General features: G+C 46.6%; 43 protein-coding genes, 4 long non-coding RNA genes, 8 other non-coding genes and 4 pseudogenes across 115 annotated transcripts; 19 read left to right on the forward strand and 40 right to left on the reverse strand.

The window, feature by feature from the left end:
* Positions 1-21032: 21032 nt before the first annotated feature.
* On the reverse strand, positions 21033-33093 carry LOC140522146 (uncharacterized). 4 transcript variants are annotated; one of them, XR_011973229.1, is made up of 5 exons: positions 32498-33080; positions 32087-32213; positions 31265-31410; positions 28078-28229; positions 21033-27337 (listed from the first exon to the last, which is right to left on the reverse strand). XR_011973229.1 is itself a non-coding variant. In XM_072637250.1 (4 exons), exons 1-4 carry the CDS (start codon positions 32896-32898, stop codon positions 30064-30066), a joined length of 711 nt encoding a protein of 236 aa, XP_072493351.1. In that variant the 5' UTR covers positions 32899-33093; the 3' UTR covers positions 30025-30063. The 4 variants fall into 4 exon arrangements, 2 of the variants coding, with proteins under 2 accessions (XP_072493351.1, XP_072493350.1); XR_011973228.1 differs by having other exon boundaries at positions 28078-28232; positions 32498-33076; XM_072637250.1 differs by lacking the exons at positions 21033-27337; positions 28078-28229 and adding an exon at positions 30025-30103 and having other exon boundaries at positions 31265-31407; positions 32498-33093.
* LOC140522101 (inner centromere protein-like) lies at positions 23881-600623 on the forward strand. Of its 7 annotated transcripts, none has more exons than XM_072637146.1 (15): positions 145122-145287; positions 147215-147334; positions 147547-147658; positions 148749-148951; positions 149173-149224; positions 150370-150490; positions 150576-150710; positions 154213-154346; positions 154449-154545; positions 154641-154757; positions 155448-155593; positions 158699-158762; positions 158952-159086; positions 160621-160825; positions 161971-162448. In XM_072637146.1, exons 1-15 carry the CDS (start codon positions 145137-145139, stop codon positions 162168-162170), a joined length of 1992 nt encoding a protein of 663 aa, XP_072493247.1. In that variant the 5' UTR covers positions 145122-145136; the 3' UTR covers positions 162171-162448. The 7 variants fall into 7 exon arrangements, with proteins under 7 accessions (XP_072493246.1, XP_072493247.1, XP_072493248.1 ...); XM_072637147.1 differs by having other exon boundaries at positions 160675-160825; XM_072637148.1 differs by lacking the exons at positions 160621-160825; positions 161971-162448 and adding an exon at positions 160396-160586.
* On the reverse strand, positions 33147-42644 carry LOC140522130 (inner centromere protein-like). Its single transcript, XM_072637208.1, has 4 exons — positions 42473-42644; positions 40359-40503; positions 38584-39275; positions 33147-35569 (listed from the first exon to the last, which is right to left on the reverse strand). The coding sequence occupies exons 1-4, from the start codon at positions 42627-42629 to the stop codon at positions 35550-35552; spliced, it is 1014 nt and encodes a 337-aa protein (XP_072493309.1). The 5' UTR covers positions 42630-42644; the 3' UTR covers positions 33147-35549.
* LOC140522116 (inner centromere protein-like) lies at positions 67924-88527 on the reverse strand. Of its 3 annotated transcripts, none has more exons than XM_072637188.1 (15): positions 88362-88527; positions 86315-86434; positions 85991-86102; positions 84698-84900; positions 84425-84476; positions 83160-83280; positions 82940-83074; positions 79304-79413; positions 79105-79201; positions 78893-79009; positions 78057-78202; positions 74889-74952; positions 74565-74699; positions 72826-72976; positions 67924-68011 (listed from the first exon to the last, which is right to left on the reverse strand). In XM_072637188.1, the coding sequence occupies exons 1-15, from the start codon at positions 88510-88512 to the stop codon at positions 67995-67997; spliced, it is 1731 nt and encodes a 576-aa protein (XP_072493289.1). In that variant the 5' UTR covers positions 88513-88527; the 3' UTR covers positions 67924-67994. The 3 variants fall into 3 exon arrangements, with proteins under 3 accessions (XP_072493289.1, XP_072493288.1, XP_072493287.1); XM_072637187.1 differs by lacking the exon at positions 67924-68011 and adding an exon at positions 70931-71177; XM_072637186.1 differs by lacking the exon at positions 67924-68011 and adding an exon at positions 71203-71680.
* Positions 188545-210289, reverse strand: LOC140522138 (uncharacterized). 8 transcript variants are annotated; one of them, XM_072637236.1, is made up of 8 exons: positions 209783-210289; positions 207974-208093; positions 207617-207761; positions 205824-206516; positions 199649-200193; positions 198827-198972; positions 195625-195779; positions 188545-194886 (listed from the first exon to the last, which is right to left on the reverse strand). In XM_072637236.1, the coding sequence occupies exons 2-4, from the start codon at positions 208011-208013 to the stop codon at positions 206261-206263; spliced, it is 441 nt and encodes a 146-aa protein (XP_072493337.1). In that variant the 5' UTR covers positions 208014-208093; positions 209783-210289; the 3' UTR covers positions 188545-194886; positions 195625-195779; positions 198827-198972; positions 199649-200193; positions 205824-206260. The 8 variants fall into 8 exon arrangements, with proteins under 8 accessions (XP_072493337.1, XP_072493333.1, XP_072493331.1 ...); XM_072637232.1 differs by having other exon boundaries at positions 199649-199765; positions 200060-200193; positions 207617-208093; XM_072637230.1 differs by having other exon boundaries at positions 199649-199775; positions 200060-200193; positions 207617-208093.
* Positions 238499-246591, reverse strand: LOC140530370 (uncharacterized). The gene is made up of 8 exons (XM_072649938.1): positions 246581-246591; positions 246416-246512; positions 246204-246320; positions 245369-245514; positions 242185-242248; positions 241861-241995; positions 240122-240272; positions 238499-238976 (listed from the first exon to the last, which is right to left on the reverse strand). Exons 1-8 carry the CDS (start codon positions 246589-246591, stop codon positions 238777-238779), a joined length of 921 nt encoding a protein of 306 aa, XP_072506039.1. The 3' UTR covers positions 238499-238776.
* Positions 246415-255832, reverse strand: LOC140522163 (inner centromere protein-like). 3 transcript variants are annotated; one of them, XM_072637291.1, is made up of 10 exons: positions 255695-255828; positions 253654-253767; positions 253330-253441; positions 253138-253213; positions 252055-252256; positions 251781-251832; positions 250471-250591; positions 250251-250385; positions 246594-246724; positions 246415-246512 (listed from the first exon to the last, which is right to left on the reverse strand). In XM_072637291.1, exons 5-9 carry the CDS (start codon positions 252077-252079, stop codon positions 246611-246613), a joined length of 447 nt encoding a protein of 148 aa, XP_072493392.1. In that variant the 5' UTR covers positions 252080-252256; positions 253138-253213; positions 253330-253441; positions 253654-253767; positions 255695-255828; the 3' UTR covers positions 246415-246512; positions 246594-246610. The 3 variants fall into 3 exon arrangements, with proteins under 3 accessions (XP_072493392.1, XP_072493390.1, XP_072493391.1); XM_072637289.1 differs by lacking the exons at positions 246415-246512; positions 246594-246724 and adding an exon at positions 246802-247519 and having other exon boundaries at positions 255695-255832; XM_072637290.1 differs by lacking the exons at positions 246415-246512; positions 246594-246724; positions 253654-253767 and adding an exon at positions 246802-247519 and having other exon boundaries at positions 255695-255832.
* On the reverse strand, positions 339399-341003 carry LOC140524438 (uncharacterized). 2 transcript variants are annotated; one of them, XR_011973724.1, is made up of 3 exons: positions 340894-341003; positions 340711-340815; positions 339399-340240 (listed from the first exon to the last, which is right to left on the reverse strand). It is a non-coding gene; the product is annotated as an uncharacterized lncRNA (long non-coding RNA). The 2 variants fall into 2 exon arrangements; XR_011973723.1 differs by having other exon boundaries at positions 340702-340815.
* On the forward strand, positions 341073-365631 carry ASRGL1 (asparaginase and isoaspartyl peptidase 1). 7 transcript variants are annotated; one of them, XM_072638876.1, is made up of 9 exons: positions 341073-341370; positions 346212-346332; positions 347926-348120; positions 358380-358448; positions 358579-358721; positions 359235-359392; positions 362156-362274; positions 363857-363967; positions 365158-365631. In XM_072638876.1, the coding sequence occupies exons 2-9, from the start codon at positions 346248-346250 to the stop codon at positions 365388-365390; spliced, it is 1113 nt and encodes a 370-aa protein (XP_072494977.1). In that variant the 5' UTR covers positions 341073-341370; positions 346212-346247; the 3' UTR covers positions 365391-365631. The 7 variants fall into 7 exon arrangements, with proteins under 7 accessions (XP_072494977.1, XP_072494981.1, XP_072494978.1 ...); XM_072638877.1 differs by lacking the exon at positions 341073-341370 and adding an exon at positions 341987-342080; XM_072638878.1 differs by lacking the exon at positions 341073-341370 and adding an exon at positions 343595-343662.
* On the reverse strand, positions 365724-447150 carry LOC140524436 (transmembrane protein 202-like; annotated as a pseudogene).
* LOC140524433 (uteroglobin-like) lies at positions 400906-403435 on the forward strand. Its single transcript, XM_072638875.1, has 3 exons — positions 400906-401029; positions 402744-402931; positions 403270-403435. Exons 1-3 carry the CDS (start codon positions 400918-400920, stop codon positions 403291-403293), a joined length of 324 nt encoding a protein of 107 aa, XP_072494976.1. The 5' UTR covers positions 400906-400917; the 3' UTR covers positions 403294-403435.
* LOC140524437 (uncharacterized) lies at positions 421683-430787 on the forward strand. Its single transcript, XR_011973722.1, has 3 exons — positions 421683-422028; positions 425205-425349; positions 430421-430787. It is a non-coding gene; the product is annotated as an uncharacterized lncRNA (long non-coding RNA).
* AHNAK (AHNAK nucleoprotein) lies at positions 470359-507763 on the reverse strand. Of its 3 annotated transcripts, none has more exons than XM_072638883.1 (5): positions 507544-507763; positions 491383-491503; positions 490466-490622; positions 490101-490288; positions 470359-488675 (listed from the first exon to the last, which is right to left on the reverse strand). In XM_072638883.1, the coding sequence occupies exons 3-5, from the start codon at positions 490620-490622 to the stop codon at positions 471270-471272; spliced, it is 17751 nt and encodes a 5916-aa protein (XP_072494984.1). In that variant the 5' UTR covers positions 491383-491503; positions 507544-507763; the 3' UTR covers positions 470359-471269. The 3 variants fall into 3 exon arrangements, with proteins under 3 accessions (XP_072494984.1, XP_072494985.1, XP_072494986.1); XM_072638884.1 differs by lacking the exon at positions 507544-507763 and adding an exon at positions 505955-506165; XM_072638885.1 differs by lacking the exon at positions 491383-491503 and having other exon boundaries at positions 507544-507718.
* Positions 527566-536463, reverse strand: EEF1G (eukaryotic translation elongation factor 1 gamma). The gene is made up of 10 exons (XM_072637199.1): positions 536235-536463; positions 535306-535464; positions 534968-535031; positions 534689-534831; positions 533308-533451; positions 532823-532952; positions 531532-531739; positions 528156-528328; positions 527957-528081; positions 527566-527807 (listed from the first exon to the last, which is right to left on the reverse strand). Exons 1-10 carry the CDS (start codon positions 536244-536246, stop codon positions 527649-527651), a joined length of 1317 nt encoding a protein of 438 aa, XP_072493300.1. The 5' UTR covers positions 536247-536463; the 3' UTR covers positions 527566-527648.
* On the reverse strand, positions 538938-545827 carry TUT1 (terminal uridylyl transferase 1, U6 snRNA-specific). 4 transcript variants are annotated; one of them, XM_072637138.1, is made up of 10 exons: positions 545696-545820; positions 545060-545137; positions 542888-543078; positions 542395-542710; positions 542148-542248; positions 541282-541730; positions 540894-541003; positions 540596-540706; positions 540297-540389; positions 538938-540092 (listed from the first exon to the last, which is right to left on the reverse strand). In XM_072637138.1, exons 1-10 carry the CDS (start codon positions 545775-545777, stop codon positions 538972-538974), a joined length of 2652 nt encoding a protein of 883 aa, XP_072493239.1. In that variant the 5' UTR covers positions 545778-545820; the 3' UTR covers positions 538938-538971. The 4 variants fall into 4 exon arrangements, with proteins under 4 accessions (XP_072493239.1, XP_072493238.1, XP_072493242.1 ...); XM_072637137.1 differs by having other exon boundaries at positions 541282-541733; positions 545696-545819; XM_072637141.1 differs by lacking the exon at positions 545060-545137 and having other exon boundaries at positions 545696-545827.
* On the reverse strand, positions 547198-555969 carry MTA2 (metastasis associated 1 family member 2). Of its 2 annotated transcripts, XM_072637149.1 has the most exons (18): positions 555834-555969; positions 554822-554889; positions 554097-554190; positions 552481-552598; positions 552228-552291; positions 551302-551419; positions 550989-551091; positions 550703-550802; positions 550411-550599; positions 550223-550297; positions 550043-550101; positions 549759-549856; positions 549513-549652; positions 549074-549302; positions 548871-548960; positions 548667-548785; positions 548091-548227; positions 547198-547949 (listed from the first exon to the last, which is right to left on the reverse strand). In XM_072637149.1, exons 1-18 carry the CDS (start codon positions 555859-555861, stop codon positions 547784-547786), a joined length of 1995 nt encoding a protein of 664 aa, XP_072493250.1. In that variant the 5' UTR covers positions 555862-555969; the 3' UTR covers positions 547198-547783. The 2 variants fall into 2 exon arrangements, with proteins under 2 accessions (XP_072493250.1, XP_072493251.1); XM_072637150.1 differs by lacking the exons at positions 552228-552291; positions 552481-552598; positions 554097-554190; positions 554822-554889; positions 555834-555969 and adding an exon at positions 551791-551905.
* EML3 (EMAP like 3) lies at positions 556672-568017 on the reverse strand. Of its 2 annotated transcripts, none has more exons than XR_011973212.1 (22): positions 567843-568017; positions 567251-567464; positions 566899-567162; positions 566628-566735; positions 564550-564617; positions 564079-564202; positions 562932-563102; positions 562480-562549; positions 562274-562384; positions 561995-562090; positions 561394-561549; positions 561023-561164; positions 560108-560259; positions 559859-559984; positions 559643-559774; positions 559337-559404; positions 559153-559241; positions 558739-558836; positions 558477-558584; positions 557809-557907; positions 557454-557584; positions 556672-557128 (listed from the first exon to the last, which is right to left on the reverse strand). XR_011973212.1 is itself a non-coding variant. In XM_072637133.1 (22 exons), exons 1-22 carry the CDS (start codon positions 567862-567864, stop codon positions 556925-556927), a joined length of 2733 nt encoding a protein of 910 aa, XP_072493234.1. In that variant the 5' UTR covers positions 567865-568004; the 3' UTR covers positions 556672-556924. The 2 variants fall into 2 exon arrangements, 1 of the variants encoding a protein (XP_072493234.1); XM_072637133.1 differs by having other exon boundaries at positions 558497-558584; positions 567843-568004.
* On the forward strand, positions 568137-570405 carry ROM1 (retinal outer segment membrane protein 1). The gene is made up of 3 exons (XM_072637207.1): positions 568137-569263; positions 569391-569637; positions 569784-570405. Exons 1-3 carry the CDS (start codon positions 568674-568676, stop codon positions 569997-569999), a joined length of 1053 nt encoding a protein of 350 aa, XP_072493308.1. The 5' UTR covers positions 568137-568673; the 3' UTR covers positions 570000-570405.
* B3GAT3 (beta-1,3-glucuronyltransferase 3) lies at positions 570630-574860 on the reverse strand. Its single transcript, XM_072637209.1, has 6 exons — positions 574466-574860; positions 573576-573676; positions 573060-573234; positions 571985-572345; positions 571503-571793; positions 570630-571129 (listed from the first exon to the last, which is right to left on the reverse strand). The coding sequence occupies exons 2-6, from the start codon at positions 573655-573657 to the stop codon at positions 571031-571033; spliced, it is 1008 nt and encodes a 335-aa protein (XP_072493310.1). The 5' UTR covers positions 573658-573676; positions 574466-574860; the 3' UTR covers positions 570630-571030.
* Positions 574948-584069, reverse strand: GANAB (glucosidase II alpha subunit). 2 transcript variants are annotated; one of them, XM_072637132.1, is made up of 25 exons: positions 583974-584069; positions 582961-583065; positions 582680-582788; positions 582478-582605; positions 582205-582384; positions 581723-581788; positions 580844-580913; positions 580647-580731; positions 580448-580544; positions 580092-580272; positions 579615-579768; positions 578941-579176; positions 578726-578852; positions 578511-578590; positions 577868-578011; positions 577677-577773; positions 577337-577438; positions 576964-577207; positions 576811-576875; positions 576603-576679; positions 576382-576456; positions 576136-576249; positions 575920-576032; positions 575731-575831; positions 574948-575644 (listed from the first exon to the last, which is right to left on the reverse strand). In XM_072637132.1, exons 1-25 carry the CDS (start codon positions 584000-584002, stop codon positions 575535-575537), a joined length of 2889 nt encoding a protein of 962 aa, XP_072493233.1. In that variant the 5' UTR covers positions 584003-584069; the 3' UTR covers positions 574948-575534. The 2 variants fall into 2 exon arrangements, with proteins under 2 accessions (XP_072493233.1, XP_072493231.1); XM_072637130.1 differs by lacking the exon at positions 581723-581788.
* INTS5 (integrator complex subunit 5) lies at positions 584329-589173 on the reverse strand. Its single transcript, XM_072637129.1, has 2 exons — positions 589032-589173; positions 584329-587385 (listed from the first exon to the last, which is right to left on the reverse strand). The coding sequence occupies exons 1-2, from the start codon at positions 589106-589108 to the stop codon at positions 584418-584420; spliced, it is 3045 nt and encodes a 1014-aa protein (XP_072493230.1). The 5' UTR covers positions 589109-589173; the 3' UTR covers positions 584329-584417.
* Positions 591073-596206, reverse strand: LOC140522152 (uncharacterized protein C11orf98-like). 2 transcript variants are annotated; one of them, XM_072637260.1, is made up of 6 exons: positions 596063-596206; positions 595803-595965; positions 595371-595484; positions 592597-592721; positions 591728-591825; positions 591073-591601 (listed from the first exon to the last, which is right to left on the reverse strand). In XM_072637260.1, the coding sequence occupies exons 1-6, from the start codon at positions 596189-596191 to the stop codon at positions 591568-591570; spliced, it is 663 nt and encodes a 220-aa protein (XP_072493361.1). In that variant the 5' UTR covers positions 596192-596206; the 3' UTR covers positions 591073-591567. The 2 variants fall into 2 exon arrangements, with proteins under 2 accessions (XP_072493361.1, XP_072493362.1); XM_072637261.1 differs by lacking the exons at positions 595371-595484; positions 595803-595965; positions 596063-596206 and adding an exon at positions 593565-593645.
* On the forward strand, positions 593664-595182 carry CSKMT (citrate synthase lysine methyltransferase). Of its 2 annotated transcripts, XM_072637251.1 has the most exons (3): positions 593664-593788; positions 594145-594420; positions 594515-595182. In XM_072637251.1, the coding sequence occupies exons 2-3, from the start codon at positions 594366-594368 to the stop codon at positions 595165-595167; spliced, it is 708 nt and encodes a 235-aa protein (XP_072493352.1). In that variant the 5' UTR covers positions 593664-593788; positions 594145-594365; the 3' UTR covers positions 595168-595182. The 2 variants fall into 2 exon arrangements, with proteins under 2 accessions (XP_072493352.1, XP_072493353.1); XM_072637252.1 differs by lacking the exon at positions 593664-593788 and having other exon boundaries at positions 593806-594420.
* Positions 593904-594052, forward strand: LOC140530610 (small nucleolar RNA SNORA57). Its single transcript, XR_011976038.1, has one exon. It is a non-coding gene; the product is annotated as a small nucleolar RNA SNORA57 (small nucleolar RNA).
* A 2238-nt stretch (positions 600624-602861) lies between the features above and the next one.
* Positions 602862-606340, reverse strand: UBXN1 (UBX domain protein 1). Of its 3 annotated transcripts, none has more exons than XM_072637211.1 (10): positions 606158-606340; positions 605667-605751; positions 605330-605383; positions 605060-605166; positions 604875-604944; positions 604475-604666; positions 604333-604384; positions 604072-604185; positions 603157-603349; positions 602862-603011 (listed from the first exon to the last, which is right to left on the reverse strand). In XM_072637211.1, the coding sequence occupies exons 2-10, from the start codon at positions 605723-605725 to the stop codon at positions 602962-602964; spliced, it is 891 nt and encodes a 296-aa protein (XP_072493312.1). In that variant the 5' UTR covers positions 605726-605751; positions 606158-606340; the 3' UTR covers positions 602862-602961. The 3 variants fall into 3 exon arrangements, with proteins under 3 accessions (XP_072493312.1, XP_072493311.1, XP_072493313.1); XM_072637210.1 differs by having other exon boundaries at positions 604475-604726; positions 606158-606336; XM_072637212.1 differs by lacking the exons at positions 605667-605751; positions 606158-606340 and adding an exon at positions 605629-605640 and having other exon boundaries at positions 604475-604726; positions 605330-605381.
* A 3726-nt stretch (positions 606341-610066) lies between these two features.
* Positions 610067-613912, reverse strand: LRRN4CL (LRRN4 C-terminal like). Its single transcript, XM_072637204.1, is given in 5 exon segments — positions 610067-611164; positions 613623-613737; positions 613740-613827; positions 613829-613857; positions 613859-613912. Coding segments are annotated over 5 exon segments (1014 nt in total). The 5' UTR covers positions 613898-613912; the 3' UTR covers positions 610067-610421.
* Positions 613913-614452: 540 nt separating this feature from the next.
* BSCL2 (BSCL2 lipid droplet biogenesis associated, seipin) lies at positions 614453-625666 on the reverse strand. 2 transcript variants are annotated; one of them, XM_072637200.1, is made up of 11 exons: positions 625519-625666; positions 623107-623435; positions 622213-622294; positions 617951-618094; positions 616966-617100; positions 616615-616712; positions 616021-616162; positions 615796-615862; positions 614966-615052; positions 614771-614848; positions 614453-614671 (listed from the first exon to the last, which is right to left on the reverse strand). In XM_072637200.1, the coding sequence occupies exons 2-11, from the start codon at positions 623313-623315 to the stop codon at positions 614541-614543; spliced, it is 1173 nt and encodes a 390-aa protein (XP_072493301.1). In that variant the 5' UTR covers positions 623316-623435; positions 625519-625666; the 3' UTR covers positions 614453-614540. The 2 variants fall into 2 exon arrangements, with proteins under 2 accessions (XP_072493301.1, XP_072493302.1); XM_072637201.1 differs by lacking the exon at positions 625519-625666 and adding an exon at positions 625316-625511.
* Positions 625667-629251: 3585 nt separating this feature from the next.
* Positions 629252-631136, forward strand: GNG3 (G protein subunit gamma 3). Of its 2 annotated transcripts, none has more exons than XM_072637306.1 (3): positions 629252-629748; positions 630415-630520; positions 630758-631136. In XM_072637306.1, exons 2-3 carry the CDS (start codon positions 630422-630424, stop codon positions 630884-630886), a joined length of 228 nt encoding a protein of 75 aa, XP_072493407.1. In that variant the 5' UTR covers positions 629252-629748; positions 630415-630421; the 3' UTR covers positions 630887-631136. The 2 variants fall into 2 exon arrangements, with proteins under 2 accessions (XP_072493407.1, XP_072493406.1); XM_072637305.1 differs by lacking the exon at positions 629252-629748 and adding an exon at positions 629919-630221.
* A 2901-nt stretch (positions 631137-634037) lies between these two features.
* HNRNPUL2 (heterogeneous nuclear ribonucleoprotein U like 2) lies at positions 634038-642979 on the reverse strand. Of its 3 annotated transcripts, XM_072637294.1 has the most exons (14): positions 642339-642976; positions 640111-640246; positions 639790-639866; positions 639427-639566; positions 639018-639108; positions 638797-638909; positions 638270-638533; positions 637983-638105; positions 637682-637810; positions 637301-637469; positions 635896-636096; positions 634971-635041; positions 634599-634706; positions 634038-634512 (listed from the first exon to the last, which is right to left on the reverse strand). In XM_072637294.1, exons 1-14 carry the CDS (start codon positions 642955-642957, stop codon positions 634441-634443), a joined length of 2313 nt encoding a protein of 770 aa, XP_072493395.1. In that variant the 5' UTR covers positions 642958-642976; the 3' UTR covers positions 634038-634440. The 3 variants fall into 3 exon arrangements, with proteins under 3 accessions (XP_072493395.1, XP_072493396.1, XP_072493397.1); XM_072637295.1 differs by lacking the exon at positions 637983-638105 and having other exon boundaries at positions 642339-642977; XM_072637296.1 differs by lacking the exons at positions 634038-634512; positions 634971-635041 and having other exon boundaries at positions 642339-642979.
* Positions 642980-643336: 357 nt separating this feature from the next.
* On the forward strand, positions 643337-651224 carry TTC9C (tetratricopeptide repeat domain 9C). Its single transcript, XM_072637304.1, has 3 exons — positions 643337-644629; positions 649009-649191; positions 650276-651224. The coding sequence occupies exons 1-3, from the start codon at positions 644392-644394 to the stop codon at positions 650368-650370; spliced, it is 516 nt and encodes a 171-aa protein (XP_072493405.1). The 5' UTR covers positions 643337-644391; the 3' UTR covers positions 650371-651224.
* A 3249-nt stretch (positions 651225-654473) lies between these two features.
* ZBTB3 (zinc finger and BTB domain containing 3) lies at positions 654474-659100 on the reverse strand. 7 transcript variants are annotated; one of them, XM_072637300.1, is made up of 5 exons: positions 659000-659100; positions 658281-658396; positions 657953-658178; positions 656792-657440; positions 654474-656348 (listed from the first exon to the last, which is right to left on the reverse strand). In XM_072637300.1, exon 5 carries the CDS (start codon positions 656319-656321, stop codon positions 654912-654914), a length of 1410 nt encoding a protein of 469 aa, XP_072493401.1. In that variant the 5' UTR covers positions 656322-656348; positions 656792-657440; positions 657953-658178; positions 658281-658396; positions 659000-659100; the 3' UTR covers positions 654474-654911. The 7 variants fall into 7 exon arrangements, with proteins under 7 accessions (XP_072493401.1, XP_072493400.1, XP_072493398.1 ...); XM_072637299.1 differs by having other exon boundaries at positions 656796-657440; positions 657953-658199; XM_072637297.1 differs by having other exon boundaries at positions 657953-658199.
* An 8219-nt stretch (positions 659101-667319) lies between these two features.
* Positions 667320-669781, forward strand: POLR2G (RNA polymerase II subunit G). The gene is made up of 8 exons (XM_072638886.1): positions 667320-667581; positions 667674-667783; positions 668403-668562; positions 668690-668740; positions 668836-668901; positions 669048-669119; positions 669286-669319; positions 669499-669781. The coding sequence occupies exons 1-8, from the start codon at positions 667570-667572 to the stop codon at positions 669510-669512; spliced, it is 519 nt and encodes a 172-aa protein (XP_072494987.1). The 5' UTR covers positions 667320-667569; the 3' UTR covers positions 669513-669781.
* Positions 669782-675568: 5787 nt separating this feature from the next.
* Positions 675569-688357, forward strand: TAF6L (TATA-box binding protein associated factor 6 like). The gene is made up of 11 exons (XM_072637308.1): positions 675569-675652; positions 680605-680818; positions 680920-681006; positions 681601-681751; positions 681862-681912; positions 683670-683764; positions 684981-685055; positions 686003-686223; positions 686366-686498; positions 686847-686975; positions 687059-688357. Exons 2-11 carry the CDS (start codon positions 680672-680674, stop codon positions 687824-687826), a joined length of 1857 nt encoding a protein of 618 aa, XP_072493409.1. The 5' UTR covers positions 675569-675652; positions 680605-680671; the 3' UTR covers positions 687827-688357.
* A 6-nt stretch (positions 688358-688363) lies between these two features.
* Positions 688364-694128, forward strand: TMEM179B (transmembrane protein 179B). The gene is made up of 5 exons (XM_072637318.1): positions 688364-688532; positions 692863-693050; positions 693146-693280; positions 693623-693701; positions 693787-694128. The coding sequence occupies exons 1-5, from the start codon at positions 688437-688439 to the stop codon at positions 693946-693948; spliced, it is 660 nt and encodes a 219-aa protein (XP_072493419.1). The 5' UTR covers positions 688364-688436; the 3' UTR covers positions 693949-694128.
* A 1-nt stretch (position 694129) lies between these two features.
* TMEM223 (transmembrane protein 223) lies at positions 694130-695267 on the reverse strand. The gene is made up of 2 exons (XM_072637322.1): positions 694831-695267; positions 694130-694484 (listed from the first exon to the last, which is right to left on the reverse strand). The coding sequence occupies exons 1-2, from the start codon at positions 695129-695131 to the stop codon at positions 694192-694194; spliced, it is 594 nt and encodes a 197-aa protein (XP_072493423.1). The 5' UTR covers positions 695132-695267; the 3' UTR covers positions 694130-694191.
* A 1516-nt stretch (positions 695268-696783) lies between these two features.
* Positions 696784-709952, reverse strand: NXF1 (nuclear RNA export factor 1). Its single transcript, XM_072637307.1, has 21 exons — positions 709804-709952; positions 703224-703416; positions 702732-702891; positions 702348-702431; positions 701890-701994; positions 701717-701797; positions 701520-701589; positions 701336-701424; positions 701107-701214; positions 700802-700911; positions 699252-699288; positions 699040-699108; positions 698885-698940; positions 698676-698783; positions 698526-698584; positions 698311-698426; positions 698083-698125; positions 697902-697977; positions 697620-697802; positions 697385-697445; positions 696784-697116 (listed from the first exon to the last, which is right to left on the reverse strand). The coding sequence occupies exons 1-21, from the start codon at positions 709829-709831 to the stop codon at positions 697078-697080; spliced, it is 1875 nt and encodes a 624-aa protein (XP_072493408.1). The 5' UTR covers positions 709832-709952; the 3' UTR covers positions 696784-697077.
* A 4055-nt stretch (positions 709953-714007) lies between these two features.
* STX5 (syntaxin 5) lies at positions 714008-724450 on the reverse strand. Of its 6 annotated transcripts, none has more exons than XM_072637314.1 (12): positions 724132-724400; positions 721874-721970; positions 720908-721154; positions 720368-720441; positions 720221-720276; positions 718918-718988; positions 718314-718430; positions 718166-718222; positions 717973-718054; positions 716756-716862; positions 716332-716453; positions 715655-716016 (listed from the first exon to the last, which is right to left on the reverse strand). In XM_072637314.1, the coding sequence occupies exons 3-12, from the start codon at positions 721133-721135 to the stop codon at positions 715800-715802; spliced, it is 1131 nt and encodes a 376-aa protein (XP_072493415.1). In that variant the 5' UTR covers positions 721136-721154; positions 721874-721970; positions 724132-724400; the 3' UTR covers positions 715655-715799. The 6 variants fall into 6 exon arrangements, with proteins under 6 accessions (XP_072493417.1, XP_072493418.1, XP_072493415.1 ...); XM_072637313.1 differs by having other exon boundaries at positions 724260-724392; XM_072637316.1 differs by lacking the exons at positions 715655-716016; positions 721874-721970 and adding an exon at positions 714008-714603 and having other exon boundaries at positions 724260-724450.
* Positions 724451-724749: 299 nt separating this feature from the next.
* On the reverse strand, positions 724750-725292 carry TEX54 (testis expressed 54). Its single transcript, XM_072637323.1, has 2 exons — positions 725157-725292; positions 724750-725054 (listed from the first exon to the last, which is right to left on the reverse strand). The coding sequence occupies exons 1-2, from the start codon at positions 725218-725220 to the stop codon at positions 724816-724818; spliced, it is 303 nt and encodes a 100-aa protein (XP_072493424.1). The 5' UTR covers positions 725221-725292; the 3' UTR covers positions 724750-724815.
* A 76-nt stretch (positions 725293-725368) lies between these two features.
* On the reverse strand, positions 725369-740108 carry WDR74 (WD repeat domain 74). Its single transcript, XM_072637311.1, is given in 12 exon segments — positions 725369-725560; positions 726362-726418; positions 726590-726735; positions 726826-726881; positions 726984-727084; positions 734653-734754; positions 734886-735035; positions 736724-736787; positions 737137-737258; positions 739677-739786; positions 739869-740048; positions 740051-740108. Coding segments are annotated over 12 exon segments (1302 nt in total). The 5' UTR covers positions 740094-740108; the 3' UTR covers positions 725369-725389.
* Positions 740109-750698: 10590 nt separating this feature from the next.
* LOC140522182 (uncharacterized) lies at positions 750699-752749 on the reverse strand. 3 transcript variants are annotated; one of them, XM_072637320.1, is made up of 2 exons: positions 752432-752749; positions 750699-751291 (listed from the first exon to the last, which is right to left on the reverse strand). In XM_072637320.1, the coding sequence occupies exons 1-2, from the start codon at positions 752652-752654 to the stop codon at positions 750855-750857; spliced, it is 660 nt and encodes a 219-aa protein (XP_072493421.1). In that variant the 5' UTR covers positions 752655-752749; the 3' UTR covers positions 750699-750854. The 3 variants fall into 3 exon arrangements, with proteins under 3 accessions (XP_072493421.1, XP_072493420.1, XP_072493422.1); XM_072637319.1 differs by having other exon boundaries at positions 752341-752678; XM_072637321.1 differs by lacking the exon at positions 752432-752749 and adding an exon at positions 752150-752332.
* Positions 752750-753084: 335 nt separating this feature from the next.
* LOC140522520 (uncharacterized) lies at positions 753085-756738 on the reverse strand. The gene is made up of 11 exons (XM_072637935.1): positions 756586-756738; positions 756132-756416; positions 755857-756075; positions 755432-755662; positions 755208-755252; positions 754642-754682; positions 754352-754399; positions 754079-754146; positions 753804-753875; positions 753546-753585; positions 753085-753208 (listed from the first exon to the last, which is right to left on the reverse strand). Exons 1-8 carry the CDS (start codon positions 756736-756738, stop codon positions 754137-754139), a joined length of 1032 nt encoding a protein of 343 aa, XP_072494036.1. The 3' UTR covers positions 753085-753208; positions 753546-753585; positions 753804-753875; positions 754079-754136.
* LOC140530597 (small nucleolar RNA SNORD22) lies at positions 753288-753414 on the reverse strand. The gene has a single exon (XR_011976025.1). It is a non-coding gene; the product is annotated as a small nucleolar RNA SNORD22 (small nucleolar RNA).
* Positions 753675-753746, reverse strand: LOC140530596 (small nucleolar RNA SNORD31). Its single transcript, XR_011976024.1, has one exon. It is a non-coding gene; the product is annotated as a small nucleolar RNA SNORD31 (small nucleolar RNA).
* On the reverse strand, positions 753944-754011 carry LOC140530595 (small nucleolar RNA SNORD30). Its single transcript, XR_011976023.1, has one exon. It is a non-coding gene; the product is annotated as a small nucleolar RNA SNORD30 (small nucleolar RNA).
* Positions 754213-754281, reverse strand: LOC140530590 (small nucleolar RNA SNORD29). The gene has a single exon (XR_011976018.1). It is a non-coding gene; the product is annotated as a small nucleolar RNA SNORD29 (small nucleolar RNA).
* LOC140530598 (small nucleolar RNA SNORD22) lies at positions 754474-754599 on the reverse strand. The gene has a single exon (XR_011976026.1). It is a non-coding gene; the product is annotated as a small nucleolar RNA SNORD22 (small nucleolar RNA).
* LOC140530592 (small nucleolar RNA SNORD28) lies at positions 755012-755090 on the reverse strand. Its single transcript, XR_011976020.1, has one exon. It is a non-coding gene; the product is annotated as a small nucleolar RNA SNORD28 (small nucleolar RNA).
* LOC140530593 (small nucleolar RNA SNORD26) lies at positions 755734-755806 on the reverse strand. The gene has a single exon (XR_011976021.1). It is a non-coding gene; the product is annotated as a small nucleolar RNA SNORD26 (small nucleolar RNA).
* SLC3A2 (solute carrier family 3 member 2) lies at positions 756658-774444 on the forward strand. Of its 2 annotated transcripts, none has more exons than XM_072637309.1 (10): positions 756658-756845; positions 769155-769634; positions 770028-770201; positions 770499-770593; positions 772075-772143; positions 772251-772309; positions 772507-772690; positions 773371-773514; positions 773700-773780; positions 773918-774444. In XM_072637309.1, exons 1-10 carry the CDS (start codon positions 756737-756739, stop codon positions 774284-774286), a joined length of 1764 nt encoding a protein of 587 aa, XP_072493410.1. In that variant the 5' UTR covers positions 756658-756736; the 3' UTR covers positions 774287-774444. The 2 variants fall into 2 exon arrangements, with proteins under 2 accessions (XP_072493410.1, XP_072493411.1); XM_072637310.1 differs by lacking the exon at positions 756658-756845 and adding an exon at positions 768927-769062.
* On the forward strand, positions 761452-763575 carry LOC140522185 (uncharacterized). Its single transcript, XR_011973245.1, has 2 exons — positions 761452-761682; positions 762472-763575. It is a non-coding gene; the product is annotated as an uncharacterized lncRNA (long non-coding RNA).
* Positions 774445-788051: 13607 nt separating the features above from the next.
* Positions 788052-812156, reverse strand: CHRM1 (cholinergic receptor muscarinic 1). Its single transcript, XM_072638891.1, has 4 exons — positions 811586-812156; positions 800947-801067; positions 800089-800182; positions 788052-790965 (listed from the first exon to the last, which is right to left on the reverse strand). Exon 4 carries the CDS (start codon positions 790811-790813, stop codon positions 789422-789424), a length of 1392 nt encoding a protein of 463 aa, XP_072494992.1. The 5' UTR covers positions 790814-790965; positions 800089-800182; positions 800947-801067; positions 811586-812156; the 3' UTR covers positions 788052-789421.
* A 525-nt stretch (positions 812157-812681) lies between these two features.
* Positions 812682-827180, reverse strand: LOC140524442 (solute carrier family 22 member 6-A-like). 3 transcript variants are annotated; one of them, XM_072638889.1, is made up of 11 exons: positions 826093-827180; positions 825316-825594; positions 823446-823549; positions 822975-823129; positions 820328-820496; positions 817851-817974; positions 817402-817511; positions 816170-816384; positions 814264-814372; positions 813330-813533; positions 812682-813232 (listed from the first exon to the last, which is right to left on the reverse strand). In XM_072638889.1, exons 2-11 carry the CDS (start codon positions 825547-825549, stop codon positions 813202-813204), a joined length of 1455 nt encoding a protein of 484 aa, XP_072494990.1. In that variant the 5' UTR covers positions 825550-825594; positions 826093-827180; the 3' UTR covers positions 812682-813201. The 3 variants fall into 3 exon arrangements, with proteins under 3 accessions (XP_072494990.1, XP_072494989.1, XP_072494991.1); XM_072638888.1 differs by having other exon boundaries at positions 825316-825757; XM_072638890.1 differs by lacking the exons at positions 813330-813533; positions 826093-827180 and having other exon boundaries at positions 825316-826078.
* Positions 827181-827275: 95 nt separating this feature from the next.
* LOC140524441 (solute carrier family 22 member 6-like) lies at positions 827276-835691 on the reverse strand. Its single transcript, XM_072638887.1, has 10 exons — positions 835011-835691; positions 834276-834379; positions 832694-832848; positions 832339-832507; positions 831314-831437; positions 830976-831091; positions 829371-829585; positions 829113-829221; positions 828060-828263; positions 827276-827633 (listed from the first exon to the last, which is right to left on the reverse strand). Exons 1-10 carry the CDS (start codon positions 835389-835391, stop codon positions 827555-827557), a joined length of 1656 nt encoding a protein of 551 aa, XP_072494988.1. The 5' UTR covers positions 835392-835691; the 3' UTR covers positions 827276-827554.
* A 20752-nt stretch (positions 835692-856443) lies between these two features.
* Positions 856444-874192, reverse strand: LOC140524445 (organic anion transporter 3-like). 2 transcript variants are annotated; one of them, XM_072638894.1, is made up of 11 exons: positions 874060-874188; positions 873132-873750; positions 868756-868859; positions 868099-868253; positions 867256-867424; positions 865038-865161; positions 862782-862897; positions 861128-861342; positions 859025-859133; positions 858313-858516; positions 856444-857748 (listed from the first exon to the last, which is right to left on the reverse strand). In XM_072638894.1, the coding sequence occupies exons 2-11, from the start codon at positions 873492-873494 to the stop codon at positions 857673-857675; spliced, it is 1635 nt and encodes a 544-aa protein (XP_072494995.1). In that variant the 5' UTR covers positions 873495-873750; positions 874060-874188; the 3' UTR covers positions 856444-857672. The 2 variants fall into 2 exon arrangements, with proteins under 2 accessions (XP_072494995.1, XP_072494994.1); XM_072638893.1 differs by lacking the exon at positions 858313-858516 and having other exon boundaries at positions 874060-874192.
* Positions 874193-957694: 83502 nt separating this feature from the next.
* Positions 957695-998601, forward strand: LOC140524446 (solute carrier family 22 member 11-like). The gene is given in 10 exon segments (XM_072638895.1): positions 957695-958096; positions 958712-958815; positions 971123-971277; positions 971372-971540; positions 976136-976253; positions 978266-978381; positions 979961-980175; positions 982354-982456; positions 995501-995707; positions 997367-998601. Coding segments are annotated over 10 exon segments (1656 nt in total). The 3' UTR covers positions 997434-998601.
* Positions 967960-968754, forward strand: LOC140530371 (PRA1 family protein 3 pseudogene; annotated as a pseudogene).
* A 3417-nt stretch (positions 998602-1002018) lies between the features above and the next one.
* On the forward strand, positions 1002019-1057944 carry LOC140522521 (solute carrier family 22 member 11-like; annotated as a pseudogene).
* LOC140524447 (uncharacterized) lies at positions 1007849-1023658 on the forward strand. Its single transcript, XR_011973725.1, has 3 exons — positions 1007849-1007974; positions 1020323-1020529; positions 1022793-1023658. It is a non-coding gene; the product is annotated as an uncharacterized lncRNA (long non-coding RNA).
* Positions 1057945-1081656: 23712 nt separating the features above from the next.
* On the forward strand, positions 1081657-1114088 carry LOC140523416 (solute carrier family 22 member 11-like; annotated as a pseudogene).
* Positions 1114089-1121440: the final 7352 nt, after the last annotated feature.

A 1121440-nucleotide genomic window follows, 5' to 3' on the forward strand; every position in this document is an offset into this window, starting at 1 on the left:
TTTTGAGTTTTCTGGACTCACAGTTTTCCCCTGCTTGCTTCGACATCTGGACGTTGGTTTTCCCTACAATGTGTTCCCTATACAAACTGTTCTGGTTCTGCTCACTTTGCTCTCTGTGTGTTTATTGAGGTCTTTCCAGGATCCTCTGAAACTGGCCATTTAGTCATTTCTCAGGACACAATATTCCATCACACTAATACAGCACAATTTGTCCAGCCGCTCCCCAGTAGAAGAGTAGCCCCTTAGATTCCATCTTCAAGCTACCATGAAAAGAGATGCTTTAAGTATCTTGGGATATAGCAATCTTTATCCTCTTCCTTTAATCTCCTGACCTTGGGGTACGTCTTGAATACTGGTCCAGCTATTGGGAAGAATTTTAAAAACCAAAAGGTCAAACCTGGGATGGAGTAACCTTGTAATAGGGAAGATAGGATGTCAGAGCAGGACCTTAGCGGAAATGGTTTAAAGAATGTCAAGTTAGTGGACTAGTCAACAAGCTTGATTAAGCAGCTACTTAGTGCCAGACACTGTGCTGGGGATAGGAGGAGAGGCAAAAGACATTCCCTGCCCTGAAGGATCTCCCCGTCTGGTGGGGACCATGACCAATGTCAACCCTCCACAACCATGCCAAGGTAATCAGTAATATCCACACACCTTGTTGGGCTCACCACTTACTGTAACCTGGGTGACCTTGGGCAGGGTACGACACACCAAAGTGGTTCAGAACATCGAATGTCAGAGCTGAGAAGGACTGTGAAGAAACTGAGACCTACAGAGATTTGGGCCAAAATTCCCCAGCTAAGACCTTGATTTCTGGCCTCGCTAATTCTGAGGCCAGAGTTTTTTCCACTTGGCCTGAGAAGCAGAGACGTCCTTCCTCCAAGAACCAGAAACCAAGACTCATGTTCTCTTTGATTGTAGATGGAAGGGAATTCCAGAAACCAAGACTCATGTTCTCTTTGATTATAGATGGAAGGGAATTCAAGAGAATTCAAATACAAATCCAGCTAAGCCAAAGTGAGGAAAGCAATTCAATATGCTAAGATTCATAGGGTTCTGACACACACACACACACACACATGCACACATGCACACACATGCTCACATGTGCATGCACACACATGAGTGTATACCTTGATTTAAGCCTCTCCCTATTAGTGAAAAACTGTGTTTTGGAACTTATTCCCAGCCTAGTGCTCATCTAGATGCCAACATTCTTTTTCAGAGTCACTCATTATTTCTCTTTTCCTTTGACAATCTATGTTTCTTTGGTCTTGAGGGGACCCTGATTCGATAGTGTTTCTATTAAATTTTCAATATTCATCTCAACAAAATCTTGACTACCATGTTTTCTCCCCCTCTCTCCCCACCCCCCCACAACTCCAAGCATTCTGATTACCCCTACCACCAATCTACCCTCCCTTCTAACATCTCTCCACTTCCCTTAAATGTATCTTCTCTTTTGTCCTGTAGAGCAAGATAAATTTCTATACCCCATTACTGGTATTTCTTATTTCCCAGTTGTGTCCAAGAACAATATTCAACATTTTCTCCTTAAACTTTCGGTTCCAACTTCTCTTCCTCCCTCCCTCCCTACCCATCACCACTCAGAAGGCAAGGAATTGAATATACGCTATACATGTGTAGTTTGGGAAACGACCTCCATAATGTGATTGTGTGTGTGTGTGTCTGTGCGTGTGTGTGTGTATTCATCCTTCATTGCCAAAGAACCGCATGCCATCAGAGAAATGATGACATGACTTGCACTTGACTTTGTTTTGAGTGAGGGAGGGCTGTGCAGGTCACCAGCCTCACTTCTCCTCCAGAGCTATCTGAATGCAGGGACCAGATATTCATCAGGATACGTGGAGATGACCCAGCACGAGGCAATTGGGGTTACGTGACTTACCCGAGGTCACACAGCTAGTGAGTGTGATGCATCTGAGGTGAAATTTGAACTCACTTCCTCCTGACTCCTTCACTGGTGCTCTATTCTCTAGCTGCCCCTCTTCCATAATAGTCATGTTATGGAACACTAACTCGATTTCCCTCCATCCTATCCTGCCTCCCATGTCTTCTATTCTCTCTTTTGACCTTGTTCCTCCCCAAGTGTTTACTTCTCATTACTCCCTCCACCCATTTCTCTTCCCTTCCATCATCCTCCCACCCTGCTTATCCCCTTCTCCCCTAATTTTCTATGTGGTAAAATAGGATTTTATACCAAATTGAGCATGCATTTATTCCTTCCTTGAGCCAAATGTGATGAGAGCAAGCTTCACTTTTCCCCTCTCACCTCCTCACTTTTCCCCTCCATTGAAAAGGCTTTTCTTGCCTCTTTTATGAGAGATAATTTGCCCCATTCCATTTCTCCCTTTCTCCTTCCTGTATATTTCTCTCCCACTCCTTAATTTTACTTTTTTTAGATATGACCTCTTCCTCTTGAACTCACCCTGAGTTCTGTGTGTGTGTGTGTGTGTGTGTGTCTGTGTAATCCATCCAAGTACCCAGATGCTGAGAAAAGTTTCAAGATTTACAAATATTGTCTTTCCATGTAGGAATGTGAAACGTTCAACTTTAGTAAGGCCCCTATGATTTCTCTTTCCTGTTTATCTTTTCATGCTTCCCCTGATTCTTGTATTTGAAAGTCAAATTTTCTTTTCAGCAAGAGAAATTGAAAGTCCTCTACTTCACTGAAAGACCATTTCCCCCCTAAGGTATTATACTCAGCTTTGCTGGGTAGATGATTCTTGGGTTTAATCCTAGTTCCTTTGACTTCTGGAATATCCTTTCCACGCCCTTCACTCCCTTAACATAGAAAATGGTAGCTCGTGTTATGCTGATGATATTTCCACAGTACTTGAATTGTTTCTTTCTACTTGCCTGCAATATTTTCTCCTTGACCTGCAAACTCTGAATTTAGGCTACAGTGTTCCTAGGAGCTTCTCTTTATCGATCTCTTTCATGACGTGATCCTTAGATTCTTTCCATATGTATTTTGCCCCCTGCTTCTAGAGTGTCGGTTCAGTTTTCCTGGATAATGTCATGAAAAAGGATGTCTAGATTCTTGCTTTGACCATGGCTTTCAGGTAGTCCAATAATTTTTAAATTGCCTCTCCCCGATTTATGTTCCAGGTCACTTGTTTTTCCAATGAAATATTTCACATGGTCTTCTACATTTTCATTGTTTTGGTTTTGTTTTGCGATTTCTTGGCCTCTCATAAAGTCAAGAGCTTCCAACTCTTCCACTCTAATTTTCAAGAATTATTTTTTCAGTGAGCTTTTGAACGTTCTTTTCAATCTTTCTAATTCTGTGTTGTTGAAGCATTCTTCTCCTCATTGTGTTTCTGAAACTCCTTTGCCAATTGAGTTACCCCGTTTTAAAAGATGCTATTTTTTTTCAGTATTTTGTGTCTCTTTTAGCAAGCTGTTGACTCACTTCTCATGATTTTCTTGCATCTCTATCATTTCTCTTCCCATTTTTTTCTCCACCTCTCTTACTTGATTTTCAAAATCCTTTCTGAGCTCTTCTATGGCCTGAGACCATTGAATATTTATTCTGGATGTTTGGGATGCAGAAGCCTTGACTTTTATGTCTTTCCCTGCTGGTAGGCATTGTTATTCCTCATGCAAACAGATAGGAGAAGATATCTGTTCTCCAGGGATGTCACCTTATAAAAACCCATTTTTCTTCCCTTTGTGAGCCATTTTCCCAATCAGATACTTGACTTTTGGGTTCTTTGTCAAGAGTAGGGTGCACTCTGGGTCCCTGTAAGATCTCAGTTCCTCCAAGGTGGCACAAGCAAGCCTGAGCACTGGTCTGGGATCAAGCAGAAAACTTTTGTGTCCAGAATGTGTGAGTGGTAGAATTTCCTCTCCACAAACACCTCACCTGCAGTTCCACTATGCCAGCAGTGGGGGTTGAGTTTCAGATCAGATCCTCAATTCCCCCAGGAGCTTGAGGTGGGGGCAGGATCCCACACAGGCCTGAGGTTCAGATCAACTGCTCAGTACCCCCAGAGACTTTCCAATGCGTTGAGGGCCAGGGTGGAGTGTTGTTGACAAGATCAGGAAAGACCTTTGGGGAAACTGTTCTTTGAGACAGTGCTCATTATCATCTGGAATGGCTTTCCATGCCCCCCAGAAGTAGCTGTCTCCTTGAGACAAACATGGGAATCACAGAAAACAAGGGATATGTAAAATAGATGTCCTCTAGGCTAACAATCTTTAAAGACTGTTAGACTGGCCTAATCCCTGGCACTGGAGATAAGCAGAATGTCACGTAGGCTTGCCGTTTCTGTCTATAAATACCTTAACCCTCAGATCAATGAACGGAATTTGTCTATCTTTTCCCACCTCCTGTGTCTCTTTTCTTCACCACATCACCAAGCCGTGTAGGTATGTGGGTGGTCTGCTACAACGAGTTCTCCTGCAACGGATGCCAGCTGCTGCCTGCCGTGAGCGCCGCAGGCTGTGGGCCCTGCTGCCACAGCCTGGAGTCAGAGCTGTGAAGGGACCCTGCTCCATTCTCAGCCAGCTGAAAAAGCCCTCTCACTGACCTTTGGCACCTGGGGGTTGAGGGATTTGGGCTGTCCCTGGGGATTGTGCCTTCAAGGCCTGCTCCAGCCCTGGTCCAGTGGCCAAGACTGGGCTGTGCTCTGCTCTGATTCTGGTGAGACAGAACTTTCCCATAGGCCTTGCAGGTCACCCTGGGCTGGAAGTCTCCTCGACTCCATCGTTCTGTGGTTTCTGCTGCTCTAGAATTTGTTGAGTCATTCTTGACAGGTATTTTATGGGCTGTACAGGAAGAGCTAGAGTATGTGTGTTTTTCTACTCTGCCATCTTGCCTCCATCCCCCAACAGTGTTTTTTGTCTTTTTTTTCCTTCTAACATGTTTGCCTGTCTAGACATATCATGAATGCCAGGGGTGTCAGTCAGTCAGTTGACCAACTTTTAATAAGCACATACTACATACCAAGTATTGTGATGAACCCTGATGTCAATAGGGTGGTAAAGAAAGATACAGGGTGGAGTGAAAGGAGAAATAGGTTTGGGGTAAGATGACCTGGATTTCACCAGCTGCATGACCTTCAGCAAGTCACTCATTTGCCTGGGGTCTCAGTTTTCTTGCCTATAAAATTCTGGGATTAGAGTGTTCCTCTTGTGTGACCTGGTGACTGCTTTTGACCAATCCTTGAGAGCGCAGCACCAGAAGTCATGAAGACCTGACTTCAAATGCTGTCTCAAGCAATCATTGATAGGTCAGAACCTCACCTTCCTCTTCTGTAAAACAGGGTTAATGAAAGCTCCTACCCCAAAGCCTGCATCTCAGGAGGATCACCGAGGGAAGATGTCATGCAAACCGTTCAGTGTCATGTCAATCTTGGCTGTAATTATAATGATAATTAATCCATCATCATTTCACAATCAATGGAAAACCACCAAGGATCTCGGATCCTTTTCAGAAAACCTGCTGTTTAATGAAAAGCTAACCTTTACATTCTACTTTAATATTTGTGCAAAACACTTTACAAATACTATCTCATACTTTCCTCATAGCCATTCACAAGTTGTGGGTTATTATTATTCCTGTTTTGAAGATGAGAAAAGTGACTTTTGATCCACAAAAATTTAATCAGATGTATCCTGTGCAGGAGGTTCCAGAGAGCACCATGCTGGTTCTTGAACAATCTTGATTCAATGTCCCCAAAGTACCTCTAGGATTATCTATTCAAGAATTGTCCCAGGAAACCAAAGTCACCTTCACTGACCTAGAGTTTCAAGATATACATTTGCTTCCCTTGATTTAAAAAATTTTTCGACATTGACTTTCCTCTATTCATAGAGGACATCTCTCCCATTCCTCATGGTCAATAAATGGATACATTGCTGAGTTTGTGACTCTCGGGGTCTGTTGGTACTAAGTCAGTCATACTCAAGAATGGTACTAATCCTTCCTGGATCCTAGTCCCTCTAAGGATAGAAGTCATGCATCTGGACCTAGAACACAGTGTCACTAGATTTAGAGCAAGGACAGCCAGGGTTGAAGTGTAGACTATATCATTTCCTGGCTCTATTTCCCTATGACTCAGTTTCCTCATCTGTAAAAGAGTCCATATGACCCTTCTAGTTGCAGGATTCTCTGTCCTGGGGTGCCTAACTGCTCTGACATGATGGAATAATGCTCCTTCCAGCTTTCAGTATCATGAGTACCCACTGGAGGGAACTGAGCACACATACTTACACCATTCCTCCCTCTCACTTCCTGGAGTTTCCTGAACTCCTGATGCTTGGCAGCTGCTGTTGGCTTCAACATCTCTCTGGCACGTACTCTGCTCTCCAGTCTCCACCCCATCCCAGGGTCATCTGCTCACTTGATCAACATTATTCTTAAAATGTGTAAGTTTGAATTGTAGAAATAAATAAAGGAAGGAACTGCAGATTTGTACATCCCTGAGATTGGGTCAGCAAGCAATTGGAGGAAGAGGGAAGAGCCATGCCTCAGAACTCCAGCCCACCGGCTCTCCTTGTGTCTGAGTAGTTTTGCTGGACCTGCTCCATCTGTCTACTTTTTCTCAGAGTTAACCTCAATGAGCAGTGCATTCCCACTGACTCCATGTTGTGCCAGGTCCCTGCCTTCAGATCCCCATTCTGACCAGCTTTGGCACCAATGAAGTGATAGGAGAAGGCACCTGCTCCAGTCCTTTACAAAGGAGGGAGACGTTGGGGGTGATTATTGCCTACGTCAGTCTTGTTGTATGAACTCTTGTTTTTATTCTTCTTTTTCATAAGGGATAGCTCTCTGAAAAAGGAAAAGAAAGGGAAAGGGATACCTTGGGAAATGTCAGGGATGTCAAAACAATCTATATCAATAAATGTTTAAAATGCAATATGGAAAAAATTCTCATATAAAAAAAGAAAAACATGGAGGAGGAGAATCCTGACTTGTGTGAGATGATGATAGATAGACACAGATGGATGGATGGATGGATAGATAAGATAGTTGGCTAGATAGGCAAGAGATGATAGAGATGGAGGAATAGTTCAATGGATGTATAGATGATAGAGATATATAGATGCAAGGGGGTTGATAGAGATGGATGGATGGATAGATGAATAGTCAGAAAACTGATTAAGCTCTCGTCTCTTCTAGGCATTAGGCCTAAGGAAATGCCCCAACACTCCTGAGGAAAGAAAATAGAGTCATCTTGTTTGTTTTGGAGGCTTGGAAATTTGCAGCAAATGGATTAGAATCATTTTTAATTAGGACACTTCCAGATTTGTACAGAAAGAATTTCTTGAAGTGCACAACATGAGAACTGTTAAGTCTCTGTGTGTGCTCAGCGAGCCTTGCTTACCTAGGGACAACACTCCTGAAGTTGAACTGCACAAATCTGGGCCATATCCAAGTTCATGGAGAGAAATCACAAGGTCACAGCCTGTTTAACTCGTTGCTGGTGAGTCCTTCCCTACAAACAGCTTCCTCCAGATTTACCTCTAAAGCTGCCAAGTCAGTCCCATCAGTTGCTATTTTCTTCCCCTTTCCTACACCCCCAGCACCTCGACTGCATCAGTGGGAGGCACCCACACACAACCCACAAACCTCTGGTGCAAGCCATGTGCCAAGAAGCTGATCGCCCCTCAGCAAAGAAGCCTGGGAATCTCGTAAATGTGAAGGCTTGGCTCAGAGGCAAACAAACCTCTCTGTCTCTTTGAACAAATAAAAAATCTTGCCAAGGCACAAGTCTGACCAAAACACTCTTCAGGCCAAAAAATCTTCATTGGCTGCTTTTTGTCTCCAGGGAATGTAAGACCCTCCATTAATCCACGCTGGTCTACTTTTCTAGCCATATTTCACATCATTCCCCTTTACATGCTCTACATTTCTACCAAACTAGACTATTGCCTGCAACCTGGTCACATTCAACCTTAGCCTGACAACCTGTGTGGAGTGATGCTAGCTCTCCCTACCACCAACTCTCTTTCTCCTCCATTTTTTCTGGAAATCTTTATCTCAATTTCTCCTCTGGGCTTCCATGGATCTGCAACAATCTTGAGGACTAGTTCTCTAAAACAGCATCTCTTTGACTCATTTCCCTCACTCAGGAGTTTCCCTTGTAAAATTTCACAACAGAGATCAAATAGAGGCAGTATCTAGGTCTTCATAAATGGCAATAAAGGGGTCCCCATGGCTCTTGAAACAATGTTCAGAGTAATGATACAACCTACAGAAAATGCAGAAAACACGTCAGAAAACACGTCAAAGATTCACCATGGCCCATGAATAGGAATAGGAATCTGGGATTGTATTAGTACTGCCAACCCCCAGGTGAGGAAGTCCCTCTACCACTGCAAGTTATGACCTTGTCTCAACTTATTGAGCTACTTTTTGCTCTAAGACGTTAAATTGCTTCTCTAGGGTGATGCAATCAGTTTGGGGAAGCAGGGGAACTTGAATCCAGGTCTTTTTGGATATGGCTGACCCTCTGTCTACTCTGCTCTGTACCTCTCATTGAGGATAAATAGTTCACAGATGATCAGGATGACTCTCCTCCCTCCTCTGTGAGTCCCACCTTGTCCCTGGGTGAGAATGGAATTTGGTTATAAAAAAAAATCCCAGACTCACAGTACCATTCTATGAGAGGGAGACCTGAGGTCCCAGCTGACTTGAACCAGGTATTCATGCCCTGAGGACATACGCCCCATTGAGTAGGGCCCATGGACATAGAGAACTTGCAATCCAGCCTAAGGCCCCGAGGAGGAGAGGGTCACGGCGGAGCTTCTAAAATGTCAAAAGTTCTGGCTCCATTCAAGGTTCAGGTAGTGGAATGGAGGCAATGTCAGAACTACACTATCACCTGGGATCTCATTCTAGGGAAAGACCCCAAAAGGACAAAGTATGGAGATTCCCTGCCTTTGGGCTCCAACTAGAGAATCAAGGCGAGAGGGCTGGGTCCTGAGGATTTATCCAGTGTCCCGTTACTTTCGTGGAAGAGAGAGCAATGGCCTGAGGTCTGGATACTTAGAACCTTGTCCTCACCACCTGGAGATTACTGAGATTCTGGGTAAAGAATTGTGAGCACTAAGGGAAGGATGGAAGGCAGAACACAGACCTAAACTGCAGAGGTACAGGTAGGGGCAGAGAGGCCGGATATCATAGTGGAAAAAAATACTTGCTTGGGAGTGAGTAGAGCTGAGTTCAAATATTGGCCTTGCTAATATCTGGACGTGGGCAAGGGACAGAACCTTTTTAGCCTGCCTCATTTGTCAAATGATTGAAGGTGGGTGAATGAGGTGGATGCCACATGAGTGAGTGTCTCAGGTACTTCTGAGATGGGTCTCATTCACTCCTCTTTAGGACTTTGAAGCTAGACTTGTCTCCTCAAAGATTTCCAGAGGCTCATTCCTTTGGCCTTCCAAAACCCACAAGATTGGTGCCTCAAAGTAATCTCTTGCTACTCAAAGACAAAACAAACAAACACCAAGACAAACAGAGAATGAAGGCCGTATTCATAGACTCACATGTCAACCTTAAAGGGAGAGAAGGTCCAAGGCCTCGCCCTTATGACATTATCTCTTACTAGCTACTAACAAAGGAGAGAAAAGAGAAATATTGAGACAGGGACAGGGGGAGAAAGAGACAGAGATGGACCAAGGAAGAACTGCCAAGAAGAACGGTCAAGGCTCTGGTTTGGTAGCACCTTCTGAAGGAACCCCAAGTTGCTCAGGATGCCATCATCTACCATGTAGTTTGCAGGAAGAAACCAGGAATAGAATGACTACACATGATCCCAAGTCTCTCCAAGCCACATTGATGACACATCATTATGACTCTCCCCAGCCTCCTCTACCACGTGAGTTGTATCAGTGGAAGTCTCGGAATGTGCCATTCCGAATTATGCCTGTTTTATGGAACCGAGGCTCAGAGAGTTTCAGTAAATGTATTATTATCCAGCTGCCTCCTAATGCATCTCCTCGCATCCAGTCTTTCCTTTTCTTTATCCAGGTTCCAACTAGGTTTTTCTAAAGGTGTCATTCAACAAGCATTAGGAAGTACTTGTTACTTACCAGTTGTTGAGATGAGCACAGAGGTTGGAAGGGGAAACAAAACTAAACCAAGAAGCAATCTCTGCTCTCAAGAAGCTCATGGTGTAAGGAGGATTGCTGTCTGATTGATTTTGGTAAATCACACATCTGACCATGTCAGTGTCCAGCTCCAAAACCTTGTGACTTTATTTCATCGAGGACACCGCACACATTTCTCTTTCTGCCATACAGCGTCCTTCACCATCAGGATCTTTCCAACCTTTCTGACCTTTCCTGACTGATCTCACTTTGCTGCCCCTCACAGAAGCTCCCTTCCAGCTGGTCCATCTACAAGACATTCCATATCCTGCCTCCAGGCCTTTGTAGACAGGTAATGTTGTGTGCTGGGAATGCTCTCTTGACCTGTGGCTCAGAGAATCCTCATATTCCGTCAAAGCAGAGCTTAGATACCACCCCAGAGAGGATGTTACTCCCACACTGGTAGTGTGCTCTGTCTCCCTGTCTCTCTGTCTCTGTCTCTCTCCCCTCGCTCTATGTTTCTCTGTCTTTCTCTTTCTCTCTCTTTTCATTGAAGTAAAACTTTTGCATTAAAATGAAGACTATATTTAGCATTTATATCCTGATTGCCTCAGTTTCCTCCTCTGTAAAATGAGCTGGAAAAGAAAACGGCAAACCACGCTACTCTCTTTGCCAGGAAAACCCCAAACAGGGTCATGAAGAGTGTGATATGACTGAACAATTTCTTTGTATCTGTTGTTACTGCCAAGTAGAATGTAAGTTCCTTGAGGGCAGGGGCTGATTTGTTTTTGTCTTCATATTCCCAGCACCTTGTGTAGGATCTGGCAAGTAACAGACAATAAGTTAATGCTTGTTGAGTTCATTGGCTTGGGTCACAAGGCTGTGAGATCAGCTTCTCAGACCCTGAATCTAATGCTTCATCTGTGCCAGTCTCCAAGGACTCCTTTCTCCCTTTCCCTCCCAGTCACCAAAGGCAGAATATAGATCAGAAACTAGAGACTGTATTCTCAGACTTCCTTGTTTCCCTAGGACTCAGCTTTCCCACCTGCCCCCACCTCCCCACCTCCACACCACCGCCAGGGAGCTGCTAGCTTCATGGATCGATTTTGAATATGCCTATGTATGAATGTGTTTGTGTTGTCTGACAATGGAAGTTCCTTGAAGATGGATAGTGATGCCTTTGTGTCTTTGTACAGCCAGCACAGTGCCTGGTACATAATACATAATTAATAAGGGCTTGTTAATTGTTTTCTCCCACAAATGTTGATCTTTCTTGTTGACGATCCTCAAACCACTGGGAAGCATGCGAGTTCACTCTGTAAATTTAGGAGTTGGGGCCTCTTTACCTGAAAGGTTGTACAATGGGATTGAGTCCCTTAGCTGTGTTCCTGCAGGCTCCCTTTTCACAAAAATGGGGGTGAAGATGCTACCCATGGCACAGGAAGTTAATAATAACAATAACAATACTAGCTAGTGTTCATACATTACCTTAAGATTTAGAAAGCCCTTATCTCCTTGGAATGACACACAAATCCCATGAAGTGACCGTGAAAAGTATCATTATCTGGAACGTTAGGCTCAGTGAGGTCAAATGACACTCCCAGGACACATAGCTGCTGTTAGAGTTGACATCCAAACCCAGATCTCCCCTGAATCCAAAGCTTGCCTTCTATCCATCATGCCACCTGGTCTCTCAGTGGAATCTCCTAGTTACTGGCAATATGGATTTTGGTCTCCACCTTCCTGTGCCCCTTAAAGAAAGCCACCCAAGTTAAGATATTTCCATGATCCCTGTGGATGGAAGGATCAGTGAGAAATATACCCAAAATAGTCAGGGAACTATCACATGCTGTCAGAGTCAGAGGAACTGGAGCAGGTGTTGATGTCTCCCAGAGTGGCTTTGTGAATGTCCCTTGTAAAGTGCTTAGAAGCTGCAGTCAGCTCTTCTTCTAACCCTAGGACTTCCCATCAGGTTTAGTTCTGTCTCCAAGCACCCAAACTCTGAAAAGGCGTCCAAGGCACCCAGTTTCCCACCACAACCACCAACTGGCAAGAAAGAGGAAGGACTGGATCTCACAGAGCTGGGGCTCTAGCTGCCAGGGCTCCATGCCCTGAGGATATGCCCTTCCCTGCCAGTGAAGAGATGCTACGGAACATGGGAGAGGTTTCATTCCAGGTTGGAGGCCCTGGGGAGGGGTTTCATTGAGAGACACCAGGAGAGGATATGGGACACGGGTAGAAATGGAAGGTGTGCCAAGATTTGCCATGATATCACTTGATTGACTTTTAGGGAGGGAGTGGGCAGCCTTGAAGGACACAAAGATCCCTGTGAACTCTGCTAATCCCCAAGCACTCTGAGCCTCTTTAAACTCACGGGCCAACATCTCCACCAGGAGACCTTCCCTTGATGCTCTGCTGAGGATCACCCCAGCCATCTCCTGCTGTGAAAGTGAGTAATCTTGCACCAGCTTAGCTCTCCTTAGGAAGAGGGTCATGATTTCCATCTACTTCTCCCAAGATATAGATGAACTAAAATAGGAAACATGAGGCTATCAGTTTATCATCCAACAAACAGCTCAAAGCTTAGGGCATGGGTGCATAAGTCATATAGAGAGCCACCAGGACGACTGAGTTCATGTCATTTTCATTAAAAAAAACGGATTGGTCATCTTCTCTTGCCCATTAAAATTCCTACATGTGGCAGACAATTATTCTCTAAATGAATAATGCTTTGGGACATCCCCATTCATATTAGGAAAGGAACGGATGAAAACCTCAGCCCAAACCAACTTACATATCTAGGTGGGATTTATTAAAAAACATTATTGACATTCACCTGATTGTTCAGGTTGGGTGGAGTCAGAGAACGAGGCAATTATCTGTCTTCACTGGGCTGATTTATGAGGAGTGGGGCTTCAAATATTATTTTGCATTTTCCCCTTTCATTATTTGACTTGTCTACCAGTCTTCCTCACTTTGGGGAGGCTCCAGGGCAGTAATTTGTGGGGAAGTGGGGTGTTATCTTATCTCAGCATTCCCAGATCTGTCAAGTGAGATGTTTAAACATTGTAATCAATTGGGGGTGGGTGGGGCAGTTCTCGACTTTTCTGAGCCAGTGTCCAGATTCGAAATCTTGCTATGAAATGATATTATTCATTCAGGACTTTTTGTCCAGTATTTCAGATATTCAGAGGTCTTGTAGCTGTAAGACAGACCAGCAGGCCTTTACTAATGTGTGTCAATATAAATTGCCCAGCAGCAATGTCAATTCATTTGCATTCACTCTCTCAGGCACAAAAATCCTAAATAGTAAATATATCCTTATGGACAGGGTCAAAGGTGCCACAATTAGACCTGAAAGAGAAGAACTAACATTCATATAGCCCCTACTACGTGCAGTACAATGAGCTAAGCACGTTATAAATTTCTCATTTAATCCTCTTAACAAACCTAGGAGGTAGATTCTATTTTCTGTACACTACATTTAAGGAAACTGAGGGAGGGACACCCAGATAGTAAGTGTCTGAGGCTAGAGTCAAGAAGGTCTGAATTCATGTCTAGCCTCAGATTCTGACTAGCAATGTGACCTTGGACCAGTCACTTCACCTCTATTTGCCTCAGTTCCTCACGTGCAAAATGCCAAATTCTCAGGGTAATTGTGAGTATCAAACAAGATGAGATGATATTTGTGAAGTGCTTAGCACAGAATCTGGCACATAGTAGGAGGTTAGTAAGTGCATGTACTCTCACACACACACACTCACACACACACACACACACACACACACACACACAGAACCGTGCATCATTGCTCCACTAGCCTCTCCCTTCTCTACTTATATGTTTTTATGTGAGAATTATGCGAAAGATAAGGACAGCATCATTACTAAGTAGAGAACCATTTGGGACCTATCCAAAAACAAATGCTCCCTATATGGTATTTCTTTTTCTGTATTTCAGATAATGCCTCATAGGGCTTATCATCCACATCCATTCATGTTCTGCAGAAGTAAACTGTGCATTCGAGGACTAAAAATAGCATGTATGAAAAAGTGTGTGGTATTTCTGCATGACTTTTAAAGGCTTTTCCCCATTATTTTTAAGGAAGTCTTTTGTGTTCAACTCCAGATGCAAAAATACAATGCTCAAAACAGTCTATCCTTCTCCTATACATAGAATCAACCTTTCGGTATTCGATGGGAATATTCTATTTCAAAATGAAATTTATATTCATGGGATTGCTTGGAGATCTCAGTGAGGTATTTTGGGAGACTGTGGTCAGGAATGAGAGTATTGACTCAAGGTTCAGAGGTGGAACAAAGAGTCTGAGTAGGGAAATTATTTACTCATTGGTCACAGAGTTAATAATGACCGTGTAAAGGTTAAAACCTGCTCTCTGGATGTATTTACTCACTGATTCAACAAACATTTATAAAATACCTCTGATGTGCTAAGCACTGGGACCAGAGAGCCAGAATGCAAACAGTCCTTGTCCTCAGATACCTTACAGTTAGCCCCCTTGATCTGTCCATGGTACTGATTATTGATACTTCTCTACTGGAGCAAAGAGTTTGCCCACCTCTTCAAGTCAGTTTCGTAAGTCCCCATAGACTGTATTCCTTGTGCTAGTCATTGGGGATACAAAAACAAGATACAGCAGTCCCCACCCTTGAGAAACTGTTGTTCTCTTGGTGTGAAACCAATGAAATTTAAAAATGATGTAGAAATGAAATATAGAGTAAGTACCAGGGACAGTGCACTTGGACCAGAGTAGGCAGGATAGAATTCTCATAGGAGGTGACACTGCCCACTTTCCTCCTTGACTTGACACAATGTTGTGTTCTGTGTTCTGGAGGCAAGTTTTAAATGAAAGAAAAAGGAAGGAAGAAAGGAAAGCAGGAAGGCAGAAATGCATGCTCAAGTCAAGAGCATGGGTTCAAATCTTAGCCCTGGCTTACATATCTATTTGACCTTACCAGTCATTGAGGCTCCCTGTGCTTCCAATTGCTTATGTCAGATGTTGAAGATTGGATTAGATACTTTCTAAGGTATCTTCCAATTCTTCAATCTACTATCCTAAGAGAATTGTGGAACCTCGAATACTTTGTTATTCCTATGTACTCAACAAAGAATGCTACCTGAGTCAGGATCTTTTGAAATCCTTCCTGGAATCCCATTAGAGAAAAGAAACATCCAGGAAGTCAGTGATGTATGCAGTTGGGGACAAATTAGTGGTTTTCTGATACAAAAAAAGTGAAGAACATTTTTCTGTAAGTGGGATTAAGTTTCAATACGCGTTGGATGGTGATTCAGATGACTCTAAGGACATTTTGTAATTGTACACCGTTAAATGGCAGAACTCTCCAGTTAGTAGAGGAGAAACTGGGACTTCTTTTGGTGTTGTGCAGCCTCTTCTACCTTGAAGTAGCATACAGGCAAATGCCTCAAACCCCCATTGGCAGGACCTATCTGGCCTCAAACGTCCAAGGCAGAGACGTTTGTGGAACTGATAACATAAGAAGTCACTTGGATGACTTCAGCCTGGGTTTCATGTGTGGAGGAGACACACTCAAATGAGCAAGTTCCATCAAATAAAAATGGAGAGGTTCCAATCTAGCCTGAAAGCTTTGAGGAAACTGAGAGTCTCGAGGATTACTTCTCTGACAGATGTCAGGAGTTGACTTGGAGACAGGTGGAAGGGGCCTGTGTGTGCAAGGCTTTATCGTAACATCACATGACTCACTCCTAGGGGAGGCCTGGGAAGCCTTGCACGGCACAAATGTCCTTGTGGTCTCTGGAAGTTCCAAAGCACTCCCAGCCTCCTGAAGCCCAGTACCTCAGAACCTCATTTTCTTATGGTGAGATGTTTCTTTCTTGTTTTGCTGGTAGCTAACTTGGTGATTTACTATTGTGAAGGTGAGTCACCTTGCCCTTCCTGATCCCTCCTGGGGAGGGTTGCATTCCCCACTCATCTGCCCCTGACAGCAGGGAACCTATCAGGTCATTCATTTTAGGTCTCAGAGTATTCATGCCCTAGATCACTCTATTTCAAGGAACTCCAAGTATAAGGTATAGAGAATCCATGAGGGGTCATATAGTCCATTCCCCTGCCTCTCCAGGCTGACTTAAAAAAAAATGAGCTTCCATATTCTCTCCAGTTTCTTCAGCTTTTACTCTCTGTGCTGGAGTGTCTTCAGTCAGGAATTATATCAAGGATGGGGAATGGATCAAAAGTCATCAAGGAGAGATTAAATAAAAAGCCAAAGCAGTATCTCTGTCATATTTTCCCTTTGTGTATTTCAGCCATTTCCATGGATATGATGAGAAAGGTCACCTTGGACCGCGTTAGTTTTCTGAGAGATCTCATGCTGACTGTAAGAGACAAAAATGAATGTGTCAAACAACTAAGTGAGAAACAATTAAATTCGTCAATGAGTTTGTAGTAATATCTTCTGCTGATCCTGTTATAACTTGGTCCTCTTTAAGTGCTATTTTTGAGCCCAGCACCAGATGTAAGGAATAACAGAGTAGATGTCCTAGATTCTTAGACCAGTCCTTTCATTCCTTAGCTAGACTAGAGAACCAAACCAAGTTCACTTTCTTGGATTCACAATCTGAGCCAGATTTCTTCTGTGGGTTAGAAAGCTAAGCCTGGCCACTTTGTCTCAGCCAAAGTTGAGAGTAGTTCTCTTTCCTGAGGTAAGATCCCTGAGCATGGTTCCTTTCTTTAGATGAGATCTTGAGCTGTATTTCCTTCCCTGGACCAGGAGTGAGCCTGGATCCCCTTCTCTCCCACTCTGATAATCAGCCTAATATGAATGATTCCAGACTTGGAAAAAATTTTCCTGGGTTTTAAAGATTTGTGTCCTTTAGTCCCTGAGTATGTTTTGGCAGGTAAACTGCCAGGTAGTTTATAGTGTCTACCCTAGCTTGAAAGGGGATTTCTCTTTCTGTGTCTTCCTGTTGGGCTTTGTTACTACTTTATAGAAATGCAGAAGATTTGTGTGGGTTTATTTTGTAACCTGCTAGTTTGCCAAAGTTGCTTATTGTTTCAAGTAGTTTTTGACTTGAATCTCTGGGATGTTCTAAGTATATTTTGATATCCTCTGCAAAGAATGATAACTTAGTTTCTTCTTTCCCTATTCCAATTCTTTCAAATGCTTTTTCTTCTCTTATTGCTATAGCTAATATTTCTAGTACCTTATTGAATAATAATGGTGATAATTGACAACCTTGTTTCACCCCTGATCTTATTGGAAATGCATCTAGCTTATCTCCATTGCACAAAATGCCTGTTGAAGGCTTTAAATAGAAACTGCTTATTGTTTTGTGGAACATTCCCTTTATTCCTATGCTCTCCCATGTGTTTAGTAGGAATGGGTGTTGTATTTTGTCAGAAGCTTTTTCTGCATCTATTGAGATAATCCTGTGGTTTCTATTAGTTTTCTTGTTGATATGATTGATAAGGCTAATAGTTTTCCTAATACTGAAACAGCCCTGCATTCCTGGTGTGAATCCTGCTTGATCACAATATGCCATTGTCGTGATAAGTTGCTGTATTCTTTTTGCTAAAATCTTATTTAAAATTTTTGCATCTATATTCATTAGAGAAATTGGTCTGTAATTTTTTCTCTGCTTTGTCTCTTCCTGCTTTTGGTATCAGAAACATATTTGTATTGAAAAAAGAATTTGGGAGGACTCCTTCCTCCTCCATTTTCCCAAATAATCCATATAGTGTTGGAATTAACTGTTCTTTAAATGTTTGATAGACTTCACTGGTTAATCAATCCAGCCCTGGAGATTTTTTCCTAGGGAGATGATTGATGGCTAGTTCAATTTCCTTCTCTGAAATGAGGTTAAGTACATGAACACAACTGCAAGACACTTTTCCCACAAATAAAGTCAGATCTAAGTAAGAGGCAAAGGATCACTTTCTCGTGGGTAGGACAAACCAATATAATAAAAATGACATTTTTCCCTCGATAGGTTTACTTATTTAGTGCCACATCAATTAAAGTGTGGGATAATTATTTTCCAGAGCTGGAAAAATACTATCAAAATTCATCTGGAAGAAAAAACGGTCCAGGATATCCATGACAAGAAATGCTAGGGAATGTGGCCCAGCACTACCAGATCTCCAGTTGTATTTGAAAGCAGTAATTATGAAAACCACTTGGTACTTAGTAAGAAAGAGAAGGGTAGAGAAGTGGAATGAGCTAAGTACTCAAAACAGAGTAGACAATGAATATAGCAATTTGCTGTTTGATGAACCCAAGGACCCAGCTTCTGGGATAAGAAGTCACTGTTTGACAAAAATTGCTAGGAAAACTGGGTAACGGTATGGCACAAACCAGACATAGACCCATGCCTGACATCGTAGAGAAGAATAAAACCCAAATGGGTACACAATCTAGATATTAAGGTTGATTCTGTGGACAGATGGGGTGAGCAAGAAATAGGGTATTTATCAGATTTAAGGAGAAGGGATGAATTTTTAACTAAAGAAGGGATAGAAAGTTTATGAAGTGCAAAATGGGTAATTTTGATTACCTTAAACTGAAAAATTTTTGCACAATCAAACCCAAAGCAACCAAAATTCGGAGAGATGTAGAAAATTGGCAAAGAATTTTTACAGCTGATGTCAGGGATAAATGCCTCATTTCAAGAATATATGGAAAACTGAGTCAAATTTACAAAAATACAAGTCATTCCCCAATTGACAAATGGTCAAAGGATATGAACAAGCAATTTTCAGAGGAAGAAATTAAGGATATCTATAATCATATGAAAAAATGCTGTAAATCCCTTTCGAATAGAGAGAGATGCAAATGAAAACAACTCGGAGGTGCTGCACCACACCTATAAGATTGGGAAACATGACAGAACAGGAAGATGATAAATGTTGGAGAGGATGTGGGAGAGTTGGAACACCAATACATTGGTGGTGGAGCTGTGAGTTGATCCAACCATTCTGGAGAGCAATTTGGAACTATGTCCAAATGGCTACAAAATATGCGTACCTTTTAACCCAGCAAGAACACTTCTAGGACTATATCCCCAAAAGATCATAAAAATGGGAAAGGGTCCCACATGTACAAAAATATTTACAGCAGCACTCTTTGTGATGGCCAGAAACTGGAAATCCAAGAGGTACCCATCAATTGGGGAATGGCTGAAAAAATTGTGATACATGAAGATAATGGAATACTAATGTGCTATAAGAAATGATGAACAGGAAGACTTCAGAGAGACCTGCAAAGACTTATGTGATCTGATGCTGAGTGAAAGGAGCAGAGCCATGAGAATTTTGTGCAAAGCAATGACCACAGTTTGCTACAGTTTTTCCGGTAGATTTGGAATTTCATAACAATACAAGGACTTTAAAAAAATTACCAATTATCTTCTAAGGCAAAATGCCTTCCACATCTAGAGAAAGAACTATGAAATTCAATTGCAGAATACTGCAATCATTATTTTGTGTGTGTATTACATTTTGGTTTGTTATTTGGTTTCTCCCATTCATTATAACTCTTCTACACAGCATGACTAAAGTAAAAATGTATTTAATAGGAATGTATGTATAGATCCTGTATACAATTTTATGCTGTCTCAAGGAGAGAGGTAAGGGGGAGGTAGGTGAAAATGATCTAAATTTATGGTAGTGATTGCAGAACACCACAAATATAAAAGAAAAAAAGAAGAAAAAAAGTGTCATTTGTTCTTGGATTTTGCCAAATTCTCCTTCCTTCCTCCTCTTTCTGAACATGCTCATACCAAAAGTGAATACCGAATCAACATTGAATCCCCAATGTCTGGCCTCTGGGATCCCTGTTTTCTGTGGAATGACTGCAGTAACAGGGACATAAGAATTCGTGCTAACTAAATTCCCAAAGAATGGGCTGAGCCACAGTCACATATTTCTGTCTTTTTTCAGGAAAAAGGGCAGACTATTAAAAAAGGTGTTGCCTCCTAGAAGCTTTTGTGGAACCAAATGGACGTCTTGTCAACGAAGGGCCCACTCACTGTAGAATGTAAACCTCAACATTGCCTGTCATCCTGAGCATCCACTGCAAAGCCTCCCCTCAATAAAGCAAATGCATTTCATTCCTGAATCTGTCCTCATACTTATTTAGCTATGTCTGAGATTAGGTGGTGGGAATAATGGAATCAAAAAGGACCAAGTGGGTGAAAGGGTATAATTGTTTAAATGACATTTACAGCATGTTCTCTAAGGCCTGGAGGCTCCAAACAATGAGCTTTCCTGATGGGCTATGTGGTGGGTAGAAGTCACTTAAGCTGTCCGTAGCTCAGGTTTCTCATTGTCAAATCAGGGGAATATTCTGGCAGTCATATCTATGTTTCCTGGGCTTCTTCCTCACAAGGTCCAATTCAATGAACAGCCAAACTCCTAGGTTTAAGAATAAGACTGAAATCCATAAAAGATCCCTTTTTCCATTGAGCATTGGTCGAACTACAGGTATGAACATGGCACGTTCCTGGGCGTTGAGGGAGATAGAAAATCTAGAAAAGAACTGGCTCCAGGATTCATATAAATGACAATTAAATGCATAAGACAATAGCATAGGTGACTATCACACAGATGCACACACGGCAGGTGTGTTAGTGGTGCTAAGCCTAATAGAAGTGTAGACCATCTTGTTCAAAATGTCAAATTAAGTACAGGGGGTCATGAAGGATCTGTGGCATGTGAGGCTATGTGTAAGCATGGGATAATCAATCAATAAACATTTATTAAGCACCTTCTGCTTATCAGGCACTGTGCTAAGCTGTGAGGATATAAAAAGGGCAAAAGACTTAAGAAGTCAATAGAAAGGAAAAGACTGAAGAATCATAAGGAAAAAAGACATGACTATTGGATCGTGGGCACAGGGGAGAATGGGAGCAAATCAGAAGAATAGTCTTAGAAACAACTCAAAATACATTTTGTTCCAAGATGATGGCAAGGCAAACACAGTAAGGCAACATTTATTAAGTGCTGACTGTATACCAGGCACTGTAAGTCCTGGGGTACAAAGGAAAGAGAGTGTCCTTCTATGCAGAATGAATAACAACATTTATTCAGCTCTTACAAGGTGCAAACTACTGTGCCAAGTAGTCCCTGCTCTCAAGGAACTCCTATTCTAAATGGAGAGAGCAATGTATAGGTTTCAACTGTCAGTCGGATGAAACATTTCCAGCATTCTTAGGATGGAGGAGGAAAACATAAGGTAACGAGCATCCTTTAATATATTTTCTACTGACAATTCTTATGTTTCCAATTTGGAATCATTTGGGATATAGAAGCAAGAACTTTGGTGGCAAGCATGTTATTTTCTGGGTATTTCATAAATTGAATGTCTGACGACGTTGGGACTCTAGCACCTGCAGGAATAGTTATCTTTTCCTTTTCTTTTACAGATGAGGAAACTCAGGCATGGTGATGGGGAAACGATTTGGCTGAGCCACATTTGTAGTAAAGTGGCCAAAGGAGCCGGATTCGACGCCTCGGTTGTCTAGCTCCAAACGCATCCCTCTAGCCAGACCTTAGAGCCCCACCCGTTCCTTCCCCTTAACTGCCATGGAATTCTGCAACCCCAATAAGTCTGCGTAACTCCAAAAGGGACAATTGGTTTGGAAGGTTGCTTGTTGGCTCTAGTGGTCAAGAAATGGCCCAGAACTGGGGCGTAGGAGTCCAAACAGTGACCAGGTCTCGCTGGTGTGGCTGCAGACGCCTAGGTAAGCAGGAGTGGAGGGGAGGGGAAGTATCAGTCTGGGTTGGCATTCATCTCTCGGGGGAGGCAAAGCTGGGGCTATGGATTCTTAGCTGTTTTTTCTTCTGTTCAAAAGCCTCCCATAGAAGGCACTTGGACAACCCCTTTGTCCCAGGGACCTCTAAGTTTGATAAGAGATCCCACAGGCTAAGAGGACTCTCTGTCCCCCAAATCTCCCTGACTGACCTGGCTTCTTGCACTGTCGTGCGGGTTACACTACTGCGTGTGTCTGTTTCAGAGCTCACCTGGTGGACCATGAGCTAAGGTCTGGTCAAGGCAATGGTTAGGTTGGCTCTTTCATTTTTGTCCCTTGAGGGCCTTGAATATCTAACATTCTCTCAGCTTCAGATGCCCTTGGGCAGCCAGCCTGCATAAGCCTGACCTCTTTCCTTGGCACCTGTCACAGTGTTTCTGGCCCTCCATAGGGAGACTCCAGGTCCGATATTGGTACTTTCTCCCCTGGGGAAACTGGTACCATATTCCCTTAGCTGGTGCCTCGGGGGGTAGAACTTTGCACCTGGTCACTTACTGGCTCTGTGACCCTGGGCTAGTCACTGAACTTCTGTGTGCCTCAGTTTCCTCAACTGTCAAATGGGAACAGTCATAGCACCTGATTCCCAGGGTGATGAGGAACAAGTGACATAGTATAGGTAAGGCACTTTGAGAATTGAAAGCACTTCTAAAAATGATTATTCCCATCAATAATAATGGATCTGAGATCCCAAAACCCCTTTCCCAGTCAGGGCTTTTGTTCCCAGTAGAACTTGGGGTAGGTGTACGGGCCTGGCTCTTCCTGTCTATACTTCCCAATTTCTGCCTGGCTGCCCTGTTCCCTTCTGGAATTAAGAGCTCGCTTTTCTGAGGAGACCTGAAGACCTGCAGTAGGGCTTGTGTTGACGTGAGTAATAAGGGACGAGTCTTGGCTGCCTTGCCTGCCTTCATCCTACTGTGTCCCTTTCCTCTGGTTTTCTCCTTGGGCTAAGGGTTCTGTCTGTGAGGAATGATCTGCTGGGGATTTGCATCTCCTCTAGCTCCCAGGGCGCTGAATTGAATGGAACTCAGCAACAGAAAAAGGGGGCGTGTTGACATTGGTGAGCAGTGGTGTGCTGGGCACGAATTTGCTTTGCAGAATAGTAAGCCATCAGAGGGAGGATGTTGGGTTCCAGGGGATTCTATTTCCTCAGGGCAGCAGTATGAAACGAGCATGCGAGCTCCTTCTGATGCCCCATGGCCTCCCTGGGCAGGGTTGCCTGAGTCCCCAACCAATTCCTTACTGCATTTGGGGTGTAAATCATCTGAGGAAGAATAATGCGAACTTGTTGCTGGGCCAGCACTCCACCTTAGTTACAGGGTTGCCCCTGCCTCTGGATCTTGGCTCATTTTAAGGGTCAGCAGCCAGTGATGTCTGACCCATGTCACCTCTCTCTTCCTTTCCTCACCCTGGGATCCCAGGTATAGACTCAGTGGTCCCCGTGGTCCGCCAGCCAGTCGCCAAGACTCCTGTTAATCACCTTCTTCCTGCCCAGTATGCTGCTACCTCCCAGTTTGCTGCCAAGACACAAAAATCTAATGGCACTTGTTGGGGCTTCTAACAGCTTGACAATATTCAGAGGACAAATAGGAAGGGAATGATTTCTCTGTGCCTGGCCCTGGGCTTAGCGTGGCAGATACAAGCAAGCCAAGCTGGTGCCAGCCTTCATTGAGCATTTAGGTTCTTATGTTGTAGATAACACAGGGAAGTGGTAACCAGTCTGGGGCATTGACTGAAACACAGTACCCAGAATGAGTACACTTGACTTTGAACTGTTGATTTGATTCCTTGCAACCATTTAGCCTTTCTGAGATCACTGCTGCCTTTCCAATGGCGTCGAAACACCTACGACCTCGAGAAAGATGGAGTACGGAGACTGGAATGGGAACCAGTGTGATGCATCAGCATCTGAAAATATGAAGGTATCCAGATTACTGCTGCAGTGAAGACATTCTTGGCATCTGAAGATGCTCCCAATGGCTAGTGCATTCAGGGTGGAAGGATGGGAGTGATCTTAAAGCCTGGGCCTGGTCCCCTTCCCCTGAGCAACCCTGGAGCCTGCTTCAGATGATTTTTCTCAGCAGGTGACCTGGGAATTCTCATTTTGACCTTCCCTTCTGCTCTGAAATTGCAGATGGCACCATGGGGACCACCATAGGCTCTGGGAGAGTCCTGGAGGCCCACAGAAATGAGACGGTGTGGCTGCAGCAGATGCAGGAGGAGGAGGGTTTGAGCACTTTTTCCAGGTTAGCCTGGGGCCAAGGGACCCACATGGGTGCAGCAGCCCAGGGCAAGGGGTATTGGGCAAAATTGAGTGACCTGAGGGATTGGGGACAGAAACCATTTAAAATGGGGGTAATGTGTGGGAAATCTGGCCCCTGTTGTAAGGCAGAGTCAGAGGAACTGAGAAAGCACAAACAAACAAGGACAAGCATGTATCCCATTACACTCCTACTCAAAGCTCTGCCATTTTGGGCTGTTTTCCTTCCTTCCTTCCCCTCCTCTTTCTTTTCTTATTTTCCTTTCTTTCTCCTTCCATCCTTCTCTCCCTTCTTGCCTCCCTCTATGCCAGGCATTGTACGGAGCCCAGAGAATGAGACGTTCTCTTCTCTGTTGACTGGATCTTGTGTTCTAAAGGGATCTGACCAGTCTTCTGGACCTGCCCTTCCTGTGCTCCATCAGTATCTGGCTTCCCCAAGGCTAAGTGGGCAAGGCAGGACAATGGAGACAGGCCTGAGTTTGGTGTCAGCATCTATCTCCAGCCCTCCTAGTCTGTGCTAGCTCCTTAGGCCTCTGTAAATAGTGGGAGCTGGGCCAGAAGGCTTCCAAGGTCCCATCCATTCAAATGGTGGTCCAGTGATGATGGTAGAACTCTCAACACTGTGCTTGGTGCTGTGGGAAACATGGAGGGAAGTAGGAGATGTTGAGGGGAGAGGAGACCCAGGCAAGCAGCAAGGGTAGGGCAGGGGAGAGTTTGGTGCCGACGTGCAGACCCTGCAGAGAGTCTAGGACCCAGATTGGAAACCAGAAGGGACCTTGGAGGTCCTGGAGTCCAAGACTCTCATTTTTACAGATGAAGGAACTGAGGTACGCAGGCAAAATGACTTGCCCATAGTCCCCTAGCTAGTCAGTGTCTGAGGCTGGATTTGAACTCAGGCCTTCCTGACTCCAAGCCAGTGCTCTATCCACTGTGAGTTCCTTAAGGGCAGGGAACATATTTTGGACTTTATTTGACTTCCAGGCATATGCTTTAGACTGAGACACAGAGCCTCTTACATAGGTGATGCCTAGGGCCGTGGTCTCAAGACCCTACTTTCTACTTCCTGCAGGGGTTCTGGCCGTGGTTGCCCTAAGAGCAGTCAGTACAGCTGCCAGCTACTTCAGAACAAAGACAACTTGGAGAAGCTGGTCCAGGTGGTGGCTGAGAATGGCTCCGTCCCTTGTGAGACCCAAAGCAAAGCAGCAGTGGTTCCCTCGGTGGCTGCATCACCCACGTTGTTCCCCAAAATGTCCGGGAACCTGCCATCCTCAGGTAAGCTCATACCCATCATGAAGATCTTAGCGAGCAGCAGAGTGCCGAGAAGTGCCTAGTGGCGAGCAAGGCTAGGACAGCCAGCCAGAAGCTCTCCTTTGTCCACGCTTTGGAGTGTGAAGAGACATCTGTGCCAAAGGAGCAGGTGGAAAGCCTAGCCGATCCAGCATCTGGGACCTCCTCAATGGGACTCCCTGAGGCACCCAAGGTGAAAGATATGAGACCTGCTCAGTCTGTGGCCAAACTCTGGATAGCCCAGCCAGCTTCTCCAGAAGATGTAGCACCTGTGCTGACCAAGTCAGATTATGCCTCCTCTTCTTTAGGAACACAGCCTCAGCCAGAGACTGAGCTCCTCTTGGACTTGCCAGAAAGCTCCCGGACCTGAAGGGGCTCCCGCTGTGACCCCTGTTCTGTCTGTAGGAGCCTGGTGCACAAGTCCTCACAGGCCCAACCAGAGTCTAGAAGCCAAGCAGATAGCGACAGTGGTAAGGTCTTGTTGGGGTGATGGGCTGTAGGAAGGAAGGGGAAGCTCTGGGGCTGGTGGTTTTCTGCCTGCTGCTTCCTTGTCCAACCTGCTCTGACTTTGTGTTTACTGGAGGAGCACCTCCCTCTATTCCTCCATTTCCTCGTTTCTTGAGTAAGGGCTGTCAGAACAGATGATCTCCTGGGGGCCATCCCTTTAGAGGCTGTCCCAGGCAGGGGCAGACCTATTAGGTCAGCAGACAATCACCAGTAACGTCTCAGACTCCACAGAAAAAGCTTGACTTTTCTCTAAGGCAATTGAGATGTCAGGAGGGCACGGAATTGTGCTTCAGAGAGAAAGTTGTGGAGGAGGAGGCTGGTGATGCCAGATTAAACCTGGATAAGTCAGGCAAACTCCACAGGGGTTGGCATCCTGGTCCAGTCTGGCTGCCAGGCTCTGGTGGATGGGAGCAGCACTAGCAAAGCATGCAATACGTGGGTATGGGCTCTAGCGTCTTGCTGTAGCATTGGGGGCAGATGAAGGAAAGGTTCATGTGATAGGACTGAGAATAAAGAGGTCACATGGAACCTTCCTGGGGGGTGTTGGGCCATTGTTTTTTCAGAGAATTCAGCAGCCCAGTGGTCAGTCCAGGTTGGCCACTTAATTGAATCTGAGGTTTGGCTTGAACTTCAGATGGTGATTGGCTCCTCAGTGGGCTACCCCCTCCTGTTCACCTGGGCAGGAGGGAGAATTGGGGGGTCACTTGGCAGCCTGGTGCCCTGGGAGTCAGTGTGACCTTGTTCAGGTCTCCTCTTTTGTCCATTTCCACTACTGTAACTTGGTTCCCTCTGTGCCCTAAATCTCTGACGAGGATCTAACAAGATAGCAGAGGTGAAAGGATCTGAGTAAGGGTGGTTCTCCATTGTGTTCTTCTCTCCATAGAGAGCAAGATGGACCAAGATGAGGAGCCCAGCAAGTTTCCTCAAAGCTTCCTCAAAATTTTTCTTTGTTAACCTAACCTCATAACCTAACCTTTTCTTTACCTAACCTTATAACGCTGGAGCTTGACATCAGCCTCAAACTAGCTATGTAGCAAACTAGCACTTATGTACAGGTGAGGGACTGCTGGCTTAGCCATGTGGGCCGTGTGTGCGCCATTTTCCCTGGAGTTCGCCCACAGCTTCTGGGGGTCTCCATCTCTGCTGCCCCCAGGCCTGGCTTTGACTGCATAGGATGGACAAGAGGCACTTCCCTTCTCCCTTCTCAAGGCGTCTTCAGGCCATTCGACAGACCCCTCAAGCGCAGGGACACTGGCAGGGGTGGAGAATGCCAGAAGGCAGAGCTGGTGCGAGTGTGGCAACACGGATTAGTCTTTTGGAATATGTCCTGGAGGTCCAGGTTGAGGATGGTGCCAAAGAGGTGGTCAATGTCAGGAGGAAGGTAGTACTGATGAATGACGGCCTGCCTGAGCTGGAACCCTGGGGCAGGAGAGTCAGGGGTCACAGCAGAGCAGGGCACTCACAAGGAGATGCCATCCAAGTCCTAATGGCTCCCCCCATCAAGGCTGCTCCAATACTTCCCTTCTCATCATCCCATGTAACGCCAGTCCTCACAGCTGAGAACCTTCCTCCCCTGACCTCAGGCCCCAGGCTCTCAGTAAGCCAAAGTCCTCTCCCAGCACCTCAATCCAATCCCTTCCTCTCTTGTCCCTGAAGGAGCCTCCTGAGAGCCCGTCCTGCAGCACGTCTCTTCCCTTGCCCTCCCTCCCTCCACTGAACTCCTTTCAAAAGTCAGATGCTCATCACTCCCTTCAAGTGCAACTGTCCCCAGCAATCTCCTCAGTACCAAATGGAACAGTCTTGTCTCTGCAGCCGATGGACTCCAGGCCACCTGCCCCTTGCCTGTTTCTCCTCTTTCCTAACTGACTGCTCCTCAGCCGTCTGTATCTAGGCTCCCTCCTGGGCCCCCTTCTTTCTCTCTATACTGTCTCCTCTGGTGAAGTGGATCACTCCCAGAGCTATGCATGCATGTAGCCCTCTCCTCTCTGCTGAGTGCCAGCCCGGAATCATCAAGGTGCTGCCCCTCACCCCTGCCCTGTCCCAGGAAAACCCAAAGAGACCAGGGGCAGTAGCATTTGAAGGAACCAATGGAGGAGAGGGTAAGGGGTAGGGCTGTAGCCAAGACCAAGGACCATCCCAGGTCCCACCCAGTGCCTCACCCTCTACTGCTTCTCCTCCACTTCCCTCTGAAATCTCTCCTTGTGTAGCTGCAGGGCTCGCTCCTTGCAAACCAAGTGTCCGTCCTTATCAGTCACCAGCACGGCGGGGCGCCACCTCCTGTCACTTTGCCCAGGGCTTAACTACTCTTCACCTACTGATGACAATGAGACAGGAGAAACTGAATCAGGATGATAGTCAGGGAAGCGTAAGATCCCAGATGCCAGGGCCTGGTTTGTTTCTGTCTTTGTACCCCCAGACCTGAGATACAGTGTCTTGTACATATAGTATCTACTTAATAAATGCTCAATGAATTGAATTCTATTTTCTGTTCCACTTTATCCAAGGACATTCCCAAACACTGATGCAGGAGCCAGCAATCAGTACTGCCTCCCACCAGAACACCCCCACCATAGCACTCTGAGTCAAGTGCTTTGAAAGAAATGGAATGATGAATGTGAGAGATGCGTAACTATACATGTAAGTATCCGGATGTGATTTCATATCTGGACCAGTAATTTCACCAAAGCAGGGAACCTGATGCAGAAACTGCCCCATCCTGGAGACAGAGCCATACGTCACAAACGAAGTGTGTTAAATGAGTGTATGTAAAGCCCATCTACATAACCTGTCTTTGCCGCATCCACCCTCTTTCCCTTACAACTCTCCACCTTGAATTCTCGACCTGTTATGGTCCAAAATGTAAAAGGGATTAGCAGCTGCCATCAAATCCCAGAATGCAGTGAGCCAAAGGATCAGTCAAGAGATTGGCTCCAAGAATGAATACAGTAATCCTGCAGCAGGAACAAATGCGCTTTTAACAGAATAGAGCACTTTCAAATGCCCTGATGAAAAGCTCAGAGTTGAGGAGAAACTTTGAAATTCAAACACGGGAGTCAAGGGAAACCAAGAAAGGTAAGGAACAAGTGGTTGTCTACTGATGTGTTTGACAGGCCTGGGGATGCCTCTACCATGAGAGCCACTATTACAGGGAAGGCCAAGACTAGCGCCCAGGCAGAAAAATTGAAAGGAGTGGAGATGGCAGACAATTGGGGCAATTCTCACTGAAGCACGCTAGTAAGTCAGAAAAAGTGAAAAGTACACAGAAGAATCAGTACCAGACCATAATTACCCTACGGAAGTTTCACTGTAAAGGGAACCCAAGAGCCCAGTCAACACTTGATGTGCTCAGGAAATGGAAAGGCACCAGCTCAAAATACAGAGTCATCCGTAAAGTGCCACGAAGGACCAGGACAGAGATTAATTAGGAGCAAGGCTGCCTCAGACAACTGCGGGAAAACAAGCTGATATCGGATGTGGCTGGAGTGTCGAAGTAAGCCCACTGTCCTGAAAGCATCAAAGGATGCAAGTAGGATGTCAAAGAGATGAAAACATGGAAAAGGTCTGCCGATTTCTCTGGGGAGCTGGGTTGCTCTTCATTCTTTAAGTTCCCAGTCCCTGCTATGCTACCTGAGGATATAGAAGGGCTCTCAGCAACACTGAGAGGCCGCAGCTCCCTGGGCAGAGCTGGAACCCCACCAGCGTGGAGGAAGTATCTCTACCAAAGAAGGAACACACCAACTGGGGAGGGGCCGATCAAACTGATCTATGGGTATAACAAGAATATTATTATGCAGCAAGAAATGAAGCTCTGGTACTGAGAAAAGACCAAGGAGAAGAGCAGGCACAAGGACAGAAGAGTGTGAGCCAAGAATCGTACGGAAGGGGAGATGAACTGAACAGCCGCCCCAGCCCCTCTTCTTCCTGGACCTCAGCCCATTTGCTGTAGGGAGGTGGAGGGCGCAATGCTGCCCACATGAGGTCAGGGCAGCCCAGCTCTCCTTTACACAAGAAGGAATACTATGGGAGAGCAAACAATGTCTGTCAAAGACATTAATAAATCCTATTTTTAAAATACAGAAATAAAAATAAACCGTTGCTCACGCTGAAATCTGCTTCCAACAAATTCAACTTGTGTCTCAAGTTGTCTAAGCCTCAGGTTTCTCTTCTGCAAAATGGGGATGATCCCTGCAAATACACAACTCTCAGAATTGTTGTCAGATTTGGCAGAAGCGAGGGAGTTTGTCCCGCACAGCTGGACAGTCAACCCAAGGGAGGAAAAAGACCTTGCCTTCTGCTCTGGGCTGAGTGCGAGGGATCAAAGTGCTTGCTCATGTTCTAAGAACTAATGAGAAATGGCCCATCCAAGGGAAGGAGAACAGCGAGTCCCAGAACGGCAAAAGACAAAGAGAGAAAAGCAGGATGTGCATGGGGAATCATGCTCCATGACCCCAAGCTCCCCAATCTGAAAACTCATCCTCTCCATAGCCCTGTCTGCCAGAGATGACACCACGATCTCAGACTCCCCCTAAGGAGGCGGGAAACTACAAGGAGGGCCCAGCATGACCCTGTGAGCCTAACGACAGAGCCCATTTACCACCCACACGTTTTGGGAAAAGAAACTGAGTTTTGGAGAGGGCAAGGGACATTCTCAATGCCACGTGGAAAGCAAATAATGGAGTCAGCATGTGGCCTGGGGTAACCCCACGCACCTCCCTGCCCAAGAGGCCTTCTCACAGATGTGGGGTATCTGCAGGGAGCTCACTCACTCACAGCCTCTCTCTCACACACACATATACAATCTCTCACACACTCATTCTCACACTCAGCCTCACACAGTCACACACACACAATCTCTCACAGACACGCACGTCACACACACACACTCAGACAGTCTCACTACCACTCACACACACAGTCACACAGTCTCTCACAGACACACACAATCTCACACACATTTCAATCTCACACACTCAGTCTCAAACAGCGTCTCAGACACATAGTCACACACAGACAATCTTAGACACAGAAACAGTCTCACACATGAACACACACAAAGGCACACAGTCACACACAGGCTCACAGTCACAAACATGCACACTGGCACACATGCATGCATCTATACACGCACAGACACACACTCATGCACATACACAGTAACACACTGTCACACAAACGCACAGTCACACACAGGCAAACACACACACCTGCATGCACCCACACATGCACACACACTGTCACATGCCCTGTCACACGCACACACTCATGCACACAAACACACACACACACACAGACATGAACACAGAGGCAGGGAAGGAACAGCTGTTCAAGAGGCAGACAGGCCCTCACCACTTAGCTTGGAGCCTCTCCTCCTCCCTCTTCCTCTGCACCTTCCTCTCCAGCGCCAGCTGCCTCTCCCACTGCCCCTGCTGCACCGTGTTCCTTAGGGCTTCTGCCACCTTCCTCTGCCACTTCTGCTCCCACTCCTCCTCCTGCTGCAGGTAGAAAGGAGAGGGATCCCATCAGGGAGGTGCGGAGGGATAAGCCAGATGGGCCCTTGAGCTCAGACAACTCACTGAGCAGGAGGAGGACTGGTATGGGCACGGACCAGGCTGCTCTAGCTCGCCCTCAGTATCCCCCCTGCTCTCAACAGTCTAAGATCTCCTCAGCTCTAAAATCAGTGGTTGTACAAGAATCATCCATAGTGTCTCCAGAATGGGCCCATGCTTCTGACTGACTGCAGAGTGAATATTCTGCACTTGGCATCATCCTCCTCCTTGCCCCAGTAAGACACAAGGCAGTGAGGGGCATCACGTATCCCAGAATGGACGGTGAAGAACTGTCCCCAGTCTGTCTCTCTCAGATTCCTCTCTGACACCAGGAAGAATGATGCAGATCACAACATTTCAAAAGTGCTTGGCTTGGGTTGTCTCATCTGGTCCTTACCAACACTTCTAGGAGGCAAATATAACTTTGCAGAAGAGGAAACTGAGGCAGGCAGCAGTTAAAGCAGCTGCCCAAGGTGGCACAGCTGGATCTGAACTAAGGTCCTCTTGCCTCAAGGCTCAGCACACAGGGGCACACAGTTGGCTGCCCACAAGTAAGTGGGACCTAAGGACCAGAGGCTGGCCAGCTCCACTCCTCCCTCCATGGTGGCCCATCTGCACTCACCTGCTGGAGTCTCTTCTGCCTCCAGGCTTCTTCCTCCTGCTTCAGCCTCATCTCAGCCTCCTCTAGCTTCTTGGCAGCTTTCTTCTTGGCTTTCTCAGCCATCAGCTTCTGCTTCTCCTGTGAGACCCTGACCAAGCAGGTCAGGGGTCAAGACCCTGCCCTGTCCCACACAGCATCTCGCCAGGGGCCCAGGGTTTGGGGCTGTCTCTGACCTCCAGCTTCTGTTCAGTGCATTTCTTCTTCTCTACCTGCAGCTGTTCTGCCTGCTTGTGGGCCTGCAGGGCCTTCCACAGGCACTGTTCCCATTTCAGTGGGGCACAAGGAGGAATGGACACATTCTTGGGCTTGGCAAGCCCCCTCAGTCCTCCCCAGCACCCCACCCGTCCAAGCCTCCGGAAGGTGGTCACTCACATCTTTATTTCCTCCAGGTGCTGGCGCTGGTCCTCCTCCACCTTCTGCTTTCTTAGGAGCTCAGCCTCCTCCTTCTTTTTCAGGTTTTCCAGCCGCTGCAGTTCCTTCTCCTGAGGACAGGAAGGGGACTGCAGCTGTGAGGCAGATGGGGAGACCACCAGGCACCAAGACAGGTCAAAATCCCCAGACTCCCTTCTCCCCACCCCCTTTCCCTGGGAGGCCCACCTTCCCCCCATTCCACCTGCAGAGAGTATGTCACGGGCAGGACCTGAACCAGGTTCTGAAGGCACCTGTCTCTTCTTTCCACATGCTCTAGCAACCATTCTTGACATCAATGGGTCAAAGGAAGGGAAGCTGAGGGCATGGGGGGTGGCTGGTGTCCTGCCAGTGCAGCCTCCCATGGCTTGCTCAGCCACTAACTGGCCAGGTGGCTGTACACCATTGCTTCCCCTCTCTTAGATCCAAAAGTCATCATCTGTTAAATTGGCTCATTGCCCTTCCCTTCCATGGAGGCAGTATAGAAACCAAGGCTCGGAGGCTGTCCTGACTCCTCTTGATAGTCAATGTCAGGGGGCCACTGAACCAGATGGGCAAGGGGCTCATCCAAGGCTGCACATACAAGACACGGCGAGCTGGGCTTCACACCCATCAAAAGCTGTAAGGTGCAGCCAAATGATCAATGCCATTGGACCCTAGGATAACTGAGCCCACTAGCTCGAGGAGAGTGCAGCCCCCACAAGAACGCCTCACACACCCCTTGGCCACCTGTCTGGAAAGAAGTCGTGGACCTAGTGTGCTGGGAGAGACCCCCGAGGGCCTTCTTGGGCTGTCAGCTCTGGGTACCCCTCCAGGGGAAAGACTGAGTAAGGCTTGAGAAACCTATCACATGGGGGCTGAAGAAAAAGGAGAACAGAGGAGGACAGAGACTACCTCTGCTCTGCCTGGCCTCAGACTGCACACCCAGAAGGAGTCAAAATCTGGAAGAAACCAACGGGAGAACAGAATGGAGCCTTCTAACTCGACCCAATGCACAGGACTTTGAGGTCCACTGCACTCAAGCATCATGCTGACAACCATAGACACAGGCCATGCCTTGTGAACTAGGGAGCTCCCTGCTGCTCTGAGGTATTCCAGTAAAGGCTAGACAGATGACCCCGTCAGGATGCTGTGGAGGGTACACCTCCCTCTCACAGAGCTAGAGTTGACATAACCTCCCAAGCTCACCACACAGACGCTACCCAAGGGATCTATCCCCACTCAGCTCCAGCTCCCTCCTCGCACTGCCCTTTCTGCCATCATCCAGAGGTAAAATCTCCCGATTCAGGCAAGTGCTTCAGCTTGGACTAAGAAGTGGGAGAGTGGGAAGCATAACAATGGGGAAGATAGTGGGAGACAACATTTTAGGGATGACTGGTACAACTGGGTTTGCCTGTTCAATAATTCAGGTGTCAACCAATGTTCATCAAATCGAATATACCAAAACCCTTCCAACTGATGAAACAAAAGTCCTTTCTGAAAGAAATTAAACCAGAAATGCTTTAAGCAGCACCTTCTTGCAGCACATTTAACTGACAAACTAGGGGGCTTTGGGGGGGAGCCACGTCTCAGGAGAATTCCCAGTTTGTAAATTCCCTCCACCACTCACTATCTACATCTCTGGACAAGCTAAAGAAAGGGCCCGGAGCACTGAAGTTCCCGTGACCTGCCCTTTAGTCCACAATCTCTTGAAGGTCAAAGCACTCGGATCCCTCCCTAAACAGAGACTTTGGGGTGAACAGCCTTCCCTGGGACGCCAAGGCCTTCTGACTCTCAAGTTCAGTGGGTCATCATGGGACAAAGCTCTCCTCAGAGGAGAGCCAAGACACCACAACCCTGGCCAGAAATGCTACCCCGTGCCCCAATGCTCCAACACAAGGAACTCCCCATTCCCAGAGGGAGAAAAATATGGTTTCATTGACTCCTAATCATCTGCTGGGCTCTTTCTGGTCTCTAGAACATAAAAGGAAAAGGCTGCTCCCCCTGGAGGAAGCATGCAAATATTTCAAGATAGAATCAGCTGCTTGGCCTGGACCTTGGGCATGGCCCTGAAGTTTCTTACGAAGTATCCAAGAAGGTCAGCAGGAATCTCACCCCAGAAACCCAGATTTAGGTAAGTGAGAGACCTCCCCCAAACCTCGCACAGACACCCTACAGACAACAACCCCCTGCCTTAGCATGTGGGGATCCCGGAGGCAGTACCCCTGGCTGGGCACAGGAAAGTAGGAGAGACTGTGCCGACAGCAGCCAAAAGTTATGGAGACAGCTGTCCTGCTCCCCCAGGGTCCTTTTCTGATTCCCAGAGGCTGGTGATGGTGATAGACCTGTCTCTGCCCAAGACTCAGGTTCCCTTCACTTTCATCACTCCAGGTCTGTCTCATGGCTCTTCCCCCTCTTCAATTCCAAAAGGCAAATCACTTCCACAACTTTAAAATCAACTGGCTAGAAGGTTTTGTGGAATATTCCTCAGGGCAGGAACCAGCCTCAACAGTAGTGTGCTCCTTACATCAAACTCAAAGGAAAGTTCCAACCTTCTTAAGCAAGGATCTCAGAGACTTTGGGAATTAGGAATGAGACTTTGAAAACGTAGTTCTTCTCACTAACAGTAGCTGAAAAGGTCAACCCTACCATTCTAATGTGGGGAGCAGTACCATGGAGCCAGGGTACGGGGAAAATCGGGGGCAAGACAGGCCAAGCGGCCACTTGTTTCTTTGTGGGCAAGACCTCAGGTTTGAGGCCTCAGGATCAAGGAGGGTCAGGCACTGGGTCGTGGCTGCTAACACAGCAAAAGGCATGCCCGTGTTGGGTCATCTGTGCCAGGCCAGCAACCCGGGACAAGCCCTGCAGGGACTCACTGGGTGACCCTGAACCAGCAACTCGACCTCCTGGGGTTCCCTTCCCCAGGGAATTACTCTGCTGACACACTCACAAATTTGGTGTTCAAAACAAGTGATTCTAGTACTTCAGGAAGTAGTGTTGCAGTAGGGAGGGTGGGGATGGGTGATAGGTGGGTGGATTACTCAGGAGAAAACTGCCCTGTGAAAAGAGGAAAGGAGAAAAACCTGGCATTAACTCCTCTGGCTGCCTCAGACACCCCAGCCAGGCACACAGCCAGAGGACTTGACCAAACTACCCTTGAAGGCCAGTCCTCCAGGCTGCTCCAAGGCAGGGGGCTGCCTGCCCTCCCAACCTCTGACCCAGCCATTTCCTCTAAAGTCTCGGACAAGCTAACCATAGTAGGCTGAGTTTCCCCTGATGGTCTTGCACAATATTTGGGCCAACACAATATTTAAGCAAGCTAAACTCCTACAGCTATACTGTACACAACCCATATGGAACATTAAATTGAGCCTCAGCTCTTAGTCAGGACCTAGAGTGCCAGGGTCAAAGGTGCCTCTTGGGTACACTCAGACCAAACCTTTGACTCACCTACAGGCACTGCTTGGACTATTTGGACCCCAGTTCTCTGAGAAGGTCACCAACCCAAAACTGCACTCCCAGCGGTCCCGTGAAAGGCCCAGGAACAGGACAAGCAAAGAAGGCTGTCTCGTGCCTATCCTGGGCCCTGGTGCTGCTCTTGGCATCGAGATAGTGCGAAGTGTTGCACTTGAAGAATGATTTAATGACACTGGGGCGGCTGGCTGAGGTCAGCGTCATGAGCGTCTGGGTCTTCTGCAGTGTGTGTAGGAATGTTCGTAGGGGCTGCACCGCCTGCCCAGGGAGACAAGCATGAAGGCGTGGGCATGGTGCCAGCATAGCAGCAGCCAGGATGAGAGCTATGCGCACCTGCCTTACCTTGCTGCCAGGGCAGACGTTGATGGATGCAAGGAGGAGTGAGAGCCTCGTCATCCATGTGGTCACAGTTCTCACCCAGCTCACTGACAGCCTGCTTGTAGTTCCTCTTCTTTCCGTGGGGTCAGAAGCAGCGCCCATGGGGGCCCTGACAGGGATGACAGCAGCCCCCTGCCACAGCCCAGGCAGCCAGGCCCTGACAGGTGGGGTCTCAGCCTTCCCCCTCCCTCCATGTCCTGACCCTGGCACACTTCAAAAATCACAGACGTAGTGGCTCACTCCTAGAGGGCTCTAGGTAGACCTGGGGAGGGACAAAGGTCAAGTCCCCCCACCTGCCCTCAGGCAACACACAATCTAACAGGAAGACCAGATGACAACAGCCAGGGTGAGAATAACACACCCACTACTGTGTAATCATAAGTGTTTGATTAAACCAAATAGAACTTCTCTAAGCACCTCCTGTATTAAAAAGCCTTGTTCTAGGTTCTGAGGCTCCAGCAGTAAAGAGGGAACAAGTTCTGCCTTCAAAGTCTCACATCCTGTTAGGAATGTCTACAGTTAGGTGTGTGTGTGTGTGTGTGTGTGTGTGTGTGTGTGTGTATGTATGTAGGTCACCTATACATGGTGCATGAGTTTATTAGGGGAGGGAGGGAGAGAGGACACTTCCGTCTCCATTGGAGGCCACAACTCCTCCTGGAGCCACACACCAAGGCCACAGGGAGGGTTTACTCAAGGTCCACCAGCACTTTGCCAGCAACAGAACATCAAGAAAGCTTGAGAGGCCTTCCAATTCACCCATTTGACAGAGAAGGAAACTGAGGCACAGAAGAGTCATCTGCCCAAAGTCACACCAATAAGTCTGAGGTCTTATCATCCAGAGAACTTAGAGAGTGACTTCTTCCTTTCCTTTCACCTGCCCCACTAACCAGACTCTTCTTAAACGGTGATTCTGAGAATGAAGTTATTTTGGACATGACAGCTGTGTGTCAGGATGGGTTAGGCAGAGACCAGATCAAGGCTCTCTGGAGTGCCTCTGGGACCCCAAGCTCATCTGGAAAGTGGTTTTCCCCAACAGCCTAGCTTGCCTTTGTATATGTAGTTGGGGGTTTTGAGAAGGGCTGAGTCTAACCACCTGGAGGGCAGACCTTCAGCCCAGTGCCAGGATGTTTTCCTGACTGAGGCACACAGTGGCGCTTTAGCATCACTGAATCCTTGTGTCCCTTGGCCAGCTCTGGGGGCCATCATGAGTGGTCTCTCCCTGCCACTTGTGCTCATGGATACTCTCGGGTCACCCTACCTGATGCTCTGAGGAAGCTTCCTGGCCTCCTTGCTCTCTACAGAGAGAAGAAGACAATGGAGACCCACCCTTACTCAGAGCTTTTCACCCCCACTATCTTGTGAGATCCTCGTCAGAGACTTAGGGCACAGAGGGAACCAAGTCACAGTAGTAGAACTGACCCAAAAAGGGGACCTGCCCAAGGTTGCACTGACTCCCAGGGCACCAGGCTGCCAAGTGGTTCCCCCTCAATTCTCCACCCTGCCTAGGTGAGCAGGTGGGGGTAGTCCACTGAGGAGCCAAGTCACCATCTGAAGTACAAGCCAAACCACAGATTCAATTAAGTGGCCAGCCTGGGTTGACCACTGGGCTGCTGAATTCCCTAAAACAAAAATACCCCAACAACCACCAGCAACCGTCCCACGTGACCTCCTCCTCCTCAGTCCTGTCCCATGAACCTTTCCTTCATCTGCCCCCAATGCTACAGCAAGACGCTAGAGCCCACACCCACACTTGGCATGCGACGCTAGGACTGAACTGTCAGCCAGGATCTGGCAGCCAGTCTGGACCAGTCTGCCAACCCTTGTGGAGTAGGACTGCCCTATCTAGGTTCAGGCTGGCATTGCCATCCCACTCTTCCACAATTTCTTCTCTGAAGCACAGTTTCCCCACCTCCTGACATCCCAATTGCCTTAGAGAAAAGTCAAGCTTTTTCTGTGGAGTCTGAGACGTTACTGGTGATTGTCTGCTGACCTAATAGGTCTGCCCCTGCCTGGGACAGCCTCTAAAGGGATGGCCCCCAGGAGATCATCTGTTCTGACAGCCCTTACTCTAGAAATGAGGAAATGGAGGAATAGAGGGAGGTGCTCCTCCAGTAAACACAAAGTCAGAGCAGGTTGGACAAGGAGGCAGCAGGCAGACAACCACCAGCCCCAGAGCTTCCCCTTCCTTCCTACAGCAGATCACCCCGACAAGGCCTTACCACTGTCACTATCTGCTTGGCTTCTAGATTCTGGTTGGGCCTGTGAGGACTTGTGCACGTGGATCCTACACACAGAGCACAGGTCACAGCGGGAGCCCCTTCGAGTCCAGGGACTTTCTGGCAAGTCCAAGAGGAGCTCAGTCTCTGGCTGAGGCAGTGTTCTTAGAGAAGAGGAGGCATCACCTGACTCGGTCAGCACAGGCGCTACATCTTCTGGAGAAGCTGGCTGGGCCATCCAGAGTTTGGCCACAGACTGAGCAGGTCTCATATCTTTCACCTTGGGTGCCTCAGGGAGTCCCATTGAGGAGGTCCCAGATGCTGGATCGGCTAGGCTTTCCACCTGCTCCTTTGGCACAGATGTCTCCTCATACTCCAAAGCGTGGACAAAGGAGAGCTTCTGGCTGGCTGTCCTAGCCTTGCTCGCCACCAGGCACTTCTCAGCACTCTGCTGCTCTCTGACGAAGCTCTCCATGATGGGTACGAGCTTACCTGAGGGTGGCAGGTTCCCGGACATTTTGGGGAACAACGTGGATGATGCAGGCACCGAGGGAACCACTGCTGCTTGGCTTTGGGTCCCACAAGGGACGGAGCGGTTCTCAGCCACCACCTGGACCAGCTTCTCCAAGTTGTCTTTGTTCTGAAGTAGCTGGCAGCTGTACTGACTGCTCTTGGGGCTACCATGGCCAGAACCCCTGCAGGAAACAGAAAGTAGGGTCTTGAGACCATGGCCCTAGGCATCACCTATCTAAGAGGCTCTGTCTCTCAGTCTACAAGCATGTGCCTGGCAATCGAACAAAGTCCAAAATATGTTCCCTTCCCTTAAGGAACTCACAGTGGATAGAGTACTGGCTTGGAGTCAGGAAGGCCCGAATTCAAATCCAGCCCCAGACACTGACTAGCTAGGTGACCATGTGCAAGGCATTTTACCTTTTACCTCAGTTCCTTCATCTGTAAAAATGAGAGTCTTGAACTCCAGGACCTCCAAGGTCCCTTCTGGCTCCAAATCTGGGTCCTGGATGCTCTGGAGGGCCTGCACGTCACCACCAAACTCTCCCCTGCCCTGCTCTTGCTGCTTGCCTGGGTCTCCTCTCCCCTCAACATCTCCTTCTTCCCTCCATGTTTCCCATAGCACCAAGCACAGTGTTGAGAGTTCTACCATCATCACTGGACCACCATTTGAATGGATGGGACCTTGGAAGCCTTCTGGCCCAGCTCCCACTATTTACAGAGGCCTAGGGAGGTAGCACAGACCAAGGGGGCTGGAGATGAATGCTGACTCCCAACCCAGGCCTTTCTCCATTGTCCTGCCTTGCCCACCTAGCCCTGGGGAAGCCAGATACTGATGGAGCATAGGAAGGGCAGGTCCAGAAGACTGGTAAGATCCCTTTAGAACACAAGATCCAGTCCACAGAGAAGAGAGTGTCTCATTCTCTGGGCTCCATACAATGCCTGGCATAGAGGGAGGCAAGAAGGGAGAGAAGGATGGAAGGAGAAAGAAAGCAAAAGAAGAAAAGAAAGAGGAGGGGAAGGAAGGAATGAAAACAGCCCAAAATGGCAGAGCTTTGAGCAGGAGGGTAATGGGACACGCGCTCGTCCTTGTTTGTGCTTTCTCAGTTCCTTTGGCTCTGCCTTGCAACAGGGGCCAGATTTCCCACACATTTCCCCCATTTTCCATAATGGTTTCTGTCACCAATCCCTCAGGTCACTCAGTTTTTGCCAAATACCCCATGCCCTGGGCAGCTGCACCTACGTGTGTCCCTTGGCCCCAGGCTTACCTGGAAAACGTTGTCACAGCCTCCTTCTTAATCTTCTGCAGCCACACCATGTCCTCCTTCTCCACATTTTGCCTGAACTCCCTCACTGTGGTGTTGTCTGCCTCCCCGATGCTCACAGAGCCTTTGCTGGTCCCCATGGTGCCATCTGCAATTTCAGAGCAGAAGGGAAGGTCGAAATGAGAATTCCCAGGTCACCTGCTGAGGAAAACCGTCTGAAGCAGGCTCCAGCGTTGCTCAGGTGAAAGGGACCAGGCCCAGTCTTTAAGGTCAGTCCCATCCCTCCACCCTGAGCCCACTACCCAGTAGTAGCGTCCTCAGATGCGAAGAATGTCTTCACTACAGCAGCACTCTGGTTACCTTCATATCTGCGCATGTGGATGCATTTCACTTTTTCCATTTCAAGTCACAATTCTGCACGTTGGCCTAGGTCATATGGTTTCCTTCAACTCTTCCAACAGACCAGAGATCTCAGAACGGCTAAATGGTTCCAAGGAATCAAATGAACAGTTAAAAGTCAAGTGTACTCATTCTGGATGGTATGTTTCAATCAGTGCCCCAGACTGGTTACCACTTCCCTGTGTTATCTACCACATAAGAACATTAGTGACTCATGAAGGCTGACACCAGCTTGGATTACTTGTATCTGCCATGCTAAGCCCAGGGCCAGGCACAAAGGAAGCATTCCTCTCCCTTCGAGAGAAGTGACATGGGTCAGACATCACTGGCTGCTGCCCCTTAAAATAAGCCAGGACCCAGAGGCAGGGGCAACCCTGTAATTAAGGTGGAGTGCCGGCCCAGCAACAAGCTGGCATTCTTCTCCCTCAGATGCTTTACACCCCAAATGCAGTAAGCAGTTGGTTGGGGACTCAGGCAACCCTGCCCACGGAGGCCATGGGGCATCAGAAGGAGCTCACATGCTCATTTCATACTGCTGCCCTGAGGAAAGAGAATCCCCAGGAACCCAAAATCCTCCCTCTGATGGCTTACTATTCTGCAAAGCAACCTAGGGCCCAGCACCCCACTGCTCACCAGTGTCAACATGACCCCTCTTCACGTTGATTAGTTCCCTTCAATTCAACACCCTGGGAACTAGAGGGGATGCAAATCCCCAGCAGATCCATTCCCCACAGGAAGAACCTATAGCCCAAGGATGAATCCAGAAAAAAGGGCCAAAGTAGGATGAAGGCAGAAAAGGCAACCAAGACCTGTCCCTGATGACTCATATCAATCCAAGCCCCAACTGCAGGTCTTCAGGTCTCCTCAGCTAAGTGAGCCCTGAATTCCAGAAGGGAACAGGGCAGCCAGGTAGAAATTGGGAAGTACAGACAGGGAGAGCCAGGCCCGTACACCCACTCCAAGCTCCACTGGGAACAAAATCCCTGGCTGGGAAAGGAGTTTTGAGATCTTAAGTCCATTATAATTGATGGGAATAATCGTTTTTTAAAAGTGCTTTCAATTCTGCCAAGTGCCTTACCTATACTATCTCCCTTGATCCTCACCACCCTGGGAAACAGGTGCTATGACTCTTCCCATTTGACAGTTGCGGAAACTGAGGTGGACAGAAGTTCAGTGACTAGCCCAAGGTGACACAGCCAGTAAGTGACCAGGTCCAGAGGAGAATCACCAATATTGGACCCGCAGTCTCCCACTATGGAGGGCCACAAACACTGTGACAGGTGACGAGGAAAGAGGTCAGGCCTTTGCAGTGCTGGCTGCCCCAGTGTATCTGAAGCTGAGCCAATGTCAGGTGTTCAAGGCCCTCAAGGCACAAAGATGAAAGAGACAACCTAACCATTGTCTTGACTAGACCTTAGCTTACGGTCCACCAGGGGAGCTCTGAGACAGACACACACAGCAGTGTAACCCACATGACAGTGCATGGAGCCGGGCCAGTCAGGAAGATGTGGGGGACAGAGAGTCGTCTCAGACTTTGGGATCTCTTATCAAACTGAGAGGCCCCTGGGACAAAGAGGTTGTCCAAGTGCCTTCTATGGGAAGCTTTTGAACAGAAGAAGAAAAATGGAGCCAAGAATCCACAGCCCCAGCCTTGCCTCCCCCCACGAAATGAACCTCAAGCCAGACTGATGCTCCCCCTCTCCCCCACTCCTGCTTACCTAGGGGTCTGCAGCCACACCAGCGAGACCTGGTCACACCTTGGTCTCCTACTCCCCAGTTTGGGGCCATTTCTTGATCTCCAGAGTCAACAAGCAACCCTCCAAACCAACTGTTCCTTTTGCAGTTATGCAGACTGTTGGGGTTACAGAATTCCATGGCAGTTAGGGACAGAAGGACCAGTGGGGGAGGGACGGGGTGGGGCACTAAGGTCTGGCTAGAGGGATGTCTTTGGAGCTAGAAACCTGAGGGGTTGAATCCAGATGCTTTGGCCACTTTACTACAAATGTGGCTCAGGCAAATCGTGTCCCCATCCCTGTACCTCAGTTTTCTCATCTGTAAAACAAAGGGCAAGGGTAACTACTCCTGCTAGTGCCCCAACCTCCTAAGACACTGAATTTATGAAATACCCCGAAAATAATGTTCTTGCCACCAAAGTTCTTGGTTCAAAATCACAAAAACTTCCAAATTGGAAACATAAGAATGGTCTGAAGGAATTACATTAAAGGATGCTGGTTACCTTATGTTTTCCTCCTGCACCATAAGAATGATGGGAACATGTCATCTTACTGACATTTGAAACCTACACATTGCCCTCTCCATTTAGAATAGGAGTTCCTTGAGAGCAGGGACTACTTGGCACCGTACTTTGTACCTAGTAAGAGCTTAATAAATGTTGTTATCCATTCAGTCATTCATTCATTCTCCTTACAAGGACACTCTCTTTTCTTTCCTTTGTACCCCAGTCGTAGAGTGCCTGATATAGAGCCAGATCTTAAAAAATACTTATTGCCTTATTATCTTTGCCTTGCCATGATCTTGGAACAAAACGTATCTTGAGTTGTTCCTAAGACTGTTCTTCTGATTTGTTCCCAAGACTGTTCTTCTGATTTGTTCCCATTCTCCCCTGTGTTCACGATCCAATCGTCATGTCTTTTTTCCTTATGATTCTTCAGTCTTTTCCTTTCTATTGACTTCTTAAGTCTTTTGCCTTTTTTGTATCCTCAGAGCTTAGCACAGTGCCTGATAAGCAGAAGGTGCTTAATAAATGTTTTTTGATTGATTATCCCATGCTTAGAAATAGCCTCACTTGCCACAGATGCTTCATGACCCCCTGTTCTCAATTTGACATTTTGAAGAAGGTGGTCTACACTTCTATTAGATGTAGTACCTCTAGCACACTTGACATGTGAGCATTTGTGTGATAACCACCCATGCTATTCTCGTATGCATTTAAAAAATTGTAATTTATATTAATACTGGAGCCAGTTCTTTTCTAGATTTTCTATCTCCTTCAAAGCACAAGACTGTGCCCTGCACATACCTGTAGTTCATTCAATGCTCATTGAGAAAAATTGGATCTTTCATGGATTTCAGTGTTACCCTCAAACCTAGGAGTATGGCTGGTCATTCAAGACCCTTCAAAGAAGAAACCCAGGAAATATAGATATGCCTGCCAGAATATTCCCCTGGTTTGACAATGAGAAACCTGAGGTACAGACAGCTTAAGTGACTTCTACCCACCACATAGCCCATCATGAAAGCTCATTGTTTGGAGCCTCCAGGCCTCAGAGAACAATCAATTGGTGTGCTATAAACATCATTCAAACAATTGTACCCTTTCACCAACTTGGTGTTTTGTTTTTTGATTCGATTAAGTTCCACCACCTAATCTCAGACACAGCTAACTAAGTATGAGGACAGATTCAGGAAGGAACTGCCTTCACTTTATTGAGGGGAGGCTTTGCGGTGGATCCTCAGGATCACAGGCAACGTTGAGGTTTACATTCTACAATGAGTGGGCCCTTCGTTGACAAGATGTCCATTTGGTTCCACAAAAGCTTCTAGGAGGCAACACCTTTTTTAATAGTCTGCCATTTTTCCTAAAAAAGACAGAAATATGTGACTGTAGTTCAGCTACATATGCTATAATGCTATAAATGCTATGAATGTCATTCCAACAATTGTACTCTTTCACCCGCTTGGTCCTTTTTGATTCCATGAAGTCCCACCACCCAATCTCAGACACAGCTAAGTAAGTATGAGGACAGATTCAGGAACAAACACCTTTTCTAAAAATAATCTTCCATTTTTCCTCAAAAAAAGACAGAAATATGTGACTGTGGCTCAGCCCTTTCTTTGAGAATTGAGTAAGCACAAATTCTTACATCCCTGTTACTCCAGTCATTCCACAGAAAACAGGGATCCCAGCAGCCAGAGGTTAGGGATTCAACGTTGATTCGGTGTTCAGTGTTGGCATGAGCACGTTCAGGGAGAGGAGGAAGAAAGGAGAATTTGGAAAATCCAGGAACAAGTGACACATTTTTTTAATATTAATTTTCTTCATTTTGGGTGTTCTACAATCCCGACCGTATAATTTACATTTCTTTCGCCTCCCTCCCTCCTCCGTCCCTCCTCCTGCCCTCAGACGGCAAACAGTTTTATATAGGATGCATGCATACAATCCTATTAAACGTATTTTCATTATAGTCACACTGCGTAGAAGAATTATAATGAATGGGAGAAACCATAGGACAAACCAAAACATAATACACAGGAAAAAAATTATCTGCTATATTTTGCTTTTGAATTCCCTAGTTCTTTCTGTGATATGAAAGGCATTTTGCCTTAGAAGATCATTGGGAATATTTTTTAAGTCTTTGCATTACTACAAAATTCCAAGTCTACCAGAAAAATCTCTCTCCCACTGTGGTCATTGCTGTGCACAAAATTCTCCTGGTTCTGCTCCTTTCGCTCAGCCTCAGATCATAAAAGTCCTTCCAGGCCTCTCTGAAGTCTTCCTGTTCATCATTTCTTCTGGTGCAATAGTACTCCATGACATTTCTATACCACAACTTATTCAGCCATTCGCAAATTGAGGGGCATCACCTTGATTTCCACTTTTTGGCAACTTCAAGGAGCGCTGCTAGAAATATTTTGGTACATGTCGGACCCTTTCCTTTTTTATGATGTTTTTGGATACAGTCCTAGTAGCGATATTGCTGGGTCAAAGGGTATGCACATTCTTGTAGCCCTTTGGGCATACTTCCAAACCTCTCTCCAGAATGGTTGGATCAGCTCACAGCTCCACCAACAATGAATTAGTGTTCCAACTCTCCCACATACTCTGCAACATTTATCATTTCCCTGTTCTGTCATGTTTGCCAATCCTACAGGTGTGATGCTGTACCTCAGAGTTGCTTTGATTTGCATCTCTCTAATCAAAAGTGATTTAGAGCATTTTGTTCATATGGCTATAGAAAGCTTTAATTTCTTCCTCTGAAAACTATCTGTTCACATCCTTTGACCATTTATCAATTGGGGAATGACTTGTAATTTTGTCAATTTGACTCACTTCTGTATATATTCTTGAAATGACGCATTTATCCCCGACATTCTGTCAAAATCCTTTACCAGTTTTCTACATCTCTCCGATTTTTGGTGCATTGGGTTTGGTTGTGCCAAACCTTGTCAGTGGAAGGTAATCAAAATTACCCATCTTGCACTTCATACTACTATCTATCTCTTCTTTAGTCAGAGAAATACACTATTCCTTCCTCCATGAATTTCTCCATAGGATCAATCTTTACGCCTAGATTGTACACAAATTTGGATTTTACTCTTCTATATGATGACAGGCATGGGTCTATGCCTAGTTTCTGCCATAGTCTTTTCCAGTTGTCCCAACCATTTTTGCCAAACAGTGACTTCTTATCCCAGAAGCTGGGTCCTTGGGTTTATCAAACAGTACATTGCTATATTCGTTGTCCACTCTGTCTTGAGTACCTAGCTCATTCCGCTACTCTACCCTTCTCTTTCTTACTACGTATCGAGTGATTTTCATATTTGCTGCTTTGAAAGACAACTGGAGATCTGGTAGCGCTAGGCCACATTCCCTGGGATTTCTTGTCATGGATGTTCTGGACCTTTTGTTCTTCCAGATGAATTTTGATACTATTTTTCCAGCTCTAGAAAATAATTATCACACACTTTGATTGATATGGCACTAAATAAGTAAACTAATTGAGGGAAAATTGTCATTTTTATTATATTGCTTTGGCCTACCCACAAGCAACTGATGTTTTGCCTCTTCCTTAGATCTGACTTCATTTGTGTGAAAAGTGTCTTGCAGAGGTGTGCATATACTCAACTCCATCTCAGAAAAAGACATTGAATAAGTCTCAATGATTTCCCCAGAAAAAGATATTGCCAGGGCTGGACGGATGTACCAGTGAATTCCATCAAACATTTAAAGAACAGTTAATTCCAACACTATGTAGACTCTTTGTGAAAACAGAGGAAGGAGTCTTCCCAAACCCTCTTAATGATACTAATATGGCTTTCATACCTAACCCAGGAAGAGGCAAAACAGACAAGGAAAAATATAGACCAATTTCTCTCATGAATATAGATGCGAAAATTTTAAATAAGATTTTAGCAAAAAGAATAGAGCAGGTTATCATGAGAATAATACATTATGATCAGGTGGGATTCATACCAGGAGTGAAGGACTGGTTGAGTATTAGAAAAACTATTAGCATTATCCATCATATCAACAAGAAAACCAACAGATACCACAGGATTATCTCAGTAGATGCTGAAAAAAGTTTTTGACAAAATACAACACCCATTCCTATTAAAAATATTGGAGAGCATAAGAATAAAGGGAACTTTCCATAAAACAATAAGTAGTATCTCCCCAAAGTCTTCAGTAAGCATTGTGTGCAATGGAGATAAGCTAGATGTATTTCCCATAAGATCAGAGGTGAAACAAGGTTGTCAGTTATCACCATTATTATTCAGTATGACACTACAAATATTACCTGTAGCAATAACAGAAGAAAAAGAGAAGCCAAATGGGCAAACGAGACACTAAGTTATCCCTCTTTGCAGATGATACCAAGATATAGGCCGAAAATCCCAGAGATTCAAGCAAAAAACTTCTGGACATAATAAACAAGTTTGGCAAAGTTGCAGGTTACAAAATAAACCCACACAAATCTTCTGCATTTCTATAGAGTAATAAGAAAGCCCAACAACAGGACATAGAAAGAGAAATCCCCTCTCAAGCTGGAGTAGATACGACCAACTCTCTGGCAGTTTACCAACGAAAACAAACTCAGGGACTAAAGGACACAAATCTTGAGAAGTCAGGATAATTTTTTTCAGCTATAGAATCACATTAGGCTGATTATCAGGCTGGGAAAGAAGGGGATCCAGGCTCAGTCCTGGTGCAGGGAAGGAAATACAGCTCAAGATCTCATCTAAGGAAAGGAGCCATGCTCAGGGATCTTACCTCAGGAAAGGGAGCTACTCTAAACACTGGCTGAGACAAAGTGGCCAGGCTCAGCTCTCTAACCCACAGTAGAGAGTCTGGCTCAGCTTATGAATCCAAGAAAATCAACTGGGTTTGGTTCTCTAGGCTAGCTAAGAAATAAAAGGACTGGTCTAAGAATCTAGGACATCTACTCTGTTATTCCTTACATCTGGTACTGGGCTCAAAAATAGCAGCTAAACATGAACAAGTTCTAAGAGGATTGGCAAAAGATATGACTACAAACTCACTGAAGAATTTCCATTTTTCCTCACTTAGTTGTTTGACACATTCATTCTTATCTATTATGGTCAGCATGAGATCTCTCAGAAAACTAACGCGGTCCAAGGTGAACTTTCTCGTCATATTCATGGAAGTGGATGAAATACACAAAGAGAAATTATGACAGTTAGAGACACTGCTTTGGGCTGTTATATAATCTTTCTTTGCTGCCTTTTGATCCTTTCCCCATCCTTGATATAATTCCTGACTGAAGACACTCCAGCACAGACAGCAAAGGCTGAAGAAACTGGAGAGAATATGGCAACTCATTTTTTTGTTAATTCAGCCTGGAGAGGCAGGGAAATGGACTACAGGACCTCTCATGGATTCTCCATACCTTATACTTTGAGTTCCTTGAAGTAGAGTGATCCAGAGCATGAATACCCTGAGACCTAAAATGAATGACCCAATAGGTTCCCTGCTGTCAGGGCCAGATGAGTGGGGAATGCAACCCTCGCAGGGAGGGATCAGGCAGGGCAAGGTGACTCACCTTCACAGTAGTAAATCACCAAGCTAGCAAGCAGCAAAACGACAAGGAAAGGTCTCATCATAAGAAAATAAGGTTCTAAGGTACTGGGCTTCAGGAGGCTGGGAGTGCTTTGGAACTTCCAGAGAGCACAGGGATATGTGTGCCCTGCAAGGCTGCCCAGACCTCCCCTAGGAGTGAGTCATGTGATGTTATGATAAAGCCTGGAGCACACACACACCCCTTCCACCTCTCTCCAACAAGACTCCTGACTTCTCTTAGTGAAGTAATTCCTGAGACTCTCAGTTTCCTCAAAGTGTTCAGGCTAGATGGCAACCTCCCCATCTTTACTTCACGGGACTTGCTCATGAGACTGTGTCTCCTCCAGACATGAAACCCAGGTTGAAGTCAGCTTACATCCAAATGACTTCTTATGGTATCAGTTCTGCAAACGTCTCTTTCTTGGACGTTGGAGGCCAGGTAGTTCCTGGCAATGGGGGTTTGAGGCAATTACCCGTATGCTACTTCAAGGTAGAAGAGGCTGCACAACACCAAACGAAGTCCCAGCTTCTCCTCTGCTAACTGGAGAGTTCTGCCATTTAACCATGTATATTTACAAAATGTCCTTAGAGTCATCTGAATCACCATCCAACGGGTAGTGAAGCTTAATCCCAGTTCCGGAAAAATGCTCGTCACTTTTCTATCAGAGCACCACTAATTTGTCCCCAACTGCATACATCACTGACTTTCTGGATGTTTCTTTTCTCTAATGGGATTCCCAGAAGGATTTCACAAGATCCTGACTCAGGTAGCATCCACTGTTGCGTATATAGGAACAAGAAATGGTTCTAGCTTCCATAATTCTCTGAGGAAAGTAGATTCAAGAACTGGAAGAGAACCTAGAGAATGTCCAATCCAATCCTCAACATCTAACATAAGTAATTGGAAGTACACAGAGCCTCAAAGATTGGTAAGGTCAAATCGATCTGCAAGTCAGGGGGGAAAATTGAACCCATGCTCTGGACCTGAGAGCCAGTAAACTTTTCATTACATCTTACTGCCTCGATTATCTTACCTGCTTTATAGATTTGGAACCCAAAAGGATAAGGGAGCCAAGGAATGAAAGAGTGAAGTGCAAGGACAGACTGGATTCCCCTGTCCCTGATTTCATAGTGTTAACTTTCATGGTTCTCTGTAGTTTATCAAATTTCACTACAAAGAATTCAAGGTTGGAGATAACACGAGAAAAGGATCTATAAGCCAGGTCATGATTCACATTCTGCCATTTGCACCTGGAAGTGAAACAAAGAAACACATTCTTTGTTCCCTGATGTTGAGGGACACGTTCTGCACTCAGAGGCAGGAAAAGTGGTTTTGAATCTACTCTAAAACACTCTTCACTGCAGACTTATCACACTGGCAAGAAGCCTCTCTGAACCTCAGTCAGTCAATCTGTAAGAAAGAAACACGAATATTGGTACTTCCTCCTTTAGAGGGCTCTTGTGAGTGTGAAAAGTGTGTTGGAAATCTGCAAGCACTATCAAATAGGATGGATTTGATGTTGAATTACAGTGATTCTGCTGTACCTTCTCTAGCCTGAAACCAATTTATTCAGTAGCTTGCACGACTTGGGAAAAGTCAATGGCTCCTTGAGCCATAGAGACTTAGCATCATTCTGACACTTTCATGCCACTCTTCTGGATTCCAAGGCCTGCGCATGGGTTTTCAGACTCCCTGATGCTGCTCCCCTGCCCCAGCCTCTGTCCTTGGAGCTTGTTAGCATCTGAGTCTTGCCTGCCCTCCCTTGCACGTGGTGACTGGTACAATATCTGTGACCAATTTTCCTCTTAAAATCCTAAGGTTCACAGTTCTACTCCATTCAAACCAAAGGAGGTGAAATCTTGGACCCTCAGAGTCATGCCTTTCCATTTAGAAGGGAACTTAGGGATTATGAAGTCCCATTACCTGGTTTCAGCAAAGAAGATCTGGGTTGCAGTGCTGGGTGGTGGCCCTGGAGTAAGGAGGAGCACTGCTCTGGTGGTGTTTGTGGCAATAATGGAGAGGAAGTCCTCGTCACAGTTCCAGGGCAGAAAAGAATGTTTGGGATGGTTCACAGATCAAAGCACAGACCAGGAGAGGAATGAACATCTTTTCTTGGATCATCAAAGCTTGGAAGAACTGAAAATTTACAGGTGCCCAGAAATATCTCTGAAAACAGCTGCACAACACCCCTGAAGTGTGGGCCAGGACACCCTTCACACTGGAAGCAGAGACCTAATTTAACAAAGAGCCTCAAAGTCAAGGAAGTGTCTGGGAAAATAAGCAAATAATGGGGAAAAATCGGAATATGAAATCTCACTTAGGTAACAAGAAACATCAAAATATACAACCTGAAGAAGGAAACAAAATCAAACCTCCTAGACCTAAAGTCTCCAAGGAAAGTATGAATTGGCCACAGCACGTGGAACAACTCACAAAGAATATTTCAAGTCAAATAAGAGAAGTAGATGGAAAAGGGAAAAGAAATGAGAGTGATGCAAGAAAATAATGAAAAACAAATCAACAGCTTGCTAAAGGAGACCCAAAAAATAATGAAGAATATAACACTTTAACAAATAGACTAAACAAAATATCAAAAGAAGTCGAAAATACCAACGAGGAAAAGGCATTAAGAAACAGAAATTGCCAAATAGAAAAGGAAGTCCAAAAGCTCACTGAGGAAAATAATTCCTTCAAAATTAAAACGGAGTAGATCGAAGCTAATGACTTTGTGGGAGATCAAGAAATTATGAACAAATAGAAAAGAATGTGAAAATAGAAGAGAATGTGAAACACGTCACTGGAAAAATAACTAGCCTGGAAATTAGATTTAGGACAGATCATTTTAAAATTGTTGCAGTACCTGAAAGACGTGATCAAAAAGGAACCTAGACATCATGTTGTAAGAAATTATTAAGGATAATTACCCTGACACTCTAGAATCAGAGGAGAGCATAGATATTGAAAGAGTCTTCTAATCACATCCTGAGATCCCCAAAGGAAAAGTCCTAGGAATATTGCAACCAAATTCCAGAGTTCCCATATCGAGGAGAAAATATTGCAAGCAGCCAGAAAGAAACACTTCAAAAATTGTGGAAACACATGTAGGATAAGACAAGATTTAGTAGCTTCTACTAAAAGAGATTGGAGGACTTGGAATACGATATTGCAGAGGTCAAAGGAACCAGGATAAAAATCAAGAATTACCTACCTCGCAAAACTGAATATAACACTTCAGCGGGGAAATGAGCTTTCAATGAAATAGAGGACTTTATTTATTTATTTTTAGTTCTCAACATTCACTTCCATCAATTTTAAATTTTCTCCCCCTCTCTGCTCTCTTCCCTCCCAAAGATGGCATGCAATCCAATTTAGGCGAAATAGAGCACTTTCAAACATTCTTGATAAAAAGACCAGAGGTGAGGAGAAACTTTCACTTTCAAATACAAGAATCAAGAGAAGCATGAAAAGGTAAGCAGGAAAGAGAAATCATAAGGGGCTTATTAAAAGTTCAACTGTTTACACTCCCACATGGAAAGACGCTATTGGTAACTCAGGAGACCTTTCTTAATATTAGGGTAGCTGGATGAAATATACATCCATCCGTAAATCCATCCATCCATACACATACACACACTCACACACTCGCACACACACTCACACACAAACCCGACAATGAATGAGTTGCATATGAAGGTATCGTATCTGCAAAATAAAACTAAGGGGTAAGAGAAGAATGTACTGGGAGAGGGAGAAAGGTAGAGGTAAAATGGGGTAAACTATCTCACAAAAAGAGGAAAGAAACAACTCTTACAATGGAGGGCAAGAAGGGGGAGGTGAAAAGGAATGAGTGTCCCTTACTCTCATCAGATTTAGCTTAGGGAGGTAATAATTGGGTATTGGCACACTCAGTTGGGTATGAAAATCTATCTTACTTTACAGGACAGTAGGGTGGACGTGGATAACAGGAGAGGATGATAGAAGTGAGGAAATGGGAGGAAATGTTAATCAGAAGGGAACACTGTAGAGGAAGGACAGGGTCAAAGGAAGGAAGAGAATAAATGTGAGTGGAATAGGATGGAGGGAAATACAGTTAGCCTTTCCCAACATGATGGTTATGGAAATATTTTGCATGAGTACACATGGATCACCTATATCAAACTGCTTGCCTCCTCAGTGAGGGTGAGTATGGAGGAAGGGAGAGAGAGAGAATGTGGAAGCCAAAATTTGAAAAATAAATGTTAATAATAATTAATAAGGAACATGGAGGAAAGAAATTAAAGTGCCCTGGTGTTATTATGAAAGTAATCTTGAAGAGAACAACCTACTGAAAGAGCCTTGGGCACACTTGGGGGTCTCCAGACTACACTTTGAGAATTGCAGCATGATATCAATCTGACCATATCATTTTCTAACCTGAAGGGAGAAGGGTCAGACATGTAGTACATCAACGCAGCAAAAATTGCACAAATTCTTATTCTCAACCTTATAGGGCATGTACATCCCTGTTCCATATTTTCTCCTTCACCCTGCTTTCAATGGTCTATAACCAGCTTATCTGAGTAGTTTACCTCTTCTCCCAGCTTCTCCTGCTCTGCATAGTCTATATTCTCCTGTTCTGAATGCTGAGGTATGAAGCTTTCCTGGCCACCTTTTCTGTGGCCAGTCTAAAGTATATTGAAGCCTGATTTCATTGCTTTCCTTCGAGTTGCTGTCTGAAAAGTTTTTCATTCATTTTCCCTAAACTCCAATCCCCTTCCTGCTGAGCACTTAGTGTTTCATATCCCAGTGAGATAGATCATCTTTATTGTCCAGCTGTTTTGCCTTTGTATTCCTAGTGACTGTAATTTAGCAAAACTTCTTTGTCTATTTCTTTGTTTAATTCTCGCTTCCTTCCCTCCCTCCCTCCTTCCCCCTTGCCCCCCTGCCCCCCTGCCTTTCTGCCTTCCTGCTTTTATCTTCCTGCCTTTCTTCCTTTTCCTTTCTTTTTAAACTTGCCACCAGAACACAACATTGTGTTAAGTCAAGGAGGAAAGTGGGCAGTGTCACCTCCTACGAGAATTCTATCTTGCCTACTCTCGTACAAGTGCACTGTCCCTGATGCTTACTCTTTATTTAATTTCCAAATCATTTTTTAATTTAATTGTTTTCACACCAAGAGAGCAACAGTTTCTTAAGGGTGGAGACGGCTTTATCTTCAGTGAGTAAATAAATGAAGAAATCAGTGAGTAAATAAATCAAGAGCACAGGCTTTAGCCTTTACACAGTCATTATTAAGTCTGTGACAAATGGGTAAATGATTTCCCTTCTCAGACTCTTTTTTCCACCTCTGAACCTTGAGTCAATACTCTCATTCCTGACCACAGTCTCCCAAAATACCTCACTGCGATCTCCAAGCAATCCCATAAATATAAACTTCATTTTAAAATAGAAGAGTCCCATTGAATACCCAAAGGTTGGTTCTATGTATAGGAGAAGATTAGACTGTTTTGAGGACTGTATTTTTGCATCTGGAGTTGAACTCAAAAGACTTCCTTAACGATAATGGGAAAAAAGCCTTTAAAACTCATGCAGAAATATCACACACTTTTGCACACACACTATTTTTAGTCCTCAAATGAACATCTTACTTCTGCACAACATGAATGGATTTGGATGATAAGCCCTTAGGAGGCATTATCTGAAATACAGAAAAAGAACGACCATATAGGGAGGGTCTGCTTTTGGATAAGTCCCAAATTGACCTCTACTTAGCCATGATGCTGTGCTCCTCTTTGGCATGATTCCCCAATAAAAACACGTAGGTAGGGAAGGGAGAGGCTACTGGAGCAACGATGCATTCTTCTCTCTCTCTCTCTCTCTCTCTCTCTCTCTCTCTCTCTCTCTCTCTCTCTCTCTCTCTCTGTATGTGTGGGTGTGAGAGTACGTGCACTTACCAACGGCCTACTACGTGCCAGATTCTCTGGTCAGCACTTCACAAATACCATCTCATCTTGTTTGATATTCACAATAACCCTAAGAATTAGGCATTATTATGATGCCCATTTTACAGCTGAGGAACTGAAGCAAATAGAGGTGAAGTGACTGGTCCAAGGTCACGTTGCTAGTCAGGATCTGAGGCCAGCTTGGAATTCAGGCCTTCTGGACTCTAGCCTCAGACACTTGCTATCAGTGCGACTGAGCCTCAGTTTCCTTAAATGTAGAGCAGAGATAATAGCATCTACCTCCTACGGTTGTTATGAGGATTAAATGAGATATTTATCACGTGCTTAGATCATTGTAAGGCACATAGTAGGGGTTATACAAATGTTAGTTCTTCCCTTTCAGGTCTAATTTTGGTACCTCTGACCCTGTCCATAAGGATATATTTACTATTTAAGACTTTTGTGCGTGAGAGAGTGAACGGGAATGAATTCACATTGCTGCTGGGCAATTGATATTGACACATATTAGTAATTGCCTGCTGCTCCATCTTAGAGCTACAAGAACTTGAATGTAGGAAACAGTGGACAAAAAGTCCTGAATGAATATTAATCATTTTATAGCAAGCTTTCGAATCTGGATCCTGGCTCGGGAAAGTTGAGAACTGCTCCCCTCTCCCCCCCGCAATTGATTACAGTTTTTAAACATATCGCATAACAGATCTGGGAACGCTGAGATCAGATGACACCTCACTTCCCCACCAATCACTGCCGTGGAGCCTCTGCAAAGTGAGGAGGACTGGTATACAAGTCAAATAATGAAAGGGGAAAATGCCAAATAACGTTTGAAGACTTCACCTCCCCACTCCTCATGAATCAGCCCAGTGAAGACAGACAATTGCCTCATTCTCTGGCTCCAGCCAACCTGAACCCTCAGGTGAATGTCAATAATGTTCTTTAACAAATCCCACGTAGATGTGTAAGTTGGTTTGGGCTGAAGTTTTCATCTGTTCCTTTCCTAATATGAATGGGGATGTCCCAAAGCATTATTCATTTAGAGAATAATTGTGTACTACACGTAGGAATTAAAATGTGCAAGAGAAGATGAACAATCATTCTTTTAAAGAAAATGACACATGAACTCAGCCATCCTGATGGCTTTCTCTCTCACTTATGCACCAATGCCCTAAGCTTTGAGCTGTTTGTTGGATGATAAACGGATAGCCTCATGTTTCCTATTTTAGTTCTCCTATTTCTTGGGGGAAGTAGATGTAAATCATGACCCTCTTCCTAAGGAGAGCTCAGCTGGTGCAAGATTACTCACTTTCACAGCAGGAGATGGCTGGGGTGATCCTCAGCAGAGCATCAAGGAAAGGTCTCCTGGTGGAGATGTTGGCCCGTGAGTTTAAAGAGGCTCAGAGTGCTTTGGGATTAGCAGAGTTCACAGGGATCTTTGTGTCCTTCAAGGCTGCCCACTCCCTCCCCAAAAGTCAGTCAAGTGATATCATGGCAAATCTTGGCACACCTTCCATTTCTACCCCTGTCCCCATACCCTCTCCTGGAGTCTCTCAATGAAACCCCTCCCCAGGGCCTCCAACCTGGCATGAAACCTCTCCCATGTTCCCTAGCATCTCCTCACTGGCAGGGAAGGGCGAATCCTCAGGGCATGGAGCCCTGGCAGCTGGAGCCCCAGCTCTGTGAGATCCAGTCCTTCCTCTTTCTTGCCAGTTGGTGGTTGTGGTGGGAAACTGGGTGCCTTGGACGCCTTTTCAGAGTTTGGGTGCTTGGAGACAGAACTAAACCTGATGGGAAGTCCTAGGGTTAGAAGAAGAGCTGACTGCAGCTTCTAAGCACTTTACAAGGGACATTCACAAAGCCACTCTGGGAGACATCAACACCTGCTCCAGTTCCTCTGACTTTGACAGCATGTGATATTTCGCTGACCATTTTGGGTACATTTCTCACTGATTCTTCCATCCACAGGGATCATGGAAATATCCTAACCTGGGTGGCTTTCTTTAAGGGGCACAGGAAGGTGGAGACCAAAATCCATATTGCCAGTGACTAGGAGATTCCATTGAGAGACCAGATGGCATGATGGATAGAAGGCAAGCCTTGGATTCAGGGGAGATCTGGGTTTGAATGTCAATTCTAACAGCAGCTATCTGTCCATGGAGTGTCATTTGATCTCACTGAGCCTCACTTTCAAAATAATGATACTTTTCGCGGTCACCTCATGGGATTTGTGTGTGATTCCAAGGAGATAAGGGCTCTCTAAATCATAAGGTAATGTCTGAACACGAGCTAGTATTGTTATTATTATTATTGACTTCTTGTGCCATGGGTAGCATCTTCACCCCTGTTTTGTCAAAATGGAGCCTGTAGGAACACAACTAAGGGACTCAATCCCATTGCACCACCCTTCAGGTAAAGAATCCCCAACTCCTAAATTTACAGTGTGACCTCACATGCTTTCCAATGGTTTGAGAATTGTCAACACGAGAAAGCAATTAACAAGCCCTTATTAAACCTATATTACATGCCAGGCACTGTGCTGGCTGTTCAAAGACACAAAGGCAATAGTATCCATCTTCGAGGAACTTCCATTCTGTCTGACAACAAAAACGCATTCACACACAGGCATATTCAAAATCGATCCAAGAATCTAGCACCTCCCAGGCGGTGGTGTGGAGGTGGGGAGGCGAGGGCAGGTGGGAAAACTGAGTCCTAGGGAAACAAGGAAGTCTGAGAATACAGTTTCTGATCTATATTTTACCTTTGGTGACTGGGAGGGAAAGGGGAAAAGGAGCCCTTGGAGACTGGCACAGATGAAGCATTAGATTCAGGGTCCAAGAAGTTGCTCTCACAGCCAATGAACTCAACAAGCATTGACTTATTGTCTGTTACTTGCCAGATCCTACACAAGGTGCTGGGAATATGAAGACAAAAACAAATCAGCCCCTGCCCTCAAGGAACTTACATTCTACTTGGCAGAAACAACAGATACAAAGAAATTGTTCAGTCATATCGCACTCTTCATGACCCTGTTTGGGGTTTTCCTGGCAAAGATATTAGTGTGGTTTGCCGTTTTCTTTTCCAGCTCATTTTACAGAGGAGGAAACTGAGGCAATCAGGGTATAAATGCTAAATATAATCTTCATTTTAATGCAAAATTTTTACTTTCATGAAAAGAGAGAAAGAGAGAAACACACAGAGAAACATAGAGCGAGGGGAGAGAGACAGAGACAGAGAGACAGGGAGACAGAGCACACTAACAGTGTGGGAATAACATCCTCTCTGGGGTGGTATCTAAGTTCTGCTTTGAAGGAATATGAGGATTCTCTGAACCACAGGTGAAGAGAGCATTCCCAGCACACAACACTACCTGTCTACAAAGGCCTGGAGGCAGGATATGGAATGTCTTGTAGAAGGAACAGCTGGAAGGGAGCTTCTGTGAGGGGCAGCAAAGTGAGATCAGTCAGGAAAGGTCAGAAAGGTTGGAAAGATCATGATGGTGAAGGACGCTGTATGCCAGAAAGAGAAATGTGTATTCTGTCTTCGATAAAATAAAGTCACAAAGTTTTGGAGTTGAACACTGACACAGTCAGATGTGTGATTTACCAATATCAATCAGACAGCAATCCTCCTTACACCATGAGCTCCTTGAGAGCAGGGGTTGCTTCTTGGTTTAGTTTTGTTCCCCCTTCCAGCCTCTGTGTTCATCTCAACAACTGGTATGTAAGAGGTACTTCCTAATGCTTGTGGAAGGACGGCTTTAGGAAATCCTAGTTGGTAACTTGATAAAGAAAAGGAAAGACTGGAGGTAAGGAGATGGATTAGGAGGCAGCTGGATGATAATACATTTACTGAAACTCTCTGAGCCTCGGTTTGGTAAAATAGGCAGAATTGGGAATGGCACATTCCGAGATTTCCACTCATGTAACTCACCTGGTAGACGAGGCTGGGGAGAGTCACAATGAAGGGTCATCAATGTGGCTTGGAGAGACTTGGGATCATGTGTAGTCATTCTATTCCTGGTTTCATTCTGCAAAGGACATGGTAGATGATGGCATCTTAAGGAACTTGGGGTTCCTTCAGAAGGTGCTACCAAACCAGAGCCTTGACCATTCTCCTTGGCAGTTCTTCCTTGGTCCATCTCTGTCTCTTTCTCCCCCTGTCTCTCTCTGTCTCAGTGTTTCTCTTCTCTCTCTTTTGTTAGTAGCTACTAAGAGATAATGTCATCAGGGGGAGGCCTTGGAACTTCTCTCTCTTTAACGTTGACATGTGGGTCCATGAATACGGCCTTCATTCTCTGTCTGTCTTGGTGTTTGTTTATTTTGTCATTGAGGTGAAAGAGATGACTTTGAGACTGCAATCTTGTGGATTTTCAAAGGCCAAAGAAGTGAGCCTCTGGAAATCTGTGAGTAGGCAAGTCCAGCTTCAAAGTCCTAAAGAGGAATGAATGGGACCCATCTCAGAAGTACCTGACACACTCACTCATGTGCCATCCACCTCATTCACCCACCTTCAATCATTTGACAAATGAGGCAGCCTACAAAGGTTCTGTCCCTTGCCCATGCCCAGAAATTTGCAAGGCCCATATTTGAACTCAGCTCTACTCACTCCCAAGGAAGTATTCTTTTTCACTATGATATCCGGCCTCTCTGCACCTACCTGTACTTCTGCAGTTCAGGTCTGTGTTCTGCCTTCCATCCTTCCTTTAGTGCTCAGAATTCTTTACCCAGAATCTCAGCAGTCTCCAGATGGTGAGGACAAGGTTCTGAGTGTCCAGACCTCAGGCCATTGCTCTCTCTTCCACCAAAGACACGGGACACTGGATAAATCCTCAGGACCTAGCCCTCTCCCCTTGATTCCGTAGTTGGAGCCCAAAGGCAGGGAATCTCCATATTTTTTCCTATTGGGGTCTTTCCCTAGAATGAGATACCACGTGATAGTGTCTAGATACTGGCTCTATTTGATCTCTATTCTGAAATTTCCCAAGAGAAACTCCTGAGTGAGGGAAATGAGCCAAAGAGACGCTGTTTTAGAGAACTCGTCCTCAAGATAGTTGCGGATCCATGGAAGCCCAGAGGAGAAATTTAGATAAAGATTTTAAGAAAAAATGGAGGAGAAAGAGAGTTGGTGGTAGGGAGAGGTAATATCACCCCACACAGGTTGTCAGGCTAAGGCTGAATATGACCAGGTTGCAGGCAACAGTCTAGCATGGTAGAAATTCAGAGCAGGTAAAGGGGAATGGTGTGAAACATGGCTAGAAAACTAGACCAGCATGGATATGGAGGGTCTCACATTCAATGGAGACAAGAAGCAGCCACCGAAGATTTTTTGGCGCGAAGAGTGTTTTGGTCAGACCTGTGCCTTGGCAAGATCTTTTTATTTATTCAAAGATACAGAGAGGTTTGTTTGCCTCTGAGCCAAGCCTTCACATTTATGAGATTCCCAGGCTTCTTTGCTGAGGGGCGATCAGCTTCTTGGCACATCTTATGCACCCAGAGTGTGTGGGTGCCTCCCACTGATGCAGACGAGGTGCTGGGGGTGTAGGAAAGGGGAAGAAAACAGCAACTGAAGGGACTGACTTAGCAGCTAAAGGGGGAAATCTGCAGGAAGCTGTTTGTAGGGAAGGACTCACCAGCAACGAGTTAAACAGGCTGTGACCTTGTGATATCTCTCCATGAACTTGGATATGACCCAGATTTGTGCAGTTCTACTTTAGGACTGCTGTCCCTAGGTAAACAAGGTTTGCTGAGCACACACAGACTTAACAGCTCACATGTTATGCATTTCAAGAAATTCTTTGTGGACAAATCCGGAAGTGTCCTAATTAAAAAAGACTGTAATCCATTTGCTGCAAATTTCCAAGCTTCCAAAACAATACCAGGTGACTCCATCCTCTTTCCCCAGGGGTGTTGGGATATTTCCTTTGGCCTAATGCCTAGCAGAGATGGAGAGCTTAATCAATTTTCTGTCTCTCTATCCATCTATCCATCCATCCATCTTTATCAACTATCCATGCATCTATATATCTCTATCATCTACTCATCCACTGACCTATTCCTCCATCTATATCATCTCTTGCCTATCTAGCCAACAATCTACCATTCAAATATCCATCCATCCATCCATCCATCCATCCATCCATCTCTATCTATCTATAATCATCTGGATTCTCCTCCTCCACGTTTTTCTTTTTTTAAATGAGAGAACTTTTTCCATATTGCATTTTAAACATGTATTGATATAGATTGTTTTGACATCCTTGACATTTCCCAAGGTATCCCTTCCCCTTTCTTTTCCTTTTTCAGAGAGCCATCCCTTATGAAAAGAAAGAATAAAAACAAGAGTTCATACAACAAGTCTGATATAAGCAATGTTCACCCCCATAGTCTCCCTCCTTTGTAAAGGACTGAAGCAGGTGCCTTCCCCTATCACTTCATTGGGGCCAAAGTTGCTCAGAATGGGAATCTGAAGGCAGGGACCTGGCACAACATGGAGTCAGTGGGACTGCACTGCTCACTGAGGTTTAAATCCGAGCAAGAGTAGACTGATGGAGCAGGTCCAGCAAAACCACTCAGACACAAGGAGAGCCGGTGGGCTGGAGTTCTGAGCCATGGCTCTTCCCTCTTCCTCCAATCGCTTGCTGACCCAATCTCAGGGTTGTACAAATCTGCAGTTCCTTCCCTTATTTGTTTCTGAAAACTCAAACTCATACTGTGTTTTATGAATAATGTTGATCAAGAGAGCAAATGTCCCAGGTATGGGGTGGAGACTGGAGAGCAGAGTACATGCCAGAAAGATATTGAGGCCAACAGCAGCTGCCAAGCATCAGGAGTTCAGGAAACTCCAGGTAGTGGGAGGAAGGAATGGTGTAAATATATGTGCTCAGTTCCCTCCAGTGGGCACTTATGATACTGAAAGCTGGAAGGAACATTATTCCATCATGTCAGAGCAGTTAGGCACCCCAGGACAGAGAATCCTACAACTAGAAGGGTCATGTGGACTCTTTTACAGATGAGGAAACTGAGTCATACGGAAATAGAGCCAGGAAATGATATAGCCTACACTTCGACCCTGGCTGTCCTTGCTCTAAATCTAGTGACACTGTGTTCTAGGACGAGAGCCATGACTTCTATCCTTACAGGTACTAGGAACTAGGAAGGATTAGTGCCTTATTTGGGTATGACAGACTTAGTGCCATCAGACCCCTAGAGGTAATCTCAGCAATGCACCCATTTATTGATCATGAGGAATGGGAGAGATGTCCTCTATGAATGGAGAAAAGCCAATGTTGAGAAATTTTTTAAAATAAGGGAAGCAGATGTATATCTTGAAACTCTAGGTGAGTGAAGGTAATTTTGGTTTCCTGGGACAATTCTAGAATAGATAATCATAGAGAGACTTTGGGGACATTGAATCAAGAATGTTCAAGAACCAGCCTGGTGCTCTCTGGAACCTCCTGCACAGGATACATCTGATTAAATTTTTGTGGATCAAAAGTCACTTTTCTCATCTTCAGAACAGGAATAAAAATAACCCACAGGTTTTGAATTGGTATGAGGAAAATGTGAGATAGTATTTGTAAAGTGTTTTGCACAAATATTAAAGTAGAATATAAAGGTTAGCTTTTCATTAAACAGCAGGTTTTCTGAAAAGCATCCGGGATTCTTAGTGGTTTTCCAGTGACTGTTCAATGATGATCCATTAATCATCATTACAATTACAGCCAAGATTGAGATGACACTGAAAGGTTTGTGTGACATTTTCCCTAGGTGATCCTCCTGAGATGCAGTCTTTGGGGTAGGAGCTTTTATTATCCCTGTTTCACCAATGAGGAAGGTGAGGTTCTGACATATCAATGATTGTTTGAGACAGCGTTTGAAGTCAGGTCTTCATGACCCCTGATTCTGGGCTCTCGAGGATTGCTCAAAAGCAGTCACCAGGTCACACACCAGAAACTCTCTAACCCCAGAATTGTATGGGTAAGAAAGCTGATGCGCCAGGAAAATGAGTGACTTGCTGAAGGTCATGCAGCTGGTGAAATCCAGGTCACTTTACCCCAAACTTATTTCTCCTTTCACTCCATCCTGTACCTTTCTCTACCACACTGTTGACGTCAGGGTTCAGCACAAGGCTTGGTGTGTAGTAGGTGCTTATTCAAAGCCAGTCAACTGACTGACTGACACCCCTGGCGTTCATGATATATCTAGACAGGCAAAAATGTTAGAAGGAAAAAAAAAGATTAAAAACACTGTCGGGACATGGAAGCACGATGGCAGAGTAGAAAGACAAACATACTCTAGCTCTTCCCCCACAGCCCATAAAAGCACTTGTCAGGAATGACTCGACAAATTCTAGAGCACCAGAAGCCACAGAACGATAGAGTAGAGGAGACTTTCAGCCCAGGGTGACCTGCAAGGCCTATGGGAAAAGGTCTGTCTCGCCAGACTCAGGGGACAGTGCAGCCCAGTCCTGGTCACTAGTTGCCAGGAGGAGCAGAGCTGGCGGAGGCCTCGGGGGAGCAATCCCCAGGGACAGCCCAAATCCCTCAACCCACAGGCGCCAAAGGCCAGTGAGAGGGCTTTTTCAGCTGTCTGAGAAGGGAGCACAGTCCCCTCACAGCTCTTGTGCCAGGCTGAGGCAACAGAGCCCGCAGCCTGCAGCTCTCACGGCAGGCAGCAGCTGGCATCTGTTGCAGGAGGACCCATTGTAAAGCCTCTGGGGGCACTGACCAGTTGATTTGAACTTCAGGCCTTAGTGGGACCCTACCCTCACCTCAAGCTCCTCGGGGAATTGAGCATCTCATCTGAAACTCGGCCCCCAGGGCTGGCATGGTGTAACTGGAAGCGAGGTATATGTGGAGAGGAAATTCTACCACTCACAGATTCTGGGCACAAAACTTTTCTGGTTGCTCCCAGACCAGTGTGCAGGCTTGCTTGGGCCACCTTGGAGGAACTAAGATCTTACAGGGTCCCACAGTACACCCTACTCTTGAGAAAAAACCCAAAAGTCAAGTATCTGGCTCTGAACTTGTCTCTGAAAGGGAAGAAAAATGAATCTATAGAAGGTGACATCCTTGGTGAACAGATATCTTCTCTCATCTGTTTGGATGAGGAATAACAATGCCTACCATCAGGGAAAGACATAAAAGTCAAGGCTTCTGCATCCCAAACATCCAGAATAAATTTTTAATGGTCTCAGGCCATAGAAGAGCTCAGAAAGGATTTTCAAAATCAAGTAAGAGAGGTGGAGAAAAAATTGGAAAGAGAAATGATAGAGATGCAAGAAAATCATGAGAAGCCAGTCAACAGCTTGCCAAAAGAGACGCAAAAGTGCTGAGAAAAATATCATCTTTTAAAACAGGGTGCTAACTCAATTGGCAAAGGAGGTTCAGAAACCCAATGAGGAGAAGAATGCTTGAACAACACAGAATTAGAAAAATGGAAAAGAAGGTTCAAAAGCTCACTGAAAAAATAATTCTTGAAAATTAGAATGGAACAGATGGAAGCTATTGACTTTATGAGAGACCAAGAAATCGCAAATCAAAACCAAAAGAATGAAAACGTGGAAGACAATGTGAAATATTTCACTGGAAAAACAAGTGACCTGGAACATAAATCCAGGAGAGTCAATTTAAAAATCGTTGGACGACCTGAAAGCCATGGTCAAAGAATGAGCCTAGACATCCTTTTTCATGACATTATCCAAGATAACTGACCTGATACTCTAGAAGCAGAGGGCAAAATACATACGGAAAGAATCTACTGATCACCTCCTGAAAGAGATCGATAAAGAGCAACTCCTAGGAACATTGTAACCTAAATTCAGAGTTTGCAGGTGAAGGAGAAAATATTGCAGGCAAGGAGAAAGAAACAATTCAAGTACTGTGGAAATATGATCAGCATAACAGAAGAGTTAGCATTTTCTACATTAAGGGAGTGAAGAGCGTGGAAAGGATATTCCAGACGTCAAAGGAACTAGGATTACATCCAAGAATCATCTACCCAGAAAAACTGAGTATAATACCGTAAGAGGAAAATGGCCTTCCAGTGAAGTAGAGGACTTTCAAATATTCTTGCTGTAAAGAAAATTTGACTTTCAAATACAAGAATCAGGAGAAGTATGAAAAGATAAACAGGAAAGAGAAATCATAAGGGGCTTCCTAAAGCTGATCTTTTTACATTCCTACATGGAAAGACAATATTTGTGACCCTTGAAGCTTTTCTCAGCATCTGGGTACTTGGATGGATTACACACACACAATCACACACAGACACACACACACACAGACAGAGAACACAGCTTGAGTTAAAGAGGAAGAGGTCATATCTGAAAAAAGTAAAATTAAGGGGTGAGAGAGAAATATACTGGAAGAAGAAAGGGAGAAATGGAATGGGGAAAATTATCTCTCATAAAAGAGGCAAGAAAAGCCTTTTCAAAGGAGGGGAAAAGTGAGCATATGAGAGGGAAAAAGTGAAGCTTGCTCTCATCACATTTGGCTCAAGGAAGGAATAAAATGCATGTTCAATTTGGTATGAAAAGATATTTTACATCATAGCAAAGTAGGGGAGAAGGGGATAAGCAGGGTGGGGGAATGATGGAAGGGAGGGCAAATGGAAGGAGGGAGTAATTAGAAGTAAACACTTGGGGAGGAACAAGGTCAAAAGAGAGAATAGAAGAAATGGGAGGCAGGATAGGATGGAAGGAAATAGAGTTAGTGTTCCACAACATAACTATTATGGAAGAGGGGCAGCTAGTGAATAGAGAACCAGTGCAGGAGTCAGGAGGAAGTGAGTTCAAATTTCACCTCAGACACGTGACACTCACTAGCTGTGTTACCTTGGGTAAATCACTTAATCCCAAAGACCTCATGCTGGGTCATCTCCAGGCATCCCGATGAATATCTGGTCCCTGGATTCAGGGGACTCTGGAGGAAAAGTGAGGCTGGTGACCTGCACAGCCCTCCCTCACTCAAAACAAAGTCAAGTGCAAGTCATGTCATCATTTCTCTGATGGCATGCTGTTCTTTGGCAATGAAGGATGAACACACACACACACACACACACACACACACACACACACACACACACACTGGAATTATGTAGGTCATTTGCCAAACTGCACATATATAGCATATTTTCAATTGCTTGCCTTCTCAGTGCTGATGGGTAGGGAGGGAGGAAGGAAGAAAAGTTGGAACTGAAAGTTGGAGGACAAAATGTTGAGTATTATTCTTGCACACAACTGGAAAATAAGAACTACAGGTGGGGTATAGAAATTTATCTTGCGCTACAGGACAAAAGAGAAGATAGGTTCAAGGGAAGTGGAGGAATGTTAGAAGGGAGGGCAGATTGGTGGTAGGGGTAATCAGAATGCTTGGTGTTTTGGGGGGGAGGGGAGAGAGGGGGAGAAAATATGGTAGTCAAGATTTTGTGGAGATGAATGCTGAAAATTTAGTAGAAACTCTGTCAAATCAGGGTGTCCTCTAGACCAAAGAAACACAGATTGTCAAAGGAAAAGAGAAATAATAACTGACTCTGAAAATTAATGTTGGCATCTAGATGAGCACTAGACTAGGAATAACTTACAAGACACAGCTTTTCACTAATAGGAAGAGGCTTAAATCAAGGTATACATTCATGTGTGTGCATGCACATGTGAGCATGTGTGTGAATATGTGTGCATGTGTGTGTATGTGTGTGTGTGTGTGTGAGAACCCCATGAATCTTAGGAGATTGAGTTGCTTCCCTCACTTTGGCTTAGCTGGATTTCTATTTCAATTCTCTTGAATTCCCTTCCATCTATAATCAAAGAGAACATGAGTCTTGGTTTCTGGTTCTTGAAGGAAGGACGTCTCTGCTTCTCAGGCCAGGTGGAAAAAACTCTGGCCTCAGAATCAGCGAGGCCAGAAATCAAGGTCTTAGCTGGGGAATTTTGGCCCAAATCTCTGTGGGTCTCAGTTTCTTCACAGTCCTTCCCAGCTCTGACATTCGATGTTCTGAACCACTTTGGTGTGTCGTATCCTGCCCAAGGTCACCCAGGTTACAGTAAGTGGTGAGCCCAACAAGGTGTGTGGATATTAGTGATTACCTTGACATGGTTGTGGAGGGTTGACATTGGTCATGGTCCCCACCAGACGGGGAGCTCCTTGAGGGCAGGGAATGTCTTTTGCCTCTCCTCCTATCCCCAGCACAGTGTCTGGCACTAAGTAGCTGCTTAATCAAGCTTGTTGACTAGTCCACTAACTTGACATTCTTTAAACCATTTCTGCTAAGGTCCTGCTCTAACATCCTATCTTCCCTATTACAAGGTTACTCCATCCCAGGTTTGACCTTTTGGTTTTTAAAATTCTTCCCAATAGCTGGACCAATATTCAAGACGTACCCCAAGGTCAGGAGACTAAAGAAAGAGGAAAAAGATTGCTATATCCCAAGATACTTAGAGCATCTCTTTTCATGGTAGCTTGAAGATGGAATCTAAGGGGCTACTCTCCTACTGGGGCGCGGCTGGACAAATTGTGCTGTATGAGTGTGATGGAATATTGTGTCCCAAGAAATGACTAAATGGCCAGTTTCAGAGCATCCTGGAAAGACCTCAATAAACACACAGAGAGCAAAGTGAGCAGAACCAGAACAGTTTGTATAGGGAACACATTGTAGGGAAAACCAACGTCCAGATGTCCAAGCAAGCAGGGGAAAATTGTGAGTCCAGAAAACTCAAAAGGAAACCGCCATCTCACTTTGATGGGAGGCTGATGAACTCCCAGTGCCAAGAAGGATGTATATTTTTGGGCAGGATCAAGACTGAGGATTTGTTTTGCTGCACTGTGCATGTTTATGAGGAGAGAATTTTTCTTTTCCTTTGTTTGGGACTGGGGGGATGAATGGAAGGGAAGATTATAAATATAGAAGAAAAATCAATTTTAAGAATTATTTCTTTAAAAAGATCCTTCCCAGCCCTTATATTCCACATTCCACATTTTATCACCACTCTGGCTTTTACATTACATAATCTGTATAGCTTGACAAAACAAATATTTGCATCATGTACTTCTGGACTACACTTTCACCCCTGTAAGACCCAACTGTTAGATGTAGACTGAGTCCAGGCTTCATTTCAGCACTTGTCTAGTCCTCACTTAGTTGACCACTTCAGGGGTCCAGCGTCTCGAACAATGAAGCAGGTCTTCTCACCAGCCAACACCCAGTGTTAGGCCTTTGGGTGAGCAATAGCTCTCGATTTCCCTTCTCCAGTACCTGCCTAGGAAAGCCCAAATGGATTCCCAGAGAGTTGGGCATGACTGAACAAGAGGAGTGGGGAACCGTGCGCAAGGATGGGATGGGAACAGAGGAGGTTTCCATAATCCAAAAAAAGTGTTCCACTTTTTTAGCTGGGGAGTCAGGGAAGCGTTACCAGATATAGTGAGGCATGACTTGGGCCTTGAAGAAAGAATTCAGTGGTCCAAAGAGTCCAGCTTCTGGGATAAGAACTCATGATTTCCTAAAACCTGCTGGGAAAAAGGGAGAAAAATATGGCAGAAACTAGGCATACACCAATACCTTACACTGCATACAAAGAGAAGTTCAAAATGGGTACATGATTTAGACATAAAGGTTGATGCCATAAGAAAATGAAGAGAGCGTGGAATAGTTCACCTGTCAGATCTACAAAGAAGGGAAGACTTTGTGACCAATCAAGAGAAAGAGAGAATGATAAAATGCAAAATGAATCATTGTGGGTATATGAAATTAAAAGGTTTTTGCTCAGACAAAACCAATGCAACCAAGGGTAGAAGAAGGAAAGCAGAAAGACTGGACACAATTTTCAAAGCCAGTGTTTCTGTTAAAGGCCTCATTTCTCAAATATGCAGAGAAGTGAGTCCAATTTCTAAGAATAGAAGTTATTCCCCAATTAATAAATGGTCAAAGCAATTCAACAGGTAATTTTCAGATTGAATCATTAAAAGCTAACTATAGTCATATGTCAAAGTGCTCTAAATCACTATTGATTAGACAAATACAAATGCAAACAAGTCTGAAGTACCATCTCACACCCATCAGATTGTCATGGGTAACATGACAGAAAAGGAAAATGATGTTAGAGGTGTGGGAAAATTAGAACAGTAATGCGTTATTGGTGGAATTTTGAACCAATCCCACCATGGTGGAGAACAATTTAGAACTGTGTTCAAAGGCTACGAAACTGTGTATACCTCTTGATCCAGCAATACCACTACTAGGTTTGTATCATAGAAATCATAAAAAATAGTAAAGGACCCACATGGACAAGAATATGTAGAGCAGCACTTTTTGTGGTGGCCAAGAACTGGAGACTGAGGGGATGCCCATCTCTTGGGCAATGGCTGAATAAGTTGTGCTATAAAAATATATCTTCTAAGAAATGATGAGCAGGCAGACTTCAGAAAAAGCTGAACTTACAGAAACTGAGGCTGAGTGAAGTCCGCAGAACCAGAACTCTGTACACAGAGCAGCTGCAGCGTACAATGAACAACTATGATAAACATAGCTCTTCTCAGCAAGGCAAGGATCTAAGACAGTTGCAAGAGACTCAAGATGGAAAATGGTGCCCATGTGCAGAGCAAGAACTAGCGGGTCAGAATGGAGATCAAAGCATGCTATTTTTTGGGAGTATGACTTTGCCCTTTTCTTATGTTTCTTCTTTCATAACATGACTAATGCAGACATGTTTTCATCGTGGAGTCTGCATAACTTATAGGAAAGTGCTTGGCCTCTTGTGGAGGGGGGAGGGGAGAATAAAGTGACTGATAAACAAATGTGGAATTCAAAACCTTATTATCAACAAAGGAATATTTACATGCAGTTGAAAAAGGTAAACTACTATTTCCAGAAAAAGAAAATTGTAAGTCATTAATAACTACTTTTAAAAGAATTTATATGGGATCACAGTTGCAGAGATAGAAGAGGCTTCAAAGGTCGTCTGATGGAGCCCCCTCCTTTTACATATGGGGAAACAGAGGCCAAGAAGTGAAATGAATTGTTCAACGACCAAGCAGCAATATGTCTGACACTTTACCACCATGAGCTCATTGGATTCTCACAACCACTTTATGACACATTCTGATGCCCATTTTAGAGATGCAAGAGTTGAGGCTCAGCTTAAGTGACTTGACAGGGTCACACAGCCAGTTTCATCCCCATGGAGACATTGAAATTCAGCTTCGGGTTCCCCACCAGCTCTGGTCCAGGTTACCTCTGAAACACTGATGTGGTGGGAGCAGGTATGCTCTGGGGAGGAATGGAGGGTGATTAACTGGGGAAACACCCAAGACCTTTTAAACACTACTTGGAAATAAATAGTTTCATTCAGATTGATTCTGATTTTGAAAAAAAAAAAATAACCCCCTCAGGAGAAATCAAAGGGGAGACAAAAATTGCAGGTGTATGTCTGGCCTCTTCCCTTCCCTGCCACATCCACGGGAGTTTGGGGACCACATGAGAGGCGATGTAAGCATGGTATTGTGCTGAAAACCCAGCAGTGAGGTCAGAGGCTGGGTCCAAGCACCAGCACCGAGTCTGCTCCTTGAAGCAGGGAGGGGAGTCTGGGCCTCATTTTTCTCATTCTTAAGTAGGTGTGGTTATTGTCAAGGATGCAGGTGAAGCCTGCTGTAAGCCACAAAGCACTTCATCATCAGCCTAAAGTACGTTCAGTCTTGTCCAATTCTGTAATCCCATTGGCGGTTCTCCTTGCACGTATATGGGAGCAGATTTGCCACAGCCTCCTCCAGCTTATTTTCCAGGTGAGGAAACAGAGGCAAGCTGGGCGAAGCGACTTGCGCAGGGTCACTCTACTAGTGAATGTCTGCAGCAAGATGAAGAGAGCCTGGGCTCGAAGTCAGGAAGACCCCAGTTTCCAATCATGTACCAGGTGCATGGAGTGCAGGGCGAGTCAAGGAGCTGCTGCCTGCCTTGATTTCCCCAGCTGAAAAGTGAGGATCACAGCACCGAGTTACCAGGGTTGTGAGGGATAGAATGAAATGACCTTTGCAAGGTGCTCTATCAGCCTTAGAGAGACATGTCATTGTTATAACTATTAGTGGTATGGGCCTTAATCATCCTCCCTGAGCAGGCGTGCATTTCAGAGTTAAGATGCTGCAACCCCCAGATGGGCTCCCATTTGGGCCACACTCTTAAAGAGAAAAGAATTTCTGAACATTTCCCACTGCACCCTGACTGCACACCTGCCCCGATTCTAGGTCTCTTCAACACATCCAGCCCCAACCGGCAGGGTGGCACCAGAGAACACAGTACAGGAATGTCCGGGCTGGGGAGACCAGACAGCATGGGACATGAAATGTCCAGGCTGAGGAGCAGGGCAGCAGAGGAGGTCAAATATCAGCACTGGAGCAACCAGAGAACCCAGGATGTAAAAGGTTCCAGCCAGGAAGGAGACAATGACTGGGACAGGAGGGCCAGGAAAAGGCAGAGCTGGACAGATCCTTGGAAGCCAGGCTGTCAGGGCACAAAGGCATCTCAGAACCTTCTCTTGCTCCTTGACTGCTGCTGAGGGTCAGCTGTTTCACCCCAGTGCCAAGCCCAGGTCCCTGCTGAACTCGGCCACCTGAAACCGACCATTGCCACTCCTCACAGCCCAGGTCATGCTGCAGAGTTTCTTGATCAAGTACCAAGACCTTCCTAAAAGGAACAACGCCACATCATATGCCAGAAAATTTTTATTTATTAACCTAACCTTATCATCTAACCTTTTCTTAACCTAACCTTGTAACACTGGAGTCTGACATCAGCTTCGAACTAGCTACCTAGCAAGCTAGCACTTATGTACAGGTGAGGGACTGCTGTCTTGACCATGTGGGCGCAGTGAGCACCATTGTCCCTCGAGCTCACCCACAGCTTTTGAGAGTCTCAGTGAGGTCCGGCTGTGACTGCACAGGATGGCCAAGAGGGGCCTCCCTGCTCCCATCTCAAGGCGTCTGCAGGTCATACGACAGTTCCCTCAAACTCCGGGACTCTGGCAAGTGGTGGGGAATCCCAGAGGGCAGAGCTGGTGCGAGTGTGATAACGTGGTTTACTCTTTTGGAATATGTCCTCGAGGTCCGGACTGAGGATGGTGCCAAAGATCTGGTCAATGTCAGGAGGGACGTAGTACTGATAGATGGTGGCATGCCTGAGCTTGAACCCTGGGGCAGGAGAGTCAGGGATCACATCAGAGCAGGGGTCTCACAAACAGATGCCACCCAAGTCCTAATGACTCTCCTCATCAAGGTTGTTCCAGATATTCCCTTCTCCTCACCCCTTGTAACGCCAGCCCTTGCAGCTGAGAACCTGCCTCCCCTGACCTCAGGCCCCAGGCTCTCAGGAAATTCCCTTTCTCTCCAGATACCTCAATCCCATCCCTTCCTCTCTTCTTCCTGAAGGAACCTCCTAAGAGCCCACCCTGCAGCATGTCTCCTCCTGGCCTTCCCTCCCTCCACTGAATTCCTTTCACATGTCAGATGTTCAGCACCCCCTTCACATACAACTGTCCCCAATAACCTCTTCAGTGCCAAAGGGAGCAATCTTATCTCTGCAGCTGATGGATCCCGGGCCACCTGCCCCTTGCCTGCTTCTCCTCTTTCCTAATTGACTTCTCATCAGCCCTCTGGATCAAGGATCCTTCTTGGGCCCCATTCTGCTTTCTCTCTCTACTGTTTCCTCTCGTGAAGTGGATCACTTCCAGAGCTATGCATCCATATAGCCTTCTGCTCTCTCCTGAGTGTCAGCCCCAGATCATCCACTGCCAGCTGGCTCTTTCAAAAAGAATGTCTCAAAGGCACCTCCAGTTCTCTATATCTGACATGCAGAATTCTCTCCCCTAACGGACACCTCCAGCTTTTCGTGGAGAGCACTGCCCACCTGGCTCAAAATCTCAGCATTACCCCAGACTCCTCACTCTTTTTCCACGCACATGGCCCATCGAGGGCCAACCAGACCTTACACTATCTGAACTGGATCTGACCCAGTTATTGATGCTGCCTCGCCCACCACAGCAGTTCACACAGCCCTCCGCGACTTCACCTGCACACTGCCCTCCCTGTGGATCTCCCCCACCCATCCTCCACAAGGCTACACGGGAATTTTTCCAAAGCCCAGCAGGACGGACCACATCCCTTCCCTGCTTAGCCTCTAGATCAAATGGAAGTTTCCACTGACATTGAAAGGCCAAGCTTTACAACTTGCTATCAGCCTACATTTCTAGCCTTTTAAACATTGCTCCCCTTAGTACACCTCACTCCAATCTCATGAGGGGTGTCATTTGTCATTCAGGGAGACGGTCTTCACTTACCAGTGGCCCAAGCAGGAATGGGCCTGCCGGGCTGGAACTCATCATCTGTGGAGTCATCACTACACAGGTCCATTCCATCACTGTCTGGGATGATCTTGAGGCTCCCCTTGGGGCTCTGGGGGGTCATTTCAGAAGAGTTGCCAACTGGAGACTGAAGAAGAAAGGAGACCTCTTTATCTCTTCCTGGCCCCTTGGGGTGCCAGAGCTGAAAGAAGCTGGGAGATGATTCAGTGCAAACCCACCCACACCCCATCTGACTGATGAAGAGACTGAGGTCCTGAGTGGCCACAGGCCAGGAAGAACACTCTCATTATGTCTCCACCTCTATGTGGATCCGTTTCTCGATGTGTCAAATGTGGATAAGTCACACGCAGCTTCCAGCTGGGAGTCTCAGAGGAAAGGATGTGAACACAGAAAGAAATCCCTGTTTATGTGGAGGAAATCTTGTGTCTGGCAGGGTCCAAAGACTTCTTTTCTGGGAAGGTGTGCACTGACCCCACAGGGTTTGTGGGGCATCTTCAACTCCTTATAGACCAAGGACCTGATCACTGAGAGCAATGGGGAAGGGCGGTGGAGATGGCCACATCTTGATGTGTGTAGCTAAACCCTAGATAACACTCCTGAGGGCCAGGACCTCTTGGACTTGACCCTCTGCTGACCGAAAAAAGCCAAACATCAGGAAACTGCTGGCAGACAGAGCTGAGGCAAGCCTGCAGAGCTTGGTTAAGCTTTGGGCTGACAGGCGGCCAAGGGGTCCCCACACTGGGCTCCCCTTGGAGAGTTCTCCCTAGGCTTTCTTTCCCTTCTCCTCTGTAGAGGTCACAGAATGTGGAGGAGGTTCAGAGTTTGAACTAAGTGGGACCTTGTGGGGTCATTGAGGTCATCCCACTGCCCCACGTTGCAAAAGAGAACTCTGGGTGCTAGAAAGTGAAGAGTTCACACAGGAAATGGTGCATGCTATAGGCTGAACCCCAACGTGGTGTCCTGTTTGGTCCTTAGCCCCCACTGCTCTCAGATACAGCCTTGGGCTACGTTGCACAATGCTGGCGGTGCCAGCCCACTGAGCCCTAGTTCAGTGTTGAGAAGATGGAATTAAATAGGCATTCATGTCAATGTCAAAATATGGTTTCAGACAATCCAAATTTGCAAGGGCGAAGTGTGGAGAGTCATAAGGTCATGTGAAAAGGCCCCAGGACGTTCAAGGGACAGGAAGTTCAGGGTAGGTCAGCAGTGACACAGCATCCCAGAAAGACAGGGAGAGGCAGGTGGGCAGGGCTTCCAAAAACAAAGAGGTGGCCCTGGTGCCTCTAGCCTCTGCTCCCTCTGAGGCCCAGGCTACACCCCATCGTACAATATTGAAAACCAGACAGTCTGCAGAAAAGGGCAATCCAATGCCAAAGGACGTGGGACTGCTGAGCCAGGACAAGAGGAGACTTAATTTGTCTCCTCACGTCCACGTGTGGTGGGCACCTGGCTGAGACAACAGAGGATAGAACCAGGGCCAAAGTGGGGAGGTCCCCTGGGCACATCCTGACATTCAGAACTCTCCCAAAATGCAATGGGCTGGCTGATCAATTGATGGGCTCCCTGGTCTTGAGAGATCTTGAAGCGGAGGCCAAGGGACCTCTTATCCTGAGCACTGGAAGAAGACCGAGCGTGGACCTGGCTAGTGGCCTAACAGCCCCCTAGGAGCCTGCCTTTCTACGTTTCTGGGCAGTGAGATGCAGAAGGGGCCTCACCTGCACGTGCGTGGTCTCCTCCAACCATCTGTCAGGGGCTCCAGCAGCGGCTGCCACCACCTTGGCCTCCTTGGCCTTCTTCTCCTGCTCCTTCTGCAGCTTCTTTGGCTCCTGCTCTTGGCGCTGATCTTGCTCCTGGGGCCACAACAACATTGCGTCAGCCCAGACAACTGCCCAAGGTGCTGCCCCTCATCCCTGCCCTGTTCCAGGAAAACCCAAAGAGCCCAGGGGCAGCAGCCTCTGAAGGGACCATTGGAGGAGGAGGTAAGGGCTGGGGCTGTAGCTAAGACCAAGGCCCAACCCAGGTCCTGCCCAGTGCCTCACCCTCTTCTGCTCCTCTTCCAGTTCCTTCAGTAATCTCTCCTTGTGGAGCTGCAGAGCTCGCTCCCTGAAAACCAAGAGTCCTTCCTCAGCAGTCACCAGCAGGAAGGGGGCCAGAGGGTTGGTCCTGACTCAAATCCCTCCCTGCGGCCCCTCCTGCCACTTTGCCCAGGTCTTAACTACTCTTCACCTACTCATGACAATGGGACAGGGGAAAGAGTATCAGGAGGAAAGTCAGGAAAGCCTAAGGTCCCAGATGGCAGGGCCTGCTTTGTTTCTGTCTTTGTACCCCCAGAGAACTGAGACAGTCTCTTGTACATAGTAGGCACTCAAGAAATGCTCAAGGAATTGAACTCTCTTTTCTGTTCCACTTTAATCCAAGAACATTCCCAAACACTGATGCAGGAGCTGGGAATCAGTACTGCCTCCCACTAAAACAGACACCCACCATAGGCCTCTGAGTCAAGAGCTTAGAAAACTAATGGAATGATGAATATAGGAGACGCAAAACTATACATGTAAATATCAGGATGTGATTTCATATCTGGACCAGTAATGTCATCACAGCAGGGAACCTGATGCAGAAACTGCCGCATCCGTGGAGACAGAGCCATACGTTTCAAATGAAAAGTCCACCTGTCATGGTCCAAAACGTTAAAAGGATTTGTAGCTGCCATCAGATCCCAGAATGCTACAGGGCCTCCTTAGTGAGTCAAAGGATCGGTCAAGAGATTCGCTCAAAAACTGAGTATAATTATGCTGCAGAGGAACAAAAGGGGTCTTGAGCAGAATAGAGCACTTTCCAACACCCTGATGAAAAGCTCAGAGCTGAGGAAAAACTTTGAAATTCCAACACGGGAGTCAAGAGAAAGCGGGAAAGGCAAGAAACAAGTGGTTGCCTACTGAGGTGTGTGACGGGCCTGGGGATGCCTCTGCCAGCAGCGCCACTGTTACAGGGAAGGCCAAGACTAGCGCCCAGTCACAAAAGTTGGAACGAGAAGAGATGGCACACAGTTGGGGCAATTCTCACTTAAGTAGACTAGTAACTCAGAAAAAGTGCAAAGGACACAGAAGATTCAGTGCCAGACCATCATTGTCCTACAGAAGTCTCACTGTAAAGGTCAACACTTGATGCCCGCAGGAAGTGGAAAGGCAGCAGCCAAAAATACAGAGTGATCCGTAAAATTCCACGAAGGACCAGGACAGAGGTGAAATACGAGCAGGGCTGCCTCAGACCACCCCGGAAAACAAGCTGATATTGCATGGGGCTGGAGTGTCCAAGTAAGTGCACTGTCCTGAAAGCGTCAAAGGCTGCAACTAGGACAGCAAAGAGATGAAAACATAGAAAAGGTCTGCCGATTTCTCTGGTAAGCTGGGTTGCTTGTCATTCTTTAAATTCCCAGGCCCTGCTATGCTACCTGAGCATATAGAAGGGCTCTCAGCCACACTGAGAAGCCACAGCTACCTGGGCAGAGCTGGAACCCCACCAGCGTGGAGGAAGCATCTCTACCAAAGAAGGAACACACCAACTGGGGAGGGGCTGATCAAACTGGTCTATGGGTGTAACAGAATATTAGTATGCAGCAAGAAATGAAGCTCTGGTACCGAGAAAAGTCCAAGGAGAAGAGCAGGCATGAGGACAGAAGAGTGTGAGCCAAGAATCATATGGAAGGGGAGATGGACTGAACAGCCGCCCCAGCCCCTCTTGTTCCTGCACCTCAGCCCATTTGCGGTAGGGAGGTGGAGGGCACAGTGCTGCCCACCTGAGGTCAGGGCAGCCCACCTCCCTTGTCACAGGACGGAATACTATGGGAGAGCAGACAATGCCTGTCAAAGACATTAATAAAACCTATTTTCAAAATACAGAATTAAAAACAAACCGTTGCTCGTGCTCAAATCTGCTTCCAACAAATTCAACTTGTGTCTCAAATCGTCAAAGTCTCAGTTTCCTCATCTGCAAAATGGGGATGATCCCTGCAAATACACACCTCTCAAAATTGTTGTGATATTGGACAGAAGTGAAGAGGATTGTCCCACACAGCGGGACAGTCACCCCAAGGAAGGAAAAAGACCTTGACTTAGCATCTGCTCTGGGTTGAGTGCGAGGGATAAAGAGCTTGCTCATGTTCTAAGAACTAAAGAGACATGGCCCATCCAAAGGAAGGAGAACAGCTAGTCCCAGAAGGGCAAAGGACAAAGAAGAAAAGCAGGATGTGTCTGGGGAATCATGCTCCATGATCCCAAGCTCCCCAATGTGAAAATCCATCCTCTCCATGGCCCTGCCTGCCAGTGATGCCAACATGATCTCAGGCTCCCAAGGTGGTCAGGAACTACGAGGAGAGTTCAGCACGACCCTGTGAGTCTCCCGACAGGGCCCATCTAGCACCCACACCTTTTAGGAAAAGAAACTGAGTCTTGGAGAGGGCAAGGGACATTCTCAATGACCCGTTGAAAGTAAATAATGGAGCCAGCATGTGGCCTGGAGTAACCCCACGCACCTCCCTGCCCAAGAGGCCTTCTCACAGATGTCGGGTATCTGCAGGGAGCTCACTCACATTCACATCCTCTCTCTCTCTCTGTCTCTCTCTCTCTCTTTCTCTCTCTCTCTCTCTCTCTCACACACACACACACACACGCACACGAATACAATCTCTCACACTCAGCCGCACATAGTCGCACACACACAATCTCTCACAGACTCACACAATTTCACACACATTTCAATCACACACAGTCTCCTCATTCACACGCACACACAATCTCACACCCAGAAACAGCCACACACACAAGAACACACAGTTACACAAATATGAAGACACAACCAAACACATTCACACAGGCACACAGTGACACGCACACACACAAAATCTCAGACGACCAGTCATAAACACGCAAACATTCATGCACAGACAGGCACAGATTCATGCACACATACAGTCACACATAGAGTCGCACAGAAGCACACACAGTCAAACACATGTACACACACATGCACCCACATAATCACACACAGGAACCCACACTCATGCACACAGTCACACACACGCACACACGGCCACACTTCTGCACCCACACGCACACACAGAAACATCCACAGACGCGCACACACACACAGACATGAGCAGAGAGGCAGGGGAGGCACAGCTGCTCAGGGGGCAGACAGGCCCTCACCACTCAGCCTGCAGCCTCTCCTCCTCCCTCTTCCTCTGCATCTCCCTCTCCAGCGCCAGCTGCGTCTCCCGCTGCCTCCGCTGCACCGCGTTTCTTAGGGCTTCTGCCACCTTCCTCTGCCGCTTCTGCTCCCGCTCCTCCTCCTGCTGCAGGTGGAAAGGAGAGGGATCCCGTCAGGGAGGTGGGGAGGGACGGGTCACATGGGCCTCCGAGCACAGACAACTCACTGAGCAGGAGGAGGACTGGTGTGGGCACGGATCAGGCTGCTCTAGCTCGCCCTCAGTATCCCCGCTGCTCTCAACAGTCTTTAAGACCCCCTCAGCTCTAAAATCAATGGTTGTACAAGAACCATCCATGCTGCCTCCAGATTGGGCCCATGCTTCTGACTGACTACAGAATGAATATTCTGCACCTGGCACAGTCCTCCTCCTCGCCCCAATAACACACCAGGCAGTGAGGGGCATCAGGTATCCCAGAATGGACGGTGAACAACTGTCCCCAGTCTTTCTCTCTTAGGTTCCTCTCTCTTGTGGGGCTGGGCCCTGACAACAAGAATGATGAAGATCACATTTCAGTTGTGTTTGGCTTGGCTTATCTCCTCAGGTCCTTACCAACACTTCTACTAGGCAAATATAAATTTGCAGAAGAGGAAACTGAGGCAGGCAACAGTTAAAGGAGCTAACCAAGGTGGCACAGCTGGATCTGAACTAAGGTCCTCTTGCCTCGAGGCTCAGCACACAGGGGCACACAGTTGGCTGCCCCCAAGTAAGTGGGGCCGAAGGACCAGAGGCTGGCCAGCTCCACTCCTCCCTCCATGGTGGCCCATCTGCACTCACCTGCTGGAGTCTCTTCTGCCTCCAGGCTTCTTCCTCCTGCTTCAGCATCATCTCAGCCTCCTCCAGCTTCCTGGCAGTTTTCTTGCTGGCCTTCTTAGCCAGCGGCTTCTGCTTTGCCTGAGAGACCCCGAGCCAGGAGGTCAGGGGTCAAGACCCTGCCCTGTCCCACCCAGCATCTTGCCAGGGGCCCAGACTCTGGGGCTGCCTCTGACCTCCAACTTCTGCTCAGTGCGTTTCTTCTTCTCTACCTCCAGCTGTTCTGCCTGCTTGCGGGCCTTCAGGGCCTTCCACAGGTGCTCTTCCCGTTTCCTGGGGGAACAAGGAGCAATGGACCCATTCTTGGGCTTGGCGAGCCCCCTCAGTCCTCCCCACCATACCGCCCGCCCATGCCTCCAGAAGGTGCTCACTCACATCTTCATCTCCTCCAGGCGCTGGTGCTGGTCCTCCTCCACCTTCTGCTTTCTTAGGAGCTCAGCCTCCTCCTTCTTTTTCAGGTTTTCCAGCTGCTGCAGTTCCTTCTCCTGAGGACAAGAAGGGCATCGCAGCTGTGAGGCAGATGGGGAGACTGCCAGGGGCCAGAAGAGGTCAGAATGCCCAGACTCTCTTCTCCCCACCCCCTTTCCCTGGAAGGCCCACCTTCCCCCCATTCGATATGCAGAGAGCATGAGAAGGGCTGTGTCACAGACAGGACCTGAACCAGGCTCTGAAGGCAGCTGGCTCTTCTCTGCCCATGCTCTAACAACCGTTCTTGACATCAGTGAGTCAAAGGAAGGGAAGCTGAGGGCATGGGGGGTGGCTGGTGTCCTGCCAGGGTAGACTCCCAGGGCTTGGTCAGCCACTAACTGGCCAGGTGGCTGTACACCACTGCTTCCCCTCTCTGAGATCCAAAATTCATCATCTGTCAAATGGGCTCATTGTCCTTCCGTTCCATGGAGGCAGTATAGAAACCAAGGCTCGGAGGCTTTTCTGGCTCCTTTTGATAGTCAACATCAGGGCCTCACTGATCCAAAGAGGCAAGGGGCTGATCCAAGGCCTCACGTACAAGACACGGTGAGCTGGGCTTCACACCCATCAAAAGCTGTGAGGTGCAGCCAAATGATCGATACCATCGGACCCCAGGATACCTGAGCCCACCAGCTCGAGGAGAGTGCAGCCCCCACAAGAACACCTCGCACACCCCTTGGCCACCTGTCCGGAAAGAAGCCTTGGACCCAGTGTGCTGGGAGAGAACCTCGAGGGTCTTCTTGGCCTGCCAGATCTAGATACCCCTCCAGGGGAAAGACTGAGTCAGGCTTCAGAAATCCATCACATGGGGACTGAAGAAAAAGGAGAACGGAGGAGGACAGTGACTAGCTCTACTCTGCCCAGCCTCAGAATGCACACCCAGAAGGGGTCAAAATCTGCAGGAAACCAACGGGACAGCAGAATGGAGCCTTCTAACTCGACCCAATGTACAGGGATTTGAGGTCCACTGCACTCAAGCATCATGCTGGCAACCATAGACACAGGCCATGCCTTGTGAACTAGTGAGCTCCCTGCTGCTCTGAGGTGTTCCAGTAAAGGCTAGACAGATGACCCCATCAGGATGCTGTGGACGGTACACCTCCCTCTCACAGAACGAGGGTTGACATAACTTCCGAAGCTCACCACACAGACGCTACCCAAGGGATCAATCCCCACTGAGTTCCAGCTCCCTCCTCGCACTGCCCTTTCTGCTGTCAACCAGAGGCAAAATCTCCCGATTCGTGCAGCTGGCTCAGCGTGGACTAAGAAGTGGGAGAGTGGGAAGCATGACAATGGAGAGAATAGTGGGAGACAGCATTTTCAGGATGACTGATACAACTGCGTTTGCTTGGTTCAAAAATTCAGGTGTCAGACAATGTTCATCAAATCGAATAGACAAAAGTCCTTCAAATGGATGAAACCAAAGTCCTTTCTGAAAAGATTCGGCCCAGAAATGCTTTAAGCAGCAGCTCCTGAAGAACGTTTAACTGACAAACTTGGGTGCTTTGGGGAGCAGCCAAGTCTCGTGAGAATTCCCAGCTTGGTACCTCCCTCCACCACTCTCTATCGACATTTCTTCACCAGCTAAAGCAAGGGCCCAGAGCACTGCAGATCCCGTGACCTGCCTGGGAGTCCACAATCTCTTGAAGGTAACAACACTCTGATCCCTCCCTAAACAGAGACTTTGGGATGAACTGCCTTCCCTGGAATGCCATGACTCCCAAGTTCAGTAGGTCATTGAGGGACAAAGCTCTCCTCAGAGGAGAGCCAGGACACCACAACTCTGGCCAGAAATGCTACCCCATTCCCCAAGGCTTCAAGGTAAGGAACTCCTCATTCCCAGAAGGAGGAAAATATAGTCTCCTTGAGTACTAATCACCTGCTGGGCTCTTTCTGGTCTCTAGAACATAAATGGAAAAGGCTGCTCCCCTTGGAGGAAGCATGCGAATATTCCAAGACAGAATCAGCTGCTTGGCCTGGACCTTGGGCATGGCCCTGAACTCTTAAGAAGTAGCCAAGAAGGCCAGGAAGAATCTCACCCCAGGAACCCAGATTTAGGTAAGTGGGAGAACTCTCCCAAATAACCCCCAGACCCCTTGCAGAAAACTCCTGCCCTTAGGATGTGGGGATCCTGGGGGCAGTACCCCTAGCTGAGCACAGTGAAGTAGGCGAGACTGTGCAGTCCTCAGCACAAAGTTACAGACGCAGCTGCCCTGCTCCGCCAGGCTCCTTTCCTGATTCCCACAGGCTGATGATGGTGATTGGCCTTTCTCTGCCAAAGACTCAGGTTCCCTTCTCCTTCATCACTCAAGGTCTGTCTCATGGCTCTACCCCCACTTCAATTCCAAAAGGCAAGTCATTTCCACAACTTTAAAATCAACTGACCAGAAAGTTTGTGGAATGCCCCTGGGAGCAGGAACCAGCCCCAACAGTGGTGTGCTCCTTAGACCAAACTCAAAGGACATGTACAAGCTCCTTAAGAAGGATCTCTCAGAGACTCTGGGAATTAGGAATGAGACTTTGAAAACATAGTTTTAATCACTAACAGGAGCTGAAAAGGTCAATACTAGCATTCTAAAGTGGGGAGCACCATCGCCTACCATCGAGCCAGGGTACGCTGGAAAATCAGGGGCAAGGTAGACCAGGGGGCCATTTGTTTCTTTGCTGGCAAGAGCCCAGGACTGAGGCCTCAGGATCCAGGAGGGTCAGGCGTTGGGTCGTGGCTGCCGACAATGCAAAGGGAATGCCCGTGTTGGGCCATCTGTGCTGGGCCAGCAACCCGGGACAAGCCCTGCAAGGACTTGCTGGGTGACCCTGAACCAGCGACTCGACCTCCTGGGGCTCCCTTCCCCTGGGAGTTACTCTGCTCACACACTCACAAAGTTCACGTGTAAAACAAGGGATTCTAGCACTTCAGGAAGTAGTGGTCCAGTAGGGAGGGTGGGGATGGGTGGCTATACTCCTAAGATGATAGGTGGGTGGATTACTCAGGACAAAAGTGCCCTGTGAAAGGAGAAAAGGAGGAAAACCTGGCATTAAGTCTTCTCGCTGCCTCACACACCCCTGCCAGGCACACAGCCAGAGGCCTTGGGCAGCCCTGCCCTTGAAGCCAGTCCTCCAGGCTGCTCCAGGGCAGGGGGGCTGCCTGCCTGCCCAACCTCTGACCCAGCCATTTCCTCTAAAACCTCGGGCAAGCTAAGCAGAGTAATCTGAGTTTCCCTTGATGCTCATGCACACTATGGGGCTGACACACCACTGAAGAAAACTCATCTCCTAAGACGATTCTGTATACAACCCACATGGAACGTTCAATTGAGCCTCAGCTCTTAGTCAGGACCTAGAGTGCCAGGATTAAACCTGCATCCTCTCTACACTCAAACCAAACCTCTGGCTCACGTACAGGCACTGCTTGGACTATTTGGACCCCAGTTCTCTGAGAAGGTCACCAACCCAAAACTGCACTCCCAGCTGTCCCGTGGAAGTCCCAGGCACAGGCCAAGCAGAGAAGTTCCTCTGGTGGCTACCCCTGGCCCCGGTGCTGACCTCGGCATCCAGATGGTGGACAGTGTTGCTTTTCATGAACGACTTCATGACACTGGGGCGGCTGGCGGAGGTCAGCGTCACGAGCATCTGCTTCTTTCGCACTGTCTGTAGGAACATTCGTACGGGCTGCACCACCTGCCCAGGGAGATAAGGAGGAAGGCGTGGGCATGGCGCCAGCCTAGCAGCAGCCAGGATGGGGAGTGTGCCTCACCTGCCTTACCTTGCGGCCGGGGCAGACAGGTAAGGCTGTCTTGGTGCAAGGAGGAGTGAGAGCCTCATCGTCCATGTGGTGCCATTTCTCAGCCGCCTTATTGACAGCTTGCTTGTAGCTCCACCTCCGCCTGTGGGGGCAGAATCAGCACCCATGGGTGCCCTGGGACAGATGACAGCAGCCCCCTGCCACAGCAGAAGCAGCCAGACTCTGACAGGTGGAGTCTCAGCCTTCCTCCTCCCTCCACATCCTAGACCTGGCACACTTTAACAATCACAGGCCTAGGCACTCCCTCCTGGAGGGCTCTATCTTGGCCTGGGGAGGGACAAAGGTCAAGTCCCCACTGCCCTCAGAGAACGCACAATCTTACAGGAACACCAGATGCCAACAGCCAGGATGAGAATCACACACACACACTGCTACGGAATCATATGTGTCTGATTAAATCAAATACAACTTTCCTAAGCACCTCCTCCATCAAAAAGCCTTGTTCTAGGTTCTGAGGCTCCAGCAGTAAAGATTGAACAAGTTCTGCTCTCAGAGGCTCACATCCTACTGGGAATGTCCACAGGGAGGTGTGTGTGTATGTGTGTGTGTGTAGGTCACCTATACATGGTAGACGAGATTATATGGGGAGGGAGGGAGAGAGGACACCTCCCTCTCCACTGGAGGCCAAAATTCTTCCTGGAGCCACCCACCAAGGCCACAAGGAGCGTTTACTCAGGATCCACCACCACTTTGTCACCAACTGAGCATCAAGAAAGCTTGAGAGGCCTTCCAATTCACCCATTTGACAGAGAAGGAAACTGAGGCCCAGAAACGTCATCTGCCCAAAGTCACACCAATATGTTTGAGGTCTTATCATCCAGAGAACTTAGGGAATGGCCTCCTCCTTTCCTTTCACCTGCCCCACTAAGCAGACTCTTCTTAAAGGCTGATTCTGAGAAGGAAGTTATTTTGGACGCCTTAGCTGGGTGTCAGCATGAGTTGTGCAAGGACCATATTAAGGATCTCTGGAATGCCTTGGGGACCCCAAGCTCATCTGGATGGCGGCTTTTCCCCAAAAGCCTAGCTTGCCTTGGAGGTTCTGAAAGAGGCTGAGTCAAAGCGTCCAGAGGGCAGACCTCCCCGCAGTGCCGGGATGTTTTGCTCACTGAGGCACACAGTGGCACTTTAGCAGCACTGAATTCGTGGATCCCTTGGCCAGCTCTGGGACCATCCTGTGTGGTCTCTCCCTGCCACTTGTGCTCACAGATACCTGCGGCTCCTCCTACCTGATGCTCTGAGGAAGCTTCCTGGGCGCCTCACCTTGGTCCATCGTGCTCTCTACGGAGAGAAGAAGACAATGGAGACCCACCCTTCCTCCGAACCTTTCACCCCCGATATCTTGTTAGATCCTTGTTGCAGATTTAGGGCACAGAGGGAACCAAGCCACAGCAGTAGAACTGGCCCAAAGAGAGGACCTGTGCTAGCCTTGCTCACCACCAGGCACTTCTCGGCACTCTGCTGATCGCTGACGCCAATCTCCACGACGGGTACGAGCTTACCTGAGCATGGCAGGTTCCCTGACATTCTGGGGAACTCCGTAGGGGAGGCAGGCAGCGAGGGGACCGCTGCTGCTTGGCTTTGGGTCCCACAAGAGACGGAGCCGTTCTCAGCCACCCCCGGGACCAGCTTCTCCAAGCTCTCTTTGACCGCAAGTAGCTGCTGGTGGTGCTGACTGCTCTTGGGCCTCCTGGGGCCAGACCCCCTGCAGGAAGCAGAAAATAGGGTCTTGACACCACGGCCCTAGGCATCGCCAATCTGGGAGGCTCTGTCTCTCAGTCTACAAACCTATGCCTGGCAAACAAAGAAAATCCCGAATATGTTCCCTGCCCTTAAGGAACTCACAGTGGATAGAGCACTGGCCTGGAATCAGGAAGGCCTGAGTTCAAATTCAGCCTCAGACACTGACTAGCTAGGGGACCATGGGCAAGTCATTTTGCCTGTGTACCTCAGTTTCTTCGTCTGTGAAAATGAGAGTCTTGGACTCCAGGACCTCCAAGGTCCCTTCTGGTTTCCAATCTGGGTCCTAGACTCTCTGCAGGGCCTGCACGTCGGCACCAAACTCTCCCCTGCCCTGCCCTTGCTGCTTGCCTGGGTCTCCTCTCCCCTCAACATCTCCTACTTCCCTCCATGTTTCCCACAGCACCAAACACAGTGTTGAGAGTACTACCATCATCACTGGACCATCATTTGAATGGATGGGACCTTGGAAGCCTTCTGGCCCAGCTCCCACTATTTACAGAGGCCTAGGGAGCTAGCACAGACTAGGAGGGCTGGAGATAGATGCTGACACCAAACTCAGGCCTGTCTCCATTGTTCTGCCTTGCCCACTTAGCCTGGGGGAAGCCAGATACTGATGGAGCATAGGAAGGGCAAGTCCAGAAGACTGGTCACATCCCTATAGAACATAAGATCCAGTCCACAGAGAAGAGAGTTTCTCATTCTCTGGGCTCCATACAATGCCTGGCATAGAGGGAGGCAAGAAGGGAGAGAAGGATGGAAGGAGTAAGAAAGGAAAAGAAGAAAAGAAAGAGGAGGTGAGGGAAGGAAGGAAAACAGGCCAAAATGGCAGAGGTTGGAGCAAGAGTGTAATGGGACACATGCTTGTCCTTGTTTGTTTATGCTTTCTCAGTTCGTGTGACTCTGCCTTGCAACAGGGTCCAGATTCCCCATACGGTTCCTAAATTATTTTAAATAATGGTTTCTGTCCCCAATCCCTCAGGTCACTCAATTTTGCCCAATGCCCCTTGCCCTGGGCTGCTGCACCCATGCGGGTCCCTTGGCCCCAGGCTAACCTGGAAAAAGTGCTCAAACCCTCCTCCTCCTGCATCTGCTGCAGCCACACCGTCTCATTTCTGTGGGCCTCCAGGACTCTCCCAGAGCCTATGGTGGTCCCCATGGTGCCATCTGCAATTTCAGAGCAGAAGGGAAGGTCAAAATGAGAATTCCCAGGTCACCTGCTGAGAAAAATCATCTGAAGCAGGCTCCAGGGTTGCTCAGGGGAAGGGGACCAGGTCCAGGCTTTAAGATCACTCCCATCCCTACACCCTGAATGCACTAGCCATTGGGAGCATCTTCAGATGCCAAGAATGTCTTCACTGCGGCAGCAATCTGGATACCTTCGTATTTTCTGATGCTGATGCATCTCACTGGCTCCCTTTCCAGTCTCTGCACTCCATCTCTCTGGAGGTCGTAGGTGTTTCGACGACATTGGAAAGGCAGCAGTGATCTCAGAAAGGCTAAATGGTTGCAAGGAATCAAATCAACAGTTCAAAGTCAAGTGTACTCATTCTGGGTACTATGTTTCAGTCCATGCCCCACACTGGTTACCACTTCCTTGTGTTATCTACCATGTAAGAACCTAAATGCCCCATGAAGGCTGGCACCAGCTTGGCTTGCTTGTATCTGCCACGCTAAGCCCAGGGCCAGGCACAGAGAAAGCATTCCCTTCCTTCCTAATTGTCATCTGAATATTCTCAAGCTGTTAGAAGTTCCAACAAGTGCCATTTGATCTTTGTGTCTTGGCAGCAAGCTGGGAGGTCAGCACCTAGCAGCACGCTGGGCAGGAAGAAAGTGATTAATAGGAGCCTTGGCGCCTGGCTGGCGGGCCACAGGGACCAGTGAGTGTACATCTGTGGTCCCAGGGTGAGGCAAGGAAGAGAGAACTGACTTGAAGAGAGAGGCCCAGAAGTCAAACCTCTCTCAGACATGGGTCAGACATCACAGGCTGCTGCCCCTTAAACTGAGCCAGGATCGGGAGGCAGGGGCAAACAGGGAACGAAGGTGGAGTGCCGGCCCAGCAACTACCTGGCATTCTTCTCCCTCAGATGCTTTACACCCCAAATGCAGTAAGGAATTGGTTGGGTACTTAGGCAACCCAGCCCAGGGAGGCCATAGGGCATCAGAAGGAGCTCGCATGCTCATTTCATACTGCTGTCCTGAGGACGCAGAAGCCCCAGGAACCCAACATCCTCCCTCTGATGGCTTACCATTCCGCAAAGCAACCTCGGGCCAGCACCCCACTGCTCACCAATGTCAACATGACCCCTCTTCATGTTGATCAGTTCCCTTCAATTCAACACCCTGGGAGCTAGAGGGGATGCAAATCCCCAGAAGATCCATTCCCCACAGGAAGAATCCATATCCCAAGGAGGAAACCAGAGGAAAGGGATAAAGTAGGATGAAGGCAGGCAAGGCAACCAAGACCTGTCCCTCATGACTCACATCAACACAAGCCCCAACTGCAGGTCTTCAGGTCTCCTCAGCAAAGTGAGCCCTGAATTCCAGAAGGGAACAGGGCAGCCAGGCAGAAATTGGGGAGTACAGATGGGAAGAGCCAGGCCCATACACCCACTCCAAGCTCCACTGGGAACAAAATCCCTGCCTGGCAAAGAGGCTTTGGGATCTCAGGTCCATTACTATTGATGGGAATAATCATTTTCAAAAGTGCTTTCAATTCTGCAAAGTGCCTTACCTATACTATTTCCCTTAATCCTCACCACCTTGGGAATCAGGTGCTATGACTGTTCCCATTTGACAGTTGCGGAAAATGAGGCACACAGAAGTTCAGTGATTAGCCCGGGCTCACACAGCCAGTAAGTGCCCAGATCCAGAGTTCCAGCCACTAAGCCACCAGCTGAGGAAATATGCTACCAGGCTCCCCAGAGGAGAAAGCACCAACATGGGACCTAGAGTCTTCCCCTACGGAAGGCCACAAACACCGTGACGGGTGATGAGGAAAGAGGTCAAGCCTTTGCGGTGCTGGCTGCCCCAGTGCGTTCGAAGCTGAGGCAGCGTCAGGTATTCAAAGCCCTCAAGGTACAAAGATGAAAGAGCCAACCTGACCATTGCCTTCACCAGAACATAGCTCATGGTCCACCAGGGGAGCTCTGAGACAGACACACACAGCAGTGTAACCCGCACGACAGTGCAAGGAGCCAGGCCAGTCAGGGAGATTTGGGGGACAGAGAGTCGTCTTAGACTTTGGGATCTCTTATCCAACTGAGAGGTCCCTGGGAGAAAGGGGTTGTCCAAGTGCCTTCTATGGGAGGCTTTTGATCAGAAGAAAAGAAAAGCAGCCAAGAATCCACACTCCCAGCCTTGCCTCCCCTACGAGATGAACCCCAAGTCAGACTGATGTTTCCCCTCACCCCCACTCCTGCTTACCTAGGGGTCTGCAGCCACACCAGCGAGTCACCCTTTGGACACCTGCGCCCCAGGTTTGGCCCATTTCTTCACGACCGGAGTCACCAAGCAAACTTCCACAGCAACTGTCCCTTGTGAAGTAACGCAGCCTGTTGGAGTTGCAGAATTCCATGGCAGTTAGGGAGAGAAGGACCAGTGGGGGAGGGGATGGGTGGGGCACTGAGGTCTAGAGGGATGTCTTTGGAGCTAGACAACTGAGGCATTCAATCCGGCTCCTTTGGCCATTTTACGAGAAATGTGCCTCAGGGAAATCGTTTCCCCATCCCTGTGCCTCATTTTCCTCATCTGTAAAGCAAAGGGAAAGGATAACTCCTCCTGCAGGTGCTAGAGCCCCAACCTCCTCAGGCATTCAATTTATAAAATACCCCGAAAACAACTTTCTTGCCACCAAAGTTCTTGCTTCAATACGCCAAATGCTTCCAAATTGGAAACATAAGAATTGCCCGAAGGAATTACATTAAGGGATGCTGGTTACCTTGTGTTTTCCTTCTGCACCCTAAGAATGCTGGCAATGTTTCATCTGACTGACAGTTGAAACCTATACATTACTCTCTCCATTCAGAATAGGAGTTCCTTGAGATCAGGGACTACTTGGCACAGAACTTTGTACCTAGTAAGAGCTTAATACATGTTATTCATTCATTCATTCATTCATTCATTCATTCATTCTCCTTACAAGGACTCTTTTCTTTCCTTTGTACCTCAGTACTTAGAGTGCCTGATATACAGTCAGCACTTAATAAATACTTGTTGCCTTATTATCTTTGCCTTGCCATAATCTTGGAACAAAATATATCTTGAGTTGTTCGTAAAACTACTCTTGTGAGTTGTTTCCATTCTACCCCTGTATCCACCGTCTAATACTCGTGTCTTTTTTCCTTATGATTCTTCAGTCTTTTCCTTCCTCTTGCCTCCTTAAGTCTTTTGCACTTTTTGTGACCTCACAGCTTAGCACAGTGCCTGATAAACAGAAGGTGCTTAATAAATGATAATTTTTTGATTATCCCACGCTTACACATAGCTTCACATGCCACAAATCCTTCATGGCCCCCTGTACTCAATTTGGCATTTTTAATGCTTCTATTAGACTTATTAGCTGTAAAATACCTGTCGTGTGAGCATTTGTATGATAGTCACCTATTCTATTGTCTTAAGCATTTAATAAATTGATATTTCTATGAATGCTGGAGCCAGTTCTTTGCTAGATTTTCTATTTTCCTCAAAGCACAAGACCGTGCCCTGCACAGCCCTGTAGTTGGACCAATACTCACTGAAAAAAAATGGATCTTTTATGGATTTCCGTCTCATCCCCAAGCCTAGGAATTTGTCTGGTCATTCAGTTGGACCCTTGGAGGAAGAAGCCCAGGAAATATAGATATGACTGCCAGAATATTCCCGTGGTTTGCCAATGAGAAACCTGAGGTACAGACAGCTAAAGTGACTTCTACCCACCACGTAGCCCATTATGAATGCTCATTGTTTGCAGCCTCCAGCCCTTAGAGAACAATCAAGTGGCATGCTATAAACGTCATTCCAACAATTGTACCCTTTCACTCACTTGGTCCTTTTTGATTCTATTAAGTACCACCACCTAATCTCAGACAGAGCTAAGTAAGTATGAGGACACATTCAGGAAAGAACTGCATTTGCTTTATCGAGGGGAAGCTTTGCAGTGGATGCTCAGAATCACAGGCAACGTTGAGGCTTAGGTTCCACAGTGAGTGGGCCCTTGGTTGACAAGATGTGCATTTGGTTCCAACAAGCTTCTAGGAGGCAACATTTTTTTTAGTGGTCTTCTATTTTTCCTAAAAAGAGACAGAAACATGTGACTGTGGTTCAGCCCTTTCTTTGAGAATTGAGTTAGCACAAATGCTTACATCCTTGTTACTCCAGCCTTTCCACAGAAAACAGGGATCTGAGCAGCCAGAGATTACGGATCCAACGTTAATTCAATATTCAGTGTTCAGGGAGCTCGTTCAGGGAGAGGAGGAAGGACGGAGAATTTGGCAAAATCCAAGAAGAAATGACACATCTTTTTTTTTTCTTTTTATACTAATTTTATTAACTTTCTATTCACTAAGATAGAACTTAGATTTCTTTCTCCTACCTCACCTCTACGTCCCTCTTCCCTCCCTTAGACGGCAAACAATTTTATATAGGATGTATACGTAAAATCCTATTAAACACATTTTCATTAAAGTCGTGCTGTGTAGAAGAATTATAACGAATGGGAGAAACCACAGAACAAACCAAAACGTAATACACAGAAAAAAATGATCTGCTATATTCTGCTATTGAATTCCCTAGTTCTTTCTCTGATATGGAAGGCATTTTTCCTTAGAAGATGATTGGGAATTTTTTTTAAGTCCTCGCATTGCTACGAAGTTGCAAGCGTACCAGAAAAATCTCTCTCCCACTGTGGTCATTGGTGTGCATAATGTTCTCCTGGTTCTGCTCCTTTCACTCAGCATCAGATCACATAAGTCTTTCCAGGTCTCTCTGAAGTCTTCCTGTTCATCATTTCTTATAGCACAATAGTGTTTCATTACATTGGTGTTCCAACTCTCCCACATCCTCACCAACATTTATCGTCCCCTTGTTCTATCATGTTTGCCAATCTGAGAGATGTGATGTGATATCTCAGAGTTATTTTCGTTTGCATCTCTCTAGTGGAAAGTGATTTAGAGCATTTTTTTTAAAATTTAATTATTTAATTTTTTCATGTTCTATAATCACTACAAAAAACTTAGATGTTTAAACCGCCACCAATCCCTCACCACCCCCCTCCCTCCCCAAGACGTCATACAATTCTATATAGGATCTACATATACTTTCCTATTGAATCCGTTTTCACTATAGTCATGCTGTGTAGACGAACTACAATAAATGGAAGAAATCATATAGCAAATCAAAATATAATGCACACACAGACACATATACAAACATGATCTGCTACATTCTGTAAATGCATTTCATAGTTCTTTCTCTGAGTGTGGAATGCATTTTGTCTTAGAAAACCACGGGGAATTATTTTTTTTTTAAGTTCTTGCGTTATTATGAAGTTCCAAGTCTACCAGAAAAGCTCTCACACACTGTGGATGTTGCTGTGCACAAAGTTCTCCTGGTTCTCCTCCTTTCTCCCATCATCAGATCCTATAAGTCCTACCAGCCCTCTCTGAAGTCTTCTTGTTCATCATTTCTTATGGCACAATCGTACTACATGACATTTATATACCACAACTTATTCAGCCATTCCCAAATTGAGGAGCATCACCTTGATTTCCAGTTATTGGCAACTTCAAGGAGCATTGCTAGAAATATTTTGGTACATGTGGGACCCTTTCCCATTTTTATGATGTTTTGGGGATACAGTCCTAGTAGCGATATTGCTGAGTCAAAGGGTGTGCACATTTTTGTAGCCCTTTGGGCATAGTTCCAAATTGCTCTGCAGAATGGTTGGATGAGCTCACAGCTCCACCACCAAAGTATTGGTGTTCCAACTCTCCTACATCCTCTCCAACATTTACTGCCTCCTTGTTCTGTCATTTTTGCCAATCTGATAGATGTGATGTCGTACCTCAGAGCTGTTTTGATTTGCATCTCTCTAATGAAAAGTGATTTAGAACATTTTTTCATATGACTATAGACACCTTTAATTGCTTCCTCTGAAAACTATCTGTTCATATCCTTTCACCATTTATCAACTGGGGAATGACTTGTATTTTTGTAACAATTTGACTCAGATCTCTATATATTCTCGAAATGAGACATTTATCCTGGACATTCTGTCAAAATTCTGTAAAAATTCTTTCCCGATTTTCGACATCTGTCCGATTTTTGGTTGCATTGGGATTGGTTGTGCAAAACCTTGTCAGTTGAAGGTAATCAAAATTACCCATCTTGCACTTCATACTACTATCTATCTCTTCTTTAGTCAGGGAAATACTCTATTCCTTGCTCCATCAATTTGTCCATAAGATCAATCTTTATACCTGGATTGTGTACCCATTTGGATTTTACTCTTCTATATGATGTCACGCATGGGTCTATGCCTAGTTTCGGCCATACTGTTATCCAGTTGTCCCAGCAGTTTTTGACAAACAGTGGCTTCTTATCCCAGAAGCTGGGTCCTTGGGTTTATCAAACAGTACATTGCTATATTCACTGTCTACTCTGCCTTGAGTACCTAGCTCATTCCGCTTCTCTACCCTTCTCTTTCTTACTAAGTACCGAGTGGTTTTCATAATTGCTACTTTCAAATACACTTGGAGATCTGGAAGCGCTAGGCCACATACCCTAGGATTTCTTGTCATGGATATTCTGGAACTTTTGTTTTCCAGATGAATTTTGATACTATTTTTCCAGCTTTAGAAAATAATTATCTCATACTTTAATTGGTATGGCACTAAATAAGTAAACCAATCTAGGCAAAATTGTCCCTTTTATTACATTGCTTTGGCCTACCCACAAGCAAGTGATGTTTTGCCTCTTACTCAGATCTGACTTTATTTGTGTGAAAAGTGTCTTGCAGATGTGTTCGTATACTTAACTCCAACTCAGAAAAAGAAATTGAAAAGCCATCAATGATCTCCCTAGGAAAAAGTCTCCAGGGCTGAACGGATTTACCAGTGAATTCTATCAAACATCTAAAGAACAGTTAATTCCAATACAACATAGACTATTTCTGAAAATAGAGGAAGGAGTCCTCCAATATCCTTTTAATGATACAAATATGGTTTTGATACCTAAACCAGGAAGAGACAAATCAGAGAAAGAAAAATACACACCAATTTCTCTCATGAATATAGATGCGAAAATGTTAAATAAGATTTAACAAAAGCAATACAGCAACTTATCTCGAGAATAATACATTATGATCAGGTAGGATTCATACCAGCAGTGCAGGGCTGGTTCAATATTAGAAAAACTATCAGCATTATCCATCATATCAACAAGAAAAATAACAGAAACCACAGGATTATCTCAATAGATGCAGAACAAAGTTTTTGACAAAATACAACACCTACTCCTATTAAAAATATTGGAGAGCATATGAAAAAAGGGAACTTTCCATAAAACAATAAGTAGTATCTGCCTAAAATCTTCGGTAAGCATTGAGTGCAATGGAGATAAGCTAGATGCATTTCCAAAAAGATAATGGGTGAAACAAGGTTGTCAGTTATCACCATTATTATTCAGTATGACACTAGAAATATGATCTATCGCAATAACAGAAGGAAAAGAGAAGAAAGGAGAAACTACGTTATCACTCTTTGCAGATCATATGATGATAAACGTAGAAAATCCCAGAGATTCGAGCAAAAAACTTCTTGACAGAACAAGCAAGTTTGGCAAAGTTGCTAGTTACAAAATAAACCCACATAAATCTTCTGCATTTCTATAGAGTAGTACCAAACCCCAATAGCACGAGATAGAAAGAGAAATTCTCTTTAAAGATAGGGTAGACACTCCCAACTATCTGGCAGTTTACCTGCCAAGACAACGTCAAGGACTAAAGGACAGAAATCTTGAGAAGTCAGGATAATTTTTTCCAACTCTGGAATCATATTAGGCTGATTGTCAGACTGGGAATGAAGGCGATCCAGGCTCAGTCCTGGTCCAAGGAAGGAAATACAGCTCACGATCTCATCTAAGGAAAGGAGCCATGCTCAGGGAATCTTGCCTCAGGAAAGGGAACTACTCTAAACATTGGCTGAGACAAAGTGGCCAGGCTCAACTTTCTAACCCACAGAAAAAAATCTGGCTCAGATAATGAATCCAAGAAAATAAACTGCTTTTGGTTCTGTAGTCTAGCTAAGGAATAAAAGGACTGGTCTAAGAATCTAGGATGTCTACTCCCTTATTCCTTACATCTGGTACTGCGCTCAAAAATAGCAGCTAAATATGAACAAGTTGTAACAGGATTATCAAGAGATACTACTACAAAGTCATTGAAGAATTTCAGTTGTTCCTCAATTAGTACTTTCACACATTCATTTTTCTCTATTATGGTCAGCATGAGATCTCTCAGAAAACGAATTAAGTCCAAGGTGAACTTTCTCACCATATCCATGGAAAAGGCTGAAATACACAAAGAGAAAATATGACAGTTAGAGATACCGCTTTAGGCTGTTATATAATCTTCACGTCTTGGTTTTAATCCATTCTCCATCCTTGATATAATTCCTGACTGAAGACACTACAGCACAGACAGCAAAGGCTGAAGAAACTGGAGAGAATACGACAGCTCATTTTTTTTGTTAGTTCGGCCTGGAGAGGCAGGGGAATGGGCTATAGGACCTCTCATGGATTCTCTATACCTTATAGTTGGAGTTCCTTGAAGTAGGGTGATCCAGAGCATGAATACCCTGAGACCTAAAATGAATGGCCCGATAGGTTCCCTGGTGCCAGGGGCAAATGAGTGGGGAATGCAACCCTCTCAGGGAGGGATCAGGCAGGGCAAGGTGACTCACCTTCGCAGTAGTAAATTACCAAGCTAGCTAGCAGCAAAACAAAAAGGAAAGGTCTCACCATAAGAAAATGAGGTTCTAAGGTACTGGGCTTCAGGAAGCTAGGAGTGCTTTGGAACTTCCGGAGAGCACAGGGATATGTGTGCCCTGCAAGGCTGCCCAGGCCTCCCCTAGGAGTGAGTCATGTGATGTTACGATAAAGCCTTGCACACACACACCCCTTCCACCTCTCTCCAACCTGATCCCTGACATCTCTTAGTGAACTAATCTCTGACAGTCTCACTTTCCTCAAAGCTTTCAGGCTAGATTGGAACCTCTCCATCTTTACTTCATGGGACATGCTCATTGAAGTGTGTCTCCTCCAGACATGAAACCCAGGCTGAAGTCAGCTTACATCCAAGTGACTTCTTATGGTGTTAGTTCTGCAAACGTCTCTGCCTTGGACGTTTAAGGCCAGGTAGTTCATGGCAATGGGGGTTTGAGGCAATTACCCGTATGCTACTTCGAGGTAGAAGAGGCTGCACAACACCAAACGAAGTCCCATTTTCTCCTCTACTAACTGGAGAGTTCTGCCATTTAACCATGTATATTTACAAAATGTCCTTAGAGTCACCTGAATCACCATCCAACGGGTAGTGAAACTTAATCTCAGTTACGGAAAAATGCTCTTCACTTTTGTGTCAGAACAACAGTGATTTGTCCCCAACTGCATACATCATTTTCTTTCTGGATGTTTCTATTCTCTAATGGGATTCCCAGAAGGATTTCACAAGATCCTGACTCAGGTAGGATTCTCTGTTGGGTATATAGGAACAACAAACGGTTCTAGGTTCCACAATTCTCTAAGGATCTTAGATTTAAAAATTGGAAGAGACCCTAGAGAGTATCTAATGCAATCCTCAACATCTAACATAACTAATTGGAAGTATGGGGAACCTCAGTGTCTGGTAAGGTCAAACTGTTCTCTAAGCCAGGGGTGAAATTTAAACCCATGCTCTGGACCTGAGAGCCAGGAATCTTTCCATCACTTCTTACTGCCTCTGTTATCTGACCTGTTTTATAGATTTCGAACCCAAAAGGAAAAAGGAGCCAAGGAGCAAAAGAGTGAATTGCAAGGACAGAGACTGGATTCCCCTGTCCCTGAGTTCATAGCGTGAACTTTCATGGTTCTTTGTGGTTTGTCAAATTTCACTGCAAAGGATTAGATTGGAGAAAACATGATGAAAGAATCTACAAGCCAAGTCATGATTCACATTCTGCCATTTGTACACATTCTTTGTTCCCTGATGTTGAGGGACACGTTCTGCACTCAGAGGCAGGAAAAGTGGTTTTCAATCTACTGTAAAACACTCTTCACTGCAGACTTATCACATTGGCAAGAAGCCTCTCTGAATCTCAGTCAGCCAATCGGTAAGAAAGAAACACTAACATTGGTACTTCCTCCTTTAGAGGGCTCTTGTGAGCGTGGAAAGTGTTCTGGAAATCTGCAAGCACTGTAAAATAGGATGGATTTGATGTTGAGTTACAGAGATTCTGCTGTACCTTCTCTAGCCTGAAACCGATTTATTCAGTAGCTTGCACGACTTGGGAAAAGTCAGTGGCTCCTTGAACCATAGAGACTTAGGATTATTCTGACAACTTCATGCCACTCTTTTGGATTCCAAGGTCTGAGCATGGGTTTTCAGACTCCCTGATGCTGCTCCCCTGCCCCAGCCTGTGTCCTTGGAGCTTGTTAGCATCTGAGTCTTGCCTGCCCTCCCTTGCACACGGTGACTAGTACGATATCTGTGACCAATTTTCCTCTCAAAATCCTAAGGTTCACAGTTCTACTCCACTCAAACCAAAGGAGGTGAAATCATAGACTCTCAGAGTGATACCTTTCCATTTAGAAGGGAACTTAGGGGTTATGAAGTCCAATTCCCTTGTTTCAGCAAAGAAGATCTGGGTTGCAGTCCTGGGTAGTGGCCCTGGAGTAAGGAGGAACGCTGCTCTGGTGGTGCTTGTGGCAAGAATGGAGAGGAAATCCTCCTCACAGTTCCAGGACAGAAAACAAAGTTTGGGATTGCTCACAGATCAAAGCACACACCAGGAGAGGAATGAATATCTTTTCTTGGATCGTCAAACCTTGGAAGAACTGAAGATTTACAGGTCCCTAGAAATATCTCTGAAAACAGGTGCACAATAGCCCTGAAGTGTGGGGCCGGACACCTTCACACTGGAAGCAGAGACCTAATTTAACAAAGAGCCTCAAGATCAAGGAAGTGGCTGGGAAAATAAGCAAATAAAGGTGAAACGTGGGAATATGTAATCTGACTTGGGTGACAAGAAACATCAAAATACGGAACGTGAAGAAGGAAACAAAGTCAAACCTCCTAGACCCAAAGTCTCCAAGAAAAGTGTGAATTGGCCACAGGACATGGAACAGCTCACAAAGAATATTTCAAGTCAAGTAAGAGAAGGAGATGGAAAAGGGAAACGAAATGAGAGTGATGCAAGAAAATCTTGAAAAACAAACCAACAGCTTGCTAAAGGAGACCTAACAAATAATGAAGAATATCACACCTTCAGAAATAGACTAAAAGAAATATCAAAAGAAGTTGAAGATACCAATGAGGAAAATGCATTAAGAAGCAGAAATTGCCAAATAGGAAAGGAAGTCCAAAAGCTCACTGAAGAAAATAATTGATTCAAAACAACATTGGAATAGATCGAAGCTAATGACTTTATGGGAGATCAAGAAATTATGAACAAATACAAAAGCATGGGAAAATAGAAGACAATGTGAAATACTTCACTGGAAAAATAACTAACCTCGAAATTATATTCAGGTGAGATCATTTTAAAATTATTGGACTACCTGAAAGACATGATCAAAAAAGAACAGAGATAGCATATGTTAAGAAATTATAAAGGAAAGCTACCCTGATATTCTAGAATCAGAGAAGAACGTAGATATTGAAAGAATCTTCTAACCCCATCCTGAGATCCCCAAAGGAAAAGTCCTACTAATATTGCAACCAAATTCCAGAGTTCCCATATCGAGGAGAAAATATTGCAAGCAGCCAGAAAGAAACACTTCAAAAATTGCGGAAACACAATTAGGACAACAGAAGATTCAGCAGCTTCTATGTAAACAGATTGGAGGACTTGGAATATGATATTCCAGAGGTCAAAGGAACCAGGATTAAAATCAAGAATTACCTACCTAACAAAACTGAATATAACACTTCAGGGGGGAAAATGGGCATTCAATGAAATAGAGGACTTTTTCATTTTTTTTAATTTTAGTTTTCAACATTCACTTCCATAAATTTTAAATTTTCTCCTCTCTGCCCTCGTCCCTCCCAAACATGGCATGCAATCCGATTTAGGCGAAATAGAGCACTTTCAAACATTCTTGATAAAAAAGACCGGAGGTGAGGAGAAACTTTCACTTTCAAATACAAGAATCAAGAGAAGCATGAGAAGGTAAGCAGGAAAGAGAAATTATAAGAAGCTTATTTAAAGTTGAACTGTTTACATTCTCACATGGAAAGACGATATCCGTAACGCATGAGACTTTTCTTAGTATTAGGGTAGTTGGATGAAATATACACCCATCCGTCCATCCATCCATCCATCCACACACAGACACGCACACACACACACACACACACACACACAGACACACCCGACAAAGAGTGAGTTGAATATGAAGGTATGATTTCTACAAAAAAAATTAAGGGGTGAGAGAGGAATGCACTGAGAGAAGGAGAAAGGGAGAGGTGGAATGGCGTAAACTATCTCACGAACAGAGGCAAGAAACAACTCTTACAATGGAGGGCAAGAGGGGGGAGGTGAGAAGGAATGAGTGTCCCTTACTCTCATCAGATTTAGCTTAGAGAGGTAATACTTGGGTATGGGCACACTCAGTTGGGTATGAAAATCTGTCTTACTTTACAGGCCAGTGGGGTGGATGTGGATAACAGGAGAGGATGATAGAAGTGAGGAAATGGGAGGAAGGATTAATCAGAAGGGAACACTGTAGAGGAGGGACAGGGTCAAAGGAAAGAATAGAATAAATGTGAGCGGGGTAGGATGGCGGGAAATAGAGTTACCAACATGAAGGTTATGGAAATATTTTGCATGACTACACATGGATCACCTATATCAAACTGCTTGCCCCTCAATGAGGTCAGTGAGTATGGAGGAAGGGAGTGAGAGAGAATGCGGAAGTCAAAAATTGAAAAATAAATGTTAATAATAATGAATGAGGAAAATGGAGGAAAGAAATTAAAGTGCTCTGGTGTTATTATGAAAGTAATCTTGAAGAAAACAACCCACTGAAAGGGCTTTGGGCACACTTGGGGGTCTCCAGACTACACTTTGAGAATTGCAGCATGATACAAACCGGACCATATCATTATCTAACCTGAAGGCAGAAGTGTCAGACATGTAGTACATCAATGCAGCAAAAATTGCATAAATTCTTATTCTCAATCTTATGGGGAATGTACATCCCTGTTCTGTATTTTCTCCTTCACCCTGCTTTGAATGGTCTATAGCCCGCTTGTCTGACTAGTTTACCTCTTCTCCCAACTTCTCCTGCTGTGCGTAATCTACATTCTCCTGTTCTGAATGCTGAGTTATGAAGCTTTTCTTGAATAAACACCTTTTTGTGGCCACTCTGAAGCATATTGAAGCCTGATTTCATTGCCTTCCTTCTAGTTGCTGTCTCAGAGGCTTTTCATTCATTTTCCCTAAACTCCAATCCTCTTCCTGCTGAGGACTTAGTGTTTCATTTCCCAGTGAGATTGATCATCTTTATTTTCTACCTCATTTGGCTTTTTGTTCCTACTAACTGTAATTTAGCAAAACTACTTTGTGTATTTCTTTGTTTGCTCCTTGCTTCCTTCCATCCTACCGTCCTCCCCTCCCTTCCTCCTTCCTTCCTGCCTTTCTGCCCTCCTGCCTTTCTGCCTTCCTGCTTTCCTGTCTTCCTGCCTTGCTTCCTTTTCCTTTTTTAAACTTACCTCCAGAACACAACATTGTGTTAAGTCAAGGAGGAAAGTGGGCAGTGACACCTCCTATGAGAATTCTATCCTGCCTACTCTGGTCCAAGTGCACTGTCCCTAATACTTACTCTTTATTTAATTTCTACATCATTTTTTAATTTCATTGTTTTCACACCAAGAGAACAACAGTTTCTTAAGGGTGGGGACTGCTTATTCTTCTTTTTGTATCCCCAATAACTTGTACATGGAATACACTCTATAGGGACTTATGGAACTGACTTGAAGAGGGTAGGCAAGCTTTTGGCTCCAGAGGAGAAGTAGCAGTGATCAGGACCATGGACAGATCAAGGGGCTAACAGTAAGGTACTTGAGGACAAGGACTGTTTGCATTTTGGCTCTGTGGTCCCAGTGCCTAGCACATCAGAAGTATTTTAGAAATGTTTGTTGAATCAGTGAGTAAATACATCCAGAGAGCAGGCTTTAGTCTTTACATGGTCAATATTAACTCTGTGACCAATGGGTGAATGATTTCCCTTCTCAGACTCTTTTTTCCACCTCTGAACCTTGAGTAGGTATTCTCATCCCTGACCACTGTCTCCCGAAATACCTCACTGAGATTTCCAGGCAATCCCATGAATACAAACTTCATTTTAAAATAGCATAGTCCCATCAAATATCAAAAGGTTGATTCTACGTATAGGAGATGGTCAGACTGTTTGGAGGATTGTATTTTTGCATCTGGAGTTGAACTCAAAAACTTCCTTTAAAATAATGGGAAAAAACCTTTAAAACTCATGCAGAAATATCACACACTTTTTCATACACACTATTTTTAGTTCTCGAATGAACAGTTTACTTCTACACAACATGAATGGATTTGGAGTATAAGCCCTTATGAGGCATTATCTGAACTACAGAAAAAAAGTACCATATAGGGAGGGTCTGCTTTTGGACAAGTCCCAAATGGTTCTCTAGTTAGCAATGACGCTGTCTTCGTATTTGGCACAATTCCCACATAAAAACACATAAGGAGAGAAGGGAGAGGCTACTGGAGCAATGATGCATGCTTCTGTGTGTGTGTGTGTGTGTGAGTGTGTGTGTGTGTGTATGCGTGTGTGTGAGAGTACGTGCACTTCCTAACCTCCTACTACGTGCCAGATTCTGTGCTAAGCACTTCACAAATATCATCTCATCTTGTCTGATACTCACAATAACCCTGAGAATTCGGCATTTTGCAGTTGAGAAAATGAGGCAAATAGAAGTGAAGTGACTGGTCCAAGGTCACATTGCTAGTCAGGATCTGAGGCCAGCTTTGAATTCAGGCCTTCTTGACTCTAGCCTCAGACACTTACTTTCTGTGCGACCCTGCCTCAGTTTGCTTAAATGTAGAGTAGAGATAATGGCATCTACCCCCTAGGGTTGTTATGAGGATTAAATGAGATATTTATAATGTGCTTAGCTCATTGTATGGCACATAGTAGGGGCTACACGAATGTTAGTTCTTCCCTTTCAGGTCTAATTTTGGCACCTCCATAAGGATATATTTACTATTTAGGATTTTGGTGCCTGAGAGAGTGAATGCAAATGATTTGACATTGCTGCTGGTCAATTTATTTTGACACACATTCGCGATCGCCTGCTGGTCCATCTTACAGCTACAAGACACCTGAATATAGGAAATACTGGACAAAAAGTCCTGAATGAATATTAATCATTTTATAGCAAGCTTTCGAATCTCGATACTGGCTCAGGAAAGTCGAGAATTCCCTCCCCCCCCCCCACCCCCAATTCATTACAATATTTAAACATCTCACATGACAGATCTGGGAATACTGAGATCAGACAACACCTCACTTCCCCACCAATTACTGCCCTGGAGCCTCTGCAAAGTGAGGAGGACTGGTAGACAAGTCAAATAAGGAAAGAGGAAAATCCCAAATAACGTTTGAAGACTTCACCTCCCCACTCCTCATGAATCAGCCCAGTGAAAATAGACAATTGCCTCATTCTCTGGCTCCAGCCAACCTGAACCCTCAGATGAATGTCAATAATGTTCTTTAAGAAATCCCACCTAGATGTGTAAGTTGGTTTGGGCTGAGGTTTTCATCTGTTCCTTTCCTAATATGAATGGGGATGTCCCAAAGTGTAAGGGGCCCAGGGGGGGTGCAAGTCCCATGACCAAGGCTATAGCAGAGGCAAAGCCTGTTCCCGTGGTACTTGTGCTTACTCAAATACTGGCAGAAGCTCGGCATGACCCTGGAACCTGATGTTCCTGCAGATACTGGTGTTCTGTACAGTAAAGTTACAATTGGGCCTGGGAACCCAGGAACTAGCTTCAGGAAGAAGATAAGCTTCGATACTTACTTCAGGTGTAAGGACGTGGGATAGACATGAGATGGTGAAGTAATGGGATGAGCTCAGTCTGCATATAATTATGGTTACAGCCTTTATAAACCCTGACTCTCAGTTGAATGAATGGAGTTGGTTCTCATCTTGTCTCCCACCTCCTTCAATGCTCACGGTTTGCTCCACCCAGACTGACAGGTACTGCTGGTTAGAGACCTGTTGGCCAGGGGAACCCCAGGGAGCTCAGGCCCTGACCCTGAACACCAAAGCATTATGCATTTAGGGAATTCTAACAGCAGCCATCTCTCCATGGAGTGTCATTTGACTTCACTGAGCCTCACTTTCCAGATAATGATACATTTCACCGTCACCTCATGGAATTTGTGTGTGATTCCAAGGAGATAAGGGCTCTCTAAATCTTAAGGTAATGTATGAACACGAGCTAGTATTGTTATCGTTATTATTAACATCTTGTGCCATGGGTAGCATCTTCACCCGATTTTTTCAAAATGGAGCCTGTAGGAACACAGCTAAGGGACTCAATCCCATTATACCACCCTTCAGGTAAAGAATCCCCAACTCCTAAATTCACAGTGTGAACTCGCATGCTTCCCAGTGGTTTGAGAATCGACAACAAGAAAGATCAACATTTGTGGGAGAAAACAATTAACAAGCCCTTATTAAACCTATATTACGTGCCAGGCACTGTGCTGGCTGTACAAAGACACGAAGGCAACAGTATCCATCTTCAAGGAACTTCCATTCTGTCAGACAACACAAACAGATTCACACATAGGCATATTCAAAATCGATCCAAGAATCAAGCACCTCCCGGCTAGTGGTGTGGAGGTGGGGAGGTGGGGGCAGGTGGGAAAGCTGAGTCCTAGGGAAACAAGGAATTCTGAGAATACAGTCTCTAGTTTCTGATCTATATTCTGCCTTTGGTGACTGGGAGGGAAAGGGGGGAAGGAGTCCTTGGAGACTGGCACAGATGAAGCATTAGATTCAGGGTCCGAGAAGTTGCTCTCACAGCCTTGTGACCCAAGCCAATGAACTCAACAAGCACTGACTTATTGTCTGTTACTTGCCAGATCCTACACAAGGTGCTGGGAATATGAAGACAAAAACAAATCAGCCCCTGCCCTCAAGGAACTTACATTCTACTTGGCAGTAACAACAGATACAAAGAAATTGTTCAGTAATATCTCACTCTTCATGACACTCTTTGGGGTTTCCTTGCATCCTTTCGTGATGGTGAAGGACTTTGGATGCCAGAAAGAGAAATGTGTATTGAGTCCTCGATGAAATAAAGTCACAAGGTTTTGAAGTTGAACACTGACACGATCAGCTGTGTGATTTACCAATATCAATCAGACAACAATCCTCCTTACACCATGAGCTCCTTGAGAGCAGGGGTTGCTTCTTGGTTTGGTTTTGTTTCCCCTTCCAACCTCTGTGCTCATCTCAACAACTGGTATGTAACAGGTACTTGCTAATGCTTGTGGAATGACGGCTTTAGGAAATCCTAGTTGGTAACTTGATAAAGAAAAGGAAAGACAGGAGGTAAGGAGATGCATTCGGAGGCAGCTGGATGATAATACGTTTACTGCAACTCTCTGAGCCTCAGTTTGGTAAAATAGGCAGAATTGGGAATGGCACATTCCGAGACTTCCACTCATGTAACTCACCTGGTAGAGGAGGCTGGGGAGAGTCATAATGAAGTGTCATCAATGTGGCTTGGAGAGACTTAGGATCATGTGGAGTCATTCTATTCCTGGTTTCATTCTACAAAGTACATGGTAGATGAGGGCGTCCTAAAGAACTTGGGGTTCCTTCAGAAGGTGCTGCCAAACCAGAGCTTTTGCCATTCTCCTTGGCAGTTCTTCCTTGGTCCATCTCTGTCTCTTTCTCCTCCTTTCTCTCTCTGTCTCAGTATTTCTCTTCTCTCTCTTTTGTTAGTAGCTAGTAAGAGATAATGTCATCAGCGGCAGGCCTTGGACCTTCTCCCTCTTTAAGGTTGACATGTGGGTCTATGAATACGTCCTTCATTCTCCGTCTGTCTTGGTGTTTTTTTGTTTTGCCTTTGAGTAGAAAGAGATTACTTTGAGGCACCAATCTTGTGGGTTTTGGAAGGCCAAAGAAATGAGCCTCTGGAAATCTGTGAGGAGGGAAGTCCAGCTTCAAGGTCCTAAAGAGGAGAGAATGGTACCCATCTCAGAAGTAGCTGAGACACTCACTCATGTGCCATCCACCTCATTCACCCACCTTCAATCATTTGACAAATGAGGTAGCCTACAAAGGTTCTATCCCTTGCCCACATCCAGAGATTAGCATGGCCAATATTTGAACTCAGCTCTACTCACTCCCAAGCAAGTATTCTTTTCCACTATGACATCCAGCCTCTCTGACCCTACTTGTACCTCTGCAGTTCAGGTCTGTGTGTTGCCTTCCATCCTTCCCTTAGTGCTCAGAATTCTTTACCAGAATCTCAGAAATCTCCAGAGTATGAGGACAAGGTTCTGAGTATCCACACTTCAAGCCATTGCTCCTTCTTCCACCAAAGACATGGGACATTGGAAAAATCCTCAGGGCCCAGCCCTCTCCCCTTGATTCCCTAGCTGGAGCCCAAAGGCAGGGAATCTGCATATTTTGTCCTATTTGAGTTCCATAGAATGAGATGCCACGTGATGGTGTAGTTCTTGCATGGCCTTTATACCCTTGCCTGACCTTTGAACAGAGCCAGAACTTTGGACATTTTAGAGGCTCCGGACTGACCCTCTTCTCCTCAGGGTCTTTAGGCTGGGTTTTAAGTTCTCTGTGTCCATGGCACCTACTCACTGGGGTGTACGTCCTCAGGGCATGAATACCTGGTTCAAGTCAGCTGGGTCCTCAGTTCTTCCTCCCGTAAGATGGTGCTGTGAGTCTGGGATACTTTAGAACCTCATCCCCTCTCCCAAGCAGGTGTAAGGAGGGACTCACAGAAGAGGGAGGAGAGTTTTCTTGATCATTTGTGGACTATTTATTATAAATGAGAGATACAGTGCAGAGTAGATAGAGGGTCAGCCATACCGAAAAAGACCTGGATTGAAGCTCCCCTTCTGCCCCAAATTGACTGTATGATCCTAGAGAAGCAGTTTACACTCTTAGGGCAAAAGGTAGCTCAATAAGTTGAGACAAGGTCACAACCTGCATTGGTAAAGGGACTTCCTCACTTGGGGTTTGTTGTACTAATAAAATCCCAGATCTAGTCCCTTTTCCTATTCACGGGCCATGATGAATCTTTTATGTATTTTCTGCATTTTCTAAAGGGTGTATCATTACTCTGAAAATTGCTTCAAGAGCCATGGGGACCCAATTTTGACATTTGTGAAGACCTAGACACTGGCTATAATTGATCTCTACTCTGACACAAGAAGAATTCCTGAGTGAGGTAAATGAGCCAAAGAGATGCTGCTTTAGAGAACTGATCCTCAAGGTTGCTCTCGATCCATGGAAGCCCAGAGGAGAAATTTAGATAAAGATTTCCAGAAAAAATGGAGGAGAAAGAGAGTTGGTGGTAGGGAAAGCTAGTGTCACTACATACGGGTTGTCAGGCTGAATGTGATCAGGTTGCAGGCAATAGTCTAGTCTGGTAGAAATGTAGAGCATGTAAAGGGGAATGATGTGAAATACGGCTAGAAAAGTATACTAGTGTGGAGGGTCTTACGTTCAGGTGTAAGAGAGACAAAAAGCAGCCACTGAAAATTTTTTGGCCAGGAGAATGTTGTGGTGAGACCTGTGCCTTGGAAAGATGTTTTTATTAAGTCAAAGAGACAAAGAGGTTTGTTTGCCTCTGAGCCAAACCTTAACATTTAAGAGATTCCCAGGTTTCTTTGCTGAGGTGGGATAAGCTACTTGGTACATGGTTTGCACCCAGGCGTCATTGGTTCGTGTGTGGGTGCCTCCCACTGATGCAGACGAGGTGCTGGGGGTGTAGGAAAAAGGAAGAAAATAGCAAGTGATGGGATTGACTTTGTTGCATTAGGGGGAAATCTGCAGGAAGCTGTTTGTAGGGAAGGACTCACCAACAAGGAGATAAACAGGCTGTGACCTTGTGATTTCTCTCCACGAACTTGGATACGGCCCAGACTTGTGCAGTTAAAGTTTATGACTGCTGTCACTAGATAAGCAGGCTCCATTGAGCACACACAGAGACTTAACAGTTGAAATGTTATGCACTTATAGAAATTCTTTGTGTGCAAATCCAGGAGTGTCCTAATTACAAATGATTCTAATCCATTTACTGAAGATTTCCAAGCCTCCAACACAAACGAGCTGACTCCATCTTCTTTCCCCAGAGGTGTTGGGGCATTTCCTTACAAACAGACTGTAACTCCGCATTAGGTCAAGCTGTCCCTACATTCCAAGAGGGTGCCCAGGGAAAGGTCCAACTAGGCAGTGGTTATTCTGAGATGATCATTTCTTTTTTAATGCCTCCATTCGCGTGATAACGGACATCCCTTCATCTGGCTGGTGCACATGGCTGGCCCCTGGCAAGGGGGAGGAGTAAGTGATGTAAGTCTTATCGTCACTGCTCCCCATAATTCAGCCTTTATCAAACACTGAATTAAATTAAATATTTAATTGATTTTTAAATTTTGAAAATTTTATTTTCATTTTATTTTCAATGGAGTTGTTATTTAATTTAATTTTAATTTTTAAAGCAAACCTTTATTAAGGGAGAGGTTCTGTACTAGATACAGGAGATTCAAAGGGGAAAAAAAAGAACTCGTCATTTAGAACCAGCCTTTGGAGTCTATTGGTGGTTTCACTTCCCTCTTAGGGACTCTCACATTGGAAATGGCACACACAGATATGACTCATGGCCAAGGGTAGTTGGAGGGCTTCTCCCTAGTGTCTCCTGCATTATAGAATCAAGTGGAGTCCAGATTCATCTCAGAAGCATCTAGATCCCAAAGAGATTTTTTGTTTATGAATCTCTCTTTTTATTAACTTTTATGGCCTAAGAAGAATGTACAAGATTGCAATATGTAAAAGAATTATCTCTCTGTCACTCTGGTACAATTTCATCTATAAGAGGCCCTGTTTGAAACATAATATTCGCTTATATTTATTTATTTTTATCTAAGATATGAACGTATGTTTAAATATAATAATGAAACGTTTGTAATATCCCCATTGGGGTTGAGAAATTTTGGCAGTTTCTCTCTACCATATGAACTCAGAAAGGAGCTACCTCTCCCTAACCAAACCCACCAGAAATCTCCACTCATTTCCACTTGTGTTCCCTGACTTGAATGAATTTCTTTTTTTGTCATTTAACTTTTAGTTTATTTGAAGTTATCCTAATATTTCCTTGTTTTTTAAAATATATTTATTTATTTTAAATTTTCAACATTTATTTCCACAGAATTTTGAGATGCAAATTTTCTCCCCATCTCTCCCATCCTCCCAACCCAAAACACCAAGAATTCTAATTACCCCTAACATGAATCTGCTCTCCCTTCTAACATCCCTCCCTTCCCTTAGCCCCATCTTCTCTTTTGTCCTGTAGGGCAAGATAAATTTCTATGCCCCATTAACTGTATTTCTTATTTCCCAGTTGTATGCAAGAATAAAACTCAACAGTTTTTCCTATAACTTTGAGTTCCAAGTTCACTTCCTTCCTCCCTCCCCACCCATCCCCATTGGAAAAGCAGGCAATTCAATATAGGCTATATATGTGTAGTTTTGCAAATGACTTCCATAATAGGCATGTTGTGTAGGACTAACTTTGTTTCCCTCCATCCTAACCTGCGCCCCATTTCTTCTATTCTCTCTTTTGACCTTGTCCCTCTCCAAGAGTGTTGACTTCTAATTTCTCCCTCCTTCTAGTGCACTGCCTTCCATCATCCACCCTACCCTGCTTATCCCTTTCTCCCCCACTTTCCTGTAACATAGATTTTCACACCAAAATGAGTGTGCAATTTATTCCTTCCTTGAGTCCAATGTGATGAGAGTAAGCTTCACGTTTTCCCTCTCACCTCCCCACTTTTTCCCTCCATTAAAAAGTCTTTTTCTTGCCTCTTTTATGAGAGATAATTTGCTGCATTCCATTTCTCCCTTTCTCCTCCCAATATATTCCTCTCTCACCCCTTAATTTCATTTTTTAAGAAATGATCCCATCCTATTCAACTCACCCTCTGCGTTCTCTCTGTCTCTGTCTCTCTGTCTCTGTCTCTCTCTCTCTGTCTCTCTCTGTGTGTGTCTCTCTCCATGTGTATTTGTGTTTCTCTGTGTGTGTGTGTGTGTGTGTGTGTGTGTGTAATCCCTCCAACTCCCTAGATACTGAGAAAAGTTTCAGGAGTTACAAATATTATCTTTCCATGTAGGAATGTAAACTTTAGTAAGTCCCTTGTGAATTCTCTTTGCTGTTTACCTTTTTATGCTTCTCTTCATTCTTGTGTTTGAAAGTCAAATTTTCTTTTCAGCTCTGGTCTGTTCATCAAGAATGCTTCAAAGTCCTCTATTTCATTGAAAGACCATTTTTTCCCCTGAAGTATTATACTCAGTTTTGCTGGGTAGGTGGTTCTTGGTTTTAGTCCTAGTTCCTTTGACTTCTGGAATATCTTATTCCATGCCCTTCAATCCCTTAATGTAGAAGATGCTAGAGCTTGTGTTATCTTGATTGTATTTCCACAGCATTAGAATTCTTTCTTTCTGGCTGCTTGCAATATTTTCTCCTTGACCTTGGAAGGCTGGAATGTGGCTACAATGTTCCTAGGAGTTTCCCTTTTCGGATCTCTTTCAGGAGGTGACAGGTGGATTCTTTCAATATTTATTTTGCCCTCTAGTTCTAGAATATCTGGACAGTTTTCCTTGATAATTTCACAAAAATGATGTCTAGGCTTTTTTTTTGATCATGGCTTTCAGGTAGTCCTGTATTTTTTAAATTGTCTCTCCTGGATCTGTGTTCCAGGTCAGTTGTTCTTCCACTGAGATATTTCACATTATCTTCCATTTTTTCATTCTTGTGGTTTTGTTTTCTGATTTCTTGGTTTCTCATAAAGTCATTAGCTTTCATCTGTTCCTTTCTAATTTTTTAAAGAACTGTTTTCTTCAGTGAGCTTTTGGGCCTCCTTTTCCATTTCGCTAATTCTCCTTTTTAAACCATTCTTCTCCTCATTGGCTTTTTAAACCTCTTTTGCCAATTGAGTTAGCCTATTTTTTTTAATTTATTTTTTTATTTTTTAATGTTTAACAATCACTGCCATACAATTGTGATTTTATCCCTCCCACCTACCCCCCACTCCCCCCTTCCCTCCCCACAACTGCATACAATTCTGTATAGATTCTACATATATTTTCCTTTTGAGTATATTTTCACTATAGTCATGCTATGTAGTGAGACTAAGATAAATGAAAGAAATCGTATAACAAATCAGAACATGATACACAAACACATACACATACACAAACATGATATGTTACATTATGTGAGTGACTTCCATATTTCTCTCTCTGAGTGTGGAAGACATTTTGCCTTGAGAACCACCATTGGGATTTTTTTTTTTTTGGAAGAAGTTCTTGTGTTATTACAAAAATCTAAGTCTACCGGAAAAACTCTCACACACTGTGGTCGTTGCTGTGCATAAAGTTGTCCTGGTTCTGCTCCTTTCACTCAGCATCAGGTCATATAAGTCCTTCCAGGCCTCTCTGACGTCTTCTTGTTCATCATTTCTTATGGCACAATAGTACTCCATTACATTCATATACCATAATTTATTCAGCCATTCCCCAGTTGATGGACATCTAACCAATAGTGATTTAGAGCATTTTTTCATATGATTATAGATAGCTTTAATTTCTTCCTCTGAAAATTGCCTGTTCATATTCTTTGACCATTTATCAATTGGGCAATGACTCGTATGATTATACATTTGGGTCAGTTCTCTATATATTCTAGAAATGAGGCCTTTATCCCCAAGCTTAGCTGTAAAAATTCTTTCCCAATTTACTACATCCCTCCGGATTTTGGTTGCATTGGGTTTGGGATTCCTTGAATACTTGTTTTGCCCTCTGGTTCTAAAATATCAGGGCAGTTTTTCTTGATAATTTCATGAAAGATGATATCTAGGCTCTTTTTCTGATCATGGCTTTCAGGGAGTCCCATAATTTTTAAATTGTCTCTCCTGGATCTATTTTCCAGGTCAGTTGTTTTTCCAATGAAATATTTCACATTTTCTTCCTTTTTTTCATTCTTGTGGTTTTGCTTTGTGAGTTCTTGGTTTCCCATAAAGTCATTAGCCTCCATCTGTTCCATTCTAATTTTGAAAGAACTATTTTCCTCAGTGAGCTTTTGAACCTTCTTTTCCATTTGGCTAATTCTCCTTTTTAAAGCATTCTTCTCCTCATTGGCTTTTTGAACCTCTTTTGCCAATTGAGTTAGCCTATTTTTCAAGGTGTTATTTTCTTCCTTTAGCAAGCTGTTGACATAATTTTTATTCTTTTCTTGCATCTCTCTCATTTCTCTTCCGAGTTTTTCCTCCACCTCTCTAACTTGATTTTCAAAATCCTTTTTGAGCTCTTCCATGGCCTGCACCCATGGAATACTTATTCTGGATGTTTGGGATACAGAAGCCTTGACTTCTCTGTCTTTCCCTGATGGTAAGCATTGTTCTTCCTCATCTGAAAGGAAGGGAGGAGATATCTGTTCACCAAGAAAGTAACCTTCTATGTGCTTATTTTCCCCCCCTTTTCTGGGCATTTTCCCAGCCAGTGACTTGACTTCTGAGTGTCCTCTCCACACCCACCTTGTCTCCAGATCTGCCGAGCTAGAGCTTGGGAGCTGAGATTCAAATGCTGCTTCCCAGCCTCAGGGCTTTGGGTGTGGGCAGAACTGCTATTCAGTGTGAGATCAAGTTTAGGTGCTGGGGTGGGGGCAGGGACGCCACTCTGGGCTTAGTTCCCTCAGGGGGTTTATGTGGAAACCTTCAACAATCGAACCGCCCCCCTGCCTGCCTTGGGAGCCCTTGTACGCTACTGCCTCCACTGCTGCCTCCGGAGAGTGCCCAAGCCATGCAGACACCCCACTCCCCTCTTGGTGAGCCAAAAAGACCCTCTCACTGACCTCTGGCACCTGTGGGTGGAGGAACCTGCGCGGCCGCTGGAGATTCTGTCCCTGAAGCCAGCTTGGATCTACTCCTCGTGGTGCAGCTGTGGCCAAGGCAGGGGTGGGCTCTGCTCCAGGTCGGGGTGTGGCGGACCTTTGGTGTCAGTTTTTCGAGTCTCTCTGGAACAGAAATCTCCTCTGCTCTGTTGTTCTGTGGCTTCTGCTGCTCCCGAATTTGTTGGGAGTTCTTTTTTACAGGTATTTTAGGGGCTGTGGGTTAGAAGCTAGCATATGTATATGTTTCTACTCAGCTATCTTAACTCCTCCCCCCTGATCCTGTGAATCTTGCTGCCAGGTATCAGCCCACAAAATTTAGAGCTGAAGGGAAACTCAAAATAAAGCACTGCAAAGCCAAAAGCCTGTGTAATACCAGCCGAAGTCTCTGATTGTGAAGGGTAGCTAAGGCAGTGCTGTGCATATAGCTCCAGGTGTGGAATCAGAAGGATCTGAGTTCAAACCCAACCTCAGATATTTGCTAGTTGTGACCCTGAGCAAGTCACTTCTTGCTGGCTCAGTTTCTTACTCTGTAAAATGAGCTGGAGAAGTGTGAGAGACAGGAAAAGGTCAGTTTCCACAGAAGTTATTATTAGTTGATGAGGTCAGTGAGAATAAGTCAGATATTAAGAAGGCCAGTAGACTGCAAATGGACTCAACCAATCAGGACACAGACAGTGGCTTTCAGAAAATTACAAAGTTTTTAACAAAGGAACCAAATCTTACGGTTAGCTGAAACCAGCCAGGGAAAACACCCTAGAGGTCCCTGGAGAAAGCTTTTCTTCACTGCACTTGCTTAATAAACCCCATGTATATAAGCAGACACATCCCACGTAAAGTTATCCCTCCATTTTCTGATCATGAGTCCTATGTTAAAATATGTTTGACAGGGGGAAGTCACACTAAGAGGGGTTACATAATGGATATATAGAGAAGATGATGACTTAATGGAGAACAGGCCAATCTGTCTCCTGATAGGAGTTTCTGTCCTGAATTAACAGTATAAAGCCAACGTTGCTTCTCTATCTGTGGCTTCCTAATCTTGAAAAGAGGGTGAGGATCCACTTTGGCCAAAGTGTTCAGTTCCTCTGAATACTCTTGCAATAAATTTTCATTGCTACCTTATTAGGGTCAAACGTGACTCCAACAAGAAGTAAATTGCAAAATGCACCAGTATCTGCCAAGGAAACCCCAAATGAATTCCCGGAGAGTTGGACATGACTGAACAAGAGAAGTGGGAGACGTTGTGCATGGACAGGATGGGAACAAAGGAGGGCCTCTTACTCCACAAAAGTGTTCCACTTTTTCAGGTAAGGAATCAGGGAAGCCTTCACGATGTAGTGAGATATGACCTGGGCCTTGAAGAAAAAATTCAATGGCCCAAAGACTCCAGCTTCTGGAAAAAGAACTCACTATTTCCTCAAAACTGCTGGGAAAACGGTAAAAATTATGGCAAAAACTAGGCATAGACCAATATCTTACACTGCATACAAAGAGAAGTTCAAAATGGGTACATGATTTAGACATAAAGGCTGACACCAGAAGCAAATTAAAAGAGCATGGAATACTTCACCTGTCAGATCTGTGGAGAAGGGAAGCCTTTGGGCCCAAAAAAGAGACAGAGAGAATTATGAAATGCAAAATGGATAATTTTGATTACATGAAATTAATAGGTTTTAGCAGAAACAAAACCAATGCAACCAAGAGGAGAAGGAAAGCAGAAAGACTGGGCACCATTTTGACAGCCAGTGTTTCTGTTAAAGGCTCCATTTCTCAAATATACAGAGAAGTGAGTCCAGTTTCCAAGAATGCAAGTCATTCCCCAATTAATAAATGGTCAAAGCCTATCAACAGGCAATTGTCAGATTAAATAATTAAAAGCTATCTATAGTCATATGTCAAAATGCTCTAAATCACTATTGATTAGAGAAATGGAAATTAAAACAAATCTGAGGCACCATCACATTGTCATGGCTAACATAACAGAAAAGGAAAATGATAAATGTTAGAGATGTGGGAAAATTAGAATACTAATGCATTATTGGTGGAGTTGTGAAGTAATTCCTCCATTGTGGAGAACAATTTGGAGCTACGCTCAAAGGCTACCAAACTGTGCGTACCTTTTGATCCAACAATACCATTACTACGTCTGTATCACAGAGATCGTAAAAAAAGCGTACAGGATCCACATGTATAAAAATATTTCCAGCAGCTTTTTTTGTGGTGTCCAAGAATTGGAGACTGAGGGGATGCCCATCTCTTGAGGAATGGCTGATCAAGGTCTGGTACATGAATGTAATGGAATACTATTATGCTCTAAGAAATGATGAGCAGGCAGACTTCAGAAAAACCTGGACTTACAGGAACTGAGGCTGAGTGAAATCAGGAGAACCAGAACTCTGTACAGAGAGCAGCCACAGTGTACAACGAACAGCTATGATAGACATAGCTCTTCTCAGCAACGCAAGGATCTGAGACAATTGCAAGAGACTCAAGATGGAAAATGGTGTCCACGCGCAGAGCAAGAACTAGCGGGTCAGAATGGAGATCAAAGCATGCTATTTGTGGGTGTGTGACTTTGCCCTTTGCTTATGTTTCTTCTTCCACAACATGACTAATGCAGACATGTTTACATCGTTGTACCTGTATAACTTATGCGAGACTGCTTGGCCTCTTGTCTAGCAGGGAGGGGAGGGCAAGGGGATGGATAAAAAAATTTGGAATTCAAAACCTTATTACCAAAAACGGAATATTTACATGCAGTTGAAAAAGGTAAACTACTATTTCCAGAAAAAGAAAATTGCAAGTCATTAATAACTACTTTTAAAAAATTTAATGGGATCACATTTGCAGAGCTAGAAGAGGCTTCAAAGGTCATCTGATGGAGCCCCCTCCTTTTACATATGGGGAAACAGAGGCCAAGAAGTGAAATGAATTGTTCAAGGACACAAGCAGCAATATGTCTGGCACTTCATCAACATGAGCTCATTGGATTCTCACAACCACTTTATGACACATTCTGATGCCCATTTTAGAGATGGAAGAGTTGAGGCTCAGCTTAAGTGACTTACCAGAGTCACACACCCAGCGTCGTCCCCATGGGGGCATTGAAATTCAGCCTTGCATTCCCCATCGGCTGTGGCCCAGGCTACCTCACAAACACCAATGTGGAGGGAGCAGGTATGCTCTGGGGAGGGATGGAGGGTGATGAACAGGCCTTTTGAACACTTCTTGGAAAGAGCTAGTTTCGTTGAAATTGATTCTGCATTTAAAAACAAATAACCCCCAAAGGAGAAAGGAGAGGAGAGACAAAAGTTGCAGGGGTACGTCTGGCCTCTTCCTTTCCCTGCCACATCCACGGGCATTTTGTGCCCACATGAGAAGCAATGTAAGAATGGTATTGTGCTGAAAACCCAGCAGTGAGGTCAGAGGATGAGTCCAAGCTCCAGCACCATGTCTGGACCTTGAAGCGGTGAGGGGAGTCTGGGCTTCATTTTTCTCACCCTAAAGTGGTTATGATTGTTGTCAAGGATACAGGTGAAGCCTGCTGTAAGCCACAAAGCACTCCATCATCACCCTAAAGTATGTTCAGTCTTGTCCAATTCTGTAACCCTATTTGCGTTTTCTTGGCAGATATATTGAAGCAGCTTTGCCACGGCCTCCTCGAGCTCATGTCACATATGAGGAAACAGAGACAAACGGGGCGAAGCGACTTGCCCAGGGTCACTCAACTAGTGAATGTCTGCAGCAAGGTGACGAGAACCTGGGCTCGAAATCAAGAAGACCCCAGTTCCAGTCCTGCCTTAGACATGTACCAGGTGCATAGAGTGCAGGGCGAGTCAATGAGCTGCTGCCTATCTTGGTTTCCCCAGTTGAAAAATGAGGATAACAGCATTTAGTTACCAGGCTTTCATGATGGGCTGTGTGGTGGGTAGAAGTCACTTTTGCCGTCTGTACCTCAGGTTTCTCATTGTCAAACCAGGGGAATATTCTGGCAGTCATATCTGTATTTCCTGGGATTCTTCCTCAAAGCGTCCAATTGAATGACCAGAGAAACTCCTAGGTTTGGGGATGAGACTGAAATCCATAAAAGATCCATTTTTTTTCAATGAGTATTGGTCCAACTACAGGTATGGGCAGGGCACGGTCTTGTGCTTTGAGGAAGATAGAAAATCTAGCAAAGAACTGGCTCCAGTAGTCATAGAAATATCCATTTATTAAATGCATAAGACAATAGCATAGGTGACTATCATACAAATGCTCACATGACAGGTGTGTTAGAGCTGGTAAGTCTAATAAAAGTGTAGACCGCCTTCTTCAAAATGCCAAATTGAGTACAGAGGATCATGAAGGATTTGTGGCATGTGAGGCTATGTGTAAGCATGGGATAATCAATCAGTAAACAATTATTAAGCACCTTCTGCTTACCAGGCACTGGGCTAAGCTCTGAGGATACAAAAAGGGCAAACGATTTAAGACGTCAATAGAAAGGAAAACACTGAAGAATCATAAGGAAAAAAGACATGACTATTGGATCGTGGACACAGGGGAGAATGGGAACAGATCAGAAGAATAGTCTTAGGAACAACTCAAGATACATTTTGTTCCAAGATCGTAGCAAGGCAAACACAGTAAGGCAACATTTATTAAGTGCTGACTGTATACCAGGCACTGTAAGTCCTGGGGTACAAAGGAAAGAGAGTGTCCTTCTCTGCGGAATGAATGAATAACATTTATTAAGCTCTTACTAGGTGCAAACTACTGTGCCAAGTAGTCCCTGCTCTCAAGGAACTTCTATTCTAAATGGAGAGAGCAATGTATAGGTTTCAACTGTCAGTCAGATGAAACATTCCCAGCATTCTTAGGGTGCAGGAGGAAAACATAAGGTAACCAGCATCCCTTAATGTAATTCCTTCAGATAATTCTTATGTTTCCAATTTGGAAGCATTTGGCATATTGAAGCAAGAACTTTGGTGACAAGAGAGTTATTTTCTGGGTATTTCATAGATTGAATGTCTGAAGAGGTTGGGGCTCTAGCACCTGCAGGAGCAGTTACTCTTGCCCTTTGTTTTACAGATGAGAAAATTGAGGCACAGGGATGGGTACATGATTTGCTTGAGCCACATTTGTAGTAAAGTGACAAAACTAGCCGGATGCAACACCTCAATTGTCTAGCTTCAAAGCCATTCCTGTAGCCTAACCTTAGTGACCTAGGCGTTCCCTCCCCCACTGGTCCTTCTCTCCCCAACAGCCATGGAATTCTGCAACCACAACAGTTTGCCTTACTCCAAAAGGGACAGTCGGTTTGGAAGGTTGCTTGTTGGCTGTAGTGGTCAAGAAAAGGCACAAAACTGGAGCGCAGGAGTCCAAAGGGTGACCAGGTCTCGCTGGTGTGGCTGCAAGACCCCTAGGTAAGCAGGAGTGGGGGTCTCCCTGACCCAGTATCTGGGACCTCCTCCCTGGTACTCCCTGAGGAGCCCAAGGTGAAAGATACGAGGCCTGCTCAGTCTGTGGCCAAACTCTGGATAGCCCAGTCAACGTCTCCAGAAGTTGCAGCACCTGTCCTGACCGAGTCAGATGGTGCCTCCTCTTCTCTAGGAACACAGCCACAGCCAGAGACTGAGCTTCTCTTGGACTTACCAGAAAGCCCCCGGACCCAAAGGGGCTCCCGCTGTGACCTGGTGTGCAAGTCCTCACAGGCCCAACTAGAGTCTAGAAGCCAAGCAGATAGCGACAGTGGTAAAGCCTTGTCGGGGTGATGGGCTGTGAGAAGGAAGGGGAAACTCTGGGGCTGGTGGTTGTCTGCCTGCTGCCTCCTTGTCCAACCTGCTCTGACTTTGTGTTTGCTGGAGGAGCACCTGCCTCTATTCCTCCATTTCCTCATTCTAGAGTAAGGGCAGTCAGAACAGATGATCTCATAAGGGCCATCCCTTTCAGGGATATCCCATGCAGGCGCAGACCTATTAGGTTAGCAGACAATCACCAGTAATGTCTCAGACCCCGCAGAAAAAGCTTGGCTTTTCTCTAAGACAAATGGGATGTCAGGACGGCATGGAATTGTGCTTCAGAGAGGAAATTGTGGAGGAGAGGATGGCAATGCCAGCCTGAACCTGAATAGGGCAGTCACATTCCACAGGGGCTGGCAGACTGGTCCACACTAGCTGCCAGGCTCTGGGAACAGGAGCAGCTCTAGCATGGCATGCAAAGTATGAGTGTAGGCTCTAGCTTCTTGATGTAGCATTGGGTCAGATGAAGGAAAAGTTCATGGAACAGGACTGAGGAGAAGGAAGTCACGTAGGGGATTCCTGGGGGGTGCTGGGGAATTGTCGTTTCAGGGAATTCAAAAGCCCGGTGGTCATGCCAGGTTGGCCACTTAATTGATTCTGAGGTTTGGATTGAACTTCAGATGATGACTTGGCTTCTCAATGGACTACCCTGTCCTGCTCACCTGGGCAGGAGGGAGAAGTGAGGGGGGTCACTTGGCAGCCTAGTGCCCTGGAGTCAGCATGATCTCGGACAGGTCCCCTCCTTTGGCCAATTCTAATACTATGACTTGGATCCCTCTGTGCCCTAAATCTGTGACGAGGATCTAACAAGATAGTGGGGGTGAAAGGCTCTGAGTAAGGATGGGTCTCCATTATCTTCTTCTCTCCACAGAGAGCAAGATGGACCAAGGTGAGGAGCCCAGGAAGCCTCCTCAAAGCATGAGGTAGGATGACTCGCGGGTATCTGTGAGGGCAAGTGACAGGAAGAGGCCACTCAGGATGGCCCCCAGAGCTGGCCAAGGGTCCCAAGAATTCAGTGATGCTAAAGCCCTCCAGAGACTTAAACTCAGCCCCTCTCAGAACCTGCAGACTACACATACCAAGGCAGGCTAGGCTGTTGGGGACAAGTCACCTTCCAGATGAGCTTGGGGTCCCAGAGTCATGCCAGAGAGCCTTTATCTGGTCCCTTCCCAACCCATCCTGACACACAGCTGTCACGTCCAAAATAACTTCATTCTCAGAATTGGCCTTTAAGAAGAGTTTGGTTAGTGGGGCAAGTGAAAGGACAGGAGGAGGACGTTTCCTAAGTTCTCTGGATGATAAGAACTCAGATTACTGGTGGGACTTTGGGTAGATGACTATTCTGGGCCTCAGTTTCCTTCTTTGTGAAATGGGTGAATTGGAAGGCCTCTCAAGCTTTCTTGATGCTCAGTTGGTGACAAAGTGATGGTGGACCCTGAGTAAACGCTGCCTGTGGCCTTGGTGGGTGGCTCCAGGAGGAATTTTGGGCTCCAGTGAAGAGGGAGTTGTCCTCTCTCCCTCCCTCCCCAAATAAACTCGTGTACCATGTATAGGTGACCTACATGCACACACACACACACACACACACACACACACACACACTCCTCCCTGTGGATATTCCCAGCAGGCTGTGAGCCTCTGAGAGCAGGACTTGCTCAATCTTTACTACTGGAGCCTCAGAACCTAGAAGAAGGCTTTTTGATGGAGGAGGTGCTTAGAAAAGTTGTATTTGATTTAATCAGACACATATGATTCCACAGCAGTGTGTGTGTGATGCCTGTTGCCATCTGGTGTTTCTGTAAGATTGATAGTTCCCTGAGGGTAGGTGGGGACTTGATCTTTGTCCCTCCCCAGGCCTATCTAGAGCCCTCCAGGAGTGAGTGCCTAGGCCTGTGATTGTTGAAGTGTGCCAGGTCCAGGACATGGAGGTAGGGGGAAGTCTGAGACCTCACCTGTCAGGGCTTGGCTTCCTGGTCTGTGGGAGAGGGCTGCTGTCATCCCTTCCAGGGCCCCCATGGGCACTGCTTCTGCCCCTACAGGCAGAAGAGGAGCTACAAGCAGGCTGTCAGTGAGCCGGGTGAGAAATGGGACCACATGGACGATGAGGCTCTCACTCCTTGCACCAAGACAGCCTTCCCCCTCTGCCCTGGCTGCAAGGTAAGGCAGGTGAGGCACACCCCCTGTCCTGGCTGCTGCTATGCTGGCACCATGCCCACGCCTTTCATCCTGCTCTCCCTGGGCAGGTGGTGGGGCCCCTACAAACGTTCCTATATATAGTGCAGAAGAACCAGATGCTCGTGACGCTGACCTCCACCAGCCACCCCAGTGTTATGAAGTCATTCATCAAGCACAACACGTCCCGTTATTTCGATGCCAAGAGCAGTGCTAGGGCCAGGAGTAGCCATGAGAGAACTTTCTCTGCTTGGCCTGTGCCTGAGACTTCCACGGGACAGCTGGGAATGCAGTTTTTGGTTGGTGACCTTCTCAGAGAACTGGGGTCCAAATAGATCAAGCATTGCCTGTAGGTGAGCCAGAGGTTTGGTTTGACTGTAGAGAAAATGCAGCTTTGACCCTGGCAATCTAGGTCCTGACCAAGCTGAGGCTCAGTTGAACATTCCATGTGGGTTGTATACAGAATCGTTTTAGGAGATTAGCTTACTTCAGCAGAGTAACTCCCTGGGGAAGGCAGCCCCACGAGGTCGAGTTGCTGGTGCAGGGTCACTGCAAGCCCTGCAGGGCTTGTCCCCCTTGCTGGTCTAGCGCAAATGAGTCATCCCGGGCATGCCCTTTGCACTGTTGGCAGCCACGACCCACTGCCTGACCCTCCTTGATCTTGAGGACTCAATCCTGGGTCCTTGCCAACAAAGAAACAAATGGCCCTCTGGTTTACCTTGCCCCTGATTTTCCCTTGTATCCTGGCTCGATGGTAGCCGACAGTGCTCCCTACTTTAGAATGGTAGTATTGACCTTTTCAGCTACTGTTACTGAGAAAAACTGTTTTCAAAGTCTCATTCCTAATTCCCAGAGTCTATGAGATCCCTGTTAAGGAGGTTGTACCTTTCACTTGAGTTTGGTCTAAGGAGCACACCACTGTGTGTGCTGGTCCCTGCCCCGAAGGGCATTCCACAAAACCTTCTGGCCAGTGAATTTTAAAGTTGTAGGAATGACTTACTTGTCTTTTGGAATTGAAGTGGGGAGAAAGCCATGAGACAGGGTTGGAGTGATGAAGGTGAAGGGAACCTGAGTCTTGGGCAGAGAAAGGCCCATCACCATCATCAGCCTCTGGGAATCTGGAAAGGAGCCTGGGGGAGCAGGGCAGCTGTCTCTATAATTTTGTGCTGAGGTCTGCAGAGACTCCCCTGTTTCCCTGTGCCCACCCAGGGATACTGCCTCCAGGATCCCCAAATCCTAAGGCCAGGAGTTTGTTGTCTATAGTGGGTCTGTGGGGGTTTGGGAGAGTTCTCCCACTTACCTAAATCTGGGTTCCTGAGGTGAGATTCTTCCTGGCCTTCTTGGCTACTTCGTAAGAAAGTTCAGGGCCATGCCCAGTGTCCAGGTTAAGCAGGTGATTCTATCTTGGAATATTCGTATGCTTCCTGCAAGGGGAGCAGCCTTTTCCATTTATGTTCTAGAGACCAAAAAGAGCCCAGCAGGTGATTAGTAGTCAAGGAGATCATATTGTCCTCCTTCTGGGAATGGGGAGTTCCTTGCCTTGAAGCCTTGGGGAATGGGGTAGCATTTCTGTCCGGGGCTGTGGTGTCCTAGCTCTCCTCCGAGGAGAGCTTTGTCCCACATTGACCCACTGAACTTGGGAGGCATGGCGTTCCCGGGAAGGCAGTTCACGCCAAAGTCTCTGTTTAGGGAGAGATCAGAGTGTTGTTACCTTCAAGAGATTGTCGACTCTCAGGCAGGTCACGAAATCTTCAGTGCTCTGGGCCCTTTTTTAGCTGGTCCAGAAACGTCGACAGACAGTGGTGGAGGGAGGTCCCAAGCTGGGAATTCTCATGAGACTTGGCTCCCTCCCAAAGCCCCCTAGTTTGCCATTAAATGTGCTTCAGGAGCCGCTGCTTAAAGTATTTCTGGGCCGAATCTTTTCAGAAAGGACTTTTGTTTCATCCATTTGAAGGATTTTTGTCTATTCGATTTGATGAACATTGGCTGACACCTGAATTTTTGAACCAAGCAAACGCAGTTGTATCACTCATCCTGAAAATACTGTCTCCCACTATCCTCTCCACTGCCATGCTTCCCACTCTCCCAATTCTTAGTCCACGCTGAGCCAGCTGCATGAATCGGGAGATTTTGTCTCCGGTTGACGGCAGAAAGGGCAGTGCGAGGAGGGAGCTGGAACTCAGTGGGGATTGATCCCTTGGGTAGCGTCTGTGTGGTGAGCTTCGGAGGTTATGTCAACCCTAGTTCTGTGAGAGGGAGGTGTGCCCTCCACAGCATCCTGATGGGGTCATCTGTCTAGCCTTTACTGGAACACCTCAGAGCAGCAGGGAGCTCACTAGTTCACAAGGCATGGCCTGTGTCTATGGTTGTCAGCATGATGCTTGCCTGCAGTGGACCTCAAAGCCTTGTGCATTGGGTTGAGTTAGAAGGCTCCATTCTCTGCTCCCGTTGGAGAGATTTCAGAGGGAACTGGAGGAGAAGTAGCAGAGGGTGAAGCACTAGGTGGGACCTGGGGTGGGCATTGGTCTTGGCTACAGCCCTAGCCCTTACCTCCTCCTCCAATGGTCCCTTCAGAGGCTGCTGCCCCTGGGCTCTTCGAGTTTTCCTGGGACAGGGAAATGGTGAGGGGCAGCGCCTTGGGCAGTTGTCTGGGCTGATGCAATGCTGTTGTGGCCCTAGGAGCAATATCAGCACCAAGAGCAGGAGCCAAAGAAGCTGCAGAAGGAGCAGGAGAAGAAGGCCAAGGAGGCCAAGGTGGTGGCAGCCGCTGCTGGGGCCTCTGACAGATGGTTGGATGAGACCACGCACGTGCAGGTGAGGCCCCTTCTGCATCTCACTGCCCAGAAACGTAGAAAGGCAAGCTCCTAGGGGGCTGTTAGACCACTCGCCAGGCCCAAACTTGGTCTTCTTCCAGTGCTCAGGATAAGAGGTCCTTTGGCCTCTGCTTGAAGATCTCTCAAGAATAGTGAGCCCATCACTTGATCAGCCAGCCCATTGCATTTTTGGAGAGTTCTGAATGTCTGGATGTGCCCAGGGTGGCCTCCCCCAATTGCCCCTGATTCTGCCCTCTGTGGTCTCAGCCAGGAGCCCACCATGCATGGAAGTGAAGACACAAGTCAAGTGTTCTCTCCTCCAGGCTCAGCAGTCCCATGTCCTTTGGCATTGGATTGTCCCTATCTGGGGACTTTCTGGTTTATCAACATCGAACGATGGGGTGTAGCCTGATCCTGGTAAGGGGCAGAGGCTAGAAGCACCAGGGCTACCTCCTTGTTTTTGGAAGTCCTGCCCACCTGCCTCTCCCTGTCTTTCTGGGATGCCGTGTCACTGCTGATATACCCTGAACTTCCTGTCCCCTGAATGTCCTGGATCCTTTTCACATGAGCTGCTGTCTCTACACACTTCCCCCTTGCAAAATTGGATTGTCCGAAACCACATCTTAACATTGACATGAATTCTTATTTAATTCCGTCTTCTCAACACCGTTACCGGGGTTCAATGGGCTGGCATGGTCACCATTGTATGATGCAGCACAAGGCTGTATCTGAGACCACTTGGGGCTAATGACAAAACAGGATAACACGTTGGAGCTCAGCCTTCAGCATGCAGCATTTGTTGCGTGAACTCTTAGCTTTTCTGGGCCCCAGAGTTATCTTCTCCAAAGTGAGGCAGTGGGATGGTCTTAATGATCTCCCAAAGTCCCACTCAGGTCAAACTCTGAACCTCCTCAACATTCTGTGACCTCCAAGGAGGAGCAGGGAAAGAAAGCCTTGGGAAAATTCCTCAAGGGGAGGTCTGTGTGGGCAGCCAATGACTGCTTGCCAGCCTCCAGCTTAACCAAGCTCTGCTGGCTTGTCTCAGCTCTGTCTGACAGCAGGGGACTGCACTGTAGTTTCCATTCCACTTATTGACGTTTGGCTTTTTTCAGTCAGCAGGTGGTCAAGTCCAAGAGCTCCTGGCCCTCAGGAGTGTTATCTAGGGTTTAGCTACACACATCAAGATGAGGCCATCTCCATCTGCCTTCCCCATTGCTCTCAGTGATCTGGTCCTTGGTCCATAAGGAGATGAAGATGCCCCACAAACCCTGTGGGGTTAGTTCACACATTCCCAGAAAACAAGTCTTTGGGCTCTGCCAGGCACAAGACTTACTCTTCACGAACAGGGATTTCTGTCTCTGTAAACATCATCTCCTCTGAGACTCCCAGCTAGATGCTGAGTGTGAATTTTCCACATTTTACAGTTCGAGAAACTGAGCCTCAGAGAGGTGGAGACATAACCTGAGTCTTATTCCCAACCTGTGGCCAGTCGGGATCTCAGTCGCTTCATCAGTGAAGTGGGGAGGGGGAAGGTTTGGACTGGATCATCTCAAAGGTCCTTTCAGCTCTGGCAGCCCAAGTTGCCAGGAAGAGATAATAGAGGTCTCCTTTCTTCTTCAGTCTGCGGTTTGCAACTCTTATGAAATGACCCCCCAGGACCCCAAGGGGGGGCCCAAGACCAACCCAGACAATTGTGGGATGGATCTGAATAGTGATGACTCCACAGATGATGAGTTCCAACACGGGAAGCCCATTCCTGCTTGGGCCACTGGTAAGTGTAGACCTCCCCCCTTAATTTCAAATGACACCCTTCATTAGATTGGACAGAGGTGTACTAAGGGAAGCAGTGCTTAACAAGTCTAGAAAGGTAGGGTGGGAACAAGATGTAAAGCTTGGCCTTTAAATGTCAGTGGAAACTTCTATTTGATCTAGAGGCTAAACAGGGGAGGGATGTGGTCCGTCCTGCTGGCCTTTAGAAAACTCCCTGTGTAGTCTTGTGGAGGATGGGTAGGGGAGACCCACAGGGAGGGCAGTATGCAGTTGAGGTCACAGGGACCTGTGTGAACTGCAGTGGTGAGAGAGGCAGGATCAATAACAGTGTCAGATACAGTGGAGATAGTGTAAGGTTTAGTTGGTTCTTGATGGACCATGTGGGAGAAGAATGAGTGAGGAGTCGGGGGTAATGCTGAGATTGTGAGCCAGGTGGGCAGTCCTCTCAACAGTAAGAGGGAGGTATCCGTGAGGGGAGAGAATTCTGGATGTCAGATATTCTGAATCTGAGAACCCTGTGGGACAGCCTGTTTGAAATAGCCGTTGAAATAGGCAGTTGATGATTTGGGACTGGCACTCAGGAGAGAGAGGAGGGCTACATGGATGCATAGCTCTGGGAGTGATCCACTTCACCAGAGGAGACAGTATAGGGAGAAAGGAGAAGGGGGCCCAGTAGGGAGCCTCGATCGAGAAGGATGAAGAGAAGTCCGTTAGGAAAGAGGAGAAGCAGGCAAGGGGCAGGTGGCCCGGGGTCCATCGGCTGCAGAGCCAAGACTGTTCCATTTGGCACTGAGAAGTTTATTGGGGACAGTTGCACTTGAAGGGAGTGATGAGCATCTGACTTTTGAAAGGAGTTCAGTGGAGGGAGGGAGGGCAAAGGAAGAGACATGCTGCAGGGTGGGCTCTCAGGAGGCTCCTTCAGGGACAAGAGAGGAAGGGATGGGATTGAGGTGCCTGGAGAGGACTTGAGCTTACTGAGAGCCTGGGGCCTGAGGTCAGGGGAGGAAGGTTCTGAGCTGTGAGGGATGGCAGTACAGGGGCTGATGAGAAGGGAATTGGAGCAGCCTTGATGGGGGGAGTCATTAGGACTTGAGTGGCATCTTCTGGTGTGACCCCTGACTCTCCTGCCCCAAGGTCCCAGCTCAGGCAGGCCATCATCCTTCAGTACTACTTGCCTCCTGACACTGACCAGCTCTTTGGCACCATCCTTAGTCCGGACCTTGAGGACATATTCAAACAGAGTCAACCGCGTTACCACACTCATACCAGTTCTGCCTTCTGGGATTCCCCACCACTGCCAGAATCCTAGCGCTTTGGGGGCCTGTCATATGGCCTGAAGACACCTTGAGATGGGAGCAGGGAGGCCCCTCTTGGCCATCCTGTGCAGTCAAAACTGGGCCTGGGGACTATAGAGACTGAGACCCCCAGAAGCTGTGGGTGGCCGCGAGGGAGAACAGTGCTCACAGCGCCCACGTGTCCAAGCCAGCAGTCCCTTACCTGTACATTAGTGCTAGGTTGCTAGGTACCTAGTCCCAGGCTGGTGTCAGGTTCCAGCGTTATAGCATCAGGTTAAGAAAAGGTAAGGTTATAAGGTTAAGTTAATAAAGAAAAAATTTCCAGGATGTGATGTGGAGCTGTTGCTTTGGGGAAGGTCTAGGTACTTGATCAAGAAACTCTGAAGCGTGACCTGGGCTGGGAGCAAGTGCCAAGGGTGGGTTTGCGGTGGCTGAGTTAAGTAGGGCTGGACACTGGGGTGAGACAGCTGATCCTCAGGAGCATTCAAGGAGCCACAGAAGGTTCTGAGAGGCCTTTCTGCCCTGACAGCCCGGGTTCCAAGGATCCATCCAGCTCTGCCTTTCCCTGGCCATCCTGGCCCAGACATTGTCCCCGCTAGCTGGGACCTTCTTCATCCTGTGCTCTCTGGTCCCCCCCAGTCCTGACATTCCCCCTTTTGCTGTCTTCCCCTCCCCAGCCCATATGTTCCGTGTCCTGTGTTCTCTGGTCTCCCCAGCCCAGACACTCCTGTACTGTGTTCTCTGGTGCTACCCTCCCAGTTTGGGCTGGATGATTTTCAGAGGCCTAGAATCGGGGCAGGTGAGCAGTCAGGGTGCAGTGGGAAATGTTCAGAAATTCTTTTCTCTTTAAGAATGTGGCGCAAATGGGAGCCCATCTGTGGGTTGCAGCATCTTAACTCTGAAATGCACGCCTGCTCAGGGAGGATGATTAAGGCCCATACCACTAATAGTTACAACAATGACATGTCTCTCTAAGGTTGATCAAGCGCCTTGCAAAGGTCATTTCATTCTGTCCCTCACAAGCCTGGTAACTCAATGCAGTTATCCTCATTTTTCAGCTGGGGAAACCAAGGCAGGCAGCAGCTCCTTGACTCGCCCTGCACTCTGTGCACCTGGTTCATGCCTAAGGCAGGACTGGAACCGGGATTTTCTTGGTTTCAAGCCCAGGTTCTCCTCAGGTTGCTGCAGACATTCACTAGTAGAGTGACTCTGGGCAAGTCACTTTGCCCCACTTGCCTCTGCTTCCTCATCTGGAAAATGAACTGGAGAAGGTATTGACAAAGCTGCTCCAATATCTCTGCCAAGAAAACCGCAAATGGGGTTACAGAATTGGACAAGACTGAACATACTTTAGGGTGATGATGGAGTGCTTTGTGGCTTACAGCAGGCTTCACCTGCATCCTTGACAACAACCATAACCACTTTAGGATGAGAAAAATGAGACCCAGACTCCCCTCACTGCTTCCATGACCAGACACAGTGCTGGAGCTTGGACTCATCCTCTGACCTCACTGCTGGGTTTTCAGCACAATACCATGCTTACATCGCCTCTCATGTGGGCACAAAATGCCTGTGGATGTGGCAGGGAAAGGAAGAGGCCAGACGTACCCCTGCAACTTTTGTCTCTCCTCTCCTTTCTCCTTTGGGGGTTATTTGTTTTTAAATGCAGAATCAATTTCAACGAAACTAGCTCTTTCCAAGAAGTGTTCAAAAGGCCTGTTCATCACCCTCCATCCCTCCCCAGAGCATACTTGCTCCCTCCACATTGGTGTTTGAGAGGTAGAGTGGGCCACAGCCGATGGGGAATGCAAGGCTGAATTTCAATGCCCCCATGGGGACGACGCTGGGTGTGTGACTCTGGTAAGTCACTTAAGCTGAGCCTCAACTCTTCCATCTCTAAAATGGGCATCAGAATGTGTCATAAAGTGGTTGTGAGAATCCAATGAGCTCATATTGATGAAGTGCCAGACATATTGCTGCTTGCGTCCTTGAACAATTCATTTCACTTCTTGGCCTCTGTTTCCCCATATGTAAAAGGAGGGGGCTCCATCAGATGACCTTTGAAGCCTCTTCTAGCTCTGCAAATGTGATCCCATTAAATTTTTTAAAAGTAGTTATTAATGACTTGCAATTTTCTTTTTCTGGAAATAGTAGTTTACCTTTTTCAACTGCATGTAAATATTCCGTTTTTGGTAATAAGGTTTTGAATTCCACATTTGTTTATCAATCACTTTATCCTCCCCTCCCCGCTCCACAAGAGGCCAAGCAGCCTCCCATAAGTTATACAGATACAATGATGTAATCATGTGTGCATTAGTCATGTTGTGGAAGAAGAAACATAAGCAAAGGCCAGTGATACACCCACAAATAGCATGCTTTGATCTCCATTCTGACCCGCTAGTTTTTTCCCTGCACGTGCACAGCATTTTCCATCCTGAGTCTCTTGCAATTGTCTCAGATTCTGGCGTTGCTGAGAAGAGCTATGGCTATCATAGTTGTTCACTGTACACTGCAGCTGCTCTGTGTGCAGAGTTCTGCTTCTCCTGACTTCACTCAGCCTCAGTTCCTGTAAGTCCAGGTTTTTCTGAAGTCTTCCTGCTCATCATTTCTTAGAACATATATTTTTATACCACAACTTATTCAACCATTGCCCAAGAGATGGGCATCCCCTCAGTCTCCAGTTCTTGGCCACCACAAAAGCAGCTGCTCTAAATATTCTTGTACATGTGGGTCCTTTACCCTTTTTTATGATCTCTATGATACAGACCTAGTAGTGGTATTGCTGGATTAAAAGGTACACACAGTTTGGTAGCCGTTGAGCATAGTTCTAAATTGTTCTCCACAATGGTGGTATTACTTCACAACTCCACCAATAATGCATTAATGTTGTAATTTTCCCACATCTCCAACATTTATCATTTTCCTTTTCTGGCATGTTACCCATGACAGTCTGATGGGTGTGAGATGGTACTTCAGATTTGTTTTAATTTGTAATTGTCTAATCAATAGTGATTTAGAGCACTTTGATATATGACTATAGATAGGTTTTAATTATTTAATTTGAAAATGGCCTGTTGATATGCTTTGACCATTTATTAACTGGGGAATAACTTGTATTCTTAGAAATTGGACTCACTTCTCTGTATATGTGAGAAAAGAAACCTTTTACAGAAACACTGGCTGTTCAAATTGTGTGCAGTCTTTCTGCTTTCCTTCTTCTCCCCTTGGTTGCACTGGTTTTGTTTGTGCAAAAAGCTTTTAATTTCATGTAACTAAAATGATCCATTTTGCATTTCATAATTCTCTCTGTCTCTTGTTTGGTCACAAAGTCTTCTCTTCTTCGTAGATCTGACAGGTGAACTATTCCATGCTCTCTTCATTTGCTTATGGCATCAGCATTTATGTCTAAATCATGTACCCATTTTGAACTTCTCTTGGTATGCAGTGTAAGATATTGGTGTGTGCCTAATTCCTGCCATAATTTTTTTCCCTTTTTCCCAGCAGTTTTTAGGAAATCATGAGTGCTTCTCCCAGAAGCTGGACTGCTTGGACCACTGAATTCTTTCTTCAAGGCCCAAGTCATATCTCACTACATCTGGGAAGGCTTCCCTGATTCACCAGCTAAAAAAGTGGAAGACTTTTGTGGAATATGGAGACCTCCTTTGTTCCCAACCCATCCTTGTACAAGGTCCCCCACTCCTCTTCTTCAATCACGGCCAACTCTCTGGGAATCCATTTGGGGTTTCCTAGGCAGGTACTGGAGAAGGAAAATTGAGAGGCACTGCTCACCCAAGGGCCTGACACTGCCTGTTGCCTGGTGAGAAGACCTGCTTCATTGTTCGAGATGCTGGACACCTGAAGTGGTCAACTAAGTGAGGACTAGACATGTGCAGAAATGGAGTCTGGCCTCAGTCTACATCTAACAGTTGGGTCTTACAGGTGTGAAAGTGTAGTCCACAAGTACATGATGCAAATATTTGTTTTGTCAAGCTATACAGATAATGAAATGTGAAAGCCACAGTGGTGATAGAATGTGGAATATAAGGGCTGGGAAGGATCTTTTTTAAGAAATAATTCTTAAAATTGACTTTTCTTCTATATTTATAATGTGTCCCTCCATTCATTGCCCCAGTCCCAAACAAATGAAAAGAAAAATTCTCTCCTCATAACATGCACAATGCAGCAAAACAAATCCCCAGTCTTGTTCCCTCCCAAAAATATACATTCTTCTTGGCACTGGGAGTTCGTCAGCCTCTCGTCAAAGTGAGATGGGGGATTCCTTTTGAGTGTTCTGGACTCACAATTTTCCTCTGCTAGCTTGGACATCTGGACGTTGGTTTTCCCTACAATGTTTTCCCTGTTGAAACTGTTCTGGTTCTGTTCACTTTGCTCTCTGTATGTTTATTGAGGTCTTTCCAGGATGCTCTGAAACTGGCCATTTAGTCATTTCTCAGGACACAGTAGTCCATCACACTCATACACCACAATTTGTCCAGACACTCCCCAGTAGGAGAGCAGCCCCTTAGATTCCATCTTCAAGCTACCATGAAAAGAGATGCTCTAAGTATTTTGGGATGTAGCAAACTTTTTCCTTTTCCTTTTATCTCCTGACCTTGGGGTATGTCTTTAATACTAGTCCAGCTATTGGGAAGAATTTTAGAAACCAAATGGTGAAACCTGGGCCTGAATAACCTTAGAATAGAGAAGATAGGGGGCAGAGCCAAGATGGCATAGTAGAAACACACAAATAAGCTAGCTACACACCCACAGCCCATAAAATATCTGTAAAAAAGAACTGGCAATAAATTCTGGAGCAGCAGAAACCACAGAACAGTGGAGTGGACGAGATTTCTGTTCCAGAGAGCCTGAAAACCTGTCGCAAAAGGTTATTCGCGCTGCCAACGCGGAACAGAGCCCAGCCCTGCATTGGCCGCCTGGCGCCGAGAGGAGCAGATCCGTGCAGGCTTCAGGCACAGAATCTCCAGCAGCCACGCAGGTCCCTCCACCCACATGGGACAAGGGTTGGTGAGAGGGTCTCTTTGGTGGGTCGAGAGGAGAGTGGGCTGCCCCCATAACTCAGGCCCCCTCCGGAGGCAGCAGTGCAGGCGGGAGCACACTGGGGCTCCCCAAGCAGGCAGGAGCTTGGATCCATTGTTGAAGGAGTCTGCATAAACCCCTTGAGGGAACTGAGCCTGTGAGGCAGCCCTGCCCCCACCTGAGCATCTGAACTTGATCTCACACTGAATAGCAGCCCCACCCCCACGGAAGCCTTGAGGCTGTGGAGCAGCATTTGAATCTCAGACCCCAAGCACTAGCTGGGCAGATCTGGAGGCGAAGTGGGTGTGAAGAGGATATGCAGAAGTCAAGTCACTGGCTGGGAAAATGCCCAGAAAAGGGAAAAAACCAAGACTATAGAAGGTTACTTTCTTGGTGAACAGACATCTCCTCCCTTCCTTTCTGATGAGGAAGAACAATGCTCACCATCAGGGAAAGACACAGAAGTCAAGGCTTCTATATCCCAGCCCACTCAATGGGTTCAGACCATGGAAGAGCTCAAAAAGAGCTCAAAAAATTTTGAAAATCATGTTAGAGAGGTGGATGAAAAACTGAGAAGAGCAATGAAAGACATGCAAGCAAAGTATGAACAGCAGGTCAGCACCCTGCTAAAGGAGACCCAAAAAAAATGCTGAAGAAAATAACACCTTGAAAAATAGGCTAACTCAATTGGCAAAAGAGGTTCAAAAAGCCAATGGGGAGAAGAACGCTTTCAAAAGCAGAATTATCCAAACGGAAAAGGAGGATCAAAAGCTCATTGAAGAAAATAGTTCTTTCAAAATTAGAATGGAGCAGATGGAGGCTAATGACTTTATGAGAAACCAAGAAATCACAAAACAAAACCAAAAGAATGAAAAAATGGAAGATAATGTGAAATATCTCATTGGAAAAACAACTGACCTGGAAAATAGATCCAGGAGAGAAAATTTAAAAATTATGGGCCTACCTGAAAGCCATCATCAAAAAAAGAGCCTAGAAATCATCTTTCATGAAATTATCAAGGAAAACTGCCCTGATATTCTAGAACCAGAGGGCAAAATAAATATTGAAAGAATCCACCAATCACCACCTGAAAAAGATCCAAAAAGAGAAACTCCTAGGAACATTGTGGCCAAATTCCAGACTTCCCAGGTCAAGGAGAAAATATTGCAAGGAGCTAGAAAGAAACAATTCAAGTATTGTGGAAATACAATCAGGATAACACAAGATCTAGCAGCTTCTACATTAAGGGATCAAAGGGCGTGGAATAGGATATTCCAGAAGTCAAAGGAACTAGCACTAAAACCAAGAATCACCTACCCAGCAAAACTGAGTATAATGCTTCAGGGGAAAAATTGGTCTTTCAATGAAATAGAGGACTTTGAAGCATTCTTGATGAAAAGACCAGAGCTAAAAAGAAAATTTGACTTTCAAACACAAGAATGAAGAGAAGCACGAAAAGGTAAACAGCAAAGAGAACTCATAAGGGACTTATAAAAGTTGAACTGTTTACATTCCTACATGGAAAGACAATATTTGTAACTCTTGAAACTATTCAGTATCTGGGTACTAGGTGGGATTACACACGCACACATGCACACGCACACACACTTAGAGACAGAATGAGCAGAGTGAATTGAAGAGGATGGGATCATATCATAAAAAAAATGGAATCAAGCAGTGAGAGAGAAATATATGGGAGGAGAAAGGGAGAAATGGAATGGGGCAAATTGTCTCTCATAAAAGAGGCAAGCAAAAGACTTTTTTAGTTTAGGGAAAAAGAGGGGAGGTGAGAGAAAAACATGAAGTTTATTCTCATCACATTCCACTAAAGGAAGGAATAAAATGCACACTCATTTTATTATGAAAACCTATCTTACAATACAGGAAAGTGGGGGATAAGGGGATAAACAGGGTGGGGGGGACGATGGAAGGCAGGGCATGGGGAGGAAGGTACAATTTGAGGTCGACACTCATGGGGAGGGACAGGATCAAAAGAGAGAATAGAAGTAATTGGGGGCAGGATAGGATGGAGGGAAATATAGTTAGTCTTATACAATACAACTATTATGGAAGTCATTTGCAAAACTACCCAGATATGGCCTATATTGAATTGCTTGTCTTCCAAAGGGAGGGCGTGGGGAGGGAGGAAGGAAAAGAACAGATTGGTGATGGGGGCAATTGGAATGCTCGGTGTTTTGGGGTGGCGGGAGGGGACAAGGGGGGAGAAAGTTTGGAACCCAAAATTCTGTGAAAATGAATGTTAAAAGTTAAATAAATTAATTAATTAAAAAAGAAAAGAATAGAGAAGATAGGATGTCAGAGCAAGACCTTAGAGCAAAGGTTTCTAAGAATGTCTTCAGTAAGTTATTGGACTAGTGAACAAGCTTTGATTAAGCACATACTTAGTGCCAGCCACTGTGCTGGGGATAGGAAGAGAGGCAAAAGACATTCCTTGCCCTCAAGGAGCTCCCCATTTAGTGGCGACCATGACCAATGTCAACCCTCCACAACCATGTCAAAGTCATCACTAATATCCAGACACCCTGTTGGGCTCACCACTTACTGTAACCTGGGTGATCTTGGGCAGGATACGACACACCAAACTGGTTCAGAACACTGAATGTCAGAGCTGGGAAGGACTGTGAAGAAACTGAGACCTACAGAGATTTGGGTCAAAATTCCCCAGCTAAGACGGGCAAAGCCAACCTTGATTTCTGTCCTCGCTGATTCTGAGGCCAGAGTTCTTTGCACTTGGCCTGAGAAGCAGAGACGTCCTTCCTCCAAGAACTGGAAACCAAGACTCATGTTCTCTTTGATTATAGATGTAAGGGATTTCAAGAGAATTCAAATACAAATCGAGCTAAGTCAAAGTGAGGAAAAGCAATTCAAAAATCTTGAAACTAAGATTCATGGGGTTCTGACACACACACACGTGCATACATGCACACATGTTCACACACATGTTCACAAGTGCATGCACACACACAGAGGAGTGTTTACCTCCATTTCTGCCTCTTCCTATTAGTGAAAAACTGCGTTTTGCAATTTATTTCCAGCCTAGTGCTCATCTAGATACCAACATTAATTTTCAGAGTCACTCATTATTTGTCTTTTCCTTTGACAAACTGTTTTTTGGGTCTTGATGGGACAGTGTTTCTATTAAATTTTCAACATTCATCTCCACAAAATCTTGACTTTCATATTTTCTCTCCCTCCCTCTCTTCCCCCCCAAAATGCCAAGCATTCTGATTACCCCTACCACCAACCTGCCCTTCCTTCTAACATCCCTCCACTTCACTTAAACCTGTTTTCTCTTTTGTCTTGTAGGGCAAGATAAATTTCTATACCCCATTACCTGTATTTCTTATTTCCTAGTTGTGTGCAAGAACAATACTCAACATTTTTTCCTCAGACTTTGAGTTCCAACTTCTCTTCCTCCCTCCCTCCCCACCCATCACCACTGAGAAGGCAAGCAATTGAATATACGCTATATAGGTGTAGTTTGGCAAATGACCTCCATAGTGTGAGTGTGCACTGCGTGTGTGTGTGTGTCTGTGTGTATGTGTGGGTATTCATACTTCATTGCGAAAGAACACCATGACATCAGATAATTGATGACGTGACTTGCATTTGACTTTGTTTTGAGTGAGTGAGGGTTGTGCAGGTCACCAGCCTCACTTCTTCTCCAGAGCCATCTGAATCCAGGGACCAGATACTCATCACGATGCCTAAAGATTACCCAGGATGAGGCAATTGGGGTTAAGGGACTTACCCAAGGTCACACAGCTAGTGAGTGTCACGTTTCTGGCATGAGATTTGAACTCACTTCCTCCTGACTCCTGCAGTGGTGTTCTATTCACTAGGTGCCCCTCTTCCATAATAGTCATGTTGTGTAACACTAACTCTATTTCCCTCCATCCTATCTTGCCTCCCATTTCTTCTATTCTCTCTTTTGACCGTGTTGCTCCTCAAGCGTGTACTTCTAATTACTCGCTCCTCCCATTTGCCCTCCCTCCCACCATCCCCCCACCCTGCTTATCCCATTCTCCCCTACTTTGCTGTATTGTAAAATAGGTTTTCATACCAAATTGAGCAAGCATTTTATTCCTTCTTTGAGCCAAATATGATGAGAGCAAGCTTCACTTTTTCCCTCTCACCTCCTCACTTTTTCCTCCATTGAAAAAGCTTTTTTTACCTCTTTTATGAGAGGTATTTCGCCTCATTCCATTTCTCCCTTTCTCCTTCCAATATATTTCTCCCGCACCCTTCTTTTACCTTTTTTTAGATATGACCTCTTCCTCTTCAACTCGCCCTGTGTTCTCTTTCTGTGTGTGTGTGTGTGTGTGTGCGTACGTGTGGTTGTGTGTGAGTAATCCATCCAAGTTCCCAGATGCTGAGAAAAGTTTCAAGAGTTACAAATATTGTCTTTCCATGTAGGAATGTAAAATGTTCTACTTTAGGAAGCCCCTTATGATTTCTCTTTCCTGTTTACCTTTTCATGCTTCTCCTGATTCTTGTATTTGAATGTCAAATTCCCTTTTTTCAGCAAGAATAATTGAAAGTCTTCTATTTCACTGAAAGACCATTTCCCCCCTAAGGTATTGTACTCAATTTTTCTGGGTGGATGATTCTTGGATTTAATCCTAGTTCCTTAGACTTCTGGAATATCCTTTCCACGCCCTTCACTCCCTTATTATAGAAAATGCTAGATCTTGTGTTATGCTGATTATGTTTCCACAGTACTTGAATGGTTTCCTTCTACTTGCCTGCAATATTTTCTCCTTGACCTGGAAACTCTGAGTTTAGGCTACAATGTTCCTAGGAGTTTCTCTTTATGGATCTCTTTCAAGACGTGATCCTTAGGTTCTTTCCATATGTATTTTGCCCTCTGGTTCTAGAGTATCAGGTCAGTTTTCCTGGATAATGTCATGAAAATTGAGGTCTAGGCTATTTTTGTGACCATGGCTTTCAGGTAGTCCAATAATTTTTAAATTGTCTCTCCTGGATCTATTTTCCAGGTCAGTTGTTTTTCCAATGAAATATTTCACATTATCTTTCATTTTTTCATTCTTGTGGTTTTGATTTGTGAGTTCTTGGTTTCCCATAAAGTCATTAGTCCCCATCTGTTCCATTCTAATTTTGAAAGAACTATTTTCTTCAGTGAGCTTTTGAACCTCCTTTTCCATTTGGCTAATTCTGCTTTTGAAAGTATTCTTCTCCTCATTGGCTTTTTGAACCTCTTTTGCCATTTGAGTTAGCCTATTTTTCAAGGTGTTATTTTCTTCAGCATATTTTTGGGTCTCCTTTAGCAAGCTGTTGACCTGCTTTTTATTCTTTTCTTGCATCTCTCTCATTTCTCTTCCCAGTTTTTCCTCCACCTCTCTAACTTGATTTTCAAAATCCTTTTTGAGCTCTTCCATGGCCTGAGCCCATGGAATAATTATTCTGGATGTTTGGGATACAGAAGCCTTGACTTCTCTGTCTTTCCCTGATGGTAAGTATTGTTCTTCCTCATCCAAAAGGAAGGGAGGAGATATCTGTTCACTAAGGAAGTAGCCTTCTATGGTCTTATTTTTTTCCCCTTTTCTGGGCATTTTCCAAGCCAGTGACTTGACTTCTGAGTGTCCTCTCCAGACCCACCTCGCCTCCAGATCCACCCAGCCAGAGCTTGGGGTCTGAGATTCAAATGCTGCTTCCCAGCCTCAGGGCTTTGGGTCGGGGGCAGGGCTGCCTCACGGGGCTCAGTTCCGTCAGGGAGCTCCTGTGCCCTGCTGTCTCCTCTGCTGACTCTGCTGCTGCCTCCCGAGGGGGCCTGAGTTATGGGGACACCCCACTCCCCTCTCAACAAGTCAAAGAGACCCTCTCACCAACGCTTTTCACCTGTGGGTGGAGGGACCTGCATGGCCGCCGGAGATTCTGTCCCCAAAGCCCACTTGGATCCGCTCCTCTCGGTGCCATGGGGCCAAGGCAGGGCTCTGCTCCGGGTGTGGTGCACAATGGACCTTTTGCATTGGTTTTTCAGGGCTCCCTGGAACAGAAATCTCCTCCACTCCATTGTTCTGTGGCTTCTGCTGCTCCCAAATTTGTTGGGAGTTCTTCTTTACAGGTATTTTATGGGCTGTGGGTTCAGAGCTAGCATATGTGTGTCTTTCTCCTCCGCCATCTTGGCTCCTCCCCCCTTTATAATTTATTAAAAGATGATGTCTAGGTTCTTTTTTGATCACATCTTTCAGGTAGTCCAATAATTTTAAAATGATCTGTCTTGAATCTAATTTCCAGATTAGTTATTTTTCCAGTGATGTATTTCATATTCTCTTTTATTTTCCCATTCTTTTGGATTTGTTCATAATTTCTTGATCTCCCATAAAGTCATTAGGTTTGATCTGCTCCGTTCTAATTTTGAAGGAATTATTTTCTTCAGTGAGCTTGTGGACTTCCTTTTCTATTTGGCAATTTCTGCTTCTTAATGCATTTTCGTCATTGGTATTTTCAACTTCTTTTGATATTTCGTTTAGTCTATTTGTTAAGGTGTTATATTCTTTATCCTTTTTTGGGTCTCCTTTAGCAAGCTGTTGATTTGTTTTTCATGATTTTCTTCCATCACTCTCATTTCTTTTCCCTTTTCCATCTGCTTCTCTTACTTAACTTGAAATATTCTTTGAGAGCTGTTCCATGTCCTGTGGCCAGTTGATACTTTTCTTGGAGACTTGGGGTCTAGGAGTTTCGATTTTGTTTCCTTCTTCAGGTTGTATATTTTAATGTGTCTTGTTACCTAAGTCAGATTTCATATTCCGATTTTCCCCCCTTATTTGCTTATTTATACAAGCCACTTCCCTCACTTTGAGGCTCTTTGTTAAATTAGGTCTCCGCTTCCAGTGTGAAGGGTGTCCTGGCCCACACTTCAGGGGTATTGTGCAGCTGTTTTCAGAGATATTTCCAGGCACTTGTAAATTTTCGGTTCTTCCAAGCTTTGACGATCCAAAAAAAGATGTTCATTCCTCTCCTGGTGTGTGCTTTGATGTGTGAACAATCCCAAACATTCTTTTCTTCCCTGGGAATGTGAGGAGGATTCCCTCTCCATTGTTGCCACAAGCACCACCAGAGCAGCGCTCCTCCTTACTCCAGGGCCACCACCCAGGACTGCAAACCAGATCTTCTTTGCTGAAACAAGGGACTATACTTCATAATCTCTGAGTTCCCTTCTGAATGGAAAGATATGACTCTGACGGTCTGTGATTTCACCTCATTTGGTCTGAATGGAGTAGAACTCCGACTCTTAGGATTTTGGGAGACAAAGTGGTCACAGATATTGTGCTAGTCACCGTGTGCAAGGGAGGGCAGGCAAGACTCAGATGCTAACAAGCTCCAAGGACAGAGGCTGAGGCACGGAGTCTGAAACCCCATGTTCAAACCTTGGAGTCCAGAAAAGTAGCATGAGGGTATAAGAAGATCATAAATCTCTATGGCTTGAGATGTCGGTTTCTTTTCCCAGGTATTGCAAGCTACTAAATAAATTCATTTCAGGCTAGAGAAGGTACAGCAGAATCACTGTAATTCAACATCAAATCCATCCTATTATATTCTGCTTGCAGATTTCCAGAACACTTTCCACACTCACAAGAGCCCTCTAAAGAGGAAGTACCAATGTTAGTGTTACTTTCTTACAGATTGACTGACTGAGGTTCAGAGAAGCTTCTTGCCAATGTGATAAGTCTGCAGTGAAGAGTGTTTTAGAGTAGATTCAAAATCACTTTTCCTGCCTCTGAGTGCAGAACGTGTCCCTCAACATCAGGGAACAAAGAATGTGTTTCTCTGTTTCACTTCCAGGTACAAATGGCAGAATGTGAATGATTACCTGGCTTATAGATTCTTTCGTCATGTTTTCTCCAAATTTTAATCCTTTGCAGTGAAGTTTGATAAACCACAGAGAACCATGAAAATTCAGGCTATGAACTCAGAGACAGGGAATTCCAGTCTCTGTCCTTGTACTTCACTCTTTTGCTCCTTGGCTCCTTTTTCCTTTCGGGTTTGAAATCTATAAAACAGGAAAGATAATAGAGGCAGTAAGAAGTGATGGAAAGATTACTGGCCCTCATGTCGAGAGCATGGGTTCAAATCTCAGTCCTGGCTTACAGATCTATTTGATCTTACCAATCATTGAGGCCCCCTGTACTTCCAATTACTTAAGTTACATGTTGAGGTTTGGATTAGATACTCTCTAGGGCCTTTTCCAATTCTTAAATCTAGTATCCCCAGAGAACTGTGGAACCTAGAACCGTTTCTTGTCCCTATATACCCATCAGAGAGTCCTACCTGACTCAGGATCTTGTGAAATGCTTCTGGCAATCCCATTAGAGAATAGAAACATCCAGAAAGAAAGTGATGTATGCAGTTGGGGACAAATCACTATTGTTCTGACACAAAAGCGAAGAGCATTTTTCTGTAACTGCGATTAAGCTTCCCTACCTGTTGGATGGTGATTCAGATGTCTCTAAGGACATTTTCTAAATATACATGGTTAAATGGCAGAACTCTCCAGTTAGTAGAGGAGAAACTGAGACTTCGTTTGAGGTTGTGCAGCCTCTTCTACCTTGAAGTAGCATATGGGTAACTGCCTCAAACCCCCATTGCCAGGACCTACCTGGTCTCAAACTTCCAAGGCAGAGACGTTTGCAGAACTGATACCATAAGAAGTTACTTGGATGTAAGCTGACTTCAGCATGGGTTTCATGTCTGGAGGAGACACACTTCAATGAGCATGTCCCATGAAGTAAAGATGGAGAAGTTCCAATCTAGCCTGAAAGCTTTGAGGAAACTGAGCGTCTCAGGGATTAGTTTACTAAGAGATGTCAGGGATCGGGTTGGAGACAGGTGGAAGGGGTGTGTGTGTGTGCAAGGCTTTATTGTAACATCACATGACTCACTCCTAGGGGAGGCCTGGGCAGCCTTGCAGGGCACACATATCCCTGTGCTCTCCGGAAGTTCCAAAGCACTCTTAGCTTCCTGAAGCCCAGTAGCTTAGAACCTCATTTTCTTACGGTGAGACCTTTCCTTGTTGTTTTTCTGCTAGCGAGCTTGGTAATTCACTACTGTGAATATGAGTCACCTTGCTCTACGTGATCCCTCCTGGGGAGGGTTGCATTCCCCACTCCTCTGCCCCTGGAAGCAGGGAACCTATTGGGTCATTCATTTTAGGTCTCAGGGTATTCATGCTCTGGATCACTCTACTTCAAGGAACTCAAAGTATAAGGTATGGAGAATCCATGAGAGGTCCCATAGCCCATTCCCCTGCCTCTCCAGGACGACCTAACAAAAAAAACGAGCTGCCATATTCTCTCCAGTTTCTTCAGCTTTTGCTCTCTGTGCTGGAGTGTCTTCAGTCAGGAATTATATCAAGGATGGAGAATGGATTAAAACTAACAAGGAAAGATTATATAACAGCCTAAAGCGGTATCTCTAACTGTCATATTTTCTCTTTGTGTATTTCAGCCATTTCCATGGATATGGTGAGAAAGTTCCCCTTGGACTTCATTAGTTTTCTGAGAGATCTCCTGCTGACCATAAGAAACAAAAATGAATGTGTAAAACTACTAAGTGAGGAACAATTGACATTCTTCAATGACTTTGTTGTACTCTCTTTTGCTAATTCTGTTATAACTTGTTTATATTTAGCTGCTATTTTTGAGCGCAGTACCAGATGTAAGGAATAAGGGAGTAGACATCCTAGATTCTTAGACCAGTCCTTTTATTCCTTAGCTAGACTACAGAACCAAACGCAGGTTATTTTCTTGGATTCATTATCTGAGCCAGATTTTTTTCTGTGGGTTAGAAAGTTGAGCCTGGCCATTTTGTCTCAGCCAATGTTTAGAGTAGTTCCCTTTCCTGAGGTAAGATGCCTGAGCATGGCTCCTTTCCTTAGATGAGATCGTGAGCTGTATTTCCTTCCCTGGACCAGGACTGAGCCTGGATCCCCTTCATTCCCAGTCTGATAATCGGCCTAATATGATTCCAGAGTTGGAAAAAATTATCCTGACTTCTCAAGATTTCTGTCCTTTAGTCCTTGAGGTTGTCTTGGCAGGTAAACTGCCAGATAGTTGGGAGTGTCTACCCTATCTTGAAAGGGGATTTCTCTTTCTATCTCGTGCTGTTGGGGTTTGTTACTACTCTATAGAAAAGCAGAAAATTTGTGTGGGTTTATTTTGTAACTTGCAACTTTGCCAAACTTGTTTATTATGTCAAGAAGTTTTTTACTCGAATCTCTGGGATTTTCTACGTTTATCATCATATCACCTGCAAAGAGTGATAACATAGTGTCTCCTTTGCCTATTTTGCTTCTCTTTTTCTTCTGTTATTGCGATAGATCATATTTCTAGTGTCTTACTGAAAAATAGTGGTGATAAATGACAAACTTGATTCACCCCTTATCTTATTGGAAATGCATCTAGCTTATCTCCATTGCACCCAATGCTTATTGAAGATTTTAGGTATGTACTACTTATTGTCTTATGGAAAGTTCCCTTTATTCCTATGCTCTCCAATATTTTTAATAGGAATGGGTGTTGTATTTTGTCAAAAACTTTTTTCTGCATCTATTGAGATAATCCTGTGGTTTCTGTTATTTGTCTTGTGGAAATGATGGATTATGCTAATTGTTTTTCTAATATTGAACCAGCCTTGCACTGCTGATATGAATCCTACCTGATCATAATGTATTATTCTTGTGATAACCTGCTGTATTCTTTTTGCTAAAATCTTATTTAAAATTTTCGCATCTATATTCATGAGAGAAATTGGTCTGTATTTTTCTTTCTCTGATTTGTCTCTTCCTGATTTAGATATCAAAACCATATTTGTATTATTAAAAGGATATTGGAGGACTCTTTCCTCTATTTTCACAAATAGTCTATGTCATATTGGAATTACCTGTTCTTTAGATGTTTGATAGAGCTAGGTACTCAAGACAGAGTAGACAATGAATATAGCAATGTACTGTTTGATAAACCCAAGGACCCAGCTTCTGGGCTAAGAAGCCACTGTTTGACAAAAATTGCTGGGACAACTGGATAACAGTATGGCAGAAAGTAGACATGGACCCATGCCTGACATCACATAGAAGAGGAAAATCCAAATGAGTACACAATCTCGGTGTAAACATTGATCCCATGGACAAATTGATGGAGCAAGGAATAGTGTATTTCTCTGACTAAAGAAGAGATAGGCAGTAGTATGAAGTGCAAGATGGGTAATTTTGATTACCTTCAACTGACAAGGTTTTGCACAACCAAACCCAATGCAACAAAAATCAGAGATGAAGAAAACTGGGAAAGAATTTTTACAGAGTTTTGACAGAATGTCCGGGATAAATGTCTCATTTCGAGAATATATAGAGATGTGAGTCAAATTTACAAATATACAAGTCATTTCCCAGTTGATAAATGGTCAAAGGATATGAACAGATAGTTTTCAGAGGAAGCAATTAAAGATATCTATAGTCATATGAAAAAATGCTCTAAATCACTTCTCATTAGAGAGATGCAAACCAGAACAACTCTGAGGTACAACATCACACCTATCAGATTGGCAAAAATGACAGAACAAGGAGGCAATAAATGTTGGAGAGGATGTAGGAGAGTTGGAACACCAATACTTTGGTGGTGGAGCTGTGAACTCATCCAACCATTCTGGACAGCAATTTGGAACTATGCCCAAAGGGCTACAAAAATGTGCATACCCTTTGACCCAGCAATATCGCTACTAGGACTGTATCCTCAAAACATCATAAAAATGGGAAAGGGTCCCACATGTACCAAAATATTTCTAGCAACACTCCTTGAAGTTGCCAAAAACTGGAAATCAAGGTGATGCTCCTCAATTTGGGAATGGCTGAATAAGTTGTGGTAGATAGATGTCATGCAGTACTATTGTGCCATAAGAAATGATGAACAAGAAAACCTCAAAGAGGGCTTGTAGGACTTATATGATCTGATGATGGGAGAGAGGAGGAGAACCAGGAGAACTTTGTGCACAGCAACATCCACAGTGTGCGAGAGCTTTTCTGGTAGACTTGGAACTTCATAATAACGCAAGAACTTAAAAAAAAATAATTCCCCATGGTTTTCTCAGACAAAAGGCATTCCACCCTCAGAGAAAGAACTACGGAATCCATTTACAGAATGTAGCAGATCATGTTTGTATATGTGTCTGTGTGTGCATCATATTTTGATTTGTTATATGATTTCTTCCATTTATTTTAGTTCGTCTACACAGCATGATTATAGTGAAAACGTATTTAATAAGAAAGTATATGTAGATCCTATACAGAATTGTATGACGTCTTGGGGAGGGAGGGGGTGGTGAGGAATAGGTGGGGATTTAAAAATCTAATTTTTTTGTAGTGATTATAGAACATGAAAAAATTAATTAATTAATTGAATTTTTTAAAAAAGGAGAAAATGCTCTAAATCACTTTCGACTAGAGAGAAGCAAACGAAAATAACTCTGAGGTACCACATCACATCTCTCAGATTGGCAAACATGACAGAACAAGGAGACGATAAATGTTGGAGAGGATGTGGGAGAGTTGGAACACCAGTGTAATGAAATATTATTGTGCTATAAGAAATGATGAACAGGAAGACTTCAGAGAGACCTTGAAAGACTTATGTGATCTGATGCTGAGTGAAAGGAGCAGAACCAGGAGAACTTTATGCACACCAAAGACCACAGTGGGAGAGAGATTTTTCTGGTACACTTGCAACTTCGTAGCAATGCGAGGACTTAAAAAAAAATCCCCGATGATCTTCTAAGGCAAAATGCCTTCCATATCAGAGAAAGAACTGGGGAATTCAATAGTAGAATATAGCAGATCATTTTTTTTCTGTGTATTACGTTTTGGTTTGTTCTATGGTTTCTCCCATTCGTTATAATTCTTCTACACAGCAAGACTATAATGAAAATGTGTTTAAGAGGATTGTATGTATACATCCTATATAAAATTGTTTGCCATCTGAGGGAGGGAGGATGGAGGTAGAGGAGAGGTAGGAGAAAGAAATCTAAGTTATATAGTAGTGAATAAAAAATCAATAAAATTAGTATAAAAAGAAAAATAAAGATGTGTCATTTGTTCTTGGATTTTGCCAAATTCTCCTTCCTTCCTCCTCTCCCTGAACGTGCTCATACCAGCACTGAATATTGAATCAACATTGGATCCCTAATCTCTGGCTGCTGGGATCCCTGTTTTTTGTGGAATGACTGGAGTAACAAGGATGTAAGAATTTGTGCTAACTCAATTCTCAAAGAAAGGGCTGAACCACAGTCACATATTTCTGTCTCTTTTTAGGAAAAATAGAAGACTACTAAAAAAGGTGTTGCCTCCTAGAAGCTTGCTGGAACCAAATGCACATCTTGTCAACCAAGGGCCCACTGTGCTGTATCTGAGATGAGGGGGTGGGACGTAATGGAATCAAAAAAGCCCAAGTCGGTGAAAGGCTACAATTGTTGGAATAACGTTTATAGCATGCCACTTGATTGTTCTCTAAGGCCTGGAGGCTCGAAACAATGAGTTGTCATGATGGAGTGTGTGGTGGGTAGAAGTCACTTTAGCTGTCTGTGCCTCAGGTTTCTAATTGTAAAACCAGGGGAATATTCTGGCACTCACATCTATATTTCCTGGACTTCTTCCTCCAAGGGTCCAACTGAATCACCAGACAAATTCCTAGGTTTGGGGATGAGACGGAAATCCATAAAAGATCCATTTTCTTTCAATGACGATTGGTCCAACTACATGTATGGGCAGGCCACAGTCTTGTGCTTTGAGGAAGATAGAAAATCTAGCAAAGAACTGGCTCCAGCATTCATAGAAATATCAATTTATTAAATGCATAAGACAATAGCATAGCTGACTATCATTCAAATGCTCACACGACAAGTATTTTAGAGCTACTAAGTCTAATAGAAGCGTAGACCATCTTTTTAAAAATGCCAAATTGAGTACAGGGGGCCATGAAGGATTTGTGGCATGTGAAGCTATGTGTAAGCGTGGGATAATCAAAAAATTATCATTTATTAAGCACCTTCTGTTTATCAGGCACTGTACTAAGTTGTGAGGTCACAAAAAGTGCAAAAGACTTAAGGAGGGAAGAGGAAGGAAAAGACTGAAGAATCATAAGGAAAAAAGACACGACTATTGGACCATGGATACAGGGGAGAATGGAAACAACTCACAAGAGTAGTTTTAGGAACAACTCAAGATATATTTTGTTCCAAGATTATGGCAAGGCAAAGATAATAAGGCAACAAGTATTTATTAAGTGCTGACTGTATATCAGGCACTCTAAGTACTGAGGTACAAAGGAAAGAAAAGAGTCCTTGTAAGGAGAATGAATGAATGAATGAATGAATAACATTTATTAAGCTCTTACTAGGTACAAAGTACTGTGCCAAGTAGTCCCTGATCTCAAGGAACTCCTATTCTGAATGGAGAGAGTAATGTATAGGTTTCAACTGTCAGTCAGATGAAACATTGCCAGCATTGTTAGGGTGCAGAAGGAAAACATAACGTAACCAGCATCCCTTAATGTAATTCCTTCGGGCAATTCTTATGTTTCCAATTTGGAAGCATTTGGCATATTGAAGCAAGAACTTTGGTGGCAAGAAAGTTGTTTTCGGGGTATTTTATAAATTGAATGCCTGAGGAGGTTGGGTCTCTAGCACCTTCAGGAGGAGTTATCCTTTCCCTTTGCTTTACAGATGAGGAAAATGAGGCACAGGGATGGGGAAACGATTTCCCTGAGGCACATTTGTCGTAAAATGGCCAAAGGAGCCAGATTGAATGCCTCAGTTGACATCCCTCTAGACCTCAGTGCCCCACCCATCCCCTCCCCCACTGGTCCTTCTCTCCCTAACTGCCATGGAATTCTGCAACCCCAACAGTCTGCGTTACTTCACAAGGGACAGTTGCTGTGGAAGTTTGCTTGGTGACTCCGGTCGTGAAGAAATGGGCCAAACCTGGGGCGCAGGTGTTCAAATGGTGACTCGCTGGTGTGGCGGCAGACCCCTAGGTAAGCAGGAGTGGGGGTGAGGGGAAACATCAGTCTGACCTGGGGTTCATCTCGTAGGGGAGGCAAGGCTGGGACTGTGGATTCTTGGCTGCTTTTCTTTTCTTCTGATCAAAAGCCTCCCATAGAAGGCACTTGGACAACCCCTTTGTCCCAGGGACCTCTCAGTTGGATAAGACATCCCAAAGTCTGAGACGACTCTCTGTCCCCCAAATCTCCCTGACTGGCCTGGCTCCTTGCACTGTCGTGTGGGTTACACTGCTGTGTGTGTCTGTCTCAGAGCTCCCCTGGTGGACCATGAGCTATGTTCTGGTGAAGGCAATGGTCAGGTTGGCTCTTTCATCTTTGTACCTTGAGGGCTTTGAATACCTGACGCTGCCTCAGCTTCGAACGCACTGGGGCAGCCAGCACCGCAAAGGCTTGACCTCTTTCCTCATCACCCGTCACGGTGTTTGTGGCCCTCCGTAGGGGAAGACTCTAGGTCCCATGTTGGTGCTTTCTCCTCTGGGGAGCCTGGTAGCATATTTCCTCAGCTGGTGGCTTAGTGGCTGGAACTCTGGACCTGGGCACTTACTGGCTGTGTGAGCCCGGGCTAATCACTGAACTTCTGTGTGCCTCAGTTTCCTTAGCTGTCAAATGGGAACAGTCATAGCACCTGATTCCCAAGGTGGTGAGGATTAAGGGAAATAGTATAGGTAAGGCACTTTGCAGAAGTGAAAGCACTTTTGAAAATGATTATTCCCATCCATAGCAATGGACCTGAGATCCCAAAGCCTCTTTGCCAGGCAGGGATTTTGTTCCCAGTGGAGCTTGGAGTGGGTGTATGGGCCTGGCTCTTCCTATCTGTACTCCCCAATTTCTGTCTGGCTGCCCTGTTCCTTTCTGGAATTCAGGGCTCACTTTGCTGAGGAGACCTGAAGACCTGCAGTTGGGGCTTGTGTTGATGTGAGTCATGAGGGACAGGTCTTGGTTGCCTTGCCTGCCTTCATCCTACTTTATCCCTTTCCTCTGGTTTCCTCCTTGGGATATGGATTCTTCCTGTGGGGAATGGATCTGCTGGGGATTTGCATCCCCTCTAGCTCCCAGGGTGTTGAATTGAAGGGAACTGATCAACATGAAGAGGGGTCATGTTGACATTGGTGAGCAGTGGGGTGCTGGCCCGAGGTTGCTTTGCGGAATGGTAAGCCATCAGAGGGAGGATGTTGGGTTCCTGGGGCTCCTGCGTCCTCAGGACAGCAGTATGAAATGAGCATGCGAGCTCCTTCTGATGCCCTATGGCCTCCCTGGGCTGGGTTGCCTAAGTACCCAACCAATTCCTTACTGCATTTGGGGTGTAAAGCATCTGAGGGAGAAGAATGCCAGGTAGTTGCTGGGCCGGCACTCCACCTTCGTTCCCTGTTTACCCCTGCCTCCCGATCCTGGCTCAGTTTAAGGGGCAGCAGCCTGTGACGTCTGACCCATGTCTGAGAGAGGTTTGATTTCTGGGCCTCTCTCTCCAAGTCAGTTCTCTCTTCCTTGCCTCACCCTGGGACCACAGATGTACACTCACTGGTCCCTGTGGCCCGCCAGCCAGTCGCCAAGGCTCCTATTAATCACTTTCTTCCTGCCCAGCGTGCTGCTAGGTGCTGACCTCCCAGCTTGCTGCCAAGACACAAAGATCAAAAGGCACTTGTTGGATCTTCTAACAGCTTGAGAATATTCAGATGACAATTAGGAAGGAAGGGAATGCTTTCTCTGTGCCTGGCCCTGGGCTTAGCGTGGCAGATACAAGCAAGCCAAGCTGCTGCCAGCCTTCATGGGGCATTTAGGTTCTTACATGGTAGATAACACAAGGAAGTGGTAACCAGTGTGGGGCATGGACTGAAACATAGTACCCAGAATGAGTACACTTGACTTTGAACTGTTGATTTGATTCCTTGCAACCATTTAGCCTTTCTGAGATCACTGCTGCCTTTCCAATGTCGTCGAAACACCTACGACCTCCAGAGAGATGGAGTGCAGAGACTGGAAAGGGAGCCAGTGAGATGCATCAGCATCAGAAAATACGAAGGTATCCAGATTGCTGCTGCAGTGAAGACATTCTTGGCATCTGAAGATGCTCCCAATGGCTAGTGCATTCAGGGTGGAGGGATGGGAGTGATCTTAGAGCCTGGACCTGGTCCCCTTCCCCTGAGCAACCCTGGAGCCTGCTTCAGATGATTTTTCTCAGCAGGTGACCTGGGAATTCTCATTTTGACCTTCCCTTCTGCTCTGAAATTGCAGATGGCACCATGGGGACCACCATAGGCTCTGGGAGAGTCCTGGAGGCCCACAGAAATGAGACGGTGTGGCTGCAGCAGATGCAGGAGGAAGAGGGTTGGAGCACTTTTTCCAGGTTAGCCTGGGGCCAAGGGACCCGCATGGGTGCAGCAGCCCAGGGCAAGGGGTATTGGGCAAAATTGAGTGACCTGAGGGATTGGGGACAGAAACCATTATTTAAAATAATTTAGGAACTGTATGGGGAATCTGGCCCCTGTTGCAAGGCAGAGTCACAGGAACTGAGAAAGCACAAACAAACAAGGACAAGCATGTGTCCCATTACACTCCTGCTCCAAGCTCTGCCATTTTGGCCTGTTTTCCTTCCTTCCTTCCCCTCCTCTTTCTTTTCTTCTTTTCCTTTCTTTCTCCTTCCATCCTTCTCTCCCTTCTTGCCTCCCTCTATGCCAGGCATTGTATGGAGCCCAGAGAATGAGACGTTCTCTTCTCTGTGGACTGGATCTTATGTTCTAAAGGGATGTGACCAGTCTTCTGGACTTGCCCTTCCTATGCTCCATCAGTATCTGGCTTCCCCCAGGCTAAGTGGGCAAGGCAGAACAATGGAGACAGGCCTGAGTTTGGTGTCAGCATCTATCTCCAGCCCTCCTAGTCTGTGCTAGCTCCCTAGGCCTCTGTAAATAGTGGGAGCTGGGCCAGAAGGCTTCCAAGGTCCCATCCATTCAAATGGTGGTCCAGTGATGATGGTAGTACTCTCAACACTGTGCTTGGTGCTGTGGGAAACATGGAGGGAAGTAGGAGATGTTGAGGGGAGAGGAGACCCAGGCAAGCAGCAAGGGCAGGGCAGGGGAGAGTTTGGTGCCGACATGCAGGCCCTGCAGAGAGTCTAGGACCCAGATTGGAAACCAGAAGGGACCTTGGAGGTCCTGGAGTCCAAGACTCTCATTTTCACAGACGAAGAAACTGAGGTACACAGGCAAAATGACTTGCCCATGGTCCCCTAGCTAGTCAGTGTCTGAGGCTGAATTTGAACTCAGGCCTTCCTGATTCCAGGCCAGTGCTCTATCCACTGTGAGTTCCTTAAGGGCAGGGAACATATTCGGGATTTTCTTTGTTTGCCAGGCATAGGTTTGTAGACTGAGAGGCAGAGCCTCCCAGATTGGCGATGCCTAGGGCCGTGGTGTCAAGACCCTATTTTCTGCTTCCTGCAGGGGGTCTGGCCCCAGGAGGCCCAAGAGCAGTCAGCACCGCCAGCAGCTACTTGCGGTCAAAGAGAGCTTGGAGAAGCTGGTCCCGGGGGTGGCTGAGAACGGCTCCGTCTCTTGTGGGACCCAAAGCCAAGCAGCAGCGGTCCCCTCGCTGCCTGCCTCCCCTACGGAGTTCCCCAGAATGTCAGGGAACCTGCCATGCTCAGGTAAGCTCGTACCCGTCGTGGAGATTGGCGTCAGCGATCAGCAGAGTGCCGAGAAGTGCCTGGGGGTGAGCAAGGCTAGCACAGGTCCTCTCTTTGGGCCAGTTCTACTACTGTGGCTTGGTTCCCTCTGTGCCCTAAATCTGCAACAAGGATCTAACAAGATATCGGGGGTGAAAGGTTCAGAGGAAGGGTGGGTCTCCATTGTCTTCTTCTCTCCGTAGAGAGCACGATGGACCAAGGTGAGGCGCCCAGGAAGCTTCCTCAGAGCATCAGGTAGGAGGAGCCGCAGGTATCTGTGAGCACAAGTGGCAGGGAGAGACCACACAGGATGGTCCCAGAGCTGGCCAAGGGATCCACGAATTCAGTGCTGCTAAAGTGCCACTGTGTGCCTCAGTGAGCAAAACATCCCGGCACTGCGGGGAGGTCTGCCCTCTGGACGCTTTGACTCAGCCTCTTTCAGAACCTCCAAGGCAAGCTAGGCTTTTGGGGAAAAGCCGCCATCCAGATGAGCTTGGGGTCCCCAAGGCATTCCAGAGATCCTTAATATGGTCCTTGCACAACTCATGCTGACACCCAGCTAAGGCGTCCAAAATAACTTCCTTCTCAGAATCAGCCTTTAAGAAGAGTCTGGTTAGTGGGGCAGGTGAAAGGAAAGGAGGAGGCCATTCCCTAAGTTCTCTGGATGATAAGACCTCAAACTTATTGGTGTGACTTTGGGCAGATGACGTTTCTGGGCCTCAGTTTCCTTCTCTGTCAAATGGGTGAATTGGAAGGCCTCTCAAGCTTTCTTGATGCTCAGTTGGTGACAAAGTGGTGGTGGATCCTGAGTAAACGCTCCTTGTGGCCTTGGTGGGTGGCTCTAGGAAGAATTTTGGCCTCCAGTGGAGAGGGAGGTGTCCTCTCTCCCTCCCTCCCCATATAATCTCGTCTACCATGTATAGGTGACCTACACACACACACATACACACACACCTCCCTGTGGACATTCCCAGTAGGATGTGAGCCTCTGAGAGCAGAACTTGTTCAATCTTTACTGCTGGAGCCTCAGAACCTAGAACAAGGCTTTTTGATGGAGGAGGTGCTTAGAAAAGTTGTGTTTGATTTAATCAGACACATATGATTCCGTAGCAGTGTGTGTGTGTGATTCTCATCCTGGCTGTTGGCATCTGGTGTTCCTGTAAGATTGTGCGTTCTCTGAGGGCAGGTGGGGACTTGACCTTTGTCCCTCCCCAGGCCAAGATAGAGCCCTCCAGGAGGGAGTGCCTAGGCCTGTGATTATTAAAGTGTGCCAGGTCTAGGATGTGGAGGGAGGAGGAAGGCTGAGACTCCACCTGTCAGGGCCTGGCTGCTTGGGCTGTGGCAGGGGGCTGCTGTCATCTGTCCCAGGGCACCCATGGGTGCTGATTCTGCCCCCACAGGCGGAGGTGGAGCTACAAGCAAGCTGTCAGTAAGGCGGCTGAGAAATGGCACCACATGGACGATGAGGCTCTCACTCCTCCTTGCACCAAGACAGCCTTACCCGTCTGCCCCGGCCGCAAGGTAAGGCAGGTGAGGCACACTCCCCATCCTGGCTGCTGCTAGGCTGGCGCCATGCCCACGCCTTCCTCCTTATCTCCCTGGGCAGGTGGTGCAGCCCGTACGAATGTTCCTACAGACAGTGCGAAAGAAGCAGATGCTCGTGACGCTGACCTCCGCCAGCCGCCCCAGTGTCATGAAGTCGTTCATGAAAAGCAACACTGTCCACCATCTGGATGCCGAGGTCAGCACCGGGGCCAGGGGTAGCCACCAGAGGAACTTCTCTGCTTGGCCTGTGCCTGGGACTTCCACGGGACAGCTGGGAGTGCAGTTTTGCGTTGGTGACCTTCTCAGAGAACTGGGGTCCAAATAGTCCAAGCAGTGCCTGTACGTGAGCCAGAGGTTTGGTTTGAGTGTAGAGAGGATGCAGGTTTAACCCTGGCACTCTAGGTCCTGACTAAGAGCTGAGGCTCAATTGAACGTTCCATGTGGGTTGTATACAGAATCGTCTTAGGAGATGAGTTTTCTTCAGTGGTGTGTCAGCCCCATAGTGTGCATGAGCATCAAGGGAAACTCAGATTACTCTGCTTAGCTTGCCCGAGGTTTTAGAGGAAATGGCTGGGTCAGAGGTTGGGCAGGCAGGCAGCCCCCCTGCCCTGGAGCAGCCTGGAGGACTGGCTTCAAGGGCAGGGCTGCCCAAGGCCTCTGGCTGTGTGCCTGGCAGGGGTGTGTGAGGCAGCGAGAAGACTTAATGCCAGGTTTTCCTCCTTTTCTCCTTTCACAGGGCACTTTTGTCCTGAGTAATCCACCCACCTATCATATTAGTAGTATAGCCACCCATCCCCACCCTCCCTTCTGGACCACTACTTCCTGAAGTGCTAGAATGCCTTGTTTTACACGTGAACTTTGTGAGTGTGTCAGCAGAGTAACTCCCTGGGGAAGGGAGCCCCAGGAGGTCGAGTCGCTGGTTCAGGGTCACCCAGCAAGTCCTTGCAGGGCTTGTCCCGGGTTGCTGGCCCAGCACAGATGGCCCAACACGGGCATTCCCTTTGCACTGTGGGCAGCCACGACCCAGCGCCTGACCCTCCTGGATCCTGAGGCCTCAGTCCTGGGCTCTTGCCAGCAAAGAAACAAATGGCCCCCTGGTCTACCTTGCCCCTGATTTTCCCCCATACCCTGGCTCGATGGTAGGCGATGATGCTCCCCTCTTTAGAATGCTAGTATTGACCTTTTCAGCTCCTGTTAGTGATTAAAACTATGTTTTCAAAGTCTCATTCCTAATTCCCAGAGTCTCTGAGAGATCCTTCTTAAGGAGCTTGTACCTGTCCTTTGAGTTTGGTCTAAGGAGCACACCACTGTTGGGGCTGGTTCCTGCTCCCAGGGGCATTCCACAAACTTTCTGGTCAGTTGATTTTAAAGTTGTGGAAATGACTTGCCTTTTGGAATTGAACTGGGGGTAGAGCCATGAGACAGACCTTGAGTGATGAAGGAGAAGGGAACCTGAGTCTTGGACAGAGAAAGGCCCATCACCATCATCAGCCTGTGGGAATCAGGAAAGGAGCCTGGCGGAGCAGGGCAGCTGCATCTGTAACTTTGTGCTGAAGATTGCACAGTCTCGCCTACTTCACTGTGCCCAGCTAGGGGTACTGCCCCCAGGATCCCCACATCCTAAGGGCAGGAGTTTTCTGTAAGGGGTCTGGGGGTTATTTGGGAGAGTTCTCCCACTTACCTAAATCTGGGTTCCTGGGGTGAGATTCTTCCTGGCCTTCTTGGCTACTTCTTAAGAGTTCAGGGCCATGCCCAAGGTCCAGGCCAAGCAGCTGATTCTGTCTTGGAATATTCGCATGCTTCCTCCAAGGGGAGCAGCCTTTTCCATTTATGTTCTAGAGACCAGAAAGAGCCCAGCAGGTGATTAGTACTCAAGGAGACCATATTTTCCTCCTTCTGGGAATGAGGAGTTCCTTACCTTGAAGCCTTGGGGAACGGGGTAGCATTTCTGGCCAGAGTTGTGGTGTCCTGGCTCTCCTCTGAGGAGAGCTTTGTCCCACAATGACCTACTGAACTTGGGAGTCATGGCATTCCAGGGAAGGCAGTTCATCCCAAAATCTCTGTTTAGGGAGGGATCAGAGTGTTGTTACCTTCAAGAGATTGTGGACTCCCAGGCAGGTCACGGGATCTGCAGTGCTCTGGGCCCTTGCTTTAGCTGGTGAAGAAATGTCGATAGAGAGTGGTGGAGGGAGGTACCAAGCTGGGAATTCTCACGAGACTTGGCTGCTCCCCAAAGCACCCAAGTTTGTCAGTTAAACGTTCTTCAGGAGCTGCTGCTTAAAGCATTTCTGGGCCGAATCTTTTCAGAAAGGACTTTGGTTTCATCCATTTGAAGGACTTTTGTCTATTCGATTTGATGAACATTGGCTGACACCTGAATTTTTGAACCAAGCAAACGCAGTTGTATCAGTCATCCTGAAAATGCTGTCTCCCACTATTCTCTCCATTGTCATGCTTCCCACTCTCCCACTTCTTAGTCCACGCTGAGCCAGCTGCACGAATCGGGAGATTTTGCCTCTGGTTGACGGCAGAAAGGGCAGTGCGAGGAGGGAGCTGGAACTCAGTGGGGATTGATCCCTTGGGTAGCGTCTGTGTGGTGAGCTTCGGAAGTTATGTCAACCCTCGTTCTGTGAGAGGGAGGTGTACCGTCCACAGCATCCTGATGGGGTCATCTGTCTAGCCTTTACTGGAACACCTCAGAGCAGCAGGGAGCTCACTAGTTCACAAGGCATGGCCTGTGTCTATGGCTGCCAGCATGATGCTTGAGTGCAGTGGACCTCAAATCCCTGTACATTGGGTCGAGTTAGAAGGCTCCATTCTGCTGTCCCGTTGGTTTCCTGCAGATTTTGACCCCTTCTGGGTGTGCATTCTGAGGCTGGGCAGAGTAGAGCTAGTCACTGTCCTCCTCCGTTCTCCTTTTTCTTCAGTCCCCATGTGATGGATTTCTGAAGCCTGACTCAGTCTTTCCCCTGGAGGGGTATCTAGATCTGGCAGGCCAAGAAGACCCTCGAGGTTCTCTCCCAGCACACTGGGTCCAAGGCTTCTTTCCGGACAGGTGGCCAAGGGGTGTGCGAGGTGTTCTTGTGGGGGCTGCACTCTCCTCGAGCTGGTGGGCTCAGGTATCCTGGGGTCCAATAGTGTCGATCATTTGGCTGTACCTCACAGTTTTTGATGGGTGTGAAGCCCAGCTCACAGTGTCTTGTACGTGAGGTCTTGGATCAGCCCCTTGCCTCTTTCGATCAGTGAGGCCCTGATGTTGACTATCAAGAGGAGCCAGGACAGCCTCCGAGCCTTGGTTTCTATACTGCCTCCATGGAAGGCAAGGACAATGAGCCCATTTGACAGATGATGAATTTTGGATCTCAGAGAGGGGAAGCAGTGGTGTACAGCCACCTGGCCAGTTAGTGGCTGACCAAGCCCTGGGAGGCCACACTGGCAGGACACCAGCCACCCCCTATGCCCTCAGCTTCCCTTCCTTTGACTCATTGATGTCAAGAACAGTTGTTCGAGCATGTGGAGAGAAGAGACAGCTGCCTTCAGAGCCTGGTTCAGGTCCTGTCTGTGACACAGCCCTTCTCATGCTCTCTGCATATCGAATGGGGGGAAGGTGGGCCTTCCAGGGAAAGGGGGTGGGGAGAAGAGAGTCTGGGCATTCTGACCTCTTCTGGCCCCTGGCGGTCTCCCCATCTGCCTCACAGCTGCGATGCCCTTCCTGTCCTCAGGAGAAGGAACTGCAGCAGCTGGAAAACCTGAAAAAGAAGGAGGAGGCTGAGCTCCTAAGAAAGCAGAAGGTGGAGGAAGACCAACACCAGCGCTTGGAGGAGATGAAGATGTGAGTGAGCACCTTCTGGAGGCATGGGCGGGCGGTATGGTGGGGAGGACTGAGGGGGCTTGCCAAGCCCAAGAATGGGTCCATTGCTCCTTGTTCCCCCAGGAAACGGGAAGAGCACCTGTGGAAGGCCCTGAAGGCCCGCAAGCAGGCAGAACAGCTGGAGGTAGAGAAGAAGAAACGCACTGAGCAGAAGTTGGAGGTCAGAGGCAGCCCCAGAGCCTGGGCCCCTGGCAAGATGCTGGGTGGGACAGGGCAGGGTCTTGACCCCTGACCTCCTGGCTCGGGGTCTCTCAGGCAAAGCAGAAGCCGCTGGCTAAGAAGGCCAGCAAGAAAACTGCCAGGAAGCTGGAGGAGGCTGAGATGATGCTGAAGCAGGAGGAAGAAGCCTGGAGGCAGAAGAGACTCCAGCAGGTGAGTGCAGATGGGCCCCCATGGAGGAAGGAGTGGAGCTGGCCAGCCTCTGGTCCTTCGGCCCCACTTACTTGGGGGCAGCCAACTGTGTGCCCCTGTGTGCTGAGCCTCGAGGCAAGAGGACCTTAGTTCAGATCCAGCTGTGCCACCTTGGTTAGCTCCTTTAACTGTTGCCTGCCTCAGTTTCCTCTTCTGCAAAGTTATATTTGCCTTGTAGAAGTGTTGGTAAGGACCTGAGGAGATAAGCCAAGCCAAACACAACTGAAATGTGATCTTCATCATTCTTGTTGTCAGGGCGCAGCCCCACAACAGAGAGGAACCTAAGAGAGAAAGACTGGGGACAGTTGTTCACCGTCCATTCTGGGATACCTGATGCCCCTCACTGCCTGGTGTGTTATTGGGGCGAGGAGGAGGACTGTGCCAGGTGCAGAATATTCATTCTGCAGTCAGTCAGAAGCATGGGCCCAATCTGGAGCCAGCATGGATGGTTCTTGTACAACCATTGATTTTAGAGCTGAGGGGGTCTTAAAGACTGTTGAGAGCAGCGGGGATACTGAGGGCGAGCTAGAGCAGCCTGATTCGTGCCCGCACCAGTCCTCCTCCTGCTCAGTGAGTTGTCTGTGCTCGGAAGCCCATGTGGCCCGTCCCTCCCCACCTCCCTGACGGGATCCCTCTCCTTTCCACCTGCAGCAGGAGGAGGAGCGGGAGCAGAAGCGGCAGAGGAAGGTGGCAGAAGCCCTAAGAAACGCGGTGCAGCAGAGGCAGCGGGAGAGGCAGCTGGCGCTGGAGAGGGAGATGCAGAGGAAGAGGGAGGAGGAGAGGCTGCAGGCTGAGTGGTGAGGGCCTGTCTGCCCCCTGAGCAGCTGTGCCTCCCCTGCCTCTCTGTTCATGTCTGTGTGTGTGTGCGCGTCTGTGGATGTTTCTGTGTGTGCGTGTGGGTGCAGAAGTGTGGCCGTGTGTGCGTGTGTGTGACTGTGTGCATGAGTGTGGGTTCCTGTGTGTGATTATATGGGTGCATGTGTGTGTACATGTGTTTGACTGTGTGTGCTTCTGTGCGACTCTATGTGTGACTGTATGTGTGCATGAATCTGTGCCTGTCTGTGCATGAATGTTTGCGTGTTTATGACTGGTCGTCTGAGATTTTGTGTGTGTGCATGTCACTGTGTGCCTGTGTGAATGTGTTTGGTTGTGTCTTCATATTTGTGTAACTGTGTGTTCTTGTGTGCGTGGCTGTTTCTGGGTGTGAGATTGTGTGTGCGTGTGAAAGAGGAGACTGTGTGTGATTGAAATGTGTGTGAAATTCTGTGAGTCTGTGAGAGATTGTGTGTGTGCGACTATGTGCGACTGAGTGTGAGAGATTGTATTCGTGTGTGTGTGTGTGTGTATGTGAGAGAGAGAGAGAGAGAGAGAGAGAGAGAGAGAGACAGAGAGAGACAGAGAGAGACAGAGAGAGAGAGAGAGGATGTGAATGTGAGTGAGCTCCCTGCAGATACCCGACATCTGTGAGAAGGCCTCTTGGGCAGGGAGGTGCGTGGGGTTACTCCAGGCCACATGCTGGCTCCATTATTTGCTTTCAACGGGGCATTGAGAATGTCCCTTGCCCTCTCCAAGACTCAGTTTCTTTTCCTAAAACGTGTGGGTGCTACATGGGCCCTGTCGGGAGACTCACAGGGTCGTGCTGAACTCTCCTCGTACTTCCTGACCACCTTGGGAGCCTGAGATCATGTTGGCCATGGAGAGGATGGATTTTCACATTGGGGAGCTTGGGATCATGGAGCATGATTCCCCAGACACATCCTGCTTTTCTTCTTTGTCCTTTGCCCTTCTGGGACTAGCTGTTCTCCTTCCTTTGGATGGGCCATGTCTCTTTAGTTCTTAGAACATGAGCAAGCTCTTTATCCCTCGCACTCAACCCAGAGCAGATGCTAAGTCAAGGTCTTTTTCCTTCCTTGGGGTGACTGTCCCGCTGTGTGGGACAATCCTCTTCACTTCTGTCCAATATCACAACAATTTTGAGAGGTGTGTATTTGCAGGGATCATCCCCATTTTGCAGATGAGGAAACTGAGACTTTGACGATTTGAGACACAAGTTGAATTTGTTGGAAGCAGATTTGAGCACGAGCAACGGTTTGTTTTTAATTCTGTATTTTAAAAATAGCTATTATTAATGTCTTTGACAGGCGTTGTCTGCTCTCCCCCAGTTTCCGTCCTGTGACACGGGAGGTGGGCTGCCCTGACCGCAGGTGGGCAGCACTGTGCCCTCCACCTCCCTACCGCAAATGGGCTGAGGTGCAGGAACAAGAGGGGCTGGGGCGGCTGTTCAGTCCATCTCCCCTTCCATATGATTCTTGGCTCACACTCTTCTGTCCTCATGCCTGCTCTTCTCCTTGGACTTTTCTCGGTACCAGAGCTTGATTTCTTGCTGCATACTAGTATTCTGTTACACCCATAGGCCAGTGTGATCAGCCCCTCCCCAGTTGGTGTGTTCCTTCTTTGGTAGAGATGCTTCCTCCACGCTGGTGGGGTTCCAGCTCTGCCCAGGTAGCTGTGGCTTCTCAGTGTGGCTGAGAGACCTTCTATATCCTCAGGTAGCATACCAGGGCCTGGGAATTTAAAGAATGACAAGCAACCCAGCTTACCAGAGAAATCGGCAGACCTTTTCTATGTTTTCATCTCTTTGCTGTCCTAGTTGCAGCCTTTGACGCTTTCAGGACAGTGCACTTACTTGGACACTCCAGCCCCATGCAATATCAGCTTGTTTTCCGGGGTGGTCTGAGGCAGCCCTGCTCGTATTTCACCTCTGTCCTGGTCCTTCGTGGAATTTTACGGATCACTCTGTATTTCCGTCTGCTGCCTTTCCACTTCCTGCGGGCATCAAGTGTTGACCTTTACAATGAGACTTCTGTAGGACAATGATGGTCTGGCACTGAATCTTCTGTGTCCTTTGCACTTTTTCTGAGTTACTAGTCTACTTAAGTGAGAATTGCCCCAACTGTGTGCCATCTCTTCTCGTTCCAACTTTTGTGACTGGGCGCTAGTCTTGGCCTTCCCTGTAACAGTGGCGCTGCTGGCAGAGGCATCCCCAGGCCCGTCACACACCTCAGTAGACAACCACTTGTTTCTTGCCTTTCCCGCTTTCTCTTGACTCCCGTGTTGGAATTTCAAAGTTTTTCCTCAGCTCTGAGCTTTTCATCAGGGTGTTGGAAAGTGCTCTATTCTGCTCAAGACCCCTTTTGTTCCTCTGCAGCATAATTATACTCAGTTTTTGAGCGAATCTCTTGACCGATCCTTTGACTCACTAAGGAGGCCCTGTAGCATTCTGGGATCTGATGGCAGCTACAAATCCTTTTAACGTTTTGGACCATGACAGGTGGACATTTCATTTGAAACGTATGGCTCTGTCTCCACGGATGCAGCAGTTTCTGCATCAGGTTCCCTGCTGTGATGACATTACTGGTCCAGATATGAAATCACATCCTGATACTTACATGTATGGTTTTGCGTCTCCTATATTCATCATTCCATTTGTTTTCCAAGCACTTGACTCAGAGGCCTATGGTGGGTGTCTGTTTTAGTGGGAGGCAGTACTGATTCCCAGCTCCTGCATCAGTGTTTGGGAATGTTCTTGGATTAAAGTGGAACAGAAAAGAGAGTTCAATTGCTTGAGCATTTCTTGAGTGCCTACTATGTACAAGACACTGTGTCTCAGTTCTCTGGGGGTACAAAGACAGAAACAAAGCAGGCCCTGCCATCTGGGACCTTAGGCTTTCCTGACTTTCCTCCTGATACTCTTTCCCCTGTCCCATTGTCATGAGTAGGTGAAGAGTAGTTAAGACCTGGACAAAGTGGCAGGAGGGGCCCCAGGGAGGGATTTGAGTCAGGACCAACCCTCTGGCCCCCTTCCTGCTGGTGACTGCTGAGGAAGGACTCTTGGTTTTCAGGGAGCGAGCTCTGCAGCTCCACAAGGAGAGATTACTGAAGGAACTGGAAGAGGAGCAGAAGAGGGTGAGGCACTGGGCAGGACCTGGGGTGGGCCTTGGTCTTAGCTACAGCCCCAGCCCTTACCTCCTCCTCCAATGGTCCCTTCAGAGGCTGCTGCCCCTGGGCTCTTTGGGTTTTCCTGGAACAGGGCAGGGATGAGGGGCAGCACCTTGGGCAGTTGTCTGGGCTGACGCAATGCTGTTGTGGCCCCAGGAGCAAGATCAGCGCCAAGAGCAGGAGCCAAAGAAGCTGCAGAAGGAGCAGGAGAAGAAGGCCAAGGAGGCCAAGGTGGTGGCAGCCGCTGCTGGAGCCCCTGACAGATGGTTGGATGTGACCACGCACGTGCAGGTGAGGCCCCTTCTGCATCTCACTGCCCAGAAACGTAGAAAGGCAGGCTCCTAGGGGGCTGTTAGGCCACTAGCCAGGTCCACGCTCGGTCTTCTTCCAGTGCTCAGGATAAGAGGTCCCTTGGCCTCCGCTTCAAGATCTCTCAAGACCAGGGAGCCCATCAATTGATCAGCCAGCCCATTGCATTTTGGGAGAGTTCTGAATGTCAGGATGTGCCCAGGGGACCTCCCCACTTTGGCCCTGGTTCTATCCTCTGTTGTCTCAGCCAGGTGCCCACCACACGTGGACGTGAGGAGACAAATTAAGTCTCCTCTTGTCCTGGCTCAGCAGTCCCACGTCCTTTGGCATTGGATTGCCCTTTTCTGCAGACTGTCTGGTTTTCATTATTGTACGATGGGGTGTAGCCTGGGCCTCAGAGGGAGCAGAGGCTAGAGGCACCAGGGCCACCTCCTTGTTTTTGGAAGCCCTGCCCACCTGCCTCTCCCTGTCTTTCTGGGATGCTGTGTCACTGCTGACCTACCCTGAACTTCCTGTCCCCTGAACGTCCTGGGGCCTTTTCACATGACCTTATGACTCTCCACACTTCGCCCTTGCAAATTTGGATTGTCTGAAACCACATTTTGACATTGACACGAATGCCTATTTAATTCCATCTTCTCAACGCTGAACTAGGGCTCAGTGGGCTGGCACCGCCAGCATTGTGCAGCGTAGCCCAAGGCTGTATCTGAGAGCAGTGGGGGCTAAGGACCAAACAGGACACCACGTTGGGGTTCAGCCTGCAGCATGCACCATTTCCTGTGTGAACTCTTCACTTTCTAGCACCCAGAGTTCTCTTTTGCCACGTGGGGCAGTGGGATGACCTCAATGACCCCACAAGGTCCCACTTAGTTCAAACTCTGAACCTCCTCCACATTCTGTGACCTCTACAGAGGAGAAGGGAAAGAAAGCCTTGGGAGAACTCTCCAAGGGGAGCCCAGTGTGGGGACCCCTTGGCCGCCTGTCAGCCCAAAGCTTAACCAAACTCTGCAGGCTTGCCTCAGCTCTGTCTGCCAGCAGTTTCCTGATGTTTGGCTTTTTTCGGTCAGCAGAGGGTCAAGTCCAAGAGGGCCTGGCCCTCAGGAGTGTTATCTAGGGTTTAGCTACACACATCGAAATGAGGCCATCTCCATCGGCCTTCCCCATTGCTCTCAGTGATCAGGTCCTTGGTCTATAAGGAGTTGAAGATGCCCCACAAACCCTGTGGGGTCAGTGCACACCTTCCCAGAAAAGAAGTCTTTGGACCCTGCCAGACCCAAGATTTCCTCCACAGAAACAGGGATTTCTTTCTGTGTTCACATCCTTTCCTCTGAGACTCCCAGCTGGAAGCTGAGTGTGACTTATCCACATTGGACACATCAAGAAACGGATCCACATAGAGGTGGAGACATAATGAGAGTGTTCTTCCTGGCCTGTGGCCACTCAGGACCTCAGTCTCTTCATCAGTCAGATGGGGTGGGGGTGGGTTTGCACTGAATCATCTCTCAGCTTCTTTCAGCTCTGGCAGCCCAAGGGGCCAGGAAGAGATAAAGAGGTCTCCTTTCATCTTCAGACTCCGGTTGGCAACTCTTCTGAAATGACCCCCCAGGGCCCGAAGGGGAGCCTCAAGATCATCCCAGACAGTGATGGAATGGATCTGTGTAGTGATGACTCCACAGATGATGAGTTCCAGCCCGGCAGGCCCATTCCTGCTTGGGCCACTGGTAAGTGAAGACCGTCTCCCTGAATGACAAATGACACCCCTCATGAGATTGGAGTGAGGTGTACTAAGGGGAGCAATGTTTAAAAGGCTAGAAATGTAGGCTGATAGCAAGTTGTAAAGCTTGGCCTTTCAATGTCAGTGGAAACTTCCATTTGATCTGGAGGCTAAGCAGGGGAGGGATGTGGTCCGTCCTGCTGGGCTTTGGAAAAATTCCCTTGTAGCCGTGTAGAGGATGGGTGGGGGAGATCCACAGGGAGGGCAGTGTGCAGGTGAAGTCACGGAGGGCTGTGTGAACTGCTGTGGTGGGCGAGGCAGCATCTATAACTGGGTCAGATTCAGTTCAGATAGTGTAAGGTTTGGTTGGCCCTCGATGGGCCATGTGCGAGGAAAAAGAGTGAGGAGTCTGGGGTAATGCTGAGATTGTGAGCCAGGTGGGCAGTGCTCTCCACGAAAAGGTGGAGGTGTCCGTTAGGGGAGAGAATTCTGCATGTCAGATATAGAGAACTGGAGGTGCCTGTGAGACATCCTTTTTAAAAGAGCCAGCTGGCAGTGGATGATTTGGGGCTGACACTCAGGAGAGAGCAGAAGGCTATATGGATGCATAGCTCTGGGAGTGATCCACTTCACCAGAGGAAACAGTAGAGAGAGAAAGCAGAATGGGGCCCAAGAAGGATCCTTGATCCAGAGGGCTGATGAGAAGTCAATTAGGAAAGAGGAGAAGCAGGCGAGGGGCAGGTGGCCCGGGATCCATCAGCTGCAGAGATAAGATTGCTCCCTTTGGCACTGAAGAGGTTATTGGGGACAGTTGTATGTGAAGGGGGTGCTGAACATCTGACATGTGAAAGGAGTTCAGTGGAGGGAGGGAAGGCCAGGAGGAGACATGCTGCAAGGTGGGCTCTTAGGAGGTTCCTTCAGGAAGAAGAGAGGAAGGGATGGGATTGAGGTGTCTGGAGAGAAAGGGAATTTACTGAGAGCCTGGGGCCTGAGGTCAGGGGAGGGAGGTTCTCAGATGCAAGGGCTGGCGTTACAAGGGGTGAGGAGAAGGGAATATTTGGAACAACCTTGATGAGGAGAGTCATTAGGACTTGGGTGGCATCTGTTTGTGAGACCCCTGCTCTGATGTGACCCCTGACTCTCCTGCCCCAGGGTTCCAGCTCAGGCAGGCCACCATCTATCAGTACTACGTCCCTCCTGACATTGACCAGATCTTTGGCACCATCCTCAGTCCGGACCTCGAGGACATATTCCAAAAGAGTAAACCACGTTATCACACTCGCACCAGCTCTGCCCTCTGGGATTCCCCACCACTTGCCAGAGTCCCGGAGTTTGAGGGAACTGTCGTATGACCTGCAGACGCCTTGAGATGGGAGCAGGGAGGCCCCTCTTGGCCATCCTGTGCAGTCACAGCCGGACCTCACTGAGACTCCCAAAAGCTGTGGGTGAGCTCGAGGGACAATGGTGCTCACAGCGCCCACATGGTCAAGCCAGCAGTCCCTCACCTGTACATAAGTGCTAGCTTGCTAGGTAGCTAGTTCGAAGCTGATGTCAGACTCCAGTGTTACAAGGTTAGGTTAAGAAAAGGTTAGATGATAAGGTTAGGTTAATAAATAAAAATTTTCTGGCATATGATGTGGCATTGTTCCTTTTAGGAAGGTCTTGGTACTTGATCAAGAAACTCTGCAGCGTGACCTGGGCTGGGAGGAGTGGCAATGGTCGGTTTCAGGTGGCCGAGTTCAGCAGGGACCTGGGCTTGGCACTGGGGTGAAACAGCTGACCCTCAGCAGCAGTCAAGGAGCAAGAGAAGGTTCTGAGATGCCTTTGTGCCCTGACAGCCTGGCTTCCAAGGATCTGTCCAGCTCTGCCTTTTCCTGGCCCTCCTGTCCCAGTCATTGTCTCCTTCCTGGCTGGAACCTTCTACATCCTGGGTTCTCTGGTTGCTCCAGTGCTGATATTTTACCTCCTCTGCTGCCCTGCTCCTCAGCCTGGACATTTCATGTCCCATGCTGTCTGGTATCCCCAGCCCGGACATTCCTGTACTGTGTTCTCTGGTGCCACCCTGCCGGTTGGGGCTGGATGTGTTGAAGAGACCTAGAATCGGGGCAGGTGTGCAGTCAGGGTGCAGTGGGAAATGTTCAGAAATTCTTTTCTCTTTAAGAGTGTGGCCCAAATGGGAGCCCATCTGGGGGTTGCAGCATCTTAACTCTGAAATGCACGCCTGCTCAGGGAGGATGATTAAGGCTCATACCACTAATAGTTATAACAATGACATGTCTCTCTAAGGCTGATAGAGCACCTTGCAAAGGTCATTTCATTCTATCCCTCACAACCCTGGTAACTCGGTGCTGTGATCCTCACTTTTCAGCTGGGGAAATCAAGGCAGGCAGCAGCTCCTTGACTCGCCCTGCACTCCATGCACCTGGTACATGATTGGAAACTGGGGTCTTCCTGACTTCGAGCCCAGGCTCTCTTCATCTTGCTGCAGACATTCACTAGTAGAGTGACCCTGCGCAAGTCGCTTCGCCCAGCTTGCCTCTGTTTCCTCACCTGGAAAATAAGCTGGAGGAGGCTGTGGCAAATCTGCTCCCATATACGTGCAAGGAGAACCGCCAATGGGATTACAGAATTGGACAAGACTGAACGTACTTTAGGCTGATGATGAAGTGCTTTGTGGCTTACAGCAGGCTTCACCTGCATCCTTGACAAGAACCACAACTACTTAAGAATGAGAAAAATGAGGCCCAGACTCCCCTCCCTGCTTCAAGGAGCAGACTCGGTGCTGGTGCTTGGACCCAGCCTCTGACCTCACTGCTGGGTTTTCAGCACAATACCATGCTTACATCGCCTCTCATGTGGGCCCCAAACTCCCGTGGATGTGGCAGGGAAGGGAAGAGGCCAGACATACACCTGCAATTTTTGTCTCCCCTTTGATTTCTCCTGAGGGGGTTATTTTTTTTTTTCAAAATCAGAATCAATCTGAATGAAACTATTTATTTCCAAGTAGTGTTTAAAAGGTCTTGGGTGTTTCCCCAGTTAATCACCCTCCATTCCTCCCCAGAGCATACCTGCTCCCACCACATCAGTGTTTCAGAGGTAACCTGGACCAGAGCTGGTGGGGAACCCGAAGCTGAATTTCAATGTCTCCATGGGGATGAAACTGGCTGTGTGACCCTGTCAAGTCACTTAAGCTGAGCCTCAACTCTTGCATCTCTAAAATGGGCATCAGAATGTGTCATAAAGTGGTTGTGAGAATCCAATGAGCTCATGGTGGTAAAGTGTCAGACATATTGCTGCTTGGTCGTTGAACAATTCATTTCACTTCTTGGCCTCTGTTTCCCCATATGTAAAAGGAGGGGGCTCCATCAGACGACCTTTGAAGCCTCTTCTAGCTCTGCAACTGTGATCCCATATAAATTCTTTTAAAAGTAGTTATTAATGACTTACAATTTTCTTTTTCTGGAAATAGTAGTTTACCTTTTTCAACTGCATGTAAATATTCCTTTGTTGATAATAAGGTTTTGAATTCCACATTTGTTTATCAGTCACTTTATCCTCCCCTCCCCCCTCCACAAGAGGCCAAGCACTTTCCTATAAGTTATGCAGACTCCACGATGAAAACATGTCTGCATTAGTCATGTTATGAAAGAAGAAACATAAGAAAAGGGCAAAGTCATACTCCCAAAAAATAGCATGCTTTGATCTCCATTCTGACCCGCTAGTTCTTGCTCTGCACATGGGCACCATTTTCCATCTTGAGTCTCTTGCAACTGTCTTAGATACTTGCCTTGCTGAGAAGAGCTATGTCTATCATAGTTGTTCATTGTACGCTGCAGCTGCTCTGTGTACAGAGTTCTGGTTCTGCGGACTTCACTCAGCCTCAGTTTCTGTAAGTTCAGCTTTTTCTGAAGTCTGCCTGCTCATCATTTCTTAGAAGATATATTTTTATAGCACAACTTATTCAGCCATTGCCCAAGAGATGGGCATCCCCTCAGTCTCCAGTTCTTGGCCACCACAAAAAGTGCTGCTCTACATATTCTTGTCCATGTGGGTCCTTTACTATTTTTTATGATTTCTATGATACAGACCTAGTAGTGGTATTGCTGGATCAAGAGGTATACACAGTTTCGTAGCCTTTGAACACAGTTCTAAATTGTTCTCCACCATGGTGGGATTGGTTCAAAATTCCACCAATAACGCATTACTGTTCTAATTTTCCCACACCTCTAACATCATTTTCCTTTTCTGTCATGTTACACATGACAATCTGATGGGTGTGAGATGGTACTTCAGACTTGTTTGCATTTGTATTTGTCTAATCAATAGTGATTTAGAGCACTTTGACATATGACTATAGTTAGCTTTTAATGATTCAATCTGAAAATTACCTGTTGAATTGCTTTGACCATTTATTAATTGGGGAATAACTTCTATTCTTAGAAATTGGACTCACTTCTCTGCATATTTGAGAAATGAGGCCTTTAACAGAAACACTGGCTTTGAAAATTGTGTCCAGTCTTTCTGCTTTCCTTCTTCTACCCTTGGTTGCATTGGTTTTGTCTGAGCAAAAACCTTTTAATTTCATATACCCACAATGATTCATTTTGCATTTTATCATTCTCTCTTTCTCTTGATTGGTCACAAAGTCTTCCCTTCTTTGTAGATCTGACAGGTGAACTATTCCACGCTCTCTTCATTTGCTTATGGCATCAACCTTTATGTCTAAATCATGTACCCATTTTGAACTTCTCTTTGTATGCAGTGTAAGGTATTGGTGTATGCCTAGTTTCTGCCATATTTTTCTCCCTTTTTCCCAGCAGGTTTTAGGAAATCATGAGTTCTTATCCCAGAAGCTGGACTCTTTGGACCACTGAATTCTTTCTTCAAGGCCCAAGTCATGCCTCACTATATCTGGTAACGCTTCCCTGACTCCCCAGCTAAAAAAGTGGAACACTTTTTTGGATTATGGAGACCTCCTCTGTTCCCATCCCATCCTTGCGCACGGTTCCCCACTCCTCTTGTTCAGTCATGCCCAACTCTCTGGGAATCCATTTGGGCTTTCCTAGGCAGGTACTGGAGAAGGGAAATCGAGAGCTATTGCTCACCCAAAGGCCTAACACTGGGTGTTGGCTGGTGAGAAGACCTGCTTCATTGTTCGAGACGCTGGACCCCTGAAGTGGTCAACTAAGTGAGGACTAGACATGTGCAGAAATGGAGCCTGGGCTCAGCCTACATCTAACAGTTGGGTCTTACAGGGGTGAAAGTGTAGTCCAGAAGTACATGATGCAAATATTTGTTTTGTCAAGTTATACAGATTATGAAATGTGAAAGCCAGAGTGGTGATAAAATGTGGAATGTGGAATATAAGGGCTGGGAGGGATCTTTTTTAAGAAATAATTCTGAAAAATGGTTTTTCTTCTATATTTATAATCTTCCCTTCCATTCATCCCCCCAGTACCAAACAAAGGAAAAGAAAAATTCTCTCCCCATAAACATGCACGGTGAAACAAAACAAATCCTCAGTCTTTTTTTTTTTTTATATTTTTTTATTTTTTTAATGTTTAACAATCACTGCCATACAATTGCGATTTTATCCCTCCCCACCCACCCCCACTACCTCCCTCCCTCCCCACGACCGCATACAATTCTGTATAGATTCTACATAAACTTTCCTATTGAGTATATTTTCACTATAGTCATGCTATGTAGTCAGACTAAGATAAATGAAAGAATCCGTATAACAAATCAGAACATGATACACAAACAGATACACATACACAAACATGATCTGCTACATTATGTGAGTGACTTCCATATTTCTCTCTCTGAGTGTGGAAGGCATTTTGCCTTGAGGTCCACCATTGGGATTTTTTTTTTTCAGAAGTTGTTGTGTTATTACAAAAATCTAAGTCTACCAGAAAAAACTCTCACACACTGTGGTTGTTGCTGTGCATAAAGTTCTCCTGGTTCTGCTCCTTTCACTCAGCATCAGGTCATATATGTCCTTCCAGGCCTCTCTGAAGTCTTCTTGTTCATCATTTCTTATGGCACAATAGTACTCCATTACATTCATATACCATAATTTATTCAGCCATTCCCCAATTGATGGACATCCCCCTGACTTCCAGTTTTTGGCAACTACATAGAGTGCTGCTATAAATATTTTTGTACATGTGGGACCCTTTCCCATTTTTATGATCTCTTGGGGATATAGTCCTAGTAGCGATATTGCTGGGTCAAAGGGTATGCACATTTTTGTAGCCCTTTGGGCATAGTTCCAAATTGCTCTCCAGAATGGTTGGATGCGCTCACAGCTCCACCAACAATGAATTAGTGTTCCAACTCTCCCACATCCTCTCCAGCATTTATCATTTTCTTGTTCTGTCATGTTTGCCAATCTTATAGGTGTGATGTGGTACCTCAGAGTTGTTTTGATTTGCATCTCTCTAACCAATAGTGATTTAGAGCATTTTTTCATATGATTATAGATAGCTTTGATTTCTTCCTCTGAAAATTGCCTGTTCATATCCTTTGACCATTTATCAATTGGGGAATGACTTGTATGATTATACATTTGGGTCAGTTCTCTATATATTCTAGAAATGAGGCCTTTATCCCCGAGCTTAGCTGTAAAAATTATACATCCTTCTTGGCACTGGGAGTTCATCAGCCTCTCGTCAAAGTGAGATGGCGGTGTCCTTTTGAGTTTTCTGGACTCACAATTTTCCCCTGCTTGCTTCGACATCTGGACGTTGGTTTTCCCTACAATGTGTTCCCTATACAAACTGTTCTGGTTCTGCTCACTTTGCTCTCTGTGTGTTTATTGAGGTCTTTCCAGGATCCTCTGAAACTGGCCATTTAGTCATTTCTCAGGACACAATATTCCATCACACTAATACAGCACAATTTGTCCAGCCGCTCCCCAGTAGGAGAGTAGCCCCTTAGATTCCATCTTCAAGCTACCATGAAAAGAGATGCTTTAAGTATCTTGGGATATAGCAATCTTTATCCTCTTCCTTTAATCTCCTGACCTTGGGGTACGTCTTGAATACTGGTCCAGCTATTGGGAAGAATTTTAAAAACCAAAAGGTCAAACCTGGGATGGAGTAACCTTGTAATAGGGAAGATAGGATGTCAGAGCAGGACCTTAGCGGAAATGGTTTAAAGAATGTCAAGTTAGTGGACTAGTCAACAAGCTTGATTAAGCAGCTACTTAGTGCCAGACACTGTGCTGGGGATAGGAGGAGAGGCAAAAGACATTCCCTGCCCTGAAGGATCTCCCCGTCTGGTGGGGACCATGACCAATGTCAACCCTCCACAACCATGCCAAGGTAATCAGTAATATCCACACACCTTGTTGGGCTCATCACTTACTGTAACCTGGGTGACCTTGGGCAGGGTACGACACACCAAAGTGGTTCAGAACATCGAATGTCAGAGCTGAGAAGGACTGTGAAGAAACTGAGACCTACAGAGATTTGGGCCAAAATTCCCCAGCTAAGACCTTGATTTCTGGCCTCGCTAATTCTGAGGCCAGAGTTTTTTCCACTTGGCCTGAGAAGCAGAGACGTCCTTCCTCCAAGAACCAGAAACCAAGACTCATGTTCTCTTTGATTATAGATGGAAGGGAATTCCAGAAACCAAGACTCATGTCCTCTTTGATTATAGATGGAAGGGAATTCAAGAGAATTCAAATACAAATCCAGCTAAGCCAAAGTGAGGAAAGCAATTCAATATGCTAAGATTCATAGGGTTCTGACACACACACACACACACACACATGCACACATGCACACACATGCTCACATGTGCATGCACACACATGAGTGTATACCTTGATTTAAGCCTCTCCCTATTAGTGAAAAACTGTGTTTTGGAACTTATTCCCAGCCTAGTGCTCATCTAGATGCCAACATTCGTTTTCAAAGTCACTCATTATTTCTCTTTTCCTTTGACAATCTATGTTTCTTTGGTCTTGAGGGGACCCTGATTCGATAGTGTTTCTATTAAATTTTCAATATTCATCTCAACAAAATCTTGACTACCATATTTTCTCCCCCTCTCTCCCCACCCCCCCACAACTCCAAGCATTCTGATTACCCCTACCACCAATCTACCCTCCCTTCTAACATCTCTCCACTTCCCTTAAATGTATCTTCTCTTTTGTCCTGTAGAGCAAGATAAATTTCTATACCCCATTACTGGTATTTCTTATTTCCCAGTTGTGTCCAAGAACAATATTCAACATTTTCTCCTTAAACTTTCGGTTCCAACTTCTCTTCCTTCCTCCCTCCCTACCCATCACCACTCAGAAGGCAAGGAATTGAATATACGCTATACATGTGTAGTTTGGGAAACGACCTCCATAATGTGATTGTGTGTGCGTGTGTCTGTGCGTGTGTGTGTGTATTCATCCTTCATTGCCAAAGAACCGCATGCCATCAGAGAAATGATGACATGACTTGCACTTGACTTTGTTTTGAGTGAGGGAGGGCTGCGCAGGTCACCAGCCTCACTTCTCCTCCAGAGCTATCTGAATGCAGGGACCAGATATTCATCAGGATACGTGGAGATGACCCAGCACGAGGCAATTGGGGTTACGTGACTTACCCAAGGTCACACAGCTAGTGAGTGTGATGCGTCTGAGGTGAAATTTGAACTCACTTCCTCCTGACTCCTTCACTGGTGCTCTATTCTCTAGCTGCCCCTCTTCCATAATAGTCATGTTATGGAACACTAACTCGATTTCCCTCCATCCTATCCTGCCTCCCATGTCTTCTATTCTCTCTTTTGACCTTGTTCCTCCCCAAGTGTTTACTTCTAATTACTCCCTCCACCCATTTCCCTTCCCTTCCATCATCCTCCCATCCTGCTTATCCCCTTCTCCCCTAATTTTCTATGTGGTAAAATAGGATTTTATACCAAATTGAGCATGCATTTATTCCTTCCTTGAGCCAAATGTGATGAGAGCAAGCTTCACTTTTCCCCTCTCACCTCCTCACTTTTCCCCTCCATTGAAAAGGCTTTTCTTGCCTCTTTTATGAGAGATAATTTGCCCCATTCCATTTCTCCCTTTCTCCTTCCTGTATATTTCTCTCCCACTCCTTAATTTTACTTTTTTTAGATATGACCTCTTCCTCTTGAACTCACCCTGAGTTCTGTGTGTGTGTGTGTGTGTGTGTGTGTGTGTCTGTGTAATCCATCCAAGTACCCAGATGCTGAGAAAAGTTTCAAGATTTACAAATATTGTCTTTCCATGTAGGAATGTGAAACGTTCAACTTTAGTAAGGCCCCTATGATTTCTCTTTCCTGTTTATCTTTTCATGCTTCCCCTGGTTCTTGTATTTGAAAGTCAAATTTTCTTTTCAGCAAGAGAAATTGAAAGTCCTCTACTTCACTGAAAGACCATTTCCCCCCTAAGGTATTATACTCAGCTTTGCTGGGTAGATGATTCTTGGGTTTAATCCTAGTTGCTTTGACTTCTGGAATATCCTTTCCACGCCCTTCACTCCCTTAACATAGAAAATGGTAGCCCGTGTTATGCTGATGATATTTCCACAGTACTTGAATTGTTTCTTTCTACTTGCCTGCAATATTTTCTCCTTGACCTGCAAACTCTGAATTTAGGCTACAGTGTTCCTAGGAGCTTCTCTTTATCCATCTCTTTCATGACGTGATCCTTAGATTCTTTCCATATGTATTTTGCCCTCTGCTTCTAGAGTGTCGGTTCAGTTTTCCTGGATAATGTCATGAAAAAGGATGTCTAGACTCTTTCTTTGACCATGGCTTTCAGGTAGTCCAATAATTTTTAAATTGCCTCTCCCCGATTTATGTTCCAGGTCACTTGTTTTTCCAATGAAATATTTCACATGGTCTTCTACATTTTCATTGTTTTGGTTTTGTTTTGCGATTTCTTGGCCTCTCATAAAGTCAAGAGCTTCCAACTCTTCCACTCTAATTTTCAAGAATTATTTTTTCAGTGAGCTTTTGAACGTTCTTTTCAATCTTTCTAATTCTGTGTTGTTGAAGCATTCTTCTCCTCATTGTGTTTCTGAAACTCCTTTGCCAATTGAGTTACCCCGTTTTAAAAGATGCTATTTTTTTCAGTATTTTGTGTCTCTTTTAGCAAGCTGTTGACTCACTTCTCATGATTTTCTTGCATCTCTATCATTTCTCTTCCCATTTTTTTCTCCACCTCTCTTACTTGATTTTCAAAATCCTTTCTGAGCTCTTCTATGGCCTGAGACCATTGAATATTTATTCTGGATGTTTGGGATGCAGAAGCCTTGACTTTTATGTCTTTCCCTGCTGGTAGGCATTGTTATTCCTCATGCAAACAGATAGGAGAAGATATCTGTTCTCCAGGGATGTCACCTTATAAAAACCCATTTTTCTTCCCTTTGTGAGCCATTTTCCCAATCAGATACTTGACTTTTGGGTTCTTTGTCAAGAGTAGGGTGCACTCTGGGTCCCTGTAAGATCTCAGTTCCTCCAAGGTGGCACAAGCAAGCCTGAGCACTGGTCTGGGATCAAGCAGAAAACTTTTGTGTCCAGAATGTGTGAGTGGTAGAATTTCCTCTCCACAAACACCTCACCTGCAGTTCCACTATGCCAGCAGTGGGGGCTGAGTTTCAGATCAGATCCTCAATTCCCCCAAGGAGCTTGAGGTGGGGGCAGGATCCCACTCAGGCCTGAGGTTCAGATCAACTGCTCAGTACCCCCAGAGACTTTCCAATGCGTTGAGGGCCAGGGTGGAGTGTTGTTGACAAGATCAGGAAAGACCTTTGGGGAAACTGTTCTTTGAGACAGTGCTCATTATCATCTGGAATGGCTTTCCATGCCCCCCAGAAGTAGCTGTCTCCTTGAGACAAACATGGGAATCACAGAAAACAAGGGATATGTAAAATAGATGTCCTCTAGGCTAACAATCTTTAAAGACTGTTAGACTGGCCTAATCCCTGGCACTGGAGATGAGCAGAATGTCACGTAGGCTTGCCGTTTCTGTCTATAAATACCTTAACCCTCAGATCAATGAACGGAATTTGTCTATCTTTTCCCACCTCCTGTGTCTCTTTTCTTCACCACATCACCAAGCCGTGTAGGTATGTGGGTGGTCTGCTACAACGAGTTCTCCTGCAACAGATGCCAGCTGCTGCCTGCCGTGAGCGCCGCAGGCTGTGGGCCCTGCTGCCACAGCCTGGAGTCAGAGCTGTGAAGGGACCCTGCTCCATTCTCAGCCAGCTGAAAAAGCCCTCTCACTGACCTTTGGCACCTGGGGGTTGAGGGATTTGGGCTGTCCCTGGGGATTGTGCCTTCAAGGCCTGCTCCAGCCCTGGTCCAGTGGCCAAGACTGGGCTGTGCTCTGCTCTGATTCTGGTGAGACAGAACTTTCCCATAGGCCTTGCAGGTCACCCTGGGCTGGAAGTCTCCTCGACTCCATCGTTCTGTGGTTTCTGCTGCTCTAGAATTCGTTGAGTCATTCTTGACAGGTATTTTATGGGCTGTACAGGAAGAGCTAGAGTATGTGTGTTTTTCTACTCTGCCACCTTGCCTCCATCCCCCAACAGTGTTTTTTATCTTTTTTTTCCTTCTAACATGTTTGCCTGTCTAGACATATCATGAATGCCAGGGGTGTCAGTCAGTCAGTTGACCAACTTTTAATAAGCACATACTACATACCAAGTATTGTGATGAACCCTGATGTCAATAGGGTGGTAAAGAAAGATACAGGATGGAGTGAAAGGAGAAATAGGTTTGGGGTAAGATGACCTGGATTTCACCAGCTGCATGACCTTCAGCAAGTCACTCATTTGCCTGGGGTCTCAGTTTTCTTGCCTATAAAATTCTGGGATTAGAGTGTTCCTCTTGTGTGACCTGGTGACTGCTTTTGACCAATCCTTGAGAGCGCAGCACCAGAAGTCATGAAGACCTGACTTCAAATGCTGTCTCAAGCAATCATTGATAGGTCAGAACCTCACCTTCCTCTTCTGTAAAACAGGGTTAATGAAAGCTCCTACCCCAAAGCCTGCATCTCAGGAGGATCACCGAGGGAAGATGTCATGCAAACCGTTCAGTGTCATGTCAATCTTGGCTGTAATTATAATGATAATTAATCCATCATCATTTCACAATCAATGGAAAACCACCAAGGATCTCGGATCCTTTTCAGAAAACCTGCTGTTTAATGAAAAGCTAACCTTTACATTCTACTTTAATATTTGTGCAAAACACTTTACAAATACTATCTCATACTTTCCTCATAGCCATTCACAAGTTGTGGGTTATTATTATTCCTGTTTTGAAGATGAGAAAAGTGACTTTTGATCCACAAAAATTTAATCAGATGTATCCTGTGCAGGAGGTTCCAGAGAGCACCATGCTGGTTCTTGAACAATCTTGATTCAATGTCCCCAAAGTACCTCTAGGATTATCTATTCAAGAATTGTCCCAGGAAACCAAAGTCACCTTCACTGACCTAGAGTTTCAAGATATACATTTGCTTCCCTTGATTTAAAAAATTTTTCGACGTTGACTTTCCTCCATTCATAGAGGACATCTCTCCCATTCCTCATGGTCAATAAATGGATACATTGCTGAGTTTGTGACTCTCGGGGTCTGTTGGTACTAAGTCAGTCATACTCAAGAATGGCACTAATCCTTCCTGGATCCTAGTCCCTCTAAGGATAGAAGTCATGCATCTGGACCTAGAACACAGTGTCACTAGATTTAGAGCAAGGACAGCCAGGGTTGAAGTGTAGACTATATCATTTCCTGGCTCTATTTCCCTATGACTCAGTTTCCTCATCTGTGAAAGAGTCCATATGACCCTTCTAGTTGCAGGATTCTCTGTCCTGGGGTGCCTAACTGCTCTGACATGATGGAATAATGCTCCTTCCAGCTTTCAGTATCATGAGTACCCACTGGAGGGAACTGAGCACACATACTTACACCATTCCTCCCTCTCACTTCCTGGAGTTTCCTGAACTCCTGATGCTTGGCAGCTGCTGTTGGCTTCAACATCTCTCTGGCACGTACTCTGCTCTCCAGTCTCCACCCCATCCCAGGGTCATCTGCTCACTTGATCAACATTATTCTTAAAATGTGTAAGTTTGAATTGTAGAAATAAATAAAGGAAGGAACTGCAGATTTGTACATCCCTGAGATTGGGTCAGCAAGCAATTGGAGGAAGAGGGAAGAGCCATGCCTCAGAACTCCAGCTCACCAGCTCTCCTTGTGTCTGAGTAGTTTTGCTGGACCTGCTCCATCTGTCTACTTTTTCTCAGAGTTAACCTCAATGAGCAGTGCATTCCCACTGACTCCATGTTGTGCCAGGTCCCTGCCTTCAGATCCCCATTCTGACCAACTTTGGCACCAATGAAGTGATAGGAGAAGGCACCTGCTCCAGTCCTTTACAAAGGAGGGAGACGTTGGGGGTGATTATTGCCTACGTCAGTCTTGTTGTATGAACTCTTGTTTTTATTCTTCTTTTTCATAAGGGATAGCTCTCTAAAAAAGGAAAAGAAAGGGAAAGGGATACATTGGGAAATGTCAGGGATGTCAAAACAATCTATATCAATAAATGTTTAAAATGCAATATGGAAAAAAGTCTCATATAAAAAAAGAAAAACATGGAGGAGGAGAATCCTGACTTGTGTGAGATGATGATAGATAGACACAGGTGGATGGATGGATGGATAGATAAGATAGTTGGCTAGATAGGCAAGAGATGATAGAGATGGAGGAATAGTTCAATGGATGTATAGATGATAGAGATATATAGATGCAAGGGGGTTGATAGAGATGGATGGATGGATAGATGAATAGACAGACAGAAAACTGATTAAGCTCTCGTTTCTTCTAGGAATTAGGCCTAAGGAAATGCCCCAACACTCCTGAGGAAAGAAAATGGAGTCATCTTGTTTGTTTTGGAGGCTTGGAAATTTGCAGCAAATGGATTAGAATCATTTTTAATTAGGACACTTCCAGATTTGTACAGAAAGAATTTCTTGAAGTGCACAACATGAGAACTGTTAAGTCTCTGTGTGTGCTCAGCGAGCCTTGCTTACCTAGGGACAACACTCCTGAAGTTGAACTGCACAAATCTGGGCCATATCCAAGTTCATGGAGAGAAATCACAAGGTCACAGCCTGTTTAACTCGTTGCTGGTGAGTCCTTCCCTACAAACAGCTTCCTCCAGATTTACCTCTAAAGCTGCCAAGTCAGTCCCATCAGTTGCTATTTTCTTCCCCTTTCCTACACCCCCAGCACCTCGACTGCATCAGTGGGAGGCACCCACACACGACCCACAAACCTCTGGTGCAAGCCATGTGCCAAGAAGCTGATCGCCCCTCAGCAAAGAAGCCTGGGAATCTCGTAAATGTGAAGGCTTGGCTCAGAGGCAAACAAACCTCTCTGTCTCTTTGAATAAATAAAAAATCTTGCCAAGGCACAAGTCTGACCAAAACACTCTTCAGGCCAAAAAATCTTCATTGGCTGCTTTTTGTCTCCAGGGAATGTAAGACCCTCCATTACTCCACGCTGGTCTACTTTTCTAGCCATATTTCACATCATTCCCCTTTACATGCTCTACATTTCTACCAAACTAGACTATTGCCTGCAACCTGGTCACATTCAACCTTAGCCTGACAACCTGTGTGGAGTGATGCTAGCTCTCCCTACCACCAACTCTCTTTCTCCTCCATTTTTTCTGGAAATCTTTATCTCAATTTCTCCTCTGGGCTTCCATGGATCTGCAACAATCTTGAGGACTAGTTCTCTAAAACAGCATCTCTTTGACTCATTTCCCTCACTCAGGAGTTTCCCTTGTAAAATTTCACAACAGAGATCAAATAGAGGCAGTATCTAGGTCTTCATAAATGGCAATAAAGGGGTCCCCATGGCTCTTGAAACAATGTTCAGAGTAATGATACAACCTACAGAAAATGCAGAAAACACGTCAAAGATTCACCATGGCCCACGAATAGGAATAGGAATCTGGGATTGTATTAGTACTGCCAACCCCCAGGTGAGGAAGTCCCTCTACCACTGCAAGTTATGACCTTGTCTCAACTTATTGAGCTACTTTTTGCTCTAAGACGTTAAATTGCTTGTCTAGGGTGATGCAATCAGTTTGGGGAAGCAGGGGAACTTGAATCCAGGTCTTTTCGGATATGGCTGACCCTCTGTCTACTCTGCTCTGTACCTCTCATTGAGGATAAATAGTTCACAGATGATCAGGATGACTCTCCTCCCTCCTCTGTGAGTCCCACCTTGTCCCTGGGTGAGAATGGAATTTGGTTATAAAAAAAAATCCCAGACTCACAGTACCATTCTATGAGAGGGAGACCTGAGGTCCCAGCTGACTTGAACCAGGTATTCATGCCCTGAGGACATACGCCCCATTGAGTAGGGCCCATGGACATAGAGAACTTGCAATCCAGCCTAAGGCCCCGAGGAGGAGAGGGTCACGGCGGAGCTTCTAAAATGTCAAATGTTCTGGCTCCATTCAAGGTTCAGGTAGTGGAATGGAGGCAATGTAGGAACTACACTATCACCTGGGATCTCATTCTAGGGAAAGACCCCAAAAGGACAAAATATGGAGATTCCCTGCCTTTGGGCTCCAACTAGAGAATCAAGGCGAGAGGGCTGGGTCCTGAGGATTTATCCAGTGTCCCGTTACTTTCGTGGAAGAGAGAGCAATGGCCTGAGGTCTGGATACTTAGAACCTTGTCCTCACCACCTGGAGATTACTGAGATTCTGGGTAAAGAATTGTGAGCACTAAGGGAAGGATGGAAGGCAGAACACAGACCTAAACTGCAGAGGTACAGGTAGGGGCAGAGAGGCCGGATATCATAGTGGAAAAAACTACTTGCTTGGGAGTGAGTAGAGCTGAGTTCAAATATTGGCCTTGCTAATATCTGGACGTGGGCAAGGGACAGAACCTTTTTAGGCTGCCTCATTTGTCAAATGATTGAAGGTGGGTGAATGAGGTGGATGCCACATGAGTGAGTGTCTCAGGTACTTCTGAGATGGGTCTCATTCACTCCTCTTTAGGACTTTGAAGCTAGACTTGTCTCCTCAAAGATTTCCAGAGGCTCATTTCTTTGGCCTTCCAAAACCCACAAGATTGGTGCCTCAAAGTAATCTCTTGCTACTCAAAGACAAAACAAACAAACACCAAGACAGACAGAGAATGAAGGCCGTATTCATAGACTCACATGTCAACCTTAAAGGGAGAGAAGGTCCAAGGCCTCCCCCTGATGACATTATCTCTTACTAGCTACTAACAAAGGAGAGAAAAGAGAAATATTGAGACAGGGACAGGGGGAGAAAGAGACAGAGATGGACCAAGGAAGAACTGCCAAGAAGAACGGTCAAGGCTCTGGTTTGGTAGCACCTTCTGAAGGAACCCCAAGTTGCTCAGGATGCCATCATCTACCATGTAGTTTGCAGGAAGAAACCAGGAATAGAATGACTACACATGATCCCAAGTCTCTCCAAGCCACATTGATGACACATCATTATGACTCTCCCCAGCCTCCTCTACCACGTGAGTTGTATCAGTGGAAGTCTCGGAATGTGCCATTCCGAATTATGCCTGTTTTATGGAACCGAGGCTCAGAAAGTTTCAGTAAATGTATTATTATCCAGCTGCCTCCTAATGCATCTCCTTGCATCCAGTCTTTCCTTTTCTTTATCCAGGTTCCAACTAGGTTTTTCTAAAGGTGTCATTCAACAAGCATTAGGAAGTACTTGTTACTTACCAGTTGTTGAGATGAGCACAGAGGTTGGAAGGGGAAACAAAACTAAACCAAGAAGCAATCTCTGCTCTCAAGAAGCTCATGGTGTAAGGAGGATTGCTGTCTGATTGATTTTGGTAAATCACACATCTGACCATGTCAGTGTCCAGCTCCAAAACCTTGTGACTTTATTTCATCGAGGACACCGCACACATTTCTCTTTCTGCCATACAGCGTCCTTCACCATCAGGATCTTTCCAACCTTTCTGACCTTTCCTGACTGATCTCACTTTGCTGCCCCTCACAGAAGCTCCCTTCCAGCTGGTCCATCTACAAGACATTCCATATCCTGCCTCCAGGCCTTTGTAGACAGGTAATGTTGTGTGCTGGGAATGCTCTCTTGACCTGTGGCTCAGAGAATCCTCATATTCCGTCAAAGCAGAGCTTAGATACCACCCCAGAGAGGATGTTACTCCCACACTGGTAGTGTGCTCTGTCTCCCTGTCTCTCTGTCTCTGTCTCTCTCCCCTCGCTCTATGTTTCTCTGTCTTTCTCTTTCTCTCTCTTTTCATTGAAGTAAAACTTTTGCATTAAAATGAAGACTATATTTAGCATTTATATCCTGATTGCCTCAGTTTCCTCCTCTGTAAAATGAGCTGGAAAAGAAAACGGCAAACCACGCTACTCTCTTTGCCAGGAAAACCCCAAACAGGGTCATGAAGAGTGTGATATGACTGAACAATTTCTTTGTATCTGTTGTTACTGCCAAGTAGAATGTAAGTTCCTTGAGGGCAGGGGCTGATTTGTTTTTGTCTTCATATTCCCAGCACCTTGTGTAGGATCTGGCAAGTAACAGACAATAAGTTAATGCTTGTTGAGTTCATTGGCTTGGGTCACAAGGCTGTGAGATCAGCTTCTCAGACCCTGAATCTAATGCTTCATCTGTGCCAGTCTCCAAGGACTCCTTTCTCCCTTTCCCTCCCAGTCACCAAAGGCAGAATATAGATCAGAAACTAGAGACTGTATTCTCAGACTTCCTTGTTTCCCTAGGACTCAGCTTTCCCACCTGCCCCCACCTCCCCACCTCCACACCACCGCCAGGGAGCTGCTAGGTTCATGGATCGATTTTGAATATGCCTATGTATGAATGTGTTAGTTTGTCTGACAATGGAAGTTCCTTGAAGATGGATAGTGATGCCTTTGTGTCTTTGTACAGCCAGCACAGTGCCTGGTACATAATACATAATTAATAAGGGCTTGTTAATTGTTTTCTCCCACAAATGTTGATCTTTCTTGTTGACGATCCTCAAACCACTGGGAAGCATGCGAGTTCACTCTGTAAATTTAGGAGTTGGGGCCTCTTTACCTGAAAGGTTGTACAATGGGATTGAGTCCCTTAGCTGTGTTCCTGCAGGCTCCCTTTTCACAAAATGGGGGTGAAGATGCTACCCATGGCACAGGAAGTTAATAATAACAATAACAATACTAGCTAGTGTTCATACATTACCTTAAGATTTAGAAAGCCCTTATCTCCTTGGAATGACACACAAATCCCATGAAGTGACCGTGAAAAGTATCATTATCTGGAACGTTAGGCTCAGTGAGGTCAAATGACACTCCCAGGACACATAGCTGCTGTTAGAGTTGACATCCAAACCCAGATCTCCCCTGAATCCAAAGCTTGCCTTCTATCCATCATGCCACCTGGTCTCTCAGTGGAATCTCCTAGTTACTGGCAATATGAATTTTGGTCTCCACCTTCCTGTGCCCCTTAAAGAAAGCCACCCAGGTTAGGATATTTCCATGATCCCTGTGGATGGAAGGATCAGTGAGAAATATACCCAAAATAGTCAGGGAACTATCACGTGCTGTCAGAGTGAGAGGAACTGGAGCAGGTGTTGATGTCTCCCAGAGTGGCTTTGTGAATGTCCCTTGTAAAGTGCTTAGAAGCTGCAGTCAGCTCTTCTTCTAACCCTAGGACTTCCCATCAGGTTTAGTTCTGTCTCCAAGCACCCAAACTCTGAAAAGGTGTCCAAGGCACCCAGTTTCCCACCACAACCACCAACTGGCAAGAAAGAGGAAGGACTGGATCTCACAGAGCTGGGGCTCTAGCTGCCAGGGCTCCATGCCCTGAGGATATGCCCTTCCCTGCCAGTGAAGAGATGCTATGGAACATGGGAGAGGTTTCATTCCAGGTTGGAGGCCCTGGGGAGGGGTTTCATTGAGAGACACCAGGAGAGGATATGGGACACAGGTAGAAATGGAAGGTGTGCCAAGATTTGCCATGATATCACTTGATTGACTTTTAGGGAGGGAGTGGGCAGCCTTGAAGGACACAAAGATCCCTGTGAACTCTGCTAATCCCCAAGCACTCTGAGCCTCTTTAAACTCACGGGCCAACATCTCCACCAGGAGACCTTCCCTTGATGCTCTGCTGAGGATCACCCCAGCCATCTCCTGCTGTGAAAGTGAGTAATCTTGCACCAGCTTAGCTCTCCTTAGGAAGAGGGTCATGATTTCCATCTACTTCTCCCAAGATATAGATGAACTAAAATAGGAAACATGAGGCTATCAGTTTATCATCCAACAAACAGCTCAAAGCTTAGAGCATGGGTGCATAAGTCATATAGAGAGCCACCAGGACGACTGAGTTCATATGTCATTTTCATTAAAAAAAAACGGATTGGTCATCTTCTCTTGCCCATTAAAATTCCTACATGTGGCAGACAATTATTCTCTAAATGAATAATGCTTTGGGACATCCCCATTCATATTAGGAAAGGAACGGATGAAAACCTCAGCCCAAACCAACTTACATATCTAGGTGGGATTTATTAAAAAACATTATTGACATTCACCTGATTGTTCAGGTTGGGTGGAGTCAGAGAACGAGGCAATTATCTGTCTTCACTGGGCTGATTTATGAGGAGTGGGGCTTCAAATATTATTTTGCATTTTCCCCTTTCATTATTTGACTTGTCTACCAGTCTTCCTCACTTTGGGGAGGCTCCAGGGCAGTAATTTGTGGGGAAGTGGGGTGTTATCTTATCTCAGCATTCCCAGATCTGTCAAGTGAGATGTTTAAACATTGTAATCAATTGGGGGTGGGTGGGGCAGTTCTCGACTTTTCTGAGCCAGTGTCCAGATTCGAAATCTTGCTATGAAATGATATTATTCATTCAGGACTTTTTGTCCAGTATTTCAGATATTCAGAGGTCTTGTAGCTGTAAGACAGACCAGCAGGCCTTTACTAATGTGTGTCAATATAAATTGCCCAGCAGCAATGTCAATTCATTTGCATTCACTCTCTCAGGCACAAAAATCCTAAATAGTAAATATATCCTTATGGACAGGGTCAAAGGTGCCACAATTAGACCTGAAAGAGAAGAACTAACATTCATATAGCCCCTACTACGTGCAGTACAATGAGCTAAGCACGTTATAAATTTCTCATTTAATCCTCTTAACAAACCTAGGAGGTAGATTCTATTTTCTGTACACTACATTTAAGGAAACTGAGGGAGGGACACCCAGATAGTAAGTGTCTGAGGCTAGAGTCAAGAAGGTCTGAATTCATGTCTAGCCTCAGATTCTGACTAGCAATGTGACCTTGGACCAGTCACTTCACCTCTATTTGCCTCAGTTCCTCACGTGCAAAATGCCAAATTCTCAGGGTAATTGTGAGTATCAAACAAGATGAGATGATATTTGTGAAGTGCTTAGCACAGAATCTGGCACATAGTAGGAGGTTAGTAAGTGCATGTACTCTCACACACACACACTCACACACACACACACACACACACACACACACAGAAGCGTGCATCATTGCTCCACTAGCCTCTCCCTTCTCAACTTAGATGTTTTTATGTGAGAATTATGCGAAAGATAAGGACAGCATCATTGCTAAGTAGAGAACCATTTGGGACCTATCCAAAAACAAATGCTCCCTATATGGTATTTCTTTTTCTGTATTTCAGATAATGCCTCATAGGGCTTATCATCCAAATCCATTCATGTTGTGCAGAAGTAAACTGTGCATTCGAGGACTAAAAATAGCGTGTATGAAAAAGTGTGTGGTATTTCTGCATGACTTTTAAAGGCTTTTCCCCATTATTTTTAAGGAAGTCTTTTGTGTTCAACTCCAGATGCAAAAATACAATGCTCAAAGCAGTCTATCCTTCTCCTATACGTAGAATCAACCTTTCGGTATTCGATGGGAATATTCTATTTCAAAATGAAATTTATATTCATGGGATTGCTTGGAGATCTCAGTGAGGTATTTTGGGAGACTGTGGTCAGGAATGAGAGTATTGACTCAAGGTTCAGAGGTGGAATAAAGAGTCTGAGTAGGGAAATTATTTACTCATTGGTCACAGAGTTAATAATGACCGTGTAAAGGTTAAAACCTGCTCTCTGGATGTATTTACTCACTGATTCAACAAACATTTATAAAATACCTCTGATGTGCTAAGCACTGGGACCAGAGAGCCAGAATGCAAACAGTCCTTGTCCTCAGATACCTTACAGTTAGCCCCCTTGATCTGTCCATGGTACTGATTATTGATACTTCTCTACTGGAGCAAAGAGTTTGCCCACCTCTTCAAGTCAGTTTCGTAAGTCCCCATAGACTGTATTCCTTGTGCTAGTCATTGGGGATACAAAAACAAGATACAGCAGTCCCCACCCTTGAGAAACTGTTGTTCTCTTGGTGTGAAACCAATGAAATTTAAAAATGATGTAGAAATGAAATATAGAGTAAGTACTAGGGACAGTGCTCTTGGACCAGAGTAGGCAGGATAGAATTCTCATAGGAGGTGACACTGCCCACTTTCCTCCTTGACTTGACACAATGTTGTGTTCTGTGTTCTGGAGGCAAGTTTTAAATGAAAGAAAAAGGAAGGAAGAAAGGAAAGCAGGAAGGCAGAAATGCATGCTCAAGTCAAGAGCATGGGTTCAAATCTTAGCCCTGGCTTACATATCTATTTGACCTTACCAGTCATTGAGGCTCCCTGTGCTTCCAATTGCTTATGTCAGATGTTGAAGATTGGATTAGATACTTTCTAAGGTATCTTCCAATTCTTCAATCTACTATCCTAAGAGAATTGTGGAACCTCGAATACTTTGTTATTCCTATGTACTCAACAAAGAATGCTACCTGAGTCAGGATCTTTTGAAATCCTTCCTGGAATCCCATTAGAGAAAAGAAACATCCAGGAAGGCAGTGATGTATGCAGTTGGGGACAAATTAGTGGTTTTCTGATACAAAAAAAGTGAAGAACATTTTTCTGTAAGTGGGATTAAGTTTCAATACGCGTTGGATGGTGATTCAGATGACTCTAAGGAAATTTTGTAATTGTACATCGTTAAATGGCAGAACTCTCCAGTTAGTAGAGGAGAAACTGGGACTTCTTTTGGTGTTGTGCAGCCTCTTCTACCTTGAAGTAGCATACGGGCAAATGCCTCAAACCCCCATTGGCAGGACCTATCTGGCCTCAAACGTCCAAGGCAGAGACGTTTGCAGAACTGATACCATAAGAAGTCACTTGGATGACTTCAGCCTGGGTTTCATGTGTGGAGGAGACACACTCAAATGAGCAAATTCCATCAAATAAAAATGGAGAGGTTCCAATCTAGCCTGAAAGCTTTGAGGAAACTGAGAGTCTCAAGGATTACTTCACTGACAGATGTCAGGAGTTGACTTGGAGACAGATGAAAGGGGTGTGTGTGTGCAAGGCTTTATTGCAACATCACATGACTCACTCCTAGGGGAGGCCTGGGAAGCCTTGCACGGCACAAATATCCCTGTGGTCTCTGGAAGTTCCAAAGCACTCCCAGCCTCCTGAAGCCCAGTACCTCAGAACCTCATTTTCTTGTGATGAGATGTTTCTTTCTTGTTTTGCTGGTAGCTAACTTGGTGATTTACTATTGTGAAGGCTAGTCACCTTGCCCTTCCTGATCCCTCCTGGGGAGGGTTGCATTCCCCACTCATCTGGCCCTGACAGCAGGGAACCTATCAGGTCATTCATTATAGGTCTCAGAGTATTCATGCCCTAGATCACTCTATTTCAAGGAACTCCAAGTATAAGGTATAGAGAATTAATGAGAGGTCATATAGTCCATTCCCCTGCCTCTCCCGGCTGACTAAACAAAAAAATGAGCTTCCATATTCTCTCCAGTTTCTTCAGCTTTTGCTCTCTGTGCTGGAGTGGCTTCAGTCAGGAATTATATCAAGGATGGGGAATGGATCAAAAGGCAACAAAGAAAGATTATATAACAAGCCAAAGCAGCATCTCTAACTGTCATATTTTCCCTTTGTGTATTTCAGCCATTTGCATGGATATGGTGAGAAAGGTCACCTTGGACCGCGTTAGTTTTCTGAGCGATCTCATGCTGACTGTAACAGATAAAAATGAATGTGTCAAACAACTAAGTGAGAAAGAATTAAATTCGTCAATGAGTTTGTAGTAATATCTTCTGCTGATCCTGTTATAACTTGGTCCTATTTAAGTGCTATTTTTGAGCCCAGCACCAGATGTAAGGAATAACAGAGTAGATGTCCTAGATTCTTAGACCAGTCCTTTCATTCCTTAGCTAGACTTGAGAACCAAACCAAGTTCACTTTCTTGGATTCACAATCTGAGCCAGATTTCTTCTGTGGGTTAGAAAGCTAAGCCTGGCCACTTTGTCACAGCCAAAGTTGAGAGTAGTTCTCTTTCCTGAGGTAAGATCCCTGAGCATGGTTCCTTTCTTTAGATGAGATCTTGAGCTGTATTTCCTTCCCTGGACCAGGAGTGAGCCTGGATCCCCTTCTCTCCCACTCTGATAATCAGCCTAATATGAATGATTCCAGACTTGGAAAAAATTTTCCTGGGTTTTAAAGATTTGTGTCCTTTAGTCCCTGAGTATGTTTTGGCAGGTAAACTGCCAGGTAGTTTATAGTGTCTACCCTAGCTTGAAATGGGATTTCTCTTTCTGTGTCTTCCTGTTGGGTTTTGTTACTACTTTATAGAAATGCAGAAGATTTGTGTGGGTTTATTTTGTAACCTGCTAGTTTGCCAAAGTTGCTTATTGTTTCAAGTAGTTTTTTACTTGAATCTCTGGGATGTTCTAAGTATATTTTGATATCCTCTGCAAAGAATGATAACTTAGTTTCTTCTTTGCCTATTCCAATTCTTTCAAATGCTTTTTCTTCTCTTATTGCTATAGCTAATATTTCTAGTACCTTATTGAATAATAATGGTGATAATTGACAACCTTGTTTCACCCTTGATCTTATTGGAAACGCTTCTAGCTTATCTCCATTGCACACAACGCCTGTTGAAGGCTTTAAATGGAAACTGCTTATTGTTTTGTGGAACATTCCCTTTATTCCCATGCTCTCCCATGTGTTTAGTAGGAATGGGTGTTGTATTTTGTCAGAAGCTTTTTCTGCATCTATTGAGATAATCCTGTGGTTTCTATTAGTTTTCTTGTTGATATGATTGATAAGGCTAATAGTTTTCCTAATATTGAAACAGCCCTGCATTCCTGGTGTGAATCCTGCTTGATCACAATGTGCCATTGTCGTGATAAGTTGCTGTATTCTTTTTGCTAAAATCTTATTTAAAATTTTCGCATCTATATTCATTAGAGAAATTGGTCTGTAATTTTTTTTCTCTGTTTTGTCTCTTCCTGGTTTTGGTATCAGAAATATATTTGTATCGAAAAAAGAATTTGGGAGGACTCCTTCCTCCTCCATTTTCCCAAATAATCCATATAGTGTTGGAATTAACTGTTCTTTAAATGTTTGATAGAATTCACTGGTTAATCAATCCAGCCCTGGAGATTTTTTCCTAGGGAGATCATTGATGGCTAGTTCAATTTCCTTCTCTGAGACGGTGTTAAGTACATGAACACAACTGCAAGACACTTTTCTCACAAATAAAGTCAGATCTAAGTAAGAGGCAAAGGATCACTTTCTCGTGGGTAGGACAAACCAATATAATAAAAATGACAATTTTCCCTCGATTGGTTTACTTATTTAGTGCCACATCAATTGAAGTGTGGGATAATTATTTTCCAGAGCTGGAAAAATGCTATCAAAATTGATCTGGAAGCAAAAACGGTCCAGGATATCCATGACAAGAAATGCTAGGGAATGTGGCCCAGCGCTAACAGATCTCCAGTTGTATTTGAAAGCAGCAATTATGAAAACCACTTGGTACTTAGTAAGAAAGAGAAGGGTAGAGAAGTGGAATGAGCTAGGTACTCAAAACAGAGTAGACAATGAAAACAGCAATTTGCTGTTTGATGAACCCAAGGACCCAGCTTCTGGGAGAAGAAGTCACTGTTTGACAAAAATTGCTAGGAAAACTGGGTAACAGTATGGCACAAACCAGGCATAGACCCATGCCTGACATCATACAGAAGAATAAAATCCAAATGGGTACAGAATCTAGATATTAAGGCTGATTCTGTGGACAGATGGGGTGAGCAAGAAATCGGGTATTTATCATATTTAAGGAGAAGGGATGAATTTTTAACTAAAGAAGGGATAGAAAGTTTATGAAGTGCAAGATGGGTAATTTTGATTACCTTAAACTGAAAAATTTTTGCACAATCAAACCCAAAGCAACCAAAATTCGGAGAGATGTAGATAATTGGCAAAGAATTTTTGCAGCTGATGTCGGGGATAAATGCCTCATTTCAAGAATATATGGAAAACTGAGTCAAATTTACAAAAATACAAGTCATTCCCTAATTGACAAATGGTCAAAGGATATGAACAAGCAATTTTCAGAGGAAGAAATTAAGGATATCTATAATCATATGAAAAAATGCTGTAAATCCCTTTCGAATAGAGAGAGATGCAAATGAAAACAACTCGGAGGTGCCGCACCACACCTATATGATTGGGAAACATGACAGAACAGGAAGATGATAAATGTTGGGAGAGGATGTGGGAGAGTTGGAACACCAATACATTGGTGGTGGAGCTGTGAGTTGATCCAACCATTCTGGAGAGCATTTTGGAACTATGTCCAAATGGCTACAAAATATGCATACCTTTTGACCCAGCAATAACACTTCTAGGACTATATCCCCAAGAGATCATAAAAATGGGAAAGGGTCCCACATGTACAAAAATATTTACAGCAGCACTCTTTGTGATGGCCAGAAACTGGAAGTCCAAGAGGTGCCCATCAATTGGGGAATGGCTGAATAAATTATGATATATGAAGATAATGGAATACTAATGTGCAATAAGAAATGATGAACAGGAAGACTTCAGAGAGACCTGCAAAGACTTATGTGATCTGATGCTGAGTGAAAGGAGCAGAACCATGAGAATTTTGTGCAAAGCAATGACCACAGTTTGCTACAGTTTTTCCGGTAGATTTGGAATTTTGTAACAATACAAGGATTTTAAAAAAATGACCAATTATCTTCTAAGGCAAAATGCCTTCCACATCTAGAGAAAGAACTATGAAATTCAGTTGCAGAATACTGCAATCATTATTTTGTGTGTGTGTTACATTTTGGTTTGTTATTTGGTTTCTCCCATTCATTATAACTCTTCTACACAACATGACTAAAGTAAAAATGTATTTAATAGGAATGTATGTATACATCCTGTATACAATTTTATGCTGTCTCAAGGAGAGAGGTAAGGGGGAGGTAGGTGAAAATGATCTAAGTTTATGGTAGTGATTGCACAACACCACAAATAGAAAAAAAGAAGAAAAAAACGTGTCATTTGTTCTTGGATTTTGCCAAATTCTCCTTCCTTCCTCCTCTTTCTGAACATGCTCATACCAAAAGTGAATACCGAATCAACGTTGAATCCCCAATGTCTGGCTGCTGGGATCCCTGTTTTCTGTGGAATGACTGCAGTAACAGGGACATAAGAATTCGTGCTAACTAAATTCCCAAAGAATGGGCTGAGCCACAGTCACATATTTCTGTCTTTTTTCAGGAAAAAGGGCAGACTATTAAAAAAGGTGTTGCCTCCTAGAAGCTTTTGTGGAACCAAATGGACATCTTGTCAACGAAGGGCCCACTCACTGTAGAATGTAAACCTCAACATTGCCTGTCATCCTGAGCATCCACTGCAAAGCCTCCCCTCAATAAAGCAAATCATTTCATTCCTGAATCTGTCCTCATACTTATTTAGCTATGTCTGAGATTAGGTGGTGGGAATAATGGAATCAAAAAGGACCAAGTGGGTGAAAGGGTATAATTGTTTAAATGACATTTACAGCATGTTCTCTAAGGCCTGGAGGCTCCAAACAATGAGCTTTCCTGATGGGCTATGTGGTGGGTAGAAGTCACTTAAGCTGTCCGTAGCTCAGGTTTCTCATTGTCAAACCAGGGGAATATTCTGGCAGTCATATCTATGTTTCCTGGGCTTCTTCCTCACAAGGTCCAATTCAACGGACAGCCAAACTCCTGGGTTTAAGGATAAGACTGAAATCCATAGAAGATCCCTTTTTCCATTGAGCATTGGTTGAACTACAGGTATGAACATGGCACGTTCCTGGGCGTTGAGATAGAAAATCTAGAAAAGAACTGGCTCCAGCATTCATATAAATGACAATTAAATGCATAAGACAATAGCTTAGGTGACTATCACACAAGTGCACACACGGCAGGTGTGTTAGTGGTGCTAAGCCTAATAGAAGTGTAGACCATCTTTTTCAAAATGTCAAATTAAGTACAGGGGGTCATGAAGGATCTGTGGCATGTGAGGCTATGTGTAAGCATGGGATAATCAATCAATAAACATTTATCAAGCACCTTCTGCTTATCAGGCACTGTGCTAAGCTGTGAGGATATAAAAAGGGCAAAAGACTTAAGTCAATAGAAAGGAAAAGACTGAAGAATCATAAGGAAAAACGACATGACTATTGGATCGTGGACACAGGGGAGAATGGGAACAAATCAGAAGAATAGTCTTAGAAACAACTCAAGATACATTTTCTTCTAAGATCATAACAAGGCAAACACAGTAAGGCAACATTTATTAAGTGCTGACTGTATACCAGGCACTGTAAGTCCTGGGGTACAAAGGAAAGAGAGTGTCCTTCTATGCGGAATGAATAACAACATTTATTCAGCTCTTACGAGGTGCAAACTACTGTGCCAAGTAGTCCCTGCTCTCATTGAACTCCTATTCTAAATGGAGAGAGCAATGTATAGGTTTCAACTGTCAGTCGGATGAAACATTTCCAGCATTCTTAGGATGGAGAAGGAAAACATAAGGTAACGAGCATCCTATAATATATTTTCTACTGACAATTCTTATGTTTCCAATTTGGAATCATGTGGGATATAGAAGCAAGAACTTTGGTGGCAAGAATGTTATTTTCTGGGTATTTCATAAATTGAATGTCTGAGGACGTTGGGGCTCTAGCACCTGCAGGAATAGTTATCTTTTCCTTTTCTTTTACAGATGAGGAAACTCAGGCATGGTGATGGGGAAACGATTTGGCTGAGCCACATTTGTAGTAAAGTGGCCCAAGGAGCCGGATTCGACGCCTCGGTTGTCTAGCTCCAAACGCATCCCTCTAGCCAGACCTTAGAGCCCCACCTGTTCCTTCCCCCACTGGTCCTTCTGTCCCTAACTACCATGGAATTCTGTAACCCCAATAGCCTGAGTAACTCCAAAAGGGACAATTGGTTTGGAAGGTTGCTTGTTGGCTCTAGTGGTCAAGAAATGGCCCAGAACTGGGGCGTAGGAGTCCAAGCAGTGACCAGGTCTCGCTGGTGCGGCTGCAGACGCCTAGGTAAGCAGGAGTAGGGGGGAGGGGAAGTATCAGTCTGGGTTGGCATTCATCTCTTGGGGGAAGCAAAGCTGAGGCTATGGATTCTTAGCTGCTTTTTTCTTCTGTTCAAAAGCCTCCCATAGAAGGCACTTGGACAACCCCTTTGTCCCAGGGACCTCTAAGTTTGATAAGAGATCCCATAGGCTAAGAGGACTCTCTGTCCCCCAAATCTCCCTGACTGACCTGGCTTCTTGCACTGTCGTGCGGGTTACACTGCTGCGTGTGTCTGTTTCAGAACTCACCTGGTGGACCATGAGCTAAGGTCTGGTCAAGGCAATGGTTAGGTTGGCTCTTTCATTTTTGTCCCTTGAGGGCTTTGAATATCTGACATTGGCTCAGCTTCAATGCCCTTGGGCAGCCAGAACTGCATAAGCCTGACCTCTTTCCTTGGCACCTGTCACAGTGTTTCTGGCCCTCCACAGGGAGACTCCAGGTCCGATATTGGTACTTTCTCCCCTGGGGAGCCTGGTACCATATTCCCTTAGCTGGTGTCTCAGGGGATAGAACTCTGGACCTGGTCACTTACTGGCTCTGTGACCCTGGGGTAGTCACTGAACTTTTGTGTGCCTCAGTTTCCTCAACTGTCAAATGGGAACAGTCATAGTACCTGATTCCCAGGGTGATGAGGAACAAGTGACATAGTATAGGTAAGGCACTTTGCGAATTGAAAGCACTTCTAAAAATGATTATTCCCATGAATAATAACGGATCTTAGATCCCCAAACCCCTTTAACAGTCAGGGCTTTTATTCCCAATAGAACTTGGGGTGGGTGTACGGGCCTGGCTCTTCCTGTCTATACTTCCCAATTGCTGCCTGGCTGCCCTGTTCCCTTCTGGAATTAAGAGCTCGCTTTTCTGAGGAGACCTGAAGACCTGCAGTAGGGGCTTGTGTTGACGTGAGTCATGAGGGACGAGTCTTGGCTGCCTTGCCTGCCTTCATCCTACTTTGTCCCTTTCCTCTGGTTTTCTCCTTGGGCTATGGGTTCTGTCTGTGAGGAATGATCTGCTGGGGATTTGCATCCCCTCTAGCTCCCAAGGTGCTGAATTAAATGGAACTCATCAATAGGAAACGGGGGTGTGTTGACATTGGTGAGCAGTGGTGTGCTGGGCACGAGGTTGCTTTGCAGAATAGTAAGCCATCAGAGGGAGGATTTTGGTTTCCAGGGGATTCTATTTCCTCAGGGCAGCAGTATGAAATGAGCATGGGAGCTCCTTCTGATGCCCCATGGCCTCCCTGGGCAGGGTTGCCTGAGTCCCCAACCAGTTCCTTACTGCATTTGGGATGTAAATCATCTGCGGAAGAATAATGCCAGGTTGTTGCTGGGCCAGCACTCCACCTTAGTTACAGGGTTGCCCCTGCCTCTGGATCCTGGCTCATTTTAAGGTGCAGCAGCCAGTGATGTCTGACCCATGTCACGTCTCTCTTCCTTGCCTCACCCTGGGATCCCAGATATATACTCAGTGGTCCCTGTGGTCCGCCAGCCAATTGCCAAGGCTCCTGTTAATCACCTTCTTCCTGCCCAGTATCCTGTTACCTCCCAGTTTGCTGTCAAGACACAAAAATCTAATGGCAATTGTTGGAGATTCTAACAGCTTGACATATTCAGAGGACAAATAGGAAGGGAATGATTTCTCTGGGCCTGGCCCTGGGCTTAGCATGGCAGATACAAGTAAGCCAAGCTGGTGCCAGACTTCATGGGGCACTTAGGTTCTTACGTGGTAGATAACACAGGGAAGTGGTAACAAGTGTGGGGCATTGACTGAAACATACTACCCAGAATGAGTACACTTGACTTTGAACTGTTCATTTGATTCCTTGGAACCATTTAGCCTTTCTGAGATCACTGCTGCCTTTCCAACGTCGTCGAAACACCTACGACCTCGAGAAAGATGGAGTGTGGAGACTGGAAAGGGAGCCAGTGTGATGCATCAGCATCAGAAAATACGAAGGTATCCAGATTGCTGCTGCAGTGAAGACATTCTTGGCATCTAAAGATGCTCCCAATGGCTAGTGCATTCAGGGTGGAGGGATGGGAGTGATCTTAAAGCCTGGGCCTGCTCCCTTTCCCCTGAGCAACCCTCAAGCCTGCTTCAGGTGATTTTTCTCAGCAGGTGACCTGGGAATTCTCATTTTGACCTTCCCTTCTGCTCTGAAATTGCAGATGGCACCATGGGGACCACCATAGGCTGTGGGAGAGTCTTGGAGAACCGCAGCAATGAGATGGTGTGGCTGCAGCAGATTCAGGAGGAGGAGTGTGTGAGCACCTTTTCCAGGTTAGCCTGGGGCCAAGAGACCCACATGGGTGCAGCAGCCCAGGGCATGGGGTATTGGGCAAAAACTGAGTGACCTGAGGGATTGGTGACAGAAACCATTATTTAAAATGGGGGGAATGTGTGGGAAATCTGGCCCCTGTTGTAAGGCAGTCAAAGGAACTGAGAAAGCACAAACAAACAAGGACAAGCATGTGTCCCATTACACTCCTGCTCAAAGCTCTGCCATTTTGGGATGTTTTCCTTCCTTCCCTCCCCTCCTCTTTCTTTTCTTCTTTTCCTTTATTTCTCCTTCCATCCTTCTCTCCCTTCTGGCCTCCCTCTATGCCAGGCATTGTATGGAGCCCGGAGAATGAGACGCTCTCTTATCTGTGGACTGGATCTTGTGTTCTAAAGGGATCTGACCAGTCTTCTGGACCTGCCCTTCCTATGCTCCATCAGTATCTGGCTTCCCCAAGGCTAAGTGGGCAAGGCAGGACAATGGAGACAGGCCTGAGTTTGGTGTCAGCATCTATCTCCAGCCCTCATAGTGTGTGCTACCTCCCTAGGCCTCTGTAAATAGTGGGAGCTGCGCCAGAAGGCTTCCAAGGTCCCATCCATTCAAATGGTGGTCCAGTGATGATGGCAGAACTCTCAACACTGTGCTTGGTGCTGTGGGAAACATGGAGGGAAGTAGGAGATGTTGAGGGGAGAGGAGACCCAGGCAAGCAGCAAGAGCAGGGCAGGGGAGAGTTTGGTGCTGGCGTGCAGGCCCTCCAGGGCGTGCAGGCCCTCCAGAGTATCCAGGACCCAGATTTGGAGCCAGAAGGGACCTTGGAGGTCCTGGAGTTCAAGACTCTCATTTTTACAGATGAGGAAACTGAGGTAAAAGGTAAAATGCCTTGCACATGGTCACCTAGCTAGTCAGTGTCTGGGGCTGGATTTGAATTCGGGCTTTCCTGACTCCAAGCCAGTACTCTATCCACTGTGAGTTCCTTAAGGGCAGGAAACATATTTTGGACTTGCTTTGACTTCCAGGCATATGCTTTAGACTGAGAGACAGAGCCTCTTAGATAGGTGATGCCTAGGGCCGTGGTCTCAAGACCCTACTTTCTGTTTCCTGCAGGGGTTCTGGCCATGGTAGCCCCAAGAACAGTCAGTACAGCTGCCAGCTACTTCAGAACAAAGACAACTTGGAGAAGCTGGTCCCGGTGGTGTCTGAGAACCGCTCCGTCCCTTCTGGGACCCAAAGCCAAGCAGCAGTGGTTCCCTCGCTGCCTGCATAAACCACGTTGTTCCCCAAAATGTCCGGGAACCTGCCATCCTCAGGTAAGCTCGTACCTATCATGGAGATCTTAGCGAGCAGCAGAGTGCCGAGAAGTGCCTAGTGGCGAGCAAGGCTAGGACAGCCAGCCAGAGGCTCTCCTTTGTCCACGTTTTGGAGTGTGAAGAGACATCTGTGCCAAAGGAGCAGGTGGAAAGCCTACCTGATCCAGCATCTGGGACCTCCTCAATGGGACTTACTGAGGCACCCAAGGTGAAAGATACGAGGCCTGCTCAGTCTGTGTCCAAACTCTGGATAGCCCAGCCAGCTTCTCCAGAAGATGTAGCACCTGTGCTGACCAAGTCAGAGTATGCCTCCTCTTCTTTAGGAACACAGCCTCAGCCAGAGACTGAGATCCTCTTGGACTTGCCAGAAAGCTCCCGGACCTGAAGGGGCTCCCGCTGTGACCTCTGTTCTGTCTGTAGGAGCCTGGTGCACAAGTCCTCACAGGCCCAACCAGAGTCTAGAAGCCAAGCAGATAGCGACAGTGGTAAGGCCTTGTGGGGTGATGGGGTGTAGGAAGGAAGGGGAAGCTCTGGGGCTGGTGGTTGTCTGCCTGCTGCCTCCTTGTCCAACCTGCTCTGACTTTGTGTTTACTGGAGGAGCACCTCCCTCTATTCCTCCATTTCCTCATTTCTTGAGTAAGGGCTATGAGAACAGATGATCTCCTGGGGCCATCCCTTTAGAGGCTCTCCCAGGCAGGGGCAGACCTATTAGGTCAGCAGACAATCACCAGTAACGTCTCAGACTCCACAGAAAAAGCTTGACTTTTCTCTAAGGCAATTGGGATGTCAGGAGGGCACGGAATTGTGCTTCAGAGAGAAAGTTGTGGAGAAGGAGGCTGGCGATGCCAGATTAAACCTGGATAAGTCAGGCAAACTCCACAGGGGTTGGCATCCTGGTCCAGACTGGCTGCCAGGCTCTGGTGGATGGAAGCAGCCCTAGCAAAGCATGCAAGATGTGCGTATGGGCTCTAGCTTCTTGCTGTAGCATTGGGGGCAGATGAAGGAAAGGTTCATGTGATAGGACTGAGAAGGAAGAGGTCACATGGAAGGTTCCTGGGGGGTGTTGGGCCATTGTTGTTTCAGAGAATTCAGCAGCCCAGTGGTCAGTCCAGGTTGGCCACTTAATTGAATCTGAGGTTTGGCTTGAACTTCAGATGGTGATTGGCTCCTCAGTGGGCTTCCCCCTCCTGTTCACCTGGGCAGGGGGGAGAATTGGGGGGGGTCACTTGGCAGCCTGGTGCCCTGGGACTCAGTGTGACCTTGTTCAGGTCTCCTCTTTTGTCCATTTCCACTACTGTGACTTGATTCCCTCTGTGCCCTAAATCTCTGACGAGGATCTAACAAGATAGCAGAGGTGAAAGGATCTGAGTAAGGGTGGGTCTCCATTGTGTTCTTCTCTCCATAGAGAGCAAGATGGACCAAGATGAGGAGCCCAGCAAGTTTCTTCAAAGCTTCCTCAAAAATTTTTCTTTATTAACCTAACCTCATAAACTAACCGTTTCTTTACCTAACCTTATAACTCTGGAGCTTGACATCAGCCTCAAACTAGCTATGTAGCAAACTAGCACTTATGTACAGGTGAGGGACTGCTGGCTTAGCCATGTGGGCCGTGTGTGCGCCATTTTCCCTGGAGCTCGCCCACAGCTTCTGGGGATCTCCGTCTCTGCTGCCCCCAGGCCTGGCTTTGACTGCATAGGATGGACAAGAGGCACTTCCCTTCTCCCTTGTCAAGGTGTCTTCATGCCATTTGACAGACCCCTCAAGTGCATGGACACTGGCAGGGGTGGAGAATGCCAGAAGGCAGAGCTGGTGCGAGTGTGGCAACATGGTTTACTCCTTTGGAATACGTCCTCGAGGTCCAGGTTGAGGATGGTGCCAAAGAGGTGGTCAATGTCAGGAGGAAGGTAGTACTGATGAATGACGGCCTGCCTGAGCTGGAACCCTGGGGCAGGAGAGTCAGGGGTCACAGCAGAGCAGGGCACTCACAAGGAGATGCCATCCAAGTCCTAATGGCTCCCCCTATCAAGGCCGCTCCAATACTTCCCTTCCCATCATCCCATGTAACGCCATTCCTCACAGCTGAGAACCTCCCTCCCCTGACCTCAGACCCCAGGCTCTCAGTAAGCTAAAGTCCTCTCCCAGCACCTCAATTCAATCCCTTCTTGTCCCTGAAGGAGCCTCCTGAGAGCCCACCCTGCAGCATGTCTCTTCCCTTGAACTCCCTCCCTCCACTGAACTCCTTTCAAAAGTCAGATGCTCATCACTCCCTTCAAGTTCAACTGTCCCCAGCAATCTCCTCAGTACCAAATGGAACAGTCGTGTCTCTGCAGCCAATGGACTCCAGGCCACCTGCCCCTTGCCTGTTTCTCCTCTTTCCTAACTGACTGCTCCTCAGCCGTCTGTATCTAGGCTCCCTCCTGGGCCCCCTTTTCCTTTCTCTCTATACTGTCTCCTCTGGTGAAGTGGATCACTCCCAGAGCTATGCATGCATGTAGCCCTCTCCTCTCTCCTGAGTGCCAGCCCGGAATCATCAAGGTGCTGCCCCTCACCCCTGCCCTGTCCCAGGAAAACCCAAAGAGACCAGGGGCAGTAGCATTTGAAGGAACCAGTGGAGGAGAGGGTAAGGGGTAGGGCTGTAGCCAAGACCAAGGACCATCCCAGGTCCCACCCAGTGCCTCACCCTCTACTGCTTCTCCTCCACTTCCCTCTGCAATCTCTCCTTGTGTAGCTGCAGGGCTCGCTCCTTGCAAAGCAAGTGTCCGTCCTTATCAGTCACCAGCACGGCGGGGCGCCACCTCCTGTCACTTTGCCCAGGGCTTAACTACTCTTCACCTACTGATGACAATGAGACAGGAGAAACTGAATCAGGATGAAAGTCAGGGAAGCGTAAGGTCCCAGATGCCAGGGCCTGGTTTGTTTCTGTCTTTGTACCCCCAGACCTGAGATACAGTGTCTTGTGCATATAGTATCTACTTAATAAATGCTCAATGAATTGAATTCTATTTTCTGTTCCACTTTATCCAAGGACATTCCCAAACACTGATGCAGGAGCCGGCAATCAGTACTGCCTCCCACCAGAACACCCCCACCATAGCACTCTGAGTCAAGTGCTTTGAAAGAAATGGAATGATGAATGTGAGAGATGCGTAACTATACATGTAAGTATCCGGATGTGATTTCATATCTGGACCAGTAATTTCACCAAAGCAGGGAACCTGATGCAGAAACTGCCCCATCCTGGAGACAGAGCCATACGTCACAAACGAAGTGTGTTAAATGAGCGTATGTAAAGCCCATCTACATAACCTGTCTTTGCCGCATCCACCCTCTTTCCCTTACAACTCTCCACCTTGAATTCTCGACCTGTTATGGTCCAAAATGTAAAAAGGATTAGCAGCTGCCATCAAATCCCAGAATGCAGTGAGCCAAAGGATCAGTCAAGAGACTGGCTCCAAGAATGAGTGCAGTAATCCTGCAGCGGGAACAAATGCGCTTTTAACAGAATAGAGCACTTTCAAATGCCCTAATGAAAAGCTCAGAGCTGAGGAGAAACTTTGAAATTCAAACACGGGAGTCAAGGGAAACCAAGAAAGGCAAGGAACAAGTGGATGTCTACTGATGTGTTTGACAGGCCTGGGGATGCCTCTACCATGAGAGCCACTATTACAGGGAAGGCCAAGACTAGCGCCCAGGCAGAAAACTTGAAAGGAGTGGAGATGGCAGACAATTGGGGCAATTCTCACTGAAGTACGCTAGTAACTCAGAAAAAGTGAAAAGTACACAGAAGAATCAGTACCAGACCATAATTACCCTACGGAAGTTTCACTGTAAAGGGAACCCAAAAGCCCAGTCAACACTTGATGTGCTCAGGAAATGGAAAGGCACCAGCTCAAAATACAGAGTGATCCGTAAAGTGCCACGAAGGACCAGGACAGAGATTAATTAGGAGCAGGGCTGCCTCAGACAACTGCAGGAAAACAAGCTGATATCGGATGTGGCTGGAGTGTCGAAGTAAGCCCACTGTCCTGAAAGCATCAAAGGATGCAAGTAGGATGTCAAAGAGATGAAAACATGGAAAAGGTCTGCCGATTTCTCTGGGGAGCTGGGTTGCTCTTCATTCTTTAAGTTCCCAGTCCCTGCTATGCTACCTGAGGATATAGAAGGGCTCTCAGCAACACTGAGAGGCCGCAGCTCCCTGGGCAGAGCTGGAACCCCACCAGCGTGGAGGAAGTATCTCTACCAAAGAAGGAACACACCAACTGGGGAGGGGCCGATCAAACTGATCTATGGGTATAACAAGAATATTATTATGCAGCAAGAAATGAAGCTCTGGTACTGAGAAAAGACCAAGGAGAAGAGCAGGCACAAGGACAGAAGAGTGTGAGCCAAGAATCGTACGGAAGGGGAGATGAACTGAACAGCCGCCCCAGCCCCTCTTCTTCCTGGACCTCAGCCCATTTGCTGTAGGGAGGTGGAGGGCGCAATGCTGCCCACATGAGGTCAGGGCAGCCCAGCTCTCCTTTACACAAGAAGGAATACTATGGGAGAGCAAACAATGTCTGTCAAAGACATTAATAAATCCTATTTTTAAAATACAGAAATAAAAATAAACCGTTGCTCACGCTCAAATCTGCTTCCAACAAATTCAACTTGTGTCTCAAGTTGTCTAAGCCTCAGGTTTCTCTTCTGCAAAATGGGGATGATCCCTGCAAATACACAACTCTCAGAATTGTTGTCAGATTTGGCAGAAGCGAGGGAGTTTGTCCCGCACAGCTGGACAGTCAACCCAAGGGAGGAAAAAGACCTTGCCTTCTGCTCTGGGCTGAGTGCGAGGGATCAAAGTGCTTGCTCATGTTCTAAGAACTCATGAGAAATGGCCCATCCAAGGGAAGGAGAACAGCGAGTCCCAGAACGGCAAAAGACAAAGAGAGAAAAGCAGGATGTGCATGGGGAATCATGCTCCATGACCCCAAGCTCCCCAATCTGAAAACTCATCCTCTCCATAGCCCTGTCTGCCAGAGATGACACCACGATCTCAGACTCCCCCTAAGGAGGCGGGAAACTACAAGGAGGGCCCAGCATGACCCTGTGAGCCTAACGACAGAGCCCATTTACCACCCACACGTTTTGGGAAAAGAAACTGAGTTTTGGAGAGGGCAAGGGACATTCTCAATGCCAGGTGGAAGGCAAATAATGGAGTCAGCATGTGGCCTGGGGTAACCCCACGCACCTCCCTGCCCAAGAGGCCTTCTCACAGATGTGGGGTATCTGCAGGGAGCTCACTCACTCACAGCCTCTCTCTCACACACACATATACAATCTCTCACACACTCATTCTCACACTCAGCCTCACACACACACAAGCCTCACACAGTCACACACACACAATCTCTCACAGACACGCACGTCACACACACACACTCAGACAGTCTTACTACCACTCACACACACAGTCACACAGTCTCTCACAGACACACACAATCTCACACACATTTCAATCTCACACAGTCAGTCTCAAACAGCATCTCAGACACATAGTCACACACAGACAATCAGACACAGAAACAGTCTCACACATGAACACACACAAAGGCACACAGTCACACACAGGCACACAGTCACAAACATGCACACTGGCACACATGCATGCAGCTATACACGCACAGACACACACTCATGCACACACAGAGTAACACACTGTCACACAAACGCACAGTCACACACATGCAAACACGCACACCTGCATGCACCCACACATGCACACACACTGTCACATGCCCTGTCACACGCACACACTCATGCACACAAACACACACACACACACAGACATGAACACAGAGGCAGGGAAGGAACAGCTGTTCAGGAGGCAGACAGGCCCTCACCACTCAGCTTGGAGCCTCTCCTCCTCCCACTTCCTCTGCACCTTCCTCTCCAGCGCCAGCTGCCTCTCCCACTGCCCCTACTGCACCGTGTTCCTTAGGGCTTCTGCCACCTTCCTCTGTCACTTCTGCTCTCACTCCTCCTCCTGCTGCAGGTGGAAAGGAGAGGGATCCCATCAGGGAGGTGGGGAGGGAAAAGTCAGATGGGCCCTTGAGCTCAGACAACTCACTGAGCAGGAGGAGGACTGGTATGGGCACGGACCAGACTGCTCTAGCTCGCCCTCAGTATCCCCCCTGCTCTCAACAGTCTAAGATCTCCTCAGCTCTAAAATCAGTGGTTGTACAAGAATCATCCATAGTGTCTCCAGAATGGGCCCATGCTTCTGACTGACTGCAGAGTGAATATTCTGCACTTGGCATCATCCTCCTCCTTGCCCCAGTAAGACACCAGGCAGTGAGGGGCATCAGGTATCCCAGAATGGACGGTGAACAACTGTCCCCAGTCTGTCTCTCTCAGGTTCCTCTCTGACACCAGGAAGAATGATGAAGATCACAACATTTCCAAAGTGCTTGGCTTGGGTTGTCTCATCTGGTCCTTACCAACACTTCTACTAGGCAAATATAACTTTGCAGAAGAGGAAACTGAGGCAGGCAGCAGTTAAAGCAGCTGCCCAAGGTGGCACAGCTGGATCTGAACTAAGGTCCTCTTGCCTCGAGGCTCAGCACACAGGGGCACACAGTTGGCTGCCCACAAGTAAGTGGGGCCTAAGGACCAGAGGCTGGCCAGCTCCACTCCTCCCTCCATGGTGGCCCATCTGCACTCACCTGCTGGAGTCTCTTCTGCCTCCAGGCTTCTTCCTCCTGCTTCAGGCTCATCTCAGCCTCCTCCAGCTTCTTGGCAGCTTTCTTCTTGGCCTTCTCAGCCAGCAGCTTCTGCTTCTCCTGTGAGACCCTGACCAAGCAGGTCAGGGGTCAAGACCCTGCCCTGTCCCACACAGCATCTCGCCAGGGGCCCAGGGTTTCGGGCTGTCTCTGACCTCCAGCTTCTGCTCAGTGCGTTTCTTCTTCTCTACCTCCACCTGTTCTGCCTGCTTGTGGCCCTGCAGGGCCTTCCACAGGCACTGTTCCCATTTCAGTGGGGCACAAGGAGGAATGGACACATTCTTGGGCTTGGCAAGCCCCCTCAGTCCTCCCCAGCACCCCACCCGTCCAAGCCTCCGGAAGGTGGTCACTCACATCTTTATTTCCTCCAGGTGCTGGCGCTGGTCCTCCTCCACCTTCTGCTTTCTTAGGAGCTCAGCCTCCTCCTTCTTTTTCAGGTTTTCCAGCCGCTGTAGTTCTTTCTCCTGAGGACAGGAGGGGGACTGCAGCTGTGAGGCAGATGGGGAGACCACCAGGCACCAAGACAGGTCAGAATCCCCAGACTCCCTTCTCCCCACCCCCTTTCCCTGGGAGGCCCACCTTCCCCCCATTCCACCTGCAGAGAGTATGTCACAGGCAGGACCTGAACCAGGTTCTGAAGGCACCTGTCTCTTCTCTCCACATGCTCTAGCAACCATTCTTGACATCAATGGGTCAAAGGAAGGGAAGCTGAGGGCATGGGGGGTGGCTGGTGTCCTGCCACTGCAGCTTTCCATGGCTTGCTCGGCCACTAACTGGCCAGGTGGCTGTACACCATTGCTTCCCCTCTCTTAGATCCAAAAGTCATCATCTGTTAAATTGGCTCATTGCCCTTCCCTTCCATGGAGGCAGTATAGAAACCAAGGCTCGGAGGCTGTCCTGACTCCTCTTGATAGTCAATGTCCGGGGGCCACTGATCCAGATGGGCAAGGGGCTCATCCAAGGCTGCACATACAAGACACGGCGAGCTGGGCTTCACACCCATCAAAAGCTGTGAGGTGCAGCCAAATGATCAATGCCATTGGACCCCAGGATAACTGAGCCCACTAGCTCGAAGAGAGTGCAGCCCCCACAAGAACGCCTCACACACCCCTTGGCCACCTGTCTGGAAAGAAGTCGTGGACCTAGTGTTCTGGGAGAGACCCCCGAGGGCCTTCGTGGCCTGTCAGCTCTGGGTACCCCTCCAGGGGAAAGACTGAGTAAGGCTTGAGAAAGCTATCACATGGAGGCTGAAGAAAAAGGAGAACAGAGGAGGACAGAGACTAGCTCTACTCTGCCCAGCCTCAGACTGCACACCCAGAAGGAGTCAAAATCTGGAAGAAACCAACGGAAGAACAGAATGGAGCCTTCTAACTCGACCCAATGCACAGGACTTTGAGGTCCACTGCACTCAAGCATCATGCTGACAGCCATACACACCATACCTGCCTTGTGAAGTAGTGAGCTCCCTGCTGCTCTGAGGTGTTCCAGTAAAGGCTAGACAGATGACCCCGTCAGGATGCTGCGTAGGGTACACCTCCCTCTCACAGAGCTAGAGTTGACATAACCTCCCAAGCTCACCACACAGACGCTACCCAAGGGATCTATCCCCACTCAGCTCCAGCTCCCTCCTCGCACTGCCCTTTCTGCCATCATCCAGAGGTAAAATCTCCCGATTCCGGCAAGTGGTTCAGTTTGGATTAAGAAGTGGGAGAGTGGGAAGCATAACAATGGGGAAGACAGTGGGAGACAACATTTTAGGGATGACTGGTACAACTGGGTTTGCCTGTTCAATAATTCAGGTGTCAACTAATGTTCATCAAATCGAATATACCAAAACCCTTCCAACTGATGAAACAAAAGTCCTTTCTGAAAGAAATTGAACCAGAAATGCTTTAAGCAGCACCTTCTTGCAACACATTTAACTGACAAACTAGGGGGCTTTGGGGGGGGAGCCACGTCTCAGGAGAATTTTCAGTTTGTAAATTCCCTCCACCACTCCGTATCTACATCTCTGGACAAGCTAAAGAAAGGGCCCGGAGCACTGAAGTTCCTGTGATCTGCCCTTTAGTCCACAATCTCTTGAAGGTCAAAGCGCTCGGATCTCTCCCTAAACAGAGACTTTGGGGTGAACAGCCTTCCCTGGGACACCAAGGCCTTCTGACTCTCAAGTTCAGTGGGTCATCATGGGACAAAGCTCTCCTCAGAGGAGAGCCAAGACACCACAACCCTGGCCAGAAATGCTACCTCGTGCCCCAATGCTCCAACGCAAGGAACTCCCCATTCCCAGAGGGAGAAAAAAATAGTTTCATTGACTCCTAATCATCTGCTTGGCTCTTTCTGGTCTCTAGAACATAAAAGGAAAAGGCTGCTCCCCCTGGAGGAAGCATGCGAATATTTCAAGATAGAATCAGCTGCTTGGCCTGGACCTTGGGCATGGCCCTGAAGTTTCTTACGAAGTATCCAAGAAGGTCAGCAGGAATCTCACCCCAGGAACCCAGATTTAGGTAAGTGAGAGACCTCCCCCAAACCTCGCACAGACACCCTACAGACAACAACCCCCTGCCTTAGCATGTGGGGATCCCGGAGGCAGTACCCCTGGCTGGGCACAGGAAAGTAGGCGAGACTGTGCCGACAGCAGCCAAAAGTTATGGAGACAGCTGTCCTGCTCCCCCAGGGTCCTTTTCTGATTCCCAGAGGCTGGTGATGGTGATAGACCTGTCTCTGCCCAAGACTCAGGTTCACTTCACTTTCATCACTCCAGGTCTGTCTCATGGCTCTTCCCCCTCTTCAATTCCAAAAGGCAAATCACTTCCACAACTTTAAAATCAATTGGCTAGAAGGTTTTGTGGAATATTCCTCAGGGCAGGAACCAGCCTCAACAGTAGTGTGCTCCTTACATCAAACTCAAAGGAAAGTTCCAACCTCCTTAAGCAAGGATCTCAGAGACTTTGGGAATTAGGAATGAGACTTTGAAAACGTAGTTCTTCTCACTAACAGTAGCTGAAAAGGTCAACCCTACCATTCTAATGTGGGGAGCAGTACCATGGAGCCAGGGTACGGGGAAAATCGGGGGCAAGACAGGCCAAGCGGCCACTTGTTTCTTTGTGGGCAAGACCTCAGGTTTGAGGCCTCAGGATCAAGGAGGGTCAGGCACTGGGTCGTGGCTGCTAACACAGCAAAAGGCATGCCCGTGTTGGGTCATCTGTGCCTGGCCAGCAACCCGGGACAAGCCCTGCAGGGACTCACTGGGTGACCCTGAACCAGCAACTCGACCTCCTGGGATTCCCTTCCCCAGGGAGTTACTCTGCTGACACACTCACAAATTTGGTGTTCAAAACAAGTGATTCTAGTACTTCAGGAAGTAGTGTTGCAGTAGGGAGGGTGGGGATGGGTGGCTATGCTACTAAGGTGATAGGTGGGTGGATTACTCAGGAGAAAACTGCCCTGTGAAAAGAGGAAAGGAGAAAAACCTGGCATTAACTCCTCTGGCTGCCTCAGACACCCCAGCCAGGCACACAGCCAGAGGACTTGACCAACCTACCCTTGAACCCAAAACTGCACTCCCAGCGGTCCCGTGAAAGGCCCAGGAACAGGACAAGCAGAGAAGGCTGTCTCGTGCCTATCCTGGGCCCTGGTGCTGCTCTTGGCATCGAGATAGTGGAAGTGTTGCACTTTTAGAATGATTTAATGACACTGGGGCGGCTGGCTGAGGTCAGCGTCATGAGCGTCTGGGTCTTCTGCAGTGTGTGTAGGAATGTCCGTAGGGGCTGCACCGCCTGCCCAGGGAGACAAGCATGAAGGCGTGGGCATGGTGCCAGCATAGCAGCAGCCAGGATGAGAGCTATGCGCACCTGCCTTAACTTGCTGCCAGGGCAGACGTTGATGGATGCAAGGAGGAGTGAGAGCCTCATCATCCATGTGGTCACAGTTCTCACCCAGCTCACTGACAGCCTGCTTGTAGTTCCTCTTCTTTCCGTGGGGTCAGAAGCAGCGCCCATGGGGGCCCTGACAGGGATGACAGCAGCCCCCTGCCACAGCCCAGGCAGCCAGGCCCTGACAGGTGGGGTCTCAGCCTTCCCCCTCCCTCCATGTCCTGACCCTGGCACACTTCAAAAATCACAGACGTAGTGGCTCACTCCTAGAGGGCTCTAGGTAGACCTGGGGAGGGACAAAGGTCAAGTCCCCCCACCTGCCCTCAGGCAACTCACAATCTGACAGGAAGAACAGATGACAACAGCCAGGGTGAGAATAACACACCCACTACTGTGTAATCATAAGTGTTTGATTAAATCAAATAGAACTTTTCTAAGCACCTCCTGTATTAAAAAGCCTTGTTCTAGGTTCTGAGGCTCCAGCAGTAAAGAGGGAACAAGTTCTGCCTTCAAAGTCTCACATCCTGTTAGGAATGTCTACAGTTAGGTGTGTGTGTGTGTGTGTGTGTGTGTGTGTGTGTGTGTGTATGTATGTAGGTCACCTATACATGGTGCATGAGTTTATTAGGGGAGGGAGGGAGAGAGGACACTTCCGTCTCCATTGGAGGCCACAACTCCTCCTGGAGCCACACACCAAGGCCACAGGGAGGGATTACTCAAGGTCCACCAGCACTTTGCCAGCAACAGAACATCAAGAAAGCTTGAGAGGCCTTCCAATTCACCCATTTGACAGAGAAGGAAACTGAGGCACAGAAAAGTCATCTGCCCAAAGTCACACCAATAAGTCTGAGGTCTTATCATCCAGAGAACTTAGAGAATGACTTCTTCCTTTCCTTTCACCTGCCCCACTAACCAGACTCTTCTTAAACGGTGATTCTGAGAATGAAGTTATTTTGGACATGACAGCTGTGTGTCAGGATGGGTTAGGCAGAGACCAGATCAAGGCTCTCTGGAGTGCCTCTGGGACCCCAAGCTCATCTGGAAAGTGGTTTTCCCCAACAGCCTAGCTTGCCTTGGTATATGTAGTCGGGGGTTTTGAGAAGGGCTGAGTCTAACCACCTGGAGGGCAGACCTTCAGCCCAGTGCCAGGATGTTTTCCTGACTGAGGCACACAGTGGCGCTTTAGCATCACTGAATCCTTGTGTCCCTTGGCCAGCTCTGGGGGCCATCATGAGTGGTCTCTCCCTGCCGCTTGTGCTCAGGGATACTCTCGGGTCATCCTATCTGATGATCTGAGGAAGGAAGCTTCCTGGCCTCCTTGCTCTCTACAGAGAGAAGAAGACAATGGAGACCCACCCTTACTCAGAGCTTTTCACCCCCACTATCTTGTGAGATCCTCGTCAGAGACTTAGGGCACAGAGGGAACCAAGTCACAGTAGTAGAACTGACCCAAAAAGGGGACCTGCCCAAGGTCGCACTGACTCCCAGGGCACCAGGCTGCCAAGTGGTTCCCCCTCAATTCTCCACCCTGCCTAGGTGAGCAGGTGGGGGTAGTCCACTGAGGAGCCAAGTCACCATCTGAAGTACAAGCCAAACCACAGATTCAATTAAGTGCCCAGCCTGGGTTGACCACTGGGCTGAATTCCCTAAAACAAAAATACCCCAACAACCACCAGCAACCCCCCCACGTGACCTCCTCCTCCTCAGTCTTGTCCCATGAACCTTTCCTTCATCTGCCCCCAATGCTACAGCAAGACGCTAGAGCCCACACCCACACTTGGCATGCAACGCTAGGACTGAACTGTCAGCCAGGATCTGGCAGCCAGTCTGGACCAGTCTGCCAACCCTTGTGGAGTAGGACTGCCCTATCCAGGTTCAGGCTGGCATTGCCATCCCACTCTTCCACAATTTCTTCTCTGAAGCACAGTTTCCCCACCTCCTGACATCCCAATTGCCTTAGAGAAAAGTCAAGCTTTTTCTGTGGAGTCTGAGACGTTACTGGTGATTGTCTGCTGACCTAATAGGTCTGCCCCTGCTTGGGACAGCCTCTAAAGGGATGGCCCCCAGGAGATCATCTGTTCTGACAGCCCTTACTCTAGAAATGAGGAAATGGAGGAATAGAGGGAGGTGCTCCTCCAGTAAACACAAAGTCAGAGCAGGTTGGACAAGGAGGCAGCAGGCAGACAACCACCAGCCCCAGAGCTTCCCCTTCCTTCCTACAGCAGATCACCCCGACAAGGCCTTACCACTGTCACTATCTGCTTGGCTTCTAGACTCTGGTTGGGCCTGTGAGGACTTGTGCACGTGGATCCTACACACAGAGCACAGGTCACAGCGGGAGCCCCTTCGAGTCCAGGGGCTTTCTGGCAAGTCCAAGAGGAGCTCAGTCTCTGGCTGAGGCAGTGTTCTTAGAGAAGAGGAGGCATCACCTGACTCGGTCAGCACAGGCGCTACATCTTCTGGAGAAGCTGGCTGGGCCATCCAGAGTTTGGCCACAGACTGAGCAGGTCTCATATCTTTCACCTTGCGTGCCTCAGGGAGTCCCATTGAGGAGGTCCCAGATGCTGGATCGGCTAGGCTTTCCACCTGCTCCTTTGGCACAGATGTCTCCTCATACTCCAAAGCGTGGACAAAGGAGAGCTTCTGGCTGGCTGTCCTAGCCTTGCTCGCCACCAGGCACTTCTCAGCACTCTGCTGCTCTCTGAACGAAGCTCTCCATGATGGGTACGAGCTTACCTGAGGATGGCAGGTTCCCGGACATTTTGGGGAACAACGTGGGTGATGCAGGCACCGAGGGAACCACTGCTGCTTGGCTTTGGGTCCCACAAGGGACGGAGCGGTTCTCAGACACCACCGGGACCAGCTTCTCCAAGTTGTCTTTGTTCTGAAGTAGCTGGCAGCTGTACTGACTGCTCTTGGGGCTACCATGGCCAGAACCCCTGCAGGAAACAGAAAGTAGGGTCTTGAGACCACGGCCCTAGGCATCACCTATCTAAGAGGCTCTGTCTCTCAGTCTACAACCATGTGCCTGGCAATCGAACAAAGTCCAAAATATGTTCCCTGCCCTTAAGGAACTCACAGTGGATAGAGTACTGGCTTGGAGTCAGGAAGGCCCGAATTCAAATCCAGCCCCAAACACTGACTAGCTAGGTGACCATGTGCAAGGCATTTTGCCTTTTACCTCAGTTCCTTCATCTGTAAAAATGAGAGTCTTGAACTCCAGGACCTCCAAGGTCCCTTCTGGCTCCAAATCTGGGTCCTGGATACTCTGGAGGGCCTGCACGCCCTGGAGGGCCTGCACGCCAGCACCAAACTCTCCCCTGCCCTGCTCTTGCTGCTTGCCTGGGTCTCCTCTCCCCTCAACATCTCCTACTTCCCTCCATGTTTCCCACAGCACCAAGCACAATGTTGAGAGTTCTACCATCATCACTGGACCACCATTTGAATGGATGGGACCTTGGAAGCCTTCTGGCCCAGCTCCCACTATTTACAGAGGCCTAGGGAGGTAGCACAGACTAAGGGGGCTGGAGATGAATGCTGACTCCCAACCCAGGCCTGTCTCCATTGTCCTGCCTTGCCCACCTAGCCCTGGGGAAGCCAGATACTGATGGAGCATAGGAAGGGCAGGTCCAGAAGACTGGTCAGATCCCTTTAGAACACAAGATCCAGTCCACAGAGAAGAGAGTTTCTCATTCTCTGGGCTCCATACAATGCCTGGTATAGAGGGAGGCCAGAAGGGAGAGAAGGATGGAAGGAGAAAGAAAGCAAAAGAAGAAAAGAAAGAGGAGGGGAAGGAAGGAATGAAAACAGCCCAAAATGGCAGAGCTTTGAGGAGGAGGGTAATGGGACATGCGCTCGTCCTTGTTTGTGCTTTCTCAGTTCCTTTGGCTCTGCCTTGCACAGGGGCCAGATTTCCCACACATTCCCCCCATTTTAAATAATGGTTTCTGTCACCAATCCCTCAGGTCACTCAGTTTTTGCCCAATACCCCATGCCCTGGGCTGCTGCACCTACGTGTGTCCCTTGGCCCCAGGCTTACCTGGAAAACGTTGTCACAGCCTCCTTCTTAATCTTCTGCAGCCACACCATGTCCTCCTTCTCCACATTTTGCCTGAACTCCCTCACTGTGGTGTTGTCTGCCTCCCCGATGCTCACAGAGCCTTTGCTGGTCCCCATGGTGCCATCTGCAATTTCAGAGCAGAAGGGAAGGTCGAAATGAGAATTCCCAGGTCACCTGCTGAGGAAAACCGTCTGAAGCAGGCTCCAGCGTTGCTCAGGTGAAAGGGACCAGGCCCAGTCTTTAAGGTCAGTCCCATCCCTCCACCCTGAGCCCACTACCCAGTAGTAGCGTCCTCAGATGCGAAGAATGTCTTCACTACAGCAGCACTCTGGTTACCTTCATATCTGCGCATGTGGATGCATTTCACTTTTTCCATTTCAAGTCACAATTCTGCACCTTGGCCTAGGTCATATGGTTTCCTTCAACTCTTCCAACAGACCAGAGATCTCAGAACGGCTAAATGGTTCCAAGGAATCAAATGAACAGTTAAAAGTCAAGTGTACTCGTTCTGGGTGGTATGTTTCAATCAGTGCCCCAGACTGGTTACCACTTCCCTGTGTTATCTACCACATAAGAACATTAGTGACTCATGAAGGCTGCCACCAGCTTGGATTACTTGTATCTGCCATGCTAAGCCCAGGGCCAGGCACAAAGGAAGCATTCCTCTCCCTTCGAGAGAAGTGACATGGGTCAGACATCACTGGCTGCTGCCCCTTAAAATAAGCCAGGACCCAGAGGCAGGGGCAACCCTGTAATTAAGGTGGAGTGCCGGCCCAGCAACAAGCTGGCATTCTTCTCCCTCAGATGCTTTACACCCCAAATGCAGTAAGCAGTTGGTTGGGGACTCAGGCAACCCTGCCCACGGAGGCCATGGGGCATCAGAAGGAGCTCACATGCTCATTTCATACTGCTGCCCTGAGGAAAGAGAATCCCCAGGAACCCAAAATCCTCCCTCTGATGGCTTACTAATCTGCAAAGCAACCTCGGGCCCAGCACCCCACTGCTCACCAGTGTCAACATGACCCCTCTTCACGTTGATTAGCTCCCTTCAATTCAACACCCTGGGAACTAGAGGGGATGCAAATCCCTAGCAGATCCATTCCCCACAGGAAGAACCTATAGCCCAAGGATGAATCCAGAAAAAAGGGCCAAAGTAGGATGAAGGCAGAAAAGGCAACCAAGACCTGTCCCTGATGACTCATGTCAATCCAAGCCCCAACTGCAGGTCTTCAGGTCTCCTCAGCTAAGTGAGCCCTGAATTCCAGAAGGGAACAGGGCAGCCAGGTAGAAATTGGGAAGTACAGACAGGGAAAGCCAGGCCCGTACACCCACTCCAAGCTCCACTGGGAACAAAATCCCTGGCTGGGAAAGGGGCTTTGAGATCTTAAGTCCATTATAATTGATGGGAATAATCGTTTTTTAAAAGTGCTTTCAATTCTGCCAAGTGCCTTACCTATACTATCTCCCTTGATCCTCACCACCCTGGGAAACAGGTGCTATGACTCTTTCCATTTGACAGTTGCGGAAACTGAGGTGGACAGAAGTTCAGTGACTAGCCCAAGGTGACACAGCCAGTAAGTGACCAGGTCCAGAGTTCCAGCCATTGAGCCACCAGCTGAGGGACTATGGTACCAGGCTCCCCAGAGGAGAAGCACCAATATTGGACCCGCAGTCTCCCCCTATGGAGGGCCACAAACACTGTGACAGGTGACGAGGAAAGAGGTCAGGCCTTTGCAGTGCTGGCTGCCCCAGTGTATCTGAAGCTGAGCCAATGTCAGGTGTTCAAGGCCCTCAAGGCACAAAGATGAAAGAGACAACCTAACCATTGCCTTGACTAGACCTTAGCTTATGGTCCACCAGGGGAGCTCTGAGACAGACACACACAGCAGTGTAACCCACATGACAGTGCATGGAGCCGGGCCAGTCAGGAAGATGTGGGGGACAGAGAGTCGTCTCAGACTTTGGGATCTCTTATCAAACTGAGAGGCCCCTGGGACAAAGAGGTTGTCCAAGTGCCTTCTATGGGAAGCTTTTGAACAGAAGAAGAAAAATGGAGCCAAGAATCCACAGCCCCAGCCTTGCCTCCCCCCACGAAATGAACCTCAAGCCAGACTGATGCTCCCCCTCTCCCCCACTCCTGCTTACCTAGGGGTCTGCAGCCACACCAGCGAGACCTGGTCACACCTTGGTCTCCTACTCCCCAGTTTGGGGCCATTTCTTGATCTCCAGAGTCAACAAGCAACCCTCCAAACCAACTGCCCCTTTTGCAGTTATGCAGACTGTTGGGGTTACAGAATTCCATGGCAGTTAGGGACAGAAGGACCAGTGGGGGAGGGACGGGGTGGGGCACTAAGGTCTGGCTAGAGGGATGTCTTTGGAGCTAGAAACCTGAGGGGTTGAATCCAGATGCTTTGGCCACTTTACTACAAATGTGGCTCAGGCAAATCGTGTCCCCATCCCTGTACCTCAGTTTTCTCATCTGTAAAACAAAGGGCAAGGGTAACTACTCCTGCTAGTGCCCCAACCTCCTAAGACACTGAATTTATGAAATACCCCGAAAATAATGTTCTTGCCACCAAAGTTCTTGGTTCAAAATCACAAAAACTTCCAAATTGGAAACATAAGAATGGTCTGAAGGAATTACATTAAAGGATGCTGGTTATCTTATGTTTTCCTCCTGCACCGTAAGAATGATGGGAACATGTCATCTGACTGACATTTGAAACCTACACATTGCCCCCTCCATTTAGAATAGGAGTTCCTTGAGAGCAGGGACTACTTGGCACCGTACTTTGTACCTAGTAAGAGCTTAATAAATGTTGTTATCCATTCAGTCATTCATTCATTCTCCTTACAAGGACACTCTCTTTTCTTTCCTTTGTACCCCAGTCATAGAGTGCCTGATATAGAGCCAGATCTTAAAAAATACTTATTGCCTTATTATCTTTGCCTTGCCATGATCTTGGAACAAAACATATCTTGAGTTGTTCCTAAGACTGTTCTTCTGATTTGTTCCCATTCTCCCCTGTGTTCACGATCCAATCGTCATGTCTTTTTTCCTTATGATTCTTCAGTCTTTTCCTTTCTATTGACTTCTTAAGTCTTTTGCCTTTTTTGTATCCTCAGAGCTTAGCACAGTGCCTGATAAGGAGAAGGTGCTTAATAAATGTTTTTTGATTGATTATCCCATGCTTAGAAATAGCCTCACTTGCCACAGATGCTTCATGACCCCCTGTTCTCAATTTGACATTTTGAAGAAGGTGGTCTACACTTCTATTAGATGTAGTACCTCTAGCACACTTGACATGTGAGCATTTGTGTGATAACCACCCATGCTATTCTCGTATGCATTTAAAAAATTGTAATTTATATTAATACTGGAGCCACTTCTTTTCTAGATTTTCTATCTCCTTCAAAGCACAAGACTGTGCCCTGCACATACCTGTAGTTCATTCAAGGCTCATTGAGAAAAATTGGATCTTTCATGGATTTCAGTGTTACCCTCAAACCTAGGAGTATGGCTGGTCATTCAAGACCCTTCAAAGAAGAAACCCAGGAAATATAGATATGCCTGCCAGAATATTCCCCTGGTTTGACAATGAGAAACCTGAGGTACAGACAGCTTAAGTGACTTCTACCCACCACATAGCCCATCATGAAAGCTCATTGTTTGGAGCCTCCAGGCCTCAGAGAACAATCAATTGGTGTGCTATAAACATCATTCAAACAATTGTACCCTTTCACCAACTTGGTGTTTTGTTTTTTGATTCGATTAAGTTCCACCACCTAATCTCAGACACAGCTAACTAAGTATGAGGACAGATTCAGGAAGGAACTGCCTTCGCTTTATTGAGGGGAGGCGTTGCGGTGGATCCTCAGGATCACAGGCAACGTTGAGGTTTACATTCTACAATGAGTGGGCCCTTCGTTGACAAGACGTCCCTTTGGTTCCACAAAAGCTTCTAGGAGGCAACACCTTTTTTAATAGTCTGCCATTTTTCCTAAAAAAGACAGAAATATGTGACTGTAGTTCAGCTACATATGCTATAATGCTATAAATGCTATGAATGTCATTCCAACAATTGTACTCTTTCACCTGCTTGGTCCTTTTTGATTCCATGAAGTCCCACCACCCAATCTCAGACACAGCTAAGTAAGTATGAGGACAGATTCAGGAACAAACTGCATTTGCAACACCTTTTCTAAAAATAATCTTCCATTTTTCCTTAAAAAAAGACAGAAATATGTGACTGTGGCTCAGCCCTTTCTTTGAGAATTGAGTTAGCACAAATTCTTACATCCCTGTTACTCCAGTCATTCCAAAGAAAACAGGGATCCCAGCAGCCAGAGGTTAGGGATTCAACGTTGATTCGGTATTCAGTGTTGGCATGAGCACGTTCAGGGAGAGGAGGAAGAAAGGAGAATTTGGAAAATCCAGGAACAAGTGACACATCTTTTTTTTTTTTAATATTAATTTTCTTTATTTTGGGTGTTCTACAATCACTACGGTATAATTTACATTTCTTTCGCCTGCCTCCCTCCTCCGTCCCTCCTCCTGCCCTCAGACGGCAAACAGTTTTATATAGGATGCATGCATACAATTATATTAAGCGTATTTTCATTATAGTCACGCTGCGTAGAAGAATTATAATGAATGGGAGAAACCATAGGACAAACCAAAACATAATACACAGGAAAAAAATTATCTGCTATATTTTGCTTTTGAATTCCCTAGTTCTTTCTGTGATATGAAAGGCATTTTGCCTTAGAAGATCATTGGGAATATTTTTTAAGTCTTTGCATTACTACAAAATTCCAAGTCTACCAGAAAAATCTCTCTCCCACTGTGGTCATTGCTGTGCACAAAATTCTCCTGGTTCTGCTCCTTTCGCTCAGCCTCAGATCATAAAAGTCCTTCCAGGCCTCTCTGAAGTCTTCCTGTTCATCATTTCTTCTGGTGCAATAGTACTCCATGACATTTCTATACCACAACTTATTCAGCCATTCGCAAATTGAGGGGCATCACCTTGATTTCCACTTTTTGGCAACTTCAAGGAGCGCTGCTAGAAATATTTTGGTACATGTCGGACCCTTTCCTTTTTTATGATGTTTTTGGATACAGTCCTAGTAGCGATATTGCTGGGTCAAAGGGTATGCACATTCTTGTAGCCCTTTGGGCATACTTCCAAACCTCTCTCCAGAATGGTTGGATCAGCTCACAGCTCCACCAACAATGAATTAGTGTTCCAACTCTCCCACATACTCTGCAACATTTATCATTTCCCTGTTCTGTCATGTTTGCCAATCCTACAGGTGTGATGCTGTACCTCAGAGTTGCTTTGATTTGCATCTCTCTAATCAAAAGTGATTTAGAGCATTTTGTTCATATGGCTATAGAAAGCTTTAATTTCTTCCTCTGAAAACTATCTGTTCACATCCTTTGACCATTTATCAATTGGGGAATGACTTGTAATTTTGTCAATTTGACTCACTTCTGTATATATTCTTGAAATGACGCATTTATCCCCGACATTCTGTCAAAATCCTTTCCCAGTTTTCTACATCTCTCCGATTTTTGGTGCATTGGGTTTGGTTGTGCCAAACCTTGTCAGTGGAAGGTAATCAAAATTACCCATCTTGCACTTCATACTACTATCTATCTCTTCTTTAGTCAGAGAAATACACTATTCCTTCCTCCATGAATTTCTCCATAGGATCAATCTTTACGCCTAGATTGTGCACAAATTTGGATTTTACTCTTCTATATGATGACAGGCATGGGTCTATGCCTAGTTTCTGCCATAGTCTTTTCCAGTTGTCCCAACCATTTTTGCCAAACAGTGACTTCTTATCCCAGAAGCTGGGTCCTTGGGTTTATCAAACAGTACATTGCTATATTCGTTGTCCACTCTGTCTTGAGTACCTAGCTCATTCCACTACTCTACCCCTCTCTTTCTTACTACGTATCGAGTGATTTTCATATTTGCTGCTTTGAAAGACAACTGGAGATCTGGTAGCACTAGGCCACATTCCCTAGGATTTCTTGTCATGGATGTTCTGGACCTTTTGTTCTTCCAGATGAATTTTGATACTATTTTTCCAGCTCTAGAAAATAATTATCACACACTTTGATTGATATGGCACTAAATAAGTAAACTAATTGAGGGAAAATTATCATTTTTATTATATTGCTTTGGCCTACCCACAAGCAACTGATGTTTTGCCTCTTCCTTAGATCTGACTTCATTTGTGTGAAAAGTGTCTTGCAGAGGTGTGCACATACTTAACTCCATCTCAGAAAAAGACATTGAACAAGTCTCAATGATTTCCCTAGAAAAAAATATTGCCAGGGCTGGACGGATGTACCAGTGAATTCCATCAAACATTTAAAGAACAGTTAATTCCAACACTATATAGACTCTTTGTGAAAATAGAGGAAGGAGTCTTCCCAAACCCTCTTAATGATACTAATATGGCTTTCATACCTAACCCAGGAAGAGGCAAAACAGACAAGGAAAAAAAAAGACCAATTTCTCTCATGAATATAGATGCGAAAATTTTAAATAAGATTTTAGCAAAAAGAATAGAGCAGGTTATCATGAGAATAATACATTATGATCAGGTGGGATTCATACCAGGAGTGAAGGACTGGTTGAGTATTAGAAAAACTATTAGCATTATCCATCATATCAACAAGAAAACCAACAGATACCACAGGATTATCTCAATAGATGCTGAAAAAAGTTTTTGACAAAATACAACACCCATTCCTATTAAAAATATTGGAGAGCATAAGAATAAAGGGAACTTTCCATAAAACAATAAGTAGCATCTCCCCAAAGTCTTCAGTAAGCATTGTGTGCAATGGAGATAAGCTAGATGTATTTCCCATAAGATCAGGGGTGAAACAAGGTTGTCAGTTATCACCATTATTATTCAGTATGACACTACAAATATTACCTGTAGCAATAACAGAAGAAAAAGAGAAGCCAAATGGGCAAACGAGAAACTAAGTTATCCCTCTTTGCAGATGATACCAAGATATAGGCCGAAAATCCCAGAGATTCAAGCAAAAAACTTCTGGACATAATAAACAAGTTTGGCAAAGTTGCAGGTTACAAAATAAACCCACACAAATCTTCTGCATTTCTATAGAGTAATAAGAAAGCCCAACAACAGGACATAGAAAGAGAAATCCCCTCTCAAGCTGGAGTAGATACGACCAACTCTCTGGCAGTTTACCAACGAAAACAAACTCAGGGACTAAAGGACACAAATCTTGAGAAGTCAGGATAATTTTTTTCAGCTATAGAATCACATTAGGCTGATTATCAGGCTGGGAAAGAAGGGGATCCAGGCTCAGTCCTGGTCCAGGGAAGGAAATACAGCTCAAGATCTCATCTAAGGAAAGGAGCCATGCTCAGGGATCTTACCTCAGGAAAGGGAACTACTCTAAACATTGGCTGAGACAAAGTGGCCAGCCTCGGCTCTCTAACCCACAGTAGAGAGTCTGGCTCAGCTTATGAATCCAAGAAAATCAACTGGGTTTGGTTCTCTAGGCTAGCTAAGAAATAAAAGGACTGGTCTAAGAATCTAGGACATCTACTCTGTTATTCCTTACATCTGGTACTGGGCTCAAAAATAGCAGCTAAACATGAACAAGTTCTAAGAGGATTAGCAAAAGATATGACTACAAACTCACTGAAGAATTTCCATTTTTCCTCACTTAGTTGTTTGACACATTCATTCTTATCTATTATGGTCAGCATGAGATCTCTCAGAAAACTAACGCGGTCCAAGGTGAACTTTCTCGTCATATTCATGGAAGTGGATGAAATACACAAAGAGAAATTATGACAGTTAGAGACACTGCTTTGGGCTGTTATATAATCTTTCTTTGCTGCCTTTTGATCCTTTCCCCATCCTTGATATAATTCCTGACTGAAGACACTCCAGCACAGACAGCAAAGGCTGAAGAAACTGGAGAGAATATGGCAACTCATTTTTTTGTTAATTCAGCCTGGAGAGGCAGGGAAATGGACTATAGGACCTCTCATGGATTCTCCATACCTTATACTTTGAGTTCCTTGAAGTAGAGTGATCCAGAGCATGAATACCCTGAGACCTAAAATGAATGACCCAATAGGTTCCCTGCTGTCAGGGCCAGATGAGTGGGGAATGCAACCCTCGCAGGGAGGGATCAGGCAGGGCAAGGTGACTCACCTTCACAGTAGTAAATCACCAAGCTAGCAAGCAGCAAAACGACAAGGAAAGGTCTCATCATAAGAAAATAAGGTTCTAAGGTACTGGGCTTCAGGAGGCTGGGAGTGCTTTGGAACTTCCAGAGAGCACAGGGATATGTGTGCCCTGCAAGGCTGCCCAGACCTCCCCTAGGAGTGAGTCATGTGATGTTATGATAAAGCCTGGAGCACACACACACCCCTTCCACCTCTCTCCAACAAGACTCCTGACTTCTCTTAGTGAAGTAATTCCTGAGACTCTCAGTTTCCTCAAAGTGTTCAGGCTAGATGGCAACCTCCCCATCTTTACTTCACGGGACTTGCTCATGAGACTGTGTCTCCTCCAGACATGAAACCCAGGTTGAAGTCAGCTTACATCCAAATGACTTCTTATGGTATCAGTTCTGCAAACGTCTCTTTCTTGGACGTTGGAGGCCAGGTAGTTCCTGGCAATGGGGGTTTGAGGCAATTACCCGTATGCTACTTCAAGGTAGAAGAGGCTGCACAACACCAAACGAAGTCCCAGCTTCTCCTCTGCTAACTGGAGAGTTCTGCCATTTAACCATGTATATTTACAAAATGTCCTTAGAGTCATCTGAATCACCATCCAACGGGTAGTGAAGCTTAATCCCAGTTCCGGAAAAATGCTCGTCACTTTTCTATCAGAGCACCACTAATTTGTCCCCAACTGCATACATCACTGACTTTCTGGATGTTTCTTTTCTCTAATGGGATTCCCAGAAGGATTTCACAAGATCCTGACTCAGGTAGCATCCTCTGTTGGGTACATAGGAACAACAAATGGTTCTAGCTTCCATAATTCTCTGAGGAAAGTAGATTCAAGAACTGGAAGAGAACCTAGAGAATGTCCAATCCAATCCTCAACATCTAACATAAGTAATTGGAAGTACACAGAGCCTCAAAGATTGGTAAGGTCAAATCGATCTGCAAGTCAGGGGGGAAAATTGAACCCATGCTCTGGACCTGAGAGCCAGTAAACTTTCCATTACATCTTACTGCCTCGATTATCTTACCTGCTTTATAGATTTGGAACCCAAAAGGATAAGGGAGCCAAGGAATGAAAGAGTGAAGTGCAAGAACAGACTGGATTCCCCTGTCCCTGATTTCATAGTGTTAACTTTCATGGTTCTCTGTGGTTTATCAAATTTCACTACAAAGAATTCAAGGTTGGAGATAACACGAGAAAAGAATCTATAAGCCAGGTCATGATTCACATTCTGCCATTTGTACCTGGAAGTGAAACAAAGAAACACATTCTTTGTTCCCTGATGTTGAGGGACACGTTCTGCACTCAGAGGCAGGAAAAGTGGTTTTGAATCTACTCTAAAACACTCTTCACTGCAGACTTATCACACTGGCAAGAAGCCTCTCTGAACCTCAGTCAGTCAATCTGTAAGAAAGAAACACGAATATTGGTACTTCCTCCTTTAGAGGGCTCCTGTGAGTGTGAAAAGTGTGTTGGAAATCTGCAAGCACTATCAAATAGGATGGATTTGATGTTGAATTACAGTGATTCTGCTGTACCTTCTCTAGCCTGAAACCAATTTATTCAGTAGCTTGCACGACTTGGGAAAAGTCAATGGCTCCTTGAGCCATAGAGACTTAGCATCATTCTGACACCTTCATGCCACTCTTCTGGATTCCAAGGCCTGCGCATGGGTTTTCAGACTCCCTGATGCTGCTCCCCTGCCCCAGCCTCTGTCCTTGGAGCTTGTTAGCATCTGAGTCTTGCCTGCCCTCCCTTGCACGTGGTGACTGGTACAATATCTGCGACCAATTTTCCTCTTAAAATCCTAAGGTTCACAGTTCTACTCCATTCAAACCAAAGGAGGTGAAATCTTGGACCCTCAGAGTCATGCCTTTCCATTTAGAAGGGAACTTAGGGATTATGAAGTCCCATTACCTGGTTTCAGCAAAGAAGATCTGGGTTGCAGTGCTGGGTGGTGGCCCTGGAGTAAGGAGGAGCACTGCTCTGGTGGTGTTTGTGGCAATAATGGAGAGGAAGTCCTCGTCACAGTTCCAGGGCAGAAAAGAATGTTTGGGATTGCTCACAGATCAAAGCACAGACCAGGAGAGGAATGAACATCTTTTCTTGGATCATCAAAGCTTGGAAGAACTGAAAATTTACAGGTGCCCAGAAATATCTCTGAAAACAGCTGCACAACACCCCTGAAGTGTGGGCCAGGACACCCTTCACACTGGAAGCAGAGACCTAATTTAACAAAGAGCCTCAAAGTCAAGGAAGTGGCTGGGAAAATAAGCAAATAATGGGGAAAAATCGGAATATGAAATCTCACTTAGGTAACAAGAAACATCAAAATATACAACCTGAAGAAGGAAACAAAATCAAACCTCCTAGACCTAAAGTCTCCAAGGAAAGTATGAATTGGCCACAGCACGTGGAACAACTCACAAAGAATATTTCAAGTCAAATAAGAGAAGTAGATGGAAAAGGGAAAAGAAATGAGAGTGATGCAAGAAAATAATGAAAAACAAATCAACAGCTTGCTAAAGGAGACCCAAAAACTAATGAAGAATATAGCACTTTAACAAATAGACTAAACAAAATATCAAAAGAAGTCGAAAATACCAACGAGGAAAAGGCATTAAGAAACAGAAATTGCCAAATAGAAAAGGAAGTCCAAAAGCTCACTGAGGAAAATAATTCCTTCAAAATTAAAACGGAGTAGATCGAAGCTAATGACTTTGTGGGAGATCAAGAAATTATGAACAAATAGAAAAGAATGTGAAAATAGAAGAGAATGTGAAACACGTCACTGGAAAAATAACTAGCCTGGAAATTAGATTTAGGACAGATCATTTTAAAATTGTTGCAGTACCTGAAAGACGTGATCAAAAAGGAACCTAGACATCATGTTGTAAGAAATTATTGAGGATAACTACCCTGACACTCTAGAATCAGAGGAGAGCATAGATATTGAAAGAGTCTTCTAATCACATCCTGAGATCCCCAAAGGAAAAGTCCTAGGAATATTGCAACCAAATTCCAGAGTTCCCATATCGAGGAGAAAATATTGCAAGCAGCCAGAAAGAAACACTTCAAAAATTGTGGAAACTCATGTAGGATAAGACAAGATTTAGTAGCTTCTACAAAAAGAGATTGGAGGACTTGGAATACGATATTGCAGAGGTCAAAGGAACCAGGATAAAAATCAAGAATTACCTACCTCGCAAAACTGAATATAACACTTCAGCAGGGAAATGGGCTTTCAATGAAATAGAGGACTTTATTTATTTATTTTTAGTTCTCAACATTCACTTCCATCAATTTTAAATGTTCTCCCCCTCTCTGCTCTCTTCCCTCCCAAAGATGGCATGCAATCCAATTTAGGCGAAATAGAGCACTTTCAAACATTCTTGATAAAAAGACCAGAGGTGAGGAGAAACTTTCACTTTCAAATACAAGAATCAAGAGAAGCATGAAAAGGTAAGCAGGAAAGAGAAATCATAAGGGGCTTATTAAAAGTTCAACTGTTTACACTCCCACATGGAAAGACGCTATTGGTAACTCAGGAGACCTTTCTTAATATTAGGGTAGTTGGATGAAATATACATCCATCCGTAAATCCATCCATACATACACATACACTCACTCACACACTCGCACACACACTCACACACAAACCCGACAATGAATGAGTTGAATATGAAGGTATCGTATCTGCAAAATAAAACTAAGGGGTAAGAGAAGAATGTACTGGGAGAGGGAGAAAGGTAGAGGTAAAATGGGGTAAACTATCTCACAAAAAGAGGAAAGAAACAACTCTTACAATGGAGGGCAAGAAGGGGGAGGTGAAAAGGAATGAGTGTCCCTTACTCTCATCAGATTTAGCTTAGGGAGGTAATAATTGGGTATTGGCACACTCAGTTGGGTATGAAAATCTATCTTACTTTACAGGACAGTAGGGTGGACGTGGATAACAGGAGAGGATGATAGAAGTGAGGAAATGGGAGGAAATGTTAATCAGAAGGGAACACTGTAGAGGAAGGACAGGGTCAAAGGAAGGAAGAGAATAAATGTGAGTGGAATAGGATGGAGGGAAATACAGTTAGCCTTTCCCAACATGATGGTTATGGAAATATTTTGCATGAGTACACATGGATCACCTATATCAAACTGCTTGCCTCCTCAGTGAGGGTGAGTATGGAGGAAGGGAGAGAGAGAGAATGTGGAAGCCAAAATTTGAAAAATAAATGTTAATAATAATTAATAAGGAACATGGAGGAAAGAAATTAAAGTGCCCTGGTGTTATTATGAAAGTAATCTTGAAGAGAACAACCTACTGAAAGAGCCTTGGGCACACTTGGGGGTCTCCAGACTACACTTTGAGAATTGCAGCATGATATCAATCTGACCATATCATTTTCTAACCTGAAGGCAGAAGGGTCAGACATATAGTACATCAACGCAGCAAAAATTGCACAAATTCTTATTCTCAATCTTGTAGGGCATGTACATCCCTGTTCCATATTTTCTCCTTCACCCTGCTTTCAATGGTCTATAACCAGCTTATCTGAGTAGTTTACCTCTTCTCCCAGCTTCTCCTGCTCTGCATAGTCTATATTCTCCTGTTCTGAATGCTGAGGTATGAAGCTTTCCTGGCCACCTTTTCTGTGGCCAGTCTAAAGTATATTGAAGCCTGATTTCATTGCTTTCCTTCGAGTTGCTGTCTGAAAAGTTTTTCATTCATTTCCCCTAAACTCCAGTCCTCTTCCTGCTGAGCACTTAGTGTTTCATATCCCAGTGAGATAGATCATCTTTATTTTCCAGCTGTTTTGCCTTTGTATTCCTAGTGACTGTAATTTAGCAAAACTTCTTTGTCTATTTCTTTAATTCTCGCTTCCTTCCCTCCTTCCCTCCTTCTCCCTTGCTCCCGTGCCCCCCTGCCTTTCTGCCTTCCTGCTTTTATCTTCCTGCCTTTCTTCCTTTTCCTTTCTTTTTAAACTTGCCACCAGAACACAACATTGTGTTAAGTCAAGGAGGAAAGTGGGCAGTGTCACCTCCTACGAGAATTCTATCTTGCCTACTCTCGTACAAGTGCACTGTCCCTGATGCTTACTCTTTATTTAATTTCTAAATCATTTTTTAATTTAATTGTTTTCACACCAAGAGAGCAACAGTTTCTTAAGGGTGGAGACGGCTTTATCTTCAGTGAGTAAATAAATGAAGAAATCAGTGAGTAAATAAATCAAGAGCACAGGCTTTAGCCTTTACACAGTCATTATTAAGTCTGTGACAAATGGGTAAATGATTTCCCTTCTCAGACTCTTTTTTCCACCTCTGAACCTTGAGTCAATACTCTCATTCCTGACCACAGTCTCCCAAAATACCTCACTGCGATCTCCAAGCAATCCCATAAATATAAACTTCATTTTAAAATAGAAGAGTCCCATTGAATACCCAAAGGTTGGTTCTATGTATAAGAGAAGATTAGACTGTTTTGAGGACTGTATTTTTGCATCTGAAGTTGAACTCAAAAGACTTCCTTAACGATAATGGGAAAAAAACCTTTAAAACTCATGCAGAAATATCACACACTTTTGCATACACACTATTTTTAGTCCTCAAATGAACATCTTACTTCTGCACAACATGAATGGATTTGGATGATAAGCCCTTAGGAGGCATTATCTGAAATACAGAAAAAGAACGACCATATAGGGAGGGTCTGCTTTTGGATAAGTCCCAAATTGACCTCTACTTAGCCATGATGCTGTCCTCATCCTTGGCATGATTCCCCAATAAAAACACGTAGGTAGAGAAGGGAGAGGCTACTGGAGCAAAGATGCATTCTTCTCTCTCTCTCTCTCTCTCTCTCTCTCTCTCTCTCTCTCTCTCTCTCTCTCTCTCTCTCTCTGTATGTGTGGGTGTGAGAGTACGTGCACTTACCAATGGCCTACTACGTGCCAGATTCTCTGGTAAGCACTTCACAAATACCATCTCATCTTGTTTGATACTCACAATAACCTTAAGAATTAGGCATTATTATGATGCCCATTTTACAGCTGAGGAACTGAAACAAATAGAGGTGAAGTGACTGGTCCAAGGTCACATTGCTAGTCAGGATCTGAGGCCAGCTTGGAATTCAGGCCTTCTGGACTCTAGCCTCAGACACTTGCTATCAGTGCGACTGAGCCTCAGTTTCCTTAAATGTAGAGCAGAGATAATAGCATCTACCTCCTACGGTTGTTATGAGGATTAAATGAGATATTTATCACATGCTTAGCTCATTGTAAGGCACATAGTAGGGGTTATACAAATGTTAGTTCTTCCCTTTCAGGTCTAATTTTGGTACCTCTGATCCTGTCCATAAGGATATATTTACTATTTAAGACTTTTGTGCGTGAGAGAGTGAACGTGAATGAATTCACATTGCTGCTGGGAAATTGATATTGACACATATTAGTAATTGCCTGCTGCTCCATCTTAGAGCTACAAGAACTTGAATGTAGGAAATAGTCGACAAAAAGTCCTGAATGAATATTATCATTTTATAGCAAGCTTTCGAATCTGGATCCTGGCTCAGGAAAGTTGAGAACTGCTCCCCTCTCCCCCCCGCAATTGATTTCAGTTTTTAAACATATCACATAACAGATCTGGGAATGCTGAGATCAGATGACACCTCACTTCCCCACCAATCACTGCCGTGGAGCCTCTGCAAAGTGAGGAGGACTGGTATACAAGTCAAATAATGAAAGGGGAAAATGCCAAATAACGTTTGAAGACTTCACCTCCCCAGTCCTCATGAATCAGCCCAGTGAAGACAGACAATTGCCTCATTCTCTGGCTCCAGCCAACCTGAACCCTCAGGTGAATGTCAATAATGTTCTTTAACAAATCCCACGTAGATGTGTAAGTTGGTTTGGGCTGAAGTTTTCATCTGTTCCTTTCCTAATATGAATGGGGATGTCCCAAAGCATTATTCATTTAGAGAATAATTGTGTACTACACGTAGGAATTAAAATGTGCAAGAGAAGATGAACAATCATTCTTTTAAAGAAAATGACACATGAACTCAGCCATCCTGATGGCTTTCTCTCTCACTTATGCACCAATGCCCTAAGCTTTGAGCTGTTTGTTGGATGATAAACTGATAGCCTCATGTTTCCTATTTTAGTTCTCCTATTTCTTGGGGGAAGTAGATGTAAATCATGACCCTCTTCCTCAGGAGAGCTCAGCTGGTGCAAGATTACTCACTTTCACAGCAGGAGCTTTCAGCAGAGCATCAAGGAAAGGTCTCCTGGTGGAGATGTTGGCCCGTGAGTTTAAAGAGGCTCAGAGTGCTTTGGGATTAGCAGAGTTCACAGGGATCTTTGTGTCCTTCAAGGCTGCCCACTCCCTCCCCAAAAGTCAATCAAGTGATATCATGGCAAATCTTGGCACACCTTCCATTTCTACCCCTGTCCCCATACCCTCTCCTGGCGTCTCTCAATGAAACCCCTCCCCAGGGCCTCCAACCTGGCATGAAACCTCTCCCATGTTCCCTAGCATCTCCTCACTGGCAGGGAAGGGCGTATCCTCAGGGCATGGAGCCCTGGCAGCTGGAGCCCCAGCTCTGTGAGATCCAGTCCTTCCTCTTTCTTGCCAGTTGGTGGTTGTGGTGGGAAACTGGGTGCCTTGGACGCCTTTTCAGAGTTTGGGTGCTTGGAGACAGAACTAAACCTGATGGGAAGTCCTAGGGTTAGAAGAAGAGCTGACTGCAGCTTCTAAGCACTTTACAAGGGACATTCACAAAGCCACTCTGGGAGACATCAACACCTGCTCCAGTTCCTCTGACTTTGACAGCATGTGATATTTCGCTGACCATTTTGGGTACATTTCTCACTGATTCTTCCATCCACAGGGATCATGGAAATATCCTAACCTGGGTGGCTTTCTTTAAGGGGCACAGGAAGGTGGAGACCAAAATCCATATTGCCAGTGACTAGGAGATTCCATTGAGAGACCAGATGGCATGATGGATAGAAGGCAAGCCTTGGATTCAGGGGAGATCTGGGTTTGAATGTCAATTCTAACAGCAGCTATCTGTCCATGAAGTGTCATTTGATCTCACTGAGCCTCACTTTCAAAATAATGATACTTTTCGCGGTCACCTCATGGGATTTGTGTGTGATTCCAAGGAGATAAGGGCTCTCTAAATCATAAGGTAATGTCTGAACACGAGCTAGTATTGTTATTATTATTATTGACTTCTTGTGCCATGGGTAGCATCTTCACTCCTGTTTGTCAAAATGAAGCCTGTACGAACACAACTAAGGGACTCAATCCCATTGCACCACCCTTCAGGTAAAGAATCCCCAACTCCTAAATTTACAGTGTGACCTCACATGCTTTCCAATGGTTTGAGAATTGTCAACACGAGAAAGCAATTAACAAGCCCTTATTAAACCTATATTACATGCCAGGCACTGTGCTGGCTGTTCAAAGACACAAAGGCAATGGTATCCATCTTCGAGGAACTTCCATTCTGTCTGACAACAAAAACGCATTCACACACAGGCATATTCAAAATCGATCCAAGAATCTAGCACCTCCCAGGCGGTGGTGTGGAGGTGGGGAGGTGAGGGCAGGTGGGAAAACTGAGTCCTAGGGAAACAAGGAAGTCTGAGAATACAGTTTCTGATCTATATTTTACCTTTGGTGACTGGGAGGGAAAGGGGAAAAGGAGCCCTTGGAGACTGGCACAGATGAAGCATTAGATTCAGGGTCCAAGAAGTTGCTCTCACAGCCAATGAACTCAACAAGCATTGACTTATTGTCTGTTACTTGCCAGATCCTACACAAGGTGCTGGGAATATGAAGACAAAAACAAATCAGCCCCTGCCCTCAAGGAACTTACATTCTACTTGGCAGAAACAACAGATACAAAGAAATTGTTCAGTCATATCGCACTCTTCATGACCCTGTTTGGGGTTTTCCTGGCAAAGATATTAGTGTGGTTTGCCGTTTTCTTTTCCAGCTCATTTTACAGAGGAGGAAACTGAGGCAATCAGGGTATAAATGCTAAATATAATCTTCATTTTAATGCAAAATTTTTACTTTCATGAAAAGAGAGAAAGAGAGAAACACACAGAGAAACATAGAGCGAGGGGAGAGAGACAGAGACAGAGAGACAGGGAGACAGAGCACACTAACAGTGTGGGAATAACATCCTCTCTGGGGTGGTATCTAAGTTCTGCTTTGAAGGAATATGAGGATTCTCTGAACCACAGGTGAAGAGAGAATTCCCAGCACACAACACTACCTGTCTACAAAGGCCTGGAGGCAGGATATGGAATGTCTTGTAGAAGGAACAGCTGGAAGGGAGCATCTGTGAGGGGCAGCAAAGTGAGATGAGTCAGGAAAGGTCAGAAAGGTTGGAAAGATCCTGATGGTGAAGGACGCTGTATGCCAGAAAGAGAAATGTGTATTCTGTCTTCGATAAAATAAAGTCACAAAGTTTTGGAGTTGAACACTGACACAGTCAGATGTGTGATTTACCAATATCAATCAGACAGCAATCCTCCTTACGCCATGAGCTCCTTGAGAGCAGGGGTTGCTTCTTGGTTTGGTTTTGTTTCCCCTTCCAGCCTCTGTGTTCATCTCAACAACTGGTATGTAAGAGGTACTTCCTAATGCTTGTGGAAGGACGGCTTCAGGAAATCCTAGTTGGTAACTTGATAAAGAAAAGGAAAGACTGGAGGTAAGGAGATGGATTAGGAGGCAGCTGGATGATAATACATTTACTGAAACTCTCTGAGCCTCGGTTTGGTAAAATAGGCAGAATTGGGAATGGCACATTCCGAGATTTCCACTCATGTAACTCACGTGGTAGAGGAGGCTGGGGAGAGTCACAATGAAGTGTCATCAATGTGGCTTGGAGAGAATTGGGATCATGTGTAGTCATTCTATTCCTGGTTTCATTCTGCAAAGGACATGGTAGATGATGGCATCTTAAGGAACTTGGAGTTCCTTCAGAAGGTGCTACCAAACCAGAGCCTTGACCATTCTCCTTGGCAGTTCTTCCTTGGTCCATCTCTGTCTCTTTCTCCCCCTGTCTCTCTCTGTCTCAGTGTTTCTCTTCTCTCTCTTTTGTTAGTAGCTAGTAAGAGATAATGTCATCAGGGGGAGGCCTTGGACATTCTCTCTCTTTAACGTTGACATGTGGGTCCATGAATACGGCCTTCATTCTCTGTCTGTCTTGGTGTTTGTTTATTTTGTCATTGAGGTGAAAGAGATGACTTTGAGACAGCAATCTTGTGGATTTTCAAAGGCCAAAGAAGTGAGCCTCTGGAAATCTGTGAGTAGGCAAGTCCAGCTTCAAAGTCCTAAAGAGGAATGAATGGGACCCATCTCAGAAGTACCTGACACACTCACTCATGTGACATCCACCTCATTCACCCACCTTCAATCATTTGACAAATGAGGCAGCCTACAAAGGTTCTGTCCCTTGCCCATGCCCAGAAATTTGCAAGGCCAATATTTGAACTCAGCTCTACTCACTCCCAAGGAAGTATTCTTTTTCACTATGATATCCGGCCTCTCTGCACCTACCTGTACTTCTGCAGTTCAGGTCTGTGTTCTGCCTTCCATCCTTCCTTTAGTGCTCAGAATTCTTTACCCAGAATCTCAGCAGTCTCCAGATGGTGAGGACAAGGTTCTGAGTGTCCAGACCTCAGGCCATTGCTCTCTCTTCCACCAAAGACACGGGACACTGGATAAATCCTCAGGACCTAGCCCTCTCCCCTTGATTCCGTAGTTGGAGCCCAAAGGCAGGGAATCTCCATATTTTTTCCTATTGGGGTCTTTCCCTAGAATGAGATACCACGTGATAGTGTCTAGATACTGGCTCTATTTGATCTCTATTCTGAAATTTCCCAAGAGAAACTCCTGAGTGAGGGAAATGAGCCAAAGAGACGCTGTTTTAGAGAACTCGTCCTCAAGATAGTTGCGGATCCATGGAAGCCCAGAGGAGAAATTTAGATAAAGATTTTAAGAAAAAATGGAGGAGAAAGAGAGTTGGTGGTAGGGAGAGGTAATATCACCCCACACAGGTTGTCAGGCTAATGCTGAATATGACCAGGTTGCAGGCAACAGTCTAGCATGGTAGAAATTCAGAGCAGGTAAAGGGGAATGGTGTGAAACATGGCTAGAAAACTAGACCAGCATGGATATGGAGGGTCTCACATTCAATGGAGACAAGAAGCAGCCACCGAATATTTTTTGGCGCGAAGAGTGTTTTGGTCAGACCTGTGCCTTGGCAAGATCTTTTTATTTATTCAAAGATACAAAGAGGTTTGTTTGCCTCTGAGCCAAGCCTTCACATTTATGAGATTCCCAGGCTTCTTTGCTGAGGGACGATCAGCTTCTTGGCACATCTTATGCACCCAGAGTGTGTGGGTGCCTCCCACTGATGCAGACGAGGTGCTGGGGGTGTAGGAAAGGGGAAGAAAACAGCAACTGAAGGGACTGACTTGGCAGCTAAAGGGGCAAATCTGCAGTAAGCTGTTTGTAGGGAAGGACTCACCAGCAACGAGTTAAACAGGCTGTGACCTTGTGATATCTCTCCATGAACTTGGATATGACCCAGATTTGTGCAGTTCTACTTTAGGACTGCTGTCCCTAGGTAAGCAAGCTTCGCTGAGCACACACAGACTTAACAGCTCACATGTTATGCGTTTCAAGAAATTCTTTGTGGACAAATCCGGAAGTGTCCTAATTAAAAAAGACTGTAATCCATTTGCTGCAAATTTCCAAGCTTCCAAAACAATACCAGGTGACTCCATCCTCTTTCCCCAGGGGTGTTGGGATATTTCCTTTGGCCTAATGCCTAGCAGAGATGGAGAGCTTAATCAATTTTCTGTCTGTCTATCCATCTATCCATCCATCCATCTTTATCAACTATCCATGCATCTATATATCTCTATCATCTACTCATCCACTGACCTATTCCTTCATCTATATCATCTCTTGCCTATCTAGCCAACTATCTACTATTCAAATATCCATCCATCCATCCATCCATCCATCCATCCATCCATCTCTATCTATCTATAATCATCTGGATTCTCCTCCTCCACGTTTTTCCTTTTTTAAATGAGAGAACTTTTTCCATATTGCATTTTAAACATGTATTGATATAGATTGTTTTGACATCCCTGACATTTCCCAAGGTATCCCTTCCCCTTTCTTTTCCTTTTTCAGAGAGCTATCCCTTATGAAAAAAAAGAATAAAAACAAGAGTTCATACAACAAGTCTGATATAAGCAATGTTCACCCCCATAGTCTCCCTCCTTTGTAAAGGACTGAAGCAGGTGCCTTCCCCTATCACTTCATTGGGGCCAAAGTTGCTCAGAATGGGAATCTGAAGGCAGGGACCTGGCACAACATGGAGTCAGTGGGACTGCACTGCTCACTGAGGTTTAAATCCGAGCAAGAGTAGACTGATGGAGCAGGTCCAGCAAAACCACTCAGACACAAGGAGAGCCGGTGGGCTGGAGTTCTGAGCCATGGCTCTTCCCTCTTCCTCCAATCGCTTGCTGACCCAATCTCAGGAATGTACAAATCTGCAGTTCCTTCCCTTATTTGTTTCTGAAAACTCAAACTCATACTGTGTTTTATGAATAATGTTGATCAAGAGAGCAAATGTCCCAGGTATGGGGTGGAGACTGGAGAGCAGAGTACATGCCAGAAAGATATTGAGGCCAACAGCAGCTGCCAAGCATCAGGAGTTCAGGAAACTCCAGGTAGTGGGAGGAAGGAATGGTGTAAATATATGTGCTCAGTTCCCTCCAGTGGGCACTTATGATACTGAAAGCTGGAAGGAACATTATTCCATCATGTCAGAGCAGTTAGGCATCCCAGGACAGAGAATCCTGCAACTAGAAGGGTCATGTGGACTCTTTTACAGATGAGGAAACTGAGTCATACGGAAAGAGAGCCAGGAAATGATATAGCCTACACTTCGACCCTGGCTGTCCTTGCTCTAAATCTAGTGACACTGTGTTCTAGGACGAGAGCCATGACTTCTATCCTTACAGGTACTAGGAACTAGGAAGGATTAGTGCCTTATTTGGGTATGACAGACTTAGTGCCATCAGACCCCTAGAGGTAATCTCAGCAATGCACCCATTTATTGATCATGAGGAATGGGAGAGATGTCCTCTATGAATGGAGGAAAGCCAATGTTGAGAAATTTTTTAAAATAAGGGAAGCAGATGTATATCTTGAAACTCTAGGTGAGTGAAGGTAATTTTGGTTTCCTGGGACAATTCTAGAATAGATAATCATAGAGACACTTTGGGGACATTGAATCAAGAATGTTCAAGAACCAGCCTGGTGCTCTCTGGAACCTCCTGCATAGGATACATCTGATTAAATTTTTGTGGATCAAAAGTCACTTTTCTCATCTTCAGAACAGGAATAAAAATAACGCACAGGTTTTGAATTGGTATGAGGAAAATGTGAGATAGTATTTGTAAAGTGTTTTGCAGAAATATTAAAGTAGAATATAAAGGTTAGCTTTTCATTAAACAGCAGGTTTTCTGAAAAGCATCCGGGATTCTTAGTGGTTTTCCAGTGACTGTTCAAAGATGATCCATTAATCATCATTACAATTTCAGCCAAGATTGAGATGACACTGAAAGGTTTGCGTGACATTTTCCCTAGGTGATCCTCCTGAGATGCAGTCTTTGGGGTAGGAGCTTTTATTATCCCTGTTTCACCAATGAGGAAGGTGAGGTTCTGACATATCAATGATTGTTTGAGACAGCGTTTGAAGTCAGGTCTTCATGATCCCTGATCCTGGGCTCTCGAGGATTGCTCAAAAGCAGTCACCAGGTCACACACCAGAAACTCTCTAACCCCAGAATTGTATGGGTAAGAAAGCTGATGCGCCAGGAAAATGAGTGACTTGCTGAGGGTCATGCAGCTGGTGAAATCCAGGTCACGTTACCCCAAACTTATTTCTCCTTTCACTCCATCCTGTACCTTTCTCTACCACACTGTTGACATCAGGGTTCAGCACAAGGCTTGGTGTGTAGTAGGTGCTTATTCAAAGCCAGTCAACTGACTGACTGACACCCCTGGCGTTCATGATATATCTAGACAGGCAAAAATGTTAGAAGGAAAAAAAAAGATTAAAAACACTGTCGGGACATGGAAGCACGATGGCAAAGTAGAAAGACAAACATACTCTAGCTCTTCCCCCACAGCCCATAAAGCACTTGTCAGGAATGACTCGACAAATTCTAGAGCACCAGAAGCCACAGAACAATAGAGTAGAGGAGACTTTCAGCCCAGGGTGACCTGCAAGGCCTATGGGAAAAGGTCTGTCTCGCCAGACTCAGGGGACAGTGCAGCCCAGTCCTGGTCACTAGTTGCCAGGAGGAGCAGAGCTGGCGGAGGCCTCGGGGGAGCAATCCCCAGGGACAGCCCAAATCCCTCAACCCACAGGCGCCAAAGGCCAGTGAGAGGGCTTTTTCAGCTGTCTGAGAAGGGAGCACAGTCCCCTCACAGCTCTTGTGCCAGGCTGAGGCAACAGAGCCCGCAGCCTGCAGCTCTCACGGCAGGCAGCAGCTGGCATCTGTTGCAGGAGGACCCATTGTAAAGCCTCTGGAGGCACTGACCAGTTGATTTGAACTTCAGGCCTTAGTGGGACCCTACCCTCACCTCAAGCTCCTCGGGGAATTGAGCATCTCATCTGAAACTCGGCCCCCAGGGCTGGCATGGTGTAACTGGAAGCGAGGTATATGTGGAGAGGAAATTCTACCACTCACAGATTCTGGGCACAAAACTTTTCTGGTTGCTCTCAGACCAGTGTGCAGGCTTGCTTGGGCCACCTTGGAGGAACTAAGATCTTACAAGGTCCCAGAGTACACCCTACTCTTGAGAAAAAACCCAAAAGTCAAGTATCTGGCTCTGAACTTGTCTCTGAAAGGAAAGAAAAATGAATCTATAGAAGGTGACATCCTTGGTGAACAGATATCTTCTCTCATCTGTTTGGATGAGGAATAACAATGCCTACCATCAGGGAAAGACATAAAAGTCAAGGCTTCTGCATCCCAAACATCCAGAATAAATTTTTAATGGTCTCAGGCCATAGAAGAGCTCAGAAAGGATTTTCAAAATCAAGTAAGAGAGGTGGAGAAAAAATTGGAAAGAGAAATGATAGAGATGCAAGAAAATCATGAGAAGCCAGTCAACAGCTTGCCAAAAGAGACACAAAAGTGCTGAGAAAAATATCATCTTTTAAAACAGGGTGCTAACTCAATTGGCAAAGGAGGTTCAGAAACCCAATGAGGAGAAGAATGCTTGAACAACACAGAATTAGAAAAATGGAAAAGAAGGTTCAAAAGCTCACTAAAAAAATAATTCTTGAAAATTAGAATGGAACAGATGGAAGCTATTGACTTTATGAGAGACCAAGAAATCGCAAATCAAAACCAAAAGAATGAAAACGTGGAAGACAATGTGAAATATTTCACTGGAAAAACAAGTGACCTGGAACATAAATCCAGGAGAGTCAATTTAAAAATCGTTGGACGACCTGAAAGCCATGGTCAAAGAATGAGCCTAGACATCCTTTTTCATGACATTATCCAAGATAACTGACCTGATACTCTAGAAGCAGAGGGCAAAATACATACGGAAAGAATCTACTGATCACCTCCTGAAAGAGATCGATAAAGAGCAACTCCTAGGAACATTGTAACCTAAATTCAGAGTTTGCAGGTGAAGGAGAAAATATTGCAGGCAAGGAGAAAGAAACAATTCAAGTACTGTGGAAATATGATCAGCATAACAGAAGAGTTAGCATTTTCTACATTAAGGGAGTGAAGAGCGTGGAAAGGATATTCCAGACGTCAAAGGAACTAGGATTACATCCAAGAATCATCTACCCAGAAAAACTGAGTATAATACCTTAAGAGGAAAATGGCCTTCCAGTGAAGTAGAGGACTTTCAGATATTCTTGCTGTAAAGAAAATTTGACTTTCAAATACAAGAATCAGGAGAAGTATGAAAAGATAAACAGGAAAGAGAAATCATAAGGGGCTTCCTAAAGCTGATCTTTTTACATTCCTACATGGAAAGACAATATTTGTGACCCTTGAAGCTTTTCTCAGCATCTGGGTACTTGGATGGATTACACACACACAATCACACACAGACACACACACACACAGACAGAGAACACAGCTTGAGTTAAAGAGGAAGAGGTCATATCTGAAAAAAGTAAAATTAAGGGGTGAGAGAGAAATATACTGGAAGAAGAAAGGGAGAAATGGAATGGGGAAAATTATCTCTCATAAAAGAGGCAAGAAAAGCCTTTTCAAAGGAGGGGAAAAGTGAGCATATGAGAGGGAAAAAGTGAAGCTTGCTCTCATCACATTTGGCTCAAGGAAGGAATAAAATGCATGTTCAATTTGGTATGAAAAGATATTTTACATCATAGCAAAGTAGGGGAGAAGGGGATAAGCAGGGTGGGGGAATGATGGAAGGGAGGGCAAATGGAAGGAGGGAGTAATTAGAAGTAAACACTTGGGGAGGAACAAGGTCAAAAGAGAGAATAGAAGAAATGGGAGGCAGGATAGGATGGAAGGAAATAGAGTTAGTGTTCCACAACATAACTATTATGGAAGAGGGGCAGCTAGTGAATAGAGAACCAGTGCAGGAGTCAGGAGGAAGTGAGTTCAAATTTCACCTCAGACACGTGACACTCACTAGCTGTGTTACCTTGGGTAAATCACTTAATCCCAAAGACCTCATGCTGGGTCATCTCCAGGCATCCCGATGAATATCTGGTCCCTGGATTCAGGGGACTCTGGAGGAAAAGTGAGGCTGGTGACCTGCACAGCCCTCCCTCACTCAAAACAAAGTCAAGTGCAAGTCATGTCATCATTTCTCTGATGGCATGCTGTTCTTTGGCAATGAAGGATGAACACACACACACACACACACACACACACACACACACACACACACACACTGGAATTATGTAGGTCATTTGCCAAACTGCACATATATAGCATATTTTCAATTGCTTGCCTTCTCAGTGCTGATGGGTAGGGAGGGAGGAAGGAAGAAAAGTTGGAACTGAAAGTTGGAGGACAAAATGTTGAGTATTATTCTTGCACACAACTGGAAAATAAGAACTACAAGTGGGGTATAGAAATTTATCTTGCGCTACAGGACAAAAGAGAAGATAGGTTCAAGGGAAGTGGAGGAATGTTAGAAGGGAGGGCAGATTGGTGGTAGGGGTAATCAGAATGCTTGGCGTTTTGGGGGGGAGGGGAGAGAGGGGGAGAAAATATGGTAGTCAAGATTTTGTGGAGATGAATGCTGAAAATTTAGTAGAAACTCTGTCAAATCAGGGTGTCCTCTAGACCAAAGAAACACAGATTGTCAAAGGAAAAGAGAAATAATAACTGACTCTGAAAATTAATGTTGGCATCTAGATGAGCACTAGACTAGGAATAAGTTACAAAACACAGCTTTTCACTAATAGGAAGAGGCTTAAATCAAGGTATACATTCATGTGTGTGCATGCACATGTGAGCATGTGTGTGAATATGTGTGCATGTGTGTGTATGTGTGTGTGTGTGTGAGAACCCCATGAATCTTAGCAGATTGAGTTGCTTCCCTCACGTTGGCTTAGCTGGATTTCTATTTGAATTCTCTTGAATTCCCTTCGATCTATAATCAAAGAGAACATGAGTCTTGGTTCTGGTTCTTGAAGGAAGGACGTCTCTGCTTCTCAGGCCAGGTGGAAAAAACTCTGGCCTCAGAATCAGCGAGGCCAGAAATCAAGGTCTTAGCTGGGGAATTTTGGCCCAAATCTCTGTGGGTCTCAGTTTCTTCACAGTCCTTCCCAGCTCTGACATTCGATGTTCTGAACCACTTTGGTGTGTCGTATCCTGCCCAAGGTCACCCAGGTTACAGTAAGTGGTGAGCCCAACAAGGTGTGTGGATATTAGTGATTACCTTGACATGGTTGTGGAGGGTTGACATTGGTCATGGTCCCCACCAGACGGGGAGCTCCTTGAGGGCAGGGAATGTCTTTTGCCTCTCCTCCTATCCCCAGCACAGTGTCTGGCACTAAGTAGCTGCTTAATCAAGCTTGTTGACTAGTCCACTAACTTGACATTCTTTAAACCATTTCCGCTAAGGTCCTGCTCTGACATCCTATCTTCCCTATTACAAGGTTACTCCATCCCAGGTTTGACCTTTTTGTTTCTAAAATTCTTCCCAATAGCTGGACCAGTATTCAAGACGTACCCCAAGGTCAGGAGACTAAAGAAAGAGGAAAAAGATTGCTATATCCCAAGATACTTAGAGCATCTCTTTTCATGGTAGCTTGAAGATGGAATCTAAGGGGCTGCTCTCCTACTGGGGAGCGGCTGGACAAATTGTGCTGTATGAGTGTGATGGAATACTGTGTCCCAAGAAATGACTAAATGGCCAGTTTCAGAGCATCCTGGAAAGACCTCAATAAACACACAGAGAGCAAAGTGAGCAGAACAAGAACAGTTTGTATAGGGAACACATTGTAGGGAAAACCAACGTCCAGATGTCCAAGCAAGCAGGGGAAAATTGTGAGTCCAGAAAACTCAAAAGGAAACCGCCATCTCACTTTGATAGGAGGCTGATGAATTCCCAGTGCCAAGAAGGATGTATATTTTTGGGCAGGACCAAGACTGAGGATTTGTTTTGCTGCACTGTGCATGTTTATGAGGAGAGAATTTTTCTTTTCCTTTGTTTGGGACTGGGGGGATGAATGGAAGGGAAGATTATAAATATAGAAGAAAAATCAATTTTAAGAATTATTTCTTTAAAAAGATCCTTCCCAGCCCTTATATTCCACATTCCACATTCTATCACCACTCTGGCTTTTACATTACATAATCTGTATAGCTTGACAAAACAAATATTTGCATCATGTACTTCTGGACTACACTTTCACCCCTGTAAGACCCAACTGTTAGATGTAGACTGAGTCCAGGCTTCATTTCTGCACTTGTCTAGTCCTCACTTAGTTGACCACTTCAGGGGTCCAGCGTCTCGAACAATGAAGCAGGTCTTCTCACCAGCCAACACCCAGTGTTAGGCCTTTGGGTGAGCAATGGCTCTCGATTTCCCTTCTCCAGTACCTGCCTAGGAAAGCCCAAATGGATTCCCAGAGAGTTGGGCATGACTGAACAAGAGGAGTGGGGAACCGTGCGCAAGGATGGGATGGGAACAGAGGAGGTCTCCATAATCCAAAAAAGTGTTCCACTTTTTTAGCTGGGGAGTCAGGGAAGCGTTGCCAGATATAGTGAGGCATGACTTGGTCCTTGGAGAAAGAATTCAGTGGTCCAAGGAGTCCAGCTTCTGGGAGAAGAACTCATGATTTCCTAAAACCTGCAGGGAAAAAGGGAAAAAAATATGGCACAATCTAGGCATACACCAATGTCTTACACTGCATACAAAGAGAAGGTCAAAATGGGTACATGATTTAGACATAAAGGTTGATGCCATAAGCAAATGAAGAGAGCATGGAATAGTTCACCTGTCAGATCTACAAAGAAGGGAAGACTTTGTGACCAAACAAGAGACAGAGAGAATGATAAAATGCAAAATGAATCATTGTGGTTACATGAAATTAAAAGGTTTTTGCACAGACAAAACCAATGCAACCAAGGGGAGAAGAAGGAAAGCAGAAAGACTGGACACAATTTTGACAGCCAGTGTTTCTGTTAAAGGCCTCATTTCTCAAATATGCAGAGAAGTGAGTCCAATTTCTAAGAATACAAGTTATTCCCCAATTAATAAATGGTCAAAGCAATTCAACAGGTAATTTTCAGATTGAATCATTAAAAGCTATCTATAGTCATATGTCAAAGTGCTCTAAATCACTATTGATTAGACAAATACAAATGCAAACAAGTCTGAAGTACCATCTCACACCCATCAGATTGTCATGGGTAACATGACAGAAAAGGAAAATGATAAATGTTAGAGGTGTGGGAAAATTGGAACAGTAATGCGTTATTGGTGGAATTTTGAACTAATCTCACCATGGTGGAGAACAATTTAGAACTGTGTTCAAAGGCTACAAAACTGCGTATACCTCTTGATCCAGCAATACCACTACTAGGTCTGTATCATAGAAATCATAAAAAATAGTAAAGGACCCACATGGACAAGAATATGTAGAGCAGCACTTTTTGTGGTGGCCAAGAACTGGCGACTGAGGGGATGCCCATCTCTTGGGCAATGGCTGAATAAGTTGTGGTATAAAAATATATCTTCTAAGAAATGATGAGCAGGCAGACTTCAGAAAAAGCTGAACTTACAGAAACTGAGGCTGAGTGAAGTCCACAGAACCAGAACTCTGTACACAGAGCAGCCGCAGTGTACAATGAACAACTATGGTAGACATGGCTCTTCTCAGCAAGGCAAGGATCTAAGACAGTTGCAAGAGACTCAAGATGGAAAATGCTGCCCACGTGCAGAGCAAGAGGTAGCGGGTCAGAATGGAGATCAAAGCATGCTATTTTTTGGGAGTATGACTTTGCCCTTTTCTTATGTTTCTTCTTTCACAACATGACTAATGCAGACATGTTTTCATCGTGGAGTCTGCATAACTTATAGGAAAGTGCTTGGCCTCTTGTGGAGGGGGGAGGGGAGGATAAAGTGACTGATAAACAAATGTGGAATTCAAAACCTTATTATCAAAAAAGGAATATTTACATGCAGTTGGAAATGGTAAACTACTATTTCCAGAAAAAGAAAATTGTAAGTCATTAATAACTACTTTTAAAAGAATTTAATGGGATCACAGTTGCAGAGCTAGAAGAGGCTTCAAAGGTCATCTGATGGAGCCCCCTCCTTTTACATATGGGGAAACAGAGGCCAAGAAGTGAAATGAATTGTTCAAGGACCAAGCAGCAATATGTCTGACACTTTACCACCATGAGCTCATTGGATTCTCACAACCACTTTATGACACATTCTGATGCCCATTTTAGAGATGGAAGAGTTGAGGCTCAGCTTAAGTGACTTGACAGGGTCACACAGACAGTTTCATCCCCATGGAGACATTGAATTTCAGCTTCGGGTTCCCCACCAGCTCTGGTCCAGGTTACCTCTCAAACACTGATGTGGAGGGAGCAGGTATGCTCTGGGGAGGGATGGAGAGTGATTAACTGGGGAAACACCCAAGACCTTTTAAACACTACTTGGAAATAGTTTCGTTCAGATTGATTCTGAATTTGAAAAAAAAAAAATAACCCCCTTAGGAGAAATCAAAGGAGAGACAAAAGTTGCAGAGGTATGTCTGGCCTCTTCCCTTTCCTGCGACATCCACGGGAGTTTTGGGCCCACATGAGAGGCGATGTAAGCATGGTATTGTGCCGAAAACCCAGCAGTGAGGTCAGAGGTTGGGTCCAAGCACCAGCACCGAGTCTGCTCCTTGAAGCAGGGAGGGGAGTCTGGGCCTCATTTTTCTCATTCTTAAGTAGTTGTGGTTCTTGTCAAGGATGCAGGTGAAGCCTGCTGTAAGCCACAAAGCACTTCATCATCAGCCTAAAGTACGTTCAGTCTTGTCCAATTCTGTAATCCCATTGGCGGTTCTCCTTGCACGTATATGGGAGCAGATTTGCCACAGCCTCCTCCAGCTTATTTTCCAGGTGAGGAAACAGAGGCAAGCTGGGCGAAGCGACTTGCGCAGGGTCACTCTACTAGTGAATGTCTGCAGCAAGATGAAGAGAGCCTGGGCTCGAAGTCAGGAAAACCCCAGTTTCCAATCCTGCCTTAGACATGTACCAGGTGCATGGAGTGCAGGGCGAGTCAAGGAGCTGCTGCCTGCCTTGATTTCCCCAGCTGAAAAATGAGGATCACAGCACCGAGTTACCAGGGTTGTGAGGGATAGAATGAAATGACCTTTGCAAGGTGCTCTGTCAGCCTTAGACAGACATGTCATTGTTATAACTATTAGTGGTATGGGCCTTAATCATCCTCCCTGAGCAGGCGTGCATTTCAGAGTTAAGATGCTGCAACCCACAGATGGGCTCCCATTTGGGCCACACTCTTAAAGAGAAAAGAATTTCTGAACATTTCCCACTGCACCCTGACTGCACACCTGCCCCGATTCTAGGTCTCTTCGACACATCCAGCCCAAACCGGCAGGGTGGCACCAGAGAACACAGTACAGGAATGTCCGGGCTGGGGATACCAAACAGCATGGGACATGAAATGTCCAGGCTGAGGAGCAGGGCAGCAGAGGAGGTAAAATATCAGCACTGGAGGAACCAGAGAACCCAGGATGTAGAAGGTTCCAGCCAGGAAGGAGACAATGACTGGGACAGGAGGGCCAGGAAAAGGCAGAGCTGGACAGATCCTTGGAAGCCAGGCTGTCAGGGCACAAAGGCATCTCAGAACCTTCTCTTGCTCCTTGACTGCTGCTGAGGGTCAGCTGTTTCACCCCAGTGCCAAGCCCAGGTCCCTGCTGAACTCGGCCACCTGAAACCGACCATTGCCACTCCTCACAGCCCAGGTCATGCTGCAGAGTTTCTTGATCAAGTCCCAAGACCTTCCTAAAAGGAACAACTCCACATCATATGCCAGAAAATTTTTATTTATTAACCTAACCTTATCATCTAACCTTTTCTTAACCTAACCTTGTAACACTGGAGTCTGACATCAGCTTCGAACTAGCTACCTAGCAAGCTAGCACTTATGTACAGGTGAGGGACTGCTGGCTTGACCATGTGGGCGCTGTGAGCACCATTGTCCCTCGAGCTCACCCACAGCTTTTGGGAGTCTCAGTGAGGTCCGGCTGTGACTGCACAGGATGGCCAAGAGGGGCCTCCCTGCTCCTATCTCAAGGCGTCTGCAGGTCATACGACAGTTCCCTCAAACTCCAGGACTCTGGCAAGTGGTGAGGAATCCCAGAGGGCAGAGCTGGTGCGAGTGTGATAACGTGGTTTACTCTTTTGGAATATGTCCTCGAGGTCCGGACTGAGGATGGTGCCAAAGATCTGGTCAATGTCAGGAGGGCCATAGTACTGATAGATGGTGGCCTGCCTGAGCTGGAACCCTGGGGCAGGAGAGTCAGGGGTCACATCAGAGCAGGGGTCTCACAAACAGATGCCACCCAAGTCCTAATGACTCTCCTCATCAAGGTTGTTCCAAATATTCCCTTCTCCTCACCCCTTGTAACACCAGCCCTTGCAGCTGAGAACCTGCCTCCCCTGACCTCAGGCCCCAGGCTCTCAGGAAATTCCCTTTCTCTCCAGATACCTCAATCCCATCCCTTCCTCTCCTCTTCCTGAAGGAACCTCCTAAGAGCCCACCCTGCAGCATGTCTCCTCCTGGCCTTCCCTCCCTCCACTGAACTCCTTTCACATGTCAGATGTTCAGCACCCCCTTCACATACAACTGTCCCCAATAACCTCTTCAGTGCCAAAGGGAGCAATCTTATCTCTGCAGCTGATGGATCCCGGGCCACCTGCCCCTCGCCTGCTTCTCCTCTTTCCTAATTGACTTCTCATCAGCCCTCTGCATCAAGGATCCTTCTTGGGCCCCATTCTGCTTTCTCTCTCTACTGTTTCCTCTGGTGAAGTGGATCACTCCCAGAGCTATGCATCCATATAGCCTTCTGCTCTCTCCTGAGTGTCAGCCCCAAATCATCCACTGCCAGCTGGCTCTTTCAAAAAGGATGTCTCACAGGCACCTCCAGTTCTCTATATCTGACATGCAGAATTCTCTCCCCTAACGGACACCTCCACCTTTTTGTGGAGAGCACTGCCCACCTGGCTCACAATCTCAGCATTACCCCAGACTCCTCACTCTTTTTCCTCGCACATGGCCCATCGAGGGCCAACCAAACCTTACACTATCTGAACTGAATCTGACTCAGTTATAGATGCTGCCTTGCCCACCACAGCAGTTCACACAGCCACCCGTGACTTCACCTGCACACTGCCCTCCCTGTGGATCTCCCCCACCCATCCTCCACAAGGCTACACGGGAATTTTTCCAAAGCCCAGCAGGACGGACCACATCCCTCCCCTGCTTAGCCTCCAGATCAAATGGAAGTTTCCACTGACATTGAAAGGCCAAGCTTTACAACTTGCTATCAGCCTACATTTCTAGCCTTTTAAACATTGCTCCCCTTAGTACACCTCACTCCAATCTGATGAGGGGTGTCATTTGTCATTCAGGGAGACGGTCTTCACTTACCAGTGGCCCAAGCAGGAATGGGCCTGCCGGGCTGGAACTCATCATCTGTGGAGTCATCACTACACAGATCCATTCCATCACTGTCTGGGATGATCTTGAGGCTCCCCTTCGGGCCCTGGGGGGTCATTTCAGAAGAGTTGCCAACCGGAGTCTGAAGATGAAAGGAGACCTCTTTATCTCTTCCTGGCCCCTTGGGCTGCCAGAGCTGAAAGAAGCTGAGAGATGATTCAGTGCAAACCCACCCCCACCCCATCTGACTGATGAAGAGACTGAGGTCCTGAGTGGCCACAGACCTGGAAGAACACTCTCGTTATGTCTCCACCTCTATGTGGATCCGTTTCTCGATGTGTCCAATGTGGATAAGTCACACTCAGCTTCCAGCTGGGAGTCTCAGAGGAAAGGATGTGAACACAGAAAGAAATCCCTGTTTCTGTGGAGGAAATCTTGGGTCTGGCAGGGTCCAAAGACTTCTTTTCTGGGAATGTGTGCACTGACCCCACAGGGTTTGTGGGGCATCTTCAACTCCTTATAGACCAAGGACCTGATCACTGAGAGCAATGGGGAAGGCCGATGGAGATGGCCTCATCTCGATGTGTGTAGCTAAACCCTAGATAACACTCCTGAGGACCAGGAGCTCTTGGACTTGACCCTCTGCTGACCGAAATAAGCCAAACATCAGGAAACTGCTGGCAGACAGAGCTGAGGCAAGCCTGCAGAGCTTGGTTAAGCTTCAGGCTGACAGGCGGCCAAGGGGTCCCCACACTGGGCTCCCCTTGGAGAGTTCTCCCAAGACTTTCTTTCCCTTCTCCTCTGTAGAGGTCACAGAATGTGGAGGAGGTTCAGAGTTTGAAATAAGTGGGACCTTGTGGGGTCATTGAGGTCATCCCACTGCCCCACGTGGCAAAAGAGAACTCTGGGTGCTAGAAAGTGAAGAGTTCACACAGGAAATGGTGCATGCTGCAGGCTGAACCCCAACGTGGTGTCCTGTTTGGTCCTTAGCCCCCACTGCTCTCAGATACAGCCTTGGGCTACGCTGCACGATGCTGGCGGTGCCAGCCCACTGAGCCCTAGTTCAGCGTTGAGAAGATGGAATTAAATAGGCATTCGTGTCAATGTCAAAATATGGTTTCAGACAATCCAAATTTGCAAGGGCGAAGTGTGGAGAGTCATAAGGTCATGTGAAAAGGCCCCAGGACGTTCAGGGGACAGGAAGTTCAGGGTAGGTCAGCAGTGACACAGCATCCCAGAAAGACAGGGAGAGGCAGGTGGGCAGGGCTTCCAAAAACAAGGAGGTGGCCCTGGTGCCTCTAGCCTCTGCTCCCTCTGAGGCCCAGGCTACACCCCATCGTACAATATTGAAAACCAGACAGTCTGCAGAAAAGGGCAATCCAATGCCAAAGGACGTGGGACTGCTGAGCCAGGACAAGAGGAGACTTAATTTGTCTCCTCACGTCCACGTGTGGTGGGCACCTGGCTGAGACAACAGAGGATAGAACCAGGGCCAAAGTGGGGAGGTCCCCTGGGCACATCCTGACATTCAGAACTCTCCCAAAATGCAATGGGCTGGCTGATCAATTGATGGGCTCCCTGGTCTTGAGAGATCTTGAAGCGGAGGCCAAGGGACCTCTTATCCTGAGCACTGGAAGAAGACCGAGCGTGGACCTGGCTAGTGGCCTAACAGCCCCCTAGGAGCCTGCCTTTCTACGTTTCTGGGCAGTGAGATGCAGAAGGGGCCTCACCTGCACGTGCGTGGTCACATCCAACCATCTGTCAGGGCCTCCAGCAGCGGCTGCCACCACCTTGGCCTCCTTGGCCTTCTTCTCCTGCTCCTTCTGCAGCTTCTTTGGCTCCTGCTCGTGGCGCTGATCTTGCTCCTGGGGCCACAACAGCATTGCGTCAGCCCAGACAACTGCCCAAGGTGCTGCCCCTCATCCCTGCCCTGTCCCAGGAAAACCCAAAGAGCCCAGGGGCAGCAGCCTCTGAAGGGACCGTTAGAGGAGGAGGTAAGGGCTGGGGCTGTAGCTAAGACCAAGGCCCACCCCAGGTCCTGCCCAGTGCCTCACCCTCTTCTGCTCCTCTTCCAGTTCCTTCAGTAATCTCTCCTTGTGGAGCTGCAGAGCTCGCTCCCTGAAAACCAAGAGTCCTTCCTCAGCAGTCACCAGTAGGAAGGGGGCCAGAGGGTTGGTCCTGACTCAAATCCCTCCCTGCTGCCCCTCCTGCCACTTTGCCCAGGTCTTAACTACTCTTCACCTACTCATGACAATGGGACAGGGGAAAGAGCATCAGGAGGAAAGTCAGGAAAGCCTAAGGTCCCAGATGGCAGGGCCTGCTTTGTTTCTGTCTTTGTACCCCCAGAGAACTGAGACACAGTGTCTTGTACATAGTAGGCACTCAAGAAATGCTCAAGCAATTGAACTCTCTTTTCTGTTCCACTTTAATCCAAGAACATTCCCAAACACTGATGCAGGAGCTGGGAATCAGTACTGCCTCCCACTAAAACAGACACCCACCATAGGCCTCTGAGTCAAGTGCTTGGAAAACAAATGGAATGATGAATATAGGAGACGCAAAACCATACATGTAAGTATCAGGATGTGATTTCATATCTGGACCAGTAATGTCATCACAGCAGGGAACCTGATGCAGAAACTGCCGCATCCGTGGAGACAGAGCCATACGTTTCAAATGAAATGTCCACCTGTCATGGTCCAAAACGTTAAAAGGATTTGTAGCTGCCATCAGATCCCAGAATGCTACAGGGCCTCCTTAGTGAGTCAAAGGATCGGTCAAGAGATTCGCTCAAAAACTGAGTATAATTATGCTGCAGAGGAACAAAAGGGGTCTTGAACAGAATAGAGCACTTTCCAACACCCTGATGAAAAGCTCAGAGCTGAGGAAAAACTTTGAAATTCCAACACGGGAGTCAAGAGAAAGCGGGAAAGGCAAGAAACAAGTGGTTGTCTACTGAGGTGTGTGACGGGCCTGGGGATGCCTCTGCCAGCAGCGCCACTGTTACAGGGAAGGCCAAGACTAGCGCCCAGTCACAAAAGTTGGAACGAGAAGAGATGGCACACAGTTGGGGCAATTCTCACTTAAGTAGTCTAGTAACTCAGAAAAAGTGCAAAGGACACAGAAGATTCAGTGCCAGACCATCATTGTCCTACAGAAGTCTCACTGTAAAGGTCAACACTTGATGCCCGCAGGAAGTGGAAAGGCAGCAGATAAAAATACAGAGTGATCCATAAAATTCCACGAAGGACCAGGACAGAGGTGAAATACGAGCAGGGCTGCCTCAGACCACCCCGGAAAACAAGCTGATATTGCATGGGGCTGGAGTGTCCAAGTAAGTGCACTGTCCTGAAAGTGTCAAGGGCTGCAACTAGGACAGCAAAGAGATGAAAACATAGAAAAGGTCTGCCGATTTCTCTCGTAAGCTTGTCATTCTTTAAATTCCAAGGCCCTGGTATGCTACCTGAGGATATAGAAGGTCTCTCAGCCACACTGAGAAGCCACAGCTACCTGGGCAGAGCTGGAACCCTACCAGCGTGGAGGAAGCATCTCTACCAAAGAAGGAACACACCAACTGGGGAGGGGCTGATCAAACTGGTCTATGGGTGTAACAGAATATTAGTATGCAGCACGAAATGAAGCTCTGGTACCGAGAAAAGTCCAAGGAGAAGAGGAGGCATGAGGACAGAAGAGTGTGAGCCAAGAATCATATGGAAGGGGAGATGGACTGAACAGCCGACCCAGCCCCTCTTGTTCCTGCACCTCAGCCCATTTGCGGTAGGGAGGTGGAGGGCACAGTGCTGCCCACCTGCGGTCAGGGCAGCCCAGCTCCCTTGTCACAGGATGGAATACTGGGGGAGAGCAGACAACGCCTGTCAAAGACATTAATAATAGCTATTTTTAAAATACAGAATTAAAAACAAACCGTTGCTCGTGCTCAAATCTGCTTCCAACAAATTCAACTTGTGTCTCAAATCGTCAAAGTCTCAGTTTCCTCATCTGCAAAATGGGGATGATCCCTGCAAATACACACCTCTCAAAATTGTTGTGATATTGGACAGAAGTGAAGGAGATTGTCCCACACAGAGGGACAGTCACCCCAAGGAAGGAAAAAGACCTTGACTTAGCATCTGCTCTGGGTTGAGTGCGAGGGATAAAGCGCTTGCTCATGTTCTAAGAACTAAAGAGACATGGCCCATCCAAAGGAAGGAGAACAGCTAGTCCCAGAAGGGCAAAGGACAAAGAAGAAAAGCAGGATGTGTCTGGGGAATCATGCTCCATGATCCCAAGCTCCCCAATGTGAAAATCCATCCTCTCCATGGCCCTGCCTGCCAGCAATGCCAACATGATCTCAGGCTCCCAAGGTGGTCAGGAACTACGAGGAGAGTTCAGCACGACCCTGTGAGTCTCCCGACAGGGCCCATGTAGCACCCACACGTTTTAGGAAAAGAAACTGAGTCTTGGAGAGGGCAAGGGACATTCTCAATGCCCCGTTGAAAGCAAATAATGGAGCCAGCATGTGGCCTGGAGTAACCCCACGCACCTCCCTGCCCAAGAGGCCTTCTCACAGATGTCGGGTGTCTGCAGGGAGCTCACTCACATTCACATCCTCTCTCTCTCTCTCTCTCTCTCTCTCTCTCTCTCTCTCTCTCTCTCTCTCTCTCTCTCTCTCTCTCTGTCTCTCACACACACACACACACACACACACGAATACAATCTCTCACACTCAGTCGCACATAGTCGCACACACACAATCTCTCACAGACTCACAATATTTCACACACATTCCAATCACACACAGTCTCCTCACTCACACGCACACACAATCTCAGACCCAGAAACAGCCACACACACAAGAACACACAGTTACACAAATATGAAGACACAACCAAACACATGCACACAGGCACACAGTGACATGCACACACACAAAATCTCAGACGACCAGTCATAAACACGCAAACATTCATGCACAGACAGGCACAGATTCATGCACACATACAGTCACACATAGAGTCGCACAGAAGCACACACAGTCAAACACATGTACACACACATGCACCCATATAATCACACACAGGAACCCACACTCATGCACACAGTCACACACACGCACACACGGCCACACTTCTGCACCCACACGCACACACAGAAACATCCACAGACGCGCACACACACACAGACATGAGCAGAGAGGCAGGGGAGGCACAGCTGCTCAGTGGGCAGACAGGCCCTCACCACTCAGCCTGCAGCCTCTCCTCCTCCCTCTTCCTCTGCATCTCCCTCTCCAGCGCCAGCTGCCTCTCCCGCTGCCTCCGCTGCACCGCGTTTCTTAGGACTTCTGCCACCTTCCTCTGCCGCTTCTGCTCCCGCTCCTCCTCCTGCTGCAGGTGGAAAGGAGAGGGATCCCGTCAGGGAGGTGGGGAGGGACGGGCCACATGGGCCTCCGAGCACAGACAACTCACTGAGCAGGAGGAGGACTGGTGCGGGCATGAATCAGGCTGCTCTAGCTCGCCCTCAGTATCCCCTCTGCTCTCAACGGTCTTTAAGACCCCCTCAGCTCTAAAATCAATGGTTGTACAAGAACCATCCATGCTGGCTCCAGATTGGGCCCATGCTTCTGACTGACTGCAGAATGAATATTCTGCCCCTGGCACAGTCGTCTCCTCGCCCCAATAACACACCAGGCAGTGAGGGGCATCAGGTATCCCAGAATGGACAGTGAAGAACTGTCCCCAGTCTTTCTCTCTTAGGTTCCTCTCTGTTGTGGGGCTGGGCCCTGACAACAAGAATAATGAAGATCACATTTCAGTTGTGTTTGGCTTGGCTTATCTCCTCAGGTCCTTACCAACACTTCTACTAGGCAAATGTAACTTTGCAGAAGAGGAAACTGAGGCAGGCAACAGTTAAAGGAGCTAACCAAGGTGGCACAGCTGGATCTGAACTAAGGTCCTCTTGCCTCGAGGCTCAGCACACAGGGGCACACAGTTGGCTGCCCACAAGTAAGTGGGGCCTAAGGACCAGAGGCTGGCCAGCTCCACTGCTCCCTCCATGGTGGCCCATCTGCACTCACCTGCTGGAGTCTCTTCTGCCTCCAGGCTTCTTCCTCCTGCTTCAGCCTCATCTCAGCCTCCTCCAGCTTCCTGGCAGTTTTCTTCCTGGCCTTCTTAGCCAGCGGCTTCTGCTTTGCCTGAGAGACCCCGAGCCAGGAGGTCAGGGGTCAAGACCCTGCCCTGTCCCACCCAGCATTTTGTCAGGGGCCCAGGCTCTGGGGCTGCCTCTGACCTCCAACTTCTGCTCAGTGCGTTTCTTCTTCTCTACCTCCAGCTGTTCTGCCTGCTTGCGGGCCTTCAGGGCCTTCCACAGGTGCTCTTCCCATTTCCTGGGAGAACAAGGAGCAATGGACCCATTCTTGGGCTTGGCAAGCCCCCTCAGTCCTCCCCACCATACCGTCCGCCCATGCCTCCAGAAGGTGGTCACTCATATCTTCATCTCCTCCAGGCGCTGGTGCTGGTCCTCCTCCACCTTCTGCTTTCTTAGGAGCTCAGCCTCCTCCTTATTTTTCAGGTTTTCCAGCTGCTGCAGTTCCTTCTCCTGAGGACAGGAAGGGCATCGCTGCTGTGAGGCAGATGGGGAGATCGCCAGGGGCCAGAAGAGATCAGAATGCCCAGACTCTCTTCTCCCCACCCCCTTTCCCTGGAAGGCCCACCTTCCCCCCATTCGATATGCAGAGAGCATGAGAAGGGCTGTGTCACAGACAGGACCTGAACCAGGCTCTGAAGGCAGCTGTCTCTTCTCTCCACATGCTCTAACAACTGTTCTTGACATCAATGAGTCAAAGGAAGGGAAGCTGAGGGCATAGGGGGTGGCTGGTGTCCTGCCAGTGTGTCCTCCCAGGGCTTGGTCAGCCACTAACTGGCCAGGTGGCTGTACACCACTGCTTCCCCTCTCTGAGATCCAAAATTCATCATCTGTCAAATGGGCTCATTGTCCTTCCCTTCCATGGAGGCAGTATAGAAACCAAGGCTCGGAGGCTGTCCTGGCTCCTCTTGATAGTCAACATCAGGGCCTCACTGATCCAAAGAGGCAAGGGGCTGATCCAAGGCCTCACGTACAAGACACAGTGAGCTGGGCTTCACACCCATCAAAAGCTGTGAGGTGCAGCCAAATGATCGATACCATCGGACCCCAGGATACCTGAGCCCACCAGCTCGAGGAGAGTGCAGCCCCCACAAGAACACCTCGCACACCCCTTGGCCACCTGTCCGGAAAGAAGCCTTGGACCCAGTGTGCTGGGAGAGAACCTCGAGGGTCTTCTTGGCCTGCCAGATCTAGATACCCGTCCAGGGGAAAGACTGAGTCAGGCTTCAGAAATCCATCACATGGGGACTGAAGAAAAAGGAGAACGGAGGAGGACAGTGACTAGCTCTACTCTGCCCAGCCTCAGAATGCACACCCAGAAGGGGTCAAAATCTGCAGGAAACCAACGGGACAGCAGAATGGAGCCTTCTAACTCGACCCAATGTACAGGGATTTGAGGTCCACTGCACTCAAGCATCATGCTGGCAACCATAGACACAGGCCATGCCTTGTGAACTAGTGAGCTCCCTGCTGCTCTGAGGTGTTCCAGTAAAGGCTAGACAGATGACCCCATCAGGATGCTGTGGACGGTACACCTCCCTCTCACAGAACGAGAGTTGACATAACTTCCGAAGCTCACCACACAGACGCTACCCAAGGGATCAATCCCCACTGAGTTCCAGCTCCCTCCTCGCACTGCCCTTTCTGCTGTCAACCAGAGGCAAAATCTCCCGATTCGTGCAGCTGGCTCAGCGTGGACTAAGAAGTGGGAGAGTGGGAAGCATGACAATGGAGAGAATAGTGGGAGACAGCATTTTCAGGATGACTGATACAACTGCGTTTGCTTGGTTCAAAAATTCAGGTGTCAGCCAATGTTCATCAAATCGAATAGACAAAAGTCCTTCAAATGGATGAAACCAAAGTCCTTTCTGAAAAGATTCGGCCCAGAAATGCTTTAAGCAGCAGCTCCTGAAGAACGTTTAACTGACAAACTTGGGGGCTTTGGGGTGCAGCCAAGTCTCGTGAGAATTCCCAGCTTGGTACCTCCCTCCACCACTCTCTATCGACATTTCTTCACCAGCTAAAGCAAGGGCCCAGAGCACTGCAGATCCCGTGACCTGCCTGGGAGTCCACAATCTCTTGAAGGTAACAACACTCTGATCCCTCCCTAAACAGAGACTTTGGGATGAACTGCCTTCCCTGGAATGCCATGACTCCCAAGTTCAGTAGGTCATTGTGGGACAAAGCTCTCCTCAGAGGAGAGCCAGGACACCACAACTCTGGCCAGAAATGCTACCCCGTTCCCCAAGGCTTCAAGGCAAGGAACTCCTCATTCCCAGAAGGAGGAAAATATGATCTCCTTGACTACTAATCACCCGCTGGGCTCTTTCTGGTCTCTAGAACATAAATGGAAAAGGCTGCTCCCCTTGGAGAAAGCATGCGAATATTCCAAGACAGAATCAGCTGCTTGGCCTGGACCTTGGGCATGGCCCTGAACTCTTAAGAAGTAGCCAAGAAGGCCAGGAAGAATCTCACCCCAGGAACCCAGATTTAGGTAAGTGGGAGAACTCTCCCAAATAACCCCCAGACCCCTTACAGAAAACTGCTGGCCTTAGGATGTGGGGATCCTAGGGGCAGTACCCCTAGCTGGGCACAGTGAAGTAGGCGAGACTGTGCAGTCCTCAGCACAAAGTTACAGACGCAGCTGCCCTGCTCCGCCAGGCTCCTTTCCTGATTCCCACAGGCTGATGATGGTGATGGGCCTTTCTCTGCCCAAGACTCAGGTTCCCTTCTCCTTCATCACTCAAGGTCTGTCTCATGGCTCTACCCCCACTTCAATTCCAAAAGACAAGTCATTTCCACAACTTTAAAATCAATTGACCAGAAAGTTTGTGGGATGCCCCTGGGAGCAGGAACCAGCCCCAACAGTGGTGTGCTCCTTAGACCAAACTCAAAGGACAGGTACAAGCTCCTTAAGAAGGATCTCTCAGAGACTCTGGGAATTAGGAATGAGACTTTGAAAACATAGTTTTTCTCACTAACAGGAGCTGAAAAGGTCAATACTAGCATTCTAAAGTGGGGAGCACCATGGCCTACCATCGAGCCAGGGTACGCGGGAAAATCGGGGGCAAGGTAGACCAGGGGGCCATTTGTTTCTTTGCTGGCAAGAGCTCAGGACTGAGGCCTCAGGATCCAGGAGGGTCAGGCGCTGGGTCGTGGCTGCCCACAGTGCAAAGGGAATGCCTGTGTTGGGCCATCTGTGCTGGGCCAGCAACCTGGGACAAGCCCTGCAAGGACTTGCTGGGTGACCCTGAACCAGCGACTCGACCTCCTGGGGCTCCCTTCCCCAGGGAGTTACTCTGCTGACACACTCACAAAGTTCATGTTGAAAACAAGACATTCTAGCACTTCAGGAAGTAGTGGTCCAGTAGGGAGGGTGGGGATGGGTGGCTACACTACTAAGATGATAGGTGGGTGGATTACTCAGGACAAAAGTGCCCTGTGAAAGGAGAAAAGGAGGAAAACCTGGCATTAAGTCTTCTCGCTGCCTCACACACCCCTGCCAGGCACACAGCCAGAGGCCTTGGGCAGCCCTGCCCTTGAAGCCAGTCCTCCAGGCTGCTCCAGGGCAGGGGGGCTGCCTGCCTGCCCAACCTCTGACCCAGCCATTTCCTCTAAAACCTCGGGCAAGCTAAGCAGAGTAATCTGAGTTTCCCTTGATGTTCATGCACACTATGGGGCTGACACACCACTGAAGAAAACTCATCTCCTAAGACGATTCTGTATACAACCCACATGGAACGTTCAATTGAGCCTCAGCTCTTAGTCAGGACCTAGAGTGCCAGGGTTAAACCTGCATCCTCTCTACACTCAAACCAAACCTCTGGCTCACGTACAGGCACTGCTTGGACTATTTGGACCCCAGTTCTCTGAGAAGGTCACCAACGCAAAACTGCACTCCCAGCTGTCCCGTGGAAGTCCCAGGCACAGGCCAAGCAGAGAAGTTCCTCTGGTGGCTACCCCTGGCCCCGGTGCTGACCTCGGCATCCAGATGGTGGACAGTGTTGCTTTTCATGAACGACTTCATGACACTGGGGCGGCTGGCGGAGGTCAGCGTCACGAGCATCTGCTTCTTTCGCACTGTCTGTAGGAACATTCGTACGGGCTGCACCACCTGCCCAGGGACACAAGGAGGAAGGCGTGGGCATGGTGCCAGCCTAGCAGCAGCCAGGATGGGGAGTGTGCCTCACCTGCCTTACCTTGCGGCCGGGGCAGACGGGTAAGGCTGTCTTGGTGCAAGGAGGAGTGAGAGCCTCATCGTCCATGTGGTGCCATTTCTCAGCCGCCTTACTGACAGCTTGCTTGTAGCTCCACCTCCGCCTGTGGGGGCAGAATCAGCACCCATGGGTGCCCTGGGACAAATGACAGCAGCCCCCTGCCACAGCCCAAGCAGCCAGGCCCTGACAGGTGGAGTCTCAGCCTTCCTCCTCCCTCCACATCCTAGACCTGGCACACTTTAACAATCACAGGCCTAGGCACTCCCTCCTGGAGGGCTCTATCTTGGCCTGGGGAGGGACAAAGGTCAAGTCCCCACCTGCCCTCAGAGAACGCACAATCTTACAGGAACACCAGATGCCAACAGCCAGGATGAGAATCACACACACACACTGCTACGGAATCATATGTGTCTGATTAAATCAAATACAACTTTTCCAAGCACCTCCTCCATCAAAAAGCCTTGTTCTAGGTTCTGAGGCTCCAGCAGTAAAGATTGAACAAGTTCTGCTCCCAGAGGCTCACATCCTGCTGGGAATGTCCACAGGGAGGTGTGTGTGTGTGTGTGTGTGTGTGTGTGTGTGTGTGTGTTTGTGTGTGTGTGTGTGTGTGTGTGTGTAGGTCACCTATACATGGTAGACGAGATTATATGGGGAGGGAGGGAGAGAGGACACCTCCCTCTCCACTGGAGGCCAAAATTCTTCCTGGAGCCACCCACCAAGGCCACAAGGAGCGTTTACTCAGGATCCACCACCACTTTGTCACCAACTGAGCATCAAGAAAGCTTGAGAGGCCTTCCAATTCACCCATTTGACAGAGAAGGAAACTGAGGCCCAGAAACGTCATCTGCCCAAAGTCACACCAATAAGTTTGAGGTCTTATCATCCAGAGAACTTAGGGAATGGCCTCCTCCTTTCCTTTCACCTGCCCCACTAACCAGACTCTTCTTAAAGGCTGATTCTGAGAAGGAAGTTATTTTGGACGCCTTAGCTGGGTGTCAGCATGAGTTGTGCAAGGACCATATTAAGGATCTCTGGAATGCCTTGGGGACCCCAAGCTCATCTGGATGGCGGCTTTTCCCCAAAAGCCTAGCTTGCCTTGGAGGTTCTGAAAGAGGCTGAGTCAAAGCGTCCAGAGGGCAGACCTCCCCCCAGTGCCGGGATGTTTTGCTCACTGAGGCACACAGTGGCACTTTAGCAGCACTGAATTCGTGGATCCCTTGGCCAGCTCTGGGACCATCCTGTGTGGTCTCTCCCTGCCACTTGTGCTCACAGATACCTGCGGCTCCTCCTACCTGATGCTCTGAGGAAGCTTCCTGGGCGCCTCACCTTGGTCCATCGTGCTCTCTATGGAGAGAAGAAGACAATGGAGACCCACCCTTCCTCCGAACCTTTCACCCCCGATATCTTGTTAGATCCTTGTTGCAGATTTAGGGCACAGAGGGAACCAAGCCACAGTAGTAGAACTGGCCCAAAGAGAGGAACCTGTGCTAGCCTTGCTCACCACCAGGCACTTCTCGGCACTCTGCTGATCGCTGACGCCAATCTTCACGACAGGTACGAGCTTACCTGAGCATGGCAGGTTCCCTGACATTCTGGGGAACTCTGTAGGGGAGGCAGGCAGCGAGGGGACCGCTGCTGCTTGGCTTTGGGTCCCACAAGAGACGGAGCCGTTCTCAGCCACCCCCGGGACCAGCTTCTCCAAGCTCTCTTTGACCGCAAGTAGCTGCTGGCGGTGCTGACTGCTCTTGGGCCTCCTGGGGCCAGACCCCTGCAGGACGCAGAAAATAGGGTCTTGACACCACGGCCCTAGGCATCGCCAATCTGGGAGGCTCTGTCTCTCAGTCTACAAACCTATGCCTGGCAAACAAAGAAAATCCCGAATATGTTCCCTGCCCTTAAGGAACTCACAGTGGATAGAGCACTGGCCTGGAATCAGGAAGACCTGAGTTCAAATTCAGCCTCAGACACTGACTAGCTAGGGGACCATGGGCAAGTCATTTTGCCTGCGTACCTCAGTTTCTTCGTCTGTGAAAATGAGAGTCTTGGACTCCAGGACCTCCAAGGTCCCTTCTGGCTCCAAATCTGGGTCCTGGATACTCTGGAGGGCCTGCACGCCCTGGAGGGCCTGCACGCCAGCACCAAACTCTCCCCTGCCCTGCCCTTGCTGCTTGCCTGGGTCTCCTCTCACCTCAACATCTCCTACTTCCCTCCATGTTTCCCACAGCACCAAGCACAGTGTTGAGAGTACTACCATCATCACTGGACCACCATTTGAATGGATGGGACCTTGGAAGCCTTCTGGCCCAGCTCCCACTATTTACACAGGCCTAGGGAGCTAGCACAGACTAGGAGGGCTGGAGATAGATGCTGATACCAAACTCAGGCCTGTCTCCATTGTTCTGCCTTGCCCACTTAGCCTTGGGGAAGCCAGATACTGATGGAGAATAGGAAGGGCAAGTCCAGAAGACTGGTCACATCCCTTTAGAACATAAGATCCAGTCCACAGAGAAGAGAGTTCCTCATTCTCTGGGCTCCGTACAATGCCAGGCATAGAGGGAGGCAAGAAGGGAGAGAAGGATGGAAGGAGAAAGAAATGAAAAGAAGAAAAGAAAGAGGAGGGGAGGGAAGGAAGGAAAATGGGACACATACTTGTCCTTGTTTGTTTGTGCTTTCTCAGTTCCTGTTACTCTGCCTTGCAACAGGGGCCAGATTCCCCACACGGTTCCTAAATTATTTTAAATAATGGTTTCTGTCACCAAGCCCTCAGGTCACTCAATTTTTGCCCAATACCCCTTGCCCTGGGCTGCTGCACCCATGTGGGTCCCTTGGCCCCAGGCTAACCTGGAAAAGGTTCTCACACCCTCCTCCTCCTGCATCTGCTGCAGCCACACCATCTCAGTGCTGTGGGCCTCCAGGACTCTCCCAGAGCCTATGGTGGTCCCCATGGTGCCATCTGCAATTTCAGAGCAGAAGGGAAGGTCAAAATGAGAATTCCCAGGTCACCGGGTGAGAAAAAGCATCTGAAGCAGGCTCGAGGGTTGCTCAGGGGAAGGGGACCAGGCCCAGGCTTTAAGATCACTCCCATCCCTCCACCCTGAATGCACTAGCCATTGGGAGCATCTTCAGATGCCAAGAATGTCTTCACTGCAGCAGCAATCTGGATACCTTCGTATTTATGGATGCTGATGCATCGCACTGGTTCCCTTCGTAGTCTCTCCACTCCATCTTTCTTGAAGTCGTAGGTGTTTTTACACCAAGGCAACAGTGATCTCAGAAAGGCTAAATGGTTGCAAGGAATCAAATCAACAGTTCAAAGTCAAGTGTACTCATTCTGGGTACTGTGTTTCAGTCAATGCCCCAGACTGATTACCACTTCCCTGTGTTATCTACCATGTAAGAACCTAAGTGCCCCATGAAGTCTGGCACCAGCTTGGCTTGCTTGTATCTGCCATGCTATGCCCAGGGCCTGGCACAGAGAAAGCATTCCCTTCCTTCCTAATTGTCATCTGAATATTCTCAAGGTGTCAGAAGTTCCAACCAGTGCTATTTGATCTTTGTGTCTTGGCAGCAAGCTGGGAGGTCAGCACCTAGCAGCACGCTGGGCAGGAAGAAAGTGATTAATAGGAGCCTTGGCGCCTGGCTGGCGGGCCACAGGGACCAGTGAGTGTACATCTGCGGTCCCAGGGTGAGGCGAGGAAGAGAGAACTGACTTGGAGGGAGATGCCCAGAAGTCAAACCTCTCTCAGACATGGGTCAGACATCACAGGCTGCTGCCCCTTAAACTGAGCCAGGATCGGGAGGCAGGGGCAACCAGGGAACGAAGGTGGAGTGCCGGCCCAGCAACAACCTGGCATTCTTCTCCCTCAGATGCTTTACACTCCAAATGCAGTAAGGAATTGGTTGGGAACTCAGGAAACCCTGCCCAGGGAGGCCATGGGTCATCAGAAGGAGCTTCCATGCTCATTTCATACTGCTGTACTGAGGATGCAGAAGCCCCAGGAACCCAACATCCTCCCTCTGATGGCTTACCATTCCGCAAAGCAACCTCGGGCCCAGCACCCCACTGCTCACCAATGTCAGCATGACCCCTCTTCATGTTGATCAGTTCCCTTCAATTCAACACCCTGGGAGCTAGAGGGGATGCAAATCCCCAGAAGATCCATTCCCCACAGGAAGAATCCATATCCAAGGAGGAAACCAGAGGAAAGGGACAAAGTAGGATGAAGGCAGAAAAGGCAACCAAGACCTGTCCCTCATGACTCACATCAACACAAGCCCCAACTGCAGGTCTTCAGGTCTCCTCAGCAAAGTGAGCCCTGAATTCCAGAAGGGAACAGGGCAGCCAGGCAGAAATTGGGAAGTACAGACAGGAAGAGCCAGGCCCATACACCCACTCCAAGCTCCACTGGGAACAAGATCCCTGCCTGGCAAAGAGGCTTTGGGATCTCAGGTCCATTACTATTGATGGGAATAATCATTTTCAAAAGTGCTTTCAATTCCGCAAAGGGCCTTAGCTATACTATTTCCCTTAATCCTCACCACCTTGGTAATTAGGTGCTATGACTGTTCCCATTTGACAGTTGCGGAAACTGAGGCACACAGAAGTTCAGTGATTAGCCCGGGCTCACACAGCCAGTAAGTGCCCAGGTCCAGAGTTCCAGCCACTAAGCCACCAGCTGAGGAAATATGCTACCAGGCTCCCCAGAGGAGAAAGCACCAACATGGGACCTAGAATCTTGCCCTACGGAGGGCCACAAACACCATGACAGGTGATAAGGAAAGAGGTCAAGCCTTTGCAGTGCTGGCTGCCCCAGTGCGTTCGAAGCTGAGGCAGCGTCAGGTATTCAAAGCCCTCAAGGTACAAAGATGAAGGAGCCAACCTGACCATTGCCTTCACCAGAACATAGCTCATGGTCCACCAGGGGAGCTCTGAGACAGACACACACAGCAGTGTAACCCGCACGACAGTGCAAGGAGCCAGGCCAGTCAGGGAGATTTGGGGGACAGAGAGTCGTCTCAGACTTTGGGATGTCTTATCCAACTGAGAGGTCCCTGGGACAAAGGGGTTGTCCAAGTGCCTTCTATGGGAGGCTTTTGATCAGAAGAAAAGAAAAGCAGCCAAGAATCCACAGTCCCAGCCTTGCCTCCCCTACGAGATGAACCCCAGGTCAGACTGATGTTTCCCCTCACCCCCACTCCTGCTTACCTAGGGGTCTGCAGCCACACCAGCGAGTCACCCTTTGGACACCTGCGCCCCAGGTTTGGCCCATTTCTTCACGACCGGAGTCACCAAGCAAACTTCCACAGCAACTGTCCCTTGTGAAGTAACGCAGCCTGTTGGGGTTGCAGAATTCCATGGCAGTTAGGGAGAGAAGGACCAGTGTGGGAGGGGATGGGTGGGGCACTGACGTCTAGAGGGATGTCAACTGAGGCATTCAATCTGGCTCCTTTGGCCATTTTACGACAAATGTGCCTCAGGGAAATCGTTTCCCCATCCCTGTGCCTCATTTTCCTCATCTGTAAAGCAAAGGGAAAGGATAACTCCTCCTGCAGGTGCTAGAGCCCCAACCTCCTCAGGCATTCAATTTATAAAATACCCCGAAAACAACTTTCTTGCCACCAAAGTTCTTGCTTCAATACGCCAAATGCTTCCAAATTGGAAACATAAGAATTGCCCGAAGGAATTACATTAAGGGATGCTGGTTACCTTATGTTTTCCTTCTGCACCCTAAGAATGCTGGCAATGTTTCATCTGACTGACAATTGAAACCTATACATTACTCTCTCCATTCAGAATAGGAGTTCCTTGAGATCAGGGACTACTTGGCACAGTACTTTGTACCTAGTAAGAGCTTAATAAATGTTATTCATTCATTCATTCATTCATTCTCCTTACAAGGACACTCTCTTTTCTTTCCTTTGTACCCCAGTACTTAGAGTGCCTGATATACAGTCAGCACTTAATAAATACTTGTTGCCTTATTATCTTTGCCTTGCCATGATCTTGGAACAAAATATATCTTGAGTTGTTCCTAAAACTACTCTTGTGAATTGTTTCCATTCTCCCCTGCATCTACGGTCCAATAGTCGTGTCTTTTTTTCCTTATGATTCTTCAGTCTTTTCCTTCCTCTTGCCTCCTTAAGTCTTTTGTCCTTTTTGTGACCTCACAGCTTAGCACAGTGCCTGATAAACAGAAGGTGCTTAATAAATGACTATTGTTTGATTATCCCACGCTTACACATAGCTTCACATGCCACGAATCCTTCATGACCCCCTGTACTCAATTGGGCATTTTTAAAAAGATGGTCTACGCTTCTGTTAGACTTAGTAGCTCTAAAATACTTGTCGTGTGAGCATCTGAATGATAGTCACCTATGCTATTGTCTTATGCATTTAATAAGTTGATATTTCTATGAATGCTGGAGCCAGTTCTTTGCTAGATTTTCTATCTTCCTCAAAGCACAAGACCGTGCCCTGCACATACCTGTAGTTGGACCAATACTCATTGAAAAAAAAAATGGATCTTTTATGGATTTCAGTCTCATCCCCAAACCTAGGAGTTTGTCTTGTCATTCAGTTGGACCCTTGGAGGAAGAAGCCCAGGAAATATAGATATGACTGCCAGAATATTCCCCTGGTTTGACAATGAGAAACCTGAGGTACAGACAGCTAAAGTGACTTCTACCCACCACACAGTCCATCAAGAAAGCTCATTGTTTGCAGCCTCCAGGCCTTAGAGAACAATCAAGTGGCATGCTATAAACGTCATTCCAACAATTGTACCCTTTCACCCACTTGGTCCTTTTTGATTCCATTAAGTACCACCACCTAATCTCAGACAGAGCTAAGTAAGTATGAGGACACATTCAGGAACGAACTGCATTTGCTTAATTGAGGGGAAGCTTTGCAGTGAATGCTCAGGATCACAGGCAACGTTGAGGTTTAGGTTCCACAGTGAGTGGGCCCTTGGTTGACAAGATGTGCATTTGGTTCCAGAAAGCTTCTAGGAGGAAACACCTTTTTTAGTGGTCTTCCATTTTTCCTAAAAAGAGACAGAAATATGTGACTGTGGCTTTGCCCTTTCTTTGAGAATTGAGTTAGCACAAATTCTTACATCCCTGTTACTCCAGCCATTCCACAGAAAACAGGGATCTGAGCAGCCAGAGATTAGGGATCCAACGTTGATTCAATATTCAGTGTTGGTATGAGCACGTTCAGGGAGAGGAGGAAGGAAGGAGAATTTGGCAAAATCCAAGAACAAATGACACATCTTTTTTTTTCTTTTTTATACTAATTTTATTTATTTTTGGTGTTCTACAATATAACTGCCATATAACTTAGATTTTTTCACCTACCTCCACCCTACCTCTCTCATCCCTCCCTGAGGCAGCATACAATTTTATATAGGATCTACACATACATTCCTATTAAATACATTTTCACTATAGTCGTGTTGTGTAGAAGAATTATAATGAAAGAAAGAAATCATATAACAAACTGAAACATTATACGCACACAAAAATGATCTGCTATATTCGCCAGTTGAATTCCATAGTTCTTTCTCTGGATGTGGAAGGCATTTTGACTCAGAAGATCATTGGGAATTTTTTTTAAATCCTTGCATTGCTGCGAAGTTCCAAGTGTACCAGAAAAAACTCTCTCCCACTGTGGTCATTGCTAGGCACAAAGTTCTCCTGGTTCTGCTCCTTCCACTCAGCATCAGATCATATAAGTCTCTCCAGGTCTCTCTCAAGTCTTCCTGTTCAGCATTTCTTATAGTATTCCATTACATTCATATACCATAATATATTCAGCCATTCCCCAGTTGATGGACTTCTCCTTGATTTCCACTTTTTGGCCACCACAAAGAGAGCTGCTATAAATATTTTTGTACATGTGGGACCCTTTCCCATTTTTATGATCTCTTGGGGATATAGTCCTAGAAGCCCTATTGCTAGGTCAAAAGTTATACACATTTTTGTAGTCCTTTGGGCATAGTTCCAAATTGCATTAACTCCTTTGGCAGCCTCAGACTTCCCCATCAGGCACACAGCCAGAGGCTTTTGACCACCCTGCCCTTGAAGGCCAGTCCTCCAGGCTGCTCCAGGGCAGGGGGGCTGCCTGCCTGCCCGCCCAACCTCTAACCCAGCCATTTCCTCTAAAGCCTCTGACAAGCTAAGCAGCGTAGGCTGAGTTTCCCCTGATGGTCATCCACACTATGGGGCCTTCTGTATCCTGTGCTGTCTGGTCCCCTCAGTCCTGACTTTCCACCTGTTGTGCTCCCCTGCTCCCCAGATCAGACATTTCATGTCCTGTGCTCTCTGGTCTCCCCAGTCCAGACATTCCTGTACTGTGTTCTCTGGAGCCACCCTCCCAGTTTGGGCTGGATGTGTTGAAGAGACCTAGAATTGGGGCAGGTCAGCAGCCAGGGTTCAGTGGGAAATATTCAGAAATTATCTTCTCATCTCTTTAAGAGTATGGCTCAAATGGCAGCCCATCTCTGTGTTGCAGCTTCTTAACTCTGAAATGCACACCTGCTCAGGGAGGATTATTAAGGACGGATACCATTGATAGTTACGACAATGACATATCTCTCTAAGGTTGATCAAGCGCCTTGCAAAGGTCGTTTCATTCTGTCCCTCACAACCCTGGTAACTAAACACTGTTATCCCCATTTTTCGGCTGGGGAAACCAAGATAGGCAGCAGCTCATTGACTCGCCCTGCACTCTATGCACCTGGTACATGTCTAAGGCAGGACTGGAACTGGGGTCTTCTTGATTTCGAGCCCGGGTTCTCATCACCTTGCTGCAGACATTCACTAGTTGAGTGACCCTGGGCAAGTCACTTCGCCCTTCTTGCCTCTGTTTCCTCATATGTGACATGAGCTCGAGGAGGCAGTGGCAAAGCTACTTCAATATATCTGCCAAGAAAACCGCAAATAGGGTTACAGAATTGGACAAGACTGAACATACTTTAGGGTGATGATGGAGTGCTTTGTGGCTTACAGCAGGCTTCACCTGCATCCTTGACAACAACCATAACCACTTTAGGATGAGAAAAATGAAGCCCAGACTCCCCTCGCTGCTTCAAGGTCCAGACATGGTGCTGGAGCTTGGACTCATCCTCTGACCTCACTGCTGGGTTTTCAGCACAATACCATGCTTACATTGCCTCTCATGTGGGCACAAAATGCCTGTGGATGTGGCAGGGAAGGGAAGAGGCCAGACATACCCCTGCAACTTTCGTCTCTCCTTTCCTTTCTCCTTTGGGGGTTATTTGTTTTTAAATGCAGAATCAATGTCAACAAAACTAGCCATTTCCCAGAAGTGTTCAAAAGGTCTTGGGTGTTTCCCCTGTCAATCACCCTCCATCCTTCCCCAGAGCATAGCTGCTCCCTCCACATTGGTGTTCGAGAGGTGGCCTGGGCCATAGCCGATGGGGAACGCAAGGCTGAATTTCAATGCCCTCATGGGGACAATACTGAGTGTGTGACTCTGGTTAAGTCACTTAAGCTGAGCCTCAACTCTTCCATCTCTAAAATGGGCATCAGAATGTGTCATAAAGTGGTTGTGAGAATCCAATGAGCTCTTATTGATGAAGTGCCAGACATATTGCTGCTTGTGTCCTTGAACAATTCATTTCACTTCTTGGCCTCTGTTTCCCCATATGTAAAAGAAGGGGGGCTCCATCAGATGACCTTTGAAGCCTCTTCTAGCTCTGCAACTGTGATCCCATTAAATTCTTTTAAAAGTAGTTATTAATGACTTACAATTTCCTTTTTCTGGAAATAGTAGTTTACCTTTTTCAACTGCATGTAAATATTCCTTTTTTGGTAATAAGGTTTTGAATTCCAAATTTTTTTATCCGTCCCCTTCCCCTTCCCTCCCCCTCCACAAGAGACCAAGCAGTCTCCCATAAGTTATACAGGTACAACGATGTAAACATGTCTGTATAGTCATGTTCTGAAAGAAGAAACATAAGCAAAGGGCAAAGTCACACACCCACAAATAGCATGCTTTGATCTCCATTCTGACCCGCTAGTTCTTGCTCTGCACGTGGGCAGCATTTTCCATCTTGAGTCTCTTGCAATTGTCTTAGATCCTTGCGTTGCTGAGAAGAGCTATGTCTATCATAGTTGTTCATTGTACACCGCGGCTGCTCTGTGTACAGAGTTCTGGTTCTCCTGACTTCACTCAGCCTCAGTTCCTGTAAGTCCAGGTTTTTCTGAAGTCTGCCTGCTCATCATTTCTTAGAGCATAATAGTATTCCATTACATTCATGTACCACAACTTGTTCAGCCAAGAGATGGGCATCCCCTCACTCTCCAATTCGTGGACACCACAAAAGGAGCTGCTGTAAATATTTTTATACATGTGGGTCCTGTACGCTTTTTTAATGATCTCTGTGATACAGACGTAGTAATGGTATTGCTGGATCAAAAGGTATGCACAGTTTGGTAGCCTTTGAGCATAGTTCCAAATTGTTCTCCACAATGGAGGAATTACTTCACAACTCCACCAATAATGCATTAGTATTCTAATTTTCCCACATCTCTAACATTTATCATTTTCCTTTTCTGTTATGTTAGCCATGACAATGTGATGGTACCTCAGATTTGTTTTAATTTCCATTTCTCTAATTGATAGTGATTCAGAGCATTTTGACATATGTCTATAGACAGCTTTTAATAATTTAATCTGAAAATTGCCTGTTGATATGCTTTGACTATTTATTAATTGAGGAATGACTTGCATTCTTGGAAACTGAACTCACTTCTCTGTATATTTGAGAAATGGAGCCTTTAACAGAAACACTGGCTGTCAAAATGGTGCCCAGTCTTTCTGCTTTCCTTCTCCTCTTGGTTGCATTGGTTTTGTTTCTGCTAAAACCTTTTAATTTCATGGAATCGAAATTATCCATTTTGCATTTCATAATCCTCCCTGTCTCTCTTTTGGGCCCAAATTCTTCCCTTCTCCACAGATCTGACAGGTGAATTATTCCATGCTCTCTTAATTTGCTTTTGGTATCAGCCTTTATGTCTAATTTTGAACTTCTCTTTGTATGCAGTGTAAGATATTGGTCTATGCCTAGTTTTCGCCATAATTTTTACCATTTTTCCCAGCAGTTTTGAGGAAATAGTGAGTTCTTATCCCAGAAGCTGGAGTCTTTGCACCATTGAATTCTTTCTTCAAGGCCCAGGTCATATCTCACTACATTGTGAAGGCTTCCCTGATTCCTTACCTGAAAAAGTGGAACACTTTTGTGGAGTATGAGGCCCTCCTTTGTTCCCATCCTGTCCATGCACAACGTCTCCCACTTCTTTTGTTCAGTCATGCCCAACTCTCGGGGAATCCATTTGGGGTTTCCTTGGCAGATACTGTTCATTTTGCAATTTACTTCTTGTTAGAGTCACGCTTGAGCCTAATAAGGCAGCAATCAAAATTTATTGCAAGAGAGTTCAGAGGAACTGAACACTTTGGCCAAAGTGGATCCTCACCCTCTTTTCAGAATTAGGAAGCCACAGATACAGAGACAACATTGGCTTTATACTGTTAGTTCAGCACAGAAACTCCTATCAGGAGACAGATTGGCCCATTCTCATTGTCATCATCTTCTCTATATATCCATTACGTAACCCCTCTTAGTGTGATTTCCCCTTGTCAAACATGTTTTAACATAGGACTCATGATCAGAAAATGGAGGGATAATTTTATGTGGTGTGTGTCTTCTTATATACATGGGGTTTATTAAGCAAGTGCAGTGAAGAAAAGCTTTCTCCAGGGACCTCTAGGGCGTTTTCCCTGGCTGGTTTCAGCTAACCGTAAGATTTGGTTCCTTTGTTAAAAACTTTGTAATTTTCTGAAAGCCACTGTCTGTGTCCTGATTGGTTGAGTCCACTTGCAGTCTAATGGCCTTCTTAATATCTGACTTATTCTCACTGACTTCATCAATTAATAATAACTTCTGTGGAAACTGACCTTTTCCTGTCTCTCACACTTCTCCAGCTTATTTTACAGTGTAAGAAACTGAGCCAGCAAGAAGTGACTTGCTCAGGGTCACAACTAGCAAATATCTGAGGTTGGGTTTGAACTCAGATCCTTCTAATTCCACACCTGGAGCTATATCCACAGCACTGCCTTAGCTGCCCCTCACATTCAGAGACTTCGGCTGGGATTACACAGGCTTTTGGCTTTGGAATGCTTTATTTTGAGGTTCATTTCAGCTCTAAATTTTGTGGGCTGATACCTGGCAGTAAGATTCACAGGATCAGAGGGGAGGAGCTAAGATGACGGAATAGAAAGACACACATATGCTAGCTCCTAACCCACAGCCCCTAAAATACCTGTAAAGAAGAACTCCCAACAAATTCAGGAGCAACAGAAGCCACAGAACAACAGAGCAGAGGAGATTTCTGTTCCAGAGAGACCTGATAAACTGACACCAAAGGTCCGCCACACCCCGACCTGGAGCAGAGCCCAGCCCTGCCTTGGCCATGCCACACCAAGAGGAGCAGATCCAAGCTGGCTTCAGGGACAGTATCTCCAGTGGCTGCGCAGGTCCCTCCACCCACAGGTGCCAGAGGTCAGTGAGAGGGTCTTTTTGGCTCACCGAGAGGGGAGTGGGGTATCCCCATGGCTTGGGCGCCCTCCGGAGGCAGCAGTGGAGGCAGCTGTGGACAGGGGCTCCCAAAGCAGGCAGGGAGTCTGATCCATTGTTGAAGGTCTCCACATAAACCCCCTGAGGGAACTAGGCCCAGAGTGGCATCCCTGCCCCCACCCGAGCACCTGAACTTGATCTCACACTGAATAGCAGCACTGCCCATGCCCAAAGGCCTGAGGCTGGGAAGCAGCATTTGAATCTCAGCTCCCAAGCTCTAGCTGGGCAGATCTGGAGGCAAGGTGGATGTGGAGAGGACACTCAGAAGTCAAGTCACTGGCTGGGAAAATGCCCAGAAAAGGGGGGGGGGGGGAAATAAGAACATAGAAGGTTACTTTCTTGGTGAACAGATATCTCCTCCCTTCCTTTCAGATGAGGAAGAACAATGTTTACCATCAGGGAAAGACACAGAAGTCAAGGCTTCTGTATTCCAAACATCCAAAATAAATATTCAATGGACTCAGGCTATGGAAGAGCTCAAAAAGGGTTTTGAAAATCAAGTTAGAGAGGTGGAGGAAAAACTTGGAAGAGAAATGAGAGACATGCAAGAAAAGCATGAAAAGCAAGTCGACACCTTGCTAAAGGAGACCCAAAAAGATGCGGAAGAAAATAACACCTTGAAAAATAGGCTAACTCAATTGGCAAAAGAGGTTCAAAAAGCCAATGAGGAGAAGAATGCTTTCAAAAGCAGAATTAGCCAAATGGAAAAAGAGGTTCAAAAGCTCACTGAAGAAAATAGTTCTTTAAAAAATTAGAATGGAACAGATGGAAGCTAATGACTTTATGAGAAACCAAGAAATCACAAAAAACCACAAGAATGAAAAAATGGAAGGTAATGTGAACTATCTCAGTGGAAAAACAACTGACCTGGAAAATAGATCCAGGAGAGACAATTTAAAAATTATAGGACTACCTGAAAGCCATGATCAAAAAAAGCCTAGACATCATTTTCGTGAAATTATCAAGGAAAACTGTCCACATATTCTAGAACCAGAGGGCAAAATGAATATTGAAAGAATCCACCTGTAACCTCCTGAAAGAGATCCAAAAAGGGAAACTCCTAGGAACATTGTAGCCAAATTCCAGAGTTCCCAGGTCAAGGAGAAAATATTGCAAGCAGCTAGAAAGAAATAATTCTAATATTGTGGAAATACAATCAAGATAACACAAGCTCTAGCATCTTCTACATTAAGGGATTGAAGGGCGTGGAATAAGATATTCCAGAAGTCAAAGGAACTAGGATTAAAACCAAGAACCACCTACCCAGCAAAGCTGAAGATAATACTTCAAGGGAAAAAATGGTCTTTCAATGAAATAGAGGACTGTGAAGCATTCTTGATGAAAAGACCAGAGCTGAAAAGAAAATTTGACTTTCAAACACAAGAATCAAGAGAAGCATGAAAAGGTAAACAGGAAAGAGAATTCACAAGGGACTTACTAAAGTTTACATTCCTACATGGAAAGACAATATTTTTAACTCCTGAAACTTTTCTCAGTATCTAGGTAGTTGGAGGGATTACATACACACACACACACACACACACACACACACACACAGGATTTAGCAGCTTGTATACTAAGGGACTTAAGGGCTTGGAATACGATATTACAGAGGTCAAAGGAAATAGGATTAACACCAAGAATCACCTACCCAACAGAACTGTATATAATACTTCAGGGGGAAAAATGAAATTTCAATGAAATAGAGTACTTCCAAGCATTCTTGTTGAAAAGACCAGAGCTGAATAGAAAATTTGACTTTCAAATACAAGAATCAAGAGAAACATGAAAAGGTAAACAGGAAAGAGAAGCTTTAAGGCACTTATTGAAGTTGAACTATTTACATTCCTGCATGGTAAGATGTTATTTTTAACTCATGAGATCTTTTTCAGTATTAGGGTAGTTAGAGGGAATAAATATACATGTAGTTGGGCATGGGTATGTATGTATGTGTATATTATATATGTATAGGTGTGTATGTATATATGCATATGTGTGTGTGTATATATATATATATATATATATACATAGACAAATAAATATAAATATGAAATTTACTGTTGAATGGAATGTACTAGGAATAAGAGAAAGGGAAAGGGAGAATGTAGCAAATCATCTCACATACAAGAGGAAAGAAAGAGTCTCTACAATAGAGGGGAAGAGGGAGGAGATGAAAGGAAATAATTGAGCCTTACTCTCATGGAATTTGGCTTAAGGAGGGAATGACACATACTCAACTGGATATGAAAATCTCTTTTACCCTACAGGAAGGCAAGGGGAAGGGGATAGGAGAGGGAAGATAATAGAAGGCACAGCAAGTTGAGGAAAGGGATAATCAGAAGCAAACACTATTGTAGGAGGATAGGTCAAGGGAGAGAATGGTATAAATGAAGGGCAGGATAGGACAGAAGGAAATGTGGTTAGTCTTGTACAACATAAATATTATGGAAGTGCTTTGCATTGTTACACATATATGACCTATATTGAATTTCTTGTTTTCTCAATGAGTGTGGGTGAGGAGGAAGAGAATATGAAACTCAAACCTTTAAGAATGAATGTTAAAAATTGTTTTAGTGGGCACCTGGAAATTAAGCTACATAGGCAATGGAGTATCGAAATCTATTTTGCCCTACAAGAAAACAGAGGGGAAGGGGGATGGAAGAAGTGTGAGTAATAGAAGGGAGGACAGACTAGAGGAAGGGGAGGATGGTGTGCATGTTGTCCTGGGGTGGGGGTGAGGAGAGTTGAGGAGAAAATTTTGAATACAAATTTTTATGGAAGTGAATGTTAAGAACTGAAAAATAAATACATTATATATATAAAAAAATAAAATAAAATAAAACACGGTGCAACATTGGCTTTCCTCCATTCATAGAGTACATTTCTTATGATCAATAAAAGTGTGCCTTGCTGAGTTTATGCCTATATGGGTCTGTTGGCACTAAGTCTGTCATACCCAAAGAAGGCACTAATCCTTCCTGGTTCCTGGTGCCTATAAGGATGGAAGTCATGAATCTGGCCCTAGAGCACAATGTCACTAGATTTAGAACAAGGAAAGCCAGGGTTCAAGTGTAGGCTTTCTCATTTTCTAGCTCTTATTTCTCTATGACTCAGTTTTCAAATCTGTAGAAGAGTAGCTTGGTCTACATGACCTTTGTAGTTGCAGCATTCTCTATCCTGGGAGTCCCTAAACTGCTCTGACATTCTGGAATAATGCTCCTTCCAGCTTCCAGTATCACAAGTGGCCACTAGAGGGAACTCAGCACACATATTTACAGCATTCCTCCCTCCCACTGCCTGGAGTTTCCTGAGCTCCTGGTGCTTGGCAGCTGCTGCTGCACTCAATATATTTCTGGCATGTGGCAGCTAGGTGGTACACTGGATAGAGCAGAAGTGCAGGAGTCAGGAGGACCTGAGTTCAAATCTCACCTCAGACACTTGACACTCACTAGCTGTGTCCCTGGACAAGTCACTTAACTCCAATTGCCTCATCCTGGGCCATCTCCAAGCATCCGGATGAATATCTGGTCACTGGATTCAGATGGTTCTGGAGAAGAAGTGAGGTTGGTGACCTGCACAGCCTTCCCTCTCTCAAAACAAAGTCAACTGAAAGTCATGTCATTATTTCTCTGATGGCATGATCTTGTTTGGCAATGAGGGACAAACACAAACACACATATCTGGCATGTACTCTGCTCTCCAGCCTCTACCCCATGCCTGGGATATCTGCTCTCTTTGACAAACCTTATCCATAAAACTTATAAGATTAAGTTTTCAGAAATAAATAAAGGAAGGAATTGCAGATTTGTACCTCCCTGAGATTGGGTCAGCAAGCAATCGGAGGAAAGGAGAAGAGCTGGCACTCAGAACTCCAGCCCACTGGCTCTCCTTGTGTCTGGGTGGTTTTGCTGGAGCTGCTCGATTAGTCTATTCTTACTCAGATTTAAACTTCAATGACCAGTGCAGTCCCACTGGCTCCATGCTGGACCAAGTCCCTGCCTTCAGATTCCCGTTCTGACCAACTTTGGCTCCACTGAAGTGATAGGAGAAGGCGCCTGCCCCAGTCCTTTACAGAAGCAGGAGACTATGGGGGTGAACACTGCCTATGTCAGTCTTGTCAGTGTGAACTCTTTTTTATTAATCTTTTTTTCATAAGGGATGTCTCTGTGAGAAAGGAAAAGAGAGGGGAAGGGATACCTTGGGAAAAGTCATGGATGGAAAAACAATCTATATCAATAAATGTTTAAAATGCAATATGGAAAAAGTTCTCTCATATAAAAAATAAAAATGAGGAAGAGGGTAATCCTGACTTGTATCAGATGATTATAGATAGATGGAGATGGATGGATGGATGGATGGATGGATGGATGGATGGATGGATGGATTGATGCTTGAATGTCTAGATAGATGGCTAGATGAATAAGATAGATGATAGAGATTGATGCATAGATGAATGGATGGATAGATGCATAAATAGATAGAATATTTATTAAATTCTCACTCTCTGCTAGGCACTAGGCTAAGGGCTGCAGTTATAAATGCAAACAAATAGAACAATGTCCTCCCTCCAGGTACATTCTAATGGAAGAAAACACCACATAAAGGGGCGGACAGAGGACAAAAGAGTGCCCTATAATGCCAAAACTGTTGGTGAGGAAGTCTGAAGAGAGACTCAAAAGTAAAATTAATACAGCTGGGGGCCCTCATGAAATGTCTATTTGGGCTGGAGACTCATTTGGCAGAGGAGAAAGGTTCAGGACATTCTAGGATGGGAAGGCTGCTAAAGGTGAAAAGGAGAAGGAATCCTCAGCACTGGGAGTTAAAAATAAATCAAAGGGTCTTTCCAAAGTGGACAGAGACACACTCTAAAGAGAAAGGTTGTTGTCCTCAGGAATCACGCTGACTCCCCGGTGTTTTTGGGTGTGAGACCACCTAATACCAGTCACAGGACAAAGAGAATAGTGATTCCCTGATAAGGGTCATTAAAGCAGCTGTTTAGAACCTGATTACAGTGTCGGAAGCATGTTGCAAAGATATGAGAAAAAAATTCTCCCTAGACTTGTCTGGGGTCACAGAGCTTGTTAGGGTCAGACGTGAAATTCTAACCTAAGTTCTCCTGACTCTGAGTCCCAGGCTCTTTCCATTATGTCTCCCTTCCTCTACCTAGATTCATTCTAAGAGATATATACCCTATCCCTCCTGGGCATGAAAATGAAAGAAACCATGAAGTAAAGTCAGACCGATTCTTTAAAAAGCTGGACAAAGCTGGACTGTGTAGGTACACCATGCTTCTGAAACTGATCAAACTGTATAGATTGCTCCCTGAGATCCCTCACACTGGACTAATGCAATTCTTGCTCTCCAAAAGAGCTAGCCTAATGTATGATGTTCTGATCATGCCCAAATGAGGGGAGAACTAGAAGTCAGGCTTCTTTCACACAGGAACAACAGGTTTCTTTCACACAGGAGACAAACCCATTTTGATAATTTTGCTAGTGGCCACAGAATTGATCAATATATTTGTTTTATGGTTAAAGTATTTGATATCCCCTTTATGACATTTCTGCATTTCAAAAGGGAATATGTATCTATCCTATATCTAATCTCTTTTCTACATTGAGTTTCTTTTCTAGAAGAGACTCTGCTAATCACTTCTAGGGGAGACCCTACCCATGAGCCATATCTAAGCTTTGCTACATAGATTTTCTTCTACAATTCTTTCTGTTCCTGGGTGTGAGCATAATAAGCCAGATATAAAGAAAATCAGGGTCGGGGGGTGGAGCCATGATGGCAGAGTAGAAAGACGCACATACACTAGCTGTTCCCCCACAGCCCATAAAAGACCTGTGAAGAAAGAATCTTAACAAATTCTAGAGCAGCAGAAGTCACAGAACAATGGAGTGGAGGAGATTTCTAGCCCAGCATGACCTGAAAGACTGAGGGGAAAGGTCTGTCACACTGGCCAGGGAGCAGAGCCCAGCCCAGCCTTGGCCACATGGCATGGTGTGGTGCCAGGAGGAGGACAAAAGCAGACCTCAGGGACGGAGTTCCCATCAACAGTAGCAGTGGTTTGCAGATCCCTCAACCAACAGTGGCCAAAGGGCAGTGAGAGGGTTTTTTTCAGTTGACTAAGAAGGAAGTAGGGACTTCCCATGCTCTGTCCTCAGGCAGCACTGGCAGAGGCCGTATGGGGCAAATGGCAGTGGCTCCCCAGAAGCCTGCATCCTTTGTTGGATAGGAAAACCCCTGGGGGAATTGAGTACCTGATTCTTACCTCAGCCCTGTGTAGTGGCCCTGCCCCCACCTAATGCTCTTCAGGGCATTGAGCAGGTTATCTGACTCTCAGCCCCCAGTGCTGCCTTGGTCAAACTGGAGGCCAGGTGGTTGTGGAGAAGAAACTCTATTACTCACAGATTCTGGGCACAAAAGTTTCTGGATGCTATCAGACCAGTGTACAGGCTTGACTGTGCCACTTTGGAGGAACTGAGATATTACAGATCCTCGGAGTATACCCTATTCTTGACAAAGGACCCAAAAGGCAAGTAACTGGTTGGGAAAATGTGCAAAAAAGGGGGAAAATAAGACTCTAAAAGGTTACTTTCTTGGTGAACAAAAATCTTCTCCCATCTTTTTGGATGAGGACGAACAATGCTTACCATCAGGGAAAGACATAAAAGTCAACGCTTCTGTATCACAAACATCCAAAATAAATATTCAATCATCTCAGGCCATGGAAGACCTCAAAGAGGATTTTGAAAATCAAGTAAGAGAGGTGGAGGAAAAAATGTGAAGAGAAATGAGAGAGATGCAAAAAAATCATGAAAAGCAAGTCAACAGCTTGCTAAAGGACACCTTAAAAATGCTGAAGAAAATAAAACCTTTAAAAACAGGCTAACTCAATTGTCAAAAGAAGTTCAAAAAGCCAATGAGGAGAAAAATGCTTTAAAAACCAGAATTAGTCAAATGGAAAAGGAGGTCCAAAAGCTCACTGAAGAAAATAGTTCTTTCAAAATTAGAATGGAACAGATGGAGGCTAATGACTTTATGAGAAACCAAGAAATCACAAAACAAAACTACAAGAATGAAAAAATGGAAGGTAATGTGAACTATCTCATTGGAAAAACAACTGACCTGGAAAATAGATCCGGAAGAGACAATTTAAAAATTATGGGACTTCCTGAAAGCCATGACCAAAAAACAGAACCTAGATATCATTTTTCATGAAATTATCAAGGAAAACTGCCCTGATATTCTACAACCTGGGGGAAAAGTAAATATTGAAAGAATCCAACTATCACCTCTTGAAAGAGATTCAAAAAGAGAAACTCCTGGGAACACTGCAGCAAAATTCCAGAGTTCCCAGGTCAAGGAGAAAATATTGCAAGCAGCTAGAAAGAAACAATTCAAGTATTGTGGAAATACAATCAGGATAACACAAGATGTAGCATCCTCTGCATTAAGGGATCGAAAGGCTTGGAATATGATATTACAGAAGTCAAAGGAACTAGGATTAAAACCAAGAAATCACCTAACCAGCAAAACTGAGTACAATACTTCAGGGGAGGAAGTTGTCTTTCAATGAAATAGAGAACTTTCAAGCATTCTTTTTTTTCCTTTTATTTTTTTTAAATTTATTTATTTAACTTTTTCATTTTCACAAAATTTTTGGGTTCCAAATTTTCTCCCCATTTCTCCACTCCTCCCAACCCAAAATGCCAAGCATTCTAATTGCCCCTATCACCAATCTGCCCTTTCTTCTAACAACCCTCCCTTCCCTTGTCCCCATCTTCTCTTTCGTCCTGTAGGGCCAGATAACTCTATACCCCATTCCTTGTATTTCTTATTTCCTAGTAGCAAGAACAATACTCAATAGTTGTCCCTAAAACTTTGACTTCCAACTTCTCTTCATCCCTCCCTCCCCACCCATTCCCTTTGGGAAGGCAGGCAATTCAATATAGGCCATATATGTGTAGTTTTGCAAATGACTTCCATAATACTCGTGTTGTGTAAAACTAACTATATTTCCCTCCATCCTATCCTGCCCCCATAGCTTCTATTCTCTCTTTGGATCCTGTCCCTCCCCAGGAGTGCTGCCTTCAAATTGCTCCCTTCTCCCACTGCCCTCCCTTCCATCATCCCCCCCACCTTGCTTATCCGCTTCTCCCCCACTTTCCTTTATTGTAAGGTAGGTTTTCATACCAAAATGAGTGTGTATTTTATTCCTTCCTTTAGTGGAAGGTGATGAGAGTAAGCTTCATGATTTCTCTCACCTCCCCTCTTTTTCCCTCTACTGAAAAGTCTTTTTCTTGCCTTTTTTATGAGAGATAATTTACCCCATTCCATTACTCCCTTTCTCCTCCCAATATGTTTCTCTCTCACCACTTAATTTCATTTTTTTGAGATATGATCCCATCCTATTCAATTCACTCTGTGCTCTCTGTCTGTGTGTCTTTGTCTGTATGTGTGTGTAATCCCATCAACCACCCAGACACTGAAAAGTTTCAAGAGTTACAAATGTTGCCTTTCCATGTAGGAATGTAAACAGTTGAACTTTAGTAAGTCCCTTATGACTTCTCTTTGCTGTTTACCTTTTCTTGCTTCTCTTCATTCTTGTGTTTGAAAGTCAAATTTTCTTTTCAGCTCTGGTCATTTCATCAAGAATGCTTAAAAGTCTTCTATTTCATTGAAAGACCATTTTTCCCCTGAAGTATTATACTCAGTTTTTCTGAGTAGGTGATTCTTGCTTTTAATCCTAGTTCCTTTGACTTCTGGAATATCATATTCCATGCCCTTCGAACCCTTAATGTAGAATCTGCTAGATCTTGTGTTATCCTGATTGTATTTCCACAATACTTGAATTGTTTCTTTTCAGCTACTTGCAATATTTTCTCCTTGACCGGGAAACTCTGGAATTTGGCCACAATGTTCCTAGGAGTTTCTCTTTTTGGACCTCTTTCAGGAGGTGATAGTTGGATTCTTTCAATATTTATTTTGCCCTCTAGTTCGAGAATATCAGGGCAGTTTTCCTTGATAATTTCATGAAAAATGATATCGAGGCTCTTTTTTTTGGTCATGGCTTTCAGGAAGTCCCATAATTTTTAAATTGTCTCTTCCAGATCTATTTTCCAGGTCAGTTGTTTTTCCAATGAGATAGTTCACATTACCTTCCATTTTTTCATTCTTGTGGTTTTGTTTTGTGATTTCTTGGTTTCTCATAAAGTCATTAGCCTCCATCTGTTCCATTCTAATTTTTGAAAGAACTATTTTCTTCAGTGAGCTTTTGGACCTCCTTTTCCATTTGGCTAATTCTGCTTTTGAAAACATTCTTCTCCTCATTGGCTTTTTGAACCTCTTTTGCTAATTGAGTTAGCCTATTTTTCAAGGTGTTATTTTCTTCAGCATTTTTGGGGGTCTCCTTTAGCAAGGCATTGACCTGCTTTTCATGCTTTTCTTTCATCTCTCTCATTTCTCTTCCCAGTTTTTCCTCCACTTCTCTAACTTGATTTTCAAAATCCTTTTTGAGCTCTTCCATGGCCTGAGCCCACTGAATATTTATTTTGGATATTTGGGATACAGAAGCTTTGACTTCTGTGTCTTTCCTTGATGGTAAGCATTGTTCTTCCTCATCCAAAAGGATGGGAGGAGATATCTGTTCACCAAGAAAGTAACCTTCTATGGTCTTATTTTTTCCCCTTTTTTGGGCATTTTCCCATCCAGTGACTTGACTTTTGGGTCCTTTGCCAAGAGTAGGGTATACTTTGGGAATCTGTGAGATCTCGGTTCCTCCAAGGTGGCACAATCAAGCTTGTACTGGTCTGGATGCAGAGAGGGATTTTTATGACCAGAATTTTAGCAGTTACCTCTCCACAGACACCTGGCCTCCATCTCCAACAAGTCAGCACTGGGGGCTGATTTTCAGATAAGCTGGATGGGCAGGGCCACCATTCAGTGTGAGACAAAGACCAGCTGCTTCAGGGCCTACACCCAGAGCTGAGGTAAGACTCAGCTCTTCAGTGCTCCCAGGGGTTTTTATGCTCCAACAATGGCGCTGTCTGTACGGGCTGCTGTGCAGCCTCTGTGGCTGCTTCCTGCTGCTGGAACTATGGGAAAACCCTTTTCCCTTCCTGGCCAGCTGATAAAACCCTGTCACTGACCTTTGGCCCCTGTGGGCCAAGGGATCTGAGGACCCGCTGCTGCGACTGGAGATTCCACCCCCAAGGTGTCCTCCTCCCAGAGTCTCTTCGTGCCACTCAGCACAGCCAAGGCTGGGCTGGGCTCCAGGCTCAGCTCTATGTCTGGTGCAACCAACATTTTCGTGGGCCTTTCAGGTCACGGTGGGCTGGAAATCTCCTCCACTTTGTTGTTCTCCACTTCTTCTGCTCCAAAATTTGTTAGAGTCCCTCCCTACAGGTATTTTAGGGGCTGTGAGGGGAGATCCTGCGTAAGTGTGCCTTTCTAGTCCGCCATCTTGGCTCCGCCCCCCTGTCAAGCATTCTTGATGAAAAGACCAGAGCTGAAAAGAAAATTTGACTTTCGAATACAAGAATCAAGAGAAGCATGAAAAGGTGAACAGGAAAGAGAAATCATGAGTGATTTGCTAAAGTTGAACTGTTTACATTCCTACAGGGAAAGACAATATTTGTAACGCTTGAAACTTTGTTCAGTATCTTGGTAGGTGATGGGATTATACACGTGCACACACACACACACACACACACACACACACACATAGAAACACAAACACACATGGAGAGAGAGAGAGGGATAGAGAGACAGAGAGAGTGTAGAGGGTGAGTTGAAGAGAATGGGATCATTTCTAAAAAAATGAAATTAAGGGGTGAAAGAGGAATATATTGGGAGGAGAAAGGGAGAAATGGAATGGGGCAAATTATCTCTCACAAAAGAGGCAAGAAAAAGACTTTTCAATGGAGGGAAAAGGGGGGACATGAGAGGGAAAACATGAAGCTTACTCTCATCACATTGGACTCAAGGAAGGAATAAAATGCTCACTCATTTTGGCGTGAAAACCTATCTTACAATACAGGAAAGTAGAGGAGAAAGGGATAATCAGGGTGGGAGGATAGTGGAAGGGAGTGCACTAGAAGGAGGGAGCAATCAGAAGTCAACACACTTGGAGAGGGACAAGGTCAAAAGAGAGAATAGAAGAAATGGGGGGCAGGATAGGATGGAGGGAAACATAATTAGTCCTACACAACATGACTAATATGAAAGTTATTTGCAAAACTACACATATATAGTCCATATTGAATTGCTTGCCTTCCAAAAGGAATGGGTGAGGAGGGAGGGATGAAGAGAAGCTGAAACTCAAAGTTTTAGGAAAAACTGTTTGAGTATTATGCTTGCATACAACTGGGAAATAAGAAATACAGTTAACGGGATATAGAAATTTATCTTGCCCTACAGGACAAAAGAGAAGATGGGGATAAGGGAAGGGAGGGATGTTAGAAAGGAGAGCAGATTGCTGATAGGGGTAATTAGAATTCTTGGCGTTTTGAGTTGGGAGGATGGGAGAGACGGGGAGAAAATTTGGAACTCAAAATTTTGTGGAAATAAATGTTGAAAACTTAAAATAAATAAATAAATTTTAAAAAAGAAAAACAAAGAAATATTGGGATAACTTCAAATAAACTAAAAATTAAATGCCAAAAAAAAAAAGAAACTCATTCAAGTCAGGGAACACAAGTGGAGATGAGTGGAGATTTCCGGTGGGTTTGGTTAGGAAGAGGTAGCTGCTTTCTGAGTTCATATGGTAGAGAGTAACTGCCAAAATTTCTCAACCCCAATGTGGAAATTTTAAAGGTTTTATTATTGTGCTTAGACGTAGGTTCACATCTCAGATAAAAATAAATAAATGTAAATGAATATTATGTTTGAAACAGGGCCTCTTATAGATGAAATTGTGCCAGAGTGACAGAGAGATAATTCTTTTACATATTGCAATCTTGTACATACTTCTTAGGCCATGAAACTTAATAAAAAGACAGATTCATTTTTTAAAAAATATCTTTGAGAACTAGATGCCCCTGAGATGAATCTGGACTCCACTTGATTCTACAATGCAGGAAACAGTAGGGAGAAACCCTCCATCTACGCTTGGCCGTGAGTCATATCTGTGTGTGCCATTTCCCATGTGAGAGTCCCTAAGAGGGAAGTGAAACCACCAATAGACTCCAAAGGCTGGTTCTAAATGATGAGTTCTTTTTTTTCCCCTTTGAATCTTCTGTATCTAGCACAGAACCTCTCCCTTAATAAATGTTTTCTTTAAAAATTAAAATTAAATTAAATAACAACTCCATTGAAAAGAAAATGAAAAGAAAATTTTCAAAATTTAAAAATCAATTAAATATTTAATGTAATTAAGTGTTTAATAAAGGCTGAATTATGGGGAGCAGTGACAATAAGACATACATCACTTACTCCTCCCCCTTGCCAGGGGCCAGCCGTGGGCACCAGCCACATGAAGGGATGTCCGTTATCATGGGAATGGAGGCATTAAAAAAAGAAATGATCATCTCAGAATAACCACTGCCCAGTTGGACCTTTCCCTGGGCACCCTCTTGGAAGGTAGGGACAACTTGACCTAATGAGGAGTTACAGTCTGTTTGTAAGGAAATGCCCCAACACCCCTGGGGAAAGAAGATGGAGTCAGCTCGTTTGTGTTGGAGGCTTGGAAATCTTCAGTAAATGGATTAGAATCATCTGTAATTAGGACACTCCTGGATTTGTACACAAAGAATTTCTATAAGTGCATAACATTTCAACTATTAAGTCTCTGTGTGTGCTTAATGAAGCCTGCTTATCTAGTGACAGCAGTCATAAATTTTAACTGCACAAGTCTGGGCTACATCCAAGTTCCTGGAGAGGGATCACAAGGTCACAGCCTGTTTAGCTACTTTTTGGTGAGTCCTTCCCTACAAACAGCTTCCTACAGGTTTCCCCCTAATGCAGCAAAGTCAGTCCCATCAGTTGCTATTTTCTTCCCCTTTCCCACACCCCCAGCACCTCGTCTGCATCAGTGGGAGGCACTCACACACGAACCAATGACCCCTGGGTTCAAACTATGTGCCAAGTAGCTGATCTCACCTCAGCAAAGAAGTCTGAGAATCTCTTAAATGTTAAGATGTGGTTCAGAGGCAAACAAACCTCTCTGTCTCTTTGACTTAATAAAAAGATCTTCCCAAGGCACAGGTCTCACCAAAACACTCTCCTGGCCAAAATATCTTCAGTGGCTGCTTTTTGTCTCCAGTGAATGTAAGACCCTCCATAAATCCACGCTGATCTACTTTTCTAGCCATGTTTCACATCATTCCCCTTTACATGCTCTACATTTCTACCAGACTAGACTATTGCCTGCAACCTGGTCACATTCAGCCTGACAACCTGTATGTAGTGATGCTAGCTCTCCTTACCACCAACTCTCTTTCTCCTCCATTTTTTTCTAGAAATTTTTATCTAAATTTCTCCTCTGGGCTTCCATGGATCGAGAGCAACCTTGAGGATCAGTTCTCTAAAGCAGCATCTCTTTGGCTCATTTACCTCACTCAGGAATTCCTCTTGTGAAATTTCGGAATAGAGATCAAATATAGCCAGTGTCTAGGTCTTCACAAATGACAATAAAAGGGTCCCCACAGCTATTGAAACGATATTCAGAGTAATGATGCACCCTACAGAAAATGCAGAAAATACATCAAAGATTCATCATGGCCTATGAATAGGAACAGGGACTGGATCTGGGATTTTATTAGTACTGCAAACCCCCAGGTGAGGAAGTCCCTCTACCAATGCAGGTTGTGACCTTGTCTCAACTTATTGAGCTACCTTTTGCCCTAAGAGTTTAAACTGCTTCTCTAGGATCATACAGTCGGTTTGGGGTGGAAGGAGAACTTCAATCCAGGTCTTTTTCAATATGGCTGACTCTCTACCTACTCTGCACTGTACTTCTCATTTATAATAAATAGTCCACAAATGATCAAGATAACTCTCTTCCCTCTTCTGTCAGTCCCTCCTTACACCTGGTTGGGAGGGGTGGTTAGGTTATAAAGTATCCCAGACTCACAGCACCATCCTATGGGAGGGAGAACTGAGGTTCCAGCTGACTTGAACCAGGTATTCATACCCTGAGGACATATACCGCAGTGAGTACATGCCATGGACACAGAGAAGTTACAGTCCAACCTAAAGGCCCCAAGGAGGAGAGAGTCACTAAGGAGCCCCTAAAATATCCAAAGCTCTGGCTCTGTTGGGTGGTCAGGCAGGGGCATGGAAGCGATGTAAGAACTACACCATCACATGGGGTCTCATTCTATGGAAAAGACTCAAAAAGGACAAAATATGAAGCTTCCTTGCCTTTGGGTTCCAACTAGGGAATTAAGGGGAGAGGGCTAGGGCCTGAGGATTTATCCATTGTCCTGTTTCTTTGGTGGAAGAGGAACCAATGGCCTGAGGTCTGGACACTCAGAACCTTGGCCTCACACTCTGGGGATTACTGAGATTCTCGGTAAAGAATTCTGAGCACTAAGTACCCAGACCTGTACTTCAGAGGTACAGGTAGGCCAGAGAGGCAGACTATCACAGTGGAAAAGAATACTTGCTTGGGAGTGAGTAGAGCTGAGTTCAGATATTGGCCCTGCTATTTACTCTCTGGACCTGGGCAAGGGACAGAACCTTTGTAGGTCTCAGTTTCCTAAGCTGTAAAATCATTGAGGGTGGGTGAATGAGGTGGATGCCATATGAGGGCTTTTCTCAGCTACTTCTGAGATGGTTCCCATTCACTTCTCACTCTTTAGGACTTGGAAGCTGGACTTGCCTCCTTCCAGACTTCCAGAGACTCAATCCCTTGACCTTTCAAAACTCACAATGGTGCCTCAAAGCAACCTTTTTCACCTAAAAGACAAAAAAAAACCAAAACAGTCAAAGAAAGAAGGTCGTATTCATTGACCCACATGTTAACTTTAGAGACAACAAAGGCTCAAGGCCTTCCCCTTATGACATTATCTCTTACCAGTTACTAACAAAAGAGAGAGAAGAGAAATACTGAGACAGAGAGAGACAGAAGGAGACAGAGACAGAGATGGACCAAGGAAGAACCTCCAAGGAGAATGGTCAAGGCTCTGGTTTAGCAGCACCTTCTGAAGGAACCCCAAGTTCCTTAGGTCACTATCATCTACCATGTACTTCGCAGAAGGAAACCAGGAATGGAATGACTACACATGATCCCAAGTCTCTCCAAGCCACTTTTATGACACATCATTATGACTCTCCCCAGCCTCCTCTACCAGGTGAGGTACATCAATGGCAGTCTGGTAATGTGCCATTTCCAATTATGCCTATTTTACAGAACTGAGGCTCAGAGAGGTTCAGTAACTGTATTGTTATCCAGCTGCCTCCTAATCAATCGCCTTACCTCCAGTCTTTCCTTTTCTTTCTACAGTTACCAACTAGGTTTTCCGAAAGACATCGGTCAACAAGAATTATGAAGTACCTATTACATACCACTTATTGAGATGAGCACAGAGGCTAGAAAGGGAAGCAAAACCAAACTACCAAGCAACACTTGCTCTCAAGGAGCTCATGGTGTAAGGAGGATTGTTGTCTGATTGATTTTGGTAAATCACACATCTGACCATGTCACTGCCATGCTCCAAAACCTTGTGACTCTTTATTTCATCTAGGATACAAAACACATTTTTCTTTCTGACATACACAGTCCTTTACCATCTGGATCTTTCCAACCTTTCTGACCTTTTCTGACTGATCTCACTTTGCTGCCCCTCACAGATACTTCCTTCCAGCTGTTCCTTCTACAAGACATGCCATATTCTGCCTCCAGGCCTTTGTAGACAAGTGGTGTTGTGTGCTGGGAACCCTCTCTTCACCTGTGGCTCAGAGAATCCTCATATTCCTTCAAAGCAGAGCTTAGATACCACCCCATAGAGGATGTTACTCCCACACTGTTAGTGTGCTCTATCTCTCTCTGTCTCTCTCTCCCTGTCTCTCTGTCTCTGTCTCTCTCCTCCCGCTCTCTCTATGTTTCTCTGTGTGTTTCCATTTCTTTCTCTCTCTTTTCATTAAAGTAAAAATTTTGCACTAAAATGAAGAGTATATTTAGCATTTATTGCCTGATTGTCTCAGTTTCCTCCTCTGTAAAACGATCTGGAAAAGGAAATGGCAAAACAAACTGATATCTTTGCCAAGAAAAACCCCAAATAGGGTCATGAAGAGTCAGATACAACTGAACATTTTCTTTGTATGGGTTGTTTCTGATAAGTAGAATATAAGTTCCTCGAAGGCAGGGGCTGATTTGTTTCCGTCTTCATATTCCCAACATCTTATGCAGCACCTGGCAAGTAACAGACAATAAGTCAGTGTTTGTTGAGTTCATTGGCTTGGGTCACACGGCTGTAAGAGCAGTTTCTTGGACCCTGAATCTAATGCTTCACCTGTGCCAGTCTCCAAGGACTACTTTCCCCCTTTCCCTCCCAGTCACCAAAGGCAGAATATAGATCAGAAACTAGAGACTGTATTCTCAGACTTTCTACTTTCCCTGGAATTCAACTTTCCCATCTCCCCACCTCTCTACCTCCCCACCACAGACTGGGATGTGCTGGAACCTTTTTAAAATTTTTTTAATGACTTTGGATCTATTTTGAATATGCCTATGTGTGAATCTGTTTGTGTTGTCTAGCAGGATGGAAGTTCCTTGAAGATGGATACTGTTGGCTTTGTGTCTTTGTACAGCCATCACAGTGCCTGGCACATAATATAGGTTTAATAAGGGCTTGTTAATTGTTTTTTCCCCACAAATATTGATCTTTCTTGTTGACGATTTTCAAACCAGTGGGATGCATGCGAGTTCACACTCTAAACTTAGGAGTTAGGGATTCTTTACCTGAAGGGTGGTACAATGGGATTGAGTCCCTTAACTGTGTTCCTGCAGGCTCCCTTTTGACAAAACGGGGGTGAAGATGCTACCCATGGCGCAAGGAGATAACAATAAAAATAACAATACTAGCTAGTGTTTATATATTACCTTAAGATTTAGAAAGTCCTTATCTCATTGGAATCACACACAAATCCCATGAGACAACAGTGAAAAGAAACATTATCCCACTTTTACAGATGTGGAAAGTGAGGTTCAGTGAGGTCAAGTGACACTCCATGGCCAGATAGCTGCTGCTAAGGTTGACATTCAAACCCAGATCTCCCCTGAATCCAAGTCTTGCATTCTATCCATCATGCCACCTGGTCTCTCATTGGAGTCTCCTAGTCACTGGCACTATGGTTTTTGGTCTCCACCTTCCTGTGCCCCTTAAAGAATGCCACCCAGGCTAGGATCTTCCCATGATCCCTGTGAATGGAAGGATCAGTCAGAAAGTTACCAAAATGGTCAGCGAACTATCACATGCTGTCACGATTGGAGGAGCTGGAGCAGGTGGTGATGTCTCCCAAAAGGGCTTTGTGAATGTTCCTTGTAAAGTGCTTAGAACCTGCAGTCAGCACTTATTATATCCCTAGGACTTCCCATCAGGCTTAGTTCTGTCTCCGGGCACCCAAATTCTGAAAAGGTGTGCAAGGCACCCACTTTCCCACCACCGTCACCAACTGACAAGAGAGGGGAAGGACCAGATCTCACAGAGCTGCAGCTCCAGCTGCCAGGGCTCCATGCCCTGAGGATACCCCCTTCCATGCCAGTGAAGAGATGCTACAGCAGGGTTTCATTCCAGGTTGGAGGCCCTGGGGAGAGGTTTCATTGACAGATGCCAGGAGAGTGTTTGGGAAAGTGGTAGAAGTGGAAGGTGTGCCAGGCTTTGCCATGACATCCCTTGATGGACTTTTGAGGAGGGAATGGGCAACCTTGAAGGACACAAATATTCCTGTGAACTCTCCTAGTCCCAAAGCACTCTGAGCCTCCTTAAGCTCAGGAGCCAACATCTCCACTAGTAGACCTTCACTTGATGCTCTACTGAGGATCACCCCAGCCATATCCTGCTGTGAAGGTGAGTGATTTTGCACCAGCTGAGCTTTCCTTGGAAACAGGGTCATGTTTTCCATCTACTTCCCCCAAGAAATAGGAGAACTAAAGTAGAAAACATGAGGCTATCAGTTTATCATCCAACAAACAACTCAAAGCTTAGGGGATGGGTGCATCAGTCAGATAGAAAGCCATCAGGATGACTGAGTTCATGTGTCATTTTCATTAAAATAATGATTGGTCATGTTCTCTTGCACATTTTAATTCCTACATGTGGTAGAAAATTATTCTCTAAATGAGTAATTCTTTGGGACATCCCCATCCATATTAGGAAAAGAACAGGTGAAAACCTCAGCCCAAACCAACTTACACATCTAGGGGGGATTTATTAAAAAATATTATTTACATTCCCCTGAGGGTTCAGGTTGGCTGGGGCCTGAGAATGACTCAATTCTTTGTCTTCACTGGGGTGATTCATGAGGAGTGGGGAGGTAAAGTCTTCAAACATTGCTTTGAATTTTCCCCTTTTAATATTTGACTTGTCTACCAGTCCTCCTCACTTTCCAGAGGCTCCAGGGCAGCAATTGGTGGGGAAGTGAGGTGTTATCTGATCTCCCAGATCTATTCCCAGATCTATCATATGGAATTTTAAACATTGTAATCAATTGGGGGGGGGGGGCGGTAGTTCTTGACTTTCCTGAGCCAGTATCCAGATTCAAAAGCTTGCTATAAAATAATTAATATTCATCCAGGACTTTTTGTCCAGTATTTCCTATGTTCAGGTGTCTTGTAGATGGATCAGCAGGCAATTACTAATGTGTGTGTCATATAAATTGCCTAGCAGCAATGTCAATTCATTTATATTCACTCCCTCAGGCACAAAAATCCTAAATAGTATATATATCTTTATGGAAAGTATCAGAGGTGCCACAACTAGGACTGAAAGAGAACTAACATTAGTATAGCTGCTACCATGTGCCATACAATGAGCTAAGCACGTTATAAATATCTCACTTAATCCTCATAACAACCCTAGGAGGTAGATGCTATTATCTCTACTCAACATTTAAGGAAACTGAGGCAGGATCGCACTGATAGTAAGTGTCTGACACTAGAGTCAAGAAGACCTGAATTCAAATCTGGCCTCAGATTCTGACTACCAATGTGACTTTGGATCTCTCACTTCACTTCTATTTGCCTCAGTTCCTCAACTGTAAAATGGGGATAATAATAATGCCTAATTCTCTCTTATTACTAGTATCAAACAAGATGAGATGATATTTGTGAAGTTCTTAGCACAGAATCTGGCGCAGAGGAGGAGGTTAGTAACTGCACGTACTCTCTCTCACAGAGGGAGAGACAGAGAGAGAAGCATGCATCATGGCTCCAGTAGCCTCTCCCTTCTCTTCCTATATGTTTTTATTTGGGAATCATGCCAAAGATGAGGACAGCGTCATTGCTAACTAGAGAACCATTTGGGACTCATCCAAAAGCAGACCCTCCCTATATGGTATTTCTTTTTCCGTATTTCAGATGATGCCTCCTAAGGGCTTATCATCCAAATCCATTCATTTTGGGTAGAAGTGAGCTGTTCATTCGAGGACTAAAAATAGTGTGTATGAAAAAGTGTGTGATATTTCTGCATGAGTTTTAAAGGTTTTTTCCCATTATTTTTCAGGTAGTCTTTTGAGTTCAACTCCAGATGCAAAAATACAATCCTCAAAACAGTCTAATAGTCTCCCATACATAAAATCAACCTTTTGGTATTCGACGGGACTATTCTATTTTAAAATGAAGTTTATATTTATGGGATTGCTTGGAGATCTCAGTGAGGGAGACTGTGGTCAGGATTTGAGAGTACTGACTCAAGGCTCAGAGGTAGAAAAAGGAGTCTGAGAAGGGAAATCATTCACCCATTGGTCACAGAGTTAATAATGACCGTGTAAAGACTAAAGCCTGCTCTCTGGATGTACTTACTCACTGATTCAACAAACATTTATAAAATACCTCTGATGTGCTAGGCACTGGGACCACAGAGCCAAAATGCAAACATTCCTTGTCCTCAAGTACCTTACTGTTAGCCCCTTGATCTGTCCATGGTCCTAATCATTGCTACTTTTCTGGAGCCAAGAGTTTGCCTACCCTATTCAAGTCAGTTCCATAAGTACCTATTGAGTGTATTCCATGTACTAGTCATTGGGGATACAAAAACAAGTTAAAACAGTCCCTACCATTGAGAAACTGTTGTTCTCTTGGTGTAAAACAATTAAATTAAAAAATGATGTAAAAATTAAATAAAGAGTAAGTACCAGGGACAGGGCACTTGGACCAGAGTAGGCAGGATAGAATTCTCATAGGAGGTGACACTGCCCACTTTCCTCCTTGACTTGACACAATATTGTGTTCTGGAAGCAAGGTTAAAAAGAAAGAAAAAGGAAGGAAGGCAGGAAAGCAGGAAGGCAGGAGACAAGGAGGGAAGGGAGGAAGGAAGGAAGGAAGGAAGGAAGGAAGGAAGGAAGGAAGGAAGGAAGGAAGGAAGGAAGGAAGGAAGGAAGGAAGGAAGGAAGGAGCAAACAAAGAAATACACAAAGAAGTTTTGCTAAATTACAGCCAGTAGGAACAAGGCAAAACAGCTGGAAAATAAAGATGATCAATCTCACTGGGAAATGAAACACTAAGACCGCAGCAGGGAGAGGATTACAGTTTGCGGAAAATGAATGAAGAGCCTCTGAGACAGCAAATGTAAGGAAAGCAATGAAATCAGGCTTCAGTATGCTTCAGAGTGGCCACAGAAAAGGTGTTTATTCAAGGAAAGTTTCATAGCTCAGAATTCAGAACATGAGAATATAGACTATGCAGAGCAGGAGAAGATGGGAGAAGAGGTAAACTGCTCAGATAAGCTGGCTATAGACCATTCAAAGCAAGGTGAAGGAGAAAATATGGAACAGGGATATACATTCTCCCTCAGATTGGGAATAAGAATCTGTGCAATTTTTGCTGCATTGATTTACTACATGTCTGACACTTTTGCCTTCAGGTTAGAAAATGATATGGACAGATTGATATCATGCTGCAATTCTCAAAGTGTAGTCTGGAGACCCCCAAGGGTGCCCAAGGTCCTTTCAGTAGGTTGTTGTGTTCAAGATTACTTTCATAATAATACCAGGGCACTTTAATTTCTTTCCCCCATTTTCCTTATTAATTATTATTAACATTTATTTTTCAAATTTTGACTTCCACATTCTCTCTCTCTCCCTTCCTCCATACTCGCCTTCAGTGAGGAGGCAAGCAATTTGATATAAGTGATTTATGCGTAGTCATACAAAATATTTCCATAACAATCATGTTGGGAAAGGCTTACTATATTTCCCTCCATCCTACCCCACTCACATTTATTCTATTCTTTCCTTTGACCCTGTCACTCCTCTACAGTGTTCCCTTCTGATTAACATTTCCTCCCATTTGCCTTCCCTTCTATCATTCCCTCCTGTTATCCACATCCACCCTACTGTCCTGTAAAGTAAGATAGATTTTCATACACAATTGAGTGTGCCAATACCCAATTATTACCTCCCTAAGCTAAATCTGATGAGAGTAAGGGACACTCATTCCTTCTCACCTCCCCCCTCTTGCCCTCCACTGTAAAAGTTGTTTCTTGACTCTTTTGGGGAGATAGTTTACCCCATTCTACCTCTTCCTTTCTCCTTCTCATAGTACATTCCTCTCTCTCACCCCTTAATTTTATTTTGTAGATATCATACCTTCATATTCAACTCACTCTTTATCGGGTGTGTGTGTGTGTGTGTGTGTGTGTGTGTGTGTGTGTGTGTGTATAGATGGATGGATGGACGGATGGACGTATATTTCATCCAACTACCCTAATACTAAGAAAGGTCTCATGAGTTACAAATATCGTCTTTCCATGTGGGAGTGTAAACAGTTCAACTTTTAATAAGCCCCTTATGATTTCTCTTTCCTGCTTACCTTTTCATGCTTCTCTTGATTCTTGTATTTGAAAGTGAAAGTTTCTCCTCACCTCTGGTCTTTTTATCAAGAATGTTTGAAAGTGCTCTATTTCGCCTAAATCGGATTGCATGCCATCTTTGGGAGGGAAGAGGGCAGAGAGGGGGAGAAAATTTAAAATTTATGGAAGTGAATGTTGAAAACTAAAAATAAATAAAATTTAAAAAGAAAGTCCTCTATTTCATTGAATGCCCCTTTTTCCCCCTGAAGTATTATACTCTGTTTTCCTGGGTAGGTAATTCTTGATTTTAATCCTAGCTCCTTTGACCTCTGGAATATCATATTCCAAGCCCTCCAGTCCCTTTATGTAGAAACTGGTAAATCTTGTGTTATCCTAATTGTGTTTCCACAATACTTGAATTATTTCTTTCCGGCTGCTTGGAATATTTTCCTTGACATGGGAACTTTGGAATTTGGCTGCAATATTCCTAGGACTTTTCTTTTGGGGATCTCAGGATGTGATTAGTAGATTCTTTCAATATCTATGCTCCCCTCTGGTTCTAGAATATCAGGGTAGTTTTCCTTGATAATTTCTTCAACGATTATGTCTAGGTTCTTTTTTTTATCACATCTTTCGGGTAGTCCAATAATTTTAAAATTATCTCTCCTGAATCTAATTTCCAGGTCAGTTGTTTTTCCAGTGATGTATTCCACATTGTCTTCTATTTTTTCATTCTTTTAGTTTTGTTTTATATTTTTTTTGATCTCTAATAAAATCATTAGCTTCCATCTGCTCCACTCTAATTTTAGAGGAATTATTTTCTTCAGTGAGCTTTTGGACATCCTTTTCCATTTGGCCATCTCTACTTTTTAAGGCACTTTCCTCATTGGCATTTTGGAGCTCTTTGGATATTTCAGTCAGTCTGTTTTTTAAGGTGTTATTTTCTTCAGCATTTTTTGGGTCTCCTTTAGCAAGCTGTGGACTCATTTTTCATCATTTTCTTGTGTCATTCTCATTTCTTTTCCTATTTTCCTCTACTTCTCTTATTTGATTTAGCCTGTGGCTAATTCATACTTTTCTTGGAGGCTTTGTATATAAGAGCTTTGACTTTATTGCCTTCTTCTGGTTATATGTTTTGATCTTTCTTGTCACCAAAGTCAGATTACATAGTCTGATTTTTTCCCCATTATTTGCTCATTTTCCCAGCAACTTCCTTCACTTTTTAGCTTTTTGTTAAGGTAGGTCTCTGCTTCCAATATGCACTGTCTCAATGTCTCACACTTAAGGGGTTTTGTGCAACTGTTTTCAGAGATATTTCTAGTTATCTGTAAATTTTTAGTTCTTCCAAGGTTTGATGATCAAAGGAAAGATGTTTATTCCTCTTCTGGTCTGTGCTTTGGTCTGTAAGTAAAACCACAAACATTATTTTCTACCCTGGAACTGTGAGGAGGATTCCCTCTCCATTATGCCACAAGCACCACCAGAGCAGCACTCCTCCTTACTCCAGGGCCACCATCCGGGACTGCACCCAGATCTTCTTTGCTGAAACAAGGGACTGAACTTTGTAATCTCTGAGTTCCCTTCTGAATGGAAAGGTCTGACTCTGAGGGCCTGTGATTTCACCTCCTTTGGTCTGTATGGAGTAAAACTCTGACCCTTAGGATTTGGGGAGGAAAATTGGTCACAGATATCGTGCTAGTGAGCATTTTTCTGGAACTGGGATTAAACTTCAACACTCGTTGGACAGTGATTCAGATGTCTCTAAGGACATTCTGTAAATGTACATTGTTAAATGGCAGAACTCTCCAGTTAGTAGAGAATAAACTGGGATTTCATTTGGTGTTATGCAGCCTCTTCTACCTTGAAGTAGGATATGGACAAATCCCTCAAACCCCCATTGCCAAGACCTACCTGGCCTCAAACCTCCAAGCCAGAGACATTTGCAGAGCTCATAGCATAAGAAGTGAATTGGCTTTCAGCTGACTTCAGCCTGCGTTTCATGTCTGCAGCAGACACACTCAAATAAGGAAGTCTCATGAAGTAAAGATGGAGAGGCTCCAATCTAGCCTGAAGGTGTGAGGAAACTGAGAGTCTCAGGGATTACTTCATTGGGAGATGTCAGGGATCAGGTTTGAGAAAGGTGAAAGGGGAAAGGGGGTGTGTGCAAGGATTCATCATAAAATCACATGACTCACTCTTAGGGAAGGACTGGGCAGCCTTGCAGGGCACAAATATCCCTGTGGTCTCTGGAAGTCCCAAAGCACTCCCAGCCTCCTGAAGCCCAGTACCTTAGAACCTCACCTTCTTAACATGAGACTTTTACTTGCTCTTCTGCTGCTAGCTGGCTTGGTGATTTACTACTGTGAAGGTGAGTCACCTTGCCCTACCTGATCCCTCCTGGGGAGGGTTGCATTCCCCACTCATCTGCCTCTGACAGCAGGAAAACTGTTGGGTCATTCATTTTAGATCTCAGGATATTCATGCTCTAGATCACTCTACTTCAAGGAACTCAGTGTGTAAGGTATGGGGAATCCATGAGAGGTCATGTAGTCCATTCCCCTGCATCTCCAGGCCGACCTAACAAAAAAATGAGCTGCCATATTCTCTCCTGTTTCTTCAGCCTTTGCTCTTTGTGCTGGAGTGTCTTCAGTCAGGAACTTCATCAAGGATGGCAAATGGATCAAAAGCCACCTGTGAGAGATTATATAACAACCCAAAGTAGTATCTCTAATTGTCATGTTTTCTCTTTGTGTATTTCAGCTATTTCCATGGATATGTTTAGAAAGTTCACCTTGGACCGCATTAGTTTTCTGAGAGATCTCATGCTGACTATAATAGACAAGAATGAATGTGTAAAACAACTAAGTGAAGAACAATTGAAATTCATCAATGAGTTTGTGGTAATATCTTTTCCTAATCCTCTTATAACTTGTTCATATTTAGGTGCTAATTTTGAGCCCAGTACAAGATGTAAGGAACAAGAGAGTAGACGTCCTAGATTCTTAGACCAGTCCTTTTATTCCTTACCTAGACTAGAAAACCAAACTCACTTCATTTTCTTGGATTCATTATCTGAGCCAGACTTTCTTCTGTGGGTTAGAAAGCTGAGCCTGGCCACTTTGTCTCAGTCAGAGTTAAGAGTAGTTCCCTTTCCTGAGGTAAGATCCCCGAGAATGGCTCCTTTCCTTAGATGAGATCCTGAGCTGTATTTCCTTCCCTGGACCAGGACTGATCCTGGGTCCTCTTCTCTCCCAGTCTGATAAGTAGCCCAATATGATTCTAGAGTTGGAAAAGAACTATCATGACTTCTGAAGATCTGTGTCATTTCTTCTTGGGTTTTGCCAAATTCTCCTTCTTTCCTCCTCTCCCTGAACATACTCATACCAAATCTTAATCAAAGCTCAAATCAAAACTGGATCCCCAGTCTCTGGCTGCTGGGATCCCTGTTTTCTGTGGAATGGCTTGGGTAAGAGGGATATAAGAATTTGTGCTAACTACATTCCCAAAGAAAGTGTTGAGCCACAGTCACATATTTCTCTCTTCTTTAGGAAAAATGGAAGAGTATTAAAAAAAGTGTTGTCTCCTAGAAGCTTTCTGGAACCCAATGGACATCTTGTCAACCAAGGACCCATTCACTGTAGAATGTAAACCTAAATGTTGCCTGTGATCCTGAGGATCCACTACAAAGCTTCCCCTCAATAAAGCAAATGCATTTCATTCCTGAATTTGTCCTCATTTTTAGTTAGCTATGTCTGAGATTAGGAGGTGGGAGTTAATGTAATCAAGAAATGACCAAGTGGGTGAAAGGGTATCATTGTGTGAATGACTTTTATAGCATGCCACTTGATTGTTCTCTAAGGCCTGAAGGCTCCAAGCAATGACCTTTCATGATACGCTGTGTGGTGGGTAGAAGTCACTTAACCTGTCTGTACCTCAGGTTCCTCATTGTCAAACTAGGGAAATATTCTGGCAGTCATATCTGTATTTCCTGAACTTTCTCCTCAAAGGGTCCAACTAAATGATCTACCAAACTCCTAGGTTTGAGGATAAGACTGAAATCCATAAAAGATCCATTTTTTTCAATGAGCATTGGTGGAGCTACAGCTATATGCAGGACACCGTCTTATGCTTTGAGGGAGATAGAAAATCTAGAAAAGAAGTGGCTCCAACATTCATATAAATAACAATTTATTAAATGCAGAAGACAATAGCATAGGTGACCATCATACAAATGCTCACATGTCAAGTGTGCTAGAGGTACTACATCTAATAGAAGTGTAGACCACCTTCTTCAAAGTGTCAAATTAAGTACAGAGGGTCATGAAGGATCTGTGGCATGTGAGGCTATGTGTAAGCATGGGATAATCAATCAATAAACATTTATTAAGCACCTTCTGCTTACCAGGCACTGTGCTAAGCTCTGAGGATACAAAAAGGGCAAAAGACTTAAGAAGTCAATAGAAATGAAAAGACTGAAGAATCATACGGAAAAAAGATATGACTATTGCATCGTGGATACAGGGGAGAATGGGAACAAAGTAAAAGGAAAGTTATTAATCTTAGGAAAAATTTGATACTTTTTGTTGCAAGATCATGGCAAGGTAAAGAAAATAGGGCAACAAGTATTTATTTATTAAGTGCTGACTGTATACCAGGCACTGTAAGTACTGGGGATACAAAGGAAAGAAAAGAGAGTGTCCTTCTATGGAGAATGAATGAATAAAAAACATTTATTAAGCTCTTACTGTGTGCAAAGTACTGTGCCAAGTAGTCCCTGCTCTCAAGGAGCTCCCATTCTAAATGGAGAGAGCCATATAAAGGTTTCAATTGTCAGTCAGATGAAAAGTTCCCAGCATTCTTAGGGTGTAGGATCAAAACATAAGGTAACCAGCATCCTTTAACGTAATTTCTACTGACAATTCTTATATTTCTAATTTGGAAGCATTTGGGATGCTGAACCAAGAACTTTGGTGGCAAGAATGTTATTTTCTGGGAATTTCATAAATTTGGTGTCTCACTAGGTAGGGGTTCTAGCACCTGCAGAAGCAGTTACCAGGTCAAATCTCTGATTTTGCTTTCCAGGAAGATGGCTGTGTATGCTGGGTTGGGCTGGTAGTCCTGGCGGGTGCTGCCATTTCCAGAACTCTTGGGCTTACCTGTAAAAGATACACCATAGGCACTTCATAAGTGTTTATTGGCTGACTCACCTGTAGTTGGTCAGTAGTTGGTGTTAGTGGCATTAAGGAAAGTGAATCTCTTCTCCACAGTGATTGTTTCTCTCATTGATGGTCTGGAAGCAAAACTAGTACTCTTGAGGCCACTGCTATTCCCAAGGTTCTACGACTCAGCATCTTGTGCTATCTCAATTGGGAACTAAGAGGAAGTGGTGATCAGGGTGGTGGGGGGTTAACTTGCCTGACACATGCTACTTTCCATCTCTCCCTTAAGGTATCATGCTGTGCCAGCTAGACTAGTTTTCCCATGACACCCATAGGGTAGTCTGCTGAGACATTTTAGGAAGTAGAGGAGAAAAACTGAGGAAAAGTCATGCTGGATGTCCTCCATTTTCTAAGTAGGAGACTTCTATCTCCTGTAAGAGGAAACTAGGCTAGTACACTTGAGAAAAGAGGAAACTGGTCAGGAATCACTGGAAAATAAGATTAGGAGTAATAAGAGTAGAAAACAACAGTCATCAAATATCAGTGCAGGTCTGTATAAAGAAAGTCATTAAGAATATTGGCCAAAGGACCTGGAAGGTCATTCATGGCAGCCATCAGGATGGCAAGAGGATAATATGGGTTTCAGTGAGAAAAGGTCACTGAGAGAAGGAGATAGAGACCTTGTGAATCATGGAAGCAGGAAAAGTATCTGACTCATCTTGAAATATTCATTTGGGAGTGAGAAGACTGCACCAGTAAACTGGGGAAAAGCCAGAAGATGGTGAGTAGAAAGGTAAAAAGTTCTGAAAGTTATTCCATATCAGGACCAGGCAAAGAAACTGGAGAAATTTTTGCCTGGAGAAAAGAGAGAAGGAAGGAAGGAAGGAAGGAAGGAAGGAAGGAAGGAAGGAAGGAAGGAAGGAAGGAAGGAAGGAAGGAAGGAAGGAAGGAAAGAAGGGAGGGAGGGAGGGAGGAAGGGAGGGAGGGAGGAAAGAAAGGAATATGGGAAAGAGGGAAGGAGGGAGAATAGAAATAAGCATTTCTTAAGTGCCCACCATGTGCCAGGAACCATGTTAAGCACTTTAGAAATATAATCTCATTTTTTATAGTTGAGGAAACTGAGCAGCAGACACCAGTTAAGTGACTTGCCCTGGGTCACACAGCTATTAAGTGAGGTTGATTTTAGATTCAGGTGTCTCTGAGTGCAGGGACAGAGCAACTGCCTCTGAGACTTCACCAATCAAGATCCAAGATGCTCTCATGTGGAAGAGGGATTAGGCATGCTCTATTTGGCACCAGAGACAAGAAGGAATAGCAGTTGGTCAAAGCTGCCAAGAGACAAATCTAGACTTTGGAATCGGAAAGCAGGTCAAGACCTCAGCAGTCATTCAGTCACAACCACAAAAAGTAGTTCTCACTGTAACCTACCTGACAAGGGGTCATCTAATCTCTGAAGACCTCCAAGGTGGGAGAACTCACCACCTCTCATGTCCTGTCAGACAGCTCTAACTGGGAGGGAGTTTTTCTGGTCGTGCCCCACTGGGGCCAGACAAAAGAGGATTAATTCCTTCTTTCCACAACAGCCCTTCAAACGTGTGAACACAACTATCATGGCCCTCCTCAATCATTTCTTCTCCAGGATAAACAACCCACTTACTTTAGTCCACCATCATAGGGCATGGACTCGACTCTGCAATTCTTACTGCTTTCCTCCATACACTTTTCAGCTTATCAAAGTCCTTTTTAAATTGAGGTACCAAGAATTAAACACAACACTCTGGACAAGGGATGTCAAGGTCAGAGGACAGCACCTCTCTCAATGAAGCCCAAAATTTCATTAGCTTTTTTTTTTACTGCCCCATCACACTACTCACTCCTATTGAACTTGCAGCCCATTAAGAGTAAATTAATTTTAAACAAATTAAAAGTAAAAATGACTTCCTCTAGGCTTGCAATATTTAGGGGGCAGATGGATATAATTCTAATCTGTCTTTGAGGAGTGCAGAAGCTCCAAACTTCTCCTATCCTGGCAGGAGTCAAAGCTTTTCTTAGAGAGGGATGGAGGAGACATTCAATATATCTATTCATGCCTCCTTTTGAACCACATGTAGTCAACCTATGTGAATATACAGATAACAATTTCCATCCAGGATAAATTTCAGATAATCTGAGAGGGAAAGCACTAACTCTAAGACATAAATAGTGGATTTGAAGATAATAGATTCTTTGTGCATTTTATTTTTCAATTAACAAAGATCAATTTTCCCCCTCCCACCTTCCATTCCTCTTTTGGAAAAAAAGAGAAAAAGAAAAAAATCCTTAAACAAAAGGATCTCCCACATTGGCCACATCCCCAAACTACATCTCAATCTGCACTCTGAGTCCACCATCTCTCTGTCAGGAGGTGGACAGTTTGCTTCACCATGGGTCCTCAGGAATTGCGTTTGGTCATTATTCTGATCAGAGATCCTAAGCCTTTCAAAGCTATTTATCTTAACCATGTTATTGTTGCAAAAAAAAGTTCCCCTGGCTCTCTCACTTCACTCAGCATCAATCGTTATATATCTTCCCAGGTTTCTCTGAAACTATCCTTTTCATCATTTCTTACAACACATAGTATTCCATTACTTTTTATATGCCATAATTTATTCAGCCATATCCCAACTGATGGGCACCCTCTTACTTTCCAGTTCTTTGTTACCATGAAAAGAAGTGCTATAAAAATTTTACACATGTAGGTCCTTTCCCTCTTTCTTTGACTTCTTTGACCTATGGCATTAGCAGTGGTATTTTGGGGTCAAAAATTATGCACACATTTAGTAAGCTTTTGCTCATAGTTCCAACCTGTTTCCCAGAATGGCTGGATCATTTCATAGCTCCAACAACAATGCATTAATATGCCTTTTCCCCATAGCCACTAGAGTCATAGATTTGGAGCTGGAAGGGACTTTAGTGGTCAAGTCCAACACCTTCACTTTACAAAGGAAGAAACTGAGAGAGCTTAAGTGAGTTCCCCAGAACTACACATAGTGTCTGAAGTGGGATTCTCTAAGTTCAGAACTCTACTCACTAGACCTCTCTCTCTCTCTCTCTCTCTCTCTCTCTCTCTCTCTCTCTCTCTCTCTCTCTCTCTCTCTCTCAAAGTACTTCTTGTCTTTCTCACAGCTGGTCAACTATGTGCTGTTAAAATTACTCACCACAGAGGACAAAGCAAGAAGCAAGACTTCAGTCTTGAGGATGCAGTCTAAAGAGGAAAATTCCACATATCTTGTGGTCAGAAATGACCAGCATTGAAGGGATCCTTCTATTTGGGGCCATTTCTGGCATCTACTACAGAAGAGTTACCAACAGGGGAGAAAAGGGGTCACTCAAGACAAACCTGTACAATCCCCTAAACTTGCAAGAGAAAGCCCTGTGTGTGAATCATCATGTCACTGGAGGAGGTGAAAAAGAAAGTGTCACCTCCTTAAAAATAACTGTGTAAGGTCATCATTTCCAATGGTACCCTCATTGATTTCAGGACAGTCTTACATAATGAGAAGTCTGAGTTTTAGCCTATGAGGAAATAGCTCCAGGTCTCCTGGGAGAAAGTAGAGAGAATAGGTTTTGGTAGAAGACAGAAAGTAGTTGTTTGTCTTGGAGGGTACTGTAAGAATTTCAGTAAATAGATAACAATCATGTGTCATCTAAACACTCCTAGTTTGTACGTAGCATTGTTGCTTAAAGAGGTTTCAGTAAAGGCTTTACAATTCCCCTATTGATTCTGCCTCTGGCTAAGAACTAAAGCCTGTTTGCAGAAATGGAACAGAAATAAACTTCAGGCTCTAAGCCTGGCCTCTTTCCTAGGGAGTGGAGGGAAAACAATGAGGCCAGGCTCCACTTCCTTCCTTCCTGGCAGGGTTCTTCCCATTGATCCCAAGGTCCCGACTGTTAGAACAAACACATTCACAAGAGCCATTACCCTCCCCAACCCCCAAAATCTGGACATGACCAGGAGGTCTGTGGATCTGCAAGTGCTGACTACCTTCAAGTCATGGTCCCAAGAGTCAATTCCATCTCAACTAAACAGATTGCATTGTGTCAAAGCAACTGAGCAGTCTCCTCAAACTCACTGTTGTGGGATTTGATGAATTAGTTGAAGGAAGCTAATGTGTTTCTATCTAGAAAGTATCTCCTCACTTAACTGACTTGAACAAAAAAATCCTGGTAATCGGATTTGACAATGTCACTCTCCTGCCCAAAACCTTTAAAAGGCTCCTTTTACCTCAGTGTTAAAATACAAAATGCCTTAGACTGGCCTTGAGTGCCTGGAAGATCAACAGAAAATAACTGGAAGAAGATCCTTTGTGGGACCAACTTACATTCCTCTTGTTAGAGGAATGCCCACCTACCTCCTCCACACCTTTTTCACTCCATTCTGTATGTTGTCTTTCCCCATCAGAGCATAAATTCCTTGATGACAGGGACTGTCTTTTTCCTTATATTTGTATCTTCAGTCCTTGGCACACGTAAGTATTTAACAATTGCTTACTGCATTATCTTGTCCACAACAATCCAACTGTAATCAGCCTCCCACCACGTTTCACTCAGTTTTTTTACTCTATAGTCAAGACGACCTGAATGCCAAACTATTCCACTCCTCGTGTTCTCTTCTCCCCTTCCGCCTAAGGATTCATAAAAACTATCCCTTTGCTTGGAATCTACCCCCTCCACTTCACTGCCCAACTCAAGGACCACTCCCTCTATGAAGTCTTCTGTGATCAACCAGTGCCCCTGATGAAAGGATTGCTCCTTTCTCAAGTTCTTAGATCACTTTGACTAAGTTTTCGCTCCATTTCTTCTCCAGGTGCTTTTTGGGGTGAGGGGGGGACAGAATTTGTGACTTGATTAGAATAGGGAACTCCTAGTAATGAAACTCCACAATGATTCCAGACAGATATTGGCTCTGCAATTCATAGTCAGAGTGGACCAGACAGCTGAGAGGTTCAATGACTTGCCTAGGGTCATGCATCTGGCATGTGTCCCAGGCAGGATTAGAACTCAGTACTTCTTAGTTCTGAAGCTGCCTATCTTTCCTGCTTTGCCCTTATCATGGTCCAGTTTCACATAGCTTGTTCTGCTGGTCCATAAAACATTATCATGTAGAGAAATTCCAATATTTCAACAAACAGTTCTTGAGAGGTGGATATTCAAAGAGAAATAAATTCTTAGGTGATAAAATATTGAAAGCTACAGAAGATGAAACCTGGAAATACATCAAGATTCTTCTTGAGATCTTGTGTGCACAAGTCCATGGTATGTAACTGCTGGACGCCCCCTAGTGGAGAAGACCAGTCCCGAGATTTCTGATCATCAGGATAGCCCTGGGTCACTAAAATTGATTAAGGATGATCAAGGCTTATGTGAGAAAATATAAGAATTGCATTGAATTTTGATGAATTTTGCATTTCACCTTACCTGATTTCATAATTGCTGAACAGTGGAGAATGAGACACATGTTAGACAATGTACTGTTTGTTTTGGGAGAAGGTTCTATGGGGAGAAAAGAGAGGATTTACTGGGAAGTTACAGCAATATAAAACAAGAGTTTCAATAAAATATCTGGTCCATTTTGGTCATTAAAGGAATTATTAATAGCTGTACCATGTATAAGGCACTGTGCTGAGCATTATAGATGCAAAGAAGGGCAAGAACAGGGTCCATGCCCTCAAGGAGCCCATGTTCTGATGGGGGAGATAACGTATAAGTAACTAGGTACAAACAATGAGAGAGAGAGAGAGAGAGAGAGAGAATGAAGAAGATAAGGAGGAGGAAGGGGAGGAGAAGGAAGAGGAGAAGAAGAAATGAAAAAGAGAAAAGAGAAAGGAGAGAGAGAAAAGAAGGAGAAGGAAGAAAAGAAGAAGGAGAAGAAAAAGGAGAAACAGAAGGAGAACGAGGAGGAGCAGCAGGAAGAGGAGGAGGAGAAGGAGAAAGAGATGAAGAAGGAAAGAAAGAGAAGAAAAAGAGACAAAGGAGAAGAAGGAGGAGGAGGAGAAAAAGGAGGAGGAGGAGAAGAAGACTCTGAGAAGGAAAAGAATTAGCAGTTGGGCAGGGTGGGAAATAGTTCCTGTAGAAGGTGGAATTTGAGGTGAGCCTTGAAGGGAGACAGAGAAACTAAGAGTTGGAGGTGAGAGACAGATCCTACTGTTGGGCATCCCCTCAATTTTGAATTCTTTGCCACCACAAAAAGAGCTGCTATAAATATTTTTGTACAAATAGGTGCTTTCTCCTTTTTTTGATCTCTTTGGAATACAGACTGAGTAATGATATTATTGGGTCAAAGGGTATGCACAGTTTTATAGCCCTTTGGCCATAGTTCCAAATTGTTCTCCAGATGGTTGGATCAGCTCACAACTCCACCAATGATGCATTAGTGTTATAGGGCATGTATCTCAAGGAGGTCAAGGACAGAAATGTTTCATATATAAGTAAATATTCCTACAAGTACTATTTATAATAGCCAAAAAAACTGGAAGCAAAGTGAATGCCCACCAATTAGAGCATGGACAAATGGAAGTGTATGAACATGAAGCAATATTATCATGCCATGAGAAATGACATCTACAAGGAGTTCAGAAAAACATGAGAAAACTTGTCAGGAGTGATACAGAAAAAGCAACAATGATTTATTAAGCACCCACCTGGCACTGACTGGGCTAGGAATGTTGTTGTTCGTCCTTTGTTTTTGAAGAGGACCAATGACTTTACGGAGTGATGTCTTCACTTGCACATGAATTAGAGTGCATTGGTAGGTCAGATGACAGTGCCTGGAGGGGTTGGGGAGCACAGTGGTGTGACAAGTAGTAAGGCCTGAAGGATCTTAGGATGAGGTGGCTGGACCTGTAATGGAAGACTACAGAGTTTTTATACACAGTGCAGAAACATCAGTGTTTCATGGGAAAATTGCTTTCATTCTAGAAATGTTTCTTTTTTTTATTGACTGATTGTCAAAATGCTCATTGGAAGTTTGGGGATAGAGGAGGGCAGGGAAGGCTAAGAACGATGAGCCAAGTCATCACTCTGTCAAGAGAATGACTGACTCCTCGGAGATGAACGGTTCTGACCTGCTCTTAAGGGGAAACCAGCAAGTTAGCTCGCAGGTGATGGGTGTCTCAAGGAGGAGCAATAGCAGCTCTTTGAGAACCACTCAATCTTAAGGGAGTCTTCAATATCAAACAGTATCATTACCACTTTGTCAGAGGTCTAAGCAGATTCTCCTGATCTGAGTCATTTCTGTGTCTCCCCAAGATTGTGGAACCATGAGAAGTTATCATGTGGGTCTCTGTTCTCCCTTCCAATGAATCTTCAAAGCTCTGACTCTATCTGGTAAAGCCCTACCAACCTAAGGTATATAATTCAATAATACTTCAGACCACTGCAGCAGCCTCCTGGTTGGTCTCCCCAGCTCGTGTCTCCCTATTTCAGTACCCTCTGCCAAAGCGACCTTCCTAAGCATAGCTCTTACCATGTTATATTTAGCAAGTTCTGGTGCCTTCCTATTGTCTCCAGGATCTAATTAATATAAACTCCGCTGACTTTTAAAGCCCTTCATACCTTTCCGATCTTCTTATATTTGACTCGTCTCCCCATATTCTATGACCTAGGGATATCAGTCTTTTTGCCGTCCCTCACATGTAACTCCCAACTCTATGCATCTTCACTGGCTGTCTTCTGTGCCTGGAACGTTCTTACTCCTCACCTCCATCTGCCAACTACCATGACTTTCTTCACATCTCAGCCAAAATCTCACCTTCTGGAAGAAGCTTTTCTGAGTCTTTATCTCCAATTTACATAGCTTGTTTGTGCATAGTTGTTTGCACATTGTCTTTGCCATTGGATTGTGAGACCTCTGAGAGCAACGACTGGGTTTTTTGTTGTATTTTTTGTATCCCCAACACATAACCTATCAGTCAGTAACTGATAAGCATTTATTAAGCACCCACTATGTGCCAGGAACTGGACTAAGCACTAGGAATACAAAAAGAGGCAAAAGACAATCTCTGTCCCCAAGGAGCTCACATTCTGAAGGGAAGGTGGGAGTTGGAGACAACAAGTAAGAAAAGGCAGAGATGGGAAGAGAGAATGTTCGAGCTATGGGGAAGAGTCAGAGAAGATACTCAGCATGGAGACATGGAACATCTTGTTTGCAGAAAGCCAGGACACCAGTGTCACTGAATCAAAGAGTCAATGTTGGGAAGTAAGGTGTAAGAAGACTGGGAAGGCATTGGAGGGAGGTTCTGAAGGGCTTTGTATTTCTTCCCAGAGATGATGGGGAGCAACTGGAGTGTTTTGGAATAGGAGGAGATGACATGGTTGGGCACTGAGCACCGTTTATGGAACATAATTCATAAACATCATAGAGCTGTATCTCTAACATGGAACTACCCAAAATTCAGCCCAACAGCATGGATGGATTAAGGGTTCCAGATTTAACATCTTGGGGAGGGCACAGAGTAAGGATGAACACTACAGTCAGATTAAGTGTTGTCAGAGATCTCAGAGGTAGAAACTGAAACCCCAAGAAGAGAAGATACATGTTGAGAACCAGATGGTGACAGAAGCAAAACTTCAATTCCGCCTTTTCCCTCATACCACCAACTGATATATAAGCTTGCATGCTATGGGACTCAAACACTACACCGCAAGTTTGATGAAGAGGCTATTGATGAGAACAAAGAGGTGACCTTGATGCAAAAAGAGGTGACTTAGATGAACTTTGGCAACAATAAGGAATCAGGACAAACAAATTTGTGTGCACAGAAAGAACAAGAAGCAGGAGTCAACAGCAAGGAGAGCATTAAAGTTAGGAAAAGCAAATAAGGAGATATTCCACAGAGGGTACTTTGCATTGAGGATAACTATGGGAGAAGCAAGGAAATTAGGATTACAGATATCAGATGATAGTCATAAAAGGGATTTCGTTGGTTTTTGAGCTTGCTGTTAGGTCAAGATGAGCCAAACAGTCTTTGTTGACTACCGAGGGATTGGCATACTCCATGGTTCCTTACTTACAAGCCATTTCTCTAAGTAGTTCCCTTATTAACATTTCTTCTTTGGAAATCTATGTAATCCTTCTCTATCTCGGTCTTCCCATCTCTGCTGCTGACATCTACATACCTCCAGATCCCTCTCCCAAATTTCTCCGTATGTTTTTGTCTTCCAGGGTTCTTGTGATGATCAAACAAGATAGCATTTGTAAAGTATTTTGTAAACTTGAAAGTGGCAAATAAATGCTACTATTATTATATATCTTTCGACCACAATTCCCACCAAAATACTCTGGGACTTCAATATTTATTTTGATGGCCCATTTAACATCCTGAAAATACTGTTTCTCATTCTTCTCCCATCCAATGCTATCTTTTTTATCCCATTTTATCCAAACCCTGACATAATCACAGGACTCTGGGTATTTTTAATGGATATTCCCCATGCCTGAAATACTCTCCCTTCTCACATCCACCGCTAGATTTCCCAGACTTCCTTCAAGTCCCAGCTAAAACCCCACATTGTGGATAAAAAGTTTTTCCTGATGTCCCATCTTAATTGTAGTGTCTTCCTTCTGTTATCTCCAATTTATCCTGACTCTATGTTGTTTACACACAGTTGTCTTCATGTTGTCTCCCCTATTAGACTGGGAACTCCCAAGAGCAGGGACTGTCTTTTGTCTTTATTTGTAGCCAGTGCCTGGCACACAGCAGGTGCTTAATCAATGGACTGACCTTACCTCTCACTGTGTCACAGAACAGTGCCATCTCCATTCTGAAATTCACAACTCTACTCTCTGATGATACCCTTTTCTCGCAGAAGTGTGGAATCACAATTTCACTGGATCATTGAGTTGGAAAAGACCTCAGGGACATCATACCCAAAAATGAATCCCCACTGTAACGTACCCAACAGGTCATCCCACCGTTGCTTGAAACTTCTCACTGAAAGGAACCCACTACCCCCCAAAGTAGCTCTCTCTACTTTGGGATATCTCTGATTATCAGGAGGATTCTCCTTAACATCAAGATAAGTTTGCCTCTAACACCTTGCTGCAGTTGCTCCTGGTTCTGCTCTCCAGGTCCAACCAAAAGTGTAAAGTCTCTTACCCATGATAGTGCTTCAAATGCTTGAAGATAGATATCATGAGTCTTTTCTCTTCCAGAATAAACATCCCCAGGTCTTTCAACTGATCCTTATGTCACATGGATTCAGGGACCTTCCCCATCCCAGTTGCACTCTGAACATTCCTCCATCTTACCAATGACTTTGCTCAGTGGAGGTGTCCAGAACCAAGTACAATATTAGGTGCAAAAGTAAATAAAACATTGAACTTGGAGTCAAGAAATCCTGAGTTCAAACCATGCTTCAAACATTTACAAGTTCTATGATACTGGGCAAGTCACTCAACCTCTCCCAGCCCCAGTGTCATCATCTGTAAAATGAAGATAACAATAACAGACACCTCTCAGGGTTGTTGTGAGAATCAAATGAGATAACATATGTGAAGTACTGTGCAAATCTTAAAGTGCTAAGTTAAGGCTAGCTGTTATCACCATCATCATCATCATTAAATGTAACTTGACAGATTATCACCTCCTGCCAAAATTCAGTGGAATGGTTTCTAAGCCACACCTCTTAATTTAGGCCAAGATTTTGTCATCTTTTTTGACCATCATTCCACGTTAATGATTCATATTATGCTTCCAAGCCAGTAAAACTCTCAAATATTTTTCTTATCTTATTTTTTAATATTTACTTTCCCCCATTACATGCAAAAATAATATTTAACATTGCTTATTTTAAAATTCTGAGTTCCACATTCTCTCCCTTCCTCCCTTTCCCTCCTCCTTTCATTGAGAAGACAAGTAGTTTGATGTAGGTTATACATATGCAATCATGCAAAGCATACTTTCATATTACTCATATTGTGAAAGAAAATAGATTTTTTAAAAACCAAGAAAAATAAGAAAGTAAAAAAAGTATGATTCAATCTATGATCAGACTCCATTAGTTCTTTCTCTGGAGGTGGAGAACATTTTTTCTTCATAAGTTTTTTGGATTTATCTTGGATCATTGTATTGCTGAAAGTAGCTGTCATTCACAGTTGATCATTGTATAATATTGTTGTTACTGTGTACAATGTTCTCCTGGTTCTGCTCATTTCACTTTGAATTAGTTCATATACTCTTTCCAGGTTTTTTGAAAGCATTCCTCTCATCATTTTTTGTAGCACAATAGTATTCCATCACAATCATATACCACAGCTTGTAAAACCATTCCCCAACTGATAGGAATCCCCTCAATTTCAAATTTTTTGTCACCACAGAAAAGGTGTTATCAATATTTTTGCACGTATAGGTCATTTTCCCTTTTGTAAAACTCCCAAATCTTTTTCAAACTTCTGTCTAACTATATCTCCTCCATCTTGCACTTATGACATTGACATCGTGACATTATGCTTTTTACATTTATGACAGTATGCTGTTTAAAATGAAGAAGATTTTATATTCATCCCAATTGAATTTCATCTTATTAAGTTCAACCTCATGATATTTTGGATTCTGATGTTCTCTTCTAGTGCATCAGCAATCTCTCCCAGTTTTGTGTAACTGGAAAATTTGAATAAGCATGTCATCTATGCCCTTTTCTAGATAATTTATAAAAATATTCAACAGTAGAAGCCAAGAATAGAGTCCTGGGGCACTCGTAGGTGATGTTGAACTATGATATATTTTTTAAAATCTGAATCTTAATTATTTTACCATCTAGTTCATATCATTCAATCTTTTTCTCAAATATAGAATAAGATTCTTCACCAAATCCTTTGCTAAAATCTTGGTATTCTATATCAGCAGTATTTCCACAATCTACCAGTAGAGTGAATCTATAAAAAATGAAGATAGGGTTAGGCTGATTGAACATCTTGATAAAACCATGCTGGCTTTTTGGAATCACTGCTTCCTTGTCTATGTATACCCCAATCATCTCTTTAATAATGGAACAGTCTTTACCCTTCTCCAGTCCAGCGGAAAAGTCAATCAATCAACCAACAAATATTTAAGTGCCTGATATATGGGATCAGGCACTGTGCTAGGCACCAAGGCCACGAAGACAAAAAGGAAACAGTTTCTGCCCTCAAAGACCTTACATTCTATCAGGGGAGGCAACATGGATATAAATAAAGATATATGAAATAAATAAAAGATAAACCAAGGGGAGGGCACTAAAAACTAGAGAGGGCCAACAGAAGAATGGTGTTGAGGAGAGTTTTGAAAGAGACAAGGTATTCTGAAAGGCGGGCTCAAAACAAGAGTGCCCTCCAGGCATGAGGGGCAGCCAGCGAAAAGTTGTCATGATAAGGCAAAAATGTGTCTTGTGTGACTTCATACTTACAGTCTTGCAGGAGGGAGAGAGAGAGAGACTTTGGAGCTGGAAATAAAATAAAATAGATAATTTTTATTGATAATTGATTAAACTATAAATTTAATAATTTATTATATAAACCAATAAATTAATTCTATGAAATTAATATAAATTTAATAATTATAGAATTAAATGTGTTGATTTATTCATTGATAATAAAATAATTTTTTTTAAGAAAAGGAAAGTTACGGAGATGGACTGATGTGTGTAAGATAAAAGAAAAGAATACAGTTTGGCTGGACTGAAGGGTAAGGAAAGGGAAGTAAAATATAAGACTGTAAGGGAAGGTTGCGACCAAGTTGGGAAGGGCTTTAAAAGCTAAACGAAGGAGCACATCTTTGTATTGTACCCATCTTCTGAAAGCTTTCAGAGAGAGTGTTCTTTCGATGTCTACCTGAGGATGTAGTTCCTCTGGGCTGCTTGACTTGAGCTCAGCAAAGGCAGCCGAGGTGTTCTCTTTCTATCTCCTTACTGATTTCCCTCCCAGATCAACACACTGTCCAGACTTTTCTGCCTCCTCAGCAGCAGTCTTGCTTCCTTCCAGGAGCCTCAGCCCTTGATATGCTCTTCTGAGTCCCTAGCCCACCTGGACCAGCCTTTCATGAGCTATGCTCACTTCACTCCCAGCTCCATTCACTCTCCAGACTTCTATATTCCCCCATCATAGCTTTGCCTCTACAAAGATGACCTCTCTCCTTTCCTTTCCATCTCCCCTTTATATGTTGTCTTCTCCTATTAGAAAGAAAGCTTCCTGAGGGCAGGGGCTGTCTATTTACTTGTATTTGCATCCTCAGTGCCTTGCACAGTGCCTAGCATACAGTAAGTGCTTAATAAATGCTCTCTTCACTCATAGTATTAATTGCCAGATAGCCATTTTCTTTCCCTCTCCTTCCTCCATCACAATAACTTGTTCTTCTCAGGGTTACTTCAGAACAAAATCAAACCAACCTCTTACTTGTGCAAGCAGTGAGAACAAAAAGGTGACCTTGGTGTGACTGGTCAAATGAGGGAGAGGGCTCACTTTGCCAACGGTCAGGAAAGAGGGACAACGAATCATGGGAAGAAAGCACAAAGCTGGAAGAGGATTGTCAGGAAGAGGATTAAGGTTTAGAAAAAACAAATAGGGAGACACTGGATGAGGGAATGCTTGGAATCACAGTATGCCTAGGAGGGGGATAAAGTTGGGATTTACCAGATGTGAAAGCTTAGCTGGGCACAAGAGTTTACTACAAGGACAGCTGCTAAGAAGGGTCATTACATCACAGGACAGTGGCACCAGAACAGTAACATGATGATCTTGTTTCCCTCTACCCTTCCTGGAAACCACTCAGAGCACTGCACCCAGTTCTTGGAACCTCAACTCTAAAGGAATCTTTAGTATCTGGAGCCTGTCCAAAGGAGGGAGACACAACCGTGAAGGGAAGCCAATCTATGTTCTATGAAGGGACCAGGAATGTTTACTGCAGAGAATAAGAGTGTTCAGGAGGGGACAGCATTCAGATTCCTCTTCCAAAACTCTTCATTTAATAAACACACTAGGCTGGATAAAATCCAGGTCACCTTATTCCACTAAGAGGTTTTCTAAAAACACATTTTCTCCCAATGTCCTGAGCCTAGGAGGGAAGCCATCTCAGCAATCTTGGGACTTAATGGAAATTTTATGAAGAATCATATAGACAAGTCTTGGGTACTTCCTTATGGCCCATTTTGTTCACACCCAGGAAAAAAGAAGGCATAATTTGAATCATCTGAGGCATGAAAGAGCATGGACAAAGGAGGAGCTTTAATTAAAAGCAAAGGATGCCCATTGGTTGTCAGTCAAAAGGAACTGGGGAAGAATAGAACCATCTTGGTCACTAAAGGAGATTGCTGAGATTTTCAAGACTAAAGCAAAAGAAAAAGGAAAATGACATATGAGGTGGAGGGAAAATAAGCCTATCCCAAATCTTCCATTCTCCCAAGTTCACAACCTCCAAATGCTCTTGTCCTCCTCACTTACCCTCACTCCACAGATCCAACGAGTCGCTATGTCTCCATCTCTTCTTTTAAAAGTCACTCATCCAACATCTCTTCACCATATTGATAATTCAGATCCCCACCATCTTGTGCCTAGATGACTTTTTCTAATTTTTTTATTTTTAGTTTTCAACATTCACTTCCGTAAGTTTTAAATTTTCTCCCCTTCCCTCCTGAAGACAGCATGCAATCTGATATGGACTCTACATTCTTATCAAACACATTTTCACATTAGTCATTCTGCACTGAAGAATTATATCAAAGTGAAGAAGCCATGAGAAACAAAAAACAAAACAAAATAAAACAACCAATAAAATAGTCTGCTTGTCTCTGCATTCTCTCTACAGTTTTTTCTCTGCATGTGGATGGCATTTTCTATCATGAGTCCTTTGGGATTGTTTTAGGTCCTTGCATTACTGAGAACGTCTAAGTCATCTTGTGCCTAGATTATTGCAATAACCTCCCCACAAAAGCTATTCCAGACCTTCTCTTCTCTCTTCAAATCTCTGACAATGCCCCTTTCTCCAGCCTCCCAGCTAAAGATTTAATCTCAAACTTTATTAAGAAAATGGAGGCTATTTGCTGTGAGCTTCCTGCTATCCCCTTTCCTTCCTCTCAGAATCCCATGGGATCCCCTATTCTGGGGCTAGCTAGGTAGCACAGTAGGTAGAGTGCTGGACCTGGAGTCAGGAGTTCAAATCTGACCTCAGACACTAACGGGCTGTGTGACCCTGGGAAAATCATTTAACCTTGTTTATTCATCTGTAAAATGAGCTGACAAATGAAATATCAGATCACCCAGTATCTTTGTGAAGAAATTTCCAAATCGGGTGACAAGAGTCAGAAATGACTGAGCAACAATACCCCTCATTCTCTTCTCCTTTGCTCCAATTTCTGACAATGAGGAAGCCAATCCTTCTACACATGCCTTTGATCCCATCCCCCCCCCCATCTTCTCCATCAGATTGTCCCCTCAACCATCCTCTTTTTTCTAATTTTTCAGTCTCTCTTCATCTTTGGGTTCCTTTCTTACTGCCTCCAAACATGCCCATGTCAGTCAGTTCAACGGGTATTTATTAATTATCCACTTTGTGCCAGGCATTGTGCTAAGTGTTGGAGTTACAAAGAAAAGTAAAAAACAGTCCCGCCCTCAAGCAGCTCCTAGTCTAATGAGAGAGACAATATGAAAATAACCATGTAGAAACAAGTTACATACAAGATAAACTGGAGATAATCTCAGAGGGAAGGCACCAAGATTTAGGAGAACTGGGAAAAACTTCTTCTAGGAGGTGAGACTTTAGGTGAGACTTCAAGGAAGCCATGGAAGCCAGGAGGCAGAAATTAGGCAAGAAAGGCGCAAACATGGGGGATGGCCAGTGAAAATGCCTGGAGGCTGGAAATGGAGTGTCCTTTGCCAAGGAGGTCAGTGTACCTGGATCACAAGAATATTGAGGGGAGTAAGATGTAAGAAAGCTGGAGAGATGGGAAGGAGTGAGGTTATGAAGAGCTTTAAAAGTAAAACAGAGGATTTTATATCAGATCCTGAAGATGATGGAGAGACACAGGAGCTTATTGACCAGGGAAGTGACTTGGTCAGACCTCCCTGTGAAGAATAGCAAATGGACTGGAGTGGGGACTGCCCTTTTTCCACCATATAGAATAATCAATCAACAAACATTGATTTAGTGCTTACTATGTGTCAGGCACCATGCTAGACACTAGAGGTAAAAAGACAAAAATTAAACAGTCCTTACCCTTAAAGAGCTTAGGTGTTAACAAGGGAAACAAATTGTACGTAAATAAATAAAAGAAAAATTGAAAGTATCTCCCTGTTGGGGTGTAAGCTCAGTTCTCACGTGAACGGTCTCAGGCAGATAAAGGTGAGGGCTTCTTGATTGTGAGCTCTCAGGAGGCCCCCAGGGAACAGCTGGGAATTGAGGAGTGAGATGCGAGCTTTCTTGTTTTTCCACCTCTTCTCAGTGGAAACTTGCTGGGGAGAGCATCCCACCCTTGAGATTGGTCCGTGGTCTGAGCACACCTTTTTGTTAATTAGCTAAGGGGCTGAGAGCATGCACAGTATCTACGAGCAACTATGCAGCTGGGAGAGCTTAAATGGGGACAGGAAAGGCTGAGGGTTTCTCTTTTTTTCTTTGCTCCTCGGGAGGAGAAGGGGGCTCCCGTGGGGAGCACTAGCCCTGCATACTGCGGGGGGAGGGGGGGGTCCTTTCTCCTCGGGAAGAACTCGCGCTGCATGCTGACATGTAGCTAAGGTCCTGAATAAAGCCTACAACTTCTGTTTGACTCTGGAAGTCTCTTCTCTCAATACGTTTATCTGGCTGGCCACCAAAGACCTGGAGATAGGTAAGATGACCCGGGCAGCCCACAGCAATTAGGCCGGGACATCTCCCCAAATCCTAAAAAACATCCTTCACTAGACCCTCCCAAAACAATGCCCTCATGCTGCCATCTTCTGCCTCTCCTCCTTTTCTCACCCAAACTCCTAGAAAAGCTGTTATCACTTCCTCTTCTTTCACTCGCTCCTCAGCCCTTTGTGCATCTGCCTCCTGATCTCATCACTCAGCCTGAAGCAATTCTCTGCAAGTCACCATTACTCTCTCCCTTGCTAAATCTGATGGCCTTTCCTTGTTCTTCATCCTTCTTGACATCTCTGCAGTCTTTGATGTTGCTGATCACTCTGTCTCCCCTCCGCTCTCCTCCCCTCTTCTCCCCTCCCCTCCCTTTTCCTCCCCTCCCCTCTCCTTCCCTCTTCTCCCCTCCCCTCCTTTCCCCTCTTCTCCCCTCCGCTTCTCTCCTCTCTTCTCCTTTTCTCTTCTCTTGGTTTTTGTGAGACTACTCTCTCTTGAATATCCTCCTGTTTGACTGACTAGTTCTCTTCAATCTCCTTGGATAGCTCTAGTTGTTTCCCCAGGCTCCGTCCTGGTCTCTGTTCTCTTCCCCTTCCATACTGTCTCATTTGGTGGCCTCATCAGCTCTAGATGTTTTAATTATTGCCTCTGTGCAGATACTCCAAGATTTATAATACCTAGCCTTAGTGTCTCCCCTGTGCTTCAGTTCCACTCTCCCATTGCATCCAAGGCCATCTCCAGTTGTCCTGGAGCTCCTCATATCATGCCAACAATAAGTTGCCAAGCCATGCCATTTCTACCTGTATGCTATTTCTCACTGCTGTCTGATTAGCCTTGACTTTTGTAATAGTCCAGTCCTAATGGGTCTCTCCACCTCCAGCTGTTCCCCAGCTCCAGTCTGGTGTCAAAGGGATTTTGCCCAAGTGCATGGAGGGCTAACCATGTCATTCCTTTGTTCAATAAATTCTAGTCACTACTCTTTTCTCTGGGGTGAGATACGAACTTTGCCATTTGTTGTTTGCTCTATCCCCACCATATCTTTCTGGTCTCATTATGCATTTTTTCCATTCTATAGTTTACAAATTCACCTTCCTGCTATTCCTCACACATAACACTCCATCTCCTATCTCCACTTCTTTGTAATAGCCATCCCCTATGGCTGGAATGCACTCATTCTTTATCTAATCTCTTACTTCCCCCAGGACTCAGCTTACCCTTTGCCTTAACCATCGCTGAGCACAGTACCTGGCACATAGTAGGTGCTCATTAAATGTTTACTGACAAACTGATACCTGAAGTCTTTCTTGATCTTCTAAATCAGTGCCCCCAACCCTAAACTATCTTATATGTAAGGGATAACTGGATGACTCAGCTCCTGGAGTCAGGAAGACCTGATTTCCAATCTGACCTCAGGCACTCCCTAGTTGCATGATCCTAGATGAGTCACTTAACTTCTGGTTGTTTTAATCCACTGGAGAAAGAAATGGCAAACCTCTCCAGAATCTTTGCCAGGAAAGCCCATGAACAGAACTGGGATACAATGGTCCACAGCGTCACCATGAGTCAGATGCAACTAACAACAACAATGTCATCTGTGTAGGCCCATGCATATCTATTTTATTTTTGTCTCTATCTCGAGCATTTGGGATAGTGACTGACACATAGTAGGTGTTTACTAAATGCTGTAGACTGATTTCAAACCCTTCCTGAGACTCACACCCATGTTCACGTGGTCACATTGGCAGCTACACGGGGAAGTCTGATTCAGTGAAAACTCCAAGTTCTAGTTGGCTTTAAGGAAGTATGTCCCTCTTCTGGGGAGAAGGGAAACCCACTTACCTCTATGAAGTAGATAATGTTCAGTTCTAATGAGGACACTCCCTGCCTACCTGCAGCATTTGTTCTCAACGAGGTTTTTCTAAGTCCTTCTCATTTTCACCTGTTAACTCTGCCTCTGGGGCTCAGTGAAGTTTACTTACAGAGTTAAGACATATGCAAACTTCAATCTCATGAACCTGGGCTGCTTCAAAATTAGTGGAGGGAAATAATAAAGTTGAATTTAATTCACCTCCTTATCAGCTGACTTCTGCCAGCTTTTCCCCAAGTGGCACCTTCCCCAGTTATGGCAGACAAAATTCTTCTGGTCTCATTGGTACCTGAAAAGGATCTTCGTATGGATGTTAGGTCTCCAAGCCTGTGCTAACAAGCTCTAATTTCAAACCATATTGCAAAGAGTTAAATCCATTTAAAATAAGTGGACAGTCCCAGAAAGATTATCTTCATGTAGTTTGACATAGTGAGAAAAAAATCTATGTTTTCACTCATATTTGGCACTAACCTGAAGAAAATAGTCTTCCTTAAGCACAGGTCTGACCACATTATTCCTTACTTAAGAGAGGTTGAAGGCTCCCCATTATCTATAGGTTAAAATGCAAATTCTCTTTAAAAAAATATTAATCTCATTTTATTGATACTTTTTTCACACTCTTTCCTAAAGAAAAAGCATTTTGACCAAGATAACTAATATATCAGTGATGTCTAGCAGTGTATGTAGTGTCCATATTTTGGCTAAGTGGAGAGGAGGGCTCATTTTCTCAACTCTTCTCAGAAGTTAGTATAATTATATAGTATTCATTTTCATTTTTAAGATTCAAACTCTCAAGTAGAGAGCATTTAAGGCTCTCCACCAACTGGCTACAAGGGATCTACAGGCAGATCCTATCCTCTTCTTCCTCATTCACTCTACATTCCAAAGTGAATGACTTGATTGTTCTACATGCTCACACCAACTAACCTTAAAACCTAGAATGTACTTCCTCATCATCTTGCTCTAGTCAAGTCCTTCAAGGACCAATTAAGGTGCTGCCTCCTCTATGAAGCCTTTCCTGATCTCCCCAGATGGCCCCTTAACTTTTTTCTGCCTCAGTTTCCTCACCTGTAGAATCGGCATAATAATAGTACCTAACTCACAAGGTTATCAAAAAGAGAAAATGAGTTAATATATGAAAAGTGCTTGGCAAATCTTAAAGTGCTCTATAAGTGTTAACAATGAGGACCATGATTTCTTCTTGCTGAGAATTTCTGAAAACACTTTGTCCAGATCTCTCCTCATCATCACATTTTACCTCAGATAGCCTTCTCCCTCAACGTCTGAAAGAACAGGAAATGGGCTGCTTTTTCTCTCCATACACAGTGCCTACTACAGAGTATATGCTTAATCTATGTGTGATTGGGTTCAACTGAAGAACCTCTGAGTATTTGTCCCCAAGGAGTCACCCAATCTCTGAACATGGGGTTGTCTTTGAGAGGGGAGGACAGGCATCCCATGGAACACCAAGAAGTGGAAATCATGCTTGCCCTCACAAAGGGCACAATCAGAGAAGGATAAAAGCACTGAGGAGCCTGGAAAAGGAGTAGCAGCTTACATTTTAAGCCAGCTTTGAGTTTTTGCCAAGTTCTTTCCACCTCAACAACTCTCAGAAGCAGGTAGTAAAATGCTTATTGTCTCCACTGGACAGGAGAAGAAGCTGAGGATGAAGGAAGTTAACTATTTTTCTGCTATAATTCTCTTGTTGATTCTTGGAACGTAGAACTGAGCCCAGGTCCTGATACTCCTAGCTCAAAGTGCTGGGCCTTATAAGGTCACTCCCTAGCTCCACAACAAATGAAAATAGAAGCCCCTCTTCACAGATTTGAGAGGATATTTCTGAGTTCCAATATTCTGTCCTTCTGTTTCCATGTGGCATTGAATTCAGATAAATGCCAATATCATTGAACAGGCCAGGTCAAGGAGCCAATAATATTCAATAATATTGAATGAATGAATCACAGAATTTAAAAGCTGGAATGACCCCTAGTGGCCAAATGGTCCAATCCATACACATCAAAAAAATCCCTACTCCAACATCCATTTTAAGTGCCAGTCTTCTAGTCTTTGCTTGAAGCCTTCCAAGGATGGGGAGGTCACCTCTTCTTGAAGTAACCTGGTGCAGTGAATGGAGCACCAGGCCTAGTGTCAGGAAAACTCATCTACCTCCGTTCAAATCTAGTCTGAGACACCTACTAGCTGTGTGATCCTGGGCAAGTCACTCTACCCTCTTTGCTTCACTTTCCTCATCTATAAAATGAACTAGAGGAGAAAATAACAAACCTCTCCATTATTTCTGCCAAGAAAACCCCAAATGGGATTATGGAGAGTCATACACAGCTGAGTCAGATACAACTGAAAACTCAGCAACAGATTCAACAATAATAACGGCAATTATTAAGAAGTTTTTCCTGATATCTAACCTAACTCTGCCTTTTTACAACTGGTCTCCATTGTTATTGGCTTTATCCTCTGAGGCCAAACAGTACAAGTGGATTCCTCATTCACACAAGAGCCCTTTAAATCCTTGAAGACAATTTTTAGATTCCCTCGGAGTCTTCTCTTCTCCATTCCCATTTCTTTCAACCAGTCCTCATACAACATGATGGGCTCAAGAATATCTGCCATAGATTCAATGAATGAATAAATGAAGTTAATGAGTATTGTGGTAGAAAAAGGTACAGAGGAATAAAAGGTATCTCACTGGCATGAGATACCTTGATTTTCTTCCCATCCACCTATGGAAACAATCCCATGCATGCCTGTTCCCTCCAGAAGCCTAATGCAGGAAAACAGTGAGCCAGATGTTTCTAATTGTGGGGGAGGTGGCTCTGCCCTGAATAACAGAGGGTAAATTCTATAAAGTTGGTCAATGACAAAGCAAGGATTATATCAACTAAAATCTGCCCATAAAATTATGTATCTGCATAACACATTTTTGAATTTTTCTTTTATGTAACTTTTTCTTCCTAATAAAGATGATTTTCATAATGTATAACTTGAATTTCAAACTTGGATGATACAGGATGTTGTCTGGGAGAGTGCTATCTGCCCCCAAGTTCAGTGGAATCCCAGAACGGCTTAGCAGAAAGGCTTTGGGAGTTATTGTTGCTGCGGAAATTCATGAAACAGAGGCTGAGCTTTTTCAAAGATTGCTTTGCGAAGCTACACTGAGTATCCATTGGGGTGCCCAAACTAGACAACTTTCCAGCACAGTAGAGGATGAGGGAGTTGGCACTTCTCTGGCATGGCCTCCAAAAACCCTCTATGACTTCCACATTGCTGCAATGAGGCATCAGAGAAGAATGTAACTGCAGAAATGGCTTTAATGTTTAATTTTCACTTTTTCTCAACAAACACTTGAAAACAACTATCATGTCCCTAACATATCATGAGCCTTGTCCCTGGCCAGTTCCCTCAACCTAGCACGGACCCAGAGATATATATTACATGGATCTAATGAATGAACAAATATAGTTCATGAATATTATGGTTTTTAAAAAAAGGGAGAAGGTGCAATTTGTCATAGTGAAGAGAATCCAAGGAAAGGTTGCCATTTGTAAAAAGGGATAAGAACTTTGGTAGGAAAGGAAGGCAAATCTACCTAGTTATAAGATATTCTTTTCAGTCATGTCAGACTCTCCATGACCCCGTTGGGGGTTTTCTGGCAGAGGTACTGGAGTAGTTTGCCATTTCCTTCTCTAGCTCCAGCATTGATTGACTAAGTTACAAGATTTCCCTCCCACCACTTTCTCTTGGTTTTTAATTGGGGGAGGGGCTTGAGGGCTGACAGCTAGCAACAATGATGCAAAAAAAGAGGGCTTTTGCAGCATTTTGAGAAAGCACAGAACACAAGTGTAGGAAGTTCACATGGGAGCACAGACAAGCAGGACAGCTGTGAAAGTAATGCACAGAATTTATTATATACTTTCAAAAAGGAAATACTATAAAATAGAGCTTCATGGTTTTACAGATAACCCTCTTTTTGTGTTCTGCTGTTTCCTAAGGAACCCCAACATTTTGGTGTTTAAGTAAAGAATAAAACATTTTTCCAAAAATAAGAATGTTTTTAAAAAATAATCTGGGTTAAAGGAATTTCAGCCTCTATGAGTATCCCTCTCACTTGCCAACCTCTCCTACTTTGTTGTCTGTGATTATAGCATGAAATTTTCAAGGAGGCTCCAAATGGTGGGATTAATTCTGGGAATTAAGTAATTAATTAAGAGAACACAGAGGAGGTGAAGAGTCCAGGGAAATAAGCAATAACAAAAATTCTGACCCAGATGCAGATTCTGTTCAGGCAGGCTTTGCTTCTGAGGAGGTGATCAACAGAGGGCATGGGGATGGTGAAGGAAATCCACCATTGTGGAAAATCTCACTCTAATGGAAAAGTCCCCCAAAAGCAAGGCAGGAGGTGAGTGACAAATATGTTAAGCAGAGTGGAGCTCCTCCTTGGAGCTCCTGGATCCTTCTGGGGCCAGCTGCCAAGGCTCCAATTAGGGAAACTGTCAGGGCAGGCTGAGGACTGGCAGAGGACTTATCCATTGCCTGCTCTGATCCTGTGATTGAAGGGTAGAGCCACTGGAAACTTTCACCTCAGCTCAAGGCATCCCTTCATTTCTCTCCTGTCTGCACTACTCCGGGACATGTCTGACTTCTCCAACATGCTCCCAAGTTGGATATCACCACTCCTTCTCCTTCCAACTTTTCAGCTGCCTTTTGTGTATTTTCTTCCCTCATTAGATTATAGCTCCTGGAAGGTAACTTTTGTCCTATTTTCATCTCAAGACTTAACACAGTGCTTGGCACAGTAGGTGCTTAATAAATGGTTTTTGACCGAATGAATGATGGCTCCCACTCTGGGCTGGGGGAGGGGGGAGCAGGGACTGAGGTCAAGGGCTTGGCTTCCCATTCTGGGAATTGTTCAGCCTCTTCTGGAGACCTTATCCACAGAGCCCCAGGAGAGTAGGAATCAAACCCTGATCTGCTCCAGGTGAGGAAGAAGCAGAGAGGGAAGCTCAGAGATCAAAGACCCCAGGCTCCAAGCCTTGGGGCTCAACACGGAAGCACAGGACTATAAAGACAGCTGCTGAGACTTAAGAAGGAAAATTCTTTCCTCAGAGGATGTGAAAGCTACTAATAAGGTGAAAGCTACTAATAAGCTCAAAGCTACTCCAGGAGGACACAGCCAAAACAGAACAATTCAGCATCAATTCACATGCAAAGCCCTTTTCTACCAGCCACTCTGTCAGGTAGTTAATGCAAATATTACTATATGTGCCATCTTACAGATGAGAAGACTGAGGCTCTAGAGAAGCTGCTGCCTCTCCTGTGGTCATACAGCTGGACAGTGACAGTAAAGTTCAAAATCAGTTGTTCTGACTCTAGGTCTAGAGATTGTGCCACAATGACCAATAAAAAGCAAGTTTTTAATCTGTCCCTCCCAGGCTCAGACAACAAAAGGGGGGGGGGGGGTCAGAAACTGGGCTGGCTTCTTCCGCCAATTTTCTTGACTTGAATTCTTTTTGTTCAAATCTGGTAAATTCCATTGACCTATGGAAATACATAATGGGGCCTGGAAACAAGATTAGCCAATCCTTGCAGGTTCTCTATTGGGCTGTGTGATATCACTGAGTCCCTTAACTTCTCTGTTCTTCTGACTCCTCACTGACAAACAGCATCTGATGATGCTACCCAGAGGATCAGGGAATCATCACCATAACTTCTGGTCTGATATTGAGCTTTAAAATGTGTAAAACACTTTTTCTCTTTGAGGCTATCAGTATTCTGGACAGCATTATTTCCATTTTACAAATGAGGAAAGTAGGATTAAGCAATTTTAAGTGACTTGCCTGTGATCTCACTGGTAATCTACAAATTGGTATCTTCAGGTTCCAAACCCTATGGGGATAGCTCCATGTGGATAGAATACTGGATCTAGAGTCAAGAAATCTGAGTTCAAATCCACTTCAGACATTTGTTAACTGTATGACCTGGGCAAGTCACTTTAACTTCCGCCTGCCTCAGTTTCCCCACACATAAAACAAGAGTATTAACCACACCGACCTCCCAAGGTTGCTGCAAAGATAAAATGTGATGCCATTTGTGAGGCACTATATCAATGTTTGCCCTCTATCTTTTCAATATCCTTATGGGTATTGCCTCCCCCTGTTACATTATATACATCTTGAGGACACAGGCTTTCTTTTTAATATTTGTATTCTAATTCTAATTTAATATTTGTATCTAACACAATGCCTGGAATGCGGGAAGCACCTGATAATTATGTACTAACTGACTATCCACATACCAGCTTGCCTCTTAAGACAAGCTGGTAACAGTGGCCCCCACCTTGGCCCCCACCTTCATGTGCCCCTAAAAATGTCTCCCACGCTGAGATCCTTCTAGGATCATCGTGAATGGAAGGAGCAGCCAGAAAGTTACCAGAAGGGTCATCCAACGAGCACACACTGTCAGGGGCAGGAAATGATCCATCCCAGATGAGCCAGGAAGCAGGGACCTCGACATCCTTTATATAGAGGAGGACACTTGGTCAGTGTCCATTTTAAGCACGAAGAACTTAAAGTCAGCAAAGGGAGCTCTTGTCTTAGCCTTGGGGCTTCTCTCTGGCTCTGCTGGGGAATGAGGGGACCTTCTGCCTCTGGACCCCAAACTTTGAAAGCCCAGTAGCTGCCCTCTCCCAACAAACTGCCAGAGTTCCCAGTCATGTGAGGGGAAGAGCTGGGGTTCCAGCTGACTTTGGCCAAGGACTCATGCCCTGAGAAGGCCCAGCCCAGGGAAGAGATGCCATGGAGAGAACATGCCTGGAGGCTGGGGGAGGAGCTTCACTGAGAGATGCCGGGGGGGGGGGGGGGGGGGGGGGTCTGGAAAGGAGGAGGAGGAACTGTACCAAGCTTTCCTGTGACATCACCTGACTGGATCTTGGGGAGGGGCTGGGCACATTGCAGGACATAAATAGTCCCATGGACCCTGCTAGTCCCAAAGCACTCCCAGCCTCCTTAAGCCCAGAGACTCAGGAGCCAACCATCTCTACCATGAGACTTTTACTTGCTGGTCATGCTGGCTGCTTGCTGGTGTGAAGGTGAGTGACCTTGCACTAGGGATGGTGAAAGAGGGATTATATTTCCCATCCACTTCCTCTGCAAGTGGGAAAACTGCAAAGTAGAAAACATGGAGCTATTCAGCTTAAAATTCAGGGTATTTTGTGAGGTAGAACAAAGATTCATAGCTATAAGGGCCTTTTGGGGATATCTGGATCATTTTTAAAAAGAGTAAACTGAGGTAGAAAAAGGAAAAGTGATTTGTTCAGGGTCACTCAACCCATGAGCATCTCAGGAACCTAAAGCTTCCTGAATCCAGATCCAGCTCCTCATCCATTATTCCTCACAGCCTTTTCAAGAACCACCTGACAAGAAGCTGATGGGTAGATGTTCTTAGGAGCTCCTGAGGGCTCATCTAGCATATTTCCCAGCCTCCACACAAGAGCATGTGGTCTCATCTCTACAAGTGACCATTTCTCCAATCTATTTCCTTCCCTTCAGTGTGTGTTTAATCAGGAATTGTGTCAAAGACAGGGCTTGGAGGATGATTGCCAACTGGGGAGTGTGCGTGTGACTGTGCCTAGAGCAGCCCTCTCTGAAGCAAATTTCCTCTTTGTGGATTTCAGCTGATGCTGGTTTAGCAACCACATGCCTTATGAAAGACAACCTAGAAACTTTTGTGAAGATACTTAAACTGGTGCAAAAGACTCCATTATGCATGGACAATCTACCCAAAACTTTGAATTTTTGGTCTGTCCTACCAGTAAGAGCTTTCATGCATGCTTTTCTGCTACCATTGAGCCCCACCTGAGGCCCAAATGCCTGGGTTTCCTGCAATGCTGCATCAGCCTAGCTAAGGGTTCCTAGATGAGTTCAAAGGCTGAACCTGTCTTCCTTGCCTGTGTTGGACACTGATTCAGGTTCCCTGCCCTTCTTTCCCATTAGAGATGTGAGCTAGGACACCTTCTTATACTGAGACATCTGAGGCTGCCTTCCTTCTCTAGGACAAGGTGCTAAGCTGATCATCTCCCTTGGCCTAGAGCTGAGCCTGGATCCCTTCCCTCTCTAAATCTAAACACCAATCTCTGCCTTCACAAAGTCTTCTTGGATTCCCCTAAGTTCCTCTCTGTCTCCCAACCCATGACTAGCTTTAGGGAAGGATCATTCCTGACTTCCAGGGCTCCAGATTTTTGGTACTCAGATGTTGTCATATTCTATCTTATCCCTCAAACATGCTCATGTTGAAGCTGAATCCTGAAAACAAATTCTTCCCATCCCTGGCTCTTAGGTGCCCTGTGTGCTGTGGAAGGACTAATATAATTGGGTGTGAGCAGTTATACTGATTTGGTGAGACCAGGAACAGCAGATCCACATAACCCCCCTCCTCCTCTGTTTCAGGACATTTCAGGACACCTGAACAGAAAGCCTCCTCCTCTGGTACATCTTCGCTTTTAGGTCTCGGAGGAAAAATTGGACTGATCTAGCCTTCTGAGTCTCCTGTTCCTTCAGTCAACCAAGAGATGAATTCTGTCTAGTAGGATGTAGTACTAGCAGCAGCCTGTGATTCTGAGGTTCTGTTTGAAAGCTACCTGTCAATAAATCAAATGAGAGTCTGTCCTTGATTTCTGTTGGTCATGATACCTGAAGTCTTGGGTGTGATGGAGGGGAAGAAATCATGAAATTCACAGAATCAGGAGCAGGGATCTGAACCAAAAGGAATTAATCTTCTCATTTTATAGAGGAGGAAGCTAAGACCCAGAGAGTCTGTGCCTTGCCCAAGGTCAAAAGGTTAGGAAGAGACAATGGAATGGTTTGAAAACTATGTTTGACTCTAAATATAGTGATCTTTCTACCATACCCAGTTTCCTCTTGGGTCCATGAGTATGGTAGTTTCAGTCTCTTTTCCTTGGTACTGCCCAACACTTCCCAAAGCTGAGGCAGGGGCAGGAGGCAAGGTGCAATGTAATGGGTCACTTAAGCTCTCTGTGTCCCAAGGACCTCCCTGGAAAACCAGGGAGACAGGTGAGGGTTCAGGCACCCCAAGGGCAACCATGGCCATCAGTCAATCCTGACTTGAGGCCCAGGACGTTACCTACTGTGCCACCCAGTACAAAAATGTAGCAGTTTCTCAGCTGTACATGTCACCTTCCCAAAAAGTGACCCTGGATTAGGACATAGATACCTTACACAGAAATGCAGGAAAGCAGAGATATTAAAATGCATCTTTTACTAATAATAATGCAATTAAATTATGTTCAATAAAAGGCATTGAAGCAGATTCAAAATGAATTGGAAACTAAGTCATTTAATCCTACAGAATGGTTAGGTCAAAGAACAAACTAGAGAAACATTAATTTAATTAATGATAAGGACAACAGTGAATAATCATACCAAAAATTTTGATATGTAGTACTGAGGGGAAAATTGATATCTCTAAACAAGGAAAGAGAGAAGGAGCCAACCAGTAAATTGGGTATGCCATTGAAATTATAAAAAAAATAGGAAACCCACAAATTAAATACCCCCCAATTACAAAACAAAATCAAAATCAAAGGAGTGATGAAGAAAATTGAAAGTAAAAACGATTGAATTAACAAAAAAAAAACCCTAGGAGCTTTTTGAAAAAATACAGTAAATTGGATAAGTCATTAGCTAACTTGATAGAAAGAAGAAAACCAAACTATCACTATCAAAAAAGTAAAAATAAACTTGCAACCAAGGAAGAAGAAATAAATGAAATTCTTAAGAGCTCTGTTGCTCAATCATATGCCAAAAAAGTTGACAACCTAAATGAAATAGATGGATATGTACCAAAAAAATCAATTGCTCAGATCAAAACAACAAGAAATAAGAGTATTTAAATGACTCTATCTTAGGAAAAGAAATTGAATAAGCCATAAATGATCTTCCCCTCCCCAAAAAAAAACCCAGGATCAGATAAATTCACAAGCAATTTCTAATAAAAACTGAAAGAACTGGTTTGATTACCACTCTTTCAAAAAATAAGAAAAGAAGGGATCCTACCAAATTCTTCCTATACATAATATGAACTTAATGCCTAAACCAAAGAGAATCAAAACAGAGAAAGAAAATTACAGGTTAATATCTGTAATGTATATTACTGTGAAAAATTTGAATAAAACATTAGCAAGGAGACTACATGATATATCATACAATCTGTCTGGATTTATACCAAGAATACAGCACTGGCTCAAAGTTAGGAAAACTATAAATATAATCAATCATATGTATAAAAAAACTACAAAATAATATTATTATATTAATTTGTGTAGAAAAAGCTTTTGTCAAGGTACACCAGAGGTGCTAGTCCTCCAGGAACATGCTATACACCCTGCAGTACAGTATACAGAAACATATATGCAACATACAGAAACACATGAATACAGTTGCTGAGTATTTGATAAGCTCAGAGATCCTAGCTATTGAGGCAAGAATTTACCACTGGACAAAAACTGTTGGAAAACCTGGAAAGCAGTCTGATAGAATTTAGTTATAAACTAATATCTCATCCATATGCCAAGACAAAATCTAAATGGCCACAAGATTTACATATTAAAAGTAATAGCAGGAACAAATTAGAGGCGCACGGAAGAAATTGCTGGACAGATTTATGGTTAGGGGAAGAGTTCATGATCGGACAAAAGACAGAGAAGTTCACTGAAGGTTGAATGAACACTTTTGATTACATAAAATTAAAGTTATTGCACAAACAAAACCAATACAGCTAAAATTTGAAGAGAAGCAGGAAATTGGGAGGAGGGGATCTTTACAGGAAGTTTCTCTGAAAAATATCTTATTTCTGATTCAAACTTTTGAGAATAAGAGTCATTCCTCAATTATTAAATGGTCAAAGGATTTGAGTAGGCAGATTTCAGAAGAAGAAATCCAAGCTACCAAGAGGCATATGAAAATTCCATAAATCATTAATAATTAGGGAGATACAAATTAAAACAAATCTGAGGTTTGATGTCATGCCCACAATATTGGCAAAGCTAACCAAAAAAAGAAAATTATGAGTGCTGGAGGAGCTGTGGGAAAACAGAGATATTAATTTGTTAATTAATTAATTAAGTTGGTACAGCTGTAAACTGGTCCAACCATTTTGAAAAAGTAATCTAGAACTTTGCCAAAAAGCTCTTATGCTGTGCATATTTAGTGATGTTACCGCTGGATCTACACCTCAAAGAGATCAAAGAAAGAAAAACAGGCTCGATGTGTACAAAAAAGTTTGTAGTAGCTATTTTTGGGGTGACAAAGAATTGAAAACTCTGGGAATGCCCATCATTTGGGGCATGGCTGAATGAGTTATGGTATATAAACTTGATGAGATACTATTATGTCATAACCAATGATGAAGGAGATGACTTCAGAGAAATCCAAGGAAATTGTTTGAAGTGATGCAAAGTGAAGTGAGCAGAACTAGAAGAACATTGTATCCAGCAATACTGCAATGATAACCAACTATGAAAGACTCAGGAACTCTAGACAACACAAGGACCATCCAAAATTCCAGAGGGCTCAGAATAAAACATGCCATCTGTCCCCAGGTACAGGGGCAATGAATTCAGAGGCATATTTTTTTCTTGCAACATGAATAATATGGGAATTTGTTTGATTAAGCATGTTTGTAATGGGTTTTGTTCTTGGTTTCTCAATGGGGAAAGGGGGACAGAGATAATTTGGAGCTGAAAATAAAATAAAATTTAACGTAAAAATAACAGACTAGGAAACTGTATTCTTAAGTCTTTTGTCCCAGGACACTCCGACATTCTCTGGTGTTCAAACTGTCTGAGCTCGAGACTGAAGAGAAAGCCCATGTTCATCTTGGTTTTTAGACTGCCTGATGAACCTGGAGTGGTTAGAAGCCCTAGACTATGAGGTTTTGCTGGCCTGTTCCCCTGGGAAGTCACCAAGCTGCATTCACTGCTTCTCTCAGGTTCAGAGAGAATGTGGTGCTCACAGTCAGTTATTCTCTTTCCCTTGGAGATCCAGGTGGTGCCTTCTCTGTTTATTGAATTCCTGCCCTCCCTGAAGCTGACAACTCAGATGTCTTCTACAGGTAGGCTTCTCTGATGTGCTAAGTCATCACTGAGACTTTCCTCTTTGAATCTCCTCTCAGGCACATCTCATGCACATTTTAAGGGCACATATTTAGAGTCCTATTGGGCACTATATTTATATTTGCCAGCATCCATTCCCTCTACTAGAATGGAGGCTGTAGGAGGACAGGGATCTTCAGTGCAGGGGGGTGCTCTAAAGTATGTCCTTTCCCCATAGTGTCACAGCCTTTTATAATTCAAGTACGAATAGATTGTTTTTTCTGTCTTCAAGGGCAGGAATTGTCTTGCATTTCTTTGTATACCCAGCACTGAGCAGAGTGCCTGGCACATACTAGGCACTTAATAAATGTTTATTGACTGAATTATAGAGGATAAAAAGGAAAGAGAGAACTAAGAAGAAGTGAGAGTTCATTAAAGTTAATGAAAAAAAGTTTTTACCATCCCAAAAGTGTGAAGTAGGGAGTACAAGATGTGGAGAAGAATCAATCTATCAAGCAATAGACAAAAAGAAGGAAGAGGAGGGGATAAAAAGCAAGAGGAAGAAAAAGAAATGATACCCGAGGCAGAATTCGCATACATACAGTGTTTTCTATTTTTAAAAGAGAAGCCATGCTTACATGTGAAGATGGCCAATGGTGGCCTTTGGCACATTACTGTGCTTCAGGAATGGGATCAAATCTACATAGGTTGTTCCCTATGCTCCTCTAAACTGTCCTTGCTCTTCAAAGATTATAATATGCTTATGGTTCCTTATAGATGAGGGGGGAAAGGACAATTCGAAGAATACTCTTAAAAGAAGAAAATCCCTTTCGATAATTTTGCTAGTGGCCATGGAAATGCCTCTCACCGAAAGTGTGGAACTTTCTCTTTGTGGGTATCCCAGGAATTTTCACCCTAATACTTTTCTTTTTTTAATTATATATTCATTTATTTATTTAAAGTTTTCAAAATTCATTTCCACAAAATTTTGAGTTCCAAATTTTCTCCCCATCTCTCCCTTTCCCCCACCCCAAAACGCCGAGCATTCTGATTACTCCTTCCACCAATCTGCCCTCCCTTCTAACATCCCTTCTTTCCCTTCTCTTTCATCTTCTCTTTTGTCCTGTAGTGCAAGATAAATTTCTATACTCCATTACCCGTATTTCTTATTTCCCAGCTGTATACAAGAACAATTCTCAACATTTGCTCCTAAACCTTTGAGTTGCAACTTCTCTTCCTTCCTCCCTCCCCACCCATCCCCAATGAGAAGGCAAGCAATTCAATACAGGCTATATATGTTCAGTTTTGCAAATGACGTCCATAATTGTCAAGTTATATAAGACTGACTATATTCCCCTCCACTCTATCCTACCCCTTATTTCTTCTATTCTCTCTTTTGACCTTGTCCCTTCCCAAGAATGTTTACTTCTAATTGATCCCTCCTCCCGTTTGCCCTCAATTCCATCATACCACGCCACCCTGCTTATCCCCTTCTCCCCTACTTTCCTGTAGTGTAAGATAGGTTTTCATAACGCATTGAGTGTGCATGTCATTCCTTCCTTGAGTCAAATGTGATGAGAGTAAGATTCACTTTTCCCTCTCACCTCCCCCCTTTCCCTCCACTGAAAAAGCTTTTTCTTGCCTCTTTTATGAGAGATAATTTACCCCATTCCATTTCTCCCTTTCTCCTCCCAATATATTCCTCTCTCAACCCTTAATTTTAATTTGTTAGATATGATCCCTTCCTATTCAACTCACCCTGTGCTCGCTCGCGCTCTCTCTCTCTCTCTCTCTCTCTCTCTCTCTCTCTCTCTCTCTCTCTCTCTCTCCATATATATATATATGGTCGAGGAAAAATTGAGAAGAAAAATGAGAGAGATGCAAGAAAAGCATGAAAAGCAGGTCAACACCTTGCTAAAGGAGACCCAAAAAAATGCGGAAGAAAATAACACCTTGAAAAATAGGATAACTCAATTGGCAAAAGAGGTTCAAAAAGCCAATGAGGAGAAGAAGGCTTTCAAAAGCAGAATTAGCCAAATGGAAAAGGAGGTTCAAAAACTCACTGAAGAAAATAGTTCTTTCAAAATTAGAATGGAACAGATGGAGGCTAAGGACTTTATGAGAAACCAAGAAATCACAAAACAAAACCAAAAGAATGAAAAAATGGAAGATAATGTGAAATATCTCATTGGAAAAACAACTGACCTGGAAAATAGATCCAGGAGAGACAACTTAAAAATTATGGGACTACCTGAAAGCCATGATCAAAAAAAGAGCCTAGACATCATCTTTCATGAAATTATCAAGGAAAACTGCCCTGAGATTCTAGAACCAGAGGGCAAAATAAGTATTCAAGGAATCTACAGAACACCACCTGAAAGAGATCCAAAAAGAGAAACTCCTAGGAACATTGTGGCCAAATTCCAGAGTTCCCTGGTCAAGGAGAAAATATTGCAAGCATCTGGAAAGAAACAATTCAAGTACTGTGGAAATACAATCAGGATAACACAAGATCTAGCAGCTTCTACATTAAGGGATCAAAGGGCATGGAATAGGATATTCCAGAAGTCAAAGGAACTAGGACTAAAACCAAGAATCACCTACCCAGCAAAACTGAGTATAATACTTCAGGGGAAAAATTGGTCTTTCAATGAAATTGGGGACTTTCAAGCATTCTTGATGAAAAGACCAGAGCTGAAAAGAAAATTTGACTTTCAAACACAAGAATGAAGAGAAGCATGAAAAGGTAAACAGCAAAGAGAAGTCACAAGGGACTTACTAAAGTTGAACTGCTTACATTCCTACATGGAAAGAAAATATTTGTAACTCTTGAAACTTTTCAGTATCTGGGTACTGGGTGGGAGTACACAGAGAGAGAGAGAGAGAGAGAGAGAGAGAGAGAGAGAGAGAGAGAGAGAGCACAGAGTGAACTGAATAGGATGGGATCATATCTTTAAAAAATGAAATTAAGCAGTGAGAGAGAAATATATTGGGAGGAGAAAGGGAGAAATGGAATGGGGAAAATTATCTCTCATAAAAGCGGCAAGCATAAGACTTTTTAGGGGAGGGAAAAAGAAGGGAGGTGAGAGAAAAACATGATGTTTACTCTCATCACATTCCACTAAAGGAAGGAATAAAATGCACACTCATTTTGGTATGAAAACCTATCTTGCAATACAGGAAAGTGGGGGAGAAGGGGATAAGCAGGGTGGGGGGGAAGATGGAAGGGAGGGCAATGGGAGGAGGGAGCAATTAGAAGTCAACACTCTTGGGGAGGGACAGGATCAAAAGAGAGAATAGTAGCAATGGGGGGCAGGATAGGATGGAGGGAAATATAATTAGTCTTACACAACATGACTATTATGGAAGTCATTTGCAAAACTACACAGATATGTCCTATATTGAATTGCTTGCCTTCCAAAAGGAATGCGTGAGGAGGGAGGGATGAAGAGAAGCGGAAACTCAAAGTTTTAGGAACAACTGTTGAGTACTGTTCTTGCTACTAGGAAATAAGAAATACAGGTAAAGGGGTATAGAAAGTTATCTGGCCCTACAGGACAAAATAGAAGATGGGGACAAGGGAAGGAAGGGATGATAGAAGAGAGGGAAGATTGGTGATAGGGGCAATTAGAATGCTCGGTGTTTTGGGGTGGAGGGAGGGGACAAATGGGGAGAAAATTTGGAACCCAAAATTTTGTGAAAATGAATATTAAAAGTTAAATAAATTAATTTTAAAAAATGTAGATTGGTCAATTGTTTGATTAATTCCCTTCCCCTCTGTATGTCAGATTCCTAAGCTTCATTTGAAGGCCAACTCAAATGTCCTCCCCCACCAATTGAAGTCTTCTCTGATTCCCAAACCCAATGACAATGACATTTCTCCCTCAAAACTCATGGAGCATTGATCAGCTCCTTTCCAATGCCCTTATCTTGAGATGGTGAACATCATCCTTATTGGGGTGGGTATATTAGGCCCTTACCCTGCACTATGAGATCCCTGAGTGATGGAGCCAGTCGTAATCTGCTCCCTCCCACCTCCAACACCCCCTCTCAACTTCATCAGAGTTTACTGAATGGGGTTGAGTTCTTTTCTGTCTCTTGATCAGCTCCTGCTATTTGGTGAGATGAAAGTACTGGCAGTTGACTCTTCACCACTTTCAAGAGGGAAACCAGGACCCATTGCCAAGGCTGCCCTAGGGGTGCCTTAAACCTCACCTCTCTCCTTGGCTTTCCAGGGAGAATGTTGGGGTGCAGAGACCTTAAGTGACCTATCACATTGCATTCCCCAGGCTAGAGAAGGATTGCAACACCTCCCCAACCAGGCTTTGGAAAGTGTTAGGCAGTGCCCCACAAAAGAGACTAAAACAACCATACTCATGGACTCAAGAGGAAGCTGGAGGTGGTAGAAAGATCCCTATATTTGGAGTCAAGTATCCTTCCCTTGTCTCTTACTATCCCTTTAGCCTTGGGCAAGGCACAGACTCTCTGGGCCTCAGTTTCCTCCTCTACAAAATGAGAGGACTGGAATAGACGGCCCTTGCAGCTTAGATGCCTACTCCTGTGATTCTGTGAATCTCATGATTTAATACCCACCATCCTACCGAAGACTTCAGGCATCACAGCCAAGAGAAAACAATGAAAGATCCATGATTTGCTTTGCATGTGTTTTTTATCAGGCAGCTTTGAAATAGGACTCAGGATCCCCTGATTTTCTCTCAGTGTATCCCACAAGGGTTCAGCTTTTGGCTGACAAAAGGAACTGGACAGCCAGTTGACTAGCCCAATATGAAATCTCTTCCACAACATAAAAGTGAAAATGGCTTGTCCTTAGAGAAAGAGGATCTCTGTCTTCCTGTCAATCTAACAGGCCCAACATCCTGGAACAGAGAGGGATGGAGATTCCTGCTGTTTCTGGGCTCACTGAATCAGTACACATGCTCACACCTAATTTTATTAGTCCTTCCACAGTACACAGGGCACCTAAGAGCCAGGGACTGGAAAGGGCTTTGTTTTCAGGATTCAGTACCAACATGAGAATGTTTAGGGGGATAAAAGAGAATAAGGCAACATCTAATTACATTAACCTGGAGCCCTAGAAGTCAGAAATGATCTTTTCCTAAAGCTGGTCATGAGTTGGGAGACAGGAAGGAACTCAGAGGAATCCAAGAAGACTTCATAGAGGCAGAGATTGGATTTAGAGATGGAGGAGATCCCAGCTCAACTCTAGGCCAGGTAAAGGGAACAGCTTAGCACCTTGACCTACAGAAGGAAGGCAGCCTCAGATGTCTCAGCATAGGGAGGTGTCCTAGTTCACATCTCTAATGGGAGGGAAGAGCTGGGAACTTGGCTTGGTGTTCAACCCAGACAAAGCAGACAGGTTCAGTCTTTGAATCCATCTAGGAAACCTTAGCTGGGCTGATACAGCATTGCAGGAAATTTGGGCCTCAGGTCTAGGGTGGGGCTCAAGAGTAGCAGAGAACCAGGCATGAAAGCTCTTACTGGAAGGCTAAACCACAAAGGCACATAATTCTATGGTGGTATGTTCAGGCGCTCTGGATCATCACCGACTGATTTAAGTAAAGCCAGAATAATTCCCAGGTGCTTAGACATGAAATATTTGACCAGACCTCCAGCGTCAGCTGGAATCCACAGAGAGAAAATGGGAGGGGTTGCTCAAGGCACAGTCACACGAAATCTTCCCTAGTTGGTCAATACCTTCCAAGCCCTGTCCTTGACAAATACTGATTAAACACACACTGGAAGAGAGGAAAGAGGTAGGGGAAATAGTCATTTGTAGGGATGATGCTACATATGCTACATGTGTGTGGAAGCTGGGAAATATACTAGATGAGCCCTCAGGAGTTGCTAAGAATGTTTACTTTCATCTTCTTTATGGATAATTCTTGAAGAGGCAGTGTGGAATAATCAATGGAGTGATGGATGTAGAGTCTGGTAGACCTGGGTTTCAGCCCTTCCTGAGATGCTCATAGGTTGTACAGCCCTGAGCAAGGCACTTTGCCTTTATCTATCTCAGTTTACTCATTTATAAAGTGAGTCATATGTTCCTGAAAGCCCCTTCTAGCTATGAATCTTTGTTCTACCCCACAAAATACTCTGAATTCTAAGCTGAAAAACTCCATGATTTCTATTGCAGTTTTCCCACTCCAAGAGGAGGTAGATAGGAAATATAACCCCCTCTCAGCACCCCGAGTGCAAGGCCACTTACCTTCATAGAAGCAAGAAGCTAGCATAACCAGCAGCTGAGAAACAAGTAAAGGTCTCATGGTGGAGATAGTTGGCTCCTGAGTCTCTGGGCTTAAGGAGACCAGAAGTGCTTTGGGACTAGCAGGGTCCATAGGGGTATTTGTATCCTGTAAGCTGTCCAACGCTTCCCCAAGATCCAGTCAGGTGATATAGGAAAGCCTAGCACAGTCCCCACCTATCTTGAGGAGACATGTCTCAGTGAAGCTCTTTCCCTGGGACTCCAAGCTGGATTGGCTCTTCTCCAAGTCTTCTCTATCCCACCCCTCCAGTGGACTGTCTCACTGAGGCATGAATCCCTGGTTGAAGTCAGCTGGAGTTCCAGTTTTTTCCTCTCATAAGGCTGGGAATTCTGATCCCTTTCTCTCTCTATTGGTGGTTGTGGGGTAAGGACAGTGCCTGGGCTGCCCCTTCAGGGTTTGGGGACCCAGAAGCAGAAGGATTCCCTACCATTAGACCCAGTAGGAGATCCCAGCATGTGTGTCAAAGTATACAGGTTACTTCAGCAGGACACCAGGCAGTTTCTTGATGAATTACCACCTCTTCTCCTTGTCCTATCTGTTAAAACCATAATTCTCTTAAAAACGTGAATTGTTGCCAGTTCCTTTGTGGTTTTTTTCCTGTTCTTCTCACTCCCTTTTACTAGGGAAAAACATCCCCAGAGGGCTTGTCCCCAGGAATACTGACATTCTTCACAAAGCTCCTCCTTTTCCTCAAGAGTTTGCCTCTTCAGGGAAAAACTTGTTCAGTCATTTCCTAAGCACATACTATATATCAGGTGCTGGATCTATGGAGATGACAAGCAACATATTCCCTTCCCTCAAGGGGCTTACAATATTTGAGGGAGAATATGACATTCAACAGAGGTTCTTCATACTGCCATGTGATGGGGAAAGAGAGGGGTGCTCTGGGAAAATGTAAGGAGGGAGCTATGACTTTAAAATGGGGAAATCAAGGACAACTTCATAAAGGAGGAGACTCCTGAAGTGTGACTTGAATGGCAAGAGATGAGAAGGAAGTGCATTCTAGGTTTTGGGAATGGCATGGGTCAGCATATAAGTGGCTGAGTGAAATTAGACCAGAAAGATTACTTCCAGCCAGATTTCCAAGAGCCTCAAATGGCAGGCTAAAGAATTTGCATTTTATCTCATGGTCAATAGGGAGCCACTGACTTTTCTTAAGCAGGAGTGTCATGGTCAAAGCCATGGGCAACATGATTTTCTTCGAGGCAAACAGATGGAGTCATGTTCAGGTGAAAATATCAGTTTTCTTCTGGCTCTCACGACAATGAGATCTACAAGACTATCCACATCATTTTCTATTCATGGTATTACATCTTTGGAACATGGTTTTAAATCAGAGTCCCTTGGTTCAGCCTTAGAGACCTTCTATTCATGTGTTAATGGTTCTAAGGGGTCAAGGGAAAACTGGAAAAGACGGACACTATTGAGGAGGTAAAGGAGGTCCAATGTCACTACTTTCCTCCACTTTTTGGGAAATAGTCCAGATTTGAGGGGCCAAATTTTATGTATGTTCTAGCTTAGCAAACTGAGATCAGAGATTAGAGCCAATAGAGGAAATGAAATGTACGTGTTGAAACCTCATTAGTCACAGATACTATTTATGAGCTGGATGTACCCTCACTACAGATTATTATCTATTTTCTGAAATCTTTATAAGATCTCCAAGGCAAATGGCCAGACTCCTTTTCCCTTCTTCCCATGGGAACAGGTGACTATTTCTTGATACACAAGCTTTAACTGTGAGGTTTTATTCCAAGGAGAACACTTTTAAAAAGGCTGACCTTACACGATATTCTAAAGAAAAGAAGTGGGTTCATTGTTTATTTGCCTCCACCGAAGTTATCCTCTGTCTTATACCTTTCCTAAGGTGCCCTTCTTGCAGTAAATAAAGGTGATTTGACAAAGATGGAAATCTGATCCATAGCCTGCTGATAAGGAAATACCCCCCAGGAACTCCTGAGGACAAGAGAGAGGAGTCTAGCTGTCGGTCTTGGACACTCTTGTAAAGACTTCAGTAAATGGAGAATAATAATTTGGAACTCCAGCACTCCTCGACTGTATACATCATTTTGTTCTCATGAAGGTTTCCACAAGTTCTTAACATTTCATTTTGTGCATGATGAATCCTGTTTGTGGAGCTAAAACATGAGAAGTTTCCAAAATAGCAGACAAAAATAATGAGTAACTCTATTAATGCCTTATTGAAAGTTTTGCAAAATCTTTCCCAAGCCTCCCTCTTCCCTCTTAACTGTAAATATAATTCCCATTGGCCCCATTACCAACTAGCCCCAAAGGATCACTGCATGGCTTTCCAAGTTAGAGTCAAATCTCTCTGATTCAAAATTGTGAAGAAAAGAGCCAATTCCACTAATATCAGAGGATGCAAACAATCCCGTAGCCTCATTTTCATAGGTTTTTACTTGGAGACAGAACAAAACAAATGATCCCAATTGCATATAACTCCTCTCTGAATGGAGAGAAAGCAGAGTGTGACCATGTCAGTCCACTATTCAAGAAAGGTCAGTGGCTCCCTTTTGTCTAAGGGACAATCTGTCAGCAAGCATTTAATAAGCACCTAATGTGCTTATCATATGCACTGAAAAGATAAGTTTTTTAGATTGGCATTTAAGATCATACTCCATATCTTAATATTTGTAAAACACTTAGCACAATGATGAGCACACAATAGGTGCTTGATAATTACTTCCTCCCTCCTCTTCGATCTGGCTAAAGAAATTAACCCACCCAGCTTCGTTTGCCCCTATTCTGTCAGTCAAACTGGCTTCCTGAGCTCATCCTGCCACCAACGGTTCTCACAGGTCTGGCTCAGTTCCAGAACCCACCCTTTCCTCTCCACCTACTGAAATCCTCTGCATTCATCCTGCAAGGTCCAATTTCAGAGTCCCTTCCTCCATGAAATCTTCCCCAAACCACCTGCTTCAAATCATCCTTCTGTCTTCACGTTTCCCCACAGACCTCGTGTTGAGATCTCCCCTCCTGGTTTCCCTGGCCTCTTAGTCTCAGCTAAAGTCTCACCTTAGATAAGAAGCCCTTCCCAGGCCTCATTCATCTTGATACCCCTCCTCTGAAATGATTTCCAGTGTGTTCTGTACATATCTTCTTTGTTGATAGTAGTTTGCACACTGTCTCCCCCATTAGATGGTGTGATCCTCAATGGCAGGGACTGTGCTTTGCCTTTCTCTGCATCCCTAGTGCTTAGCGCATAGTAGATGTTTAGTCAGGACCTGCTGCCTTGATGGATCTCTCCCTCTCATCACACTCTGTATATTTATCTCTGTACATGCCCCATCCTGGCAATAGAAGGTAACTCCTGGGGGAAGGAGCAGGGATACTTTTTATTTTTGAGTTCTTAGAGTCAAAAACACGACAAGGGCTAATTGCCAGGGAGCTGCATTGAATTGAGGAAGACTTCAGCATTTGTCCTGAATATCAAAGCCTTCTGGAGATTCCTAAGTATACTCAGGGTGAATGTCTGCCCTCACTCATTGGGGGTGGGGGTTTGGAGAAGCCTCGAGGATTATAGAGGCAGCCAAACGTCGCCATGTTTGCATAACAAAGGGTCCCCCCACACACACGTAATGGAAGAGAGCTTCAGGAGCTGTCCATGGTGATAGAACAAGCGTCAGATATAGGATTCACACCCAGTTCTCATACTCCAAGAGCAACGAGTTTTCTTCTTAGACACAATCAGCAAAACATCAGAATAACTACCGTCTTCACATGACTCTTGAAGAAAAACTCTAAAGAAAGGAATTCTGTACCAGAGGGAGAAGATGATGCAGTGGGTACAGCACTGGGCCTGGAGTCAGGAAGCCCAAGTTCAAATTCAGCCTCAGACACTTCCTAGCTGTGTGATCACAGGCAAGTCACTGAACCCCCATTTGACTCCATTTCCTCACTTCTAAAATGGGAATAATTATAGCACCTCCTTCACAGGGCTGTTGGGGGGATCAAATGAGATATTTGTAAGCAACACTTAGTACATGTGCCTAGCACATAGTAGGTGCCACATAAATGCCAATTCCCTCTCCTCCCCTTCCCCGATACAATTCCAAGTGGAATCACAAGATTAAAAGACATACAGTTTTTTCTAAAGTCATGTAATAACCCTGGAACATTTGAATACATAGAATAAGGAGAAGAAAGGAATAAGCCAAGGAAAGAAACACCAAATAAAAATATTCTTAAGTCACCAAAGGCCAGGGAAAATGGAGACCCCAGGCTAGAGTCACAGAAGGATTTCTCATGAAAACTTATGCACAACACAAGTCTGTTACATACCCAATGGGAGCAAAGGCTGAATGAGGTCATTGCCAGTCAGGAAATTCCATCTGTGATCAATGAACCCAGAAAGACTATAACGACTGATATAGGTGCAGGCTGGTTAAGAGCAATTTCTTTTCATGTAGTTTTATTCTTCTCAATAAAAACAATCTATTAAATACTTCACCTTCAAGCTCAAATGTCCACTTTGTCAATGTGAGGACCACCATGACTATTTTGCATCCCAATCCATCAGATGAGGTGTGTGTAAAGTGCTCATCACAATGCCTGGCACATAATAGGTTCTCCAATGTCTAATTAATCAATACTTAATAAATGCTTCCCCCTCTATGGCTTCACTGATGGCCTTGGAGAGGCAGCCTTCAATAAATTGTAGATGTTGGACACATAGTAGGGGAGACCTGGGTTATGTGAGACCTCTGGTAGCTGTGTGACCTTGGGCAAGTGTTTAATTTCCCTGAGCCTCAGTTTCCTCATCTGTAAAAGAGACATAATAATACCTACATCATTTGTCTCACAAAGTTGTGGTGAAGCTACAATAAGACAACACAGGTAAAATGTTTTGCAAACTTTTAAAGCATTAGATCAGTCCATACATATGTACCACTTAGTAAGTGGCCACTGTGTGCCAGGCACAGACTACATAGAAATGTTAGGTTACACTACAGTTGTCTGTCTGAGAAACTTTTTAGGAAAAATGCATTTTTTTGTTTTGATTTCTCCATCAAAAAACTACCAGTTCCTTTCCTTTGACCATTTATCAATTGGAGAATGACTCATATTCTTATAAATTTGAAAAAGTTCTCTATATTTTTGAGATCTGATACCTTTATCTGAGAAATATTCCCCACACACACAGTTTTCTGCTTTCCTTCTAATTTTGCTACATTAGTTTTGTTTTTAAAACACTTTTTAATTTAATGCAACCAAAATTATCCATTTTACATCTCTCAAGGCCCTCTAGTTTATTCATAAATTTTTCTCCTACTCATAAATCTGATAGGAATTATGTTCCATGTTCTTCTAATTTACTTACAATATCTCCCTTCACATCTAGGGCATAAATCCATTTTGACCTTATCTTGGTAAATAGGGCTCCTTTTTCCACCCTCAAATCAATTTGAACTGTAAATTAGAACACTGGATGGGAGAAGTCCAAATCATCAGCACGTGGCTGAGTGACCCAACTGCTGTCCACCAGCCTCAACCTCCCTGGAAGCAGGAGACTGTCTTTTTACAAGCATAGTCCGTTTAGTCTAGTGCTATCTCAGAGCTGGAAGACACTTCAGTGATCATCTCACTCGTAAAACTGGGGAGCAGAGGGCAGAGTTAACTAAAAATTTCAAAAGTTCCTTTTAACCATAAATGCTCTCAGCTTCTGGGGCTGATTTAACCCTCAGTCATATCAAATCAAATGACATTAAAATGTCAAATGATATGCAAAGTAATTCATAGTGCTATAGAAATGTTAGCTACTATTATTGTTATCATTATTATGATAATAGCTGATACAGAGGGAGCAAACCCACACCCTGGCTTGAAGACTCTCACAGCAATAGGCTCTGAGATTTCTCAGAGGAAGACTAAGCCTAAGCTGACCCCTGTTCTGAAGTTGAGTTCCTCATCCTAGCCCCAGCCCTTGCCCCTATTCTGAGGTCCACAAAACACCAGGCATCTAACTGGGAGGATGTTCATTGAGGTTCAGTTTGGGAACAAAATAAGACATTCATAAGTCATTGGACTAATAAGGGGAGGTTTACTTTGCCCCAACAGAGCAAGGATATGGAACAAGGATAACTCTACCCAGTCTCCATTAGGAAATCTGTCTGATCAACACTTTCAGAGAAAGAGAGGAGAGAGAGAGAGAGAGAGAGAGAAAGAGAGAGAGAGAGAGAGAGAGATGTTAAGAAGATAAAATCAACAGACCTTGGCCACAGTGAATATGTAGTGTGAGAGAGGGTGAAGCCTCAAGGAAGACACTCAAGTTGTGAGACTAGGGGACCAGAAGGCTGGTGGTGCCCTCAACAGCAATAGGGACATTAGGAAGGGGGAAGGATTTGGGGAAAAAAGATAATGAATTCTATTTTGAACATGTTGAGTTTAAAATGACTACAGGATACCCAATTTGAGATCCGTAGTAAGCAGTTGAAGACTCTAGACTGGGGGTCACCGGAGAGGTTAAAGTCAGCTAAATAGATCTGAGATTCATCAGCACAGAAATAATAATTGAATCCATGGGAGTTTTTGAGATCACCAAGTAAAAAGTATAGAGGAAGAAGACAAGTGGGCTGAGGGCAGAGCCTTGTGGAACCTACATGGTTAATGACTATGAGCTGGACAAAGACCCAATAAAGGAAATGAGGAGAGGTCCAATAAGTGGAAAGAAAACCAGGATATCATGAACGAGAACCTAGACGGAAGAGAATGTCAAGAAGAAACAGTGCTGAAAACTACAGAGATGTCAAGAAAGATTAGGATTGGGAAAAGGTGACTGAATTTGGCCACTAAGACATAGTTAATGAAGATGAAATTGCAGCAATTATTAGGAGTTGTTTTGCCCAGTTAAAGGTCAATAAAACTGATAGTCTAAATGAAATGGATGAATATTTACAAAAAGTATAAATTGTCTAGATTAACAGAAGAGGAAACAGAATACTTAAACAACTCTAGCTTAGAAAAAGAAATTAAGGGGCAGAGCCAAGATGGCGGAGTAGACAGACGCACATACGCTAGCTCCAATCCCACAGCCCATAAAATATCTGTAAAAAAAAGAACTGCCAACAAATTCTGGAGCAGCAGAAGCCACAGAATAATGGAGCTGAGGAGATTTCTGTTCCAGACAGCCTGAAAACCTCTCGCAAAAGGTCCTTCGTGCTGTGGACCAGGAGCCGAGCCCAGCCCTGCCTCACCTGGTGCCAAAAGGAGCAGATCCGAGCAGGCTTCAGGGCCGGAATCTCCAGTGGCTGCGCAGGTCCCTCCACCCACAGGTGGCGAGGGTCAGTGAGAGGGTCTCTTTGGCAGGTCGAGGGGGGAGTGGAATGCCCCCATGGCTCGGGCACCCTTGGGAGGCAGCAACGGAGGCGGGGGCAGACCAGGGCTCCCCAAGCAGGCAGGAGCCTGGATCCATTGTTGAAGGTCTCTGCATAAACCCCCTGAGGGATCTGAGCCCTGTGGGCCAGCCCTGCCCCAACCTGAGCATCTGAACGTGATCTCACACTGAATAGCAGCCCCGCCCCTGCCAAAAGCCCTGAGACTGAGAAGCAGCATTTGAATCTCAGACCCCAAGCACTGGCTGGGCAGATCTGGAGGCAAAGTGGGTGTGAAGAGAATATTCAGAAGTCAAGTCACTGGCTAGGAAAATGCCCAGAAAAGGAAAAAAAATAAGACTATAGAAGGTTGCTTTCTTGGTGAACAGGCATTTCCTCCCTTCCTTTCTGATGAGGAAGAACAATGCTTACCATCAGGGAAAGACACAGAAGTCAAGGCTTCTGTATCCCAGCCCACTCAATGCGCTCAGGCCATGGAAGAGCTCAAAAAGGATTTTGGAAATCAAGTTAGAGAGGTGGAGGAAAAACTGGGAAGAGCAATGAGAGACATGCAAGTGAAGCATGAAAAACAAGTAAACACCCTGCTAAAGGAGACCCAAAAAAATGCTGAAGAAAATAACACCCTGAAAAATAGGATAACTCAATTGGCAAAAGAGGGTCAAAAAGCCAATGAGGAGAAGAAGGCTTTCAAAAGCAGAATTAGCCAAATGGAAAAGGAGGTTCAAAAACTCACTGAAGAAAATAGTTCTTTCAAAATTAGAATGGAACAGATGGAGGCTAAGGACTTTATGAGAACCCAGAAATCACAAAACAAAACCAAAAGAATGAAAAAATGGAAGATAATATGAAATATCTCACTGGAAAAACAACTGACCTGGAAAATAGATCCAGGAGAGACAACTTAAAAATTATGGGACTACCTGAAAGCCATGATCAAAAAAAGAGCCTAGACATCATCTTTCATGAAATTATCAAGGAAAACTGCCCTGAGATTCTAGAACCAGAGGGCAAAATAAGTATTCAAGGAATCTACAGAACACCACCTGAAAGAGATCCAAAAAGAGAAACTCCCAGGAACATTGTGGCCAAATTCCAGAGTTCCCAGGTCAAGGAGAAAATATTGCAAGCATCTGGAAAGAAACAATTCAAGTATTGTGGAAATACAATCAGGATAACACAAGATCTGGCAGCTTCTACATTAAGGGATCGAAGGGCGTGGAATAGGATATTCCAGAAGTCAAAGGAACTAGGACTAAAACCAAGAATCACCTACCCAGCAAAACTGAGTATAATACTTCAGGGGAAAAATTGGTCTTTCAATGAAATTGGGGACTTTCAAGCATTCTTGATGAAAAGACCAGAGCTGAAAAGAAAATTTGACTTTCAAACACAAGAATGAAGAGAAGCATGAAAAGGTGAACAGCAAAGAGAAGTCATAAGGGACTTATAAAAGTTGAACTGTTTACATTCCTACATGGAAAGACAATATTTGTAACTCTTGAAACTATTCAGTATCTGGGTACTGGGTGGGATTACATACACACACACGCACACGCACACGTGCACACACATAGAGACAGAGTGCACAGAGTGAATTGAAGAGGATGGGATCATATCTTAAAAAAATGAAATCAAGCAGTGAGAGAGAAATATATGGGAGGAGAAAGGAAGAAATGGAATGGGGCAAATTATCTCTCATAAAAGAGGCAAGCAAAAGACTTATTAGTGGAGGGATAAAGAGGGGAGGTGAGAGAAAAACATGAAGTTTACTCTCATCACATTCCACTAAAGGAAGGAATAAAATGCACACTCATTTTGGTATGAAAACCTATCTCACAATACAGGAAAGTGGGGGGTAAGGGGATAAGCAGGGTGGGGAGGATGAAGGAAGGGAGGGCATGGGGAGGAGGGAGTAATTTGAGGTCGACACTCATGGGAAGGGACAGGATCAAAAGAGAGAATAGAAGTAATTGGGGGCAGGATAGGATGGAGGGAAATATAGTTAGTCTTACACAACCTGACTATTATGGAAGTCATTTGCAAAACTACACAGATATGTCCTATATTGAATTGCTTGCCTTCCAAAAGGAATGGGTGAGGAGGGAGGGATGAAGAGAAGCGGAAACTCAAAGTTTTAGGAACAACTGTCGAGTACTACTCTTGCCACTAGGAAATAAGAAATACAGGTAAAGGGGTATAGAAAGTTATTTGGCCCTACAGGACAGAGGAGAGGATGGAGACAAGGGCAGAGAGGGATGATAGAGGAGAGAGCAGATTGGTGATGGGGGCAATTGGAATGCTCGGTGTTTGGGGTGGGGGGAGGGGACAAGGGGGGAGAAAATTTGGAACCCAAAATTTTGTGTAAATGAATGTTAAAAGTTAAATAAATAAATTTAAAAAAAAAAAAGAAATTAAACAAGCCATAAATGAGCTCCTAAGAAAAAAATTTCCAGGACTAGATGGATTTCCAAGTGAATTGTACCAAACATTTAAAGACCAAATAATTCCAATATTATATAAACTATTTGAAAAAACAGGCAAAGAAAGAGTCCTACCAAATTCTTTTCACAACACAAATGTGGTGCTGATACTTAAAACAGGAAGAGTAAAAATAGAGAAAGAAAATTATAGACCACTTTTCCTAGTGAATATTGGTACAAAAAAATTTAAAGGAAATGAAAACAAAATTTTTAAACGAAAATTTAAACAAAAAAGGAGTTTACATCAACATATGACAGAGATCATGCACTATGACCAGGTGGGATCCAAGAATGCAGGGCTGCTTCAATGTTAGGAGAACCATAAGCATAAGTGATCATATTGATAATAAAAACAACAATAATTACATGATTATATCAATAGATGCAGAAAAAACTTTTGACAAAATACAAGACAGATTCCTATTAAAAACTCTAGAAAGCATAGGAATCAACAGAGCCTTTCTTAAAATGATAAGGAATATCTATCTGAAATCAAGAACAAGCATTATCTTTAATGGGAATAAACTAGAAGTCCTTACAGTAAGGTCAGGGATAAAGCAAGAATGTCCATTATCACCATTATTATTCAATATGGAATTAGAAATGCTAGCTAGAGAAATAAGACAAGAAAAATTAATTGAAGAAATAAGAATATAAGAATAAGAAATAAGAATAGGAAACAAAATTATCACTCTTTACAGATGATGGGAAGGTATAATTAAAGAACCCTAGAGAATTAACCAAAAAACTAGTTGAAAAAAATTAGCAAAATTGCAGGATATGAAATCCACATAAACCATCAGCACTTCTTCATTTCACCAACAAATTCAGCAGCAAGAGATAGAAAGAGAAATTTGATTTAAAATAACTGCATCTAATACTATAGAAAATATTTGGGAAGTCTACCTGCCAAGACACACACAAGAACAAGGACACAATTACAAAAAAAAATCCAACAACCAAAAAAAAAACTTTTCACACAAATACAGATCTAAACAACTGGAGAAATATTAACTGCCTATGCATAGGCTGAGTTAACATAATAAAAATGACAATTCTATCTAAACTAATTTATTGAATGCCATGCCAATCAAACTTCCAAAGAATTATTTTCTAGAGCTAGAAAAAAATAACCAATGTCACCTAGAAAAACAAAAGTTCAAAAATATCAAGGGAATCAATGAAAAAATGTGAAGGAAGACAGCCCAGCAGTACCAGATTTCAAACTATATTACAAAGTGGTAATCACGAAAATAATCTGGTACTGACTAAGAAACAGAGAGGTGGATCAGTGAAATAGATGAAATTTATATAGAATAAGATTATAATTCACAGTAGTAAATAACCATAGTAATCTAGTGTTGCATAAACTCAAAGATCCAAGTTTTTGGAGCAAGAACTCACTGACAAAAACTGCAAGAAAAAACAGAAGAACATTCTGGCAGAAACTAGATATAGACCAACATTCCACACCATATATCAGGAGAAGCTCAAAATGGGTACATGATTTAGACACAAAAGCTCGTATCAGAAGCAAATTAGGAGAACACCAAAAAATTACGTCAGCTCTCTAGATAAGAGTTCATCATCAAACAAGAGAAGAAAGGATCACAGAAGGCAAAATGGATTAATTTTTATTATGCAAAACTAAAAAAGGTTTGCACTAACTAATGTGGTTAAAATTACAAGGAAAGCAGGAAATGGGGGGAGGAGGTCATAGGGTTACAGCAAATTTCTCTGCTAAAGGCCTCATTTCCCAAGCATATAGGGAACTGAGACACATTTGTAAAAAATAAGAGCCATTCTCCAATTAATAAGTGGTCAAAGGATAAACAGACAATTTTCACAAGAAGAAATCAAAGCTATTAATAGCCACATGAAAAAGTGCTCTAAATTATTAAGAGAAATACAAATTAAAATAACTCTTGAGTTGTCACCTCACACCCATCAGATTGGCTAACATGAGAGAAAAGGGAAGTGACAAATACTGGAGGGGATGTGTAAAAATTGGGACATTAGTGCATTGTTGGTGAAGCTGTAAATTCCAGTCTGGAGAACAATTTGGAACTATGCCCAAAGGGCTATAAAACTATGTATGCCTTTGAACCAGCAATACCACTACTAAGTCAGTATCCCAAAGAGATAAAAAAAAAGAGAGAAAGAACCTAAATATACAAAAATATTTATAGTAGCTCTTTTATTGGTGGCAATGAATTGGAAACTGAAAGGATGACCATCTATTGGGGCATGACTGCACACGGTGTGGCATATGATTGTGATGGAATACTATTGTGTTGTAAGAAATTATGAAAGAGGGCAGGTAGGTGGTACAGTGGATAGAGTATTGGCCCTAGAGGCAGGAGGACAGAGTTCAAATTCCTCCTCAGACATTTATTAGCTGTGTGCCCGGTAAACCTAACTGTAACCACAGATTGCCAGAAGGAAGGGAAGGAAGGGAAGGAAGGAAGGAAGGAAGGAAGGAAGGAATGTTGAATGGGACAGTTTCAGAAACACCTGGGAAGACTTACATTAAGTTATGCAAAAGAAACAGTCAGAACAACATTGTATACAGTAACAACAATGTTGTAACAGTGAAAAACGTGGCTATTTTGATCAAGACTATAAAACAATTCCAAAAAACCCATACTGAAAAACGTTATCCATGTCCAGAGAGAGAACGGATGAATCCTAGGTGTAGACTGAAGGACAGTTTTTTGCTTTATTTTTCTTGCTTCCCCCCGCCCCTCGCAAATGGTGAATATGGAAATGTTTTGCATGACTTCATACATATAATGGCTATCTAATGGCTCGCCTCCAAATTTAAATGTGGAGTATCCACCCCAAATATTCACACGGACTCCCGTGCCCCATCTGTGGTCCAGCACTCCGGGCTCGTCTTGGTCTGACCAGCCACAGCGGGACGCACTGAAGCTTGGCTTCGTCATAGGGATGTCGTTCTGGTCCTCTTCCAGGACGAAGGACAGCCACCGCGCCACCACGCTATACCACGGCCAGCCCCCTCGGTGGGTGAGGGAGAGGCTGCAGAAAGGCAGAGAATGTGGAACTCATTGTTTAAAAGGGCAGGATCCTTGGTCACTGGGGACACAGCCCCATCAAGCCAAGGACGAGGTCCGAAGCCGAGCTGCAGAGCGTTGGGAAGGGAGGGGAGGGGAGGCACCTGCTGCAGCTTGCTAACGGAGTTGGAGCACAAGAGGCAGGAGAGATGTGGGGGCACAGTGAGGGGCCTGGGGAGAGCAGAGGGGAGACGCGGGCATGTGGGTAGGCAGGAGGACAACTGCCCTGGTAGGGAAGTGCTACCGTTACTGCCCCTATTTTACAGATGGGGAAACTGAGGCAGGTGTCATTTGGGGGTTTTAAGTAACAGCTAGTAATTGGAACTCCCTGGGCCTCAGTTTCCCCAGGTACACCACGGGAGTCTGGATGCTCCTAGTCTTGGCGGAGCTCCCTAACCTGCCCTGCCTGGCCAAGGGAAATTTTACCGTAATTACCACAACTGCCACCCCCATGAGTGCGGGAAGGGAGACTTTACGGTAATCCTCTCCCTCTGCTGCGCCCTCCCCGGGAAGAAGACCGTAATCACTCCTCTCCGGCTTCTGTGGAGGTTTACCGTAATTACCACTGGAGCACCTAAACGCACGCCCTCCCCTAGCCCAGCGGACCGACGCCTTTACCCTAATGAATCCACTGGGGCTCCCAACCCCCGACCCCGAAGGACAGCAGGCTGAGATAAGGCAGGACAGGCCGACGCCCACCCCTGGGCGCCAGGCGATGCCGTGGTCGCTCTCCCCAGGGCTTGCGGAAGGCTTTACGGTCATGACACCCTCAAGCTTCTATTGTGTCCCGGCATTCGAGGCTGTACGGTAACGACTGCGAGGGGGCGCCCACGCGCTTCTACCGTAATGACTGCGCGGAGGAGCCCAGCAGCGTCTACCGTAAAGCTCCGCGGGGGCGCCAGAGCCCTTTCCTCGGTGCAGGCGGCTGACACGGCCCAGCTAACTGCCCTCTAGCCGCCCCGTAATGACTCCGCTGGGGCGCCTCCCCCTACCGTAATGATCCCCGTGGGCGCCAGCTCGATTGTGCGCAGGCGCAATAACGGTTTTCACCCTGCCGCCTCCTCGGGCGGCAGCATTCCTGGGGGGACACTTGAGGTGAGAGGTCACGGATCGGACTCCTGGGGCCGTTGGGATCGGCCCTCCTCCGGGGGAATCTGGGCGGAGGGCCTGGGTCTGGGGGGCTCGAGGGGGGAGGTGCCGCCCCCAGCCCCAGAATGGGGGGAGGAGCGGGGCGCAAACCCCAACCCCCCCCTCAAGGAAGGGACCCCTGTGGTGTCGTTGGTCATTGACAAGTTAGTTATTGTCGAGTCACAAAGTTCTCCCTCCCCCTCCCCGTCACCTGCTTCCCTCTGTCCCCCCTCCCATCTCAGTCCCCTCCCTCCCCCTCCCATCTCAGTCCCCCTCCCCCTCCTCCCATCTCAGTCCCCTCCCTCCCCCTCCCATCTCAGCCCCCCTCTCCCTCCCATCTCAGTCCCCCTCCCCCTCCTCCCATCTCAGTCCCCCTCCCCCTCCTCCCATCTCAGTCCCCTCCCTCCCCCTCCCATCTCAGTCCCCTCCCTGCCCCTCCCATCTCAGCCCCCCTCCCCCTCCCATCTCAGCCTCCCCTCCCCCTCCCATCTCAGCCCCCCTCCCCCTCCCACCTCACCCCCTCTCCCCCTCCCATCTTATCCCTCTCCCTCCCCCTCCCATCTCACCCCCTCTCCCTCCCCCTCCATCTCAGCCCCCCCACCTGCGTCCCAGCACCCCGCCTGCAGGATTTCCCCCTCCTGTCTCCATCCCCTCGGAGTGCTCCGCTGCTGCCAGAAGTAGGTGATCCCCCTCCCACCCAATGTTGCTCTGTAGTTACTGTTAATATGTTCTGGTTTTTTTGTATCGCCAGAGCATACAATGCCTGGTATATCATAAGGACTTCATAGATGCTTATATGCCAGCCGATGGGGACTGATATTGGAATAGGAATCCTGGAGAATTTGGACCCTACTTTTGTCTTTCCTTGTATCCTTAGGACTTACCACAGCCCCAAGCACACAGCAGGCACTTAATAGATGCTCATTCACTTTTTTGACCCGTCCCTCTGGCAGGTCTCTCCTGGTGAAACCTGCTAAGGCCCCTTCTCAGAACCGAGTTTTCCCGGTCATCAAATACAACCCAGGAAATCAGTGATATTGAGGGACAGCTATCAGCATGTGATAGACACCCCAGTTAAGGATGCCCCTCGTATCTGCACTGCCCTGTATCCCTAGCTCCTGGCACTGTGTCTGGCATGTGGTAGGCGCTTAATGTTTACTAACTGACTGACTGATTAGGAACAGGGATTCTTTGGCCAGAACCTGGATTGACTCAAGCCAACCTTTAAGATCTCTTTTTCTTCTTTTTTGGGGGGGAGAGGTGTGGATTCCCTGTGTAGAAACTCCCTCCACTGAAGTTGATCAGTCATTTCAGTTCAACAAATAGAATGGCTGAAAGACAAAAAATGTGTGCCAGGCATGGGGTGGGGGCAAGCCCACCTGTGGCAGAGTTCATGGCATTGCAGGGTGAGAAAGATAAAGTTTCCCTTCCCCAACCCCATGCCCCTCATGGCAGCGTGGATTATCTCCAGGTTATCAGGCTAGATCTCGTTTAGACTCAGTTGTCTTCGTGGAGTCTTCTCCATTAGAAGGGGAGCTCCCTGGGGCTAGGACCTATCTTTACCTTTCTTTGGCTCCTCAGTGCTAAGCACAACGTCCTGCACACAGAGCTTAATAAATGTTTATTGACTGAACACAAATATATACAAAATACATCCCAAGTAGATAGTCATATTGGATGTTTTCTTTGAGAGTGAGTGAGGTGAGTGTCAGGGGACAGAGATTTTGAAAATGAAAATTTTAAAAATACAATTTAGGCAAAGTAGATACAAGAGGGAAAAGGGGGTACCAGCCTCTTTGGGGCTCAGAAAAGGCTTCCTGCAGAAAATGGGGCTTGAGCTGAGTCTCAAAGGGATGCATTCCCCACATGGGTGACAGCCAGGGCAAAGGCCCAAAGGTGGGAGATGGTGCTATGGGAGGGGAATTGGAAGAATTCCAGTTTGGCAGGAAATTACTGGGCAGAAAGGGAGCTACAGAGTAAGCCGGGGCCAGGATGAGAAGGGCTCAGCCCTAATTCTAGAGCTAGGATCTGAGGGAGGAGGATTGCAGCCCTGCACTTTAGGGGAATTGCTTTAGCAGTATCCACAGGCTGACCACGAGGAGATTTTGTAATAATGCAGATGACCTCGGATGGCGGCTCTGGGAGGGGCAGCCAGGGGCCAGAGGAGTGATGTTTCTGAGGCACAGATCACAAGCTGTGGGGTGAGTGAGAGACAGGAGGCAAAGCTGACAGGAAGCCCTGAGGCTGCAAGACCAGAAGGTTGGGAAGCTCAAAGGGCACTAGGCTCTGGTGGGAAATGAGCCCAGTTTTCAACATGTGGAGTTTGGGGAGGAAGTTACAGGGTGTACGATTTGAAAAATCCAGTGGGCAGTTAATGCAGCACAGATCTGTAGTTCTGGAAATCACCAGGACAGATTATCATTGGACCTATCCAGCCAAGGACATCACACAGAGAGAGCGTGTGGGCCCAGGACAGAGCCATGGGGGCACCTACATTGAAGAGCACAGTATGGATGATAAAAGGGAAAAGAGATTTGGGAGGAGGGAGAGAACCAGGAGAAAGTGGGATCACTAGAATCCAGAGAGGAGAGACCATAGAACAAGGAAGACAAGGCCAGAGAGGTGGCCAAGAGATTGTTGGTGCCTTTGGAGGGAGAAGTTTGGATTCACGGAGGATATTGGAAAGATGATAAGTGAGGGGAGAAGTGCAGGCCCTGAGGAGAGACAGCTTTTTCTAGGAGTTTGGCTGAGAAAAGGAGCAAAGAATGATGGCTTGTGGATGATTAGTCTTGTTTATTGATTATTATCATCAGGCCTCATCGGAGTGGTTTTTGTTCAGTAATATTACCATTGGTGGAGATTTGGACACGTTTGAGGGCACAATGGAAGGAGCCGGTAGAAGGAAGGAGATTGGAGATAGGAGGAAAGGGATGGACTCTGTAAATGGGAACCTATAGAGGGCCTTTTGAAGAGAGTCAGAGACTGGAATAAGGGAGAAGAGAATAGGGAGATGAAAAAGAAGCCCCTATTTTCCAAGGAATGGAGCTGTGAGGGGTTACTGAAGGAGAAAAGAAAGTTTGGAACAGCTGCAGGCATCCAGTAAGTGCTTAATAATGCTTGTTGATTGGAGAGTAGGAAAAGGAATAAATTGAGGAATGAAAGGATTGCCTTGTAGTGAGGGTGTGGTGGAAATTAGTACAGAGGTGTCAAACTCTCCAATGATGGGGTGCTGAACCAGACTAAAATATAATTAGGAAATGGTTACCAAAGATACAATAAAATATAGATAATGTGAATCTGTGGTTTTCTAAGTCAATCTGCAGCCCACAGTCATCCCTGGATTAGTAAACCCCTTCCCAGCTGAGGGGCCTCAGTTTCTGCATTTTTAAAATAAGAACCAGAGGACTGAAGGAGGGCAAATGTCCTCATTTTCCAAAACAGGAAGAGTGGTTTCCTCAGACTTTAGGCCACTGGACTTGGCTTCATTCCTGGTCAGACTCCAAAACATATTATTAAAGCAATGGTTAGTGAATATCTATCTAGAAAAGGAAAAGGTTTATCACAAAGAGGCATCGTAGCTTCACGAAATAAAGCAATACAAGACTGACCTCATTTCCAGTTTTTGAAAACATGAGTAGAGTGGTAACTGGACAAAGTTTTTCAGAACTGCCTGAGCACAGGTTGAGGAGATGTAAGCAACAGGAGATTTAAGAGGCTTGGAAATTGTTTGAATGCCCAGGGCTCCCGGAGAGCCAAGCTAGGCCCCATTTTGCCAATGGCTCGCACAGAAATAAAGGGTATTCTTGTTGAGCTGGCCTAAAGCCAGGAGGCATACTTAACCCAACGTGGAATAGAAGTCTTGGCAGGCGGGAGCACTGTCCTTAATTGAGGGTAACATTGAGTAGGAATAAATGTAAAGATTTAAACTTTAAAAAAAAAAATGTGCAAAACTGCAGAGACAGATTCCCTACTAGCCAACTCTTCAGTAGTTCACCCAAAGACAATTGTGGAGGGTTTCAAGGCCAGGATGGGCTAATAGTGTGATGGCAGCCAGAACCCCCCTCAATTTCAGACTGCAGTAAGAGACGTGCCATGTGCAGAGTTGGGAAGAGAGCAAGCCCAGTGGGCCGTTTCTGGGGACCTCCTTTCAGGAGTGGGGCCATCTTTTAGGAAGAACATGGCTGAGCTGGACAGTGTTGAGAGGAGGGAGCACCCAGGATGGTGAGGGGCTGCAGGATGAGGCCATGGGAGGGTTGACTAAAGGAGTCAAGGACGTTTATGCTGGAGAAAATACTTAGCAACAAGTGTTGGAGAGGCTGTCCCCCGAGCCAGGAGTAAGGGTAGAAGGTGCCCAGAGTCCAATTTAGATTCAATTAGAGATGATTCCTAATTGTTGGGTCAAGTCTGACTCTTTGTGACCCCAACTGGGGTTTTCTTGACAAAGATAGTAGAGCTTCCTTCTGAAGTTCATTTTACAGATGCGGAAACTGAGGCAAGTGTTAAGTGACTTAAATCATGGGTTAAGTGACTGACCCAGGGTCACATAGCTAGTAAGTGTCTGAGAATTCAGGTCTTCCTGACTCCAGGCCTAGGGCTCTGTGGGCACCCCTTAGCCTCCAGCTCCTAATAAATAAAGCTCTCACAAAGTGCAAGGCCACCCTAACAAGTATGTTTCTCCTCCCTAGAGATTTCCTGGCATATGGCACTTGATGGTGCATCTGGTGTGTTGTATGGGGGGAGGGAGGGGATTAGATGCCCTGACTTCCAAGGGCCCTTTGCATCCTGACCTTTTGTGCTTCTTTGTCCAGATGGAATCCAGGGCCCTGTAAACTACCATCTTCAAGATGAGTGACATACCGTGTTCCTCCCATTCGGGTCATTCTGACCATCGCTCCTACTCGTCTTCCAAGTCCTCTCAGTGCATCTCAGGTCAGTACCTGAAGCCTTTCCAGCTTGGTGGAAACTGCTAGGGTGGGTTTGACATTGGGGATCCCAGAAATGCCTCCACACCATGAGAGGGGCTTCATGGAGGGCACTGCCTGCAGACTCCACACACTCAGCATTTCCCACTGGGGGTCCTTCCTCCCCCTAGACAGATGGAAGCCTCTTCATGTTGTAGGAAATGGTCTGTGAGAGTTACTAGGGTAAAAAAAAACATTAACCTCCCCCCCAAAGCCAGCCTGGTGATGAGTGTCTCCACATTTAGCCAGCCTGATCTTTGCAAACCAATAGGGTACCTGTACCGGCACCCTTATGGAAAACTTCTCCAGCTGGAGGTATTGCGGAGCAATTGGGACTGTATCAGGAAAACCATGGAGTAGAGCAGAGAGGACTGGCTTCAGTCGGGAAGGCCTGGCTTCAAGCTGCACCTGCGAGGCAGGCCCCTTAAGCTCTCGGAGCTCTAGGCCAATGATGTGGAACTCAGATAGAAATGGGGGCCACTGAGCCATCCAGAAGGTTGCCTATGGGCACACCCACATTCATACCATCTCCATATCATTGCATTTTGATTTTGTGAAGTATTTCCCGGTTACACCTTAATCTGGTTTGGGCCAAATCCCGGCAGGGTGCTAGGCCATCCTGCTCTGATACTTCTGCTCTGGCCCCTTGGGGAGACCTCAGATTGTGGAGTAGGTTCCGCCAGGCTTGGTGGAAGGGGTTTCCTCACTCTCCTAATGAAACCTGAGGTCCAGTCACTGTCCTAATTAGGAGACAGGCCCGCCCTCACCTCCCTGCCCATCTACCCCCAGCAAGCTTGTGTCCTCACATTCAGCGTGACAAATGAATACAAGCTAAACTGAGAACAGCTTGCAGAAGAGGAATGAGAAGGAAGGTCAGGAGGGTGAGCCAGATTGCTTGCATCTAATTATTAATTATGTTGATTGAGTTGAATAGTGGCAACTAGTGGCTTGGTGGATGGAGCTCTGGGCCTGGAGTTAGGACGACCTGAGTTCAAATCCAGCCTCAGGTACTTTCTCACTTGTGACCTTGGGCAAATCACTTCACTCTGTTGGTCTCAGTTTCTTCATCTGTAAATTGAGCTGGAGAAGGAAATGGCAAACCACTCTAATATCTCTGCCAAGAAAACTCCAAACAGGGTCGTGAAGTTGAACACAACTGAATAACAACAAAATGGATAGAGAAAGAAGAGATACATAGATATACATAGATACTGCTATAGAGAGAGGCAGCTAAGTCCAAAGTCAGGGAGACCTGAGTTCAAATCCAGCTTCAGATATTTCCTATCTGTGTGACCCTGAGCAGGTCACTTCACCTCTGCCTGCCTCGGTTTCCTTGCCCATAAAATGGGAATCATGATATCCCTTCCTCTGGTGAGATTCAGATGAGATGATATTTGTAAAATGTGCTTAGCATAAGCCTGACACACAGTACGTACTCTCCAGATGCTTATATCTGTAACACTCTTATACAAATCTCTCATGGAGATCTCTCCTCCTCCTTGTCCCGTTGGACTGGCCATTGTCCTAAAAAGCTCTTGGTTTTTATGCTCTTGGTCCTCAGATTTTGTTCAACCTGTTATTGTGGTGCATGGTGGAGGAGCTGGCTCCATCTCTAAGGAACGTTCGGAAAGAGTACGACATGGTGTCACCAAGGCCGCTATGACGGGTTACAACATCCTAAAAGAAGGTGGGAGTGCCATTGATGCTGTGGAAGGGGCAGTGGCAATACTGGAGGATGACCCCGAATTCAATGCAGGTAAGTTTGTGGGGCAGAAGTGAATAAAACCATGAGAGGTATGTCCTGAGCACATGAGGTGCTTCTCCCCCCACAGAATGGGCCTTGCCTTTCACTCTCCCTTCCCCCTCCTCATATCCATCCATCTTGTCTGTTTTTTTCTTACATCTTCCCCCGGCCCAAGGACTGGCTCTCTAATGAGGGGCCTAGCCTCTCAGTCCTTTCTCTCTCCTCACCATTGTCTTCAATCCATCCTTCCAAGGCTCACTTCATATCGCCAGCCAGAATCCCCTTTCTCTTTTTTTTTTTTAAATTTATTTATTTAACTTTTAACATTCATTTTAACAAAATTTTGGGTTCCAAATTTTCTCCCCTTTTGTCCCCTCCCCCCACCCCAAAACACTGAGCATTCTAATTGCCCCTCTCACCAATCTGCTCTCTCTTCTATCATCCCTCTCTGCCCTTGTCTCCATCTTCTCTTTTGTCCTGTAGGGCCAGATAACTTTCTATACCCCTTTACCTATATTTCTTATTTCCTAGTGGCAAGAACAGTACTCGACAGTTGTTCCTAACACTTTGAGTTCCAACTTCTTTACCTCCCTCCCTCCCCACCGCTTCCCTTTGGAAGGCAAGCAATTCAATATAGGCCAAATCTGTGCAGTTTTGCAAATGACTTCCATAATAGTTGTGTTGTATAGGACTAACTATATTTCCCTCCATCCTATCCTGTCCCCCATTACTTCTATTCTCTCTTTTGATCCTGTCCCTCCCCATGAGTGTTGACCTCAAATTGCTCCGTCCTTCCCATGCCCTCCCTTCCATCATCCCCCCGACCCTGCTTATCCCCTTATCCCCCACTTTCCTGTATTGTAAGATAGGTTTTCATACCAAAATGAGTGTGCATTTTATTCCTTCCTTTACTGGAATGTGATGAGTGTAATCTTCATGTTTTTCTGTTTTTCTCTCACCTCCCCTCTTTATCCCTCCACTAATAAGTCTTTTGCTTGCCTCTTTTATGAGAGATAATTTGCCCCATTCCATTTCTCCCTTTCTCTTCCCAATATATTTCTCTCTCACTGCTTAATTTCATTTTTTTAAAATATGATCCCATCCTCTTCAATTCACTCTGTGCACTCTGTCTCTATGTGTGTGTGCGTGTGCGTGTGCATGTGTGTGTGTGTAATCCCACCCAGTACCCAAATACTGAATAGTTTCAAGAGTTACAAATATTGTCTTTTCATGTAGGAATGTAAACAGTTCAACTTTAGTAAGTCCCTTATGACTTCTCTTTGCTGTTCACCTTTTCATGCTTCTCTTCATTCTTGTGTTTGAAAGTCAAATTTTCTTTTCAGCTCTGGTCTTTTCATCAAGAGTGCTTGAAAGTCCTCTATTTCATTGAAAGACCAATTTTTCCCCTGAAGTATTATGCTCAGTTTTGCTGGGTAGGTGATTCTTGGTTTTAGTCCTAGTTCCTTTGACTTCTGGAATATCCTATTCCATGCCCTTTGATCCCTTAATGTAGAAGCTGCTAGATCTTGTGTTATCCTGATTGTATTTCCACAATACTTGAATTGTTTCTTTCCAGATGCTTGCAATATTTTCTCCTTGACCTGGGAACTCTGGAATTTAGCCACAATGTTCCTAGGAGTTTCTCTTTTTGGATCTCTTTCAGGCAGTGTTCTGTGGATTCCTTGAATATTTATTTTGCCCTCTGGTTCTAGAATCTCAGGGCAGTTTTCCTTGATAATTTCATGAAAAATGATGTCTAAGCTCTTTTTTTGATCATGGCTTTCAGGTAGTCCCATAATTTTTAAATTATCTCTCCTGAATCTATTTTCCAGGTCAGTTGATTTTCCAATGAGATATTTCACATTATCTTCCATTTTTTCATTCTTTTGGTTTTGTTTTGTGATTTCTTGGTTTCTCATAAAGTCATTAGCCTCCATCTGTTCCATTTTAATTTTGAAAGAACTATTTTCTTCAGTGAGCTTTTGAACCTCCTTTTCCATTTGGCTAATTCTGCTTTTGAAAGCCTTCTTCTCCTCATTGGCTTTTTGAACCTCTTTTGCCAATTGAGTTAGCCTATTTTTCAAGGTGTTATTTTCTTCAGCATTTTTTTGGGTCTCCTTTAGCAGGGTGCTGACCTGCTGTTCATGCTTCGCTTGCATGTCTCTCATTGCTCTTCCCAGCTTTTCCTCCACCTCTCTAACTTGATTTTCAAAATCCTTTTTGAGCTCTTCCATGGCCTGAGCCCATTGAGTGGGCTGGGATACAGAAGCCTTGACTTCTGTGTCTTTGCCTGATGGTAAGCATTGTTCTTCCTCATCAGAAAGGAAGGGAGGAAATGCCTGTTCACCAAGAAAGTAACCTTCTATAGTCTTATTTTTTTTCCCCTTTCTGGGCATTTTCTGAGCCAGTGACTTGACTTCTGAATATTCTCTTCACACCCACTTTGCCTCCAGATCCTCCCAGCCTGCGCTTAGGGTCTGAGATTCAAATGCTGCTTCCCAGCCTCAGGGCTTTGGGCGGGGGCGGGGCTGCTAGTCAGTGTGAGATTAAGTTAAGGTGCTCAGGTTGGGGCAGGGCCACCTCTCAGGCTCAGATCCCTCAGGGGGTTTATGCAGAGACCTTCAACAATGGATCCAGGCTCCTGCCTGCTTGAGGAGCCAGGGTCTGCTCCTGCCTCCACCACTGCCTCCCGAGGGGGACTGAGTTATGGGGGCACCCCGCTCCCCTCTCGACCTGCCAAAGAGACCCTCTCACCGACCCCCATCACCTGTGGGTGGAGGGACCCGCGTGGCTGCTGGAGATTCCATCCCTGAAGCCCACTCAGATCTGCTCCTCTCGGCGCTGGGCGGCCATGGCAGGGCTGGACTCAACTCCTCGCCTGCAGCGCGACAGACCTTTTGTGAGAGGTTTGCAGGCTCTCTGGAACAGAAATCTCCTCCGCTTCATTGTTCTGTGGCTTCTGCTGCTCCAGAATTTGCCGGGAGTTCTTTTTTACAGATATTCTATGGGTTGTGGGTTCAGAGCTATGTGTATGTGCGTCTTTCTACTCCACCATCTTGGCTCCACCCCCCAGAATCCCCTTTCTCACACATGGTTGTGGCCATTTCCCATAAGAATCCCATCTCCAATGTACTTGACAGGTGTTGACTGACCTTTCCTTAAAGACCTCAAGTGAGGGAGAGCCCCTTACCTCCTGAGGCACCTCATTCTACTTTGGATAGCGCTCATTCCTCAGCAGAATTTCCTGACATCAAGCCTACATTTGCTGCTCCTGCCTATTACTCTGATTTTCAACCCAAAACAAGTTCAGTCCCTTTTCCTCATGACACAGCCCTACTAGTCCTTGAAAATAGATCACATGGCATGTCCCCCAAACCCGAGCCTTCTCTTCCCTAATTCTTTTAAGCAGTCTACATGTAGTATGATCTTGAGGCCTTCCTTTGCAACCTTTTTCTGGATAGGCCTCAGGTTTATCAGTGTCCTTTCTTAAAAGTGGCACCCAGAAATGATAATATCCCTCCAAAGTGCTCCTGCCAGAGCACAGGATAATGGGACCATGACTCCCTAACTTTGGATGCTGGGAACCTCCTGCAGCCTCAAACTGCCTTCCTCTTTTTGGCTACTGGGTCACGTTGCTGACTCATGGAGTTCTTGCTCGGCTAAAAAGCCCAGATTTTTTACAATATAGGACCATCATGTCTTTCTAGTGTCGACTTGATATTATTCCCTTCCCTGTACTATGTACTTCAGCTAAACTAGACTATCTTTGCTGCCAGTGCCCAGGAGGGGTCCTCCTTTCCCATCTGCCTGTTGACTTCCTACCCATTCCGTAACTCCCAAACCCAACACTCCCCCACCCAGGTTGCCCCACCCCCAGTGGGCAGGTTCAGTCCCCCCTTGCTGAGGGTTACTATGCAGAGGTCCAACTCCTGACTGAATAAACAGTTGTCAGAGATTCTATACAGGGGGTCCCATTCCAATATGAATTGGACTCAGTGTTTCCCCATGGTTCTTTCCTGTTCTGAAATCCCATGACATAGAGTTCTCTAAAGAAACAATATATTTCTTAACCGCCCAGCTCATTGATACTGGCTATATATGTCTGTAGGCCAGCCAAACATAATAATGACTCATATGTGTGTGTCTTTAGGTTGACAGAGCATTTTCTTTTCATCACTCTATGAAGTAGGTACCATCCTGTGCACACAGATACATAGATCAACAACTTAGAAAAAAATGGTGCCTTCATGAGATCCCAGAGCATAACAGAAGGGGAACTGGCTCAAACATAGGTTCATATTTGTACACGAGAGCCAGAAAGGAAAAGGTGTTTAGGAGGGACCAGCTCCTGTTTTCCCAAATCCATCTGGGAAAGTAGACTTCCTTCCCCTCCCCCTCTGACTTCCGCTCCCTTAGGTGACTCCCCCAGGGAGGAGGTTAGAATCAAAGCAACTGGGAAGTACTCTCCGGGTCAGAGGTTCAGATGCAGTGGGGAAGTGGGTGGTTCAGAAAAGAAAGAAACAAATAATAAAATCTTCCAGGAAGGAAAATATGCATATATTATAAAAAACTTATCTCAAATCTATTTTTCTTTCAAATTAAGTCCATGACCTTGTTCCCAGAAAGCCACTCCTAAGACTTTAAGCATCTGAAACCAGTAAAAACAGATTTCTTTCTCAGTCTCTCCTTGAAAAATGACAATTCGCCTTCTCTCTTCATTAATTCAGCTTTGTAAAAGTTGCAGCCAGGGGTAAGCAGCTTGTGTAAGCGCTCTCTGAATGACATGAATCTGTGGACCAGAGGCTGTCAAACTACAGGCTAGGGGGGCCAAATCCTGCCCAATCTTGCCCACATGCTGCCTCTTTTGGCCAGTGGGTGAGCTAGCTTACAGCAGTGGCCTAACTGCAGCCCACGGTTGTGGTTTGCCATCCTCTGGTCTGTAGGGCTAGAATAGTGTTGTGTTGGTGTAAATCCACTAGGCAAATAAGCCTGTGTACATGAGCATAACCAAAATCCAGAGGTGTTCACAAACACAAACTTAGAGTCCAGTGACAGAGTATTTGGTTTGCTGTCTAGCTGGATAAGCCTGGGGAATAAGCCTGTACCAATCTGTGCCAGGCTGAAGGAAATATGTTCCTAACTCCGTGGTTTCTCCTTCCCCACAACAAAGTTGGCTCATTGTGTCATCCCAGCACATTCCCATGGAATGAAGGCATGCATCTGGACCACAGAGGCCCTGAGTTTGTTGGTGTTGACTTTCCCGCCTCCTAGTCCAACAGAGCACCCGAATACCTGCTTGAATGCTCCTCCTCCCCCAACCAGAGAAGTCATGCACAACCTTCCTCCCTGCTCGAGTCAAGGGTGTGCTGAGGCCAGCTCAAACCTGGAGCCAATTGTTTAGTTTTTGGAATGAGCATTTACACCTTGGAAATCAGCAAGCACTTGGATCAGGACTTGGTTTTTCATTATCTAGACTTAAGAAAATAACTAAGGCAGATTGAACTTAAAAGTGTGTGTGGACATGTACGTTTTTCTTTTGGAGGGCCACTTAAGAGAGTGGTTAAACATTTACCCACTTGTCACCCCAAGGTGGGGGCAGGTGGGTACACTGCTTAAGCTCTGCCCACTGGACAGCTTCCCAAGCTTTATCCCCTCTCCTGCCAAAGCCATCCTCACCATCCTGTGTAGGACCCACCCACCCCAGTCCTCACTGGGGCTGGTTTGCTTTTGGTAGCAACACTGCACTTGAGACTTCTTGCACAGGGCCTTGGAGTACACTTATGAAGAAGCACATCTGGTGTGGAGTCTGCTGACAGCCAAGGAGTGTTCCAGGCAGCATGCCTAGTAAAAATACAAGGAATCTTCCCACATGGAAGCCATTAGGCATCCAACTGATATGGATGACCCTGGTCCAGCTGGAGAATAGGAGACAGGTTGGGGGACAGATCTAGAATCCATCTGATGTAGTTGGGGTACTAGAGTATCAAAAGAGTCAGAAGGCCTTGGCTCTTCAGCTCTCTGCTTGTTCTCAATCTCTTCAGCTACAAAATGAAGACATTCAGGCTAGATGGTCTCTGAGCTGCTTTCTGGCTTAAATGTCTTACAGTATTCCACATTTTACTTGATTCTCTCCTCCCTTTGTAGTTTCTACCTCTGCTCACAGGGTTCTCAAAACATCCACCAAGCAAGCATTGTCTTCCCATCAAAGCAAGGCCCTCCAGCTCCCCAACACAGTCTAGGCCCTGTTTCCCCTGGATGAGATAGAAGAGAGGTGCCCTGAGCCTCTGGAGCAGAGAAATAGAGTCCCAGAAGTTCTTGTCCTTAATTTCTACTAAGAACCACTGTGCCCTTCCCCCACCAGGCCTTGCCCTCTCTGTTCCGTACATGGTCCTCCATAAAAAGCCTCATCGGGCCAAGTCCTTTTGGTCCTAGGACTAAGAAGTGTCCACTGCTGGGACCACCTCCCTTCTCTGCCCTTATCCATGAAGAGTCCTCACTCACATTGTTTCTTGTCTGGAGCTAAAGCCCAGTACCAGCCCTTGGGTCCTCAAGAGGCTTACAGGGCCCCACAGCCAAAGCTCCCCATACCTCCAGAGCAGAGAACAGCCCCTTAGTGCTGGAAGCACAGAGGAGGCCTGGCCCAGAGGGACCTGCTGTCTTATCTCCCCAAAGCATCAGGTAACACTTTTAACCCCATAACTCCCAGGTAGGTCCCACTGTAATTAATATCCTGAGACTCATAAAGCTCCGAATCCTAGCCAGAGTATCACCCAATAATCCATCTCTTCATGGATCCGTGGAAGGGCTAGTTAAACATTTTAGTTTTGTCCTTCCAGGACCTTGAGTCCTTACTTTTCGCTCTTCCTTGTTTACATTTCTCCAGATGCTTTTCCTTCCTGTTCTTACCACCTCATCTTCTCTTCTGGTTCACAGATAGCACCTGATTCCCTCATCCCACTCCCACTCTCCAGCAGAGAGCAAAGGCATTGGTCTGGCTGCTCTCTGAGGAGTTCTCCACTCTCCATTGGTCAAGCTCCTGTGTTTCCTCCAAGATTTAGCCAATGCGGTTTATTTATGGGCAAATATCACCCCTTCCCAGCTTTTCATGGCTTATCACCACCAGAGCTCAGCTCTCCCTTCTCTTCCCAGCTCATCCAGGCAAGCTCTGTCCATGAGACAGCCAAGTCCATTCAGAGAAGCAAGGATATGTGCAATGTGCTTTACTTGTAGCATCAGAATTGAGGCTTTGCTCAATAACTCATGGGAAAAAATGAAGGCACTGAACTATCTGCCAGGGAACATATATTGTACAGTGCACATGGAACTTATCTATGTCCTGGAACCCTTGGACAGGCAGTTGGGTGAAAACCACCGACCCCTTCTCAGAATAATGTACTTAAGTGCAAAAAATAAAATACATAGGATTACAGGGGAAGCCAACTCTATTTTAATAGTTACCAGAATTTTTTTTAAAAGTTTGCAGATGTTCAGATTAAGAACCCCCGAGGGAGAAAACAGGCAAGTGATTCTTTGTCTAAGCTACTCACTCTGCAACTGCCCTCACTGGGGCTGATGGGAAAGGCCTAGCCATCAGAGAGCCATAGGGCTGAGGCATTGATGAACCTTCTGCCCCTACACTATGAGCAGCTCTTCTATCATTGGAGAAGATGATGAAGAGGAAACAGTAAATGAAGCTCCCTCCAGAGGTCTGTTCTGAGATAGAATCCTGGTCATCTCATAGACATGGTCTGTACCAGAGAAACTCACCCAGAGTTCGTTATGCTGTCCCGATGACTAGGTTGTCATCAGCTAGTGACCACACATTGTCCAGGCTAATCATGACACTCAGAACATGATCCGGTGCTTGATGAAAACAAAGACTTAAGCCTAAGAAGGCAGAGTAAAAATAGCAGATGAAGCCATCTGTCATTGTCTGGCACCTCCTTTCAGAGGATGGGCAGACTTCAGAAGGGAACGGCCGGTTAGGTAGATGGTGTTGGAAAATGCTGTTTGTATTTGTCTACCATGGCTTGAGATACAAGGATTGCTTTTAGCAGACAATGGAGCACATCTGACACTTCATTATCTAACAAGACTGAATTGTTGGGAGGAGTAAACTGAAATTGTTAACACGTTTGAGCATCAAGTGAGTGGCGGTTTGCTGAACCCTACCGAAGGTGAAAGATCATTTATTGGTCATGATCAGAGTTAGCCTTCTCTAGAGTAAGTGTCCTTTCTCTTTTTTGTGTGCTGGACCCTGTGAGCAATCTGTGAAGTCTGTGGACCCCTGCTCAAGATAATGCTTTTAAATGTATGAAATAAAAAATAAAATGTATGAAATAAAAAAATAAAAATAAAAATAAATTTTTAAAAAGGAGACCAATTATACTGGACTATAGCTATTAAAATAGCTCTAGAAAACATCTGGAGTATTCCAGACTAGGAGGCAAATTTAAAAACAAGCAAAACAATCCAATTAGGTCTTTCGAGGGGTTATCTCCTGCTTCTTAGACTTTCTTTAGCCCTTAATCATGGGATTCGTCAGCAACTTGGAGATCGTCTAATCTTGTCTTTTCATTTACCATCAGGGAAACTGAGGCCAGAGACATTAAGTGACCCACCCAAGGTGAGACAGGTAATTTGAGGTAGAGTCAGGATTTGAACCCAGGCCCTCTCTCCCAATCCAGGGTTCTTTCATTTGTACCACCCTGCCTCCATGTCCACATTCACTTAGATACTGCCTTGTTTTGATCCTTATGTCTTCCCAACCAAAGTATTTGAAAGAAAAGGCCTCCTCATTTCTGTGCCCTCCCCAGCACCCAGCACAGTGCTGAGCACCCTGTTAGACCCTTAGAAAATACTTCTTGATTGGTTTGCCTTGGCCCTGCCTATTTTACAATCTTTGTCTATTTTCTAACTTCTCTACTGAGAGTTCCTTCCCATAGAAGGAAATAGCCACTGTTCCTGATATCCCATCTTGGCAGAACCCTTGCTTGTGGTTGAGTTGGGAAGATTGCTTTGTATTGAGACAGCCATGTCCTCATTATTTCTTCCTCCCACACTACCCCCCAGATTTCACTTTCTGACCTGTGAGAAATAATCATCTTACCAAGAGCTCCAGTGAATGCAGGAGAAAAAGATTTTTATTTCACATTCTTATTGACTGGTGACCTGGCCAACACCATTGTGTGGTAGAGGGTAACCTGACAGGGGCAGGCACACATTTTAAGACAAGCCTTTTATTTCTATCCCAATTGGCATTTCCCTCCCATTCCCCATTGCTGGGTATTTTAGGATTCATAGCCTCTCTGGAACCGCCTAAAGCCATGCTCTCCCATGGGTCTCCTCCTGTTTACATTTCAGCCCCCTTTTTCTCCTCATAAAATAATGATATAAATAATAAAATAGTTTACTAAAATATATGACTATAAATGCTTTCTAGATGTCTCCATCCCTCAAATTCTATGATTTCCGCAGCATGAGTCTTCTCCATTGCTAAGAGTTGACAAAAGTGTGAGTTAAAGATTCAACCCACAATGTCCATCAGAAAAGCCCCGTTCGCTGAGATCGTGTCCTAAATTAGTGGGTCCCATCCTTTATGGGGCTTCATCTGGCCTGGCAGTGTTTGACACAGGAAGAAGGCATTCTCTGAGACCAGAGAAGAGAAGTCTGCTTAGATATGCTGACCTAATAAGGACTCCTTAGGCTTCATATTTACATTTGTATGATTTCTGTGGAAACAAAATTCAGCCCACCCTCAGTCGCTGTATAGAAATCACCGCAGTGAGAACCATCCGTGGTTCACCCATTCTGGGCAGATTAACTTGCTTTTCATGAGACTCTAGCGCTAAAGAATGCACGACCTCCGACCTTAGATGACCCCTCCCACACTCTTTTGTCCAGAGGTGGTTTTGGCCCAGATAGAGCCCTTGAGCTGGAGTTGAGACCTGGGTTCAAATCCTGACTCTTCCCTTCATACCTGCGGTACGTTATACAGGTCAATTGACATTACTGACCTGAGTCTCCTTGTTTTTTGATGACTTTTTTAGCCTGCTTAAATTGAAAACAGTAGCAATATTTCTGCAGTATGTGCTGTGTAAGCCAGTACCTAATTTTGTCCTTTGTGAGATGTTACCATATAACTGAATTTTAATTGACAATCATTCTAAGCTAAGAACAAATTGAAATTAAATTTGGTTCTCAAAAAGCAAACAAATTTGAATCGTTTTGTTTTTTTTATCTCATTTCTGTCTCAAAATCCTTATCGCAAGCCTTCATTTATTATCTCAAGTTGTTAATGCTACCTGCCACCTCAGCTCACCTTTTATTCACTTCTCTAGGTGCGTATGAGCTTCATGAGAATCGGGACTGTGTGTGTAGAGTGGGAGGGAAGAGGGGTATCTCCAGTGGGCACTTTGTAAATGTAGAAGTCTTATACCTCCCCATCCCTTTATGTCATTGTTCTTGTAGGTAATGGATCTGTCTTGAATGAGGATGGTCAAATTGAAATGGATGCTAGTATCATGGATGGAAAAACTCTGTGCTCCGGAGCCGTATCTTCAGTTAGAGGCATCGAAAATCCCATCAAACTTGCCCGTCTGGTTATGGAGAAGGTGTGGCTAAATGAGGAGTATCTTTTTTTTCCAATAACTTAACAGTGACACCCCCAGACTCAAGAGCTGTAGTAGCCTGTGCTTCCTGGCATGGTTCTAGAAAATAGGTGAAAAGAAATAGGTAAAACAGTGTTATCTGAGAGTCCATCATTGGTCTGTGCTGGCCCATGGTAGTTCTGGTAACAAAGATATTTCTTACCTTCAGGTAAATTCCCTAAGGAAGAGAACTGATGTGGGACCTTAAGCTCTCACCCTTGACTACTCTCTTTCCTCCTCATTTAGGCACCAATTAGATCAACCAAGCTATTAACTGATGGCTATTCTTATGACAGCCATATATTGAGTGGTATCTATTCCCTCTTCTGTTTTGGAAAAACATTCTTTCTCAGCTCTTGCCAGAAAAAAGAAACCAGTGGAATTTGCCTTTTTGAACCTTTGTACTCAAATATAGCTGCCTCTGCACAGCAGGACAGTCCAGAAGGTCTAATACTGTTCCTTTCCTTTCTGAATCAGACAAATCACTCCTTCCTGACTGATCGAGGTGCAGCATCTTTTGCTAAAAGCTTGGGGATCCCAACAGTTCCTGCAGAAAAATTGGTAACAGACCGAAACGTCAAGCGTCTGAAAAAAGAGAAAATTGAAAAAACTAATTACTTGACCGATGTTGACAAGTAGGTATTTCCTGTGACTCTGAACTGTAAATCTGGAATGCTTATAAATATCCTAAAACTAAGTATTCAGTCTCCTTCCTTTATACACAGCAGACACCATCCCATCCCTCGATGTAAGAAAACCCCTATTCTTTTGCTAGAGAAAAGGCTAGCCTCGGTTAGAAAAAGCTTCTTGGGGAGAAGAGCAGAGACATTCAGATTAGGTCAACCAAGGTCAGGCACGGCCAGCCGTGAGTACATGTTCATGGGATGGGCCTGGGATGCTTTTCAGGTGCAGCAAAAAATCGTTTTCCCAAAGGATTTGTGTATCCTCTACAGACTCCCTTCTGGGCTCTTCATCCTCTTGACCTTTTTTAAAAGATAATACAAGAAACGTGTCATGTTGCTCCTGTCTGTGTTATCACAGAGTTTAAACTAACAAAGTTTTGAAGTTTTTCTCTCATGAGTTCCAAAGTTCCAGGGAATAATAGCCCACTTGTACTAAATATGACAAAACCAGAACAGTACTTTGAAATGTATTACAATAGATCTTGACTTCCATTCGAGATGCTAAAGTTCTAAGGACCACATAACCCCAGAGTGGGAAAGGACCTTGGCAGTCCTTGAGTTTTCCCTCCTACCTAGTGTTTCTTCATATGTTGTGGTCCTTTTGGAGAATGAAAGACAAACAAGGGAGTGAACCAGTGGGATACTTGGAGTGGGTGGGAGCACAATACTTTGTGGGGCAGCTTAGGAGAGCAGAGCTAGGTCTGGATCCCTCCCCTTTGTCCTGGGAAAGCTCTTCTTTCTTGTACACCCTCGTTTTCCCTTCTGAAATTGTACCCAATGCCTCGCCTTTAATGGGACAGCACATCTGGAACTCCTTGAAGCTTTCATACCTTCCCTGCCTGCTCATCCTTCTGTCCACACCCTGGGGGACCTCAAATCAAGCCCAGCACTCTGGATCTGCCAGCTTTTTCACAGTGGGCTTTAAAAAGCAGTCTCTTTTTTTCCCATTTCAGCCCATAATTTCAAAGATACATTTGGCTCGTGCTTTTGTCATTTAGTGTATTCACTATCTGGTCTTCTCAACTTTGTGCCTTCTCTGATAAGTGTGCCTTTTATATTTTCATCCAGATAGACAAAAATTGTGAAACAGACTGGGCACAGATAGTCTGCGTGAACATTTGAAAGCAGGCTATAACTATCTTGTGGCCCACCAATGAAGTGCCTCCTCTCAGGCTACAGCCTTTGGACACAAGTGTTCATTCCGCTGGGAACTCTCCTTACTGTCAGTTCACACTTTATCATTTTGTCCATGAAGGTAGGGTGAGAAACTTGTCCGGTACTTTTATGAAATTGAGCCATACTATGTTTTCAGAATTCCTCTGATATTCCATGCTGGTGATCACGTAGAACAAATTAGGTTATCTTGAGACTGTATTGTTTTCCTCATGTAGTGTTCTTATTAGCGTAAATGTATTTTCTATATCATGTGTGATCTGTTTGGCATTGTCTTGTTTTTAGTGATCCTGTTTCCATTACAGAAAAAAGTGAGGAAGGCTAAATGCTTCCAAGCCATTGATTTACTCACTCGCTCCAGAAGCTGCTGGGTACGAGTCTCCTGTTAGCCAGTTTGGCCAGAGCACTGAGTAAATGAAAAGCAGTGATGTGCAGTAAGACTCGAAAAGTCAGTCAGATCCCAATTTTAAAGGGTTAAAGTTACAGCTAATTGTCTTTTGTCCTAGAGGCCAGAGGGAAGCCTTAAGGAGGAAAGTGACAGCATGGTCAGACTAAGTCATAGGAATATCAGTCGACTCTGAGCAAAGCCATTCAGGGATTTCTCCAAAATTCTTCTCTTGGCAGATGTGCAGGCAGCCTAAGTTTGCTCTGTCCTCCTTCATACCACATGGTTCCTAGCATGCTTCCCCAGTGAGGTCTCTTTCTCCTTTTCTCCTGGCCCAAATGTTCCCCATCATGTTCGTACAAGTCATGTCTGTATCATACATACTCTGGGACCAGCATCCGCCAAATCCATTTGTCACCAGACGCCACTTTGTCTTCTTTCTTGATTATACCTGTTACCCTACTTCACATTCTGGTTTATGGGAGCCATTTTCCTCCCTTGAATTTTCATCTTAAAGCCTTCTTGATCAGGTCAGTATGAGTCATCCCAGCCTTTCAAGGAGAGCCTGTTAAGGGTCTGTTCTCCTTCAGAAAGCCAAACTCTGCCCTTTGCTGTCTCTGTACAGACTTTACACATTCTTTCATTTCCAAAGTCATTATTATCCCCTACTGATGGGAAAGAGAAGAACACACCAAGAGTGCCTCAGTTCCCTAAGTAAGGCTTCAAAATCAAGACATTCTGGTTCCTTCTTTTAATGGGTCACCTTGGAAGACCTTTTCTATCCCATTGCCTAAAAGAACAAAGATGAATGGACACTGGGGAGATGAAAAGAAGAAAGGAGGAGGCAAAGAGAGGTCCCCACAGTATAGCCGGCCCCAGGAGCCAGCCTTGGGTCTCATCCATTGGCTTTGGGTGGCCATCTCTTGACTCACAGCTTTACCTACTTGAGGAGCAGAGAAGAGGCTTAGGCAATCTCTTGAGTCACTGCTGCTCATTGTGGACCTATGACCTCTTCTGTCTGGCTTCTGGAGAATAAGCAGCTAGTCAGTCAGTTCCTTTGGGGCTCATTTCCTAGCCTGGGTACAACTGAGTTTCGTTGAAGTGGGCCTCTGATACAGCTTGCATTGTAAGCGTTAGCCTGGCTCTCTGTTTTTCAGGAACACTGGAACAGTAGGCGCTGTGGCCCTTGACAAAAACGGCAACCTTGCCTACGCAACATCAACCGGGGGGACCATTAATAAGATGGCTGGCCGTGTCGGAGACTCGCCCTGTGTCGGTAAGGTCATGTGAGGGAGACCCTCCCACACTCCCAGTCACTTGCTTTCTTCCCTTCAAAGTGCTAAATTCATCTGTGTCCATTTTCATTCTGGCCAAGAATTTCTCACCCCCTTGGTCTTAAAGGATCTGCTCCATGGAGAGAGATCAGAAGCTGAGAATGGAAATGTAGAGTAACCAGAAGTGGTCAGAGTAATTGACCTCTGAAAATAAGATGGAACTTTTTGGTTGAAGTAAGATTTCATGTTTAAGTTGTTTAAAGTTCACATAAGGTATATTGGACCTAATTCCAGGGGTGTGGTGGGGTGGGGTTTGGGTTCTGCCTTTAAAAAAAAAAGCCAACAAATTGTACTGACTTTTTTTTGGTAGCCATAAGAACCTAAGTAACAGATGCTCTTATCTACCTTCCATCTTTGGGAAGCTGGTCCATCTAGTAAAGGATTTGAATAACAAATGAGGGGTTTTGTCAACCTAAAAAAGAACACTTGATCCCCTTTGCCAGTGAGGGAGGGCAGGGAATGACTCTCCTCAGCCCCAGTCCTTCATTTATGATTCAGTTTTATTATAGAACCAAATCCCTTCTGACACTGACTCTTAATACAGCCTGCTCTTTCAGGAAAGAGCTCTGAAATGGCCAGGTGTGGGCTTTGACTGTTTGTGAAGAAGAGGGAGGTTTTCTCATTTTTTCCAAGGCAGTCACAGCCCAGAGCTCAAGATCTCCAGCCTAGCTTTAAATTACGGCCTGCAGCCTTTCATTTCTAGAAAAATTCTGACCACAAAGTGTCCATCAGGGCAGTTGTCAGCCTACAGGGCACCCCCAGGTCTGTCTGGCCTGTTCAGGACGTTAGTCTACTCTTGACGATCCATATAGGGAGAAAAATCCAGCTGTGAGTACACAGCAGGGCACTCATCAGAAAGCTCTTTCTTTAGCTGAGAAATTTCAGATATATGTATATAAACCAGCACATGTGTGCATGTACCTGCAGATACACATGTATCAATGTTTATATATATACATAGCTTATTCTTAGCTAAGTCTCCTGTTGGGATGGAGAAAAGAACCCAGACAGATGCAAATAATTTACTCATGGATGCTCCCAAGTTGTGGGAGTTAGCTGTTAGTGTTAGCTGGATGGTAACTTGAGACTTAACACCAGCCACAAAACCGTAAGAAATGCACCTTCCCCAGAAGCCCAACTAGACATGCATAGAGATACACACATACACAAATGCACATGCATACACCACCCTAACACCAGCCTCTAAACCACTGACTGAAAGCAATGGAGGTCTTTTTGAGATTAGTTGGATTTTGATGTTCTGTTCATTTTCCCAAAATCTCCCAGCAATAAAACCATAAAATGTCCAAACTGAAAGGGACTTTTGAGATCATCTAGTTCAATCCTCTCATTTTATTGATGATGAAACCAAGGTCCAGAGGAGAACGTTCCAGAGCCAGGTGAGTGCAGCGTGCCAATCCAGCTCCCTTTTTCCTTGGCCCAGGTCTTTGTAGCTCAGAGCACTGTGCCTTTGGGCATCTCATTGGCCCCGCTGTAAGAGCATTGGTCTTCTTGTTTGCACAGGTTCTGGGGGCTATGCTGATAATGAGATCGGAGCTGTTTCTACCACTGGGCATGGAGAAAGCATAATAAAGGTGAATCTCGCCAGACTGGCTATCTTCCACATGGAGCAAGGTACTCAAAGGCCAAAATGTGATTTATTTGCAATCTTTATATTCTGATTATAGGTCAACAGAACAAATTCAGTACATGTGTTCAGTGGACTGAGTCAGAGGAGATGAAATCCATTAGGATAAATGTACAATCTTGCACTTGGGCACCAAGAATCAACTTCATAAGGGCAAAAACTTGAGACTTTAGTGGAATACTGGCTCCAGCTGAGGCAAGAGAGAAACCCCCCCAAGCTTCTGCCTTTCTCAGACCCTCCTCTTAGAGGAATGGGTTCAGTTTAGGCCCTGCATTCTAAGGACAGTGACAAACTGGAGAGACTTGTCAAGAGCCTTGAGTCTATGACATTGGAGGAAGCAGGCAGAGTAAGCCTGGAACTCTCTTCAAGGGATTAAAGGCTGTGATGTGGAAGAAAGACTGAGGCTAAGAGCTTGGGCTGCACCCAAGGGAAACGGACTCCTCAGAGGCTCAGTGGGCCTCAATAGAGGCTGCTGAGACCCCTTCTACCCTTCAGATTCTAGGATTGGGTAACTGTCCCTTCTCTAAAGTACAGGCAGTCCTTAGAGTGCAGAGCCTGGGATTGACCAATCGATTGTGTCTCTGTCCATCTGTGAGCCAAGCACAAGCCCACCCCAGCTTAGCCAGAGGCTAATCTCCAGACATTTTCCACATCAGCTTCTGGTGAATCTCTCCTGAGCTGTGGAAGGCCTGTGGTCTGCAGCAGGAGACAGGAGTGTTCCACATTGTTGGAAATCACTCACCTCTGAAGTCCCACCATCTTGCTGATTGTAGACCATCTTGTAAGGTTCTGGTGGGGCCTATCTGCAGCATCTCTTGTCTGAAGATTCTTGTGGCTCTTCTGACTGGCGCTTATACTCCCACCTCCCACCTAGAAGGATCTGGAAAGAGAAAGCTTTTTAAACTAGCATTTCGTTCCCTTTCCCAGAGAACATAGAGACCTAGAAAAGAGGAATAATTTGAGGGAGGATTTCAGGGGGCTGTGCTGGGCTTTATTGTATCAGGGTGGCTTGGCCCTCAAGGGAAGGATTTAGTGCGCCCCAGTTTTACCAGTTCAATTAAAATCATTTTTAGAAGAAAGATAATCATCTCGGGAGGTTATTTGTTCCACAAAAGGACTTTTTAATCTCCTAGAAGGCATTAATTTCATATTTCTTTGCCAATCCTCTTGTTTTTAGGAAAGAATCCACAAGAGGCCGCTGATGCTGCCTTGTGCTACATGAAGACGAGGGTCAAAGGGCTAGGCGGCATCATTGTGATCGATAGAGCAGGAGAGTGGGCCGCAAGGTGGACCTCAGTCTCCATGCCCTGGGCGTCAGCAAAGGAGGACAAGCTTCAGTTTGGGGTCGTCCCTGGGATGGTGCACATAACTGACATCGGCAAAAACAAAAACCTTAACCTGTGTATCTGACCTCCAGGTCCGGGTTCAGAGGAGACAATGAATAAAGTGGGCTGGTCTCCAGCCTAGGCAACGGCAGCATTCAGGAGAATTTTACCTTACTCTCTTAGGTCTACATTTGGAGAGATCATGCACCCTGTCACACTTGATTTGTTTCCTTGATCAAAACATATTCTCAGAATTTCTATTTTGGCCCCTATGAAATAAAGGTCAAAACAAGACTTGCCTCAGGACCTCCGAGGACCCAGTTTTAGCTATTCTCTTGACTGATTATTTTGGTCTTGAACTGGAAAGAAAGCATGAGTTCTTAATCTTAAGAAGAGACTTTGGACTTTGGAAAATCCATAGCTTTTACAAAAGCTGTGACCCTTGAATACAGTTCAGTTTGGTGAATCTGAAAGAGGCTGTGAGAAAGACAGGGGCTATTTTTGGTGTGGTGGAATAGAGAAACTGAGCAGTTACATCTAGACAATGATTTATTTAGCAGTGCAGGCAGTTGCAGAAACAAATCAGATCCAAGGCTCTCGATCTTAGCAAGGACCTTGGTTTTTACACAGTTAATATACAGTTAAAGGAGCAAAGAGCAGGATGCAGGGATTGAATCACCTTGTTTCTTATTGATGGAGAGGCTCAAGAGACACTGAGGTAGGAGGGGTAGACTTGTGACTCCCCCGTGGTCAGGTGACTTACAAGAAGCTGGAAGTTCACAAAATGGCAGATCAAGGTAAAATGGAGTTACTCATGCTATTTTTAATGTAACTTTCCCCTCTCAGGATCACTTCTTTAAACACTTTTATCAGGGATTTCTGAACAAAATGATTGTCTGCCTTGGGGGGCATCAAAGGGTGGGGTGAGAGGCACAAAGAATACAAGCAGACTCATAATCTCCTATTCCCCTAAGGGAGGCAAACTTTGTTAAATAAACTTTCTAGTAGATAAACTAAGTCAGGTTACAGATCAGACTACTTAGAGCCCTCATCATGGACTCATTTGAAAGGGGAGATTTACATTGTCACCAGAGTAACCAAGAAAACTTAAACAGCGTGAAACAAAAAGCCGAAGCAATGCAGTAATGATGATCAATATTAAATAACATGAAGTCTAATTGTATCCCAGCATCCATTTCAACTGCACATTTCGTCTTGAGTCCCAGACGTCCCAGGTGGTAACATCTTCCCTTGGACAGTCTGGGACAGCTGTGAAGGGGCCTCCTCCTAGCAGATCTGCTTCTCCGGTTCCAGGTCAATTGCAGAGATCCTAGGCAATGTTGCTCCCATCTGGCAGTAACAAGACTTTGCATAACCCTCCTAGATTTGGTTTTCCCATATCTCGTTGATGCGAAAACCAGCTCAAGTCTTATGGTTCTGATCCCATTAACAACAGAACATCAAATTAGTAAGCCATGATTCACTTCAGAGAATTGCTATTTCTGCCTTGACCTAAGTACCTGTACCTTCCCTCTGTACCTGATAAGGACACCATCAGCAGGCTGAAGAAAGAGTCTGACTTGCAAAATGAGAACTTATGTCAATATTATCAGACAGGCACTTCAAAAGAGGAAAATAATTTCACTTTGTTTACAGTTGTAAAGGCAATTTTGAGAACTTGTTACTGAAACATACTCAAAGCTTGTATATCCTATTAGAAATATTTAGAAACCAATCATATAAAATCTAGTTCTCAATATAAGTGGGCTGTTCTGCAGACCTCCCTTTCCCCTCACATGGCCCTTTGTGGCCTTGCCCCCTCTGCAGCTCTGTGGTCCCCTCCCCCCCAGCCTGAGCAACTTGAGTGCCTGTAGGGGATGCCCCTTAGTGGTTGTACTACTATCACCACTGTCACCTGCCAGAAGTTGGAGCCTGAGCCAGCACTAAGAAGTCAGATTTGCATAATGTGAATTTATGTAAAGCAAGAACTATGGGTGTATATACATATGCCTGTGCAAACACACACACACATACACACACACACACAAAACCTTAGAGAATACATTCTGATCCTATTAAAATTTTCTATAACATTTAATTTAAAATCTCTGTACCTTATTTCCCCCCTTTTGAGGATATTAACCCCATAACCCCCAAAAAACATGAGATACTTCAAGGACCTAATCTTATACATGAATGTTAGCAAGTGGATGGCAAGACCAGGAACTCTTAGCACCCCAGGAACTCTTAGTTGCTTAGGTTACGAAATTCTACAAATTCAGATAGAAAACAGTATGTTTTATACTTGCATCCTATTATAGTAACAGATGTTTTAATATTAATACATTTAGAATTGCAATGAAAAAACTTAAACTCTTTTTCTCCCTTGATTATAGAAATTTGCTATGAAAGGAAAAGGGACATGGTTGTGACAATATCAAGGGCATAGACAAACCTGATGTGAGCCCTACAAGGAGAAGTGAGTGAGGGTTACTAAAGAATCAAATCAGGCCACATTTATTTAGTGTCTCCTACAGAGTCCCCCACTGTGCCAGGTTCTGGTCATATAAAGATTAAAATTAAAACAACCTTATCTTTAAGGAGCTTATATTTTACCAAAGAGAAATGTACACATATAAGTATATACAAATGCATACATAAAACCCATTGCCCAGGATCCCACAGGGACTCCAGACTCGCATAGAATGAATGTCATCCTTGGAGGCTTGACCTTAAGGGGTTGATTTGTCATCCTTTGTCTCACTGGCTGGATTAATCCAAGAAAGTTTCCAAGATGAAATTTAGGTATAACTTGTGCATAGTGTGCCCCGAATGTGGGTGGCAGAGCCTCTAAATCCTATACAGGTATTCAATATGCGATATGATTACTGGATTTACAGGCTAGATTTCTTGCTCAAAGACCAAGCCTTAAACCCAATTCACTCTGGAGCTCATAGATTGGACAACAGGTCCCCGCCCCAATAGCGCTGAGTGAATATAAATACTGAATAGTAACTATTTCTCTTTTACCCAGCAACCCTGAGGGGTCTTCCCCTCCCAGTTTGATTTTTTTTTTTTTAATTAAAGGGGCCATCTGTTGAGTAACTACTTAAAGAGGCCTTGGTTGATTGGTTGTTGTCCTTTGTCTTCAAAGAGGACCAAAATGACACCACCATGATAAAGTGAAGTTTCAGTGTGTCTGACTGTGACTGATCAGACCAATACAAACTCGGAATGCTCTACCACAGGTTGAGCACAGATAGTCCATATGAGTATTTGGGGTGGATACTCCAAATTTGTGCATCCTGTGTTTCCTATGTGCTGTCTCAATTCTGCTTTGCTCATAGAGCACAGAACCTTTTCTGATGTGGGCCCATCATGCTGAGTGGTCCTGTGCCAGTGTCTCCCATGTTGCACAGTCAAATCCAAAGTTCTTAAGAGAGACCTTGAGGGTGTCCTTGTATCACTTCTTCTGACCACCATGTGATAGCCTGCCCCATGTGAGTTCTCCATAAAATAATCTTTCTGCCAAGCTCTTCCTTCTGACTCTTAAAGAGGCCTATTCATTGAATGGGTGTATCTCACTCAAAGTGAGATTCTGATAAGCCCTTAGTCTAAAATGGCCAGGGTCTCGCATTGCATTCTGGGCCATTGCCAGTCATCCTGATGAATATATGGCCACTGGACCCAGATGACTCTGGAGGAGAAAGTGAGGCTGGTGACTTTGCACAGCCCTGCCTCACTGAAATCCAATCACCTGCAAGTCATATCATCTTGATAACACACTAGCTGGTTACTGAATTGGAGATTACATTTCACCTCACAGAAAATACTTAAGATGTATTTCCACACACTAAGGAATCTCTGGAAGCCAGAAACTAAGAGAAAAATCAATGCTCAAACAACTTGTTACCTCCATGCCTGCCTCCCCTGAAGGTCCTGACTTTGGCAATGCTATCAGGGCAAACCTTTTGTCACTCCTTTGAGTCCTTTCTCACAGCCTCCTACACAAACAATCTCCTCTGTGGCTAACTACCCTAAAAGGAAAATATACGTTGAAAGCAAACCTGCTCTTCTCCATCCCACACTGTCCTCCACCCTAACCCTTGAGTTACTCTGGAAGAAGTTGCTGAATCCTTAAAAATCCAAGGATCAGAGAATTGGGCCACCTTCCTGTCCTCCCCCTATAGGCCATTAGGAGATGTGGCTGATCCTTAATCATTCACTTTTGAGGAGTTCCCTTCATCCCATCAGTGGCCTTCAAATAATCACCATATCTTATAATGTCATCAAGCTATCTCACTTCCCAGGGACCTATACTGTCCTCCAGGGCAGTGGTTCCTAACAACAAGAAATATGTTGTGAACCCCAAGGTGATTTAGTATACCACTCATTCTTTTAGATTTATTCAGTAATGTTTACAATAACCACAGTGATAAATTTTGCCCATAAAAAATCTCCAAATTAAAATTGACTATATCATTTTATTTATAAAATGTAAGATTATATTGTACCTATATTGGTGAAAATTCAAAATATGAATCTCACTATAAAATAAGGACAAATATTTCTTGTGGGACATTCTGTGTGAATTTTAAAAAGTAATCCAGTAAGATTTCATATGTAATCTAACCTTTGTAAGGGCAGACATTGGCTATGTTGTCATAGAACTACTGAATGAGGGACCAATGTCTCCAACCAATTTATTTGAAAATCTACCACGTAGAAAAATAGTAACATAAGTAAACAATAAAGTCAGAGATCAGTATTATTTTTTCCTTTGGGTTAATCTTTGTTTTAATAAGTTGTTCTGTGACCAATAAATGTGGGTTCTTTAGACAACACAAATACTATTTCTTTCATAAGCATTAATGCTGCCTTTTTCAGTGGCTTACAGTGATCACTAGAATCTTTCTTATGTGACCCCAGAGTTACTCCTAATGCTAACAGCCCCAGCTATGAAGGGGATAGAGCGTCTCTCACTTCTTGGCCCCTTTCCTCCACCCTTGATTTTCCATCCCTATTTATTATTACTCACCTTCTGGTCATCCTTCTCCCCCAAAGAGGCCACTATGGATTTTATTGCCACTACTGGATTGACAACCATCTCTGATTCTGGATTGTTTTCTTCTGTTGCTGGTGTTGACCATATCTTTGGATTAATCCCCAATCTTCTCATTGGGAGAATTGCAGTGACATACAGATCAAAGGGCAAAATCCCAAAGGTTTTGTAGTTGAAAAAGGAGACAAGCCTAGCCATTATGTCAAAGAAGTTACACCACCAGTTGAAGTAGAAGATCCACAGGTAGGATGATGCCATGATATAACTAGTAGACTTCTTGACTTGCATCAGGCTGGCTCCTAAAGTTATTCTGAAAATCATCTTGAATAGGATGACAATTCCCATCCCTCACCCTGATTCAGGTGAGTAACGGGCTCTTTCCTATGCTGGTAGGGCTTGACGATCCAGACAAGGATAATGAAGGCAGTGAGGGAAGAGAAGATCCTGGAGATCTGGAGGTAGTCAGGCCAACTGGGTAGGTGGCTCCCACCATGTTGATTTTCACACAGGGTCCAGAGACCCTACTGGAGCTGAAGGCCATTCTTTGCCAACAGGAATTGCACCCAGGGCATCACGAGATGCAGAGGAGCAACCCACTATAGAACATTCAGACATAAAAGCTATAAAGAAATCAGTCTTAATAATTCAACGAGAGGCAACATGAAGTTTGTTTCTATAGAACATTTGTGCCAGTCCAGAATAGTTTCAAGAAAGTGTGCCCAGAAATAACGGTCTTCCAACAGCCTGACATTTGATCTGTAAGAACACAAGTGCCGCTAACATTGTGACCCCATGATTACTCAATGATAAGGCTCAATTACCAGGTGGCAGAGGGGGATGAGAGAGTGGCTCTGGTGCAGTGTCGAGTGTGTGCACACATCTTACCGAACCTTGGGAAGCAGTCTGCTTCTGAGAGTTTGGAAACAATTTGATAACAAGTTGAGAAACTGTGAGGACACACTGGGCCTTGTCAGAAATCATCAGAGTTTGATATCATCAAACCATACAGATGTATCATATACAAATGTAATCAAACTACACAAACACCAAAGTCATGGTGCACATGATCATGATGGTTTCAAATCACTGCAGAAATGATCCTATAATGCTTCAGACATGGCTGAAAATGTTTTTATAACAATTGGACAACTCCTGCTCACAGAGCCATAAAATAACCTCTAGCAATGTAGACTGTTGTCACCACTCTCTAACGGGTTCAAGAACTAGTAAATGATCACCAAAGTGCTAGATATAGTATTTCCCTAAGTGTTTCTACTACCATCAAAACCGGGAAAGTACTCACCAGTGAGGTGACTATCTTCCCCCAGCCCTATAGAATCTGAATGAGATGGCGAAGGGAATGTACTGGGTGTGTATACTCTTTGGGTTCAACTTCCATTTTCTCCAAGAATTCTGTATGGTCCAGGAACCCCACCAGCTTACCACTACTGCTGCTGGCTTCCCAGCACCTCCCTACTTAGCCCAGGAGGTCTGCACTCCAAGGACAATGCCTCTGCTGTCATCTTTGGGTCTGCATGGTTCCCTGGAGGAGGAACATACCCACCTATATACGCTTCCTTCCAATTCAGTGTGTGTGTGTTTGTGTGTGTGTGTGTGTGTGTGTATGTGAATGCATAACCATCCTCTATGTCCAAGCTACCAGCACAGCTTTGTGAGAAATATTCTTTTATATTTGTATGTGTTATCAAGTTTACAATAACAATTTTATGATCAAATTATGGATCTCAATTCAATAAATTCAATTTGATAAGCATTTATTAAGCACCTGCTATGTGCTAGTCTTCTGGCCAAGAAGGAATGAGAATGTTCTTTGCATATTAAAAGGAAGCACTAGCCAAAGGAAAGAAGAGATATTAGGAATTAAACAAGGATTGAAGATGTACAGCTGGAAGAGACCTTAGAAAGGAGAGTCTTAGCCTAGGGTTCATAGTCCCATGATGAACCTTCAGGGGTTATATGACACCAAAGAGGTTGAGAACATCTGACTTAGGGCCTGTCCAGACCAAACACCTTATTTTACAAATAAGGAAAGAGCAGCACAGGATAGTAAAGTGACAGAGCCAAGATTTGATCTCAGGTCCTCTGATATGAGCCAACATGCTTCCACTTCATACTGCCTTCCAATGACCTACATGCTCCAGAAATGGAAATAGATAGAAGAGTGGGAACAAGTTCCCCTGGCCAGCTAGGTGGGGGAGACTGTGAGAGAGAAAAGAAAAAGGGATATTCATTGGTTAAAAAAAAAACCTAGAGGCTACATGAGAAGAAAGAGTAGGCTTGCTAGCTACCCTCCTTCCAGAGCCAATCTAAAGCTGAGTGACTATGACATAAAAGAAGCTTGTAATTATCTTTCTTGGAGAACTAAATGATCAAAGGGTATGAACAGGAAGTTTTCAAAAGAAGAAATGAAAGATATCAACCTTGGGCAAATCATTTCACTGCTCTGGGCCTCAGTTTCCTCATCTGTAAAATGAGAGTGTTGGATCTGATCACCTGTAAGGTTCACCCCTTCACCTATAAATCTAAGTGACTATGATCTTGTGACATAAAAAGTGCTCTAAATCTTTGATGACAAGAGAAACGCAAATTAAAACAATGCTCAGGTTCTACCTCATGAAACTGGCAAAAATGACTGAAGAGAGAAATGACAATTCTCAAAAGAGCTTTGGGAAGATAGGCACACTGAAGCATTGCAGGGGTGGTGCTAAGAACGGATCAAGCAATTTGGAACTATACCCAAAACAAATTCAACTGTGCAAAAAACTTCTAGGCTTATGTGCCAATGAAGTAAAGAGAGGGAAAGGTCCCACATACACAGAAACATTTATATCAGCACTTTTTGTTGTAGCAAAGAACTGGAAACAAAGCGCCCAACAAATGGACAATGACCAAGCAAATAGTGATATGTGAATGGAATGGAATATTATGATTTTACTTGGAAGACTTGTATGAACTGATACAGAGGGAAATGAGCAGAGGCAGGAGAACAATGTATACAATAAAGAAAAACAACTTTAAAGGACTTAAGAGCCCAAGAACTCTAGACAATGCAATGACCAAGCATGGCCTTAGAAGACAGATGATGGAGTTTATTTCTCACCTCTTGGCAGAGAGATGATAAATTAGAGGTGCAGGATGTAACCTATATTTTTAGATAGCCAATGTTTGAATTTAAGGAAATTAAGGAAGGAAGGAAGGAAGAGGAAGAAGAAGAAGGAGAAGAAGGAGGAGGAGGAAAAGACAAAGAAGAAGAAAACAGTCAATGAACGTTTCCAAATGTGCAGAAGAGAACTGAAGGAAGTTCAGAAGGGAGAACCAAACAGGGCAGTTGGTAAGTTGATAATATGCTAAATCTATTATATACTTTTTCTTTAAAAAAAAAAAACAACAACTATGAAATAAAAGAGCTCCGTTTTATATCGAATACTCTTTTTCTCTTTTTCCTTCATGGAAACGTTCCTGTTGATTGATATTTGTCAGCTTCATAATTTTAAAAAGGAAATTTTTAAAAGTGAATGGCCCTAGTATTTGCCAAAGGCAGCTGGAGGCTGAGTTCACAGATATCTGGTCCTTATTCCACGCAACCCAAGCAGAGTTCTGGGTCATAATCGTCCAGAGGCTTTTAGTTCTCTGGAAAAGACAAGACAAAACAAACTCACCGTAGCACAAGTGAAGATGTTAGGGGGTGTCTGTGTTTTTAGTCTTCTGTCCACAAGAGGGCAGCAAAGCGGCATCTCTGCATCTGCTCCAGAAAAGGGCTTGATGACTCCCTAGTGTTTCTACAGGGCTTTTAAGGTTTTTACAAAGCACTTTCCTCTCTACAGCCCTAAGTCAGTAGTGTAAAGAGTGCTTCCATTTCACAGATAAGAAGCAGAAAGACAGCCAATTAAAATAATAGCCATAACAACAAAGCAATGAATACCTATGCAGCACCAGCCTTCATGTACACTCAAAGAACCAGAAAGTGGACTGGAGCAGACTTGGGAAGTGTCCTAAGAAAAACAGTATTAGGGAAACCCAGGCCCCATCAGCCTGAAGGAGCTATGGAACCATTCATATTCTTCAACAAAAAAAGGGGGGAGGGGGAAGATTGATAGGCAATCTCAGAGCACAAAAGGAAAAGGTCTATCCCTTACAGAAGGGTTTCTGGGACAAGCAAGCACTGCCTCTCTGAGCTGTAAAAGGAGGACAGCAGGTACCAGCTTTGGTGCTCTTCCAAATGTTAAAGACCGGCTAGGGGGAGGGGAAGCCACACGACTCACTTTTCAGTTTAAGCTCCATGGTTAACATTTTTCCCCTCACTTTCCTAAAGGTAGACAAAACCCCAAGTCCTGATTTGTAGCATTTGTGGATTTCTGATGCATAAATGTTCAAAATGAAAATAGCACAACTGGCACTAGACAGTGTAGTTGGCTCCACTCTCACATTCCCCTGTATGCTAATGGATCTGTCAAAGAAAAACAAGAGATTTCTCTCCAAAGGGAGTCTATGAAACAGGTAAGAACCAGGAGTGAAATCCAAGGCACCTGGATGGGTAACAGCCACAGGAGTTCATCAGTATGAGTTCTGACAAATGGCCATCATGAGAATTTGTGTATGGAAACTTATCCCACCTAGCATCTGCCACCCCCGATTTCTTCCTCACTGTGTCTGGATGCTTCCTCAAATCTGACTTGCCTGTCTCCTGAGGGACGGTAGATTCACATCTACTAAGCATAGAGGTGTGCCCAGCCCTGTTCTGGACCCTCTTCTCTTTTCTAACTACACTATCTTATTTGGTGACAGTATTATTTCCCATGGGTTCGATAATCATTTCTAAAGCTGAAGACTCCCAGATCTAAATACCTACCCTCCAGGGACCATCTCCTTGCTTCCATATCTGTCCAGAGTGTGTACTTTTGTTCCCTACTGCCCACGGTATTTTCCCCCTTGTTCTACCTGCAGGGAGTTTCCTCCTTTGGCAGCTCCTGATCTCCTGCTCTCCTCACTTAGGAGTTCTTTCCTCAACTTCTAGTTAAGCCACATTCAAGTAGAAAATGGTCAGACTGGATAAATGGAAAACTGGATAAATAGAAGCCCAGAGACTTTGGATCTACCCCCAGTGTATCTTGACCTGCAAGTTCATGTCCACTGTCTCTTGGATGTCTCACAATGGATATCCCATAGCCTATAAGCAACTCAAATTCAACATGTCCAAAATGAAACACATTCTCTTCTTCCCAACTTTCCTGTTACTGTTGAGAGCATCATTATCCTCTCAGCTACGAAGGTTTGCAGCCTCAGCATCAGTTCCAACACCTACCGGGTCTGTAGCTTTGCAGTAGCTCCCTTCTCTCTTCTCCCAATGAGGCTATACTTGTCCAAGCCCTGGACTATGGCAGTAGCCTCTCCTGTCCTTTCTCTGCCTCAGGTCTCTCTTTACTCCTAACCATCCTCCACTCGGCCATCAAAAGTGACCCTGCTAAAACTCAAGCCTGGCCACATTGCCCTCCACTCAGTAAACTGCAGAAGTGCCGTATTATTTCAGGATTAAATACCAACTCCTCCACCAGGCAGCCAGAGCCCTTGGCAGCCCAGTGCCTCCCCATCTCTGCTCTCTCCTTTTCCTGGATTACCTCCCCGGACTTAGTGATCCAGTGACATGGATCTCTTAGCTTCTCCTCGAATAGGACTCTCCACCTCCTCACTTAGCTTTTACACTGACTCTCCTCCATGCCTGGCATGCTCTGCCATCTCCTTTCCACTTCTTTGTTTTTCTGGTCTCCTTCAAGACATCTTAAATCCCCCTTCCATCACTGCCTTCCTCCTGTAGTTACCTTCCATCTAATCTGGACATATCTAATATGTAAATATTGACTCTGTCTCCCCTTTTAGACTGTGCCCTCCTTGAGGAAAATGTTTCCTTTTCTGGAAACTCCAGTGCACCGAAACAAAAAAAACAAAACAAAACAATCTGACTGCCCAAGTCCCAGAAAAGAAAAATGACTTGCCCAAGGTCCCACATTAAATGAGAGGCAGAACTAGGGGTAGACCAAAGTCTCTGGGCTCCCATTTATGTCATGCCATTGCCCAGTTGAATCTAGAAATTGGGAAAAGAACTCCTGAGGCAAGAGAGGAGGAGATCAGGAGCTGCCCAAGGAGGCAACTCCCTGCAGGCGGAACAAGGGGGAAAATATTGTGGGCAGTAGAAAATGAAAGTACACACTCTAGACAGACATGGATACAAGGAGATGGTCACTGGAGGAGATAAAAGCAGCTCCAAGGAATGTGGCCCCTGGAAGCAGAGAAAGCAGCTGGTCTATGGGGGCGGGAAGGCAGACCCCAAGAACCCAGCTGAACAAACCAGCCAAGAGGGATCCTTCCCCAGTGAAAGCTGCAGGAGGAGTCTATGAAGGAAGTGGGCATTTCCAGCCATGCAAGTATCAGGAATTGTGAGACGCCTTTGCTGCATGTGTGTCCTGAACATAGGCTAAGTTTGAACCCACTCTTCCCATAGATGCTATGTAGATTTTTTAGGGGACTATGCCCCAGGTTAATGAGGAGAATGTCATGTAACTACTGTTCTTTCTGTGTTAAAACAACACCTAAATTTGAATAAATGTCTTTACTAGAGCCCGTTGACTCTCTTGGTTAATTGTGAATGGGAAGCACACTGGTAGGGGCTCTTGAGCTAGAGTAGGAATATAGCCCTCCTACTTTTAAGAGGGTTTCCCCTAAAATATGAAGATTCTTCCCTCTGAGGAGAATCATTCCTCAACTGAAATTCAAGAAGTAACACAGACTGGGTACTACACGTAGATGTACAAGTCTCTCCTGAGAGAATATGAGCTCTTTGAGAGCAGGGTTCATTTTGTGTTTTCTTTGTACCCTCAGCACCTAACTCAGTGCTTGGAATATTTAGTTGTTTCAGTCATGTCTAACTCTTCATCTGGAGTTTTCTTGGCAGTTATTGGAGAGGTTTGCCATTTCCTTCTCCAGTTCATTTAACAGATGAGGAAACTGAGGCAACCAGAGCCAAGTGACTCACCCAGGATCACACAACTAGTAAGTGTCTGAGGGCAGATTTGAACTCAAGTCTTCCTGACTCCCGGGCAGCACTCCATGCACTATGGCACCACCCAGAGCCCTACCTAGAACATGATAGGTTTGTAATAGATGCTTATTGGTTAATTGATTGATTCTCCTTCTTCCCCAAATATAGCTTTAAAAAATCTTTCTACAGCCATCAGCTTTCCACCAACATGCCTTCTTATGGGTTCCTATTCCACACACTTACATTCATTACCATTTGCTTTCTGAATGTCCTTCTAAAATCACAGTTGGTCAGTGAGTTACCTGCACACACAGGCTCATCAGCTTTTGTCAACTACTCACTCCTTACTCTTGAGGCAGGTGGTGATACAACTAGGTGTCCAGCCTCCATTTTCCCTCTACACTTCAGCTTCAGGATACCTTGGCATCCTCTCAGCAATTCAAATTCAAAAGATCCCGAATGGAATTCATTAACCCTCCTTGTCTAAGCTTGTCCATCTCTGCTGAGGGTGCTGATTTATTTCCAGACTCCCAGATTTAAGACCTTGGAGTCATTATTTAGGACCTTGGACTCCCTAGCCCCACCCCAGAGCAAAGGATATAAAAAGGGAAATAACATGGAACAAAAGTAGAAAATTCAGTTGTAGATTGTGGTTTTATATGCCAGGCTTGATTTGATCCTATGGCACTATGGAGCCACAGAAAATTTTTGAGCAGGGAAGTGACATGATCAAAACTGTGCCTTAGGGCAAGGATTTTGGCAGCTGTGTGGAGAATGAACCTGAGAGGAGACAAACCAGTCAGGAATTAGAAAAACCCATTTGGGAGATGGGAATTTGGACTAAGGCAAGGCTGTGTGAGTGAAGAGGAGGTCAAAGAAGAAACAGAAAGAGTGATAACATGATTTGACAAATGACTGGAAAGGAGGAGAGTGAGGAGTCAGAGGGACTTCTGGGCTTACAAATCTGGGCCTCCCCATAGAAACAGGGAGGGCCCAAGGAGGGGACAGACTGGGAGCAGGAAGAGAGATGAGGGTTCTACTCTGCAGCGTTCGATGCGAGATGTCAACAGAACATACGAGTACACAGCTGGCACTGGGAAATCAGCATTCAAGACAAAGAGCAGGCTGGAGAGAGGATCATCGGAGCCAGAGGAGGTGACCGTGGGAGAAAAAGTGGAGAGACCCATGGGGGTATGGGGCCATGACAAAAACTGGGGGTATGACCACACAGGACCCTGAGAAAAAGCAGTTGAATCAGAAGGGACAGAGACAGAGAGAGAGAAAAGAGGGCAGAGAGAGAGAGAGAAATGTGGGAGCCCAGGGAGGCGGAAGATTCCCAGAGGCAGAAAGGGTGGCCAGGGTCCAAAAGCCACCAAAAGGTCAAGTACCATGAATTCTGAGAAAAGGCCACTGGTTTAGCAACTCAGAGAGATGTTCAGCCACCTTTGGAAAGGATTTTTAGTCAAGTGGCTGGGTCAGAAGCCAGATTGCAAAAGATCATAAAGTGAATTGTTGGAGAAGGAGTAGAAACGAGTCTAAACGGCTCAGTCAAGGACTCTGGAAAAGAAAAGAATGAGAGGTATGGTATGATAGGTTAATCAAAGGTCTAGTGACTTACTCAAGGTCATACAGATACCACAAGAAGTGGCAGAGCTAGGGTTTAAACACAAGTCCCCTTGCTCCAAATCTGCCTCTGTTTCCCACAATGCACCACGCTGACACCCACTCAAGCTAACCCCTAATAATCAACTCAGTTTGCCGAAGGAGTAAGAACATGCCTTCTACTCAGAGAGAGCTTAGTGAGCACCAAACTCAGAGTCCAAAGACCAGGTTCAAATCTTTCCTCAGCCATTTACTTGTTACATGACTCTGAGTCTGTTTCTGCATGTGTAGAGGTAACAGGACCTTCTGGCCCCTCACGAGGTCATTCTTGGTCAACCCCTACATGTGAGCTATGATTATACAGGATAGGTTTAGCAATGCTGGGGACAGGATCAATTTCCCTTCTCTCTCCATCAGTGGGTGGATGGAAAAGCCACCCAGAAAGGAAGACTGATTGGGGTGGGGGAGATGAGGAAGGAATGGAATGCCCCAAACAAAGCCAGGACCAGTGCCAGGAGTAGGCCTGGGCTGGGAGCATGCCTGCAGCCATGGACAAGCAGGGAAGGTGGTGTTCCATCCCAGGAGAGGACAGTGCCCGCTTTCCTTCCCCTTTGCTCTAAGCAGTTCAACAATTTGTTGGGTTTCTCTTTCAATGTCTGAACTTTATGGGTATTAGAAATGCTATCTCCAAATATTGGTGCAGTAAAAAGAGGGCTGAATTTTGGAGCTAGAAAATCTAACCCCTAGCTAGGAGGTGCCACAGTGGATAGCACACACCACTTGGAGTCAGAAACACTCATCTTGCTGAGTTCAAATCCTGCCTCAGACACTTCCTAGCCATGTGACCCTGGACAAATCACTTCACCCTATTTGCCTCTGTTTCCTCATCTATAAAATGAGTTGAAGAAGGAAATAGCCAACCAGTCCAGGATCTTTGCTAAATAAGGTCATGAAGAGTCAGACATGACTGAAACACTATTAAAATCTCAGCTCTGCCCATTTCTAGCTGTGTGACCCCTCTGAGCCTTGGTTTCCTCATCTATAAAATGAGGAGTTTGGATTAGCTGATTACCAAGGTCCCTTTCAGGTCCATATCCATGATCCTCTGATTCTCCCATCTTTTCCTTCTCCTTCCCCTCTCCTTTGGCCCCACCCCAGAGTTTGGCAGACCGAATTTGAGCCCAGCAAGTAGCGATGACTGATGAGAGTCTGGGAAGCACCCAGGAGCACAGAGGGCCTTGGTTTGTGGGTTGGCTTTGCCCTTGCAGTCAACTTGACCTTTTCCCAGGGTCTGCTGGGTCCCTGGGAAAGGGCAGGCTTGCCACACCTGCACTCAGCCCCTGCCCAGGTCAAGGGTGGCTGGAGTATTTGCCAATGGGCTCAAGAGGCTAAGCTTTATTCAAAACAACAAATGGGGAAATGGCCAAAACAGACCCAAGTAAAGCTGGTGGAGTGGGCTGATGCCATGCAGCTGACTCCATGCAGCCTGGGTCCTGATCTGCTGACTGCTCAGCCCCACATGAGAAGGAAATGTTCACTCTCGTTCCCCTTCATTCACCTTCCCCTCGAAGCTCCTGGCTATCCCTCCCTCATCAAAGAGATGGACCCACTCCTTTCCCCCTCTCCAATTCATCTTCCACTCAGCTGCCAAGCCAACATTAACCTGTCCAGCCTCTAAGCTTTTGTCTAGGCGGCATCCCATGCCTGGTATGCTCCTCCTTAGTCCATCTCCTCCATGAGGCCTCCGTTGATCTCCACAGTGGTTAGTGCCTTCTCCCTCATGAAATGACTGGGTTGCCTTGTTCATAATTGAAAGATATTTTGCTCCAGTGAAAAGACAACTGAAATGGTAGACCTGGCACCATATGTGGGGACTTTGAGCAAATCACTTCCTCTATGCCTCAGTTTCTTCATCTGTAAGATGAAAGGATTGCATGAGACGAGTACTGACGTCCCCTCTGGTTCTAGATCCAAGACCAGAAGCGTGTACACGTGGTCTTCTCTTCCTCCTCCAGGATCGCTTCCAGTGGCTGGCCCAGCACCTGTCACACAATAGGTGTTTAATAGAGGCTTGTTGAACAGATGGGATAAGCTAAAGGATTTCCTTTCCTTCTCCTACCTGGAATTCTCTCCCACTGGGGGTGAAAGAGGAGGGGGCACAACCCCAGCACATACCCAGCTCTGTTTGGGCATAGATGCTGCTTTCTCCTGCCCCCTCCTCATTCCACAGAGTCTTGGGTCCTTGTCAACTTCATCTTACTCTGCCTAGCCTAGGGGCTTGCTTGGGGTCTGAGCAGGCTTCTCCTCATCTCCCACAATCCCTCCATGGGCCTCTTCAGGACTCTGCCCTCCAAGACTAAAGTAGTGCATTCTTTCTGAGTGACCTCACTGTGGATCTATCTGGCTTTCCTATCTAGTTTGCTCTGTCCTGGGCCTCCCCAGTGGCCCCAGCCGGCTCATCTCCTCTTATCTGCAGCTGACTCAGATATCACAACCTGCTGGTTTCATCATTCACAGCTGCCCATCTCCTGCCCCCCCTCCAAGCCCTTTCCCACCCTAGACATTCCAGAGGCCTTGTAAACAGCAGGGGCTATTTACCAAGAGTGTACTTAAAAGGGGCAGGAGACCAAGCCAGAGGGACAGCTATGCAGAACAGAAGCCTGGAGCCCATCCCTGCTGCCTGGCCAGGCCCACCCCAAGCACCCAACCTGCCTGGCCTCCCCAGGATGGAAATACTTGCAATGAGTATTGACAACCGTCACCAATAACTCAAATTTGTACAATTTTGGACCCCTTGGGCAATCTGGAAGACCCCTCTCAGAATAATATTTTAAATGTATAAGAGAAAATATGTAAGATTACAAAGGAAATCAATTCTATTGAAATACAATATTGTAATGTATAATTTTGCAATAAATAATACTTGAAATTATCAAAAAAATTTTAATGGATGAACACTAGGTTAAAAATTCTGGTAGTTTGCAAAACACTTTCCCCTTCAAGGTTAATATTATCTCCTTTTTACAGATGAGTGAACTGAGGTTCAGAGAGGAAAAAATGACTTACCCAGGGTCATGCAGCTGGTTAAATCTAAAGCAGTGTTTGAACCCAGACCTTCTTAATTCCAGGTCCCAATTCTAATCACTGCCTCACCCTGTTTCTATTTTTCCATCCAGCTGTTTCACATATGTCTCCCATCAGCATGCCTGAGTCTAGAAAGTCTGTTCCCTCCCTCACAACAAAAAGATACACCCAAGAAAGCCCCAGAGAGCATCTATCTAAGAGAGAAAGCCAAGATTCTCTCCTCTCTGCCTGGCCAGCCGGGGAGAGTTCAAGAAACTGCCAACCCAGGGGCCAGAGGAACAGCATTGGGCAGAGAGGCTGCCCAAAGCCCAGGGGTCAAGTGGTCAATGCCAGGGCTGGAGGAGACTTGGTCCAGTCCTTGAAGGGGTTGGTGGCTCCATCTTCAGGAGGTTTTTTCCTGTCCCTGCCCAACCCCCCAGCACCACCCTTCGCATTCCTTCCAATTTATCCCAATATCTCTTCTTCCTTTACCTGTTGTCCCCACCCCATTAGATTGGGAGCCTCGATAGCAGGGACTAATTGGGTCTCTTTCTGTATCTTCAACCATTAGCACAGAGCAAGGACTTCATAAATGTTTCTCAATGATTGACTAGTAAACTCACCTCAAGCATTTATGAAGCACCTACTACATGCTAGGCACTATTAGAGGTAAAGATACAAAAACAAAAAAGAGCAGTCCCTGACAGCTTCATTTGAAGAAGCGAAATTCTGGCATCTCCAATTTATAGCTAAATTAAAGCAAAATCCAACATGAGGCTTATTCACCGGGCCTCTGAATGTGCAAGCTGCTAACTGACAATCTAAACAGAAAGGCCTTGTACATGTGCTAGCAGACTCTGAATCAGAAGATGATAACATTTTATAACCCTCCATAAGATGGAATTCCCATCCTTGGGATCTTGGACTGACAGGGTCCTTAGTTCATCTATATAATACCCGTAGCTATGATTTAGCATCACAAATGGAGCATGAATTTTCTTTCCCCCTCCTCTTAATTAAAATTCTACTCCTGGGTTTTACTTTCACACAAAATCTTACTTTCTGTAGGAATTCAAGAACTTTCCATGGGATTTTCCATAAGGAAATTACAGTCCTGATTTCTTAGGTCAAACCAGGACACTTGGTTGTTAGATAAGGATCTCTGTCCTTCAAGCAACTCTTTGAATGTTTCCTTATTAAATTATTATTTCTGCAATGGGGCATGGCGCATACACAGACCTGGAGATTCTGGCCACCTGTCCAACAGCGCTGATCCCTAATCACCACAAGAAGTGACCTCAATTTATCTGCTTCAATATATTCTGTTAGGAGGATAAACAAATTCCAAGTATATGGTATGCAGCAGCCACCATTGAAACAGGAGACAAAGTGGTGTCAGGAGTTGGGAGCAGAGCAGCTGTACCTGGGAAGATCCGGGAGACCTTGGGCAGGGGCTGGCACCAGGAGATAAGCCTCAGGGAAAGCTGGAGATGCTAAGGGGAGTGGGGAGAGGGTCAAGGGAGCGCTTTCTAGCTATGAGAAGCCACCTGAGGCAAGGAGGAGATGCGATGTCATGGATGGGGCCACTTGGGCTGGGATCTCAAGTGCATGTGATGTCAGTCAGTAGTGTGAAGGTCTTGAAATGACCAGTGGAGGACATTGCGTTTTATCCTTGTGATATGGTGCCTGCATGGTCAACTGTAAGAACTCCCAGTCCTGGACAGAGCTCCGGCTTTGGCCCAAGAAGACCTGCACCCAGTCGTGGCATTGGAATGACCAATCACAGCCCTAGAAAAGAGGCTACTGCACTTCCTTCCTTTCTCCAAAGAGGTGGGGGCCTCTGGCTGAGGAATGCTGCCTATATAGCCCGTTACAGTGGGTTGGTCTTGCTAAATTTTTTTCTGTCACAAGGATATGGTTTCTAGGATTAATCTGGGAATGACTAGAATGTATTGGCACAATTTTCCTTTTCATTTCCAGCCCCCTTCCCTGGGCTATTTTCTCCCTGTGTATCGTTAGGCACTTTGGCCCTCATTTTGTTCACCTCCAGAGTAAAAGGGGTAGGTTCTGTGACCCCCAAGATTCATTTCCAGCTCAAAGCTATGATCTATAGTGTCCAGCTGAACATACAAGTACATTAGAGGCAAGCAGGCCTCTCAAACTTAGACTGCCTTGTTGGTCCAGCAGGTCTGCTGAAAGTCACGTGGTTTGGAAGAGTGGTTCTGGGTACCAGGTCAGTGGCTACTGCCTCAGAATTACTGGCAAAAGGGCTGGTCCTTGGCCATACAGCCCTCAGCCTCCCAGCCACTGTGTTCTATAGGGGGTGCTTGGGGGGTAGCTCACTGATGCTCAGGAATGAAAATGTGAGGGAGCCCTGCCTCATTCCTGGGATTCTGTCCCAAACCCCAGCCTGCTCTGGAGAGCTCAATTGCCCCTGGGGCAGCCCTCACTGAGCCAAGATGGGCTGGGAAAGAAACTGCCCAGACATTTGCCTGGACTGAGCGATGCTGGGGAGGGGTACACACCACCAGAGATAGCCTTTGGGGGTGAGAGCTCCTCAGACTCAACAACAGTCTGCCTCATTCTGTGGAAAGAGCTCTGAATGTAGAGCCTGAAGACCTGAGTTTGAATTCTGCCCTATTACCATGTCGGTGACCTCAAGGAGTCTGAGCAAAATCACCTCCCCACTCTGAATTGAGGATTCTCTGACCCTACTCTTTGGGGTTTTGAGAGCAAAGGGAGTGTTCTTGACCCCTATTTAGAGGACCCTCAAGATAACCCCTCCAATTTTGAGTCCCTTCATCTCCCAGAATCTCCAAGGCTTGGGTGACTCATCCTGATTCCATTTCTTCTTCTAAAAAAGTTGTGACACAGTCCTTCTCAAGGACAATTAGGTGGTGCTGTGAATAGAGCTCTGGGACTGGAGTCAGGAAGACCTGAGTTCTGATATAGTCTCAGACACTAACTGTGTGACCCTCAGCAAGTCATTTAACCCTGTTTGCCTCAGTTTCCTTATCTGTAAAATGAGTGGGAGAAGGAAATGGCAAACCACTCCAGTATCTCCACCAAGAAAAACCCAGGTGGGGTCACAGAGAGTCAGACATGACTGTAGACACAAACAAGAGCCTTTCCAACAATCTCCACTGGCACCCTGTGAGTACCAGAGTATAACACAGGACTGGCCAGTGGGCTCAGATCCTCTGAGTGTGTGCAGACTGCCACTGATGCAGTTCTCAGAATGGAGGAATCCAGGCTTCTGGGAGAGAAATAGGGATGTGTGAAGGAAGTGTCTCAGAGAGACTTTTAGAGCCTCCATAAACATTCTGTAATGGGCTTCAGGCTGCTAATTGCTTGCTGAAGAGCAGCCCCGGAAGTGGGGAGGGGGGCACTTCAGAGTCTGCCTCAGCCTCTTGGATACTTTGCTTTGGTGGGTTTGTCCTGCTCCATATCAGGGACGATGCTGTGCCCTCTCCCCATTCCCCTGGGAGCCCTGGCCTCAGTTCTGGACCTTGGTTTCTGTTCTTTCCTTTTTGGTGAAGTAAGTTGTAGGCTCTGACTGCAGGAAACTACTTCCCACCCCACTTTATAGTCTATTATGGGTTTTCATAATTATCTTGTTTAATCCTCATAGCAACCCTGGAAAGGAGGCAGGCCAAGGACTCTTCTCCTCATCTGACAGTCACCCGAGGGTCCAGAAGTCCAGGAGTGAGTGAGGTCGTGTCAGGTTTTACAGCTGGCCTAGCATCAGTACCCAGAGACAACAAGGATCCTATAGTAAAAGCTAATGAATGTTAAATGGTTCCCTAGAACTGAGCAGTTGGTCTAGCCTCTAATAATGGCCAAATCACACCTGGAATGACAGGTCCAGAGGGGAGACACCCTGACCCCTCAGAGGTACCCCTAGACTCCCAGGGAGGAGATATAGCCAGACTGGCTCTAGGACTCTGGACATGCTCCATGTAAAAGGGTCAAGGACTGGAAGGGAACTTTGAGGCCATCAAGTTCCTTTTACAGAGAAGGAAACCGAGGCCCAGAGAAGTCCAAGGTCACAGAGGGGCAGAGCTGGAATTCGGGGCCAGGACCTCTGACTGGCGTAGTCATTAGTCACAAACATAATGAGCCTGTATATAGGGCTTCAGATTCATAAAGCCCAGGCCTCATCATAGCTCTGGGAGGCCAGAAGTGTCTAATAGACAGAGTCATACTTGTAGTTCTGACCCGCACAAAGAGCTATTGTGAGCAGCCTGTGAGATCCCAGAGCTGAAGCATTCTTTGAACCCTAGTACTATCATTATTAATAATGCCTTCATTTTACAGATAGAGCAACTGAGGCTCAGAGAGGGGCAATAGCAGACCCAGGACTTGCACTCCAGTGCTTTGTGACACCTGCTCTTTACATTCTATTAAGGGTTCTACAAACATCTTTTTATTTGATCCTCACGACAATGTTGTGACATAGGCAGCACTGGACAGATAAAAACTGAGGTTTGGTAGACTTGTCTGATGTCTAGCAAGGACCTAAATCCAACTGTTGATAACAGCACCAACAGCAACATCACAGTAACTGACAGGAAGCCGGTCACCCTGCTGAGGGCCCTTGGCCACCTGCAGCACTGTCAGAGGACAAGTGGCCTGCACTGGCCCAAGGCAGCCTGGGATAGCCACTTTATCTGTGAACCGACTGGCTGGTCAACACAGCCCTCCCACCTGGGAACATTTACTAAGCACCTTCTAAGAGCTAGGGAGACAAAAAAAGGTCCAAGACAGTCCCTGCTCTCATTTGTGAACTTCCTGAGGGCCAGACCGTCTTTGGCCACCCTTTGTATCCTGAGCTCTTCACACGATGCCTGGCATGGTGGATTAATAAATGGTGCTTCATAAATGTTTACTGAGTGAGTGAGGGAAGGCCCCCACTGCGCTAGATCTGGGAGGCTTTCAACACAAATACAGTGGCTGGTTTCCAGATTTTAGCCTAGTAGCTACTATGAAATATTACTCACTGTTACTACTGAATATTATTAAATCATTATTATTCAAATAGATTGTTATTTAAAATTTTTAAGTATGATGCCCATTGCTGAGTAAAGAAATACCATAGGTCCTTTCAACCAGCCATCTCCTGGTCTCCCCCATGAAGCAGGAAGGGAATAAGGAAAGAGAACATATGTGTGTGTACCCCAAACTCTCATCCTGCATGGAATATCAAGATCTAGCCCATATGCCCTCCCTCTACTCTGCTCTATAGCTCACAGTTCCCCCACCTCCCAGCACTCTGAGATTTTTCTCTACCATGATAGTCACTACAATCTTGGTGGACAGCCTGTACCTCCCCCCTACCTCAGCCTAGGGCTCATTTCCCCAGGGTAGTCAGTGGTTCAGGCTGCATCCCAAGAAGTTTGATTCCCAAAACCCTCTGGGTCTCACCCACAAGATGAGCAGGAAGCCTCATCTCTCTGTGCTCCCTGCTCTGAATAGCTGAAGGGAAATCTCTTCAACAACAACAAGAAAAGGTTATCAGGTCTGAAGACCAACTCACAGGCACCCCACCCTGCCCTCTTAGCACATCCTCTGGCAAATGTCTTTTCTGATATCTCAGTGACTCAGTTTCCCCTGTGGGAACCCACAGGGCCTGTCCTCTCTGAGAGAGAGGAAATGCAGTAAAATGAGTGCATTGGATCAAATGAGTCCAAAGCCCTCTGCAGTTCTGAATCGTGTGACAGCTTCTAGATGCCAGCATGCCAGCCAGCATTTCTGGCTTGGGGTGGCAGAGCCCAGGGCACATAGCTGGCATTCCTGCAGCCTCTGAATTGTATCCTTCTCTTCGCTCACAACAAACCCGAATGGGGTTTATCATTATCCCCATTTTACAGATGAGGAAACAGGCTCAGCCGGTGGGACCATGATTTAAGCCCAGGCCTGGGATTCCATGTCCAATCCCCTGCCCATTTTACCACCCTGGCCACACCCTCCCTTTCAAGAGGAGGGGAAGTGAGCTGTCCACGGTCACACACCAATCGGCTCAGCCCAGACTTGAAACACCTGCTGCTCCCACCTCCTCCACTGGAAAAGTGAGCCTGTCTCCTGAAATGTTTGAACGACATCCAGAAAGCCCCCACCCTGGCTGGAGCCTTTTGAAGAAAGGGCCCCAGATAAGCCCAGATTTTAGGCAGGTAAACATCTCACCCTCCCTGTGACAAGTAAAAGCCAGCTCCCAAGCAGAACCAGATTCCTGCCAACATCTCTCCCTCTCTACATGGGTGACTGTCCCCCAGGCCCAACTGGCTGAGGTCAGCTCCCTGGCCTTCCCGCCCCCAGCATGTGGCTGGACCACCCCATGCCCCCCAGGATGCCACCTTGTAGAGAAACTGCCTTACATGCCAGGAAAGCCTTTGTTCGGGGCAGGGTCTGAGGCCTGATCACAAACTGCCTCAAGAGAAACTGAGGGATGCAGAGTGGTTGAATTCCAGGGGTCATAGAGCTCAGAGGGCTAGAACAAGGGGACTCCTAGCCCAGACTCTATCTCCATAGGGCACCTAAGTGGTTCAGTGGATAGAGCAGAGCCCAGAGTCAGGAGGACCTGAGTTCAAACGTAGCTTCAGAGACTACTAGCTGGGTGACCCTGGGTAAGTCTCTTAACCTCCCTCAGCCTCAGTTTTCCCATCTGTAAAAAGAAGAGAGGGCATTCTAAGGTCCCTTCTAGCTCCAAATCTTATAGAATTTGAGCATTCCAGTTCTTATACTTCCTGGGTTTGAGGATCACTCCCCCATTTGTAAAACAGGAACAGATATCCCTCCTGTTATGAAGAGACCCTTGGGAGGCCCAAAGACATGGAAGTTGGCGCTCTGTGTCCCTCGTTAGGTCTGTGGGTCATTGGAGGACTGTCTGCTCTCCTCTCCTGGACTCAGATCCCTGAGGCAGCAGCAGCCTTCATTATCCAACCAGGTCTCCCCAGAGTGCCAAGCACTGTGTATCATGGGAAGCAGCAGGTGTTTAGCAAATGTTTGTGAGGGGGCACAGCCGAGTAAGCAAAACCAGGACAATTTCCAGGATGCCTCCAGTGAATGCAGAGAGAAGCAATATTGGAAAGTAGAGAACTAAAAGGGAAGCATGTCTTCCTTATCTTAGCAGAGGTGGAGTACTACAGGGACATAATGAGGCATGCCTTGTCAGTTCACTGGTCCTACCAGTGAATGTGGGGAGCAAAGTTTCACTGGGAAGTGCCAGTGATTTTTTTTGAAAGAATCCATTTTGTCATGTTTATCGGGTGGATGCGTCAGGCACCTCTCTGTGCCTCGGTTTCCACATCTATAGAATGGGTACGATAATGTTGTCCTGCCTATTCCACAGGGTTTCTGTGAGGAAAGGGCTTTATGCACCTTAGAAAACATCGGAAATGTGTTGTTATTTCTTGATACTATTAAGAATGCAGCTGTCTCCTGCAGCCCCTTCACTACCACCAGTGGCCTAGCCTGTGGGACTTCTCAGTACCAACAGGCATCGTGGAAGCAGCCTCAGGAAGGGGCCCTCTGGGACACCTTTGATCTCCTCACCAGCATCTTCTCTGGAGCAGCTTTGGAAGAAAGGGAGCCATGGGAGGGGCCTGGGATAGGTGGGTGCAGAGCCCCACGGGGCTGCCTTCAGTCCCACTCTTATTTCCCAAGAAGGCAAACCTCTTAATTGCTGACTAATGAATATTCCCAGCTACCCTGACCTAGGGTGGGGGGGTAGACCTTGTTGGCCCCATTTTACAGATGAGGCAACTGAGGTTGAGAGGGAAAAGAATTTTCCCAGGGCACAGGACACTGCCTCTTTCAGGTTTCAAATTCTCGGATAGGCACTGGAAAATCCAGCCAATTTTGTGGATGCTTCCTAACCCATCTCTGCCACTGACTTGCCATAGGACCTCGGACAAAGTATTTGTCCTCCAGGGGCCTTACCTGTCCAACAAGAGGGTTGGATGGCGTGATCTCTGAAGTTCATTCTTGTCTATAAACATCTGTATGTTTGACAGAGAAACCTGATGGAGCTGTCACCTCTGCCTCTACCACAGGATGAACCAACTTGCCTGCCCCAAGCCAGACCCATACCCAGGTCCCTAGTCCACATGCAAAGCAGAGCTCCCAGGGGCTCCAATCTGCTCCTTCTGTAAAGCCATCTACAGGGCTCCATCCTGACCCTCAGAAAAGAGGGGAAAAAATGGGAAACTGGATTTCCTCTGCAGTGGGTGGAGTAGGAACTGCAGCAGAGTCTGACACAAAGCAGCAACATGGCTCTTTGAAAATCACTTACCTTTAGGAAAGTATATGTAGAACCTACACAGAATTGTATGCTGTCTTGGGGAAGGAGGGGAGTAGTGGGGGGTAGGTGGGGGGGGGATAAAATCTTAATTTTATGGCAGTGATTGTAAAACATTAAAAATAATAATAATTTAATTTAATTTAAAAAAATAAAATAAAGAAAATTACTTACCTTCTCTGGGCCTCAGTTTCCCTAGCTGGAAAATGGGAGAACTGGACTAACCAATCTCTCAGAGGCTTTCCAATTCTAATGTTCTGTGACTGAAACAGGAATACATTTTTCCTTCAAGGTGTCAAAGGAAAATTGTGGGGGGCTGGGGGCAGATTAAATCTAGCTAATGTTTATTTTTTTAAGCATTCTGCACATCTGAGATCACTCTATCATGTTAGAAACATAAAACATTAAATGTAATTTCTCTGAGTGTCAGTTTCTTCATCTGCAAAATGGCTGTAATTAAATCTAGACTTTATGGAAGAAGATTATTACAGAAAAGTATTCTGTAGACTCAAAAGCAGAAGAAAAATGTGAGTTCACAGAATTTCAGAGTTGGAATCTCTGAGACCATCTCATCCAATATGTATCTGAATAAGAATGCCCTCTATGGTATATCAGAAAGGTGGGTCAGCCAGCCTCTGTTTGAGGACCATCCATGACAGGCAGCTCACTACCTCTCAAAGAAACCCTTTCAACTTTGGAATGATGCAATCAGTTCTGCTATAATGCTTGGCATTAGGGAACAGTTTGAGCATAAGGCAAAATCTGCATTTGCTTATCTATAATTTTGCTTTCTGATGGGTTGAGTGGGGATATGCTAGCAGCATGCAGTGAGACTTTTGGGAAGGGGAGATGTACTGCAGGGGAGCAGCGATCATCTTCCTCAAAAGAGCAGCACCCCCAGGCCAAGGATGCCACCGCTATGTATTGAATTATTGTTCAGTCTTGTCAGTTCTATCGGACTCTTCCTGACCCCGTTTGGGGTTTTCTTGGTAGAGGTACTGGAGTGGTTCACCATTTCCCTCTCTAGCTTATTTTACAGATGAGGAAAGGGAGGCAAACAGGGTGAAGTGACTTCTCCAGGGTCACACAGCTAGTAAGGATCTGAGGCTGGATTTGAACTCAGTTCTTCCTGACTCCAAGCCCAGCACCACCTAGCTGTCCACTATGTGTGGAAGTGTCTATGTATTCCTTAACCATGTACAGAACTGTGCTTTATCAGGTTCCTGTCCTCTTTCTAAAGCTTGTCACTGATGAAGTTTTTGTGTGGTGTGTGCCAACCCCATTTTCCCCATAAGCCCTGTGGATTTGATTGGGTGATTTTGCACAGCATAGTGATTTTTAGGAATGAATGTCTCCTATTATAGCAGATCATTCCTCATGCTGCCTAGTTGGGCCAGACAGAACAATTAATCCCTCTTCCCCATAGTAGCCCTTAAAATGCTGACAGCCAGCTATCGCATCCCCTCCCCACAAACTCCTCTCTAGGCTAAACAGCCTGAAGTTCCTTCAATTGCTCCATGACCTCCAAGGCCATCCCATGATGACCTCACCCAGGGAGACATAGGGGAAGGTAGCAGAACAGGCCTCCACATTCTGGGAAGCCAAGTGGCCCCCCCTCTAAGGAGAAGTAGAAGAAAACACTCGATATCAGAATCAGGGTGGGCAAACATGGAGGCATCCCCTCCCTGGCTCATAACAGATGGTGCCACACCATCTGCCAGGGACCCAGAGCGGGCATTCTCCGCCGGTAAATGCTCTCAGCAGGCCTGTGCCCATGTCCTTTCTTCATAGATGGCATTTCTCCATCACTCAGAGTCTAAACAATCAACGAAACAACCAGGCAAGCCCCCATCCACAACTTTTGCCTATCTGTGGTCTTGCAACATAACAATTAAAAATAACATTTACACAAAATTTTTTCTGTTCCTAGAATTTTTTTTACAAAACACTTTGCATATGTTATCTCACATTATCATAAGGAAGCACTGGGTTTTTCTTCTCCCCTAGAGCACCTACTTCATGTAGGCTGGACAGATGTAAAGGCTCTCGGGGAAAGGACAGGCCCATGAGCCTCTCGAGGGAAGGGCTGGAATATTTCCTCCCAATGCAGTCTTACCATGAGTCACCAGGGGGAGCTCCAAGCCCCTCTGCCTAGTAGGATAGACTGGCCTACGGTTTCCAGCTGCCAGTTGTTTCTAACTCCTTCAAGCCCAGGTTCTGTCTCATCTTGTCATCTAGAGTACAAGATGTTCAGGAATTCAGGATATCTCAAAACGGCTCCTGCCCCATTCCCAGATATGGAACCCTGTTCTCCTCCCAAACTTGCACAACCCAAAAGGAATTTTTCCCTTCAGTGAGGATGAAACAGATTCATTATTAAATAAAATATCAAGCTAAAAGGGACTGAAGCAACAGCATCTCCACTGATCACCCCACACACCCTCTTCTGCCTCCTTCTTTTCTTATGTGAAAATGGGGATGCTGTCCCCAAGACCTGGGTAGAAAAAGACTCCTACCTTCCACCTCCCATCTCCAGCCAAAAATAAAAACTCAAGGTCACAAAGAGTGGAAAGGGAACAAGCTCCCAAGCTGAGAGGTGGTCATTCTCCACCTTGGTTCCTACAGGAGGAATTGTCAGTGAATGATGATTGAAATGGGTATTAAGAGTTACAGTCTTCTCCCTAAGGTCCCCACCACCCATTGCACACCCTTTGTCTATGCTTTCATCTCCTGGCCTGGTCCTTTCCCCCAATAAATAAAACAAGGCCCCATCTTGGTTTTTAAATGTTCTGATTCAACTGAGCATAGGAGATAGTGCAGTGGAACTCCATGTGAGTAACTTAGCTTTGTTGATCCCTTAAGGGTACCTGGCCAGCTTTACTCATCCCTTTGGATGGGAACAGGGCAGGGGAATGCAAGGGGGAAAAAACCCAGTCAAGCAAGTTTTACAACAAAGTCATTGTTGTTGGGATTTCCCAAGATCATAGAACTCAGGCACAACTGGTAAGTGTCAAAGGCAGGATCTGAACCCAGGTCCGCTGACTCCAACTTCTTTCTGCTTTCCTTACAGAAAGTTTTTTACAAGCTGCTAGGGTCAAAAAAAAAAAAATGTCATCTACCCTCTAATGAAGAACACCTACTCTTCATTAGACTGGTATTTAGACAGCAAACCCACTGTCTATCCAAAGTAATGTTATTTGTTTCTCTGAATTTGTAGGATTTTTTTCTCTTTACATTAAAAGGAGAATTGATCCCTTCTCTCCTAGCTCTGTTCCTGACCCTCTGGCCTCTTCCAAATCTGAGCCAATAACCACTCACCTGGAAGATGAGTGTCTCTGCCCCTTTGGCTCTTCCTCTGATTGGTGAGTCAACGCCACTGGCCACTATTTCATGGAAAACCCAAGTTATCCAGCCTTACTTCTCTCCCAACTTCAATTCTAACTTGCCAGATTTTTTCCACCTTTCCCCAGCACAGTTACTTCCCCTCTCTCCCCTCTCCTCTTTCCCATTTCTCTTTTATGTATGGTCTTCCCTGACTAGAATGCTATTTCTTTAGGGGTAGGGACTGTCTTTTTTCACTTGTATTTTCCTCTTTAGAATTTAGCACAGTGCCTGGCACCCAATAAGGTTTAATAAATACTGTATCTAGTTATCTGTCTATCTTATCCTATTCTATCCATTTGGCTACAAAACTCTCTCCAAATGAATAATTTTCTATTAAATCATCATCCACATATAAAAACACATATCCCAATGACCTGAATTGCAGCCATCCCGGTTCAGCTGCCCCTAACATATCCTCCCAGACCGCATACTGGAAGCCTTTCTACCCTGGTTGAACCTGCCAAAGCTTGGACCCAACCAGGGCAGACCAGGTTCACCTTATGCAACAGGAATCATAGGAGGAGTAATTGAAGGGAGATCTCGTTGATCTCATCTGTGTAGGTTGGAAAAGGAGCCCATTTTAGATGCTGCTCATTAACTCTACTTCCCTAAGGTCTATTCAAAGAGTGGAATTATTATTGGAATACATGGCTTAGTCCTGCCATCATCTGTGACATGACCTTGGCAAGATGGAGTTGTAATTTTCAGTGAGTGTGATCTAATCCCTTTAATTGAGAATCAGCAATGGTCTGATGGAGTTCCAGTTGGACTAGATCACTGCCAAGGTGCCTTATAGCCCGAAGATTCTCTGAGTATACTTCACATGCTCACAGCTGGCAGCCATCCAGCACCCATATCCACAGAGAATGGAGGGCCCTAGGTGTGGTCATCGAGGTCATTCCGGCTCATAGACAGCATGGCCTGATCTTTTCTCTCAAATGAGTTCTGACCTGGGGTGGAGGAGGTCAAGACAATGGGACTTCCCTGTTCTGCAGGACAAAAACTGGTTATTCCATCACCACCTTGGTCTAATCTCTGAGGACCTGTTGGGGTGACTTTGGAGAACTGACAGGACAAAGGGGAGAGGGGATTCATGGCCCGACCTTTCCCATGATGTTTCCTCATTATTGCTTAATCCTAAATAATCTTTGTTCTGCAGGTGAGTCATTGAGAATTTTGCCTATTAATACCTTCTTTGGTAGGATTCCAGCCAAAAGAGAAAAGTGCCCCGGGGCACAACTGGGAATGTTTCCAGTGCTCCCAGAACAAAGAGTTGACCGGCTCAGACTAGATCCGAGGACTCCCAGAAAGTTTCAGGTTTTTTTGCTTTCATACAAACCCACCCTGTAGTTGTTCCTGGTGGGGCTGACTTTCCATCTTCCCCTCCAGACCTTTGCACACATGGTGAGCCATGCCTAGGGGTCCCATCCTCCTCTCTTCTGCCTCTTGGGCTCCCCATCTCCCTCCCCAGACTTCCTGCTCAAGGCCTTTCTGGATCTCCCCACCCCCACCCATGGTTAGCACTCTCTCCGTCCAGAAATATCTTGTGACGTTCAAATTCATAGTCAACTCATTGTAATGCATGCTCCCTGAGGGTAGGGACTGTTTCCTCTTTTGGCTTTTGTAACCTAGCACTTAGCATGGGGGCCTGGCATATAGTAAGTAAGTACTCATTAAACTGAGTAACTAAATTGGCAAGAGGTCAGTTTGGACAGGTTGGTAGAGCAAGGTTTTGTCAGGCTGAAGAAGTAAGCATCAGTAGATAAAAGTTACAAGCTGAGAGGGACTTTGTGGCCCATTTAATCCAATTCTCTCATTCAACAGATGGGGAAACTGAGGCCATACAGCTGAGATTTGAACCTAGGTTTCTGGATACTGAGCCCTCTTTACACTCTGCCACACTCCCTCTTTTCTTTTTAGTTTATTTTTCAAGCAACACATATTTTTAAAACTTAGTAACCTGTCTCTCCCTTCTCTTACTGATTTGATCCTGAAGACTCTGTGGTCACTGGAATTTGTGTGAGCAGAGGGATGGCCATTTTAGGAAGATTAAGCTGTATGAAATGGGTTGGAATAGGACAAGGGTGGAGGAAGAGACACAGTTTAAGAGATTTAGAATCATCCAGACATGAGGTGAGAGGGATGTGGACCCCAAATACTTGGAGGCCATCCAAGAGGCAGTATGGTACAGGGGATAGTCCAGGGGAGAATAATCTGGGGGTATGGAGCAAGCTGGTTCTGAAGTCAGAAGACCAGAGTTCAAATCCCCACTCTGACAGCATTGCCTGTGTGATTTTGGGGAACTTGCCACCCTTCTCTGGACTTCACAATGAGGGAGTTGGAGTGGGTGGCTTCCCAGGTACCTTCCAGCTGGAAATCTGTGAATGCCTAGTCCAATCCCCTCCTTTTACCAATGGGGAAACTGAGACCCCTGAGGGATTCCCATGACCACACAGGAAATGAGTAGCAGATCTAGCTCCCAAATCCACTGCTCTCTCCCCTAGAGCCTCTGTAATCCAGAGTCATTCAGGACTCTATCTGTGAGTACACCCTCTTCAATCAGCCCAGGGCACCATCTCCCCCACAACATGCACACTTTATTAAGAGGCTTCCAGAATGAAACCCTTGGCAACTCCAATGCTTCTGGGTTCACTGCTTTTGAAGGCAAGACCCTCAATGACTCACCTGAAGAACAAAGATTATTTAGGATTAAACAATAACGAAGGAAACACCATGGGAAGGGTTAGGCCATAAATAAACCCCTTTCTTCCTGTCAGCTCTCCAAAGTCACCCCAACAGGTCCTCCGAGATTAGACCAGGTTGGTGATGGAACGACCAGTCTCTGTCCTGCAGAACAGGGATGTCCCATTGGTTTGACCTGCTCTTTCTGGGCATGTAGCATCAGAAAAGGAAAGGAGATCTAAACCTCCTTCCCCACACCCACCGTGGCAACACCTCACCTCTGGCTTCTGGAGGTAGACAGGAGTGGGACAACGGAAACCAATTTGTACAAGGCACTTGGGGTCAAATGAAGTGAATTCGATGAAGAATGCTAGGGTCTTGAGGAGAAGGTTACCATTCCCTGGGGAGATAGATTATTTTTCCCAAATCTGCACTGGGGGAGATTAAGTTCCAACCCTTCCTTTGCCCCCTCCCCTATTTGTGCTAGAACTAAGTAAAGAATTCAAGCCCCATGGGGATCTAGAAACTGGACGTCTCTGACTAAAGGATGAATTCATTCACTCATTCATTATTTGGTTTACTCAACAGGCATTTACAAAACTTACAATTGCACACATTCCATTTATCATGATCTGGAACATTCTATTTATATTCCAAATGTAAAGTCCTCCACTTGGATTCAAAGTACCCAAGCACTTATGTTCCAAGTGTGGCTAGATAGCAGGTTTCTTGAAAAATATCTAGGGGGCTTAGTGGATCATTAACTTGATATGAGCTGGCACTGGTATCAGGTATAAAATCAAAGCAAGAATATGGCAACCAAGAAAACTTGGGAGGCAGCATGACTGATACAATGATTTGGAGTCAGAGGACGTAGATTCAAACCCTTCGTGATCTTGAAAAGTCACTTAATCTCTCTGAGGCTCAGTTTTCCCTTCTGCAAAACAAAGACATTGGCCTCTAAAGCCCCTTCAAGCTCTAAATCTATGATCCCAATAGCCTATGAAAGTTCATTTGAGATTAAGTAGCATTGAGAGAAGTTGAGCATCCCCAATTAGGATGAGTCTTGTTGGGGGGAGTTTGAGTGGAGAACAATAAACTTAATTAAGGACAAAATATGACTCTTGTAATAGTTCTGCCCTCCTCTGCCCTGGTCAAGAGAGGTTCCACACTTGAGGAAGGACTTTGATGAGCCAAAGGAGTGACTGATGGTGACCAAGATGATAAGAGGAGAACAGAGGCTTCTATCTAAAAGAACTCAGGAAATTTAGCCAGGACCAGCCATGGGGATCAGAGGGAGAAGGGGCTCACTTTGCTCTGTTTGGCCACAGAGGGTTGAACAAGAACTATATGTGCACCCGGGTCCTCCGCCTCCACAGACAGCATTCTCTCCAATGTGCTGTCTTCCTTCCCTCTAATTTCCGATATTAATACAGCCAGGCAAAGGAAATGCCAGGGGTCATTTAGAAGCAAATGAGGTTAGCATCCAGCCCATAAAGACTCATCTGTAATCTGGCCTCCAGAGCTCACCAGGATACCACTGGTCCCAATCCCAGGCCCCTGATCAAGAATGGTCTGGTCTGCTTCTATGCCTCAGCCCATTTGCAAAAGCCAGCAGAATCAGCTAGCTTTCCTCACCTCCCCACCTCCAGTGAAATCCAGGCCCCTTTTCCCATTCCAAAAGATCATGAAGATGTCATTGACCCTTCCCTGATTCACTGTAAGGGGGAAGAGGGGACCTAGGCTTTGAATCAACTTTTTCCTTAGCATCAGTTTGTCAGAGAACCTCTCCCGTCTCCAGGGGAAAGGATCCCCTCCCCATCAGAGGGAAGACTTTTCACATAAAGATCAGGCACGCTCCAGAGTCCCAAAGTGCCCCAGGAGTCTGGGACTGGAGTCAGACCATTTGGATTCTGTTCCATGAACTGTCCCTAGTGGCTTACTTTCTCTGAATCTTGAGGAAGAGAGCAGTCTCCTTATCTAACCTAACCTTTCTCATGGAGCTATTGGCCACAGGATGTGAGCCAGTGCATGCAGGGAACTTGGGAAATCACAAAGCACATTATAAAGATCAGCTATGATTCCTGTTGATATGACAAGCTGGTAACAAACCAGGGGAATCCTCTCTGGTCAGCCAGCAACTTACATCATAGATATGGCACTGGAGATGGCCTTTAAAGAGTTAGTCCAATCCCCTTAGTTTACAGAGAAGGTAGGAGAGGAATGAAGGAAAAGAGCAGGCTGTCCAACCACATGAGGTTGGGCCATAGGTCTTGAGTGCTGCCCCTTGTCCGATAAAGGCAGAATGATGCAGTGGTTAGAGCACTGGACTTGGCATTAGGAGAAGAAACATGGCTACATTACACAGACCCTTGCCTCCTCTTGCCTCTATTTCCAACCTTTCTGAGAAGTTCAGTGTCATCACAGATGGATGAGAGGGATGTTGGGGCATTGCTAGTAGAAACAGGGGGAAGTAGTGTAAGAGCAAGAGCACAAGAAAAGAGACCAGGCAGGAGGAATCCCAAAGTCCCGGAGATGGCATAGCGAGAACTGGCATTCAGCTGCAGCCTCCACTACAAGCAAATTCTTTTCCAAAAGATGAATTTTCTTTTCAGGAGGCCCTTCCCAGGGGCAGGCCTTTTTGTCTCCAGCCTGTTACAGTACAAACAGAGGATCAGGGACCTTTGTGATCATTCCTCCCTCCCCCCACCCCCCTATTTTTTACAAAGGAGAAAATCAAGACCAAGAAAAAAAGCGACTTGTCACAGAGGGAGAAAGTGGCCAAGCAGAGATTTGAACCCAGGCCCTTTGACTCCTGAGTTGGAATTCTTTTCACTACCCCACCTGCCCTGCAGTATGCTGAGGACGCCACTAATAATAACTCCCATCTGGATAGCACTTTAGTGTTTATAAAGTATCTTCCAAGAAGAACTCATGGTGAAAGAGGAGACTATGAAAGTGCGATTGTCCCCATTTTACAGAGGATGGAGACTGCAAGGCAAACTCAGCTAATTTCCAACATTACATCACTAGGAAGATCCACCAAAGCCAGGACTCAAGTTTCCTGATTTGACCTGGTCTAGCATTCTTTCCCCAAGACCAAATCTCAGTAGCAGCTGCTTACAGGAGAAGGTGATGGCTCAGCCTGAGATAATGGAGTGGGTTTGGACTTCCTGAGGATCAGGATGGATTTCAGATTGGATTCAGCCACTTGGAAGCACAGGCTCTCCCTCTGTGCCAAGGGTCTCAGCATTCCTGTTTAGAGGCCACCTCCTCTGGAATCATTATAGTCTGAAGAAGGAGCCTTGGCCTAGAGCAAGGATTAACTTTGTCTTTCTTTGCATGCTCTGCACTTAGCACTGTGCCTGCACATAGTAGGTGCTTCATAAATACTTTGATTTGATTCGAGAGTCAGGAGGCCAGGATTCCTGCCCCAGCTCTGCAACCAATGAGTTGTGTGACCTTGTGCAAATTCCTTTTCTTCTATTAACCTCAGTTTTTCATCTGTAAAATGGCTAGGGGCAGAAGCTGCTAACTAGGTGATCTTTATCAGCCTTCCTAACTTAGATAGTTTGGATTCTGGGTTCTAAAGACTCTTCCAGTTCTGATATTCTAAAGTCTCTCCCAGCTCTGACATTCTATGTTCTATGTGCTAAGGTCCCTCTGTTCCAGTTTGATGTTTTGTTCTAAAACACAAGCTCCCATCCTCCTAGTTGTCTTCTAAGGTCTCTCTCAGCTCTGACATACTATGGATATTTCATGCTAAGATCTGCTCTTTTCAGTTCTCTCATTCTATGTCCCAAAGTCATAATTCTCCTATCTCTGGAAGTCTCTATTTTGTGTCATAAGATTCTTTCCATGTCTTCTAGCTCTGACACCCTAGACACCTTCTAGCTTTGACTTTCCATATTCTAAGGTGTCTCCTGACCATGACATTCTGGGTTCTCACCATATTCTAAGTAGTCTCTTAGCTCGGCCATTCCATATTCTAATGTCCCTTCCAGCTCTGACATTCTTCATTTGTTTTTTTAAATTAATATTTTATTTTTTCCAATTACATGTAACAACAATTTTAATATTCTTTTCTTTGAATTTTGAGTTCTAAATTGTCCCTCCGTACTCTCCCCCCAAGCAATGTGATATAGGTTACATGTGTGTTGACATTCTGAGGTCCTTTTCACAGTCCCTTCCATCTTTCACCAGCTTTTGGTCCAACTAGAATGAGACCATGCCTTGCCAAGCACCCTGTGGCCACCAGAACAAAGAAGCTCTTGAGTAGTCTCTAAAATGTCACATTACGTAGGACCTTTTTCCATGGGAAAGAGAAGTTCAACAACAGGCAGAATGTTTACACTTTTCACCTAAGATCTGAGTAAATATTGCAGTAGAACCCCTCCTCTCCCCTCCTCCACCCAAGGGGATGGTCCAGGAGCTCCCCACAGGACATAAGAGCGAATCCTTGGTGGGTTATGTTGACAGTACCTCCACCACCTCTCCAGACACAGACTGACCAACCCGGCTCCACCATGAAGCTGATCATTGTTTGCAGTCTGGTTGCCCTGGCCCTCTGCTGCCACTGGGGTGAGTACGTACAGGCTTGAGGCAGGAGAAGGTGTAGATCCGCAGCTCTCTTGGTAAAGTGTAGGGACCCCCAGGAACCCCCAAGACTCTTTCAGGGGGTTGGAAAGGTCAAAATTCATAATTCATAAAAATTATAAAATGTTCTGAATTGTAACACAGTAAATATTGATAGATAACCCACTCAAAGCTCTCTGGGGGAGTTCTCGCTGAGTATAAAAGTGTCCTGAGACCAAAAACCACTAAAGTAGACCATGTCTTCCTTTCACTCCACAATAATGTGGAAAGTGTAAAGATTAGCATGTCAACATTTTCATTGCAGATGAGGAAACTGAGGTACAGAACGATGAAACAACATGGCCTCAGCTTGATTTCAAGCCTTACCATTTGGTACAGGGAGACTTTAGGCAAATCCTTTCATTTCTCTGGGTCTCTTTCTCCTCATCTGTAGAATGAGGGCCCCGAGAACTCAATGACCTAAAAGGTTCTTTCCACCTTTCAATCTGACTTGCCCAAGATCTGGTAGCCAGGAAGTGTCAGAGTTGAGACTAGAGTCTTTTGCCCGAGTCCAGGACTCTTACCATTGCACCATCGAGGATTCGTGACTTTCTCGGTGTCTACCAGCACAGAGCGCAGTTAATTTGGCAGATGGGTTCTAAAGGTTCGAAGAAGTCAGATTACTAGCCCATAATCACAAGCCTAGTAAGTGTAAGAGACAGAATTGGAGCCCAAGCCTTCCTGGTTCTAGGTCCAGAACTCTGAGAGATGATGGTTAGATAGAGTTGGAAGGGTCAGACAGGGTTCTCTATTCATTATCATAGGAAAATAGGAGATAAGTGCTGTTCTCACGCCCAATGTAAAGAGGAAATAACTGAAGTTCAGACAGGCTCTTACATACACATAGATTACACTTTTATATTATATTTTATTATATTTGTATATTGTATTTAAATATGCATACACATATGTATGAATATATATTATATATAAACATATATTTACTAATATATACATAGCCATAGAAAGTATTTTGCAATACTTGAAGACTGGAGGCTATGTCCAACATCCAGTATAGTACCTGGCACTTAATAGGATGAAGAAACGTCTTTTATGTTCTGGGCACTATGCTAAGCACTTCACAAATATTATCTCATTTGATCCTCCTGTGAGGTAGGTTCTGTTTTTATTCCCATTTTACACTTGAGGAAACTGAGGCAAACAAAGGCTAAATGACTTGCCCAAAGTCACACAACTTGTATCTGAGGTTAGATTTGAATTCCAGTCTTCCTGACTCCAGCTTCAGGGCTCTAACCTAGCTTCCTCCACTGGAATTCATAAATGGTATTAGTTTGTTGATTAATTGATTGATTAATTGAGCTATCATTATCGTTATGAATGATATTATCAGCATCAAATATGAATCCGTGAGTCCATGAAGTCAAAATGCCTGTCTGGAGGCAACAATGGATAGAGGACATAGACAAAGAACCAAGTTTGTAGTCTTGGCGCATATTCATTTGGGGCATTAATTCCTGGTGTGACCTTTGTTAAATCATTTCCCTTGCCTGAGTCGCATAGGAAAGGGCAGAACTGACTGACCCTTTAAGTCCTTCAAGGCTCTAACTCCTAGGATCATGGCTGTCCCTCTTGGGGGGCCAGCTGTGCTTGGAAAATGGCTTTGATAAACCCAGGCCTCCCTCTTCTATCTCCCCTCCAGCCTCTGCCCAAGTCTGCCCTACTTTCCCAGAAGTGGCCAACATCCTGTTCAAGGGCACGCCCCAGGAGTATCTCAAAGCCATTCAGTGTTTCCAACCCGATGAGGCCATGGAGGCGGCTGGGAAGCTGCTGAAAGCAAAGGTGGACACCCTCTCGGAGGTGACCAAAATGGACATTGTGAGGCTGATGGTAAATATGGGCCTTTGGGTTCTTCTATCCTTTCCTTCCCTCGTACCTTGATTGTTTGGAGCTTGATTTCCCCACAGGCTGGACCACTATGTCATCCTTTAGGTGAAACTCTCAAAATAACATAAACATTCAGGAAAGGAAAAAAGGCCCCAGGGGAGAAAGGCATCATCTACAATGCCCCCAGTGGGCACCAGCCCAGGTGCCTCCAAAACTTAAAAAAATTCAGAAAGTCACTAAGGTGGCTTCTTGGCCAATTTCCCTGACATGAAAGTGGCTATATGAGATGCTCTCTGGTCAAAGGCCCCTCATCTCATACGCTTTGCTTTATATTTTTTCAGGAAAAAATATTGGCCAGAAACTAACGTCGTCAAGCCTGCTTATTTCATTTCCCAGATATCACCAAATGCCGAATCTCTGAAGGCTGGCTCCCAGTGGTTTCGAGGCCAGGACTCTCCCCAGCCCAGCTCTCTGTCCTTGTCCCCAAATTAAACTGAAAGCATTTGAGTCCGTGTGTCAGACCCTTATTTGTCTACTCACATCCACACAGGGATGAAAAGGGTGAGGGGACATTCTGGGAATAGGATCAATTGTTAAGTAAGAGCTTTTGGAATCCCAGGTGGCCCAGTAAAGGGGGGGGGGGGGGTGGAGCGGGGAGCCTGAGTGTGTTTCCAGCTGTCTTGGGGTGGATGAGCGCAGATGCAGGGTGGGAGGCAAGAGCTCAGGACCTTACTGGTCCCTCCCACCAAAGTCCACAGGGAAGGCATTCAGGGCAAGAGAATCAGGGACAACAGGGACAACCCACAAGCCAGAGACTGGAAATGCTAGTGCTTTTGCTCCCTTGGGTGGTCCAGGGAAACAAGTGGAAAGACTAAGGAGAAAGAGATGTCCCCAACCCACATGACTCCTATATGAGGAGGAGAAAGGCTTTCTGGGAGACACATAGTCAAAATTTGAACCCAGAGCCTCTACAGTACCATATTAACTCCTTAGAGCTGTGGTATTTCAGTGGAGGGACCTATCCTACAAATTCTTGATGTAGGGTTATGAGCCCAGAGCAGGAAGGACTCTTAGACACTCTTGAGACCAACCTCTCACTTTATAGAAGGGGAAAGTGAAGCCCATGGAGAGAAAGGACCTTGCCCAGCATCACAAAGGTAGCCAGGCCAAATCTAAAGCCTTGTCATAGATCCGTAGATTTTGAGTAGAAGAGACATGAGAAGCCATGAAGTCCCACTCCTCTCGTTTTACAGATGAGGAAAATGAGGCTTGGAGATTCTTCCAAAGTCCCACTTCCAAGTACTCAGGTCTTCTGGACTCCCACGTCCTATAGTATATCCATTACAACCTCTTTCCCCTGACTCCAGACCCTAAGAGATTTGCACTGGCTGTTTGAGGCTTAGTCTCAGGACTAAGCTGGTCCTGGTCCCACATCCAGTGATGCCCCCATCTAGACTCCACTACTCACAGCACCAGCGTTACTCCTCTGCATGGGAGAGCAAGTGAGGCCCCTAGACTTTGCTACCCCCTCCCACCACCTTCCAAAGATTCTGGCCTTCGGCTTTTGCCTTTGATGACTGTTATCATGGTAACAAGGCTGATGGTATCCTTCCCCTGATAGTGAAACTTTCCTCCCAAAATAGGATGACACCTATTCAGATGTGTCCTAAATTGCACAGGAATCTGGGTGATGGCTCTAACCATCACACTCCAGAGAAACCCTGCCCTGTCTAAGCAGGGACAGGCCAAACATGTCACATATACCTTCCTTCCATTTGTTCATTCATGAAGGCTTTCTTACCCAACCACTGGCATTAAAACATCTGAGGGCTGAACAGAAGCAGCTTTGCAACACTACCTAGGATGCCACCTACTTTTTCGGTGGTAAATCACAAACATATTGGGTCACAGAAGGAATGCTGGGCCAGAAGCCAGGAGGCCCCAATTCCAATCCCAGCACCATCCCTGACTGACTGTAAGATCTTAGACAAGTCACTTCATCCTCCCTCTCTTCATCTGTAACAAAAAGGGGCTTCACCAAATGATCCCTAAGCTTCAATACGCTTTGATTAGGGGTGGGAGAAGGATGAGAGAGGGGATGGTGCAATCCCAAAGATCGAAGGATCATTGAGGCCAAACCTCCTTCAATGTGGATTCCAACCCCAGCCCTAACCCTTCTGACACCTTCGGCAAGTGGCTTAACCATGATGGGCCTCAGTTTCCTCCTCTGTAAAGTGGCAGAACGAGGTTAAGTCACAGAATCCATTCTTGAAAACTCTTCCTGATCGACTGCGTCTTCCAATTCTCAGCCCCATTCTGCCCCTTGGGACCAAGCAGAAAAAGTCTAATCCTTCTCCACATAATGGCAGGAAGGACAGTTGAAGATACCTAGCATGCTCTCCCCAGCTCCATCCCCAGTCATTTTTTAAAAAATAATATTTTATTTTTCCCAATTACACATAAAAACAATTTAAACATTTGGTTTTTTTAAATATTGAGTTCCACGTTCTCTCCCTCCTTCCCTCCCCTCCCTGTTTCCTGAGATAGTAAGCAATTTAATATAGGCTATACGTGTGCTGGCATGCAAAACATATTTCTATATTAGTCATGTTGTAAAAGAAAACACAGACCAAAAAAAAAAATCCAAGGAAAAACAGAGATGAACAGTCTACTTCAATCTGCATTCAGATGCCAGCAGCTCTTTCTCTGGAGGTGGATAGCATCTTTCATCGTGAGTCCTTTGATCCCTGTATTGCTGAGAAGAGCTAAGTCATTCACAGGTGACCATCCCCACAGTTGCTACTGCATGAAATGTCCTCCTGGATCTGCTCACTTCACTTTGCATCAGTTCATATAAATCTTCCTAGGTTTAGCCAAAGCCATCCCCTTCATTATTCCTTATAGGACAATAATATCGCATCACAATCACAAACCACAGCTTGTTCAGCCATTTATAGGCATGCCCCCAATTTTAAATTCCTTGCTGCTACAGAAAAGAGCGACTATAAATATTCTTGTACAAATAGATCTCTGCCTCCCTTTTCTTTTTTAGTCTCTTTGGGATACAGACCTAGTAGCGGTATTGCTGGATCAAAGGGTATGCACAGTTTGATTGCCCTTTGGACATGGTTCCAAATTACTCTTAAGAATGGTTGGATTGGTTCACAAGTCCACCAACAAGGCATTGGTGTCCCAGTTTTCCCACATCCCCTCCAACAGTTACCATTTCCATTTTTCTCTTATATTTGCTAATCTGACAGGTGTCCCAGGCCCAGTATTAAACATCCTAGTTTCCCCCAACAATCCTCTTCTACCTACTCCTTGAGGACCCAGATCAGGGCCTCCTGCTGTTGGGTTCAATAAATAATTATTAAGTGATTGAGCTCTTCTCTATGGCAAGAAAGCCAAGCCATCAGGTGGTGTAGTGGGGAGAGCGCCAGGCAGGACAAGCCGGTTCAAATCTGGTCTCTGACACTTGCTAGTGGTGTGATTCTGGGTAAATCACTTAACCTCTGTCTGCCTCAGTTTCTCCATATGTAAAATGAAGGTAAAAATAGTACCTTCCTCCCAGGGTTGTGAGAATCAAGGGAAATAATGATTGTAAAGCACTTAGCACAGAACGCTGTACATGGTATGTTCCATATAAATATTAGCTATCAGCAGTAGCATCTTTTATAGGATCTAGTGTCCTGTGATCCAGGGCTTGTCCTACGTCACTCTAAAAACTTCAAGGACCTATATAGCCATGGGGAGCTCAGAAGAGCTCTGGACCAGTAGGGACCTCCCAAGAGCTAACACCTCTTAGGAAGGGCAGAGCCACCTCCCAGGGAAAAGGGGTCAGGCCCAGCTGCCAGAATCTGGTTAGAGAGAAAACCACCAAATCTCCCTGGGGGATCCAGGAGAGCCGTTTGGTAACAGGATTCAGAAGGCACTTTCCCCTTCCTACAAACCAGAGCAGGAGCACAAAATGGCCTCTGGGTGGCAGCATCAAGCAAAGTACCGGCATCCGCTACTTAGGAATTTCAAGCTACCCCACCCAGTTGAAGATGGTGAATACAGGATTTTAGAGAGACCTTCCAACGTAGAACACAGAATGAGGGCTGGGAGAGGAAAACAGAACACAGAAGGTCAAGATTACAGGGAACCTCACAACAGAGAATGTCAGAGCTGAGCCAGGAGGGTCTTTTGAACATGTAACGAACATCGGAACTGAGTGAGATCTCAGAAGTTAGAATGTCAGGGCTGGGAGGGCCTTAGAACAGGGGATGTCAGAGCTGGGAGGGGCCTTAGAACATGAAGTATCAGGTCTGAGAGGGGTCTTAGGACAGGGAATGTCAGGGCTGGAAGGGGCCTTGGATCATGTCCTTGGAGAGCATCAAATCGAGCAGACGATGGTAGAACTGGAAGAGCCCTTTGAACAGAAGAGAGCAGGCTTAGAGGGAGCCTAGTCTTCCTCTGATGCTGATAGCACCTGAGTTCAAATGCTCAATCTGCTTCGTACCAGTTGTGTGATCTTGGATGAGTCACCTAGGGACTGGACCAGGTGACTTCACGTCTCATCACTGGATGTAGTCCAAACCCCAACTGAGGCTGGAGAAGCAGCACACACCGCTCTCCTCTGATGGAGACTTTGCCTCCTGAAAGTTTCTTTTATTCGGGCCGGATTTTGTTGTTGGGTCAGCAGCCCTGGAGCTGAGGTGAACCTTGTAAACAAGTCCTTCCTCCTCCTCAGGGCCCTGCCCAGGGTTGGCTCAGCTGGGGAGCCACTGTGGAATCCTCCTCATTGCCCTCCCACCCAGTGTGATCTGCCTTTTCACGGTAGGGGTGGGACCATGGTGGGGGGAAGGGAACAGAGCTGGCCCCACCAGGGCCATGCAGGGGATTTAAAAATCCAAACCAGAGATTTCATAGGAACATGGACTCGGGCCAGAAGGAACCTCAGTGGCCATTGGAGAAGGGTTTAGGGCCTGCCCTGCTATTTTCAGGCTTAGACATTGGCCTGAGTCAGTGAGAGAGTGAGTCCCACACGTGGGACCAGGCTGCACCTGACCCTGGCCTCCCTGATTCCAGGCCTAACTGTGAGACCACTGCAGAGGGCTAGCTCCAAAGATATCCAAACCTGAGGGATACTTAGCATTCCTCTAACCCTCTACCCTGCTCCTTTTATCCAAGAGAAGAAACTGAGACTTTAGAGAAGGAATCTAATATACTCCTAGCCCTGCATGGCTGGAAGGGGCCTTTAAACAGAGTGGCAGAGCTGGGAAGGATCTTGGAGGTCACTCAGTCCAGTCTCCCCATTGGACAGATGTGAAAACTGAGACCCACAGGGTTCTATGACTCACTGGTGTTCATTCACTCAGTGGTCAGAGCTAGGATTAAGACCTGAGCTTTAGTCTAGGGCTCCTTCTAATCTGAAAGAGGCCAGGCTCAGGCCTTGGGGCTGGTTTTCTATTCTTGGGGACAGATAATCATCCTCTGTTTATGTCTGGAAACAGAAAGAATGTCGTCCATGGCATATAACAGTTCCTAGGTCACAACATCACAGCTTCGGAGGCCATCAAGTCCAACCCCTTCTTTTTGCAGATGAGGAAACTGAGGCCCAGAGGAGGGGAAGAGACTTGCCCAAGCTCACACAGACATGGGATTTGAACTCACATCTTCTGACTGAATTGTCTTCTGCACTATAACCTGCATTCTTTTTCCTTCCCTTCCTCAGCTGAAAAGATTCCTAGCTGTAGCCCTAGCGTCTGAGTGGTACAGTAGATAAAATGTTCACCCTTGGAGTCAGAAAAACCTGAGTTCAAATGTGGCCTCAGACACTTACTAGCTATGTGATCTGGGGGAAGTTGCTCCACCTTGTTTGCCTCAGTTTCCTCATCTGTAAAATGACTAGAGAAGGAAATGACAAACCACTCTGTAATATCTCTTCCAAGAAATTCCCAAATAGGGTCACAAAGTCAGGCATGACTGAACAACAACATCCCTGCTAAATGCCACTTACAGGTCCTAAAATACGTGACCAGAACAAACACTTCTAGGATAGAGAGGTCCTGAATGACAATAATCATAGGTTTTCTCAGAGGATTTAGGCCTAGAAGGTGCCTAAGAGAAGTCTTGCTGGGCTGTGCCCTCACAGCAAAATGAATCTCCCAGAGGAGATCTGAACCCAGGGCCCCTCACTCCAAAGCCAGTGCTGTTTCTACAACACCTGCAAAGGGAAAGCTCTTCTAGTTTTGATTCCTGTGAAGACATGAAGACAGCATGCCCATGAAGAGCTTGGCCAAAGGTCTCCTTGTTAACTAAGTTAACAATGTTAAAAGCTGAGGAAGTGGCAGTGTGGTGCTGGATATGAAGCCAAAGGACTTAGGCTCAAATCTCAGCCTATGTAATACTGTATGAGGTCAGTTCAGTTCTCTTGACCTCAGTTTACTCATCTTTAAAGTTGGGGATTAGACTAGATGGCCTCTAAGATCTCTTTTAGATCTAGAATCCTATGATTGTCTTCTAACATTGAAAATGTCTCCTTAATGGAAGATGAGTACTTTGTTCCAGCCAACATCACTGAAGGATGGCTGATTGACTCAGAGCCAGTTCATGCACCCTAGGATATACCCTTGAACTTGAACTGTATGAGAATGCTACATGGATAGAATCAGAGCTGAGACTCAGAGCAGAGATTCTTAATCAGAGATCCACAGATCCCTTCGACTCCAGGGAGTCCGTGAACTTGAAGAGGGAAAAAATGACTTCCTTAGTTTCACTAACCTTTGGTTTCCTATATAATCCTGTGTATTTTCTTTTATGCATTTAAAACTGTGATCCTGAGGAGTCCATATGCCCCACAGATTAAAGGAGTCCCTGACACAACAAAGGTTAAAAATCCCTGGGCTCCAGAGACTCTGAGTATGTTACTAGCAAGAGAAGGCCACACCCCCATGGGAGCTCTAGGGACAGCCTTGCAGTTCCAGAAAGGAGGGAATCATCGGAGCTCAAAGAGGCAGTGCTAGATGACAGAGGAAGAATTCCTGGGCAGCACCAAGTTCCAGAACTAGGCATCCTGGAGAGAGGAAGAGTTTCTGATACAATACTACCTCCCAGCAGCTAACACGGGAGTTGGAACGGCAAAGGACAAAGCCACGATACAGAGCCAGGATGGAGAAGAGTAAACCTAAACCCTGACACTGATTAGTGCTTTGAGTTGAGGTCTAAGTGGGTTGAAGGGGAAGGGCCCTGCTCTCTGGACATCATAGCCTTTCCTTTTTCTATTTAAGGATGAACCATAAATATGGAAGACTGTAGCAATCCCTAGGTGCTGGGGATCTGGGGAAGGTAGAGATCATGTGAGTTTTATCCTCATCACTAACAAAGTGCCTGACTCATAGTAAATGTTTCATATCTGTTCATCCAAAAATGAATATTCTGAGATTAACAAAACTTGACCTGCATTGCATGTTATGCTAGCCTGAGTTTTTAATAATAATTATATTTGTCACCAACATTTATTGAGAAGCCATTTACATATATAATCTCATTTGGTCCTCACAGATGCTCTCATAATCCCCATTTCACAGATAAAAAAATTGAAGCAAGCCCAGGGTCACACAGCTAGTAAGTGTCTGAGGTCACATTTGAACTTGGGTCTTCTTGATCCCAGACCCAGCCCTCTGTCCACAGCACTATCTACTTGCCACCTTGTATGGGAGCTCGAAGGTCCTTTCCCTTTTCTGTAGTCACCCAGATGATAGCCTCCTGGGTAAGACTGTAAACAAAAGGGTATCATTTGTGACACCTTCAAAACTAGATGGAGTCAGAGCTTCCCTCCTGGACCAAGCTTGTAACTATCCCTCAAAGTGTTCCTTCTAACTCCTTCTCCCATTGGGGAGTTCTCCCTGGAAGATCCCCAGAGTAGCTATCCCTGATACTCTGAATTTAGCCTAGGTACCTCCACCCCATTCGTCCCTGCTTTTGGGTTCCCAGTTATGGGTTGTCTGCCCCCGCTTAGAATATGAATCCCTTGAGGAAAGAGACTCCCTATTTGCTTGCATTTTAATCCCTAGCCCTTAACCCAGCAAGCTAGCAAGTCCTTCATAAATGCTTGTTGACTGACTGATCAACATTATGTCCCGGATTTGTGATTTCTAGCATCCTAACACTAAACACAGCTTCATAAAGCAACAAAATTCACCTTCCCAGCCTAAAATCAAAACCTCTCCCAAGACCCGTCAATACCAAAGATGAAAGGACGGCTTTCTTCAGTTGGGGTTCCTGTCTTGGAAGAGATCCAGCCCTTACATATCTAGTGCAAAGGGAAACCTATAAATATCAAGGCTTCCTGCCCTTGCAAGGGATTGGCTGCAAAGTAACCAAAGAAAACATTTGTTTCCTGTGTGAAGAAAATATTAAGAGCTTCTGTTCCTGCAAACCAGAAGAAAGAGGGCTGAAAATGTGCCATCCATGGCTGTCTATCTTGATGGTCATTGGGATGACAAAAGGAGCCAGAGCCCTTCTAGAGAGGTTTGGGTGCTAATAACACAATAGCATGTATACTACTTGCACGCACATACACACACACACACACACACACACACACACACACACACACTCTAATGGTAAAAGAAATTCATACAGTCCTAGACTCTCAGGGTTGGAAGAACCCTTAAACATCACAGGCTTATAGTTCTATAACTAGAAGGGAGCTCAGAGGTCATCTAATCCAATCCTCTCATTTTACAGATTGATAAACTGAGGCCCAGGGACTTGCCTGAGTTCATACAAGTGGTATCAAAGGTGGGAATTGAATTCAACTCCTCTGACTCCAGAAGCAGCATTCCTTCTAGGGTCCAAACTCTTCATCTCTAACATCCAAGGCCCCTGGGAAAGGAATTAGCCTTGTTTGGCTTGGTGACAGAGGGGAGAACTAGAAAATTGCAAAGAGGTTAATTTGGAATAAATGCCAAGAAAAATGAACAAATTGGGCCATTTGCAAATGGAATGGTGGGCTTTCCTTCATTGAAGGAAGGTCTTTGACCACTTCCCAAAGACTGAATAGAAGGGATTCCTTCCCAGACATGGGATGGACCAGAGATCTCAACTGAAATTCCATGATTCTGTGGAGTACAGACCATGAGTGGTGGAGGGGTTTGCCCAATGGTACTCGACTGGTTAATGACAGATTGGACCTCAGCCCCAAGTCTGGTGCCACCACCCTGCTGTGGCCTCGTTTCTACAACAAGGAAGTCAAAAAGAAGTAATGTTCAAAATTCCTAGTTGGTTTCAGATGACAAAATTGTCTCAGCAAAACCAAGAGATTTTGGTTGTTAATCATATAAGTTTATAGCCCAAATAAAAATGGCCCTGGTTTTAGGTAAGACAGAAAGGTAGAGTTTCTTCCTGGCAGAAAGGCCTTGAGCAATTTGTTGAGAAGATGGAAGAAAGCTTCTAAATATCATCTCAACCTGGAAAGGAATAAAGGCAGGTTGTATTCATGGTAGATGAAAGGCAAAATGATTGATTGTTTATAAAAGAAAACAAGCCTGGGTAAAGTTTAACAACCAGCTCTCCAGAAAGAAAATATATATATGTATATATAATATATATTATTATGTATGTATATATATAATATATTATTATATATATAAAACACTTACAAGTGTAATCGGCAATATTAACATTTTTCTCCATCACTTAAGGTGAGACAATCAACAACTGTCAACAATAAATCAAATCTTGATTCATATCACTTGCCAATTTCCGATATGTAATTGCTGATGCTAAAATTTTAACAACTGGATCTAGGTGTTGAGTTGACTCCAGCTCACCCCTAACATCACCACTCCCCAAGGAACCCATGCACAGATTTCAGATTTCCAGATAGGAAAACAATTTTAATTGAAATTTAGCATTCTTTCAATTAGCTAAAAATAGGATTGAGAAGGGGTCTACAGACTTTACCAAACAGTTACAACAAGGTAAAGAAGTAGTACTCTCAGAACCCTAAGACAAGAAAGAAATAAGCCTTGACCTCAGGGAGCTTCTATTCCACTTGATGGCTAGTCATGTCATCATTTCTCTGACGGCATGGTCTTCTTCAGCAACGAAGGACAAACACAATCCCATGAGGAGATGCAGCTGGCTGAATGGGGACCCACCTAGATGGTAACTCAACTCCTCCTCTCCTGTTTGCTTCCCCCTCCCCTTCCTTCTTGCCTCCAAAGGAAGATAAATTTGGATGGCCAAAAGATGCCCAGTTGATTTGGATTTTACTGCCACTTTTCCTTTCCTTTCCTTTCCTTTCCTTTCCTTTCCTTTCCTTTCCTGTCCTTTCCTTTCCTTTCCTTTCCTTTCCTTCCTTTCCTTTCCTTTCCTTTCCTTTCCTTTCCTTTCCTTTCCTGTCCTGTCCTGTCCTGTCCTGTCCTGTCCTTTCCTTTCCTTTCCTTTCCTTTCCTTTCCTTTCCTTTCCTGTCCTGTCCTGTCCTGTCCTGTCCTGTCCTGTCCTTTCCTGTCCTGTCCTGTCCTGTCCTGTCCTGTCCTGTCCTTTCCTTTCCTTTCCTTTCCTTTCCTTTCCTGTCCTTTCCTTTCCTTTCCTTTCCTTTCCTTTCCTGTCCTGTCCTGTCCTTTCCTTTCCTTTCCTTTCCTTTCCTTTCCTTTCCTTTCCTTTCCTTTCCTTTCCTGTCCTGTCCTGTCCTGTCCTTTCCTTTCCTTTCCTTTCCTTTCCTTTCCTTTCCTTTCCTTTCCTTTCCTGTCCTGTCCTTTCCTTTCCTTTCCTTTCCTTTCCTTTCCTTTCCCAAAATCTTAAACCTACTTCTCTCTGAATCCCATATTTAGGACAACACTAGGGCCCTGCCCAAGCTCCACTTAAGGGCTGTTTCTGGACCCTCCAGACTTAACAGTGATTATCAATAGTAACTGTTGCTGTTTCCCTTCCTGCCTTATGTAGTTATTTTTCTTTGCCTCATTAAAGAGACCATCCCCTGACTACTTCTCAAACAGGCCTATGCCCAGAATGGGTGTAACCTCACCCTAAGTTTGTACCTGAATGGAGTTTGGCCTAAAGGGGCCAAGGTCTCCCATTGAATTCTGGGCCATCTCCAGTCATCCTGAGGATTATCTGGTCACTGTATTCAGATGACTCTGGAGGAAAAATGAGGCTGGTGACCTGCACAGCCCTCCTTCACTCAAAGCAAAGTCAAGTGCAAGTCATGTCATCATTTCTCTGATGCGATGGTCTTCTTCAACAATGAAGGACAAACGCAAGTCACTGATAATACTCAGTACGTAAAAGAAGAAAAGCATTTTATACTCTGTATAAAAAATATAAGTTTAGTGACACTCACTATGGAAATGTCTCTTGTCCTCCAAAACCAGGAACAAGACTAATGACCCTGTTATAAAATAACATTGTTCTACATGAGAGGGAAGAGCAGGGGAAAGGGGAGGGAAATGGGGAAGGAGAAAGGGTAGGGAAGGAAAGGAAAAGAGGGAAGTAGAGAAGGAGGGAAGGAAGGAGGCAGGGAGAGAGGAAATAAGTTTTTAGTAAGTGCCTACTATGTGCCAGACAGTGTGTTAGTGCTTTACAAATATTATTTCATAAAGCTTCTGTTGTACACACTTACATCCCTGGGAACATGATCTGACATGTGGTTGACTTAAACCTATGTAATAAGATGTTTAATAGATGCATTGAATAACTGTCGCACAACCTCAAGCAAGTTATTTTGCATATCTGTACCTCAGTTTCCCCATCTGTAAAATGAAGGGGATCCCCACTAACTTCCTATGACTTATATCCTATGTAACTTTGACTGAGGGAAATGCTGAAATTGGAGAAAGGTTGCATAAATGAATCACAAGTCAGCAAAGTACCTCGAGGGGTGACTGAAGCCAGCACATAGTTCCCAGACTATTCACCACATGAACAGAGTTCTTTGAGAGCATTTATGCATTAAAGGATTGTTCCCTCTGAAATATCAAGCATGAAACAATGTTATCAGGAATACACGTGACAATATTTCGGTATGAACACAGGATGAGTTTCTTCGATTTGGGGCCAAGATGTTCCCAACCTTCCTTGCTCTTGGGAGACTTCATAACCCTAGACCCCAACCCCCTCCAGGACCACCAACTTAGGGGTTTCATTCATAGATTTCCACCCCAAAAGGTGAAGGCAACCAGATTAATTGGATTATGCCGTTCTAGGGCATCTCTTTTCTTCCAGGCTGGCCAGGAGTGAACTGAGCTGCCCACGAAAGCCAATTCTGCCTCCAGAGAAGGAGCTAACTCTCTTACTAATCATTCTAGTGATTCTTAAACCTTCCCTAAAGTCAGGATACCAGAGAAAAGCTCACTCACTGGTCAGTCAGTCAATAATCATTTATTAAGCATCTACTGTGTGCCAGGCAGGACCTAGAGTCAGAAAGATCTGAGTTCAAATTTGGTCTCAGACATTTACTAGTTGTGTGACCTGGGTAAGTCACTTCACCTCTTTACCTCAGTTTCCTCATCTATCAAATGAGTTGGAGAAGGAAAGGGCAAACCTCTCCATCGTCTCTGCCAAGAAAACCCCAAATGGGGTCACAAAGTGTCAGAAATGACTGAAACAATGGAGTGACAACAACAAAATGTGATGGGCATTGTATTAAACATCAAAAAAAAAGGGTAAAAGACAGTCCCTGCCCTCAGGGAGCACACACACATACACATACACACACACTCACACATATGCACACATACACATACACACACACAAGCTATATGCAGGATAAAATGGAGATAATGAAGAAAATTAAGAATTAAGAAAGATCTGGAAAGGCTCCCTGTAGAAAGTGGAATTTTGGCAGAGACTTGAAAGAAACCAAGGAAGGAGGTGGAGATGAGAAGGGAGAGCCTTCCAGCCATGGAAATGTCCTGAGCCAAGATATGGGTGGAGAGCCTTGTTCAGAAATCCCTGGTGTCCCTGGATTGAAGAATATGTTTGAGGGTAAGTATAGGACAACTGGAAAAGCACTAGATTTGGAAAGGGAGAGCCTGGGTTCATAACCCAAACTGCTACCTATGACCTGCGTGACTCTAAACAATGTTTCATTGCTCTGAGTCTCAGTTTCCTGATCTGTAAAATGAGGATATTTTACCAGAGCAGAGAGTCTCCACTTTTTGTGTGTCCTGGACCTGTTAGGCATCCTGGGGAAGTCTTTGAACCCCTTCTCAGAAACGTGGTTTTAAATGCATAAGATAAAATACACAGTGTTACAAAGGAAGTCAATTATATGGAGATAACAGTTATCAGAATATTTTTCAAGCCAAGTTCACAGACCCTGGGCCTGTGGAGAACGCCTGCACAAGCCGGTCCCTGAGTTCCATTGAGAGGCAACAGGATACAGCAGACTTGGTGTTAGAGGACCTGGGTTTGAAGTTCTACTTTATCATTTGCAGCCTGTGTGATCTCAAGTAAGTCACAAAGTAGAAAGCCCATATTGGACTCCTCCATCTCCTCATCCACAAAATAAAAGAGTTGGGACAGGTTACCTTGAAGGCTCCCTTCAGCTCTATATTTGGTGAGTACATCAAAAGGTCTAGCCTAAAAAGGCCAAGGTGACCCACTGCATCCTGGGTCAACTGTGGTCATTCTGAGGAATATCTGGTCACTGGCTCCAGATGGCTCAGGAGGAGAAAGTGAGGCTGGTGACCTTGCACAGCCCTCCTTCACTCAAAACAAAGTCAAGTGCAAGTCATGTCATCGTTTCTCTGATGTCATGGTCCTCTTCGAGAATGAAGGGAGAACACAACCTGTGATTCTCAATCTATGATGCTCTGCCTCTAAATCTGCGACCCATGATCCCTCCTTCCAGGATGGACAGGGGCAGACAAAACTGTCCAAGAAAGGCAGATCTGATTCTAGATGACCAACAAGTATTTATTAAGTGCCTCTTACATGTCAGGCACTATGAGAAGGTGCTAGGTCAGAAAGGCAAAAGCCCCAGTCTCTGCCCTCCAGGAGCCAGTGGGGACAATATGCTATGTAAATGACAGGGAATCGGCGGGGATGGCAAGGGCATTGGGAAAGGCTTCTTGCAGAAATGGAAATTTAGTTGAGTCCTGAAGGAAGCCAGAGAAGACAGGAGACAGAGATGAGGAGGGAAAGAATTCCAGATATTAGGAAACTGCCAGTGAAAGGCACAGAGGTAGAAGATGAAAAGTCCTATTGGGGGAATCATCCAGAAGATGGTTGTCACTGGACCACAGAAAACATGGAGGAGAATCAGGTTTATAAAAGTGGAGAGGCAGGTGAGGCTTTAAAAGCCAATCAGAGGATTTTATATCGATCCTGGGGGTAATCAGGAGCCACTGACACTCATTCAAGATGGTTAGACCTATGCTTTAGAAAAATCCCTTTGGCAATCTAGATGTGAAGCAGAAAGATGTAGAGCCAACTGTTGCAACTGTCTAGGCATGAGGTAACGTGGGCCTGCCCCAGGGTGTGGTTATGAGTGGAGAGAAGGGGACACAGACAAGAGTTTTTTTGAAGGTAGAAAGGATGAGTTTTGGCAACAGATTGGATATGAGGGGTGAGTAAGGGTGAGGAGGCCGGATCACACCCAGTGTGATTACACCAGGATGGTGAAGTCTGGAAGAGGAAAAGATTTGGGGGGGCGGGGGGGGGGGGGAAGATAGTGAGTTTTGTTTTGAATACGTGAAGTTTGAGATGCCCTTGGGACAACCAGTTCAGAACATCCAATGGACTGTTAGTAATGTGAAACTAGAGGTCAGGAGAGAGGTTAGGGCTGAAAAAATAGATCTGCCATTCTTCTGCTGAGAGATGCTCATTATCCCATGAGAGCTGATTAGATCACAGTGAGTCAAGTACTGAATTCATTGAGGAAGGAAGGAGAGGAATTGGAGGGTCAGTAGGCAACAGCTACCAACCTTCCCTGGGTGACACATGTAGATTGAATGAGCCTCAGCAAGAAGACGTTTCCAAGTAAATGGCAAAAAAAATGGGAAGTATTGCCCTATCACCCCACTATGATGAGTGAGGTTGTGAGTCACGTACAGCCCGGATTGTAAAGAATGTCTGAGAATGCTGTGTCAGTAGGAGAAAGCCAGGTGACAAATACCATTCCTGATCCTGGGAACATTCTGATGACTCACTGTTAGAATATCTCTGAGCAATGAACACTGAATTTAAAGGCAGGGGGATGTGTCACCTGCTGAGTGTGTCACCTCAAGAAGTCCCTTCTCTCTAAGCCTCAGTTTCCCTATCTGTAAAATGCTGACCTAAGCCCCTGTCAGCTCATAATCCCATCAATTCTCACTAAAGTGTAGCCACTCCTAAGAGGTCTGTATGAGGACTTTGTTCTGAGCTGCTGCTCATTTCCTTCCTCTTTCTAGGAAAAAAAGATTCCAGCCCTGAAGAAAGCAGGGTTTTTGTATGACAATGTCACTTGATACCTACTGGGGACAGGGCATGTTTGATCTGTGATCTCATTGGTAAAAGGTGACCCTCCACTACATCAGGTGCCAGTCTAGCCTTCCCCAGGGGCAAACAGTCTATTTGTGTCAGGAGTACGACCTAAAGCCAGGTCTATCCAGTGTCAAGGCTGGCATTGTCTCGGGCTGTCCCCATGCCCAAAACACTCTCCTTCCTCATCTCCACCTCTTGGTTTCCCCAGCATCCTCCCTTCTACAGGAAGCCTTCCCGGACCCCTCTTCATTCCGGAGTCTTCTCTCTGTTAATTATATCCTATTTATCCCATCTATATCTTGTTTTAGAATTGTCTCCCTCGTTAAATTATAAACTCTCTGAGGACAGGGACTATCTTTTGCCCCCTCAGTGCTTAGCAGTGTTGGAATGCTCTGTATGAGCATGAGACATCTGAGAGTGGTGGCTAGAACACTGTCCTTGGAGCCAAGAACACCTGAGATCAAACACCACCTCAGGCATGAACTAGTTGTGTGACTCTGGGCAAGTCACTTTAACCTTACTGTGCCTCAGTTTCCTCATCTGTAAAATGAGGAGTGTGGAGTCAATGGCTTCTAGGGTCTCTTCCAGCTCTAAATCTATGATCCTAGGAAACATGGACTACTCCTCCAATGCCTGAGCTAGTAAATGAGAGGTTGTGACTTGTTCAAGGTCACACAGCTGAGGGACAGAACTGGATTTCAACTTAGGTCCTCTGACCTCACCATGGAGGGATGAGTGAAGTGGTTTTTTTTACACTGCAGTCGTTTTTAGACATGTGCCTCCTCTTGTAACAAAGAAAAACAGGTAATCAAAAACCAACCTACGTAGTGATCTTGTGTGTGTGTGCAGCATTCCATAACTGCCCCCACTCTATTTCTCTGGAAGCAGGAAAACCCCTGGGATGGGGATAGGAGGGGGCAGAAATCCCCTTCCCCTTGATGGGATGACATGGGAAGGGGGAAACATTGGGAGATATACCACAAGGGCCATTTCCCTGCTTATAAACCAGCAAACAGGTAGCTCCTTTGAGGACTCTATGTCCCTGACTCTCAGCCATCAATCATCTTCAGAGCAACCTGAGTCACTTTGGGGCAGTCAGGAGCCCCCAGCGTCACTGAGTCCCTCATACAAGCCACCTCTCTGGCCTGCAAATGGGCTGGTTTAGACACTCCCCAAAGCTCTTTCCAATCTATCAAATAGCACTTACTGTGTACCAGGGCCTCGGCTAAGTGCTAGGCATGCAAAGAAAAAGCAAGCAAAAAAAAAAGGAAGGGAAAGAAAAGGAGTGGAGAGGAGAGGAGAGGAGAGGAGAGGAGAGGAGAGGAGAGGACAGGAGAGGAGAGGAGAGGAGAGGAAAGGAAAGGAGAGGAGAGGAGAGGAGAGGAGAGGAGAGGAGAGGAGAGGAGAGGAGAGGAGAGGAGAGGAGAGGAGAGGAAAGGAAAGGAAAGGAAAGGAAAGGAAAGGAAAGGAAAGGAAAGGAAAGGAAAGGAAAGGAAAGGAAAGGAAAGGAAAGGAAAGGAAAGGAAAGGAAAGGAAAGGAAAGGAAAGGAAAGGAAAGGAAAGGAAAGGAAAGGAAAGGAAAGGAAAGGAAAGGAAAGGAACAAACAAGTTCCTGCCCTAAAGAAGCTTACATCTCAGCAGGAAGACAACATTTACGTAGCTTGGTATACCTACTAAGTAGAAAGAACATTCTGTCATTTTTATATCTTTGCACAAAAAAAATATTCTTGTGCCATGAGAAGATTTTCTGAAATATTCATACTATAAAAAGCATTGCTGAAAATAATATTTCTATGATATTAATATCTCAGGGATATTTCATTATTATCCCTCTGGATAATATTTTATTAAGTAAGATAATATTTAGTAAGTCTGGATAAGATTCTAGTAATACTTTTGATAAAATTAATTATAACATTTCTTAGTATTTTAATATAAGTATTTATGTTTGTTAATACTAGTAAATAATATCATGTTAATGATAATATTTAGTAATATTTGTATTAATAATATTTATTGATATTTCAGCAAGGGCATCTAGGCAGCTTAGTAAAGTTCTGGGTCTGGCATTAGGAAAACTGATGTTCCTGAGTTCCAGTCCATCTCAGATACTTAACAGTCTTATGATCCTGGGCGAGTCACTTCACTCTGCTTGCCTCCCTTTCTTCATCTGTCCAATGAGCTGGAGAAAGCGATGGCAAACGTGCTCCAGGACCTCTGCCAAGAAAACTCCAAATGGAGTCATGGAGAATCAGTGAAAAAAAGACTGAACAAACAGCAAAAATGAGGAACCCTCAATCTATGATCCTCTGAGTCCAAGGAAATAAGAGAAACATGAGAAGCCTTGCATGAAAGGACGCAGACCAAAGGAAGCGGATTAGGGCACTGTCTCCACAACGACTACACTACAGAATGAAAACGATACTGAGAGGATGGTAAAATCTAATTAATTGTGGCAATCAATCCCAATCTCAGAACAGACGCCTACATGCATCTCTGTCCTCTCTAGGTGTGGAATGTTGTATACACTGTCAGACAAGATCACTGTGTAGTTTGGCTTTTGGTTTATTATTTTGCTTTGTTACAAGAGGAGGCATATGTCTAAAAAAGGAATGGAATGTTTAAAAAAAGAATTGATTAAAAGAAAAACAAATTAACATGAGGAGAGAGGAGGGAGAAGAGAAAGCAGCTTCAACCAACCCTTGAGCCAACAAAAATCAGGCCTCCAGCTGATATGACCAAAAGCACATGTCCCCTTTGGAAACGAAGACATTTGGCAAAAAGGAATATCTGGCAGAAACGCTGCGTGCCAGGATTTCAGGGCGGTTCACAGGACTCTGTCCCCAGAATCCCACAGCCGAGTCTGAGTCCCAAAGCTTTGCTGTTTTATCGTTTCAGTTGTGTCTGACTCGTGGTAGCCCAGTTTGGGGTTTTCTTGATAGAGTATGGAGCGCTTTGCCATTTCCTTCCTCAGCTTATTTGGTAGATGAGGAAACTGAGGCAAACAGGGTGAAATGACTTGCCCAGAGTCACATAGCTGGTAAATGTCTGAGGCTGGATTGGAACTCAGGAACATGAGTCTTCCTGACTCCAGGCCTGGCTCTTACTATCTGCGTGACTTTGAGCGAGTCCCCCTTCCCTCTGTGGCCTCAGTTTCCGACTCTCTAAAATGAGGGGCAAGGGCTAAGAGAGAGAGCCTGCTCTAATTCCTCGGAAAGCTGGCTCCCTGCCCGAGGGCTCATGCTCTGTAAATGCCACCTGGTGGAAGGTGTTTGGGTAGCTGTGGGGCTCTGTTTGCTTTGGAACCGGGAGATGTAATTTCCCGTTTGGAGAAAAACACCCAACAAAGAGCAGAGTCCAGGAACCGCTTTCAGAGGGGGTGGTTTCCTTTGGACCCGGGGTCCCTGCTTCAAAACATGTGGGCGTCTCTCCCTGCCTAGATTCCCACACTGGATCCAGGTGCGTGTTCACTGGAGGAAGAACATGGAGCTGGGCACCACAGACACAGAGCCACTTTCACCCTCTCCCCTGGCGTAGCGGACAGAGAGCCAGCCTGGGAGCCAGAAAGTCCTGGGTTCAAGGCTCACTTCTGTGTGACCCTGATCAAAGAACTTAAACTCTCAGTCTTCTAGACAACTGTAAGGTGAGGATTGCAGAAGGGTGTCCACCTGCGCTGGGAGAGGACATTTCCTTATCCAGAGGTTTCTCTTATCAATGAAATCACAGGTCCAGCTAATCCTAATCTGCCACTGTCTCTCTGCTTAATTGATCATCTGTCGTAGTCCAGAAAAAAATAAACCTCACAAACTGGTTTTTCTGACCTCCTCTTTCTCGTTCCTCAGCCTTTCTGTCTCTAGCCATGCCCCTCCCTCCTATCAGTTCCCCCCCTTGCTGTCATACCTATCCTTTGTCTGACAAATGGTGAATTCTCATCCCAGAAGCTGGGGTTTTAGGGTTAATCCTAGCCCTCCTCTGGAACCCCATCCATAGTCACTTTCCTGATTGCCTGGTGTCTCCTTGCCTCTCTTGCAGGAAACTGAGGGAGACTACAAAAAATTGACAAGTTAATGCTGGAGGGTCTGTGGAAAGACAGGGCTGCTGATACACTGAGAGTAGAGTAGGGAATTGAGCCAATCATACTAGAAAGCAATTTGTAATCAGGTAAAGAAATGCATTAAAATGTCCATGCCCCTTGACCCCAGATCCCACTGCTAGAATTACACTTTGGGGGAGGTCAGAGATAAAATGAAAGATCCCAAAACACCAAAATATTTAAAGCAGTACTTTGTAGTAGCCAAGACCTAGAAACAGAGTCAACGCCCATTGACTGGGGAATGACTAATCATTGTGGTACATGACAGTCTCGAAAGAAACTTTGAGAAAGCCCCAGCTGGTAAGAATTGTTTCCTGATAGGTAGATTCTGCCCTACCACCTCACCAGGCCCAGTTTGCTATCTCAAATCTAAATCAAGTCAAAATTTGTCTCCCTGCACCTTCCAGCCAGTGTTTCTGCCCTCCAGGGTCAAGCAGACCAAGGTTAAACCATTTTGATACAGAAGGACATAGTTCATGGCCCTCCCCAAGTTAAACATCTCCAGGTGCAAGGGAGAGCCCTTTGTCCCTGAAGGCAGCTCCCAAGACCCTCAGGAAGTCCCTAACCCTAATCAATGCATCTTCCTCAGCCAACCTTCATAAGGCACATCTTGGGTACCTTTCTCTCGTTAGAGGAGCTTCCTCGGCCCCTTCAGGTCTTACAGACCTTACTGGTCCCCACCCCACCCAGGGGTGAGTTACAGTGAGATGTTCAGACAGAACCTCCCTGGAAGTACAGGCTTCTGAAGGGCCACCAAAAGAGTCAAGAGAATAAACTGAAATTATAATTGTAAGGCACCTCATAATATAATAGGTGCTTTGTAAATACTTATACTTCCCCCAAAAAGCAAGACTTCCAAGTCAAAGGAAATAACAGGTATTAATTATGTCTCCTAATATCTTTCACTAGAGTTCTCTTCCAGCTTTGATGGACTTCCTAAAATGTGGTAGCCAGAACTAACACAATTCTAAAGATATGATCCAATCAGAAAAGGACAATGGTTAGGATTGTCATCAAAATGGAAATTTTTACTATAGTTAATGTCATCATTATGGTTTACTGTCATTATAATAGGGTAGTCACTAGGGAATTCATCTCAACAATCATTTATTAAGCACCTTTTGTATAGCGAGCACAAGGAATAAAAAATTTAAAAAAAAGAGGATGAGCTTACCATTAGGTCAGAAAACTGTACTCAATCTGTCCCAGAGTAAGTCAGAACTGTAACTAGCATGGGACCGATGGGGCCTTGCTTCAGGGTGCAAATATTTGGAATGACAAGCTTCCTTCCCACAGTAACCACCCTCTCACCTTATAGCCGGCTCATGCTCCAGTGTGCTCCCAGGGTCCCATCGCTGTGGAATCTGTCTTCTAGGGCTCAACCTTTCCCCTGGACCCTCTGGGAGACGGGCTCCCCAAGCTCTGGCCGTAACTTTACTAAGGATGGTAAAACTGTCCTTCGTGCCATTATGGGCATGCACACACATGCACAATCATTTCTGGTTATGGCTCTGATGGGAGACACTGAATAATAAATACAGTCATGTAATTGGCAAGGATTTAAAGATCCCATGGCTTCTGACCCAAGGCCCCTGTCTTCTAGCAGGTAAATGACTGAATCACCTATATGTATGTCTTGAATTTTAAAAGATTCCTAACCTCCCATGACAAACCACCTATTCAAGTACTTTACCACGTAGAAGGTAAAGCAGTAGTTCCTTCTGACAGCTTATGCTCCAGAAATACATACCATAAATCATCCCATGTAAAAAAGGCACAGAGTCTCCAGCAGTAAGGGAAATGCATTTTGGGGAACCATGATGCACCTGAACCAATCAAGCAGACACTACAAACAAAAATGAGAAAACGCCCAGTAGGAAAGACCAGGGAGAATTCCACTTCTATATTACTGGTGGCATTTGTGGTATCTTTCCAGAGCACAATATGGTAATAGGGAACAAGAGGTAAGAAGACACTTGTACTTTTTGACCCAATAATTTCCTCTGGAAGATGATAACCCTTGAAAATTCCCCAAAGAAATGATTAGTGTGTAGAATGTGTTAATCACTAGGAAAGATGGATGTGATGTCATATTAAGTAAAATACACAGACTCCAACATAATGTGTATGATATTGGGTGGAGGCCTCAAAAGGGCTCTGAATTTAGAACCAGAAGATCTGAATTCAAATTCTGCATCTGCCACTTTCCACCTGCATGACTTTGGGTGGACCATCTCAGGGACTCAGTTTCTTCAACAGTAAAATGAGAGGGGTGGGACCTGATGATCTTTCAGGTTTCATCTGGATGAGCCCATCTAAACTAAAGTTGAATTGTGAATTTGTACATTGGAGTGGCAGAGTTCAATGTTGGGGTTTTTTTTTAAGTTGAAAATTGATAATAATAGTACTAGTAGTAGTAGCTACATAGAGAGTTTTGAGGTTTGCAAAATGCTTTAAATACATTACGTCACTTGACTCACAAGTCTATGAAATAGTCCTATTATTATACCTCATTTTACAGAGCCTGGGATGTGTCAAATGAGTGGCCCCAGGTCATACAGCTAATGTGTCTCAGGCAGAATAAGACCTTGGGTCTTCCTGACTCCAAATCCAGCACTTCAGCTAAAACGTTGCCTAGTAACTCTAATGATAATTAAAAGTCCACCTTTTTTAAAAGTTTTTTTTATGTTTACACTTTTCATTTAAGCACATTTCTTTATATTCAGACATAGCGTCAACATGCCAGAGCTTTCAGAACATCCTATACTGAATGTCAGTACTGAAATCTGGGACCTTCTGCATCATCTCATCTCACCTCTTCATACAAAGGATGAAAGAGAGGTGTGGAGAAGGGAAACAGTCATCTAACTAGTAAGTAGGGGAGCCCTAATGGTAAGACAGGTTTTCTGACTACCTGTATTAGCTCATTCCACCACACCATACCCTGAGCTTCTCTCAAAACATGAAGAACCTCATTATGCTTATACACATCATCTTGATGCTTGAAGATGTTGGCAAATCATCCTTCCCTTTCCCTTATCCAGGCTACATATTCCTCTAATCTTTTCACAAAGGCCCCTGTTTTCCAAGGGGTTCCTTAAACATTTGGACTCCCTGGACTCACTTCTATTTCCTTAGCAATTAAGAACTTAACTGCATTCCTGTAATGATAAGAGAGTGAGGAAAGCATTCCAGCATCCCTTTGCCCTTTGACTCCAGGAGACCCTTTGCATGCCCCAGAGGCCAGGCACAAACAAAGCTAGGGAGCTGGAGCTGGTGGAAGGGATAAAGAAAGAGGAAGGAGTTTTCAAGTAAGGCAGCCAAGAGGAAGCCAGAGAGGCAGTGCCGGCTAGGTGGTGAGGCTGAGTCTGAGAGTAAAGCGGATGCCCCCAGGAGCATGCTGTGCAGGACCAAGAGAGAATGAAGATTCATGCTGAAAGCCCAGTCAGCCAAGAGCCCCAACACCCAACTTGAGACAGCAGTGAATTAAGAAGATGTTTGACTAATTGGTGCCATAGAATAGGAACCCAACTAAACCCTGGAGGGCTGCTGTTGTTGGAGAGTCGGGTCTGATTCTCCACAACCCCATCTGGGGTTTTCTTGGCAGAGATACTGCAGTGGTTTGCCATTTCTTTCTCCAGCTCATTTTACAAATGAGAAAATTGAGGCAAACAGGGTGAAGTGACTTGCCCAGGGTCACTCAGCTAATAATTGTCTGAGGCTGGACTCCAGCCTCAGTGCTCTATCCACTGCTCCATCTAGCTGTCCCCAAAAACCCTGGGTATGGAGGAAGAAAATGGTATTCACAAAATGGGTATACATAACTACTCCTTTGCTAACAGAACTCACATGAGTCATTCTTCTGCTCCTTGCATGCCTTTGAATCAGCCTGTTCTATGTTGAAATGTTTATTTTTAGCCTGATGCTTGCAGGGGAACTGATGACTCCCTCGTCAACAGCTAGCAATGACCCACATTCACATGTTCATTCGAAGCCTTTCCCTCAGTGATAGAGATTGTGATTGCAAAGAGGTCCCCCAAACAGAGCCTGGCCCATATGAACCCAAAGCTACAAAGCTTCTGACATGCCTAAGCCCTGCTCTGATGCTTCCTCATAGTGTAAAGGTGACACTGGGCTCTCAGAGGCAGGCCAGGGGAGCATGGTCTGTGGTCGGGTACCTGGCATGGCCAGGTTTCCAGGACAGGGCTGTCTCTCCCATTAGAACAGGAGCTCCTTGAAGGCAGGGAACGGTTTCACCTTTCTCTTCATCCCTAACTCTCAGCACAATGTTGGAGTCACAGTAAGCACTTCAGAAATGCTTGTTGGTCATTAACTGTTAACTGACTGATGGATTGTAGACTTTGTGACTGGACAGCAGCTCACAAAACCATCTACAAAGACCCAGTTGGGAAAGGGGAAATTGACATCTGGGGAGCATTTCTCTCATTTCTATAACTCCTTAAAAGTCCAGTCACCCAATGCTTTTCCTTCTAACGACTCTGTAAACTAGGGAATGAAGGCACTAATTGTCTCCATTTCACAGCTACAGAAGCTAAGATTCAGAGGTGGGGAGATGTGCTCAGGATTCCAAAGGGAGAGATGGAGGAAGTAGGTTAAGTAGGTTAAGTAGGTTACCAGTCCCACATATTGTGACTGCTTAACAAGTAACTGATTGATAATTGATGATGAGGAAAGACAAAATCAGAGAGATTTTGAAAGGTCCCAGAATCCAGAGAGGAGAAGAATGCAGACTGTCCAGTAGGAGGAAGCTCCACCTCATTCTTCAGATTCTCTCCCAAGAGGAGGGCCCCCCTCTGCGCATCTGTAACTGGTCTCGTTGGGGATGGGGTACCTGAGCTTACTGCCTCTCCTCTCAAAGCCTCTCACTGAGCCATGGTTCTCTGAGAGTAAAACCTCCCAGGTGGCTTTATTACTTGAGGGGTGATTGAGAAAAAAGGCAGCAATTCCAGGGGTGGTCTCCAGGGGCTGGGCCTCCCAGGACTACGAGAACTTTCTCCTCTTTCAGGGGGCCCACCACACCTAAGGGAACGTTCTTCGATCCTGCTTGGAAGACCCAATATTGAAAGAAAAATGGTGCCCAGATCTCCAAGCTCTTATTGGGTGAGGGGTATGGACATATCCAAAGACGACAGTGATATCAAAAGAGAAAGAACCAGACAGAGGCAGAGGCTTTCCTCTCAGGAGGAAGGTGCTACATGCTGGATCAAGCCTCATGTGTTCTCTCTCTACCACCAACAATAGCCACCAAAAAAGACTCTGACCCCACCAGGACTAGTGACTAGATACTTAGTCATTTTAGACTTTGGGATGGCCAGGCCCCCTCACCCCCCTCTCCAAGGACTCCAAGCTCAGAGTCGGAAGGGTAAATTCCCAGGATGCCAGGCCAGATCAGGTCTGATTGCCATCCTCCTGGTAAGCATGTGAGGGCCAACCTCCCTGCACTGCCAACGACTGCTCTCTCTCCCAATTAGCTGAGGTGCCTCCAACCCTTCTGGCAAACATCTGGTGGCTGAGCCATAGCCCAGCCTAGATGGGGCAGCATGCCAACAGGGCGTATCCACCCAGAGAAAGCTTGGGCTGAGTTCAAAGACCACGTGGTCCCTTCTGCCTGCCTGCACTGACTAGGCCTCTCTTTGTTCTGGGGTGTTCCTGGTCTCTTTCAATTCTTCTGTCAGCTTACTAAGGACAGGAATTGTGGCATCCTGGGGTCCTTCTGGATCTAGATCAAGGATTCTTCGGGGAGGTCTCAGAGGCCAGCTAGTCCTAATCCTCATGACACAGCTTAAGAAATTAAAGTCTAGGGAATCTAGGGGATCACCACATGTCAGAGGTGGGATTGGAACCCAGGGCCTCCAACCCCCGGCCTCTCCCTCAAACTCAGGTGCTTTGGCAGGGTTCATGTCTTACAGACGGCTGTGTCCTCCAATACAAGGCTGGACCCCTCCCACTTAAAAATAATAATGGTAACTAGCATTTACAAGGTACTTTGAGGTTTGCAAAGTGCTTTACAAATATCTCATTTGATCCTCACAACAACCCTGAGGAGGAGGTTTTATTAGCACCTGAGGAAAGTGGGGCAAAATGAGGTTCCTAGTTCCCAGACTAACTCTTCACACTCCTCATTTCGACCGTTCTTGGAAATATTCTAATAAACAAGTGACCTTTAACAGTAGGCAGCCAGGTGGCTCAGTGGATAGAGTGCTCAAGTCAGAAGATTTGAGTTCAGATCTGACCTCAGACACTAGTTAACTGTGTGAGCTTGAGCAAGTCACCTCACCTGTGTCTCCCTCAGTTTCCTCAACTGTAAAAACTGTAAAAAACTGTAAGGTCATAATAGCACCTACCTCACTGGGTTGCTATAAGGATCAAATGAGGTACCAAGTGCTTAGCACAGTGCAGGGCACACAGCAGGGGCTTAATAAAGATTTATTTCCTTCCTTCTATCAGAAGTAGGTACCTTATTATGACGTCTTTCCTTCTATGGAGTCAAACTTCCTAGAAGCATCCTGAAGTTATCCAGGCTGCCTTGGGGTCCTCCCTGGAGGTCTTCCTGCAGAAGGAAACACTGGAGGGTTTCTGAGGGCAGTGAGGAGTGGGATGTGGGGTCCAAGGAGGCCAAAGTGATCTTGGGCTGTAGAGACAGCAGAGCCTCCAGGCACTGGGAGGGAAAGGTGCAGGAGCCTGGGCCTACCCAATCCAGGGAACTGTTGGAAGTCCTTCAAAGTAGCAAAGTACAGGGGGTCTCCCTTTAGAAAGGGAGGACCTGGAAAGGGTGGAGAGTGTCCAGAGAGATGTGATCTGAATATGAGAGGGGAGGACAGAACAGGCATATTTATCATCATTATTTACACAGAGCTTCGAAGTTTGCAAAACTACCAATCTTTCCTAGTTGCTCCTCACAACAGCCCTGGGAGGTGGTCCCCATTATACAGATGAGGAAACTGAGGCAAACAGAGTTAAGTGACCAGCTAGTAAGTGTCTGAGGCAGGATTTGAATTCAGGTCTTTCTGACTGTAGATCCAGCACTTTATTCATTGTCTGGTTGAAGGAACAGGGAGCATTTAACATCAGGAACAGGACACTTTTTAATACTCCCTGAGCTGCACTTGCCCCATTAATAAAATGAGGATATTGAACTCTATGGCTTTCCAGAACTAAACCCTTTCCAACTCTAGATACTACAGTCTTTTACAGTTTAAAAAGTGCTTCACATAGTTCAATTTACTTCAACAAACATTCTCCATAAATGGAAGAAAAACATGGAGGAATGAAGTCCTAATTATTATACATGTATATCTTTTAGACAGTATGGGGAAAATTCTTTTTCAGGTGCTAAAACCAAAGAAAATGCAAATAAACAATTTTGTATGAGAAAAAAACACTTAGGGAAAACATAATCTTTGTGTTCATGGGGCTATCATATGAAGGAGAGGTTAGTCTATTTTGTTTGAGCCCAGAGACAGAACCAAGACCCATGGGTGCATGGTGTAGAGACCAACTGAGGCTTGAAGGAGGGAGTATGTCTTCCCTGGAGGTGATGGGTGCCCCTTCTCTGAAAACCTTCAAGTTAAGCCTGGTTACAATAGAGGGACCCTGGCGCTGCTTGCTTCAGTCTTACTTCAGGTCCTTTACCTACCTTCCAACCAAAAGAAACTCATAGTTGTTTCTAAAACTAGGCCCTCTGTTTCACACCTCCATGCATTTGTACAAGAATGCACTTCTCTCCCCGCTCTGCCTGCCCCTCTTTTCGATCTTTCTGCATCTTTCTCATTCATTCAGGTCCCACTCCCTGAGAGAAGGCGCTGGTTCCCTTTCAATTTCTGTGTCCCCAGCACCTCACTCAGAGCCTTGCATAAAGAAGGCATTTGGTTAATGTTTGTTGAACTGAGTTGAATTAATTGAATTCCACCTCCCAATCCAGGGTTCCTCCTGCTCAACCATATCTCCTCTCCTTCATGTGCCCACCACCGCCAACCTGTGATTTCATCTCTTCTTTCAACCAAGAAGGAGGCCACAAATAGATCTGACCACACCTTCTCAAGAAGATGGAGAGATGGGAGGAGGGGGGTAAGTGATTGAGCAGCGGTGCATTTCGACCTAGTTCAGCGATGCCCCGTCATCACTAACTGGTCAAGGCAGTGGGTGCTGGAATCAGCTGTTGCCTCTCTGAGAGCTACTGTCCAATTTTCAATGAGAAACTTCAAACTGGGGCTTGATTTATCGTTTTGTTAATTATCTGAACTTGAGAAAGCATTGATAATGCCGATTAAATGTCCAAGGGTATCCTACATACATTTTGGTTGTTGGCTTTGGAGAGCTGATTGTTAAACATTTACCAGTACGCCCTTGGATCAAGGTCACTTTGGAAGGAGGGGTCTAGGATCCCTTCTGTTTAGTCTTCTTACTGATAAATGACTGCAGGCAGGGATCTCGTGTTAATCAAATCTGTAGAGGAGGGCTCAAAGAAAGGCTTTGGATAACAGGCCCCACACAGCTAGAACATCCCACTACATTGAATGAATAAACCAGAATTGAATCCAACAATCCAACATATTCGTAGCAGAGAATCGTGACTAAAGAGATGCCCTCAGATTGCAGAAGACCTGACTTTGAGTCCCACCACCAATGCCAACAGCTAAGTGACCCTGGCTAAGTCGCTGCTCAGTATCTCAGGTAAATGTCTCAGAGTGTAAATTATAAAAGTGAAATCACCAATGAAATCACAGGTCAGAACAGGAAAAAAAAAATAACTGTCCCTACCCTCAAGGTACTTACAGTTTACTGGAAGGGGGAAAGATATAACATAGTAATACCTAGGATTTATATAGCACTTTACAAATATTATCTCTGGGAAGGAGGCACTATTACTACCCCTATTTTACAGATAAGGAAACTGAGAAAATAGCGGTTAAGTAATTTGCCCAGGTTTACACAGGATTTGAACTTAGGTCCTCCTAACTCCAGGTTCAGTGCTCTGGTAAAATAGACATTCACTAATAAATTCATTGTGTGTGTTCGTCCTTAATTGCTGAAGAAGACCACGTCATCAGAGAAATAATGACATGACTTGCACTTGACTTTGTTTTCAGTGAGGGAGGGCTGTGCAGGTCACCAGCCTCACTTCTCCTCCAGAGCCATCTGAATCCAGTGACCAGATATTCGTCAGGATGACTGGAGATGACCCAGGATGAGGCAATTGGGGTTAAGTGACTTGCCCAAGCTCCCACAGCTAGTGAGTGCCAAGTGTCTGAGGTGAGATTTGAACTCAGGTCCTCCTGACTCCTGCACTGGTGCTCTATCCACTGCACCACCTGGCTGAAATAAATATATACACAAAAACGAAAGAGAGAGAGAACATCAACCACCGAAGAGAAAGGGAAAAGTTTCCTATAGAAAGTGGCCATGAGCTGAACCTGGAAGGACAAGGTTATGAGACAAAAAAACGAAAGTGAGGAGAGAGTGCATTCCAGGCATGGTGGGGCCAAGGAGAAATGTAAAGTCCTATGCTTGGGTTGAAAAAATCAACCTCTCAAGTCCCAAGGCAGCAGTTTCTCCTGAAAAAGAGGTAAAGGTTTTATTACAAACTTAATATGAATCAACACTACAACATGATGGTCCCCCCAATATACACCCCCTCAAGCCCCATCAGAGAAGGGTAGCATTCAATACCTGGGAGATGTTCCGTGCTACTGTACCCCGCCCACACCAGGTCACATCTGGAACATTCCCTCCCGTTCTTGGCATCCCATTTTAGAAAGAAGGCTGATGAAGCAGAGAGCTCTTACAGGGAGGTTAGAAGCACCAGGAAGGGCTTGGAGCCTGGCCACTGATGGAAATAAGGGTGTTTATCCTGGAGAAGGGAAGCCTTGGAGTGGGGAGGAATAGGAGACCTGTCTTCAAACATTTCAGGAACTATCATGGGGAAGAGGAATTAGGCTTTCTCTGTTTGACTACAGAGAGCAGACCTAGGGGCAATGGGTAGATTTCGGTCCCAAGTAAGAAAAAACTTAATAATAAGTAGACTATTAATCATTAATAATAATTAGCTCTAATAATTAGGGCTGAGCAAAGGTATAATGGGCTGCCTTGGGAGGTCATCACTGGAAGTTTTTGAAGGAAGATTGGATAAGCGCTTGTTGGGGATTCCATAGAGAAGAGATGGGGTCAGTTATAGGCTGGACGCCAGGAGTCAGTTGGCATTGTGATTGTGTGTAGGGGTGTAGGGGTGAATCCTGGCCTTTGACATCCCCTGTGACCTTAGACAGGTCACTCAACCTCCTGAGCCTGGATTAACTCAACTGTAAAAGGTGAGGGATATAGGGTCCCTTCCAGCTCTGAATCATAGATCCTTGGTCCTGCTCCCCCAGGTTCCTTCCCATTATGGGATGTGGAGGCAGAGGGAGGAGCCAGACACCCTTAGATCTGCTTAGCTATGACCAGACCTCCCTCCTATTCCTGCCACGAGCTAAGAAGGAAGGGACCTGACTTCAGACACCCCCCTAACTTCCGTGGTCCACCTCTGTGCCCTGTCCGCATCTCTAATAAGCCTCCTTTCCCAGGGTGTAGCTAGGTCCTGCCCTCAGGGGATGCTAAGGGCCTGGTTTCCAAGGCCAGGGGTGTGGGGTACCTGAGCCAGGCCAGTTCTCCAGGTTTCTGCAGGGCTGCTCAGACCAGTCAGAGAGCCTTAGGGAAACTTCCCGCTTTTTTCCACACTGGCCCTTTCTTTCCCACCCCACCCCCAATCCATAACCAGGCCAGGGGATGAGGCTCTGCCTCAGCATAGCAAAGATTTTGGAGAAATTTTGCCAAAAAGAGGAGGGAGAGACCAGGAAGTGGCCTGTGTCCCAGCCCTGGTTGTCCCCTCTTGGTCCTCTCACGCATCTCCCCTCCACATGAAAGGGAGAAGGAGTGATCACACCTCCAAGTGCTCTCCTCCACACAGGGAGGCTTAGGACCCTAGTAGTGGAGGGGAGAGAATCCTCTGGGCCTGGGGTCAAGATGGCATCAAAGCCACAGCCCTATGGAGCCAAATGTCTGCCAAGCACTTCCCTTATAACTCCCCTGGGAGATGGGTCATGGATCACAGATCTGCAAGAGACTTGCCTTTATCTAGTCCAACCTCTCTCATTTTACAGATTTGGAAACTGAGGCCCAGAGAAGGGAACAGACTTATTCAAGGATCCCCAGTAGCCAAGCCAGAATTCATATCCAGATCCTTGAACTGGCAATGAAGAAACATGATTGTCCCCATTTTGTGAGTGACTAAACTGAGGCTCAGAAAGGTGGAGCCAGGCCCACAGCTCATCTCAGATCCAGGAAGCCCTAGCTAGGAGTGTTAGGAATCACATTTTAAAGCAATCCCTTGGGTCTTGGCTCCCACAAATACCTGCTGCCTCTGCACTCATTCCAGCAAGGTTGGTGAGATAACTCTGAGTCACTTCTGTCTGTGTGGGGTTATGGATTAGCTTAGTCTAGGGTTATGGAGACAGTGGAGTGGGTGCAAAGCTGGTGACCCTGGCCAAGTCATTTCCCTTCTTTGGGCCAAAGTCTCTTCCTCTGTAACATTGGGGATAACAACACTTACATATGAGGCAGCCTTAGAGTCAGGGAGCCCTAGGTTCTTGCCACTGATGTGTGCCCAGTGTGTATCACTAGACAAATCAGACAACTTCTCTACCCACCAAGCAGTTTTCTAAGACCATAAATTAGAGAGAAATTCCAATCTGCTTTGGGCAGCTAGGTGGCGCAGCGGAGCCGGGAAGACCCAAGTTCAAATTCTGTCTCAGATACTTCCTAGTTGTGTGACTTTGGGTAAGTCATTTAACCCTGTTTGCCTCAGTTTCCTCAGCTGTAAAATGAATTGGAGAAGGAAATAGCAAACCACTGCAGCATCCTTGCCAACAAAACCCCAAATCAGGTCACAACGACCCAATCTGCGTCAGTGGTGGAGGTTTCCAAGCTGGAAATTCCACATAACGTCAGCCACTTACTTACATAGTCCCAGAATCCTCAGCCGAATCACAAAGGGAGGCTGTGTCCCTCTCTTACACCCATAGAGATGCTTGAAAAATGACCTGGGGAAGGGCCTTCGGAAGTTCCTTCCATTGGCCCAGGAAGGAAGGACTTTGCTAGGCCTCTACCTGGTACCTTTCCAGTTTGATAGGCATTGCCAGGGCCTGCCCTTAGCTGACACAGACTCTCAAATCCCCAGGTACCCCTACCCCAACCCCACAATGAAGCATCAGAGGAGGATGTTTGTAAAGGATGATTCCCAGAAGCTCCTTCCCCAGAGATAGCTGTGGTCACACCAGCAACAAGCCTCCAAAGCAGTTTCTGTGCCAGGTAGAGGGAGGCCGAGCCTCCCTGGCCATCCCTATTCGAGCCGGGAGGCAGGGAGAGGAGATCTCTGCTAACATAGCAGAACCTTATGTGTTGGCCCCCTGTAGGGCCAGAGCTCCGGGCAGCTGACCCTGTGGTCCAGGTGGCTCCTGGGATTTGTCTCTTCCTGACCCGGCCACCCAGGAATCTGTTCTCCCTCCCAGGATCAAGATGAACAGCTTTTCTGTTCAGTAAGAAGAGGGGGTAGACTCTGAGGGCTAATGCTCCTGGAGAGTACTAGGGACTTCACAAGAAGCACCCTCTGAATATTCATGGCCACGGATAGGAAAGGGGTCCAAGCAGGCGGCAAGAAGAGGGCAGCTCATGATGGGCGTTACCACAGGACACTTAACAAATGCTTTTTGAACTATTACTTAATTAATTGATCATAGAAGACCTCAGGAAAGGAAAGGTGGCATCGAATTCAATTCAATTTAACAAACATTTATTAAGTATTATATATGTAATATATAAGCATATATTATGGATAAAAAGTTTTTAAAAATTCTACAGTCCCTGCCTCCAGGTGCTTATATTCTACTGCACATAACTAAGTATGATGAGAAAAACTGAGGGAGAGAATGCTAACATCCTGGGAGATCAGGAAAGCTTGAGGGTTCCTGTGAATCTAGAAAAAAAGACGAGGATTCGGAGTAGCGGAGATGAGGAGTGAGGGCATTCCAGGCATGGGACACAGCTTGAGGAAATGCATGGAGGTGGGAAATAGAAGCATCGAGCTCAGGAAACAAGTCATCCAGTTTGTCTGGAATGTAAGAGTTCAACAAGGCAGATGGTATGAAAGCAGTCAAGAATCCTATTATGACATCAGCCACTAAGTCCATGAGCATCCATGAAACCTTCGGAGTCTTTCTCCGATAGACCATGAGAGCAAGGACTCTTCTTTTCTATTTGTAATTCCCAGAGCCTAGCACAATGCCTGACATAGAGTAGGCACTTATGAATGTTTAGCTGAAGTTTATTCATTATTACTAATTTTTATTACGTAATGATACGCATAATAAATAAATAAATTTATCAATTAAGAAAGTTTTTTAAAGTGCCAACATGAGGAATTTGTATTTTGTTCTATAGGTTCTTCAGTTGGAAAGTGACATGGTCCCACCCATGCCTGAGGAAGATTGATTTGGCAGTTTGTATGGAGGGTGGATTAGGAGGGAGAAAGTCTGAATGCAGGGAGTCTTTAGGAGTCTTACAATAATCCAGGAAAGAAATGATGAGGCCCCAAACTAGGGTGGCCGCCCTGTGAGAGAGGGAAGGAGATGGATTTGTGAGAAGTTTGGGCACTAGAATTAACAAGAGTTGGTAACTATCTATTAGGAAGAGGAAAGACTCAGAGATGACTCAGAGGTTATGAACCTGGGACACCAAGGTAGCTTTACCTTTCCCTGGGGACCAGCCCTCCTTGGGGACTGTTGGGTCAGTCTCATCAAGCAAGCACCATCACCAAAACCCAAGAGAAGATCCCAGGGGTGAACAGCCTACTCTCTCCCTCAAGTCTTGCTACAGTGAAAGGCAGAATGTTGGGGTGGGGGAGCCTGAGTGTCAAAGGCTAGACCAGAGGAATGCAAGCGCTGATATTTCCCAGCAAGATGAGAGGGCTTTGGGCCAGGGTCAGGGCTGGATTGTGAGCCTGCTGTTCGAGGACCAGCCTACATAAGTCCAGGGCAGAAGGCTGACCACCAGGTGAGAATGAATTCTGGCATGGCAACTCAGGAAGGCCATCTACTAAAGCTGAGCCAAATCAACAAGCAATAATTTAGCATTTAATGTGTGCTAGGCCCTGGGCAAATACAAGTAACCGTGGATCCAGCAGAAGTTCAAAAGATGGCAAGCCTGGCCCCTTCCTCAAACCCAAGGATCCAGGAAAAACTCTCCAATGGGAGAAGGATGTCACAGGGATGGAGGGAGCTGCACATGAGAGAAGTACTGAGGCTGCTCTTTCAATCTGTCAGCAAACATTACTAAGCTCCTCTCTAGGCCAGGCTCTGAGTCAGGTGTCAGGCATCATTGGGGAACACAGTATGTTCATAGTTAAATAGGTATCAGTAAGAGGGAAGGGTGCTATCTTTGGGGGCATCAGGAAAACTTTCATTTTGGTGGTACAGGAGCAGAGTTTTGCAAGAAACAAAGGCTTCAAAGAAGTGGGGATCAGGAGAGAATGCATTCCAGGCATGGGAATGAATGGCCTGGGCAAAGATGCAGAGGTGGGAGATGAAGGTCGGCTTGGTCAGACCACAGCAGTAACCTTTGCAAAGTTCCTGACACAATGACTTCATTTCATTCTCACCACAAGGAAGCAAGGCAGGTTCTAGCAGCACCAATCATTCCCATCTTGGAGATGATGAAACTGAAGCCCAGGAAAGTGAGGCAGGTCTAAGACACTGAGCCAGTGATGGGATCCTTCAGTGCACAGGTGATTGACTTGGGAAGATGGGAACCTGGCTGCTCCAGGGAGTGCCTCTGCCATGTGAACAGAAGAGTTGATGGGGCCAACTAGAAGGATTAGAGACCAGAAAACGTGTGTGTGTGTGTGTGTGTGTGTGTGTGTGTGTGACAGAGAGAGAGGAGAGAGAATATGAGAGTATATGTGTGAGTGTGTTAGTGTCAGTGTGTGAGTGTTAAGAGTGTGTGAATGCATGTGAGAGAGAATAAGCTGTGTATGTGAGCGTGTTAGAATGTATGTGTGTTAGTGTGAGAATTTGTGTGTTAGAGAGTGTATATATGTATGTGTTACAGAGAAAATGTGAGTGTGTGTGCATGTGTGTGTGTTAGAAACAGTGTGTGTGTATGAGACAGAATATGAGAGTGTGTGTTACTGTGAGAGTTTGTGTGTGTGTGAGAAGAGTATGAGCGTGTGAAAGTGTATTAGAGAAAGTGGATATGTGTGAGTGTGTATTACAGAGAAAAAGAGTGTGTGTGAGAGCGACACAGAGAGTGTATGTGTGACAGAGTTTGTGCATGTATGTGTCTTTTCTGATCTGGCTATTGACCAGAGCTCCTCCGAGCCAGGGGTTCCCTCTCTGTGGATGTGGATTAAGTACAAGGGGCCTGAGAGTCAGGATCCGCCCATCCTGGGACCCTGGGCAGATCACCTCCTTCCAAGCCTCAGTTGTCCGCCCTGTAAAATGGGGCTGATGGAGCTCTCAGAGCTGTTATAGACAGAACCTTCTGCGAAGCTCAAAGCCCGGTGCAAGTGGAAGTCATTACAAAGCAACCCGAGGAAGGGTCCGACCCTGGGAGTCCCCTGACAAAGAAGGCTCTTGCCCGCAACAGCCCCAGAGTTTTCGCTGTTTTCTCCACAGAGTAGCTGGAAATCTGGGAGGTTCGCGGGCTCCTCCCTCTCTTTCATCCCTCAGGCTGCCGGACTCTGGTGATCTCCTCTGCACCTCCTCCCCGGGAGCCTTCCCCTTCTCTCAGTGTCCTCAGCCACCATCCTGGCCAGGACCCTCGCCCACTCATCCCAGACTGGCTTTTTCTGTATCAAAGCCTTCTCTCCCCAGCCTCCCCCGCATCTTGGGCTCCGGATTCTCTCCAAGTCCCCCAGTTTATTAGACTGAGCTGCTCAAAAAGGCAGAGCCTCTCTTTGTATCCTCCCCTGCACAGAGTAGGCGGTTTATAAGTAGTGATTGATTGACAGCCAAGTGTGCTCCCTTCTCTCTCAGCACAGTTGGTTAGAGGCAGAGCACAGGCAGGCTTGAGCCCAGGTATCCTGATACGAGACACTCACTCCACATGGAAGAGGGTTTTAGGGCTTTAATAGAGCTAAGAATCAGAAGACCACAGATGGAGAGGCAGCAGAACCCTCAGAGGCCCACATATCTTACAGAGGAGGAAACTGAGGCACAGAGAGGCTTGCCCAAAGTGACAAAGACAATATATGAACCAAGTTGGTATTGTGTTGACTTTGGAGGTCAAAGGACCTGGGTTCAGATCCCAGCTCTATCACTTCCTGGTTGTGTGACCTTGGACAAGTCACTTAATTTGGACTAGATGCCCTCTGAGGGCCTTGTAACATGATGAACTGGTCCTCAAATCGAAAACGTACTGCACTGCTCTTCCCATAAGCCCCGTGGGTAAACTGGATTTTCTGGGATTTTTCAAGGAGTAAAAGCAGAAAAGGTGCATTGGGGCTTTGCCATGGACAGGGCTTAAGCTCATCTCTCTTGGGCAACCCTCTCTCTCCCCCATAGGAAATGGGAAGTTCCTCTTTCTGGCTTCCAAGTTCAAAACTTATTTATCTCTCAACAAACACATGAGGGTTCCAGCACGATTGTGCCCATTTCCCAAATTGGTCAATGGGAATGTGGCTTGTATGGGAACAACAAGCTATCTTCTAGATTCCAGAGCCTCGTGGGTGTCTGTGAAACATCTCTGCTTGGCTGTCATTAGGTATGTTGTCCCAAACATCACAATTATTATCATCTGTCATTTTGATCACCACCCTTATCCCAGAGGCAGCTACCACCGTCTTCTCTCTGCATCTGGGCTGGAGGCTAGAAGCTGAAACGGGCCTGCTCCATTACTGCCTAATCAGCGTTTTTGTGGGTCCTGGGCTCCCCCAGGGTGACTATTGCTTCGGACTAATATAACAGCAATAACCGGGCTCACATTTCTATACAGCTTTGAGGCTTAGAAGGTACCTCCCCCTCCTCACAAGCCTAAAAGATAGGCAGCAAGTGTATGTCCATTTTTAGACCAACAAACTGAGCCGCAGAAAGGCAAACTGACCTGTCCTGAGGTCACATAGCTTGTAAATACTGGCACTAGAATTCGAATCCAAGTCCTAAGAGATTTTCTTTCCCCCTAAAAAAAATTCATTCTGCATGACTAATGTGGAAATATGTTTATCAAGATTGCATATGCATAGATTGCTTGCTGTCTTGGGGAGGAGGAGGGGAGGGAGGGAGAAAAATTTGGAACTCCAAATCTTACAAAAACTAATATTGAAAACTATCTTATTACATATAACTGGAAAAAAATAAAATACTATTAAGAAAAAAAAAGTTGTTTTTAGTTATGAACTTAACAGTCATCCTGCCGATACAAAGACCACAATCTGCTGCTCAAGTTGAAAGTGATTAAGAACAATTCTGAAAGACTTCAGGACTTTGATCAGAGCCAGGACCACACATGACTTCAAAAGCTCAACGGGGAAGCAAACTTCCCACCCCTTGCAGGGAGCGATACACCAGAGGACAGAATGATCTGGGCGTTCGCTCTCAGACGTGACCGATGTGCTCGTTTCTTAGCTTGAGGAGACACTCAGTTTCAAATAGCTCAAAACTACACTAAGGCTTTTAGGAAATGCCATTTTTTTGTTGCTTTTTTTTTTAAGGGAGAATGTGGGGAAGTAGATTACCATGTAGTGATCAACAGGATAAAAACATCAACAAAATATTTCTTTTTTTAATTCACAGAAGAAAGGAACATAAGCAGATGAATACTTTTAAAATATACACATATATTATATGGTTAAAATGCATGCCTACTTACATGCATACGGACATATTGCAAATGTGGCAAGTCCTCAAAGAGCACCAACTCACCTTACTTATCTCCTGGCGAAGCTGTATAAGGGCCAACAAGCAACAGCTACAAGCGAACATGGAACAGATTGGTTTAAGATTGAGAAAGGAGTTGGACAAGGCTGTATATTATCACATTATTTATTTAACTTTTATGTAAAGTACATTATGCAAAATGTCAGGTTGGACAAATCAAAAGCCAGAATTAAGGTTACTAGGAAACTATCAACAATCTCAGATATGCCCAAGATACCACTTTCTTGGCAGAAAGTGAAAAGGAATTCTTGATGAGAGTGAAAGAGGTGAGAGAGGAAAGTGTAGAAGCTGGCTTGAAGCTTAACATTTAAAAAAACTAAGATCTTGGCAACTGGTCTAAAACTTCGTTGCAAAGAGAGGAAGAAGAAATGAGAACAGTATCAGATTTTATATTCTTGGGCTCAAAGATCACTGCAGACGGTGACTGCAGCCATGAAATTAAAGACACTTGCTCCTCAGAAGGAAAGTTATGACAAGTTTGGGCAGCCTACTAAAAAGCAGCAGTATTACCTTGCTGACAAAGGTCTATATGGTTTTTCCAGTTAGCAATGCAAGGCTGTGAAAGTTGGACTATCAGGAGAATTGGCACTTGAGAATTGTGGTGCTGGAGAAGACTTTTGACAGTCCCTTGGACAGCAAAGAGATCAAATCAGTCAATACTTGGAGAAATTAATTCCAACTCGTCACTGGACAGCCAAATACTGAAGATGAAGTTTAAATACTTTGGCCTCATAATGAGAAGACGGGACTCACTGTAAAAGACCCTGATGATGGGAAAGAATGAAAGGGAAACGGAAAAGGGAAAGGCAGATGGTGTCATGAAAGCAACAAACATGAATTTGGACAGACTTGGAGAGATGGTGGAGGATTGAAGCCTGGAGTGCAGTGGTCCATGGGCTCACCAAAAGTCCAACACCACTGAATGACTCAGCAACAAAAATATATATGTTTCCATACATATTTATAACATGCCTCCATAGCTACCAAAAATCTGTACGCAATAGAAATCCACAGTTTCTTATACTATAGGGTCTTCTTCCTTGTTCTTTTTATATCTAGAAAAGTTTATGTTTGAAGGTTCACAATTTAAGCTCACAATAAAAAAGAAAAAAGAAGTCACCTACACAAGGCCATTTCACTAGACAAATTTGTTTGCTTGGAGAAACACAGTTTTCAGCTTTAAGAGCTTAAAGCTGCACTAAAACTTTTGGGACAGACCCTAGTTTTTAAAGGAATGACATGAAGAGGCAGATCAGTAGGTAATGATCAACGTGAAAAAGCATTTATAAAAAAATGTATAGATTAAAAGCATTAAATAAATGCACTGGAGAAATTAATTCCAACTTGCTAAATTGTATATACTACACATATACACCTCTATTTCTTTGTATAAAAACTGTACCCAGCAAGACTCCAGATTCAGTTCAGTCCTCTTCTTTGTTTTTTTGTACCTGGAAATGTTTGCATTTGAAGGAGATTGTTAAATTCACAATAATAAAAATAATGAAAAGTCATCCACAAACAGGACCATTTCTCTAGACAAAGAACAGCTGGGTGGATGAATGAGATTGAATATAAAGAGGAACAAAAAAGAGAATTGTAAATGAAGCCACAGATATCTGTTATTATCTAGGGCTTTTTCCATTACACCCCACTGTGCCCTCAGCAAGGTGAGACCCTGGATCAGAAAGACCTGAGTTCGAGTTCTTCTTTAAACACTTAGTTAACTGTGTGATTCTGTCAAAGGAGAACAAAATAGCACTTGCCTCCCGGAGTTGCTGTGAGGTCCCCAGGAGATGACAAATTTGCTATTGTTTATACTTCTTTTTTTATTTTTTTGAGGGGGGAAAGCAAGTCAGTTGGGGTTAAGTACTTGCCCAAGGTCACTTAGCAAGTACTCGTCAAGTATCTGAGGTCACATTTGAACTCAGATCCTCCCTACTCCAGGGCTGGTCCTTTATTCACTTCACCACCTCGATGCCCCCATGTTGTTTATATTTGTAAAGGACCTCAGACAGGAAAGGGAGGCCCACCTGCCAACATATTCATGGCTCACATTCCTAGAGCCACTCACAGTTTTTTTACACACTTCATCTCAGGGGATCCTCACAACTACCATATAAGGAAGGAGGTGTCCCTTTTATCCCCATATCTCAGATGAGGAACCTGAGGGTAACACAACCCTAGATATAAAGTTAAAAGGGATCTTAGGGGACATAATTCTAACACCTTCAATTAACAATTGAAGAAGTGAGACCCAAAGACCACCAATGATTTGCCCAAGGTCACATGGGGTAGTAAGTAGATGTCTGAGGCAGGATTCAAATCCAGATTTTCCTAACTCTAAAAGCAGCATTCCATCTACTACCCAAAATCACAAAAATCCCAGAATTTGATAGTGAAAAGGAAACTCAACAGTCACTTAGCCCAACATATTGGCTAAAGGAATTCCCTGATAACAAAGCTGACTAGGGACAGCCTAGCCTCTGTCCCAAGCCAGGTATCCCTAGACGTGGCCCCTCCCACACATTGTAGAGAGACATTCTTCTTGGTATCCAGCCTCTCTACCATTTCTCACTTAGCTCCTGGTTCTGCCTTCTGGAGCCCAAACAGAGCCAGCCTAATCCCTCTGACCACCCTTTAAATCCTGGAAGACAGCAACCATGCCTCCCCAAGTCCTTCGATTCTTCCATCTTGTACTCAAGGCCCTTCCCAGCCCTTGTTGCCCTCCTCTGGCTGCTTTCCATCTTATTCTTATCCTTTTTAAAGAAGTTAGCTCAAGACTCCAAATAGGGTCTGACAGGGGGCTCTCACCACCTTGTTCTTGAAAGTGACTCTTAATGAAGCTCAGCATGGCATTAGCTTTGGGGGCCGCCATATGGCATTCACAATTCACTCAAGCCCTCCAACCTTTGCCTTGGCTGTTGTCTAAACATGCTTCCCCATCTTACATGGTCACATTGATGCATTGTGCCAACGTCAAGACAATCTATTTATCCCTATTGAATTTTGTCTTATTAGATTCAGCTGGTCAAAATTTTCTGGGATGCTGACGGTCTTCTAGTGTGTTTGCTGTGTCCCAGTTTTGCGTCATCTGCACCATCTGTGCTTTTATCTATATTACTGTTTAAAATGTTCCAATGGGTGTGGGCTAGGCTGGGTTGTGGGGGCTAGTCCTTAGAGCATTCATAGATATTCCCTGGTTCCAATCCAAGCAATTCTGTGGAATCTTGGAATGAGACCACTTCTAACCACAATGAGTCAAGGGTTTGAAATTATGATGATGAGTTCTCCAATTGGCTGCTGAGCTAGAATATCTGATGATTCAAGGATTTATGAGCCAAAATTCAATGGGCAAATAAAAAAGGTGACCCACCCCTATCTTTCTCTGCTTCTTAGCTGGGGTGCTGTGTCTAGCTGCTTCCCCAAAGGTTGTCTCCCATCAGGCCATAACAGCTGTGAGCACATGGCCACTTCAGTCTCCCATGCTTTTTCTTTCCTGAGTTGAACAAATATTCCATGATGGAAACATCCAGATGATCCCATCAGAGCCCCACTGGCAGAAGGAGCCAGATGACAATGTGGACAACATCTATCAGAATGGAAGAGACTAGATGGCAGGGGAAGGGCCTTCATCAGAAGCAGAGAGACACAGAACAATAGGGACCTAAGGACAGGTGGCATTGGGAAGCATGACTCCTTAGAGCAGAGAAACGTCTTGGCTATGGACTCTAAAAAAAAACAAAGCACTAACTCTCAAAGCCTAGGAGAAAGCTGCATCTAAGGGGAACTTCATGAAGACTCCACAAAAGGGAGAAAAGAGTCAGTGAAGTATCCCTTTGGTGAATGTTCTCTACATACAACGCCTCATTAGCATTATATTTTAAGTTTGAGTCTACTTTACCCATTATCATTGTATATATTCGTGACAGGGCACCCCCAAGATTTAGGGAGAATCTTTTGTACCTACTATCTCAGTAAATACCTTTCTAAAAGCTGAGTCAACTAGCTAAACTCATTAATTGTTTGTGAGGACTATACCAATGGGGGCTCAAGGGCTATAGAATTTTTTTAAAAGAGCTATAGAATTAAAAATGTAGCCCCTCAGGGTTACCCCCAGATAACCCAATTGTAATTGAGTTCAATTGCAAGTTAGGAGAGTGGGCTCCAGAGGGAACATGATAATATTAAACAAAGATCCCTGAAATATTACACCTCTTGCCATGAGGGCATTGAACCATTAACAAGGACTCTTTGTTTCTGACCATTCTGCCCATCCAGAATTCTTCTGATTGTATCCAGAATGATGAAATCTGGTGCATATCTCTCCATCTTTCCCACAATAGCATGAGATACTTTATCCAAAGCTTTGCTAAACTCTAGGTGAAACTATAACCACAGCATTCCTCTCATCCAGTAGTTTAATCATTTGAAATGAGGTGAGCTTGCTGTGGCCTCTTCTTCATGGAGCCATTTATTTGCATGCCATCTACCCCCATTACACTGTAAGTTCCTTGAGGGTGGGCACTGTCTTTTGCCTCCTTTTGTATCTCCAGAGCTTAGCTCAGTGCCTGCCATGCAGTTGGTGCTCAGTAAATGCCAACTGACTTACTGGATGTTCCCCAAGTATCTCAGATGAACCATTCTAGAATATTTCTAGAATCCAAGTCAAGCTCTCTATGCCACTGTTTGCTAACTGTGCCCTCTTCACTCTTTTGAAAACCAGCATGACATTCACCCATGGTCAATCTTTCTGGACCTTTCCAGTTTCATCATCACCGCACCAGGCATTTCTAGAGCACTTCAAAATCTGTGGTGTTCTCTACATGTTACCTCACTGAGTCACACAACAGCCTTCCAGAGTAGGGGCTCTTACTCTCCCCATTTGACAGATGAGGAAAATGAGGCCCAAAGGAGGGATGTGACTTAACTAAGATCACACAGTGACCTTAGTCAGTGGCAGAGCCAGGAGAGGTCCATCATTCTTTGCCCTGAACCATACCACCTCCCACTCAAATCAAAGCTCTGCCACCTGGTTACCTGAGAAACCTCAGCTCCCTGGACCTGCTCTGCTCCACGAGGAGGTGGAACAATGTGACCTTGGAGGTCCCTTCTTCTCTCAGGTTACAGTCATTAGATTCCAGGGGCGGTAATTTTCTCCCCCTGGAGACCTCACATAGCTCACCCAGCAGCATTGTTTGTGGGACTTATCTGTGTGGTATCTTGTCTGCCTTGCACTATCTCCCAGGGGACCTAGAAAGAGGAGGAAATCTGGAAATTTCCTTATCCCACCCTGGTCTCTCCTGGGGGGCCCCACCAGCTGCTTTCTTTGCACACAGCAAACACAGTAAACTTCTGTTGAATTGTTGGAAATCCCATTGCACAATCCAGGGTCAGTGGGAGTCCTGGGCAAGAGCCCTCAGTGTCCCTCCTGAGACAAAGGTGGCAGCCCAATGGGAGGGAGGAGCAGGGGGCCCAAAGCTCCCTCCCCCCAGAAGAGTTCCACAGTAAGGTCTTAGACAAGAAGGCTGGGCAGGACAAGAGAGAAACCAGGGGACATGAGCCCTGCTCCCAGCTCTTCCTGGAGAATCTAAGTAGGCTATTTTCCCTTTCTGAGTCTCACTTTCCACATCCACAAAACGGGGATAATAAAACTTGTATTACCTCCATTAATGGATTCCAATTCAACAAATTCAGTAAACATTTATGATGCTCTTATTGTGTGTTCAAAGCACTAGGCTGGGTTCTGGGGAGAGAGACTAGAGGCGAGAAAGAGACAAGAAACTAGCAATTTCCATCCCTGGGACAGGTGGCACCCCCCCCCCCAAAAAAAACCCTCCAGTTGGTGGGGGAGGGAGAGCAGTGACAAAGGAAGCCTGGAATCTGGAAGCTTCAGTTCAATTCAGTTCAACAGGCTTTCACTCAAGAGCTTCTTAGCTTAATTGTTTCTGTTAACTAAGATTAAATAATAAACTCAGTTCTTATTTGCTCCTGAGGAAATCCTTAAATGTGGGTGTCCTGTGACAAAGACCCACTTGCTCTGCCCTAGGGATGTAAGCCTCTAGGTTTAGCTAGTCAGTCAGCAAACATTTATTAAGCAGTTACTTCAGTGCCAGGCCCTGTGCTCAGCTGAGCTCCAAAGAAAGGGAAAAGGCTTCCATGCTCTCAAGGGTCTCCCAGTCTAGTGGGGGAGAACAGTAACTAACCCAACAAGCTACAGAGGGAGGGTTAGCCTGAGGGAGACCCAGAAAGGCTTGCTGTGGCCCATGCCTGGCGTCCAGGATGGAGCATCCAGTTGGAAGGACAGCCTGGAGGCCGGAGTCACCCACTGCCCAGGTTCTTAGAGGGAGAAGGGGGCTAAGATGTAGAAGACTGGAAAGGTTGGGGGGCCCTGGCCTCCCTAGAGCCCGGTCTCATGCAAAGATAAGTGAAATCCAAAAGGATCCCTAAGCTCCTCAAGGAGTATCAGTGCTCTAAATAAGGGCAGAGTCAGTAAGGCTAGGACATTCCTGACCCAGAGGAAGAGGCCAGAGCCTCCTCCCAGAGCTCCAGAGGGCTGCTTAGCTGGGCCTTTAGAAGGAGGCAGGATTTCAACCAAATACTCCAGGATTCCAGAGCATTTATTAACTGACCCTACGATCCTGAGACAGAAATGGTGCTAAATCCTGATAAGAAAGAGACAAAAGTGAGAGCTGGCCTGCCCTCAGGGTGCTTCCATTGGGGGGGGGGGGGGGAGGGGGGAGGGGGGGAGGGGGAGGGGGAGGGACAACCCATACACAGATAAGTAGGTACAGGACTCATCAAAAATCAACCCAAGGCAGCTCTGGGAACCAGAGACCTGGCAGCTGGGGGGAGTCTAGAGGGTCTTCGTGGACCAGCCTGAGCTCAGCTTAGACAGAAACTAACAATTCTCTTAGGGAACAGCCTGAATGATGATATAAAACAGGGAGTATGGAATAGGGGGAGGGAGAGACACAAAGGAAATGGAGCTAGAAGGTAGGAAAGGAGGGTGGGGCCAGATTCTACCAAGAACCTTGAACACCAGGCTATTTACTGATCCTAGGATCTAGGGCTGGGAGGACCTCAGGGGTCCCAGAGTACAAACACCTCATTTTAAAAGTGAGAAAACAGTTTAAGTGACTTGTCTGCAGTCACACAGGCATGGAACCAGGAGTCCCCTGCCCCCCAATCTGGCCCTCCTGCCCACTTTTCACTAGACCACTTCTCGCACCACAGAGTGTTAATGAGGCTGACTGGCAGAGCTATAGCAAAGTCAGGCATCATTAAACACTCCAATCTGCCAAAATATAGCTTCTAGGACCCATGGGCAGCATGGCCTCTGCCTCTCAAGGCTGCACCCCAACCAACATACAACTTTCCCTTTTCCCATTGGCATTACCATCTGCACCCAGCTGGGCCTGTTTCATTGGGTCCTGCTGGAGGAGGACCAGGGACTGTTGGGGCATCTATATTCAACTCCCCTCATCCAGATCACCCTGGAAGGCCAGGGCAGCCTGTGGAAAGAAGAGGGATTCTGGGAGAAGGAAAGGAGATGGAGGAATATTGGGATTCCCATTAGAAATTCCATTTCTACAACTGCGTGCACTGTCTCTGGAGACTGAGGACCTGGGTTCAGATCCTGCCTCAGAGGCTCACCACCTACGGGACCTTAGGGCAAGTCACAACTTCCCCTGGATCTCGGGTGAAGAAACCCAGAAGTGATATCATTCCATCATAGAGATGAGGCAACTGAGGTTCAGAGAAGCTGCCATTTGGCCTAGTTCTGACCTGTTGGACTGTGAGCTCCCTGGGGGCAGGTATTGCTTCTGCCTGTCCCTGGAGTTCAGCACAGTGTGCACAGCCTTAGCTTGGCACAGAGAGCCTGGATCCTTGACTCCACTTGATTGGACTTACCCAGGGTCACACAGGCGGTAAGCCCCAAAGATACTAACTCCAACACCGGATGTTCTGTCCACTAATCTACCCTGCCCTTCATCCGTTCTTAATGTGTCCATTCCTCCTTGTCTGCAGAGGGACTAAGCAACCTCATGGTGCCATCCAGCTCTGAGGACACAGAGGAGGGCACCCATCTAAGCTTTATCTCCTACCCCACCCCAAGCAAGACTTTGTAACAGTCACTACATGGTGGAAAAGGACAAGGAGGATGGGCAGGGTAGTCCCCCAATGAGAGCCAGAGAAGGCCAGGCCTGGGAAAGAGGCCCCCCAGGACTGACTGCACACATAATCACAGCCAAGGCCTACCCCTGCTACCCTGGACAAACCACTGGGCCTCAGTTTCTTCTTCTGTGAGATGAGGGGAGGTTGGCCTAGATGACTTCTCCCCCTACGAGATCTTGGATCCTGTATAAAACATATGAAATTAAATATAAGGCAATTTGCGGGGTAGGCCCCTCCCAGCTCTGACATCCCATATTCTAAGGCCCTCCCAGCTCTGACATTCCATAAGTCAGTAACAAATGATCCTTGGAGAGATTCCCTCTAGAGCACTTAAGAGATGCCTTCTAGACCGGATTCCTGGTCTCTGTTCCCAGAGATTATGTAGAATCACTTTCCCTGGAGAACCTTGAGAGCAGGACCCAGACATCCCTTGTAGGATGCAGGGACATGGAGTCAGTGATAGGAGAAAGCAACCCAGTCCCGTAGCTCCATGATGAGCTTCGTTGGACCCAGGAGGGGCAGCCAGAGTGCTCAGGAACGGCCAGGAAGGAACAGGGAGGGGGCAGCAGCAGGACTGACCAGCAGTCCCCTGACTTTCCCCTCACTTCCACTCCATCCCACTGTGCAAGCTGGAAGTGAATCTCTCCAGACGGTCAGCCTGGAACTGGTCAGGGGGACAGTGGAAGGGGGGGGGGGGGGGGCTCTGGTTCTCCCCAGGCCTTTCCTGGACTGACTGACTCCAGCCAAAGACAGCCGAAAACAAGAGTTAGGGAGAGGGTGGGAAAGAGGGAATCAACATACACAGACCTAGGGCTGGAAGGAGCCTCAGAGGTCAACTGATTTGACTCTCTCATTTTACAAATAAGGAAACTGAGGCCCAGGGAGAGTAAGGGACTATCCCACAGAGTGTGAGCGCAGTCGGATCTCTAATTCCAATGTCTTCTTCTTAGAGAGGGGTCAGGGGGACATGGGAGTTCCAGAAGATAGACTGTATGACCATAGAGCTAGAGCTCAGAGATCATCTGGTCTACCTCACTAATTGTACAAATTGGGAAACTGAGGCTTGAAGAGGCTAAAGCATTTTCTTGTCCAAGGTTCACACAAGGGATAAAGCATTAAAGGTGGGGTTTGACCCCAGTTTTCTGACTTCACAACCAGGGCTTTTCCCACTGTACCATGCGGTAAACGTCTCATTCTATATATGGAGAAACTGAGGGAGGTGAAATGAGAATCATAGGCTTCACACTCGAAGGAAGTTCATTTTACAGGTGAAGAAACTGAGACCCAGAAAAGACCTTCACCAAGGCCACAGAAGGAGTGAACATCAGGTAGCATTTGAACTCAAGACCTTTGACTAAAAAGTCAGGGCTTTCCCCCATTATTTCTATGTCTGGAGACAGGATCAGCACCGGAGTACTTGGGGAGGAGAGCTGTTAGGTGGTGGAGGGATGGAGAAGGGGAAGGGGCCGGTGCTGAAGATGACTCAGCCCTCTCCATTGCACTGACTTGCAGGGCTGGGTGTATGCTGGGGTATCTTCTCCCTTTTCTTCCAACATAAGCTCATAGCTCCCAGTGAGGAAACCGAGGGAAACTCCTCCCCCTTCACCCGCCCCCCAAGATACTGATGCCAATCATTCACTTTCCAGCTTGGAGTTCACAATCTTCAAGGCCAGAATTTCGTGGAATGAAGGTGGGAAGCCATTATATGTTCATAGACCAAGGCCCCAAGGATCTCCAGGAGGAACCTTGTCACCTGATCAGCTTCTCTCCTTCTCATTTCTCTCCCCTCTTCCCCAAAACCAGCCCCTTTCCATCCCTCTTGGCACACACCTGGGACCAAGGCCTGTCCTCTCTGGGGCACTATCCTGCACTTGCTGAGACACTTGGGAACTTGAGCAAATGACTGTGTCTCTGTAAAACTAAGATGGTTGGTTTCACTGGATTTCCGAGTTGGAAGGAATCTCACCCACCAGCTAGGACATAAAAAGCTGAACAAGGAAGTGGAAGACTTAACCTTTCCTGCCTGGAACTCACACCTGGTCTAGATTAGGGGTTGCCTCAGTCACCCAGTCCAGGGTCCCAGCCACTGACTCACTTCATTCTCTAGATTTCTCATCCACTGTCCTATTTCCTGTCTCCCCCACCCCCACCGGCCTTTCCAAAATCAAATCCACTCTGTCATCTTCCTGGAAAAGGTTCATCAGCCTGATCCGCTACAGCTCCACTCTTTCCAAATCATCTGGATAACGTAAGCTCCCTGAAGACAAGGCCTGTCTTCATTTATGTGGACTGTGTAGAGAAGAGTGCTTACAGTGTAGTCCTTGGCACACAGTAAGAGCCTGATAAATGTTTTTCCATTCATTCATTCATTCATTGATTCATTCCCAACAAGCAGATTGAAGCCCTCCAAGGAGAGGGCTCAGTCACCTGCCTCGCACCGCCCCCCTGCCCAGAGCTGCAGCCCATTTTGGACAGCAGTCCCTAGTAGGAAGTTTCTCCGGACGTTAAGCTTAAATCTCCCTCATTTCCCCTCATGGCTCCTGATTCATCCCTCTGGGGCCAAAACAGAACAAAGCTAATCCCTCTTCCATATGAGGACCCTTCACAAACATCTAGCAGGCAGGGAGTATATTGTCCTGAAGTTTTCTCTTCTCCAGAGTGCAGGGTCCTGGTCCTTCCTTCAAACCCTCCTCCTATCACATGACTCCAAGGCCCCTGTCCTCCTCTGGAGACTCTCTAGCTAATCAACGTCCTCTCTAAAATGCCCAGTGCCCAGCACTGACCAAAGGACTCTGGGAGTGTCTGGTGGGGGGAGCACAAGGAGATGGACTCAGCCTTATTCCTGATCCTTTCTTTTTTACGAACTTCAAGAAATACCTTCCACACTGGATCCTTGTGACGGAGGTGTTTTGTAGGCCTTTTGGGCCAAGAGTAAATTCTCATCATCATTATTATTATTCTGGAAGAGGAAGTCGGATGCTGAACTCCAAGGAATGAGCTGGCGATCCTGAGGAGGGAAGATTTGGGGCCTGGCTGGAGTCTCCCTGGACACCCTCAAACCTCATCTCCTGATAGAGAAGAAGTGGATTGCCTAAGGCCTGGCTGCTTCTTGTCTATACTTGAGTTATGATCACCAGTGCCAGATGACTGGTACAAACTGGTTGCCCCATACTTGGGCCTGCCAGAGAAGGCTGGCTTGTGAGACGCTCCAGCTCATGTCTCAACCTGCTTTCTCACAAGCCTACGTGCTGTGCTGTCCCTGAGAACCCTGTGGAACTCTGGGATGGGTGGAGGTAAGGAACGCATTCACCCTTGTCCCAAGAGTTGCAAAACTCAAGGAAAGAGAGGTACTGGGTAAAGCACCCGACCTGGAATCTGGAAGATCTGAGTTCAAGATCTTACTAGCTGGGCAAGTTACTGGGCAAGTCACTCTGCCTATATTTGCCTCAGTTTCCTCAGTTGTAAAATGGGAACAAGACCTGCACCTTCCTCACAGGGTTGTCTTGAGGTTCAATCAATCCTTAAACATCTAAATGTGCCAGGCACTAGATCAAATGATTTAACAGTTGTCAAAGGCTTAGCACAGGGCTTGGCACATTGAAAGGACTGTATAAATATTAGCTATTTTATTACTATTAATTATTATTATGGTAGAAGCATAAGACTGGAGAGTCAGGAGGCTGGTAAGGAAAGTTCTTTCCAGCTCTGACTTTGGAGGTTCCAACATCTATCCAATCCATTCTACATTCTAAGAGCCCTTTCAGCTCTGACATTCCACGTTCTATGTCCCAATGTCCCTCCCAGGCCTGATATTCTGTGTTCTAAAGCTATAGGGTCACAATGGGAATTCAACTGGGTTTGGTGTCATTTGCTATTTTCTCCCTTTGTGACTTTAGGCAAGTCATTTCCCATCTCTGGGCCTCAGTTTTCCCAACTGTAAAATGAAGGAGTTTGGACAAGGCGACCTCAAAGGGCACTTCCAACTCCAGCATCAGATCTGTGCTCCAACAGCCAATGTTCTAACACTCTCTGGACTGTGCTCCAAAGCTCCTCCCCGACTGTGACAGACCCAAGGTTGGAGGTTCAAATCTGAGGAAACAATGAGAACAAACAACCCACAGTGATGAAGGCTTAAAGAGAGCCTAGAATTCATTTTCTCCACTTCAAACCCAAAGACTCCACTCCTTGATTCCCAGGACAGTCTTTCCCTGTGGCTACAATCTTTCCATCTGCCCTTGTGCTCCCTTCATTGGGGACCTGGCCCTAGGGCCTGGGCCCGGGACAAGTGCCCAGCTGTCAGCTGAAACTTCACCAACAATGCAGCTTTGGGCCGGGGATGCCCACTCAGCACAAAAATCATCTGACATCACATTGTTTTTCTCCTGCTGATGTTCCCAGCCCCTTCAGGGGGGCTCCAGGAGCTCCCTCCTCCATTCCCTGGACAGAACAGATCCAATTTGTTACTCTTTGGATTTCCCAGGATGGTACCGGTGAAATCCGGGACAGTGACTGTGGAATGGGAGGACCCAAGTTCAAATCTCCCCTCCAGTGTTTACCTGGGTGAGCTTGGAACCCTGGGCCTTACCTTTCTCACTGCTAAAATGAGGGAGTTAGAGTTATTATTGTATGACCTCTTGGCCATGGACCACAATCCTTTGCCCAAGCTCAGTTCCTGAACCTGGATCTGACCAACAAGGGCCTGAGACCCCTCCCAGACCCCAGGATCCCTCACAGGGCTTGATGAGGCTCTCATAAAAAATCTAAGTGTTTTAGATTAGACCCACAGAGTCCAGCCAGAGCAAATAGTGTGTGCAGCTCACATGGGCCAGCTTTACAGCCAAGATCCCCCTGGCCAGGACACAATGTCATTGTTCCAGGCTGCTGGGGGCCAGGCCCTCTGGCAGCCAGGCAAGGCCAATGTCCTCTTCTCTCTGTTTCCTTGGCTGGAGGAAGACGACAGCTTCCTTGCATAGTCAGTCCGTAGTCAGTGAATAGCAGTTAACAGGGAAGGCAGGACCCGCCTAAGCTGGAGATGGGAAACACAGGCTTCCAAAAGCAACTGGGCTGTCACAAAGCCAGGGCCCATAGTTTTGAAAGTGGGGCCTGCCTTCCAGAGGGAGCTTCTCATGTTTTGTGGTTCACCCCTAAATGACAGTAGCAAGGTGACATAGAAAGAGCCCCTATTAGCTAGGGAAAGGCCCTTTCTCACCTCTGAGCCCCGTAATTAATAATCATAACAGTGCCTGACCTGTAAAATTGGATCAAAGTCCAGTGACAAAACAGAAGTTAAGAGGAGGACTCTGGAAGAGAATGAGGCTGACATTTCCACCTCACTTAAATCCTATTCACCCTCCAGGGGAGACATATCCCTCCATGAGGCCATTGGTCTTCTTCAAGAAATGAAGGCTGAACTATAAAATGGAATGAGACTCACCAGAGATAGCCTGACCTAATAGATGGAGAGATAGCCTTGGAGTGCAGAAGTAGAGGATTCAAGTCCCATCTCAGACTGAGTCTGGCTGAGTGATCTTAGGCATCCTTACCTCTCAAAGCCCCAGGCAGCCCCTTAGGACTACAGATTGAAGGGTGTACAGGAATCTGTTTTGGTAGAGGGAGCTCCCACCCTCGGAGCCTTAAAGCATTCTAGAAATTCCCATTGTTGAAAGAGAGAGGTTCTTAACCTTTTCGTGTGTGTCTAGGACCCCTTGGTGAAAAGCTGTGCACTCTTTCTCAAAAATCATGTTTTTAAGTGGGTAAAATAAATGGCATAGTATTACAGGGCAAACCAATTCTATTGAGATATATTTATCAAAATAATCATAAAAACAAGTTCATGGGCTCCCAGTTAAGAACTCTGAGCAGAGGTGTGGGGGCCCGTGAGGGTGGAATGCAATATGCATTGACAGATGTGGTTAAGGTTATGAGTTATCTTATTTAACTATGCCTCTGTTAGTAGGGATGGAGTTCAGTAGGTGAAGACCATCGGGAATTGATAGCCTTGTAAAAAAAAAAATAGAAACACCTTAATAAAAAGGAAAAAGAAAAATAAGGTGGGACACACAGGCAAACAGAATATTTTTGCTCTGGTTTTGTTAAAGTTAATATGTGCTCTCAAAAACAATGCGAACTAGAATTTATTATTTTTCATATATAGGAGCCTTTTTTCTTTTTTGGCTTATTTGAATGTTTTTGGTCTGTATTTATCTTCAAATAAAAAATACTGATGAATAATAATCAGTCAGCAAACATGAACTAGGAGGCTAGTTGAGTTCAACCATCTGACATTTCTGTCCCCAGAGTCATACTTAGGGCAGTGTTTGGGGCCCTCCAGCACTGGGAAAGTACAATATGCTTCATGGCATTGCCAAAGTTGATGAAAAGCCCCCATCTGTGATGTCAGCCTGAAGAAAGAACTGAGATGGGGCCTGACTCAACACTGCTCTCCCTCCCCTGGCCTCTGGGGCACAATACCGCCATCTCTTCAATCCCAGGACTCTTGTGGATCTACCAACATTGATCACAGCTGTTGACTAAGGGGCTCCTGGGGTTGCTTTTGTATTACTACTAAAAATACACTACTTTGAGTCACTAACAGGGTTTGTGTTGTTTTTGTTGAGTTGTGTCAGTCATGTCTTACTCTCTGTGACCTGATTTGGAGTTTTCTTGGAAAAGATACTGATTTGGCATTTCTTTCTCTGGCTCATTTTACAGATGAGGAAATGAGGCAGACAGGATGAAGTGACTTGCCCAGGGTCATACAACTAGTAAGTATCTGAGGCTGGATTTGAACTCAGGAAGATGAGTCGTCCTGATTCTCAGCCCAGTACTCTATCTACTATCCCACCTCATTTCATCATTGTTACAAAAAAAAAAAAATGTAGGTAACTATGTCTGCCTCTCTTTCTCCTTTCCTCCCTTCTCCTCTCCTTTTCCCTCTCCTTCTCTTTCTCTCTTTTTACTCTCTGTCTCTCTTTCCCTCCACCACACCTCCCTTTTCTTCTCATGAATTTCACATGACAACTCTGGGGAAAAAATGAAACAAAACATGAATGTCCTTGATATAGCAGTCAGACTTCTGGCCAGATACGCAAGAACAAGCCATCTCCCCTTCAGAAATAAAGCAACATTACCAGCCAGCATGGAATAGGAAAAAGAAAGATGGAGTCAAAAGGGTTGGATTCAAATTCTGCTCAGGCCTTTTTTTGATTGTGTGACAATGGATGGGTAAGACACGTCTTATTAGTTTCATCATCTGCTAAACTTGGGTAACAGTGCTTGATTCAAGGATTCATCCAGAAGGAACTTTGTGAGCCCCTCCTGAATCCTTCTAGCATCCCGCAAAGGTGTTAATATCTGGAAAAGGTCAGTCCAAACTAGTGAGGTACAACCTTGTGTGGCCCTTGCCCCTTCGATTCCACATCAAAACTGAATGATTTATTGGCTCATAGTCAGTTCATAGACCTGGAATCTGCTGATGAACTTAACTTTTAAAAAGGGTGGTGAAGAAACCAGATCTGGGACTGATGGAGAGAAGCCCATTCAATCAGAGATTCGTTCTAGGGAGGGAAGCCTGTGCAGCTCCTCTAGAGAACCCTGGAGCTCCAGAGGTGACAACAGGTGAAGGCAATGGTGAAGCTGGGCAAAGTTTCTGGCCCCATGGGAGGACACCCAAGTCAAGGAGAAAGAAGAGACAGAGATATGGTGTGGAGTGGTGAGAGATCTCTTCACTGTCACTGCACATGATCTGCACAGATACATGGACAGCGCCCAGCTCTAGATACCTGGAATGCTTTCCCCTAGCAGGGGAAATGGATTGACACCGCAGAGGAAAGGAGAATTGTCTACACCATTGAGGAACTACCAGTACCAGTCCTCTCAGTCTGACTTTTTTTTCTCAGATTACAGAAATCTGTCCTATGTTTAATATACTGCTACCCTAAGTGCTTGTGTGGAATCTCGAAACTCTTTAGAAGCCTGGATGTTCCAAGGTTTTTGTAGAAACTCAGATGTTCCCCCTGAATGGGACCATACACCAAACTGAGTGAGACTCTTAAAAAGCACAGCCCACACCCCCACGAAGGTTGAACCTGGTCTCTGTAAACACAGTGCCTCTAGATCATGGGTTATGTTTACACTCAATACCCCATAGGGCCCTTTGTGAGAAAAGCACTTCGTAAATCCTCTAGAAATGGAAGCTATAATATCACGACAGTGAATGTGATCAGGAAAATTGTTTTTCTATACAGCCTGGAAGAGCCATCAAATGGGATCCGTTCCATGAAGTGAAAGCATTGTTGACTGTGGATAAACAGGGCTGTGCAGATCCCCATTTTAAAGTTGGAGGATTACTTCAAACAAAAGAGAACAGCCAAAAACAGTACTGAGAGGGAGTGGCTTCCCTCCTGGACAGCTGCAAAAGCCCGGGCAAGAGAATGAGTAAAAAAAGGAAAAACAGCCCCAACTCTTGAGTCAAAATGTTCATGTGTCCCTGGACATTTCACTATGAGAAAATGTGGGATGTATACCACAGGTGTTGTCATCAGCCCAGCCCAGTGGCCCAAGGGGGAATCAGCAGCAGCAACCTTCAGAAGGCCTGCATCCAAGTCTCTTTGTCTCCAGGCAGTTCAGTATGACCCTAAAAAGGGTGTGTGGTGTGTGTGTGTATGTGGTGTGTATGTGGTGTGTGTGTGGTGTGTGTGTACATGGGATGTGTAAAGTGCGTGTGTATATGGGGTATGTGTGTATGTGGTATGTGTGTGGTGTGTGTGTGTGTGGTGTGTGTATATGTGGGATGTGTATGGTGCATGTGTATATGGTGTGTGCATATGTGGTGTGTGTGTAGTGTGTGTATGTGTGTATATGTGGTATGCGTATGTGTATATGTGGTGTGTGTGTGGTGTGTGGTGTGTGTATATGTGGGATGTGTATGGTGCATGTGTATATGGTGTATGCATATGTGGTGTGTGTGTGTAGTGTGTGTATGTGTGTGTATGTGTGTATATGTGGGGTGTGTATGTGTATATGTAGTGTGTGTATATGTGTGTGTTGGGGGGAGGTCACAGAGATCTGGGTTCAAACTCCAGCTCTGCTCCTCACTACTGGGGTGACCTCCAATACATCACTTTCTTCACCTGTGCCTCAGTTTCTTCTTCTGTAGAATGAAGAGATTGGATTAGAGATGATCCCTAAATTCTTTTCAGTTCTAAATCTTTAATCTCATAGCATGTATGTTAAGAAGACATGAAATTAAGGAACGCTTCTTAAAGGAGGTGGTATTTGAGATGGACTTTGATGGGAGTTGAAGGGAGAGGAGGAAATAGATCAGAGAGGTTCCCAGGGAGCCAGGAAGAGGAAGGCTTTGCAGCTCTAGACTTGGTCCTCAGAAAGAAGGAAAGGCGTTACCTACTCCATGGGAAGGGACCCTGCCCAAAAGGTCCCACGACAAAGATTTTTCATCTCCTGAATCCCAAGTCACAAACACAAGTACCCCTGGGAGAAGGGGCACATTAGGTCTTTAATACCTTTATTGTAAATGACTTTATTCCAGTTGGTAACACCCGTCACCTCAGGAAAGGAGATACAGGTGAGTTGGGCTCCAGCTGGACTTTGTCACTAAAGGAACTCCAGCAAAATCACTTTCTCTCTTCAGGACTCAGTTTTCTTGTCTGTAAAATGAGGAAATGAGGGGGCTGGATTAGATCGATTAAGATAATGTATGTTAAGTACCTTGCGAATCTCAGAGCAGTATATAAACGCTCGCTGTCACTGTTATCAATATTAGATGACCCCTAAGATTCCTCTCAGCTCTGTCTAATGATACCTGGTTGTTTCATGGAGGGAAGGTGGGAAGGGACAAGCTAAAACCAGAGTGTGGAGAGGGGAGATTCAGAGGTCCCCTGGGCAGCCAGAAGCCACAGCTAAAAGTACTCAGGAGTGGAGCTGAACATGAAAGAAAGCAGGTGTGGGGTGGGCGGCGTGCCAGGCAGGCTGGCAGAGGCCTGGAACCCTCATTTCTGGAAGAGAAGTAACTAGTCTTGCAGGGGTCCAAGCTTACCTCTGACACCATCTGCGCGATGGAAGACAAGTCACAAGAAAAAAGGCGTGGAGGGGGGGGGGGACCTGGGAGGGACCCGAGAACGCATAACGGGGGAAGAGGAATCAGAAAGGAAGGCATGTCTGAGCCAGGGAGGGAGCCGGGCGGAGCCTGAGAATGTGGAATGCCAGGAGATGGCAGATTATGGGGGAGAGGAGGGCTGGGAAGCATAGAAGTCGGAGCTGGGTGGGGGGAGCGGGTCTAAGAGCAGACGCCCCCGTGCCCTCCCTTAGAACTGGGGGTGCTAGAGCTCGGAGAGGAGTTCAAGACGACCGAGCCTCCCATTTAACAGAGAGGGAAACTGAGTCCCTTGGCCCATCTAAATCGGTGTTCTCTTTGGAGGACAGTTACGCTAGGACCGCGGGATTACAGGACTGTGTAAACTCAAGGAGCGCAGAAAGGTGAGTCATTGCTGTCCTCCTCTTCTCTTCTGCCCCATCCCTCCCCTTGCTCCCCAGGGTGCTCCTGAGCTCCTGGAGGAAGAGGGGGAGGAGCCTGGGAGCCCCCGGACCTGGCAGCCGCTGTCCAAGCCCCAAACCCCGGCTCAAAGCACTCCAGCGAGATGCAGGGAAGGCGGGGCAGTCCTGGGGCCGAGGAAAATCTGCCCAGCAACCGTGCACGTGACACTAATGCGGCTTGCGGATTGGCTTTCCGGGCTCTCCATCCCACCTTAACTCACCTGTCCGGGTCCCTCCCTCCCAGGCGGGCTCCTTGACGGGCCTCTGGTGCTCACCTTCTCCTCCTCCTTCCCTCCCATAGGGTCTGCCCCTCCGCATTCCCTCTCCGCATTCCCTCTCCATCAGCTTCCACCCTTTCCCTTCCCCTCCCTTTTTCAAGGATTTTGGTCACATCCTAGCTCCAATTCCTGGGGCGCTTTCTCTGCAGCTTACAAAGGGTCCCCAGCCCCTTTCAGAGGAAGAAACCCAGGTTCAGAGTGAAGGAGGGGGGAGGTAATGGGCACACAGCTCTGCAAGCAGCCTGAAGTCGCACTTAAAGTCCTAGACTTGTACTCAAAAACTGGGTTCAAATCCTGCTTCTAACTAACCCTCCACCTAAATGACCGTGGGCAAGTCAATTAACTTCCCTTGGCCTCAGTTTCCCCATCTGTAAATGTAGGAGTTGGTCCGGATGGTCTTTGAGGTGCCTTCCAATGAAGTCAGTTTATACATAGTAGGCACTTAATACATATTGTTCCCTTCTCTCTATAGATGCTCTTAAGTCATTTAACTGTCCCTGGCCTCAGTTTCTTCACCTGTAAAATGAGGGAGATCAACTACATGGCTCCCTTTCTACTTATGACCCATCCCCTATGCTAGAAGCCCTGCTTAGCCCAGCTCTGCAAATGGACCCAGAGGACAGTGTCCTTCCTAAGGGGCTTTCTAGCTCCCAACACTGCTTCTGGCTGCTACTACCTAAAGGAAGGGATGGGATAAGGGTAAGAGGAGTCTTCCTGTGGAAGCCCTAAGGCCAAGGCAAATCCTAGAGCCTCAGAACTAGGGGAGTCCCTAAAGCTCTTTAACTCCAGTGGTTCCCAAACTTTTTGAATATGAGGTCCCCTTTTAAGGTAAAAAAATACCCCCAGGAAAGCAGGTGTCTACTAGGACCCACTGCTCAGTCCATCACCCTCAGAATCACAGCTGGATAGCATCTTGGAGTTGGAAGGGACCCCAGTGCCCCTCTGGTCTAGTCAGTACATGAAAAGTAAACTCCCCCAAGAATGCCCCTGACAAGTGGCGATTCTTCTTTGTTCAGAGGCCTCCAGGGAGAGCCTCTGCCTCCCGTGGCAGCCAATTCTGCTTGGGACTGTTCTGATTGTTAGGAAATGATTTCCTTTGATTGAGGTCCAGTGTGTCCCTTTTAACTTCCAGCTACGGCTCTTAAGAGAGGAATGAGCCACCAAAAGGTTAAGTGACTCAGTCCCAGTCTCAGCTATTCAGGACCAGAACTGGGTGAGATTTGAACCCAGATGGCTTGCCTCCAAAAGCAGATCTTCTGTAGGGAAAGCAAGACCTATAAAATCCACCAAAGAACAAGAGCCCAGAGAGGATCCTGGAATCCCAGGTATTGCCTTGTTAAAGGAGCATGGTGTGTGTGTGGATTCATCCTTTGTTGCCGAAGAAGACCATGCCTTCATTGAAATGATGACATGACTTGCACTTGACTTTGTTTTGAGTGAGGAAGGGCTGTGCAGGTCACCAGCCTCACTTCTCCTCCAGAGCCATCTGAATCCAGTGACCAGATATTCAACAGTGCCAGGCCTAGAGGCCTGTGGGCTACCCGAGTCTTCCCTTACCTCTATCGGAGGTCTTCAGTTGGCCAAACCGGATGCTCGTATGAGAGAAAGGACGTTCCAGAGTCGAACAAGGGTTGAGGTTTATTTCAGGGTCTAGTTACAAGTGCAGGGGAATTCTTCCTTAGGAGGGAGCGAAGAATCTCCCAAGGAGGCAAAGATCTTACAATAAGAGATTGGAAGTAGAAGTACAAGTGGGGAGAGAGGGGGAGGGGAGAGAAGAAAGAGGGAAAGCAGAGCCTTGTCCTGTCCTCTCTGCGCCCCTCCGCCCAAGAGAGCTTTCAGGCTTTCCTGATCCTACTTAAGCTCACCAGGAGTATAGTTTGCATCTGAATACCGTGCTGTTAGGTGTGCCCAGATCCGGGACAATCTCGAGGGTGGGGAGAGCTCTCTCCCATCATGTTTCTTACAGGAAGAGGCGGAAATACACGAGATAGCTCGGTTCACCTCGATTCCCAGTCGTTTCCTGGGGGGGCCTCGTGAGAACTCTAAGATTTAGAAGTTCCCACCTTTACCCGCCCGAGACTGTCCACGTGGAATTGAGCTTCCATCCCCAGCACAACAGGATGACTGGAGATGACCCAGGATGAGGCAATTGGGGTTAAGTGACTTGCCCAAGGTCACACAGCTAGTGAGTGTCAAGTGTCTGAGGTGAAATTTGAACTCAAGTCCTCCTGACTCCTGCACTGGTGCTCTATCCACTGCACCACCTAGGTTCCCCTAAAGGAGCATACACATTTCAAAAACCAATAGTAATTAATTTGGAGTTTATGGCTCAACCTGAAGTCAGTTGTATTTTGATTTTCTAGGTGCAAAGCTGGAAGAGACTTCAGAAGCCATGAAATCCCAATCCCTCATTGTGCCAAAGAGGAAACAGCAACCTGGGCAGGCTAGGGGCCTCCCTCACCCAGGTAGGGCTCATCTCAGCAAGTTTGAAACCCAGGTTCTCCAACTCCAAACCAGCGGCTTGGTTCTACCAAACCATGCTGCCTGTTTTTACTGTAGATGGTTACTAAGTTTAGATTGTAAAAACTGGAGAGGAACCCCAAAGACTTACTCAACTCCCCCCAGGGCCCTGCACATCCTCAGACCTCATGCCCTCTCCTTTCTTGACTTCAGCCCCTCTTTTCTACTGGTCCCCATCTCCTTCCTTCTCTTTACTCCTCGGAGAGAGGCCTGAGATTACAGGTGAGGGGAGGGAGGGAGGATGGAGCCCTGTATCAGGCCCTGCCACCTTCCTTCCCACATCCTAGAGAGAAACCGCACTTCCTTCCTCCCTCCCTCCCTTCATCCCTCAGCTTCAAGCCTGGCAAAGCTTCTTTGACACGAAGCAGGGCAGGTTGACCTAGCTGGAGGGCTCCCAATGCATGACCCATACCAGAACACTTTGCTGGCAAAAATTTTAAATATTAAAACCAACCTAGGAACCTCCATTTTGGTCAGGCCTTCAAGTTTGCTAAGTCCTCTCCTCCCCATGGCTTTGTGAGGCAGGGAGTCCAACTATCCCCATTCTGCAGGTGAGGAAACTGAGGCTTTTAGAGGTCTCCGTGACTTGTCCAAAGTCGCACCCCAGTCTCAGAAATAGTATTCGAACCCAGATTTTGCAATCCTTGGTTTTCCCATCATAAACTACTAATTTTCATTGTCTTGGCTGCTGTCTTTACATGGGTTCTTTGGGGTCTCGGACCAATGGGGATGTCTTTTTTGGGGTTCAGCTCTATGATTTAATCAGCTTCAACTGGCAACTATCTATAACTCACACTCTTACAGAGTTACTTGGGCCCATAGCGGTTAAGAGACTTGGCCATGATCACAGAGCTCATATGTGTCAGGGAGGACTCCATGAGCCACTCACTCAGGAGACTTAGCGAAGAAAGGATTTTCAGTCCAACTCATTTGACAGATGAGGAAAATGAAGCCCAAGGAAGGGAAGCAGCTTCTTTCTCAACTGTGTACAGTGTCCTGCATATTAAAGGCTTTTAATAAATGTTTGCAGACCTGGATTCCCTAAGGTCACCACACCGGTCATTGACCGAGATGGCATCAGGACTCTGGTCCTCTGGATCCTAACACGGTATTGTCTCTTCTACATCATTCTGTTTCCTGTTTTTCCCATATAGACTTCCCATCAAAATATGTTTCCACCACATGTCTGGGCCTTTGTTAACACCATTTTTCTAGCTCTAGACCTTTTTCCATAATAAATAGGTAAGAGTTAAAAGAGGAAAGACATGTATCCCAGACCCCTCTCCACTTGGCTCAAGTCCCACTCATTTCAGGACTCCTGTAAGAGGAGAGAACCGAGCATCCGGGCATTTGAGAGATGCCAGGAAGCAGTGGGCCAGAGGTGCACCAGAAACTGCATAGAAGCTCTGGGGCACCCTGTCCCTTTCCTGGGACAGTGCCCATGCCAGGGCCTCTAAGGGCCCCAGGACCAACGTGGGTTTGAGCCTGGTAGGTATAATTATAACCTAAATGGTGTGATTATAGTTACTTAATTACCAAGTAGGGAAGACTCCAGAGAGGAAAAGCCCAGGCCTGCCATTAAGAGGGGGAGTTCAGGGCTGGGCCTGTGGCCCCAGAAGGAGAAGGGGCACCCTAGCTTCTCAGGCTCTGTCATCAGGGCAAGACAGGATGGCAGAACAGAAAGGGTGGGGTCTGGGTGACTCTGAGCAAATCCCATCAGCTGTCCTGAGCCTCAGCTGTTGGGTCTTTAGAAAATCCTTCCGTTTAGTCTGTCATGTGCAGAGGTTCTCCCTTATCTAACCCACCTTCCATTACCAAACTAGGAAGATGCCATCTACACGCATTTCCTCTGCTTCTTCTGAACTCACTCACTTCTCAAATCCTTGGGGCTTCCAGTCTCACCACCCAACTGAAACTGATCCCTCCAAGGTCTTTGTGTGGTCCAGTCCAGTGACCTTTTCTCTGTCTTCATCTGTCTTTCACTTTTCTGTTTCTGATACCACCAGTCACCTCTTTGTGGATCATGTCTCTTCTCTGGGTTTTCCTGATACTGCTATCTCCTACCTTCTTCCTCCCTATCTCAGTCTCCTTCATAGGATTATCATCTGTGTCTCTGCCTCCTTTTTTGGGGTGTCCCCTAGGGCTCTCTCTCTGTTTCTGTCTCTCCTCTCTCTCTCTGTCTCTCTTTTTCTATCTCTCTGTCTCTGCATCTCTCTGTCTCTGTCTCCCTCTTTCTCCTCTTTCTCTGTCTCTGTCTCTCTCTCTCTCTGTTCTCTCTTCTCTGTCTCTCCTCTTTTTGTCTCTTCTCTCTCTCTGTCTCTGCCTCTGTATGTGTGTCTCTCTCTGTCTCTGTCTCTCTCCCTCTCTCTCCTCTCCTCACTGCCCTTCTCCTCTTTTTCACTGATTTCACCAGTTCTCATTAGATTTACTCTCATATTTCTTCAGTGATCACGAGATCCACATTGGAAAGGCCTCTTCTCTGCCCCAAGCTGCCATCCCATATCCCCAGGGATCTACTGGACATGGCCAGCTGGGTGGCCCATCGGCACCCCAAAGCTCAGCAGAACCTTTTCCCCTAAAATTCTCTCTCCCTCCAAACTTCTGTTGAGAGCTCTCTTATCCTTCCAGCCCCCCAGGTTTAAAATCTCAAACACATCCTCAAATCTTCCTTCTCTCACCTCCCAGGTCAGCTGCCAAATCTCAATTCTCTCTCTGCAGCTTCTCCCCCCTCACATGGCCACTGGCCCCATTCAGGCCCTCCCACCTCTCACATGCCTTCTCTTTGGTCTCCCTGCCTCCATCTCCCCTCTTCCACCCATCCTCCACACAGTTATTGAGCAAATCACCACAGTCTTTCCTCACTAAAGAAGCTCCCTAGCTCCCTATTGCCTCTGGGATAAAATCCAACTATTGGACATGAGATGTCCTTCAGGACTTCACATCACTCCCCTTCACACAGGTGACGTTCCAGCTTAACTGGCCTTCCTCACACACCACGCTCCCCCTGCCACCCCCCAAGTACAATGTATGCCCTTGAAGGCAGGACCTGTTTTGTTTTTTCTCTCAATACGCAGTGTGCTGGGACAGTAGCTGCTTCCTAAGTGCTCAGGGAGTTGATCAGATCTCTAAAATGAAAGGACTGGACTCCTTCCAGCCCTCAGTCTGTTGGAGTAGTTGACCATAGACAAGTCACTTTAACCTTTAAAGCCTCCCTTTCCTCTCCTGTGAAACAGGAATGATAACTCCTGGCATGACCTCCCTCCCACACAAGGTTGCTTGCATTGTGGCAAGACCAGAGCCCTGGATTAAAAGTAGGGGACATCTGAGCTAAGATCTCACCTCTGAAACCTATGCACTAGTCCAGTAACTCTGCGTAAGTCAATACGCCTTTCTGGGCCTCAGTTCCTTCAACTGTATAATGGCACAATAATTTCTGGAGTATTTGCCTCAATCAAGATAATGCATGGGAAGCCCTTCGCAAAGTTGAAAGCACTCAGTCATTACTATTCTAGAAATGGGTATTTAAATGAATTATGGGAGCAAAGCTGAAAGCCTCCCCCAGGCCCAGAGGCAGTAGTCATAATGACTCTCTGTTCTTTGCTGCTTAGAGGCTGGTCCAGCTTCAAACCCCAGGCTGAAAAGTGGGGAGCCCTGGTCCTGGCTTCCTCCCCACCCCCACCCCACCCCCGCTCTCTTTGGGCCACGCCCTGAGGGTCCCTTTAAGATGCTCTTGAAAAGCACTGTCCCCTTCTCCCCTCCAGGCCTCATCCTCCAGTTTGTGAAGTCCTTCCTTCTATTCCATCCTCAGCCAAGGTCAAACTGGGGCTCATGATGGAAATGAATGGGGACTTTTAGAGGACTATAAAAAGGCCCTCCATGGCAGGCCAGGGTCCAGTGTGGGAGTCAGCTCATGGAGCAGCCCAACCTGGCCATCAGCCTGAAGGCCAGGGCTCCAAATGAGGCCTGAGACCACAGGCAGCAGGATGGCGATGGCAAAGTGCCCACTACCAAGCCAAACCCATGGCCAGCGTCCATGGAAAAAGACAGAGAGCCCCTCTGTGCAGCAGCTGCAGAAACATCTGGAACATGGGAAGGGACTGCTGGGCCTCAGGTTGGTGCCTGGGCATATCCTGTCTGTTTATAAAATGGGCAGGCTTGGTATAGTGGATGCACTTCCTGGTCTTGGAATCCGGAAGACCTGGGTGTGAATCCTATCTCAGATACTGTATGTCCTTGGGCAAGTCACTTCTCCTCTGTTTCCTTATCTATGGTCAGTCTAGGACATACTTCTCAGGGCTGTTGTAAAGATCTAATAACATCATACCGTAAAGTTCAGTGCAAAACTCAAGTGCTCTATGAATGCCAGCTCTTCTTCTAATTGACTATTAACACACCAAAGGCAAGTGGCAAGGTGTAATACAAGACAAATTTTAAATACTGATAAGTGATATCTCTGCTTCTTTAAAGTCTACAAAGCACCTTCCACCCTGTGCTGTATTTATGCCTCCCAGCAGCCTATAAGGAATACAGGTATTATTACCTCCCTTTTCTACCCGAGACAACTGAAGTTCAGGGGAGTTCAGTGACTTGCCCAGAATCAATCCATCAGTCAACCAATAAGCATTGATTAAGGGGCACTGGGGGTGTCCCTGGGCACACAAGTAGTCAGTGCCACCATTAGGATTCCAACTCAGGTCCTCCAGCTTTGGCATCTATCAGGATATTGCAGGAAAAGCAGGAGACCAGGGGGCTAGAGAGGTGGAATCAGACCTGAAAAGTCAAGGAACCAGAGGGGAAAGTAGACAAAGAGTTGCCAAAGGAAGTGAGAAGACGCAGAGCATGGGCACAACCAAGGGAACAACCCCCTTAGAAAAAGACCCGAAGGAAATACCTGGACGAGACACTGATCTTGTCAGTGTGTCAGAGTTAACCACACTGCCAGCACTCTTCTGGTCAGAGGCTGAAAGAAAAGTCCTCATATGTCAGACAGATTCCTAGGTCAGTGTTTGAGTGTGTATATGGTGTGACTGTGTGTGTGTATATGTGAGTGTGTATGTGAATTGTGTGTGTATGAGGGAATGTATGTGCATTTATGAGCATGTATAAGTGTTTATATGTATGAGAGAGTGTATGTATGTGTGTGTGAGGGTGTATGTGAGTGTGTATGTGTGTGTATGAGTGAGCATGTACAAGGGAGTGTATATGACTGTAAAGAACAGTAAACAAACATGGTGTCCATCAATTGGCTGTAACAAAATGACTGAACAAATCGTGGTCCTTGGATGCCATAGAATCTGACTGTTCTGTGAGAAACAGAGTAGGACACGGGTGAGGAGGGTCAAGCCACCCACACCCTTACCCCTCCTCTTGCTCTGGCTTCCAGCCCCTCCCTGTACAAAGCTGGCCCTCTCCCAGGTCCCTATCACTCTCTTCCTCACTAGACCTGGTGACTTTTGATCCACCACCCACAAGCTTCCTGGCCTCTCCTCCTAGTTCTTCTCTCCTCCCTGGGGTTTCCTGATCCTGCTCCCTTGGGTCTCCTCCTGCCGGCTGCCGGTTCCTTGTGAGTGCACACTAAGGCTCTATCCTGGGCCCCCTTCTCTATTCTCTGTTGATGAATGCTTTGGCTTCCATGGATTTAATTATCATGTCTGTATAAACGAGTCCCTTCCCTTGACCCATACATACTCTGGTTCAACAAAACTATCCTCATCTTTATTTCTCACATAAGATACTGGCCTTTGCTCTGGCTGCCTCCTCTGCCTGGAATGCCCTCCCTCTTCATCCCCGAATCTCCAAACCTCTGGTTCACTTCAAAGCCCAGCTCCAGCACTACCTGAGGCACAAAGCCTGCTGAGCTCACTCACACACACCAGATGACCTTGTAACTATTTTGTTTCTACCTATACATCTTTCCCTTGAGACAATCAGCTCCCTGAGGTCATGTACTGGCTTCACTTTTATCGGTGCCCAGCACAGTGCCTGACCTATTTGTAGGATGGCTTGACCCAAGAGAAGGAGAAACAATATGGAGAGAGAGTATGATTCCACTCCAATACAACGACCACTAATTGTAGCTCCAGAGGAAAGACTGAGAAGTGTACCTGACTCTCCTTTCATAGGGGTGGGCTACAGGCTTGGGAGGCACATCAGACAGAGCCAATGGGCTGCTTTGTTTGGCTCATCTACACTTCTGTGATACAGGAGAGACGTGGGGAAGGGGGAGAGGGGTCTTGAGAAATGACACTGATTTTTTTAGAAATATCAACAATAAAGTATTTATTTCGAATTTTTTAGAAAATAAAGTCAATAGGCATACTTTAAAAACAAATTGTAAGTAGGCTAGGGTTTGAGAATTAAGAGGGACCTCGTCGAAAAACCTTTAGTTGGTTCATTTGAATGTTCACATTTATTGATGGTCACTGGATTTATAGAGAGAAATTCTCAAACTCAAAATTCTGGCATGTAAAACATGAGAGAAATAGAAGCAATGGTCACCATCATCATCATTATTCCTAGTGAGATGAGTATCATTACATCAGAGAGGAAATGTGTTCTTGATTCTGTGGGAAGAAAAGGCCCAATGGATTGAGGGGAGGACCTGGGATTCAATCCTGGTTCTGTGGTTCTCTAGCTTTGTGACTAGGCCAGCTACATCTTGCTCCTCCTTAGGCTGGCTTCTAAGGTCCTTCTGGTTCTAAATGATCATCCCAGAGTACCTGTCTGGGCCTCGGTTTACCCACCTTTAAATTGAGAGTTAGACCAGACGATCTCCAGGGCCTTGTCCTCTTGATGGTCTCATGGGAAATGTTATCCAGCAGTGACACTGGGAATGTTGTGAGCTTTGGCCCATATATTAACTGCCAGGGCATGGTAAATTATGGTGTCACGCCCAGGTGGAGGAATCTGGGAGTCCAAAAGCCACTTGGCCTGGACAACCATTTCTTCTTCCTGTCCATCCTGATAGCTTCTAGCCTGCTTCCATCCACCACCCCCGTCCAAAACTGCTTCATGTCCTCATCTCCTGACCACAAGTGTAAAGTGAGCCATGGGATCACTAGGCTCAGAGCAGCCCTCTCTGGGACTCCTCTCAACTTCCACACAGTTCCTAAGGGGATAGATTAATCTGCAAGGTTCCAGGGTCCCTCCTACTTCTGATATTCCATGTTCCAAGGTCCCTCCCACCTCTAACATTCCGTGTTCTAAGGTCCCTCCCATCTCTGACATTCTGTTCGAATGTCCCCTCCAGCTCTGATTTTCCATGATATACAACTGAAGATTCCTTTCAGCTCTGACACTGATTCTGTTTCCCCAACTGTACAATGAAGTGATGGGGTCAGCCAGTCATTAAGCTAGGACAGTCCATGTTCTAGTCACCCTCCTAAAGTCCACCAGCAGGGTCTTGCCCACCAGGCACCCCAACTGAGAGAATATAAACAGCCCTCGAACCCAGTCAGCAGTGTAGAAGCAACCAAGCTTAGCATCTAGTTTGCAAAAAGAGCATAGCTTGGGCCCGCCCATCTAGTCACTACAACAGTCTTCCTGGCAGAAGTCCGGAGGTGTCCTGGAGCCAAAAAAGGAGGTGTGCCACCATGGGTTCCCTTCACTCCATTCCTAACTCAACCAGCTACAAAAAGATGCCTTGGGTGCACATTTCATGCTAGTTGCCAAAACCACTAGCTAAAGCTCCGTCGGAAGAGACCCCTCCCCCAATTCTGATATAGTGGATTTGTATGAATGTCCTCTTTTGGTAAGCCCCCAAACCTTCCCTCTGATTGGTGCATGGTGCCATCAGTCACAAACTCAATCTCCCCACTTGAAAGACGAGACCTTAAGCAACCAGGGCTATACTCTTTGAGCTTAGACAAGTGACTTGGTATCTCGGAGCCTCATTTTTCTCACCTGGAAACCAAATAGACTCTAAATGACTTCTGAAGTCCCTTCCAAGTCTAAGAACCTACAAGCTTTATTTTCTGCAGCATGTTATCACTGTCATAAAACTGCTGTCCCTGAAAGAATCCGGAAAGTAGAGAACCGCCCAAGCACCGGGAATTGAGGGGAAAGCTCCCCACCTTCCCTGGGGACCCGCAAATGCTTCAATCCCAATTCTGCCACTCATACCCACATGGCCCCTTCTGTGGGTATCTAGAAAATTAGGAGGCTGAAGAATTCCTAAGTTCCATGACTTAGCCATGACTTGGCGGCTAATTTGGTCAAGAAATCAGGAACTTTGAGCACAAACGGGGACAGGATCAGGCCACCACGGGGACTGAGTTGGGGAGTGAGGAAGTGGACTGTTCCCACCTCCAAGTTTATGCTGCTTTCCCCTCCCTCCACCTTGGGATGGAATCCAGTGACACAAGGCATCCAGATTACTTGTTAGCGGCTTTATTTGCATTTTACAGCATGAATTTTCTTACATTCGGAATTAATTTGGCATTAAAGTGCTGGATTCTTAATCAGGTAACATTTGTTTAGAAGCATCCATGACAAATATCAGAAAAGTGGCAGTCACTGGTAAAAACATCACATATAGCACAAAGTATGTAAACCCCAGTCAAGCGGGTCAGTCACTAATAAGCGAGAAGCTATCTAACCCCCTCTCACCAGGAGCACCCAAAAACGGTCAGAATTACCAGCTTAGGGGGAGAGCCGATGCACTAAAGGACAACATCATCACCCCCCCCACCATCAAAAAAAAAAAAAACAATTTCCCTGGGGAAGACTCCTCTCTGCCATCCTGGTATATGTATGATAGGACAATTTTGGAATATTATCCATCCTTAGAGGCCAAAATGGAAGTCTTGCCCCACTCTATCCCACCCCTTCTCCCATCCCACCCTCCTATCCCTTGCAAACAAAAGCCTACCCCCCCCCCAAAAAAAAGGCATTCAAATGGACGTCAGATTTCTATGACCCCAACGCTGAAAAGATTCTGTAAAAATGAAAGTGATAAACGCAAGGCTTGCTTAGTAAACAGATGCTCTCAGCATTTAATGAGCAAACTGAAGTCTTAAGAAGGCAAATACTGCTTCCTCTGCAGATAGGCTGGACTGGAAAAAACCAAAAAACAATTCACCTCCTTTTGTTGTTACTACCACAGCCCCAGGTTCTTCACCTTAACCTGGGGTCAGGCCAAGTGCTGGCCAGGCCTCCAAGTTCGTGGCTGATTTTGACCTTGAGTCAATCTTCAGAAGTTTATATACAAACACACAGAAGCCTACCTACTGTAAATATATATTTATATATATACATGTGCACACATACAAAGGGTCCTCTCGTCTTATTTTTTTGAAACAGTCAACTCTACCTCTGGCAACTGTATGCCCACCTTTGTTCCGCTGTCGTTACTCGATGAGGAGGACAGCCTAGACTTCTTGGAGGCCAGGGACACCCCACTTCCCTGGAGCTTTCCAGCCTCCTCATCACTCCCAGTGACCTCATAATGACCTTTACTCTTGGACCCCAGCCCGCCAAAGGTGCCAAACTTCAGTTTGCCATGTTTCCCTTTGACCTTTCCACCCTCGATGGACACTTCCCCACTTCCAAACTCGAGTGTGCCCGTAGGGGTGACTGGAGCTGAATGCTCCCTCTCATCACTGAAGGAACCTGACCGGTGTAGGGGCTTTTTGCTCTTAAAGAAGGAGAATTTGCCTTTTGGTGAGGATGCCTCTGCCTCGACCTCCCCATCCAAGGAGCCCAAGCTGGCCTTGGAGCTCTTGAGGTCTCCTTTGGAGCCAGAGATAGATACCTCTGGGGAGCTTGTAGCACTACCCTTGCCTTTGGCTTTGGAAAAGGTAAATTTGGGCATTTTGATTTTGGACTTTTTAAGTTTAATGTCAGCTTCCTCCCACTCCCCTTCAACATCTCCAGCCTGGACACTGCCTTCCACCTTGGGGAAGTTCACATCCACCCCCACTTCTCTGCCCACCAGCTCCCGTTCTGAAGATGTAAACTTGGGAATCTTCATCTTGGGGAATGTCACTCTTCCAGAGACACTTTCCATGTGAACTTGAGGGCCAGACACACCCACGGCAGGACTGTGAAGTCCCACCTGGCCTCCCTTAATACCTCCTTCTACCTTTGGTCCTGAAACATGGATGCCCCCAGCCAGCTTTGGCATATCCAGGTCAAGGGCAGAAGAAACCTGGGGTCCTTTCCATTCTCCACCCACACCCTTTATATTTACGTGTCCTCCCCCCATGCTGAGGTCTGGAGCTTTGACACCTCCAGAAACATCCACACCACCTTGGATCTTGGGTCCCTTCAAACCGATTCCCCCCAAGTCTGATGCTGAGACCTCGGGTGATGAGAGATTAAATGTAGGTCCCTGGATGCTCACATCAGGAGCTGTCCCATGAAGACCGATGCCTGAACCCAAAAGCTTTCCTGATGGGAGTTTGACATTCACATCTGGCAGCTCTGCTTCACATCTAGGCAATTTAACATCAGGTTTCTGGATACTGCCTTCCAAGCCTTTGACATTGATGCCCCCAAGACCCACTCCCACAGTAGGACCCTTGATGTCACCACTGGCCCCAAAGCCCCCTTTTATTTGTGGTCCTTCCAAGTTAAAGTCCATGTCAGATGAGACTTGAGGCCCTTTCACATCCACACCTCTGAGATGAACATCCATCCCAGGCCCCTTCAGCTCCGGCCCTGTGACATTAACGTCCAGATTAGACCCCTGAGAGGAGACACCAAATTGGGGCAGCTTCATTTGGGGGAGTTTGATAGCTCCCCCCGGTGCCTCCAAACCAACAGTTGGAGCATCCACCGATACCTTGGGACACTTGATGTCACCAGCTATACCCAAGTCTCCCTTCAGGTTTGGTCCCTTCAGATTCACATCGGGCATGCTGACATTCAGTTTTGGAGTCTCTACATTGACGTCGACACCAGGCACTTTCACTCCTCCCTCTGTAGAAAATCTGCCACCACCTTCCATCTTCAATTTCCCACCAGCTCCTTTGACGTCAAGGCCTGGAGTGTCCACACTCATCTTGGGACCCATGACACCCCCAGAAACATCTAGATCTCCCTTCAGCTTTGGTCCTTTCAAATTCAAGTCAAGATCTGGCCCAGAGAGGTTCACAGAAGGCAGGTTCCCTTGGGGTCCTCTCAATGTTACATCAGGTCCTTCAAATTTAAGGTTAGGGGCACTCACACCTCCTTCAACAGAGGGGAGCTGGCCATGAATATCAGCTCCCCCGCCCTCCACCTTCAGACCAGGTACTCCAATCTTGGGCAAGGAAAACTTAGGGAACTGGATTTTTGCATCTGGACCCTTCAGATCAACATCTGGTCCTTCCAGTTCCACTTTGGGGACATCACCCTTTATCTTTGGTCCTTTCAAGTTGACATTCGCATCAGGGATAGATACTTGAGGAGATGAGATGCCAAAGGAGGGAGCTTTGATTTTGGCATCAGGGACTTCAATGTTGATATCAGAGGCATCCAAGTTGGCTTGGACACTGGGCACTTTCAGATCACCCTCTATCTTTGGCCCTGAGATACCAATGCTCCCACCTGGCCCCTTGAACTTTGGTGCCTTCAGATGGATGTCAGGCCCTTCCATGCTGGCACTGGGAAGACTCCCACTGAGGCCAACAGACCCAACTTCCAGCCCAGGACCCTTGAGCCCGGTTTTAATTCCGGGAGATGAAATTTCCAGTCCAGGTGTTTGGATCTCCCCTTCCAATTTGGGGCCAGGAAGTGGGGCCTCTGCTTTGAATTTGGGAGATTTGATATCAAATTCTACATCAGGGAAGTACATTTTCCCAAATATTGGTTTCTTTGTTTTGGGAGATTTCACATCAACCTTAAGAGAAGCATCTGGAGCTGCCACGTTGACGTCCAAATCTGGAGTTTTGAGATTGGCATCAATTTCACCCTCTGGGGCATTCAGATCAAATCCCTGTTTTTTGGTCTTGATCTTTGGGCCACTCATATGAATCCGAGGCATTTTAAACTTCATTTTCTTGCCCTTTCCACTGACATTGATATCTGGAGACTCGACATTCAGCCCTGCTTCTGGAACAGTAACATCTAATGAAGGGGACTTGATGTCAGCCTTCAGGCCTTTAGCCCCAAAGCCAAATTTAGGTTTCTTAAATTTTGGAATTTTAACATCTGGCCCCTCGAGGTTCAGGTCTGGACTCTCAACATTCAAACTTGGTGTTTCCAAGTCCACTTTGGGGCCCTTCAGGTCCAATTCACCACCTTCTATCTTGGGACCAGACATGCCAAACTCGGGTGACTTGAGATGTAAATCGACATCAGGAGCAGATATTTTTGGCCCGGAAATGTCTAGTGATGGCATTTTCAAGTTTGGGCCACTTAATTTGGCATCAGGGCCATGGAGATCCAAACTGGGACCCTGAAAGTCAACTTCAGGACCCTTCAAATTACCTTCAACCTTAGGGACAGACATGTCAAAATCTCCCTTTAATTTGGGCCCTTTCAAATTCAAGTCAACATCAGGCATGGAGATCTTGGGGGCCTTGATGTTCATCTCAGGCATCTTGAACTTGGGGCCTTTGAGTTTCCCTTCAGGCCCTTCAATACTTAGGTCAGGGGCCTCAATGTCCACCTTGGGGCCAGAAATGTCAACATCTGCCTTGGGTAAGCTCACATCCACCTCTGGGCCCTCCCCCTTGAAGCCTGGCATGCTGAACTTGGGCATCTTCACTTTGGGCATTTTCAAGTTCCAATCTGGCCCATGGACATCCACATCTGGGGCACTGACATCCACTTTGGGGCCCTTAATGTCAAGCTCAGGGCCTTTCAGATCCCCCTCCACCTTGGGAAGGGACACATCTACATCTCCTTTCAGCTTTGGCCCCTTCAAGTTCAGATCAATATCAGGCATGGAGATCTTCGGAGCATGGAAATGCATGTCTGGCATCTTGAACTTGGGACCTTTCAGCTTTCCTTCTGGGCCCTCAATATCCACATCTGGAACATCAATGTCCACTTTGGGGCCCCTGACATCTATCTCAGGACCTTTCAAATCACCTTCCACTTTGGGCAGAGAAACGTCCACATCTCCCTTCAACTTTGGCCCTTTCAAGTTAAGATCAAAATCAGGCATGGAGATCTTGGGAGCCTTGATGTTCATCTCAGGCATCTTGAACTTAGGGCCTTTGATCTTCCCCTCTGGGCCTTCTATACTCACATCTGGAGCCTCAATGTCCACCTTGGGGCCAGATATGTCAATGTCTGCCTTGGGCAGATTCACATCCACCTCTGGCCCTTCTCCCTTGAACCCAGGCATGCTGAACTTGGGCATCTTCACCTTGGGCATTTTCAAGTTCCAGTCTGGCCCATGGACGTCCACATCTGGGGCACTGACATCCACTTTGGGGCCCTTGATGTCCAGCTCAGGGCCTTTCAGATCCCCCTCCACCTTGGGAAGGGACACATCTACATCTCCTTTCAGCTTTGGCCCCTTCAAGTTCAGGTCCACATCTGGCATAGAGATTTTGGGTGCCTTGAGATGCAGGTCAGGCATTTTGAACTTGGGGCCCTTCAGCTTTCCTTCTGGGCCATGAATGTCAATATCAGGTGTATTTATGTCCAACTTGGGGCCTTTGACATCCACCTGAGGACCTTTCAGATCACCTTCCACTTTGGGAAGAGACACATCAATGTCTCCCTTCATCCTGGGGCCTTTCAGGTTCAAGTCAATTTCACTCATGGAAATCTGGGGGGTCTTGAAATGCACATCAGGCATGTGGAATTTAGGTCCCTTCAATTTTCCCTGAGGACCTTCAATGTCCAGCTCAGGACCTTTAATATCCACGTGGGGCCCTTTGAGGCCTCCCTCCACCTTGGGAAGAGAGACATCCACATCACCTTTTATCTTTGGCCCTTTCAGGTTCAAGTCAAAGTCAGGCATGGAAATTTTAGGAGTTTTGATGTGCATGTCCGGCATCTTGAACTTGGGGCCTTTTAGTTTCCCTTCTGGACCCTCAATGTCCATATCTGGAACATCAATGTTCACTTTGGGACCCTTGATGTCAAGCTCAGGGCCTTTCAGATCCCCCTCCACCTTGGGAAGGGACACATCCACATCTCCCTTCAGCTTTGGCCCCTTCAAGTTCAGATCAATATCAGGCATGGAGATCTTCGGAGCATGGAAATGCATGTCTGGCATCTTGAACTTGGGACCTTTCAGCTTTCCTTCTGGGCCCTCAATATCCACATCTGGAACATCAATGTCCACTTTGGGGCCCCTGACATCTATCTCAGGACCCTTCAAATCACCTTCCACTTTGGGCAGAGAAACGTCCACATCTCCCTTCAACTTTGGCCCTTTCAAGTTAAGATCAAAATCAGGCATGGAGATCTTGGGAGCCTTGATGTTCATCTCAGGCATCTTGAACTTAGGGCCTTTGATCTTCCCCTCTGGGCCTTCTATACTCACATCTGGAGCCTCAATGTCCACCTTGGGGCCAGATATGTCAATGTCTGCCTTGGGCAGATTCACATCCACCTCTGGCCCTTCTCCCTTGAACCCAGGCATGCTGAACTTGGGCATCTTCACCTTGGGCATTTTCAAGTTCCAGTCTGGCCCATGGACATCCACATCTGGGGCACTGACATCCACTTTGGGGCCCTTGATGTCCAGCTCAGGGCCTTTCAGATCCCCCTCCACCTTGGGAAGGGACACATCTACATCTCCTTTCAGCTTTGGCCCCTTCAAGTTCAGGTCCACATCTGGCATAGAGATTTTGGGTGCCTTGAGATGCAGGTCAGGCATTTTGAACTTGGGGCCCTTCAGCTTTCCTTCTGGGCCATGAATGTCAATATCAGGTGTATCTATGTCCAACTTGGGGCCTTTGACATCCACCTGAGGACCTTTCAGATCACCTTCCACTTTGGGAAGAGACACATCAATGTCTCCCTTCATCTTGGGGCCTTTCAGGTTCAAATCAATATCAGGCATAGAGATCTTGGGGGCCTTGAAGTGCATGTCAGGCATCTTGAATTTGGGGCCCTTCAGTTTTCCTTCAGGCCCTTCAATGTCCACATCTGGAACATCAATGTCCACCTTAGGCCCAGAAATGTCAACATCTGCTTTAGGCAGACTCACATCCACATCTGGGCCCTCCCCCTTGAAGCCTGGCATGCTGAACTTGGGCATCTTCATCTTGGGCATCTTCAAATTCCAATCTGGCCCATGGACATCCACATCTGGTGCACTGACATCCACTTTGGGGCCCTTAATGTCCACATCAGGAACCTTCACATCACCTTCTATCTTGGGCACAGACACATCCACATCCCCTTTCACTTTGGGGCCTTTCAAATGCAAGTCAAAATCAGGCATGGAGATCTTGGGAGCCTTGATATTCATCTCAGGCATCTTGAACTTGGGGCCTTTGATCTTCCCCTCTGGGCCTTCTATACTCACATCTGGAGCCTCAATGTCCACCTTGGGGCCAGATATGTCAATGTCTGCCTTGGGCAGATTCACATCCACATCTGGTCCTTCCCCCTTGAAGCCTGGCATGCTGAACTTGGGCATCTTCACTTTGGGCATTTTCAAGTTCCAATCTGGCCCATGGACATCCACATCTGGGGCACTGACATCCACTTTGGGGCCCTTAATGTCAAGCTCAGGGCCTTTCAGATCCCCCTCCACCTTGGGAAGGGACACATCTACATCTCCTTTCAGCTTTGGCCCCTTCAAGTTCAGATCAATATCAGGCATGGAGATCTTCGGAGCATGGTAATGCATGTCTGGCATCTTGAACTTGGGACCTTTCAGCTTTCCTTCTGGGCCCTCAATATCCACATCTGGAACATCAATGTCCACTTTGGGGCCCCTGACATCTATCTCAGGACCCTTCAAATCACCTTCCACTTTGGGCAGAGAAACGTCCACATCTCCCTTCAACTTTGGCCCTTTCAAGTTAAGATCAAAATCAGGCATGGAGATCTTGGGAGCCTTGATGTTCATCTCAGGCATCTTTAACTTAGGGCCTTTGATCTTCCCCTCTGGGCCTTCTATACTCACATCTGGAGCCTCAATGTCCACCTTGGGGCCAGATATGTCAATGTCTGCCTTGGGCAGATTCACATCCACCTCTGGCCCTTCTCCCTTGAACCCAGGCATGCTGAACTTAGGTATCTTCATCTTGGGCATCTTCACATTAAAGTCTGGGCCATGAATGTCCATATCAGGTGCTTCAAGATGTACTTCTGGTGTCTTAATATCTACCTTAGGACCTTTCAAATCACCTTCCAAGGTTGGGCCTGCAACATCCAGGTCTCCCTTCACTTTGGGGCCCTTCAGGTTTAACTCTACATCTGGCATTGAGACCTTGGGTGAAGAAATGCTCAGAAAGGGCATTTTGAACTTTGGGCTTTTTGCTTTGCCGTGGACCTCAACATCAGGGGCGTGTATATCTACTTTGGGCCCTGCAATGTCAACATCTGGTTTTTTCAGTTTGGCATCTATTTCTGGTGTTTGAACTTTGGGGCCTGAGAAGTGAAACTTCGGAAGCTTGAAACGGGATTTTTTAGATTTCTCCTCAATGTTGACTTTAGGGGCTGCAATGTCAATCTCTGGACCCTTCATGTCCACTTTGGGACCCTTGATGTCACCTTCTAATTTGGGCACAGAGACATCAACATCTCCCTTGATTTTGGGGCCTTTCAAATTCAGATCAATCTCCGGCATGGAAATCTTGGGCATGTGGACATGCATGTCAGGCATCTTGAGTTTTGGACCTTTGCCATGGATGTCAATATCTGGGGCATCAACATCCAACTTGGGGCCTTTGATGTCAAGAGATGGTCCTTTCAAATCACCCTCTACCTTTGGAAGGGACACATCTACATCACCTTTTATTTTAGGACCCTTAAGATTGAGGTCCAAGTCTGGCATTGAGATCTTAGGAGCCTTGATATTCATCTCTGGCATTTTAAATTTGGGGCCTTTCACTTTTGCATCTGGACCCTCAATGTTAATGTCAGGAGTCTCGATGTCAATCTTGGGTCCAGAAATGTCCACATCTGCTTTGGGCAGATTCACATCCACATCTGGTCCCTCTCCCTTAAACCCTGGCATGCTGAACTTGGGCATTTTCATCTTGGGCATTTTCAGATTCCAATCCGGGCCATGAACATCCACATCTGGGGCACTGATGTCCACCTTGGGGCCTTTGATGTTCACATCTGGAACTTCTACCTCACCTTCTATCTTAGGCACAGACACATCCACATCCCCTTTCACTTTGGGGCCTTTCAGATTCAAGTCAAAATCAGGCATGGAGATCTTGGGAGCCTTGATGTTCATCTCAGGCATCTTGAACTTGGGGCCTTTGATCTTCCCCTCTGGGCCTTCTATACTCACATCTGGAGCCTCAATGTCCACCTTGGGGCCTGAAATGTCAATGTCTGCCTTGGGCAGATTCACATCCACTTCAGGACCCTCTCCTTTGAACCCTGGCATGCTGAACTTGGGCATCTTCACCTTGGGCATTTTCAAGTTCCAGTCTGGCCCATGGACATCCACATCTGGGGCATTGATGTCTACCTTAGGACCCTTCAACTCCACATCTGGCACTTTCATCTCCCCCTCCACTTTGGGCAAAGAAACATCGACATCTCCCTTAACTTTGGGGCCTTTCAGATGCAAGTCAAAATCAGGCATGGAAATCTTGGGAGCCTTGATGTTCATCTCAGGCATCTTGAACTTGGGGCCTTTGATCTTCCCCTCTGGGCCTTCTATACTCACATCTGGAGCCTCAATGTCCACCTTGGGGCCTGAAATGTCAATATCTGCCTTGGGCAAATTCACATCCACTTCTGGGCCCTCTCCCTTGAATCCTGGCATGCTGAACTTGGGCATCTTCATCTTGGGCATCTTGAGGTTCCAGTCTGGCCCATGGACGTCCACATCTGGGGCACTGACATCCATTTTGGGGCCCTGGATATCAAGCTCAGGGCCTTTGATGTCCCCTTCCAATTTAGGGACTGAAATATCTACATCTCCTTTTACTTTGGGGCCCTTCAAATTAAGGTCAATTTCAGGCATTGATATCTTTGGGGTTTTAAAATGAATATCAGGCATCTTAAACTTGGGACTTTTCCACTTCCCTTCCGGTCCTTCAATATTCACATCAGGAGCTTCAACTTCCACATTAGGTCCTGAAACGTCAATGTCTGCCTTGGGCAGATTTACATCCACCTCTGGGCCCTCTCCCTTGAACCCTGGCATGCTGAACTTGGGCATCTTCACCTTGGGCATTTTCAAGTTCCAGTCGGGCCCATGGACATCCACATCTGGGATGCTAACATCCACTTTGGGGCCCTTGATGTCCAGCTCAGGGCCTTTCAGATCTCCTTCCAGCTTTGGCCCAGAGATATCCACATCTCCTTTCAGTTTTGGGCCTTTCAGATTCAGGTCCACATCAGGCATAGAAATCTTTGGAGCTTTGATGTGCATGTCAGGCATTTTGAACTTGGGACCTTTGATCTTTCCCTCAGGGGCCTCAATGCTCACATCTGGAACATCGATGTCCACCTTGGGCCCAGAAATGTCAACATCTGCTTTGGGCAGGCTCACATCCACATCTGGACCCTCCCCCTTGAACCCAGGCATGCTAAACTTTGGCATCTTTAATTTAGGCATCTTTAATTTTCCTTCTGGTCCATGAATATCAACATCAGGTGCTTCTACATCCAGTTTAGGGCCTTTGATATCTAACTCTGGTCCTTTCAAATTTCCTTCTACCTTTGGAAGAGAGACATCAACATCTCCCTTCAATTTAGGTGCTTTCAAGTGTAAGTCAATGTCTGGCATAGAGATCTTGGGGGCCTTGAAGTGCATGTCAGGCATCTTAAACTTGGGGCCCTTCAGTTTTCCTTCAGGCCCTTCAATGTCCACATCTGGAACATCAATGTCCACCTTAGGCCCAGAAATGTCAACATCTGCTTTAGGCAGACTCACATCCACATCTGGGCCCTCCCCCTTGAAGCCTGGCATGCTGAACTTGGGCATCTTCATCTTGGGCATCTTCAAATTCCAATCTGGCCCATGGACATCCACATCTGGTACACTGACATCCACTTTGGGGCCCTTAATGTCCACATCAGGAACCTTCACATCACCTTCTATCTTGGGCACAGACACATCCACATCCCCTTTCACTTTGGGGCCTTTCAAATGCAAGTCAAAATCAGGCATGGAGATCTTGGGAGCTTTGATATTCATCTCAGGCATCTTGAACTTGGGGCCTTTGATCTTCCCCTCTGGGCCTTCTATACTCACATCTGGAGCCTCAATGTCCACCTTGGGGCCAGATATGTCAATGTCTGCCTTGGGCAGATTCACATCCACATCTGGTCCTTCCCCCTTGAAGCCTGGCATGCTGAACTTGGGCATCTTCATCTTGGGCATCTTGAGGTTCCACTCAGGCCCATGAACATCCACATCTGGGGCATTAATGTCCAACTTGGGCCCCTTAATGTCTACATCAGGAACCTTCACATCACCTTCTATCTTGGGCACAGACACATCCACATCTACATCTCCCTTCACTTTGGGGCCTTTCAGATGTAAGTCCACATCTGGCATGGAGATCTTGGGGGCCTTGAAGTGCATGTCGGGCATCTTAAATTTTGGACTTTTCCACTTGCCTTCAGGACCTTCAACATTGACATCTGGCATGTCAACATCCAGTTTGGGCCCTTTAACATCCAATTCTGGTCCTTCTATTTTGGGAACAGAGACATCAACATCTCCTTTGATCTTAGGGCCCTTCAGGTTGAAATCTACATCTGGCATGGAGATCTTGGGGGCTTTGAAGTGCATGTCAGGCATTTTGAACTTGGGACCCTTTAGTTTGGCATCTGAGCACTCCAAGTCCACATCTGGTACCTCAACATCCACACTGGGACCTTTGATATCTCCCTCTAACTTGGGCACAGATACATCTACATCCCCCTTCACTTTGGGACCTCTCAAATGCAAGTCCACATCTGGCATGGAGATCTTGGGGGCCTTGAAGTGCATGTCAGGCATTTTGAACTTGGGGCCCTTCAATTTGGCATCTGGGCACTCCAAGTCCACATCTGGCACCTCAACATCCACACTGGGACCTTTGATATCTCCCTCTAACTTGGGCACAGATACATCTACGTCCCCCTTCACTTTGGGACCTCTCAAATGCAGGTCCACATCTGGCATGGAGATCTTGGGGGCTTTGAAGTGCATGTCAGGCATTTTGAACTTGGGGCCTTTCAATTTGGCATCTGGGCACTCCAAGTCCACATCTGGCACCTCAACATCCACACTGGGACCTTTGATATCTCCCTCTAACTTGGGCACAGATACATCTACGTCCCCCTTCACTTTGGGACCTCTCAAATGCAGGTCCACATCTGGCATGGAGATCTTGGGGGCCTTGAAATGCATATCAGGCATCTTGAATTTGGGGCCCTTCAGTTTTCCTTCAGGCCCTTCAATGCCCACATCTGGAACATCAATGTCCACCTTAGGCCCAGAAATGTCAACATCTGCTTTGGGCAGACTTACACCCACGTCTGGTCCTTCCCCCTTGAAGCCTGGCATGCTGAACTTGGGCATCTTCATCTTGGGCATCTTCAAGTTCCACTCTGGCCCATGGACATCCACATCTGGGGCATTAATGTCCAACTTGGGCCCCTTAATATCCATATCAGGAACTTTCATGTCACCTTCAATCTTGGGTACAGACACTTCCACATCCATGTCCCCCTTCACTTTGGGACCTCTCAAATTTAGGTCCACATCTGGCATGGAGATCTTGGGGGCCTTGAAGTGCATGTCAGGCATCTTGAACTTGGGGCCCTTTAGTTTGGCATCTGGGCATTCCAAATCCACATCTGGCACCTCAACATCTACACTGGGACCTTTGATATCTCCCTCTAACTTGGGCACAGACACATCTATGTCCCCCTTCACTTTGGGACCTCTCAAATGCAGGTCCACATCTGGCATGGAGATCTTGGGGGCCTTGAAGTGCATGTCGGGCATCTTGAACTTGGGACCCTTCAGTTTCCCTTCAGGTCCTTCAATATTTACATCTGGTGCTTTAATGTCCACCTTGGGCCCAGAAATGTCAGCATCTGCTTTGGGCAGGCTCACATCCACATCTGGTCCTTCCCCCTTGAAGCCTGGCATGCTGAACTTGGGCATCTTCATCTTGGGCATCTTGAGGTTCCACTCTGGCCCATGGACATCCACATCTGGGGCACCAACATCCACTTTGGGCCCCTTAACGTCCACATCAGGAACCTTCAGATCACCTTCAATCTTGGGCACAGACACATCAACATCCACGTCTCCCTTCACTTTGGGGCCTCGCAAATGCAGGTCCACATCTGGCATAGAGATCTTGGGGGCTCTGAAGTGCATGTCAGGCATCTTGAACTTGGGGCCCTTCAGTTTGGCATCAGGGCACTCCAGGTCCATATCAGGCACCTCAACATCTACACTGGGACCTTTGATATTAACTTGAGGGCCTTTCAAATCTCCTTCCAGGTCTGGAGCAGACACACCCATCTCCCCTTTCAGTTTGGGTGCTTTTAAATTCAGGTCCACATCAGGCATGGATATTTTCGGAGCTTTGATGTTCAGCTTTGGCATCTTGAACTTGGGGCCCTTCAGTTTACCTTCTGGCCCTTCAATGTCCACATCTGGAACATCAATGTCCACCTTGGGCCCAGAAATGTCAACATCTGCTTTAGGCAGGCTCACATCCACATCTGGACCCTCCCCCTTGAACCCAGGCATGCTGAATTTGGGCATCTTCACCTTGGGCATTTTGAGGTTCCACTCAGGCCCATGGACATCCACATCTGGGGCATTAATGTCCAACTTGGGCCCCTTAATGTCCACATCAGGAACCTTCACATCACCTTCTATCTTGGGCACAGACACATCCACATCCATGTCTCCTTTCACTTTGGGACCTTTTAAATGTAGATCCACATCTGGCACAGAAATCTTGGGGGCCTTGAAGTGCATGTCAGGCATCTTGAACTTGGGGCCTTTTATCTTTCCTTCTGGACCTTCAATATCAACATCACCAATGTCCACATCCACCTTGGGGCCTTTTAAGTCAGCTTTAGGACCTGTCAAGTCTCCTTCTACTTTGGGCACAGAAACATCCAGCTCACCCTTTAATTTAGGTGATTTCAAATTGAGTCCCACATCAGGCATAGAGATTTTGTGGGTGTGGATATTCATGCTGGGCATCTTGAACTTGGGACCTTTGATCTTTCCCTCTGGACCTTCTATGCCCACATCTGGAGCCTCAATGTCCACTTTGGGGCCTGAGATGCTGATGTCTGCCTTGGGAAGGTTGACATCCACATCTGGGCTCTCCCCCTTGAACCCTGGCATGCTGAACTTGGGCATTTTCATCTTGGGCATTTTCAGATGCCAGTCTGGTCCATGGACATCCACATCGGGGGCACTGATGTCTACCTTAGGACCTTTCAGTTCCACATCTGGCACCTCCATCTCACCTTCTATCTTTGGAGCTGTGACATCATAGTCTCCCTTCACCTTGGGACCTTTCAAATGCAAGCCAACATCTGGCAGAGAGATCTTCTGAGGCTTTATATTCATTTCAGGCAGCTTGAATTTGGGACTTTTAAATTTTGCATCTGGCCCTTCAATATTCACACTTGGAGCATTTATATCCACCTTAGGTGCAGAAATGTCAACATCTGCTTTGGGAAGACTTACATCCACATCTGGTCCTTCTCCCTTGAAACCTGGCATGCTGAACTTGGGCATTTTCACTTTGGGCATCTTCAAGTTCCACTCTGGCCCATGGACATCCACATCTGGGACATTGACATCCACTTTGGGGCCCTTGATATCCACATCAGGAACCTTCACATCACCTTCTATCTTGGGTACAGACACATCCACATTCCCTTTCACTTTGGGGCCTTTAAGATTCAGGTCCGCATCTGGCATGGAGATCTTGGGGGCCTTGAAATGCATGTCAGGCATCTTGAATTTGGGGCCCTTCAGTTTTCCTTCAGGCCCTTCAATGTCCACATCTGGAATATCAATGTCCACCTTGGGCCCAGAAATGTCAACATCAGCTTTAGGCAGACTCATATCCACATCTGGTCCTTCTCCCTTGAAGCCTGGCATGCTGAACTTGGGCATCTTCATCTTGGGCATCTTCAAGTTCCACTCTGGCCCATGGACATCCACATCTGGGGCACCAACATCCACTTTGGGGCCCTTGATGTCCATATCAGGAACTTTCACATCACCTTCTATCTTGGGCACTGACACATCCACATCCATGTCTCCCTTCACTTTGGGACCTCTCAAATGTAGGTCCACATCTGGCATGGAGATCTTAGGGGCCTTGAAATGCATGTCAGGCATCTTGAATTTGGGGCCCTTCAGTTTTCCTTCAGGCCCTTCAATGTCCACATCTGGAACATCAATGTCCACCTTGGGCCCAGAAATGTCAACGTCAGCTTTAGGCAGACTCACATCCACATCTGGTCCTTCTCCTTTGAAGCCTGGCATGCTGAACTTGGGCATCTTCATCTTGGGCATCTTCAAGTTCCACTCTGGCCCATGGACATCCACATCTGGTGCACTGACATCCACTTTGGGGCCTTTGATATCCACCTCAGGAACCTTCACATCACCTTCTATCTTGGGTAGAGATACATCCACATCCCCTTTCAGTTTGGGGCCTTTAAGATTCAGGTCCACATCTGGCATAGAGACTTTGGGGGCCTTGAAGTGCATGTCAGGCATCTTGAACTTGGGGCCCTTCAGTTTACCTTCAGGCCCTTCAATGTCCACATCTGGAACATCAATGTCCACCTTGGGCCCAGAAATGTCAACATCAGCTTTAGGCAGACTCACATCCACATCTGGTCCTTCTCCCTTGAAGCCTGGCATGCTGAATTTGGGCATCTTCACCTTGGGCATTTTCAGGTTCCACTCTGGCCCATGAATGTCCACGTCTGGGGCACCAACATCCACTTTGGGGCCTTTCAGATCCCCTTCCAGTTTGGGAACTGAAACATCATATTCTCCCTTCACTTTAGGGCCCTTCACATGCAAATCCACATCTGGCATAGAAATCTTTGGGGCTTTAATATTCATCTCAGGCATCTTAAATTTAGGGCCTTTGAATTTCCCTTCTGGGCCTTCAATATTCACATCTGGAGCCTCAATGTCCACCTTGGGGCCAGATATGTCAACGTCTGCCTTGGGCAGATTCACATCCACATCTGGTCCTTCTCCCTTGAAGCCTGGCATGCTGAACTTGGGCATTTTCACCTTGGGCATCTTGAGGTTCCACTCTGGCCCGTGGAGTTCCACATCTGGGGCACTGACATCCACTTTGGCCCCTTTCAGTTCCACATCTGGGACTTTCACCGCTCCTTCTACTTTGGGAGGGGTCACATCATATTCTCCCTTCACCTTGGGACCTTTCAAATGTAAGTCTGGCATGGAGATCTTTGGGGCCTTGATATTCATCTCAGGCATCTTAAACTTGGGACCCTTCAGTTTCCCTTCTGGGACCTCCACATTCACATCTGGAGCTTCAATGTCCACTTTGGGCCCAGAAATGTCAACATCTGTTTTGGGCAGGCTCACATTCACCTCAGGCCCCTCCCCCTTGAATCCAGGCACGCTGAATTTGGGCATTTTCATCTTGGGCATCTTGAGGTTCCATTCTGGTCCATGGAGCTCCACATCTGGGGCACTGATATCCACTTTGGGGCCTTTCAGATCCCCTTCCAGCTTTGGGACAGTAACATCATATTCTTCCTTCACCTTTGCACCTTTCAGATGCAGATCTGGCATGGAGATCTTTGGGGCTTTCATATTCACATCTGGTACCTTGATGCTGGGTCCTTTCACTTTTCCCTCTGGGCCTTCAAGGTTGACCTGTGGGGCTGCAATGCCAATGCTTGGCCCTGAAACATTGATGTCTCCCTTGGGTAGGCTCACATCCACATCTGGTGCCTCCCCCTTGATCCCTGGCACACTGAACTTGGGCATCTTCATCTTGGGCATTTTCAGGTGCCACTCAGGCCCATGGACATCCACATCTGGGGCACTGACATCCACTTTGGGACCTTTGATATCCATCTCAGGGCCTTTGACTTGCCCTTCTACTGTTGGGAGAGCAACATCCACCTGGCCTTTTACTTTGGGGGCACCTACATTCAGATCCACATCAGCCATGCTGATTTTGCAGGTCCCCATTTTCCCAGATGGGCTGCCAAACTTGGGCCCAGTTAGGGACCCCTCTAGGCTGGGTGCCTTAATATCCACTGTTGGCTCTGTCATGACCATCTGAGGACCTTTTACATCCCCTTGTATTCCTGGACCTGACACCTTCATATCCCCTTTCAATTTGGGGGACCTGAGGCTTAGGTCTACATCCTGCATGGAGATTTTAGGTTTCTGAATTATCATCTCTGGGGTCTTGAATTTATGGTCTTTGATTTTCCCCTCAGGCCCACTGATGGCCACTTCCGGCAGGCTGACATTCCCAGTGACACTGGGAAGGTTCACTTCTCCCTCAGGCAATTTTATATCCACAGCAGTTCCTTCCCCTTTGGAACCAGACACAGAAAACTTGGGGACTTTCATCTGGGGCATTTTCAGTTTTCCACCAGCCCCATGAGGATCAATTTCTGGAGCTCCAAGTTCCACAGCGGGCCCTTTGATACCCACATGTCCTTTGGAGGCAGAGATGTCCAAGCCTCCAGCTCCCGGAAGCTTGGCACCCTTCACACCAAAGTCACCCTCCAAGGAGGGGGTGGTTATGGTAGGACCTGTCAGCTTTCCTTTGACTCCTTCGACATGGACGGATGGAGCTGTGACTTCCAGCTTCGGACTCTGGACATCTCCACTCACTGCCAAACCTGAACCATCACCCCCAGACCCCACAGAGATGCCTGGTGTGCAGGCACCCAGGCCTACCTCTGGGCCCTGGACCTCAGTCCCTGCTGCTGAGAAGCCAAACTTGGGTAACTTCATGGTAGGAATGTTTATGTTATCTATGGATGGGCGCTGGAGATCCACAGTCCCACTTCCGAGTGAAGATGAAATAGCCGTTCCTGGAACCTGGACAGTGGGACCAGTGGCAGCTCCTTCTTTGCTTCCTAAACCAACAGAAGCAGGGACTTTGGTATGAACAGAGACTTCTGGCTTTCCTTCCACCTTCAAGCCCTTACCACCACTACCAACATCCAAGCCTTCCACCTGGATCCCAGGTGTGGTGACCTGGACCTTGGAGTGACCAGCACCAGCTGCCCCAACCCCTTGGAGCTCTGGTCCAGTTCCTCTCAAGTCAACACTATAACCTGTGGTCTGAATAGTTGCCCCAGGACTTTGCGGCAATCGGATCACAGTCTTCCCATGCTCAGTCTCCACATCCATCTTGGAGATCTCCATCAGTTCATGCCTTGGAATCTTGATCTTAAACTCAGGGCTGTTGATGTCAATCTCTCTGGCACCCTCTCTCCCTGTCACATCCACTGTGTAGGCTGTGACCTTTCTGGTCACTGTGATGGTGCGGCTCTGGGTCTCCCCAAGCTCACCACCTTCCAATCCATCCTCTGACTTCAGTCGTGGCTTGATTTTCGTGGTGTAGATCCGTTGGTACTCCTCATCATCCCCACTCTGCAGAAAGAGACACCGCAGCAAAGGTTGTAGCTGAGCCTGACCAACTAAATGCTCTACAGTCCCAACCAGAGGCCAGCCAACAACCCGGCTTCCTGACCTCTGGAAGTATGGCCTTTCATGGAGCCCTATGGGGGGGGGGGGGGTCCACAAGGGGACAGAGTAAGGGAACTGATGAAAAGAAATGGGAGCCCAGGGGAGAGTATGACATGAAAAGAAAGACCCAAGGGAGAAGAGGTTTTTGGGAGGAGGTCGTGTTTGAGAGAAAAGAAAACTCCTCTTGTGCAATCTAACCAATATCCATCACCAATCGGCCAAAAAATAAGGAAATCTTAGCCTAAATATGGCCAGAACCGGAGACATTTTAGGGCATAAAATAAGAACTGAAGGAACAGACTTATCTCAGCCCAATACCAAGAGATCTGCTTAGTTTGGACTAGGGGACAAGTAGTGTTTCTATTTGACTTTTTATTTTTATAGCTAAATATTAGGCTTATGAAGCAAATGTGAAAGTGCCCATACATTGTTGGGGGACTGGCTGGCTGCTCAATGTGAACCACGTCCTCCATTGCCTTTCTCTTCTCATGCACCATCCTTGCTGGCAGATGCCCTGGTTTCTCAAAGGCTGTACCCACAGAGCCCAAGCTCTAGCAAGTCCATGCTGGAAAGGCATCAAGTATGGGTCCTTTGATGTCAGGGATTTTGGGGGGGAGTTTGGGTGGTATTGGAGTTTTGGTTTTTAATTAGGGATTGCCTTTCTTTGTAACCCCAATACTTGGCAGATAGTTGGGGCTTAATGAGTGCTCATTAACTGATTAATTAACCCAGCTAAGCTAAGACTTTGGCCACAGGGGACTTGCCAGCCCAAGTAACTCTTGAAGACCAAGCTGAGAAGGGCCAAGACCTGTGCTGGGGGATGAAGCCACGGTTCCCTGAAACATCCATACAAGGAGATCATGGGTGGGATAGCGGATGACCACTGGAGTTCCTCATAGGACCAATATGGAACCAATAACTCTATGAATGACCTAGATTTCTAGACAGAAGCATGAGGGTTCAAGCCAATAAGGTTGTGCATTGCTCCTGAGGTGTACGTGTTTTGGATATGCCTATGGATATACATGTTGTCTCTTCTGATAGAATACAAGCTTCTTGAGGATGGGGACTGTTTTACTATAGTCGTTCTATCCCCAGAACCTAGGAGCTGCTTAAGAAAACCTTGTTGATCAACTAGTTGACTGAGTAGCAGTTATAGCTCCAAAGGGGCACCTTTTGAGATTCGGACAGGCCAAGGGAGTGATCCCATGAGCAAGGCAGGGCCAAGAAGAGAGATGGAGGAGACAGAGGAGGAGAGCCATGGAGCCCGGGAGGAGTGGTGGGGAGAGGAGGTGGAGCTCAGAGGGCAGGGTTCAGAGAAGGACTCACCAGAACCACTTCAGAGCACCGTGCAAAGGCACTGTCATGGGACCAGGACTGGCCAGGCTCAGGGGAACGGTCTCCTTTGCGGTGCAGCTTCAGGCCCACTGTGTGGTGGCTCATGGTGTTCAGAAGCTGTGTCACCTCCCCGGACTGCAGATTGTCAAAGTAGATGGTGGCCCCCACAATCTGGTCCCCTGGAGCAGAAGTTACAAGAGATGAGGCCAGGAGCTGCGGGTCCTGGGCGATAGGGGGCAATTCCCCGACTTTGGGACCTCCAGAGCCTCTCCTCTCCTGTTTACCCCACTACCTCTACCCCCAAACCCACTTCTCATCCTGGCCCATCTCTCTGACCACCACCAGCAGGCTCTTACCCTCCTTGACCACACCAGTGCGTGCCGCAGGGGAATTCTGCACGACTTGCTGAACAAAGACACCATCGTCTGTCTGCTCGATGGTTAGGCCATGGGAACCACTGCCCTGCCAGTTGGGCAAGAGCAGCTCCCTTGTGGGCTCTTCTTCCTTCTCCATCTGTAACATCAATGAGATTGGCACTGGGTGATCAGGACAAAGACCAAAGGTCTTCCCTAGCTAAGAGTCCTAGTTCAATTCAATAAGTATTCATTAAGCACCTACTGTATGAAAAGACCCATGTGAGGTGCTGGAAATACAAAGACAAAAATGCAATGACCCCTTCCCTCAGAGAGCTTCTGTTCTTCTCATTCAGGAACTCTACCAACCAAGAAGAAGTCCCTCCCGCCCCCCCGCCCCGTCCCCACACACAAGGAGATGTGAGAATTTTGATATTCAAATAGAATCTCAAAATTTAGAACTAGATGAGACCTTGAAGGAGGTAGTGTGGTGTAGTGGATAGAGAGCTGGACTCAAACTCTGGGAATACTTAGGCTCAAGTTCTGCCTTTGACATACACTGACCCTAGAAAAATCACTTGACGTCTCCATGCACTAGGCAACTAAGACCAAAAGTTGAAAAGACAGCAACCTCCAATGGCAGAAGGAGTCACCTCTTCTTGGAGCTCCCTAGACCAATGGAACTGCAAAGCTGATGGCCATCCCTATCCCTATGGGACTCTAGAGGCCTCCTAGTCCAACCCAATCATTTTACAGACGAGGAAACTGAGCCCCATAAGGACCTATAAAGTACACACATACCCTGTGTGGCTCTAGGACAATGAGTTCCCCTTTCTGTCCCGTGCCCACACTACACAATGCCAGATCAGCACACACCACCAGCCCGCTCGAGCTCTTTCTCAATCATTGAGCTTACCAACCTTTTACAGAAATTTGTTTGGGAGCGAAAGCCTTGCCAGGAACCCGCCCCTCCTTCTGCTTTTGCTCTACCTCTTTGTCCTCTCACTCTCTCTTCAGGAATCTCTGTCCCACCTCCTTAACCTGTAAGAAAAATTGATAACCATTTAGTGTCGGACTTAAAGTCAAGAGATCTAAGTTCAAATCCATGCCTCCTCTCAGACATTTACTGGCTGTCACCTTCCCTCCCACAGACTCAGTTTCCCTATCTGTAAAATGGCTACAATGCCTGTACTACAGGACAGTTGCCAGCAAAGGTTTTTTTGTTTTGTTTTGTTTTGTTTGCAAACCTTAGCATACTATAGAAATGGGAATTCCAATGTCTTAGAATCTTTAACTGCCCCCAAGAAGAAAATGTCTTTAGTCAACCAGTCTGTTCCTCGTAAAGCTTTTATTAAGTATCTATCATGTGCCAGGCATTGTGCTAGATGCCTGGAATAGGAAGACAAAAATGAATCAGTCCCTGCCTTCAAGGAGCTTATATTCCAAGAAGAAAGAAGGGATGTAAGTATAACATATGAAAAATATACCATATGTAACACAAAGTATAGACAGTGTATGAACTTAGTGTAAATAGTATAGTATGTATTTTATACACATATTTGTATATATGTGTATATACATATATGTAAATATATATAGTGTATATAATTAATACAAGGTAATTTGGAGAGAGGGCCATAACAATTGGGAGGCATGAAAAAAGTCTTCAGATGGAAGCTGATGCTTGAGCAGAATACTGAAGGAACTCGAGGATTCTGAGAGTCAGTGGGAAATGAGAGCATTGAAGGTCAAAAAGTCAGCCAGTGCCAAGGCACAGAGATGCGAGATGGAGTGTCTTGTGTGAGAAACAGTATGACTGGACCATAGTTTGTGGGGCCAGGTGGTAGAGGGCTGCCTTTAAATACTAAAAAGAGCTGTTTCTATTTGATCCTAGCAGGAACAGGGAGCTCAAAACATCAGGGTTGGCCATTCCAACCCCAACAGTTACGTTGGTACCACCTTCCCATGATCAGTGAAGATACAGGATAACTTCTCAGTTCAAGGCTGCTCAGGGAAATAATCTATCAACACCAAGGGAGATTCTTCTTGGGCTGAAGACAATATTGGTCCTGCTCTCCAATCCCCAGGATGCGGGTTATACTATTCAGAAGTCCCACCCAAGACAGTTCCAAAAGACTCATGACAAAAAAAAATGCTATCTCCATCCAGAGAAAGAACTATGGAGTCCGAATGCAGATCGAAGTAAATTATTTTCACTTTTTTTTTTGTTTGTTTGTTTTTAGCTTTTATTTCTTGTGACTTTTCCCTTCTGTTCTGATTCTTCTTTCACAACATGACTAGTGTGGAAATACGTTTAACATGATTGTACACGTATAACCTATATCAGATTGCTTGACATCTTGGGAAGGGAGGAGGGGAAGAGGAAGAAGGGGAAAAGATTGGAAATCAAAATCTTATCAAAAATGAATGTTGAAAACTATCTTTACATGTAATTGGAAAAAATAAAATACTATTTACTGAAAAAAAAAATCCCAGAGGTTCAGTCTAGGTTTGGTTGGAGGCAGATGGGTGGCACTATGGCTAGAACCTGGACTTAGTGCTAATAAGAACCAAGTGCAAATTCTGCTACCAACGCTTACTAGTTGTGTGACCCTAAGCAAGATGTTAAACCTCCCTCCATCTTGGTTTCCTCATGTAAAGTCTTTTCTAGCTCTAAATGTAGGATCCTCAACATCATTTAATCCTGGGTCTCAGTTTTCTCTTCTGTAAAATAAGGAGGCTAGATTCAGTGGCCTTCCAGCTCAAAACTGGAGCTGCTTTGAGCACTAAGAGCACTGACAAACAGTGACCCAGAAGGGTCCCAGTTTAACCAGGGCCCTTTGGACTAGGGATGACCTATACTTGACCTGAATTCCCCAGGGGCCACAGACACAGAAACAGGTTCTTGGAAGTAATCTCAAAGCCAGGGAGACACTCCCCCCCAAACCTCCAAGGTAGAAGCATTGGACTCAGAGATCCACTGAGGCAGTGCCTCCTACCCCCATCCCTACTGAGATGACCGATCACAGGCTCCCTCAAGCCCTAAACAAGATAAGTTGTAAGCCAAAGGAAGTGTCTCAACAATACCTGGGCAAGACCCAGAGCCCCAAGGGACATGGCCACCTTGTCATTCTGTGACCTTCTGAAAGTCATATGCCCTCTCTGGGCCTCAACTACCACATCCATAAAATGAAAGGGTTGGACCCAAAATGAGATCCCAGCTTTATTGCCTGAAGAAACCTCAAAGGCCATCTAGTCTGACTCCTTCATCTCACAAAGGAGAAAACTGAGGTCCCAGTAGAAGTGACTTGCTCAAGGTCAGACAGGTACAGGTAAGGAGCTGAGCCAGGATTTCTTTCCACTACACCATCAATCGAAAGACAAATATTTATTGAGACAAGTTCAAGTGTCCATCACTGTATGGGGTGTGGGGAAGGCATGTCCTTAGACAAAGTTTATTACGGTATGCAAATAGCATAAAATAGGTTGCTATTTTTAAAAAACTACTCCTTGAGGGAAAAGATACGGTCTTTTCTCCTTATATCTCCAATAAATGCCTAATCCTGAGTGCCTAGCAGGTGGCAGCTAAGGCACCATGTATGGAAAGAGCATCCTGATTCCTTGACAGCGTATAATATCAGAATTTTTCAATGTCTTGTTGGGTTCACTCTCTTTTATTCTTGGTCATGGAAAATGGCTCCCAGGGAAGGGGAGGAAAACTGTATTTGGAAATGCTGACGATGTGGAAACAAAAGATGCAAATAAAAATTAATTTTAAAATTGGAATTGGAATTTGGACCTAGAGGATCTGAATTCACCCTGTAGGCTCTTAGATCCCTCCCTCCCAAAGTCCTCTGACTGGCTGTTGTGAGTTGGAAGGTCATTTCAACTCTGTCAAGCTTCCTCTAGTGCCCTGCCTCCATCCCAAGGCCACTGTGAGTGGGACAACACTCTGATAAAGCCTCAATCGCCCCATTACAGTTGATCATGATTAAAGGCCCTGAGGGGTTACGGAAGCCAATCCTGTCACTAGAGAGAGGAGGAACCCACAGAAGGTCCCACCCAGAGTCTGCAGCAGAGCCTGGCATCTGAATCCAAACCCAGAATCTCAGAACCCTGATTCCCAAACTGTCACCTCAAGTGGATCCCCAATGGGGATGAATGGAGAAAAGAAAGCCCTCTCCCCCCCCCCACACACACACACAAGCAGCCCCGGTGATTGACAGGTGGAAGGTGAGCTGACTGTTCTCACCAGGGGACCAGGGGAGGTCTGCCCAAGTAGACTAAGAAGGCTCTAGGCACTCTCTTGGTTGGCAAGAAGAGAGAAAAAAGAGAAGAAAGAGAGAAGGTGGAGGGAGGAAAGGGACAGAAAGAGAGAGAAGGAAAAGAAGGAGACAGGAATAAGGGAGGAGAAACAGATGGACAGAGATAGAGAGCAAGGGGACGCAAACAACAGACTGGCTGAGAGCCAAACCCTGAAGCCAAGGAGTGGAGAACACGCCCACAGCTGAACCCCTCTGGCCCCACAGAGCTGGGACCTGCTCAGGGACTCAGGGGCTGCCTGCCCAGGACAGGAGCACTTTCTCGGACCCTTTTCTCAATACAGGACACTGCTGCTGAACCAGTTGTTGAGGGGGGGAGGGGGAAAGAGGGAGAGGGAGAGAGGGGGAGAGAGAGAGAGAAAGTGTTCTCAGTCACCCACATCTCTGCCCCACCCTCCCTCCCTCCTTCCCCCATGAGTCATAGCAGCCATCACAGCTCCAGCTCTAGACATGCAGGGGTCACGCCTGAAATGTGATCACCAGGGCTCTTTTGGGGGGCTAAGGTCCATGGTGGAGGAAGGGTGGATCCAGAGACAGTGCTGCTTCAGCTAGAACCAAGAAGAGAACAGAACAGACTAGAACTGCCTCCCTTCCCGTTTCCCTACCCAGTAGAGCCCTGGCTGCCACAAAGAGTCCCCAGGGAGTCTGGCCCATGCCTAAGGCTGCCCCCGAGGTTCTGGGGTGGGTCGGGAAGGCTCCCTCAGGAGAGACTTTTGTCCCTCCATCCAGACCCACCCCAGTACCTTGGGAGCCAGAGACGTTGTGCCTGAGGCTACAGTTTGGCCTTGGTAGAGTTCTCCCCTGGCATGGGTGCCAACAATCCAGCCCTACCTCCACTGAATCAAGCAGAGCTGGGCCAAGGAGAGTCCAGCAAACTGAGGCCCTTTTTGGAGGTGGGCTTAGGCCCAGAGAGGCAGGGGGGCACAGTGGGAACAGGTCCAGCTCAGCAGCCAAGAGGATATGAGTTTTAATCCTGGCTCTGAGCTTATTAGCTGTAGGAGCTTAAGAATCGTCTGGCCTCTCTGAGCCTCAGCTTTCTCCAGTGTAAAATGAATACTTGAGGCAGATGAGCTCTAAGGACCCTCCCAACTCCAAGACCATGAACACAGTCAGCTGCCAATTTCAACATCTGCTCCCATTCCAAAGCCTCTTTTCCACCCCCTGCTTGGGCCCTGTCCCATCCCCAGCTTCTCCCCTAAGTACTGGCCAGACCTAGGCTTGTTCAGGAGCTGCCCAGATGGAGGGTTGTAACTGGGGGTGGGAGGGGGACAAAGGAGCCCACAGTAAGACCACTAAGGGAAATGTGCCATCCTTGAGGGGCAGAGTTTAGAAAGAGGGCTGCTCTGGGCACAGAAAAGAAGGGCTGAGGCCAGGAAATAGAGAGGGAGGTATCATGTTAGCTGTAGGCTAGAGGGAAAAGAGACCTATGAGCAAATGGAAAGGTCCCCACTGAGTCTGAGGGGACCTGGAGACCTGCAAAAGTGCTGAGTTAATCTGAATTAGTACTAAGAACCTCAGCAGAGTCTCCTACCAAAACCCAAGGATTGTTATAAGCACAAAGTGACACCTATCAATGAAGACGCCGAACATCATCCCCGCACAGGGGTACACACCCAGTCAGGGTCATCAGACACTGCACCCGACTCTTCCCCAGGGGGTCCTCCAAGGCAAAGCTCAGATTCCATCTCTTCCACAAGACTAGTGCCCTCCTCCTCCACAAAATGTAGTTTGTTATTCACTCATCTGTGTACGTGGTGTTCCCTCCTCACCCTTCCCAGGTCAAACATGAGCTTCTCGAGGTCAGAGATTATTTTTATTTTGATCTGGGTATCCCTGGCACCTCAAACAATGCCTGGCACATAGGAAGACGCAAGTAAAAAATGTTTGATGAATGAATGAATGAATGAATGAATGAATGAATGAATGAATGACAAAGTGAAGGGAGCAGACAGGATATGCTCTAGAAACTGAGAGGCTCTGGACACTAGTGGTCTCCAGAGGTGTGATTCTCCTTCCCACATTGGTCCCAGCAAATTCCTTAGAGCTTAGCATGGGGAGGGAGGCTGATGGGGAAGCCCCAACCACATCAGGTTAAGTGCCGGAGCTAGAGCTAGGGACAGGAACGGATGTGAATACATAAATCACACCTTGAGAGAAGGGGAGGGAGAAGAGCCACTGCACATATACCACAGGAACACACCCAGGAAGAGGATTCACAAGAGGGAGTGCAAGGACAGAGAGACCTCTGCTCCTCTAACCAATTCTTCCCCCCCCCCCCCCCCAGGGCAGAAAGAAATGCCCAGAGGATTTAAAATGAAGAGTATTTTAGAGACCCAAGCCCCTCCTTTTCAGAGGAGGAAGTAAGTCCCAGAAAGGGGAAGGAAAGGGACTTGCCCAAAATCCCCAACCTCAATCTCCTCTCCTCTCCTGTCCTGTCCTCTCCTCTCCTCTCCCTCTCCCCCTCTCTCTCTCTCTCTCTCTTTCTCTCTCTCTCTCTCTCTCTCTCTCTCTCTCTCTCTCTCTCTCTCTCTCTCTCTCTCTCTCTCTCTCTCTCTCTCTCTCCTTTCTCTTTCCTTCTGTCTCTCCCTCTTGCTTTTCACCTCTCTGTATCCATCTGTCTCTTCTGTTTCTCTTTTAGTGAGTCTCTCCGGGAGTGTCCCCATTTCCCTTTCTGTACCCTCCCTTTTTTTGGATGTTTATGTGTGTCTCTTGAGGGGCGGGGTAGGGAAGGTCTTACTTAGGGGATGATGAGGAGTGGGGCTGTTAGCATTCTGTTCTCCTGTGGTCTGGTGTCTGATACATGCAGAAAGGAAAAGAGAACATTCTTCATGTGCACATGCATGCATGTGTGTGTGTGTGCAAACATCTGCTGTTTTGATACGAAGGATGGGGGAGAGACAGAGATAGACAAAGAGAGAGGTGAGAGAAAGGAAGAGAAGGGCATGGAGACAGAGATGAGAAGAGAAAGAGGGAAAGAGAGAAGAGGAAAGTCCACAGAGATGGCCAAAGGAACAGAGCACCTGAAGAGAGAAGAATCCTTGGGAATGAGCCACAGTCCCAGTGAGACAGAAAAGTCATCATACACATGAACAAGAAGGGACACAGAAAAGAGGAAGAGCTAGACACACCCAAGGAGTTCCATGACAGATATGTGCAAACATACACGTGGGTACATGCACATATATGTATAAATGTCTCATATATAACATACACATTATACATGTAAATATGTACAAGTTTCCCATGTCATTCAAATCTAACTTGGTCATTTTAGAGATGAGGAAACTGAAGCCAGTAGGTGAGTGTCAGCGGGTCACTGTCCTTGGGCCTGCCCACATGAGTGATGAGGTGCCAGGCACATGGGGGTAATCAGTACACATAGCCAGGGTTCTGGCCTGACTGGTGTGGCAGAAAGAGCCTTAGATTGAGAATCCCCAGAGCCTGGTGCCCATTCCAGCAGGGGCCCTCAATGCCTCCCCCAGGCAGACCCAGAAGCCTGTCACGTGGCTGGACTCAACTTTCCTTCCCTGTAAATGATCAGGTCAGATTCAGTGGTATGTAAGGGCCCTCCCATGTCCCAAAGCCAACACCAGCTCCCATTGCCACAACTCTAAAGGGTCACGGAGCCCTTCCCTGACAAGCCTGTGGTTTGGTCTCATTAAACAGACTGAGGTCCAGAGAGGGAGTGATTGGCCTACCCTCACACAGCTTGTATGGGGCAGGGTTGGGGTTCAAACCCCAGGTTCTTCTGGATGCAAGGGCAGTGTCCGCCCTTGCAGTGAAGGCCACAAAACTGGGGCACGTGCCCATCCACAGAGGCAGTCAGAGCCCTTCTTAACCTGCCCCTTCCCTCCCTTTCCAGTCTTCTCACACCTTACACCCCCTCACCCCATGTACTCTTTGGTCCAGTGATGCCAGCCTCCTGGCTGTTCCACAAACAAGACCTTCCATCGTTCAGCATTCTCTCTGGCTATCCCCTCAGCCTGGAAGGTTCCTCCTCTTGGCTTCCTTCAAGGCCCAGCTAAAATTCCATCTTCCACAAGAAACTGATCCTGGTTCGCCCTTTATTCTAGTGCCTGCCCTCCATTGATTATTTCCAATCTATCCTGTAGAGAGTTTGTTTGGTTTGTGGTTTGTCTCATTCATTCGTCTGTGAGTTTCTGAGGGATGGGATTTTACCTCTCTTTATATCCCCAGTGTCTGGCACATAGTAGGTGCTTAATAAATGTTTATTCACACACACACACTCAGGAAATAAAAGACCAGAGGGAGAAAAGGAAAGAGGAGAAAGAAAGAATCACATACAAACACACACACAGAAAAATCAGAATTGAGTTGTACGCAAGATCCCTGGGAGACTGGACAGGTCTCAGAGGGGAAAAGGCGTAGGGAGACCCACAAAACACCAGAGAGAAGGCAGCTTCAGGTCCCTGGAACTTAGGAAGTCGGGCAAATGTCAGCCCACCCTCCCAGCTTCCAAGAGCAGCCCTGTCTGGTCCAGCTGATGGGTGGGGGTGGGGCAGATAGAAACAGGCAAGGCCCAGGGAAGCTGGCCCAATGCCTCCACATTCCAGGTGCTGAAGAGTTGGAAATCTTTCAGGCCTGAAACCAAGCTAGGTCTATGGAACCACCCCCCCAGGAAAGGCCTGAAGACATCCCCAAGGATCCTAGGCTGACCTCAAATGTCAATTCAGAGGACAAGATGCATGGCCTTTTAAAAATATCTGTACGGGGCCTTCACGAATTTGTGGCAATGAACCAGATTCCCTGATCCCAAACTAACAACAAAAACAATATTAAACAATAACTCCCTTACATCATAATGTGCTCTTTCCACCTGATGACACCATAAAATAGGCCATGAAAGTCATTTTTATTCAACTGATGAAAAACCTGAACCTGAGAGAGGTTCAGTGACAGTCTATGACCACACAGCTAGTTATTAGAAGAGCGAGGATTTGAACCCTCTCTTTCTGAGAATAAGTCCAAGGTTAGACCCCAGCAGGCAAGCACAGGACAATGCCAATACTCTGAGGTCATCCCACTTTGAGGCCTGGAGTAGGACCCCTGCCAAGCTGTCAACGAGAAGAGGCAGGTTCAGATTTCAGTTCTACACTCATCACCTGTGTATGGGAGACATCGGTAGCCATGTGGACAGAGACATCATCTTGCCTGGATTCAGGTTCCAAATCTGTAAAATAGTTTGTTTTGGGCAGGTAGGGGGCGCCATAGTGTCCAGAGATCCAGCTCTGGAGCCAGGAAGACTCATCTTTCTTAGTTCAAATCTAGTTTCTGACACTCACTAGCTGTGTGACCCTGGGCCAGTCACTAAACCTTGTTTGCCTCCATTTCCTCATCAGTAAAATAATGCATTAAAGCCAGGTGTCATTTAAGGTTCCTTCCAACTCTAAATCCTAAGATCCAGACCAACAGTGAATGGCTAAAGGATGAGGTGAAGGTCACAAGACATTGACCTTTGTTCCAAGTGCTCAGAGAAACAAGCCCCCAGGGGAGAAAAGACACACAACCCTGTGCCAGGGAGATGAAAGAGCCTCCTATGGGGTCACACGACCTCACAGGGGCAGTCACACACTATAATCCTTCAGAGGGCAGAGACCCTTTGGGTTCCCAGAACCTGGCACAGTGGTGGGCACAGGGTGGGATAAATGTTTGTTGATTGAACTACTGATGGATTGCTACAGGCATGTCAGCTTTTCCTTTAGAGAAGAGACATAATCCAACTGAAGTGAAGCCATGGGGAGAGCTGTATACTTCCAGTTAATGTGGTAGGAGGATCTGACAAGCTTCCAACCCAAAACAGATCAGCATTCTGGCAGTCTATCAAGGAGGAGAGTCAACACCGACAGAGGAGAGGGTGAACCATGTGTCTAAATCAGAAGCCCCCACCGCCACCAGCCCCCTAATGATGACAGGAAGGTGGAGGGCAGGGAACTGACAGGGCATTAGGACACACCAGTCAGGGGCTAAGTTGGTAGATTTAAATAAGGAGGGACCCTTGGAGGTCATCTTTCAACCCCATCATTTTACAGATGAGGAAACTTCAGCCCAGAGAAGGGAAGGGACCAACCCAAGATCATACAGCTGCTAAGTGCCTGAATCAGCCTGTAAGGGCAAGTCCCCAAAGCCTTCATCTTTCCATGCTGCTTCTGTGTGGTCATGAAAACCCCACAGTCACATGGGCATGAACCACACCCATCATCCCATGGGCCACACATTCATCTCATGGGGCCTTTTCCTCACCTACATCTATGCCCGTTCTTAGTTATCACTCTGACAGCCACCATCTCCGTCTCCTATGCCAATCAGCTCCCACTACAAATCTCAATGCCAGAAAAGACTTCAGTCTACTATATGCCAGGCACTGAGTCTGTAAGTACTAATCAAGCAGCTCTGCTGGGACTGGGATTAAAAAGGCTGGAAAAAAGCCTTCTCCCTGCCTTTCACTTAGCTTCTCCCCCTCTCCACAGTGCACCTGCCAATTTGGGCACCTACAGCCTGCCTGCCTGCCTGCCTGTCTGTCAGCCTTTCCCTTGCAGTTGATAGCCACCAGTCTGGTTCCCCTCCTTCCCTGCCCTAAGGGACTGAGACAACTGGTCCAGCCCACAGCTCCCACTAGAAAGGAAGCTTTCCACTCTCCCAGCCTTTCTGGGTTCTCTCCCCTCCCTTCCCACAGGCCCTCCTGGGCACCCCAGAGGGTCACCCCAACCCCTCCTGCTGCCCAGCTAGCGGACTCCAGCTTCATCCTACCCACCCACTGCTCTGTTCTCACCCTCCCCTGGCTTACTGTGAAGCTCCAGGGAAAAGACCCTGGCAGCAGGAAGGAAGACATTCTCCCTTCTTGCCCCTCCTTGGGACAGGACACTCAGCACGTCTCCCTATTTTCACATCCGTCACTAGTGAGGCTTCTTCCCATGTCACTGGGGAATTCCCCGATTCCTGGGTTTAGAGTTACATGGGCAGAGACAGGCTCTGTCCCTCTCTGCCCTTCTCCAAGACCCATGGCCCCTCAGAGACAATGATGCTCTGAAAATGACATCTCTATAGGGGTTCCCCAAGAACCTTAGTCTTGCCTCTGGACCTTGGCTGCCATGCCAAGTGCTAGCCCAGTGGCAATCCCAAGCTCCCAGGCTCTTAGCTGGAAGGGCCAGCCCCTCAACCTGCTAGTCCAAGACATGTAGCCTCAACCAAGATCCTACACGAGGATCAGCGCCATGTACTTTCCCTTCCCTAGAAGTTCTGCTCTGGCCCTGCAGGGGACCCAGCAGGATGTCCCGCCCCACCTAGCCCTGGTATACAGCACATGCTGGTGCATGGACCCACTGTCGAGATGCGGCCACCACTGCAGGGGCCACAAAGGCCAGCCCAGCCCCAGCCCCATAGCTGTCCCATACAACCCAGCAACACACAAACTACAATGACATGCATATACTCATTCACTCCCCACACAGGTGGTGTGATTCATCCACTGTCACATGGTGACACAGTAACTATGTTACACAAGGGAGCAACAGTTACACAGAACAGATACTAAGTAACAGCCATGAGAGAGACAGATAGATACAACATAGCCATTTGGATGGACTCAGCCCCTCCCCCTTGGGTAGACTGACCTCTGAATAGCCCAATGGGCTGCCAGCAAGTCTTTCCTCTCTGTAAAATGAGGGCACTGGATTCATTGATCTCTCTGCTCTTACACCTTCTGTGTTCTATGTTCTAAGCTCCCAGCTCTGACATTCTATTTTCTAAGGCATTCTAAAGGAGCTCCCTCCTAATTCTTATGTTCTAAGACTGACATTCTTTGTTCTATGTTCAAAGTTCTCTGCATAATCTATATACTTTTTTAAAAATGTGTCTTGGGGGGAGGAGGGGGAGAAAATTTTAAATTTATGGAAATGAATGTTGAAAACTAAAAATAAACATAAAAATGCATAACATGCTTTTATACCACCTTGATTTCCAAATATATATCTCCCCTTCCCTTACCTATCAAACCATCCCTTGTAACAAAGAATAAAGAGGGGGGTAAAGGTAAGGGATAAGGTAAGACAACAATTCGGCAAAACCAACCAGCATATCAACCATATCTGATAGTATATGTACTATTCTGTACCTGTAGTCCCCCGTCTCTGCAAAAAGGGAAGGAGGAGCATTTTTTCATATACTCCACATCCTAAGGCCATTCCACATTCTATGTTCTAAGCTCCCCAGCATTCCTGACATTCTGTGTCATACGTTCTATATTCTGCTGTCTGGGAAACCCAGCCCTGGTTTATGAGTCTAATGGGTCCTATAGTGGTCCCAATCCTCCACAGCTCCTGCTGCACACCCACCCACGTGGCTGAGCATGTCCTCATCCACCTACACAGGAGGCACACCCAGTTTCTCTGGCTAAAAGCCTCATGCATCCAGGGCCAAAACTATATAACACAGAAGGTACCCAAATGCCCACTACCTTCCATAAAGAAGGGACCTGACTAAGCACAGGGGGAAGGCAGGTTAGAGCTGCTCCCGCCATGGCTTGCCAGAGATCCACACCCAGTTCCCTGTACCTCACCTGCCTCCCTCCCGTCTCCAATCCAGATCTCATATAATCAGGGGGTTCTGGTATATCCTAGGAAGGAGCAGGGGAAGAAAAGGGAAGAGAAAATACTATGAAGTTCAAGTGAATCAGACCTAGGAGATCCCATCTGAATCCTGATTGGGACTTCTTTCTGTCCCTAAGGCAGCTCCCATGGCCTGGGGAGGGTGAGGACCACACCCCAGCACCCCACACCCCCACAGCCTCACTGCAACCACTCCAACCAGCTCCTCCGGCTCAGGGTGGAGCACTCCCTCTGCCAAGGACAGCCATTTCAGATCTGGGCTATGGGTGCCAACCTGCTGATCCTGGGCACCCACATCCCCTGACCCTGCTGCTGCCCAGATAGCCCACTCCCCCTCCCAGCCCACCACTGGGCTTGACCTCCTGCCTTGACTTTCTCAACACCCTGGGACCAATGCCTTTCCCTCCGGAGACCCCACCCTGTCCAACACGGCCAGCTTCCCTCTGGCCCCCAAACCCTGCAATTGCTTTTGTGCACCCCAAAACTCTTCTGAACACTCACCTCTGTGGAGAATCACAAGGGCCCAGCCCACCAAGAGCCATCTTCCAACATTTGCCCTTATCTTCCCACCATACCTGTGTCCCTGCAAGCCCATGACTACCATCCACCACGGCCCCTCTCCAAAATCTTGGAGTTCCAGGAATGGGGAAAACCAGGGGTGGAGGGAGAAGGAGGGGAGCATGTCCATGACCATGACCATGACCACAAAATACAACACTTTCAAGTATACAAAATGCTTTCCTTACAGACCAGGAGGTAGATGGAGGAAGTATTATCATGCCCAGTTCACAGGGGAGGTAAAGGTGAGGCTCAAAGAGTTACATTGACTTGAGTATGGGTCACAGTGCCAGGATGCCAACTAGGATCTTCCGCCACTAAGACAAGGGACTGCATTGCACTACACTGTCCCATCCACAACCCCAGATTCTGTCATCCTCCCCCAACCAGATCCTCAGTCCCTCCACCTGTTCCATGTTCACTGTCCCAGTTCCCAGTTCCCCTCCCTTCCTCTCTTACTCCACCCCTCCAGGCTGGATAACCTCTCTGGGACTCAGTTTTCTCATCTCTGAAATGAGACAGGTTCAACTGAATGGCTTCAGAGATTCTTTGCTAGACCTCGGGTTCTATGGCCCTACAAGCCCGACCCCATCACTCCTCAATTTCCTAAAGCACCATCAAGTCAATCAATTTATCAACAAGTATTTAATCCTATGAAGTTCCAGGCACTGAGGATACAAATATAAGGAATTAAACATCCCTATTTGCAATGTCTCCACAGGGCATGGTGCAGGGCATGGAGGGTTCTCCTAGAACTCCCAAAGGTTTCCCCTAGATCCAGATGTGATCTGGGTTTATTTCCCCAGACCTGAAGGACCAGAAGGGAGTAGATGGTGAAGCAGTTGGAGGAATATCTAAGATTTAAAAGATGAGAAGGGCCTGAACTTCATTTTACAGATGGGTAAGCTGAGGCCCAAAGAGGAGCTGTGACTTAGCCAAGGTCACAAGGTCCTAAATGGAAGAGCAGGTTTCCTCTGACTGGAATTTCAACCTCCTTCTCTAGCACCATCTGCACTTAATTTCAGGCTCCGCCTTCCTGCTATACTCCTCAACCCCACCCCATTGGGGCATAAGAGAAAAGGAAGGAAGCTTCCCCCTCCTGCTTGAAGGGAAGTGAGTGCCACACCCAGTCCCATGCCTCAGGGATCTCCCTTTTGGAAATGTGAGGTATTGGGGGGGCATGCAGGAAGCAAGGGGAAAGTGCAGCTGAAAGCAGGGATATGGCTCTCTTCCCTTTTGGCCAATCAAGAGTTGGAAAAGATACAGAGGGTGTCCTCAGGCTAACTTGCACCCACTCTCCCAGGAGAAAGGAGTGAGTCTTCACCAACATCAGCCATCACACCCCCAAGTACAGGCAGTCAACACACTGCACCCCCAACTGAACCCAAGGGATCAACCGTGAGGAACTACACACACACACACACACACACACACACACACACCACGTCCCCAAGTACAGGCAGTCAACACACTGCACCCCCAACTGAACCCAGGGATCAACCGTGAGGGACTACACACACACACACACACACACACACACACACACGCACGCACGCACACACGCACACACGCACACACGCGCACACACACACACACACCACGCCCAACTGGGGACCCAGCCCACACAGCCTGTCCTCTACCTCGCTCATCCTCCAAGGATCTGGGTACACCCACCCTACCGTGCACGCAGGTCCAGGAGCCTCGGAGCCCAGAACACTGCTACCCAGAGGCTCTTGCAGCCTGACCTCCACTCTCTCTGGAACTCAGTAAACCCTGCTTGCCACCCCTACCCTCTCAGCCACCTCTTACATGGCCCTCTCAGAGCCCAGGGCACTCAGAAGCTCTACACCTTCCCCACCTCCTTGGACTCCCTGCCGGCCAGCCATGTCCTGAATGAGGGGTCCCATCCAACTCCACCGGAGTTCTGCCCGGCTCTCGACCGTGCGCAACGAGCACCCAGCACCCCTCCCCGAGTGAGAAATCCTTACATAACACACGGAGGGGCACACACCCTGCGCACGGGTCTGCCTTCCAACGGCACAACAGAGCTCCCCTCTTCTTCCCTCTTCCCTGTTCCCCAAAGTTGGAGCAGGCGCCTGAGAGGGAAAATCACCCTCCTTCCTATCCCTCAGTCTCTCCTCTCGCCCCACCTCCAACACAGAAAACACCCCCCGCTCCCCGTTTTTGCCCCGTCTCCTCTCTTCTCCTCCCCAAACTCCTGGTTTGAATTAGTCATTGGCTCCAACCACTACATTCCTCAGGCTGCTGGCTGGGGGCCAGGGGCTTGGGGTGGGGGCCATCACCGCCCCGACGGGTTTTTGGGGGGAGTGGAAGGGTAGACGATGCAAGCCATCCCTTAAGGGTACGTTGCACACCACCACCATGGCTGCCCCCTTTCCCAGTGCCCTGGCCAGGAATCTCCCCCAATATCCCGTTCCTCGCCCCCCACCCCCCGCCCCGAGAGAGCGGGCGCACACAACACACACACACACACACACACACACACACACACACACACACACACACACACACACACACACACACACACACACACACACACACACACACACACACACGCTGGGACCTTGCAAACTTCCAGCTCCCGCTGAAGGGAAACACGGGATAGGACCTTTCTGGCGTGGGGACTAGAAGGGGTAAGAGTAGGGTGGGGCAGAATGTCCAGGAGGGAGGGAGGGATAGAGAGCAGGGGGGGTACTCATGGGGTGTGGCAGTCCGGGCTGGTGCAGCAAGCACCAGGGTTAGGGGATGGGGGGAGGACGCAGGGAGGGGCGCAGGGGAGGGAAAGCGCTGGGCGGGGGCACTGCCTCGGAAACTCGTCTGCTGTAAACACTGGGATAGAGGGGGAACGACGGGCGGGGCTGCCGCCCCAGCTGCGCCAAGAGGTTGGGAGGGGGGCGCAAGGACCAAATGGGACTGTGGGGAGGGGGGAGCCCCTGGGGCTGCCGAGCTGGGAGAAGTGGGCTCGGAAGGAAGGCAGGAAGGGAGGGAAAGGGAGGCGAGAGCCTAAGACCCAACTTTCCCAACTTTGCAGAACCCACAGCCAGATAGGAGAGACAGCAGGAACTGGAGGGCGGGGGAGCGGTGCGCTCCTGGGCGAGCCAAGTAGCTACTCCAGCTTGTTCCTGATCTTCTCAAACATCCCAAACATTAGTTCATCCTGAACCCTTCTGACTTTCGAAAAAAAGGTCCTAAAACACCTTTCTTTGCAAAACCGCCCCCCTAGCCGTACCCCCAAATTATAAAGCACACACAACCAAAGGTCACTTAATGTGGGTATCCTTTGAGGGTATCCTCAAATTCGGAGGCTTTACCTTCAAGGCCATCCACCCCAAAGTGCACCCTCAAACTCTGGCGCTAAGTAGTCTCCAGGTCGTCCTGGACGGAGGGCACCCCGAAACTCTTGGGCGCTGGTCTCTAGGCCGCCCTGGCCAAAGGGCATCCCCAGACTCTCCGGCGTTGGCCTCCAGGCCTCTCCGGACAGAGGGCACTCCCCAAATCTCAGGCGTTGTCCCAAGTGTCCCCCGCTCCCCTAGGCTGCTGTCACCCGCCCCCCTACCTGTAAGCTCAGCCGCAGGTCACGGCCATGCCCGGCAGGCACAGGCCAGCGGCTAGGAAAGGTCTGCAAGGTGGGAGGCTGCCGGCCGGGCTAGGGGCGGCAGGGACTCCCGGATCGGGGCGGGTCCGGGCAGGCGGGCGGTGCAGTCCCCGCGGCGGAGCAGCTCCGAGTGGCCGGGCCCCAGCGCGCGGAGGCGGCTCTTGTAACTCCGGCTCCTGGCGGGCGGGCGGGTCTGCCCCTTCCGAGCCTCCGCGGTGGGAGCGAGAGGGCGGGGCCGGGCGGGGCCCGCAACGGGGCGGCCTGAGCTAGCTGAGCTAGGGGCCTGGGCAGGGGGGACGTGGGGGAGCGGGGCAGGGCCGGGGGGCGGGGGGTCAGCAAGGAACAGGATGGCCCAGCTAGGGCTGCAGGACGGGGGCGCCCGGCACTGGGGGAACTGGGGCGACTGGAGGGCAGACTAGCAAGGGGCACAGGCGTGCTCTCTGTAGGGAAAAGGCGACGTGGACCTTGAGAGAAATTGGAGGTGCTTTGGGGATCCCAGCTCCGGCTGGCACGGACCCCCTACTTGCCCCCTCCCTTGCCCAGGCTCCCTCCTTGTATGTACCCCCTGAATTTGTCCTGTGTGGGCCTTTGTTTCCAAGAAATTCCTAATGTGGCTCCCAACGTCTTCACATCTGGAACTGTTTGTTAGCGCCTTCTTACAAAAAAGGAAACTGAGTCCTACAAAAGTGCCACAGGGTTTGAAAGGTCGTGCAGTAATTCAGAGGCCAAAGAAAGCCCTCACCCGGATTTAGAGCCATGAGGGACCAGCCCCATTTTATAGATCAGGAAACTGAGGCCCAGAGTAGAGTTAAGTGACTTTGGCACAAGGTCGTCGGGTTATAAGTGACAAAGATTGGAAACTCTAGTCTTCTGATTCCAAGTTCAGCAGAAATCTAGTGCCCAGCCTGACTTGTTCCCCCCTAGTAACCCCAGCACCCTTCCATTCAATTCAGTAGATATTAAATTCCTACTATGTGATAGGCCAAGGAGCGTCATTCTGACCCCGGCCCCGCCCTCCACACACACACACACACACACACACACACACACACACACACACACACACCTCAGAGGCCTTAGATATATAGTGCCAACTAGATATAAGTCCTTCCCTCAAGTAGCTACTCCTTGGGCTGGGGTTAATCTACAATGGAATTATACCCCACTTTTCCTGGCTCCAAGGCTCTATTGGGGGCCCTCCATGTTCCTGAGTATTTCCCTGAATCTGGCCCCTCCTCCAATAGAATAGATTTCAGGACATCCCAGCCCCACTCCCAGAATAAAGGAGCACCAACCCCACCTCTTCAGACACCCCCTACTCCTCGAAGACACTCCTGCTAAGGAGTGGATCTGCAGACTCCATCTCCCCTTGGGCAGGACTCCCCACTTCCTTTCTTTCACTCTGAATCCCTCCATCCTCCTCTCTTTCCCCCTTCCCCGGGTCCTCCTCCCTTCAGAGGATGCAGAAATTTCAAGTTTACAACCATTTCCCACAACCTCTGAGAACCACATGGGAGTTTTATTAAACATTTAATGATGGCTTTCCAGAGCTCCCCGCAGTAGCACCCCTCCCTGAGCACACACCCCCTTTCCCTTCTCCCCTATTCATTCCTCGCCTCCTGCATCACCCACCCAGGAGCGGGCTCCTTTCTCAGTCTGGCTTGGGCAGGTTGGCTCTTGAGGAGTCTTCCCCTCAGGGGCTGGGAGTCTCCAGAATGGTGGGGAGATCCGGAGAGGCACAGTACCAAGCCCTCCTCTCCTGATGGCTGGGAGTGGGTTGGGGCTAGGGGCAGACTCAACCCCATCCCCTGAAATGACAAACATGTTTACAAGCTAAAAATACGCAGCAGCCAGCCACAGTTGTGTCCGAGGTCCAGTTACCACCACACACTTGGGACAGGGAAGGGGAGGGGGGAGAGAAGGTAGGAGGAGGGAGGCAGAGAGGCGGGCAAGGGAACAGCCAGGAAGAGACAGACAGGAAAGGGAACACACACACACACACACACACACACACACACACACACACACACACACCCCAATCTACATCTTTGTCTCTCTTGGTTAAGACATGCACAGAGAAGCACTTACACAGATATAGCAAGGTTCCAACTCACAAGGCAGGCACACATAGAAATATGAAGCCTAGCCACAGCAAATGGATAGAATCAGAACTCCACCTGTTCATGGAAGCAGCTAGGATTGGGGTCAGGAAAACTCGAGTTCAAATTTGACCTCAGACTCTTACTCACTGGGTGACCTTGGACAAGTCACTTTAACCTCTGTTTGCCTCAGTTTCCTCATCTATAAAATGAGGATAACCCTGGCACCCTTCTCAAAGGGTAGTTGTGAGGATCAAATGAGGCAATCATTGTCAAGCCTATCTCACTGTTAGATCTTACTGGAGACCTCTGTCTCCTCCCTCTGAATTCTGCTTTGCAGGTGGGTCATACTTTAAAGAAGTTACCTGATAATTTAGATTTACCCAAAAGATAAGCTCCCATCCTAGAGAGCAGGGCCCAGCCCTTCTGGCCCATTTTTTTCTATTTCCTGCAGAACATGGTAGAGCCTCAGTAAGCCATGACTGAACTACATTAAAAGGAATGTACCCTGGCGAGCCCCCATCGAGGGATCACTGTTTAGAAAGAACATTGATAAGCTGGAATGAATCCAAAGCAGGGTGACCCAGAAGGCATAGAGCCACACAAGGAGCAGTTAAAGGACCAGGAATGGGACAAGTTGGTTGTCTCCAAGCCTTCCAAAAGCTCTCTCATTCAGGAGGAGCCAAGCTCTGCTCTATCTCAGAAGGCGGAACTAGGAATAACATATGAAGTCACATTTCTGTATCTCTACAAGGTGTGCAAAGCAGTTGGTGCCTTATCCATCCTGGATACCTCCTGGGAGGCAGGCTGCAACCCAATCCTATTTATTAACTTTACAAAATAATTTTTTCCTTTACAAAATAATGGCAGATTTAAAAGTGGAACATCATACAAATAAGATTGAAAAGTAATGGGACGTTCTCATTCCATCCTTTGAAAAATCCTGGGAGAGAGATGCTAATATTATCCTCATTTTACAGATGAAGGAACTGAGGCTCAAAGAAGTTGTGATTCGTCCAGTGTCAAACAGCCCATCAAGTGTCTGAAATAGGATTCAAATCCATGTTTCTCCTGACTCCAGTTCCTTATCTCTTGAACCTTACTAGATTGGTACAGATTGGCTTAGTTGGATGAAAGGAAAACTGCCCTAACAATTAGAGCCATGCCAGTGTGAACCTTTGGCCCTGAAGTGATGGGTGCCCCTCACTCATGATCTTCCAAAAAAGACAGGGAGACCATTTGGCAGGGGAGTGTTGGGGTTATAGATAAGGAAAGGGTGGGAAAAAATCACTAATTAATCAACAAGCATTTATTAGGCATCTGCTGAATGCCAGACACTGAGAATATAGACCATGCACACTATTCCCCCCAAAAAAAACCCCGGCAGGTCTCTCTCCTGAAGAAGCTTAGATTCCATTGGAGACAACATGCATACATATACCAGCCCATTCCAAATCTATACAAAATAAGTACATAAAATGTCAAATGCCTGGGAGAGAGGGGAGGCCCCAGAGGGTAACAGAAGGGAGAAGTGAACACTTAAGCTGAATCTTGAGGGAAACCAGGGATTCCACAAGGCAGAGATAAGGAAGAAAGCATTCCAGGCATGGCCAGCCCAGGCCAAGGCCTGGAGACCAAGGGGGAGTGGCTCTTGTGAGGAACAGTAAACAGGCCAGGCTGATTGGCAGGGATTCTTCGAACCCTTCATCTGAGAGATTCTGGAATTCCATGAATGATGGTATAGGGTCTGGGGGGATGGGGAGGGCCAGGCGGCCAGAATCCGAGCTCCGTCATCTTGGAGCCTCAGTTTCCTTCTCTGTAAAATGAGTGGGCGGGCACCAGATGGCCCTCAAAGTCCCTTCCACCTCCAAACCCTCTTTGAAGTGAGGTTTTGGGGGGAAAAAATCTATTATAAAGAGGAGGATCATGCAGAGGGATAAATCAAGTCCGAAATCCACTGGGGAATTTAGAGAAAGCAAATAACCCAGGAATTGCTTTAAACAAGCAGCTTTCCCAGGACCCAACCAGGACTGATTTATGCATCAGTTGTCAGGAAGGCTGAGCAAAGAAAGCTGCCCCTGGGTAAACAGAGAACTCTCAGTTTGAGGAGGGGCATGGGGCAGAGGTGGGGAAGAAGAGAAGACAGAGTGACTAATGTCACACTCTGAGTAGCCCCCCAGGGGGAGAAGGTCAGTTCAGACCCTGCTTATCTCCTCTTCTGTTTATTCTGTACACCCTCTTGGTCAACAGGGATCTGACCAAGAGAGGCCAGCTTCCAGAACAGAGCAGGAGTCATTCCCTAGGTACTTCAACCCAGGGAGGCGAGATCATGGGATCTGAGAACCTTAGGGCTGGAGGAGACCTTAGAAATCAGGAACTCCAGGGCTTCTATTCAGACCCCCTTTCCAGTGGTGAGCAAGGGACGACACTGAGTCCCAGAGAAAGGAAACATTGACTGTAATCGGTAAAGCTAAGAGTCAAACTCAGATTTTCTGATTCCCGTTCTGATTTCTGATTTCCCCCTGATAGCCAACCCAGGATGGAGATCCACCATTCCAGTGTGGGAGCAAGGCTAAGGCTACTGAATCCAGGACAGTGTAGCCATAGCATTGGAGGATCAAAGGTGGACAACTGCAAAGAATTTCAGAGGTTCTGTCACTCCCAGAGGAGAAAGATGATGCCCAAGAACCACAGAGACACTAGGGACAGAAGTGCCCCTTCCCTTACACCGAGCTGCTTACATGGCTCTGAGGACCCACCTTCAGAGCCCAGCTCTGGACACACACTTGCTGTGTGACCTCAGGCTAACAACAGTCTGTCTCTGCTGGGATCAGTTTCTTAATCTGTACCATGATGGGGCTACATTAGCTGGTCTATCTCTAACGTCACTTCCAACCCTAAAGGTTACAGCTCCTGGACTAAACCTAGGGATTCTTAGACCTGCAGGAGAGCTGCCTTCCTGAAGTCACCCAATGAGGTGGGCAGGGGCTGGAGGTGGGGCGTGGGGGGAAGGAAGAGAAGAGGGACCCTCTATTCCTGTCAGGATGTGAGTAGGCCTCACAGAAGGAAGGCTGGAGAACCAGGAAGGGGCAGGTGAGAAAGTGACCTCAAAGCTCTCCGCTTAGGGCTCCTCTGACTCCTTCACTGGATAATCCAGAAAACATCCTGAAAATCAGGGCTATTTCTCCCCTTCCTCCTGAAGCTAAGAATGAGAAGAGGTCCACTGAGGTGGACTCACATGGTAGGAAGGAACCCTGTTGAGCGACATTCCAACAGTGCTGGAAATCCACCCTGGTCCCAGTCCCTAAATACATACACACATACACACATACACACACACAAACAGGCACACATACACACATATGCACACACAAAAATATGTGCACATATACACACATATACACCAACACCTATACATACATATATACACACATACAAACAGCCCCCGTCCCTGGGGGACATAGAGTTGGGAGTTCACAGATAAGAAAACAGAGGCCCAGAAAGGAGGTGATGCCCCAAGTCCTCCAGGTGTCAGTATCAGAGACAGAGGATTTAAACCTAGGTCCTTAGACTACAAAGCTTGTGGGGGGTCTCCTTTACAACAACTTTATTTGTTGTCTTTTAGCATGTCAGACTCCCATTAGACTTTTAAGTCCTTGAGAGCAGGGACTGCCTTTGGCCATGCCTTGTACCCCGGGTGCCTAGTGCAGTGGCTGGCACACAATAGGTGTTTAATTAGTGCTTGTTAACTGACTATTTTTCAGAGCTTTCCAATGGGTAGGAGAGGATGTTCATCTTTAAGGACAAGTGTGTCATGGCTAGCTGCATCACCTTAGGCAAAACATTTCACATCCCTGAGACTCCGTTTCCCCATCCATAAAATGGAGATGATAAAACTTGCCCTACTTAATTTGCAGAGTTGTGAGGAAAACATTTTTGAAATCTGAAGGCATGATGAAAGCTCATCTCAATTATGACCATTATAACTGCTCTTCCACTGTCATCCTCTGACGCCTCTTAGTGAAATGAAAAGGATGCTGAGCTCTAGGCCAAGCTCTGGCAGACCCAGGTAGGGATGTGTCAGCTGGTCAAGAACCAGCCTTATGAAGCTTAATCGAGGCCACATCAGCTGTGGAGCTGTAGAGGTGCATCGGGGTCTACTCCATGAAATCTGAATATGCTGAATGTATTGTAGTCATGATTAACCCAGCTCCTAATCACACCTGCCTTTGGCCCATGGCCAGCAGACACAGACCCTAGAAGGATGCCCCACCCTCCACATCCCTCCTCTCTTCTAGATCATTGAACTTTCCTCAAAGTTTCTGGGAGACCCTTGGCTCCAGAAGAACAGAAAAATCACCTTTGTCAACAGGAACTGGACTTTGAAAACTGATCTGAAAAAGAGCTAGAGGTTTGTCTAAATGGACCACAACCTCAAGCTAAGCCCAACTGTGGGTGCTATGCCAACCCCAAAAAGGTCATGTGATCTTGACTGTATTAGGAGTACATAGCGGAATGACTACCATGATGTGAATGGAAATTACAGAAACCACAAAAAATCAAAAAGGGTTGTTTCAAAATTACCAAGAACAAGCTTGCCCCCCCAAAAAAAGAAGTTTGAAAACTCATCATTCTTTGGCAGAGATGGGGGGGTCCCATGGGTATAAATACATTGTCAGCTTTTTTCAATGCATTCATCAGTTTTGCTGATTTTTTCCTCTTCTTTTTAATAAAAAAAGATTAAATATAATATTTAATTACTAACTTATTAAATAACTTATTTAATTTATTAAATTATTAAATTAAGCTAATCTTAAATATAATTTTTTTAAAATTAATATTTTGGTTTTCTTTTCTTTTTTGTTTTTTCCTTTTCTTTTTTTAAATCATTGTTATAAGGCACAATGGCCCTGGTGGGGGGGGTGTTGGGATAGATTGAGGTGATGTAAAAATAAAATACATAAATAAAAGTGTACTTCAAACAAAAAAAATGAATGTGATATAGAAAAGAGACCCACAGTCCAGGAATAGGGAGACAGTACTCCCTACTAGCTGGTTCACCTAGAGGGAGTATTGGATTAGTTTCAGCACAGGACAGTTTAAGAAGGACATTATTCCACTGGAGAGTGTCCAGAGGACAGAAACCAAAATTCTAAAGGGCTTTGAGTCCAGATCATGTGAAGATGAAGGAAAGGAACTGGAAATGTCTAACCTAAGGAAGAAAAGATCTCAGGTGGGATGTGAGAGCTTTGTTCAAGGCCTTGAAAGGCCACCAAGTGGAAGGTGGATTCCTTACCAGAGAGCCTTCTAGAAGTAGAATGGTCTGCCAGGACAGTAGAGGTCTCCTTCTCCTTGGAGCTCTCCAAATGGAGTCAGGAGGACTACTTATCCAATTTGTATGTTGTTGGGATTCTTAAGTAGGAGTGAGACTAAAGGTGTGATGGTGTTTCCTTCCAGCTCTCAAATTCGGGGATTCTGGGCCTAGCTAGACCAAGTCCTCAGATATGGGGCACCTATTTATCTCAGGGCCTGTATTCCAGAGAAGGTCTAAAAGAAGCAGGAATCTGAGACTTTCAAAGCCCCTGGATTTAGGATAATAGAATCACAGATTTAGAGAAAGAAGCAGCCTTGGAAGCTACCTACTCCAATCTCACCTATCTACAGATGAAGAAAATGAGCATGAAGGGGATTGAAGTATCCTACCCAAGGGAGTCAAGTAGGTTAGGATTGGAACCCAGACCTAGTGACCTCAGTTGGAATCCCAGCTTTACTACTTATTACCCTTGTGGCCTTGGGCAAGTGACCTCCCCTCTGTGGCCCTCAGTTTCCTCCTCTGTAAATTGAGGGGGCCCAGGGCAAGGTTTGGGGTCCCTTCCAGAACTAAACCCTATGATGCCACAAATGTAGAGAGCCTCCTGTCCGAAGCTCTTTTGGATCCTTCCCTGAGGGAATTCTCCCCACCCCCACAGGCCCAAGGAAAAACTCCACTTTGGGAAACGTCACTCCTAGGATAGCCCCGATCCCCTTGGCATGCCCCTCCTTCTTCTGGGGGTTCCCTCACTGGGTGCGTAAGTGTATGTTTGATGAACCCTATTCCTCCGGCTGCTAGGCAACCTCCCCTGTTTGCCTCTTGTTATGTTTTCCAGTTTCCATAGCAACCACGAAAGGGAAGACTGTGGGCAGGCAGCTTGCCAGGGGATTCCCCTTCCCCACCCTCTATCCCAGTCCCCCAGCCCCCAATAGCCATCACTGGGAGAAAAAGCAATGGTCAGCTTCAGCAGAGGCCGCAAGGCCGCCTTACCACCCGCCCCACCCTGATTCTCCACTGAGGACATCCTCAGCGGTGCTCCACAGAGTGGTGCCTGCTCCAACAGCAGGCAGATCAAAGACACTTCCTACCCAGTTACCTCTGCCGATTCCCAGGTGTGCTCTGACCTAGTCCGGCCCGCTCCCCTCCCTAGCTTCCTTCTCAGCTGCTCCCATCTTCCCCCCTTATCTCATTAGGAACAGAGAGCATCTGGGATCAAAGCTTTCAAGAAGGAAGGGAACTTAGAGGGTCTCTTCATACTGTAGGAAAGACACTTGGGATCCAGAAAAGGTCCTTGTCCAAGGCCACAGGAGTAATAACTAGCAGAGCTGGAGTTCCAACTTAGGTTTCTGGATCTGAGTTCAAATCCTAACCTGTGTTTGACATCCTTGGGGAAGTCACTTCAACCCCTCTCATCCCCATTGTCTTCATCTGCAAATAAGTGAGATTAGAGTAGGTAGCTTCTAAGTTTGAACTTAAGAGTTGGACACAGAATCAGAATCTGAACCTTTGACTCTAAATCGGATGCTGTTCCCAACATATCTTGCTAAAAGTTTTGTGGTTCCAGTCATGACCCCTACCTTATAGACCCCACGACAAGTGTGAGAAGCCCACAAAATCTTGGCTCAAAGCAGACACCCAGACCCCTAATCCTAACCCCCATTTCTGAAACCCAACTACCCCACTTCCTACCAATTTCACCCCCTGCAGCGGATGCCAAACCCCATACCTAACCTCAACAACCAAGGAAACCCCAAAACCCTCACATTAAATGTCAAGGAAATTGTGTAACCCCAAATTATACTCAGACCCCAAAGAGTCCTTAAATCCAACCACAACCCAAAGGAGCCCCAGGTGGGAAAAAGAAGAAGAAAATTCCAGAAGTCTCAGTTTCCTCATCTACAAAAGAAGTTCTCAGTCTTTGATTTCGATTTTCAGCTCCCCGAGACAGCAGAGAAGCTGTAGAGTTAGGAAACAATCCGGTCTGTACTTGGGGGGAATGATCCTTTCTGGGAGTTGGGGTTGAGAGAGGGAGATACCACAGTGTTGGTTAAGATGTGTTGTGGGGAGGGGAGAGGGCTAGGATATGCTAATAGAGAGGATCAACCAGGAAATGTAGAAAAGGAGGAAAGACTGAACCAAAGGAAGGAGGGAAAGAGAGAGGCCACCGCCAACGGTTGGGGCTGGGCAGGCTGAGTTGTAAACAGAGAGAGGAGGGAGGAGGGAGCGGAATGAATCGAGGAGCCAACACCCTGAGCCAGCTCCCCTCCCTCTCCCCCCACTTTCCTCTCTACCCCCACCCCCTGGCTGGGAGGGGCACAGAAGGGGAGGCAGATTTCTCTCCTTTCACTGACTTCCCTGGCCTCCCTTTCTGTTTCCTGAAGGAAGAGAGAACCAGGATCTGAGAGAAGAGAAAAAAGAGGGGTGGGGAAATAGAGAGGGATGGGAAGAGAAAGAGGTGAGGGAGGGGCCCTGGGATTCCCTCCCAAGTCTCCCTTCTCTCCTCCAACCCAGGCTGGGGAGATCCGGTTGAGGAGGGCAGGGCCAGGCTGCCCAGGGTCTGAGTCACCACATAGCTAAGGTTCATATCATCCAAGGCCCTCCCTTGCCCCACCCGTGCCCTATGCCCGCCCCAGGACTCAGATTGCACCCCTGCCCCACTATCTGGAGTGCCATCCTCACCAGTCAGGACTTGAAGGGGGCTGCCCTGCCCCCTCTCTCCCCTCCCGACAATGCTCAATCCCTGCCTCACCCCCCCCACCACCCCCCCCCCCCCCCGCCCCGCTCCCCCTCAGTGGATACAGATGTGAGCCAGGGTAGAAGCAAAGCAGAGGTAGGTAAGGGGGCCTAGTTCTTCCCCTCACCATGCCTCAGTTTCCCCATATTTCAAATGACAAGCATGGATGAATTTCATAGATTCAGAAGTTCAGAGGTCATCCAGAGGACCTCAGAGATCATCTAGTCCAACCCTCTCATTTTAGAGGTCCAGAAAACTTAAAGTGACTTGCCCAAACTCAGCAAGCTCATGTCAGAGCTGGGTTTTCAACCTAAATGCAGGGCTCTTTGCCATGGTATCCTGACTACATGGTTGTTCTGAGCCCTTCTAGCTCTGGCATCTTATGGACCTCTATTAGAAGGATGAGGCAGCAGGCCAGGGAATGGGAGGGATGGAAAGGTTTCCCCCACTGCTCCCTATCCTGAGGCAGAAGGGGAAGTCAGCAGGAGGCTGGAGCAGGGTGCGGCTCTGTAGTGGCCACAGGCGTCTGTCTTAATGACTCAGGACCCTTATGGCTAGAGGCAGAAGCCCTGGCAGGAAAGTGCCCCCTGCAGCCTGTGGAGTGAGTCAGGGGAGGCCCAGCATCTCTGAGTACCGGGCCAGCTAGACCCAGCTCTTCTCCTGACCCATCCCCCCACGTCCTCTGATGGGCTCCCTAGGGTCGGCCTCCCACTTTCCTGGCTCTGCCTGGGACGTAATTGTTCCCTTTCTTCATCCTGAGCTTTGAGCGCCAGTCCCAGGTTCCCAGCCTCAACAACATTCCCTGAGCCCCCCTGGTCCTCCATCCAGAAGCCTTGGGCAAATTCCCCAGTCAACCCCTTTCTTGGCCCTTGCCCATTCTCTGTACCACCACACACCCCCCAGCTGGCACACCAGACCCATGATTGCAAAAGGGCTGAGGCAGCAGGAGAGGGCCTCACATGACAGCTGGTCTTGCTCCCAAAGTGGAAGGGGGGAGGCACATTCCAACAAAGGGAGAACAAGGGCAGAAATAAACCCCCCTGTCCCTGACTGGCAATCCATCCCCAGCTCCAAACAAGTCTGCTGGACCTGAAACCTAGGCAATCCCTCGGGGAAAAAAAGAAAAAGATTGAGAGGACAGGGAGATTATGGGAATAAGAGGGGCATTGGAACATCTAGGAGGCCCAGGGGATGCCATCAATCAAGGGTATTTCTTCCTGTGTCCTAGTTCTCTCCACCCACCTCCCCTGCCCCCAACTCCATATGGGTCACCCAGGAATGGAGGGAGTGCCAGGCTCCTTCCTGGCACTGTGTCCCTGGGACACCCCAGTAGTTCAAAGCTGCATTCTAAAAGTCCTGCCAGCTGAGCAGGGCAGACAGGCAAAAGCAGGTGGCACAGCCCCGCCTCTCCCCCTTCCACCAAGTTCCAAGATTTCAGCTTCAGGAGAGAGAGAGAGACAATAGGGAAGGGACTGGGACAAAGGGGCAATCAGAAGTTATATGCAGAAAGAATCAATGAAGATCTCAGTCCAACCACCTCTGTTTTACAGACTAGGAAACTGAGGCACAGAGATTTTAAGTAACTCGCCTGGGGTAGTAGAGGTTGCAGTAAAAACAAGTCCTCCCCCTCCTCCACCAAACTTTGTGCTCTATCTAAATAAAGGTTTTATTGATATGTTTTTCTTATGTTATTGCCTGTTGTCATTGACCCTTGCCCCCAACAACCCTCCTCATAAACGAGTGTTATAGCAACAAAGCAAAACCAATGTTTTGGTTCAATGTTAAGTGTAGTGCCTTACATTTCATAAATGCTTGAGTGAATGAGTGACCTCTAACAATGTATACACCTTTCTGCCCCATAGTTGACCACCTTCTCTACTAAAAAGAAAGGAGGCAGTTTCCAAATCAGTCCTCTGAAGTCACTACTGGTCACTGATGCCTCCCAGTATTATTGTGCATTATAAATACACATAGAGTTGTTGCTGTTTGGTCGTTTCAGTCATGTCCAAGTCTTCACGCCCCCCCCATGTGGGGTTTTCTTGACAGAGATACTGGAGAGGTTTGCCATTTCCTTCTCCAGCTCATTTTACAGATGAGGAAACTGAGGCAAACAGGGTGAAGTGACTTGCCCAGGGTCACACAGCTAGTAAGTGCCTGAGGCCAGATTTGAACTCAAGAATATAGCTTTAAATTCACAGTATGTGTTAATTAGAAAATAGGTTCTCATGTTGCAAAAATACAGACACACCATCTGCCAGAGACTAAGTTAAATCCAAAAGTCTAGACCCTGTTATGACATTAAAGTTGGATCTGCATGAGGCCAAGTACGTGAATCAGAGTGTCTCAGAGGCTGTGTGTACACTGTTCTCTTGGTTTCCTTGTATTTATTCTGTATGTCCTTGTCACGTACAGGTTGTCCCCACATGCTAGACTGGAAGTTTCTGGAGGTCAGGGATATTCTGAACAGGGCACCTGGTGCTGAGAAAGTCCCAGCAGATACTCCTCGGTTGATGCATTCTGAGAGCTTCTCTTGGCATTCAGGCCCTCAAATGATGGCAGGAGGAAAGGTGCTTCCAGAGAAAGGAAGCGGAAGATTTCCCCAACCCGAGCCCAAGGTACACCCTAAGCCAGGGAAACCCCCCATCACCACCCCCCACCCCACATGCAGCCCTCGCAACTCACTGTATTAACTACAGACTTGACTGGGTAGGGCCAGAAAACCCTCCCCTAGACACCTTGGGCCTTTCTCCACCACCACCCCACCCACCCCTCCCGAACAGGAAGTGGCACATTTGGGGCATGTAGGCAGCTGGTAGGATGGGCCTTGCCTCAGTGCGGGAACAGCAGCTGTCTGGCTCCAACCTGGGGCAACAAGGGAGGGAGGGAGGAAGATGGTCACATTTTATTTAAATCAAGGCCCCGAAACAAACCTTCAGTAACAACAGCAGCCCCAGCCTCCTAAAATAACCCCTGACTAGAAATCATGTCCGGGGCTGAAAGACAACGGGGGCTCTCAGGACCTCCTGGCCTGCTTGGCTCCATCCCCAGCATATGATGAGAAAGCATTTCTAGCTACAACTGGAGTCTCTGCAGGTTCATCCCCTGCACACCTGTTTCCTTCTCTAGGGCCAGATGTGGGAATTTTCACAGGATCATAGACCTAGGACTGGAAAGGACCTCAGAAGCTACCTATGCTCTCATCTGACAGATGAGAAAATTGAGGCTGGGGCAGGACCTTAATTGGCTTGCTCAATTGTCTCAGGCAGAAATAATCAGGACCCAGGTTAGAACCAGAGCCAGGCTTCTCACAGACTGAAGCTAGAAGGAACCAAGGTCATTCACTGAGAAGGGAAACAGACCTTACAGGTCTTCTGGTCCAACCTGTTCATTTCATAGATGAGGAAACTGAGGCCCAGACAGAGGAAAGGATTTGGTTGAGGTCAATCAATCCTCCAGTAAATATTCAGTGCCTGCTGTGTACCAGTTAAGTGTTGGGGATACAAAAAGAGGTCTCACAGGCAGGAGGCAGGGAGAGGGCAGGGACTTGTCCAAGGTCACACAGATATCAAGCCATGGAGCTGGAATTCTAAGATCTTCAGACCCCTCCTGGGGCCCCGTCTCTACTACACGTCAGTACCTACTCACAATAGCTTTTCAGCCCAGCTTTTTTCTGTTGCAAGGAAAGAAACTGTGGCACAGAATGGGGGAGGGACTTGGCTGAAGTCCCCTTGGCTGAAGGTAAAAGTCAGTGGGGCATCTAACAAGCTCTGTCCAGCTCTGAAGTCCCACTCACATACAACTATTTACAACCGCTAACATTCATATAGCATTTCAAGGTTTGCAAAGAGTTCTAAACATGATCTCATTTGAGCTGCACAGCCACCCTGGGAGGCAGGTGCTGTCCTTGTACCTATTTTACAGATGAAGATACTGAGGAGGGCAGAAACCCTGAGGTGAGTTCACTGATTGGAGAACAGTTGAATGAACGTGGACATGCACGCAATGGAATATTATTGATTCACAAAAAATGATGAGTATGGGGCAATCTAAGGAACTTGGGGAGATGGGTGAAATGACACAAAAAGCAGAAGTAGGAAAATCTACATGGTGACTATGGTAACCAAGGATGCAAAGAAAAACGGCCTGGAAAGATAGCAGAACTCTGTCCAAGCCAAGGGCCTGTTTGGCCTTTGGAAGCCTAAGGGCTGAAATGTCCCCTCTCTCTTTGGGAAAGGGAATGCTGAGCTATGGGTTCTGAGCGGTATGGTCAGGCACGGACAAACCAGCTGGCTTGTTTTGCCTTTTAGTGAGGGACTGGGCATATGTGTGCTCATGTGTGTGTATGGGTATGTGCATGTATGTATATGTGTGTGTATTTGACTGTGTACATGTGAGTGTGTATGCATATGAGTGTGTGTATGAATGTGTATGAACATGTGCATTCATGTTCAGGTATGTGTGTATGTATGTGTGTGCATGTGTGTCTATGAGTATGTGTGAGTGTGCATGTGTGTGTGAGTGTGTGTGTGTAAACGTATTAAATCAATGGGAATCTTTATTCTGACTTTCACCTCCAGCCAGAGTTCTGAACCAGAGCAAGGTGGTAAGAGAGACGTGGAGGCTGGGCAAGATTTTACATGTGGCTACATGAATGGCTCCCTGGCCTGGGCTTGTGAGTTTCGCCCAGAGGATGCACTGGGCTGCCTTTCCATGGGAGTTCCCTCCCTTTGGCTGGGAGTAAAGCAATCAGATGCCCTGGGCTGCCACTGGACACTTCCCTTCTAGGGGCAGGGCACCCCTCCCACCCCCACCCCTTCATACACACACCACCCCACAAGAAGCAAAGGGAAAGGTCCTGGAAAGTTGTGGTGGCCACAGAGATGAGAACAGAGAGAGTGCAGCAGTGGGCAATGGATGGAAGAGACTGACAGCTGCCAATCAATCAGCATTTATAAAGTGCCCGCTACTGCTTTGGAACTCACATGGAAAGGAGAAATGCAAGCCAGGGAATGACTCACGTACCCCCATGTTAAATCTGGCCTGCTCTCTCTCAGGGCCCCCCACCCTGGTCTGGAGCCCCTGTGGATGTGACAGTAAGTCATCTGAGAGAATTTGAACCGAGTCTCTTATTTCTCTTGGAACATGGAATAATATAAAGATGGGCTGGGGAAGAGGCCTGAGAGAGACCCTGACTTTCTTTGTTGAATGAGGCAGAGCAGCCCCTTCTCCACCACCACCCTTCCCCTTTTTGGTCAGCCTTTTCTCCACCTTCCTGAGAACTCTCCAAAGAATTAGGAAAGGGTGGGAAAGGACAATGAGCCTCACCTGTCTGAGCAGTACCTGGCACATACTAAAGGCTTTCTAAATGCTTGTTGACTAACTGGATGGCCTTGAAAAAGTCATTTAATCTCAACAGGCCTCAGTTTCCTGATCTGTAAAAGGAGGACAGTGGATAAGATTGCTTCTAAATTCCTTTCGAGACCTAAGTCTATGACCCTGTGATAAGATTCCCCCACTCTGAGGTTGTAGCTGTCTCCTCAAAGGAATATTCTCAAATATCCCTCAGCTTTTCAAAGAATAGCCTTCCCTATTTCATTGGAGCTCCTAAGGTTGTAAAAGACTTTATGGGCATCATCTCATCTGATCCTCACAAAACCTGGGATCCAAGTGCTCTTTTTTTTAATCTCCATTTTCCAGATAGGGAAACGGAGGCTCAGAAGGGGCTGATGACATTCTCATGTGAGGTAAGATTCAAAACTGGCTCTTCCTGATTCCAGCTGTAGCACTCTGGTACAAGGCACCGTCATCATCATCACCATTATCATCCTCACAACCACATCATCAGTCACGTGGTCCTTTAGGGTCTACAAAGCCTTTTATGTGTCATCTCATTTGATCAGGACAGCAACCACAGGGAGGTGGCATTATTATTCCTGTTTACAGATGAGAAAACTGAGGCAGAGAGAGGTTCAGCAAGTGACCTGAGTCATACTCATGCTTCCCTGCCTCCAAGTCCTAAACTGTCCACCCCATAGTATGTTGACAAGAATTCTAGGTTTAAGTCAGATGATCTGGGTTCAGATCTCAATCTCTGCCACTTACTATCAGGGGAACATTGAGCAAGTCCCTTCCCCCTCTCCAGGCTTTGGTCTCCTCTTCTAGGAGAGAAAGGGCCTGCACTGGATTCTGCCCCACTCTGGAACCACGATCTCATGATTTTTCTCTGCTCTAAATCTACGTTCCTGTGTTGGGATTTTTACCAACAGGAGATTGCAGTACCCTTTTGTAAGAGCCTCTGATGAGAACTGGATTTAAGTCTGAGCAAAAAGCACTGCTTCCTCGTCAAAAGACCTATGTTCAAATCCAGCCTCCCAATACTTACACTTTGTAGGATCTTAAGTAAGCAGTTTAACTTTTCAGAGCCTCAGTTTCCTCAAATGTAAAATGAGAATGGATGAGATAACCTCTAAAGTTCCTACCAGTTCTATCTTGTTTGATATCCTGAATAGGGCAATACGTTCCGTGGGTGCTTACTGAGTGTACGTTCTCTGGGACTGTTTTCTCAAGTATAAAATGCAGGGATTAAGACTAAATGATCTGCTCTAGATTTTTGATCACCCGATCCCCCAGACCTTGAGTTCAGTCCTGACACTCACCAGCTGTATAACTCCAGGAGACTCTCCCCATGCAAGCCTCAGTTTCCTCACTTTTTGATAACATTTTATTGATCTTATTACATCACCATAGTTACCTCAAGTATCCTTCCCTGCCCCCCAAGAGAATCATATAATAGTTTTTAAAGATGAAAAATATGTCACAATTGATCCGTACACTGAGAGTTTGAAAACCTGTACAACGTTCATCCAACAGCCCTGGAGCTCCTACCTGCAGGAAGGAGGGGTTGAGGGTGGCCTCGAATCTCTCCTCCTTCCAGCGATGCTCCAGCATCAGCATTTTATCACATTCGCTTTTGATTTTGGGTGGTTCCTTCTCTTTTCATTGTAGATACTGTGTATGCTATATTCTTGGTTCTGCTGACTTCCTCTGCATCAGTTCCATATTTCTCTGTATTCATCACATTCTTTATTTCTTATAGCATAATAATATTCCGTGACTTTCATGTACCACAATTTGTTTAGGACTTGCTCAGTTGATGGCCATCGACTTTGTTTCCAATTCTTTATTACCACAAAAAATGCTGTGAAAAATACTTTGGTGCATATGGGGATATCGAGGCTTCCTTAGGGTATGAGCCCAGGAAATGGAGTACGGTCTCTTTAGTTACTTGCATAATTCCAAAGCGGATTACCATTTCTCAGCTCCACCGACAATGTACCAGTGCACCTGTCATCCCATACCCCACCTCCCATCGACTCTTGCCATTTTTTATCATTTTTGCCAATTTGCGGGGTGTGACCGATTTCCTCTTATGTCAAACGTAGGGATCGAACTAGATGACCGGCAGCTCTGAATCCCGAATGCGCCTCGCCTGCTTGCCCGCCCCTTGATCCATGCAGGATTCTTCCCCTACGTTCAGCACCCCAGGGCCGTGCGCTGAGCACCAGCCGCCGCTCAAGGGCACGGGGAGGGCCGGGGCTCCAGCATCTGGCCTGGAGTTCCGGATGGACCCCCGCCTCCTCCCTGGAGTGGGAGGGGAAGGGATGCGGTTCGGTGACTCAGGCCGCCCAGAGGCAGGGCGGGGACGAAGAGAACGAACTCCAGATGTGCTCCCCGCCCCCCACATCTGGCCAACCTTTAACTCCAGCGCCGAGGGCCGCCCCTGCCCCCCAATCCTAAACCAGCCCCTCCTGCCCCGTCCGGCTCCCCTCCCTTTCTCCCCTAAACCGCCAGGGCTGCAGGATGTTGGGGTGAGTCACACTTCCTGCCCTCGCCCTGGGAGGCCCAGCCCAGGACCCGCAGGCCCCCTGTTCCAGCCGCCCCCCACTCCCTCCCTCCTGTGCGGCCAGCCCCCGGCCTCCAATCCCATGGCCAGTGTCCCTAAACCTTCTCGGCCCTCGGGTGGCAGCGCCCACAGGCATGAAGCTCGTCCTCCTGTGCTGGGCAGTGCCCGGTTGCTAGTGCCTCTAGTTATTGGCATTTGGGAGCCCGGTCCACGTAGAGTGCTTAATAAAAGCTCACCAATTGAAAGACTCTGCCCTCCTCCCCCATCCCCACCCCTACCCCAGGGGTTCGTCCTGCCATTCTTTGGAGGAAAGTATTTCAGCCTCCCAGTGCCATAGCACTGTCGTAGTACCTACCCCAGGCTCCATCAACAGCCATGGCAAGGCAGGGCCCATTTTTTTGGCTCTAACCCTAACCCAGGACTTAAAACGGATGGGAGCCTGGGCTTAACAAAAACTTGATGGGGCTGCCATGGAAATGGGAATTATTCACATTAGAAGCTTCTCCATGAGGCTTCCACAACATGGCCAAAGCCAATCCCTCAACACTGCTCAGCAGCCCAGGAAACCGAGTTCAGATCCTGACTCAGAAACCTGAGACTAGAAGGTACACACCACCATGCACCAGTCAGATGAACTCAGGACCTGCTTAGACGCTTCTGGGGAAGCTCAGGGGAGGGGCATCTGAATGGAGCCCATTATGGGGAGAAATCAAGGAGGGCCTTCAGCACCCGGACCTCAAGGAAGCTGGGGATTGCCGAGATGGAGGTAAGCACTCCCTGCCAGTCATCACCATTGCCAGGCCCAGGATGAGGACTATAATAGCCCTCAAAAGTTTGTAAAGCACTGCATGATTTCATTTCACAGACTCTGTAGCTAAGACATCGTGGATCCTTTTCCAAGAAGAAAATGGAAGCTTGAATTCTCTTATCAACCCTCCAAGACCATGTGAGGTGGGCGAGAGGGTAGTAGTGGAGGAGTGGTGGGGAACACTGAGTCTGCAGAGGGCAGCCAGACAGGTTCAGGGAGGTTCCAGCTCCATCCATCTACCCGATCAGGGTAGCACTCCCCAAGCACTCCCTCATCCTGTAACCTGGCCCCTCTGCTGCTGGGGACACAGCAACCTAGCCAGAAGCTGGGAAAAGATCACACATAAAGTCAGAAATGGGCACACTGGAAACCCCAGACCTTTGCTCACTAATCTTCATTGCTAGAATGGGATCAGCCTAGAGCAGGATCCAAAGTGAAAGGATGATCACAGATCCTTTGAGGCAGGAGGACCTGCTGTGCTCCCAGGCCCAGGGATCTTCTGACTGGCCCAAAGGCGGAATGTGGGGGGGTAGGGCCGGGCCCACACACTTAGGCTGAGTCCAAGGCCTGAGGAGCTGGGTGGAGAGAGGCATCAGGCCCTTCCCTCTTTCCATGAGACCTCCACAAGCCCAAGGACTCTCCCAGTGGATCTCAACACTCTTTGCTAGAGGGTGTGTGATTTATCCAGAGCTGGAAAGGACGTTAGAGGACTTCTAGGCAGCCTCCCAGATTACAGGTCAAGTGACTGGGCCACTGTCACAAACTAAGGTCCAGAGGTAGAATCTGAAGGCAGGTCCTCTTTTCCTTACAACATCCACATCTATATCCTGCTCAGCCCCTGACAGTTGCTGCAGTGGTCACTGGTCTGTGCTCAGTCTCTGTGGGCAGATGGAACGGTATTGGGTCCTAGCCCCAGCAAGTCAATTCTAAACAAGCAAAGCCCCGTGCTTGTACACTCACCACATCCAGCTACTGACTTTTTAAGAATCACCACCCTAAGGGGAGGCTGAGGAGGGAGAGGAAAAGATATGGAGACAGACACCACGCACCAGCCTAGCACACATACTGTGGGGGGACAGCAACACGGAGGCGCCAGTTCCCTAAATGACGTGGGACACTCAAGTGGGGTTTTCTGTGTTCAGTTTCGTTTAATGACTGGCACCTCCCTGCAGAGGAGGAAGCAGGCAGCTAGGTGGTAGCAGGGAGGATGTTCACTTGAAGATTTTGCCCTGATTGAAGGGTTTGCCCACGTGCTGGAAGGCCCCCTCCCAGGAGAAGTACTCTCGGACCATGGTCTGGGCCTCCTCACTGCCAGGATCCAGCTTTCGCCATGTGTAGGACTCGTAATCTACCTGCCAGTCTGGACTCAGCTATAAAGAAAATAAAAGCAGTGAGTGGCTGGGAAAGAGGCCCATCACCCACACCACCTTCTGGCACATGGGCCCATAGGCAAGGACAGGAAATCCCACCCCTTCTATCATCACCCCAAGGCCTGAGCAGAGAGAGAGCCCCAGCTTACCGGGAAGGCGAGTTCCTGGCCCCGGAAAACCCAGACTCCAGAAATGGCGCTGCTGTTGTTGGTGCCAAAAAGGATGACGCTGGCAAACGCGTTCTTCCGCAGCTTGTCCAGGCGCTGGAACATTCCTGGGGGAGAGAACTGTCAGCCTCCAGGCAAGGTCCAACCAGTCCCTGCCAAGCCAGACCCTTCGCCCACTTACCAGTGATGAGGTTGCAGCTCATGAAGGTCTGGCTGAGCTCCTGGGGGAAGCGGTACTCAGCGTACCACAAGGACCAGCCATCGCGGTCAAAGTGCTCCCAAAAGTACGGCAGGGCCACCGTGAGCGTGTCCTCATTGGAGTACTTTCGCTTAAATTCATCCAACACAAATGTACTGCAGGGGAGGCAGAAATGAGAAGGGTCAGTGTGGAAGGCGCTCAAGGGATGGTGGGACGCTGCCCAGGTAGGAGGGTGCCTGGCAGTTCTACTTAACTTTTTCACTACTATGGGAGAAAAGGGAGACACCGCTAGGGGCCTAGGCTAAAGCATGTTTAAATACATTTTAAACTACAAGTTTTCCTAGTTCTAAAAGCAGGGCAGCAATGGAGGGGAAGTGACTAAGCAGCCAGGTGGGTTGGCCATCAGGGTCTGCAGCCCCACTGGGCAGTGGGGTGGGGTGTGACACACCCAGGGTCACACTCCCAGCATCCCATTTCCCCTACTTCCCTTCCCCCCAGCAGCTATGATCGGCATGTGGAGGGCGGGGGACCCAAGGGAAGGAGGCTCCAGCATCGAGTCACTGCTGCCCCCTGGCGTCCACTCCTGCTCCACCAGTAGACTGACACTCCCTGCCCCAAGGCCCACCTGCCCACAGGACTGGAGCCTGAGGTCACAGAAGGAAACCTGGTCCAAAGTGGCTTCCCTGCTGAGGAATCCTGGCCACAGGTCCATCAGAGCCCAGCAGAATTTGGCACTGAGGGTCACCACCCTTCCCAGGGAGTTACCCACATAGGTACATGTTTCCATAACAACGGAACCCCTCCTGCTGTTCAAGGGCACTTTCCACTAGTGAGAAGCAACAACTAAGTGAACCTTCCCTGGTGTTGCCCCCTTCCTTTCTTGGCATGGGGGGACGGCAGTGGAGAGGGCTGGCCTCCACACTGCTGCTCCTGCCTGGTGATCAGAGACTACTCCCTAAGTTCCTGTGGTCCCCTACTGCCTCCAGGACGCACAGGGACCTCTCTAGGGAGTTTTCAAAGCCCTTCACTCCTCCCACTCTGTAATCACCAGGAGGGGCAAAAGGACTGTATTTACACTAAGACCACCCAGATGTACAAAGTCCCCACACAAGCTCCACCAACTATTATCCCATTTAACAAATGGGGAAGTCTCAAGGTAAGGACCTGAAGATGGAGAGAGGTCTCTTGACCCAAATCCAGCCAACCTCCCAGTGATCTCCAGGATCCTCCAACCACTACATATAGGTCATAGACCGGGGATCCCAAGTGGATCCCAAGCCACTCTGCCCCCAGGGCACATGCATGGCAAGTCAGTTTGTTACAATGGACTAGAGGGGCCTGAGAGCACCTTAGTGTTAGGGACTGACCAATGACAACCAAGTTTCTATCCCATAACATAGGTCTGTTCAGAAGTGAAAATAATGCGTCAGGCACTACTGTGCGAGCTAAGAGCAGGGAGGACAGGAGATGTGACTAATGAATGTGGACAGGACCACAACAAGGATGACCACGGGCCCACTGGGAAGTAGGAGCCCAAGATCACAAGTGATGGGGACTGAACCTGGCTGGGGCCACAGCACTCAACCCTGCACATACTTTCTATCTCAATTTTTCCTTTTTCTCTGATAAAAAATACCATTTGTTAACTCTTTGTGAGAAGATTGGCTGATTCAGTGGAAAGAAAGGATACTGGGGGAAATTATGGTGATGTAAAAAAAAGAAAACCCAATTAAAACCTATTAAGGAAAAAAAATAGTCCTGTGAGCCACATCTGTGTCTGTCTTTCACTTCCTGGGGAGGCTCCAGGGAGGGCCTCCTCCAGGAGCTTTTCTAACTAACACAGTACCTTGGGACACCTCTGGATAAAGGGGAAGCCAAGGGCATTTCAGAGCAAGAGCAAATCCCATTGTCAGAGTAAAAAAGGATTTTATTTTTGATGCTGACAGAGATCCCTGATTTAAAGCTTGAAAGACTTTTCTAGATCACCTTGGCTGAGTCCAAGTATCTGTATTGGAGGCCCAAGAATACAGATGGAAAAAAGATCACACCTTAATTTTCACTGCGTCCTTCAATTATTTAAATACATCATCCCAAGGAGTCCAGGACACAACAAAGGTTAAGAACTCCTGGTCCACCCCATGTATCCCTTTGCAGGATGTGAGGCCTGTCTCCCAAATCCAGAGCTGTCCATATCCCATGGCTTGGCTTCCTCTCTTCCATCAGAGGCACAAAATGCTCCTGTGGGAGCAAAATCCACTAGCCCATTCAATGCATACACAATCCCAGATCAGAACCAGGAAACCCAGGGAGACATATTCGAACTTAGTGATCAGGGGAGTGAGGGGCTGTCCATCCAACCCCAACTCCAGGCCCCCAGCTGCCTCTAAAGAATGGCCCAGGGTCTTTGGGCTCAACAGTTGCTGGAGAACCATCTCTGGGGTTAAGAGGAAAACCAGTGTCATCAGCAATACCCACAGGCTCTGGGGAATGCTGGGATCCATCCCCTACGGATCAGTTAGCTGCCACCTGCCTCCTCCAGGTGAGATGCTCACATCCACACAGGACAGAAACAGTAGCTGGTTTTCATAGGTGCTATTGACACCCAATACAGCGAGCCAAAGGACAGCCCAATCTCACCAAGTCTCTGGAGCAGGAGCACTCATGGGCAGCTACCTCACTTCTGACCTGGACCCTCCTCTTCCTCTTGGGGATCTTATCAGTCCCCAGGGGTTCAATGCTAATGTCTATACCCATGACCTCCTGCTCTACGTATTCAGCCCCCTACCACTTGTCTGACTGCCTTTCAGACATCCCAAGCCCAATGGCCAGCGGACACCTGAAACTCACCATATTCAGAACAGAAGCCATGCTCTTTCCACCAAACACTTGCCTCTCCCTCCTTTCCCTCTTTGTGCTACGGGCCAGGGCTGACATCTGCTCATCCTCATCTTCCTCCCTCCCTCACCAAACATTTCTCTTCCCCTCTCACCTGAACTACTACAAGAAACACCTGATCTCTCCTGATTCCAGTCCATCCCCACACCATAGGTGCCAGAGGCAGGTCAGTCCCCTGCTCAGTAAGCTACCATGGCTCCCAATTACTACCCAATCCCTTCCTGCCTTCCCAGTCTGGAAGGTTCTGTCTCTCACTGTCCTCCTTCCTCAGAGGCTCAGCCCAAGCCCCACTTGCTCCCTCCCTCCATGGCCAGCACTAAGGCACATCTCCTGATTCTTGGCTAGGCCTGACTCCTGTGCAGACCCAGTGACTGGCACACCCTCTCCCCCACTGGGAAGCCCACAGTAAGCATTTCATAAATGCTTCTAAATAACTGCCTGGCTGCCCCAGGCTGTCTCCTACCTCTTGGGCAGGTGGGCAAAGGGATCCTTGGCCTTGGGCTCTGCAGCCAGAGCCTGGTCACACTCGTCCATCTCCTCCTCTGGGCCTGGGGTTGCAGGAGCCTTCTTCTCCTCCTTCCGCTCAGCCTGGGCCTTCTGTTTTTCTTCTCGCTGTCCCTTCTCTTTTCTTGGGGCCTCCTTCTTAGGCTGACTCTCAGCAAACTTTTTAGCTAGAGAAAGGGAGAAACGGGACCCGCTAAAGCTCCATCTCTGGTGGCTCTCACACAGACACCATGACTCCAAGAGCAGAGAGGGACTGCAGGCGGGGGCAGAGCCTCCACCTGGAGCTGCCCAGCCCAGTGCCCAGCCAGAGCTTCAGCAATGTCTATTCTAGAAAGCAGGGGTCATCGATGCCAATGGGGAAAGGCAAAGGGGAAGACCACTCAACTCAATGCCTCAGGCTTATTTGGGCAGAATGGCGGAAAGCAGTCTGGCAGAAATCAGATTCAGACCAACACCTTACACCACATGCCATACTGAGATCTAATAGGGAGCTGGCCTGAAAGTCAAAGGTCAGGCCACAAAAAATGAGAAGGGAAGTGATTACAATTACCACCAATTCCAAGAACTAGGAGAGTCCTGAACATATGAACCTTAAAGGCTTTTGTATGAATAAGAACTGAGCAACAGTCAAGAGGGGAAAAATCTTTCCTTCAACTATCTCTGACAAGGGTCTAGCTGCCAAGATGACTAAGGTAAGTAATGGGTGCACTCAATGCAGAGCCCCCAATACATAAGGACACACAAGTGCAGGAATGACAGTTCCCCACCCACCATATGCCAAACAGGGGATTCCCTGAGGCTTCACAATCAGCCAGCAAGGGGGTGGGAGCCTGGGCTCCCCCTACCCACCAGAACCCACTACACCACAATTCCCTTTCTGTACCGCAGAAACTTGATGCCCATGGACTGGGTGGGGAAACGCACATGAGAGTGATGGAACACAACTGTACCATTAGGAAATGACCATGAAGAAACATGGGAAGACACATGAACAGATGCAGAATAAGGAAAGCAGGAAAACACATCAACAACAGGCAAAATGGAGAACAGCACAAAACAGTCAGTGCCAATGAGGAATGCCTCCAAAGGCCGCAGAAGATGCCTGTCTCCACCACTTTGGCAGAGGTGGGGGGCCACGGATAAGTAATACTACATATACCACCAGCTTTGTCACCATGCTAGGCTTCAGGAAGGGGGACGACATGGCATGCAAAAGCTTCCAAAGCCATCACCAACATTTTCATACTTACCATCAAATTGTGCCATCTTCTCGCAGAGCTTCACCTCTCCCAACACCGCCCGGAACTGGGGCTGGTGGATGCACGTGAGGAACCAGCGGTTGGTGTTGGGAAAGGCCTGCCGGAAAGACGGCTCTAAGACCTGGAGGAACAGACCAGGAGGTGGCTCAGTGCTGGCTGGGCCTTACAAAGGCCTCCCCTGCTTACACTAATGAGGGAGGTACCCCTGGGTGGGAACCGCTCAACCCAAAGTAACCCAAGAGTGTGGCCCATGGGGGGGGGGGGGGGAGCAGGATTCTAGCAAGCATTGACCCCATCTCCCTTCCCAGCAAACACAGAGCCCCCATAAGTCTCAACAACCAGGAGGCAATTGCAGGAACCAAGGGACCTTGAAAGTAGAAAAAGGGCTGGGCTGGGGAGGCAGCCTCATGTCTCAGGCTTGTCCTGGCCAGGGCCAGCCCTCTGTCCTTACCCACTCTGTTACTTGCCCCACTCACCTGCTTATAGAGCCACAAGAGGGTACACACAACTGTGATGTCAGCCAGAGTCACACGCTCCCCAACCAGGAAAGTCCGGGTCTTCAGGTGAGCATCAAGCAGCCCCAGAACCCGCCTCACCTCCTCCTTGGCATTCTCTGTGGCCTGGGGGGGAGACAAGGAAATACAGTGACCTCAGGGCACCTTTATGGTCCAGCCTCGCTCCACCTCTACAAAAGCAGACCTGGAGGCACATCAGCTTGCTCCAGCTCAGACTCTGGGTTGATCGGCGCCCAACCTTGACTTCTACAACAGCCCAGTCAGGCTTCACAGCTTCTTGGCCCCATGTGCCATTCTGGGGACGCTTATCTTCTGCTTCTATTCAATCTCAGGTTAACTTTTGCCCCTTTGGGGCCAGGCAGATGGCCCTTCCAAATGCTCCCTTCTGCAGAACCTTCCCTGACCATGTGACCTGGACAGGCCCCAGGGCTGGAGAGCAGGTCAGCACCAAGAGAGGAAATGTGCTGAGTGACCAACAGCTGACAGTGCTATATTCTCTCACTACAACTTGGCCCCACTCGATCAATGCCTTCTAGAGCCTCTTTCTAATGCCAACTTCTACCAATTTAGAAACCATAGGATGCAGAGCTGGAGGGAATCTTCAAGGTCATCTGGTCCTTCCTTACAGAGGAAGGAAACTGAGGCCAGAGAAGGGAAATTATCTGACCAAGACAGAGGCAGAATCAGGGCTCACATCTCCCTCCCTCTCCTCAGACTGGGTGGAGGGCACAACCTCAAGGAGGGGGATCTCTGGATAAAACTGCACAAGAGAAGCTTGGCCATCACAGCTATACTAATTCCCAGTGGTCACAGACCAAGAAAGAAATGCCAAGGACCACATCCTCTGGGGGTCCTCCTTTAGCTTCTCTATAGAAAGAAGGCATGAGTCTGGAGGATGTAAGGGTTCCTTCTATCAGCTGGGATTCCCACCATGCTTTCTCCTGGCACCAGCCCCTCCATTCAATCAGCACAAACACCTCCTCTGCCAGGCACTGTGCCAGGTGCTGGAGGCAAAAGAGTCTGTGCCCTCAAAAAGCTTATATTCTACTGGAGAAGACAACACATGTCTACATACACACAGCAAAGGGCAAAGGACCAGCAAATGCCTTAGGAAGGAGGCATCTGAATTGAATCTTGGAGGAAAGGAGGGTGTCTGAGAGGGAGTGTTCCCAGAAAGGTGGACGGCTAACACAAAGCAACAGTAAGGGTTGTGTCCGTGGTGGACCACAGAGAAGGGCAGGGCGCTGATGCCTGCTCTGGCAGGAGTCAGGTCAGCTCTGTGCTTTCTGAAGCTGCCTGTGGCTAGGGTCCTGCAGCCCACCTTCCCATTCCCAGGGCTCACCTGTTTGTTATGGTGCATGATGCCCAGAGTGGGGAACACCCAGGTACTAGCTGGAGGAACGATGTCACTGTCGGCAAAGCTCACCCACTGGATCACTTGGGCAGCGGCCTCTGGAGTCGCGCCACGAAGGTCATCATTGCTCACTGCAGAAGGGAGGAAAGAAGAGGGTCATTCTGCAAGAAAGCCCACCATCCCAAAAACAGCTGCTCCCACTGACTACAAACAGCCTTCTAGAGCCCCTGCCCATCTGATCCCCTCAAAGAGCCCCCCCAAAATTACCATAGTGTGCAATGGCATTGCTTTCAAATACACAGAACCCATCATCACCCTCAAAAGCTGGAACCTGGGGGCAAAAGCAGACACAGAGAAGACACTAAGTCCTGAGAAACCAAAGGAGCCCATCCCCAGCAGCCTGGGGGCAATCTAGCACAAAGCTGAGCCAGCACAAGAGGTTCAGACCCATTTCTCCCACCCCAGAACCTAGAACGCGTAGGGGGTACAGCGGCCTGGGGGGCGAACCATACTGGAGCCGCTGCCCCGACCCCAGACCAGCCCAGGATTTACCTCGGAGGTGAAGGAAAGGCTGGAGAACTCCGGCTCGGGGAAGACCTACTCACCTTGCCAGCGGGGAATTTTCGGAGGAATTCGGGGGTGCGGTTGGTCTGACCGAAGTGGAAGTGGGGAGGGGCGGACAGCACGCGGATCTGGGCCCCACTGTACTGGGCAGCGATGAGGGCCTTGAAGGCCCGCCAGTTCTCAGGGTACGTGTACAGGGTCTGTGGAGACAGCCGCAGCCTTAGACACGGCTGCTTCCCGCAGTGAGCCCGCAAGCTCACCAGGCGGGCCCCCGGAGCCCCCGGAGCGGGGACCTCTGCAGGGCTTCCCAGCCATCCCCCCCAAGGCCCTGCTCAAGGGAATCACAAGCGTGGCCCCGCGGGGCCAGCCGGTGAAGGAGCACGAACGGGGCTCACTGGGCAGGCAGGGCCCCCCACGAGGACGACGGGGTCCCCAGACCGCCTGAGGTCAGAGCCCCGCTCCGGCGCCCCCGACCACGCGGCCCCACAGCACACACCTGACCCACGAGGAGGGGGAGTCCCATGAACCCCGATCACACCCCCCCTTGCCACAGCCCCGGCTCATCACCCTCGGCCCTCACGGCCTGGCCCCTGCCCTTAGCCCCCCACCCCCCAGGGCAGCCCTCCCGCCCCAGGCGGCCTCAGCCCCCAGGCCAAGCCTCCGGCGCCGGGCCGGAGGAAGGGCAAGGGGTCCAGTCCGGAGGCCGGCCACGGGCACGGGCAGGCGCGGGGATCTCCAAGCGCTCCGGGGCTGGAGCAGGCCCGGGCACTGGCTCCGGGGCGGCGGCCCCGGCCAGCCTCAGTTTCTCCCCCCGCCGCCGCCTCTGGGCCGCGGGTGCGGCCCACAACGGCCGCCCCGGCTCGGGCCGGGCCCCCCCACGCCGCGGGGCCCCCCGGGAGGTGGGCGGCGGCGGGGGGGACCAAGGATGGCGGCGGATACGCTACCCGGGGCCCGGGGCGGCCCAACTTACCCCGGCCGCCATGGTGATTCCGCAGAGAAAGGGGGTGGGGACGTCGGCGCTGCCGCAAAGCGAGTCCGGCCGGGGGGGCGGGGAGGGGAGGAGGAGGGAGGAGGGAAGGGAGGGAGGAAGGGAGGGAGGGAGGGAGGGAGGGACGGGTGGGAGGGGAGAGCGGCCGGAAAGCGAGGAAGGCGTCGAACGGAGCCGCGCGACAGGAGGGCGAGCCCTCCCCGCACCGGCCGAAGTAACGAAGCGGTGCGCGCCTGCGCGCAGGGCGCCGCCGAGGGCCCGCGCGAGAGGCCAGTTGGCTTCGGAGCACTTCGGAGTCTCCTCCCCCGGCCCGCCCCGGCCCGCCACGCCCCTCCCCGAAGGGGTGGAGCCGGAGCCAGAGCTGCTCTCGGCTGGCTAGCCCTGTTTAGAGGCTGCCTGGGCGCGCCCCCGCCCGCCTCCTAGCGCGTGCTGTTGGCAGCGGGGAACCTAGGCGGTCCTGTCCTGTCACCTCCACTCGCATCTGGGGAACCTGAGGCATGGGGGGCGGCGAGAGGCGCCAGAGTGTACACATAGCTGGTCCCAGGGTCAAGAAGACACAAGTTCAAATGCAGCCTCATATTTTTATTGTTATTTTAAATGTATTTTTATTTGCTTCGTTAAATACCTCCTAATTACATGGAAAAAAGTTTTATTTCTAATTAGCATATTTATTTCTTATTTATCATACATATTGTTATATAATAAATATTCATTTACATTTATATGTATTCATGTTTTTAAATTTAGTTCCAAATTTTCTGCCCTTAAGAAGACAATCACGTATAAACTCAGGAATAACATTTCCTTATTAGCTATGTTACAGAAGAAAACATACACAGAAAAAAAATACAAGGGAAATTAAGAAAGTTTTTTTTTTAAGTCAGCCTCCATCTGCTTTCAGAATTTATCACCTCTCTGGAGGTAGATAGCATTTTTCATCATGGATCCTTCGGAACTGTCTTGGATCATTGCAGAGAATAACTAGGTCATCCACAGTTGATCCTCTCCATATTACTGTTCCTGTGTCCAATGTTCTCCCGGTTCTGTTCATTTCACTTTGCATCAGTTCATTTAAGTCTTTCCAGGTTTTTCTGAAACATCGCCTGCAACGTTTCTTATAGCACAATGCTATTCCATCACAATCGTTTGCCACAACCTGTTCAGCCATTCTCCAACAGATGGGTATCCTCTCAACTTCCAATTCTTTACCATCAAAAAAAATGCTGTCATAAATATTTTTGTACAAATGGGTTCCTTTCCCTTTTCTTTGATCTCTGGTATACAGACCTAGCAGTGGTATTTTTGAGTCCAAGAGCATACACAGTTTAATAGTCCTTTGGGTATAGTTCCAAATAGTTCTCCAGAAAGACTGGACCAGCTCCACCAACATGACATTAACGTCCCTGCTTCTCCACATCACTTTCAGCATTTGTCATTTGTCTTTTCTTTCATATTAGTCATTCGGATGGATGTGAGGTAGTAGCTCAGAGTTGTTTTAATGTGCATCTCTAACCAGTAGTGATTTAAAGCATGTTTTCATTTGTCTACTAATAGCTTTGATTTCTTCTAAAAACTGCCTGCTCCATATCCTTTGACCACTTATCAACTGGGGAATGCCTCTGCTGTGCATAAATCTGGTTAATTTCCCCGTATGTTTGAGAAATGAAGCCCTTTTATCAGCCCTTTATTTATTTTTCACCAAGTTTTCTTTTGAATTTTGGTTAATCTATTAGTTTTGCTGGTGCAAAACTTTTTAATTTCATGTTATCAAAATTATCCATTTTAATTCCCATGAGCCTATCTCTGGTTTGGTCATAAACTCCTTTATCAACAGATCTGACAGTCACATTTTTCCATGCTCCCCTAATTTACTCATATTATCCTGTATGTCTAAATTATTTATCCCTTCTGACTTTATCATGGAATACAGCACGAGATATTGGCCTGTGCCTTGTTTCTGCCAAACTCTTCATTTTTCCAGCAGTTTTTGTTAAATGGCAAATGCTTGTCCCCAAAGCCTAGAGCTTTGGAGTTATGAAACATCAGATTACTAGTCACTACAGTCTCCTAACTACCTCATCTATTCCACTGATCGTCCACTACTTTGATTTCTTAGCCAGTACCAGATTGTTTTATGACTATTTTGTAACATAGTTTGAAATCTGGTACTATCAGGCTGCCTGTACGTTTTTTCCCATCAAAAGAATTATCCTTTGATATTCTTGACCTTTTGTTCTGTTTTTTTTTTTAGCTCTGTAACTCTCATAATATGGTCAACTTTGCTGACAGTTTTCCTAATTTTGAACTAACTCTGCCTTCCTACTATAAATCCCACCTGATCATAGCCTATGTTCTTTGTGATATATTGCTGTAATCTCCTTGCTCGTATTTAAAAATTTTTGCATTGATATTAAGGAAATTGGGTAAGCCTTATCTGTACTGTCTTTGGTTTCAGGAGAATCTTTTTAAGTGAATAAAATGCATATAATTATAAAGGAAACCTTGCAAGTAAGTAATAATAAAGATGCACCTTTTCCCCCATCCAAGGTTACACCCCTCCATAAAATGTACCCGCAGATCCCCAGGTAGAAATTTCTGGCTCAGACCCTAAGGTAATAGTCTGGTAAAATCCTGTATAACCCAGCCCCAGGGCAGTGCCCCAAAGATAAGACCTAGAGACAAAGCTCATACAAAAGCACTTTATTGCCCCCTCCTCTCTTCAGTCATCCTTCTCACATCCTAGGATGCCCCGCACAGTTCGAGGTAGGAAACCATGTAAGAAATGATGGAGATCGGGGAACAGGCTCTGGGGATCCTGGAGCTGTGTGAGAGTGAGAAACTGGCCAGTGGGGCTCAGGGAAGCAGTGAAGGTGAGGAGAGGCTGCGGCAGCCGTGGCAGCTCTGGCTCTGCTCTCTGCTTCCTGCTCTCCTGGGCTATCAGCTCCTGGGTCACCAGAGCCTCTGCCTGCAGCCAGTTCATTTCACCTTTGGCTTGCTGCTGCAACTGCCTGCGCACCCGCCGCCGCCCAAGCCATACCCGGTGCCAGAGCGTACAGAGCCAGGTCTGTGCCTTCCCTGGCCCTGTCTCCTTCTCCCCCTGAGTTACTTCTACCTCTTCACTCCCTAAGTTATCTAGCTGCTTTACTTCCCTTTCTACTAAATGCTGCCCAAGTTCCGGCAGCTGCTCCCCTGATGGCCCATGGTCCCCAGTGGCTGATGATTGGCTCTCCTCACCATCAGTCTCCAGCACCATCTCTTCCACCCCAGCCTCTCCTTGGTGCCCCTCAGATGCCTGTTGCTCCTCATTCTGCCCTTTCTCCCTCTCTACTCGTAGCCTTTTACTTGGTCCTCCGTGGGGACACTTCTCATCTCCAACTTCTTCTGGCCTCCGTCTCTTGCAGCTCTGCTCTATCTGGCACCCCAGTGTTTCCTCTAACACTTGGGTAATGGCAGCACAGAGCTGGGTGAAGGGGGCAAGGGGCAGAGGAATGGGAGTAACAGACAGCAGGGAGTTGGCAGAGCTGGGTTGCAGGAGAGGAAGCAAACCCCAGTCCCGGCCTCGGGGAGACCGACGCTGGAACTGGAGGCTTCGGCAGTAATTAGCTGACTCCTGACAACAGTTCTGCAGGCGACCAGCTACCCGGCCTGTCACGTTGGCAGCCACGTTGTGACTTAGGTCAAAAGGGTCCTGGAGGTTCAGAGGGCCAAGACGTAAGCCCCCCCAGAGACCAGGGGGCAGACCCTCGGCTATGGGCAGTGGCTGGCCTTCCCTCAGAGATAGCAGTGAGCCTCGGAGGTCCCAAGTAGAGACACAGGAAAAGAACTGAGCCAGAAGGACAGCTGTTGGGAGGCCAAATTGAGGCTGAGTGAAAATGAGCTGTTCCATCCAGATCCATCCCAAGGAAGGGCTGGAGATGGGATTCCCCACCCTTCTTGCTCCTAGTCTGGCCTCTAGGAGCACAAGGGCCCTATGGTCCCACCCAGCCCACCTCCAACCAAAGTCCAGGTTCCTCCCCTCCTCCTCGGCTGTCCCCAGGCACTTACCAAGGGGCTCTGTGTTGGTGCTGGGCTCCAGGCGGGATGCCTCTTGGGGGAAGCTGCAATCCCAGCCATCTACCTCGACCCGTTCCTCCTCACCTGGGGATACAAGAAAGGGCAGCTCTAGCAAAGAAACAATGGAAAAGCATCCAGGAGACAGTTCTCACCAAGATCCCCAGACAACTCACAGTTACTAAAGACAGGAGAATTGCCTGTCCACTGGGAAGATGGTGATGTGGGCAGACACAACTACAGACAAAGATAAGGGCAAGGGCGTCAGGAGCCTCTGACTTGGGATGTCATACCTGCCATCTGGGTGAGCTTTGTGAGGGAAGGCAGCACAGGAGGGTCCCGGGTTTGCAGGAAGTGGATCACCAAGAGAGTCAACGCATAATTACTCAGAAGAGGGCCACTCCCTGGGCAGAAAACTGAGGCTTACCAGTAGCCACAGAGAGCGTCTGAGTGAGCCTCCTGTTTACTGCCCCCAGCCTGCTGCACGTGGCCTAAGTCTGTGCCAGCCCCTGCCTTTACCCCTCTCCCCCATCCCCCCACCCTCCCCAGGGAGCACAGGAACTGCCTCCTCCTCATGCCCACCTTCCTTACCTGTCAGCCCTCGTCTCTGAGCCCAACAGCGCAGGGTATAGACCAGGGGCCGTACTCGCCCATCTAGGGCACAACAGAGACTCAGGAACCGTGAATTATATAACGCCAGTCTAGGATAAGGAGGAGACCCAGGTTCACCATCCCCAGAAGAGACTGCCTCATCCCCCCACTTCCCTCCTCCAGTTACTTTCTGCTTCCTTCTCTGTCCATCTGTGATTCCCTGGGGGCAGAAGCAAGCTTGTTTTGTGTCTGTACCCCCAGGATCCAGGACATTACCTGGAATGCAAACAATACTGAACTGACTGAAATGGGGCTGTGGGCAGCAGTGACAGGACAGGAAGGAAAAGGGGCAGAACAAAACAAGGACCTCGGGAAAGACACCAAGCACCTGTTACTGAGGGAGATGTCGCCGTGAAGACCAGAGGGTCGATGGCAGAATTTGGCCACAGGACGTCGAGCCGAGGGCACAACCCAGACACTGTGCACCCCAGGGACACAGCCTCGGAGGACAGACCCAACAAGCTCCAGCATGGCCTCTCCCTCCCCCTCCGCCCCCTTGAGTGCTCCAAGTTCCCAGGTCTTCCCCAAGTCCCTTTCTCCCACCTCCTCCTGGATGGGTGAAACTGGGGGCAAGGACTGTGGGGAGGCCAGGGCCTCAGAGGCTAGGGCCGAGTCAGGGGTCGGAGGGGCTAGGGAGGAGGTGGGGGTTTCAGAGTCCTGGGGGGAAGCTGGGGCCTGAGAGTCTACAGGGGAAACTGGAGTGGAGGCCAAGGCTTGAGGATCTAGTGGAGAAGCAAGGGCTGAGTCCAACGCTGGAGAGGCTGGGGCCTTTGGATCCTGCTGTAAGGGAGAGACAAGTTGGGCCCATGATCCCTTGGGGTTCCCTCCATCACCCATCCTCAGACCATATACTATAGATCGAGCTGCTCAGTCTCAGCACAGCACAGTAGTATCCTCCCTAATCTACCCACCCTATAACTATTTAGTTAGGCTTTCTTTTTTAAGGCAAAGCAGTATAAAGTAAAGCATGCTGGGCTAAAATCCGGAGAGATCTGGGTTCAAATTCCACTGCCAACATCTACTAGCTGAGTGACCACAGGCAAATGACTTAAATTTCTGAGACTCAGTTTCCTCATCTGAACAACTGGGAACACAAAAGCCATAGGCCCATTAAGGGTCCAATGAGATTCATCCATAGTGTTCTCTACAAGCCCACTCTCCCCACCCACTGCACCAGGCTCTCTAGCATCTCACCTGTGGCCCCTCCAAATCCCCTAGATCCAGGAAGAGGTCAAGGTCACATCCATGAACATCAAAGCCATTTGTAGAGGAGCCAAAGGGACGGATGACACAGCCTGGGTGGTGAGCACAGCATCGAGATCAGGGGACATTCAAAGAGACGCCAGCTGTACAACTGAATGGGCAGGACAGGTGCTCATGATGGAGGCACTGACTAGAGGCCTAGGGATCAGAGAGTCTGAGGGGGATGGACAAGCCTCACCAGGGAAGAACTCAGAGAAGACCTCCTGCAGCAAGGTCACGACAAGCCCCCGAAGCTGGCGTTCTGCCTCAGAAAGCTCTCGAAGGCCCACCAGCTGCACCATCTGGGCCTCCACATCTGGAGCCTGTGCCAAAGCCTGCGTCAGCTGCTGGTCATCTGGCGGTGCCCCTCTGGACGATTTGGGAGCGGGGGTCTGGAATTCCTTCTGCTGCCGAGGCCGTACACGTAGCCGATGGCCACCGAGGGTGTGCTGAGGCTGGGACAAGACAGCATTCCGGGTGCCCAGGTCTCCCATTTCAACAATGGCAAACACTCCCTGTTAGGCCGCAGCAGAGAAAAGCTCTCAGACACTCCTCTCCAATCACCATGGCCCAACCCCAAGCCCCACCATCTCCTATCTCCTCCAGCCTGTCCCTAGAGTCTCCCTGACCTGGATCTTACTCCCTCCTCCATCAGATTGCTCACAAGGGCTTGCCCAGGCTGGCCCCACTACCTTGTCCTTGTCCATGACAATGCTGGCCACAGGTCCAAAGGCCTGGAAGTACTCAGAGAGCTGGGCTGGATCTACACCACGTGGAAAACCACTGACAAACACGCTCCGCAGGCCCTGGGCCCGGCGTGCAGCTCGAAGCTCTTCAAGGCGGCGATGCTTCTTGCCTGCAAGGTGGGCATCCAGGCTGGGCCCTGAAATACACACATTAAGCACGTGCTGCTTCCAAGGATGCAGCAACAAAGTACTGACTGTTTTAATCTACATGGGGGAAAGAGCCAAACCAAACGCTTCAGGCAAACCACAGTTCGAGCTGGGTGGAGCTTCAAGAGGCCATGGAGGCCCCTCAACATAGAGTTGAGGAAACTGAAGCCCAGAGAACCTAAGTGACTTGCAATGGGTCACACAGAAAGGAAACATGAGGATCCCCTTTGAACCCAGGTCTTCTCCCTCCAACTAGGGTATCACCTGGGGAGATCATTCCTGGGCTGACCCTAAAAGGCACAGACAGAATCATGGAGTCTGGGGAGGTCAAGAGGAAAGCACGGTGGGAGCCAGAAGGGGGTTAGACAGGGGCCAGATGAGGGATGCCATGCTATGACAGGCAAAGGAAGCCAGGTTTGGTTTTATAGGCAACAAAAACTCACAGAAGGGCTTTGGGCCCCGGCATGATTCTGGCGGTGTGAGGGGTGAGGGAAGGATGGGAGAGTGTGATGGAGGATGGAAGATGGAGGGCAGAGGAGGGAGGGAAGAGACTGGGGGCAGAGACACCAGTCAGGAGGAGATAACAAGAGTCTGGGTTGGGGGGAGGGCGACATGGGCCTGACTTTGGGAGGCAAGAGAAGGGACACAGAATTGACATGACTGGAATGCGAGGTGAGAGCCCAGGAGGAGGACAGCAGAAATGAGATTGGGAGATGAGGCCAGTCAGGTCAGGAGACTGATGCGCTTGGCTCAGAACATGCTGGGATTGAACAGAAGAGATCCAGGGAAAGGGTCCAGGAGGCAGGGGGAAGACACAGGAGGAGCAGGAAGAGATGTGGAATGATCTGCATAGAGATGGCTACAGAAGAGAGTCCCTAAGAAGAGTGTGTATGGAGAAGGGAAGGGAGTGGGCCCTCAGGACACCTGTGCCAAGGTCCCAGGCTGAAAAGTTAGAGAAAACAATGATTCACAAGGAGCAACAGCACCACAGAAATACCTCAGGGGAGATGTCAGTAGAGTGCAGCAAAAAAAGAATCTCCATGATAATGGTCCTGGACGAGATTCTGGGATACTGGGATACAAAGCCCTTAGAAATGTCCACAAGGACAAGGACTGAGAAAAGGCTATCGAGGACCCTGGGGAGAGCAAGCTCATGGAGCAGTGACATGAGGTGTGGAGGGGGAGGCCAGGGTGCCACAGACAAGTAAAGTCTTCAGGAGAGACAGAAGGGGAGACAAAGAGACAGGAGGCCAAGGGCTCTGACAAGGAGAAGTCACAGCTCTAGAGGCCAGAGAAAAGAAGATGAAGAGGACGACATAGAAAAGTCTGGAGGTAGAGAGCAGGAGACAGACCAGCTCAATCAGGGATAAGGGCAGGAATTGGACAAGGAGGTTTAGAAAACCCATTGGAGGGCATGAAAGAGTCCATCAAAGATCAACCGAAAGGACTGTCCTGCAGCAGGGAGTGTCCACTTGAGATAAGATCACTTGAATGTGTAGAATGTTCAGCTGAGCTGATTCTGGGGTTTCTTTGAGTGGCTTAGAAACAAAAGCAGAGCAGGCCTACAACGGGAAGGGAGGGAAGGCTGAGGATGGGCAGAGAATGACCAGGATAAAAGGGCATGCTCTTCAAGAGTGGAAGACAGTGGTTTTTAAATTAAATTTTATTTTGACTCATTTTCTCTTTCTGCCCTCCCCCATTGAGAAAACAAGAACAGTAAAATCTCTGTTATGAATAAATATGGTCAAGCAATACACCTTCAGTGTGGGTTATGTCCACAAATGCAGATGTTTGGGTAGATACAAAAGTATCTGGGCAGAGATACAAAGTTACACCCTGGAATGTTCTCTGCCCCCAGTCCTTTCTCTCTCTACCAGAGGTGGGCCACAGGCTTCATTCCAAACTCTGGGATGGCAGGGAGGTAGAGGTTCCATTGAACTGCCCACCCTGGCAGGTCTATAAAGCTTGTACCAGGGACGTGGCCTTGGAAGATGTTGGCCCTTGGTCTCCTCGATGCCGGCAGTGGGGAGGCAGGTGACCTGGGCAGCACTGGAGATGCCCCAAGAGCCGCGTCATGAGAGTGGCCACAGAACTCCTAGACCCTGGATGGCCCTGGGTGCTTGGATGCTGAGGCCAAGCAGACCCAGGCCTTCCTCGTGCCTGGGTTTGTGCCTCTGAAGGGAGGGGAGCTCGCCTGGATGCTTGTAAGGAAGACCGAGGAGGGCCCGAATTCAAATTCAGCCTCGAACACTTGGGTGACCCTGAACAAACCTTTTCGCCGCTGTCTGCCTCTGTTCCCTCCCACCCCACGCCCCCCAGCTGGGCTTCTGCCTTCGCCCTGACTTTTGACCCCGTGAGACACTGTTGCCCAGCGGCCAGAGCTCCGAACTTGGAGCCCGTTAGGTAGACAAGAGTTCGAATCCCATCTCTGGTTCAGGTAACTTCCCCGGGCCCTCGGTTTCCGCACTGGAGTAAACGGCCAAAGGCCGCGGAACCGCAGCTACGGGACCAAGAGAGCTCCCCCACTCCCCTCGGGGCAGGGGGCCCAGCCCCGTCCGCCTAGGCCTGGGGGCTCCGTGACCCATGACCGCCAACCCGCCCCCTTACGATTAGCTGTGTTCACGTGGCAGAGGCAGCATCTGAAGCCCCCGCGCGGCAAAGCCTCCACATCCGGCTCCGTCGCCGCCATATTTCCCGCTTCAGAACGGGCCAGGCACGACTTCCGCCACTACCGGAAGTGGGTCACCGGGATCGCTCAATAAGAAGGCACTTCCGCCACTCTCGGGGATCTGGGGCTCGTTCGGTCGCGTCTCAGGACTCAGGCTGCGCACTCGGTCTGCAGCCCCATCCTCCCGGGTTAATCTGCATACGGTGACGCGATTGGCCAGCTCTGAGAGCGCCTGTCGTCGATTGGCCCTGAGCGAACATGAATATTCATGAGCAACGGTGGAGCGGCCGGGTCTCCAGCAGCTAGGGGATCCCAGCTCCGCCTCTCCGCCGGCAGAGACGACCCCAGCGGCCACCGACTAGGCCCCGCCGCAGTCTCCGGGCAGCCGGGCCGAGAGAGGGGTGCTAGAGTGCCCCCGGCTGTCTCTTCCTCCGTCTCGGGCACGGGCGATAGAGCCGAACCCCACGCAAGACGACGGACCCCCGAGGGCCCGTGACTCCTCGGTGGGTAGGAGTGACTCGCGTGGGCGTGACCCTGGCCCGGCTGGTCTGTGCCCTAGCCACAGCGGACCGCCCAGCCCTGAGGGGCCCTGTCCCCGGCGGCCCTCCAGCACTCCTGCCCCGAGGGATCCTGGTGGGCTGAGGCGCTGCAGCCTGGGGGGTCGCCCTGCAGTTGTCACCAGAATGTACTGAATCCGTGGCAACTTCCTGGCCTCAGTTCTTCACCTGAAAAATGGGTGCACTTGGACCGCCTCGGCCCAGGAAGTATACATGTGAGAAGTTAGGAGAGCCTTGGGAGGGATGAGGGGGGCCTGCCCTAACCCCTTCCATCGTAACTTCAGCCTCTGCCCTCAAGTGATTCCTGGCATCAGAGCCCAGGAGAGGGCGGTCAGATCCTACAGGCATAACACCTTCTAGGTGCCAGGTGCCGAAGACACAGGCAGTCCCGGTCCTCAGAGCTTGCATGGTGGGTGTGGGATGTGAATAGTCCCCATCTGTCCAGGCATCCCTCCTGTGACTCTGGGCCCCGGTCTCACTCTCCACTGACCCAGGGATTCTTCATCTCTTACCCCAAAGCAGTCGAGCATATCCTCCTAGCCTGCAGCGTCCTGCCTCACTAGCCTTAGCCCAAGGGCCAATCCCAGAACTTCCAAAAGACGGTGGTCAGGAGGGGACTCGCCAGCTCACCCAGGTTGCTTTGGCCAATTCCTAGAATCAACTCCTCTAGAACACCCCGTGACAGCTGTCCCCCAAAACAGATGGTATATCAAACAAAGAGGTGTCTACAATCAGACTGTACTAAGGGCTTCCACCAGGAAGTGACTGGGAAGCCTCTCCTGGGACTGATGGTCAATCTTGCTGTCCATTTTCCACCCTCCATCAGACCTCCCTTCTTCCCTAGACCCCATCCCATGTCAGAGAGCAGCAGAGCCAGGAGGAGCTGAAGAAAAACAGTTTTTTATTTTTATCGATCTAAGAACGGATTATAGATTCCAAGGTTAAAAAACAGACAAAGGGTCTTTATTTCTGAGAGTTGGTGTACAAAAGGCAGGGATGTGGGGGAAGGGAAGCAAGAGTGAGCACAAGGAGCTGGGATTGCCCGAGCTCACAGGCCTCTAACTCCAATTAAGTCTGGACATCGAATGGGAGTAAAACCCAAAATTAGAAAAAGAAAACAAGACTTGAGACATGGCAGTGCACGCCCCACCCCCACAGGTACCAACTGGTACCTTATTTTCCCCTCCCACACTCCCCAACAAGGGGAGGAAAAATTAAAAAAAACTTTAAAAAACCCTCCCCCCCAAAAAACCTGCCCCAGGACTGAGTCCTTTGTACCCCCAAAAACAGGCTATCCCATGTGGGGCTTTTCCTTCCCCCAGACCTGGAGAAGGCCAAGGAAGAGGCAGATGTGGTGTCAGAAGCTACAAGCAAGCTCTCCAATGCCCTCCCAGGACCCACACACACAGGTAAATGTGCCTGTCTAGAGGCCGCCTTCCCATCTACTCTCTTCCCTTCCCCCCAAAATGCTCAATCCTCCAAGACAATAGGCTCATTGGTACTGGCAGGGTGTGGGGGTAGAGGCGGAGGAATCGGGGCCCTGACTGATGGCAGTGGAGGCTTCACCTTCAATGGTAAATTGGGCCGCCTTGCAGCCCGACGCATTTCCAGGTGAGTCAAGGCCTTCCGTAATGCCCTAGCAGAGAAGACAGGGCAGATGCAATCAGTTGACAGCTGGGCCCTTCCTGGCTGCCCAGTCCCGTTATTCCTGCTTCCACACCCCCAGTCTCTGCTATCAGCCACCCCTGTGCCCAGCACTGTCTGGTCTGCCCACTACCTGGTGTCTTTTGTGGCCACAAATACCACAGGGTTGGGAGCATCCGCTGGGTTCAGCTTCTGCCGCTTGGCTGCTGGCTGTGTGCTTGATCGAATCCCTGAGGTGAGGGGCCTTCCATTGGCTGAAAATGGAACCACCTGGAAAAGAGGAAGGGAAGCTTTCAAGCCCTCAGCAGTGAAACCCCATCCCCCATCATTCTAGGAGCCCACCACCTCCAACTCCACTTCTGAACAAGCTGAAAGTAAGGAAGCATTGCCTCCCAATGGGCTAGAATCTTCATGGGTGAGAAAGAACAAGGGGATACGTAGGGTTCAAATCTAGCTTCACTTACTAGCTATGTGACCCTGTCTGCCTTAGTTTCCTCAGATGAGAGTAACAGCACTGTTCTCCCAGAGTTGTGAGGACCAGAAGACTTTAGAAGGCTATGTAAAAGCTGGCATGTGCACATGCAAAATGTATGTTTGAGCACATGTATGTATTTTCTGCCATTATCACTACTTCCAACCCCTCTGAGACCAAGCAGACCAAGGAAGGAAGACGAGTCCCCCAAATGTTCCCCCCTTTTCCCCAACTCACACTCTCATAGGCACGTTTCACCACAATGCCCCCCAAGCTGCGGTTCTGGGTCATTTGGTTCCTATTGATTGGTGTCTTTGTGCCTCGTGGGGTTTTTGGTTTCAGAGGAGCCTGGGCCGCTACAGAGGAAAGAGAAAGACCTTGCTGAAATCCTTTGTTCCAGATCCATTCCCAGCCCTTCTGTACCATCCCCCTGTCCCATACCGAGGTCTTTGACGATGGTCGCCAGGGGCAGTCGCACCAGAGGATGAATCTTGAGAGGCGTTTTGGCTGCCTTGGGGAGTCGGATGGAGCCTAGTGACAGCAAGAAAAGTTACCAAATCTGGGTGACCCAGCCCAGGCAGGGTCCATACACCTTGTGGACACTTCCCCCTTCTCTCCAACAAATCTCTCCTGCCCATTCTCACACTCAGCCTTGATGGCGTTGGCATTGATGGGGGCATAGGGTCGGCGGGCAGCTCTCCTCGGCTGTAGCAGGTCCCTGCACATACGCCGGGCAAGACGGGTCAGCTTTGTTGTCTGCAGTAGAAACGTCTGCCTATTCTTGGCCAGCAGCTTGGCCCGGTTGGCGCTAGTTGTATATGGAGAAAGGCTCTGGGCTTCAGGTCGAGACAAGTGACCCCGGGAGTGCGGCTCCTGGTGGAAAGAGGAAACAAAGTGGGGTCCTACTGCCCTCAAAATTCTGGATCTGAGCCACCCCAACCCCACCTTCAGGATCCACTGGCTCAGGGGAACAATCCAAAGCTGCCAGACTGTTTCCTTCCTGTTAGTCAGGGAGGAGAGGCAGCTTTCTCAAGCTCTCGATTTCTCGGGCCCTTCCCACAAGCCCCAACCCTGGGTCCTTACGGTGGTACCCCGTGCTGCCCCCTCCAGCTGCGTTGGGGTCTTCAGCCCCCCATACTTCTTCCAGTAGATCCAGCAGGAAGCGCAAAGTCGACACTGCATGTTGGGGGGTCCCCAGGCATACCACTGTGCTGACTGGGTGGCTAGAGAAACAAACAGGTCAGCAGGTGGAGTGGCAGTCAGAAGGGACAAGCCTGTCCCCCACCCTCAAGCACTGAGATAGGAGCTGAAGCAGGCCCCGACACTCACTGTGGCAGCTCTCACAGGTCAGCCCCTTCTGGAATCCAGCCCCATTCATGCCTGGCTTTGACCCCACAGAGATGATCTGGTTTGGATTCGGCTTAGTGCTGGGTGGGGGACAGAAAAAGATAGGACAGGATGGATGCACAGGCTGGTTCCAGTGGCAGCTTTCCACCCCATCCCAGCCCAGGGAGTCTCCCTGCCACTCTCCTCCCAGTCCCACCCATTCCAGATCACAGGGAAGGGAAGGAAGATGCCCTGGCTCCCCTCCGTACCCACCTACTCCCACTTACTAGGTAGGGATGTAGACCTGTTTCAGTTTACTGTCAGCTTCGGCTGCTTTTAATCTTTTCTGTAGGTGACACAAGAAACGGAAAAAGCAGTATGTGGGATGGTCCCTGGGCCTGGCTTCCCCCCATCCACCCAACAGCAGCTCTCTGCCTTTCCTCTATGGGCCCCATACCGGTCCTCACCTGCTGGATGTAGCGGTCAGTGGTTTTCCACATGTAATAGAACTGGACGATGCTGGCGAGAGACTTCCAGGGGAGCTGGGGAGGTGATGCAGAGTGAGCTGGCGCCCTAGCCTGAGGACCCCGATCCCCTCGCTGCTGCTGTGGCTGCTGCTTCCTAACCTAGCCCTGCTCACAGCCTCACTACTCACAAAGTCCTGACGGATATCATTGAAATCCTTGCCGTATTTCTCCAGCGCCTCCTCAAAAAGCATGGCCTCAGAGGCTGACCACTCCTCCATCTCATCACGGCACAGCACAGGGCCGCCCTGGGGCACCAGTGTGGACATGGCCTTGGCCAGGTCATAACCATTCCGCTGGAGGGTGTCCATGGCATGGAACTGCAATGGGGGCAACACCCAGTGAGGACACTCTGAGCCAGCCTAGGGATGCCAGGCACTGGCCACCCCTCTGCCTTCCCCAACCCAGACAGCATCGGCTCACCAGGGTGATGTCTCGGGAGGCAGCTGCTGCACTCATGTGCAGACTGGGCTGCCGGATAGAACTGCTGCAGTCCAGGGCCCTGGCAAAGGTGCCCACCGCTCTAGAGGAGGAACAACGGGTCACTGGGGCGGAAGGAAGCTTCAGGGAGATGGGGAAGGGAAGGGGGGAAACACCACAGGGAAAATCAGGACAACCTGAAGGACGCCAGCTGGGACCGAGAGAGGCCTAGGGCCTCCAGGCCACAGCTCCCCCAGCCTAGGGCCACAGTCACCCACCCAGCCCTCACCGGGCTACAACGAGGAACTGGTCAATCTGCCGGTCTGTCAGGGGGTTGTCTGGATCCCACACTTTCATTTCCATCTTCTGCTGATTTCGATTATCAGACTCACCTGGAAAAAAAGACTGCTATCATCACAAAGGACAAAGGGTGGAGGGTAGACCTCTGGACACCCATCCTTCTCACTCCTACCCTGTTCAGCTACTTTAGGATCTCTGGCTTTACTACATCCCCTTGCCATAAGCTAGGCTCCTTCACTTGTCCCCAAGCCCCTGGACTCCCCTCCCTCTGCTCCCTCAGCCCTTCCCTCCTCAGGCCTCACCTTCAGCCAGTCGCTCTGGGATCTCTGCTTGGTACTTGCAGCCAACCCGAATCTCACCCTGGTCAGCCAGAAGTGTTTTTTGCACGGGGTCAAACACCAAGGAGTAGAAGAAGCAGTCCTGAAACAGGATAGAGAGGCAGCTGAAATGAGCCTCCCCATTCCCCCCCACATGCCAAACTGCAGAACCCAGAGGCACCACCATTTCAAATCCAGCCACCTCAAATAGAGTCCACTGTATCTCATCCCAAACCAGGCTCTCCTGGAGTCCTCAAGCTTCCCAGACTTCACTTCATCCCTCCCTCCCTCCACATATCCAGCCTCCAAATCCACTCATTTCCAGGGCTCAGCATCTCTCTAACGTAAGCCCTTATGTCTACACTCACAGCCACCAGACTGGTTCAGGCCCTTAGTCTCCTAAGTGATCTCTGTCTCTCCAACCCACCCTCCACAGAGCCATTGGTGACCCTAGACAATCTGACCTCAACGTGCCTTTTCAGCCCTATATCGTTCCCCATCAGGCATCCTCTGGTTTGGCAAAAGTGGCTTTCCCGCTGTTTGTCCATCTCCATCTCAGGACCTCTGCACCTTAGGTACTGGGGGCTCATTCTCCCTCCCCTCCCCCATCTCTCAGAATCCCCAATTTCCTGGAGATTCAGCTCAAGTAACAGCACCATGAATATAAATTGATTTAAAGCCATTCTGCATGTACCTCTCTCCCCTATTAAAATGTAAGCTGTGGCTTTGCTTTTACCCTAGTAACCCATACACAGCTAACACCAAGGAACACTGCCCCACACTAGCTAAGGGAGGGTGGGCAGCACCACCTCTGCCACCCCCTCCACACCTGTCAGCCCTGTGCTGGCTTTCCCCACTATGGTGGCACCACCCAGACCCCTCCCTTCTGCCAACACAGCCCTCTTGGTCACCTCCTTCTCCAGGTACTGGCTCAGGATGTCCGTCTCATTTAATAACGTCACACTGCACTTCCCACTGCAAGAAGAGGAAGGAAAGGTCACTGAGTCTACAATTGCCAATCTTCATCCCCTATGATGCTCCCAAGCACTTGCCCTTGTCACTGGGAACAGGGGTCCTCTCCACTTGCCAGCTAAAGAGGAGCAGACAGTGGGAGAGAAGCCCCTTGTGGGTAGGGTAAAGAAATGACTGTATTCTGTCCCCTACCGTATGTGGGTGGCTGGCAAAGATTCAAATTGTCTCGAAAGGAAGAGTTCCCGGTGCTTCAGCTGATGTCTCTGCTGTTCTGAGACCCCTGGCTGCTTGGATTCCTCCTCAAATTCCCCTGGGAGATGAAAAGAGAATAAAGGCTAGCTGGGGGGGGAATGGGGGACTGTGCCAGTTCCTCCCCCCTCCCTCCTTGTGTCTGCCTCTCAATCCTGTACTGCCTTTCCTCCATCTTGGCCCCAATCACACTCTCCCCAATGCTGCCTCATCCCTAAAGTTGATCAGAAAGAGCTTCCATAACCCTTCTCTCTCCCTCCCCCCCCAAACCTCAGAAATTCATCCCAAGCCCCAAGAGTTCATGCTGGGATCTCAACCCTAGCCAGGCTGCCAACAGGATTAAAAGCCCAGTGAGGTTATACCAGGCTGTGCCTCCCCAAGCAGGTCCTCAAACATCACAGGCCTCCCCCCCTACCCCCACTCCCTCAACCCCCTGACAAAGTAGGACCTGCAGAACCTAATGTCACTTGTTCTTTATCTGAATCCTAGTGTTTATCTTTCAGAGAAAACTCCCACCCCAACATTAACACTATCCCTCCCCTACCAAAGGCCTCAAGCTGGCTAAGCCCAGCTGTAAAGTGTTAACAGGGATGGGTGCCAAGCAAAGGAGAAAGGGGCAGGATAACAACATAGCAAGAAGCCCAGACCCATAGGCCATTGTTTCAACTACCAGGGAGAAGGGGGGGTGGGGAAGGAGTTGGCAGCTGACTCCTCCCCTTGCCTGTGCTGCGGAAACCCAGGGCTAAGGCAAGGGGACCACACCCCCCAAACCCCTTCTGATTGGACAAAGCCAAGGTCAGTCCCTGCCAGATGGGGCAGTAAACCCCAAGGGGCTGTGAAACTTGGAGAGCCTTGTTCCCCATTAACCCTTTAGTGCTGGAACCTTGGTCTAAAAAGTTGAAAACAGACATATCAATGGAAAGAAATCAAAAAGGAAAGGGGGGGAAGAATGATAGAGATGAATTATTACTGGGAAAAGAAAGGGAGAAAGAGGAAAAAGGAAGTGAGGGAGAGAAGTTAGGAAAGGGAAAGAGGGAGGAAGAGAAGAAAACAAAGAGAAGGAAGATGAAGACAAAAGCAAAAGAAATGAAATTCAGGAGTTTCTTCCTCTTCCCAAAGCCTCCACCCTGTGAAGACCAACTCCTTCAGTATTTAAACAAACCACAGCCCCTATCCTAAGGCAGGACACATGGTGTGTTTGGGACTTCCTTCCTCTTCACTTACCCTAACACAATCCTTCTCATTATAACTCTAGTTCATTCAAAACTTACCCACAAGTCCTGATTTCTCTATGATTAGATTCATTGTTTCTACCCTCCATAAAACCTCCCATTTCCCACTGTCCTCTCCTCCTGAAAACACTGGCTCTCCTCATCACGTTCCTCCTCCATTCTACTTTTCTGACATGTGAAAACAAGCCCTAACCCCTCCATGTAGACCTGCTTCCCCCATCCCAAAATTCATCCCCCCCCCCCCAGCCTTGGTCAGGAAACCAGAGGAAACACCTGCAGAGACCTGCCCAGACCTGAGGACATGAAGGAGGGGGAAGAAAGACTCACTGGCATTGCTGTCAGCCAGGCTATTGAGGCTGCTAGAGATGTCCCGTCTTCGGAAAAGGCAGACAACTTTGGCCTCCACGTTCCCATTTGCAGTCTAGGAAGAAAGAGCAAAGTGGTAAAACCGGATGTTAGAGAAAGTAGGTATGTCTAAGGAAAAGGGGCCAGTAACAGGGAATATATATTAAGCACTCACAGATAAAACGACAAAAGACCTCAAGAAATTATGTGCCCAACAGAGTGCAGCTCAGTCTCAGAGCCTCCCAAGTCCCCTCCCACCTAAGGAGCTCCGAACTAGGCCTGGGCCAAAATAAACCCAAGCAAGGACACTTTGAGAAGCACACATCTAGAAAGGACCCAAGGCACTCCATTCTAACCACCCAGAAGACCACCAATACTGTCTAAAAGTGATTGACCAGTCTTTACCAGTAGACTCCAGTAAGGAGAAACTGGTTAATCCTGAGGCTACCCATTCATTCTTGGATATCTGAGAACTGGAGCTTCTGCTTAGGAAGTCTGTCCTCACATTGAGTGGAAACCTACCTTTCCCTAACTTCTGCCCACTGCCCCATGGAGGCCATGCTGAGGAAGTGGAGTTGACAACCACCCACACAAAGAACAGAAGCGCCATGTGTGCCTAGATTAACCTTCAGCTCACATTCTCAGATGTGCTTCCTGGTGAGGATTCAAGCCCCTTCTGACCTCCCCCCACACACACACAAGCTCACCTTATTGAGCTCCTCAATCCTTCTCACCAGGTAAGGATTGCTGGAGGAGTTCTCAAAATAGACGTAATCTGCAGTGGGGAAGAGCCAGGAGGTCAAGAGGGGGAAGCCTCTCAAAGCCCTGAGTGAGGGAGGAGGGATGCAACAGGAAAAAAGAAAGAGGGAGGGTGGAGACCCTCTGGGGGTCTCCCATCATCACATTTACTAGGTTCTGGACGTTGGCTATCCAATGGCAAACATCAGAAGCCAGCGAGCACTTTAGCCCGGGAGTGCTGACCAGGACATGGGCAGCCTGTGGCCTCCAGCCACCCCTGCCCACGGATTCTGGGCCAGGCTTAGCTAGCTCTAAGGCAGGGCAGGCGCTGTCCCTTTGGATCCGGAGGAGGACTCAGGATAGGGGTTCGAGCCGGTAAAGCCCGGGTTCAAATCGAACCTCCAGCACAGAGGAGGGAAAGTGACTGGGGCTGCTCAGGTGGAAAGGGTCGGGGGGGCTTTCCTGCCCTGGGACACCCGAAGCTCTTTACATCCGAACTCAGGTCCCGCCCATCAGACGGAGGGCCAAGGAGCCTCCCAATCGCCCGAGGCGGATCTGGGCAGGAGTTCTGCCCCGCGGGCAGCGCTGTCGCTATAGGGGATCCCGGAGCCAGCCAGGGCCCTATGGTGCCAGAGGTGGGGCGTCTGAGATCTGCCCTGGCACTCAGAGCACTGAGCCGGACTAGGTGACCAGCAGCCCAGAGCGCCCCGGGCCTCACTCCGCCCCCCTGCTGTGGCCTCGGCGGTCAAGTTCACCCACTTAAGTCTCGTTGCGCACCCCCCCCCCCGCCTGGGACCCCCCATGGGTAGGGGGATGGCAGCGCATGCGTCCTCTCTTACCGGGACCCCCGGCAAGGCTCCCCGTGCGCGCATGCGCCCCTCTCGTGCCGCCCCCCCCCCCCCCCAGTCGCCCGGCCCTCCCCCCCGCCGGTCCCGGTAAGCTCGTGCCGGTTCCAGCGGAGCCGGGGCGCGCGGTACTCACCCCCCACCCGGTACATGTTGGCCGCCATGGCCGCCCGACGGGGCCCGCGGGCGCCCGGCTCGGCCGCAGGGAGACCCCGGCGCTGCTCGGCCCTGCTCGGCCCCTGCCCCGGTCCCGGCCCCGCCGCCGCCGCCTCAGCCCCGGCTCATCCCGCGCCGCCGCCGCCGCCTCCCGCCCAGGACGCGCCGAGGCCGGCGCCGGGCCCGCTCGGCTGCTTCCGGCCCCCCCCCCCCCCGGCCCAGCGTCCCGGGTCCGCGGTTCGGTTCGTCCAAACAGAGCCCTGCCTCAGCGCCGAGCCCTTCCGGAACCCTTCCGGCTGCGCCCGAAGGACGGGCGCCCGCGCTTCGGCCACTTCCGGAGGCGCTTCGGCTCTTTCCGGCCCACGGCCTCTGGCGCTCGGGCATTTCCGCCTCCTCGGCCGGGAGGGGTGGGGCCGGGAAGGAGGGGCGGGGCCTAGACTTTAACCCTTTCCTCGCCTCAGCCTTGCAGCCCGACTCGCGGCCGCAGCAGGGAGAGTCGGACCTTTGCATACCCTTTGCTTTTCATTTGCATGGGCCCCGTTGGTCTTTTCTTTTCCTGGTTTGGTCCAGCCCCAGCTCAAGCACACTCCACTGCCCCACTCTGGTCAATCCTGGACCCTGAGAGCGGGGATCGCCCTTAGGGAGGGAGCACCGCGTCCAACCACCCTGCTGGTACCGAGTAGGAGACTAAGGCAGCCCCGAGGAAGTCCTCCAGCCCTGCTCTCTAACTTCCAAACCAGGGATCTCTCTAACCCTACCCCATGCCACCACCACCCCTCCCCGCCTTTCCCCTGCAGAAGGACACACGGGACGCTGCAGAGGGACTTGGCATCTGTTTTATTGACCCTGCTCGGGTGCAGGGTTGAGGAGGAGGGCGGGGGCTGCTCGGCTCAGCCTGCGGTTCTGTACAGTGTTGGGGGGTCCCAACGCCCCTCCCCGACCGGGAGAAGGCACGGAATGCAACGAAGTTGGAAGAGGGGGCTCCTGGTCCTTGGGAGGGGGATGGGGGCGATGGGAGGTAGGGGGAAAAGCACCCTCTAACCCCACCCACTCCATCTAGTCCTAGTGGGGTCAGGCATCCAGCGAGGAGGCGGGGGAGAGGGAAGGGGTGCGGGAGGGTGTCAAGGGGGCTGGTCCAGGGCCCCCACCACTCAGCATGCGCCACTGGAAAATGCTCGCATCCTTTCCTCCCAGTGAGATGAGGTGAGAATCGTCATGAGTGAACCGGACACTGGTGACGTGGCTGCCATGACCTCCGTACTTTCGGCTGGGGGCCTAGCGGTGAGGGTGGGGACAGAATGGGAAGAAATAGGTGGAATCTAGCCCAGTTATGCAGGACTTAGAACTTAGATATCACCATTTAACAAATGAGGCAACTGAGTCTCAAAGGAAGCGACTTGCCCAAGGTCACAGGGCCAGCAATTAAATCCTAGTCTCTTTACTCCGGAATGATGTGTCTCTTGGAGTCCCCTGCCTCTTCTGGCTTCGACTCACACCCCTCTTCCTCACCCCCACCCACTCTTCAGCAGCTCTCGCACCCTTCTTCCCCGCCAGCCCCTCCCCTGGCCTCTGAGTGGGTGAGGTGGAAGAGACCCCTCACCTTGGCCCGGGCGCACGGGTACAGAAACAGATGCACTTTGCAGAAGTCATCCGCTACTGCGACCACTCGCTCATTGTGGGACCGGCACAACGAGTTGATGTCAGTCCCGTCAGATCCGTCCGGCCACACGCCTACCAAGTCAAGCCCTCCTCATTCCTGCTTCCTCCTCCTTCCAAGCTCCCACATTCCCAGCCACCCACAGGTATTGTTCTCGGACATTCCGGGACCCACAATGCGGCATTGTCGGCCCCGATGCTTCTGACCTTTCCCTCCACCCAAGGGCAGTGGTTCTCAGTGTTGTAACACTGCCCTCCTCACAATATTCCCAGCTGCCTTCACCAGGCTTGGTGCTCACCATACACATGGAAACCCAAGACACACGTATAGGTTGCCCACTCGCGATCCCGGCTCTCATACCGATTTCTCAGCAGCTTACAACCCCCTGCCACGTCCCCTGAGAGGAAGGGAAGGAGGGAAGCTCCACTTAGGTCAGTCCCTTTCCATCAACCCAGCTAACTGAAGAAAATAAGGCCAGTCCAGAGGGGTTTGGGCTCCAGATCCTGGCAAATCCATGTTCTGGAAGTCACCCCTCTCACCCAATGCCCCTGGAAAATTTTTCTATAAATGCCTTTGCTTAGCACATTTTCCATGGATTAGGTTGATGAGATGATAGGATTTAGAGCCAGAAAGAGCTTTAGAAAACAGAAATATCAAATGTCAAACAGGAAGGGACCTAAGAGCACATAACTAAAGCACTCAGAGGGACCTTAAAAGCTAGAGTATTGGAGCCTAGAGGGAACTTAGAACCTAGAACGTCAGAACTGGGACAGACCCAAATCTCACTTTATAGATGAGCAAATGGAAAGCTGAAGAAAGGAAGTGACATCCTCAGAGTTCCCAGAGAGTAAGTAACAGAGCTGGGACTCAAACCCAGGATTCTGCCCCCAAATTCCACAGTCCCCCATCACCACCACCCTAGCTCTGAGTCATAGTGGGGGAGAAAACTTGACCCCAGTGACCCACCCCTGTGAACCCCTCCTCACAGTAGAGGATCTCGTAGTCCCCAGAATTGGACATGATGAAATTGCCATCCTTGGACCAGTCTAGGTGGGTGATGAAGCTGGAGTGCCCCTGGGGGAAGGAAGGGTAGAGGGCTGTCCAAAATGGAGCCTTCAGTTCCCACTCCAGTCCCAGGCCATTCTCTAGGAGAACTGTGAAGAGCTGGCCTGCCCCTACCACCACCAGCACCCCACCACATCCCACTCTGCTCATAGGGCACACTCACCGTGCATCGGCCAAACCGGCTGCACTTGGACCCATCACTGGACACACTATAGATATAGATCATGTTGTCGTGGGAACCAATGGCCAAGTAAATCCCATCTGAAGGAGTCAGTCAGTCAGTCAGTCAGTCAACAAGCATTTCTTAAGGGCTTACCTATGGGCCAAGCAGTGTGCTAGAAGCAGGAGATGTAATGAAAAGCAAAACTACAAAACCAAAACCAAACAGTACCTGCTTTTGAGCTTACCTTTGAATAGAGGAGACAAGGGGCCAGCAATCATGTATGTCAAAAAGAGGTATAGAATAATTGGAAGGTAATGTCAGAGGAAAGGAACTAGGATGGGGGTTGGGGTGGGAAGAAGGCAGGTCAGAGAGAGAAGCCTCTGGATGGGGGCAGGGGGTGGGAGAGGCTCTCACCTGGACTATACCTGACAACTGAGAGCTGCTCATTACCATCAGTGAAATCAGACACAATCTCTCGAGTCTCTGTGTCCAGAACCAGCCACCTGGGGTCAGAGAAGGCCATGAGGCCAGTGGCTAACGGCCCATCACCACCCCCAACATCTCCTCTTCCATCCCTCCTCCCCCTTCCCCTTCTCACCTCCCAGTGTTGAGTCCCACAGCCACAACTTTCCCACTGGGGTGGAAGTCAGCACAGAGACCCGTCTCCTGGAGGGGGAGGGTGGTCAGAGATGGAAGGCTGGGGTTGGGATTCAAGGAGATACTTTTCTCATGGGGGGAACCCACCAGATCACCCCGCCTGTTGATGAACTCAAAGCCCATCTCCCCTCAATGCTTCTCAAAGGGAAGGAAGGGCTAGCCCTGGGAGAGATGACTGGATTCCCTAAAGATTATGGGGGAGGTCAGGGAAGGGGGTCTCAGGAGATAAAGTTCATGGCAACAGTACCTTAAGATCAAGGCTCCAGGCCAGAGCGTGACACTCCCCATCCCACAGACAGAGCTGCCGGTCATGGCCACAGGTAAGGAAGCGGTTCAGGGAGGGGTGAGTACAGAGACCCCAGAGTTCATCAGTGTGGCCCTATGGGATACAAGGGCTGGATGACATTATAGGATCTCCTCACTGCCCTGCCCCACACTCCTCTGGCCCCACACAAACACTAACCTGGATAACAGGGGAAAAGCCCTGAGTCAGGTCTCCCCTCAGCAGCGCATTCTTTGTGGTCCCTACCAGCAGCTCTGAGCCCAGCCCTTCGGCAATGGCACGGACAGCTCCGAACTGTTCTGGGATCTGGAGGTGGGGGATGTCCATATCTCAGGAGGAAAGAAGTCCCTACAACCTTCCTCCTGCTCCCCAGCCCCATCTACCTCAGTTTCTCTCCTTCCCTTCCCCCATCTCCAGTCCCAGTCTTACCTCAGCCTCCTGGAGGGCAGTGAGCCCAGGCCCCCACTGAACCAGCCGTCGATCCCGCCCACCCCCGCTCAGCACAGTCCCGTCCCTCAACAGACACAAAGCGAAGATGGAGCCCTCGTGGGCTCGGGTCTGAGCTACGATCCCAAACGTCTCTGTGTAGAGGAGAGAGGGCCAAGATTGGTGGGATCAAGGTCACTGGGAAGGTCATGATACAGTGAAGGGGGAAAGAAGGATGGACTGAGGCCAAGCCCAGGTATAACGAATCCTTTAAAGCCTATAATGTAAGAGCTGGAAGGGGCCTTAGAACCCAGAATGTCAGAGCTGGAAGAGGTCTTAAGAACTCAGAATGTCAGAGCTGGAAAGAGCCTTAGAACACTGACTGGGTAAGGCTTTAGAACCCAGAATGTTAGAGCTGGAAGGGGCCTTAAAACACTGACTAGGTGAGGCCTCAGAACCCAGAACGTCAGAGCTGGAAGAGGTCTTACAACCCAGAACGTCAGAGCTGGAAGGGGCCTTAGCCTTTTTTGTATCATGGGCCCCTCTGGCAATCTCATGAAACCTAACATGAGTGTGGTTTGTTGCCTATATTAATAATTGAAGGAAATGCTAAATTTCTGTTAGGGGTTAGTGGAAATTTTTAAATGTCATTTTTTTCTCCTCCAAGTTTATGGACCTTCTAAAATCTATGCATTAGGCAGATCCCTGATCTGGTCCAAGGCCCTCATTCGACAGATGAAGAACCTGAGGTGCAAACAGGGTAAGTCACTTTCCCCAGGAAGATTCCTGGGCCCTCTCCAGGGTTGTATGGACTACCTTCTTTCTCTCAATTCTCTACCCCGCCCTCTGGGAACTGCCCTGGCTCTAACTTCATGGTAAGGTCTGGACAAGCCTTGGGAACTGGGGGGAATCAAATACCTTTAGCCCCACCCCTGCCTGGGGTCCTAGAGTCAGGCAGGCTCCGCCCCCAGGTGAGGATGGTCCCTTCTGAGTCCCCAGTGAGGATGTCTCCATCCGGAAGGAACACAAAACAGGGGACAAATTTGGGCTTCTTGTATTTCTGGGAGGGGGCAGAGGGTAGAGGTTAAAGGTGAGTCATGAGATCATCAGACTGGTCAAGGGATAAGTTTATACTTTTGGAAGTCAGGAACAAGGGAGCCACAAAAATGTTGGGGGGTCAGAGGTCAGGGATCAAATCTAGGATGTGTAGTAGGGGAAGGTTGTGGGACAATCCCCACTTGACCCCCATACAAACACATTCCCACCCATCAAGCCCCTTCAGATCTCACCCCAAAGACACCCTGTTTCCGGGTGAGTCCCCCACTGCCCAGAGTCCCTCCTCCAATAGACCAGTTCCAGAAGTGGACATGGGACTTCCCACTAGTGACGATACAACTGCTGTCTCGGGGGTTGAAGCCGACAGCCAGAACAGAGTCATTTGTACTCTGGAGGGAAGGAGACCTGGGGGTTAGACAGACAGACAGCCACCAGATCCCCTAAACCAGTCCAGCCCAGGGAGCCCACTTCCCACCCTGCCCCTTTCAAAGTAATATAAGCTTCAGGGTGTTACAGGGTCAGAGTTGAAGGGGACCTTAGAGGTCATTTCATGTTTTTCAGGAGAAACTGAGGCCCAGGGAGAAGTAACTTGCCCCGGGTCATCCCAGTAGTAGTAAGAGACAATGGTGGGAACCCTAGTCCACTTCACACTACCAAGACTTCCTGAAAGGGGGCCAGGGCTAACCACAGAGGGAGGCATCCAGAGACTCCAAGTGAGTCCCAAACCCTGACTTTTCCTTCTTCTATCCCCTGAACCATCAGAAGTCTTTGCCCTCAGTTCCCTGACCTGAGGCCGCAAGGGCTTCCCTCCTCTGTCCCCTCCAGGTCCCTCACCTTGATTTCCACCAGTTTGGCACCTCGGTTCCAGTCCCACACAGACAACATGTGCTCATTAGAGTCATCTACCACACAAAGGAAGCTGCCCTGATCCTGTGGGTGAAGACACACTGGGGACTCAGGGTGGAGCTCTGGGTCTGAGGGACTCAGGCACAGGGCAGTCATGAGGAGAAGGGCTAGGAAGTTGGCAGGGAGACAATGAGGACTTATGAAGCACCTACTAGGTGCCAGGTGCTGTGCTAAGGCAGAAAGGGCTGTGGGGAGGGGCCAGCTCACCGAGACAGAGAAGGCAAGGGCCCCAACTCCACGCTCAAACACCCCAAGGCCAATCTCCTGCAGCTTCTGCAGCTTCTCAGAATCCCAGATGTGAACCACTGGCTGAAGTGGCTGAAAGGAGAGTTAGAGAGGCAGAGGCAAAGGTAAGTCACCCAACAAGGTCAGATAAGCAGCCCACCCCATCCAGGCTTGTGGTCCAACAATACCTTCCCATCCTTGTCGACCCCTGCAGTCTGGCCAGAAGCTACTCGGATACCATCAGGATGGACAGCTAGACTGAAAGTGGAGAAGGGGATGTGCCATTGTGGAAGGGAGCTCTAAACTCCCCACCTGGGAGGTCCCTGGGATCCCAGGATTTCTAGCTGCAGGCAACTGGCCTAAATGAGTTGGAAGGTACCATCTGCCTCTAAGTTATATGATCAAAGACCATCTGGTCCAGCAGATGCCATAGAGAGGGGAGAAGTGACAGAGGAATGGAGCCCAGACCCTAGGCCTCCAAAACCATCAGGAAGTGCATCACTTTTCCTCCCTCCCCTCATCTGCCTTCCTCATCCCTGAGAGCCCCTAGCCATCCCTTCTGGGCAGAGTCTTCTCCTAAAACAACTTTCCCGCCTCCTGGGTCCTCCTTTCCCAGCACACCCCAGGCTGTGGACCTCACCAGCGAACGCAGTCTGTGTGACCCAGGTAGTGTCTCTGGCCACCACCCCCAGGGCCTCCTGGGCCTCCTCCCGGGCGATACAGCACCACCACACAAGCAATGAAATAAACTACCTCCCCAGAGCGAAGTACAAACAAGTTGGAACGAGAGTCTCGGCCCCTGTACCCATAACTGGGAGGAGGAGGAGGGAGGTCAAGGAAAAGAAGCCAGTGAGGAGGTTACCATCAAAATTCCTGGGGCACACTTCACCAGCCTCGAACCCTTGAAGGCATGCCTGGCTCTCCCATCACCTCCACCTTCTAGTGCCTATCATTGGCTGAAGCCTGTCCACTACCTCCACTGCCCCTCTCCACTCCTCATTCTCTTCCCCCTCAAAGCCGTGGGCCTGGCCTTGGTCCCCGCAGCAAGGCCAGGGTCCCCCAGAATCTCAGAACCAGAAGGGACCTCCAGGGTCACCCGATGTCTCCCAGCTGCCTGTCTCTCCCCTCTCTGATCTCTCTCTTGAGTGGCTGCTGCCAAAATCATCTTCTTAAGGCACCCCTTTGACCATACACTCCTCAGGTTACCCCAGCATTTCTGGCCTTTTCCAATCAGACTCCACTATACTCACTGCTCTCCACCCAGGTTTTCAATCACACCATACTTGTTGCTCCCTAAACTTGACCTATCACCTCTGACCTCTGGACATTGCCAAAGGCCTTCCTCATTTTTGCCTATTAAAATTCCTTTTCTCTGCTGAAGCCCAGCTCAGGTGCTACTTTCTTTGATGTCCTCTAGGTAACACTGAGACTCTCCTGCCTTGAATATTTCTGTAGCACTCTACACCTCTTGTTATCCGATCCTACCTTGTAACAAAACTTAGTGCACACATTTTACTGCTCACTGATCCACTGAAGGCCAGAGTAACCAGGCAAAGGCTTAATAAATACCTATGTAACCGAACTGTAAAACTATGATGGACAGGGGTCAGAAGTCAAGAGTGAACAGAGGGAGGGGCAGAGGGTTCTTTGGCTGTCAAGAGCACTGAGGAGAGGGACAAGAGGGTTAAGAGAGGACAGGGCAAGGGGGCCAGCCTGGACCAGAGGATGGGATGGGATGGGATGGGATGGGATGGGATGGGATGGGATGGGATGGGATGGGAGGATACACCCAGTCGAGACTGAGGTTCTCGGGGGGCGGGCCGCTGGGCAGCTCCTCAGGACTGCGGATGCCCGATGGAATGTACATGGTGATGGGTCGGCCCCGAAGGAACATCTTCACTGAGATGCCCTCTGCAGGGGAAACAGGGAGACCAGGCTTACCTCCCAATTCTCTCTCCCTGTGCCCCATAAGGACTCTTACCCCAGAGAAGGACAAATTGGTAGCTGAATGCCATCCTCTGAGCCCCATCCTTATGTAAGGGCCTCCTGTCCTCAATCCCAGGGTTCCACTTATTAGCTTATCAAGCCCATACCCAACCACAAATCTCACCTCTACAGCCCCGCTAACAACTGATCCTCTCACCACTGCTGGGAGACCTCCTGGGATGGAGAGCTCACTCTCTTTGGAGGCAACTATTCTCAACTGCTCCACCTCCTGCTCCCACCCAACACCCTTGTTTCCCCAGATCTGCCATTACCCAGGTTGTAATTGCTCCTCCGAGAACCAGGGCCTCCAGGGCTGGACACTGGATCCTTCCCTCCTCGGCTGTGGAGAAAGGGTACAAGAAGCCAAAAGGTGAGGATGTGCCACAGAGCAAGGGCTTGGGGAGAGAAGTCTGGGGGTAGGTCTAGTTAGCATCAAGGAAGAAACACTATAATTACAGCTAGCACGAAGGATTTTTACAAATATCATCGCATGTGGTGCTAGTTACCCCCATCTCACAGATGAGGAAATTGAGGCAAACAGCAGTGAAATGACTAGCCCAGTCACATAGCTAGTGAGTCCCTGAGGCTAATTTGAACTTAGGCCTTCCTGACTCCAAGTCCAGTCTCCAGTCAGCTGCCACCATGGCCCCAGAAAGATCAATAAGTGCCCTGGGCTTCTATTCCATGGCATCGCCTGAGGTAAGGGTTAAGTCACTTGGAAGGTGTGACTAGCCCAAGCTCAGAGGGCTGGTATCTGTGTCAGTGGCCACATGTGAATCCAGGTTTTGCCAAGAGGCTGATGGATCCATGAAGGCATGCTGCTTCCCTCTTATGGGCATTGTTATTCCCATTCTGCAGGAGAAAATTGAGGTTTACACAGCTATTAGGTATCTAAGACAGGATTCAAAGTCAAGCCTCTCTTGATGCCACAAACATCTAGCTTCCCTCGAGGCTCAAGAGACTTTTAGGGTCCTTAGAAGACAGGTCCTTTACTTTCTCCAACTAAAAAGAAACCCATGGACAGGACCAGGTCAGGAGGCCTGAGAATGCTGTTTGGGGCTCACAAGGCACAGGACTGGGATGATTTTCCTTCGGTTCCCATCGGCTACCACTGGGCTCCCAGACTAGTTAGTCTGCCTTGGAGACTAGCCATCTGTGACTCCCTAGAGATGGTGGGTCAAAAAAGAACCCGGCCCACTCTGCCAATCAGGAGATGCCATGACCCCCCAGAAGAATGTTGGGAAGAAAATGCTTTGTTCACGTTAAAGACTGAGAGAAACAAACACAAATTCTGATTACAACACATCCTCTCCTTTGTGCCTCCATGATGGCAGGGCCCAAGTGGGTCAGGCTAGACAGAGGCCCTCGGACCTGCTGACCACAGCAAGGCCCAAAAGGCTAACTGGCTGAGCAGGTGACCTCACCCCAAGGTCTGTGACACATCCTCACCAGGGCAAGTAGATCTGTCTGCTTGGGGAATCCCCCAGCTCCATGGCTGGGAAGACCCTATGGCAGACCCTCCTATAGTAGCTTGATTTGTCACGAATCAGATGGTTGGGAGGGAGGGAGGGAGAGAGACATCTCAATGGCTTGATTGAAACATGCTGGGAACTAGGGGCTTTGGCTAGGTTGGGGTAGGACTCTATCAGAACCCACTTAGGATGAATGGGGAGTTGCTTAGGAGGCTCTAGGTTCAAATTATTTTGTTTTCTCTCTCTGGGCCTCAGTTTCCTCCTGTGTAAAATGACAAGACCAGACTAGACTGGGAGTTCTTCACCTTTTTAAAAGTCATTGGTTCTTGGATAGTCTGATGTCCTAGGGGTCCTTTTTTGTAATGTTATTTCTAGGTGAATAGAATAAATAGGATGAATTAAGGAAACCAATGAAATTTAAATTATTAAAATATTTTTAAAACAAGCTTGTGGGCCCAGGTTAAAAACCCTTGAACAAGACGGCCTCTGACATCAGCCCAAGATCTAAGATTGGACAGCAGCATCTCAGTCAGTGTGGCCTCTTCCGCAGTGCCTGGTAAGGGGTGACAAAAATGAGGTGGGGGGGATGTCTTGGTCTAGGTGTCACAAACATCTAATCTGAAACCTGTCTCAGAAATTTAGCCTTTTAATCGTCAGAGCCTTGATTTCTTCATCTGTAAAACAGGAATGATAACATCTACTTCAGTCACTGTGGTGAGGATTGAGAAATGCTGCCTAGATGTTTGTTGTGTGAAGGAATAAATACATGAAGGAATGGCTGTTGATGTCTCTGAGGATGCTGGGGGAGGAAGTCAGGCAGCCCCCCCACCTGGATCTGGCAGCCACATGGGAAGGCTCTGGAGGGAGGAGTGGCCCACCTTTCAGAGCTGCCTGAGTGTAGCAGGTTGGCTGATGAGACTGCTTTTCTGGAGAGCTTCCTACGAGGCCATTCAGAAGGGGAGGAAGAGGAAGAATTCCGACGAGGCCTGAAACGGGAGGCAGTAGGTGGGCTGTGGAACAGGTGCCCACAGGAGATGAGGAAGACGATGAAGTTAAAGAATGAGGAGATGAAAGACATTGGCTCCGGGACCCCTGGCCACCCCCCTACCTTTCTCTCCCATACCTCCCTTCGATGCCCAGGAGACTCACGTGTCCCCCCTCTGAGGGAGCTGAAAGGGCCGCAGGGCCCCAGGAGGGCCGGGAGAGCTGGAACCACTGCCGCCGACACTCCCTCCTTCAGACTGGACACCCCCCGGTTCCTCATCTCCACCCCCAGCAGGGGCTGGGGGCCCATTGCTCAAGGCTAAGGGGCCAGAAGACAGCTTGGACTCGGTCTCTATCTCGGTCTGGGTGCCTCTGCTCACCAAAGAAGGGCTGGGCAGGGGTGGCAGTCCAGGAGGGGCTGAGGGGCCACTGGGGGAGAGAGTGAAGATGTTGAACCTGGCCCATAGATCAGACAGCAGCAGAGAGAAAGGATGGAGCGGCAAGGGTGGCCAGGTACCTGTCACTAAGTAAGGTGGCATCCCTGGACGCCTGCATGGGGCCAGGGGAAGCGGGGGCTCCCAGGGGCGACCTCGGGGTCCCCTCCTGCAGCTTGAGTCTCCGCAGGACCTCAGCCAAGGCAGCTTTCACCAGCTCCATTTCCTCCTCTTGAACCCGGAGCCTCTGGCTTAAGGCCCCCAGGATGTCTGAGCCTGGGGGCTCCTGTCCATCACCTACACCAGGAGAGAGGGGCGATCACACCGGCAGTTCCGCTCTCTGCTGGGCTGGAATTAGGAGCAGGACCCAGGCCCCAGGGCTCTGGGCTCCCAGCCTGTCTTCATTCCCTGGGATAAAAAGACTGAAGGGACCCCTCCCCCGCCCCAGAAGGCTCAGGGGGGAGATTCCCGGAGGAAGCGAGTTCATTCCCCGACCCCCATTCCTCCCTCCTGGGGAGATCGGGAGCAACGTGGAGCAGGGCAGAGGGGACGGAGCGGTGCCAGGACCCGGGGACTGCCAGCCAGCGAACTGCGCCGCAGGAGGCCCGGGGAGCCCCGGGGACGCTCCCGGACGGGCCGCTGCCCGGAGGGCCCCCACGCCGACCCCGTACTCACCCGGCCCCGCAGCCCCGTCCATCCTGCCCCCCGGGTGCTCCGAGCCCAGCCGCGTCTAGGGTGGCGGGGCCGCTCGGGCCATGGCCCGCCCGGGACGGCGCGGGGCGCGGGAGGGCGCTGTCCCCGCCGGGGCTGGCTCCGCGCTCCCCAGGGGAGCGGGCTGGGGAGCAGTCCGGGGCCCCTGCTCCGCGGGCGGCGCAGACAGACGCCGGACGGACGCGGAGCAGCCAGGAAGCACTGGGGGGGCGGGCCGCCCGCTAACCCCTCCCTGCCCGGCCCGCTCTGCTCCCACGGGGGCGGAAGAGAGGGCGGGGCACAGGGCCCCCACAATTCCCAAGTGCCCCCGGCTCTTCCCGGATCGCCCCCACATTTCCCCTCTATTCCCAGGGGACCAGAGAAGGGGGAGCCCGACAACCGACGGGCTCGTAGCTCTGACCCCCACCCCCTCCCTTGATGGACTGGGCAAAGTGTGCGTGTTGGGGGCAGGGTGCACAGAGAGGCCAGACGGGGCAGGTGGGGGGGGGGGGGGGTAGAACAGGAGTAGGGGGCGGGGCCCCAGGGCTGTCAGTCTTCTCAATAGGGGAGGGGCCCACCCAGGGGGTGGAGCCAGGAAACTCAGTGCTGGGCCTGGGGCTGGCTGGGGGTGGGAGGTGGGAGGTTAAGGGGTGGGCAGGGCAAAAAGTTATTAGGGCTTGGGGGTGGGACCCTGGGGTATTGGGGTCAGGTTGGCATTAACCCAGCGCTGAGCCAAGCCGGGCTGACTCAGCGGCCCGGCCCCTGGCTTGGTCCCTTGGCTGGCCCCTCTGCACTCCCCCGGGGCAGAGATGGGAGATGGCTGCCATTCTGCCCCTTCCACTGCCCCTCCAGGCCCGGATCCGCCTGGCCCAGGGGCTCTGGCTCTTCTCCTGGCTGCTGGCTCTGGCCGGTGGCCTCACCCTCATCTCTAGTGGTCACCTCCTGGTACAGCTGTGGCACCTAAGCCCTTTCTTGGACCCCACCTGCTCATTTCCAGCCCTCCCCAAGACAGCTTTGGCTGCAGGGGCAGCTGCCCTGGGCGTTGGGGTCTTAGGGGCTGGAGTCACTCGAGCATCCTTGGATGCGGCCCGATATCCACCTTGGCAAGGGGTGCTGGGACCAATCCTGCTGGCTGGGACCCTTGGGGGTGGGGGCCTCCTGGCCCTGGCTGTAGGACTGGCCCTGGCCTTGCCCAGGGGCCTGGATGCTGCCCTAGAGAATGGTTTGGGGGCAGCCTTGGCTCACTACAAGGACACAGAGGTTCCAGGGCACTGTAATGCTAAGCGGCTGATGGATGAGCTCCAGCTGGCCTACCGCTGCTGTGGACGGCACAATTACAAAGACTGGTTCACTGTTCAGTGGATCAGTAGCCGGTATCTGGACCCCAATAACCAGGACATCATGGAGTAAGTAATGGGGCACTCCTCAGCCTCCTCTAATCCTGTCACCCCACCCCCTGCTCTCTCCCCTCCACTGCCAAGAGGCAGCTCTTGGGAGGTACCTCAGCTAACAGTCTCTCTGCTTCTTTGGCAGCCAGATCCAGAGCAACGTGGAAGGCCTCTATCTAATCGATGGAGTCCCCTTCTCCTGCTGTAACCCCCACTCTCCACGGCCCTGCCTGCAGAACCAGCTCTCCAATACACAGGCCCATCCCCTGTCTGACCCTCGGCAGCCCAACCTCAACCTCTGGGAACAGGGCTGCCATGGTGTGCTGCTGTGGCACCTGTCGGGACTAGCTGGAACCCTAGGGACCATGCTTGGCATTACCTTCCTACTGCAGGTAAGCAGAGTTCTCAGAGGCCCACTGAGCTGATGCCCGCCAACTGCCTTGGGCTAGAGCTCAGGAAGGCTCCTTGACCCTCTCTGTCCAACCTGTAGCAAATTCTCTCCTTGATTCCCTGTCCCCTCTCCCTTTGCTCGTCACAGGTGTTGGTGCTGCTGGGACTACGGTACCTGCAGACGGCTTTGGAGGGCCTGGGGGGAGCCATAGATGGGGAAGGTGACACCCAGGGCTACCTGTTCTCTGGGGGGCTCAAAGAGATGCTGAAAAGTGCTTTCCAGCAGGGGCTGTGTGCTCAAAGACCTGTACCTGAGGAGGCTCCCCCAGAGACCCAGGCTGAGGAGGGCCCAGCAGAAGCCTAGGAAACCCAAAGAGGGGAAGAGGGGAAGAGGGGAACACAAGCAGAGGCTGGCTAGAGCAGTTCTCAGTCCCCCCTCCCCACAGCAGTGCCCATTCTGAGAGCAACATTACTTTGAGGAGGACTGAAAATGGGCAACAGCAGGGCCTGGGGAAGAAAGGAAGGAACTAGATTAGGGGCAACAGCCCGAAGACGCAGAGGGGAGTGTTTAGCTAGAAGTAGCTAAAGATAAAAACCCACCATCAGAGCACCTGCCGCTGGCACAGGTGGAGGGAGACAAGGCCCACTCCTGGGGGAACCACAAGGAGGTGCAGACAGTAGTGGGGATGAAGAAAGACTGGCCGGTCACCCAGGAAAGAAATGGCACCAATCTCCACATGTACACAAATCAATAAACCTCAGCCACCTGAGGCTTTCTTTCCTCTCTTTATTGGCAGGGGGGTGGGGAGAGGGAAGGGCACTATTCTCTCTGACCAAGGTGAGGAGGTGCTTCTCTTTCTGTGTCTTTTCTTAGTTCAGGAGGGACCCCGGTACCACACTGGAGTCTGACCTGATTCTAAGGGGGTTCAAACCTTGGGTTTTGGCGGGGCAGAGGGGGACCCTGCTAGCACCGCTGAACAAAAAGCAACAGTCAGAGGATTGACATACTTTATTCTGGAGGTAGGAATGGGGGAACATGCTCCCTGTGGGGAGGGACCCAACAGTCCCTGCCTGATCAGGCCCCAAAATGCATGCCCATGCCTACTGAGTAACTGGCCAGCACCCCTCTTCGGTTGGTCATCCTTGCTCTTCCAGCTGAGTCCATCTGTCCTGGGGGGTCTCCCCATCTCAGGGCTGACTCAGCTCAACACCACTGTCCGCTTGTCCTCTTTGACGATCCCCACGCACCAAGATGAGGGGAGGGAGGAGCCTCAGAAATGGGCACTGTGTCCACCAGGCCCATGGCACAGCCCCGGAATCTGCAGGGTCATGACCTTGGAAACCTATGTGGTCCTCTAGCCTACCTATGTCCCAAGGAGAGTCGGACATCTGCGGTCACACTTCAACGGCGGGGTCTGAGCCCCGGCCCAGCCTCTGCAGATGCTCCTCCTGCTTCATCTTGGGTTTCTCTGTCCTCGTATGCCACACCAGCACCTACAAGCAGCATCAGCCCCCCCCAAGTCAGAAAAGGCAGCAGCATCAGGGGGCCCACCTCACGTCCAAGGAGGCCCTCCATCCTCAGTCTCACCCTCTCTTCTTTGCCCTATCCAAATCAACAGATCCCATCGGGCTACCCCCGCTCTCACAAGGCTTGCTCTCTCCCTCCCACCAGACCCTCCAAGGTTTCTACAGCTCTCGATCTCATAAGCAATTCTCCAAAATATTAAAAAAATAATAAGCTCACTAGAATGAGACAACTGGGCAATGAGGTTTCACCAATGAGAGGCTCTATGCTTATGCCTGAGAAAGTATTGTCTATCTCTGATCCCTCCCCCTGCTTCTCACCATGTGGTTCCCCATCCTTTACCCGTGTGCAGTTTGCAGCCCGGGGCTCCAAATCCTTGGGATCAACGAGATGTCTGAGGAGACTGCTCTCCAGGTGGCCCCGGGGGGCCATGGGGTCAAACTGGGCACCGGGCCGAGACAAGAGAAGGGGCAGTGATACAGCAAAGCCAGCCATGTCCAGAGGGAAGGGTCGTTCGGGCTCCCAGGCTGTGTGAAAGCCAACTACTTGGCCCCCCTGCACCTGGGGCCCCTCAAACCGCAGGCCACCAACCAGCCCCACTGGCCACACAGATACACCTCGGGTTCCCCTCATCTTGAGAACAAAACAGATCAAGAAAGAAGGACATAGTTACCAAGGCAAGAAGAGCACATGAAACAGTGTACAACTGCCCAAACAACTTTTACCAGCAGCACCCCCAAATAGCAGAGTTGGTCACTTTTGGTCACTTCTCCTTCCCACACAATCTCCACAAATGGCAGCTCTGCCCCTTGCCTTTCTCTTACCTCCTCAAAGAGCTCCCGGCTATAGGTGTTGTCATCATCAGCAAAGTACACGACCCCCCGAGACCCCATGGGAGGAGGGTCCCTTTCCCCACCAACAGCAGCCTCTTTCCCCCGGAGCCAATCCAGGGCTCGGTTCCGCTGTTCCACACCCCGGGGCCGGAGCCAGCCTGGCTCCCCTTCTCGAAGCTGCTGTCCCTTTGGTGTGAGAGCCACCAGGTGAGTGAACCGGAGGCCAGAGACAGCCAGTAGTCCTGAGACCAGTGGGGTAGGGGCCTCAGCATCTTCTACCAGCACCCAATGCAGTCTGGGTACCAAGGACAGGGTCTGTGACAGGCGAACCAGCTCAGCCTTCTGCACCAGCCTAAGAGAGGAAAGATGGAAGTGGGGGATAGGGGACAGGATGAGGATGGACACCTGAGCCCTGACAGCCTCAGAACATAGAATGCTCTAAATTGTCCCAGAAGCCTGAATTTAGGATTCCATAGAACCTACACCTTTGATGTGTTCTACTGCTGTGACCTTGGCAAGTCCTGCAACCTCTCAACCTGTTTCTAGATGGAAAAACAACAGCTGTAGTACCTTCTTCACAGAGTTACAGAGTGAATAAAATGAAGTGCGTGCAGGAAACACTTCACCCTCCAAAGAAGAAATCTCTCCCTCAGTCTTTGCTGCCTCTTCTTGCCTGTCCACTCTCAGCTGGACCCCAGCAAGGTCATGCAGGGATTCCACAGGACCACCTTACTTAACAATGACCTTATGGTTTTTCCCACGTTCCCTCTCTATGAACCCTGCTCCCACCTTTTCCCACTCAGTCTTAGCTTTCCCCTCAAAGGGGTGCCAGGTCCCCAGTGCCCCGAGCCCACTCAGAACCTCTGCAGCCAGGCCCGGCTGATCTCCTCACTCCTACTCTTCGCATGATTGGAAGACATCCTTCCAGGATGGACATCAGTCCTCATCACAGGCTTTGTGCCCAACCCTGGCCCATGTATGGTCCCCAACTACACCATTTATGTTTTTAAAAAAACAACCAACCTCAATTTGCCAAGAGAACTGATTGCTCAGACAGGGCATATACCTGGAATAGGTAGGAGTCACAACGTAGATGACAGGCAAAGCCTCAGGTTCAGGGGGCTGGGCAGGAGCAGGAGGCGGACGACCAAGCTCAGCCTGCAGCTGGGAGATCTTCAGGTCTTTCCTGCGGAGGTGCTCGGCAGCTGCTCGAAGGTGTGGGGAGCAGTCACAGGGCTGGCCTGGGTTGCAGAAAAGGGGGGAAGTGAGTGGAACAGAGAAGCTCAGTTCATTTCTGCCCTGAGAGCCTAGAAGGCTGCCTTTGCACCTGCGCCACCCAGGCCAAGTCTCCTAACATCTCTAGGCATCAGTTTCCCCATCTGCCAAAGGAGGGAGCTGGATAGTGAGGATCTCCCCCCTAACCCTAGGCTTCCACCATCTGATCTGAAAGACCTCAGATGAGACATTTCACTCGGTCTTCAAAAGGCAAGGTCTGGGAGGTGACCAGCCTGGAAGCAGGCAGCAGTGAGGACCCTGACCCTAGTCCCTGTCCACTCCCCTGCTGTGCAGAGCTGCCCCTCACCCAGCTGCAGAAGAGCGTAGAGCAGGCCGGTGAGGGACACCAGAAAGTAAACCAGGAAAACGTTCTTGAGCTTCAGCTTCATGACCGGGACCTAGAGGAGCCTGTGGAGAAAAGGAGCTGACCAGCACTGGGGAGGGGACCAGCTGGGAGGGAGGGGGGCCACCTGGGAGCAAGTGGGGCCAGAGAGGCTGGGGGAGGGGGAGGCCGAGCTGACCAGCACCAAGGAGAGGGCCAGCTGGGAGGGAGGGGCGCGGAGGGGCCGGGGGAGGGGGAGGCCGAGCTGACCAGCACCAAGGAGAGGGCCAATTGGGGGGAAGTGGGGCCAGAGAGGCTGGGGGAGGGGGACCGAAGGGGCGGGGTGGAGCTGACCAGCACTGGGGAGGGGCTGGGGGAGGGGGGCCGGAGGGGCGGGGCGGAGCTGACCAGCACCAAGGAGAGCGCCAGCTGGGAGGGAGGGGGGCCACCTGGGAGGAAGTGGGGCCAGAGAGGCTGGGGGAGGGGGACCGAAGGGGCGGGGCGGAGCTGACCAGCACTGGGGAGAGGACCAGCTGGGAGGGAGGGGGGCAGAGGGGCTGGGGGGAGGCCGAGCTGACCAGCACCAAGGAGAGCGCCAGCTGGGAGGGAAGGGGGCCGGAGGGGCCGGAGGGGCTGAGGGGGGCGGGGCGGAGCTGCCCAGCACCCGGCAGGGGGGCCAGCTGGAGGGTAGCGGGCGGACCAGGGAGAGGTCTGAAAGGCCCAGAGAGGTGGGGGGCTGGGCTGTGACAAGCACTAGAGCACTCGGGAGTGGGGGGGGGGGGCCGAGTGGGAAAGGGGAGGGGGCAGAGACGTGAGCGTGGGCGATGACAGGAGGGTCCGGGAAAGGTGTTCGTGGGAGAAGACCCCAGCCTCACCCTCTACGGTCCGGGATGAGGAGCTCACGTCTCCTCCCCTTTTCCTCTCTCCTTCCGGGCCGGTCGGGTCGGCAGAAGTTCACTTCCGGTCACTTATCCTGGCCCATCCCCTAACTTCCGGGGCAAATCTCTCCTCAGGCCCACCCCTCAGATTTCCCGCGTCGCTCACGTCTGGGGAACAGCTTGCTCGTGACGTCACTTCCGGCCCAGGCCCCTAGCGCGGCGGAGCCACGCGGACCGGGGGAGGCGCCTGGGTCGGTCACGTGGGCCCCGCTCCCGCGTGGAAAAAACGGTTGCTAGGGACGTGCGGCCCAGAGAGGGGCGGGGCCGGCCGATGTCACGCCGCGCCCGGGGTTGGCCCCACCCTCCCAGCCGGACCCCACTCTCACGGAGAAGAGCTGGAGGATGTGCGGCGCAAGCGCAGAGGCTACGTGACCGTGACCCCGACGACCCCGGCCCCTCCCCCACACAACCAGGCGTCCTCCAGTTTCGGTTCTTTTATTGTTTTTCTGTTTGTTTATCAAAACCTGTCCCAGCTCGGGCCGCGGGAAGTAAAAAATGCCCACCCAGATGCCCCCTCCCCATTCTCCCGGGCCCCAGCCCCTGTTCTGCCGCAATAAATACCCGGGGAGGCCGCCCGCTCCCTGCTGCCCTCTCGTGACCCGCAGCGGCCCAGGCAGAGCAGGGGCTGGGGGAGGGGGCCCACCACTGTGCCCAGCTAGCTAAGGGGGTGGTCCCAGGGGAGGCACCTGGAATCTCCTTCCCTCGGGCAGAGGAGAGGACACAGGGGAGTGGGGGGGTCTCGGTAGGAACCAGTGCCCTTGGGTCGCGTGATCCAGATGCCTGTAACCAAGGCTTTAGTGGGGAGAGTCTAAGGAAGAAGCGTTCAGGTCCCTACGAAGATGGGGTGCAGTCACGGGGACGGGAGGGGTCAGGGAAGCGGAGGAGGGATTCCCAGCCCCTAAAGCTCCCCTGGCTCCTGCCCAGCTTATCAGAAATGTGACTCTGGGGCATGGTGCAGACCTCAAGGGGTCACTCTGGATCCCCTTGGGCTGGGCTCAACCTCAGGCTATCGCAAGTGGATGCTCCAGTCGGCTGACACGGGGACTCCAGGCTTGCGCAGAGTCAGCACCGAGGTCTCTGCGTTGTGATGGAAGTTCAGGACACTTTCAGGCATGCCTGGAGACAGAGACACAGCCAGTCAGATGTGGACAGACAGAGACTGGCCTCCACTTTCCTCCTTCCAGGCCGAGTCACTCCCTTACCCTCTGTCTGGAGCAGCACAGAGGCTGGCTTTCCAGCTCCCAGGATCACCACCCGCTCGATCCAGATTGGGGTCTCAAAGTGGCCTTGTGGGTCAGCTGAGCTGGAGGGGGCAGAACAGAAAATCAGCAGACATGTCAAAGGGTGGGAGGGAAGGATACACCCCTACAGCACCAAGGAGTGCTCCTTGCCTGGAGGTGAGAGTGTTTCCTGAGAAGGTGAACTTTCGGAGCAGGTACTCCTTCTGGGTCTGATAGTTGAAAGTGTGGCCGTCATCTAAATATAGTTCTCCTTCTGCTGTGCCCTGTGTGGAAGTGGGTGACAGTCAAGCATCCATGGGGAACAAAATTTAGAAGAATGAGGGGGGTTAGGGGAGGGATGAAGGAGAGATTCCTTAGGTCCCTCACCTGGGGGCTGATTGCGACATAAAGAGTGATGGGGTCATCCTTCATACAGTCTGAAGAACGTCTCACCCGTTCCCACCGAGGTATGATGGTCCCCCCACGCTGGAACACAGGGATCTGGGGGAGAGAAAAGCCTGGCTCAAATGGCCCCTCCTTAAATCTTTACACCTGCTCCTTCCACTTACTGTCCTCCCACAGGGCACACAACAAGAAAGGGATGAGCAGTGATGGCCAATGGGAAGTACTCACACTGTTAAGAGTGACTGGAAGGTACAAGGTCTGGGGGCCGTGATGCTTCTGGTAGCTCTGAACATCATACCACACCTAAGGAGTACAAGTGATGAGAGTGGACATCCCCTTAGTGTTTGTTCCCACACAAACACATACATTCTCCCTCTCTCTCTCTTTAGCTCCCTCCCTCCCCCACCCCTCTCTGCCCTGTTTAAGCCCCTTTCCCTCCATAACCTCACCTCCCCTTGGCCTGGTAGGTACACTTGGACTCCACGGGCCCCAGGCTCTGTCACAGGGTGAACCAACAGAGAGTCTCCTAAAACAGACAGGGTGCTGTGATAACCTCCAAAGCAAGAGGAGGGCCTCAGCTTCCTACCTACAGGCAAGCGGTCTCTGTATCAGCCTCTCCCACAGCCACAGACCTTAATCCTTTCCCAGCATTCTTACCTAGCATGAACTGATCATCTTGGCCAAAGGTGGTCACATCCTTTGGATACTGCACCCACAGGGGCCTGCAGAGGTAGAGGATGGGACGGTGGACCCCCTGAGTTGTCCACACATCCCCATCCTTCTCCCAGCCCCTCTTCTGTCCCCTTTTACCTCATGACAGGATGCCCGTCACGGTGAGCACGATAGAAGAGGGTATACCAAAAGGGAAGTAGGGCATAGCGCTGGCGCAAGGCATCTCGGATTGGCCCCAGGTACTCAGGGGGCAGCAGCCAGGGTTCTCGTCGGCCTGTGTCCATGTGTGAGTGTGCCCTGTAGAATGGCTGGTATGCACCTATCTGGTACCAGCGCAGAACAAGCTCTGGCTCAGGGTTCTTGAAGAAACCACCCACGTCCGCTGGAAGGGAGAGGATGAGATGAGCAAAGAGGTAGGAGAGAGGGTGCTCCCTCCCTCTGCCTCTTGGGTATCCCCAGTCAGTGACCCTACCCCTAGAGCCCCTCTTTCATCCAAGCCCCCATCTCTCACCTCCACAGAAAGAGAGCCCCACCAGCCCCAAGCTGAGGCACATGGGGATGCTGATTTTCAGATGGTCCCACTCTGCTGCATTGTCCCCTGTCCAGACAGCTCCTGGGAAAGGACACAGAGAACACCATTAAGGGGCATCTGGAGGAGAAAAGGAGGCCCATCCTTTCGGATCCCACCTGCTAGAGCTCTATCTTCAGCTTGTTCTAGCTAGTGCCCCTGCAGCTCCAAGCAGGACAGTTAGATATCTTGGCATGTCCTAGCACAGAGCACTCACCCACTTGCAGACTGCCCACAGGTGCCCCTGTACCCCATGCTCATGCAGCCACCTGCCAGATCTCACCAAAGCGCTGCGAACCAGCGAAGAAAGCCCTGGAGAGCACAAAGGGACGCTCCACCCCTCCAGAGCGCTGTATGAGCCCCTCTGCTGTGGCCATGTGCTGAGGGGGCACAAAAAAAGCTGTGGTCAGGGCAGTGATGCAGCAGGCTGCAACCCAACGCTCCCCAGGGCCTGAGGCCTCCCAGGAGCCTCACCACATAGAAGCCATAAATGTTGTGGACGTCCCGGTGCTCCCAGCCCCCGTGGTGCCGGGCGTCCTTGAGCATGGTGACCTCAGGGCCATTGAACACCGACGGTTCATTCATGTCGTTCCAGACAAAGAGGTTTGAGGCTGAACCCTAGAAACAAAAGGAAGAGAACCAGGGTCCAAGGAAGCCAGGGAAACAAGAGACAGCATTCCTAAGAAACGATGACTGCAACACATTCAGAGAAACCAAACAACTCTTTACTAAACTGATGCAGTGACTTCTTAATGTAGACAATGAGCACAGACTGGAAAGGCTTCTCACCAGCATCCAAGAACTAAAAGACTGGTAATGGTACAGCCCCCCATCACTCAGTAGAGCTGGGACCAGGAGGCTTCCCAACATGGCCAACGTGACAAGGGAGGTGAGAGAAGCAGCACATGACAGAGAAAAATAATCAACAAAACGTCCAGAAGAATACAGAGACACCCTTTGTTCACCATCCTGCTGAATGGAACCTAGAAGCCCAAAGCAGAGAGCTGGTAAGTCAGCTCCTGAGCTGCCCTCCTGGACTCCCCTGGAGGCCCTTTCTGACACTCCAACCCATAAAAGCTAAGGCAAAGTGAGGGAGGGCACCTCACCCTTGTCCTACCTCATACTTGTCAAAGCTGAACATGTTTGCCCACCACTCTCTCATCTTGATGTTTGTGAAGTCAGGGTAGCCAACGGAACCTGGAGAAGGTCAAAAGCAAAGGTCACCCCTGGGGCTAGGGACTGGTGACACACCCATGTCATCTCAGCCTCCAGCCATGCCAGAACCCCAGTCCTCTCAGCTCTGCCAATCCAGGCCAGCCCTTCCATCCTGACCTGGCCAGCACCATCCCTCGTAGTCAGAACCATCTTGGGTCTTCACATATAGTCCCAGTGACTGTAATTCTTCATGCACCCGGTATCCCGAGTCCACCTTGATGTGAGGGTCCACAATGGTCACCAGCTAGGAACAGAGTGCAAGAGGTTAAGGGCTCTCCTTCTAGCCCCGAGAAAGCTAACCAACTTCCCTTATGGCTAGCTAGCCCTCTTACCTTTCGTCTTTTGCCAGCCAGATGTCCCAGCATGGCAAGGGGCTGGGGAAAACGGCTAGAGTCCCAAGTGAAGTAGCGTTTGCCATCAGCATGTTCAATGTCCAGCCAGATGACGTCACAGGGGATGTCATGACTATCAAAGCCCTGGTCAACATCAATCACATCAGCTTCATCCCGATAATTCCAGCGGCTCTGGTGGTAGCCGAGGGAGAAGAGTGGGGGGAGGGCCTGGGTCCCTGTGGGAGCAGAGAGCTCAGTGCAAGGCCCAAGATCATCCCAAGATCAACAATTCAAGACATAGACTTGGGGGGGGGGGGGGGAGGGCTTAGAAAAATTGTTTTCCTCCCTTATTTCCTGGAGGGAGAACAGGGCTGTGGATGTGAAACAAGACTCACAGGGGCTGCCCCAATGCAGGTGATGTGACTGATGTCTGATAACCAAACTTCCTTGTTATCATTCTTTGTGGTGAGGGATGGTTCATGAGGTAGGGGAGAGGAAAGGGTATGTATGGATATAAAAGTGATACCAAAAAGAGAAATGTCATCACAAATATAAAATTTAAATAAAACGAGAACTCTAGGAATGCTGTAAATCAGGCACTATGTAATTTGAGGTGAAGTGCTCAGGACCAGCAAAGGGCTGCTGGTCTTGTACTTAGATGGGCAGGGCCACACCTGTGAGACTGGCGTACTGACGGAAGATGTCTGAGACCATGGGCCCAAGGAGCAAGAATACATCAATAATGCCGCTCTCGGACATCCAGCGCACATCAGTCTGGGGCGTCTCCCCCCCACCTTGCAGGTAATCCAGCATCTTCCCAAACAGCGTCTGTCCCAGGAGGACCAGAAATTAAGATACTCCCTGCCTACTAATTCCCACAAAGGGGAAAAAGACCTTTCCCTCAGTCTTCAATCATTCCCTAGTTCCCATGCAGGACCTCCTTCCAGAGTGTTGGTTTGACAGGCTCTGCCAGAGGGCCTGGATAAGACCAGACTTCTTCCTCCCACCCAGGAATCACATGTCACAGCTACTCCCCCTGGACCCAAGCAAGTTGTCCGCGTTTTATGTGTTCAGACTGTGTAGACCTCGGATGATTGTATCCCAATACCTGGTGATATCACATAGCCCCCTGTTCCTAGTTGCCCCCTCACCTTTCCTGCTGTATTAGAGGATATATCAACCCATGTCTCAGCTGCATTCAACCAGAAGATGCCAAGGTCTCGGTGGACATTGTGTGCCAAGAGCACAGGCACCGAGCCATACAATGCCATGGGGTTATACAGCTCGTACTGGAACACATCAAGATTGTAGAGTCGATACGGCTCCCCGCCCCTGCAAAGGCCACAGCGTCAGAGCCACCCCCAAGTGATCACAGGGTAAGTGTTCACATGACCTCCTGGGAGAAGCAAGCCACAACAGAGCCCCTCTGGCTTCTGGCTAGCATCTTCAAGCTGTGCATACTTCCTCCCTCCCTTTCCCTGCTCCCCTCTCTCTGCACGTGACTCACTCAGTGACCTTCAGTCTCAGATTGTCTGCATGCTCTGGGATCCCATACACATGTTCCATTCCAGGCAAAGAGAAATCCAGACCCACTGATGTGGGGCCTATCAAAGGAGGCAGGAGGTCAGGAGTCAAGGAGAGGCCTTCCTGACCACCCATTTAGTGCCCATCCCCTCCCTCTTGCTCAGATCCCTTTTCCTGCTCACCATAAGGCTTGCTGTCAGAGTGGGTTTTGAACATTTCCTCCCAAGCCCCCGGCTCATCATTGTCATCCTTTTCTTTGTTCTCTGGCTGCAAGAGGAAGAATGAAGTGGTCCACAAGGTCTTTCCGGACCCCTCAGGCCCAAGTCAGTCTGAGTTGGCACGCTCCCCCACAACTATCCATCCATCCTCCCCACCTCACCTTGTCTGCTTTCCCAGCTGCTTCCTCCTCTGGGGTTCCATCCCCCTCAGCTGGTTCCTTGGGTCCCTCCCTGGAAGGTAGGAGAGTCGTCTGCTCCAGTCCAAGGGGAGAGGGGATGAAGGTTTTTGGTTTCAATTTTGTTTGTTTAGGGGCTGGTGGGAGCATGGGGATGAGAAAGGAATAGCGCTCCAGGGGCCCCAGGAGTATATAACTGGAGCTTCACTCAGGCACAAGGTGCATCCCCAGGGAACATAGCCTCATACAAAGGCAGGGCTGGGAGTGTGCCAAGAGATGAAAATAAGGGAAGGGGGGAGGGAAGGAAGGAGGGCAATGACCAAGGGAAACAAGTAATGTGCTTTTTACATGTCCATACATGCCACTATAGAGCATTGGGAACAAGGGAATGGAGGAGGGAAGGAGGCAGAACTCGGGATTGGGCAGCTGAATGAAGCACAACCTAGTTGTTACTCACTGCCCAGTCAAACCCCCTCCCTAGGCCTCACTTTCCCCTTCTGCAGGATGGGAGCAGTGCAAAGGTGAAGGGTCATTCACTGGAAGGAGTCTAGACAGTGAGTTGGGGCACCTGGGGAGCCACCCTAAACAACTCCTACTCCATCTTGCCTGAAGCAGAGAGAACCAAACTCCCAGCATCCAACTTCCTAGCCCCAGGGAGTAGCAAGCAGGTTCCCAGCACTTCCCAGCCCTCCTAGAACAGAAATCCTTTAGCTGAGGAGAGAGTGAGTGAGTGAAAGAGTGTGAGTGTGTGTGTGTGCGTGCATGCGTGTGTGTTGTGCTTCTGTGGAGTACAGGGTGGAAGAGCACAGGGACAGAGGGGCAGGGGTTAAGGAACAGATACAGTACCAGTGGCCGTGGATTTACCTAGAGAAAAGGTTCTTGATCTTATCCCATATGCTACCGAACGTGAGACTAACTTTATCCGAGAAACTGGGGCAGGAGGAGAGGGGAAAGGAAGGGAAGGGCAAAGGGGCAGGGGAAAGGAGGCACAAAACCAACACAAAAACAGAAACACAAAAGTGAGTTTCAGTCGACGAACATCCAGAGACGGAAAAACCAAACAAGCAAAAAAAATTTATTTTTTAAAAAAAAGGGGGAAAAATAAATCTGGGAAACAAGACAGCTCCAGGAGAGGAGTGAAGGGCCTTTGGGTCTCTTTGCCAGAGGAGGGAGGCCCAGGAAGGGCTCCCCACCATGAGGCAGGGGCACAGTCTCCCCCAAGGTTCTCGGCCATCCCCTACCCCATCTCTGTCTTCTCCATCCCTCCCCAAGACACCCTAGGGGCCCAGACTCTCTTGGAGGCCTCCTTGCAGCCCTTTCTGATAGCTTCCCATCCCTTTACTCACGAATTCCTGGGGAGTCTCTGGTGCTCAAAGACCATGAGTCCCCGGGCATTGACGCTGAGCACAAGACTTCGGTTCTCTAGCAGGTCCAATCGGAAGGGTCTCCCAGTCAGGATGATTTTGTAGGGCCCCTCAGCCACAGTCAGCTCCACACTGTTCTCATCCCGGCCAGAGACGGACAGCCTAACGACAGCACCGAGAGGAAGCAGTGAAGAGAAGCACTGAGAATGGGAGGTCCCTCAGGCTGAAGACAGACAGAGACCCCAGTAGAATTACCGGGCTGTGGGGGGATCTGCCACCAAGACATCAGGCACACGGTAACGTGGCCGGAGGGGCTTGAGCTCATCAATACGAATCCGGGTCATGTTCCCCTGTAGTCCTTGTAGCTCCAACAGCAACATCACCTACGTGGGACAGAGGTGAGGGCCAGCCCTACCCCCTCCGCTCCCCCTCCCTATTCCTCCATACCACCTCTAACCTTGGTGACATCATTGACCAGGTGGACCGTGAGGGCATCAGGGGTGAGTTCTAGAGAGTCGAGCAGGGCCCGGTAGGGGGAAGAGCCAGGCTGGATGCTGCGCTGACGCCTGCGTAGAAAAGATTGGCTCAATGACAGGGGCAGTTTTGGAAGCCTCCAGGTCCCCAACTCCTCAATTCTCCTCATTGCCTCAGGTGCCCATGTTGGGTGGTGGCACTTCCCAGACGCTCCCAGGGCCTTGCCCCTTGTTTTCCATCCCAGGACCCCCTGAATCTCCATACTTGCAGAAAGAACTCTGGTCACAGGTCTTGAAGTTGCTTCTATCCACAGCGAAAGCTGTCCAAAGGCAGAGTCCTAGACAAGCCAGCGCTAACTCTGCCCAGGACCTGAGGAAGAAAACGGGGGCGCGCTTAGCCTCTTGGGGGGGACAAGGGAGGGGCCATCAACTGGCACCCTTGCCAGGACCCGGCCGAGGTTCAGAAAACGCTGGGCGCCGTGTCGGAACTAATTGACCCGCTTTCTTTCCTCCGTGCCTGGGTAACTAAAACTTCTTTCCTCACCCGCAGAACCGCATGGGAGGGCACGCGAAACGGGGGGAAGCTCTGCCCGGGCCTCCAGCACAGCCAAAGGCGGTGGGGGCAGGGGCCGGGCTGCCAGGGCCGTTGGTCGGCTCGGGTGGCAGCGTCCCCCAGGGTCAGGAGGAGAGGCCTGCCCCCCTCGGCCCTCACTGCTCTCTCTCCCCTTAAACCACGTGCAAAATGGGAAGTTTTACCCACCGCCGCCTGGAGCCCCGGGAGGGGATGAGCGGCGCCCGCCCCCCCGGCACCAGCGGCCTGCCCCCTGGCACCAGGGGCACCGAGCAGGCGCAGAACGAGGAAGCTCAGGTGAACCCGGGGCCTGGGGTTACATAAGTTCCCACCCACACTTCGTGCGCCCCAACTTTCCAGCCGGGGCCTCCCTGGGGTGCGGGCAGGGGCAGGACCCAGGTCACGGCCCCCTCCGCCCAGGCTTCCTCATCTGCAGCCCGCTCTTGGGGCCCGGCTCAGGAAGGGGGTGCGTGGCTCTGGGGCCGTCTACACCCGCCGGCTGGCGCGCTTGTTCCTCCTCAAGGCCGGCCGGGAGGGCGCAGGGCACTCACTCCCAATACTGCCCCCCCCGGATCGCAGCCCCGTCCATCCGCCCCACCCCCCGCGGGCCTGGAGGTCGGTTCCCCGAGGTGCTGGGGGGTAGGAGGCCGTCGGGGCAGAGGGGGGTGCCGCCGGAGCCGGGCCGAGCTCTTCCCCACTCTTCTCACCGCCTCCGACGCGCCGCCGCCGCCGCCATCTTGTGCCGGGTTTGATCCTTGACCCCGGCTCTCCCCTCCTCCCGTCCCCCGTCAGGCAGGGACACGTGGCCCCGCGCGCCCTCCCGTCCCGGGAGGTGATTGGCCGCCCGAGGGCAGGGAGACGAGCAGACCTATGGGCGAAGCGCGGGCCGTGATGGAAGGGGGCCGGGAGGCGGTAACGAGGAGCCGGCAGCCTCCGATAGGACTGCTCCCAGCCTGCTGCGCTGCCATTGGCCCGTTTCCTCCGTCCCAGCCCGCCCAGCGCCCTCCCCGGTCCCCCCAGTCCTCTAGCCCCGGCTGCGCTTCCACGGACACTCCAGTCGGGTTTTTGAAAACTGGGCAACCTTTATTTAGATTTAGGGGCTGCCTGCGGGGGGGCGGGGCGCCGACCTCGGCCCCTCCCCCGAGGGCAACTCAAGCCCCCTGCCTGGGCGGGGCCGGCCAGGCCTGGAACCGGCCCGAGAACAGCCCCAGGCGGTCGACGTTGCGATGCAGGACGCTGTGCAGCACGGCCAGGTGGGGGCCCCCAGCCCCACCCCCCTCCCTGGAGAAGTCTCGGGCAAAGCGGCCCCTCTCAGGCTGGAAAGCAAACTTCTGGGGCAGGGGGCCGTGCTCCCGCAGGAAGCCCCAGACGCTGAGCAGCAGCAGCCGCACCTCGAAGGGTGCCAGCTGGCCGAACACCTCGTGCATGTTGCCCAGGGTCGGGGGCAGCAGGCTCCCCTCGGCCATGACGGCCACCAGGGCACACGAGGCCTCCAGCTGCCAGGGGGACTGGGAGGTGTCCAGGTGGCGAGAGGCCTCCCAGTGACCCAGGAGAGCCGCCAGGAGCCCCCTCAGCAGGACCGAACAGTAGCACAGGGCCGGGGGCGCCGCCGCCACCAGCCTGAGCAGCTCAAAGAGCAGGGGGTGCTCCCGGAATCGGCGGCCAATGCGGAGGTCCCGCTCCACTGTGGTGCGCGCGTGGTCCTCCGGGGGCCAGGCCAGCTCAGCCCCAGCTGCATCGGGGCACACGCTCTCCACCAAGGTCACCGCCACCGCCTTGGCCGCCTCCGGGCTCAGGGTGGGGGCTCCCCAGCAGTCACCTGCCCCCGTCCCACCGGAGGCGCTACAGCAGCGCACCAGAAGGCGAAGGAGGCTCTGCGTGTTGTAGTTCACTTCCTGGGCACTGCGGGAGCGGGCTGACTTGGGAGGTTTCAGGCCCTTGCCAATGACTCCATCGTGAAACACTGACCAGACGCCTCCGGCACCTGGCACTGCCGCCGTGTGCCGCCTGTTGGTCTCCAGCAGGTAAGCGGACGATGAACTGGTCGCAGGTGACACGTTCTCACTCCCGCCTTCTCCTTCGCCCCCAAACAGCTCGGCATTGCCCCGATGCAAAGCTCCCTCAACCAGAAGCTGGAGGACAGCTTTGAGACCAGCGGGGGAGGCCTGAGAGAGCCGTGCAAGCAGATGGGAAGTCGAAGAGACACCCTGGGGCCCGTGAACCCTCAGGGAGGCAAAGAATCGAGACACGCCGGCCCTCACCAAGCTCAGGAGCTGGGCAGGGAGCAGGGCTCCCTGAGGAAAGGGGCAGATGGCCAACAGGGATGAAGCAGCATCAGCGACTTCCTCTTCAGGATGCAGCAGGAGCGGAGCCAGGTCAGGAAGCTGGGCAGAAACAGCCTCGCCAACACGGGCCCCCAGGGCAGCAGGCCCTTCACCACCCTGCTGCTCCCACCCCACCAGCAGAGCCAGGTTCCGGAGCAGCCTGGCTGTGAAGGGAGGGAGCAGCGTCCCCGAGTGGACTCGAGCCAGGCAACTGCACAAGGCCAAGGGCAACAAGCCAGAGAGACTGACCACCAGACCAGCATAGAGCTGTGTGGCCAGGCTCAATTCTTCTGGGGTACAGGCCCGGCTCAAGAGATGGCCCAAGGCCTCAGGCCCACAGCTGGGCCGGGTATAGACAGACAGCAGGCCCAGGAGCTGGTGCTGCCAGAGGAACCGCTTCCGTTCCAGCCTCAGGGTCTCCCCACACAGCTCCCCAACATGGCTCCGCAGGGCATCCAGAAAGGGCACCAGGCGGGGCGGGGGAGGAGGACCCAGGACCCCGTCCCCAGGGGACCCTCCCCGATCATGCACCAGCTTCTGTAGGTGTAGCAGCAGAAGCTGAATGAGGCGGTCACAGGCCTCCCGGACAGCATCAGGGACAGCCAGGCCAGGGGGTGTGATGACTGATGCTGGCATAGCCGTGTCCACCAAGAACTGAAGTAGCCGGTAAGCCCCAGCCCCAGACGCCTGGCTGACCAGGTGCACCGCCAGGCTCAGCATGTTGTCCAGCTCCTCTCTGCCAAAGACCTGGAGGTGTTGCTGAAGCTGGCTCAGGACCGCAGGGGGCTTCAGGCAGTCCACAAGCTCCCCTGAGACAGTGCCCAGCAAGGCTGGTGACATAACCGCCAGTTGCAGCAAGAAGGGCACTGTGGCCTGAAGGGAGGGGTCACCCCCCCGCCCTCCCGAGCCCCCCGCCAAGCTTTCATGGAACATCCGAAGGAGTTCACGGCGGATGCTGTCCCCATGGCGTGAGGCCAGGTGCCCCAGGATCCCCACCACAGATGCAATCTTTGGCACTCGCTTCTCTCCAGGGACAGCAGGGTTGGAGGGAAAGACGTCTGCTGAAGGGGTCACAGGAGGGCCACCTGCTCCCCCACTTCCCCCTCCAGCCCCACTGTGGACACAAAAATCCTTGAGTCCACACGACAGGACACGAGAGATAATGGTGCCAGGGAAGGAGGAGCCAATGTGGGCCACAACCCAGTCAAAATGGGGAGAATGTTGGACAGAGGTGTCCAGGAGAGCATCCACACAGGCATCAGGGCAGCTCCCAATGAGGGCAGACAGGCACTGCACATAAATGTCCATCAGGGTGCGGGTGGCACGGCAGCCCATCCACAGCTGTAGCAGTTCATTGAGGGAGCCTGCAGCATGGGGCACCCGCTGGTGGCGGCCCGAGTACTTGCTGCTGAGCTGCCCCATCAGGTCGATGGACCAAGCGCTAACAATGGGAGCCCAGGCCTTGGGGTTGGCCCGGATGAACTCAGAGAGCACCTGCTGTACCTCCTGCACAACATCCTCTAGACCAGGCCCCGCAGAGGGAGCATGGGAAGGCGGTGGCGGGCGGAGATGCTGTGGGCCTGTCGTGGCACTGTCCTCCAGCGTAGCCAGGTGGGCCCGAACGCTTTCATCAAAGACACTCCTCAGGTGATCAAGGACAGCTGCCCGTGCTGGGGGCAAGGAGCGCAGCAGCAGGAGGCCGCAGCGGGCATGGTCACGGGCAGAGAGCTGGTGGCCTAGGACAGGGTCAGCACCAGTTAGAAAAGCCTTAATTTCCTGAGCCAGCTCCTGGGCGCTGTGAAGAGAGAGAAAGGGAAGTCAGGTGGGTCTCAGATGCCTGTAGTGAGAGCTTTCTGCCTCAAGACCAATCCAGCAGCTTCCGTACCATCACCAGAAGGAAAGGACCTTGTAGCCTCTAGGATGATCCAGAACGTCCCCAACATTCCCATCCCAGCCCACTGCCTCCCCCAAAGAAGCTCCCTCTACTTTTTGGGCATTGCTAATTGTTAGCAAACACTTCCTTGTATTGGGCTGACATCTCCTCTACCTGCCAGGTTCTTGCAAATATGTGAAGAGGGCCATCATGGTCCTGCCTCCCATACACCCAGGACTGCTGTTCTCCAGGCCTCCTCCCGCAAGATGATTTCCAATACCCAGATCACCCAGGCCCACAGACATCCCTCCTAAACTGTGACTTCCAGAACCAAACACAGTGCTCCTGGGGGCATCACAAAATTATGAAATGGCAGAACTGGAAGCTCACTGGGTCCAGCTCCCTCATGTTAGAAAGAGGGAAACTGAGGCCCACACAAGGGAGGTGCTCCAGATCATAGAGATGCCTCCTTCCCCCACACTGTGCTCATCTCTAGATGTGATCAAGACTTGGGTCACTGTGTTAACTGACTTCAGTGCCACCAAGAGCCCCAGACACCATCTTGTTCAATACCATCATTTTACAAATGAGGAAACAGGCCCTGAGAGGGGAAAAGCCCTGCCCACGATCCCACACAGCTAGTATAGAGCCGGATCTTCTGAACCCACACTGATAACTCCAAATCCAGCTGGGTATAACCACCGGGCCACACGGCTTTTTCTGGCCTGGCTCCTCCCAGGTTTGACTATCTGAGTCTACAATTCTCTGACCACAGAGTTGGGGGGAGAGGTGGTAGAGTAGAAAGAGGTCTGAATTTGACCTCAGAAGACTTGGATCTTGGCTCCCTTACTCTGACAGGGCCCTTCCCCCTCTAACTCTGTAAGGCTAGCAGGGACTCCTTAGGGCCATCTCGATGGTAACTGGAGGCAGTGGCAGAGTCTGGTCCAAGGGCTGGGCTCCATGGGCGGACATGTTCTCTTTCAAAGACGCCACTAAGTCATCTTGGAATCCCCTCCCACACATGGCCTCCCTGCTCCTCTGGGGGTGGGGGTATCGCTGGCATCTGTGCCCTTGGCCCCTCTCCTCCACGCCAGCTGTCCCGGGGACATTCTGAACTGGACGTGCCCCGCGGGGGGGGGGGGGCAGGCCTCGGCCCTCTGCCCCCGCTGCTCCCTGCTCTCCTCTCCTCCCCTGGGCTCCGAGTCCGTGGCCACGAGGCTGCCGCCTCCAGGCCCCTCCTGGGGCCCCCGAGGTCGGCTCCCCGTTGCCTTTCCCTGCCCCTCTCTACCCTCGAAGCCACACTCTGCCCTCTGGGCCTTTGCACTGACAGTCCCCGGGGCCTGGGGTGCCCTCCTTCCTCCCGAGCTGGCGCCTGGCGAGTGCACCCGCCGGAGGGAGGGCCGGGGCGGGGCCCGGGCTCTGTCTTTGGTCCCGCAAGGTCCTGGTTCGAGACCTCCCCGTCTCTTCTTTCCTCCGCGGGTCTCAGTTTCCCCATCTGTACAATGGGGAGGGACCGACGACTCTTAAGCACCGACTTCGGGCCGGCGTCACCGCCGGCGCCCACACACCTGAGCGGGGACGTGGGCCCGTGAGCGGCGGGCGCGGGCGGGGCCGGGGGCCCGGCGGCATCGCACAGCGCCGACATCCCGAGCCCGGAGCCGGCGGCAGCGACGGCGGCGGCGACGGCGGCGGCTGCTGGAGTGGCGGCGGGGGCGGGAGCGGGTGGGCGCATGCGCACTGGGGGCCAGCGAGAGGCGGAACCCGCCAGGGAGTGTGGCGCGCAAAGAAGTCCGGCGTCGCCTGACGCCAAGGTAGAGACGTTCCGCTTCCAGCAAGGTCCCTGCGAGGAGAGGACTGAGGAAGGCGGGGCGGGGCGGGGCCATCCACCCCTAAACCAATCCTCGAACGTCAGGGAGGGAAGACCCGCCAATCCGGCCCCTCCTTTTTACAGATAGGGAAGCCGGGCCCCGGACCACCCCCTGGGTAGGAATCCTAGAGGAGAGAAGGTCGAACGGGCCCTGGCCCCCTCTCCACTGCGCGCCCCCCCATACGTCCTCTCTCCAGGCGCAGGAAAGGCTACGGCTGTCGTTATAGAAGGACGTTCTGTAAAGTGGGCGGGACTGAAGCCCCTGCCTCCCCCACGAGACGACGTAGGTGGTGCGGCAGACACTTAACAAGCGCTTGGTTATTGTGTTTGGGGGATGTCAAAGGTCACGGACGGAGCCGGACAAACGGACCCCCCCGGGGGACTTAGGAGAAGCGTCTCCGCACCTATTAACACGTCTTCTTTTAACGACAATTTATTGAATAAAGAAATGCAACAGATTCCACTCACTTGCTTTTAAAATGGAGCACATGGAGCAAAACTTGTTGGGCTCCCTGAGCACGTACTGCAAACATTTTAGAATCCGCATCAATTCCACATTAAGGAGGAGAGGAGAGGGAGAGAAGCTGGGTAAGGTGAGACCACAGATGACGGCCAGAGATGGGGAGGGCTGAGACAGCAAGGTCAGGAAGACCCGAGTTGGACCCGTGGACTCTCCTAGCCTCAACCTCGTCTGCAAAATGGAGTGGATAATAACCTAGCTCGCAGAAGATGTAAAGATGTAAAAGTGAGTTCAGGACAGGAGCTAGAGATGCAACCTGGGCCACAGAGGGAGAGGTGGTCAGACGTTGTGGGTCCTGAGGTAACTAAGGAAACTTCTTCTCTTGGGATTCAGGTTTTCAGGATCCGTTGTCCAGAGTGGTTAGTGCCAGATTAACTCAATTCTTTACTCTCTTGAGCCTTTGGAAATCCAGCCACTTAACAAATCACTGATGAAGCGTCTGGGGACATGGCCTGTATAACGCTAGGTCTCTGTTCTCCATAAATGGGTCATTTTTGATGAGGAGATAAGGCTGATCCACACACAAGTCAAAAACATATGGGAAGGGGGTAGGGAGAGTGGAGTGTGAAAGAGAACAGTCATTTATTAAGCACCTACTATAAGCCAAGTCTTATTTGATCTCACTAGGGGAATGTGGGGCAAAATATATGCAAGGTGAGCAGAGAAAGGGGTCCTGAAGGGTAGGAGGCTCCTGGTGCACGGAGCTGGGTAGAGCTATGTCATCAAGAGTTACAGTGATTTGCCTCATACTTCCCCAAACATTTCCATATGATATCTTGAGTTTACACATCCCTTTAGGGAACCACTTTATAGATACTATTTTCAATCTATCCTTACAACAACCCTGTTGAAACAGGGGCTATTACTATCCCCATTTTACAGGTAAGTGACTTGCCAAGGGTCATTAAGAAGATGAGGGAGAATTTTAACTCCACTGAACCACCCACCTGCTTCATTCTGTTCATACCATTTTGTTTGATTGGAACAACTGTGGTCAGGAAGCAAAAGTTTACAAATAAGAACATTGAGAAAGAGAGAAGAGACTAACCCAGATCTCAAGAGATTACTTGTCAGCAAATCATAGTTTGAAACACCGAACCCTTGGTCTTGGGGGCAGGGATAGTCTCAGGCACTACCTACTTACTGTCAACATTCTGGCTTTGCTCCCGGGTCCTTACCCTATTCCTTTCTTTCCAAAGAGACATTCCATAAACACTCCAGCCAGAACTCAAATAACTTTATTACAAACTTAGCACTACTGAGCCATTGGCCTCCCTTCTTTCCTCCCCAGGAAGCCATGGAAACAGCATCTTACACTCCCCTGCCTACAGCAAAAGGACTTGAAGAGTGAGGCATAGGAGGAGAGGGAAGGGAAAGGTCAGAGCCACATTGCTTTAGAAACCTATGATGGGAGGGAGTCAGCTAGGAGGCAAACTGGATGCACCAGCCCTGGAGTCAGGAGGACCTGAGTTCCAATCTAGTCTCAGACACCCAGTAGCTGTGTGACCCTGGGCAAGTCACTCTACCCTGATTGCTTCCAAAAATAAAAACTTTAACAAAAAAAAAGGCTATCATTAAGGATCTCTGCCTCCTTGTCCTAACTGAAGGAATGGCCTCTTGTGAGGTTGTCCGGGTTCAGCTGTCAGGTTCTAGGTCTTCCATCTCCACATCCTGGCTAACTCCAGTTTTCCTTTTCTTCTGCCGTCTAGGCTGTGCCTCAGTGGTCCTGCCTGGCTTCAGGGGGGCTTCCACTGATGGAGGAGTGGAAGGAAAGGTTAGACAGCAGAATGCCCTCAACTTTTGCCCTCCCACATCTTCTTCAAAAGGCCCCAGTCCTTTCCCTGCTCCCACCCTCCCAGGTCCTCCATCTTCCTCACCTTCCATGGCAGCCTTCTCCCTCTGGGCATGCCTGATCTGTTGCAAAAGTTTCCTTCTCTTCTTCCCAGATAGGGTGATGTTGGCCCGGGCACTGGACCTAAAGGGAAGGGGCAAAGAAGCTCTATCCAAGGGCATTTCTGGCAGCATCTCCTACAGGAAGCCTTCCCTGATTGCTCCATCCCTTTCCAGTGACATCGCTTTGCATTTTGTATATGTTTTGAATTTCCTTACACGTATTCACAATATCCCCACCCCCAAAAAAAGGTGAGTTCCCTGAATGCAGGGACTTTCCCCACTTTTACCTAGTCTCTCTGGGATCTGGCACACAACAGGCACTTACAGGTACCTCCTGCCTGTTGCCTGAATTCTAAAGGGATCTCCAGGTTGTGGGGGTGCCCAGGTGGCAAGGTCAGAATAAGCTCAGTTTCTTGGGGGGGGGGGGGGGGGGCCTCCGCACAGGATAAGAACAGCACTTCCCTTGCAGAAAGGTTGTGAGGAAGGCTCTACCAAGGTAATGTGGGTAACTTAACAGGGCCTCTTGGGGCAGAAGGATGGCGGACGATTACAGGATCATAAGAAGCTGCTGGAGACACCCGCTGGTCCACACCATCTCCTTCACTCCCCATCATCAAAGCCCTTCCTGGGAGACTCCTGGGTGCTCAATGCCATGCTTAGCCTGCCTTGGGGTGACTTTCTGACCTGGGTACTGGGCAAAGGCAACACAGACTGGCAGCCGAACCCTCTCTCTCTCTGCTCACGCAAGGCCCTCCATCTCCCATCGCCTCGCCTTTGCACTGGCCTTCCCTCCCTCCTGGAATGCCCTCCCTCAGGAGAAAGGGTCTAGGGAGGGCTCTAGAGCCGGACTCACGCCCGCTTCTTGAGATGGTGGCGCGTAATGAGCCCCTCGTCCACCACCGCCCCGACCACCCGGTGCCGCCGCCGCCGCTCCCGTCTCAGCACCCGGCGCCGCTTGAACAGCTTCTTTTTCAGCTCCTGGCAGGAAGGAGAGCGCAGCAGAGTCAGGGGGGGGGCTCCGGGGCGCAGCGGAGTCGGGGTGGGGGGCTCCGGGGCGCAGCGGAGTCGGGGTGGGGGGCTCCGGGGCGCAGCGGAGTCGGGGAGGGGCTCCGGGGCGCAGCGGAGTCGGGGAGGGGCTCCGGGGCGCAGCAGAGTCAGGGGGGGGGCTCCGGAGCGCAGCGGAGTCGGGGTGGGGGGCTCCGGAGCGCAGCGGAGTCGGGGTGGGGGGCTCCGGGGCGCAGCGGAGTCGGGGTGGGGGGCTCCGGAGCGCAGCGGAGTCGGGGTGGGGGGCTCCAGGGCGCAGCGGAGTCGGGGAGGGGCTCCGGGGCGCAGCGGAGTCGGGGTGGGGCTCCGGGGCGCAGCGGAGTCGGGGAGGGGCTCCGAGGAGCAGCGGAATCGGGGTGGGGGGCTCCGGGGCGCAGCGGAGTCGGGGGGGGGCTCCGAGGAGCAGCGGAGTCGGGGTGGGGGGCTCCGGGGCGCAGCGGAGTCGGGGGGGGGCTCCGGAGCGCAGCGGAGTCGGGGTGGGGGGCTCCGGGGCGCAGCGGAGTCGGGGGGGGGCTCCGAGGAGCAGCGGAGTCGGGGTGGGGGGCTCCGGGGCGCAGCGGAGTCGGGGGGAGGGGCTCCGGGGCGCAGCCCCGCCTCCACCCTGCCCGAGGGGGCTGGGGACCAGGGGCCCAGCCGGAGCCGCGGAAGCCCGCATGGGCCGTGGGGACAGAGGGCGGCGTGGGCCCCGCGGGCGGCGCGAGCCGGAAGCTCGGGCCAGGGAGCGCGGCCAGGCCTGGGCTGGCGAGGGGGCATCGGGCGGGGGTCCCAGGCAGTCACCGTCCGCGGCCGGTTGATCTTCCCCCCGGGCGCCCCCATGGTCCACAGCTTCCCCCTCCGCTTCCGAGCTTCTCCGAGCGAGTCCCGCCGCGCCCCGCCCCTTCGAGAGGCGAGGCTCCGCCCCCCGAGCAGAGAGCGACCAATCAGGAATGGGGGCGGGATGCTGCGCCTGCCTATAAAAGGACGCAGGCGAGACTCGTTGCCCCTTTCCTGCCGGGGAGCCGGTGAGTACGGCCGGTTCGCCTCCAGCGGAGGGTGCTGTCTGGGGGTGTCTGCAGGGAGGGGCTCTGCTGGGCTCGGGGCTTTCGGAGGCACGGCCGCGTGCTTCTCCCCATCCCGCCTCCATTTCTTGGCGGAGGCCGGGTGCTCCGTCCCGGCCCCCGTTATGTACGGAGGCAGAGCAAGGGGACCCTGGTTTCCCCGGCGTCATGTCTTCGGTGCCGGCGGCTCCCCATCCGCCGGTTCTATCCTCACTCGCCGGGACACCGTGCCTTTTGCGGGGCTGAGATGGGGCGCGGGATGCGCTCCGCTTTCTCCCGCACCCTCGAATGCTCATCTGCTGTACTCCTTTCTGTTGCAGGGCTTTGATCGCCGCCGCCACTGGACCTGGAACGACCGGATCCCTCGTCCCCCCTTTGGTCTCATTCAATAAAGTCCACTTGCCGAGAGCAATCTGGGTCCGAAGTTTGTTCCTGGTTCCTTGGGGTGGGGGGAGGGCTCCGAATTAGCCGCTGGCCGTGGTCCCGAACGCTCCCTGCGCGTGGCGTCCTTCCTCCGACCCGGACCCTGGCCACCTTCCCGATGGCGCTGCTGCGCAGACTTCTCCACGGGGTGACTACGAAGCGCTCCTGGGCCGGTAGGGATTAGGAGGTGGGGAATGCGGGAGGGAAGAAGGGGTTTCGCAGTCCGAGCCCTTGACGCTGCCTTCTCCCTGTCCCGACCGTGTGCAGGCTCCCTGGCCGATCCCAGCGTTTGGGACCGGCTCCACGCCGAGACCCTGCTCGCGAGTGCCCCTCACTTCGACTGGTTTTTTGGATACGAAGAGGTTCAGGGTCTTCTCCTGCCGCTGCTGCAGAAAGGGGATCCCAGGGAGCCAGCCGTGGCCCCACTCAGGGTGCTGGATGTGGGTTGTGGGACCTCAGGTTTGTGCTCTGGACTCTTCACCAAATGCCCCCTGCCCTTGAATGTGCTAGGGGTGGACTTTTCTCCAGCGGCTGTGTCCCACATGAAGCACATGCTGGAGGGGCATGGACAGCACCCTGGATTGAGCCCTCAGCACCCCGCTTCCTGTCTGCATTTCCTGCAGGCTGATGCCAGGGACCTGAGCTCTGTCTGTCCTTCGGGGGCCTTCCAGCTGGTGCTAGACAAGGGCACCTGGGACGCTGTGGCCAGGGGTGGCCAAGCCGGGGCACAGCAGCTGCTGTCTGAATGTCTTCGGGTGCTAGCCCCCCAGGGCACCCTAGTGCAGTTCTCAGATGAGGACCCCGATGTTCGTCTGCCTTGCTTGGAGCGAGGGACTGGCAGCAGACTGGTGACAGTGCATGAACTGGGACCCTTCAAGGGACTCAGCTATTTTGCTTACTTGGTACAGGCAGCTCAATAAAAGCAATCTTCTTCATTTTATTTGTGTATCAAATATAGGGGTGGGTGATAACTTTTCTGCGGGGGTGGAGATGAAACCATAGGGTCTCTGTATTGTTTGTTATTCCCTGCTCTGCCAGCTATATGGGGGGGGGGGGGCGGGATGGAGGCCGTGAATGGCCCCATGATTCAGGAAATTCTAAAGGAGTCTTAAATTTCACTCACCAGAAATCCATGAAGTGTCACTCTCCCCCCAGGTCTCCTCTTCCTCCTCCCAGTCAGATCCAGGATTGAGGGTTCTTAGAGATGATCTGGGATCCAGGGGACACCAAGCCCACCCTGGGAAGAAAAAATGTTGTTGACATTTCCAAGGTGTTTTAAGTTGTCAAGTTATCTTTTTATATTCACCTTTATTGATTCTTTCCTTTTTACAATTGAGGAACTGAGGCTGATATTAAGCCAAGACCCACAGAATTAGGTTTCTGGAATAGGATTTGTGAATCCACATTTTTCCTCTAGAGCTCTGCCATTTGATGTGAAAGGAAATTTCATCCACCCTCATTCATCACCTATGCTTTCCTGCCCATTTCCATTTTTTCCTAGCCTTGCCATCATCAGTTCCCATCTGTAGGATTCCCAGACCTATACTTTCTTCACCTGATTCTTCATCTTGGTCCTGGAAAAAGGCCTCATCCTCTTCCTCTTCACTGTCTGATAATAGCAACTCCTCTGGAGGCCACCTGAGCTCCCCACTCTCCACCTCATTTATATCTGTGGTTTCCACTGTGATGGATGGTGGACGGGGCTTTTGAGAAGAAACCTAAGGCAGAGCAGAAGCTGACTCAGGATCTGAAAAAAGGCAGAGGCAGGAACTTGAGGTTCGAGGACAAAGTGGAAAGAGGTCTTGGAGCACATACCTGAATGTCCTGATCATCCCACAAGCTCTTGACCTGATTCGAAGCATCTGGTTTCCAGGGAGAGCCTGGGCTATTGCTGGGCCAAGACCCTTCCTCCTCTTCCTCACTGCTCCTAGGCAGGAAGGCCATTGTGACAGGGTGACAGTGGAATCTCCACTCCAAGATCTTCCCAAGATTCTGGTGTCCCCCTCTGTCCCCACACCCTTTATGCCCAGACTCCCAAAGAAGGGGAGACTGACTTTGCCCCTGTAATCTCCTTTGGAAACTGGCCCCTTAATCGCATCTGAGGAAAGGAGACTGACGAGCAGCAGGGAGATTATGGAGTCCTAGAGGGGGAGGGAATATTGTGGAAAGTTTGGGGCTTGGATGAGGAAGAGAGAAGGTGGAAAGCTATTTTTCCTTTCCCCCATCTGAATACGTGACTCACAGTTCATCTTTCAAAACCTTTACCATAAAATTGACCAGTTCCTTACTGGGTCAATTTTACAAAAGGGGGTCGGTGTGGGGGGATGGGCTCTGAGGTCACATGGATATACTTAAGCCCAATCAGACCCTAGCAGAGACAAGAGATATATCTGTCCTAGACTCAATGATTAGATAGTAGGATTTGGGCAAATCCCTATACCCTTCTAAACCAGTTTCCTCAAATGTAGAATGGTAATACTACTACTTGGAATATGATCCCTACTTCATCGTGTGGTTGTGTTTTTTGCAAACAAATTAATAGAGCTGGAAGGACCTTAAGGACAATTAATCCAACCCATTTTGTAGACAAGCAACCAAGACTTACAGGAAGATGTTCACCAAGCTGAGGTTTCATCCTGGATCTCTCAATTCCCATTGAGGGGTTGTTAAGGGATAATAGAGGGATAAAACGTTTTAGAGCTGAAGAGCCAAAGTCCCTCATTTGGAGCAAATGGCCTTATTGGTGGAGTCTTTTGGCTTACCTGAGGCAACAAGGAAGTCAACCATCAACTATTTTCAGACTCAGGTGGACATGGCCCAGGGCCCTCAACCCAAGAGTCTTGAGAATAGCCTTGCTTAATATAGTTCAAATGGAAACAAGATCTAGGTATAAAGACTGATACTATAAACAAATTAGGGGAGCAAGGAATAGTGCATTTGTCAGATTTATGGAGAATGGAGAAATTTTTGACCAAACAAGAGATAGAGAACATTATGAAGTGCAAAATGGATAATTTTGATTACATTAAATTGAAAAGTTTTTGCACAAACAAACCCAATGCAACCAAAATTAGGAGGGAAGCAGAAAACTGGGAAAGATCTTTTTGCAAGTAGTATCTGTGATAAAGGCCTCATTTCTAAAATATATAGAGAACTGAGTCAAATTTACAAGAATACAAGTCATTCCTCAGTTGATAAAAGGTCAAAGGATATGAACAGGCAGTTTTCAGAGGAAGAAATTAAAGCTATCTATAGTTACATGAAAAAACGCTTTAAATTACTATTGATTAGAGATGCAAATCAAAACAACTCTGAGGTACCACATCACATCTATCAGATTGATTAACATGACAAAAGAAGAAGATGATAAATGTTGGAGAAAATGTGAGAGAGTTGGAACACTCATTGTTGGTGGAGCTGTGAGCTGATCCAACCATTCTGGAGAGCAATTTGGAACTGTGCCCAAAGGGCTACAAAAATGTGCATACCCTTTGATCCAGCAATATCATTTCTAGGACTGTATCCCTAAGAGATCATAAAAATGAGAGTTTCCCACATGTACAAAAAATATTTATAGCAGCTGTCTTTGTAGTGGCCAAAAACTGGAAATCAAGGGGATGCCTATCAATTGGGGAATGGCTAAACAAATTGTGAAATATGAATATAATGGAATACTATTGTGCTGTAAGAAATGATGAAGAGGAAGACTTCAGAGAGGCCTGGAAGGATATATATGATCTGATGCTGAGTGAAAGGAGCAGAACCAGGAGAACTTTGTACCCAGTAGCAACCACAGTGTGTGAGGATTTTTTCTGGTAGACTTAGTCCTTCAAAGCAATGTAAGGACCTAAAAAATTCCCAATGGACTCTTGAGGCAAAATGCCTTCCACATCCAGAGAAAGAACTATGGAATTGGATCGTAGAATGAAGCAGACCATTTTCTCTTGTGTTTTGTTTTGTTTTTTATGGTTTCTCTCACTCATTTTAATTCTCCTATGTAACATGACTAAGATGAAAATGTATTTAATAGGAATGTATGTGTAGAACCTATATAAGATTACATGCCATCTCAGGGAGGGAGTGGGGAAGAAGGGGGAGGAAGGAGAAAAAAATCTAAGATATATGGAAGTGACTGTAGAACATTGAAAATAATTAAAATAGAAAAAAAAAAGAGAATAGCCTTACTTCCAGACCAATTGGATGGAGAAGCAAGCCCAGTGGAAATGCAGCCTGACAATTTGTCTGAGTTTGGGAGAACTCAGAGAAGAAAGTTCTTGCCACCAAGGTTCTTGGCACTGCCAAATTATTCAATATTGGAAACATATCATTTTCCCAGTAGGCCATGAGACCTTTCCATCTGAAGGAAAGGTTCCCTGCATGTTGTCTCACCTATTAGGATAGGAGTTTCTTGACAGCAAGGACTGCGTGACTTTCTATTTATAACCCCAACACAGCTCAAGGCTTTGCACATAGCAAGCACTTAATAAATGCGCTTTCATTTATAATAATAGCAGCTAGCATTTATATAGTTTTTTAAGGTTTGCAAAGCACTACTATCCCATTTGATCCTCATTACAACCCTGTGCCGCAGATGTTACCATTATTTCCATTTTTAAGAGGAGGAAACTGAGGCTGAAAGAGGATAAGTGACTCAGTGGATAAGCCAAGTGCACTTGTACGAGCAAATATAGAGCAAAACAATCTTCACCATCACTTCAGTAAGGAAAAGGAAAAGAATATGATAGGTAGCCACTCTGCAGTCAAGGATCAGTGTGTCCTGAATGTGAACGTGAGGCATCTCTCTGGAGTGGGTGGTGGACAACAGGTGCAGATTACAGCATACATGACAACCACATAATAATAGCATTTTTGTGCCTCCTAGTCCTAACTGGTCCTAATTGGTCGTTATACAGACACCTAGATGAAGGGCTGGATTCTCCAAACACATGTGGCTGCCCAAGGCTTCGAGATTTTTCCAAGCAAGGTTAACCACACGTGCACGGCCAGCTCGGTGGGCGAGGGGCAAGGGCAGCGAGTGCTTGCAGACCCCAGACGGGCATCGCCAGGCGCAGCTTTGTCCCGGGCTACCGTACCAACAAGCGCTCCTCCCGCTCGTCCCGCCCGACTCTAAGAAGTGGGAGGAGCAGCAGCAGGAGGAGCAGCAGCAGGCAGAGGAGCAGGAGGAGGAGGAGCAGGAGGAGGAGGAGCAGGAGAAGGAGCAGCAGCAGGGGGAGCAGCAGCAGCAGGAGGAGGAGCAGCAGCAGCAGGAGGAGGAGGAGCAGCAGCAGGAGGAGGAGGAGCAGCAGCAGCAGGAGGAGCAGCAGGAGGAGGAGGAGCAGGAGAAGGAGCAGCAGCAGGGGGAGCAGCAGCAGCAGGAGCAGCAGCAGGCGGAGGAGCAGGAGGAGGAGGAGCAGGAGGAGGAGGAGCAGGAGAAGGAGCAGCAGCAGGGGGAGCAGCAGCAGCGGGAGCAGCAGCAGCAGGAGGGAGGAGCAGCAGCAGGAGGAGGAGCAGCAGCAGCAGGAGGGAGGAGCAGCAGCAGGAGCAGCAGCAGCAGGAGGAGCAGCAGCAGGAGGAGCAGCAGCAGGAGCAGCAGCAGCAGGCAGAGGCGCAGGAGGAGGAGGAGCAGGAGAAGGAGCAGCAGCAGGGGGAGCAGCAGCAGGAGCAGCAGCAGCAGGAGGGAGGAGCAGCAGCAGGAGCAGCAGCAGCAGCAGGAGGGAGGAGCAGCAGCAGGAGCAGCAGCAGCAGGAGCAGCAGCAGCAGGAGGAGGAGCAGCAGCAGCAGGAGGAGCAGCAGCAGGAGCAGCAGCAGCAGGAGGAGCAGCAGCAGGAGCAGCAGCAGCAGGAGGAGGAGCAGCAGCAGGAGCAGCAGCAGCAGGAGCAGCAGCAGCAGGAGGAGGAGCAGCAGCAGCAGGAGGGAGGAGCAGCAGCAGGAGCAGCAGCAGCAGGAGGGAGGAGCAGCAGCAGGAGCAGCAGCAGCAGCAGCAGGGGGAGCAGCAGCGGGAGGAGGAGCAGCAGCAGCAGGAGGAGGAGGAGCAGCAGCAGGAGGAGGAGGAGCAGCAGCAGCAGGAGGAGCAGCAGCAGGAGGAGCAGCAGCAGGGGGAGCAGCAGCAGCGTGAGCAGCAGCAGGGGGAGCAGCAGCAGCGGGAGCAGCAGCAGCAGGAGGAGGAGCAGCAGCAGCAGGAGGAGGAGGAGCAGCAGCAGGGGGAGCAGCAGCAGGGGGAGCAGCAGCAGCGGGAGCAGCAGCAGCGGGAGGAGCAGCAGGAGGAGGAGGAGCAGCAGCAGGGGTAGCAGCAGCAGCGGGAGCAGCAGCAGCGGGAGCAGCAGTAGCGGGAGCAGCAGCAGGAGCAGCAGCAGGAGCAGCAGCAGCAGCAGGAGGAGGAGCAGCAGCAGCAGGAGGGAGAAGCAGCAGCAGGAGGGAGGAGCAGCAGCAGGGGGAGCAGCAGCAGCGGGAGCAGCAGCAGCAGGAGGAGGAGCAGCAGCAGCAGGAGGAGGAGGAGCAGCAGCAGCAGGAGGAGGAGCAGCAGCAGCAGGAGGAGGAGGAGCAGCAGCAGCAGGAGGAGCAGCAGCAGGAGGAGCAGCAGGAGGAGGAGGAGCAGGAGGAGGAGCAGCAGCAGGGGGAGCAGCAGCAGGGGGAGCAGCAGCAGCAGCGTGAGCAGCAGCAGGGGGAGCAGCAGCAGCAGCGGGAGCAGCAGCAGGGGGAGCAGCAGCAGGAGCAGCAGCAGCGGGAGCAGCAGCAGGAGCAGCAGCAGCAGGAGGAGGAGCAGCAGCAGCAGGAGGAGGAGCAGCAGCAGCAGGAGGAGGAGGAGCAGCAGCAGCAGGAGGAGCAGCAGCAGGAGGAGCAGCAGGAGGAGGAGGAGCAGGAGGAGGAGCAGCAGCAGGGGGAGCAGCAGCAGGGGGAGCAGCAGCAGCGGGAGCAGCAGCAGGAGGAGCTCTCAGACCTCTCTCTGCTTCTCCTTCACTCCCTTTAAAGCCCCCGACTTCCGGTCTCCCCTCTCGTCTCGATGGCCCCGCCTCGGCCTCTCTAGGCCGGCGGCCCCGGCCGCGGAGTGCTGCGTCTCTCGTCTCTATGGCCGCGCGTCGGCCTCTCTAGGCGGCGGAGGGGGCGGGGCGGGGCGGGGCTGCCCGCGGGAGGTCCCGCCCCTCGAGCCCCGTTGCGCCTGGGCTGAAGGAGGACATGGGGTCGCTGAGCAGGGCGCTGCAGGCGGCCGTGGTGCTGGGCTCGGGCGCGGGCCTGGGTATCTTCCTCTTTGTGCTGGTGCCGCCGGGGGAGCAGCGGACGCGAGACCTGCTCAAGGTGGGTTGCACTGAATTAGCGCCTGCTGTTTGCCGGGCGCGGGGGAGCCGGGACCCGCCTGGGCCGGCTGGGGCTCCGATGGGAGCGGCGCAGGGGAGGAGCTGCTCGGGGCCCTGCCCGCGGGGCGCTGACCGTCCGCCTGCACCGCAGAGGCGCGCCCGCACTAAGGGATGCTGCCTGGGGTGGGGACAGCTGGGAGTCCGCGGTGACCACCAGCCTCTGGTCCTCCACGGCCCCTCACCTGCCTCCCTCTTTGGTCCTGCCCAGGACACGCCGGAGGCGAACTCGCAGCGCAGGGACGAGGCGACCAAAACCAAGATGCTGTGGATGGACACGATCCGGGAGGCTGCAGAAACCCACGAGAACGTGGCCTGGAGGAAGGACTGGAACCGCCCGCAGGGCGGGAGGGCTGCTTGACGCCCTTCTTGGGCTCCCATCGGAACTTAGGATCCCCCACCTCCTCTGCCTGCGCCTTCCCGGGCGACTGAGGACTTGGACTCTCTCCCACGGAAGGTGGACACCTCACCTTGTTCCCCGCGAATAAACCCTGGGTTTTGAAGTGCATTGCAGGAGTTCTTAATGTAATGGCCATTTTCTCCCACTGCATGTCAGCCTCTGGCTTCCCTTCTCTTTGACCAAGGAAATGATGGGGAGGATTTACTTTTTCCCACCCCCAGAGTAAATGTTAAGAGCCTGCAGTCTCCAAGTCTCAGCAACAAAAGATTGCAGCTGCTGTGCCTTTTGATCCTCAGCATGCCTGGCGTTAGGTGAAAAGTCTCTGGGGAAGGTTGGAACAAGGTTCTAGTCGTTCTGGAAGGGTTTTGGCTTGGACTGAGGACCTGATTACTCCTTGAGATGCCAACACACCATCAGGAATGGGGATCAACTTATCTTTGCATGCTGAGGACAAAGTGGGTTGGGAAACACAGAAGACCCTTGGGATATTTAGCTGGATGGAGTTGTGTCCAAATATTTGGGGAGGATACCTCAGAGGGAGCTCCTTGGGGCCTTCTGGCGAAGGCTGGCCCCCTGCCATTTGTTGGTTGGGTTGCAGAGGAGGGTCTTTTGGTGTGGGTTGGCCATTAAGGTCCCTCTGAACTTCGTTTTTCATGGGGAGCATTGTAGGACAGACCACAGGGGTCAGGCCCAACCTCAAGAACTCGCCATCATTACCTCTTTTCAACATCCAGGTAAAATGGCAATGAGCTAAGGACAAGCCACATTGATGCAAACCAGTCTGGAAAGCCTTAGTCCTCTCCCTCACCTACTTTCCTTTCTTTGGCTCCTCCACCCTCCCAGCCCCTCAGGAAGGAGCCTGACATACATGACTCAGGACGTGTTTATTAGGGAGGGGATGTCAGTGCTCTGTCAGAGGTGAGGGGGAGATTGCAGGAGAAAAGTTGAGGAGGCCGGAGACCCCTTCAGCTGGCACACTTCTTGGCTACGATGAGGACAGCAGAAGGCACAAGTCCTGCAGGTGGGAGAAGAGAGGAGATTCAGGCAAACAGGATCCTCCCTTTTTGCTCTAAAGACTCCACAGTTCCTGAAATCCAACACTGAAACCTCCATCTACTTCGAGCTGTCTCCTCTATCCCACTGCCTCGTTAGTCCCATACCCAGTTCCTGCAGAGGTCTCTCCATGTCAGCTTCAGAAAAGGCCCGCCGGGGGAAGCCACTGAGCAGCTGCACAGGGTCCTGCCCACCCCCTAATTCCTCCCCTCGATGGAGCTCCACGTAGAGTCTCACTGCAGCCAGCTGCTCTCTGGCCTTGAATGTCTGCGTCAGGGATGTCCCATCAGGCAGCCGAACCTGGAAAGGACAGAAAATTTGGTATTAGGGAAAGTATAGAGAAAAGGCTTACCTAATAAAACAGCTAACATTTATTTAGCGTTTACTATGTGCCACACTCTTATTATGACCCCTGTTTTACAAATGAGAGAACTGAGACAAACAGAGGTTAAGTGACTTGCCCAGGTTCACAACACTGGTCAATGCCTGAGGCTGAATTTGAGCTCAGATGTTTCTGATTCCAGTGCTCTATCCACTTTGTCACCTGGCTGCCTCTACTTGCTTAAATAAAAATAGTTAAAAAAGAAGAAGAGGCTATCACCAGGGACTCATCATAACCATGATAACACTGTTTATAAAGCACTTTCTTTGGCTGTGCTGGATGTTGGACATGGTAAGTTAGAAATGCCCATTCCCTGCTCCCTGGGAATTTACAGTAGGAAAAGGGATGAATAATCTTGAGAGATGTAAGAGAGTGAACCCAGGAAACTGAAATGCTAAAATTATGAACAAGTATTATAGTCAACATATATCATAGGACATATATTATGGGGGTTCAGTGTTCAAACAGAATGAGGGTCAGTTGGCTAATCACCACTAAGTTGGTGAAGGTCTCACTGAGAAGGTAAGCATTTCATCTGGGAAGAAATGTGGGACAGTGGGAAGCTGTGAGGCTGTGGGAACAGCACCTCCATATGGCTCTTGGCTTGGAGGAAGGTTCACCCCCCCCCACACACACACACCTGTATTCGACACTGATCATATTCTCGCTTGGTGGGAGGCTCCTGACTGGGAGAAGAAGGAACAGGGCCTGGCTCCGTTGCAGGGGAGGTGATCTGTGATCCAGTGCTACCAAACTAGGGGTCAAGGGAAAATGGCTAAGAGTCCACCTTTAATCCACGGCCCCCTCCCACACTCACTTTCATGTTTCTTGTCCACCTTTTAATGTCCTCTACAAAGCAGAGTTGGGAAGTTTTCCAATAGGCTCCCCTGAAGTAACCCACCTTCTTGGCTCTCTCTACTTTATCCCTCTCGATCTTCTCCCGGACTCGCTGTCTGAAGATGGAGAGAAAGGTGGAGAATCACACTGGTGAGCGACAGGAACCCTCTTTCCTCCTGCCCTCCACTGCCCGGAGGGCCCCTGACCTGGCTGCAGTCTCTTCAGCCTTCTCCCTCCTGCGCTCCTCAGCTGCCCGGCGCATCTCATCCTCCTGCAGCCGCTGCCGGGCGGCCGACAGCTCCTGGCCCTGCCGCCTCCGCTGCCTCTCCCGCTCCACCGCCTCTCGCTGCTCTCTTTCTCCGCGTTCCTTCTGTTTCTGGGCCACCAGCTCCAACATCCTGCACGGAGAAATAGGGCAGTCTTCAGCCACGAGGGAGGGCACCGCGGTAACTGGAAGACTGAAAACAGGAACTGGTGGTCATTTGGGGAAAGGAAACAAGGAGCTATTCAGCTACTCCAAATGCTCATTCAACACTGGTGCCTGCACAGCCCTGGACAGCACCAGGAGAGGGTCCGGAGACGTGGAGACCACCGAGGAGGGCTCACCGCTTGGTTTGCTCCCGCTTCTCCTCTTCGCTCAGAGGGGGCTTCTCTTCCACCCTCGCTGCCCCGGGCCCTGCGGAGACGTGACCCAGATCGTGTCCCGACCCGGCCCTGCCTCGTCTTCCCGAGGCCCCATCCCTTCCCTAGTCACAAGGCGCCACTCCTCCACCTAGTCCTTTGGCTCTGACCTTCAGGGCTGCCTCCCCCATAGGACGGGGGTTCATGCCCCAAGGAGTGTCCCAGGGGGGAAGCTGGGGGCTCATCCACATCCGGGTCATCTTCGTGTTCCATCAACCTAGACGAGTGGGGCAACCTAGTGAGCAGGGCGTGCTGGGAGGCCAGCGTCCTGAGCCTGGCTTCTCCACCTACCCTACGGCTCTCCTGCTCCCACGGACCCCCCAGGCCCCCGGCTCCCCTGGGTCCGCAGCCGCCCACCCCGGGCCTCCCTCCCCTCTCACCAGTCCATGGCGGCCTCGATGCCCTGGTGCCCTGTGAGGGCCAGAGCCTTCTCCCTGGGGACAGAAACCAGGATGAGGAAGGGGGCGGGGAGCCCCTCCAGGGCGCCCCCCTGCGCTGCAGATCGGAGTTGCGGGGAGGGGGAGGGGCTCCGGGCACCGCCTCCCGGGGCACGAGGGGCACGGGCACCAATGGGGGCGGGGCGCGGCAATGGCGCGTCCGTGGACACTCGAACTCTCCGCGGGGAAGGGACCGGGGAGGGGAGCTCCCAAAAGCCGGGGGAGGGGCTGGGGCACGGGGGCCGCGCGCCCCCGCGGGGGCGGGGACGGGTTCCCTTACGCGCGCCCCCGCGGGAAGCCCATCTCGATGAGACTCTCCAGAGCCGTCCGCTCCGCCATGGCGCCGCCTCCGCCTCCGCCGGGACCTAGGAGGGGGCGGGATCAGGGCGGTGGCCACGCGCACCTCTCCTCCTTTGCCGGAAGGGGGCGGAGCAAAGAGCGAGCGCCGGCGCGCCCGCCTGGCCTCCGCTCCGGGTTGCGCGCGCATCCAGGAAAGTAGGAGGCGGGGCCAGGCTGCGCCCCGCCTCCCCCCCCCCCCCCCATCCCGCTCCAGGCTTAGCGGCGCGCGCCTCCGGACCGTGGGTGGGGCGGGGCCAGGCGCACCTCCACTCCTTTCTCTCCGGAGGCCTCGCGCCCCTCCGAGCCTTCCCACCCCCCAGCCCGCGTTTCCCTCCTCTCCCCAGCCCCAGGACACGAGCCCTCTCTGGGCTGCGCGCGCCTCCTCGAGCTTCCTCCCGCTCCCCCCTTCCCGTCCGTGTCACGTGCCCTCACCCAGACTCCGCGGCTCCGGACACGCTGGGCGCTGGTGGGGGGCGGCGGGGGAGGGGGCCGAGGGGGGTCGAGGGGTAAGCGTGAAGGTGGTGGAAGCCGAGGAAATCGGAAGTGCCGGTGTTTGTGTCACGTGGGTGCTCTGGCCGGAGGCGGGGCGCTCTACGGGAGCTGCGCAGGGACAAGACAACCGAGGCGACTTCGCTTTTCTAGGGCACGTGGTCGCGCGGCTTGGAGGAGGCGGAGTCCCGTCTGGTTTCCTAGGCAACCCCTTCCGCGTCTCGGGTGGGGGGAGGGGAGGTGAAGCGCTGTAGACACTGTCGGCGGCTGGGCTCACCAGAGCTCGGGCTAGCCCTGGGCCTGCCATCCCCCACAAACGCTCCCCTCCCCGTCCGTGTGGCTGAACCCCCTGATTCCCTCGTCTGGTCTCAGGCGGGCGTCGTTCCTCCTTCAGCCCAAACCTTGTTTTCCGTCCTCAGTGGAGGAAGAGGGAGCACCTGGGGTGGTGCAGTGGATAGAGCACCAGTGCAGGAGTCAGGAGGACCTGAGTTCAAACGTCATCTCAGACACTTGACACGCACTAGCTGTGTGACCTTGGGCAAGTCACTTAACCCCAATTGCTGGGGATGCAGAAAGGGGCCAAAGAAAAGTCCTGGCCCTGGAGGAGCTCACACCTCGCAAACAAACGTGTATAAAGCAGGCTGGATGGGGTTAATAAGAGACAATTAACAGAGAAGGCAAATTAAATTAAAAGGGGGTGGGATTTAAATGAAGCCAGGGAGGTCAGTGGGTGGAGCAGAGGAGGGAGAGCTTTCTTGCACCCCTCAGTGAGTTCTTTCCGGGACCCTCTGCCCCTCTTCCCTCCCTGGACCCCCTAGTGAACCAGTTCAATTCTATCTACCCTGCTCTTGTCAGTCCTTTTCCCATATCCTATCCAATTGTTGTCCTGCCTGGGCTCCTATTCACCTGCTGGGCAACAAGGTGGGATCAAATCCCCAAATGGTTCTGACTGGATCCACTAAACTCAACTGGGCCCTGACCCTAGCAAGGCAATCCTTTTACACCTCCCTGATTGACTCCCTATCCCACTCATCACAATGCTCTTCCAAACCTTTTCTTGTTGTTTGTCCTTCATTCTCAAAGAGGACTACGGCATCAGGGAGGTGATGCCCCGACTTGCAAGTGATTTGAAGGAGGGAGGGCTGTGCAAAGTCACCAGCCTCACTTTCTCCTCCAGAGCCATCTCAGTCCATTGGCGAGATATAGATCAGGACCAACCCAGATTCAATGGCAGATCTTGGCCTATTTAGGGTCTTAACAGGTCTCAGTTTGACTGAGTCTGAGTTTGACCCAGTCTGATATTAAAGCTAGGTTAGAAAACCTTTTAGCCCTCCTCCAACTTCCCATAGCTATCTTTCTCATCCTCTCAGCTGAGAACCTTGCCTCATAGTTGGATGAAATGGAGGTCATTTGCTAAGATCTCCTTCTCCTCTGCTCCTCAGCTCCCAGCTCCCAGAAGCCTTCCGTCACTATCCCTTCCTTCACCCATTTCACATGACAGCTCACCCTTCTACTTGCCAAGGCAAACCTTTTTCAATGCACAGTGGTCCCATTCCATCATCTCCACAAGTCACCCCTTCTGTTATCCCCCTTCTCCCTCATCTTCAGTTTCTCCTTGTTGCCTCACTGCTTTCCTGCTGCCCACAAATATGCCCAGGCCTCCCCCTTCCTCATCTGAAAATCCATCCATCCCTGTTAACTATCCTCCCATTTCTTCTTTCTGACTACACTCCAATCTATGAGCACTGCCCTGACTTTCTCAACCTTTGAGTCTGGTTTCTGAGTCATTGTCCAACCAAAACCTCCCTCTCCAGGGTGACCATCAATCTCTTCATTGCCAATACTAAGAACCTTCTCTCAGTTCTCTGCAGCCTCTGTTACTGGTTCATCACCCTCTTCTCCTAAAGACTCTTGTCTCAGACACTGCTCTCCTGGTTCTCCTCCTGCCTGTTGGATGTGTTCTTTTCAGTCTTTTGGGCACATTCACTAACCCATGGTTAGCCCCAGCCTTTTTCCTCCATCTTATTTCATTTGGTGATCTCATCAGCTCACTGGAGTCAGGGATCCTCCCTGTACAGACGATTTCTCAGATCTCTCTGGCGCCAATGTCTCTTCCAAACTGCAGTCTCACATCTCCAGCTGCCTAGGGGATAGCTCAAACCTGGATGTCTTGGAGCCAACTTAAACTCAACATGTTCAAAACTGAACTCATTATCTTTCCTCCCCAACATTTTCACTTTTCTCATTTCTCCATCACTGTCCAGGGTATCATCATCCTCCCAGTCCCCCAGGCTCCCAACCTAAGTGTCATCCTCAATTCTTCACTCTCTCACCTCCCATATCATGGAGAACTGTGGCTTCCCCCATCACAACACCTTTCCTACACGCACCCCTTCTTTCCTTCAACCCTGCCCCGACCCTGGGGAAGGTCCTCATCACCTCATGCCTGAATTATTGCAATAGTTGCTGGGTGGTCTGCCAACTTCAGTCCCTTCTCCACTCTACTGTCAAATTGAGGCAGGTCTAAAGGGCACACACGTATGTCATAAACTGCCATTCATGAAACTGGTTCTCTATCACCTCCAGAATGAAATCTAAAGCCTCCATTTTCCTTTGAAAGCTTGGCACCATCTCACCTTTCCAACTTTCTTGCACCTTACGTCACCCGCTCCTTCAACCTTCCCCCATTCTTTGAGTCAGTAGTGCTGACCTCTGCTGCTCCTTGCAGAGGACACTCCAGACTGGGAGCTCTCTCCCTTCTCATCTCCACTTTTTTCCAAGGCTCACCTCAAGTCCCACTATTCCAAGAAGGCTGTTTCTGTCTGGTTAGTGCAAAATTGTTTGCATGTCTCCCCCATGACATTGAGGGCTCCTCAAGGGCAGGTCCTAGTAGGTGCTTAATAAATATTCATTGATTGACATCTCCCCTATTTGATTGCATCCTCAGTGCTCAGAAGTACATGGCACACAGTAGGCTCTTAGTGTTTGTTCACTTGGCTTCTGCCACTCTCCTTCAGCAGGGACACAGAGCCAGAGGGAGCTGGTAAGCACAAATCTGGGCCTGCGCTGGCAGCTTCTGGGCACTGTCCACAGTCCCCATGGTGCTGCCTGCCCAACATCTGCTCTCTGAAGCCTCCAGCGCCTTGAGTCAGAGGCTGAGGACTCCACCCATGTATGCATCTCCTGAGAGATGATGGCAAGGAGTTTCAGAAAGGTCATAAAATGTCAGGGTTGGAAAGCAAACTCAGAGGCCCTCTGAAACAACTCCTTATGGAAGCAGAAAGTTACCTTTATCCCCCTTGAAGACGGTATGTCTCCCAAAGTGGAAAAAACATGGCATTTGGATTCAGGAGAAAGGAGTTCATTTCCATGTTCCAGATATTTTACAAGCCTCCCAGGTGGATGACATAGAGGTGGGGAACCTGCGACCTTGAGGCCACATGTGACCATCTAGGTCCTTGGGTGTGGCCTTTTGACTAAGTCAAAGTTTTATAGAACAAATTCTTTTATCAAGTGGATTTGTTCTGTGAAGATTGGATTCAAAGGGCCATACTTGAGGACCTAGAGGGCCATCTGTGGCATTGAGGCCAAAGGTTTCCCACCCCTGGCCTAGGTGGATGGTGAGGGGCAAGTCCCCTCACCTCTTCTGGCCTGTTTGTCCATCTATTAAACAGGGAGGAGTCCTTGCACCCCAGAACTCAGACAGCTGTTCTAGGTGCAATGGGAACAATGGCAGCCACGGCCAGTCAGCTCTCTGGATGCCCCCACCCTAACACAGCTCCAAGGGTAGTTTCCCTTCCAGTCCTCCATTGGCCCCAGCTATGCTCACACAAAAGCCTACAGACAAGGGGGTCTGGGCTCCATTATAGTATGTTTATTAGTCAGCAAGAAGCAAAAACTAGTTGAGAAAAGCGAAGTCTCCTCCCTCCAGGAGGATTAAAATCTAAAGAACAGAGTCTAGTCACACATTCAGTGATCCTGCAGCTTTTAGCCCTTCGCTAGGGGAAGGGGAAGGCCCATATTATACACACTGCAGTTTGCTGAACTCCAGGCTGGGGGGTGTCTAATCATCTGCCCTCTTGAGGGGAGTTCCCTCCTTCAACAGACCTGGGGTCACTTTCTTGAGGTGTGAGAAATCAAGCAGCTTTCTCAAGGTTAAATCACCACTTTTTTCTGTCCATGGTCCTTATACTTATGACTGGGACCACTAGAGTTCCTCCCTGGCTCTGGAAGCAGCTGTACCTCTGGGCTGGTGGGGACAACCCCAGCGCTCCCGGAGACAGAAATGCCATAGCAAAGCAGCAGAGCTTATGCAGATCAGAACTATACCAATGCCCACCGCCACATGTATCAGGGTCTGGGGTTGAGGGGGAATGGAAAGATGGCGGCAAGGTCCAAATAATGGAAAGGTGGTAGGCAGGGGAATCCCGTCTGCCCCACCTCCCTCTGGAAGAGAACTTATCCCAGCAGCATTTGAGGCCACCACACACAGGACATAAGCCCCTCCAGGTTTCAGTCCTTCCAACTCTGCCCTTCGGACAGTAGTGTTAAACACAACCGGAGGACCTGCTCTGACAAGGGCACCTCCTTCCCATAGCTTGAGCCAGTATTCATCCACAGGGGAGGAGGGAGCACACCAGTGGACTACTGCCCGGCCCTGGTCTGCCCAAATATGCACCTCCCCAAGACGGGGAGGTTCTGGAGGTTGGTGGGCACTGGAGATAGCTGGGCAGAAGCAGGCAGTGCCATTAGGGCCCTGGAGTTCGTGACAGGGCACTTGCAAATGTCTACATCGGTCATAATCACAGAGTCTGTTCTTAGGAGGAGGGGTCTTCTCTCTCTCCTTCTCCAATTCCTCATAGTCCTCTGAAGAGAAAGACCAAGCCAGGTGTGATAAAAAAAAGGCAACCACCAGAAACTGCAGGAAACAGGATGAACTCAGCATGGCACCTATAAGGGGAAGGAAAATAAAGTAGTCAATCCTAAAAGAAGAAATGGTATGAGATATCCCATCTAAAATAACTGTAAACAGCACAAAATACCTAGAAGTACACCTACCAAAACAAACCCAGGAATTATATGAACAAAATTATTTTAAAAACCCAAACCTTTTTATACAAAGAAAATCAGATTTAAATGACTTAAGAAATATTGTTCATGGGGAGGCAGGGCCAATATAATAAAAAATGACAATCTTACCTAAATTAATCTATTCATCCAATTTAATTCCCAAAAAACATTTATTGAGTCAGAAAAATAATAAGAAAATTCATTTGGATGGAGAAAAGGTCAGTAATATCTAAGAAACTAATAAAAATGTAAAGGAAGGAAGTTTAGCTATATCAGATCTTAATCTATATTATAAGGCAGTAATTATCCACACTCTCTGATACTAAAAAATAGAAAGGTAGATCAGTGGAAAGAAGCAGACATACAATTTACAGCAGTAAATGACTAGAGTAACCTTATGTTTGACAGCTGTAAAGAATTAAGTTTGGGGAACAAGAATTCACTATTTGGCAAGAAATTTTGGGAAAGCTGGAAAAGTCTGGAAGAAATTGGGCACAGACCAATATCTTACACCATTTTTAAGAAAAGATTGAAATGGACCTTAAATATGACCTAGATATAAATAGAGATAATTAGAAGAAAACTAGAAGAACATTATCTATCAGATTTATTGATAGGAGAAGAATTTGTGAATAAAAAAGAGATTAAAAAGCATTGTGAGGTATAAAACAGAACATTTTAATTGCATTAAATTTAAAAGGTTATGTACAAATAAAAGCGCTAGTCCAAGATCAGAAGGAAAGCAGAACTTTGGGGGAAATTGTTTTATAGACAGCTTCTTAAAGAAAGGTGTCATAACTCAAATATATAAAGAACTTTGTCAAATCTATAAGAATATGAATCATTCCCCAACTGATAATTGGCCAAAGAATCTGACTGGGTAGTTTTCTGATGAAAAAGTAAAGTGTTAGATGAAAAAAAAAAATGCTCCAAATCATTATTGAGTAGAGAAGTGCAAATTACAACAGCCTTGGGATATCGTTTTATACTTATGGGAAAATTGAAACATTAATACACTATTGGTGGAATGGTGAACTGATCTGACCATTTTGGAGAGCAATCTGGAATTATGCCCAAAGAGTTATTAAACTGCCTATGTCCTTCGATCCAGCAACATCTCTATTGGGTCTCTATCCCAAGGTGATCAGGGAAAAAGGAAAAGAGCCTATATGTTCTAAACTACTTAAAGCAGCTCTCTTTGTGGTGGGGGCAAAGAACTGGAAATTGCAGGGATGCCCATCAACTGGGGAACGACTGATAAAATTGGGGTGATTTTGAAAGAATGCTACTGTGCTGTAAGAAATGATGAGCTGGTTAATTTTAGAACAACATGCACTCCTGTGACATGCACAAAACCAAGAGAACACTGAATACGGTAATAGCAATTTTGTTTTAAGAATAAATTCAAACTAAGTCATTTTGAATGTTAATACCCCAAGTAAGTACCAAGGACTTAAAAAAGAAGATGCTATCTGCTGCTAGAGAGAACTGATCAACCAGAACTGTGTATGGTTTTACACACACACACACACACACACACACACACACACACACACACACACTACATATTTGCGTCTAATGGTAACCTCTGTGGGAGAGAGAGGGGAAAATACTAAAAAATGAGAATAAGAGCAGAGAATAAAACAAAATGTAGAAGGAAACATAGAAAGCAGATTTGCTTTGAAAACACGAGTATTTATTATACAGTTTTCCAAGAAAAGTAAAGTGAAATGTAAATTCATGGTTTTAGAATGAATTACACAATCTCTCCCCCTCTTACACACACACACACACTCACAGGAGGCCAGAGCTGCTTTTAGCCCAGTGTCTGGGCATCAGGTGACTTGACAGAGTTTTATAGGATCTGGAGCTAGGAAGGACCTTGCCTACACTCACTATGGCTATTAACAAGAATCAGGATTTGAACCTAGAACCTGACTTGGGGTTCTTTCCACTACATTAGACTGCCTTTCTATAACATGGAGATGAACAGTGAAATTTAGGTAGCTAGGAACCTTGCAAGGTTCTGAGTGGCTAGCTGGCACAGTGGATAGAATGTCAGGCCTGGAGTCAGGAGGACATGAGCTCAAATCCGACCTCAGACATTTACTAGCTGTGTGACCCTGAACAGGAAACTTAACCCTGTTTGCCTCAGTTTCTTCATCTGTAAAATTAGTTGAAGGAAATGACAAACTCTTGGCCAAGAAAACCCCGAATGGGGTCTTGAAGAGTCAGGCAGGACTGAAAACCACAAAGGAATCTCATTTGCTGCCAGGTTTCTCCCAAGCCCAGCCATTAGCTCTCCCCTCATCTCCAACACAACCCAGGCCTCACTCACCAGCTAGCAGTTTGGGTCAAGGTATTTCTGGGATCAGGTGGATCAGGTGGTGGAAATCCTCATGACAGCTTTGGGGGTGAATATCAATGGCCTCCAAGCTCCGCCGCTTGAATCTCACTGGCCTCTAAGAGTCTCCAATTTTATAAGCCTCAGCAGTGATGTCACTATGTGCTCCCCCCACCCTCATCCGTGGTCCTGTGTTTGTAGAGAAGGGCTGGTCCCAGCACAGGGTCTGTCTGAGTCACGGGACTAGGGATGAGGAAAACCACATTCATCTGGCTCAGCTGGAGGCCAGGCTTCCAGGGTCCTGGAAAGGGAGGGGAATGTGGACACGAGCCAGAAGTTTGGGTGGAATGTGTCAGGCATGTGAGGAAGTCGGTGAGTTTGTGTGGAGGGCACATTTGTGGGATGATACAAGAATAAGAGGTCTCTCAGACCCACATAGGATGCCTGGGGTCCACACACCCTTGTTCTGGCCAAATCCCTACCACACCCACCAGTTTATTTCCTGCTTCATACCTCCCAGTGGATAGAGGGAGGGGTGGGACAGAACAGTTCTCAGTGTGTCAGCCTCTGACCCCCTAGTCCTAGGTCCAGATGAGAGACCCACGTGAGATGTGAAGATTTAATAGCTTCCAGAACCAGGCTCTGGGGCCGCAACAGGCTGTGCTCCCAAGGGCTGCTTTGGTCTGGGTCCAGATCCTCCAGCCCCCAACACGTGAGCAGCCTGGATGGGAGAGAGCTAAGAGGGGAATGCCCCAGGGGCAGCCACTTTTCCATTCCTTGATTGGTGACCCTCCCAATCTGACCCAAACAGAGAGAAAACCAGATGGCGTGAAAAAAAAGTTTATTGTGGAGAAAAGAGGAAAGGATAGAAGACAAAGGAAAGTGCTGGACGAGTGAGGACCACAGCACCCCTCAAGAGCTAGAGCAGGCCGGGCGGAGGCGGGGGGTGCCTGAAGGGCTCTCAGCGCTGCCCAGGGTTTCTGGACAGGTGGAGGGCAGGTTGGCCTCAGTCAGGAGGGCTGCATCCTCCCAGGAGCCAGAACCTGATGGGGGAAGAGAAGAAAGGATGTGAGGAGGAGACAAAGCCCTCCACCCCCATCCCCACCCCTTTTAGGCTGCTCCAGAGCCCCAGGGCCCCTCACCATCACTGGTCTCCTGATCCAGGCCTTCTTCATTCACAGGCTGCAGTTCTGGCCCTTTCTCCTCCGGCAGCTGACTCCCTGCGGAGAGAATGAAGGGGAGGGAGGAAGGCAGTCACACTTGGCTGGGTGGGTCTGGAGAGGGAAAAGAAAAAGACAGGGTGAGGAGGCGTCTTCCCCTCTGCCCTTGGCACGTACCTGGCCCGAGGACAGCTGCGTGGTCGCCATCATCCTGTGATTTCTCTGGAAGCCTGGTTAGCTCTGCTCGGCCTCTTGGCCCTAGCCCTAAGGAGAGGGAGAGGCTTCCAGAAGCTGTTCCAACAGTGACATCCACGCCTTCCCCGCCACCCCCATCTCCTCTGAGCACAAGGACTGAGGGGCATCATGCTTACTCCTGATAGGGGTTGAACCCTAAAGCTGGACTCAGAAGGCCTGGTCTCCACTAGTGAAAAGTGGTTAACCCTGGTGACCCGCTATCTTACAGGTAGCAAGGTGTACAGTGTCCTGAGATGCCACATACGTGTTACTGCTGCAATCAGAGAGCCCAGCCAAGGGGAACAGACAGGCCATGAACCAGAACACATCTGGGAAACTGCTCAGGCCTTCTCTGGGTCCCCAAGTGCTCAAGGCCCTCCTTCAGCACCAGGGTACTCCTGAAGACCTCAGAAGAGACCCCAAATCCCACAAGACTTATGGCAGGCTAAGCACCTGTAAGGTATTATTCCGGTTATGGTCAGGTGACACTCCTATGACAAATGGGCCCCATCATGACTGGCATGCCAACAGTGGGATGAGACATCATGGATATGTATGACTGGAAAGGAAGTGAGCCAGCCACAATGTGAGTAGTAGGGCAGGGAGATCTCCAGCAAAGACCAAACACCAGAGCAAGGGCTCTAGCTGCTGGGATGGCAAGGAGTACCACAGGAGGAGAACGGGTTCAGAGGATGCAGAGAGAGGCCCCTCAAGGAGATCACAGAACCAGGTGTGACTGTCTGGGGAGGGGACTGAGGCACTTCCAAACAAACCTGGCCGTCTGGTGGGGCCCTGTCTCTGGCCTTCGGTTTGGGAGCCATCTTTCTCTCGGTTCGTCACCTAAGACAGGGAGAGAGGTCACTGAGCTGTGAGGAAGGAGGTTGTCCTTGGAAACTGTATCCCAGGCGTTCCAGATGCCTCTCATTCCCCAGTCCTCTTCAGTGGCCCACTTCACATGAATGGGACAAGAGGGTCCTGCCCACAACACTCCACAATACCTGCAAGGTGAGGCGGTGCCTGGGCCAGATGCCGCCCCACACCCATTGCAAGTAGCTGAAGAGCACAATGACGCTGAGAAAAGTTAAGTTGCTGGCGATGCCAATGACAGCCGAGGTGATAGGAAAATTGTAGAGCAGATACCTGAGGCCAGGTGGGAGAAGAGTCAGCATTACAAGAAGGCCTGGATGGTTCTGAGAAAGGAGTTTCCTCTACGCCCACCTCTAATGTCTCTCCTAAGGACTAGCCCAGAGCTGGGGAGATGCTTAGAGTCTGGTGGCAAGAAAGCTGATGTCTGAGAATTGTATGTTGTGTTAACTTAGGAGCCAGGAGGGAGTTAGGGGACCCTGAGTCCCAGCCCCTCTCATCTGACAGAGGGGGAGACAGGCTCAGCAAGGCATGTGGCTCACCCCAGGTGACTGTGTAGCCAGACCTTCCTTCCTTCACCCTAGCCTAGCTTCAGGCAAACAAAGCATCTTCAGGACTAAAAGCTGCCCAGCCCAGACAGAAGGCCAAGGCACAGCCCAACGGAAAGGCATTTTCCCTTCCTGAGGTTTATGCTTCCAAATACCCTCCTCCTCTTGATCCTTTCCTACCTGAGCCCTGTGAAGTGGGCGTGGATCCGAAGCTGAGCCCCATAGAGCTGAATGCGGTTGCTGTGGATCTCAATCACTGCTCCTGTGGTTGGCGTGTACTATGGAGGGGGGACCCAACGTCAGAGCCAGGGAGCCTGGACGGTTCCATTCTCTCCCCTCATGTCTCCCTGCCCTCTCCTCTCTCTCTCCTTTTCCCATCTCTCCTCTCCTTCAGTGCTCAGCTGCTCCCAACCCTCCCCCACCTTTTCTGCACTAGACTTGGGTAGTGGCTGCTACTTTTCAGCTGAAGGGGCCAGGGCTCCCCACTGGAGCCCTGTCCTACCAGCCCCTGATCCCAGGGCGCCCTCTCACCGAGTCCTCCCGGTAGTCTGCATACAATTCTACTTCCAGGAGCTGCTTTTGTTCTGCAAAGCCAGATAAGAAGAGGCCCGAGAAGACAAGGGTGTCCAGCAGTCGCAGCAGCGTAGAGCGGTAATGCAGCATGGCCTACACGGGCCAGAGAGAAGACAGGAGCTGACCAGGGAAGCCTTGGCTGGCTCAGGTCTTGGTCCCTTCCCCACTCCCTCCTGCCCAACCCCTTTTCTCAAGCCCTCTTCAGAGCGGTGTTCATGTGCTTCTCCCACCCTGGGGCCTCACTCCCAGCTCATTTGCCTCTTACCAGTCCCAAACCTCAGGTGCCCTCTTGCCTTTGGTGTACTATAGAGCATGTTCCTCTCTACCTAAACCTCATCTCAAGGTCCCTGTCATCTGGAAAACTTCCAGGGCCAAACCCACTATTTTAGCCCAATAAAATCTGTCCTACCCCACCCGCTATTACAATCTGAATGGTCCCTGGTCAGGGGTTCTTAACCTTAATCTCACAAACCTTGAGCAGATTTCAGAGGGGCCATGAAATTAGATGGGGAAAAAAGTACACCTTTCCTTCAATGTTTCTAATGGACTTAAAAACAGGATTCAGAGAAGGAATCCAGAGGTGCAACCTCAGACTGTCAGAGGAATTTAGGACACAAAAATTTAACTGACCTAGAGCTCTGATTTAAGGGAAGTGCAGCCTGAGGATCACATGGAACAGATGCTAAGTCTAAGTACCTAATCATTCAGTCACTGTTGCTAGAGGTCTAGATCAGGTTCTCTCATTATCCCATCAGATAAAGAGCTCCTTAAAGCCCATATAGTTCCCAAGTTGTTGCTTCAGCCATGCGTAGGAATCACATACCAAACCCTACCAAACAGCCCTGAACTCTTGCCTCCCTATCATGTTACTGCTTCCTTCTACAGACCCTCCTCCAATGGCTCTTTGGTTGGCTTCCCCTCCACACCTAACCCTAGGACTCACTGAGCGGGCAGAAGAGGAGATAATTCGTCCTCCTCGGGTGTAGCAAGCAATGGTGACCATGAACATGCCCAGCTCCTGGTTCACTGGGGACTCAGGCATCTCCAACTCCAGGGAAATCCGGTATGGTTGTCCATACATCAGCACCTGCACCACATTGGGGGGTGGGGTCACATCAGTCTTCTTCCCAGCCCCAAGATCAGCCAAAATGCCTTTTTATTACTTTCACCTTTTCATCACTTTGATTTCTGAAGTTATCTCCCCCCACCTACCAATGAGTCATTATTTGTAACAAAGAATTTTAAAAAACAAACATAATTACATTCCCCAACTGACAAATGGTGAAAGGATATGAACAGAGGGTTTTCAGAGGAAGAAATTAAAGCTATCTATACTCATATAAAAAAATGCTCTAAATCACTATTGATTAGAGATGCAAATCAAAACAACTCTGAGGTACCACATCACATATATCAGATTGGCTAACATGACAAAAGAGGAAGACGATAAATGTTGGAGAAGATGTGAGAGAAATGGAACACTAATTCATCATTGGTGGAGCTGTGAGCTGATCCAACCATTCTGGAAAGCAATATGTAACTATGCCAAAGGGCTACAAAAATGTGCATACCCTCTGACCCAGCAATATCGCTTATAGGTCCGTACCCCAAAGAGATCATAAAAATGGGAAAGGTTCCTGTATGTACAGAAATATTTATAGCAGCTCACTTTGTGGTGGGCAAAAACTGAAAATCAAGGGGATGCCCATCAATTGGGGAGTGGCTGAACAAGTTATGGTATATGAATGTAATGGAATACTATGGTGCTATAAGAAATGATGAACAGGAAGACTTCAGAGAGGCCTGGAAGGACTTATATGATCTGATGCCGAGCAAAAGGAGCAGAACCAGGAGAACTTTGTGGACAGCAATGACCACAGTGTGTGAGGAATTTTTCTGGTAGACTCGGTCCTTCACAGCAAAGCAAGGACTTAAAAAATTCCCAATGGACTTGAAGCAAAATGCCTTCCACATCCAGAGAAAGAACTATGGAATTTGACAGCAGAATGAAGCAGACCATTTTCTTTGTATTGTTTTATGATTTCTCCCATTCATTTTAATTCTTCTATGCAATGTGACTAAGGTGAAAATGTATTTAATAGGAATGTATGTGTAGAACCTATGTGAAATTGTATGCCGTCTTGGGGAGGCAGTGGGGAGTAGGGGAGGGAGGGGAAAAATCTAGGGGAGGGAGGGAGGGAGGGAGAGGGAGAGAGAGAGAGAGAGAGAGAGAGAGAGAGAGAGAGAGAGAGAGAGAGAGAGAGAGTGAGTGTGTGTGTGTGTGTGTGTGTGTGTGTGTGTCTGTGTATCTGTGTGTCTGTGTGTGTGTGTGTGTGTGTGTGTCCTCCTTCTGAATAACTTCCCCTGGGCCCAAATGCTCCCAGCCTATGCTGCAGACACTGTACTGCCCCAGCCTCTAAAGGTTCTTAATCCTGTTCACACTTTTCAGATTGGGCCTAACTTCCCTTGTTCAAACACTGTCTGCTGAAAAGTCACTGACTTCCCTTCTTGGACAGCGAACTCCCACACTACCCAAATGGGTCATCTGTGACTAAGGCCCACAGATGCTACAGAGACCATCCCTTTGGAACCGGCTTGACACCATTTCTATCATTAATTAACCAACAGACAGCAAGCAGTTCCTTCTCCCAGAAGCACTACTGTCTCATCCCTGAAAAGCTCTTCTCAGTGTCCCTCCTCCCCAGTGCCATCTGTAAGAATGATTGCCCCTGACATAATCAGCCTCTTTGTTCTTGTCCAGCCGGTCACCCTGAATATTTCTTACTCTAGGAGCACATGGCTGCCCTTGCTTTAGCAATGATTAGATCTCTGACCTGACCATCTCAGGTTTCCCTGGGCATCCTGACATCTCCAGCTCAATTAAAGGCCTTTGCGGAGCCCCTCCTTTAGTGGGCACCACTCTGGTTTTTGAGGCTTCCAAGAGTACCATTCGAAATGACAGAGTTTCAGCATCCTGTGACCAAGTTTGGGCAACCTTACTTCACTAGTCCAGCAGCCGTACACGTCCTTGCTCATGCAGCCCACCTGGAGCCTCTCCCTCTTTCCTCTAGCATTCTCTGCCAAGGTTCCTCTGGCCCACAGTGACCTTCCTAGCACTCCTGGGTAGGCCTTCATTACCTTCTGGGCTGGGCTGCAGGCTGAGTGCCTTGTCTCCCACCAGATCGATGCTGACTGAATTGAACACCATGCGCTCAGGGATTAGCGGCATCTTTCCTGATTCTTTGTTATATCTGCCCTGAGGATGCCCCATGTGGGTGCCCAGGGTGCACTGAGGAGCCAGGGGCTCTAATAAAATGTTCCTCTCACTTTGCCCAGCAGCTCTTCTCAGGCTTCAGCTTTTCTCACTGAGGCAAAACCTTGCCCCTTCTAGGTCGTCCCCAGACAAGAGAACATCTTGACTGTCCTTCTCCCAAGATGGAGCTGACCATTGGAAAGATGATTCCCTTGTCCCCAAGGGCCACAACCACCACACTCTGGTACCTCTCCTAGACCAGGTACAGATGTACTGCAGCTGGGCAGGGGTCATTCAAAGAAGCACCTGTTACCTTAAGTATATCACATATAAAACTAAAATTCACCTGCCCACTCCTGCCCCCTCACCTGGCAAAATCCAGATTTATCATCTGGGCATTTCACTACCCACAAGAACCAAGTGGCCCCTACACATATGAATACTTTACTGCATAGGCCTCTCTCGAACCTCATTTATTTAGGGAAAGAGGGGCAGCTAGGTGGTGCAGTGGATAGAGCGCCAGTGCAGGAGTCAGGAGGACCTGAGTTCAAATATCACCTCAGACACTTGACACTCACTAGCTGTGTGACCTTGGTCAAGTCACTTAACCCCAAATGCCTCATCCTGGGTCATATCTAGTCATCCTGATGAAAATCTGGTCACTGGATTCAGATGGCTCTGGAGGAGAAGTGAGGCTGGTGACCTGCACAGCCCTCCCTCACTCAGAACAAAGTCAAGTGCAAGTCATGTCATCACTTCTCTGCTGGCATGGTCTTCTTCGGCAACGAAGGACGAACACACACAATTTAGGGAAGGACTAAGTATTTATTAAGGACCTGCTATGTCACGGATGTACCAATATTAATCTCCTCTGATCCTCACCACCAGGCTGAGAGGTAGATGCTAATATTATCTCCATTTTACAACTGAGGAAACTGAGGCAGGCAGAGGTGAGGTGACTTGCCCAAGGTCACAAAGCTAGTGTCTAAGGCTAGATCTGAACTCATGTCTTCCTGATTCCAGGCCTGGTACTCCATCCACTAAGCCACCAGTTGCTCTTAACCCTCTCAATTAAGTAATCATGAGTTAAGATGGCTCCTGGCACAGAAATTCTTGGGAGGATCTCATGGCTTTCACCTTTACCCTTTGGCAGAAATATTCTCTGATCTCTAGCCTGTCCTTCTAAGCTACTAGCCCATCCATGATCAAACGTTCACAGTTCTCCATTTTTGGAGCCTTTGGCTTTTTGAAGGTCTAAATAAATTATGCCCATTGGTTAGCAGCATAGATTTAGAGCTGGAGGAGCCCCAGGAGGCCAGCAGTGAGGAGCAAACCCAGGGAGACATGACTCTTCCTTGTCACAAGGTAACAAGAGGCAGAAACAGGACTCAAACCCAGGCCCTAGGACACTCAAATGTAACACACTGTCCAAGAGGTGGTCCTGCCACACAGAGGACATTACTAATAGGAACCTTGCTGCCTTTCTCTGAGTCAGGTTCCAGCCACTCTCGCTTCATTACAGGTTCCACCAGCAGCCCAGCTCTCCAGTGGGGGCTGACTGGCCTGCAGTCTCTTAGCTGTCCTCTGGAGCCATGGAGATGTCTGACAAGCTCTTTGACCCAGCAGCTGTTTCTGAGAAGCTGACACATCATGGCCTTCAGTTTCACAATTTTACCCTTGAATCCCACCTACACTCAGGTGGATGACCCCTTGTTCCAGTGATTTATGTGGCTACTAAGTTAAAAACTGCTTGTGCATTTAACAGCGGTCATGGATATGAGCCGAATCCTTCAAGAAGAAGACTGTCCCCCAAGTACAATAAACACAAATGGTTATTTATGATCCAGTGTTCCTCCTCTCACCTGCCCAGTCCCCAAAGCAGTAGCCTCTTTTCCTGGAGCTCCTACTCCCAGCTTTCCTGGCTTCTCTCCCCCACCCTTGCCCCTACTTACCCGATCACGTCCACCTTTGACCAGGGAGACGTTGGCAACAGGAAAGGAGCAGAGAACGGGTCCAGCAGAACCACAGTCGGTCCTAGAGTGGGAATGAAGTGACATTATTTACCTTATTACTCCTACTGACCCTCCGTGGGGGTCCAGCCTTCTCTACTGTACACAAGATGATAGCATCTCACTACCACTCCCTTTTTCTGTGACCTCATCATCTCTTCTGGTACAAGCCACTGGAGCTCACTGTATCTGAGAGAAGGAAAACAGAGCCCCTACCACCATCATATCTATATCAGTTGGTTCTGTGACATATAATAAGAGTCAAGTCCCTGGAACTGAGTGGGGCAGGAAAAAGTGGGTAAAGAAGGAAAAGGGTCCCAAAGAAGGGAAGAAAAGTCATTCCCAATAGAAAGAAGACTTGAGGGAGGTTTCTATGATCCTAGGTTCAGCTGCTTTAGGTTGCTTTAGATTATATTCACTGAATATGTGACAAATGAGTAAAGGGTTAATGGCAGGGCTGAAAACATGGTGTCCCTTGTAGAACAGGCAAGGAAACCTCTCTCTCTCTCTCTCTCTCTCTCTCTCTCTCTCCTCTTGGCAGAGGGGCAAGGGACTACTAGAACACAATATCACTCACTACTTGGTCACTGTACTGGGTGTTTCAGCTCCAAAGAACGTAGGGAGGGGAATTTCCAGAAATGGCTATGATGGAAAAATCAAAAGCCACCATCAACAGCACTTTTAAAAATAAATGGCTCAAAACTAAGGAAATCCATGGAGGTAGTGGTGGGAGAGACACTGAGAGATGGCTGCTGCAGAGGCTGCTTGGGTTGGGCCCTGGCCCTGGGGATAAAGGGAAACTCTCTGTCACTCAGCTGGCAGCAGGAAGTCTCTCACCTGTAGGAAACGTGGACTGGGCTGAGGTGGCTGACTGCGGGCATGTAGGAATAGTAGAAGGAGCCATAAAGGAAGACAGAGACCCAGAGGAGGAGGAGAATGGTGCAGAACAGCACTCCAAACTGCAGCAAGAGCTTCCGGGTTCGGCCCACCACCATCTGGCCCACCTCCTGGGCCCATAGCAGGGCAGGTACTGGGTCGCTGGCCATGGGGAGGGCAGCAAGGGGGCAGCCAGGACCTGACTAGGCCCCAGTGTCAGGCTGCCTTGTCCAATGTGCTCTGTCACCTGGATGCGGCCCCTGGCCATGGGACAACACAGGCAGCAGTTCCTAGAATGAGATGAAGAGGGAGGAGAAATGGCTCCTTTTCCAGTGAAGGCATGGTAGCAGGATTGGCTTTAGAGCCCTGGGGGGGGTCTGGGGAGATCCACCCACCCCCTCTCTTCAGGTTGACTCAACTACTCTGTCTATAATCCATTCCCACAACAATTTGCACTGAATTTTAGGGTTATAATCCCACAAAATATGGGAAAGGTCAGGTGTCAGCCCCAAGCACATCCAACCAAGGGCAGGTCCTACTGTGTCCTCCACAGCCCCATGAGCTCTATGCTCAGCTTCTCCCTGGTTAGCCTGACAGTCACCAGGGCAGGGTTTTATTCTAAATTTTGTCTTCCTTAACATCTACCCAAAGTAATTAACACTCAAGACTCTCCCTAATCTGATTTATGTGGGTGCATTTTGTCCAAGGATGCACATCACAGCCTGCCCTTGCCTGTCCATCCTGCATACCTCTCATCTATCTACAGTTTTCCAAAGAAGGGAGGACCACCACCCAGTAGGATCCCTGTTCATGTGCTTGGGGCACCTCTGGAGAAAGGTCCTTCATTGTAATTCCTTTTTTTCTAACCCAGGAAATGTGGCAAGTTCATTTAATAGTGAGTCAAGCTGAATGCCAATAATGTCCTACATTCCAATTCCGAGGGAGCTGATCTGGAAGGGAGAGTGAGGTGGGTGGAATCAGCCTTCCCTACTCATCCCTTCAAAGTCTCCCGGAGGCAGCCAACCATGAGCATGGATAGCATAAGAGAGAATCTAGGGCAGCTCCAGGGCCATCAAGGTCTAGACTCTCACAGATCCTCCCACTCACTCTGGCCAACTGGTCCTGGAAGGGGGAGATAACTGTGCCCAGAGTGTGTGGCCCTTTATGTCTCTAAACTCCAATCTCCTTTCCTGAAAAACGAGGCAATTCTGGTACTTCTCACCTGGTAGGATTTATTGTGGGCAAAGTGATTTATCAACCCTCAAACTGGAGAAGTATGAGTTATAATTCACCATGTCTAAAGCTGCCAGAGTTCTGTTACACAACACCTACGTGAATTTGGGCAAACCTCAGTCTGTCCCACTGTAAAATGAAGGCTTTGGCTTGGATGACTTTAAAGGTCTAAATCCAGTTCTAAATCCTAGAAGCTACAAATCCTTGGGAGGAGGGAGGAAGTCTGAGGCAGGAGCTGAGAGGCTGGTAGGGGGCAGAGAGTGGAAGCCGTGGACAGCAGGCTGGGCTCTGCGGCCAGGGGAGCTGAGGTGGCTACCTAAGGGAGGCGATTGACGCAGATGGTCTCTAAGGTCTCTTCTGGGCTCTAAGTCTTAAACCCTTGTCATCCTGCATTAGGAAAACTCCGTCTCTTGCCTCTCCCCTGTAATAGGAGAGGCAGCGCCGTGTCCTGAGCAGGGACCCAGGCAGGGCCAGACACCAGCCACCTGCGTCTTGGGCAGCCCAGCATCCTTTGTGAATCTCCCTTTTCTTCTCCTAACAGTGGGGGTCCACCATATCCTCGCTACCTGCCCTTTGATACCCTTAAAATGCTGCAGCCAAGGGAAGGAAGGATGTGAGCACAGGAACGTGTCTACGAATAAATTACCGTCTATACTGTATACACACCACACATGTACGTCCTACACAGTAGCCCAGGGACGGAGGTCACGGGGTCACAACAAGGAAGGGCCGTCAGAGACACGCTAGTCCAAGCCCCTCTCTTTGGGGAGCCCCCGTACGGCATGTGCCCCAAGTGAGCCCGCTGGGAAGTCTTCCGTCGCCCCCCATTACAGCCCCGGCAGGGGACCCCCACGCCGCCACGCCGCGCCTGCCCTCGGGGACCCCCCAACAAGCCTCGGGCTCCCCCTCGGCCCCCACCCTGCCCCAGGGGCTCTACCTCCAGGATGACCAGGCCCACGGGCGGCGGCAGCCCGGCGGGGGATGGGCACAGCGGACATTCCCGTCCCGCTTCCCGGCCCACAAAGCGCCCGCGCCCGGCCCGGGCCCAACGACGCCCCCGAGCCTGGCCTCACAATGGCTCTGTGAGGTAAGCGCCGCGGGGGCCCTCCCCCGTCCGCTCCCCACGCCGAGGCCCCCTACCTCACCGGGTCACCATGGGAACCATGCCGGGCGGCGGAGCGCCCCCCGCCACCTCCGCCGCCGCAGGGCTCTGCCGCTGCCCCGGCAACGCCGAGAGGAGACTTCCGTCCCGCGCGGAAGCCCCGCCCCCGGACGCAGCCCCGCCTCCGTCCAGGGCAGGCATGGGGCCCGCCGATTGGAGGAGACGCGGCGCGGGGGGCGGGGCCCGAGAGGCCAAGGGGAGGGGCGAGTCCCGGCCCCATCCCCTAGCGTCCAGAGGCACGTGCCGGACCAACTGCTGGGGCTCAGTTGCCGTGGTAACGAGAATCGTTGCCCCGGAGGCACCCCCAGCCCGTGCCCCTGGGGGCTGCTCGTCCTCTCACGTACCTGTCCTCCAAGCCCTGGCCCCCTCATTCCTCCCCTTCCAGCCCTCGACACCCCGCAGGGCTCCCTAGCAGGTGTGTAACCCCAGAACCTGGGGACCCCATCTGGGGCCTGTGCCCCTCCGGGGTTGGTCTGGGGAGAAGGTGTAACGGTGCCAGGCTGGGCCGTTATTTCACGCCTTTTCTCTGGACCTCAGCTTCCCCACCCGTAAAAGGAAGATCCACCTTACCGCGCTGTCCAGTGGATCAACACGCGTTTCTCGATGAAGGGGCAGTGCTAGGCTGTGGAGATGCAAAGAAGAAAAGGAAACATTTCCCTGCCTTCAAGAAGCTTACATTCGGTTCAGGAAAATGATCTCTGCGTTCATCCATACAAAACAGAGACAAAGCACGTACAGGAGAGTCACACTTGTAAAGAGACCATGAATCACCACAGAGATGAGAGCTAACCCTAACCCTTCCCATCTCAGAGGCTGGACAAACTCCGCCTCTCCCAGGAATCTGATGGATAATGCCCCTCTCCACTCTGGGCCTCAGTTTCCCCACTTGTAAAATGAAGAGGGTTAGACTAGTCTCCAAGGTCCTTCTTGACCTTCCTAGGTAGTGTTGGGTGCTCCTAGGCTAGCAGAAGAAGAACATTGTACAGAGTTGGCAGACCTCCTGTACATACAGGATTGCCCCAGCGTTTCAGGGCCTTGCCCCATTGTCAACAATGCCCTATATTTGAGCACCCAAGTGTTCTCAAACACATGTGAGCAAACCTAGCAGTTATGTTCCCCGTCCTCATCTTCTCCAGAATCTCTTTCTCAGATGTCTCCCCTTTCTCTTCTTCTCTCACCCCCATGGATCTTCTGTACCCACCCCTCCACCCCAGTTCCTGATTCTCTCTTCAGCCATGTCTTCAATTTTTTCCCTCAGATTTCCCTATTCCTGATCCCTTCAAAGTCATGCTACCTCACTGGTGGCCAAAATCTAAGAAGGGAAATGTTGAACCTGGCAGTGGGGATGGGGGGGGGGGGGTTGGTGGACAGGAGAGGACCAAATCCAATGGCCTTTTCTCAATCCTCATTCTCCTTGACCTCTTGGCAGCTGTTGGCCTTATAGATCTTCACTTTCTCCTCTTTGATACTCTCTTCTCTCTAGGTTTTTGGAACACCCCTCTCTCTCTTGGTTCTTCTGCCTCTCTGACCATTCCTCCATCCCCTTTGCTGGATTCTCTTCCAAATCACAGCCTCTAACCATAGGGGTTCTTCAGTGTTCTGTCCTGGACCCTCTTCTTCTCCCTCTTTACTACTTCACTTGGGGATCTGACTAGTAGCTCTGATGGATTTAATGACCATATCTCTATGTTTATAATTCCCACATCTACCTTTCCTACCCCAGTCTCTCTGCTGACTTCCAATCTCCCATTGCCAATAGCCTTCCAGACATCTCAAATTGGATGTCAGGAGACATTTTAAAACTCAGCATGTTCCAAAACAAAACTCATTATCTTTCCCCCTAAACTGCACCCCAAAGTTCCCTCTCTATAGGGTAACATCAGCCTCCCAGCCCCTCAGGCTCACAACCTAGGAGTCACTCTTGACTCTCCACTCACCCCTGTCCACTTGACTCACCCGTCATGTCCTGTTTCTGTCTTCCTAACAACTCTCACCCACCATATCCAAGCTGTTGCCAAGACCTGTCGACATCACCTGTGCAATATTTCTCAAATACATCCCCTTTTCTCTTCTGACACTGCCTCTACCCTGGTTTGACCCACATCACCTCATAACTGGATTATTGTAGCAGCCTGCAGGTGGATCTGCCTACCTCAAGTGTCTCTCCACTCTAATTCACTCTTCGTTCAGCCACTAAAGTGATTTTCCTACAATGAAAGTCTGATCACTTCACCCTCTTACTTAATAAACTCCAGTGGCTCCCTATTACCTCTAGGAACAAATACAAAATTCTCTGACATCCAAAGTCCTTCAAAACCTAGCCCCCTTCCTCCCTTTCCAGTCTCTTGATACTTTACTGCCCACACAGTACCTTTTGGTCCAGTGACACTGGCCTCCTGGCTGTTTCACAAACAAGACTGTCCATGCCTCAACTCTGGGCCTTCTCTCTGGCTGTATCTGGTGCCTGGAATGCTCTCCCTCCTCTGTGTGTTGGTCCTTCATTGCCAAACAAGACCATGCCATCAGAGAAATGATGACATGACTTGCACTTGACTTTGTTTTGAGTGAAGGAGGGCTGTGCAGGTCACCAGCCTCACTTCTCCTCCAGAGCCATCTGAATCCAGTGAACAGAAATTCATCAGGATGACTGGAGATGACCCAAGATGCGGCAATTGGGGTTAAGTGACTTGACCAAGGTCACACAGCTAGTGAGTGTCAAGTGTCTGAAGTGAGATTTGAATTTAGACCCTTTTGACTCATGCACTGATGCTCTATCCACTGCACTACCTAGCTGCCCCTATCTTCCTCCTCTGCCCTGACTATGGACCTCCCTGGCTTCTTTTAAGTCCCAACCAAAGTCCCCAGTCCCACTGGAAGCCTTCCCTAATCCTTCTTATTCCAGTTTTTTTCTTATTTTAATTATTTCCCATTTACCCTGCACATGTGTCTCCCCTGAGGGAAAGGACTGCCTTTTGTCTCTTTTTGTATCCCCAGCCCTTAGCAGGGTACCTGGCACTCAGTAGGTGCTTAATATTTATTGAATTGAATGAATTTGGGAGACCTGAGGTTCAGATCTTTGCTTTTACTAATTCAGTGAGTAAGGGTCACATCCCTAGTCAGGGCACAGGTTCTCTCATCTATAAAATGGGAATAACACCTGAAGTACGCCCACCCCCTACTTATCTATCTACCTTACAGGACTGATCCTTGAAAGGGGCAACTGGTGGTTTCCTGAGCATAGTAGGCTCTTAATAACAGATTGACTATGTGTGAGACTCCAATGAGAATGAATGTCCATAAAGTGCTTAATAAACCTTGGTGTTGTTTTTATGACTAACTTCTCTGGGCCTCCACTTTCCCATGCATAAAATGAGTGGGCTGGCCTAGATCTCTGACCACAGAATAGGAAATCCATAAGGAAAGGGACAATGTTTGACCTTGTATCCTCAGATCCTAAGCCAGAGCCTTGCCAACCATACACACTCCATATGTATTTGTCAAATGAAATTTATGTCAAACCTGTATCCTCACACCCAGTGGGGGGCTTGTGAGTAAGCCTATGTTTGAAAGGAACAGGGAGCCCTTGGAAATAAATGTAAGAGGATGACAATGCTTAACAGAATAAGGAAGGGAGGGCGAAGGAGGGGGGGAGTAAACGCCCAGCTGATGTCAGATTTCCAAATGAGCAGGGTCCCCTGCAGCCCAGCACAGACTCGACTGCTGCAGATGCCATGGCCCAGACCACCACGGAAGATGGTAGGGGAGGTCAGTTTGGCCTTGGCTCCTTCCAGGCCCTCTCAGAAACATTCTGACAATCACCTTTATGTGTCCACAACAGGGGAGGGCATGGAATTAGTCGTTGACTGGTGCAGGGTTCCCACCCAGGGCAGGAGCCGACTGTCAACCTCCCCTACTGACTGGACAAGTGGTATGTTCCGGGGATGGAAGCAACTCCTTCCAGCATCCTTCATCCTTCAGGTACTAGTGGTCCAGACAAGCAGTGCTAAGGCTGTATCACAAGGGACCAGCCCTTGAAGGACCTGAGGCCAGTCCTGACTCCCTTGGCAGGGATTCCTGCCCTTCTCCTCAACGAGCTATTTCTATCATCCGCATCAGAAAGCACTAGGCAACTGAGTGAGACGCCCACTTAACCAGAAGGGCTCTGTTTTCCTCAAAACCCTTGGATCTGCAGACCTCTAAAACTCCAGGTCAGTAGTTTGTGGTGTGTGTTGGGGGGGGTGGGGGGGTGGCAGGCTTTCACCCACTGGATGGGTGCTTGGGTGCTTTCTTAGGGTACATCCTTCATGTCCCTGGTGTCTTCCAGTTCAAGGAGATTCCAGGATGCTGAGGAAGGGGCCAGGATTTAAATGACCCATAAATCATTTCCTGAATTTTAACAGGTCTAGATAAGGGTAGATATGGGAAGTCAGTCAATTCATACCCTTCCCGTTTCCTTCTGGCAACCATTCTCGTCACTGAGGACAGAGAGGTGGAAAGGCTCCCAGAGAAGGATGGGGATTGGGGGGCAACCTTTCTTATCCGCCCTGGTCCCACGCTAACTCCGAGGTCCTCAGTGATAGAGAGGGTCGGAAAGCAATCAGAGATCAGGACAATGCTCCCAGCTCCCTCTGAGGCGCTCTTTTAAGCAGAAGCTATGGCTGCTTGCCCAAAAGTTGCAGAGGTGAGTGATTCCTGACCATTTCTGGCCTCTTCTAATTCGGAGACCCTGTGATTTTGCAAGAAAAAGGGCGAGGGGACGAAGCCCACGGGGTGCAGTTACGCAGGGCGGTGCGGCTATCCTACCGCAGGAGAGCACGGTCCTCCACCCACCCCCAGCCCGCACCTGTCCTGTCCTGTCCTTCTGCTCCCCGCAGAGCCAGGATGAAAGGAGAGACCCCCGTAAACAGCACCATGAGCATCGGGCAGGCCCGAAAGCTGGTGGAGCAGCTCAAGATAGAAGCCAGCATGTGCCGGATCAAGGTGGGTGGGACCCCCGCCGCCCTGCGGCCCGCCCGGCCTGGAGCCTCTCCAAGGATCCCTCAGGCTCGGGTGGGGTAGGGGGCGTCTCCTGGGGCGCTTCAGGCCCAGAAACCTGCGGAAGGGGCTGCTTGGCCTGCGGGGGCAGCAGGCGCGGACCTGGGGGCACTGAGGGCTTCTGTTGGGAGCAGAGGGGGGCTCTGGGGGCTCACGGTCCCACCCCCTCCTGGTGGTGCCCAGGTGTCCAAGGCGGCAGCTGACCTGATGACCTACTGTGACGCTCACGCCTGTGAGGACCCCCTCATCACCCCCGTGCCCACCTCGGAGAACCCCTTCCGGGAGAAGAAATTCTTCTGTGCCCTCCTCTGAGCGCCGCCCCCCCACCTCTGGCCCACCCCCGAGGGCATAGAAGCACAAGTCAGTCCCCCCACCCTGGAGAGCCCCCAGGAGGGCCGAGGCCCGGGGCACTCGCGAGGGTCGCCTCTCGGTCTCCCCGGGCCGGCTGACCCTGGCACCGCCCTCCCCAGCGGGGGGCAGACGGCGGAGCGGGGAGGGGCCCGGGGCCGAGCCCAGGGTGGGCTATGGGGAGGAGGAATAAAAGCACTCGCTCTCGGAGGGAGCTCTGGCGTCGCCTTTATGCTACTCAGCCTGACCAGCGCCGACCGCAGGGGAGCCGACCCGCGGGGGGAGGGGAGAACTCGGGGCGGGGGGAGCCGCGGAGGGGCGGGGCTTCCCGGAGGGGCGTGGCTTCCTGGAGGGGCGGGCACAGCCTCCAACATGGCCGCCCCCGGCGGGCGGCTTCCTCCAAGATGGCCGCCGCCACGGACCAGAGACACGGCCCCCGTCGGGCCTGCGGGACGCGTCCCAGGACGACTCCATTCTTAAAATGGCGGCGCCCAGGCTAGTTTCCCTCGGCCCCGACAGGGTCCCATCCGCTCCCGTGCTCAAAATGGCGGCCCTCTGCTCCCGCCCCCACGGACTGCGGCAAGGGGCGCTGGGCGGGGTCTTCCGCTGGAGCGGCCCCGCCCCCATCCAGACTCCGCCCCTCCTGCGGGAGCGGACTGCGGCGAGGGCTGCGCGTGCGCATTGCCCAGTCTGCCTAGGCAGCCCTAGTCCCGGACCGTCCAATTTTCCCTCCTTACAGATCGGGAAACCCAGGCCCGGAGAAGGGAAGGAGCATCTCCGAAGGGGCCACACGGAACACGAATCCCGAACGAGATACTGCGGGCAGGGCCCGCGATGGTCAGCCGCTGCCGGCCAGGAGAGCGGTCCCGCCACGCGGGCCGGCACAGGCACCCCAAGTGCGCCTCTTGGGGGGGAGGTGGGCGCCGGGGGACAAACCCGCGGAGCTCTCCCCAGCCCGACTCGTACGAGCGAGGGCGGCGTTGGCCACCTTTGTGTCCAAGCCTCCCGAGAGGAGGCCTCGGCCCCCGCCGACGGCTGGCGACCCGCGGGCACCCGGCCCCCGCAGACGAAGGGCGACCCGCGGGCACCCGGCCCCCGCAGACGAAGGGCGACCCCGCGGGCACCCGGCCCCTGCAGACGAAGGGCGACCCGCGGGCACCCGGCCCCTGCCTACGGCGACCCGCGGGCACCCGGCCCCCGCAGACGAAGGGCGACCCGCGGGGACCCGGCCCCCGCAGACGAAGGGCGACCCGCGGGCACCCGGCCCCCGCAGACGAAGGGCGACCCGCGGGCACCCGGCCCCTGCCTACGGCGACCCGCGGGCACCCGGCGCCTGCAGACGAAGGGCGACCCCACGGGCACCCAGCCCCTGCAGACGAAGGGCGACCCCGCGGGCACCCGGCCCCCGCAGACGAAGGGCGACCCCGCGGGCACCCGGCCCCTGCAGACGAAGGGCGACCCGCGGGCACCCGGCCCCTGCCTACGGCGACCCGCGGGCACCCGGCCCCCGCAGACGAAGGGCGACCCGCGGGGACCCGGCCCCCGCAGACGAAGGGCGACCCGCGGGCACCCGGCCCCCGCAGACGAAGGGCGACCCGCGGGCACCCGGCCCCTGCCTACGGCGACCCGCGGGCACCCGGCGCCTGCAGACGAAGGGCGACCCCACGGGCACCCAGCCCCTGCAGACGAAGGGCGACCCGCGGGCACCCGGCCCCTGCCTACGGCGACCCGCGGGCACCCGGCGCCTGCAGACGAAGGGCGACCCCACGGGCACCCGGCCCCGCAGACGAAGGGCGACCCGCGGGCACCCGGCCCCTGCAGACCGCGGGCGACCCCACGGGCACCCGGCCCCCGCAGGACGACTGTCCAAGAACACTTCCCAGGGTTCCTACAGGTATTCACGGCCTGGCTTGGGTTGTTTATCTCACACGCTTTTCCATCTACAACAACTGAGACGTTCAGAAAACACACCAGACAGGTGTGCCTGCCCTCTGGCACCGTCATCCGTGGGGGTTGCTCCCCTTAAAACTGTGTCTGTACCGCAGGGTGCGGCAGTTAGATTCCTCTCTCCAGAAAACCAAGCTTCTTTACCAATGGCCCCTCTACAGCACCTCCTCCTGGCTTGCCCCCTTAGCAGCCCTCAGTGGTGGGGCAGCCCCAGCCTTTCACAAAGGTCAGCAGTCACAATGTGGCCCTCAGAATTTAGGGTTAGCCTGCCCCAGCCTCCGGGCCACTGTCACCTATCCTTACGGGCAATAGCAGGGGACCAGGTGCCAGTCTGGAGGTGTCAAGGACAAAGGGAAAGGGCTAAGAGTCAGGACTCAGCTTCATGCCAACAGGCTCAGAGCAACAGGACGAGCATCCTGGGTAAGGCCCATCCTACCCACCTCCAAAAGCTACCCTCCTCCACCACAGTCTCCACCAGCTTGATACCACTTTGTAAAGATCCAACTAAAAATGAGGAAATGAACAATAAATCGAGGCCCACTGAACTCACACCTGGAGGCCTCTCCCACACAGCCTCTAGGAGCCCACTTCCTGCCCTGAGCTCCCTCCTACCCATCCCATCCAAGCCCCTTCCCTGGCTCCACTCTCTAACACAATAAGGGAGAACGACCCTTTTCCACATGGTACAGAATTGCTATTTTTGGCTCTGAGAGCTGGCTGCTCTCACAAGATTTGCCTCTGGACATATCATGCTCCAGTGAATACAAGAATCCTGAGAAATGTCCCCTCGCCCACTACTCAAGAAGGAGGACACTGCACAGGGATGACTTCTGAGGGCATCCCTGGCATACAGAGAAGACAGAGATGGGCATTGGCAAACCAGATTCTCTATGTCAGCCCTGCATGCCCAGTCATCAAGCTGTCGGGGAAAATGCATTAAGAGACAAAAAGAACCAAACCCTCTGCTCTAGACCCAAGCGGACCCTGCCCCACTGAACTTGGGGAAGGGGGGTCCTATTCAGTCACCTAATCGATGGTTTCTATGCCTTGGCCACCAGCACAAAGATACAAGATGGGAGATAAGGACACGCTGGCCTCCAGCCCACCAGACCAGACATCCCAAGAGGGAAAGGTCGGTAAAGAAAATACAAGCGGTCAGTGGTGCAAATGATTGATAAGAGTCAATGGTTTATTTTCCACTGCCCCTGTCCCAGCCCTCAGGACCTCTCCCCTGCCCAGCTGCCAGCCCAGCTGCCTCAAAATATCAGAAGCCAGGCTGACACATCCCCTGTCTGTCCGGTCCCATTCATTTACAGGGACAGGACAGGTATCCCTAGGGCTGTATTATGCGCAAAGGTTTGTGATTACAAATGCCTAACTAGGTTTGAAATGTTTTATAGAATAAGACAATATTCTGTTCAACAAACTTTTTTAAAAAAATGTACAGTTCTTCTTGGTTTGCCTTGTCCCCCTTCCTCCCCCCAGCCTGTTTCTCATTGGTTCTGCCTCTGGGCCCAGGCTTCGCTCCTTGAGGCCAGCACGTCCCACTGGCCCGGCCTTGACCCCACCCTTCATCGATACCCTTGGTAGCCGTAGTAGCTTCTGTAGTATCGGTCTCGGTCCTGGTAGTAGTAGCTCTGCCACTGGAAGAGAGTGGGGACAACCCAGTGAGCCGGGCCCAGGTCCAAGGACAGCTGTCCCCCAGCCTAGGCTCCTCACACACACTCACCTCCCGGTTGTACTGCCGGTAATAATCTCTGTATCGGTTATAATCGTAGTCCCGGCCATAGAATCGGTCATAGTCTCCTTGGTATCGATCATAGAAGTTACGGTAACCCTGAGGGAGAAGGAGAGATGGAGGAAGAAGGGTAAGAAGGGCCCAGGGGTTTCCAGCACCTTGGCCAGAGACAGCTGAGAAGGAACCAGCTGCAGAGGGATGGCCATTTCCCAACACGGCCCTCCCAAGCCAACACACATTAAATACTATGTGCCCGTCACTGTGCTAGGTGCCAGATAAAGACAGTGTCCCTGCCCTCAAGGAGCTCACAATCTGGTCCGTAGTCCTGCCAGGACGGAGGAGCCGGAGGAGAGCTACACTCACCCCTCTGCTTCCAGACTGCCCCCAGTACTGCGGCCCATAGGCACGGCTGTCGTAGCCCCGGCGCCCGCCGGCTGGAAGAGAAATGGAGAACAGCTCTCAGACAGCTGCCTGGGGCTCTTGGCTCCAGGGGAAGCAGAAAGAAAAAGCTGGAGCCCCAAACCAAGTCCAAGGAGAGTGGCTGGCAGATGCCAAGCTACCTCAGTGCCAGCCACAGGGTGGAGGAGGGTTATCCCCCCGATCAGGCAGCTCCTCCTTCACTTCTACCAGCCTTGTAAGAAGGACAGAGCAATGGTGTGTGGCAGCCTTAGGCACATAAGAATACCTGCCTTCCAGAGGACCACAGGGAGTCAGAAATGAGGAGTCAATCCCTTCACTTAGAGAGCGAAGGATGGAAAAAAGGCAGCAGCACTGTCAGGGCCTCCTCAGCAAGCTAACGACCAGGGTAGTGAGGGTCCAGCCCAGTTCCACTACTGACATGCTTTTGTATCCTCAAACAAAACCGTTCTTCCCCAACCTTGGTTTCCTCCCTGCTCCAGCAAGTGCAGAATGACACTTCATGGCATACAGACTAATCACAACCAAATGGCAGCTGAAAAGCTCACCCCCATGAGACAATCCCATCAAACTAAACCGGCAGGATGAGAGCACATGGAAGCAAGGCCTGCCTGAGGGCCAGAGTCCAGGAAGAGCCCCTTTCCCTGAAGCCTCCACATACCACAAGGAGCCAAGCAGGAAGCTTGGAGGGCAAGGGGTCCCCAACAAGGACTGTGGAGCATCAAGCAGGTGGTCTTGGAAAGTGTTCAGAAGGAAGAGGGGCAGGAAGGAGCCTGTCCCATTTAGCAATGTGCAGCAATCCTAGGAGGTGGAGGCAGATAGGGAGCAGCAGCCTGCCCCCTCCTACCTCTGGCCATGGCCCCCCACTCACCGTATCCTTGGCCTCGACTTCGACTCTGCCGGTTGCGCTTGTTCCGGTTGTTCCGTCGGTTTGTCCGCTTCTCAGAAGGGGGCAGCAGCTTCCTTGCTTCTTCTTTGTATTTGGTGACCAGAGGCTGGGCCTCCTCCTTCTCCAGTTCTCCAAAAGTCACCTCCTCCATATAGTCACATTTTTCAGGCAGAGAGAAATTGGCTATGAATTTTTTAAAAAAGGGGGTGGGGAGGCTTAGAGTAGAATAGATGATCTGGGGCCTTTTTCCTTCCTCTTGAAAATTCCAGAACAGAAGGGACCACCTACCACCAGGTTTACAGATGCCTAAACCACCCCCTTCCAACTTGACACATTATCAGTGGTTGGCCCTCAATTTGGGTTGGCCAAGTATAAGGGTCTCTGAAAACATAGCAAGACATTAACACCCCTCCTCCCCAGATCTCCAATCTCTCGGCCCTTTCCAGCTCCACCACTGATGAGACGGTGATTTCCACACTTTTAAGGGTAAACTGAGCAGAGGCTGCCCATGCAGACAGAAGCAGCAGTGCCTTTGCTCTTGGCTAACTCGCATGCTTTGAAAGCAAACCCTTCCAAGAAGTCCAACAACTCCAAGCAGCCACAGAAAAAGTTATTGACTTTGTCCACTAAGACTTGGGCCAGCTCAGGGAGTAAGTCTGGGGACTGCCTCTAGCGCCCTCTTCTGGGGAGGCACATTCACCTTTTTTTAGGTCAATTCCCTCTCAAGCCTCCTCCTCAACCTATTAAGAAACTGAGACTAGGAACCCCACTAAGAAAATAAATACCAAGGCCTCAGCCATGGCATTGCTCCAGAGATAAAGGCAAAAGGTTTTTTGGGGAGTGTAACGTTAGATGGAAGCTGTAAACTCACCAAGTGAATTTTCTCATTTACCCATCTCAGTTTAATTAACAGACATGTATCCTGTTTTTGTACCATGCCGATCAATCAATTTATTCAGTGCAACAACCTGAATTCCTAAATATGGGGCTGTCCTGATCCAACCCTGCTTCCAAAGGCAAGAGGCAGAAACGCTCCCTGTCACTGTGGCCCATACAGCTGTCTGTCTGGATGCCTGTAGCCCAAGTGCCCAGAGCAGACCCAGCACTAAGGATGGCGAGTGCAGCAGCGCTAACTGGCCAGCTGCGATCATGGGGTTCAAGACTCCCCGGGGGCGACATCCCAGGACGACACCTGGTGGCATATTTGTATTGGAGCCTTCCAGGCCAGAGCTCCAGCTCGTTTCAATTACTTCAATCTATTCATCTCATCCCTCAAAAGCCTGTCCCAGGATAAGTCCAGGGCTTCCTTCTCAGCCATAATACCGGGTTTCTACAATTCCTCTCAAGAGCAGAGCGCTACTCAGGAATGCCAGTCCCCAATGCGCACCTTTCATCTCCAGCATGACAGTCTGTGGCACGTCCTCTCCCTCCACCTCCTTCCGCAGCTCCAGCCTTTTCTGCCAGTCTTCTTCACTGGGGACAATCACCACCACTTTTCGAGAGAAGGTCTTAAAGAGAAGCAGCTTCCGCCGCTGGCCCGAGTTGTAGACATTACACTGAGGACAGAAGAGCACAAAGCCACAGCTGCTTTCTCCTCAGGTCTCTTGGGCAGCTGCCACCCAGGAGGGAGGAGCTGGGGCACAATTTTCCAGGCACCCAGACTGGCCTGAAAGCCTTGGCCAGGCAGCCCAGGAAGAGGCCCAGTCATGGCACGGAAGGACTCGGAGCTGCTGGAGCCTCAACTGCAGGGAGAGTGTTTTCAGGATACCTGGTCCAGGATGATGTTTCTTTTTGTCCTTGAAGCCACCTGGACCAGCTTGCTAAGGCACTGGGAGGCTTGCTGCACTAGAAGGTCCCGGCTCTTGGGGTCCAGCTCCGGCTCCTCAGGCCCCTTCATCTGACAGAGAGACAAACAAACAACGCCTTGCTCTCCGCCACGGCCCTTCTGACCTGCTCCACAGCTCCCAGCAGCAGGAATGATCCAGGTTTCCTGACAGGTTCTAGCGGATGAGCCCACCAAGGGGGGGGAGCTGCCCCAGGGCCTTGAGCACAAGTGCCCTCCTGCTCACCCTCATCTGATTGAGCACAGTCTCAGCTCCCAGGACATTGTATCTTTTCTCAGGATTATCTTGTGCATATTTCAATGCCCACTGGGTCTTTCCAGACCCAGGTAGTCCCACCATCAGTAATACCTGCAAAACAATAGTACCAAGTTTGTAATGGGGAAAACGAAGCGTTCTGTAGGTATAGCTGGGCCCAAACCGCACCCTTGCCCCTGGGCCCCCCACATATATACACCCAAGGGGCAGCTTTGAGGAGCATGAAGCTGCCTGGGGCCAGCCCCTTCTGCCCCTACCTCACATTCCTCCGTAGTCTTAGGTGGCAGCGTGGTTCGAACCCGATCCTCCACAGGCACAGCATGGATGAACACAAACTCTTCAGCAGGGGGAAAGAAGGGCTCCTCCTTCTGACCAAAGTTGAGTTCCACCACACAATTTTTGCAGAGGACATGGGGCAGGAGGGCCCGCTCGTTCAAGGACTCCTTGCTGACCCGGAAAGCTACACCCAAATCATCTCCATTTTTAGAGAAAGAGAGTTCCACTTCCTCACTTTCGAAATTCTGTGATGAACAATGACAAGCACCATAGCAGGGCTTGAGCTGATGCTCAGTACTAGACTACCGACAGGAAAAAATACTACTGTAGCTTAATTCTCCCTTAATCAAGTGGCTGAAATTAGAAGCCAAGGGGCAGAGGGAGAGGCCAGTCAGGAGGATGGGCACCTCCCAGAGAGAGGAAAGTGAACTGCCCAACATCCTTCCCCCGACACCATGCCCTCACTGCCTACATCCTTCAATCAATGGACTGCTTTCAAAAGACTTACAGCAAAGCAGCCAATGACATCATTTTCCCCAAAGGCCTGGCCATATTCCTCAAACTGCCCATTTTCTGCCTTTAGCCCCCGGCCATCGAAGCCATAAGAAAATTCATCTTCACCTAGAACAGAGGAGCAGAGTTACCTCCCCAGAAGATGCCCTCCCCCTCCAAATTCCCCCACAGGAGACTTGCTCCAGTTATGAGGAAAAGGGAAAAAAGGGATTTTACCAAGTTGTGGACAGGAGAAGTCAACAGACCATCCAACGCGGAGAAGGGAAGCCTCAGTGCAGCCTTCTTTCAGCAGCAGATTCTGAGTGACCTGTTCAAGTGAGAAATAGAAGCAAAAGTCTTTTAGTTGCCCTCACAAGCACCATGGAGGCATCAGAGAACCAAAGCCCACAGAGACTACAAGGCAGAGTCAGCAGCACACCTCTCTGTGACCCTGAGCTGAAGACACAAAGGCCCGGCTCATTCTGGGGAACTCGTGTGTCTCCAGAATCAGCTGCTGCTCCCAACCTTTGGCTCTAGAGAAGGGGTGCCAAGCACTAGGCTCTCGCCAACCATCCCCAAAGGGCTGGAGGCCTCTCATTGGAAAGGGAAAGGGATGAGGAATGAGCCTCATGAGCTGCCACCCCACCTTGGCCTCAAAACAGACTTTTCCCTTTGTCACTCCATATGTGCTCCTTGCTCCAGACCAAAGGGTGGGAAATTTCTCAGAGAACAGTGGCTGGCCCCCATAACGGTCCTTGCTCACTTGAAAATGGAGATCCGAGGTATCTGTTGGGAAGAAAGAGAAGACCTGACTCCAGTGGGAGTTGCTATCATCAGAACACACCCAATTATAGTCACTTCTACTCCACTGGGGATAGGTACAATAACAGCCTCAAATGCTGTGCTTCCTAAGCAGTTTTGGGCCTATGCAACAAATTAACTTCCCCAACAAGAGTGGAGCCAGAAAATCTCCTGGGCAACACCTCCATCTTGTCCGGCCCCTACATACATGTGTCTAGGTTCACCAGGGTTGGATCCTCTTCCTCATCTCTGGCCTCTTCTTCAGGGGGTGGTGGAGACTTTGAGCTATACAGGAGAGAAAAAAAAACACTGCTACGACCAACCATGTCCACTTCTCTGATCACTGCGTATGAGCTTGAAGTAAAAAGTCTGCTTAGAGGGGAGAGTGTAAAATCTCAGCAGGAAGTGGCATTCAGGGGAGGAGAAGGTGCAATGAGCCTCATTTAAATGACGCTGCTCGATAAGCAGCAGCTCTGTCTACCTTGGCCAGGCAAGAATTCCAGGGAATGCAAGGGGAGCTCACTCTCACCGACTGTGATAAGCCTCTTCTCGAAACTCGTAGTAAGCCCTGCCGTGTTCTTCCTTCTCATCTCGTTGTCTTTTGACCCCACGACGCTCTCCATCGGAACCGCTGGGTTTCGTCTTCTCACTGTCCCCCTCATCTCCTACAGAAAGGAAGGAAAATAAACAATTTTCACTGAAGAAAACCAAGTCTCCTAAATCAAACCGGTGATTCCGCAGCCAAAGAAAGTCTTGTCACAACTGTCCAGAACTTTAAATGTTTGTAAGTCAGACAGATGACATAAAATATTGAGAATTCACGTGCTTTTGTCACTCACCTGCCCAAATTAACCCCCAGGGCAATAGGCACATTCAGTCTGTGACAATGAAAACTGCCCAGAGCCATGGAGGAAAGGTTAAGGGGTTCAGGCAACTGACTTGGGATTCTAGTTGGACGGGTTAGCTCTAACACTTATGTTCACTGACAAATTGGTCTCAAATAAAAAAATCCTTTCCCCCAGTTTAAAAATGTGTGGCCACAGCTTCCCTACAAATAGCAGATACATCCAAGTGCATGAGACAAGGCTGTATTTTTATATCATGGGTTTTGGTGAAAGTTGTGAGGGCAAAGCTTAAGTCACAAGAGACCCATAAATAATCTTGCAGATTTGGTATACAAAATTTGGGGCAAGGAGATGCCTTTTTGTTTTTAGCACCCAATTACTGTTTTTCAAAATGATAAACTGGATTTTTTAAAAAGTGGCAATGGGGAAGAAAACATGATCTGAAAAAGAGAGAACCCGATTTACATTCTAGTCATCAGTGTAGCTACCTGAGCCTTCCTATGACTGACAGGAGCTAAGTGATGACTTCCTATCTTGGGCCACTGGATATTAAGCAGCTGGGCTGTGATGTACTTTTTAATTTGTGTTATTTCCAGTGTCTACAGCAGAGTGTTACAAAGAGTGGATGCTTGCTGACTGCATCTAAAGGAACCTGTATGTATTTAGAAGGGCTTCACCTATCGATCCCCTTCTAGACTTCTGCCTTAGTCTTGGCTCAGAGGTATTAACCAACATGGGAACCCACTTTCCAAAGGCCCGGTTGGAGACAGCCCCCTTGATCTTGCCTGGACTCTGATGGGTGTTTCTCGATCACTTTCCACCCTAAAAGGTCATTGTTTCCCTGGGGCAACTGACCCATCCTACAAGTCGGCCACCTCAATCATCTCCGTTTCAAGAAGCTTTAGAAACCCCAGATATTTAAAAGAAACACCAACATAAGCCTCCCACACACGTGCCTATCTGGCACCTCAATAGGAAGGTTCACATCTAGCAGGAGAAGGCAGGCCGGATAAAACCCCAAAGCTGACAACAGTAACTGGCCTAGCCCGAGCAATCCATTGCATCTGTCCCACTGGTTAACTATTAAACCTGATACCCCCTGGGAAGAAGGAAGGCAGAGGCTGCTGCCGCTGCCCAGATGCCCGGCTCGGCAGGGACCTGGGGCCGCTGCCCAGATGCCCGGCTCGGCAGGGACCTGGGGCCGCTGCCCAGATGCCCGGCTCGGCAGGGACCTGGGGACAGCCCGTTCTTCCCCATGATTCTCCCCGCCCAGAAGCTCCAGGAGGCTGGATGCTCCACAGGTAGCCAGGCTGCCCCAGGAGGGCCCACAGGGGCCAAGCTGGGAGACCATCATGGTCCGGCCCAGAGGGGCCAGGGCTTGCCCATCGGACTGCAGATGCAGTAAAGAGGGAAGGGAAACTGAGGTCGGAAAGAGGAAGAGCCCGGCTCAGGAGAACCCCAGTCTGCGGCCCGAGGCTGGCAGAGCCCATCCCCCCTTTCCGCCGACTCTCGAAGAGAAGGAAATGACAGCAGGGAAGGGCTCTGGGAGAGCGCTTGGCCCGGCCCTCCCTCCCGGCTCCTTCCCTCGCTGTCACAGCGCAGGGAAGAGGGGCGACCTTGCGAGCCCCCCAGCCCGGCACGGGGAACCGAGAGCCCCAGGAGGACGACCTTGGCGCCCGCCCCTCTGACTGCAGGGACACAAGCCCACGTTGGGGAGCGACCTTCAGGTCCAGCCCCAAGCCCCCCTTCACGGCAGGGGAAACCGAGGCCCGCTCGAGGCCCGCGACCTTGCCAGCCTGCCCGGTACCGCGGAGGAAACAGGTGCAAGCGCCGCCCCCCTTCACGGCAGGGGAAACCGAGGCCCGCGACCTTGCGCGCCCCCTGACGCGGGGGACGCCGGGCCCATGCTCACCCGGCTCGCCGTCGTCGCCGGCCTTGGGGGCGGGCGCCGGGTCGCGCTGGCCGTCCGGGGCCGACGCCGCCTCAGCCTCGGGCTCCGCGTCCCCGTCGCCCGGGGCCGGCCGCTCGGGGGGCTGCGCGGCGGGCGCTGCCATGGCCGACGGCTGCACGGAGGCCCGGCCCGGCGGCTGGGGCTGGGGCTGGGACGCGGCGGCGGCGGCGGGGGGCGGATCCTCGGCCTCGTCCTCGTCCTCCAGCAGCAGCAGCGCCGCCGCCGCGTCCTCCTCGGCCGCCCCCGCCCCCCGCTCCCCCTCCTCCCGCTGCTCTTCCCCCTCCTCCCCCTCGGCCGCCGCCGCCGCCGCGTCCTCGTCCTCGTCCGCGTCCTCGTCCGCGGCGTCGTCGTCCTCGTCCGCCTCGTCGCCGCCCGGGCTCCGCACGGCCGCCGCCGCCTCTGCCACCGCCCCCGGCCGCCCGGGCCGCGCCGCCGCCCCGCCCGCCTCGTCCTCCAGCATCTCGGCGTCCAGCGCCTCCTGCAGCCGCTGCGCCAGGTCCACCTTGAGGCCGCGCGAGTCCAGGCCCCGGCGCTGCAGCTCCGACCGCAGCTCGGTCACTTTCAGCCGCTTCACCTCCATCGCCGCCGCCGCCGCCTCCGCCTCCCTCCCTCCCTCCTCCCGCCACCTCCTCCCTCCTCCTCCTCCTCCTCCTCCTCCTCCTCCCCCCCTCGGCCCCCCCGCGAACCGTCGGCCCTGTCCCAGCGCGCAGGCGCAGGGCCTGCAGCCGCCGCCGGGGCCGGCCGCCTCCCTCGCGCCGGGGCCGCTGCCCGCTCGGGCACGCGCGCCCAGAAAGCTGGGTGCCGGCGGCCCGACGCCGGGGACTCCCGGCTGAAGCCCATCGCGGCCGCGCCCTCGGCCCTCCTTCCTCTCTCCCGGCCTAGCCTTGGGCTGCCGAGGGGATTCTTTTTCCACCCTCCTCCTCGCCCCCCGAACTGCGCGTAAGGGGATAGGCCGGTCTTCCCTGCTCTTCCCGCCCCCTTTTCCTTCTCGGCCAATCACTGCAGGGGGGGTCTGTCTTGATTTGTTTGGGTCTTGTTTTTACTGCGGCACCGTGGCGGGGCTTGTTTTCCCCGCCGGGGCTGCGGGACCTCCTGCCTTTCTACACCAGAGAGAGGGCCTGGGCAGCCCTTTCCCTGCCTTTGGCAGGCACTCGCCGCGAGGACTGGGGTCCTCTTCTAGGATTTCTAGAAAGGATCATTTGTAGCCACAGGACTAGTGCTCGGGGCCGTGGATGACCCCGATGCTCCGCCCCACTCGGAGCCTCCGAGCGCGCAGGTCGCCTGCTGGGCTTCCCCTTTCTCCCGCCTCCGTCCCCACTTATTGGGCCGCTCGAGTCGCCCAGTCTTCCCTCCCATTGGGCAGCCGGGTTTCTTTTTTTCCCTGATTGGGCAGCTCAACAGGGGCACGTTTTGCGGATTGGTCCGCGCGGGGCGCCGGGCTCGGGAGGGGGCGGGGCCCGCGGCTCTTCGTTCCCGGTGCGCGCGCACCGGCATGGAACCGGAAGGTGATTGGCCGGCGAGAGCGCGCGCGCGGAGGCGCTCGCTGGTTGGGCGGTCTGCGGCATCCCCGCGGGCTGGGAGGCGGGAGTAGGCATCCAGGTCGGTCCCGATTGTCTCGTGTGGGGTCCCACGGGACCCCCGGCGCCGCCATCGCGGCCCAGCCGCGTTCAGCGGGCGCCGGTGCCCAGGTTCCGCCTCTCCCGGACGGGCCGTGGGGCCAAGCGGGGGCACGGCGGGGGTGGGGGGTGTGTCGGCCTCTGTGAACGTGGACGCGGAGCCATCGGACGCGCACGGCCGCAGGACGCACTTGGGCCGCCCCGCTGGGAAGGCCTGACCCGCCTGTCCGTCCGCTCGGGGTGGGGGTGGGCTTCGGGGTGCAGACCCTGCCCCGCGTGCGCGCGCCCCCGGAGCCCCGATCCCGGCCCGCCTCGGGAGGTTGTGGGAGGAAAGCCCCCGGGGTGGGCCGGCTCCCGGGGCCCTCCTCCCGGGACGTCCGCGGCCCGGACCCGGAGCCATGGAGAGGAGGCTCCGAGAGGCGCAGCAGTACAAGGAGGAGGGCAACCAGCGCTACCGGGAAGGGCGCTACCGCGACGCCGTGAGCCGCTACCACCGCGCGCTGCTGCAGCTTCGGGGCCTCGACCCCAGCCTGCCGTCCCCGCTGCCCCCCCTGGGCGCCCGGGGCCCCGCGCTCAGCTCCGAGCAGCAGAAGGTGCTGGAGGCCACGCAGACCGCCTGCTACAACAACCTGGCGGGTAAGAAAGCCGGGACCCCCGCGGTGGGGGAGTCTGCTGGAGAGTGGGGAGGGGGCCTGGGGTCCGTGAGTGGGGGCATCCTGGGGAGCCCTCCTCGCAGCTCTCGCTTTCAGACCGAAGACCGAGGGTTATCTTAGTATCTTGACAGTGCTTTTGCTGGAAGCGAGAGCTCTCCCAGGCCGGTGAACTCTAGACTAGCCAAAGTGGGTCCGTTCTTCACTAAGTTACCGAGCAGCGAGTTGGGCCGCGAGCAGTTAGAACTGTGGTCCAGAGTGATGGCATCGAGATGCGGAGACACATTTTCACATTTTTAATGGGGGGAAAATACCAGGCTGTGTAAACTGAAGGAAGTGACTTGCGGGGCCAGAGCAGAGGGAGTGGCAGGGGCTTAAGCTGCTGTGTGCCCGTGTCTGCCTCCCCAGCTGCAGGGGGACGGCCGGCGAAGCAGGAGTTTAAAAATAAAGGGAAGAGATTAGAGGAAGTATCAGAAGCCATAGAACGAGATGTAAGAGGATGCAGAGTTCCATAGCACTTTGAGGTATGATAGGGAAAACTGCCCAGGACCCAGAGTAGAGAATGAATGGGAATTCTTCCTCCTTATCCTCACATCTCACAGTGTGGTGAGAGTTGAGTCAATCCTGGTGACTTGGACTTTACAAAAAGGAGCTTGACTTGCTTCTAATCTCATCTAATGGGCACTGGTGTAGTCTATGCCTGTCATTTCAGCCTTCTGTAAGCCCCCTCTTAAAGATAGCCTTGGGGCATTAGGAACCTCCACTTGCCCAGAGTCTCACAGCTGACAGGACCTGACCCGGGATTCTGGATTCCTGAAGCCAGTTTCCTATCCATTTGTACCATCCTCCCTCTTCACTGCTCTGCCTGCATTTATGTAACAATTAGAGACAGTGCCCCTCCATGCAGGAGCTCTGTAATCAGATCTGAATTTGAGGATTTAGAGCAAAGGCACAAAATTATTAAGAGCTCAGAAAATAAGATATATGGATAAAGAAAAAAAGAACTGGGGGGCATTTAGCCAAAAGGATAGGTTGAGTAGTGCCCAGCCTCCAAATATTCCAAAGTTATTCCAAAGCATATTGGAATATCTTATACTCTACTTCATATTCACTACATATTGAAGGCATTTGCGTTTGGCAAATATTTATCAAGCTGTGATTAGCTCTGGGACCAGTACTGAGCTAGGAACTCCAGGAGTTCATGGCCCCAGCCTTCAGGGTAGTCAGGATCTAAGTGAAGAGGAAAATAACACAAGAAATGCCTGTAAGAACATATATCAGATCAGAAGAAGGGAGAGGACAAAAGCCCAGGAGTCTGTGACCCATCTGATTGGTCTGGGAGCCCCATCTTCTGACACCAAGAGCAGGGATGATCCTTTAGACTGAGTGATATGGGCAGTATTAGTTCAGAAGAGGAAGAGAGCATTGGAGTGGTCAGGAAAGGCGTTATGAAGCTGGGCCTTGACAAATCAGAGGCTGAAACACGGCCTTGTGGGAGGGGGGGCACAGGCTGGGGCCAATATGTTATTCATTGGCATAATGCCGGAACCTTGAGAGGAATGGACAGTTCGTGCAGGGGAGGGTAATATTAGATTAAGCTGGAAAGATAGGTACCAGAAATATTAACTATAATTAAGCTGAACTCTAAAAATAAAAGTATCCCAAAAGATGAAGGTGAAGTGTCAAGAGACCTGGAAACACCAGATACTTCCCAGGAAAGTCAGGAGATACCGAGACCTCTTCCTTCTTAAAGCAGGGTAAGGCGTCCATCTTAATCAAGGAGTGGTTTTGGTTTTTAAATTTTTTTTAAAGACTGTGTCTCCCCCTCTCATGGAGGCTGGAGAGAAAACAATAACTCCAGACCTGACTCCAAGTCATTGTCGAGCTCTACCTGCATCCTCCACTCCTGTGAGCCCACCGTCTTTGAGGTTAGACTCAGCTTTAGCCATAGTCTGCTACCATTTACTAAGTACCTTCTATGTGCCAGACACCTGGCTGAGTGCTCAGGAGATAAAGACAAATCCCTGTTCCCAAGGAGCTCCCAGCCCAGTCCGGGAAGTGACAAGCCACAGCTCTGCCAGCCTGACGAAGACAGACAGGATGAGATGGAGACAGGCTCAGAAGGAAGGTTGTCAGACTAAGGAGGCCTGGGAAAGACTTCCTGAGGAATGTTGGAAGGAAGCCAGTATGTGGAGATGAGGTGGGAGGCCATCCAGGGATGGGTATGGCCAGAGCTCAGAGATGGAGGTCATGTTGTAGGACTGGCCAGAAGGCCGGCATCCCAGGATCATAGAGTAAGGTGTGCAGCGTGAAGGGAGTAAGGAGGGAAAAGACTGGAAAGATAGGAAGGGGGTGTAGGTTCTTGAGGGGCTTTAAAAGCCAAACAGGATTTCATAGTTGACCTTGGGAGTAATAGGGAGCCAGTGCAGTTTAGTGGATGGGAGAAGGGACAGATATGGTGAGGACCTTGTTTCAGGAAGATGGAGTTGGCAGCTATGGAGTGTGGGATGGACTGGAGTGGGCAGACTTGAGGCAGAGAGATCCGTCAGCTGGATAGAGTCCAGGCATGACATGATGAGGCCCTGCACCAGGGTGGGGCCAGTGTCCCAGGAGAAAGGAAAGGTATAGGGGAGATGGAGACCTCATCAGACAAATGATTGGCTATGGAGGGGTGGATAGAGGTAGGGATGAGTGGTTTCTAAGCCTGGGGGACTGGGAAGATGGCACTGCCTTCCACAGTGGTAGGAAAGTTAGGGAGAGGGGAGGGTTATCTCCAGGACATCCAGTTCAAGATGGTAGAAGGACAGTTGGAGATGGGAGATGGGAGGTCAGCAGAGAAGTCAGGGCAAGAAAGGTAGGTTTGAGAATCGTTGGCATCGAGATTGTCATTAAGCCATGAGAGACGATGAGATCTCCAAGTGAGAGTATAGAGGGACCTGCCCCAGCCTCCCCCAGCACAGGGGCAGCAGCTGTGTGCCACCAAGGCCGGCTTCACAGAGGCTACTCTGCATGCTGGCTGGGGGTGACCACACATAACGGACGTCAGCATTCCCACATTTGTGTGGCCCTCTGGGCCTCTACACACGTTACTAATTTTAAATCAACAACCTGTAAGGGAGCCGACACTTGGCTGATGATGCTGTTGAGACACTGGTTGTGTGACTTGCCCAGGGTTCCACGGTGACCCCAGCGTTCTACAGTCCCCTGCTCTGTCCTTTATTTCAATACATTGGAAGACAGTTCTCAACCTGAAGAAGCAGTAGAAATAGTGCTGCCACAGAGACCCAGGCAGGACTGAAATTCCCCGAGGTTGCCCTTTCTCTCCCTTGCTCTCAGCTTGTTTCTTTCTTTACCAACAAGATTCTTTTGGCAAGTATCTTAATTCATCAGAACAGGCCAAGAACAACCTGACCAAGATGCTTTGTGATATGGCCATCATGTTTCAAGGGCAGAGATGGTGACAAGATCAGCCATCACCCGGACAGTTTGCTGATATGACCCTTCACTCTCAGTTCAAGAATCCATGAATTTTGTGCTTTCACAAGAATGGTTGTTAGAAAGGCAGCACATGATTTGTGCTTCCTTTTCAGTCCCAAAAGAAGTGGTAACTTGTGAAAGAACTTGTCAGTTCTGTAATAAGATTTGTGTTGGGAAACCCACCCCAGGCCAGGGCTTAGTCTGGGTATGCAAAAGTCAGGGAATGGGACAAGCAGAAAACAGGGGAGTGGCACCAAGAAGAGGGCACCCAAGGAAATGGCTTCCACTGAGCCATTTGTTTAAAGTGTGTGTGCACGTAACACTATTGCAGGGGCTGAGGGCTAGCATCCAAAGTGGCCAATCTGACTGTAACTCGACCTCTGACCCATCCTGACTGTGTGCTCTAGCGACGCTCTCCAAAACTGCTGGGCTGCTGGGTCGGCATTGCTAGAGAGATTTCCCTGCTCTCTTCCTTATGCCATCCTCCCCACCCCCAAAAAGTAAAAAGCCCAGGTGCTAGGCATGGTTTGGTTGTTGTTCAGTCATTCACTTGTGTCTGACTCTTCGGTGATCCTGTGGATCATCCTGTCCATGAGGTTTTCTTGATAGAGAGACTGGAGTGATTTGCCACGTCATTCTCCAGCTCATTTTACAGATTAGGAAACTGAGGCAAGCAGAGGTTACAGCAAAGAAGTGTCTGAGGCCAGATTTGAACTTAGGTCTTCCTGACTCCAGGTCCAGTACCCTATCCAATAAGCTACTTGACTGCCTTTACTGTTTTTGAGTAATCAAGTTGATTGTTTTGGCATTAATGTCTTCTGTTTAATGAAGCCAGTACTATCCCAGAAAAATTAACCATATGGCTCTTCTTTTTCTGGTCCCCTTCAGCCTGTCTCCTTCAGATGGAGCCAGTGAACTATGACCGAGTGAGAGAATATAGTCAGAAGGTCTTAGAACGCCAGCCTGCCAACGCCAAGGCCTTGTACCGAGCAGGAGTGGCCTCTTTTCACTTACAGGACTATGACCAGGCCCGACGATACCTGCAGGCTGCCACTGACTGTCAGCCGAAAGGTAAGGAGGCAAAGAGAGTTGGGCTGTTGGGGAAGAATGCAGTCATTCTTGCTAAAATGCTCTTGGTCTGAAGGACAGGTCCTTGAGACCCTGCCTGCCCAGGGATGGGTCCATTTATCCAGCCCATTTCACTTACTCCTTGCCTTTCCCACCGCCTTTTGGCCTTCTGGTGACTCAGGAATAACCTAGATTCTTTAGGGCTGGGCCACCTGTGGTCCTCCAGCTCAGCTCCCCAAGGTTGGCCTTTTGACTTCCTGAAGATACCCTGTCCCCAACCTGGAAAGAGGGCAGCCTTTCAAACAGCCAGCTTCTATTTCTGTTGACTGAGAAGGAAATCTTTGTACTCACATACTACTTTAGGCTCCGGAGGCAATGCTATGGTCTGGTGGGATTTTCTTGGTTTTCACCTGGGATTTCATTGCTGCAGGGAACTTCATTCCCCAACGAGCAGATTTCTTCTTTCACCTCTGATCTGCAATCCAAAGTCTTGAGTGGTCTTACAGGGAAAATACAGTGACTTGCCCAGGGTCACACAGCCAGGAAGGGTCCACGACCTGAAGTCTGGTCTTCTAGGCTCCAGGGCTTACCCTTTATCGGCTGTACTGATCTTCCTCTCTCTGTTAGAGGCTCAAAAGAAACCTAAGGGTAGAATAGACCCTTGCTAATGTCTGCTCATTTGAAAAAGCTAGTCTGAATGAATGAAAATGCAGATATGAAGTCACTGGTCTCAGAGACATACCCCTGAATCCATTTCAATCAAGGTCCCTTAGAGGATCTGTTTTCCTGAAGAGTTAATGGCTTGTAATTAACATCTCACCCTGTATATAAATGAGGCACCTAAGGTGTTTTAAAAGCTGTTTGCCATCTTAAATAATTATGCTCTCCTTCAGCAAATCTTTTGAATTCAAAACTCAGTCTTTGAAAGAAATAACCAAATTTCCTGATTAGTGAATCTGAATTAGATTTTACTAGACCCTGTACAGTTAGAATGTTCTGGCCGTAGGAAGATTTGGGATTATTTTTTAGCATCTGCTCCTTCCTCCAAGGAGACTTGAATTACTTAATTCCTTTTCTTCTTTCCAAGATGCCAACGTCCGGCGATACCTGCAGTGGACAGAATCGGAACTAAGCAGCTACCACCAAAAGGAGAAACAGCTTTACATGGGCATGTTTGGTTAGCCAGAGACACAGAGGCCTTCTTTAGCCCTTCTTTGCTGTAGCGTGAACCCTTAGAATCTCCCCTCTCCCCCAACTGGAAGCAGGGGCTTCAAGAAGAGGAAATGGGTGCTCCACCTGCAGCCCACCTGGGCTGGGCCTCAGCTTGCCTTCCTGCACAAACTCCTCCTCCTACACCATCCACCTCTTCCTAGCATCTCTGTATTTCTGTCTAGTGTCATTGTTGTAGCCTTGTGGTCCCTTACCATGAGAAGCACCAGAAAAAGTCCCCTAAATGGGAATGGAATAAATGGTCAAGGAGAACTGTAGACTCCAAGAAACTGGCCGGCCAAATTGGCCGCTGGCAGAAAGGGCCAGTGTGGGGAAGACAGGGACAAGGCTCCCACTAGCCTTCCTTAGAGAAGTCAGTAGAATACACTTGGGGAATTATGGGTGTTTGGGGGGCATTGAAGGACAGCTTGGGAAGCTGGGAATGCCCTTTCTGGGCCACATTCTTACTCTTTTTTTAATGATAATCAAAATCAGAGATTAGGCCAAAATATCTTAAAACTTAAGGTTAGAATGATCATTTTCCCCCCTTGAGTTAAACTGACGCAATTGTTCTGAGGCCCCGGGACTAATGATCATTTACCCGACAGTGACATCACTCCTGGTTTCTGCTGCTTCCTTCTACATAATTAGCATTTATTTCTGAAGCATCTATGAGCCTCAAGAATGAGCCACATTCATTCGGCTACAGTAACAAAGTGACCGTACAATGCTGGCCTCTGCGCAAGATGTATGAAAGTGGTCTCAGGCTGTCCCCTTAGAAACCGTTGTGCCATGCAAGGAGTATTAAAAATATCCTTCTCTGTCTACCTGACAGTCCCTGTGTTTTTCAAATGTCTTTCTCCTCCAGGGTCCCCACATATCTGAATGACAGGAAAAGAGGCTGAGATTCCCCATTTTCCTGGTCTTTGCAGGGTGTGGGGGCTACTCAGGCTGGCAAGGTCACTAATGGCTAAGCCAGGGCTTTTCTAATCAGGGGGCTATTAGCGTTTTTTAAAATAACTGATTGAATACAATTTGTTTCCTTTGTAATCTTGTGCACTTAAAAACTGTCATTCCAGGTCATTGTCTATAAGCTTTAAAACCATCCTTGCTCTAGGTTTGAGGGGGCTCTATCGGGACCCACCCAGTTCATTGTGGGTGCTATGTGAAGCCAACAGACAGCTGTGTTTTTTGGCCATAGAACAGGGTGGCATCATCTCTTATATGCCACACTGTCCATTCATCTTCTATACTCAATCCTTGGAAAGGCCTGAACTTTTAGCAAGGACTCTGCTCCTGTTGCTAATGTAGGTGACAGCCTTCAGATATCTGCTTAAAAGTATTTGGCCCAAAGATCTACCTGCTGGCAGATGGAATCCTGGTGAGAAGCATAGCTGATCCTCAGTGCCGTCTAGACTCCACCTGGAGATCCCAAAGACACTTCCATATTACAATACAATAAAAAAAAAAAAAGCCAGAAAATCTGCCCCATTTGCGCAGTTGCCTCCTTGACCAGGAACATCCCCTCCTCTCAAACAGTTGTCCCTTCCTCTTAGCTAGACCAATAAGAAAACATGAGCTCATCCTGGCCACAAAAATAGATGGTTTTGGGAAAATTTAGAGAAAGGGGAAGCAATTCTACATATGTCTTCTTAGACTGTCTGGACATGACAGTTAATACTTAAAATAGTAGCCGCACTGATAGTATTTGCCTTCCCTTCCTATTTTGAAAATTCCATAGACAACATGCCAACCTTTTATCAGATTCACAGATGGAAAAAGGAAATTCACATATAACAACATTCAAGTTATTTATGACTAATCACAGAATTTAGAGCTAGAAAGAGCCTTAGACATCACCTAGTCCAAGTCCCTTGTACAGAAGAGGAAACAGATCTGAAAGATGGATGTTGTTTGCTCAGGCTCAAACAGGCATCAGGGAGCATGGCCAACATCTGAACCCAAGTAGCTGGACTACTTCCCCACCCTGCCTCTCCTTTCTTCAAAGCTGCCAAGAAGTAACACAATTGTCCTCTCTATCTTCTCGCAGAGATATCAGTGGTATCAAAATGGCAAGAAAAGAGGCCGGCACATGGAGGAGGAATCCAGGGGTCACCTGGAATATGTAGTAGGTGAGGCCAAGGTCCTCACCTAACCTGTCTAACAATCTGGGGGGAATTAAGTAAGGGAAGCAACTTGGGGGATGAGGAGCAGAAGACCCTAATGATGGAGAACATCTGAGAACATGAAAAAAAAGGATTGAGAGGCTTGCTAAGCTGGAATGAAAAGAGATGGGACACAAAGAGGTAATTTGCTTCTGCAGAGATTGGGGAAAGGGCCTTTGTAGGAGTGAGAAGCTGAATCGGACATGAAAGACCCTCAGCAAGAAAGGGATGCTCAGTAATAAGCCCGGCAAGACCACTTATGTTAATGGCTTCTGACATTACAATTACATCCAAACTAGAGCTAATCAGTGGAACTGAAGGGGGAAGGAAAGGAAGGTCTTAGAAATGGGGTCAGTTCTGAGCCTTTCCCTTCTTTGAGAGACCCTGGAAACCACTGTGCTGAGGAAATACTATTCCAAGTTCCACTGTACCCTGGGTTAGAATAGGAATCAAAACAACTTACTGGGAATTTCCAAGATTGAAATGAGGTAATTAAAGGGATGTAATGTAATGCTTCAAGTAAGATAAGGGAGAAAGATTTGGGTGCAACATAAGGTTCTTTTCAGCCATTAGGATGGTCCAAAAATAGAATAGCACACCTTGTCAGGTATCGACCTGGTAAGGATATAAAGGACCTTAGGTTTTTTGGCATTTTATAGATGAGGAAACTGAGACAAAACAGGTGACTTGCCCAGGGCCATGGAGCAGGTTGGTGTCACAGAGATTCCAAATCCAGGACCTACCTGTCCCTCATTCCACTGTTGAAGCAGGGCTGAATACCTCCTTTTTAGCAATGTGACAGGATGGTGGGCAGAAGACTGGACTGGCCAGCCTCTATAGTCCCTCCAATTCCTGAGAGTCTGACTTCTGACTCACTAAATGAGGATGTTTAAGATTCCAGGAGAGCTTAGGATTTGGCACCCCCAAGAGCTTCACAAACATGGTGCTTTCCACAGTCACCACGGATGCCTTAGCCCTGTTGGCCACTGCTGGGTGACTGCCACCTCCCACCCAGAAAGGCATAGATTTCATTCAGTGAAGCATGAGTAGAAAATAAACATTTCCCCCCCGCCTTCTGCCAGGTGTCGTGGCAGCCGCAGCAAGAAACTTCAGGTTAAGTTGGATGAGTTATTTGTAGAATGATTTCAGCGACTAATCATGGGGAACAAAGTTTAAGATGCTTTCTACATGTAAAGGTGGCCCCTGAGGCTGCTTTCCAACATTCCAGCTCACAGAAAGCCAAAGGAGCTGGCTTTGAGAAGGAGACATTGCAAGGCAAAACTCAGGCTGCTCTAGTAAGGCCAGAGAATTTCTCCCCAACCTGGTGGGGATCTCTCAAGAAGCCACACGAAAGGAGTGAGTAGCATGAAGATCTCAGCGTTCACTTCCCAGAAGAGTTAGAAGGGCACGTCCCTCCCCCTGACCCTGTCCCCCATTTCTAGTTCCCTTCTCTGATCAGATCCCATTCTATGAATGCAAGCTGTTATTACCCTAAATTTCCCAGGCCTTCTTCCTCAACCTAGGCTGCATCTGAGGGTTACTAGCCTATGTGTTGTCAGGGCCAGAGCCCTAAATGGACTTGTGTGACATTCGGTGTGGCTGGCCCACTAAAGCAGCTGACAAGCCCTGAGAGCCACCCAGGAGCACTGTTTACAGCACAGATGAAGCAATACACACAGATTGTCCAATCAGCTTCATCCCATACACTCATGGAATTCAGTCATGTTTCCTAATTATATCTGTATTCCTTTTTCTGTGTAAAACTCACCTGGCCTCCCCTTATCCCTCAACACGGCCCTAACTCCCCCCTCTGCCAGCCCTCTTCCCCCAGGTCAGATTCTTGGAAGGTCTTAGGAGAAATAAACATTAGGCCTCAAATTTGTCCAGAGGGAAAAAACCAGCCAAGACCACTTTATAGAAAGGGTTTCACTTTCACATTTATGGCCCAGGCAATTAAGACAGTGGCAAGTGACAACTTCAGGGGAACTTTAAAGGCCATGGTGCTGGGCAAATTATTTGACTGGAGAGGAGCTAACCAAGTGGGCCTCTGTCTTGTCTGCAACCCGGGGAGGGAAGTGGGGAGAGGGTATACAGGAACGGGAGGGCAAGACCCAGCACAAGCCAACTCCTTGGATCTGTGCCTCCCAGAAGGGCTGCCCTTTCACCTCTGGTTAAACAAGGGCACTACAGCAGCCCAGACCCCACACCCGTCTTCCCCAGCATGATGTCCCACCCTTCCTGCTTCTCAAAGAGGTCTCCACTCTCCCAAACAGTCCCAGGAGCCAAGTCTGGGGATCTTGGGGTGCCCCCCACTTCCCAGGCTGAAGTCGGAGATGGAGGTACACACTCCTAAGACGGGGCAGCTTCAGGGTCAGGCTTGCTGCGTTTGGCCAGGTCCTCGTTGTGAGCCTTGCGGATGTGCCGGTACAGGTCCCCTGACTGCGTATAGCTCCGCAGGCAGTAGCGGCACTCATAAGGCCGCTCCCGAGTGTGCACAGTCGCGTGGCGCCTCAACGTGTAGGAGCAGGAGAAGGTCTTCCCACACGTCTTGCACGTTGGGACATCCTCTGTGAAAACCCCAAAGCCCCCGGAGGCCACTTCATACTCCGGAGGTAAGTAGAGAGACTCATGCAGGCTGCTGTGTGAAGGTGGAGGGGGCGTCACCAGCCCCGGGTGATAGTGCCCTGGGCCGCTTAACAGGTGGTAGGGAAGGTGAGTCTCAGGGGCCACAAACTGGTCAGCTGGCCCGGCCTCCTCAAGCCCTGGGCCTCCGGAAGCCGAGGCCTCTTCAAATGCTTCAGGTGGGCCATAGCGGCTCCGACAAACTGCCCCGGGTGGGAAGAGTCCCTCGGGTGCCTGTGGTCTCTCCTCCGGCCCCTCAGCCTCCTCATCAGAGATCACAATGGCCTCCACCTTCACCTGCACAGGCTCGGCCTCTCCTGGGGCTGGTGCTGGTCGAGGTGCATAGAAGCCCTCCACCGGCCCAGTAGGTCCTCCTGGGCCTCCTACCCCTAGGTTCTCCCGACCCACTTCGAGGGACCCTGGGGGCTCCCCTGGGGCAGTCCCTAGATTAGGGGAAAAGTAGCTGGCAGCCACCACTTCTGTGGAGCTACTGGGGCTGGAAAGGGAGCCTTCCACCACTGGGGCGTCCATGCCAGGCTGGGTGGTGTCGGCACTGTCGGGGCCAGGGGGCTCATCGGAGAGGGGGCCTGAGGGCAGCGCAGGGGTCGGGGCAGGCCCTTTCCATTGGTCCTGGTCCCTCCAGCTGGCCGTCTCAGGGGGTGGAAGCAGCGGCACGAGGCCACTGCGGGAGGTGCTGGGCAGCGGCTCCGGGGTGGCCGGTTGCGGCCGGGGCTCTTCCTCCTTCTTGGTGCTGTCGGCCTCGGCCAGGGCCCGGGCCTGCAGCCGCCGCTTGCAAACCTTGACGATGTCATTCATGTGCAGGTAGCTGGCAGCGGCCAGCACGTCCTCCACGGGCGTGTCCCCGCGCAGGGCCAGCTGGCCCGCATACATGAAGTCCAGCAGCAGGCCAAAGGCCGGCGCTGTGACGATCTCGTTGTGGATGCACACCAGGTCCCGCTTGTCCAGGTCCCGCTCCTTGTAGAAGAGCTGGAAGAAGGGGCTGCACGAGGCCAGCACGGCGCGGTGCGCCTGGAACGGCGTGCTGCCCACCAGCACGGTGCAGTCACACAGGAAGCCCTGCGAGCGCTGCTCCCGGAGGCTCTGCAGCAGCTGCTCGCTGTGCCCGGGGAACTCCATGGAAGCTGGCGGAGGGACCCCGGGGCGCTGGGGAGAGAGGGAAGCGACAGGCCATGAGGGCAGAGGCGCCCCATCTGGAGCCAGGCCCCCAGCGGCTCCCAGCCCAGCCTCAGCTAGAGCCAGGAAAAGGCCAAGCTGGGAGCCAGCTGGCCCAGGATCAGCTCACACCCCCGAGCCCCGCCCACTTCCCCACCAGGACAGCCAGAAGCCCCGCCCCCTCCAGGGACAGCCACGCCCCGGAACCCCGGCCCCCCGGAAGTCCCGCCCCCCCTCGGGGCCCCTCACTACTCGGCAGTGCCCAACCGTAGCCCCCCGCCTCTCCGACCGGGAGTCCTCTGCGCTCTCGGACCCTTCCCCCGAAGCGCTCCTCCACCCCAGCCCAGGAGCTCCCCAAGGCCCCCTCCTCTCGTATCCCGGTGGGAATGGGGAGTCCCGGGGGTGGGAACGAGCAGAAGAAACTGATCCCTCACCCACCACCGAGCCGCGGCCTGGAAAACCCCGCCCCCTTCCCCGCCTCCCTCGTCGCTATAAGTCGAGCCTCGTCGCTCCTTGGTTCCGATTGGTCGGCACAGTCCCGCCCTCGCGGCGGCTGCGGCCTCCAGATGGGAGCGAGGCGACGTCGCTCAAGCTTCGCCGTCCGCTGATTGCCCCGCAGCCGCTGGCACTTCTCTGCTTCCTCCTCCCGCCCCGTTTCTTCAGCGTGGAGCTTGATTAGCGGACGGAGCCTGCCGTGGGGGCGGGGCCTGCCGTGGGGGCGGGGCCTGCCGTGGGGGCGGGGCCTGCCGTGGGGGCGGGGCCTGCCGTGGGGGCGGGGCCTGCCGTGGGGGCGGGGCCTGCGTGCGGCGGCTCTGCGCTTCCCCAGCGGCCGCTTCCCCCCCAGCCCTCCCCAGGCTTCCAGAAACAGGACCGGCTCCGGCTCTCTGTGGGGCCGGCGTTGCCCTCCCCGGCCCCCCGCGGCAGCTCCCCTCTGGAACTCGTCCCTGCGCCTGCAGGGGCGTCTGTGCCTTGTTAGGTAGTGAGTTCCCCATCCCCAGAAGTATCCAAGCGCAGGCGGGGGAAGGCTAGAATGAACACTGGAACCCCTGCTCCTCCGCTTCGTCTCTGCCTCAGTTTCCGCATCTGTTAAATGAGGGTGCGGCAGAAGTTGGACCAGACCCTTAAAGGTTTCCTGCTCAGGTATTGGATGCCTGTGCCCTTGCTGAGACTGACTACCCTCCTGGGACAGGGAGGGGCTGTTGCAGACCTCTGCCCCTGCTGCCTGGGATCCCCTCCCTTCGGTCAGGCCCTCTCCTGTCCTGCGGGGTGTCCACACAGTGTGGGGCTCCCCCTTTCACCCCAGTTACTGTCACTCGCCCAACCAGGCATGAGGAAGGAGCAGCAGCGGCAGATGAGGAGAGCCGGCGGGGCCTGGGCCAGCATAGTGGGGACAGAGACCCCTCCGGTCCTGCCCTGATGTGAGCCTGGGCCAGGAGGATCTCCTTAAGGACCCACTGCCAGGAGGAACTGGTGTGTTCCTGGCCCTGAGTTTAGTTTTCTGCATTTAGATATCTCAAGATTGTACCAGAAGACCTGGGTGGAGGAGAGGCAAAGAGACAGGAAGAATCACAGAGAACCCCTTTTGCTTCCCCCACCTTAGACATGTCCCAGACCAAATTCTGATAGGGAAATCCAGGAAAAAGTCTCGGGGAGTCTTTGGTCCAGCCCAGGTCGGCAGAGGGACACAGAGGGGTCTGTAGACACCAGGAATGGGCTTTGTCCAGGAGTGGGATGAAGGAGAGGTGGAGATCCCAGAGCCAAACCAGGGCCACACGTACTGGCAGCTGATCCAGAGCCGACTGAGAATGGAACCCCTGCCTCCTGGGGGATGACACGTGTCCCCTGTGAAACTTATCACCATTAGGGTCATGGAGGAAGTCTAATTAGGCAGAAAGCCTGGGGAGGTTTAAAGCAGTGAATTACCTAGTTCGGCTGGGCCTGGAGTCAGGAAAAAGTGAGTTCCAATCCAGCCTTAGACACTTGATAGCTGTGTGACCCTGGGCTAGTCACTTAGTCTTTGTCTACCTCCGTTTCCCTCTCTGTAAAATGAGGTTGATAAGAGCCACTGCCTCCCTGGTTGGTATGATTTTTCAAGTGAGATATCTATGGTTGTGTTCGTCCTTCCCTGCTGAAGAAGACCACGCCATCAGAGAAGTGATGACATGACTTGCACTTGACTTTGTTCTGAGTGAGTGAGGGCTGTGCAGGTCACCAGCCTCACTTCTCCTCCAGTGCCATCTGAATCCAGAGATCTGATATTCCTCAGGATGACTAGAGATGACCCAGGATGCACTGGGAGACCTTGGGCCCTTTAGGCCAAGGTCTTTGCAGGTACTCACTTAGGGTGAGGCAATGCCCATTCATTGAAAAGGCCTGTTTAAGAAGTAGCCAGGCCATGGCCTCTTTAACGAGGTCAAGAAAAAGAGAGACATCAGGCGGGAGACATCAGGCTGGGTGGGAAGCAGCAACAGTTACTATTGATAATTACTTTAAAGCTAGGAGCCCTTAGGTAGGGGCCTATTGCAGTCCCAGTTTCAGAGTGCATTAGGTTTAAGGTTTTAGGACAGGACAGGAAAGGAAAATAAAGGAGCCAGTAAAACCCAAGTCAACTGGGCATCTTTTGGCCATCTGAATTTACCTACCTTTGGAGAGGAGAAGGAAGGGGAGAGGGAGGCAGACTGGAGAGGAGTTGAGTTACCCAGCTAGCTGGGCATCTGTATCTGTAAATTGCTTTGCAAACCAGGAAAGTGCTCTCTAAATGTTAATCAGTATTATCTGTTGGTTAACCAACTTCCTCCTTTCAATCTCCCCGAGGCATTAATGTTGTCACAAGGATCTACTGTGTTATATGCACCAGGATGAACTGTACAGACTGTCCTTTATGGCCAGTGAACTTCCAGGACAATGCCCGGGGAGGCTCCAACTTGTTCTGCAGCTACCATGAGCCTGAGAAGCTGAGAAGCTGCCGGGCCTCAGATCAGACCCAGCTGGAGATAGGTGTAGGAGCTGTCTCCTACCCTCCAGAGGGGCTGCTCCTGGGGGACCAGAGATTGGTGTCACAGGTCTGGAGTAGGGAAATCATTTAACCAAACACCTTCATTTTACAGATAAGGAAACAGACCCAAACCCAGCCTCAGACACTTCCTAGGTGTGTGAGCCTGGGTGAGTCACTTCCCTGTTTGCCTGTTTCCTCACCAGTCAAGGACCTCCAAGGTCCCTTCCAGCTCCAAGTCCATGGGCCTAAGACTTCTTGAGGCTCTTGTGGTCCGCAGCCCACAGGCCAGAGCAGACTGAAATGACAAATCAACAACAACCAGACCCATGGTCACACAGTAAGTCAGCAGCAGAATCAGAGCCTGAATCCAGATCCTAGGACTCCAAGTTCAAGTCAGGTCAAGTGAACAAGCATTTAAAGGCCTACTGCACAAATCAGTCAATTAAAAAAAGCTTCAAGTGCCCACTATGTGTCAGGCACTGGGGATACAAAGAAAGGCCAAAACAAGCCCTGCCCTTAGGGAGATCACAGGCTAAGGAGAAAGACAACACAAACAACTGTGGACAAACAAGTGATATCTGATAAATTGGGAATAATCAATAGAGGAAAGTACTAAGGTCAAAGAGCACCAGTGAATGCTTTCACTGTGCCACACTGTTCCAAATTCTGTACAATTCCTTCATTACTGATCTCTTATTTTAAAATCTTAACTGAACTTTTTAAAATTATTTTTTCTCTTTCTTCCATCTCCCCTCCCCCATGGAGGGGAAGAAAGACAAAACTCTTGTAAAAAAACTACGTATGACAATCAACCAAAATGAATTTCCCCATTGGGCATGGCCCAAATATGTCTCCTTCTGCACCCTGAGTTCATCCCCTCTCAGGCAGTAGGTAGGGAGCATGTTTCACTGTTAGTCCTCTGGAATTGTGGTTGGTCATTGCCGTGATCAGAATTCTGAAGTCTTTCAAAGCTGTTTATACTGTTATTATAGAACTAATTCTGCCATGGTTGGGCAGGGCTGTGAGGGCAGATTAGATCAGCAAGAGCTGGGGATGCATTTATCCTGAGTGTGGGGTTGGGGATGAAGAAAATCCTAGAAGAGTCTGTTAAGGCTGGGAGTCCCCACCATGACCTGGCCCAACAGGAAAGCTCCATAGAGGAAAACCGGGCAGAAAGAGCATGAGTTCTGTTTGAGAGGAGAACTAAGCTGGGTCATGGAAGGCTTCCTGTAGAAAATGAGATTTCAGTTGAGCTTAAAAGGAAGCCAGGGAGCTCAGTATTTGGAGCAGAGGAAGGAGGGCCTTTCAGACAAGGGGGAGAGTCAGAGAGAATGCCAGAAACAGTGTTGAAGAGGCTTGTTCACCGACAGTCAGGAGATCACTGGACCCAGTACAGGGTGAGAGAGTAAGGTAGAAGAAACCTAGAAAGTATGGAGGGGCATGGGTTACTGGGGAGTACTTTGCCAAACAGAACATTTTGTATTTGATCCTGGACACAATAGGGAGCCACTGGAGTTTATTGAGGAGGGGAATGAAGTGAGCAGATCACTTTCAGTAGAGTGAAGGATGAACTCTTGTGGGGAGAGACTGGAGGCAGGTGGACCCACCAGAGCTCATGCCATAGGTCAGGTGTGAGGTGAAGAGGGCCTAGGCCAGGGTGGGACAGTGTTGAAGGAGACGAGGGGGCATATTTGAGAGATGCTGCGAAGGTGAAATTGACAGGCACTGGCACCATATTGGATATGGGATGTGGGTAATAGGAGTCCAGGCTGACTCCTGGCTTGTGAACCTGAGGCGCTGGGAAGAGGGACTGCCTTCTACAGTCATAAGGAAAGTAGGAGCGGGGGAAGGTATAGGAGGGAAAGAGAATGAGCTCGGTGTGGGACATGTTGAATTCAAAAAGTCTGTTGGAGTCCAGTTTGAGATATCTGGAAGGCCACTGGAAATGCAAGATGGGAGGTCAGCAGAGAGGTTAGAGCAGGAATCATCACTGTAGAGATGGTAATGAAGAGAGAGCAGTGTTGGGTGAAATAAGGTCAGAAGTCAGTGGTAAGGAGTGAGGAAGAGAGAAAGTGGAGGCCTTATCGTAACTGACCTTCTCAAAGACTTTAGCCACAAAGGGCAGAAGAGACATAGGATGATAGTGAACAGGAAGAGAGGAATCCTATGAAAGCCTCTTTGTACACAGTAGGGAATGAGCCAGCAGATAGGGATCGAGTGAAAATAAATGAAAGATAGACTTGGCTCTCCTCAGCAATGCAAAGATCTAAGACAGTTCCAAAAGACTCATAATGAAAAATACCATCCGCTTCCAGAGAAAGAATTGTAGAGTCTGAATATAGATCGAAGCAAACTACTTGCTCTTTTGTTTGTTCTTTCTCGTGTTTTTCCCTTTGGGTCTAATTCTTCTTTATATCATGACTAATGTGAAAATATTTAATATGACTGTAAATGTAGAACCTATATCAGGCTGCATGCCATCTCGGGGAGCGGGGAGGGAGAGAAAATTTGGAACTCAAAATCTTATGGAAGTAGATGCTGAAAACTAAAAATAAATTTAAAAAAAATGAAAGAATGGGGATGCCAGAGGGGGTAATCTGTTGGAGGAGACAGGATGGGATGGGATTGCCTGAGTGGATCAAGAGGTTTGCCTTGGTCAGGGCAGCTCCTTATGAGACATAGTGAGGAAGGAGAAGAGGGGAGGAGGAGAGCTCACAGTGAATGGCCTCCATTTTTTCTGTCATATATGAAGCAAGGATCTCAAGTGAGAGTGGGGAAAAGGTGAGCCATGAGAGCTTTGAGGTGAGATAGTAACATCTGGAAGAGCCACTGGGGAGAGAGGGAGAGTTGATAAGGGACACAGCAATGAGGGCCCAGAGGAGGCTGTGCAATGTGGATTTATAACTTGAACCCAGTCAGAACAGTTGTGTGGTTTTCTTCTTCATTCAGCTGCATGTGCAAGAACATGGAAATGCTCCAAGGCTGAGCCCTGGATAAGGGGGTGAGGGATTCAAGAAAAGGGGACAGTGCAGAGTGGAATTGGTTCACCAAAGAGTCAAAATAGGGAGAAGAGGTGAGAGAAGCAAGTGCAGGGGAGGTGACCTGAGACAACTGAGGGGTCAAGGGATGAAATCATGATATAGGAAAGGGTAATAGGAGAGAAGGCAGAGGGAGAGAGGAAAAGCCAATAGATTATGGTCAAATAAGGAGATTGTAGCCTTGTTGAATGTAGATGTGGTCCAGTTGTAGGTGATACATTTGATGCTGGAGACCATCTTTGGGTGTGGCTGAGGTGGGGTGAGGAGGTGCTCACAGCAGGTGAGAAGATTGAGGGTGTTTGAGGGAGAATCCATATGTAAAGTTGTATGAGGGCAAGAACTGGGAAAGAGAGAAGAATTTTAAACCAGGTACCAAATTCACTGAGGAAGTAAAGAGAGTGGGGAGCAGGGACGGGGTGGGGGGTGCCTTTAAACAACCACTGCTGGAATTTTGAATGGGTTTTAGGTGAATTGCATGAAAGTCAAAGAAGAGAGGTTACAGAGTAATGTAGAAGCTGGAATGGCAGTGAGGAGCAAGGACTGTTCCATCTCCTCGATCTCAGTCAGTGAACTGGGGAGGAGTGAAGGCACAGCCAGTAATGGAACGGTAGGCAGGGGGACTATATCATCACGTAGGGGAAAGTCAGGTTTCTGTAAGAGCTGGTAGGTGGAAGGAATGGGAAAAGGAAAGAATTGAGATGAAAGGAAATTTGTTGCCTATGGAACAGACATTTCAGAAGGCAACAGGGTTCTGGGTGGAGTTAGGATTAACTTGTAGGCTGGGAGAATGGGAATCAGGTGGTAGGGGGGATGGAGTGTTTTGGAGAATGGTGGTTTTCAGTTACTGGGATGTGAAGGGTATCACCAGGTGTCCCTTTAAAGGACAGGTGCGGTGAAGGAGGGGCAAAGTCCAAGAGGGGGTGACTTCTGTGCACTGGATGTTCCCCGAATCCTGATTGGGAGCTAAATGGGCAGCCCAAGGTGGAAAACGCTTAAACTGCTACAGATGGAAATGGCTACACAGATGGAAGATTCCTGTCCTGGCCCCTTTCTTCAGAGAACATGCTGTGCCCATTATTCCATGTGGCAGGTGCGCAGTTCAGAGGCAGTGTGAAACAGTTGCTAGGGAACTAGCCTTGGAGTCAAGCCCAGGGTCTCCAGTCCTGCCTCTGGCACAGGCTAGAGCCAGGGAGGCCCCCAGGCCAGACCTGGATATTATAAGGGTAGAAGAGCTGCTGACCTGCTCCTTGGGGGTCCTAACCCCTCCCTCTCCTCCAAAAAATGTGCCAAGCATCTTGCCAGGTGCTGGGGATACACTTGTCAAATGAAACAGCCTCATGGAGCTTACATTATTTAGCAATTTTTCAAGTAAAAATCGATTTTCTCTCCTTCCCACCCACCTCTGTGAGAGAGAAAGAGAGAGAGAGAGAGAGAGAGAGAGAGAGAGAGAGAGAGAGAGAGAGAGAGAGAGAGAGAACCCTTGTAACAAACAATGCATAGTCCAGATGTCAGTTCCCCATTGGCCATGCTCAGAAATGCTTGTCCCCGCCCTCTCTGTCACGAGAGGGGCAGCTTCATCCTCAATACTCTGCCTGTGGCTGTGACATTGACCTGATTTCTTGAGGTTTCAAAGTGCTTTATCTTAACAGCATTTCTGTTACTGTATCCTTTGCTCTCTTGATTCTTTTTAGTTCACTCTATGTCAGTTCACACAAGTCTTCTCAGGTTTCTCTGAAACGCTCTCTACTGCCATTTCTTATGGAGAAATAGTTTTCTATGACAACTCATTCATGTGCCATGCTTTGTGCATGTTTCCCAAGTTCAATTGGGCCTCATGCTTCAGAGGACTCTGTGTGTGTGTGTGTGTGTGTGTGTGTGTGTGTGTGTATGTGTGTGTGTCGGCAAATCATTGCTCCAATTTCCTTATTTGTCAAATGAGATGGTTAGACTGGACACGTAAGGTGCATTCCAACTCTGAATCCACGATCCTGTGATTTCTCCTGTCACTTCTCCCCTCTTCCCGACTGACAAATAGTTTTCCTTCCCTCCCCCTCCCCCATGATCTCCTAGGCAGATACTCAGTTACAGAGACAGGATTTGTTGAATGGGACAGTGGAGTGGGGCAGAGTACCTGGTATGCCTGGCATGAAGGCCATGGGCACAAGCCCAAGTGAAGGCAGCTTCCAGTGCCCAGCTCAACCCATCAGGGAGGGAGGACCTGGCAGCTCAGGTCATCATGGGCTAGACCCAACAAGCCAAGTATTTCTTAAGCACCTGCAGGGTCCAGGAAACCTTCCTGCACCACAGGCCACACCATCCCCCTCTGTTCCTGGAAGAGTAGGTTCACATACCAGCCTGGATTGGGGATCGAGGTCCTTGCCCTCAAGGAGCACCCATCCTTCTGAGGGGGGTACAGAACAGATACAGAGAAGGAAAAAGGAAATAAACACCAAGTCGGAGAAGAAAGAAGGTCCCTTCCCTCTGTTGGGCCTCTTGATCTGTCCAATATTATTGGGCAAGATGACCTCCAGGGTGGAATTTGGTCCTTATAACATCCCAAGGAGGTAGGCAAGGGCAGGAATTATTAACCCCTTTGACAGGTGAAGTGGCTGAGAGTCCTAAAGGCTATATAGCTTGTTCAGGGCGAGGCCTGGAAAGAGCCAAGAAACTTGAGTTCAAATTCTGCCTTAGATACTTACCAGCTGGGTGACCTTGGGGAAGACATTTAACCTTTGACTGCCTGGATTTCCTTATCTGTCCAATAGGAATAATCACAGTGCCTACCTCACAAGGCTGTGATGAACTTAGCACATAGTAGGCAATTAACAAACACTTGTTCCCATCTCTTCTCTCTTGTTGAATGTCTAATAAGTGGCAGCCATGACTCAAATTCACATCTCTGACTAGAAGGAAGGGAAGGTGGGAGAAAATGGCCAGTGTACACATTCACTGGAAAGATGGAGTGCACAGGTGAGTCTGCAGCAGGCCTGGACAGGGCCTGTGGCCTATGGTGTCTTGGACCCCAGGGAAGGGCTCCCTGTGCCAGGCTGAGCAGTCTATACGTTTACTCACAGGTACTAGTGAGCCACCAAAGTTCTTTGAACAAACTGGCACTTTGGGGGGATTGTTTTGCCAGCACATTGAAGGATGGCCTGGAGTCCGGAAAACTTAGACTCCCAGAATCAGATTAGGAAGCTGTTCAAGAGTCGAAGCCAGAGGCAGGAACAAGAAGGATGATCATAGGGTGAGAATAGCCTGCAGCCTAGGCCGTCAGGAGCTAGGATGCTTCCTCTGATTCTCCCTTCTGGGGAGGGGCAGAGGCTACCAGTGCCCTCCATTCCTCATTGCCTTCACTCTCTCCTTTGACAAACTGCCTCTCTACTGTTGCATAAAGCTGCTTTTCAGTCCCTCGTGGTTTTTCCCTTTTGTGGACAATAGACTAGGTCTTCCCATCATACAGCCCTCTTGTAGGATGCTGAAGGACGGATGTGCCTGGTGCACACCTTGGCAGCTTCCCTATCTACTCTGGTTGGTACCCATGCCCATGGCCTGTCTTGGCATAAAAGTGCCAGGTGGGACCTGGCCCCCTGTGTGACTTTGAGTCCAACCTGGCCGTGGGCAAGGGTCTGCCGGTAAGTCCACCTGTCTTTAGAAGCTTGCCTGGAAGACGGTGGATCTTGGGAGGGTCTCTTGCCTGTCTCCCTTTATATTGACCGAGATGGGAAGGAGCTATGGTTCCCCCTGGTGGAAGGAGGACCCATGGGATCCTCAGAGGAATCACATCTTCCTTGGCCCAGAGGGGTGTCAGATGAGGTTGAGGGGTGGGCAGGAGGCCCTGCCAAGTTGTGGTGAGGGAACAGAGCTGAATCTCCCATATTTGTTTTCGGGGCCATGGGGTCAAGAGACTTTGGATCAGTTGCTGTCCTTGCACAGCCCTCGCAGCTGTATGCGGACGACTAGGGCAAACTTGGTGAGCCTGGAGGAGAGAAGACAGGGGAGAGACGGAGGAACCCTGACCGGATTGTCCCCACTTCGGCCAGGAGCCGAGGTGACCTTGCTGGAATGGGAGCAACTGCCCAGGGCATGGTCCACGCAAGGTCTGGGCAGTGCCAGGTGGACTGGCGGGCTCTGCCCCAGGCAGGAGGGGGCAGTACTGGCACCACGTGTACGAGAGTTTGGAAGGATGGGCGGGTCAAGGAGGGGAGAATCCCGTCTCTCACTCAGATTTGGGGGCCATCCTGTACAGCTGTAGCCCTGCTGCCCGAGACCCGCCCTACAGGGGGCTCTCGGGCTGGTCCTGCCCCTCTCCAAGCCGGCTCCAGCCTCCAGCGCCCACGACCGTGGTTGTCCAGCTGATATACCCATCCCCCCGACCCCCGAGGGCTCCGAGTCATCCCCCGGGGCCGTAGCCGTACTGGGAAGCTCGATTCTGCCCAGCCTGTCACTGATCGAAGGGCCCTGGGGCATCCTGGGCAGGTCACTGACTCTCCCTGGGCCTCAGTTTCCTCATCTGTAAAGTGAGGAGGTTGGGCTCAAAATCCCCTGAGGTCCCTTCATGCCCCAGGAGGGACTTCGGGTTTGCCCTGGGGATGTGGAAAGTCGCCAGCTCCAAGACCAGGCTCGGGTCGGTCCGGGGCTCTGGGACTGAGCGGGCACAAGAAAAAGCAGGAAGTTCTTCCCGCCCTCTCTTTCCACCAGGGTTGACACAATCACCCAAAACAAGTTCTCTTCCCGCACCTGGAGACGCTCAGGGACTGGGGGCGGGGCCTTGGAGATCGAGCCAATGAGGAGCCGCGAAGGGGAGAATGGGCTCGGCCATAAGGCGGGGCCTAGAAGGGGCCCGATTTGTCCGATAGCCAATCGACTTCTACATAGTGAGCGGGAGGCGGGGCCCAGGGAAAGGAGTAGAGAGCTAAACCGGAAGGGGCGGAGCAATCCTGAGGAGGCTGGAGAGGGACGCTAGGGTGCGTGAGGAGAAGCACGCCACGCGAGAGAGGGGCTGAACCGAAACGCGCACTGGCCAATCAGGCGACCCGAGGGTAGGGCCAAGGAGCGAGGAGATTGTGGGCGGAGCCAGGAGGGGCGGGTCTCGTTGCCCCGGAGGCTCCGTGGCTTCCGGTCGGCCCCGCGGATTCCCGGCGCGGAGGTGACTCTCTCCTGCCCTCTGGTCTCGGAGAAGATGTTTTACCACGTGAGCGCCGCGGGGCGGGGGAGGGGGCCGGGGCGGCCCGGGGGGCGGAGGGCAGGGGCCCCGAGCCCGGTCCCACCGCACGGTCCCCGCAGATCTCCCTGGAGCACGAGATCCTGCTGCACCCGCGCTACTTCGGGCCGAACCTTCTCAACACGGTCAAGCAGAAGCTGTTCACCGAGGTGGAGGGCACGTGCACGGGCAAGTGAGTGAGGCCTCCCCCTCCGGCCGCGGCACGGGCGCCCTGACCAGGGTCGGCGTCCCCACGGGCGGGCGTGGGGAGGAGCCTGGACCCGGTCTGGAGACCTTGGGCCCGGGAACGGCGGTCCTCTCCTCCGCGGCTTCATCCGAGCCCCGGGCCGGGTGGGGCACAGACGCTGCCTAGCCGCGTGACGTCACTTCGCCCCTCATGCCCCGGGTTCCTCCGATGGAGATCATACAAGCCCCTACCCCCTGGGCTTGGCACGCAGATCAAATGAGGCCCCCGGAAAAGCGCTTTGTAAACGTCAAACCGCCTAGAAATGCTAGTCACTGCTGCCGCCCCTTTCCCGGAGCGCTCCATGCACCCCCTCTTCCAGTAGTTCAGTGATTGTTTGAGGTCGGAAGGAACGTCCCAGCCTCGCTTCATGGTCCAGAGTGACTCTGCACGAGTCTGAATTGGGCTGTCATTTTAGGGCTCTGGGAGAGGCATGGAAGAGGCCCAGGACTTGGGTTTGGTGCTGGCTCAGGTGCTGCCCTGTCCTCCCACACCTGTACAGGTGCAGTTGGTTGGCTCCCTGTCCCTCCCCCCAACAGCGCCCCATGTCCCTCCTCCCTCTCACCAGGTATGGCTTCGTGATTGCTGTCACCACCATTGACAACATTGGGGCCGGGGTCATCCAGCCCGGCAGAGGATTTGTGCTGTATCCGGTCAAGTACAAAGCCATTGTGTTCCGTCCCTTCAAAGGCGAGGTCGTGGATGCTGTTGTCACACAGGTCAACAAGGTGAGCCCTCCTGGAGAGCCGGGTTGGGATGGGCATAGATGGGAGATGGTGGTGCCAGAAGTTGGTGTGGAGTGAGCCAGCTCTAGAAGGACTGCTCAGGGCCCTTTATTTTTCACCTTCACTGCAGGTAGGACTCTTCACTGAGATTGGACCCATGTCTTGCTTCATCTCTCGCCATGTGAGTCTGGGAGCCTGGGTGGGAGAGGAGAAGGCCTCTGATGCACTTTGAGTGGATGGTGGACCAACATCTGCCCATTCTTGTTTCCTTTTCAGTCTATTCCCTCGGAGATGGAATTTGATCCCAACTCTAACCCTCCATGTTACAAAACAGTGGATGAGGTGAGAATGTGGGAAGAGAGGGAGGAGAAAACGAACCTTGCCCAGGGCTGCTGGGGTACAGCCAATGAGAAGGGTCTTACCACGCCCCCCCCCCCCCCCCCCCCCCAATGATTCAGACTTGTGTGTGTCTGTCCCTCCTCCCCCAGGACATTGTAATTCAGCAGGACGATGAAATCCGCCTAAAGATTGTGGGAACCCGGGTGGATAAGAACGATATTGTGAGTTATTTCCTCGCCAGGCATGGTTTCAGTGTGCATGGGGAGTTGCTGGTCATCCTGAATGACCCAGCTGTGCTGGGGTGGGGTGGGAGGGTTGGGATATATCTTAGAGAGGGGTGCGGAGCCTCAGTCCCTCTGACCTTGTTCCTTTTCTTTTCTCCTGTAGTTTGCTATTGGCTCCCTGATGGATGACTACCTGGGTAAGGCTCTATCTGGGTCCTTCTGCTGCTTTTGGGCCGGGGACATGCATGAGGCTGCTTGGATTGGGCCCAACAGGGCTCCCTTCCCTTCCCATCCAGAGGCCTGGCTACCTCCAACTTGGATCTTCACAGCTATTCATGGAGGGTTGGTGATTTTGCTTCTCTGTCGTTTGTCACAGGTCTTGTAAGCTGAATGGAGAGGTCTTCTACCATTTTAATTTTGGTCTTCAGCAAGGCATGTCAGGCCAGCTCTCAGTGACCCCCAGGCTGGGCCCTGCTGCTCTCTGGAAGCCTCAGGGAAGAAGGTTCTTTGTCTCTGGGAGACTTCTGGCCTTTTCTGATTATCTTCAGACACCTGTAACCTCTTTTAACTTAGATAAAGACTCTTGGTTTTCAGAGCAGCCCAGTGCCTGTCACCTTGGTGGTGATAGGCACTTAATAAATGTTGTCAGACTTTATGAATTCTTTGGGCTGTTGTTCTCTCATGCTGTTTCCCCCCTGCCATGGGAAATTCTTTCTGCAGCAGTGACCCTAAGTGATCCAGGACTTCAGAAATGATCCTTGCTTTGCACAGAATTCACATGCTGAGGAGGCTGTAGTACATTGGGCTACTAACCAGCCTGGAGGTGTGGTTCCTTTTTCTGTAAAATGATGGGGCTGGACTAGATGAACTCTGAGGTCCTTCCCAGCCCTAAATCAGTCACTTGGTGAACCAGCTTTTAGAAAGAGCCAGTGTGGCGTCCAGCAAACTGATGGCAGAGCCAGGGGATAAAGGGGGGGATGCTGTGAATAGTGTGTAATGACATTTCAGCAGAGTTTTCTATTGAGTGTAGATTCCATGATGATGATGTACATTCAGATTCAGACCAGGTTGGAAGGCAGGACTCCCAGGGCAGTTGTTCCTAGCAGCAGGTCTCCACTGGAGTGTCCCAGGGATCTGTACCCTGCCCTGGGCTGTTAAAGAGTGATTTCATTGACTTTGACTGGGATGAGATCTGCAGATGCCAAGACAGGCAGCATAGATGCCAGATGGCAGAGTCAGGATCCAGTGATGGCTTGACATGTTTGACCCTTGGACTAAATCTAATAAAATTAAGTTTAGCAGTGATAAATGCTGAGTCTTGTATGTAAACATGAGAGTCAGCTTTTCAGTATAAGCTGGGAAGGCATGCACAGGTAGTTCTGAAGATACTTAGGGGCTTTAGTGGACCACAAGTTAAAGATGAGTCAGAGGCAGACCCTGCAGGGACAGGAAGCTTGTGGTCAGCCCCCTGTTCTCTGTTTGTCAGACCTTATCACTAGCCTCCTTCAGGTGCGCTCACTGGGCCTTCCATTCCTTGCTGGCTGCTGTGTGTCCCTGTGGAAGGGCCCTGCCAGGTGTCTTCCATCTGTCCCAAAGCAGCACTCATACCAGCACCAGGATGTGGAGGAGGTGCCTGGCAAAGGGCAACCCTCCCATCTGCTTTGCCTGTCTTTTGAGGGAACAGGAGTGGATGACAAACATGCTTGCACCTGGTCACACCTCTCATGTCCCAGCGATTCTGAACATATCATCTTCCAAAGCCCAAACTACCTCCCCCCACCTTATCCTCCTTCTTCCCCTTGACCTCTGTCCAGCCATCCATGATGCTTCCCTTCATCTTAATCCTTCCCTCTCCCAGTTCTTCATGCGAGCTGGCTTCCACAGCCTTCCTGGCCACCTTTCCAAGACCAGCTGCTCCTCCACTCATCTGCAGCTCACTGGTCAAGATCTTCCTTAAACTTGTTGAAGTCATTCTTTGTCTGTTCCCTGTGCATCATCCACATCATACGAATTCATGTGGATCTTCCCAAGCTTCTCACCTCTTCATCACTTCTCAGGTGTGATGGCATCATTTGTAGGCCATATTTTGTTTACCCACACCCAATGAATGGGCATCTCTCAGCTTCCAATTCCTTGCCACCACAGAAAGAGCTGCTATAAATATATTTGTATCCGTGGGTCCTTTTCTTCTTTCTTAGATCTCTTTGGGGCTATTGACCTCAATAGAGCCTTAATGTCTTTCAAGGGGCCTTAAGGGAATTCAGTAAGAACAACAAGAAATCTTGGAACTGGAATGGATTTGTTCTAAGGGTCTAAAGAGGGGAAAGAAAAGGGAGTGTCAAAGGAGGGATTCACTCAGAGAAAAAAGAAAGGATATATTGCTATAATTGGGGGAAGTGAAACCAAGAATCAACAGGGATAGAGTGAGTAGGCATCAGGGATACTGGTAAGAGTTTGGTACAGACACCAAGATCCTCTGAGAAACAAGTGGGAGGCATCAGAGAGGAGATGGGATACTGGGAAAAGAAGAGTCACAGGCAAAAAAATGTCCTGATCCTGGAGATGGGACTGAAAAGGGAAGAAAAACTAACTGGCCCTCAAGGGGATTCCTTAGATCATCTCTGAGACAACAAGGGGTTGTCTGGACCAACTGAAACATGAATGGAATGGAATCTATTGGGCTAAAAGAAATGACAGAAAATTCTGGATTTTTGGAACTGCCAGAACAATGTATACAATGACAACCACACTAAAGAAAACCACCTGAACCCCGAAGACTTTGCTCAGTGCAATGTTACGTCTCCGGAGGCCTTGTGATAAATAGGATACCCTCTCCTGACGAAGAGGGGAGGGACACAGACATAGAATGAAGCATATGTTAAGGGAGGATATTTGACTTGGCGGTTCTTTGTTTAAAAAGGGTTTGTTTTTCTTCCTCTTTCTCTTGGCTCTTAACTAGGTGGTATAATGGGGGGAAGGGTACCCAACTATGGAGATGCTAAAAGGAGAGGAGCATTGTAACTTTTTTAAAAAATTCACAACAGAAAACTCAAGGATGTTCAGAAGGGAACACAAGTCAACAGGTCGTTTTCAAAATGAATGTGTAGAACTGATGATATGCTTCTTCCATAGCCAGCATTATGAAATAGATTCACAGGTTCACACTGAAGCCTCTTTTTGTATTCTGCTGTATGTATGAAAATGTACTTTATTGGGGTTCAAATTCAAAGTCAAATTTTTAAAAAGGATACTTGCTAACATGGTTCTTTGAGTGGTGTGAGGAGAGGAACAGTGGAAAATGTAGGTGATATAAAAAACAAAAGATATAATGATATATATTGTAATATTCAAACATCTTTCAAACTGAGGTCCCCGACCCCCAAACCTTTCCAGTCTTCTTATACCTTATAGTATTCTTTGATCCAGTGACACCAACCTCCTTCCATGCCCAAAAGCTACCTTTTTTTCCTTTGGGTTTACTGGCTACATTTCTTGCTCAAAGATCAAACCTTAAACCCAATTCACTCTGGAACTCACAGGCTGGACAAGTCCCCAAACCCACCTAGCACAGGGTGAATGTAATTACTGTTTCTCTTTTATGCAGGAACCCTGAGGGTCCTTCCCTCCCAGTTTGATTTTTTTTTTTTATTAAAGAGGCCATCTCTTTAGTAACTACTTAAAGAAACCTATTCATTGAATGGGTGTATCTACTCAAAGTGAGAACGTGGTAAGACCTTAGCCTGAAAGGGCCAAGGTCTCACATTGCATCCTGGTCCATCTCCAATCAGGCCACTGGACCTAAATGGCTCAAGAGAAGAAAGTCAGGTTGGTGACCTTGCACAGTCCTCCCTCACTTAAATCAAAGCCAACTGCAAGTCATATCATCAACTTGATGTCATGGTCCTCTTTGAGAACGGAAAGCAAACACAACAACAACCAACCTCCTAGTTATTCCTCATCCAGAAACTCCATTTTCAATCCCTCTGAATTCTAGTCTTCCATCTGTTGGATATTTCCTATTTAACCTATATAAAGCTTGTTTGTCAATATTGTTTATATGTTGTCTCCTCCATTAGATTTTAAACTCTCTGAGGACAGGGACTGTCTTTGCCTTTCTTTGTATCTCCAGCACTTAAGACTTCATTTTAATTTACAAATCTGAGACTCTACTGTGTCCTTTCCACAACACCACCTTCTACCTATGAACCCTTTCCTTTATCCTTTATCCTGGTAATACTCATTTCTTCCTAAACTTAGCCCGTGGCTTACCTACCATTCCTCAGGTTGCCTTGTGCCACTTGTAAGCTACTAAACACTGCTGAGGGACTCAGGTAACTAGGGCCTCCACTGGACAGATTTTTAATTCTTTTCTATTGGACTCTTATCACACTCTCTACAGTAACTGGTCCAAACATTCTCTTCTCAAATCAACAAAAATACAGCCTTCTGTCCCCTCCCTCTCAAGGCAAGCTTCTTTGCCTCTTGCTTGCCTGAGAAACTAGAAAGTGACTGCAAAGACCTTTTTCCTATTCCACACCGAAAAGGCCTTCTATGTTTTCCCTCACTCTTGTGATAGTGTCTAAGGACACCACCCCTTCCCATCATCTCCAGGCCCTGGTCTCTCAGATCCTTCTTCATATTTCATCTCTCCTTATGTATTGCCTCCTTCCCTGCAGCCTACAGCCATGCCTACATCCTTAAGATGCCTTCACAGGTCGAGGCCATTCCCCAAGGTATCGTCCAATTTGTCTTTTTTCATTCACAGCTAAATTTCTAGAAAAAATCCTCAGCCTCTTGCAGTCAGGATTCATGCTCCACGATTCCACTGAAAATGCTCTTCAAAGGCTACCAGAGAGACTTTCCAGAAATACATAAAATTTTATACCAGCAAAACAGAACCTTCTAGGGAGGTTGAAGAGTCTCTGAAAATGTAAAAAACAGAAACCAACAACAAAAGAAAAAAAGGTGTAAAATGATACACTCTCAGAGAGAAACTAAGTCATAATGAACTGCCAAAGGAAAAAAATTATTAGTTCGGATAGGATTTACAAGTAGTTCATACCTATGCCACAGACGTTGTTCTAAAAAATGAAAAAAAAAAAGCCCTTATCAAAGTCCTTCTTTGAGGCAATACGACAGATACCCCTTTTAGGAAGAGGAGAGAACTGTAAGGGGGGGAGGGATATAAGGATGGGATGTGTAGATATCCTCACTGGCAGTTCCTCCTGCCCTCCTTATAGTACAGTTCGTTTTCATTTAATGAAGACCCATGCAAGATTTTAAATAAATATTAAGGGTAGGAACTGAGGCTGGACTCCATTTCAATCTGGATGTCCAGTACACACCTTAAACTCAACATGTCCAAAATCAAACTCATCATCTTTTCCCCTAAACACTCCTCCTCCCCTCCATTACTGTAGAGAGCAATACTCCCCTCCCAGTTCCTCAAGGCTCACAACTTAGGGGTCATCCTGGACTCTCTCTTCCCAACCTAGACACCCCTGTAGCCCAACTGAAGCCAAGGCCTGTCAATTTCACCTTTGCAACATCTCTTGTAGATTTCACCTCTGAAGAATCTTTCTTATAGGCCCCCTCCTCTCCTCTGACCCTGCCCCACCCTATCACAGATCCTCATCCCTTCACACCTAGGCTACTCCAATAGTCACTTGGGGGGAGATGCCCCCTTTCTCAAGTCTGTCCCCCCTCCAGCCTATCCTCCATTCAGCCACCAATGGGATCTCCCTAACGGGTAGCTCTGACCACATCACCCCCTCTTCAATAAACTCCAGCGCCTCCCTACGGCCTCCAGCATGAAATACAAAATGCTGCTTGGCCTTCAAAACCCCTCCGGCCGAGCCCCCTCCTCCTTTTCCGGTCTGCTTTCTCTCTGCAGCAAGAGACGCTCCCCCTCTGTGCTCCGCCCCTCCCCCCAGGCCTGGACCACTCTCCTCCCTCTGCTCTGACCTCCCAGGCTTCCTTAAGTCCCAACTAAAATCCCTCCTCCTCCAGGAAGCCTTCTGTGTAGATCCCTACACCTTCGTTTGCACGCTGTCCGTCCCTGCGACCGCCCCCCCCCCCCCCCGCACCCCGGGACGTGAGCTCTTTGAGGGCACCCTGCCAGACACACAGCAGTAACAATCACCGAATTGCACTGAACTAGAAAGGCGAGGTCCCGGGGCGGGGAAAGGGCTGCAGGAGGGTAAAAACAGCCTTCTAAAAAGTGAGCACATGGGCGGGCTGAATTTAGGGTGGATCTGGATTAACCCTAGCGAGGCCAACGGCGGCCGGGAGGATTTGGCCCCTCCGGGAAGAAAGTCCGGAAGAAAACCGCAGAGGGCCCTTTAAGGGGCTGGCGTCACGTGACACTTCCCGGCAACATGGCTCTTTCCCTGTGAACATGTCCTGAGGCGGGGCTTGGGAGCGCCGCCCGCGGATTGGCCGGGAGCGGGGGAGGGCGGGGCCGGCCTCAGTGCGAGGGAATTGAGACTAGGCGAGGGAGCCGGAGCCGGAGCCGCCGCTGCCGCTCTGGGGTAAGTCTCGCCGGGGCCGCGCCGCGCTCAGCGCGGGGCCTCCGAACTTGGTCGGGCCGGGGTCTCACCACCTCCCTCACCTCCGCTGGGGACCACAGGCCTTGGGAGTATTGACCTCGTCTGGCTCCGCCTCCTGACCCTGGGGTCAGAGGTTTCGGCTCGGCCGCCGGCGCCTTTCGTGGGCTCAGCTTGAGAATTGGGCGGGACCTCCGAGGTCATCATCTCCACGCCTCTTATTTTACAGATGGGGAAACTGAGGCCCAGGCAGTTGAAAGGACTTACCCGTGGCCGCCAGGGGGCGTCACGATGCACAGAGCGCTCGGCCGGGAGTCAGGAAGAACTGAGTTCGAGCCTCAGACCCTGGCAGCCAGGCCATCCTGGCCGATCGCTTCATCCGTCCCTGCCTCAGTTTCCTCGCTTGTGAAATGGGGATCATTGGGGGAGGCTCCAAGGAGCTGCCGTCTGGGGTCCACGGGTGGATTCGAACCCAGGCCCTCCCTCCAGTGGCCTAGGCACGGCTGACTTGCAGCCTGCCTGAGAATGAATGGGGTGTCCCAGTGGACCCCAAGCTGACCCGGAGTTTGGCCAGGAGGATTGTGGGGGGCGGGGTCCCAGCCTTGGCTCCGATCCCACTCGGGACCAAGAGAGACTGTACAGAAAAGATCAGACCAGGCGTGGGCAAGGGTGCAGAAACCATTTCTACTTAGTTAATTGTTCCTAGGTGCTCAGCCTCTCATGGGTGTGGGTAGCTGGGCATCATCCCCTGGCCTAGGGAACATCCTAGAGGGTCATTGTGGGGGTCAGGACCCTTCCAGCCTTCCTCCCCCCTCCCCATATGAGCCCGCCCAAAGGGAAGGGGCTGCTCGTGGCCTGCGTGGGGGGCGGTGGTGTCCCAGGAACTGCTTGTCCAGGGAAGATTTGTCCCCACTTCTTTTCCTGGGAAGATTGTCACTAATGCCCCAGTGCAGCCTTTCCACCAGTGCAGGCCTACACCTCCTTGGGAGCCTGAGAAATTAAGCTACTTGCCCTGACTCACCTGGGCAGCCAGGCGTGTTAAGCGCCTCCCCTGCACCAGGGACTGTGATAAGCACTGGGGATATAGAAAGAGGCTGGAGACAGGCCCTGCCCTCAAGGCAGAGGAAGCCAGGGAGGTCAGTGGGCACCCAAGTGGCGCAGTGGATAGGGTCTGCAGTCAGGAATTCCTGCCTCAGATACGTACTAACTGTATGACCCTGGATAAGTCACTTCACCCTGTTTACCTCAGTTTCCTCACCTGTAAAATGAGCTGGAGAAGAATGTGGCAAACAAAGACCCCAAAGGGTCAGACATGATTAGCCCACAAAAGGAAGTCAGTGGTCAGAACAGATGAGGAGAAGCCTTGGAGCCATGGGGGCAGTGAGAGAAAAGGAGCTGAGAGATGGAGTGGAGGCTGGGCTCCCCAGATCATGGAGAATGTGGAGGAAATCAGGTATATAAGTCCAGAAGGGCAGGAGGGGGCAGGTTAGGAAGGGCTTTGAAGGCCAAATTGAGCATTTGTATTTGATCCTGGAGGCCATAGGGCGCTATCATGGTTTACTGAGTAGGGCGTAACATGGTCAGACCTGGGTCTTAGGAAAATCCCTTTGGTGGCTGAATGGAAGATGGGCTGGAGTGGGGAGAGGCTTGAGGCAGGCAGACCCTCCCCACCACACTCTGCTCCCACCCCAGCTGCTATTGCAGTGCCACTGTGAGGTGATGAGGTTCTACACCAGGGTGGGGGCAGTCAGGGGAGAGAAGGGAGTAGATTTGAGAGATGTTGGAAAGATGACATGTTGAGCATGGTGGGTGAGAGAGAGTGGGGTCCAAGATGACCTCTGAGTTGTGGGAGGGAGGCTTGCAGGGAAGATAAGATGTCTACTGGACATCCAGGTTGAGACACTGGAAGATTGCATCGTGGCCTGGAGGAGGATTCAGCAAAGGAGACAAAGAAGGGACAATCGGAAGGGGAGGAGGAGACTGGGGGTGGGGGTGGGGTTTCAGAACACCCAGAGAGAAGACATGTCTAGGAGGAGGGTCGTCCATGGCCACAGTGAAGTCAAGAAGAATGAGGGCTGAGAAAAGGTCATTGGCAATGAGATCACCCCTTGGAGAGAGCAGCTTTGGTGGAGGAAAGGTGACAGACTGTGGAAAGGAAGGGAAACTGAGGCATGGGTGGTTGCCACTTCTGCCGGCAGCCTCTGAAGCCAGGTGCTCCTGGCCCCCAGGGCTGGCTCTCTGACCACTCTGACCTACCTACTATATCCTGGAATAATGGTCAGGTCAGGGCCTGGACCTTTGAACCCTTGATGAACCAGAGCTGTCTCCTTTGCATTTTTAGAGAGTACTCTAAGTGTCCGCTGCCAGGATTTGTCAGAGGTGGGCTCAGAGCCGAGGCTCCCTGACTCTTTTCTCCAAGAAGATGTCCTCATGGTAATCAACATTTAGGCATCTCAAGATTTGCAAATGCTATGTGTTGGAGGTGTCTGACAAGACTCCCAGAGTGCTACCTGAACCAGATTGAAATGTTATTTTACACAATCAGTACAAATCTAAGACTGCAGCATTACCCAGTTAAGACACTCTGCTCCATTGGCGGTTGGCCTCCATGCTTGATGGGCTGCTGGTCATCTATGCGGACTTAGAGGAGTTTCTCCAGACCTTGTGATCCCCAGCTGAGGGTCAGAGAGGTCACGTACTTACCAGACGGATAGACTGCCTGACTTCCCCATGCAGGACAAGGAAGGAAATGACTGAAACAGGATTCACATCCAGGCCTCTCAGACTCCTAAATCAGGGTTTCTTCCCTTGTGCTGCTCTGCTTTCTGTATTAAGCCAGCATCATTCAGTCAACTAAAAGTATTGAATTCCTAGGGTACTGTCCTCTCTAAGGGTTAAAATAAGGATCAGCCTGGGGCCTTGCCCTGAAAGTTCTTGTGGGAGCCCAGAATCAGAGACCTCAGAGGCTGTCTGACCCCATCCATACCAGAGAGCATTTCTTAGGTTCTTATTCTGTGCCAGGCTTCAAGTGTGCCAAGTGCTGGGGATACAGATAGGAAAGGGAGATAGTCCCTGCCCTCAAAGAATCAATGTCATTCTTGGGGGAGGAGGATTTTTAGGCTGAGCCCTTGAAGGGATGGGGAGTGGAGCCACTAGGAGCAATGGGGGTGTTGGTTTTCCCTACATTCCCTAGAGCGGGGAGGGGATGGGGGATGTGCATGGGGTGCTCCCCCAGTGACTATGGGAGAGAAATATGATCCCAGGTTGGATCCAGGGCTGAGCATCACAGCTCCCCTGGGCCTAGTCTGGGGAGGAGCCCACTGGTGTGGACACGATGCAGCAGCTGCCTTAGCAGTGGATGGGATTCGAATCCTCCTAGGGGAGTCGTGCTTCCAGACGGAACTCTGGTGGCTTAAGAGCCTTGTGAAGGCAGTGACGATTTTGGTTTTGGTCTGCCCCCAGCTTGTACCTCTGAGACATCATCACTGGGTCCTGAATTGAGTTGTTTATGACCCCAGCAGTGGTTATCCTGGCAGGAGAGAGATGAGAAGGGAGGCTAAGCTGTGGTGGGCACTGGGGCAGCTCATCCTCGTACTTCTCTCAGTCTCCCCCTTTATAGAAAGGCAGAACAGGAAGATCCTGGCATAGGCTCCAGTGGTCTGGTTGAAAGCCTACAGTCAGTTGGCCTTGAAGCAGCAGAGAATATTATTAGAAACCAGGGAAGGAGAAAGAAGTGCACACAGGCACAGAATTTAGAGCTGGGGTGTGCTCAGAAGGGAGGCAAACTCCCTAATTTTATTTTCTCTTACTTAGTTTTTATGTCACCATAATTTTCCTCAGTATCTTTCCCCCTTCCCTTCCCAGAGTCATTCTATATAACAGATAGTATTTTTAAAGACAAAAAAGAAGGAAAATCGGCATGATGATCAAGACAAAACAAGAAACAAACCACAAAATCCCAATGCAGAACACTTGTGCACCTCTGTTCTGTTCAGTTGCTTCAATCATGTCTGACTCCTTGTGACCCTGGTTGGGGTCTTCTTGGCAGAGATCCTGGAGTGGTTTGCCATTTCCTTTTCCAGCTTATTTTACAGATGAGGAAACTGAGGCAAACAGGGTGAAGTGACTTGCTCAGGGTCACACAGCTAGTAAGCGTCTGAGGTTGGATTTGAACTTAGATCTTCCTGATGCCAGGCCTGGCTCTCTATTCAGGGGGCCACCTAGTGGCCCTTGTGAACCTCACCTTTTGTAAACTCTTTAATTTTATAGGTGATGAACTTGGGACTCAGTAAAATTAAGTTGCTGCCTACAGTTTCATAAATGATGAGTAGCCAAGGAGTGATTTGAACCTACATTTGAACCTGGGCTCTTTTTACTGTGGTTTAATGTGATGCGAAGAGGAGCGTGTGGATGGCTGGGGGGCCGACTGTCCTTGGAGTCAGGAAGAGCTGAGATACTTGCTGTTTGTGTGACCCTGGGCAAGTCACTCTCAGTCTCTTCAACTGTCATATGGGACAATATCAGTACCTTCCTCCAAAGACTGCTGTGAGGATCAAATGAGATGATATTTGTAAGGCATTTAGTGCATTGTAGACTCTGAGCAAACAGGAGTAAAGCCTAGCACATTGTAGGCACTTAATGCATATTTGTTCTCCCTTCTCCATCATAGGATTGCTGTGGGGTGCTTTGCAAACTTTAAAGGGCCATATAAATGCTGGTGATTGATTTTCTTGCTGAGAAAAGGTCATTGAACCAGCAATTAGACCTAGCTTCTAAATGTGGTTCTTCTTTTATGTCCCTGGGTGACCTTTGTAATTTTCTTCATCTCTAAAATGGAGGGGATGGAGCAGCTCTGAGATTCCACATTCTTGAGCAGAGCCCATGGACTGTACCCCTGTTCTAGAGCCCCTTGCAGCCCTGCTGTTCTGTCATTCCAGACTGGAGGCAGGGGAGCTATCCAGAGGACTAGGAAGGCCCTAGTGGCTGCCCCAGCATCCTGGGGCCATGTCAGAGCGAGAGGAGCGGCGCTTTGTGGAGATCCCCAGGGAGTCAGTCCGGCTCATGGCTGAAAGTGCCGGGCTGGAGCTGAGTGATGAAGTAGCCTCGCTTCTGGCTGAGGACGTCTGCTACCGTCTCAGGGAGGCCACCCAGGTAGTGGCCCAGCAGGGAAGGGGAGGGGAGGCCCCATGGCTGCCCCGATTCCCTCTGTGGTCTGGCCTTTCTGACAACTCCTTTCTGCTAACTAACCTCAGAACAGCTCCCAGTTCATGAAGCACACCAAACGGCGGAAACTGACGGTGGAAGATTTCAACCGTGCCCTGAGGTGGAGCAATGTGGAGGTGAGGCCTGGCCTTCTCTGGGCAGGGCCGGGCCAGGTGCCCAGGCCCCCCCTGCCTAGGCTTGAGATCTCTCACCTGTCAGAGGAGCTTAGGAATAACTGTTGTGCAACAACCTTGCTCAGTCGTGTGGGATCTTAACGCGATGTAGAAACAGGAAGGATGACTTTTATAATTATGGTCTCACAGTTATGGGGTGGTCAGGGAAAGCCTCATGGAAAAGCAAGGACTTTAGTTGGGCCTCAAAGGATGGTACAGATTGGGGAGGGATGTCCTCCCAGGTGGACAGAGCGCTGTGAACATTAGCTTTGTATGTAAATACCTCATGTGGTAGAGGAAGTTCAGAACTGTGGAATGGGTAGGAAATGAATGAGAAAATAATCCTCCAAAGTGGAGATGGCACAGCACCATCTTTGTCTCCAACTCTTCTCCGATGCCCCATGATGCTGTGCCCCAGAGCCCTGTACTTCCCTTCCCAGTTAGCACCTTCCTAGGACTCTGCCTGGGTCTTGCTGGCCCTGCCCCTTCCCCCCAATCATCTTCCTGGGTGATGATTTAAGGTTTCCAGAATGTCTAACCTTGCCCTCCTGCTCTTAGGCAGTGTGTGGCTATGGCTCCCAGGAGACCCTGCCCCTGCGCCCCGCCAGGGAGGGTGACCTCTATTTCCCTGAGGACCGAGAGGTGAACCTCGTGGAGCTGGCACTGGCAACCAACATTCCCAAGGGGTGCCCTGAGACAGCTGTGAGAGGTGGGAGCCCCTGGGGGCTGGCCCAGAGGGAGGAGGTGGTTCAGGACCACGGAGCGGGGAGAGATAGTGAGTGGAGTGGGAGTGACCTGCCTTCTCTGATCTTTCTTTAGTTCATGTTTCCTATCTGGACGGTAAAGGAAATGTGGAGCCTCAAGGATCAGGTAAATGGCGAGAACACTTTTTGTTCTTTTGGAAATTGTTAAATATTTCATTTGTTTCAACCGGCCAAAATTCACCTTCTTGTTCTTCCACCCCAACCTCCCTCCCGGCTGATAGGGCAAGAAACAAACTCATTATACATGCATGGAGTGGATCAAAACCCACTTCTGCTTTGGCTGTGCCCCCTCAAATGTGCCCAGAGGAGGGGGGGCATGTCTGCTCCTTGGGCCATGGAATTGTGGTTGGTCTGCATACTGGGAGGAGGTCGAACCAGGGGGTTCTTTATTACTTGTTGAGCCATTCCCCAAGGCATGCATGCAAGCGTGTATGTGTGTGGGGTGTGTGTGTGTGTGTGTGTGTGTGTGTGTGTGTGTGTGTGTGTGTGTGTGTGTGTGTGTGTGTGTGTGTGTGTGTGTACAGTCGCACATGCATCCTTCCTTCATGTGTCCACTGCTACCCCCACCTTGTATGTGTGTGTCTATGTAGAGTCTACCCTCCATTTTGGGAGATGATTTCCCTTACGCTTCCTTTCCTGTCCCCCAAACTTCCACTGTATTGCTCATCTCCTCTCTTTTCTGAGGACCAACAAGACGGAAGAGCTGCTCCTGGGCCTTGTCTCCTTGGATTCCCTCCTGGACCCTGATGGTGATGGGGTTCCCAGGAGTCATCACCCCATATATCCTTTAGCATTATTCTTTCGTGTTTGCCTTTCTATCTTTCTGTTCACACTTGTCTTTGAACTGCAGAGTTTTTATGAGCTCTGGTCTTTTCATAAGGAGGCCTCCTGAGTGACAAAGCAGAACTCACTGACCCTGTAAGCTCATCAGCTGGCATATGGCGAGTCTCACACCCAGAGTCCCCCACCTCTCCAAAGAAGGGAGGGAAATGTAGTTCATCAAAGAGCCCTAGTTGTCAGGGGAAGCCACGGTTGCAGTTTTCTTTCCTATAATTTGGTTCTCTTTCACCCAGAGCCTCAGCTTTGCCCAAGTTCACCCCTACCATCCCTTGGTATTGGCCAACAGCAGACTCTGCTCCCAGCCCTGACCCACAGTGTTCTAAGTTGGCATCTTTTTTGCAAAAGATGAGCATGCCCTGGGAGTGGGGGGGAGGGAAGGGAGGTGACTTCCACCACTGAGCAGCACAGGTTATTCTTTGATCTAATCAGTAGATCATCTTCCAGAATTGCAGGTTGTCCCCTTGCAGCCTGATGAAGGCTGAACCTGTCCACTTGTGGCTAGGCTCGGCCTGGGATTGTGTCCCTCCTCCAACCTGCCCCTAAATTCAACTGTGCTTGCCTTGGGGTTCACAGGTCTGGCTTCTGGGACATGGGGGCTGGGTCACTGAGCAAGCTGCACAATAGGGTTTGGAGTTAGGAGAGAGCCCATGCGCCCACTCTTGTTTGGATGCATCCAGAGCATCTTGAGAAGGACAGCAGCTGTTTGACTTTGCCTCCTCCATCTTCTGTGCAGGCAGTTAATTTTTTGAACATAAGTGTAAGGCTTGATAGTGTCCTGCTAAATGAAACCTCACTTGAATAGCATCTTCCTCAGACAAGTGGCCAATCAGGATCACTCTGTAACTGTCTTAGCCATGTCATCTGAAAGTTTGATGAGCTGGTCACCAAGGCCTATTACCTAAACCATAGATAAAATGTCAAGTAGCATGAGGCTCACCTGCCAAGTCCCAGACAGGCTACCAAGGACACTGGAGGGGCCTTTCCTCATCATTCACATTACTGAACCTGTCTATTCCCTTCCAGTGCCCAGTGCTGTCTCCTCACTGACAGATGACCTGCTCAAGTACTACCAGCAAGTGACTCGAGCCGTGCTGGGGGATGACCCACAGCTCATGAAGGTCAGGGCTGCCTGACCTCCCAGGTTTCCTTTAAGTCACTCCTCCTCCTTGTCTGTCACAGGGGCCCAGCTGGGGTCTGCATAGCAGCCAGCCTGGTGTATAAGGGTTTTCCAAGGTTTGTTTTCCTGAGTCTCCATCGTGCAGTATCCCCCAGGCTTTCACCCTAACCCCCTCTGAGGCCACTCCCTGTTCTAGGATGGTAACAGATCTGTCTGACTTGTTGAGGGCTCCAGACTAAGCAGCCTTCCCTTCCAAGCTTTTTGGCCTCTTGTCTCCACCACTGTATTTGGATTACTCTTTGTTCCCAAGACTCCTTTCATTTTCCATATAGATGTGAGGAACGTGGGCATGAGTTCAGGGTCATCACCAGTCTTCTTATCAGAGCAGCAGAAAAGGGGACAAGGAGAGAGTTCTGGTCCACAGGCCAGGAAAGTCAGCACGTCCAGCTTTCTTTCCTTGGTGCTCTGCTCCTCACCCCTGCTTCCAGGACTGTAGCTTTCTGCGTCTTGGCCTGAGCTGAAGTAACAGGATCTAATTTGTTATATGTTACCTGTCCTTCTGAGTCAAGAGTCCCAGGGGGTGGAGGTAGGGAGACTAAGGCCAGCACAGCAAAGATACTGACCTGGAATATGAGGTCAAAAGGCCTGGGGGGGCAACTTTGCTTGCTAAAATTGTTTTTACCCCTCCCTCCATTTCTATGGTCCTCCCTGATTTACAAACCCCTCCCCTACAAAAACCTGTTGACACAGATACTGAGTACTACAAGTATTATGATGCCCATTTAACAGATTTGAAAATTAAGACTTGCCCACAGTAACACAACCAGTAAGTGTAGCTGGGCTTGTGGCCTTGTTGGGGGCTTTCCTGGTTGTCCCCAGGGATCAAGGGAAGTTTCTCTTTAGACTGTGTCCTCAGTGTGAGTTTCTCCATCCTTATTCCTCTTTCCTCTGAAAGGGGATCAGGGCTTAGATGGTGTTTTTCTTTAACTTGTGTAGGTGGCCTCACTGAAGGCTGTGGGGGGCCCAGCCTGACCAAGGGGGAGCCAGAGAGTGTTCAGTGGAACCCAGTACCAGCCATCCAGGGGTCTCTGGGCCTCAGCTTCCAACTCCCATGGCCCCTGTCCCCAGGACTGTGCAGGCCTTCCTGGGCTCTGGACTCTGGGCGCCTGGAAGCCTGGGCACGCAGGGCTCACGTTCACTGTCTGCTGCTCTTCCAGGTGGCCCTCCAGGATCTGCAGACCAACTCTAAGATTGCAGCTCTACTGCCGTACTTTGTGTATGTCGTCAGTGGGGTGAGTGACAGAGGGAGGGTCAGAAGCTGAGGGCTGTGTGGGATCATAGCTGTGGGAGGTTGGGGCACGCAGTAGGGATTAGAGCTGCAGAAGGATGGGGCGTGTAGGAGGGATTCTAGCTATGGAAAGTTGGGGGACACAGTAGGGATTAGAGCTGCAGACAGGTAGAATATGCAATGGGGCTTGTAGCTGTGGGAAATTGGGGTGCACAGTAAGGATTATACCTGCAGGAGATTGGTATTACAGCTGCAGAATTTAGGAGGAGAGGACAGGTGGACAGGAGAAGGGGGAAGAACGTATTCATTATTTTAGTCCATCAGACAGGTGCAGAACTACTCCTCCCAGGACTTCCTAGTGGGGGTGACTTGGCCTTGAGGCATAGCACCCCCTTCCTCCGTGACTTGGTGGTCAGTGTTCGAGTGTTGCCACCTCCAGAATAGCCTCCCCCTTGTAGCTGCCTCTGGACTTGGCCAGGCTGGTCTTTGGAGGATGCTGGGCTCATACTTGAAGCCTTTTCGACCTGCTTGGACATGCTGACCTGGTGTTCAAGGCCCTGGGTCACTTCTGGGCTGTTCTGGGACTCGAGACAAGCACCACCTGCAGGCTTTCCAGGTGTCAAAGCTGTCCAAGCTGGGTGTGGAGGCAGGAGGACTCAGGTCATCTTCAGTGGGAGGGCCAGCACTTAGTGTGGATGCAGAATCTACTGGCTAGAAACAGAAGCAGAGCCTCTATCACCCTGAGCAAGTCACTTCCCTTGGGCCTCAGTTTCCTTGTCTGGAAAGGAAGGAGTTTGGGCTTCCAAGGTCTCTTTTCCCCTGTGGATCTGTGGTCCTGTGACACCATCCCACATGCATGTCCTTGGCTTCTCAGCCCTAGGGCTCAGCACTGGGGGTAGTGGGTGCCTCTTCCCTAGTCACAACCTCCTGTTCTGATTCTTCTCCTGCCAGGTGAAGTCAGTGAGTCATGACTTAGAGCAGCTGCATCGGCTGCTGCAGGTGGCCCGGAGCCTCCTCCGGAACCCTCACTTGTGCCTGGGGCCCTATGTCCGCTCCCTGGTGGGCAGTGTTCTCTACTGTGTCCTAGAGCCGCTGGCTGCCTCCATCAACCCCCTGAATGACCACTGGACATTGCGTGATGGAGCTGCCCTCCTGCTCAGCCACATCTTTTGGTAGGGGGCCCTGAAACTGGCATGGGTGGGGTGGCACTGCTTCCCTCATCGCCACGTCCTGTGCTGAGGCCAGGGGGTGGGTGTCTCACCTAAGGACGTTTCCCTGCTAATTATAATTTCCCTGCCATCCTGACTCTCACAGGACCCATGGGGACCTAGTGAATGGCTTATCGCAGCAGATCCTGCTGTCACTGCAGAAAGTGCTGGCTGACCCGGTCCGGCCTCTGTGTTCCCACTATGGGGCTGTGGTAGGGCTGCATGCCCTGGGCTGGAAGGTGAGATCAGAGTTTCTCCCTGGGCACTGGGTCTGTGGTGGGTCAGGCCTGGGGAGGTGCTGGGAATCAGAGAACCCAGGTGCTGCCCTTGAGGCATTTACTCTCCCCTGGGAAGGAGACCCCAGAGCACTGGGTGTGCTGGGGGCAGAGCTGAGGGCCATGCCAGGGCTTTGTCATATCTGCCTCCTCGTGTCCTCCATCTCTGGGCAAGCTGGTTGCTCTCCCCGCCCACTCCCCCGTTTGGGCATCCAGTAAACTCCTCCTACATGGGGTGAGGGCCAGCAGAAGCTGGGGGACAAGAAGGACCCTCCAAGGTCAGTGGACTGACTGCCCTGCCTCCCCCCACAGGCTGTGGAGCGGGTCCTGTACCCACACCTCTCCACCTACTGGGCCAACCTACAGGCTGTACTGGATGATTACTCCGTGTCCAACGCTCAGGTGAAGGCAGATGGACACAAAGTGTACGGAGCCATTCTGGTGAGTGACGACAGGCCAGGTCGGGAGGAGGGGATGCAGCGTGGGGGTGGCCCCCCTTCTCACACCCTCCCCTGACCCTCCAGGTGGCCGTGGAGCGGCTCCTCAAGATGAAGGCGCAGGCTGTGGAGCCCGGCCGAGGCCGAAGCTGCCGGCGCCCCGAGGACCTGCCCTGGACTGGCCTCCTCCTGCATGAGTCGCCCGCCGGGGAGCCAGGCTTCGGGCCAGGGGCGCCCCTGGCTCCGGGCACCCTGGGGCTGGGGAGCCCGGCCCCTCCCGTGCCACTCGGGGACACGTATAGGGAGCTGTACGCCTTCTTCGGGGACAGCCTGGCCACCCGCTTCGGCACCGGGCAGCCCGCGCCCACGGCCGCCCGGCCCCCCGGGACCAAGAAGGAGCCCGCGGCCGTGGCCGACGCCGTGCGCAAGATGCCCCAGCTGACGGCCAGCGCCACGGTCAGCCCCCGGGACGAGGAGAGCCCCCGCGGGGCGGCCCCGGGCGGCCCCGCCAGCGCCCCCGGCCCGGGCCCCTCCGCCGCGGCCGACAGCCGGCCCCTGCCCCGCGTTCACCGGCCCCGGGGGGCGCCCCGGCAGCAGGGGCTGTGCGCGGGGGCCCGTGACGTCTTCCAGAGGAGCCGCTTCGCCCCCCGGGGCGCCCCGCACTTCCGCTTCATCATCGCCGGGCGGCAGGCGGGCCGTCGCTGCCGCGGCCGCCTCTTCCAGACGGCCTTCCCGCCGCCGCAGGGCCCCAGCCCGGCCTCCCGCTACGCCCAGAAACTGCCCATGATCGGCCGCACCGCCCGGCCTGCTCGCCGCTGGCTCCTGTCGGACTACTCGCTCTACCTCCCGCTGTGAGGGGGCGGGGCGAGGCAACGAGCGAATGAGCGAGCGCCTGCTCCAGGCTCCGCCCCGGGACCGCCTCCTCGCGGACTAGGGTATCGACTCTACCTCCCGCTGCGAGGGCGGGGCAGGATGAGAAGAACCAATGAGCGTCTCCTCCAGGCTCCGCCCCCGGGCCTGCCCTCCACTCACTATAGTACTGGCTAGAGCTCTACCTCCTGCTGTGAGGGGGCGGGGAGAAGGCGTGAACGAGCGAGCTCGGGCTCGGACTACTTCCTGTACTTCCAGGTGCAGGCCCCGCCCAGCCATCCCCTAGGCGGAGTGTGTAATGGAGGAGGCGGGCCAGCGCCCCCGTCAGGTTCTGGGGAACTGGGCCACACGCCTTCTGGGCTTCCGCACCGAACCTGTTGCTCGCTCGCAGAGGCTCTGGGCAGATGAAATTTCAGCTGAGCCGCTGACTGGTGGGGGCGGAACCTTCTCTAGAATCAAAGAAGTGGAGCTGCAGGGGGGCGGGGCGTATGCAAATAAAGATTGGCCGAGGCCGAGGCCGGCGTGATGACGTCTGTGCGTGCGAGGCGGTTGGACCTAGGAAGGCGCGGGTTGGGCGGGGCTGGGCGGGGCGGCAATGGCGCTCCCCGGGCTGCACCGTGCCGAGCTCGTGCTTCTCGCAGCCGCCTTCCTGGCCGGGGCCGTGGTGGCTGCCGCAGTCGTCCGGACTCAGGTGGGGGCCGCGGGGTTGGGACGACCTAGAATCCCCCTCTGGACAGCGAGGGGGTGGGTGGACTCCCCGGCCTCTAAGGTCGCTTCCGCCCCCTGGGCCTCAGTTTCCCCCTGGACAGCGAGGGGGTGGGTGGACTCCCCGGCCTCTAAGGTCACTTCCGCCCCCTGGGCCTCAGTTTCCCCCTGGACAGCGAGGGGGTGGGTGGACTCCCCGGCCTCTAAGGTCGCTTCCGCCCCCTGGGCCTCAGTTTCCCCCTGGACAGCGAGGGGGTGGGTGGGCTCCCCGGCCTCTAAGGTCACTTCCGCCCCCTGGGCCTCAGTTTCCCCCTGGACAGCGAGGGGGTGGGTGGGCTCCCCGGCCTCTAAGGTCACTTCCGCCCCCTGGGCCTCAGTTACCCCTGGACAGCGAGGGGGTGGGTGGGCTCCCCGGCCTCTAAGGTCACTTCCGCCCCCTGGGCCTCAGTTTCCCCCCGGACAATGAGAGGCTTGGATTATGGCCAGTCCCCCAAGTGGTTGTGTGTATCAGATCCCGTGTCCAGTTACAGGCATGCTCATGTAAAGTATCACCACTGGCTCTAGCCCAGCGCCCATGCACTATTTGAAGAACATGACCCCTTCGAGGAGGGGCTCCTCCCCACAGAAGTAGCTGGGCTGGTTTTTTGCCTCAGGCAGGATGAAGTTGGTTGTCCCTGAGGTGCCCATAGGTGTTCTCATTCTGCCAGCCCACAGTCAACAGCGACCTCATTTGGGATTTGCTGCTGAATTCTCATCCCTTGGTCCTGGGACTTGGGTATCTAGGAAGCACCCCACCTCCCTGACCTGGCTCTCCTGAGCCTGGTGAGCATCTGCCACCTTCTAAGGACCTGCTTAGGCTGTTGCTCCTACTACAGCAAGTCATGGGGTCATAGAGCTAGAAGGGACGTTGGAACACAGGAGGAAACTGAGGCCTGGGAAAGGCCCTGTGCTACCCTAGTAAGAAACTGAACTAGGATATGAGTGCTCCAGGGTTTGGAGTTTGTGCATCCTGGTCTTCATTTTAAAGAAGTTATTGTTGGCATCTTGATATTTTCCACCACTTGTCTCAGTGTAGCGCTTCTAGAGAACCATCTGTTTCTTATAACAAAGAATCCAAAAGGAGGAGAAAGTTGAACAAAGGTAACTCCACACTGAAAAGTCTGCATCTGGCACCTGCACCTGCCAGTGTCCCTTCCCCCTACTTCCTGCAGAGAAAGGGATAGAGGCACTTTCTCTGCCCTTCCTTTGGGTCCAGGCTCGGCCACCCTACTTTCCATAAACTCACTTCTTTCCACTTACGTCGTCGTCATTTTCTGGCCCTGCTGACTTCACTTTGCATCAGTTCTTAGAAGTCTGACGATTCTTTGTTGTCATTTTTCTCAATACATAGCATCAGCCCTTCCGTGGCTACCACGGACTGTTTGGCCAGGTGCCAGGCAGTGGGCATTCACCTTTCCAGTTCTTTGCTATGACTGTTGAGGCTCTGCTTGTCGAGGATAACCCCCTGAAGCTACTCAGGGTGTGTTTGAGGGTGCGTGTATGTGAAGGACTAGGTTGTGAGAGAAGGTTTAGGCTCTGGCCGGGGCAGAATCAGGAGAGATAGGTGGGGGCTGTTGAGAAACAGATTTTCAGACCATTTGAGGGGAAATTGGTTCCTGAAGAGAACAGTCCCAGGTGGGTTGTGCTGAAGGACCACTTCTCAGAGACTTCGATTCCACACCTCAGAGGCCCTTCCAGCCTTGATTTGGTAAAGGCTTTGTCATTTTCCACAATGATCACTTCTAACTTGATTTCCACCAGAGTTTAGAGCAAGAAGGAAATGAAACAGCATTGAGGTTAGAGACCCACAGGCTTGGTGGGGCAGGAAGAGGTTGTGTCAGTGGAGGAACAAACAGTTCCCCATCTGGCCCTACCCAGCCCCTCCCTGTTCTACCAGGTCCTGCCCAGCCCTACCCTGCCCCTCCCTGTCCTGCCCAGCCCTACCCTGCCCCTCCCTCTCCTACCCTGTCCAGCCCCTCCCTGTCCTATCCTGTCCTGCCTGGTCCTGCCCAGCCCTACCCTGCCCCTCCCTGTCCTACCCTGCCTGGTCCTGCCCAGCCCTACCCTGCCCTGCCTGGTCCTGCCCAGCCCTATCCTGCCCCTCCCTGTCCTACCCTGTCCAGCCCTTCCCTGTCCTATCCTGTCCTGCCTGGTCCTGCCCACCCTGTCCTGCCCTGCTCAACCCTGCCTAGCCCTGTCCTGCTCCTGGCTTGAGGAACTTGGACTTTTTAGTGGCCAAAAACGTACCTCCATTGGTTTATATCCCAGCCACCCCTTGGGTCAGGCTGCACCTTACATTCAAAAAACAATGATTGATGGACCTCAGGACAGAGTAGTCCTATCCCCACAACCACCCAGAGTAGCTTATAAAAGCCATTTTCTGTGGTGCATCTTTCCCACCATATTGAGCCCCAATGTGTGGAGTGAATCTTGGGAGTCAGAACTGGGTTCAAGTCCCACTTCTGATACAGACATGATCCATGTGTCATGTAATTTTGCTGAACTTAAATCTTCTGTTAGAAAAGGAAGCCGAATGGGGAGCTGGGGGTGGGGCTCTACTTGGAAATGAACATGGTGCAAAACCAAAAGGTATCAGGTCACTTTGAACAACCCTACGTTCTCTCCATCAAGTGCTTACTAATAGGAGACGTGGGTGGGTCTTGTGACCTTTGTCCCATTGTCCTAACTAGGCCTGTGCAACCTATGACCCTCTGACCACTGGTTGTGCAGGCCTGGTCAGAACCCTTGTGCAACAGAACCCTTGGGTCTGTTGGCCTTTCCTTCTCTCAGCATCAGGACAGGGCTCAAGCATTTATTAAGCACTTACTGTTTGCCGGGCCCTGTGTACTGGGGATACAAAAAGGAGATGAAAGTCAGTCCCTGCCCTGGAGGAGCTCACAGGCCAGTGGGGAGACAGCTTGCAAACAACTGGTGACTGGAGACAGAATGAATGGGTGGGGCAGTAAGGCTCAGGAGGACTGGGTAGTGCAGAAGGTAGGATGTTGGCTAAGACTCAGAGGAAGCCAGGAAGCTGAGATGAGGAGGGAGAGAAGGGGAGCGGGGGCAGTCAAGAGGTGAATCCCCAGTAAAGGCTGGGTGAGGTGTTGTGTTTGTCCTTTGTTGCCAAAGAAGACAGGATTTGGTGTTTGATCCTGGAGGCCAAGAAAAGCCACTGGAGTTTTTGATATGGTCAGACCAAGGCTTCAGGAAAATTACTTTGAGAGCCAAGTGGAGGATGAGCTTGGATTGGGGAAAAATTGGGGGGAAGGAGAGTGGACAAAGGTTCTTTCAATGGTCTAGGTTTGAGGTAATGAGGGCTGGGGCCAGGGTGTGGCAGAGGAGAGGAGGGGGCAGGGATGGAAAAGGGGTTACGAAGTAGAAAGGACAGGGCTTGAAAACTTGATTAGCCAGTGGGGGCAGGGGCAGGGAGAAGGAGGAATCCAGGATGAGCCCTTGGTTTCAAGCCTGGAGACTGGCCTGCGCCTGGACAGTCCTAGAGCAGTAGTCAGGAAAAGGGCAAGGCTTGGCAGGGAAAATCTTCCCATGTTCTCTGACTTCTTCACACATTACTAGCACTCCAATGATGTATCCTCCAGGCCCAGATTTAAGTAGGAAGAATCTGAAGGCCGAAGATGATAACCACAGGCCCCTCATTTTTCAGGGGAGGAAACAGACACAACTATGGCTGTCTGCCCAGTCCTGTGGAAGCTTCTTCCGGGCACATTTTTCATTCTGCTGACCTTGAACCCCACCCCCTGCAGCTCGCTGATTGCCTACCTGTCCCCCAAGGAGCAGAGGCAGCTGTGACAATGCCGTTGTCATCCATGTGGCCATTAGTTCCTTAGACTTTGGGGGTTCTATTGCTCCTAGCTTGGTTACCTGTGGTGCTGCTGGGCAGCTGTTTGCCTATATGTCTTCTGTCAGAAACCTCCTTGGGGGCTGATAGGAGGAGGGAGAGAATTCCAGGGTGGGGGGAACAGGAGGTGGCACCAGTGGGATCTGAGGCCAGCCCTTTGCCAGCTCTGCCATTTTCCCTCATGCAGTCAAGTAAAGGATTATAAAATCATGCTTCACCTCATTTCTAAATGCATTGGTCCATTGAATGTTGGGAGAGACCCCAAAGAACATTTTTTGCCAAAGAACAGAGACAGGATTTGACATGTCTGAGGAGACATGCTTGGACCATGTCCTCAGAAGAAATCCAAGCCTCTTGGGTGCCTTGCCTTTCCAGAAGGCCTGGCACTTTGGTCAGCCCCTGAGTCTGCCTTTCTCCCTAGGGCTCCTTTAAAGGCCAGTGCCCCATCTATGGCACTGCCCTGTGGAATGGCTCCTCCCTGGCCTTGTCCAGCTCCTCTGCCCCATCCCTCTGCTACTTTGTGGCAGGGGTCTCAGGCTTTCTGGCCCTTTATGGGCTCTTGTTGTTGTTCTACTGGATATACAGCAGCTGCCTAGAAGATTCTCAGAGGTGACTATCAAAGGGGTGTGGTGGGGGGGGGGCCGGGGTGTCGCACCTGGGGAAAGGGAGAAGTGTCCAACTCCTGGGAGCCTCTTCCTCTGCAGAAGCCCCCTTGGCCTTCGCATCTCTGTGGGCTTGTCGGCCATGGCCATCTTCCTGGTCCTAGTATCATCTTGCATCCTACGATTTGGCACCAAGACCCTCTGCGCCTCCATCATACACTCTAAGATTGTGGACTGGTAATGAGTATTGAGAGGAGGGGAAGGAGAAACACGGGGCTGGTGGCTGCCCATCTGGCCCATGCAGTGTCTTTTGGACACAGTACGGGGAGGATGGAAGGAGCAGTGCCCTAGGACAAGGCTGGTGGGATATGTTGGGAGGCAGGCTGTGGGCCCGGGTGCAGAGAGCTGCCTTTCCAGTCACTGACACACACCAGCTCTGTCATCCTGAGCAAGCAAAGTCACCTCAGGGCCCCATCTGCATTAGGAGGGGTAGCTTCCTTACCCCAAGGCAATCCCAGTCCCACTGGGCGGCGCCTGGGGAGCCCCCAGCCTTGCTCATCCAGTCTCTTGTCCGTGCAGCTGCTCAGATGCTCAGAAACTTTCCTGGGTGCCTCCTGGAACCGGCCTACATTTCTATTCCACCCTGTACGATGCAGAAGTAAGGAGATGTGGGGAGTGGTGAAGGGCCAGAGGGTGGGTGGCAGGCTCTGGGTAGCCAAGCTCCTCTCTCCCCTCTCCTACAGGCTTCCTCCTGGGTGAACCTGGTCTTGTGGTGCCTACTTCTGGCACTGCAGCTGCTGCAGTGGAAGTGGGAAGCCCCCTCATTCCAGCCCCTGGAACGGGGGGACCCTGAGTGGAGCTCAGAAACAGATGCCCTCTTTGGGTCCCGCCCATTCCGTCCCTGAAAAGAAGCTGCAATTTGCAGCCTGCTGACCAAAGACTGGATGCCCAAGTGCCTGTGACTGGCGGCCGTTCTGCAGCCGCAGGGCCTCAGCCAGTGCTCTCTCCCAGCCCCTTTCCTGCCGAACACCGCGGCCTTCCGCCTTAACAGTGACCCTCCCAGAAGAATGAAACAAAGGGATCTACTTCGGGCTCTCCAGTCTCTTTATTGGTTACTGGGTCTCCACGCTGGGGACAAGGGGTGGGATTCACAGGCTGCGGTAGGCTCCCACGGTGACGTCGAACAGCCTCCCGTTGGGGAAACGTCCAGCTTTATCCAAAAGAAAATAGAAGCGGCGGCCTTTGACCTTGAGAGGCACCACTGCTGGCACCTCTCCGCGATGAGCCACACAGGACACCTGACGCAGGGGCACGGTGAACTGGGCACCCAGGCCGAAGGGCGCGTGCGTGGTCAGCGTCACCAGCTGGCCCCCTCTGCGGAGCAGCACGGAGCGGACGGAGCGCTGGGAGAAGAGCAGCCCGGCAGCCAGCACCAGCAAGCCTGGGGAAGGGCAGGGGCAAGGGTGAGCCGGGCCAGGGGGGATCGGCGGCAGGGGCCCGGGAGCTAAGGTGGGCGGGGTGGGGGGCCTGGTGTGACCGGTCCTGGGCTGGAACTGTCCAGGAGAAGATGGCCAAGCATGGGGGGGAACGGCTACAAGGTGGGGGGCCCTAGTGTGAGTGAGCAGGGGGGATGCAGGGGCCCCTCCTGGAGGCTTCAGGAGGCCCTTCCCGACCGACCAGCTGCTGGGCCCTGGGGGTGGGCCCCGTCCTCTCCCAGCTCCCCCGCGTGGTCGGGTTGTCTGGCGCCCCGGCCCCGCAGGCCTCAGTTTCCCCAGACGTGCGCTCACCCACAGAGGCGCAGCCGGCGGCCAGTCCGTAGCGCCAGAGCGCCGAGCCGGGGCTGGGGCGGCGAGCGGACCCTTGGGCGCCGCCGCCCCCGCCCCCGGGCCCGGCCAGGGCTGCCGCGGCCAGCGACGTCCAGAAGACGCCCTGGCCGGCGCAGAAGAGGCCCAGGAAGGCGAAGAAGCGGCCGCGCTCGTGCTCGAAGAGCAGCACGTCCCGCGCTGGGGCCGCTTCGTGCAGGGCGGCCCGGGCCCAGGCAGCCCCAGGGGGCCCGAGGCGAGCGACGCGCCGAGCCAGCCCTGCCATGGTGCGCGTCGCTTCCGGGGCGGGACTTCCGGCCTCCCAGGAGCCGAGGCCAGCACAGGCGCAGCTTCATTGGGGCGGGACTTCCGGTCAAAGTCCAACCCGGGCCTTGGCCCAGCCTGGGTTTCCCCTCCGGATCCAGGGCACCTGTCCACCTGGAGCCGGCCGACCCTGCGGGGAAGAATGGGAACCCCCGGCTCTGCCTGGCGGGAAGCGGGGCGCCCCCCGCCTCCGTGAATCTCTTCTGTGACATGGGGTGCGGGTCCTAGCGCCGACCGCCCAGGCTGCTGGGGACATGGTCGTGTTTGTGGTGCGGGCGGCCACGGAGCGGGCAGGAGGGCATCGGTCACTGCGGCGCTCTGGGGGGGAGGGGGAGGGGGAGGACCACCTAGTGTAGGCGGCTTGGGGGCGCCGGGGCGTCAGAGACCGGGCTTTAGCAGGACCGAAGGCCCAACAACCCGTTTCCCCGTAGAACGAGCCCGGGGGCAGAGTGGAGGCAAGTCCGATGGCTTCTCTGCTCAGTCGCCGTTGGGCAGTGCCCGGTTGTGTCCGGCTCCGTGGGCCGGGTACAGCCACGTGGCCAGGTGTTGGCAGCCCGCCTAAGCCACCCTCTCGTAGGTTCCTTCCCCTCTGTTCCTGTTGGACCAAGATGACTTGGTGACCAGGTGCTCCCGTGGGGCTCCCTGGGGGGGTGCCCAAGTGGGGCCACCCTCAAGCCAGGTCCCCTCCTGCCACAGCACCAAGGCCAGCCCTTGCCCAAACCCTTCCTCGTGCCTTTTGCACTTTCATGCCCTTGCTGGTGCAGCTGTGAACTGGGCTCACCCTTCTGGAAAGCAGTTTGTAATTTTGTCCTCTGACCTGGAGACCAGAGAAAGAAGAGGATCTTGATGTACAGAATATCTATACGGTTTTTTGTGAAGCGCTGCCCATCCAGTGGGGCACGACTGAACAAGCGGTGGCATGGGAGAGTGCCGGAATACGGAGGAGCTGATGCAAAGGGAAGTGAGCAGAACTGGAATGTCTACCATTATAACAAGACTGAGAAGATAAGCATGGACTGTCTTTTCCTCTTTACAGGGAATTTGGACGACTACATATTTGTAACTTGAGTTTTTCTTACCTTCTCAATGGCTTGAGGGAGCAGTGGGAGAGAATTCAGAACTAAGAACTGAAAATAAAATTGAATACAAACACCCCTGGCTCCCTCCCTCCCTCTGAGAAAAGGGAGTGGGGTGTCCTGTCTCTGTCTGCCCTCCCCCTACCGCTCTCTTCGGTCTCTCCACAGCTGGAATCTCAGATCCACCCAGCTGGCTGGCTTTCCTCAGGAGACCCCCTCCGTACCCTTCCAACCACCTGGTCTTTCCCTTCCCAGAAGGAGTCTGTTCTAGCTCTTATCAATATTTATTGACAAACAAACCTTGAGAATTAAAAAGGGAGGACCTAGGAGCTATAACATCAGGGAATGGGGGGTTAACCGAAATGAGGGAATAAACAAGAGTTGGGAAGAAAACAGTGAGACCACAGGAACACTCATGGGGCTGGGACAGCCCAGCCTCTACTGGGAGACAGACAAGTGAGCTGGCTCCCCCACAGCAGCAGGCATCAGTGGGGGCTGCAGTAACAGGAATAAGTAACACTTCTGGCTACAAACAACACAAAATAAAACTTCACTCTTTATCATCAAAAGGAGAACAAAGAACAAGGACTCCAGGTGGCGGAGCGCTCGGGCATCTGAGCTCAGAGACGGTTTAGTGTCAGTCCTAGAGACAAAGCTTTGGCTTCCAGGGGGGGCACTGGCGCTGGCGGCAATGGCAGCAGCGCAGGAGGGTTCTTCCCCAACAAGGGAGACCAGGGCGTCTCAGCCCTTGTTCACAGTTGTAACTTTGGCCCCAGGCCAGAGGAGGTGGAAGCAGGACAGGGGACAGGGACAGGGAATGTTGCTTCCGGAGTCACTTGAGGAACGCCACCTCGGGGATCTTGCCACCAGCCTACAAATAAGATGGGAGGAATCACAGGACTGGCAATGTCTCATGCCCAGAACCTTCCATGAAAAGCCACCCCCTGCCCAGACTCAAAAGGCCTGGTCCACTCCTAAATCTGCCCCCACCCAGAATCAAAAGGCCTGGTCCACTCCTAAATCTGCCCCTGCCACTGTTTTAGGTTCCTCATCTGTAATAAGAGGGATACTTATGTCCCAGGTCCTGAGGCCAGCAGCTATAAAAAGGAATGACTCTTCCTTCCATCCCTGGGCCTCACCTTGAGCTGGGTAAAGACCTGTGCTGCTCGAGCAAAGTCCCAATCGTTGTCCTGAAGGCACCTGGCATGGGGAAGGAACAACTCAGTGAGCTTGAGACAGGACCAGGACACCCCACCCTCCAAAACTGAGTGTAAGTGTGTCCTCATGGCATGTGCCAATATGCACATGCAGCACACACACACATACATACACACACAGAGTCTGCAGCTATCTCATCCAATTTCAGACACTCACTTCTGCGACCATTCCAGGTTCATGCCAGACTGAGTCGAGAAGGTCTGTAACATCTCCTGCTGCTCTGGGGAGAGAGTGGGCACAGGACTGGAGGAAGGGGTGGGAGCCGGCATGACAAAGGCTCGGCGGATCTCATCAGTGGTAGCGTTTCTTATGAAGAGCTTGTCGTTCACAATACAAAGCCTGAAAGATGGCAGGCCGTCAGACCTAAAACCCCAAACCGCGCCCCCCCCCCCCCCCCCCCAGCAAAGTAGGAGATGGTGTTGCAACTGCAACCTTTACCTGGCAGCATTGTTCGAGGGGACAGCAATGAATACTCGGGAGAATGCGCGGACCGAGTCTCGAGATTTTCCATCCACTGCAGGAGAAAGCCAGATGAAAAAGACAAGTCAAACCCAAACTCTGGAGCCCAAGGCAGCAGGAGGAGTGAGGGGTGAGGGGTGAGGGACCAGATGCAGCTCACCTTCCTTAAAGACCCCGTGCACAGCAAAGCACAGCAGCGTTTCCTAAAAGATAGAAGGAGGATGGCTGTGGAGGCTGATCTGTGGGCAAGCAGGCCCTGGGCTCAAGTCCCACCCTGACCATGGGGGCTCTCCCAGGCCACCAGGAGCAGGACCCTGCATCACCCCATCCCCTGGGCCCGTGCCTCCAAGAGTGCCCTGCAGGGGCGAGGCTGGGGACTGGCTCTCACCGTCTGGGCGCAGATATCGACCACAAAAGAGTTGACGTCATGCTGGGTCTTGGGCAGCTCATTGAGGAAGGCCACCACGTTGAGGCGTGTGTGTTTTAACAGCCGGAAGCGCAGAGCTGAGGGTGGCAGAGAGATGTTAGAGAGTCCCGGGGCCAGCCTGCAGGCTGAGCCCTACTCCCTGCCCTTCCCAGCCTGGGCCCTTGTCCCCCACTCACTGGGATCCTTGAGCTTCTTCACGTTCCTGCTGTCTTTGAAGTACTCACTCATATTGCCCCTAGGACAGGCACGAAGGTGAGTGCTGGTAACCTTGAAGGGATGGGCACTACATGTACCCCCCTTCCCCCCTCCCCAGACTGGGCACTCACCGAGCTGGGTTATGGATGGAAAAGGGGATGCTGAGGGAGCAGCAGGCTTGGTCATGGTAAGCATCCAGCAGCCCCTGCCTGTCTCCAGAGTCGTACACAGAATAATACCTACAAAGGGAGGAAGTGCGTCAGGCCTCATCCAAAGCTTCGAGAATCCCAGAGCAACAGGAACTGACTTTGGCTGTCCCCTTCTCTCCCCAGACACTTACTGCTGCAGGAAGTACAGGACCATGACCTTGAGGTTTTCTGATCCGAAGTAGCTGCCCTAAATTGAACCCAGAAACAGAGAGGGGGTGGGTGGGGTAGCACATGGGGCCCTTGCTGATCCTGGCCTAGACCTACAGCCCCACCCCTGGTCCTATACCTTGCAGGGCGGAAGTGTAGTAGGAGGTTCGACATCAAAGGCAATTGGGGGGGGCAACTCAAGGCCGTCCTGGGAAAGGCAAAGAGAGAGGCCACAGAGAGTAAGGGACAAAGGTCTGGATTCTCTGGGACTGAAGAGTCCCAGGGACACAGGCTGAACAATAGGAGAAGGGGACCAACAGAGCTGAGGGGCCTTGGATCACCTGAACTCACCAGACGAAGCAGCTTGGGGAAGCGTTCCCGGATGGCGCTGTCAAGAACGGGACAGGAGTGAGCGACACCTCAGAGCCGCCATGTCGCCAGGGCCGCTCTAGGAGCAAACATACCAAGACCCCAAGCACGCCCCGCCCCGGTTCTGGGCCCTTCGGGCCATGGGATCCCTCTGCTCAGCTCCCTAATGTATACCTCGCTACCTACCCCTGAAGCCCAGCCTCCTTCCTGACTTGTCCCCCTTTCTCAAGTGTGTGGGAAGCGATGATACTCCCAGTCAAGGGGCTCCCCTCTCTTACCTTCCTCATACTCACCTGTGCAGCCCAGGGGAGGGGGAAAGGGGGTGGGAGCCCAGGGACCCAGCTGCCTCAGATGACGTCCATCACTGCTGCCAGGCACAGCCTGGGCCAAGATATACCAGGGGAGGGGCAGGAGTTGGAGGAACACAGCGAGAAGCCGGGGTGGGGGTAGGGAGAGAGGCAGAGCTGAGGGGGGACAGGAAAGAAGAGGAAGGAGAAGAGGCAGGGAGCAAGAAGGGAGGACGGGCTGCCTGACACAGGCCTTTCCTGGAGCTGCCCTCTGCCCTATGGTCCAGGGGAAAGGAAGACAAAAGCTTCCACGGCACCTCGACGCTCCTCGTGGGCTGAGTCTCTGCCCTCTGCCTGGGTCCAAGTCTGAGCTGGGCACGTGGGGTGGAGCAGCCACGGGGGCAGGAGACGCCCTTTGGCAGAAGGGCTCCAAAGTCAGGCCGCGTCAAGCTGGGGGGGTGAGGGTCTATGCCCCACCTCTGTTGGCCCCCGAGTTCTCTCCTGCTGGCCCCTGTGCGACTGTGCCTGTCTTAGGTTGTCCCTCCCTTGAGGAATCTTACCCGTCTCTGGCTAACCAGCCATCTTCCGGGGCCAAGCAAGGTGTGGGACGTGTGTGAGTAAGGGAGGGTCTGTGCCCCATGGGGGTCATCTCCTCAGTGGCCTGTGCCCCTATAGCTTCCACCCCTGGCTCCCGTCCTGAGGTCCCAGCAGCCCACTGGCTGTGGGCCCAGCTCTTGGAACTAAGCAAAGGTAATGGACTGCGTGAGGGAAGAGGGCCTCGTCTTGCCTCCGCACAGGCCCAAAGGGCGAGCAAGTCCATTTAAGTACAGTTGGGCCCATCAGAGCAGGGAGGCATTGGCAGAAACGAGCCCTGGCTCAGCCACGGGGCTATGCTCTCGGCACCAGGTATGTTAGGGAGACTGGGGGGCCAAGGGTCCCCAGGGGACTACAGAAAAGGGTCCCTGGCTCCCTCCCTGGAACAGAAGGCACAGAGGGAAGATGCTGGAAGAGGCCGTGTGCTAAAGGGAGAAGCAACAAACAGGGGGATGCAGGAAACCTTCAAGCCAATCAGACAGACACAGACGAATACCACAGGGAGTGAGTGGGCTGTGGGCTCCTCCCTCAGAGGGCAGCTGAATCCGGGTCCGGGCTCCACTCTTGCAGGCTGGGCCTCCTCAGGGCAAATTATGTCATCCCCCCAGGGGGTGCTGGTCCCCAGGAGGGGAGTAAGGGGCTGGCACTGACCTAATGTAGGACGACTGGTCCCGGAAAGCATCACACAGCGGGTTCCCAATGAGCCACAGCTCGTCCAGCTTCAGCCCCTTCACCTTGTCTAGCTCTCCCTCTGACTTCAACTACAGAGAAGAGGTAGGGGAGGGGGCTAGATGCCTCCCAAGCAAGACCCCAAGGGCACCAGAGGGCAGAGATCCCAAGGGCCCCAGAGGGCAGAGGCCCCAAGGGCTGGGACCTGGCTGCCCTGGATGCAGGCCTGACCCCTTGAGCCCACCCTCCCTCTCTCCCTAACTTTCCGGTCCAGCCCCAGCTCTCACTTCATTCCCAGAAAGGTTGAGGATCTTGAGATTTGGTGCCTTCTGCACAATGTCTGACAAATCATCCAGCCTGTACAGGCGGTTGCTGCTCAGATTCAATGACAGCAGCTGGTAGAGTGAAAGAAAAGGTAGGTGTGAGGACAGGGTGGGGCTGGGCTAGAGGGCCTGACCCCCAGCCTCCACCCCCAGTGACTGCCAAGGCCAGGCTGACCAACAGAGCAAGCCTCACTTCAGGAATGTTCTCCTCGATGATCCGGAGGGAGGCAGACATGCAGTTTCTTCGATTTAGGACGACATCGATGTTTTGGGCCACCAAGTCTGCAAACACCGGGGACAAAAGGCACAAGCATTCAGAGGAGAGCTGACCCAGAGCCTGCAATCCCACCAGCCACGGAGCGGGACAGGGGCTGTACCTGGGTCTGTGCGGAGGCCCTTCAGGTCCAGGGCCTGCTGGGAGCCATCGTAGCGCTTGCTCATGACAAACTTCAGGGGAGGAAAGAACAGCAGAGTTAGAGGTCATGTGCACAAGTCTTGGACTTGGGTGAGGAGGGGGGAAGAGCAGGGAGTGAGAGCCAGGAAGGCCAGAGGAGAAAGCCAGGAGAGGCCTCACCTTGAGCTGCTCCACTTGCTCAGGCTTGAGCTCATTCTGCACTGACTGGGGCGGGGCAGATGGGTTGATGATGATGGAGATCTGCAGGGACACAGGACCAAATGATGAGGAACGCAAGCTCAAGAGCCTTTTTGGCTCCTGCCCCACCCCCAGGCTCACAATGCCCTGCTTACTCTTCGGTTCTCTCGGTCCAAAATTTTGTGGTTCACAGCCTTGAGGGCGGATGCTGTGCTGGCATCTTCCACAAAGAACTGGGCCCGGGTATTCTCATAGTGAAACTGGGGGAAGAGCACAGTGTGGAAGCTAGGGTCGGATGGCCCCTCCCTGACAAGGCCAATCACCAGAGGGCTGATGTGGTTGGCCAAGGAGAGCCCCTGTGCCTGTGCCCCAGCCCTGAGTTGGGAACCTGGTACCCATCAAGGACAGCATCCTCTCACCACAGCCCACAGCCACTTGTGGACAGCTCTAATGGCTAACACCAAGCCTCAAGCCACCCCTGCGACTTCAACTGTCTGAGGTCAGAATGAGGTTGGCCCCCTTCCCCCAAGGGGCACACAAGTGGTGCTTAATCAGTGCTTGGGGCTTATAACACGCAGGGATGGTGCAGCCCAATCTGGGCACATGTCCATACCTCAACAGGATTGAAGGGGACACTGCATTTGCTCTGGATCGAGTTCAACAACCATGACTTGTCATACTTCCTGCCGTAAGGAATCTGGGAGGATGGGGGTGGGGAGGGAGGAGAGGAGTGAGAGGAACAGCATTAGAGAAAGAACAAGACCAGAGTCTTCTCCAGCCAGGATTCTCATACATTTAAAGAACAGATTGAACACAATTTTTCTGCTTTCCTTACCCCAAAACCAGGATATCCAGATTCCAGGGCCTTGAAGACTCCCCTCCCCCCCAAGCATAGGAGCTCCGGTCTCAGGAGACTGCCCAGGCAGGCAGTCCAGAGGCCAGGCTGAGCATCCACTGCTCTTCCCGGCATTGTCTCTACACCTAGGAGGGCACTCACTGTGATTCTGAACCAGTTTTTGGGGGCTGCATCCAGGCTGGAGCCAGCAGCACCTCCTCTGTCTTGACCAGGCCTGTCTCGACGCACAGTGACGTGAATTCTGTCTCGGTCATGCCAATTATCTCCCCCTCTCCGGTTAGGTCGTGAATTATAAGGTGTGCTATAGAGAAAGGAGTGGAGTGAACTGGATCATTTCCCAGACTCCCTCATTTCAAACCATTGTCTAAGACTCACTGCATAATTATCAGTTTGGGGGCTGAATGCTTGGCAAATAGTAAGTAGGTGTTTAATAAATGTTTGCTGACTGAACATGGCTAACTCTTTGGAATGGTAGTACAGATGAATAGTCTCCCACCAATTTCAGAAAGTGAGGGAAGAAATGGTGAATGACCTCTCACCTCTGGGGATGTGGGTCAGGTTGGGGAAGAGACTTCGTCCTCCTAGGGCTGCTTCATTCAAAGTTCCTTTGTATGGGTGGGAGTGGGTACTTACTACCGGGATCGGGAACCATCTTGGGCATCGCTCATGGCCACATCGCCATCATCATCCTCTGGGCGTGAGGCTCGGGGACCAGGGCCACCTCGGTTTCGGGGCCGTGAATTTGCGTCACCATATTTCCACCGGAAAGGGCCTCGGCCTTTCTTCCGTCTTTGGGGGAAGCTACCCCCAACACGGTCATCATGCTCTGGAGTGAGGTACAGAGATCCCAGTCAGACCCCAAAAGAAAACTTGTCAACAAAGCATTTACCAGGTTGTAAATGTGATATCTGAAGCAAGCTGAGCTAGGGATGAAAACACATGAGACTAGAGCATACAAGGCAACTCCATTGTGAGGGACAAACTATACATGCTATACTGGTTCAAATGGAAGAGGTTCCTGGAGGCTGAATTAAGGAGGCAAGACTGGGATGGAACCCTGGGGAGGATTACATGGATGCATGACTTAGACATAAAAAGGTGACATTATAAGCAAATGAGGAAGAAGGGAGAAATTACCATTTAGATTTTTGGATGGAGGAGGAATTTGTGACTAAACAAGTGAAAGAAAGGATCACAGGAAAGATGAAGTGGGCAGTTTTGATTATATAAAATGTAAAAGGTTTTACATAAACAAATCGAATGCAGCTAAAATTAAAAGAGAACCATGAATTGGGAAAAATCTTTGCAGCAAGTTTCTCTGACAAAGATGTCATAAGGAACTGATTCCAAAGTATAAGATTAAGAACCCCACACCCCCATACCCCATATCACTACCTTGTTATGGCAGAGGCTTGTAGCTCAATGAAAGTATGAGCTAGGCCTTGCAGGGTTGCCTAAGGCACACAGGTTATGGTGGAGAGTTCTGACAAACGGTGATCCACTGGAGAAGGAAATGGCAAACCACTCTAGTATGTTTGCCAAAAAATCCCTATGGATGGTACTAAAATGACCAGAGGTAACATTGGAAGATGAGGTCCTCAGGTCAGAAGACATCCCAGCAGAGCTGTGGGTATGTCTGGAGATGGAAGGAAGAGTTGATGCTGCAAAGATCAATACTGCACAGGAACCAGGAATGTAACATCTACGAACCAAGCTAAGCCGAATGTGATCAAATAGACATCTTGGGTGTCAGTGAACTTAAATGGACGGAAGGGGTGACTTTAATTCATATGATCACTACATATAGGCAAGAATCTCATAGAAGAAATGGAGAAGCCCTCACATCAATACAAGGGTGAAAAAAGCAGTACTGGGGAAGAATCTCAAAAATGACAGAATGACATCTGTTGGAATCTAAGGCAAAGCATTCAACAATACAAGTCTAAGCTCCAATCACTGAAGCTAAAGAGGCCAAAGCTGATCTGTTCTATGATGACCTAAAACATCTTCTAGAAATACTCAAAAAAGATGTCATATTCATCATAGGGAAAGGAAGTCAAAAGATCATTAGAATAACAGAAAGTTTTGGTGTGGGAGTACCAAATGAACCAGGGCAGAGGCTAATGAAGTTTTGTCAAAATGATTTGCTGGTCATAGCAAACATTATTTAACAACCCAAATATCACCAGACGGTCAACAGAAAAATCATACTTGGAAGTCAAAGGTGGAGAAGCTCTAAACAGTCAATTAAAATAAGACCTGGAGTTGACTTTGGCTCAAATCATAAGCTTTTTACTGCAAAACTACATTAAAGTCATTGACTGTGTGAACCACAACAAAATGTGGCAGGTCCTCAAAGAGATGGGAGGGAGCACCAGATCATCTTACTTGTCTCCTGTGGAACCTTTGGAACAACAGACTGGTTCAAGATTGGGAAAGGAATAGGACAAAGCTATATATTGCCACTTTATTTAACTTATATGCAAAGTACATCATGCAAAATGGTGAGCCTGGCGAATCAAAAGCTGGAATTAAGACTGCTGAGAGACATCTCGACAATCTCAGATATGTAGATGATACCACTCTGATGGCACAAAGTGAGGAGGAATTAAGAAACCTCTTGGGTAAGGGTGAAAGAAGAGAGTGTAAAAGCTGGCTTGAGGCTGAACATGTAAAAAACTAAGATCTTGGCAACTGGTCCCAACACTTCCTGGCAAATAAAGGGAGAAGAATTGTAAGTAGTGTCAGATTTTTACATTCTTGGGTTCAAAGATCACTGGAGAGGGCAAATGAAAATACTCTTACTCTTTGGAAGGAAAGCTCTGGCAAATCTGGACAGCAGACTAAAAAGCAGAGACGTTACCTTGCTGACAAAGGTCTGTAGAGTCAAACCTCTAGTTTTTCCAGTAGTATGTTTTTTTTTTTCATAGTATGGCTATGAGTGCTGAACTACAAGGAAAGCTGAGCACTAGAGAATCAATCCTTTCAAACTTTTGAGAGTTCCTTGGACTGCAAGGAGATCAAATCAGTCAATACTTAATAAGAAATTAATTCAGGCTATTCATTAGAAGGTCAAATACTAAAAATAGAAATACAAAATACAAAACTGAAACTTAAATACTTTGGCCACATCAAATGAGAGGAGAATTCACTAGAAAAGACTGATGGTGGGAAAGATTGGATAGTGTCACAGAAGCAACAAATTAAACCTTGGGCAGACTTCCAAGATAGAAGATAGAAAAGTCTGACTACGGTTTATGGGGTCACAAAAAGTAGGACATGACTGAATTAACAACAAAGAACCATTCCCCAAAAAATAAATAGTAAAAGAACAGGCAGTTTTCAAAGGAAGAGATGCCAGCTTTTCATTACATTAAGAGCGCCTTTCTTTGTTCCCCCATCACTGAGCTCACAGTGCCTGCCAGAGCTGGTACTTAATAAACGCTTGGGGTTGCCCAGCTATCAACAGTAATATGATGAAAAAATGCTCCTCATCACTAATAATTACAGAAATACAAATTAAAATAGCTGGGAGGTTCCTTCCCACACTAATCAGATTAGCAAAGATGACAAACATTGGGGCTATGGGGTGCCCCAAAAGTCACTAAAGGAAAATAAGGAGAATAAGCGTTTAAGTCCTTACTAAGTGCTAAGTAAAGCACTAAGTGTTTTACAATGTTATCTCATTGATCCTCACAGCAGCCCTGTGAGGTGGATGCAATCCTCATTTTACAGTTGAGTTAACTGAGGCAGACAGCGGTTAAGTGACCTGCCCAGGATGACACACCACTAGTCAGTATGTGAAACCATAAGTGAATCAAGAAATTCCTGACTCCAAAAAGGACCAGCGCTCTGTTTAGCGAACCACCTAGCTGCCTAAACTTCTGTAAGGAGAAGTTACTAAACTGTGAAAACCCTATGACCTAGCTAGGCCTATAGTCCCCAAAGAGATCAAAAGAGGAAAAGGACCCATAACAGCAGCTTTTTCTGGAGTGGCCCAAACCTGGAAACTAAGGGAGTGCGGATCTACTGGGGAGTGGCTCAACAAACGATGGTCTAAGAATGTAATAGAATATTATTGTGCCACAAGAAAGAAAACTGGGAGGACGTCTAAGAAATGATGTAGAGTGGAGTGAAAGGCGCAGAATGAGGAGAAAAATTTCTATACCCATTTTTGGATGGATTTCAGAACTCTAATCAATGCCACGATAACCTAAGTACTGAGAATGGAAAGTGAACCATGCCAGGGAAGGGAGGGAGATGGGAAGAAGTCCTGAGGCTGGCATGGGGGCCACTGAGCAATGGGAACCTTGAGCTGGATTGATTACTGAGGGAGTACAAAAGGTTCTAGAGCAGGAGAACGTGGTTTTCAAAATTTAATCTGGAGTCACAAGGATGGTTCAAGGCAAGGTGGAAAAAGCTGTCTCCTTCAGTCTAGTCCTCACCAGGCACTTCCTCTAGGCTACTGTGGGAGGGTCCCCTCAGGTTTATTTCCACCTGCCGGACACCTTAACATTCCCTCTATTTCCATTTTCTCCTCAGCCCTGGTGGACCTCACAGAGCATGATTTTGGGGGGGGAGAATGAGTCTCCTGCTGTCTTGCCCACTCACAGGCCTCAGGCCTCCTGGGCTACCCTTCCAGGGTCTGCCACACTGGGGTGCGCCATATCAGAATCTCTACAGGGGCATACCTCTGTGAATGGGGCCCTGCTGCCTCACACAGAATTTTTCAAGTTCCCTTCCCTAGTAACTTCTCATCTGCCCCCTAAGTGCGGCTTTTCTCCAAAGGGCTGATCCCATGGATTCCCAAGGCTTCAGTTTTATTTTTATGTAGATGATTCCCAAAACCTGACTTCCACCCCAAGCACTTCTCCCAATTCCACATTTTTAAAAATGAAATCTTCATGTTCCCCTAAGATTCTGCCTCTCTAGCTTTAAGAAGCCAGGCACACAAGCACTCTCTGTTGGCAGACCCATGAATTAGCTCAACCACTCTGGAAAGCATTTGAAATTATGCTAAAAAAGTGCTATTCTTTGCACTTCAAAGAGGTCAGAGACAGAAAGGCTCTATATTTCAAATATTCATAGCAGCCCCTGTGAGCGCTGGAGGCAAGAGAGGATCCATGGAGGGCCAGCCAAACAAACTACAGGGAGGAAGGGAAAAGAATATGACAGCACTGTAAGAAACAATGAATATAAAGGTGGAGAAAGTCTGACCAGTGCACCAGGAATCATATACACAATGACAAGCACCCACAACCCTGCACCCTGTGTAATCACAAGGACCTTCTGAAGAGGTGAGAAAGCATGCCCCACTGAACAAGTGGGGGGGGGGGGCGGTCACAGGGGCTAGACTCTGCCAGACAGAAGTGGCAGACCTGGCTGGGAAGAACTGCTTTTTGTATTCTTTGTTAGGAGGGATGGCTCTATGTGAAGGAGAGGGGGGGAATTACTTGATGAAAAAACAAGTGTCCATAAATATAACAAAAATGGGTCTCTCACACAAGTGTTTGTTTACGGTATGACTTCTCTTAGGTACTTAACATTTTAATTCCTCTTAGAGTTATTCCTGTACATGTTTCATCTGCAGAGGTAGGCATAGATGGAGTTTTAGAGAAGATGACTCAAAGGCCCCAGGTCACTCAGATGCTGTCATTCCAGTCAGTGCCAGCTTGGAGGGAGGAGTGCCCTCGGTTCCCCCCCCGCCCCAGGTTCACACACCCACTCCCCTCCACGGCTTTCTTTCCATTCATTCAGCAGCCAGCTTCGCTTGGCCATCACTGCTAACCTCACCTCCTCACTGGCCTCTAGGTCTCCAGTCTCTCCTCTCTCTCATCATCCTCCCAAGGCCCTGAAACTCAAGGCTAACCAAGATGCCCCTGCCATGCTGGCATAGGCCCCTGTCACTAAGACTTTCAGGATCAAGGCAAACTCCTTTGCCCCGTATTAGACCTGAGACACTTCCTAGCATGTGACCCTGGGTAAGGCCCTTCCTGCTGCCTGCCTTAGTTTCCTCACCTCAAACTGGAGCCAACAGCAGCATGTGCCCACCAGGAAGAGTGGAAGTCAAAGATCAGCTCAGGACATAGCGCTAGCTCAAGCCTGGGGAACCTTCGGCCTGGAGGTCACATGTGGCCCTCTAGGTCCTCCAGTGCGGCTCTCTGACTGAACCCAAACTTCACAGAGCAAATCCCCCCAATAAAAGAACTGTTCAGAAGGCCGCACCCAAGGACGCCGAAGGCCCCAAGTGGCCTCAAGAATGTTAATTATCTAGGTGGCTGTTCACAACTGGCCCAGCTTACAGCAGGCTTCTCCCTCCCTGCTGCCCCGTGGTCCTGCGCTGGCTGCCACACCTGCCCACCCCTGGAAGGCCCAACTCGCCGGCCCCCTCCCTCAGCCCCTCCACCGCAGTGACTCCCCGGAGCCCGCCCTGATGCCACCAGCCAAGCCCCGTGCGGGCACAGATGCCCATGCCTGAGCAGACCCTCTGGAGGACCCCCTGCGCCCCGAGTTCCAACGGCACCCAGCCCGCGTGCCCGCCCCCTCCCGTCCCTGGGCGGGCAGGGAGGGGCCCTTTGTCACTCGGGCTGGCCCCTGGAGGTGGGCAGGTCTCACGCAGCCCCGGCCAGGCGCGCCCACAAACGCTAAGGGACCCCTCGCAACAACTTCCCTTCGGGGGCCACAGGAAGGGCGTGTCCGGGGCCCCTGAGGGGGCCGGACCACAGAAAACACGGCCTCGACCCCAGGCGTGGCCGCCCTCCCGGTGGCGCCGGCTTCTGGGAGTTTGGCACGTGGGGGAAACTGAGTCACCGAGGTCTGACTACGCGGCTGGCAGGGCCACGGCCTGGGGGGACCCGCAGACGCCCCCCTCCTGGTATAAACGAAGGGGTCCCGCGCCAGGGCCGCCCCTCCCCCAGCCCGGACCCACCCGGGAGGAGGCACTCAGCGGGGGGGAGGGGGGAAGGAGGGGGCCTCGAGACCTACGGTTACTGCGGCCCGGCCCCGAGCCCGCCGCGCGCGCCCCCGCCCCGCCGGGCGCGCCCCCGCCGCCTCAGGGGCGCCATTCGCGGCTCGAGGCGCGCCCCCGCCGCCCGCACCCAGCGCTCCACCGACCCGGCGGGCCCAGGGCCTCGGCCTCGTCCCCGTCTCCCCCAGGCCTGGCCCCTTCCCACGGCCCGCGGCCGCCGCCTGCGGCCCGGGCCCTGGCACTCACCGATGTACGATTTGCCGTCGTCCGCCATGACGAGCCGGGGAACGCCGGACACCGGCTCTGACAAACGACGAAGCCCCTCGGCGCTCCGCACAGCGCCTGCGCCTCAGAGCGAGCCACCGCACCCCCTTCCCCTCCCCCCCGACGCGCCTGCGCACGCCCCCGCCCCAGCCGGCCTCCACGCGCCGCGAGGCTGGCGCTGAGCCGCGAGGCGGAGCCGGACGCAACAATGGAGCTGGGGCACGCCACGCCTGCGCACACGGCCGCGCGGCCAGCGAACGAGATGCCTCTGCGCCTGCGCGTCCCGCTGGGACAGGCTGGGCTGGCGCGGCCTCCGGCCCCTCCTCCCAGGCCCCTCCTCCCAGGCCCCGCCCCCCAGGCCCCGCCCCGCCCCCGACTTCCCCGGCGCCTAGTCCCAAGCTCGCGGGTTAGGGCTGCGGGGCCCCCGAGGCAGCGGAGGCCTCTCGATCCCTTCCCCGTCAGTCCCCATGCACCTAGTAAGCGCCTACTGCGTGCCCAGTAGCCGCCCAGCGGCGGGATTACAAAGGCAGGAGTGACATTGGGCCAGCAGTCAGGGAACTTGGCCGGAGGCAGCGGGGCGCTCTGGGCCCCGGGTCCGGAAGCCCGGGGGTGACTCCGGGCACGTGCCATCCCCGCGGCGTGCCCCAGTCAGCGATGATCACGTGGGCACCTGCGGGCGTTCCTGTATGTTGTGACCGGGGCCACGCAGGACGGGGGACACGCGGGGGTCCCCGAGTCCGGAAGCGGGTGTGCCAGGTTGTCACCGTGAGGCAGGCGCTGGGGGGTGCAGCTGGGCAGACCTGGCGATCCAGGGGGCGGGGCTGGGGGCCAGCCCTGCCCCAGGACGCGCCTCCCGCGGCTCCGCAGCCCCCGCTGTACAGCCTCCGCTTGGGGTCTCCTCCAGGGTAGGAACGGTCTTTTTAGCTTAGCACATAGTAGGCATTTAATGTTTATTGACTTTAATGGGGCAGCCAGGAGGTGCAGTGGATAGAGCCCCGGTGCAGGAGTCGGGAGGACCGGAGTTCAAACCTCACCTCGGACGCTGGACGCTCGCTAGCTGTGTGACCTTGGCCAAGTCACTTAACCCCAACTGCCTCCTCCTGGGTCATCTCCGGTCATCCTGAGGAATATCTGGTCCCTGGATTCCCATGGCTCTGGAGGAGAAGTGAGGCTGGTGACTGGCACAGCCCTCCGTCACTCAGAACAAAGTCAAGTGCAAGTCATGTCACCATTTCTCTGATGGCATGGTCTTCTTTGGCAACAAAGGACGAACACACATTGAATTTAATGGAACTGGAAGGTCAATAGTGCACTCACCAGGATGTTTTTGTGCGGGGGGGGGGGGGGGGGAATTAGAGCTTATAAGTCATTTTGGACATTTGGAAATATTTAATAGGCAGCTGGCGATGTGCTATTGGAGCTCCTAAGAGAAACCCAGTCCTCGGATCTAGTAGACCTGCCTTAAGCTGACTGTGCAAAGAAATGTAGATCTCAGAGGTTGACAAGGTTACTTTTTGTACCCAGAGGAGGGCCCAAATGGAGCCTTGGGGGTCAGATATTGATAATGGTCCAGCCAAGGACACTTGACAAGGAGGGGTCAGGCAGGCAGACCAAAAGTCACCAACCTAGAGAGGAGGCGGATCCAGGAAAAGGGGCTAAAGTGGCAGTAAAGATGGGATAAGGATGGAGAAAAAGGTCTCTGGCAATTAGTTTTGTTTTTGTTTTTTGAGAAAGCATTTTCTGGGGATGAGGTTGGAAGCCTGATGGGAAAAGGGACAGGAGAGGAAAAGGGATGGAGCATGTGTGTAGGTGGCAAGGAGAGGGATGAGGGGGATGATCTGCTGGCCTTGGTGAGAAGGTCCACCTCTCCAAAAAGGGAATGAGGAAGGATGTCAAAGGGTCTGGTGACTTTGAGAAGGGGAGTGCTCAGGGTCATTTGTGATGTGGACCTGGTGTGGGAGGGCTCTGGTGGAGAGGGGACTGAGGGCCAATGAAAGGACAGCAGCTTCTCTGAAGAGATTCTGTCTTTTGGGTTGCTCCCCACCCACCCAGTAGCACCAGGAAAGGATGCTAGCAAGCAGAGGTTGGGTTTTCTGGGGAGGAGCAGGGCCCGAGAGCTGAGCAGCTTAAAGATGGGCTTTTGATTGGGAGCCAGAGGACAGGTAGCCCCGAAATTGCTGAAGTGGGGGAGAGATGGAATAGCACAGGGAGAACAACACAGAGGGGGTAGTCTGGCACAGGAAGAAAGCAAACCAACATTGTGCCCACTGTGTGCTGTACCAAGGACTTTAGGAACAGCCTATTATCCCCCATTTTAAGACCAAGGAAATCGAGGCAGACAGGTGGTCACATGTCTAGTAAGTATCTGAGGCCAGATTTGAACTGGGGTCTTCATGATTCTAGGCCTTTCCCTCTATCCCTGCCGACAAATTATAATCAGATAAAGGAATTTCAGAGTTCCTGATTAGGGAAGTGGGTCACTTGTTGGGGGTGGGGGTGGGGGGTGGCCAGATCGAAGTGGAGTAGTAGACTGAGGAACTGGGTGGCCAGGGTATTTGTGGGAACATCACCTAATCCAAGAGCAGGGGTTGGGAAGGAGGGGGAGAGGAGGGTCAGACCCTCAAAGTCTCCACAAAGGAGGGAGAATGGATGGAGCGGGGATGTGCACAGACAGCAACAAGAACTTGGCCCGAGTGACGGATTTGGATTCATTCAGCAGAACTCAGCTGAGAACTGGCTGAGGGGAAAGTGGCCAAGTAGAAATGGAATTGATCAGTGCTACAAAGATGGGAAGGGAAATGTATGTTTCAGCAAGATCTGGGGAAGAGCTGGAGAGGAAGAGATCTACATAAAATAAAGGGAGGAGAAATGAAGGAGCAGATTCCAGAGGGCACCACAGATGGGGCTGGGGAGGGGCCTGGGGCCAGCACATAATACATGTATGTTGATCGATCGATCAGTTAGAGATGAGAGAACAGGAAGGGTGGGTAGGGTTGGTTGGCCTGAGACAGCGGCCTACCCAGTATCACTGGACCTAGTAGGGTGAGTGGTAGTTGGGGTGGCTGGGAAGCCAAGAACCTCACCAGGTGATTGGACTTAGGGTCAAATGAGGAAATGTGCTGTGCAAACTTAAGCACTATAGAAATGTGTTTTTATTGACTTGCTAAGGTCACAGAGGTAGCACCCCGCCCCCACCCTGATCACAGTTCCTCCACCAGCCATCCTCCCCACAAAGGAGTCCCAGCCTTCCCAGGCTTTTCCCAGAGCTGGTTCTCTCTGCTAAGGCCCAAAGCCTTGGCTAGACCTGGATACTCTACAGGGCTCCTCCTTCAGAGCACAGGAACCTGTGTTAACAACGGTCTCACTAGGATCAAAGTCGTTGCCTCTCAGCAGGTGACCAGAGATCCAAAGCCTGTCTGGGCAGGGAGCATTTCCAATGAACTTCCTAATAAATCTGATTGTTTAGACAGACCAGACCAGGAGGCTCAGCAGGTTCTTGCTAACCCAGGATCTAGGTGGCAGACAGCAGACTGGCCACAGGGCATCTTCCAGGAGCAGAGGTTCCCTGAAGGCCAACCTGTTTCTTCTAGGCTGGTGTGCTTCATCCACAGCAGCAATCTGAGAAATGACTCCTACAGCTCCCAGACTGCGCAGCTGCCAAGGCTGCCAAGATGGATAATCCCTGGCAGTGGGCAGACTATGGATGGAAGATTCAGTCTCAAGACAGGGGTGGCCTTGGGAAGAGTATTCTTGGAATGCTGGTTGGGGCTGAGACTGCTGCTACAGGCCCACTGTCTGCCTTCCTGGCCTATGCTGCCCCCTCTTTGCAGGCTCCCTCACTGCCTGAGATGATGCCTGAGGGGACAGTGTGATCCCTAGAAGCCTCCCTGGACCTTGAGGGGAGGATCATGAGCCCCTGGCACCCTCTGCCTCCCACCCAAAAGCACAGGCAGCAGACAAGGAAGCCAAGATGACCGATTCCAAGTCTACTTGTAGCTATGAGCTCAGATTCTCCCATTTTCTCCCCTGGCTACTGCTGGAGCAGGGCCATAGCAGGATACACCAAGGGGCAAGGCGAGTCCTCAGTCTGTCAGAGGCAGCACCCCCAGTTTCCTGGGGTCACTATTGCCATGGGAGGCCAGGCCAACCCCTAAGACGCCCCTCCCTGAAATGAGGACAAGGCGGAAAGGGCTGACCATCTTGCTGTAATTCCACAACATGGGGATGACAGTGCCTTTGGCAAATTGACAGTCACTAGGAACTGCTGCTGGGATTCTGGGGCCCTCTGCCCCACATAGTAAAGACTGGGGGAAGAAGGGGAGAAGGTCAAGCCCAGAGGAAAAAGCAGCCCCTGGCATCCATTTCCCCTCCTTTCTCCTGGTGCACATCACCAAGGGAGCGGCCTTTATACAGAACTCCTGCTGCTGCGCGGGCACTACCCTTTCTGCCCCTTCCCCCACTCATAGTGGAGTTTGGGCGAAGGACAGGAAGGAAGGGCAGAGGTGGGGAGGGTCACTGGGCACGGGCTGTCCATCAGTCCCAGGAAAACAGGGACAGCCTGCTGCCCTTCTCCCACCACCCCAGCCAGGCTCAGCGGCAGGGCGCCTCAACACAGGGAAGCCTCAGGCAAGGAAGACCACGAAGACGATGAAGAATACGATTAGGACCAGGAAGATTTTGACCATGAGCCAACGGTTGGAAGTGACCGACTGGAAGTACTTGAGGATCTCTGAGTGGGCGGCCTCGACGTCCAGCTGTGCTCCCAGTACATTCTCGTCAATCCTGGGTGGCGGCAGGTGGGAGGAGAGGAAGGAAATGGAGACATGGCCGGGTTAATGACAAGAAGCACTGGGAATGGGGACCGAGCAGTACTCAGGGAAGGCTCCAAAAGGATGGAAGTCCCCAAAAGGACAGAAGGCCCAGGAAGTCCAGGTGCTTGGAGAGGACGGCTACTAGAAAGGCAAGGGGTGGGCAGGAGGAGGGGCCTCAAAAGGCCAGAGCTCATGCTCCAACACTTCCCTATACAATGGGGATAATACCACGTGCAGCATCCACCTTGTCTCACAGAAATGTGAAAATTATTAACCAGCTTCTGCTGGGAAAGGGGAAACTTCCCGAGGCAGCCCATCCCCTGTGGGCTGCCCTAGGGGCTAGGAAATGTGACTCTGTGGCACCCATTCCTTGGCTCCATCATTCTTGGCATTTACACACAGCATTACCTTCTCATACATATGCCTATCTCAGTGATAACTCACAGCTCTCAATAGATCCCCTGAGGGAGGAAGGATAGATGTTATAGAGAAGGGAGGGAGATTGGAGACCAGGTGAATTGCCTCCAACTGGGAGGAGAAGTGAGGCCTCCCGCTGACTCCCTCCCCTGGCTCCATGAGGCCTCCTTTCTCTCACCCTCCTTGCCCTGTCACAGAAGGGTGACATGGAAAGGGACCAGAAAGACTGTCATCTGTCCTCTAGGATGGCTCCTGGAGAGGAGGAAGGGCACATGGGACACGATGGCGATGGAAGAAACAGAAAACAGCAATTAAAAATAGTATCATTAAAGTTTTAGAAAACTGAAAAGGCCCTTGGCACTCACTGAACCCAAGCTCCTCCTCCTCTCCCCTTCTAGAACATACGCCCTTGAGGCAGGCTCCCAGTGACCAGCCTAACAGCGAGCGTCTAGGAAGTGCTCCTTCATTGCTTTCAGACTGACTCCTGCCTCTGCCCTCTAGACCAAACAGAACAAGTGTGTTCCCTGCCCCATAGGGCAGCTCTCAGTTCCTCTCCACCTGAGCAACCCCAGTCTTTCTTCAAGAGCATGCCCTCTGGCCTTCACATCAGCCTGCCACTCTCCTCTGCAGCTGACCCATTGCACCCCCAGAACGAGGACAGAGCACCAAGAGCCGACCTCCATCGTCTGGACCCTGTGTTCTCAAAGGTTGTTTGACGAGACAAGATTGAGCTGTAGCTTGTTAGACTGCTTAGGGTTTGGTGACAGCCCGGATTCCTAAACTGGGGTCTTTGGGTATCTTGACCAGGGCAGAAAATACATCTTTATATTTACTAACCTCAAATTGAAATTGATGTGGGGACTTGGCGCCCCCGCGATCTGGGACATCCATGTAAAATTTTGCGGCTCTCCCTTTTGTAGCAGACAGTCTGAACTTTTCTTTTATGGGGCATTTATGGTGCCTTACTCTAAAATTTATATAATACTATACACGTATCATTTTACGCACTTCTGAGTTTCTAAATTTTTTCTGTGCTGTCTCCTGGCTTTCATGTGTCATCTGTGGTTTCCTCAAAACTCCCCCCAAATTCCCATTTCATTTCTTATGCTGACCTACGATATACATCAAAACTGTGATGGGGAAAATCTTGATGTGGAAAGAATAATTAGATTTCCTTTAGTTACTTAAAACCCTATTTTGAAAATGAGTCTCTGGCCCTCCCCAGGCCTGGCTGAGTGCCTTGCCCTTTCCGATGGCCTCCCCCAGCGCCCAGAGTTCTCACCGCTGGATGGTTTCTTCCTGTTCCTTGACCATGTGGGCCAGCTGCTGGAAGATGGAGCCCAGCTCCACAATGGTGGACTCGATGTTCTGCATGGTGTCTGCCCTGCTCTGAATGTAGGAATCCTGCCGGGAGAATGCAGAAGGATGGACTGACATGAACAGGTTTCCTGGGGGTGGAGGACCTCACCTGCCCCTCTTCTACTTAGGATCACCCAGACTTTCAGCAGCATGGGGGGGGAGGGGAGGGACCGCCTCCCCCAGCCTCCTCACATTTGGCTGCACAACCCTCCAGGAGGCTGACCACCTGACCGTCTTTTCTGACCAGGAGAATGCGAGCTCCTGTTCACATCTCTGGCTTAGAGCTAGCCCTAATCAATGACTGGGGATCTACTGAGATGCTTGCTGCTCCTGTCCTGGGTACCCACACGTTCGTCAATGAGCTGGAGCTGCTGGCTGGTCCGGGAGTCCATCATGTCAATGGCCACATCACCTGCGGCCCTTGGCTCAGCTCCCAACACCACGGCCCCGCCTCCTGTAGGAAGGGGAAGAGGCTGAAATCCAATCCAACAATTTCACCTTTCATCTATGCAGGCTGTGTGACCCTGGGCAAGTCACTTCCTGTATGCCTCAGTTTCTTCGACCACAAAATGGGAAGAACAGCAGCACCTACTTCATAGGGGTGTACCTGCACATGAAGGCAGCGCCAGGGAGGCTCATTCCCTCCCCTTTTCTGAAACGCAAGTCTCTGGGGATACAAAGGAAAGAGCAGCACTGTGCCAGCCTCAAGGAGGTGACAGTCCTTGGTGGGAATTTCACATGGCCAGGGGAATGGATGCAAAGTACATCCCGACTGATGCCAGGAACTGGAAAGCCCTCTGGTGACCAGGGGGTGCACTCTCCAGGAGGGTCCCAGAGGTGGGATATATAGGATGTGCACAAAAGAGAATTCCATGGAGACTGAGCAGGGGAATCCAGTTTATGAAGGGGAGAGGGAGGAGCCAAGACTCCAGAGGTTGGAAATTTGTGCCCAGGGAAAGAAAACAAGGACAAGTCATGGAGATCACCCTAGGACTCATCCACTCCCATTGAAAAGATGTGGGCCTCTAGAGCTTTCCCAAATCACTGTTCAGCCAACCCCAGCGTCGTCCCTCCTGCCTCCTCATACTGCATCTGGGCCTGGGACGTCCTCCTCCTCCCCCTCAGGGTGCCCCTCCTCCGCCCTCCCCAGGGTACCTCCCCTCCCTCCCCAGGGTGCCCATTTCCTGGGCCTCTGAGGCTCTGCCTCTACTTCTTGTGTGGCCTACAGCAAGTTCCTTCCTTCCCTTGGCCTATTTCCTCATGGGTGAAGTGAAGGTGCTGGTTTGAAGGACCACTAAGACCCATTCTGCTACTTGACTATGATCTCTGAGCTTCTCTTAAACCTCTCTGGTACTCATGCTAATTCTGTACACTCATTACAGGTATCTCCCATCCTTCCATCAGTATCTGAACTCCGCCAAAGGATCCTGGAGGGGAGGCCCATCCCGGGGCTTTGTACGAAGTGGGCAGTTAACAAACAAGGGGTGACTGACAGTTTGGCTGATTCCCAAAGAGAAGGAGGCCAGGTCAGGTGAGTGTCCCCACCCCAGGGACCCTGACTCACCCAGGTGGTTGGGGGCGAGGGGCAGAGCTGCCACAGATGGACGGGAAAACTGCTCCCTACGGCTTCTCTGCTGCTTCAGGTTCTGGGCAAGAGAAGGGAAGTTACTTGATCTCTCAGGCCACATCTTTAGTCAGTACCCCCACTACTTCCCAGACTGCCCCCCACCCACCCAAACATGCCAAAGGACTCTCACCTCTGTCCTCACTTCTAAAACAGACTTGAAGTCATTGGACATGGAGGCCAGTTTAGACTAGGAGAAAGATCAGGAGGTGTGAGTAGCCAGAGTGATCACTTCCCCACCCCACCATGTGCTCCTGCCCCACTCTCGCCCTCTGCCACACCTGCAAGGAGACCACAATGGTGTTGGAGTGGGTCTGCAGGTGCCGCCCGCTCTGGCTCCCTTTGGCCCTGACAAAATCCTGCAGCTGTGCGATCTGCTTGTTGAGACTGTTGATGTCCTAGTGAAAGAACCAATGAGCAAGCCAGGGTGAGCAGACGTGACAAGCCCCCCCCCAGGAAGTGAAGGGAGCCCTAACACTTGCTGACAGAAGGGACAAGTGGGAACCAGGGAAAGATGCTGTTCAGAGCCTTCCCTAGGGCAGTGGAACGGCCCTGTCCTGGGCAGGGCTCAGGAGGTCACAGAGGCACCTCACCATGATGGGATGAATACTGGACCAAAGCCTGGCCCTATCATTTATTACTGCCATGACCCAAGAAATGAGGGAGCTGGCCTAGAAGTGGAAGTAGCTCTGGAGGTCACAGAGCCAAAGTCCTGATCAGACCAATGAGGAAGTGACCCAGCAAGTGTTCCTGGGGCCCCCTCAGCAACGCTCAGGCCTCCCTCCAGGAGCAGGACACAGAGAGGGATGGGAGCAGGCTCCCACTGGGGTAGTGCCAGGGGTGGAGGGGGAGGGAACTGTGGCAGAGCCTTCGTTCATAGCTCACCTGTTTGATGATATAAGTCAGCTCCTCAATCTCCACAGCTTTATCATCAAACAGGGACTTCCTCTTGGCCACTATAAAGGGAGCAGGAGGAAGAAGACTGGGAGTGAGGATGTGAAGAAAAGTGTCCTGGAATCAAACCAAAGCCAAGCACTCTGACCTGGGCCAGGGGTACTGACCTGGCTGGTCAGCTGCACTCAGCACACGTCCCCTTCTCTCTTCTCTTTCTTCCATTCTTACCCCACCCTCCCACTTCCCCACTCGTCTTGTCTGGGTTACTGCAACAGCCTCCTTTCCAGTGGTCACACGTGTGGCCTGTCACTCGATGGGTTTTGATGGTTTTTATGCCATTAACATAAACTACAAGGTCTCCCATCTTTCCAGGCTGAGTGCCTTTCCTCCCTCAAAGCCAAGCTTTCCCTAGGATGTTCCCCCTCCCTTCTGCCTCAGTGCTTTGCCCAGGCCTGGAATTCTTTCTCTCCTGGGATCCTCTTCCTGGGCTCCCAAGCTCCCTCTCAAGTTCAGCTCCAGGGCCGCCTTGAGGCCTCCCTGGCTTCCTCCAGGGCTCTCCCAAGCCCACCATCACTGGTTAGAATTTGCATAAATCCATGATCACACTCGATATACCACCACAGGAGAACATAAACTGGAGGATGCTCACTTCTAAACTGCTCATCCCCTGTGCTCAGCAATGTGTCCTGCCAAACAGCGGGGACCTTAAATATATTTACTTTTCAAGATGAGGTCTCCCTTCCTCCTCCAGGCAGGAAGTGCAGGGGGCTACTCCTGGGCCCATCCTCATTACCAACTGGCAAAGGACCTGTGAAGCTTATTCTGTCTCCTACCTGAATCCTTTTGCCCTAGCTGGGTCCTGTCCCAGCCCAGCTTGGCACATTAATACCACATGTAGAGTGGACACCTGATAATTAGCTTAACTCACTGCAGCTAGGCCACATCAAGTAGGGGATGCCTCCTAAACCTTGGGAATTGACTGAGGGACCCCCTCCCACCTCAGGGCATTTGCACCCCTCCAGAATAGACTACTCATTCCTTTCAGACATCTCCCCTGTTTATAGGGCACTTCTCTGGGCTCATGCCGAGTGGGACCCTTCAGACTTGCTCAATTCCACTGTAACCTTCATTAAAGTTATGTGTGTGTCATCCTGTCAATTCCTTGAGAGTAGGACTGTCATTTTTCATTCTGGTAACCCCAAAGCCCCATGCAGTAGGTTCCTAATAACTATATGTCCTGGACTGAAAGAAGCCACCCACAGTCCCTTGAAGCTCATCCCCTGTGGGGACTCACAGATTGTCAGCTTCTCCAACTTGGCAAACGTGTTGCTCAGGTCTTTCCCGATGCGCCTACAACAGAGGAGGAGGGACGGGGCTGAATGCTGGTCCTCCACATACAAGGCCCCAACCACCCCCTAGCATCTGGGCTCCCTCAACTTACTTAGCCATGAGGGTGAACTCACTGCGCTGCCGGACAGCACTCAGGCCTGTAGTTCTGTTAGTCTGGAGTCCATTCTAGAAGACATCAGGAAGTGAGCTTCGGGAGAGGCCCTCCCCCCACCCCATTCCAGGCCTCACTGCTTGCTCCTCAAAGTCCCTAGTAGGGGAGGAGGGGGAATCCCTTTCCCCTTCTCCCCATTCCCCATAATCTACAGATCTCAAAGCCTAACCTGGGACTGTGCCAGACAGGGCTTTGTAAATTGGGCCATGGTTCTATCCCAGGGGCCACTGCTGACATCATGTATGCACTCAGCAATTTGACCTTTACTTTAAGAAGGGCCTTTTACATGTGGGACAGCCTTTCTTTGTCTCTCATGCAACGCTCACATCCTCAAAGCTGACTCTGTGTAACCCCTGGGCCTTTCCTGGGGTTCTCGGCTGCCCCTTTCTGAAACCATGATTTCAGGTGCCGCCCAGGACAGCTCCTCCCCAAGGTATCATGTCCACCCTTTCAGAGCGTCTCACTCCCTGGCCCCTTCACCTGGCGGTTCTGCAGGGACTTGCAGGCAGACAGGAACTCCTGAGTTCGGTCTCTACAGGACATGGTGTCAAGAGGGGGACCCGGTGAAGGGGAGGTGGTGGTGATGGGGATGCTGCTGCCTCTGAGGCCGCCGCCAGCCGCTGCAGGGGGCAACACCTGTGTCTTTGAGAGACCCAGGTAGACTCCCTGATCCGTGTTCTTAGACCCGTAGCGTTTCCTCGTGTTCATTTAGACGCATAACCTCGGACTGTGGCAGGGGGCAAACCATCATTCTCTGTCCTCTATCTTCCCCCATCTTCCCGGACTCCTTCCTTCTCTCCTATCCCACAATATTCCCAGCTTTCCCTTCTACTTTTTGTGTTCAACCCCAGGAAACCACCTCCAATCTGGTAGGACAAGGAAAGACCAAAGAGAGCCTCTTTCCCCTTCCCACATTTAACCCTGACATCGTGGGAGACAGACAAGAGGTTCACACTAAAATCAATGTGAGGGAAGGAGGAACGACAGTCACAAGGGCAGGAAGGGCAGGAAGAGTTCCCATTCTAGAGTGCTCAGAAGCTCACAAGAACTCTGGCAAGGACGCACTGTCCAAGGGTTCAAGAGTCTCCTTTTACAGACAGGGAAATGGAGGCTGAGACTTGACCTAGGATCATCAGATCATACAGTAACAGAGGTGTCAGGACAAGAACAGGGGATGGATGGACTGCAGCCAAGTCCGGGTCTTTGACAGGTTTTCCGTTCCTCCTCTCGTCCCTCCCCACACTCCCTCCAACTAGCCCCAGAAAAGGGGTGAAAGCATAGCATGATGAAATGGGACAAAGAATAACGAGGGTGGAGAGGATGGAAAAGGGGGGATTCAAAGAAAGGGTCAGGCAAAGGGAGCACAGATCCAGGAAGTGGAAGAGACTCGAATCCCTTTCCTTTACAGATGAGGCAACTGAGGCCCAGAGAGGGTAAGGGACTTGCCCGGGTCACACAGATGGCCCCTCTGAACACAGGGGCTCTCACTCCAAGTTCAAGGCGTCTGTGCTGTACATGCCAAAGGGAGAATGGGAGGAGAAATCTGAGGAAAGAAGAGATAAAGATAAGGAAGTGAACACAGAAATAAGAAAGCAAAAGCAAAGGAAGAAATGCAGAGGGGAGAGAGGAGTGCTGGGGGTAAGAATCAAAGAGAGAACAACAGAGAAAAGGAAGGAAGGAAAAGGAAGAGAAAAGTAAATGGGGAGAAGGGAAAGAAGGAGGAAGGAGAGGATGGGGAGGGGGAGAAGGGAAAGGAAGGAGGAAGGAGAGGATGGGGAGGGGGAGAAGGGAAAGGAAGGAGGAAGGAGAGGATGGGGAGGGGGAGAAGGGAAAGGAAGGAGGAAGGAGAGGATGGGGAGGGGGAGAAGGGAAAGGATGGAGGAAGGAGAGAATGGGGAGGGGGAGAAGGGAAAGGAAGGAGGGAGAGAATGGGGAGGGGGAGAAGGGAAAGGAAGGAGGAGGGAGAGAATGGGGAGGGGGAGAAAGGAAATGAGCATTTATTACATGCCAATTATGTGGCTGACACTGCTAAAAGCTCTTCTGAGATGTCTCATTTGAGAGGGAACCAGGGCTCCTATTATCTTTATTTTACAGAGGAGGAAACTGAAGTCACTGGGCCAGAGTCACCCAGTTAAGGAGTGTCTAAAATCACATTTTAACTGCAAGTTCCCTTCCACCTCCAGGTCCAGTTCCTATATACTTGTCACCTTGGAGGGCAAAAGGGGAAGAAGGGAAAGACAAGGGAGAAGGAATGGGGGGCTCCAGAGAGAAAAGTAAAAAGGGGGAAAGAAGGGAGGACAAAAAGGAACTGAGAGGAAAAGAGAATGGAACGAGGGGGAGAGAAGTAAGAGAGGGAATGGGGGAGGGGTTAGGAGAGAAGAGCAAGAAGGAAGAAATGAGAAAAGGGATGAAGCGAGGTGGGAAAGGAAGGGGGAGAGAAAAGAGAAAGAATGAGGGAGGGCTGAAGGAGAAAAGGAGGGGGAAAGCGATGGGGAGAATGGGGGAGGAGGGGAGAGCGGTGGGGGGAATGGGGGAGGAGGGGAGAGCGATGGGGGGGAATGGGGGAGGAGGGGAGAGCGATGGGGGGGAATGGGGGAGGAGGGGAGAGCGATGGGGGGGAATGGGGGAGGAGGGGAGAGCGATGGGGGGGAATGGGGGAGGAGGGGAGAGCGGTGGGGGGGAATGGGGGAGGAGGGGAGAGCGATGGGGGGGAATGGGGGAGGAGGGGAGAGCGATGGGGGGGAATGGGGGAGGAGGGGGAGAGCGATGGGGGGAATGGGGGAGGAGGGGAGAGCGATGGGGGGGAATGGGGGAGGAGGGGAGAGCGGTGGGGGGGAATGGGGGAGGAGGGGAGAGCGGTGGGGGGGAATGGGGGAGGAGGGGAGAGCGGTGGGGGGGAATGGGGGAGGAGGGGAGAGCGATGGGGGGGAATGGGGGAGGAGGGGAGAGCGGTGGGGGGAATGGGGGAGGAGGGGAGAGCGGTGGGGGGAATGGGGGAGGAGGGGAGAGCGGTGGGGGGAATGGGGGAGGAGGGGAGAGCGGTGGGGGGAATGGGGGAGGAGGGGAGAGCGGTGGGGGGGAATGGGGGAGGAGGGGAGAGCGATGGGGGGGAATGGGGGAGGAGGGGAGAGCGGTGGGGGGGAATGGGGGAGGAGGGGAGAGCGATGGGGGGAATGGGGGAGGAGGGGAGAGCGATGGGGGGGAATGGGGGAGGAGGGGAGAGCGGTGGGGGGGAATGGGGGAGGAGGGGAGAGCGGTGGGGGGGAATGGGGGAGGAGGGGAGAGCGGTGGGGGGAATGGGGGAGGAGGGGAGAGCGGTGGGGGGAATGGGGGAGGAGGGGGAGGGGCAGAGATTAAGGAAAATGGGGAGGAGTAAGGGAGGGGGAGAGATGGGGGCAATGAAGGAAGAGGGCGAAGAGACCAGAGGGGCAGGAGGAGAAAGGGGGCGGGAGGAAGGATGGGGGAAGGGCTGAAAGAGAGCCGGAGGAAGGCTCAGGGGGTGGAGAGGGAAGAGGGGTCTCCGTTCTGGGGCTCCCAGGAGACAGGATGCTGGTCAGGGGTACCCTCCAAAATGTTTATCTGACATCGGAAGTCCCGCCCCAGACTAAACCCCGCCCCCTCCGCGGCTTTGGGCAACGATTGGCTGCTGCCGCTATCCTTCACGGAAGGCGGCGCTCTGATTGGGTAGGGGAGGCATCGCTCACCAGCGGCTGGACCGGCAGAAGTCCCCGGTCTCCCCGGTCGGTCGTCGTCCCCCCCATCCCCGCCCCACCGAGAGCCGGCCGCCCTCGGCCCCAGCGTCTTCCCCAGGCTCGTCCGGGTCGTCTCCTACCTCCGCGTCGCTGCCTGCTGCCGCCACCTCCGCCACCCGGGCCGGTACTGTTTCTTCCCCGGGGACGAGCCAGAGAAACGGGACCAGAGACCAGAGGTTGACACGTCACCTAGGCGTGGCCCCGCCCCAAAATGACGGCAGCGCGCCGACACGCCCCCCTCCGGCGGCGGAGGCCACGCCCCCGCATCAACAGTGACGGTCACGCCCACTCGCCCGGGAGACTCCTTGGCGACGCCCCTCCCCCGACAGCGACCCAGGCTCCCAGCATGCCACGCCCACCAGCCGGCTTAATCCCCTCCCCCAAGTCCCGCCTCCTCCCTCCTCCATGGAAACCTACGGCGCCACGCCCCTTGGGTTACGCCACAGCCTCCCGAAGAACCTTAAAGGGCTCGCCGCGCAGATTCGCGGCTCCTCCCCTTTCAGCTTAGGGGAAACTGAGGCCCCGCGCCCTCTCCCCCAGGCAGACCCGAGGCAGGCTCCACCTCCCGACTCCAGGTCACTACTTTTATTCTCTTCTCCGGGGGGCGGGGCGGGGCGGGGCGGGGCTCCGCCGGCGTCATCGGGGCTCCGGGTCTCGGCCCAGATCGGGCGACGTGAGCTCCTCGAACTGCTGCGGCTCGGGGGCCTCCGGGGTCCGCCCGGCGGAGCCCGACTTCGCTCCGGACGCGGTCCTCACCGCGGGCTGCTGCTGGCGCGTGGAGCCCCGCCGGCTGAACATGGACAGCCTCCGCCAGAGCACCGTGATGATCAGGCTGTCGTTGGACTTGTGGGACCCCTCGTAGCGGCTGGCCGGTCCTGCGGGGCGGGGAGGGAGCCGCGCTGCCCGTCTGCACCTCGGGGCGTTCCGGGCCTCGGCCAGCCCCCCCAGCCCGGGGCAGCCGCCCCCCCACGCCCTACCTTCCATTTCTTCCCCGGGGCACACGTCATCGTGACTCCTGCTCTTGGACCTGGCACAGCCCATGTCCCCTCCGCCGACCTGGAGGCCGGGCAGCCATCGCTCTGGCCGGAGGCCCGAGCTTTTGTGACATCAGAGCCCTCCCCACCCCCGCCCCCCAAGCGGGCTGCCGCCGCAGGGTCCCGGGCCGGGCTCTCGCAAGGAGGAGGCAGGGTCACAGAAGGGGGTGACTTCTTTATTTACAAAGGGGGGGCAGAGGTGGGGGGCCCCCCAACGCCGGTTGCTGCTTCTTCCCCACAGGCTGCCGTTTCCTCTTGGCCCCTGCGGTCACGGGCTCCAACGAATCCCACAACTCATCAGTCTCGGTTTCTTCGGAGGGGACTGGGACAGGATCTCTGGGCTCATCCTGGTGAGCGAAAGGGAAGGTCTATGGGGAGACTGCCCAGAAGCACTGAGATCCAGGGCAGGCCTTTCCAATTTCCCCAGTGCCCTCCCCCTCCTCCTCCCCATTCACTGCCCAGAGCAGCCACCCTTACTGTAGGGGAGGCCTGGACCTGATCAGTCTCCCCATTTAGGGGGTCTCCATTTCCTCCGGGATGAGCTGATCAGGCCGACCCCGCTCTGGTTTCATATGACAGCTTATGTCTCTCAAGATCGTAGCTTAGAGTTGGAAGGGAACTCAGAAACCTTCTAGTCTAATGCCCTCATTTTACAACTGAGGAAACTGAGGCACGGGGAAATTAAAGGAAGGGAACCCATGTTAAGCAACTCCTCTGTGCCAGGCACTGCACTGCCTCTATGTGCATATGTGACTCTCATCTGATCCTCACAACCTAGGGAGGATCACAGTGTCAGCCCCATTTTACAGCTAAGGAAACTGAGGCAAACAGAAGGGAAGTGACATGGCCAGAGTCCTGGCTAATCAGTGTCTGGTTCTGGACTCTGAGCCCAGTGCACTGGAGTGGCTTCTCCTTTACCAAGGTCAGAGGGGCACAAAGTGGGGGGTAGGGTTTGAGGAAGGAGAGGACCCAGGTCCAGGGCCACTGCTCCCTCCACACCAGCAGCCTTGTCTCCCACTGATCTGTACACAAAGACAACCTCCCTCTTTCTCCCCTTAGCACCTGAGGCAGGTCCTCAGCTAAGCCCCTGCGCCACCATGTTTAACACTGGCACCCCTGGCACCCAGTAGACATGATGTGGTTCTCACCTCCCAGTTGTCCCTTCCTGACAAGAGGAGGCAGTTCAGTCGGGACTTGAGGTAAACCTAAAGGAGACAGTTAAGGGGGTGAGATTGAGAAGCGGGGAGGGGCTCCTGGTCTTCCTCCCCAACCCCAGAAGCCTGAGAAAGTGTGGATGAGCAGCACAGTTAGGGCACTTGGCAGAAGGGGCTGAAGAGAAGTCCAGGGGGGTGGGGGTGGGGTGGGGGTGGAGTTACCTTGTGCTCCAGTCCTCGAGGTTCTCGAAGTCGATGTATCCGCAGAACTCGGTCCAGCCCACAGGAGGCAAGAATGGGCTGAGTGGGATGGCACTGCAGACCCCGAACACTGCCTGCCAGACCCTTTAAGCAGCACACCAGGCGCCCTGGGGAAGACCAGGAAGGGCCAAGAAGCTACTGCTGCCCAGCCTCTCCTATGACCCAGACTGCCCCCCAGGCCGTACCCCCCAACTCACCTTGCCGAAGGTCAATTTCTGCTAGCTGCCCATGGGTGTTCCCCACCACCACAGAGCTGGGGAAAGAAACCAGAGGGCAGGCAGGGATCGACATGAGCTGGTTTTCAAAATCTCCTTCATCCCCAGAGCCCACAAACATCCCTGCCCCCATCACTCACTTGCCCCCTGGAGTAAGGGTCATTGCCATCAGGGGATACTCTCCATAGGTGGTTTCCAGCACTGGCCGCCGCTGTGGGGAGGCCGGGTCATACACTCGGACCTGAAAGGATACTGGTACATTAACAGTGTGAAGTGGAAAGAGCATCAGACTTGGAGGTGGTGAGGCAGGTTACAAACCTTAACCCTGAGACACAGCTACCCTCTGTCTCTGAGCAAATACCGTTCTCTAGGCATCAGTTTCCTCATCTGTAAATAGGGCTGGGGAAAGGTTGTTCCAATTCTATCATCTCCAGGATCCTCCAAGGACCTAGAATCTGTGCAAGCACACATCTGTGACTTCAACTCCAGCTCTCCGTTAGCAGTCATAAAGTAGTCAGGGAACTAGACTGGTCTTTTTTTGTTAAACAGATTTATTTATAGTATTTTCAACATTCCCTTTTATAAGATTTTGAGCTCTAAATATTCCTCCCCCTTTCACTCCCTCCTCCTCAAGATGGCATGCCATCTGATACAAGCTATACATCTATGATCATGTTAAACATATTTCCACATCAGTCTTGTTTTGAAAGAATCAGAACAAAAGCCTTGAGAAAGAGAAAAAAACAACCCCATAAAGAGAAAATAGTGAGCTTCCATGTGCATTCAGATGCCACACTTCTTTCTCTGGATGTGGAGGGCATTTTCCGTCATGAATCTTTTGGAGTCGTCTCAGATCGTTGCATAGCTGAGAAGAGCTAAATCTATCAGTCAATCATTGCACAACGTGGCTGTTACTGTGTACAGCATTCTCTTGTTCTGCTCTTCACTCAGCATCGGCTCATTCAAATCCAGGTTTTTCTGAAGTCTGCCTGCTCATCATTTCTTATGGAACATAGTATTCCATTACCTTCATATATCACAACTTGTTCAGCCATTCCCCAATAGATGGACATCCCCTCAATTTCCAATTTTTGGCCACCACAAAAAGACCTACTATAAATAGTTTTGTACATGTGGATGTAGATCCCATTTTTCTGATCCCAGGCAAAGAAGTGGCACATTGCTGGGTCAAAGGATATTCAGTTTCGTAGCCCTTTAGGCAATAGTTCCAAATTGTTCTCCAGAATGGGTGGAGCAGTTCACAACTACACCAACAATGCATTAGCGTTCTAATTTTCCCACATCTTCTCCAACATTTATAATTTTCCTGTTTTGTCATGTTAGCCAATCTGATAGGTATGATGTGGTACCTCAGAGTTGTTGTAATGTGAATTTCTCTAATCAGCAGTGATTTAGAGCATTTTTTCATATGACTGTAGGTAGCTTTAATTTTTTCATCGGAAAAATTTCATATATTTTGACAATTTCTCAACTGGGGAAGAGACTGGTCTTTGTGGCCTCAAAATGCCAGTCAGAGAGCCTTGAGTTCTGAGGGAAGAGATGGAGCCATGACATGATGGATCTAAACAAGGAACCAAAGATGAGGTGAGTGGAGTAAACAGCCTAGAGAGGAGTGTCTGAGTCAGAAAACCACAAGGCACTGTTCTCAGGCAGCCTAGACAGAGTCCAGTTTGCATAAGGTCTTCAGCCTCATGAGAGGAAGTTCTGAAAGAGAACAGAGGAGAACCTGGGTTCTCAGAACAAAGCACTATCAGGTCACTCTGAGTGAAGGCAGGAGAAACTAACAGGCCCACACGTCCTCACTGCTGGTAAAAGATAGAGGATCGCCAGCCCACCCAGTTCTTTCAAAAGCAGCAAAGACCCAGAGAGGAGGAAATATAGGATCTGTTTAATGACAGGGCCTGGTACAGAACTTCTGGCTTCCTACACTGGACTAGAAAGATCATAAACTATGACTAGGCTGGGTTTATACCAGCAATGTAGTTCACTGAAGTGGTTCAACATAAGGAAAACTATTAATAAAATGATCACATTAATAATATGACATATTGAAGTGGTAATCATCAAAACAACCTGGTACTGGTCAAGAAACAGAATGTTGGATCAGCAGAATGGATTAGGTACAAAAGACAGTAGTACATTATAATCTAGTGTTTGATAAACCCAAAGAATCAAGCTTTTGGGATTAAAAACTCATTCTTTGACAAAAAGTGAAAACTGGGAAACAGTAGGAAAACCTAGGTATAGATCAACAACTCACATCACATACCAAGATAAAGTCAAAATGGGTATATGGTTTATCCATAAAGCGTGATACCATGAGCAAATTAGGGGGGCAGGGGATAATTTACCTGTCAAAGCTACGCGTAAGGGAAGAATTTATGGCCAAACAAGAGAAAGAAGGCATTACAAGATTCAAAATGGACAATTTTTATTACATTACATTGAAAGGTTTTGCACAAACAAAACCAGGATTAGAAAGCAGAAAACTGGGAGAAAATATTTACAGCAAGTATCTCTGATAAAGGCCTCATTTCTCAAATATATAGAGAACTGAGTCAAATGTTAAGAAAACAAGTCATTCTCTAATTGATCAATGGTCAATGACACGATATGAACAAGTAGTTTTTGATGAAGAAATCAAGGCAATCTATAGTCATATGAAAAAATGCTCTAAATTACTACTGACTAGAGAAATGCAAATTAAAAAAACTCTCAGGTACCACCTCACACTATCAGAAGGGGTATGACAGAAAAGGAAAATGATAAATGCTGGATGTGGGAAAACTGGGACACTAATGCACAGTGGTGGAGTTGTGAACTGACAGAACTGTTCTGGAGAGCAATTTGGAACTATGCCCCAAGGGCAACCAAACTGTGCATACCCTCTGACTCAGCAATACTAGATCTGTACCCCAAAGAGATTTTTGACAAAAGAAATAGGACCTATATGTACAACAATACTGACAGCAGCTCTTTTGGTGGTGCCAAAGAATTGGACGTTGAGGGGATGCCCATTAAATGGGGAATGGCTGAACAAGTTGGGGTATGATTGTGATGGATTACTATTGTGCTCTAAGAAATGATGTGCAAGATGCTCTCAGAAAAACCTGGAAAGGCTTAAATGAACTGCTGCAAAGTGAGATGAACAGAGCCAGGAGATCACATACACATAACAGTGATATTACACAATGAGCAGGTGAAAAGGACTTGGCTCTGCTTAGCAATACAATGATCCAAAATAATTCTGAAGAAATCAAGGTGAAAAATGCTATCCAGCTCCAGAGAAAGAACTGATGGAGTCTGAGTGTAGACTGAAGAATACTTTTTAAATGTTATTTTTCTTGTTTTTTCAGGGGGGAGGGGCTGTTTGTGTTTTCTTCCACAGCATGACTAATATAGAAATGTTTTGAATAACTACACATGTGTAAACTATATAAAACTGCTTCCTGTCCTAGGGAGGGGCTAGAGGAAGGAGAGAATTTGGAACTAAAAATTAGGAAAAAAAAAAAAAAGGTAATACTATATGATTATATCCATAGATGTCCAAAACCCAATACTCATTTCCATTAAAGACTATAAAAACTATAGGAATGGACTTTGCTAATGTAATAAATAGTGTTTAAATCTAAAAGCAAACGTACATAATGTAGAAAAGTTAAGGGCCTTTCCAATAAGATCAGGGGTAAAGCAAGGGTTTGTTAGTGTCTCGTTGATCTGTCATGTCCAACACTTCATGACCCCATTTGGGGTTTTCTTGGCAGAGATACAGGAGGGGCTTGCCATTTCATTTTCCAGCCCATTTTACAGATGGGAAAACTGAGTTAAACAGGGTGAAGTGACTGGCCCAGGGTCCCTACCTACTAAGTGCCTCAGGCCAAATTTGAACTCCTGACTTCTGCAACTCTACGCCTGGCACTCAACCCACTGCCCCACCCACTTGTCCTAAAGCAAGGATGCCTATTATTAATAGTACCATTTAACACTGTGCTCGCAAACCAAATAAGGAAATAAATCTAGACAAAGAAGATAGAATGACTACCTTTTGCAGATGATAATAAGAGTCACTCATAGACTATAAACCTAACGACAAAACATACTGCGGAAATAAAGACAAATCTAAAACACGGGTGACAATTAGGAGCGGTTGCAGCCAGTATTATAAAAATGATAATACTACCTAAATTAATTGACAAAGTTGCACCAACCCCCAAGAGGTTATAAACAAAAAAACAAAACAAAGTTAATACGAAGAACAAAAGGTCTGGAATGTCAAGGACAGTTTTTGAAAGGCAAGGATGGTATGGTGGTCCATAGTGTCAGATCTCAGCCACACCACAAAGCAGTAATCACTAAAATGACCTGGTACTGGTTTAAAAAAAAGATGTTAATAAGTGGGACGAAAACTAATGAATAAACGAATAAACTGATACAACAGCGCAGTGATAAACCAGTCACTGGGGGGAAAGGCTCAGTATTTGACCAAAACTGCTGGGAAGACTATAAGCTCCAAACAAATCAGGAGAAAGGAAGAAATTTCAGATATATGAATAAAGACTTCACGACTAAGACAAGATCACACAAAATGGCAATTTTAACAAATTAAAAAGTTAATGTAAAATTCAGAAGAGAAACCGTTAACTGGGTAAAAATCTTTATAAATTTCTCTGACAAGGGTCTCATTTCCCAGATATATAAAGTGACTCAGATATAGAAAGGAGTAAGCCATTCCCCAATAGATCAACACTCAATGGATATGAGCAGGCATTTTTCAAAGCAAGAAATACAAATGATCAACAATCATACTTTTGAAAAGTCTGAAATCACTAGTAACTGGAGAAATGCAAATTAAAGCAACTTTGACGTACCTCACACCCACCAGAGTGACAAATGATTACATATTTGAGGAGCTATGGGAGAACAGGAACATGTACATTATTAGTAGAACTGAAATGGTCCAGCTATTGGAGAAAGCAATGCAAAACTACGACCAAAAAGTTATCACATTGTGTATACTCCTTAAACTAGTTACACTACTACTAGTACTATATTCCCAAGAAATTAAAGAGAAAAGGAAAAGGATTTATGTGTACAAAAGTATTTATAGCAACTCTTTTCATGGCAGCTAAGAATTGGAAGCTAGAGGGGAATGGCTAAAGAAACTGGCTTCTAAAAGTAATAGAAGATACCGTGATAAAATGAAAAAATGGACAATTTTGGAGGAAACTGGGAAGGCCTTTAAGAACTGATACAAAGTGAGCAAACTAGAAAAAAACCTCCAAAAAATACATTACAGATAAACACAACTCTGAAAAACTTTAGAATGCTAATCAACGTAATAATGAAACATTAGTCCAAAAGAATGAAGATGAAACACACCCCTCACCTGACATAAATTGAATTTAAAATGCAGAGAAGTGGTCAGGGGGCAGCACATTAGATAGAGCACTGGGACAGGAGGCAGGAAGACCTGAGTTCAAATTTAGCCACAGACTCATACTAGCTGTGTGACCCTGGGCAAGTCACCTAACCTCTGCCTCAGTTTCCTCATCCTTAAAATGGGGATAATAAAAGCACCCACCTCCCCAAGGTTGTGAGGATAAAATATATAAAGCATTCTGACAACATTAAAGCACTATAAACAAAGGTTAGCTTTCATTATGTTTGGCGATGCACGCCCAATTTCAATCTGCTTTGCTCTAGAATTTGTACCTGGAGAAAGGGAGTAACAGGGGGAACAAGTAAATTTCAAAAAATACTTGTTATTTAAAAAAAAAACAGAACAGAAACCATTGCCCAGTAGAGAAATTATCCAAAGATAGGAACACACTTCAATAAAAAAACTGCCAGCTAAGGCAAAGCTAAGGAAAGAATGCAGAAACGCACACCCAAACACCCCTGAAGTTTTACTTCATAGCCAACAAACTGACAAAAATGATGAAAGGAAGAGTCCACCTGGAAAGAAGGTATACTGGTACCCTGTTGGTGGAGCTGCACACAACTGAGAATCAAGCTAAGAAAGTTCATACCCCTTGTCCTGAAGATCCCACTGCTGGACATATACTGACAAAAATAAAGGCTCCTTATCCAAAGAAAGGAAAACCAAGTCAATGACCATTGACTGGGGAATGGCTCAACATGCTGTGGTCCGTGAATGCCGTGGAATATTCCTATACTCTAAGAAACGAGCAATGTGATAACGCAGAAAGGCATGAGAAGACACCACAGACAAGACTACAGCCACGTAATGGAAACAACCACAAAAAAGGGCACTGTCGAATTAAGAAAACCAAGCTTGGCTCCAAAGAAGAAAGAGAAGGTACGTCCACACCCCTAACTCCTGTGCCAAGTAAGAGCTTGGGGGCTTCAAACACTACACAGAACATCCGGGTTCGGGGGTCAGCTCTTGGGCACTGTTGGCTTATTTTTTGTTCTAAGGAAAAGTTTCCCAGGGCCAAGGTGTGACACAGGTGATATAAAACCCAAAGTTATAAACAATAAAAATCTGCTTCAGTATGAGGCCTTAGCAGTCTCAGTACGCAAACTCCCATTCAAGGGGATGAAGGAATTGAGGGTTTCTGAGGAGCCAGGGAGTCTCAATGAAGAAGCAACAGCTTTGATGTCAAAGGACTAGAGTGCAAATCCTGCCTTTCCCACTAGCTATGTGGGCACCCACACGCCCCTTACACTGCTAGGACTCAGTTCCACCTTTGATAGAAGCGGGGAGCTGGATAAGAAAGGCACTGAGGTTCCTCCCACTCTAGGTTTAAGGTTACCCACAGGTTTTTATCAACTCTATGCTGACCCCACCTCTCCCTTGTCCTTTGGTCTCTCAACAACTACCTAGTGGGCATTTCTAACTGGATAGTCAGAGATATTTCCAACTTGATGTTTCCAAAACAATACATTTATCTTTTCCCCAAAACGCTCTCCTCTTCCAAAATCCCCTATTTTCCCTAAAGGCATTGCCTTCAAAAAAGCCTAATACAAATGCTCCCAACTTTGAGCATTAGTAACCAGTAACAATAAAGGATCTGTAATAACCCTAATCTTAATGCCAGTGCTCCCAACTTTGAGCATTAGTAACTAGTAACAATTAATGATCTGTTCATAGCCTAACCCTAATGCCAGTGCTCACAACTTCAGGTTGGCCCTGGTCTTCACACTCCTCCTACCCCACATCTCCCAACTCTGCCCTTTCTATATCCCTGCCACATCTCCTGTCTGACTCCTCTCACCTGTACCATCACTCTCAGAGACTCCTCACTGGCCCTTCTACTTTCAGTCTCTCTTCCCAGTCATTCCTCCCCCAACTGCCAAAGTGCTTCTGCCTAAGCAGGCCTCTATGTTATACTTACCCAGGATTCCCTATAGAAGCTCCTGTCTGCCTTTTAAAGCTCCTCACAACCTAGTCCTATTAACCAGGCCTCTCCAGGACTGACAAACTGGTGCCAAACTCTCTATCTCCAAATCTTAGTGCACTGCTATGGCAATCCTCCAAGTCTGAAATCCACCTCCCCACCCTGTCTTGTCCCCACTTTCACTGTCAAAAGGAAGTCTCTGATTCTCCCAACTGGTACATTTTTGGTACCTTTATCTCCCAACTTAGCACAGTAGCAAGCAAACAACAGAAGTTTAATAAATGTGTTTTGCTTGATTGGGAGGCAAATAGCTAGGCTGCTAGATAAGGAACAGTGAGAGCCAGCAAAAGTGCTGGAGAGTATAACTGGTCATTGGCTAGCTCCTGCAGCCAGGCCAACCCCAGGGTCCGTCTCTCTGCTTTTTTACCTGGTGATATCCAGTACATGTGACAATCTTCTGTGACCCTGAGAGGAAGTGCATGTCCTGGTCCCAGATGGGAACCCGAAGATTCAACCAGTCATTGCGGACCTAGCAAGGGGATGCAAAGTCAGCTCCATTTCACTTGTCAAGCAGTGACCTTACAGATATTTCTGTGAGTGCCCCCCCCCCCCGCCCCAGTATCCAGCTTGACACCTCCCTGCCTAGGCTCTGTCACTCACATTCTTAGCTCTGAATATGGACTCCTCAGATGATGCCTGCAGGTCCCAGACCTTCAGTGAATTTTCCTTTCCACCCGTGGCCACTATGTGGGGTCGATCAGGATCCTGGCGCATCCTGCACACACCTGGACCCACAATGAGCTCTTTGATCTGTGATAGAAGGGAACACAGAGGAAGTTAAGAGATAACTAACTCCTCCTGGTACCATGGGTCTCCAAAGGGAGCCCACAGATCAGAGAAGACAAGACAAAACACCTGCCAGGGAAGGTTTGCCTGTTCCCAAATGCAGAGGCCCCATCTCCAATGACTGTAAATATCCTACTACAGAAGAGCAGGTGGTGGGAGGTGGCTATAGTGTCACTGAAGTTTGGATTTAGAATCCAAGGACTTAACGTCACTGTAACCAGGGAAAGTCTTGTCCTTTCTTTGGATTTGTTTTCTGCTCTATAGAATGAGCAAGCTGGATTCAAGTCCCTTCCACCTTCAAATACTGTGGGGTATAGCCTTACTCCCACCTGCAAAGCCAGCCAAGAATCTCCTCTGGGGATACCAGCAGAGACAAGCCCAGCCTACTACCAGCCCTCACCACAAATTCTCAAAAATTGTGGGAAAAAACCCTCATATGAATTAGACCAGCTCTTTGGGAAAAGAACCTGTTCCCAAAGTCATAGAACTTTACACACAATGACTCAGAAACACCACTAGTCAGTCTACACCCCAAAGAGATCAAAGAAAGAGGAAAAGAATCCATGTCAAAAATATTTATAGCAGCTCTTTCTGTGGTAGCAAAGAATTGGAAACTAAGGAGACGTCTATCAGCTGGGGAATGAAATGGCTTAATAAATTACATTATGTGGCTACAATGGAATACTCCTGTGCCTTTAACAAATGATGAAATACACAGTTTCAGAGAAGACTTCCAAGACTGGGACATGAAATGAAATAAGGAGAACCAGGAGTACAGTTGATACAATCATAACTGTACTGTAAAGAAAAATAACTTTGAAAGTCTTAAAAACTGATCAATGCAATAACCAACCAACCAAATAATCCCTGAGGACCAATAAGGAAGCAAGCTGTTCATCTCCTGACCGAGAGCTAACGGACTCAAGATGCAAGAGGAAAGAAGTATTTTTGTGCAATCTGGTTTTGTCTATTTGTGACAAAGACTCTTAGCATCCTCCCACCTCCACCCCAATGTGAGAAAGAGATTTTTGTTAACTGAAAAAAAGTAAATTCTATTTAAAAAAAAGAAACAAGGCCACTGTTACAAGGCTGATGGAGTTACCACCTATTAGAACTTTTTGGGAAGGAAACATGGCTTTTATCCCAAGTTAGGCATAAAAAGACCTATTTTTGCAGAAACATCCATAGCAGCATTATTCTTATGAGTAAAAACTGGAGATGATCCACATGTCCAGCGAGCGATGAATGACTGAACAAACTGTTATAGAACATTACTGCATTTTCAGAAGTGAACTGTGAAGGACAGGAAGAAATACAGTCAGACAAAAGATGCTGCACAGACTGAATAAAGAAACTGACAGAAGCACTGAGAATGACAATGGTCATGTTCATAATGTTCAAGAAAAGCCACAGAACCCTGAGAATTCAATGAAAAACATTTGCAGAAGGGGAAACAGAACCCCTTAAATGATTGCACTGCTGCTCTTTAAAGTTAATCAAGCTTCTCAATTTAAAATTATATACAAATTCCACAAATAGTGGCCATTTTGAGTTTCATGTGTCCTTTATTTTTGTTTGAACATCTGGATATTTGTTTCTAACAACCACCACCAAAACTACTTCCCTAAATAAAGGAAAAGAAAAACCCTCACATGTTCAGGAGATTCCTCAGGCCAGACTCGGAGAATCCCAGACTCCACACAAGTGATGAGGCATCTGCAGACACAGAAGAGTGGAAGGGAGTAAGGGTAAAAAGAGGTGAAAGGGGAAGCCCAGCTGAGCTCAAAGTTCTGCTGGGCTGTGCCCACTGTATGCCCACTCTCAAGCCCTGCACCTCCTTCCTCTGCCTCTTCTTCCTGGCCCAACAGTGCATTTCTCCCTCCCATAATAGCCATGTGGTCAGGGGATAATCGGGGTACCTGGAGTGCTAGGCAAAGAAGCCCAGGACTGGATCTGCTGGAAGGTAACTGAACTCAAAGCTAGCAGAAGAGGAGAGGTTGTCCAGACTGGAGCCAGGAGTAGGGGGGAGGGGGTGAAGATAAGGCAGTGATTTGGGGGTCCTTACCCATCATGCTTTGCAAGTCCCCGAAAAGTCCCTTCTCCTCCTGGACAGCACCGGCTCCTCAGGAACTTGCCCTCCTCTGTGCTGAAAGATTTTACAGTCCCATTGGCACAGCCGATTAGAATCTGTAGGGAGGAGGTCTCAATTGGATTCAATTCACCTGGACAAACATTTCTCCAGGTTTCCTCCCAAGGTTCTGAATCTTGGGTGTTCCTATTTAAGCACCTACTGTATGCAGAATTGCTATGCATAAAGCCAAGTTGAGACGACAGGGCTCCTGACTTCACAAACATACATTAACTTGAACACATAACATGAAGGCTGGGCCTGATTTTGTAAATGGGGGTCCAACACAGGTCAAGGCTTCCCTCCACATTGGAAGAGCAGCGTGAATCACTGCTGGAAACAAACACGCTTACCTTGAGGTCAGCTTGGCAACTGAACACCTGATTGTCCTGATGCCCCCCCCTCCCAATACTTGGGAGCCTCAGTCCCTGGCTCTCCCAGACTCTCTGTAAATGCCAGCGCTTACTCCCAATGTGAGGAACATGCTATAAAACTCTAACCATTAGCATTGTTGTTTTCATTATTATTTGTACTTATGTTCCCAGCACCTAGCACAGGGTCTGGTACACGGTATGTGATCGATAAATACTTGTGGTTGATTTGCTTCTGCGAAACTCAACAAAAAGGTAAACTAAGACACATTTCTCCAAACAAGAGTATGGTTTATTAGCAGGGGGCTCCCAGACAATAAAACAAGTCTAGCTAAAGAACTGAAACTGGTTCTCATTTTTATAAGTGCAGAACAAAAAACAGAAAAAAATCCTAACTGTCCAGAATCACAGGAGTGATCATGACTGGTTACATTGTCTGCAGAGTGCACCCGTGTGGGATGAAGCCCGCCTCTCTCTGTCTCTAAGGAATGCTTGTGTCACTGATACGGACCCAGGGAGGTAGACTCACTGGCACCTGGGGATTAGATAAAACCACCTTTTTAATGGACAAATGAGGTTAAAAATGGGACTAGGCCAGCTGGTCTACTTCTCAAGGATAACACACAACCCTTGTAGGTAATGCTGAGATAACAGTTTTTCTTTAACCAACAGTGGCTATGGAAAAGCTTAAGCATCCAACCTCAGGGAGGGAGGCTGAACTTTTGAACTCATGAGCTTTTACACTCAGAGAAAAAGAAGTGGCTTAGATTTGTTACATAGAATACAGTGTCATTTCAGAAGAAAATCACTTACAGAGAAACATCAAACAGCAGATAGAGAATTAATATTAATTTTCCCACTTGATCTGTACAGTGGATGACAGCTAGGCCTTTCCAGCCTGGGAGGATCAGCTTTCTTGAAGAGCCCAGAGCAGGCTGAGCAGCACCAGACATCAGAGGCTGGCTGTCTTCTAGTGATAATTTGTATTAACACTGCCCAGTAAGAGTGTCCCAGAGGAGAAAAGAGAAAGGCCAATGGAGGTCTGGAGTCACGAGGTCACTGTCTTGGCCTCTTCCCTTGACCTGCCACCTTGTTCTAGCTCTCACCCCCATTTACCACTAGACCTATCTGGGCCTTCCCTTCCACAACCATGGAAATAATCTTCCTGACAGATTTAGAACCAAAAAGTACTTTACAGGACATCTAGACCAACCTTTCATTTTACAGATGGGGAAACTGAGGCCCAAAGAGGTGGAAATACCAGACCTGATGCCTAGGAGACCAGGTCCTCTCTTTCAGTCCTATCCTTCTCCAATGAGTGGTGCCTCACAGCCCTCTGCTCATCAACCTAACTGACCAAGAGCTCTGCCCAGCTCTGATCCTCTTTTCTAGCTTACTCAGCCCCCCAAGCTCTCTACACTTGACTACTGGCTGTCATACTAACTGGCACCTGCTCCTTCGAGGCTGGGTGCCCCTTAGCTGCCTTCAAGGTCTCCTTCCTCCTCCTCCAGCCCTTCAAAAGACCTGGATTTAAAGGGCCAAGGTCCTGGCCTCTCCCTCCCTTTCTGGCAGTGGAGAACTCCTTAACCTCCTCAGGCCTCAGTTTCCTCACCTGTAAACTAGGGGTGGGAGGAGTGGACCTGAGGTTCCTTTCACGCTAGAACCCCGGATGGCCCTCAAAGGCTTCCATCAGTCACCCCTCCCCCTTAATTTCTCACCCCGTTGCCTGCGTCTCTTTACAAACATCTCACTCGGTCTTTAGGGAAGTCTACGGGGCTCGGCCGAGTCTAACCAAGACACGTGTCGCCTGCCGTGTTACCGCTACATTGTATCATCGGCAGCCTCGGTCCTACTCAGACCTAGCGGACCCGGGGTCAGGGAGCGGAGGGGCCCAGCCCGCAGGGAGACCAGACAACAGCCACATCGGAGGGGGAGGGAAAGGCCGGGGTTCCAAAGAGGGCCCCCCTCTTCGGGCGGCAGCTTCCTCGCGCGACCCGCGTGGAGACCCCGGGCGCGGCCCGAAGGAGCCTGCGGTGGGGGTGGAGGAGGCGGCCGGCAGCGCCCGCCCCCACGGCCCCTCCCTCCCCGCGGTGGTCCCGCCCTTACCTGGCTCTCGGCCGCGTCCGCCCAGCACAGCGCGCTCACCTCCTCCTCGCGCCGCGGCCTGCCCGCCGCCTCCGTGAAGTTCACCGCCTGCTTCCGGACCAGGTTTACGCCTGCAGCGGGAGAGCGCGGGGCTTGGCGCCGCTCCCTGCCCCGGCCCCGGCCTCCCCCGGCCCCCGGCCCGGCCCCACTCACCCTTCAAGATCCCGGTTTCTGAGCCGACCCACACGTGGTTCCAGCGCGCCGACACCGCCATGACACTTCCGCCCTGCAACTTTCGGGGCGGGGCGAGAGGAAGAACAGGGCTGGTCCCCGGACCATCGCTTCCGGCTCTGGAGCCCTGGGCGGCCAGATGCGATGGCAAAATCGTCCGGTGGGAAGCGGCGGCCCTCGTAAGGAACGTTCCGGGAGCAGGCGCATGCTCAGAGCCGCGGCAGCGGCGCCGAGGGGCGACCTTCCTCCCGTGAGCCCCCGCGCTCGTGGCCTCAGAGGCCCAGGCTGGGTAGCACCCGCTGGAGACCCCTGAGGCCCCTGGGCTGAGCCAAGGGCGTCATTGCGCCTGACCGGGGCCCGGAGATGCCCCCTGGGCCACCCAACCGACTGGAAGACGGGCTTCTCCTCAGTCCAGACAGTGGTCAGGGAGCTGGCCGGAATTCCCAACTTCTTCCATTTCGGGGCCAAACGCCCTAATGCCCCCAGCGGAAAAGGGGCCGGAGAGGTCAGGGCCACGTGCAGGGGCGACCCCTCTCCTTGTCCTGCTTCACCCTGCCCACTGCCTGCCCCCCCCCGCCGTGTGTGTACATGGCACGTGTGTGCCCCGGAAACAGAAGGGCTTGCCTCTGAGTTGCCTTAGGAGACCCGCAGATCGTGGGCAGACAGCGAGGGCCTTCCTTGAGCCCCACTGCCCAGCCTCCGGACCCTGCCGCAGAGCCCGATGCTGGTGGTGCCATCGCCAAGCCTTTGTTTTCCCAAAAGCCACTTCTATAGACCGCTCCCATAAGACACGTGCTTCTAGGCAGCAGTGATGAAAGGACCCTCCAAGTCTCTCCCAAGAACTTTGGGATTGATTGTGTGACTTGGGAGCGGCTGGCAAAGGACTGACCGGAATGGCGTGCCAGGGTGGAAGCAGAACTGCAGTAGCTCCAAAGAACCGGGGTGTTCACGTGGCCGTTTGTGCCCAACCTGTGGTAGAACCTTCTGAGCTAGTGTCAGTCTGATCAGACACGCTGGACCTTGACTCCAACGTAGTGACCTCATTTTGGTCCTCCTTGAGAAGGAAGGACATATGTATGTGTATGTGTATAGATGTAGCCATATGTCCCTACTTGATCTTACAGCATCTTGTACCATTACCAGACCATGGATAGATCTTTGAGATAGCACAATGTTAGCCAGTTCCCATCTCCCTAGAACCCCCACTATCAGCTCCTTGTTGTATAGACTCCTTGCAGTATAGACCCTGCAGCCTTTCTGAGCCAGATGTTGACAAGTCATCTAGTGCAGTGGTAGGGAACCTTCGACTTTGAGGCCACATGTGGCCTTCTAGGTCCTTGGATGTAGCCTTTTGACTGAGTCCAAGTTTTTCAGAACAAATTCGTTTATAAAGGGGATTTTTTTTCTGTGAAGTTGACTCAGTCAAAGGACCATGCTTGAGGACCTAGAGGGCTACATGCAGTCTGAAGGCCACAGGTTCCCCACCCCTGATCTAGTGTTTCTCAATTTTGCCAACTAAGCCTGACTGGAAAGCAGAATATAACTGCTTCCTTGTGCAAACTACACACACGTTTCTTTTTATTTTTTGTTTCATCCAAGATGGATTGCAATAAGAAATCATGACTAATGCATGAAGCCCTTTCGATTCCTGCTGATTCCTCTATTTTTCATACTCCAATCAAAGTGTCTTTTAGATAGGACAGAGCCATAAAATCTTACCTTTGGTGTTACCCACTGGGAATAGAGGTCTCCAGGTGGAGGGCAGATTCCCATTACATTTTTTTTCCTTTAAATAGATTAACATAGTTATGGGTAATTACTCCTTTTTTGGGACATACTTTTATTGGTGTGATATATTAAAACCAGTGCTTAGGCTACATCCCCATAGATGGATCTTCCAGAGGCAGCATTTTCTCAGCATTAGTCCTAAGACTGTTTTGATTTTCCACAAATCCCATACATGAATAGGAGAAACTGCATCACATCTTAGAATGGGTTTTCTAAATCAGGTGGGGTTTCCCCATTTGGGATTAAAATATGCATGATAATCATAATCGGAAGAGAACTATTGGTGGTGGGGAGAAACTTGTTCAAAGTGTTTAGACAATTTTGACATTTTATGGCATGTGTGGGAAGTATCGTGGATTTCCTCTGAATAAATGCGTAATAGACAATCTCTGTATAGTCTTTGCACAAAGGGATCTTCTTTCCCATGATTCAAGGTTTTAGATTTAAGATTGACTTGGTCACTTTTATATTAAATCTTGCAAGTCATCTTTGCCTTTAATAGGCCAAAAAAGCAAAGCTCAACGTCTGACTGGTCCACCCCATCCTCCCTTGTCTTCTTGTACGAGACAGATCGACCAAAAGCAAGCACCTCGATGTTCAAACCCTCCACATCCTGTACCTGGACCACATCTGCACCACCAAGGTGCCTGTCCAGTCCCCAGGTCCACCACCCTCCAGCCACCTGTAAGTTCAAAGGAACTCTCCTGCTCAGCACCAGATGCTTCTACCTTACCCCAGACAGGCCTGCCTGGCATGTACTTCATTTATATCCATCTGCCTTCAGCCTCTTGCTACCCATTCTTCTCCCCTACTCACCTGGTATATGGCCAGTCTCCTGTCTCTCTCTCTCTTTTTTTCTCTCTGACTCAGCCAGTCAGTCAATCAACAAGCATTTAATAAATATACACTGTGTGCCAGGCACCGGGGAACAGACTTGTCAAGCAGTTCACCTGATGGGGGCTGGGGCAGACAGCATGCCAATAACTAGGGTAGCTACAAGGCCTAAACTGGACAGATTGGCACTAATTAAAGGCTAGGAAAGACTTCTCATCTACCAGGAGCAATTGGAGCTGGACCATGAGGGCAAGCTGGGAGGCAGAGATGCTATGAGTAGGGAACAATTCCAGGCATGGTTCCTGGACAGGTGGTATAGGAAGACTGAAAGGGGAGAGGGGGAATTGGTGGGTGCAGCTGATGAAGAGTTGTATTTTTTTCTTTTTGGAGGGAGGTAGGCAAGGCAATTGGGGTTAAGTGACTTGCCTAAGGTCACACAGGTAGTGTGTCAAGTGACTGAGGTCATATTTGAACTCAGGTCCTCCTGACTTGAGGGCCAGTGCTCTATTCACTGTGCTACTTAGCTGCCCCCTAACGAAGGGTTTTGAACACTAGAGTTCATAGAAAAGGGGTGGGAAGCTACATAGTCAGACATGTAGCTAGGAAGATCAATTTCAAGAGGAGGGAATGTAGTGGGGAGAGACTTGAGTCAGGCAGCCCAAGCAGTCCAGGGGTGAGGTGATGGAGATCTGTATGTGGAGGGAAGGGGGCACGACAACAGGATGAGAGCAAGTGAGGAGTCCAAGTTGGCAGTCTGGGTGATTTGAATGATAGAGGTGGAGCTCATGACAGGAAGAAGGGAGGGTTTGGCAGAGCAAAGCAGCAAGTTCCATTTTGGACATGTTGAATTAAAGCTGTATAACATTCAGTTGGAGAAATGTGCTGGGGGAGAGGTTAGGGCTGGGTAAATTGGTAGGTTGGAGAACCATCAGCAGAGAGATGATAATTGAATCTGATGAGATGATAAGCCAGCTCATCAAAGGAGTAGAGAGGGAGAAGGGAAGAGGGTCCATGATGAGAGCCCTGGGGACCACCCAAGGTAAGCAGTGGGGTAGATATGACCTGGACAAGACCTAGGAAAGGAGATTGAGGGAGAGAAAAGGGAGAGCAATATCATGAAAATCTACTGAGAAAAGAGTGTTCAGGGGGAAAAAGTGTGATTAACCAGTGTCAAAGGCTGCAGAGAAGTTAAGAAAGATGAGGACTGAGAGGAGAAAGGAGCATTCATGTGATCTGGCAATGAAGAGATCACTGGTAGTTTTGGGAGTGGGGAAGAGATGGACAGAAAGACACATAGGTACAGACAGATAGATGGACAGAGATAGATAAACACAGAGAGATAGATACAGACAGATGGACAGACACACACACACACACACAGGTGGTCAGATGGATGTACCCAGAGAAATAGACATACGGACAGAGAGACAGACACATATACCGATAGACAGATGGACAAACACAGAGAGACAGAGAGAGAGGGAAATGTTTTAGGGGAATGATGATAAGGTCAGGAGCTAGACTGTAGAGAGTTAAGGAGAGTGGAAGGAAAGGGAGTGAAGGAATCCATGGCAGGTAGGCTCAACCTTCTCAAGGAGTTTTTCTCTCACAGAAGAGAAGTAGAGAATCAGTACAGAACACTTGGTCAAGAAGACTTGGACATTGGGAGTCAGGCAGTTGAAGCAGAGATGGCAATGCTTTCCACAGAGAGAGACTGAGAAGCTTGGGCAGGGAGCCCAAGTCATGAGAGGCAGGATGGAATAGGAAGAATGCCTGGATGCCCCAGTAAGGAGCAAACAGATTCGAGCTGGAATCTTGCCTCAGAGCCCCTTATCAAACCTTTCACTCTGGGTAAGTCCTTTGATCTCTGAGTCTCAGTTTCCCATGTGTATAGGAAAGCAGGGATGGGAGGGGCAATAATGAGGTAAGTGGGGCAGAGGAAGGAAGGTCATCATATTCTCTGATGACCAAAGAGGTTTCTTCTAGCCCTAAACCCCACAGGAGTAGTAGAGCTTATCATGAGTTCCATCTTGGACATGTGAGGCATGGGAAGTGCTGATGGGAGACTGGACAAGGGAATTACTTATCCATCCTGCAGGAAGGTTACCAGGTGGGCCTGGAGTTCAGGAGAGGGAGTTGGATTGAACTGATCTATTGACTGGGTAGACATCTGTACAGGGATAGATAGATAAACCTGGATTCCACTGGAGTAGATGAGATTTCCAAGGGGGCACTTGTAGAGAGAGCAGTGGATACAGGACCAAGCTCTAGGAATGGCTAAGGATGACACTTCCAGGAGCTCTCCCACAGGTAAATGGAACAGGATCCCCCAGGCTATGGGCCAGATCTGGTGCCGGAAGCCACAGTCCTTTGGGCATTGGTCCTGGTGTCTGAACTAAGGAGGGGGCCACAAGAAGGAAGAAGTGGGTGAGAATCAAATTACCCAGGGAAGGAGAAATGCCACAAAATAGAGAAAGAGCCGAAAGGGGAAACATCTAAAAAGTGGGACCTAGAATGGCCAGGGTAGGCAAATCAGACACTGGTCCAGGGCCAGAAGAACCTGGCAAAGAGTATCCTTTCCTCCAAAAAGAAAAAGTCTAAGAACAAGACCCAAACAGCTTCTAGCTGGCAAAGTAATCTCAGCTGGCCCTATGTGAACCCATATTTTGAAGCCTACGCTGTTGCTACTGAGATCAAAACCTAGGAAACCAAGTAGATCAGCTGCTCAGCTGACAAGAGCACACCAAAGTCTCCTTTTTTGATAAGTGCTGACAAATAAAAGCATGACTGAGTCATGACTTATGACAAGGCACAGAGAGGACACAGGAATAGGGGAGTAAGGGGGGAGGCTGGTTGGCCTTTCAGAAATTAATCCTCTAGCTGATGTGATAACAGAAAGGAGACCGTGAGGTATTCATGTGTTAAGGAGGAGGCAGAAAACTAACTGGAGGACAAATGTTGTTCAGTCTTGTCTGACTCTTTGTGACCCCCTGGACCACAGCACACCAGGTCCTTCTGTCCTCTACTATTGCTCAAAATCTCTCCATGACACTATCCATCTCATCCTCTGTCATCCCCCTTTCCTTTTGCCTTCAATCTTTCCCACCAAGTCTTTTCCAGTGAGTCCTGTCTTCTCATTATGTGGCCAAAGTATTTAAGCTTCAGTTTCAGTATTTGGCCTTCCAGTGAGTAGTTTGAATTAAGTTCTTTAAGTATTGAGAGATTTGATCTCTTTGCTGTCCACGGGACTCTCAAAAGTCTTCTCTAGCACCACAGTTCATTAACATCAATTCCATAGTGCTCAGCTTTCCTCTCACAGTCATACACTGCTACTGGGAAAACAAGAGATTTGACTCTGTGGACCTTTGTCAGCACGGTGACGTCTCTGCTTTTTAGTCTGCTGGCCAGATTTGTCATAGCTTTCCTTCCAAGGAATGAATGTTTTTTTAATTCCATGGCTGTGGTCATCTTCTGCAGTGATCTTTGAGCCCCCAAATCTAATACTGCTTACGTTTCTTCTCCTTCTCTTTACCAGGAAGTGATGGCACCAGTTGCCAAGATCTGTTTTGTTGATGTTCAGCCTCAAGCCAGCTTTTACATTCTCCTCTTTCACCCTCATTAAGAGGCTTCTTAATTCCTTTTCACTTTCTGCCACCTGAGTGGTATCATCTGCATCTCTGAGATAGATTTCTCCTGGGAATTTTAATTCTGACTTTGGATTCATTCAGCCCAACATTTCACATGATGCACTCTGCATATAAGTTAAATAAATAAGGTGACAGATGCACAGCCTACTTCTGTTTCATTGACTACATTAACACCTTTGATTGTGTGGATCACCCCAAAATGGGGCAAGTGCTCAAAGAGATGGGAACACTAGATCATTTCATTTGTCTCCTGAGAATGGAAGCCAAGAAGCAATAGTTAGAACCATGCATGGAACAACTGATTGGTTTAAGTTTGGGAAAAGAGTATGACAAGGCTCTGTTGTAAGAGTGTCTATCAATCCGTTTCCACTTCTTGGAGGAGGAGCAGGGGAACACTTGGATTTTGTTCATATCATAGGGGTTCTTGTGGGGCTACTCTCCAAATCTGTTTTGGTCCATTTTATGGTACCAAAAGCCTGCATTGACCCGCATTGACTAGATGTCTTTTCTTTTAGTTATCTTTTTTCCATTCAGATTTCAATTTAGGATGTCAAGAACCTCCCTTAACATATTCAGCCCCAATCTTCCTGTTGACAGCTTCAAGTTCAACATATCTTGCTTTAAAAACACCAAGGTATTTGTTGGAATGTCTTTAATTCGTTGGTTCAAAATGACCTCTGAAATCAATATCAAAGCCTTGTTATTACCCCCCCCCCAAAAAAACCCCAACAAACCTCATGGTTGGTGCTTTAGTGTGTGTGCAGTTGACATTTTGGTATCATTGGATAATAATTCCATGAGATGGAGGAACTGTTTAATGTGGTTTTTTTTGGGAGGGCAACTAGGTGGCACAGTGGGTAGAGCACAGGGCCTCAAGTCAGGCAGACTCATCTTCTGAGTGCAAATCCTGCCTCAGACACTTACTGTGTGACCCTGGGCAAGTCACTTCACCTTGTTTGCTTTAGCTTCCTCATTTGTAAAAGGAGGTGGAGAAGGAAATGACAAACCACTCCAGTGTCTCTGCCAAAGAAAACCCCCAGAATGACCCAATGGGGTCACAGAGGGTTAGACATGACTGAACAATATAGTCTGATGTCACACATGCCCATCCAATGTTAATAAATCCCTCTTTAGGAAGCCACAGATAGTCAAGAGCAGTGATTTCATTGCTATTGGGCACTCTTAGGTTAGGAAACTCCCTCTACCAATTCAGATTGGCACCTTCTCTGCAAATTATAGTCCTAGGGAGTTGCCTAGATCAGTGAGACGTTAAGTGACTTGCCCAGGGTCACACAACCAGAATGTGTCAGAGGTAGAAGCCACATCTGGTTTTCTTCAGGAGAGATGTTGATGCTACTAGGTGTGCTAACCGGATCAGAACTGACTGAGTTTATGGACTATTTCCTTAGGGTTCTTGTGGGATCTTAACAGCTGAGACCCAATCCCTCTCAAAGCACAGAGAACCATGGCCTTCTAGGATCGTGACTGGCATCTACCTACTTTGCTCTTTCCAGCCCCCATCCTCCACCCCAGTGGGGAGGATTTTGGGGAACGAGTTGTTTTTATTATTATCTGTGGTGACTCATTGGCATAGAGAGCTGTCACAGAAGAAATTCGGTCCATCAAAGGAGGTCCGCACCAGCTCAGTAATTATATAGCCTAGAGAATTGCTTGGGGGCACTGAGAGGTATCCACACCTTCCTGTTTAGCGATCTTAATCCCCGGTCTCTGGTCTCTAGCTGGCGCTGGATCTGGGCAGGGGGGAAGATGCTGCATTAGACTCCCACCTAGTGGCTGTGTCAGATATTGCAGCCAGCATCCTTATCACCAGGGATATTTACAGAGATGTCCACATGTGCTCAGTACTAAGACCGCACTTTTAATAATCTCCCTTCAGATGACTCTCCAATCTCTATTTCCAGTCATAATTCCCTCTTCTGAGGTCCAGTCAGTACTATATTACCAACTGCCTGTTTTATAAATATGTCATTTTAAAATTTATTTTTATTGCCTGTTGTGGCAATACGCTAACCTTTGGCATTTCAAACTCTCACCTAGCCAAGTCAGAACTGAGTTTCCTTACCAAACTCTTCCCTCTTCCCAGCCTTCCCTTACGGTCCTTTTCAAGACTCCTCTGTCTGGCACAATCCATATTCGATCACTGCCAGGTCCCAGGAGTCTCACCTTTACTACATCTCTTTCATCTCATCATTTCTCTGTACTCAGATGGACACCACCAGGCGCGTCAGGTAATTGGTAAATTTTCCCTGTAGGCATTTATACCTCAGAAATCCACAAATGCTGTAAGTCAGTACTTGTTGATTGCCTGGACTTAGGAAAATGATGTAGAAAATGTTAATATATGCAGATTGAACTTAAAAGTATGTCATGTTTACATCTCTGCCCCCCATCTTCAGCAGGTTGTTAAACATTTAACCTTGGGCATCATGCTAGTTCATTCTCTCTTTCTCTTTCCCCTAGACTATTGTCATGGTTTCATCCTTGACTTCCTTAGCTCCAGTTTTTCACTGTCAACCTATCCTCCACCTACTGCTAAAATAATTTTGTCACTACACAGGTCAAACTGACTCTCCTTGTTCAAAGACCTTCCATAAGCAGCCAGATGCCACTGGACAGAATGTTGGATTTGGAATGAGGATGTTCAAATCCAGTCTCAGATGCCAACAAGACATTTACCTTCTTTACCTCAGTTTTCTCATCATTAAAAATGGAGATAATGGTATGTCTCCCAGGGTTGTGATGAGGATGAACTTAGGTAACTGTGTTTCAATCTATCAGTTCTTTCTCTTGGGATGTCTAGCATTTTTCATCATGAGTCTTTTGGAATCATCTTGGATCGCTGTATTGATCAGAGTAGCTAAGTTATTCACAGATGATCATGGTACAGTTGTTCCTGTTACTATGTACAAGGTTATCCTGGTTCTGCAGCAGTTCATACAAGTCTTCTCAGGTTGTTTTTGCTTGTTATTTCTTCCAGAACAATAGTGACCATATCTTTGCTTGTATTGGTGTATCACCAAAGCTTACCACAGTGCCTGGCACATAGTCAGTACTCAATAAATCCTTCCTTCCTTCCATTGCCTCAGAAGAGAGAAGGGACTTCCCCAATGTCACACAGCTTGTAAGTAGCAGAGTGAGGTTTGTAACTATGTCCTTGGATTTCAACTCCAGTATTGTTACCAGACTGCTCTGGTGGGTTGGGGTACACTCTCCTGGTCCTAACAATCAGGCAATCATAAAAGGTCTTCATTTCTTCCCCAAAGCCAAGGAGTTTCCCCTCCTGGGTCAGCAATTCCCTGGCAAAGTTAAGAAATGTCATGGCCCTAAAATCAGGGCTCTTTCTGTTGGCCTTGACTAATAGCCACTAATGCTCTTAGTAATGGCTCCCATTCCTGCAGCCCAGAGGCAGGCTGGCTAAATAAACCAGGCTCCCATTACTCAGAAGAAGAGGTAGGACAAGGCAGATAGAGACAGTGACCAAGGAATTGAGCCCAACTCCAGGATTCCACCAACCTGTGTTCTGTCTTCTCTGGCCTATTGATGATTGGAATACCCAAGGAGGATCCAGCATCCAGCATCCAGCTGTCTTTTTCTGCCTCAGAGTAAACCCTCCAGTCCCTAACTTCCAGGGGCTGTCTTTGGGTTGGGTTGTTAGCATGTGGAGAGAGCTGATCTGTGATCAGCGAGGAATTTGCCGTTTTCTCTGGGCCAAAGAGAAAGACCCAGGGAAGCTCAACTTTACACATTCTCTTGGATATTTACACACCTCTCACTCAATAAATCCCTTCGTTAGATCAACTGAGCATAAGGCTTTGTCTTCTTTCCCTCACATCCTTAACTGGGCCCAAGGGTTACTCTCTGACTTATTTCTCCATATTTTGCAGACAAGGAAACCAAAAGTCAAAGATGCCCCAGGATCCCCTAGCTAGTAAGGGGGCAATGCCAGCATTTGAAAGCTTACCTCTTCCTCAGAAAATCCCTAGTTTTCTTCAAGGACCAGTTCAAACATCTCCTTCTATATGTGTTTCCTAATGCCCCCCAGCTACTAGTGCCTTCCCCCAAGATTATCTTGCATCTACTTTATATATAAAGCTATATGTATATAGATTGTCATGAGCTCCTCAAAGAAGGAAGAGAACAGGTATTTTTAAATATCTATTACCAGGCATGGTACAAAGTGCTTTACAATGATCTTACTGAGTCTTACAACAGTCCTGGGAGGTGGTCCCCATTTATAGTGGAGGAAACTGAGGCAGAGAGCAGTTAAGGGACTTGCCCAGGATCACTCAGCTAGTAAGCGTCTGAGGCTGTATTTTGGGTTTTCTTGTGTCCCGGCCCAGTGCTTTATTCACTGTGACAAAGGCCTGCCTTGAACTGCCAGTGACGTGACAAGCCTGCCTGGCGGTGGCTTGTCAACTGGTCCCATCTCCCTTCCCCTTCATTTTGTCTAACGCTCCCTCCCTCCTTCCACCATCTTCCCCCCAGCTTAACAGGCCTTCGCAGAGAGAATGAGGAGCCTATGCAGAGGAGCCACGTGGCCACTTTATTCAGGTCAGTCACTGTTGCTTCACTAGCCCCCACATCCAAGTGGGAAATGTGGAGGCAGGGCTACATCCTACATCTGGCAGCCTGGAGTCTCTTGGGTTGTGTAACAGAGTCCACGTCCGGTGGTCTACATTTAGACCTGTCTAGGAAGCAATGGTTTGGGTTGAATGGAGAAGGAATCCTTGGGGCTGGGGCGGCTGCCCCAGAGTGTGGCTAGGAAAGGGGGGCAGCTCAGGGCTACTTGAAGGGGCTGGCAGAAAGGCTCGCTGGCGGGGCACACAGCTTTCACGCAGAATTCCGCATCCTTGGACTGACCCTCTCTCCTGGCACTCCGGAAGGGCCTGGTGACATCATAGAGGAGCCCACAGCCCGACAGGCTGAGCAGGGCTCCATCATTCTTCCTGGGCCTCAGGCGTCTGGTTGGTGGGGACAGGGGTGGGGTGGTGGGCAGCAGCTCATAGGGAGTTGCTGAGGGCTCCTTCAGATCCAGCAGCACAAAGACCCTGGTGAGGCGCTCTCCAGTGCGGCAGTCTCGACGTCGCTGTAGCCAGCAATATCTCTGCTCCTCTTCTGCAGGGGGAGAGGACAGAACTAGCTCAGTTATTCCCTCGAATCTGCCTGACTTCCCCTCTTCCTTGTCCCAGGCCACCCAGTTTCAAAGACTCAGAGCCAGAAGAGAAGGGACCTTAGGAAGGGGTCATCGAGTCAACCCCCTCATTGCACAGATGAGAACACAGGCTAGTGAAGGAAGAGAAGCAGGATTTGAGTCCAGGTCCTGATACCAATCCAATAAAATCAATCCTTAGTTCTGACTGGTCCTCAGTTTCCATGTAATTCTAAGTGCTTCAAGCCACACTTTTCTCCTGTCCTTGGGATTATCACAATATTCCTTTCCCTTTTCTAATCCCCCTGAGGCTCAGACCTCCATTTACACCCTTCTTTTGTGTCCTGGACCTCTTTGACAGGCTGGTGAAGCCTGTGAACTCCTCAGAATATTTTTCTTTTTTTTTTTTATTTTATTTTTTTTTATTTTGTAATGTTTAACAATCACTGCCATACAATTGTGATTTTATCCCCCCCACCTACCCTCCACTCCCCAGAATATTTTTCAATGCGATAGAGGATCACAGAGGAAGCCAATTAATTTTTTTTTAAAACCCCAATTAATAAAACCCAACTTGAGAGCCCGATCACCCCCATTTTATCTGCAAAATGAAGTAACTGTACTGCATTGGCCCCTTCAGTCCAGGCCCTGGGCTCAAATTTAAGGTCTGTGACCTCAGGCAAATCCCAGTTTTTTAGGCTCCTGTAAAGCTAATGACCTGGAGAAGGCTCTTTCTAGCTCAAGACTTGGGTTCTGCTCTAGGTTGGTACTTCACTGTGAATGCACTGAGCTAATCTCAGAATATTTCTCCTTTCAGATTTTACCCAGTGATCTCTGGAGCACGTTCTGTCTGACGTAAGGTCCCAGTGGCTCCCCAGGCAGTTGTAACCCAGCAGCACAGCATGAATGGCCTGGCATGCTGCTCCCCCCAGCCTAGGGACTGGCTGTTCGCTCATCCTCCCTGGGCAGTGCCAGGCTGTTGGTGCCGCCCCTTCCTCCCTGGGCCCCGCCTTACCTGCCCGAGCTTCGTTAAAGAGCACAGAGACAACACCAGCTCCCAATCTGGGCAGGACCTGCGTAGCACAGTGCACCATGCAGGCACTGACCTTGGGCAGTGGGGCCTGAGTCGTTCCCTCCTCCGGAGGCAAAAAAGGACTGCTGGCACCCAGACATGGTATCCCTTGGCTCCCAGTGGGCAGCACCAAAACCAACAACAGCCACAGGCAATCTCTGGCCATGGCAAGTGCACAGGCTGCTTAAGGGAGCCCAGGCTTTGGGGGCATGGGAGGAGGCGCAATTTAGCCTAGAAAAAGAAACCCGTGAGGCCATTACTAGTGGAATGTTGGGGCCAGCAAGGGGAGGAGGTGCCTTAATCTCCAAAGCTCAGGCAGCCAGTGCCCAGCCAAGCGTCCTTCCACAAGACCTCAGAGGACCCCCAATCACCCCGCCCCAAGGCTCCTCCCCTGGCCCCAGCCCAGCCAGCTCAATGTAGCAAGCATTGGCCTGGCCTTAAGTGCTCTTGGGATAATGACAGATTTCTCATTGGAACACACCAGGCTCAACGATAATCTAGGTTTTCCATGGGCAAATGAGTATTTAAAGAATGGGAGGAAGAGTGGGACTTAGCCAGGACATGATTATGACAAAAGACCCCTCAAAATTGCCCACACCAGGGCTGCTGAACTCATCAAGCTTAAAGATAATCGTACACCCCCATTTGTCCCACCCCCAGGTGACCAAACAGAATGATGGAACAAACTCAGAGAAATAAAATTTTATTAGCAAAAAACAAGGTAACGTCCAGCTCTTTTTCACAATGATTCAATGCCACACATGCAGGGTGTTCTGGCAGTACAGAAAATGATCTTCTCATATTCCAGTTCCTTCAAGAAAAAGAGGTGGTCACTTTGGAGGGTTCCCTCCAAACAGGAGACAAAGCATACAGAAGAGGTTAAGTTAAAGATCCCTCAGACAGTTCTCTCTGGAACAGAATCTCCTCCTGCCTCCCAGCCAGCCCCAGTGGGTTCAACCTTTGCAGGTTCTGGGGCAAGGTCAAGGAGTAAGACAGGTGGTGTCTTCTTCACTGGGATCCTCATTCATCACTCCCCAGATCCCATACCATTTAAACACCCTTCAGTTACAGTGATGAGGCCGGGCCTCTTATTGAGTTTATTCTGTATTTTAAAAATGTCTTCCATCTTTATCCTCCCCCAAACTCACCTAAGGTTCCTTTGCCAGGAGAGAACCAGGGAGAGCCAGCCTGTGGAAGAATAACACGAGTGAAAAAACCAGCCCAAAGCCCTGTCTTTAGGTGTTTCAAGATGATGCCAGGTGTCCCAGGGGACTGCTCATTACTCAGAACAACCTATCAGTCACTGGAATCAATCAGCCTGGGGCGGTATTCATTTCATCACTGGAGGGAGCAGGCCCCAGGGGCAGGAGAGGGAGGGTGAACTGTGGTTGGTTGGGGAAGCTCACCTGCTGCTATGGATTAGACTTCCATGCAGACAGTGCTGTCCTGTCCCCATGCCAGGTGGCCAGAGCCTACAACTTTGGAAAAAGCCAAGTTAGTTTGCGCGGGTCCCTCTCCAAGACCAGGGCTGCCCCAGAGGATCTTTCCTGGTCAGATATGCACATCTCAACAGGGGGGTTCAGACGAACGAGATTCTATGAACGCATCATGTCAGGAGGCCTACCAAAGAACTTATTACCCAGGGATCACCCGGCCCCAATGGGTCCAAACAAATACTTACATCGCAATAAATGGCCTTCCAGCCTGCCCTGCCCTAGGCAGTCTCCTTCAGGCAGTTCTTAGAAGGACCTACGGAGAGAACGAGTCAGTCAAATCCCAGTCCCTGCCCGTAGGACCTCGCTTCCCCTTGGTACGGTTTCTCAGATGTTCAAGCCTTTTCATTTTATACAAATCATAGTGAGCTAGTTAGACTCATCACTGAAACTGTACCCCAGGCCATTTCCCCAAAGGCCAAAATGATTCATAAAATCTGGTGGTCAAGTAGTCAACTAACCTTTTCTTGAGGAGGGGCCAGCTGATGGAAACAGGAAAGCTGTGAAGCCTAAAACACAAACGTTGAGGGATTAACCAAGTTGCCTTCCTGCTGATCCACAAGCCTCTGGAAGGGCCCTGTGCGTACCTCAGACAGTTCTTTCTGAACAAGTCATCCTCCTCTCCCCCAGCTAGCCCCAGTGGGTTCACCATTGCTGGCTCTGGGGCCAGGACTGGGGTTAAGACGTGTGTTTGCTCTCCTCATCGGTACCAGGGCGATCCCAAAGCTAACGAATCACGAAGATTACTTACCACGGTCTTCTCAGCCTGGTGCAGCACAGCTCGGCATTGCCCTGACAGATGAAACACGAGCAGGTTAGGCAATGCCTTAAACACGGCTAGCAAAGGGAACTCTGCAGCCCCCTACGGTTGATCAGGGCTTTGGTGACTCGAAAATGCCATAAGACACATGTCGTCCATTAGATAATGGGCTCACACCCACATCATCAATTCAAACCAAGGGCTCACAGGCATGCAAGGGAACGGCAGAACCAGGAGGGGCCACTTACTTCTTAAGGAGAAATGTGAAGGTAGCACGGATCAAGCAGATCTGGGAGAGAGGGAGGGAAGCGGGCGGGTCAGAGGGACCAAGGCTGGGGCGGGAACTCTTCTCAACAAGAGCTGCCATCAGAACTCTAACATGCTATAAGAACGGCGGGTCCTCACAGAACAATCAGGAGGTCAAATTCCAATCATCTGACAGGGGGCGGCGGAAGGCGCGGGGAGGTGCCCTCCCTTCGGGCTTCCCAGAAACCTGCAGAGCTGCCCCGAGGAAGCCAGAGAGGACACCCCGCCCCAGCTCCCTCTCGCGTCATTACCTGCAGCACGTTCCGGTCCGGTCCGGTCCGAGCAGGGAAGCCAGCCTAGAGAAACAGAGCGCGTTCACCGTCGGGCCCCGCGCTCGACTCCCTCCTCACAAAGGGCCGCCCCCTCTCAGAACACTGAACGACATCAAGGACTTCAGCCATATGCTTGTCATGGATCATTCATCACGGCGGACACGGCCCTCCACTCCCCGCGGGAGGGCTCGGGGGGGACTCACCGGGAGCGGCATCAGCGGGCCACGCGGAAGGCCGGGGCGCCGGGCACGGCCGGGGCGCCGGGCACGGGCGGGGCGGCTGCTGCAAGGCCGGGGCGCTGGGCACGGGCGGGGTGCCACCTGCAAGGACGGGGTGCCGGGCACGGGCGGGGTGCCACCTGCAAGGCCGGGGCGCCGGGCACGGGCGGGGTGCCACCTGCAAGGCCGGGGCGCCGGGCACGGGCGGGGCGCCACCTGCAAGGACAGGGGCGGCTGCTGCAAGGCCGGCCTCTCGGAGGGGGTGCCCCCCCGCCCCCCGGGGCCAGGCTACTCAGGACGGCAGCTTTCTCCACCGAGCCATCAGAAAGAGAGAATTCCAAGTCCGGGTCATCCTCGTAGCTGCACGCGGGCGCCCGGAGCCCCCCCCGGGGCCAGCGCCCCCCACTCACCCCGGCGTCGGGCGGCGGCCCCGCGGACGCGGCTCCCAGCCACGGCGGCCCTGCGGGAGGAGGCGGAGAGGCGGGTTGGGGGGGGCCCGCACCCTCGGGGTGTGCGCTCTGGGGGACGGGCTCCTTCTCAGAACGATTCTCGTCCTCACAGAGCGTCAGCACAGGTCTGTGAAAGGGATCATCACCGAGGGGGCCTCCTGCCCCCCCCCCCCCGGGGCACTAGCGTGGACGCGCCTCCAGGGCAGGCCCCGGCGCCGGGGGCGCCTAATGATTACGTGCCGTCGACCGCTCGGCCACGGCAGCTTCCCTGCCCCCGGCCCGGGGGTGCGCGCATGCGCGCCAGGAGCTCGGGGGGGGGGGGGGGCAGCCGCGGCCCGGGAACCCCCCCCAAAGGGGGCCGCTGGCTTGGCCGACGAAGTCGTTAGGAAGCGGGAAGCCAGGGGCGCCGAGCGAAATAAATGTGAAAATAAGCTCTCGCTCCCCTCTCCACCCACCCGGTCGTCAGAGACACCGAACTCACCGGCGGCGACAAAAGAGGACGAGAGAGACGCGGAGAGGGGCTTAAATACGGGCTCGCAAGGGCTCATGGGATGGTGGAGGAAAGGGAGGGGGGGAGGGAGCGGGAAGGGGAGGCGCATGCGCAGCGGCCTTTTCTCCGCGTGAGCGCTCGGGGCTCCCGGAGAGAACAAAGGAAGGGGGTGGCCGGAGGCGCGCGCCGAAGCCGCCTACGCCGCTGGGGCCGGGGTGGGGCGGGGCGCACGCACACGTGTGTGCGCACGCGCTTCGCTCGGCCGGCCTCCGCGCCCGCCCGGCCTCGCGGGCCCGCCGGACCTGCGCAGGAGGTCTCGGCGGTGGCCGGTACTCCCGGCGGACGGCGGCCATGGATCGGCGCTCTTCGACCGCGCCGCTCAAGTTCGGCCGCCCCCGGCCGCGGGCGGTCGTGCGCTTCCTGGGCCTCGGGGACCGGGACTCCAGCGCCCGTGGCTCAGGTACTTGGGCCCCGGCGGGGGGCGCGAGGCAGCCCTCGATGGTGCCGGAGAGAGGTCGGGCCCTCTCCTTGGAGCCGGGGTTCGAGCCGGGCCGCCCGGTCCCCCAAGCACTCGGACCCCTCCCCCTGCCCCGCCACGCACTGTCCACACTCCACCCTCCGGGCCTTTGCCCAGGCCTCCCCGGCTGTCCTCCTGGCTCCATGAATTTTCAGTGGCCGTCCTCGGGAATGCTCTCCTTCCTCGTTTCCTCCTCCTCCAGGAAACCTCTTCCCTTGGAGCCGTCTGCACTTGCTCCTCTCTCCATGGCTGGTCAGACGTACTTTCTGGGTGATTTAATAACTTTGGGACTAAGGCCAGCATTTTCATAAAAGCGCGGTCACTTGGCCATCTTTCTTAGACCAAAGACCATCATGTTGGTGGGCTCACCACTTACACGGACAGCACTCCCATCAGCTTTCATTGGCTAACCATGAGAAAATGAGCATTGCAATTCAAATGAACTTTGGGTTATTTACTTCGAACCCCTAGCCTTAAGCAATCTGCAAAGAATTTACCCCCATCCACACCGAGTACAGTACAATGGCTTCCCCCGTACTGGGTCTGAACTAGACTACTAAGAACAGTCTCATTATGACTAACGACCTAGAAAAAGGGGGGAAACTCAATCTCCCCAAATTATTGGTTATTAATAACTTCTCTCAGGTATCATTGCCTGAAAGGAAATCAAAAGGCCTTTTTTCATTTCTGTTGGACCTCCAAGATACTCTTCAGCCTTGGACACGCTGTCCATCCCAGTTTTCTCCACCCCCGGCCATCTTTCACCATACTTGTTAGCCCTGGGCCTGTTGAGTCAGCTTCTCTTTAGTCTCCTGTTGGATCATCAGCACAGTCATTCCTACTCCCCAAGGGGCCTTTTCTCATTTTGTGTTTTTCTTCCTGTTGTCCGTAGCTCTGATGGGTTCACTTGCCATCTGTTTGCAGATGATTCCTGGATCAATACTTCCAGCTCTCATTTCTCTCTGGAGCTCTGCTCCTTCATTGCCAGCTGCCTTCTGGGCATCTCCAGCTCAACATGTTCCCTTCTGATATAGTGGCCACCCTAGTTTAGGCCCTGGTCACCTCTCCCCTGGACTATTTAAATAGCCAGTCTTCAGTCTCCCTGCCTCATGTTTCTCCCCACCCCCATCCATCCTTTGATCAAAAGTGATTTTCCTAAAGCACAGGTCAGACCATGTCTTCTTCCCTACTCTCAGTAAACTCTAGTGGCTCCCTCTTGCCTCCAAGATCAAACATAAAACCTTCTTTGTGGCATTTAAAGCCCTTTCCTCCCTTTCTATTTCCCTCTGTGTCCTCTTGATGGGACACTGGCCCCCCTTCTGCTATGTTTTGGGTTTTGTCTCCCCCACTTTAAGCAGGTGACACCAGCCCCATGGAAAGTACTTAATACATTTAGAGAGAGTGCCTTCTCTGAATCTGCTGAGCTTTTCTTTTGACTGCAGGTTATTATAGGATCTAGAACTAGAAAAGATGTCAGGGATCTTGTCCAACTCCTTGATTTTACAGTCATAGTGTGTAGTCCCTTGTGGTGTGGGATCGATGCAAGGGGATGCTGGGAAATGTTTAAAAACCTGACTCTTGGGGAAAAAAGTACTCCAGGCACACTTGTAAATTTAATCATCTTTGTTCTAAGTGTAGACTAGGAGTGGGGAACCTTCTGCCTTGGGGCCATGAAGGTACTCCATCACTGGTCTTAACAACCAACAAAACAGTAAGTCAAGCTTCGCTTGGTAGTTTGGTGATTTCTGAGCAGGTGAATGCTCACTTCAACAATTTAACACCTGACTCTTTCTGCCCCGTTGACCTGGCTCCAGGACGCCCTTGGCGTGTTCCTTTTTGGACTGGTTTTGGACCAGTCATGTAGGGTGAGAAAGAGGGGAGATGGCTACGCAGGGAGGCCAGGCTGAGATGGCATGGCTGAGCTGGCATGTGGCCCATGTCTCTCATCACTCCAAGAAGGGCCCAAAAGCTTGAGAGCTCCCCAGGGTTTAACTGTCATCTCCATACAGATGAATGGCCTTGCCAGAGGTTACATGGGAGGGTTAGGGAAGGAGCCTACACTAGAAACAGCTCCCTCCCATCTCCTGCAGTCTGGTAACAAAGCTGCCTCCATTTGGATGGCCCAGGCTAGTCATGCTTCTGTCTCCTCTGGCCTTTGATCCTCCAGACTTGACCCCCAGCCTCGCTGGTCCCTTACCCTCCCTTTAATGGATTGGCTTTTCCCATTGGAACATGAGCCCTCAGAGAACAGGGACTGGCTGTGGCCTGCCTGCCTCGGCTTAGAGAGACCCCCAAGGCAAACAGGCCCTGCTCCTGGACAAGCCAGTGCTGCAGTCATCCCCATTTTACAGGTGAGGAAACACTCAGAGAGTTAGGTGATTGGTCAACACATCCTAGTGTTGAAGAGACAGGTGGGAGAGCTGGTTCAAAATGTGGATTCACTTAGACCTTCTCTGTAGCCATTGGGAGCTTTACTGACACAAAAGCAGCGGGCCTGAGATTTAACAAGGAGCTAAACAAAGGCAGTGAAATAGGAAAAGGACCAGACTTATATAGGGTGATTTTAGGGTTTCCTGGTGGGAGGTTGGAGATCTTGGGTAAGTCTTGCAAGATAAAAACATGGGTAAGGGCTATGAATGACACAATATAAGGAAGATAAGGAAATCTTATTCCCAGGATGAGGGGTAGGAACAAAGAATTTTATGATCCCCCCAGCAGGATAAGGGGAATTTTTGTGGTAAGGGGAGACTTTAGGGCACCTAGGGCTTCACAAAGTCAATATTATTTTAACTCTTAGGGCACTTGTTTCTATCCATATCACTAGAGCTGAGATGGGGTTTGAACTTAGGTCTTCTGAGTTCAGCTAGTGATTAGCTAGGTCATGAGGCTGCACAGCCTCTCATTCTCTTTGTCCCACCCAGCCTCTTCCTCAAATCTCTTTCCTGAGCCCACCTTGTGAGTGATCTCTGCAGCTGCCAAGGGTTTAACCGTCATCTCTGTGCAGATGAATCCCAGAACCATCTATTCAGCCCTACTACTACCTTTTCTGAGTTCAAGGCTGTCATCTCCAAACTGCTTAGGCAGCTGGGTGGTGGGTACAGTGCTGAGAGCATTAGGCCTCAGATAATTACCAATTGTGTGACACTGGGCAAGTCATTTAACCTCTGGCTGCCTCAGTTTCCTTAACTATAAAGTGGGAATGATAATAATAGCACCTACCTCTCAGGGTTGTTGTGAGGGTCAAATGAAATTATATTTGTAAAGCACTTAGCATGGTGCCTGGTATGTAGCAGGCATTTACTAAATGCTTACTTCTTCCTTTCTTTACCTAGCTGTCCTGTAAGCATCTCACACCAAAGAGGTCCAAACATGAACTCCTTATCTTTGCTCTCAGATCTGCTCTAATGCACTCACCTGTCACCCTTCACTTCCTTTTCCCTCTCTCCCCACCCCCCATCTAATCAGTTACCAAAACACCCCGATGCCGCCTGGACAACAGCTGTCCCATCTGCCCCCTTTCCATACTTTCAAGGCTGCCAGCTCTCTTCTTGCCTGGGCTGTCACTATCATCTCCTTGATGGTCTCCCTTCTTTTCTCTACTTTTTCCTTTTTCATTGCATTCGTCATATAGCTGCCAACATGAGATCTCCAGATTCCAGGTGTCCTAGCGTCATTCTAAGAAGCCCCAATACTTCCTGTTGCCCCAGGAATCCAAGCCAAACCATGGTGTTTGGCCCTTGAAGCCTTGACACAACCCTAACCTGCTTCCCTGCTTCCCCAAAGGAGGCTTTCTTTGATTAGTTAAAATTATCAGTTCTTATTAAACTGTTTTTATTAATTTTTATTTTTTAAAATTATTTTTATTATTAACACAACTTTTAACAATTCGTAGTTGTGTGTGCTAAACCACTTCAGGTCTGCCCCAATGTTTTGTATTCCATCCTTTAATTCTCATTTCTGACTATCCTTATGTACTTATTAGATACTTCTCTAGTCTCTGGGGAGCTGGTGGTAGTGGGTTAGGCCTTGCTTCATTTCATGACTGTATATTAATTGTCACACTACTTTATAAAGGAACTTCACCTCCACCTCTTCTAGATGGAGTTGGGGGAAGCTTATATGCCTTGTTTTATTTTAAAAATTAATTATTTTTCAGTTAAAAGGCCTTTCTTTCCCTCATATTCTCCCTATTGGAAAAAGAAAAAAATAAAAGCAAAAGCCTTGAAACAAATATTCTAAGTCAAACAAAAGTACTTCCCCCGCATGTCTGTCTCATTCTGCATCTTGAGGGCCTCTCCTCTCTTGGGGGTGGGTAGCACGCTTCACCTCTGGCCCCCTGCAGTCGTGGTTGGGCATTGCATTAATCAGGGTTCCAAAGTCTCTCAGTCATTCGTCTTTACAATATTGCTGTTACTGCCATAAATTGTTCTCTTGGCTCTGCTCACTTCACCCTATCGGTCTGTACAAGTCTTTAAAGGATTCTCCAAAACCCTCTTTTTTTATCATTTCTTAGGGTACAATAGTAACTCCATTTCATCCATATGTTAAGGTCGGAGGGGTCCTGGAGATCCTGAAATACCGACACACTGGGTCCTGCTCGAATGAATTCGACTCAAGCCTTCTTAAAGCCAAAGTAAAACAAAGCTTATTAAAGATTCCCCATATTGCCTTGACTCTGAAGGAGCCTAAGCATTTGTAATGCTTGTATTCATAAGTGGGCCAGATAGAATCTCAGCTAGACAGAGTATGAGCTGGATTGAATCTGAGCACCTTCACGGAGGTGAGATGGAACTTAATACAGAAAAGAATGTAGGAGGAATATGGGGGTGGTCTGGTAGTCTAGGGTGATGGGAGGAGGGGCTTAGGGAGGGTCTTGAGGAGAAGTCCAAGGAGGACCTCAGTGCCTGGTCAGGGTTGGAAACAGCTGGAGGCAATCAGGAGATATCAGACAATGCAGGGCTTGGGAAGCAGGTGGGGCAATCCAGAGGTAACAGACAATGGAAGGCCGGGCTAGGCCTAGGGCAACAGATTTGAATATGAAAGATTCTGGAGGATCTGGCTACAAATTTGATCATGAAAGGCCAGGTTAAGTGGGGAGATTCAAGGAGAGGTTCCCAGAGTCTGAACCCCATCACGTATACCAAAATTTGTTCAGCCAGTCATTAATTGCTGGTTACCCCATTAATTTCCAGTTCTTTGTCACTACAAAATGAGCTACTTTAAATATTATCTATAGTCATATGTTTATATCTCTATCAATGTTCTCCTCTTTGTTTGCTGTTTGGTACAGTAGTGCAGTTGGGGTAAAGGGAATGCACAGCTCAGTAATGTTCATTTGGGGCAGAGCTCCAAATTGCTCTCTAAATTGGACTCCTCTCAGCTCCACCAACAGTCCATGAGTGTACCTGGTTTCCCATAGCCCCTCCTCAACATTTAAGCACAACCATTTTCTTCGTTAACTTTGTCACTGATAGGTGTGAGATGGAACTTCATTTCATTTATCTTTCCAGGGCATTCTGTCTGTCAAGCATGTCGGTCAATAAACATTTATTAATCTCCTATTTGTCAGGACCAAGAAGAAAGAAGTTCTCCACCAGCTAGCACTGCACTACCCATATATGGAATCATTGGTTACAGCAAATGAAGAAATTTGGAATGCTATGGATAAGTGTACTTTCTAGGGAAGTACACATAGATGATGAGGTTGACGTACACATTGCCAGAAGGAGCTCAGTGTTTGGGAAACTCCAAGTGAAAGTATGGAGAGAAAAGGTGTTAGGCTGCTTACCAAAGTGCTGAAGGTCTGTGGAACCTTTGTGCTGGCCTTATGGTGTGCTTGTGAAACCTGGACTGTATACCAGGAAACTGTACACTATTCCAGGAAATTGACTGAATTGCTTGCATTTGAATTGTCTTAGGAAAAGATCACTGGGGAGGATAAGGTTCTGGACCTTGAGGTCCTTTCTTAAGCTGATCTGCTGAGCATTCAAATTCTAGGGCAGTGAAAGCAGCTCCTGGGTGTTGGCCACGTTGTTTACAGAGAACTCACACAGGGCAAGCACTCACGCGGACCTCAGAAGAAGTGATACAAGGACACTCTCAAGGTCTCTCTGAAGAACTCTGGAATCATTTATCAAACATGGGAGACTGACCTGATGGGGATGGTGTGCCTCCATCAAAGAAGGCTCTTGTGCTCTATGAGCAAAGCAGAATTGTAGTAGCTTAAATGAAATGTGAGATGCACAAATTTAGAGACATCTTCATTCCAAATGTTCACATGGATAAATGTTCATGTTTGGACCCAGCCTGTGGCAGAGCCTTCCAAGCTCATACTGATCTGATCAGCCACAGTCAGACACGCTGTACATTAATCTCAACAGTCCTTCTCAAGCTGGAAGGATAACAGCCACCAACTATGTCAGGCACCATACCAAACTCTGGGGATATAAAGAGAGGCAGAAGACTGTCCTTGACCTCAAAGAGTTTACAATCTAATGAGGAAGACGCCATGCAAAAGTATATACAATGGAAAGAGTAGGAATTAGCAGAGGGAAGCTGCTAGAAGTCATCCATTATCTCTCCTTTGGAGCCATTCTGATTCTTTAAAATTACTACTGACCCTCCAGAATGATAATAATAAGCTGCTAATAAACTAATGTGGATTAGAGTTTGAGTAGGGGTCCTCAGTGAATCATTTCTCTCTCTCAGTGTGACTGTATGTGTGAACATGTGTATGATATGTGTGATGAGCATGTGATGATTTCAACTTCGCTAAGGTATGAAAACCTAGTCACAAAAAGCTGATGGGGGAATTTCAGATTTCAGGCTCTCCACTGGTCAGTGTGAAATATGGTCCTTATGTCTTGCTTTTGGATTTTGCTTTTACAAAAATATTTGAATCTCTGTGTGAGTGAATAATGCTTTCCTGGACAGGCCCACCTAGTAAAGAGATTAAGATTCTTGGTAAAGGAGGTAGAGGAGGTCTGGAGCCCTTTGATCAGTCAAGGATCGACTGAGGGAATCAGTTCTTCCCTTAGTCTGTGAAGAGCCCAAGATGGCATTACTGGGAAGGGAAAGGTAGGAGTAGAGGAGATGGCAGTCTTGCTTGCATGTGGTCCAGGGAATGAGCTGTTTATTGGGTGCTGAGGATGCTGGGGCTCTCCTGATCCCTCACTTTGAAAGTTTTCCCCCCCTTCCTGAAATTATCTCATGTTTGCTGTGGATGCATAAAGGACATGTTTCCTCCCCGAAGAAATAACTACTCTCAAAGACGGTGGCTGAATAACTCATTGGAGCATCACCTGTTGGCTAGTATGTACATTGCAACCCACAGAACCACATTAGCTATAGTCTATTTATGCCAATATAAGACAGTTGCTGTGTGTGTGTGTGTGTGTGTGTGTGTGTGTGTGAAGTTTTTGGGGGGCAAGACCTTTACACCCAACTACAAAATACATGCCAAGTAATTTCAGGAGGGGCTGAATACCAGCAACCAGGAGGATTAGGAAAGACTTCAGGTAGAAGGTAGCCCCTGAGCTGAGGGTGTGCTGGCTGAGATGTTAAGATATGTCTTGGAGGTGCTTTATTTTGTCAGTTTGTGGAGGATGGCTTTGGGAGGGAGGAGAGATGCTGAAGGGCTCACTTAGGAGGGTATTGCAGGAGTCCCAAGGAGAGATAACAAGGGCTTGAGTCAGAGTAATGACTGATTGGATATGCAAGGCTGGATGTGAGAGATCTTTTGGAGGTTAATGACTGATTGGCAGTGTTGGGAGGTAAAGAATCCAAGATGACTCAGTAGTTGTGAACCAGAATGACTGGAATGACAAGGGTACCTGTGAGAGAAATAAGGAATTTAAGAGGAGGGTTCAGATTGGGGGGGAAAGAATGAACCACATGTTGGATCTAGGAGTCATCTGTGTAGATATGATAGCTGAAATACATGAAAATTGTTGCAGCCACTGCAAGCGTATTAGAAGAGAAGAGGCCCAGGATGATCTCAGGCTTGGTCTACGTGTAGGGGGCAGTCCTGGATGTAAAGTTGTCAGCAGTTTTATTGGAGATCCTTGGGTTTAACCCTCTCATTTCATAATAGAGGAGGAAACTGAAGACCAGAGAGGTCCACTTAGTGTCTGAGGCAGGATTAGAACCCAGGTTATTTTCCATGCCCCACTGCCATGCATAACGACCTAGCAGTGGAAACAGAACAAGACTTAAGGTATTAGGAGAATCAGTGGGAGCAGTGTCCCCAAAGCCAAAGGGAAAATGAATGGGAATCACTGCCACAGGCCCAGGTGGATGAGGAGGATGGAAGCACCAGGCTCCTTGTCTTGAATCAATGATGTGGTTTAGTAGTATTGGGTGGCTTGTCATCTTCCAGTTGAAATACACTTATTCCCTTTGGTCCCAGAGGTACAGTACTACCAGGAACAGTGGGTAGAAGTTGTAAAGAAGACAATTTAGGATTAACGGTGTCTCAGATGTTTTTACTCCTGGCCCAGTATTTTTGGGGTGAGGAATCCTGGCAGCTCTGCAGGAGAACTGGGAGACTCTTGGATGCCCACTTCCCCTTCCCTTAGAATCCTTGTTTGGCTGAGCTCCTCTTGAGTCAAGTCTGATGGGTTTTGAGATTAGTATGTCCTTGTAATGGGTCAATTGTGTTTCTTTTGTAACTCCTTTCCTAATGGAAACCACAGAGTTTGAATTCTCTATCTTTGCAATGGGCTGCCTCCTTGATCTGGGGCTGAGTGGGCTCTGGTCCTCACCCAGTCTCAATTCTTGTTACTAACTCACTTCTTGGCGATCAATTGCGTCTGTATTTCAAACACTGTAACCCTAAAGAGCTATACTGTAAACCTGCCCATTCCCACTGCTGCCTTCTTCAAGATGAAGCTTAAAAGATGCCTCCTTCTATATTCCTTTCCTGTGGACTTAGCAGTTTCTGTTCTATAACATTGAAGAAAACATCTTAACCTGAAAACATCTTCACATCTCTGCCTGAAACAGTTTTATTTTTCTTTATCATTATATGCCTGAGAGAAATGTACAAACCAGCAGAGCTTCTTCATGTCCTTAGACCCAGACCCAAGGGTAACCAACAGGTTTTGAGTTAAGCCAATATCTACCTTGTGAAGATTTGCCCAGGTGGAATGGGTGAATGAGAACCGTTTGTTTCAACAGCCATGAAGAAGGCTGAAGCAGGTGCTGTGGACAGCCTAGAGCTTGGTTGGACAGCCTAGAGCTTCGTTGGACATCCATCCACTGAGGTCATCTTGGGCCATCCCTGTTTGGTCCTGCTACTGGACTTTGATGATCCTGGGAGAGTGAGCTTGATGGCTTTGTCCAGCTTTATCTCACTTAGATGCGATTTGTGAAAGAGTCAAGACATCATCCAGTAATGTCATTTGGTCCTCTTGGAAAAAGGACAAACAGCAACAATGACTTTAGATGCAGTGCCTTTTTGGCGGTCTAGAGTCTCTTCAAAATATGGGCCCCCAGCATCAATCCTAACTAGATTGGAGGATTTCTTGTTCAAGATTTGGTTACCATCTTGATCTGTTGGGGGTGGGGGGCTGACCTTCCACACACTTTCTTAAGAGAAGGAGGTTAAGTTTCAGAGAAGTGGGAAAGGTCTGGAAAGGGCTTTAAGAGTCATTTATTTCATATTTCCAGGGGATCTAAAAAAGGAGGTCTTCAAGATGCTTCTGCTTTATTGTAGTTGGTTGTGGCTATGTCACATTCCTTCAGCTCCATGAGGGCAGGGGCTGGGTCTTCCTGACCTTTTCTCCACTTTTGTCACTAACAAGGCAGAGGACAAAGTTTGCCATAAAGTCCCAGTATGGCAGCCTCTATCTAGGGTTCACAGACCAGCCCTGGTGCCTTGTCAGCACTGAGGCGGTGCCTCAGAAACATTATTCTGCTTCCACACCCAATGTGCTTGAGGCCTCTAGCACTAGTCTGAGGTAGGCATGAGGTTTGAGGAGGCCTGGCAGTGCCTCTTCCTGTGGGGAGGAATTTGGGCCAAGACTGGCCTTCATCTCATCCCATCTCCTTGGGTTTGCTGTTCAACCTCCCTCTCCTGGAGAGCTTCCTTAGCCTTTACTGACCTTTGGCCTCTTGCTCGTAAACATCAGTCCTGGCATAGTGCCTCAGAAGGGAGGGAGAGTGTTGGGGAGGTGAAGCTTGCTCAGCTGCTTCCTAAGAACTGGGCCATCTGGCAGTACAAAGGGTTCTCAAGGTACTTGGCGCCTTCCACCCACTGTCCAGTGCTTAGTCTGTGGCCCCAGGTGCCTCCTCATTTCCCCTCACCCTAGGAGGGAGTCCCTGTAGCCCCTTCCCTTCTCTAGCTTCCTTCCTTTGGAGAGGCTGAGCCCTAACAAACTGAAGGGTGGGAGCTGGGTAGTTTTCAGACAGACATTTGGCAGACTCACAGTCAAACCAAAAAAAAAAAAAAACAAACAACAAACCAACCAAACAAAAAAAAACCCTTCTGAAGTTCCCAGGCTCTTAGCCCAGTGACTTCCATCTGGCCAGATTTGTTGTCCCTGATAAAGGGGTGTGTGTGTGCTGGGGATGTTTGTTCCCATCTTGGTCTGGGAAGCACATTCATCTTAAATATTAATTTCATCATGTGCCTTCAGTTTGAGAAGCTCATTGCACTCTCAGTCCTTATACTGGCAGTCAAGGCCTGTTCCATTTTTTGCCTGTCTCTCTCCCCTTTCTGGCCTGTTATCCCATTGGGCACCTTGCCCCCACCAGGTGGGCCTCCTTCCTGTCTGCCTGTGTTGCTCACTTTTCTCCTGCCTCCAAAAAGTCCTTGTCCCTCCTCTTGACATGATATAGCTGACAGAGAGCCCACCTCTGGCATCTTCAGAATTTGCCACTCTACTTGTGTGGCTTTGTACAGCTGGTCAGCTCAGGAGGCCTGGGGTCCTTTGGAGCTGCATGTCCAGACTTCTTCTCTGTTGGTGCCCACTGTTGACAGTGGCCATCCTGCTTCCAATTTCTTTGCTGCTGCTCAGCTCTCAGCTGCCCAGATAACCTTTAGAAGGCCTAGCTTTGATCCTGTCCTTCTTTCCCCTGCTACAAAACTTTTGGGGGAGTCCCTGTGGCTTAGAGGATGAAATACAGCATTCTTAACCAGTCAGCCCTCAGGGGCCTGGCTTTCTAGTCTTTCCAGTTACAAAACTGTCCTTTAGGAGTTTGCCTTTGAGAATCTCATTCTGCCTTGCAGGCCTGCTCAGGTGGCACCTTCACCAGGAAGCCTGATTGGCCTCCATAAAAGAGGACAGTGATGGTTTCTGGGTTTCGTCCCTAAGGCCTGTCTAGGGTCTCCTGCACAGCAGGCACTGAATAAATGTGTGTTGGTGAACAGAGGGAACGAGACAGTGGTGACCCAGTGGATTGAGAAGCTTCCTCCTCATAGCCAGGAAGACCTGGGTTCAAGTCCTACCTCGGAGAAGCCAACTGTGTGACCCTGGGAAAGTGACTTTACTGAGTGCTCTAGGCAGATCTCTAAGACTGTACATTCTAGAGTTGATGCCCTCCTGCACTGGTGAATGGAGTTTACTCTTCCAGGACTCCCCTATCCCAATAATCCAAAAAGTCCCATCCACGAAGAATGAATGAATGAATGAATGATGTTCTCACTCAGGCTTCAGCTCTGAGAGGTTCACCGATGCCTTTTCTCAGCGTCCTTCGGAGCAAAGTCGCTGGTGCCAGTCATTGTTCTCGTCACCATCTGTCCTAGCCAAAGCTAAATGTCCCAGGGATCACAGGACTCGAGATCCTCTGGTCTACAATCCCAGTGTTTTTCGGGCTCTGTCACAGTAGCTGTTTACTCATTGCCTGCTGATTAAGTGATACCTGAGACTGAAACAGACTTCAGGAGGTTAAGGGGCTTGTCTGTGGTCGCTCAGATTGCACTGCTCTAGCCAGACCCCCTAGCCGACCGGGAAGGGGGTGTCACGGGGGAAGGTGGGGGGCTGGGCGGAACCCTGCGGTCCTTGGCCCGCCCTCCGGCCAGATGCCCGGGTCCGGGGGCGTGCTGGCTCCTCCTTAAGGAGGCTGGGCGAGGCGGGCCGGAGGCGGAGCTCCCAGCCTGGGCTCCGGGTACTGCTCCCGAGCCGGCCCACACTCGCCATCGGAGCCGAAGAAGCACTAGGTAAGTGGGTCTCTCTCCCGCCCGGGGTTCCGGGCCCCTGCTGCCGCGGATGCCCCTCTCACTCTGGCCCGGCGGTTCTTTCTTCTCCGCAGGCGAAACCGAAGCCCTCGCAGTCCACAGCGACATGAGCCGAGACACCGACGTGGATATGGCGGAGGTGGACATGAAGGAGGTGGAGCTCAATGAGCTGGAGACGGAGAAGCAGCCCATGAACGCGGCCGCCCCGCCGGCCGCCGCCGCGGGCACCGAGAAGAACGGCGTGGTCAAGGTCAAGGTGGCGGACGACGAGGCCGATGCTGCGGCCGCGGCGGCCGCCAAGTTCACGGGCCTGTCCAAGGAGGAGCTGCTCAAGGTGGCCGGGAGCCCCGCCTGGGTGCGCACCCGCTGGGCCCTGCTGCTGCTCTTCTGGCTGGGCTGGCTGGGCATGCTGGCCGGCGCTGTGGTCATCATAGTGCAGGCGCCCCGCTGCCGCGAGCTCCCGGTGCAGCGTTGGTGGCACCAGGGTGCCCTGTACCGCATCGGAGCCTTGAAGGCCTTCCAGGGCCAGCCCAGCAACAACGGGAGTCTGGCCGGTGAGTGTGGGGGGAGCGGGGCGAGGCGGGTGCTTTCCCGGGGCTTCCCTACCCCCCCTCCACGTGGCCCACTCCCTCGGCCCGCTCGGGCCCCGGACCGCCCCCGCCTCCTGCCCTGTGGTCTGGGGCTGGTCCGACTCCTCCCGGGGTCCCGGGGAAGGTCCGAGGCAGAGGCTCTGCTGACTCAGCCCTTCTCCCCCACGCGCTGCCCACTTGGAGTGGAAGCTGGAGTAAGACCGCAGAGTCCTTGCGTCAGCGCTGCTGACCGGCCTTGTGATTGGGGTAGCCCCGCCCCCACGCTTTCCGGAAGTTGGGGGGGGTGGAAAGAGACCGAAAATGAATGAGGATGAACGTAGGGGAGCCTGCGGCTGGAACACCCTTTGTCTCCTGCAGCGGTGAAGGCCCATCTCGATTACCTGAGCACCCTCAAAGTGAAGGCCCTGGTGGTGGGGCCCATCCACAAGAACCTTGAAGATGACCTTGCTGAGACCAACCTGCTTCAGATCGACCCCTCCGTGGGCTCCCAGGAAGAGTTCATCCAGCTTTTGGAAGCAGCCAAGAAAAAGAGTGGGTGGTCCGGAGGGGAGGGGGGGATGGGTGACACGGGGCTCAGTCTGCTCCCCAGGAGAGGAGAAGCCACTTTCTGCTTAGGTGACCGTGGCGTGAGGGAGGGAAGAGACCTGGGTCCGCTTCAACCCGGGCTCTGTCTTTGATGTTTGCCTTCTCTGCAAAATAGGGGGCTGCAGACTAGATGATCTAGGGGCCCCTTTAGGGAATACGTGCATTTGTGAATGTTTGGGGTTAGGGTTACGCAGGAGCTGGCACCCCCCTTGACTTACCACCTTCCCCTGTCCATTTCCCCAGACATCCACATCATCCTAGATCTCACCCCCAACTACCAAAGTCACAACAGCTGGTTTCTGAAGAACGAGAGCGAGGAGATGAATGGGAAGATGAAGGTGAGCACTCTGGGGGGTTTGGGAGTGGGTGGTGAGGGAGGGCTGTGGGCCTGCTGGAGCCTGCCCTTGGGAAGGTCACATTTCAGAGAGATCAGGAAAGAGGAGACGTTGAGTTGGTTCCTCGCCTCCCACCACTTTTTGGGTTTTTTCTTAGTGTAGAGGTTTGTCATCTGTTTTATCTGCTGTGTGTTGGGGGGGGGGAAGGGGTTTGAGAGTGTGGGGTTTCTTGAGTATTCTTTAGAAAGTCAATTCTTTGTATCTCTTTGAGGGGCCTTTCCCCACCAGGCCTTGGTTTCGTTTCAAGTTGAGTTCCAAATTGGGAGTGAATAGAAAAATGGATTTAACAAAAGGGGCCTCTAGAAGGGATTTGGATTTGTCCACTGTAGTGGGAAAGGGGAAAAGAATGGCCAAGGAGCAGAAAAGGGCGGATGAAACCTTTCAAAGGAGAGATGGATTACCAGACTAATAAGGCTGCTTTATGGATGCCACTGATTCTTGTAAAATCCACACAGGTCTGGGCCTGTCTGAGCTGTTGGCCTAATAGTTTTAGGCTGGAATCACTGCTTTCCACTCCCTCCTCAGATATGCAGAAAAACACTGTCGGGGCTGAGGGGGGAGAGGACAAGTCAGTTCATGTAACTGAATGGAAGATCCCAGTTTGGGCCCTGAGTGAGAAAAAGGCCTTCTTGTCATTACACAAGTGGGGAGCCTATGAGCGTGAAATACATAGTTTCCTTTTGTGCTTTCTGAATTTATTGCTTTCTGTCTCTCTTGTAAGAAAGCTTTGTAAACTATTCCAGCCAAGGAGGCAAGACTGCCCTCTGGGTGCTTAGTTCGGTCCCACCTCATCCATGGGGGCCTTGGTTTTTCGATTTAATCTTATAATGAGGAGGTAGCATGACATAGGAGAGGGTGAGGTCTGGGAAAGCCTAGGTTCAAATTTTTCTTCTGTCATTGGCTACGTGAGACTGTAGCAAATCCTTTTTCTCTGCTGCTCTAGACCAGTGGGGTCAAACTCAAGTGGAAGGTGGGCCTGTGTTGACTTGGGAAATCAGCATTATCTATGTTTAATTGCATTTTAATTCAATTCCAGTTGAGGGCCTGAGTTTTGATGCCTCAGCTTCAGACAAGTCACTAAAAATAGAAGGGACTGGCCTGTGTTAAGAGATGGAGTTTTCTTACCCAGAAGTACCCAGCTTAAGGCCCTGTTCCTACCTCCTGGGTGGAGAATAATAGGAAATGAAAGGGGTAGAAAAATAAGACATCCATGCAAATATAAAGTAGAAATCGGCTCCAGGGGCTGGTTTCCAGTTAGTGAGGACAGCATGGGAAGGGCCTGGTACAGGGAAGACTGTCTTTCCTTTTTCCGGTCCTAAAAGGTCTCTGGACCTAAAAGCTCTGCTCCAAGGCTCTGACTAAGCTGACCTTTCATGCTGCTGCCTTCTCTGGCATGGTTACTGTTTTCTTCCCTTGCCCCACAGGAAGCCCTGAGCTTTTGGCTGAAGGCTGGTGTGAATGGTATCCAGCTCTCTGATGTCCATAAGCTTACCGTAAGTCCCCCTTTTACCTCCCCTGGCGGCAGAGGGGCCTCTTCAGTGGTGGGAGAAATGCCCTTGGTTGCCTCCCTAACTTGGCCTTCTCCCTGCTCTCCCCCTAGGATGCTGCTTCATTCCTGTCTTATTGGAGTAACCTCACTCACAGCATCAGTGATGACAAGTGAGTACCAGAAACACTGGGGAGAAAGTCTGGATTTAGTCTTGGTCACCCATCTGGGGACCAGGGAAACCTCAGGTCACCCCCCGCCCTGGGTCTTTCTCTTTGAAAGAAGTAGCTGGTCCTTTCCCCCTCCAATGAATGTACTTAATTTAGTTAGCTTGGTTTAATCTTAATTTGTTTTCCATCTCTGCCCAAAGGGTCCTGATTGTAGGAACAGGAGCCTCAGACCTTTCCGAGATCTTGAGCCTGCTGAATGATACTGACCTGCTGAGCAGCTCGTATCTGGAGAACTTTGAGAGAAAGAGCTCTTCCGGGAAAGCCCTGAGAACATTGGTTGAGAACTACCTGAGCGCTGCTGGTGGCCGTTGGTGCGGCTGGACAGTGAGTTGAGGCCTTCAGACTGGGAAGGGAAGGGAGGAGCTCTGAGCCCAAAGCTGACTCCAGGAGCCTCCAGGATCTTGTTTTCCCATGGAGAAGAGAGGCCTTGGAGATCCAGCTGGCTCCATAGCTTGGAGCTGTAGGGTGGAGGAAGAGCTTGGGAAGTTAGAGCTTAAACCTTTACTCGTGATAAGGAGACTGAGGCCCCTAGTGGGTAAGGGAATTGCTCTGAGTCATGGCTGTTAAATCCCTGGCAGCAGCATTTGAATCCAGGTCTTGGGTCCAGGTTCTGCCGACTGCTCCACACCACACCAGATGCCTCATTTACTAGGTAGTGGAAACCTGTGGTGTGGCTTGAAAGGGAAACAGAGGCAGCTACAGGAAAAGGGGATAGGGAGGAAGGAAACAAAGTGCTTCATTTGGGCCTAACAACAACCCTGGGAGGGAGCTGCTATTGTTATTCACAATTTACAGATGGAGAAACTGAGGCAAACAGATTCCACAACTTCCCCAGGGTCATACAGCTAATGAAAGTGTCTAAGACCATATTCGAACTCAGCTCTTCCTGAGCTCTGGGGCCTGTGGTGTTCCCCTCCCCCAGAGCTGCTGGATAGGGAGGTGTAAGGGAGAAAGGGGAAGGGAAGTAAGTCATAGCTAACCCCAAGCAATCTCTTGTTCCCCAGTATTCTCAGGTCGGCAACTTGGCCTCCTATGTGCCTGCCCACCTTCTCCGTCTCTATCACCTGTTGCTGTTCACACTTCCTGGGACACCCATCTTTAGTTACGGGGATGAAATTGGCTTGCAGGCAGCCACCCTCCCTGGACAGGTAAGGATGTCAGAGACCTAGGGAGGGGAGTCTGGGAGGAGAGACCCTCCCCACCTAAAGTGGCTACAGCTACTTTAAGAAGGGCCTGTCCTAAGCCCAGGGCCAGAGGAGGGGGCCAGAGTCACTGTTTATTTGGCCGGCCTTTGTCCTTGGTCCTTCAGATTTTATCCCTCTCTCACTTTCAGCCTGCTGAAGCCCCCATCATGCTTTGGGATGAAAAGACACTTGGGCCTTCTGAGTCTGTGAACCTCAACATGACAGTCCAGGTAACCTTTGGGTGGGTGTGGGCAGGGGGAAGGGTGGGGGTAGGGGCAGAGCCAAAGTGTGTGTGTGTATGTGTGTGTGTGTGTGTGTGTGTGTGTCAGTGTCCACACTGGGCTCCAACTTCTCCTTGTCCTGCCAGGGCCAGAACAATGATCCCACTTCCCTCCTTGCTCTGTTCCGAAAACTGAGTGACAGCCGCGGTAAGGAGCGATCCTTGCTGCACGGGGACTTTGTGGTGCTGCCCACCCAAGACAACCTCTTTGCCTACTTGCGATACTGGGATCAAAATGAGCGATTTGTTATTGTCCTCAACCTGGGCTCCACGAGTCAGGAGGCTGATCTGAGGATGCCCCCTGTGGCTGGCAGCCAGAAGCTGGAGTTTCCTGAGAAGGCAGCGCTGGTGCTCAGTACCCAAGGGGGCCATCAGGATGGCAGCATGCTGCCCCTTCGAAAGCTGGCTGTGGCCCCGGGGGAGGGCCTGCTGCTCAAATTCCCCTATGTGGCCTAGGCTCCCTTGGGGTGCCTTCTTCTTGTTGGGTCTTTGTTGTGTTTGTGTGTTTATGTTGGCAGGGCTCAGGGTGGGTTGGGTTTTTTTTTTACTGTTGAAGATTCCATGGGCTGAAATTTTGAGCCTGTAGCTGTGTATTAAAATGATAGTGATGAGCATTTCCTGTGGAGTGTCCATTTTCTTTTAGGGAGCCCTAAGCCACCCACCCCACTCCTCATTTCCCTCCTAGGGGGTTTCTCAAATATCCAGCATCCTGTGGTGTGCCCATCCCACACTGGGGCCTCACTTCTGAACACTGGGAGGCAAAAACCACCTCTCCCCTTAATTTCCTGTCCTTGGGCTTCTTGGAGAGCCTGAGTGGGTATTCACAGAGGTGACATCCTGCCACCTTGGATAGAGGACAGGAAAGCCTCAGACACAGAACAGATGTGTGGGCAAGTCAGGTCATTTCTGAGCATCACTTTCCCCATCTGTAAAATGGGAATGAGAGTAGTCATAGCCTCTACAACCCAGGTGGTTGTGAGACCAAGTGAGAAAATGCTTGAGGTTTTGCTCTGTGAACCCCTTTGGGGTCAGTGCCCAGAGCGCACTGTGCATCCTCACTTGGGGAGCTTATTGGTCTGGGGAAGTTTCTTGGTGACAGCTTCCTGACTTAGCTCTGGCTGCATTTTGGAGGAGGGAGGAAGGGGAGGTCCCCTTCTCAAGTGTCTTCTGGAAGCTGGAAGAGTGCCTCCAAGCTTTTCCTGGGCTGTCTGTCATGTGCCCCTGATGGTTGGCAGGGGAGGGGTGGACCAGGAATCGGCCCTAATCTTCCACCCAGTCCTGGAATTCATTCCTTTGGGCAGGAGTAAGGCACCCAACAAGCACCCTGAGCATCATGGAGGCCTAGAGTGAATCAGCCTAGGGAAGAACTTGAGGCCTTCAGGATGCCTCCAGAGCAAGTGTCTAGTCCTCTGACACTGAAGGTTTCCAGGGCCAGTACAATCCACCAATCCTTAGTCAGGATCAGGTTCAAACCTAGCTCTTTATACTGCCTGTGTGACCTCCTTGGGTCCCAGGTTCCTCTTCCTCTATAGTGAAGGAGCTGGATTAGCTTCTAGCTCTAGCGCTGTCAGGCCTTGCCTTATGCTTGACATGCCTTCCCTCAGACCTCTCTTTTAAAGGGTTTCCATTTTTTACTTGAATTTACTACCGAATAAACTTGGATACATTCCTTCACCTCTATGGGCCTCAAGTTTCCTCACCAGTAAAATGAAGAGCTTGGACTCAGCTCCAAACTGGCCACAGAGTAAGAGCTGGCCTGTGAGTCCCATGTCCTCGATCAGAACTCCCCACGCCATGCTCTTGAGGTAAGCATGGCCTTTCATCACCCAACTTGCTACCTCAGTTCTCACTTCCCATATTGTCCTATTCCCCCATGATGTGAGCTTCCTCAGCCTCTGCTTAGTGACCTGTCATGGGTGCTGCCATCTTGCTCATCTGGTCATAGAAGAAGACTCCCTTCCTTCTGATGGGATTTCCTAGGCTCTTAGGCCAAGAATCAGCAGAGAATTTTTGTAAGAAGGCCTAGTTGACATATAAGTTCTTTCAGTGAAGTAGGAGGAAGCGTGTATTGGGAGTCAAATGCCTTGATTTCAAATCTTGCCTCTGACACCACTGAGATGTCTTTAGGCAACTCAGTTATCTCAGAGGTCTGAGTCTTCATCTGTTAAAATGGTAGTTGATCTCAGTGGCCTTGGAGGCCTTTTCCCAGGATCTTAAGAACCCATTTAGTTGGGATGCAGTGTGGTATACTCAGCAATGGGTGTGAATCTCAGCTCAAACTAAGACACCCTCTCCATTTAATTTCAGTTATCTCTAGGGTCTATTTGGCTCTGGAGTCTTGGGTGCTGCCCTGCTGATCTGGAAGGAGAAAGGCTGTATTTCAGCAGCATTAAAATCTTATCTTTGTGGAGTGCTGAACCCTGTGGGCCCCTTGTATATCTCTCCCTATCCCCAGGGATGGATAACTGTATCTGCCTTCACTTCAGCCTGGTAAAGTCTGTCCTCTGAGACCCAATTCCCTCCTATTTCCTGCCTTCCCATTTGTCCAACAAATATTAGGTGCTTTCTATGTGCTAGGCACCAGGGAGAAGGATAAAGATGAAACAGTCCCTGTGGCCAGGCAGGTGATAGTCTGTGGGAGCCACAGTGGGTCATTTCAGGGGAGGTGAAGAGGACTTTAGCCATCTGAGGTGATCAGGAAAGGCCATCTCTCAAACTGAGTTTGTAGGAAGCTAGGACTTCCAAGGTGAGGAGGAAAGGCATTTTAGGCATGAGGTAGAATCTGGAATGCTGTGTATGAAGACTGGCCAGTAGGTCAAAGTGCCTGGAATGTAGGGTATGTGAAGGAAGGAATGTGTAACCAGACCTTTTCTGACCTTCCCTTATCTCCAAAGGGTCTAAGGTACCCTGAAGTCTTCCCTCTGAAATTTCTCCTGGTTCCAGGATCTAGGCCTTTCTCCTGGTCCCTCTTGTGTCCATAGATGCAGGATTCCAGGATTTTATAAGGCTGAAAGTCTCTTCATTTCACAGACAAGATCAGCCCAAAGAGGAGAGGGGACTTGTTTCTAGTGTCTCCAATCACTTCAATGCTTCTGCCCAAGCAATGAGGTGAATGCCTTGTTATGATCATTCTCTCCATTTAACAAACATTTGATTAGCTCCTACCATGTGCTAGGCACTTAGCTAAGCACTTTACAAATGTCCTCTCACTCCATCCTTACAACAGCACTGTTGTTGGAGGTGGGTGCTATCATTATCATTTTTACAGTTGAGGAAACAGAGGCAGACAGGATTAAGTGATTTGCCCAGGGCCACACAGCTAGTAAATGTCTCAGGTCAAATTTGAACTCAGTGATGCAGCAGATAGAATGCTGGGCCTGGAGTCAGGAAGATTCATCTTCATGGGTTCAAATCTGTCACTTAACTGAGTCTTACTTAACACAAATCACTTCACCCTGTTTGCCTCAGTTTCCTCATCTGTCAAATATCTGGAGGAGGAAATGACAAACCACTCTAGAATCTCTGCCAAGAAAGTCCCAAGTGGGAACACTCAGACATGATTAAATAGCAAGTAACTAGAAGATGAGTCTTCCTGACTCCAGGCCCAGCACTCTATCCATGGTACCACCTAAAACTCCTGCGTCCTCCACAATATGACTCAAAGCTCCCTGTCTTGTTTCATCTCAAACTATTCCTCTTTATGAATTCTTCCGTCCAAACAAGCTGGCTGACTCTCCATCCCTCCCTCCCTCTTCCCTGTCCCTGACCCCCACCCCCCAAGGTTTAACCCACATCATTTCCCATCCCCGTGTAAGTCCGGCCAAAAGGCAATGGATTTAATGCATTGTCCCAGGAAATGGATTCAAATTCCAGCTCCAGCTTTTCTCACAGTGTCTAGCAAATAGTAGGTGCTTAATAAATGCTTATTGACTGACCAACCTGTATGCCTTTTCTCCAGGCCTCAGTTTTTGGATCTGTGTGTAAACCCAGTTTTAAAAGCCCCTCCCACACTCTGGAAGAGTTTCCCTGGTATCCCAGAGATTGATGAGGCTAAGCCATTCATAGGAGTGCTAAGGAAAGCGGACAGTTGTGACCTGAGCACAATTTGTGGCCACATTTTGGGGTATCAGGAGACATGGAGAGATGAGCTATCAGTTAGAAGACGGGGCACAGCACAGGGCCAAACTGAACCAGCCATGGGGAGAAGATGGAAGCAAATTGTCAGCTGTGGCTTTCTCGCCTTCTCCCCAGAGTCGGCACCCAGAGATTCAGTGCTAATCTTTTTCTTTAACAACCCTATTCAGAATGGGGGAAAGAGGAGGAAAAAATAGCTCTGCTATAATCTCTAGCATACCCTCATCCAGACTTTATTTCAAGTTATAAGTTCTATGGACCCCTTTTCAGAATAATGGGTTTTTAATACATAAAATATATAGGACAACAGAGGAGACCAATTACATTGAAATACAGTTATCAAAATATTTTTTCAAAAGCAAACAAATGCACAGACCTCAAGTTGCAAATGTTTATTTGAAACTCTCTTTGTGTTGTGTTACCTTTAGTTTCCATTACTAGTGATTTCACCTAAGCCTTTAAGTATGTGCTCATTCTTCATTGCTGAAGAAGACCATGCCATCAGAGAAATGATGACATGGTTCACACTTGACTGTTTTTTTTAGTGAGGGAGGGCTGTGCAGATCATCAGCTTCACTTCTCCTCCAGAGCCATTTGAATCCCATGACCAGATATTCATCAGGATGATTGGAGATGACCCAGGATGAGACAATTGGGGTTAAGTGGCTTGCCCAAGGTCCCACAGCTAGTGAGTGTCAAGTGTCTGAGGTGAAATTTGAACTCAGGTCCTCCTGACTCCTGCACTGGTGCTCTATCCACTGCACCACTTAGCTTCCCTCTTTAAGTGAGTGGTTTGAAATTGACAGAGGAGAAAACTAGCCCAAAGAAGAGATTTCCTTGACATTACTTACAGGGCTAGGGCTCCAACTGATTGAGGAGACAAGTATTCTTCATTTTAAGTGGTTGCTAAAAGATTGTAGCTCATTTTCACTCAATTCACTTTGAAGCAGGATACAAGAAGGGGACATATTAGGAGCCGGAAGTGGAGTCTGTTTGTTCAGGTGACTACAACTTCTCATAAAGGACCAGTTAATAACTCATTGTGTATGTAAATGGAACACTTGGGCTGATTGTTTCCAACGCAAAATCTTAGACCCTTAATTCTTCCTTTTTTTCAAAGGCTCTTTGAAAGTGTTCCCCCTTTCTCAGACCTCCCCAGAGCATTTTATCTGGTCACCTTTGGCCCATCATATTCTCTGTCTTATTTTATTGTGTGCTAATGCTATAAGAGGGAATGTGCAGGTAGATCAGGACACCCAGAGATTAGAGAGAGGGGGAGTGAATGATTTTTCGGGCAGTCGGCCAAAGGGCATGGGAGATGGGAACGAATGAGTTCAAGGGGACAAGGAGAAGGCTTGGTCTTGGAAAGGAGGACTAGAAGATGATGGGGGTGGGAGAAGGGAATTTAACAAGGGGCCTCTGTTTTCTCAGCCCAGTAGGAGGGGAGGTCCTCCATTGTCATAGCAATATATGAACAGGGATAAGTCAGGATTCTAGAGTGGAGGACAATATGGTGATGCTAACTACAAGGTCAAGATTGTGTGGGGAGCAGAGACTAGAGTGAGAAAGGGGATGTCTAGGATAATTGAGGTTAGAAGACTGAGTGAGAGATGGAATGTGAATGTAAGAACTTTGGGCTGATCAGCAACTAGTTGGCAAATTGTAGCTTTAAAGACTTGCCTCCGACCATTCCAGGTGATGAGACTTGTTCATGGTCATAGTTAAGATGTATTGGAGGCAAGACTTGAACTCAGGTCTTCTTGATGACAATGCTGGACTGCTGCTCTGCTCAATGGTCTTTCTCTGTTTACTATGCAGACCACTATGGATGACCGTTGAGTTGGCTTTCTTGGATAGCCCCTACACTTGGACCCAGAGTGAAGAAAAGACCCCATTTGAGAGATCCGTGGACATTTGAGAGTCCCAAGGTGCTCCCCTGTCCAAAGAGCAAGCTTTTTAAAGCCAGCATTCTTTGTACGGGGATGCATGTTGTGAATCCTGGGACACCTGCATCTCTGAGGAATCTGTTTCAGGTGATTCAAAGGGCAATGGAAAGGTACATGAGGGGATGTGAGGAGGCTGCAGAAGATCTCCAAGGATGAATGCTACACAAAAAACCCTATTGGGGATATCATTAGAGAATCATATGATGAGACATGGAGGCTGCCCTTGGGCAATCCCTCATCAAATATTTATTCAGCACCTTCTATGTGCCAGGCATTGTGCTAGCTATGGGGGATGCAAAGAAAAATGAAGCAGACCATGGCCTCAATAAGCTTTTGTTTTACCAGGGGAGGCAACATTTATACATATGAGTACATAGTATCCCCAAAGTCTTAGTGCTATTTAAAGCTTTAATTACTTTAAATGGCACTAAGACTTTTGGGACATCCTGTATATTCTAGAGAATTTTGGCAGGAAGGTATTGGCATTAGGAAATGTCATTTTAGTGAAGTTTTGAAGGGAATTGTAGATTCCAAGGAGCAGAGGCAGGAGAGAGGACATTTCAGGCATGGCAGACAGCCAATATGGGAAACAGCAAGCTGGTTTCGCTGGATTGTAAACTGTGTGAAGGTGAATGCTGGTAAATAAGCCTGGAAAGGTAGGTTGGGTCCAGGTCACAAAGAGCTCTACATTCCAGGCAATTTTCTATTTGATGCTGTTGAAGAGAGAGATGGGAGAACTGGTTCAGATGTGAATGAATTCACTTAGACCTTCTCCATAGCCAAAGGGAGCTTTATTGACGCAAAAGCAGCTGGCTAGCGCTGGAAGAAGGATTAGCAATTTACAATGGGACAGGGGCTTGTTTTTATAAGGACAGGATCAGGGAGACAAGGGAATCTTATGACCCAGGATGGGGGAGGGGAGACAAGGAATTCCATGGTCCAGAGTAAGAGGGAAGTTTTATAGTATTGCAAGATAAGGGGAGACTTTAAGGCGCCACGGAAAGAACAACTCAACCCTTAGGGTGCCTATGTATCAAGAGACTTTAGGGCGCCTTTAGACGATGAACGAGGGAAAGGGCAGCTCAACCTTTAAGGCACCTTTGTATCCACATCAATGCCAGCTGGGAATGGGAACCACTGGTGTCTGTGAAGTAGGGGGGGTGTAGTGATTGAGGAAAATGCTTTAGGAAAATGACTTTGGCTGCTGAGTGGAGGATGGATTCGAGAGGGGAGTGGATGGAGGCAGAGAGGCCAGTTAGGAGGCTGTGGCAGCAATCTAGGAGAGAGGTGAGGTGAATTGGGAGGGAGAGGTGATTATTCAGGTAGAGAAAAGGGGAGAGGCCCTCATGCAAGAATTGATAATTGACTGGGAGTAAGAGCCCAGGACCAAGGATGACATTGAGATTATGAATGGGGGTTGGGGGCAGGATGGGAAGCATGGCGTTGACTTTAATAGAAACAGGGATATTTGGAAGAAGGATACTTTTGAGAAGAAAGAGAATAAGTTCTGTTGGAGTTCTGAATGGACCTGTTGGAATCTCAGGTAATAGCAATAGCTACTATTTATATAACAATTTACATATTATCTCACATGATCCTGTGAAGCAGACCCTGTGGTCACCTCCATTTTACAGACCAGGAAACTGAGGTAAGATTCAAACTCAGAGCTTCCTGATCCCAAGCTTTCTCTGTGAGTTCACTGAGATTGCTTACAGCATGTCTAACTGGAAATGATAGATAGACAGGTGGTGATGTGGGATGTAGACTCAGAATGACTAGGATTGGATATATAGATCGGGGAGCTGTTTGAATAGAGGTGGTAACTGAACCCATGAGAGTTGATGAGGGGATGGAGAGAGAAAGAGACAGAGAGATAGAGAGAGACAGACATAGAGAGAGACAGAGAGAGACAGAGATAGAGAGAGACAGAGACAGAGAGAGACAGAGAGAGAAAGAGAGATAGAGACAAAGAGTGCTCTGTGACCTCAGCTAAGTCTCTTCAATTCTTAGCCTGAGCATCCTCATCCCTAAAACAGTAGGGGCTGGAGACTAGATGATCTCTAAGGTCCTGAGACTGATAATATTGTGACACCCCTGCGACCCTTAGCATGGGCTAGAGACAAAAGAAGGAACAAACAGAGCCTAGGGGAGCACTCACAGTTGGCAGGTAGGATGGGAAGGTAATAGATTTGTTGCTGCTGAGTTGTGTTCAACTCTTCATGACCTTATGGACTATATCATGACTATACTATCCATGTTTTGTTTTGTTTTTTTGGCAAAGATTCTGGAGTGGTTTGCCATTTCCTTCTCCAGTTCCTTTTACAGATGAGGAAACTAAGGCAAAAGGTAAAATGATTTGCCCAGGGTCATACAGGTGTCTCATAGTGTTGGAGGCTAGATTTTTGTTTATTTGGTTGTGGTTATTGTTTTTGTAAGACAATCAAGGTTAAGTAACTTGTCCAGGTCACACAGCTCGTGTTAAGTTTCTGAGGCTGAATTTGAACTCAGGTCTTCCTGACTCCAGGGCCAGTACTCTGTCTACTACACTAGGTTCCTGTAGGCGATAGACAGTACAGAAAATTGAAGAGAAGTCAGATAGGTAGGAAGACTCAGTTACAAGCAATATCACAAATATTGAGGAGGTGCCTGTTGTCAGATGTTGCCAGGATATCTGGAGGAATGAGGCCATTGGATATGCCCCTATTGACATGAAAGTTTGGTTTAAAGAGGCAGGCTGAATGCATATTGTTTATTCCCTTAAAGCTAGTGGTTACATGATCATGGAGCCAGAAAAACTTCTGACTGACTAATACAAGAATGACCAGTCTTAAATCTGTTTTAGGACAATCCAAGGTTGTCTGTGTCCTTCAGATTTATGGTCTCCATGAGTGATTAACTATACCATGAGAGAGGAATTTCTTAATTGGATAGGTTGTAAATACAATAAGATAAGAGACTTGGCAAGGTGTCGATTAAAATGACAACTCAGAACATCTGTTTTCTTTATCATTAATATGTCATAATATAGTATATGTCCACAGAATATTAAGATGTGGAAAAAGTCCCACTATTCATGATAGTGTCTCAGGTTAAGGGTCTCGTAAAATATGCTAAGTCAGCCCCATCTAGCCTTGGGGACATAAGAAGAGGTATTCTCTGAATTTACTTCAGAGAACAAAATTACTGTTAGGTCCAGGCTCTTCTTCTGATTGATTAATTCAATCTCTGGCCCTTATGAAAGTTCAAAAAGGATATTAAATATTATCACCCCTTATGAGATCATTGTTAACTTTGTGAGAGGGAGAGAAGATTGAGTGATGAGGTAAGCCAGCCTCCAAAATATGCAGGAGTCAGTGAAAGGAGAGGAAGTGGAATGGGGAGTGGTGTGTGGGGTGCGTAGGTAGGTGGGTGGGCATAGATTGTTTTTCTAGGAGACCAACTCTAAACCTGAGCAGACATATAGGCCTATAGTTATGGGGATGAGAAAGTCAAGTGAAAGTCTTTGGGGGCTAAGAGACCTCAATGTGTTTGTAAATAACAAAGAAAGGAATGAATGAAAAAGCATTTATTAATTCCTTACCATGTGTCTAGCCCTGTCCTATGTGCTGGGGATAGAAAGAAAGGTGACATAGTTCCTGCTTCCAAAGAACTCCTGTTCTAATTGGGAGAGACTCTGTTGCAGGAGGACTGAGAAGGCCCAGTGCTCCTGAGCAGAGCCACTGGCAAGTCCCAGGGGTGCTCAGGGCACATCAGCAGCTGGGGTCAGAGGGTACCTATGGCCTGGGGTATTTCAGGGGTGACAGAATGTAGGGTAAAGTTCAGGGGTCCTCTGTCCTATTGGAAGGATGGTAAATGGTGAACCCCTGTTTATCCTAAAAGCCTTGTGAGACAATGTTGGTCCACATGTGGGTTGGAGGGCACAGCCTTTGGGACTTTTGGGAAGGAGGAATGGGTCTGAGTGGATTGGGGACTCTGAGTTTCTTTCCAAAGGGATGGGGATGTAAGGCTAATGTCCACCCAGGAGGAGGAAGTGAAGAGAGGGTATCTTCATCTGCTGTAGCCGGTGTTAATTCTATGTAAGGTAATTTGGAAAAGCATTCAACTGGATTGAGGTCACCTGATTGGTACTGAGTTTATTTCAAATTTCAAAGGCATGCTACTGTTTATACGGTATTGCTGTGTTTCTAAATTTTTTATGTTGTGAAAACTGGTAAACCTTTGTATCCATTGTGCCAAACAATTTTTTTTAACTTGGATGGTATTAGAATATGAGCTAAAAAAGTTAAAAGAAGGTGGAAAATAACATTATTTTATCGGCCCTGCTAAGCCAGTTTCATAATGTTTAGTAACTGCAGTTTAGAAAACTGGATATTTCCTCCTGTGCCTGTAGTTTAGAGAGAGTTATAAGTAAACTATCTATCACTTATGAAAGTTGTCAGATTGTTAACTAAGTTATTTAGGGTCATTGTTAAAATCTAAAATTGGTAATTAATTACTGTGTGAGAAAAGGTGCAAAGAAAAGACCTTGGAGACTCCCCTTATTTTGTAAATTTGCTAGGTTCTTAGAAACCATCTGTGTGGCCAGGGTCTTCAGGTCTGAGAAAGAGCTTGTTTGGGCTATGGAGTGTCTAAACAATGGAATTGGCTCTCTGAGAATTTACAAGTTTGTGTATAATACAGAAGTGATTTCTCATGATTGATCTTTATTCCAGAGTGAGTTTAAACTCATGAAGATGAAAAGAAAAGCAAATGAAGAATGTTAAGTGAAATCTCTTATTCTGTTTGAATCCTGATAAACTTTTATTGTTCATTGCAGCTCCATGGGAGGAAAAAATAACTGGATCTTAGGGCCCTAAGCTGTGATTGGTGAAACTTGCCATTTGAGGTAAAAGATCTTGGGACTGTAACTGCAGTTTTGAGTCTAGTTGACTGATGGATTATTAAGTCAATAATCTACCATTTCAGAGGACTGTGAGTGGACAACCTTGGCATGGCTGAAGAGATCCTTCTACTTCAGTTTCCCCATTGTGTTACTTCCTTTTGAGCAGGAATGTTTCTTACCTGGCTATTCCTGAGTCTGGCTATAAGTTGGAAATTGTTACTGCTTGTCAAGTCTGACTCTTACTTGAAGTCAAAGAAAGCTAAGGATACATTATCCTGCCATATAGGTGCCCTTAGGTTTAGGCCTGAGGGACCAGTCTGAATGAGCTGGTAGATCAGGACACCCAGAAGATTAGAGAGGGAATGAATGATTGGAGGGACCATCTGCCAAAGGAGATGGGATGTGGACAAGAATGAGGAAGCAGAAATGGGTGTTGATCCAGTTCCTGATGCATCCTGCCTGTGTGACCTTGGACAGGCCACTACCCCTCTCTTTGCCTCAGTTTCCCCTTCTGTAAAATGAGAGTTTCTCAAGTCACTTCCAGGTCTGTATCTGTGATTCTGTGATGAGATTATAGATCCATTAAAATAGCAAAATAATACATATATATGTGTATATATATATATATACATATATATATACATATATATATACACACACATATATCTATTTATCACCAGAAGCTTAATCTATCTGTTGAAATGAATAGGAAACTCTGACAGCAAAGATGAGAGAGGCTCCTATTTGTCTTTGTGTGCCTAGTGCCCAGCACAGGGCCTTGCGAGTCAGTGCTTGAAGAACTGAGGTCTGTTTCTAGGGTTAGTTAACAATCACCTTTCCTCTCTTAGGCTTCCTGCCTATGGAATTCTGATCTACCTGAATTCCACAAACATTTATTTGAAATCTTTACAAGCTTTCCACGGCTTTTCAGCAGTGGTCTGTCTGCTGATTCTGCATGGAGCCAGTAGGTGGGGGTAGTGAGTCACGGACGCCTTTCTGAAGGTAGGTGTGTGTGCATGTGTGTACGTGTGCACGTGTGTGTTCGTGAGTGTGTGCGTGAGTGTGCATGTGTGCGTGTGAGTGTGTGTGTGTGTGTATGTGTGTGTGTGTGTGTAGCTCAGCCTGTCCTCTGATGCTCCCAGGGGGCAGCTGTCAGGATCAAGGATTTGGCCTCCTGTCTTGAAGACAATGCTTCTTGGTTTACCTTGCTTCCTGCTCAGCCTTGAAGAGACCTGTTGTTTCTCTGGCCAAGAATGTTTCTCCCGCAGGCCTCCTCCTTGAGCTCAGAAGGGAGGGATGTTTTGGGTGGGCTGATGCCATCTTGCCCATTGGCTATTTCCTCCTTTCCTCTCTTCTCCCCATTGGCTGAATGCTAGATGCCAACTTGCTCCTGGGTAGATGCATGCTCCTTCCCTGACCCCGGTTTCTACACCATGTCCACTAGTCCCAGAGGAACTGTGCTTCAGTTGCTTTGTTGGAAAGAGCTGCCAGCTCTCCTGTTGTGGACGTCTTCTCTGGTTGATGAAGCTTTGTGTGAGCACACTGACTTCTCCCTTTTCTGAGGGCATGGTCCATGTGGTATGGCAGAAGGCATTCGAGACTGGCAGGCAGAAGATATGGATGCTAGTTCTGTGTCAAACCTCACTCTGGACCCCCATTCCCTCATCTGTAAGATAAGGAGGTTAGGCCTCATTGGGTCTTTTCCTCACTGCTAAGTGAATTTGACATCTGTTTTTCCCATCCTATTCCAGGTGATTTAATTTAGTCAGCACCTTTGATGTAGGAAAAGGCCGTTGAGGTCATGGTAAAGTGGATAGGAGGTAGGACTTGGGGTCAACAGAAGCCAGAGTCCCACTTGCCCCTTCTGACACTCACTGATTGTGTTTCCTTGGTCAAGTTACTTGGCTTCGCTGGCCTGTTTCCTCATCTGTAAAATGAGGGTTGGACCAGACTGCCTCTGAAGTCACTTTCAACCATAAGTCTATGATTGTAATTCTCTTAACTTCTCTGAGCCTCAGTTTCCTTATCTGTAAAATTAGGATCACAAAATTCAGGCCTGTAACTAACCACCCAGGGTTGTTGTAAGGCTGAGCTGAGGTCCAATGATTCTCTATGATTCTCTTGTCCAGCCCCTAACTGCCCCTAACCGTGAGGACCAAGGGAGAAGAGACAAGAGTATATTTGCCCTTAGCACGGGCTTTGGGCACTTGGAATTACAGACAAGCAGATTGGGGCATAGTTTTATCTCCCATATCCACCCAATGGATACAGCCTTGCACCTGATCTGGAGTCAGGAAGATCTGAGTTCAAATCCAGTCTTAGATATTTACTAGTTACATACTCCTAGGCAAGTCACAATCACTGCCTCAGTTTCCTCTTCTGTAAAATGAAGATAGCAACAGCACCGTCCTTCCAGAGTTCTGAGGGTCAAATGAGATAATATTTGTAAAGTGCTTTGTAAATTTTAAAGCGTGACCTTAATGTGATTATGATTATGACCTAGCCAAACTGACCCCCATCTCAAGAAATCTGGAGATTTCTTGCCTTTACTCTGGCCATCTTGGACCAAGAATTTATTACCTTTCCCTCTTCCATTTTCCTCTGAATCCTTTAAACTCCTACTGGAGTGAGGAAGCTGGGGAGAGCCCAGGCTAGATGATCCACCTGCCTTCTTAACTCTCTCAGCACTTTGACTACCATGATTACTAATAAATGCTTGTTGACTGACTGACAGGTGTGGATTTTTTTCTGTGTTTGGGTCTTCTCCCCTGATTGACTACACTGGGAGTTTCCTGAGGGCAAGGAATCAAGGCTCCTCTACAGTTTGTGTTTAACTTAGAACTTCCCACAGTGCTTTGCACACAGCAGGTGGTTAATATGTGCTGTATCTAATCAAATATCCGGAAGGTGCTCCAGGAGCTGGCTGGGCTCAGCCCTGTCTGCCCCTAGGTTCAGAGCTGTTTCTGGGGCCTCTGAGATCTCTGAAGATGTTATTAAACTTGAGAACCTGGTCTCATGCAGCCAAACACTGGGCCCTTGTATATGCTGAAGCCTCTTCCTCCTGCAAAGTCCTGGGAGTGCCCAAGGGAGAAAGGCGCTCAGGATGTGTCATTCCAAGGGCCCCTCCCTACATTCTACCAATGGGAGAAGGCCCTGGAGCCACTGGCAGACCTAGAGGCCCCGCTGCAGCCAGGGAGGCCTTCCTGCCACTGCTGAGAACCAGGGTTACCTGCCGGGAGCTGAGAAAAGACCCAGCCCATTATCTGCCGCTGTTTGTCTCTTTATTTACACGGTGTCTCTCACCAAAGACCTGTAGAACACAAACATTCAGGGCCAAGACGGATCCGGGCAGGGGAGGGACTGGGGGCTGGACCGCCATGCATGGACACTGGGTCTGTGGGCACACACACACGAATTGGGTGGCTGGCGCGGGAGCCCAGACCTGAGTGTGGCTAGGGAGGAGGGAGGGGGAGGCAGAGAGGACAGCAGGGTCTCACAGCACAGACGGCAAGGGCAGCATGCGAGAGGTTTTGTCCTTAGACGTCACTATCTGTGCGGAGGGAAGAGCCTTCCCGAGAAGATCTCGGGGTGGGGAGGGGAGGCCCCACCATCAGCTGAGGAAGTGTCTATCCCATGCCAGGACTCCAAAGCAGTTCTCCTTTTGGCCGTTGGTCCCCTCCCTCCCCCTTTCCTTCCCGGACCCAGGCTAGGCTTTGTTCTGGAGTCAGGGTGGGGCTGGCATCAGCAGAGCCGGGAACTGGGGAAGGCTGCCTAGCGGGTCGGACCTCACAGGGTGGGGCCAGACTTGCTTTGCTGCAGTTCTCTGCCCATCCCCTTCTCACAGCCCACTTCCTTTCCTACGCGGGCAGCTCTCCTCTGTGGTCACCAGAGAGCGCGCCCCTCCAAAGCCACCTTAGCCCAGGTGCTGGGCTCGAGGCGCCATTCCCATTAAGTGCTAACTATGAACTCGATTTCTCCCCCCACTGTTCTGCTGGTCTGATCAGGCCTTCGGCAAACACGGCCCAGACCCTCCTCCCGCAGCTTCTTCCTTGTGCCCAGTCCATTCCTTCCAACTGGAAAGCAGAAAAACCTGTTTCCTTGGTCCTTTCTTCTCCTTCTTGGGAGCAACCGGACCTGGGAAATGAGCAGGGCTCTGGTCTCACTGGAAGAGGACCCTGGAAAGCAGCTCTTCCGCCTGCCTTTAGGGCCCAATGCTTTGCCACCACTTCCACGGAGCCCTCTGGGTTCTTCTAGCTGCAAACATCGCCTCCCTTCTTCAATATTCTGACATGGTTTTGTCTGGAGTTCTCCTTGGCCCCATCGGGTTCAATATCGATATCACAGTATGTCGTGATCCATCGTGTCCATGTGCTCCCTTTCCCATTAGTCCATAAGGTCCTTGAGGGCATGTATATATATATATATATATATATATATATATATATATATATATATATATAGTCTCTGCGCCACACAAGGCATACCTGTACACAATAGGCGCGTAATAAGTACTGGTTGAGTGGAGTTGCTAGGGGATGGATGGGTGATGGGGCAGCTCTCTTACATGTGGAAGCTGTGTGTGTGTGTGTGGGCGTGGTGGGGCTAGTTTGATCTGCGCTCGGTTCAGCATCAACACTGCCGCGACGGGGTGCGGTGGACCGAGCCAGGGCGCTTTGGGATCTTCCGCCAGCGCCTCTTGTCCCAGCGGCAGAGCAGCAGCAGGCGGAAGGTGTCGCGGAAGGCTTTGTTGCAGAGCGCGTAGCACATGGGGTTGACCGTGCTGTTGACGTAGCAGAGCCAGTAGCCCAGCTCCCACAGGGTCTCCGGCACGCAGTCGTTGCAGAAGGTGGACACCAGCACCATGATGTTGTACGGCGTCCAGGTGAGGATGAAGGCCAGCAGGATGGCGCTCAGGGTCCTGGCGGCCTTCTTCTCTTTGACCAGCGAGAAGGTCTTGCGCTTGCTCAGTTGCTCCTTCCCTTTCCTCTTGGGCTCCTTGCCCGCCCGCTCGCGGGTCTTCTTGGTGGGCCGTTTCACTGTCTGGGGGGATGCCCGAGGGGGTGGCTTGGTCGGGGCCTGGACTTCTGGCCCCACCATGGGCATCTTGATGACCACCTCGAAGCCTGCCTCCTCTCCCTCCGAGGACGTCAGAGACTCCAGGTAGCCTTCGTCCTCCTCCTCTTCCTCTTCTTCCTTCCAGCTGTAGGAAGGAAGGAGCCGGGGTCCCCAACAGCAGCAGCAGCGCCTCGTGGGCGCGTCGGGGGAACCTTCGGGGCCCGGCTGGGACCGCTCCGAGCTGCTACTGCTGCCTCCGCCTATCCCCTTGCCGGGGGTCTCAGAGCCCTGCAGTGCAGCCAACTCCCTGGCCCTATTCTCAGTCTCACGGTAGATGCGCCAGTAAAGCACACACATGACAGTGACGGGGAGGTAGAAGGCAGCCATGGCCGTCCCGAAGGTGATGATGGGCTCAGACAGGAACTGGATGTAGCACTGTCCCGCCTTCACGGTTCTCTTGCCCACCAGGTACTGCCAGAAGAGAATGGCCGGGGCCCAGAGGACGAAGGAGACCAGCCAGGCCAGGCCGATCATCAGCGCAGCTCGCCGAGGGGTCCTCTTGGCTCGGTAGCTGAGCGGCCTCGTGACGGAGAAGTAGCGGTCAAAACTAATGAGCAGCAGGTTCATGACCGAGGCGTTGCTAGCCACATAGTCCAGGGCCAGCCAGAGGTCGCAGGCCAGCGTGCCGAGGGCCCAGTGCCCCATGATCAGATAGGTGGTGTAGAGGTTCATGGAGACAACGCCGATGATGAGGTCCGCGCATGCCAGGCTGAGCAGGAAGTAGTTGTTGACAGTCTTGAGCTCGCTGTTGACCTTGAAGGATATCAGCACCAGCAGGTTGCCGGTCACCGTGGCCAGCGAGAGCAAACCCGTGGTTAGGATGATGAAGGCTACCTGCCACGGGCCCTTCACCGGCTCCAGTACAGTGATGTTGGGGCTCACGGCGGGGGCAACGGAGACGTTCATGTCAGCGGTGTGCTGGGCCACATGGGAGGCGTGGATCGGGGAGGGAGAGGAGGGCCTTCCTCCCCTGGCTCAGGGGGCGGCCCCCTCCCTGGGCCCGCGACTCCCTGGGGCCAAGAGACCGCTCCTGGGCTCCCTCAGGCCAAGACCGGCACCTGAAAAGAGAAGACACCGAGCACGTTCAACACCTCCAAAGGGCCCCAAATGGTGTGTGGGGCGGGGTGTGGGGGCACCAGGTTTATCTGGCATGCCAAGGGGTGAAATAATGGGAAGAACTCTAGTCCTGAAGGCAGATGATCTAGGTCCAATACCAGCTTTGGCATTTCTTAGCTGTAAGACCCTGGGAGAACACCTTATTCTCTCTTTGCCTCAACTGCTCATGTGTAAAATGGGCACACCAACCAAGAACTGACCAAGTTTATGTTAGGTCATCTGAACTTGGCCTCACTGCTGCCAGGCAATATTTTAGCATCTCCTCAGCTGACTCCCTATTTCACTCACCACAGCGACTCTCCTAAACCTTTTCACAGCTCCTCAGACTTCCTATGGCTCCCCCCACCCCCTTGGGCCAAGAACTTTTCCTTCTAGTTCCCTGATAAAAGAGAGACCACTTGGCAGCTCTAGCACCCTCTCCTCTCCTCCTCATCCCACATCACCAGGATGTCTTCTGCCACCTTCACTCACAAAGAGGTGGCCCTTCTCCTTATACAGGCAGAGCCCTCCCATTCTATCCATCTGCTCTGGCAGATTGCCCCCCTGTCGCCCCAGTTCTCTTATTTATCTTCCATTTCCTCTGGGTCTACTGACTCCTTCCCTACTGACTCCAAACATGCCCATCTCCCTCCCACATCATCAAAAATCCCTCTCGATCTATCTGTCTTGATAGCTCCCATCCCACATCTATCCTCCCTTTTGAGACTTAACTTGAGAAGACTGAGTCTGCCCCTGATGGAGGTCTCCACTTCCTCTCTTCTCACTTTCTACAGTCTGGCTTCCAACCTCATCATTCAAAAGAAACTTTTCTCTCCAATGTTACAAATGATTTCTTAACTGGCAAATCTAATGATCTCTTCTGTCTTCATTCTTATTGATTTCTCAGCAGCCTTAGACATTGTCTATCACCCTCTTTTCCCTAACAATCTCATCTCTAGATTTCCACGACAATTCCTGTCTTCTTTGCTGGATCTTTATCCAGGTCACACTTGTTAACCATAGGTGTCCCCTAAGGCCTGACTTGGGTCTTTCTTCTCTTTTCCCTCTACATCATCTTAATTGATGAAATCATCTGCTCCCATGGATTCATGATCATCTCTAAGCATATAACTCTCAGGTCACTTGGCCAGCCCTAACCTCTCTTCTGTCCTCCAGGGTCCTATCTCCAATAGACATGAGTTCCTTGAGGGCAAGGACTGGCTTTTGTCTCTTTTTATATCCCCAGTACTTAGCATGTGGGTAGGTGCTAAATGAATGCTTATTGATCAACCAGCTCCAACACTAATTACATGTTCTTCTCCATTACAGTCCTTCAACTGTCAAACTGATCTCCCAATGTGCACATCTGACCACGTCACCTCCCCTACTCAGTAAAAACTCCAGGGACCTCTAGAATCAACTAGAAAATCCTTTCTGGCTTTTAGAATCTTTTATTACCTGGTTCCCTCCTACCTTTCCAGTCTTCTCACACATTACTTCCTCCCCTCCATGTAATCTTCAATCTAGGAACACTGGTCTCCAGGAACATCTCATACCCAACCCTCCATCTCTCAACTCAGAGTGTTTTCAGTGGCTCACCTCAATTCTTGGAATGCTCTCCCTACTCACTGGGGCCTCCTGGCTTCCTTCAAGTCTCAACTGGAGGCCCATGTTCTGGAAGAAGCCTTTTCCATCCTTCCTTGGTCTTAGTGTTTTCCCACTAAAACTGCCTCTAATCGATCCTGTATAAGATGTTTGTACACAGCTCTAATCTCGTTAGACTGTGAGCTCCTTAAGAATGGGGACTGGTATTTTTTTTTTTTTTTGCCTTTCTTTGTGTCCCCCAGCCCTTAGCACAGTTGCCTGGCACACAGTAAGGGCTTATATATCCTATTGACTGTCTGAGAGCATCTCAAAGGGAACATGTTTGATGGGGACCTGTTAGGGAAGAACATGATGGTGGGCTGTCATGGAAACACTCCTAGCCAGTGAGTAAGGAGATCTCTGTTCGAATCCAACCAGTTTGCTAAGTTACCCTGGGCAAGTCATTTCCCTATGCAATATTTCAATTTCTTCTTCTCTAATTCAGGGACTGGATCCCTGAATTCTCTGCTGATTCCAACAGTCTGTGTTCTAAGATCACTTTTTGTTTTGAACATCCTCTGTTCCATTATCCCAGTTTCTGACATCTTGTGACTCTTATGTCTGAAGGACAGACACTTCCAGCTTGGACATTCTGTGTCCTTGGGTCCCTTCTGGCTCTGGCATTCTATGCTTTATGTTTCTTTCATGCTCTGACATTCCATTTTCTAAGGCCAGTAGGGGTCTTCAAGCTAAGCCCGAGTGACCATGTACCATCACATACCAGGATTCTTGTTCAAGTTGGGTTTGACTTAATGGTCCCTGTGGTCCCTTCCTAGACAAGGATTTGATGACTTTGCATTTATCTCTGCTCCCTCAACCCACAACCTCTGCTGGTGGTTCCCCCCTCCCCCTTTCCTGATTTCATCAGCCAGGATGGAGACATGGAGACAGGACAAAGCAATGATAATCTTGGACCAGGACTGCCCCTGAGGGCAGCTCCATGTGGGATCACCCACAGCCTTCTTGCTTCTCTGAACTCTGCTGTGTTTAGGGGCGGAGGCAGGGGAAGACAGGCCACTGGCTGGGCACATGCACAGGAAGGTTAAGGGGCTTGTCCTTCTTCCCAGGACCATCGGAGCCAGGGACTGGCATTAGGAGAACAAAGGGCAAAAAGAGACTGGTGCAGATGGGGAGTGGGGAGCGGGTTTGAGGGGCAGGAGCCAGGCGAGGGAGACTTCAAGAGGAACAGCACAGAAGGAGGGAAGTTAAGTGGGGCAGCACACAGAATCTCCAGATCTCATGTCTTCTTTTTTGGGCTCTGGGGCCCTATTTTGGGGAGTGTGAGGAGCTGCATATCCTTAGACCAACAACCTAGTAAGATTATTTGTTAAGTCCTTCCAGTCTGCTGGGGGCCAGGCTGTGAAGAGTGTAAACTGGAAAGGAAGAGGGACGGCAGAGAGGCAGGGAGGGAAACAGGAGCCTGGAGAGGAAGGAGGAGCAGAGATGATTAGAAGGAGGCTTGAAGAGTCTGAGAACTACTCAAGTATCAAGGCCACTGGAAGACAAATGCAACTCCAAGGGGAGCTGGGTTTAAATCCCACCTTTGACATTTGTGTCTCAGTTTCCTCATATGTAAAATGGTGGTAATAATAGTGGTAGCATTTAGTCTACAGGGTTGTATGATGGGGGGACTTAGAACAGGGAATATCAGAGCTGGGAGGCACTTTAAGATAATGTGGCCTGTGGTCCAAACCCTCTCATTTTACAGATTGTGACAGACATCCAGAAAGGTGACTTTGGAGATTCTCACCCTGGAGGTATGTCCATGAGCATTTGGGGCTAAGGAATCTGAGAGAATTGTGGAAAGAGACTTACCCAGGGTCACACAGCTAGTTAATATCCTTAATTCCAGTCTAGTGGTCTCTTGGTTCCCCACTTACTGTTCCTAAGATGAGCCCGAGGGGATGAGCACTTCCACCTGCCAGAAATGGCTGGATGGAGCAAAATCCCACCTGCCCTTCCCCTTAACCCTTGGGAACTGGGTTGTTCAGGCCTTTGCCCCTGCTCTGTCCAGGCCTTCAAAGGAGCTTCACTTGTTGGATTGTAACTGGGACCATCTATCAAAGGAGGAATTATATCTGTACATCTCACACACAAGACTAGGCCAGGAATGGGAGTCAATATGGACCACTGACTCTTGTCAAACTGTGCTTCAGAATCTTTCCCTGGGGAGAGCTGATACCATGGAGGAGCTGCATGGGTGCTTGGGTTGAGGGAAGCACCCATAGTGCTTTATCCACCATAGGACTTGGAACTAGGAACACCTGAGTTCCTGGCCTTAGACACTATTAGTTGTGTGATCCTGGCCACCGTCATTTTGCCTAGCTCTGTCTCAGTTTCCCTATCTGTAAAATGGGGGGTAGTAATAGCCCCTACCTCCCAGGATGGTTGAGAGAAGCAAATGAGATTAATATACGTAAGATATTTTACAAATTAATAATAATAATAGCATTTATATAGCCATTACTATTATTATTTTATAGATCTTGATTTGTGGGCTGGCTTCCTCTGCCAGTGTCTTTCTAACTTACAGGAAAGAAAATAGAATGGGGTGGGTGCTCCTGTTTCTCCTTCTCATTGTCTACGAGTGTCGATTGTGACCCAGGTAGCTTTATTCTTTGGACTCTCTGTGATGTGGTCCAAATTCCCCCTCCCTTCTTTCCAAGCAGGGGAGTTTAAAGACAAGAGGTCAGTCTTGTGCCATACCTGGCTTTGGGGTCCAAAGGCCTTTGTTTAGATTCTAGCTCTGTACTTACTACTATGTGACTTTGGCCATGTTCTTTTTCCCCTTTGTACCTCAGTTTCCTCTTCTGTAAAATGAGGGGGTTGGATGACCTGTGAGATTCCTCTGAGCTCTAAATCTACAATCTCATATAAATTGAGTTATACTGAGAGGTTTCTTCCAACTCGAAATTCTGTGATTCTAGATCAGTTTTGCTTTAGGAGCTGGAGGGTCAGGAGTTGAGAAGATTTGGGGCAAAGCCATAGAAAAAAAGAGAGGCAATGCCTCTGCACTTCAGTTACCTTTGCTGTAAAATGAGGGGGTTGGACTGAATGGCCTCTAAGGTCCTTTCTAGCTCTAGAGCTATGACCTTTTCACTACTGGGGCTCAGCTAAAGAAAGCCCTAGCTCAGTTTCCATAGTGGCCTTTGCTCATTCCTTGTGCCTGGAATGCCCTCTGGACACCTCCACCTGTTGGTTGAAATTCCAGGCAGCTTTGAAGCCTAACTCAAACTCACCTTGTGGAAGAAGCTTTTCCTGACCCCCCTGAGGCCTAAATAGCCTCGGCCCTTACATCTCACTGAGCTCTTTGTTTGTACCTGGCTCATGGTAGAAAATGTGCATTAAAGTTATCTGTGGGGCTGTCTCTTCTCCTGACAAGGTTCATGGGGTGACCTCAGAAGCCATCTAATCCAGCTCCCTCATTTTACAGATGAGTAGATTGAGACCCAGAGATTAAGTGACTTCCCCAAGGTTACCCAGCTGGTCAGTGGAAGAGCTGGGATTTGAACCCTGGTCTTTTGGTTCCAGAGCTTGTGCCCTTGAGCTCCACGATGGCAGGGAATGGACTCTGTCTTATCTAGACATATGTCTTTGTTAAATGAATGGGGGAATGGGAGGGACTGAACCCAAGAAAATTCCCTGGGAAGGATCCCCTCTTTCACCAGTCTCCTCTGTGCACTCTCCCAGTTAGCTCTCTCCTACACCACAGGGTCCTGAGGGAAGCCTTCCCTAGTCCACCAGTCCCACTTGGCTCAGATCTCCATCGTCCAAATGCTAGTTCTAGGGTCTCCTAGGCTCTGCTCTGGGTCTTCTCTTTTTCCCACTGGGAAATGAAGGCAAGGCAAGGGGTCATGGTTTCTGCCCCTTTTGCTTGCCCCTCTCTCAATGGTTCAGTGTAAACCGTGATCAATGGCTGCTATAGACTGATTGAGCAGCTAAAGGAGTAAGAGGCAGCATGGTGGAGAGACAAGTATGGACTGGACTTGGAGTCAGGATCTGGTTTCAAATTCTGACTCTGTTCCTTAATACCATATGACTTGAAGCAAGGAATTTCATTGTTCTGGATCTCAGTTTCCTCAGCTATAAAATGAAAGGATTGGACCAGTCTTTTCTAAGGTCCCTCCCCATGCTTCAAATCTATCATTTTTTTGGCAGTAAGTTTTTGAATTGGCCAGAAGACTGAGTGAGGGGGCTTGAGCTAGAACACATTCTGCTACACCAGGAAATGAAGGTGGTTGGCCCTTCAGTAAGGGAAGGGTCTTGCCCAGGCTGCACAGATTGGCATAAGGAGCCCTAGGGTTGAGACAGAGACTGTAAGAGCACCTGGGCAAATTCCAGGCAGGAAGGAGCCTCCCCTAGGGAAGGGCTGAGCTTGATACAGGGGAGGTGATGTTGGTAACTGCTCCTTTCTCCCAGCTTCCCTGCTTGCCCTCAGCATTATGGATCCTGGTGATTCTGCCTCAAAGAAGCTTCCATTAATACCATGCTGGAACCTCAAGGCATCCCCGAGAGGAAGCAGTTCAATGAACAGTGAGCACAGGACAATTCTGTTTTAGAGTCTTTTGATCATTAGAGCTGGAAGGAGCTTTGGAACATGGAATGTCAGAGTGGGTAAGGCCCTTAGAATATGAAAAGTGAGAGCCAAAAGGGACTGCAGCTCATAAAACAGATATGAGAGCTGCAAGGGACCTTAGAACATAGAATAGATAACTTCAGAGCTGGAAGGGGCTTCAGAACACAGAACATCAGAGTTAGAAGGGACCTTAGAACACATAACAGAGAATGTCAGAGCTGGAAGGGACCTTCCATTAGAGAAAGTTAGAGGTGAGAGGGTTTTAAAATCATAGCACTAGACTCACAGATGAAAGAGACCTTAGAATATTGAATGTCAGCACTAGAAGGACCCATAGAACACAGGACATGGGTTTGTTAGAGTTAGAATGGGCCTTAGATCATACAACATGGAATGTTAGAGCTGGAGGCAGTCTTAGAATACAATCTGACCTTGGGGGGCAGGGCATTAGTTGGTCATTATGGGACTTCCAGGACAGGAAGGAAAGCAAACAAGCACCCACTATGAGCCACGCACTGATCTGATCCCATGTGGTCCTCACCACAGTCCTGGAGGTCAGTGCTATTCCCCCTTTTTGCATTTGAGGCAGACAGAATGGTTAAGTGACTTGCCCAGGGTCACAGCTACTAAGTCTCTGAGGCCAGATCTAGCCACTGGGTCACCTGGCTGTCTCTCATGGGAGCTAGGGTCGAATGGAAAGATGATGGATTTTAGTCTCAAGTCTCACATTCGAATCTACCTCAACAGGCAAAAAAAAAAAAAAAAGAAGCCTAACACACCTCCATGTAATAGACTAAGGATGCAGGTGAAGCATCCATAGGACTGGGAGATTTTGCACAAATGTGAGAAATTTCAACAGTCAATTCATGTCTCTCCGAATCTGTAAAATGTCTGAAAACCTCTGGTGGGCAAGACTAGCCTCTCACACAAACCCTGTTTCAACATTTACAGGGAATACCATGCAAAGAAATTCCAAGGCAAAACTGGGAAATGGCAGCTAGAGAAATGCCCCCAATTAGCCTCAGTTTCCCAATTTGTCAAATAGGGTTATTGTGAAGAGAGCCCCATATAAATCCAAATATCATTATTCCAATTAGGAAATAAATGATGGGAGACTAGTAACGATGACGAGAGACTCCCAGAACGACCACGGTCCCTGGAATGTTTTGTCACATGTCTCGCCCATTCTCTTCCTTCCCTTGAATTGTATTTGCCTGGCACAGCTGCCCCCCACCCCGAGCTTCCTGAGGGCAAGGCTTATTTACTTTTTTGGCTTTAGTATCAGGGCAGGCAATAGTCCTTGCACATATAGAGGAACTAACAAAAGTTTGTCAACTTGAATTATGCATCAGGAGTGGTCCTTCTGCTGCTCCAAGATTGTTTTCTCATCTGTCAAAAGGGGATAACAATCTTTGCTGTACTTCTCTCTTAGAGATGTTTGGAGGATCCAAGAAAATCTGGATGTGGAAAGGCTAGTATGTGTGTTTGTGTGTGCATGTGCAAGTGTGTGCATGCGGGTGCGGGTGCATGCGTGTGTGTGTGTGTGAATGCTACAGTCATCTTCCAGGTAGCTGATAACTACCACAAGACTTTTCCCAATCCTCCTCCTTCCCCTCCCCATCTTCCCTTTCCTCATCTCTTTTCTCTCCCGCCCTCTTCTTTCTCTTCTCTCTCCCTCCCTTCACCCCCCTCCGCCCCCCGCATTTCTGTGTCGCCCATCACCATGGTACCCACTGCAGAACAGAAACTGTGCTGGCTTCACCAACTTCTTTCTGCAGCACTCACTCCCCACCCATTTGTGAGGCATTCAGCCTTTCAGCTCTTGGCCTTTCCCTTCCTTGTCCCCATGACTCCTTTGGGTCCATAGGTTCTCCCTGAACTGTGAATCTTGCCTTTCTCCTCCTTCTACCTGGCCTGACTCTTTCTAATTCAGGACACCTGAACCCTTCTCTCCAGACCCACCTCCTCCCCAGAGCCAGGTGTTCCCTGGTTGGGGCTCCAGTCCTTCTATCTCTCCACTCTGATGAGTATTAGCTAGAAACCGATCCTCTCGGTGCCCAGATGGATGCGGTAAGGGGAAAAGATGAGGAAGAGGAAATGGCTCTAGGAAATCAGCCCCAGGTGAATGAGGGAGACAGAGGCAGCCAACTGATTAAATTGTGAGAGCTGCTCTGTCACGTGGGGCTAGCAGAGCCATTTCCAGGGGAGAGGAAGTCCCTAGGTAGGCAAACCTGCCACAAACTCAGTTCCAGAGCTTCCTGAAGTTTTGGAGAAGGCAGTTATAAAGGGGAAACCTCTTCATGGCAGGGTGCTGCTGATTCTGCAATAAACAGAGGGTGTGTGTGTGTGTGTGTGTGTGCGCGTGCACGCGCGTGTGTGTGTGCACATGCCTGTGCGCTGTCCATTTTTCCAGGGTTTGGCCTCCACATCTGTGGACCTCCTTTCAATGGCATGATGACTATTTGGATATGTCCTGAGCCCACATGGGACTACATGGATGCCCAAGGTTGCAGACCCCAGACACAGAAGGGAATTGAGAGTACAGGGTTTGGAGTCATATGGGCTTGGTGGGTCCTCCAATTTCTGACTTTGCTGTGTGACCTGGGCTAATGCCTTTCCCCTCCTTGGTCACCATTCTCTCCCCTGTAAAATGAGGGGTTTGAACAAAATAGTCTTTGAGGTTCTCTACGAAATGGCCTCCCAGAGGTGAGCCCCCCAATTGCAGGGTGCCAAGTGTTTATTCATGCAGGTGCCTGAGCTGGGCCATGCCAGGCTGTGGAGCTAGAGGTTCTCCCCTCTCGGCCACTTGTCCTGGACCATCCCAGATTCGTCTTGGAACCCAGGCAGGGCCAGGTCTCACACCCACCTTGCGGTTTGGCTCCTCCTTCTGCCAGGCTGCAGGGGTCAGTCCATCCTGGCGGGGGCCACAGGCAGGCAGGGTTAGCTTGACACAAGGAACCCTAGGGGATGAAAGGAGTTAGGTTCCTGGGGCCAAGGGGAGCCACCACTTGGCACACTAGACACTGGCACTGGCACCAGCTGATAACCCCAGACAAGGCACCACCCTCCTGGACAGTTTGCCTGATCGGCTGCCAGGTGCCAGCTGCCATCTGGCTTTGCGGACCCTACTGTCTTGCTTTCCTCCCTTCTCCCTCGAAGTGATTCCCTGCCCTGTGGGGCATTAGGGCTACTCTTACAGGATCAGAGGATTTAGGATTGGAAGTGACCCAAAAGGTAAATCTAGTCCAGTTCCATTCATTTTACCGAGAAGGAAAACGAGGCTCAGAAAGGTTAAAGGGCTTGCCCAGGGTCATGGCAGAGCCGGATTCTTTTGAATCTAGTCTGTTTCCTAGAGACCTTCAACCCACCTGAGCCCACACCCCCATCCCCGGGCCTGCCCCTCCCCCTCTTCAGCAATTTCCAAACCCAGCCTCTCTCAGCATTCCCTAAAAACATCTGATTCATACTCTTTGAGATGGGGGGGGCGGGGGGGGGGGCGGGTTGGGAGAAGGACCAGGAGTGAAGAACACTATTTATTTATCCTGTCCCCCTCTATTTCCCTGCAGTTACATCCCATGGGCTCCCAAACCTAGACCTACCTTTCCTTCCAGAGTCCAGGTGTCCTCTCTCCCACCCTAGACCTCCTCCCACCCCCGGCTCTCCAAATCCCGGAGTCACTGTTCTTCTCCCTCCCCTCTCCAACCACACTGAGCCAGCTACTCACCATGGAGGTGTGCGTGGGAGCAGGGGTCTGCCGGGGTCTCCAGTCCCACTCCCTCCCCAGGGGGACCTTGTCCTCTTGAGGGACCAGGACACTTGGCTCCCCCGGGGAGCTTCGTCCTGTGCTGGCAGCAGGAGAAGAACGATTGTTGATTGGCATGTCCCACCCCCTGGCACGACAGCCCCTGGGGAGGGAGGAAAGAGGGAAGGAAGGAGGGAGGGAGGAACAGAGGGAGGGAAGGAGGGTGGAGCTGGGAGGGAGGGTAGAGAGAGCTCTGAGCTTGAGGTGGCCCCTGCCGGGCGAATCTGGGCGCCCTCCCACCCACCTTGGGCAAGGGAGGCTGGGGCAGGAAGAGATCAGGGCTGGGGGTGGTGATGGTGGAGGCATAAGCAAAGGGTTCCAGGATGCATAAGAAGAGGAGAGAAGGCGGATACGGGAGAGAGACAAACACCCACACCCACAGACTGCACACACATTTGAAGACACCCAGAGAATCTTACCCATACACACACACACACACACACACACACACACACACAAATACACACGTAGAATCTCTTTCAAACAGCTCTGTGAGCTCACAGCCACACAAAATCACAGTTACACAAACACACAACTAGGGTCATACAAAGTCACGCAGTATGTGTATATGTGTGTGTGTGAGAGAGAGAGACAGAGAGAGAGAGAGGGGGAGAGAGAAGGAGAGAGAGAGGTGGCCACCCCCTTTCCTCAACGCGCTCCCCAGGGCCCCTAAACATGCTCCAAGGGGTGGCTCGCATGGGACACGGTACTGAGGATCCAGTCTGCCACCTGTAGGTGCGCCTGCTTCACATGGATCTCCTTCCCTGCCTCATGCAGGTACACGAGATTCCCCCTCCCCCCTTTGCCCGCCCACACTGCCACCCTCCCACACAGTCATACTCCGGGGCTCTCTGTTCTTCGTTCCCGTCTGTTTGGAAATGACACATTCATCCTCACGTGAGAATCTCCAGCCTGGAGCAGACCCGAGGGCTGAGTGGGTCTGACAAGATGTGCACTTCTGTGTGCTCCCGGTGTGGCCAGGAGAGCTTGTGTGCACACCTCTGTGTGATGGGCCTGGGTTCCCAGTATCTGGGTGTTTGAAGCGCTTGCTAATTCAGGCCTTTCCCCCTCCCTGCTCCGCCCCCAACTTTCACTTGGAGAGACAGACAGACAGGCAGACAGACAGCTCTCCGCCCTGCCTGTCAAACTGTGTCTCCCTCCACTCCCACGAAAGGTTCACAACATACCTGGAGATGGCAAACCCAACCCCTCCTCCCAACCTCACTGAGCCTGGAGCTCAGCCTTTCCCCCATTCCACTGGCTCCTGATGCCTCTGACCCCTGATGCCTCTGGCCCCCATCCCTTCTATTTCCCTCTGGGGTCCCCAAGGCCCTGTTCTAGATTGGGGCCCAGGAGCTGTGAGGCTTAGACAAAGCAGGGAGCTACCTCACTGCAGGTGAGGGTGGGGATTTCTAGGTGGTACCCAGGCAGTCCTCAGGGAAGTGGGGCCCAGTCTGGTTATTTAGGTTCTCTCTCCTTCAGGTATCCTATCTGGGTACTCTTCCCTCCCCTCCCCGCATATAGCTGTTGGGTTTGTGTCTTCTAAGTTTCCCCAGAAACAGTACCTCCCTGGGAGCCCTTTGCTATAGAGACCTGGGCCCTATCCCTACCCTTAGGCCCTATGGACCTCCTGGAGAGTGTCTTGTGTCTCCTCCCTGCCTCCCCCACCAAAAATCAGTTCTGGTCCACCCTGTTCACCCTCCGTTGGGTGTGGATAGGGGGGAGGGAGCAAGGCTCTGGGGACTTCCCAAAGGATCCTAGGATTGAAAGTGGCCCCCGGATGTGCCCATGCAAATGTATCTGTACCTGACACAGTCTTCCAAACATCTCTGTGTCTGTGCCTTTACACCGATACCTGGGATGGTCTCCCTTCCCCCTTTATCCCTGGCTTCCTCCCAGACTCAGCTCAGATGCCACCTTCTGCAAGAGGCTTCCAATTCCAACCCAACTGCTCCACAAAGCTGTGGGAGATCCTACTTATGGACATGGGAGCTCATCAGGGACTCAAATGATTCTCTTTCTGAGAGCTTCAGGAACAGCTCCCTGAACAGAGGAACTGCTTAATAATTTCTTGTTGATTGACTCAGGAAATAAAAGTGGGAGAGGAACTCACCTCAAAGGGACCTTAAAGAAACATAGAAAGTCAGAGATGGGAGAGCCCTTAGTACATAGAGCCTCGGGGGGCATCATACATAGAATATCGAAGCTTGGAAGGATCTTAGCACATAAAATGTCAGAGCTAGAAGGGTCCTTAAAACATAAAATATAGAAAGTTAGAGATGGGAGGGACCTTAGAACACAGGATGTCAGAGTGTGAATGAACTTTAGATCATAAAATGTCAGAGTTGAAATATACCTTGGAACATGGAATTTCAGAGCCGGGAGGGCCCTGAGAACACAGAATGTTAGAGTTTGGGAGATGGTGCAGTCAGTCCTTTCATTTTACAGCCCAGGAACATATGCACCTGGGAGAGGACATGAGTTGCTCATTGGGCCACAGGGAGGTCAGCTGCAGTGTCTGAGGGAACTGCCCCTGGATGTTAAGGAGGTGGGATTCTGTTTCAGAGGTGGTCTAGATCCTTAGATCTGCATTCTAAGATGGGCTGCCACTCAGGACTACCCTAAGGGGTGACTCCCAGTGCCAGCTGTAGCCAGGACCTCATGGAGGTGCATTTATGGGTCAGGCAGCAATCTAACATGCAGGAGGCCTGGGAGATGAGTTATAGTCTTGGATTTAGTGGGAGGGAGGGGAATCTCTTGGGTCTGCCAAGTTTCCTGTTCCACTGATAGGCTGGCGACCTCCCTGTCTGGCCCTACCTACTGCCCTCTTTTTGCCAGGGAAGCTGACAATGAGGTCCCTGGTATATACCACTGTCTGGAATGTATGAATCAGAGTAGTTGCAGTGGGGCCTTTACGATGGTCCTCTGGGTGTTAGCAGTAGAGTGGGGCTAGGGTGGACCCATCCCTTCCTGAGAATACTTTTCCACCCACTTCCACAACTGGTGGAGGGCACCTTTTTCCTCTGTCCTCTCTAAAGGATGACAGATGTTTCTCCTTAAACTCTGCCTTCGGGATGGCAGCAAAGGCTTTATGTCTCCTAACAGCAGGATATTCAGGGATCGTAGGATTGGGGGATGCAGCGGGAGAAAGCTTTGGAGTATTTCTTGTTACTCGTTTGGTTTAACACAGCTTGTAAGTGACTTTTAAAGCCCAGTTCTGTGGCACCAGGGGGCTGGAACTGTTGCTTCCTGCTGCCTCTCTAGGACCTATGGCAGCCTATCCAGGCCGGCACAGTCCCATCCAATAAGTATTTAATAAGCACCTACCAATGCCAGGCACTGTGTCATGTGCTAGGGATGCAAAGACAGAAGGATGAAGGGTCACTGCCTTCCAGCAGTTCACATTCTAAGGAGGGATACAACATGGAAAAAGAGAAGTAAATACAAGATGCTTGGAAGGGGAGGGAGACGGAACCACCAATGCACGGGAACAGTCTAGGAGCTGAGCCTTGAAGGAAGCAGGGGACTGATTCTTACAGCAGCCTGGCGATCCCTCCATCCATGATCGGCCCTCAGGCTCTTGGGGTCCCTGGGTGCATGGCCGTGAATGAGGCTGACAATCATCTCCCTGGAGCCCATCAAACCAGGGGACTGGATTCGATATCAGGCCCTCAAGCTTTCCTTCCAATGCTGTCATCCTATGATTCTTCCTTAAGAAATTTTGGGGGGCCCTGGGGTGGTGAGGCCATCAGCAGCGGGTCCAAGGACTTGCTTCTTTTACAGATGGGGACACTGAGCCAGGTGCATGATCAAGGCCAGGGGAGGGAGCTCGAAGGTCAGCAGGAGTGTGGGTGGCTCTGAGGTTCCATCCTCACTGCCTAGCTTAAGCACTGGTCTTGCTGCCCTTCCTAGTCGAACCTCCCCCGCACCCTCGCCAGATTTAGCCGGGAGGGAGGCTGGGAACAGTTTTTTTTTTTTATTTTAAGCAGCCTGGAGCGCAGCACTAACGCATTTCTGCACCACAAAAGGATCCTAGAAGAGGCTGCGCAGGTGCAGATGGGGGGGGGGGGAGGGAGGAGGCGAAGAAAAGAGTGGTCAAGCCCTTGGCCCTGTCCAGTCCAGTCTCCTCTGCCATTGGCTAAGGCTGATCCAGGTCACCAGCTCCTTCAGCCTCCCCATCCCTACCCCAGGCTTACTTGTTCCTCTCTTGCCATCACCTGCAATGAGGCCTTTCCAAGGTCTTCAGAAAGCCCAGCCAATCCAATTTCCCACTAGCATATTGGGAAACTAAGACTCAGAGAAAAGAAGGGACTGGCTTGAGATCACACAGCTAATGAAGTCATAGACCTGGACCCTGAACACTTTAGGTCTTCTGGTTCTTTGTATTCTGAAGGATGCTGAAAAAGCAGCACTTCCTCTCTAATCCCTCTCCCACCTCTTGCATGTGGAGGAGCCTGGGAGGAGGTTTTTTTTTGGTGGGGAGGCTAGCTTTTGGGTCAGCACCTACACAAGGAGTCCAGACCTGTGATCTCATCAGAGTAGAGACTTTGCATGGACGCACTCATCGACAACTTGTTGACCAAACATAGCCTTAAACCCTACCTGGGGCACAGAGAGGTTAATCGACTCTACCAGAGTCACACAGCCCGTATGGATCAGAGGAAGGACCTTTGGGTCTTCCTGACTTCGAGGCTCTATCTCCCTCCTCCAGGGGCAATTTTGAGAACAAGTTCTTTGATCTTTAGAGTCACAGTCTTCCGTGCTCATATTATTTAAGCCAATAATTCAGGAATCAAAGCATTTAAAACCAGAAGGCCCCTCAGGGATGGCTTTGCTTGTTGGGGACTCAGAGGCCACATCTAGTCCAACAGATTCATTTCACAGGTGAGGAAAACCAATGGCTAATGACTCATCCTCAGTCAGTGTCAGGATCAGAATTTGAATCCAGGTATACTGACTTTAGACCCAATGTTCTTGCCAAAAGATCAGATAGTCTAACTCCCCCGGGGCCTGGAAATAGGGAGAGAGAGGCCCAGGAACTTTGGCTTAGGGCCCAGATTGGGAGTCAAGTAGACAGCTCTGATCTCACCTCACATCGATTAGCAACCTGTTAGCTTGCTCATCAGTAAAATAGGGATAACAAGTGACCATCTGTAAAGGGTTTTGAGAACCTTTCAGTATTATGTGCTGTTAGCTACCACTAATAGTAATTATTACTTGCCCAAGGCAGCACAGTTGAATTGTGGCAGGACTCACTGATTCATCTGCCTCAGGCACCCAGTTTGGTGTTGCTTACCCTAGGGTACTTAGGGATATTCTGGTAGAGTCGTCAGCTCTAGGGGCCTGCTGGGGGAGGGGGCTGGCCCAGCCCAGGGGCAGTGGCCATCCGTGCTCATTACCTCCTCCAATGGCTATTTTTGGTCGCCTCTGAAGGGATTCGCTCCTCTCCACCCCCATCTCCTGGGCAGAGGCGGTAGAAGGACTGAAATAGAAATGCAGTCTTGGGTGCTCTGGCGTCTGTCTCCTCCTCCTGCAGAGAGGAAGTGGCCCTGGCCACTTTGGGCGGCTGGAAGCCAAGCTCCCGAGGGGTGGTCTCTGCTTTGCCTTTGACACCTCCTGGGGCCTTGTTCCTGCTGGATGACCTCCTTCTCCTGGAGTGGAGAGAAGGAGCCAGCCAGGCAGGAGTTAGCCCATTGTGGGACCCCTAGGACATGGCATCATAGGCTTCTAAATTTTGAGCTGAAAGGGGACATTTCCTTCATTTTACAGGTAAGGAAACTGAGGCTGAGAGAGCTTAGATGGCTTGCTAAAGGTGATATAGCTAGGAAATGGTGGAATCCAAATTCGGGGCCATCCGAACCCCAGTTCAGTGTCCCTAACACAGTCATGGTGCCTGCGGGCACAGATGGGTGTGGAGAATTTTAAGCTTCTCATTAAGGCCATTTCAAATAGGCTTGAGGCTCCTGGGTGGAAACTATGTGTAAGGGGCATCACAGGATTTAGGTCACATGAACTGCATTCTCCTACAGAGAAGGAAACCGTGCTGTGTTCAGGGGATGGGATTTGTCCAAAGTCATATCTGTGGTACCTGGCACAGGTGGGGTTCCAACCTAGGGCCTGAGCTGGGCAGCCAAGGGAGGAAACACAGTGGAGTGTAGTGCTAGGATGTTCTGGTCAGGCTGCCTGCCCCCCACAGGGACCTGGGGTAGTGACATGAGCTCCAGAATTTAGAGTCCTGATTTCCAGGGGCTGGGGAGGTACCTCAGAAAGGACGCTTAGTATGATTTCAAGAATTCTGAGTCCTGTCAGTTACTAGCTGTAAGCAAATCACTTCTCGATGCCTCAGTTTCCTTGTCTGTAAAATGGAGGTAATCCCACTTGCACTGCTGACCTTGCTCTCTCAGGGGGGTGAAAATGGGCCTTTGGTGAAAGGAAAATTCATTGAGGTTGGAGGAGCCCTTGTAACACAGATCCTCCTTCCCCATCCCTTTTTATGAAAGGAGATATTTGTAAAGGACTTAGCACACAGTAGTCATCTAATAAATGCTTCTTCTCTTCTCCTTGGTCAAGGTGCTAGAACGTAAACTCCTGATGGCAGGAGTTTGATTTGGATTAAGCTGCATAATACAATATTGTTGGGGGCAGTGATGATGTTCTTGGCTGGGCAAGGCCTGAGAGAGACTGCTCAAGAAAGGACTTGACAGGGGAGCCTGAAAGCTGCTCCCTTCCCCTTCTTTTGCCTGCCTCCACTGCCGCTTCTCTTCCTCAGTTTTCTTAAGCCTGGACCCCTCCTCCTATCTCCCAGACATTTCTAGGCTGAGGACACTGGAGGAAGGGGTAGGAAGGCCCTCAGAGACTCAGACCCCACAGCAGTCATAAGAGTCATCTATGGGGGCTGTGGTCTGGAAGTGAGGGTGGGGACCCTAGGGCTTGGGTCAGCTGGATGGTCCTTGAGGCCAATTGCAAGGGAGGCAGATAGATTTGCAGGGAAAGGATATGGGCTTTCCCAGGAATGATGTGGGATTTCTGGGAATGCTTTCTCACTACCCATTCTCAGGTTGGGGAAAGGGCTGCAGCACTCCATGCACATGCACCAGGTATCTGGTGCAGTGTACCCATTTGGTCTGATATCAGGAAGACCTGAATTCAAGTGTGGCTTCAGACACTTACTGGCTGTGGGACCCTAGGCCAATCCCTTAACCTCAGTTTCCTCAACTGTAAAATAGGGTCATAATTGTACCTACCTTCCAGGGTTGTTGTGAGGGTCAAAAGATATTTGTAAAGCTTTTAGCACAGTGCCTGGAACATGGCAGGCACTCAATAAATTCTTGTTCTCTTTCTTTTCACTTTCTCTCTGTGCCTCAGTTTCCTCATATATAAGGTGCATGTGCATGGTAAAAAAAGGCCCCTGAAAAATCTAATGAGAGGGTACTCCCACTCTCGGAGTTTCTCCTGGTTTCCATTCCCAATTAGCACAGAACAGGTGCTTGCTGGCTTTTGGGTCTCTGGCTGCCCTCTGGGTGGGAGGGCAGGACCGTACAACCCCTCCTCAGCCTGCAGACACCTTGGGCTCCCACGCCCAGGGCCAGTTCCAGGGAGCAGTTTCTCGATTCTCCTCTCAGGACCTCTGAGAACTCCCGGTGCCCCAGCAGCCCCCGGGGCGGGGATTAGGCAAACCCTAAGGCTGCCCTGGCCCTCGGGTACGAACTCCCAGCAGTGAGGCTGAAACCACGCTTTCCAGGCCCACCTTTACGTCCCACCCCATGTGCTAGCGCCAGGCTGCTGGGGGCAGGCGAATGGTAGAGGGAGAACCGCTTAAGAGCTTGCAGCTCAGACCCACAGACAGGAGTCAGCAGCTCTTCAGCTAGCGGACTTGGTCCCATTCAGGGCCTGGCTATATCCATCCACCCTGATTCCTTCCTCCTTCTCTACCCGCCCAGCCCGGGAGCAGTCGGCAAGGCGCCGGGTTTAAGGTTGGAATCTTGTTGGTTCTGTGGCCTGTGGAACCTTGAGAAGGTTCTTTCCTTTTCTGGGCCTCAGTTTCCCCATTTGTAAAAACAAGGGGTGGGGGATAGACAAGATCGCAGCTCCGAGGTCATCGAGTTCGATCCCCTCCTTTTACACATGAGGAAGGTCGCTTTAATCTGTAAATCCCCGCGTCTAGGTTTAGGGCCAGAGGACCCTTTGCAGCGCATCATTCGACTAAAATGGAATCCTTAAGTATTTTGCATTTTTTTCCAATGAGCTCTGGTCTCCGAGCAGTAACTACAGTAGAGAGGGACTCTCAGAAAATGTTTCCCAAGTCAGCCCCTGGTCTCGCGGCTCCCAAAGGCCCCTCACCTGAGTAGGGCGAAGGCGTGGCCCCGTCGCCCTCCACTCCCCCACCCCACTCCTTTGGAAGCGCGCGCTGTAAGGATCTGGACTCCATTCCAGCTCCGCCACTTGTTCGTTGGGAGACCTCAGCCAAGTCCTTTCCCCTCCTCGGTAAAAGGCGGATAAGGCCTGATCACCCACTTCTAAACGGCCATTCCCCTCTAAATCTTCTGATCCCAAGGGAAGGAGGCCGGCCCCTGGCGCGAACACTCTCTCATCTTAGGGGATTCACTACAGGTGGCCACGCGGGATGCCACCTCTCCCCCCCTTCTACTCCTCCTGCCCACGGGTCTTGTTCTCTCCACGCGCCCCCGCCTCTGCTCTCCAGCCCGCGGCCATGACGAACCCGCTTCTCCCCTCCCCCATCCTGCTCCTCGCCCCTTTCCGTTCCCCGAGCGCAGCCGGAGCGGTCGGGGGCTGGAGCGGGACGTGTGTTCCAGCTGCACTCTCCCTTTCACAAGCGGCCTTCGATTTCTGGAGGGCACTGGGTCATTCGACAGCCGCCGATTTTCTACCTTCAGACCTCGCTTAATTCCTTCTGACGAGCCCTCACACTCCAGGCTTAATACCCATTTCATAGACTGGGAAGGCAGAGGTCTGAGGTCTTAGTCCATTGCCTTTGAGCCCGGGGGCAGAATTTGGGCAGCTCATGCCCACTGAATTGGCTGTCTTTGCTGAGCTCGGCCTTTTGTCTTTGCGGTCTGAAGCCACTGGTTAGAGGACTGTCTGGCTTCTCAGGGTTAAGAGTGGCTTTTGCCAGGATTTGGAGAGATTCCCACCCCCCAACCCTCCTGAGTGATCAAGGGGAGAGCGCTCCAGGGATTTTAAGGGTAATGGCGTTAATTCTTCTTGGAGAGATAGGCCTCCAGAGGCCGTGTCTCCAACCCTGGTGGTCCAAGCCTCTCAAAGAGGATTGAGATGAGAGCACCAAGGAAGGAATCCCAGTCAATCTTCGCCTGTTCCCTAGTGGGGCTAAGGTTCCGAGTCAGACTGAAGAATTAGGTTCCGTTCTGGGGACAGGTGTGTGTGTGTGTGTGTGTGTGTGTGTGTGTGTGTGTGTGTGTGTGTGTGTGTGTGTGTGTGGTTCCCCAGGAATCTTGACCTCTCAACTCCCTTCCTTCCAGATTCCCACCTCTCCCCCACCCCCATTCCTATCTCTCCCCTAATTAGGAGATAGGACAATAGTAAAAACAGCTGGGAGTGAGTTTCTAGGCTTGGGGTCCCAGTTCCTGGCAGGCTGAGATCCCGCCTCGATCACAGTCATGATCCCTTGACGTCTCTGCAGGTTAGGCTGGAAGGCAGCATCCTAATCCTAACCTCATGTGTACTCCCAGATTCTCCTCTGGTCCTAGCCTCAGTTTCTACAGCTGTGGGGCCAGACCTGTGAGAAAAGGTCTGTGTAAAGCCCGGAGAGTTTCCTCGAGTCATAAATGTTTAGAGTTGAAGGGGCCCGTACGTACACCCTTATTTCACAACGGAGGTAACCGAGGTCCAGGAAGAGGAAGGTCACCCAGCGGATTCGTGGAAGGCCCTGAGGCTCGAGCCCAAATATCCTGACTCCGAGGCTAGGGCTCCCCCTCTCCCCCGCTCCCAACCCCAATTAAGGCTCTATTTTGCCATTGTCCTTTCTGCGGTTGGGGCGGGCGGGGACTGGCAGGTGCGTCCTAGCTCCCGGCTCCTTTCACTCCCCGGGCTCTCAGCCCTCTCCAACCCTGTCCGGAAGCCTCCGACGCCCGATCCTGAGGAGACAAGCTCAGGTTCCCTCCGGCCAGACTGCCGCAGATTTAGCGCCCTCGGGTCACGCCGCCGGAGATGAGACATTAGATAGAAACCAGAACCCCGGGGGCTGGGAGTGGCGTGCGCCCAGGGCTGCTTTTCTCTCTTCTCCCTACCCCCGCCCACGCGAACCTCCCACCGCCACCATCACCGCCTTTGCCCCTGCCCAGCCCAAGATCCCGAAGGCGGTTCTGGGCTGGGGGCGCGGGAAGCCAGAGGACACAGCCCCCCAGCCCCAAAGGAACTCACACAGCAAGGCGCAGAATGGGGAGGGGGTGGTGGTGGTCCAGCCTGTCCTGCCCAGACCCTTTTCTCCCACCCTAGTCCAGTCCACAGCACTGCCCTGGCCCCGGCACTTTCTGCGCCCACCCCCAGGGGTTCAGGGGCAAAGGCCCCCTGCCGTCACACTTACCTGGGGTGGCCCCCCACGCCGTGGCCCAGGGCTCAGTTCCAACGTCAGGCCCCGCTTGGGGCTGGCGAAGCCCCGGCCCGGGCCCCTAGGACCTGGGCGGCGTCGGGGCCCCCAGAGCTCCCTACACCTTCTCCTCTCCGCCTCCAGAGAGCCGGGCTGCCGGCCGCTCCTGCCCGCCAGCTTCGGCTGAGCTGCTCTGTGCCGAGGCGTAGCGGAGGCACCTCCCGCCGCGCCCCCTAGTGGGCGTGGGGTACCCTGCGAGGCCGAGGACCATCTTCACTCTGCAACATTACCCACCCCCTCGGCTGCTCCACGTGGGGGGCATTGCGGGGTGGGGTGGGGCTGAGCTAGCTTTGGGAGACTGCTGGAGCGGGGGGCCTTTGCGTGCTTGGGTCCTCCCGGGGGATCTGTCCAGTTAATCGTCCGTGCCCCCTTCCCTCCCCAGGTCAGCCACACTTGGAGTAGACTGAGGTTGGGGTCTGGGCAGCGTGGGCTGACCTCTGAGAGAAGGTCGGAGCTCTGCCCCAGCCGGGGCCACTCGTCACTTTCCCCCCAGTCCCAAGGGCTGAGAGACCACCCCAGCCCTTGCTCCGTGTGAGCCCTGCCTCCCAGCACCCCAAGCTGACCCGTGTGCAGCTGTGGCAGTGATTTCTCCTGATTGGAGGGCCTCGGAGGCCGCCTGTTTACTGTTCCTGCCGAGTCTGGCAGCGGGGAGATTAATGGGGCACAATCGAGTTAGGGCCCCATGGCTGGGGCTGGGAGGAAGGAGGCAGAGGGGGAGGGGAGACTGCCTGCTGGGCCTTAGGAAGCCTGACCAATGGCACCAGGCACGCCCTAGTCTAAGCCCCTCATCCGGGAGGAAAGCCTAGGAGAACTTGGGGTGGGGATTCGTATTAAGGGTCAGAGTAGTGGGGGCCCCAAATGAAGAGCCCTCCCCCATCCTCATCCCCAGGCCTGAAGGGGAAGGGGGGTGCTGCTTCCTTCCTCTCCCCTCCTGGATCATGGCATGGAGGAGGAGGGACAGTGAAGCTGCCCAGATTTTAAAAAGCAAACTGAGGCAAGCCCCCCAGCCAAGGCCCTCAGCCAAGGCACAGCATTAAAGAAGACCCTTTATTAGCCATCTAATGTGGGTACAACCCTGTCCCCTGTAGCTGCTCTATCAAAGGAAAACCCAGGCAAGAATTGAAAGTAATAAGTCTGAGATCTGCCTGTGGAGGCATAATGTAAGTAGGGCTCAAGCCTTCTGTTTTTAGGGCTGCCCTAGTCCGGCTTTTCAGACCCAGGGGGACAGAAGGTAGGTGGAGGTGGGGGGGGGCTGAGCCAATGAGAAGGTGGGAGACTGGCTTTGGCATTTTTCTTAGCATCCTCAGGCTGGGAAAAGCTTCTGGAAGCAGCAGGCATGTCATCCTTCTCTCTGTGGAGGACCAGGCCTCCAAAACAGCAGATAGGGGTGCATGTGGATGAGCCAGGGAGGGCTGGACGTCCCAGGAACAGAAAAGAACTCAGGTTTCCTGTCTCCTAGTTGGCCCATTGGCCAGACACCCATGGCCTCGAGCCTAAGAGACATCCTCTGGTCACTTGGCGTCCCCAGCCTCTACCCGCTGGCCTGCTTTCTCCTAAGGATCTGTGTCTGGCTGCTGGGCAAGCCTGAAGGACCAGATATGTCTGCAGTGAGTGGGAAGGTCTTTTAAAAGAAAGGGGGGCAAACTTGGACAGGCCAAGGAAGGCTTAAACTGCCACCCACCTGTTCTCTACCTCTTCCACTGTGTCCTTCAAAGGCTGGTTCCTGGTTTCAGGCAGCCTGAGGGCCACAAGACCCGAGAACACGGGGATGGAGCCATAAATGATGGGGGGTGCCAGAGGCATCTGCTCCCCCATCAGCTTTACCAGTGGGGCCACAATGCCCCCCACTCGGGCCATGGTGCTTCCCACCCCCAGGCCAGTCTGCCTGGAGGCGTGCCCAATTCCAGAGAAGACAAGGAAAGTTAATTTCAGGCAAGAAACTCATTGACCCCACCCAGTTTTCCATCCTAGTCTGGGTGGGCCTGAGGCATCAGCAGATTAACTGTCTGCCTTCTACCCTGATCTAAACACCAGCTCCCATCTGTTGGCTGAGGCCCGAGTTTTTGCATTTAATCATAGTTTTAAAACATCCCCTGAGATGAATTAGCCTTATCTGTCACTGCTCCCCCCCCCCCCCCCCATGTCCTGACTCTCAGTCTTGTCTTAAGACAAAAGACAGAAATATAAAGAGCGAGAGTGAGGGTGTAAGGGGCCTGAGAGCTAAAGAGTGAGCACTCCCCCTGGGGTAGAAGCAGGGGCACTGAAGGTCACTTCCACTTTTGTCACTGTCTCTGAAGGCCAGTGACCTGAACCTCCACATTTGAGTCCAGCAGACCTCCCTGGCTTTGCACGGCCTAGAACCCTTTTCCCCAACCTTGTCCCAAGAAGCATGGCATTGTGAAGGAAACCCCAGAGCTTGGCATTTGTGGTGTGCCTGAGGAAAAGTCTCTGCCCTTTCCCTTCCCCTTTTTCTAAATGTCAGCCAGTAAGGGTCTTCTCCTTACCCTGCCTGCCCTCCGTCAGGGCTGCATTAAGAATCCAGCCCAAGTCAGGCCTCCCGTCCCCCCGAGATCATACATTGGCAGCCCTGGGGGCCTCACCCCCACACTCCCTACCTGATGGCTGTGGGGTATAGCTCCCCCGTGTAGAGGTAGATGCAGTTGAAGGAGGCAGCAAGGCAGCCTTTCCCTAACACAGCCAGGGTTGTCCGAAGAGCCCCTATTTCTGAGAAGGGACACAGATGGGATGCTGGAGGCATGGTGGTGTGTGTATGTGGTGTGTGTGTGTGTGTGTGTGTGTGTGTGTGTGTGTGTGTGTGTGTGTGTGTGAGTGTGTGTGTGTGGTGTGTGTGAGTGTGAGTATGTGTGTATGTGCATGTCTGTGTGTATGTAGTATGTGTGTATGTGGTGTGTGTGTGTCTGTGTGTGTATATGAGTGTGTGAATGTGAGTGTGTGTGTGTGTGTGTATTCACATAGACAGAGTCTGTGGGAAGCTGCTCAGCCCAGTCCTACAGGCCCCCTAGCTCTGTTCAGTCCCATTGGTGCCTCTGTTCAAAGGCCCAGGAGGCAGAAAACAGGCACGAGTATTCCTGATTTCCAGACGACTGTCCTCAGCCTTGCCCACTATCACTCGGGGTCCCAGAATACCAGCTCGTGGGCTTTCCAGGAGCCTTCTGTGCCATCTCAGCCTTTTGTCCCTCCACATGAACGGGTACCCCTTCAGGGACAAGCTGCTGTGCAGAGGTCCCAGGTCAGGGACCCAGATGCCTCTGCCTTCCCTCCTGGCCAGGTCAGAGTTAGGGTTGGTTGCTAAACTCCTGGGGCCACGAGGATGAGAGGAAGCACAAACAGACTTTGGCTCTCCTCCCTCCCTCCCTCTCTCAGGCCCTCCACTCAATTTCTTCTCTTGTGATCCTTGAGTTGCTCGAGGTCAGCCTGGTGGCTTTGCTGAGTTAGGGGTATAATCAATGTTAAGTTAGGGGAACTGAATTATATTTAATTCAGTGAGGTAGTGCAGGGCCCTGGAAAGAACCCTGGAAAAGGACACGGCTCAGCTACTTATTACCTGGTTGACTTTGGGCAAGTCACTTCCCTAGCCTGGTCTTGTCATCTAATAAAAATAACAGCCAACATTTCTATGGAACTTTGGGGTTTGCCAAGAGTTTCACATATAACATTCAATTTAATCCTTACAACAGTCCTGGGAAATAGGTGCTATTATCCCCCATTTTACAAATGGGGTTAAGAAGGTTAAGTGATTTACTCTGGTGTTGCCCAGTTAGAAAGGTTGAATTTAAACCCAGGTCTCCCTAACTACGGGTCTATGTTATGCTGCTTGTTTTGCTGTGAGTGACCTGGGTCAAATTATATAACCTTTTTGGGTTTGTTTCTTCCCACATAAAATGAGGGGCCACCAAATTCCCTCCCAGCTCTACATCCACATGTCTAGTACTATTTAAGAATAACTCTTGGGACCTCAGTTTTCTCATTTGTACAAAGAGGAGGTTGGATTAGATGAGAATTAAGATGCTTTTGAGTTCTCAGCTATGAGTCCATCCATCTGAGCCAAAGTCCTGGGTAGCAATAGGAGGCCAGAGTCCAGGCCCTCTGGATGGTCATGAGCTGTGTTAGACTGGTTTAGGTGCCCTCTTGGGTGAGGAGAGGAAATCAGAAGGTGCCACCACTGGGGAATGAAGGAAATTATGTGAAAGATTTAGACTTTAAAGGGAAGTTGTCCAGTCTAACCCCCTCATTTTACAGATGGGAAAACTGAGGCCCCAGAGGTTGTGACTTGCCTAGGATCACAGATAGTAAGTGAAGCAGAATAGTACACACCTGTATAGTTAGGGAGATCCAAGTTCAAAACCCATCTTACTAGCTGTGTAACAATGAACAAATCTTTTAACCTGTCTCAGTTTCCTTATCTGAAAAATGAGACTGACAATAGTGGAAACCATGGCTGGTGTTAGTGGCTTGCTTCAGGCCAGACAGGAGGGGAGCTGCCCTGGTAGGCCCTCTTACCTGCCGGCACAAAGATGTTGGCCAGGATGCCCAGTCCAGCTAGGACCAAGGTGGCCACTTGGGCTACTCTGCGCCCAACTCGGCTCATGCCCAGGGTGGAGAGTAGCTTGGCTGGAATATCCACGATGCCAAACAACAGTTGCAGCATGTGTGCCCGGAGTCCAAAGCCCTGCAGGTCCATGGCTACTCCATAGTAGGCGAAACTGGTAGCAAACCTTTGAGAAGAGAGGGGAGGAAAGGAGGTGTAAGGAGTCACCTCCCCTGGTGGCCAGCCAGGGGCTCCTCTGGGATGGAGAAGCATAAGGCCTGGGCTCCTGCATACTGCGGGGAGTGGAATCAGGAGGACCATGGGGAGAAAGGAGTGCCTCCCACGGGGAGAGGTCTGGCTGCCTAAACTGTCCTGTTCTGATCACTCCCAGCTCTTGTAGGTTTACAAAGCTCTTTTCCTTTGTTTACATTCTTTGATTTGCCCTACAGCTCTGTGAGGTAGGGCTTTAAGGGGTTCGTTCATTCTACTTATGAAGACTCGAGAGATTAAGGAACCTCTCTATGGACCATAAATCTGGTCTTCCTGACTCTGTCAGTGCTGAGTCTCCCTATGGAGAAACCATCCCCTGGAGAGGGTCCATAAGCCATCCCACATACTTATTCTTCTGATAATGCACTAAAATCCATCAACAGGATAGTTTTGCCTTAAACTGAATGGAGAAGAGTCAGAAACCCCAGATGGTTCATGAGCCAGATGACCCTCTTATTTCTGCAATGGCCCATGAGCAGCTAAGGTGACACAGTGGATAGAACTCTGGATTTGGAATCAGGAAGACCGGAGTTCAAATCTTGCCTTAGATACTCATTAGTTATGTTACTCTGGTCATTGCTTAATCTCTTTCAACCTTGATTTCCTCATTTGCTGGGACAATCAAATGAGATAATAAAGTGCTTTGCAAACTCTAAAGCACTCTAGAAAGGCCAGTTTTTCGTTATCATTCTCCTTCCTAAGCCTTCCTTCAGGATAAAGGGAAATGGGGCTTGTCAGTCCATAGGTTCTTCCTATGGTCATCCCAGAAGACAAAACAGAGGAATGTGTTTGTTGGGGGTAGTGGCTAGACCTCCCCTACATCACCTGGGTTTTGCATATCTTTAAGTGTCATATAAATATTTGCATATTTTGAAATGGCATATAAAGGGTGCACAAGTCCCTCTGAGGGGCCCCAGCCTGAAGAGGCACCTACCAGACAGCAGCCAGGCACTTGGAGATGCGTTGAATGGTGGGTGTTCGGATCAAGTCCCAAGGAGTTCCTGGGGCCTGAGCCAATTCGTTCTGAAGATGGGACCTCAAGGCCTAAGCAGCAAAGGAGAATCAGAGCTTAGGTGTAGCTCCAGGGCCTGAGGGCCTAATAGAGAGTAGGCTTTCCCAGGCTCCTGGGGTTAGAACAAACAAGAGACCTCCAGGGTAGGGTGAGGATGGACAGGGATTCCAGAAGCCAGGGCCACTGGTCCTTGCATGGCCAAACACCATGGCTATTGCCAGGGTCAGTCTCTCGGGGTCACTAATGTGTCAATTTCTTTTCTTCCCCTTTCCAGCCTCCTTTTCCTCCCCCCTTCTCTTTTCCACTCTCCTTCCCCATATCTCCCCTTCCTGGTATCCTGGGGAGCCAGGTCTCCCTGGCAACTCTTTCACCTCTGTGCTGAGTTTCTCTCCTTCTGCTTTCTTCCCATTGATTCGAGCCACCCTATTCAGCACCTGGACAGCCTGCTCTGGTCTTCTGGCCAGGACCAGCCATCGTGCTGACTCGGCAAACCACCTGGGGATGGGGGTGATCACTGTATCTCTGAGCCATTCCTGAACAACCATCTTCCTCTGTACATCATCCCCACTGAGAAGCTCACTGGTGTTGGCTTGGAGAACTTCACTGAGGGTATCCTCTACCTCCTCGGGCAGCCTACTCTGCCCTGGGGCACCTCTCAGCAGTAGGAAGTTTATCTTGACATTCATTCTGAATCTTTCCACCCATTACTCCCTGTTCTGCCCTTGGGCAAGGTAGAACCAACCCAATCCTTCTTCCAAATGTTCCCTCATTTTAAGTTGCGTCCGATTCTTCATGACCTCGTTTGGGGTTTTCCTGTCAAAGATACTGGAATAGTTTGCCATTTCAACCCTTCAGATACTTGAAGAAAGCTAGCTTGTCACCCCAAATCTTTTCTCCAGGCTAACCATCCCGAGTTCCTTCAATCAATTCACATGTAATATGATCTGGTGGTGCTTTATCCTCCCTCTCTCCTTCTAACTTACCAATGTCCTTCCCAATATGTGGGGCTCAGAACTGAATACACTGCTCCCAAAAGAGTTGGACTACGACCTGGTACAGAGGAACTGTCATCCACTAGTTTGGGCATTATGGCTTCATGAATACAGGATAAGGTCCTATCAGGTCCTTTGTCTACCATTTTGAGGTCACTTTCCACTTAATGCCCTTGGTTTATTTCACAATGCCAATTTCCTTTCCCTTCCTCCACCTTGTACCCAAGAAATTGCTTTCTTGAACCCAACTATAAGACTTTACATTTGTCTCTATAGAATTTCATCTGATTTTCTTCCTGAAAATTTTTTTAGGGCCCTGACTTTTTCATTCTGTTAGTTATCTCTCCTAGACTTGGATTATATATGCAAATCTGAAAAACAAAACAAAACACCTTGTTCTAGTCAGAGGCAATTTGGCATAGTGTGTAGAAAACAGACTTGAATCACTTAATCTCCGTCTGCCTCAGTTTCCTCATCTGTTAATTCAAATAACAGCAGCACTTACCTCCCTGGGTTGTTGTGAGGATCAAATGAGATATTTGTTAAGTACTTTGCAAACTTTAAAGTGATTTATATCTTGGTTTTTATGATTGTTTATTCTATGTCTTTATCCGAAGGCATATAATCTAGTTATCTAGGCAGCTCAGTAGATAGAGTGCTGATCCTGGAGTCAGAAAGACCTGAGTTAAAATGTGGCTTCAGACATTTACCAGCTGGGAACCTTAGGCAAGTCACTTAACCTCTGTCTAGGAGTCAGCTAGGTGTCTCAATAAATAGAATGATAGGTCAGGGAGACCTGAGTTCAAATGTGGCCTCAGATATTTACTAACTGTGTGACCCTGGACAAGTCACTTAACCTCTGTTTACTTTAATCTATTGCGGAAGAAAATGGTAAACTACTTCAGTAATTTCGTGTGGTTTCTGGGGTCACATGAGTCAGACTGAACAACCACAATCCAAGTCATTGGATAAGAATGTTAAATAGCGTAGGCCAAAGCATGAATCTCTTGGTTACTCCACTGTAGACTTTCCAAACTGACACCAGATCATTTCTTTCCTCTTTCGAATTCACCATCTAAGCAGCTCTGAATTCATTTAAGGCGTCATTATTTAGTTTGTATCTTTCTGTCTTTTCCATACAGATAACTATGGAAAATACTTTGTTAAAAGCTAGGTTGATTACATCTCAAGTATTGCTTGGATACAATTGTTACTCATTGCTGCTTTTTTCTAGCCTCTTCGTAGAGGGAAATCCTTCTTCTTAATCCCACCGCAAGGGGGCAGTAGCTCCAGATTTCCAACCTGGGTTTTATGACATCCACACAACGTGGCCCCTTCCCAATGGGTAACTCCTAATAGTTCTCTCCCTAGTAGAACCTTCAGGGCCAAGTTTGGTCTTTTTCATCCTTCCTTTCCCAGGGAAGGAAACTCATGAACAAGGCCTGATAGTAAGCAATTTTTACAGCTGGGATTTTAGAAACCACCTGATCCAATCATCTCCTTTCATGGAGGAGGAAACTGAGGCCCAGTATATGTTGAACACTGTGATCATTGCTGCTGAGGGAGGCACAGACCTTCCCTGACTTCTGGGAACCACCTCCACCCGCACCTCCACCCCCCTCACACCCACTTTCACGTAGGACCATAGGGAGCTAGAAAGTTCCTTCCAGATCATAGAAACCAACCCCCTTCTTACTTGCCCAGAGAGTTTTGGCACCCTGCACAAACCTGAATTCCAAGTTCTAGTTGGTACTCAATCCAGTTCTAGATAGAACTAGAACAATTTACACAGAGTTTCCCTCCCAGGATGAAATAGAAACAAGGGATGATGTTGAACTCTCATTAAGGACACCTACCAGGAGCAGCAGAAGAAGGCAAAAAAGGGCAGTGAGAGACTAAGCTGGAGCCAGCGCCAGTTGGGGAGGACATATGCCAGGCCTGGGAGGAGGATCTGCCCTAGGGTGGCAGAGTAGCTAACCAGAGTCCCCGTAATTGTGCGAGTCCGGGTAGGGGACCACTCTAGAACTAGAGAAAAGAGAAACAGTCATCTTTTTTTTCCTCTGCACCTCAGTTTCCTTATCCATTCAATACAAAGGTTCTCCTAGGTGATTACTAAGGTCTCTTACCTGTGACATTTTGTGTTTTAACATTCTTTCTTTCTAAGGTCCCTTTTAGCTTCAAAATTCTCTATTCTGGGCAACTAGGTGGTGCAGTGGATAGAGCACCAGTGCAGGAGTCAGGAGGACCTGAGTTCAAATTTCACCTCAGACACTTGACACTCACTAGCTGTGTGACCTTGGGCAAGTCACTTAACCCAATTGCCTCATCCTGGGTCATCTCCAGTCTTCCCGATGAATATCTGGTCACTGGATTCAGATGGCTCTGGAGGAGAAGTGAGGCTGGTGACCTGCACAGCCCTCCCTCACTCAAAACAAAGTCAAGTGCAAGTCATGTCATCATTTCTCTGATTGGCATGGTCTTCTTTGGCAACGAAGGATGAATACACATTTTCTATCCTAAGGTTCCTTTTATCTCTGACATTCTCTGTTCTACATTCTAATAGACTGTTTTCTAAGGTTCCTTCCAACAGTGACACTCTAAGATCTAGAACCCCCATGCCAACAATCTTAGGTCCCTTCTAGCTCTGTGAAGGTATGTTTTCTGTTCTATCATTCTAGGTTGTAAGGCCTTTTTCAACTTCAGCATTCTATATGTTAGGTTCTTCCAAGCTCTGACAGGCAATTCTTCAAGTTCCAACTCTGATAGCCAATTTTTTAAGTTCTAGCACTCCAAGTTTTAAGGTTCCTTTCAGTGTTAATATTCTGCATTCTAAGATCCCTCCTGGTCCTGCAAGTCTATATTCTAAGGAACCTTGCAGCTTCGACATTTTGTGTTCTAGGCCCTTTCCAGTTCTAGTATTTTATATTCTGTACATTCTCATATGTCTCCACCATCCTGGGCCTTCTGCCCAGAATCCCTCCTTTCTTTCTGATTCCTCCTGATTCCTTCATCCACGTATCCCTCCCAACTCTCCACGTTGTTGGTCTTCCCTGAACAAGTTATTAAGTTTCTATCCCCCGAATAAGGCATGCCTTTTCCCTTCCTCTTTATGGCTGCCTTCCCTAAGGCCTCTGGAGGTAGCCCAGAAGACCTCAACCCAGTCCTCACAGCAGGGAATTCCCTCCATATTTGTTGTCATTGGCCCTAAACCACCACTGACCCTAGGTATTGCTGATGGGCTAACTATAGCCTGTGACTGGTCTGAGGTCTCTCTCCTCTACCACTTAACCTAGCCCTCCAAAGCTATTTCCTGGACTCTGGGTACAGAGGGTTAATAGGTCCCAGAGCTGAGCTGGGCCACGTGTGTTCTCTGGGCTAGAGCCAAGGCCTGAGGGAAAGGGGAGGGCAGACAATGAAGTTGCCTAGAGAGGGCTGGGATGAGGGCAAGGACTGCAGGAGGGGATAGGGTAGTGTTTACAGTAATCAGAGAACCCTCTACCCCTGCTTAAGCCTTTAGGGCACAGCTTAGCCCTAGGTGAGGAAGGGAACCCCATGGTGCCAAAACAGAGTTTTTGCTGTTCCTAAGAATTCTGGGGAAAGGGGAGGAGTGGGGCCTGGACTTAGAAGCCCAGGAGTCCTAGATTTAAAGGGGGGGGGGATGGGGAATGGGCAAGGAGGTACCTGAGGAATGAGGGGAGTGAAGCTACAGGGGGAAGGGAGGGAAGGATGGAGGAAGAGCTAAAGGATGGTGTCAGACAGCACAGGACTGGGAAGAAGGAAGGAAAAAATGAGGCCAGGTTTAAATGGAGGGATTTTGATGTGGGATTAAGGGGTGGGGTAGGCTCCCCCAGTTCCTAATGAAATCAACATTGGCTCCTAGTTCCTTCCATCAATATTAATCAAGTCTATATAGGCCCATAGAATGTAGAGGTGGAAGGGCCTTTGGAAATCTTCTTGTCCAATCCCTTCATATTACAGATGAGGCCCAGAGAGGGAAGATAATAAGCATTTATATAGCACCTACTGTATACCGGACATTGTGTTAAGAACTTCTTACAAATATTATCTCATGTGATTCTAACAACAACCCTGTGATATAGTGGCTATTATTATTCCCCTTTTTTAGCTGAGGAAACTGGGGCAAACAGAGATTAAAGGGTTAAGTCCAAAGTCCCATAACTAGCACAGGATATAGGTGGGATTCGAACGCAGAAAACCTAGATTTTCTGACTCCAATTCCAGGGCTCCTTCCTCCTAGGTGGGCTGCTACCTGACCTAACCCTAAATACTTCAAGATGACCTTCTGTCTAATCTGCATATATCTGGCCTCTTCATGGTTGCTTGGATATTGGCTCTCCTGTTAAACTGGGAGCTCTTGGAGATCAGTGATCCTATTTTTTACCTTTCTTTGTACCCCCAGCATTTAGCACCGTGCCTGGCAAGGGGCTCCATAAATGCAGTGGGAACGATCGTGGGGGTAGGGGTGCTGCTTGGGACACTCACCCAGAGACATGCAGTTGAGAATGATCCCAGAGACAGCCATTCCAACCAGAAAGCGAAGGACACAATAGCTGGAGTAATTGGGGGAGAAAGCAGTGGCTGTCCCTGCCACTGCCAGCTGCAGGTAGGACCAGCTCAGTAGGGCCTTCCGGCCAAACCTGGGAGGGAGCAGGGGATCAGGGCATACTTTACTAGAGCTCTCTGTCCTTAAAGAAGCCCTGAAGAACATTGGGGTACCCTACTGAAGCTCAGAGGCATGATCAGGTAACGGAGGGTAACAGAGGCAGAGTCAGGGCCAATGGTGGGGGGCAGGGATCATGGCCCTAAGGGACAGGTGAAGATGAAGGATCAGGATTAAGAAAGCAAAGCCTAAGGATGTCGGGGAAGAGGGGAAGAGAATGTGAATTCACCCAGGGGTTCAATTTAGGGGTTGGGATTCTGGGGGTTTCAGGGCCCCCACTCAGAGCAGAGTACCTGTCAGCCAAGCTCCCTAACACCATGGCTCCCACAAGTACCCCTGCCATGTAAATGGATTGTGCCATCTGGGTCAATTTCCAGGAACCGCAGACCAGGTCCCACTGTTTGAGAGAAAGGGGGATAAGGGCCTGAGGGGTTAGGAGGGAGAAACTGGGGCTTCAATATCTAGAGCTCCCAAAGCCCCCCACTGATTCTCCCCTCCCTCTACAAAATATCCTCTACCAGGAAGACCAGAAATCCTTCAGGCAAAGTCTGCAGTAAATGTATTGAGGGCCCACAGTCTCTTAGCTGATGGATCATCTCCCAGGCTTTTGAATTAGGTTTTAGCTCTGCCAGAGTGCTGGGTCCTCATAGGCAAGGAATGTTTCACTTTTGTCTCTGCAGGGTTTAACATGGTACCTGGTAGCCAGTAAGCACTTAATAAGTGTTTCATGAGAGGTGGATTGATTGATCTCTCTCTCTGAGGATTGCTTGGTGGTTAAAAATGAAAGATGGAGGGGAAACCTTCACCTGAAGAGCATTAGGAGGATTAGCGACCAGCTGAATTTGGGAGGAGACAAGGGCAGCTGATTTTAGTGTTGCGAATGGACAAAAGTAGAGGACACTGACAGGGGGGAGCTAGGACTAGGGAGGGGGTGACTTCAACTTTCCTCTAAATATTGGGTGCCAATGACTCCCCTGGGACAATACTTTAGACTAAGCCTTTTCTGCCCCCACCTCCATCCTCCTAGAGGATGGCACCTTCTTGGGAGGTGTGGTCATGCAGCCTTAGCTTGAAGACCTCCAGCAATGGGGAGCACACAACCTTCCAAGGCAGCCCCTTCCACTTAGGGACAACTGTCATGGTGATAAAGTCCTTCCTGACTGACATCAAGGCTCAATTTGCCCCAGGGTTGCTCCTGGTTCTACTCTCTGAGGTCAAGCAAAGTGAGGCTTGTCCTTCTTCCCCATGGAAGACCTTTGGATACTTGAACACAGTCCCAGAGTCTTCTCCAGGTCAAACAACCCTAATTCCTTTCATAAGTGCCCACATCACGTGTCTTTGATGTGCCCCAAAGTGACAGGGGGTGGGGGAAAAGGGGAAGAATGGAGGGGCACTGTAAGTTTTCTGTTTCATCATTTTCACTTTTAACTTAGAACCCAGTAAACCCACAACATTTTTCAAGACTTTGGCCAGACCTCCCCCAGCTTGTACTAGTGAAAGTGATTTTTTGAACCTTAGGCACACAACTTTACATTTTTCTCCAATCAAACTCACCTCTTTAAAGTTGACTTAATGCATCATGTCAAGACCTCACTGAACCCTGACTGTCATTCTGTATTAGCCATCCCTCCTGACTTTGAATCATCAGCACATTTGAGAAGTGTGGCATCTTTGTCTTGAGTGGAGTCTCTGATAAAAATGTTGAAGAGAGCAGGGACAAGGGCAGATCCCTGAGGTACTCCACTGGAGATCTCTCACTCAAGTGGTTCTCAAACTAGTAGAGGCTCTTCTCCAGCCATTTCTGGATCCCTCTGACTGTACTAATAACTACATCTTGCCTTGCCATCTTTGTTAGATGATTAAATACTATGCTAAAATCAAGCAAGGTTAATCCTACAGCATTCCTCAATTTACCAACCTTATAACTCTGCTAAGAAAGGAAACAAGGTTAATCTTGCATGGTTTTGTTTTTTTTCATCTAGTCTCATCTTCTCACTTTGCAGGTGAGAAAAATGAGACTCAGAGAAGGGAAGGGACTTAGCCAAGGAGACTCAGGTAGTAAAGAGAAGAGCTGAGGTTTGACTCTGAATTTATCATTTCCCATTACAAAGTCATGTCTCTTCCCTGGGACCCTGACTTGTGTCCACCCGATTTCCTCATTACCTCTGTCACAATGGTGGCCTCGAACTCGCTGTGGTCGTAGGTCCATCCGTCTCGGCATGGCTCGGTGTCAGGGGTGCTCCTGTTGTGGGTGGTTTCATTGGGCTCCAGGATTTGCCAGTGGGGTTGGGAGAATTGTTGACACCTCTCAGGCTGGTGGCCTCCATCCAATGGAACCCATAGCTGGAGGAGAGTCTCAGAGGTGAAGTTACCCATTTGGTTGGCACTGAGGGGCATTGACTGGAGCCGGCAGTGGTGAGGGGGCACTGCTGCTGAGAAGTTCTGCAGGAGGTTGTGAGAGGCCGTCAGGAGCATGGGGGTCACCAGTGCAATGATGTGCAGCCTCTGGAAATGCCCCAGTCCCCCCAGTTGCTCCAGCAGGCTGGCAAAGGTCATGGTGGCTCTGGCAGCCCCCTGGCCTTAGCTCTTTGAGTGCTGCCCTAGGCTGGTAAAGGAAGACTTAGTCAGAGGAACAGGGCTGGACTGGTCCCAGAGCCCTCTGATCTGTCCAGACCCTGGAGTCCGGAAACGCCAGAACTGTGGGGGGTCCCCTTCTTCCAGGCCAACTGGTCTCAGCTGCACAATGGAAAAGAGGCCCAGGATATTCCCCCCTCCAATCCCTTTGCCCCTTCAATTCTTGTTCCCAAGTGCTGCCCTGGTGAGACTGGAGGAGAATTCCTATTAGGACTGGGCTTTGACTGGGACTGACCAGGATAGCAGGGGCCAAGAACAACTCCCTCTGCTCTAACTGTCCCCCCCACCCGCATCATCTGTAATTACCTCTCCTGGGTTAAACTGTTATTTTGGCTCTGGGAAGAGGAGTGGGGGATGTGTAAAATCAAGGCAAGAGCAGTGGGGAGGTCATCCAATGGGCTAGAAGACTGATGCATCTTAAGCTGTCCTGGGCTGACCGGCAGGACCCCTTGCCAGTCACCCTTTGGCTCCTGGGCTGCAATCAGGGCTTAGAAGAGCCTTCTCCTTGCTTCACTCTGACCCTCAGAATGTGGGTCTTCCCTACCTGGGGGACTATAGTAAGAACCACCTCAATACTGAGCCCTGGGCAAGGGGCAAGAGGCGGAGTCCCAGAATCTCCAAGCTGGAAGGATCTTAGAGGCCAGAGTCCAACCTGTTCCTGAGTGAGATCCTTTACCATATCCCTGACCAGTGGTGGGTCATCTAAGCTCCCTCCACCTTTGTAGGCATCCAGTGATGGGAAACTTATTACCTCCAGACGAGGCTGTTTCACTTTGACACAGTTCGTAATGGTTAGGAAGTTTTTACTTATACAGAACTTAGACCTAGCTGGAGGGGGGGGATAGAAGAAGGGAGAGAAGCAGAAGACAAAGTCCTTATGGGGGAGGGGAAGTAGTCAAGGGAGTGTTTCTTCCTAGCTGTGTACTGCTTCCCCTGGTCTTAAAGGTTCTTTCTAGGCTCAAAGGTGTCAAAGGGGAGAAAAGAGGTCAGACTAGCATTAGGCAGCAGCAGGAAGGTTTGAGGTCAGCTCTCAGGAAGATTTTAGTTCTGCATAGTGGCAAAGCCATGCTTGGGCTTTGGGGTGTGAGTAGGAGAGGGACCTGCAGCTGCTTTTGTTTTCATATGTGACTTTTTGCTTTCATCTTGGGGATGTCTGTGGTTCTGGAAAACCTATCAGTTTCAGGGTCTGTTGGTGAGGGAAGCAAAGTTTGGGCTGAAATCCTGTGGGAGCCAGTGGGTGGGATTTGAGATGTATCCCTTAAGAGTTCTTCATTAAGCAGGTTTCTGGAATGGTCTAGAATACAGCACTACTGTGGCTGGAGGCAGGGGGCTGGAGTAGATGACCCCTCCCCCAGAACAGAGGTTTGGATGAGACTGAGTGGATCTCCATCTTGGAGGTGAATGGGGCCCCCCTGGTGCTCTACTGATTTTCTTTTCTCTGGAGAGAAGGGAGAGGTCAGGAAAGGGCACCAGAGGACTGATCCAGAAATATGAACAGAGGCAAACCTTTTAATAACGGGACCCAAATGGCATCTGGGCATGGGGAGGGAGTGGAGTAAGTCATGAGGAGTAGTCTGTGGGCGGGGGGAGGGGCAGGGTTTTCCTGGGTCCCGTCTCAGGTCCCTTCGGTTTTTCTGTCCATTCTTGGTCCAACCCAGTCGTTCTCAGAGAAGCTGTAGGCTTCATCTGAAACAGTTCTTGTGTCTAGGAAGAGGGGAGAGGAGAGAGGAAGGGGATGGGACCCTCTGCAGACCAACTTCCCAGCTTCTCAGAGCCCGTCGTTCCTCAGGGTCTTCAGTGGGATGGTCTGCTCTCCCTCTTTTTTCTGTTTCTTCTTCCTGTGACGCCTACAAAAACAGGGAGAAAGGGCTCATGAGGTGGAGGATAACCTTGGTCCCCAGGTCAGACAAATGTGGGGAGCTTTGGCATTCCCTGGCATCCTGGTGCCAAATTCCTCAGAACTCTGCCTAAGAGATGGCAGTTTCCTAGAAGGTTTCAGGAGAAATATAGTTAAGAACAAACTGGCTAGGGATGAGTAGCAGGAAGAGGGGAGAATGACTTCAATATTCGAAAAAAAGATGCTGGTGGCCCGGGCAAGAACATGGGGAAGGGGTGGCTATTAACCTTCACGCACCGGCCTTAGTGGGGGCTTGCAACTTTCACTCACCTGGCCTCGGGGTGTGTGTGTGTGTGTGTGTATGTGTGCGTGCATGTATGTATATGTGTGTATGTGTGCGTGCGTGTGTGTGTGTGTGCTGGCAGCCTTCACTCACCTGGCTTTCAACTCTTCCACACTCTCTGGCAAAGGCATGTTGAGTGTCTCCGGCAGAAAGAAGGTAACAGCACCACCAGCAATGGGGACAGCTCCATAGATGAGAGAAGGCAATGCAGGGTAGAACTCTCCGGTCATATTAACCAGAGGGCTAATGATGCTGCCTACCCGAGCCATCATGCTGCCCATGCCCAGGCCTGTCTGCCTGAAATGCCGAGAGAGACAGACAGAAAGGGGGAGGGGGGGGGAGAGAGAGAGAGAGAGAGAGAGAGACAGAGACAGAGACAGAGACAGAGACAGACAGAGACAGAGACAGAGACAGAGACAGAGAGACAGAGAGAGGAGAGAGCACTTGAATTTAAGCACGACTGATTTTCCAGGGTACTGAGCAGTTGGGGTACCGTGGAAAGTGCTACTGTTCTGAGAGGCAGACTTGGGTTCAAACTCTATCTCCTCCTTCTCGCTCATCTCATATGTCCAAACGGTTTGCCAAGTTCTGTTGTTTCTACCTTCACAGCGGTTCCTGAACTTGCCCCCTTCTTTCCTCTGATGCTGCTCCCCGCCCCTGGTGCAGAGTCTGGGTTGGTGGGTCAGCCTGCCTCAAGTCTCTCCCTACTCCAGTTCATTTTCCATTTAGCTGACAAAATGATTCTCCTAAAACACAAGTCTGATCATGTTAACCACTCCCCGCCACCTCAACTCAGTAAACTCCAGGGACTCTAGTAGGTGAGCAGGACGAAAGTTCAGGGAGAGACTGGACATGGGTATATAGATCCAGGAGTCATCTGAATAAAGAAGACCATGGAAGAAGCCATGGGAGCGTGCAATTAATGAACATTTGTGGACTTGCTGACCTCCTCTGGGTCTGGTCACCACCCTCGGAGGGCAATAGGAGAGTTACCATTCATTGGTTCTTCCTGGACTGGGAGGGTTCCAGAGTGTTTGGACATTGCTCTGGGCACTGATTGACTAGGCTGGAGGAGGGCTTCTATCTCCATCTTTCTCCCTCTTCCCAGCTCTAGGACTTTCTCCCCGAAAGTCTTTTAATACTTACCGAATCACCGTGGGATAGAGCTCCCCAGTGTACAGGAAGACACAATTGAAGGAGGCAGCCAGACAACCCTTCCCCAGGACAGCCAAGGAAGTTCTCATGATCCCCCAGTCTGGGAGGAAGGAGAAATACGTTGGAGGGACACAGTAAGGGCTAAAGAGAGGAACAGAGACCTACTCAGGCCCCTCCAGCTTTAGACCTGGACCCCTGGCTCATAGGGAATAAAGGGGCCAGGACTCCTTTAGTTTCCCACCACCTCACCTTTTGGCACCAACGTGTTGACCAAGATGGAAATGCCAGCCAGCGTCAGGGAGGCCATTTGTGCGGGGCGCCGGCCAAAGTAGTTAATGACTAGGAAGCCTATGAGTTTGGCCGGCAAGTCCACTGCCCCAAAAATCACTTGGGTAAGGTAGATGTTGGTTCCAAAATACTGCAGATCCATGACTAGCCCGTAGTAGGCAAAACTGGTGGCAAACCTGGGAGACAGGGGGAAGTGGTTGTGCTGGTGGCCTGGGCAAGAACATGGGGAAGATCAAGGATTGAGAGTTGAGAGGGACCTTAGTGGTCACTGAGTCAACTGGTTTATTTTACAGGTGAGGAAACCGAGGCTCAGGGAGAGAGAACAAAGTCAGAGGTTAGAGCGAAGTAAAGACAGTGAACAAAATGGAAAGGACTCTATGCAGGAAAGGGGCTGTGGGGAGGTAGTGACCCCAGTCCAGTGCGACCCTTGGTCTAGAGAGTCCTTGAATGGTCCAAGAGAAGAATAAAGTCAACCATAGAGGCAGGTGGGTGGCAAAGTAGACAGAGAGCTGGGTCTGGAGTGAGGAAAACCTGAGTTCTGATCCAGCCTCAGACTGCTACTGGACAAGTCACTTGACCTTTCTCAGTCTCAGTTTCTTTATCTGTAAAATGAAACAGCATCTATCTCCCAGGGTTGTTGAGAGGATTAAATAAGAAAATATTTTTAAAGCATGTAGATGGTGCCTGGCACATAGTAGGTGCTTAATAAAAGCTTGTTTCTTCCTCCCCCTCATTCTCTACCCCTCACAGCTAAGTGGGAGGGAGGGGTCTTTTGGGGATGATGGAGAACATAATCAAGGCATGTTATCGCAGAACAGGCAGCTAGGTGGTTCGAGGCTTGGAGTCAGGAAGACCTGAATTCAAATTCTGCATCAGGTAGAGAGGCCTGGATCAATTAATCATCGACCTTCTCTGTCCTTCCATATCCTCATTTGTAAAACCAGAAGGTTGGGCTTGATCCCATTTAAAATCCAAGTCTAATTCCATGAGCTTCCATAGGGTGAAAGGCCCTTAGGAATTCTTAAGTCTCTAATTCTGTCATTTTACAGAAAAAAGAAAGTGAGGCCCAGAGCACGGATTCAGTGCTTCCCAGCTTTGGGGATAGGACTGACCTGAGGAAGGGTGGCACTGGAGCCTTCACTAGAGATTTCAGCAGCCAAATCGAGTCAAGTCTTGGGGAACAAGCAGGGAGGACTGACCTAGGATGTGGCTGCAGCATGCTACTGGGAGATTTCTATTCTAACTAATTGTTCTTTCAAACCAGGACCACAGATTTATACCCAGAAGGGACCTCAAACCATTCACTTCAACTGCCTCATTTTATTGATGAAGAAATGTCTATGCTGTTTAAAGACGGCTGGTGCCACCAATAGTCTGCTCTGATTGCCCTACCCTAGTTCTGGCTCTGTGGGTAAACTGGCATCACCAAGCCCTTCCACAGAGCTCCCTATGGTAACGATTCCTGCAATAGTCTTTCTGTCTACCCTTCACTGGCTTCCACCTGGCCATCTCCTTCCCCAGCCCAGTGACCACCCCTACCCCAGTCTGTCGGCCATCAGTGCCTACCAAATCAGGGAGAGGCAGCCGAAGAGGCTTCGGAGCGTTGGCAAACGCACCAAGTCCAGGGTGGTGTATCTGCTTTTATTTAGGGTCATCTCCTTGTGCAGTTTTATTTGGAGCACCTGGTGAAGAGGACCAAGGTAGGAGAGGGGGCTTTAGAAAGAACATCTCCTTCACAAACATCATTACTGAGACAGGTAGACTGAGGACTGGAGGCCCCAGGACCAAGACTGGGGCAGGACTGGACCTCAGGTGTCCTGGTCTGGCCCCTAGTCTGCGTGGGCAGAGCCTCTGGTCTGCCAGGGACCTGGAAAGGAGGGTGGATGGTGGGGCAGGCAGCTTACCTCCACACTCAGTTTTTCACCTTCCTCCTGCTTCCCGTTGATCCAGGCCACCTTCTGCAGCGCCCGGAGTGTCAGGTCCAGCCTGCCCATGGAGGAGTACCATCGTGCAGATTCAATGTAGAACCTGGAGTCAGGAAGGATCCACTTTCAAGCCCAGATAGCTTGAGGGCAGGAGGGCCGGAGCCCTTGCAGCTGTCCAGGCAGACTAGCCCCCTTGAATGCCAGGCTTTCCTTAGTGGAACCAGGGGTGGAGGGGTTATGGGCAGTGAATAAAGCATCTGATATAGTGCCAGCCCCTGGGGGTTCTCAAACCCATCTCTGGCTGGGTAAAGGCAGAATCTGGGAAAGAGGGTGAAGGCTTTGGAATTTCCCAGAACACACAAGCTTGGTGTGTGTGTGTGGGTGTGTGTGTGTGTGCACTAGTGAAACAAATACAAATATAAGACAGGCCCTTTGCTCAGGGAGTTTATATTCTGCTGGGGAAAAATATATACTGATAAATGAACACAATCTATATGCAAAATAAATACGAATTAATTTATTATGCTTGTGCCAAGGCATTACCCATGGGGGTGGGTCAGGAAAGGCCCCTTGAAGGAGGCGGCCTTTGTGCTGAGCCTTGAAAGGAACTTGGGATTCCCAGAGGCAGAGATGAAGAGGGAGAGTTTTCCAGGCATGGGCATGGAGGTGGGATATGAAATATTGACTACGAGAAACTGCAAGAATGTCTGGAGCCTAGCATATGTGGGGATGGAGTGGAGAATCATGTGCAGCCAACCTAGAAAGATATGTTGGAACCAAATTGGGGAAGACTTCAAAAGCCCAAAGAGGGTTTTGTGCAGTATCCTAGATGCTGTAGGGAGTCACTGGGGATCACTGAGCAGGAGTGATGTGGTCAGACCTATACTTTAGAAGTATCAGTTTAGCAGGAGGGGAGAGGATGCCAAAATCTGGGCTGGAGGCACTAATGGGCCCTGAGAGAGGAGCAGAACATGATTGGGGACTGGGCATTAGGGTTCACATACCAGGAGTAGAGGAAAAAGAGGAAGAAGGGTACGGAGGTGAGGAACTGCAGCCAGCGCCAGTGGGGGACAGCATAGGCACAGCCTGCCAGGATGAACTGCCCAAAGCTGTAGGTGTAGCCAACCAGAGTGCCCACTGTGGCCCGGGTGTGGATGGGCATCCATTCTACATCTAGGGGGATGGGGACAGAGATGCAGGGTTAGCCAGGATGTCCCCAGGATTCTGCTCATGCACCTCCAGGCCCCTCCAAAGGCCCATGAATTCCAGGCCTCTGGATTCCACTGCCTGAATCCATGGCCTCCCCAGCATCCCTCATCCACTCCCCTCTTCCTTCCAGCATCCCCCTCTCCCGCTCACTCAGTGTAAGGCAGTTGAGCGACATGCCGGACAAGGCAACACCAGTCAGAAATCGGAAGACGCAGTAGGTGCTGAAGTTGGGAGAGAAGGCGCAGCATGTTCCTGTCACGGCGGTCTGCAGGTACGTCCAGATCAAGACCTTCCGGCGGCCCAGTCTGGGGAGACAAGGATAGGAGGGAGTCTCTACTTCCCAGATCTCCCCCTTCTCCTCCTGCCCTCCCTCCAATCCTGGCAACCTTGGCACTCGCTCATTCTTTCATTCATTCATTCCCTCACTCACTCATTCATCAGTCAATCATCAGTTGAGGCCTCTGACATGCCTGTTCCTGAGCTCTGCCCTAGGGTTGATAATCAACCACGGAACTTTGGCTAAGTCATTCTCTCCTCATCTCCTCTTCTGTAACATGAAGATAAGACTCTTACTGCCTGCCCCTAGGGAAAGTGCTTTGGAAAGCCTTAAAGTCTGAGGGATTTGTGAGCTATTATTGGTTACTTCTCCGAACCTCAACTTCCCCATCTGTGAAATGGGAGGTGGCAGCAGTAACACAATAATACATCATTGTGGTATTCTCTCTGGAGATAAGCACTGTTTTCTTTTTGTCTTTAGATTATGGGGTGGGGGGAATTAAGGAAAATTCTTCCACTCCCTTTCCTACATTTGTATCCCCAGTGCCTATAGCACGATGCTTGACTCATAGAAAGGGCATAATAAATGTTTGCTGAACACATTGAATAAGTTACAAAATCTTGATTCCATGAGTTGTGGCTGTAATTATGTTAATTTGGACTAGGCTTGGGATTCATTGGTGTAGGACTGGGTGACCCTACCAAGTGTTTAATTCTCTGACTCTAAGCTAAAACCATAAATCATAGGTGGGCTGCCATCTTTGTTAGAGTAGCGAGCTCATCAGAAGTGGCCTGGCTGAAGAATTCATCACCTGTGGTTCACATGGTGCTGAGCCTTGGCTGATGCACTCCTCTCAAAGTCTCTACCTCCCTTGGCAAGGGGAAGGGGGTGTAGCCTGTTAAAATCAGCACTTGGAAGGGGACTTCAGTAGAGCATGGCCACCATTGATAAAGACCTTTAAACTCTTTACAAAGCTCTTTACAAATATTAAACTCATTTTATCTCCACAACCACCCGGGAGGTGGGTGCTATTGTCATCCCGATTTATAGATGGACACATGGAGGCAAATCAATAATCATCATTATCAACAGTTACAGTCACAAGCCGAATCCCATCTTCAGGGATTTATGGTCTGAGGACAATCAGATGAACAGATGAGGGTTGTGAGTTGGGAATTGTGTGTTGTTGTAATGAGAAGGGAGTGAGGGCTGGGGGCCTGTAGCAGTCAGGGCTAGCTGGGCCCCGAAGGGTAGTGGGGCACTCAGAGTCCTTCCTCCAAGCCCTGGGGGTGTTTTCCTTCCCTCCTTCTCCCTCTAGATTTTCTTGGTTGTTCCCTTTCTCTCCCCCTGAGTTTTCTCCGAATGGAAACCTCCTGCCTCTGCCCTGGCTCCCTAGACAGCATTTTCCTTCCCCCCGCCTCATCACCTGGAGCCCTAGCATGCCCCGGGACTGACCTGTCTGCCAAGTTCCCAAATACAGAAGCTCCAATGAACACTCCCAACATGTACAAGGACTGGCCCAGTTGGCGCAGAGCTCTGTGGTTGCAAACGAGGTCCCACTATAGGGGAGAGAGGGTGTCAGGGTTGGGGGCATAGCCCAGTCAGCCTCTCAGTAAGCAAGCCCCTTCCCCAAGGAAAGGCAAGAAGAAGAGCGGAAGGGACCTCTGATGGAGAGGCAGAGACGGCTTCTTTCCTCTAGCCTCCTCTCCTCCTCCATCCCCTATCCACCTGCCCCCAGTGCCCCTTCCCTCTCTCCTTCCTCTGTTCATTCCCTTCCCTTGTCTCCCTCATCTTCCTTTCCCATGCTTGTACCTGTCCTTTTCCTCATCCTCATCTCTCTTCCAGTTTTCCCCAGCCCCATATTCCCCCTTTCTTGCCTCTTTCCCTACCTCCATCCTTTTGAATCCCCTTCCCCCTTTCTCCTTCCTTATCCCCTCTCTCGTCCAATTCCTTAGCTTCTGAGCACTCTTGCCTAAGGAAGGCAGGAGTCTGCTGCCCTCAGAAGGATTCTCAGTCCTATTTCTTATCTCCTTTAACCCTTGTGTTTGGTCTTCCCAGGGATCCTGGTCTTCTTCCCTCCAGTAGGGAAACTGAGTCAGAAAAGTTTACTTTCCAGGATTCTCCTTGCAAGGGTTCTCCTTGGCCAGATTGGGCATGACTCCCTGCATCCCACTTCCCCAGACCTCTTACCTCGGTCACAATGGTGGCAGGAAAGGTGCTGTGGTCATAGGTCCAGCCGTCGATGCAGGCCTCGGTGGCTCCAGTCCCATTGACGTCTGTGTCATTGGGCCAGTGTAGTCCCCTTTGGGGGGTGGTAAAGCGATGGCATGATTCGGGTCTGCCCTGCTCATCCCGGGGCAGCCAGGCCCATAGCTCCTCAGTTTCCAAGTCATCTCCACTCAGGTTGGCAGAGGGAGGTGGGCGGCAGTGATGTCGAGGGATGGCAGCTGTGAAATTCTGTATGGTGTTGTGGGAGGCCATCAGCAGCATTGGGATGGCCACCAGGATGAACTGGGCCCACTGGAAGCGGCCCACCCCTCCCAACTGCAGAAGGATATCATTGAAGGTCATGGAGATTGGGGTGGGGCTGACCAGAGTGAGAGCCTGGATTGTTGAAGAGAGAGTCCAGGGGCTTCTGCCCACTGTCTGTCTATCCTTTCAGTGGGGTGGAGAGGGGCGGTGGCAGCCTTTCCTGATCTGGCTCCCCACGTGCTATGTTCTTAGAGGAAGACTCTGTACTCACTCAGTGGGGGAGATAGCAGCCAGGCAGACACAGCCCTCCCTCCTTCTCTGCCCTGCCTTCTCAGCTCTGGGGTTACTGGGAGCCTGACACAGCCCCTCTTTCCTGGAACTTGGGCCACTCACTCAGCTCAGCCTCTCACTTGGCTTTTATTCATCCAGGTTTGGCCAGTCAGAGTTAAAATGTCACTGGAGGCAGAGAGAATGATTGCCGAGAAAACCTGTCTCATGTTAATTTTTCCTTGTGGATCAAAAGGGAACGAAAGTTTGGTGCTGGGACTCTGTGCCTCTAAAACACCCGACACACCCACTGTGTGCTGGGGGAGTCGAAAGCCTGCCTTGTGCTGTCCTGTGGGCTGGGACTGGAGCAGAGCAGGGAGAGAAAGACAGGAGTGACCTAAATCCCTTGAGATTGGTTGGGGGCCCAGTCTCCTAGGCTTGGCCTGCATCTCAGAGGTTGTTTTGGACAGCTCAGAACATCAAATTCTAGGAAGACAGCATCCTAGAAGGTCAGAGCTGGGAGGGCCTGGAGAACATGGAATGGCAGAGCTGGTGGGTGAGGGAACTTAAAACAGAATATGTGTTATGGGAAGCACTTTAGAACACAGAACAGAAAGATCCAGATTTGGGAGAGAACTTAGAACACAGAATTTTAGATATGGGTAGAAACTTAGAACGTAGAATGTCAGAGCTGGGGCAGATCTCAGATAATAGAGATTGGCAGAGGTGGGAGGGATGTTAGAGGCTTTTGGAGAAGGGAAGGGGATTTGCTCAAGGCACACTAGAAGTTAGTGACTGAATTCCTTAAGACCAGGCGCTTCACTCCCAGTTCCATATTCTCCCCAAACATTAAAATCTTGAATTCCCGCTGCTACCAGACTGTGCCACTTGATCAGCATCCTTGACCAGCCCTGCTGCCTTCGCTTTTGAGAATATCTGTGTGGGTGTCCCAGTTCCTGACCTCTTGGCGATGCTCCGGGCCACGGCCTGGCTCCAGCCTCCCCTCAAAGGGCTCTCTGGGCTTTTGACTGAATGCCAGGCATTTGACCCAATTCTCATTATGGACCTCAGCTGTTGCTTGTGCCCTGAGCCCAGTCTGCCTCTCGAATTCTGATTGAGATCCCTGATATTTACTTACCTGATTCCTTAAGACCTTGGTATTAAAATTGCATCTTATCTAGTCCCCTGCCCATCCTCCCCTCTTCCAATCTTACAAAACAGTGAGTTTAAAAGTAGTCAGTATAATGGGATAAGAGCTGGGAGTAAGATTATAAAGGGGAAACCATTCCAAAGCTCTAGGAAGAATCATCGACCACTTACTTTATATATTAATTAGAAATCACATCCTGGCCATTCATCTAGAACTTGCCGGCAGGGCCTTTTGGCCCCATTTTATGTGTATCTTCGACAAGTTCCAGACATCACAGGAAGACTAACAAATAATCAAATGGTGTTGACAGTTGTGAGATGCCATGGAGATGTTAACTTCAAAGTTTTACTGAAAATTTTGAGATGTTTTGGATATGTTAATGAACTAGCTCCAAGGTGGCACAAATAAGAATTAGTCTGTTCCCCACAAACCCTATAAAAATGAGACTTCAAAGTCCTGTCCACCCCCAGACCTCCTTCATCTCTTTCTGGTCCATACTGCCCATTGCTCTCACTCAACTCACCTCATGGTGAGGTGAGTGATTCTCTGTGCCTGTCACCTGTGGAAGCTGTAGTCACCACCCTGAACTCAGGTGGCCCAGGTCACATGGTCATCTTCTCACTGGACTGAAGCAGCAGTTGCATTCAGCATCCCCCTTCAGCAGTCTTTCTTCCTTTCCCACCCCACCCCCCCACTTAATTAATTAATTAATTTTTAGTTTTCAACAATCACTTCCATAAATTCCAAATTTTCTCCCCCTCCCTCCCTCCTCTCTCCCCAAGATGGCATGAAATCTTCTATGGACTCTACACATACAATCCTACTAATTTTCACATTAGTCATGTTGCATAGAAGAATACAATGGGAGAAAGCATGAGAAAAACAAAACAAAACATAACACAGGAGAAAATAGTCTGTTTCATTCTTCCTCCCAACTCCACAGTTCTTTCTCTGGATGTGGATGGGATTTTGCATCACAAGTCATTTGGAAATGTTTTAGGTCCTTGCATTGCTGTGAAGGGCTAAGTCTATCAAAACAATCCTTGAACACTGTGACTGTTACTGTGTGTAATGTTCTCCTGGTTCCTGAACAGCCTTTCTTAAGGACCTCACTATTCCCCTCCTGGCATGAAGAAGAGACTAAAAATGGTCTGCTTTAACAAACTTAACCCAGGTTTGCTTTCAGTGACAGGTGGGGATTTTACCCTGCAGTCAAAACACACAAAAAATGTGCAAAAACTGTTTCAAAGATGATTCCACTCACCGTCAGTATGTGGAATGTGTGCATACTTAGGGACAATGCGAAACCCAGTAGACCTGAAAGATGAACAGCTCTTGTGAGAGAACTCAGCAGGATCCTATTCAAATAGCAGTCCTGAGTGAAACAAGATTGGCAAATGAAGACCAGCTTATTGAAGTTGGGGGTGGTTTTTCTGAAGAGGCTGCAGTCATACTGAGTGCCGTGAAGCTAATGTAGGTTTTGCAATAAACACTAATCTAGTCAAAAGCTTGTATGCCTCCCCAAAAGGGTGAATGGCAGGTTTATGACAATGCCATCACCACTTGCAGGAAAGCACCATGCCACCATCATCAATGTGTATACTCCCACCATGATGAGCTCTGATAAGTCAAAGAAAATTTTTTATGAAGGCTTGGAGAACATAATTATCAATGTGCTGAAAGAGGACAAGTTTGCAATTCTGGGTCACTTTAATGCTGCAGTATGCATAGACTATCAGACATGGCTGGGAGTCCTTGGGAGGCATGGAGTTAGAAACAGCAACATCATTGGTCACTAACTACTGAAAACTTGTTTGTCTCATGACCTCATCACCAACACTGTCTTCTGTTTGCCTAAAGGCAATAAAACTGTGAATTCACCCTCACAGCAAACGCTGGCATTTAATAGACTGTAGTATTATAAGGAGAAGAGAAAAACAGGGTGTGAGAGTAACTAAGGTGTTATGTGGTGCAGAGTGCTGGATCAATCACAGACTTATTCTCTTCAAGCTAAATACTGGCACTCAGCAAAAGTGGTATCTCTACTTCTGGCAAGTCAACTACCAAAAGACTGAATATCAGTAGACTAGAGCATTTCTTAGTGCAAACTTTTGTTGCTTACTTGGAGAGAAAGCTGAGCCAACATGGAGTTTGCAACAGTGGAGCAGTAAAGCAGTAGGCAGCTTTCAGAAATTTGGTGTACAGCACCACATTTACTCATCTAGGTCAGAACACTTGCAAATATCAAGACTGACTTGAAAATGATGGGAAAATTCAGAAGCTGCTAAATAAAAAATGAGATATCTACAGGGTTTACCATCAGGATAGTGCATCCATCTCTAAGAAGGCAGCATTTAACTCCATTAAAAGTAAAGTGCAAGCAGAGCTTAGAGATTCTTGACTCAGTATGAAGGCAGATGAAATTCAGTTTTATACTGACAGTAACAATCCAAAGTGCTTTTATGATGCCCCGAAGGCTATTTCTTGGCCAAAGACCTATGGTGCATCTCACCTACTTAGCTCTGATGGAGCCACATTGACTAGTGATAAGGACATGATCCTGAAGAGATGGGCTGAACATTTCCATAATGTTCTCCACAGACTATCACCAATCAATGCTGAAACCATTGACCATTTACTTCAGGTTGAAGTTAATCCCTCTCTAGCTGAACTTCCAACTTAAAAAGAATTTTTAAAAATGATTTAATAATGTATTCCTCCAGTTACACATAAAAGCAATTTTTAGCATTCTTTAAAAAATTTTTGAGTTCCAAAATATCTCCCTCCCTCTCCCCCTTCCCCCACAGAGAAGGCAAGCAATCTGATATAGTTTATACATGTGTAGTCATGTTGTGAAAGAAAACACAGACAAAAAACCCCAGGAAAAATAAAGTAAAGAAAAGGTTTGCTTAGATCTGCGTTCAGACTCCATCAGTTCTTTTTCTGGAGATGGACAACATATTCATCATAAGTCCTTAGGAATTATCTTGGATCATTGCTTTGCTGAGAATAGCTAAGTCATTCACAGTAGACCACCATACAATATTGTTATTACTGTGTTCAAGGTTCTCTTAGTTCTTCTCATTTCACTTTTCATCAGTTCATGTAAGGCTTTCTAAGTTTTTCTGAGAGCATTCTGCTTGTCATTTCTTATAGGACAATAGCATCCCATCACAATCATATAGAAAAACTGGTTCAGTCATTCCCCAATGGATGGACATCTCCTCACTTTCCATTTTTTGCCACTTTTAAGAACTGCTATAATTTTTTTTGTGCATTTAGGTCCTTTTCCTTTTTCTGTCTCTTTGGGATATAGACCTAGCAGTGATATTGTTTGGTCAAAGGGTATGCATGGTTTTGTAGCCCTTTGGACATAGTTCCAAATTGCTCTACAGATTGATTGAATCAGTACACAACTTCACCAACAGTGTATTAGTGTCTCCATTTTCCCACATCTACTCCAACATTTGTCATTTTCTTTTTCTGTCATAATAACCAGTTTGATAGGTATGAGGTGGCACCTAAGAGTTATTTCAATTTGCTACACTTTAATCAATAGTGATTTAGAGCACTTTTTGTATGATTATAGATAGGTTAAATTGCTTGTCTGAGAAATGCCTGTTCATATACTTTGACCATTTATCATTTGGGAAATGTCTCTGATTTTTATAAATTTGATTCAGTTCTCTATATATTTGAGAAATAAGGATTTATTAGAGAAACTTGCTGTAAAGTTTTTTTAGTTATGATTATTAACTATGTACTTCCTTTCATCCTATTTCCCCCATTTATATTTCTCTCTCTCTTTTCAGCCTGCCCATTCTCAAAAGTGTTTTGCTTCAGTCTTTTACCTATTCCAATTCATCTTCCCTTCCATCACCCTTCCCCCCACCTTGAAGAAGAGGTTTTGAATATCATTAGGCTTCTCTCCTGTGGCAAAGTACCTAGCGCTGATTCTAGTCCAGCTGAGGAAGGTCCACTGCTCATACAAAAGCTGGCTGAAATCTTCTGAGGCAAGAAAAGGTTATCCCCAAGTATTCCAGAAGAAATGCCAGGAGCAGAACAGAGGTCTGTACACATCATTCATTAAGTGGACCAAAATCTTTGATGCTATGTCAGTGATGAGGGCTTGTGAAAGATCATGGCAAAATTTGATTGCCTGGAGAAATTCCCATTAGTGTTGTATGTCAGTTTCATGATGGCATGCTTGCTTGATTCCTGGGCTAACGGATGATACTTTTGTACTTTTCCAGCCACCAATGGAGTGAAGCAGGACTGCGTGCTTGCTCCTGTGCTCCATGATGTTTTCGGTGATGTTGTCAGATGCCTTCAAAGAAAACAAAATAGTACCAAGGTCAGCTAATGCACTGATGACAAATTATTTAACTTGAAAAGGCTTACAAACCAAGACTAAAGTGGAGGGAGAGCTGGTGCATGATGACTTTTTGTTCATAGAAAATTGTGCACTCAATGCAACCTCTGAGGTTGAGATGAAAGAAAGCATGGATTGATTCTCTGCTGCTTGTGCTAATTTTTGCCTGACAACAAGAAAACAGAGATTCTCCACCAGCCAGTACTGCATCATCCATACTTGGAAACATCAGTTATAGCAAATAGAGAGCGCATTTAGGGTTAGATAGCTGTGGCTAAGTTCACTTACCTTGGCAGTATACTTTCCAGGAATGTACACATAGATGATGAGCTTGAAAAAGGTCTACAGAGTCATTGTGCTGACCTCATTGCTGTGCGCCTGTGAAACTGGACAGACTACCAGTGCCATGCCAGGAAATGGAATTGCTTCAATTTGAATTATCTTAGGAAGATTCTGAAGATCATCTGGCAGGATAAGATGCCAGACACTGAGGTCCTTTCTTGAGTTGAACTGTCAAATTTTCAAAATCTACTGCAGAGAAAGCAAATTCCATGGGCTGGCCACGTTGTGCAAAGGCCGAATCTACTTTTGCCTAAAAGACTATTTTATAGAGAACTCACACAGGGCAAGTGCTCACATGGAAGTCAGAAGAAGTGATACAAGGACACTTCCAGGGTCTCTGTGAAGAACTTTGGAAGACACTGGCACAGGACCACTCAGCATGGTGTGCCGACCTCAGAAAAGGTGCTGTGCTCTGTGAACAAAGAATTGCAGTAGCTCAAAGGAAATGTGAGATCTGCAGATTTAGAGACATCCCCATTCCAAATGGACCATTATGGACTATTTGTGTCTGACCTGTGGCAGATCCTTCTGAATGTGTATTGGTGTGATCAGTCATAGTTGGTCACACTGTACCTTGACCCTGACAGAATGCTGTCATATTTTGGTCATGTTTGAGTAGAGAGGACAACAACCAAGCCTTATCTCTATACTTCTAAAAATATATTTGCAAATACTAATACATCATACTTCTTTATAATTTTAAAGTTTGAAAAATTTGTAAAGTTTTCACACATTATTTCAGTTGATTCTCACACAGATCTTGTCAATGAGGTAGGTGATATTGCTCCCATTTTACAGATGGGGAAACTGAGTCATACAAAGGTTAAGTGACTTGCCCAGGGTCCCACAGCTAGTAAGTGTCCAAGACTGGGATCTGGACCCAGATCTTTCTGATTTCAGTCTCAGCACTTTATCCACTACACAATACCATCTCTTTAAATAATCAACTAAAATAGTCAAGTTCTGCAGGAATGTGAGCTAAGCTAGATATTATTATATGATGGATGGTGCCCCTGGAACAGAGTATATCAGAGCTGGAAGGGACTTCAGAATATAGGACATAGGAATTCAGAGTTAATAACAGACTTAAAATGTAGGATGTGTGTGGTTTTTTTTTTTCAGATTCATCGCAGTCTCTTTTCACTTTCTTCCAGCTCTGCTGGCCTCAACAAGGAATGAAAGCCCATCTCCCCTTTCAAAAATTCATCTAAACTGATTTCTTAAATCACCTATGCATGCCTCCCTCTCCCCTTCCCAGAGAGTCATCTTCTATAATACAGAATTTAAAATGAAAAAAAAAAAACAAGTCAACACACCTAACCAATACACACAAAAAGTCTGATATTGTGTCCAGTGTCCCATACTCATGGTCCCTCCACTTCTGCAAAGACCTGAGGAGGGAAGTGCTTTGGACAGAGGTAGCACTAGGTGGGGCAGTGGATAGAACGCTGAGCCTGGGGTCAGGAAGACATGAATTCAAATCCATCCTCACACATTTATTAACTATGTTACCCTGGACAAATCCCTTAACCTCAGTTTTCTCTTCTGTGAAATGGATATATTAGCAAGCACCTACCTCCCAAGGTTATTGTGAAGAGTGAATAATATAATATTTGCAAAGTGTGTAGCATAATGCTTGGCACTTAGTAGGTACTGTATAAATGCTTATTTCCCTCCCCCTATATTCATTTCTTCCAGAGCAATCATATTTCATTATATGGGGCAGCTAGGTGGATAGAGCACCAGTGCAGGAGTCAGGAGGACCTGAGTTCAAATCTTATCTCAGACACTTGACACTCACTAGCTGTGTGACCTTGGGCAAGTCATTTAACACCAATTCCCTCATCCTGGGTCATCTCCAGTCATCCTGATGAATATCTGGTCACTGGATTCAGATGGCTCTGGAGGAGAAGTGAGGCTGGTGACCTGCACAGCCTTCCCTCACTCAAAACAAAGTCAAGTGCAAGTCATGTCATTATTTCTCTGATGTCATGGTCTTCTTCAGCAATGAAGGACGAACACACATTCCATTATATTCATGCACCATGACTTGTTGAACCATCTCCAGTTTGATAGGCACCATCTTTATTTTCAGTTGTTTGCTAAAAAGATTTTGGTGTACATGGTGTTTTTCCTTCTGTCATTGACATCTTAGGGTCTCTAGATGGACCTCTTCTTCAAAATGAGGCAACATTTCCATGACCCCAGATCACTTTCCTGAAGGGGAGATCCTTTGTTTAGTCCAACTGATTTAGGGCTAGAGGAAGGAGCGAAGGCAAGAGCAACTCTGGGCCACTGGAAAGGCTAATGAAGGCACAGAGGAGCCTTAGTAGAGGCTCCCGGAGGGCATGGTTGGGTTTGGCTGGTTTCTTTTCTGTATGGGGCTCAAAGGTCAATCAATACCCTAGAAAAAGCTCAGATGGCCTGGGACTTTCTCACTTGATGCTGGTCAGTGGCACCTTTGCCTGAGTGAGCAAAGTGGACATGCCCTGTGAAAAGTGATCTCTGCTTATTTCTCCCAGAGCAGCTCAGGGAGGGAGGCATGAAAGGTCTGTCCTGGGGAGTGGAATGACTGCGTTTCATTCCAAAGACTTACTAGGTCAGCCTTTTTCCTGAGGTATCTGGCTTGGACCCAAGGAGGTTCAGAGTTCGGGGAAACTTGACTGGATGCCATGATTGAGTTTGAGAGTTCAGCACCTTGGCTGGGCTGGGCACTGTGCCCAAGGCCCCCCTTAGGGCTCACAAACTCCTTTCCACTCTGCCCTCTGTACTCTCTTCTTCTCCACCCCACTCTCACCCAAGGTCTGATGGAATACTCTTCCTTACAAAGAGTTTGGCTGTTTGTCCAGTTGCTTGTGTCCAGAGGCAACTAGGAAGGATCTCATAGTCTTCAGGGAACTTTGTATTTCTTAGGCTCTAAGCTAAGTTCAACCACCTCAGCCTGGTGTTCAAGACCCTCTTCATGCTATCTCCAACCTAACAAATGTCTAAATTCCAGGTTCCACCTACTTTAGTTCCGACATAACTGCTGCCTTCCCATCCTCTGTTTTCCTCAACACGCCTCCTGTTTTCTTGGCTCAGCATCACCACTCACCATTTATAGAACCATAGAATTGGAAGAGATCTCAAGAGTTATCTTGTCCAACTCATACCTGGAAGGAATCCGTACTATACTATTCCCAGCCACTCGTCATGCTCTATGATCTCCTGAGAGGGGGTTACCCAGATATCCTGTTCCATTTTTTCACAGTTTAAATCATTAAGAAGTTTTCCCTAATATCCAGCCTAAATTTACCTCCATGAAACTTTGATTGTTTCTCATTCTACCCTTTGGGGCTGAACAAATCAAATATCCTCCTTCTCCATGTAACAGCCCTTTACATGTTTGTTTATGTTCCCCTCCCCCAGTCTTTTCTTTAGGCTAAACATACGCAGCTCCTTCAAATGATTCTTATATAACACGGACTCAGGATCCTTAACCATCCTGGCCGCCCTCTTCTGAATGCCTTCTGGTCATCTGGGATTGGGGCAGAGAGTGAAGGCGGGGAATACACTGGTCTTTGGTCTCCCTGCCCCATAAACAGAACACAAAGTGGGCTACGATTATCCAATAGGCCCTTTCCACACTTATTGCCCTATTCCTGGTCATAGTTTGAAGTTTTGAAGATCGATAAAGGACAGAGACAGGCAAGTGTATGAAGAGGCAGGCACTGATGGACCAGAGAGATAGATGTATGCCAGCCCTAGGTAGGTAAGATTTAAAGCTGTGAAAGACAGAGAAAAGCTAGTGTAAACTCCTCATTTTACAGAGGAGGAAACCCAGGTCCAGAAAAGTTAACTTGGGCCCATTTTACCATTCCCTTTTGGGAATGGTACCTATCTATTGACTTCTTTCTCATTGCCTCCAAACATACCTAGGTTCTCACAATTCTTTATTATTATAAATTTATTTATTTTAAGTTTTCAACTTTCATTTCCACAAAATTTTGAGTTCCAAATTTTCTCCCCATCTCTCCCCTCCTCCCACTCCAAAACGTTCAGCATTCTAGTTACCCCTACCACCAATCTGACCTCTCTTCTAATATCCCTCCCTTCCCTTATCCCCATCTTCTCTTTTTGTCTTGTAGGGCAAGATACAATTCTATATCCCATTACCTGTATTTCTTATTTCCCAGTTGTACGCAAGAACAATACTCAACAGTTTTCTTAAAACTTTGAATTCCAACTTCTCTTTCTTCCTCCCTCCCCACCCATCCCCATTGAGAAGGCAAGCAATTCGATATAGGCTATATATGTGTAGTTTTGCAAATGACTTCCATAATAGTCATGTTGTGTAGGACTAAATATATTTCCCTCCATCCTATCCTGCCCCCCATTCATTCTCTTCTCTCATTTGACCTTGTCCCTCCCCAAGAGTGTTGACTTCTAATTGCTCCCTCCTCCCATTGCCCTCCCTTCCATCATCCCCCCCACCCTACTTATCCCCTTTTCCTCAACTTTCCTGTATTATAAGATAGGTTTTCATACCTAAATGAGTGTGCATTTTATTCCTTCCTTGAGTCAAATGTGATGAGAGTAAGCTTCACGTTTTCCCTCTCACTTCCCCCCTTTCCCCCTCCATTGAAAAGTCTTTTTCTTGCCTCTTTTGTAAGAGATAATTTGCCCCATTCCATTTTTTCCTTTCTCCTCTCAATATATTCCTCTCTCACTCCTTAATTTCATGTTTTTAGATATGATCCCTTCCTATTCAACTCACCCTGTGCCCTCTGTCTCTCTGTCTCTCTCTCTCTGTATGTGTGTGTGTGTGTGTGTGTGTGTGTGTGTGTATAATCCCATAAACTACCTAGATATTGAAAAAAGTTTCAAGAGTTACAAATATTGTATTTCCCTGTAGGAATGTAAACAGTTCAACTTTAGTAAGTCCCTTATGATTTCTCTTTCCTGTTTACCTTTTCATGATTCTCTTGATTCTTGTGTTTGAAAGTCAAATTTTCTTTTCAGCTCTGATCTTTTCATCAAGAATGCTTGAAAGTCCTCTGATTCATTGAAAGACCACTTTCCCCCCTGAAGTATTATATTCAGTTTTGCTGCATAGGTGATTCTTGGTTTTAGTCCCAATTACTTTGACTTTTGGAATACCATGTCCTTTGGTCCCTTCATGTAGAAGCTGCTAGATCTTATGTTATCCTGATTGTATTTCCACAATACTCAAATTGTTTCTTTCTAGCTGCTTGCAATATTTTCTCCTTGACCTGGTAACTCTGGAATTTGGCTACAATGTTTCTAGGAGTTTCTCTTTTTGGATCTCTTTCAGGAGGTGATGGGTGGATTCTTTCAATATTTATTTTACCCCCTGATTCTAGAATATCAGGGCAGTTTTCCTTGATAATTTCATGAAAGATGATGTGTAGGCTCCTTTTTTGGTCATGGCTTTCAAGTAGTCCCATAATTTTTAAATTGTCTCTCCTGGATCTATTTTCCAGGTCAGTTGTTTTTCCAATGAGATATTTCACATTATCTTCCATTTTTTCATTCTTTTGGTTTTGTTTTGTGATTTCTTGGTTTCTCATAAAGTCATTAGCCTCCATCTGTTCCATTCTAATTTTTAAAGAACTATTTTCTTTAGAGAGCTTTTGAATCTCCTTTTCCATTTGACTAATTCTGCTTTTTAAAGTATTCTTCTCCTCATTGGCTTTTTGAACCTCTTTTGCCAATTAAGTTAGCCTATTTTTCAAGGTGTTATTTTCTTCAGCATTTTTTGTGGTCTCCTTTAGCAAGGTGTGGACCTGCTTTTCATGCTTTTCTTGCATCTCTCTCGTTTCTCTTCCTAGTTTTTCCTCCACCTCTCTAACTTGATTTTCAAAATCCTTTTTGAGCTCTTCCATGGCCTGAGACCATTGAATATTTATTTTGGATGTTTGGGTTACAGAAGCTTTGACTTTTGTGTCTTTCCCTGATGGTAAGCATTGTTCTTTCTCATCTGAAAGGATGGGAGAAGATATGTGTTCACTAAGAAAGTTACCTCCTATAGTTTTATATTTTTCCCTTCTTTGGGCATTTTCGCAACCAGTTACTTGACTTTTGAGTCCTTTGTCAAGAGTAGGGTATACTCTGGGAATCTGTAAGATCTCAGTTCCTCCAAGGTGGCACAGTCAAGTGTATACACTGGTCTGGGAGCAACAAGAAATTTTTGTGCCCAGAATCTAAGTAGTAGAGTTTCCTCTCCACAACCACCTGGCCTCCAGTTCCACCAAGGCAGCACTGGCTAAGATTCAGATAAGTTGCTCAATTCCCCCAGGTGCTTTAGGCAGGGATAGGGCTGCCATTCAGTGTGAGATAAAGGTCAGCTGCTCAAATCCCCCAGGAGCATTAAGTGGGGGCAGGGCCACTACACAGGGCTGAGGTAAGAATCAGGTGCTCAGTTCCCCGAGGGGTTTTACAATCCAACAATGGATTCGGGCTGCTGTGGGAGCTGCTGTCTGATGAGGCCTCTACTGCCACCTGAGGCCGGATCTATGGGAAGCCCCTACTCCCTTCTCAGCCAGTTGAAAAAACTCTCTCACTGATCTTTGGCGCCTGAGGGTTGAGGGATCTGCAAACTGCTGCTACTGCTGCTGGGGATTCTGCCCCCGAAGCCTACTCAGGTCCTCCACCTGAGGTTCTGGGCCGTGCTGCCAAGGCTGGGCTGGGCTCCACATCTGGTGTGACAGACCTTTCCCGTTGGCCTTTCAGGTCACCCTGGGCTGAAAATTTCCTCCACTCCGTTGTTCTGTGGCTTCTGCTGCTCTAAAATTTGTTGAGAGTCTTTCTTCACAGGTATTTTATAGGCTGGGGGGAGGGAAGGGAAAGTAGTATGTTCTACTCTGCCATCTTGGCTCCACCCCCTCACCATTCTTTAAAGCAACAACAGCAACATCTTCATTGAGACCATTGTCTCAAGCTGTCATCCTCTGTCACTCTTCTCTTTTCTAGGTAAACTTCTAGAAAAAGCCATCTACACTTGTAGTGTCTACTTTTTTTTCTTCTCATTTCTCAACCCTTTACAATTATTTAACTACAACTGGTTCATCCAAAGTCATCAGTGATCTCTTAATTGTCACCCTCAATGGCTTTTTCTCAGACTATCCATCTTGACCTCTTTGTAGCATCTGACAATGTTCTAGTCTCTTTTCCCGGGGTTTTTTGTGACACTTTTTTTTTCTTACTTGTCTGAGCACTTGTGATGGCAATCAAAGTAGGATCTTTTGATGTTTTTGTTTTACTATAATCAAGTGCCTGATTGAATCTTGCCTTCATCATTCAAGAGTCTTCACTAGGAGTAAAGTACAGAAACAAGAGTTTCTTGAAGTAGAAACAGTAAATGTGTATTGTTAATGTGATTAAAGATCTTTCCCTCCCATTAATGGGCCTGTCATAAGGGGAGTTTGATTTGTAGGAAGATTTGTAGGAATGTCTAAAACTGTTTTTAGTGAGGCACTGGCTCTGAAGGGTTGGGATACTCTGACTCTAAAAAGGGTATAAATACTCTGAGGGTGACGTTTTACTTTGGGGTTTAATTTTTGGTAAGAAGGTTTGAGTGCCAGATCAGGACTCTGGGAAGCCTCCAAGGAACCTCGCCCTCCCCATCTCCCCCCCCCCACCTGACAACCCAGATGTTATGCTTCCCTCTCTGGTAATGATAGTCAGATAGTTGTGGTCCAATTGTCTGTTGAATTCAGGCAGAGGAAGCCATGTCTGTTGATCTTTTGGTTTCTCTGTATTTTCTTTGAAATTCAGGGTACTGATTCCCTGAACTAACTAAATGATTTATGTACTTGGTTAAAGGAATGATACATGTGCTCGATTAAAGTGATTGGTAACCCCTTGAAAGTTGCTTTCCATTTATGAATGCAGATCTAAGAACCTGTGATAGAAGGCTCCCCTGGGCATGTTGGGATGCTTTCTGCTACAGCACCCCTTCTCAGTCTCCACTGCTGGATATTATCCATGTTCTGCTCCCCGGGAATGGGTGCCTGGGCCCTCTTTTCCCCTACACATTCTCTTGGGGCTCTCATTGGTTTAAATGTCATCTCAAGGCAGATAATTTCCAGATCTAAATATCTAACCCTAACCTCTCTCCTCTTGTTCCACAACACCAGTTAGTTGCCTTTTGGGCATCTGGTATTAGATGTCTCACAGACATCCCAAAGTCAACATATCCAAAACAGCACTCTCTTTCTTCCCAAACTCACCCCTCTTTCTAACTTCTCAACTGTTGTCTGACCGTATATTTTGTTGTTTAGTTGTTTTTCAATCATGTCAGACTCTTCATGACCCTATTTGGGGTTATCTTGGGACAGATGCTGGAGTGGTTTGCCATTTCCTTCCTCATTTTACAGATGAGGAAACTGAGGGTAAACAGAGTGAAGTGACTTGCCTAAGGTCACACAGCTAGGGAGTATTCAATCATCCTTCAGAAACTCAAGTGGCTCCTTGCTGCCTCTGGGGTCAAATGCAACCTCTCCTGTTTAACATTTAAAGCCCCTCATAACTCAACTCCCACATCTCTTTCCAGGCTTATTACACATTACCTGGCTCTACATATTTGAAGTGACTGCTTCAGCTTGGTCACCCCATCTACTTTGCTGTTCCCCATACATGACTATTGATCTTGCACTCTTGTACCTTTACCAAGGCTCTATCTATCCTACTTCTAGAATATTCTCCACCTTTTCCTCTTGGAATCCCTCACTTCCTTCCAAGAGCAACTCAAAGATCACCAGCTACTGCTCTCTCCTGCCATCGCTTTGCATTGTGCATGTGCATGTGTGTGTGTGTGTGTGTGTGCGTGTGTGTGTGTGTATGTGTGTGTGTGTGTGTGAGTGTAGGGCAATCTCCTGGAGAGCAGGCACTTTCTTTGTATCTTTGGTGTCAAGCACGTACGAAGTGATGAAAGAATGCTTATGGAATGAGTGATATGACCTGTCCAAGGTCACACAGTTACGAAGGAGCAGAATGAGGGTTTGAACCCTGATCTGACTTGGAATCCAATGTGATTTCAGCTATACCACCTTTCAGGCTCTTTTCTTTTCTTTTTGGCCTCCACAGGCAGCGCCTACATCTGGGCTGGTCCACCGAAGGCACTCCATGAACCCTGGCCAGAAGTTGGAGAGATGATCTTTCTGCTACATAGGTAACTTGCCCCCCCTTTTCCCTGCTCCCCCTCCCAAGGAATTCACCAGCTTGTTCTGAGGGTGTGACTCATTCCCCACAGCCTTCCTGGCTATGACCTACCAGCATTGGAGAGAGTTCAGAAGAAGCAGGGGGAGATCTTGTTGGCCCTGAGCAGCCGGAGCCTGGGCCTGCTTCTTATTATCACCCCAACAGCTTGGTATGGAGAGCTTTCTACACGCAAGCTGCTTTTGCCCAGGGATGGCTGCTGAGCTGTTAGATCGTGCCGAGGGGATGAGCAGATACTTTTCTTGAAAGAGGAGAAGCTATGAGTCTGGGCTTCCTGGCAGGCAGAAGCAGCAATGCTCACACAGTTGGGGGCTCCAAGGAGGCTCTCTGGTCTTCACAAAAGCCCCTCTCTAAACTTGTTTTACTACAATATTTAATAGTATTAATCTAACAATAGTATCATTATACAATGATAGTGACAATATGATTATATAATATTAATAATAAGGCTGTAAAGCACTATATTTACGTATATATGTGTGTATTTGTACATATGTTTGTGTACATGAACATGTATGTATATATTTCCCTCTTTTGCACACCTCCTTGTGAGAGAGGTGCTGTGCTCTCTGAGCAAAACAGAACTGAAATAACTCAGAAGAAATGCATGATGCACGAATTGAGAATATCCACTCCAAAGGTTCATGTGGACTTTTTGTGTCTGACCTGGGGCAGAGCATTCCGAGCTTATATTGGTCTGATCAGCCACAGTCAGACACACAGTAACTTGTCTCTAACCTAGCTATGTCATTTTGGTTCTTTCGAGACCGAAGGACAACAACTAATCAGTAAGGGGAGTACCATGATTATTTCCATTTTATGGACGAGGAAACTGAGGCTGAGAGAGGTTAAATGCTCTGCCCTCAGCAGCACATCCAACAGCTTTCAGAAACAGTATTCAAACCTGGGTCTTCCTGACACGGAGACCAGCACTTTATTTGCTACACGTGGGTCAAGAGCCACTAAGATGGGGGAGCCCCATCTGCAGAATCTGGGGTCTATGAACTGAACCAGTTCCAAACCCCAGAAATAGATAAGGGACAGAAGGGAGTGAAGCCCCCCAGCGCTGTACCTCTGCCAAGGCCTTTATTTCAAAGTTAGATTATAATAGGAGTGAAAGCTTACTGTTTCAGATTCTTGGTAGTTTTCAATGTGATCTTAGAAGTCTTTTATGTTGCAAGCATTTTTTTGTAGGGGGAAATAAATAGCTGTTCTATATACCTAATATCTCCTCCTTCCCCTTTGCTAAAAGCCCAAGGGAGAGTTGGCAGAGTCTCAAACCACATGCTCAATGACAAGGAAAGAGAGATCGGAAGTTGTTTCGATTTTTAAAAGCCTATTGAACAGACAGGTCTTCTGGGCTCAATAACCAGTCCTCTTTGGCACAATCTCTCTTACCTTCCCCCTCTCTCATCAAAAGGAATCAATGGACCAACTGAAGTCATAGCATGGGGCTATCCCATCTTTACAAATACAAAGTGGGGGAGGGATGTTTAGTCAGAAATTTGTCTGACAAAGGTCTGGCAATCTTAGGGACTGCCAGCTCAATATGAGTGGGACTCGGTAGGGGTGGAGTGGCCCAGAAAGTTCACAAGAACCCTTTAGAAGCAGAGCTTCAAGGAACAGGATCATGCCACTGGCTTCTCCCCTAGTCAGACCTCATCCTAAGTACTCTGTTTTTTCAATTGAATTTAATTGCACACCGGATGCTAGATGTGATTAGTATAAAATACCAAAGGTGACAAGATTAATGATTTTTATGTGGGATAATTTGGAAAGGCATTTGGCTGAACTGATGTCCTCTGACTGGTTACAAGTTTTGTTTCATGTTTTAAATACATGGTGCACGCTATTATTGTATTTCTAAATTCTTTTATATTATGAAATTTGGGAAATTGTTTCAGAAATGCTGTTAGACAAACAACTTTTAAAAAATCTGGATGCTGTTAGATTACAAATTGAGTTTTTAAAAGAATGAGATAAAAATAGATGTTTGAAAACTGTTAAATATTTAATGGGGTATATTTTATTTTAAACCTAATAATAATAATAAGTTTACTACAATAGTGAATTTCCATTTGAAAATTTTTGGCTATTACTTATAAAATTATGAAAATATGTAGGGTAGGTGATAGTGGATAGTGCCAGTCCTGTAGTTAAAAGGACCTGAGTTCAAATCCGGCCTCACGCACTTACTATCTGTGTGACCCTGGGCAGGTCACTTAACCTCAATTGTCCCCCCCCCCCAAAACCCCAAACAAAAAAGAAAATGTGTAGGGTGCTTTAAATACATTACTCAATACATTAATATGAGTTAACTATCAGGTATTTTATGTCTGAAACTCTAGAATATAGTTAATTTATCCTTTTATAAGTAAAGGATAAATGAAATATAACTCTTACAAAACATGATAAAATCAATAACATTTAATAACCCTAAGCCATGGCTAGTGAAATTTTGCTATTTGAGGTAAAAAGTCTTGGAACTATAATTTACTGCTATTTTGAGTTTTGATTAGAGGGATGATCATCTGAAATGCTGTGAAGCCGATAGTAGAAAATGGCATATGCTGCAATGCGAGAGCTGCTACAGATGGAAATCTGTGCCTTGGAAAAGTTGAGGGGATGACTGTGGCAGGACCTAAGGGAAAAGTCTCTTGACTCAGTTTCCCCATTGTGCTATTTCCTTTCTGAACAAAAAACTCCTCCATCTGCTTCACCTTGCTTTTGATGCCCAGTGACTGCATGATTGGCTGTCAGATATGACTCATGCCTGGAATCAAACAGAGATAAGGGAGCTTTCCCTCTGTTATATGGTATATGTCAGGTCAGGCTGTGCTTCTGAAGGGATGAATCTTGACATTTCTAGAACTATGTTTCTTCTTTTCATAGCAAATTTCTATAAACAGGGCTGATGAAACTAGCTTTATAGTACAATACTAAATCTATTAATTAATAGATTGATAATGGAACATCTCTGATTTACTGTGATGGGATGCCAGCATGAAAAATCTTACAACTTAAATCTATATTTGTAGTCAAAATATAATATAAGAATGATATTCTCCAAAAAGGGAAATCAGATAAAGTTATAAGGCAAAGCTATAACGTAAAACTTTTCTAATTAAATGGAATAGTAAAATTTGAGAAAACAACAGGACTTAACAGTTTTCTCTATTGGTTTCCAAATATATCTAGCATAGAAATTTGGGCTTTCAGTATGTTTTAGTAGTAAATTTTCAAGATTAGATTAAGGATCTTACCTATCAAATTGTGTTGATAGTTGATGTAAAGAAAGTGAAATTATTTTCTCATTTTAAAGTATCTGATAATTTTGAAAGACAAAAGTTTATTTTACAATACTTTCTTAAAAAGATTCTTATATCAGGTACAAGGGTAAGGTAAAGAGAGAAACCGCAAGTGATTAATAAAAACTGAAATTCTCCGAAGTTTCAGATGAATTATGGGTTCCTAAGTTGATGTTTTCTTAAAGCTCTGTTGATAATAGGATCAGGATCATAAGGCTTGAGCTGGTTTTCATTACATGAACTAGTTATTGGAAAACCAAATTTAAGAGGCTGTACTAAATCATATTAAGTCTTGTTACTGGCAGATTTTATCAGAATTATCTAGGAATCTCTACAAATGATCTGGAGCCAGAGAAGAAGAGCCCCCTTTAGAAATACCTGTTCTAGAATGTTCAAGAGATCTCCCGGGGTCAGATGACTACATGGGATGCCAGGGACTCATCAGGGGCTGATTCAATGGACGTTGGGAGTGGGTCTCTAGGATACAAGAAGGCTTGATGTTAGTTAACATTGGTGGTCATCACTGCATTGCTTTGCCCTTTTCTTTCATGGTGTTTGTATTTGTGTTTAAGTTTTCTTGGTTACCTTGGTGATATGTGAATCTCCCTTCTCGAAATTAGCTCATTATGAGCTCTCTAAATAGTTTGCTCTATTATGTAATTCTGGTTATTATATGAAAAATCTTATGGGTTTGGCTTATAGATAAGTGGGCTGCCCACTCCCATGAATCAAAAGGGAGAAATTGAGGGAACTGAGGGGATTAGAAGAGTGGTTATTGTGAAAATTGAGTGAACCACATGGACTCCATCTTCTGACTTAATTCTGGAGCTAGCTCAGTTCCCTTTCTATCTAATTATGGATCTAGCCCAATTTCTGTCTTGCGAGAAAACTTTATTCAATTATGGGAATCATGAGAAATTATTTGCATTGTTTGCAAGAAGCCCAGTATGGCTGGGAAGTTGAACCACTTCTACTTGGCTTGGAGATCCTTAACTAAGGATTTAGGTTATGCTGAGTCAAACTCAGATCCAAAGAATAATGCAACAAGTTTTCTCACAATTATACACCTCAAGCAACCCATCTGTCTTATCTGCAAACTGGCCCCATATTGATCAATCAATCAGTTATTGTTCTCATGTTCTTTTAAGTGTTTACAGGCACTTTCATTACCTAATATTTGTATCCTGGTTAATTGTTTTCTTTGAATCAGTTGGTCTTTTTTGATTGTTTCTGATGTATAGAAGTCGGTCTCTCCCTATATTCAAGGTCCATCCTTAATCTGAGAAAGGAACCTGGACCCAATTTGTTATGGCACGCATTGCTTAATAAATCGATATGTCCTGAAGCTTGAACCTTTGTTTCCTCAGCTATCCTACCTTTCACCCACTACAATAGCACAGTCTGAGGACATGGTGCATCTGGAGGAGTGTCCAGAGGAGAACAACCAGGCCGGGAAAGGATTTTGACTTCATGTCACTTGGGGATTGGTTGAAGAAGCTGGGTCTTCAGGCTGGAGAAGGGAAGAGGAGGGGAGTTGCAGCAGAACTGGGTTCGAATATCTGAAGGGTTTTCATATGGAGAACTTGCTCTGTTTGACCCCGAAAGGCAGAACCAGCAGCATTCAGTGGAAGTTATGAAAAAGCCCATTGAGGCCTGAAGTCAGGAACAACTTTCTTATGATGAGAGGTGTCCTAAAGTGGACCGGGATGCCTTGAGAGGTGTGGGCACCCCCTCCTTGGTGGTCTTCAGGCAGAAGTTGGATGATCTCATGTTGGCTACGTTAGAGTACGATTTCTTCTAGAGAGAAGCTGAAGTAGATGTCCCCAAAGTCTCTTCCAATGCCCCAGATCCTGGAGTTCTGTGATCTTATAATGGTATTTATTTACTTTATATCCATGCTATGTTGTCGCTCAGTTGTTTCAGTTGTGTCTGACTCTCCGTGACCCCGTTTGGGTTTTTCTCAGCAAAGATACTGGAATGGTTTTCCATTTCCTTCTCCAGCTCATTTTACAGATGAAGAAACTGAGGTAAACAGGGTTAAGTGACTTACCCAGGGTCATACAGCTAGTAAGCATCTGAGACTCAATTTGAACTCACTAAGAGTCCTGGCACTCTATGTACTATGGCACCACTATATTATACTTGCTTATATTTATCCTTGCTGTCAACCTTATTAGAATTTAAGTCCAGCGTGAGTCAGAGATGCCTTATTCTTAGTATTTGGTATCAATAGCCCTTAGCATACAGTCCCCAGCACAAGGCAGACAATGAATACTTGATAGGCTCTGCCATTGGAGAAACTGTGTGGCTACAGTCTGAGTGGTCTTGGGGATATCATTTAACTTCCCTGGGCCTCAGTTTCCTCATAAGCAAAATGAGGAGGCTGACTGAAGAGGCTGTTGAGATCCTGTCCAGCTCTAGACTGAAGACCCCCTGATTCTGGCTTTGACATTCTTTGACATTTCTAATTCTTTTGCAATGATACGATTCATCTGGAATTTGTTAGAATTTTTATTTGAGAACACTAAAAGTTTTGTTCATGTCTGCTAGGGCTTCTGGGCTTCTGTTGTTCATGGAACATGGTTATCTGTTCATGGACACAGCTGGCCCCCACCAGTGGGAAGCACTGGCCCCCATGTGGGCCTGGTCTTTGCAAGAGAACCCTCCATTTCCTGCATGCACATGAGGAATCCCTCATTTCCTGGGTGCCTTCTTTGATGGAGAGTGAACCAGGGAGCTTCTTGCTTGCTTGGGGGCTTTTCTAGGTCCCTCCCTTCCTCCCTTCCTCTCTTGGGGAGGAAGGCCAGACCCCTAGGGGCAGGGTTAGCAGGGCCTTGGTGGTATTGCCACGGGTCTGGGAGGGGGCACCAGTGCTGGAGTGGTGAGGAAGGGAGGCAGAGGCCAGGGAGAGTTGATATCTGAGCAGGGCTCCAGAAAGACCAGCCAAACCAAAGGCTCAGGGAAGAATACTGGAGATTTGGAGGTGGAGGACCAAGGGACAGGGAGTATTGGCCATGTTGGCAGAGTGGGCAGAGGGAGCTGGCAGAATGGTGTGGGGATTTGGAGACAGAGGGCTTGGACTTGAAGCTCCATTTAGTTAGTGGTGCTCACTTGGTCACTCTTGGCCTCCTTTATCCTCATCCACAAATTGGAGGTGGGGTCACACAGGGACATAGATTTACAGCTGGAGGGGACTGTAGAGGTCGCGTATTCCAACCTCTTCATTTGACAGATGAGTAAACTGAAGTCTGATTTGTTCAAAAGTCACCCAGGTAGTATGGAAAAGGCAAGATTAAACCCGGTGTCCTTGGCCTCCAGGCTCACTCCCTTATTTGGCTGCCCCTGTCTCTCTCTAAGGGGTCCTCCCAGCTCTACATCCTCCCATCCTATGAGTGGGGCCCATGGAAAGAGGCCTGTGTATGTGTATGTGTTAGAGAGACAGAGAATCAGAGCCAGAGACAAGGAGAGTACTGCACTGGGGAGAGAATCCTCCCCTTGTCCAGCCCCTAGGGATGGTCTCAGGTCCAGGATGGCACTGTCCAAAGGGCTTAGGGTGGGGGTGGAGTGGAGCAGAGGCTCTGGGGGCAAAGGTCAGTCCAAGCCCATGCTGGGTGGTAGATAAACCAGGGTCATGGCTTTGTTCTAGGGGTTGACTATAGTCCTTGGTGAGGACAGGGGAAAGGGGGCCTCCAATCAGGTGATTATGGTCAATCGTCCTTCTCTCAGCTGGTCCCTTTTCCAGGTTCACCAGATTGTAGAGGGATATTCTGAGCCTCTATCTCTTCCTCTGACTTTTTCCTGAGAATTTAGGGGGAGAGGAAAAAGCATAAACTCAGAACACCCCTCAGTCTCTCCCTAAACATCAAGGGGGATACAGGCTGTGGACTGAACACCCCACTTCATCTCCCCCCACAAATCCCATCCCTCCTTATCCCTATCTTCCCCCCGCCCCATTCACTACTTTATCAGGGTGTCTGCATGAGTCAGATGCCTGAGAGAATGGGTAATACAAAGGAGGCCAAGGAGCGTGTTCTGTTGTGCTTGAGGGGAGAGAGGACTGCTCATAACGCTGTCTTGGGGGTGGGAGTGGGAGTGGGTCCTCACTGAATATGGCTTCTGAGTCTCCCTTTGGGAGAGGAAACCACACAGCTCTTCTCCTGCCTCCCAGACTAGCTGTGAAGCCTCAACTAGAGGCAGAACCAGTTGGTCAGGAAGTCTTCCTCAGTTTCCCCTTGGGAATGAGTCTGCTCTGTCAAACCTTGGGGTCTTTCTCTCACCCCCCATCCAAGGCAAGGGGCACTAAGGAGGAGTAGGGATTTCCTCTAGATGTCAGGGAGGTGGGGGAGGGGAAGGTTGACTGACCGTCTTTCGATATCTTCCATTGTCTCTGGAAGGGCCTTGTTGAGTGTCTCAGGGAGAAAGAAGGCAGATAGGCCCCCCAGAATGGGAATGACCCCATAGATGAGGGAGGGGATGAAAGGCATCACTTCACCGGTGATCTTCACCAGCGGGGCTATCATGCTGCCCACTCGGGCACAGAGGTTGCCCAGGCCCATTCCTCTTTGACTGAAGGACAGAGAATGGGGAATGGGACAGTGAGGCACTAAACAATGCTCCCCTCACTTACACTTCTGGGCCTTCTCTCTGCCTTTGTAAGGACAGTGTCTTTTTGGGACGATGATGAATTATCTGGGTAGGGGAAAATTTCTGGTGCCCAGTAGGTGTGTGTGTGTGTGTGTGTGTGTGTGTGTGTGTGTGTGTGTGTGTGTGTGTGTGTGTGTGTGTGTGTGTGTGTGTGTGTATGGGTCATAGTAGGGCATCCCTATTTATTTCCCCCAAAGGAAGAAGGGCATGCTGGGGCTATGTCTCCAAGTTTGCCCTTCTGGAAGTTCCCCCCAACTTGGCAGGTGACTCAGGCTGGGAGGACCTTGGGAGGAGCAGAAGGAGCAGGAGGCTGGAGGTGGGGGGGGTGCTGTGGGGAGCAATGTAGAAAGGAGGTGAGTTTGGGGAGTGGCAGCACCTGGGCTCAGACTGCCCTCTCTTTGCTGGCTGAGCCCAGGACCCTGGCCCTTACCGGATTACTGTGGGATACAGCTCACTGGTGTACAAGAAGAGGCAGTTAAAGGAGCTGGAGAGACATCCCTTCCCAAAGACAGCAAGGCTGGTCCTTATTATCGGCATGTCTGGGGGGAGGGGAAGGATATGGCAATGCCGGAGACACTAGAGGCAGGGGACTCAGGGAAGAGGTGGGGCATGATTGGGGGCTGGGTTTTAGACTCCTGAACAAAGGAATCCTGGTATGTTCTAGACCTAGGCTGGTACCAGGTTCCAGACTTGGGACTCAGACTATGTTCTGGATTCCAATGAAGTGGGCTCAACAAAGTTCCCAATAGCTCCTGCTACAACTGCCTCCTGCTCCTGCCCTTTGGCAACTTTGAACCCTTTCCTCCTTTTCCTAGGCTCTCAAATCTCATGCTCTTTTCTCTGACTTTACAATAAAATTGCTTTGTAGATGCTATCCCATATGGTGCTTATAAAAACCCTGGGAAGTAGTTGCTATTATTATACTCATTTTACAGATGAGGAAACTGAGGCAGACAAATGACTTGCCTAGGACCAAATAGCTTGGAAGTGCCAGAGGGAAGATTTCCACCTTGACACCTAGCTGTCTCTAAATAGTCTTCAAGGGGCTGTTAAATTGGGCTGAGCTTAGAGAATGGGGATGGGGGGCTCACTAAGAAATGTGTCCTTAAACTTCCTATTGTATCACTGTCTAGCTCCCATCTTTCCACTTTTTTTGCAAGAGCAGAATTCTTATTGGTGAGTGCATTGATAAAATCCAGGTGAACCCTCTCTCTCTCTCTCACACACACTTTTATCTATCTATATCTATTTATTCACCTAATCGATCAAATGTCTATTCACCTTTTATCTATTCTCTAATATCTATCCATCTATTATCTATCTATCCATCTGTCTATCTATCTATCTGTCTATCTATCTATCTATCTATCTATCTATCTATCTATCTATCTATCGTCTAATCTATCCATCTCTACATCATTCCTGTGATCTACCTAGCTAGTTGTCCTTTCAACAAAGGAAATGGCAAATTGGGGGAGAATCTGGATTCCTGTCCGATGCCCAACCCTTCCCTCTGAAGCCTCCCCAGGTCTCCCTCTGGACTTCCTCAGTCAGGCACCTTTGCCCCTTCCCTCTTCCTTTCTTCATTAGAATGTAAGTTCTTTGAGGATAGGCAGTGTTTGTATTCCTTTAGTGGAAAGAGTCAAAGATCTGAGCAGAACTAGAACAAGGTCTCACCTTCCCATCTTCTCACCTTCCAAGAGACTGGGGCCCTGACCCTCTGAAATCTATGTGGAGCTGACAATTCTTATATTGCTACAATGTAGGAGAGACCTAGGTTTTAATCTTGCCACTGATACATACAAGCTGTGTGCCATTTGGCAAATGAGGTCACCTCTCTAATCTTCTGTTTTCTCATCTGTAAAATGGGTATAATATTCCTAGTACCTACCTCATCGGGCTACTGAGAGACTTAAATGTGAGAACATAAGCTAAGAGACTTGCAAGACTTAAAGTGCTATATTACTACTATTAATAATTTTTTTAAATAAGCGGAAGTTTAGTGACAGAGGACTGCCCTTGGAGTCAAGAAGGTTTTCCTCTGACTCTATCTGTGTGACCCTGGGTGAGTAACTTCTTGGGGCCCTGGACAATTTTCCAAGCTACTGCTAAGTTGTTTGTCTGTACTTGTGGAAGGAGTTGTGATATTGGTAGCCTCCCACAATGATGAGATCACAGGTTGGGATCCACACACACAGAATACATTATTACTCCTTCCTGAGTTTCTTGGGTGCACTGCCCAGGAATGAATCTTTGCCTGACAGAATGAAATTCTGGGCTAGCTTGAGGCCAGGACATGCCAGAGACTCCTGAGAGGCAGTGTGGGATGGTGGCTACTGCACAGGGATTGGAGTTAGAGGACCCTGGTGCTAATCCTAGCTGTATTATTTATAAGCTGTGTAACCTTGGATAAGTCACTAGCCTCTATGGGTTTCTGCTTCCTTGTCTACACACTCTGTCTTGAATTTGCCTGACTCCTAGGATTAATTTATGTCTCAGGTCCCCTTCCTCTTTTGGGTTCCCATCTTCTCACCTGAAGGCACAAAGATGTTGGCTAGGATGGCAGTACCAGCTAAAAGGAGGCAGGCAGCCTGGGTGATCCGGCGGCCCACGTAGCTCAGGCAGAGGACAGAGATGAACTTGGCTGGGACATCAACACCGCCAAAAATTATCTGCAGCATGTAGATGTTGACTCCAAAGTCCTCCACGCCCATGGCCAGGCTGTAGTAGGCAAATCCTGTGGCGAACCTGGGGAAGGGAAGATCTAGGTTGGCCAACAGCAGTCAGTGGGAAGGACCACAGCCTGTGCTCTTGGGGACATGGAAAGTTAGGAGATATGGTTTCAAATCATGGCCATCCTGCTTCCTAGCTGTGTCACCCTTGGCTGATATGTAAGCCTAGAGCCTCAGTCTCCTCATCTGTAAAAATGTATTCTCCAGTAGAGGGTTGTCAACCATGCCATGCTATGGAAACATGAGCTTTGGGAAAGCATATGGGAAAGGCAAATTGCCAGGTCACTGCTCCTGTAAGCCTGGAGCCAAAGATGATGATGATGAATTAATAATGATAACTAGTATTTGTAGAGTAAATAAAAGCATATTTGCAGATGCTATCTGGTTTTCACAACAACCCTATGAAGTGGGTGTTATTATTATCCACATTTTCTAAATGAGGAAACTGAGACTGAGAAAGATGGATTATCTGTGTGAAGGTGAATGCTATTGTTCCCTTCAGTTGGGAGGATTTCTTAGTCCTCTGGGATATAGACACAATAGAAGAAAGAGCCCTGGGGAGAAAAGGAGCAGAGGATTTTGGAGTCACCATGTACATCTCTGGAAGAGAACTGCACACTGGTCCTGGGGACATCCATGCACACCTAGGGAATTACATGCATTGAATAGCTAGTCCCAGATAGAGCCAGGGGAAAAGAAAGAGACCTAGAACAGAGAGGAACAAATCTACAATGGAGAGAAGAAGCACTTAGATGGTGCCTACTATGTGCCTAAAAATATCTCATCTGGTCTTTACCACAACCCTGCAAGATAGGTGCTATTACGACCCTGATTTTACAGGTGAGCAAACAGGCAGACAGGTGAGGTGATTTGCCCAGGGTCACACAACTAAGTGTCTGATGCTGGATTTGAACTCAGGTCTTTATGACTTTAGGCCCCAGCAGTCTGTGTAACATGGCACTCCCTAACTGCCACAGGAGTCTTCCTCTTGTTAGCTGTGGTATGAGCAGGGTGGGGCAGGAGTGGAGGGTCAGAGGAGCTGTTGTAGTGGTGCTGCTGATACCCTCTGGAAAAGAGAGAAGACTTTTCCTGACAAAGGACTTGGGAGTTAGTCTTTTTTTGGGGGTTACATAAAAATCTATCCTATATTTAATGTCTTGTTAACCTGAGTACTTGCAGGGGAACTGGAAACTCTTTGGGGACAGAAAAATGAACAAGATACAGATGTCCCTATGGATTCACTATCTATCTAAGGAATATCACATCCTATCCTATCCTATCTATCTAGGAATGAGTCAGAAAGACTGAATAAGAGTCCCTCCAAAATTTTACTGGGGTTTTATCAAAGTGGGTGAGTGAAGGGTAATTTCAGAACACTAGCATTACAAGTGACTTGTTTATGGCCACCCAGAGAGGTAGACTAAGTTCCTGGGTACTTCAGGATGTCCAGCTCACCAAGTGAGACAGCTGCAGCAAGATATCCAGCGCAAGACAGGATTTTGGAAGAGAATGAGCACACTGTAGGAGGTCTTGCTCAAGGCGATCTCCTTCTGAAGGTTGAGTTTCAGTTCCTGGGGGCAGAGAAGAATTAGGACCCTGGTTAGTTACCTTGGGTACCTTAAGAGTATTACAGCCTGGGATACGAGCAGATTCCTTCCTTCTTCTCTGTCCCAAAGGGACTCTGTGTGTGTGTGTGTGTGTGTGTGTGTGTGTGTGTGTGTGTGTGTGTATGATATCCTACACTCACCACATTTTCTAGACCACTGAGAGCCACTGTGACTGAGGTGCCTGAGATGCTCTTCCAGTGGGCATCTATCATGCCAGTTCTCCAGGGCGTAGGAGTCCTGAATGTATAAAAATAGCTCCCCCCAAGTCCACAATCACTCCCATTTCCTAGTGGGTGATACTGATCCTGAGAGATAACTTTTTCTCCAGAATGTTAGGGAAGGTCCTTCCTTGGACTGGACAGCATTCTCATTGGGCAAGCATAGATAATAGTAGGTAAATCATGGGACCTTGGATTCCTCTTCTTTAAAATTGGGACAGTTAGGTCAGCCTATTTGCAAGTATTGTTCCCATATGACTGAGAGGTTCAAAAAGCATCAGGGACTGGTGAATTTTGGCAAATCTCAAGGCTCCAGTGAGCATCAAAGTGGATGCCTGGGGATGATGGTGAAGATGGTGATGGGGGCAGAGGATAAGAGAGAGAAAGATGAGAGATAAGGAGAGGGAGACACATGGGGAGAAGAGGATTGCAGCTCTAGCCTAGAGCTCAGAAATCAAGAGCAGACCATAAACTCCATGCTCTTGGGTCTAGGGTCTGAGTCTTTGCCTGGTCCTCCCTCACCTGGGGTGGAGATGGGACTGAGCTCTTCCAGGACCTCTGAGGTTTGGTTCTCTATCTAGGGCTCAGCCTGAGGATTTGAGTGCTAGGTTCCCTGGGTCCCAATCTGGGAGCTCTTTCTCCCAAATTAGAGGGTCACAGGGGAAATCAGCACAGTGATGGCTCCATTCCTGTTGAAGGCGTTTCCCTGGATCCCTGCTGCCTGCAAATAGGATCGCCTGATTTATCTTGCCTTCAAGGACCCAGCCCAACTCCTTCACCCTCTCTTTCCTGAAGATGGCTGCCTCATACTTTCTCCCCTCCAGGCCTTTGCTCATGTTATTTTCTATGCCTATTCCCCTTTCTCCTGTTGAATTTCTGCTTATGCCTTAAATGCTGAGCTAAATGTCCCTTCTTCCAGGAAGACTTCCTTGATTCCCTTGAATTGAGTAACCTTCCCTCTAGGATCTCATGGGGTAAAGACAAACTTCTTAATGAGCAGAGCTATACCAAAGTAGTGCTGGTTCCCACTGGAGGCCATGGATTTCCCCTCACTGGACTCCAGAAGTGGGGGCCAGCTAGCTGACCCTGTGTCCAGGATGCTCTGAGGGGCCTCTTGGTCAGGTAGGGGTGGCATTAGACAGCATCCGAGGTCCTGTCTAGCTTGGAGATTCTGGACTTTGCACTTCCTTGATGTACTTACCATGTAATATGGTGCCTTGTCCCCTGGGGAGTTAACACCAACTGTGCTGGTGTCTCCTGGAATGTGAAATCCATAAAGGAAGGAACTGGGGCTTATCTACATTCTGCATCTCTTTCAGACCCCATTACTAAGCTCTGTACACAGTAGGGGCTTGGAGAATGTTTGTGGTGGCTGGTTAATCTCCCCTGCCCTCAGAGGGTGGGTTGGTGGCCTAGCTCTCTCCCACTCCCTGATGGTCTGCTCTGGAAGACCAGGCCAACCCCAGGGCCTAGAGTCTCTGGCTGAGGGGATCCTCAGCCCCTCCTGTTTACATAAAAGACTCAGATGTTGGTCCTCCACGTTCCTCCAGCCTCGGGCACCTAAGTGTGTGAGGGAGTGTTGGGAGTAACTCACACTAAGGATGATCCTTGCCCAGGCACTCTTGGGATTTGGACTGTTAGCCACCTCCCGCTGACCTTTAAAGCCTGGCCTGGTCACTACCTCTGTGGCCGAATGGATCTTCTTGACTGCCAATCACATGCCTACTGAGCTGGGAGGTTCATATTAATTGAAGGGGCATCTTTGGAGAAAGGGGGAAGCCCAAGAGTTTTTCGCAGCTATCCCAGCCCCCAGGCCCCACTCCAGAACTCTTCTCCTGAATGCCCCCCTCCATTCCCACCCATCCCGCGGCCTATCTCCCCTCTACCTCCAGGCTGAGTTTGTCTCCTTCCTCCTTCCTGCCGTTGAAAGCCGCGACCCTCTGGAGCTCCTTCAGGGCTTTGGGGGATTTCCCGGTCAGGACCAGCCATCGAACAGACTCAGCCACCCACCTGGGTGGGAAAGAGCACTGGTCTGGGAATCAGGAGACCTGGGTTCTAATCCCAGCTCAGCCACTGACTTGCCGTGGGTCCTTGGGATAAGTCCCTTTCCCTCTTTGGACCTCAGTTTCCTTAATCTGTAAAATGGGGGGGTGGGGTTGGAGTGGATGATCTCTGAGTTTCCAACCAGGCCTGGAACTTCTGCCTGCTGCCCCAGGACAAGGGGGAGGGGGTGCTTGTAGGGGCAGGGTAGGAAACATGAGCTGCTGGTTCCCTGGCTAAGCCTCCCCTCCTGCTGCTCTATGCCCTCACAATCTGCCTTTCCACTCTTCCCCTTCCAAAAGCAACCTCTGGGCCAGGGGCCATGTTTTCTTGGCCATGTCTTTCTTAGCTGGGGACCCCTGGGGGATGTGGAGTGACTGGTATGCCAGGCAGGTGGGAAGGCAGGGGGGTGGTGCTCTGGTCCAGCTCAGCCTACTAGGAATGTGGGGGGTGGGAGAGCTGGCTGAAGCTGGAGGCTGGACTGATAGAAGGTTCCTGGCTTCACACCTGTGTGGGGACAGGGTCAAACTGGAGTGGGCATACCTCCCTGACTGCAGCTTACAGGCCAGGAGGAGGGTAGGGGGCATGAAAACTCCCTCAGACCCCCAGCCCTGCACTCTGGAAATGGAGGAGCCCAGACTTTCCCTGTGTGGCCATAGCCTGGGCCAGCTTAGGGGTCTTGGAAACGTAGGCAGCCCATCCTACTTGGAGTCAGGAGGGATCTGGCCCTTACTAGCTATGTTACCTTGGCCACTTGGCCACTCACCTCAGTGAGCTCACCTGCCAAGGGAGAACGTCCCCACTCTCCTTGCCTCACAAATGGGGCATTCTTAGAAATGGAGACTTTGCACAGAGGTTGTGAAACTCCATAGGAATGGGGGTGAGTGTTCTCAGGCTTATTGGGCAGCCCAGTGTGGGGGGCTCTGAATGCCAGGCTGAGGGGGCCTGAGGACCAAGTATTGCTCTACATTTCCTTGGCCACCATGACAACCTCTCCATGCTCACCCTGCTTCTGGCTTCTCCCCAATTCCTCCAGAAGGCCAGATTAATTTTTCTTAAAGATTAAGAAGTAACAACAGCTATAATAATTCCAGAGGTTTTGAGTGGTCTTAAAATATGCTTATCCTGTGGGGTAGGTTGGGCCAGGATTATTAACCCTATCCTACAGATGAAGAAACTGAGGCAGAGGGAGGGGACGGAACTTGTCCAGGATCACACAGTCAGCAGGTGTTAGAGCCAGAATCCAAACCCAGGTCCTCTCCCAGCATCCTGCTCATCAGTGCCTTGATCCCCAGGAATCTGAAATGGTCACTTCCATCTAGAGGCCAAATATACAGCAGTGGCCAGCGGCCCCTCCACACCCCCTCCCCACCCCAGCCCTTCTGGAGCACTGAATGTACCATCGGTAGAATTCTCTTCTCTGTCCCTCCCAGGGTCCCAGTGATTCTGTTCTCTTTGGAGTCACAGATATCAAGGATCCAGGAAGGCCAGGACTCTTCCCTTTCCTGACTTGCTGTCCTACCCCTACCTGGTGGGGGAGGTGGATGCGGGATGGGGACCTTCTCACCCATCAAGGCAATGGCCCTGAGAGTAAATCTAGATGAAGGACAAGTAGCAGCTACTTTGGGGAGCTCCAGACAGAATACCCTGGGATCCACATCTAGGCATGTGAGGACGGAATGCAGGAATGGGTACAAGTAAATGGGGAGCAGTGAGCACCTGGGGCTCTGGGAAAATGGGCATCCAGTGCCTGGCTCCCTGAGGAGAGCCCAGGACCTGACTGGGGCAGGACCCCCAGTCTCTTAGTGTCCCTGTTTGGGTTGGGCTAACATCCTAAGCTGCGCAGAGCTGACCAGCCTGGACAGATGAGATGCTCCAGGTGGATAAGAGAGAGGAAGGGAGGCCGGGTGGGCTGGGGATGGAGTAGGGACTTACCTTCTAAAGTACTCCAGACGAGAGAGTAGTTCAGCTGTGGCTTGGGCTCTGGGTCCCTTGGAAGCAGACGGGGTATGGATGTGAGGGGAGAGGGTTGGAGGGGGAAAAGGAGGTCATTGGGGCACATACCAGGAGGAAAGGAAGAAGATGAAGAATGGAGTTGATACTACGAACTGCAGCCATCGCCACTCACTGATGGTGTACGCCAAGCCTGGAAGGATGAACTGACCGAAAGTGTAGCAGTAGCCAGTGATTGTAGACTGGATGGCCCGAACTTGGGTCGGTACCCATTCGACGCCTGGGAATAAGTGGATGACCAGGCGGGTACTGGGTGAGTCAGTCTAGAGTTCTCAGAACTGCCTCCAGGACATTGGTACAGACAGTAGGCTTGGGAAAGATCCCTGGAAGATGGGGAGTGGGCTGCATCCCCTGATAGACTCTGGGGTTTAGAATCTCAGGATTAAGAACAAGGGGCCCTAGTGATCATTTAATCTGATCCCTTCTTTTTGTGCAGAAGCTCAGGCCTGGGGTAGGGGACAGGGGCCATGGACTGAAAACTGTCCTTGTGACCCATCTCTTCTTTCACAAGCAGAGACCCAGAGAGGGCAAGAGATGGTCTCTAGGACACACGGGTGGTGAGAAGTCAGGATCTACACCGAGGAGTCAGTGTGGCAAACTGGAAAGAGGGCCAGCTTTGGGGCAGATGACACCTGGTTTTAAAATCCACCCTCATCGTACAACGTAACCATAGCTGTGTGGTTTAACCTCAGTGGACCTTTCTTATAAAACGAGGGGGGCTGGACCCAGCAGCTTCTCAGGCCCCTCTTGGCTCTTGATCTGTCACCTTACTGAGCCTTAGGGCAGATTTCTTGCAGCCCTATGACTACCTTCCCCTTGGCTTCCCTCAAAGCCTGCAGCTGTCCCCTTCCCCTATGCCTATTGATGGCCAGAGATTGGGCAAGGGCCACTCACACAAGATCACGGTGCTAAGACTGATGCCCGAGAGGCTGCATCCGACCAAGAAGCGGAAGATGGTATAGGTCAGGAAGTTGGGTGAGAAGGCTGAGCAGGTGCTGCTGACAGCCAGCGAAAGGTAACACAAAGTGAGGATGGGCTTCCGGCCAAACCTGTGCAAGAAGGAGAGAAGGCCAAAGGGAGAGTGCTGAGCTGCCTCTTCCCCATCCCACTGCCAGCAGAGGCCAGGGGGCTGCCCCCAGCCTCTGCTAATAGGGGCCCAGCCATGTAACTCTTTTCTGTTACTTCACTCCGCTGCTAATTGTTGTTTTGAAATGGTTTGCAATTAGACATTTGGGTTAATGAATGACTCTCTGCCATTTTCTTGGATCAGTGTCTTGGCTGCCTCCAACATCAGAAGGGCCTGGGCCCAGCGAGCTGTGAGAGTGCCGATAACCTTGACTACATTGTACCAGAGTTAAAGAGGCCTCCTGCCCAGGAGCCCCTGGGACCACCTGCCCAGATCTTTCTGGAGGTCAAGGGAATGGCTGGAGAGGGAAAGGGAAACCCAAGGACTAGTGGGAAGGTGGAGTCCCAGGGCCTTTCCTTGTGGGGAGGAAGTGGGGAAGTGGGGCCCAGGAGCTGGGGTAGAAGAGGGCCACGCCCCCACATCACCTGTCCGATAAGCTCCCAAACACAATCCCTCCAGTCAGGATGCCGGCCATATATAAGGACTGGGCCATCTCCTTCATCTGGCGAAGGTCACACACCAAATCCCACTGCAGGACAGAGAGACCCACAGGTCCCCAAGGTTAGAGCCAGAAGGAGCCTCTGAGGAGGCAATCGGTCCTGTTCCCTCCTTTGGCTAATGAAGAAAGTGAAGTCAAGAGAGAGGAGACTGTGGGGTTAGCTGGGGCCTGAGGGACTTCTCCATCCAACTTCAAGGCAGAGGTTCTTGGCCAGGGCTTTTTCCACTAAACTCCACTGGACTCTCTAGCTTGGTCTGCCCCTTGGCCTTAGTGGGCATCACGCCCTCAATTTTCCAGTCCTCCTCTCTATGGATGCCCAGAAACATTCTGGCTGGATGTGTGACTTCACTGAGGCAGACCCAGATGGAGTAGGACACCCTCCCTTCTAACTTTACTTCTCTCTCTAGTTCCTTTCAAGACTCAATTCCAACCCCACCTTCTACAAGGGGACTTTCCTGGCCCCCACCCCTAGTGAACCATTTGTCTTCCACACATCTTGTAAGGCCACAGTTCTTTGGTGTCTTCCCCCTGGATTGTGAGGTCCCTGCGGAGAATGACGTTGCTCTGTCCTTTCTTTGGCCCCAGTGGCTGGTACATGGGAAGAGCTCGATAAATGCTTAATTTACTTAAGACTGACTAATACCATTTCTGAGTAAGGGACTAGAGAGAAATCACAGGAAAATCGGCCTCCTCCTCAATATAAACTTTTAAATAATAATAACAGCTAACCTCTATCTAGTGCCAAGTGACATAAATATTGATTACCTCATTGGGACCGTACAACAACCATGAACCTTAGAAGGTGCTGTCACTGCTCCCATTTTACAAGTAAGTAAACTGAGGCTCAGGTTCAGTGACTTCCTGGGGCCACACAGCTACTCTGCCCCCTGCTCCACCCCATATACCACCAGGCATCTCTGAAAGTAAGGTCCTTGAGGGTAGAGATGCCTTCCTTTTTGAATCTTGTATCCCTTGCAGCCAGCACAGGGCCTTAATACTCAAGATACCCCATATTTTATATTCAGTAGGCTCTTATTAAGCACATGTACAACTGAGTTCAATTGAATCCAGAGCCCAAGGCAAAAGCTTCAGGTATGGTTGGCTGAATGGTCCGTCCAGGCCATGTTAACCATATCTGAGCATAGTGCTTTACCCTTGCCTTTCTCTTGTCCTCTCCTTCCTCTGGTTTCTGGTACCTCCAGCTCAATAGAAGATTGACACAGAACATCTGAAGAGTCTTGCCTAGACCTTGGTCATTTCTGTGCCCAAGCAGTGACCAGGTAGCCATGGCCCTACTCCAATATATTGTTCCTGAGAAATAGCTATTCAGTTACATTAGACCAACACTTACTAAGCACTGACTGTGTTCAAGGCACCGTATTGGGCTTTAGGGATACAAAGAAAAATGAAATCTAGCGCCTGCCTTGAAAAGACGTCCATTCTGTTGGGGACCATTGTCCAAGGTGAGTATGAGATGCTTTGAGGAGGGAGAAACCTCTACCATTCGGGGACTCATCCAGGAAAGACTTCTCAGAGAAAGAGGTGCCTGAGCTGAGAACCTTTCAAAAAGTTGAATTCTGAAGTAAAGAGGAGAGGAGGGAGTGCATTCTTGGCAGGAAGAACAGCATGTGCGAAGGCCCTGCGGTAGGGTATGAGGAGTGGACTCGAGTAATAGGACCAGCAAGGAGGCCAGGTTTCAGGGACACTGTATGGATTGGGGTCATGTGTAATAAGCTTGGACAACTGGATTAGGGAGTGCACTAAACTCCAAAAGGGTTTGCGTTTTCTCCTGGAAGCCTTAGGAAGTCACTAAAGTTTCTTGAGGAGAGCAGTGACTCTATCAGCTCTGTGCCCTGGGTACATCGCTGATCTGATTCATCTCCCTTCAGACTCCAAGGTTCAGTTGAGGTCCTGTGTCCTGAATAAAGCCTTCATTGGTCTCCCAACTTGGAGCCCCCAGAGCCAGGGAGTCACACAGTGTTTGATATGGAAGCACACTCCAAAGCACCATTGGATAGATGGGGAAGGAGTTTGGACAGGGTCACACAGCACCTCCATAATGGAGCTGAATGGGGTGAATTTTCAGTAACAGCTCAATGGTGGGGAAGGGGGTGGTAAAAATCAACCAACCAACATTCGTTCTGCACCTATTATGTGCCAGACTCTGTTGAGATCCGCAAAAACAATCCCTGCCCACGAGGAGCTTATATTCCATCACACAGTAGATAAAAGGCTGGACATATGGAGGGGTGACCCTGGGCAAGATTCTGAATTTCTCAGGGGCCCAGGCCACTCTCTAAAACTGAAAGTTGTGTGGGGTTATATTGGTACAGGGAATTTCCTCACTGGGATGCTCCTGACAGGGATGTAATCAGGCCCATTGATTCAGAGGTAGAAGGGATCTGGATGCACCTCATGTCCCATTTTTCTAGGATGAGCTTTACAAACCCCTCCCCCACACCAGTTCAAGGTTCCTGGGAGGACCAACCTGATGGTCATGATGGGTACACCCTTCCCTGTCCAGGAGGGAGCAGAGAAGGGACAGGCTCTGGACCCAAGTCGGAATTTTGTCCCTGCCCTGGCGTGTAGCCTGTATAACCTTGGGTACTCCCTCCCCTCTCTGGGCCTCAGTTTTGCCTTTTATAAATGGAGGAAGTTGAGTTGGATGACTCAGCTGAGACCCCATGGGTCCAAGGAGAGTTTCGGCAAAGGGGTCAGGCCAGGAGATGGCCCAGACCTTTGTAAGAGAGGTAGCAGGCTCTGGGGTCCCAAGTTCTGGACCCAGTGACCTCTAGGCTCCCTTCCAGCTCTGAAGTCTGTGCTCCTGTGACTGCTGGGGAGGCTTTACGTGCTCTGCACTTGTTCTTTGTAAGCTCAGGGACTTATTCCTATGTTTTTTTTTTCTAAATTCCTTCTGAAAAATTCCAAGAGTCTATCAGCTGATCCGAGGGGGAAGGGGCTCTGCTTCTAACTAGGCCAGGGGAACTTGGAGATCAGACACGCAGTCAGGGGCTGAGCCCAGGAAAGTCCAGCTCCTGGACCCAGAGGAGAGGTCTGGCCTCTGAATAGAGCAGGGTGGAGATCTGGTCCAAGTCTCTCTCCGAACAGAGAGGGGAAGGGGCTTGCCTTAGGTTGCCCAGGTAGGCCATGACTCAGAGGAGAGTTTAGGGGAGAAGAGGAGCTGCCTCAACTTTTTCTTTGTAACAGGGATTTCGCTGCCAGAGATCACTGGAATGGGCTACTTTTCTCAAGGGATGGACCAGAGGGGCTTGGAGAAGGGGACCAAGGACCCTAAAAAGATTAGATGCCTAGACTTTGAAGGAAAGGAAACTCAGAAGTCAGCCAGCCCAACCCTTCCATTTTACAGATGAGGAAGCTGAGGCCCAGAAAATGGAAGGGGACCTGCCCAGGTCACAGGCTTAGGAGAGAGGCAAGATTTGAACACAGACCTTGTGCTTCTAGAGACACTCCAAGTTTCTTCCAGTGTCAAATGAGGGGCTTGGACTCTAAGGTCACTCCCAGCTCCAAATCACCTGATTGGATTAGGGGGATGGCCACAAGAAGAAGTAGAGAATGGGGTGGGGAGTGTGATGGGGAGAGCTGGGCCGATTTACCGAGTGGGAGAGAAGAGGCCCCAGGGAAAGAATTTAAGAGGTAGAAAGGACCAGAGCTGAGATGATTTGGTTGAACCGAGTCCTTCATTTGACTGAGGATGGGCTTCAGGCCTCCTGTCTGAGGCAGGATTCTATCCCAGGTCTTCCTGACTTTTAAGTCCAGTGCTCCTCACTGAGGTAGGAGTAAGATGAGCTGGAGAGAATTACAGACTTGCCTGAATCGGAAGGAAATTGAGTGCTTATTGAATCCAGATCGGAAAACTGACTTTGCAGTGATGTGACTGGTTGGGCAAGTCAGCTAACTCATTTTGGAGCTTCAGTTTCCTCACCTGTAAAATAGAGATTATACTACCTATCTCACCGGGTTGCGAACACAGTCTTTATGGAAATACGAATAACAACAGTGTTAGGGAGACCAAGGGTAGAATCCCACCTCAGACACTAGCTAGCTGTATAACCCTGAGCAAATCACTTTGGCAATCTAAGGCTCAGTTTTCTCACCTGAAAAAAGGGGATAATATTGACACTACTTCACAGGGCTGTGTGAGAATCAAACAAGATAATACATGCATAGACTTAAAGTGCTATAGAAAGGCTGACTGCTACTATCATTATTACTAGAGTGGGGAGGTTTGGGTTTCCAGAGGCCAGCGGAATGAGAGGCAGAGAAGGTCTGGGTCCTTCTTACCTCTGTCACGATGGTGGAGGTGAACATATTCCTATCATAGATCCAGCCATCCAGGCAGGGCTCCGTGTGGCCCCAGGTTCCATTGGGCAAGGAGGTGTTGGAGGGGCCCAGTGGTCCTTCCAGAGGAGGGTGGCTGAACCTCAGGCACCGGTCGGGGGCCCCGTCAGACCCAACAGGCAGGGCTGAGGCCAGGGAGGAGGCATTGTAGGCTGGCACACAGTGGTGACTTGGCGTGGCTGCTGTGAAGATCTGAAGCAGGTTGTGGCTGGCCATGAAGAGGACGGGGAAGGAGAGCAGAAAAACGTGTAGGATTTGAAAGGGCCCCAGACTGCCAACCCTCTCCAGGATCTCTGAGAAGGTCATGGTGTCAACAGTGAAGAGAGAAGAAGAAGAGCCTTCAGGGAGTTCCTGGGGTGGCTTTTGGTAACCCAAGGCGGTCTTCTGTGACTGCCTGTGCAAACCTGACTTGAGAGACTGGGCTGTGGCAAATGGCCCAGCCCCTCGGAGGCAGGGAGCAGGGCTATTGCAGCACTCGTCCACTCCTCTGATGGAGAGGTCAGGACTGCTGACCCAGGCAGGGCAGGCCTGGGGGGGCGAACTGAGGCTCCCAGAGCAGTAGCTGTAACGGAAAGAGAACGTCTGTCAGAAGACCTGGCAGCGCAGTCATCTCCTGGCTTGGCTCTCTTCTACCTGGGTGACCTGGCAGACATGTTCCCTTCCTTGCCTCAGTTTCCTCTTCTGTGAAATGAGGGATGGGGCAAGCTGGCCTCACATATCACTCCTAGAATCCGGCAGGTCCCTTTCAGGTCCCTAAGTTCTGGGGATCTGGGAGAGAAATGAAGCCTGGGCAGAATCTAGGCCTGTCAGAGGGTCCTCCAGTGAGGCGGGCTGGGGGACAAACAGGAAGGGGCGCACTGTCTCTCCTCACCTGTGGCAGCCAGGGTCCCCCTCAGCCCTGAGATTTCTGTGAGGCCCCCTGCTCCTTTCCAGAGTCTGGTGGCTGCTGAAACAGCTGCTCGTTCCCTCCTCTACCTCTTTCAGGAACAAACTGTTTGTCCGCCCCCCAAGAGAGTTTATATAAGGCTTAATCTGCTCCCTGGGCTAATGTTTGACTTTGTTTAGAGGGATTAACACAAACAGGAAAGAAGGGGCCGCAGGACTTGGGGCCCAACAGAGCCCAAAGTGCAGCCTCAGCAGAGGGTCTCCAGACGGCAAGCAACCCTAGGCCCAGTGCATGGGCTGGGAGGGCCATGTTGCTGCCAATGTCCCAGGGCACAGCATGGCCTCAGGCTCTGGTGGGAGGAGGAGAGGAAAGCTGACTCTCAAAGGTAGACCGATGCCTAAATTCATGCTCTGAGGGGAGGGGCCCATTCCAGAGGAGGCGCACAGAAGCATGGACATGAGGAGGGGAGTCCGAGAACATTGAGTTGGCTCTCTGCTTCTGGCCCCGTGATCGTAGGACTTAGAGTTTCTTAGAGAAGAAACCTCAAGTGCCATCCAGCCAGACCCCCTCATATGACAGGAAGGGAAACTGAAGAGCAGAAGGGGAGAAGGGTGGGAGACCTGTCTAAGGTCACATAAAGGCATAGAGATAGGTAATGAGACCCCAGGACTGGTGGTAGTCCCAGACGTGAATCTCCGGAGTTCAGAGATTAAAGCTGCCTGGCCCTCCTCTCCTGGGGACAGTTCTTCAGACACCCCAGGGAGAAGGGCAGGGGGGTTCCTGGGACACCTGGTTGGTCCAAGATTGGGGGGGGGGTTACCTCAAACAGTAAACAACAATCAGAATTTCAGCACTGCTCCCCTGAGCCCTGATCCAGGGCTCTCAGAAGCCTGAAATGATTGGCATGAATGTTCCCAGGACTGTGGGTACAATGGAAGAGGGCATCCCTGCCCTCCAGACAGCTTGTATTCTGAGGGAGGAAACGATTCATAAAGTGGAGGACTTTCCAGGAGGGTGAGAGTGCTGGTCTGTCCTCTCCAAAGCAATGCTAGTTGGATTTGATTAGGTTTCCAAAGCCCGGGGGCACCTCCCATGGTGTGGCTGGCCCCTTACAGACAGTCACATGCTTTGCTGGGATGGCACAGCAGCTCCTGATTGGTCTTCTGGCATCAAATATATTTGGCAACTGAGTCAGGAGATGCTGCCCAATCTGTGGTCTCCATGGAAATAGAGTACACTCCAGTTTACCCAATTTTTGAGCAATTGAGTGGCTTTTGGGGGTCTTTGAGACTGTTCTCTTGGCTCTCTCACCCTTGGACTTTCAACCTGAGGAGGGGAAGGCAATTTCTCTCCCCCAGTGCCCAGGGGCAATAGCCAGAGGAGCATGTGCTAGTCTAGATACTGCCCTCTCTCTGCATTCCCCTTGAGCAAAGGCCAGGAGCATGCCCACCTACAGGAGGATTAGACATGCCCTGAACTTAGGTAAGACACTGAGCAGGGCCAATGAGATGAATTCAGCAATGCCACCTGAGGTCTTCTCCTTCCTGGGGAGTAGAAGGAAAGAAATTGGCTTCTGAAGATGTAAGAAACTTGTGTACGTGTTAGTACAGTCCATAAGTCTTTTGAATCTTATGTGGTTTTTGGGCTAAAGAAAATAGATGCCTTATACTTGATACCCCGTTAGGGAACCCTGTTACCTGCATTTTAGTGAGACCCTGGACATGAGACATTCCTCAGTTTTATTTTTAGAGATTTCTGTGGTATCAATCAGGAAGATTTGAGTTCAAAATCTGGCTTCAGACATTTACTAGCTATATGACCCTGGGCAAGTCACATGTTTGCCTCAGTTTCCTCATTTGTGAAATGAGCCAGAGAAGGAAATGGCAAACCATTCCAGTATCTCTGTCAAGAAAACCCCAAATGGGGTCATGAAGAGTTGGACATGACAGAAAAGCTATGGAACAACATGGTGGCGACAAAGAACCAGAAAGAAAGAAAGCTTGGCTCTCCCATTGGGTGGGCCCTTCAAGGATAAATCCAAGTCTGTGTGTTCGCAGAGTCCCCTTCATTTTGGGGAGGGGGGCCCTGGAAGGCAGATCACATAAGTCTCCCGGAGTTCTTCATATTCAACCTTTCTTCCATTATAGCAGTCTGCCATTCTATTGAATGCTACATTTGTTCAGTCATCCCCCAAGTCATGGGTACCCTCTTTCCTTCTACTTCTTGGCCATAACAAAAGCTGCTAGAAATGTTTTTGTCCATTTGGGTCCTGCTGGGATCCATGTCTTGTAGTGGGATCTTGGGTCAGTGAGTCCAGGCGTATTTGCAGTCGTTTCCGTGTCTCCTTTTTCTGAGCTATTTTCAGTTTCAGAACTTTCCCAATATCACTTTTCTAAACGTCCCTCTTGTGTGTGGACTTTGAATCTGTTTTCCTCTGGCTTCAGTCTTTTATCCCTCGTCTGTCTCCTTCCTTCATTCCTACTCCCAGGCCCATCTCATCCTATCCCATCATCCCCCAATCAGGCCACGGCTCAGTGAGGGAAGTTTTTTTTAAAGACCTGGAAGGGGCCTCATTGAGGCCAATTGTTTTATAGATTATAGCTTCATAGATCACTTTCTCCAACTCATTCATGGTACCGAGGAGAAAACTTTCCTCCCAGAGAGGAAAGTGATGAATTAGTGTCAGATATGGAGATTAGAATTCAAAGGCCTTCTGTAATCTGATGTTGCAAACTTTTCTCACCATCTACAATGGGACCCATTATGGGGCACTGCTGAGACCCCTGAGGGGACCTGGGATCCTTGTACTCTGGTAGGAGGGGGTGGGGCAGTGAGGAATGGCTAGGAAGGTTGGGTTCAATACTGGGGGAAGGAAAAATGGGAAATCATCTGGGACATTCATGGGTAAAGATGGCCAGAGAGGGGAGGGCCAACGAGAGAAAGTATATGGAACCACAAGAATAGAGGCCAAAGTCTGCAAAGAGAATGGAAGAAGATTGTCTCTGGTAAATTAATGTGAGCCTCCTGGGTTAGGCCAGGAGTATAAAAGAAAGTGTGGAATCTCAGAGCTTCATGGCCTTTGGTGACCTCTGCCTTGGTAGGATCCCATCTTTCCATCCCATCAGCACAATTTCTGTGTTTCCCATTATTGGAAACTTATGAGGGGAAGTCCTTGAGAGGCAGGTTTGGGGTGGGTAGGATCCTTCTTCCAGGGAAAAGTAATGGCTCATAAATCATGAGTCACAGCACCAGATTCTGGGATTCTCTAAAGCTCTGCCTTGGATCCTTTTCTCTTTCTACACTCTTTGGCTTGGTGATCTTATAATCTCAGGTCTATCTATCCCGTCTCAATATCTCTCCTTAGCTCTGGTCCTGTATCACCACTGGATATCTCTGAATCATTTCAGAGTCAGTATGTCAAAAGAGAACCTTTACCTTTCTCCCAGACTCTTCCAAATGTCCTCTTTTGGTCTAGGACTCCAATATTCTCCAGGTTGCCTGGGTTCACATCCTTGGTGTCATCATTAACGCCTCATAGTCACTCACCCTATGGATCCTTCCAATCAGGTGCCAAATCTTGTCTTTCTATCTTCATGGCAACTTTGAAATTTGTCTCTCCTTCTCCATTCACACAGCCACCATAGCCCAAGCCCCTATTCCTTCTCAAGTGGATAATCTCAATAGCCTTGTAATTAGTCCCTCTGATTAAACTTTCTTCCATTCCATCCTCCACACAGCTAGCTGCCAAAGTATAATCCCATCAATCCTCTCCTCAAGAAGCTCTAGCAGTTCCCTATTACTGCCCCCTCCCCCAGCTTTGGGTTTCACCTTCATTCCATTTGTATTTGCTTTTTATTTAACTGTACCTGTATATCTTGTATCCCCCATATAGAATATAACCTCTTTGAGGGCAGGTTTTCTTTCATTTTGTCCTTTAACAAAATGAACGGCTTGTTGTGCAGGGAGGGACGTACCAGAAATGAAGGGAATGTAAAAACAAAAGATATCAATGCAAACTGAAAAATATTTTTTAAAAAGTTCACTAGCTCAGCCACACTGCCCTAGACCTAGGAGGAGCTCCTGGAGGAGAGGATCCAAAGATCTCAGGGATTAGAGCTGGAAGGAATCTCAGAGACTCAGTTGACAAATTGGGAAACTGAGGACCAAAGAGAGGAAGGATCCTGACCAATACCATACAGGTGATAAGGAGCAGAACCTCTTCTGACTCAAATCCAGAACCCTCCGAGAAGAGTCTGAGCTGCTGATGACAGGAAGGATGCAGCTTTGCATCTCCTAGCCCTCAGCTCCTGGATGCCCCTTTCTTCCTCATTTGGGTCCCTGCCAGACCCAAGGAAACCCACCTTCCCACATCCACTGCTCAGAACTCCTGCTCAACAGACCCACCTTGTTAGTTAAGTGTAGACAAAGGGTGTGGAGATTAGGTCCTTTGTCCTCCCTCTCAGACCAAGGTCACGGGTTGCTTGTCCTCTTGGCAACTGGGGGAGTCTGTGATGGGCTGGGGTGGAGGGAGGAAGGGAGCGAAAGATGATGATGTTAGAAAGTTTCTAGAAGTGACCTCATCATTGCCCCCCTGTGGCCAAAACAGCAAACGGTGACTCCCTGTATATTTGGGGAGAGACAAGGTACTTGAAAGCAGATGATGGGTTTGTTGAGGGAGGCCAGCAGGCTCTGGGACCCAGACTTGGGCGAGAGGCTGAAGCAGCCCATGGGACCTGTGGTCCTTGGTTCTCATGCAGAACAGGTGTCAAACCCTACCCACAGCACTCCAGAGTGCCACCCAACGAGTTCATCACTGAGGGTCCATCCAATGTGCCAGTAGCCTTCCTCCATTTCTGCTGACATTGTCAGGATAGCTCTGACGCCCGTGGACTGTCCACCTTCACACCTGGCTCTGTCCCATTGTGCCCAGCCCTTCTTTTTAGCTTCCTCATTTACTTATTTGATAATATTTTTATTTTACTTTTCATTTGTTATTCGCTGGGTGTGTGATAAGTGGTTACAGGCTTTCATCCACTATGCACACCTCCACTGCCCTCTGGGTCATCCTTATTTTCAATTCTTCCCTTGTTTGTCAGCCATACTACACCTGATCTTCTCCTGATGTCTCTTCAGAAGGTGGAGGCGTCCCTGAGTCCTCAAAGACAATGCTAGAGGAACACAAGCTATGGAGACTTCTGCTATGCTGCTGACTCCAGGGGAAGACACTGCGGAATCTGTCTCTGGACAGGCATGGGGATGTTTAATGGATGTGTCCTGTTTTCCCAGTTGCGACATGCACAGCCATTCTATGTCCCATACATGATGAGGATACAGATGAGCTTCACGACTGGAACAAGGGCACATTAGAAAGACATGAGTCAGTTAGAACCTGCCACCTGGAACATCTTTTTTTTTTTAATTTTATTTTTCATTTTTAACACAGTTTATAACAGATAAAACAATTCAAACTTTTGGTCAGGTGATACTTCTTTTTAAAGCATTTACAATATAAACCACAAAAGAATTTTTTTTAAAACATTAACCAACTGAGACACAAATAATATTTATGTTGCTAACTTCACAAGCTCTTGACCTAATTGTCTCCACAGTATTACTAAGAATTAAAGGACCCTAACTTATTGCTGTTGGTCTAAAGTCCTAAGCTTAATAGCTTAATTTTAGACTTAACCTCAGATGTTCCCATACCAACAATCTGTAATTTAATAGATCTGGTATTAAGCTTACAAACCTTTTCACTATAGGAAATTGTCACTGAGAATAGGGACACTGCAGGGAACCGATATCTCCCCAACTTCATGTCAATTCCAGGTAGGAGTGGATTGTCAACTTGCATTCAGTCAGGCTTAAAGTCTGCCAGGTGTCAGTGGGGAAACTGAGTCAGGAGAATCCTACCTCAGCCCAGGCTGAACAGCCACTCTCCCACTCTTCCCATGAGATGACATTTTTCAGTTCATACCAGCATCTCACAGGCTTACTGGCATCATGGATTGGAGGATTGTTCTAGTTCCTGATTAAATAGCAATCATAAAATCAAATTTACCATTGAAACCTTAACTTTTCCATCAATGCCAAATTTTACCTGAGGTTACCTTCCTCTAGGAAATTTAGACTGAAATTCTTTCCCCCAAACTAAAGATGTCATTGATTTATTCTCAGTAATTAATTCAGTCAATTATTTTAATACTAATTGCTTTTACCTCACTTTGTAACATGTCCAATTTTTCTCTCCATCACTCCCCTCCCCCCACTTCCTAATACCTTGCATTCTGATTACTCTTTCCCTCAATGTACCCTCCCTTCTATCATACCCCACTCTTCCCTTATCCCCATCTTCTCTCTTTTCTTGTAGGGCAAGATAAATTTCTATTCCCCATTCCCTGTATTTCTTATTTCCCGATTATATGCAATAAAAATTCTCAACATTCATTGCTAATACTTTGAATTCCAACTTCTCTTCCCCCCCCCCAACCCCACTGAGAAGGCAAACAATTCAATACAAGCTATATATGTGTCGTTTTGCAAAAGACTTCCATAATAATCATGTTGTGTAATACTAATCACATTGCCCTCTGTCCTACTCTTTTCCCCCTTATTTCCCCCCCACGATTGACCTTGTCTGTTTTCGAAAGTCTTTATTTCTAGTAACTCCCTTCTCCCATCTGCCCTCCCTTCTATCATTCCCCTCACCCCACTTGTCACCTCCTCCCCTACTTTCCTGTGTATGATACAAATTTTCATATCAAATTTAGTGAGCATGTTATTCCCTCCTTCAGCCACATGTGGAGAGAGTAGCTTCATTTTTCCCCTCTCCCCTTCTCCCTTTTCTTTTCCATTGAAGAAGATTTTTCTTATCTCTTTTATGAGTTATAGCCTGCCCCCTTCCACTTCTCCCTTTCTCTTCCCGGTATTTTCCTCCCTCACTCCTTAATTTTGATTTTATTTAATTTAATTTTTTGTGTGTGGATATCATCTCTTCTGATTCAACACACCCTGTACTCTCTATCTATATATACGTATGTGTGTGTGTATGTACAATCTCTCCCTCTATCCAAATATTGAGAAAAGATTCAAGAGTTTTCTTTCCATGTAGTAATGTAAACAGTTCAGCTTTAGAGAGTCTTTTATGATTTTTCTTTCCTGTTTACCTTTTCATGCTTCTCTTGATTCTTGTCTTGGGAAGTAAAATTTTCTATACAGATCTGGTCTTTTCCTCAATATGAATGATTGAAAGTCCTCTATATCATTGAATGACCATTTATTCCCTTGAAGTATTATACTCAGATTTGTTGGGTAGGTGATTCTTGGTTTCAATCCCAGTTCCTTTGACCTCTGAAATATCCCATTCCAAGCCCTTCTATCCCTTAATGTTGAAGCTTCCAGATCCTGTGTTATCCTGATTGTATTTCCACAGTACTCAAATTGTTTCTTTCTGGCTGCTTTCTCCTTGATCTGGGAATTCTGAAATTTGGCCACAATATTCTTAGAAATTTCTCTGTTAGGGTCTCTTTCAGGAGGTGATTGGTGGAGTCTTTCAATATTTATTTTGCCCTCTGGTTCTAGAATATCAGGACAGTTTTCCTTGATAATTTCATGGAAGATAATATCTAGGCTCTTTTTTTGATCATGGCTTTCAGGTAGTCCTATAATTTTTAAATTGTTTCTCCTGGATCTATTTTCCAGGTCAGTTGTTTTTTCAATGAGATGTTTCGCATTATCTTCTATTTTTTCAAACTTTTGGTTTTGTTTACTAACTGCTTGGTTTAACTCATAGTCATTCATTTTCCTGAACTCAATTTTCTCTTTCAATGAATTATTTTGTTCAGTGAGCTTTTGAACCTTCTCCTCCATTTGGCTAATTCTGCTTTTTAATGCCTCCTTCTCCTCATTGGCTTTTTGGAGCTCTTTTTCCAATTGAGTTAGCCTCTTTTTAAAGCTGTTATTTTCCTCAGCATTTTTTTGGTTCTCCTTTAGTGAGCTGCTAACTTGTTTTTTAAGCTCTTCTATTGCCTGAGCCAAGTTTAAGTTCCCTTTGGAGGCCCTGGAGGCAGAGGCCTTGACTTCTTCTGACAGTATGCCTTATCCTTCCTCATCTGAAAGAATGGGGGAAGACACTTGTTCCCCAAGAAAGTAACTTTCTCTGATCTTATTTTTTTCCCTTTTTGGGGCATTTTCCCAACCAGTTACTTGATTTCTAAGTTTCCTCTCCACAACCATCTTGCCTCCAGTTCCACCAAGCCAGCACTGGGGGCTGAGATTCAGATGAGCTGCTCCAAACCCTCAGGGGCATTAGGTGGGGGCAGGGCCAGTATTCAGTGTGAGATTAAGATCAGCTGCTTAGGAGGGGGCGAGGCAGCCACACAGGGCTCAGTTCCCTCAGGGGGTTTATGATGAGACCTTCAACAATGGATGCTACTTCCTGCTTTGGGAGCCCCGTCCACTGCTGCCTCTATTGCTGCTGCTTCTGCTGTTGCTGCCTCTGCTGCTGCTGCCTCTACTGCTGCCACCTGAGGAGGTCCAAGTTATGGGGACATCCTGCTCCCTTCTCGGCCAGCTGAAAAGACCCTCTCACTGACCTTTGGCACCTGTGGGTTGAGGGATCTTCGAGCCACTGGAGATTCTGTCCCTGAAGCCTGCTTGGATCTGCTCCTTTCAGTGCTGGTGCCACGTGGCGAAAGCTGGGCTGGGCTGGGCTCTGCTCTGAGTCAGGTGGGACAGACCTTTCCCGTTGGTCTTTCAGGTCACTCTGGGTTAGAAATCTCCTCCACTTCCTTGTTCTGTGGCTTCTGGTGCTCTAGAATTTGTTAAGAGTTCTTCTTTACAGGTATTTTATGGGCTGTGGGGGAAGAGCTAGTGTATGTGCATCTTTCTACTCTTTCTACTTGGCTCTGGGAACATCTTCTTCCAGCCTGACCACCCTTCTGGTGAGAGACAAGGATGCAAGGAGAGAGGTTCTGGCCATCTCAGGCTGATGTGGGGCCCGTCAACATAAGCCTTTGTTCTCTTCCCCTTGGTATTAATTGTTCCCTATTTGAAGAAAAGAAAAATTGGAGATGGCTGTGATCTTTGAGCTTTGAAAGATCAGGAGAGTCTGGGAACTGGAGACCAGCTAGGATATAAGGAAAATGAGATTAGTAGGAGAGAGGTCCAGTGCAACTTGCTTATGCTAGCCCTGGGACTGATAGAGACTCCAACTCATTCAGCCATCAGCCATGACATAGTTGGACCTGAATGTAGCAGGACAAAGACCATGTAGAAAGTGAATCCACTCTTCTGAGGGACCAAGACACACAGTAGGTGCTTAGTAAAGGCTTGTTCTCTTCCCCTTCCCCTTTTTCTTCCCCATGTGATGTTCGGCTTCAGATATCCAAAAGCCAACTGGAGCTCTTAAGAGAAGCTGACTCTTAGGAGCTAGGGGACCAGAAAGGTTTCCTATAGAAGATGATGACTGAGCCAAGTCTTGGAGAACAAGGTGTTATAAAAGGTGGAAGTGAGGAGGGAGTGCTTGCCAGATACGGGGTGTGGGGTGAGGCAGCCACTGCACAAGAATGAAGATGGGCAATAGAATGTCACAGTCAAGGACGCACAAGAAGAAGGCTTGGAACAGATTGTAAAATGGTTGAAGGGGAATAATGTGCAATGAGTCTGGATGAGGAAGTTGAGGTTAGGTCATGGGAGTTCTTTTGAGGACATAAGCCATGCCTCAGCATTATTTAAGAAATACTAGTGGGGCCTCCAGGGTCAGGGCATAATGAGACAGAATGCAAGAAAAAGTCTGACCCTCAATTTCAGGCTCCCTTCGTTTTGAGCCCGGACATATTTAAGCCCAGAGATGGCAATGCCTTGTGAGCACCCAGTAATAATATGAAGACAATATGAAGCCAATGGAGTTTACTGAGCAGGGAAATGACATGGTCAAATCTGCAATTTGGGAAAATTTCTGGAGCAAGCTGTGTGGAGAAGGACTGAGAGAGAGGAGAGTCTAGGAGTAGAAAGACCAATTAGGAAGGTGCTACAATGGATGAGCCAAGAGGTCACAAGGATCTGGACAAGTCCATCCTAGGAAGAACTGAGATCACTTCAACCTTGGACCCTTACTACCTGTGTGACTTTAGACAAACAATTTAACCTCTCTGTGCCTCAGTTATTCTCATGTGTAAAATAAGGGGATTGGAACGGAGAACTTTTATGGCCCTGTCTAGATTTAAATTCATGATCCTGCAATCTTGTTAAGTGGTGGTTGCCAGCCTGAGTGTCCTTGACAAATATAGAAATTTAGAAGAGAAATGAACTTGGGGGCAAAAGATGGCGTACTGTTTTGGACATGTTGAGTTGGAGGTGCCTATGGGACATCCAAGGAATTGTCCAATAATAGACATGGGACTGGAGCTTGGACAAGGGAGAGATTTAGGTGGGATACCTAGATAGGGAGTCATCTGCACGGAGATCATAATTAGACCCCAGGGAGTTGATGGGGTCACCAAGTCAAAATGTAGATAGAGAAGAGAGGTCAGGATTGAGCCTTGGGGAACATGCCCAGTTAGGGGACATGAAATGAAGGACGATATAGTAGAGGTGCCTAAAAGGTGCAGTCAGACAGCTGAAGGAATACCCAAGAGAGAGCATCATCTACAAACTGGAAATGGAGAGAAGTGTCAGCAATGTCAGGTGCTGCACTGAGCCAGAGAAGGCCTGAGAGGAGGTCATCTGAGCCACCAAAGTGCAAAGCACCCAAGACAACGGCCCATCTCCTTTCTCCTCCAGCAGCCAACAGGTATCCTCCACTGACCATGGAGAACCCAGAGCATGGGACACAATATAAAGGCTGGAAGTGACCTCAGACCCACTTACTCCATTCCCTTCATTGTACAGAGGAAGAAACCAAGTTAAAGAGAGGGAAGGCATGGCCTAGGATCACAAAGGTGGTAAATGGCAGAGATGAGCTTCCCAGAAGTGTTGACTTGTTTGGTGTGTTGTAGATGGAATTCCTCTACAGTATGAGTTGGGAGTGGGTGGTCTCTGAAGTCCCTTCCAAATCTCATTCTCTGATTCTTGAATGCTGGGATCAGACTCTCGGAGTGGGAAGGGACTTTGGAGGCTGTCAAGTCCACCTGATATCTAAAAGGAATCCCTTCTATGTTCTTACACTACTTGGTGGGCTCCAAGCAGGACCCACCTCACTAGAGGCAGTCCATTCTTCTTTGGGATGTCTCTCATTGATAGGAAGAGTTATCCACAAATCAAGCCTAAATCTGTTTTTTTTTTCCAAATTGGAAGGGAATTTGATTTCTTCCATATCAGTGTCCTTTCTGCTCAGCCCCTCAGTGCTTGCTCCTTTCCCTGGTCCATGTCCCAGGACCCCAACACACACAGACACACACATGCAGCCACACACACAGAGGCACACACACACTCACACATCCTCTCCATACCCTTGCCTACCATCTTTTTGGACTTTCCTGCCAATAGGCACTAGAGAAAAACCCAGACTGGGCTAAGTTCAGCTGTCCTAAGCTTTGCCAATTATCGGGTCTACTTCAAGAATATTCTGAGGAGTATGTGCATGAGAGAAGGTACTCAGGAGTATTTGTGTAAGTATGGGTATCTGGGGAGAGCCCTCAGGGCTTGACACCGCCCCCCCCCCCCCCCCCCAGTGTTCATGGCTCATAGGATAAAAGATTGAGAAATGGGATGAACCTTGTAGGTTACCAAGGCATTCTGACCCAGTGAATGAAGCCTTAGACTGGGAGAACTTGGTTTGAAACTCACCTCAGACACTGACCATGTGGCTTTGGGCAAGTGACTTACCCCTTTAAGCCTCAGTCTCCTGATCTGTAAAATGGAGCATCTAAGTAACAGCAGTATCAGAGAGGATTCAATGAAATAGTGGATGGAAGTCACTTTGAAAATCTAAAATCTAATAGGAACATCATCTACTGCAAGCCTGGCCCTCTCTCTTTACAGGTGAGGTGACTGAGGCTAAGAGAGGAGTGGTGACTTGTCCAAGGTCTCACAACTAGTAAGAAGCAGAGAGCTGGGTCCAGAACCCAAGTTCTCAGATGACACTGCCATTATCACTCCCTCCCTCCACCCCCGAGATTGTTTCAGGGATTGGGCAGGACCCAGGATAAGACCTAGATTGTAGAGTTAATGCAAAAGGCCCCGTATGGCCAGAACTTCCAGAAAAGGCCAAAGAATGCAGTGCCTGAAACTAGGGAAATGTCAAACAAGAGTGATCTGTTACCTACACGTGGCTAAGCCCCCCTCCCACTGGCGCCCTGGTCTCCTCCTCCCCACAGCCAAGATCATCTGGAACCCACAGATGATCCCCTGAGAACACAAAAGGCGTGGGCCCCAGTGGAGACACAGAAGGATTTGTAGGAGGGAGAGGAAACATTGATTCCTCGTCTGTAGCCTGGGCTTTTGTGTACCCAAGTGGGAACATGCTCACAGCACGCACACACACACACACACACACACACACAACCATGTGCATGTGCACACATACACACATATGTCTCACAGTCCCACAAACATATAGTCCCAAGAACACACAACCTTCCACATGTGTGTCACACCAACACACACAGACAATTCTCACATACAGTCACAAGTACACACCTACACACACTGACCCTAGTACATGGTGATTCCTTCTTGGTTGTTTCTCACATGAGCAGTGGACAGCCACATGAGATTGTGGTTAGTCAGGGCAGCCCCAGCCCCTCATTTAGGGGATGACACAGTCTGAAAGCAGGTTTTCTAGGAGATCTTGGTCCTAGTTGAATCCCTGCCATTCACTCCTGTGGGGATGACACCAATTGGCAGATGGCAGATATTTTCCTAGGGAGGTTTTCATCATCCCATTCCTCAGGGGAGGGAGCAGGAGATGCAGCCATTTGTGTGAGGGAGGGAGGAGAGGAAGAGGAAGATTTCACTGCTTTGTATTGTTTTTTGCCTAAATTCAATGATTTTGCAGCTGAATAGGCAGCTTCTTCTATGATCCAGGAATCAATCGATGAGAATTTTATACAAGAAAGCCTGAACGTATAGAAGTTATATTCAGAGTAAATATAGTTTTTATTGTGAGGGAGGGTGGACACTTTGGACAGAGAAATCAGGAAAAGGTTCATAGAAGATATCCCTATGCTGCAGCTGGAAGGAAGGGAGGAGTCTCTGGAGTGGATGCATTCCAGGCACTCAACATGATCAGTGCAAAGGCATGGAGTGGAAGATGGAGTATATTGTGTAAGGATCTGAGAAAGGGCCAGTTGGGCTGGATCACAGAGGACGAGAGGGAAGTCGTGTGAATAAGAATATTGCCTTAGATAAGGCAAAGGCAAAGGCATGATTTTTCATGATAATAGCATGCATGTATAGTGTTTTAAGGTTTGCAAAGTGCTTTACAAATATTTATCTATTTTTATCCTCACAGCAACCTGGGAGTTACATGCTGTTATTATTATTACCATTTTACAGATGAAGAAGGAAGCAGAGGCAGACAGAAGTTAAGTCACTTGTCCAGCTAGTGTGACTAGATTTGAATTTAGGTCTTTCTGCCTCTTATACGAGATGACTATCTCGTATATTTTTCAGACCCCAAACAGTCATATGAGCCTGGGAAAGTAGCAATGAGTTCCAGAGTCAGATTAGAGCTTCTAGGGGGTCTAGGTAGGAGAAGTTAGGGACTGAACCTGTGGGAAAATTCTCCCAAGCTAGGTCAGCATTTTCTTTGTCCTTCAGCGACTTAGAGTTTCCTGGAGCCTTGGGGGATGAAACGACTCGCCCACGGACTCCATGCCCAGTGCTTTACCGACCATCCTACCATCTGGGTAAATCTGATAATTGTAGTTTTTGATTGTTCTTCTTGGACAATCATCCCCTTGGGCAAACATCCCCATGGAGTGATTAAGGCTCTCCTCTGCTCTAGTCAGAAGAACGATTGACTGATGATGGAATTTTGACACAAGCCTCTAGTAGAGGCTTAAGCAACTGGAGGATCAGTGAGGGATTGAGCCACAATATGGGGGAGTAACACTGAGTTATGTGGATGGTACAAATCAAATCAATTCTCTGGCAACCCTGAGCTCTTCTCAATTCCAGGAGGATTCCAAACCTTTAAGACAGTATTTCAAGTCTGCAGCCTTCTATATGTGCCTGGAATGAACCTATGGTTCATTAACAAGCTCAAGTTCCTTTCCTTTACAGGAGGAGTCCAGACCTTTAAGACAGTATTTCAAGGCTGCAACCTTCTATGTGTGCCTGGAATGAACCTATGGTTCATTAACAAGTCCAAGTTCCTTTCCTTTCCAGGAGGAGTCCAGATCCTTAGTATAGGTTTAGTTGGAGGCTGGGGTCCTGCCTAGTGCCTGGAGGGAACATGGAATTCACTGGAATGTCTGGGTTTGACTAAGATTTATGGATGCTAGTTAGGGGTTCTTGTGACCACTTTGTTTTCTGCATTCTTTTTGTAGGATAAAATAAAGGCCATCCTGAATCCACTATGGATTGTTACCCTGATTGCTTCCATAGGCTCTCAGGCTTTTTTTTTTTGCCTCCATCTGTGGAATCCTGGGTAGCAGCTGAATTTTGGGATTCTAAGATAAAACTGAGTAGGGCAAAGTAAGTTAAATGGAACATTAAAAAATAAGACCCCATGTTTGAACCTGGTCTATGCAACCCCAGAACTTGGGGGACATTGCTTATGTTCCTCAGGGACTTAAAGGGTCTTCCTCAAATTCACAGTTAACAAATGTTTGGAGCTTGCACTCAGATGGGCACTTATTTTAGATTTTTTTTTCTTTTAATAGCCCCCCTCCCCTCATTACACGTCAAGACAATTTTTAGCATCCATTTTTTTTTACAAGATTTCGAGTTCCAAATTTTCTCCCTTCCTCCCTCCCCTCTCCTCTTCCTAAAATGGTAGGCAATTTGATATAGGTTATACATGTGTTATCATGCAAAACACATTTCCATATTAGTCACAGTTGTGAAAGAAAAAACAGATCAAAAGGAAAAAATAAAGCATGAAAAAGAATAAAGTAAGTGAAAAAAAGATGCTTCGATCTGTATTCAGAGTTCATCAGTTCTTTATCTGGATGGGGATAGCATTTTCCTTCAGGAGTCCTTTGTACTTGTTTTGGATCATCATGTTGCTGAGAAGAGCTGAGTCATTCATAGTTGATCGTCACACAATGTTGCTGATACAATGTTTTCCTGGTTCAGATGGGCATTTTTAAAACTTTATTTCTTTCTGTAATACCTTGTTGCCACATCAGTAAATGACCTTGGACAAGTCACTTTCCCACCCTGGGTTTCAGTTTCCTTATGTGAAAAAGTGATGAGACTAGGGTATCTCTCAGTTTTAAGATCGTATATAAACTCTGTGTCTTGTACAAGGGGGAAAGGTGCCATGTGTGAACATAGTAGAGGGAATGTGCAGCCTTGTGGACAAGAGAGAACACAATTTAAACCCTTAGGCTCCAGTCTTAGGTCCTAGTTATAAGTGATTTTTCCCTTCTAAAATTTCACAGGCCTCCATTCGATCTCTATACACGTATTATAGTAAGCATGGAGGTAAATCCTTCCCGTCTTTTTCATGGGACTCCCAGGACGCACATTTATCACTCTCTCTGGGCTCACTCCCCCAATTTACATTGGCAGATTGGGTCTCCAGAAGGGCAACTGTACTTTAGGTTCTAAAGGCAACTCTTTGCATAACTAATTCCAGAACTGCAGCTCATGAGACCCCACTAGTGTGCTTTTCATTAATAATCAGCTTGAAGATTTACCTAGCTCTTAGAAAAGATATTTACTCAAATGACATAGCTCTAACAGAAGTTATAAAACATTTCTTCCAAAAATCTCTTCCACAAGGACAGGTACAGTCAGAGAGAGAGAGAGAGAGAGAGAGAGAGAGAGAGAGAGAGAGAGAGAGAGAGAGAGAGAGAGAGAGAGAGAGAGAGACACACACACACAAAGAGACAGAGAGACAGAGACAGAGACAGAGAGAGAATACAAATTGCAGTGACAACAAAGTACACATGTATAAAATAAATTTCAGTAGCAAAACACCTTACAACTCCAGAAATGCAGGATGTCAATGTTCTTTCTTTCTCTAGAGAATTCTGACAAAGTTCATTTTGTGAAAGGTTATTAGGAGAGATAGATAAGTCTTTTTACTTCTCACCTAGAATTTTTTCCCACAAGGCATGTTCTTTCACAGGTAAGTGGTTCAGTTGGACTTGCTTCTCACGGAATATGTCATTTCTGCTGGGTAGTCTGATTCACTGCTAGGCTAACCCAGGAAGGTCAGCAGGCTGCTGGGCTAGCTCCTTATACAGCACAATTACTACCCAGTTCATTCAGACAGGTTGCTCAGCTGGCCCCTCACAGGGCATGCCATCTTTGCTGCAGAATCTGCTGGACATATTTGCTTACTTCTTGATAGATAGCTTCAGGCTCTATTACCTCCAGCCTCAGACTTGTCTGGGTGCTCTTTCAGTTGGGGGATGGTGATGATGCTCTTTTCAGCTGGAGTGCCTCTGTTCTCTTTCAGAAAGAGCAGTCTCTTAGTTTAGGAGTGGTAGGAGCCTCTACAATTTCAATTTTATCATCTGTTACCTTTCAGCCAGGAGGAAGGTGGGAGGGATACAACCCTTCTTGCTTCCCAGTTCTTTCTGATTCAGAGCTAGGTTCTATGGTGAAGGATCTCACCTAACTTACAGTTAAATTCTCGTTGTGTGTGTCTCTGCTAATATATACCTACAAGAAGCTGAAAGGGTTACAGAGAACCCAACTTGCCAACACTGTCAGAACAGCAAACCTTTAAACTGTGTCTTTGCTAGTGGTAGTGGGGTCAGCATATCAGGGAGCCATATCCTTCAGGATACAACCCCAACCTATCCCTTTGTTGGTACTATGAATCATGTGGGTTTCATAGGTTTCTTAATACCCTTTAGAAAGGAGAGAACTGTTTTCCTAAAGGTCAAGGAACATTCTTGAACACAAATTCATTCTGTGTTTTTAATCAAGTTAAAAACACCACCAACAAACCTATCCTTCAGTTGCTCTTGTTAGCCTGAGTGCTTGTGGGGGCCCTGAGAAGTGCGAGATGCTTTTTAGGAAAGCAAACAATCTAGATATTGATATTTCCATGAGTTCTTTAGGTAATGGCATAAGACAGAAACTGTTGAGAAAACCCCCTCAAAATTGTTCCTTGGTCTCTGTTGCATCATGAGTTACATCGTATTTGAACACTTTTGATAGTTAGCTCTTGCATAAGACGCCTTATCCTGACAGGCATACACACTATCCCCACCCAGACAATATGGGCACTTCAATATTTCACATCCTCTTTGGGTGTAGTCATTACGCCCTTCACAAACACATGACTCAAAGCATGATAAAGCTTATTTACAAGGTAAGGGGAACAGGTAAAACTCATATCAAAGCACATAGAAATAGAAATACTCATCAATAAGCAGCCTTCCCCCAGGAGGACCTATAGGCATCTATTTTGTGGATTTCCCTTGGGAAGGGGCTCTAGTGGGGCTCATCAGTGCACCCCTCCCTTGGCTACTCATGCCCCATTGCTCTCCTTTGGGTTGATGTTTCTAGTAGATTTCAGCAAATGTCACTTACCCTCACCAGCAGGTTGACTCAGGTGACTTATTAAGGTTTGATGTCCTCTCTGCCTCACTGCCTGGGTCAGTGTATCTCCTAATCAATCAATAATCATCAATCAGTCAGTCAATCAATAAGCATTTGTCAGTGCCTGTTAGGCGCCAGACATTATGCTAAGCACAAACAAATATAGAGAATGAAATAGTTCTGACTTTCAGGGAGTTTACACTTTCCCACACACGTCTTCACCTCTTTTAGATTTAGAGGTTCAGTAAAGGTCCCCTGTGTCTCTCAGGTCACATGATGGTGATTGGGGGTGGAGTTGGTGGGAAGAAGAAATGAAGAAGCTATTCAGAGTGCCTGGGCCAGGTCCTCCAACATCTAAGGGAGAGAAGGGGAAACGCATCATCTCTAGTATTTTCCACATTTGGGAGAGAATAATTTGTATTCTCTACATGTGTTTCCATGTCTTCTCCCTCTGATGAACTGTGATCCTTTTAAGGTTGTGACTATGCTTTTTTTTAACCCTTGTTTCACCAGAACCCAGCACAATGACCAGACTATTGTAGGACGTGATGTGTTTTTTGGACGGGATGTGAATGGGATTAAATTAAACTGAAATGAGTTTAATCTCACTGGGAACAAATTCCTCAGCCAATCCCAAATGCCCTAAGAGGTCACTGCTAAGGTAAATCCTCACTTGACTGCTAGGTTCCGGTCTTGGTTCTTCTGCTAGCTTGTAACATTGAACAAACCAGGGCCTCAGTTTCCTCCTCTGTGAAGTGGGAAGAGGGGTTGCAGAAGATGACCTCACAGGTCCCTTTCAATTCTCAATCTTTGGATCTTGTGAATTCTTTCTTAATTCTTTCTCTTCTCACAATCTGGTTATTTCATCCATCTTGACAACTGAATTGGATCCAGGTCTTCAGTCCCCCGCCTGCTGCACCAGCTGGCCTTGGCCTGTTTCATTCCCTAACATACATGTGTTATTAACTCTTTTCCCTATGGCAAATGTCACCCTACCTACCACCTCTCTACCACCCTAAGAAGAAGAATGAAAACGGCCTTGGGTTGAGCTGGGTTCAGCTTTCTCTGGCTCTGACTGTCCTCTCTGGTGCCCACACTTCCTCCTCCTCCTCCTCCTCCTCAACAGCCTGGCAGAGGCTCAGCTTATCTCTCACCCTAAGCTGAAATGCCAGGCTGAATGGGACCAGCTGGAAGAAGGGCTCCAAGGCTGGGTGAGCGTGGGCTCATGGAAGCAATCACTGTCCTTAAGAGAGAGGGTGCTCTGGCCTTAATCAGCTCAGGAAAGTAGGCAGGAAGTCACTAGGTCAACCCCGAGTATGTCCTTGCCAAAAAGTCAGCTCTCATAGAGTGGTAGCACTTCCAATGAGACCAGAAGCAGGAGGATGATTTACATCATAATAACAATATTGTAGAGATGAGCTGCCTGGAAAGAACTCTGAGCAATGCCCTCACCAACCACAGTTTCAGAGGACTGATGAAAAATGCTACACACACCTCATGACAGAGAGGGGCTTGGACTCCACATGCACAAAGAGTCACTCATTTTTGGACAGCCAATGCAGGAATTTTTTGGTTGGTTGTTTGATTACGCATATTTGTTAGAAGGACTTTTCTTATTTTTTTCTCTGTGTTGGTGTGTGTGTGTGTGTATGTGTGTGGAGCAGGGAGAGGAAATAAAGTGCTTATTAATTTAAAAAATGGTTTTAAAAAAAGACTAGCTGTATTACCTGGGATGGTGGACAGTGGGGGAAGATGATGCTGAGTGATGCTCCCATGCTCCCCATTGGAGGTGGGGATGAACCTTCCCTGCTATGAGTTTTCAGACAGCTAGGTAGCTCCATGGTGCATGGAACATTGGATTTGTAATCAGGAAGACTCATCTTCATGAGTTCAAATCTAGCTTCAGACACTTGCTAGCTGTGTCAAAAGCCAAGGAAAACCTGCTTATGGCACCTAACCTTGTGTCACCCTGACCAAGTCATTTTCGCTCTTCAGGAAACCCTCTAAGCTGCTAAACTACAGAGAAGATGCTGACTTATATTGGCAGAGCTCACTTTCTTACCTGGGAGTTCAGCATACCATAAACCAGAGGCCCAGCCCCTATCCCTCTTCTCCCCAGGCCCCTAGAAGCTCTGAGAATTCTGATTGGAGCTTGTTGGATTATTTGGAGTGGTCACTTGTGAAATGCATATGAGGTCCCTTCCAGATGGTACAGACACTAGGGGGCTGGGGTGTCTCAGACACTCATTAGCTATGTGACCCCAGATAATTAACTCTTTTTTCCACTATGATTTTTAAAAAATTTATTTTTAGTTTTCAACTTTCATTTTTGTAAGATTTTGAGTTCTGAATTTCCTTCCCTCCCTTCTCCCCAAGACAGTATGCAATTTGATATAGACTATAAATGCACAATTATATTAGATATATTTTCACCTTAGTCATGTTGTGAAAGAATAATCAGAACAAAATGGAAAAACCAAGAGAAAGAGAAAACAAAACAAAACAAGAGAAGAGAGTACACTTCAATCTGCATTCAGATTCCATAATTTTTTCTTTGGAGGATTAGGATTCTTTTGGAATTGCCAGACAATTAACTTAACTCCCCTCAGCCTCATCAATTTCCTCAACTATAAAATGGGATTGAGAATAATATCACTGACTCCCAGGATTCTTCTGCAGATCAAAAGGGGCTATTTATAAAGTGCTTTACAAGCCTGGAAACACCACATATGTGTACTGTGCTAGATATTATTGTGGAAATTGTCCTGAGCCTCCAGTCAACATGACATTGTCACTCACACTTCTCCCCTTCCTGCTCTGTAATTCAGCCCAACTGGCCTTCCCTCTGGTCCTCACACATCACATTCCATGTCCATGCCTTTGTACCAATAGCCAATGGCTCTTACACCTCACCCCTAACTCTACTGACTCATAGAATCTCGGTCTCAAAGGTACCTTCCATCAAGCCTTTCCTGATTTCCCTCCCTTTCTCCCAAGTTGTGTTGTATTAGACTTTTGCATTTCTTTTCATTGTATTCATCCTGTAGGAAATGGGAAAGGAGTTAGCATTTACATAGCACCTACTGTGTGTGAAGCACACAGTACTAAGCGCTTTGCCAATATTACGTGCTCACCCTGTCTTCCCCAATTGAACGAAGGCTTCTTGCCAGCAGCAATTGTATCATCCCTTCTCTTTGTACCCCCAGAGACTAGGTCAGGGCCTGGCATACAGTAGGTGCTTAATAAATGCTTGTCAATTCATTGATTGACCATGGAATTCACCAATCTGGCTACAAAACAATTGAGACCAGCACAAATAACAAGGAGAAACCAAGGAATAAAATCATTCTCTTCCTTTCCTTCCCACACTCACAAATTGGATGCAATCTCTTGCCCCTTCCCATGTGGGATGAGATGATGAAAACTTCCCTGGGAAAATATCTGCCATCTGCCAACTGGTATTGTCCCCAGGAGAGTATGTGGCAGAGTTTCATTTAGAACTGAGGTTTTCTAGGGGAAAAATAAAACAAGACAAACAAAAAAAACAATCCCCAAACCCAACAACTTTTCAGACTTCTGTGCTTTGGGGAACTCTGAATGGGAACTGAGGTTGCCCCAACTGATGATCTTACTTGGTTCATGAAAGAAACAACCAAAGAGACAACATATATCTGGGGCCAGTGTAGGGTGTGCGTGTGAAATTGTGCATTTATGTGGTCATGATTGATTGTGAAGATGTGTGATGTTGTGTATGTGTGTTTGTGTATAAATTTGTGGGGCTATTTGTAAGGGCATATGTGTTCGAGCACGTTCATACTTGGGTTTACTAAACTCCTAGCTAGTAGTGTTTCCTCTCAAATCTCCTTTGCATAAAATTGATAATTCTTGGAATTCTTTGATACTTGGAAACTGAGATCATCAGTCCAGAGAGATTCAAGAGAAGGCCCAGGATACAGTGTTGAAGGACAGCCATGTACAATGGGCAAAAGAGACTGAGAAGGAGTGGTCAGGTTGGTAGGAGGAGAAACAAGGGAAAGCAGCATGAAGAAAACCCTAGAGAGGAGATATTATTAGGGAGAAGAGGAGAGGCTAGACAATGTTGTCAGAGTCTGTAAAGATGGACTTACTTGCTGCCAATAGGCCTCCTTAGAGAATAAACCTTGGAGCTAGAGCTAGGTATTTGGAGGCTACCTGGGCTCACCCTCCCACTTTACAGATGAAAAAGACAGAGGCCCAAGGAAGCTTGCCCAAGGTCACAGAAGTAGGAAGGGGTTGAGGCAGGCTTCTGAATCAAGAACCAATCCTCTTTCCACTGTATCAGGATTAGTGCAGGATTAGGTGCCATAAGCAGATCTTCCTTGACTTTTTTTTTAGAAAGATAGTAAATATATGGATCAAAAGGAAAGAAGAGTTTAGTAACATTTCTAAAATTCTACCTACTTTCCAAAATGGTCAAACCAACTTACTGCTCTGCTGGCAGTGAATTTTCATGCCTGTCTTTCTTCAACCCCTCCAGCATTGAGTTTTCCTATTTTTACCATTTTTTTTTGTAGAGAAAAAAAATCTCTATATGTAGCTTTAGCCAAGTCTATCAGATATAATTTATTAATCTACAAACATTTCTGTTTGTGTTGTGGTGGGAGTCCCTGAAAATAGTGTGGGGTGGGGTGGTGTCATCTGGAAAAAATTCTGGAACTCAATCTGTCTACAAGTCAAGTACCAAACTTCATTGTGAAGCTATAAAGTAGGCTGAGCTCTTCAGGGGACTCACAACCTAGTAGAGATTAAGCAAAAACATTTATGGGGAAAGTTCAGAAAACGGTGTAACTATGTTTATCAGGTGGTGCAGGGCAGAATCAAGGAGTGGTCAGTTTTTAAAAGAACATGCAATTTCTGTACCTAGTGTCCCACCCAGAATTCATTAAGGGAAACTCTTCTGGGAGGTGGAGCTTCTGAGAGGGTGTATTTTTAGGTCTCATACATCAGTAAATCAGCTAGTGGTCATGGTTGCCTTGTTTGTTACTAGTCAATGTCCTATTTGTACAAGTTGGTCTCGGGAGTTGAAATGTATAGCTTGACCTCTAGATTGTACATGGTGACTGTGAGAGTCAGTACAGTATAGTTCTGTCTGTACAGGGAAGTTCTATAACAGGAAGGGATAGTTTTTCTCACTGAGGCCCACCCATGGGTTACTGCCAAAGATATGGTCTTCATCTAGGGTATAATTATCCCATCACTTGGAGAGGTGCAGACTGACAAATTCATGCCTACTAAATAGAATTCTCTCTGACAGGCAATTTCTACTTATTTTTATAATAACCATGAAATAAAAGGCAAAACTTCACAGCCAAGTGAAAATGAAGTACATTGTTTAGGGTTAGAGTTTTTGATTTATTTTAACAGACCCATGGCAACATGAAAGTTTGAGCACCTTTAGAGAAACATCTTACTGAGCCTAATTGTTTCCTCTTTAACCAGTCCCTCAAAGGAATCCCATTTCTCTTGGTCTAATATGAACAAACATACTTCTCTTAATTTGAATTCAGAAGAAGACAGTGAAATCAAAACAGTTACTTCTACTTCAAAGAAAAATGTAAAGTGGTCACAAGCCCCAAAAGAGTTTTTGAAAGTTTAAAAAGGACTTTCAAAATCAAATAAGAAAGATTGAGGAAAAATTAGGAAAAAAATAAGAGTAACACAAGAAAATCAAGAAAATTATGGAGAGTCATCCAAAAAGAGATCCAAAAACTTAATGAAGAAAATAACTTCTTAAAATTTAGAATTGGGCAAGGGAAATCTAATGACTTCATAAGACACCAAGAAATAATGAAACAAAATCAAAAGGATGAAAAAATAGAAGAGAATGTGAAACAGCTCATTAGAAAAACAAATGACCTGGAAAACAGATTGAGGAGAGATAATGTGAAAGTTGTCCAACTACTTGAAAGTTATGATTAAAAAAAACAGTCTAGACACTATAATTCGAGAAATTATTAAGAAAAATTTCCTGAAGTTTTAGAACTATCAGGTAAAACAGAAATTGAAAAAAAATCCACTGATCATCACCTGAAAGATCTCAAGATGAAAACTCACAGGAATATTATAGCTAAGTTTTGAAGCTCCTTCATCAAGGAGAAAATATTAAAAAATAACCAGAAAGAAATAATTTAAATCCTGTGGGACTACAATCAGGATAACACAAAATTTAGCAGCTTCTATATTAATAGACTGAAGGGCATGGGACATAATATTTCAAAGAAGAAAAGAGTTTGAACAGAGTAAGAATAACTTATGCAGCAAACTTGAGTGTAATCCTGCATGGAAAAATAGATATTTAATGAATTAAAGGACCTTCAGGTATTAGAGAGGAAAAGACCAGAACTGAATGGAAAATTTGACTTACAAGAGTCAGGAGAAACATAAGAAGATAAACATGAAAGACCAATTATAAGGAATTTAATAAGATCAAACTGTTTATTTCTTATATTGTAAAATGATATTTGTAACTCTTAAGAAGGTTATCATTATCAGGGTAATTTGGAAGAGCATACATAGATACAAGGCTTGGGATTTAGTTGAATATGATAAGATGATCCTAGAAAAATAAAATTGGTTAGGAAAAGGTAAAATGGAGAAACATCTCATAAAAACAAGATGTGAATGATAGAACAGCCCCACAAACAGTGAAGGGCAGAAAGGAGTGGAGGGCTGCTAGTGCTAGAGTCTTATTCTCATCAGAACTGGATCAAAGAGGGAATAACATATAGAAGGGTATACAAATCTCCTTAACTTACAGAGAAATAGTAAGGCGAGGGAAATGAACTAAGGGGGAGACTTAGAAGGATGTGCAGATCAAGATAAGGGTGTGTGGATTAAGGACTAGGAGAGCAAGGGGGAAGGATAAGGGAAGGATTCTTAGAAGGTTATGAATTAGGGAGACAGTAGTCATAAGTAAATTAGACTTCTGAGGAGGGAGTAAAAATGGAGGGAGAAAAGAATAAGCTGTGAGGAAAAAAGGGGTGGAGAGAAATACATAACTAATAATTATAACTTTGAATGTGAATGGGATGAATCCACCCAAAAAACAGAAAAGGATAGCAGAATGGATTAAAAGCCAGAATCTGACAATATGTTGTTTACAAGAAATACATCTGAAAATTAGAGATAATATAGGGACCTTATCTTGGTAAATGGCGTAAGATGTACCGAATTTCTGCCAGACTGACTTCTAGTTTCCCCAACAATTTTTAACAAATGGTGACTTCTTATCCCTAAAGTTGTTTAAACATAAGGTTACTCTAATAATTTACTATTGTGTATTTGCCTAGGGTCACATGACTAGTAAGTGTCTGAGGCTGGATTTGAACTCAGGTTTTCCTGACTCAGCCTGGCACTCTATTCACTGTGTCACTTGGTTGCCCCACAATACAAAATACCTGGTTAAACCTGCCAAGTCAACCCTAGGAACTATGTGAACATAATTATAAAATACTTTTTAGACAAATAAAGTCAGATTTAAATAATTGGAAAAATATTAATTGTTCATGGGTGGGCAGAGCCAATATAATAAAAATAACAATTCTACCTAAACTAATCTATTTATTCAATGCCATCCCAATTAAATTACCAAAAAAGTTATTTTTTTGATTTAAAAGGCATAATAAAATTCATTTGCAAGAACAAAAGGTCAAGAATACCAAAAGAATTAATAAAAAAATATAAAGGAAGAAGTTTAGGAGTACCAGATCTTAAACTGTACTATAAGGTGTATGTATGTATGGACTGCTTTGTACTTGGGTGATGAGGAAATGATGTCAAAAGTCTGAGCCCTTAGTCTCCTAAGCCAACCAAGCCTTGAGGAATGTTTTAATACCTTTTAGGGGAAAAAAACAACTAATTTGCATGGGGGAGGGGTTAAAGTATTGCTCCTATCCCACCTTACCATTGTTTTCCTTTCTCTCATTCACTTTCTTGAGTCCACTTCAGGAGGAGAACTAGCTAGGGAAAGGGAGAAGACTTTTGGGGTGAAGTAGAACTGAGAGAAGATAGTATCTGCTCCCAGCACCTAAACCCACAGCTGCATCTCCAGCTGGGCAGGAAGTAAACAGTTTTCTTCCCCTAAACTTTAAAGACAACATTTAAAAAAATGGAACAGAAAGCAATGTAGGTGTAGTAAAAAAGATTAGCATATTAGGAGGCAAGAGACAGGTTCAATTCCACCACTTCCTGAGTGTTCTACTCTGAGCAGGTCATTAACATTAACCTCAAAGGGCCTCAGATGCCTTATCTGCAAAATGGGGATTCCTTTCCCTTCTCAGTGATACAACTTGGCAAGTTAAGAGTTTCAAATGCTCTGCTTTTGGTAACTTATAATTCCAGAGGAATTGAAGTCATTGAAGTTTATCAATACAACCATGTCTTCTTCCTGCCAACTTTGTGAACTACATAATCCATTTCTCTCATTTGACTGGGTAGACTTAAATATAACATTCAGTGTAATATCTCTTTGGTGGTTTCATTCTTTGATCTTTATCTACATGGTGTCTGAATTTGGTTTATAGATTTCTATACAGATGTGCTGTCTTTCCTTAAGGTGATATTTCACTATCCCCCAACCCAATTTGAGCTTCTGCTTCCCCAACTAAGTCTTGGTGATGCCAAAGAGGCTGAGCTGAAATGGCAGTTTCATTGGCTGAGATGCAACAAAGTATGAATCAATTCTCTGCTGCCTGTGCTAATTTTGGCCTAATAATGAACACCAAAAAAATACAGGTTCTCCATCAGCCACCACCACACCATTCATATGTGGCACCATTGGTTATAACAAATGGAGAAGTTTTGAATGCTGTGGATAAGTTCACTTACCTTGGTAGTGTACTTCCCAGGGATATACACGTTGACAATGAGGTTGATCCACGCATTGCCAGAGCTAGCTCAGTGTTTGGGAGGCTCTGAAGAGAGGTTTGGGAGAGAAGAGGTATTAGACTGACTACCAAACTGAAGGTCCACAGAGCCGTTGTGCTGACCTCATTGTTATATGCTTGTGAAATATGGACAGTCTACCAGCACCATGCCAGGAAACTGAATCGCTTCCATTTGAACTGTCTTAGGAAGATTCTGAGGATCACCTGGCAGGATAAGGTACCAGACACTGAAGTCCTTGCTCAAGCTGTACTGCCAAGTATTCAAACTATGCTTCAGAGAGTGCAACTCTGATGGGCTGGCCACATTGTTCGAATGCAAAATGTTTGCTTGCCAAAAAGACTATTTTATGGAGAACTTGCATGGGGCAAGTGATTACATGGTGGCCAGAAGAAGTGATACAAGGACACTCTCAAGGTCTATCTGAAGAACTTTGGATTTGACTGTGTAACATGGGAGACACTGGCACAGGACCTCTCAGCATGGCGTGCCTACATCGGAAAGGGTGGTGTGCTTTATGAGCAAAGCAGAATTGAGACAGCACAAAGTAAATGCAGGATGCGCACATTTGGGATATCCACTCCAAATATTCAAATGGGCTATCTGTGCCCAATCTGTGGTAGAGCATTCTGAGCTCATATTGGTGTGATCAGTCACAATTGGACACACTGAAATTTCACTTTACAATGGTGATGTCATTTTGGTCCTCTTCGAAGGTGAAGGACAACAAGCAACTTTCTGAGGCCATACACCCACTATTTCTGATGTACCCCTCCCCCTTCCTTGCTCCCCTCTCCATTGTTTCCTCCTGTGATTTCCTGAATGCTGCCTCTGCAGGCACTCATGGGTATGTTTCTACCATATTTTATGCCTGAAAACATTATTGTCAATGTCCTTGGAAGCTATGAAGTCTGAGTCCTTGCTTTCTCTAAGACTGCAAAGGCTTACTCTTGTTCCTTCAGTGTTGTCTCTGAACTTACCTGAGACAAGGACCAGAGGGCTTTGGATGTGAGATGGCTAGAGATCAACCTTCAAATTAGGGATGAAGCCAAACAGTTTAGCACAGGGAGATAACACTTTTTTGGGAGGGATTATGAGTGCCTTGAATCCATCTTTAGATGCCCAAGGAAACACTGATAATGCTGGAGGGATTGCAGGAGACAGGTTACTCAGCAAAGGCAAACCTGGGCCTGGCAGCTTATTTGGGAAACAGGATTAGTTTTCCCAGTTAAGGACAAATGAGAAGACATTGGAAAGTTAGCAATGGCCACCATTCAGGAAGCTGGCATAGTGACAAAGCCTACTTATTCCCCAAGGAAAGGCATGAGAGGCAGTTACAGATAGGTGGGGAAAGCCTGGGGTCCTTGGTCACTCCCCTTGCCCCACTCCACTGCATGTTCAAATGTGTCTGGTTGCTAACCAGGCCAACTGTGTAGGGTTGAGCAAAAGGAGGTGGAAGAATGACCTTTAATGAGCAAAGCTATTGGAAAAGTGCTTTGAAAAACCTAAAGCCTGCCCAGCCATGTAAGACTTTATTGTAGGAGAAACAACTATTTCCCCAGTGGACAGAAAGCCTCCACGTACTCTCAAGCATGTATTTGGAATGGAATCCCCCTCATTCGGTCAGGGGAAGCCTAGAGTCAGATGGGATTTGACTTTGCCTGCATAGTCCTAACAGACAGTGACTAATGTGATCTTATGTCAGGATCGCTGAACAAACAGTTCACTTTCCCACTGACCTTTACTCTCTGTGCAACTCTTAAATCCAGATCTCTTGGCAAACCATGTCCTAGCTTGGACTTTCTTAGTCTTTCATCTGTAGTATTATCCTGGCAGTGGCCAGGTGGCCAGGAAATTGCTGTAGAGATCACCTTTTGAGGGGCATCCAGCACCTGGATCCAGGAATTCTGAATCTTTCAAAGTCATGAGGTAGTTGCTGACACTAAAACGTCCAAGTCTGAGAATTGCTGTTCCATCAGCTGTTTTCAGGGAAAACAAAGCAGAAGAGGTAGCTAGGGCTTTGAGATTCAATCTCAGGCTCACCTAGACCAGCACAAGCTCTCACTACCATGTGCAAGCAACCACTATAGCTGGTAGGGGGTGGGGTAGAGGGGTGAGAGAGAGGTAGAGGACAGAGAGATCCCCTTCCCATGTGCTGAAAACCAAGAGCTCAGAGTCCCAACGTGCTCAAAAGAAGGGAAGAAATAGTGTGGATTCACTCCTTTTAAAATCAATTGAGTGGATGTTTCTCCTGGTTTAGTCATCAGTCCTTTTTTGTACTGTCTCTCATCCCCCAAAGAGAGCAAGGAACCAATGAGGAACTTCTGGTTATGGCCATCTTTTAGCACATATATGTCACTAGAAGTGGTAAGGATGTAGCCTCAGCTCCATGAGAAGTTTCTATGCCTAAGAATACTACATTGGGTGGCCTTCAATCCAATCCTTCATTTCACTTCTTTTCTCCCAAGAGAAACTTTCCCAGTTCAACAATTAGTACTCATAGATAGGGACTTGAGGCCCCTCATCATCCTGAATGCCCTCTTCTAGACACACTATTAGAACAGTAGTTACCAAACAATTCTCCTAAATTGAAGAGCACTCTCTTCTTGCAGAGAGAGAGACACACACACACACACACACACAGACAGAGAGAGACACACACACACACACACACACACACAGACAGAGACAGGGGAGGGGGAGAAGGTCCTTGAGGAAGAATGGGTATTATGCTAGATGCTAGAGAGGTACAAGTGTATAGAACACGTATCCTTGAGATTCCTGGACCTGAGAATCCTTTTCTTCCTTTGAAGAGTTCCACTAAATTGACTTTGGGGTATGGCATTGGTGGTGAATGAGTCATTCTTCTGCTCACCTGGGCTGGTTCCTTTTAGGATTTAGTGTTTCAGCTGACAGGCCAATCCCCTTGTTGAGGCAAATAGGTCACTCAGCTGCTGGGTAGACCCTTCCCAGTCCTTGACTATTGTTGACATTGGCTCTGGAACCTTGGTTGACTTTATGGATCTCTTAGTCTCATGGGTGACCAGGGCACTCCCATCTCAGAACATGCAATCACCTAAGGTCAGAGAAAGAAGAATGCCATGTTCTTGGAGATACATGGCAGCCAAGCAGAAGATAGGGAAGTTCATATAAGTTTTAGCATTATTGGGTAATTGAGAGATCATTGATGATCCTGAAACCTGCTCCTTCTCTCCTGGGGCCCACAGAATAGGTGTATACAGTTTGCTTAGATCCTTGTGGGGCTCAAGCTTCTAGAAAATTTTAGGAAATTTATAGAGAAAATTTTTAGTGATCTCTTTCCTGCTGATTGAAATTCTAGAGTCTTTGAGCAGCGTGTGGTGCCTGCTTCAGCCCATTAAAGCCTTCTCAGTGAGTAAATCTGCTCCAAAAAATCCAGAACTGCAGAACTGAAACACGGATTTCTAACTGGACAAGTTCTCCAGGTCAACTGGAAAGCACCTGTTTCAAGACCTCAATTCCATTATGAAGCCTTGGACAAATTACCCTGAGCTTCAGATTGGGTTCCCTAACCTTCAATTTCCCCATGTATACAATGACAGGACTAGATTAGATCAGCAGTTCCATAGTTTGGCCTTGGGTCCCTGGGGGTCCTCAAGACCTTTCAGGGTCAAAGCCATTTTCATAATAATAAGATGTTTTAATTTTTAATATAGTAAATATCAACAGGTATAACACGTAAAAACAACATTTCTTGGATAGAGGAGACTCAATAATGTTTAAGAGTGGGAAGGATTCTTCAGACCAAAAATTTGAGAACATCTGGTCTAGATGACTACTAAACTCTGACATTCCATATTCAAAGGGTCCCTTAAGTATTGACATTCCATTCCATGGTCTCTTCCACTTCTAATGGTCCATGCTTCTGTCTTGAAATGGAAGTGCTTGAAATCCAAGTAAAACCTCATTGATTATTTTCCTGAACTAGAGTATATCCAGTTTGCTTGGTTAATTATAATATGATGTGTAGATGGGCTCTGTGATCTCCTTGATATTGGCATTCCCTGCAGTTGTGCAGATTATAACCCATTCAAATCTTTGACCATGTGCTGCTCTCATCCTTGCATGCCTCTAAATCTTCCACAGGTGACCTTTCTCAGTGTGCCAGGGTTTTCCTCCAGGTCTTTTGCTATTACACAGATATCAGGAGACCATAGGAGCTAGCCATTGGCTCTTTTTGCTACACGACCTGCCCACCTTCTTTTCATTCACATTCTTCTGTTGACCTCTTTCTACTCCTCTTCTTGGATATTTTCCATAAAGAATGTTGAGATTTCTCCAGTAGTTGGCTTATGAGTTGGTTACAGGACAAGGACCTCACATTTAGAATAGCAATAATTAATTAACTGAATGTTTTCTGGTTGGTTGGTAATGTAGTTCTTAGGACCCTCTGCCCCTTCTGCCTGCTGAAGCACAAAGGGGTTAGTGTCAGTCAGGTTTAAGGGACAGAGCCAAAGGCTCACAGTCAGTTGATCTTATTTATTGGTTTTATTGAAAGTATGTAAATGACCAGCAAGGTTGTATGTTAATCCTTCCTTGGCAAAGAAGGCCACGCCATCAGAGAAATAATGACATGACTTGCACTTGACTTTGTTTTGAGTGAGGGAGGGCTGTGAAGGTCACCAGCCTCACTTCTCCTCCACAGCCATCTGAATCCAGTGACCAGATATTCCTCAGGATGACTGGAGATGACCCAGGATGAGGCAATTGAGTTAAGTGACTTGCCCAAGGTCACATAGCTAGTGAGTGTCAAGTGTCTGAGGTGAGATTTGAACTCAGGTCCTTCTGACTCCTGCACTGGTGCTCTATCCACTGCACCACCTAGCTACCCCTAACCAGCAAGGTACTCTACAAAGAGGACATAGATGGTGCCACCTCACCTCAATCCCTAATCTCAGCTTTGTTCTAGTTCGGGGAAATGAAGCCACATACATCACTGTAAACCAGGAAACTGGTTTTATACAGATAATAGACTGGTTCCAAGTACCCCACCCCTGTTAGGGACTGTGTGGTTTTGTACTGAGACACACAAATGGAAGTTTGTGTACATTTTAGGGCAAACAGACCTTGATCACCACTCACAATCCCAATCATGAGTGGCTAAGAGAATTCCTTTGAAGTTATGGGTTACAATTAATAGACTTCATCATTTTGGGCATATCGGCCTATATTGTATCCTCTTCCTCCTCCTCCTCCTCTCCCTCCCTCTTTTCCTAAGGGAAGAGGCTCAGTCTAATGGATTGTATTAGTGCTGTATATGCCTGGGGGCTGTTTTGTATTTTTCTTTGATCAATGGGCCATGGCAAAAGAATTCACTAACAGGCTAGCCTATGGGTGATGAGCCTCTCCATCCTAAGCTATTTTGGGCCTCAGGGGCCATTCAGTGCCTTGCTGGAACCATTAGTTAAATATAGTAAATATTAATTTATAGAGGGCATTGGTTGAAAGCTAACTCCTGGTTGAAGAGTTAATTAAAACAAAGCTGAAGGCATGGAGGGATGTGAAGTGTGACATACATCCTTGCTCCATGGTCATTTTGACTCTGCTCCAACATCAGGGAGCACACACAATTCCCATCTTACCCACAGGGCTTGAGAGCTCTCAGAGAGAAGCAGGAAGGTAACTGGGACTTATTTGATACTCTGGTTCAGGTTGTCCAAATCTAACCTATGAAAAACTCAAAAACCATTTATAAGAGCAAGTAGCTGGTCAGATTTCACAGGTTCAGCACCATAGGACTCTAGATTTGGAGCTAGAAAGGCCCTCCAATCCCCTCCCCATTGACATACCATTTTATAGATGAAAACACTGAAGTCCAGATCAGACAAATACCTTGCCTGAGGTAACTCAGAGAGTAAGGGTTTGAGTCTAGTTTGAGAACTAGTTTTGAGTCTCCTATTCAGGGTTAGGGCTGCATCTGGTCCAATGGATCACTCAGAACATGGGGGAGCAAATAGTCTTTTTTTACTAAAAAACAAAAAACCATCCCATTACCCCCTGTTAGAGGAAGCCCAACGCAGTTACAAGCAGACCACGAAGATGAGAAAGATAAAAAACACCTGTTGGAGGTTAAGAGCAGTTGGCAAGCAGGTGTCCTGGGTTCTTAGGGCTCTCTCCTCCGTAGACCTAAAAAAACTGCCTCTAGTTTCTTCTGGTCCCAAAGCATCCTCAGATCAATCTACTTAGAGTCAACTAACCCCAACTAACCCATTAAGGGCAGCTGGATGGTGCCATAACTCATAGAGTGCAGGAGGACTCATTGTTCTGAGTTCAAATCTGACCTCAAACACTTATCCGCTATGTGACTTTGAGCGAGTCACTTAACCCCTATTTACCTCAGTTTTCTCATCTATAAAATGAGCTAGAGAAGAAAATGGCAAGACGCTCCAATATCTTTGCCCCAAAACCTCCAAACAAGTCACAGAGAGTCCTACACAACTGAAAAATGACTAGGAACAGCCCCATTACATTGTGAACTACTAGACAGCTGTATCCCTAGCGCTTACTTAGTACAGTGCTTGGCACATAGTAGGCACTTAAGAAATTCTAGTTGACTGACCCAACTGTTTCCTTACTAATAACATTCCTAGTTGGTGATGTGGGAAACTGGGAGGTTAACTCCTCAGTTCTTCTGGTATCTTCTGGTCTTCTTGCCCACAAGAACCCAGATGATGTTGACTCCAAACCTTTTCCCACGATGATCTTTCTGGGTGTGTGTGGCTGAGGGAGTGGGTTCCCCTAGGGATAGATACAACCTGAAGTAACTGGAACAAGCTCTTAGCTCAGGATCCCAAGGTGGATCACAGGGAAGACTGAAGCTGGGCTGAGAATGCAGGCATGTCTTAGGAAAAAGATAGCCAGTACAAGATGACTCAGAGAATCCCTGTCCTTAAACAATGCCATTCAGCTTTTTAGTTGCCTAAGTGATGTCCTGGCTTTCCAGTCTCTCTCCTCTCCTGCTGAACAAACTCACAAACTCACCTCTGCCTGTTCAAATCCTTAGCTATCCTCCAAGCCCAGTTCTGGCACCACTTTTGATGGGGGCACCTCTAGAGCGCCCCTGGGCCTCGGTTTCCTCATCTGTACAACAAAGAGTTTGTACTAGAGGACTTCTGAAATCTCCTCTATGACCATTTGAGTCTTCATGGAGACACTTTCACTTTTGTCCTTGTACCTTCAATGCCTACAACACAGTAGGAGCTTAGTTTATGGTTTTTTTTTTTGAAGAAATTGAATTGAAATGACCAAAATAGAGGGAGATGGGAGAGCCCCCCCCTCCAATCAATCAGTATATGATTTATTGAGTACCTACTGTGTGGTAGGAACTGTGTTAAGCACCCACACACACCTGAAGAGAAGTAGGAAGATGGGTTGGATCTCTGGTAGCTTCTGGTTATCAATTAATCTTACTAAGGAGGTATCAATTGTTTCTCTGTTGTTGAAGGAGTGAGAGTGAGTGCTGTGGCACCCTTCCATTTCTGCACTCCTTGAGGGAGGTTGGACCTGACACTGGGAGGGGAGAGGGTCCCGGCACTGGCTGATTCTGGCTCTGCCTTCAAGGATGTAGACAGAGGCTTTGAGTTCTAAGGAAACTGTTGCAAGCCTATCATTAGCTGTGACATTTGGGCTTTTCCTTTCTTTCCTCTCTCCCCTACAGTGTAGCTGCCATCTAAAGGTGATAGAGTCAGATTCAGGCATTAGTGCAGAAAGCATTAGTCAAAAAAAGAAACAAAGAGCTTTCTTCTTATTAAAATGATTAATAGCTAGACTATTGTACAAAACAATAAAAACTCAACAAAATATAACCTTTTAGAGAAAGAGGAATATTTAACATCCCATATTTCGATAGCAATATGTTTTTCACGGCATTTAACTCACAGGAACTCTGGGAGATAGGGAAGGCAAATATTAACCTCATTTTATAGATGAAGAAACTAAGGCTTAGTGGTTATGATATTAACTAGGGCAATATGAATATGACTAGGGTCTTGCCCCAGGGTGTTAACATTTATAGGGGGTTCATAACACTTGTGTTTTACCAGTTCATTGATTCAAGTCTAGTCAACAAGCATTTATTAAGCTTTACTATATATTCCAGGCATACCCTGTGCAGATTAGGTTAGCTTTCCCCTAAAAAGTACTGAGGTATTTCTCAAGACTTGGGTTGGTTCAGGAGACTAAAAGCTCAGTGTTGATATCACCTGCTCTGAATATAAACCAGCCATGAGAGTCACTGGGAGTCCTCAGATGCTTGGTTGGTGGATCCTCACGGTAGAGTTCGGACTCACCGGGATTGGGGCAACATAAGGGGATGGGAGCATGAGGACTAACCATTGAGAAGTGAGTTTGGCCAGAGTATCAGTGATTAGAAAGTATTTCATGGATGGTAGGACTGGATTGTATTTGACTCTATGGGTCTTCCTTTGAAGTTCAAGCCTAGGGCAGGCAGTTTATCTACCACCTGGGAGCCATTGTCCTAGGAGGCCCCCTAAATTGAATTTAGCAAGAATAATTAGTTAAAATGAGAAATTACTGAATGGTAACTTCCTCTCCCAGGCTGCAGAGTCCCAGGTGAGCTCCCTGGCTTGACTCCAGTCTCCTTGAGTTGGGAGCAGCTTCCCCAGCCCGGCCTTATGATGTTCTGTATGATTTAGTTTATCATTTTTGCTGATCTTTTCATATGTAGTTGAGCTGTTCAAGCCTCTGATCCCAAGCCAAAGAGGGGAACGCTTCCTATCATCTGCAATGGCTTCCTTTCACATTTCAATGTCTCTGTCCTTGCTCCTTCAGACCTTGTGCCTAGCTTTAGTCTAGATGGGACAAAACTTTACCTAGTAACTTCTTGTCTTCCCATACTTGGGCTTTGTTGTGCCTCCTCTCTTATTTATCCTTTCTCTTTGTGCCTTCTTTGTGGAGGTAGCTAGGTGGTCCAGTGGCTGGCACACTGGGCCTAGAATCAGGAACATATGAATTCAAATCTGGCCTCAGATACTTACTAGCTGGGTGACCCTGGGCAAGCCACTTAACCTCTGTTTGCCTCAATCCACACTCCAGTAAATTTGCCAAGAATACTCCAAGGGCACGTTGCCAATTTGGTGGTCCATGGAGTCATGAAAAGTTGAACGTGACTGAATAACATATTTTTTGTACATAGTTGTTTGCACTTATCTCTCCTTTGAGAGATGAGCTTCTAGGGATCAGGGACAGTTTTTCCCTTCCTTTTTTTGTATCCCTACCCTTAGCACAATGCCTGTGCTCTAGGAGCAAAAGCAGAATTGCAGTTGTACAAAGGAGACGTGAGATGCACACATCTAGAGACATTTCCATCTCAAATGTTCAGATGGACCATTCATGCCCAACCTGTGGTAGAGCCTTCTGAGCTTGTGTTGGACTGGTCAGCTGCAGTCAACACACTGTACTTTGACCCCAACATTGTGATGTCATTGGTCCTCTTTGAGTGGGAACAACCTGGCCCACAGAAGGCATTTGATAAGTGCTTGTTGTCTGTTCTCAATCTACAATCATAAGACTTTCTTTAGAAAGAGTTTTCAAAGACTTTCTCCACCCCCCCCCAATATCTTCTTTCTCTTATCTCCCAGGAATTTCAGATCTGTGCTCAAACTAAACTGCTTTTGAGGAGCTTTCAAATACCACCTGACTAACCAGATCCATGATTTGAGAGTTCTGTGTTCTGCTGATTTTTCCATTGATGAAAGAAGTTCCTTCAGCCTTGTTCCCTAATGATAAGAGTAGTGCCAGTAATGGAAAGTCCACCCACCATAGACTCCTCGCAGCAGGAAGCCCAGCCTTCTGTGGGGTAACAGGATAAAGTGCTTTTCCTCCTTATTATCCTGTTTGCTGCAGTTCTCTTTGGAGCACAGTGGAGTGGGATAGTGACTTGTCCAAGGACCATTTCTATCCAGACTCCATTGAAATAATTCTGAGACTAATAACAGCAATGGTTTATAATGATGACAATAACACTCATCCTTTGTGTGATGCTTTTGCATTTGCAAAATGCTTAATTCCATTTGATTCTCATAGTACATTTTGTAGTAAGTTATTAGTTTTATGCCCATTTTATAGATGAGGGAAATGAACTTTAGAAAAGTGAAGTGACTATTACTGCCTTTCTTTGTATCCCCAGAGTATATAGTAAATACTTAATAAATGCATATTACTTGATTGACGGGTCTATGGTTCCACAAGTAGCTACTCCATTCAATTTAACAGTAATTTATTAAGTACCTTCTATGTGCCAGACAATGTTAGGTTCTAAGCATGGAAAGGGGAAATGAAAAAGAGTCTGCCCTCGAAGAGCTGACATGCTAATTGAAGGGAGTTGCAGCATTTACACAGAGAGGTGAATACAGGTTACTGGGAGGAGGGAGAAGCACTGGAAAATTGGGGGTCCAGGAAAGGTTTCCCTTAGGAAGGGACCCTTGACTTGAAGGTTGAAGAGCACTAAGAGAAGAAGGTAACTTGGAGGTAGAGGAAGTGGATTTCAGCCACTGGGATATCATTTGCAACTAGAAGGCTGTCCAGTCAAAAGGAGTCCCCTGCTTGACCAATGAGTGACATCTTCTACGTCGTCTTTTCACAATCCCACTGAAGATGGGTAACGTGCCATCTGAGTCATCCAACAGCCCCTCCCGGGGTCCTTATCCCAGCCAATAGAAGGTAGCTCGAGATATATAACCTGTTGTTATTCACCACTAAAGATATCTTCTGACAAACTAATTTAACTGCAGATGCATTTAATTCAAGGGCATAGCAGAGTAAGAGTCTCCCACAGGTACAGTTACCATACCAAGGAGGGGAGAACATATATGGTCAGGGAATGTATGTGGTTGGAAACATGTCTAGCCAGGAAAACTCGTGTTCAAAAGACAATGTCCCTATGGCAACTCTGTTCTGCTCTCTCTGCTCCCCCACGAAGCCATCGATGGAGGCAGACTGGCAGCTGCTTCCTCAACTGAACTGGGCTTGGCACTCTCTACACTGTGGCCAGAAGCCTTCTCTTACCATCTGTTGGTCTTGTCCTCCATTGGGACGAAGGCTGCTCTGTCAACTCTCTTAAATAGCACCCATGGGATTAACTATTTTTTATTCTATTTTTGAATCCTAAGCTAACCATCTCCCCAGCTAACTTACACATGCATGTGTACACACACACACACATACACACATACACACAGCTCTTAGGTATTGAAATCTGTTTTCCAATGCAATTAGTCAATCAATCAATCAATCACCAAGGATTTAGTAGTATTTACTGTGCTAAGGCATTGTGCTAAGTAACCCCATGTAAAAACAAAAGTGGAACAGTTCCCATCCTCAACAACATTACATTCTATTGGGGGAAACAACATGTTTATACAAACTATCATGTACAAACTATATCAAACTGCTACCATTTTCAGAAATGAGGAGGGAGGGAGAAAAATTTGGAACTCAAAATCTTGTAAAAATGAATGCCAAAAATTTTCTTGATATGTAATAGGGGAAAAATAAAATACTATTTAAATTAAATTTAATTAATTAAATTCATTTGTTTAATTTAATTTTAAATTAAATTTAATTAAATTAATAATTTATTAATTTCTAAACAATTAATTAAAATTTAAAATTAAATTAAAGTATATATTATATTTGTATATGTGTGTATATGAGTGTGTGTATATATAGAGCTTAACACCATGCCTGACATAGATTAAGTGCTTAATGAATGTTTAATGATGAAATGATTGATTTGCCAAATAAGTACAAGGTATTGGGGGTGAGTAGAAAGGGCTCTAGCACGTGGGGGGATCAAGAGGGTTCTTGGAGAAGATAACACTTGTTGAATTGTGAATGAGATGAGGAATTCTAAGAGGCAGAAATGAAGGGGGAGAGCATTCCCAGCTTGAGGGGCTGTAGCTGTAAGGACCCAGCACACACACAGGTTCTTAGATCTGCTTTTCTAAAAGGAGAGCAACTTTTGAGGGGTCAACAATCATATTAATGGTATTAATATACCAAGAGAGAAAATACAAGCAGAACCAACCGACAGGGCTTCCAACTGTCTGACCACAGGCAATACATTCATCACTGACAGAGAGAGAAGCACCTAAATCTGGGTTCTCAAAGCGGACGGGCTTCTTAAGACGGCTGCCCAGAGTCCCATCTGGCACAGGAAACTTCTTGCAAAAACTAAGTCCCAAAGCAAAACCTCACCTCAGAATATATACTCTTTTCAGAGCCAGAGGGCACGACCCTCTGACCCAGTGCCTTATTAGCAAACAGCAAAAGATGTGGGGCTTTATAGGAAACAAGCCTCCCCTAATCAAATCTCCCTCAATAGCCCCACCCAAGGCCTATCAATGGGTGGGGAAGGTTTTTTACTCCCAGGACAGGGGCCATTGAAGTTGTCAAAGGAAAGGATGTTAATACTCTACTCTGCTTTTTAGGGTGCAAGTCTTCCAGAAGCAATTTTAATTGGCATCATTCTAAATTCAAGCATTGTTTTGCATGGAGAGAAATGTCCAACTGGCAGACACGTCATGCCCTCTGACATATTGGTGACACAGGGCAGTTTGTAATGATATTTAAAGGAATCTTGAGCAAGGCAAATCTCACAGTATGATAAGCCACAATCTGGGGTTAGTAATCTATTCCATTTGATAGAAGAATAGTCACTCAGTTTTTCTGGAATGCTCCCTGAGAATCACCCTCCTAAAACCACCTCTCATTTTCTGACCACCCTCCTCAAGGAATTTCTCCCGCTGTCCCCCTTCTCCCAAACTGGTGACTCAAAATTGTTCGGCCTGGGGGCCGATGGGCTACCCGAGTCTTACCTTTCACCTTCGCAGGTCTTCGGTGGCCAACTGGATAAACGTATTGAGAGAAGAGATTTTCCAGAGTCGAACAAGGGTTAGGCTTTATTCAGAGTCTTGGTTACATGTGCAGGGTGAATTCTTCCTCAGGAGAGAGGAATCCTCCTCCTCCCAAAGAGGTAAAGATCCTACAGCAAGAGAATGGGAGCGGGAGAGGGGAGGGACCCTCTGCCCTCTAAAGGCCCTTCAGCGCAAAGAGCGCCTTCAGGCTTTCCTGACCCTACTTAAGCTCTCCCGCCTCATAGTTTGCACTTGAATACTGGGTGTGCTCTCAGCCTTTAGATAGTCAACAACAGGTGTGCTCAGACCCCAGGCCAATCTCAAGGGTGGGATGCTCTCCCCAGCATGTATCCCACGAAGAAGAGGCGGAGATGCACGAGATAGCCCGTGTTTCATGCCTCAATTCCCAGCTATTCCCTGGGGGGCCTCATGAGAACTCTAAGGTTTAGAAGTCCTCAGCTTTACCTGCCCGAGACTGTCCACATGAAACTGAGCTTACACCCCCAACACAAAATAATCAAAGAGATATCCTCTCTATGATCAATACCCGATTCAGAATGGGGAAAATGGGTATTGCTCTTAGAAGGGTCCTAACTAGGTGGTTCAGTGGACTTGGAGTCAGGCAAATCTCAGTTCAAATTCTGCCGCAGGTAAATACTGTGTGACTCCGGGTAAGTTGCTGTCTCATTTTCCTCATCTGTAAAATGTGCTAATAATAGCACCTACTTCCCCAGGATTTTTGTGAGGATCAAATGAAATTACACATGATAGCTGCTCTTAACTCCTGGGCAGCTAGGTGATTTCCTTTTTTGCTTGATAAGCACCCTATTGCTAAATTGTAATTTAATATATTGCCCTGCAGAATGGAGTCATTTCTAAAACTTTCTAAGACTTTCCATGAGAATTGCCACAGACCTTTAAAGGCCCCAGACTTCTTAGTTTTAAATTCACTTTCCTTTGGGTGTGAATGTTATGTTTATTCCCATGGAAGAAGTTTTTATTTCTCCCTTTTGCAGGAAGGGGAATAGCTTGTTCTTTTCAGCAATCTTCCCTTCTGGCTCAGGAACAATTTGTTCCTTTTCAGCATCAGTATCAGCTATGGGAAAGGGGAGCTCATGTACCAAGTGGTTTGGGCATGAGTCCTATGAAGGTGTCTGTGTACTGTGTCCCTATCAAACAAGGAAACTTGTTGATAGAGAAGGGTCTCTGTGGGGCAACTGTCCTCAAAACTACCATTTGAATTTTTCCCAATTCCAATTTTTCTGATAAGAAATATTGTTTCTAATAGATCTGTTGATTAAATAAAATGCAGGGCAACATAATTTGCTGTGACAGGTTTTTGAGTGATTTTTCTAGGGTTAAATGATTTTCTCTGACAAGTGTATAGCTTTGGGCAAGTTCCTTTCTCTCTCTGGACCTCAGTTTCCTTCTCAATTGTTGTTTGTCTTTCAAACTCGAAGAGGATCAAAGCATCTGGAAGGTGTTGCTATGATATGCAAATGAATTGGATTTAAGTGAGGGAGGGCCCTGCAAAGTCACCTCACTTTCTTTTCCGGAACCATCTGGGTCCAGTGGCAAGATATAAATCAGGACCACTGGAGATGAGTCTGGTTCCTATTTATAAAAAAGGGTGGTAGCATATGAATGCAATATATTACTATTGTGCCATAAGAAATGACAGATGTGAACCAGTCCAGGCAATCATTAAAACAGAGAGGCATTTGCTGAATCTGGAGAACTCTACAAAATCATTCAAGTTATGAGGATTCAAATCTCCAAGTCCACTTCAACAACACCAGTGAAACTGTCCAAGTTATCTGGGGCACACCGACAAAGACTTCCCATTAAAGAAACAAGGTGATCCTTTCCAAGGATGCCAAGGTAGAATTGGCAGGGCTCACTGGGTTGAACCCAGGGCCATGGTGGACCTAAAGAGAACGCTGCCTTCTTACACACACTGCCCATGGAGAGAGTTACACAGAATTTAAGAGTCTGGAGGTGGATTCCCATGCCCAAATCAAAAAGTCTCTGATAATAAGCCTTATTATTTATGGGGCTTATGGCCAAACTACCTTACACATGAGTCCCCCTTTTCCATATTGAGCTGATACTTACTAAAAAGGAACAAATTATTCCTTAGTCAGAAGAGGAGATGCCTCAAAAGAAAAAAAAAACTCCTTCTTCCCAAACTGGAGAAATAAAACTTCTGCTTTTGGAGTCAACATGACATTTTACATGCAAATAAATTGAAATTAAAACTAAAAATAAAAAGAAATTACAAATCTGAGAATCGTCAAGTTAGAGCTGGGCAAGGGGCTTAGAGGTCAGGGAGCCCATCTCCCTCATTTTACAGATGAGGACACAGAGTTGTAAAAGGGTGAGGTGACTTGCCCAAGGAACTAACTAGGAAATGCTTGAGGTGAGAAAGCTGTCTGACTCCAAACTAGTGCCCTAGTCACCACCCCAGGCCCTTTCGTATGCAGTCCTGGGAAGACTTATATGAACTGATGCAGACTGAAGGAAACAGGACCAGGAGAAAAAGAGATGCAGTGAATATCATAATGTGAATGAGACCAAGCCAAATCGAATCGGTGGCCGTGGCCCAGGGAGCAGAGGATGAAGCTGAAACTCCTCTCTTAGGTAGAGAAGGTGGGGAGGGGGAGGGCTGACAGGGCAAGAACACAGCATATAGCGTCAGACATGGGCAGCTGGCTTTGCTTGACTGTTTTTCTTGATCTTGTAGGAACTTTAAATGTGGCATGATGAGATCAGGCAATGAAAGGCAGATAGATAATAAATAAAATTAGAGGCTTGATGTGGATGGCCTCCACGGCACTTTCTAGCTGTAAATCTGATGATTCACATTAGCCATGGCTCCGAAGACCTGCCCTTTCCTATCCATGTGCCATGAGTCAGTCCTTAGGTCAGTCAACAAGCGTTCATGCAGTACTTACTATGTGTCAGACCCTGTACTAAGTACCAGGGATACAAAGATAGTCACTAATATAGTCCTTCAGGGAGTTTCCAGTCTCCCTGGGGAGAGGGTATTTAAATAACTAAGTACATACAAGATACACGCACACCACACAATATAAGTGGGAGGTACTGGCACGTCACTTGAGTTTTATGGCTCACAGTTATCTTCCTCTGGGAAGTCTCTAAGGTCTCATTTGACTCATGGTTCTGTGGAAAGAGATCTAAACTTGGCATCAGGAAGGACCTGGATTAGAATCCTCCCTCAGATACTTACTAGCTTTGTGACCCTGGGGAAGTCACCTTACCACTATGGGATTCAGTCTCCTTCATAAAATGGAGGCGAAAATACCCATGATGCTAACTGTTGTGAGGTTTCAAGGAAATAATGTCTGTAAAGATCTTTGTTAATCTCGGCAGGACCTAAATGCCAGCACTCATGGTTGCTGTGATTATGTCACGGAGGGATGCTTAGAGTTTCTGGAGAAGGTGAGATTGGAACCCAGAAAGACGAGAGTGATTCGGTTGGGTGGTTTAAAAAAAATGAAGCCAATCCCTTTTGCTATCACAAAACATTAGTGTTAGAGATTGCTGCATGTGGGAATAAGGATTTTGGACATACGCCTTGCTGTCCACCCTGGGAAGTCTTTGACCAGGCACCGACTGTACCATGTGAGACATGGGATCAGAGGGTTTGGGGCTTGAGGGTAACAGGGTACCATCAGTTTAGACCTGAAAAAGATCAGTCAATCCAATCCTCTTATGTATTTATTTTGAGGCAATCAAGGTCACACACATAGTGTCTGAGGTAAAATTTGAACTCGGGTCCTGACTGTAGGGTTGATGCTCTATCCACTGCACCACCTAGATGCTCCCCACCCAAATAAGCTGCTCTTATTTTACAATTGGGAAACTTGCCCCATTGAGGGGTGAGTATTGACCTAAGATCACAAAGATGGTTGGTTATTGTCCTTCGTTTTTGAAGATGACAAAAATGACATGACCATGATAAAGTGAAATTTCAATGTGTCTGACTGTGGCTGATCAGACCAATATGAGCTCAGAACTCTCTACCACAGATTGGGCACAGATAGTCCCTATGAATATTTGGGGTGGATAACCCAAATTTGCACATCTTACGTTGACTTTGTGCTGTCTCAATTCTGCTTTGCTCATAGAGCACACCACCCTTTTCGATGTGGGCATGCCATGCTGAGAGGTCCTGTGCCAGTGTCTCCCATGTTGCACAGTCAAATCCAAAGTTCTTGAGAGAGAGACCTTGAGAGTGTCCTTGTATTGCTTCTTCTGATCACCATGTGATCGCCTGCCCCATGCAAGTTCTCCGTAAAATAGTCTTTTTTGGCAAGCGTGTATTTTGCATTCGAACAATGTGTCTAGCCCATGGGAATTGCGCTCTCTGAAGCATAGTTTGAATACTTGGCAGTTCAGCTCGAGCAAGGACTTCAGTGTCTGATACCTTATCCTGCCAGGTGATCCTTAGAATCTTCCTAAGACAGTTCAAATGGAAGCGATTCAGTGTTCTGGCATGGTGCTGGTAGACTGTACATGTTTCACAGGCATACAACGAGACCCAAGATCACCAAGACAGTAAGTCAGAGAAAGGATTTCAACCCAGATCCTTGGAGTCCAAATCCAGTGCTCTTTCAACTCTACCCTTCATCCCTCTGTCTCTACACTTCATGTCATCCAAGCTTTATTTTCCAGGTGAGGAAGCTGAAGATCCGAGGTGCAGATGGGGATCCAGCTAGTGAGGATTCGCACCCAACTCCAATGTTTTTTTCCTCTCTTGCTCTTACCATGCCAGGTATTTGATTTATGGGGAAAGGAAAAACAGGGGAGACTGCTAGATGTTCATGGTTCAGTGGAGGGAACCCGAGAGAGATTTTTAGAGCCCAGGTAAAGTGTGAGAGGCCCCGAAGTCTCCTCTGCAAGGGCTATGGGCCAGCCCTGAGGATGCTTCAGACCCCATGAGTCTTTGTGTGGGGGTGGGGATGGGGAATGCTGGGCCAAGGAATTATAAAAGTTCTTCATTTTCATAGAGAAGATGTGGAATCTCAAGTGAATTAAGGCATGTGAGACAGTGCTTTGTAAACTGTAAAGTGTTCTACTCGGGAAAGAGTGGTTACTATATTTAAACCTGAAAGCTCACATTTGCATATGTAAGAAGGCACATTAGTGCCACATTAGAGAGGAGGGAGAAAGTGAGAGGGATAGAGAAAGGGAAAATGAAGAGAGAGGGGGAGAGAGTAGTGAAAAGAAAGAGGGAGTGGGATGGAGAGAGAAGATGGGGAAAGGGGAAAGAAGATGGGGGGCAGTAGCAACATATTGTGCAGGAAAGGACATTGCATGAGGGCAGAGAGTCTGGGTTTCAATTCTTATATTTACTACCTGTATCAGTCAGCTGGGAAACATTTACTAAGACCCTATTATGTGTCATACACTTGGGGCATGCTGCTTAATATCTGTCAGCCTCAGTTTCCTCATCTGCAAGATGAGAGGTTTAGACTCAGTGAGGAAAATCCCCCCCCTCAAAGTGAGTCAGAACTTGCTCTCTGGTTCCAGTCTTAGAGAGCTGCCTAGAGCAAAGAGAGAGGAAGGGACTCGCCTAGGGTGGGGCGTTACCAGTCATGTGGAAGAGAGAGTGAGGCTGATGACTGTCTCACTTAAATCCAATTCACAAACAAGTTCAGACGTCCCTTGTGACGTCATTGGTCCTCTTTGAAAGTGAACCACTACCATCACCATCAGTACCACCAGCACCACCACTAACATCACCACATCCACCACCAACCAGCACCAGTAACACCACCACCAGCACCCCTACCACCTCCCACTGACATTTTAAGTTTGATGTTCAAGTGCAGCAGTTCCCATAGGATGGCCAGGTAACCCAGCGTAATGGTGACTCCTCACATGGAGTGTGGGGTTCAACCAACTGGGCTTGTCCCAAGGTCCCTAGTTCTCCTTTGCCATTCTTTCCTCTAGCATTGGCTTTGTGAGCATCAAAAGATCCTGGAAGGCTCTTGGTGAGACTAGTTAGAACCAGTGGCATCTACCAGAGTGGCTTTTATTGCAGTGGCAGCAATAGCAGAAGTGGGTTGGAGCCAAGGGGAGAGTCAGAGTCAACTAATCAACATTTATCAAGCCCCTACAATGTGCAGGCACTATGCTAAATGCCAGATTATTAAATATTATCTTATTATCCTATGGTGTGTTATGAATATTAATACTACATACTCATTTATTATAGCCCTGTATATAACATAATGTGTTATATCATGTAAAATGTCTCAAAGCCCATTGGTATGGGACTCTCTTCTTACTGGTGGAAATAAAGACCAGGCAGAGCTAGTGAAAAGCAAGATCAATCTATCAAGCTTCACATCTCCCTAGAGTCTTTTCCTTCAGGAGCCTGAAGTGGACTTGGCCTCTGTCTTCTCTCTCAAAAGCAGAAGCAGACTTGACAAAGGCTCTCTCTTGGATAGCATTGGCGAGGACTCCGAGGGAAATCTTGTTTGAAGAGAACGGAAGTTCTTGTCTCTCACCATTCTGTCCGCCCTTCATGCAGGGCAGGACTTTCATATCCACTATATGTAAACCAGTGAGTTCCATTCATTATGTTGTATTACATTACGTTATCATGTTATATCGTATAGTATTCTATCACATTGTATTGTATCTGAATTATCAACATTTACAAAATAAAAAAAAATCAAGCCCTGCTTTGGAGCATTCATCCAGTAAATGTGTAATGCTCACATTGAACTGAACAGTATCTGACTCCCGACAGGCTCCAGCTTAGCCCTGCGTACTTACTTCCCCTTTTGATAAATCCCTAAGGACCAAACACGGTAAAGGGCTGGGTTCAGAGCAGAGAGGGATGAGTACCTGGAGCCCTAAGAGTCTCAGTTTTTGGGAGGGAGGGAGACCAGGAGGGCAGGAAAGGGGATTTTGTTTGCTTTAATGTAGAAGGGGCTTAACGTAAGCCGGGTCTTTAATGAAATCAGGGATTCCAAATGGTGGGGGTGAGGAGGAGAGCATTCCTCACCGCTAGTAGAAGGCATGAGGATGTGAGATGGAGAACCCTGTGTATGGAAGAGTGAGGAGGCTGGATCATAGACTCTAACAAGACGAGGGATGTCCAAGTGTCATGGACAGGTTGGATAAGTCCAGGTTATAAAGCTTTAAATGCCAAACCGAGGATTTAATATTTTATCTGTGATAAATATTAAAGTGTTATTAAATATTCACTGAGTTTTAGGCACCGTATCAAGTGCTGTAAATACAAACACAAAGAAAGACATCCCCTGTCCTTGAGGACCTTACATTCTAATGAGAGAAAAACAATTCTTCAAAGGGATTTGAAAATCAAGCTGTGCAGTGGACAGAGAGCCAGGAAGCCAGGAAGACTCATTGTCATGAATTCAAATTCAGCCTTGGACACTAACTAGTTGTGTGATCCTGGGCAAGTCACATCACCCTGTTTGCCTCAGTTTCCTCATCTGAGCTCATCATTCCCAGCTCCTTTTAGGAGCTAGAGAAGGAAATGACAATTCCAATATCTTTGCCAAGAAAACCCCCAATGAGGTCATGAAGAGTCAGGCGTGACTGAATAACAACTTTTGTGAAGTAAGATGGAAAAGCTGTCCTGGGAATCCTGGACTGAACCAGGTTTGAAGTGAACATCTGTTAGATGAGGGGGATGGATGACATGGCTTCTTGGGTCCTGTAGTGCTGTACTCTTTGGATCTTTTCTCCATCTTAATCATCACTTGATCAAAGCCCTTCCTAAAATGTGACATCTAAAACCGATGTGGTCTGACGTGGCAAAATAAAATAAGACAGTCAGCACCTTCCTAGTCTTGGACATTAAGCCCATCATATATGATAAATGTGTTTATGTATTTAAGGGAATCATGTGGAAGAAGCATTAAACTTGCTTTTCTTGGCAGAACTTAAAGCAAGAGGTAGAAGAGGAAAAGAAGACTAAAAAATATGTTTGATAAAAGGGAAAGTCATCCTCACAGTTGTTCAGTTGTGTCTGACTCTTCATGATCCTATTTGGGGTTTTCTTGGCAGATACTGGACTGGTTTTCCATTTCCTTCTCCAACTCATTTTACGGATGAGGAAACAGAGGCAAACAGGGTGAAATGTCTTGCCCAGGGTCCCACATCTAGAAAGTGTCTGAGGCCGGATTTGATCGCATGAAGACGAATTTTCCTGAATCCAAGTCCAGTGCTCTACGCACTATGGCACCACCTAGCTACCCTTCCTTGTATTACCATACTGTTTTCCTTAGAATCTATCCAGCTGGACACAGGCATACAGAAAACATTTCCAGTTTCTAAAATAAATCCCTGGAAGCCCACATTTAGAATCTCGTAGGGGAAGTGAGTCTTTATTTCCTAAATAGATTTTGCAGCTGTTTAGAGATAAAAGCCCATTGTGAAAACAGAAGGAAACAGTCCACTTGGGGAGAAGTGATGAGATGGGGAAAAGCCTCCAAGGAGAGAGTTTAGCCAGAGCAGGGCGGTCAGGCTGCGAGAGGGGCTTGCAAGCACTTTAATGGAATAATACAACTCTGGAAGCCTTTTAAAAAAAAGCCTTCACTTTGTTAGAGGCCGCTTTTCAACTGTTTCTTAGCTTATGCTTAATTCCCTTCAGAGAAAAAGCAGGGAGACTTGGAGTTAAGACAGAGCCAGAGGAAATGTCCTCCAGTGCCAAACATAGAGGGTGATGACAGAATCTGCTATCCTTTTTCTGTATAGAAACAACAGAGCTTAGCATTCAATTAGCAAGAACAACAAGTTAGAGTGGTAATCTCTTGGATATCCCATCTATGACCTCCCAGGGTCTCTTTATCCTACCCCCTCCAACTAACACGTAACTGGGCATCTACTTCTTGCTGCTTGTCCTGAGTGCAAAAGTTCTGGTTACAGTTCCAGAGGAAGGATACCTGTAGAGAGGGAGAGGCAGGACTCTGTTCCTCACTCACTCCTTCCCGTTATTGAAGGGAAAAAAAAAAGGCCTGCATTATATCCTGAATTTCAGGCACAAGTTTGTCAGAAACTTGTCAATTTTATGAATTTTAGTCTTATTTATAATTATTAATTAAATTTAATTAAGTATATATAAATATTTTATAATAATTATTATATTTATTCAATTTTATGAATAGTGTTCTAAGCATCCAAGCATCTCTACCCTAGAGAGAAAACTGTCCAAATTGACAGTGCATCCCCATGCTCTCGCCTAACTTTCTACCCCAAGACAATCTGAGGTCACATTTATAGGAATCTTCAACAAAAAACAGAGTGCATTAAAATACGGTTTGGGATTGATATTCTAGTAGAAAAATTTGTTATTAAACACTATTCAGTGTTTTTCTTTGATACTCTGCCCCTCCAAGAGTTTTCCAGGAGAAATCAGAGACCTCACTGTGATCTACCCTTATCCTTTCTGAAAATGAAAATAAGGGACTACCTTTAAATGGGTCATAATGCTATGGGGGGAGGGCTTGATTTTAGGAGAAATTTCTAAATTGTTTTAAGTTTGGTTACCTTCCTTAATCCATTTCCCTAGACTTTTGATCTTTTTACCTTTTACACATTTTCTTAAAGAGAAAAGTCTGGGAAGGACTCTAGATAAAGAAATATTTATTTATTATTTCAATTGAAATTTTTTAAAAAAAGTTTTTTTCCTTTTAATGTATAATTTGTTTTTTCATTTCTTAACATTCACTTCCACAAGAATTTGAATTCAAAATTTTTCCCCATCTGTCCCCACCCCCACCCCAGGACAGCATGCACCCCATCCTCCCCTTCCTCTAGTCTGTCCTCCCTTCTATTACCCACCCTTCTTCCATCCCCCTTCCCCTCTATTTTCCTGTAGGGCAAAAGAGATTTCTATACTCCATTGTCTGTATAGCTTAATTTTCAGTTGCATGCTAAAACAATTTTTAACATTCGTTCTTAAAGCTTTGAGTTCCATACTCTCTCCCTCCCTCCCCACCTACCCTCATTGAGAAAACAAGCAATTCAGTATAGGTTATACATGTGTAAAGTGCAAAGCATTTTCGTAATAGTTATGTTGTAAAAGATTAACCAAAAGAAAGAAGTCTTAATATGCTTCCACACCATGGTACAGAGGTTGGGGATCAATGGCCTATCCCCTCCCTCTCCCACAAAAGGTGAGATCTTTGCCTTTGCTATTCCTAAAATGGAATCTTTGTCATTGGTCAGTCATTCCTGATTCTTCATGACCTCGTTTTTTTTTTTTGTTTTTTGTGGTTTTCTTGGTGAAGATGCTAGAAATGGTTTGCCATTTCCTTCTCCAGCTCATTTTATAGATAGGGAACTGAGGCAAACAAGGCTAAGTGACTTGCTTACGGTCATTGTGAAAATAGCTAATGGCCAGCATTTCTGTGGTGCTTACTATGTGCCAGGCACTGTGCTAAGCACCTTTCTTCAAGTTGAAAAATTTTTTTTAAGGCAATCTGGGTTAAGTGACTTGTGCAGGGTCATACAGCCCTTGAGTGTCTGAGACTGGATTTGAACTCAGGTCTGACTCCAGACCAGGTGCTCTATCCACTGGGCCACCTAGTTGCCCTAACTCTAAGGCAAGAGGTTTTGGGTCCTCTCCACCAAGGCCGAAATGTGGTCCTGGGAGGACAATCTTTTTTTTTTTTTTTCCTGATTAAACACTTGTGTTTCCATTTTAGGTAAAGGGAGAGCTACATCCTGGTGTCCCAGCAACCAGCTCAGGGTTGTTTTAAAGAATAGTAAGGGGTGACCTTTGGCATCAAGCCCAAAGGTAGCTGAGGTAAGGACCCGTCCTGCAGTCCTGCCTTATCTGTGCCTGACCTTGGTGGAATCAGCACTATGCAGAGACTGAACTGAGAGGGAGCCCACTCCCCCACCCAGACACTGAAGGAGTGGGAGAAGGAAGGGAGAGGGTACTCAGGGTGTTGGGGAAGGTTTGCACTTTGTTCTTGGCTGTATCATGGAAGTAAATATCCCTTCCTAAAAGCTAATCCAGTCAATAGTTAAATGGAACTGGGTGGCTATTCACTGTCACCAAGCAGTGGAGGGAGTTCAGCTGATGGGGGCTCAAGTCAGTGACAGATGACAGAGTAAGGCCAGAGTGTATTCAATATGTATACAGGTAACTTTACACAAGGTAAATAGAGACTAATGGTATGGTGCTTGGGAAAGGAGGGGGCCCTTGGATCGTGCTGTACTCCCTATTTATTCTGCTTGTCTCAATTAAAGTCTCTTCCCTCCTCCCCTAACCTCCCCTCCCCTCCTATGCTTTCCTTTCTCCTTTCCTCCCCTCTCCTCCAACTTCCTTTTCCCTCCCCGCCCCATCTTCCTTTTAAAACAAACTATATGTAACAGATGTTCACTTTCATATACAATCCTCTTTTTAATTTTGTCCTTGAAAAATATAATGTGTATTACTTTCAGTATAAAAGTCCCAAAATTCCCTGTATTCCTTTCTGAATTTGACTTCTGTTTACCTCTGTTTTTAAATGTTTTATTGATACTCCTTTTTCTTTCCCTTTTGCGTCTCTATCACCACCTACTAATTTACCCTGCTTCACCCCAAAGAGAAGCTCTCCCTTGTAATAAATTAGCATAACGAAGTAAAACAAGGTAATACATTGACCACCATGTCTGAAAACTTTTCTCACTTTCTGCACTTGTGGGGACAGCTAGGTGGTGCAGTGGATAGAGCACTGGTCTTGGGGTCAGGATTCTTTCTGAAGAGTCTAAATCTGACTTCAAACACTTACAGGCTGTGTGACCCTGGGCAAGCTACTTCACCCTATTTCCCTCAGTTTCCCCATCTGTAAAATGAGCTAGAGAAGGAAATGGCAAATCACTCTAGGATCTTCTCCAACCATACCCCAGATGGAGTCACCAGCCTGACACAACTGAAATGACTGAACAACAACAGATCTGTATTTCCAGCCCATCACCTCTCTACTTCATCATGTTTTAAATCACAATTGATTACTGCATTGATTAGAATTTCATAATCTCTCAAAGCTATTTTCCTTTGCATTCTTGTGGTCTTTGTGTAAGTTTTTCTTTTTTTTGGAAAAGTTTTTTGGCTCATTTTGCCCTGTCTTGCTAGGTTTCTCTAAATTTCTCCCCTATCTGTGTTCCCTTATAATGAAAGAATATCCCAATACCTTTGTTTCCCACAATTTGCTCACTGCTCAGCTGTTCCCCAACTAAAGGGCACCGACTTTGTTTCTAGTTCTTTGAGGCTGCCATGCATCCTTTTAAACATCTGAGCCCTTTTCCTGTGCCACTGATTTTTGTGGTGGAGAGTCTTTCTTCTTTTTGCATTTAGTTTTAATTTATTTTCCAGAATGGCCGGAACAATTCACAGTCCCATGAATTACTGTGCCTTTAGTCTTTCTTTTTTCTGATTAAGTAATCAACACAAAAGGGGACAAAAATGTTTCTGTGAGTTTTTATAGCATTGTGTAGATAGAGGGTAATTAATACTTGATGTCAGTGTCCTGGATCCTTGCAGCTCTAAATCTTATCCATTGCCGGACTTTGTTGCCACCTGCTGGTGGCAAAAAGTTCTCTCACTCCCATTACCCACACATTCTTTCCTCCAGCCATCTTCTGGGATCCTGGGAGATGACCTTCTTTTACTCCTGCTTTTTGCCCTTCTTCTCCCTTCCCTCGGAAATACAGTTCTTTATGAGACTCCTCCTCAAGGGTTGAGGGGAAGGGGAGAACAGACATGGGTTCATTTTTGGTTTCTATGAGCCTCTATGGAAGTCTGGGTCAGTTCTGGGAGGAAATCTCCCAGAGGAACCAAGATGTAATTCAGTCAGTCAAGAAGCACCATGCATAGAGTGTTAGATGCACAGCCTGGAAGAAATGGGTTCAAGTCCTGTCTCTGATATTTACTGATTACGTGACCCTGAGCAAGTCAACCTCTCAACGTTCTAGGCTGATGTCATTTTCTCATCCAGGAATTGGCCTATGCCAGTGAAATCACAGGTCCAATTGCTAGCCCAATCAATAAGTACTTACTAATCAGTTACTTCTTATAGATTGGTACCAGGGCTACAAAGACAGAAATGAGAGTCTTTGTCCTAAAGGGGCTTATATTCTGCTATAATCCCGGTGGGAATTTGCCAGTTGGTTTATTCAACAACCTCTTCCAAACTCATCAATTACACCATCCACACCTTCTGGAATTATATGCACATATTGCTAAAGTGTCCATTGAATCTATGTGTTCCGGCAAGGTTCTTTCTGTACTGGCAGGTCAGTCTTTGGGCCAAGAGAGAAAATAACAAGATTTATATATATGGTAGGAACTTTGGAGATCATTTGGCCCAGTGACTTCATTTTACAAATTGAGACCCAGAGTAGGAAGTGACTTGCCCAGAAGCACACAATCAGTAAAGTGGCAGAACTGAAATTTTCTTATAAATGTTTTGAAAATTCTGGATTTAATATGCCTTTTCTCCTCTCAAATTAACACTTTTGTATGTAATCAGAAACTGACCACTGAGCCCAGCTTGTTATGAGCATGTACAGAATGTTGCTGATACAATTCCTTATGCAGAAGAGTTTGGAGAAACTGCTTCTAGGAAAGATGTGATGACATGTAAATTAAATTCCCTGGAAAGACTTTGGAGCATAAGTAGACTTGTCTAACTGGTCCTTGTTATGAGGAAGAGGAGCCTTTTGGATTGGCTATGGTTGAATAACTGGACCCGGGGCTGCATTCAAAAGGCATTAGTTGACTTAGTCTCCATCTCTTGGTTTGACCTCTTTTCATCCTGTGACCTGCTAGATGTTTGTGTCCAGTGTGAGAAGAGGGATTATGTAAGGGTAGAGGCCACCAGATGGCACCCCAGCTGCCTTTGAGTAGCCTAATCTTTCCCCTGCTCAAGTCTTGCTGTCTCTTGAACCTTCTATTGACTAGCTGGTTCCAGGTTTAATGTAAGTTTTGATCTGGAAGATAATGAAAAATGAAACATTTATTTCTTTTGACTTATGGATGCCCCACTTCCATGACTCCCTCAGTGAGGAAACTTCAAATTAGTAAAATTCACCAATTTATTGTTAATGACCATGCAATTTATTGGCATAATGAAGTATAACAGAAACACCTCAAACTAGCAATAATCAAAAACCTTCCATTAATAAGATGTGTTCTCTGGAAGAATCTGAGAATGAAGGCTAGGAACTAGGTGCAACAAAGTGAGCATTGAAGGGTATTTTGGGCAGTCACAATAAGAGAGGATCTCTGGTGGGTAAAATTGAGATTCAGTGACAAGAAACCGGATAGGAAAGTTTGGACGAAAGAGAATGCAATTCCCTGGGTCATTTATGATTGCCTATGGGAGGTGAAAAATGAGAAGGTCATACTACTGGGAAGTGTCTGAGGTAAAATTTGAACTTAAGCCTTTCTGGCTCCAGGTCTGATGCTCTATTTGCTGTGGTGCTACCTAGCTGCCTCTGGTCTTCTGTTATTTTACCATATCAATTATTTATTTTTCAATTGTTCTTTATCTCTTATAATTGTTCTTCATCTTTATCTCATTATTATGTATCTTCAAGTGGTGCTTTGGCTTATTTTCCTCAGTGTGCATGTCTTATTTCTTTGTAGTATTTTTTATTACTTGATTATAGTCTTTTAGGGGATAGTGACTTTTTTTTTATTATAGTCGTCTTATTTCATAAGAAATCTTGCATAGTCCACATCTCATACCATTTTAAACATTATTCTCATGTATTACTCTTATCCCTTTAATATTTGTTATGCTCTGAGACCCGATCCCATAAACTTTGGGAGCAGAGTTTGATCCTAATATAAAGTAAGCAGTCAAGATATAGATCATTAAAAATGAGGAAACAACAGAGCAAGAACCTGAGCATAGATAGTTACTATGGTGATAGAGAAGATCAGAATTCAAACTCAGAAGAAGATAATGTAGTCAAAAAAGCTACCTGTAAAGCTTCAAAAAAATGCAGAATGATCTCAAGCCCCCCAAAAATTTTTGGAAGAGTTTAAAAAAGACTTTAACAATCAAATAAGAGAAGTTGGGAAAAAAACTGAGAAAAGAAATGAGTAGTGCAAGAAAATAAAAAAAAATTATGAAAAGAAAGTCAACCAATTGGAAAAAGAGATCCAAAAACTTACTGAAGAAAATAACTCCTTAAAAATTAGAATTGGGCAAGGGGGAGCTAATAACTTAATAAGATATCAAGAAATAAATAAAATGACATAAAAAGAATGAAAAATAAAAGAGAATGGGAAATATCTCATTAGAAAAACAACTGACCTGGAAAACAGATTGAAGAGAGATAATTAAAGAATTTTTGAACCACTTGAAAGTCAAGATTAAAAGAAGAGTCTAGATGCTATACTTCAAACAGAAATAGAAATAGAAAAAAACATCCACCAATCACCACCTGAAAGAGATCCCAAAATGAAAACATACAAGAACATTATAGTTAAGTTTTGAAGCTCCCTGGTCAAGAAGAAAATACTGTAAGTATCTAGAAAGAAGCAATTTAAATACTGTGGAGCTACAGCCAGGATAAACAAGATTTAGCAGCTTCTACATTAAAAGACTGAAGGACGTGGAGTATGATACTCTAAAGAGCAAAAGTGCCGGGTTTGCAACCAAGAATAATGTACCCAGCAAATCTGAGTGCAATTCTGCAAGGAAAAAAATGGATTATTTAATGAATTAAAGGACTTTCAGACATTCTTGAGGAAAAGACCAGAACTGAATGGAAAATTTGACTTCCAAGAACAGGGAGGAAGATAAAAAGATAAACATAAAAGATTAATTATAAGGGATTTAATAAGGTTAATTTTTTTTTACTTATATGAGAAAATGATTTTTAATTAAGAGATAGCAGAAAAACTACATCTTGTTAAAAGCTACCATTGATAATGAAGTAAGATCAATACTAAACATACATGTATCAAATGTTATAGCAACCAAATTTATAAAGGAAAAACTACATAAACTATATATGGAAATAGTGGGAGGACTTCAACCTTTCCTTCTTAGAACTAGAGAAGTCTAGCCAAAAAGTGAATAAGAAAGAAGTCAAGGAGATGAACAGAATCTTAGATAAGATAGAAATGATAGCCATCTGGAGAGAACTGAATGGGAATAGAAAGGAATATGCCTTTTCTCAGTGGTACATGGCACCTTTAAAAAAATTGACCATGTATTAGGGCATAAAAACTTTATAATTAAATACAGAAAAGCAGAGATATTAAACAGATCCTGTTCAGATCATAAGGCTATTAAAAACTACATTTAATAAAGAATCATGGAAACACAGATTACAGTTTAATTAGAGACTGAATAATCTAATCTGAAAGAATGGGTGAATCAAAGAAAAAGTCATAGAAACATAACTAATTTTATTAAAGAGAATGATAATGATGTGACAACATATCGATGCTTATGGGATTCAGCAAAAGAATAACCAGAAGAAAATTCCTATCTCTAAACGATTGCATCAATAAAACAGAAAAAGAGCAGATTAATGAATAGGGTATGCGATTTAAAAAAGAGAAAAAGAACAAAGTTAAAATCTCCCATTAAACACCAAATTGGAAATCCTGAAAAATAAAGGTAAGATTAATAAAAGTGAAAGTAAGAAGACCACCGAATTGGTAAATAACATTAGGAGTTGGCTTCATGAAAAAATCAATAAAATAAATAAACCACTGATTAGCATGATTTTTAAAAAAGAAAGAAGAAAACAAATCCCTAGTATTAAAAATGACAAGGGTGAACACACTACTAATGAAGGGGAAATTAAAGCAGTTATTAAGGGTTATTTTGCCCAACTATATGCCAGTAAATTTAACAGTTTTAGTGAAATGGAAAAATACTTATAAAAATATAAAATGCGCAGATGAGCAGAGGAAAAAATAGAATATTTAAATAAGCCTATTTTAGAAAAATAAATTGAACAGGCCATAAATGAACTTCTTAAGAAAAAAAAAGCACCAAGACCAGATGGATTTACAAGCGATTTCTACCAAACATTTAAAGATCAACTAATTCCAATATCAAATATGTTATTAGGAACAACAGGCAAAAAAAAAAAAAAAACAACAAAAAAACCCCAAAACCTCCTTTCATGAAACAAATGTAGCGCTGCTATCTAAACCAGGAGAGCAAAAAGGGAGAAGTAAAATTATGGACCTATTTAATTGATGAATATGGCTGCAAAAATCCTACATAAAATACTAGTTAGGAGACTATATACAACATACATACACATACAACAGTATATCACAAAGATTATACATTATGACCAAATGAGATTTAGACCAGGAATTCAAAGATGATTTAACATAAGGAAAACTATTAACATAATTGATTATATCAATAGGAAAAGCAACAAAAATCACTTCATATTATTAGATAAAGAAAAAATGTTTGACGAAACACAAAAACTCATTCCTATTACAAACACTTGAAAGCATAGGTTTAAACGGATTTTTCCTTAAAACAATAAGAAGCATCTACCTAAAACCACCAGAAAGCATTATTTACAATGGGAATAAGCTAGAAGCCTTCTCAATAAGATAAGGAGTGAAACAAGGACGCCCATTATCATCAATATTATTCAATATTGTATTAGAAAAGCCAGTCATAGGAATAAGAGAAAAAAAGAAATTGAAGGAATCAAAATGGGCATTGAGGAAGTAAAAATATCTTTTTCTACAATGGCATACTTGGAAAATCCTAGAGATTCACCTTAAAAATTAACAGAAACAGTAATTTTAACAAAGTAGCAGAATATAAACCCACACAAATCATCAGCATTCTCATACCCACAAAGCCCTGCAAGAAGAGATTGTAAGAGACAGTTCGTTTAAAAAAAGCATAGGTGATATAAAATGTTGTTATTGTTCAGTTGTGTCCAACTTTTTGTGACCTCATTTCATTTGGGGTTTCCTTGTCAAAAACACTGGAATGGTTTGCCATTTCATTCTCTAGCTCATTTTATATATGAGGAAACTGAGGCAAATAGGTTTAAGTGACTTGCCCAGGCTCATACAACTAGTAAGTGTCTGAAGCTAGATTTGAACTCAGGTCTTTTTGACTCCAAGTCTGGCACTCTATCCACTGTGCCACTACCCCACAATATAAAACACCTAGAAGCATTCCTGTGAAGGCAAACTGAGGAACTATATGAACACAGTTATAATACATTTTTTAGACAAATAAAGTCAGATTCAAATAATTGGAGAAATATTAATTGTTTGTGGGAGGACCAACCCAATAAAATAAAAATGGCAATTCTACCTTAAATAATCTTCTTATTCAGAGCCATCCCAATTAAACTATTGAACTAGACAAATAATAGAAAAATTCATTTGAAAAAAAAAAGTCAAGATTGTCAAAGGAATTAATAAAAAAAAGTGAAGGAAGAAGGTCTAACAGTACCAGGTCTTAAACTATACTATAAAATGGTAATTATAAAAACTATCTGATACTGGCTAAAAAAAAGAGTGGTGGATCAGTGGAATAGAGTAGATATACAACGCACAGTAGTAAATGATTATAATAAACTCATGTTTAATAAACATAATGATTTGAGCTTTTGGGTGGCAGGAACTAGATATAGACCAATATCTAAAACAATTTACTAAGATAAAGTCAAAATGGATACATTATCTAGACATAAAGGATGATACCATAAGAAAATTAGAAGAATATGGTATGTATTACCTATTGATTTATGATAGCAAAAGGATTTATGAATAAAGAAGAGATAGCACTGTGAGATAGAGAATGGATTATTCTGATTGCATTAAATTAAATTTTTTTTATACAAATAAAATCATGTAGTCAAGATTAGAGGGAAAGAATAAAATTGGGGAAAAATTTTTTATTTTAAATTTACTTATTTATTTAAGGTTTTCAACATTCATTTCCACAAAATTTTGAGTTCTAAATTTTCTCCCCATCTCTCCCCTCCCCCACCCCAAAACGACAAGCATCCTAATTACCCCTACCACCAATCTGCCCTCCCTTCTAACATCCCTCCCTTCCATTATCCCCATCTTCTCTTTTGTCCTGTGGGCCAAGATAAATTTCTATACCCCATTATCTGTATTTCTTATTTCCCAGTTGTGTGCAAGAACAATACTCAACAGTTGTTTCTAAAACTTTGAGTTCCAACTTCTCTTCCTTCCTCCCTCCCCACCCGTCCCCACTGGGAAGGTAAACAATTCAATATAGGCTATGTATGTGTAGTTTTGCAAATGACTTCCATAATAGTCATGTTGTGTAAGACTAACTATATTTCCCTTCATCCTATCTTGTACCCCATTTCTTTTATTCTCTCTTTTGACCTTGTCCCTCCCCAAGAGTGTTGACATCTAATTGCTCCCTCCTCTCATTGTCCTCCTTTTCATCTTCCCCCCCCACCCTGCTTATCCCTTTCTCCCCCACTTTCCTGTATTGTAAGATAGGTTTTCATACCAAAATGAGTGTGCATTTTATTCCTTCCTTGAGTCAAATGTGATAAGATTAAGCTTCACGTTTTCCCTCTCACCTTCTCTCTTTTTCCCTCCATTGAAAAGTCTTTTTCTTGCCTCTCTTATGAGAGATAATTTGCCCTATTCCATTTTCCCCTTTCTCCTCTTAATATATTCCTCTCTCGCCCCTTAATTTTATTTTTTTAGATATAATTCCTTCCTATTCAACTCACCCTGTGCTCTGTGTGTGTGTGTGTGTGTATGTGTGTATGCATAATCCCTCCAATTACCCAGATATTGAAAAAAGTTTCAAGAGTTACAAATATTTTCTTTCCATGTAGGAATGTAAACAGTTCAACTTTAGTAAGTCCCTTATGATTTCTCTTTCCTGTTTACATTTTCATGCTTCTCTTCATTCTTGTGTTTGAAAGTCAGATTTTCTTTTTAGCTCTGGTCTTTTCATCAAGAATGCTTGAAAGTCCTCTATTTCATTGAAAAACCACTTTTCCCCCTGAAGTATTATACTCAGTTTTGCTGGGTAGGTGATTCTCGGTTTTAGTCCTAGTCCCCTTGACTTCTGGAATATCATATTCCACATCCCTGTCTCCCTTAATGTAGAAGATGCTACATCTTGTCTTATCCTGATTGTATTTCCACAATACTCAAATTGTTTCTTTCTAGCTGCTTGCAATATTTTCTCCTTGACCTGGTAACTCTGGAATTTGGCTACAATGTTCCTAGGAGTTTTTCTTTTTGGATCTCTTTCAGGAGGTGATGGGTGGATTCTTTCAATATTTATTTTGCCCTCTGGTCTAGAATATCAGGGCAGTTTTCCTTGATAATTTCATGAAAGATTGTATCCAGGCTCTTTTTTTGGTCATGACTTTCAAGGAGTCCAATAATTTTTAGATGATCTCTCCTGGATCTATTTTCCAGGTCAGTTGTTTGCCCAGCGAAATATTTCACATTATCTTTCATTTTTTCATTTTTTTGTTTTGTTTTGAAATTTCTTGGTTTCTCATAAAGTCATTAGCCTCCATCTGTTCCATTCTAATTTTTAAAGAACTATTTTCTTCAGTGAGCTTTTGAACCTCCTTTTCCATTTGGCTAATTCTGCTTTTGAAAACATACTTCTCCTCATTGGCTTTTTGAATCTTATTTGCTAATTGAGTTAGCCTATTTTTAAAAGTATTATTTTCTTCAGCATTTTTTTGGGTCTCCTTTAGCAAGTTGTTGACTTGCTTTTCATGATTTTGTTGCATCTCTCTCATTTCTTTTCCCAATTTTTCCTCCACCTCCCTTACTTGATTTTCAAAATCTTTTTTGAGCTCTTCCATGGCCCAAGATCATTGAATATTTATTTTGGATGTTTGGGATACAGAAATCTTGATTTTTATGTGTTTCCCTGATGGGAAGCACTGTTCTTCCTCATCTGAAAGGATGGGAGAAGATATCTGTTCACCAAGAAACCATCTATAGTCTTATTTTTCCCCCTTTTTGAGCATTTTCTCAACCAGTTACTTGACTTTTGGGTCTTTTGTCAAGAGTAGGGTATACTCTGGGGATCTGTAAGATCTCAGTTCCTCCAAAGTGGCACAATCAAGTGTACACACTGGTCTGGGAGCAACAAGAAAGTTTTGTGCCCAGAATCTGAGTAGTAGTTTCCTCTCAACAACCACCTGGCCTCCAGTTCCACCAAGCCAGCACCGGGGGCTGAGATTCAGATAAGCTTCTCAGTTCCCCCAGGGGCTTTAGGCATAGGCAGGGCTGCCATTCAGTGTGAGATAAAGGTCAGCTGCTCAAATCCTCCAGGAGCATTAAGTGGAAGCAGGGCCACCACACAGGGCTGAAGTACAGATCAGCTGCTCAGATCCCCCAGGGGATTTATGTTCCAATAGTGGATATGGGCTGCTGTGGATGCTGCTGCCTCCAAATGCGGCCTCTACTGCCACAGCCTGAGGCTGGAGATGGGAAGACCCTACTCCCTTCTCAGCCAGCTGAAAAAACCTTCTCATTGATCTTTGGCTCTTGTGTGTTGAGGGATCTGTGAACCACCACTACTACCAATGGGATTCGACAGACCTTTCCCATAGGCCTTTCAGGTCACCCTGGGCTAGAAATCTCCTCCACTCCATCGTTCTGTGGCTTCTGCTGCTCTAGAATTTATTGAGAGTCTTTCTTTATAAGTATTTTATGGGTTGTGGGGGAAGAGCTAGTATTTGTGCATCTTTCTACTCCACTATCTTGGCTCCACCCAGGGGAAAAATTTTTATAGAAAATTTCTCAGATTAAGATCTAATATCTGAAATATAGAGAGAGTTTTGTAAGATTTATAAGAGTATGAGTCATTTCCCAATTGATAAATAGTCAAAGGATATGAACAGGCAGTTCTTGGAAGAAACTAAAGCTATATATAATCATATAAAAATGCTCCAAATCACTGTTGGTTAGAAAATGCAAATTAAAACAACTTTGACATATCATCCCACTTATCAGATTGGATAAAATGATAGAAAGGGAAAATGACAAATGTTGCAGGGGATATGGGAAAATTGGGACATTGTGCTGTAAGAAATGATGAGCAGGTTGATTTGAGAAAAACATGGAAAGGCTTGCATGAAACAATGCTGAGTGAAATGAGCAGAACCAAGAAAGCATTATTTAAAGTAACAGCAATATTGTTTGAAGAGCAACTGTGAATGACTAAGCTAGTCTGAGTCATATGAATATTCAAATTGACTACAAAGTACCTATGAAGAGGGATGCTATACACCTCCAGAAAAAGAACTGATAGATGGAAGTATATATTGTATAGTTTCACAATCTGTGTCAAATGTTGATTTTCTTCACTGTGGGGTTGGGAGGGAAGGAGGGTGGGTGATAGCTCTGAACTCAAAATATAACAAAAAAATAAATATTAAAAATATTTGTAATGAGAATAATATGTTAATCTGAGGAACAGGGAGCTCCTTCTGTCTACTTCTTGCATACACCTGGTAAGGCAGCACTCCAAGGATGCAGGGCTAGTCCCTTTACAGCCTTGTTTGGGCTTTTACAACGTCTGTCTCTGAAGTAACCCCTTCTCCAATTTGTCCTACAAGGCTGCTTCTCTTCCTTTAATCCCTTTTTCAAGAAGTAACTTGGGAGTCAAGGCCAATCTTTCTACTTCAAAAGATAAAGCACATACACATATTTTGCAAGACTTGTGAATAATTGACCACCAATCCATGTCAGCACTTGCTCTAGAGAGCATATAGACTTAGGAAGCTTCCTAAGGACTTGTTCAGTGTCTTGCTGCTAGTATATGTCAGAAGAGGGGACTTGAATCCAGATCTTCCTGACTCTAGATCCTATCTACTCCCTTTACCATATTACCTTTCATGAAGGTTGTGCCAGAAGTCTTAGTGCAGGTTTAAAACTGAAAACTTATCATGTGATGACTTTCTGGGTCATGGTGACTCATGAAAAAATACAGAGATACAAAACAGCTTCCTTCCCATTCTGCTTAAATTGTTGGGGAGTGGTAGGGCAATGTGCTGTGAGAAGAATGGCAAAGACCATCAGTAATCATTAATTTGACTGCTGATTCTCCTAGTGTGTGCTCTTTGTCCAAAGAAAGATTTAATACATGACTAAAGGACTTGAACATTATCTGGAGCCCTAACTAGGACAGTGCAACTGAGGCTTTGCCTCCAGGGTACCGAAACAGAAAAGGCTAGGATAGCCAGAGCACTTACAGCAGAAACTACTGAGTTTAGCATGTAGGAAGCAAGAATAATTAGTTCAGACAAGAGGCTGCCAGATGCCTGTTCTTCCCTCTCTACCATCCCACACCTTCTTGGTCTGGCCATACCCAGCTTCCCCTGTTTTCCCCTACCCACCTGAGCACTTGTTCCACAGTATCTATCTCCCCCCCACTCAACTGAATTTAACTTTAAAGGCTGAATTCAGGACACAAGTCCGGATGCATGTCCCAGGTGCCAGACTTACTCCTTATGCCTCTGACCAGGCAACACTTGATTGGCATTTATGGTTAAATTGAAGGTCTATAGAGCTGTTGTGTTGATCTCATTGTTGTATGCCTGTGAAACATGGACAGCGCCATGCCAGGAAACTGAGTCACTTCCATCTGAACTGTCTTAGGAAGATTCTGAGGATCACCTGGCAGGATAAGGCACCAGACACTGAAGTTCTTCCTCGAGCTGAACTGCCAAGCATTCAAACTATGCTTCAGAGAGTGCAACTGCAATGGGCTGACCACGTTGTTCAAATGCAATATACATGCTTGCCATAAAGACCATTTTATGGAGAACTCACATGGGGCAGGCGATCACATGGTGGTCAGAAGAAGTGATACAAGGACACTCTCAAGGTCTCTCTCAAGAACTTTACATTTGACTGTGCAACATGGGAGACACTGGCTCAGTATGGTGTGCCCACATCAGAAAGGGTGCTGTGTTCTATGAACAAAGCAGAATTGAGACAGTACAAAGTAAATGTAGGATGAGCAAATTTGGAGTATCCACCTCCAAATTTCATACTGACTGTCTGTGCTCAACCTGTGGTAGAACATTCTGAGGTTGTATTGGTCTGATCAGCCACAATCGGACACACTGAAACTTCACTTTATCATAGTGATGTCATTTTGGTCCTCTTTGAAAATGAAGGACAACGACCATGGTTAAACTGCTGAATGCCCTAGGAATGAATCCAGTATATCCACCAGGACTGGTTGTCCTCCTTTCTTCCTCTTACATGTGTTTGAATTAAGGAGATTTTTCACAGGACTCAAGGTCCCCCAAACCACACTCTGGTGAGGTTCCGAGCATTCATTTGCATTCCCTGCTTGGAACTCAGAATATGGGTTCCCATGGAAACCATTCTACATGGCTCAAGTCATGTCTCCTAAATTCTCAAGCCTGATCACCAGGGGCCTTTCATCTTAGAATCTGGCAGAAATCCTGGAATGACACCTGGGGTGTGACCACACAGGTCACAGAACAAGACCCAGCAAATGAAATTGAATCAGGAATTTTTAAATACTTATCTTGAATGTCAGTATTCTTTTGGATGTAGGAGGAAAAGTCTACAGAGAAGTCCCTGGGAATTTTAAATGAATCCTAGATGTTTGAGGTTTGGCTGAAACTATCATGACATCAAACCTCTCTTTCCGGAGAACAGGTGTAGACTCTTTTACCTGCACTAGCTAGGATCATTGGGCTTAGAACTGAGAGACACATTAGAGGCAATCTTCCCAAAGCCCTTCCTTTTACTGGGAAGGAAAATGAGACTGAGAGATAGGCAGGGACTTGACGCACAGGTTCTAAGTGTCAGAGTCAAGATTGGAATTCAGGTCCAGTGCTCTGTTGTCTGGATGCTGGGGCACCAGGAAGGGGCAGAGATGGAAGATGACTCTCCTGACCTTAGCCAGAGGCTCCCAACCCTGTATCTCAGCAGTTAGGCAATGTAACTGGAGTAAAGATAAATGAGGGGATCTGGCAGCTTTTAGGCCATGGATTATCAACTTGGAGGCTGAGGAGACGGGGAGAGAAGACAGAGAAGAGATACTTTGCTCCTCTTCTCACTACTCTGGGGCAGGGAAGGAGGAAATGAATAAGCATTTTTAAATGACTGCAGTGTGCCAGGCATTGTGCTAAGCACATTACAAATATCCTCTCATTTGATTTTCACAACAATCCTGGGAGGTAGATGCTAGGAAGAGAAAGACAGGAGGGAAATTTGGAGGAAGCCGAGAAACAATGAGGGAGGAAGGGATATGGAGGGGATAGAGGGGAAAGAGTGAATGAGAGACAGTGGCAGGCAGAGATGGGAGACAGAGGTAAGCAGGGATGGAGGAAAGAGAGGAGATTGGGAGGGACATAGACAAAGTCAGAGATAGAGAGAAAAAAGGGATGAGAGAGAGAGAGAAGGGCAGAAGAAGGAAGAAAGTGGGAGAAGATGGTGAGTGAGAAGGAAGGAAAGAGGGAGTTTGGAAGATCCCCAAAGTAAAAACTGCTTCATTCTTGCTTTTGTTTCTAGTGCCTAACACACAGTAGGTGCTTAATGAATGCTTACTATGTAAGGAGATTCTTGATGGCCAAAATATAGCACCAAAGCAATCAGGTTTTGCTGTTGACCAATAGACATAATAAAGACAGAAATTGGGTCTAGAGGGACAGAGAACACTTCCTTATCCTAAATTTTGTTCTGCTAAATTCATCTACAGCTAATCCAGAGAGGATTTTAGAAAGGTGTAAGATTAGCAGAGCCTTAAACTAACTATTTGTAACATCAGGCTTTGATTATCAAAGAGGAAAGGCTAAACCCATCTTGAGGATAATCTGCCAGGCTTTGGTTAGCTGGATGTGATTGAGGCAATGATCAGTCAATCAATAAACATTTATTAAATGCCTACTATGTGCTAAGCATTGGAGAAGCAAAAAGAGGCAGAAACCAGTGTCTGCTCTTAAGGAGATCACGATCTAATGATGGAGATAACACGGAAAGAAATATGTACAAACATGCTATATACAGAATGAATAGAAAATAATTAGCAGGGGGAAGGCATTGGGATTAAGAAAGATTGGGAAAGATTTCCTGTAGAAGATGAGGATTTAGTTGGGGCTTAAAAGAAGCCAGGAAGGTGAGTAGTCAGGGTGGAGGAGGGAGAACAGTTCAGGCACATGGGACGGGAAGAGAAAGTGCACAAAGTCAAGAGATGCAATGTCTTGTTCATGGGATAGTCAGAAGGCCAGTGCCACCTGTTCAGAGAATACATGGTGGGGAGTAAACTGTAAGAATACTGGAAAAATAAGAGGGGGTCTAGGTTAGGAAGGGCATAAAATGCCAAGTGGAGCACTGTGTATTTGTTCCTGGAGAAAATGGGAAGCGACTGTATATCAACACAGTTAGAAAATACTTTCACACAAAGACAGATCTAAATATCTAGTAAATTATTACTCATGAATAAGTCAAGGAAAAACAATAAAAATGACAATATTATCTAAATTATTTTACTTATTCAATGCCATGCTAATAAAATTATAGAACTAGAAAAACCTCTAGAAAATAGAATAAAATATAAGCAGCATATTTATTATAAATATATAAATTATACAAATAATAATAAAAGGAACAAATATCAAGGGAATCTGTGACATAAAAAATGGGAAGGAAGGCAGGCAGGAGGATGAGCAGTGCACGATCTCAAACTTCTCCAACTGTAATCATCAACACAATTTGGTGCTGGGTAAGAAATAGAGAGGCTGATCAGAGGAACATATTAAGTGCCCAATAAACTGAAGCAAATGATCACAGTAACCTATGTTTGATAAACACAAAGATCCTGGCTATTGGGGTATGAACTCACTATTTGATCAAAACTGTTGGGAAAACTGGAAAGTAGTCTGGCAGAAACTAAGCAGAGACCAACATGTGTGTGTACATGTGTACACACACATACATACACATAAATGCGTACATATGTATGTATACACACACACACCATAAGCTAATTTAATAGTATCAAATTAGTACATGATTTAGACATAAAGGGTGATACTATAAGCAAATTATTGGAGTATGGAAGAAATTACCTCTCAGATCTATGTATAGGGAAAATGTTCATGCTCAGACAAGAGAGAGAAGTTAATGAGAAATAAAAGGAATAATTTTGATTATATAAAATTTAAAAGGTTTTATAAAACAAAACCAGTACATGTGAAATTAGAAGAAAAGCATGAACTGGGAAAATAAAATCTTTGCAGCAAGTTTTGCTAAGGTCTCATTTCTAAAATATATAGGGAACTGAATCAAATTTACAAGAATAAGATTCACACCCCAATTGAAAAATGGTCAAAGAACTGAAAGCTGTCAAGAGCCATATTAAGAAATGCTCTAAATCACGAATGGAGAAATTCAAATTAAAACAACTCAGGTACTACCTCACACTTTTCAGATTCACTAAGATGAGAGAAAGGGAAAATTACATGGTAGAAGGGATGTGGGAATATAGATATGCCAATGCATAGTAGGAGGAGCTGTAAACTAGTCTAACCACACTTGAGAACAATTTGGAACTATGCCCCCAAACAATTAAACTGTATATACCCTTTGATTGACTGATACTGCTTCTATGTCTATACCCTGAAAGAGATGAAAGAAAGAGCAAAAGGATCCATAGATATAAGAATACTTATAGCAACTCCATGTTGGCAAAGAATTGGAACCTGAGGTTAAGCTGATCAATTGGGGAACAGCTGAGCAAGTTATGGCATATGGATGTGATATAATACCATGGTTTTGTAAGAAAGGATAAAAGAGAAGGGCTTTCAATGAAAACATAGGAAGATTTATGTGAACTTATGCAAAGTGAAGTGAGCAGAACCAGAAAAGTACTTTATACAGTAATTGCAAAATTGTAAAGATGATTGACTGTGAAAGACTGAAAGGGGCTCTGATCAACAGAATGTCTCACCACAGTTCTAGAGGACTCATAAAAGTGCTGTCCACCTCCAGAGAGCTGATGGATTGAGAATGCTGACTGAGGCAGATTTTCTTCTATTTCTGCACCTGCTCTCCAAGTTAACCAGAGGGCACCAACTTTGAGATCTCAAGTCACATCAAGGAAAGGAAAGTGCTTGGACCCAAAGGCAAATGCCTCCCTGATTCTTCTGGAATGATCACATGCATATGTTTAAATATAATGAAGATTAATCAATATGGTGCAGAGGTTAACACTGAACTTCAGATTAAAGAAGGAAAAAAAGATGACTATGTCAGCCATAGGGGAATGTGCTTGGTAAAATATTGACTTTCTGTAATTCAGCATCTGTTTCAATACTTAAATAGATTAGCTCAAGGTCTTCAGGGACAACAGAGAGGGAAACTAGGCTAAGCAGACACTCTAGAGCTGAGGTAAGACCTGAGTTCAAATCCTTAGACACTTACTAACTGTGTGACTCTTTGCAAGTCACTTCACCTCTGTCTGTCTGCCTTAGTTTCCTCATCTGTGAAAAGGAGACACTTGCACTTACCTGTGAAGTAAGTGCTATAGATATTATTATCCTTGCTTTACAGATGAGGAAGCTGAGGCTTACAGTGGTGAGATGATAACAACAATGGAGAAATCTATTGTCTTCCTGGAGCATGTATCAAAAACATAAAAGAGAATTTCCCAACATTCATCAAGACAAATGACTCCAACTCCCTTGTGGTGAGATCCATGTGACCATGAATGGTACCAAAATGTCTTGGTCAAGGAAATGCAGAACATAAACATTCTGGTTTGTTTTCCTCAAGAGTGCCCACGGAAGAGGTAATTTCCCTTGAAGGAACTTCACAAATGGAAAGAAGTCCCTAGAGGATTGTCTTCCCCAGGCTCAAGGTCTTCTGTGGAGATACATGTATAAATCTACAGCTCACAAGTCCCACAGATGGATTTTTTCCAGTCAGGGCTTAGACAGAAGACACAGTTAGCTCAAAGAAAAAAATACTGACTTGAATAGCTTAGGTAGATTCAATGTAGAATATTTTCTCCCTTCTACTCCCAATGTACTCAGAGCACTTCCTCTTGCAGTCATATGCATCATCCATGAAAGAAAGAGCAAGTACAGAGATAGGGCATGAGGGACCCACAAAAGGGGGAACACCTGCCTGGGCAACACATCTCAGAAGCTGTGGAGTTCCTGGGTCCCTTCTGAGACGTCTGCATGTTGTTCTCTTTGGGCAAGATGTGTCAGGGAGGGATGTCGCTCTGCTGGACTCACTGGACCTTCTCTCTGAAGGTTCCATTGTTGTGCTTGGTGGGTGATGGTCTCTGTAGCCTCCAGCTGCTGGTAGAACAGAAATCCTTAGCAAGAGCTTCATTCTTTCTTTCACTCTTTCTTAGGACGAGTATCCCAGATCTGCTGCATTGGAGTTTGGGTTCTGAGGCTCTGAGGCTTACCGTCTCCTGGGCAACAGGGTGCCAGCTCCAGGTGCCAAATTCTCTCTTCTCAACTACCTGCATTGAAGGGAGGAGGCGTGATGGTGCAGAAAACAATATTTCCCTATTCCCCTTTCAGGTTGCATACAAGTGCACCTCTCCCACAGCCATACACTTTACTTCCATACAAGTTGCCATTGGAAGAGTCCCAAGGGTAGAGGAGATTCTTGAGCTCATCATTATGTTGATCAAAAGAGGTGGGATTTCTCCTCTTGGCCAGTGATTCAACATTTCCTGGGCCACATCTATTACTTTCATCTAATGTCTAATACCCTACTGACCAACACTTCTTCAATTCGATTGGTGACTAATAGTGGCCAACATGCGTTGATGCTCTCAAATTATTTAGGAAACTATTCAAACCGGAGTTATTAGGTTCTTTAGGAAAACTCCCCAATTCTATCAGCATTTTCCTCTGATCTATCTATTTTGTAAAGAAGATAAAAATGGATTTGAGAAGTGAATAACCAGTTAAGAAGGCGTGTCAGAGAGTGGAATTTGGGCTTCCACACCATGGCTTAAAGTATAATTATGACACATCCTGGACCAGGGTTCAAGTCCAATCAAGTCCAATCTCTCTTGGTTCTGGTGCCTTCCCTCTCTCTTTATTCTTTCCTGTTTATGGTATATATAACTTGTTTGTACATAATTGTTTGCTTGTCATCTCTCTCATCAGATGGTGAGCTCCTTGAGGTCAGGGACTGTCTTGCCTCTTTTTATATCTCCAGTGTTTAGCACTCTAGTAGGCACTTTAAAATGTTTATTGACCAACTGACAACTAAGAAAGAATTGTAAGAATACGTCTGGCATGCCTATCTAAAAGGTTTTAAATTAAAAAGGATGGGGAAGGAGGAAATGACTGAGGACCCCATAGTAAGAAGCTAAAATGAAGACCAGTAGGCGAGACCCTCATAACTTCATAAAATCCATGGCTTCAAAGGCTTATACACAAATGTCCAAAGTTTAGAAAATGAGAAAAAGGAATCAGAAGTCATGATGTAAAGAGACAAAGCCAGCCTCCTAAGTGCAGGGCAGCTGGTCTTTGAAAGAACAGGCCACAGTGATATCAAAAGTCTCAATGACCAAGTATTTAACTGTAGATTCAGTCACTCCTTTCTGAGGTGCAGCCAAATTCATAGACTGAAGAAGTTCCAGAGTCAGTGAGTTCAAGTGAGCCCAGGGAGAAACCATTGACCCTAAGGGCATCTCAGAGAGAAAGACCCAGGCTGAGGGAAATCCCAAGGAAAGGAGAGCTCTTTCCACAAATGCCCTCAAGATGCCTGTCTATCCACAGACCTCATAACATGGTAGAGATCATAGAATATGACAAAATGATCAGGTCTGATACCCTGAGCAACATTCTGATCCCAAAGATCAGAATGCCCCTTCTGGGCCTTCTAATTAATGGAATTAGAATCTAGTTGTCTGGAACCAAGGTTGGCCTTTGGAATTCCCGTGGGTTTGGCTGCCTGTCAGGGTGATTGTCATTTATAGTATTGTCCTAATTTTATATGTTGTTGACCTAGTCCTGTTTATTTCATTGTGCATTTGGTTACTACAAATTTTCCCATTTTCTCTGAATTCCTCATATCTTGCTATTTCTTACACAGCCCAGGTTGCCTGCACAGACCCACCCTCCCAATGAGACATTACTGTGCTGGCTGGATTAGGGTCAAGTGCTGCACATAGGCATCCATGAATTTCACCAAGCTAGCTTCTCATCTTGAAGGAACTTCATTCCAGGAAAGGTGAGTCAGAGAAGGCAGGCAGTGAAGCCCAGCAGAGAGGGTGACATGATGACACTCTGTCCCATGATCTTTCAGCCAAGCCAAATAGAGTATGCAAGGTGGATGTTCAGCCTCCTTATTGATGAGAACAGAGAGTAAGAGGAAAGAAAAGGCCAGCATCTAAAGTGAGGAGCTGGCCACAAATTAGAATGAGAAAGCCATGAGTGGACACACACAGGGCAACAATGATGATAAGAATAGCAGTCATTTTTATGGTGCTTTAAGATTTGGGAAGCAAAAAAGATCGCATTTGATCCTCACAACAAACCTGAGAGTAGGTGCTGTTATTATCCCAGTTTTACAAATGAAGGAACTGAGGCAGACATAGCTTAAGTGGGAGTGAAATGATTATTAATAACCAAATAAAGTTGGGGAGTCAGGGTTTTTCCCCTTTTAGTTTCCTCACTAAAAACCTATTGACTGATAATAAGATTGACTTAACCTTCTTCTCAATCTTGGCTGGGACCCCATCCAGCTGGGAAAATTTAATCTAAACTGGGTGAATTCCAGCCCATTGTTCAATTCCATAAGCGGTCTGAGTGGAGGTGAGTCTCGTTGTCTAAAATCATGAGGTGCAGAACACAAATCAGAATGTGAAAGTCTGTGTTCACATGCACAGGCATCCTGGGATAGGGGAATGATAATACTAATTATTATTATATTAATTGCTAGCATTAATTATTAATTAATTATTAAGGTTTGCAATTTACAATTTAATTAATTAAGGTTTACAAAGCACTGATAAAAATAAGATCTCATTTGATTCTCACAATAATCCTGAGAAGTAGGTGTAATTATTATCCCCATTTTCCAGATGAGGAATTCAGAGAAAATGTGAAATTTGTATTAACCAAATGCACCATGGACTAAGCTGGAGTAGGTCAACAATATATGAAATGAGGGCACTAATGTAAATGACAGTGACACTGGAAGCCAGCTAAACCCAGGTGAATTTCAAAGGCTTGATCTGTTTGGTTCAGAGAACAGAACTGGAAATAGTAGAAGATATAAAGACACAAATTTGGGGTCAATGTCAGAAAATCTTCCTCCCAAGTGGAGGCTGCAGGCAGAGGCTCCATGATGACTTAGTGAGGACATTCTAAGGGGATTTCTTTCATGGATGGACTGAACTGGGGGCTGTTGAGATTCCCTTCCAACTCTCACATTTGGGGATTCAGGGAGATTTTTATCATCTCACCCACACCCAGAGTGCTCTCCTTCCTCCTATCTGCCTCCTGGGTTCCTGGGCTTCCTTGAAGTTCTAGTTAAAATCTTTCATCACACCTTACACACTACTATTATACTCCAAGGTTGTGTCCTCTTCCCGCTGGTGCTGTGTCCAGTCATGGGAGAGTGTGTCCCAGATTGGTGGATGGTGTGGGAAAAAGTTCAGTCACTGGGGCCCAGGATATACAAGTCACTGGAGACTATAGAGGGCACTTTGGGGCACACAGGCTTTGGTTGGGTCTTGCATTCATAGGATACAAGACTGGAAGTGGACTGAACCTCATAGACCATCTGGTCAAATCTCTTCTTTTTATAGTTGAGGAAACTTAGGGTCATGCCAGAGTGTCTTGTCTAAGGCAACACAGTAGAAAAGAAGTCATGATCAAGGTCAAGGGGCCCTTTCTACCATGAGACACTGCTTCTTGGACTAGGTTAAGTCTCTTTTTCTTCCTCCCCAAGGGGTAATAAGATCATAGGGAATGTTTTCTTCCTCTCTTCAGTATTCTGAAGCTTTCTAAACTGAGATTCTGAGCTCTGGACATGGCTCTTGGAGAGCCTCAAAAGCTTCCTCCCAATTTGTGACCAGGGATGTGGGAGCAGAGAACACAAAAGAGGACTATGAAGGATAGTCACAAATGACATTACCCAGGCAAATTCCAACCAGGTACATGGTCTGAGATATTTGCTTTAAGTGACCAGGAGTCACATATCTTCTGCTAGAAGAGAAGAAAATAAATAGAGAAAAGAAAAGAAATACAATGGAGCATGATGTGAAGAAGTGGGAATAGCTATGGGAGGGTCTATGGATGTGGTCTTGACTGAGAGAGGTCAGGAACCATCCTAGCTCAATGTCCTGACCATCCATTCTCCTCTCCAAATACCTAGGGCTAATGCTGGAACTTCCTACTTCAGTGACAATGGTGGAGGTGGAGACACCTGGGTTATATAGGTCTAATTGTCAATATAGTCATAAAGGTCTAACTAACTGACATTCAACACTGAACCATTAGGCTGTAAGCGCTACTACTGTGAGTATAGGAACCCAGTTACTTTTTCAGTCCAACAGGGCAGAGATGCTCAGGAGCATTCCAGGCTGAGGTTTCCAGGGTCCTCAGGGAAGATGGTGTTATTTTCAAGAATTACCACCTCAATGCCTGGCAGCAGTGAAGTTTTCCAAGGGGTTGTTGCTAATGATCAAGAATTATGGAGAGCAGCTGACATCTCCTCAGGCCACCAGCAAGACCAAAGAGTTCAGCAAAGGCCACAAGGTCAGATGGATCCAAGTAGAGATTTGGCAAAAGCCTCAACAAAGACGGGCTCTGTTTGAACCCATACAAGATTCTGCTTGATGGGGAGAATTCACTTCAGTTGTCTGAAGGCTGCTCAGTGGACTGATCTGAGCTCAGGGGCTTCCTGTCACTGGCACCTGCTCTCCAGTTAACCAGAGGGCACCAGCTTTTGAGGTCTTAAGCTACATCAAGGAAAGGAAAGTGCTTGGACCCAAAGGCAAACATTTTCCTGATTCTTTTGGAATGACAACAAGAATATGGTTTCTTCAGTTAAATATAATAAAGATTAATCCATGTGGTGCAGAGGTTAACACTAAACTTCAGATTAAAGAGGGTTAAAAGATGACTATTTCAAACATAGGGGAATGTGCTTGGTAAAATGTTGACTTTTGGTAACTCATCATCTGCTTCAATATGTGAATAGATTAGCTCAAGGTCTTTAGGGACAACAGGGAGGAAAACTAGGGTTCACCAGATAGAGCTGAGCTAAGACCTGAGTTCAAATGAGTCACTTACTGTGTGACTCTTTGCAAGTCACTTTGCCTCTGCCTGCCTGAAAGGTTGATGATTTCACTTATCTATGAAGTAAGTAATACAGATTTTATTCTCCTTGTTTTACAGATTAGAAAACAGGCTCAGAGTGGTGGGGTGATAGCAACAATGGAGAAGATATTAATGTCTTCCTGGAGCATGTGCCAAAAACACAACAGAGAATTTCCCAACATTCATCAAGACAAATGACCCCGACGCTCTTAGGGTGAGATTCATGGGACCATGAATGCTATCCAAATAACTGTCAAGAGTACAAAGTCTAGGACAAGGAAAGGAAGAAGATAAACATATAGGTTTGTTTTCCTGGTGAGTGCTCACTAAAGAGGTATTATTGCCCCTAGAGTGAATTCTGCAAACCCCAGGGAGAGATCTCCAGAGGTTTACCTAACCCAGAATCCAAGGTTCTCTGTGAGTGCACAGGCACAAATGTATAGTTCCGAAGTCCCCACAGATGGATTTTTTCCATTATGACTTAGCCAGAGCACACAATTAGAGCAAAGAAAAAAAAATACTGATTTGAATAGCATAGCAAGATTTAATGTTGAATATTTTCTCTCTCCTACCCCCAACGAACTGAGAGCACAACCTCTTGTAGTCATATGTACGATCTATGGAAAAAAGAACAAGTACAGAGATCAGGTACAAGGGACCCACAAGAGGAGACACATCTGCCTGGATAACTCACGTCTTTGAAGCTGTGGGGCCCCTGGGTCCTTTCTGAGACGTCTGTGGGTTGTTATCTCTGGGCAAGATGTGTCAGGGAGCATGGTCACTCTGCTGGACTCACTGGGCCTCCTGTCTGAAGGCTCCATTGTTGTGCTTGGTGGGTGACGGTCTCTGTAGCCTCCAGCTTCTGGTAGAACAGAAATCTTTAGCCAGAGCTTCACAAGAAAACTAGAGACCAATTTCCCTAGTGAATATTGATGCAAAAATCAAAAATAAAATACTAGCAAGGAGAGCACAGCAACATATCACAAAGAATGATCCCTAAATGCACTATGATCAGGTGGAAGTTATACCAGGAATACAGCACTGATTCACTATTAGTAAAAGTATCAAGATTAACTGACCACATCTCTACCCAAACCAATGGAAATCATATGATTATCGCAATAGATACAGAAAAAACTTTTGACAAAATGTACCATTCTTACATAAAAACAAACAAACCACACATACTAAAAAGCATAGGAATAAATGGAGCTTTCCCTAAAATTATAAGTAACATCTATCTAAAACCATCAGCAAGCATTATCTGAATGGGGATAAACTGAGGCTTCCCGGTTAAGATCAGAGGTGAAGTAAGGATGCCCACTATCACCACTACCTTTCAATATTGCATTAGAAATGCTGGCTATAGCAATAAGAGAAGAAAACGAAATTAAATTAGGCAATGAGGAAACAAAACAATCACTCTTTGCAGATGATGTGATGGTATACTTAAAGAATAATAGAGAATCAACTAGAATACTAGTGGAAATAATTAATTTTAGCAAAGTTGCAAAATATAAAATAAACCCACATAAATTATCAGCATTCTTACATAGTACCAAAAAAGTTCAGCAGCAAGAGATAGAAAGAGAAATTCTATTTAAAATAATTTTAGAGAATACAAAATATTTGGGAGTCTACATACCAAGACGAACCCACAATTCTATGAATAAAATTATCAAATACTTTTCATACAGTTAAAGCCAGATCTGGATAATTAGAAAAATACTAATTGCTCATGAGCAGGCTGAGCCAATAAAATAAAAATTATAATTCTACCTAAATTTGTTTAATTATTCGTCAGCATTACAATCAAATCAATATTTGATTATAGTAAATAAATAATAAAATTATTATAATAAACAACATAATAATATATTATAATAAGCAAAACAATAAAATTATTGTAACAAACAACGAAATAAATCAAAATTTATTTTATAGAGCTAGAAAAAATAATAGCAAAGTCATGTGGAAGAACAAAAGGTCAAGAATATGAAGGGAATTAATGGAAAACAAAATGTAATGGAAGGTGTTCAATCTGTATTTTATAGTGGTAATCATCAAAACAATCTGATAGTGGCTAAGAAATAGATGTATCACGGGAATAGATTAAGTGCACAAGACACGGTAGTAAATGACCATCGTCACTGAGTGTCTGATAAACCCAAAAATCCCAGCTTCTGGGACAAGAACTTACTATTTGACAAAAACTGCTGAGAAAACTGGATAACAGTTTGGCAGAACCAAGGTTGATTCTAGGTAAAAGCAGAACTAGGTATAGACCAACATGCCACATTGTATACTACGATAAGGCTGCATGATTTAGACATAAAGGGTAATACCTAAGAAAATTAGGAGAGCATGGAATAGTTTGCTTGTCAAATTTTTGGATAAGGAAAGAAATTATGACTAGACAATAGAGAGCATTACAACGTATAAAAAGGATGTTTTGGGTTATATTAAATTAAAAAGATTTTATAGAAAAAAACCAGTGTAGTCAAGATTAAAAGGAAAGCAGAAAGTCTATGGGAAACATTCTACATCAAGTTTCTTTGGCAAAGGTCTCCTTTCTCAAATATACAGAGAACTGAGGAAAATTTATAAGAATAAAAGCCATTTCCCTATTCCTAAATGGTCAAAGTATGTGAATAGGCAGTTTTCAGAAGAAATAATCCAAGCTGTCTGTAGTCATCGAAATCAGAATTGATTAGAGAACTGCACATTAAAATAATTCTGAGGTTATTTCACACCTGTCAGCTTGACCAATATGACAAAAAAGGAAAACGATGCACTCTTTAGGAAAACTAATGCACTCTTGTCGGAACTGTGAACTGATCCAGTCATTCTGGAGAGCAATTTCAAACTATGGCTGAAGGGCTATAATTCTGTGCATACCCTTTGACCCAGCAATACCACTACTGTCTGTATCTTAAACAGGGTTTTTTAAAAATGAAAAGGACCTATATATAGAAAAATATTTATAGCTGCACTTTTTTTTCGTGGGGACAGAAAACTAGAAAGTGAGGGAATGACCATCAATTTGAGAATGGCTGAGCAAGTTGTGGTCTATAACTGTGATGGAATATTATTGTGTTACACGGAATGACAAACAGGATGATTTCAGAAAAACTTGGAAAGACTTACAGGAACTGATGCAGAGTGAAGTGAGCAGAACCAGGAGACCATCGTACACTGTAACAGCAACATTGTATGATGATGAACTGTGAATGACTTAGCTATTCTCAGCAATACAATTTCAAAGAAAATTCCAAAGGACTCATGATAACAAATGCTATCTATTGCCAAAGAAATAACTGATGGAGTCTGAATGTAGATCGAAGCACAACTCTTTTCACTTTCTTTTTTGTGTGTGTCTGGCTTCATTAAGATCTTTTTTTTCTTTCTTTCTTTCTTTTTTTGGTGTGTGTTTTTTATTTATAACTTTAAACTTAAATATAAAGGAGGCAAAGAAAAAAGAAATAAACCTAAATACTAAAACTAAAATACTACAAAGTAAGGAAAGAAAAAAAGCATTGCCATATGCACAGCAGAATATGAGAAAGAATTCAAAATATACAGCAATATATTTCCATTTCAGGAAAGATTAATAAATACTTTGCATAGTATTGAGAGCTGTCCATCTTTTCTTTTATTCCTTGTAAGTTTTCTTTTTTTCTCTGCTGTGCTCTTTTTACTTTATTCTTTTTTTTCTCTCCTCATCAAAGGCTACAATTGAGTATGTATACGTATGTATGTATACACACAAACACATATGTACACATACATATGGAGATATATACACACAAAGATCTACACATACACATATATACACATGTACTTATATATTCACTTACACACATATATCCTCAGATATCAATGATTATAGTCATATATAGACATATACATTCATATGCATCTATGTAAGACCATACTATAGTTATTTAACCTCTGTTTCTCTGAGAATGGATAACCTCTTCCTTCAGAAGTTCAAGTCTTTCCCTATTTCCCCAAGTCCACCAACTCATCATTTCCTACAACACAGCAATATTCCCACCTTATACTATCTAGCTGTTTTAAATTGTCCAAAACAATGTTGATAAATATGGCTGACACAGAATGTAGCTTCTCCATTTTTCTCTTTTGATTATTTTAGCCTGAACTTTCCAAGACCATGCTTACCCCCTGCTCCTTTTCCGCTCACAAATTCTACTCTTGATCTTTAAGTTTTATGTGTGCTTCTCTCTTATTTTCCATCCCTCCTGACTACTTTACTTCCACTCACCACCTTGCCCTCCTATTACTTAACTTACTCTGCCTTCAAGGATCCCTCCCTTATCCTCCCATTCCCACTAATGTAAACATCCTTCTATAGCCTCCCTTACACCTGTTCCCTCACCCTCCCCTCTAAACCTCCCTCCCTTATCCTCTCCCCCCTCCCTATCCCCTTAGTGTTTTATTTCTTTCTGAATTTAGAAGACTTTTATATTCTTCTAGATGTATATGTATCGTTCCCTCTTGAACTCATTCCTGATGAAAGAAGTTTTCCAGAACTACCAACCCTCCTCTCCCATCTAATTCCTCTGTGTTGGTTCTAACTCTGACATCTCATTTGCATAAGATAATTACTCTTTTTAGCTGTTCCTAAATGGTTTTATTTTTTAAAAATCATATCATACACAGGTCTACCCCAATCTTTTTTATGAACTACCCAATTACTAATAGCTTAGATATATGTTTTACATTTTACGTTGTGCTCATCCTTCATTGCCGAAGAAGACCACGCCATCAGAGAAATCTTGACATGACTTGCACTTGACTTTGTTTTGAGTGATGGAGGGCTGTACAGGTCACCAGCCTCACTTCTCCTCCAGAGCCAGCTGAATCCAGTGACCAGATATGCATCAGGATGACTGGAGATGACCCAGGATGCACTGGGAGACCTTGGTCCCTTTAGGCCAAAGTCTTTGCAGGTACTCACTTAGGATGAGGTAACACCCATTCACTGAATAGGCCTGTTTAAGAAGTAGCCAGGGCATGGGTCTTTAATGAGGTCAAGAAAAAGAAAGACATCAGGCTGGGAGGGAAACAGCAACAGTTACTATTGATAATCACTCTAAAGCAAGGAGGGTCCAGAGGAGCCTTTAGGCGGGGGCCCGTTGGTGTCCCAGCTTCAGAGTGCAGAAGATTTAAGGTTTTGGGAGAGCAGAGGAGAGGAGGTAAACAGACTGTCCTTATTGAGCTCCTTGTAATTAGTCTTTGGTGTGTACCTTGTATTTCTCCTTGCTCTTGTATGTCAAATCTTCTGTTAAGTTCGTTTTTGTTTTTTTTTAATGTTGAAAGTCTGACAGTTCATTAAATGTTCAAATTTTCTTTCATTCAGGATTATGCTTAGCTTTGCTGGGTACAATATTTTCAGTTGAAATCCAATATTTTGGCTCTTCAATATATAACAGGCCTGCACAACATATGTTCCATGGGCCATGTGTTGCGCAGGCCTGCTAAATAGTGTTCCAAAACCTGTGGCCTTTTAGTGTCACTGCTGCTAGATTTTGCGTGATTCTAATCGTGGCACAATCATACTTAAATTGTTTTTCCTTATTGCTCATAATATTTTATCCTTGAGCTGGGGGTTTCAGAATTTGACTATGATATTCCTGTGGGTTTTCCTTGTAGGATTTCTTTCAAGTGGTGATCAATGGATTTTTTTTCTATTTCTGCTCTCCTCTGTTGTCCTAATGCTTCAGGACATTTCTTTGATGATTTCTTGTATTATTGTATCAAGATTATTTTTTTCTTTTTGATCATAACTTTCAGGTAGTCCAATTATTCTTATGTTTTCTCTTCTTGAACCATTCTCCAGATTAGTTGTTTTTCTTATGACATGTTTCATATTCTCTTCTATTTTTTCATTCTTTATATTTTATTTTTTCTTGATCTCTTGTAACTTTGTTGGCTTTCCCTTGCCCAATTATGATTTTCAAGGAGTCATTTTCTTCCTGAAGACGAGCCACAGTCTTCTCTGTTCCCATAGTTACTCCCTTTGTAGGTTGGATTATTTCTACTTTGCCTGTCCAATTTTTTGGTAGGTTTGGACTGTTTTTGGTATTAACTTAGTTTTTGTAATAATCTCTAGTCTTGGGATATGGGGGATGGTGCCTCTTGCCCTAGATCTTCAGTTCTCCCTTCTGGCCTGGAACCTAAACCTAGAAATTCACTCTCCTATAAGTATCTCCAGCCAGCAGCATCTCTGTCCCACTGTTTCTGCACTCACCAGGCATGTGCTGGTTCCTGCTCGCCCTTGGCTGCCTCACCACAGCACTGCTGCATCTGGCATTCCTTGTCAGCAGAGGTTCCCTTGATTTTCCCCAGCTCAGATACCCAACTCCCCTCACTGTCTCAGGGGTAAAAATTCCTGTGACTGGGGCCAAAGCAGCCTTCCAACCCAGCTAACTCCAGGGCACACCGCTTTCTGTTTAAGTGGACCTACACTGAAGGTGCTTACTCTTCACAGGGACCAAACCTTGCCCTGGGATTTTTCTTCAGATATTCTCTGTTCCAGGAGGGACATTGTTCTTCCCCTGCTCTTATTTATTTTTTACCACTCTGTGTTCACCCTGAGGGGCTATTATTACCTTTTTTTGTGGGGGAAATCTTGAAAGCTTGAAATTTTTTGACCTACTCTGCCATCTTCCCAGAGTCCTCCATGCCTTTTCTTTAACAACATGAGCAATATCGATCTATGTTTTCATAACTGTACTCATATTACTTATATCAAATTGCTTGCTGTCTCAAGAAGAGGGGAGGAAAAGGAGAGAAAGAGAGAATTTGGAACTCAAAATAGTTTTTGAAATATTAAAAAAAATTATATGAAATTGGAGAAATATTATTCCTAAATAAAATAAAATATGGATATGACAGATCCTTGTCCAGGTTGGAAGTATAATCTCTCTTGATTCCAGAGACATCTCTTTTAATTATTTTCTTTCCATTCTACATATAGTTTGCTTGCACATACATTTTTCTTGTCATTTCTCTCATTGGATTGTGAACTCCTTCAGGGCAGGGACTTTTACCTCTTTTTGTATTTCCAGTGTTTAGCACTGTTGTAGGCCCTTTAAAAATGTTTATTGAGTAACTGACAACTAAAAAAGAATTGTAAGAATACATCTGGCAAGTCTATCAAAAAAGGTTTAAATTAAAAGGGATGGGGAAGGAGCAAGTAGCTGAGAAGTATCCACCAAGCTGGACACCATAGTAAGAAGCTAAAATGAGGACGACCAGACGTTCATAACTTCACAGCAGACAAAAATCTAAGGAAGGAGTCAGAAGTTAAATCTATAGCCTCAAAGTCTTATACACAAATATTCAAAGTTTAGAAAATGAGAAAAAGGAATAAGAGGTAGTGATGTAAGGAGGCAAAGCCAGTCTTCCAAGTGCAGGCAGTTGGTCTTTGAAAGATTAGGACCAATCATGTTAAAGGGGCCAAGGAGCAGGTATTAAACTAACGGTAGAATCAGCCACTCCTTTCTGAGGTGCATCCAAGTTCATTGACTGAAGGAGAAATCCTAGAGTCAGTGAGTTTAAGTCAGGCAGAAGTCATCAGCCCTTAGGGCACCTTAGAAAGGGAGACCCAGGAAGAGGGAAGTCCCAAGGAAAGGAGAGCTCTTTCCACAACTGCCGCTCAAGATGCCTGTCTATCCACAGACATCATAACATGGCAGAATCATAGAGTATAGAAAATAATTCAACTAAACTGATAAAATGATCAGCTTTAATGACCTAGGCAATGTTCTGACTCCCTTTCTGGTCTCATATCTACAGGAAGCATGGAAATGGAATCTAGTTGTCTGGGACCAAGGTTGGCCTTTGGAATTCTCCTGGGTTTGACTGCCTGTCAGGGTGATTGTCATTTATATTATTGTCCTAATTTTATATGTTGTTGACCTAGTCCCTGCTTACTTCATTGTGCATTTGATTACTACAAATTTTCCCATTTTCTCTGAATTCCTCATATCTTCTTATTTCTTACATAGCCCAGGTCTCCTTCACAGACCCATCCCCCCACTGAGACATTACTCTGCTGGCTGGACTGGGGCCAAGTATTTGTACATAGGCACCCATGAATTTTACCAAGCTGGCTTCTGATCTGGAAGGAACTTCTTCCAGGAAAGGTCAATCAGAGAAGGCAGGCAATGAAGCCCAACAGAGAGATGGCTACATGACAACACCTTGTCCCATGATCCTTCTGCTGAGCCAAATACAGTATGTGAGGTGGATGTTCAGCCCTGCTGTTGATAAGAACAGGGAGTAAGAAAAGAGAAAGGGCCAGGATCTGAAGTAAGGAGCTGGCTACAAATCAGAATGAGAAAGCCATGAGTGGACATGCACAGGGCAACAATGATAATGATAATAATAATAATAATAAATAGCTATCATTTGCACAGTTCTTTAAGGTTTGTGAAGCACATTGTAAAAAAAGGATCTCATTGGATCCTCACAACAAGCTTCAGAATCGATGCAATTGTTATTTCCATTTCAGAGATGAGGAAACTGAGACAGATATAGGTTAAGCAACTTACCAAGGTGACATAGCTAAGGAGTAACTGAGGCCTCCTTGTGGACTCAAGTCTTCTTGACTGCACATCCAATGGTCTTTTCATTGAGTCACTTAGATTCAGCACAAAGTTCAGAGAGAGAGAGAGAGAGAGAGAGAGAGAGAGAGAGAGAGAGAGAGAGAGAGGGTTTAATTCACACAAAGAGACATGGGTGAAAGCAAAGGAGTCTGAGAAAGGGAGATCAGACAGAGCAGAGGAAAACCAGGACTTAACTATGTTAGGAAAGCCTTGGTAGGAGACAACATTCAGGAGGAGGGAATAATCAGTATGCTTCAGAGAAGTCAAAGAAGAAAACAACAAAGAAAAAAATCCATAAAAAGACCTTTGGTAAGCTTGGTAGTTAAACTGGCCTTCTGGTCGACCTTTATTGCAACCTGGTGAAGCAAATGCAGCAGGTATTCTCATCCCTACTTTAGAAATGAAGAAACTGTGTCTCAGAGTCTTCAACTGCCTTAGTTTTGGTCATAAAGCCGGTAATGCTCAGAGGGGAAACTCAAACACAGTCTACCCTGACCTCCTGGTCAGCCATCTTGCCATCACGTTGCCTGTAATTATCCTAGGATCTGAACCACAACGCATCAGTGAATGTTTCCCAGTACATTCCACTGGATTTCAACTAATTCAGCCATGTCAAAGCTACCCATCTTTAACCTGAAGTTGATATTCAACCAATGCATTCGGTATATTCATCTTTGTCATATTTAATCCAGAAAAGTGACACTATTCTATCTTTTTGTTTACAATGAAAACATTTCTCTTTCCCGAAGGTGTCTGGGAGCTCTTTTATGCTTCTTCCTGTCATCACCTTGACTCAGTATCTAGGTGGGAACTCTACTAGGGATCCTCTGGTTATAGGTGCTGCTATTTGGGCATTTAAGTGCCCAAGTTTGGTGATAGTGTATTCCAGCTAGATACTAAACCTTGTGCCAGTTTTTCTTCATCAACTATCTGAAGTATTTTGGCATCCTCAACTCCACACAGACCAATGATCACTGCCTGCCTGCACTGCTTCATCAAACCGAGGAGGAAGGTTCTAGGGGAGGGTCCTCACTGGTCTAAACAACACATCCTGTGTTTTGTTGCAGTCAAACGACTACTTTCTTCCCTCAGTAGCTCTCTGAAGAATTTTTCTTCTTGAGGCCAGTATCCCCAGTCCTGATGGCCTTTGAGGATCTCCTACCTGAAGTTGGAGATAAGGGAAGATTCCAGATCCTTCAGATTTTTTCTTTTGCTATACCTACAATATTTCTAGCTAGCCATTTTCTGATAGAGAATTTCACTGCCTTTGTCCCTGAGCACCGATGCTGGGTTCATTTCCTTGACAATACCTCGACTTTGCTCAATGTCAGTGGGAACCTCAATTTTAGTTCCCTTCTACAGCTTTCTATCCCTCTGGATTCCAGTGGGAAACTAGAGAAGTGCCGCTGATTCTTCTGGCCACAGTGGCAGCCCTTGGCTCCAAATGTCACAGGACAAAACCTGAGCCAGCTGGAGATGGAGCCTTGTGTGGATGGCTGGGTCTATGACCAAAACATCTTCATTTCTTCTATTGTGACCGAGGTAAGAGGTTCTCCCTGCTGCTCCTTTCCTATACTACAAAAATTTCATTCTCCCTTTGAAAAGGTATCACTGATTTGACACTTAATTCCCTTGGAGAATTAGATTTCTCTCCTCTGTCACCATTCCAGCTCACAACTCTCTTTGTGATAAAATTTAGTGAGGGAATCCCTTGATTTGGTCAAATAGCAAATGCACAATGCAAATAGCATTATTCTGCAGATTTTTTAGGCTTAAAGCACAGACTCATTTTTGTGGAGGGAAAAAAGTCAGGGAGCCCAGAGCTTCAGTAGCCTTATATGGAATGTGAAATACATAAGCAGTATGGTACAATGGAATTTTACAGAAAGCAGGAGGAGAAGGGAAAGACATACATGTTAGAAGGGGGGAAGATAAGGATATCTGCGTCAGGAAGGTCATGCTCGAAACTAGCTTGAAATTGTCCCAAGCTTGACTGTAGAACTTGTAGGATGGAGGCAGTGTCCTCTTCTTATCATAATGGGGCAAGAAGTCTTTTTTTCCCATCACCATTTTCTTCCTCATAATGGCAGCAAGATCCTGGAGTACCAAATTCTCCTGCCTCACCTTAAGATCTGGTGCTCTCATCTTCTCTTCTAGTGGGACCTGGTGTGTAACTCTCAGACGCTGAAGTCCTTGCCTCAGTCAATATTCCTCGTTGGTTGTCTGGTGGGATATCTCACATGGGGCTACCTCTCAGATAGGTGAGTTTGACCTGGACACAGATGTTTATGAAACCCAGGGAGTCTAGAAGCATACAGCTTAAAGTTGGAAGATGGTACTATAGATCATTTAAGACAACCCACTTATTTGACAAAGGAGGAAACCAAGGCCTATGGAAGTAAAAAGACTTGCAAAAGGTCACATTGCTAGAGTCTAAAGCAGATTTTGAACCGAGGTCTCTTTGCTTTTAAGTTTAGCATTATTTCTGCACATTACCAATTATCCATGAAAAGGGAGAAGAATCAGTGCTAGATTTGGAGCTGTGGATTGAGGTGGACCTGAAATAGAACCTGTTAAGATAGGTTGGTGATGGTTTAAACTTGGGACAAAGATCAGTGAGTCAACAGTCAGACATAAGCATTCCTGAAACTCTTACTACGTGTCAGAAACTGTGCTAAGAATTTAGGATAGGAAGACCAAAATGTTCTTTGACCTTGTTGACCTGAAAACTTGGTTAAAGAAAGGCAACAGGCTAATGCATACATTTTATGATTTAATTAATTAATCAATTCCCTATTAAAGACAACGGTAACATAATGCATTATGGAGCCAGAAATGTTCTGGCTATCCAGTGCAGAAATCTTCTGGCTTATATACATTTTGCTATGAGAAAGGAACTCTCCTAGTTGAACAAATCATAAATTTAGAAAGACAAGACAATTAACAAAGCAATGTTAGTCAGGCCTTGAGATTCCCAGCTGGGTAAGCATATGTCTCGGTGATAAGGGAAGAAACCCCACCACTAGCAAGTGGCAGGCTTCCTCCCTTAAACAGATAATTGATATAGGAAAGGGTAAACAATGTTCAATAGAAATTATGATCTAAGATGTCTATATTTTCTTTATCACTAATATGTCATAACATAGTATATGTCTATAGATCAAAGGAAAGTCCCATTATTCATAACATAGTATGTGTCTATAGATAATAAGATTCATCAAAGGAAAGTCTCATTATTCAAGATATAGTGTCTTAAGTTTAAAGGTCTCCTTGAGGAGTGTAGAGTCGGCCTTGGCTGGCTTTTGCTGACATAGGAAAAGGCACTCTCTGAGTTTACTTCAGAGAGAACAAAGAGATTTTTCCAAAATTTTGTATTAAACATTATCATTCCCTCCTTTTGGTCAAAGGCAAGCCGAAGGCTTCGCCTGTAGACCAACAAAGATATGAAAAAAACCTCTAAATAACCAGTAGTGTGAGAGTTCATTCTTCATGCAAGTCTGGTCCAGGCTCTTGGGAAAGTTGTCCGTGTCTGATGGCATCTTCTTCAGGCCTCTTCAAAATTGGAGGGCATGATCCACTCAGGAGCAGGAGCAATGGAGGTGACAGATGGATCCGTGAGTCTATACAGAAAACTTGACAGGGCCTCCCAGAAAACATGGTTTGATAATTGAAATGAAACAATACAACATAGTTAACATGGCTAAAGACACTTAGCAATAGTTCAGTTTCCCAGCCATGCAGAGCTAGGTTCAAACAACACAGTGAAGTTTTTTTTTTTTTTTTTTTTACAGTTTACAAATTATATTTTTACATTAAGTCAGGTACAGATAAACTTAGATGGCTCACAACAGACTAGTTTTGAAAGGGAGATTTACATGTCACCAATATAAACAAGAAAATTAAACATGAACCATACAAATGAATGCAATTATTATTTCAAAGTTAATTAACATTAAGTTCCTTGTATCCCAGTAATCCATTCTTAATTTTCACTTAAACAAAATTTTGAATCCCAGATTTCTCATGTAGTTATCTGATACCTAGATATCTTTTCTTTGACAATAGGTTTTATTCTTGGGACAGTTCAAAAAGAAAATTCTGCTTTTCTGGTTCAAATCTAGAAGTTCTCAGATACTTCTGACAATGTAAATTAGTACAATTACTTAAAATTTGTTCTCCACTTTTGAAATTTCAGAAAATTTTGGTTCACATTATTTACTGTTTCTATATTTACCTAAATCTTGTACCTGGAATAAGAATCTTTTAAAATGTGAGTGTTCAACTATATGATGAACTCATCTGCCTTTTAACTTATTGGACAGATATTTTAATGGAGAAGAAATAATCTCACTTACTTTAACTACTATCCTATACAAATTTTATGCAAAAATCCAAATTTGAGATCTTATTATCAAAAGCATGACAAATTTTAGAAGTCAATCAAATCCATTTGCATATGATTCTTAGAGGAATCAGGCTGATCCTGTTATTTTTACTCAAAATTTGCTACTCTATTTAATTAGACATCTATCACATTACATCTTTGTCTTATTACCTGATCTAATCATTTCCTTGATGTTATGTCTATATTATATTTATTTATTTGGTCAGGAATATAGGTTAAAGTTGCAAGCTATTCATTCCTGCACCCCATTATAATAACTCAGAGATGCTCCAATTTCCATTTATTAGTTGATAGACTTAGTATTGTACTTACAGAACTTCTTGATCATAAGGATTTGCTATAAAAGAAAAAGAGGGACAATGTTAACAGAAGGAAAGGATCTCCTTAGTTCTGGTTGATTCCAGGAATAAGCCATTATCTGACATGTAATCATGAGGTTACCAGGTGCTGAAAGCAGGGCTTAGAGATAATCAGGTGGGGAATTTCCTTTTTCAGAAAGGAAATAGCACATTTGGAAAATAAAGTTAGGAAGATCCTACCTAGGCCGTGTCCAAGGTCGTCTTCAAAACCTTCCCAAGCATCCACCATTAGCCTGCAGCACATGTCAATTGGCTTTATGATAACTTAGACAAGTATTCCTGTAATCAGAGCTTCAAACAATAGTAAATTGCAGTCCCAGTCTTATATAGCAAATATTGGCTGGTATCCCTCAGGTAAAATACTTCCTCACTCTTTAAATCACCTGAAACTGACACAAAAGTATCCAGAACAACTATCTAGGAGCAAGAGGGGTTTGCATAACTCATATTTATTCCCAAATCTTATCTACCTTTCATAGTTTCAATCAGAACTTAATTTATCTTTCCAAATCTCTCAATCCTATTCTTCCACTTGCTTTTACATTTTAACCATAAGACAAGATAGCTCATAAGTTATTACTTTTTACTAGCATAACTGTACTGGAATCTCATTCCAGCTTAAACAAAACAAAGAGGTTAATGACTAAATTTATAGTTTGATGGAATTATGTCTTTGTTTCACAAGTTGTTATTCTTCCCTAATTATACTCACTTTGGAAAAATGAGATACTTGAGGAATTAAATTTTTTACATAATAAATTCAAACGCAAACTTTAACTCTAATTTAGGCCATAGAATGACTACATATTCAGATCAAAACAGCTTAATTTAACAGCATATTATTTTGAAGCTTTAGTAGGCCTTCTAAGAATCACACATGATTTTTCAAAACATTTCTTCTAAAAGTATTTCCCTTCTTTAAAAACAGTTTAAAATTTACTCAAATGTTCACTAAACTCTTATGAAGAAAACTAGTTGGAAACTTTTAAAATGCTTGATATCTCTTTCTTTTTTCTTTCTTAAGCAAAAATAAACCTTTAAAACTGGAATTCATTAAAGATGAGTTGTTACAAAAATGTTCTTAAGTAATATGAATTTCCAAGTATTATAACAAACTGAATTCTTAATTACTGCAGTATTCTTAGATATGAGACTGACTCACAGAAAAACACTGTTGCTTTTAAAATCCTTTTAAACAATGGGAACATCTTAAGGTGAATCTTAAGTAGTTTACATAAACTTCTGCATATATTCTAATTTCAGATAAAAATAATATTAGATTTTCCAGTAAGATTATACAAAAGGCTCACATATTTTGCTGGTCACTTGTTATTGACCACAGAAATTTGCTATAGAAGGAAAAAGCAGGGACATATGACATATTTGGTATCATATATGACAGGATAAAACCATCCTTTACTCTGTTTGAATTCAGATAAGAGTGAAATTCTCCAGTCATGCAGTATCTGTTTCATAGCCAGGCTCAGGAATAGACAGGTGAGAAACATTCCTTTTTAAAGGAACACAATAGGGAAACTGAGCCAGGGGGATCCCATCCTAGATTGAGTTTAGAATTGTCCCCTCAGTGTTTAGTCAGATGAGAAATATTTCTTTGTGGCATGAGTCTAAGATACTGATTTAATGCAGACAACTATACCCAAATTCAAACTAAAAACAAAAATAGTTATGGTCCCAAATGCCTTTTACCTTAAACAGCAAGTCTCACTAATCACAACTTACAGTCAGATAACAGTTATTTCCACTCTCTTGGAGTTACAATAAACAATAAAGATTTACCAGGACGCACACATAAGGGATTCCATTTAACATCTTTCCTTCTCAGATTTAAAACTTGTCCTGATGTAAAAGCCAATTATTAAAAATTCTCTCTATCTATTACAACTTCTGTGCAAGAAATATTCATTGTTTAGAATTCACATTAACCAACCAAATTCCTTCACTAGGACTGATGATCTTACCCACAGAAATGAGAGGACTGTTCTGAATGAACAGAAGTTATTTAGATAAAGTTTTCACTCCATTGTGGGACTATTCTGAATGGGCAGAGGGAATCTAAATAAAATTTTCACTCCATTCCCTCCTTTCCATACACAGGAATCATTTAACAATTTTAGGTTTCAGCATTAAAACAGTAATCCCAAATAACTTAGTTAACAATCCTACAACTTCACAGAAGATAGCCAAATTCTTTAGCTTTAACTTTTTTTAACAGACAAGGGTGAAAATACCTGGTTTTCTAAATGGCTATTACAAAACATTATAAGACAAAGTTAGCAGAACTGATAAAGTAACACAACTGGTGTTACACAATTTTCCCAACATCTTTTAGTTTCAACAAAATTCAAATTAAAAATTGCTTTGTCTAGCACTATTTCTAGATTACCGTGGTCACTCAATTTTCACAATCTAAGAAAAATTCAAAAATACAATCCTAGAAATAGTTTTAACACAACAATAACTGCAGATGGTATAATTTGCATTTCCAGAAATTATTGATCTTATTACTTCTAGCAATTAAAACCACTTCAAAGGTAACAATTACATTAGAAAGATAATAATGCTGTATGTAACATATACCAGTCATTATGTTAAGCATTTTACAATCATTTTATCATTTTGATCCCATAACAACAAGCATAATTATTTTTACAAATCAGAAAATGGGTCAAACAGAGATAAAATACTTTTTTTGCAACTGGAACAAAGAAGTGAAGCTTACCACGAGCAGAGAAACTGATGTCCCAGTGGTGACTTTCGCAGGCAGAGTAGAGAATGCTCGCTACAGGCCTGATTCATCCATCTCCCCCAACCCCCCACAGCGGCAGAATTTACTGAGCCCCTAAGGTGATATGCAGGTGCTGGGACAGGGTGGGCGGAATTAGGACCTAGAAAGGTGGGCTACTCACAATCTTAGGAGTAATTTCAAGTAATCAGTTCCTGAAATGTTTCTGATTAATTTCACAACTTACAAATCTGCTAAAATGATTTTCCCTAAGATGATCTACCTTTCCATTGTAATTCCAGGTTGGCCAGACCAGAATGACAAGGAAAAGTCTCAAAGTTTTGTTTGTTAATTTATTTCCCTAGCTGCAGCCCTTGAAGTCTGGCTGCTTGCACTTAAATCTTACAAGATAACACACTCATTCACAGCACACATGATACAGACACGGACACACACCAACAGACAAACTGACAACAGGACAAATACAAACGTAGCTCACAAAAAAACAACCCAGAGAGAGAAGGCAATTAGAAGCTTGCTAGAAATCCCCATCATGAATTGGCTATTATCATTCTGAGAAAAGGGGGTTGCAAGAATCCAAGGTCTGATAATAAAGGGGAATCCTGCAGTCTTTGCTCAGAGCACCCCTAAGGTCTTTGGAGGGGTGGGGAGTCTTGGTGCCCCAAAGTTTCTGACTGTCTTAAAGAAACAGGCCCCATGGGAATAGGTTCAGGCCTTTAGTTCTTAGGTGAATTGTAACTGTCCTCTTCAGGACCAGAGCCCTTACGGGAAAGCGGGGAGGGGGAAAGGGGAGGAGGGAGGCAACAGAGGCTTGAACAGAAGCTGCCTTCCTCAGGTCTAAGGTAGGGGAAGGCCAGGGGGAAAGATTGCATCTAGGTGCCGTCAGTTTCCCCAGATCAGAGGCCTTCAAGGGGAAGGGGGAGGAAGGAAAAGGGTGAGGAATAGGACGGGGGGAGTGAAGGGAAGGACAGACTGGAGCCCTTGAAGAAGAAAGGATTTTTGCCAGGACACGGCTAGGTGCTGAAGCAGCTCCCAGCCCTAGAGGGAAGAGGCTACCTGTCTTTTGTTCTCGCTCAGCCAATTCAGCAAGCCCAGGATGAAACATCCTCTCTGCTGGCTAGTTGTTTTGTTGGCCTTTCTTAATTTGGTTGTAAGATAAAGTAACTTTGACCGGTCCAAAAGAGCCCTGTGGTGGCCAACATAATTTAGGGCTATCTTTAATTGATTGACACTAGTGCTAGTAATACCTGTGATCATCAGGTTGGTAACGGCTTGAAGCAGGGGTCTTGTCAGCCGGATTTCTACTTCTAGTTTTTGACTGACCCATAGCTAGCTGATTTCCCTAGATCGATCTTCAGAGGAGACCTAATTAATACAGAGGCGTTTTCACGCAGAGTGGTCTCTGTCCTGCGGTTATCTTTAAAGGGAATTTTTGAGTCCTTTGGAAGCTGGGAATGGAAGGACTTACCCCGACCCCGTCAAGGCCCAGGACTCTAGGAAAAACGGTTCCTATTGGCGCCGGAGTCCTGGCGTTGGCGAGATGAGGAAATGTCCATTCGGTTCCACAGTTCCAATCCACGTTTGGGCGCCATAACTGTTGACCTGAAAACTTGGTTAAAGAAAGGCAACAGGCTAATGCATACATTTTATGATTTAATTAATTAATCAATTCCCTATTAAAGACAACGGTAACATAATGCATTATGGAGCCAGAAATGTTCTGGCTATCCAGTGCAGAAATCTTCTGGCTTATATACATTTTGCTGTGAGAAAGGAACTCTCCTAGTTGAACAAATCATAAATTTAGAAAGACAAGACAATTAACAAAGCAATGTTAGTCAGGCCTTGAGATTCCCAGCTGGGTAAGCATATGTCTCGGTGATAAGGGAAGAAACCCCACCACTAGCAAGTGGCAGGCTTCCTCCCTTAAACAGATAATTGATATAGGAAAGGGTAAACAATGTTCAATAGAAATTATGATCTAAGATGTCTATATTTTCTTTATCACTAATATGTCATAACATAGTATATGTCTATAGATCAAAGGAAAGTCCCATTATTCATAACATAGTATGTGTCTATAGATAATAAGATTCATCAAAGGAAAGTCTCATTATTCAAGATATAGTGTCTTAAGTTTAAAGGTCTCCTTGAGGAGTGTAGAGTCGGCCTTGGCTGGCTTTTGCTGACATAGGAAAAGGCACTCTCTGAGTTTACTTCAGAGAGAACAAAGAGATTTTTCCAAAAACCTCAAGGAGCTAAGTTTTTGTGGGGGAAACAGCACACAAACTATTGTGCACATTCTTGAAACATTTGATTGAACAAGATATGGTGTATGATTGAGATGGAATACTTTTATGCTATTAGAAGTGACAAGTAGGATCTCTCAGGAAAGCTGAGAAAGACTTACATGAACATCTGATGTAAAGTGAAAAGAACAGAACCAGGAGAACATTGTACACAATTAACAGCAATATTTACATTGATCAACTGTGAATGAATTAACTATTCTCAGGAATACGTTGATCCAAGCCAATTCAAAGGACTTATAATGAAAAATGCTATCTACATCCAGTGAAAGAACTGATGGGATCTTAATGCAAATCTAAACATGCTGTTTTAAAAATTTCTTTTATTTTTCTTATTTTTTTGTCTGTGTTCTCATTGAGAACATGACTAACATGGAAGAATTTTTAGAGTGACTGTACATATGTCAACTATATTATATTGCTTACCACGTCAGGAAAGGGGGAGGACAAGTGGGGAGGAAGATAAATTGTTAAAAAAAAATAAAAACCCAGTGTTAAAAATGTTTTTACATGTAATTGGGAAAAATAAAGTATTACACTAAAAAAATTGAAAAGTGCTTGGGATGCTCACACACCAGAAGTGTGAGTCCTTCCTCAACAACCCATATACTCTCATCTGAACTAGCCAAAAGAAGAAAGAATACACAGACACAGAGTTGGGTTCAGAAATATGCTTCCATTAGTAGGAATAAAAGGTAGGAAAGGGGAGTCAGAAGTGGTGAGGAATTAGACAGAGGGTTAATTAAACAAGAGATTGGTTCTATATACAAAAATATTTACAGCTCTTTTTGAGGTGACAAAGAATGGGAATCTGGGGGAGGTCCATAAACTTGGGAAGGGATAAACAAGGCATGGTATATAAATGTGATGGAATACTAATTCCCTGACCTCTTCCTAGTGCCATGACCAACCAGGATTCTGTAGGACTAATGATGAAAAATGCTACCCACCACCTGGCAGAGAAGTGAAGGAGTCTGAGTACAGAATGAGATCAATTTTTTGCATATGGACAATATGGAAATTACTTTTGATTGACTATGCATGTTCAAAATAAGTTTTATTTTTCTCATGACCTTAATTGTTGGGCAGAGGATGGCAGCTGAACTGGGAGTGTAAAAAGGTGGCTGATTAAAACAAATACAATTAAAAAAGAATAAGGAAATTTAGAAGAGGGGAAAGTTTGGGGATATCAATATTGAGATCAGTTTTGGATATGCTGAGTTTAAGACATCTCTAACATATCAGTTTGAGATACCCAATGGGCAGTTAGAGACACAATACTGGGAGGCAGGATAGAGGTTCGATTGAGAATAATCTGCATAGAGGTGATCATTCGTGAGAGTTGACGAGATCACCAAGTGTAATAGTATAGAGGGAAGTGGACACAGCCTAGGGGACACGATGATTAATGGTCATGACATGGATGAAGATCCAACAAAGAAGCCTGAGTCAGACAGTCAGACAGGGAGAAGAACCAGAAAAAAGTGATGTCATGGAAACCTAAACAGGATGGAATATCAAGGAGGAGTGATCAACAGTGCCAAAGTCTGCAGAGAGGTCAAGGAGAATGAGACTTGAAGAAAAAGCCATGGGATTGGGCAGGGAAGAGATCATTGGGAGCTTTGGAGAGAGTAATGCTCCCTTGAAATGATCAGTAATGTTTTTCTGAAGAGTCAGAAGCCAGACTGGAGCGTGAAGATAAGAGTGAGAAATGGAGGAGGCTCAGCTGACCCATGCCCGCTGCCTACGGATTCCTAAGTCCCAGTCTCAGCCCTAGCCCCAGCTCCAGTCACCATGGACTTCCAAGTCCCCGCAGCCCGCTCCTGGGACGACTTCTTCCCGGGCTCAGATCGCTTCGTGGGCTCCAACTTCAAGGTCATTTCCAAATGGAACAACCTAGTGTGGTCAGCAACCTGCTCTACCACCAGACCAACTACTTGGTTGTCGCGGCCATAGTGATCTCCATCATGGGCTTCCTGAGTCCCTTCAACATGATTCTGGGGGGCACGGTGATGGTGCTGGTAGTCCCAGACTTCGTCTGGGCTGCCCAGAATAAAGATTTCCTTCTCCACCAGAAAAAGCAGTACCCTATCACCTTCGTCGTGGTGGTCATGCTGTCCAGTTACTTCCTCATCTCCTTCTTTGGCGGTGTCATGGTCTTCATGATTGGAATCACGTTTCCTCTGCTGCTGCTGTCCATCCATGCATCTTTAAGGCTTCGAAATATCAAGAACAAATTGGAGAATAAAATGGAAGGGATAGGCTTGAAGAGAATCCCTATGGGCATCATTCTTGATGCTCTGGAGCAGCACGAAGATAGCTTCAATAAATTCACTGATAATATAAGTAAAGGAAAAGGATGAGTGTCTGTAGCCCGATGATATTCACTAAAACCATGGCAGGAATAGTTTTTTTTCTTTGCTCCTGTTCAGAACTCGCGTCCTGTTAGTGTGTGTGAAATGTGAGGTGCCCATAGAGAGAGGCCAAATAAGACTTAACTAGGTGGCAAAATGTGGGTAGGCCAAACTAAATCCAACTCTTGACTTTCTGGAGAGGAGGAGAACCCAACTACAAGTCACTCACCTTCCTATTATGTCCTAAGACGTTTTTAGTCTTTTGGTCTGTACTTGTTTAGACAAACTGAGCAAAATCTATGTTTCTTCATGGGGATAAAATAACCTTTGATTCTTTGTTATAATGAACATATTCCTAAGTATTGATCAGTGTTAATAATGTCTATACAATGATAAATATTGTTTATATCTTAAAGGAGTCCAAAACAGCCTTAAGAAATAAACACAAATATGGAGGTATGTACAGGTGAATAGAAATGTCTGTTAATTAGAATAGATGATATAAGACATACCTCTTCCCCTCCCCCTCCAAACCCTGAGATGGTAAGTTTTTGTATATAAATTCTCTTTTAAGAACTTAGTTCATGTATTGTCACAGCAAGTTTGTGCTACAAATTGAGCATAAGTGTTGCCTTTCTTAAAGAAGGCAACTGTATAACCTGTGTCATGCTTGACCAGATGTATTAACAAATCTTGAGTTCTATTGCGTACTATTTATATTACTCATATAACTTTTTATTATGGTGGTTCTACGAAAGATGGTGGAAAGCTCATGTCAATAACTGGTTCTTGTTTATTTGGTTTGCTTTCCCCCTTACCTTCTAATTGTACCATTTGGAAAGCAGTGAAATAAATATTCTGGATAGATAATTCAAAAAATAAAAGAAAGGAAATAGAGGAATCCATTGATCATAGACTTGACATGCTCAAGGAGTTTAGCCACAAACAGGAGGAAAGATATGGGATAGGAACTATTAGGAGTAGAGGGATCAAGGGAGAACTTTTGGAGGATGAGGGAGACATGGTAACCCTCATGATTAAGAGCGTTAAGATTTGTTTGTAGAAAGCAGGAAGCAGCCAGTGGAGAAGGAGAGATTAAAGATAAGTGTGTGTGTGTGTGTGTGTGTGTGTGTGTGTGTGTGTGTGTAAGTGAAATCTGCTAGAGGTAATCTAGTACAACCCTCTCATTTAATGGATGGAGTGGTGAAGTGATGCCTCCTTATTCACCCAGAATGCAGATAATAAGCTGCAGAATCAAAATTAGGGCCCAGGTCACGTGACTTCAAAATCATCATTCTTTCCATCTATACTAATGGGTCTTTTCTTCCCCTGGGAAAGCTTAGTATCATTCAAAGAATTTCGCATTTCAAACAAGCATTTGTTAAGTACCTACTGTGTGCAATATAGTGCACTAGACATTAGGTGACAATACCATGTGTGACTTTTCATTTGGGGTGTGTGATCTCTTCCTTCTTATAACCTTGTAAGAGGAAGGAGTGATTCAATGGTCAGTCATTCACCCTGCCCCACCCAGAGATGCTATAGGCTCCAACAAAGTGCTGTATGCCCTGATATCCTCATCGAGTGAGAACATCTCTGAGGAATCAATCAATCAAAGGTACAGCCTGCATGTAAAAAAGTTTCAAATCAATTTGGAAGGAGTGAAAACCACTGGATGGAATGAGATTATGCTACAGAGGCAGCTAGCTGCTTACAGTGAATAGAATGTTGGGCTTAGAGGCAAGAGAATATGAATTCAAATTTGGCCTTAGATGTATGCTCTTGGGCAAGTCACTTGACTTTTGTCTGCCTCATTTACCCCAATTATAAAATAGGGATAATTATAGCACCTACCCCACAGCATTATTGTGAAGATCAAGTGAAATGACTGGCCATTCTTGGTGGCTATTATAGATGGCTTTCAAGAATCAAGGATATTGTTAAGAGGGAGGATCGAGGTTTAGATACTATATCTGACACTCCCAGGAGGGACCTTGAAGTCACTTAACTCCCTGGGCCTCAGTTTCCTCTTCTATAAAATGAGGAGGTTGGAATAGATAGCCCCTAAGGCCCCTTACACACCCAGATCTATGATCATTTGACATTTGCATTAGCAAGTTTGTTGGAGAGCCCTTCACTTAGTCGGAGCTAAATAACAATGTGTTGTTTAATTTAGTTGAATTTGGCTGAATGGAAAGCTCAGCTAAGGCCAATGACTAGTGGCATCTGTACCCTGGGTCCTGGCAAGGGAAGGCACGTGGGGAAAGGGTGAATGATCAGGTCTGATGTCCAGAAGGTTATCAGGGGTGTGCTGGGTGGAGAGATGACATTATGCCTCAGCCCTGAGGTCACACCCATCTGGTTTCCCATGATATAGGTTTGGGCGAAAATGGATACTGCTTCCAAGTTATCTCATGGTGGCTATCTCCAGCACTGGGGCTGCCTTTGCCCAGTCATTTCCAGTTTACTGCTGTTGTCGCTTCCTGCTTGGGTCTTCAGTAACAGGAATCATACTTGGCAGTGTAACCCTCAGTAAGTCTTCCTTGTGAGACTTCTTCAGCACTTACATTTTTCTTGGAGATTCCACCTTGTCTGAAATTAATTCTGTGCTGGGGTTTCATTTCAGGCCAGGAATGGACCACCACTCAGCACCGACCTCTGCTAACAGTCATTGATTCTATGTACTTCAGCCTGGGATATCTGTTTCTTGGGATTGTGGCCTATGGCATCCAGGAATGGCGCAAACTCCAGCTGGTAATGTCTGTTCCCTTCTTTGGCTTCTTCCTGACCTCTTGGTAAGTGCCCCCAGAGCTCTTGTTCTCTCTCTGAGAGACTGCAGATGGAGGGTGAAGAATTCCAAGCTTCTTTATAGAAAAAGGTCATTTCATGATGTTTCAAATCTAGTAAGAAGATGGTTATGCTTCCTATCAAGGTCTAGGGTGCCAGTCAGGAGTCTAGATATTAAGACTTTGTTTTTAAAGGAAGCTTCCCTTAAAATAGAATCTCAGAACTGGAAAGAACCTCAGACACCATTGAGTACAATATAGACCTAAAGAAGAATCCCTTCTACAACATTTCCAGAAAGAAAATTGGCTGTTCACATGCCTTTGTCACTTGTCCATTGGGGAATAGTTCTTGTTCTTATGCTTGTATCCATTGCCTATATACTGTGGATAACAAATGAATGATAACAGATGTATGGATCTGGATAACTGAGGTATTTGCTATGAAGGTTGTTTTCTTTATTGGCAGCAACTTGTTACATTGACTTTGTGCAAAAACTTTTGAATTATATGTAACTAAACACATCTATATTTTTCTTTAGTGATTCTCTCCAGACATTGTTAGGTTAAAATCTTCTCTCATCATCATCAGCAGCAGCACAGTGTCTGGCACATAGTAAGCATACAATAAATGCTTATCTGTTTATTGAAGATAAAGTTAAAAGAATTACACCCCAAAAGTTCTCTCCACCATCTTTCTGTCTTCTCCATGCTTCCCTCTAGCTAGGATGGGAAAATAGTCTCTTCAATTTCTCTCAAACTCTCCCACTTAATAGTCTTTCTCTAGACTCACTTCTCCAAATTACCATCCTAATGCTTCTTCAAAAAATAACACTTGAACCATCTTCAACAAGAAAGCAATTTCTCTGAATTTTATTTTTGTCTTCTATGTAGTTTATTTCATAGGTGTCACAGATCAGAATTAAATTGACGTATTATTCTCTCCCTGACTCCATCTCTTAGGATGGCAATTGCAATTGTTTTTTCACATCCCCTTCTCTGTGCTTAAAGAAACAATTACAGTTTCTATAGTCTCTGTAGGAGAGGCTTTTGAAATGATCTCTCATGAATCCTTTGAAGGCTGTCCATAAATACCACTGGAGGACTACCTCTCTGGCAACCCTGTTGGCATGATGTTGGTCTCCATGCATGATGCAGGATGCCCACAGGTTATCCCTCACTGAAGCTGCATAACTTTCCTAGTGATACCTTTTGGATCAGCTCTTTAGTCTGTGCTCACCATGAATTTCTCCATAGATGTTTAGGGGACTCATAATGTCAATTCTTAAGATATTGTGGCAGTCCATATTTTGTGTAGCATCCTGGGAAGATGAGAAAGAAGTTAGGGCTTGGTTGGTAGAAGAACTTTTATTGCTACAGATTTTGAAAATTGATTCCATTTTTACCCTGGAGGCAATTCAAAAATAAATCTTCATGAACGTAATTCTGGTGGCAAGCAGTACGAGGGTCGAGAAGATTCTGTCTTTTTAATGACTGGTGACAAGACCAGAGGGTCAGGTAGAGCAGACACTTTAGGGGTGAATGAGTGTTAACAGAGTTAGGAGTATCAGGAGAACATGGAATTCAGGTATTTTCTCCATTTTCTTTTTTAAAAAAATAAGTTTGATGCATTTCATTTTTAATTTCATCTCCTTCTTCCGAACTCAGAACTGTATCATACTTTGCAATGTACTTTGTAATGCCCAATAAATCATTGAGCTCTTATGATTGGTGACAAACACTCTACTAGGCTATGGACACAAATACAGGGCCAACTTTCAAGCTAGCTAAAAATATCAGAAGAGCTAATAGGTACATATAAAAGGCGGTCCTGCCTGTAACCCGAACTATCTGTGTGGCTCTTTGGTCAAGTCACCGTACCTCTCAATGCCCTAGTCAAAACCACTAAGACAAAATTGCAGTGGTAGAGAGATTTTCATCTCCTGGGAGTTCCTCATTCCAGTGAAATCATAGGTTCCATTCTTATCTCTATCTTGCATGGACCTAATTACAGAAAGGGGACAACAGTTAGAATAAGAGGGTCTGGGTTGGAACTCTAGCTGTGGGTCCCCACAAGGTTGCCCACCTTCAAGCACTCCAGCCTCATCTACCATTTTGTGGGTCAAGTGGGTTCCTGATCATGCTGGACAGCGACTCCTACATGCAGCAGGGCTAATACCTCACCTAGCACTTCTAGGGTGACCAGACTAAGAGAAGTTATTGAAGAAACGCTGTAGCTTGTATGTCGGGAACCTCTCCTTTTACAAGCTGAGGAACGTATCTATGAACTCTTTGACAAGAGGGGTGATATAGGGAACATCATCATGGACATGGACAAAGTATAGAAAACAGCATGTGGATTCTGGTTTGTTGACCAGATGCCCAAAATGCCAGAAAGTACTTGAATGAAACTCACCAGGGAAATAAAACCATGTGTACAGACAGGGATACAAGTTTCTCAGAGGGTAGACAGGACAGACATGGATGGTTGGTGGCCCGGTACAAGATGAGAATCAGAAAGGTTATGACGCCAGGACAGAAGATTATGGGGAAATGAGAAGAATCAATGAGTGATGAAAACCTATCATTTAAAAAGGCAAACTTTGGCTGGTAGACAGATCCGGCAAAGAGCAGCACTGATATTCAGAACAAGGTTTATTTCTAACAGGCTCTCATTTATTTCTTTGCCTCTGCTGAGAATTAAGCCTGAAATGTCAACTTGGCTTTGCTCTCTGAAAATCATTCAATGTCTGAACCCAAGGTAGTGACTTTGGTCCCAGTGTGTGAGCTTTGAGGTTTTGTCTGCTTGCTAGGAGTACTTCCTATCACCTGAGGAACACGTAGTAACCAAGCAGATCTATAAATAGATATTTTTTAAAATTTTATTATTATTATTTTTTAATGTTTAACAATCACTGCCATACAATTGAGATTTTATCCCCCCCACACCTACCCCTCACTACCCCCCTCCCTCCCCACGACTGCATACAATTCTGTATAGGTTCTACATATACTTTCCTATTGAGTACATTTTCACTATAGTCATGCTATGTAGTCGGACTAAAATAAATGGAAGAAATCATATAACATGACTATAGTCATGCTATGTAGTCGGACTAAAATAAATGGAAGAAATCATATAACAAGTCAAAACATGACACACACACACACACACACACAAGCATGATCTGCTACATTCTGCGAATGACTTCCATATTTCTTTCTCTGAGTGTGGAAGGCATGTTGCCTTAGATAACCACCATTGGGATTTTTTTTTAAAGAAGTTCTTGCGTTATTACGAAATTCCAAGTCTACCAGAAAAAACTCTCGCACACTGTGGTCGTTGCTGTGCACTATAAATAGATATTAACCCAATATAGCGTAGCTTTCCTTGAAGTAAAATTCAGAAAGCCTTACTGCATAATTTAATAAACTGTTCATGACTCAGGACTTGGAATGATCATTTAAAAATACAATCTTAATGAAATTTGTACGAAATGAGTTGAATGATCTGTGTTCTAATATCAATATTCTAGAAATCAGAATGGTTTTATTTCTAAGCTGTTTGAAGTTATCTATTGTTTCCAAGAAAACTTCGAATTCATATAGACAGAAAAGTTTGTTAGAGAATTTTTAAAATGGTTCTGCCTCAGCACAAATGATCTGACCATTTCAGGGAGAGTGTTCTGCTCTGATGTTATCAATGGATGGTCCAGAAGAAATTTGTATTTACAATGTTAAAAGGGTTTATTAAACACATATTTAATCTTTTAAATAAAGGCTGTGGGGAAGATATATTAGATTCAGGAGTCACTTGCTTTAACCTTGCAATTGTGACAAGTTGATGCTAGGCCTGATGTATTTTTAATTTTTTCCTTTATTATCATGACAAGGGAATGGAGAGGATTTAGAGAAAAATCTGAAAAATCAAAGAAAAAACATTTTTAATAGAAAATATCAGATAAACTTCACTTAGAATGGAGGGAAATGCCTGTTTCTTGGGCAGTGGTTCAAGAAATATCAAAATGATATAATTCTCCTATCAGCATTTGCATTGCTGATATAAGAATGGAATTCTTGTTGAATTTTGCCCACAAATAGAGGAGGAGGACCTTTTTGTCACATTTAGAGCTTTAAGGAATGAAAGGGTGATTTAAATGGGGTGTCATCTACTGACAATTTTAGAAGTTTTTCTTGATAGGTCTATTTGATCATCTATTGGTAAGGACAGATTTGAGCTAAAAGCAAAAACCTGTTCTGTCTCATTTAAAAAAATTTTATTAAAGGGAAAAAAATCAAGAAGGGCCCCAGCTGACCAGTAACTCTGGGCATTTTGTTAGAAGTCTATGGCATAGGGTCATTGGGGATGAAACCTTTCACACATGAACTTTTGCATGTTAAACAAAACAAAGTAATTTTTTTATTTAGTTATAGTTATAGAATTATTAGTTATTAGTTATAGAATTAATTATAGTTATAGAATTAATTATAGTTATTAGTTATAGAATTAATAATAAGAAGAACTTGAGTTCTGCTACACTCAAGTGTGATTTTGAACAAGAAGGAGATGGAGAATTAACTATATCTGTCATGCACTCTTTAATCAGGTGGTTGCCAGAGTCGGCTGGTTGGCTGATTGTCCACAACAAGTATGATGATGCCTTAAAAATGCTCAGAAAAGTTGCAAAAATCAATGGAGTAAAGGATAAGACCCTGACTGTTGAGGTGAGAGGGGTAGGAGGAGCCAGGGCTGGGGTGTAGGAAATGGTCCCTTTTCAAGTCAAACCCAGCAGCCAGGGACCCACCAAGAGCGAAGTTTGATCTCTTATACTTCTTCAAGACTCGGTGGGCAAGTGAACAGGTAAGGGATTAGAGTGAGTACTTTAATCCATCCTGGACAAGAATAGGGACCAGTGATTGGACCCATCTCAAGGTATAGTGAACTTACCTTCTGAAGACATCAATTCTTGGGGCTTGCTAGCTGTGTCCAAGAAAGAAACCAGAGTGAAGGAAGAAGTACCTGAACTAAGGGAAGGTGTGAGGACGCCCTGGAGGAGGAGGGGAGAGTCTGTCTCCTCTGCAGCCCTCTGCCCTTCTGCTCTCCAGTCTCAAACACTATTCTCCATGTCCCTTCCTGTCTGCTCTTTCTGTATTTTCTCCTCATTTCTTTTTTTGCTCTGTAGTTTAACTCTTGCCCTACCATCCCCTAAGGAGACGATGTAAATTATATAAATGAATATTAAATGTGATTTAATTTTTAAAGCACTTAGCACAGTGCTTGCCATGGATTTGGTGCTGAATAAGTGTTTATTCCCTTCCTCCCTCTGGCCCCAGAGCAGCCTAGACTGAGGCTGAGGCTACCAAGGATCACCTGCTCACAAGGCAAATTTAGAAAAAGAGCCTCAGTGAAATTTGTGTGAAACAAGTTTAATGATTTGTGCTCTAGCAAATTACAAGAACACAAGGTAGGCACAGAAGCCAGCCCCTGAAAGCAGTGTGGATAGAACACACAGCAATCGTAAGAAGAGTGCTAAAGCCTCAGCCTCCTGCTGCAAGGACATAATACAGAAGCATGATGTTCTCTCTGTGGAGCTACAGTCTCTTACAACCATAGCTCATGAGCCCCCACTGGTGTGGTTGCCTTTGTTTTTCAGACAAAGAACACAAGCAAAAGCAAAGGCATTTAATGAAACAGCAAAATAAGGAAATATCAACTTTTTCCCCACAAAACGTGGAACACTTTCAACAACTGTAATATACATTGTCAATATGTAGAATGAACATGTGTAGGAAACATAATACAATACAAAATCCCCACCTAAGGATCTCTATAGTCCAACCCCCTTGTTCTATGGACAAGGAAACTGAAGTCCAGAAAGTTTTTAGTGAATTGCACAAATTCACACTTGTATTAATGGAGTGATCTGGACTCAGGTATCCTGACTCTAGAGTCAACATTCTCTTTGCTCTACTACATATGCATGGAGAGGAACACACAGAGGGAATGTGTGTGATTAGGACACATTTAGGAACCAAACAATCATAGAATTGAAGTTGGAAGGGACTTCAGAGGTTTTCTAGTTCTAACCCCTCATTTTACAAATGAGAAAACTCAGACCCGAGGAGAATAAGGGACTTGCTTAGTCCATGCCAGGAGTATCAATGGCAAGATTTGAACTCGGGATTTCTGCTTCCAGAGATAATGCTAAAGCTGATGTTTTCTCCTCTGTTGATTGTTAGCTTATATGGTGCATATATATTAGAGTGGACTAAGTTCTGAAAAACATTTAGCCGTTTGATTCAGAGAGTACCTATGATATAATTTCCTTAAAGTTTTCTTAATATGCACTGATGTTCCAGGGAGTGTTGCATCTATTTCTGAGCTGGATGTTAGTAGTTCCACGGAGGAGCACCCTCTGAGGATATGTGGGGCCAAAGTGTACATCCCTCATGTTACAGTGACAGGAATGGTCACAGCCTGTTGTCTCTGCTGATCTTGCACAACCTGAGGGTTCTCAAAGGTAATCCTCTGGTGCTATGGTCACAGGCCTGCTCCAACAGGCATGATGTTATGCAGCAGAGTAAGGAAAGACCTAATAAAACTTTGAGGTCATAGTGAGCTCTCACTTGGTCGCAGGACCTGCCTAGAATCTCTTACCAATCCAATCCTTCCTGATTCTTCCTTCTGTCCTTCCATACACTAACCTTCATGCTGACTCTATCCTTGACTCTTAAAGGCTTTGAGATCCACCATGAAGATGGAGCCGGCTGCAGTACAGACCCATTACACCATATTGGATTTGATCCGCTTTCCAATCCTGCGTACAAGAATCCTCTGTTTATCCTTTGCAGGGTAGGTTCCCTATGATGTATGAGGTATGGTAATATCTACAGCACCGCCTCCTCCTCCCTTCGCCCCCCCCCCCCCCCCCGTATCTCAGGTAGACACAGTAATGAGGCAGGAGAAAGAAGAGGCCCAGTTCTAATCTTCTATCAGTCAGTCACATAACTGTAGAACCTTAGAGTTGGAAAGGCCTTTGAAGGTCATCTAATCTAACCTTAATATAAATCACTCACTGGTGATCCCTCACTTTAACTCCACTAAAGGTTATCTAGCTTCTGACTGAAAACCTCTAGTGAGGGGGAGTCCACTCTCCCTTGGTGCTCTTTATTCTACTTTCAGACAGCTCAAACTATTGTGAGGTTTTTCTTCTTATTGTTTAGTTGTTTTGGTCATGTTTGACTCAGTGACTCCATGTGGCTTATTTTTTGGCAAAGATACTGGAGTGGCTTGCAGTTTCCTTCTCCAGCTCCTTTTACAGATGAGGAAGCTGAGTCCAACAGGGTGAAGTGACTTGTCCAGCATTACACAGTCAATAAGTGTCTGAGGTCAGATTTGAATTCAGATCTTGCTAACTCTTGATCTGGCACTTTATACAGAGCAGAGTGAGTTCCAACATCTATTTAGGTAATGGAAGGTCCTTATCATTGTGCTATCTTGCTCCAATGTACTGGGTTTGTGATTCATTTGCCAAACCCCTCATCCAATTTTTCCCTCTGCTCAAGTGGTGTGTAGTAAATGGTTACAAAAATATCCCTTGTGTTTCTCTCTCCTTTGATTCTCATCCAAATTGTGCTCATCACCCCCACCCCAATTCCTGGATTGTGTGACTATTATTGAATAACTGAAATCTTTGATTAAGTCATGGTCATCACCTACTGTGTTTTGTCAACATCTTTGTAATTTTAATTTGGGTGATTTGCTGATGGTTATTTTTGGCTAAAAGACAAGGAAATTAATAAAATTAGTTATGCTTCTAAATATACATTTAGGTTAGTTAGATGAGTCAGATGCTCATAACATCTTCCTTGTCTCTAATCCCCAGAATAGTTTAGGCTACTTCCCCAGTAGTGGTTTTACCCTGAACTTCTGGTACTGACATTTAGAGCTCTCCACAATCTGATTCTAGGCCAAATTTGTAGACTTGCTTAATATTATTGTCCTTCCTGCTCTCTACATTATAATCATAAATGACTTTCTTGATATTTCCTGAACTACTCTCTGTCTTTGTATGTATGGTTCCTCATGCCTAGAACATATCCCCTCCTCACCTTTGCCTTCTGGAATCCTTGGCTGCCTTCAAAGCTCAGCCCCAGGCACCAGCTCCTCCTGAAGCCTTTTCTGGTCACCTCACTTAGTGATCCTCTTGCCCTCCTGCATTTATAAGGCCTTTACTTAACTGTATTCATGGGGTATTGCCACCTTGAGCAGGATATGAACTCCTTGAGAGGTTTATGTCCCTAGCACCTACTTTAGACCCTGGTACACAACAGGTGATTAATAATCTATACCTAATAATAAACTGTATTTACTGGTGAGCTCTGGGCTCCAGATCTGATGGATTCTCTCTGCTTCCCCACATCTGCCACAGTTTCACAACAGGGTTGCTTATTTATGGGCTCGCGCTGGATCTTCAGAACTTGGGGAACAATATTCAGATGCTGCAGATTCTTTTTGGAGTTTCCACCTTCCTAAGCAGGATTGGGTCCGTGTTCCTCATGAACTACCTTGGCCGTCGAACAGTAGGTGTGGCCTGCTTCCTTCTTGCTGGACTATTCATGCCTGCCAGTACCTTTCTGCCTCAAGGTAAGAGAGGGGACTTTGGAGAAAGGGGAAAAGGGATGGGGGATTTTCATAGTATCAGAGGCAGCTAGGTAACCCAAAAGGTGCAGCACTGGTCCTGGAGTTAGGATAACCTGAGTTCAAATCCAGACTCGGATATTTCCTAGCTGAGTGATCCAGGGCATATTACTTAACCTCTGCCTGCCTCCATTTCCTATTCTGCAAATAGGGAGAAAAATAGCATCTACCTCTTAGGGTTCCTGTCAGATAATATTTGTAAATGTATATCCCAGTGTCTACTACATGGTAGGCTCAATATAAATAATAGGTATGCTACCACCACCACCGCCACCACCATTACTATCACCACCACCAACATCATCATCATCATCATCATCATCATCATCATCATCATCATCATCATCATCATTATCATCATCAATCATCAGCATGATGCCCTTTACTCAAGGCAGGCTTGCATATGGCCTCCCTGGACTGAGCTGACCTTCCCCTCCCCCTCCATCTTTGCAGCATTGGGACATTGAAATGAATCTGGCACTGGGGCTCTTGAATCTGCCATGGGACTATAGGGAGGAAAAGATGTACTTGTGGTTCCCTTCATTAAACGGTAGAACTTAGAGCACAAAGTTCTTGGGGCAGGAATGAATGGTCATTGAGTGTTAGGACCCTAGAGGCAAAGGAGATGGAGATCTGCTCTCGCAGCCAGGAAGTACCTCCCGTGTACACTGTATATTTCTTGTGTACATATATATATATATACACACACATATAGATAGTTGTTTGCATGTTGTCTCTCCTATTAGAAGTTGAGCTCCTTATGGGCAAGGTCCTTGTTTTTGCCTTTTTTGGTTTTCTCAGGGCTTAGCAGACTGTTGGACATGGAGGAAATGCCTCACACATACTGTCTGTATGACTGGTCAAGAACCTTAAATCCACAGTGCTCTAGGCCACTATCAAACTACAAATTGCAGAAAAAGCACCAATCTAAGTTGGTAAATTAACTTTCTATATCTAGGTGTTTCCTATAAGTCAGGCAAGGATAAAATTATTGGGTCAGTCCCTAGACTTATTGACTCTTGAGACCAGAAGGACCCTGAGTGACAGCATCATAGATCTAAAGCTAGAAGAGACCTCAGAGGCCATCTCATCCAAATCTCATTCTTTTACACATGACAAAACTGAGGCCCAGGAAACTGAGATGATGTGCCCAAAGTCACACAGGTAGTGATTTGAACTTAGGTCCTCTGCCTCCAAAGGCATCACTTTTCCCACTGTGCCATGGTACCTCCCCAACCTCCTCATTTTAAGGAAGAGGAAATAGGCTCAGAGAGGAAAACCAACTTGCCCAGAGCTGCAAAGCTAATAAATGGCAGAACTAGGACTTGAACCCAGGCCAGGATATATGAGTAGGAAAATAGGAATGATGGATGAATAGATGCATAGGTGATAGGTAGATGAATGGGTGGATATATTAGATGAATGGATAGAAAGGTGGAAAGACAGTTACATGGATAAATGACTAGATAAGTGGATAGATGGAGAAAGGGGGAGATAGAGAAAACAATTGAATAGAAAAAAGTGTTGACTAAATAACTGCCATACGACTTGAATTTAGGCTTACTGAGTTTCTTAAAGGCAGGGACCCCCTTGAATTCATCTTTACATTACCCCCTTACCACTTAGCACACAGTCTTATACACAGTAAGGACGTTATAAGTACTTAGCATTTGCTAGACTAAACAAACAAATAAAAATTACCATTTATAGAGCATTTTACAGTTTGCAAATTGTTTTGCATGTATTATCTCATTTGTCTCTCACAATAACCCTGGGAGGGAGATCCTCATTTTACAGACAATGAAACTAAAGTTGAAACAGGTTAAGTGTCTTGCTCAGAGTCACTCAGCTAGTAAATATAAGAACTCAGATCTTCCTGACCCTAAACCTAGAATCTATCCCTACGCTACCTAGATGCCTCTAAAAGTAAATATTATTAGGATAAATGGATGAATGGGTCAGTCGATGAAAGGAATGAATGGATAGACAAATAAACTGAATGAATGCATGGATGAATAAGTGAATGGATAGACTGAAAGAATCAATGGATGAATGAATGAACAAATCAGTGTTCCAAGATGTATTGAACTCTGACTTATTAAAGATTTTGTCTTTTGGTTGTAGAAATTTTGCGTGTTGTTTCAGCAATGCTGGCAACCAGCTGTATTATAGTCTGCATTTCCTGCAGCGGTGTCTATAATGTCGAACTCCTACCCACAAAATTCAGGTAGGACAGAGCATCTGGGGATGAAGGAGTCATTGCTGTTTCTGTGGGAAGTGGGAAGGGGGAGAGACTCAGTAGAGCAGATCACCCAAGAGACTTGGCAGAGAGGTGGTCTGTATCTGGTGTACTCCCTTACATAACCCGATGGCAAAGCAGTTTTAGCTGTCCTTCCGAGGACCTCCTTTCACTCTCCTTATCTTACTCTGGAAAAGGAGTCAGAGTAGCCTGTATTGCTGTTATCACCTCCAGATTCTCCCTTTGCCTCCTTCCCTCAATAACCTTTTCTCTTTTGAACTTCATACAATGAACATTTTCTGCTCATTACAAAGATTCTTGGTGAATATCTAGAAGGAGGAACAATGATTACAAAGGGCCATAATGGTGGTGTCATTAACAACAAGGCATGCCAGAATAACCTCATAGGCTTTTCTTTTTGGACAAGATTACTTGGTTGGTTGTCGTCCTTCGTCTTCGAAGAGGACAAAAATGACATTACCATTGTAAAGTGAAATTTCAGTGTATCTGACTGTGGCTGATCAGACCAATACGAGCTCAGAATGCTCTACCACAGGTTGGGCACAGATAGTCCATATGAATATTTGGGGTGGATACCCCAAATTTGCACATCCTACATTTACTTTGTGCTCTTTCAATTTTGTTTTGTTCAAAGAGAACAGCACCTTCTCTTATGTGGGCATGCCATGTTGAGCAGTCCTGTGCCAGTGTCTCATGCCAGTGTGCCATGTTGCACAGTCAAATCCAAAGTTCTTGAGAGAGACCTTGAGAGTGTTCTTGTATTGCTTCTTCTGGCCACCATGTGATCACCTGCCCCATGCAAGTTCTCCATAAAATAGTCCTTTTGGCAAGAAAGCATTTTACATTCGAACAACGTGGCCAGCCCATGGGAGTTGTATTTTCTGAAGCATAGTTTGAATACTTGGCAGTTCAGCTCGAGCAAGGACTTCAGTGTCTGGTACCATATCCTGCCAGGTGATCCTCAGAATCTTCCTAAGACAGTTCAAATGGTAGAGTGTCCATGTTTCACAAGCATATAACAATGAAGTCAGCACAACGGCTCTGTGGACCTTCAGTTTGGTAGTCAATCTAATACCTCTTCTCTCCCAAACACTGAGCTAACTCTGGCAATGAGTGCATCAGCCTCGTTGTCAATGTGTACATACCTGTACATACATTACCAAGGTAAGTGAACTTACCCACAGAATTCAAAACTTCTCCATTTGTTGTAACTGGTGGTTCCGCACATGGATGGTGTGGTGGTGGCTGATGGAGCACTTGTGCTTTTTTGGTGTTAATTATTAGGCAAAAATTAGCCAGGCAACAGAAAATTGATCCATACGTTGTTGCATCTCAGCTTCAGAGGCTGCAATGAGTGCACAATCATCTGCAAACAGAAAATTATGCACCAACACTCCCTCCACTTTAGTCTTGGCTTGTAGCTTTTTCAAATTGAAGAATATACCATCTGTATGGTAGTTGACCCTGATGTCGTTTTCATCCTCATTGCATTTGTCAACATAGCTGAAAACATCATGCTAAACAGCATGGGAGAAAGCATACAGCCCTGTTTCACTCCCTTAGTGACTGGGAAGGCACGAGAGCTTTGTCCATTATCCAGAACCGGGGCAAACATGCCATCATGAAATTGACGTACAATATGAGCTTCTCTTGGAAGCCAAATTTTGACATAATTTTTCCTAAACCCTCATGACTACAGTGTCAAAGGCCTTGGTCATATCCACAACTGTTGTGTATAGACTTCTGTTCTGCTCCTGGCATTTCTCCTGGAGCTGTCGGGCAACAAACACCATATTGACTGTTCCTCGACCCGTTCTGAATCCACACTGGCTGGCTCTCAGGTATATAACATCTTCCAGGTGAAGGATCAGCCTATTAAGGAGGACTCTAGCAAGAATTTGCCAGCAATGACTAAGAGAGAGATCCCCCTGTGATTGTCACAGGACAATCTATTTCCTTTACTTTTACAGAGATGAACAGTGGAGGTATCCTTGAACTCCTGGGGGATAACCTCCTCTTGCCATATAACCTGGAAAATTTCAGTCAGCTTTTGTATGGTCACCATGGTCACCCTACTTTGTAAATCTCAGCTGGAATAGAATCAGCACCAGGTACTTTGCCACGTGAAAGGAGCCTAAAGGCCCTCAAAACCTCTTCTTCAGTTGGAAGTTCAGCTAAGGAGGAATTGACTTCAACCTGAGGTAAACGGTCAATGGCCTCAGCATTGATTGATGATGGTCTGTTGAGAACGCTATGGAAGTGTTCAGCCCATCTCTCTAGGATTATGTCGTTATTACTAATCAATGTGGCTCCATCAGCACTGAGTAGTTGTGATGCACCATAAGTTTTTGGTCCATAAATAGCTTTCAGGGAATCATAAAAGCGTTTTGGATTGTTACTGTTAACATAAAACTGAATTTCTTCTGCCTGCTTACTGAGCCAGGAATCCTGCATCTCTCTAAGCTGTGCTTGTACTTTGCTTTTGATGGAACTAAATGCTGCCTTCTTAGAGGTGGATGAGCTATCCTGCTGGTAAATCCTGTGGAGTTCAGGTTTTTCATTTAGCAGCTTCTGAATTTCCCCACCATTTTCATCAAACCAGTCTTGGTGTTTGCAAGACCCAGATGTTCTGGCCAGATGAGCACATGCAGTGCTGTACACCAAATCTCTGAAAGCTGCCCACTCCTTTTCTGCTCCACTGTTGCCAACTGTGTGTTGGCTCAACTTTCCCTCCATGTCAGCAGCAAACTGTTCACGCTCAGAGAAGAGCTCTAATTTGTTGACATTAACTCTTCTGGTAGTCATTTTGCCTTGAGGGCAGTGCTTTTGATGAATGCAAATATTTAGCTTGGAAAGGATAAGTCTATGATCAGTCCGGCACTTTGCACCACATATTGCCTTTGTCACTCTCACATCTTGTCTGTCTCTTCTCCTTACAACCACATAGTCTATTACATGCCAGTGTTTGCTGCAAGGGTGCATCCATGAAGTTTTATGGCGTTTAGGTAAATGGAAGACAGTGTTGGTGATGAGAAGGTCATGTGATGCACAAGTCTTCAGCAGCAAATGACCATTGCTGTTGCTTATTCCAACTCCATTCCTCCCTAGGACTCCCTGCCAAGTCTGGTAGTCTGAGCCTACTCTAGCATTAAAGTCACCCAGAATTATAAGCTTGTCCTCTTTTGGCACATTGACGATAAGGGTCTCTAGGTCTTCATAAAATTTTTCTTTGACTTCATCACAGTTTGTCGTGGAGGGAGCATAGGCACTGATGATGATGGCATGGCATTTTCCTGTGAGTGGCAATCGCATTGTCATGAGCCTGTCATTCACTCCTATTGGCAGGCATGCCAGCTTGCTGATTGCAAAGCCCACACCAGCTTCACAGTGCTCACCTTCACTGCATCCACTCCAGAAAAATGTGTATCCAGCTCCAACTTCAGTAAACTGACCTTCATTTGCCAACCTTGTTTCATGCAGGGCTGCTATTTGCATGTGATACCTGTTGAGTTCTCTTGCAACAAGAGCAGTTCTAAAGTAGTGGAGAAGGGGAATTCTGTAGATAGAGTTTATGTCAAGGTTGTAGGGTTTTTTTGGTGACTGGGGAGACTGTTGGGTTAAATAACTTGCCCAGGATTACACAACTAGTAAGTGTCTGAGGGTGGATTTGAACTCAGGTTCCTCCTGATTTAAGGGGTAGTGCTCTATGCACTGTGCCTCTCACTTTAAAAAACTTGATAGAGTATCTTATACTATTCCTCAGGAGAAGATGGAATGACATAGATTGAATGGAAAGACATGATGAGATTACATCAGACAGATTCAGAATTGGTTGTATGGCCATACTGGAAGGAGTGGTTGTTAATGGTTTGTTGTCAGTGTAGCAGGAGATCTCCAGTGGAGTGGCCAAGGGATCTGTGCCTGGACCTACTCTCTTTATCCTCCACGTCAATCCCTTGGGTAAAGGCATAGATAAATTGATCATCAAATCTGCCAATGACCAAAAATGGCTAGGGATCTTTAATGCATGGGCTGTGAGTCAGGATCCAAAAGGACTTTGAGAGGCAAGAACATTGGGGTGACTCTAAGAAAATGAAATGTAATGAAGATAGATGTAAGCCAAAAAGATCCACTCCACATTGCTCCCAGGGACAAAGAGGCGACAGTCTCTCTGTCCCCTCCCTTTGGCATGTCTCACCTGGGCACCACTGATGTAATTGATCTGACAAGTATCCAGAAGAGGACAATCAACATGGTAAGGGACCACGAGCTTATGACTGAAGTAAGAGGAGCAACTGAAGCAACTTGGCATGTTTAGTCTTTTGTAAAAATTATTTTATTTGTTTTCAGTGTTCTATAATCACTTCCATCTATCTTATATCTTTTCCCCTCCTTTCCCCTCCTTTCCCCTCTCCATCCCCACTCCCCACATTGAGATGGAGTACAATTTTATATAGGTTCTACACATACATTTCTATTAAATACATTTTCACTTTATTCATGTTGCACAGAAGAATTAAAATTAATGGGGGAGTAGAAGACAAAACAAAACAAAACAAAATAAAATAGTCTGCTTCATTCTGTGGTCCAGTTCCATAGTTCTTTCTCTGGATGTGGAAGGTGTTTTGCCTCAAGAGTCCATTGAGAATTTTTTAAGTCCTTTCAGTGCAATGAAGTACTAAGTCTACCAGAAAAATTCCTCACACACTGTGGTTGCTGCTGTATGCAAAGTTCTCCTGGTTCTGCTTCTTTCACTCAGCACCAGTTCATATAAATATTTCCAGGCCTCTCTGAAATCTTCCTGTTCATCATTTCTTATGGCACAATAGTATTCCATTACATTCATATACCACAACTTGTTAAGCCATTCCTCAATTGATGGGTATCCCCTCGATTTCCAGTTCTTAGCCACCACAAAGAAAGTTGCTATAAATATTCTTGTACATGTGGGACCCTTTCCTATTTCTATGATCTCTTTGGGATAGAGTCCCAGAAGCAATACTGCTGGGTCAAAGGGTATGCACATTTTTGTAGCCATTTGGGCAGAGTTCCAAATCACTCTCTAGAGTGGTTGGATCAGCTCACAGCTCCACCAACAATGAACTAGTGTTCCAACTCTCCCACGTCTTCTCCAACATTTATCATCTTCCTGTTTTGTCATGTTAGCCAATCTGACAGGTACCTCAGAGTTGTTTTGATTTGCATCTCTCTAATCAATAGTGATTCAGAGCATTTTTTCATATGACTATAGATAGCTTTAATTTCTTCCTTTGAAAATTGCCTGTTCATATCCTTTGACCATTTATCAATTGAGGAATCACTTGTATTCTTATACCTTTGACTCAGTTCTCTATATATTTTAGAAATGAGGCCTTTATCACATACACTGGTTGCAAAAATTATTTCCTCGGGGAAGTGGAATCAAGATGACATAGTAGAAAGATGCACATACTCTAGCTCCTCTCCCACAGCCCATAAAACACTTGTAAAGAATGACTCTCAGCAAATTGTAGAGCAGCAGAAGTCACAGAACGATGGAGTGGAGATTTCCAGGCCAGGGTGACCTGGAAGTCCAACAGGAAAGGTCTATCACACAGGATGCAGAGTGGAGTACAGCCTAGCCTTGGCTGTGTGGCACTGGGAAGAGTGGACGGGAGCAGGTCTCGGAGGTGGAATCCCTAGCAGCATCGGCGTTTCTAGGGTCCCTCAACCCACAAGCGCCAAAGGCAGCTTCAAATGTTAGTGAGAAAGCCTTTTCACCTTTGTGACAAGGGAGCAGAGTCCTCCCCTAGCCCCAGCTCCAGGCAGTGGTGGCAGCAGCAGCAGCAGTGGGCAGCAGTGGCTGCTGTGGCAATGGCTTTGGTAGGCAGTAGTCAGCGTCCATTGTTGGAGCCCTCAGCTTAAAATCCCTGGGGGAATTGAGCAGCTGATCTTAATCTCACACTGAGTGGCAGCCTGACCCTGGGAACCCCACGAGATCTGAATCTCAGCCCTGAGTGCTGGCCTGGTGGAACTGGAGGCAATTGTGGAGGTGGAATTCTACTACTTGCAGATTCTGGGCAGAAAAGTTTCTGGTTGCTCCTAGACCAGTATGCAGGCTTGATTGTGCCACCTTGGAGGAACTGAGGTCTTATAGGTGTCCAGAGTATACTCTGCTCTTGATAACAGACCCAAAGTTCAAGGAACTGTTTGGGAAAATGCTCAGAAAAGGGAAAAAAATAAGACTATAGAAGGGTACCTTCTTGGTGAACAGATATTTTCTCCCATCCTTTTGGATGAGGAAGAACAATGCTTACTATCAGGGGAAGACATAAAAATCAAGGCTTCTGCATTCCAAACATTCAAAATAAATATTCAATGGGCTCAGGCCATGGAAGAGCTCAAAAAGGATTTTGAAAATCAAGTAAGAGAGGAGAGGAAAAATTGGCAAGAGAAATGAGAGCAATGCAAGAAAATCATGAAAAGCGAGTCAACAACTTGCTAAAGGAGACCAAAAAAATACTGAAGAAGATAACACCTTTAAAAATAGACTAACTCAATTGGCAAAAGAGGTCCAAAAAGCTAATGAGGAGAAGAACGCTTCAAAAAGCAAAAGTAGCCAAATGGGAAAAGAGGTTCAAAAACTCACTGAAGAAACTAGCTCTTTAAAAATTACAATGGAAGAGATGGAAGCTAATGACTTTATGAGAAGTCAAGAATTCACAAAATAAAACCAAAATAATGAAAATAAAACCAGAAGGCAATATAAAATGCCTCATTGGAAAACAACTGACCTGGAAAATAGATCCAGGAGAGATAATTTAAAAATTATGAGACTACCTTAAAGTCATGATCATAAAAATAGCCTAGACATCATCTTTCATGAAATTATCAAGGAAAACTTCCCTGATATTCTAGAGCTAGAGGGCAAAATAAATATTGAAAGAATATTCAGATCACCTTCTGAAAGAGGTCCAAAAAGATAAACTCCTAGGAACACTGTAGCCAAATTCCAGAGTTTCCAGGTCAAGGAGAAAATAATGCAAACAGTCAGAAAGAAACAACTTGAGTATTGTGGAAATACAGTCAGGATAACACTAGATGTAGCATCTTTTACATTAAGCGACTGAAGGGCTTGGAATATGATATTCCAGAAGTCAAAGGAACTAGGATTAAAACCAAGAATCACCTACCCAGAAAAACTGAGTATAATACTTCAGGGGAAAAATGATCATTCAATGAAATAGAGGACTTTCAAGCATTGTTGATGAAAAGACCAGAGTTGAAAAGAAAATTTGACCTTCAAACACAAGAATCAAGAGAAGTATGAAAAGGTAAACAGGAAAGAGAAATCACAAGGGACTTACTGAAGTTGCACTGTTTACATTCCTAAGACAATATTTGTAACTCTTGAAACTTTTCTCAGTGTCTGGGTAGTTGGTGGGATTACACACACACACACACACACACACACACACACACACACACACACACAGAGACAGAGAGACAGAGAGCACAGGGTAAGTTGAAAAGGAAGGGATCATATCTAAAAAAATAAAGTTAAGGGGTGAGAGAGGAATATATTGGGAGGAGAAAGGGAGAAATGGAATGGGGCAAATTATGTCTCATAGAGGAGGCAAGAAAAAGCTTTTCCAATAGAGGGGAAAAGGGAGGAGGTGAGAGGGGAAAAATGAAGCTTACTGTCATCACATTTGGCTCAAGGAAGGGGTAACAGGCACACTCAATTTGGTATGAAAACCTATCTTACACTACAGGAAAGTAAGGGAGAAGGGGATAAGCAGGGTGGGGGGGAATGATGGAAGGGAGGGCAAATGGGAGGATGGAGCAATTAGAAGTAAACTCTCTTGGGTAGGGACAAGGTCAAAAGAGAGAATAGAAGAAATGGGGGGCAGGACAGGATGGAGGGAAATATAGTTTGTCTTATACAACATGACTATTATGGAAGTCATTTGCAAAACTACACGTATATAGCCTATATGGAATTGCTTGCCTTCTCATTTGGGATGGGAGGAGAGGGAGGAAGGAAAAGAAGTTGGAACTCAAAGTTTTAGGAACAAATGTTAGAATTGTTTTTGCCTACAACTGGGAAATAAGAAATACAGGTAATGGGATATAGAAATTTATTCTGTCCTACAGGACAAAAGAGGAAAATAGGGACTAGGGAAGGGAGGGGTGTTAGAAGGGAGAGCAGATTGGTGGCAGGGGTAATAAGAATGCTCTGCGTTTTGTGGTGGGGGAGGGGAGAGATGGGGAGAAAATTTAGAACTCAAAATTTTGTGGAAATGAATGTTAAAAACAAAATAAAAAAATAAAAAATTAAAGAAAAAATCATGGAAGAAAAATTATTTCCCAGTTTTCTGCTTCCCTCCTAATTTTGGTTGCATTGAGTTTGTTTGTGCAAAGCCCTTTCCATTTAAGGTAATCAAAATTGCCCATTTTGCACTTCATAATGTTCTCTATGTTCTATTTGGTCAAAAATTTCGTCATTGTCCGTAAATATGACAAATACACTATTCCTTGCTCCCCTAATTTGTTCGTAGCATCAATCTTTATACTTAGATCATGCATCCATTTGGGCTTTATTCTTTTTTACGATGTTAGGCATTGGTCTATACTCCATTTCCGCCACACTGTTATCCAGTTTTCCCAGCACTTTTTGTCAAACAGTGAGTTCTTATCTCAGGAGCTGGGGTCCTTGACTTTATCAAACAGTAGACTGCTGTATTCATTTACTACTGTGTCTTGAGTGCCTAACCTATTCCACTGGTCTACCCCTCTTTCTCTCAGCTAGTACCAAGTAGTTTTGATAATTGCTGCTTTATAATACAATTTGAGATCTGGTATGGCTAGGCCACCTTCCCTAGCATTTCTTTTCATTAGCTCCCTTGATATTCTCGACCTTTTGTTCTTCCAGATGAATTTTGATATTATTTTTTCATGCTCTAGTAACTAACTATCTTGTAGTTTGATCAGTATGGCATTGAATAGGTAAATTAATTTAGGTAGAATTGTCATTTTTATTATATTAGCTCGGCCTACCCATGAGCAACTGATGTTTTTCCATTTACTTAGTTCTGACTTTATTTGTGTGACAAGTGTTTTGTAATTGTGTTCATATAGTTCCTGGTTTTTTTGGCAGCTAGATTCCCAGATATTTTATAATGTCTATCATACATTTAAATGGGATTTCTCTTTTTAACTCTTGCTGTGGGCTTTGTTAGTAGTAAATAGAAATGCAGATGATTTCTGTGGGTTTATTTTGTAACCTGCAGCTTTGCCAAAGTTGTTTTTATTTCAAGTAGTTTTTTACTTGATTCTCTGGGATTCTCTAAGTATATCATCATATCATCTATAAAGAGTGATAACTTAGTTTCTTCTTTGCCTCTTCTGACTCTTTTAATTTCTTTTTCTTCCCTTATTGCTACATTTCTAATGGCTAATTCTTATTGCTAGCATTTCTAATACCATATTGAATAATAGTGGTGATAATGGACATCCTTGTTTCACCCCTGATCTTACTGGAAATGTATCTAGTTTATCCCCATTGCATATAATGCTTGCTGATGGTTTTAGGTAGATACTACTTATTATTTTATGGAAAGTTCCATTTATTCCTGTGTTCTCCAATGTTTTCAATAGGAATGGGAGTTATATTTTGTCAAAAGTTTTTCTGCATCTATTGAGATAATCATGTGGGTTCGTTAGTTTTGGTGTTGAGCCCTCTCCAGTCATCCTGAGGAATATCAGGACACTGGATTCAGATGGCTCTGGAGGAGAAGTGAGACTGGTGACCTGCACAGCCCTCCCTCACTCAAAACAAAGTCAAGTGCAATACATGTCATAATTTCTCTGATGGCTTGATCTTCTTCGGCAATAAAGGATGAACACGATCCTGTGAGTAGATGCAGCTACCTGAATGCTAGCTGGGTACCTCACCTCTTCCTCTCCTGTCTGCCTCCTCCTCCCCTTCCTTCTTCTCTCCAAAGGAAGGTAAATTTGGATGTCCAAAAGTTCCCCAGTTGACTTAGGTTTTACTTGTTCCTTCCCTTCCCTTCTTTTCCCTTCCCTTCCCTTCCTTTCTTTTCCTTTTCCCCATCCTTTCCTGTTCTGTCCTCTCCCAAAACCCTTAACTTACTCCACTCTGTAACTGGGACTCCAATGGGTCCCTGCCAAGGGCTCCTGGACCCTCCTAGTTTTAGAGTGATTATCAACTGTAACTGTTGCTGTTTCCCACCCAGCCTGATGTCTTTGTTTTTCTTGACCTCATTAAAGGGGCCATGCCCTGGCTACTTCTTAAACAGGCCTATTCAATGAATGGGCATTGCCTCACCCTAAGTGAGTGCCTGCAAAACCTTGGACTAAAGGCCCCAAGGTCTCCCAGTGCATCCTGGGCCATCTCCAATCATCCTGAGGAATATCAGGTTACTGGATTCAGATGGCTCTGGAGGAGAAGTGAGGTTGGTGACCTGCACAGCCCTCCTTCACTCAAAACAAGATCAAGTGCAAGTCATGTCATCATTTCTCTGATGGCATGGTCTTCTTTGGCAACGAAGGACGAACACGATGATCAATAATACTAATAGTTTTCCTAATACTGAACCAGTCCTGCATTCCTGGCATAAATCCTACCTGATCATAATATATTATTCTCGTGATAAGTTGCTGTATTCTTTTTGCTAATATCTTCTTTAAAAATTTGCATCTATATTCATTAGAGAAATTGCTCTATATTTCTCTTTCTCTCTTTTGGTTATTCCTGGTTTAGTTATCAGAAACATATTTGTACTATAAAAAGAATTTTTAAGGACTCCTTCCCCAATTTTCCCAAATAGTCTATATAGCATTGGAATTAACTGTTCTTTAAATGCTTGATAGAATTCACTTGTAAATCCAACTGGCCCTGGAGATTTTTTCCTAGGGAGTTCAGTGATGGCTTGTTCAATTTCTTTTTCTGAGATGGGATTATTCAAGTATTCAATTTTGGCATGTTTAGCCTTAAGTAAAGCAGATTTGGGAGAACTCAAGTCCTGTCTTTTAGTATACGAAGGATTGTCTTGTGCAGCAGGGAGTACTCTTGTTCTGTTTGGACCTAACCAAGATCAGAACCAGGAAAGACGGTGGATGTTCACAGGCTCATTTAGCCTTGACGTCAGGAAAAGCTTCCTAAGGATTACAGTTGTCCCCAACTGGACTGGGGATAGATTCCCTCAAGAGGTGGTGAGTTTCTCCTCCTTGGAGGCCTTTCACCAGATGCTGGGCTACTTGTTGCATAGATTATAGGGGGGATTTGTTCATGCATGAGTTGAATGATATGTCCATCAAAGTCCTGTCCAGCTCTCAGATTCTGTGATTCTATACAAATCTTGGCATGGTTTATGTGTTCAAACCCAAGTCTTTCTGACTCCAGGTCTTATAAGCTATCTTCTATGTTAGGCTGGTTTTTGGTAAGGGAAGGAAGGGAGAGAAGAAGGCGGAAGGAAAGAAAGAAGGAATGGAGAAAAAAGACAGAAATAGAGTGAGGAAAAGAAGAATGAAGGGAAAAAGGAAGGAGGAAAACAAGAAAGGATTTCATCATAAAGTCTGAAAATGAAGACAAGGTTAATCTTTTTTTTTTTTAAATTTTAGTGATAAATTTGTTTTTGTTGTTTAGGCTTGAGTTCTGTCCAATTCTTTGTGACCCCATTGACTTAGAATATCAGGTCTTCTATCTTCCACTAACTCTGAAAGACTGTCCAAGTTCATGTTCATTGTTTTCATGACACTATCTGTTCACTTCACATTCTTCCATCCTTTTTTTCTTTTCCCTTCAGTCTTTCCCAACATTCCAACATTAAGGTCTTTGCCAATGAGTGCTGTCTTCTCATTATGTGGTCAAAGCATTTAACCTTGAGCTTCAGTGTTTGACCTTCAAGTGAAATAGCCTGAATTAATTTCACTACATATTGCCTGATTTTATCTTCCTGCTATCCAAAGGACTCTCAAAAGGCTTCTTCAGAATCACAATTCAAGTTGATTCTTCAGTGTTCAGCGTTCTTATAGTTCAACTCTCCTATCCATAAATTGCTACTGGAAACATCATTGCTTTAAGTATATCGACCTTTGTCAGCAAGTTGATGTCTCTGCTTTGCACTATGCTGTTCAGGTTTGCCAGAGCTTTCCTTTCAAAGAGCAAGTTTCTTTAAATTTCCTGGCTGCAGTCAACATTTACAATGATCTTTGAAACTAAGAATAGAAAACTGGACACTGCTTCGCTTTCTTCTCCTTCACTTTGCCAGGAAATGATGGGACCAGTTGCAAGATATTTTGTTTTTACATTACCTAAATTTCTCTCGTTATTCTTCCCCTTCCCCCAGTCATCCCATATAACAAAGTAAGTTCTGAAAGGAAAAAACACACAGGAAGAAAAGAAGACAATGGGTAAAACTGATCAAAACACCCAAAAATTCTGAAAATATCAGTAATATTTCATGTGCACGGATCTCTTAACTCTACAGAGAAGGAGGGGCAGAAGGAAGTATTTCTCGTTTGTGTCATTTTTTCCCTATTTATCTTGTCTTCTTCATTGTATATGTTGTTTTCTTGGCATTTCCACGAAATAGATAAGCCAATAGTTTGTATCCTCCAGGATACAAGTAGCAGAGATATGAAAGACTCTTTTCCAGGCTCCCACCAGTGGGGGAGTTTCATCCTTACTAGTGATGAAAGGGTGTTATCGTTTACCCATTTAGCTATAGATACAAGAGAGAAACAGGCAAAATTAAGCTATTGGGGCAAGATGAAATTACTATATCTGCTTACTTCTTGACAAGATCCTTTGGGGATAGAGCAACAGTTTCTTTCTTTTCAAATGTATAAATTCCAGGTGTCCAAAAACTTCCCACAGTTTTTAAGAACTTCAGTAGTCCAGGGATCATTCCCACTCACTGCAGACTCTACCCACAGGGATTTAAAGGAAGGGGATATTTAACAGATGTTGAGTGTAGGACAATCAGATTTCTTTTGCCCTGGCAGAAACACGTGCAGGGGAGTCATTCTCATGGTAGATCGTATTGGGGCAATGCTCGCCCCATTGATGAATACACTCAAGCATTACATTCCAGCCCTGCTACCAATCATCTTCGCAACCATGGCCATCACTGCTAGCCTGATGGTCTTCTTTTTCCTCCCGGAAACCCAGAATAAACCAATGCCTGACACCATCCAAGATATAGAACATGGGTGAGTACTGTCTGTGGTGTCTTGGGAAGGTCACCTAACTCATTTGAGCTTCATCTTCCTCATCTGTAAAAAGAGAGAGTTGGACTAGAAGAATAAATGAATGTATTTATTAAATCCTTGCTGTCTGCCATGCTTTATGCTAAGCATTTGGGAAACAACGATGTAAGCACAGAGTCCCTACACTGAAGGAACTTAAATTCTACTAGAGGAAGAAAACACACATGAGACAATCACAGGCCTGGAAGAGTGTTTTGGTCTGGAGAATCACAGAGAAGGTGAATGTGACCACAGGGAGTTGATTGACAAGGTCTTTCCAGGACCAATGACAGTGTTATTTTCAGTATGTTTCAAGAGCTGGAAAGAGGTGTGTGTGTGGGGTAATGGAGTGGTGAGACATAGCTTATGACATTGACAGGACAGCTTAGGAGGGTGGGAAAGGCATCAGTCTTCCAACTTCATATATTTGCTAAAGGTTAGTCCTATTCTGCCTGAGAAGTTTATCTATCCTAAGAGAAGTGGATGAAAGGAGTGTGTGTCATTTGTATAGATGGTAAGCTCCTTGAGGCAGGGACTATTCTGTCTTCATCTTTGTATTCTCAGTATCCAATACACTATTAGAATGCTTTTACACAATAGGAGCTTAACAGATCAAAATTATTTCTATTCACGTTGAGGGGGTAGAAGGCATATGAGAAGTCTATTAAAGACACAGAAAGAGTAGAGGACAAAAAGAAGAAAACAGGGTCTGGGAAGCCAAGGGAGAATAGAGAGAGAAGAATGGAGAAGGCCCTCTATGTTTCCTGATTTTAAGGGGTCAGGAAGAAGATGGAGAAACAGTGAAGGAGATAGAATGATCAGAGGTCCTGTGGTGTCATGGAAAGTCTTTCAACTTGGGCTACAAAGCCCTGGATCCAAGTCCTAATTGGACAGCTTATAACCATGAGAACTAGAGCATTAGGGTCATGCAGGGGCTGGGCATTTGAAGTCCCTAATAGTTCTCACATCCCATACTAGAAGTAGAGGTCACCAAGTCTAATCCCTTCACTTTACATTTGAGGAAGTAGGCCCAAAGTGGTGCAGGGTCTTGCCAAAGACATAACAATTTTAAGTAGCAAAACTAAGATCTGTTCCCAGGTCCTGGACTGCCCTTTAGAATTTAAGCTTCTCAAGAACTTGGAATGTTCCATATAATCTTACATTATAGAGTTGAATGGGACCTCAGAGACTCTAATTCTCTCATTTTAAGATGAGAAAATAAAAAAGTTGGCCATAGTCACATAGATAAAAAGAGTCTAAGGCAAGGGCTCTTTCCACAGTACACCATTGTTTTGCTATCTCCAGTGACCAGCACATAAGAGATGCCTAATAAATACATGGTGAATTGGATTGGATTTTGAGATGAAAACTTTTAATTTTTTTTAAACAAAGACACTACCAAAAGGTGGCACCCAAAGACATAGACTCATTTTATCCAATAGTCATCAAGGGCTTCCTGGCCATCTCAGACAAGTTTACTCCTCCTAAGTTAGATTAGTTAATATTGGTAAAAGCATTTGCCATAGTGCCTGGCCCATAGAGGGAGTAAATGCTTATCTCCTTCCCTTCCCATCTCATGTATCTACTCACATGTGTTTTTTCCCCCCATTCATTCATGGGAAGACATTCCAGAGAAGAAGAAAGACCAAGAGATGAGGGTGATGCTGCAGTGAAAGTAAGCAAGTTTTAAAATTGCTCCAGGATTCTGACTGAGAAGAAAAGGACTCTTGTCTAAACTGGGCTTTCCTATTCTCCTGGTGAGAAGGCCATGAGTCCAGTATTTAGAGAATCAGTCGTTCTGCTTGGACTCCAGGCTCTTAGGACGTTTCAGTAGTGCGAATCAATCAACAAAGCTTTAATTAAACACTTGCTAAGTGCTAGGAATTGGAGACACAAAGACAAACACCAAGCAAGTTTTGCTTTCCAGGAGCTCACCTACTACTTGGGGAGACAACACAGAGGCAAATCAACAAATACAAAATTTAATTCAAATAAAGAGTCTTCACAGAGGACCTGTGCCCATTTACTTGGAGCTGCCCTGACTCCAAAGCTGAGTTCTCATGATTCCCCTTATCACACCTCTGTTCCAGCCAAGCTTGTCCTCCAACCTCCCAGTTGGGTTCTTTTATCAACTTAACCTTTCCCTCTGACAATTCTTAGTTCCCAACTCCAATGGAAAAGCGTTCTTCATTTTTCAAGTTATTAGTGATCTTTTCTTCTTCAAATTGCCTATGCAATGCAAACTCTTGGAAGGCAGGGTATGTTTTTGTTTTCTCTCTGTGTCATCCTCACCCATAATGGTTCCCTGTCTTGTGAATCCTTCATAAATGTTTATTGAACTGAACTGAATCAAATTGAATTATTCGAAATCAATATGAAGAGAAGTCAATAAAATGTGGCAGTTGGCATAAAACCAGGAGGAAGTCACAATATAAAGTACCAGGGTTTTTGTTTATTCGTGTACAGGGCAATGAGACTCTTACCTATAACAGAATTACCTGGGAACAAGAAAGGAGAAAGCTGTGTGCCTCATTCTCCAATTGATAAATCCAATTGTTAAATTTGTATCAAAGGATATGAACATTTTAATTTTTTCTAATTACATGTAAAGACAATTTTTACATTCATTTAACAGTTTTAGTTCTACTTTCTTTCCTTCCCTACTCCTAATCCCTCCTCCCTGAGACAGTAAGCAATTTGACATCAGTTGTACATGTGTGATCATGCAAAACATATTTCCACAATAGCCACGTTGAGAAAGAACCCAGAATCCAAAAAAGAAAAAAAAACAGAAACAAATAAAATGAAAAATAGCATGTGTTGTTTTACATTCAGACTTCATCAGTTCTTTCTCTGGAGGTGGATAGCATTTTTCATTATAAGTCCTTTGGAATTGGCTTATATCATTGAACTGCTAAGAATATAGCTAAATCATTCACAGTTGATCAGTGTGTCATATTACTATTACTCTGCACATTACTCGCACTTCACTTTGCATCAATTCATGTGTGTCTTTCAAGGTCTTTTCTGAAACCACCCCTGTGGTGAGCACAACAATGTATCACAATTTGTTTGACCTTTTCCCAGTTGATTGACATTCCCTCAATTTCTAACACTTTGCCACCACAAAAGAGCTATTATAAATATTTTTGTGAAAATAGGTCCTCCCCCTTTTAATCTCTTTGGGATACAGACCTAGTACTGCTGGATCAAAGGGTGTGCACAGTTTTACAGCTCTTTGGGCATAGCTCCAGAATGATTGGATCAGTTCATAACTCCACCAACAGTGTGCATTGGTGTCCTAATTTTTCCATATGCCTTCCAACATGTGTTATTTTTTTCTATCATATTAGCCAATCTGAGAGGTGTGAGGTGGAACTTCACAGTTTTAATGCATATTTCTCTAATCAATAGTGACTAAGATCATTTTTTCATATGAGCAAGGATAGCTTTGATTTCTTCAACGTGCAGTTGGTCTTTGGAAGACCAAGACCTAATGATATCAAAGGGCCAAGGACCAAGTATTAAACTATCTGTAGATTCAGTCACTCCATTCTGAGGTGCAGCTAAATTCATTGGCTGAATAAGAAGTCTCAGAGTCAGTGAGTTCAAGTGAGCCCAGGAAGCAGCCATTGGCCCTAAGGGCATCTCTGAGAGGGATACCCAGGTTGAGGGAAGGAGAGCCTTTCCACAACTGCCCTCAAGATGCCTGCCTATCCACAGACATCATAACAAAGCACAGATCATAGAATATAGAAAACAGTTCAACTAAACTGACAAAATGATCAAGTCTTATGCCCTGAGCAACATTATGACCCCAAATACCCCCCTCCCCCCATATCTCTACAGATAGTATGGAACTGGGACTTAGTTGTCTGGGATCAAGGTTGGCCTTTGGAATTCCCCTGTGTTTGGCTGTCTTCCAGGGCTATTATCATTTATATTTGTGTCCTCATTTTATGTATTTTTGATCTAATCCTGCTTATTTCATGGTGCATTTGGTAAATGAACATTTTCCTATTTTCTCTGAATGCCTCATATTTTGTTATTTCATACATATCTAAGGTCCCTTTCACAGACCCATCCTCCCATTGGTTGGACTGGGGCCAAGTGTTGCACACTGGCACCCATTCATTTTACTAACTTGACATTTGTTCTTGAAGGAACATCATTTCAGGAAAGGTGAGTCAGAGAAGGCAGGCAGTGAAGCCCAGCAGAGAGATGGCTACATGACAACTCCCTGTCCCATGATCTTCCAACCAAGACAAATAAAGTACGTAAGGTGGGTGTCTAGCTCCACAGCTGATGAGGACAGGGAGCAAGGGAAAAGAATGAGCCAGTATCTGAAGTGAGGAGTTGACCACAAATCAGGAGATAGCTATGAGTGGACGTATACAGGGGAACAAAGATAACAATAATAACTATAATTCTTAAGATTTGTGAAGCACTTTGCAAAACAAAATTTCATTTGATCCTCACAACAAGCTTCAGAATAGGTTCTATTTTTATCCCCATTTTAGAGATGAGAAAACTAAGGCAGATATAGGTTAAGTTACTTGCCAAGGTGACAAAGCTAAGAAGTAAATGAAGCTTTCTTGTGAACTCAGGTTTTCTTCATTCCACATCCAGTTCTCTATCCATTGAGTCACTTAGATTCTGCACAAAGTTCAGAGACACAGACAGAGAGTGAGAGCGAGCTGGAACATAATTCACACAGAGAGAAGGACTTGTGAAAACAAAGGAGTTTTAGAAGGGGATATGATACAGAGTAGAGGAAAACCAGTAGTAAGCTATGTCAGGAAAGCCTTAGTGAACCCAATATTTAGGAGAAGGAATTGGTCAACATACTTCAGAGAGATTAAGGAAAGCAATCATAGGGAGAATACCTAAAAAAAACATTGATAATTGTTGGGGGTGTAAGCTCAGTTTCACATGGACAGTCTTGGGCAGGTAAAGGTGAGGACTTCTAAACCTCAGAGTTCTCATGAGGCCCCCCAGGGAACAGCTGGGAATTGAGACACGGGCTATCTCGTGCATTTCCGCCTCTTCTCCGTGGGAAACGTGCTGGGGAGAGCATCCCACCCTTGAGATTGGCCCATGGTCTGAGCACACCTGTTGTTGACTAGCTAAGGGCTGAGAGCAGGCACGGTATTCACGTGCAAACTATGCGGCGGGAGAGCTTAAGTAGGGACAGGAAAGCCTGAAGGCGCTCTTTGCGCTGAGGGGCCCTTAGAGGGCAGAAGGTCCCTCCTCTTGCTGTACGATCTTTGACCCTTGGGAGGAGGAGGATTCCTCTCTCCTGAGGAAGAATTCACCCTGCACATGTAACCAAGACCCTGAATAAAGCCTAACCCTTGTTCGTCTATGGAAAGTCTCTTCTCTCAATATGTTTATCTGGTTGGCCACCGAAGACCTGCGAAGGTGAAAGGTAAGACTCGGGTAGCCCATTGGCCTCAAGGCCAAACAGATAATGTTGGTGGTTAAAGTGGTCTTCTGGGTGACCTTTACTGCAACCTGATGAAGCAAAAGCAACAGACAATGTCACCCCATTTTAGAAATGAATAAACCGAGTCTCGGAGTGTTCAACTGTCTTAATCTTGGTCCCAAAGCTAGCAGTGCTCAGATGGGAAACAATCATAGTCTAGCCTGATCTCCTGCTCAACTATCTTGCCACCACATTGCCCATATCTGCCCTCAGACCTGAACCAAAATGAATCAATCAATGCTTCCTGCAGCATATTCCCTTTGGCTCTCAGCTAATTCAGTCATGTCAAAGCTTCCCATCTGAAGTTGATGTTTAACCAATGCATTCTATAAATTTATCTTTGTCACACTTAACCCAGAAAATTTGCACTACTCTGTTTCTGGTTTACAATGAAAACATTTCTCTTTCTTGGAAGTCCCTAGAGCTCTTTTTTACAAATCTTCCTATCATTAACTTGGATACCATGTGAAGGTTTGAGCTGTACTAGGGATTCTCTGGACCTTTAAGTGCCCAAACTTGGTGCTGATGTATCCTTCCAGCTAGATATCTAACCTTTGCCATTTTTTCTTCATGAATGATCTGAAGCATTTTGGCATCCTCAACAGCACACAGACCCAAGAACACTACCTGGGTACACTGCTCCATCAAAGTGAGAAGGAAGGTTCTGTAGGAGAGGTCCTCACTGGTCTAAACAACACATCCTGTGTTTTTTTTGCAATCCAATGACTACTTTCTTCACTCAGTAGCTCTCTAAAGACATTCTCTTCCTGGGACCAGCATCCCAGTCCTGATGGCCTTTGAGGATCTCCTACTTGAAACTGGAGATAAGGGAAGATTCCAGATCCTTCAGACCTTTTCTTTGGTAGCCATGTTTTTTCTGATAGAGAACTTCACCACCTTTGTCCCTGAGTGCTGGTGTTGGGTTCAATTCCTTTACCATGTCTCTTTGTTTAATGTCAGTAGGAACCCTAATTTTAATTCTCTCTTAAAGCTTTCCATTTCCCTGAATTCCAGTGGGAAAGTAGAGAGTTTTTGCCAGTTCTTCTGGCTGCAGTGGCAGCCCTTGGGTCCAAATGTCATAGGACAAAAGCTGAGCTGGCTGGAAATGGAGCCTTGTGTGAATGATTGTGTCTATGACCAAGGTATCTTATTTTCTTGCGTTGTGACTGAGGTAAGAGGTTCTTCTTGCTGCCCCTTTCCCATTTCAGGAAGATTTCATTTTCCTTTTGAAAAGATACCACTGATTTGGAACTTGATTCCCTTGGTGAATGATAGAATCATGTTCCTCTCTTCTGCCAGCCCTCCAGCTCACAGCTCCCTTTGTGATAAAAAATTAGTGAGGTATCTCTTGATTCTTAGTTCCTGCTGCCTAATACCAAAGGAACAGTGCAGAAAGCATGATTCTGTAGGTTTTCTTTATGATCAAAACACAGGCTCATGTGTATGGAAAAAAGCCAGAGAATACAGAACTTCAGAAGCCTTATATAGAATGTGAAATACATAAGCACTATGGGTATAATGAAATTTTAAAGAAAGCAGGAGGGATGTGTAAGGGTGTACACATCAGAGGAGAAAAGATAAGGATGTCTGTATCAGGAAGGTCAGGGTCAAAACAAGCTTGAAATTGTTATCCCAAGCTTGACTGTATGATATATCATTGTACTATGGGGGCAGTGTCGTCTTCTTATCATAGTTGGGCAAGAAGTTTGAGCCAGTCTCTCTCCCCATCATAGTCTTTCTCTCACCACATTGGCAGCAAAAGTCTTGACTACAAATTCTCTTGCCACACTTTAATATCTGATGTCCTCATCTTTCCTTTAAGTGGGACCTGTTGTGTGACTCTTAAATGTTAAAATCTCTGTCTCAGTCAATACTCCTTGCTTGGGTTTTGATGGGATTTTTATGTGGGGATATCTCTCAGACAGTTGAATTTTGCCTGCATACAAATGTTTCTGAAACTCAGACAGCCTACGGCCATAGAGCTTAAAGTTAGATGATACTATAGATCATTTAGTCCAACACACTCATTTCACAAAGGAGGAAACTAAGGCCAAGAGACGTAAAGAGAATTGCCCCTTTAATTTCGAGGCAGAAGTCATGAGTTCAAATTCCATCTTTGGCCCTTATTGAGTGCATGACCTTGGACAAATCACATACCCACTCCATATTCCTGTTTCTTCTGCAAAATTAGTGGTTTTAAAACTAAGGGACCTTTAGCATCCCTTCTATCTCTAGGAGAGCTTGGTGGCACAGTGAACAGAATAATCAACTTTCATCTTCATGAATTCAAATCTGACCTCAAACACTTACTAGTTGTGTGACCCTGGGCCAGTCACTTACCTTCTTTGCCACAGTTTCCTCTTCTATAAAATGAGCTAGGGAACAAAATGGAAAAGTAATATTTGCCAAGAAAAGCTTGACTGAGGTCACAAACAGTCTGAAATAACTGAACAACAACATTCTATTGGAGGAGAAAATGGATCTTTAATATAACAGAAGACTTTCAAGCATTTCTGAAGGAAAGGCTAAAGCTGAATAGAAATATATTTATATATAAGGATTTATATGGACATATTTTGGTATTTATGTGTTGTGTCCCTAATATAGTGTTAACTCCTTGAGAGTGCACACTGTTTTTGCTTTTTCCCTGTATCACCAGCATTTGCACAGGGCTAGGACTTGTTCCCCTAGGCAGGGGAACATGGAATTCAGGTCTTACTTCCATTTTCCTTTTCTTTTGTAAGTCTGATTGATACATTTTGTTTTAAATATTATAATTATTTCCTCCTCCCCAACCCAGAATTGTACCATCCCTCATAACAATCAATTAATCAATAAGCTTCTATTTTAGGTGCTAGGTCCTCTGAGAGGCTGGGAACACAGATACAAAAGTTAACAGCCAGGGGCAGAGCCAAGATGGCGGAGTAGGAACACACAAATATGCTAGCTCCGAACCCACAGCCCATGAAATATCTGTAGTTAAGAGCTGCTAATAAATTCGGGAGGAGGAGAAGCCACAGAACAGAGGAGTGGACAAGATTTCTGTTCCAGAGAGCCTGAAAACCTCTCGCAAAAGGTTCTTCGTGCTGTGGACACGGAGCAGAGCCCAGCTCTGTGTTGGCCGCCCAGCGCCAAGAGGAGCTGATCCAAGCAGGCTTCAGGAACAGAATCTCCAGCAGCCACACAGGTCCCTCCACCCACAGGTGACAAGGGTCAGTGAGAGGGTCTCTTCAACGGGTAGAGAGGGGAGTGGGGATCCCCCATGACTCAGGCCCCCTCGGGAGGCACCAGCGGAGGTGGGAGCAGATCGGGGCTCCCCAAGCAGGCAGGAGCCTGGATCCATTGTTGAAGGTCTCTGCATAAACCCCCTGAGGGAACTGAGCCTGTGAGGCGGCCCTGCCCCCACCCGGGAAGCTAAACTTGATCTCACACTGAATAGCAACCCTGCCCCCACCCAAAGCCCTGAGGCTGGGAAGCAGCATTTGAGTCTCAGACCCCAAGTGCTGGCTGGGAGGGTCCGGAGGCGAGGTGGGTGTGAGGAGAATATTCAGAGGTCAAGTCACTGGCTGGGACAATGCCCAGAAAAAGGAAAAAAACCAAGACTATAGAGGGTTACTTTCTTGGTGAACAGGTTTCTCCTCCCCTCCTTTCTGATGAGGAAGAGTGGTGCTCACCATCAGGGAAAGACATAGAAGTCAGGGCTTCTGTATTCCAGCCCACTCAATGGGATCAGACCATGGAAAAGCTCAAAAAAGAGCTCAGAAAATTTTGAAAATTATGTTAGAGAGGTGGAGGAAAAACTGGGAAAAGCAATGAAAGACATGCAAGCAAAGTATGAACAGCAGATCAGCACCCTGCTAAAGGAGACCCAAAAAAATGCTGAAGAAAATAACACCCTGAAAAATAGGCTAACTCAATTGGCAAAGGAGGTTCAAGAAGCCAATGAGGAGAAGAATGCTTTCAAAAGCAGAATTAGCCAAATGGAAAAGGAGATTCAAAAGCTCACTGAAGAAAATAGTTCTTTCAAAATTAGAATGGAACAGATGGAGGCTAATGACTTTATGAGAAACCAAGAAATCACAAAACAAAACCAAAAGAATGAAAAAATGGAAGATAATGTGAAATATCTCATTGGAAAAACAACTGACCTGGAAAATAGATCCAGGAGAGACAATTTAAAAATTATGGGACTACTTGAAAGCCATGACCAAAAAAGGAGCCTACACATCATCTTTCATGAAATCATCAAGGAAAACTGCCCTAATATTCTAGAACCAGAGGGCAAAATAAATATTGAAAGAATCCACCGATCACCACCTGAAAAAGATCCAAAAAGAGAAAGTCCTAGGAACATTGTGGCCAAATTCCAGAGTTCCCAGGTCAAGGAGAAAATATTGCAAGGAGCTAGAAAGAAACAATTCAAGTACTGTGGAAATACAATCAGGATAACACCAGATCTAGCAGCTTCTACATTAAGGGATCGAAGGGCATGGAATAGGATATTCCAGAAGTCAAAGGAACTAGCACTAAAACCAAGAATCACCTACCCAGCAAAACTGAGTATAATACTTCAGGGGAAAAATTGTATTTCAATGAAATAGAGGACTTTCAAGCATTCTTGATGAAAAGACGAGAGCTAAAAAGAAAATTTGACTTTCAAACACAAGAATGAAGAGAAGCATGAAAAGGTAAACAGCCAAGAGAAGTCATAAGGGACTTATAAAAGTTGAACTGTTTACATTCCTACATGGAAAGACAATATCAGTAACTCTTGAAACTATTCAGTATCTGGGTACTTGGTGGGATTACACACACACACATGTACATGCACACACGCATAGAGACAGAGTGCGCAGAGTGAATTGAATAGGATGGGATCATATCTTAAAAAAAAAAATGAAATCAAGCAGTGAGAGAGAAATATATGGGAGGAGAAAGAGAGAAATGGAATGGGGCAAATTATCTCTCATAAAAGAGGCAAGCAAAAGACTTTTTTAGTTTGGGGAAAAAGAGGGGAGGTGAGAGAAAAACATGAAGTTTACTCTCATCACATTCCACTAAAGGAAGGAATAAAATGCACACTCATTTTGGTATGAAAACCTATCTTACAATACAGGAAGGTGGGGGATAAGGGGATAAACAGGGTGGGGGAGATGATGGAAGGGAGGGCATGGGGAGGAGGGTGCAATATGAGGTCGACGCTCACAGGGAGGGACAGGATCAAAAGAGAGAATAGAAGTAATTGGGGGCAGGATAGGATGGAGGGAAATATAGTTAGTCTTATACAACACGACTATCGTGGAAGTCATTTGCAAAACTACACAGATTTGGCCTATATTGAATTGCTTGCCTTCCAAAGGGAGGGGGTGGGGAGGGAGGGAGGAAAAGAAGGTGGAACTCAAAGTTTTAGGAACAACTGTCGAGTACTGTTCTTGCCGCTAGGAAATAAGAAATACAGGTAAAGGGGTATAGAAAGTTATTAGGCCCAACAGGACAGAGGAGAGGATGGAGACAAGGGCAGAGAGGAATGATGGAGGAGAGAGCAGATTGGTGATGGGGGCAATTGGAATGCTCAGTGTTTTGGGGTGGGGGGAGGGGACAAGGGGGGAGAAAATTTGGAGCCCAAAATTCTGTGAAAATGAATGTCAAAAGTTAAATAAATAAATAAATTTAAAAATAAAATAAAATAAAATAAAATTAAAAATTTAATAACAATAAAAAAAAAGTTAACAGCCCTCTGCCCTCAAGAAGTCAACACTATCAGAGGAGATAACAAGTATACATATATATATATATATACATATATATATATATATATACATGTGTGTGCATACATACACACACATACAAATACACACATACACATATGTATGTATATATGTATTCTTGACCTCATTAAAGGGGCCATGCCCTGGCTACTTCTTAAACAGGCCTATTCAATGAATGGGTTTTGCCTCATCCTAAGTGAGTACCTGCAAAGACCTTGGCCTAAAGGGTCCAAGGTCTCCCAGTGCATCCTGGGCCATCTCCAGTCATCCTGAGGAATATCAGGTCATTGGATTCAGATGACACTGGAGGCAAAGTGAGGCTGATGATGTGCACAGCCCTCCTTCACTCAAAACAAAGTCAAGTGCAAATTATGTCATCATTTCTCTGATGGCATGGTCTACTTCGGCAATGAAGGATGAACATGATACATACGAAGATTTTCATCTCCTGGGAGTTCCCTCTTAACAGCGAAATCATAGATCCACTCCTTATCTTTATCTTTCACAGAATGAAATGTAGAAAGTGGTTTATTTTAGAGTCAGAAGATCAGGGTTGGAACCCTAAATGTGGGTCCCTGGAAGTCACCCACCTTCAAGCATTGCCCCTTTCTCCTGCTGAATCTTTATCAAGTGGGCTCCTGATCATGCTGGACAGCTACTCCAACTGCACTTCTAGAGTGACCAGATGAAGAGAAATTTTTGAAGAAATGCTGCACCTTGTATGTTGGGAACCTCTCTTCTTACAAAACTGAGGAATAGACCTATGAACTCTTTGGCAAAAGTGATGCCATAAAGGAAATCGTCATAAAGGAAAGCAAAGGAAACAGCATGCGGCTTCTGGTTTGTTGAATACTCCTGCAGAGCAGATGCCAAAAATGCCTTGTAGCACTTTAATCGAACTCACAAGGAGAATGGAATCATTTGCACAAACAGGGATACAGGCTCCAAAGAGGATGAACAAGGAAGGACCAGGGCCAGGTACAATACGAGAATTGAAAACACTATGATGCTGGAAGAGGAAGCTGTGGGGAAACAGGCAGGATCAATGAGTGATAAAAGTCCATCACTTAAAGAAGAAAACATTGACTGGTTGACAGAATTTGCAAAGAATGGCACTCAAGTTCTGAAAATGGTTTACTCCCAACAGGTTCTCATTTATCTCTCTGTCTCTGTAAGAGAATTACTCCCGAAACCTTGACTTGGTTTTTCACTCTGAAAAATCATTAAATGTTGGAACCCAACATAGTGACTTTGGTCCTGATATTGGAGCTTTCGGGTCTTGTCAGGAGAACTTTCTATCACCTGAGGAACAGTTAGTAACTAAGTAGATCTATTAATGGTTATTAATTCAATACTGTACAGCTTTCCTTGAAACAAGACTAGAAAAGTTTTATTGTATGATTATGTTATTCTTTGTGACTTCAGGAATTGGAATGATCATTTAAAAAACCAGTCCTAGTGAAATTTGTATGAATTGAATTTAATGATCCATGCTCTGGTATCCTTATTCTATAAGTTACAATACTTTCATTTATATATAGTGTGAAACTCTCTTATTTCCAAGAGGATTCTAACTCATAAAGATAAAAAAATTTGTTTGGGAATACTTACAATATAGAGAATTTTGCACTCAGCACATCCCAGGGAGAGTACTTTGCTGTGCTTCAATATAGTGTCTAGAAAGAAATTTGAACTTATAATCTTAAAGGAACTTATGAAATACACTCTTTCCCTAATAAAGACCAAGGAGATGAAATGTTAGATAAATACAAGAGGCATTTGTTTTAACTTTGAAACTATGATGAGGTGATAGTACGCCTGTCATATTTATTCTTTTTTTCTTTTACTAGAGTTATAGGGAAATAGAGAGGGTTTAGGGAAAAGCCTAAAACCAAGGAAACAGAACATTTATAATAGAATAGCTCAGATAAGCTTCACTTAGAATGGAGGGAAATGTCCATTACCAGGTCAGTGAATCAAAACATATACAAATGACATGATCGTTCTACATATTTGCATCCCTAAAACAAACATTGAATTCTTGCTGAATTGTGCACCTGACATGATTACTGTCATGGGATAGATGAGGAAGAGGAGGAGATTTGCTCCCATTTAGAGCTTCAAGGGATGAAAGGGTGATTTAAATGCTGTGTAAATCTAATGACAATTTTAGAATTTTTTCCTGATAGATTTGAGTATCTGTTAGGGAAAAGAGAATTGAACTAAAAGCAAAAACCTGTCCTGACTCATTTAAAGGAAAAAAGCAGTAAGGGCCCCAGCTAAACAGTAACTCTGGCCATCTTCTCAGAAGTTTGTGGCATAATTGGAGATAAAAGCTTTTACACATGAACTTTCTTATACATGTTAAATAATATGAAATAATTAATTGTAGAATCAATAAGAAGAATCCCAGCTCTGCCACACACAAGACATGCGACTTTGAATGATTAGACAATTGAGAATTAACTATATCTCTCATGCACTGCTTAATCAGGTGGTTGCCAGAGTCTGCTGATTGTCTCATTGCTGAATGATGGCTGATTGTCCATAACAAATATGATGATGCCTTAAAAATGTTCAATAAAGTTGCAAAAATCAGTGGAGTGAAGGATAAGACCCTGAGTGTAGAGGTGAGAGGGGAAGGAGGAACCAGGGCAGGGATGTGGGAAATAGTGACTTTTCAAGTCAAGTCCAGTAGCCAAGAGGAAAATCTGATCTCTGGTGATCCTTCTCCAAGTCTCAGTGGGCCAGAGAATAAATAAGCATTTGGGGGGGAAATACTTTAATCCATCCTTGACAAGAATATGGACCCAGTGATTGAAGGTCACTTCAGGGCATAGTGAATTTGCTTGTTGAAGACATCAATCTTTGCTGCTACCTAGCTGTGTCAGAGAGAGAAACCAGAGTTGGGGAAGAGGTACCTGACCTATGGGAAAGTGTGAGGATTTCCTTGGGGAAGGAGTGGGGAGGAGGGAGTCCTTCTCTTTCTCTCTAGTTTAAGAGAGTCCCTGAAGCCCTCTAGCCTTCTCCCCTCCTGTCTCAAATACCATTCTCCGTGTCTCTTCCTGCTGGCTCTGCTTTTTCCCTCGTCATTTCTTTTTTTTATTCAGTGTTTTAACTCCTTCCCCTGCCATTCCATAAGGAGACAATTAAAAATGGTCAATGAGACAGTTAAATAATGAAGGTTAAATGATTATACTTGTAAAGCACTTAGCACAGTGCTTGCCACATAGTCGGTGCTGAATAAGTGGTTTTTTTTCCTCCCTCTGGTCCTAGAGCAACTTTGACTGAGGCCAAGGCTACCAAGGATCATCTGCTCACCCTGGGCAAATTTAGAAAGAGTCTTAATGAAATTCACATGAAATGAGTTTAACAATTTGTGCTTTAGTAACATACAGGAACACAAGGTAGGCACCAAAGCCAGCCTCTGTTGGCAAAGTAGATAGAACACCAGATTTTATCGTTCAGGAGACAGGAATTTGAATCCTTCCTCAACTCTTTCCTGGCTAGGTCATCATGGGCAATTCCTTGAATCTCTCAGATCTCAGTTTCTTCATCTATATGTAGATTCTAAGGGAAATTTCCTAACTTATATGTAAGGTACCAAACAGGACCACCCCTGGTTCCTACATTTTGAATTTCAATGGAACCAGATCCAAGCAGCAGCTGAAAGAACAATGGTTTCTATCCAAGACTATGCTTCAACTTTTTATCTTTCTGCAAGGAGTAGGGAGACACACTACAGAAGCATGGTTATCTCTCTGTGGAGCTACATCCTCTCAAAACAGTAGCTTATGAGCCTCCACTCGTATGGCTGTCTTTAAGTTCCAGCCAGTGAACACAAACCAAAGCAAAGGCATTCAGTGAAATAGTAAAACGAGATGTTTCAGTAAAACATTTTCTCCCTGCCCCCAACCTTTCCACAACTGTAATACAGAGCATCAATAAAGAGAGTAAATGCGTAGGAAACACAAGATCTCATAATAATAAATACCCATATAAGAGTCTCTATAGGTCATGTAATCCAGTCCTTCATTTTACAGATGAGGATATTGAGGAATAGAGAGGGTTTTTTTTTTTAGTGATTTCCACAAGTTCACACCAGCATAAAAGGAGGGATCTGAACCCAGATATTCTGACTCCAGAGTCAGCATTTTCTCTGCTCTACTACACATGCATGGAGAGGAACAGAGGGAATGTGTGTGATCAGGACACATTCAGGGACCAAACAATGATAGAGCTGAAGCTGGAAGGGACCTCAGAGGCTTTCTAATTCAAAACTCTAATTTTACAAATGAAAAAATCAAGCCCAGCGAGAATAAAGAATTTGCTTAGGCTATACCAGGAGTATTAATGGCATCCAGGATTTCTGCCTCTAGAGCCAATGCTAAAGCTCATATTTTCTCCTCTGTTGATTGTTAGTTCATATGATGCATATATATTAGAGTGGACTAAGTTCTGAAAAACATTTAGCCATTTGATTCAGAGAGTACCTATGATGTATTTTCCTTAAAGTTTTTTAAAAATGCATTGATGTTCCAGGGAGTGCTACTTTTATTTCTGAGCTAGATGTTAATAGTTCCATAGAGGAGCACCCTCTGAGGATTTGTGGGGCCAACATGTGCACCCCTCATGCTACAGAGACAGACATAGGCACGGCTTGTTTTCTCTGCTGGTCTTGCATGCTCTGAGGGTTCTCTAAGGTAATCTTTTGGTACTATGGTCACAGGCATGGCTCCAAAATGTATGATGTTTATGTAGTTGGTCATTAGGGTAAGAAAAGGCTTAACAAGGCTTTGGGGTCATAGCCTCTCTCACTTGGTCCAATTACCTGCCTAGAATTTCTTACTAACCCAATCCTTCCTGATTCTTCCTTCTGTCCTTCCGTACACTAATCTCCGTACAGATTCTGTTCTTGGATCTTCTCCTTAAAGGCTTTGAGATCCACCATGAAAATGGAGCTGGCTCCAGTACAGAGCCCTTACACCATGTTGGATTACCCATCCTGTGCAGAAGACTCCTCTGTTTGTCCTTTGCAGGGTAGGTTTCCTATAATGAATGAGGCATGGTAATGCCTACAGGCACCCCCAACTCCCCAAATATCTCAGGTAGACACAGTAATGAGTCAGGAGAAGAAGAGGCCCAGTTCAAATCTTCTATCAGTCAGTCACATAACTGTAGAACCTTAGAGCTGGAAAGGCCTTTGAAGGTCATCTAATCCAACCTTAATATAATTCACTCACTGGTGTTCCCTCACCTTAACCCCACTAAAGGTTATCTAGCTTCTGACTGAAAACCTCCAGTGAGAGGGAGTCCACTCTCCCTTGGTGCTCTTTATTCTACTTTCAGACAACTCAAACTATTGTGGGGTTTTCTTCTTGTTGTTTACTTGTTTCAGTCACGTTTGACTCAGTGACCTAAGGTGACTTTTTCTTGGCAAAGATACTGGAGTGGCTTGCAGTTTCCTTCTCCAGCTCCTTTTACAGATGAGGAAACTGAGTCCAACAGGGTGAAGTGACTTGCCCAGCATTACACAGCCAAAAAGTGTCTGAGGTCAGATTTGAATTCAGGTCTTACTAACTCTTGATCTGGTGCTCTACACAGAGCAGAGTGAGTTCCAACATCTGTTTGGGTAATGGAAGGTCCTTATCATTGTACTATCTTGCTCCAATGTACTGGATTTGTGATTCATTTGCCAAACCCCTCATCCAATTTTTCCCTCTGCTCAAGTGGTGTGTAGTAAATGGTTACAAAAATATCCCTTGTGTTTCTCTCTCCTTTGATTCTCATCCAAATTGTGCTAATCACCCCCACCCCAATTCCTGGAATGTGTGACTATTATTGAATAACTGAAATCTTTGATTATGTCATAGTCATTACTGACTGTGTTTTGTCAACAACTTTGTGATTTTAATTTGGTTGATTTGCTAATAGTTATTTTTGGCTAAAAGATAAGGGAATTAATAAAATTAGTTATGTTTGAAAATATACTTTTCGGTTAGTTGGATGAGTCAGATACTCATAACATTTTCCTTGTCTCTAATCCCCAGAATAGTTTAGGCTACTTCCCCAGAAGTGACTTTACCCTGAACTTCTGGTACTGACATTTAGAACTCTCCACTATCTGATTCTAGGCCAAATTTGTAGACTTGTTTAATATTATTGCCTTTCCTACTCTCTACATTATAATCATAAATGACTTTCTTGATGTTACCTGAACTACTCTCTGTCTTTGTGTGTGCGGTTCCTCATGCCTAGAACACATCCCCCCCTCACCTTTGCCTTCTGCAATCCTTGACTGCCTTCAAAGCTCAGCCCCAGGCACCAGCTCCTCCTGAAGCCTTTTCTGGTTACCCCACTTAGTGATCTTCTTGCCCTCCTGAATTTATCTGGACTTCACTTAACTGTATTCATGGGACATTGTCACTCTCCAGCAAGATATGAACTCCTTGGGAGGTTTGTGTTCCTAGCACCTAGTACAGACCCTGGCACCCAACAGGTATTTAACAAAGGCTCGTTGAACTAAACTGCATTAACTGGTGGATTCTGAGCTCCAGGTGTGATGGATTCTCTCTGCTTCCCCACTAACTGCTACAGTTTCACAACAGCGATGCTCTTTTATGGTCTCACTCTGGATCTTCAGAATTTGGGGAGCAATATTCAAATGCTGCAGGTTCTTTTGGGAGCTTCTGCCTTCCTAAGCAGGATTGGGTCCGTGTTCCTCATGAAACTCCTTGGCCGTCAAACAATAGTAGTGGCCTGCCTCCTTCTTACTGCACTCTTCATACTTTCCAGTGCCTTTCTATCTCAGGGTAAGAGAGTGTGTTTTGGGGAAAGGAGAAAAGGGAATGGAAGATTTTTATAGGATCAGAGGCAGCTAGGTGGACCAATGGATAGAGCAGAGGCAGCAAGGTAGCCCAATAGGTGGAGTACTGGTCCTGGAGTCAGGGTAACCTGAGTTCAATTCCAGACTCAGATGCTTCCTAGCTGGGTGATCCTGGATATATTACTTAACCTCTGCCTGCCTCTATTTCCTATTCTGTAAATAGGGAGGACAATAGCACCTACCTCTTAGGGTTCTTGTCAGATAATATTTGTAAATGCTTATTCCAGTGCCTACTACATAGTACACTCCATATAAATATTAGGTATACCACCACCACCACCACCACCACCATCACTATCATTATCTTCATCATCATCAATCTTCAGTATGATCTTTGAGGAGAAGCTCATTGCCCATCCTCAAGGTTGACTTGAATGTGGCTTTCCTGGGTTGAGCTGACTTTTCCTTCCCCCTCCCCCTTTGCAGCATGTGGACACTGAAATGAATCTGGGACTTAGGCTCTTGAATCTTCTATGGAACTATAATGGGGAAAGGATGTACCTCTGGTTCCCTTCATTATACCCTTAAACTTAGAGCACAAAGCTCTTGGGGCAGGAATGAATGGTCATTGAGTGTTAGGACCTAGAGTCAAAGGAGATGGAGATCTGCTCTCAAAGCCAGGAACTACCTCCCATGTACCCTGTATATCTCTTGTATAAACTGTTTGCATGTTGTCTCACCTGTTAGGAAATGAGCTTCTTATGGGCAAGGACCATGATTTTTTCTTTTTTTTCTTTCCCTGGAGCTTAGCAGAGTGTTGGAGGTAGAATAAAAGCCTCCCTTCCTTTCTCTTCCCTTCCTTCTTTCTTGTCTCCCCTAAAACCTTAGACTCAGTTCACTCTGAAGTCCGCGGAATGAACAAAAATGGGTCCCCACCCAACCTCCACTCAGTGGCTGATTTTGGACCCCCCTGGCTTAGAGTGAATGTCAATAGTAACAGTTTCTCCTGGAAATAATAACCTTGAGGCTCCTGCCTCTCCCAGAGTGATTTATCTATTTACTTTTTTCTTGTGTATTAAAGGGGCCATCCCCCTGACTACTTTTTAAAGAGGCCTGTTCACTGAATGGGCATCATCTCACTTTAAGTGAGTACCTGAAAAGGCCTTAGCCTAAAAGACCAAGATTTCCCATTGCATTGTGGGCCATCTCCAGTCATCTTGATGAATATCTGGTTCCTGGATCCAGATGGCTCAGGAGGAAAAAGTGAGGCTGGTGACCTTGCACAGCCCTCCCTCACTCAAAACAAAGTCAAGGGAAAGTCATGTCATCATTTCTCTGATGTCATGGTCCTCTTTGAAACATGAGATGAACACAACAACAAATGCCTCACACATACTGTCTGTGTGACCCTGGGCAAGAACCTTAACTCCTCAGTGCTCTAGGCCACTATCAGAGTATAAATTGCAGAGAAAATGCCAATCCAAGTTTGCAAATTGACTTTGTTTTCCTGAGTGTATCCTATATATCAGGTAAGGATAAAATTATATATAAGTATAAGGATACAATTATATTAATATAAAATTAGAATTACAAAATTACAGGTCTCTAGACATTTTGACTGTTGAGACTAAAAGGACTTTTGGAGACCCCTGAGTGACAGGATCATAGATCTAAAACTGGAAGAGACCTCAGAGGCTATCTCATCCAAATCTCATTTTTTTTTTACAGATGAGGAAACTGAGGCCAAGGAAATTGAGATGATGTACTTAAAGTCACACCAGTAGGGAGCCTCAGAGTTGGGATTTGAACTCAGGTTCTCTGGCTCCAAAGGCATCACTTTTCCCATTGTGCTATGGTACCTCCCCAAATTTCTCATTTTAAAGAAGAGGAAATAGACTCAGAGAGGAGAATCAACTTGCCCAGATAATAAATGGCAGAACCAGGACTCAAACCCAGGCCAGGATAGATGAGTAAGAAAATATTAATGATGGATAGATAGATACATAGGTGAATGGATGGATAGATGAAAAGATAGTTACAAGGATAAATGTGTAGATATTGGATGGATGGATGAATGGATAGATAAATAGATGGAGAGACAGACAGAGAGACCAATTGAATAGAAAAAAATGTTGACTAAATAACTGCCATAAGACTTGAATTTAGGCTTATTGAGTTTCTTAAAGGCAGGGATCCACTTGAATTCATCTTTACATTCTCCTCTTAGCTCTTAGCATAAAGTCTTACACACACTAAGGGCATTATAATTATTTATCATTTGCTAGATGAAATAAACAAATAATAGTTACCTTTTATAGAGCACTTTACAGTTTGCAAATTCCTTTGCATGAATTATCTCATTTGTTTCTCACAACAACCCTGGGAGGCAGATGCCAAGATCCCCATTTTACAGACAAGAAAACTAAGATTGAGAGAAGTTAAATGACCTGCTCAGTCACCCAGCTAGTAAGTTTACAAACTCAGATCTTCCTATTTCTAAGACTAGCTGCTAGCCCTACACCACCTAGCTAACTCTAATAATAAGTATTATTAGGATAAATGGATGAATGGGTCAGTCAATGAAAGGAATGAATGGGGTGTTGTCCTTCGTCTTTGAAGAGGACCAAGATGACATCATCATGATAAAGTGAAATTTCAGTGTGTCCAACTGCGGCTGATCAGACCAATATGAGCTCGGAATGCTCTACCACAGGTTGGGCACAGATATTCCATATGAATACTTGGGGTAGATATCCTAAATTTGTGCATCCTACGTTTACTTTGTGCTGTCTCAATTCTGCTTTGCTCAAAGAGCTCAGCACTTTTTCTTATGTGGGCACACCATGCTGAGAGGTCCTGTTCCAGTGTTTCCCATGTTGCACAGTCAAATCCTAAGTTCTTAAGAGAGACCTTGAGAGTGTCCTTGTATCTTTTTTTCTGGCCACCATGTGATCGCCTGCCCCATGCAAGTTCTCCATAAAAGTCTTTTGACTATTTTGACTAAAATTGAAGAATAAATGCATGGAATGGATGGATTGAAAGAATCAATGAATGAATGAATGAACAAATCGTTGTTCCAAGATGTACTGAACTCTGGCTTATTAAGGATTTTGTCTTTTGGCTGTAGAAATTTTGTGTGTTGTTTTGAGAATGCTGGCAATCAGTTGTATTGTGGTTTGCATGTCCTGCAGAAGTGTCTATCTCAGAGAGCTCCTACCCACAGTAGTCAGGTAGGACAGAGCGTCTGGGGATGAAGAAGCAGTCGTTGCTGTTTCTGTGGGAAGTGGGAAGGGGGAGAGACTCAGTGGAGCAGATCACCCAGGAAACTTGGCAGGAAGGTTTCTGTGTCTGGTGTACTCCCTGGCATAACCCGATGGCAAAGCGGTTTTAGCTGTCATTCCCAGGACCTTCTTTCACTCTCCTTATCTTACACTGGAAAGGGAGTCAGAATAGCCTGTATTGCCATTATCACCTCCAGATGCTCCCTTTGCCTCCTTCACTTAAGTAACTTTTTCTCTTCTGAACTTCATACAATGAACTTTTTCTGCTCATTACAAAGATTCTTAGTGAATATCTAGAAGGGGAAACAGTGATTACAAAGGGCCATGATGGTGGTGTCATCAAGAACAAGGCAGGCCAGAATAACCTCATAGGCTTTCCTTTTCGGTCAGGATTCCTAAAGTAGTAGAGAAGGGTGAGAAGTAGATAGAGTTTATGTCAAGGTTGTGGGATTTTTTTGGTAGCTGGAGAGGCAATTGGGTTTAAATGACTTGCCCAGGGTTACACAGCTAGTAAGTGTCTGAGGTTGGATTTCAACTCAGGTACCCCCTGTTTTCAGGGCTAGTGCTCTATACACTCTACCTCCCATCTCTCAATTTAAAAAACAAACAAACTCTTGAAAGAGTGTCTCATAATATTCCTGAGGAGAAGATGGAAAGATATGAATTAGATGACATTATATCAGATAAAATCAGAACTTGTTGTATGGCCAGAATGGAAGGGTGGTTGCTAATGTTTCATTGTCAATGTAGCAGGAGGTCTCCAGTGGAGTGCCCCAGGGATCTGTGCCTGGCCCTGATCTTTTTACCCTTTATGTTAATCCCTTGGATAAAGGCATAGATAACCTGGTCATGAAACCTGCCAATGACCAAAAACTACAAGGGATCTCTAATGTATAAGATGTGAGTCAGGATCCAAAAGAACTTTGAGAGGTGAGAACATTGGGCTGATTTTAAGAAAAAGAAATGCAATAAAGATAGATGTAAGCCTAAAAGATCCACCCCACATGTCTCCCAGGGACAAAGAGGTGACAGTCCCTCTGTCCTTTGCTCTTGGCGTGCCTCACAAATGTTGATGACCTGACAAGTATCCAGAAGAGGGCAACTAGGATGGTGAAGGACCATGAGAAGGACTAAGAGAAACAAGTGAAGGAAGTTGGCATGTTTAGTCTTAAGAAAAGCAGATTTGGGGGAACTCAAGTCCTGTCTTTTAGTATCTGAAGGGGTGTCTTATGGAGCAGGGAGCAACCTTGTTCTGTTTGGCCCTAACCAGGATCAGAACTAGGAGCAATGGTGGACATTCACAGGCTCATTTAGCCTTGACATCAGGAAAAAGTTCCTAAGGATTACATTTGTTCCCAGCTGGGTTGGTGATGGCCTCCCTCAAGAGATGGTGAGATCCTCCTCCTTGGAGGATGTCCAGATGCTGGACAATCACTTGTTGGATATATTATAGGGGGATTTCTTCATGTATGAGTTGGATGGCCATCAAGGTACTGTTCAGCTCTCAGATCCTCTGATTCTATATAAGTCATGCTAGGGTTCATGTATTCAAACCCCAATCTTTCTGACTCCAGGTCCTATAATGTATCCTCTACATTAGGCTAGTTCTGGTAAATGAAGGAACTAAGAAAAAAAGGAAAGGAGAGAAGAAGGCAGGAAGGAAACAAAAGAAGGAACAGACCAAAAACCGAGTGAGGAAAAAAAGAATGAAGGGAAAAAGGAAGGAGGAAAACAAGAAAGGATTTCATTATAAACTCTGAAAATGAAGACAATGCTAATCCTTTTCAAAAATTTTAGTGATAAATTTGTTTTAGTGTTCAATCTTCAGTTCCGTCCAATTCTTTGTGACCCCATCGACCTAGAATATCAGGTCGATATATCGACCTATCCTCCCCTAACTCTGAAAATCTGTCCAAATTCGTGTTCACTGTTTCCATGACACTCTCTTTTTATGTCATCTTCTGCCAGACTCTTTTCATTTTCCCTTCAATCTTTCCCAACATTACAACATTCGGGTCTTTTCCAGTGAGCCCTGTCTTCTCATTAAGTGGTCAAAGCATTTAAGCTTCAATTTCAGTTGAAGTTGAACCCCCCCCTTCCAGTAAATAGTCTGAATTAATTTCTATAAGCATTGACTGATTTGATCTCCTTGCTGTCCAAGGGACTCTCAAAAGGCTTCTTCATCACTACAGTTCAAAAGTGGTGATTCTTTAGTGTCCACTTTCCTTATAGTCCAACTCTCCCATCCATAAATTAACAGTGGAAAAACCACAATTTTAAGTATATGGACCTCTGCCAGCAAGGTGATGTCTTTGCTTTGAAGTATGCTGTCCTGGTTTGCCAGAGCTTTCCTTCCAAGGAGCAAGTGTCTTTAGATTTCATCATCGCAGTTGCCATTTACAATGACCTTTGAACCCAAGAATAGAAATTTCGTCACTGCTTCCATTTTATCTCCCTCACTTTGCCACGAAGTGATGATACCAGGTACAAGATATTTTCTTTTTACATCACCTAAATTTCTCCAGTCATTCTTCCCCTTCCCTGCCTTGAGAGCCAGCCCATATAACAGAATATTTCTAAAGGAAAAACAGAAGGAGAAGAAGAGAAGGAAATGGGAAAAACTGATCAACACACTGAAAAACTCTTAAAATATCAGTAATATTTCATGCCCATGGACCTCTTACCTATTCAATAGGGTATGGAGGAAAGGAAGAGTGTCTCGTTTGTGTCATTCTTTCCATTTATCTTGCCTTCGTTGTGTGTGTTGTTTTCTTAGATTTTCCAGGAAATAGATAGGCCAATAGTCTGTATCCTCAAGGAGCTTACACTCTAGTAGGAGTAGAGATATGAGAGAATGGTGGCACCCTTTCCAGGGTACTATCAGTGGAGGAGTTTAATCCTCACTAGTGATGGAGTGTTATACTCTAACCATTCAACTGTAGATACAAGAGAAAAACAGGCAAAATCAAGGTATTGGGGCAAGATCAAATTAACGTATCTGCTTACTTCTTGACAAGATCATTTGGGGATAAAGCAACAGCTTCTTTCTTTTCAAATGTAGAAATTGCTAGAGTCTCAAAGCTTCCCTTAGTTTTTAAGAACTTCAGTACTCCAGCAGTAATTCTGACTCACTAGAGACTCTACACACAGGGAGTTAAAGGAAGGAGATATTTAATGAGTGTTCATTGTAGGACAACCAGATCTTCTTTGCCCTGACAGAAACACGTGCAGGGGATTCATTCTCACGATAGATTGTACTGGGGCAATGCTCCCCCCATTGATGAATACACTCAAGCATTACGTTCCAGCCCTGCTACCAATCATCTTTGCAACCATGGCCGTCACTGCTGGCCTTATGATCTTCTTCTTCCTCCCGGAAACCCAGAACAAACCAATGCCTGACACTATCCAAGATATAGAACATGGGTGAGTACTGTCTGTAATGTCTTGGAAGGGTCACTTAACTCATCTGAGCTTCATCTTCCTCATCTGTAAAAAGAGGGAGTTGGACTAGAAGAATAAATGAATGTATTTATTAAATCCTTACTGTCTGCCATGCTTTATGCTAAGCATTTGGGAAACAAAGATGTAAGCACAGAGTCCCTACCCTGAAGGAAGGGTTAATTCTACCAGAGGAAGAAAATATACATGAGACTATCACAGGCCTAGAAGAGTGTTTTGGTCTGGAGAATCACAGAGAAGGTGAATGTGACCACAGGGAGTTGACTGACAAGGTCTTTCCAGGACCAATGGCTGTGTATATATAATGGTGATGTTTCATAAAATAAAAGTGTTGTTTTCAAGAGTTGGAAAGAAGTGGAGGGTGTAATGGGGTGAAGGCACATATCTTATGACATTGACAGGACAGTTTAGGAAGGTGGGAGAGGCTTCTAACATCATAATTTTTCTGAAGGGCAGTCCTATCCTGCCTGAGAAGTCTCTCTATCCTTCTCAGAGAAGTGGATGAAAGCACTGTGTGTCGTTTGTATAGATGGTAAGTTCCTTGGAATAGTTCTGTCTTTATCTTTGTATCCTCAGTATCTAGTTGTGTCAATAATGATACTAGCTGCTGCTGTGGAAGTGTAAGACCAATAACACCAGCACAAGGAGGGCTGCTAACACAGGTTCTTGATCTGCTTTTCTAAAGGAAAGACAGCCAAAGGGGTCAATAATCTTATTTTAATTAAACAAGGCATAAAGTTATGTAAGTAGAGAGGAGTGAGTGTCCAAGAAAGAATCCAATAGACAGGGTTCCAAGTGCCTAAACAAAATAATTTACATCACCAGACTAGGGAGTATCAACATCTTGGTAAATCAACATTTACATTTATAGCTGGGGGTGGGGGTGGGGCCCTTAACTACTGCTACCTAGAGTCTGGTCTGGAAATTACAATGTCCATTCTTCCCATGAGTGAGCCCCAATCAAAGCCAACCTCCCAGAATACATAACAAAGGCTCAGGCCCTGACTGGCTCAGAGCCAGAAGGCATGAAATCTATGTGACTCGACACAGCTGTGAATGATGAGAGTTCAAAGGCAATTAATCCTTCAGATGTTTCCAATTTAGCCTGAGCCTGGGAAACTGAACTCCAAAAATAAAACAACAAAAAATCCCGCCTTGCTTGCACTTACACCAATACACTACTAGAAAGTTTTTACACAATAAAAGCTTAACAAATTGAACATTCTTTCTATTCACATTGAGGCAGTAGAAGGAGTATGAGAAGCCTATTAAAGGCACAGAAGGGGTGAAGGACAAGAAGAAAATTGGGTCTGGGAAGCCAAGGGAGAATAGAGAGAGAAAAATGGAGAGGGCCCCTCTATGTTTCCTTATTTTAAGGGATCAGGAAGAGGATGGACAATCAGTGAAGGAAATAGAGTGATCAGAGGTCCTGTGGTGTCATGGAAAGTCTTTCAACTTGGGTTACAAAGCCCTGGATCCAAGTCCTAATTGGACAGGTTATAACCATGAGAACTAGAGCGTTAGGGTCATGCAGGGGCTGGACATTTGAGGTCCCTAATGTTCTAACATCCCATACTAGAGGCAGAGGTCACCAAGTCTAATCCCCTCATTTTACAGTTGAGAAAACAGGACCAAAGTGAGGCAGAGTCTTGCCAAAGACATACTGATTTTAAATAGCAAAGCTGAGATCTGTTCCCAGGTCCTGGACTGCCCTGTAGAATTTAAGCTTCTCAAGAACTTGGAATGTTCCATATCATCATACATTATAGAGTTGAATGGGACCTCAGAGAGTCTAATCCCCTCATTTTACAGATGAGAAAATAAAAAAGTTGGCCACAGTCACATAGTTTAAAAGAGTCAAAAGCAGGGGCTCTTTCCACATTACATCATTGTTTTGCTATCTCCAGTGACCAGCACATAAGAGATGCCTAATAAATACATGGTGAATTGGATTGGATTTTGAGATGAAAACTTTTAATTTTTTTTAAACAAAGACACTACCAAAAGGTGGTGCCCAAAGAGATAGACTCGTTGTATCCAATAGTCATCAAGGGCTTCCTGGCCATCTCAGACAAGTTTTCTCCCCCTAAGTTAGATTAGGTAATATTGGTAAAAGCATTTCACATGGTGCCTGGCCCATAGAGGGAGTAAATGCTTATCTTTTTCCCTTCCCATCCCATGTATGCACTCACATGTGTTTCTTTTTTTTCCATTCATTCATGGGAAGACATTCAAGAGGAGAAGCAAGACCAAGAGATGAGGGTGATGCTGCAGTGAAAATAAGCAAGTTTTAAGATTGCTCCAGGATCCTGACTGAGAAGAAAAGGGCTCTGGTCTATCCTGGATTTTCCTCTTCTCCTGGTGGGAAGGCCATGAGTCCAGCGTTCAGAACACCAGTGGTCTTACTTGGACTCCAGGATCCTAGGTTATTTCAGTAGTGCGAATTAATCAACAGGCTTTAATCAAACACTTGCTAAGTTCTAGGCACTGGACATACAAAGACAAAAATCCAGCAAGCTTTGCTATCCAGGAGCTCACCTTCTACCTGGGGAGACAACACAAACCCAGATCAATAAATACAAAGTATAATTCAAATACAAAGTCCCAGGGAATATTTCATAGAGGACCTGTGCCCATTTACTTGAAGCTGCCCTGACTCCAAAGCTTAGTTCTCATGATTCCCCTTATCACATCTTTGTTCCAGCTTGTCCTCCCATCTCCCAAGTGTGTGCCTTTGCCCTGGCTGTGCCCCTGTGCCTGGGCTATTTTACCAACTTGACTTTCCGTTTGAAAATTCTTAGCTATCAACTTCAATTGAAAAAGTTCTTCATTCTCCTAGTTATTAGTGACCTTACCTTCCTCAAAGTGCTTGCTACATTCATTCTTTTATATGTACTACAGCTGCCATTGGTCCTATATAATTAAACTCTTGGAAGGCTGGGTCTATTTTTGTTTTTTCTCTGTGTCCTCAGCACTCAGAATGGTGCCCTGTCTTGTGGGGCCTTAATAATGTTTATTGAACTGAATGGATCAATTGAATTATTTGAAATCAGTGTGAAGAGTGGTCAATAAAATCTGGCAGTTGGCATAAAACCAGATAGAATTCACAATGTAAAACCTCATGGTTTTGTATGTTCATGTACAGGGCCATGAGACTCTTACCTATAACAGAATTGCCTGGAAACAAGGAAGGACAAAGTCTGGTGGCTCATCTCCAATTGATAAAACCAATAGATAAATTTATATCAAAGGATATGAACTTTTTTTGAACATTTTATTTTTTCCGATTACATGTAAAGACAATTTTCACATTCATTTAACAGTTTTAGTTCTACATTCTCTCCTCTTCTCCTCCTCCCTGAGACGGTAAACAATTTGATATCAGTTACACATGGGTGATCATGCGAAATATTTCCATAATAGCCATGTTATGAAAGAACACAGAGACCAAAAAAGGAAAAAAAAAAACAGAAACAAATAAAATGAAAAATAACGTGTTCCTTTGCATTCAGACTTCATCAGTTCTTTTTCTGGAGGTGGATAGAATTTTTTGTTATAAGTCCTTTGGAATGGGCTTGGATCATTGTATTACTGAGAATATAGGTAAATCATTCACAATTGATCAGTGTACCATGTTGCTATTACTTTGCACAATGTTCTCCTAGATCCTTTCATTTCACTTTGTAGCAGTTCATGTGTGTCTGCCAAGATTTTTTCTGAAAATCTGTGTTGAGCATAATAATATACCACAATTTGTTCAACCATTTCCTGATTGATGGACATTTCCTCAATTTCTAATACTTTACCATCACAAAAAGAGCTATAATAAATATTTTTGTGAAAATAGGTCCTCCCCTTTTAATCTCTTTGGGATAAAGACCTAATATTGCTGGATCAAAGGATATGCAAAGCTTTATAACTCTTTGGGCATAGCTGCAGAATAGTTGGATCTGTTCATAACTCCACTAACAGTAGGCATTGGTGTCCCAATTTTTCCATATGCCATCCAACATTAGTTATTTTTTCTGTCATGTTAGCCAATCTGATAGGTATGAGGTGGTACCTCATAGTTTTAATGTACATTTCTCTAATCAATAGTGATTAAGATAATTTTTTCATATGACCAAAGATAGCTTTGATTTCTTCAATGCGCAGCTGGTCTTTGAAAGACCAGGACCTAATTATATCAAAGGGACCAAGGAGCACATATTAAACTGACTGTAGATTAAGTCACTCCTTTCTGAGGTGAAGTCAGGTTCATTGAGTGAAGGAGAAGTCCCAGAGTCAGTGAGTTCAAATGAGCCCAGGCAGAAACCATTGTTCCTAAGGGCCTCTAAGAGAGTAAGACCCAGGCTGAGGGAAGTCCCAAGGAAAGGAGAGCTCTTTCCACAACTGCCCCCTCAAGATACCTGTCTATCCACAGACATCATAACATGGCAGAGATCATAGAAAATAGAAAGTAATTCAACTAAACTGACAAAATAATCAGCTCTGACACCCTGAGCAACATTATGACCTCAAATATTCCCCTTGCCCCACATCTCTATAGATAGCATGGAATTGGGACTTAGTTGTCTGGCATCAAGGTTGGCCTTTGGAATTCCCCTGGTTTTGGTTGTCTGCCAGGGCTATTGTCATTTATATTAGTGTCCTCATTTTATGTATTATTCACCTAGTTCTGCTTATTCCATTATACATTTGGTAAATACATATTTTCCCATTTTCTCGGAATTCCTCACATTTTGTAATTTCTTACATAGTTCAGGTCCCCTGTACAGACCCACCCTCCTATCGAGATGTTATTGTTCTGGCTAGTTTGGGACCAAGTGTTGCACACTGGCACCAATTCACTTTACTAAGCTGACTTTTGTTCTTGAAGCAGCATCATTTCAGGAAAGATGAGTCAGAGAAGGCAGGTAGTGAAGCCCGGCACAGAGATGGCTACATGACAACTCCCTGTCCCATGATCTTCCAACCAAGACAAATAAAGTATGTAAGGTGGGTGTCTAGCTCCACAGCTGATGAGGACAGGGTGCAAGAGAAAAGAATGGATCAGGATCTGAAACGAGGAGTTGATCACAAACCAGGAGAAAGCCATGAGTGGACATGCACAGGGGAACAAAGATAACAATAATAATTATAATTCTTATAGTGCTTAGATTTGTGAAGCTCATTTGATCCTCACAACAAGCCTCACAATAGGTTCTCTTGTTATTCCCATCTTAGAGACGAGGAAACTAAAGCAGACATCAGTTAATCGAATTGCCAAGGTGACAAAGCTAAGAAGTAACTGAGGCTTCTTTGTGAACTCAGGTCTTCATGACTCCACATACAGTGCTCTGTCCATTGCGTCACTTAGATTCTGCACTGAGGAGAGAGAGAGAGAGAGAGAGAGAGAGAGAGAGAGAGAGAGAGAGAGAGAGAGAGAGAGAGAGAGAGAGAGAGAGAGAGAACTGGAGTATATTTCACACAAAGAGAGAGGGACATGGGCGAAAGCAAAGGAGACTGAGAAAGGGAGGTCAGACAGAGCAGAGGGAAACCAGTAGTGAGCTATGTCAGAAAAGCCTTGGTGGAGGCACTATTTAGGAGAGAGTGGTCAATATGTCTCAAAGAAGTCAAAGAAGATAAACAGAAAAAATTCCCAAAGGGATCCCTGTTAATATGGGTGGTTAAACTGGCCTTTTCTTTACTACAACCTGGTGAGGCAAAAGTAACAGGTATTGTCATCCCATTTTAGAAATGAATAAACTGAGTCTCAGAGTGTTCAACTGTCTTAATCTTGGTCCCAAAGATAGCAATGAAACTCCCTGACCTCCTGCCACCTGTATCTGCCCTCGGACCTGAACCAAAATGAATCAGTCAATGTTTCCTGCTCTTTTAATGGTTATTAATGCAATGCAGCAGGATCAGAGCCAAAATGAAGGAGTGAAATCAGGGAACTCCCTGAGTGCTCCCCCCAAACCCCTCGAAATATCTGTAAAATGACTAAATAAATTCTAGAGCAACAGAAACCACAAAATGACAGAGCGAAAAAGATTTCTAGCCCAAGACAATTTGGAAAGCTGACAGGAAGGATCTATTGCACCAACTCAGAGCCAAGTACACCCCATCCTGGGCTGCACCAGCACAGAGAGAAATGGAGCAGGTCTCAGGGAGCTGAATTATTCCATTATACTGGTTGTAGTGGTTTTCAGACTTTTCAACCACAAACACCAAAGATAGCTTCAAAGGTCAGTGTGAAAGTTCTTTAAGTGAGAGAGGAATATGGTCTGGCCCCAGCTGTAACCCCATGGTGGTGGCAGACACTGCTGTGGTGGCCACTGCTTTTGGAGCTCTTAACCTACAAATGGTGGGGGGAATCAAGCAGTTGATCTGGGTCACAGTCCTGGTGGTGGTACTGGAGCAAGGAGGAGCCCTGGTGTGGCAGAGCTGGTGGCAGTTGTGGAGAGGGAATCCTATTCAAAGTTCCAAGGCAGAAAAGAGTGCCTGTGGCTACTCATAGACCCAAGCACAGACCAGGAGAGGAGTAAACACCTGTCCTTTGATCGTTCCATTTTGGAGGAACTGAGAATTTTCAGGTCCCTAGAGATATCTCTGAAAACAGCTGCACAAAATCCCGGAAACTTGGGGCTCTACACCCTCCACTTAACAAAGGGCTCAAAAGTCTAGTAATTAACTGGGAAATGATCAAAAAGGGGGAAAATGAGACTATAGAAGATGACTTTCTTGGTGAAAAGGTATTTTTTTTTACGATGAGGAAGATCAAAATACACAACTGGAGGAAGATCAAAACATACAACCAGAAGAAGATGGAAGGTCTAGGCTCCTGCATCCAAAACTTCCAAGGAAAATATGAAATGGTCTCAGGTCATGGAAGAGTTAAAAAAGGATTTTAAAAATCAAGTAAGAGAAATAGAGAAAAAACTGAGAGGAGAAATCAGAGTGATGCAAGAAAATCATGACAATGAGAAGAATGCCTTAAAAAGCAGAATTGGCCAAATGGAAAAGGAGGTCCAAAAGGTCCCTGAAGAAAATAGTTCCTTAAAAATTAGAATGGAGTAAATGGAAGCTAGTGACTTTATGAGAAATAAAGGAATTATAAAACAAAACCAAAAGAATTAAAAAGTAGAAGACAATATGAAATATCTCATTGGAAAAACAGCTGACCTGGAAAATAGATCCCAGAGAGATAATTTAAAAACTATTGGTCTAACTGAAAACCATAATAAAAAAAGCCTAGACCTCATCTTTCAAGAATTATCAAGGAAAACTGCCCTTATATTCTAGAACCAGAGGATAAAATAGAAATGGAAAGAATCCCCCAATCATCTCTTGGAAGAGATCCCAAAAGGAAAACTCCTAGGAGTATTGTAGCCAAATTCCAGAGTTTCCAGGCAAAGGAGAAAATATTATAAGGAGCCAGAAAGAAACTAATAAAGAATTGTGGAAACACAATCAGAGTAACACAGAATTTAGCAGCTTCTACACTAAGGGATTGAAAGGCTTGCAATAGGATATTCCAGAGGTCATAGGAGTTAGGGTTAAAACCAAGAATCACTTACTCAGCAGAACTGAGTATAATGATTCAGGGGAAAATGACATTACAGTGAAATCAAGGATTTCTAAGCGTTCTTGTTGAAACAATCAGAGATAAATAGAAAATTTGACTTTCAAATATAAGAATCAAGAGAAACTGGAAGAGGGAAACAGGAAAGAGAAGCCATAAGGGACTCACTAAAGTTGAACTGTTTACATTACTACATGGAAAGATGATATTTGTATCTCATGAGACCTATCTCAGTATTAGGGTAGTGAGAGGGAGTATGTATGTATGTGTATCTATCTATATTACATATGTGTAGGCATATGGGTATGTATGTGTGTGGATAGGTAGATAGACAGAGGGCACAGGATGAGCTGAATATGAACGAAGAATACCTAAAAAGTGAAAGTAAGTGTTGAGAGGAATGTGTTGGGAGAAAGAGAAAGGGAGAGGTAGAATGTAGTAAATCATCTCACATAAAAGAGGCAAGAAAGAGATTTTACAATTTAGGGGAAGAGGGACAGAATAAAGGAGCCTTACTCTCATTGAAATTCGCTTAAGGAGGAAATAACACATATTCAATTGGGCATGGAAATCCATCATACACTGCAGGAAGGCAGAGGAGAAGGGGATAGGAGAGGGAGGATAATAGAAGGGACAACAACTGGGGGAAGGGGTAATCAGAAGCAAACACTATGGAGAGGACAGGTCAAGGGTGAAAATGGAATAAATGGAGGTCAGGACAGGATAGAGGGAAATGTGGTTAGTCTTTCACAACATGATTGTTATGGAAGTGTTTTGCATGGCTACACATGTATGACCTTGTCGACCTGAAAGTTTATTTTAAAAAGGCAAACAAGCTGAATGCATATTGTTTATTCCTTTAAAGCTAGCAGTTATATGGACGTGGAGCCAGAAGGAAATCTCTGACTGAATGTTACATTAAAGACGAGGCTTAAATCTGTTTTAGGACTATCCAAGGGTGTCTGTGTCCCTCAGATTTATGTTCTCTATATATGTTTAACTATTCTATGAGGAGGAATTTTCTTTTTTTTTTAAATTTAATTTTATTATTATTATTTTTAATGTTTTACAATCACTGCCATAAAATTAAGATTTTATCCCCCCCACACCTCCCCCTCACTACCCCCCTCCCTCCCCACGGCAGCATACAATTCTGTATAGATTCTACATATACTTTCCTATTGCGTAAGTTTTCACTATAGTCATGCTATGTAGATGAACTAAAATAAATGGAAGAAATCATATAACAAATCAAAACATAATACACAAAAACACACACACACATAAATATGATCTGCTACATTCTGCAGATGACTTCCGTATTTCTTTCTCTGGGTGTGGAAGGCATTTTGCCTTAGAAAACCACGACTGGGATTTTTAAAAAATAAGTTCTTGCATTATTACGAATTTCCAAGTCTACCAGAAATAACTCTCGCATACTGTGGTCGTTGCTGTGCACAAAGTTCTCCTGGTTCTGCTCCTTTCACTCAGCATCAGATCGTATAAGTCTTTCCAGGGCTCTCTGAAGTCTTCTTGTTCATCATTTCTTATGGCACAATAGTACTCCATTACATTCATATACCATAATTTATTCAGCCATTCCCCAATTGATGGGCATGCCCTTGACTTCCAGTTTTTGGCAACTACAAAGAGTGCTGCTATAAATATTTTTGTACATGTGGGACCCTTTCCCATTTTTATGATCTCTTGGGGATACAGTCCTAGTAGCGATGTTGCTGGGTCAAAGGGTATGCACATTTTTGTAGCCCTTTGGGCATAGTTCCAAATTACTCTCCGGAATGGCTGGATGAGCTCACAGCTCCACCAACAATGAATTAGTGTTCCAACTCTCCCACATCCTCTCCAGCATTTATCATTTTCTTGTTCTGTCATGTTTGCCAATCTTATAGGTATGATGTGGTACCTCAGAGTTGTTTTGATTTGCATCTCTCTAATCAACAGTGATTTAGAGCATTTTTTCATGTGATTATAGATGTCTTTAATTTCTTCCTCTGAAAATTGCCTGTTCATATCCTTTGACCTTTTATCAATTGGGGAATGACTTGTATAGTTATACATTTGAGTCAGTCCTCTGTATATTCTAGAAACGAGGCCTTTATCCCTGAGCTTAGCCATAAAAATTCTTTCCCAATTTACTACATCCCTCCAAATTTTGGTTGCATTGGGTTTGGTTGTGCAAAACCTTTTCAGTTTAATGTAATCAAAATTATCCATCTTGCATTTCATAATGCTTTCTATCTCTTCTTTAGTAAAAAATTTTTCCCTTCTCCATAAATCTGATAAATACACTATTCCTTGCTCCTCCAGTTTATTCATGGTATCAATCTTTATACCTAAATCATGTACCCATTTGGACTTTATTTTTGTGTACGGTGTCAGGCATGGGTCTATGCCTAATTTCCGCCACACTGTTATCCAGTTTTCCCAGCAATTTTTGTCGAACAGTGAGTTCTTATCCCAGAAGCTGGGGTCCTTGGGTTTATCAAACAAGAGGTTGCTATATTCCTTGCCTACTGTGTCTTGAGTTCCAAGTCTATTCCACTCGTCTACCTCTCTGTTTCTTAGCCAATACCAAGTGGTTTTGATAATTGCTGCTTTATAGTACAATTTGAGGTCTGGTAGCTCTAGGCCACCTTCCCAAGCATTTCTTTTCATTAGTCCCTTTGATATTCTGGACCTTTTGTTCTTCCAAATGAATTTTGATATTATTTGATCCAGCTCTAGAAAATAATTATCTGATAGTTTAATTGGTATGGCACTAAATAAGTAAATTAATTTAGGTAGAATTGTAATTTTTATTATATTAACATGGCCTACCCATGAGCAACTGATGTTTTTCCATTTACTTAAATCTGACTTTATTTGTGCAAAAAATGTCTTGTAATTGTGTTCATATAATCTCTGGGTTTGTTTTGGCGGGTAAACTCCTAAGTATTTTATAATGTCTACCCTAGCTTTAAATGGGAATTCTCTTTCTATCTCTTGCTGTTGGACTTTGTTGCTAATATATAGGAATGTGGAAGATTTGTGTGGGTTTATTTTGTAACCTGAAACTTTGCCAGAGTTGTTTATTATTTCAAGTAGTTTTTTACTTGAATCTCTGGGATTCTCTAAGTAAATCATCATATCATCTGCAAAGAGTGATAACTTAGTTTCTTCTTTGGCTATTCTTATTCCTTCAATATCTTTATCTTGTCTAATTGCTACAGCTAACATTTCTAGTACCATGTTGAGTAATAGTGATGATAATGGACAACCTTGTTTCACCCCTGATCTTATTGGAAATGCATCTAGCTTATCCCCATTCCGTATAATGCTTGCTGAAGGTTTTAAATGGATACTGCTTATTGTTTTATGGAAAGTTCCCTTTATTCCTATGTTCTCCACTGTTTTTAATAGGAATGGGTTTTGTATTGTGTCAAAAGCTTTTTCTGCATCTATTGAGATAATCATGTGGTTTTTGTTAGTTTTGTTGTTGATATGATCAATAATGCTAATAGTTTTCCTAATATTGAACCAGCCCTGCATTCCTGGTATGAATCCTACCTGATCATAATGTATAGGAATTTTCTTAATTGAATAGGTCGTAAATACAATAAAGTAAGAGGGTTGACAAAGTTTCAATTGAAATTATGACCCAGGATATCTGTGTTTTCTTTACCATTTACATGCCATAACATAGTATATGTTCACAAAATATTAAGATATGGAAAAAGTCTCATTATTCAAGATACTGTCTTGGATTAAGGGACTCACAAAGTTTGCTAAGTCAGGCCCATCTGGCCTTGTTGACATAAGAAGAAGTATTCTATAAGTTTACTTCAGAGAGCAAAGAGACTGTTAGGTCCAGGCTCTTCTTCTGATTAATTAATTCAAGCTTTGCCTCTTATTAAAGTCCAAAAATAATATTAAATGTTATCAACCTATACCAAATTGTTTGCTTTCTCAATGAGAGTGGGTGGGGAGGGAGGGAGGGAGAGAATGTGGAAGTCAAAGCTTTAAAAATGAATGTTAAAAATATTTTTGCATGCAACTTGGAAATAAGTCTTATAAGCAATGAAGTATAGAAATCTATCTCCTCTACAGGAAAATACAGGGGAGGGAGATGGGAGAAGGGGGTGATAGGAGGGAGGGCAGATTGGGGAAAGTGGTGGTTGGGGTGCATATTGTTCTGGGGAGGAGGAAGGGGAGAGATGGGGAGAAAATTTGGAATTCAAAATCTTGTGGAAGTAAATGTTGAAAATTGAAAATAAAAATTATACTTAAAAAAAGATTCTCTGGGCATGTGAAGACATCAGTTTTCATTTAAAGCATGACTGTTGTGTTGATATAAATTATACAAATGATTAAACTCTTCCCAAAAGTTAAAAAATAATGCAATCCAGTACAGCTTTCCTTGAAGCAAGATTAGAAAATTCTTATTGTATGATCATATTAATGCTTGTGACTTCAGAAACTGGAGTGATCTTTTTAAAAACCAGTCCTAATGAAATCTGTATGAAATGAATTTAATGACCTATGATGTGGTATCCACGTTTTATCATTTATAATACTGTCATTTCTATATGGTTTGAAACTCTTATTTCTGAGAGGGTTCTAATTTATAAAGATACAAAAGTTTTTTAGGGAATACTTAAAATACAGAGAATTCTGCACTCAGCACATCCCAGGGAGAGTACTCGGCTGTGATTCAATATAGTGTCTAGAAAGAAATTTGAATTTATAATCTTTTATTTTAATGTTTATTTATTAATTTTAGTTTTCAACATTCATTTCCAAAAAATTTTGAGTTCCAAATTTTCTCCCTATCTCTCCCCTCCCTCCACCCCATAATACCTTGCATTCTGATTGCCCCTTCCTTCAATATGCCCTCCCTTCTACCACAACCCTCCCTTCCCTTATCCCCTTCTTCTCTCTTTTCTTGTAGGGCAAGATAGGTTTCTATACCCCATTACCTCTATTTCTTATTTCCCAGTTGTATGCAAAAACAATTCTCAACATTCATTCCTAATACTTTGAATTCCAACTTCTCTCCCTCCCTCCCCACCCATCCCCACCGAGAAGGCAGACAGTTCAACACAGGCTGTATATGTGTTGTTTTGCAAAAGACTTCCATAATGGTCACGTTGTGTCAGACTAACTATATTCCCCTCCATGCTATCCTGCCCCGCATTGATTCTATTCTCTCCTTTGACCTTGTCGCTCCCCAAAAGTGCTTACTTCTGATAACTCCCTTCTCCCATTTGCCCTCCCTTCTATCATTCCCCTCAACTCACTTGTCTCCTTCTCCTCTACCCTTCTGTAGTGGAAGATACACTTTCATACCAAACTGAGTGAGCATGTCATTCCCTCAAGCCAAATGTGAAGAGAGTAAGCTTCCGTTTTCCCTCTCACGTCCTCCCTTCTCTCCTCCATTGAGGAAGCTTTCTCTTGCCTCCTTGATGAGTGATAATTTACCCCATTCCATTTCTCCCTTTCTCCTCCCAATATATTCCTCTCTCATCCCTCAACTTTATTTTATTATTTTAGGTATCATCCCTTTTTATTCAGCTCACCCTGTATTCTCTCTCTCTCTCTCTCTCTCTCTCTCTCTCTCTCTCTCTCTCTCTCTCTCTCTCTCTCTCTCTCTCTCTCTCTCTCTGTATATATATATATATATATATACATGTGTGTGTGTGTGTGTGTATAATTCCTCCAACTACCCAAATATGGAGAAAAGTCTCAAGAGTTACAAATATTATCTTTTCATGTAGGAATATAAACAGTTCAACTTTAGAAAGTCCTTTCTGTTTTCTCTTTCCTGTTTACCTTTTCATGCATCTCTTGATTCTTGTGTTTGAAAGTCAAATTTCCTATTCACTTCTGGTCTTTTCATCAAGAATACTTGAAAGTTCTCTATTGCATTGAATGACAATTTTTCTCCTTGAAGTATTATACTCAGTTTTGCTGAGTAGGTTTTCTTCTTTTTAATCCCAGTTCCTTTGACTTCTGGAATATCTTATTCCCTTTGATCCCTTAATGTAGAAGCTGCCAGATCCTGTGTTATCCTGATTGCATTTCCACAATACTCAAACTGTTTCTTTCTGGTTGCTTGCAATACTTTCTCCTTGACCTGGGAGCTCTGGAATTTGGCTAAATATTCCTAGGAGTTTCTCTTTTGGAATCTCTTTCAGGAAGTGATCTGAGGAGTCTTTCAATATTTATTTTGCCCTCTGGTTCTAGAATATCAGGGCAGTTTTTCTTGATAATTTCATGAAACATGCTCTTTTTTTGATCATGGCTTTCAGGTAGTCCCACAATTTTTAAATGATCTCTCCTGGATGTATTTTCCAGGTCAGTTGTTTTTCCAATGAGATATTTTACATTATTTTCTATTTTTTCATTTTTTTTGTTTTGTTTTGCAATTTCTTGGTTTCTTATAAAGTCATTAGCTTACATCTGTTCCATCCTAATTTTTAAAGAACTATTTTCTTCAGTGGGCTTTTGAACCTCTTTTTCCATTTGGCCAATTCTGCTTTTTAAAGCATTCTTCTCCTCATTGGCTTTTTGGATCTCTTTTGCCAACTGAGTTAGCCTATTTTTAAAGGTGTTATTTTCTTCAGCATTTTTTTGAGTGTCCTTTAGCAAGCTGTTGACTCGTTTCTCAAGCTCTTCCATGGCCTGAGCCCATTTCTTATTCATTTTGGAGGTACTGGATTCAGAAACCTTGACTTCTTATGACAGTATGCATTGTTCTTCCTCATCTGAAAGGATGGAAGGAAATACCTGCTCACCAAGAAAGTAACCTCCTATGGTTTTATTTTTTCCCTTTTTTGGTTATTTTCTCAGTCAGTTACTTGATTTCTGAATCCTTTGTCAAGAGGAGGGTCCTATTGCTCCTCCTCATCCCAGGACCATGCTCAGGGCTAAGATTCATAGCAGCTACTCAGTTCCCCTAGGGACTTTCAATGGTGGCAGGGCCACCACTCAGGGTTGAGGTTCAGATGAGAACCCAGGGCTTTGGGCCCAGCGCTTCACAAATGGACGCCCACTGCTGCTGCCTCCACTGCTGCTGCCACCGCTCCCACCACTACCTGGAGCCAGTGCTGTGGTGGAATCTGCTTCCCTCTCGCCCATTTGGGAAAGCTCTCTTACTGACCTTTCAAGCTTTCTTTGGCGCTTGTGTGTTGAGGAATGTGAGATCCTCCCTCCTGGGGATTCTGTCCCAGAGGCCTGTTCTGGTCCTGTTTCTCCTAGTGCTGCATGGCCAGAGCTGGGCTCCCCTCCACTCAGTGTCCCGTGGGATAGACCTTTCCTGTGGGCCTTCCAGGTTATCTTTGGCTGAAAATCTCTTCCACTTTGTCGTTCTATGGCTTCTGCTGTTCTAGAATTTGTTGAGAGTCATTTTTTACAAGTATTTTGTGGGCTGTGGGGGAAGAGCTAGAGTCTGTGCATCTTTCTACTCTGCCCCCCAATCGCCCAAAGTATTTCTATTAGAAAATACAACATAAGCATCTCTTAGCATAGATGGAAATGTTTATTACTTGTCAGTGATTCAAGACATTCTAATGATGTAACTCTCTTCTCTCCATTTGCATTGCTGATACAAGAATTGAATTCTTGTTGAATTGTTCACCTGAGATGATTACTCCCATGGGATAGAAAAGAAGGAAATGATTTGCTCCCACTTAAAGCTTCAAGAAATGAAAGGGTGTTATAAATGGGGTCTAATCTATTGACAATTTTAGAAGTTTTTCCTGATAGGTCTATTTGAACATCTATTGGGGAAAACTGATTGGAACCAAATGCAAAGACTTGTCCTAACTCATTTACAGAATCTTTATAAAAGGGGAAAAACATCAAGAAGGACCCCAGCTGATCATTAATTCTGGCCATCTTGTTAGAGGTCTGTGGCATAATTGGGGATGAAAGCCTTTACACATGAACTTTCTTTTGCATATTAAATGATACAAAGTAATTAGATTTAGAATTAAAAAGGGAACCTAAATTCTGCTACAAACAAAAAGTGTGATTTTGGACAAGGAGAAAATGGAAAATTAATTCTTTCTGTTCTGCACTATTTAATTAGTTGTTTGTCAGAATCTGCTAGATGTCTCACTGTCCACAAGAAATGCAATGATGCCTTAAAGGCACTCAGAAAAGTTGAAAAAATCAGTGGAGTAAAGGATAAGACCCTGACTGTAGAGGTGAGAGGGGAAAGGGGAGTGAAGGCTAGGGTATGGGAAATGGTGCCTTTTCAAGTAAAGCCCAGTAACCAGGGACCTACCAACAGGAACGTTCAATTTCTGATGATGTTTATCCAAGTCTCAGTGGACCAGGCAGGGAACACTAAGGGATTGGGGTGGACACTTCAATTCACACTGAACAAGAATAGGGTGATTGAGAATCCCTGGAGGCCACAGTAAACTTGCCTGTTCGAAGAAACCAATCTTTTGGGTTTCCTAGCTGTGTCAGAGAGACAAACCAGAGTTGGGGAAGAGGTACCTGCACTGTGAGATAGTATGAGGATCCCTTTGTGGAGGAGGGGGGAGAGGGAGTTCTCTCCTTCTCTCTGGTTGAATAAGGTCTCAGCAGCTCCCTGCCTTTCTCCCCTCTTCTCTCAAACTCCATTCTCCCTATTCCTTCCTGCCTGCTCTTTTTGCTTCCTCCCCTCATTTCTTTCTTTGATCAGTGGTTTAGCCTTTGCCCTGTCATTCCATAAGGAGACAACATAAAATGATTGATGGCACAATGATATAATGAATATTTAATGAGATTTTATTTGTAAAACACTTAGCATAGTGCTTGCCATATAGAAAGGCCTTCATAACTGCTCATTCCCTGTCTCCTTCTGGTTCCAGACCAGCGTTGACTGTGACTGAGGCTACCACAGATCACCTACACCCACCAGGCAAATTTAGAAAAAAGAGTCTTAATGAAATTTGTATGAAATAAGCTTAAGTATTTGTGCTCTAGTAACTTAGAGGAGCACAAGTTAGTTAGAGAAACACATCCCTGAAGGCAATGTGGATGGAACACTAGATTTTTCAGTCAGCAGACATGAGTTTGAATCCTTTCTCAGCCATGTCTTGGCTGGGTCCTCGTGGACAAGCCCTTTAATCTCTCGGGCCTCAGTTTCTTCATCTATATGTAGCTTCTAGGGGAATTTCTCTAACTCAAAAGTGGGTTACCCAAACAGGACCCCTGTTTACTAAATTTTGAATTTCTATGAGACGAATTTGACACAGTAGACTGAAAGAAATATGCTCTCCTTCCAAGCTAAACCCTCAGGCTTCTGTCCTCCTGCAAGGAGGAGGGGAAAATACAACAGAAGCATGGTGTTCTCTCTATGGAGCTATAGGCTCTCAAATCCATAGTTCATGAGCCCCTACTGGTATGGTTGCCTTTATTACTCAGTCAAAGAACACAAGCCAATGCAAAGGCATTTAATGAACTAACATAAGAAAGTATCCATATTTTCCCCACAAACCTGGTGAATACTTTCAACAGCTGTAATCTCTTGCGACAGACATGGCCACAGCTTGTTCTCTCTTCTGATCTTATGTGATCTGAGAGTTTTCAATGGTAATTCTGTGATCCTGACTAGGCTCATGTTGCAATCAAAGTTGTCATTGGGGTAAGGAAGGACTTAACAAGGCTTTGGGGTCATAGTCAATGAGCTCCCACTTCGTCTCAGTACCTTCCTAGAATCTCTTACCAACCCAATCCTTCATGCTCCTTGCTTTTGTTCTTCCATAATCTAATCTCCAGCTTGATTCTATCCTTGGCTCTTCTCCTTAAAGGCATCCCATCATGCGATGCAGCTAGCTGCAGCACAGACCCATTACACCGTCTTGGATTTGGTCTGCTTACCCATTCGGCATACAAGAATCCTCTGTATGTTCTTTGTAGGATATAATATATGAGGAATATTAAAGCCTAAAGACTCCCCCAAAAGAATCTCTCAGGGAGACACAGTAAATAGGTGGTAAATAAGAACACGCTGAGCTTCAGTGTCCTATTTGTAATTCACAGAACTGTAGAATCTTAGAGCTAGGTGCCACAGTGGATAGAGTGACAGCCCTGGAATCAGTCATCTTCCTGAGTTCAAATCTGGCCTCAGATTCTTACTACTTATGTCAGCCTGTGCAAGTCATTCCACCCTGTTTGCCTGAGTTTCCTCAAATATAAAATGGGATGAGGAAGGAAATTGTAACCCCCTCCAATATCTCCACCAAGAAAACATCCCAATGGGGTCATGAAGAGTCAGATATGACTGAAACAACTCAATGACAGCAAAGAGTTGGAAAAGCCTTCAACGTCATCTATTAAACCTGTATATAAGCAATTCACTCACCAGTATTCCTCACCTTAACTCCACTAACACCTATCCAGCTTCTGCTGAAAAATATCTAGTGACAGAGGGACTAGCTTTTGGCATAACTCATTCTATCTTCAGCTCTAACTATTATGAAGTTGTTCTTTACCTAGAACCTAAACCTGCCTCTCTGCTTCTTTCACCTTGGTTCCTCGTTCTGCCTCTGGGGCCCTGCACAGGGAATGTTTGCTCTCTTCCATATGTCAGCCCTGCAGGTCCTTGAAGGAGGATTTGAGGTGAAGCACACGGAGCTATTTCTCTAGAAGTTGAACTAGAACCAAGTCCAACAATGAGGCAAGCTAAAACAGCAGCTTCAGCTTTTCAGCATGAAGTAGCAGGATGAAAGGGCAATGCCAACAAGACTGTGGGCATCAGGAAATTTGATCTCTCTCTTACCTCCCCCCTGGTTTGAACATGGACTTGGAATATATGTGTGAAGGCAAACCAGTGTCCTAGCATTATAGTAGCTACCATTAATTCAGCAGCTTTAAAGATTCACAAAGATTTAGCCATGTCATTGGGGGCACCTTGGTAGTATAATAGATAAAGCGCTGGACCTAGAGTCTGGTCAAATCTAGCCTCAGGTACTGACTAGCTGTCTGACCATGAGGAAATCAGTTGACCTCTCTTTCCCCCAGGTTCCTCATCTGTAAAATGGGGATAATAAGAGCACCTATAACCCAAAGTTCTTAGGAACATCAAATGAGATAACATATGTAAAGCCCTATGTGAATCTTAACAACTTAGTTTTTATTGTCATTTCAGTCTATCTCCTCTCCAAGGGGACTTCCAACTTACCAAGGTTTAAAAGCTTGTTAGAGAATTTTTAAAGTGGTCCTGCTTCAGCAATAATGTTCTCACAATCCACAGGAGAGCACTTTACTCTGAAGCTCTTGATGGATGGTGTAGAAAGAAATTTGCATTTGCAATGTTAAGGGGGATTATTAAACACTGCCTTAATGTTCATAATAAAGACCATGGAGATGAAACGTTAGATGAATTCAGGAAGCATTTGTTTTAACTTTGAAATTGTGATGAAGTGATGCTAGACTTACGTATTTTTTTTCTTTTACTACAGCAATAAGAGAATGGAGAGGGTTTAGGGGAAAGTCTGAAAATCAAGGGGACAAAATATTTTTAATAGAAAAGATCAGATGATCTTCTCTTAGAATTGATGGAGTTTTCTATTTCCTGGGCAGTGATTCAAGATATATCCAAATGATGTAATTCTCCTGTCTGCAATTGCATTGCTGATACAAGAATGGAATTCTTGCTGAGTTGTGCCCATAGGATAGAGGAGGAGGACTTTTTCTCCCACTTAGAGCTTCTAGGAATGAAAGAGTGATTTAAGTGCTGTCTATTCTATTGACAATGTTAGAAGTTTTTCCTGATAGGTCTATTTCTTCATCTATTGGGGAGGTATGATTTGAGCCAAAAGCAAAAACCTGTCCTGACTCATTTAAAGGAAAAATGCAAGAAGGGTTCCCAGTGATCAGTAACTCTGGCCATCTTGTCAGAGATGTGTGGCATAACTGGAAATGAAAACTTTTACACATGAACTTTCTTTTTGTAGGCTAAAGAATACAAAGTAGTTACTTGTGCAATTTTTAAAAACAACGTCACTCTGCTAGATGCAAGAAGTGTGATTTTGAACAAGGAGAAAATAGAGAATTAACCACATCTCTCCTATACTATTTAATCAGGTGATTGCCAGAGTCTGCTGCTTGGCTGATTGTCCACAAGAAGTACAATGATGCCTTAAAGCTGCTCAGAAAAGTTGCAAAAATCAATGGAGTAAAAGAGGAGACCCTGACTGTAGAGGCAAGAGGGGAAGGAGGAGCCAGAGCTGGGATGTGGGAAATGGTGGTCTTTCAAGTGAAGTCCAGTAGATAGGGGCCTACCAAGAGGAAAATTCCATCTCCGATGATGCTCCTCCAAGTCTCAGGGGAGAAGGGAAGAGGTAATATATTGGGGTGTATACTTTAATGCACACCGGACAAATACAGGACTCAGTGACTAAGGTCACTTCAAGACATAGTTGGAAGACTTCAATTTTGAGGGCTTCTTAGCTGTGTCAGAGAGAGAAACTAGAGTGGGGGAGGAGGTACCTGAACTAAGGGAAAGTGGGAGAAGGACCTGGTGGAGGAGCGGGTAGAGGATTCTCTCCTTCGCTCTGGTTTTAGAAGGTCTCAGCAGCCCTATGCCGTTCCACCCTTCTGTCTGCAGTGCTATTCTCCATATTCCCTCCTGCTGACTCTTTCTGATTTTTTTTTCTCCCAGTTCTATCTTTTCTCAGGTTTAACCCTTGACCTGCCATTTATTAAAGAGACAATGTAAAGTAGTTGATGGGAAAATTATATAAATAAGTATTAACTGCATTTTTATTTGTAAAACACCTATCACAGTGCTTCCACACGGTCACTCCTGAACAACTGCTTATTCTCGGCCTTCCTCTGATCCCAGAGCAGCCTTGGCTGAGGCTAAGGCTACCAAGGGTCACCTACTCACACAAGGTAAATTTCGAAAAGGAATCTTAATGAAATTGATGTGAAAGGAGTTTAATTATTTGTGTGCCACAAAATTACAGGAGCACAAGGTCGGCACCAAAGCCAGTCCCTGAAGGCAATGGAGAGAACACAGAACTTTTCACTAAGCAGACATGAGTTTGAATCCTTCTCCAGCCACATCCTGTCTGGATCATTGGGGGCAAGTCCCTTAATCTCTCAGGCCTCAGTTTCATCATCTATATGTAGCTCCTAGGTAAAATTCCCTAACTCATCTGTGGGGAACCAGATCAGATCTCCCCTGGTTCCTACATTTTGAATAACTATGGGACCAAATTCAAATAGCAGATGAAAGAAAAATGCCCTCTGCTCAAGCAGATGCAAGGAGGAGGGGAACGATCTACAGAAGCATCGTGTTCTCTCTGTGGAGCTGCAGCCCCTGAAAACAGTAGGTCATTAGCCAACATTGGTGTGGTTGCCTTTGCTGTTCAGCCAAAGAACACAAGCCAAAGCAAAGGCATTTCACGAAACAGCATAATAAAGAAGTATCATATTTTCCCCACAAACCTGGGGAACACTGTCAACAACTAAGACATACAGTGTCAATATGTGGAGTGGACATGAATAGGGAAAGTGTGATCACACAATTATAAATCCCTATAGAGGATCTCTATAGGCCACCTCATCCAGCCCTTCATCTGACAGAGGAGGAAACTGAGGTGCAGAGATTTTAGTGACTTGCTCAAGTTCACACTGCTGTTAATGGAGAGGTCTTGACCCACTTATTCGGACTCCAGAGTCAGCATTCTCTCTGTCCTATTACCTATGCATAGAGAGGAACACACAGAGGGAACGTAGGTGGTCAGGACACATTCAGGGACCAAAGAATGATAGAGGTGAAGATGGAAGGGACCTCAGAGGATTTCTGGTTCAAACCCTTCATTTTACACATGAGAAAACTCAGGCCCAGAGAGAAGAAGGGACTTGCTTAGTCAATGCCAGAAGTATCAATAGCAAGATTTAAATGCAGATTTTTTTTGCTACACAGCCAGGACTAAGACGGATATTTTCCCCTCTGTTGACTGTTCTATTATATAATGCATATAAATTAGATTTGATTAAGTTCTGGAAAACATTTAGCCATCTGATACAGACAGTACTTGTGATGTATTTTCTTTAAAGCTTCTTTACGTGCACTGATGTCCCGCTGAGTGCCATATTTATATCTAAGCTGGATATCCGAAGTTCCATGGAGGAGCACCCTCTGAACATATATGCACCCCTCATGCTGCAGTGACAGATACGGGCACAGCCTGTTGTCTCTGCTGATCTTGCATGCCCTGAAGTTTATCCAGGGTAATCCCCAGATGCTATGGTTACAGGCATGGCTCACTGGGCACAGTGTTATGCAACTTGCCATTGTGATAAGAAACAGCTTAACAAGGCGTTAGGGTCATCGTCAATGAGCTCTCACTTGGTTCCAGAAGCTGCCTAGAATCTCTTACCAACTCAATCCTTCCTGCTCCTTTCTTCTGTTTTTCCATATTCTTAGTTCTAGACGAACTCTATCCTTGGCTCTTCTCCCAAAAGGCTTTGAGATCCACCATGGAAATGGAGCTGACTCCAGCACAGGCACATTTCAGTCATGGATTTGGTCTGCTTTCCAGTCCTGTGTAGAAGAGTCCTCTGTATGTCCTTTGCAGGGTAGGTTCCGTATAATGTATGAGGAATATTGAAGCCTACAGGCACCCCCAAGAGAATCCCTCAGATAGAAAGAATAAATGAGTAATACAAAGCGACAGGTTGTATTGCAATTTTCTATTGATGACTCACAGAACTGTAGAATCTTAGATTTACGTGGCACAGTGGACAGAGTGCCAGCCTTAGAGAAGAAAGACTCATCTTGCTGTGTTCAAATCAGGCCTCATATACTTTGAAGCTGTGTGACTCTGAGCAAATCACTTTAGCATGCTTACCTCAGTTTTCTCATCTCTAAAATGAGGTGGAAAAGGAAATGGCAAACCACTCCAATATCTCTGTTAAGTAATTTCCCAATGGGGTCACGAAGAGTGAGACATGACTGAAATGACTCAACAACAATAGTTAGAAAACCTTCAGAAGCCATGTAATTCTACTTGAATTTGAGGAATTCACTCACCAGCATACCTCACTTTAGCTGCACTAATGCATACAGCTTCTGCTGAAAAATATCTAGTGTCAGTGCCAATAGCTCATGGCATAACTCATTCTACCTTCAGCTCCAACTATGATGAAGTTGTTCTTTACATAGAACTGAAACCTGCCTCTCCATGTCTTCCATTCTGGCTCCTTCTTCTGCTCCTGGGGCCCTGCAAAAGGAGTGCTTGCTCTCTTCCATATGTCAGCCCTGCAGGTCCTTCAAGGCAAGGTTCATGTCCCCTTCCCCAAGTCTTCTCTTCTAATGAATCATCCCCAGTTTCTTCAAGTGATCTTCATGTGGCAGGAGCATGATGTCCTTCCCCATCCTGGTTCCCCTCCTCTGGGCATTCATCTGAGGCACATTTCAGAGAAGGAAACTCAGGCTAAGAAGAGCCCAAAACATTCTTAAGTGTTAATGGAAATCTCTCTCAAGGAATCCTAAAGTTATCATTAAGCTTCCATGGATTCAAGACCTCAGGGACACGCATTCTGCCTCCACTGATGGATGTTGAAATCCACTGGAACCTTCTTTCCCATCTTCTGTATTTTTTTGGGTCCATTTTTGAATGTTCCTTGAAGGATCTATCCAATGAAGTTCAGTGTTAAAGTGATGATGATAGCTAGCATTTATGTGGTGCCTTAAGATCTGCAAAGCACTTCACAAATACTTGCACAATTGCTCCTTATAGAAACTCTTTGAGTTAGGTGCTATTATTATCCCACTTCAGAGAGAAAGAAACTGAGGCAGACTAAGGCTAACTCACTTGCTCAGATTCACACAAGTAGCATTTGAGAATGGCTTTGAATTCAGTGCTTCTTGACTCCAGGTCTTGCACTCTACCCACATGACACCCAGTTGTCAATCTTCCTCTAGGTCTTTTCATATTTCCTAAGTATCAGTATAGCCAGGCATAGTCAAGCATCATCCTAAAGATGCCTTTTGTGCCACTTTACAAAAGTCCTCACATTTTTCCTGTAGAGATTGTCTTATGTAAACACTGGAGAATATTTTCCCCTCCTTAATCTACAAAAATCTCTTCCTTGTTTTCCACAAGCACCAGTCTTTCATGGTGGTATTTTTCACATTGAAATGTTTCCTTTTGGTCAAATTTTTTTTTTGTTGCTGTTTTGCAAGCGTGATCTAATCCACTGGGACAGATAGTACCCATGACAATTGTATTGAACCAAGAAACCAATAGAAGGAGTTACACATACTAGATTGCCTTCTAAAGACTGCCAACCTCCTTTAGTGAATATAAGCCTCTCCCCCAAGCAGACATGCTAGTTTCTAGTGCTGATATACTACATCATTGTGTGTGACAGTGGGATGTGGAACACTAGTCTTCAAATAGCTGGTGATGAATAGCACCAGTAGACGATAGGAAGGCATATGTTGGGTGTGAACGATTTACACAATAGAGCCGAGGGGCTCTCTGAAGAACAGGAATGAAAGATGCCATTAGGGGATTTGTTAGAGGAGGATGATCTGGAATGGCCACTTGGGGAGAGAAAAGGGCATGGCTCTCCCTGGCAAACATGGGAGGTCACAGAAGAGAGTCGCCCAATATGGAAAGGCACGGGCAGCTGGGAATCTGTATCAATGCACAATTAAATAAATGTTCACATCTTTAGCATGCCAAGCATATTGTAAGGTCTTTTCTGTGGAGATGGTCAATTTCCCATAAACTATACCTAAGACATTACAACCCCAAAACTCCTTGTGCAAACAACATACTTGGGAGAAATGACTTTAAATAAACCTTCATCAGAGAAGATAAGGAGGATGAATACTATACCATCCTCTACTTTTTCATCTTGGGCAAGAAGAAACATGAGAAAGATTGGAAAACCCAATAAAGAAGAAAGTTATGAGCTCCACTGTATTCCTAGCATATTGGCTATGTGACAATATCTGCACGTGGTTACTTGGAGATAATAATTTCTCTGAATACAGAGGAGCTTCTAAAGTGTGATTAGGCAACTTTTTAAAATCATAAAACCTTGCTCTTGATCATGAACAGAAGCTAGTTCAGTAAAAGATGAAGATACTATCCTCCTAAGTAGTGAGCATTTGGTAGAAGGTTGGCTTTGAACTATGGCATTGCTCTCCCACATCTGAGACACATGCTGGGACTCTGCTGAACTCCCTTTAACTGGTCAAGGCTCCACAGAAGTCTTTAAGACTAAGCTACAGAGAAGGTGATGATTTGTATCAAGGTGATGGTATTTTCTTCCTTTATCAACTAGCTTGATTCATCAATGAAATCACAGGTCCAGTGAAAAAAGAAAACAAAAGGGGAATCCTGCATCTTTTCAGGAGACATCAGCGGTGGTGGCACAGGTCATCTCAAGCACCGCCTCTATGCCTCTTTTCTTTGTCAGAGCTCTCTTCTTCCATCCCTCTTCCAACGATAGATTAAATAGATGGCTCATTTCCAGAAGCATGCAGTCAAAATGTCCAAAGGGACCTCCAAAGTCACTCAGTCCACCTATATCAAACAAAAATCTTCCTTGTTTCCAATTTATCTATTTCTCCTCTGACTTTTAACATTCCTCATTTTGTGCTTATTTTAAGTGTCTTTGTTGATTTTCTATTTTCTAAAATGCATGTTCAGTTTGTTGATCCCTTTTTTCTATTTTGTTAATAAAAGTATCTGATTTTCCCTTTGACGACTGCTTTAGATTCATCCAGAAATTGGTTCATCATTATCATTTTATTTTAGAAATGTTGTTTAGCTTATATTAGAGGTACTTTCTACTTTAATAAATTTTTTATATTTAATACAAATTATTTATTAATTTAAATTTATTATATTATGTTGTTATATTATATATATTACAAATATATATAAACAGATACATAACTAAAATTAGAGATACTAATGATTAATAATTATGGGATAATATTATGTATACTTTATAATAATTATGTGATTCTGAATTATTTTTATGATTACTCCTTTTACCTTATTATTTAAGATTACATTGTCAAGTTTACATTTGGGACTGCATCTGTTGTATGCGGTTCCCGAATCCATTCTTATTTTTATTGCATTAAGGTTTGTGTAGGATGTATTAACGATTTCTTCTTGTTTATATTTGTTTGCAGAATCTCTGTGCCTAAGTATATGATCAACTTATTGAGACTTGCATGTGGTACAGAGAAATATTCTTTATCTCTCTTGTTTACAAAATGTCATATCTTTTAAAAATTAATTTATTTATGTTTTCAACATTCATTTACGCAAAATTTTGAGTTGCAAATTTTCTCTCCTTCCCCCACCCCAAAACACGGAGCATTCTCATTACCCCTACCATCAACCTGCCCTGCCTTCTAACATTCCTCCCTTCCCTTATCCCCATCTTCTCTTTTGTTCTGGGGGGCAAGATAAATTTCTATATCCCATTAACTGTATTTCTTATTTCCTAGTTGTATGCAAGAACAATACTCATCAGTTGTTCCTAAAACTTTGAGTTCCACCTTCTCTTCCTTCCTCCCTCCCCACCCATCCCCATTGGGAAGACAAGCAATTCAATATAGACCATATCTATGTAGTTTTGTAAATGACTTCCATAATTGTCATGTTGTGTAAGACTAACTCTATTTCCCTCCATCCTATCCTGCCCCCCCATTTCTTCTATTCTCTCTTCTGACCTTGTCATTCCCCAAGAGAGTTTATTTCTAATTGCTCCCTGCTCCCATTGCCCTCCCTTCCATCATCCTCCCACCCTGCTTGTCCCCTTCTCCCCTTTCTTGTATTGTAAGATAGGTTTTCATACCAAAATAACTGTGCATTTTATTCCTTCCTTTAGTTAAATGTGATGACAGTAAGCTTCATGTTGTTTCTCTCACCTCCCCCCTTTTTCTCTCCACTGAAAAGTCTTTTGCTTGCCTCTTTTATGAGAGATAATTAGCCCCATTTCATTTCTCCCTTTCTCCTACCAATGTATTCCTCTATCACTTCTTAATTTCATTTTTTTAGATATGATCCCTTTCTATTCAACTCACGCTGTGCGCTCTCTCTCTCTCTCTCTCTCTGTATGTCTGTGTGTATCTGTGTGTGTGTGTGTGTGTGTGTGTGTGTGTGTGTAATCCCACCAACTAACCAGATACTTTAAAAGGTTTCAAGACTTACAAATATTGTCTTTCCATGTAGGAATGTAAACAGTTGAACTTTAATAAGTCCCTTTTGATTTCTCTTTCTTATTTAGCTTTTCGTGCTTCTCTTGATTCTTGTGTTTGAAAGTCACAATTTCTTTTCAGCTCTGGTCTTTTCATCAAGAATGCTTGAAAGTCCTCTATTTCATTGAAAGACCATTTTTCCCCTGAAGTATTATACTCAGTTGTGCTGGGTGGGTGATTCTTGGTTTTAGTCCTAGTTCCTTTGACTTCTGGAATATCATATTCCATGCCCTTTGATCCCTTAATGTAGAAGCTGTTAGATCTTGTGTTATTCTGATGGCATTTCCACAATACTCAAATTGTTTCTTTCCAGCTGCTTGCAATATTTTCCCATTTACCTGGGAACTCTGGAATTTGACCACAGTATTCCTAGGAGTTTCTTCTTTTGGATCTCTTTTAGGAGGTGATTGGTGGATTCTTTCAATATTCATTTTGCCCCCTGGTTCTAGAACATCAGGGCAGTTTTCCTTCATAACTTCATGAATGTGATGCCTAGGCTCTTTTTTGATCATGGGTTTCAGGTAGTTCCATAATTTTTAAATTGTCTCTCCTGGATCTATTTTCCAGGTCAGTTGTTTTTCCAATGAGATATTTCACATTATCTTCCATTTATTCATTCCTGTGGTTTTGTTTTGTGATTTCTTGGTTTCTCATAAAGTCATTAGCCTCCATCTGTTTCATTCTAATTTTTAAAGAACTATTTTCTTCAGTGAGCTTTTGAACCTCCTTTTCCATTTGGCTAATTCTTCTTTCTAAAGTATTATCCTCCTCATTGGTTTTTTGAACCTCTTTTGCCAATTGAGTTAGCCTATTTTTGAAGGTGTTATTTTCTTCAGCATTTTTTTGTGTCTTCTTTAGCAAATTGTTGACCCGCTTTTCATGTTTTTCTTGCATCGCTCCCCTTTGTCTTCCCAATTTTTCCTCCACCTCCGTTACTTGATTTTCAAAATCCTTTTTGAGCTCTTCCATGGCCTGAGCTCTTTGAATATTTATTTTGGATGTTTGGGATGTCTTTTATGTCTTTCCTGATGGTAAACATTGTTCTTCCTCATCTGAAAGGTTGGGAGAAAATATCTGTTCACCAAGAAAGTAACCTTCTATAGTCTTATTTTCCCCCCTTTTTTGTGCATTTTCCCAACTGGTTACTTGACTTTTGGGTCCTTTGTCAAGAGTAGGGTATACTCTGGAGGTCTGTATGATCTCAGTTCCACCAAAGTGGTACAATCAAGCTTGTACTGCTCTGGGAGTAACACAGAAAATTTTGTGCCCACTATCTGAGTAATAGAGTTTCCTCTTCACAGCCACCTCGTCTGCAGTTCTGCCTAGCCAGCACTGGGGGGCTTAGATTCAGATAAGCTGCAGGGGCTGGACCACCATTCAGTATGTGATAAAGATCAGCTGTTCAAATCCCCCAGGGCGTATTAGGTGAGGGCAGAGTCTCTAAGCAGGGCTGAGATAAGAATCAGCTGCTCAGTGCCCCCAGGGGTTTTACGATCCAACAATGGATTTGGGCTGCTGTAGGGGCTGCTGTGGAAGCTGCTGCAGCCTGCCCAGTGGGACCTCTGTGGCCACTGCCTGAGGCTGGACCTATGGGAAGGCCTTTCTTCCTTCTCAACCAGCTGAAAAAACCCCTGTCAGTGACCTTTGCTGCCTGTGGGTTGAGGGATCTGCGAAATGCTGCAACTGCTACTGGGGATTCCGCCCCCAAGGTCTGCTCTCATCCTCCTCCCAGACCCACCACATGGCCAAGGTTGGGCTGGGCTCGGCTGCCCGTCCCATGCAACAGACGTTTTCCATTGGCCTTTCAGTCACCCGGGTTGGAAATCTCTTCCACTCTGCTGATCTGTGGCCTCTGGTGTCCTAGAATTTGTTGAGAGTCTTTCTTTACAGGCATTTTATGGGCTATGGGGTAAGAGATAGTATATGTGCGTCTTTCTACTCCATCATCTTGGCTCCACCTCCACAAATGTCATATCTTTTGACTTTAGTTGCTCCACAAATCTGTTGTGTAACATGTTTTTCTTGTGTTTACCTTTGCTGAGACTCATCCAAAATTGTTGAGTTATATTAAAATCTCCTGTCACTATTGTGTCACTATCTGTCTTCTTAAAGCTCAGATGTTCAGTTTATAAATTTGGTAGTTAAGGCATTTGTTACATATCAGTATAGTAGTGAAATTTTTATCTAGAGTTAATTTCAGCATAATAAAATTTCCTTGTTTATCTTTTTAAAATTCTCGAATATTCTTGCTTTGTCTGATAGAATAATGATAATTTCTGCTTTTGCAATCATTTAATGTCTAATAATTTTTTTCCATCCCCTCAGTTTTAATTTCTATACATCTTGGGAGATTTTTATGTATTGCTTCCAAGAAACAGATCACAGGACTGTGTTTTCCCATCTAATCTGTCATTCTTTTTCATGTTATTGGATTGTTCAATCCATTCACATTTATAGTTATGAGTTAGCTTCATATTTTCCTCTATCTGTCTTTAAATTAGGAACCTTTTTCAAATTAACATTTTCCCCCTCCTCAGCTATAAGTATAGCATTTCATTCCTTCAGTTACTTTCTTTTGATCGTTTTCTATGGTAGCCTGCTTTTCACTGGCTCTCTACTTCTTTGTGATCCGTTCCCTTGAGAGTCTGGTTTATTAGTTATCTTTTCTCTCCCACTTTTATCTCATTCCTTCCTTCTTCCTTCCAGTCAAGTTGATTTCCCCTTCCTCTTCTCCTGTTTTGCAACCTATTTACAAAGGAATTTCCTTCATTCTCTTGGTTATCTATCTTCTCCTTCTCTGTATTCTAGGCCCTCATTCTCTGATTAGTAACACCTGTAATTATATGGTTTCTCTCTTTTCTCACGTATTTCAGATTCTCTGTACTCATCTTGGACTTGAAGCTTGTCCTGAATCCATCCTCACAGCTCCTGACGCTAGGTGTTTTCTACTATTACCTTGTAGGACTTACCTTATTATTCCCGTTTTACATTTCCAGAATATTAACAGTTATTGCATGTATCAGAGTGTCCCCTGTCCCATGGGAGCGCTTATCCCCCATTATTAGTCTGTATCTTCTCTTCTTGACCATTTTTTCTACATTTATGTGGACTTTTCCTCCCTGTATTCATGCTCTCCCATGCCTCCCGTTGGTTCCAAGTCTACCCTTCTCCCATTAGTTCCAAGGCTAACATGTTCCTAAGGCATGTAATCTTTTCAAATACCAAACCGATAGACTTCATTCAGTGTAAACTTCTCATCTTCCTATCCTACTATTTCCATATCCTCATAATAGCATTCATTAGTGGAACCCTCTCCCACTTTCACAGAAAGGACTCCTTTCATCCCCCCTTCTCATTTCAATCTTTTCCTCCTACTCCTCGCCTATACAGTGTGGGCTCTTTGCTTTCTGAGACCTGAAAGGTCACATCTCCTCATCGATAGTGCTTGATTAGAATCTGATGCCTCATACACTCCTCTTTACCTGTCTTCTCCCCTCCCTCCCTTCTAGATACCTTTAAAACATTATATAAATCTTAGCTGTTAGGATGATTTGCAGATGATATGATGCTATGCTTAGAACATCCTACAGAATCAACTAAAAAGCTAGTCAAAATAATTAACAGCTTTACCAAATTTTCAGGATATTATATATACGGACACAAATCATCTGCATTTCTATATGTTAAAAATAAAATTTAGCAGCAAAAAGAAAAAAAGAGATATTTCTTTTAAATAAATGTAGACAATATAAAATACTTTTGAGACGACCTGCCAAAACAAACCCAGGAACTATGAACACAACTGACAAACACTTCTCACACAATCAAAATCAGATCTAAACATTTGGAAAATTACTAATTGCTTATAGTCACACCAAGCCAATATCATGAAAATGAGCAATTCACTTAAATTGACTTATTTATTTAGTGCCATACAAATGAAATTACCAAAAATATATTTTATAGGGCTAGAAAAATACTAACAAAGGTCATCTGGAAGAATAAAAGGTCAAGAATATCAGGAGAATCAATGAAAAAATATAAAGGAATATGACCTGGCAACAAAATATCAAACTGTATTTTAGAGGGATAATTATGGAAACAATTTGGTACTAAGAGATGCAGGGGTCAATCAGTAGGATTGATAAAATACTTGATACATTATAGTAAATGACCAAAGTAATTTAGGGTTCAACGAGCTCAAAGATCAGAGCTTCTGGGACAAAAACTCATGATTTAACAAAAACTGTTGAGAAAGCTGGAAAATAGTATTGCATAAATTAAATATAGAACAGAATCTCACATTGTATATGAAAGTAAGGTCAAAATGGGTAGCTGATTTGCACATAAAGTGTGATTCAATAAGGCAACTAGGAGAGCGTGAAATAGATTTCCTGTCAGACGTGGAAAAGGGAAGAATTTAGGACTAAACAAGATATAGAGAGCATCATGAAATGTAACATAGATGATTTTGATCACATAAAATATAAAAGGTTTGGCACAAACAAAACCAATGCAACATTTTATTTCATCAAGAATATAGAGGAATGAGTCAAACTTTTATAATCATACCAGTCATTTGTCAACTGATAGTCAAAGAATATGACTAGGCAGTTTTCAGACAAAGAAATCAGTTACCTATAGTAATATAAAAAAATTGCTAAAAATCACTATTGATTAAAAATATGCAAATTAAAACAACTCTAAGGCACCATCTCATAGCCATCAGATTGGCTAATGAGAAAGAAAAAGAAAATGATAAATTTGGAGAGAATATGATGAAAGTGGGCTGCTACTACATTGCTGGAGGAGATATGAACTGATGCAACTATGTTGAAAAGCAATTTGGAATTAAGCTCAAAGGGCTATAAAACTGCATACCCTTTGATCCAGCAATACGACTACTAGGTCTGTATTCCAAAGAGATTAAAAGGGAGAGAGGGCCTATTTGTATAAAAAATGTTTATAGCAGCTCATTTTTATGGTGGGTAAGAATAGGAGACTGAGGAGACTCCCATAAGTTTGGAAATGACTGAAGAAGTTGTGCTATATGCTTGTCGTGGACATTACTGTGGTATAAGAAATGATGAGGAAGACACTTTCAAAAAACCTGGATAAAACTTACATGAACTGATACTAAGTGACATGAACAGAATCAGAAGTACATTACATACGGTAACAGCAATATTGTGCAATGAAGAACTGTGAGTAATTTAGCTATTCTCAGCAATCCAAAACAATCCCCAAGTCTCGATGATAAAAAATGCTATCTTCTTCCAGAGAAAGAATCGATGGAGAGTGAATGCAAATCAAAGCACACTATTTTTCTCTTCCTTGCTTCCTTCCTTCCTTCCATTTTTCTGTCCTTCTTTCTTTCCTTTCTTCCTTTCTTAATTTTCTTCCACAAAATTACTATGACATTTTTTGTATAGTTTCACTTGTAGAACCAGATTGTTTACCCTCTCAGCAAGAGGGAGGAGAGGGAGGGAGGGATAAAATATGGAACTCAAAACTTTTTTTAAAAGAACAATTTATTTTTAAAATTGTTTTTCAGCGTAAGTGGGAAGAAGTGAGATGTTATTAAGAAAAAAAATCACAGCCCTTCATTCTTTCTGTTACAACCCAAATGACTTTCTTGATATTTTCTGAACTAGGGACTCCATCTCTCACCCTCCATCTTTGTATGCGTAGTTCCTTATAACTAGAAAATACTCCCTCCTCACGTTTGCCTTGTGGAATCTTTGGTTGCCTTCAAGGCCCACTTCAAGCACCAATGCCTAGTGAAGACTTTTCTGCTCACCCCACTTAGCGATCTTCTTACCCTTCTGAATTTTTCTGGCCATCACTTAACTGTATTCATGGGGCATTGCCACCCCCAGCAGAATATGAATTCATTGAGGGGTTTGTGTCCCTAGCACCTAGTACATACAGACCCTGGCACTCAACAGATATTTAATAAAGGATCATTGAACAGAACTTCATTTATTGGTGAGCTCTGGGCTCCAGGTGTGATGAATTCTCTCTACTTCCCCCCTGTCTGCTGCAGTTTCACAACAGGGATGCTTTTTTATGGGCTCTCTCTGGATCTTCAGAACTTGGGGAGTGATATTCAAATGCTACATGTTCTTTTAGGAGTTTCCGCCTTCCTAAGCAGGCTAGGAGTCTTGTTCCTTATGAACCACCTTGGCTGTCAAACAATATCCGTGGCCTGCCTCCTTCTTGCTGGACTGCTCATACTTGCCACTGCTTTTTTGCCTCAAGGTAAGACAGTAGACTTTGGGGAAAGGAGGAAAGGGGAGTAGGAGTAGCATAGGAGCAGATGCAGCTAGATGACCTGATGGAGACAGGTTCTGGAGGCAGGACGACTTGAGTTCCAATCAAGTCTCAGATACCTCCGGGATACATGACCCTGGGAAAGTCCATTAACATCTTCCTGCCTCCTATTTCTCATCTGTAAAATGGGGATAATAATAATAACATATCCCTCAAGGAGTTCTGTCAGATAATATTTGTAATGTGCTCAGCCCAGTGCCTGGCACATGGAAGAATTAATATAAATATCACTTATATTATTGTTATTAGTGTCATTTTTGAGGAGACACTCATTTCCTTTCCTTAAGGCTGGGTTGGACATGACCTCCCTGGGCTGGTCAGATCTCCCCCTCCCTGTCAACCTCTCACTTGGGAGCATAGGGACACTGAGGTGAATATAGGATTTAGGGTCTAGGTTCTCAGAAGGGAATGTAGGGGGAAAGGCTGCGCCTCTGCTTACCTTCACTAAACCTTCAAACTTAGAGCACAAAGATTTTAGAGCAGGAATGAATGATCGTTATGGGCCCTTTGACTGTCAGGAATCTAGAGGCAAAGAGATGGAAATCTGCTCTCAAAACCAGGAAGTACCGCCCCTTTACAATGTATGTCTGTTGTATGCATACTTGTCCCCATGGCCATCATTAGAATGTGAGCTCCTTATGGGCAAGGAGGATCTTCTTTCCGCCCTTCTTTGTATGCTCAGCACTTAGCAGAGTGCCTCATATGTGATAAGTGCTTAATGAATACTCATTGACGGACTGAGTTCAAGTTTTACCCCATGGGTACTGTCTGTGTGATCCTGGGCAAGTCACTTAATTCCTCAGCGTCCCTGGTAATCTATAGATTATAGGTTGCAGAAGAAAGACCAATTAGCAGAATGTCTTTCTTTAGCTGGGTATTCCTTATACCACTACATAAGGATGAAATCATAGGTATGGTTCCAATCCCTGGTAACAATGAAGACTAAAAGTCTGAGACCCCTGACTCATAGAATGACACATCTAGAGCAGAAGGAACCTCAGAGGCCATCTAATCAAACTTCCACTTTTTACAAATGAGGAAACTGAGGCCCAGAGAATTTAAATAGTTTTCTCAAGGTCAGACAAGCAATCTACCCCAGAGGTGAAATTTAAACTCAGGTCTTCTGGTTCCAGCAGTATTCAATGCCATGTTGACTTCCCAACATTTTCATTTAAAGAAGCAAAAATAGGCTTAGAGAGGAGAACCAAATTGCCCAGACCTGCAGATCAAATAAATGGCAGAATCAAGACTGGAACCCAGGCCAGGATAGATGAGTAGATAAAGAGGAATGATGAGCAGATAGATGGATATAGATGGATAAATAGATTAATAGATGGATGAGATGATAGCAGGATGAACAGATGGAGGAATGAATAGAAAGATAGAGAGAAGCAGGGATGTTAGAGAGAGAGAGGAGTGATAGATACATTCATTCATTGACTAATAGGTAGATAGATATAGGAATTAGATCAGAAAGTGGATGAGTGGATAGGGAGAGAGGCATAGATAGATACATAGATGGATGGTTAAATAGAGAGATAAAGAGATAGAAGGATAGGATGAATAAATGAATTGAATAAATGATGAATAAATGTATGCTATATAGCTTGAATTCAGACTTACAGAGTTCCTTAAAGGAATTGATCTTTACAGTACTTCCTGAGCACTTAGCACAGAGCTTCACACAAGGTATTGGCATGGTAACTATTGATCATTTGCTAGATGAAACAAACAAACAACTACCATTTAGAGAAAGCTTTAAGATTTGCAGATTTCTTTATATGTATCATGTGATTTGTTTCTCATAACTACCCTGGGAGGCAGATGCCAAGATCCTCACTTTACAGATGAGGAAACCGGACTGAGACGAGTTCAATGACTTGGCTACACTCACCTAGCTAGTACACTGTAAGGCAGAATTGGAACTCAGAACTCTCTGATGCTCAGCCTATCAGTCTATGCCTACACCATTTAACTGTCTCTAATAAGAAATACTGTTAGGAAAAATGGGTGGGTGAGTAGGCAGATGAAGGTAATGAATAGAGGAATAAATTGCAAGATAATTACATGGAAGAATATTTGAACTGAGATGGTGAATAAATGAATGAATGACTCCAAGATGGGTTGAACTTTGATTTATTGAGATGTTTTTTCTTCTGCTTTATAGGAATTTTGCGTGTGGCTTTGGCAATGCTAGGAATCAACTGTGTTGTGGTCAGTATTTCCACTATCAGTGTCTATTCTCCTGAGCTCCTACCCACAGTAGTCAGGTAGGACAGAGAATTTGGGGATAAAGAAGCAGTTGTTGTTATTTCTGGGGAAAAGGGGGAAGGAAGAGCAACTCAATAGCCTAGATCCTCCAGGAGACATGCCAGGGAAACTGCCTGTGTCTGGGGCTCTCTGTAACATAACCAAGCTGCCGCGGCACACACACACACAGACACACACACACACACCAATATCAGCTCCTCTCACACTTAGAAGATCATTTTCTCTCCGACCTTCTTTGGCTCTGGACAAAAACTTTCATCCTCCTTGAAACCAACCTGGGCATTGGTCACCTCAAACAATCTAAGTTGGTTTTCAGATATAAAAATCAGAGATCTACCCTGGACCCCCACAGGACTTCTTTCAGCTTAGTAGGAGTTACTACAGCTTCTGTCTCCTGTGGTCATTGAAGACCCAGATTCTCGGCCATGTCATAGGCAGGTCTCACAGGAGGATTTGAGGTGAAGCACATGCTGCTATGTCTCTAAAAGTTGTAATAGAACCAAGCCCAACAATCGGGCAAGCTAGAACAGCAGCTTCAGCTACACAGCATTCAGTAGGGGGATGAATGGGCAATGCCAACAAGCCTGTGGGCATCAGGAAATTTGATCTCTCTCTTACCTCCCCACTGGTTTGAACATGGACTTGGAATATGTGTGTGAAGACAAGCCAGTGTCCTAGGATAATAGTAGCTAGCATTTATTCAGCAACTTGAAAGATTCACAAAGGTGAACGTCACGTCATTGGGGCACCTTGGTAGTGTAATAGATAAAGCTCTGGATCTAGAGTATGGAAAATCTGAGGTCAAATCTAACCTCAGGTACTGACTAGCTGTGTGATCGTGAGGAAATCACTTGACCTCTCTTTCCCTCAGGTTCCTCATCTGTAAAATGGGGATAATAAGAGCACCTACAACCCAAAGTTCTTAGAAATATCAAATGAGATGACACACATAAAACCCTACATAAATCTCAAAAACCTAGTTATTATTGTCATTATCATGTGAAAAAAGTAATAATAAACAGGGAATGGACAAGAAGAACCCTGCACTTAAAAGCATGTACAATACCCTCACTCCGATGCAACCCAGCATGTGAATGTGTGTAGACAAATGTGTCCCCAAAAGGACTGATATTTTCTGGAGAGCTTTCTGTTAAATCTTTGCAAGTGTCTGAGTGGCTGTCGCCAAGAAAAGTAAGAGACATCAAGAGAACACCGTGGATGCACTTGATGAATTCAGTTGACTGGGCTCACATGAATTGCATCCCTGAAAGAAAAAGTCATACTGCAGTCATAGCTGAGCTTAGTGAGTGATTACTGATGATGAAAGAGAACAGGAAAGATTCCACAAGAGTAGAGCAGGACATATGTTTCAATTTTGCAACAGAGAAGGGAACAGAGTCTGCATACTCTCAGTCAACAAGCTTAACGTATATTCCAGGAAAATTCTAGAACGAATCATTGAAAATATGGTTTTTGGATATCTAGAAAGGGAAACATTGATTGGAAAGAGGCAGACTCTGCTAAGGGAGGAAAAGGGATATTTAAGAGGGGTTGGTCTAGGACTTATGTGAAACCACAGAATCTGAGACTTGGATAGGATGTCAAAGGCCATCTAATCCAGCTGATGAATGAAAGAATCCTTACACTATGCCCCCAGCAAATGGCTGTCCAGTCTTTGTTTTTTAGGCCTTCAAGGAGCAGAAACTTCTTGAGGTGTTGAGTCTGGGACAATCAGATTTCCTCTGCCCTGACAGGACCACATGTAGAGGATTCATTTGCACGGTAGATCGGATTGGGGCGATGCTGGCCCCAGTATTGAATACACTCAGGCACAACATTGCAGTCATGCCTCAGATCATCTTTGCCATCTTAGCCATCACTGCCAGCCTCGTGGTCTTCTTCTTCCTCCCTGAGACCCAGAACCAGCCAATGCCTGACACAATCAATGATGTAGAATGTGGGTGAGTACTGCCTGTGGAATCTTGGCAGGGTCTCTTAACATGTCCCAGTTTCATTTGCACCCCCTGTAGAAAGAGGAAACTGAACTAGAAGAATGAACGCATGGCAAACATGGATTTATTTAAAACCTACTGTGTGCTTAATATAGCTTGGTGCTAACCACTTGGAAAACAAAGATATGAGCTAACAGTCCCTACCGAGGAGGACCTCACATTGTACTAGGAGAAGAAAATATTTCTGAATGAGTCATGGGCTTGGAAGAATGTTCAGGTCTGGAGAGTCACAGGGAGGGTCAATGAAGCCACTCGAGTGACTATGGACAAGGCCTTTCCAGGAGCTATGGCAAGATTGTTTTCAGTTCCTTTACAGAGCTGGGACAGGAGTGAAGGGTGGGGGAAGGGCCTGAGGGAGAAGTGAGTGTAGGGATTGCCACCAGGTGGCGACCAAAGACAGAGATTCATTCTACAAAAAGAATCTGATAGCCTTCAAATAGTCATCAAGATTCTCCTGCCCTCCCCACCCCCGACTCAATTCACATAAGTTTCTTCCTCCTCAATCAAATGAGATAATATTTGTAAAAGCACATAGCACGGTGCCTGGCACATAGTGAGCACTTTGTAAATGTTTATCCTCTTTCTTGCCCTCCACTCTGTTAACTCCTATTTGTTTCTTTCCTTTTCATCCATTTATGGGAAGACATTCAAGAGAAGAAGGAATTCCAATAGATGAGGGTGATGCTGCAGTGAAAATAAGCCAGTTTTAACATTGGTCCAGGAGTCTGACTGAGAATGAAAGGATCCTGGTCTAACCTTGGCTTTCCTCTTCTGATGGGGAGGCCATGAATCCAGCATTAATAGCTCCAATGGTCTCGCTTGGCCTGTAGGCTTCCAGCCCTTTTCAGTATTGTGAGTCAATCTACAAGCTTATTGGACAAATTAACAAGCATTTCTTAAGGGCTAGGCACTGGAGATATAAGAGAAAAACCCAGTAAGCTTTGCTCGCCAGGAGCTCACCTTCTACCTGGGGAGACAACATAAACTCAAAAAATAATTCAAATAAAGAGTCTTCACAGAGGACCTGTGCCCATTTACTGGAAGTTGCCCTAACTCCAAAGCTGAGTTCTCGTGATTCCCCTTATCACATCTCTGTTCCAGTCAGGCTTGTCCTGCATCCTCCCAATTATGTGCCTTTGCCCAGGCTCTGCCCCTGTGCTGGGTTTCTTTGACCAGCTTGCCTTTCCTTCTGACAATCCTTACCTACCAACTCCAATGGAAAAAGTTCTTCATTCTCCTAGTTATTAGTAATCTTTCCTTCCTCAAATTGCCTGCTAAATTCCTTCCTTTGTTTGTATTACAGCTGCCATTGGCCCTACATAATGTAAACTCTTCAAAGCTTTGTTTTCTCTCTGTGTCCTCCAAACCCAGAATGGTGCCCTATCTTATAGGACCTTAATGAAATTTTTTTACTTGAATGCATTAAATTGAATTATTAGAAATCAACATGAAGAGAGGTCAATAAAATCTGACAGTTGGCATAAAACGGTGAAATTCATAATGTAAAACCAAAGGGTTTTGTATATTCACATACAGGGCAATGAGAGACTCATTTCCATAACAGAATTAACTGGGAAAACAAAGGAGAAAGTCAGGTGTTTCATTCTCCAGTTGATAAACCCAATTGAAAAATTCATATCGAAAGATGTGAATAGAGAGTTTTCATATTTTTCCATTTATGTGTTAAGAAAAATTTTTTACATTCATTAAATATTTTTTAGTTCTGAATTTTCTTATTTCTTCCTACACCTTCCTCCCTAACACAGTAAGCAATTTCTTATCAGTTATACAAGTGTGATATGCAAAACATTTCATTAAGAGTCATGTTGTGAAAGAAGACAGAGACCAAAAAAGAAAAAACCAAATAAAGTGAAGACCATCATACTTTTATGTACATTCATACACCTATCAGTTCCTTCTTGGGAGGTAGATAGCATTTTTCACTATAAGATCTTTGGAATTGATTTAGATCATTGTACAGCTGAGAATATATTGTATCATATTTCTGTGACTTTGCACCATGTTCTCCCAGTTCCTCTCACAACACTTTGCATCAGTTCATATTTGTCTTCCAAGATTTTTTCTGAAACTACTCCTGTGGTCATTTCTTGTAGCATGATAGTATTCCCTCAGAGTCATATATTACAGCTTGCTCAGTCATTCCCCAATTGATAGACATCCTTTCAATTTCCAATTTTTTGCCACCAAAACACGAGTTACTATAAATATTTTTGTACAAATAGGCCCTTCATCCCCCTTTTAATCTCTTTGGCATATAGACTTAGTAGTGGATCAAAGCGTATGCACAGTTTTACAGCTCTTTGGGGGAGCTCCAGATTGCTCTCCAGAATGGTTAGATCAGTTCAAAACTCCACCAATAGTGTGCATTAATGTCCCGATTTTTCCATATGTCCTCCAACATTTGTCATTTTCCTTTTCTGTCATAATTGTCAGTCTGAGAGGTGTGAGGTGGTACCTCACAGTTCTTTCAATTCACTTTTCTCTAATCAATAGTGATTTAGAGCATTTTTTCATTTGAGCAAAGATAGCTTTGATTTCCTCATCTTAAAACTTCGTGTTCATATCCTTGGCAATGTACCAACCGGAGAATGACTCGTATTCTTATAAATTTGATTCAGTTATATATATATATATATTTGAGAAATGAAGCCTTTGTCAGTGTAACCTGTCATACAAATTTTACCTAATTTTCTGCTTTTCTTCTATTCTAGTTGGCATTGAATTTATTTGTGGAAAACTACTTAAATTTCATATAATTAAAATACATTTAAAATCTTTGTAATGCTCTCTAGTGCTTCTTTGGTCATGAGTTCACAAATATTATTCCACTTGTTGTTACAGGAGCTCTGTTCCCAGTTTCATATATCTAGTGTCTGAAATAGGATTTGAACTCAGGTATTCCCAACTTCACATGTAGTGCCTATTCACTGCAGTTCCTAGGTACCAACAAGAGGAAGGATGTAAAAAATGTGAATGAAAGTGACTCTGAGGTTCCAGGTGACCCCCTTCAGATCAGCAAAGATAACAACGAGGAAAAATGACAAGTATTGGAGGGGCTGTGAGAAAACAGGCACATTAGTGCACTCTTGGTGGAACTGGCAACTTGTCTTGCCATTTAAGGAAGCAGATTGTAATTAAGCCACCAAAGCCACCATATTGACTATCATCAATATCACATCATCTCCACATCAATATCACTATTAGTTCCATACCTCAAAGAAAGAAAAGACTATGGAAAAGAACCAATATGTGTTAAAAATATTTATAACACCTTTTTTTACGGTGTCAAATAATTGGAAAGTAAACAGGTATCTGGTAAATGGGAAATGGCTAAAGCAATTACGGTATATGAATTGAATGTAATACTATAATAGTGAAAGGCTTGATTTCAGAGAAATGTCTCCAGACATTTGTGAACTGACACAAAGTAAAGTGAGTAGAACTAGGAGAACAATTTTTAAAATAATAATGACATTATCAGGAAAAACAATTATGAAAGACTTAAAAACTCTGATCAGTGTAACGATCAAACATGATTCCAGAGCATTGACGATGAATCACCTCCTGACAATGAAGTGATGCACTCAAGATACAGAATGAGACACATATCTAGACAAGCCCAATGCGTGAATCTCATGTGCTTAGCTATATATATATTTATTCCAAGGATTTGTTTTTCTTTTATTTCCATGGAAGTGAGAGAGTCAGTGAGGTAAAGAGACTAGCAATAAAGTTTCCAAACCCTTCCTCCCAAACAAATGAGAGAAGAATGAAAAAAGCCAAAAGGAATGTCAGATAAGCAGGACATCTTGGAAAGTTGCCCATTGAACGTATTAAAAATTTAGAAGGAAAAGCAAGCTTTATACATCACGGAGATTCACAGTTTTGCGTTCTGTTCTATAATGATTTTTTATATGAAACTTGAAAATTTAGTTTTCAGTCAGTAAGTTAATAAATATTTCTTGAGTACCTCTTGGACACTGTGCTAAACACTTGGGATGCCAAAAGAGACAAAAGCCAGTCACTCTCTTCAAGGAACTCACAATCAAATGGGAGAGACAAGAAATACACCTGTGTATGTGTGTGTGTATGTGTGTGTGTGTGTGTGTGTGTGTGTGTGTGTGTGAGAGAGAGAGAGAGAGAGAGAGAGAGAGAGAGAGAGAGAGAGAGAGAGAGAGAGAGAGAAAGAGAGAGAGAGAGAGAGAGATACAGCAAATAAGATGTGATTACAACTAATAGGGACTGGGAAAGACTTCCTGAAGATGACATTTTAGTTGGTACTTAAAGGAAACCAAAGAAGCCATTAGGATGAGATGAGGAGGGAGAGCTTTCCAGGAAGGGGAAATGGAGAGAGAAAATCCACACATTTGAGATGGACTTTCTTGTTCTTGGAACAGTGAGGAGACCAGTGTCAGTAGATCAGAGAGTATATATTGTGCAGTGAGGTATAAGAAGGTGGGAAAGGTAGGTGGGAACTTAGTTTATGGAGGCCTTTGAATGTTTTACAGAGCATTGTGTATTTGTTCCTGGAATTGTGTATGTGAACACTATTAAAATATGCTCTACACATGAATAAAGACAGATCAAACAATGGGAGAATTATTCATTGCCCATGGATAAGCCAAGCCAACATGAGAAAAATGGCAATACTGCCAAAATTATTTTACTTCTTCATGTTATACTTTCATTATAGAGTTAAGAAATATTATAGCAAAATTCACCTGGAGGAAGAAAAGTTGAAGCATATCTAGGGAATCAGTGAAATTAAAAATGGGAAGGAATGGAGACTATCAAGACCAGATCTCATACTCTACTACAAAGCTACAATCTTGAAGATAATTTGGTACTGGGTAAGAAACTGAGAGGTTGATGCCTGGAACACATTAGGTGACCAATATACAGAAACAAATGAGTGCAGTAACTTATATTTGATAAACACAAAGATCCCAGCTCCTGGGGCATGAGGTCATTATTGGACAAAAACTGTTGAGAAAACTTGAAAGCAGCCTGAGAGAAACTAGGCAGACATCAACATGTCACACCATCTACCGAGGTAATGCTATCAAAATGGAGAGATGATTTAGGCACAAAGGATAATCTAATAAGCATATTATTGGATCATGAAAGAAATTACCAGTCAGATCTGTGGATGAGGAAGAGTTTATGATAGAGGTTGGAAGTAGAATGGATCGTTTCGATTACATAAAATTAAAAAGATTTTGCAGAATAAAACTCATGCATCTACAATTGGAAGAAAAGCAGAAAATTGGGAAATAAAATCTTTGCAGTACTTTTTCTGACCAAGGTTTCTTTTCTAAAATAAGGAAATGAATAAAATTTAGAAAAATAAGAGTAATAGCCTAGTTGAAAAATGGTAAAAATATATTAATTGGTAGTTTTTAGAGGAGGTAGTCAAAGGAATCAAATGGCATATTGAGAAAAGCTTTAAATCATTAATAATTGGAGAAATGAAAATTAAAATAACTGAGGCACTATGACATATCCATCCAAATGACTTAAGATTACAGAAGAGGAAAATGACATGCTAGAGACGATGTGGGGAAATAGGTGCACTAATGTACCACAGCAAAAGCGGTTAGCTAGTGTTAGAAGCATGCTGGACACTAAAAAGATGTCAAGGAAAAATTATTGCACCAGAGTTCAGAGCAATTGAATGCCTTGGCCAAAGCAGAGCCCACACCACTTGAGAAGGAGGGGAGTGTCTAATACAGAAGCAATATAGGTTTTATACTGTTAATTCAGAGAAAATCCTCCCATTAGAAGATTGATTTGTTTGTTTCCCTTTAGGCCACAACCATACCCTTTACATACCTCCTGAATATGTTTCATCCCTTTCTTTAACATAGGAATTGTGCCTAATTTGTGCTTTTTCTCCCTCCCCGGGAGCAGAAGTTAATATGCAAGTAACTTTTAAAGCAAGCACAGAGAAGAAAAGCTTTCTGACAGGAATTCCAGGTCATATTTCCTGACCAGTTCAGGGCAGATCAGCCCCTATCCGATTCTGGGGTTTTCTGAAGGTCACTGACTGTCTTATGATTAGATGAGTCCACCTGCAGTCTGCTAGGTGGGTGGGTGCAGTCTGCTTTATCTACCTTATTCCCCCCACCCCCATTGGCTTCTTCAGCTTTGTAACTTCTGTGGAAACTTAACTCTTAACTTTCTCTCACAATCCCTCCTCTTCTTTTAAAATTGGTTATGTTTTCACACTTGTCCCTCAATACTTCAAACCTTTTTAACATTAGTTTTCATTCCTCATCTGATGGAGACTTTCCCATGGCTCTTTACACTAATATCTTAAACTTTCCCACCTTAAAATTTTGTTTTCACATTTTTAATACTCTTTTTCTTTCTTTCTCATATGAATTGCTCCCTTCATCTGTCTCCTCTTTAAGTTTTGAGCAGCTAGGTGGTGCAGTGGATACAGCACCAGTGCAGGAGTCAGGAGAACCTGAGTTCAAATCTCACCTCAGACACTTTATACTCACTAGCTGTGTGACCTTGGACAAGTCACTCAACCCCATTTACCTCATCCTGGGTCATCTCCAGTCATCCTGATGAATATCTTGTCACTGGATTCATATGGTTCTGGAGGAGAAGTGAAGTTAGGGACCTGCACAGCCTTCTCTCACTCAACACAAAGTCAAGTTCAAGTCATGTCATTATTTCTCTGATGGCATGGTCTTCAGCAATGAAGGACAAACACACACAGACAGGCAGACAGGCTGGTTGACTCATTGACAAACTACAAGGGAGCAGTCCCCTTCATAAGTACAGAAACAGAGACCCAAAAGAAAAGTAAACCAATGAATTGTCCACTTAGAAGTTTCATCTCATAAAACAATGGGGCATCATCATCTGTTTCAGCTTTCTGATCTGGATGTTTGATCAAGCTATCTTCAGCAGAATATCTTCTTGCCATCTTTTGTAGAAGTCTTCAAATTGACCCTGACGCAATTTATGAATTACCATTCTTAAGTCTTATACCCCTTATCCCTCTTAAGAAATTAAAATTGGAACTTTAGCCAATTGGTCATTACTTATTCCTCCATAGAGAGGATGAGATTTGACTAGGAAATTCATAAGAGGTTCCGATACCTACATAAATACAGTAAGTGATCAATTTTTAACACAGTATATATCAAGTTATAAACATTTTCAATTTCTGATTATGTTGCACTATTTTAAAGCGTTTATAAGAGAGACTACAAATGATTTTTCTTTTAACATTAAACAACTGAGACAAGAATAGTATTAACTAGGTATGCTAACTTAACAAGCCCTAAATCTGTCTTCATGCTATTACTAAAAATTAAAGCACCCTACCTTATTATTGTTGGTACAAAATCCTGAGCCCAACTGTCCAATCTTGGACTTACCTCAACCTCAGATGTTCCCCTACCACTCTATAATTTAATAGATCTGGTATTATGTTTACAAACATTTGATTATAGGAACTTGCCATTAAGGGCAGGGACATAGCTCGAGCAAGGGAACATTTCCCTAATATCATGTCAATTCCAGGCAGAAGTGGAAGTGCACATTGTCATCTGGTGCTTAACCAGGCTTAAAGTTTGCTAGGTGTCAATAGAGAAAGTGAGGTAGAAGAATCCTATCTTAGCTCAGGTGGAAAGGACATTCTCCCAACCTTCTCATGAGAGCACCTTTTTACAGTTCTCATCTGCACAGGGTAGCTGGCACTATGAATCAATGGCTCAGACAGCCTCATTTGGTATCCATATCTCGAGTTGGACGCATAAGCATGGTCAGTTAACAGTCCCAAAAAAATCACAAAATAACAAGCTCCAACAATCAATTTCGAATATGACTATAATTTCACATTGGCTGAGGAACATCTTTAAAATAAGTCGGAAGTAGCTTGCATGCTTTTCTGTAATTTGAACAGGAATACATATACATACATACATATATATATACGTATATATATACAAATATATGTATATATGCCTGCATGTCTATACTTGTTCTAGTTCATGATTAAATAACAATGATAACATCAAATTTACCATTAAAATCATGTTATTGCTCTAATATATTTACATCTGTTTCCCAAGCTTCTCTATCCCTTTCTAACTATGCTTAGTCTAAAAGAATGAGTTACATAAATAAATGACAAATCCAAACACTAGCTTCAACTTATATTTAGATCATGGAATGAATTAAAATCAAAACAGAAAAATTTAACTTTTCCATTAATGCCAAAGTATTACCACAGAATACCTGCCTCTAAGAAACTTGGACTGAAATTCTTTCCTCCAAACTGAAGATGACTCTGATGTAGTCTCAGTAATTAATTCAGTCAATTGTATTAATACCCAATTGCTCTTACGTCATTTTGAAATATGTAAAGACATTCCTCCATGAGGATATACCTTTATAACTCTTAACTTTAAACCCCAGACTTTGTCCATAAGATAATGATTCAACATTGTCTTTGTGCTTTTGTTTTCTTTTCTTTATCTGTCACCATATAATTGGGGCAGCTAGGTGGTGCAGTGAATAGAGCATCAGTGCAGGAGTCAGGAGGACCTGAGTTAAAATCTCACCTCAGACACTTGACACTCTCTAGCTGTGTGATCTTGGGCAAGTCACTTAAATCCAATTGCCTCATTCTGGGTCATCTTCAGTCATACTGATGAATATCTGGTCACTGGATTCAGATGCCTCTGGAGGAGAATCTGCACAGCTCTCCCTCACTGAAAACAAAGTCAAGTTCAAATCATCTCATGATTTCTCTGATGGCAAGGTCTTCTTTGGCAACAAAGGATGAACATGCCTATGTCATTCGGATAAAAATGTTCTTATTACCGGGAATTTATCCTTTGCAAGTCTGCACAAGAGTATGAATTGACCCAAGTATTGGATTGAAAATAGCAAAATCCCACATGCTTGCATTGTGCTCACATCCTCTACTACCTGTTTTGATTTTAGAAACATGCCAGAAAAAGAAAAAGCAAGGACATGACTCGATAATCAGACTGAGGAATACCTCTCACATTCTCTCCCTCTCTCTGAATAGCTAATGGCATTCTCCCAGATACCGATTTAGTGCAGACAACTATATCCAAATTCAGACTCAAAACAAGGTCCCAGAAACTCAAACAGGAAGTTTCACCAATTACAGCTTAGAAACAAATGAAGGAGTTTTATTCTCACTAAGATTTACCAGGACTCACTTACATAAAGATTCCTGTTTGAAATCTTTCTAGTATAAAAGCCAATTCTTAAAAATCCTTTCTATCTATTACAACTTCTGAGCAAGTCATATTCATTTTTAGGAACTACATAAGGCAAATGGTTTCCAGGAGCCTTGGTAATTTTGCAAAATAAAGGTAATTGCATTCGACCCCTGGAAAGGAGAGCTGATGGTAGTGCTCCTGCCTTCTACAGCACTCTCCATACCTATAGAAGGACTGTTCTGAATGGGCACAACCAATCCAAATAGAGTTTTTACCCAGTGCCCTCTTTGCCATATACCTTAATCAATTAATTTGTAGGGATTAGCATTAAACAGTAACCCCAAATAACTAACAGTGTCCCAAATTTCATAGAAGATAGAAAAACAATTTTGACTAAAACTTCTCCCTTAAAACAAAAAGAAACCTTTAAATACTGAAATTCATTAACAGTACTTTAAGTCATTTTTACTTTTGGATAAATTACTTTTTCAACAATATGCCTTATTATATATTTAAAACTTTAAACAACCTATTATCCATTCAGGTGAATGCATTTCCACATCACCTTGCACAGAAATTCAACTCCTCACCAACACGTGGACACACATTATCACCTGTTAAACTTTTAATATTGCTTCTTGATTATAGAAATTTGGCAGGCCATGTCAGCCTGCAGTCCTTATCAATTAGCTTTATGAGAATTTAGATAACTCTTTCTGTAATTAGAGCTTAAAACTATGGTAAATTGCAGTGCCATAAAACCTTAAATAGCAAAGAAGTATTGCCTGGTATCCTTCATCTCAAACTGAGGTATTTATTATCAAATCTATGTAATTTTTCATTTCGCTACTAAGTCACTAAGCATCAGAGATTTTTAAAAATGAAAATGTCCTATACATACCAAAATATTTATAGCAGCTCTTTTCACATAGGGAGAGAAAATTACAAAGTGAGGGGATGCCCATGAATTGGAAAATGGCTGAAGAAATTGTGGTCAAGGACTTTGATAGAATACTATTATGCTATAATAAAAAACAAACAGGATGCTTTCAGAAAAATTTGGAAAGGTTTGTATGAACTGAGGCAGAATGAAGTGAATAGAAATAGGAGAACACTGTACACAATAAAAGAAATGTCATAAGAGATTGTCTGTGAGTGACTCAGCTATACACAGCAATGCAATGGTCAATGAAATTTCCAAAGTACTCAGGATGAAACATGCTATCCACTGCCAAAGAAAGAATTGCTGGAATCTGAATGTGGATTCAAGCATACTGTTTGTCACTTTCTATTTACTGTGTGTCTGTGTTTGGGGCTTCATTTTCTTTTGGGTTTGTGTTGCTATGTTGTCTTTCACACCAAAACTAAAGGGGATGTATGTTTTTAAAGATTGTTCACATATTACCTCTATCAAATTGCTCCACATCTCGAGGACACAAGAAGCAAAAGAGAAGTGGAAAAAATGTTGACTTCAAATTATTTTTTTTAAATCTTAAAAACTACATGGAATTAGAAAAAAATCTTACTCAAAAATAAAATAAAACATGGGCATAAGAGATCCATGATAAAATTGGAAGTACAATCTCTCCTGGTTCCGGGACCTTGTCTATTTTGAATATTAATTTATAAATTATTTAATAAACTTTATTATTTTTTGTTAGTACTTGTTTGCATGTCGTCTCTTCTTATATTATGAACTCCTTGAGGGCTGGTACGACTCATGCCTCTTTTGGTATCTCGAGAGTTTAGTGCTGTAGTGAGCCTCTCAAAAATGTTTATTGTCTGACAAGTAAGAGAGAAGTATAAGAATACAGTTGCCAAGACTATTAAACAGGTTCTAATTACAGAGAAAGGGAAGGAGGAAACGACTGAAGACTATCCACCAGGCTGGATACCATAATAAGTAGCTAAAAATGAAGAAGACCCAAAGGTGAGACCCTCATACATTCATAACAGGCGATATCCAAGGAAAGAGCCAGTAGTAAAATCGGTGACTTTAAACACAAATTACAAAGTTTAGAAAACAAGAAAAAAGAATCAGAAGTCATGATGTAAGGAAGCAAAGCCAGCCTCCTAAATGCAGAGTCTTTCAAACACCAGGACCAAGTGATATCAAAAGGGCCAAGGATTAGGTATTAAAATAGCTGTAGATTCTGCCACTCCTATCTGAGATGCAGTCAAGTTCATTGACTGAAGAAGTCCCAGAGTCAGTGAGTTCAGTGAGCCCAGGCAGAAACCATTGGCCCGAAGGGTTTCGCAGAGAGGAAGATCCAGGCTGAGGGATGTCCCAAGTAAAGGAGAGCTCTTTCCACAACTGCCCCTCAAGATGCCTGTCTATTCACAGGCATCATAATATGGCATAAATCATATAGAAAAACAGTTCAATAAAATTGACAAAATGATCAGACTTCATGCCCTGAGCAACATGCTGTCCCTTTCGATCCCCTAGAATCTCCATCTCTATAGAAAGTATGGAATTGGAGGTAGTTGTCTGTGATCAAGGTTGGCCTTTGTAATTCAACTGGGTTTGGCTTCCTGTCAGGGCTATTGTCATTTAGATTAAGGCCTTTATTTTATGTATTATTGACTGAGGCTTGCTTATTTCATTGCGCATTTGATTAATATAAATTTTCTCATTTTCTCTGACTTTCTCATATCTTGTTATTTCTTACGTAATCTATGTTCCTACATTCTGCCCTCCCACTGAGACTTGTGTGTGTCCTTCATTTGTGAAGAAGATAATGACATCAGAGAAATGATGACACAACATGCAGCTGATTTATTTTAATACGGAAGGGCTGTGCAAGGTCACAAGCCTCATGTTCTTCTCCAGAGCGATCTGGATCCAATGACCAGCTATTCATCAGGATGCCTGGAGATGGCTCAGGATGCAATGGGAGACTGTGGCTTTTTGAGGCTAAGGCTGTTCAGGTACTCACTAACCTTAAGTCAAGCCAATTCAGTGAATAGACGTCTTTAAGAAGTTAGTCAGGGAATGGCCCCTTTAAATGTAAATTGAGAATTTACTGAGCTGGCTGGATTGGGGACAAGTGTTGCACATAGGCACCCATGCATTTCACCAAGGTCGCTTTTGATCCTGCCACTGTACGCACGTTATCTCATTCACTCCTCAGAACAACCCTTAGAGATAGGTGCTATTATTATCCCTTTAACAGAGGAGGAAACTGAGGCAGAGTTGCCCATGGCCACAAAAAAGGAAGTAGTTGAGGCTGAATTTGAACTCAAGACTTCCTAATGCTACGTCTAGTACTCTACCCACTGTACCTCCCAGTTGTCAATCTTCCTCTAGGTCTCTTCACATTTCTTAACTGTCAGTGAAGCACTTGGGCAGCCCAGTTGTTTATTCCTCTCTGTGCCTACATGCAAGGTCTAATCATGCTTTATCCTGAATATACCTTTTATGGCACTTCACTAGTTTTTAAAGTTTTACTTTTGTACCCCTTTCCAAAGAGATTTTCTTTCACTGTCTTTATTATCCAGCTTCGATTTCTGTTTAGACCTTCATTCTCTGCTTCATAACTCTCCTAATTAAATGATTTCTCTCTTTTGTCTCTACCTATCTTCAAAATGAAGTTTCTAAAGCATTCACTGTTGTGTATCATCACTCTAGGTGTTTTCTACCACGACTTTGTAGGACTTAGCCCATAGATTTCCTCTTTGCATTGTGCCTGCCTACCAGAACAATGCTAATTATTGCAGGTATCATAGAGTTCCCTGCCTCATTGTAGAGCTATTCCCCTTCTACTGGTCTATATCATTTCTTGTTGGACATGTTTTTCTACATTTCCACTGAAATTTCTTCCAGGTAATCATGCTCTCCCATGCCTCCATGTTCCATGTGCCAACAGTAATTGTAACTCTACCCTGCTCCCATGTAGGCTTTTCAAGCACCTTATCCCCAGGCTTCATACAGTATAAAGAACTCATCTCCCTGCCCACGTATATCTCTTCCCTTACATAATCATTCATGGTTGGAACCTTTCCAACCTCCAAAGTAAGGTTTCCTTTCTTCCCTCCTCATTTCAAACTTTACCTCCAACTCTTCACCTACTCCCCTGGAAGCTCTTTTCTTTCTGAGACCAGAGAGGTCACCTTGCCTTCATAATGAGCACTTCATTAAACACTGATGCCTCACTCTTCTCTACTTTCCTGCTCCCCTCTCTCCCTGCTCTGTACCTTTAAAACACTATATAAATGTTACTGCATGTGATGGTGATGATGGTGATAATAATGATGATGATGATGATAAGTTCTCTAATCAACTACTCAAGTGATCCTATCAGGACTATAAAGTTTAGCTGGGAGTGACTAATTCTTTTAAAAATGTCATTTAAAAATATTTTATTATAAACTTGATAACCACCAATGAAAATAAGGAAACAAATGTACCAAAGGAGATCAAAATCTGAAACGGAACTGTAAATATTCAATAAATTGGATCACAGAAAATGAACAAAAAATAGCTGGGGAATATCCTTGCCCTGTGTCCCCTTCCCAGCCCAGACCAAGGTATTCTCCATTTGGCTTTGTTTTCTATTTTCATGTGTCATTGTAGTCAATGTGGTGACTCTTTGGATTCTCCTAATCTTGCCTTGCATCTCATTTCATAAATCTTCCTAAATTTCCTTCGATTTTTCAAATATACTTTTTGAAAGCACCAAAATATTCCATTTACATTACTAGAGTAAAATTTATATTGTCCAGTTGAACATGCAAGGCTTTCCCCACTTTTGTGCCTGCAAATACAGCAGCTGTGAGGAAATTTCTGCAGAATGACCTTTTTCTGTCTTATTACATTTTTCCAAAATAATCGTAACAACAGAATCATCAAGTCAAAGGGAACACTCAATTTTGAGATTCATTGCTCTCCAAAAAAGTTTCTTAAGTCTATAGTCCCACTAACTACTTTTGGAGTTTTCATTTTTCCACACTCCTATAAACATAAGACCATATTTTTCCTTATTTTTTAACATGCTATTGAGTGTATATTGAAATCATGATGGTCTTGTGTGGCATTGTCAAATGAGGCTATGCTGGCTCTTTGTTATCACTTCTTCCCTTTCCAAGCATTTAGAAACCTTCCTTTTAGTAATATTATCTTCAATTTTACCTATCATTGAAACTACATGCACCAGATTATTGCTTGAAAACGTCTTTATCCTTTTTCTTGAACACAGAAATATTATTGGTCCTTCTCCCCTCTGGAAACATTCTTCACAGCCTTTCCAAGTGTCCTGACGGTAGCTCAACAATGACATCTGGCAAATCTTGTAGTATTCTGCAGTGTGGTTCACCGGGGTGCAGTCCCTTAATGTAATTCATACAGTGAGATGCTTTGTTGCCATGGCTTCATATATCTTCATTTTCTCTCTCTTGTTAATAATAAATGCTTAACTCCTCTCCAATCAAAGAAAATTCTCCTTGGAAGAAAAAAATATCAGAAAGAAAATAAGTTGATCAGGTCAGCCTTCCTGCTGTTGACCTGTTAAAAGTGGTTAGAATTCATTCCCAGCATCAACTTACCCTGTGGGTTAACAATCCAAGCACTTTTCTTGTAGTCTGTGTCCTTTTGTCTTCTTCTTCTTCCCTAACTTCATTCCTCTTGCTTTCTTTCTAGTCAATGAGTTACCTGCACAAACTCAATGGACTCTAGGCACACACTTTTTTCTTTCTACTGTTACAATTTTTAGAGAAAGAGAGAGAGAGAGAGAGAGAGAGAGAGAGAGAGAGAGAGAGAAAGAGAGAGGCAGAGACAGAGAGACAGAGAGACAGAGAGAGACAGAGACAGAGGCAGAGGCAGAGAGATAGAGAGAAAGAGACAGAGAGACAGAGAAAGAGAGAGAGTTTTAGTGAACAAAAAGCCCTATGTGAGTGAAGAGTGGGATGAGGCAGCCAAAAAATTGAATGTGATTTGGGGCTACAGAAGGTGTTATAACTTTATAACTTCCAGGAATAAGGAGGTGATAGTCCTTCTGTCAGAACCCATCTGGAGTACTGTGTATTTAGTACTGAGGAACGAAGTTCAAGAAATGCACTGATAAGTTAGAAAAGATTTAGGAGAGAGCATGAAGGACCTTCAAGGATCTTCAGTCTGTGACATATGACTATCAGTTGAAGCAATTGACCATGTTTATTCTGAAGAAGTGAAGACTCAGGGGAAATGGGCTAGCTGGATGTAAACATCTAAAGGAGAAGCATGTAACCTGCTTGGTTCAGAGCAGAGAACCAGAAACAGGAGAAGTTACAAAGAGACAAATTTGGGCTTAATTTCAGGAAAATCTTCCTCCCAATTCGGGCTGCCCGAGGACTGGTAGTGCCCCTTGCTGGGAGAACTTATGACAGAGGATCTAAGATGACTTAATGAGGATGTTCTAAGAGAATTCCTTTCATGGATGGAATTGACGATTGCTAGGATTACCTTTCAACTCTCACAATCAGGAATTTAGGGATTCAGGGAGATGAATTTTATCATCCACTCATAATGCTCTCCTTCCTCCTCTCTGCCTCCTAGGTTCTTGAGCTTTCTTCAAGTCCAAGCTAAAATCTTTCATCATACCACATATGTTCCTTACTAGTACACTCCAAGGTTGTGCTCTTTTCCCTTGGTGCTGTGTGTAGGCATTGGAGAACTTTTTGGATGGTGGGGGTAAAAGTTCATTCTGTGAAGCCTGGGACATACAACCTACTGGTGGGTTTGGGGCACACAGTCTTTGGCTGGGTCTGCATTCATAGGACACAAGAAAATTAAAATTGTGTTATACCTTAGAAGTCATCTATTTTATGAATGAGGAAACTTAGATTAACCCCAGAGTGGTTTGTTTAAGGGAACACAGTAGAAGAGAATGCCCAAGATCAAGGTTCCCTTTCCACTATGAGACACTGCTTCCTGGACTAGGTCAAGTCTCTTTTTCCTTCTCACAGGGAATAACGAGGCCCTGGGGAATGTTTTCTTCCTTCTTCCAGTGTTCTGAAGCCTTCTAAAATGAGACTTTGAGCTCTGCAGAGTAGCTCTTGGGGTGCCCCCAATGCCTCCTCCCAATTTGAGATCAGGGATGTGAGATCAAAGAATACCAAAACAGGTCCTGGAAACATAGGATCACATGACAGAAGAATTGCCACAAGTTACTTGGACTCATAACTCTGACTGTGAGTCCCATATGAGGTTCTACTAAAAGAAAAGGAAAGAAGTACAATGGAGCATGATGTTGAGAGGTGAAAATGGTTGTGAGAGTGTCTATGGGTGTTTCCTTGACTGGAAGAGGTCAAGAATCATCCTAGCTCAATGTCCTGACAATCCCTTCTCCTCTGTAAGCACCTGGGTCTGATTCTGGAACCTCTTACCTCAGTGAAAATGGTGGAGTTGAAGAGACTTGAGTTATAACTCTAATAGTCAATATAGTCATTCAGGTCCTAACCACTGGAATTCAGCACTGAGCCATTTGGGTCTACAGGCTCCCACTGTGGGTATGGGAACCCACTTGCTTTTTCCGTCTAGTGGGGCAAAGATACTCAAGAACATTCCAGGCTGAGATGTCCTGGGCCCTAAGAGAAGAAGGTGTCATTGTCAAAAATTTCCAACCCACTGCCTGGCAGCAGTTAAGTTTTCCTAGGGGTCGTTGCTAACGATCAACCATCAGGGAGACCAGCTGATACCTCCGTAGGTCACCAGCAAGGCAAAAGTGTTCAGCAAAGTTGACAAGGTCAGGAGGATCCAAGTAGAGACTGGGCAAAAGCCTCAGCAGGGACAGGCTCTGCTTAAAACCACACAAGATTCTGCTTGATGGGGAGAGCTCACTTCAGTTGTCTGAAGGCTGCTCAGTCACATTCCTGATGTTGCTGAAATAATAACAAGAATATGGTGGGTTTTTTCAGTTAAATATAATAAAGATTAATCAATATGGTGCAGAGGTTAATATGGAACTTCAGATTAAAGAGGGTTAAAAGATGACTATTTCAAACATAGCAGAATGTGCTTTGTCAAATATTGACTTTTGATAAATATGCTTAAATACCTGAAAAGATTAGCTCAAGTTCTTTGGGGACAAAGGGGAGGAAAACTATGGCTCACCAGATGCTGTAGAGTTAAATAACGCCTCAGTTCAAATCTGACACTAACAGTGTGACTCTTTACAAGTCGCTTCACGATTGTCTGCTTGAAATGTTGGTGATTTCACCTACCTGTGAAGTAAGTACTACAGATGACATTGTCCTTGCTTTACAGATGAGAGAACTGAGACTCAGAGTAATGGAGTGACAACAGCAATAGAGCAGACATTAACATCCTCCTGGAACATGTACCAAAAACATAACATAGAATTTTTCAGCCAAATGACCCTGATTCCCTTAAGGTATGATCCATGAGATGATCAATGGCAGCCAAATAGGTTCCAAAAGTAGAAAGTCTTGTATAAGGAAAGGAAGGAGATAAGCATATAGGTTTGTGTGCCCATTGAAGAGGTATTGTTGTCCCCTGAAGGAGTTCTCCAAACCACAGGGAGAGATCTCCACATGGTTTCCTTGCCCAGGACCCAAGGTCCTCTGTGAGTATGAGGGCATAAATCTGCAGCTCCCAAGTCCCCACAGTTGGATTTTTCCCATAAGCCCTTAACCAGAGGACAAAATTCCCTCAAAGAAAAAAAACTAACTTGAATAACATAGTTAAGTTTAATGTAGAATAATTTCTCCCTCCTACTCCCAATGAATTCAGAACACATCCTCTTGAAGGGGGGACACGCCTGCCTGGGAAGTCTCACATCTGAAGCTGTGGGGAACCCTGGGTCCTCTCTGAGATGTCTGTCTGTTCTCAAAGGGTAGCATGTGTCAAAGGGGGCTGTCACTCTTTTGGTCTCACTGAGCCTCCTCTCTGAATGCTCCATCTCTATGCTTGGTGGAAGTTGGTCTCTGTTGCCTCCGGCTTCTGATAGAACAGAAACCCTTGGCCAGAGCTTCACTGCAAAATAGAGACCAATTACCCTAATGAATGTGGATGCAAAAATCTTTAATAAAAAACTAGGAAGGGGAGCACGGAAGCATGTCACAAAGATCATACTCTATGACCAGTTGGAAGCTGTATCAGGAATGCAGGGCTGGTTCAGTATTACCAAAACTATCAATGTAACTGACCACTTCCATACCAAAACCAACAGAAATTATGTGATTATATCAATGGATGCAGAAAAAGTTTTTGACAAAATGCAACACCCATTCCTATTTTAAGAAAAACACCAGAAAAAATTGGAATGAATGGAGCATTCCTTAAAATGATTTGTAGTATCACTTATAGGTCTGTATCCCAAAGAAATCATAAAAATGGGGAAAAGAACCCATATGAACAAAAGTATTTATAGCAACTCTTTTCTTGGTGGCCAAGAAATGGAAATTGAAGGGATGTCAATCAATTGAGAAATGACTGAACAAGTTGTGGCATATAAATGTTATGGAATATTATTGTTCCTTAAGAAATTATGAGCAAATGGACTTCACAAAAACCTGGAAAGTCTTACATGAACTGTTGCTGAATTAACTGCGAAGAACCGAGAGAATACTGCGCATCATAACAGCCACGTTGTACAATGACCAACTTTGATAAACTTATCTTTTCTCAGCAATCCAAGGATCTAAGACAACTCCAAAAGACTCATGATGGAAAATGCTCTCCAAGTGCAGAGAAAGATTTATGGAGTCTGAACACAGATAGAGGCATATTATTTTCTTTCTCTCTCTTTTTACTTGTTCCTCCCACTAGTTTTAACTCTTCTTTACAACATGACCAATGCAAAAATATATTTAATATTAATGTAAATGTAGAGCCTAAATCAGATTAAAGGTTGTATTTGGCTGGATAGAAGTGAAAGAGGGGGAGAAAATTCGGAACTAAGAATCTTATGGAAGTGAACGTTGGAAACAAAAAGTAAATCAATTAATAAATATTGAAAATTATTTGTAATATCTATCTGAAAACATCAAAACTATAAATGTTGAAGGGAGTGTGGGAAAATTGGAACACTAATTGACACTCTTAGTGGAATTACGAACTGCTCCAATCCTTCTGGAGAGCAACTTGAAACCATAACTGAAGAGCTATAAATCTGGTCAAACCTTTTGATTCAGCACTACCACTACTAGATCCGACTCCCAAAGAGATATTTTAAAAATGAAAAAGACTTAAATCTTAAAAAATATTCATGGTAGCACTTTTGTGATGCCATATAATGAGAAAGTGAGGAGATTTCCAAAAACTGGGGAATAGCTGAACAAGTTGTGATATAAAAGTCTGATGGAACGGTATTGTACAATAAGAATGGACGAGCAGGATTTTAAAATATTTATTAATTTTTAGTTTACAACATTCAGTTCACAAACTTTTGAATTCCAAATTTTCTCCCCCTCCATCCTGTACCTCCTCCTCTCCTCCCTAAAATATGCAACGTGATATAGGACCTATAGATACATTCACATTAAACATATTTTCAAATCAGTCATATTACAAAGAAGGATTAGAACCAATGACATGAACTATGAGAAAGAAGAAGGAAAACAAAAAAGATAAGCAAATAGGATGTTTCCATTACATAATGTTTTCTCTGGATGTGGATAACATTTTCCATCATGGGTCTTTTGGAGATTCCTTAGAATCTTGCTGGTTTGAGAAGCTATGTACAATGTTCTCAGGGTTTTGCTCCCCTCACTCAGCATCAGTTCACATAAATCATTCCAAGTTTTTCAGAAGTCAACCTGCTCATCATTTCTTATAGCACAATAGTATTCCATTATATTCATATACCCCAGTCATTCCCCAATTAATGGGCATCCCCTCAATTTTTAATTCTTTGCCACTACAAAAAGAACTGCTATCAATATTTTTGTACATGTGGGTCTTTTTCCCGTTTGTAAGAACTTTTTGAAATACAGCCGTATGGATATTTTTTAGAAAACTGGAAAGACTTACATGAAATGACAGAGAGTGAAGGGAGGAGATCTAGGAGAGCAATGGCCCCAGTAACAGCAATATTATATGATGGCTATCTGTTAATGACTCAGTTATTCTCAGAAATACAAATATCAAGGACTCTTGAAGAAAAATGTCATCCACCTCCAAAGAAAGAACTAATTGTGTCTGAAAGCAGATTAAAGTATACTATTTTACACTTGTTTCACTTTGTGTGTGTGGCTTTGTTTTTGTTTTTTTGATGTGTGATTTCTTCAACAGCATGAGCAATGTGGAAATATGGTATCATGATAGCACGTGTCTTAACTAAACCTGAATGCTTGATTTTTGAGGAAAGGGTGAGACAATAAAGAAGGAAGGAGAGAACTTGAAAATCAAATATTGAAAAAAAAGTTTTAAAAATTGTACATGTAATTAGAAAAGAAAATTATTCAAAAATGAAATAAAATATGTAGTTAGCAGATCCGTAATCAGGGTAAAATGCAATCTCTCTTCATTCCAGGGTCATGTCTCTTTCAATTACTTTCTATTTCTCCTATATATAACTTGTTTGTACATACTGGTTTGCTTGTCATCTCTCTCATTAGATTGTGAGCTCCTTGAGGTCAGGGACTATCTTTTGCCTCTTTTTGTATCTCAGGTGTTTAATGTTGTTCTAAACATTTAAAATGTTTATTGACTAACTAGTGACTGAGTAAGAATAGTAAGAGTATATCACACAAGCCTATCAAAAGAGTTTTAAATTAAAATGGATGTAGAAGGAAGAAGTGGCCAAGAACTATCCATCATGCTGGACATCATAAGTAGCTGAAACTGAGGAGATTAGCAAGTGAGACCCTCATACCTTCTCAGGAGACAAAATTCAAGGAAGAAGCCAGTAGTAAAAATCCATGGTTTCAAGTGTTTCTACACAAATGTCTAAAGTTTGGAAAACAAGGCAAAGGAATAAGAGGGTTGTGATGCAAAGAGACAAAGCCAGCTTCCTAAGTGCAGGGCAGTTGGTCTTTGAAAGACCAGGCCCCAGTGATATCAAAGGAGCCAACAAGGAAGTATTAAAGTATCTGTAGAGTCAGTCACTCCTTTCTAAGGTGCAGCCATGTTCATTGGCTGAAGAAGTCCCAGAGTCAGTCTATTCATTTCTGGTTTTTTCATCATGAATGCTTGAAAGTCCTCTAAATCATTGAATCACCATTTTTTCCCTTGAACTATTGTACTCAGTTTTGCTGGGTAGTTGATTCTTGGTTTTATTCACAGTTCCATTGACTTCTGGTATGTCCTATTTCAAGCCCTTCCATCAATTAATATAGAAGCTGTCAGATCCTGTGTTATACTATTTGTATTTCCATAATACTCAATTAGTTTTTTTCTAGCTCCTTGCAACATTTTCTCCTTGACCTGGGAACTCTGAAATTTGGTCACAATATTCCTAGGAGTTTCTCTTTTTGGGTCTCTTTCAAGAGGCGATTGGTGGATTCTTTCAATATCTATTTTGTCCTCTGACTCTAGAATATCAGGGCAGTTTTTCTTGATAATTTCATGAAAGATGATGTCTAGGCTCTTTTTTTGATCATGGCTTTCAGATAGTCCCATAATTTTTAAATTGTCTCTCCTGGATCTATTTTCCAGGTCAGTTTTTTTTCCAATGAGATGTTTCACATTACCTTCTATTTTTTCAATCTTTTGGTTTTGGTTTGTAACTTCTTGGTTTATTGTATAGTCATTAGCGTCCCTGAACTCCACTCTCATTTTTAAAGAACCATTTTGTTCAGTCAGCTTTTGAACCTCCTTTTCCATTTGGCTAATTCTGCTTTTAAAGCCTTCCTCTCCTCATTGGCTTTTTGGTCGTCTTTTCCCAATTGAGTTAGCCTCTTTTAAAAGGTGTTATTTTCTTCAGCATTTTTTTGGTTCTCCTTTAGCAAGCTGTTGACTCCCTTTTCAAGCTCTTCTATGGCCTGAACCCATTTCACATTCATTTTGGAGGTACTGGTGGCAGAAGCCTTGACTTCCTCTGACAGTATGCATTGTTCTTCCTCATCCAAAAGGATGGAAGGAGATTCCTATTCACCAAGAAAGTAACCTTCTATGGTCTTACTTCCCCCCCCCTTTTTTGGGGTCCTCTTCCCCCCAGGACCCAGCTAAGGGCTGAGGTTCTGATCAGCTCCTCAATTCCCCCAGAGGCTTTAGGTGGAGGTCAGGGCTGCCACTGAGGTCCAAGGCTCAGATCCCCTGCTCAATTACCCCAGAGGCTTTAATTTGAGCCGCTCAGACATTGGACGCAGGTTGCTTCTGCAGCCACCACAGCTGCCCGCAGCCTGCTGTTGCTGCCACTACCTCTGCCACCACCTGTGGATAGTACTGGGGGGATCCAGCTCCCCTGTTGCCCAGCTAGAAAATTTCTCCCACATGGACCTTTGAAGTGTTCTTTGTGGCTTTTGGGTTGAGGGATCTGGCACCCTCCCTGCTGGGGATTGTGCTCTGGAGAACTGTTCTGGTCCTATTCCTCCCCATGCCACCCATGGCTAGGGCTAGGCTCTGCTCAGCTCAGTGTCCCATGGGATAGACTTTTCCTGCCAGTCTTCTAGGGTACCTTTTACTGAAAATCTCTTTCACTCTGTCGTGCTGTGGCTTCTACTGCTCTAGAATTTGTTGAGAGTCATTTTTTACAGGTATTTCGTGGGCTGTGGGGGAAGCGCTAGAGTATGTGTATTTTTCTACTCTGCCATCTTGGCTCCCTGGTCTTTGGAATTTATCTGGATTTGGGAACTTGGAGGGGAAAATCAATTGTAGCCTACCCTGACATGCAGCCCAGTATTATTGCCACTACATTGCCTCTCCTTACCTCTGGTGCTGAACCTCCACAAATCAGTCAATGCATTCTGCAACGCATTCCATCTGGTTCTCAAATAACTCAGTCATGTCAAAGGTATTTCAATCTCAAGTTGATTTTTAATCAATTTTTAATCAATTAATTCTATAAATTTATGTTTGTCATACTTAACACAGAATACTGCCATTGCTCTGTCTCTGGTTTACAGTGAAAACGCTTCTCTTTCCTGGAAGTATCTGGGGTCTGTTTATGGGTCTCCCTGTCCTTATCTTGGACAGCATGTACAGGTTGGAGTTCAACTAAGAATCTTCTGGGCATTTGTTCTCCCACAGAATGAGCATTTAGTTGCCCACACTTGGTGCTGATATTTCCTTTCAGCTAATACTAAACTTGTACCAGTTTTTCTTCATGAATGGTCTGAAGTATTTTGGCATCTTCAACTGTACACAAAACTTAGAACACTGTCTACCTAAAATGTTCCATCAATGTGAGGAGGAATGTCCTGGGGGAGGTGTCCTCATTTGTCCAAACAAAGGTACAGTTTGTATTTTGCTTCAGTCAAATGATTACTTTATTCACTCAGGAGTTCTCTGAACAAATTCTCTTCTTGGAGCCAGCATTCCAATCCTAATGGCCATTGAAGATCTCCTACTTGAAGTTGGAAATAAGAGAAGATACCAGATCCTTCAGGTCCTTTCTTTGGCTATCCTTCTAATCTTTATAGGTAGCCATTTTCTGCTGGAGAACTTCACTGTCTTTATCCCTGAGCACCGGTGCTGGGTTCATTTGCTTGACAATTCCTTGACTTTTCTCAGTGTCAGTAGGAGTCTTAATTTTAGTCACCTTCTAAAACTTTCCATTCCCCTAGATTCCAATGGGAGATTAGATAGGTGCCGCCGATTCTTCTGGCCACAGTGGCAGCCCTTGCGTCCAATGACACAGGAAAAAACCTGAGTCAGATGGAGAGATAGTTTTATGTGGATGGCTGGGTCTATGACAAAAGCATCTTCACTTCTTCCATTGTGACTGAGGTAACAGGTTCTTTCTACTGCCCCTTTCCCACTCCAGGAAGATTTCATTCTTCTTTTGAAAAGGTTCCAGTGATTTGGAGCTTAATTCCCTTGGTGAATGACAAAATTAGATTTCTCTCCTCTGCCACCCCTTTATGATAAAAAGTAGTGAGGGATCCATTGATTAGGTCCTGTTGCCAAATAACAAATTGACAACGCAGAGATAGTTATTCTGCAGATTTTCTTTACGCTCAAAGCACAGGCTCACACAGTCAGGATAACACAAGATTTAGCAACTTCTATATTGAAGGATCATAGGGCTTGGAATATGATATTCTGGAAGGTGGAGACAGGAATGCGACCAAGAATCACCCATCCACGAAAACTGAGCACAATTCTTCAGATAGAAAAAGAGATGTCTAATGAGATAAAAGACTTTTAAGGATTCCTGATGAAAGGATCATGACTAAATAGAAATTTTTACTTTCAAATACAAGACTCAAAAGTAGTATAAAAAGGTAAACAGAAAAGCGTAATCATGAGTCTCAAGCAGATCCAACAGTTTACATTCCAACATGGGAAGAGGATATTTGTAACTTCTAAGAACTTTCTCATTATTGAGGCAGTTAGAAAGAGAATATATGAACAGAGGGGACAGGTGTGAGTGGAATGTGATGTGCTTATATCTAAATAAATAAAAGTAAGGGGTGAAAAAGAGGAATGCACCGGGGGAAAGGGAAAGGTAGAATGAAGTCAGTTCTCTCAGATAAAAGAGGCAAGAAAGAGCTTTTACATTGGTTGGGAAGATGGAGGTGACGAAGGACCTTTGAATGTTACTGTTATCGGAATTGGTTCAAAGACACAATTATATACACACACTATTTCAAAGTATAGAAACCTAGCTAAAAGATGATAGACAAAAGGGGATGGGACTGACAGAACGGAGTTCATATTGAAGTAGGCAATAATCAGATGTAGGGCTCTGGAGAAGTAAGCAAGGTTGGTGATCTTGCACAGCCCTCTTTCCCTCAAATCAAAGTCAACTGCAAGTCACGTCATCATCTTGATGTCATGGTCCTCTTTGAGAACAAAGACAAACACAATCTGTAAGTGAGTAGAAGCTCCTCTTTTCTTCTCCCTTCCCCTCTCCTCCCTTAATTTCCCCTCCCCTTTCCTCTCCTGTCCTCTTCTCTGCTGTTCTACCCAGGGGAAGGTACACTTCCATCAACAAACCTGCCTTTTCCCTTTGGGTTTACTGGCTAGATTTCTTCCTCAAAGACCAAGCCTTAAACTCAGTTGACTTTACAGCTTATAAACTGGACAACAGGTCCCCACCCACCTAGTACAGAGTGAATGTAATTACTAAATAGCAACTGTTTCTCTTTTTACCCAGGAACACTGAGGGTCTTCCTCTTCCAGTTTGATGTTTTTATTAAAGAGTCCGCCACTTTAGTAACTACTTAATGAAACCCATTCGTTGAATGGATGTGTCTCACTCAAAATGAGAATGTGATAAAACCTTAGACTAAAAGGACCAAGGTTTCACATTGCATCCTGGGTCATCTCCAGTCGACCTGATGAATATCAGGCCATTGGATCCAGATGGCTGTGGATAAGAAATTCGGGTTGGTGACCTTGCACAGCCCTCCCTCACTCACACCAACGTCAACTGCAAGTCATATCATAATCTTGATGTCATAGTCCTCTTATAGAATGAAGGACAATCAGAACAATCACATGTCAGACACTATTGAGGAGGCTTAAGGTGAAAGGAAGGAGAGAATAGGGTAAACAGGATAAGGGGAAGTTAGCAAACATAAGTGTGAAAAAATTTTGAAGCAAGTTTGCCTGACAAAGGCCTCATTTCCCAAATATATAAAGAACTGAGTCAAATTTAGCAAAATAGGAGCCATTCCAAAATTGATAAATGGTCAAAATATGTGAACACTCCATTTTCAGATGAAGTTATCAAAGCTATCTACAACCGTATGAAAAATGCTCTAAATCACTATTGATGAGAGAAATATAAATTAAAATAATTCTGAGGTGCTACCTCACATCTATCAGATTGGTTAATATGATAGAAAAAGAAAATGACAAATATTGGAGAAGATATGGGAAAATGGAGACACTGCTGATGGAGTTGTGAACTGATTCAACCATTATGTAACACAATTTGTAAATAAGCTAAAGGTCTAGAAGAATATGCATACCCTTTAGGAAGTAATACCACTATTAGTTCTGTATTACAAAAGAATAAAAAGCAAGAAGGAAAAGTTCTAATATCCACAAAAATATTTATAGCAGCTTCTTTCCTATTACATATAATAGGTAGATTTTTAAAAATTGCAAAGAATTGGAAATTGAGGGGATATCCATCAATTAGGGAATGGCTCAGATCGTTGTGCTGTGTGATTATGATATAACATTATTATGCTATAAGAAAGGATGAGTAAGATACTCTTAGCAAAACCTGGAAAGTCTTACATTAACTGATGCAAGTGAAATGAGTAGAACCAGGGGAATATTATACATTGTAACATATTGTAATGATAAACTGTGAATGATTTCATTATTCTCACTAATTCAATAATCCAAGACAACTCTGAAGGACTTAGGATGAAAAATGCTATCTTTCCTCAGAAATGGAATGATGCAATAGGAATCCAAGTGCAAGCACACTTTTTTAACTTACGTATTTTTTAAAAATTATTTTATTTGTTTTCAGTGTTCTACAATCACTTCCACGTATCTTAGATTTTTCCCCTTCCGTCTCATTCCCTCCTATTTCCCCATTCCCTCCCTGATATGGCATGCAGTTTTACACATACATTCCTATTAAATGCCTTTTCACCTTAGTCATGTTGCATAGAAGAACTAAAATGAATGGGAGAAATCATTAAAAAACCCCAAAACATAATACAAAAGAAAATGATCTGCCTCATTCAGCCATCGAGTTCCATAGTTCCTTCCCTGGATGTGGAAGGCATTTTGCCTTAAGAGGCCACTGGGAATTATTTAAGTCCTTGCATTGTAATGAAGAACTAAGTATACCAGAAAAATTCCTCACATGCTGTGGTGGTTGCTATGTACAAAGTTCTCCTGGTTCTGCTCCTTTCATTCAGCATCACTTCATATATGTCTTTCCAGACCTCTCTGAAGTCTTCCTGTTTATCATTTCTTTTTTTTATTTTCTATATTTTATTTTATTTTTCATTTTTAACACAGTTCATATCACATAAAATAATTCCAACTTTTCGTCAGGTGATACTTCTTTTTAAAGAATTTACAATATAGACCACCAAAGAATTTTTTAAAAATATTAACCAACTGAGACACAAATAATAACTATTTATGCTAACTTCACAAGTTCTCAAACTAATTGTCCCTGCAGTATTACTAAGAAGTAAAAACCCCTAACTCGTTGTTGTTCTAAAGTCCTAAGCTTAATAGCTTAATTTTAGACTTAACCTTGGATGTTCCCCTGCCAACAATCTATAATTTAATAGATTTGGTATTAAGCTTACAAACCTTTTCACTATGGGAAATTGTCACTGAGAGTAGGGACACTGCAGGGAACCGATATCTCCCCAACTTCATGTCAGTTCCAGGTAGGAGTAGATTGCCAACTTGCATTCAGTCAGGCTTAAAGTCTGCCAGGTGTCAGTGGGGAAACTGAGTCAGGAGAATCCTACCTCAGCCCAGGCTGAACAGCCACTCTCCCACTCTTCCCATGAGATCACGTTTTTCAGTTCATCCCAGAATCTCACAGGCTTACTGGCATCATGAATTGGAGGCTCAGACTGCCTTTCTTGCTATCCATACCTAGAGTTAGACTCAGAAGAACAGTCACTTAATAGTCTCATAGTATCTTAAAATAGTAAGTTCCAATAACCAGGTATCAAATATGACTATAATTTCACTTTGGCTAAGGAATATCTTTTGAGGCAAGTCTTAAGTGGCTTACATGCCTTTCTATACATGTTCTAGTTCCTGATTAAATAGCAATCATAAAATCAAATTCACCATTAAAACCTTAACTTTTCCATCAATGCCAAATTTTACCCAAGGTTACCTGCCTCTAGGAAATTTAGACTAAAATTCTTTCCCCCAAACTAAAGATCTCTTCGATTTATTCTCAATAATTAATGCAGTGAATTGTTTTAATACTAATTGCTTTTACATCACTTTGTAACAAGTCCAATTTTTGTCCCCATCACTCCCCTCCCCCTGCTTCCTAATACCTTGCTTTCTGATTACTCCTTCCCTCACTGTACCCTCCCTTCTATCACATCCCACCCTTTCCTTATCCACATCTTTTCTCTTGTCTTGTAGGGCAAGATACATTTCTATACCCTATTCCCTGTATTTCTTATTTCCCAGTTATATGCAATAATAATTCTCAACATTCATTTCTAATACCTTGAATTCTCCCTTCTTTCCCTCACTCTCTCCCTACCAATCCCTCCTGAGAAGATAAGCAATTCAATACAGACTAAATGTGTGTCGTATTGCAAAAGACTTCCATGATAAGCATGTTGTATAATACTAAATATATTGCCCTCTATCTTACTCTATCTCCCCTTATTTTTTATTTATTTATTTTTTATTCCCTCATTTGACCTTGTCCCTTCCCAAAAGTGTTTATTTCTAGTTGCTCCCTTTTCCCAATTGCCCTCCCTTCTATTATTCCCCTCACCCCACTTGTTGCCTCCTCCCCTACTTTCCTGTAGTGTAATATAGATTTTCATATCAAATTTATTGAGCATGTTATTCCCTCCTTCAGCCATATGTGGAGAGAGTAGCTTCACTTTTCCCCTCTCTCATTTTTCCTTTTCTCCTCCATTGAACAAGATTTTTCTTATCTCTTTTATAAGTTATAGCCTGCCTCATTCCATTTCTCTCTTTCTCTTCCCGGTATTTTCCTCCCTCACCCCTTAATTTTATTTTATATTTTTGTGCGTGTGGATATCATCTCTTCTGATTCAACACAACCTGCATTGTCTGTCTATATATATGTCTGTGTGCCTGTGTTTCTGTATGCATGTACAATCCCTCCACCTACCCAAAAGTGAGAAAAGATTCAAGAATTATAAATATTTTCTTTCCATGTAGGAATGTAAGCAGTTCAGCTTTAGAAAGTCTTTTATGATTTCTCTTTCCTTTTTACCTTTTCAAGCTTCTCCTGATTCTTGTGTTGGAAAGTCAAATTTTCTATACACTTCCGGTCTTTTCATCAATATGAACTCTTCAAAGTCCTCTACATCATTGAATGACCATTTATTCCCTTGAGGCATTATACTCAGTTTTACTGGGTAGGTGATTCTTGGTTTTAATCCAAGTTCCTTTGACTTGTGGAATATTCTATTCCAAGTCTTTCAATCCCTTAATGTTGAAGCTGCCAGATCCTGTGTTATACTAATTGTATTTCCATAATACTCGAATTATTTCTTTCTAGCTGCTTGCAATACTTTCTCCTTGACCTGGGAACTCTGAAATTTGGCCACAATATTCCTAAGAGTCTCTCTTTTTGGGTGTCTTTCAGGAGGTGATTGGTGGATTCTTTTTTTTTTTTTAATTTATTTTTAATTTATTTATTTTTTAATTAATTAATTAATTTAATTTTTAACATTCATTTTCACAAAAAATTTTGGGTTCCATATTCTCTCCCCATTTGTCCCTTCCCCCCACCCCAAACACAGAGCATTCTAATTGCCCCTATCACCAATCTGCCCTCTTTTCTATCATCCCTCCCTTCCCTTGTCCCCATGTTCTCTTTTGTCCTATAAGGCCAGATAACTTTCTCTACCTCATTACATTTTTTCCTAGTAGCAAGAACAGTACTCCACAGTTGTTCCTAAAACTTTCAGTTCCAACTTCTCTTCATCCCTCCCTCCCCACCCATTCCCTTTGGGAAGGCAAGCAATTCAATATAGGCCATATCTGTGTAGTGTTGCAAATGGCTTCCATAATAGTGGTGTTGTGTAAGACTAACTCTATTTCCCTCCATCCTATCCTGCCCCCATTTATTCTGTTCTCTCTTTTGATCCTATCCCTCCCCAAGAGTGTTGACTTCAAATTGCTCCCTCCTATTGCCCTCCCTTCCATCATCCCCTCACCCTGCTTATCCCCTTTTCCCCCACTTTCCTGTATTGTATCATAGGTTTTCATGCCAAAATGAGTGTGCATTTTATTCCTTCCTTTAGTCGAAAGTGATGAGAGTAAACTTCATGTTTTCTCTCACCTCCCCTCTTTTTCCCTCCACTAAAAAGTCTTTTGCCTGCCTCTTTCATGAGAGATAATTTGCCGCATTCCATTTCTCCGTTTCTCCTCCCAGTATATTTCTCTCTCACTATTTAATTTCATTTTTTAAAGATATGATCCAATCCTATTCAATTCACTCTGTGCTCTGTGTGTGTGTGTGCATGTGTGTGTGTGTGTGTGTGTGTGTGTGTGTGTGTGTGTGTGTAATTCTACCCACTACCTAGATACTGAAAAGTTTCAAGAGTTACAAATATTGTCTTTCCCTGTAGGAATGTAAACAGTTCAACTTTAGTAAGTCCCTTATGACTTCTCTTTGCTGTTTTCCTTTTCATGCTTCTCTTCATTCTTGTGTTTGAAAGTCAAATTTTCTTTTCAGCTCTGGTCTTTTCATCAAGAATGCTTGAAAGTCCTTGATTTCATTGAAAGACTATTTTTTCCCCTGAAGTATTATACTCGGTTTCTTAGTAGGTAATTCTTGGTTTTAGTCCTACTTCTTTGACCTCTAGAATATCATATTCCACGCCCTTCGATCCCTTAATGTAGAAGCTGCTAGATCTTGTGTTATCCTCATTGTGTTTCCACAATACTTGAATTGTTTCTTTCTAGCTGCTTGTAATATTTTCTCTTTGACCAGGGAACTCTGGAATTTGGCCACAATGTTCCTAGGACTTTCTCTTTTTGGATCTTTTTCAGGCAGTGTTCTGTGGATTCCTTGAATACTTATTTTGCCCTCTGGTCCTAGAATATCAAGGCAGTTTTCCTTGATAATTTCAAGAAAGATGATGTCTAGGCTCTTTTTTTGATCATGGCTTTCAGGTAGTCCCATTATTTTTAAATTGTCTCTCCTGGATCTATTTTCCAGGTCAGTTGTTTTTCCAATGAGATATTTCACATTATCTTCCATTTTTTCATTCTTTTGGTTTTGTTTTGTGATTTCTTGGTTTCTCATAAAGTCATTAGTCTCCATCTGTTCCATTCTAACTTTAAAGAACTATTTTCTTCAGTGAGCTTTTGAACCTGCTTTTCCATTTGGCTAATTCTGCTTTTGAAAGCATTCTTCTCCTCATTGGCTTTTTGAACCTCTTTTGCCAATTGAGTTAGCCTATTTTGCAAGGTGTTATTTTCTTCAGCATTTTTTGTGGTCTCCTTCAGCAAGGTGTGGACCTGCTTTTCATGCTTTTCTTGCATCTCTCTCGTTTCTCTTCCTAGTTTTTCCTCCACCTCTCTAACTTGATTTTCAAAATCCTTTTTGAGCTCTTCCATGGCCTGAGCCCATCGAATATTTATTTTGGATGTTTGGGACACAGAAGCCTTGATTTCTATGTCTTTCCCTGATGGTAAGCATGGTTCTTCCTCATCCAAAAGGATGGGAGGAGATATCTGTTCACCAAGAACAGATGGTCTTGTATTTTCCCCCTCTTTTCTGGGCATTTTCCCAGCCAGTGACTTGACTTCTGAGTGTCCTCTCCATACCCACCTTGCCTCCAGATCCACTCAGCTAGTGCTTGGGGGCTGAGATTCAAGTGCTGCTTCACAGCCTCAGGGCTTTAGGCAGGGTCAGGGCTGCTATTTAGTGTGAGATTAAGTTCAGGTGCTCAGGTGGGGGCAGGGCCACCACACTGTGCTCAGTTCCCTCAGGGGGTTTATGCAGAGACCTTCAACAATGGATCTGAGCTCCAGTCTGCTTTGGGAGCCCCTGTCTGCCACCACCTCTGCTGCCTCCTGAGGGGGCCTGGGTTATGGAGACACCCTGCTCCCCTCTCAGCTAGCTGAAAACACCCTCTCAGTGACCTTAGGGCCCTGTTCATGGAGGAGGGACCTGCGTGGCTGCTGGAGATTCTGTCCCTGGAGCCTGCTGGGATCTGCTTCTCTCAGTGCTGTGCGGCCAAAGCAGGGCTGGGCTCTGCTCTGGGTCCGGGGTATGACAGACCTTTTGTGTTGGTTTTTCAAGACTCTCTGGAACAGAAATCTCCTCCACTCCGTTGTTCTGTGGCTTCTGCCACAGAACAGAATTTGTTGGGAGTCCTTCTTTACAGGTATTTTATGGGCTGTGGGTTGGGAGCTAGCATATGAGTGTCTTTGTACTCTGCCATCTTGGCTCCTCCCCCTGGTGGATTCTTTCAATATTTATTTTGCCCTCTGGTTCTAGAATCTCAGGGTGGTTTTCCCTGATAATTTCATGGAAGATAATGTCTAGGCTCTTTTTTTGATCATGGCTTTTAGGTAGTCCCATTATTTTTAAATTGTTTCTCCTGGATATGTTTTCCAGGTCAGTTGTTTTTCCAATGAGACGTTTCACATTATCTTCTATTTTTTCAAACTTCTGGGTTTGTTTTTTAACTACTTGGTTTATGTCATAGTCATTCACTTCCCTGAACTCCATTCTCTCTTTCAATGAACTACTTTGCTCAGTGAGCTTTTGAACCTTCTCCTCCATTTAGCTTTTTTAAAGCCTCCTTCTTCTCATTGGCTTTTTGGACCTCTTTTTCCAATTGAGTTAGCCTCTTTTCAAAGGTGTTATTTTTCTCAGCATTTTTTTGGTTCTCCTTTAGTACGCTGCTAACTCGCTTTTCAAGTTTTCTATTACCTGAGCTCAATTTAAGTTCCCTTTGGAGGCCCTGGAGGCAGGGGTCTTGTTCTTCCTTCCGCCTTGTTCTTCCTCATCTGAAAGGATGGGAGGAGACACCTGTTCACCAAGAAAGTAACCTTCTATGGTCTTATTTTTTCCCCCTTTTTTGGGCATTTTCCCAGCCAGTTACTTCACTTCTGAGTTTCCTCTCCACAACCACCTCGCCTCTAATGCCAAGCCAGCACTAGGGGCTGAGATTCAGATGAGCTACTCCAATCCCCCAGGGGTTTTAGGTGTGGTCAGGGCTGCTATTCAGTATGAGATTGAGATCAGCTGCTCAGTTGGGGGCAGGACCACCACATAGGCGTCATTTCCTTCAAGGGCTTTGCAATGAGGTCTTCAACAATAGATGCAGTCTGCTGCCTGCCTTGGGAGCCCCTGCCTGCTGCTGCCTCTGCTCCTGCCACCAGAGGATGCCTGAGTTATGGGGACGCTCTGCTCCTATCTCAGTCAGTCAAAAAAAATACTCTCATTGAGCTTTAGCGCCTGTGGGTTGAGGGATCTGGCTGCCACTGGAGATTCTGTCCCTGAAGGCTGCTCGGTCTTGCTCCTCCCAGTGCTGCATGGCAAAGGCTGGACTGGGATCTGTCCCAAGTCCAGTGCAACAGACCTTTTCCGTCAGTCTTTCAGGTCACTCTGGGCTAGAAATCTCCTCCACTCCCTTGTTCTGTGGCTTCTGATGCTCTAGAATTTGTTGAGAGCCCTTCTTTACAGGTATTTTATGGGCTGCTGGAGAAGAACTAGTGTATGTGCACCTTTCTACTCTGCTATCTTGGCTCTGCCCCCTTATTTATCATTTCTTAGAGCACAATAGTATTCTATTCCATTCATATACCACAATTGATTCAGCCATTACCCAATGGATGGGCATCCCTTTGATTTTCAGTTTTTGGCCACCACAAAGAGAGCTGCTATAAATATTTTTGTACATATAGGACCCTTTCCAATTTTTATGATCTCTTGGGAATACAGTTCTAGAAGCAGTATTGCTGGGTCAAAGGGTATGTACATTTTTGTAGCCCTTTGGGCATAGTTCCAAATTGTTCTCCAGAATGTTTGGATCAGCTCACAGCTCCACTAACAATGAATTAGTGTTCCATCTCTCCCACATCTTCTCCAACATTTATCATCTTCCTCTTTTGTCATCTTAGCCAATCTGATACCTGTGATGTGGTATCTCAGAGTTGTTTTGATTTGCATCTCTCTAATGAATAGTGATTTAGAGCATTTTTTCATGTGACTATAGATAGTTTTAATTTCTTCCACAGGAAGCTGCCTGTTCATATCCTTTGACCATTTATCAATTGGGGAATGACTTGTATTCTTGTACATTTGACACAATTCTCTCTATATTTTAGAAATGAGGCCTTTATTGCAGACACTGGTTACAAAAATTCTTTCCCAGTTTTCTGCTTTCCTCCCAATCTTCATTGCATTGCGTTTGGTTGCCAAGCACAATTTTTGAAACATAGTTTTTCTTGATTTGTAGGGTCTATGTTTTATTTTACAGCATGTTTATTATGGAAATATGAATTACATGTGTTACCTCTATGAAATTGCTTGCTTGGTCAATGAGGGTAGGGGAAGAAAAGGGATACAGAGGCAGGGGAAAAAATTTGGAACTCAAATTTATAAAAAGCAAGCATAAAATTACTTTTACATACAATAGGTGGATTTAAAAAAGAAATGTGTACCTTAGAAACAGGAAGCTACTTTATGAATTTCACTTTTATAAGTAAATGTAGAAATGGGGTTCATCTGTTTTCTCTTCTTTAGATTTCTGTATTCTTAATATCACCATACATTAGGCAAACAAGAGAATTTCAGAATTATGGCTATAATAAGTTGATATTAACTTATTCTCTTTGAAATGTGCTTTTCAGTGTTTTCCTCTCTGAAGAAATAAAGAACACCATTAAAAATTTAAAGCACAGGTTCATTTCTGCCCCAGAGCTTCAGCAATCTTATATGGAATATGATATATGTAAGCAATACAGGAACAATGGGATTTTATGGAAAGTATAAATTTATTTAATTAAGGAGGAATGGGACATTTCAGAAGGGGAAAGATAAGAATGTGTGTAGCAGGAAAGTCAGGGTCAAAAAAAAGCTTGAAATTGCTGTCACAAACGATGTACAATTGTATGATAGAACAATGGAGGCAGCGTCCTCTTCTTGTCATAGTGGAGCAAGAATTCTGAGCCAGAGTCTCTTTCTGATCATAGCCATTCTCTTCCCACATTGACAGGAAGAGTCCTGAGCCCAAATTCTCTTGCCTCCTTTTAATATTTGATACCATCATCTTCCCTTTCAGTGGAACCTGGTACGTGTTTTCTGTATACTGAAGTTCATGTCTCAGTCAACATTCCTCGCTGGCATTCTGGTGGGATATCTCATATGGGGCTATCTCTCAGACAGGTAAGTTTCTGCTAGACACAGATGTTACTAAAACCCAGGGAGCCTAAGCCATAGAGTGAAAAGTTGGAGGATGAAATTATAGATCATTTAGTCCAACCCACTCATTTCACAAAACAGGAAGCCAAGGCTCAGGGAATTACAGAGACTTGCCCACAGTCATATACCAAAAGCAAAAGCAGAATTTGAATCAAGGACTTTCTTTTAATATCTATGCTAGGCCAAATGTCAACAATAACAGGGAGAATATTCAGGGCGAGACTGGGAGCTGTGGGTGTAGGCGGGTCTAAGAGTGGAAAGAACCCAGTGAAGATAGGCAGATTGCTGATTGGCAGAACATGGGACAAAGGTCATACAGTAGACAGTCAATAAGCATTGCTTCAACATTTAGCATGTACTCAGAATTGGGCTAAGATCTGGGAATAGGAAACAAAACAAAACTAGTCCCTGCCTTCACGGAGCTCACATTTAGTGGGGAAGCCAACATGCAAAGAACTGTCCACATTCAAGAGACATACACAATAAACCCAGGAGGAAGGCGCTGCCCTGGAATTAAGGACTGAGGAAGGCTTCTTCCTAAAGGTGGAATTTCAGCGGAAGCTTAAGGAAGCCAGGGAGGCTAGAAGGAAGAGATTAGAGGAGAGGCATTCCAGGAAGAGGGGAAGGCAATGAAAACAAGGCCCAGTGAGGGCTGTTGGGTGGGGAGAGGACATTATACCTTTGCCCTGGGGTCACAGCCATCAGGTTTCCTATGATGTAGGTTTGGGAGAAGACAGATGCTGCTTCCAAGTGACTTCCTGGTGGCTGTCTCCAGCACTGGACTGCCTTTTCCTAGTCATTCTCACTGTACTGTTGTCTTTGCTTCCTGCTTGGGTCTTCAATACCAGAAGTCCTAATATGTGGCAGGGTCCTCAGAAAGTCTTTTCGTCAACATATGCCCATGTTCTCTGAGATCTCCCCTGTGTCTAAAACTAATCCTTTGCTGGGGTTTCTTTTCAGTCATGGAATGGACCACCAGCCAACACCGGCCTCTGGTGGTAGTCCTATTATCTCTGTGCACAAGTGTGGGACCTCAGTTTCTTGGGCTTCTGGCCTATGGCATCCAGGAATGGCGTAAACTCCAGCTGGCAGTGTCTGCTCCCTGCTTTGCCTTCTTGGTAAGTGCCCCTGAGGTTTATGTCCTCTTTCTGCATGGGCTGCAGATGAAGGGTGAAGAATCCCAAGCTTCTTTATATTAAAAGTTCATTTCAGGAGGTTTCACATTTCATAAGAGAATGGGAATGTTTCCCATCAGGGACTTGGGCCAGTCAGGAGTCAAAACCCATGCCTGGATGAGGGAGACATATTTCTAGATATGTTCATCATATTATATCAAGGTTATAACAAGTAAAGAATGTAAATGAAAGCTATTAGTGATAAACAGACTTTCCCCAACGTGCCAAGAAAAGTATCCCAAGACACAAGACACAATAGAAAAATCATTAAATTTCAAGTCATGTATTCAAATCCCATCTTTGACCTTACTGAATGAGTAATCATAGACAAATCACCTACTGTCCCCTTACACCAGTTTCTTCCACTGTGAAATGAATGGGTCAGATTAAATGACCTTGAGGGTGCCTTCTAAGTCTGGGGAGTGGGGGGTTTTTCTGGTGCAGTGGATAGTGTACTGAACTTGGAGTTGGGAAGACTCTTCTTCATGACTTCGTCTGGCCTCAGATGCCTTGCTGTGTGACCCAAGGCAACTCATTCAAACATCTTTGATTCAGTTTCTCATCTGTAATTATGAACTGGAGAAAGAAATGGTGAACCACTCAGAATTCTTGCCAAGAAAACTCCAAATTGGATCATGAAGTGTCAGATGTAACTGAAATGACTGAACAATGACAACATCCTACTGAAGGAAATAAAGGATCTTTAATAGAATAGAAGTTTCTCAAGAATTAAACAATTAAACACAATTAAAGCTGAATAGAATTATACTGACATAAATATATTTTTATTTTTATCTTTTTTCTCCCCATAAGAATCTGAGTTCCCTGAGGGTGTGCACTGTTTTTCCTTTTCCCTGAATTATTCCCATTTCCACAGGGCCTGGCACATAGTAGGCATGTTACAAATGCTTATTGATTTATTGAAGATAAACTTTTAAAAAATTACACCGCAAAAAAGACCTCTCCACCACCTTGCTGTTTTCTTCAATTATGATTGAAAAACAGTCTCTTCAATGACTCTCAAAACCCTCCCACTTAATATTAATTCGGTAGACTCACTCCTCATCCAATGACCTTTATAAGAATTCTTCACAAAATAACACATGAACCAGGTTCACCAAGAAAGTAGTTTCTCCTCCTCTGATTTCTCTCTTCTCCATAGTTTATTTCACAGATCCTCATACATCAAAACTGAACTCATATATGCTCTCCCTTGCTCCATAGGGAGAAACAACTCTTAGGATAACAGTAGCAGCTCTTACTGCACATGAACTTCTCTATAGCTAAAGAAACTGCAGTTTCTAAAGTGTATGTAAGAGAGACTTTTGCAATGGCCTTCCATGAATGCTTTCAAGGCTCCCTATAAATAGCACAGGAGAACTTCCTCTTTGGAAAAATATTGGCATGGTATTGGTGCCCATGCATAATGCAGGAAGCCCACATGTGACCCTTCACTTAGGCTACATAACTTTTCTTTCTTTTTTTTTTTTAAATTTATTTATTTAACTTTGCAACATTTATTTCCACAAAATTTTGCCTTCCAAATTTTCTCCCCATTTGTCCGCTCCCCCCACCCCAAAATGCCGAGCATTCTAATTGCCCCTATCACCAATCTGCCCTCTCTTCTAATATCCCTCCTTTCCGTTATCTCCATCTTCTTTTTGTCATGTAGGGCAAGAAAACTTTCTATATCCCATTACCTGTATTTCTATTTCCTGGTTGCAAGAACAACACTCAACAGTTGTTCCTAAAACTTTGAGTTCCAACTTCTCCCCATTCCTCCCTCACCACCCTTTCCTTTTGGGAGGGCAGGCAATTTAATATAGGCCATATCTGTGTAGTTTTGCAAATGCCTTCCATAATAGTCGTGTTGTGTAAGCCTAACTATTATTCCCTCCATCCTATCCTGTCCCCCATTGCTTCTATTCTCTCTTTTGATCCTGTCCCTCCCCAAGAGTGTTGACTCCAAATTGCTCCCTCCTCCCACTGCCCTCCCTTCCATCATCCCCCCACCCTGCTTATCCCCTTCTCCCCCACTTTCCTGTGTTGTAAGATAGGTTTTCATATCAAAATGCGTGTGCATTTTATTCCTTCCTTTAGTCGAATATGATGAGAGTAAGCTTCATGTTTTTTTCCTTCATCTCCCCTCTTTTCCCCTCCACTGAAAAGTCTTTTACTTGACTCTTTTCTGAGAGGTAATTTGCCCCATTCGATTTCTCCCTTTCTCCTCCCAATATATTTCTCTCTCACCACTTAATTTCATTTTTTAAAGATATGATCCCATCTTATTCAATTCACCCTGTGCTCTCTGTCTTTCTCTCTTTCTCCCTGTGTGTGTGTGTGTGTGTGTGTGTGTGTGTGTAATCCCACCAACTGTCCAGATACTGAAAAGTTTCAAGAGTTACAAATATTGTCTTTCCATGTAGGAATGTAAACAGTTCAACTTTAGTAAGTCCCTTATGACTTCTCTTTGCTGTTCACCTTTTCATGGTTCTCTTCATTCTTGTGTTTGAAAGTCAAGTTTTCTTTTCAGCTCTGGTCTTTTCATCAAGAATGCTTGAAAGTCCTCTATTTCATTGAAAGACCAATTTTTCCCCTGAAGTATTATACTCAGTTTTGTTGGGTAGGTGATTCTTGGTTTTAGTCCTAGTTCCTTTGACCTCTGGAATATCTTATTCCATGCCCTTTGATCCCTTAATGTAGAAGCTGCTAGATCTTGTGTTACCTTTATTGTATTTCCACAATATTTGAATTGTTTCTTTCTAGCTGCTTGCAATATTTTCTCCTTGACCTGGGAACTGTGGAATTTGGCCACATTGTTCCTAGGAGTTTCTCTTTTTGGATCTATTTCAGGAGGGGATAGGTGGATTCTTTCAATATTTATTTTTCCCCCTGGTTCTAGAATATCAACTCCGTTTTCCTTGATAATTTCATGAAAGATGATGTCTAGGCTCTTTTTTTTATCAAGGCTTTCAGGTAGTCCCATAATTTTTAAATTGTCTGTCCTGGATCTATTTTCCAGGTCAGTTTTCATTCTTTTGGTTTTCTTTTGTGATTTCTTGGCTTCTCATAAAGTCATTAGCCTCCTCCTGTTCCATTCTAATTTTTAAAGAACTATTTTCTTCAGTGAGCTGTTGAACCTCCTTTTTCATTTGACTAATTCTGCTTTTTTAAAGCCTTCTTCTCCTCATTTGCTTTGCCTCTTTTGGCAATTGAGGTAGCCAATTTTTACAGGTGTTATTTTCTTTAGCATTTTTTTGGGGTCTCCTTTAGCAGGGTGTTTACTTGTTTTTCATGCTTTGCTTGCATGTCTCTCATTTCTCTTCCTAATTTTTCCTCCACCTCTCTTGATTTTCGAAATCCTTTTTGAGCTCTTCCATGGCCTGAGCCCATTGAATATTTATTTTGGATGTTTGGGATACAGAAGCCTTGACTTTTACATCTTTCCCTGATGGTAAGCATTGTTCTTCCTCATTTGAAAGGATGGAAGGAGACACCTGTTCACCAAGAAAGTAACCTTCTATTTTCCCAACCAGTTACTTGACTTTTGGGTCCTTTGTCAAGAGTAGGGTATACTCTGGGGGCCTGTAAGTTCTCAGTTCCTCCAAGGTGGCACAATCAAGCGTGTACTGGTCTGGGCACAGCTAAGAATTTTTGTGCCCAAAATCTTAGCAGAGTTTCCTCTCCACAGGCATCTGACCTCCAGTTCCACCAAGCTAGCACTGGGGGAGTGGGATTCAGTCAAGCTGTGTGGGCAGGGCCACCATTCAGTGCGAGACAAAGACCAGCTCCCTCAGTGCCCCTAGGGGTTTTTATGATCCAGCAATGGTCTCGGACTGCTATATGGGCTGCCTTGAGATCTGCTGCCACCTGCCCAATGTGCCCTCTGTGGGCTGCTGCCTGAGGCCAGAGCTATGGGGAAAACCCTTCTCCCTTCTGGCCCAGCTGAAAAAACCCCGTCACTGACCTTTGGTGTCTGTAGGTTGAGGGATCTGAGGACCTGCTGCTGAGACTGGAGATTCCGCCCCTGAGGTGTCCTCCTCCCAGAGTCTCCTTGCGCAAGGCTGGGCTGGGATCCACGCTCGTCTGCATGTCTGGTGCAATCGACCTTTCCCATGGGTCTTTCAGGTCACCCTGGGCTGGAAATTGCCTCCACTCTGTTGTTCTCCACTTCTGCTGCTCTAAAGTTTGTTGAGAGTCCCTCTCTATAGGTATTTTATGGGCTGTGTGGGGAGAGCCTGCATTTTTTTTGTCTTTCCACTCAGCCATCTTTGCTCTGTCCCTTTCATAACTTTTCTAAAGACGCTTTTTGGACCAATTTCTCAGTTTGTGTCCATCATAAATTTTTCTGCAGCTCTCTGGGACACACACAATTTTTATTTTTAACATGTTATGCAAGGCTTCAAGCAGTATACTTCCATTACCATTGCCATCCTTACAAGAGACTTTCCATTCCTTGTACCTTTGGAGCCTGCCTCCAGCATGTTGTCATCATTCCAACCCAAAATTGCTACAAACACTACTGTGTGAAACTGACACCAAGTCTACCGTAACCCAGTTTCTTAGTATAAATATACTGACTTCTTTGACGATTTCCTCATATCTATTCCAGTTTTCAGAGGGCACAGGCCAAATCCATTTTATCGACACAATCACTTCACACTACCATGTAGGCCAAAAGCAGGCTAAATAGTCTGTCCATTCTTTGAGATAACAGCTTCACATTCACCAGCAGCAACAGTCAGGAAGGCATACTCAGCCTGAGATGTGCTTGTAGCCATGCTTTTGAGGAAGTCTCTGTGTCCTGGAACATTAGTTATGGTCACATAGTATTTACTGATCTCAAATTTACATGAGGAAATATCAGTAGTGATACCACACTCACATTCAGCCCTCAGTTCATCCAAGACTTATGCCCTGTCCAATCTCAGTGGTCTCCTTTAAAACTTCTCAATGGTTCTCTTACCAATTTTACCATATTTGTAGGTGAGGTGGCCACTAGTGATGGACTTGCAAGAGTCTATGTGTCCAGTGATGACAATGTTAAATGTGAGTCTTCTCCTTGACCATTTTTGTGGAGGTGCAGCTATGGTTTTCACAATACCTGTCTTTTGGTGTATACCCATTCTGAAAAAACCATAAGCTTCTATTTTAGATGCTAGTCACTCTGCTAGGCGAGGAACACAAATGTAAAAATTAACAGGCCCTGCCCTGAGGGAAATGGTATTATCAGAGGATATATATATACATATATATATGTATATACATACACATATAAGTATATATAAAAGTACATTTATATTATATATATATGTATATATAAAATATATATGTAAGGTGGTCCTGCCTCTAACCAAAGGTGGTTCTCCCTCTGAGCAAAACTGTCTGTGTGATTGATTGTTGGTACAAACAATATGCATTCTGTGAAAGCAATCTCCTCCAGCGTTTCTAGAGTGATGAAATGAAGAGCAGTTATTGAAGAAATGCAGCATCTTGTATGTTAGGACACTCTCCTTTCACACAACTGAGGAAAAAATCTATGAACTATTTGGCAAGAGTAGTGATAGAAGGAAAATCATCATAGGGGGGAAGAAAGCATGTGGATACTGGTTTGTTGAATTCTACTACAGAGCAGATCTCAAAAATTCTGGGAAATACTTTAAAGGAACTCACTGGAAGAAGGGAATCATCTGCACAGATGAGGATACAAATTCCTAAGAGGACAGAGAGGAAAGTTCCAGGGCCAGGTACAAGGGGAGGGTGGAAAACATTATGATGCCAGGAAAAGAGGCTTTGGGGAAATGTCAGGATCAATCCTGTGTCAAATGGCAGACAGATCCTATGAAGAACAGCACTGAATTTCTGAAAGCAGTTTACTTTTTACTGGCTCTCGTTTATTTCTCTGCCTCTGTATGAGAAATAAGCCTGAAACTTCAACTTGGCTTTCCAGTCTGAAAAACATGCAATGTCAGAACCTGCAGCAATGACTTTGATGGACTTCCGTTGGACCTTGTCAGGAGGACTTCCTATCACCTGAGGACAGCTGGTAACCAAGTAGATCTATTAACAGATATTAAGGCAATAAATCACAGCTTTCCTTGAAGCAAAGTCTCAGTGTATGATTATGTTATTGTTTGCAGCTTCTGGAATTAGAGTGATCATTTAAAATGCATGAAATAATTTGATAATCTATGCTCTGGTATCAACAATCTATAAATTAGAGTCATTTTGTTTCTAAGTTTTTTCAGTCTATCTTCTCTCTAAGGGGACTTCCAACTTACCAAGGCTTGAAAGTTTGCTAGAGAATTATTAAAATGGTTCTGCCTCAGTAATAATGATCTCACAATCCAAGGAAGAGTACTTTACTCTGAAGCTCTGGATGGATGATCAAGAAAGAAATTTGTATTTGCAATGTTAAGAGGGATTATTAAACAATGCCTTAATCTTCCTAATAAAGACCGTGAGGATGAAATGTTAGATGAATACAGGAAGCATTTGTTTTAACCTTGAAATTGTGACAAAGTGATGCTAGACTTGTTAAACTTACCTATTTTTTTTCTTTTACTAGAGTAATAAGAGAATGGAGAGGGTTTATGGGAAAGCCTGAAAATCAAGGGAACAAAATATTTTAATAGAAAAGATCAGACGATCTTCTCTTAGAATTGATGGAGTTGTCTATTTCCTGGGCAGTGATTCAAAATATACCCAAATGATGTAATTCTCCTCTCTGCATTTGCATTGCTGATACAAGAAGGGAATTCTTGCTGAGTTGTGCCCATAGAATAGAGGAGGAGGATTTTCTCTCCCACTTAGAGCTTCTAGGAATGAAAGAGTGATTTAAATGCTGTCTATTCTATTGAGAATATTAGCAGTTTTTCCTGATAGATCTCTTTGATCATCTATTGGGGAGGTATGATTTGAGCCAAAAGCAAAAACCCATCCTGACTCATTTAAAGAAAAAAAGCAAGAAGGGTTCCCACTGATCAGTAACTCTGGCCATCTTGTCAGAGGTATGTGGCATAACTGGAGATGAAAGCTTTTACACATGTGCTTCCTTTTGTAGGCTAAAGAACGTAAAGTGAAATTTTTAAAAAGAACGTCATTCTGCTAGATACAGGAAATGTGATTTTGAACAAGGAGAAAGTAGAGAATTAACTGCATCTGTCCTTCACTATTTAATCAGGTGGTTGCCAGAGTCTGCTGGGTGGCTGATTGTCCACAAGAAGTACAATGATTCCTTAAATGTGCTCAGAAAATTGCAAAAATCAATGGATTTTTGACTGTAGAGGTGAGAGGGGAAATAGCCAGGGCTGGGATATGGGAAATGGTGGCCTTTCAAGTGAAGCCCAGTAGCCAGGGGCCTGTCAACAGGAAAGGGCCATCTCTTATGATGCTCCTCCAAGACTCAGGGGAGAAGTAACATATGGGTGTGGATACTTTAATCCATACTGGACAAGTACAGGACTTGATGATTAAGGTTACTTCATAGAAAGTTTGAGGACATCAATTTTGGGGGTTTCCTAGCTGTGACAGAGACAGAAACCAGAGTGGGAGAAGAGGTACCTGAACTAAGGGAAGGTGTGAGGAGGAATTGATGGAGGAGGGTGAAGAGGGTTTTCTCCTTCCCTCTGGTTTAAGAAGATCTCAGCAGCCCTATACCCTTCCACCCTCCTGTCTGAAACACTATCAGCCATATTCCCTCTTGCTGACTCTTTCTGGTTTGTTTCCTCCCATTTCTATCTTTGCTCAGCGGTTTAACCCTTGCCCTACCATTTCATAAAGGGACAATGTAAAATGGTTGGTGGGATAATTATATAAATAAATATTAACTGCATTTTTATTTGTAAACCACTTATCACAGTGCTTCCACACAGTCGGTCCTGAACAACTGCTTATTCCCTGCCTTCCTCTGGTCCCAGAGCAGCCTTGACTGAGACTGAGACTACCAAGGATCACCTACTCACATAGGACAAATTTAGAGAAAGAGTCTTAATGAAATTGATGTGAAAGGAGTTTAATGATTTGTGTGATAGGAAATTACAGGAGCACAAGGTGGCACCAAAGCCAGTCCCTGAAGGCAATGTGGATAGAACACGGAAGTTTTCATTAAGTAGATATGACTTTGAATCCTTCCCCAGCCACATCCTGGCTGGGTCATTGGGGGCAAGTCCCTTAATCTTTCAGGCCTCAGTTTCTTCATCTATATGTAGCTCCTAGGGAAATTTTCCTAACTCATGTATGGGGAAGCAGATCAGATCTCCCCTGGTTCCTATATTTTGGATAACTGTGGGATGGATTCAAACAGCAGTTGAAAGAAAAATGCCCTTTGCCCAAGCTAAAACCTCAGCCTTCTGTCCAGGTGCAAGGAGGAGGGGAACATTCTACAGAAGCATGGTGTTCTCTCTGTGGAGCTGCAGCCCCTCAAAACCACAGCTCATGAGCCCGCGCTGGTATGGTTTCCTGTGTTGTTCAATCACAGAACACAAGCCAAAGCAAAGGCATTTAATGAATCAGTATAATAAGGCAGTGTCATATTTTCCCCACAAACCTGGAGAACACCTTCACCAACTGTAACAGACAGTGTCGATATGTGGAGTGGACATGAATAGGGCAAGTAATATCAAATAATTATAAATCCCTATAGAGGGTCTCTATAGGCCACCCTGTCCAGCCCTTCTTTTAACAGAGGAGGAAATGATTTAGAGATCTGCACAGGTTCACACTGCTATTAGCAGAGGGATCTGGACCCAGGTTTCTGACTCTAGAGTCAGCATTCTCTCTGTTCTACTACATATGCATGGAGAGGAACACACAGAAGGAACGTGGGTGATCAGAATGCGTTGAGGGACCACATAATGATAGAGGTGAAGCTGGAAGGGACCTCAAAGGCTTTCTAGCTCAAACCCCTCATTTTACAAATGAGAAAACTCAGGCCCAGAGAGAAAAAGTGACTTGCTTAGTCTACACCAAGACAATCAATATGGCAAGATTTGAAGGCAGTTTTTTGTTTTGTTTTGTTTTGTTTTTTTTTACTACACAGTCAGGGCTAAAGCTGATATTTTCTACTGTGATGATTGTTTGATTATATGAGGCATATGTATGGATTAAGTTGATTGAGTTCTGAAAAACATTTAGCCATCTGATACTGAAAGTACCTATGATACATTGTCAATAAAGTTTTCTTTATATGCACTGATGTTCTACTGAATGCTACGTTTATGTCTAAGCTGGATGTCAGAAGTACCGTGGAGGAGCATCTTCTGAACATACATGCACACCTCATGTTGTAGTGACAGACATGGGCCCAGCCTGTTGTCTCTGCTGATCATGCAGAACCTGAGGTTTATCCAGGGTAATCCCCTGAGGCTGTGGTTACAGGCATCGCTCACTGGGCATAGTGCTATACAACTTGTCATTGGTGTAAGGAACAGCTTAACAAGGCGTTAGGGTCATAGTCAATGAGCTCTCACTTGGTTCCAGTACCTGCCTAGAATCTCTTACCAACTCAAACCTTCCTGCTCCTTTCTTCTGTTCTTCCACATTCTTAGTTTCAGACTAACTCTATCCTTGGCTCTTCTCCCTAAAGGCTTTGAGATCCACCATGGAAATGGAGCTGACTCCAGCACAGACATGTCTCACAATCCTGGATTTGGTCTGCTTTCCAGTCCTGTGTACAAGAGTCCTCTGTATGTCCTTTGAAGGGTATGTTCCCTATAATGTGTGAGGAATATTAAAGCCTACAGGCACCCCCAAAAGAATCCCTCAGATAGATAACATAAGTGGGTAGTAGAAATAGAGAGGCTGAGCTACAATCTTCTATTAGTGACTCACAGAACTGTAGAATCTTAGATCTACGTGTCACAGTGGACAGAGGGCCAGCCCTGGAGAAGAAACACTCATCTTGCTGTGTTCAAATCAGGACTCACACACTTTCTAGCTGTGTGACCCTGAGCAAATCATTTAAGCATGTACACCTCAGTTTCATCATCTGTAAAATGAGGTAGAGAAAGAAATGGGAAACCACCCCAATATCTCTGCTAAGAAAATCCCCAATGGGGTCATGAAGAGTCAGACATGACTGAAATGACTCAACAACAACAAAGAGTTAGAAAACCTTCTGAAGTCATCTAACTCTACCTGACTTTAAGAAATTCACTCACCAGTGTTCCTCACCTTAGCTGCACTAACACTTATCCAGTTTCTGCTAAAAAATCTCTAATGACAGCGTCACTAGGTCTTGGCATAGGTCATTCTACCTTCAGTTCTGTTATGAAGTTTCTATTTTGTTAATAAAACTATCTGATTTTCCCTTTGATGACTGCTTTAGGTACATATCAGAAATTGGTTCACCATTATCACTGAATTTTAGAAATGTTATTTATTTATATTATAGATTTTTATTATTTTAATGGATTTCATGTGTTTAATAAATTAATTTAAATTAATGATTTTTATTAGAAATATTAATTATTAATAATCATGGGGTCATATTATATACAGTTAATAATAATTATGTGATTATTGTTTCTATGATTACTCCTTTCGACTCATTATTTAAGATTTCTTTATCAAGTTTATATTTAGTAGTGCATTTACAATGTCTGAATCAATCCTTATTTTTATTGGATTATGATCTGTAGAGGATGTATTACCTATATCTTCTTTTTTCTGTTTGTTTGCAATTTCTCTGTACCTTAGAATATGGTCAACTTTTTAAAAGTTTCATGTAGCATGGAGAAATATTCTTTTTCTCTCCTGTTTAGAAAATCTCATGTCTTTTGACTTTAGTTGCACCAGAAACCTGTTGAGTTCCACATTTTTCTTGTACTTACCTTTTCTGAGATTTATCCCAAAGTGGTAAGAGTTATTAAAGTCTCCTATCACTGTTGAGTCACTATCTGACTTCTTAAAAGTCAGATGTCTACTTTATGAGTTTGGAAGTTAAGGCATTTGTTTCATGTCTGTTTCGTACTTATATTTTTTATCTATTATTCCTTTCAGTATAATATAATTTCCTTGTTTATCCTTTTTAAAATTCTTGAACATTCTTGCTTTGTCTGATAGAATAATGACAATTTCTGCTTTTGGTATTCATTTAATGCCCAGTAAATACTGCCCATTCCCTCATTTTAAATTTGTGTATATCTTGGGGGATTTTTCTTCATTTCTTCCAAACAACAGGTGGCAGGACTGTGTTTTCTCATGTAATCTGTTATTCTTTTTCATTTTCTTGGATTATTTCAACCATTTACATTTATAGTTATGAGTCAGCTTTATGTTTTCCTCTACCTTTCTCTAAAATTAGGAATATTTTTCACATTGAGACTTTCCCCCCTCCTCTGCTGTAAGCATAGTATTACATTCCTTCAGTTACTTTCCTTTGATCTTTTTTTAAAGGTGACCCTGTTTGCACTAGCTCTCTACTTCTTTGTTACCACTTTGCCTTCAGAGTTTTATTTATTATTTCTCTTTTCTGTCTCACTTTTATCTCATTCTATACTTCTTGCTCCCAGTCAAGTTGATTTTCCCTTCCTCTCCCCCAGTTCAGCTAGTTCTTCTCGTTACTTTTTAAAATTTCACTTTGCAACCTATTTTCATTCTCTTTATTATCTACCTTCTCTTTTTCTTTACTCTAGACCCTCATTCTCTGATTCTTAACACCTCTAATTGTCTGGTTTCTCTCTTTTGTCTGTATTCACCTGGCAATTGAAGCATCTAAGGAATTCATTCTAACAGGTTTTTTCCACCACTGGCTTGTAGGACTTTGCCCATAGATTCCCTCTTTCCATTGTGCCTCCCTCTCAGAATAATGCCAGTTATTGCAGGTGTCAGACAATGCTGTGCCCCATGGTAGTGATAATCCACCACTATTGGTCTATGTCTTCTCTTCTTGATCATTTTTTTCTACATTTACCTGGAATTTTTCTCCTTATATTCATGCTTTTTGATGCCTGCAGGTGTCAGACGACCCCAGAGGTTCCAAGTCTAACCTTCTCTGGACAAGTAATCTTTTCAAGCACCAAACTGTCAGACTTCATCCAGTGTAAACTCTTCATCTCCCTATCCAACTATCTCCATATACTCATAATAGGATTCATTAGTAGAACCCCCTCTTACTTTGAGACTAAGGTCTCCTTTCTGCCCTCCTTCCCATTCCAATCTTTTCCTCCTACTCCTCATCTGCTCCACTGTTGTTTTTTTCTTTCTGAGACCAGAGACATCACATCTCCTTATACCTAATTCGTGATTAGAACCTGATTCATCATACACTCCTCTCCACCTGTCTTCTCCCCTCCCTCCCTCCTAGATACCTTTAAAGCGCTATATAAATCTTGGCGATGATGATGATGATGATGATTTGCAGATGCGTAGAAAATCTTAGAGAATCAACTAAAAAGCTAGTCAAAATAATGACAGCTTTAGTAAAGTTGCAGGATATAATATAAACTGATAAAATTGTCTGCATTTCTATATATTTACAATAAAGTTCAACAGCAACAGATAGAGACATTCCATTTAAAATAAATGTAGGTAATATAAAATACTTTTGAGACGACCTGTCAGGACAAGCCTAGGAATTATGTGAACACAATTACCAAATATTTTTCACACAAACGAAGTCAGATCTAAACAACTGGAAGATTATTAATTGTTCATGGTTAGACCAAACCATATATAATAAGAATATAATGAAAATGACAATTTTACCTGAATTAACTTACTTATTCAGTGTCATATCAATGAAATTACCAAAAATTATTGTATATGGCTAGAAAAAAATAGGAAAATTCACCTGGAAGAACAAAACCTCAGGAATATCAAGGGAATCAATGAAAAAATATAGAGGAAGATGGTCTAGGAAACAAACATCAGACTGTATTGTAGAGTGGTAATTATCAAAAACAGTCTGGTAATGACTAAGAAATACAGTGGTGGATCAGTAGGATAGATAAGATACCACTACATTTTAGTAAAAAAGCCAAGGTAATTTAGGGTTCAACAAACTCAAAGCTTCTAGGACAAAAAAAATCATTATTTGACAAAAACTGATGGGAAAACTGGAAAATAGTATCATAGAAAGTATTCATACACCAAAACCTCATACTATATAACAAGGCAAAATCAAAATGGGTACTTGATTTACACATAAACTGTGTAATAATAAATAAGCAGATTAAGACAGCATGGAATAGTTTTCTCGTAAGACATATATAAAAAGGAAGAATTTAGAACTAAACAATATAGAGAGAGTATTATGAAATGTAAAATAGATAATTTTGATTACATAAAATTTAAAAGATCTTGTACAAACAAAACCAATGCAACCAAAACACTGGGGTGGAGAAATTTACAGCAATTTTCTCTGACAAAGCTTTCATTTCTCAAGTATATAGAGAACTGAGTTAAATTAATAAGCATAACAGTCATTCCCCAACTGATAAACAGTCAAAGAATAAGACCAGGAAGTTTTCAGAGAAAGAAATCAAAGTTACCTATAGTCACATGAAAAACTGCTATAAATCACTATTGATGAGATAAATGCCACTTAAAACAACTCTCAGGCACCAACTCACAGTCATCAAATTGTGTCATAAAACAGAAATAGAAAATGATAAATTTGGAGAGGATATGGGAAAAGTGGGCTACTAATACATGGTTGGTGGAGTTGTGAACTGATGCAACCGTATTAAAAAGTAATTTGGATTTATGCCCAAAGGGCTATACAACTGTGCATACCGCTTGATCCAGGAATACCACTAGTAGATCTGTATTCCAAAGAGATAAAAATGGGGGGAAGGTGTATTTGTACAAAAATATTTATAGCAGGTCCTTTTTCTGTTAGGTAAGAATAGAAGACTGAGGAGATTCTGATCAATTAGGGAATGACTGAAAAATTTGTGGTATATAATTGTGGTGAACATTCCTGTGGCACAAGGAATAATGAGGAGGATGCTTTCAAAATACCGGGAAAAAATTTACATGAACTGATAAAAGTGAAATGAACAGAATCAGGAGAACATTGTACACAGTAACAGCACTATTGTATAATGAAAAACTATGAGTAATTTAGCTGTTCTCAGCAATCTATTGATGCAAAATAATTCCCAAGGACTCATGAAGAAAAATGCTTTCTTCCTCCAGAGAAAGAATTGATGGAAACTGAATGCAGATCAAAGCATACTATTTTAATCTTCCTTTCTTCCTTCCTTCCTTCTTTCTTTCCTTCTTTCCTTCTTTCTTACTTTGTCTTCCACAAAGTGACTATGGACATGTTTTATATAACTGCACGTGTATAACTTTTATCAGATTGTTTACTATCTGAGAGGGAGAGAGAGAGAGAGAGAGAGAGAGAGAGAGAGAGAGACAGAGAGAGAGACAGAGACAGAGACAGAGACAGAGACAGAGACAGACAGAGAGAGAGGGAGGGAGGGAGAGAGAGAGAGAGAGAGAGAATTTGGAAATCTAAAGTTTTTAAAAAATTATTAATTTTAAAAATTATTTTTCAATGAAGTTGGGAAAAGTAAAATTCTATTAAAGAAACAAATCACAATTCTTCATTCTTCTGTGTTACAACCCAAAGGACATTCTTGATGTTTCCTGAACTAGGGATTCCATCTCACCACTCTCTGTCTTTCTATGTGTGGTTCCTCATACTTAGAACACACTCCTGCTCACCTTTGCCTTCTGAAATTCTTGGCTGCCTTCAAGACTCAGCCACAGGAACTGGCTCCCCTGAAGCCTTTTTGGGTCACCCCACTTAATGATCCTTTTGCCTTCCTGAATTTATCTGGCCATCACTTAACCGTGTGCATAGGGCATTGCCACCCCCAGCGAAATACAAACTCCTTGGGCGGTTTATGTCCCTAGCACCTAGTATAGACCCTAGCACCCAACAGGAGTTTAATAAAGGCTCATTGAATTGAACTGCATTTACTAGTGAGCTCTGGGCTTCAGGTGTGATGGATTTCTCTGCTTCCCCATTGTCTGCTGCAGTTTCACAACAGGGATGCTTATTTATGGGCTCGGGCTGGATCTTCAGAACTTGGGAAGCAATATTCAAATGGTGCAGGTTCTTTTTGGAGTTTCCACCTTCCTAAGCAGCCTCAGGGCCCTCTTCTTCATGAGCCACCTTGGTTGTCAAACAATATCTGTGTCCTGCCTCCTTCTTGCTGGACTACTCATATTTGCCACTGCTTTTCTGCCACAAGGTAAGAGGGGACGCTTTGAGGAAAGGAGGAAAGAAGGAGTAGGAATAGCATAGGATCAGATGCAGCTAAGTGGCCTGATGGAGACCGGTTCTGGAGTCAGTATGATTTGAGTTCAAATCCAGTCTCAAATATCTCACAGATAGATGACCCTGTACAAGTCACTTAACTTCTTCCTACCTCTATTTCCTCATCTGTATAATGGGGATAGTAATATCACCTATCTCAAGAAATTTTGTCAGATAATATTTGTCATGTGCTCAGCCCAGTGCCTGGCACATGGTAGAACTTATATAAATATGTTATATTTTTGTTATTATCGTCATTTTTGAGGAGAAGCTCATTTCCCTTCCTTAAGGCTGAGTTGGATGTGGTCTCCCTGGGCTGCTCAAATATCCCCCTCCCTGTCTACCTCCCACTTCAGAGAATAGGGACACTGAAGTGAATCTGGGACTAAGGGTCTAGATTCTGCCAAGGGACTGTAGGGGGAAAGGCTGTACCTCTGCTTCTCTTCATTAAACCTTCAAACTTAGAACACAAAGATCTTAGAACAGGAATGAATGGTCATTATGGGACCCTTGAGTGTTATGACCCTAGAGGCAAAAGGGACGGAAATCTGCTCTCAAAATCAGGAAGTACCTCCCCTTTGCAATGTACATCTGTTGTATGCATAGTTGTCCCCATGTCCATCATTAGAATGTGAGCTCCTTATGGGCAAGGAGGATCTCCTTTTCGCCTTTCTTTGCATTCCCAGCACTAAGCAGAGTGCCTCACATGTGATAAGTGCTTAGTGAATGCTCATTGACTGATTGAGTTCAAGTCTTATCCCATGGCTACTGTCTGTGTGACCCTGGGCAAGTCACAACTCCTCAGTGTACCTGGCAACTTATAGACTATAGACTGCAGAGAAAAGACCAATCTGAGTAGAATATATTTCTTTACCTGGGTATTCCTTATACCACTGCCTAAGGATGAAATCATAAGTATGGTCCCTATTCCTGGTTACAATGAAAACTAAATGTATGAGACCTCTGACTCACAATATCATAGATCTAGAGCAGAAGAAACCTCAGAGGCCCTCTAATCAAAATCCCATTTTTTACAAATGAGGAAACTGAGGCCCAGAGTATTTATGCAACTTGCTCAAGGTCACACAAGTAATCTACCCCAGAGGTGGAATTTAAGCTAAGGTCTTCTAGTTCCAATGGTATCCAATGCCATGTTGACATCCCAACATTCTCATTTAAAGAAGAGGAAATAGGCTCAGAGAGGACAACCAAATTACCCAAAGCTGCAGAGCTAATAAATGGCAGAACCAGGGCTCGAACCCAGGCCACAATAGATGATGAGATAAAGAGGAATGATGAGTAGATAGATGAATATAGATGGATAGATAGATCAATAGATGGATGAGTAGATACATGGATGAACATATGGATGGGTGAATAGAAAGATAGAGAGAGACAGGGATGTTAGAGAGAGGAATGATAGATATATTGATTCATTGACTAATAGGTAGATAGATATAGAGAGCTAGGTCAGTAGATGGATGAGTGGATAGCAAGCTGTATGGCTAGATAGATACATAGATATATAGATGTCTGGTTAAATAGAGAGATAGAGATGGATAGATAGGATGAAGAAAAGAATTAAGTAAATGATGAATAAATGGCTGCTATGTATTTTGAACTCACATTTACAGAGTTCCTTAAAGCAATTCATCTTTATAGTACTCCCCGAGCTAAGAGCACAGAGCTTCACACACGGTAATGCCACAATAAATATTGACCATTTGCTAGATGAAACAAACAAATAACAGCTACCATTTAGAGAGCACTTTAAGGTTTGGAAATTTCTTTACATGTATCATGTCATTTGTTCCTCCCAACAACCCTGCCAAGCAGATGCCAAGATCACCATTTTACAGATGAGGAAACTGGGCTGAGACAGGTTCAATGACTTGGCTAGAGTCACCTAGTCCATTTTAAGGCAGAATTGGAACTCAGAACTTCCTGACTCCAAACTTAGCATTCTATGCCTACACCACTTAACTGCGTGTAATAAATACTGTTAGGATAAATGGGTGGGTAGGCAGATGAAAATAATGAATAGAGGAATAAGTTGAGAGATAATTACATGGAAGAGTATTTGAATTGAGATGGTGAAGAAATGAATGAATGACTCCAAGATGTGTTGAACTTTGATTTATTGATATGATTTTGTCTTTTGCTTTATAGGAATTTTGCGTGTGGTTTTAGCAATGCTACTAATCACCTGCACTGGGGTCTGTAGTTCCACTATCTTTGTCTGTTCTACAGAGCTCCTACCCACAGTAGTCAGGTAGGACAGAGAATTTGGGGATAAAGAAGCAATTGCTGTCATTTCTGGGAAAAGGGGAGGATAGAGAAAGAATCAATAGACCAGATCCTCCAGGAGACATGCCAGGGATATTACCTGTGTCTGAGGATCTCTCTACCATAACCAGGTTGAAACAGCACACACAAACACACACACACACACACACCAGTATCAGCTCCTCTCATATTTAGAAGATCATTCTCTCAGCCCTTCCTTTGGCTCTGGACAAAAACTTCCATCTTCCTTGAAAGCAACCTGGGCATTGGTCACCTCAAACAATCTAAGTTGGTTCTCAGACATAAAAGTTAGAGATCAACCCTGGACCCACACAGGAATTCTTCTGGCTTAGTAGGGGCCACCATGGCTTCTATCTCCTGTGGTCAATGAAGACCCAGAGTATCGTCCATGTCACAGAGAGTTCTCCGAGGAGGATGTAAGGTGAAGCGCATCGAGCTATTTCTTTAGAAGTTGAACTAGAATAAAGTCCAACAATTAGGCAAGCTAAAACAGCAGCTTCAGCTTTTCAGCATGAAGTAGCAGGATGAAAGGGCAATGCCAACAAGACTGTGGGCATCAGGAAATTTGATCTCTCTCTTACCTCCCCCCTGGTTTGAACATGAACTTGGAATATATGTGTGAAGGCAAACCAGTGTCCTAGCATTATAGTAGCTACCATTAATTCAGCAACTTTAAAGATTCACAAAGATTTAGCCATGTCATTGGGGGCACCTTGGTAGTATAATAGATAAAGCGCTGGACCTAGAGTCTGGTCAAATCTAGCCTCAGGTACTGACTAGCTGTCTGACCACGAGGAAATCAGTTGACCTCTCTTTCCCCCAGGTTCCTCATCTGTAAAATGGGGATAATAAGAGCACCTACAACCCAAAGTTCTTAGGAATATCAAATGAGATGACACATGTAAAGCCCTATGTCAATCTTAAAAACCTAGTTATTATTGTCATTATCATGTGAAAAAAGAGATAATAAACAGGGAATGGACAATAGGAACACTGCCCTTATGAGCATGCACAGTACCTCAGTCTGATGCAACCCAACATGTGAATGTGTGTAGAGAAAAGTCTCCCCATAGGGACTGATCTTTTCTCGAGAGCTTTCTATTAAATCTTTGCAAGCATGTGACTGGCTGTCACCAAGAAAAGTAAGAGACATCAAGAGAACACCTTGGATGCCCTTGATGAATTCAATTGACTGGGCTCACATGAATTGCATCCTTGTGTCCTAAAAGAAAAAGTCATACTGCAGTGACGGCTGAGCTTAGTGAGTGATTATTGATGATAACAGAGAGCAGGAAATGTGCCACAAGATTAGAGGAGGACATATGATTTAATTTTGAAACAGAGAAGGGAACATAGTCTGAAAACTCTCAGTCAACAAGCTTAACATAGATTCCAAGATAATTCTAGAATGAACCATTCAAAATATGGTTTGTGAGTATCTAGAAAGGGAAACATTGATTGGGAAGAGGCAGACTCTGCTAGGGGAGGAAAAGGGATATTTAAGAGTGGTTGGTCTAGGAGTTGTGTGAAACCACAGAATCTGAGACTTGGATAGGATGTCAAAGGCCTTCTAATCCAACTGATGAATGAAAGAATCCCTACACTATGCCCCCAGCAAATGGCTGTCCAGCCTTTCATTGAAGGCCTCCAAAGAGCAGAAACTTCTTGAGGTGTTAAGTCTGGGACAATCAGATTTCCTCTGCCCTGACAGGACCACATGTAGAGGATTCATTTGCACGGTAGATAGGATTGGGGCGATGCTGGCCCCAGTACTGAATACACTCAGGCACAATATTGCAGTCATGCCTCAGATCATCTTTGCCATGCTAGCCATCACTGCCAGCCTTGTGTCCTTCTTCTTCCTCCCTGAGACCCAGAACCAGACAATAATCATATACCACAGCTTGCTCAGTCCTTCCCCAATTGATGGACATCCTTTCAATTTCTAATTTTCTGCCACCAAAAAAAAAAGTTACTATAAGTACTTTTGTACAAATAGGTCTTTCCTCCACCCCTTTAATCTTTTGGCATACAGACTTGTAGTGGTATTGCTAGGTCAAAGCCTATGCACAGTTTTAAATCCCTTTGAGTGGAGCTCCAGATTGCTCTTCAGAAGGACTGAATCAGTTCACTACTCCACCTACCGTGTGCATTGTGTCTCAATTTTGCCACATGCCCTCTAACATTTGTCATTTCCATTTTTTGTCATATATGCCGATCTGATAGTTGTGGGGTGGTATCTCACCGTTCTTTCCATTTGAATTTCTCTAATCAATAGTGATTAAGAACATTTTTTCATGTGACCAAAGATAGTTTTGATTTCTTCATCTGAAAACTTCCTGCTCATATCTTTTGATGATTTGCCAATTAGAGAATGACTTTTGTTCTTATAAATTTGATTCAGTTCTTTATATATTTGAGAAATGAGGCCTTTATCACTGACACTTGCCATAAAAATTTCACCCAATTTTCTGCTTTTCTTCTAAACTTTGCAGCATTGACTTTTTGTGTATAACTACTTAAATTTCACATAACTAAAATCCATTTAAAATATTGTAATGTTCTCTATCACTTTGTCGGTCATAAACTCTTATTTATCCATAGATTAGTCAGGTTCTCCTAATTTCCTGACAGGACCACCCTTTATGGCTAAATCACATGCTCATTTTGACTTTAACTTGGTATATGGTGTGAGATGTTGGTCTATATTAAGTTTCTGTAAAACTCCTTTCCAGCTTCCCTATATTTCCCAGAAGTTTTTTTCCTATAGTGATGTCATCCCAGAAGCAATGATCTTTTGGTTTATCAAACATTAGATTATCATCATTACTACAAGCTCTGTATATCCAATCTTGAATAAGCTGTTTTGAAAAGGGAAAAAAATTAAGCTTTCAGGAACCTATTAATAGCAAGAGTGATTAGGATAACAGCGATAATAAAAGCTAGCACTTCCACAACACCTTAAGCTTCACAAAGTGCTGCTTTCCAAATATTATTCTGTTTGTTCCTACAGGAGCTCTGTGCCCAGGTTCATATATCTAGTGTCTGAAATAGAATTTGAACTCAGGTCTTCCCAACATCACATGTACTGCCTATTCGCTTGGTGCCAACATGTGGAAAGATGTTCTAAATCTGAAATAAGTAAAAAAAAAAAAAGTGAATTAAAGTGACTCTGAGGTTCCACGTGACTGCTCTCAGATCAGCAAAGATAAAAAAAAGGGAAAATGACAAGGGTTGGAGGGGCTGTGAGAAAACAGGCAAATTTACGCACTCTTGGGGAACTTGGAACCTGTGTAGCCATTCAAGAAAGCAGCTTGTAATTAAGCCACCTACACTACCATATTATGTTAACGCTTTGATTCATCAATATTACTATAGGTCCATATCCCAAAGAAATAAAAGACAATGAAAAGAACCCATCTGTGTTAAAAATATTTACAACATTTTTTATGGTGTCAAAGAATTAAAAGCTAAGCAGGTATCTGACAAACGGAGAATGGCTAAATAAATTATAGTATATGAATTGAATGTAATATTATAATGGTGAAAGGCTTGATTTCATAGAAAGATCTGCCAGACATTTGTGAACTGACAGAGTAAAGTGAGAGGAACCATAATTTTTAAAATAATAATGACATTATCAGGACAAACAATTGTGAAAGACTTAAAATTTCTGATCACTGTAATGATCAAACATGATTCCAGAGCACTGATGATGAATCAACTCAAGATGCAGAATTAGACACACACACCTAGACGTGCCCAATGGGGAAATCTCATGAGCTTAACTGTGTATATTTGTTACAGGATTTGTTTTTCTTTTATTTGAATGCAAATGGGAGAGTCAGTGAGGTAGAGAGACTAGGAATAAGGTTTCCAAATCCTTCCTCCCAGACAAATGAGAGAAGAATGAAAAAAAGCCAGAAGGAATGCCAGATAAGCAGGACCCCTTAGAAAGTTGCCATTGAATGTATTAAAAATTTAGAGCGAAAAGCAAGCTTTATACATCAAGGAGATGCACAACTTTGTGTTCTGTTCTACAATGATTTTCTGATTGGAAATTTGAAAATTTTCTTTTCAGTCAGTAAGTTAATAAACATTTGTTGAATTCTATCAGACAACGTGCTATACAGTAGGCATGCAAAAGGACCCAAAACCAGTCACTGTCTTCAAAGAACTTACAGTCAAGTGGGAGAGATGACAAAGACACATATAAGTGTGTGTATATGTGTGTGTGAGAGAGACAGACAGAGAGACAGAGACAGAGATAGAGAGACAGAGATAGAGACAAAGAGAGGTGCAGGAAACAAGGAGATGTGATTAGAATTAATAGGGGCTGGGAAAGGCTTCCTGAAGATGAGATTTTAGTTGGTACTTAAAGGAAGCCAAAGAAGTCATTAGGCTGAGATGAGAACGGAGAGTTTTTGAGACAGGGGAAATGGAGAGAGCAAATCCAGAAATTAGAGATGGACTTTCTTATTCATGGAACAGTCAGGAGACCAGTGTCAGTAGATCAAAGAGTATATATTGTGCAGTGAGGTATAAGAAGGTGGAAAAGGTAGGAGGGAACTAGGTTAGGAAGGGATTTGAATGTCCAACACAGCTTTGTGTATTTGTTCCTGGAGATAATGGGAAGTGAGTGTATATGAACACAATTACAAAATGCTCTTTCACAAATAAAGGCAGATCAAACATTTGGAGAATTACTCATTGTCCATGAATAAGCCAAGCCAACATGAGAAAAATGATGTTACTACCCAAATTATTTTACTTCTTCATGCCATACCTTCTTTATAGAGTTAAAAAAATCATAGCAAAATTCACCTGGAGGAAGAAAAGTTCAAGAATATCCAAGGAATCAGTGAAATTAAAAATGGGAAGGAATGGAGACTAAAAATACCAGATCTCATATTATACTACAAAGCCGTAACACAATTTGGTCCCGAGTAAGAAACTGAGAGGTTGATGAATGGAACAGATTAGGTGCCAATATACAGAAGCAAATGAGTGCAGTAACTTACATTTAATAAACACAAAGATCCTAGCTTCTGGGTCATGAGCTCATTATTGGACAAAAACTGTTGGAAAAATTTGAAAAGTTATCTGGCAGAATTAGATAGACATCAACATCTCACGCCATCTACCAAGGTAATGCTATCAAAATTGAGAGATGATTTAGACATAAAGGATAATATAATAATCAAATTATTGGACCATGAAAGAAATAACCTATCAGATCTATGAATGGGGAGGAGTTAATGATAAAGGTTTACTGGAAGTAGAATGGATCGTTTTGATTACATAAAATTAAAAAGGTTTTGCAGAATAAAACTCATGCATCTACAATTGGAAGAAAAGAGGAAATTCAGAAATAAAATCTTTGCAGCATGTTTTTCTGACTAAGGTGTCTTTTCTAAAATACATAAGGAAATGAATAAAATTTTTAAAAATAAGATTAAAATACTAGTTGAAAAATGGTAAAAAAGATATTAATAGGTAGTTTTTAGAGGAAGTAGTCAAAGGAGTCAATTGACACGTTAAGAAAAGCTCTAAACCATTAATTATTGGAGAAATGGAAATTAAAATAACTGAGTTACTATGACATATGCATCTGATTGACTTAAGATTACAGAAAAGGAAAATGACATACTAGAGAGGATGTGGGGAAATGGGTGCAATAATGCATTGTAGAAAAAGCAGCTAACTAGTGTTAGAAGCACCTTTGACACTAAAAAGCTATCACACAAAAATCATTGCAGCAGAGTTCAGAGCAACTGAACGCTGTGGTCAAAGCGTCCCTCTTAAGAAGGAGGGAGTTTATACAGAAGCAAAATTTTTTTATACTGTTAATTGAGAGTAAATCCTCCTATCAGAGGATCGATTGGTCTGTTCCCCTTTAGGTCACAACCTTCTTTACATACCCATTACATACCTCCTTAATATGTTTCCCCCCCTTTCTTTAACATATGAATTGTGCCTAATTTGTGCTATTTCTCTCCCCTGGGAGGAGAAGTCAATATGCAAGTAACTTATTAAGCAAGCACAGGGAAGAAAAGCTTTCTGCTTTCAGCCACTATCCTGATTCTGGCATTTTCTGAAGGCCACTGACAAATTGGGATGAGCCCACCTGCAGTCTGCTAGCCCCTTTTATCTAATTTGCTTCCCTACCCCCCTGACCCCCTCCCCTGTCCTCAGTGGCTTCTTCAGCTTAGCAACTTCTGAGGAAATTTAACTCTTTACTATCTCTCACAATTTCTCCTCTTCTTTTAGTAGTGGTTATGTTTCCACACTTTTCCCTCAATATTTTCTTCGAACCTTTTTAATATTAGTTCACATTCCTCATCTGATGGAGAATTTCCTATGGCTCTTCACACTAATATCTTAAATTTTCCTTCTTTGAAATCCATTTTTTAAATGTTCATTTATTTTTACTTTTCAACATTCATTTCCACAAAATTTTGAATTCCAAATTTTCTCCCCATCTTTCCCCTCCCCCACCCCATAACACCTTGCATTCTGATTACCCCATCCCTCAATATGCCCTCCCCTTTATCACACCCCTCTCTTCCCTTGTCCCCATTTTCTCTCTTTTCTTGTAGGGCAAGATAGATTTCTATGTCCTATTACCTGTATTTCTTATTTCCCAGTTGTCTGCAAAAACATTTCTCCACATTTGTTCCTAATACTTTGAATTCCAACTTCTCTCCCTTCCTCCCTCCCCACCCATACCCAATGAGAAGGCAAGCAATTCAATATAGGCTATGTATGTGTAGTTTTGCAACAGACTTCCCTAACAGTCATGTTGTGTAAGACTAACTATTTTTCCCTGCATCCTATCCTGCCCCCATTTATTCTATTCTCTCATTTACCTTGTCCCTCCCCAAAAAATGCTTACTTCTAATTACTCCCTTCTCCCATTCACCCTCCCTTCGATCATCCCCTCACCCTACTAATCCTCTTCTCTCCTACTTTCCTGTTGTGTAAGATAGATTGTCATACCAAACTGAGTGAGCATGTTATTCCCTCCTTAAGCAAAATGTGAAGAGAGTAAGCTTCATTTTTTCCCTCTCACTTCCTTTCTTTTCTCCTCCATTGAATAAGCTTTTTCTTGCCTCTTTTATGAGTGATAATTTGCCCCATTCCATATCTCCCTTTCTTCTCTCAACATATTCCTCTCTCATTCCCTAATTTTATTTTTTTAGATATCATCATGGATATATATTCTAGATGATTGTATCCGTATTACCTATAACAAATTGCTTCCCATCTCAAAGAGACAAGAAGCAAAGGAGAAGTGGAAAAAATTGGACCTCAAATTATTTTTTTTAAATCTTAAAAATTACACGAAACTAGAAAGAGTCTTATTCAAAAATAAAATAATATATGGGGATGAGAGAAGTACAATTTCTCTTTATTATGGAAACTTGTCTCTTTTAATTACTAAGTTTTAAATTATTTAATAATATCAATTATTTTCATTTTATCCAAACTTGTTTGCTCATTACACTGTGAAGTCCTTGAGGGCAGGTACTGTCTCTTGCCTCTTTTGTGTTTTGAGTGTTTTCTGCTGTAATGAGTCCCTTAAAAATGTTGATTGACTGACAAGTAAGAGAAAATCATAAGAATACAACCGGCCAGTCAATGAAAACTGCTGTAATTAGAGGAAGGGAAGGAGGAAATGACTGAGGACTACCCACCAAGCTAGATACTGAAATTAGTAGCTAAAAAGAAGACCAGAAGCTGAGACCCTCACAAATTCATAGCAGACAATATCCAAGGAAGTAACCAGTAGTAAAATCAGTGAGTTTAAAGGTTTCAACACAAATTACAAAGATGGTCATGATGGAAGGAGACCCTAGATGCAGGGTCTTTGAAACACCAGGACCCAGTGATATCAAAGAAGGCCAATACCCACCCCTGTAGATTCAGCCACTCTTTCCTGAGCTGCAGTCAAGTTTAACGACTGAAGAAGTCCCAGAGTCAGTGAGTTCAGTGAGCCCAGTCGGAAACCTTTGGCGCTAAGGGTTTCTCAGAGAAGAAGACCCAGGCTGAGGGATGTCCCAAGGAAAGGAGAGCTCTTTCCACAACTGCCCCTCAAGACATTTGTCTATTCACAGACATGATAACATGGCAGAAGTCACAGAATATAGAAAAATAGTTCAACAAAGCTGACAAAGATCAGGTCTGAGGCCCTGAACAATATTCTGTCCCTTAAGTTCCCTCAGCATTCCCATCTCTATGGAAAGTATGCAATTGGGAGATAATTGTCTGGGATCAAGGTTGGCCTTTGGAATTAAAATGGGTTTGCCTTCCTGCCAGGGCTATTGTCATTTGCATTAGTGACTTCATTTTGTGTATTATTGGCCTGGGCCTGCTTATTTCATTGTGAATTTTATTGCTAAAATCTTCCCATTTTCTCTGATTTTCTCATATCTTGCTATTTCTTGTATAATCCATGTCCCCTACGCATTCCACCCTCTCAGTGAGACTTATGATTCTGAAGAGGATAATGACATCAGGGAAATGATGACATAACATGCAGTTGATTTTATTTTAGTGTTGAAGGGCTTTGCAAGATCTCCTGCCTCACTTTCTCCACCATAGACATCAGGATGCAATGATCAGTTATTCATCAGGACGACTGAAGATGGCCCAGGAGGAAATGGGAGACTGTCACTCTGTGAGGCTAAGGTCTTTTCAGGTACTCACTAATATTGAATTATTACCAATTATCATCATGTCCATTCAGTGAATAGGCATCTTTAAGAAGTGATTCAAGGAAGGGCCCCTTTAATTGGAAATTGAGGCTTTACTGAGTTGGTTGGACTGGGGATAAGTGTTGCACATAGGCATCCATGCATTTCACCAAGGTGGCTTATGATTATGAAGGAACTTCTTTTCAGGAAAGATCAGAGAATGCAGGCAGTGAAGCCAAACAGAGAGATGGGGACATGACAACACCTTGTCTCATGATCTTCCAGCCAACCTAAAAAGAGCATTTGAGGTAGGTATCCAGCACCCCTGCTGATGAGAACAGGGAGAAAGGCAATAGAGTGGGCCAGGATCTGAAGTGAGGAGCTGGCCACAAATCAGAATGAGAAAGCCATGAGTGGACATACACAGGGGAACAATGAGAATAATATTGATAGCTCTCATTTCTATAGTGCTTTATGATTTGTGAAGCACTTTACCTCCGACCAAACCTGGCTGTGTGACCCTGGGCAAGTCGTTATACCTTTCAATGCTCTGGGGAATTCACCAACACACCTCTGCAGTGGTAGAGGAATTTTCACCTTCTGGC

This window comes from Notamacropus eugenii, chromosome 2, assembly GCF_028372415.1.
Source record: "Notamacropus eugenii isolate mMacEug1 chromosome 2, mMacEug1.pri_v2, whole genome shotgun sequence".
In the NCBI taxonomy this organism is placed as follows: Eukaryota; Metazoa; Chordata; class Mammalia; order Diprotodontia; family Macropodidae; genus Notamacropus; species Notamacropus eugenii.

What these genes read in the sequence shown, in the direction of transcription:
- LOC140522146 (XM_072637249.1), bottom strand. Translation starts at nt 32,898, where the DNA reads ATGGGAGGCTGCACTGGCAGGACACCAGCCACCCCCCATGCCCTCAGC. An exon ending in CACCTGGAGGAAATAAAGAT is followed by an intron (nt 32,214 to 32,497) that starts GTGAGTGACCAC and finishes CTGCTTGGTCAG; the next exon opens with GGTCTCACAGGAGAAGCAGA. An exon ending in GGCAGAAGAGACTCCAGCAG is followed by an intron (nt 31,411 to 32,086) that starts GTGAGTGCAGAT and finishes TTCTACCTGCAG; the next exon opens with CAGGAGGAGGAGTGGGAGCA.
- LOC140522130 (XM_072637208.1), bottom strand. Translation starts at nt 42,629, where the DNA reads ATGGAATTCTGTAACCCCAACAGTCTGCATAACTGCAAAAGGAACAGT. An exon ending in GCTGTGACAACGTTTTCCAG is followed by an intron (nt 39,276 to 40,358) that starts GTAAGCCTGGGG and finishes TGTTTCCTGCAG; the next exon opens with GGGTTCTGGCCATGGTAGCC. An exon ending in CCAAGCAGATAGTGACAGTG is followed by an intron (nt 35,570 to 38,583) that starts GTAAGGCCTTGT and finishes CTCTTTTCACAG; the next exon opens with GGCAGTTTTCTCCTGAGTAA.
- LOC140522116 (XM_072637186.1), bottom strand. Translation starts at nt 88,512, where the DNA reads ATGGAATTCTGCAACTCCAACAGGCTGCGTTACTTCACAAGGGACAGT. An exon ending in CAGCATCAGAAAATACGAAG is followed by an intron (nt 86,103 to 86,314) that starts GTATCCAGATTG and finishes CTGAAATTGCAG; the next exon opens with ATGGCACCATGGGGACCACC. An exon ending in GCACTGAGCAGAAGTTGGAG is followed by an intron (nt 79,010 to 79,104) that starts GTCAGAGGCAGC and finishes GGGGTCTCTCAG; the next exon opens with GCAAAGCAGAAGCCGCTGGC.
- LOC140522101 (XM_072637142.1), top strand. Translation starts at nt 145,137, where the DNA reads ATGGAATTCTGCAACCCCAACAGTCTGCGTTACTTCACAAGGGACAGT. An exon ending in GTGTGGCGGCAGACCCCTAG is followed by an intron (nt 145,288 to 147,214) that starts GTAAGCAGGAGT and finishes GCAACCATTTAG; the next exon opens with CCTTTCTGAGATCACTGCTG. An exon ending in AAGCTTCCTCAGAGCATCAG is followed by an intron (nt 149,225 to 150,369) that starts GTAGGAGGAGCC and finishes CTGCCCCCACAG; the next exon opens with GCGGAGGTGGAGCTACAAGC.
- LOC140522138 (XM_072637232.1), bottom strand. Translation starts at nt 206,505, where the DNA reads ATGGTAGCCCCAAGAGCAGTCAGTACAGCTGCCAGCTACTTCAGAACA. An exon ending in CCAAGCAGATAGTGACAGTG is followed by an intron (nt 200,194 to 205,823) that starts GTAAGGCCTTGT and finishes TCTGCCTCACAG; the next exon opens with CTGCAGTCCCCCTCCTGTCC.
- LOC140530370 (XM_072649938.1), bottom strand. An exon ending in GAGAGGCTGCAGGCTGAGTG is followed by an intron (nt 242,249 to 245,368) that starts GTGAGGGCCTGT and finishes CTTGGTTTTCAG; the next exon opens with GGAGCGAGCTCTGCAGCTCC. An exon ending in ATGTGACCACGCACGTGCAG is followed by an intron (nt 240,273 to 241,860) that starts GTGAGGCCCCTT and finishes TTTCATCTTCAG; the next exon opens with ACTCCGGTTGGCAACTCTTC.
- LOC140522163 (XM_072637290.1), bottom strand. Translation starts at nt 252,079, where the DNA reads ATGTCAGGGAACCTGCCATGCTCAG. An exon ending in AAGCTTCCTCAGAGCATCAG is followed by an intron (nt 250,592 to 251,780) that starts GTAGGAGGAGCC and finishes CTGCCCCCACAG; the next exon opens with GCGGAGGTGGAGCTACAAGC. An exon ending in TCCACCATCTGGATGCCGAG is followed by an intron (nt 247,520 to 250,250) that starts GTCAGCACCGGG and finishes CTTTTTCTTCAG; the next exon opens with TCCCCATGTGATGGATTTCT.
- ASRGL1 (XM_072638876.1), top strand. Translation starts at nt 346,248, where the DNA reads ATGAGTGACATACCGTGTTCCTCCCATTCGGGTCATTCTGACCATCGC. An exon ending in GTCCTCTCAGTGCATCTCAG is followed by an intron (nt 346,333 to 347,925) that starts GTCAGTACCTGA and finishes CTTGGTCCTCAG; the next exon opens with ATTTTGTTCAACCTGTTATT. An exon ending in TGACCCCGAATTCAATGCAG is followed by an intron (nt 348,121 to 358,379) that starts GTAAGTTTGTGG and finishes CCTTATCGCAAG; the next exon opens with CCTTCATTTATTATCTCAAG.
- LOC140524433 (XM_072638875.1), top strand. Translation starts at nt 400,918, where the DNA reads ATGTTGACAGTACCTCCACCACCTCTCCAGACACAGACTGACCAACCC. An exon ending in GGCCCTCTGCTGCCACTGGG is followed by an intron (nt 401,030 to 402,743) that starts GTGAGTACGTAC and finishes TCTCCCCTCCAG; the next exon opens with CCTCTGCCCAAGTCTGCCCT. An exon ending in TGGACATTGTGAGGCTGATG is followed by an intron (nt 402,932 to 403,269) that starts GTAAATATGGGC and finishes ATATTTTTTCAG; the next exon opens with GAAAAAATATTGGCCAGAAA.
- AHNAK (XM_072638883.1), bottom strand. Translation starts at nt 490,622, where the DNA reads ATGGAGAAGGAAGAAGAGCCCACAAGGGAGCTGCTCTTGCCCAACTGG. An exon ending in CACTGGTGTGGTCAAGGAGG is followed by an intron (nt 490,289 to 490,465) that starts GTAAGAGCCTGC and finishes CTTCTGCTCCAG; the next exon opens with GGGACCAGATTGTGGGGGCC. An exon ending in GGTGCTCTGAAGTGGTTCTG is followed by an intron (nt 488,676 to 490,100) that starts GTGAGTCCTTCT and finishes CTCTTTCTGCAG; the next exon opens with AGTGGGGATGATGAGGAGTA.
- EEF1G (XM_072637199.1), bottom strand. An exon ending in TCATGCACCATAACAAACAG is followed by an intron (nt 533,452 to 534,688) that starts GTGAGCCCTGGG and finishes TCTCCCCCCCAG; the next exon opens with GCCACAGAGAATGCCAAGGA. An exon ending in GAGCTGCAACCTCATCACTG is followed by an intron (nt 528,082 to 528,155) that starts GTAAGTGGGCGA and finishes TCTCTCCCCCAG; the next exon opens with GAATGTTCCAGCGCCTGGAC.
- TUT1 (XM_072637137.1), bottom strand. Translation starts at nt 545,777, where the DNA reads ATGGCGGCGACGGAGCCGGATGTGGAGGCTTTGCCGCGCGGGGGCTTC. An exon ending in GGGATTTGGAGGGGCCACAG is followed by an intron (nt 541,734 to 542,147) that starts GTGAGATGCTAG and finishes TCTCCCTTACAG; the next exon opens with CAGGATCCAAAGGCCCCAGC. An exon ending in TCAGAGACGAGGGCTGACAG is followed by an intron (nt 540,707 to 540,893) that starts GTAAGGAAGGTG and finishes TTTTCTGCCCAG; the next exon opens with GGAGTGGCCCTCTTCTGAGT.
- MTA2 (XM_072637149.1), bottom strand. Translation starts at nt 555,861, where the DNA reads ATGGCGGCCAACATGTACCGGGTGGGGG. An exon ending in CCCAGAGCGACTGGCTGAAG is followed by an intron (nt 551,092 to 551,301) that starts GTGAGGCCTGAG and finishes CTTTTTTTCCAG; the next exon opens with GTGAGTCTGATAATCGAAAT. An exon ending in CAGTTCCTCGTTGTAGCCCG is followed by an intron (nt 550,803 to 550,988) that starts GTGAGGGCTGGG and finishes TTCCTCCTCTAG; the next exon opens with AGCGGTGGGCACCTTTGCCA.
- EML3 (XM_072637133.1), bottom strand. Translation starts at nt 567,864, where the DNA reads ATGGACGGGGCTGCGGGGCCGG. An exon ending in GAGGAGCAATTACAACCTGG is followed by an intron (nt 564,203 to 564,549) that starts GTAATGGCAGAT and finishes TTTCCCCTGCAG; the next exon opens with AGGGCATCTCAGTGAAGATG. An exon ending in ACCCGTGCGCCCGGGCCAAG is followed by an intron (nt 557,129 to 557,453) that starts GTGAGGGGTCTC and finishes CCTCACCGCTAG; the next exon opens with GCCCCCAGCCGAAAGTACGG.
- ROM1 (XM_072637207.1), top strand. Translation starts at nt 568,674, where the DNA reads ATGGCTGCCATTCTGCCCCTTCCACTGCCCCTCCAGGCCCGGATCCGC. An exon ending in AATAACCAGGACATCATGGA is followed by an intron (nt 569,264 to 569,390) that starts GTAAGTAATGGG and finishes CTTCTTTGGCAG; the next exon opens with CCAGATCCAGAGCAACGTGG. An exon ending in GCATTACCTTCCTACTGCAG is followed by an intron (nt 569,638 to 569,783) that starts GTAAGCAGAGTT and finishes TGCTCGTCACAG; the next exon opens with GTGTTGGTGCTGCTGGGACT.
- B3GAT3 (XM_072637209.1), bottom strand. Translation starts at nt 573,657, where the DNA reads ATGAAGCTGAAGCTCAAGAACGTTTTCCTGGTTTACTTTCTGGTGTCC. An exon ending in GTGACTCCTACCTATTCCAG is followed by an intron (nt 572,346 to 573,059) that starts GTATATGCCCTG and finishes TTCCTCTCTTAG; the next exon opens with GCTGGTGCAGAAGGCTGAGC. An exon ending in GGGCTGCAAACTGCACACGG is followed by an intron (nt 571,130 to 571,502) that starts GTAAAGGATGGG and finishes TGCTGCTTGTAG; the next exon opens with GTGCTGGTGTGGCATACGAG.
- GANAB (XM_072637132.1), bottom strand. Translation starts at nt 584,002, where the DNA reads ATGGCGGCGGCGGCGGCGCGTCGGAGGCG. An exon ending in ACCTACCAGGCCAAGGGGAG is followed by an intron (nt 576,457 to 576,602) that starts GTGAGGTTATGG and finishes TGTACTCCTTAG; the next exon opens with GTGTGGTATGATGTTCAGAG. An exon ending in TGTGCTGCTCCAGACAGAGG is followed by an intron (nt 575,645 to 575,730) that starts GTAAGGGAGTGA and finishes CTCTGTCTCCAG; the next exon opens with GCATGCCTGAAAGTGTCCTG.
- INTS5 (XM_072637129.1), bottom strand. Translation starts at nt 589,108, where the DNA reads ATGTCGGCGCTGTGCGATGCCGCCGGGCCCCCGGCCCCGCCCGCGCCC. An exon ending in GGGCCCACGTCCCCGCTCAG is followed by an intron (nt 587,386 to 589,031) that starts GTGTGTGGGCGC and finishes CTCTCTTCACAG; the next exon opens with CGCCCAGGAGCTGGCTCAGG.
- CSKMT (XM_072637251.1), top strand. Translation starts at nt 594,366, where the DNA reads ATGGCGCTGCTGCGCAGACTTCTCCACGGGGTGACTACGAAGCGCTCC. An exon ending in TACGAAGCGCTCCTGGGCCG is followed by an intron (nt 594,421 to 594,514) that starts GTAGGGATTAGG and finishes GACCGTGTGCAG; the next exon opens with GCTCCCTGGCCGATCCCAGC.
- LOC140522152 (XM_072637260.1), bottom strand. Translation starts at nt 596,191, where the DNA reads ATGGCCTTCCTGCCTAGGAGCAGTGAGGAAGAGGAGGAAGGGTCTTGG. An exon ending in GGGATGATCAGGACATTCAG is followed by an intron (nt 595,966 to 596,062) that starts GTATGTGCTCCA and finishes GCTCTGCCTTAG; the next exon opens with GTTTCTTCTCAAAAGCCCCG. An exon ending in GGACCAAGATGAAGAATCAG is followed by an intron (nt 595,485 to 595,802) that starts GTGAAGAAAGTA and finishes TTTTCTTCCCAG; the next exon opens with GGTGGGCTTGGTGTCCCCTG.
- UBXN1 (XM_072637210.1), bottom strand. Translation starts at nt 605,725, where the DNA reads ATGGCGGAGCGGACGGCTCTGGAGAGTCTCATCGAGATGGGCTTCCCG. An exon ending in ATCGAGGCCGCCATGGACTG is followed by an intron (nt 605,167 to 605,329) that starts GTGAGAGGGGAG and finishes CCACTCGTCTAG; the next exon opens with GTTGATGGAACACGAAGATG. An exon ending in AAGTAGAGAGAGCCAAGAAG is followed by an intron (nt 604,186 to 604,332) that starts GTGGGTTACTTC and finishes CTTGACCCCTAG; the next exon opens with TTTGGTAGCACTGGATCACA.
- BSCL2 (XM_072637200.1), bottom strand. Translation starts at nt 623,315, where the DNA reads ATGGCCAGCGACCCAGTACCTGCCCTGCTATGGGCCCAGGAGGTGGGC. An exon ending in TCAAAGGTGGACGTGATCGG is followed by an intron (nt 618,095 to 622,212) that starts GTAAGTAGGGGC and finishes AATGTGGTGCAG; the next exon opens with GTGCTGATGTATGGACAACC. An exon ending in GCCCACTTCACAGGGCTCAG is followed by an intron (nt 616,163 to 616,614) that starts GTAGGAAAGGAT and finishes ACCTGGCCTCAG; the next exon opens with GTATCTGCTCTACAATTTTC.
- GNG3 (XM_072637306.1), top strand. Translation starts at nt 630,422, where the DNA reads ATGAAAGGAGAGACCCCCGTAAACAGCACCATGAGCATCGGGCAGGCC. An exon ending in CCAGCATGTGCCGGATCAAG is followed by an intron (nt 630,521 to 630,757) that starts GTGGGTGGGACC and finishes GGTGGTGCCCAG; the next exon opens with GTGTCCAAGGCGGCAGCTGA.
- HNRNPUL2 (XM_072637294.1), bottom strand. Translation starts at nt 642,957, where the DNA reads ATGGAGGTGAAGCGGCTGAAAGTGACCGAGCTGCGGTCGGAGCTGCAG. An exon ending in AAGTCTGTTTTGAGGCCAAG is followed by an intron (nt 639,109 to 639,426) that starts GTGGGGTGGCAG and finishes TCACTTGAACAG; the next exon opens with GTCACTCAGAATCTGCTGCT. An exon ending in ATGTCATTGGCTGCTTTGCT is followed by an intron (nt 638,534 to 638,796) that starts GTAAGTCTTTTG and finishes TGTTCATCACAG; the next exon opens with AATTTCGAAAGTGAGGAAGT.
- TTC9C (XM_072637304.1), top strand. Translation starts at nt 644,392, where the DNA reads ATGGAGAGGAGGCTCCGAGAGGCGCAGCAGTACAAGGAGGAGGGCAAC. An exon ending in CTGCTACAACAACCTGGCGG is followed by an intron (nt 644,630 to 649,008) that starts GTAAGAAAGCCG and finishes GGTCCCCTTCAG; the next exon opens with CCTGTCTCCTTCAGATGGAG. An exon ending in CACTGACTGTCAGCCGAAAG is followed by an intron (nt 649,192 to 650,275) that starts GTAAGGAGGCAA and finishes CTTCTTTCCAAG; the next exon opens with ATGCCAACGTCCGGCGATAC.
- ZBTB3 (XM_072637298.1), bottom strand. Translation starts at nt 656,321, where the DNA reads ATGGAGTTCCCCGGGCACAGCGAGCAGCTGCTGCAGAGCCTCCGGGAG.
- POLR2G (XM_072638886.1), top strand. An exon ending in GAGGGCACGTGCACGGGCAA is followed by an intron (nt 667,784 to 668,402) that starts GTGAGTGAGGCC and finishes CCCTCTCACCAG; the next exon opens with GTATGGCTTCGTGATTGCTG. An exon ending in GGGTGGATAAGAACGATATT is followed by an intron (nt 669,120 to 669,285) that starts GTGAGTTATTTC and finishes TTTCTCCTGTAG; the next exon opens with TTTGCTATTGGCTCCCTGAT.
- TAF6L (XM_072637308.1), top strand. Translation starts at nt 680,672, where the DNA reads ATGTCAGAGCGAGAGGAGCGGCGCTTTGTGGAGATCCCCAGGGAGTCA. An exon ending in CTGCTCAGCCACATCTTTTG is followed by an intron (nt 686,224 to 686,365) that starts GTAGGGGGCCCT and finishes TGACTCTCACAG; the next exon opens with GACCCATGGGGACCTAGTGA. An exon ending in AAGTGTACGGAGCCATTCTG is followed by an intron (nt 686,976 to 687,058) that starts GTGAGTGACGAC and finishes CTGACCCTCCAG; the next exon opens with GTGGCCGTGGAGCGGCTCCT.
- TMEM179B (XM_072637318.1), top strand. Translation starts at nt 688,437, where the DNA reads ATGGCGCTCCCCGGGCTGCACCGTGCCGAGCTCGTGCTTCTCGCAGCC. An exon ending in CCGCAGTCGTCCGGACTCAG is followed by an intron (nt 688,533 to 692,862) that starts GTGGGGGCCGCG and finishes CTTTCTCCCTAG; the next exon opens with GGCTCCTTTAAAGGCCAGTG. An exon ending in CACTCTAAGATTGTGGACTG is followed by an intron (nt 693,281 to 693,622) that starts GTAATGAGTATT and finishes TTGTCCGTGCAG; the next exon opens with CTGCTCAGATGCTCAGAAAC.
- TMEM223 (XM_072637322.1), bottom strand. Translation starts at nt 695,131, where the DNA reads ATGGCAGGGCTGGCTCGGCGCGTCGCTCGCCTCGGGCCCCCTGGGGCT. An exon ending in CGCCGGCTGCGCCTCTGTGG is followed by an intron (nt 694,485 to 694,830) that starts GTGAGCGCACGT and finishes GCCCTTCCCCAG; the next exon opens with GCTTGCTGGTGCTGGCTGCC.
- NXF1 (XM_072637307.1), bottom strand. Translation starts at nt 709,831, where the DNA reads ATGGCGGACGACGGCAAATCGTACATCG. An exon ending in TGGACCGAGAGAACCGAAGA is followed by an intron (nt 701,798 to 701,889) that starts GTAAGCAGGGCA and finishes GTGTCCCTGCAG; the next exon opens with ATCTCCATCATCATCAACCC. An exon ending in TCGAGGAGAACATTCCTGAA is followed by an intron (nt 701,215 to 701,335) that starts GTGAGGCTTGCT and finishes TCACTCTACCAG; the next exon opens with CTGCTGTCATTGAATCTGAG.
- STX5 (XM_072637312.1), bottom strand. Translation starts at nt 721,135, where the DNA reads ATGAACACGAGGAAACGCTACGGGTCTAAGAACACGGATCAGGGAGTC. An exon ending in AGTCCCTGCAGAACCGCCAG is followed by an intron (nt 720,442 to 720,907) that starts GTGAAGGGGCCA and finishes GATGTCTTCTAG; the next exon opens with AATGGACTCCAGACTAACAG. An exon ending in GAGTTCACCCTCATGGCTAA is followed by an intron (nt 720,277 to 720,367) that starts GTAAGTTGAGGG and finishes CCTCTGTTGTAG; the next exon opens with GCGCATCGGGAAAGACCTGA.
- TEX54 (XM_072637323.1), bottom strand. Translation starts at nt 725,220, where the DNA reads ATGGGCTGTGCCAGGTCCAAGAGCAGGAGTCACGATGACGTGTGCCCC. An exon ending in CCCCGGGGAAGAAATGGAAG is followed by an intron (nt 725,055 to 725,156) that starts GTAGGGCGTGGG and finishes CCCGCCCCGCAG; the next exon opens with GACCGGCCAGCCGCTACGAG.
- LOC140522182 (XM_072637320.1), bottom strand. Translation starts at nt 752,654, where the DNA reads ATGGCCTCACGGGTTTCTTTTTCTAGGCTAAATTGCGCCTCCTCCCAT. An exon ending in CTCAGGCCCCACTGCCCAAG is followed by an intron (nt 751,292 to 752,431) that starts GTCAGTGCCTGC and finishes CTCCCCCTGCAG; the next exon opens with AAGAGGAGCAGAGATATTGC.
- SLC3A2 (XM_072637309.1), top strand. Translation starts at nt 756,737, where the DNA reads ATGGATCGGCGCTCTTCGACCGCGCCGCTCAAGTTCGGCCGCCCCCGG. An exon ending in CACAGCATCAGTGATGACAA is followed by an intron (nt 772,310 to 772,506) that starts GTGAGTACCAGA and finishes CTCTGCCCAAAG; the next exon opens with GGTCCTGATTGTAGGAACAG. An exon ending in ACCTCAACATGACAGTCCAG is followed by an intron (nt 773,781 to 773,917) that starts GTAACCTTTGGG and finishes TTGTCCTGCCAG; the next exon opens with GGCCAGAACAATGATCCCAC.
- LOC140522520 (XM_072637935.1), bottom strand. Translation starts at nt 756,738, where the DNA reads ATGGCCGCCGTCCGCCGGGAGTACCGGCCACCGCCGAGACCTCCTGCG. An exon ending in GCCCGCTGATGCCGCTCCCG is followed by an intron (nt 755,253 to 755,431) that starts GTGAGTCCCCCC and finishes CTGTTTCTCTAG; the next exon opens with GCTGGCTTCCCTGCTCGGAC. An exon ending in CGGACCGGAACGTGCTGCAG is followed by an intron (nt 754,683 to 755,207) that starts GTAATGACGCGA and finishes TTCATCTGTCAG; the next exon opens with GGCAATGCCGAGCTGTGCTG.
- CHRM1 (XM_072638891.1), bottom strand. Translation starts at nt 790,813, where the DNA reads ATGAACGTCTCCGTTGCCCCCGCCGTGAGCCCCAACATCACTGTACTG.
- LOC140524442 (XM_072638888.1), bottom strand. Translation starts at nt 825,708, where the DNA reads ATGACCTTTGCCAGCCTGCTGGAGCAACTGGGGGGACTGGGGCATTTC. An exon ending in AGGCCACCATTGTGACAGAG is followed by an intron (nt 823,550 to 825,315) that starts GTAATGAGGAAA and finishes TCTCTCAAACAG; the next exon opens with TGGGACCTGGTCTGCGGTTC. An exon ending in GCCTTCTTCTGCTGCTCCTG is followed by an intron (nt 817,975 to 820,327) that starts GTAGGTGTCCTT and finishes CCCCATCCCCAG; the next exon opens with GTGGTTTGCCGAGTCAGCAC.
- LOC140524441 (XM_072638887.1), bottom strand. Translation starts at nt 835,391, where the DNA reads ATGACCTTCAATGATATCCTTCTGCAGTTGGGAGGGGTGGGCCGCTTC. An exon ending in GCTCAACTGCCTTACACTGA is followed by an intron (nt 832,508 to 832,693) that starts GTGAGCGGGAGA and finishes CCATCCCCCTAG; the next exon opens with ATGTAGAATGGATGCCCATC. An exon ending in GGCTGCCTCTCCCTGATTTG is followed by an intron (nt 829,586 to 830,975) that starts GTAGGCACTGAT and finishes CCTGTCTCCCAG; the next exon opens with GTTTGCCACCAGTTTTGCCT.
- LOC140524445 (XM_072638894.1), bottom strand. Translation starts at nt 873,494, where the DNA reads ATGACCTTCTCAGAGATCCTGGAGAGGGTTGGCAGTCTGGGGCCCTTT. An exon ending in TTTGGGAGCTTATCGGACAG is followed by an intron (nt 868,254 to 868,755) that starts GTGATGTGGGGG and finishes CTTCTTGCACAG; the next exon opens with GTTTGGCCGGAAGCCCATCC. An exon ending in TCTTAGCACCGTGATCTTGT is followed by an intron (nt 867,425 to 868,098) that starts GTGAGTGGCCCT and finishes ACTTATTCCCAG; the next exon opens with GCGTCGAATGGGTACCGACC.